Source organism: Syngnathus floridae, chromosome 1 (genome assembly GCF_059516105.1).
Source record: "Syngnathus floridae isolate MCC-2025c chromosome 1, RoL_Sflo_1.0, whole genome shotgun sequence".
NCBI classification, from domain to species: domain Eukaryota; kingdom Metazoa; phylum Chordata; class Actinopteri; order Syngnathiformes; family Syngnathidae; genus Syngnathus; species Syngnathus floridae.
In genome coordinates, this window is record NC_142413.1 from 7,747,691 (window position 1) to 8,879,302 (window position 1,131,612).

Here is a 1,131,612-nt window from a genome sequence, read left to right on the forward strand (position 1 = left end):
CTTACCGAGTAAGAGCCCATGTCACTAACCAGTCGGCTATTTCAACCTGGCAACTTATGGCTGTCTGCACTCTTTTGTACTAGTGATAGGCATTCCAGTTTAAAGTGAACTGAATCTTTAGAATCGGTTCACTCAAAAGGTTTGTTCAAATGAATCGTTCACCGAATCGTTCGCTACATTGTATTTGTTGGATTGTAGTTGATGGTGTTATTATACCGAATGTGTTTGTGTTTGAACAAAAGGTTGAAAAAAAAAAATCCGTTATGCCAACATTTGTTATTTTGGGGGACACCAACTCCTATAACAACGTAAAACACATATTCTCACATAAAGCAGTTAACCAAATGTCTGATTTTAATGTTTTAATTGGCGAATATAAAAACAAGGAATAAAACACCAGACAAGTTTTAACATAAATGTTTATTTAAAAATAATAATACCACTAATAATATTAAAAGTAAATTTCAAACCAGCAATCTAATGTGAAATTGCAGTAGATATATTGGAAAACAATATTTAGGCGTATATATGTATACACGTTATTTAAAAATTACTATAAATGTTATAAAATCAAGATTACCCAAAGAGAAGCATAATCTCCCCATTGTTGCATACGGGCGCATCCCTTCATGCAATAAAGTTAGCCGTTAGCTTGGAGAAAACGTGCATAAAAGAAGTGGTGTTTCACTGAGTGGTTCTTTCTTTCCTTGGCAAATCATAAATCTACATTCTGGGTTACATAGTTCACGCCAGGAGGGAGACGCAACACGTTCACTGACTGATCCGTTGATGCACGGGAAGGAAGGCAGTTCACCCATCAACTCGTTCACGAACGGGAAAGTCAGGATTTGTTCCCTCACTGATCCGTTCTCGCGATCAACTGGAAATGCAAATCACTCACTCACTGACTCGTTCACTCACAGATCCGTTCAGTTGGGTGAACGGGAAATGCAATTCACCGCTCGTTCGTGAACGGGAAGTTACGTCATTTTCTTCTTTGTTTCGTTTTACGGCGAGGTGGCACCAGCTTCAATGCGCATTACCGACACCTACTGGTTGAAGTCATATGCCCATAGATATCAGGGAAGCCAGCTCGCTAGATATTTTCAAAACAAAACTTAAAACTCATTTCTTTACCCGAGCATTTAACTAATTACGTTTTGTAAATTTCATTTTAAGCCTTATTTTATCTTCATTTTTTATTATTTACCTTTTCTTAAAGCTTTATTCTTTATTTTATTAAAGCTTGCGCCTATTTTAAGATCACTTTATTAATTGTGTATGCATACATTATTTTGTTTTTATGTGTTCATGTTTTTCTTTGTTGTAAAGCGCTTTGAGCTGCATTTCTTGTATGAAAGGTGCTATACAAATAAAGTTTATTATCATTATTATTATTATTATTATTATATGAACTGAAAAAAGAACGAATCACTTTAGGAAGGGGGGGGGGCTTTACGAGTCCGTGACGTATTTCCCGTTCACGAACGAGACGAGTCATTGACGCAACTTTTCATTCACGAAAAACAAACCACAATGTAGCGAGGGATTACTGTACTTCTTTAATACAGTAATCCCTCACTACATCGCGGTTCGCGGATTTCACTATTTTCGCGATACGGTGAAACCGCGAAAAATAAACCGCAGCGGTTTGTTTATCGCACTTTCACTGTATCATATAGGCCATATATAATAGAGAGAAACCGCAATAAACAAACCATAATATATTAAAGAAGTACAGTAATCCCTCACTACATTGTGGTTCGTCTCAGTTGGGCTTTCTTCTATAGCTGCACGTGCGCACGTCCCTGCACATTGAGCAACGCATGGTGTTTTTCTCCGAGCAGAGGAGGCAGCTGAAAGCGATAACCAGCAGCTCACAGAACCCACGACTGTGAACTTCAGCAACTTTGCAGACCTGCTCTCACCCTGCCCAAGACAAATCTAAAATTAGTCTGGCAGTAAGAAATAGAACAGTTGCTTTCAGATTGCTTACACAAAAACTGTGTCGTGATGATCACAGTTTTTTTTTTTTTTAAATGAATAAGTGCTGCTCATTACTATTCTACAAATCTGTCACAAGTTGACCATTGAATCATTTGTCTCTCTGTGCGGTTCCCATGGCAACTGTAATTAAGGTCCAGCAAGATGGCACTGTTTCCAATTAGAGGGCAGGCCTGCGGCGTGTCAATTGGTTAGCGTGTCTTTATTGTATGGGTGGCGTGGGGGTCACGCTTTTAAAGAGCGGGCCGAGCGAGAAGAGAGATGAGCAGCCTGAGTGAATATGATGCGGCGTGACGCAACAGCTTTCTTCAGCTTACCTCCCGTGGATCATTGCGCTGCAGAGAATGTTCTTTGCTGCAATCACTGTAATCTGTAATCACCATTACAGAGTAAACTTGGCCTGTCTTGATAATAAATTTGGTTAAATAAATCACTGTTATTAGGTATAGAAAGCAAAAATACTCACACACAGTACTGAAGAATAGGAGTACAGATTCGGCTCATTTCATTTTTAATGAATTTTTGCAAGAGGTGTCAAAACTTATTGAGTTAAGCAAAACGAATACCCCACAGAGAGCATCATAAAGTTACTCAAGTCGAAACAGACTTAACCTTTACAATTTAAAAGACAAAAGTTCAGTTGGCAAAACATGAACTGACTTGTGTTCATGTCCTGACCTCATTAGCTCAATGACTGAAGGCTGAAAATAACAAACTAGTTGCAGTGTTACAACATTTTGTCATCCCAGTACTTACAGTATGTCGCTTTGTGTGTATTTGTGCCTATTTGTACATGAGGCTGTCAGGGATGAACCACCCCCTACACACACAAGACTTCTAATGGCTTCATGGGCACCCCGTTGTGCCTGTCGAGCCCCCCGGAGAGGGGCACACTCTGAGAGGAGAAGAGTACAAAGGCGCAGGCATGTCTCTTGAGAGGAGTGCCTTTGTGGGACTGAGGGCCACTGCTGTGCTAACTGTGGCTGGCCTCATGGTGATTACTCTCCCATGGGGGTCCGCTTTGTGGGTCCTGACACCCAGAACCTCACCTTTACATAGCCCCCCGCTGCGCCCCACCAGGAGGGCTAAGCGCACCCCTGTCCATCACCACTCGTTGGCACAAGAGGTCACTTCCTTGACATCTAAAGATACATCTGTCTCGGCCTACTTGTCTAAGACAAATAGAGAGGAGAAATCTATTTGTTTCTTACAGGTGGTCTGGGTCCTTCAATTTAGCTCTCATGACTTCTTTGGATGGGCAACAGGTGGATGCACAGGTTTATTGTACCTTCTGCGAGGACTTATGACTCGGCAGCAGAAGGCACAGCAAACAAGAAGACACAGAATTCATAAAACTACACAGGTCTGATAGCACAAAAGTTGTCAATGGGGTTAGCCTTGCTAGCTTTGGCTAATTGAGGAAGGAGGGTATTTTCTTCAATTATTGTTCAAGTGCTGTAAAAAGGATTTTTCTTTTGCAAAATTTCAACATTATTACTTGGTACACATGCAAATTAAATTTTGGTACAGATTTTAGCAAGGATCATGGGAGTTGTCATGTTTGACAGATACCTCACAGGAACAGCAAGAAATCTAAATGGTGAATCTTTGGGAGCCTGACTAAGCCTGTCACACTATAGGATGGCCTAATGATGGGTGGGTAATCCTAATCCATAAATGTGTTTGCATGAGACTGCTCCGTGGAACAAAATAGTTGTACTGTATTGGAAAAATATTAACGACATGAACTGGACTTTCATTTATAATCTGCAAAGAAAATCTTTTCTCATCCCTGCAATGATAAATGCTGAAAAATCTTTCCTTCAATCACATGCTGCATGTTCTATTTCGAATCCATTATGGTGATCTATAAAGGCAGAATCATAATCCTTGGAATTTAGTGTATGACAAATAGCACAATAAAAAAAAAGCAGTGCTGTCGCAGTCACACAAGTAATCAACAACTCCTAATGTAAACCAAACAATAATTTAAAATTCATTGTTGCACAATTTTGCTGCAGCAGATTGTCGATACGGTTATATCTGCTTCTCTGATCGATTTCTGTCCCTTTGCATTAGCCGACACGCAAACAGTCATTTTTCACCCTCGGGTTTTGGCAAGTATTGCATTAGGAAGGCTTCTATTGAAAGGACACGTTAGATTTTAACTGCTGATGATGGACGATCCATCTGCATCTGTCCACAGCAATCAATAGTCTCTCTAAGCAGGAAGCGTGTGGCTGGATAGCTTCTCCTTAATGTGCAAATCGTTGTTTCTGGGGGAAAGGCAAAAAAAAAAAGCACTTTATATACGGCTTCAGATATGGTGGAAGTCGCTTAGGAAATCGGCCCAACTCTGATACAAGATGGCAAATTGCTTCAGTGGCTTTTATACAGAACGGCAACACGGGATAAAAGGTAGAAGAACAGGCTGTGTGGATGTATATTATAGTATCGGAGGTCTTTGCCGTAATCCTTTGTGGCCAAAAGTAATCTATTCACTGATATGGAAAATTGAGAACTTTTCCTCACAAAAGCAGGACATACCTTAAACCACGATGAGAAATTCCTGACTTATTTGACTTGGGAAATATTTGACTGTTATCATCCATGTGTTGTAAGCATTACTTGCATTGTGTGCCACCTTACTGGAAAGCAAATCACCTTGGTGCTGCATTATTTACTAACTGAAGGATTGGCCACTAGGAGGCCAAGCAATTCCGAGCTTCCAAAGTGAGCAGCTTGCAGCTAGAAAATTGCAATCAACTATTTATGACACTTCCATTACCACTACCAGTTCCTTCATACTTTTTACCTGTTTTTTTGTGTGTGTTAGTAACAGCTGAGCAACTCTGCGACTATGGAACAGGTCAGTAGTGGTTAAGACCTTTTATGGGCATTAACATTAGACCATAATCAAATCTCACAATTACATGAGTGAAATATGTTGTGGTAGGATGAAATCAAGGGTGGATTTTTGGGCTATAATTTCAAAATTTGGCGTGAACTCAAGGTGAGGCAAGGTAGCTTTATTTTGATTAGATAGACAATTTATAAACAAGATAACGCAATGTAATGATTTACACCAGTGGTGTCAAATTTGGCATTGACTAAAATTGCAAATCGTCTTCACTTTTAAAAAAGAGACATTGCGAGCATTTTTGTTAACCATTGATCTTTTTTACTTTTTTACTAGTCTCTGATTTCATTTCAGTCATCAGTTTGTTGTGTAGCCTATACTGTATATAATATGAGACGTTCATACATTTATTTGGGTTGACAGTCATAAGGAAGGCAAATATGACCATGATGCGGCCCGCGACAAAAATGACTTTGACGCCCGTGATTTACACGAGAAAAATTACATTTGAAAGCAAAGATTGGAAGTTGAGGTCAAGAAAGTTGTGCCGTAGAGGTGCTGGTTCTCAAACTGGGCTGCTGGGACACTCGGGATCTTGGGGGGCCCCCAAAATAATTTCCAAAATATAGTCACGAGCAAACATCCTGTTATATAATTAGTCAATCCAACTTTTGATACATTCGAACAGGACGAGAGCCAATGAGGAAATGGAATTGTTCCGGCTAATCTTTTGTTAACGGACTATTACAGCGCTTGCGGCAGCTTTTACAGCTACAGCATTCCTTTACTGTAGATGATAAGGAAAGGAAATAGATGAGCAAGACACAGAGGGATAGAAAAGACAATTAATAAACCAAAATAATCCCGGTAGGGCTGTAGTACTCTTTGTCGGACAAACAAAGAACAATGAATTTAGTCTAATAACAGCAGCATGTGCGGTGCTTTGTTATTCTTGTCGATATTTCATAAGCTTGTCCCAAGTGTTCTTCATGTCAAACGGGTTTGATGGTGCCTCACTTGCTTCTTTTTGGGAAACTAAGCATTTAAACTTGACCCTGAATACCTCGAAGCTGCTGAACAAACATGCATTTCAAAGATGTCATTTTCTGGCTGAATTGGAATAAGTGTTGTAAGGATTCAGTTGTTTCGTAAGACACACACACACACACAGACGAGAGAGAAGAAAACAAGCTGGTGGTCCGTAATCACCCGTGTGCATAAAGCTGCATGACAGCGAGGCCATCTTGAGGGGATTGAACAAATTTAATTAAATTCTATTAACTCAAGTGCTTTTTGTTGTTGTTGCTTAATGACACCGGAGGATGCAACTTTCCATCGTCAAAGAATACGATTGTTTAAAGAGGAAGCAATTTCCGGAGAAATTATGGGTTAACATGTAAGAGATGATGCTGGCGTGAAATGTTGTGGAATTTAGGGGCATGTAGGAAGTATCAAAATTGGATAACATTCAAGTATGGACATAGACACCAATGTTGAATTATTAAGCGAATAGAAAATGTTTGCATTCATTTTGGACTTGTGTCAAAAATGTGAAAAAAAAAATAGTGGGATTTAAGGAATGCAAAACTTTGTTCCATAGAGGCCTGAATGATTTGAACAGTTTAAAGTTGGCATGGACATATATGGTCAAAGTATGAAAAGAGTTTCTAAAATGTTTGCATTGATGGTGACCAAGGCTGAGGTGAAGATGAGAATTGCAGACAGTGGCCGACAGGCTTACGTAAGGCCGGTTCAAGAAGCCGCTGTTCTAATGATTAATGCATGTCAACTAGCACAACATGGACAGAAGCTGAGGAGCCGCAGAGGGACAGATCAGGCGGCAGACAGGATGGAGGCAGACGTCTTGGAGCGGGGGGCTCAGGTCATAGCCGACAAAGTGCAATTGGCTTTTAATTTGGGGTAAATTACACGGAATTGCGTTGTTACTCTGGCCTCAATTTGAATTTTCTTAGTTTTGTTTTATTTTTATCAGATCTAACCCAATTTGTTTCCTTGTTCTATTTGAATATAGTTTCGATTTTTATTTGATTTGTTATTTCTTGCATGTAAAATGTTCTGTACTTTCAATGCAATATCGTTAGACCTCTCTGAAACATGCAATAAAAATAAACTGTCGTAGTCGTCATCATCATTTATCATAATCGTAGTCATTATAATAACGATACAAGTTTTTTAAAAGTAAATTAGCACATTCTGTCGATTGTTTATGATTGTTTTAATACATTGATAAAATGTCCTTTTAAGTTACCGCACTGCAATCATTTTCAGGGGTTAACATTTGACTTTGCCAAGTATTTGTAGTAAAATTTAACTGTGGCGGGGATCAGTTTGAAACATTAGGTCATCTTACAATAAAAAAGCTCTTGTCACTTAATGAACAGACATTAACAGTTGTTGCCTTGGCGTCCTTTTTAAGTGACGCAGCCAAGAGACAGGGGTGGAGGTCCACGTCAGGGTTGTCTGACAGTTGCGTTCTTCCTTCCCTCCCCGAGCTTTTGTTGTGCCGCTCTGCAGCCTTTTGCCGGCGGTTTTACACCAAGCAGCGGGGCCAATTAAATGCTCCATTTGCTTCCCCACACGGAATTCTTTTCACTTTCCTCCTGTCTACTTGCTTCCTTGGCGTGAGTTACGTGTTCAGCTGTATCACCCATGATCCTAAAACCCCGTCTTGACCTTTTGACAGCACCCACTCCACATTTAGGGCCTCGTAATCAGGCACAGTTGGGCTCTTAAAAACAACCACGCAACGTGCAAGTGGGACATAAATTTCTACTCTGTGTAAAAATGCTGAAAGCATAAAGTTGCCTGGCTGTCAAGTATGACTTTTTGTAGCTTTCATTCCCAGTGGGTATTTTTACTACACACACAAGTTCTGTTTTAAATTTTGTACAAGTTAGGGTTAGGGTTAGGGTGAAGTAGGATTGAATAACACCATATGGTTTGAATTGTTTTCTTTTTGACGGATATATCTTCGAAAGAAATGCCACATTTACAGTACTGACAAGTTAATCCATATGTACAAAAACATTACTTTAAGGAAACGGACTCTCTCCAAAGAAGAGTCAAAGTGTGCTTGCTTCAAGTTACCTGTAACTCCCAGTTGAAGTTTACTGTGAAATAGACGCACAACGCAAAATAGAATTAAACATTGTATATTAAAACACAAAAAATATTCAACCAAACAACATAATAAAGAAAGTCGGCTAGCTTAATGCTAGCAGGTTACTGTGAAATAGCATATGTCTTAAATTAATTGTGATCCTTCAAACAACTGCAACTTACTTTAACGACATGTGAAAAAAATCAACAACACTTACAGGCATAGAATCTCTCTGCTCTCCGGAAACAATTGAGCTTTTTTTTTCTTTTTTTCTTGCACTTTTTTTACACTGAGTTCACTGCTGTCAGGAATTGTGCAAACAAACTGGAAAATTGATATTTTACTCAAATGACAAGAACTGGTAGTAGCTGAACTTTATGCCGTAAAAGAAGCTTTAAAAAATATTTTAAAAAAAAATCAATGACTTACACATTATGTAAAAAAAAAAAAGGCCACAAACAAGCTGAAAGAGTAGTGAAATCGATTAAGACCTGAGGGTGGAAGGAAATTTGAAAGTTTAGGTTTATGATCAGTCGCATCAGCATGATCAGAAACAGCTAAAGTGCCATTGTGGAGTGGGAGATAATTACCCCGAGCGCGGTTCAGTCTACTCCTTCCTGTCTTGCTTCCCCATCTTCAGAGTGTGCTTATGTAATGGCGCTCTGTGGAGGCTGACAATGTTGGATCTGGGGGAAATCATCCCCAAAAAAAATGCAAAACTGAGCTGTGCACGATCATCTGGCTCAATCTGGAACATGTCAGAAGAGAAGTGGCTACGACACGCAGTAGTCAACAAAAAAAGTATTTTGCTCTATTTTGGCATTCTCAAATCAGTAACACAACATGCTGAGAAAACGACGCAGATGCGGGAGCGGGCCAAGGTCAGCGAACGAGGTGAAGAAGAAGAAGGCGCGTTGAAAAGAAGATGTGGGTGGAGTTCTCTTGAAAAGCAAACAGAAAGATCACGGCGCAAGCTTTGACTGACTTGGTGGGTGGCTGCAGAGGACTTGCACGATTGATGCAACTTCACTCGTCAGGTTCCTGAGGGGTCAATGCATCAAGTGACACAGATGAGAGGGGGAGGCCTTGCAATTAACTCACGCGCTGTCATACGACATGGAATGCCTATGTGCAGTTCAACAACAAAAATGCACAAATGTTCTTGTATTTTCACTTCCCGTAAGATGTCATCTTTAGTCAAGCCCCCCTTTTCCTTTTTTGTGTTCTTTTTCCAGATGGAAGAAAGATGTTTTTTACTTTGACTTGACAATGCAGTGCCCACCCTCTACTGATTTGTATATCTGTACTGTACTGCCCCCAAGTGGCCATAGTGCACACAGTCAATTTCACCTTGGAGCAAAAAAACCAAATTGGCAAAAAACACGTTTTGTTACTAATTTGTCTGGCGGTGTTAAGGATAAATGTAATTTCCATTTATTCCAATGGTTAACATTGTTTTGAGACACAACTGTTGCATGGTCAGTCACAGAACAAATTCGATTGATATTTCAGGACACCACGATAAATTGGCTTTCTATAGAGATTTTCCAAATATGCAAAGAATCTATTCACACCTGAGACTAAAACAAATATTTACTTTCATAACCCTCCAGTGAATAAAAATGATCCAGTTTTGGAAGCAAAAATGCTTTTCTCCACTTCCTGTGCGTGTCAAGTTCAGAATTCTGAAGACATCAAAATGACACTCAAGTACAACATTTTCATCTTACTATAGTTTTGATTCAGAATGTCGAGATGAGACTGGGAGCAGAGATAAAAGCATGTGTCCTTCCTTTTTTTGCTGTATGTGGTCCTGTAGAAAGATTCTTAACACCCCTGCTGTAAAGTCTATAATGTACATCCTTACTTGGCTGAAACCACTTCCTTTATTTGGCTGGTCAATTAGGAGTCGCCACGTTTTCAACCACAACTTGCATTAGTGCTCTCACAAAGCGGTTCCGGAGGAGATTGTAGACCCGCACCCCATCTCATATCGAGATTTAGAACCAATCCAACTAATCCTGGGTCAAAAGATTGTCTTTCCACTTTTAGGAGGAGTTAAAATAGAACAATCACCCGTCATTTTTAGCATTAAAATGTGTCCCCAGAGAGTAATGTGACAATTATTTTTATAGAAGTCCACTTATTGCTTGGGATATAAATAAGCCAACGAACTCTTGTGAAGTGACAGTTTTTTTTTTTTTTTTTTTTTTTTTTTTGAGGGGTGGGTTCCGCTAACTGCAGATTGGATTTGAGAGACGATGCTGCTATCTGCTGGAGAAAAAAAAGAAGTGATTATTGAATGGGCAATGAAAATATTTAACAAGGATTGTAAAGATGGTGGGATGGCGTGTTAAATTGCATGGACAAATTGGGAAAAATTGAAAGTTTGGGCTGTGAAGCGTAAAACATTTCATCTTTTTTAAAAACACTTCCCCAGGAACATTGATTAAGGATTTATCGCCCATCTATCAACATCAGACAGGTCACTCATACATATTAAAAAGATTGGTATCTCATTATAAGACAGAATGAGGATATTCTCAGCCCGTGCCAAGAAAGCCTGACCTTCAATGTACAGCACATGGCTAGACTGAGAGTTTGCTCACAGATGATCACGTCTCAGACATCATCCTCTTTCCCGGCTCATCATGATAATTCTGCGGCTGGAGGCGAGGCAGGATAGGATGGAATGGGATGGAAGGAGGTGGGCGCTTGGGCAAAAAGATATCAGCTTATCCATCGACTATTTATCCGCTCTTACTAACCACCATTAAATTAAGGGAGCGTGTGCAGGAGCTGCTTGACGTGTGCGGTGAGGAAAACTCGCAGGATTACACAGTGGTAATTAATAGGGCGAGGCCAGATTATCAATCTTGGTGTATCAAACATGGCAGGAGGTCTCTTACTAGACATACTGTAAACCTCCACACCCCCTGCTGACCGGACCCCTGCTGGGAAATGTCTCGACTCGCTCTGTATTAGACATCCTTTGACTATTCGGCATTACCGACACTGTGTACTTTTATACAAGACAATATGTAAATTGTGTCTGCAGCATTATTTCTTACTTACATATTAAATTGAAGTATGCGGAACAAATTATTGACACTTTCTAAGTTATGCCTGATTGGTAGATTTTCTTCGGACGTGGTGATTTTGTAGAATTAAGCAAGATGAGGTCAAAGAACGCATATCTTTTCCCCCCCACAGCTCATATTTATCGTATACTGTCAAGTCATAACTGTATTAACAAATCTAAAATATTTTTTATATGGATTATTTATGTAAAAGTAGAAGAGCAAACACTGAAACGTATTTAAATACAAAAGAAAAAAGGATTTTCATGGTCCATTGTCACTTGTCACTCTTAAAAGATCATTTTATCTACATACAAAATAGTTTTGCTCTTTTTTTTTAACTTGAATTTTAACGCTATATTGAAAGAAAAGTCTTCCCATAAATTTAGCAACAAATATTTTGGGATCTGACTTCAACCAATTCTTTTAAATAAATCCCTGGATGTGGAATTTCTTCTGTGAATCACTTGGGTAATTGTAGCAGTACTCAAGCACATTAATCGAGTAGTAATTATATTTCAATAGTTTGCACCACTGCACGTTTGCGAGGAAGCTCGAGAGCTGCAACATAAGATAGCTGGTGACAGGGTTGATCCCTCCTTTCCTTCCTCCCTCTCATCGACTTCATCCATCAATTCCAGATGAGTAAACACACGGAAGGACATAGAAGCGCACACTTGAAAGACACAGGAAGCAAGCTGCTTAATGGAGATGACTTAATGCTGTCTGAATCCAGATGTAATGCTTGGGAGCTCCAATTTGGGGGTCGCGGAAGGGGGGGAAGGGGTCCTTGGGGGGTGGGGTATAGTAGATCTGCAAGATGGCGAGACTTTCATGTTCTCCTCCTTTCTCAATGCACGCATACATTTCATCACTTCTTGCTTTCTCTCACCTCGCTTCCACTTTACTCTTCAAGCATTTGAACAGTAACCAGGCAGCCTGGATAGATGTACTCTGGTGCGCTCTCTAGTGGCCAAATGCTCACGTTTCAGCCACAGATGATCCTGTCAGGTCAAAAGCAAATTTTAATCAGAGTCCCTAAGTGTATTTTTGATGCTGATTTTAAATTAAAAAAAGGTATTTTTTCCCACACCTCAGGTTTTTGAGATATTTTCTTTTTTGTTTGCTATTATTTTTCTAATTTATAAGTATGACGTTTCAATATTACTATTATATCTATTGTATCCTGTAGCAATTGCCTACATGATATCCGCACGTTTCTAATAATGATAGTGATGTCATCAAATTCTACTAAATAACAGAACACCGGCCCCCCTTAATAAAACACTATTTCCCTAATTGCATGACTCATTTACAAAAAAAAATAACTACCAGTTAGTGAAGTCTGCTAATTATTTAAGAAGGATGATATAAATCTAAATTCTAAGACGTATCTCACTACAAAAATAAGAGTCAACAATTACTTCATTGGTTGTTATGGATCTAATGGAAATAAAATGAAAAGAAAGGCTATTTTGCACACATTTTCTATTGCGCTTGTACTCATAGTCACAAGTGACCTCTGGTGACCTTCAAAAGTATTTGAATGACTGTTATGATGGGTGACTACTAAAGTCTGTATTTGTAAAAATATCCAATAACTTCAAATGAAGTTCCCCAATCGGCGCTTGCGCCTTATTAGCTGCAACTTTAGTCTCAATAAAGAAATCACAGCGGAATGAGTACGTAATGGCCTTTATTTGCTCTCCATTAAAACTTTTTGTGTATATATATATTTTTTTTTTTGTCACAAACAAGCCAAAACCAAAGGGATGTAAATGGTATTTACGTTTGTTCTCTGTTTGCCGCTTTCACTACAAACGTATCCAAATGTATGTTGTCCCTTAAGACGTCGCCAGCTGGGCATAGTTGCACGCGTGTCACAATAATAGAACATTCACACCCAGCTAACAAAGGGAGACGTCGGAGGCATCAATGCGAGGATTAAAGTGAGTTATGCAAGGCATACAGTTAGTCTGTCTCAAGTGTATTTTGTTTTGTTGACCAAACTGGACTCCTTGATCCTCCCCGGAGGCCCGATAATACGCTACGTAAAGTTTGGAGACATTCAAAGTAAACAAGGACTTTGTGCTTTCGTTGTAAACAAATGTTTTTCCACGCCACCCCGGTGTTGTTTGACAGAAAACCGCCCTCCGCTTTGCCTCTCTGGGGGAGATAAATCGAGCGCTTAGCATCTTAGGCGGCCGAGTCTGGCCCACTCTGCTCGTCAGGCTCCATCCTTAATTACATAATGAGATGAATTAATTGACTCTATTAATCCAGGTGACCATCTGTTGGCCAGTCGAGGTTCAGACAGTGTGAGCTGTGATAGCGCAAGCCAACGCTCTCGTGCCAAGCGTCACGGACAACCTTAGAAGACCTCCTCATTCAATCAGACTTTTTTTTTTTTTTTTTGGTAGTTGTTGTTGTCGCCACATTGCGCCAACTGTAGCGGGGGAGGGGCCGGCAGGGCTTCTATTCATGGGGATGTCAAAAAAAAGGGAGCGGCTTAGTGTACATAGGCACTCCTTGTTGCTGCGGCTCGCCTGTCACACTGTAAGGAGGAGCAACAAAGCGGCAGCTTGGTTGCAGTGTCATGTTTGAATAGACAGAATGGGATATTATTTCTTTTTTTGGGGGGGGGTGGGGGGGAGAACCCTCTCTCTCTCCAGATGCCCTAGCAACAATATTCATTTAAGTACCCCATAGGAGCCTTGATTTCTGTAACCATCACAAAATAATCTTTTTTTCAGATTTTTTTTTTATCAGACCATGCAAGGCCGATTATTGGTATTGACTTAACTTTCACATATTGATAATCAGAACGCATGATATTTTGTTAGGCCCATTATTATTAGTATGTTTTTCTCCTGATATACTGATTATCAGGCCCAATTCGATCTGATTTCGAACGGGAAGGGCCAATTATCACGATATGTTTACCCTAACTAATAATCCGGCCTAAATTTAATGTTTTTTTCCGCTGAATTTGATTTAGAGGGGCAGATAATAAGCGTGTGTTTACCCTCATTTAATGTAATTTGAGCAAGAGAGGGTGATTGTCTTTAATTCACCTACTGATAAAATGGGGCTGAAGCTTTTTTTTGTTGCTTACTTTCATCTCTGTTGCTAAGCAAAACAGTAGCACCAACCAAAGTGCAAAGTCTTTCTTGACATAACAACTATTCCCGAAGCAGCATTAAACAAGCCAAAGACCTTCACACTTGTTCTACCCAGACTCTACATTGTCCATAGGTGGTGTTAATGTGGAACGTGTTTTTGTTTCTCTATATATGTGCCCTGTGGGTGTACCCCGCCTCTCACCAAGTTAGCTTGAATAAACTCATATACACACACGTATGAGAAAAACCATCAAGCTGCGAACAAAAACCTTCTTCTGTGTTCCATGTGGTCTTCACCACATTAAAATCTCCAAATGCATGCTGAGTTTGAATAAACTGACATTTCCCATCCGCCCCTTTTTCCCAAATGGCCAAAATAATTGCTCATGCATTTATAAATGTGAAAGACTCGTCCACTGGTGATGAATTTATGGAAGAAAACAACAAGATGTACACGTCGACGGTTGTTAGTGGTCACTCTCTCGAATGCTGCTGCTCGCTCATGACACCAAAGGAAAGGGTTAGCGTAGTCAGTTGTGTGTCACGATGAAGCATTTAAATTGTTGCGCTAAAGAAAATTATTAATTATTTTTTTCTTTTCCATTTGATCATCATCAAAAACTGCAAGTAATTTTTTAAATTAAATTTAGAACCACTGCTATTAATAATCTTGCAGCCTTTCATAGTTGGCCAGCAGAGAGCAGCACAGAGCCTCTGTGAGCAAAAGTGCACTGGAGGTTTAAGATGTGCCCCCGAAAGCTTGTTTTTTGGTCCCAGTATAAATTAGTGTGAGCTGTTGATGTGTTCCAAGGTGTCGTTTGAGTGTGAAGGCCACTAGTCACTCTCATCTCACCTCACTTTCTTAGCTCAATGTGGAGAGAGGAGTGATCATTTCGTGGTTTTTCGCACCGCAAACTTGTGGAGGCGCGCACAAACCGAATGCGCGGAGCTTTTTGTTGCGCTAAACAATCGTTTTCTTTTTATAGGGCTGTAATGAGCAAGAAGACAAACTTGATGTAGGAGGAACAATAGAGACACAGTGAGATGACATATATAAGTTAACCAGTGCCAGACTTTTACCTCGATGGGAGGAAAAAAAAAAAAAAGAGACGGCTTCTTTAAGCCACCCACAGATGCTGTTTTTAACCCAAAACCTTAATGGGAATCTCTCTGGCCTATGATCACGTTCCAGTCAGGCCCCAGTGCCCAGCTTTTTTTTTTTTTTTTTTTTTTTAACACGGGAGTATAGAAGAAGAAAAAAAACTCCCTCCTGTAGCAATGGGCAGCTCCTCTGTGAAGTCCAAGATTTAGCCAATCAAACCTGCTGCTCTACGCTTACTTCAAATAGCACCCCTCTCCCCCCTCCCTCACCCGTGCGAGCCCTCCTCCATATCAGACTTGCTCTAAAAGGAGCCCTCATCTTCCCTCTGACCACACAGCAATACGCTTATTATTTTATGGACTGTCATCTTTGAACAGAACCTAAAAGTGTGGCTTTTTCACGTGTACTCCCTTCAAATGAGGACACGGCCAATACAGCAGCTTGCGTGCATGTGATATCACCCCTGATGTTTTGCATCAAACTAATTCCTTTCTTCACCCCCCAACACACCCTCTCCCCATGTATGTATAAAAGCATTCTAACATTTCTTTTGCCTCATTCTGGCAAGGGAGCGAGATCAAAGCGAGAGCCGGCCACATCTCATCACGGAGGAAATAACAGACCTTCTATTCCATTACTGAAATATAATGACACGTGATTAGTCGTGTATGCACTCTTTCCAAGCGCTGAATTAACTGGTATTTACTCTTGCCCACTGATCGTGGAGCGGAGGGAAAAGAAGGTTATTTTTTTCCCCCCACTCTCTGGTGGTCACAGTCATAATCAGAATTAATCATATACAAAAGGGATGAATGTTATTAGGCCATACTTTCTCAAAGATTATGAAAAAAAATAAACTATATGGAGTTGTTACTCCTTTGTAAGCAACAGAAATTTGACCACAACTTGTAAAAATAGACATTATAAAAATAGTCACCATCATAAATTCTGTATCCTCTGCATAGATAGATAGATAGATAGATAGATAGATAGATAGATAGATAGATAGATAGATAGATAGATAGATAGATAGATAGATAGATAGATAGATAGATAGATAGATAGATAGATAGATAGATAGATAGATAGATAGATAGATAGATAGATAGATAGATATTTTATTCTTTACATTCTATTTCATGATGTCATCAAAGTATGCTTTCATGAAGAACAATATTACATGTAGAGCTGGTTGTCTGGGGTAACAATTTCAATAAGTGCCCTCTTGGGTCAGATTAGAATTGAACTGTAACCTCTGCCAGAACCAAACAATCTAATAGCGGATCGTATGTCTTCATAGCGTCGCTGTCCGGCAGAAACCTCTTTTGTCCAAATATGGTTCATCTGATATTTTTTGCCAAATCAATACTATTGGTCTGTCCCCAGATTTTCTTGTATTCATAAAGCATTTCAAAGTGTTGAGGAGAGCTTGAGAACAACTCTATTAACGCAGTTGAATTGTCCGAGAATTGTCATAAAACTTTGCCTCGTTTCTCACTCTGCAGGAGCTGTCCTCTCGCCTCAAGATTGATTTTTTTTAGACAATAACAAGCAAACATAGGCTGGATATTATAGTTTTTTGTTATTGTAAAAATGGATTTCTTTAAAGCCATTACAAAGTCAGTTTGTGTGCAAATTCATTTCCACCTATTACACTGCTCATCGTTTTTGTAGATGGCATCTGAAGCCTTTGAAAGAGTTCTTTCAAAATGACAACCATAGTGTGGTTGGACAATCACTGCTTATTGTTTAGTCATGACAACAAACACGATGACAACCCGAATGGCAGCATTACACTTGTATTTTGTACGATTTTTCAATTCAAGGTCAGACAGACGGAACTTAAGATGGAGTCGAGCGGCGCTCTCAATCAGTGTAAATACTGTGAATGAAGTCTGAGGGCACGTTCACTTTGATTGAAAGCAAACACAAAGGAAAGAAGGGATAACTTTCTTGCGAATGAACACTCCAATAAAGGTCACTGTGATAGACTGTCCTGGCGGGGAATGAAGACATGGACTTTTCTTTCAAGTTCTTTGTCACTACTCCCAAATAAAGTTTACTGTCAAACTAAACACAAATCACCATTGACAGTGTGTTATAACTCATATGGCTATGGATATTTGAACACAAATGGAGTAGCAGCACATGTAGACAGAAAATGAAAGAATATCATTGAACAGTTCAGTTGTATTTAACTTGAAATTCAACACATTTGCATTCAACTTAAAATGGGCTACAGAATAGTTTTTTCTATATAAATAGGCTTTTCTATATAAAGAGGCTAATTTTTAAATGAATTTAAGACCTTTTTGAGTGGAAACTGAGGTAAAGAGTTTGGCGTCACTGGATTTGTAAATCGGTAACATTAGTTAGGGAATTTCCATTACTGGCTTTTTCTTTCCTTTAGTTAAAAGCCACCAAATGTTTATTTTCATATTTTTGTGTGTTGCACCAATGTTCAATCACCTGAGCACACCCGCTCCCTCCTCCATATCGGACAAAATACTTGACGCAGAGGCAGTCGACCGGCGTGTTGAATTTGTTTGTGAATATGAATTATTACCACCGGCCATTTTTTATCTTTACTTCCCCACCCGATCTTTTTGATGTGTTCTCAGCCTTAAATTATGATCAGCGAGAGGACACTGGAAATAGCTCTATTAGAGTTTCTTTAATTGTTGCCTCCGTGGCATGGTTTTTAAAGTAAACATGGCTTTTAGGCGTGAGCGCTTGATTAATACCGGAGCCTACAAAGGGAAATGAATAGCCAGAAGCCACAGACGAGTGTGTGTGATTGACTTTTTTCATGGAGCCAGAGCGCAGACAAAGACTCAAAAGGGGGTCCGAGTGGAAAGAGCCTCCAAAAATGTGCCCAGCAAGCTCCTTCGCTGTTTTCCAGCTGCCTTTTGTGACCCGGGCAACATTTCTTGAATTGTCACTGACTCTCCGGCACCATCTATACACATCAGTCACAGGGGTTGTCTTATTTATTTTATCTGTTGTTTTCATCCCCCGCCTGTTTTTTCTCTTTTGTTTTTGTTTCCCTTCATACTGTCAGGTATTTAAGCGGCCTGCCGGTTTTATAGAGCTCCCTGAATGGTCTTGATGGACTCGCCACTCAATGGACAGCATGTGACCCATCTGACCGTAAGCCCCTTTATGTACCGCCGCTCTTTGTTGTTTTGTTTTTCTGTGTTTGGGAGGAAAGAGGCAAAAAGGAGCACTTCATTGGGTAGGAGGTTACCAACTTGCTCTGTTGAGACATTTGAGAGAGGGAGGGGGGGGGGGGGTCATTAGGTGGGAGTCAAACACGGCAATAAATAATAACTTGTGACCCCTCGGGATTGAAAAGTGGAAAAAGTTCAATTGTTGATTGGAAGAATATCGAGGTGTCCAAATTTTTGTCCGGGCGGCTGTTTGCGGTCTGTTGTTTATTTTAGCAGCTTGAAGCATTTAATGAATATGTACATTTGAGTTGATCTTAGCCGTTTTGCAAAAAGTCATGGTGGATTCTCAAAGGCATTCTTTATGGCATTTTTATGGGAGACTGGCGACGAATGGGGAAGTTTGAAACAGTCATGAGAACTGTTTCTTTCCACCAAATTTGGTTTGGTTCACACAGAAACATACACGTTGGTCTTTGTAGGCTCATGAAGGAACCACTACAAGAGTCATGTGTGTGAATGACCACAGGGGAGTCCAAAAACTGTCTGTTTCCACCACATTTACCTCAGTGGACTTTGAAGAGTCATGTGGGGAATTGGAAATAGTGAAACAGTAAAACCGCTTAATAATCACTATAAATATTAAACGTAACAGAGGTCACACAGAGGTCAGCGGCTACCCTGATACAGACGCAATAGACTTTTCCTACTCTCTGAAACATTGATTGTTATTCATCTATATTGTCAAACAAGCTGTTAATAGATTGTGAAAAGATATGCAGCTTTTAAAAATTCAATCTTGGCACAAGCCAAAATGAACAGTGGCAACGGTTAAAGATTAAGAGACAAGCGCACCCCCGCAACACCTACATCTTATTGGATCCTAAATTTGCGTGACTGGCCAGGATGAGATTTTTGCTGAGTCGCCCCACAACAATAGCCTCTGGGAATTCTCTGTGCCCAGCTGTGTCCCCCCCATCACACCCCCACTACTCCCCTGCTACTCGCTCCTACTTCCTGTAATCATCCCCACATGTGGCGGTGGCATTTAGCTCCTCTACCATGGCACACATCATTAGGGCCCGCTTTAAGCATGTCTACCATGCTCCAGGCCAAAGTGGCTGGGTGGCTGAGGGGGCTTTCTTTCTGGAGGTGGGAGGTAAGGGGGCGGTCGCTCGGAGGTGGGCCTTTAATGAACCGGCCACTGAATCGTACCACCTAGAGAGGTTTTGACAACTGAGGAGACCGCGGACGGCTGACGCGGCGGCGCCCCGACGCTGCAGCTCCTTGTCCGGCGTTCACGTGAAGGGGAGTGTCTGTAGGAGTGTCGTGGGGGCGGGCACGGGGGCAAGGGTCAATCCGGTGAAAGCTGTAAATCCCAGAAAAAGGGGACCAGCCTAAAGGTCAGCCAGTCATGGTGATTAGAAGAGCCATCTACAAGAAGCGGGAGAGGCGGAGGTGCCACAAAAGAGTCCCCCGTGCAAGCTATTGTTTTGCCAAATGCCACTTTTGACGACATGACTTCCGCATAATGGAGAAAACTTCCGCTGAGGAGAAAAGGAGCGTTTAAGCTAACATATGAGAAACATCCACCAATGCCTGGTTTGCTGACAGAGAGCCTCAAAATGGAATCATTATTCCATTCATCCATTTTCTATATTGCTTTGTTTTATTTTTGAACTTACAAATATACATTTCAGTATTTGTACTTCCCACCAGGGGTTCATGTGAGTAAAAACGCTAAATGATTGACTTCAAGTTGAGCTACATGTCGAAGGGGGGTGGGTAGGCTTGGTGCGTTGATTCATATTTGCCATACGTTGGTATTTTTCATTATTTTCCCCATCACCATGGGCCGTTGGAAAAATGAGGTTGTTATTGATGAATGATTCATGCATGTGGATGATTCATCACTAATTCCTTTTAATAAGGATAGCGCCATGCATGCTATTCTTGCCATCAACACTGAAGTGTGATCAATCGCGTTGCTCTCAAAGGCCGACGCAACCATTCACTGCATATTACTTTTTTTTTAACCACTAAAATGAATAACTATTAAATACGTGTGATAAATTGATTTTACTATCTAGTACTGAAAGGTTATTTGGGGAGAGTTTTCCGAAATTGATTGTGAAATGCTTGTCTTTCATTTGACTCAATTCTCATGAGTATGATTTCATCCAAAGTTTTTATTCAGTAGAAAGCACACAACACTGTGCAAAAGTTTTAAGATGAATATTTTCACAGCATTTCTAATTAAATAGTTCAACAAAAACTAAAAAGACAGACTGAGTTAACAGCATTCCAAACACAAAATACACTACAATATAGAATTTTCAATAAAGTGATGTTTAATGTTCATTCGTCCATTTCAATCTATATTTATATCTAATTCACATTGTTTACTTTTTGTTAAAATATATTTTAAAATGTATTTTTGTTGATATTTGTACATGTCTGGAACAGATTAATTACATGTCCATTATTTCCTATGGGAAATATTGTTTCAGTTTTTGCGCCGCAATTTAGTTTTAGTCAGACATCTGGACAAAAATTACTCAGCAAAAATGGTGTTCCAAAGTGTACTTTTTGACACGAGTGAATACATGCCTCACATTAAAAAAAACATTTTTTGGGTCAACACTGTGGCAATAGTGACATGGGCTGGACCTGCACGAGTAGAACTGTAATTTATTGAAGCAACCAAGAATGCCAACATGTACTTTGACATCCTGAAACAGTGCACAATCCCTCCCACTAAAAACTGGGCTGCCAGGCAATTTTCCAACAGGGTAATGATCCCAAACAAACATCCAACATAACCACTTCCTTGCTGAAGCAACTGAGGGTAAAAAATTGTGCCACTCTTATAGACAAACTCATTTTTGTATATTATAACAATGGAACATTCAAAAAGAATTCATTCCAGTTCTGTATTTGTATCTGAATTCTAACATGCAAGACATCAGTTGGCTTGTTATGCGGAATAAAAGCGTTCCATTTTCCAGTGTGTATACAAACATGGCCGTGCTCGCCTTGTGCCGGGCTTCACACTTCTCCAATGACTTATTTCGACTCCAGACTGCGCTCCCCCAGCTCAGCCGGCAACCCAACTGGGCAAAGGGTGAGTGATGCGCGCCACTTAAAAGGAGCCGTGGCAAAACAGAGGCGTCGCCATGGCCTCCCCCACATTCAAGCAACTAGCCTTAAATGAGGCACAAGTCACTTTGCCTTCCTTCGTCCCTTCTTTGAATTGCAGCAGAAGAAAGAGAAGAATACAATTTGAGCCCGGGCCAAAGCCAAGGGAAGACCTGGATGGGCCTCAAACTCAAGGCTGGGGGGCCAAACACGGCCTGCTCCATCATTTTATGTGGCCCGAGAGGACAAATCAAATTCATGTCATTACTAAAATTGCAAATTGTCTTGACTTTGAAAAAATACAGATATTGCTAGATTTTTTACCATTCATCTTTTTAAAATATTTCAACATTTTTTTTACTGGTCTCAGATTTGAAAACTAGTTCTTCATCAATTTGTTGTGTAGTCTACGCTGTATATAATATGAAGCATTCATACGTTTATGTGGGTTGATAGTCAGAGTGGCTCGCCGAAGAAAATTATGACGACGATGCGGCCCGCAACAAAAACGAGTTTGATACCCCTGCTTGGACGTTCTCCTTTTAGCAGAGCATGAACAACTTTGACGGGAGTCCCAAATGCAAATAAATGAATTGATTAAGATGATCAACAATTTTTGTTGATTTTGTCTCAGGCAGGCAAGTGGAGGGATCACTTCAATCTTTCATGTCGTTGCATAAAAGCGACGAACGAGATTGGAGGCGTACGCGGGCTGAAAAGGACCGCCCCTGTTTGCTAATGCTTCTCTCTCTATCTTTTCATATGAGCAGAGCTTTCATTCCATCCTTTTTGGCACAAAAGAAGAAGAAGAAAAGTTTGTCAGTCCCCTGTTTCTTTAGTCGTGCGCTTTCTTCTCCATGCTCTTTCTAGTGCCTAATCCCAGCCATGCATGAGCGATCAGTTGTGTCCTGTTGTTTCACTGTTCTGCTAGTTTTCTATCAGTAGGGTTCCTCCTTTGTTCCTTTTCTTCGCCAGACACAGAAAAGGTAAGGAGAGGAACGAGTAATGAAATCTCCTCTGTAGACTTAGGCCTTTGTGTCCCCTTCATCGGGATTTTCACATGTAACTTTGACTGTAATTAAGGCGGATCGTCACTGTGATGCGTCTCTCGGCTGCCTTTCCTGTTGCCCTTTGGAGACTTCCAGGAAGGCTACATCAAAAGCTCATATCTGGCATATCTGGAGACCGGTAGCCGTGCTTGTTTTTTTATGTCGGTGTAAAATGAGGCGTGACGGGGCCGAGACGACATTGTTTTGACACCTACGCACAGAAGTTGGGATGGGCCGTGGTCCTAAAACACTGCGGGTCATCCAGAAAGGACCTTTCTCGCACTTCAGATGATTTTACTAGGCTATTCTTAGCCTTACATGTTGTTGAGCTGTTTCCCTTTCCAACATGTCTTTTGTATTTAATCCAGAAGGGTGAAATCATTAAGATAAGATAAACAAGACAACTCGTTATAGTTTAGTATTTTAGAGGAGCAGCTTAGCTCAGGGGGATGAGGCCTTCAGCCCCAAGTTTGCCCTTCAAACGTGATTTGTTTGACTTTTATCCAGGAAGGGAGATTGAGAATCAACCTGATAGAATTATATCTTGTTGGATGGCCGTTCATATTATCACGTAGACTGCAGGAATCAACAATTTTATGATTCATTTTGAAAGTGGGATTGTGACAACTATTTGTTGCAATATCTCACTGCTATTAAAAGGAAGAAAACTTACAGACACATGATTTGCCTTTGAGGGCAACATAAAATGATGTGTCGGGCTGTATTTGACCCCCGGGCCTTGGGTTTGACACCTTTGATTTAAGATGATCCTTTAGAACAAGGGCTTCATCAACCTTTTGGAAACTGGGAGCTACTTCTTGGACGGTGCTTAATATGAAGGGTTAGGGTTAGGGTTTCATACACACTTCTGAAGTAAGAAATTTGCTCAGCATACCTTCAGATATATTCTTGAAATGCTCAAATCCGTCCAGATATTTGATATGCGTGTATCTCGTATCTGGCTGCATCCTCGACAACTTTTTTATGACCAAGAATTTTTGTTAATCCAGAACATTTGTGAGTACTGTAGTTTCCCTCTTCGCTGTTTTCTAGTTTCTTTTTTTCATGTTCGGATATAACATAAAGTACTCTGAAAAAAAAAGATCTGACAAGGCAGAGACATAACTGTTTTGACGTCTCGGCACAAAGCAGTTCACTGAAGTTTGGATGTAGTATCATCATAAACAACTCTAGGCCATGCATAAAAAATCCTTCCGATGAAACCATAACAGTAACAGACTTGTATTTTAGGGGTGTGTGTGGGTGCGTGTGAGGGGGATGACGCTGTTTTTTTTCTTCATCTTTGTTTGATATTTATAACAAAGCAAGCGTGAAAAAAAACTTTCTTTTCAGTGTAGTAAGTAGTACTGTCATTAAAAGCCCACGATATCGAGAGCCATTTAAAAGGTTGCTATCTTAACTCATAGCATGCTTACTTGTAGAAGTCTTGATTTAATTACAGACACGCATTAAAAAAATAAATAATGGTCTCATAACACGAATAGTCATCAGTGTATAATTGGCTAATTGGTGCTTCTGATAAAATCTCGTGAACTCTGCCCGGCAACAGTTGGTTACAACAACATGGTGGCCCCAAGAAGATGGGGAAAAAAAGAGAGAAATGCATCAATTAAAATCGTGTCTTTGTACAAGTCCTACTTGTTTACGTAAATACAGACTTAAAAGACAATTCTTGATCCCAGTATGGTCTGATGAATAAGGTGCATGGTGATCAGTACATGATGGGGCAATTCTGATTGCGCCCTGTGAACTCTGCCTAGCAACAAGTGATGAGCCCAAAAAGAAATGTAATTTCCAATTAAAACCTGATCAAATGTTTCCTTGCTTTAGGGAAATTTCAATGTGGAATTCTAATTATTATTGAGTACTGTGGTTTTCCTGTGAAACTTTTTGTTTCATAATGATAAATACATTTGTGCATCAGGCAATCCAGTGAGGGGTGTGGTGTAGGCGGAGGTGATGCTTATTAGCGTGATCATGGCACCGGGCCTTCCATATGGGCTCAGTAGGGCCAGCGGCTGAGGCGTGTTCAAAGGGACACTTCATTGTTACGGGCTGATCTCTAATCTCTGTGGTTGTCTGTCCTAATTAAAAGTCTTGCAGGCGCGCGGGGCGTCCGGGCCTCCGCTCGGCAGGAAATTATGATCGCAAACGTCTTCCTGTCGCGTCCTGCACTTGGCACTACAAAGTGACGCGGGCCGCCTTTACCTGAATAGGCTGGAATCAGAGCAGACAGCCGCATCATCCCGGCTCTTAGTCTATCAGGGCTGTGCACAAGTGGCCATTGTTGACGCCAAAAACAGGATTAAGGAGGGTCTTCGAGGGAATTGATTTTCATGTGAGAACAATGGCGGGGCGCCGAACACTGGGGCCTGGGTCTGAATCACACGGCCAAAAAGCTTTATGAAAAGGGGTGCGCTGAGATTAAAGCAATCAGGTTCTTTAGCCCCACTCCCTTTTTAGGGGGTTACCCCCACCCCAACCACCAACTCCCTCCACCCTCGTCCCACACAGTCATTTAAACCTGCAGAATAAAGTGGGAGGAGGGTGGAAAAAGGCACAAGTTGTTTACTTTTCTTGCTCTTCACAAAGGTTCAAGAGCAATCAGCACCATGATGTAGAACATTGCGGACAGCCAAAAGACCGGGTGGGGGTGGGGGGGGGTCTTTTTGGGATGGAGAGAGGGAAGGACGCATTTCTGGGGGCGAACATGACGCGTCATCGCGAGGGGATCAGGGGTTAAGGATGAAAGGGACGGCCGCCTTGTCCTCTGTCTTTGGCCGCCTGCGTGCAGCTGTGGGCGCCATTGTGGACATGCTCATTTGCATACGTTTGGCAGCAGCTCCGGAAGGCGGCGCAGGGGGCCAAGAATGAGCAGCCCCGCTTTAGAAAATGGAGGCAAAAGGGCGGGCAAGTAAACAACCAGCGCACGCAGATACATAGTCACGCATTATCTGCATTTACCAAGAAAACAATTGGGGGGAAAAAAAGACGGTGGTATTCTAGGGAAGTGTAAATATAAACAGTATATTTGTCCAGGCCTTGTTGGGATTTTATTACGCTTTCAGCCAGACACTGATGTAGTTTTAAACTGTTCTTTCCATTCATATTAAGTATAATTTATTTCTAATAAAAATGAAATGTAATATATTCTCAGGGTCACATTTTCCTGAAATTGTTAATTGGGCACTCTTTCCACAGACAGCAGGGGGCGGGGTTATGTTATTTGGGGATTTTTCATTGGAAAGTTGTTTATTTTTAGGTTACTTGTAATTTATTTTTTTACGTTATTTATCATATTTCATCAACGCAAACACTTTTTGTTCTTTTTCTGTTAACAATAATAACATTGGCAATGGGAAACGTCCACATATTCCAATGCTGATTATTCTCCTCCACTTTGTCCATTTCGTCAAATCCAAATGGCATCATCAGTTCACGGCGGCGGCCAGCTCAGATGAGGGGTGTGTCTCTCCCAGACTGGAGACAGGTTTATTGGGCCTGATGAGTGTTAAGCTGCTGCGCCGGCCGAGCCACAATGGAGCCTGTGATCTCCTTTTGTGTCTCATTGGGAAGCACTGGTGCGCTCAGCGGCTCCCGCTCTGTCATTAGACAGATTGTGAACAGGCTGCACAAGGCCCCGGCCAGGGATGATGGAGCCACCAGACACTTGATTAAGGGGCATTATGAAGAAAGTCCAGAATTCACGTGTCTGTTCAGTGCTATTGTGCCGCCTTGACATATTGTGCCAGTCACCTGACATTTTTCACAACATGAATCGTCAGTGCCCTATACATTTTATTTTTGTTTGCTTTGACTTGCAGGTGCAAACAGATATACAAACACAAAACCTATATCTGAGTGTACTGTACAAAATGAATTGTCCTTACCCAAAAAATAGAATATTGCTGGTGTCAGTTGTAATCTTTCTACTTCCCAAATTATCTCTTCTGGAGACCCCCAAAACAGCACATTTGATTACATTTAGCATTGCATTGTCAGACTGAGCAACCCTCTTTTAAACACTTGAGATTTCTTAATAATTTATACAAAGTAACACCCACACATGACCAATAGTACAGATTTATATAAAAAAATACGACATTTGCCAAATTGGGACAAAAAATGAAAGCAATATGTACATTAAAATCCTCCAGGTAGGATCGTATATTTTTCACCCTTTTATGAAAACTGACAGATTTTACAACTTACAAGATTCATTTCTGTCTGCATAACCATACAATACTGCCTCCTGGTGGCCAAAGCAAGGACACTAGAAGGAGAAGAGCAGTGAATTGGATTGCAGCACAAAACCACACAGCTCTGTGTCATTCTCCTCATTTGGCAGAAGTATACTGCAGCCAGTATTTAGTTTGCCTGCAGAATAAGAAGGAATTGGACGTTGGCGCATCTGTTTTGGTTTCTCTCGGTGTCGTCTTTATCCGAGCCCTATCTTTGATGTCCTCCTGTTATTGTAAGGCCCGTCTGTGCCGCCCTCTGCTCTCGGCGCTTTGATTCGCTCCGGCGGGGGTTAGGGGTTAGCGTCCAGAGGTCCGGGGGCCAGGCCATCGCCACTTGTGTCTCAGAGAGGGGCTGACCTCTGGACCCGAGGCTTGGTCAGAGGGACTCGGAATCCCGCCTCCTCTCTTTTGACGCGCCCTCTTTCAAAGCGCTTAATTAGCCGGGGTGGCTAAACGTTTAGCCCGGCCGTGAAAGAGTTTGGGAGAGCATGTGTGTCCAAGACATTGGCCACTTTTTTTGTGCGTGTCACAAGGTCTTTTGAAACAATGGGCCACTTGGACAACTTGTTTGCATAGGACGCCCAGTGAATGGCACGGCCCATTCACGGCGGCTCATTCACCGGGAAGAGTTTGGAGAAGGCCTTTCTGCTAATGAAGAGAAGTCCTTGACATGCGCTGGTTTCCTCTAATCAACTCTGTAATTTGCCTTCTCTTGCTCCGTCTTTGTGTGTGATATGTTACAAGCGACTGCGGAGGGGACGCTCTTATCTGACAGGCGGCGTTTGGAGCCCGTGAATAACGGACGGCTCCTCTGCCACGTTCTGCAACTTCCCCTAATCTTGACGCCGTCTTTATCACGGGGGGCATTAATACACAATTCTCAGAATACGCCTTTTCATCACGTATCCAGCCAGTGGTCAGGGATTTCATCTCATATCCAATTTTCTCCTCATTCTTCTCAACAAAATCTGCTAGAAGTCATGATGAGCCTGACTGTTCGCCTCAGCTGCGTCACGCAGCATTCATCAGCGGCTAAACATCACATCTCACGTCTGCCGTAATCACGTCCCCGCTTGTGCGCAGCAAAGCGCAAATAAAGCCTGTTGGCTGTGTTTTTTTTTTTTTTTTTTTCTTCTGACGGAGGCATTACCGCTCCCGTTTGTGTGCTGCCTTTGAGCGCCATGGAACACAGCCGTGACGTCAAGGCTGCCTGTCACTGGCCTCAATTAAGGTGCGGCAATACAAACGGGAAAGCGAGTGAAACGATTGCATCAAACCCGCGACTGCCACGAATGCAGCTTTACTTAAAAATGAGTATTTTGCTATGCTTTTCAAGCAGCATTCGTTTGGTCATGTTTAACCGGAGGCTGAACACCTTTGTATTTGAATTATTTGCAGGGAAACTTTCTTGAAAAATTAGAAAATTTGCCATTGGTTTCATGCAATTGTAAAGAAAATTGAAATACAGGGATGTATAGGTGTTTCGTGAAAATCGTCAGTCATTGTTTTTCGGAATATTTTTGTAACAAAGGTACTCGTGGTATTGGTACTTGGTATCGGTAAAGGAGACTCCTCAAGACTCGTACTGGTTGCAATCTCAAAATAATGGTATCAATCATCCCTATTACTTACAGTAGGCCCATTTCTCTTCCTTCCTTCCTTCCTTCCTTCCTTCCTTCCTTCCTTCCTTCCTTCCTTCCTTCCTTCCTTCCTTCCTTCCTTCCTTCCTTCCTTCTTCCCTTGCTTCTTTCCTTCATCCCCTAACATCATTTTATGAAAGTAAAGTCAAAATTGAATGAAAAAACATTTTCTAGCAATACAGTAGGCTATTTGATAGTACTCTCATTAAGATGTATAGCAACAAATGTCTAAACACTGAAGTCAATTAATTTTATGACCCATTTGTTTTTTGTGGGTGAGTGTGAGTACTTACTAGAAAAAGTGAATTCACAATATGAACCAACAAAAGGTGAGATTGTGTTCCACTTCTCTTATTGATTTCATCATCATGTGTTTTATTTTCTGTCATCCTTTGTATTAGACACAAGTGAGTCCATGCAGGGTCTCTCTGATATAGGAGCAATATTGATCCACAATTAGGTCTCCATGGCTTCCTTCACCAGGAAGAGAAAATCATTATTTAATTCAAAGCCGCATATACGTCTCTTGGCATACACTCACTTAAAAGAGGAAATGCCTTTTTTATTTTCATAGCGTCTACTTGCGTGCGTGCACCTTTTTGCATCGTCCATTGATTCCAACATCATCTTAAAGACTCAACTCACGCCTTTTGTCCTAACAAGCATGACAGGATTTAAGGAGATTTACACTCAGCCTGTGATTTAAACATCAAGGCTTAACCTATTTCTTTTTGAATAAAGACTTGCACGAGGATGCAGAGGCTTGCCATGTAAAATGATGATTCATTCCTTAGTGAATCAATGAGAAAAATCATCCTCCGTACATTTGTTATTTATTGCACTCACTTGATGGCTTGTCTCCATTAATTAAGCGACTTGGAGAAGCAAAACCAGGAATTTGACATTCCATAAAGGCAAATTAACATTTCTATTTTCAAATCAAATCATACAACATAGTAGAAGCTATTTTTCATAACTTTATTATTATTTTTTTTTACCTGAGTGATTAATATTTACAGGCTGTGCCTACATTTTGTTCTGTACTCTTTCAGAACTCGGCCACCTGCAGTCTGGGATCGATTGGCTCTCCAACACCAGCAGATTCACTATCCCGAGCCCCCGCACGCCTCCCACCAGCGACCCCCACCTTCAGGAGCCATCCCATCAGTGGATATATCAAGCACGCCAACAGGATTGCATGCTTCTTAATTTCTGATGTTGGCATGATTACGACACTCGCATCAATTTGATGCTTCATTGCAAACCACACAAACACCTCGATGTAGACGGATAGTAGATCAGGAGTTCCTCGTTTAAAAAAGGAAGAAATACACCTCAGCTCAGAGCACTAATACTTCTCGTGCCCGGTGGATAGGATTGGTAATTATCCTTAAAGTGGGCTTACAAACCAAACTAAATGCAGTCATTCAATGCTATGTAGGCCTAAGCATAAAAAAAGTAGTATATCCAAACACAGCTGTAAAAATTGCGTACTACACAAAGTAATTAAAATATATAGAATAAAATTAGAATGTCATGTTTTTCTTTCTTAAGCTGCAGTTGGACCAGTTTTTTTTTTCCTGAAATAAGAATTGACATACAAGTGCTCTCATCACAGCAAGCTGCAGTTTAGCACATGGAGTCGGTCTTAAAAAAAAGGTTTAACGTAATAAAATCAACAAATACAGAATTACCTTCTGTGCATTTCCAACAAACACTTTACTTTGGATGACCCGTATCTTAATGCTAACACACAATGCAAAATGCTTTAGACCTGCAAACGGAACTGGCACCAATGTTGTTGTTGGACGGCTAAGACAATTTTATTATGAATTTATTTTCAATGGGGGAAGAGGCTCCCAAAAAAAAAAAAGAGGCTCATTTTCTTTTCTAGGGGTTGCCAATGTGGGCCTGGCAATCAATTTTGGGGTATGTCAACCCAGTGATTCTCAACCTGTGTTTCACCCAACAGGTCCCAAAACACATTTATTTACAAATAATGTCTTTCTATATCATTCTATGCCAACAATGTATATAATGACAGGCAGAAATTTTTTCTGCTTCAGCCTGTTTCAATCCAAATGATAACCAACCTGTGGGCCAAGTGGCATTTATACAGAACTCTTTCTCCCCCTCTCACACACACACCTTCCTATCAGCTTTTCACTTTTACAAATCCCTGAGGTGATGAAGTATTCTATTATCAAGGACGCTCCCTCAAGGATGAAAATAAACAGCACCGACTGCAAAGTTTGATATTTCCTTGCCCACCCATGGGTGCCGAGGCGCGTGGGGAATAACACATATGGATGATGCAACAGTGCCGGGACGCCACTAGCCAAAGATGAATGCATTTACAGGGTGTGTGTTTGTGTAAGTTTGTGTGTGCGTGTGAGACAGAGAGAGAGAGCATGTGAGTGTGAGAATGATCTACTTGCTGCCTCAGTCTTTTTTTTCCCCCTCCCCAACCGGCCTGTCTCGGTGGTGATATGTGGAACATATGGGAAATTATTGTGGGGTTATAAAGCGCTGTTGCCTTCAGCAGACATGCAATAAATTAAGCAGTTTGCACAGAGGAGGAAAAACGCCAACTCTTTAGGAACACTTAGTAGAGATTTCCTATAAAGACTGCTCGCCGTCTCTCCCCTTTCCGCTCCGACTCCCTCATTCTCCCTCTCCCGCTCTCTCTGTCATCGTAACACAGGCCACAACACAATCTTTGCCTGTTCTCCCGGTTGGTGGTAGCTCAGTGGGATGTAGCCCCACAAATTATACACAAAAACCTTGCAAAAAAAAAAACATGTTTTAATAGTTTCCGCTGCTCTGCACACAGCGAGCATGTGTGGAACTGCTCGGCGGCATTGTTGGTCCAATTAAATGGATGAAGACAACAGTGAACAAGAAGAGGTAGGGAGGGAGGCTGGTAATGGAGGCCCAAAATGGCTGCAAACGTGCTTAAAATAAAATGACATGGGACAAGTTGCAATTTATGGATGGCAAAGGAACAGGAGGGAAGAGGTGGAAGGAAGCGGCGGTGGGCACGAGAGGAACTATTCACAGAATGTTAGAGAATCAAAGCAACCTGGAGACAGTGAAATGGAAGAAGTGAGCGACTTCAAAGTCGCAGTGTGATGAGCAACGCACAAGGAGACAGAAAGCGTGTGCGTGGGGAAGAAAGACAGCGTTATAGGATGATGTCAGCAAAGGCAAGCCGCCAATGGAAGAGGTTTGCTTCCTCATGTTAAATAATGCTACATCACACAGACCAGTGGAAAAAAACTAATCGCACAATCACAAAAATCAAGCCAAAATTATATAGCAAACACAAAAAGGCAGCATTTAAAACAAAATATAATAAAACCAAATAATAATAACTTAATTCAAGTTATGGAAATTCAAACAATAATTCGCCAACCATTCATGTTATGCTGCCGCATAGACACAAAAAGATGACCGGCATTTAATCGGCAAAACTTTGCCCAATTATCGACTCTCTCAAAAGGCTTAATATCAAGCAGATTAATTGATCGCTTCCCAGAAATAATCCTAAAGTGTCTTAATTTGGGCTCAATCTGAAATATTCTGTTGCTGTGGTAACGCGGCAGTAACGACAGCCCTCCTCCCAGCTGTTGGCGGGTTTTGTGCGTGTCGAGTCGAGCGTGTGCGTGTTTGTGTGCGTGCACGCGTGCATTGATGCCGCCGCCGTGCTGTGCGTGCCCTTTCAGTCTTCAGAATAGCGGCTCGCCTAATCTGTGAAAGTTGCGGCGCTCTGAACCGGCCGCCAAGCCTTTTCCCACTGAAGCCACGGCCCGGACTCGGCGTCCAGGCTTCTCACTTGATTGGTCCCTCCCGTGGCAGGACTCTCCTCCCCGCTGGGCGCGGGCCTTCTCCCCCACCCTCGCCGGGCCGTCCTAATCGGCTTCCCCTGCACCGTAATTCAGCAAACACACTATTCAAGTCTGAGTCCCGGAAGTGGGCCTACATTGAGGCTCCGACTCCTGACTAGTCCACCTGTGGACGTGCAGAGACGGGCTGTTAACTGTTGCATGGTGCCGCAGCTTCCAGCAGATGATGTGTTTATTTGGATGATGCCGTGAGAAGAAGCTGTGAGCAGTAACTATCTTCTCGTTGGCCTTCAACACTGAATCCACCCTGCAGGGACACAGGCCTTTGATATGTGACCATTTCAAACACACAATGAGACCAGTGTTTGTGTGCATGTGTGTGTGTGTGTGTGTGCATGTGCGCGCGCAAATGGAAAAACACCAAGTTGTGCGAAAAATGTGAGAGCAATTTGTTTGGGAGGGTCCAAAACCGAAAGGACACTATATTAGGGACACCAACACATTTCAATATGATCTTAAGTTTTGATCTGAAGTTTTGCCTTTGCAAAGACACACCAGCTCAGGCCCAATATATCGTATTTTTCGACCTTTACCTTAAAACACCAACCCTACTTGGAAACCATACTTTAATCGTAACCATACTTCAAACCCTAACATGATTTTGTTATCCTACTTTGAGACCCTAGTGAGGTTCCAACATTAAACAAAGACAATCATCAAAGTAACTTACAAATGTTCTAACATAATGCCAAACACGCCATGCAAAACGCTAACAAAGCTAGCAGGAATTTTCCAGTCGGCAGTGAATATTTGAAAATAAACTTCTCAATGCAGCTCAAAGTCTAAAAAAAAAAAAATGTTTACATCACTAAATTGTAACTGTCAAGATCAGAATCTCTGCTACAATTATAGCTCTGAAACACTGTAGAAACGTAAGCAACCGATATAAACTCGCCAGCCACAATATAAAGACATTTCTGTAATGATACACCTTAAAAAGTGTTTGTCTCACGTGCTTAAAGTACCAAGGTCACCATCACCATGGTAATGCTATAACGATCACAAACGAAAAGAAGAACAACTCCTTCAAAGGCCTGGCATTGGCATGATCCTGACTCCATTAAATGGAAATGGAATAGAAGGCAAGCTAATGCTAATGCCTTTATGTGTGTTTTTGTTTAACTGTTTCGGATGGACTGCTGTGAAAATGGTCATTAAAACAACAAAGCTCGCGGTGACTTTTACACTGCACTGTACGTTCCCAGCAAAACCAATCGGAGGAAGCAATAGCTCCATCGTGAGGATGGAAATTCTCGTTTTTGCATTAAGTCCAGTCATACAAGAAAGTAACAAATTAGACTTTATATGTACGCTTCGTGTCTTTTGCTGACTTTGTCCAAATAGTTGATTTTTTTTCTAGACTCCACGGATGACGACTGTCGCCTCATCCTTCAAACATGAGTCATAACTTTAACATTTAGCAGCTCTTTTTTTTTTTTTTTTAACACATCACCCATATACCTTACAACAAACAAACATTCACCAGGCTGCAAAACTCCACTGAGGGTTTCTTGTGCCAGCGGTGAGGGAGCATATGGGTGCGTCCACGCAGGTGAAAGCCGCTGACCTGGCAAAGAGCTCTAAAGGCGGCGACACGTCAGACGGCGCCGGGCGTCCTGGCACAGGCGCTTCCCACAACGCGGATCAGACAGACGCCCGCCACTCGTTAGCTTATTACGCTCTTATTAGGGACATTTTTGCCTCACGCGGATTGGCAGAGCACCTGCCAGCAACCCTCTTCACATGGCCCGGCCTCTGTCGGAGCTGATCAAAAGACATTTCTTCACATCTCCAAACGGCAGGGAAAGAAGAGAAGAAAAGAGCCAGAGAAGAAAAGAGCCAGAAGGGGGCATACTGCTCTCTCGCTCTCTCTCTTTCGCTCTACTCGGGTTCTTTTTGGTGAATGACTACTTTTTCACAATGCACCCGCTCCACCCCCTATAATTTTTTTCACTCCTGGCACAAAAACAAACAAAAAAAGCATAACAGCACGTCCCTTCCGGTTTTGACCGTATCAAAAACAATAATCCTCAGGTGAAGAATGTGCCTGCAGAACAACAACTCTGAGAGAAAGGCAGGCGTTTTTTTTTTTTTTTGGGGGGGGGGGGCTGGTTACGAGGTCCTCACAAATGAGACCGGCTTCCCAAAAGCAGGCAGGACCCCCTCGGTAGTGCTAATGAAAAGTGTAACTTTAGCCTCCCAGCTGTACGTCTCAATTCATAATCCTTCCCCAAAATCCTGGCCATAGAGCCGCCTCCCTCTCCCATGGTGCTCCCCATCCTGAGCCGGCCCGGGCCTGATTCAGTTCTGTGTCCACCTCGCAACCCGAGCGCCGTCTCGGGCCGCTTTCCGCAGTTGGGAAACCAGTTTGCAGCCCAGTTGCGTTGACATCCAACTCCCCTCGACTCCCGTCACAACGACACCGTGACCCTGTGTGACTAGAACACGGACATTTTGGCCGAGGCTTGCTTTCTCTCTGTGGATTTGTCCCTGCAGTATGGAGGTTAGTCTGTGGGCTCATATGTGAGTGCATATGTGTGTGTGTGCGTGTGTATGTGGAGGGGAGGGGGGGGTGCATTGTGGGGGCACCAACTTGGGTAACCATGGCAAGCTATCTGGATTGACAACATCTTTCTGACTTTTTGAATGGTGAGAAGTTTCATTCTGTGACCGAAAGTGAAAGGAGAGAAATCTGTAACTCAGTTTTGCTTGGAGACAGCTGAATTACGGATTTGTGCAATGTCGTTTCAGTAGGGCCTATGATGTCACTTTGGCCATCCATGTGTATGAAGTTCCCCATTATGGTTTATCTAGGACTCCAATCTCATTATAATGTCCAGATCCCAATATCTACAATTCCAGTGACACAGATTATCGAGAATGTTCCACGGAGGTTGCAGATATCCTCAATACAGTTGACTTGTCCGACTCCAATTGGAAATATCTCAAAGAGAAGTTACAGGTCTTTGCAATTCACATTTTCTCCCATCTACTGAATTGTTGATATTTGTAATGACAAATTGCAAATATCTGACATGACAGTTGCAGATAGGACAGATGTGATGTTCTTCTGACAAGATAAATGTGAACCCCAGATGTGGGCAACACATCCGCAGGTCGCCATAAGTTCCTGAACGTGACAAAGTGGTTGTCAGAGTCGCAGGGCAGGAAGTGACAAGCAGCTTGTGAGATGCTGCACAGGCAAATCACATTGTCAGACCGTATGTGAGCATGTGATTGTTGACTGGTTTGCGGTCACGTGACGTGCTATCTTATGAAGTCAGAGAAAAAAATAATAAAATAACTTCCTGGCATATCCATCTGTGCAAATGCGATTAAAAATATATCGATTCCCGCTAAATTATTACGGCCATGTGAAAAAGTGCTAACTAATTGATAGCATCAGAGTGAATTTGGACATTTCAGAAAGACCAAAACAATTGAGCCGTCTCGACAAAGGAGGCCCGTCGGGCTCCTACCTGCACGGCGTGACCGAGGAACAAAGCGAGATGACCGGTGGCCCGATAAATTTCAACAGCGGTCGGTTTTCTTTGCGCTCGGGCTCTGACAGCAGCAGCAGCGGGTGGTTGACGGGCACATCGAGGAAGGGATCATTCCATTATGTGAGTGTGTACCTCCCCTATAAGACGAGAGAAAAAAACATCTTTTAATTTTCTAGCATCAACTTAAAGGGTTGTGCATAATTCAAATAAAAATACAACAACATACGTCTACCACATTGAAGTCGAAAAAAATAAGTATTTAAAATGTGGGCTTGAATATCAAGCACAAATTGGACCAATGCAAATGCAGACAAAATGGCCGCTGTTGCTAAGCAAACAGGGAAGAAATGAAGCTGATGCTCTTTGAAGATTTACACCAAAAGCATCCCACTCCCTGCCCTATGCCGCAAATAAAATAAATTAATAAACAAATCCAAGAGACAAACACACACACACAAAAGTTTGTGTTAAATCGTCTCAATTATGTCCGTCTCACACTACGGGCTTTTATTGAATTTTCCGACAGCGTGAATTTAGGAAGCGGGCTTAAATAAAATAACACAAACTTCTCTATTACAATGAGTGATTACATAAATATTTTGAGGCAGAATGTGGTGTTTGGAGATGACTGTGATGTGACAGCTTCATATGAAAGTCTGTTTGAGTCGTCGCAGTTGAAAGTACTTGCTACTATGACACAAGGAAAGTCTTCAAACGCCTCACCCCCCCTCCCCCCTCCCTCCCCATGCGTAAGGTTAACTTTGAGTAATCATGTGAGAGAGAGTTTTCTTTGGAAGCCCCGTAGAAAAGGCGGAGGACTGCTAACTTTCCTCCCGCGCTATACTTTTACTTTTTCCTCACATTTCAAGTGTGGCTGGAGGTAATTTTTTTTCGAGAGGCTGCGCCGTTTGCTTCAAGTTACAAAGAAACAAAGACAAGAAAGATGTCACTTTTATTTAGTTGAGCCTTTTGAGATGATTTTAACACAAGCTGATGACAATAAATACTTGGAATTGCTATGATGTGATCTGTTTTTGTTTTTTTTAATAAATCAGCAAAAAAAAAAGACAAATGTTTCTTATTTGTTGCACGCTGACTATATGTTGAACAAGTGTGCTAATGAGAAGATGGGAGGGCGGGCGCTGATGCTTGAATCAGCCAAACAGATGGCGGAAGACTTTTAATTGTTGCAAACTGACAGTACGGTTACATACAATCCGATTGGACTTAATTGTTTGATTTAGTTTGTATTTTATTTATTTTTTTGCTTTGATTAGCAACTGCAGCTTGCATTTATGCTTACGTACTAATAATTGTTGATGATGGAAGCGGGCAGACAAGTCTCTTGAAGAAGCAAATGAAAGAATGGTCCACCTTCAACTCGAGAGCTCATGAATTTCTTTGCTTTTGATATAAGTTTTACAAAAAGTAAAAAAATAACACAATATCATTTGAAAACAGATGGCATCTTCAGCAAACTGTTTTATTTTAATCTAAACAGGAGAAAGGGTTCATTGAAATAAATGCTACTCAAAAGTCATTTTGGAAAAAAAAATTATATTTCAAATATCAACTTTTTTGAGATAACAGACTATTTGTTCATTCGAGTTCACCGTCGTTTTGTCTAAATTAAAAATTAAAACAAATATTTGGTTCACGCTGCCTGCTTGGTAGATTTTACATTTATTTAGCTGTTACCGTATTTGATGAAATCGTCACAAAAAATATGCAGTTCGTTTTTTTGTTTGGATTAATGTATTGGATAATTTTACCGCAAAAATTCAAAAACCATTGTAGACAATTTACGGGCTACACTATTTCAATTTTGTTAAAATGTCTTTTGCTTGGCAAATATTTATTACAAAGATGCAAAATCACAAAACGTATTTATTATTATTAATAGTATAGTATTGATATGTGTTCCAATAACACAAAACACCGTTATTGTCATATATCATTGGTATATGAAATCATTGCGCGTAAGGAAAAAATGCATAATTTCTTTCTGTGACATTTTAATATTAGTGTTTATAATTAGGAGATTGAGGGGGTTGGGGATCAACAAGATTGTACGTGCATAACTGAAAAGAGGGGTTTTGTTTTTTGTGTTTATATTTTTGGCCGGTTCTGTATATTCCATTTCAAAATGCTCATATGAAATCACAAATCACAACAGTTGGAATATCAAAATTGGGAAAAAAAAAAAAAGGTTAATTAGCTTGAAAGCCAAGGTGGAATGAAAGGGTAAAAATCACAGCCTTTTGCAATAAAAGGTTCCCCACAATGGTCCAGCCTGTAATGGCCTCACCTGAATGATTTCAAATTTTGCCTTAATGAGCCCACCACCGTTCCACCTCACTTTTTTTGCGAGGGGAAAAAAAAGGGAATAAAAGAAGAAAAAAAAAGAACAGATTCATGAGACAAATGTGAGCTACTGACAAGAGAAAAATAGAAAAAATGTCCTGTAAAGGTGCTCCAATTTCACACTGTCAAATTAAAGTCTCCTCATATTTCAGGCCTATCCTGATGAAGACTGCACTTTGCTTTCCGGGCTTCCTTTCCATGACATATTTACATAGAATTTAGGTCATCTCAATTTGTCATTTGATTTTCACTTAGGTGATTAGACCGAATTTGTAAATACAATTGTCAGCCTGACCTACTAATAATTATTTGCACTTGCATGGGCTACTTGGACTTTGTTGACTTATGTTTAGCATGAAAACGCATTTGTCAAGTCAACACTGAATGTTGAACACATCACAACAGTTGTCTGAACCTTGCTTGCTGTCACGCCACTCGCTCCGACAATGTGTGCTGCTGCACGTCACTCAGCATTTGTTTGGATGACAACAGGACAGGCACACTCGTACAAATGCGTGTGCGCGCGTCCCGGCTGCAGGTGCTCACTTGATAGACTTTGACGCATACATTTGCAAAGCCAACAGCTTCGGAGGCTTTTAGCCCAAAGTAAGTTTGCAGAAAAAAGCAAATTAGTTCTTGTTGTGCTCCAACACAAAAGTACAGTGGAGGTACTGCGGGTAATTAATATCATTAACAATGTTTAAAAAAAAAATCATACATGACAAAATAAACAAGGCTTAAGAGCTTTTTAAAAGACCAAACGTAAGAGAATAGAAAGAAAAGTTTGAAACTGGTGATGAATCCTGCTCTACTTTTCATTTGGTTGCGGCTTTATTAACTGACATGTTTTTGTGCAAGATTTGCTTCTGCTTTTTTATCATTACATTAATTTGTACGGTGCAAGTAGTGGCAGGACATTTTATACAGTGAAGCAGGGTCTAATATTTATAATGGTAGTTTAAAAAGTGTATATAAAGCAAAACATTCCTTTGTAGAAGCCCACTGACACACTCGTGCTCATATTGTCATAAAAAGCGAAAAACTAATTTATGCAAGAAACCAAAGCGGGAAAATTTATTTGTGAATTTTTTTGTGATCTATTTATTTATTTTTAAATTGTTTTCTAAAAGTGGGAGACATACTGTACACATGCCACGCTACATGTAAACACATGCAGTGATTTATGGAAATAAAAGGTTAATTATTAAGATTATCTTTTTGCCAGCTGGTTTAAAACCTTGTTGGTGGTTATTGTAAAATAATTAGCATGAGAAATGTCTTCATATAAATCAATATAATTAAAGGTGGTTGTAATTTGAGAATTTGAGAAAAGGGTGTATCAAAGTGGTTGCGCTCACTTTCGAAAAAGGTATGCTAGGTTACGCTATACGCTAATGCTACAAGCAAATACTGTATGTTCATGCATATGCCGCTGCTGTTTCTAAACAGGGCTAAAAAGTTGCTCTCATTGTAACGGTTGGATTTTAATTGCGAATCACACAAACTGAAAGTAGTTCTCAAACTTTTTGGACCATGTGAAAAAAATGTTGCTTTTCAAGTACCACCATCACAATCAGCATTAAAACAAAGTTAGAATTGTGGAGCACTATTTGAACATGTATACTGCATTTAAATATGGAAAACCAATTTCCTTAATTCATTTAAAATGTATTGCATATTAAAAGTATAATGCAAAAGTATTGAATTTCAAAGTCAAACACAACTGAATTGACTGTACTTGGGCCGTGACTGTTATAACTTTACTGACTTTTAAAGTCACTGCTTTTAGTACAAAATTCTAGAATACTAGAAGCAGTAAGTACTTCTGGAGTTCAATTAACACTGCAAAGACAACCTTTTGCAGCGGGGCGGCTAACTGTAGCAGACAATTATCCAAACTGGGCCCAGACGCCAAAGAGGAGGCCCGTGCAGAGAAAGTGTTCACTGAAGGAACCAGGTCGATTTGGGTCGTCAGGCAAGGTGCGAAACCTCACCCTGACTTTGTAACGCTTGTGAGTGGAGCACCGCTGCCAAGATAGGACGATATCTCAACCCAATCTGTCACCAAATGGAGTGAAAAAGAAATGGCGTGCCAAGAGCGCAACTCTAAAGTCTTCGCTAACACACACACACACACACACGCACACACACACACACACACCTCCTTATCTCCATTTCATTACACTTACAAAATGGCTCATAAAAACGTGGATTCATGAAGTTCTCTTCACACATTAACAGAATGGCTCTTAAAAAAAATAGGTCGCATAAACTCTTTAAAGCAAAGTCTTAGTGCTGTTCTGTTAACCGCCTTATTATTTTCCACTTTGGAGAACTTTTATTGGGATTTATACAGCGCTGCGCTCTCTCGGTTTTTATTTGGACGGCTGCTTTTGGCGAGAGGAGCTGAAGCCTTCGCACGTCTGCCACCCTTTTGCACCGATCTGACAGGGACGGTGACAGACGAGGCAGCTCTGGCATGTCGCTGACATGTTGCTGACATGTTGCTAACATGCTGCATGCAAGGAGGGGTGTGGCGCAGAAAGTTAAGTCAAGTTAAACTATCAGGCATTTTTTTTTCTGTAAATTTCTTCTAATTAATGTGTGCTTACATACCTGTATTAAAAAATGCTCCAAAGTGTGAATGTTATTGTTCCTGTGACAGTGATGATGAAGTTCTATTCTATTTGATTTAATAAGACAGCATCGAAATTTCATTCTAAGTATCCAGTGTACGTGATTAAATGTTTTAGGTTCTTTTTTTTATGTGTTTTATTCTGAATTATCGTTCACCTCATATGTTCAAATGCAACATGATGTTTCTGCATTATGTAAAACAATTTGTATTTTTGGAAGGCTAAAACAGCAATTTAAGTTATAAAATCTTTAAAATATGAATTTCTGACATTTATGGCAATAATTTTAGTTAGCACAATAAAACAAGCAAAGTTGCTTGCTCCAAAACAGTGTGCTGAGTTGTTTTTCCTCGTATCTTTAGTAAGTTAGGGGATAATACAAAGGACAATTAGATCAATAAACTCTGATTTTGTATTGAAAATGGGGAAAAGCCAAAATTCCCATTAAACATGGCATCACAATGCTACCGATATAGCGACATCATCATACACAAGTTCCTCTGTGACAATATTGTACCTGTCGTTAAAATGCGGAACAATATGATGCATGCCTATTTTTAATGTGACTCGGTGTAAATAATTCAGTTTACAATATAGAATCTAACTTTCCCAACACTTTTTGAAAACATGCAATTCTCCACCTGATAAAATACAAATTGCCCTCCCACAACAACGCAAACGCAACACTTATTGATATTTTAAAATGGAGTGAATGTGCTGGATTTCATAGCACATCTGTGACAAACTACCTGCTGTGGGAGATAAAAGTAGCTAAAAAGGGGCGGGGGATCAGGCTTGGGCGGGAGCGGCTTGGGATCAAGAGGCAGGCTCCTCACTGGGATTCTCAACCCAGTTTAACACCATTTTGGGACATTTGGAATTGGTTAGCTGAAACTTTTGCACACTTGATATTTTCTGGAACAAATGGTTCTTTTTTTATGTCACAGTATTACTAACCTTGAATGTATTACCACATTTATTTGCTATGGAGCTGCTTTAGTTACTTAGAGAGATTTTGTACATTTATTGGCATGTATTTAATTGGAAACTGCCATTTTTGGGGATGGGGGTCACCAACAACAAATCTCTTATCATTCCCCAAAATAATGTGACATTTAAGACTCTAAAATTTGTTTTGAAAAAAAAAAAATAGCAAGTGGAAAAGAGCTGTGTATTGGGTTTGTGAATTTTGCATAATTGTGTGTGCGTTGGGGATTCTTACTAAGATAAAACAGTTGCTAACGTTTGAAAACCATTAGGTACAAATGACTGCTATCAATTTGCGTGCTGCGGAAATGCAACTTTTGCTTAGTTGAGTCTTTCTCCAGTCCTTTTGTGATGATATAATTGAAGCTATCCCAGCGAGGGGATCAGTCGGTCTGACTTCACTTTTACAAAGGGCGGAGGATTTCATTGACTTGCTAGGGTTTGTTTAAATCAGCTCTTTTGCACTACAATGGGACGGACAACCTGCGTCTATTGAGCCGCGTGGATTCCGAGCGCTGACTTAAGCGGCAACCTGAGGCCGCGTTAAGGAGCAGCAAATAAATGCGTCTGCTTGTCTGTTCGGTTTGGAAGAGGAAGAATAATCGTTGGGAAAGGAGAAAGAAAGAAAAAAAAAAGAATTATCCGTGGCCAAATTGAAACTGGCAGAGAACGCGAGGAGTGCATGTGGCAGTGGGCTGCTCTATAAAGACATCTGCTGATTGCACAGTTTGGGGAGAGGACTGCTACAGAGACCAGCCTGGCAGGGAAACGTGCAAAAGAGAGACGGCAGGAACAAGAGACGCTCGCAGTCAGTCACCTTGAACATGAGGACGTATGTACACCCACTGGACACGACATTAGGCAAGCCAGCGCAATCCAACACAAGCTCCGTCCAACATTTTGTCTTGACAAATATAATGTGCAGTTGGAGTGAGAGGTAGTATTTGTAGCTCAGTCATACTGAAAAGTAACAAGCTGGTTAGAAAGATAAAATGTTAAAAAACATTTGTTTACTAGAGCGGCCATACATGCCATCGCAGTTATGGCCGATAACAGTGTGACATTGCAGCAGCCATGGCCATGCAGCACTTCACGTAGATAACACCCACACCCTTCTGCCACGCTCCTTATACATTTGAATCAGTGTTGAATGCGCTTCTTTCCATCATGGACCTCCAGAGTTCTAAGAAGAAAATACGAACTCTTATTTTGTCTTGTGTTTATACATGGAAGCAAAAAGAATTAGCATTTGACTTGAAATATTCTGTGCAGTGTGATAGAACTTATGTCATATTCACAAGCATTTCCGACCCCGAATATTGGGAAAACATCAGTTGTTTTCCTTTTCATGTAAAACCCTGATATACATACATGCATGCATACGTACGTACGTGCGTGCGTAGTATATATATAGGGAATATATGTGTGTGTATATATATATATATATATATATTTTGAAACTTTTGTAAGTTATGTTTTAGGTATATATATATATATATATATATATATATGTATATATATACACACACATACATATATACATATGTAAGTCGAGCCACTGATGAGTCGACTACTCATTTCAGGCCCCATGAAGGAGTCTTATAGATTTTAAGTCATTTTAAACGTTATACTGCTACCTTATATCATATTCTTTGAACCAGAAAGTGACCTGCTAACTTACAGACAAACCAAACATATGTGCTGCATTCCACTAAGCATATGTCTACCGAATATGTTGGAGTCCAATGTGACTGCGAGCCACTGGTACCGATGGTGGTTGTTGCAGATCAACAGTATTTTTGCACTCTGTCATTCATTAACGTCTAACGTCGCGTGTTGACAGGGCTTATGAAGACATCTCCGGCATCTGGTTCTCCCTCAGCTGAGCCACATGTGCTCCTCTGATCACAACTAGCCACCGCGTTTCTTACGTGTGTTTTCACCAAGTCTGCCCTCTCTCCAACGACCTCTAACCCAGACGCTCTCCTCTGCTTTGTTGTGCAGGTCAGAGTCCAAACAGACGCAGCCAGACGCATGGCCGCAGTTTGGTAAGCAGATTCGCAGGCAGGTAGGTCTGCTCCAGGTGCCCGCTGCCCCCGCAACCCTTCCCGCAGGGATCCCCCACTGCTCCGAAGCACTCGGGTCGGGGTCGAGGACCCAGTGGGCTTTGAGCGCAGGTCACGAAGGGCTCGGATGGGCCAGAGATGAGACGGCGGACTGGCATGACGACCGGTGTTTGATGTGGCGCCGGACTGGGCTATGTTACCGTGTTACTTTGACTTTAATTAGCTCCTGCAGCTGCTACTTCCTGGTTGACGAATCCTAGAAAACCGTGGGTCTGTAATCTCTTACAGGTTGGAACTGTTTCGTGATCTCTACTTATAGACCATTGTCCATTTTTGATGATTGTTAAAAACACGCAATCACTGAAAACTGTGTTGTCCTCAATAGTGGGACTATAAATTGGAAATTAAAATTAAATCCTTATGTTCTATGAGTTCCTATTAGTCTAAACATTTTATTGAACATGGATATTGTTTTTGAGTCATAAGAATAATCTATTCACCCTCTACTCTCGTCTGAATGTGACATAAAAGTGCCTTCGGGTTCGCAATGCAAACGTCACGATTGAATTGTTTTCTGGGATAGATCACTTATTCATTGCACCGATCCTTTTTGGTATAAATTCACTTGCAATGTCATCGTAATTCTTGGAGAGCAACAAAAAACATCATTAAAAGTTATTTTGTAACTTTAGACACTACATATCTCTTTGGAATGAGCGTATACGTCTTCACAACTCCTAATTCTGCATTACTTGTAGTAAATAATGTTCTGACCAATCTAGTGAAATCAGCTAATTTCCCAGGTCACACCTCTCACGGCACGCTTTTTGGGAATCTGTTGAGTGCAGATGCCATTGACGAGATCTCCCTTCACAAAGACGTGTTAAGTAACCACCGAGGGGGTAGCAGTGAGAAATTGATCTCAGTTTAGATGAGCGCGAATCATCCGCTCTCCTCCTTTGTCCCCGCCAAGTTGGTGGATCTCGACTTAGAACTCCTTAAAAGGGAGACTTCACAGCTGGCTAGAGCATACTAATACCCTGGACTCATTAAATTAATGGGAGCCTGATTCCCCTTATACTCCGTGTGCACCGTTGCCCTTTGAGTTTGCCGGGGCTAGAGGCTGTGCAGCACTTTGAAAGCCCTGACCGGCATATTGAGCGTGTTTTAATAGAAGCCTTTGGAGACTTCTGGTAAGATGCGCAGTAACTCTTTGCCTTCAAGTCCCCGCACCTCTCTGTGTGATCTCGTCACATCGCCGCTCTATACTTGGATCGAGGCCCGGAGACAGGAAGGAGACTGCGCGCGGTAAATGAGGCCAGAGGTGTCCGTATCTGAGCAGAGGCCATTCTTTCATGGAGATGTGAATCTTTAAGACATGCGCCCGAGTCCGCTTTGATGTAGAAAGGTGCCGGGCATAAGATGGACAAAGAGGGCTTTAACACATGGACGTTCGGTGCGGTCGCCTCCAGGGTCGAGAGTTGGGATTCTTGTCCAACGGTCGTTCTTAACGTCGTTGATTTAATTACTCCGCTCGGACACGTTGTAGAAGTACTGTGAAATGAACGGGAGTCCCTTGTAGCGTCATTATGAAAGTCACCGTCTGCCTAATGGGAAGACACGCTGAGAATCGTTCCATAATGCAGACGAGAAACCAAAGATTCTTCGCCATAAGCGGAATTCTAAGGTATGAAGTGCAAAGATGGTGTTTTTTTTAAATCTCGCTACAGTATTTATAGAAAGGGTAAAAAAGAAGAATATCAATATGAGTTCTACATATTTGCCTAACAGCTATAAGATGAGTTGGTAAGACAAGAAGCTCTAGCGAAGTCATACTATCCCCGCCCCAAAAAAAAATCTAAGCCGGAATTCATCAGTCTGTTTGCTAATCCCAAATATTAAGATAAACATAATTATCATGAAATTATGACAATCATATCTCATGTGAAGCACTCTTAGCAATAAACAAACAAAATATATTCAATTTACAGATATAACGTTCTCCTGTGAAGTCATGTCAACTTCTTGGAAATCTATCAGATCGGATTTTATATAGACATGTTTTTCTGATACTGTAAAACAAAAACTTAAGATTCCACATAAACGTTCAACGCAATCGTGATAGCTGTATTCTTTGCCCTACTGGTCGCAAATTATTAGGAACAGACCTCAGTATGAGGCAACGCTCGCTGGTGTTCAAAGTCCGTCCAGCGGGCCATATGCGGCCCAGCATCAATGTTTCAGCAACCCACACATTGTTAGCCTGATAACATTAGCGCTAACAGTCAGGATATCAAGGAAAACTACCACAGAAACTGATATGAACGGCAATATTGCTTTGGAACATTGTACCAAAAGATGAGAACATATTTCTTCTTTGTGAACCAACGGGCAAAAAAACGTCTGAGTCAGGAACTCAGTCTTGCATCGTGCAAACACTTCCTTATCCTCTACATGCCGAACATCAACAATAAACCCTACAGTACCACGCGGCACTGATTGGATTTCCATATCCGCCTCTGACAGTAATAATTCCTTGCAGCCTTTGATCGCAGCCTGATATCACCAACATGGCTGCATCCCGTATACAGCTCCTCGCTGATGGTAACAAGCAGTCGGCGTACTTACATGCCTCCCACTCCGGAGCGGCGTAATTTATTCTCATCACTCGGGATGCTACTCGCAGCGACAAGGATCCACCGGTCGCCGTGGTACCTGGCAACAATGCAGGCGGGGGGGGGATTAGATGCAATCAAGAGGGGAAGGGCATGGTTACCAGGCAGGTTTAGAGCCACGTGGGCTCCCACTGTGACACCGCACTCATCTTCACAACATTGGCCCAAACAGAGGGGAACCGCGCTGAGATCTTATCCCACAGAAGCCAATTTCCTCTACCAAAGTTCTTCTTCTCAGAGTGTGGCTCAAGCACTTCAAAGTGGAGAGCCATATAGAGAGCACGATTCATTTGGCAGCACATGTTGTCCGCCTTCAAAAAAAAAAAAAAGCCAAAGCTCGCCGCTAGACGCTCGGCAGGGCTGATTCCGGCTTCAGAGAGGGGAAAGAATTTGGCGGCGGCGGCTTAGGGCGCCCATCCCCAATCCAGAGGTGGGCTCTTTTTCATCTCGGCACAGCCTTAGCGACTGGGTTTGGTGACTAGGCGCTTCACAGGTGGGAGTCGGCCCGGGTCAAAGAAGCGCGCTCACTAAGGACGGGATTTGCCGCTGTTATTTTTCTATTAGGGCAGAATTATGCTAAGCCTTCAGAGGCCATCTTTGTGTTGCTATGGCAGCCCATATTTCCTACCAGGTTGTGACCTTGAATGACTACAGTGCAAAGCCAAGTCGCCCCCGCACCCTTTGAGGATTAGAAGCAGTGTCTCTTAGTTATGCAAAACACCTCTGATATGATTGAGCCTTGAATGGCTGAATGACAAACTTTATTGAGATTGCCGCTCTTTTCATCTGATTATTGTCACTCGATTATTTCCAATCACTTGGCACGGCTTCAAACGACGCTTTGTTAAGGGACCACGCCGAGCTTTTCTTTTCCGCCACCTCAACAAAGCTCGTATCGCTGGACAAAACAAGCATGAGTCACTGCGGCTGCAGACAACATTTCTCAAACAGAAATAAGATCAAATAAATTACTATAGTGGGTAAAGATAATAAATAAATAAACTTCAGCTAAAAAAATTAAAAATCACAATATACACACTACATGGTGATAACGCAGAAAAAGAAAAGTCCGACTTTATTTAGGAAAAACAAGCTTTTCTATGAGATTTGGCCTTTAGATTACATAATCTTCATTTTTTTGAACTTTTTGGAATCGGTCCAGCCAAAGCAGAGGACTTGATTTAAAATGATTCCTCTGTCACTTCACTAAGGAGCGCTGGAGTCAAAATGTGCAAGCAAGATAGTTGCGTTACATTTTTCTTAATCGAGACACTCCACTGCTCAAAAGTTTTAGAACACCCCAATATCCCTGCTTTTTTGTTTTATTCAAAGTTAAGCAGTTGGAGTCTAATTAATAAGTTGAAATGGTAGAAAAAAACAGATAAGGCTGCTAATAAGTGAATCTGATGAACATTTCACGATGATACAAAAAGCTTGTGTGCAGATGTAAAGCCCATCTGATCTACCTAAGCTATTAATTGTTCTGTGCTTTCATTTGATTCTACAAAAAACTGTGTTCACTAAATAATCAAACGCTTTTTTGTAAAGTTAGAGCTAATTAGAGAGGAAAGGAAAAGCAAGAGGAGTTAAGCAGATCCCAAAAAGTGTCCTATCCAATAATTAATTGGAATTAATTATACGACCGTGTTTAACAAATAGCTTCTACTTTACTGTTGAAATTTTGCCATCATAGAATGAGTGAACATCATATTGCAAAACCAAACAGCTCATTGGAAGCAGATTCATATGTTGTCAAATTTGGTCTTTTCTACTCAAGCATTTAAGAGATCCAATTGCCTCTTAGATGGCAACATTTCTAGAAGAACTTGAAAATTGGTTACAGGTTACATTTCAGCTATGTCCAAAATGTATCCAAATAATTTGTCTTGCTTGGATTTTGTGTGTCCCAATCTGTCCAGCTGTTTTGAGAGCTGCCACCAAAGCTGCAAGTGGGAGACGCAGGCGAGGCGGCCACTCAGAGCTGCAAACGGAGATGACGCTTTGAAGGTACGAGATTGACACTATTGTGATCACAATGCACAACAGGAGGCGACTTTGAAGGGGAAAAATGCGGTGAGTGTCGACTTTCGCATTAGAAACGAAAAACATGCGTGGAATGTACGGAAAACAACACAGTAACAGAGGTACAAACTCGGACCGGCGAAAAAAAAAATCAATAGGTCAACCTCTCACAATCTCTTGTGATAGATTAGCGATACACTAGCTGTGAATATTGATCGTTTTCATTGACTATGAAACGAATGTTAAGAGGTCATGGCTCTTCCAGATGGTGGCAACCAGTAATTGGAATGTTTCGGAAAAGTGCTGTTGAATGATGTAAAAAAAAAAAAAAAAAAAATCCGTCAGGTATGTTTGTTTTAATTAATTTTTTTTTTTCTCGGTCACGGTGTTTTCTTGACTACATCCTGTTGACGTCAAAATCCACACAATCAAAAGACTCGAGAGTCAGGTTTCCCCACACATATCTAGATTTTTGGTCCTAAATATTAAACGGGTTCAATAATTCAGATTGTTGGCCCAACATATTTCGACCCTTTTTTTTTTTCCCCTCGTCCGACCTAGGTGGCCAAAGGCAACCTAAGGATAATCTAATGAGACAATCTCAGAAGCAATCAAATAGTTGTGCCTTTAACATCCTTGGTTGGGCGGGGCAACAAAGCTAGCTCGATTATCTTGATACGTGTTGGCACACCTGAGGAACCAGCAAGGTCAAGGTCAAAATCTTCGCTAAGCTCTTTAGCAGGACTTTACTTCATGGCTGCGCAGGCCATCGTCACTAAATATTGGCATACAAATTATACCACACACCCAAGCAACGGGGACTTTTTTTTTTTTCCCCTAACACAAAAAATAAAGCAGCGCCGCAGCCGAATCAGATTGAGGTTGTCAGTTTGGGAATCGATCAGTCTCAGTCCCGTGTCGCATCCCCGTCAAGCGGCAGATCCGCGTCGGATTTTGTGACAGTGACAGCGCTCCAGAGAAGTCCCCATGCAGCACAACCAAAGTGCTGTCGATCATCGTATTTTTGACAAACCCCTCACGCGTGCCTCTCAATCTAATCGGACTTTGAGGCTCCTGTAAGACAAAGACAGCTCGTCGTCTTCTGCCAATGCATGTGCGCGCGCGCGTGCGCTCGCCGCCCAATACTTCTTTTCAGTCAGTTGTTCAGCCAAGTTTGAAAAACATGACAGTCACATTTTAGCTGCTCTGATGTCACCGCGTATTTTTATTCCGAGCTTGAAAGTTCAATCAATATGAGGTTTGCTTCCACTTTGATGTGAGGTCTCCAGTGAAGTGATTTTTAGCATGCTACCTGCCTCCGCTCTTGCCTGTCACCCACCCACTGCATACCTGCAAAAAAAGACTGAAGACACAAGGAGCTGCCAAAGCCGCCTGGTGTACGCTTGCCTTTCATTGCTCGTGACTGCAATTTTTTTGAAAGACGCAAGGCCACCGGATTCACGCAGCGACGTGACAAGACAGACCGAGAGAGTGAAATATTCATTAAATAGTGGCGTAATGGAACATGATTCTGAACTAGGATGAGGGGGGGAAATATTGTGGAGTGGAGCTTTCCACCAAGGCCGGACAGAAGGAGGACAAGTATGAAGATTTAAAACAATAACGTGTAAGACATGAAAATAAAACAAATTAAGCAATGTGAATCTAACTTTATTGCTGTACATGTGCCTGTGTCTAATAAAGGGCCCAGTGAGTGTATTCCTCACAAGATTGCCTTCTTTATAATTCATATTGTCACTAAGAGGAGGGATGGGCAAGTACTGATACACGGTATCGGTGCCGATAAATCCTAAAATTAAAGGTATCGGTACTCGTGGAGGCTTCCAATACCAGTCACCAATATACTTATGGCAAAGCAGATCAAACTAAGTATTTCGTCATCAGCAGTGGTTGGTGATGATATACTATGGTAGTTTGACACGTTGGCAAATCAACATCCTTTTCAAAAAGAACGGTTTGCGATGTTTGACATTTTTAATATCAAAACAACTTAAAGTACGAATGTTTATATTGGTGAGTACACAAAGATATGGTCTGGTTTTAGTCTGAAAAGAAGCAGTAAGACATTCCTAATTTAGAGGCATAAAAAAGGAGAGACATTTTATTTTTTTTAAATTACATTATTAATAAAAATTAATTCCAGGGCATCGATGGTTTATATCAACTAAATCTTATAAATGGGCTGTATTTGCATAGCGCTTTTCTACCTTTGATACTGAAAGAGCTTCACACTGCTTGCTCATTCACCTACTGATGACATAAGAAGCAACTGGGGGTTCAGTGACTTACTCAAGAACACTTCAACATGGTCACAAGTTTGTGAGATGACTACCACTAATCCAAACCGCGCCCATAATAAACACTCCAAATTGTGTGTTTTTTTTCAGGGGGGGTGCATTGTTTAATTGCTCTAAAGCTTTGAGTATCTCAAGTGAAAGTAACAAGGTGAGCTTTCAGCATAGAATGAGCAAACGCAGTGGATCATCGCTGTCAACAGTCAGGCACAGCAGAGATCAAGTAATTGACACTCTTTATAATTGCAATCTGCATCTGCAGAAACTGAATCTGCAAATACTGACTGCAAATGGGGGTCCAATGTACATGAAATACAGCCATATGGCACTTGTGCTAATAGCATTGTGACACTAAGCACATGCAGTGATGAAACAAAATACTTGGAAAATAAACAAACAGCACAACAATAAAAAAGTACATACATTTTTTTAACCCTACCCAATCATAACTTGAGAAAAGTAGAAAAATAAATGGGAGAACTCACTTTTGGCCTTCTGTTACCAGCAGAGGATCTGATGTCATGTGGATCATGTGACTGGACTATACCATTTTGCTAAGGTGAGTTCAATTGAAAAAAAAGAAAAAAAGAAAATTGTATTTCTTGGTCATCAGTACTGTGCCACATGGCCCCCTCCAAAGCCCCCGCACCATAGATTTGATCTTATTTATTTATTTATTTATTTATTTATTTATTTATTTATTTATTTATTTATTTATTTATTTATTTATCCCAATGTAAACTCCGTCCACTTTGTGCAGCAACATTATGATGTTACACGTGGGGGAACGACGTCTAATCAAGATTAAGTAATCTTATTTTCTGCCTATGACGAAAACAGGAGATCACCCCCCCCCCCTTTGCACAACCACACACGCACATCCACATACCTGACGGAGAGCTCAACCCGCCACGGCGTCAGAGAGCTCGGATTTAAGGAGGATTAAATATTAGATTTCAATTTACCTGCCTGCGACAAAGTAATTACCTCAGCTCCCCTTTTGGTAGGCAAAAAATGCAATTATGGAAAGAGGGAAGCACACATTCCGACGCGGATAAAGTAAAATAGCTTGATGGCAAATAAAGCGCAAATCTGGGACTTTAATGAACATCATTATTAGGAGGTGGAGGGAGAATCAAAACGTTGCACTTTCCACATTTCACAGCCTGGAAAGTCATTCAGAAGCTTATTTGAAAAGAGCATTAAATATTCTTTCATTTGTTGTCGTTTCCTGCCGTCTCAACACACACATTTGCAAACATTATGGGCTCGTGAAATTGGTTTGAAAAGCAATATTATAAAATAATTACTGTTAACAAAGGGAATTTAAAACGTATACAGTATTGGCTTTAACGAAAAGTGCCTGTTGCTGCTGATGAAAATTACAATATTAAAATAACAAACAACAATATTTGAATATCTGTGATGCATTTCTGCATCATATTGGGTGCACTCATGACCAAAGAATTAAGCCGATGTAACACTACGTATTATTATTATTATTATTATTATTATTATTATTATTATTATTATTATTATTATTATTATTATTATTATTATTATTGTTGTTGTTATTATTATTATTATTAAATAAAAAGATTGATTAATTCACCTTAACATTATTTATTAATGTTACATTCCAAGAAAGTGTGTGGGAGGGGTTGTAAATTCAGTGGTGGAGCCCTGCGACTATATGAGCCTGCGCTTTGCATATTTTTAGTAAATGAAACCCCGCTGCTTTTTGTTGGTTATCCTGTGTACACATACTGGCACTGACTCGGCGTTGGGCTCTGAACAATTTTGGACAAGTTCACCGTGGTGGGCTCACTAGAGGCCCATAAATACACCACGAGCGATCCGATTGGGCTTCTTCACATGTTGCGAAATGATTACTTTGAGCGGTGCTGCCGCCCCAGTAATTAAAAATTCAACATATTTTTTGCTCGGAACGCTGTATTTAAGGCACACTTTACATCGTCCCTCCCAAATATTGTGCCCGCTCTATGTGATTTTGTTTCAAGGAAAAAAAGGAGCTTACTTGAACACGTCACTCCTGCGCAATTTATGCCCTAAAACGCATAGAAACTGCGAGGAAAGTGAATTTAAGGTGTTGGTTGCATGGTAAGTAATTGAATAAATATTAGCTGTATTTAGTATCTGACAAATACGTGATTTATGAATGATGTATGAGCCACATGCACACGTGCTTCTCTCTATCATGCAGATTTCATTTGACGTGTTTTTCCCCCAAAAAAATTTTCTATATAGATTATTATTTCACTTGCGGGCCTTCAAATTCAATTTTTTTCATCTAAATAAGCACATTTAAATGCAATAATCAATAAATATTAATTATTTATTATTAATGTAAGCTTCAAGATGATACATATTGTCTTTAAAGTTTGTTACGCTAGAATCAATTTGCTTGGATAATTCAATTTTTGTTTAAGTGGCGGGGGGGAGCAAGGATTTAAAGGCCGTCAATCAGACACTTTTAGTCACATCTGCACTATCCAATTTGATCTAACCAAAATAACCATAATATAGATAGATAGATAACCAAAATATTGGAAATATATTTCAGTATGATGCAGTTCACTTGTACGCCACTAAACAAACTGTAATAAACCTTGGAGCACAACCAATCAAAAGTGAATATGTAAAATATAGCTTTTTTTTAAGCTTATTAGAACATCTATCTCTGTCATGTCCTCGTACGCATCTATGAGGATTGGATTAGCACATTTAGTGTGCGTTCCATCCATCATTTCGTTCATCTTTGCTTGTTTTTTATTACAAAACCGGATGTTATATATTCATATCATTCTCTTCGAAATTATTCATAATATTACGTAAAACACTCAGGTGACAAGTTGCTTCACTCTATTAGACTTGAATAAAACTTCAATTGTTATCTTCAATGAACCGTTTCAATAAATAGCACTTAATAAATGCCCGCAGGCTGGTCCATGCACATTTGATTATTACGAAAAAGAAAAACTCAAAAAACAAACAGCACTATTAAACTGCGGATGGGGTCTCAAATATTGTTTTTTAAAAATTTCCACGCTATCTCCTGACTTTGATTGTGCATTCCACATGAGAGTTGGAGATTGCGCTCACTTTGAAAGAATCATTTCAACACGCGGGCATAATCTCTTCAAACAGGCGATGATGTCACCGGGTCATCACACGTTCTCATTTCCCATTAAGAGTTTGCCACGAGATAGACACATGAAAAAAATATCATCATGCTTCCTCTCACCTCAGCAGGTCACAAACTGGGCCGGGGGCTAATTGTCTCTTAATGGGAAGCGCCACAGGCCAATTGCATGGGGAAAATAAGAAAATAAAGCATTACACTAGTGCACAACTTTGTTTTGTCTTTGTCAAAGTGTGAAAACGAGACGGGTAACAAACAGGAAATTCGCTTGTTAACAGCCATCTTTCGTGGAAGTGTTACTGCATGTGTTCTGCTTTTATATTTCATACCCACAGATGGGTTAAAAAATGTCTTTGTATAACCTAAAAAGTGTGAATTCTACAAAATCCCCTCGGGTACTTTTTTTACCTGTCCTCGGAGATTAGCTAGTCTCTCCTGTCCAAAAATACAGGAAGAGTCAAAATAATTCCGAAACTACTTCAAAGTGCACGAGCCTCCTGAGTCATCCGGGCGAATGAATAAATAAAAATACATAACTAATTGCATTTTCAAAGCCAAATCTTAATTTATTGGGGAGGAGGGGTGGGGGGGTAAAGAGAGATATCACATGTGTTTTCGTCTTCATCAGGCTCCAGTTTGGATTTTCAATTCACCCCATTTAACTGCAACAATGATGCTCGCAACATAATGATGAAATAAATAAAATCCTCAATTCTATAGATGGAGTTTGCAATCATGAAAAAAAACTTTTGTCATTTTTCTTGAAACTTTCTGGTGACAGCTATAATACATTATTAAGATGATCTGTAAAAATCAGCTGTCTCAGAGATAGTTTTATGTGTCCCTAAACGTATTTTGAATCTTGAAAAATATCTTTTTCTCCAGCACATCAGGTTTTTGAGACATTTTTTTTCTTTTTTTCCAAGTTTTTTTAAATTCGACCAATGAAAGCCAAGTCAATGCGAATTTGACCATGTGTTGTCATTTATAGCTATGACGTTTCAGAGAAAAAAATATTTCACCAGGCCTCAGACGTTTTGCTGAAATTATTCCAGAATATCACCTCAGGAATTTAAAAAAAAAAAAAAAACTCTCCAGTGTGACTGTGTGGTTAGTTGGCCTTGGTGTTGGTAGTTTTGTACACACAAGTACAAGTCGACGGATCTACAAGAAGGGGGGGCTGCACCGCTGTGGGAGAGCCCACAGACGACTTCAATCTTGGCCAATCAAATACATTTCGAACATGTTAAACATTTAAAAGTAAAATTAGTGCGAACATCTTTGCAAACCTTTTCCAAACCCTGATAAAAAAAAATAAAAAAAATAATCTAAATTGCAATTTTGAAGTGATGGGGTACATTACAGTTAGGTTATTTTAAAATAAGAATGATCCAGACAAACCACTTTTGAGAGCATCTAATGGTAAATGAGGAATATGTAAGAAAAGTTACTTGAAGTTCAAAAAAGGTCATTATTTTATTAACAATTTATTTTTCTGATTAGTAAGCCTTCTAAAGTCCACGAATTGCATCACCGCATGATGAATTCTTTATTTGGAGTGCAAGGCGGGGTCATTAAAAGCAGACACTGCTGAATAGTCATTTGGACAAGTTTCATTCCGACTCTACTTCTGTCTGGACTGATGTGCGCGTGTGTGTGTGTGTTGCGGAATGTTGTGCCTTTTGTACCCTCGCAAGTGTGTTTGCTCATATGCGTGCCCGCGTGTGTGTCCATGCGTGTGCGGCCCATTACCGCAGTTTAACCCCCGTGTTCCCCTGAACGCACCATTCTTCCTGCAGCATCCTCCCCTGCCCGCAACCCCCACCCCTTCACTTTTGTCCTAAGAGGGCAATTAAGGAAACAAACGTTTTCTCCAAGATAAGCTGACTGCCAGCTTTGCATACTAATGCAATGCCAAGTGGTTACAAATAATAAGTGCTCTAATTACCAACACCGTTTTCAATCAGAAATTGCTCAATTTCCCAGGATGAGGTCTCCGCGGCTGGATATAAAAAAAAAAAAAAAAGAACGCAAGCTGACAGCGGCAGGAGACAATCATCTCTATGTGCCACGTCCCTGATTTGGCGTGTTGGTGTGCGAACAAACAATCATCTTATGGACCCTGCGTGGTGTGACCCTCTCAATGGTTGGCACACCCTCCCCCCTCCATCCCACCAGTCAAGTGAGAGCTCCTGTTGGGGATGCCAATTATCCCCCCTTGTATAACCTGGCCGTGTTATTGTGCGGCACGTGAGTAGGTGATGAGCACAATGTGGCGCTTCATCCCCGAGGTGAGCAATTTTGCCGCAATTGTGATCATCAGTGCAAAGCGGGGGCCTGCTCATTTATTAAGCAATTTCCTTGCAAGGAAAGTAGCGGGATGGCGCTTTTAATTTGCCAGGGGACGGTAATATCTCTAAAAAGCAACAGCAATTATAACAGGCATGACACCAAAAATAGGAGGAAGTTTGACATATGAAGACCCATGGGACGAATCGAGTGCAAGAGGCCCGATGAGTTTTGATGGGGGGGTGCGAGGGGCTTTTACGGACCAACACAGGACCGTTTGCATTAGATGAATGTATGTGAAGGAAATCCGTTTATTGGTGAAAGAAGGTCCACTTCAACTACATTTATGCAGTATTTAATTAGGAGTTCAACCGATTAATCGACGAACCACTTTTCACGTCTTTGGCATCTCTTCCAAAATCTGTCCCTAAAATCACATCACCCACCACAGGTCGTCGGAGGTGGAGGCACAGATTGATGCTAACAGCTAGCTAGCAACAACCTTCAGCTAAACCTGTTACAAAGTCACCATTTTCCTTTGTTAAAACACCTTTTATTTGTTTCAGGGGCTAATTAGGATGACTCGGTTTTGGTTCACTGGTCTGAATATGATGAATTTATTTACGTATCCATGCCAGCAACATATACTGTCAGGCAAAAAAAAAAAAGATATCTTCTGATCTATTCTACAAAATAACAGAATGTACATCTACCTGTTACCGTTCATACATTTGAATAATTGCAAAGTATTAAACTAAACAGGCAAAGTATATACAGATAAATGTATTATTTTGAGTCACGTGAAAATGTTTTAATATAAAGTATGTGCTTTGATAAAAGTTGAGAAACTCTATATTAGCATAACAATACCTCAGCAACCCAGTGTCAGTGTCTTTACAGGATGAGTAAACAAGATTGCCCTGAGCTGACCTTTAACTTTGGCGGCGGCTGATGGCGGCCTGGCGCCCGATCAATTAACTGAGTGAGCGGCCTGCCCCGTTCCGCTGAGTGAGCCAGGAAGTTGCGGACCCTGCCAGAAGCATGGACACCGAGCCATGCTGTCCAAACTGACGTTTGCCCATCCTACAGGGTGAAGGTGAGGAAAGGGTGTCGCCCTGCGACATAGAAAAGGACGGCCAGAACGGAAATTATAGTTCTATATTGTATGTCGCATGTGTACCTCTGGATCAATTTCAGCGTACGAAACGCAAAATATTAAATATTTCATATAAAATTTGTTTTATAAAATTTGTACTGGGTCAAGCTAGCATCCACAGTCACAACTACCCCCCCCCCCCCCCCCCCCCCACACACACACACACTACATTGCAATATTTTTTTGGATTCAGCTAGTTGTTCAGCTTTAAGTGACAATATGAGGCCAATACTCACTATGAATGTCATTAAAAATGGAGAAATATCATTGTAACTGCTTCCTTCCAAAATCTCTATCAATGTTCTTGGAATATGCACTTAAAACATTACCACGGGGTACATACGTACGATGCATGTTGTTGCATTGTTTTATCCCACATGCCTGACGTGATGCTCGGTGGGGTACTTTGCAACCCAGATGGCACGCTGCTGTAAACCTTTCATCACAGCAGCCTTTTTTCGCACACAGAAAAAAAAACAACAGTAACATCATATTTATGGTGCATTTTAATTGCGTCAACATCAATTCAGATAAAAATATTCCCTCCATATGTGAAGTGAAGAGGGAAAGACCAAAAAAAAGTCATCCCAAAGCTTTAGCACAGATTGTTCTTTTTATTATCATTAACAGTAATGTGATGCTGAGGCCCCATGTGACCTCCTCACAGCGGCACCTCATTTCCAAAGTCATTCATTAGAACAAACAGAAGGCGGGCAGCGGAAAGACAGCGTGGGGAGTGAGACGAAGAAAGGGAGAGGGAGAGACGAGAGTATAAAACAAATGAGATTGTTCTTATTGGAGGAAGCACTTTGAGACTGTATAAAAAGAAAAAAAAACAGTGTGATATTTGGAGATGTCATGCCGAGCTCGTGATCCAGTTGTTGGTTTTGTGCTACAAAGTGTAATCACAGTTACACTTACTGTCCACTTTGGATTTCGAGGCCCACGGGGAGTCTTGGAAAATGGCTCTGGTTTGTTAGGCTTGAGATTGTCCAAGCAAAAGAAAAAAAAAAAGCTTCTTATGCCTTCTTTCCTTGGACAGAACTGTACCCTCCATGATTTGTCCCAGTTTTTCCAAAATGCTAAAAGGTCATCACGCTCAACTAAGTTCCCCCATTTCCCGTTAGGGGGTTGACATGAGTCCCTGCTGATCTCCAACCCCTGCTGGATCCCATTTCTATATGTGTTCATGTATACACACACACACACACACGCATAAACCAGTCGGGGTAAAATAGTATGTGGGGATGTAGGTGGGGTGCTGGAAGGGAAAGGGGCCGGGGGGCGGTGTGGATCCATCGGAGTGGTGTGACAGACTCCCCAGCCTCCTGGTAGGATTTGTTGGAATGTGAGAGAGCAGGATTTTAGCACCAGGCGAGCCACGCCAGAGTGCCGCAGACTTCATGCCATCTGTCTCAGCCTCCATCGTCTCCTTGCCAAGACTCGTCGGACCTTTATTTCCTCTCCCTCCGGCTCCTTCTCATCCCTGTTCACAAGAGGAGCGGACATACTGAGATCTGCTAATATACTGGATGGAGGTGGGGGGTGGTGTCTGGGCTTAGTAAACCGTTTTTTTTTTTAAATCTACAATTGATCAATGTGGAGTTTATCTTTGGAGCAGCTCATAATAGCTTTCAAAATGTGTAAAGTGCCAGTAGAGAACGAGATGTTATCCACAGCCATAATACACTTTATTAGGTACACACATTTGGTACACACAGACGATCTATTTTGCTGCAGTGCAGAAATTCTGCCAAGTCTACAAAAGACAATAATCAGAGGTGGGTAAAGTAAAATAAATATAAACAAGCAACATTTTCCATTAGTCATAAAAAGTAGTTCTCCAAAAACTACGAAGTAACTACTGCGTTAGTGATAGGAATGCCACTCGTGATACACAGGCTCCCTCTATTGGTACTTGAAAGTATCACTGAATTAACTACAAAGAAAATTTTGTGCCGATACATTGAAACACAATAATCTTTGAATACAGTTTTTTTATAGGACACTTTGCACTTTTCAAGTACTGCATTAGTACTTCATTAGTATGTCATCATTAACTGTATTCGTTAACGTTTAAGGTTTAATTTATCGGAGAATGGATGATTATATCGGATAATGGATGGATGGATGTTAAATTTTGATCAAACCATTTCAACAGATTTTAATTTAAGTGTGGTGTTATGTTCCTTAATATGAATTTTAAGAAACATGACCACTTTCTCGGTTTTGATCAACACTTTGTCTTACTCCGTTACTGCATGTAAACATTGGTCATGATGGTAATACTAATGTAGTTTTTGAGATGGTACAAAAAAAAAAAGAATATAGTGGACAACCAACGATAAAATAGTAAGTCCTCCTTGTCAACAGCTGGCGCTAGACTGCGTGTGCCTCGTAACGTTGTTCACAATTACCTGTGTTCATTGCACAATTATGTATCAAAAAGTATTTCTAGTGTCAATATTCTGTATTGGTATCGAACACCGCCATTTTAACTCTTTTTTGGTGAGGTTTTAAGGATAAAATCGTACAAAGTCATCAATGTCTTAGACGTGTTTTAACCACTGCAGCATGTGCATTCTAATGCCGTAGTTCAACCCAAAGCAGATTTTCACATCAAATGCTTCCATGGGAGGTGTTTTCTCCCGGTGTGGGTGTCTAGGGAGGACACTCAAGGAGATCACACGGCCAGGAGCTCCACTCACTCAGCGTCCTTAACCTGCTGTTGGAAGGGCAGCAGGAGGCGGAGGCGGCGGAAGGGAAGGCAAAGCTAACCTCCGCACAAGGAAGCGGAACTCTGGCGGGCAGGAAGTGGGCAGGAGGCCCTTTGAAGCACAAAACCTCTGGCCTCTGAGCTGCGATGGCCTCGGACGGATCTGCAGAGCATGTCGACTCTGGATTACTTCAAGGAAGGGACCGAAAAAACTGCCCGTATGCCAGCAACATAGCATAAAAATAGAGATTTTTGTTTTTAAACAATAAATGTTTCCCCCTACGCACTCATAACAGGCCTTACATTCAAAGATGTGGAAAAAAAACACAGAATGGTGCACATTTTGTTCGGAATTCGTGCATGAATATATTATTTTCCGCCACAAAGTGTAATTTCAAGTTAATTGCTTGTGTTTTTCAAAAATCAAAGCAACTAAAAGTGAGCTTCTTCACTCCGACATACCAGAGTGAGTGAAAAGAATGCAAAATGCAATTTAGTTCCAAAATGGTCATGATATCAGACATCAGGGCAAATAATGAGCCTCTATTGTACCATTTATTTATTTATTTATTTATTTATTTATTTATATATTTGCAAACATTGAGAAGCTAGAAAAAAAAATCACTTCGATTAATTAATTAATTAATTAATTAATTAATTAATTAATTAATCTATTTATTCATTTACAAATATTGAGAAGCTAGAAAGATTTTTCACTTCCTTTCCAGGAAATAAAAGTCAAGTCCGAGGAGGGCTGCTGGAGAAGATGAAGACGTGTCTGATCTCCACGGCAACCAATAGTGAGGCAGCACTCGCCTCTCACTGCCCTCTTATTGGCCTTTGCCACACTCTTTCCCCCCCACAGGACATTGCCCTTCCCCTCCCCGGTTTTATCTATAATAATCCCCCCTCCCATAGACCAACAGGCCAATGCCAAGAGCCGTCTCACAGGGCGAGGCGGGATTATAGAAGGAGGGAGCCAGTTCCGGAAGATGGAAAAAAGGTGTAGCAGAGAGAATCCGAAGTGGTGATGTTAGGAGAGTCGGGTGTGGCGTTATTAATAAAGCATTAAAAAAAAAGCGAGCACATCAAAGCAGACACGGGGGCCATGCTATCACACATGAAAGTGGCGCACTATGGCTTAATGTTTCCTAAGGCATGTTATGGTGACGCCGCTTTGATTTGAAATGTGTTGTGTGGAAAATGGATTCACGGGAGCGAGGAGAGGAAGCTCGCCGCCGTGTAAACGCCATCATTTCAAGCCTGACCTCATGGGCTCTTCAAAGTAGAAATACGGCAAAGCGGCCATTCCCAACTATTGCGCTGTGAAAGATCATCAGGTGTGATATGGAAATGTATGCAATTTCATTTAATTGGGGGTATAATGATTCGTTCACTACAAATGATGCACTGGTCTGCATTTGCATGTGTTTGCAATGTTGGAGGAAACCCATGCAGGCATGGGGAGAACATGCAAACTCTCTCTCTCTCTCTCTCTATATATATATATATATATATATACACACGTTTGGTAAGACTTCAGCATTTCCTTTCTCTGCTACACTTTAACGATGACTGAGTGATTCTGATGAGGACACCAAAGGCATTTCAGAGTGATAAAGTCCCAGATGGTCGAAGTTACACAATCAACCTGATTGTCCACTTTTGTGCAATATTTTTGTTTGTTGGTCTGCCCTGTGAGGGTTTTTTTTCTAGTGTAAAATGTGCTTTGGCTCAGTACTGGTTAGGAAACACTGCAGTTAGTGAAGTACAGCTAAACTGAGATATATGCATGCATATATGCATTTGCTAGACCTAATATATATATATATATATATATATATATATATATATATATATATATATATATATATTAATATGGCATGCCGTTCAGGAAATTAATATTGGAATATATTGAATGAACTTCGGAATATATTGAATGAACTTCGGAATATATTGAATGAACCTTGAATATATTGAATGAACTTCGGAATATATTGAATGAACTTCGGAATATATTGAATGAACCTTGAATATATTGAATGAACTTCGGAATATATTGAATGAACTTCGGAATATATTGAATGAACTTCGGAATATATTGAATGAATTTCGGAATATATTGAATGAACTTCGGAATATATTGAATGAACCTTGAATATATTGAATGAACTTCGGAATATATTGAATGAACTTCGGAATATATTGAATGAACTTCGGAATATATTGAATGAAACTTGACTGACGTCATCATTGCCGCCATCTTGTACATGCATTTCGTTGCTGCCGCAATTATGAACCAGTCAGCTCGCAATATCGTGTCAGCTATTCTTAGCAATGATGAAATTGTCAATGCACTGGCGAGTGCTTGTACCACCCAAAATCCCCCGGAGACACATGCCCAGCAATATAATACTTTGGACGAAGAAGTCCAGGCTGCTTTTAATCGGGGCAGACCTGGGCGCACAACAGACCAGGCTTCTGTTAATCATCGCAACCTCAGCTTGCCATCGACCTCACAGCAGTGCCCCACAACAATCTACGCCCGTTCACTAGAAAGGGCCCAAGACAGAAGAAGTAAGAATAGGTAGGGTTAATTTAAACCGCACGTTGAGCCGTGAATATGGTCCGTGAAAATATTGTCTGACATTAAACCGCCCCGATTAAAAGCAGCCTGGACTTCTTCGTCCAAAGTATTATATTGCTGGGCATGTGTCTCCGGGGGATTTTGGGTGGTACAAGCACTCGCCAGTGCATTGACAATTTCATCATTGCTAAGAACAGCTGACACGATATTGCGAGCTGACTGGTTCATAATTGCGGCAGCAACGAAATGCATGTACAAGATGGCGGCAATGATGACGTCAGTCAAGTTTCATTCAATATATTCCGAAGTTCATTCAATATATTCCGAAGTTCATTCAATATATTCCGAAGTTCATTCAATATATTCAAGGTTCATTCAATATATTCCGAAGTTCATTCAATATATTCCAAAATTCATTCAATATATTCCGAAGTTCATTCAATATATTCCGAAATTCATTCAATATATTCCGAAGTTCATTCAATATATTCCGAAATTCATTCAATATATTCCGAAGTTCATTCAATATATTCCGAAGTTCATTCAATATATTCCGAAGTTCATTCAATATATTCCGAAGTTCATTCAATATATTCCGAAGTTCATTCAATATATTCAGGGTTCATTCAATATATTCCAATGTTCATTCAATATATTCAAGGTTCATTCAATATATTCCGAAATTCATTCAATATATTCCGAAATTCATTCAATATATTCAAGGTTCATTCAATATATTCCGAAGTTCATTCAATATATTCAAGGTTCATTCAATATATTCAAGGTTCATTCAATATATTCCGAAGTTCATTCAATATATTCAAGTTTCATTCAATATATTCCGAAGTTCATTCAATATATTCAAGTTTCATTCAATATATTCCGAAGTTCATTCAATATATTCAAGGTTCATTCAATATATTCCGAAGTTCATTCAATATATTCAAGGTTCATTCAATATATTCAAATATTAATTTCCTGAACGGCATGCCATATATATATATATATATATATATATATATATATAATTAAGTGGCGATGAGCTCTGAATTTCTATTTGTTGTTTTTTGTTTGCTTAAAGCAGGAGTGTCAAACGTATTTTTGTTGCGGGCCATATCATACTCATAGTTTGCCTCACAGGGCCATTAAAATTGTCAACCCAAATAAATGTACGAACGTCTCATATTCTACATATAGTATAGGCTACACAACAAACTGGCGAATAACTAGTTCTCAAAACAGAGACTAATAAAAACTGTTCAAATATTTAAAAATGAGATATTGAAATCAAATATTTACAAATAAATATGATTTAAAAAAATAATGTAATAGAAATTGTGAACAATAATAGTGAAAACAATTTAAAATTTTGGAATTGACATGAATTCGACACACAATTTGTCTTCACGGGCCACCTAAAATAACGTGGCGGGCCGTATCTGGCCCCTGGGCCTTGACTTTGACACCAGTGGCTTAAAGGAACACAAATGGGGAAAGAATGATATCATTGACTGGAGATGACAATTCACACCATCAAGTGCAAAAGTTCTCTAATGGAAAAGCATGTTTGAGTGGAAAGTTGCCTGGGTTTGCTCTGTGTGAGTGCGAGCTACATACACATGCGCACCTTGCCTGTTTACAGCAATAACCTCACAACATACAGACGGACTGGGGGTGTGCATTCACTTTCAGATCGTCTTTTTTTTCCTGACAAATGACACCCTGACAGTTGGAAAAGAAATGTTAGGGCCCCTGAACAGATTTCTCAGTTACAGAAATAAAACGTGTTGAATTAGACAAAGACGAGCTTACTTTTGAACCCCGATGAGCGCACTGACAAATGACACCCCATCACCCCACCCCCTCTCCGTCTGTATATCATGACTATTATGGGCTTTTTTAGGCCTCTCTGCAGAAATGTCATATAGTTAAGAGGTGATAAATCTATACGGCACCAACACAGATTGAGATGTCTTACTGGAAATTGCCAAATGAGCTTTGGGCGCTGTGGCAATATGAAGAGTTCAAATGCAAAGAGAATTTCAGAATTGATTGCGTGTTCTTATTTTTTTATTTAATAATTTGCATTTAGGATATTCAAAGTTAATGTTCCATCCATCCATCCATCCATCCATCCATCCATCCATCCATCCATCCATCCATCCATCCATCCATCCATCCATCCATCCATCCATCCATCCATCCATCCATCCATCCATCCATCCATCCATCCATCCATCCATCCATCCATATTTCATGACGTAATTGGAGATTAATTAGAACTTTTACATGACATAAATCTGAGAGTGACTTCTTAGTGTTGCAGGCAAAGCAGCATCAGTGAATCGGACTTCAATGAAGATGTTTTAAATATGCATTTAACACACTCGGCTTCATGAGCTGTTGCGCCTACCAAACCGAATACGATAACACTTGACTCCCAGGGGTTTCTGTTTGCTCTGTGGTGCTACATTACTCTGGAATGCAAGGCTTCATACACTTTGCAGAAAAAAAAAAATACTAACTAAGGGAAAATATTTTTCCAGCACTTTCCATCTTTGCAATGTGCAGTCATACGAAGAAAACAATTAAAGATGTAGTGGGACTTGACTGATTAATTGGCCAGACAATTTTATAGATCTTTTTTCTTAATCGTCCAACTTTTGACAATTTTTTACTCTGTATTCACACATTATGTACAATATAAGGCAAGACAACTCAAACATTCACGTTTGTGATGATGAAAATCGGTATGGCTAGCAGCAGTGAAATGTGCACAGCATGTGTCAGTTCCTGAAAACAAAACAATTATTCGCGATGTGTTTTATATAGGAGGTGTTTAGAAATGCAACATCAAATGATGCCGTGATTGCCGGCGTGGTTCTATTTTGTCGAAATAGCGCTCGTCTGCGTTTGTGCTTCAACTCGTCATTTCTCCTCAGAACCTCAGCCAAAAAGTGACAAAAAAAAGTGAGAAATAGATGCGCATTTGTGTGTTGGGGTAATTTGTCGACGCCTCTTGCAAAACAATTCTCTTGCATGGGATTGCAGCAAATCAGAAACATGCTATAAATAAATATGCAAAAAAAAGATCGCACTGGGTTTTGAGGAGGGGAAAGTAAGAATGCCTTCAAGAGACTCTTTTTCCCTGTTCCATCCCAGAAGAACCCTTTTGGAAAAGAAAAGGGAGATCTTGAAGGTGCGGGGTAAAAGGAGAACCCTCAGAAGGTGGTAAAGGCTGCTTCTACTGCCTGAGCTGCTGCAGTACAAAATGGATTTTATCTTGTGGGGTTACTCAATGTCACCATAAGGTGCCTTTGAGACTTATTGTACCCCAAAAAGTTGACATGTATACTTTTTTTTTTAACTTCATTGTATTTAGTCGATTTAGCGGTTTCCTGAGTGTTTTTGGACAGAGTTGGCGGATGGATTTTTCTGCATCAAGTCGCACTTACTGATGATTATTATCAGCGGGGTATTTAGACACGGGAAACTTGTCCACCTTCTTTTGTTTATTTCAGTTGTTCTATCCACGTTGACCTTAAGTCACATTTTTTTGTTTTCTCATGCATCTCAGGTAGAAATGAATTGACTGCAAGCATGTGCTTGAAAACAGCAACAACAACAAAATATGCGCTTGTTGACAGGGTGGAAAATGACAAGGTGGACATTGTGACAAATGTTAGAATTTCATGGAGATTTTTGAGTACTGTTTAACGTTTTTAATAACTGGGGTTGACTGCTTACAGTAGCAAAGCAATGCTGTTTCAAATATTTACACAGCTTGATTGCAAATGGTCGCTTAATTGACATTTGGCAGGTTTCAGAACAGCGACCAATCACCTTTCACTCCATCACATCATCATCCGGGGAGGGCATGCTTCCAAGGTGTCTAGGGATTGTATTTTGCATTTCAGCTGCTGAACACGACTCGGCATGAATATAATAGTTCTACATAGGTGTCTATATTTAATGAATGCATAAATATTGTCACGTAAAGACACAAGACTTTGATTTACTCACGAATATCAAGGCTCACTATTTGGCAAGCCAGGACATCAATGGTACTTAATTGTGTGAAGTGGAAGCAATTTTAGTCATTTGCATCATTCATTTGTTCCAAATAAGGTCAAAGCAGTGGTGATATATGTAGATTTTATGTAAAAATGGTTTATTAGCCCTTAGCTGCAGCAATTATGAAGTATTATCCTAAGGACACACCACTCCACTTTGTTTGTTGTGTTTTGGTCTAAGTATAAATATTCGCACATAAAAATGGACTGATGAATGTAGTTTAACCTCTATAGCAATATTTCTTAAAGATTTGCATCATAATGAGTTTAGTTAAATAGTTTTTGCTGTGTCACACAGTGAAGACTTTCCATAAATGCAAATGAATTCAATATAGTAATTTCGGCTTGCTACTGGTATGAAGAAAGTCTATTGAAAATGAAATTCCCATCCCTCGCAGCATTTATGTTATGTGAGAACACGCGGAATTATTTGAGACAACCCACTCATCCCAACTAAAGGACAAACTTTTTTTCTGTAATTGGCGCAGCGTGGAGGGAAAACTACATCCTTGAATACGCAAGGTGCCCCTGTGCTTGGCTCAGAACGAAGGAGAGTATGTTAGCCAAACAATGGGGAGCATTAAAACAGGCTGAGTCAATACACCCCACTGGGCCACGTGTCTTCCCGCAAGCTGCAAGAAGTTGCTCCGGTGGGGCTGTGGCACCAAATAGAAACATCAATTACCGTAAATTACACCAAAACAGTGTGTGACACTTCAATTTGTTTAATCTCTGGTGCTGTCTGAGCTGCTTTGGATAAAAGGCGAGCGGAGCAGTGGCGCAAGATAACATTCAATAGCCCTAAGATACATATCTCTTCTAGCTTGTAGAAAAAAGGGTGGTTATTTATGTCCTGCTTGACTTGGAAAGCATTATTAAAGACTCGGAAATACTTCTTGAAGATGTTTTTTTCCCCCTAAACACGGCTTATTTCCAACACACATTATTCCCATAATAATCGCAGAATGTCACATCAGCATACTGAACATACTTGTGATGCAATAAGCCCGCCACTGAGAAATACTCACTATATGCTCACTCTAAAATGAGGAAAACGTGTGGAGATAGCGGAGGCTGCGTTAGAAGTGGTTCTTTCAGTCGTTTTTCTTTTTTTTTTCTGTTTTAATATCACTTAAAGACGCTGTAAAATGAATGCAGGGATGTGTTTCTAAATATATTACACATGAGTGAAGATAATTGTGGAAAACTTGTGACGAAAATGTTGGATAACAGCAATAAAAGTGTACTACTTGACGTTTTACATTGCTTAATGACTGTACTTGCGTTTATTCACAGGTGTCAAAGTCAAGGCCCGGGGGCCAGATACGGCCCGCCACATCATTTCATGTGGCCCACAAAGACAAATTGTGCATCAAATCCGTGTGTCATTACTAGAACTGCAAATTGTCTTCACTTTTAATATCGTTTTTTTTGAAATATTTGACCAGTTTTTAGTCGTCTGATTTTGAAAACGAGTTATTTACCAGTTTGTTGTGTAGCTTTTACTGTATATAATATGAAGTGCTCATACATTTATTTGGGTTGACAGTCATAAGAAGCTATGACTACAATGAGGCCCGCGAAAAAAATGAGTTTGACACCCCTGCCCTAGATGTACATTTTGCAACTTATTTCCTGTGACTCGAACAACCAGTGACAAATTGTGTGTTTTTAAACATACTCAGCCAATGAAGAGGAATCTGATTCTGATTTGCGGGAACTACACTTGCCGTGCTTGCAAAGGATAAAATAAGACTTCAGTCAATCTTTGTTCAATGCTTGCTATGGTTGATAAATTAAGAGTGGTGGTGTTGGTTGCTGGGGACAGATGAAGATTTGTCCATTTCAGGGAACATTTGGGAAGGGGGCGGGGAGCATATTGGGTAGAAGTTGGTGGGGGGCCGGGCTAAATGAAAGACAAATGCGAGTAGTGCCCACTCAGCTATTTTCCCAGTCAAGATCAAAGGCGTGCCGGACCGGCCGCTCCACAGGAAACTTGAGATGGGTCTTGCCTTTGTTTGCTGTTGCTAGGCAACCGGCGCCAGACTGAAAGTGTTTGCAATGGGGTACCAACTTCAAAACCATTTCCAATATAAATTTTCGAGACAGTCCTCGGCTCTCAATTTAGCCAGAAAATGAGAAGAAAGTGACGAAGGCGGATCGGCCCGTCTTTCAGACATGGAATCGTCAATGGCGCCGATCCAGAACATTTCCTGAACGAGCCACCTCGTGCAAACTAAATACAAGCATCGTGAAACGAGATTAGCACGTTTTCCATCCTCGTGCGACAACAACGAGTAGGGGAAGAAAAAAAAGCTGGAAACTTAAATATAGCTTGATGTATTTATAAGCTGCGGTTCTGGCTTCCCGGTGAAGCTAATTAGGATGCTGTTATCTATTAATGGGCCTCGTGATAGTAACGGTGGCTAGACATGTGTCACAGAGAGCTCATTACATATCATTAGTTCAACACTCCAATAATGTCTACACCTGCTGAGCATAAGATAATGACTTGGCCCCTTGATATTTGCAGGACGATTGTCTTGCAAGCCAAGCAGCACCAGGAGGGCGGTGAGCTGCGTGAAAACGGATAAAGCTCCACAATGTGAAACACGCCGCCTTCTATTTGCTGCAACTTATAGCGGGGAAAGCGAGATGTGTTTTGGCCCGCTTTGGTCCACGCAAGTCATTAAATAAACCGGCATTACAAGCATTACCAACGCTCATGGCATCTTTTAGGACGGAGAAAAGATACGGGCATTTTTGACGCGAGCTTACTTTCCAACAATAGTCCTGCTATTCCTGTCAGCTTGTTTGTCGCTACTTAAGTCATCACAAGCACATCTGCAGCCTGTCGAGCTGTATAACATATATTGCCAAGGGAGGAAAGATTTGGATGACTAATGTAATTGCAATTTGTTTTTTTACCTTCAATATTGCGATTGTAGTTTAATGTGTGTGTTGTTTGTTTTTGTCTATGTCCTCTTTTCATATTATGTTTAACAAACACAAGCAATAGAATAATCTTTTGTCAGATAAACAGTATCAGATGTATTATTCAACCCCCAAAATTTTCTTTACAATAATATGTTGCATGTGCCCCCATTAGTTTACACGTCATTCTGAATAATATTGTGTTTGTGGAATATGAGTGAAGCAGGGAATTCCACCTGTTCTCATCCATCACAGAGGGCGGCCATTTTGCCACTTGTTCACGAAAATGACCTCACAGTTGCTATTTCGGGTCACAAACAATCACAGCTCGCCGGTTTTCTAAAGCTCAGCTTTGATTGGTTTGGACCTGAGACCTGGCATCTGTGATATCATTTTTGTCAATAAGTGAAAAAATGGCCGCCTCCTGAGCTGGATAAAAGATTTTTATGCTTAACTCATATTCCACAACCCCAATATTAATCAGAATGCTGTGGTTAGACTAATGGTGGCACATACATACGACTGTAAAAACATTTTTGGGGTTGGTCGCCATTAACACTTGCACTCTAATTTAGGTAGTAGTCCGTAAAAAACTCAATACAGTCTTTGAAACAAAAATAAGAATTATTTTTTAACTTAATTAGAATGTTACTTTTGAATGAGCTGCCTGCCGCTGTGTCGTGTATTACATTCAGCCAAAACACGAACCCAAATTAACAGCCTTCTACAATGCATCATTTTAATAAATAAATGCTGGCTGACAAATGGGCAATTTAAAAATTGAACAATGCTGATGTCCTAATATATTTCAAATGAAATCATTAATTTATGGCGGACAATTTGGGATATTTAAATGTTATTGCCCCCCCACACACACACACACTCACTCTCTCCTCCCAGAGCGTGCGTGATTTAAATAGCAGTCATTTTTAGAATGAAGCACATGGCACAGTGACAGAATGTTGACATGCTGGCAGCCAGCAGCGTTCGTACAATGTGTGTACGTTTCTATACATTCCGCGGCGAATATGCCGCCGAGCTGTTGGAACGCTGCAAGTGCAATCGCCACAAAGTGACCTTTGTGTCTGCAACGGCGAAGATTAGAATGGTGCTGTGCCTGCCTTGTGTTTTCACTACTGGAGCCAACTGGCACAGCGCGGGCGTCCTCTCCCCACAGCTCCCAGTCTGCCGTGATGACAATGGCGAGCCCATCTCGCACGGCATGTGAAAAACACAAAAAAGTGCTGGCGGGCCAGGAGAGTTTTCTGCAGAGAGCAACACAACTGGTCTGCTGCTTCCTCTAAGGAAAATGGTTTCCTAAGAAGCAACTCTGACAGGACTTTTGACTACATGTCAGCTTTTGGCTACAAACTGACTTAGAATGCAAAGAAAAGAGTGATGGTGAGGATTCATTCCGCATTTCTACCCTCTCAAGCTTTTCTTCTTTTCCTTCAAAGTTCAAACAACCCAAAATGGCCTACATTTAAGTTTGCCACCAGCCACTCTGCTGTGTCCTCATTTAAACCCTTGGTTTCCTTAATAGTCAGCTTGCGTGCGTTCGTGCCTGCGTGCGTGCGTGTGGCTGCATACAGTGTGCGTGTGTGTGTCTGCGTATAATATGTGTGTGTAGGTGTGTAAGATCAGCAAAGAATGCATTCTTTGCATGTGGCACACAAGGATGGGTCAAAATAAAAAAAAAATAAAAAAAGCAGTGGCACATGTGCGACCACATAAGGTGGCAAGTTGTGCAGGTGTGTGCGTGTTCTTTTTTTTGTATTAATTGTTTTTTGTTTATATGTTACCTTTTTCATTTTTGTATTCTAATTGGTTTATAATGTGATATATTTGTGTTGAAAAAAAATACAAGGTCCTTTCCATTATGCTTTTCATTACTATGAGTGTGTGTTTTGGGACAGGGGGTGGGCTAAGGGGGCTCCTGCACAAGGCGCCATTCAGAACATCCACTAACAGGGCAAGATGTTAAAAATGCTGTTTATTGTGAACTCCAACCACACTAGAAGCCATATCAAATAGTGTCATATTTGTCAAAGGCATTATTATTACTAACACACAATTAAAGATAATTCGAACAATTTTAGAAGTGCGTATGAAAGTGGCAGGCCTTCGCATTGATCAGTACCCAAGAAGTAGCTCTCGGTTTCAAAAAGACCAGTGACCCCTGATCTTCACTCAACAATATTATCTTAGTAAAGGCAGAAAGCTTGACATGATGATGGTGATGGTGTGCAGATAACATCTCAAACTCGCCACCAACTGGCCAATCCCCCCAGAAGAATTCTGTTTTAAAATGATCAGAACGAGTGAAATCTATTGTTCTTAGATTCCCTTTCCCCGTAGTGTGATATCATGTTTAATAAATCATCAAGAATGGAGCATATGAATAATGCCGTGGCATCATTAAGTGTACATACTGTATCTCGTATAGTATGCAATAAATTTCAGTATGCGAGCTTTAAAAAGAGTCATAAAGCAAAGTGTGTTGCATTTCCTTAGAATAAACGTAACATACTGTACATACGTTTAATAATGTATTATTCATTACGGATTGTTAACAGCTTATTATCAATGATTTTGCAGTGGAAGAGTTGGATATTTTGGGGTCACTGATTGTGGCAGAAACAAAGCAACCTCTCACCCCAGCAGATGACTGCTGCCTGAACCCCTCAATAGCCCCACTGAGACAATAAAATGGCCGAGTGGCTATTGAACGGAACAAGCAGGAAGAAGGCAGACGCTTTATAGCGAGCCCAGTGTGAAAATGAAGATTTAGGAACAGTAAACATTGGAATTCTCTTGGCCTCGAGGTCAAGCCGCCCAGTTACCTTTCCGGGCCCTCTTGCCCCCCCCCCAACCCTCTAGGGCGCCTGCAGGGGCAGACCCCAAACTGCACGGCACAGTTGTGGCGCTTCAGGTTGAAACAAAAGAGCCGTCATGGTGAATCACAGGCCTCGGACAATAATTACCGACTTGATTTATGCCAGGAATGCCCTTAGTTAAAAAAGAAAATATAAAAACTACTGTAGTCTGCCCATTCACTTTGCACTAGTGCTCCACATAATGAATTACATCAAATTAGATTAGGATAGACAGAGAGAGAGAGAGAGTGAGAGTGTGAGAGAGAGAGAGAGCGAGAGAGAGAGAGAGAGAGAGAGGATTTATGTCACAAGAGTACTACATGCTGAACTTTCTCAGATTAGTATAGATGTTTAAAGACAGTACAATTTGTCTTGTTAAAAAAAGAGAGTGGATGAAGCCAATTAGACAAGATTACATGTTATTTAAAAGTCCCGGCATGACTTTTTTCAAATGCGAACGTATTCTCACGCGTAAACTCTCCATTTATCCAACAAGCAAGATAGGCGCCATCTTAAGCGTGATCGGTGCATTATACTACATGACAAGTTTAAAAGTCTTGATCTTTTCACTGTGTTGTAGAAGAGGATTTGCTCGGCCCTTTTCATGTTGGCAGTATTAAAAAGCTGAAAGGAGTGTGGGTTAAAGGGTGGGGGGGGGGGCGGTGGTCTCCGAGGGGGGTGGGGGCAGCGCTGACGTCATGGGCCGGGGAGTCACCCACCGTGCGTTTGGCGTCTCCAAGTAAAGACTTATCCGCAAAGGAGTCGGGACGCACAATGCGTGCGGACAGGGCGTGAAAGTACGATCATCATCAGCTCTGAATGCAAAAAAGAAAACATATCTGCCACAAAAAAGGGAGGCTCATTCCAATTCAGCTGCGTTGTTAGGACAACGAGAACCATCCCTCAGATGATTAGTTCCACTTCAAAAGAATTTACTTTCCGCAGTGGAAACGTCCCCCTTTTGTGTCCTTACACAGGGGTTTATCGAGCCCAAAGACGAATCGTATGTCTAGTCAGCCTGTTTATTATTCCTTCTGTTCACACTACAATTGTATTAAATAAATAGAGGAGCGCTAACAAAGGCCTATTAGCCCATAAACATGTCCTCGCGCACACAAAAAGAGGCAAAATCACAGTCTGTGCTCAACAATTTAGCTGGCAGTGAATGTGAAGGAGAAATAAAACACACCGCTTAGGCTCAGAATGACCTGACACGGACACCATGACGCAAGCATGTTGTGTTGGGCCCTGTTTTGTCTTACAGTTGTGTGTGCCAAGAAGCGGCAAAAAGAGGGCCTTTTTTTTTTTTATGCCTTTCACCCTAAAACGATGAATGAAAGTGTCCCTGTTTGTCTTCATGAGACAAAAAAGTTACCATAGTGTACTATCAATAATAACAGATCAGAAGAAGTTGGAGAAGATACATTCTTTGGAGGAGGCTCCATTTGGATGCACAACTCTAAGCGCGGCTGCTTGTTCGCAAAACAACATGCGAGGAAAAAGAAAACAGCATGCAAAGGATGGCAAAGGGAAGGGGGAGCATGAATCAAATGCGGCTGCTTAAAAGTGACACCTACTTTGCTTTTACTACATGTTTATTTCACGAGCTGAAGCACCAAAATATCTGGGATTATAAATACATACAGGTTTGGAAACTTTAACCTGCTGAGGCATGTGGTGTCAAATGCAACCACTTCTTCTCACTTCTTTTTTTTTTTTTTTTAAATCACCTTGTAATGGATTTCCCGACTGTAATTTGGGGGTTAGAGTTGCACTGCATGCTACTGAAAGGCGTTAATGATTTCATCTCAAGCCAATCTGGCAAATAGATTCACTTTGCTGGACCAAATAAACCAACACGCACAGCAATTCATAGGAAATGCACGTTCGTTTTAGCTCAGAAAGTGAGCATATTAATCAACAGCAATAATTTTCACATGTCGCAGCTTGACAAAATGACACATTAAGAATTTTGAAAATCTGAATTATTTAGCAATAAAAAAGGTTTTTTTTGGAGATTGTTTTGTGTGATATCATCAAAAAGAAATCTGGTTCATAATCACCTTCAAATTAAAGGGTAAAACTTTATTATTTTACATCTTTCATTTGGTGTACTACTCAGGGAACCCCTTTTCCATTTGGCTGATGTGGGTCAATTAAAAATATTTCTGACGCGTCAAAATTTTTCAGCGCTGCCACAAAAAAATTAAAATAGCGGAAATGCAACATTAGTGGTGACAAGTGCAGTGTGCAGATAGAATAGGTCATGTACTTGGGTGATGATTTATTTCTTATTTGTTAAGAGGCGTTTGAAGGGCACATTCTATGTTTTTTTAATCTCACAAAGATGATGCCATCAACTTGTCACAATGGTGACAAAAATTACATCAAAAATATTTTAAAAACATTCAGAAAATGTTGGCAATGATGCACAAATGAGCTGCTTTGCCAACCGGTGTCACATCCACAAGACGATCAATGAGATGAATGACCAATCTGATTGGTTCATGTGTGAAAAGGGGCGGGTCTTGGGGGGGTTATCCCCTTAATTTAAAGGTTTCACATAACTCTTCTGAACAACCAAAAAATAAAGAGGACTGTGAGTGCTTATGTTCTCCCTAAAGAAGTAAAAAGTCAAATCTGATGTTTTTCTGAAAAAACAAAGTTGTTACTTTAAATTTTTAGGAGTACTTATACAAAAGTACAACCTAGCTCAAACTCGGTTATATTTAGTTTCAAAAGCTTTATACTCTACTGGGCATATATATACGACAAGGTACAAAACACAAAATAGTCATTTTTGTTTCGAATAGGGTGCTTGCGGGCCTCGAGAAAAAAAAAGTACCTCAATTTAGCGGACAATAGGCTTTAAAGGGCAGCTCCTCCCCTCGATTAAGCCATTTAATCAAAGTCCCACTTTAGTAGCATTTAGTATTATAGCCCATGAAAAGGCACAGAAATTCACTTGTACTTTCAGCTGTACGGAGCGACAAAAATAAATGAATATATATATATATATACATTTTTGTACTGCAATTTTTCACACAGTATAATGTACATCATTAATCCGTACTAAATTATTCTAGCGGTTATTCCTGATCGCCCTCGTCTGTACTTGTCAATCAAATCCACTGTGTACCACACAATGCAGTCAAAGCAAATTCAGGAGAAAGATCCCAGCATGACTAAATGTCACCAAGTGAACTTTGGATGATGCAAATCAGCCTCCTGTTGCCTCTTTTCCAGCGACAGGTGAAACCAAAACTTTCTTCTTTTGTTCTTTTATGTGTGACACAACCGCCCTAGCTGCGACACTATTTTGTCAGCATTCAAATCTGCACGAGCCTTGAAAACAATCGAACACTCAAGTGCAAATGTTCGTGCAGTTGATGCTAGATGTCATCATTTGACTCAATTGTTCTTAAAGAGCTTAAATTCTGTGGGGAAAAAATACAAATTTAAAGACTGAGATTAAACAAAAATGTGACAATGTGACTTCTTTCATCTGGCAAATTAAAAGCAGAATTTTTATAACTTCCAATGAGCTCATGGGTTGCATTTGCCAAACTATTCCACCAATTTCTGAATTGACTTAACTTTTCAGTTGGGATTTTTAAGGTGGAATTAAGCCTAATGCAAGAAGTGGAAGGTGTCCAATTTGGTGCTGATCTAAATTTGATTGGTTGGCCTTATTGCAATTTTGTAATTCTTAAATTTAGTGTCATTGTAGTTTGGTAGCCATATGAATGAAGACAGTCACGCAATAAGATGTGGAAATATAAATATTGTTATATCTGTCTTAAAGTGTTGCTTCATCTTTTGTGTTCAAACATCCGTTCTTTACAGTCTCATAATATCGCAACACCATTGTCTTTTTTATTTTTATTTCTTTTCTGTGATGAGTTCACTGCCACCGTCCAGTGCTTGTGTCTCTAACATTTGCTCACACGTCAAATCAAAATAACAGGCCAAACATATATATCTCATATATTGGAAAAACTTGTAAGTCAACTTGCTCATTTCTTAAGGCATCGCTGTATACTTTTTAGCAAACCTTGTTTTGGGTGAACACTTGCGCCTACTACGCTACTGTATTTTCATTGTTGCCCATGATGGTGATACTCGGACAGCCAAGTATTTTTTCAGGTGGTACTCAGTGTAAAAAAGTTAGCAAACCGCTGCCTTAAATAAAACGCCTTCCAGCTGCTCCTGTTTTTCAATCTGGAGCCACTCGGGCACACGTGTGCAAGCGCGGGTGCAATTGGAGCTGTTAAAACGGTGCTAAAGATCAATAGGATGTTATTGTTAACGGGGGAAACGCGAGTTGAGGTGCCATCGCAGGTTGTCACGTGTGATGCTCGCGCTAAAGAGGCGCCTGTAAACAGTCAGCAGCTGCACACCGGCTGATGGAACAGCTCAGGCCTGCATGAGGTAATAAATCCCAGCCTTTACTCAAATGAGATGCTATCCTACTCTGGGAATTCAGCAGCAGCAAAGGGGAGGAGGAGGAGGAAGCAAACGTGCACCTCAAATGGGACTATTAATAGAGGCTCGGCTCTCTTAACTTGGAATCTATATTATTATGCGCTTCAAAAATGAGATCAACTATATGGGTCAGTGGGATTTCTCCGAGAGTGGATGTGGGGAAAAAAGACGGACTACAAGAAACTGGGCCGATTGTTGACAACAGATCTGAAGGAACTGAGCAAGTTATATGAAAATTATTTGGGCAGAGCTTTAATTAACGCCGCCGCTTTTAACTGATTGAAAGGGAGCCCGTGTCCACGCTGACGCTGGTGAGAGGATGGCAGGCCTCATTATTTTGCCCGACTCCTTGATTGTCTAAATAGGCTTCATCGTATAAATAAAAGCACGAGTGACTGGAAATGTTCAAAGGGAAAATTTATTTGGGAACGTTGAAAAATGATCAAAGCGAGTCGTCTCTCGTAACCTCGGCGGTCCGCGAGGGCCCGATACACGGGGACTTCAATCCTTACACACTGGGTTTCATTTTTAACTCCGACAAGCAAACAGCTACTCCACCCTCAACATCTGTCTCTGTCTCTCTCTCGGGGGAGCACAACAGAAACGTATTAACCTCCTCACGGCTCAGGCTGCCCACAAATGACTGCAGTTATTAGCGGCGGGGGAAAAAAAAAAAAGCAGCAGTTGTTCAGAAGATATGATCAAATGCAATATAATTACACAACATTAGATACACCTGCATAATCTAATGGAATCTCATACCGGAGCGTAACCAAAATTGAGCCATTAGAAAGATAATTCAAACTTTTATTGGGTAGTTTTTCCAATTTTTCATATATATATATATCTAAAATTATTATCATGGCCCTCGGTCTAACTAAGCTCATGTCTGAATGTACACACCTCATAAAACATGTAATTTGCTGCATCTGCAGTCTTGTAAATTGTACTTGGCATTATTCATGGCACTTGCAATGCAGTAGATTAGGCTCAGTGCATCATATAAATCTGTGAATATACTGTGAATAATGTGTATAATCAACTCAAAAATACGAGAGACACAACAACGACAAAATCTAACCTTTCACCATTAAACCCAGGAGACAGATAAGATAGACATTATCATCTCAGTTACAAAATGTTACCGTGATTCAGTAATGGGGCATCTGCTCAGGCGATGACTGACCACCAACTGTAGTATGATTCGCAAATCAGAACCTTTGGGGGTAGCAAGTAGTTTAAGTGTTTTTAAGTCACTTGCTAACAAGCCCGTGTCGAGCTGGTACGGTCCCATGCAGTGTAAAAGCAGGATTTGATTTTATATTTAAGATCAACCCCTTTTAACACACCTCAGACCACAGGATAGTTGTATCAAGTAATCTTACAAAATGTTGTTTGTCATCCAAAAAGCAGATTATGCATGAAGCAGGTCTCAGGCACATTGCGTATGTGCAAGTCATAAGTAAGTCTCGACTTTCAAGTTTTAAGCGAGTCCCCAGCGACTATTCAAATCCCCTCTAAATTTCAAGCCAGTTGAGTCATTACTTGGATTAAGCAAGTCATAAGTCATAAAAATGGACTGAAAATACAGCTCAGCATTGAAGTGTAAACGATGGATTTACTCATTCGCACCTACGTGCAACCAAAAATCCATCACCTGGGTTCCTCAAAGCAGCTAATTACTCTCTCACACTCCCCCCTTGCGTTCCCTTTAGCTGTCGGCTTGCGCTAAAACTATTTGCATCAATAGTTCTTTAACTTGAGACGAATCCTAAAGACACAGCAGTCTGCCCGGCTTACACCATCAATGACAATAGGTTAGCGTGAATTTCTCCCCCATTAAAGTCCCTTTGTGGCAGCGCCATGCTCTTTAGGGACAACACCACATTTGTCCTCTTCATTAATGTCACTTCCCTAAAGCAACACATCATCACAGTGTAAAGCTTGGTCAAACTGTAATTGAAAAGGCCCAAGGGGAATTCCTGAGGTTTTGTACCATGGGAAGAGTAAGGGTCGGGGGGGATACCCCGCCCCCACCCTCACCCTTGCCACTCTACATCTATCAATGTTGAGTTGGACCCTTGGGGGTCTCTGGGAAATAACACATAGAGAATCATGTCAGGTAGACCCAAATCCGGTGTTGCGGTGAGTCTGATGCGAACACGCTCGGCGAATGGAGCGACTTCAAGAGGGGCCGCGATCAGAAACAGAATCCTTCCTTCAGATGTGGACTTCACAGGCTTGATTACACAGCCGCCTTGCCATGCATACTGCAACAGATAAAATTAAACACTCGCGATTACACACCGCTTTGAAAGCTCCTGGATCATGATCAGTACCTTCCTTTTTCTTCCTCCTCTTTTTTTTTCCAAGTCGAACCTCAAACAGGAGAGATTTGATAAAATGTGCAAAAAAAAGTAGCTTGCAACTAAACCGTCGCTTAATGAAACGTGATAGTTTTAAGAACGCAAAGACAACAGGACCTCTTTGCAATGTACTTTTTTTTTGTCAAATCTGAGACGTCGACGTGCTCCTTAGGTGTGACGATCAAAGCGCCTGACATCCTCGAACAAATGCTTAAAAAAAAGGATTCGGTAAAATGTGAATAATTAAGCAGCAGCATTAAATTGTCTCAGAAGTGTTGAGCGGAATCCTTGAGGATAAAAAAGTGAGTTTTTACTCGAGAGGACATTGAGCTTCGAGAAAGGGGGGAAGGGCCTTGGGTTGTGGTCATTCACTCACTATGTTTTCCAACAAGATTATTCGCCAACAAATACTAGTAAGGTCGTTCCAGGTGACTTGTTTATTCAAGACTCGACTTCATCGTGGAGTCGCTGAGCCGGAGCTCATAAGAGAGCAGATTTCCCGGAAAGTGTGCCTCATCACCTACTGCCAAGAAGTGGGTGAAGTCGGGCAAAGAAGGAATGATGATCAAGGAGGGGAAGAAAGGGAAAGAAAAAGGGAGTCTTTTCATGAACTGGCCACAGGGGTAAACTGCAATGCTTCAAAAAGACAAACATGCATTAGATATGAGGGGTGGGGCCTTTGCCTGGGAGTCCAACGCTCATTGGCTGCTGGGTTTTTTGGGAGAAGACGCTAGTTGAAGGGGCTTCGAGTACACCTCCATACAGAGGCGTGCTGGGATTTTTGTCATTTTCACGGCGAAAATTGATGGCCGTGTAAACTTCATCCCCGCTGGTTGGCTTTCTTTCCTCACAGTCAAAGGGAACCTAAATATGTCACAACAAACTGTGTGAGCTATCTTTCTTCTCTTAGTGGTCTCAACAATTTGAATGAGAACATTTGCTGGTGAGTGACACAGCAGCATGGAGCAAACTTGACATGAGATCAACAACTAGCCAAATCGTTTATAATCGTTTGCTACAGAAAACTCTGATGATGGTATGGAGGGCGATTACAGTTAGCTTGTTTGGCAACAACATTGTGGTTAATATATGTGGCTAGTGAAGGCCTTGCTGGCTCCAACCGTCCCCGCTACTCCGTTAGATAATGCAATTCTACCGTTCCTAATATAGCGGCCACATATCGCCACTGTGTGACAGACATGAAGCAGATTACCTTCGAAAAAGAACAGCCTGTGAGAGCTCTGCGCATGTCGTCCTTTTATTCCAGTCTTTTAGGGATTATTAACATCTTTATAATTATTTTACAGCAGAATCTTGATGATACATTGTGCGTGGCTTTCAAAACCTGTGACTAAAATGCATTAAAAAAAAATGTACAGGAAGCTTCATGCGATGAATGGAAACGGATTAGATCCAAGACAAAAAAAGGGAAAAAGGAGGGTGAGCACACGGGGGGGTCAAAGACGAAGCAGGTTGGAAGCGCACCAATGGCTTGACCTGAGGATGTTGGGGGGGTCGTGGGGAGTCTGCATACATGCAATCAAAAAGATAGTCAGCTTGGCCATTATCACCACTTAAAGTCAACGCTAAGGATCGTACCTTCCCAAGCCGGCGCCAAGCAAGCCCTGCAAAACCCCGGAGATGCCGCCCACTGCGCCCAGCGTACATTACGCAAAACGTCATGCGCCGTTATGATGATGCAGAAAATCCTGCTGTGACAAATGGGTCCACCAGCCATACCCCCCCGACGCACAGCTGGGGCTCAAACACGCCGCGGGTAGGAAGAAGCGAAGCCTGAATCGAAAATGGCTTTATTTACATTAGCTTGACGTAAAGCCCAAAATGGCTGCCTGTTGCTAGGCAGAGCACGCCCCTGGAAAGATGGCGGGCCCAAACCCAAGTGGCAAACCCGCAGAGCGTAGATCACGCCTGCTGGGAAGAAGGGCGTGGTCCGCTTTGCTGACTTTGGGAAACCCACGCGGCCGGCTTGTGTAAACGAAATTCATACAGTCATGGAGCTTTATAAGCGCGAGCATGACGACGGAATATCCTTAACACGGAGCGAGGTAGGTTTTATTCTCGAATATTTTGACAAACAGTCAACATATGGAGAAGCCCTCTCAGCAAACAAGCACAGTAATAAACATATTGCTAGCCATAATAACATAATTGCCCGAGTTTTAACTTGTATATATATATATATTTTTTAATAATACGGATGTGCTTGCCAAATCGGTGTTTTTCCTTCATGTGTGTGCAGATTGCAAAGGTTGAATGGAGCCAACTGGGCAGCTTGTCTGTTGTTGTTTTTTTCTTTGTTTCCAAGGTAAATGTGCTCACAATATATTTCTGGTAATATCACTGCATTAAAACAGAGCATTCATACTTTTTTTCGAAGGCATAATTTTGGGGAGAACAAAAATAACTTCTACTGTATCTCGTTATGAAAGAGCAGGAGGACCCAATAAAGCAACCAAGCACATTTTTCATGTGTGTCAATTTTGAGACAAGACTAATCAACTTTCAATATTCATTCTAAGCTACAGAAAACAGCTCCCAAAAAGGTCCCTGTGGATGTTGTTCCCAAAGCATCACGCTGCTCAGCTCTCAGCCAATCAGACTGCAGAAACAATCCCATCACACCTTTTAGAAAGAAACATATTGGTTGAACCGTATAAGTTTACTGTGGTGTAGTCAGAAGATTTAATGGAGATTCTTGAATGAAAACCGGAAAACTAATTGATCCAAACTCAACTCTGAAGACCCAACATACTTTTCCACTTGTCACTCAACAGAATTTTTGAATAATTTCAGACCACTGTCTGCAAATGCTTCAAAGATATGATAAAATGTTGTCACTTTTGACCTGGCATCTTTTTGATGCGGGGCCATATAATGACACGGACGTCATCAACGTGTTTCATGGCATAAAAAAAAAAAAATGCTGACATACCGGCAGGTACAAAGTTTGGCTGCTGGCAATTGACCTCTTTCATCAAATGTGTGGCCTGTGCGACCAACACAAACACAGACGCAGACACACTGACACACCTGGAAATGTCACATCAGCTCAATGAACGTGCTCTTTCTTTTAAGTTATAGAATTTAATCCATGATGCTCCATTTTGAAATAATGGGTCAAGGATGTGGTATTTATGTTATTGTAATAATCATACTTTTTTTTTTAACTCGTTCTAACATTTTTATTCAATGGCTTTTGACTCAGCATTTGTTTCACCTTTTATAGCTATTTTTAGTAATAATAATCGATTACTCATTTCAGCCATCTTGGTTATTGTATGACTAATTTTTACTCCATGTATTTAGTAGTGCTTGCGCTGTATAAATATAAATAAAATTGAGTTGAGAATATTCTGTATCATCTTGTCAGAGTTCCACACTGTGGAAGTGACAAGAAAAGAAGCAGAAGTTGAAATATTTGATATTTTAGATTTAAAAAGGATGGCTGGATTTAAAAAGAGCAATCGAGACAGTGAAGAGCTCAAAGGTTGTTTGTGTGTGGGAGGTTACCAAGTGATCAACTGCAACCAAAATCTGTCAGCTACACAAGACAAAGAAATTTTAAAAAGTGTGTACATTGAACATGAATGGATGGATGAGTGTGCATGTGTCCATTTATTAAAAAAATGAAAATCAATCATTAATTGGCACGTGCCTGATGGTGGTGGTGATGTCACTACAACATGGCCTCTAATCAAAGGCAAATCTTGACACCCACGTCGTGGCAAACCAACAACAGAGACCGACGCAAGAAATTCGTCATAATTTTTTTATCCCACACTCAATTGTGAGCATCCCACGGGAAATAAATAACGAAATAAATGAAAGAAGTTGACCACAACTGCATATCTGATCAAACAGAATATATAGACACTTTAATAAAATCTAGAATACATAGTTAATTATACAACAGGCTTATGTACAGTAGAGTAAAGTAACAGTGAATTCTAATTAAGATGGGATAATGCTCAAGCGGATGCTCACGTTGCACACAAATGTGGAAATGTACATTTAACACATATGAGAGTGAAAGCACGAGTGCGGAATGCACAATGTAGTGAACTACTGAGCCTCACGCTATTACAGTGCCTTAGGCCTATACAGCAAATAGAAGCTGTTATTTACATTAAAAAAAAATCTTTCAGATATAGCGATAATTAATGTTTCCGACATCTGGTTTATACATTCAAAGATCCCCCGCACTGGAAGGGTTTACATTCAAGGATATAAAGGCAGAAGTAGGTTTCATGATTTAAAAAAAAAAATACATAAAAATAAAGCCCACAAATAAAGATGTACACGATGTAATATATATATATATATATATATATATATATATATATATATATATATATATATATATATATATATATATATATATATATATATATATATATATATATATATATATAAAATCACCCATCGTGGGAGTGGGCGTGTCAAAGCAAACAAAAAAGGTGGGGAGTGGGGGGTTCACAACTTCTCACTAAATATGTAACACGACAAGCACAAAAAGGTACACGTAGTGCTCGAGCTGAGAAACACTCACCGGACACTTCATTAGGTACACCTGCACAGTCTGACAGCTCAAGTACAAGAAGTGGTTCAATCATACTAAATAAAAAAAAAAAAAAACATTCATTTTATGGGTACGTGTAGGTGCTTCAGCGATTCTATTTTGCATTGCTGGTTCTATACAGCACGGCTGGGCTTCATTATGGCTTCGATATAGCATCCATGATTGTAAATGATAAAGCACCAGATAAAATCACTAAGAATTGTGTAGGTGGGAAGAAAATGTTGCTCCCCGAAGCCATACAACCACATTTGGGTAGTACGTAAAAGCTTTTTTTTTTCTTTAAGTGAGTAGTAATGAGATGCATTTTTCAATTTTTATGTGAGAGAGTTGAACTCAACAAAAAAATGAAATAGCAGGATTTGCACAAAATGTGAAGGGGCCACATCTGGCCCACGGACCTTGAATTTCACAACGGTGGTCTGAATGATTGTGACCATTTTTCATATCTATTTTATATATAAGTGAAAGCTCACCAACTAACTTATTAAATATCATTTTGCAGGTGTACCTAGTGAAATGTCCACTGATAGGCAGACATACTAGTTAGGAGTCCACACCACTGTGACATGTGTACCACCCGTTGACGAAACCTTTCTGAAAATGTGGGGCTGATGGGAAAGTCCTGCAGGAAGGGCTCTGGTGCTGGAAAGCGTGGGCGGCCTGGTACTGGGCGGACTGGGTTCTGGGGCCACCGAGACTGCTGGTAGTGCTGGTACTATAGGAGCCTCTCTGGAGCAACAAGGCGTCCAGCAGGGGCTGCGACCTGTTGTCGAATCCGAGGGGGAGACGTGACCTCGAGTCGTCCGGACTCCCGGGGGACAAGGAGGTCACGTCGTGGATGGGGCTGAGCAACGGGGACTCGGACTCGCCGGGATGCGAGTCAGTGGAAGCGGCCGATGCAGAAGCGGCGGCGGTGGTGGTGCCGCTTTGGGCCTCCTTACTGCAGTGCAGCTTCATGTGCTTGCGCAGAGAGCTCGGGTGCGTGTAGCACTTGTCGCAGCCCCTCACTTTACACATGTACGGCTTGTCGCTGGAGTGAACGTGCGAGTGCTTCTTGCGGTCACTGCTGTTGGCGAACCTTCGATTGCAGCCGTCGAATTCGCATTTGAAAGGCTTTTCACCTAGTGCACATGGAGAGAAAGGGGAGTGGGGGGTGAGGTTAGGCCGGGGGGGGCGAGGTAGGTAATCATGATTGGACTTCCTTCCTCGTCTTAATAGGGCAGAAATATTTTGAGCTTTTAGCTGTTGTTGTTCACTGAATGTCTAAGATATCTACACTCAAACGTGATCATCTTTGCAAGGACAGCTATGTTGGAAACGTGCAGGTGTTCCTAACAATTTGGCCGATTTGTGCAGCTTATCCTCATGTTACCTTTCACTTACTCACTGTATTTTCCTTTTTTCTATTTTATATTTCAGTCTTGTCACATCCAAGCATCCCCCATAAGATGCTCGCAACAAGTGATGGAGTGACTTTCACTTAAATGTAGGTCAAGTTGCATTGGTGCGTTTGCCTCGCAGTTGCCAGGGAGAATTATTGCAATGTGTTTTTTTTTTTTTATTATTATTATTTTTGTTCTTCCTTCCTTCCTTCCTTGTAGCCATTACACTGCACACATGGGCCAGATAATCATAAATACACATTTGGCTTCATAGACGCTTGTAAGTGAATGACTTTTATTGTAATCATAAAAAAATGAGACAGTGAATGCAGTTTCCGGATATAAGCATCACAGCATGGGGCAAGTCGTTAATTCCTGCTTTCATTAGGCTCACCATTTACACTGGAAGTACGATGGCATATTTGTTTTACCAACTTGCTTCTTTCATTATCATTATTATTATTATTATTATTATTTTATGATGATTATCATTATGATTATATTATGATTGTTATTATTATATTATGATTGGTGTTATTATTATTATGATTGTTATTATTCTTATGATTATTATGGTTAATATGATTATGATTATTATTAATATTATTATTATTATTGGTGGTGTTTTTGTTGTGTTGCCTATATTCCCTGCAGTGTGTGATTTCACGCCCACGTTGACTTAACTTTTATTAAAAACAAACATTTAAAAAAAATGACACGTTATTGAAAATTAGGGGAGTAAAAATTAGTTGAAAACAAGAAAAATATAATCGACAATCGCGTGTAAACATATTAATTAATATGAATTCCTTTTCTATACAGGCCTCTGTTTTGTCTGGTTGCCCACACTGCCAAGATGTCTCCCACACTGATGTGCACGGGAGGGTGGGGATGGTCCCTGGGAGGCAAACGCATCACGCGCGTAACGGCCACGTCACGAGCTCTCCGGTGTCCCGGGATTTATTTAATAATTTTACTTGAATGAAGTGGGAGCGGCCCCCGTGCAGTGCAGCCTACATATACAGCGGTGGCTTCCCCACTGCTTCACTCATTCTTGTATCGCGCCTATAAGGTGTGCGAGAATTATAATAGCCGACATATTCCATTTTAATAATAATAATAATAATAATAATAATAATAATAATAATAATAATAATAATAATAATAATAATGATGATGATAATGATAATAATAGTCATCATCATCATAATAACAAGAATCAATAATAAACATTTGGGTCACCACGCTGTCCACGCTATAAACATTTATGCTGCACAAGGGGCCATAAAAAGTGCAGCTATAAATGCTTTTGCCATCTACTGACTTTACAGCTTCATAAAAGAATAAACGAGCGGTTTGCAACCTATGGAGAGTCATACACCAAAGTTTGTTTTCAAAATTCCACATTGTGTGAATGTGTTCCAACGAACCTGTGTGCGTCCTCTTGTGGATTTTGAGGTTTTCCGATCTGGCGAAGACTTTCTCGCAGCCGTGAAAGGGACACGGGAAGGGCTTCTCCCCTGTGTGGACTCTGACGTGGTTGACCAGCTTGTATTTGGCTTTGAAGGGCTTCCTATCTCGGGCGCACCTCTCCCACCAGCACACGTACTCGGCCTGCTCTGCTCCGCCGACGTGCTCCGCGGTCACATGGCTGACCAGCTCGTACATAGTCCCGAAGGCTCTGGAGCACGGCGCCGCCTTGCCACCGGGCCCGTCGGACGCGCTCCACTTGCACACCAGCTCGCTCTTGACTTTAGCGCACCTGCGGAGCGTGTCCCCTCCTCCAGCTCGGTGCACGAAGGGCTTGTAAAGTCCCAGGAGCTGAGTGACAAGCTGCTGACCGCCCCCCTTGGGACTTACGGCGCCCCCGTACGGGTGGCTCCTGGTGAGGAGGTCCCCAGGTAGACCCACCATCATCTGACCGGGCTCACCGCCGGAGGCCTGCTCCTGGTAGCTGGCGAAGAACGCGCCTGTTCTGGCGTCCCTGCAGCCAGCGAAGTCGCGGTAGCGCGCCTGCATGCCGCCATGCTGGTTCCCCCGGGACGATGCCAGCTGGTCGGTGCCCGGTGGCATGCCGCCTCCGATGACAAAGCCCCTGGGGCCGCTGTGCTCTATGTAGCCCGGGTCAGCAAAGTGAGGGAGCGAGTGGTCAACGAATGCACTGGACCTCGTCTCGGGGTAGTCTCGCAAAGAGTGCGAGGGGCAGAGTTTTAAGGAAGTGCCAGTGGGGAGTCCCGTGCGCTCCCCTGCCAAAGGCAGCGCCACGCTGGGTTCCCCGCTCCTCTCCCCCGGGTTGAGAGGGCAGCCAGTGAACCGCGCCAGGCTTGTCATGTTTGGGTGTAGAGTTTGCATGCGGCGAATTTGGGAAATATTCTTTTGGGAAAAAAAAAAAACACACACACACAACGCGGGACAGAACGTTTCAAAATGTCTGCTTCCAGATTGCTATTTATCATCTGCATGTGAAATTGTTGGCCGTGAACTTCGCTGCAGCTGAAAGACGCATCAGAGTGCTCAAAGTTGCCGCGAGTCCCATCCCGCCTCACTTTTCTTTTGCCCTCTTGATTTGTGGCAATAACCGTGGTAGTAAAAGTGCCCCCGCAAACAGGCCACGGTGCAAAATATAAAAGCACAGCAGGCACAGCGGCTTTTTTAAATGGAAGCTTTGGGATTGGCTGGAATGCGCCGTGATTGACAGCCACTGGGGTCTGTTTTAAGGAGGGGGGGTGCACAACGCGGGCGCTCGCTGCACGACACCCTTTTCAAATCGAGCAGAGAAAATGCTTTGAAAAGTGCCAGCAATACTCCCAAATATTGCTCGGGGCGCTTTTCTTGGCCCACCAAGACAAACCGGCAGTGCACAAGAAAAAAACGTTCATCACCTGCAAAGTCCGATGATTAAATATGACTGCAGCAAAATACAAGACAATTGCCGAGCCACGTCCGAGTTTTTTTTTTTTTTTTTAATTCCTCTGGAAATATTAATACACCCAAATAAAGAAGAAGAAAAAAAGAAGGGGGCGGGGGAAAGTCACCGTTTGTCCAGAACGATTACTGTCCAATTCCGTTTGGAATTTCAGATTTTCAAAACATGGAAAGTTGTGTAAATATCAGCGAGTCGAATGGTTTCCACACTCACGTTTGTTTTTACAGACCTGCAAAACCTATGTCAAATATGCAAAATATTTCTCTTTAATGCAACATGTTTGAGCTCTTTGGTACGCAATTATTAAACTAATTAATAATCATGAAAGGTGCGACTGGGTTCAACAGCTACGTCATGTAAAAATGCAAATGAGCACACGTGACAAACTAAGTTTCTATTACAATGGCATAAGAATTATATTATATGCAGAGATTTTTTTTAGATATTGATTTGAACTATAAAAATGACTTCCTCCATTCCATAGCAGGTGGAGATGACATGTTTATGGTAAATGCTAATCCTTTATGTGACGTCACCTGCAGAGGTTCCTCAAAAGTGACAAAGCAAAAGTCACAAGCAGGCCACAAAATGTGACAGAAGTGATTGGAATGGACCACTAGTGTTAGTCAACCTTTGACCTCGTGTATTTCCTAAAATGAGTCGAGGTTGAAGGTCATTAAAGGGCAATAAAGCTAAAAATTTCAATCGAACTTTCATTGGGTTTAAATAGGCTGGACAGAACATAAATAACACTAAATAAGATAAACACTGTTCACCTTTTAGTCATGAATGCTGTGAAAAATAAATAGATAAAAATTAAATGTATTTCTTAGGATGTTTAATAGCATGAATAGCCTTATTGACAATACTACAACATACAATTCTGTGTTGTTGATTTAACAGCTAGAAAGGTGAATATTAAAACTACAGAAATATAATTCTATATACTTTACAGTTTCATTCTTTTTATTTCTTTAAAGACAAATTGTGTGATTTTCATTTTTTTGTGTTAGAACAATGCTAGTTTCTCCTTAATTGCGTGACGGGCCACATCTGTGTATATTGTGATTTGTACACTGTAAATATGATTCTCACCTATTGTATGTTTAACGGTGTCACATCCTAAGAGAGAGAAAAAATCAATTTTGGAGCACTAACACCAATTAGCAGATGACTAAGACACACGCACCAGTGTTTTCGTATTATGTCATGAAAACACACAGTTTCTTTTTGCAATATATAAATGTTGTCTAATACATGGGTGGGGTCATTTTTTATATATATAGAGTCCACTGAGGACCACTTTAAATTTCTGAAAAAGACAATCAATCATACAAATTGACAAAAGATTGAATTTTATTGGCAATCGTCGTCTAAATGGTTCCAGGCTTTTTAAACACCTCCTCAGGTTTTATTTTTGTTTAAAATTGCATGAGGGCCAGGTCAAATGTTCTCATGGGCCGTATGTGGCCCATGGGTTGCAGGTTCTCACCCCTTCTCTAATGGACCAAAGTATAATATGAATCCATTTTCTATACTAGAAATCATTTTTAGCCAATTTGTTTTCAACCTACACGTGCTTGTGTCTGACATGTTATCATTGTGCCTTCATGCATGTAAGTATTCCAGTGTGTGCGTGTGTGTGTGTGTGCGTGTGTGTCTATGTGTGTAATGTTAACTAACCCCTTGCAAAGAGATGCCTCAAGTAAGGAGCTAAACGTCTCATTCCACTCATTCTGTGATTCTTGAACTTTTTTTTTTCCAAGTACTAGCAAAAAAATATTTACTTTAGCTCTCCAAGCAATACAGTCATAAAAATACACTGAAGTAGCGTAGTCGGCCTACATGCTCATGAAAAACGAGACTGAGATTTTATTGCTAAAAAATATGTTTAACACTGCTGCAACCTTATGCACAGTTTTAACATGAACCCTGCACTTGAATATTGTTAGTCCAATACCTTAATTACCTACGTCGTTTTCTTTTGAAATTTTTAGGTGTTTGCTAGAAATTATGTTTTTGCTATATGTCTGTGTATAGATTCTCAGTTATCCAGCTCATGGTAATCCACAAAGTTTGAATCAGGACAACAGGGCTTTTCGGGTTGCAATTCACGATTATTATAATAATCGATGAATATGTAAATTATTAGTTCGGGGAATGGAATTAAATAGACATTTTTTTATTTCCTTCCCTTAATTGAAAAAACAGGAAATTATTTCAAATTTATTGAAAAATTGCTTAAACATAAAGTGATATTCTAGGTACTGGTCTAATTTGAAACATTTGTCAGAAAACTGTCAAAATGTTGATTATTATTTTCTAAATTAAGGTGTTTACAAATGTCTAGTTTTGAATCAACAGAAAAATAACGGATTTACCTTTATGGAGGACTGCAAAAGTCAGCCAATATTATTAATTCTGTGAATTTGGAGAATAGGTGAACAAGAGTTCCGCATGATTAATCAAATCCCCAAAACGTCATTGGTTAAGTCATTGCCCGTAAAATAAACGTTTGAAATCAAACACTTCTTAAAGCTCGACTGCAAATGTATCGAATATTAAAGTTAAATACAGCTGAACTGCACTTGGCGTGTAGTGGAAGCCCGCGTGCCACACTTTGCACATCCCTGCACTTCATTGAATGTAAACACCGTAAAGCAGGCAGTCAAGGAGACCCCATGGTGTGTATGACGACAGCTGTGCGCGCATGATAGCATGACTCTTGGACAAGTGTGCTAGCATGTATGCAGTGCACAGGCAGTGACAAAGCACATCATGATGCATGCATGGCATACTCCGGTAAAAAAAAAAAGAAGTCCTCATGACAAGCCAGTGCAAGTGTCATTGTCTCTGCACAGCAAACCTGACTCATCGGTCTGCCCTTACAAAAATTAGCTAAAGATGTAAACAGGCTTCATGTATTCTAAGTGACAACCCATGCTGTAAAAAATGGTGAATTTGGCCAAAGCACTACGAGCCTGGGGGGGAGGGGGGGGGGGGTAAGACAGGATGCAAATGTTGCATGTTAATTACTGTACGGGGAATTCAAGTGAGCCGAAATGGCATCATAATTTTGTTGGGATATTGTCTGAAATCCGGCATGCTTTGAAAGAACGTGTAAAAGACAACAATTCTGTTTTCAAAATATGGATGTGAACACAGGCTGGCAGTGAGATTAGGCAGCACTACAAGATAGCATGCATACATTCGACCCAACAGTGCAAGTAACAGAACATTGCATTCGTTCAGGACTATACTGTACATGGAGTGTCTGCATTGAGATGAATACAAACAGCATGATGCACAGTAACTCACTGAGCTCTTCATTATGGGAAGAGAGCCAATATCAATAAAAAAGACATTTATACTCACTGCTACTAGCACTGTCAGATAGGTAGAAATATTCAACTATTTGAATATGTATTATGAAGATACCTTACTGCATGCGTGCGCACACACACACACACACACACACACACACACACACACACACACACACATATACACATACATACATATATACACGTACATACATATATGCACATATGTATATATACATATATACATACATATATACATACATATATAATGTATCTATTTTTTAGTTATATTATATAGTACATATATTATAATTACAAGTCCTTTATGCATTTTCCACAATCAGCCAAGCAGTTTGGTCACGATATGACATAAGAAACATAAAGTTTGCTACCTCAGTTAATTATTTGTCAGGAAAAAAAGAAAAATAATTTCCATGTATCTACTTCCCTTAATGAATCCATTAAGGTCTACTGCAACCGCAATACAAAACGTGGCTTTACCATTGAATTCCAGTAGCATGCATGCATGGTTGGATGGGCCTGCCTGTCCTCTCACGTCAGGTGTGCTCTAAATTATTGCACCACTGCAATATTGTCATAGTTTATTATGGCGCGCATGCTCAATGGGAAGCAGATTATGTTATAACCAATGAGGCACCCCCACAAACGGCTCGTCTATGAGGTAATCCCAAACTAAGATAACAAAATAATCAAATTACACACAGTACATGCATGGTAAGAATGTTATATAATATTACACACGATATAATTAGTACACTTGATGCATGCTGAAATTATGGGAAAGTCTTTTATTATGGGAAAAGGAATTAAAATATTAAGGGGGAAAAATGGACAGGAAATCAATTAACTGAATAGAGTCAAAATGTCATTGAATCTACATATTGATATCGCTATATTAAGTTCCACCTTTGGTTTTTTGAGTTCTGAAAAACGTCACATTTTAACTTTCATTCTCAGAGGGAACATAATAATTTTAAAAAATCTTGAGTCGTCTGGCAGCAGTTTCTTTCCCTCAGTCACTCCTAAAAAACTACTTTTTTCCTCACAAGATTTCTTTACCCTGCAAGCACGAGCAAGCGTGGCCTCGTGAACGCGCACAGCCAACAAGGCTATAAAATGTGGAGAGACGAGGAGATTAATTTAAACAGTTTGTCCGTCACTCGTCAAGGGTTCAAAAAAGGTCGCCGTAAATCTCGCGCGGTGAACACAACATGTGTGCACGTGCACGCGTGTGAGCGTTCATGAGGAAGCAAATGTTGAGTACGTATGTTTAAGTCTGCGTACGCGCGTGCGTGTAAGTGTGTGCGTGTGCATGGCTCATGTCCTCTGTTTTGTGCTCCTTTGCATTTTGGGGCTAAAAAGCTGCAAAGTCCCAACTTGTAGCATAAAAACAACCCCGAACGATGTATGCTCACACACGCGCAAACTAATGTAGGAAAACAAGATCTCACATAATGCCCCGCCCTCAAGACTAAACAACCATACTGTACATCTATCATGCACGCTGCCTTCACTGACATGTAGAAAAGTCAGACAACTCACCTCTCCAGTATGTACTGTGTAAGAGGGGTGTAGGGAAAAGTTGTGGAGAGTGGAAGGATGGATGATGATGGGATGAGGGCACGACGAGAAATGAAGGTGCTGATTTGAAAGACTTTTTGGGGGGAGGTTTGTAAAGAGCGAGCTCCCTTAAAAAATAAAGAATGTGAGGAGTTCCTTCCTGGGACAGATTGTGGGTGTATGTGGGTGTGGGGGGTTGCGGATGGGGGGGGGGGGGCATGTGAAAGGCTCGCCGGTTAAAAAGCGCCGCTTGAAGCACTCAGTGCGTCTCTGAACTTGATCAGATTGTATGTGTCCCGCAGAGAGTCTGCTAGTATCCCTCTGAAACACGCTCAATGCTGCACCCCCTTTCTTGCTTTTTTGGGGGGGGGGCTAAGCCCCCCTAAATAAAATCGCAGGATATTACAATTGCTGCCATCCTCTCTGTCTGTCTTTTACCCCCCCATCTACACACACACACGCGCGCGTGCACGCACGCCTCCCTCCCTTCAGTCCCCCCCACCCTCAGTCTTTACACCCTATATGGAGATTCTCTGGAAAAAAAACACCAACCCCCACTCCCAAAACCTCTTAAAATGCCACAATCTGGATTCGTGCCAGAAACATCGCGTTTTATGATAGATAGATGACATCAAATTAGTAGAAATAAATAAATATATATATATATATATATATATATATATATATATATATATATATATATATATATATATATATATATATATATATATATATATATATATATACACACACACACACACATTACTTTTTATTCATATCACTATCCAACAATTGTTCTGTAAATGTTTAATATGTCTAAAAAAAAATCTTGTGAAAAAAAAAAAAAGAAAAAGTAAAATGAAAAAAAAAAAAGTCATTCATGTCTCGGTCGGTCTAAGTTGGGTCCGGGCTGCGCGTTCCTCGGGCTGCGCGTTCGGAGCTGCAAAGGCTCGTATTTACCTGCAAAATAACGCCGACGAGAGCCAATCAAAATGAGGCGGCAGAGACGAGCTGCCATCTTCAATAGGCAACGCTGCCAATCACTGGAAATCCGGCCAATTAGCAGCCTGGCTGTGGGTCACGTGTGAGGCGGGGAGTCAACCCGCGATTGGCTGTCGTAGCACTGCCTCCCGAGTTCATTTATGTTCTGAGAGTGAGTGATTGACTTTATCAGTCCAAGGACATCATCCGGCTGGAAAGGGGGGGAGTGTGATCCTGGTTCTCACGGAGCGCGCTCGACGGGAGTTTTGCACGTTCCTCCAAACTCTTGAGAAGGATTCGTCCCCGTTTTCGGAGTGCTCATTTTTGGGGGGTTCGTGATATTTAATAATTATTTTCGGTGCGGCAAATCTCGGCGCGGCGCTTGCAGCTTGCGCGCTCCGCTAAACTGGATTTTATATTTCTTTCCTCCTAATTTTTTTTTTTTTTTTTTTTTTGCCCCAGTCATAGCTCATGACTATGCTTCTCGATAGCGGTCCGCAATTCGCGTCGCTAGGAGTGGGCGGCTTCGGGGCACCAAGGCACCACGACATCAGCAACAGGGACGCGAGCCTTGGACTCAACCCGTTCAGCGAGTCCTCCCACTCGGCAGCGTTCAAAATCAGCCCCGTGGGCCACGACATCGCCTCCGGTCAGACATCAGCTTTCACCCCGCAAGCCGGTGGCTATGCGGCGGCGCTGGGACACGCGCACGGCGGCCAGGTGGGCTCGTACGGCGGGGGGGCGTTCAACTCCACGCGGGACTTTCTCTTTCGGAACCGCAGCGTGGGAGAGTCGGCCGCGCAGAGCGCGCAACACGGGCTGTTTGCAGCCTCGACCGGGAGCCTCCATGGGCCGCCGGGCATCGCGGACAACCCAGGACATCTGCTCTTCCCCGGACTCCACGAGCAAGGGGTGAGCCACTCGTCGCCGAGTGGACACGTTGTCAACAGCCAGATGCATCTGGGCTTGCGCGGGGACATCTTCGGACGAGCCGACCCTTACCGGCCGGTGGCCAGTCCGCGCGCGGACCCGTACGGCGCGGCAGCGCAGCTGCACAACTACAACCACCCCATCAACATGAACATGGGCATGAACGTGCCCAGCCACCACGGTCCGGGAGCATTCTTCCGCTACATGCGGCAGCCCATCAAGCAAGAACTGTCGTGCAAGTGGATAGACGAGCACCAGATGAACAGACCCAAAAAGACGTGCGACAGGACGTTCAGCACCATGCACGAAATGGTCACGCACGTTTCCATGGAGCACGTCGGCGGGCCCGAGCAGAGCAACCACATCTGCTTCTGGGAGGACTGCCCTCGGGAGGGAAAGTCTTTTAAGGCCAAGTACAAACTCGTCAACCACATCCGAGTGCACACGGGCGAGAAACCTTTCCCGTGCCCCTTCCCGGGCTGTGGGAAAATCTTCGCTCGCTCGGAGAACTTAAAAATCCACAAAAGAACGCACACGGGTAAGGCCTAATAAAGCACGCAAGGTGTGTGTTTGTGCTTCGTTGTGCTCATTGAGAGCGTGTGTTAAATGAAGTGTTAAGGTCCACTCGTCTGAGCGCACAGTTGGAGTGGAGTTGCAAACTGTTGCTCCAGTGTTTACTAAAGTGAGAGTAGACGCGATGAATAAATAAAAGCATGACAGAAGCAGCGCTTAGCCCAGTTGTGAAGCCAAAAATGTAGGGTACGCTGTTATATAATAATACTGCTCACACATTCTCCGTGGGCGCGCGTGACCGTGCTCGCGTGCGTGTGCGCTCGGGCGTGTGTGTGCGCGCGCGGCCGTCTACTGTGTATATATGACATGCGTGCGCCTTCCCCCGCCAGGTGAGAAGCCCTTCAAGTGCGAATTCGATGGCTGTGACCGACGCTTCGCCAACAGCAGCGACCGGAAGAAGCACATGCACGTGCATACGTCAGACAAGCCGTACATCTGCAAAGTGTGTGACAAGTCCTATACGCATCCCAGCTCTCTCAGGAAACACATGAAGGTAATTAACGTCTTCATTAGACACATCAGCGGGGGCAGACGCAGCACGCACGCACGCACGCACGCAAAGAAGCGCTTCTTAAATAGCCCACTCCCTTTTTTTATGTTTGGTTCAGTTTTTTGAATTCTTGGTTTCTTCCCTCTCCACGAAAGGTCCACGAGTCCCAAGGGTCCGAGTCGTCCCCGGCAGCAAGCTCCGGATACGAGTCATCCACACCCCCGGTTCTGGGCTCAGCCTCCAGCGAAGACCCGACAAAAACGCCCCCGTCAGCCGTGCAAAACACATCCGGACACAGCGAGGGGCTGGCGCCGAATTTTAACGAATGGTACGTTTGAGGGCGAGCAGAAGCAAGAGGCCGAACTTCGACAATGTGGATTTTAAAAACAACTAAGATGTTTCCTGATTGCACACACACACACACACACACACACACACACACACACACACATTCACACAGACACACGCGCAAGCACGCGCGCGCGCGCACGAACATAACGGGACATGCAGAAGCAAGCAAGCGGGCCACGTCCGAGCTCAGGATTACTCAAGTTGGACTTTTTATTCCGCAGTTTGGAGGGATTCAAATGAAAATGAATGGAAAAGAGAATCCGCAGATTACATCATTGTGTTGTTTTTGTTTCTCTTTTTAGTTGAAAAAAAACATTTCAGGATTTAAAAATGATTTATTTTTCATTTTATGTATTTTCTGAAAATTTTATTTAAAAATAAAAAGAATAAAAAAAGGGAGGATTACTTCACTCTGTTTTATATTATAAAAAGGGTGGCAGACAGCAACTGTTATGTCGCCCCTTCAATTGATTGTTGGAACTTCAGTCTTAAGAAAACGTGCCAAAGTCTTTTTTGTCATGAACTTGAACACAGTTTAAAAGATTACAAAACGAAAAAAAAAAATCCTAAATAAATATTATACTCGTGAATGTATTTCCTTGTTTGATGGGGTCAAATCTGTTGTCATCGTCCGTTTTTTCGGGTGGAGAAAAAAAAATGTGGTATTAGGTTACGATTGTTGCCGTTAAATATAATAACGTTGCCTTTTGTTAATATGCCGTTGTAAATACATATCCATGATGCCATATTTATCGATTTGTAATTTAATTATGGGTATAAGTTCTGGGGGGGAAATGATATTTATGGAAATGTTTTTTTTTTCTAACAACTGTACAGTTTGGGCTCAGCTTCACAATTACGACAAAAAAGCTCCAACATGGCGATTGTATCCTTTTGTCTTTTCCTTTCTGATATTTTGATTTTTTTTTTTAACCAGTAGGCCTACATGTGTCTTATTTGCATCGAATAATAAATAGTCTATATGGATGGATAAAATGGATTTGTCTATATATGATGCAAAATATTTCCCATATTTTCTTTACGAGACCATTGACATGTACATGTGTGACCTTGCAGGAGGGAGTTAAGCTGAGAAGCTATAAAACGCTTGTGTGGTAATCTTTATTTGGGGTGGGCTTGGAATTCAAACTTTGCTTTTGTATATTTTACTTTTATAGAATCAGACATAGATGTCAAATCTGTAGCATTCAAACAAACAAAAAAAACAGCCTATTGCACACTTTGTATTATAGACAAGTGTGTGCGGATTTCCAAATCAAGGTGACAGAATTTTAAAATTGGGTGTTGAGACACGCCAATAATGGCTTTTTTTTTTTTTTTAAGAATAGTTCCAGCAATGTCTTTGTGCAAGTATGTTTTTAAATGTGTGCATCGGCAACAATGGAACTGTCACAAGAAAGAAAAGAATAACAACATTAATAATAATAATAATAAAACGTTTTTGTCTGTCAGCCTGCATTGTTTTAAACGTAATTCTTCTGTGGAAACTAAAGCGTGTTCTCTGTTGTGGTGTTTGCATATAGAGCAGTTTGATGATGCCTGTTTTTTTTTTTTTTTTATGTGTGAGTAACTTGTCAAGATGGCATTTTTTGTGTTGGAAAAACAAATCTAGTGGATGGAATTGTAGATCTATGAGGGACTTTTATTTTTTTTGTTTGGGGGTTTCAAAAAGAGTTACAGCATTGCATTGTAACCTATTCTCAAGAATTAAATATTATGCAGACACAAAGTATATTGTGAGAACAATTTCAGACCACCAGCACTAACTTTGAAAATAAAATGTACAAAAAAAAATCGGTACCTCGTGACAGTGATATATGAAATACGTTTATTTAATTAAATAATTTAAGGAGTATATGTTTTATATGCTATTTTCTATACCTTAATTTAAAATAGAACTACTTTTTCTTATGCTTGCCCCTCATTCACATAGCAAATATTGTCTTTATAAACAAACAAAAACACACGTACACACAAAAGCGAGAATGTGATGTAACACTTTCTGGGAGATAGGGGTCAAATTCTGAAGATGAGGGAGAGGAAAAAAATGTTTTTGGTCATGAAATGTGTCACTGTGCCACACTGAGGCAAATGTTACAAGAGCAGGCCCACGTTAATGCCTTAGCCTGAATCAGCTACAGACCATCAGGCAAAATGCGCTCCCTTGTTTCTAAAGGCTACTGTGTATTGCTTTCTTTTAAGAAAACAAATGTGATTTTTTTTCTTTTTTTTGGACTGGAATAAAAGCAAAGCATTCTGCAAACGAGCCTTCCAAATGATTTTTTTTCCCGTTCATATATTATTAGCAGCATGTTTGTGTGCTTGCTGGGAGTCAGACTGCAAGGAGTCACTTGAACTTGACACCAAGGGAGGCGCCATCTTAGTGTCTTGGCTTGTGTGCGTGCAGTCATCCTGACGTGACTTGACAGACGGTTCATTTCACGTCAAAGTTGCGCACGCGTGAAAACTTTTTTTATTTTTTTACGAGAATTTGTTTTGACTTGGAAAATGAGACGTCAGGTTAGCAACTGCGCGGAAAGGCGGGCAAGTGAGGACACCGTGTGACAGTCAAATGAAGTGTGTGTTGCCAAAAGTCTCCCACCACACGCACCCAAACGGGTTTCCTCATTTACTCGCTGCAAAATAAGAAATAAATGATCACGTGGTGGTGGGTTTGAAATCAACAGAGCTTTTTTTTTTTTTACTTACAAAATGAGATGCATCCACACCAGCATTTGGAGACTGATTCACATTTTTCTCCCCACTTTTGCGCAAGCGCGATTATTCCTTTGATTTCTTTCCTCTCAGCCCCCTTTCTCCTCTCTTCTCCCCCTCCTCCCCCCCCCTCCTTCCATCCCTCCACGCTCGGCTCGTCTCGTCGCACATTTTAAGTTCCTCCTCTCAGACACAGTGACGTCAAAAAAGACAGACCCGACTTCCCGAGCGAGAGAGGGGGAGAAAAAAAGCCGCGAGAATGGATGGATGCGTTTACGCACGCGTCAATGTTGCGTTTGTTTACGCTTTTTACACGCTGCTTGTCATTCCGCGGGATTGGTGACTGCACTCTGACCTGCATTATCATCGCAGACAAATCCGAGCGTAAAGATGCCATTAATGCGTGTTAATTTGAGAGTAATTCCGCTAAGGAAAACAAACACTTGAGCGTTCATCCGTCAACACGCGTATAGTAAATGATGATATAAATACACGAGAAAGTGGAGCAGCACACTCAGTGTCCAAGAAAGCCATGAGAGAGAGTGGGAGGGACAGGAAAACTAGAGACGCGCGCGCGCGCACACATAAAATGCTTGAACTTGTGGTTGATTCTCAATAATGGATTAGCAAACAGTGCGTAGAGACTAAACCAACAATGCTGCCGCATGCATGTGCTGTCTGTCTGTCCTTTCTTGCAAGGGTTTTGTGTGTGCGTGTGAGCGTGGAGGTGGGGGGGGGGGGGGCAACCGTGGGATGATGGCAGCTGGCTCTTGGCACCTCCATCCGGGGGAGAAAGGCAGTGAGTGGCGGTCTGCGACTGACTTATTCCGGCTGAAGTTTGATATCAGATTGATTGGACAAAATCAAATACATGAAAAAAAAAATAGCACCACCCTCCAAAACATACTACTACGCCTTCGCCCGCTCCCCCACCCTCCCACCTTCCTCCCAGTGAAGAGTATTTGCTGGCTAAGCAGAAGAAGAGCGCGCTCTATAAGAGGATCACCCGACACAAGCAGGTCCCCAACGTCCTTTGTCACGCAAGCGAAGCTTGCACACGCGCCCCTATATAGAACTGGGTTATCAATTAATGCTATCACAACATGCATTTAATACGCACTATGCACACTTTTGTCTATATTTTAAGTGAATGCAAGGGAAGGTTTGTTGTGATTCTTCTGCGAAGCTTATAAAGCTGGCAAGATGCATTTTAACGCTCAAGGGCACTTAAGCAGTTGATCTCTGAGCGCGTGACATGTGGTCAAACATTCCCGAGAGAGTCGATTTATGATCACGAGGAACAAGGACCTGCTGCATATTGATTGCTACGAGAAACTAATCATTATCACAAGTAATTAATTAAGACGTTTGTTTTTATCGTCAATATTTTCATATAATTACTGTTTTGAATATAATAATAATTTTAATGGCATGAACATTTGCATACTGTGAAATCTGAACTTGTGAGTGGACAAGTATTTCCTTTTATGACAAAACTTTTTGGGATTTCACGAATTGTTAAACAATTAAGTATTCAGACCTACTATTTTTTCATAAATTACGTTTTTTTAAAATTACCATCACATATTTCATTGGCTGCAGATATACTTAAAGCTAAAAAAAAAGTGTCAAGTTCCCTGATGTTTTTAAAATTCAGTTCAATCTGCAATTTTGGATTGTCTGAGACGGACCCGAACCCGTGACGCTTCAACCACCCTTAAACAAGCCAACAAGCCTGCACCGTTATCTGCAACCAGAGTACAATTAGCAATAATTGACATTTACCGGATGGCGATAAACGCACCACGACATTCTTGTGAGCAAATTCATCACAAGAGTTGAAAACATGACTTCATAAAACAACAGCGGAAATTGCTCGTCAGCTCAGGCGTTTTTGATGCGCTCTGCCAATTCTCGACGCTCTAGCGAGCTGCTTGCACCGCGCGAAACACCTCCATTCCACATGATGCGTCTTCCTGTGCCGAGCGTGGCGTTCTTTTTGTGCGTCCTTTTTGTCATGCAAAACCATTAGCACATCAGCACAATGGCTTTGTCTTACACACTCAGTTATTGCCCCCCTTTAATTAAGATGCATTTCCATTGAGGCCGTCACCTAAGCGCATAGCCTGCAGCTATGACGAGTGAAAGTTGACAATTTTTCATACAAGGCATTATTTAATTTGAAACCATTTGACATCACGATTGAATGAAATCTTGGCACTTCTTTTTTCAAGAATTTCTATTTATAGTAAATACAAAGTGTGGGTGTATCTTTACCACCTCTGGCTGTCACAATATAAACAAAGATAGTCAAACTCAAAGCACATCCGTAGCAATGACATCATCAGTTTGTTGACTGATGAACATATATGTACAGTGGCATAGCGTTAATTCTGGGAGGGTTGGAAGTGCTTGAACAAACTTGATGAATCTCTAAACCCACGCACCCATGTTAATGAGCCCCCAGAGTTGGTACATGTGTGTGTGTGTGTCTGCATGCACACTCAGCCATGAAGATGTTCTCCAATCGTAGTTCTTCTTGTGCATATATGGAGGAGAGAGAGTGAGATGCAGAGATTGAGAAAGAAAGAGATGCTTAATCACCAATTGACTTTGGGTGCTTTTAATTTCCTCCAGGAAAAGTAAAAAAAAAAAAAGTAAAAGCGGTCTAGAGGGGGGGTAGACAGACAGACAGCATTTCCATTCATTCCATTGCAAAACGATGATTTAAGTTTTGAGTTACAAGTTTTGAGTTACAAGCGGGATGACAGATTCCTACAAATCGTTTGCTTGTCTGATGATTCGCTTATTGATTCCTCTTACGTAACAATTGACGACACAAGAAGCATTTTGGTGTGTTTTGGGCCCGGAGATTGAAATAAAAACATCTACCACAGTCTGTGGCGTGAGGGGCTAGTCCGACCAAGTTCTTAAAAGATGTTCTTAAGTTCTTAAAAGATGCTTAAAAGAAATGCTGGTCTTGGTGGTTGGAATGGATTAATGGAAATTCAATTAATTTCATCAGAGAAGAAATTGCCTTACAAGCTTGGCCATGGTAGAATTTAATCTATTTAATTTTAATTGTCATAATTAATTTACATTTACGTCAAGATCCAACTTTATAAGTAGACCTTCATATGCTTGTGTTCTAATTTAAAAAAAAATATTAAAAATTTCAAGTGGACTACACAATGATGAATTGCAATAGCATAAATATGATTGTGTGAGAGTGACAAGTCACTTGGGGGCAAGAGGATAAAAGATTGGAACATGAGGTCTAATCAAAAGAATGTTTTTTTCCTCTCCATAGGTTGGGTTTCGAAAGCTATATGATCAGAGATGATTTTTTTTTTTTTTTACTGTAATGACTTACTGGAAAATAAACAACGGCAACAGCGTGGTTGGTTGCTGGGTGACAGGGCTTCAAATTAAAAAAGCGGCTTCAATACACATTTACTCTTTAGAATGTTTTTTTTTTTTTTTTCAACGTGGATTCTTTGCCTCTCAAAAGCCAGACGGGAACATGCTTCAACAAGAATATATATCACAAATTGTGTAAGGGTCCGCAACCCACGGCTCCAGAGCCGCATGTGGCCCTTCCGCCCTTCTCCTGTGGCGAGCTATTCGACCCCCATATATATATATAATGAGGAAGAGGTGTTGTTGTTGTTGGAGGAAAGAAGACAGGTAGGAGGGCCAGTTGAGAAGGAGGGGCGGATGGAAAAGCCAGGTGCAGAGCGACCTCATGCCAGGATAATGTATGGGGGCCATGGGTGTCCGTCCACCAAACCAATCCTGGTCCTTTCACACTGACAGCTTTTCAATGCCACTATGGGACAATCGCCCCGCACAATAATTGCCTTTTACACTTTGGCTTCTATCTCGGGGCCGAGAACAACACAACGGACATTGTCGCTCACGATCGCTATTCAGTGGACCCAGATAGGCTTGGTTATTGTTTTGGAATAAAAAAGAAAAAAAAAAAGAAAAAGGGACAGAGGCTGGTGTTAAAGTGTGCACTGGTGTGATTGGCGGGGCCCTCGCTAATAAATCGCACATTTTTTAGCAGGCAGAGAAACAGTGGAGGTCGTAACTAAGGTGCTTTGCTCCAACCTATCATCGTCAAATATTTTCATCTACACAGACACTCGATCCGTCCCCTGCTATGATGACCCGTGACACCTTTTTCCTCTTGATGCGAACCTCACTGGGGAAGTGGGGGGTGGGGGGGCAGAGTAACCCAAAACCTCTCTTTGATGGAAAGCATCACTTGTTACTCCAATATTCAATAATAGACACTTCTTTAACGTGGTCAAAATATTATTTTTGAACATTTTTATGGCTATTGTAGCATTGTTTTATAATTGCCACACATGTACTGAAGGGGGGGGGAGGTCACTGACAGGTAAATACATATTTCTCACTGAAATATCTTGTGCAAATTAAGATGTAGTATTCAGGCGAGAACAGTAAAAGGGGTGGACGGAAAATTACAAGCAAAATGTGTGAAGATACAAGAAAAGGCGTAAAACCGAGACAGGAGGATTAACAAGGAGGAGTGAGGGGGTCACAATAAAAAAAGTTGTTTCCCAGAGGAAAAACATCGGTACAAAACTATGTCAATTTTGACAAGGGTCAAACTTTCCACAAAAACAAAGAAAGAGAAACAGGAGAAAGTCTGATTCTTAGATTTGAGAGTGAGTTTATAAGAAGTGTCGCTAACTCTTTCCATGTGCTTGCATATAGAAGTTAATAATAAATGGAAAAAAATAATAAAGACACCAACGTTATAGATAGATCTGAAAGACATGATTATTTTGTTATACCTGTCAATTTTGTTTGATTAATCAGTGAATCTGACATACATATACAGTATATACTTTAATTTATATCCTTCAACTCAAAAACTGGATGTTCATTTGATAATCATTTAGTTGTTGATTAATCAATCTTAATTAATTAAGTAATTAATTAATCTTGCGCCTCAACTCGGGATTTTTAGCAATTTTGAATGTGAGTCCATTGTCACAAAAATATAAACAGTCAGATTTCCAACTGCCAACCTGAAAATCCTCATCTTGGTGCAAGTATACACAAAAGCTCACAATAAAAAAGAAAAATGCACTCATCTTTCCTTTCATCAAAATTAACACACTTCAAAATACTTTTTACTATTTTTAATTTCCATTTTGGGCTATTCCATGCCGTACTATAATTCCGAAATCTAGGACTGAATACAAAAGCAGCAGCTCATCTTGAGACATTACATAAGAGCCGTAAGTAGGGACTCTAATACGAGTTTAACAGAGTGAAATGCTACTACGCAGCCACTTTGTTTTCATTCTTGCGATGCTTCAATTATGCATGAAAGCTGCCTTGTCTGTTAGCTACATTAAACATGGCGTGCTTCATGCATTAGCCATGAAGGAAGCTGATGTAAAATGTGATAGAAGACGCGACACCGCCAATTGGCCCAAACGTGGCGCGTAACGTAATGGAAGGAAAGTCGACCTTTTCGGTGTGTTAAAGGAGGCCGTTTTACAATACGTCAAGCGATATTTCCAGCGGTAAAATAACACAGGATAAAGTTTATGAGGTCTACGAGGAGCCGTGTTTCATTTCCACAGTTATGAAGTGGGCAACTTTTACCCAGTTGACCGTTTGCTTTTGAAATAGGGGAAGGGGCGCTGGGGCAATTGCGGCCTCCGAATTAGCTTGTCTTGGGGGTGATTTCTCTGTTTTACCTCAATAAGGTGAAATCTGGGGCACGCACACACTCTTGCGCTTGTCGGAATCAGTGGAGTGTAAAATTGCAACACCAGACAGCCGGGATAATAGCTCAGAAGGGGGCTGATGTCCCCGCTACATTCAGAGGACATTTTTATAATGACTGTATTAAAAAGAAGAAAATTATAAATTTCTGTTATTGTCTGTTTTGTCAATGCGACGCTTTCTATTCTGCAGTACAGGTGTATTTTCGACAGAAATTAAGACAGAAAACAAGGGGGCTCTTGGTTTTGGTGTGCGTGTGTGTGCCGGGAGGGGGGGTCCTCACAGCTTGAACAAAACTCACCGCAAAGCTGATAACTGAAGCACACACGAACACAAACACACACTTATACACTTAAATTACATGGAGATTACCAAGGTCTGGTTCTGGACCCAAATTCAAATGATAATACATCTGCTTTTAGATCAAAGCCCCTCCCTCAAATCTCAGAAACTCACCAGTTAACACACCCATACTGGCCGGAAATCTAATCTTTACTCTGGCTGGGTCAAACTTCTCCAGACGTTCAAGTCAAACATTCTGCACCTCAAATGATGATTTTTTTTTTTTTTCTCCAATCGTCAGCACAGATAGAACGAGCTGTCAAGAAAACAATGCAGAACTTGACATTGTAATTTTTTGGCGAGAACAAAAACAAAAGTATGCCAACTATGGAGTTAATCGACTGCTCGATGTAAAGTCGGTATTTTTTTTTAAAACCCGTGTTATCGCAGAGCTGTAAAAACATGTCAGCAATAATCTGGGCTTGTTCTCAGTCATAGGACCTCATAAAATCTGTCTAAATAAGTATGTTTTCATGCCCCTGGCAAGCCTATAAACTAAAGCCCAACCTCTTTATTAGGAACATTTTGTGTATTTGGATTGTTTTGATGTGTTCTCACAGCAGACGGACTATTGGCTAAGCATTGGAAAGAGCAGACAGACAGACAGTCCAAGCCGGTTTAGCCTTGTTTAAAATTATTAATCCACTTCTAATTCCAGCTGGCCCCCTGACGGCATAGGCCCCTATCAAAAAAATCAGCGCCTCCATTGTGAAGCCTGGCAGAAGGGGGACTGGGTGTATTTTTTCTGCTCCAATCAGTTTCTAGAGGTTGGGCGATTAAAAAAAAAAAAAGACGGCCCCCCCCTTTTACTCGCACAGCAGGGGGATAACGGAATCATTAATTCCCCATTAATTTTGAAAAAAAAAAAACTAAATGTCGACCCGATGTAGTGCTTTAGACTTAAGAGAAGGAGAGGAGCGACAAGTGCTTTGGATTGCTAGAAGTATGTCAAAGTGCAACAGTGACTGACCAAAACAAGACTAAAATGTGAAATAATGGTTCAGACTTGACATTGGACCCAATAAATTAAAGATGGGGGAGGGGGAGGGGGGGCAATCCTGAAGATACGTGCATATGGTGACAGCATCTGTAGTATACTGTGTGTCCACACTTTGTTATTCGGCATCAAATAAATATAATCCAAGCCATTCCCATGCAGTTCTGCTATATAAATAACACCATTTCAAAACAAAGTCACATCTCAATCCAGACCAAAATTTGGCAAAATCCTGGATTCCAAAATGTCTCCTGGTCTGCATAAAAATGAAACGCCACACCCCTCAATCACTGCCTTGATGGTACCTTTTGCATAGGAGTGAAACTCTGTTGAAGATGAAAAAAGTTAAGAATAAGACATGACGTCATGGCAACGAGTGTAAAGTTTTCAGGTTGTAGCGGTAATGTTTGATTGACAGTTAGCAGGTGAGTGGGGCCTGGTTTCAATAAATTCTAAATTTTGAAGCATACTTGCTCATTTATCAAATACTTTATACTTGGCTGACTTCTTCTGTCCAATTAACAAGCTATTAATTTTCACTTAACATAGACATTAAGCAACTAATCTTGGCGGAGATTGCTGATGAAACAATCTGAATTCAAAGCTAACTTGACTTTTGAAACCAATCATAATTAGACCATAATTTTATATATTTTTTTTAAATTAACCAGCTTTGAGCCCACTTTCTGCTTTTGTTCTATGAGGGCTTCAAAGTACACAAGATGATGAACACAAGGATCTTCTAGGCTGCTAACCTTGCAGGTAGCCGGGCGGAACCACTGAGGGAAGGGTTGGGAAGGGGAGGGAGGGCTGGGGGGGGTGATGTCAACCCTCCAAACGGGACAAAGAGGTGGTTCTGCTCCACCTCTCCCAATGTAAACATCATACCAGCAGCAGTAACATGAGCACCTCGTGAGGACATGGTGGACAGTGCAAACCCCTATTATCATCTCTTTCATGGATATACATATGTAGCACACACACACACACAAAATCAGGAGGCCATTATAGCTGTCGGCGCTCCGAGTGACGGCCTTTCACGGCCAAGTGTGGTTATCATGTATGCACCCGACCATTAGGAAATGTCGCAATAACGCACGCGGGCTTGATATTCAGGAAAGGATGTCCAATTAGAAATGATCAATGGCTTTGAAGTTAAAAAGCATTTCAGGGAGAGAAAAAAAAATATTCAATGCTTTTTAATTTTTTCACCATTGATTTTCTCTCTACTATTTCCGCTCTCTCGCTGTCTCTGAGCGCTCAGAGATTGATGGTACCACAAGATTGTTGTGGGGGACAGGGGGGGGTTGCTAATTAATTAATTCTTTATTTATTTTAAAAGTTTCCCCCCCGGGTGGCGACGTGCCCCGTGAATATTACAGCAGACGGAAAATTACAGAGCGGTAGACAGTGAGTGACACGTGAACGGAGGCAGAGTGGGAAGGACCGTGGCGGAGGGTGGGGGGCAAAGTCAGCGGGCACGGGGGTGTTGGGCGTGCCAGCTAAACATGCCCATGCCCCCTTTTAAAGCCATGGCAACATCGCCCACCCCCGCCACATTCCATTTGAACAAAACCAGCATATTAATAATGCACTCATATGTGTGTGTGATGGGGGATGTGTGTGACTAGTGGTTGGGGGGGGGGGGGTATTGCTCCATTCAAAGTTCCAATTTTCCCAGAAACAATCCTTAAAATGGCAACAAATGACAGCCAATTTATCCCAGCGAGGGGGCCGAGTGTCCACCTCAATGGATGTAAACTGCAAAAATATCTTTCCTACACATAACAAGCTTTTGTCAAAAATGATGCATGCCCCCCCTACTACATCCTCCCCCCCGCCTCCCGTCTCCCAAAACCAATAAGTAGGGCATGCAGAGAGTAGGCCACTAAAGACCGGGTCATTATTGATTTGACAAGTGAGTGAATAATTCATCTCTGGCGGAAGGCATCAGCTGGGGCCGAGCTTGACCGCCCAACTACAGGAGCCCAAATTTGACATTCGCTTATCATCTGTTATGTCGTCCAAGGTCCCAAAGCTCCACCTCAGTGAGCCCGGCGTCGTTTTATGGGAACCCCTCTCACCGCTCCCAAATGGTTTGCTTTTTTTTTAGCCCCAACCACCACACCCCCCTCCCACCCTTCCAGATTTTGTATGATTTGCTCAGCCAAGTGCTGCTTAATTTACGATCATTTCCAGCTTCCCTGAAGCACTTGGCCAGCAGGACACAAGGACAGCTTTATGCACGGGTGTAATTCACACACTCATTGGCGCTGGCCCCAGCAACTGCCTCCCTGCACGGGAATACTGATTTACACGCCGCCACCGTGGCCGCCAGAAGAAGGAAGATGTCAGAAAACAGACACTTTTCACAAGACGAGTCGTAATATGCAATTACCGAGTCTGTTTACTCAGTCGCGTTCAGGGTATCTGACAAGGGAGCGACCGAAAAGTTTGAGAGTTTCGGAGTGCTCAAATGAAAATGCTGTCGTGAGCATGCCAGGCCAGTAGTTGGCGGTAAAATTAATGAGATGCTAGTATGGAAAATGGCCCTCTTCAAATCAGACTACGTGCTACGGGTTACTTATAGTATAAACAAAACAGGGGATACATTTGATTGATTTGATTAGAAGGTAACATTTTATAGAATTGTGTGATATTGTAAAAAGTCCTGATTAATCGGCCAGTCGATTATCGATTAATGATAATCGATAATCGTAAGGACAAATGGTTGTCGTTTGAAGTGATTCCAATTTATTTCATCGATAGATTTGTCTCAGTAAACGTGAAGCACTGACAGACAAAAGTGAAGCATTCCACATCCAGCTATATCTTTCTTTTTCCAAACCAAAGCTGCACTTGGAGATGATTTGAAAACGAAAACCACAATACAGTTCGTGCAATAACAACTGGGCAGCCTCAAACCTCCTTCCAGCTGCACACAATAAAAGAGAACTCCTGCAATTTATTTTACAATAAGGGGAAGCGAGCGCCTCTCTTGAATGAATCCCTCACCGCGGCGTCGTGTTTCGCAAGGCCGAGTTACTTTCAATCTGCCCTCGGACTACCTGCTGTGTTGCCAGCAGACGGCTTCTAACTCAGTGTTGTGCGCCCGCCTGCCTGCCTGCCCTCATCGCCGTTTATATTCCACCACGGCGAGAACGGCAGGACGAAGATACGCCGTGAGATTTTCTGACTGTGTCACTATGACACACTAACTCACTCAATGGATTGCAGTTGGCTGTGATTGATCACAAAGTAAATTTTTGCATCTATAAAGGTTATGTACAGATTTGATTGACAGTGTCAGATTTTTATTTGAAGTCGTGTAGTGACAATAGTATTGGAGTGATACAGTGGAATAGCAACAGGGCTGAAAATTCATGAATATTTATTTATATTGCACATTTCATTCACAAGGTAACTCGATTTGCAGTGACAAAATACTTAACATTTAAAGGCAAAAATATATAAGACATTTTGAGAAACCAAAGAAATTAAGACCTTTAAAAGCAAAGTTAATAAATAAAAGCTATTTTACTAAACAAATGTGGATTTTTAACCTAAACATTTAGATTGGTAGCTAACGTCACTTCTGTTGGCAACTTATTCCATTCACTAAATGCTGCTTTGAAACCTGGACTTCGCTAAATGACCCGAGTCTGATGACCTCAGAACCCTACTGGGTTTATATTCCATGGACCATTATGTACCACGCTTGTGCAAACTTTCTAGCTTTCTGAAACAATGACCTCATATTTATTTCGAGACATGATGTTAGCACGAGTTTTGTTAGCATGTAGCAATGATTGAATCAACGTTTTTAGCCTTTGAATAGCTTTGCTGCTTGATATCTGCAAACTCGTGGTGCCAATATAACTTTTTATCTAGTTGTTTAGTAGCAAATGAAATAAAAAATGCTTTCCCTATAGTTTTAATACACACAACGGGCTCTAAACACATTTTCTATTAAAGCAGATTTATCTCATTTTATGTTTTCTTCATTGTAGGGTTAACTCGGAAGCAGCTGTGTGGACGTTTCTTTCGTGCTCGCTTGCTTTCTTCCCACTCTCTACAAGTACATGCTCACACATTTATACACACGCATGCATGCACGCGCTCACACACTACACACACACACACACACACACTGAGCCAGAGGCAACTGCAAGTTTCCATTCATGCTTCTCATTATCGGGCCATGTCGGCGCTTTACGAGGCCGTGTAAAGCGCTGAATAACTGCACTTTAAAATGCTTCCTGACACTATTGCGTGGTCGCGCTGCTGGCGAGGCCTTTCAGCTCCTCGTCCGGGATCTCAAAACGGTCGACGCCAACATCCCGCCGCTCGTTAATTTCGCTTAACTGCCAGATTAGAAAAATATATTTATTATTACGTAGGGTGGAAGGGTCATAAATGGTCAGAGCAAAGGTTGTAAACGATCCAGAGTAGAAGTCGGTTAACTACCATCGCTTTACTTTTAAGTGACCTCAACAACACACACTTGCACTCCCTTTACAGTCCGATTGAACTAGGTGATGTGGCCACGATATGTTTAAGTAGAAACATAAAGGTGTTATGCCTAGAAAATGTTGGGTTATCAACAGATCGTAAAATATAACAAAATAAAACTACATCACGCTTTAGTCACATGCAGGTAAAAATGGCATCACAGTGATTAATTTTGGATTTTCTTCCCCTTGACAGAATTTATTAATTACAAGAGCATGTGGAGTCGCTATTTCATGTGTTGATTTCAATTCAATTAGTCGTGTTTCACAAGTGACTGCAAAAGTGTGTGTTTGTGCCTGTGTGTGTCACCACGAAACAAAAAAAATTGAGAAAAATAAATGTACTATTTCTCCTAGCCACAATTAAAGTCTAATTTCAAAGGGAATACAATAGGTTCAATAAATTTAAATAAATACTACCAAGGCAAACAACTAGCTAACTGGCATGGGTGATATTTCCACTCTGGCATTTGAAAGATATTGAAAAGCAAAGAAAAAGCTCCAAATTTTCTGAGAAATATGTACTAGATTTTTAAATCATCTCGAAAAATGCCATTTTGTGTTTTGTTTTGACGTCAACTACTGTGCCTCTGGAACAATGGAGAAAACTTTATCTATGGTTATCATACCATCAACACTTGCGCCCATGCCTACCTCAAACTTTGGCTCAGTACTGGTGTCTCAGTTCTGATAGTAAGGATTAGTACCTGACCGATAAGTACATGTGCTGGTCGTGACAGTGAGCCGTGCTCTGACAATGGTGGCAAAACAGTCAAAACAAGGCTCGTTGTGACAGACTGGGCCAAAGTGGCGCTTCAAGAGGTTCTTTTGAGGCGCTCCCTAATGTGGTTAAGTGATCTCCTCCACAATTGGGACACTCTAAGAGGCCATCCCCGACAAGCGGACCAAAGCAAATTCCCTCCTCTCTCTCTGTCTCTCTCTCTCGCTTTCTCCGCCCTTGGGGCTGTCACTTTCCATCTCAGGCTCTTGGCTCAGATCCGGCTAAGCGATACCCAAAACACAAGAGACGTCACCCGAGAGGTGAATCGCCAGACATGTGTGACTTTACTGCCATAAAAAAAAAAAAACTTTAGGTGCATCGTGATGACACGCCCCCCACCTTTAATTAATTACCCCTCCCAGCATCTAAGTGGCTCCTGGTGTTTTTTCTTATTTGCGATGGGGACGTGATCCGACACGGTGACCAAACGTCAGACGGGGGTCGACATGAAAAGCCTGTGACTTTGCGGAGGGAATCTGCGTGAATAAAGCAGCGGGGGCCCAAAGTTGAGAACATGCCAGACAGTGCCCATACATAACACCAAAGCAGCGGCAGAGCCCAGTTGGCCGCGGGACAATTTGGCCGGCAGCACCAGCAGACTTAGCACTCACTCATTTACTTGGGGGGGGGGGAAAGCCTCAAACTGCTTTTCTCTTGGTGGCACTCCCTGAGAAAAAAAAAGTGTTGGCAAATTGATGGCCAACTTTACTATTGCACGATAAGAAAGCTTGATTCAAATAAATGGTGGCCATCAAAAGGAAAGTTTAGCACTAACGGACTGAAAAGCCTCCATCCAGAGTGGCATTGGGCTCATCTCGAATGAAAAGAGGTGGTGGCGGTGTGGAAGGGTGGGGGCGTCTTTTCTTCTTTTCTCTCTTCAATTCGAACTCTTCCTCCTTTCTCTCTTCTTCTTGTCTGTTGAAACATGTGGTCAGCTGTTATGCTTCCATGTGGTCAGATGATCAAAGCCGGAGGAGGGGGCAGTGGATTGGGGGGGTAGCAGCAGTAATTGTCCCCCTGCCGAAGCCTTGCCCCGGCCCGGGATCAGGATCCCAGCAGGTGGGGCTGGGTTTGGGCAACGGGAGGGGGTGGGGTTATCCATGAGAACGGAGGGAGGGGAGGGTGGAGGAACGCAAGAGGCCCAGCCTGGCAGAAATAAAGACTTCCTAAGGCCTGCCCGCTGACAACAGAGCCCCAAAGGGAGAGTGAAAAATGAAGCCTACACACACACACAAACACATACAAATACACACACACACACACACACTAAGGGGGTCTCACTCAGGGAAAGGGGGCCGCCATTGGGGCGAACATTAGGCAAGATGGAAAAGCATAAGAGAATAGGATTATAATATTTGCTCAGCGCAAAGAGAAACAATTGTGCGCCCATTTCACAGTATCTTTACAATTGAGCCTGTGTCGAATCCGAGAAGGGATTTTTCTTCTTTTATTTGGGGGGGGTTACAGGGGGGTCGTTTCATGAAAAATGGATGCTGTTTGCTTCACCTGCTAACCTCAACTTCTCTGATCTAGCATGGGCAGAAATAAACTTCCTTATTTAACATTAACCTACAGATGTGAGGAGAACACTCGAGGCGGCCGACGTTAGCATACACAAACAAGGAAGACGCACCGAGGTAGGTGGGGGGGGGGTGTGGGGGGTGGTTTCTTGCGCATACCTCAGCCACTCAGTGTTTACCTGAGAGCCTGAGGGAGCCGTGAAAGCTCACAGGTTGGACTACTTTGCATGTATGTGGGAGCACGCAAAACACTCTTCACCGCTGTCCGTCATCTAGATTGCTCAGCAGGACTCCTCAGCCCTGCAACACCCCTCACCCCCACCCCAACACCCCCATCTTTCTACATACATCCTCGACCAGATGGCTTTTTTTTTTTTTTTGTAACTGTCTGTTTCTCTCTTCTTGCACCTCTGGTCTCCCTAACTAAATCCCTTCGATAGCTTGGTGGAGCCGAGTGGTTTTTTGTTTTGTTTTGTATTTTTGAGGGGGGAGGAAGCTGGACAAATGGCTGGAGGTAGCAGAGCAAATAAAATGGATTAAGACAAGGCTTTTCACAGATACTTCAAAACTATTTTGGCGACGAGCCACGCACCCCCTTGCCCAGAAGATGCCGACCTTTATAGAAGAATAAACACCAGGCACGAGAGAAATATTGTGCTGGGTTTTGCTAGCAAACAGTGTTGTGGCCTCTTGTGTGTATTGCACATACAATAATAAAATTCATTTTTGTTTTTGACTAAAATATGCCCACTTATATATTGGAAAATCCAATTAGATCTAGTAGGAGAAAATAAATCATATGAAAAAGAAAAATCAAATGTCACCTCTTGGCTCCATCCAGCCAAAGGTTAAATTCTTGACTCCCCGCTGTCTGCCGTCATTAGGTTGCCTAGCAACCTGCTGCAAGCTATAATTAGCTTGGCAAAATCAAGATTTCCATTTTGTTAACACAAAAAACACTTTTCTGAAAAGTGTCACGTTCTTTGAAAGAGACTCCAAAAGGCGTGTTGAAATACGGAAGCTTTTGGCACTTTTACTGTCATCGCTGAGTGAAATGTGCAGCTGTTATAACATATTTTAAGTAATAAAAATCCCAAGATGGCAGGGCAGCATATCAACCTGTGAGCATCCTTCAAATATTATTAGCATGGTTGATGCCAACTTTTTTTTTTTAATTTTAAAGCTTGCTTTTTTTTCACGCCTACGTTTACATCATCATTGCAGGGATGAGATTCCCGAAAGGAGTAATAATTTATTTCTGCTGAAAAGTTTGACATCCATCCACCCACTCTATCATAAAGTCACAGGTCAGTGGGCCCATGAGGGTAATGACATGTAACAATTCTAACTGGACTGACAAAATCTCTCTCAATGCAAATATGATTTTGACTGCCAAATCAAGCCCATAACCTTCCCCTCGACTCACTTGAATGTTTCTCACCATGTTACTCTCCACCCACATGCCATCTTAAAGCTAAATTGATTTTTGATTCAGAAAACACAACACTTTTTGTTTTTGCTCACATTTTTCATGACCTGAACAACATAAGTAAACAAAAGGCCTATTTAAAAACAAAAAGAAGTGATGACAATTCTGACTCAAAAGTAAAAATTCAACATTCTTGTGTTACTTGAACGCATCAGTGGTATCAATGAGGTTTTTGTCGACTTATGTAGAGGAGACGTGACTCAACTGTAGCATTTGGAAAGTACTGTTTTACGATTATATTGCCTGCACAAGGAACCGTAGTATAGCTTATTTAATCTTCCTCCTTGATGGATCCGCATCTCACCTCCAAAATGTAGTAGAAGCAGTAGAAACAAAAAGTCTTTTGATCATAGCAGAATGCAAACATGCTTACGCGCACAAGCATAACACTCACTGAAAGCGCAATGAAAAGAAAAAAATACGGAAGAAAAAAAAAAAAAGTCAACAGCTCTCCTGAGTCTTTCAAAGGCTGTGAAGGATTTTAGGAAATCACACGCGTACTACTTGCATTGTGGATGTGTGGAAAGTGTTTTCGGCAGCTCTTGAACCCTTAGAGGGGTTTAACAAAGATGAGTAAGATTCTTTAAGCTTCCAGCATGCTTGATGTTTGGATGCATTTCTGCTCGCTGTCTGTCACTCACTGCACAGGCAGAGTTGTACCATCAAGTGCTTAGAACTTTCTGGAAAACCCACAACAAGAGTGACAATAACAAGGTCTCAAATGGTGTCTGCTGCCTGTTGCTAGGGAAAACACACTTTCTATCTCCAGGGTATGCGAGACTTAGAAAGGTCAACCAATTAGGCACGTCATCAGTTTTAGTCCAATCATTTGAGGTTCAATATCTTTGGATACAGAATCCTAATATTTATTTATTTATTTAATTTATTTTTATTTATTTCCAAATAAATACCATGATGCCATATACAGACTAAAGGGTTTCATGCTCCAAGCAGATCAGGAGAAACTTAGCCATTATATTATATCCAATATATTTGCATGGCCTTAGCTTTTGTGTTTGTTTTTAACGCCTAGAATCTTTCAGAACCACCCCCTTCATTCGCACACAAGCGGGTATCACACATCACTAACGGTCCCCTTTTGGTCCCCCATTAATTGCCCAATGATTATCTTAACACGAAGACGGTCGCACGTCTGTTACGGGTGACGCCGCAAAACAGACAAACTGGCCAATGAAGCGTCTGCTCGAAAAGAAGTTTGCTTCACTTCGGTGTCCTGATGGAGGAGTGGTCAGAAGACAAAGGCGGGGGCAAAGGGGAGTGTGACACCACTGTCTGTTGACTCTTTGGAGTATTTAATTAGCCGTAATCCAATTGAGGCACACGGCTTTCAGTTAAGAGAGGTGCAAAGGTTTGAAATAAACAGCTTATGATGCTATTAAAGCCCGTACATATAGTCAACAGCCCGGTAGGACGATAAAGCGCTGACCTCACTGATACAAAGAGCATCAGCGTGAAGAAGACAAAGCTGACATTTTACACTGTACATTGAACTGACCTGAACCAAATTAGAAAGTACTTTTTGAATAGGTCAATCAGAAGAAGGCAAGCAGTAATTTGTTAAAATTGTCGGTCGAGCGGAAGCCTCGTATGAGCCGATATGCCTTTTCTGGCTCTTTTGTCACCTCCAGTTTGAAATTCTTGATTTTATTTTTAGATAATCAGTGGAATCTTTGATATGTTTGAGTGATCCTGTTTTGTTAAAAATGGATCATTGTAGGTCTCATAATTGGTGTTCACGGTGGTACCATCATGTTAGGATGATGAGCCATTTCAATTGAAGCATCATCTCGCATTAATGCAGCCGTGAGCCAAAGGTGTCAGCTTGCTCGCTGTCTCAGACGCATCCAGACAAGCAGACATGGCCATCCTGGTGAGGAGCAATTCAATTCTATTCAATGAGTGATTTAGCAGCCAGTCAGTCTGAGGGGCACAGTTGGGCAACAGTTGGTTGATGCAGAAGGCACAGGCTTCGAACTAAATCTCCCCCCCAAAAAAAAATTCAAATTTAAAACAAGGCTGACGACTGCGGCAACACACGCCCGGGTAAACAATTTATGGAAGCCCGGTAAAACCAGCCCAATGTTAATTGCTGCATACCAACACTTTGAAGAGCTAAAACCTCTGTGACATGCTTGGAAACAGATGTGCTCACTCAAAGTTGACCATTTCGGTCAGAACAGACAGTTGCCAGTCGTAACATTTGGTCTACCTGCAAATCAAATGATTTCCAATATCAGATCTGGATCCGTAAGTGTCAAAAATGAACATTGTCATCTCGGTATTGGATCTCTGGGACTAGTTGTGTCGTGCGAGTGAAGACGTTTCAAGAAAATCAAGCTTCAACCTCTGGTGGAGCAGTGGTACGAAAACAAAGGCAGGAGCAAAGGGCAGTGCGACACCTCTGTCTGTTGACTGTGGAGTATTTAATTAGCCGTAATCCAATTGAGAGCATACGGCTTCCTGTTAAGAGAGGTGCAAAGAGGTGAAATAAACGGCTTGCCCGACTATTACAGCCTAAACATACTCTCAGACACCAACAGATGACCACGGAAAGTAAACAAGAGGAGGAAGATTATGTCAAGCTACCTTTATGACACCGGGGTCAAACAACAGCAGTGGTTTTCTTTTGGAGTTTTTTGTTTTTGTTTTGAAAACCTCAACATAAGAACATTCATATGGACAAGCAAACAGAGTATGTATGACATGAATGACACTTGAGACTATTCGTAAAGCAAAAACAGCATTACTCAAGGTCATTTTATATTTTTCATCAATCGAATTATTTGTAAACCGCGGCGTTCGTGAACCAAGGGTCTACTATATTTGTAAATTTGGTTAGGAATGAACTGCTTTGGCAAAAAAAATAAAAAAATATACCAAACACTGGTATAAGCATCGCAAACCACACAAAGCCCCCCGACATTAAACATACTGTGTCCTTCTTTCCCCTCTTCTCTTTGTAGCATCCCTATCATTAAGCAAAATAATCATTTGGGCGAGTCAATGGAGATTGTGACACATAACAAGGTCAAAGGTGCTCAACAGCACATTGTCATCGGTCGTTGCCGAGTTTGCGTTTGCCTTTCCAGATGCCCGCAGACACTCCTCCTGGCCTGAGAGTCACCAAAGCTGCCGAAGCTTCAGACGAGCTCTTTCCATCACCCTGCCTCCGCCTCCTCCTTTGACTATCTGTGAGGCACGCATAAAGAAAACACGGTCCTGTATGGAACTGTCTGCCTTGATAGCAGGCTTGCTAAGACCACTGTGCCAGGTAAGCTCTGATCTGCTTTGAAAGTGACAAGAGTTTATTGAGGAAGGAGGCAGGACTGCTGAGCCAGATGGCTGCAAGCTAAGCTAACCTAAGAAGAAGATTGAGCCATTCGGCCAGGTGACTTTTTTTTTCTTTTTTTTTTTTTTGACAGGTGGGCAGCAGAGGAGAGCCGTCTGGGCTTGACAAGCGCTGCCATGGTTTGGATAAGGGAAAGCTGCAGAATCGTGCACAATGAAACACACACACACACAAAATGATAGTGTGACTGCTTTATGTGTGTGAATACTGTATGCAGAATGAGTACTCCAAAGTTATAAAAGTTTTGTAATTTTTATTATAGTTAGCTTTTCTTTTTGTCTACTTGGTATAGTTTTTGTTAATTATTCTTTTTTTTTATGCATTCTGTTAGCATCAAGCATTGGTGCGGATTTTTATCGATCAAAAGATGGACTGGAATTTATCCGCCTCGACAATACAGTGACATTTCAGCGTAATTTTATCATTATCATTTTCACTGTTTTTCTCTGAGCTACTGTACAAAAATTAAATAGTTCTACTGTCCGCTAAGGCTCCTTGACCCATAATGAGTCTGAAAATGTATTTAATGGTGGTCCAAATCATCCAACAGTGGGTTGCCCTGCCACATTGAGCTGGGATGCTGGAATCAAATCTCCCGTTAATAATTAATTATTAGTCTGGGCGAAGCCAATCCATCCCGTGATCACTTCGGGAAGAGGAGACGCATTTGTTCACAGCGGATGCTTTTGCACAGATGAGCAGTTCAGCCACACATGTACATAGGTGCGTACATGGCTCCAATCTGAAATACACCCAATGTGTGCAGCATCGGGCCAAAGCCACACGGCAGACACACAGAACCTATATGCTAGTCTCCATCCAGCCGTCCAATCAGCACCTTGCATGGCGGTTGTGCCAGCACGCCCAATCAAACGGTGAAGATGCAGACCCGGTTTCGACACCCCATTAACAGGAACACACACGCAACAATCCAGCTGTGATTCTTGGACCTAATCCAAGCAGCCTGTCACGGCCTAAAACGGAGAGCAGGGTGGCATCTGTTTGTGAGAAGATAAAATCTTCAATCGTTTAGCATCACATTATTGCCTTATGGTTGCCTTCACCTATGAAGGATAGAAAAAAAATATACAAGACAATACTATATAAATATAACTTTAAAATATATATATATATATATATATATATATATAGACACAACTCAGAATTTATAACGGTTATTTTAAGTTGTGTGCGCAACACGGTAGTTGGAAAACACTGATAAAGGGCAATAAAATGACAGTGCTTTTCCATATCACTTTTTGGTCCAGTGCATTAATTTCGATAACACAGTCAGTCTGGTGAGTCAGTAGTTTGTCTATCAAGAACAAGACAACAGTCAAAAGAGAGAAAAAATGATGTCCTAAGTTGTTTACAGTGTCACGTTCCTCTTTTTTGTTGAAATCATTGGTCGGGTACAAAAGGCCCTTTTACACAGCCTGTTCCAGCCGGGTTAAATGCACATTTACTTCACCTCATTGTTCAGTATAAATGCCCGGGACACGCAATGAGGGCGGGGGTGGGGCACAGTCACCCGGTCGATATTCCGTCTCTGGAGGTAATCGTGCCGGAGTGCAGACAGACCATACTTATCATTGAGCAACCAGCTAAAATAATGGTACATATCCATTATTAACATCCGAATTGCCCTGTGAGGGACTCCATGGTGCCGCTCCAGAAATGCAAAACGCTGGCAAATGCAAAAAGCAAGATAAAGTAGTAGTAAAATCAAATTGAAGAAGCTAAGCTAACTATTAGCAAGCCTGACCACTACCTAGTGGTTTATAACGCTTCTCCTTGTCACTATTTTTGTCTGCCAATCAGGCCGTTTTGCATGTTGGCCATACATTTTGGATTTGTGATCACAAAATATCAAACAGGTGTATTATTAATGTTTGCCGTCCCATCCGAGCGGATCAGGGAAGAGAAATCACAAAATAATCATCAGGAAAATGCTCACGTTCGCCAGTCGGACTAATCATCAGTATTTGTTATCCATGCATAACCGATTTTATGATTTGTCTTTCCTTTGGAAAAGTTGCCTAATGTCATTTGTTTAATACAAGCATAACTCAACTTTGTAATATTGCCACCTACAGGACGCTAAACATATCTGCTATGCCATGAGGAGAATGAATCAGAAAAACAAGATAATACCAATCTTAGAAAATTGATATAAGGAAGTACTGAACACATTCTATGGCGCTGATGGGTCCAAATCGTTAAGGGTCATGATTGAGGCTTGCTGAGTAAATCCCGCTACTAAGCAAACTGACCCCAGCGTCTACACGCAACGGTGGAATCACACTCAGTCTATTGTTACACACTATCACGGCTGACCTGAGCTGACATTGCTGCATTGTACCATTTGATGGAAAACACGACTTTGTAGTGAGACTCTAAGTAAGGCCAAGCGCTGCAGAGAGAGTCGTAGCATCCAAAGTAACACAACCACTCTCACACAGAGATTTGGCCCAGATCAGCCAGAGAGATAAAAGGAGAGGATTACGCTGGCGGAAACACTTGAAAGTCTCCTCTGACTCTCTGCCATTTCTACAAAGTCACCTCTGACAATGAAACCATCTGCTGCTATGCTGACACATCAAAACCACAAGGGGGAAAAGAGCACTAAAGCATTTGGGAAATGTGCTAGGCCGAACAAGCGGCGTACATATTTTTATTGACTGAAACGGACTTGTGTCATTGGTGGAGGGTTAGGGGACACCTCTGCGACATCATGCAGGTCAGTACAGAGAATCCCCGGGATGAGTTCTCAACTCACCCGGGGTAGGTGCAGCTTTGCACAATAGTGACCATATAAAAGAAAATTCTATTTTTGATGTTTGTTATGAAGCCTTGTGCAAAGTAAGTTTGTTTTTGCTGTTTGATTTTTATTGTTTTTATTCTTTAAATCATGTTCAAAATAAAGATTCTTTCATTCAAAATAATAATAATTATTGCACATGTTCGGCACGTGTTCTAATATGCTGAAGAAATGGGCAGTGAGGCTCTTTTACTGGGTGGCAGATGATTTAACTTCCAACGGAGGTGATGATTTCTAACCTGAAATAGCTTATTGATTTCAGAACATCACTTACAAAGCTGCCTGGCCAAAGGTAATGAAACAAAGTAGTGGCGAGTGGGAACACAAGCAAAGGAAGAAGCCTTTCAATTTAGAGGATTTTTATCCGACTTGTTGAACAAGCCCCAGACCGTATAAAAAGGTCTTTCAATGTGAATACTGGAGGACTTGTGATGTCTGCTGCTTTGCTTTTCGTGATTGATGCTGTTAACATTCAATTTTCACATTTGTGTGTCTGTGTGTGTGTGTGTGTGTGTGTGTGTGTGTGTGTGCATGCGCGTGTGCGGAAAAGTGTTTTACTTTACTCCAAAAAATGTGGGACTGACAATTGTAAGTGTTATACTTGTGCAATATTTATGACGGGGAGCGATGAAGTTATTCACCACAGGAAAAAAAAACTATTTGCAACTGCATTGTAGTCACCGTATAAGACGACACTTAGAAAATATAAATTATTTATTATTTACCTCACTCGTTTCTTCTATGTAGTTTGGAAGCCATGTAGCTGCCTTTCACAGATCCGATTTAGCTGTCATGACTACCGTATTTTCCGAACTATGAGGCGCACCGGATTATAAGGCGCACCTTCAATGAATTGCCCATTTTAAAACTTTGTCCACATATAAGGTGCACCGGATTATGAGGCACACCTTCAATGAATGGCCCATTTTAAAACTTTGTCCATGTACAAGATATATACATTTGGCCCGCGGGCCGGACTTTTGACACGTCTGCTGTAGTGGCTCAATATTGGTCCATATACAAGGCATACCTGATTATAAGGCGCACTGTTGGCTTTTGAGAAAATTGGAGGTTTTTAGGTGCGCCTTAAAGTGCGGAAAATACGGTACTTGAGTCATCTGGTTTGGGAGAGTAGACTCACATTTGTCGGGAAAGATAGTTTTATGTTTGGTGTTGAGTACATCGCACAACTTAAGAGCAGTAAGCACACGCATGCCAATTTTACCCTTGTCATGTGTGACATCACACACATTTGTTAAAATATCATTTTAAATGGAGTGCCCCAGGGTTCAACTCTGGGGCCCGTTTTATTTTAGTAAGTATGGCATTTCCCTAGCGTCCTTTTACTTTTTAATTCTCTCTCACCTTGTATTAGGCCTGATGACACCCACCGTGTTGACTGGGACTTTAAAAGCTGAACAGAAATCTGGTTTCTTTCAGTTGCATTTCTTACTTCAATCACGACTTTCCTTTCTTTCAATTTGGAGACAAATCTACATGCCTGCAACATGTAAAACCTTTCTCAAAAATAAACATTCCTGTTCATGTCATCTTTGTTGTGTAAACAGACCCCAGGAGGAACAAGGTCATGGAACGTGTCAGTGCCATGATGTTACTGATCCACAAGAGGTCAAAGGCATAACGGGTCATAATCTCCTCGAGAGCAAACTACCAACCCAATCACACTGGTACTCCTAACAAAGACTTTGTCCTAAAACCCTCAGCTGCCGCTTCCACCAGCAGACCTCAGACAACCGCTCCTTTGTCATATCCACTTGTTGGACAAATTCACATTTCACATGTCAATTAAATGAGTGTTGCCCCGGTGATTAGAAGATCCAACTAATTGTAGTCGCCCTACACCTCCTCCTCTGCTTCTTGCCTTGCCTCCAGTCCTCCCCGGGCTCTCCAGACATTTTACACATGGAGGAGCAAGGAATGAGAGCTTTGTACCATCAGGCCCCATGACCCCCCCCCCCCCCGGCCAAGCGTCTTCTTTTCATATTCGCTGATCATATGCCTCAGTATCTGAACTGCATTGAAAATTCAGCCTTTACAAATATATAAAAAGATTCATACAATGATTTCTAATATTTCAGTTGGGTTTAACTAAGATACTTCTATATTAATCCCACATTGGGAAACGTGCAGGCTGCAGTAGAGTTTTAGACTACTGCCAATAAAAAGCATATTGTTGAAATACATTGCACAGCTTTCGTGCTTGTGACGCATTTTCCCAGTGGTTTATCTGCTTCCCACTTTTCTCCAAGTGCACAATCTCCACCAAATGATTGCCTATTTTGTGTCTGACGCGGTCTAAGTAGATAGTGCAGGTGCTGCATGAATGCACCAAAGTCAAATGACTTCCTGCACACACTTCAATCCACCTCCGCACATATGTGTCACGTAGAGGATGTGCAATCCTCTGGAAAAGCAAAGGAACCCTCATAGCCTTCCCATTCTTACTCGTGACCATTTTCCACAGTTACCAGGACACATTGTAACAAACGAGCCCCTCAGCAGCACTGACTGACTCCATAGATGTTGGTTCACAGCAGGCCAACGTGGTCCAGATGGTTTGGTTTGTACTTCATCAGAGCAACACCTCATGGCGCCACAATTTGCTGCATGCTTCCTACATAAGCTCAATAAAACAAAAGAACGCCTGCCCTCCCTTTTTTGTTTCAAAGCTGTGGCGATACCACACGCATATGCACACTCGTATATGCACACAAGCAGAGGAGAGGAAGCAAAGGAACTAGCAGAGCACAGAATCCTTCAAATGGTGATCAAAGCATTCAAATCTGAAATCTTTTTGGTACCAGACGGGACCCCTCTTGAGAACTATCGATAGCCCACCCTTCAGGTATTCCATAAATCCTAATTGAAGTGTGCCAAGAGATGGTTATGCGGTAGCCTTAAAAACATTTGACAATAGAACTGCCTGGTGAAAAGTGAGCTTAGGAGTGCTTGACCTCCAAAGACTGGCTCACAGACATGACAGCGTTTAAAAACGTCTTGGGGATTAATTAAGCGCTTGTCGGGGCAATCAGTCCACTCTCATCTCCATCCCCCTCTTTCTTCTACTACCACCTCAGTGAGCGAGTGCCGAGCGTGAGCCAGTCTGGGCTGGAGTCCTGTTTGTGGATTTGTGCGATCATGCGAGAGCTCGTGTGAATGGGCGTCTCGTCGTCGGTCACCGAGAGAAGCGGGAGTCTGCGAAAGGCCAAAGAGACGCCGGCTGACTTGACAAGAGAGCCACGTCGGAGCAACACGATGGCGTGTACACGCATTGGTGAGCTTGCAGTCATGTACACGCGGGCTAAACGCAACACGGGCCGCCGCGATTATCCTCACAAGGGGGGTTATACGAACGACAAAGTGATGTTTGAAGGATGAAGGCGCCACCATGAAAGCGGCTGAACAAACACGGGCCAGCAGTCACTTTGCATTCCATACATAAAACCTGCCTCATTAGCATACAAATCGAGATCAAACAAATTGGAAATCAGTGCATTCTCAGAAAATTCAAGTCGAGCGAGCCCCGTGGACTTCCTGTTTCCTGTCCAATCCCAACCGTTTTGTCGGAAGGACTAAATTACTCTAGGGTTAGGGTTTCGAGATGAACCTAAGGCACTGTAATCCAAACAGCTGACCTTGATCGGGTCGGATCTTTTTCAAACTTCAACTCAATCGATAAACTCATGCAGTGATGGCTATTCGTAACGGATTGTCTTCCACCAATATTTGCCAGTGAAGGAGTCCTCAAGATTCCCCAAAACGTTCTAAAGAATGTCAGCTCACATCACAGCCAATTATCTATCAATCATCTTTCAGGCACATTTCCTTAAAGTCATTTCTGAAGATTAGTGTTTAGTATTTGGTGCTCAGGCAGCCACCATTTTTAACAACTTTCAAAGTTTTCAAGGACTGCTTTTAAAGGTTATCTCGGGCGCATAACATTTGTTGGATCTATTATTGACATTGATTGCTTAGCTCGAGAATTGTCACAGGCCAGTTAAGATTCTGGGTCAAGGGTCAAATCATTGCATATTGTGTCGCTTGTAACGAGCTTACAAATAATCATTTTGCTGCGATAACACCCTTCGTCGATCACAGTTTTCAAGCTCGAAGCGCTAATCTGATCGGATGACACAGCGAGGATACGTTGGTTTTTCATATCGTGTGAAGGCCCACCCCACCCTCCTTCATTTTAAGGGTGGCTGCCCTCAAGGTCACAATTAGAAGCGTTTAGAGCAGACTGTTAAGGGCAGAGCGCAGTCGTTGGTTCCTGGCAAAGGTTAAAATGAGCGTGACATTTCAGGTCAGCACCCATTTCCCTCCCCGGCTTTTAAACTCAACGTGAACGAAAACGCCGCCGACGCATCACACTGGAAACTGCACCGACGCATATATATATATATATATTTATATATCATAAGCGATATCATCAAAAGCGAACGCGCTACTGATGGTGGTATCACAACTAGATGGAGCGCCTGGGAAGGAAAACATAAAAATAGATAAGTGCAGGACAACAATCATGGGCGGAAAATAGGTTTCTCATATGGGAATCCATTTCCACGCTGTCGCCACTACAGCGTGGCAGACGCTATTTTCTGACAACAATCCTCAATTATTATGTAGGTCAACTATGTCATGGCTCAAGGTTGGTGAACACTGGTTTAGGTTACACTCACAAATAAAAGATCTCGTGGTTGGAAGTCACAAATTGTGATGACTATGTTAGTGTAGTTAAGCAGACTTTGAAGGTCTATTTACTTTTTACATTTAAAATCAGATATCTGTACTTTGACATCTTTTGTCAAAATACATTTATGTTTTTTTTTTCCCAACCTCGACGGAAGATGTAAGGAAGATACAAATTGAGATTTACATCTATTGAGATCGTTCACTCTTATAAGGAGAAAAAAACAGGGACAGCAATAATGTCAGAAAAAAATGAAACAGCATTTTGTCAAGTTATCTATATGGATAAATACAAGAAAAGGAACAGCTATATTTTGCACTAGAGCCTAATGTAATTGTTGGTCCTTTTAAAATCAATCAAAATTGCCATACATAATTGGTAATTGGCAACATAAGACAGTGTTCCTTCAAACATCGGCCCCTGTTGCAAAGTTGAATAAATACTTAAGGAGAATTACACAGTAGTCAAATGTTCTGCTTGTAATTCGTATCCTTATTGTTGCAAGTATGAAGGGACCAAAAAAGAAGACTTTTTATTCATTCCATAATTTTTTTAAATGAATCGGTTGATGAATCGGTTATTATTCAACCAAATATCGGAGTTGGCATCAGCAACAAAAACCTATTTGGTACTTGAGTGAAGACGACGATTCAGTAGTTTTTACACAAATATCGGCACTTTGACTTGAGTCCAGCATGTCAGTACTTGTGCCCACCTGTGCCCAACCATCTCTCTCCTTTGCGTCTTTTCCGCTTACTCGCCAAGTCAACCTCGCATTAACAGCCACCTTTCTTTTACGGCGCCCTCACCTCGCTTGTAAACCAATGATTTACACTTGTGTGCTAAAAAACAGCTTGAGACAAACAAACGTATTAAAATCACAAATGCTGAGGTGTTCAAAGTTGCAACAGCGTCGGAGCTTATTTACTGAGACCACCAAAACTCGCCGGTTAATCACCCATTTGTTTGTTTTGATGTTACCTGGATTACTGTGGGATTGATTCGCATGAAGTTTTTTGTGTTCATTGAGGTAAAAACATGTCCTTATATTTTTCGACCAATGCCTTTCATTTGTTTGCAATGCCCCCTCCCCTCAAAACCCAAAGACCACCTTTGTTGCGCTCTAAAGTGAAATCCAGCTTTTCCAAAACCAATTTACATTGTAAACGCCATGCAAATCATGTTTGCCATGTTGGGGGTCCGAAGGTTGCATAAGTTGGTGGGGGTCTTCTCCCTTGGACACCACACAAACATAAACACGGCACTCCACCCTGCACCCACTGCTGGCACCCCATCCCCCACCCACCTCAGAGGCAGTGCCCACCTCCTTGAACTCCTCCAACTGACTTGTCAAAGGGAATTTAACACGAGGGTTCCAAATTCCTGTGAGGTGATAATTATTGTAGCTGTTGACCAACGGCGGGGGGGGGCATCCAGCGCAGAGTAAACAAGCAGTGGGTGCCATCCCCAACCCCCACGTCACCCCGACAGTATGCTCAGTCGTGACCTGTGAAAATGATGCCATTAGGACCCGTGTGACAGTGTGTCACCCACAGCACTGACAATTTGGCGTCTGGGATCCCAGGTGTCAACATTGCCAATTTTGCCTCACAAACAGCAAGGAAATTCCTTATTTTTATTATTTTTGGATGAATGATCCAAACCACAGGTCAAAACAAGTAACACTTTTTAAAATTATATGATGTAGAGGGGTCCAAATCTTAATTTTTGTTAAGATTACAAATTGTTTTGATTAACAGTGATGTTGCAAGCAAGTTTTATTACCATTCATCTTTTTAAAAAATTGAACAGTTTTTACGAGTCTCTCATCTCAAAACTAGTTTATCCATCAGTTTTTGGTGTAGACTATACTGTATATCAAGGGTGCCCAAGTCCAGTCCTGGACTTAAACCAAACTTGGGCACCCCTACTGTATATAATACACATTCATACATTTATTTGGGTTAAGTCATAATGGCCCTCCGAAGTAAACTATGACTATGATGCCCGCACCAAAAATAAGTTTGACACCCCTGATGTAGACCGAAACCAGTAACCTCAAGTTTTTTTTAATTAGCATTCAATGTATGTTCGCCATTTATTGTACAGTGAGTCCACAGATCTTATGCATCGGTCGTGGTGGTCGCTTTAATTGAGAGGCGGCGCTGGCAGCATGTTATTTCCTTGTCTTTTCCCCACATGTGGTTCGGCCCCTTACCACACTCCCCAACCACACACCAAGACTTGGAGTGGTTATAAAAGTAGAAGGGGGTGATTAAGAGGCAGGAATAACGGCCTCCACAAAACAAGGAATGTGTTTAACTGCCACAATGGCGACGCCACACGTCTTATTCGGACTACCGTGATCAATATCGCAAATCATCTTCTTTATGGCTTGATTCTCAGAGATGGTAAAACATGAGAAGGACGCACTGTAGCTGCATGATTTATGTCTGAGGCTGACCCGGGAGCCGGGAGTAGCTAGAGTCGTGCTGACCCGCATATCACTTCTGCATTGTTGAGCTCGAGTGGATCCGTCTAAAACCGGGATTAGAAAAGTTAAATATACAAACACCTTCACCTCTCGCCACTCTGACACGAGGAAACGTTTGGTCAGTGAGCCGAGCTTCCCTTTTGCTAAGCATGTCCAAAACCTCATCACTTTTGGTCACGCCTTTTTTCCGGGGCTCTGTGTGCCGCACTGCTGTAACAGTCAGCAATCCGGTTGCGAACTCGGATGAAGCCATATTTCTGAGGGAGATTATTTTTCAAAATTTCCAACCTATTTTGGCCTAGACAACTGCAATGAAATTGAATTTGAATGGCAAAAAGGACTTTTACAAGCATTTTGGATTACTCAGCTCATCATCTTAACTGATTTCCAAACTGTAAAGAGACTCCGCATTTTTGTAAATAAAAGGTACAAGGATACTTACCGGTAATAACAACTGACAAATTGAAAACAATCTACAAAAATATAGTATTTTAGGTTACGCGTGCATGGCCAATAACGAGTCCATGCCAGTTTCACCATCTCCAAAATTGAATACCACATAGTAGATGGCAGTTTGGGTATTACGGAAGTCCAAAAGCGTACACAAAGCTGTGTATTTGTTGACAAAAGCTGAATTTAACATTTACACATCACAAGCCCTTAAGCTTTGAACACGGCAGGTCACATCATCACTGGTCATGGGTCATAGTCCTATTCAGAGGATGTGGACTCGTGCACCCATACTGCCAGCCTTAGACTTCTTCATACATGCAAGATTTTTTCAAGTAAACCTCTACGCACTTTACATCCGTTGTGCGTGCATTGTGTGTTTGTCCCTAATTGAGAGGTAAGCAAAGACGCAAAAAATTGCCTTTAAAGTCGACCAATAAAGATCCCGCCTGTAATGTTAAACACCTGCCCATAAAGCCCAGAGGAATGCTAAATGAAAGCCAGTTTCAGATCCCGTCTCCTGTCTGGGGTCTCACGTCAAGACAGCAGGATTTGTAATGGCTGTAACCGGGATTATTGAGTTCAAGCAGAACAGCCAGGAAGTACAGAGCGAGACGGGAAAAAAGAAAAAAAAAAACACTTCACACAGTGACCATTTCCCCTCCCATAACGGACGCTACAATGGCTGGTGGATTATTCCCCCATTTAATTGCACACAAGAATCAATGTGACAACTTTTTAGCATCAAATATGTCACAACCCATCGCAGCGGCATTTCTTCAGCGTTGCTTTTACAGCTCACTGATCAAAGCGCCTCACGGGGGTGCTGTATAATCGTAGCCGACACACACAAAAAGTCTTCTTTGTTGGGGCGTGAGCTAGACGCGCTATGACAGATGACCACTGCCGCTCCAAACGCGCTGATCCTCTGACCGCTCCCCCCCCCCACACACACACACACACACGCACATCCACACGGAAGGCAGCAAGAGGCTAGCGGCCAGCGAGTGACCTCGTAGAATGCGGCCGTGATCTGGCGCGGCCTCATCTCTGGTTTCCAATCCCCCGCCAGCGACTGACACCCGCTCCTCTTTTGCACCTGTCGAGTGCCAATAGACCCCCCGTCTGCCCTCTGTCACCACAGAGGATATACGGCCCTGCTTCGTCGGTCCCGTCTGCCTAATTAGTCCCTAACTGACCTCTTGCTCATCAGGCACCGCTCGCGAGTGGTTTCCTCACCTCAGTCTCAACTACTGGCCCGATATGACTGAGTGCCCCATTCAACCGAAAAAAATTAGGCGCCGGCGTCTACACGCAAGCCTCGGATAATGAAGCTATCAGTGCGGACGGGCAACTGTAGTGTGAGTTAGACGCACACGCAGTGAATCATGCAACTTGAACACGCACACACATGGCACACAGAGAAAAACACGCAAGGGGTTGTGGCTGCTTCATGCATATTTTCACAGAGGGCAACAGTGCGGCACTCATTCACAACCTGCATGTTGTGATACATTCAGTAAAGTCAATATTGCTTGATGTCATTATAGTTGCAGTGGACTGACGAAATAGCGAGTGAGCTGGCCCAGTAGTAGCAAAAGGCGTCTAAAAACATTTTGGAAAAAAAATCCCTCTACAGTTTAATGTTCTCCATAAAATATGTATGATCTCATTAAATAAAGTATTTAGAGATTTAAACTGTTTGTGCATGATCAATTCATTGCAACTTTTGCTGTGCAAAACTCCGTCATCAGTGTCAGAAGAATACAGTCACAAAGAAACAAACAAATACAACTAATATTTACCGGAAATGACTTGGTAAATGGTTTTCCGCAAAGGAAAAATAAAATATGCCTGTAAGTGTTGCTATATTGTGGGTCTCTAAGTTTTGCTGCACCAATGGTGTTCAAATAGCCATCGCTGTTAAACAAGTTTGTTAGCCACACGACAAATTCTATCGCTATATCGTTTTCTGTTGTAGGTTAGCATTAAGCTTGCAGAAGGCAAAGTTGTGTTATTTTACGACAGGTTGCCAGTAGTCGCCGTGTGAGCCGGCGATATGACGCGACCAGTTTGAAAGTGGAAGCCGTGCCTCTGTAAGGCCATAAATAATAATTGTGAGCAGTTAAATATGACCTCTCCAGTGAGGCCCAAGTGCTGCAGAACAGCAGGTGCTGACGTTCCTCCAAAGTTCTTTCCATTTTGGGGTTATGTGTTCCACTGGGGGCAACTGTTTTATTGACTCGAAAGAGGCTGTTAAAGCATATCGGTTTTATTCAGAGGTGCATATCTATTTATATATGGCCTTCTATTATTTGAGGCGGCTGATACAAGACAATGATTTGCTCTACAAACTGCAGTTTGCTTTCAATTCCAGTTAACCCATAGCCGCCTTATGTCTGAGGTGAAATAAGGTGTGAGATGAAATACAGTGGACATTCAGTGTATAATATTGGCAAAGAAAAGAAATGGACATTTCTGTTCTTTCCCTTTTACCCCATTTTGTTGCAGCCAGGTTCACATATAATAATATAGCATGTATGGGACCTGATCCGATTGCCTTTTTTGAAGTAAAAATTATGGAAATAAGGCCAAAATATTTCATCATTAAATTACAATGCAAATTCCATTTATTACAACATGCAGCTAGCATTAAAATATATATATACACATAGATATTTAGGTAACACAATTTGTATATTTTGAGTTTTGGGGTTGTTGGGGGTTTTTTTTCAAACAGAAAAGAGGGGAAGCCTGAAGAAGAAGAAAAATATAAAAGTGTTCACTTTGACCTACAACATAAGTGGGTCAAAAGCAGTAACTCATGAAAGGTAGACAAAGTTAGCAAGTTAGCAGAATTTGATGGGACACACTGTATATGCTTTGACAATTTCATCACATCATTGCTGTTTGTGCGGAGAAAAATAATGCCATATGCCGATTCTAAAAAAATGAGAACTAATATGTTTGAAAACAAACAGTTAACATTACTATAACATTAAATGCATCAGTATTGCTTCAATATTAAACAAGAAGGACTTAACAGGCAATATTTGTTCATATGTACAGTTTGGTTATTGAGAGTACCCCAAAAAGTAGAGTACTGGATAAAAGTAAAGAGTTGCCGATTAAAGTATTTATTAAGTAATGAATGTGAATGGAGTGACAAAATGCCCACTTAATAGTATGTATGTAATTTTTTGGTTTCTTTATATAAATGGCTCACTATAACATAACACCTGCAAAAAGTGAGGGAACACTATGTTGAAGTGAGGAGGGGGAGGAACTATGTTTAGCCTGGCTTGTTAGTGGAAGTTAGTCTTCGTCATATTTCTTAATAACCTCAGTACTTTACTTTTGCATTTTTTTTGAAAATCAAAGAACCTGTAAGACCAATTCATTGTCCAGTTCGAAAGAAAAATTTACTAACATTTTCCAAAATGCATCATACATTTCCTCTCTCTTTTTTTGCAGCCCAACAACAAATTCTCTGTGTTGACTGCCATAATCTGAATTTTTATCGTACTTGCTAATCTATATATTCCACTGGGTAGTTCAAGTGAAGGCGCTGCGTGCTGAGCAGGATACAGACAGCCTAACGTGAGAGAGCAGACATCACGTGACTGCAGCACTTTCTGTCTGGGTGCACGACAGGGTCTCACTGACTCTTCCTCCCCGGTGAGGAGGAAGAGGAGGAGGCATACGCACACGGCTGGCGAATAACAACACGCCATCCACATGCATGGCGAGACACGAGCCGGACTGTCATGCAACTCGGATGCTCAGCCCACCAGACGATGTGGAGGGGAGGGGGGGCTTTCAAACAAAACGCGCGTGCAGATTATTCATCACTATCCTGTCTCCTCATCCTCCACTCTCAATCAAAACAAGGATGCTCTTCATCATCAACGCGCATGACAAAATTGGTATTCCCCACGCGGGTTCCCGTCTCGACCGACATGAGATGCGCAAAGTGTCTCATATGGGAAGTTGCATGAATGGATGAAAAACAAGAATGAAAAAAGCAGCCAGTCAGCGACTCACTCAGTTTCCAGCGCGTGCGTTCATCCGGCTGCTCCACTCCGTGTCATCCTTCATCCAGTATCCAAAACAACATCAACAATCCAGCGCTGGACATCCAACACACGCCGTCCTGCGACTGTTTTTTTTTGTTTTTTTTTTACTTTTTAAGTCCCATTGATGTCACTTCCTGTGAGGATGGTGCCTGAGGATATCGTGGGAAGCGGGCATCCGGAGGTCAAAAGTTCACAATGGAGGAAAGCGAGACTGCAGAGAAGAGGAGAAGAGATTATAGAAGACAGAAAACGAAAGAAAAGGATCATCGCGGCCATGCCGGCTGGTTCCAACTGTGCGCTATACGTTTTATATAACACTCGCGTTTGCATCATCCCCACTCCCACCCCCCCCTTCCACCTCCGTCATGCGCCTGCGACTTTCTATTCCTGATCGTTATTATGCACTTGTGGATGGCGGAAGCATCACTTTTGGCAAATATGATTGACAGTCAGTGCATAACAATGCAGTGGCCCTCAAATCATCTTTCCCCATTAAAGCCAATGAAAATGCCATCACCCTGTTCCAGCCTTCCCAAAATAAACAAAAATTTGCTCTCTATAATACTTTATAAAAACATGCGGTACTGACATGACTCAAAAAAGAGAGCTCAGGAATTCAACAATTTAAGAATTCAACAATGTGCTGTTCCTCCTTAGGACAAAAATACTGTAATGCAAGCAAACGAATAAATTCATGGAGACAGAACTAAGCAGCAGTAATATGAGATGTTTGTACAGAGGATGAAGAATATGAATATATTGTACATCTACATGTGTTGCACCACTGTTTGTGTCCAAACAACAACAGCAATGCTATTCCTTAGCCCATCTATCTAATCAGTCAGACTTCATAAAATTCCTTCATAAAAATGCCTCTCTTGGGTAAAAAAAATCTCCCTCATAAGTCAGAAAATTCAGGAACCTCTCTTTTAGCGAAAACTCGATTGGACATTACAATCATAAATTGATTTTTATGATATAAAACTTGTTTGCTTGAGCACATAACCATAAGTGGCAACAGGTTAATTTTAGCATTGTATTATTCTGCTTATTCACTTCTATGCTGGCCTAAATAGAGATATTGTTTGTTGTGAATGTATAATCATCAGCCAATAAAGAATAACACTGCTCAACGAATTCTTTTACCACCCTTTAATCAGTTATGCTTAATGAATTTCGAAAAACTGCCCTGATTTTTATACAACATCATTATATTAACAAAAATAGAATACATAATATAGTAAAATATTTAATAATATTTATGGATCAAGGGTTTGGGGATTTTTTTTTCTGAAACGTCACAAATAAGACATCAATCCATCTCTGATTGAAATTTGCTGATGATCAATAATAATTTTCCTTTGCAGTGGTTGAGAATCTAATGTCCCAGTGACTCGATGGGACGTGTTCCCTCACTTTGCCCTCTGCTCTTTTACCTTTGAACCCACACCCAGCAGCTCATCTCTGATCTACACAGGGTCTCCTCTCACATCTCCTCGGTGATGGATGACCACCAGCATGTCAATAGCGCACAATATTTCAATTTCCTGCGTCGAAGAAGGAATTTGGGAGGTTGCCAGAAGTTCACCAGCACAGTATGGTGCCTCCCACTCACTCTCACGACAAGGCCCAGCAATTTACCGAAGAGCTCAGACCAAAACATCGTGTTGGAGAACATTCCACAAAGTCGGGTTCTCCATGTGTTGGGTCAGACCCCCGCTGCCTGATGGACGGCGGCGCCCAAGACTTTGACACCAGAGCAGCTGAGTTCATTGTGGGAATATTGATACTTTTGATGGAGTTGAAGTGCATACAGGGCTTTGAGGTAAATAGTGGTAACAAACTCGGTAACACAGTCACTTTTGTTAGGTGGAATTAGTGTTTTTCTATATTACTATCCCAAAAATGGTATGTATGGAATGATTTGATGATCTTCCCGTATTGTTATGATGTGACACTTGCAAGATGTGCTATCAAACTAAACTTCCCTTGCCTACATTCTGTATAGTTCTTATAATTCTGCTGATCTCATGCATTAAAATACATTTAAAAAAATTACAATTATTTTGGGGTTGTCCATGATTATTATCATTATTATTATATGCCTGCAAATTTTAAGTAAAATCTAACCATGTTTTGCACGCTGATATACTTCCGCTTGACATCATTTTCCACATTTCATCACATTAAAAAAAAATTTACTGTAGAATTTCAGCTTTTAGGAGCTACTTTAAAACATACAAGTCATAATTAGGTTTCAGGGTTAACAACATCCAACATTGATGTGGTAAAGCGTCAAGACAAGCCGCATGCCAATATGGAAGCGTTGTATTGATATAAAACGGTAATATTGTGTGATGTAAACGTGCAAGGCATGCAGATTGAAGTTGATGGCATGTGCACTAGAAAAAGCGCCCATGTGGGAATGTGTGTGTTGTGTAGTAGGTTCTGATTGGTTGTGGCTCTGCTTTAAAGGCCTGTGATTGGTGAGCTGAGCGAGAGGGGTTGCAGCATCCGTAAAGAGGCGGCGAGGCACACACTGCGACCTAGTGGATGGAAAGGGATGGGGAGGCTGTGTGTGCGTGTGCGTGTTACAGGGATATTATATCACACACACAAACCTCAGAAATAAACATACCGTGTATCTTAATCTTCACAGTCTGTGAATCAAACCTATATACAATTTACATTTAACTATACAAAATTATCAACAGCAACCACACACACACACTTGCTTTGCAGCTTCTAACCCATGTGTTTGATCTTAGATCATCAATGCATGGCGAGGGGTTACCAGTGTAGAAAAACACTCACATGCACTTTTTGATTAGGCACCCACATGTATTATTGTGCGCTCGCTAAATAAGCGTGCAGACATTTGTTATTCCATCTGAAGTGCTGCTCGTTCGTATACGTATATACCCACAACGATACCGTTTTGTACAGGATCCTCGCTCACTAATTAGCCACACAAAGGTTTAATAAGGTCAGTTTAGCTTAATGCTAACAAACAATGCAAAACGCTATTGACATCCTGGTGAACAGCATCAATTTCATGTCATTATAACACTATGACCGACAGATATTTGAAGACAAACAGTGGAGCAGCACATGTAGACAGAAAATACTAGAATACTCACAGATAAATACTTTAACATCACCATTTTTGCATGAATGTTTGGGTGATTTGTCATCTGCTTGATGGAAAAAGCATCACCCAGACCCGCCTCAAAATAAATTCAGATTACCCTCCCCTTCCAGATGTACATCACAGAGGAGATTGGAAGTACTTAAGAGCTGATAAAGGGGGGGGGGTGTTTTTATCAGGGTGGGGGGGCAATGCTGCACCAAATTTTGGGAGCAGGTTTTAGTCAAGGCCCAACAGCTCGACAAGAGCCACGGCCCATTTTGCCTTGAAGGGATTAATAATGAATTAAGGCACACATACAGCCCTCCCCAATAAAGATATTCATGCATGCTAATGCATCCATTATTTATAGTGTGAGAGGCAAGCCATAGTGGTAGCCACATGCAAGTGGGGGCTGGTGTGAGGGTCTCTTCGAGGCCTCTGCAAGCACTGGAGTCCAGTTGGGGCCTGAGGCTGCTGTGGGTTGAGATGCTGGTGTAACGGGGGTGTGCGTGCGTGTGGTGAGGGTTTGGGGGGGGGGTCCTTTGCCAGACAGGCAGCTCGAGCATCAGAAAAGGGCCGCCAAGTGTGGTGGGGGAAGGGGTGGATTAAACAAATAAATACATGATAAGAAATAATCATGCCAGGGAGCAGAGTGGAGACAAAGAGCCCAAAAGGGGGAGTGCGGGATCAGAGGTGGGGGCTCACTAAGTCAGGATTTACTGTCTGGACTAGACCCTTCTTGACCAAAAAGACAGAACTTTTAGGGATATGACTGGTTACAGTAAAGAGGTGACTCAATCTAATCTATTCTAAGAAGAAGATCTGGGCAGAGTCTACGATGGTCACAGATTAGGCAACGCGAAGATGGCTTTGCTTTATGTTTGGTTTGATAGTAAATAAACACTGCGAGTGGCATCCAACAGTTGTTTCTTTTTAAAGAATTGACTTCCTGCCAAACTGCTACTTGTTTTGAAGTGAGTTTAGTTTAGAGGCTCATTCATCAATAAATAATATATTAAATTAATCAAGTATTTATGATCATTGAATAATTGCCTAGAGACCTAAAAATGTCCGAATCTATTTCTATAAATTTAGATTCTTGACTAATAATCTCAGATTCCTGTAGTTTTGATAAAAGCAAATGGAATATCTTTGGTTTGAATCAAAATAAAACATTCACAAACACTATCAAAGTTTTGACTTATTCCCTGACACGTTACAGACCGAACCAGCAACCAAATCCTAGCAAAATTATGTTAGTGCAGCAATTTCTAATTTTTGGAAAACACCAAATGGAAAACTTGACTTAAATCTTTTTCATGCTAAACACACTCTTTTGAAAGAAATTGACAACTCCGCAGCTCAAAGATACAAATGTCACATGTAGAGGTGAAGGGACAGTGGAAGTGGCGCGTTCTTTTCATGTGCACAGCATGCCAGGTATGTAGCGGGCCAGGCGGCACTGAGGCACGTCGGCTGATAAGATAAAGAGGTGGCACGAGCCAGATGACTTTCCCAGCCGACTGATCCCCGTATTAGCATAGATATACAGTCATCAACATGCTGCCTCATCTCCATAGATATGACTGGGGCCATGCCACCACCAAATCAGGGCTTCTCAAACAGGGGTCTCCGCACCCCTGGTGGTCTACCAGTTGGAGCATGGGGGTCGCTCAAGTAATTGCTTACATATGGGGGCCGACATGACAATAAAACAAGCATGACAAAGGAACTATTTTCTTCTACATGACCTTTATACCAATTATAAGCTGTGTTGTGATTGTGGCGCAGTGCATAAATCTGAAATCTCGGTATGTTAACCAAAAAAAAAAGGATGGGGAGGTAATAAAAGGTTTCTTTTGTATTTGAATTTTATATAGTCCTATTTTTTTATTACCAAAAGAAATTCAGAAATTATAAAGTGCTGCTGCTTTGAGATGTAAGTGTCCCTAATTTAAATGTTTGTCAAGGCACGAGCTGGCGTTTGATTTTTTTCATTTATTCTTAATTTTTTCAATATAGTGTATAATGTACGGTATATGTTCGTAATTTAGTTAAAAGTTTAAAGGTTTCTCTCTCAGGGCCTCAGGACTGATGATTAAAACTTGTCCTGCTTAAACTGGAGAAAGGTTTCTGCCAATCCAGGATTTGATGTCCAGGATTTACTTAAAAAAGAAGAGCATCATCGGACTGTCATCAGCACGAGACACAGATGTACAACTGAATATGCTTAGCTGAGTTGTGGAAACTAACTTTGTGCCTCCTGATGACACTGCCAAGTGGCAGCATATAAAAAATATCTAAATATCATATATAAACAATAAAGGACCTGAAATTGAACCTTGAGGGACACCATATGTTTCTTTATTGAATTTTGAGTAGCTTGTATCTAGATTTACCATAAAACTCTGTCAGTGTGGTAGGAGAAACATTTGCGTAGAAGCTAGCCTAATTTTAAACAAATGGTGTTATCTACCATATCAAAAGCAGCAACTGGATGCGGTTGTATCAACACGACTGGCCGTAAAATGTTTGTATAGGATCCAGAAGACAAGTATGATATAAAGGGAAACAACCTTTTAATTTGAAAATATAATCAAACGATTGTAACAGCTTCATCATAGGCATCCTAATTGTAGATAATCCTGCCGAGGCTACTCAGGCGCCATTGTTCGCTCCGCTTCCTCCTTGCGTGCATGAATCCACATCTGTCGGAGATATGACCAATATCTGGGCTAAGAGATTATCAGTGTGGCTTTGCAAAAACCAGTTTGACAGGGATTGCCCGCCCATTTCAAAGTGCTGCCCCAGTATTATACCGGCGACATGCCCCAAAATTAAATCCCTTAATATGATGGGACTATGAGCGGATCACATCATGTTACATGAGCTGCTGGGTTGCAGGTAATAGTCAGCCCCCCTCCTCCAGACACAGACACACGCACGCACACAAAACACACACACACACACCAAATTTAATGTTTGCCAACAAGTAGCAGGACCTCCCTGAAGGCAACGTTGAACTAAGCATTTTTACATTGTGCAAACATTGCAACCTCCAGCAAATACAACCAAAGGCACTTTGGTGTTCTTTTTTTTTTTTTTTTTTTTTTTAATACCTCAAAGTCAACCTCACACAAGACGAGCCATAAAGATTGCAATCATGTCAAAACAATATCCATTTTCCTTTCACTCCACATGAGTCACCATTTGTTGCGCCCACACTCATTTTTATTTGTCATTTTACGACAAATACAGCAGCTTAATTATACATGCGACCGCTGCAATAAAAGTGCAAGCATTAACAAGCATCTTGTTAACACAAGACTTGCTTTGAAAGCATTTTTTTTTAAACACTTTCACTCAGCACTTGTCTGATGTGGCACATTAGCAACAGTTAGAGCAAATTATTAAAAAAAAAAAACTACCATTACTAAAATAATGCACTGTAATTAGTAATTGTAATTGTCACAATCCTGTACAAAGCATGAATTAAAAAATTGGAGACACAAAGGTAAATATGTTCATGCCTGGCTTCAAGCACACAGGATAATATTGTTTACTAAATTACAGCAATTAATACCCCAAAAACCTAATAACCCAAAATAGTTGTGTCCATCCCACCCAGCAATCTAATGGCCTAGCATTTACTGTACATTTCAGTGTTTTCTTTTCCAGTTATTTTCACAGTTTGTTCCAAGGCTGTTTTGACTACGTAAAATGTTTCTTTTCAATAATTTTCATGTAAAACAAAATTGGGCTATAGATTGGGAGCTGCATCCTACAGCCTACAGAGTGAAGAAGGAAAAGCCTCTCGTCTCCATATTCCTGACCTGCCCCGGTTCATCCAAAGAGGAAACTTTATCCCCGTGACTATGAGTCAACTCCCAACCTCTTTACGAAGAGTCTTTGCTTGTGTTTCAAAGGCTTCCTGGTTTTTCATTACTGGCCAAACATAGCGCTGGTATACACAAAGTGGTCACTCTCACCGTGACCCGATGCAGGCAGAAGATCAGGCACCCCCTGGCAAAGCCAAACATGTAGTTAAAAGTGGGGTGAACCCTCTGAATGCTGATGGTGGTGTTTAAAAGAAAGAACAAAGTGAAACCATTCGTAAATGTGATAGTCAAAGGTCAGTAGGCCTCCTCAAAGACTGTTTAGGACAGACAAGGGTGTCCACTTGCAGCCTATCATCCATTTTTTTGTGGCCCGATAACATTTGACACAGCCCAGTGGTAATTTGATTTACACGTGCCCCAAATTGTAAGTTTTTTGCTTTGTGTCACTGTAAAATATTTTGATATTTGCACGCTAAATATTTCATACTCGTCGTTCTTTAAGACAACCGTGTGGACGTCGTAGCATTCGTCAATTTTGAGCGATGCGAAGCAAAACCCACAAGACCCCTTCGCCCCTCGAGGCAATCCCATCAAGCTGCATTCACTGGGGGTCTATGTTAAGCAAATGGCCAGAGAAATGGGTAACCTAGTGAATCCATTACCTCTTCACCGCTGCCCATTGTCTTTGGAGCTGCCTTTTAAAAGACATGCGCTTTGCCTTGGAATGGGCTAACTTAATTATAATAGCAACTGGTAGCACTCCTTAACATGTCAATGGGGCTTGGCCCGCATGCATAATTCTACGGTGTTATTGTGGTGGCCGCAGTGATTTTCACTGACAAAACCAGGCAAACCGCAGGCACGCCACGGCGGCCTATTGTCATGGACGCATCCATCTGGATCAAGGCTATCAGAGGATATTTGCACTTCCTGTGTAGCTCCTGGCTCTTGTTTTGTTTTGGGTTTTTTTTTTGACATGCGGCAGAAGGAGCAGGCCTTAGCCACCAGTAGTGGGCCAATTGAGGTGCAGATTGACCAGAGGGACAGTGTGGAAAGGGGCAGCGCTCCTGTCAAAGTCGGTGATGGACACCCACGTGGGGGCGGATGGCTGGCTGGCCTGCAGTTTCGGGGGAGAAGACTGCAATTGATGGGACGTGGCGAGGCAGGCGCCCTGCTTTGCAATCTTTTGTCCCCAGAGGTGTTGGAGGGTGTATCGCAATGTTGAAGGATCTTTGGTTTCAGCACACTTCTGATGTCAACAACCTGCCATGTACAAGTACAACAACCCCTCAACTGCTGAAAGTGCTCTGACATCACTCTCAAATCAAAGAAATTGACCTTTTTCTAATGTTTGTAAACTCCGAGGCGGGGTTTTAACATGTTCAGTGTGAGGCTCCTCTCTGCTTCCATTGCGTTTTCATTTTCTATTTGTACCGTTCAATGAACGACCGAAGATTCATTTGAGACGGTGTCGTTTCGTTTTTTCTACTCAACCAGCGGCGTAGCTAGAGCGAAAACATTTTGCCTCCCAAAACAAAGCAAAATATCAAAAAATCCTTCAGCTAGGGCACTTGTATGTCAAGCTTGTATGAGCATTTTTAGTCATAAATGTAGGTCAGTGGTACCTAGCTTTTTGAAAAAGTGTCCTTTGAGACGTATCCAATAGAAACACTTGAGCCCCCAACACGTGGACGGGTCAGCAGGCTGTCAATCCATGTAACGTATACGTTTGCCACTGCGTGCTCAGCCCTTGGCCGCTGCGTCGGAATGCTGACAACGCCCGCCGATATCAGACATGATTTGATTAAGATTGGAAGCCCAAAGCTCCAAGAACAGATATGTGATGCCGAGGCGGGCGGGTTGACGTGAAGGCGCGCAGTTTGATGCCCGCCACCCCCCTGCAAAAAAATGAAAGCAAAGGGAGGAGGGTGAGTTACCTGTGGCCCGGGTTCCAACTGGGAGTAATTTGGACCAGACCGCTCCCAACTGCTCCCAATGTGTTCATTAGGTTGCCATTGGACTGTGAGCGCAGGTGGGGAGGGCCTGCCCAGCCTGACGCTGAATAGGCCTGATTGTGCCCAGCAAAAAAACGCCATCTGTTTCAATGAGACGCACAGAGCGAGAGATTTGGAGGGAGGAGGGCGCTACCGATGAAGAGTCATGTTTTATGATGTCGGGGGGAATCTTGAAGCGAGGTACACGAATATGAATTTTTTACATCTAAACTAGTGGCAGGCATTGCATGAGCACATACTGCCTGCTATGTTCTTAATGTGGCCCATTAAGATTTTGGATTATCAAGGGTCCTGTATGCAGCACTCTTCATTATCAAAATACTTGATTAGGAATTAATACTATAAGTAGAATTTTATTTCGCATTTTTTTCCCCCTAAAAGTGTTGAAAAGGATACTTTAGCCACCTTTTCCCACTTGCTGTCTGAAAATGACATCACATGCTAAGGGGGGCAGGTAACAACCAATCAAGGCTCATGTGGCATGTGCAAGCTGAAAAAACAAAAAATGTGAAAATATCAATGACAGAAAAAGAAAAAAGTAGACATTTTTGAAATTATCGTGAAAATTACGTTTAGGGACCCATAAAGTCATCGCCATTTAAGGTAGGCTGCTGATCAGTGTAATAGTAAAATTACATAATTTTCACACGATTTTGAGGCTTCATTTTAAAGAATTGATGATTTTAATCATGCAAATTTGGCAGGGCTCATCCACGTGGTGTAACAAATTTGAGGGATTTTTTTTTTTCGCTTTACACGCACTTTAAGAGATCAGATTTTTTTTCATCGTCTAGGTCATTTGTTTTAACTTACCATTTTGTTTTATCTTAAAGTGTGCGTAGATTGTCAGTCATCCAAGTTATGATGATCCACAAAGCTTTCAGCACAGCAAATGGCCACTGAATTTCTTGGGGTTTTTTTTTCTTGATTTTGAAAACATTAAAAGGGACCAAGATTGGGCAAACCAAGGCAGCTTTATTTAAATGGCACGTTTCATACTCACGGTGCTTCACATAGTAGTGACAAAACAACATTTAAAGGGAAATTAATTAGACATTTCAAAAACAGTAGAGAAATGAAAAGTTGTTCACTAAAATGTACCTGCATTGACAAAATTAAAATATATTAACAAAAGACTTTTAAAAACATGTAAAGAATTTAAATTAAGATAAAATAAAAGTAGGGTTATATATTTACTGAGACCAAATTGAAATTGCTTAAAAATGTTCAACTGTTTCCACTGAAGGTTGCCTTCACTTCTTTTGGCAGCATAACAGCTAAACGCCACTTCACCGTGTTTGCTTTGAATTTTTCCGTGATTTATGAGCCAGTATAATAATTTTAATTTGTATTTTCTTCATATGAGGCTAACAAAATGTTATTTACACACGGTCACGCTTTCTTTCCATGAGAAGTAAAGGCAAAGTAAGGCCACGAACGTCCACTAGGCCGACTTTTGAAGCGTCTTTATCGGGCTTGGCAGCGCGGCCTCAGCGATTGTCAAGCCTTTATGCTCGCCAAGGTGTGTCCAATGCGCTGCCGCTTTGTGCGCCGAGGGTGACGACACATCGCATTCTGTCTTGTGTCTTGAACGAGGGATGACGAAGGGGGGTGGGGGGCGCAGGGTGGTGGGTTTGTGAGGGATGTACAACAGAGGGCTGTGAAGGGAGGCGGTGGGGGGAGCGCTGCATAAAGGCGGCGGCAGATCTTCAAAGGCGGGTCGCACAAAAGGCTCTTAAAGCGTTACTTCATGCAGAGCTCTGCCAGATGTAATTGCGTGATTCCGGGAGAGCGCTCCACCCTCGGACATCGGCGTGGGGACGAAGCCGCCGAGGAGGGAGGACCGGAGAGTTGCCGTCAATAAACAAACAACAGAGGGAAGGCCTCGGAATGTCAAGCCCAATGGCCGTCATGCAGACGCCATCAGAAAGAGTCTTGAATTTATATGAAGTCATAATTTAATTGAGACCAGAGCGGATGGAAAGCTGTTACAGCATCTAGCAAATGATCTGCTAGTGTGCTGAACTAGTATGAACTTTTTAGTAGAAAGGCACAGGGTAGTGGAGAGACTGTCTTACTGCTAGTGTGTCTTACAACAGCCTTCCACTTAAAAACTAATATGACATACGAAGCACAGGATAGTAGAATTTTGATAAGCAGCTATGCGTCACTGTAGTCTATCTACCAGCCCACCCAAATTGTTATTCTATACGCCGAAATATCTTGCTCGACTGAAAAACAAAAAAGGTTCACTCAATTTTATTCCGTCAAGTGGCTGCACCAAATCAAATCATCTGGCTCCAGTTCTGCACACCAGTTGGATGTCCCAGTGAAGTTAATTAATAGCATGGACAAATCAGCGCACTGATATGATACAAAATACAGTAAATGCTGAGACGGCTTCCCACCGGCCGCCGTTGCGCCCCTCCTCTAGTCTCATCGACCCAACTAGTACCCGGCCCCCCCGTTGAGCTGGGACAGGTGTTGAGTGTGCATTGTTAAATATGTTCTCCAGGCACAAGCGCTTCCTCTGTCGGGTACATTTGCTCAGCCGACTCGGCTTCCCAGCGTGGGACCGTGTTTGCCTCAAAGACGTCGAGCGGCAGTGGAAACGGCGGAAGGGGCGGGGCATCACTTTGGAGCCCGCAGATGGGAATCCCGCGGGAGGGACACGCCCCGGTGTGTTGCGGGAATGCTGATTGGGGCAAATTGTGGCCTATTTATCTTTGCATCTCTAAGCTGCAACGATCTTTTTGTTTTGTCTTGTTTAGGCAGATACACAAGCACTGTATGGTCAAAGTGAACTCAATGCTAATTCTAAATAGCATTGATATTGCAGTGTTTGATTGTAATTTCAGGCGGCTTGTATACTTCCTTGACACCAATTGCTATGCTGGACTGTTTTAATATTTAGACTGCAATTTGGTAAATGTGTGGATAGTAAACCACAAACACTGTACTAAAAACGATTAAATATTTTATCAAAACCTTATACTGTAAATTAATAAAATATACTGTCATTCACCAGCGCGTCAAAACTAAACTTCAAAATAAGTCAGTTTTCTACAAATTAGACTGAAAAAACATTGAGAACAGAACTTCTAAAGTGTTAAAATGAATAAACAAGATTTTTAATGCCAAAATAATGGTAATAATTAAAATACATAGAACGATGTAAAATCCAATAAAGTACAAATCTTATATTTGCTGGACAAGGTCGCTTAGAGATTTGCGTTTGTTTTTCAGTGATTAATTTTTAGCACAGTTGTCCGTATTTGTTCTCGACTTTCAGAATTAGAATGGCCGCTCATGGCGAAGTGAAACCAGAGCCGCAATCAAAGTGGGAAGGAAAGATTTCTTTTGTGTATCCAAGTGATATAAAATGATACCTTGCACAGCAGGGCCACCAAAGCCTGGCAAATTATTCTTTGCATATCAATAATTAGCCCCATGTGGAACATGGAATAATTCAAAAAACCCGTCTTTGATTATAGATATTATTTTTGATAGGCCAAGTATAGGTTATGCGCGGTTTTGAAATATAGGTAATTAATTAAAAGTACAGCGGAGTTTCTACGCATTACATTCTCAGGAGAGCCATTATTGAGTTACCCTGCATACAGTATAGTATATAAAAGGTCAACACACCCTTTTCAAAAAAAATATTTCTGATAAAAAAAAATAAGATAATAGTGTGCAATCCATACAGTAGTACATCTAAATATAGAAACATACAATATACGTGTGCAAATTCAGTTCACGTGAACGGTATGATAGCCACATGTAAGCAAGCACACAATACAAACACACCGTTTCCCCATCACACCACAAAGGCCAAGTGAGTGTGGCGGAGGGTGCAGGATCCCAAGGGTACCTCGAGTCTCATTGCAAAACCTTGAAGAGTTTTCAAAGCCCACCCGCTGCCCAACCCCTAATCAGGGAGTGACCCCCCAACGCACCCACCACCTAGCACTCATGCCCCCAGTACGTGATGGTGGTGGTGGGGTGCACCTTTCCTTTCCGTCATAGATTTCACAAAGACTGCGTTAAAGCCAAGCTGGAGAAGGTTTCACCCCATGAGGGATCATTACTCGCGACCTCCGTGGCCTTGTTAGCTCAGGTTTGTGTAAATACACACACACACACACAGACGTATACACAGGGATTTCAAATATTTGACCACCTTTATTCAGGCACAGCCACAACAAACCACATCAAACCACAACACGGAAATAATGAGCGTCGTTATCCACCAATAGCCACATCATTTTATTTTAGCAGCCGGCATTCATTGCATAAGTGTGTGACAGTGTCCACAAAGCCAGGTGACAAATTGGTTCTCGAGTTTTGTATGTCAGAGCTGTTAACACAGTAGTAAAGTCTTGATTGCAGCAAATGTTTGAATAAAAAAAAATATGAAAGAGTTGTCAGGTTAAGCCTTTGTATTGCTGTGACCATGCTCTTGCTTGGCTTTCTTTCACATACCACAATCAAGTCACATTGTCACATGGGCAAGGCCGAGTCGCCCTCCAGTGTGGACCTTCTTCCACATGCGAAGGCTTCATTGCAATTCACTCGCAACACAGTGCAAAAAATAGTTTTCTAATCATATAAAACAATTAAATGGGAAAACAGTATGGGGTTCTTGGTAAGTTCGAAGAGGCGCATGTCAACCAAAGCCTCCCTGTGCTGTATTTAGCACCACTGATCCCTACGACAGACACAACAAGGCCAAGCGCTCCCTTTTCGGATTTTGGGGAACAGACAGTCGACGTCGTATTACACAAGAAAGCTGACAGGAAACTTAAGGTGCCGCAGCTATCTGTGAGCAGATTACACATTATCCACGATGAAGGGCTGAAAAGAGGGAGAACGCGCTTCAGTCAAAGCAGCTAAACGGCGGCGAATTAAGATGTTGCAGCGTGGAAACGAGGCAGTTATGCATACATAACGTGGCGAGGCCGGGCCGGGTGCCCCCCCGCTGGGCGCAGGCATGACAAAGCCCCTCTAACTGCAATACCTCGGGGACAGCTAATGATTAATTAGCTTGTGTCATTAAGTGAGGCAAATGTCAGCAGAGCTTCCTGGGGAAGCTGTCATAGCAGGTGGAGGATTGCGCAAGTTTACCCCCCTCAGGTACATGCTGGTGTGGGCGGGGAGTGGGGAAGTTTCTGGATGTTAAGGCAAACTATGACATCTAGCGGCCAAATATAAAACTGCACAGAGGTGGGAAATACAACAGTTTCTCTGATGATCCCTGTGCCACAAACAAAAAATTCTATTTTCTTAACCGCTCGTCCTCACGATGCGATTTGATAAGAGTAATTTACAATGAATGCAACTTCCCAAAAATATTACAGATATTAACATACATACAATAACATACTTTAAAAAATTATGTCAGCTTTCCAACATAAATGATCATCCATTTTGTGCGTCTCTAAACTGAACCTTGATCCACTAAATGAAAACAATATTTAACTTAATTTGGTGTGATTTGATTTAATGAATATTCAAAATTTAAATGAACTTCCCTGTAAATGTGTATTAAAACATGCTGACATTCATGTATTGTCTATTAGGTTATTCATATGTACATTATACACAAACACACACACAATATTGTGTGTCTCTGATCCTTGATCAACAAAGTAGTTGATAATTGAACATATATTAGAATATACTAATTTGTTTAAAATACTAAATTGCCACATTTGTCATCTAAAACTCACCAATATTTAAAAATACTATTTCTAAAATTATGAATTCATTTGCAACATACATTTACAAGTCCCCTCACAATAAATTTCATTGAAAAAGTTTATTAAATGATAAGACACTCTCATAAATATAAATTCACAATTTTAATCATTTAAAAACCGCCAACAATTTTTGTCACATTTCGAAGGTATGAACAACCACATAAATGGAATTAATTTGAAAAAAAATCTAACAAATATGATACTGAGGTTGACCTCTCACTTTTTCTAGAGGGCACACCCTCTCACCCACGCGCAGACACACATGCGCGTACACACACACACACACACACACACACACACACTCTCTCTTTATATATTAGCCCATCTGTATGCACGTACGATTTATTTGCATAAAGCAGCAAGCAGAGGCGGACTTTGCTTACCAAAGCAGTTTCAACGAGCATTCCCACTTGATCCAGTTTCACTCCCGATTTAAGAGAACGCCAAAGAAACCATTTCGACTCATGCATAGTACATACACTTTGATTATGAGCACTTCCAGTCAGTCAGCATCAAATATTGGCCTCCTCTAAAAACCATGGCACACGCAAGTGAGAAGGCCTCTGGCTTCAACCTTGCTAAAAACACACACGCACACACACAACCTCGCTAAAAACACACACATACACGTTCATATTTGTGTTAATTCACTTCTGCAAGCAAACACTCTCATAGACATGTACCACGTACAAAAGCACACCTGTCGGGGCCTTTCCACTATGTGAGCAAAAAGCAAAGAAGTCTAAACCCCCCCTTAACACACACACACACACACTATACGCTGTATGTGGTACATCCCATGTCTGCTATATTAAAGCAAATCCATTCAGCGCCCGCTTTCCCATCTGAAATAAAGGAATGAGCAATTTTCACATTAGGCGAGCGAGGACACATGCAGTTTCTCTCTCTGTGGACATAATGAATGGGATCAGATTGCGAGGGGAGGGGGGGCAGTAAGGGAGGGGGGCAGTTGGAGGGTGGCTGGCTGCAGTTTAATCTGCCTTTGATGGTGAATGGTTTGGGTTCCACAATTCACCAATAAATTCTGTGCTAATGCATGCAGATGGTTGTTTGGCAAAAAGCTGTGAAAAACTTGCATTTTTATTTACAGCAGATCATAAAATGTCAACACACCCCTGTTCTAATGCCAAGTTTTTGTGCTATAAATCCATTAATAATTTGACTTAGAACTTGTACAACTCAATTGAAAAAGTGAATTGTGTTCAGAATAATCACATTAAAGTTTACGTTAAAGCAAATCAGCACACACCAACAAAGTTCAGATGTTTTACTGGGCTTTTCCTGACATTTTCTTTTTGCTTCATTTACTTAGTAACAGTTATTTGGGTCCTTTGACATAATAGGTGCTTTTATATAATGACTTAGGTGAAGTTGCAGTCACTAAGTTAAAGTTACTTATACTTTGATTAGACCACAACACATTTCACATTTGAAAGAATTAAACTAGCCAAAGGAAGCCATGCATGAACGTTTGCAATGTTAATTAATTTTCATATCCCAGACTAGTGAATATAAAGTACGATCCATGTCACATACAATAAAACAGTTGGTACTTGCCAGAAATTGCGGCAGCTCCTTCGAAATTATTTCTGGCCTCTCGGCATCCTGTTGTCTCTCCACTTGATGATGCCTTCCACACTAGGCTCCATTGTATATTTAAATTGTACACTTTTTCTGACTGATACGTTTGACAAGTGAAATTTCCCTGATACCATAGACTTCTGCTGTAGGATGGTCCAAACAAAGTTCAACCCAACCAGGTGAACTTGATTTAGGGGTTAATCAGAGGAGGTCAAAATGGGGGCAAGTCTACGCTGACTTCTATTTAACATCAGTTTGAACACAATTGCAGAATCTTCAACACAGCCCCAAACCTGTCCTTACATCTGCTGCACATGAGACGTGCATGATTTTTATGTAAAATAAAAACGGAGTCCTCTGCTAAACCAAGGAGCCTCCTGATTGTGTTCAGTCAATCGACATGTGACGTTTGTTGGAAAAAGGCAAGGGCGGGTTTGAGGGGGGCAGTCAAATAGAATGACTGAATTAAAGTGGTAAGGAGTGCTCTCTCTTTGGCAGCATAACATGCCTTCTATGTCCTAAAATAATTAGATTGAGGCCTTGTGTGCTGGAGTGTCTGCTCAGAAAAAAAAAAGCAATGACCTCGGTGTTGAATGGAAGCTTCACGTTTAGAAAGAAAGAAAGAAAACAACACTCTATTTCTTCACACTTGAGGTTTGTTGTCTTTTGTAGTGAGAATAGGCATTCAGCATTTGCTTTCATGCAGCTGTGCCTCCTCTTTGTGGTCTTTGCCGTGAATGCAGAGAGGGAATGTGTCAGTCAGAGGCAGGTAGCCCTCATTGCAAGTTAATCTCCCAAAAGAAGCTTGTTAAAAAAAAAAAAAAAAAGTACTTTTAAATTCTTGAAAGCACTCTTCTCTCACCTCCTTTGTCAGTTTGAGTGCACGGCCGGCGACAATGGCGGCCAAGCGTGGCGGGGTAATCACCTTTCTGAGGGGAAAACACTGGTAATTACTTCTAAACTGTTTGGGCTCGGGAGACAACTGCTATTGTGCTGGGAAATGAAAGGCTGACGCTTGCACTCAATCTGTTTGTTTACAAAGATTTCTCCTTTGCTGCATGCACCGCCATCATATGCACGTATGTACGTGTGTGCGTGCGCTTGTTTGTGTGTGCACGAGCTTGACCCATTTCTCACTCAGAGACAGGAGGCCATCGACCATAAGGAAAGGGTTCTGTTTTCAGGTCAAGTTCATTTCTTTTACTGGTGCTCCTTAAGCCAGTCAATGCCATTCTCTGCGCACATCAGACATTGAAAACTTAGTATATAGATTACTGCTAAAATTCTACTACACAAAACTTTCAATGTAGCCTCAAGCTCATTCAATGATTTTAGATTTATGAGAAGCCAAAATCGTAATTACGATGAAATCTCAAACAATTGACCAGCTCTGAGGTGCACCATGGGAAAATGGGAATATTCCTCTGAATCTGCTGATGAATCAATTATCGGAAATGTATTCCTATCGTCTGGAGAAAAAAAAAAAATAGGGCTAGCTGGGCAAGTTAATGCATTAATTTTGCATGAACTTGGTAAATTGTTAATGGCACTAATTATTTTATTGCGCATTAACTCGGCTTATATTATTTCTTTTATTGTGAAATTCTCTTGCTTTTGGCTGCGGCGCTCACTGGAACCAGAAAAGAAATTATAGTGGCGGATAAAAAGCAATCACGATTGTGTTGACATTATTATTATTGGTAATTGTAGCAATGAATGTATAAAATAAGGAGTGTGCTATACATTAATTTTGAATTTGGGGGGGATATTGTGTATAATTTGACCCATCGTGATTTATCGCAAACACCTCATGCGACTAATCACGATCTAAAATTGTAATCGTTGCCCAGCCCTAAAAACCTATAATAACATTACTAGTGTGAATATATTTGAAACCCTTTCTTCAAACCCGAATTTCAAACCCTAACCCTGGCAAGAAGCCCAAATTTGAAACCCTACTTATCCTGGCAAGAAACTACTTGTAGAAACCAATCATCTGAAAATGGAGCATCATCATCGTTTTGTCATTTTGGCATATGAATAGACACACAAGTAACAATACATGTCATTTGAATTAAAATGATGCTTTTGTGGACTCGTGGTGCTTACGCAATGTGAGTGCAGTGGTGGGCCCTCCTTCTGTCCTGTGTTTCATTGTGTTGACCAATAGGTGTCAGTGAGTGGCAGGAAATGAGGAATGCTATGCTTGTGTTTGTGTGAGCCAGTTAAATAAGAGCATTTATGCGTCAGGTCCCTTTGAAGCATGCTACTAGTCCACATAATAGAGCAGAAGACCAGGACTGGCTCCTTTGTACATGTCATTTGCAATCTGAATCCATCACATCAAAAGGCCTTTCTGATGGACTTGAGATAAAACAACTCATTACAACGTGTAGTATAGTGATGGCACAACATGTCAATTAGAGTTGGACTAGAAATGATAAATGAATACTGATTAATACAGCTTTGGTTTTCTTGTTTTGTTTTGTTGTTTGGACACGTTTTTTATTTATTTTGGTACACTTGTATGACGGAATATATCCCATTTGAGTTGTTAGTGTGCGCTGTGTGATATTAAAAACCCTTTCCGGGCATGCTTTGAGCTTCAAAGCCACTTTAATTGGAGCACAAAATGGACTAAAAGAGAATAATATCACCCATACTGACAGTACAAATACAAGTATAGATTTGTATAAGCTTTAAAAATGATGCAAATACGTTTTCTTTCTTACTGAATAATTGGACAGTCAATTAAGATTAAATGTCAATGTGCGGCTCCCATAGATTTAATACATAAAATGCATCAAAAATCTCAGAGAGAAAAAATTGATATGTAAATAGAAGGGTATTGCAGGTCTGCTTACCTTTTGGCTTTATATTGATTAGATTTTAAGATATAAGATGACAGTAACTCCCATTTACATAAATGTACGATTGTCTATGTATTATTTCGAAATTTTTGTTCCACTTTTGGAATGACCCATACAGATGTTGCTTTTGTTCAATAATAAGCGTAACAAAGAGCAAAATAAACCCGACGGAGTATGAAGTGTCCAATATGAAGTGTCAGACATTGTGTAAAGCGTGCTAGCACACACAAAAAGGAGGGGGTGGATGCTGGATGATGAGGAGGGGGGGCTGGTGACAAATTTCCAGCGGGTCCTCGCATCATGCAGGTGTCCTCGCTTGTGGATGTGTGACACCTCGGCGACACGAGCGGACCGTTAAGTCGGCAAAGCGGATCCGATCTTAAATATTTGATGAGGCGTGAAATCCGAAAGAGGAAGGATGTGCTCGTCTGGATGAGAGACCCCCCGCAGCGGTGAAGATGTGCGGCATCTGCTCGCTGCCATCGACCGGAGCTCCGAAATGGAGGCGGGGGGGGTTGGAAAGAGGAGATTGTGGAGAGGGGGGGGCGGGGGGAATGATGAGAACCGAGCCACCGAGCCCGAACCGACTGCTCCGCTGTCATTTTTGAGGGGATAAAGACGTTCCTGTTGTCCGCTCCTGTGTTTGTGGTGGAGCGTCCATTGTGGACGTTTACGTGTGCGCCGCTGCTACTGCGGCGGCCGCTGTTGCTGCTGCTGCTGCTGCAGATGTGAGCTACAATTCGGCCCTTTACATCTGGATGCTGCAACATGGACTCTTGTTACATCAAATGGATGAAGATTGCTGAAGTCAAAGAACATTTTTTTTATACTGCGGGTTCCTGCTGACGGAGAAAAGAGGCGGGATCAGCCTGGGCACGTTATCTGTCAATCACTGGAGTAACGATACTCCAAAGTGGAGTTTAAGGCATCAAGTCAAAAGATGCAGTTTTAAATATGGACGAAAACCAAGTGGAAATGTTTTCTTTTGTGAATGTTGTTGTAGATATGAGCTACAAAAGGGCCTTTGCATTTGGATGATACACAATGGATTATTTTTTACATCCTATGGATCGAAATTATTGCCCTGATATTCAAACACCATTTTTTTAATGCTGCTGGTTCTTGTTGATTTTGAGTGAGAAAGTGGCGGGATCACCCGGGCTAATTACCCGTCAATAATCGGAGTGAAGTCCAGATATTCATATATAAGTGCAGTTTTGGGGGACATTTGCTACAATACTTTTGCATTTGGACCTCATCCTGAGATGTTCCCCCATGGACTGATCTCAGTGGCTCAATTTTATTGAACTGCTATTCGTACATATTTTTTATACTTCTTATTGAGGCGATTCCCGTTTGCTCTCCAAACAGTGTGAAAACGCCAAAATACGAATGCCGGGGGCCTGCCGGCGATGTGAATGATCAGAAATCTTATTTTGAATAAGTTCTTGGATGTTGGCTTTATAGCATCAACATTGTGTCATCGTTTTGGCCGTGATGTATTTGTGCTATTGGACGTTAGCGTTTCCTCAGATCGTTGCATCGGCTCTATGGAAGCAACAACACAGTCAAATAGGAATGTTCCTGTTTCCAGGATTGTTGTCATGGAAGCCAATAGTCATTTTCTGTGACCTCAATTGAAAAAAAGGGTCCGGAAGGAGCAATCAGGTCTTCAGTGAACCTATTTTAGCCTGTGAGAGGAAGTGTCTGAACATGCAAACGGCGAATCCAAAAAGCTTCGTGGAATCCAAAATCCTTTTACGATTGCCTGAAAGCAAACTGTCTCCCTTGTTAATCACGATGAACTTACTGGGCCTGAGAGGACGCCTCAGGCTATCAGAGTGAAGCCAATGATGCCGAGCTCTCAGGCACCCTCCCTTGGCCCTAATGTAACCGAGGCCCCCTGGGATTCGGGTTACGACTATCCCGGCGGAGATCCGGTGTGGGGCTCGTTGGCCAACAGCATACTCAAGATCGCGCTCATATCAGTGATCGTGTGCGTGTCCTTGTTTGGGAATGTAGTGGTGCTGTTGGTTTTCCAGAGGAAGCCTCAACTCCTGCACGTAGCCAACCGCTTCGTCCTCAACCTCCTGTTGGCCGATCTTCTCCAGACTGTGTTGGTCATGCCCTTTGCCATCGCGGCCACCGTGCCAGGTGTTTGGCCCCTGGATGCCCGACTGTGTCAGGCGCTGGTGGTGCTCATGCATCTCTTTGCGTTTGCTGGCGTCAACACTATCATTGTTGTCTCCGTGGACCGCTACCTGGCCATCATCCATCCTCTGTCCTACCCCACCCGGATGACGCCTCATTTGGGCACCAACCTAATCATCTGCACCTGGGTGCTCAGCATCGTGCAGAGCACACCGCCGTTGTACGGCTGGGGCGCCATCGACTTCAACCACCATCACAAGATGTGCTCGGTGGTATGGTCCTACAGCCTGTCCTACTCGGTGGTTGTAGCCACCTTCTCCTTCTGGCTCCCTGTTCTCGTCATGCTCGGATGCTACTGGATGGTGTTCCGGGCTGCTCGGAGACAGAACGCTCTGGTGCACCCTATACAGACGCGATCCTATTCCCAGCCCTGCCCTCAGGACTTCCCAGGACAGACCGGCTCGCCGCCCCAACAGGCCAGTTCACCTGACGGCCCTGCATCAGCCAAGGTGTACCCAACTCGTGTGAGGCACAGACGCTTCCACTACCACTGCAAGGCCGCACGTGTCGTCTTTGTGATCATGGCGTCTTATATTCTCAGCATGGGCCCCTACAGCGTACTGAACACCATATCCATGAGCGCCAGAGCAGACGTACCCACCTGGCTATCCTCTTTGGCCTTGGTGCTCTTCTTCCTCCAGTGCTGCCTGCACCCATACATTTATGGATACATGCACCGTAGCGTGAGGAAGGAATTCCTCGCCTTGCTCTGCGGGACCTTCTGCAAGCAGGGAGCGAGCTCGGCCGCTGAGAACTGCCTCACCACGGCGGGGGAGGGCCGCGCCGGGGCGCACCCTCACCTGCCCAGCCTGGCCGCCAGGGTCTTTCCAATGCAGACATGGGAGGAGTGTACCACGTCATCCTCGCCCACCTTTGAGAGAAGGTCAAGGGACAGCCGCAAGGAGACCACCACAACCAGCGTCAGCTCGGATCGGGAGCCCGCCGGCCACCGCAAGCAGAGTACTTAAAGACGGCACATGGGGGCTGGAACTTTAGAACTATACAGGTCAACCCCAAACTTCTCTTTGTAATAATATGTTCTGTGCAGCCAAACTAGTCAAAACAGTGTTGTGATCAATGTTTCGGTTGTGAGATATAAATTAAACAGGCAAAATCTACTTGTTTTTGTCCATCTCAAAGGGCTCAGCTTTAGAAAACTGGTGAGCCGTGATTGGTTGTGACCTGAGATCTGGCAACTGTGATTTTTATTTTTTTCAGTTGACAGCTAGTGGCAAAATGGCCGCCCGCTGAGATGGATAAAAAACGGGGTGGATTTTTATGCTTAACTCATATCTCACAAGCGTAATATTTATCAGAATGCCGCATTTAGACTAGTGGGAGCACATACAACACATTATTGTAAAGAAAATTTGTGGGTTGATTTCCTCTTTAGAGATATTTAGCCTTCAGATGAAATTTTAGGTTGAACAAAACACCCCTCCAGCTCAGTTTCGAGGTTCACTACTTTTTTGTACTCTATTTTATTCTGATTCTTGTTTATATTGGGTGTAATTTTATTATCAACCACTTGATGTCTCTTTGTTTATTTATTATGAGACAGTGGAAATTCAAAAAAAATGAAGAAAAAAAACAGGAAGTATCAGCATAGCCTAGATTTTTGGGGGGGGAAATTATTTAATGTCATCCACCGAAATCCTGATTTTTAACCCTACAGAAAATGCCGCAAGTTAATTTTATAATGTACTTCTTTGGGCATGATCCATTCATCTATTTTTTTCTTTGATTTGGCAGAGAAGCCCAGACTTCCCTCACCCCCATGAGATGATGAATGTGTTTCTTTGGGAAAAAATAGATTTGTTACTTTAAACACTGAGGGACATGTACACTGGTACATTGTGCAATATTTTTGTGTTTTTCATTGCTCTTGGTCTCTCTTAATATATTAATATATTTTAAAATTTGTTTGTATTGTTTTAAAAGTATGTTTAATGATCTTTGAACAAATGAAGTTCTGTAAATGCTATTATAACAGGCCTAGGATGTATTTAAATAGGGAATTTCTGTCCAAGACTCTGGACAAAATGTAAATGTACGCTGTTGTTTAGTAAATTATATCGGAGGTTTTATATCTTGAGGTCATCCCGCTCGTCAATCTGTCGTGGTAAATATTTTAGTGAGAGCGAGCGTTGCCTCCAGTCAGTCGATTCAGGGTGTGTTTTGGATACAGCAATGTCTGTCTGTGTTTAGAATAAATCTGGTTGAGCGATCCCATCATTGCAATACCAACCGAAGATGTTTCATTGTGCCTATCAATTCACACAAGGGACCATATCTATCTTTTAAATGAAGGCTTATCATAATTCATTTTATAACTCTAGCACAAAAAGGGGTTCCTTCCTTATGTGACACATACAATACTTGATCCCTTGTTTAACAAGCCCCAAATTTAAATTTTCTTTTTTTAAACCATCACAACGAAGGACCAATATGTTCTGAGTTGCAATATATGTTTATGACACTGACAACACTTGCTGTCAATCAACATATTGTGTTCCATCTGTGTGCCGGTGAGGTAACAAATGTGACTTTTTAAAGATCTCCATCCTTATTTCAAGAATTCAGAAGGCTTATTGAAGTCAATGCATGTTTTGTGCCCTTTATAGCAGTTGATTGTGAATATGTGGCAGTTTGTTAGCTGTCTCCTCGCAACCTGTTGCACTCATACTGACTTCAGTATTAGCAAACCTTATTTATTGTGAAGGTTGAGCTTGATACATTTTGATTGTTGGGAGACAACTGATGAGCAGTTGTTGATACAAGCCTTATTTTTTAGTTAGCTGCTCATTCAGAATTTCATTGTACACTTGTACATTTGACCAACAACATACAGTTGATTTTTAGTGTGATTTAAGAGGTGAAGTCAATCCCATAATTTTCTATTCAGTAATGTTGTGTGTACCTCCACTAGTCTCAACATGGCATTCTGATTAATATTGCATTAGTGGAACATGACTTAAGCAGCAAAATTCACCCATTTTTATCCACCTCAGGGGGTGGCCATTTTGTCACTTACTCTCAACTGAAAATGACATCACAGTTGCCATGGCTGCACAGAATATATTCCAAAGAAAACTTCAGGATTGACTTCCCTTTTAATTATGTATTTTGTGATTTTTGTATTCCGTCTAGTAGGTTATCATCAGAAGGTCTGTTGATTTGGTTATATACATGGTTTAGTGATGTGTGGTTTTATATACAAAATAATAAAAAAAAAACTATATATATTTCCATTACCTTGTTTCTGAGTAAAGGATATTGTGGAAAGCAAAGCACCCGGTTGCATAAATGATTCCTACATTAAATCAAATACTGTAATAAGAAATAAATAATAAATAAAAGTAATAAACAAAAAAAATATGTCTACAGCAACATCGCCCAAAATATGTCACGAGAGTATCTGATCTACTTCTCAAAACAAATGCTCAGACTCACTGGTACTGGTATTAAAAAAATCCCTAATAAATTTAACAATCCACAAATGCTCGTACATGTGTAGTCGTTCAACTATTTGATGTAATTTGGCGAGTTACCAAGGCATGTGAGCAAGAATCGGAGCTGAGCGATGAAAGTTGCCTTCATTTCCAAACCAGAGTGAAAACAATACATAATCCATGTTTGCGTATACATTCAAGAGGCTTATACAAAGTGTGACATTGTATTATCTATATATTTGCAAAACATATCACCGTGTGTGACGACCCCCCCGCCCACACACACGCACACATCCTTCCTCATTCCTATTGAAGCAAACAGTGTCTGAAACAGAAGCAATTAAATCAGTGAATTCACAGACGCTTCTCATTTGAATGAAATAAAACAAGATGTAATTTAAAAAAATTCTCCATTTTGGAACATGCTGCTGCCAAAATCTACGACGTCTGGCGCTCTCCGCCTTTTCTTCAAAGCAATCGTATAAATACAAGAGAAAAGGACATGGATGGGCAACAATGTCAGTGTTTTTATATGCTTTCTCAACTACAATACAGGCTATATAGTTCAGGATTTAAAGCCCTAAAACAAGAACAGAAAGTCATGAGCATTCTTTCCTTCGTTCTGTCTATACAACATATGTACAAGCATTTTTTTTCTGCCATCATTACAGTAAACAACCAAAAAAAGACCCAAAACATTTAACAGGGGAATAGAAAAATCAAAAGACATTTGCATTTTCTCACAAATCAATGTTTTGTTTTGTTTTTTTAATCACACAAAAAGAAAATACTCACAATGAGATCCCCTGTCCGTTTAAAATGGTGTCGCTCTGAATATTAGCAGTGAAAGAGTGAACGCTGCAAAGCAAACTATAGAAGGGCAGAGGTTTTTAAAGCACAAAAAGAGGACGGACTTGGCTCTCGGGGTTTTCTTGGTGATGAATGATGGTCTCACTTCTGGTCCGTTCATACATGTTACCGTCACATGGACAGCCACAACAGTCTCTTACTATCTCCTTCTCGCGCCCCCCCCCCCCCCTGTCCTCTAGTCCACCTTGACCACGCTGTAGATCTTATTTACAAACCAGAAGCAAGCAAAGAAGCCGATTGTTCCTGAGAAGGAAAAACAGCAGCAATGAGCACATCAATTTTAAAGAGTTGAAAATCTGATGATTTTTTTTTAAGACACTAACACGCAAAAATAAGTCGGATAAATTTGAGTAGGCCTGTTTACAAAAAAAAAAAATGCCCGTTGCAATGCTTTGGCACCCTGAAATTAACATCACAGGCATCTTGTGTGTGAATAATTATCACAAAAATGTGAGGTGTTTACTGTGCAAACTTTGTGAGACACCTACTGTGAGACACTGACTATCTAAAACCTTTGCTCCTTTACAGCTAAAAAAGATAACCATGTGACAAATCCACATGACACTATCATTTAAGTCCTTTTTTTTACTCTTTCACTAACATTAAGATGCTAGTCCAAACGTGACTTACAGTGAGCTCAAACATGAGGACGGGATAAAAACCACCAAAATAGAAATTGGAAATGGCGAAGATTAGTATTATTGACTTGCAAAGTGGAAGTAAGGAGGAAACGCGATAATGTTTTGGCTTGGATTATTCCCCCAGCGATAATATTTTGACATCTTGTCCCCCTTCGCGGCTCTGTCTTAAGATAATGTCAACGACGATAACTTTTTTTTTTTTTTATATATATAAATCTGGCCCAATAGTGACACTAGTGCAGATTGTCTTTCTCCATGTCGTTCACAATCGCTTCAGAAATTTGAACAGGTGTATTATGTTATCTTTTAGGGCGGCATGGTGTTGCTCTGGTTACCACGTCCGCCTCACAGTTAGGAGGGTGTGGATTCAAATTCCTGTGTGGAGTTTGCATGTTCTCCCCGTGCCTGTGTGGGTTTTCTCCGGGCACTCCGGTTTCCTCCCACATTTCAAAACATGCTTGGTCGGCCAATTGAGCACTCCAAATTGCCCCGAGGTGTGAGTGCGAATGCGCATGGTTGTTTGTCAGCACGCCCGGAACCCGAGTGGGGACAAGCGGTTTTATTGGTGAATTGGTCCCCACATGGAGTAGCACAATCATTTACAACAAATTATTTTGCGGACCCCCAAGGCTACAGCTATGTAACCACTTCAACACAAAATGGTGGATTGGAGTCAAGCCGGCGAGACAAGAGTCAATCAAAAGTGAGCATTATTGTCTGAGAAAAAACAAGATTGTTTTAGATGACTAGTGGGTTGTAAATGTTAACACATGATCGCAAGTAAATGAGCTTATCAGCAATGACGCAATAAAGACCAAACAATACATTGCACTAGAGCTCAGACTACTCCTGGTGTTATATTTCTTGAAGACCAGGGTGTGTTGAAACCAAATATACTCCCCCCCTCCCACTTGGACATTTGACAAACATTCTGCTGTGAAACGACATCAGGCATGATCCCATTTGGCTTAGTAGTACTAGAACAATAGTTTCCTGTGTGGCAAGATGATAAGTGGCTCACCTGTGAAAAGGAAGAAGATGAGGACCATGATCATGGTGTATCCAAAGTAGAGGAAGGTGCTGGCCGCGCCGATAATTTGAAGCTTGGAGAAGAAATAGTGCACGGCGTATATGAACAGATAGACTGCGGTGAAGCCGCTGGTCAGGAAGGAACGCCACCACCAGTGGTAGTCCTGCACATGAGTGACACAAACACGTCAAGTCAGAAAAGCTGAATACTCGCCAAGATATTGTTTTACACACAGTTTGAGGATTTATGACATGTAATTTTTCCCCCTTATATGGGTTGATTAAAATGTATTTTTCCCCCCCCGTTCTTATTTTGTGGATCTAAATGGATTGCCTATCAATGATGCAATTTAAAAAAACGAGTAATTTAAGCTTATGTTTTTCAAATTGTTAAATGTTTAATGTATTCATTGTAAATTATAAAACACAAATGAGAATTTTAACAGTTAGGTTATTTTTTACAAATAAACAAATCTGATATTTTTATTTTGCTTAGAATATTTTGTGCTGGATGAAATTGCGAAATTAATTATAAACTTGCTTTAAATACAAAGTACGAATTAATATTTCATTCTTTAAAGCACACATTTAAAATATTTTTTTAAATAAAGCATTGAGTCACAACTGCTCAATAAACTGCATTAATATTAGTTTTTCTCAGAGCATATTGAATATTATATGCCTATTCCAATATCCATTTCTAGAACATCATTGCTGGCTTTGTTAGCACACCTATGATGTTTTGCATCGTTTGTTTGCATTAAGCTAACCAACTTTGGTTTGACAATGTTTTGTGATTCCACTAAACATGCAATTCTTTGTTTTACACAAATTCCAACTGAGCAAAAATAAACAACTTGAAGCCTCTTTTGAAGAATTGTTTGCAATCTGCCAAATTGTAGCTGGTTTTGTAGTTTGCTGGCACCATCTAGTGCTCGTAAATTACATTTTTCTGCTCGAAGTACAATTGGAAAAACTCGTCAAGCATTGCAACCAAGTCTTGGTTGTATTATTTCACATCCGTTGCGAGGGATAGGTTCTTGACTCAAATAGAAATGATAACATGTTAACATTGCTTGTACCTCAGCACATAAGTGGAAGTAGCAGAGCAGAATGGTGGCCTCGGAGCATGTGATGAGCAGAATGATGAACACCAGAAACAGGAAGCCGAACATGTAGTACATCTGATGGGACCTAACCAGAGCGACACATTTCACACCAAGCTCATTTTCCAATGTGGCGAGTTGACTGCAGGTCAGGGTGAGGAGTTATGCTGTGCACTTACCAAATGCTATTGAGAATGAAGAAGAGCTGGATGAAGATGCAGCCAAAGGGCAGGATGCCACCCATGACGATGCCTGGGATGGGCTTTGTGAAGAACGACTGCTCAGGAATTTGACGCGGGATTTGATTTGTTCTCACTGGTTGCTCAATTGCCTGTGAAAAATAATAATAATTAAAAAAGAGAGGTTAATAAAGATAATTCTGTATATCTGAATGGTATGAAGGTTGTAAAATTCAAAATTGGAAGAAAATCCAAGAAACATTGGCAGAGTTCAATAAAATTTTGGTGGAAGCATCAAAGCTTTTTTTTTTTGTCAATGCAACAAACGGTATGATCTAGACTCCTCAGCACGTCAAGGTGAGTAATGATAATGCATCGGATTTCTTCAGCACTGCAACTTTTTCTGTGCATTCAAGACATGCCAATGTGCCCCAGTGAGCAACAACAACAAAACCATATTATCTGTTTTTCTTGAAACAGGCTTGTCTCGTACTACGCCTTTCTTTTCATGACAGGTTTTGAAAAAGACATGACTGAGGAGTGGCCAACATATCTTTTACGTTTCACCTAAAGCTGTCATGGGGCTAAGCTCTGGTAGTCCTACTAAAAAAAAGAAAAGCCCAGGGCAAAGACACAGCAAAAAGGGCTGCACTAACAATAAACGAGTACCTATATTGGTTAACTTCGATTTTGAACTCTAATATAATTTATTCTTTTAGTCACCACCTTCTACAAGAAATTGAACCAGTGCGCCAGAGTTTGTGTTTGACCCTTAGAGAACCTCTATTTGCCGTGATACGTACAGACTTCTTGAATCCAAAGTAGGCACCGATGAAGGTGAGTGGCACAGAAATTCCAAACCACAGGGCCAGGATGGCCACCAGGGTCCCAAAGGGGATGGCTGCCGAGGAGCCCTCCACCCAGAGAATCAGGTTCATCAGGAAGAAGTCGGCAAACACGATACTATAGAACAGGGGGAGATGAAGGAATGATGATGACAAGGAAAGAAATGAGTGAAACATAGTAGTCATTTTAGGTGCAGGAACGAACCCGGGGCACAGGAGCGCAGTCAACAGGACGTTTGTCTTCCACTTCTCTCCTCCAAATGCTGAAATAACAACAGGACATGGCAATGAAATGGGGCGAAGTTTCACTTGTCAAAAGCTTCTTGTCAGAAGTCTTACTTTTGTAGAGGCGTGCTGAAACGTAGCCAGCGGGGGTACCCAGCAGAACCCAGAGGACCACAGCGCACGTCATGAGTGCGCCTCTGTTGGCTGGGGAGAGGAAGCCCAGGCAGGCCAGGACTACAGAAGAACAATAATCTGTCAATAGTCTTAATTGCACCAGTCACCACCAAGTAATGGTGTCTGGTATCGCACATTCACAGTCTAATTAGAGCAAGGGAAAAAAACCTACACACCCCTGCTCAAATGCAAATTTTCCCCTATACAAATGGCAACAAGTAATAGAATTTCAAAACCTTTTCAGACATTAATGTGACCTATAACACGTGCAAGTCCACTATAAGCTGTCTTTGTAAAAGGGAGGATAGATTTCCTATTTTGGAACTACTTTTGCATCACCATCATAGTGCCATAGAACTACATTGAAGTGAATTGAGCTAAATTTAGACAAAGTAGCACTTTGCCATGTGTGCTATCTTGGTGCCAGGGAACTACAATGAAATGTTTTTAGTGCCTTAGTTTTTTTTGTTTTTATACAATAACCAAGCAGGTGTTTTAAAACCACAACAATTAGACCACCCCAAATAAAATCATGCAGTCACCTCACACAGCAAGGTCTCATGTGTGACTTCTAGTTAGACCCGTTTTCCTCACATGAAATCATTCCTAATCTTTTGTGTGATCTTACACAGAGTGATGAAAGTCATGATGAAGATCTGTGTGCCTTGTCCGAGGAAAATGGAAAGCAGCATTCCTTTCCTGGGTGGGCGGAAAACATCGCCGTGCACCTGCTTCCAGCCAGACTCCTCCTGCGCGTCTTCCTGTAGAAAAGGAAGTGAGACGGAAAATCAATCGAGCACTCCACACACGTGCGACGAGAAACGGAGTTTAAACAGCCACCACGCAGTGAGTTGTACCTGGCGGCTCAAAGCTAGCCAGCAAAGCCACAAAAGGTGAACACTGAGAGCTGTAAAATTTGGTGTGCTTCCACTCCAATCCGTATCATCTTTGTTACTATCCAGTTATACTCACACCACATTTTACATTCCTCTCTCACATATATATGCTTGTGTTTCAATCTAACCCAAACACCTGATTGGAGGACCACAACAATGTTTGCTTTTCAGCAGGCTTACATAAAAGGGAGTGGATTTCGGCTTGGTCGGTGGAAGCTTGACCAAGTCGCCCTGTGAAATGTGACAACACGTTCAGGTCTCAAAACATTACACACTGTACTATTCACTGAGAACCAGGGGAAAAACCTCCACCTTCAAGGATGAGTTGATATAAAAGTGTTGATTTCAGGAAACCAATTTAAAGGCTACCAGTACTTGTCTAAAGTATGCCTTCAGGCGTCAGCCATTTTGTGTACTCCTCTGTTGAGCCTTTTGTAATGATCATGTACATGTAGCGAGTTGGTGTTGCCCATACCTGGTCGACCTGGTTGTATCTGGCAATGTCCTTGTGCAGCGTCCTGAGCATGATCATGGCCACCATGCCGGACAGGAAGAGCACGATGACTAAGGAGTTCATGATGCTAATGGCCAACACATACAAATAAGAGGGGGCGTTAGCAACTGCTGACACAATCGCATAAATGTGAATATGAAACTAGCGCTCGTACCTAAACCATTGGATGTTTGTGTGCGGCATAGAAACCAGGATGTAGTCCCACCTGGAAGCCCACTTGATTTGGTTGTTTTGCTGTAAAAGGGGGTGAAATATTACATTATAGTTATCGTATAACGTATAATACATGTATTATCCACGTTAATACAAAGACTTGCCTCAAATGTGACAGTGTAGGTGTAAACGATGGACACGTCATTCTCAAACAGGCTCGGCACCGCCATAGGAGCAGTGCTTTCGCAGTTCAGGTTCTTCGCATCTGCGTGGTTGATACTATTGTGGAAGGGGGGACAACAAAATGTATCTGAATATATTCCTACTTATCTGTACTATGGTTTACCCATTTGCAATGACCACTAGGAATTTAGAAATACTTATCTAATAACTTGAGTATCAAAATTGTACAATGAATATTATTATGTGGTGGCAATTTTATTTTTCTGAAGATTATTTTATATTGTTTCCTGCTTAATTGTTCCAAATGGATTGCACGTGCCCTTTACGGTTCCAGTGTATATCCAGTTTACCTCTTGGGCTCCAGCGTGGCAGCAACGAGCCGAGCTCCTGTCCACCCATCAGCAGTTCCGTTGTGGTAAAAGATCCTTATGTCAACGTGGTTGAAAACATAAAATGTCTTTGGCTTGTTGAAATCGCCCTGGAAAAATAACAAAACAAAAAATATATTAAAAGGTTGTAAACAACAAAATGCAATTTCTGAATTAGAAATTTGAAAGAACTTTAAGACAGCGTCATTAAAAAACTCTTTGATGCCATGTTTGTATAGCCATTAAAACACAATTTTAGAAACAGTAGTCACAGCTTACATTAATAACACAAGCATCCTTAGGTCGGCCATCTGAACCAACAAGGCAACCAATGGGGAACCCAGGGTTGCAGTATTTTTGGTTGTCTTCGACATCATAGCACCACGTGACAGGCATATTGTCGATGATCCTGAAACAACAGCAAGCGCCACTCAAATACCAAACATATTTTTTCATCACCTCAAGTATGCAAACACAATATCCAGATGGGCTCGGCTAAACTGTGACCAAACAAACCAGTGGTGCTGATAGTTGAGCTGCATTCCCATTTTGATAAAATCCAGTCGGGTAGCATCCTCTTGGCTGTCCTTCTTGTATGTTTTGGTGCAAACCGCTTTGCATTTCACATTTTCTTTAAATTTAAACTGCAAAGAGAGGGGACGGCAGTCACATTCAATCAACATTTTTTTTTGTAAAAAGTAAGCAACAAAATTACACACACATTCTCAGGTGACACTCACCTTGTACGGCGAGGACTCGATACGTTCGCCGAACAACACCTGCCCCAGATTCTCCGAAGGCCTCATTTCCTTATCGTCCTTGCAAAAGTCAAATCTTTAACAAACACATCACATATGATTGAGACATTTGGACACTTGGAAAGTGTCCACTCAAAAGTACAGAAAGTGTCACTTACACGTCATATTCATAAGGCAGGACGGACTCCACAGAGTCCAGGCGATTGACAAACAGCTGTATCTGTGTCTGCAGGCAAAGCAAAAACGTGACAATAAGCTGTTATGAAATATCATATTAATGGACAAGATCAGGTTGCCAAACTGCTCTTTAAGAGCAATAGGCCATGCACAGAAGTACTTTCTTCAATTTAAGGGATCGGCGTAAATGTACTCTCACTAGACTATCTCACTGGATTAATTGAACTTGTCAAAGTAATTTTGAAACAATAATTCATTTGTTTCAATTTGTTCTTTGTGTATTAGCTTTGCTTTCATCTTAAAAACTCTTGAATAATACTTGGTCTCAAAACGTTTTGCCCCACGGACCACCACAAAAAGTATTGCGGTTTCAGTCCTGAAAGGTATATTTAATATTTTCACCCACTGACATTATGTGGCGTTCAATTGCACTTGAATTTGGGGTAAGAACTGAAAAGATTGCATGTATCTAAATACAACTGATCTGCACGTTGATGAGAATCACTCAATTACGTATTACTATGCTCCATTTCAAAGATGAACTGCAATGTTTGGTGTGATGTTTGTTCCTGACCTCGCGACATCGTAAGAAATGAGCGCCTCCCTCAAGTAAGACTTTGATATGTAAATAAACGAAATATTTAATATAGATTGGAATTGGTTCGATTACTTTTGTAACTGTCAATACTTTCAATAAGGTGGCTCTTTGGATGATTTTACATACGGCTTGTCATCAGTTCGGCTTTTGTGCGAACAACTTCAAGGCTTGACAACGTCACTGAAATGCAGTTGGGGGAAAAGTGCAAAAAAAAAATAGCTAGCACCGAGGGGCACAACAATGCTCATGCTGTTTTCCAACCGATAGTCGGGGCCTTAAAAAGTGCTAGCGTTAGCTAGCAACGTAAACATTAACACCAATGGCGATCAAAAGCAGCCGATTCGGCTGAAAATCCACGGCATCGTTAAATAAACGAAAGCATGATAAATTCTTCCTACCTGGCAATCTTCACTTCCTTTACCGTCCTCGCAAAAACTAACTGGAGCTAAACCCGGAAGATAGAACGCCAAACACGGGCAGAAATCTGAAACTAGAAAAAAAAGCAGCCAATAACCAAACTCTATTCGCAGTCTCATTTTAGGTGCGAGTCGTTAAATTCTCCGCTTGTGTCAAATATGAATATTTCTTATCCAGGGAAAAAGCTGTGCTCGCGGAACAAGGGTAGCTGCTTCTTGATCTGGTTCCGACTAGAAAAGCAGGCAAGCTAGTAAAGGCTACGTTTCACTTGTCTGTACCACATCGACTCGGGTGATTGGATCGCCAGCGTCTTTTTATGACGTTCACTTATATGATTGGCCGGAAGACAGTATGATGACGTTTTAAGAGTGGTTGGTCTGTCTTGCAAAAATACACGACCGAATTTCACGAAGTAAACTATTACCAATGATTTCTGATTTCTAAAATCAATGTACTCTGTTTTGAAAATACAAACTGATGAAGAATGACCATTTATATGCTTTTTTACTTTCAATGACAATATTTTCTGTTGCCTATCAAGAAACAAATACAAAACAAATAGTGGATTGTACCTTACGATATATGCATGCCATTGAAAACAAAACTTGATTATAATATCTTGACAATGAGACTGCTCCTTTTTAGGTCTTTATTATTTTTAATCTAACTAATAAAATTGGGTTTTTGTGTTTCTTTCAAGTTCTCAGTTAGCTCAAATAAAAAACACTAATAGATATTTAAACTGAAAGGCATAGCACATATTTCACGAATGGATTCAATATTATTTTATCTTCTGACTATTGGGGTTGCAAAGTTTGGGTTATGTTGAGGTCTAGTCCGGTAGGTGGCAGTAATGCGCACGAACCCGACAATCAAATAGAAAAAAGGCGAAGAAGAAGAAGCGGTGGCGCTTTGAGCACGCATGTTGATGAGCGCTCCTGTTTTCTATTGTGGTGCCATTCCACGCTTTGTGCAATATTAACATACAGAGGAATCTTTTGAGAGGTGTTCTGGCTTCATTTCGAAACTCTGCAGTGGCAGACGGAAAGTCGTGTTTTTGTTGTTCACGCCACTAATCGATTCCCCGCCGCATTTCGCGGGTCGAGTAACAAACGCGCTTCAGCTGGGGCCACTCGCCATTTTGCTTTATCAACAACCCAAGCAAGGTAAGTTACGCGACATAACTCAATACTTTCCCAATACGACGGCGGCTCTTCTTTTGACTTTCTTTTCCCCTTTTTGTTTTGAGAGGTTGATTTTGTGCGACATGGCGGAAGCAGACCGACCTGGCAAGCTGTTTATTGGGGGCCTGAATACCGAGACAACCGAGAAGGCCTTGGAGCAGTACTTCGGAAAATATGGCAGGATTGTTCAAGGTGTGAAGTTATAGCGTCTCTTCTCGAGAGTCGCAATTTTCCATTTGCTCTATTAAGGTATACCTCATTTATACGGCGTGAAGTATTGTAAAAGCTTCTCACATGCGACACGGCGGTTACGTTTAGCTTAGCTGGTCGAGTTTTAAGATATGAAACTTTGGCCATATGGCAAAAGTTCACGGTCACTATACGTCGCTGACATTGATGCATGGACAAAGATTATTTGCTGTAAACTCAGTATTTTAGGAGAAAATTAGACAAGAAATAATCACTAATCTATTGATAAAATAATCAACTAGGTATTTGGACAATTCACTCATTCACTGCCAGCTCTGGTAAAATGAATGTTTGGCGTCTATAGCTGTAAATGGCAGTTAATGTTTTCGCTCTAACAATACATACATGTACATGGATTAATTGAAAATTAAAAGACAAATGGATCTGGAGCATGTATTTTTAATGGGATTTACTGACACCCATCAATAAAGTAGAGACCATATCATTTGACCAAATGTCGGTGGACAATAGTATTGTGCTTACTCCATTTTATTGTATTTCCAGTTCTTCTGATGAAAGACCGTGAAACAAACAAGTCAAGGGGTTTTGCGTTTGTGACGTACGATAATCCAGCCGACGCAAAGGATGCCGCCCGTGAAATGAACGGAAAGGTATGTGATGCTAAAAAAATTAATGACCTACTGATAAATAAAAAAACGAGGCTCTCCTTTTTGTCTATTACAGTCTCTTGATGGTAAGGCCATCAAAGTGGAGCAGGCTACCAAGCCTAATTATGACTCTGGGGGCAGACGAGGACCCCCACCCATGTACCCTAACAGTCGCGGCCCACCCAGGGGCCTTCGTGGATCCAGAGGAGGTGGGATGAGAGGCCCATCCAGAGGTAAATATGAAGTTTAATTTGTGAGTTTGTGAATGAAATTTAATTCATGTATGTCTTGGGTTTTTTTGTGTGTCGTGCTTGCAGACTACTATGATGATGACAATGAAGAACCCTTCTATAAGGGGATGTCCTCGAGAGGTCCCCCTCCCATGAAAAGAGGACCCCCTATGCGTAATGGAGGTCCCCCGCCCAAGAGATCTGCCCCATCTGGTCCAATGAACAGACGTAAGTTTTGCTCTGTCTTTCAAACACAGTAGTTTCGAAGGACCGTAACTAATGATTGTTTATTTATTTGTTTTGTTTTTATTTTCTTGTCAATCATATTTTTTCCTTTTTTAATTCCTGACCCTCTATTAAAAAAACGGGGCATGGTTTCCTGCTTTGTCCACATGTCAGAAAATGAGCTAAAAATTTGTTTTCTGAAGCAAATGATTATGAATGTCTTGTTTTCATTATACGTCAAGAAAATCAGTCTGCCTTCATGGAAGATGACAGATATTAGAGAATATTTACTGGTTTACAAATTGAAATTCCAATGATTTGGACAGTGCAACCAAAATTTCTAGTATAAGATTCAAAATATTTGATAATCAATTAATTGTTGCACCCATGAAATTGTATTGTGAAGATAAAACGCTCATGTTATAACTTTGCTTTTAGCCCCAATGTCAAGGGACAGGGACCCCTATGGCCCACCCCATCGCAGAGACTCGATGTCCAGAAGAGATGACTACCCATCACCCAGAGATGACCATTATTCAAAAGACGGGTAGGCCACCTTAACCCCCCCCCCCCCCCCCCCTCCTTTTTCCCCCCCTAATCTTTTCAAACAAATACTGATCATAAATGCATTTGAAACCCCATTTGACCTCTTATGTAGAAAATATAAATGGTTTAAAATGCTCTTGAGTTAAAGTTTTAATTTGATTTGTTTTTGGCAGATACTCCAGTCGAGATTATAATTCAAGAGATTCTCGGGACTATGGACCTCCTCCCAGAGATTATTCATACCGCGATTACCCCAGTTCCCGGGATGACTATGGCTCAATGTCAAGGGGTTACAAGTAAGTCTTTCTATAATGTGCTGAGAGTCAAATTGATTAATCTCTGTTATTGATATTTTTCCAGCACAATGCAGCAGACGTCACAGATGACACACACGAGTTAAAAAGAAAAAACACCTGAAGTAGTTTAAGGGAGGGTTGAAATTCTTCTGTAAATTGACTGATTAGAAGACATGATGCCACAAACCAGAGACTCCATTAGGCTTTAAATGTTGACGCACAATAGTAAAATCAACCACAGGTTCAGCACGAAGTTTGGGTTCATTGCAAAGGATAATTGCCGACAGCCACATGATCATAGAGTAACTTTTTGTACCTATCACAGTGATCGTGATGGCTATGGTGGAGGGCGAGATTCCAGAAGCTACATGGACCGCTCGAGTGGTGGCAGCGGCGGCGGCGGAGGCTCGTACCGAGACTCGTTTGATGGTTACGGTAAGATATTTCCTCACAGGTCTAGGACGAACCAACAGTGGCATGAAGAGGAGCCGCATAGATAACTAAGCCTCATTTCCAAAAAGGGAGCAACCCAAAGGAAACCACAATCAAAATGTTCATATACTTGGCTGCTGCCAACAAATGTTCGTTTTTCAGTAATGAGTTGATCAAGCATTGACTGGCGTTCCAATTCTACTGCCACTGCAGTCCTCAAAAGATAAATGTGCCTCACATTTTTTTGATAATGCCAGAGTTGTCTACCATAAGGAGCCAGAAACTGTCCTTGGAAACCGCAAAACAGAATCTTGCCCATCTCTCCCTCATGGAGTTTCCTTCACAAATAACCATCAGGACTACTCAGAAAACCTGGAGCTCTAGAAAGGGGACGTGGCCTCAGAAATCAATGGCATGTTGAAACAAATAACTCAAGTACTCCATGTGGCTGGATCTCAACTGCCCCCAAATGTCTGCAACAAACGTGGTCAGTTTAGATCTACCATCAACACCGACAGATGGTTCACGTAAATGCAACCATCGGTTCAATTAGTGCATCACAGAATTCCGTGTACTGGCAAAGAAAGAGAACCAAACCTGCAAGAACAACCGAAAAAAATGTCAAATGTATCTTGCCAATTACCTGACCCGTTGACCCTGCAGGTAACTCTCGCAGCGCCCCACCTTCACGGGGCCCCCCACCGTCCTTCGGTGGGGGCAGCGGAAGCGGTCGTTACGATGACTATGGCGGCAGCTCCCGGGATGGCTATGGCGGGCGTGACAGTTACAGCAGTCGGAGTGAGCCCTACCCATCTCCCCGTGGCGAGCGCATGGGTAGGCAGGAGAGGGGCCCTCCCCCTGGCGAGAGAGGATACCCTCCTCGCGATTCATACGGCTCAAGCCGTGGAGGGCCACGCGGGGGCCGTGGAGGCAGTCGACCTGACAGAGGCATGGTTCGCAACAGATACTAGAATGGACATGGAAATATCTCTGAAGCAGACGTTACTCCTGTTGCAGCATTGAAATCGTTGTGGGAGAAGTTTGACACAAAAAAAATCCCACCATGTCTAAATCTGTGGATTGAGTTTTAGCTTTAAACTGTGTCTTCACTTTCCCAATTTTTCCGTATGTGTTCACATTTTTTTATATACATACATCAATCTCTCTTACTCATGTATCGGTACAGCGACCGAGTTCTATTTTTTTTTTTAAAACGTTCAGTGCTGCTGGAACCTGCAATGCCCTATAAGTTTGGCTTTCCTATTCTAATAAAAGCACTAGTTGTACCCTGACCACTGAGCATCAATACTCCAACAAGCTCAAAAGCCTGGACATGAATCTGCATCTCGTAGAAAAAGTTCTCTGTCAAGTTTAGTTGGTGAGTCTCTGCTCTGGAACTTGACTCAAAAGACAAATTGGTCACTGTTGTGTTAAAAGGGCTAGGCGAATGTCACTGTCAAAATGTTCCAATGTAGTTCCCTTGGAAATGGATCCATCATCCTAGAGTCATTCGCTGGCACGCTCCAACAAAACCAAAGGCAAGAGCAACCAAATGCAAGCTTCTATCCAACAAGAACCCATAGGCAACTGCTGGTAAGCAAAGCAAACCTCTTCTGTTTCACATCTGTCAATGCCTTTCATTATTCCTGTATTGCAGTCGTCATTCAATTCAAGACCGTAGTGCTTCAAAGGACTACACAAAAGAATGGATGCCCACTAGAACGTGCCTATTAATTGGAGCAAAATTTGTCAAAACTGCAACGAGCTCCAAGGCAAGCTAAGACCTTTTGTCTCTTGCCTGCAACATTTTTTTTTCTTTTTTTTTGCCAGCTGCACCCTGCAAAATGGAGATCCTTTGACACCAAGTACTTGTCTAATCAAAGTAATTGTCGAAAGTAAACAAAGTTGAGAAATACTTTCAAAACTCTAGACAAAAGTGTTTCCAAGGCTTTCTTTATCAATGTAAATAAATGACAATAAAATGAACATCCATTGTCAGAAACCTTTTCCTCAAACAAAGGAGACCTCTGGAAGAGCACCAGCATTGTAACCACCCAACTGGAAACAATCTTTCAAGTGGAAGGCAGTGGAGCCCAGGACTTTTAACACCATGTTTTATGTTTCATGAATACACCTTAAAGAGACGGACAGAGATTAATTTTGTCTTCTTGTTGCAGGATGAACACTCTCCAAGGCAAACTAACCTTGATGCGCACCACAACTCTATCAGTTGAGACCAGTAGGCCAATGACGTTCATGTTCCAGTTGGTGCAGGTACTGAGATTAATCCATCTCTTAGGGTAGTCCATACTTGTGAATGTGCGTATTGATGTCTTGAATTCTTGTTTTCATTTTAGTGTCTTGCCACTGGCCTGAGACAACTGGTTGAAAGATTTCTGGAAAATGAGAAGAGGCTGAGTACTGACTCCAAATACTTTTGTAGTTCAGGATAATTGGCGAAGGAATAGCTCTGCTGAGTGAGTTGTTGTCAAATTAGGAACAAAATGAACTCCCAATGTTTTGAATAAACAACTTGACTATTGGCCTGAACTTTAATTACAGTATGAACCCATTCCCTTTCAAAATGCTACCTCTGATTATCCAGCATACCCCAACAGAAGACGGTTAAAACCTGGGGACAATGAGAACTGAGTGGAGGTTGACTTGAATCAGTCATGCATTCTAGCATCAGCCATGTTGAAATTTAGTCCCAGTTTTTGTCCAGTTTGAATCACGCTTGTTCTTAAGTCATTTTAGTCCAAGAAACAATTTTATGTGTTTTATATGTCCGTGTTTAGTCAACAAAAACGGTCAACAAAGACATCTAAGTCTCATGTAAGTGTGAATAATGTGCAAAAACAGCTGCTTTTGTGTAAATAATGACATTGAAAGCGAAAACTTGCTTCGTCACCTGATAGTTTCAAACCCAGAGTCCTTACAGATGAACTACTACCGCCCTAAACATACATACAGATCTGGTCTGTAGGCCTCGAGTTTAGTTGGAATATTTTGTGTATTTTTCCAAAATTTGCTGATACATCAAGCTTCGCTTCCTGGTCTGACAAGTTGCGAAAATACTGCAGAAAATACTAGCAGTATAGTGGTGCCTTGACTTACGAATGATCCCCAATTGGTGTTTCGGTTACAAGTTGTTTTTTCGTATGTGTACGAGCCATAATTTGAGACCTCATATCTCTTCAAATAATTCACCTTGTGTGAAAATTATTTTTATGCATTTCTGTGCCGAAGTGCTGTTGTTAACCATTGGGGCAACGGTGTCTGTTGTCCTGGAATTTAGTGACCGGATGCTATTTGTGGTTCTGGTGGCAGCTAGCCAATCGGCATCAGTCCTTAACAAGCATGACCTGGTGCATGCATTGTATGAGTCAAGTTGTTGAACATATGCATGAGGTGTGACAAACATACTTCAAGCTAGTGAGTTTTCCTTTTCGGTGTGGATCAGTTGAAAAGCCAGCTCATCCACAAAAATATTCAGTTACGTTTGCCACAGAAGAGGCAAGAGTTGTTGCCCGGACTGAGCAGACGCTCACAGATGCTGTCTTGAGCATCTGACAGTTCCTAGCTGAGAAAAGCATGCCCATGTTGGAGAAACCGTTTTACTCGCCCAACCTGGCTCAATGAGATGTTATTCTTCATTTCCAAGCTTAAGGTGGTCATCAAGGAGACCATTTTTGAAGATGATGGCCATGACGATGGAACTGTGGGGATCCTGGAAAAATACTTTTTGAGTATTACATGAAAGTGTGGCAGGGAAAGGATTTTTTTGAAGTCTTAAAGGGTTTTTTATTGGTGACCCAACACAGAAAGCTAAAAAAAATCTGGCATTTTGGGTTTATTGCAATTGTAGTCTGCTGCAATCATCTCAATACAGAAGACCACACAAAGAGTCTGCTCCACCACCAATCTAGTAGAATCCAATGCCATTGGAAACATTAAACAAAAAGATTAAAGAGATGTTTACTGCACTTTTGTTAGCAGGTTGCTAACTCAAAAGGACAATTTCTGACTTGCTATTAGGCCTTGGTCCAACATCCATTAATTACACTAAAAACAAATCTGTATATCATTTATTTACTAAAATACAGCACTGTGTCATTAATTTCCATTGATGATTTGGGGGGGGGGGGCAGTTAAAACAAGCAGGACTGTACTTGCAGTACACTTCTGGTCTATTGTTGAGGTGTCTGCTTACCAGCAGGGGTGATCATCACTTTTGGCATGTAGTAACACAGCCAGCCCCTACCCCCACCTCTCTGACGCCTCTTGCCGAACTTCAAGCAGAAGTGCGGGGTTACGAGGTGCACCACACGCCTATAAGAAACCAGACCACGGGAGGTGGAGGACGACCGTCGCCAAGATAATGCACGTCTGACGGCGCCATGAACCCCGAGGAGCAGACCGTAACGTGGTTGATATCGCTGGGAGTGCTCGACTCCCCCAAGAAGAACATTGCTGACCCGGAGGAATTCTTGAAAGCCTCGCTGAAGGATGGCCTCGTACTTTGCAAGCTGGTCGAGAGGCTTGTACCCGGTTTCACTGCCAAGGTAGAAAAGGAGGGGGGGTGATAAATTGACATAATATGATCCGATAGTAGACGAGAAGGGAGGGGTTTTATATGAACACAGACGTACATGCCGCCCATATTAAAACTTGCAAGGAACTTTTTGCTTTTAATGACGTCGCTTATGAGTCGAAGCTAATGTGCAACATCTGCTATAATATTGCTAAGAAATACTTTGATGATGTTCCGCATTGTCGACGCCACTTTTGTGCACCAGTGTGAACAGAAGCCGGAAGAACCTTCTTTTTTTCCTAAATATAGTGAAACAACGCCGTATGTGTAGTTACTGTGTTTAATGAACGGCGATGTGGGTTTATTTTAAACGTAAAAGGCCAATAGATGGCAAAGTTGATAGTTTGCGGACAAGCTTCGTCACTTCCTCCTCGAAGGTTCTTCCCGGTTGCAACTTCGACCTCTTGATTGGTAAAGCTGGCGACAAACTGTAATATGGTGTCAAGCAGGAAGTGCGTAACAATAATACCGAAACATCGCTCAAGTTTCTTTCTTTTTTTTTTTTTTATGTAAAAAGAAAAAAAAAGTTGTGTTCAACGGGCAATATGTCAACCCACAGGAAAGTGTTGGGTGGCTTTGCAGGATTTATCAAGCCTCATGCGTCGCTGATAAATAATATTAACAATAATAAAATAATCCATGGACAATAACGTTTTGTTCCACCGATTATCTTACATCTATCAGTGTTGGCATATTATTTGTGGTAATTCGCGGCATCTCAGTTTTCGATCAGCAATCAAACTTTACCATATAGTTTATTTTGAAAGTCGTGCAAGTAAGCGGATGTTTACATCTCAGCGTTAGCTTGATGCTGATGTCATCAATGGCAATGTTTCGACGAAGAGGACGCGGATTGACTCCATATTTCATAAACTCGCATTCCTACGACCACTTCTAACTTGACTTTAATGGCATTAGCTTGGAGTCACTTCTATCAAAAAGTATAGCGTACCCCCTGCGTTCAAACGTGCTGATATTTTCTACCCCGTCTGTTTGTGCTCAGTCCTGCCCGGATCCGAGAACCGAAGCCGACTGCATAGGCAACATTCGAGAGTTTCTCAGAGGATGCTCATCGTTGAAAGTGGAGGTAAGTTTGTGTCGAAACGTTGCCACCGTGTCGGCGTCGACTTATTAGCCTTCTAAGCCTGGTGCAGGTTTCCCATGAGTGGATTTATTAGACCCGTTTGCTTGTGTTGTGATCCGCTCAGCCTGCTTGGACTGTATCGGGTTTCTCAGCACGTCCGTCCATGTGGAGCGAGCCACATAAACAGACGTGCTGTCCGTCAGGAAGTAACGAAGTACAAATATTTCGGACTGTAATTTATTAGATTTTTCAGGTATCAGTACTTTATTTGGGTACTAATTTTTTACCTACTTTTTACTTTTACCCCCATTAGGCAATCACCAATACCATTTTTTTTTTTTTTTTTAGAGCAGAATACTGTACTTTCTCTTGCGCGATATACTGTCGTTAACTTCCATAATGTATCGCAATTGTGGTAAAAATTGTTATTATTTTACTCAATTGTTTAAAAAAATGTCAGGGAAATTATCTGATTTCACTGTGGTCTGAAAGTTATGTACGTCAACTCAACCGGCCCTTCATTTTTTAGTAAATTATTATTTCAGTATGAAGTATTTCCCTGCCTGTATGGTCTGAGCCTTCCCTCAAATTCGCCAATAATTCAAATCTCCTAAATTATTTATAAATAAGTAAATCTGCAAACCCTGAACCACATATACAGTAAGTGAAGTTTTACTGTGGATCCTTTACTTTTCGTTTCATTTTTTGAACGTGTCGTGGTATTGTTTCCAATGTAAAATGTGTGACCTGACTTGATAAAGATAAGATAAAATAAATCGTATTAGATTAAAAGCAAAAAACAAGCAATGGGATGGAAGTAGTAAATAAAAAGGGCTGTCGTACAAGTTGGAATGCAATGAAATGTCCTGGTCTTTCTTTGAAGAATGCTTCCATTATCATAGAGGGAATGTGTTGCAGATGTTGGGAGTGTCTTCTCCCCCGCTGTGTGCCACACTGGACACGTCCCCTACAATTTTAAAGATAATCATGCTCTGGTCTTGAATCACATCATCTGCTTCGTGCCAGCCTTACTCACTTCACTGTGGCGTGGTGAAACGCCCGATGCCCAGCTGGCTTGTTATGTATGGGAGGTGCCCCTCAGCCCATAATTAGACCTTGTGAAGCCAGCAGCAGCTCATGGCCAACCAGCTTGAGGCCCTCAAGACAGCCCTGCCCATCTTTTGGTCACTGACGTGATCACTTCTTTTTTTTTTTGTCTTGCCACCGCCGCCGCAGCAAATAGTGCCTGTTTATCCATTGCCTGCACAAAGAGGCGAGTCATACTGTTTTCACTTCTGCACTAACACGCTGAAAGAGGAAGCGGCGTGAACTGCTCAAGGCCTCTTGCTCCATTCCTTAGCCGAATGGGATTTATTAGCGTGCGTGACTCTGTGGTCATGGCAGGACTTGAATTCTTGTAATGTCCGATAAATTAGGACACTTGCCGTTTCACATTTGCGCATCATATGATACGTTTGAGAACTTTTTGGACGACCCGCCGTGTTGTGCCGCCTGACTTGCATGAAGGTATCACAAACGCACACGGAGGTGAGTAAATGTGATGCCATGTTGGATTTTTTTGGAGCAAAAGTATTCACACTCTTAAGTAAAACCAAAAAAAGAGATGCTTATGTAACAAAGGCTTTTCCATAATTTTCTACTGCACTCAGTGTATGTGTTTGAGGATCAATTGGCAGGTGTGAGATGCCGAATGAATTAGTTTGTTACCGGTTCTGGTTCTGTTTCATTTGACAACATTGCTCAATGTGAGGTAGGCCTTACAGTCATCATGCCAAATGAGTTGGCGTATTTTTCTGGCAAATAATTTCGGTATTGGTTTCATGCATTAAAGAGGAAGTCAACCTCAAAACATTCTTTGCAGTATAATGTTGTATGTGCCCACTAGCCTCAACATTGCATTGTGATTAATATTGTTTTTGTGGAATATGAGTTAAGCAGCCGAATTCAACCATTTTTATCCATCTCAAAGGCGACCATTGTGGCACTTGCTGTCGACTAAAAATCGACAGCAAGCATCTCCAGTTGGTCCAAAATGCTGCTGCTTGCCTCTTTACTACATAACTATTAGAGCGTTACCAAGGACTAAGCGAAGGCTCAGAGGGGATGGAGCCCTTTTCCGTTGCCGTTCCCCCTCTTACTTATGCGTTGAGTATGTTTATTATGACCTGAAGAATAGTTGTATCAGAATTCAAGATTGTGCTTTCCTGATTGTGCGCATAAGGAGTTTGTCTGTGCAGGTTGTGAGGATGAAAATGGGATGGCTTTCAGACATAACAAGATTGAAGCGGTGCCACTCAAACGCTATATTTAAGATGTTTTATTTAAAATGTGAAACCCTAGGCTCGGAAGGAAATGAGATAGCTGCCTGAAACGCGGCACTGCGTGTGTGCGTGTGCAGTGAATCGTAATGGTGTCTGGCTGTTTGATAGACCGCTAATTTACAGAATATGGGTCACGCTTCATGTGCCACTGGTTATACGCGTACGGCCGAGACTCATTCAGATCGTGTGCGTGTTCAACTGTGCATCCAATTATTGACATATGACACCCTGTTTGTAATTGTGACACTCATATTTGATTTGTGTGTGTTTTTTTTTTATCTTGCATCCAGGGCTTTGAGCCTGAGTGCCTTTACAGCGGGGAGAATTTCGGCAAGGTCCTGACCACATTGCTGGCCGTCAACTTTGCCACGCAAGGTAAGAGCTGTCGTCCTTCCGTGACCTTCCAGCATCCCGCTGCTTCGCAAAACAAGGCCGCAGTGAATTTACACCATCGATTGCCTCAACTGTTTTTCCACAATTAATCAATTATTCATGTGGGCTGTATAATTGTGACAAAAGCAACATGGCACAAAGGTCACAATGACTTCTTGCAAGGTGCTGCTGCTTTTTAATGGACTTTCCTTCCTCAAGAAACAGTCATTTGTGAATAACTTTTCGATGACCTTGACTGCTATCCCACGTCAGGCGTGTGAGCCACAACTTGGTGACATAACTATTATCTTAAAATCAATCCAATAAACATTTTTCATAGCACACTTAGTCCATTTTTTTTAAGCACCTTTCTGTTTGGGTACCCTCTTGGCAGAGTCACTTGCTTATTGGTTAATATAGTTATTGTTTAGGACCAGAAACGCACTGCAATGAACATGAAACCTACCATATTTTTAGGACTATAGTTTGTTTTGCAGTAAAAGTAGCAGCGATCCAAAAATGCATTAAGAAGAAAGAAAAATAAAATAAGTCATGTCAGAGTTTGGTATCATTTTTGGGGGAAATGTAGTTGAATAAAACAGGCATGGCTACTCTTAATAGGTTTGTGAACATGATAATAACAGTTAAGACTGCCACTTCAATTCATTTCAAATTCTATGAAGTCAACAGGACTGGCAAGAACACGCACACACACACTGTTTGGCATTCCTCGACTTCGTTGACCGAATTGGCGGCTTTGGTGACACTGTAGTGTGTTGTGTAGCTTCCGCAGCCATCATCGCACACTCTACAGGGAAACACTCGTCATCGCAAGGTTTCAAATTGTACTGCGGCAAACTGTGCCACTTGGCGGGTTAAGAGGCAACAACACAATCTGTGTTGCTCAATTTGTGTCATGCAACATTTGATCAAGCTGATTGGCTTTCCTGGCAGAGGCCAGCTGGTGTGTGTTTGTGTCCTGCTGGGTGCCATATTTGCCTGCTGTGTTAGATACAAGACTAATATCCTGCTTTGTTCAAATGAGGGCTTGGTGTTACACGAAATCAGTAATGTCAAATTTAATAGCGCCTTGTTACACACACAGACACAGAGAGGAACACACATTTCCATTCTACTTCAATGGCGCAACTAGAAATATTTGCTGTGCTTTGGGGCTAATTGCTCCACGAGGTAGAACTGGTCTCTGCTCAATTTCTTTCCTCAGCCTCAATGTTATTTTGTCAGCGCTTTCTTGTCGGAGAAAATCTGCTTCCCATGCACGTTACTGAGTGCTGCTGCACACTCATACCGTAGCTGAAGGAAAACATTCGTTCAAAGACATACTGTCTGGTTTTCCCTTGATCGGGACACAGTGATAGTGGAGATGCGTTGCAGTATGTGGAGCTTGGCCGCCAGGCTACAGACGTGCTTCAAAGCTACCCATTGTCCACCTTTGACAGAACTTCAACTTGAAAAGAAATAACCGAAATGCTCGGAGGATACATAAGATACATTTTAATCTTTCGTCTTGTGGACTCCGCTACTTTGGTGTTTTGATTTCTCTGTCACTCTGATTTCGTTCTTATATGTATACCAAATATGTGTTGCAAACTTGATGTGCAATGCATCAGTCATGAGATATGTTGGTTGGTCCAACAAAAGAAACCTCTGTCTTCTCTCGTGGGATCATTCTTTTTTAACCAATACTTACTCGGAATGGCTGCACCGTTTCTTTAGGGAAATAGCTTTCAGTTGGCTAACCAGCAAATGTAGGGATAATTAATAGTCTTCACTTAACCTAACAGGGATTTTTGGGGAATATGGCAGGAAGTCTGAGTACCCGGATAAACCCCACACAAGCACAGGGAGAAGATGGAAATTCCACACAGGATGGCTGGAGCAGGGATTTTCGCTGAACTCTGTCTCACTGTGAAATTCTCACACATCTTGGACATCAATTCATCTCATTAGACAGAAAGTCAGACATCGTGTCAAGACAGTTTGACCCTTACATCATGCCTAGAGTTTGAATAATGCAAGCAAGCCAAATAACTAGGGCTGCATATTGTGTGTTCACAGACAGTGCTGCAGAGAGGTCATGTCCGCAGCCGGGCACCCAATCACTTAGTCCGACGGCTTCCTCGCACACAATCTCCTCTGCCAAGTCCAAAGGCTCTCTGCGGCGACAATCCAAATCAGCGGTATGTTCTACATCCTTGTTCTGGATATTTGAATTCCCATTATAATTTCTGGATGAACCTAAGAGGTAAATGACTTTCTCCTATATGAAAACACCCACTTGACAGGAGATGTCAGAAAATGGCGGCGGCAGCAACGGGCAGCTGATAGTGAAGGCCCGCTTCAACTTCAAGCAGAACAACGAAGACGAGCTGTCGTTCGGCAAAGGCGACGTCATCGTTGTGACGCGGCAGGAGGAAGGCGGCTGGTGGGAGGGCAACCTCAACGGAAAGACGGGATGGTTCCCAAGCAACTACGTGCGTGAGGTCAAGGCCTGTGGTGAGTCGGAGTGACTCGAGTTTTTATTCTTGGGGGGCGGGTGTGATGACAGTTATTGGGAATGATTGCATTAAAACCATTGCCAATATCTCTCCTGTAGAAAAACCCGTGTCTCCTAAAGGAGCTCAGCTGACCAAAAGCTACTACAGTGTGGTGAGTTTACAGCAAAGATATATTAGATGGCCATTCATTTTTTTTTTTAAATGAATTAATCCTAGCAAATTGCACCCATTACTCTGGAAACTTCAGTAAAAATACAGTCAATTCAATTAAGCATATGATGAATTGAAAATATTCCTATAAAATATCAACAATAAAGTATATTTAGGACTAATAAGTTAGTCATGAATGCCGGGCCACTGTGGCTGTTTTGCTTTTTTCAGGTGGTGCAGGACATCTTGGAGCACGAGCGAGAGTTTGTCAAAGAGCTGCAAACGCTGCTGAGTTGTTACCTGCGACCGTTACAAAGCAGCGACAAGTAAGCGAGATGTCAAGAGGCTTGTTCTCACCAGTTTAGACACTACTTTTTAAATATTAATTTAGCCAATTAACCTACTTCTGCCACCTTTTGTCCAGCCTAGTGTAATATTTAGATGCCCCTTAAATTACTTTACTGTTGATTGACTGTCTGCAGGCTGAGTAGTGCAGACAGCACCACCCTGTGTGGAAACCTGGAGGAGATCCTCACCTTCCAGCAGGGCCTGGTCGTCTCTTTGGAGGAATGTATAAAGTAAGTCACCGTTTATTGATACAGTTCATTCTTAATGATGACCTCATTATCACTCTCTACATTCATTTATGGCAAAATTCAAAACACAAACACTTCAAATGCAAGCTTTTCTTTTTTTAACCCCTTTCTCATTGCCAGAGCTAATCTTTATAGAGAAATAAAACACGGACGTCGCCTTTGGTTTTCCTCTGTTTGTTCTTTTTATTGCGCTCCCTTGTCACGCCACTCGCCTGACCTTGACATTGTCATTGCAGAGTTCCAGAAGGCCAACAGCGGCTGGCTGGATGCTTCTTGAATGTGATGTGTCAGATCAAGTCTCTTTACCTGGCCTACTGCTCCAGCCACCCTTCAGCCGTCTGCATCCTCACGGATCACAGGTCAGTGACCAATGTATTTTTCTACACTGTACATACGCATTTTCCATGCATTTACATACGTAAACATTTATTCACCGTACTCATCTTGGAAAAAATATTGGAAAATTGAACTTTTTTTCAAACAATCTGTGGAAGTTCTGATCGAGTACATGGTGTGAGTTACTTTCTTGCAATCTAAAAATAATGTTTATATAAAGCACAATACTGTAGAGCTTTTTTTTTCTTTCCAAAACAAGCTCCCAGGTTTTTGTTGGTGTTTTATGGAAGGCTGAAATACGAAATTGGCATTTCCAATCATTACAATGGGGAACGATGATTTCTAATTTCAGTATATCTCACTGAGATGCATGGTAGGGACAAAATATTCGAAACGTCTCGCTATCATGTGCTTCAGATCTTCACTGCTGCAATCCATCGCTAACTGAACGCTTAATTGTTGATCTTAAGTGTACTTTGACTCATTAGATATAGACGGTTGCAGTGTGACCTTTGGCCACTAGGTGTCGTGCTTTTATCCTTATGCCTTTGTGACAGATGATTTCATTTCCACTGGTAAAAAAAGATGCCATTTTTAGGAAGTTAAATCAAAGTTAAATAATCTCAACAGCAATTTTTACCTATAAATAATTGAGGAGAGCCCAAAACTACCAACCTGTTTTATATCTAAATAATGTAAAATAAATGAATAACTTAAACTAAACAAGAAAAACAAATTAGAAGATTAAAATATTCCTTGTCGTTATTCGAAAAGTACAAAATATAATCTTTGATGTAAATCAAATTTGTGCGATTTGTAAGAAAATGTCGAGGATGATGTTCGTATACTAACGTGATGTTATGTCTTTTGAAAGCATAAAAGAGTGATTCACTTATTCTTTTCCGCCACTGTCGTCAACAACGCCACTGAAGTTTTTTTATTGTGATTAAGGGATATATAAATACATTTTAGATTGAAATTTGAGTTTTCCACTTTATGCCACGTGTGGTACTGGGGAGTGTTATCTTGGTTATGCTGTTTAGCCACATAAGAGGGTATGAAGTTGTTCCATAGGCTCAAGTAACCATAAAATGTACATAAGTCACAATGTTTTACCGTGAAAACGTTTTCAATGAAGGATTTCATGTTACTCGGGTGTTTTCATTCCCACAATTTATGCCCATTTTCCTTAGAGAGTGGAACCTTGAGTTTAGGAAAATATGTGTTTCTGGAAATGCTTTAATTGTTGACATACTGTGAGCTTTGTTTCACAATCTAAAAGTGTTCACAAATGGCTTCATACGTGCTCTCTGACTTTCCTCTGGCAAAATATACAAATGGAAAAAAAATGACAGCACACTTAAAACCCACTTCTCACACTCTGAGTCATATCACAATCATACCGTTTTGGCGTGTAATGCCACTGCCAAGTGCTGTTACCATGAAAACCAGGTCATACCAAAGACATACAGAGAAGCTACACACAGCTACTCAGTGTTGCCAACTTGGCAACGCCGTAGCTATATTTAGTTGCTTTTTCTGACCTCTTTGACAACTATCTTTACAATTTAACAAATATGATGATGTTACTGGAGCCTGGATCAACAGTCCACATCCAGACTGCAAACAAATATCCACCACTAGCTAACAAAGCTAGCTGACTAACTTTCAGCAGTTACTGTCCTTTTGTGGCAAACATATCAGGCTATGAAATAATGAAATGACATGAAGGCTTGTGGGTTCCCCCCCCCTAGCGAGGACCTTGACAAGTTTATGGAGAGCCAAGGCGCCAGCGCTCCGGGCATTCTGACGCTGACCACCAGCCTCAGCAAGCCCTTCATGAGACTGGACAAGTACCCAACCTTGCTGCAAGAGCTGGAGAGACACGTGGAGGTAGAGACATCATTGACATCATTATGTCTTCCCGCACAAATATCAACCTCACGTGTACTTGATCTATGTCCTCACCACAGGAAGCCCACCCAGACTTCTCTGACATTGTAAAGGCCACAGCGGCGTTCAGGTGTTTAGTGGTGAGTGTGTGAGAGCATATTTTATTTTCTGCATGAGGCTCAAAAATCACTTCTTGATTTCGCCATGGCAAATCCATTGTGCAGGAAAAGCATTTAGCATTTATTTGAAATTAGATATGGGCTCCAAATTGTGCTACCAACTTCAACTGATTTCAAGTTACAACAATTGATTAATTTCTAAGTGCTTTAAAATATGGAGTTATGTTTCAGTTGCTGTTAAAAAGTTTGCCATGACTTGGTTTTTGTTTGGGGAAAAAAATATTCAGACAATGTTTTTCTTTAAAAATTAAGTACCACCAAATTTTTCATGGTACTGTGGGTTTTATTTATTCATCTATTTTTACTCATCAATTAATCTTTCTATTTAGACGCAGTGCCAGGACCTGCGAAAGCGCAAGAACCTAGAACTGCAAATCTTGTCGGAACAGGTGCGCGGCTGGGATGGAGACAGCATGAAGAGTCTGGGTCACGTGCTCTACACGTCCCAAGTCCACATGAGGACTGGCTCCAGTGAGGTGAGCGAGTGGTTGAAGAGCCGTTAACGATCACGTAGTTTGCTTCAACATCAAGTGCGAAAGCCTCCAAAGAGAACAGAAGCCCCTGAAAGAGCAACATCGCCTTTCTTGTGGGTTTTCTTTCTCAGGGTCTGGTTTGATGAGGGGCTCGGAAGAAGATAGCACAAAATGCACGTTTCAGTGTTTACCATTGCACTAGTCATAATGTTGACGTCCTCCACCGCCCTCAACATATTTCACTTCCCTTTCACATGCAAACCCAGCTAGCAGTAGCTTTTGTGTTAGTTTCATTCATGCACAGTGAGCCGAGTGAGATTAAAAAAATACTAAAACGCCAAAATAAGTACACATCATTAAAATATAAAATACAGTTACAGTAATTGGTATTCTTTGTGCCTATGTGAATGTTCATTCCAAGTTTGCGTCTCTTTCAGGACAAAGATGAGCGCTACCTGATGCTTTTCCCCAACGTGCTAGTGATGCTCTCCACCAGCTCTCGCATGAGTGGCTTCATTTATCAGGTAAAAGCTGCTCACACAAAAGTCATCCGCAAAGTTTTGTTTCCGGCGTGCGTGTTTATTTCACTTGTGCAACAGTATTTAGTACAGTGGTGCCTTGGCAGTGAACTTCCCCTATTCGCTTCACAACAAGCAGTACTTGCAGATAGTGGAAACTTCTTCAAGTTTAGGTTTCATGCCAAACCAAACATAAAACAAAAGTGAGTTACACCATTGTGTATTTCAAATGACAATGGACTCATACGTTGAGGCACCACTGTATTTTCAAAACAAGAATTGACTGTTGAATATCAGGTGCTAAAAAACAGAAATAGCCGATGCAAGGCTGAGTTTTCCAGATCAAAAGTCTAAAGCTAGCAAAAGTTGAATGCAGGCAAGCGGATTAGTGGTAGAAAGTGAAACTGAGTTTCGACAGCACTCCAAGACTACAACACCAGATACCAGCATGTCTTACACTGAAATTTGCGTCTGGCTATTAGCTGCAAATGCTCATGATCTTATTCAGAGCTTAAAAATCCACAAAATTCAAAACCCAGCGCTTTTTTGGTCATGTCAGATCATTTTCATTTTCTAGGTAGTCCCTTTTCTCAACGGAAACGGGAGGACAAATCATGATTTCATGTCTAATATCTTTCCTCAGGGACGACTGCCACTGCCGGGCACCACTGTAACGAGACACATGGAGGATGCAGACAATGCCCACTTTGCCTTCGACATCACAGGTTTGAATGTTGTCAAGCGCCGGAGCTGCACTTCTACAAAAGAGACACGCATTCCTAGAAGTGGATGTGGTCTCGTTCAACTCTTTGTGCTAAAAAAAGCGTGTGTTCTGCAGGAAGCATGATGGAGCGTGTGACGGTGTTTTGTAGTAGTGCCCAGGAGCTGCAAGAGTGGCTGGAGCACCTGCAGCCATTTAGTAAAGGAGGCAGCCCTGCAGGCACCATCCTGAAGGTTTGAGCTTGAGAAACCGTCAGGCCACCATTTAGATGAACTCATTATCACTATGACCACTTCCTGCATTTTTTTCACCGCAAGCTATTTCAAAACTGATATTCATCAAATTCTGAAATTGGAACAATGCAAATCACTCCGACTCCTGTCTGTGAGAAATGCAATGTAAATAAAATAGTATTACTTAAAGGTTAGCACATGTATTCAACGTAGCACGAAATGGATCCTACACAAAACCAAAGCAAAGTGAATAAATTCTTCATGAACTTTGCATTTGTTTCCCCCTCACAGACGGTGGAGGGCAAGCCACTCAGCATGGTGGGCGCCCCCACTCACTTGTCCCACCTTGGCAGCTTCAGCGCCGTCAGCCGCGGGCCCCTGGAACCACCAAAGATGACCAAGCCCTGGTCACTCAGCTGCCTGCGCCCGGCACCTCCCCTCAAGCCCTCGGCCGCGTTGGGTTACAAAGAGGTAAGAGGTTGCAGAGCAGGGACGACAGACTTTGGTGCTCACCGGCCGCGTATAAATTTTAAAATCCGACTCATGGGCCAGGTAATTACCAAAACAAAAAAAAGTTGAAATATGTATTTAAAATTTATAAAGATATTTATTTTAATAGTAAGATAATAATGTCTGTTTTAATGAATTGATGATATAAATCATGAATTTAATAAATAATACAACAAATTAAATTGTTTATTTAAGTAACAAAGTCTTTGCTTTCTTGTTTTAACTCATTTAACCTTTTTATTAATAAAATAACTAGCTGTTTATAAATAATATGATTATATCACAAAGTAAAAATGTAGATTTTTTTTTCTTAATTTGGACCTAATTCACTGGCCTTTGAGCGTATAGGTTTCTTTTCTGATAAATAAGAAAAAATACTAGCAAAAAACCTTTGCAGCATTCACATGGAAAGAATTTCTCTCGCATGTCCTACTTCTCTATTTGCATGACCTCCGTCCGTGATGCAAGCAAACTGAATCAGGTTGACTCCACAGACGGCATGCTTGAGTCTTACGATGCATTGCCCTTCTCTCCATCTCTTCACCACCATATACAATCGAGCAACGAAAAAGTGGAGGGTGTTTCTGTGGTGTGCAAATGTTTGACTCTATTATCTCTGCATCACACCTTTCTCCCGTCATATTTTCACGCACTTCTTTTCTCTTTCCCCACCGTCTTCTGTAGAGGATGTCTTATATCATGAAGGTAAGGTTAGAGTCCTGTGTGTATGTAATTTTGGGGAAGGGGGGTGGTGTGTGTAAGAAAGTGTGTGCACCCAGTTGCTGAAGTGGCATAACTCCTCCTTCCTCAATGTGGTTTCCTGTGAAAGCCTGCATGTGTGCTGCGCTCTTTATTTTCTGCACTAAATAGCCTTGAAGCAGGCCTAGACAATAATGGTAACCCGAGGAAAGATGATAGAGACCATAGAGACATGTTCAATCAAAATGTGTCTGCTCATTAGCAAGCGCTATATAAAAAACCAATCGTTTGGCGGCACGCTGTGTACCACACAAAACATAGTCCACAAATGAGAGCAGTAGTTTTCTTATTCTAAAAAAAAAGTAATAAATGTTTTTTGTTTGTTTTGGTGAGGTAGGAACAGATTATTGCCGTTTCAATTCAGTCGGTGCGGAAACATATCTGAGATAAGAGTGTTTTGAGTTGTCAGCAGTGTCCCGCAACTAACTCAATCGTTGAGTCAGCAAATTTTCTACAACCAAAACAGTCAAAATGGTTACTCCTGCTTCCTTCCCATTGCTTTGCCAACATGTCCTCCATTGTAAAGCTTTTGTTTTTGTTTTTTCCCCTGTCCTGACGCCTATGAAATGCCTTTGAGTAATGACGCATTGTAGTAAAATCAATCCCACATTTCCTCAAATGCGTTTTAGCCGTAGGACGCAGGAAAAGGTTTTACCAGGGTGCGTTTACCTGCCCGCTTTGGTCACTGCTGTCGCCGTGCACTTGCTGCCTTTTCATCCTTTGTTAAACCTCTGAGAGATTGCGCAATACTGATTTGATTTGCATTCTTGGCTGCTTTTTTGGGGCGTGTAACACGAGACCCACCGACTGCCTTCCGCTTGCTCCCGCAGGACTCCAGCAAGAGTCCACGTCCCATGAAGAAGTTCCTGCCTGGAAACAGAAAGAAGGAAAGGAAGCCTTCGGATGACGAGGTTCACATGAGAAGAAGTAGGACTAAAGAAAATGACTAAATTTGATATTTTCATGTTTGATGTCGTTGAAGTGGAACATAAGCTGCTCCGACAAGTTCACGTCACTTTCCATGTTAGAAACAAACATGCTAAAAGCGGAGATAATGGGTGAATTCTGTCTAGGCACGGTGGCTCTGGAGGAGGACGCTCAGATTCTGAGGGTGATCGAGGCCTACTGCACAGGGGCCAGCCTGCACTCCACCAGCACACGTTCGTATTCATCTTTTATCGCCACACTCTTACCTTCTGCTGCATCAAAGTGTCTGTGTGTGTGTTTGTGTAGCTGTGCGTAAGGACTGCACGCCTCAGGTGCTCCTTCCCGAGGAAGAGAAGATCATTGTGGAGGAGATGAAGAGCAACGGGCAGACGGTCATTGAGGAAAAGTAAGCGCATATTTGCATCCCAGCTTCAGCCAGAATTTACGTAGAAACAGCTTTCAGTATAATGCTCTGCAATTCTTCCCCACTGCAAAGTCCAACCACAAATAATAGATGATATAATACAGATTTATTTAAGGGTGCATTTTACGCTGGTTTTGCAGACCGGAGGCTGTAATTTATATTTTTTTTTTTCCAGGAGTCTGGTTGATGCAATGTATGCTTTAAAAGATGAGGTCCATGAACTGAAAAAGGTATTTGTCGCTTTAATTGCATTGCTTTAACAATATGTTTAATTGTGGTTCGTGGTGGTAGCTGTACTTTTTCTCAACCCGTCTTAATTTCAACAAATTTTCCCCAATGGGAAAAATGCTAAATACATTCATGTGATCTAACATGGGATTATAATAATTGTACAGTGCCACTTTTAAATTTAAGTGACTTAGCCGTTTATGAAAAAATGTGTTTTAACTGGAAAGCAATTTTTGGAGACAGTATCACGATACTCGCAGGCATATATTCTTTATCCTTTGTGAAACATGACTAGTATCACTAAAACCGGACAGATTAATCATCCCGACAATTTCATGCCATCTGTCATCTCTGAAATGATGTGATGTGGCAGGAGAACAAATGGATAAAGCAGTTTCTGGAGGAGGAGCAGAAGTCTCGCAAAGAGCTGGAGAGGGTGGTGAGGAAGCTGGCCAAGCAGAAGAACGACTGCACGTGGGACGACGGAGGCGGCGGGGGCGCCCACTGAACACAGAACAAGCTATGTGTGTGTATGTATGTGTGTGTGGTTGTCTTATATGCGTGCGTGTCAAAGAATGTCTTCGAAGAGTTGCCCACAAAGCTACAGAATTTCAGAATACATACATATAGCTGTTAACAGTTAATGTTTTCCAATCTTTCTTGAGCCAAGGCACATATATCGGAAATCTCACGGTACATCATTAAACAAAAATGCGCCCCCCCCATCTAAATGAAATTCTTCAATTCCTTCAACACCAAGATGGTGGCAGAGCACTGCATATGTCTTATTGAAACTCATCTCCCTTAAAAAATGTCCCCCACTCACAAAAAAAAAAGATTACGTGATTTTTTTAAAGGATGCATTGCATGTCTGCAACCACACACGCACGCACGCACTTGCATTTTAACGCCCATGGCCTATTTCACCGGACGCTACTGTGAACTTTTTTTCAACCAGAAAGTGGAACAAAAAAAAAAAAACAACAAAAACCAAGGTCACGGCAGCCTCCGCTTTTTTTTTTTTTTTTTTTTGAAAATGCTCAAATCTGAACAGGAAGCTATCAGGGCCGCCGTTGTGAGCTTGTTACCATTTCAACTATTACTCCCCCTTTGCCATCATTTGTTTGTTGTGCAGCCAGGATGTTGATATATTAAGCTCTGTACTATACATATAGAGTTTTAAGTCATATCAAAGTTCTCCCACCCCATCAATGTTACATGTGACTCATAAAAAAGCTGAATGTTTGATTTCAAACATTCATGCAGCTTTTTATTACAGGTCATCTGTAGCATTGTAAATATATACAAATATTAAATAAGATAATCACGTTTATTGATTAATGCTTAACAAGCCGATGTGCATGAAAAAAATGCTCATTTCTAAAATATATTTTCATTCATGCATTAATTGTTGTTTGGGTTTTTTAATATTTTATTTATTTATTTGTGGCGTCACTCTGAAATATTTTCAAAGAAGCAAAAATTGAATTTAATGGCTGAAAGTGTTGTTTTGAATCCAAATTGTAAGTCTTCTTCATTGATTTGTTAGCCCAACCCTAAAAGTGCCTCCAGATGAGGTTATTTTTTTAACTAAAATCATATTTCTTTTCTGGTTTTTATTTTTAAAAAAAATTCAGATGTCATAATATGACAATGAGAATACAATAAATATATATATACATATATGAGAATAGAAGAAAGCAATAATGGAGAGTGAATTGCAACTTTAACATGGCTAACAAAAAAAAGGTGTACAGTTTTGCTGTGCGGGTTCCAATTTTCATCTTGTAATAATCATTGTCCTATGGTACAAGGCAGTGTGCATCTTGCTCAAGAGCACTGCGGCAATGTAAATGCAACAGACAGGCACTCTACTTCCTGTATACTGTTTTGAATAGCTTAAAACGTCTGCAGCCTCACTCAGCACTTCACTGCGGCGGGAATTTTCATCTCACGTCAAGTCTGCTTTTAAAGGTTCTATGCAATTATTATAATTATTGTATTGTTGCATTTTTTCTAAGCACTCTGTATTTTATGTTGTCATTAAATATTTCATATTCCAAGCGTAGTTGGTTTTACAAATGGAAAGTGTTCTTTTTCGTTTTCCATGTTCATGCAACCTCTAATTCTAGACAGGAAGTCCAAAACATCATGGAAGGTGTTGCAAATAGATGACACACACTAAACATGCATCCTGTGGTATGTGATCACTTTTTCCACACATGACGAAGTTGTTAAAACAAATAGAATGTAATAATTCACAAAACACCAATCTTTCTAACTATATTTATAATTATGCTTGTAGTGGTGGAATTCCTTAATTTGGCATTTTATATAAAAGTAATATGAGCTGTTCCAAATAGCAGTCAGTGTTAGCAAAATAGAAAATTCAGGGTTCTGCTAGAAAGCAAAACAAAACAAAAAGTTCAGGAAACTTATAAAGCAGCTGAATTGTATGTGTGGTTTGGCAAATTATATTTTCAGTTGATTATAGAATTAAAAAGAAAAAAAAGGTTCATTTATTTGTTCCAGATATCAGTCAGTAATACCACAAAACCAAAAGGCTTTGTCTACAAAGTAAAACAGATGTGTTTATAATTTGTTAGTAATTAGAAATTATTTAATGTGGTCTCATTTTTAATCACAAACAAGTGCCACTTTAACAGGAGTGTGTAGATGTTTTATAGAGAAACTAATTACTTTGCACTGATCTCTTAATTTTTTCATAGCAGATTAAAAAAAAAAAATCAAACATGACCCCTGAGTGCAAAAAAATGTGTCCGTCAGCCCTGCAGTAACAATAATCACAAAACGACCATTCTCAATAATGTCCCAAAAGGTTTTTGTAATGGAATAAATTATGTTTTTCCCTCTCGTCCACACTATTAAAGTTTGTACATCCCAAAGCTGGTAGCCGCCCGGCTGTAGTCCACCAGTGACCGGTCCTCCACCCACAAGCTGAGCTGGTTCCCCCTCTCCAGTGACATCACCTCCCCCATGGATGCGGTGCACAGCTGGGGGTTGGACCCAGACCCTGAGGTGTCGAGGTTGCAGTAGGCCAGCATGGCCACCGTCTCCTTGGCCGACTCGCCACGCCTCAACTTGACTGCACTGGCTAGCGGCTTCACCGGGTCGGCCTTGGAGAAGGTGACCCTGGAGAAGACCACGTAGTCCCCAGGCTGCAGAGCCGTCAGCCAGCTGTTGTGGTAGTAGTTGATGTTGTTTCGCACCGAGTGTTTCATGTCCCACTGCAGGTAACCTGCTGGAGGAAGACATCAGCAGGTCTTTTAAGTGTCATTCTCAAATTGGATTATGCACTTGGCAACTTTAACATAATAAATGTAAAAGTTTGACTTCTGATTTAGGTCACTGCCAGAGTCCTTTTTGTGTTTTATAAATCAAAATTACTAGTAACATTACTACTGTACTCGTCTATAACTGGGTTAGAAAAAAAAATGCCTACTATGCTTGGTTTTTAAAAAGGTTTAAGATTTAGAAATGGAACATGCACATTTACATAGGCATTGTTCTACTTAATGTGTATTTAGCCACCTTTAAACTTTTAAGGTTTGTAACTTTCATGTTTTACGCAGGGGTCGCATTGTAGTCATAGCTTCTTTCAGAAGGCCATTAAGACTGTCAACCCAAATAAATGTATGAGCACCTCATATTATATACAGTAAAAGCTACAAAACAAACTGACAAATAACTCGTTTTCAAATCAGACGGGTAAAAACTGGTCAAATGTATAAAAAAAAGATATTAAAAGTGAAGACAATTTGCAATTCTAGTAATGACACACGAATTTGATGCACAATTTGTCTTTGCGGGCCACATAAAATGATGTGGCGGGCCGTGTCTGGCCCCCGGGCCTTGGCTTTGACACCAGTCCACCTGACTTTAATTTGCTCCCAGTGAAGCAAGTTCAAACAACAAAAGTCTACAGCTGATGTTGTGGCAGAGTTGACCCCAGACACGGTAAGAGAAATAAGATTCAAACTTACAAATATAAATAATATTAGGTTTAGTGAGAAGAACACATGTTTACAAAGCATTGTTGCCAAGACTGAACAGCAAAATTTGCCCATCTGTCTTGCTAGCACCGAGTAAGTTAGCAAGCTTTAGCTTTTTTTAGCTAAATGTTAGCTGCTGAAGTAATATTACTCATGGACGAGAGAGGAAAAAAAATATCAATCATTCATTTTAAGACGTGAAAAAGGGTCGAATTAGACCCTGGTGATGACAGGAAGGGTAAGTTTCTTACATCTTGATTCCAGTGCCGACAGGTCTTTTGGTTTTGCTACAATCATGCGGGCCAAGGTTCTGGACGAACTTTGCTGAGGAGCATCTGGAAGCAACATGAAATATTTAGTAGAGATTTATTATGTCTCCAGCTTCATTCCTCTAACCCGCAGGTGTCAAACTCAAGGCCCGGGGGCCAAATACGGCCCGCCACATCATTTTATGTGGCCCGCGAAGACAAATTGTGCATCAAAGTCGTGTGTCATTACTAGAATTGCAAAATGTCTTCACTTTTAATAATATCTTTTTTTAAATATTTGACTAGTTTGTACTCGTCTGATTTGAAAACAAGTTATTTGTCAGTTTGTTTTGTAGCTTTTACTGTATATAATATGAGGTGCTCATACTTTTATTGGGGTTAACAGTCATAATGGCCCTCCAAAAGAAGCTACAATGCGGCCCGCCAAAAAAATGACTTTGACACCCTCTACTAGATGGAAGAATGTACAACAAACCTGTGTATACATATGTTACCATTCAACAACACTATATCTTTTTTTTTCAACTTAACACATTTCACACCTGATATTTTGAGTCAATTGACACGATGTAATTGTAGTGAAGTTTTTTAAGACAAACATACCTCCAGATAATTGTGGCGTAGTTTCCTGTTGGGTTAAAAAGTAGAACGTGAAAGGTCAATTTGTGGTCACATTATGCACAGTTTCTGTATAGTCTTAGGAAATGAGCTGTGGCAAAGGGTATTAAAAAAAAAAAAAATCAGCAATACTACTACTATGGTTTTAGTTTATGTTAGGAATATGTATAAATGTCATTTACCTCTTAAAAGGACCTTTATAATAAAAATATAATTTATCTTGGCAGCAAAGCACAGAAACGCATAGCCTAAAGAGTAAAGCTGTCAACTAAAGACCCGGGAGCCACATACGACCCACCACGTTATTTTATATGGCTCATATACAGTAAAAGTCTCCCCAACAAATTAAAACCAACCAAATGAGTCTTTTACCGTTTTGCCTGTGTAGTATAGGAAGATGAATCCCCCCGCCGTCATCAGAAAATGCAGCACGACGATTCCAAGAAGCGAGCGAAGCAAGGTCTTGCTGCGGCCCGCGGACGAGGCCTGAGGCTCGACGAGCACCTGAGAACGGCGTGGGGGCAACGGAGGAGGGCACGATGCCATGCTGCTGTGGTATGTGTTGATCATTATTGATCATATCATGAAGAGCAGTGCAAAGTGGCATTTCGGGCGTTTGCCGCTGTGATATGTGGAGCACGACTGCAGCGTCATTTTCCCTTCACCTCCTCCTCTTCTTTGCTTGCGCATTCGCATTTCCTCTCAAGGTGAGAAATCAAGTTGAAATCTTTCTCTCACGATAAGGGTGCCCTCATTAACGACCGAAGGACTGACTGTGACTTAAAGACAATGTAGCTGCCAGGGGTCTTTTTATCTTAGCTACTGGCTTTCTAAACGTCTATTACAGAAGAATATTAGGTTTAATTTGTTTCATTTGCTTCTATCATACCCGAATTCCCGCTGCAGGGATGGCTAAAGTTCATCTTATTTCGATCAGTGATTAACAAGGCTCCTGAGTGGGAGTTCTTTGTCATCATTTGTAATATCTCGGTGTCAAGGAACAACACTGGTGAGTTGAGGAGCTTCATTTAGAATAAAGTAGTTTGCCATGATGCCGTGGTGCCAAGGAATTACATTGAAGTCAACTGGGGACCTTCATTTAAACCCAATGTAGTGCTTTTCTGTCATCTTTTGACATCTTCTTTAAAGTGAGTTGATGAGCTACTTTTAGACAAAAGTAGTGCTTTGCCTCCGAAATTTCCCCCTGGGTATCAATAATGTAGCTATCTATCTATCTCTATCAAGCAACTACGTTGAAGTCAGTTCAAGAACTTCATTAAGACTGAAAGAGTGTTTTGTCACCATCTGATGGGATCTTAGGGCTGAGGAAGCAAGTTGAGGAAAAAAGTAGTGCTTCACTGTCACCTCCTGGGATTTAGATATCTAGAAACTTTGTTGAAGTGAGCTGAGGAGCTTCATGGTGCTGGATTGCAATCTTGTGGCATCTCGTTGCCCAGGAGCTGCAGTGGCATGAGTTAAGGACACTTTAGACACTTGACAAACAGTCAAGGTTTTGGGTTCCAATCTCCCTAACCCCCACAAATGGTGGAGCCCAGCCTGTTATGAAAATGAACTGTGAGACACGTTCTAAAAGAAAGGCACATATTTTGTGCGCAGAAAAGTTTTATTGTTTTAGCTATGAAAATAGGTATATTGTAGCCTGTATACTACAGTCAATGACAGTAAAAATTCATTTTTACTTTGAGCACATTTTAGAGTCTGTACTATGATGAGTACTTGCAACTTCTCACGCCACTATCTTTGTGCGTGTGGAGAGGATTGTTTGTTCACAAATCAGACAATCTACTGAGTGGTCATCTTTCGTCAGTTTCGAGAGTGAGGGGCGGCTGCGGTGTGTAGCGGACAACGAGGGCACGGCGGCTGCCGCCCAGGCCGTGGTCGGTGGTGCCGCTGAGCGGCCGACGTCGCCGTATACCCGGGAACAAGTCGCATAACCTCTGTGACTTCGGGCTGGGCCGCATCTCTTGGACCGACAGCGGTTGGGCTTTGCACTTCACAAAGTCCACCAGACATCGGGAAAACTGGAACAAATAAGTCACCAGCAACTTCATTTACCAGAATCGTCTTTGTCGTCGTCATCATTGGCCGTGATCATCATCATAGTGGCGGCTCTCACCTGGTTGTTGAAGAAGACGTAGATGATGGGGTTGATGACGGTGCTGAACTTGGCCAGGACGGAGGGCACTACGCTGGTGGAGGGCGTGACCAGCCGCGAGCCGCCGAACGTGGTCATGAGCGCCACCACGCCGTAAGGCATCCAACACAGCAGATAGCACGACACCAGCGTTAACACCATCCTCAGGATGCGATGCTCTCGGCGGCCAGCTGTCAGGGGCTTGATCTTCCCCATCTGAAGAACAAGAATGTGTCATACAATAATCAAGCATAATATTCTCCAACTTTTGGGGTTCAAGTTCGTACTCGTGATTCCGGTTCTTTGTGTCAAACCGGTCAGTGCTCCTTATACAGTTGTAGAATAAAAATAACGTGGGTTTTTTTCAATACTTGAGAACAATATTTTTTAAAGATATGGTTAATATTTGCTATCTTGCTGCAATACATTTTTCCTCCACCTTCAATGTCAGCATGTCCACACCTGGCTTTTTCTGCCACCTAGTGGTAGTTGAGTCAAGTATCACGTTACACTTCACCTTACTGTGTTCCTTATTAATTTACAATCAGGGTTCATTTCAATGCAGCAAGAGATTAGATTGTCCGAATCACATTGCATTAAGTAAAAAGATATTATTTATAAACAGACAATTAATTCAATGATCAACCTTTTCTATGGATTCGGTTTCCAAAAATAATGGGCAGCATTGTTTAGTTGCTTGACCCAGATATTTTTAACCCCAGGTGTACCTAATAAGGTGTCCAGGTCAGTGGTGGGATAAAAAAGCAAACAAGCTCTAGCTTGCGGAAAATCTACAGTCTGATTGCCGTGTTTCTAAGAAAAGCCCGAGGCTGAGGACTGAAGGCTCTCAGTGCATAGAAGCCTGAGCCTCCATGCTGTATAGTAATCAAGTCTGCAAAGACCCCCGCCACCTTTTTTCCTGACTCCCTCGGGTGAACATGCGATTGAAAAATAGAGGTGCTTAGATAAGGGCAGGTATCCAATAGTAACCGTCCTAAGAATAGCTCTGGGGTGATTCACTGATGGTGTGCCGATTGACAAGTCTTCATTAGGAACTATTTGTGTGACGGGGGGATTTATGTAAGACGCAAGGAGTCACGCATGAGTCACCAGCAAACCAGAGGGGGGTCGCTGACCTTGAAAATGCAGGCAGACGCTGATAAATGTACTCAAGTACAGTAAGTAACCTGGTACTTTTGAATGAGCGTGTCTAACCTCACCCGTCTGATGGTGAGCAGGATGCGTCCGTAAGAGTAGACCATAAGAAGAAGCGGGAATAGCAGGCAGAAGATGAAGAGGCACAGCACGTAAGAGATGCTGCCGGTTGACTGCAGGTGCCACTGGACCGAACAGGTGGTCCCGGGACCCTCAGGCCCGTAACTGCTCCAGCCTAGTAGCGGAGGCAGCGTCCAGAAGAGGGCATAGAGCCAGCAGCCCCCGACACTCAACCAGGCTTTCCGGAAATCTGATATGTCCGCTTGGGAAGAATGCAGCACCGTGGTGTAGCGCTCGTACGACAGGACGGATAAGGACACCAAGGACACGATCCCTGGAAGAGAAGAATCATTTGCTTTTGGAAATGCTACTGCTTTGGTTAGCGATGGAGTCTAAATGGACTTAGTTGATGACAAAGACAACACTGTCTGAACTGAGATCATTACACTTCCTGTTGTGAAAAGAAACAAGCAAAATTCGAACCGGTCACCAGCTCCTGGTTGGGTCCCAGCAACACTCTGGGTCCTGCTGGGTGGCTGTGGCTCACTTCATTATTTAACAAAAGTGGTACGAGGAGTCAAAAGATTACACGTGATTTGAAGATGGGGTGAGTTTGCTTGCAAGCTAATTAGCTAAATTTCCATTTAACTATTTGTCTTGGGGAAATCAAAATATTCCTTCTCACTGTGCGTGATTTGTGCAAGTGCATGATTGCAAGAAAGCTAGCTAACGAGGACGTTAATAGAGGTTTTGACTGATGCTTCTATGTTCAAGGCCATTACTTGACTTAGTATCACATCAGTTGCTACGATAGCTCAAAAACTTAAAAAGAGCAAGAAAAACGCCTATAGAGCTACGTTGGGTGCCATTTTCAGCGGCCCCCTTGGTGAGGTAACTCTCAGGGATCTATTCTTGGACCGCTTATCTTCTCATTACCGTCAGGCTGCTGCTTTAAGACTGATGTTGCACTGACGCCATATATTAAGAATATATCTGAATTAAAGGTCCTGCCACCACAGGTACTTCAGACAAAGCACCAGAAGATCACAAGTTTCTCATCATAATCACGTGACGGTATACTGCAGACAGAACGCGACAAATCAATCACCAAATATTTACAACCTGTGTATAATTTTTGTCATAGTAACCTTGTAACATAACCAGAATTCTATTGTATAGACCAGGGATGAGAAAAAATTGGTCGACCAGAGGAGAGGGGTGAAAAATATATCTAAAATGTGTAAAACTGGTATTTTAAACAATACATTTATTTCCACTCATTGTAAAATTGTCTTGTATCGGATGAATTACATTATTTATTAAATAAAATATGTAAATAGAACATTATTGTTATATGTAAAATTCGACCTCATTGTATGTCATTTATATTTACAATAAATCAACGAACCAATAATTTATGGAGATAAAATAATTAGCAAAGCCACGGTAAAACGATAACCAATTAGTCGTTTTTGAAACTCAAGATTGAAATTTATTGACAGTGTAACATATACACTCCTTCAGTATGCAATATTTCTTACTGAAGGACTTACTTTTACTAGTTTTTTTATTTTCTTCATAAATATCAAAACTTAATGTTTGAGTACAGTTCACCGACCGAGTACAATACACCGAACTCCACGTCCTGATTCCCCAAAGTACCTCGTAAAAGTTGCGTGTCGATACTCACCAAAGAAGGAGTTTGCAAACCCGTACCACCTGCACCCGAACTCTCCGATAAGCCAGCGTCCTTGCAAACTAGCGGCGAAGCTGAGCGGGGTTCCGAACACGCACACCAGCACGTCGCTCAAGCTGATGTTGAGCAGAATCACGTTAATGGGCGTCCACAAGCACCTGAACCGGGCGAAGACCAGCAGCGTCAACGAGTTGTTGACAATGCCCGCCACCAGGATGACGCCCAGGCACACCGCCACCACCGTGTGGCCGCTGCGACTCAAGCTCCCCAAAGCGTTCGGTCCACGCGTAGTGTCGTCCGGAGGACCCGGGGAGAGGCTGCTATCCAAGGTGCTGAAGTTGCTGGAGACGCGGATGTGGACCACCATGGTGGGTGGATGGGTGGTGGTCCTGCCGGTGTAGCTCAATGCTCACACACTTGAACGTGAAAGAGACGAGTGTCACTTTCACTTGTGCAGCCCTGTAATGTACATGACGCGCACGCACGCACAGGCTCCAGCATTGTTCCATGAGTGATCAACTGGTGCTTTTAAAAAAAAAATAAATAAATAGGCAAGCAAACTTTTCTGCAGGAATCTTTTTGAGCTCATTCATAATCTGGATCTCATGTGTAATTTGGTGTATATTAAGTAATGATGACGAATTAAGGTTTACTTTTGCAGCAGTTCGATTCTTTTCCTTTTACGTCATGGCTGTAAATTACATTGCCTGGTAAAATTTGTAATGGACAAGCTTTTCTAGGTCAAATAAAAATAAGGAAATATCTCAAAAACCTGATATGCTCTGGGAAAAAAAGGAAATACAGTTTTGAAGTTTGCATCAAAAATCTAGTTTGGGATACATTTTAACGCCATCTCTGTTTTTTCTTACTACAAATAATAATATACAGTAGTATTAATCTGACTTCAAAGTTTAATTCATAAAAAAAAATCATGTCATTTACCTGACACAGCCCCTTCCAAAAAAAATAAAAATAATGAAAAGGTTAAGACAGGTTACCTTTTGTCAGTATGCATCAATGATCCACCTTTCTAACCATAAGGTTTGATTGCAACCCAGCGGTCCCTCACCTTTTTTCCACCACACAACCATTTGTACAAGTAGATGATTTTCATCGTATGGCAATCACAAATAGCCTCGTATGTCTCAATGACAACTGCATTGCGGTGGACAATTTTGCACTTGAAATTCACATGTAGAATCCATACAGTCCATGCGATTTGCCTTCTCGTCGTGCAATCAGTGTTATTGGCTTGTCAATGAGCCGTGATCACTACACGAGCCATCTCATTTACTTACAAGCATTTCTGGTATTCCTCACATGTGCAAGAAGAAAGTATGATTGCGGTTTATTATTGCAGAATATTTAATTTATGTTTTTGATGCCATTTTGATTGTGTTGGTGCTTATAATACACTTCTTTGCATTCATACTTTTGGGAATATTCATTTTGTGAACTGTGTAAACATATTTACAGTATAATGGAATAATTCAAAATTTCAAATCAAACAAAATCTAGTCGTATTTTGTTTGAAAGTTTCTGGTGATGTATTTTTTTTTACTTTGTTTTGTTTCATGTTTTGTCATGTTTTCTTAGTGTCTCGTAAATGACGTCACGTTTCCATTTCAACCTGTTCTCGTCAGCCCTGTTCCCTGTGCCAACCAATCAAACCCCTCCAACTGCTTTTGCCACCACACCAAACATTTCCAATACAATGAAACATCATTAGCGATGACATTCCAAAATGTGTGGTGAAGTCAATGTTGTATAATATAACTTTTCATCGAAACAATGTATTCAGCCATACAGGGCATCATGGTTCTTGCTTGTGTAACGGCATGGCAAGGGTTAACTATGCTGTCAGGCAAGTGGTGTGTAAATGAGACAGATACAGTTTACGTAAGATACTACTTTTATTTTAATACCACCAAGTTTGCCTAAATCACTGACACCTCAGTTAAATGCGGCAGTCGCTAACTATTTTAAGACCTTATAAAACCGAAGTCAAGAGGCAAAAAGGTTCAGACATTGATAGAAGCCCCAACGAGTCGGGGGGGGGGGAAGAAAAGAAAATGAGTCCACCGTTATGATGAGCTTCCTCTTTATCCTCTGTCAAGCAGAAAATAGGTTCGAAGATGATCATGATGAACAGTGTCAAAATAACAGCCCAATTTGAAGCCCATCTCCATCTGTCACTTTGCTGGAGGTGATAAAATTGTGGGCATTCAGTGAAGCACGAAGATGGAGCTATTGATCTCCATGCAGTAGCAGCTGGTTTCCATTCAACTCCCCTAATTATTGGATCACACACTACAAGTGTGTAAGTGGCTGGAAAAAAGGCTGTCAAGATTTAGAACTGGAATTTTTTGGGGGGGATATATGTGTACTGTACCACAGGAAGACAGTGGACCTGGATATATATATATAGTGTGTGTGTGTGTTTGTGTGTGTACATATATGTATATATGTATATATATATGTATGTGTGTATCTATATATGCATGTGTGTATATAGATAGATAGATAGATAGATAGATAGATAGATAGATAGATAGATAGATAGATAGATAGATAGATAGATAGATAGATAGATAGATAGATAGATAGATAGATAGATAGATAGATAGATAGATAGATAGATAGATAGATAGATAGATAGAAAGATAGATAGATAGATATTTTATATTTTCTTAAACAATATAACAATAAGAAACATTAGTTTGTGGATATCAAATTTATGCAGTAATATGTCGATGATTTAGGTATGCAGGAGTAATTGGTTCACTATGTTTCTTTTATTGCCACATTAGTCCCCATTATGTACTTATTCATAATGACACAGCGTAATTAATTGCAAATTAATTTGCTCACCCCAATGCTAAATCGTATGGACCAGCGGGCACCAGCGGTTCAAGAACAATTGTTTATTAGCACAGACAACAATGATATCTTTACTCTGATGATGCTCCTAATTATGTCCACTTTGGAAGGTTTGATAGCCTCCCAGGAAGCCTGACGGCACATGCTGTATTGCATACGAAGGCTTACCAGGCTCAAAGCCTCCAGCGGGCTCCACAGAGTCTCTAAATCCTTGAGGTACCATCCAGTTGGCCAGATGTTCCACCTTGGAGCCGGAGGCCACGCCGGGCCCCATCTCGGATCGGTCGCTGTGCAGGAGGTTGAGCAGCGATGAGGCGTACTGCTGCCCGGTCAAGCTCAGGTCTTCCACCGAATACGTGGCGGATGGCAAGCCAGAGGTCTCCCCGGTCCTGCCGATGAACGGGTGCCAAGGCCCTGCGTGGTCGTCGGCGGGGCCGAAAGCCAAGTGGCGGCCTGCCACAGGCAGAGGCTCGGCCAGGTTGGTGTGGCAGGTGCTGCTCTCTTCTGATGGGAACAAGACGTCAAAAGGAACATGCTCATCTATCTATGCCAGCAATGTGCAGGGACAAGCAGAACAATAGCAAAGCATTCAAATAAACACCCCAGAAGTCAATTTGTGAGCGTCTCTGCCAACTGACCTGACTTGATATTTTTACGCATTTTCTTGGCCTTGGCAGCCGGCACGTTGTCCTTGGCGTCCTTGCTGAGAGCGCGGCTGAAATGGGCATCCACCATACTGCCGATGTCGCCCCGGAAGTACCTGAGGATCACGCTGCGGGAGTGGCCCTCCACCTTGACGGCCACCGGACTGTCCATGCCCTCCTCCATGGGTCAGTCGGCACTGAAAACCATACAGGACGAATGTGCAGGTGAACAATTTAATATTGATTTTGCAATGTCTTACTTGCTGCTACCCAACCATAACTGAGCCAAGGCACATATTTGACATTCAAAACAGGTATGTGGTAAACCACCAAACCAAAATATAATAAGTAGACACATGGTAATTATCTTCTTTAGAGCCTTTAGTTGTTCTACCTGTCAGTAAACATCGCTGACATAAATAGAAACATTATTTAGAGTAAATACATAATTCTCAGATCAGATGGGTAATTTACAACAAACAGCACACCACATGTGAATGTGCACACTGGATGTGAATCACTCTTACAAATGAGATGAACTGAAACGTTGAAAATGAGACGTGGTCACAAAATGGGTGAATTAGCAACTGCAACCCGTCCAGCGTTTGCCCCAAAGGCTCTTCCCGCAAAAAAATGGATTTGAAGAAATCTACTCGGAATCCGTGCAGACTTGATGGCCACCCTTTTAAAGATGGGCGCCCACTAAATTCATTGTCTATGTTAATGGAGCCAGCCTTAAAAAAAAAAAAAAAACATTTAATAACACCACCAATGCTCATAAGAAATCGTGCAATGATCTCTTTCTTCCATGTACTCTTATTTGTTATTCTTGAGTCAAGACAATAACCTCACCAAATCAAAACTTTGACAACAGCATGAATAAAGTTTTACTTTTGAAGGTAGGACGATTGAGTAAGCATGTAGAAATGGTCCCTTTTACCACTGTAGTTTTTAAACTGTACTTTTTGTTGTGTTCTATGTTTTAATTACAGAAAAGACATTTTTGAAGTCGACCTACCTGACCAAAAGCGAATACCAGGTGCGACGTTCACGTTGACTGCAAAGTTGATGTGTGTTACCTTCATGAGCCGCTGCCAAAATGTCAGGGAAAATTTCGTAGCTTCCCTTCCCGTTAACCTATCATTGATTGGGTTAAAAATAACAACAAGTTTTCTTTTTTTTTTTTGTTTGGTAGAAGACCAAATAATTCCTTCACCAATGAGATGGGAAATGCAAGCTTGTGCAAGGGTGTGTGAGACTCCTTGTGCATAGCTATGAGCAGAATGCTATCCAGCAAGTTCAGCCAGAATCACAGACTCGATGCAACTGAAGAAAAAAAAAAATCCCAGAACTTGTTATGTCTCTGCAAATACCCCTGCTGGAAAGTGATTAAAGCCAGAAAACCTTATAGTAATTTTTGGATAAGAAAGGGAAAACTCCTTCAAACCAGTCCGTAAACATGATTGAACTCGTTTTTGAGGCCTGCGTGTAACTTGTGTAAATATCGCAGTGTAGTTTGACATTGTCTCGTAAATAGCTTGCATTTTTGTCCATTTCTGTAAACAGAAGTTGTGAAACGATCAATAGTAAGTTGTTGTTGGTGTTCTTGTTTGGTTTTAGAGCGAGCTTGTCAGAGTCAAAAACCTAGTTCGTATGCAAAGAAATAATCAAAGTCAACGAATCATGTTCGTCAAGAATCCTGGAAAAAAAAAGGATGTTATACAAGTACCAGGGGACAGTTATTACATCAGAGGGAGAGAATGTCAGATGAGAGTAGGAGTTATGTTAATCAAGAATAAGGAGGAAATGGCTTTAGATAAGAGTCGGTAGGGGATTGTGATTGTTAGTTAAGAGAAAAATGATGTTCGATATGAATCAGGGAACAGTCATTGTGTGAGTCAAGGAAAAAGTATGGCAGAAAGGAATTAAGGAATGCGTTTTAAGTCATTAATTCAGGGGAAATATATGTCGGATAAGAATCTGATCATTACCGGTAGTCATGTATCTGGCTACAATTTTTCTTTTTTAGAATAATCAGAGACTAGGTGTGCCAGCCAAGAATAAATGCATTTTTATGACAACAGTCAAGAATCAGGGAAGTCAGTTCTTCAATTCTTCAAAAAAGACGATCAAAGCAGTTTACTGGCAATCCCAATTGAAGTTTATAACTAATACAAAATAACAAAAAGCACATGTTAGCTTTGATGTCTGCTAGCCTAATGCTAATGCTAACACGTCATGAAAAACACTATTGGCAAGCTAAATATTAGCAGTGTTCTATCCCTTTAATCATTTGAGTGTTTTAAGATGAGTGTGTCTGGCATCAGTGAATATATAATTTTTAAACAATAGGAAATTGAATAATAAGGTATGAGGTAGGCCTGCTTACGGCCGTTTGTGGTTTTCTGTGCTAATGTCGGTTTTCGAAGTGTTTCTGAGCGAGGAGGTGTTGACGGAGAAGCTGGAGTTAATAAGATTCTCCTTCCTGCTGGGACCACCCGCTGTCGCGCTCCAGTCTGAACACACAAAACACACCAAGTAAACCTCAATTAGGGCACCCAGGGCGGAAATGATTTCCTCCATGTAAAAGCCAGTACGGACCTGAACGCTTGGTGAGTCTTAAAGCGCCGCAACACAAATACATTCTCCATTGTTTCTGCACATTTTCTTTCATCAGACAGTGGAAGAGGAAAACAAAGAACCCTGCGGAAGAGAGAAAGAAAACTTTATAAAGCATCACACTAAGTGATTTTCTCTGAAGGTGTAGCGTGGGGGTCCCCAACAGTGTTGCCACAATCACTTTAAAAAATGAACTGATGATGACTTGACCTTAAAAGTTTTGAGCTATTTTAAAGCAGTCTGTTTTGACTTGACATATTTAACATATTTTATTAATATTCATCCTTTTTCTGGACGAGTCACTGTTTGTGAAGTTAGCTAAAATTGGCCAACAGTCAATTATGAAAAACACAAAAAGTGACAACACTTTGTGGAAACTGTCCTTTGGCATTTTATCAGTCTGTCTTTAAAATGAGTCTTTTTTTTTTTTTTAATCATTACCTTGCAAAGAGTTGAAGATGGTAAACAGGTACATCATGGTCTCTCTGGCTTCTCCAAAGGAGACTAAGCCTATGATCCAGGTGAGACCCAGCAGAACGGTGAGACTGGCCACTGCCCTCAAGTCCTTCATGGCACTACGACTGCTGGTTGACGACACCTTTTTGTTGCCGGACATCTTCCAGATCTTACGCAGAACCACCACGAAGATGGACACATTGCACAGCAGGACCAGCAGGACGAAAGCCAGCACCGTCACATAGAAGTAGGTGTCGTCCTTCATCCAGCAGCTAGATACAAAATCCCGACCGGGCGTCACGTTCTTTAAGGTGGGAGCATTATGTACAATCGAGAGTACCAAAGACTCAAATTGCACCTCAAAATATCAAAAGTACGGGTGGAACCAATGACAAAGAGGGTATTTTTTTTCTAAATGTATGAACGAAAAGAAAATTGGCTGCAGCAAAAAGGACATTTTGATCCAGAATGAGCACCAGCTGGTGTGCCTATCATTAGACATAAAAGTGTTTGCTATCATTTAATATGTTTGGCAAAAATCATAACCTTATGAAAGAATTGCTGTGTCGGCTGCTATATGACTTACAATTGGTTGGTAAATGTATCCTCCGCGGCAGGTGCCGTGGCCTGAACGTTCCCATAGGCGTTTTTATTTATAGCCAACACCAAGCTGACAATGACCAGAGGAACACCTGTAAGACACGGACACATTTCCTCAACCCTCCCATTTGGGAATGGTTTCATTCAGATGTAAGCTAGCGGACCGATCATCAGACGCTGAATCGGGACAATGTGAAAAGTTTGAATGCCTTGAGGGTATCAAATTGTCCATGGTTGACATTTCTACGACTTTTCCTTACCCCAGCCGACAGCGCAGAACTTAAGGATGTAGGCAGGCACGTAAGTGTTGAACACCTTGACCAGAGCGAAGTACATATGGACGGCCTCTAGGGCCATCCAGGCGAAGGAGGCCAGCAGGAAGTAGTGGAGCGCCACAGCGGTGATGATGCACAAGCTGTAGTCGGAAAAGGACGAGAGCCACGAGTCCAGTAGGAAAAGCAAATTCAGTCCCAGCAAGGCGGCCGACAGGTTGATGAGAATTTTCGACGGGTAGTCACGGCGAAGCTTTCTGAAATTAAGTGAATGTTAAATGCTAGGCACTAATGACCTCACTTGGGTTTTGAATTGGGATGACTCACTCAAAAGCAAGGTAAGTGAGGAGAGTGATTCCTAAAAAGATGGCAGATATGCCGCAACCAATGTATGAGATGATGGTTAAAATGTGACTGTCAGCCTCGCTGATAGGAGCTCTGGACACATCCTGGAATCCAGAAGAGAAATATAATTGATCCGTGTTAACTCCCTGTGTGGCCATAGACGCTTATTTGATCATCCCTGCCAAGAAATGCTTTCTTTCATAAAAACTTCACATCCAGTATGACTCACCAGCAGCAGAGCAAAATGTGTGAGGTGCTCACACAGACATGTGGTCTGATAAGGCGAAAGAGGCCGGGTTTCACAACCCACGTTGCTCCATCCACCCCGCCCACCTGACACACACAAATATTATCAGCGGGCGGACAAATCCCTGCACTTTGATTTGCTATTCCACCAGAAAGCTCCATTTATCTCACCGGAAACTTTTGACACCGAACACAAGCTCACCATTCTTTTGGAAATCCCAAAACACACATTGCACATTGTCATCATCCTAAAAAAAAAAAAGATTATTTTAGTCATCCTGAAATTTCTGAAAATCCCAATAGCACAAAGTTTTTATGAGTAGCACATTCAGTATGGGCTCACCTGTTTGGCTTTTTGATGACGTAGCGTGATGACCACTCTTTCGTCATTGATCAGGTTGCTAACGTGGCTGCCGTTGATGCTCGCGGAAATTATATAAGAGTTTAACATCAAGTTGCTGTGAGAAGTTGCATTGGCTGTTTGGGGGTCCTGTTGATGTTGCAAAAAAAAAAAAAAAAACGGTTACTGTCGCAATCTGTTCCCTTAGTGTGTTTAATATGAACCAAAACCTGAACTAAAAACCAAGGTACAACTGAACTCTGTTTTTATAACATAGCATTTAATCTTATTGTTACAACCTTCGTCCTAAGGGAAACCAATGTAGCCCATAAGGAAAAGAAATTTGGCAGAGCCATAAAGTATCACACAATGGAATGGAATTAAAGTCTTATTAAGGTCATTTGTACATAGCACACGAGAGATAAGAGTACAAAGTTCCATTTTAATGTAGGCTAATGATCATTGTCTAGAAATTAGGTCAAGCTAGCTGCTTGCTTACTTAGATAGCCTAACTACAAAAGGCTGTCTTGATTATTTCATGATGATGCAGCGATATTGTGTCATCACTTTTTAGAATGCTATAAAGAGAGGCAGGACAAAATCAACTTGGACAAAACAAGATTTCCATAAGCATACCTGGAAGAGATCTTGTGTTCCATAGAATTGAAACTGGACCCGGGTTTTATTTCTCTCTCCAGGTGAAAGGAAGTTGTAAAGAGTAGAGGGCAGCGATATGGTCGCATTTGCCTCGGAAATTGGTTTGCCCTCATAACTCTGGTTGACGAGTACCTGAAAAAAACAAAAATGATTCCTCATTAGAACTAGACATGTATACATTTGTAGTCAACTGTACCACATTCTCGGTTTTACATTTGGCTTCTGGATCGAAGACTTGGAGACGACTCTGAACGTGAGGCCGTTGAATCCCTCGCGATTCACGTCGATCATGGACAGAGCCACTGATGGGGCGGTCAAACTTAGCGATTCATTTGGAAATTCCATCTTGTTGCCCATTTTATCCGTCAAATTCAGGACACTGTTTTGGCAAAGGGAGGAACGAAAAAAAAAATACACCAAGTTGAGCGCACGGTTCACACCGTGCATCTATTCCCTTACCTGACAGCCACCGGGGCCATGTCCGTGCCAGAAATCAAGATGTCGGCGAAAACGTGAATAATGTTGTTGCCGAGTGCCGGCGTTACGGTGGTCACGTTTACCACCTGATTGAGTTTCTCCACCACCGTGTTGAGCTCGGAGGGTGGAAGCTGTGTGGCGTTGCCCAGTGTGGCGTTTATCAGGGCCTGGATTACATCCACGACTTCAGCAGCGTTTTCTGAAAAGTGCAAGTGATTTGACTCCAACTTGAAATTCCCAGTTTGCCCTGTTTGGAATGGAATCGTCTGACATGTAATTGCTCCTCTTACCAGTTGTGACGTTGAGATTTTCAAGGTCAGAAATGGAGCCCAGCGGACTGCAATTTTTCATATCTGGTTGGGCCCAGCTGGTTGTGTCATTTTCGAGGTGTAATTCGCTGAGAACAATCAGATGACGGACATTTTTTTTTCAGTTACTCGTCCAGGTTTAATATGTCACACTTATTTCACAAAGACGTAGATGAACTGCTCAAGCTATACCACGATTGAGGCATGTGTGCCGAGCAGAAGAACCGTCTCCAGGGAAATGAAATCTACTGACCCAGGTTGACAGCGTATGTATGAAGTAAATAGTCCCATACGAAAATAATTCTCGCCTTATTTCAGCATCATCCAAGATAAATGTTGGCAGAGATGACTAAACCCCACGTTGACGCTATAATCCCTGCCATAGTCTTTATTACTCCATTTTCTACATGATGATATATTTATAACTTTTAATATTTACCCAAGAGAAGGTGTATAAATGAAAGTCTCAATTGGATAGGAGATCCGCATAGCTAAAAAAAAAGGCTTTTTTGACTCGAGCAACCAGTTCAGGGTGCACATCGCTAGGACAGTTCACCCGAGTAGTATTGACAAAAAAGAAATGACCGAATATTTGTTAAACTAATAGTTGACATGAAGTCTTACCAGAGCCTGGAGGCTCGCTGCGAGCTTGGCTTTTGGCACTCCATAATCTGAGTTTGTAGAGCAGTGCTTTCAGGCCAAAAGTAATCCCCGTAGAGTGTCTCTGTCAAGTCCTCCAAACAATTTTGAGGATCTGAAAGAGAAAAGGAACACATTGTTACCATTTTACACAATAACTGCAGGGAAAACCTTAAAGTAAAATACCAACGTGTCAACATAATATTGTGAAGGAATAAATCTTGGCTTGTACTTTGCTTTTCCTTTGGCTCATTACTGGCAACATTTTATTTATGTTGCTCCTTGGGGTATTTTGCAGAAAGCATGTCGCCAAGGCGACCGGGAATTGTTTGTAATTGTGAAAAACAAAATGCATGCTAGTATCCACCTTGGAATAGATTTTTATAGATAGATTTTTATTTTATAGATTTATTTTACAGATATTTTTATTATTCACAATGGCAAAAAATGTGTTATTTTTGACCTTTGAGGTTCTAATTGTCACTTTGGAGGACAAAAGATGTTTGTGTACCTACATATTTGTTTGAGCGTCAGAGCTGTAGTTTGAATCACATCAGATCCAGTTTCATTCTTGGGCATCAACGTGGCTTTTATGAAAGACTTAATTTCCTCAACGGTGTTTGTGCTGTAATCCTGAACATGGAAGTCACACATGTACCTGTTGATGAAACACACAACACATCATTTTATATAAGGGGAAAACAGATTGAGCTGACAAAAGAGTCACCTACTGTCTGAGTCGCTCATGGAAGCGCTACGAGAAAGGAAAGCAGAGGGTTGTATTGATCAAAGATGAATATTTGAAAAGTACTCTAAGGCTGTTTATTCACACTCACCAGTTGAACGTCAACTCTCTCGGCATTCCTGTGGACACATAATCAATTCAGAAAAAGTCTTTTTATTCAATCTAAGCTCACGGATGAGTCATCATGACGCACCTCAATGCACCTTCCACGATGACGACATTCCATACGAGCGTAGTTCCTTTGGCTTCCAGCTTTTCTTTTAACTTTTGACACGGGAGAAGTCACTGAGTGCAAATTGCATCCAAATGCATTCCAACAGGTTTCTTTCTGATGTTCTTACCCACTGCTCGATGATTTTCTCTGGTTTTGTGGCGGTCCCGTTGAAATTCAATTCGAGCTTGACCCTCAGATACACATCTGCTTCGACTGAAGGGCCATAGAAAATAATAACCCTTAGATACATAAGTGGGTCTAAAACGGTTAATGGTTAAAACCCTAACCTGAGATTAAAACCCTAGTTTGAAACCCTAACCCTAGTTTGAACTCCTAACCCTAGTTTTAAACCCTAGTTTGAAACCCAAACCCTAGTATGAACTCTGCTCGCTTACCAAATGACTCAGAGGTTGGGGCTTGCGTTGTCACAAGTGATGATGATGACTCTATATAAAAAGATAAAGTGACAGAGTTGGCATATGACAATCTACACACATTGATGTGTCAATAATCATGAAGTCGAGTCAATATTTGATAGAGACCAATATTAACGCGATACTAAGGGCTGTTTATGACTTCCAACTCACCCACAGGCAGCACACGGATGCTGTTGGGTTCCGCCGTCAGGAGGAACTCGCCATTGGAGAAAGTCCATTTCAGCTTTTTGGAAATGTTAGCCTGAACCGCTTGGACACTTGCAGCAGGATCCACCACGATGTTGACTTCTGAGCTAAAACTTAATTTGAAACATGCTCTACATATTAAACGGAGAAACATGACACAGTCACAAAGAATATTTCATTTCAACTGACAGCGGTGTCTTGAGGTACAAGTGCAACGGAGTGAACACAAACGGTGCAGCAGCACATGTGTACACGACAAAATAAGAGTACTCACAGTAATGTATTCTTTACCCGACTGAGAATTAGTGGTGAACTGATGAGCTGAGAGGAGCTGAGACATCTCAGTCATGGTGATTTTAATTATGAGTGTCGAGTTAAACTCATATCTCAAGGCGCCACTGTATTTTTATTTTGGAAAATTCAACTCACCATTTGGTACAAGCAGTGGGTGACACAGTGATGGATTCCTGGAAAAATCCGATATATATTAAAAAAAACAGTTTTGGGGTACATTACATTTTCTTTACACAAAATTCTAATCTAAATAATAATAGATAATGCTAATTGTAATTGAGGTCCGAGTAGTTCCTTTTTATTTGCATTTTCACCACTGCCACAACCACAATAGAAGTTGTGCTTTATTAAAAGATAGATAGATGATCATCAAGATGGTCGCTTCCTACAGCTTATTTCTGTACCTGAGGTCGTTGCACGTTGCATGTGGAACTGCTTGGAAACAGAGATGACACAATTAAATTCTGTACCGTGTGACTCCCTTTCGGCAAGTCCCGTTCAATCTCAGGGAAAAGTTACCTGCTAGGTGAGACTACAGACACGCTGCTGATGGAAACGCCAAAAGGGAAAATGCTTTCCAACTGATAAGAGACAGCGGCAAATGTTAATTTGACAGATATTTTCCACATAACACGACTATTTCCTTCATACCCAATTTCTGGTGATATTCGTTAGCGACCCGGAACAATTTCCTTGCTGGTTTGTCTGGCTGAGGGACGACTCCATTTTGATTTTGAAAAATGACCATGCTATAAAAAACAGCAACAAAAAAGTGCATTAAAATAAACCATTCAGCTTTAAATTATGCCAATGACACATTAGATATTTTTTCTGGATTTTTTTTTTCTTCATAAACATTTTAATGTGTCTCGGTAGTAACACTGACCTATATGAAACAAATACTGTTGTTTATCTTCTTACCACAGCGCAGGTTGTAATCTTCCTCCGCTAGGCATTCATGTTTCCACTGGCGCAGGTCCCAGCTCACAACATCTCCATCCGCACATGTCCGCTTCCTCAGCTCCTCCTCGCTCCATTCGCTGGCCCACATCCTGAACTGGCTGATCTCCCCAAAGAGGTTGTTCCCGTTCTCTACTTGGACGGCGCCACTGGCATCCACATAGTGAGATACCCCCAAAGTCAGGGTGCCGTTCTCAGCCAAATGCTGTTGTGCGTTTTCTAAAAAGACCTCACTGCGCATGGTTCCGTTCAGAAAGACCCGTAGCCGACTGGACCTCCCGGACCAGGTGAGGCAGACTGAAAACCATTGGTGCACCTTTAATTGTAAATCTAGACTCCATTCTTGTCCGAAGAGCAAAACCACCAGCTGTGACCCGGTGCCCTTCAGGCCCAACTCCACATGTTGACTTCCCGGAGCTTTGTAGATAAAAGCAGTCCATTCTGTGTTGTAGGAGTGTCTCAGTAGCATGCATACGCTCAGGTTCTGCAATGGGGGCACCACTGTGTCAGGATGCAGCTGCCACACGCATGGACGATTTCTGAAGTGGACCTTCTTGCCCCACAGGCTGCTGCTGCTCGAAGCTGATGCAAACACAGATCAATTTCTAGTCAATTTACAGGCGTACGTTTTCACAACACATGTTGTTAAATGGATGCAAGATCCGTCTAGAATTAAAATGCGTTTATTCTTTAAAAAAAAAAAGCTATTTCAAGAAGGACTTACGTGAAGCCAGGAGACAAACTGAGAGGAGCAAGTAAGCGGTCAAGGAAGATAAACTTGTCACAGAGTTCATCGCAGCTGAAAATCTGGCACATCCGAAGCGATCAAACGATCTGTTACAACCCAACCAAAGTGATAAATTCAATTTTCTATAATAAACCCAAATTAGTGTTTGAAACCCTTAGCATTGTTGTCCACTTACCACTCCGGCCTCGTTTGAAGTCAAATTTGTTTAACAAGTTTTTGAGCAAATTGAACCGGTCGATTTTCACATGAAGGAGGAGTGTTAGCTGTGCATAAGACGTCACCCCCCGCACCCTCTATTATTGAGCTTCTGGAGTTATTCATTAAACTCCAGCAATAAGCATAACCAGCAAGACGGATAACAGTAAAGCCTGTGGACTTGTTCACTCTGGTCATCATAAAACTTTGCAAACAGCCAATGTAATTTTCTGCTGCCTCGCAGTTATTGTCAAACAATGACTTATCAAACAAATCTAATCGGGCCTTCTGTGTCGTCGTCTGCGTTTGCCTTTTTTGTGACTTTGACTTTACATTGTGTATAAGTAAAGCAGTATCAACATTGTTCTAATCAATACACTCAAAAGGACTCTATTGCGCTAATGCCAGCTACTGCTCATATAACGTAAATAACGATTTTCGGCCTGTCCATTATTTTGATTGATGTTAGCGAGGAAGTGATTTCTTATGGGTGCAAGTGTCAGACACATCCTCCCCCCTTCCACTTTTATGGCACACCTGTAGATCAGATTGCAGGTGGACTCTTTGTGTTACATAATTGATGCTTGTTTGCTGAGTTGTTTGTTCCAAATCCATACCGTGCCTCGCTTCCAGGTCTGCGAAAAGTGACCAGGCAGACTGTATCCCCCTGTTGATCATTGTTTTTCTGCGGCTCTTGAGTCTATTCCATTTTATTGCCGCCCTTGGAAAAATGACAATAACGACATTCTGATTCTAAGTAGCCTTTTGTGCCTGAGCTGGGACATTCAGGCATGAAATGCAACTGTTGTATTCTGACGGGGATTTTGCATTTATTATCTTCTCATGTTCGCTTTGAAGTATTTGCTTTCATCTGACATGAGTTTTGATTGGCTTATGTTTTGCTTTTCCCTTGACTCACTCGGTTTCTTTTAACTTTTGTATGTGAGTTGCTTAATCAACTCAAATCAGGGTTTGGATTAGGGGTTAGGGTTAGACTTAAGGGGTACTGCTGCACCCTGGTTCAGCTCGAATGACAGTTGCCAGGATACAAGAGGTTCATACAAGTGAGTGCTGTTGCTGGTACACTTTTGTTAACAGATGGATTAAAAAAGGGACACCTATTGCTTTGGAGTTCTATGCTTCGACAAAACCAACTAGAACTAGAGTCCCACATGCGTTTTAGCTTCCTGTTTACCGTGTCAAACAGATGAAAGCACCCTGTGGCGAAAGCATGTGAGACGGACCAGAACAGAGGCGATAGTGTTCATGGTGAGGCAGCGAAAACATAAGTGCAATGAGATAATGTGATGTTCTCTCATTCGGAGGAGTTCTTCATGGGACAGGGAGCTTTTCTTGTATTCTTAACGTCTGCAGATTCTTCAATCCGGGTAAGGTTTATCCTTCTTGTATCGCCTCAATTGATATAGTGTGACAAGTCAGAGGCATTACTTGCTAGTTGTGAATTAATTAAATGCATATAGTTCTATAAAAGTCAGACCTCTTCAACTGTTTATGTATTTAATACCTTGCTTGATGTTGTACAAATTACCCCTCGCCCTCATTGATAGTCATCGATTTAAGCCAGTGAGTTCCAGTGTAGTACTAGTGTCACTAGTGTGATGGCACCCTCTAGTGCACAGGTGTCAAACTCAAGGTCCGGGTGCCAGATATGGCCTGCCACAGGAGTTTATGAGGTCCATTCAAACTTACTGTTTATGCTTTCTTTTTTTAAAAAATAGATTTGTTGTTTTCATTTTGGTAGGCAATCTATATGGAAATCACAAATTTTCTTTACTTCATTTGATCTTACAAATGTTTTTTTCACCAAATGTTTTCTTTTTTTCCTTAACTAAGCATTAGTTGTATAGGATCAAACATTTTCATGACTTTGAAATTCAGTTTTTTGTTTGTAGTATAAATGATAAAAAAAAAACCAATTGCAAGGGCATACTGTGACATACTTTTCAGACTTTTTTGTACAGTACATTTACATTTAATTTTTAAAAACTGTTTGTTCTTCATATTTGCATTCTAGTACATCTTTATTTGAATTTCATGTGCAATGCATTTTAATTGAATCATCATGTGCATTTCTTTCCTCAGATTGATATTCATAATGACATACAATACTATGAAATATTTTTAGGTCTTGTTGTCGAAATATTGCCTTCTTCGGCCAACTATATTTTATTGTCGATGGTGTCGATGGTACTTGGAGAGATAAATAAACTGTTTAGAAAGTAGTGACCCAACATTTACAGTAGGGGACGCGCTTGACTCTTATGAAAATCCTTTTACTCTGTCCCGCCCCTCACATGATTGATTATTAGCAGAATGAAAGAATCCTGCTCTATGCGGGTGTCGACGGTTTCCTGTATAACGATTGTTGAGTTTATTTTTGCTTTTTTACTCATTATATTTTCCCCCCTTCAAAAGTAAATTATTGCCACGAGCACATGCGTATTTAATAGTCAAACATATAATCTACTGTGAATACGTGTAGGTTTCATTTGCAGTTGTAACAATACATTGATCCAGTTATTGTTGCATTTGTATGTGACTCCGATCTTACTCATAGAGTATGAAAAAAAACAATAACAATGGAATACAGTAAACATTACTTAAGTAGAAATACAACAACTTTGTAGTACAATACATTTGCATTAAATCTGATAAGAAAGCGCACATAAAAAAACTTTTATGAGCAACATTAAAAATGAAAATGAAACAAAGATGGATGGATGGATTCATTATTTAAGTACCGTTTTTATTTTCAAGCAAAGTGGTAGCGTCCAAACTGTGATAAAGTTAGATTAATAAATTTGAATATATTACAATAGAAATAAAACATGTGCCTTTTTTAAAGTTCGAGAACCACTTTTCTCGGCTTCTACGAACTTCTTTTTCCCGGAAACGATACTCGGTGTTGCTCTTGATTTAATCGCTGCTCTTTGACGTCCACGTCTCCCTGGTGTCCGGTCCCAGCTTGACGACTGCCTCCCTGCCTACCAGCTCGCGACCGGGCGGCCGCGATGTGTTACTCACCCCCGTTCTAGAAAAGAAAGAAGAAACGCACTTGGGAGTAAACTTATAGGAATGGCGGAGGGCACCGTGACTCTAAAAGGCTTGCGGAGCCAAATGGGTGAGGACATGTTAAACTACAATGACTTTGCTCGAGCGGGTTGTTCTTTTTGGCGGTGATTTGAACGGGCTGCAACGCGGTCAGCTCCCCCCACCTCTTTCACCAACCCAGGGCTAGTAACGTTAGCTCTCCTCGCGTTTTATCGGACTGCAAAATAGAGTACTTTTCCACCTTAGCAATGTATATATCACAATTGTTACGCGACAAAGTTACATTTTAGGGTCGTATCCCCAAGGGGAACTTAACTCAGCTTAATAGCATTGAGGGCTAATGCTAAACTGAAGTTATAACGTTATCTTCCTCGCCGGACCGGGTTGGCGTTTATTCGGCGATTTTTTTTTCTCCGTGAACCTTGTTATCAAACATTTCGCGATTACTTCTCAACTTTAATCGAGACAAAGTAAGTCAACATGTTATGACTTCCTGGCATTTAGCCGACGTTTTAGCTACGTTAGCTCATCAAGAAGAGTTAAGTTACTTGTCAAGTGTGCTTTTGGATTTAAGTTGCTCCTATTTATAGCTGTTCAAAAAAAATAATGTCCATTGAAAGAGGGGTAATCACTTGATTTTGTCTGTAAGTTTGCTAATTGTGCCCATTTCTCGTCATGCCCTTTGGTGGCAAGTGTATGTTGTTGACATATGGCATAACCCCCCCTCCCTTTATCTCTGCAGGGTTACCATAACAATGTCTGACCTGAATTTTTCAATCAAGCATCAGTGCCACACATGCAGAGAGAGATGCAGACAGTTTGCATAAAGAGCTGATGCAGTGATAAGGGTGTGTGTTGTCAAAATGACTGCATCTGTGGAGTTTCAGTCTGTGCAGGGGCATGAATACACATTTTGTTTTGACTTGGGTGCAGCTGACAGTTTTTTCAGTGTTTTACGCAGACAGGAGTGGGAACGGGGGCCGAATGCATACCCGGCGTGGGCGTAGGCGGGTGTTACTTCTGGCAACAAGTGGTCACATTTAGTGCTGATGGTCTTCCTGTTTCCCCCTTCAGTTTTCCATCCAGCGCTTTCATACTGGAATATTTGGCTGCCCAGATTTGTGGTTTCATGAAAATACAGTAAACCCGCTACAAATGGCGACATCCCCAAAATATATACCCTATCATTTCAAACTCCTAAATTCACGAGGGTTTCAATTAATGATTATTTTAACAATTAATTAACTTTTCAATTTTCTAATCACTCGCTGTGGCAACCCTTGAAGGGAAAAGCCCAGTCAAGTTTTAATTCCAAAACAGGATTTATTTTTCCAAATTGAAAGTGCACAAAAATGAATGGATTTGATCATAAACTGATTTCAATAATCAATTTTGTTTTCCAAAAGCAGACTGATTTGACTCGCTTAAAGGCGTTGGACCTTCGAATTCGCACTGCAATGTCAGGAATCTCGCTTGCAAGCATGGCGATTTCCACAAGAATGCAGGCAAGGAGAAAAGCTAGCTGGTGGAAATGATGGGTTCGCACCGCTGCAAGGTTGTCAGGTCCTGCCAAATTATTAAAAGCATGAGAGGCATTTCTTGCAATGGTTGGACTCAACTACCACAGGAGGAGGCTTCAGTTTCACTGTGATTTGTTGTTTTTCTCTCCGCTTAGCGCCCTTTCCTTCCTGTGCATTTATGTAAAGTGGCTGGGGAAGGTCACATAAACAATTTGAATAGCAACACAATGTTTAATGTTCTCAGCCAAGCTTAGGTCGTTCTAAAGATTTTCGACTTTTACGTCAAAGTCAGCCTGACAGAAATTGTTCGGCTAGTCTCAATGGGAAACAACAGATAAAGGACTGAGTGAGATTGAATGAGGTCCATCTGGAAGACTCCCCGTGCCAGGACGCACTGCAAATAGCCCGAGCTTATACCTTTGCATGACAAGGTGGAGTAATCCTGTCCAAGATCTGGCAATGTGTTTAAAAGTGGGCATGTGCGCGGCCGCGTGGGACTGTGCAGGCATCGATTGTCGTTAAGCCGGCCATGATGGGATACTGCGAGCCGAAACTCCTCCCTGTTTACAATGCTTGGCACATTTTAGGTGGCCATCCTCCGCCAAAGTGTTTCTTGTCCACAAAATGTATCATTTACACTTGTCGGTGGCTCAACAATAATGTGACTTCTGCTCGAGACATTTCATGTGAAAAGCTTTTTGGGGATGCACAGACTAACTTGGTGTTAATTTGAGAGGCTGCCCCATCCTGCAATTTAGAGAAGTCGCGCCTGACTAGCGCTAGAATCGGAGTGGCCGTTTTACGCGGGCTGGCCTGCTTCCTCTTCCTCAACTTAATGACAAGCCCCCACGGAGCTGTGCTTGCCGTAATTTGCACACAGCTCCCGACCGGACTGATTGGTGGCCGGACAAATGAATGTTGCTCACCTCTTTAAAATGCCCCGTAATACGTTTTAGGCAGGATGTGTTGACACGGGGGCCACTGTTGATTGTTCACATGCGCCAAATCTCTTCAGGGATGTCGCGCTGAGCGCCGTCTGTGATTGGCTCGTCATTTCTAAGAGCACACCTGGCTCTCTTGAGACCCTCTTCCGCAGTCTAATCAGAGCACTTCAATTAGCACATGAATGTTGTTTTCACTCCATGGCGACTTTCTCCGTGCTTATATTTTCTTGTTGATTCAGTGTCGCAACAGAAGCTGCTCAGGCCAAAGCAAAAACAAAGTTGCTTTGGCGCCGAGAATTTGTTAGTGAGTTGAGGGGCTTTGCTTACTGCACCTTCGTGCAGCCTGTATTGTTTTTTTTGGGGGGGGAGGTCAATTTAAGGTCACCATCCTCACAAGCTACTGTAGTAAATGTAACTTTGAGTGTGCTTGGCTTTAGAAGGTGGGGACGCTCTTGGTGAGTGATGTTGGTCTCAATCAGTGGAGAGTGTTGAAATGGGAATAGCAGAAGCTTTTTGCTTCTCAATCAGTGGAGAGTGTTGAAATAACTTGTACTAGTGGGTCAGTGTAGTTGTAACGTTTCAAATACAAGGTGATTGATTGTAAGGCAACTTGCTCCGTCCATTGTGATGTCTTAATGTAGCCATGATGAGTCACCTTGTCTAAGTCCACATCTTCTTTTCATCCACACTCAGCATATCGCCTGGCAACAGTAGCCTTGCTGTTCAGCATCTATTGATTGATCTTATCTTTATGAATAAAACGAGAATATCTTGAATGAGTCATTATGTGATCTGGGCTCTGTTTTCTCCCTGCAAATGATCTCCTTTAGCACAGTGGGCTGGCTGTTTCATGCTCTCCTGTCCAATATGGGCAAGTTCTTGGCTCATGTTTCACTGATCTCTTCAGTGAACATTGCTTCATATTGTCAGAAAGAGTCGATCGATAGTCTTGTTTCTACATTTATTATGGAAAGTTATCGTAAACAAGTTTTTTGGAACCCGTTCTCTGCAATGGACAGGTTTGCCAACTAGTAACCACCGACAAATATATTTGTCGAGTATGTTTGCAATGGGGTGGCATGCCAAGAGGGCCTCGCCCATATTGTGAAATTGTGATATTTGGGTTTGTAAACCACTGTATTAATGAACAGATTCCAGTAGATGGCGGTGTTGCATTGTACAGTATTTGAGGTGAAGCTAAAGATGGGGTGAGTCTTGGCTTGTCACAATTATGAGGGCGAGAAATGCATTGCAAGTCCATCAAGCCGTTAAGGCACCTCGCACTAGAACAATGCATTTACCAGTATGGTTTTTACAACCTGATTTAAAACTTGATAGTTTGGGAAACCCTGCTTTGACAGCAGCTGCAAGTGAATTAGTTTTGCTGAATGTCTCTAATGCTTTTTCCTCAAGAAATTGACTAGTTGAATTTTGTCAGCACAAAGTACATCTTTGTTATTGCCACAGCAGAATCTGACTGAATGAATGACCGAATGAGTGAGATTTGATGCAGCCTAGTTTTCCTATCACATGACAGAAGGTCTGATTTGCCTACTTGTCAGCAATTCAGTAGTGCTGAGAGCGCACTGCCGAGAAGTGCAGTGAGGACCTAGCTGATGCAGCTTGATCATGTGCTGTTTCCTTCCTACTACATCTGCTATGCATCACTTTCTCTTGGTTGAGAGGAAAGTGCCATTGAAAATATTAAAAACGGCAGAAAATTGTTGGTCTCAGATGTTTTGCAGCGTCGTTGAATCCCAAGTCATACTCTCAAATTCAAATGCGGCAAATTCTGCTAACAGCTTCGACGCCGCGGCTTATGTAAGCCGTCAAATGAAGCGGCGGCCCAATTTTGTTAAATGTTATCTGTAGATTGCACGCTTGAACCTCGGATGTTCAGCACAAATCCCGGACTTGACTTCTAGGAAATAATTTCTGTTTGAAATACTGTGACATGAATTGCTTCAAACTGTCGTCTCTATAAAAAAAAAAAAAAAAGCAGGTAACCATACCGACAAGGAATTTAAACAACAGTTGAACATTTCTGACCTTATTCCAATGTAAAGTTAGTCAAATAATCTATATATTCCATTTTGGAGCGTTTGACTTTTCATTTTTTTGCCTAAAATGTGACTGTACAAGGTTGTGACTGCAGAAGCGCACACATTGGCTCTCATTTGCCAGCGTCTTGCTCACTGAGCGTGTTGAATGCAGTCTGTAGAGTGGGCCATGGGCCGAGTCTGATGGCTTGAATAGCCGGATTGTTCTGCTTCATAACCAGAGTCGCTCCACACCAGAGGCATCATGACTATGCAAACAAAGCTCAGAGAAAACTGAAAAGACAGTCTCATCAGACTTGATTACATCATTTGTCATTTTTTCTCCTCCAATCGGGGTCTCTCCTCTTACTCTGACTCGAAAAATACACAGATATACCGCCGAGTGCAAATTATGCTCGACAAAATGGAAGGTGCTTGAGTGGATAGTAAGAAATAACACTTCAGAAAATTTTAGCGTTGACTTGCCCTTTAAGGAATCTCTGCTGTAAATTGTGTGCTTTCTCTGGTCCAGCTGCAGCTGCGCAGGCCCAAGCCGAGGAGCGGCGCAGCCAGGCCGTGAGTCCAGCACCGTCTGCAAACACAGCAGCCAAACCTCACGGCCCTCGGCCAGGTAACCCACTCCTCACCCAGACACCGCTTTAGCTCAGTGTGAACCGTTAGCCACCAAACTATCCAATCGCCGCCCCCCTGCTCTGTAAGGCTTACTGCAGGGAGGCCCTGAGTCATCACTTTATTATTTGACAATCTCATTAATGACAGCCCCCTACCAGGACTCACACCTTGATGCAAAGCTGTTGCTGTAATATGTCAGCGTAAGCCGCCGCAGCCTCCATCTGCGCACCTCTTTTGACCGCGTTGACGCACGTGTTTGCAGTCCTCGACGGCGCCACACTTCGAGTGGACGATCGACTGCGGGTAGCAAAGGAGAGACGAGAGGAGGCTGACAGGCAACAAGGCAAGGAGACATTTACTCAGATCTGCTTCATCTTGTGGTAAAATGCAAGCATGTATGTGCCACTTGCATAAAGTCAAGCCCGCTGTTCTACGAGCGACGCAGTCGACTGGAAAAACGTGGCATGATTGTCAAGAAAGCAGGCGGTGATGCATATTGGCATTGTAGGAAATGTTTTAATTGCACGCCGAATCAGCCAATTACTGACCTGACCTAATGTCCTCCAAGACAAGCGCTAGTTGTTTTTTGTTAGAACATGTTTCCATTCCACAAGAGTCCAGTTGCGCCTTGGCGATGTAACGCTTGCACGCAGCTGCTTAGACCATGAAAGTTAGACCATGGACCTCCTGACACACAGACGTTATCCTGATTTTCATACCAGAGGAGGCTTGGAAACCCCTTAGTGACTTTTGCATACTTCTACACAATCACACTGGAGTGGTTGTGGTTACTGAACAGATGATGGTGGACGATTTACAATGTAACAAACTATGGGACTGGATTTGTTTATATCATGTCTACAATACCGATTTTCTTAAGAAAATTGTAAATTTAAAATGCCCCTTTTTCTGTCTGTTTTTGTCATCAGTTTTGCGTGAGTCTCAGATCATGGAGCGTGAGCGCAAGGCCAAAATGCAAGTGGAGCGTCAGCAGGAGGAACGTCACAAGAAGGCCGCGGAGCAGCGACGGAAAGAGGAGCAGAAGCGTCAGGCTGTGGAGGAGAAGAGGAAGCAGAAACAGGAAGAGGAGAAGGTAGTCAACGGAGGAGGCCTGTGCACCTGGAATCTCGCTCTTAGGAATGATTATTCCCGTGACCATGAAGCAAATAGAGAACCCCCCCCCCCTTTTTTTTTTTTTTTTATGAATGCGGCAGGAGCATTACGAGGCAGTGATGAGACGAACGTTAGAGCGAAGCCAGCGGGCCGACCAGAGACAGAAGAGGTGGTCCTGGGGAGGATTGTCAACAGACTCAGATGGACGAGCAGGTAATGGCTGCTTTGTTTGTTTTGGGCCAATCAAACATTATTTAACACATTGATGCCACACCTCCAGCTGTTGTGGCCTGCACACCGGGTCTGATTTACTAAGATCCCAAATAGGGAGTCCTGAATCGCGTGTTCACTCACACTTACCGATTGTGCACTCTTAGCATCAGGTGTAAAACTTCTTGCGTCCCTTTCAGTCTCTCTGTGGCAACCTGATAATGGAGTGACACTCGAGGCTCAGTGGCCATGTTCCTTTGAGAACATCCCATTTAAAGTTGTGAAGCCTTGCAGTGGCGAGCGACTGTTGATGGAGGTCTTGTTGTCATGATGAATTGGCAAATGTCACCCTGAAATGATTTGAACCATTCAAAAACCTATTATTGCACAAAAAGTGCTACAACATTGAACGATTGGACCCTGAAATTTCTCTCCAAACCCTAAATCACTTACACTCTGAATGTGTAGCGTCCCATTCTACAAACTAAAACCCGCCTTCACGTGATTTTGACTTTATCCATTCAGTGTTCATATGATGCTCATATTGTGACTTGTGACACCGTCAATGAAAGCCTTGATGGCCGCCAGGCATTCTTCGCCTTGTGCCAAGAAGTGGCGTCAGCACTCCTCACTTCCCCGCTGAGAGCTTTCTCTCCCTACAGGAGACTCGGATGCCGGCGCCTCATCTCCAGTAGCTATAGCAATCTCCCCTGCTTCGCCAGAAAAGCCACCCAGGAACACTCAAGGTTTTGTTTGTGATTTGCCTGCCAGTTAAAATCTGTAGCATGGGCGGCACATATTGGGTGATAGTGTACCGTACCTTCTCTTCCTCACACACCTTCTTTTGCAGCCTAACACCGACTGTTAAATAGAGGAAACCTCTCCCTGTCAGTATGCTTTCTTCTTTCAGGGAGTGTTGCTTTAGGTCTTGGACACTTTGGGGCAGGGCCAGGTCATCGGGGCTACTTTGCATGGAAGCCCAGTCAAATGCTGAACTAATAATGTTGGGTTCAGATCACGGCACGCCATGTTGTGGCTATGCGGTTTGCTCTACTAACTTTACCGCATGACGTGAAAGCACATGGTGGTTGTTGCAAAAAAAAAGAAAAGGTTTTTTTTTTTTTGTTTCAAGCATGAAACGGCATCATGTTCATTTTTCTAAAGTGTCAATAGTGCCTTTGAAAATCCCAACTAGATCATAAGAGACAGTCAAATGAGATTCTCTACAAGACCTGACCTGTAGCAAAAAGTCTGCCTTTGCGACGATAACAAACTGAACAAAATAATACAAATGCTTCTCTGTATGCAAACCACGCCTGCAAAAATAAACGTATCGTCAAATGAACGTCTCTCTAACAGTGTTCGTAAGAACTCAACTGTATGTTGTTTGTAAAGGCAGATGGTTTTCGTTACAGATTTGTACGGGATCTCATTAGCTAGTAGAGGTGCCTGTGGTGTTATCTGAAATGGGTGTTGTCAAGTATCCCTTTAGTGTCCTTCCACTGTGTGCGCCTCCTTTGGGAGCGTTCTGTAGTGTAATTCCTCCCTTCTTCCTCCTCCCTGATTCATAGACAAGCGCTCCACATCCATCACCAACCTCAAACAGCCGTCAGAGGCTAGCATCACCAAACGCCTTTCCTCGTCCTCTGCCACCCTCGTCAAAACTCCTGACAAAAGTAAGTCACCTCTTGACCCCCACCGCACTCCCACCCTTCTGTCTAACCTCTCCTCCCAGTAGTACTTTGTTTCATGCTACATATATTGTTTTTGAATGGTGTCAAACCAGAGGCCTGCGGTCCTATTTTTCCCTGCCATGTGGTTTCATGTGGCTGGCAAAGGCTTGCAACAATTTGTCTTTACTTTTTGAATGTGCAAACGTGGCTATCCAACTTCAAATGAAGATAATCAAACGCAGAGGTGGTTGTAGATGATGGGGTTATTAGGTTTTCTCAACAGAGCATATTAGGAAAGGGACAAGAAGTCTGACTTCCACCTATCTAGTCTGTGAACAAACAGGGCTGCACATCTTCTGGCAAGTAGACGTCATGACCAGTCATATGTTTGAACAGTCACTCGCTCCCGGGGGTTTGTAATAGCCCGGATTTCAAACTGCAGCCTTCATTTCTCCCAAAAGTTGACAGACTTGATTTTTTTTTTTTCCTCATTCCCTAAAAAGAAAAGCTGTTGCTGTTGTATTTTAAATGTCATTATGTCAAAGTTATGTTTAGACGTAAGAAAGATCAAGTGGTATTTAGATTTCTTGTTAACGTCCTGAAATCCCATTGGTGATTGAAGTTAGAACCCAGGCATCATCCCAGGTGCCGAGCATGACCCCTGACCTCAGGTCTAGCCTTATCTCGGCCTTTGCACGCAGCCTCACTGGGGCAGACTAGAGCTTCTTCACAACGAGATAATTGTTTAACTTAATTACTTGACTCTTCCTTGCTGTCCACACACGTGGTTGGGCTTGGGTACCATTCATGAAGTAACATGGGGTGGAATTCACCATTGTGTTGTCATCACTGTCTCTTAGGTATAAAATCCAGGAGTGTGTCTTGTAACCGTTTGCCTCGGAAAGACAGTGCTGCTAAGGAGGAAGGCAAAAAGCTGCAGGCGGAGTCGACAGGTGCATAGTCGCCGCTCTGTGCAACAGTCCATTTCTCTACTTATCACTGGACTTGATCAGTTTATTTTATTTCCTGAAGGAGGAGAACAAAACCCAAATATTTTTCATACTATGTGTTTAATAGTCTCACACAAAAAAAATGTGTCATTGATTTGCAACAGGGTGTAAATTATAGAAGAATTCATTCAGTATGATAAAGACTTCTCAAGGATATTAAGCATATTTTTATCGGCAGCTTTGAAAGGCCAAGCTTATAATTTTTTTTTTTGGGCCCTCCCATGTCTTGGTCTTAGAACGGCTTACAATGGCGCCTATGTGTGCCTCAGCGCACGTCTGACTTTTGATGAAGATCACCAGTTAGGCATCAGCTGCCGTGACGCTTGCCGACTCATTCACAGACCAGAACTGCACATGACCCGTTGGAAAGTCTCTCCGCGGGGATGTTCTTGTTGACTCTCTCCCTGTGTCTCTGGGCCGTGACCCCTGCGCTCACGTCCGTAGGTGCTTCCATGAAGACGAGGAGTTCATCCCTCACACGAGTAAGTGTGGGCAGAGCGCAGACTCCTGCCAAGGCTGCTAAGGGGACGTCAGACAATCAAGGTGGCTAGCATGGGACAATCAATCGATCATTTTTTTTTCATGCTTCCATCTGGCTTTTTTTTTTTTTTTTTTTTTGGGTTTTCCCCTCCCTGGGGAATAACTGGCATGTCAGTGACGTTAACAGCTTGCTGGTTCTGAATTTAAGAAAATTTGAGGGGACATATCTTCTTCTTAAGCATCTTTGAAGTATCTGGTTGTGGGTGGGGCCTACATTATTTTTAGCTTGATGTAATCTCATTTCCTTTTCCCCCTCAAATCTCACACACAATGCTGAATAACATTTTGGGCAACTGCTCAATTTTTCAACACGCTCTTGTCTGTGATTTGCCTCTAACGTTAAATGCTTTCCCTTATAACCTGATTTTTTTTTGTGCTGCGCACGCTGGCAACTAACCCTCATTGTCATTTTTGCAATTGTCAAGTCCAGCAATGGTCTTGTTGTATGTTGCCACTAACGGCATGTATTGTTTGTGTTTTGTCACAAAGTGTACATTGTGTTCTCCCTCCCTTACAGATGACAGCTTCCTAGCAGGATTTAAGATGCTATGCTTGTGCATCAGTGCCATCCCATCATAGCACCCACAAGAGCACCCAAATCCCTTCAAGAGTGCCAGTGTGCAGTCTGTGTATTAATCACCAAAGCTTTTGTTTGTCCATTAGATGCTGCAGCCTCCATTGGCGGAACACTCATTTATTCTTTTGATTTGTTTCTTAGCAGGACCGCTGAAAGTATGCTTTGGATTAGGAATCAGCTTCATTATCATTAATCAGGCGGATGGTGTCGGGCACGTATCATTGAGGAGGTTAATCCGGGTACACACAGGATGTACGATTTGGTGCTTGATCTAAAATAGGATCACTCGACCTTGACTGCAATCTGCGATTTACCGGAGCGCCACTTCAGTCTTTATCACCGTTCTTCTAGCCTCTTAATACCTTGGTGCGTAGTAGCAACCTGCGTGCACTTAAAATGTAAATAGCACATGTCAGTACCAGATGTCAGTTTAGTAAGAATCTCGACTGAGACGTGCGAGTCGGCCAATTGCGGACCAGTGAGGGAGTACGTTCAGATGATAACAAACTCACTCTGGTGTGATTTGTACTTTCGTAGCACAGTCGGTGAGAAAGACTTTGGTTCTTAGAGATGCAAGACCACATTAGTTACCATGCCAAAACGTTTATGTTCAGTGGAGTTGCGGTTAACTCGTTCACTGCCTGCTCTTTTCAAAGCAGAGTTCCTCGTATTGCTAGGAGGTTTAGAGCTTTGTGACTGACCTACTAAAGAGAAGACTCTCTTCTTTCATCAGGGAAACGGTTTTCTTCGTTACTTTATTCTTTAGTTTCATTCTTTGGGTTCACCTAAAACAATGGTTTGTGACCCCAAAACTGAGAAAAGGAGCTTTGTAATGTAATTACACCATAGTTAATCATACTCGTTTGAGCTGAGGTGCCTGAACTTGTCAAAGTCCCAAAGTGACTGTAATTGACATGGCAAGCCAAGATTCCCCACCATCTTTAGCGTTTATTCAAAAGCTGTGCTGATTTCAAATCCAAAGCGAATCAACACTACCCTCAACAGGGATTTCTAAATTTCCATGGCAGTTAAAAACTTAATGGACACAAGAAATATTTTCACAGTCGAAGTTCAAGCACTTACTGGGTCACCTGTAGTCTGCCGTCTTATACACTCCCCCTCTTTCTTTCCTGAAGAATATTTGTTTGTTGTTCACTAATGGTCCAATGTTTTCTCTTTTCCCATCAGCACACCTCCCACTGCCTTAAGGAACCATTGATTTGCCCACATTGTCGAGTGATCCAACTTAGACAATCAGTGGTCTGTCTCAGTACTCTTCCATGGCATCACTTGCCTCGTTATTCTCATGAAATGATTTCATTGACTCCCAGTGAAAAGCTCTGTGAGACTATTGAGACATAACCTATTGCTGCATGTGTTGTTGATTCTCTCCTGATGGTTAAATCACATGGTGGCTTATCTAACTGACGCTTCCCCCCCACTCCCACTTTACCCCTTTTTTGTCATTCTCTGCTGCTATTCTCGACCCCCCCTCCCTTGTCCTATTTTGTCCTTTTCTCTTCTTTTGGGTTTCATTTTCCTGTGGGCTCGCCACGTAGCTCGCAAGCAACCGACTTGCGCTGTGGATGGAGGGGTCATTAGTCGCCTGCTCACTCCCACCCAGGCCTCACTAGCTAGGAGCAAGAGTGCTGCCGCCCTTTCCCCTGAAGGAACCAATGCTCCAGGTAACCCCCTCCTCTCACATAGCAGTCTGACAGCGGATGGTTTCTAGCTCCTCTCTCTTGTGTCTGTTTCCCACTGTAAGGTACAGTAGCTGCAGGGGGCCCCTAGTTCGCCATGGCTTTCATGCTGTGTAAATTCATAATTAGACAAAAACTTATTTTTCTTCTATCATTTGTTCATTGTGTGTACATTGCATATTCAATGCAGCTTGGGTTTCGCAAGACTGTTTAAAATTAGAAAACTGAACATATCCCAGATCAGCGTGTGCGTTTCACTGAGCTGCTGCGCAATGGAAATGCAGCATTACTCATAGTTACCAACGGTATCGCATTTCAGTGAGACCAACTTTGACACCGTGAACATGTATAGCTATACAATTGGCCACAGTTGTAGTGTGCCATGGCTTTAGCCGATCAGGCATCCCTCCACCGGCTGCATTTCTCGGCATCTGAGGAGCTTCTGGGTCCATGCTGGGAGATTTTCTTTAAGCTTCTTACAGGTTCTTGTTGTGTCAGAATGAAACTGTTGTGCAGGTGTCCTGGCACCATGATCAGAGACGGTGCCAAGTGGCTTTTTACTGTACTATATGCGGTCATTGTAGTAAATGGGGCTCATGCTGATCAAATACCAAGATATACTCTTCTCTGTGGCTACGTAAATGCAGCCTGCCACTTCAATAATACTCAAACGTACGATCTATGTGTGTAGTGTAGATGTGCATAGTTTGACTCATAAACACAGTTCATGTTTTGTTCTAGAAAGTCATTTGAATCTGCAAGAAATTGAAGCTGTGTATCTTTTTGGGTGTGGCGTTTATCGACCAGCCATTAGAAAACCCATTAGCAGCACTTATGGATTGTGCGCTATGTATGGTCCCAGTGGAAACATGACCCACCCGAAGTAGTGCAGCAGCAGCAGCAGCAGTGTGCAGGATTTGCATGCTTGTCATAGATACAGAATCACAGAGGACACTTTTGACTGGGCTTTGGCAGCGAGAGTCGTCAAGGTTGCCGGATTATCATGTCTAATCTCTCTATCTGACGCAGCAAGTAGCAAGATAGTCAGCCGACAACAAAAAAACAACACTGACTGCTAACAAAATAGTATTCGATTTATTGATTTTTGTGTTACATGGTCATTGAATGAATTAAAGCTGTACGTAATATTTGATCTTTGAGCTATTCTCAACACATCCCAGATGTTTTTAACAGTCAAAAACTGCATCTTTGTTCATTTATTGCACACTAATATTGGAAAGGCTGTGTGTTAGTATTTGCCTTCTATTCTAAATTTTGCGTTTGCTTGGTTTTCAAGGTGCGAGGTTCCCCGCGTGAACAAAAATTGAAACTGCTGTGTGCTTTGGTGCTACATCTAACAAAATGAAATGTATTTCCCCCCCCCTTAAAAATGATTTCCTGCTTTTGAATCATCCCCTTTCATCCTTTCCCCCTTCTCACTATCTCTCCTTGTATCAAAATTTTCTTCTACCCCCTTCCCCCATTTTTTTTTCTTTACACCTTTTTGCTGGCCAACCTGGCCTGCTTATCACCCTTCCCGCTGGTTGTACTTGCCTGGCCCTGCCGATGATTGTGTCCTTTACCAGAGTGTCACCTGTGTCCTTGCTCAGCCTCCGCCAACCCCATACACCCGCCCCGCGGGCCACTGCGCAGTCGCAGCATCGACCGACAGAAGAACGGCATGACCACCTCCGTGTCGGCAGACGGAGCCCTCGACCCCTCACTGGTGAGAACATCTGCTAAAAGTCAAACCAAATCTCATTCACCTTTTATTACATATGTCCAATCAACCAAGATTTGTATGAAATAGAAGCATTTTTTCCAAGATTAGAATAACTGAGGGATGGACATCTGCCTCAAACAATTCGTTTGGAGAATTAAGGGGGGAGAGTCTTTGAATGAGAGATGTAGTGCACATAGTAATGAAAGCAGCAATGTCAATAATAATGCATGACCAGTTAATTGACCATAAATCAGTTAGTTGTGTGAAATGGACATTTAATCTAGTTAATCAAAATGGAATAGGTTGCTTAGGTGTAACTAGCTTTTCCGCAGGCTTATTACTCAACCAGTTTGCAGCATGAAAAGAATAATATGGTGTTTGCTCAGGAGTGTCACAACTTCCCTTTAAAAAAAAAGATTAATTGCTAAATTTACAGTGAGCTGATTAGTCTGCAACTGTGGAGACAGTAGCAGCAGCAACATAGTGTTCATGTGCTTGATAATGGAAGATTACTGAGTAGGCAGAAAGGAGAAGAGAGCAATGCATTATGTGGAAAATTCTCCAGTATTAGCCTACACAAGATTATCTAACCGATGGTTTATGACAAGCTTGAGCCAGCCGTAGCTTTATGCAAAAGTAATTAGATAAGACTTTTGCCAGTCAAAGTGCATTAGGTGCATGCAAATATTTTATTTCTGCTGGTACTGGCCTGAGCATGATACTATCTACCGGTACTAGGAACCGACGTCCGTCTCTCTTGTCACTCGTTGCTCATTCTCCCACATGACCTTTTAGTCGACACTCTGTGAGGCTGTGAAAGGACCCGTTGACATGGCATGAGACAAACTTGTGGCCTGATTATGGACAGATTGGGTCATGCAAAGCAGACTACACCCTGAGCCTGGGGCTGTTTGACTTTCCATCTCTTTGTCACTGTGCTGTATGGATACACCATAAAAATGTTGTGGTTAATACTCCATAATGCTTTCAATTATATTTTTGTGTATTATCTTCAAGCTTCTTTATGTCAGCACGTCGTGAAGAAGGTTTTGGCAAGATTTGCAGGTCATGATTGAGTTTTGAATGGCTTCTTTTTACAACGGTGTTTTGTCGCAAACTCGGAAACTAATATTTGTCAAGATGGTATCCTATCCAAAGCTTGTGACAAGAGCTTAACACATTTCATTATGAGAGCAGACTAGTTTTAAACCCCTTTTGTGACAAATCTAGCTCAATTTTCAGAATGGCATAAAATGACACCATTCTCGAGTTCAAGTATATGTGGCTGTGTGAAAGTCTTGAGCTGATGTCCTGTAATCATTATTGCCGTGAATTATTTTTTCTTCTCGGTGTGTGTGGGGGGAAACAGGCCAAGCAGGAAAAAACGTCTACCTCATCCGGGCGACAGCGCCCGCCCTCCCCGTCCATCCCCATGGGACGTACCCGCTCACCATCCCCTGCCCCAAAACCATCTCCAAAGAGGACTCCTTCTCCAGCAGCTTCAAAGTAAGAAGATAAGCAGATGTTATGTTCACGTCACCTTTTCCGAGAGACCTTGCAACATGAATTGACTCTGGAAAATTCGAGTGATATTTAATGGACAGTTGAGCGTGGCGTGCTTTCAGTGTAATTAGCGGGCACCACCACAATGTATGTATGAGTGGAGACAAGAGCTTCAGTGTTGATGTGTTTGAAGCCTTGTTTTGTGTACTTGGCTTTTTTTTTTTTAAATCATTTAAACCCTGCAGTGTTATTAACAATACTGTAGTGCCAAACTTTGAAGACATTCATTTTCACTTAACAGAGCATCTAATGAGCATGGTTTCTTCTGACAGGCAAAATTCAAAGGCGCGTCCACCCTCCCCAGTAGCGAAGCAAAGCACCCCATCCCCTCAGCCGACATCTGCTAAACCCCCTCCGATCCAGAAACCAGCTCTGACCCCGCCAGGGCCCCCTACCCTGCGAAAGAGGGACTCCCGCTCAAAGGACATGTTGCTACCCTTACAGCCTGGCTTGGCACAGTCGTCCGACTCTAGCAAATCCAAAGAGAAAGACGGTGAGCATCTCGGCATCGAGCCCACAGTATAACGACATCATGTCTGTTTATTGTTATCAAGTTGGAATTTCACTTAAGATCATTCTTAACAAACAGAAGCATAAAACCACGTTTTTATTCATTGCCACTGATTGCCAGCCCATTTCCCGGCCATTGTGTATTTTTGTTTGCGTCTGGTGTACAGTGATGTGGCAGTAAATCTCAGTGGAGCAGCTCCAGCAAATCCCAGCTGCTGTCACTTCCCGTCCCACATTAGAGTTGTTGATGCTGCCGCCATCTGGACAGAGTTGTGCTCTGCAATATACAGGGTCGTCATTTCAAATAGCTCTCTGAGTCCTCGGCAAATGAAATAGAATTGGTCTCGTGCTATAAAATAAAAGATTTATTTCTCAAAATTCACTCGACAGTCAAACTATGCAAATACATAGAAAAATTCCCTGTTGGTTTTTTACTTAAGAACAGAAATGTCACTAAAGATAACGTGAATAAAATATGCTGCTGCCAAATGAATTTTACCTTTGACCCTGAAGATGTTAACAAAATCCTCAGGTTCGGATGTGAACTTTACACTAAGGTACAAAGCTATTTTTATTTTATTTTATTCAGACCTGGGAAGTTACATTCATGCTGCTGTAATGTTTGGTTAACTTCTGGACGCTCTTGATTCGAAATCATAGCATGATGGGGAGAAAAAAAATAACTTGTGACACGTGATGACCGTAAACTTTGAGAAGTGTGTAATGCATTTAGATAATCTCTGCTAAGCTTTTGCAACATACAAACCCATGCAATGTCTTAGACAAAGTTCAGCATAATCATGCCCTGAAATCAGACTCAACTCGATGTGGAATTGAGTAAATTGTGAAAAAGAAATCTAACTTCTATTTACTGTAACATTTTTTGAGGGGACTGTGCTGGGACATTTAGCTAGTGAAAATTGGCTGAATAAAGTGTGGGAAACACTGGACTACAACTATAATGTTAAAGCAGAAATCATTCACCCTGCATTTTTTGTCTTTCCTCCCTTTCAGATTCTAAGGCTGGAACCAATTCTGCTGCTGAGGCAGCCAAGCTCTTGGCGGAGCACCGCAGACAGATGCGTGAGCAGAAAGAGAAAGATGAGCAACTCAGAATACAGCGGGAGGAGGAGGAGAAGTGAGCAGTTTTAATATTGCCTTATGTGGCGCATCATCAGTGTCTTCTTTCGTCTTCTCAAATGTACATAAGTATGAAAGTGAAGAATAAAGCTCTTTGGTTTGCTCTTGAAGGCTCAGGAAAGAAGAAGAGGAACGCCTGGCAGAGGAGGCCCGGCTGAAGCGCCAAGAGGAGGAAAAGAAGCTGGCGGAGGAAAGAAAAGTGAAGGAAGAGGAGGAGGCCCTAAGAGCGGAGGAAGAGAGGGAGCGACTGGAGGCCGAGGAGGCTCTGAAGCAGGCGGAACTGCAGAAGGAGCGGGAGGAGGCCGAGGCCAAGGCCCTAGAGGAGGCCGAGAGGGTCCGCCAGGAGCGCGACCGCATCATGCAACAGAACCAACAAGAGCGGATGGAAAGGAAGAAGGTAATCATCCATACGGTAGAAAACCCATATGTGATTTAAAAAGAAAAAAAACGATCTGGTGTTTCAGAGAATTGAAGAAATAATGAAGAGGACTAGGAAAGGAGATGGAAATGACTTTAAGGTGGGAAATTGATGACATTCCTAGTAGGGACCTTCACAAAATAGGCATTTATAAGTGTTGTCACTCTTATGCAGAGGGATGACGACAAGGATCAGGAGGACAATGAAGATGGAATGGACCCCTTTGATGCAAAGAGTATGTTCTCATTAGTACCACTTGCTGAAGTCCAAAATCCACCCTGCAGCACACTAAGTCAATCTTGAAATTGGAAACAATATCACATCTTATTCATCGGCGTAGTACAAGGTTGAAAACAGCCGGAAGCAGAGCAATACATTTGGCAGACACATGTTCTTAAGTTCTCCTGCAAAATGTTGTCCAGGTCTTGAGTTGGCAAAACTGTGATAAATTCATTTGTGTTGGACATACAAGAAAACATCCCAAATCTGTATCAGAATAGAAAAGCAGCAGGATTATATTTCTGCTGTTTATATCACATAAATGTCACATCAATTGACTAAAACAGGTAAACATTTGTTTACTATGAATCCGGTGCCTTTTATAGGTGAAAGCCAAATGGCCGACTTTGCCATGGAGATGCACGGCTGTGGCGATGGAGTGCCACAAAGAGAAGAACCCGTGGGTTGCCTGAACGGAAGAGGGGAAGCGGACGACAAGGAGAACAACAACGCCCCGGACGAGACTCAGGCAGTCAGGTATGACGGCGGCCTTGAAACATTCTGATCTTTATCGAAGAGGAAAGTTTTCAAATTTCTCCCCTCTAAATCACAGCATTGTTCACGTTTGGAACATCTCATGCTCACCAGAACTTTCAGTTAGCTCATTCTCCAACCCTACAAAGCCTTTTTAAGTCTGTAACGCTTAACGGCGGATCGATTGGAGCACTCGCTTTCACGTAAGCTGTGTAGGCAGTGGATTTAATCATTGGAATGCAAGCAAGCGCCGTTAGCTAGCCTAACTCATGACCAAACATTCCACAAGACAGCATTGTTTGTTGTCCACATCCTGGGTTTGTTTGTATAGCTCCCTTTTAGTCCATTTAAATCATTAACACAGAATTAGAAAGCCTTGATCAATTTACTCACGAATTGACTCAGTTTGAAATGCGCCTCTGACTCACCGACTTACAGTTAATCACACTAGCCAACCTCTCCAGTCTAGTTCAAAAGAGCCGGCTGGCGGAAGGCTCGGAGTTCCTGAACGAGCAGGACTCGGCCAAAGTGGAGCTGGTGCCGGGCCTGGGCGGAAAGTCCAACCAGTGGAGCTTCGAGGAGCTCATGGACCGTAACGCCAAGACTCACGCCCTCATCGGGGCCGAGGATTGTAGCCCGGTCCTGATTAACTGCGATGGGACGGACGGGACCAAAGGAAGCCCCGTGAACTCGCTGCATTCCTCCAGTCAAGCCATAGAGGCTCTTTCAGGTGAGCAGAGTATTCCTGTCTGCTTGATGGAAGTGACTCGTCTCAAGCCATCATAGTTCAGTTCCAAAAACCCATCCTCTTTCTCGTCATCATCTAGCTGTTTCACCAGTCGCTTGTATTTAGTTCACATTGTTCTCTTTGCTCAAGTTTGCTAGTTTTGTCCCCGGAGAACCTTTCAGATGTCGCCACCTGGAAGAACTTGTGACGTTATGATCAAGTGTCGAGTCCAAATGATTTTAAATGGCACACTGCTCTCTTCTCATCTATTTTCAGAGATTTGATGCTGCACCCACCTCAAAGCCCCCCACTGTTACACTCCTCAACTTCTTGAGCTCAGCTGAAAAATTTCTAAACAGCTTCCTCTTCCAATTTATTCCAGTGGGAGGAGGCCAAGGTGAAATGTAAAGACCTTGCTCGCCCCAAGTGCTTAAGCGTCTCATCGACAAGATGACCAAAGCTTCAGGGAAATTCCATGTTCCTCCTCCTCCTCCTCGTGTCAGGTCTACTTCTTCTTTGTCTTCTTCCTTGTGGTGTCGCAGATGTTTTTAAAGCATTTCTTTGTGTGTCTTTGTCAGGGGTTTGCTGTTGTAATTTATGAATTAATTTTGGCTTCCTTATTATTTGTTGTTTGGAGACATACGCTTCTTGTACGGGAGCGTTTTCGGTGTGCAATGACGTTAAAGACGTCCTGTCTCTCTGGGATTTTGGCCCGTGGCTCTTCTAAATTTACTTGACCGACTGCTGTTTTTTTGTCAGCGTCTGATAATTATGGCCTTACCCGTGTTTTATTATTGTTGTTTTTTTTCACAACTATATTTTGGGTGTGGAGTTACAAAAGCGGGATCGCTTCTGCCCGCGTTGCTCATGCGCTGTCATGTGTGAAGTATGGAAAGCGGTTTGAACATTTATTTAATACCCTAATCAGCCAACTTAAGGTTCATTTACTGTTGTGCTCCTCTCATATGTACTTGTAAACATTTCTTCCCACTTGTCCTGACAATTTTGATCTACCAATCCCCAATTAAACATTATTAGTAAACTGTGCTGCACTCGTAACACTTAGCAAGCCCAGCTAGTATGTCATGCGCCGGTAGCCTCTTTGTGGAGTATGTTTAGGTTTATGTACTAGTATGTGCCTTGTCCTCAATTGTAAAGACATTTTAGTGCACAATTAGAAAGACGAGCTAGCGCTCACTCGTCCTCCAAGTGAGGACAAAATGTGTCCTTAAAGCCATTTGAGGGGCTACTATTGCATTATCAGATAGCCATGATATCTTTCTTTGTAGTCCATCCATTTACTAGCGTTCTCGTTGTCCCTCATGCTAGAAATAATGTTCAATCGGCTTTCCATACATATAGGGCCATCATGGCTTGAGACGACCTGCCTTGCAGTCTGTTTTTGGCCACAGGGGGGCACAGCAGCCATGCGTAAGTTTCTGTAACAACTCGTAATTGTTGCTGTTCAGGACGCAGTTGGCTTGATTGAAAATTGTGTACATTTTTACATGGAGCTTCTGTTTACTAACAAGATGCTTCTAGTTTACGGCAGTCTGTTCATTTCACCCCAAAAAAGTAACACATATAAAGTAACAAATATTCAGGAAGTTTTCCATCTTTTAACTGTCACATTGCCCTGTTCAGTTGTCTTCTTGTCTGCACACGCTAGCTGCTAAAATATTTTGTGAAATATCGCATTTCAGCTGTTTTTTATTTAATAACACCTGGCTGTTTATATATGAATATACAGTTCTGCATATACATATTTAAGTGTTTGTATATGAAGTCAGTGTTAGGCTAATGAAGCCATGATGTTGGCCGAGTAGCGACTCTGAAAGCGGCCTACAACTTTGAGCCTTCAGCCGATTCTGCGGTTAAAATCTTGAATTTGTCGACGGGGTTGTGTTTGGTGTTCACACCCTCTCACCAACCCAATGTAAGGACCTGAGAGGCTTTAAGAATCTAAGACTTTCGCCATCAAGCCGTCCTCCATGTTTTGGTCGTCGCGAGACTTGTCAGGCCACGTCGTGCGACCTTTTTCATGTTCGGCTGCATGACACTTCCAGGACGGGCTCTGTTGGCGCCCTTGCTCGTCAGCGCTGCCTGCTGGAGGGAGGCTGACACCGTTTTCCCCTTCATCAGATATTACATATACATGCGTACATAGTGAGCCGTTTATTTCCATATCCTTGACAATGATATTCTCTTTGACCTTATAACAACACTGGCATACTATTGGGAAAAAGGACATGTTCCTACTGAGGAAAAACTAGTAGACATCTGTGTGCTACGACCACCTTTTATTTCATATGCTTGATAAGGAGGCTACTACGGTGCCTTGTAGTGGTGCTTGCAGTAAATAGTTTAAGGTTTAATCATGTACTACTAGGCCAAAAGTAGCATTAGCAGTAAAAAAAAAAATATATATTTGAACTTCTTAGTTGTCTCAATACGTCAGTGAGGTCAAAGAGCAGGCTAGCATCGTAGTGTCTACCTAGTGTCTTACTAGTATTTTATTTTATTTTTTCCGCATGACGGTACAACATTTTCACACACCAGTAGCACAATTTTGCCAGACTAGTACTAATAGTGAATGTTAAGGAGGTAGCACGGGTAGCACACACTTGTCAACTAGTATACAGTTTAGCTTCACTTGTTACTTGGAGTTGACTTACTAGTAAGGACTAAGAGCGCACTAATACATTGTTTCAGGATGTGGAATAAATACTCAAATGGCTTTCCGTTTAGTTTCTAGATAGCACTGTGCCTTAGAGGTTTAGAATTTTTAATGTTGCTGTTAACGATGTTTGTCTTTACCTTGGCCTCTGACAATCAAGTCCTTTGTGAATAAAAAAGCCCACCCAGCAATTATCAGCCTGCCCCTTAGTAACATTTGTACTGTAAATATATTTGTGTTCTGAGATGTTATATAAACTGTTAATAAAGTCTCGCAAAACTAGACTTGAGATTGCAATTGTCTTTATTCATGTTTAAGCATTTTATTTTCCAACTTCACAACACTTGAATATATGGGCTGCAAATTAGATTTCAACTTTTGAAACCACTCGCCAAACAGAGAAAAAAGCACTACAAAAAGAGACTGTGTATGCATATTCAAACTGATTATTGATTAAGTGATTTTGCATTATTGCGGTGTCAGCTATACGAGAGTTACATCTCTGACTTCTTGTTAATCTTTTTCAGAGGGAGTCAGATGCCATTTCTTTATGGTCGTGACCACTTGGAAAGCCATCTCACACCTTAGCACAGTTGGGGCAGTAGATGTTGTCCCCGGTGAGGACAAAGCGCTTGCTGGCCAAGGACAGGCAGCACTTCTTGCAGTTGAAGCAGTACTCGTGCCAGGAGAACTTCTCGTAGTTCACCACGTTGGTGCCGCGGCCGAACCCTGCGGACACGTGTTGACGTCAGATAACGTTAAAAAAATATTTACCAATATTACAATGATTGCTTGAATTATACAAGTCGGGGACAATCACGTTTTATTAATCACATTGTACTGTGGTTGTAAAAGATATTTCTAATCGGAGCATTTGTTTTTGGGCAGGATGCAATAGTTTACAGGAGCAGCCACCCGTTTGTGACCCCGCTCGCACGGAATGTGATGATGTTTGGCAATTCATGTTAAATCGGAATCGGTGAGCATGAAATATGACCGTCCACTGAAGTCATTACTGGACAATAAGGTGACAACTCTAATGAATTAAATTTCCACTTCTACTCCATTTGAAACATGAAGACTGTGCTGAACAATAACCCCATTTAAATCTTAGTTCCTATTGGATTGTTTTCCGTTACCTGTTAGCGCCGCCTGCTGGAGGAAGGCTGCCAGCGCTGACCGCTAGATCGGGTAATCAATTTAGTTTGACCCGCAAAATACTCCAATAGCTTCCCAAGCTTGTACCATTCAGTTACCAGATAGCACAGTGCCTTAGATGGTTCACAGTTTTTAATGTTGCTATTTACTAGCGTTTGTTTTCAATGTGCCCTTATTTCGGTCTGATAATCACATCCTCTGTGAATAAAACAAAAAAATCCCACCCGGCAACTATTACCAATCTGTCGCCAAATAACATTTGGACTATAAATATATCTTCAAGTGTTCTGAGATGATATATAACCTGTTAATGAAGTCTTGCAAAACTAGACTTGAGATTGCAACCGTCTTTATTCATGTTTATTTTCCAATTTCACAACTCTTGAATACATGAGCTGCTTAAATTTCAGCTTTAAGCGCTACAATTGAAACCACTCACCAAGCAAAGAAACAAAAGCACTGCATGCCAAAAAGACTGTATGCCTGCATGCAGGGATGGACAGCAGACTACGCTATTTCGCCTATTGAAAGCAGGAGCCATCCTGATTTAAAATGCTGTTTCCATTTTACTGTCGATAGAAAACTTACATGCAAGACCTTCATTCAAATTTGCTCATTCCTTTTTCCAATTCTGATTGTTCTATCGATAAATTGAATAATTGCAGTTTCACCCCAAAACGTTTTGTACCCTCTGACTCCATTTTTTGCGATTATCTTTTTTAGAAGGAGTCAGATGCAATTTCTTTAGGAGTGTAACCACTTTGAAAGCCATTCAAACTTTAGCACAGAGCAGGCAGTACATGTTGTCCCCGGTTTGGACAAAGCGCTTGTTGGCCAAGGACTTGTTGCACTTCTTGCAGGTGAAGCAAGACGAGTGCCAGGAGAAGTTCTCGTGGTTCACCACGCTGTTGCTGCCCAACCCTGTGCCTGCGGAGACGTGTTGACGTCAGACAACGGTGACAAATGCTTACCATTAACCAAGGTTACAATGATTGATTGAATTATACAAGTCAGGGACAATCACAAGTTTTGATGGTTATAAAAGAGATTGGAATCGGAGCATCTGTTTTGGGGAAAGAATACGATTGTTTGCAGGAGCATCCACTAAAGAAGGCCAGCCATTTGCGATCTATTTATACGGGATGCGATGACATCACCCGTAGACACAGACTTGGCGGCAAAGGAAACAAGGTAAAACAGAACATCCAGTTTTAGAATAATAATCTTTCCCATGACTCTGACCTGCTGGAGATTGCAGCTTTTGAGCATTTGCCCTTCGTTTGTCACAGTTTTGGCACTTTAATTAATCGAGAACAGTGAATGCAACATCTGACCGGCTTCTGAAGTCGTTTTTTTTTTTTGTTGGCCCTACTGACAAACGCCTGTTATTAGCCAACCACTCTATTCCATTAAAGACCAACGTAATTTCTCCCTTATGGTGCCTTTTTCCACACTAGAAAAAAAGAAAAATTGCCAAATCACTCCTCTAATTGATTTTTTTTTCTTCCCCTCCCCCATATTACGCAAGTACGAAACATCATCGCTGTTGTCCTGTGATGTTGCAGAAACGAAGAAAAAACAGAATCGCCGACTATCTCTGATGTTTACCGAATTTGTCAACATGGTGAAATGGCGCCCTGGGAACTTTAGAAACTATCTCTTGCCATCTGGAAAACCCACTTAACATGACATGCGGTAAGCCATGTTTGTTTTAATTCTCATCCATTTCCTTGTTCTTTGCTCCAACGATGCTTAGGTGAACAAATTAAAGAATTGATTAACAAAACAAATGAAATCATTTCCCTAGCAGTGATCTGGCTTTCATGGTCTGACCTGTGATGGGGTTCTTGCATCCGTGGCACTTCTTGGCCACGTCGCTCTTGTAGCACTGCACACAGTAGAAGGCATCCTCGTGGGGGGTGAAGCGAGTGCCAGTGAGGGGCTTGCGGCAGGTGGTGCACACGAAACACTCGGAGTGCCAGGGATGTTCCTGGTAGCTGATGCCTCCAGAGGTGATGGGCTGGGAAGGAAACAATCACGTTAGACAAAATGGTCAGTATTTTTCAGTGCACCATTTTGATTTCACTTCATTATTGTTAAGACAATCTTGCTGGTCACATAAAATAACGTGTCGGTCCGCAGTTGGCACTCAGGCCTTGAATTTGACACGCCTCTTCTTCCCACCCCCCCAGGAAATATTGGCTGTACCTCCTTGCAGTGGAAGCACATCTTGGCAAACTTCTTTTCATGGCAGGCGGTGCAGAAGATATCATCACCCTTGGTCAGGAAGCTCTGCGTGCGGATTGGCTGCTTGCACTCAAAGCAGGTAAAGCACTCCTCATGCCACACCTTTTTCTTGTACTCCACATTCTTAGAGCCTGCCACACACACATAGTGTCCAAAAATGGGCATTCCTTCAAAGTCAGATGTCTGACTGTGAGTCAGGAATGACCAGCGCTAATATAGAAAGTGGGCGTGTCCTACCCGGCAGGACCACCTTGTAGCATCCCTGGCAGCGGTTGCCATCCGTGCAGGAGCTGCACTTGCCGCACATGATCTTGCCGTCGTCGCGGGCGCAGAATTCCTCACTGGCTAGCCCCTTGTAACACTTGGCGCAGCGGAAGCATTCCTCGTGCCAGTGGCGGTTCTTGAGGTGCAGCTCCTGAATGGGAGGGAACCGAGATGTCGGTTAAGGCCATGCCAGCTGATTTTGCGATATGCAGTGGTGACATGGAGACAGCGGTGCTAAAGTACATTTTTAAAAAAATCTCGACTTGAATATTTATTCTAATTAAATGTTTTACCACTGCCTCTCAAATACCTCTCACACTCTGAACAAAAAATCCTCACTTCTAGCAAAAACACCCCTCTCGCATTCACCAAAAATCCTTTCACAAAAGAACCAAACAACTCTTGCACAAAAATCCTCACCACAAAAAATCTCACATTCCAAGAAATCTCACGTACCAGCCCAAAAACCAAAACTCATATGTGTACATTCATAAATCAACCACACAAAAAGCTAATTAACATAAAGTCTTTTCACTCTTATACTGGCCAACAAGCTCGCCCAGGAAATAACTTGCATAAAAAAAGCTTACGTCCCAAGAAAATTCACATTCATCAAATCGGTTTTCATACACATACCATAAAAACTCACACAAATATCTCTCACACTCACAAAATAGTCTCTTGCAATCACCAGTTAAACCTCTTATACTTAAAATAATTTACTTCACACTCCTCAAAAACTTGCATACACCCAAAAACTCGCCCAGAAAAAACCTCATGCGCACACCATAAAATGTACTCATTTCATAAAATGCTCTTCACACAAATACTCTCACACTTACCCAAAAAACAAGCATGAAAAAAATCACATTATCCCCCCAAAAATTCACACTGGAAAAAAATAGTATGGTTCACCCCATAAAAACTCTCAGAAACGCACCAAAAACCCAAAACCTCTCGCTCGCCAAAAGAAACCTTCCATTCAGCAGTTGTGCTTTCAAACGTGCGTGCTTTTATCTCTGACCTTGGAGTCTGCGCCGATGGGTCGCCTGCACTCAGCGCAGGTGTTGGCACAGACCTTGTTGAAGCACTTGGTGCACACGTGCTTGTCGTCTTTCATGACATACTTCTTGCCGTGCAGGTTGTCGCGGCAGTAGAAACAGTCGAAGCGGTCCGTCATGGTGGAGGTCAGGTAGCTCCTGGGGCCTCCTGTAAAAAAAACGGCGCAACATCACTTCTACATACAAGGGAGTCGTTCACATCACCTACGTGTCTTTGTAGTCGGAGGTTGAGAGAAGCTCTGTGATACTTAAAGGGGAGGTCAACCCCAACATTTTCTTTGTGAAAATATGTTTTGTGCAGTCCGACAAGGCGGCCATTTTTGCCACTTGCTGTGAACTGAAAATGACATTACAGTCGCCAGATCACAACCAATCATGACCCACCAGTTTTCAAATCTGAGCCATGATTGGTTGTAACCCATCCAAAATATCCTTGTGATTCAGTGATATCAATCTCAAGCTGGCAAAACCAAAAGTCTCAGTGCCAAAATTCCATTGAAATCCCCTCAAAAGGTGCCCCCCGGGGTCGACTGCATCGTTATTGGCGATCCATTTTGGTTATCGGCCTTTCCATCGCAGGAATGCAGTCAGACAAGTATGGAAAAGATTTAGTCCATGCTGGCTTATTGGAGAAAAAGTGATTGATGTTGGGACTTCATTTCTTTTAAACTACTACAGCTGGAGCTTAGTGCCAAGGGTCAGAGGTTGTGACATTTGGGCTTGGTAAGCATGGTGACATAAATATTTGGGAGCCATAACCACAGGCAACTGTGTGTGTGTGTATGTGTGTGTGTGTGTAGGTGTGTGTGTGTGTGTGTATCTGGTAAATGCTATCAATGCGCAGCTGTGTCCAGGGGATAAAGTGGGTGACTTGAGGATGGAGTCAGAGGCCCTGACTCAGTAGTTAGCGTCATCACGCAACAAATCACAGTGGCTCTTTTCGAAAATACAACTTCTATTTGGGGCCCACTAAGCCTCCTCTGGTTATTGTGCTTCCACTGGGGACAAGCGCGACAGCTGACTGTCGTCGTTATGTATCTGACAGAAGAGGAGCCACACTGGGGTGAACGTGGGGGTCAAACTACTTTGGGGTGTGAGTCACACCAACACAATGTTGGGCATTCTTTGTGTGTGTAAGTGTGTGCGTGTTCCCATTGGTGTGTTTGTGTTCATGCACGCGTGTGTTTCCATGCGGATCTTCCATCTAACGTGGACCTCACCCATCATCCAAAATCATCTGGACTAAGATGGATGGTCTGTGTCTACATCTGCTGTAAACTGAAGCTATTATATTTCCCCACTGTTCCCACTTTAGGCTGATGGAGCCGGAATGTTCCACTGCAGGGGAGTTGACCTTTTGAGTTTTTTGGGATGCCACTGCTTCCCTGCCATCATTGGATCCTTTTTTTATTTGTGCGAAATGTTGATACCATCCTGGGCCAAATATTTCTTTTGAAAGGTCACTGTGGCCTTTGACCAAGCCGCTCTACCCTCTGTCCGAGCAGACAGCATTTCCTCTAGAACATGCTGGTCATAGTTTTAACACCAATGATAACGTAGACTCACAAATATGCAGAGGTGACTTGACTCGAGTCAGACTTAAGTCATCAATTTTAGGGCTTGATTAAAAAAAAAAAAATCATAATACAAAAAGTACATGCTCACAACAAAAAAATCATTACCCGTTAATGCTGTAACACTCATCTCTCAGCACTCAACTCATTTTTGGGGATACAGATTAGCATACTGTAGGTGTGAGTGCTTTTTTCCATTCACGTTAACTTTGAATCATGCACTTAGCCTGTTTCTCAGCACTGAATACTCATGCTCACAAGAATAGAAATCATCTACCTGTTCATGCTTTAATGCGCTTCTCTCTGAATTTACAGTTATTAAGTCCACCAAATACTCATGCTCACTAAGTCAACAGTTAAGTGTTTGTCACCAAGCATTTGTACAAAATAGACAGGTAGATAGTCACAATGCTTTTCACTCAACATATGCTGCAAAGTCACATGCTCACGTTGCAAAAATCATAACGTGCAAGTGAATCCCGGTGTACCCCAAGGTTCAATTATAAGTCCACTTTCTTTGTGTGTATTGTATTTTAGCCATTAAATCATGAATGGCAGAAAACATTTTGTAGGTCAATTTAGAGACAAACGTAGTACTTATCCTTCCTGAAGCACTGAGAGGAAAAATAAGCAATAAAACTAAAGTCAAACCTAGCCTCCAAACCAAGACAAGCTTTAACTTCTTAAAACATGGCCAAAGTGTCTCCCTTACTCATTAAGTCAACACAGACGCGGTAATTGATGTTTACGTTACTTGTTGAACTGACTGTAATTGAAATTGTAATTATGGCGATCAATATAAATACAAAGATCATGAATGCTTGTCTGGGCATCCGCGCAAACTGCTGCAAATGTTGTTAACGCACATTAACACTTGTTTGTATGCTTGTCTCTCGGCATGAACACAAACTGTAACTAAATAATCTGGCTTCAAAATAGCGTAGGGAGGGATGGATTCAAACAGCATGATGATGATGATGAGCATGGTGGGAATGCTTATCTCTCAGCACCAACATATTACTTTAACAGCCAAATTATCCCAGATAATACATTGTTTCATGCCATTTAAAATGAGACAAGTTTAACATCAACTTTAAACCAATAGGATTCTTATTATTATTACCTTATTATACCAATTTACAAGTTAGCATACCTGAGTGCCTCTGAAAAGTCATGTTGCTTGTATTCAGGAGCAACAGGCGATGTCAAAACAAAAGATGGAGGCAGCAGTAGCAAGAGAGGTTGTCACCCACATGTGCTTAAGTTCCGGGGTCCGTATATACACCCTTGCGAACACCCACCCGAGACCACCCCAATCCCGCCACAGCGTCCAAATCCAACCTTCATCTCCTTTTTAGGCCTTGGAGAATAGACAGGATAGATTAGGTGATAGAGATTGGATTCCGCTGCTGTCCAATCAGAAGGTTAAAAATAGGATTTAAAAAAGAGGTTTTGAATGATGGCGCCCCTCGCAAGGACAACAGATACTCCCAAAGCCCCCCTACTCCTCCCATCAAATGTTTTGTCTCAGCCGACTGGACCGGGTCAACATCGCAATTCGTCCTGGTGACTCACAAGGGAATAATTTGAGCACTGGCGTTTGAAGTTTATTTTGGTTTATGCAAACTTTTCGTCGGTTGGGAAGATGGCAAACACACATGTTGGCTTCAGAATTGATTGGCAGATATGCTCTAGTTTTGTTTGAATCATTGGGTCGTTATAAATTTCATCATCCAAAGAGGTGCCTATTGTTTTATTCTATATTCCGAACAACGCTTTACGTTTTAATATTTAAGAGATGTTGGATGACCTTTGACCTGTGTCTCTTTGGTCAAAAATCTTTTTGCTTGCTTCAAGATGCAATCACTGACAGTCCAAACAAGGTGTAAGGTTTTTTTTATCAAATGAAACCAGACGACTTCCTCCAATTGTTGGATTTCAATTGATTTGGACGTAAACACAAATCAATGCACTGAGCTTGTGTTTGCAAATGTGTGTGTGTTTGGAGAATCATCTGGATTTAATCTAACAGGACCTAAAATTGTTTGTCCCTTCTCATAACCCACTTGAATTGTAATCGACTGCCTGATTACAAATGGTTTGTTTTGCAACAACTCCCCCAATATGGTGGAGAACATTTTAATAGATGTTTGCACTGCTTATCAAAAGCAATCAGTCACTTTCTTCTTTGTTAGTCGTTTCTCCTTTTTCAGTATTGGTGCATTCACAACTGCTTTTTAAATGTGGTTGACATGAAATACCAAACTGCTGACTGCAGAGAATTGAATCAAATTAAAAGCAAATGTTTATTTATGATTTTTTTTTTCCTACACTGAGTCACACGTTTGATATCATGGCAATGAAGCCACATATATGAAAGCTTGACTTATTCTTATATAAGGGTAATTAAATTAACAGTAGTCTAGAAAAACAAAATATACAGTATTTGGTATTTCTTTGTGCTACATTCAAAAACTTGGGACCAACAAATTTATTCATTAATTTCTTTCAAATGCTGACATTTTTCATATTATTTGACAATAGTGATAACTGTAATAACCTGCCTCCTTCTCAATTTTTCAGCTTTTCTAACGTTCTATTTGGTTGGTCAAAGTCTCATTACTTTCATTATACATGTTATGTTTTCTAATAATCTTTGGCCGGTAAACTCATTTCATGTGTTGTACTGGAATACAGAAGTGGCACACATACGCAAAAGCAGGAAATCTGGCCAATCTTTGACCCGAGAAAATTGTGAGTCTGCGTCCTCAATATTGAGTTAGGGTGCGGACAGAGCAGTGGCAGACTGCGCTGCATTATCACTGGCATGGTGGCAATGAGTCGCACACACGCACGCACACACACGCACACACACACACACACACACACACACACACACACACACACACACACACACACACACACACACACACTTGGAGCAGTTAAGGTCAAATGCAGGATACGGTATGTGCACACTAAAGGCCACCAGGGCAACTGTCTTTCAAAACACACACAAGCACACACATACAAGCGCACATGCACGCGCACACACACACATGCAGATAAAACCACTCGAGCTCTAATTTAGTCGCCTCTGCTTATGCTATGAGCATCTGGAGGCGTGACTATACTCGATGTGATTTAATTTCACATTCATACAGTCAAATGAGCTGTGGCGTATTTAAAGTTGCTTAAGAGTGCTCAACTCCTTTTCATCACAAATCATATCACAACTAAGGTTGCCCTCCGGGGGGCAGTTATAAAGGTGAAAACTCATCAGATGTATAATCTGATCTCTGTTAAAGTGAGTCAAGGAGTTAATTTAGACAAAATCCGTGCCTTGACGCCGTATTGTGGCATCTTGATGCTGCAGAACTCAGTTGTAGCAAGTCAAGGAGCTTGATTTAGACAAAAGTAATGCTTTGGTGCCTTGTGAGATCTTGATGCCAGAGAACTCGGTTGAATTATGACCAAGCTAGTGTTTACATAAGTGGAACCTAGCAAAAGTAGCATCTCTTCTTTTACTAAGTAAAAGTAAAAAGTAGGTTGCCTTACAACTACTAAAATATTGTAAATCATTCCATAAATTACTTAGGGATTACATTTTGACATTCACTCTGTATCTGATTAAATCCTGCACATGACTGATGTCTGCTGCTTTTGTGCTGACCTTTTTTAAAAGACGCAGAAAGCGGCGCCGACACATTTGAGAACGTCTGAGAAATGTTTTATGGGTTCGAAAAGGCGGATGATGTCATCGTAGAGTGGAAACAGTGGCTCTCACTCATGATGACATCATATGTTTGGTTAGGAAGCGGCCCAAAAGCTGAAGGGCGGTAACCCTGTAACGAACCACTTAGCGAGGCCACATAACAGCGGAACGAAAATACAATGCAGCACAGCACAGCACAGCACACAAGTTTCTGATCTACCATCTTAAATTGGTTCAACTTGCAGGAAAAACAAATATATTTTTCATCAAAAATCTCCCATGGTAGATTGATCCAGAGGACTAAACTAACCAACACAGCACAGAAAGGTCAAGAACATATGGCAAGAACAAGAAGCACACTAGGAAAAAGTATTACCAAGCAACATTCAAAAGATGATCATACAAATGTATGCCATTTTTGATTGTCTATTTTTCAAAATATATATTATATAAGATATATATATATATATATATATAAGACAAATTCAAAATGGAAACATTTTAAAATTTCCCACAAAATCAAAAATAAATCAAAGTAAAAAAGGTTTTCTTTCCTGCATCACTGTTCTGCATAATTGTGCACAAAAACTACATTGAAAAAATTTAATTAAGCAATACTATTATTTTAGTTGTTGATATAGAATACAATTATGTAGCAAATAGAAAAAACATTATTATAAAATTCAACTTTTCATTTCAATTTTTGCCTAAAACATATATGCAGGATTTTTTCTCCACATCTTTCTAAATGTGTTTTCATCTGAGTACCATTTTGTTTAATTTGGGGTGCACAAAGACTGACCTCTTACAATTTAATTACTTTAGATTGTCATAGTTTCTCATCCATTTTAGTAACAGGCCTGTCACATCTACATATTACAACATTAATATACGAGCTCTATAGAACTGTAAATGATGAGCAACAGGCGACTCTTTGGCTGACAGTACATTAACAAGGCTATAAACACACAGATTGATATTTCAACAGATTGTTTTCAAAGTGCGCACCAAAGTGCATCACTTGTAACACACAAGACAAAACAATAATAACTCCGGAAAGAGCTTAACAGAAGGTCATTTGTTGTGTCATTGAGACGTATTTAGCATAAATAACAGAACTCACCTACTTAAAGAATGTGAGTGCGGGTGTCTGGTTGGCTGGCTTGTTGGCCGAGCTGTGAAATGCGCTCGCCTCTTAAAAGCCGCTGGTAAGTCAAGAGGGAGGAACAAGCAAAAAAAAAAAAGTGGAGGACAGACATAAGCCAAACCTTCGTAAGCGCTCACAAACAATGACCTCAACCAGGAATTTGGAAACTGGTGCAGAGGCCAATGAGGAAAATTAAGACCAAGTCTCACCAAGGTGCTGAAAACACTGCTTTCATTGTATTCCGATCATTTCATTTGTGTATTTAAAACTTTATAAGATATCCAGTTAAAATTAAGAAACCTTGTCAAATCAACTTCTAATTTACAGTGCTCTTCTTTTGTCATCTTCACTTTTGCTGATAAAGCTGTTCTTGTACTTCCCTCCCTTCCGTTGTGAATTGGCACTGTACACTTCAAACCGACTAGACTTGACCTAAATGAGGATGTCAAATACCAGGCAATTACAATCGGCATACCTAAAAAAAAACGTTTTAAATGCATTCACATTAATTTTCACCAACATCATAAAATACAATTAGAAAGGTTTTCTTACCCTGTTACTGCTTTGACCAAATTTGACTTATTTTTACATTTGACAGCAATTAAAAGTGCCTAAATGTAATTCTTTCACTCTGAATGTGATGATTTTTTCCAAAAGTAACACGAAAATACACAAAAATGTAAATATTTGAAAATGTCTCGACATCGCACAGGTTTATGTGGGTTAAAATTGAACCCATGTCTACTTCTAAAATTTACTCAGGAAACGATGCGAAACTTGTAAACTGTCTTTATAATCAACAACATTGCTTGGGTTCTCATAGAAACATGCACCTAGAAAGAAAATACTTTGACCACACTCTCTGCTGTCCTTCTTTGGTCATAAACACGAAGAGTGACATGAAGATGACTCATTCTCTGAGAAAAGTATGCGCACATCTGTCTGCTTTCACCTCCATGCTGCCAAAAAAGCAAAACAGTTTGAGCATCAGCGACAATCACTCACACACTCTTAAATTCCTGAGTGGATAAGTTTTCTCAGTCATGAGGTCATGTCTGATGTGAGACTATGCAAGACTCAGGACAATGCTGAATAAATATTTCAATTAGCACAATCGTGAGCAAACAGGTAAAATTACCAAGAAGAAAATCAAATGGCCTATATTTCCTGATCAAGATGGCTAAGAATGATAAATTAATGAAAAGGTTAGGGGACAAACTTAAAGTAGCGTCTGATCAAATAATTGACTCTGCAGCACAAAAAAAAAAAAAAAAGAAATTTAGCAGATTTTTGTTGTTGTAAAGTTAAAGTCAAATGTTTGCATCATATCTTTTTAGGCAGTATTGGAACCTCACTGTAAAAAAGTGGTTTTCGATGTTTCCAATTTATCGGCCCATTAATCGGTTAAGGGAATTTTACTCAGCCAAATATCGGAATCTGCCTCAAAAGTCCAACTCACAATTATGGTGTAATAACTAAAAATGATTGAGAAAATAGCACTCCAATAACATCCTTTATAAAAACATATTAATATTAATGAAATTGAGTTTAAAGAAATAAACACTGTGCGTCATGATTTGATAAGGCAATTTATGATTTTTTTTAAATTCAATATTTGTATTTTTTTTTTCTTTCTGTTTTGACAGTAGCTGCAAGGAATGCTTGGATACAGCTTTGGTGTTTGCGATCTTTGCCAGGATTACCCTACACATACAACTATGTCCTCGGGCCATACCTTGCTTAAATGAACCCGGAGAAAAGTGGGCCAGAGATCACCCAGGCCCTAGCCGGTGAGTGTCCGTCCGCTGCTGAATGTGTTTCCCATTTGAAAGTTGTTACCCAACAAAGCAGACATAATAAACACATCATCAACAAAATAGGGCAGATGAGCTGCTGCTCTTTTCATTCAAAGCCTGGCTCCTGTTTATTTCTTCTGATCATTTTGCACACTCGTGAACAGGTGAGATATTATTTACACTAATGTGAACAGTATGTCTGCAAACACACACAATGCATGAGTCATTCACACACACACAGACACTGGTACGCACGCAAAAAGCAGAACTCGCCGCAGAGAGTGGACACAGCAAGCCTTTATAGTCGGTGTCATCCACAGAAAAACACTCAGCGTCTTTATTATATTTCTTACATTTTGTTTTTGTCTCGCCCTCAGAGTCCAGCAAGAGGCTGATTGCATGCTTGCATTGTCGTATCCATGGCAACAGCATACAAATGCACACAGTAAGTACCTGAATCCTACGGATGGATTGAATACAGTAAGCAATGTAGATGGTCATTCATTTGACATCATTTGGACAAGCTGAACTTTTCATTCAATACATTTTATAGATTGCATTTTTTTTTTCCCTTGTTCCCTTGTTTTTTTTGGGTCACCTCTCACACGCACACAACATAAAAGCAGTCACAGATTATTTAATGAGTGCAAATGTAAGGTTTCATTTCTGTTCTTAATTTGTTCTTATTTCTGCTTAAAAGAACAATTACAGAAAACTGAAAATGGTAAAAATGGCAGAAAGAAATATTCTAGGGATGTCTTCAAAAAGGCATAAAATTAAAAAAAAAACTTTCAATAAATTTCAAGTTCCTGCACAGCAGAAGATAACAGGTTGAAGAAGACCTTCCTCTTCCTTCCACGTCCATATCATCACCAACACACGCACCTCTCCATCACATATGCACAAACACATTCACGCACACAAACTTACACACACACACAATACTGCTCTGTTCTACATCGGCATGCGAACACACTCGATCACACACAAATGTGTACGCACACACAGGGATTGCAATTGGTGTTTGGCGTGTTTTCTGGCTGTGGTTGACGTCAACACAGCGGTTGCCATGACGCCGTCATATCAACACTTCCTGTCCGTGCTAGACAGCCGCTGCTCACAAGCTCGCCTCCCAAAATAGCCTCTCAAGGCCCTTTGTGGTCAATGCGACACATCTGGATATCGTTGACAGATATTATTCTTATTATCAACATCCTCGTTGTTATCAGTGCTAAGTTCTACAAAATTCTGGGTTTGGGGAGGAATTTTTCAAGGTCCCTTAAAATCTATTATAGTGTTGTACACTGACATGCAGAACAGTTAAATGTTCTTCCACGGAATGGTAGAAAGTCTAATTAACTTGTGTGTTGATGGCAGTCAGACAAGTCATGATAACTGCGTTGGAGTCAGTTGCGGAGCTTCATTTTGACAAAACTAGTGCTTTGCCGCCATCTTGGTGTTAAGAAACTATGTTGGTCAGTAAACGAGCTAGATTTAGACAAAGGTAGTGCTTTGCTGCCATGTAATTATATTGGCATGAATAGAGGAGCTTCATTTAATCTATCTTTCATATTGGTGCCAAAGACTATGCTGAGTTAAGGTTTGCTTTGTCACCGTCTTGTAACATCTAGAGAAAATTTTAAACCATTTTAATTACTCACAATTACTCGTGAATTTTTGCAATTTGTTGCAGGTAGTCTAGATTGGCCACAAATATTGTCCTGAAATAATCAACTTTTGGTACGACATTCTCTTTTTATTGCAGCTCCTCCTCTTGTGAATGTGTGAATCTCTGACAAAATCCCACAAGTGCAGATGGAGATCGTGGAGATCTGAGCATCCTAACAGCTCAGAGCTAAGTGCAGTGATGTGGAAAAAAAAATTACAGAAAAAAAAACATTTAGGTTGCCCATCACTGTGCGCAAACACACACACACACGCACACACACACACACGCACACACACACGCACGCGGTAGTTAGTCGGCGGCTCCGAACCAGACTTTTAGCCCCCTGACATGGCACATATTGCTACCTCGCGCACCCTCCTCGCCAGAACATCAACTGGGTTGAGAGATCGCCTCCCAGGCACTTGATTGACAGCGCGTGTACTGTTAAGTGGCGACCAATCGCCATCCGGCTCCAAAGAAAAAGCCATAAAGAACCCTCAGCATGCAAACCAAGCTGACGAGCACAGATGCACTGCTATATTGTCAGAACTGTGGAAAGCCGTTCCAGCGTTTATTCCATTTCCTACTCGTGCGCTGAATTGTCCACTGGAGTACGAGAACGCGCACGAACAGGATGTGGAAGATGAATGCTCAAACGGCTCACCATAGAGAACACATGCTGTGCGTTGCTACAATAAGGTGACTCAAAAGCTCAACTGAAATGGACAAATAAATAAGACTACATTACAGTGATGGCGGACGAGATGGGCGGGCGTGACGAAGTAGCGGGAGAAGCCAAAAGGAAGCGGGCCGCCGCACCCTCACAAGCGGCAGCGGGGGTCTGTGAAGGGCGGCTCAGAGTCGTCCATGGGCAGCACCAGACGCGTGCCCCTCATCACCAGCTCGTGGTCGCCATACGTCAGATCCCGGTCGGGGTCGTCGGGGGCCACGCCGTGTCCACGCGCGCCGTCGGTGCTGACGGTGATGTCGCCGTAGTTCAGGTTGACATCACCGTCGGTCAGGATGAGGTCGGAGTCGTCATCCTTGATCTGACACTCGTTCTGCAGAGTGAAAGGAAAGGCTCAAATGTGAGTAATACAATTACTTTTCACATTGCACTCCCAACCAAGGGTCACTGACTACGTTTTCAAAATCCAATCATTAAACGTGGTCTTACTTCTAAAGCCTGCGGGCTTGTGAGGAAGCGTGCCAGGGGGCCGCAGCAGGCGGGCAGTGTGGCTGTGAGCGGGGGGCCGCTGTGCGTCAGGATGGGCTTCATGTAGCTGGTAGCTCCAGTCAAAGAAAAGTAACATCAAAAATTCAACACAATAAATATGATGTGGCAGCATCCCCTGCTGGCCAAACCACGATTAAGCCTCAAATCACAACATACGATAGATAATTCTCAAGGATACTTGTGATCAAAGTTGTACCAAATTCGGAAAGGCCAGGCACTTTCCTGTTTGGTGCTTCGTCGCTCTGAACCTTCGCCGATGCTCGTCTGTGTAAACGCAGTCAATGTAAATTTGTATTGTTTTATATTTATCTTATGTAGCGTCACACTCACAGAGTTTTCTTGGTCGGAGTCCACCCCAACCCTGTTAATGAAAAAGAAATGTAAGTAAGTTTGAAAGCTAACTTATGCCGCTTACGCAATAGTAAAGTCCTAATTACAGTCCCGTGAATTAATGAGTCAATTATGAGCTATGTGTCAATCCTTTTGTACTCTAAACAATAGAAGGGGAGGGTTACCGTATGCGCTGGCACGACAACATCTGTGTAGTGCCGCCGCCACAGAACCACACGGTGAAAAAGACCACAAGCAGCGTGGTGGAGAACATCATCTGCCGCGCGTACGTGGCCGTGTCCCGGATGGACAGGGCAAACGTCATGGCGCCCCGCAGTCCTGTCGAACAAAAGTTGAGTCTTATGACTTGAATTGAAACACGTGTCGAGCACGTGACTAACCCGCAAACATCATCATGTGCTGGAAGTTGGATCGGATCTTGTTGCGTCGGCCCAGATTGAGCAGGAAGGAGAGCGGGTAGATGTTGGCCGCTCTGCCCAGGAACACTGCCACCTATAGGCGGGACCATGGTGAAGGAGGACAACAGGTCCAATACATTGAACCTTAGTAAATTTGGAGTTCGGAATTTGCAAATTCTTTGGACAAAAACACAATCTTGTGCTCTGGCCAAAGTCATTATCTGCCAACTTGTGGCATCTGTAAGCAATTCCAACTCATTTCACAAAAGGATACAAAAGCCCCAACAATAAACATGGGGTTAAAGATGTGGTTCTGGAAGGTGAAGAGGGTCAGACCCATGTAGGAGAAGATGAAGTTCTCCGCCAGGAAGTTCAGCAACTCAAACAGCTGCAATGGGAGACATGAATATTTATTACGTCCTCTCAACCAAAACTAAACAATTGTCATTTTCATTATGATTTTACCTGTTTGGTCCGGTCTTGGGACTCAGGTGACAGATTGTTGAAGGTGTAGTGCGCCTGAGTGATTCCACAGAACAACACTGCCACCACGCCTACAGCACAACAATATGCAAATATTGAATTAGAATGCGTGTGTGCTTTTGTGTGTGTGTGTGTCTGCGTGTGAGACCTGTGAAGCCGCACGCCTCAGCCAAGAGGAAGGTGCTCCACGACATGAGGAAGAACAAGGCTGTCTCCAGCAGCTGGAAATCTCTCAACTTTGTAAACTTGGTCACGTGCAAGTTGTCAAGAAGTTCAACCAGGCGGAAAACAATCTATACAATCGTTGAAAGTATTGATTTGGCGCCATCTTGTGGCACTTTGAGCCAAGGAACTCTGTTGACATGACTATGAGGAGCTTGCTTTTGACCAAAGTCAAGTTTTCTACGTCAATCAACCTCCAACAGTGGTTGGGAATCACAGCACTAGATGAAGTGTCAATTATTTGTTCTGTGTACAGAATAAGAACGAGTGGAAAATGAAAAGGATATGAGCGCCGTGACGACGCCGATGGCCCCACCGAGAGCGAAGGAGCCGCTGAAGACACCGAGGAACATGCCGAAGGACTTGAACATGGCCACCACCTCGAAGGTGTGGCTGTTGTCACCCTCCGGCTGGTAAGCCACGATGGATCTGACCACAACATCCGCAACACGTCAATTCATAGCAAAACCTCCTGGATGCGCTGTATGTACTCGAGCTGTCACTATGGAATACTTTTAGAATGCAAACTTTCACAAAGGGGCTTCGTTTGACCTTCTCTGAGCTGCCGTAATTTTCTGCAGTGAAGTATTTTGCTTTTAACGTGATGAACTTGGCATGCATTTTTTCGCTGAGTCTACTTTGCAGTAGCGCTGCAAGCGAGTACGAGTGATGGTGTCGGTTTTCTTTTCGTTCCTCTTCTCCACACTCACAACGGGACAATTCACCACGTCTCTCCTCATCTCTGCGCAAACAATAACAACAATGAAAAGTGTATCTTGTTTGATGACTCATATTCTAAATATAGCACACTTGACTGGTGATTTTTTTGATTTTAAGATATTCCCTTTACGAAGTTGTACTGCATACATTCATCGTCTCGCTGCAAAACTCTTCACAAGGCGATGTAGTGTCTGATGCTTGAACGAACGCTTATGTATACCAAGTTGTCAGCTGTGCAGTTTCCATCCATTGAAATAACGATACACGCGGGTGAACTTTTTCGCCAGACTTACGAGGAGAGAACGACGGCCACGGCGTCGTTGAGCACGCTCTCGCCGAACAGCAACGCGTACAAGTCCACGTCCACTTGCAGCTCGTTGAAGATGGCCAGCACCGTCACTACGGCAACAGAAGACAACAATCTGTTCTAAGCATGAGGTGGGTATTCATGAAGGCTTCGATTTGGTGCCGATTGCAGTTTGAATAGAGGTCAACAATGGAGGCGCACCAGGGTCGGTAGCGGACACGATGGCGCCGAAAAACAGGCAATCCGTGAAGAAGAATTCTCCACCCAGTTGCCCCATATGCTTCATTAGCATCACACAGCCATACATCAACAACCTGGCAATGAAAAAGAAAAGACGACAGTCATAAATCACAACAAATGTGTAAAAAGTGACAATCTTACCCGATGACAAAACAGGAAACGACTGTCCCCAAGAAGGCGTAGGCCAGGATGGAGCCCATATTCCGGAAAAAGTGTCTCTGGAAACAAGTCAGACGCCATCGAAAACGTAACTCTCCTTCCTCCTGACAGCACATTGATGATGTCATCAAGAGGAGAACCAAAAAGATTTTGCTTACCCTCTTCAGGCTGTAGCCAGCGTGAAAGATGATAGGCGGAAGGAGAATGTTAAAGAAGACTTCAGGGTCAAAAGTCACCTGGGTTGGATACAAGATAAAAAGTAGTTTAAAAAAGAAGTAGAACATGCAATATCTGTAGAAAATGTGCTAAAGTGCTGACCCTGAACTGAAAGTGCTATGGAATTGGAAAATGCAAAAACTTGTGCAGGTGTACTGACTAAGCTGAACAGTTTGAAGTTAATGCAGTTTGATTTATTCAGACCTTGCGAAGCATCTCGTTGTCCTGCACGTCATCCACCTCGCTGGCACTGATTTCACCCTTCAGCGTGTACTCATAGAACTTTCCCTTGGAGTGGACGAGCAGTGTGGCGGGGCTGGCGTTAACGTGGCAGCTCAGTGTCACGTTGCTGACGTCGCGCGGGACGTGGATCCCGTAGCGCAACACCACGCCAACCAGTAAACCTGGGCACAAGGCAAGAAAATTAAAATAAATTTCTTATGTAGTGACTCGACTTACCTTATTTATAAATTGTCGGGAGCTTTAAAACTGAGCGCATATTAAGGTTGATTGAGACTGCTTACATGCTGCTGTTTTGGTTAGCAAGGGAGTCCTCATGAAAGCGCCCCCCCCCCAACCTACTTTTGCATCCGGAAGTACATAACACGTCCCAGTGAAGCGTCATTTAAAAGGTCTAGTTTGGGTTTAAAATGAATGTGCAGCGGTAGAAGTTTACCATAAATCATCGCCAATCCAGTTTCGTGCAAGAAGCGGAACCGGCGATGTTTGAACAGCCAAATGGTTAGGATGGTGAGAGTGAGGAGCAGGATGAAGATGAGCAGGTCGGCGCTGTCCTGCCGGTGGCTCTCTTCAGCCCTTTTCTCCGTGACGATGTTCTCCATGGCACTGTCCTCCTCCTCCTGCTGCTGTTGCAGCTCTCGAGGCGACGAGGATGCTCGGCACACGCACACAGACAGGCTCACCGCCAGCAGCGGCAGCAAGAACCGCCACAGCGGTCCCGTCGCCGCGCGGCTTCGGCTGACAGTCCAGTGAAGCGCCATGGCCTGATGTTTGGCAGCTAATCGCTGCGGCGTCGACGTTGCTGAACTCAAAACTTTCGACAATATAAAAAACGACTGGCACAGGAGATGAAAACGACAGCAACAGAGAAATTGATTCCGACCCGGAAAGGAAAAGTCGAACCTTTTTTTTTTTTTTCAGAACGCGTATAGTGGCTTCAGCTTAAAAGTTCCGCGAGAAAAGACTGCACAATAATAATAAAATAATAAATAATATAATGAGTTTTTGTGAATTTAAAACATTTATTTACCCTTTGTTTCGCATTTCATTTGAATATAAATGTAGAAAACCGAATTTTCCGCACCAATAAATTAAATATTGTTTATTTCGAAGTCCTGTATTTATTCTCAACAGGAAGCGAGTCCTATGGCGCTACGCGTTACAGGTTAAACATTTGTTTTATTTGTCAGTTTTTAAATCAAAATTAAAAGGGGGCTCACAGTAACAACGGCAAATCGACAAAATACAACATTTTTGTAGGAAAAAAAACAGGAACATACCAACAAAATCAAATGATATAAACAACGCTAACACACAAATGTCCGATTTCCAGACGGTCTTCCCAGACCACGGTGATGCCAAAACAGGTGACGTCATTGTGTCCTGTTGGTTTTATGTATTTAAATAAAGTATACGGACATTTTATATGACATTATAATCTATAACACCGCACTGATAAATTATTGCTATTAGTTGTTAAGTGTTAAAATATTTCGTCTTCAAAAAGTGTGAACGAGTGTAAATGTAACGATTATTACTTTTCCTAGGAGCACTTGAATGCACCACGTGACCCCCATTGGTTTCGACACGATTTTGTTCGGCTAGTAAAACTGTTCTCCCATTTAAACCACTCTCGATATAATTTTCTATAGTCCGAACGCTTGGGTCGTAGTCTCCGACCTTCTTGTTCTATGGTGTCGTGGAAATTACCAAAACGAATATGACCTCGAAACAGAAAGGTAGGTCCATTGCCCATTTCATTTGATTAGCTTACTATGCTAATGTTATTCTGGCTAGTTTCCCTTCAGCAATGTAAACATAAACATCATGTACATGAAAATATATTCAGTACAATTGTATTTGGTGGTGGCAGCTACATCGATAAATGGCTACAAAATAGTAATAACAAAAGAAAAAAACTGCACTACCTAAATAACGCGTATTTGTAGCGTTTTGGGCTACATTAGTCAAATTACAGTATTAGTGAATGTATGTCATTTTTACAGTGTACTCTGCTTATGTAACGTTATCAAATCTCAGCAGTTGTGATAAAGTGTCTCAGTTGTTGATGTCACAGTAGAAAAGAATATAGTTAATAAAATTACAGTTTATGCATTACTCGGCAAGTTTGTTTGTAAAGCACAATTCAGTCACAAGGTTCATCCACGGTTCATTACAGTAAATAGTAACAAAGTAAAGCTTAACTAGTCGTTGCAGTTTATAGCAACTCGGATAAGAGGCGAAATGCCTAAACAGCAGTAGCAAAGCAAGCTGTCAAGTTGCAATCGATTCAATGCACTGAGAAAGAAATGACCTGCATGAATGAGAACATCCACATAGTGGTTGTAATTTAAATAAAAACTCTGGATGTGCTGTGGTTACGTGCATGCAAGTTAACGTTCTTTTTGGCCTTCCAGCTGGTAAAGTTGGCTCCAAGAGTAAGGAGGACGCTCCATATGAGTTGGAGAATCAGTTCGTTCTGCGGCTGCCAACAGTAAGCTTCTGCACGTTTTTTTATTTTCTTCATCTATAAAATGCACTGTCACTAATTTCTACAAACCTTTTGAATTTTGCAAGGAGTATGCATCTACCGTAAGGAGGATTGCCCAGTCTAGTAGTATGAATATGAAGGACAGACTCACCATTGAGTTGCACCGTGAGTCACATCTTTGTAAGGAATTTGAAAGTTTTAGAAGCAATTTTAATATTAAATATGAATTCACAGCGGATGGTCGCCATGGCATCGTGAGGGTGGACCGTGTCCCTCTGGCATGCAAGCTGGTGGATCTGCCCTGCATCATTGAGTCTCTCAAAACAGTGGACAAGAAGACTTTTTATAAGACAGCTGATGTCTGCCAGGTAGAGCAGCACCAAAGTACCGTATTAAGGAACTAAAAAAAAAAAAAGCCCTCCTTTATGTCATTCTGTTAAATCACAAAGTATATTGGGTGTGTTTGCTTATATACGTATGCTGGTTTCATTTTGCGTGTGTACTGTGGACTTATTATATGCACTTCCTTTATTGCCGATTATTTGTCATCGGAATGTGTTCTATCCTTACTTTGTGTGGTTAGATGCTGGCGTGTACACTAGATGGAGACCTGTACCCTCCTTTAGAGGAGCCAACTGGCACCGATCCCAAGACCAAGAAGAAGGACAAAGACAAGGACAAGAAGTTCATTTGGAACCACGGCAGTAAGAAGTCAAATGTGCACACGTTTAAATGCTACACATTAGAATCGTCACTGCATTAATGATTTTCTCCTCCCCAGTCACTTGTCCCCTCAAGAACACACGCAAGAGGAGATTTCGCAAAACGGCAAAAAAGAAGGTTTGCACTCCTCTTTTTTCGCCTCCCATTTTCTTTCTCGCCTCTCATCAGTCTTTTTAGCATCCATCTCCTCCTTTGGCTTTTTCTTCTAACAGCACCTCTAGTGAACCTTAGATTTACATATAAATAAAGACCCTCCATCTTTGTTTGTCCCGAAGGCAAAGAAACAAACAAAAAAGCAATTTCACTGGCGCTTCTTTTCATACTGAAGGAGCATTTGCTCGAGCTTCATCCTCGTCTCTTTGAATCAATCTTCCCGAAGGTGCAGAGTTGAGTCGCATCGATTTGGCTGCCTTCTGTTTTCTAATCGCTAATGTTCTCACTGGCAGCGGGCCAACTGCTGTAACCCGCACTCCGTCTCTCTCTACCTTACAGTACATTGAATCTCCAGATGTGGAAAAGGAGGTGAAGCGGCTGCTGAGCACCGACGCCGACGCTGTCAGCGTTCGTATCCTTCCACCGTGGCACACGGCAAGGACAACATTGATTTTGTGTCATGTCACGCTGCATCACGTCTTAGCTGACATCGGGCTGCGCAAAACTACCGTAAATAAAACAGGTCATGTGAGCGGATAGATTGTCAACATTGTCACCTGCAGGGGTGGCTAAACCTTTTTGCCTGTCATCAATTTAGTCCACTCTTACAAATAAAGCACTGAATGCAATTAACTTAGCAACACCTTAATACCAGTAGTCAAAATGTAACATTTGGCCCAATGAGTTCGGTGTTATTCTGCTCCATGCTCCTTGAAAATTTCATATTGTAGGCCAGTGCTGAAATTCAAACCAGGTTGGTGGCTTGTTGGGGAAATCACAAAGGAGTGCGTTGGCCTTGACCTGTGATGATCAGGATGGGAAGTCATAGCAGAGGACGACATGAAGGACGGCGACCAGCATGGCTCACTGGCCAACCTGGACTCGTCACCCGGCACATCGGGACACAAGATGGGTCACGGATCATCAAGTAAGTCATATATACACAGAGACACAACAACAGCGGCTTGGCTAAAATTCAGATGTGTTGTACAGTTTGGCATAGTAACAACATTTTCTGAAAAATGTGCCTCAAATGTTGAACAAAAAAACACAACAACGACAACCTGACAGCAAATCCAATGATAAACTGCCTTTAAGCACAATGCAAATGTTACAACTGCATAATGTTACACTGGCCTACAATAATCTACTTTTTGAAGACTAAATGTTAAGTTTTGTCTTATTTTTGATAACACAAAACTTGGATTCGTACCCCAATTCTGTTTCATCAGCACCATTAAAAAAATGACAATAAAGGATTTCTATTCTATTAGATTCTATTCTAATGTAGCAGCCCAGCAGATTAAAAGCATGTGCTCATTATGAGCCGAAATGCCAGATGTTCCAAATAATTTTCAATATGACATGAATAATAACCTTCACGACAGCTGACACGGCCGGAATCCAATGTGCGACTCGACAACCTCAATTAACGACCGATAACGTTTTTACTCGGGCCAGCCCAGCGTGACGAACTGCGGGAGATGTTCAATGACATCAGCAGCTCCAGCGAAGACGAGGAGGACGATGTGGACCGGCACGAAGATGAGGACCTGAACATTGTGGACACAGAGGACGACCTGGTTCAAGACAAGCTGGACGAGTCCGACCCTGTGCAACGAGAGTCGGACACAAACAACCAAATAGGTGAGGGACGACTTTTCTCGGTCGAGAGCAATTTTGGTGTCTGGAACAAGTCATGTCAAATTTATGTGATGTCATATCTGAGCTATTAATCAGCCTGAAGCTAGGCTAGGGATGGCTACGGTAAGTTGGAGAAGCACAGGTCGAGACATTTGTGGGTCAGCAATATTAGCCGCCAGCCTTTCCTCAGAAGTCCATTTTGGACTCACACTGTCAGGTCGCGCAAATCTTGCACAACAGCTACACCGTTGTGATCAAACAGATTTCAGTTACTACAAGAATAACTATTTGTATTGTTGCAAGATTTTTTTTTAAAATGAGTTTAATTATACATGAGTACAATATATGCAATTTACAAGGAGATAAAAATGGGTAGTCTCATTTGAATATTAGGAGAATAAACAAACAATAAGGTTGTGAGTAGTTAGTTTTTAATGATGAAGTCATGATATTAGAAGAATGCATTTTCCTCATATATATATAAAGTTCTCATTGTTTCTTCTCAGTGCTGTCCTGACACTCTGTAGGAACAAAGTCGCAAGCTTAGTTGTGAAGGGAGCTGCAGTTTTAGTTGAGGTGAGGTAGCAGGCCGCCACTTTAGAGTAATTGAACGGCCGCTCTGTGTGCAGGAGCATTTAAATGTCCTTTGAGTGCTTTGCGTTCTTTTTTTTAACGGATGTGTTGTACCCATTAAACACAATTTGTGACATCCTGGCGAGCCAGGACGAGCGGCCCCTGACTGTCAGCCGTGTGAAAATGACCATCATGGTTTCTTTGGCTCCTTCACAAGCACACACAGTCTTGTTTAAATGGCAGAAAAACACTACTTGGGTAAAAAGTACAAGTAACTGATATTTGCCGTATTTTAAGCAGATTTAATCGGCCGAAGAGTTTATGTACGGATACTGAAGTCAATGATTAAGATCAGAATGACAGTGGATTTATTTCAACACATACTTTTTTTCTTTTTTTAAAGATATATGTATGCTTTTTGTTCTAACTTGACTTAAATGCCCTTCTGCCGTTGCAGTGATGGAATACCAGGTGCAGATCAGCGGCATCAAAGCCAAGCTTCAGGAAACGCGAGCCCGCAAGAAGCAACAGGAGGAGCTGATCATGAAAGTGGAAAACCAGGCCCTAAAAGTGAGCCCATACACATTGACACGACATATATTAATAGAGGTCTGTGCATTTGGAAAACAAGAGCTCAGAGGCAGAAATTACTTATAAAAGTTTATTGATTTTAGTGCGAGTTGTCAAAAAGTCAAAATTGTGTATTATATAGTCCTGGGAAGGCTATTTTCTGCTCATGTCTATAGCACTCATTTTAATTGTTTCTTACTTTATAGTGATATTTTCTTCTAATGACGTTTTTCAATAGTTGTAATCGATAATCAGTCAGATTTAAAAAATAAAATCACGACACTTTTATATTACACCTTTGTTAGAACAATTTTGAGAATTTATTAAAATTAAATTTAAATTGTAAGGAGATTCTTTTTAATTAAAATATAATTTTTAAGTAAATTCCAGTAAATTGAATGACATTAAACTCACAAGAATCACTTATTTCATATACTGCCCAAAATAAACGATACTTTTTATCAGAATGAGGTCGGAATATGAATACGATGACAGTGGGACCTCACTAGGTCATTCATTTTGGCATCATTACGTCTGGGTTATAATTGCAAATTGGGACAAATTGCATCCAACCTGATGCTCGAGCTGGCGGGACAGCGAGCAGACACGACTGCCATTTAGCACTCCCGCTGTCCGTCGTTTTGGGGCTGCCGTCTGCAATCGTTACCGTCACGGTCGCCACGCCAAAAGGTCAGCCGTCTCTGACTGACATTCCCGGTGGCCTTTCTGTCAGAGCGCAGATAGTCACGCATGCACACGTACGCACACAGACACGCACACACATGCGCTCACATAGGCACACGCACGTTGGAGGCCATCAAAATTAAAGGAGGTGCGAGATGGCCATTCCAAACAAATGTCCCATTTCTCTCCTCCCAGAACCGATTCCAAGCATGTTTGGATGAGATTATTCAGCAGGAGGAGCGCGAGATGGAGCAGGTAAGGCTTCCATGCTGTCAAATGACTAGAAAATGCCATTCAGTGCTTTCCCCTTGGTGCCAAGGAACTATGTTGACGTGAGTCGTCACCTCCTTGGCATCAATAGGCTTTTTCGAGTGGCCGGCAACATTTTAGAGAAGTCATTTTTACTCAATGATGTCTTTGGTTATACGTCATGAAAGCCTCTCCTGTTCGTGCTGCTCCGACAGTTGGCCTCGCTTCAGGAGCAGCTGGACTCGCTGATCGAGAAGTGAGCACCAGGGGGCGCCCTCGTGGCATACTCGGTACTATACGTGAAAGTGAATGATGAAGAGAACCAGGAGGAGGAGGAAGATATGAGCCTTGACAGACAGACTTGGTGTGTCATTCCTTTTTAGTTTGATATTTTTACCCAGCCCTCAGAGAGTACGGCAATTTGCATATTAGCTCAAATCACGTAGTTTGGAGCCGTCTCATTAAAGTCTTTTGTTCAAACAGAGACTGATATATGTGTTGTTTTTGTTTTGTTTATCTAGTCGGCCATCAATGCTGTTTTGATGGCTTCCTGTTACGCACGTATTCAGGCAGGAAGTTTATTTGGCCTTTTTACCATTTATAAACTCTGGAAAATTGTTTTTTTACTCCCATTATTTGGAATTAATTCAAGGTGAGTTGAATCACTGTGCAAATATATTCCTAATGGTCCCTACCAAAGGTCTTTCACTAACCAAATAAAAACATGAAGGTTGATTTTTATAGGTTAGCAGGTTTTACTCCAAGTTTAATTATTTATGTAATTTTATGAGAAAAAAGTTTTACAATAGTAGTTGTGCATTTTACAAGGAAACGTTTTTGAGAAAAAAAAGTTGTACTTTTTATGATATTGGTCATATTTAAAGGAAAAAGTTATAATGAGAATGTTTTATAACATCAACAATAAAAAAAAAAACATTGAAAATTGCCTCTCAATAGGGATCTTGGGCCTGTTTCAGGTGAATTAATATTTAAAACATGGCAAAACATTGGATGCAATTTTTTGACGATGTTTTTGATTTGACTATAGTTGTTATATTATGAGACTAAGCATGTTACCAACTTTGCCCTTTTTACTAAAGACTATCCAAAATATTTTACTGCTTTGAGTGACTAAAGCCAGCACGTGTGTTGTGGCCTGTTCCTTTCCCTTCATTGGGATTACGTTCCTTTCTCGAAGGATCTCTGGCTTTGTGGAGGTCACCCGAATTCATTTTTCTCCTTCTCCGGCCCCTTCCTGCAGGGATGAACCCGCCAATTGTAGCAGCTAGCCAGGGATTAGCTCCTCAGATTAAAGTGGCCAGATCGCCCGTCTCAACCTAATCCCGCCATCTGTCAGAGAGCAAGCGACCAGGCGCCTCTCTCATCTCAGGGCCAAGAAAAAGAAAGAAGCAGCAGCACCATGGAGGAAACATACCTCCTCAAGCATCCCGGTGTGAAGAAGAAGATTCTGGCTGGAGGAACTGGCCCGCTGCCTCACTTCCCACCTGGGACCAAGGTACTGGTCACACGACGTGACCCATTTTATATTGGGTGTTCTCAAATTTGGGGGGTTCAAGGAGGATTTTTTTTTTCCCGGTATGTCCATATAATCCTCACATTAAATGAAATTTAACTACCTACTTAAATCTTCATGATCTGTTTGTAATTTAATACGTATACTTTTATGGGCACCATTACTACTTTTCCTATTAGCCAGGGCTTTAGCGTCAACGTGTGTAAAAACATCACAGCAACAGCACACAAAAAAAGCGTTTAAAGTACTGTAGAAGAAAGAATAATGTTTGATGAAATATATACATTTGTAGTAGTTGAATGAAATTTTGGTGTGAACCAAAGCTAAAGTCGAGTGTTCTATTGTGTCAGTCTCCATATAGACATAAATGTGCACTTAAAAAAAGACATTATAATGGACCTCCAAATTTTGACTCACAGACCCCCACAATGTCCGATGACCCCAGTTTGAGACCCACAGCTTTGTGTTATTGTGCTGCGTCACCTTTATTTGCCGTTAATTAGATGGTGTTGAATTATTCTCAACATGAGGGAATTGTTTGGTATTTGGCACAGACACACACAAGCAAACAGTTGGTCAAGCAAATTGCTACATGTTTGATGGCAGCGGCTCTGTGTTTGTCCAAGTGCGTGTGTGTGTGTTTTTTTTTTTTTTTAGTAGCAAAGCCCAGATACACTGACAAACTTTTTTTTTGACAGTACCAGCATGGATATCCACTCTTGTGCATCACATTACTTACATATATGATATCACCATAATCATCAATGTATGGTTAAAAATGTGCCGATTAAGCACAACTGTGATTTTGTGTGTGTGTGTGTGTTTGCAGCTGGTTTTCCATTTCCAGACACTGCTGGACAACTTTGAGCGTACAGTGGTGGATGACAGTCGACTGGCCAGCCGGCCTGCAGAGATCTTTGTGGGCAAAATGTTCAAGTTGGAGGTGTGGGAGACGCTGCTCACATCCATGCGGGTCGGAGAGGTGGCTGAGTTCTGGTGTGATGCCGTTGTAAGTTGGATAACACACACACAAACACACACGTATGAAGCCCACGATTGGCAGCAGGGATAGGGACCAAGGCCTGCCACCAATCTGCAAGTAATCAACCCAGCAAAAAGTTTTTATTGACTACAAATACCACAAGATGGCAGCAAAGCACTACTTGTGTCAGAATGAGACTCCTCAACTCACTTCAACACAGTAGATAGAGCCAATAGATAGCCCCTGCACGCCGCATCACCTCATGGAAGCTGCTGTGTTGTTTTTCCTGGACCGCCGCACTGACTGAAGCGTCTTTTTGTTTCCGTGCAGCACACAGGTTTGTACCCCATTGTGTCAAAGGGGATGCGGCTGATTGCTCAAGGCAAAGACCCCCTGGAGGGCCAGAGGCACATGTGCGGCATGGGGAACCTCTTCCACTATCACTCCACTGGCTTCCCGGAGCTGGATGAGCTCATGAGAACGCCGCAGTCGCTTATCTTCATCATGGAGCTGCTACAGGTAAGAGAAATTCATGACACGAAAACACACAACGCATCTCTACTGAAAAAAAAAAAAAACAGATCACATACATAGATAAAGAATGAATGGGGAGTGAAATCAAATGAATTTACAATAATTTATTTAATATAGTTTAATATATTTAATTTATGAATCCAGTGGTTTAATTACATTAAATCCAATAGAACACAATAGAAAAAGTAAAACAGTAACAATATCACACATTGACAAAAAAATTAGTAACAATTTCAATGAAGTGAAATAGTAAAAATTCTAATAAAATATAAGCATAAAAATATTAAGTGGAAAATAATTCAATAATTCACACTTCCCATTAAAGCAGGGTCTAAAGTGCAAGTAGGAAAGTGCTTTCAATATTTTCAAAGTGCTTCAGTTTCTAATGAGTAACTAAATGAGCAATTCAGAATTAAAAATGCCAGCGACGTTGCAGGGAAAATTAATGTACATGTCTTTACAACCTTTGTTGGGTGTCAGAAAATACATTTATGGTCACCCAAAAGCAAACACATATTATTTATTTATTTATTTATTTATTTATTTATTTATTTATTTATTTATTTATTTATTCATTCATTTATAAAGAATTTACAGTGATATCTTTGAAGTTGTGATTACACATCAGTGTTCTTTAAAACAGTGTTTCCAAGAATTCTGCAAGGAGGACTTTGACATCTGCAATTTATGACACGAGGAGGCGTTTCAACTTTAAGCTCACAGCTGCACGGACCAGCGCCAAAGAAAAAGCTCAAGGCAATCACATTAATTACTTCTGAAGTAGCATTTTATCATCTTAAATCTCATTTGAACACACCCAACAATGTCTTTGGGGACACTAAATGAGAAAAGGTGATACATGTCCTGCTGTCAGGATCACCAGGCTGCAATGGACGCAGAGAGAGCACATAAAATACATAATATAAAAAATCAACACTGATCTTAAGCTCCCAAGCAGGCAAGGAAAAACTCAAAAAACCCATACTAAAAGAAAGAAATATTCGTATTATTTTATTTCATCGTATTTATAAATTTATTATAAATGCAATATTTATTTATATAAATGTATTATTTATTCATATAAAGGCTGGTCCGCAAAAATATATCTGACACGTAACTGGTCCGTGGTGCAAAAAAGGTTGGAGACCACGCATCTATTTGCTTGTGAGCTGATCCATGAAATATATATATTCCTTACTATGTAAGCGAGAGTTCCATAGTGTAGTGGTTAGTACTCTGGATTCTCACCCCAGTGACCTTGGTTCAAATTCCTTTGGGCCCTAAAATATTTTATCATAGAAAATTTGCAACACAGTTGCTCGTCTGCTGCCCCATATAACCATACACCTCCCTAAAGCTTAGGGTTAGGGCTAAGGTTAGGGTTAGGGATACCGCTAGGGTAAGGGTTTGGGTTAGGGTAAGGTTTAGGGCTAAGTTTCGGGTTAGGGTTTGAGCTAGGGTTAGGGTTCGGGTTAGGGTTTGAACTAGGGTTAGGGTTCGGGTTAGGGTTTTAATTAGGGTTAGGGTTCGTGTTAGGGTTTCAACTAGGGTTAGGGTTCGGGTTAGGGTTTTAATTAGGGTTAGGGTTCGTGTTAGGGTTTGAATTAGGGTTAGGGGTTGGGTTAGGGTTTTAATTAGGGTTAGGGTTCGGGTTAGGGTTTTAATAAGGGTTAGGGTTCGGGTTAGGGTTTGAGCTAGGGTTAGGGTTCGGGTTAGGGTTTGAGCTAGGGTTAGGGTCAGGGTTACGGTTTGAGCTAGGGTTAGAGCTAGGGTTAGGGTTAGAGTTAGAGCTAGGATCCATAAAACCATGTATATACTATTCAATGTGAGTGAGGGTTCCATAGTGTAGTGGGTAGTACTCTGGAATCTCATCCCAGTGACCTAGGTTCAAATCCCAATGATACCTAAAACATTTTATCATAGAAAAATTTGCAACACAGTTGCTCGTGTGCTCCCCCATATAGCATTATTTGCTTGTGACCTGATCCATAGACCCATATAGATTCCATGTATGGTAAGCGAAGGTTCCATAGTGTAGTGGTTTGTGCTCTGCACTCTCAACCCAGTGACCTGGGTTCAAATCCCATTGGGACCTAAAATGTTTTATCATGGAAAAATTTGCAACACAGTTGCTCGTGTGCTCCCCCATATAGCATTACTATTTGCTTGTGACCTGATCCATAAACCCATATAGATTCCATGTATGGTAAGCGAGGGTTCCATAGTGTAGTGGTTTGTGCTCTGCACTCTCAACCCTAACCCGAACCCTAAACCTAGTTCAAACCCTAACCCGAACCCTAACCCTAGTTCAAACCCTAACCCGAACCCTAACCCTAGTTCAAACCCTAACCCGAACCCTAACCCTAAATCAAACCCTAACCCAAACCCAAACCCTAATTCAAACCCTAACCCGAACCCTAACCCTAATTCAAACCCTAACCCAAACCCTAACCCTAATTCAAACCCTAACCCAAACCCTAACCCTAATTCAAACCCTAACCCGAACCCTAACCCTAATTCAAACCCTAACCCGAACCCTAACCCTAGCTCAAACCCTAACCCAAACCTTAGCCCTAAACCTCGTCTGCTACCCCATTTAGCCATTACCATTATTTGCTTGTGACCTGCTCCATAAAACCATATAGATTCCATGCAATGTGAGTGAGGGTTCCATAGTGTAGTGGGTAGTACTCTGGACTCTCATCCCAATGACCTAGGTTCAAATCCCAGATAGACCTAAGTCATTCTATTATAGAAAAACTTGCAACACAATCCCATTGGGACGTGAAATATTTTATCATAGTAAAAATTTGCAACACAGTTGCTCGTGTGCTACCCCATTTAGCCATTCCCATTATTTGCTTGTGACCTGATCCATAAAACCATATAGATTCCATGTATGGTAAGCAAGGGTTCCATAGTGTAGTGGTTTGTGCTCTGCACTCTCAACCCAGTGACCTGGGTTCAAATCCCATTGGGACCTAAAATGTTTTATCATAGAAAAATTTGCAACACAGTTGCTCGTGTGCTACCCCATATAGCTTTACCACTATTTGCTTGTGACCTGCTCCATAAAACCATATAGATTCCATCTCTGGTAAGCGAGGGTTCCATAGTGTAGTGGTTTGTGCTCTGCACTTTCAACCCAGCGACCTGGGTTCAAATCCCATTGGGACCCAAAATGTTTTATCATAGAAAAAATTGCAAGACAGTTGCTCGTGTGCTACCCCATATAGCTCTACCACTATTTGCTTGTGACCTGCTCCATAAAACCATATAGATTCCATCTACGGTAAGCGAGGGTTCCATAGTGTAGTGGTTTGTGCTCTGCACTTTCAACCCAGTGACCTGGGTTCAAATCCCATTGGGTCCTAAAATGTTTTATCATAGAAAAATTTTCAACACAGTTGCTCGTGTGCTACCCCATATAGCTTTACTACTATTTGCTTGTGACCTGCTCCATAAAACCATATAGATTCCATCTATGGTAAGCGAGGGTTCCATAGTGTAGTGGTTTGTGCTCTGCACTTTCAACCCAGCGCCCTGGGTTCAAATCCCATTGGGACCTGACATGTTTTATCATAGAAAAGGTTAGGGATACCGCTAGGGTAAGGGTTTGGGTTAGGTTTAGGGCTAAGTTTCGGGTTAGGGTTTGAGCTAGGGTTCGGGTTAGGGTTTGAACTAGGGTTAGGGTTTTAGTTAGGGTTAGGGTTCGGGTTAGGGTTTTAATTAGGGTTAGGGTTCGGGTTAGGGTTTTAATTAGGGTTAGGGTTCGTGTTAGGGTTTTAATTAGGGTTAGGGTTTTGGTTAGGGTTTTAATTAGGGTTAGGGTTCGGGTTAGGGTTTTAATTAGGGTTAGGGTTCGGGTTAGGGTTTTAATTAGGGTTAGGGTTCATGTTAGGGTTTTAATTAGGGTTAGGGTTTTGGTTAGGGTTTTAATTAGGGTTAGGGTTCGGGTTAGGGTTTTAATTAGGGTTAGGGTTCAGGTTAGGGTTTGAACTAGGGTTAGGGTTCGGGTTAGGGTTTGAGCTAGGGTTAGGGTCAGGGTTAGGGTTTGAGCTAGGGTTAGAGCTGGGGTTAGAGCTAGGGTTAGGGTTAGAGTTAGAGCAAGGATCCATAAAACCATGTATATACTATTCAATGTGAGTGAGGGGTCCATAGTGTAGTGGGTAGTACTCTGGAATCTCATTCCAGTGACCTAGGTTCAAATCCCAATGATACCTAAAATATTTTATCATAGAAAAATTTGCAACACAGTTGCTCGTGTGCTCCCCCATATAGCATTACTATTTGCTTGTGACCTGATCCATAGACCCTTATAGATTCCATGTATGGTAAGCGAGGGTTCCATAGTGTAGTGGTTTGTGCTCTGCACTCTCAACCCAGTGACCTGGGTTCAAATCCCATTGTGACCTAAAATGTTATATCATAAAAAAATTTGCAACACAGTTGCTCGTGTGCTCCCCCGTATAGCATTACTATTTGCTTGTGACCTGATCCATAAACCCATATAGATTCCATTTATGGTAAGCGAGGGTTCCATAGTGTAGTGGTTTGTGCTCTGCACTCTCAACCCAGTGACCTGGGTTCAAATCCCATTGGGACCTAAAATGTTATATCATAGAAAAATTTGCAACACAGTTGCTCGTGTGCTCCCCCATATAGCATTACTATTTGCTTGTGACCTGATCCATAAACCCATATAGATTCCATGCATGGTAAGCGAGGGTTCCATAGTGTGGTGGTTTGTGCTCTGCACTCTCAACCCAGTGACCTGGGTTCAAATCCCATTGGGACCTAAAATGTTTTATCATAACCCTAAATCAAACCCGAACCCTAACCCTAGTTCAAACCCTAACCCGAACCCTAACCCTAGTTCAAACCCTAACCCGAACCCTAACCCTAAATCAAACCCTAACCCAAACCCTAACCCTAATTCAAACCCTAACCCGAACCCTAACCCTAATTCAAACCCTAACCCAAACCCTAACCCTGATTCAAACCCTAACCCAAACCCTAACCCTAATTCAAACCCTAACCCGAACCCTAACCCTAATTCAAACCCTAACCCGAACCCTAACCCTAGCTCAAACCCTAACCCAAACCTTAGCCCTAAACCTCGTCTGCTACCCCATTTAGCCATTACCATTATTTGCTTGTGACCTGCTCCATAAAACCATATAGATTCCATGCAATGTGAGTGAGGGTTCCATAGTGTAGTGGGTAGTACTCTGGACTCTCATCCCAATGACCTAGGTTCAAATCCCAGATAGACCTAAGTCATTCTATTATAGAAAAACTTGCAACACAATCCCATTGGGACGTGAAATATTTTATCATAGTAAAAATTTGCAACACAGTTGCTCGTGTGCTACCCCATTTAGCCATTCCCATTATTTGCTTGTGACCTGATCCATAAAACCATATAGATTCCATGTATGGTAAGCAAGGGTTCCATAGTGTAGTGGTTTGTGCTCTGCACTCTCAACCCAGTGACCTGGGTTCAAATCCCATTGGGACCTAAAATGTTTTATCATAGAAAAATTTGCAACACAGTTGCTCGTGTGCTACCCCATATAGCTTTACCACTATTTGCTTGTGACCTGCTCCATAAAACCATATAGATTCCATCTCTGGTAAGCGAGGGTTCCATAGTGTAGTGGTTTGTGCTCTGCACTTTCAACCCAGCGACCTGGGTTCAAATCCCATTGGGACCTAAAATATTTTATCATAGAAAAATTTGCAACACAGTTGCTCGTGTGCTACCCCATATAGCTTTACCACTATTTGCTTGTGACCTGCTCCATAAAACCATATAGATTCCATCTACGGTAAGCGAGGGTTCCATAGTGTAGTGGTTTGTGCTCTGCACTTTCAACCCAGCGACCTGGGATCAAATCCCATTGGGACTTAAAACGTTTTATCATAGAAAAATTTGCAACACAGTTGCTCGTGTGCTACCCCATATAGCTTTACCACTATTTGCTTGTGACCTGCTCCATAAAACCATATAGATTCCATCTACGGTAAGCGAGGGTTCCATAGTGTAGTGGTTTGTGCTCTGCACTTTCAACCCAGTGACCTGGGTTCAAATCCCATTGGGTCCTAAAATGTTTTATCATAGAAAAATTTTCAACACAGTTGCTCGTGTGCTACCCCATATAGCTTTACTACTATTTGCTTGTGACCTGCTCCATAAAACCATATAGATTCCATCTATGGTAAGCGAGGGTTCCATAGTGTAGTGGTTTGTGCTCTGCACTTTCAACCCAGCGCCCTGGGTTCAAATCCCATTGGGACCTGACATGTTTTATCATAGAAAAGGTTAGGGATACCGCTAGGGTAAGGGTTTGGGTTAGGTTTAGGGCTAAGTTTCGGGTTAGGGTTTGAGCTAGGGTTCGGGTTAGGGTTTGAACTAGGGTTAGGGTTTTAGTTAGGGTTAGGGTTCGGGTTAGGGTTTTAATTAGGGTTAGGGTTAGGGTTAGGGTTTTAATTAGGGTTAGGGTTTTGGTTAGGGTTTTAATTAGGGTTAGGGTTCGGGTTAGGGTTTTAATTAGGGTTAGGGTTCGGGTTAGGGTTTTAATTAGGGTTAGGGTTCATGTTAGGGTTTTAATTAGGGTTAGGGTTTTGGTTAGGGTTTTAATTAGGGTTAGGGTTCGGGTTAGGGTTTTAATTAGGGTTAGGGTTCGGGTTAGGGTTTGAACTAGGGTTAGGGTTCGGGTTAGGGTTTGAGCTAGGGTTAGGGTCAGGGTTAGGGTTTGAGCTAGGGTTAGAGCTGGGGTTAGAGCTAGGGTTAGGGTTAGAGTTAGAGCAAGGATCCATAAAACCATGTATATACTATTCAATGTGAGTGAGGGGTCCATAGTGTAGTGGGTAGTACTCTGGAATCTCATTCCAGTGACCTAGGTTCAAATCCCAATGATACCTAAAATATTTTATCATAGAAAAATTTGCAACACAGTTGCTCGTGTGCTCCCCCATATAGCATTACTATTTGCTTGTGACCTGATCCATAGACCCTTATAGATTCCATGTATGGTAAGCGAGGGTTCCATAGTGTAGTGGTTTGTGCTCTGCACTCTCAACCCAGTGACCTGGGTTCAAATCCCATTGTGACCTAAAATGTTATATCATAAAAAAATTTGCAACACAGTTGCTCGTGTGCTCCCCCGTATAGCATTACTATTTGCTTGTGACCTGATCCATAAACCCATATAGATTCCATGTATGGTAAGCGAGGGTTCCATAGTGTAGTGGTTTGTGCTCTGCACTCTCAACCCAGTGACCTGGGTTCAAATCCCATTGGGACCTAAAATGTTATATCATAGAAAAATTTGCAACACAGTTGCTCGTGTGCTCCCCCATATAGCATTACTATTTGCTTGTGACCTGATCCATAAACCCATATAGATTCCATGCATGGTAAGCGAGGGTTCCATAGTGTGGTGGTTTGTGCTCTGCACTCTCAACCCAGTGACCTGGGTTCAAATCCCATTGGGACCTAAAATGTTTTATCATAACCCTAAATCAAACCCTAACCCGAACCCTAACCCTAGTTCAAACCCTAACCCGAACCCTAACCCTAGTTCAAACCCTAACCCGAACCCTAACCCTAAATCAAACCCTAACCCAAACCCTAACCCTAATTCAAACCCTAACCCGAACCCTAACCCTAATTCAAACCCTAACCCAAACCCTAACCCTAATTCAAACCCTAACCCAAACCCTAACCCTAATTCAAACCCTAACCCGAACCCTAACCCTAATTCAAACCCTAACCCGAACCCTAACCCTAGCTCAAACCCTAACCCAAACCTTAGCCCTAAACCTCGTCTGCTACCCCATTTAGCCATTACCATTATTTGCTTGTGACCTGCTCCATAAAACCATATAGATTCCATGCAATGTGAGTGAGGGTTCCATAGTGTAGTGGGTAGTACTCTGGACTCTCATCCCAATGACCTAGGTTCAAATCCCAGATAGACCTAAGTCATTCTATTATAGAAAAACTTGCAACACAATCCCATTGGGACGTGAAATATTTTATCATAGTAAAAATTTGCAACACAGTTGCTCGTGTGCTACCCCATTTAGCCATTCCCATTATTTGCTTGTGACCTGATCCATAAAACCATATAGATTCCATGTATGGTAAGCAAGGGTTCCATAGTGTAGTGGTTTGTGCTCTGCACTCTCAACCCAGTGACCTGGGTTCAAATCCCATTGGGACCTAAAATGTTTTATCATAGAAAAATTTGCAACACAGTTGCTCGTGTGCTACCCCATATAGCTTTACCACTATTTGCTTGTGACCTGCTCCATAAAACCATATAGATTCCATCTCTGGTAAGCGAGGGTTCCATAGTGTAGTGGTTTGTGCTCTGCACTTTCAACCCAGCGACCTGGGTTCAAATCCCATTGGGACCTAAAATATTTTATCATAGAAAAATTTGCAACACAGTTGCTCGTGTGCTACCCCATATAGCTTTACCACTATTTGCTTGTGACCTGCTCCATAAAACCATATAGATTCCATCTACGGTAAGCGAGGGTTCCATAGTGTAGTGGTTTGTGCTCTGCACTTTCAACCCAGCGACCTGGGATCAAATCCCATTGGGACTTAAAACGTTTTATCATAGAAAAATTTGCAACACAGTTGCTCGTGTGCTACCCCATATAGCTTTACCACTATTTGCTTGTGACCTGCTCCATAAAACCATATAGATTCCATCTATGGTAAGCGAGGGTTCCATAGTGTAGTGGTTTGTGCTCTGCACTTTCAACCCAGCGACCTGGGTTCAAATCCCATTGGGACCCAAAATGTTTTATCATAGAAAAAATTGCAAGACAGTTGCTCGTGTGCTACCCCATATAGCTTTACCACTATTTGCTTGTGACCTGCTCCATAAAACCATATAGATTCCATCTACGGTAAGCGAGGGTTCCATAGTGTAGTGGTTTGTGCTCTGCACTTTCAACCCAGTGACCTGGGTTCAAATCCCATTGGATCCTAAAATGTTTTATCATAGAAAAATTTTCAACACAGTTGCTCGTGTGCTACCCCATATAGCTTTACTACTATTTGCTTGTGACCTGCTCCATAAAACCATATAGATTCCATCTATGGTAAGCGAGGGTTCCATAGTGTAGTGGTGTGTGCTCTGCACTTTCAACCCAGCGCCCTGGGTTCAAATCCCATTGGGACCTGACATGTTTTATCATAGAAAAGGTTAGGGATACCGCTAGGGTAAGGGTTTGGGTTAGGTTTAGGGCTAAGTTTCGGGTTAGGGTTTGAGCTAGGGTTCGGGTTAGGGTTTGAACTAGGGTTAGGGTTTTAGTTAGGGTTAGGGTTCGGGTTAGGGTTTTAATTAGGGTTAGGGTTCGGGTTAGGGTTTTAATTAGGGTTAGGGTTTTGGTTAGGGTTTTAATTAGGGTTAGGGTTCGGGTTAGGGTTTTAATTAGGGTTAGGGTTCGGGTTAGGGTTTTAATTAGGGTTAGGGTTCATGTTAGGGTTTTAATTAGGGTTAGGGTTTTGGTTAGGGTTTTAATTAGGGTTAGGGTTCGGGTTAGGGTTTTAATTAGGGTTAGGGTTCGGGTTAGGGTTTGAACTAGGGTTAGGGTTTGAGCTAGGGTTAGGGTCAGGGTTAGGGTTTGAGCTAGGGTTAGAGCTGGGGTTAGAGCTAGGGTTAGGGTTAGAGTTAGAGCAAGGATCCATAAAACCATGTATATACTATTCAATGTGAGTGAGGGGTCCATAGTGTAGTGGGTAGTACTCTGGAATCTCATTCCAGTGACCTAGGTTCAAATCCCAATGATACCTAAAATATTTTATCATAGAAAAATTTGCAACACAGTTGCTCGTGTGCTCCCCCATATAGCATTACTATTTGCTTGTGACCTGATCCATAGACCCTTATAGATTCCATGTATGGTAAGCGAGGGTTCCATAGTGTAGTGGTTTGTGCTCTGCACTCTCAACCCAGTGACCTGGGTTCAAATCCCATTGTGACCTAAAATGTTATATCATAAAAAAATTTGCAACACAGTTGCTCGTGTGCTCCCCCGTATAGCATTACTATTTGCTTGTGACCTGATCCATAAACCCATATAGATTCCATGTATGGTAAGCGAGGGTTCCATAGTGTAGTGGTTTGTGCTCTGCACTCTCAACCCAGTGACCTGGGTTCAAATCCCATTGGGACCTAAAATGTTATATCATAGAAAAATTTGCAACACAGTTGCTCGTGTGCTCCCCCGTATAGCATTACTATTTGCTTGTGACCTGATCCATAAACCCATATAGATTCCATTTATGGTAAGCGAGGGTTCCATAGTGTAGTGGTTTGTGCTCTGCACTCTCAACCCAGTGACCTGGGTTCAAATCCCATTGGGACCTAAAATGTTATATCATAGAAAAATTTGCAACACAGTTGCTCGTGTGCTCCCCCATATAGCATTACTATTTGCTTGTGACCTGATCCATAAACCCATATAGATTCCATGCATGGTAAGCGAGGGTTCCATAGTGTGGTGGTTTGTGCTCTGCACTCTCAACCCAGTGACCTGGGTTCAAATCCCATTGGGACCTAAAATGTTTTATCATAACCCTAAATCAAACCCGAACCCTAACCCTAGTTCAAACCCTAACCCGAACCCTAACCCTAGTTCAAACCCTAACCCGAACCCTAACCCTAAATCAAACCCTAACCCAAACCCTAACCCTAATTCAAACCCTAACCCGAACCCTAACCCTAATTCAAACCCTAACCCAAACCCTAACCCTAATTCAAACCCTAACCCAAACCCTAACCCTAATTCAAACCCTAACCCGAACCCTAACCCTAATTCAAACCCTAACCCGAACCCTAACCCTAGCTCAAACCCTAACCCAAACCTTAGCCCTAAACCTCGTCTGCTACCCCATTTAGCCATTACCATTATTTGCTTGTGACCTGCTCCATAAAACCATATAGATTCCATGCAATGTGAGTGAGGGTTCCATAGTGTAGTGGGTAGTACTCTGGACTCTCATCCCAATGACCTAGGTTCAAATCCCAGATAGACCTAAGTCATTCTATTATAGAAAAACTTGCAACACAATCCCATTGGGACGTGAAATATTTTATCATAGTAAAAATTTGCAACACAGTTGCTCGTGTGCTACCCCATTTAGCCATTCCCATTATTTGCTTGTGACCTGATCCATAAAACCATATAGATTCCATGTATGGTAAGCAAGGGTTCCATAGTGTAGTGGTTTGTGCTCTGCACTCTCAACCCAGTGACCTGGGTTCAAATCCCATTGGGACCTAAAATGTTTTATCATAGAAAAATTTGCAACACAGTTGCTCGTGTGCTACCCCATATAGCTTTACCACTATTTGCTTGTGACCTGCTCCATAAAACCATATAGATTCCATCTCTGGTAAGCGAGGGTTCCATAGTGTAGTGGTTTGTGCTCTGCACTTTCAACCCAGCGACCTGGGTTCAAATCCCATTGGGACCTAAAATATTTTATCATAGAAAAATTTGCAACACAGTTGCTCGTGTGCTACCCCATATAGCTTTACCACTATTTGCTTGTGACCTGCTCCATAAAACCATATAGATTCCATCTACGGTAAGCGAGGGTTCCATAGTGTAGTGGTTTGTGCTCTGCACTTTCAACCCAGCGACCTGGGATCAAATCCCATTGGGACTTAAAACGTTTTATCATAGAAAAATTTGCAACACAGTTGCTCGTGTGCTACCCCATATAGCTTTACCACTATTTGCTTGTGACCTGCTCCATAAAACCATATAGATTCCATCTATGGTAAGCGAGGGTTCCATAGTGTAGTGGTTTGTGCTCTGCACTTTCAACCCAGCGACCTGGGTTCAAATCCCATTGGGACCCAAAATGTTTTATCATAGAAAAAATTGCAAGACAGTTGCTCGTGTGCTACCCCATATAGCTTTACCACTATTTGCTTGTGACCTGCTCCATAAAACCATATAGATTCCATCTACGGTAAGCGAGGGTTCCATAGTGTAGTGGTTTGTGCTCTGCACTTTCAACCCAGTGACCTGGGTTCAAATCCCATTGGGTCCTAAAATGTTTTATCATAGAAAAATTTTCAACACAGTTGCTCGTGTGCTACCCCATATAGCTTTACTACTATTTGCTTGTGACCTGCTCCATAAAACCATATAGATTCCATCTATGGTAAGCGAGGGTTCCATAGTGTAGTGGTTTGTGCTCTGCACTTTCAACCCAGCGCCCTGGGTTCAAATCCCATTGGGACCTGACATGTTTTATCATAGAAAATGTTAGGGATACCGCTAGGGTAAGGGTTTGGGTTAGGTTTAGGGCTAAGTTTCGGGTTAGGGTTTGAGCTAGGGTTCGGGTTAGGGTTTGAACTAGGGTTAGGGTTTTAGTTAGGGTTAGGGTTCGGGTTAGGGTTTTAATTAGGGTTAGGGTTCGGGTTAGGGTTTTAATTGGGGTTAGGGTTCGTGTTAGGGTTTTAATTAGGGTTAGGGTTTTGGTTAGGGTTTTAATTAGGGTTAGGGTTCGGGTTAGGGTTTTAATTAGGGTTAGGGTTCGGGTTAGGGTTTTAATTAGGGTTAGGGTTCATGTTAGGGTTTTAATTAGGGTTAGGGTTTTGGTTAGGGTTTTAATTAGGGTTAGGGTTCGGGTTAGGGTTTTAATTAGGGTTAGGGTTCGGGTTAGGGTTTGAACTAGGGTTAGGGTTCGGGTTAGGGTTTGAGCTAGGGTTAGGGTCAGGGTTAGGGTTTGAGCTAGGGTTAGAGCTGGGGTTAGAGCTAGGGTTAGGGTTAGAGTTAGAGCAAGGATCCATAAAACCATGTATATACTATTCAATGTGAGTGAGGGGTCCATAGTGTAGTGGGTAGTACTCTGGAATCTCATTCCAGTGACCTAGGTTCAAATCCCAATGATACCTAAAATATTTTATCATAGAAAAATTTGCAACACAGTTGCTCGTGTGCTCCCCCATATAGCATTACTATTTGCTTGTGACCTGATCCATAGACCCTTATAGATTCCATGTATGGTAAGCGAGGGTTCCATAGTGTAGTGGTTTGTGCTCTGCACTCTCAACCCAGTGACCTGGGTTCAAATCCCATTGTGACCTAAAATGTTATATCATAAAAAAATTTGCAACACAGTTGCTCGTGTGCTCCCCCGTATAGCATTACTGTTTGCTTGTGACCTGATCCATAAACCCATATAGATTCCATGTATGGTAAGCGAGGGTTCCATAGTGTAGTGGTTTGTGCTCTGCACTCTCAACCCAGTGACCTGGGTTCAAATCCCATTGGGACCTAAAATGTTATATCATAGAAAAATTTGCAACACAGTTGCTCGTGTGCTCCCCCATATAGCATTACTATTTGCTTGTGACCTGATCCATAAACCCATATAGATTCCATGCATGGTAAGCGAGGGTTCCATAGTGTGGTGGTTTGTGCTCTGCACTCTCAACCCAGTGACCTGGGTTCAAATCCCATTGGGACCTAAAATGTTTTATCATAACCCTAAATCAAACCCTAACCCGAACCCTAACCCTAGTTCAAACCCTAACCCGAACCCTAACCCTAGTTCAAACCCTAACCCGAACCCTAACCCTAAATCAAACCCTAACCCAAACCCTAACCCTAATTCAAACCCTAACCCGAACCCTAACCCTAATTCAAACCCTAACCCAAACCCTAACCCTAATTCAAACCCTAACCCAAACCCTAACCCTAATTCAAACCCTAACCCGAACCCTAACCCTAATTCAAACCCTAACCCGAACCCTAACCCTAGCTCAAACCCTAACCCAAACCTTAGCCCTAAACCTCGTCTGCTACCCCATTTAGCCATTACCATTATTTGCTTGTGACCTGCTCCATAAAACCATATAGATTCCATGCAATGTGAGTGAGGGTTCCATAGTGTAGTGGGTAGTACTCTGGACTCTCATCCCAATGACCTAGGTTCAAATCCCAGATAGACCTAAGTCATTCTATTATAGAAAAACTTGCAACACAATCCCATTGGGACGTGAAATATTTTATCATAGTAAAAATTTGCAACACAGTTGCTCGTGTGCTACCCCATTTAGCCATTCCCATTATTTGCTTGTGACCTGATCCATAAAACCATATAGATTCCATGTATGGTAAGCAAGGGTTCCATAGTGTAGTGGTTTGTGCTCTGCACTCTCAACCCAGTGACCTGGGTTCAAATCCCATTGGGACCTAAAATGTTTTATCATAGAAAAATTTGCAACACAGTTGCTCGTGTGCTACCCCATATAGCTTTACCACTATTTGCTTGTGACCTGCTCCATAAAACCATATAGATTCCATCTCTGGTAAGCGAGGGTTCCATAGTGTAGTGGTTTGTGCTCTGCACTTTCAACCCAGCGACCTGGGTTCAAATCCCATTGGGACCTAAAATATTTTATCATAGAAAAATTTGCAACACAGTTGCTCGTGTGCTACCCCATATAGCTTTACCACTATTTGCTTGTGACCTGCTCCATAAAACCATATAGATTCCATCTACGGTAAGCGAGGGTTCCATAGTGTAGTGGTTTGTGCTCTGCACTTTCAACCCAGCGACCTGGGATCAAATCCCATTGGGACTTAAAACGTTTTATCATAGAAAAATTTGCAACACAGTTGCTCGTGTGCTACCCCATATAGCTTTACCACTATTTGCTTGTGACCTGCTCCATAAAACCATATAGATTCCATCTATGGTAAGCGAGGGTTCCATAGTGTAGTGGTTTGTGCTCTGCACTTTCAACCCAGCGACCTGGGTTCAAATCCCATTGGGACCCAAAATGTTTTATCATAGAAAAAATTGCAAGACAGTTGCTCGTGTGCTACCCCATATAGCTTTACCACTATTTGCTTGTGACCTGCTCCATAAAACCATATAGATTCCATCTACGGTAAGCGAGGGTTCCATAGTGTAGTGGTTTGTGCTCTGCACTTTCAACCCAGTGACCTGGGTTCAAATCCCATTGGGTCCTAAAATGTTTTATCATAGAAAAATTTTCAACACAGTTGCTCGTGTGCTACCCCATATAGCTTTACTACTATTTGCTTGTGACCTGCTCCATAAAACCATATAGATTCCATCTATGGTAAGCGAGGGTTCCATAGTGTAGTGGTTTGTGCTCTGCACTTTCAACCCAGCGCCCTGGGTTCAAATCCCATTGGGACCTGACATGTTTTATCATAGAAAAGGTTAGGGATACCGCTAGGGTAAGGGTTTGGGTTAGGTTTAGGGCTAAGTTTCGGGTTAGGGTTTGAGCTAGGGTTCGGGTTAGGGTTTGAACTAGGGTTAGGGTTTTAGTTAGGGTTAGGGTTCGGGTTAGGGTTTTAATTAGGGTTAGGGTTCGGGTTAGGGTTTTAATTAGGGTTAGGGTTTTGGTTAGGGTTTTAATTAGGGTTAGGGTTCGGGTTAGGGTTTTAATTAGGGTTAGGGTTCGGGTTAGGGTTTTAATTAGGGTTAGGGTTCATGTTAGGGTTTTAATTAGGGTTAGGGTTTTGGTTAGGGTTTTAATTAGGGTTAGGGTTCGGGTTAGGGTTTTAATTAGGGTTAGGGTTCGGGTTAGGGTTTGAACTAGGGTTAGGGTTCGGGTTAGGGTTTGAGCTAGGGTTAGGGTCAGGGTTAGGGTTTGAGCTAGGGTTAGAGCTGGGGTTAGAGCTAGGGTTAGGGTTAGAGTTAGAGCAAGGATCCATAAAACCATGTATATACTATTCAATGTGAGTGAGGGGTCCATAGTGTAGTGGGTAGTACTCTGGAATCTCATTCCAGTGACCTAGGTTCAAATCCCAATGATACCTAAAATATTTTATCATAGAAAAATTTGCAACACAGTTGCTCGTGTGCTCCCCCATATAGCATTACTATTTGCTTGTGACCTGATCCATAGACCCTTATAGATTCCATGTATGGTAAGCGAGGGTTCCATAGTGTAGTGGTTTGTGCTCTGCACTCTCAACCCAGTGACCTGGGTTCAAATCCCATTGTGACCTAAAATGTTATATCATAAAAAAATTTGCAACACAGTTGCTCGTGTGCTCCCCCGTATAGCATTACTATTTGCTTGTGACCTGATCCATAAACCCATATAGATTCCATGTATGGTAAGCGAGGGTTCCATAGTGTAGTGGTTTGTGCTCTGCACTCTCAACCCAGTGACCTGGGTTCAAATCCCATTGGGACCTAAAATGTTATATCATAGAAAAATTTGCAACACAGTTGCTCGTGTGCTCCCCCATATAGCATTACTATTTGCTTGTGACCTGATCCATAAACCCATATAGATTCCATGCATGGTAAGCGAGGGTTCCATAGTGTGGTGGTTTGTGCTCTGCACTCTCAACCCAGTGACCTGGGTTCAAATCCCATTGGGACCTAAAATGTTTTATCATAACCCTAAATCAAACCCTAACCCGAACCCTAACCCTAGTTCAAACCCTAACCCGAACCCTAACCCTAGTTCAAACCCTAACCCGAACCCTAACCCTAAATCAAACCCTAACCCAAACCCTAACCCTAATTCAAACCCTAACCCGAACCCTAACCCTAATTCAAACCCTAACCCAAACCCTAACCCTAATTCAAACCCTAACCCAAACCCTAACCCTAATTCAAACCCTAACCCGAACCCTAACCCTAATTCAAACCCTAACCCGAACCCTAACCCTAGCTCAAACCCTAACCCAAACCTTAGCCCTAAACCTCGTCTGCTACCCCATTTAGCCATTACCATTATTTGCTTGTGACCTGCTCCATAAAACCATATAGATTCCATGCAATGTGAGTGAGGGTTCCATAGTGTAGTGGGTAGTACTCTGGACTCTCATCCCAATGACCTAGGTTCAAATCCCAGATAGACCTAAGTCATTCTATTATAGAAAAACTTGCAACACAATCCCATTGGGACGTGAAATATTTTATCATAGTAAAAATTTGCAACACAGTTGCTCGTGTGCTACCCCATTTAGCCATTCCCATTATTTGCTTGTGACCTGATCCATAAAACCATATAGATTCCATGTATGGTAAGCAAGGGTTCCATAGTGTAGTGGTTTGTGCTCTGCACTCTCAACCCAGTGACCTGGGTTCAAATCCCATTGGGACCTAAAATGTTTTATCATAGAAAAATTTGCAACACAGTTGCTCGTGTGCTACCCCATATAGCTTTACCACTATTTGCTTGTGACCTGCTCCATAAAACCATATAGATTCCATCTCTGGTAAGCGAGGGTTCCATAGTGTAGTGGTTTGTGCTCTGCACTTTCAACCCAGCGACCTGGGTTCAAATCCCATTGGGACCTAAAATATTTTATCATAGAAAAATTTGCAACACAGTTGCTCGTGTGCTACCCCATATAGCTTTACCACTATTTGCTTGTGACCTGCTCCATAAAACCATATAGATTCCATCTACGGTAAGCGAGGGTTCCATAGTGTAGTGGTTTGTGCTCTGCACTTTCAACCCAGCGACCTGGGATCAAATCCCATTGGGACTTAAAACGTTTTATCATAGAAAAATTTGCAACACAGTTGCTCGTGTGCTACCCCATATAGCTTTACCACTATTTGCTTGTGACCTGCTCCATAAAACCATATAGATTCCATCTATGGTAAGCGAGGGTTCCATAGTGTAGTGGTTTGTGCTCTGCACTTTCAACCCAGCGACCTGGGTTCAAATCCCATTGGGACCCAAAATGTTTTATCATAGAAAAAATTGCAAGACAGTTGCTCGTGTGCTACCCCATATAGCTTTACCACTATTTGCTTGTGACCTGCTCCATAAAACCATATAGATTCCATCTACGGTAAGCGAGGGTTCCATAGTGTAGTGGTTTGTGCTCTGCACTTTCAACCCAGTGACCTGGGTTCAAATCCCATTGGGTCCTAAAATGTTTTATCATAGAAAAATTTTCAACACAGTTGCTCGTGTGCTACCCCATATAGCTTTACTACTATTTGCTTGTGACCTGCTCCATAAAACCATATAGATTCCATCTATGGTAAGCGAGGGTTCCATAGTGTAGTGGTTTGTGCTCTGCACTTTCAACCCAGCGCCCTGGGTTCAAATCCCATTGGGACCTGACATGTTTTATCATAGAAAATGTTAGGGATACCGCTGGGGTAAGGGTTTGGGTTAGGTTTAGGGCTAAGTTTCGGGTTAGGGTTTGAGCTAGGGTTCGGGTTAGGGTTTGAACTAGGGTTAGGGTTTTAGTTAGGGTTAGGGTTCGGGTTAGGGTTTTAATTAGGGTTAGGGTTCGGGTTAGGGTTTTAATTGGGGTTAGGGTTCGTGTTAGGGTTTTAATTAGGGTTAGGGTTTTGGTTAGGGTTTTAATTAGGGTTAGGGTTCGGGTTAGGGTTTTAATTAGGGTTAGGGTTCGGGTTAGGGTTTTAATTAGGGTTAGGGTTCATGTTAGGGTTTTAATTAGGGTTAGGGTTTTGGTTAGGGTTTTAATTAGGGTTAGGGTTCGGGTTAGGGTTTTAATTAGGGTTAGGGTTCGGGTTAGGGTTTGAACTAGGGTTAGGGTTCGGGTTAGGGTTTGAGCTAGGGTTAGGGTCAGGGTTAGGGTTTGAGCTAGGGTTAGAGCTGGGGTTAGAGCTAGGGTTAGGGTTAGAGTTAGAGCAAGGATCCATAAAACCATGTATATACTATTCAATGTGAGTGAGGGGTCCATAGTGTAGTGGGTAGTACTCTGGAATCTCATTCCAGTGACCTAGGTTCAAATCCCAATGATACCTAAAATATTTTATCATAGAAAAATTTGCAACACAGTTGCTCGTGTGCTCCCCCATATAGCATTACTATTTGCTTGTGACCTGATCCATAGACCCTTATAGATTCCATGTATGGTAAGCGAGGGTTCCATAGTGTAGTGGTTTGTGCTCTGCACTCTCAACCCAGTGACCTGGGTTCAAATCCCATTGTGACCTAAAATGTTATATCATAAAAAAATTTGCAACACAGTTGCTCGTGTGCTCCCCCGTATAGCATTACTGTTTGCTTGTGACCTGATCCATAAACCCATATAGATTCCATGTATGGTAAGCGAGGGTTCCATAGTGTAGTGGTTTGTGCTCTGCACTCTCAACCCAGTGACCTGGGTTCAAATCCCATTGGGACCTAAAATGTTATATCATAGAAAAATTTGCAACACAGTTGCTCGTGTGCTCCCCCATATAGCATTACTATTTGCTTGTGACCTGATCCATAAACCCATATAGATTCCATGCATGGTAAGCGAGGGTTCCATAGTGTGGTGGTTTGTGCTCTGCACTCTCAACCCAGTGACCTGGGTTCAAATCCCATTGGGACCTAAAATGTTTTATCATAACCCTAAATCAAACCCTAACCCGAACCCTAACCCTAGTTCAAACCCTAACCCGAACCCTAACCCTAGTTCAAACCCTAACCCGAACCCTAACCCTAAATCAAACCCTAACCCAAACCCTAACCCTAATTCAAACCCTAACCCGAACCCTAACCCTAATTCAAACCCTAACCCAAACCCTAACCCTAATTCAAACCCTAACCCAAACCCTAACCCTAATTCAAACCCTAACCCGAACCCTAACCCTAATTCAAACCCTAACCCGAACCCTAACCCTAGCTCAAACCCTAACCCAAACCTTAGCCCTAAACCTCGTCTGCTACCCCATTTAGCCATTACCATTATTTGCTTGTGACCTGCTCCATAAAACCATATAGATTCCATGCAATGTGAGTGAGGGTTCCATAGTGTAGTGGGTAGTACTCTGGACTCTCATCCCAATGACCTAGGTTCAAATCCCAGATAGACCTAAGTCATTCTATTATAGAAAAACTTGCAACACAATCCCATTGGGACGTGAAATATTTTATCATAGTAAAAATTTGCAACACAGTTGCTCGTGTGCTACCCCATTTAGCCATTCCCATTATTTGCTTGTGACCTGATCCATAAAACCATATAGATTCCATGTATGGTAAGCAAGGGTTCCATAGTGTAGTGGTTTGTGCTCTGCACTCTCAACCCAGTGACCTGGGTTCAAATCCCATTGGGACCTAAAATGTTTTATCATAGAAAAATTTGCAACACAGTTGCTCGTGTGCTACCCCATATAGCTTTACCACTATTTGCTTGTGACCTGCTCCATAAAACCATATAGATTCCATCTCTGGTAAGCGAGGGTTCCATAGTGTAGTGGTTTGTGCTCTGCACTTTCAACCCAGCGACCTGGGTTCAAATCCCATTGGGACCTAAAATATTTTATCATAGAAAAATTTGCAACACAGTTGCTCGTGTGCTACCCCATATAGCTTTACCACTATTTGCTTGTGACCTGCTCCATAAAACCATATAGATTCCATCTACGGTAAGCGAGGGTTCCATAGTGTAGTGGTTTGTGCTCTGCACTTTCAACCCAGCGACCTGGGATCAAATCCCATTGGGACTTAAAACGTTTTATCATAGAAAAATTTGCAACACAGTTGCTCGTGTGCTACCCCATATAGCTTTACCACTATTTGCTTGTGACCTGCTCCATAAAACCATATAGATTCCATCTACGGTAAGCGAGGGTTCCATAGTGTAGTGGTTTGTGCTCTGCACTTTCAACCCAGTGACCTGGGTTCAAATCCCATTGGGTCCTAAAATGTTTTATCATAGAAAAATTTTCAACACAGTTGCTCGTGTGCTACCCCATATAGCTTTACTACTATTTGCTTGTGACCTGCTCCATAAAACCATATAGATTCCATCTATGGTAAGCGAGGGTTCCATAGTGTAGTGGTTTGTGCTCTGCACTTTCAACCCAGCGCCCTGGGTTCAAATCCCATTGGGACCTGACATGTTTTATCATAGAAAAGGTTAGGGATACCGCTAGGGTAAGGGTTTGGGTTAGGTTTAGGGCTAAGTTTCGGGTTAGGGTTTGAGCTAGGGTTCGGGTTAGGGTTTGAACTAGGGTTAGGGTTTTAGTTAGGGTTAGGGTTCGGGTTAGGGTTTTAATTAGGGTTAGGGTTCGGGTTAGGGTTTTAATTAGGGTTAGGGTTTTGGTTAGGGTTTTAATTAGGGTTAGGGTTAGGGTTAGGGTTTTAATTAGGGTTAGGGTTCGGGTTAGGGTTTTAATTAGGGTTAGGGTTCATGTTAGGGTTTTAATTAGGGTTAGGGTTTTGGTTAGGGTTTTAATTAGGGTTAGGGTTCGGGTTAGGGTTTTAATTAGGGTTAGGGTTCGGGTTAGGGTTTGAACTAGGGTTAGGGTTCGGGTTAGGGTTTGAGCTAGGGTTAGGGTCAGGGTTAGGGTTTGAGCTAGGGTTAGAGCTGGGGTTAGAGCTAGGGTTAGGGTTAGAGTTAGAGCAAGGATCCATAAAACCATGTATATACTATTCAATGTGAGTGAGGGGTCCATAGTGTAGTGGGTAGTACTCTGGAATCTCATTCCAGTGACCTAGGTTCAAATCCCAATGATACCTAAAATATTTTATCATAGAAAAATTTGCAACACAGTTGCTCGTGTGCTCCCCCATATAGCATTACTATTTGCTTGTGACCTGATCCATAGACCCTTATAGATTCCATGTATGGTAAGCGAGGGTTCCATAGTGTAGTGGTTTGTGCTCTGCACTCTCAACCCAGTGACCTGGGTTCAAATCCCATTGTGACCTAAAATGTTATATCATAAAAAAATTTGCAACACAGTTGCTCGTGTGCTCCCCCGTATAGCATTACTATTTGCTTGTGACCTGATCCATAAACCCATATAGATTCCATGTATGGTAAGCGAGGGTTCCATAGTGTAGTGGTTTGTGCTCTGCACTCTCAACCCAGTGACCTGGGTTCAAATCCCATTGGGACCTAAAATGTTATATCATAGAAAAATTTGCAACACAGTTGCTCGTGTGCTCCCCCATATAGCATTACTATTTGCTTGTGACCTGATCCATAAACCCATATAGATTCCATGCATGGTAAGCGAGGGTTCCATAGTGTGGTGGTTTGTGCTCTGCACTCTCAACCCAGTGACCTGGGTTCAAATCCCATTGGGACCTAAAATGTTTTATCATAACCCTAAATCAAACCCTAACCCGAACCCTAACCCTAGTTCAAACCCTAACCCGAACCCTAACCCTAGTTCAAACCCTAACCCGAACCCTAACCCTAAATCAAACCCTAACCCAAACCCTAACCCTAATTCAAACCCTAACCCGAACCCTAACCCTAATTCAAACCCTAACCCAAACCCTAACCCTAATTCAAACCCTAACCCAAACCCTAACCCTAATTCAAACCCTAACCCGAACCCTAACCCTAATTCAAACCCTAACCCGAACCCTAACCCTAGCTCAAACCCTAACCCAAACCTTAGCCCTAAACCTCGTCTGCTACCCCATTTAGCCATTACCATTATTTGCTTGTGACCTGCTCCATAAAACCATATAGATTCCATGCAATGTGAGTGAGGGTTCCATAGTGTAGTGGGTAGTACTCTGGACTCTCATCCCAATGACCTAGGTTCAAATCCCAGATAGACCTAAGTCATTCTATTATAGAAAAACTTGCAACACAATCCCATTGGGACGTGAAATATTTTATCATAGTAAAAATTTGCAACACAGTTGCTCGTGTGCTACCCCATTTAGCCATTCCCATTATTTGCTTGTGACCTGATCCATAAAACCATATAGATTCCATGTATGGTAAGCAAGGGTTCCATAGTGTAGTGGTTTGTGCTCTGCACTCTCAACCCAGTGACCTGGGTTCAAATCCCATTGGGACCTAAAATGTTTTATCATAGAAAAATTTGCAACACAGTTGCTCGTGTGCTACCCCATATAGCTTTACCACTATTTGCTTGTGACCTGCTCCATAAAACCATATAGATTCCATCTCTGGTAAGCGAGGGTTCCATAGTGTAGTGGTTTGTGCTCTGCACTTTCAACCCAGCGACCTGGGTTCAAATCCCATTGGGACCTAAAATATTTTATCATAGAAAAATTTGCAACACAGTTGCTCGTGTGCTACCCCATATAGCTTTACCACTATTTGCTTGTGACCTGCTCCATAAAACCATATAGATTCCATCTACGGTAAGCGAGGGTTCCATAGTGTAGTGGTTTGTGCTCTGCACTTTCAACCCAGCGACCTGGGATCAAATCCCATTGGGACTTAAAACGTTTTATCATAGAAAAATTTGCAACACAGTTGCTCGTGTGCTACCCCATATAGCTTTACCACTATTTGCTTGTGACCTGCTCCATAAAACCATATAGATTCCATCTATGGTAAGCGAGGGTTCCATAGTGTAGTGGTTTGTGCTCTGCACTTTCAACCCAGCGACCTGGGTTCAAATCCCATTGGGACCTAAAATGTTTTATCATAGAAAAAATTGCAAGACAGTTGCTCGTGTGCTACCCCATATAGCTTTACCACTATTTGCTTGTGACCTGCTCCATAAAACCATATAGATTCCATCTACGGTAAGCGAGGGTTCCATAGTGTAGTGGTTTGTGCTCTGCACTTTCAACCCAGCGACCTGGGTTCAAATCCCATTGGGTCCTAAAATGTTTTATCATAGAAAAATTTGCAACACAGTTGCTCGTGTGCTACCCCATATAGCTTTACCACTATTTGCTTGTGACCTGCTCCATAAAACCATATAGATTCCATCTATGGTAAGCGAGGGTTCCATAGTGTAGTGGTTTGTGCTCTGCACTTTCAACCCAGCGACCTGGGTTCAAATCCCATTGGGACCTAAAATGTTTTATCATAGAAAAAATTGCAAGACAGTTGCTCGTGTGCTACCCCATATAGCTTTACCACTATTTGCTTGTGACCTGCTCCATAAAACCATATAGATTCCATCTATGGTAAGCGAGGGTTCCATAGTGTAGTGGTTTGTGCTCTGCACTCTCAACCCAGCGACCTGGGTTCAAATCCCATTGGGACCTGACATGTTATATCATAGAAAAATTTGCAACACAGTTGCTCGTGTGCTCCCCCATATAGCATGACTATTTGCTTGTGACCTGATCCATAAACCCATATAGATTCCATGTATGGTAAGCGAGGGTTCCATAGTGTAGTGGTTTGTGCTCTGCACTCTCAACCTAGTGACCTGGGTTCAAATCCCATTGGGACCTAAAATGTTTTATCATAGAAAAATTTGCAACACAGTTGCTTGTGTGCTGCCCCATATAACCATTATAACTATTTACTTGTGACGTGCTTCATAAAACCATATATATTCCATGCCATGTGAGTGAAGGTTCCATAGTGTAGTGGGTAGTACTCTGGACTCTCATCCCAGTGACCTAGGTTCAAATCCCAGTGAGACCGAAGTCATTCTATCATACAAAACTTTGCAACAAAATCCCATTGGGACGTGAAATATTTTATCGTAGAAAAATTTGCAACACAGTTGCTTGTGTGCTACCCCATTTAACTACTACCGTATTTGCCGGTGTACAGGTCGACTCGGTGTATAAGTCGACCCCCTAAAATTCGACGGAAATTTACGATTTTATGATATATCCTTTGTATAAGTCGAGCTCAATTGTTGCATTATATTAAACTTCAAAATTCAATATGCGAAATTTATTGACGAAATGTGTTCAAATTCCGGGAGGCCGTGCGCATGCGGCTGTTTATAAGCACCGCGGAGGAGATCGCGGCCGGCGAGCTCGCGCACGCCACCCGGCACCAACGGGAGGCCGGAAATAGCTCCAAGCCGAGCGGATCGGCACTTTATAAGCACCGCGGAGGAGATCGCGGCCCCTCATTGGACTTCCAGCGGCCGGCGAGCTCGCGCACCCGCCCGGCACATCCGGGAGGCCGTGCGCACGAGCCAAGTGGCCGAAAATAGCCCCCGCCGAGCGGATCGGCTGTTTATAAGCACCGCGGAGGTGGTCGCGGCGTCTCATTCGACTTCCAGCGGCCGGCGAGCTCGCGCACCCGCCCGGCACATCCGGGAGGCCGTGCGCACGAGCCAAGTGGCCGAAAATAGCCCCCGCCGAGCGGATCGGCTGTTTATAAGCACCGCGGAGGTGGTGGCGGCGCCTCATTCGACTTCCAGCGGCCGGCGAGCTCGCGCGCCCGCCCGGCACATCCGGGAGGCCGTGCGCACGAGCCAAGTGGCCGAAAATAGCCCCCGCCGAGCGGATCGGCTGTTTATAAGCACCGCGGAGGTGGTGGCGGCGCCTCATTCGACTTCCAGTGGCCGGCGAGCTCGCGCGCCCGCCCGGCACATCCGGGAGGCCGTGCGCACGAGCCAAGTGGCCGAAAATAGCCCCCGCCGAGCGGATCGGCTGTTTATAAGCACCGCGGAGGTGGTGGCGGCGCCTCATTCGACTTCCAGCGGGCCGCGCACTCGCGCACGCCGCCCGGTTCAAATTTTCTAAGTGCAACGCACAATGAGATGCATGGGAAACGGCCTTGGTTACCATCACATTTGAAGCGATGAATACGAAGTTAAATTTTATGACTCGGTGTATAAGTCGAGGTCGATTTTTTTCGGTCGATTTTGGATCGAAAAAGGTCGACCAATACACCGGCAAATACGGTATTTGCTTATGACGTGTTCCATAAAACCATATAGATTCCATATAACGTAAGCTTGGCTTCCATAGTGTAGTGGTTAGTGTACTTGACTCTCACCCCAGCGGCGTGGGTTCAAATCCAATTGGGACGTAAAATATTTTATCATAGAAGAAATTGCAACACAGTTTCTCGTGTGCTACCCCATATAACCATATTACTATTTGCTTGTGACCTGATCCATGAAACCATATAGATTCCATGAAATGTAAGCGAGGGTACCATAGTGTAGTGGTTAGTGCTCTGGAATCTCATCCCATTGACCTAGGTTCAAATCCCAGTGAGACCTCAGTCGTTCTATCATAGAAAAACTTGCAACACAATCCCATTGGGACGTGAAATATTTTATCATAGAAAAATTTGCAACACAGTTGCTCGGGTGCTACCCCATTTAGCCATTCCCATTATTTGCTTGTGACCTGATCCATAAAACCATATAGATTCCATGTATGGTAAGCAAGGGTTCCATAGTGTAGTGGTTTGTGCTCTGCACTCTCAACCCTGTGACCTGGGTTCAAATCCCATTGGGACCTAAAATGTTTTATCATAGAAAAATTTGCAACACAGTTGCTCGTGTGCTACCCCATATAGCTTTACCACTATTTGCTTGTGACCTGCTCCATAAAACCATATAGATTCCATCTATGGTAAGCGAGGGTTCCATAGTGTAGTGGTTTGTGCTCTGCACTTTCAACTCGGCGACCTGGGTTCAAATCCCATTGGGACCTAAAATGTTTTATCATAGAAAAATTTGCAACACAGTTGCTCGTGTGCTACCCCATATAGCTTTACCACTATTTGCTTGTGACCTGCTCCATAAGACCATATAGATTCCATCTATGGTAAGCGAGGGTTCCATAGTGTAGTGGTTTGTGCTCTGCACTCTCGACCTGGGTTCTAATCCCATTGGGACCTGACATGTTTTATCATAGAAAAATTGCAACACAGTTGCTCGTGTGCTACCCCATATAGCATTACTATTTGCTTGTGACCTGTTCCATAAAACCATATAGATTCCATGTGTGGTAAGCGAGGGTTCCATAGTGAAGTTGTTTGTGCTCTGCACGCTCAACCCAGCGACCTGGGTTCAAATCCCGTTGGGACCTAAAATCTTTTATCATAGAAAAATTTGCAACACAGTTGCTTGTGTGCTACCCCATATAACCATTATAACTATTTACTTGTGACCTGATCCATAAACCCATATAGATTCCATGTATGGTAAGCGAGGGTTCCATAGTGTAGTGGTTTGTGCTCTGCACTCTCAACCCAGTGACCAGAAGAAGTCCAGGCTGCTTTTAATCGGGGCGGTTTAATGTCAGACAATATTTTCACGGACCATATTCACGGCTCAACGTGCGGTTTAAATTAACCCTACCTATTCTTACCTCTTCTGTCTTGGGCCCTTTCTAGTGAACGGGCGTAGATTTTACAGGGGGGCTGTTGTGGGGCACTGCTGTGAGGTCGATGGCAAGCTGACGTTGCGATGATTAACAGAAGCCTGGTCTGTTGTGCGCCCAGGTTTGCCCCGATTAAAAGCAGCCTGGACTTCTTCGTCCAAAGCATGATATTGCTGGGCATGTGTCTCCGGGGGATTTTGGGTGGTACAAGCACTTGCCAGTGCATTGACAATGTCATCATTGCTAAGAATAGCTGACACGATATTGCGAGCTGACTGGTTCATAATTGCGGCAGCAACAAAATGCATGTACAAGATGGCGGCAATGATGACGTCAGTCAAGTTTCATTCAATATATTCCGAAATTCATTCAATATATTCCGAAGTTCATTCAATATAGTCCGAAATTCATTCAATATATTCTGAAGTTCATTCAATATATTATTCAAGGTTCATTCAATATATTCCGAAGTTCATTCAATATATTCCGAAGTTCATTCAATATATTCTGAAGTTCATTCAATATATTCAAGGTTCATTCAATATATTCAAGGTTCATTCAATATAATCCGAAGTTCATTCAATATATTCAAGGTTCATTCAATATATTCAAGGTTCATTCAATATATTCCGAAGTTCATTCAATATATTCCAAAATTCATTCAATATATTCCGAAGTTCATTCAATATATTCAAGGTTCATTCAATATATTCCGAAGTTCATTCAATATATTCCGAAGTTCATTCAATATATTCAAGGTTCATTCAATATATTCAAGGTTCATTCAATATATTCAAATATTAATTTCCTGAACGGCATGCCATTATATATATATATATATATATGTGTGTGTGTGTGTGTGTGCGTGTGTGTTTGTGTGTGTGTTTTACGTTGTTATATAACTCTCCATACATATATGGGAATAGAATGTTGCGTTTTTTGTTGTAATATAACTGATTTTAATATAGAAGCTGGTGTAACACAACAGATTTTTGTTGGTGGTGTGCCTTGAGATTTTTTCCCGTGAAAAGGTGTGCTGTGAATTAAAAAAGGTTAGGAAACACTGCTCTAAAACACTAAAGTGTGACAATTTAGTTCAAAATACTAACCCTAACCACTGGATGAATCGCAACTCAAAGTGGGGGTTAAGGATTTGACCAGGGGTAAAACAGGGGTAAAAAATAACCAAAGTATTGAATTATTCTCTTTTTGACACAAATTGGGTTATTTTTTCAGCCTAAAATCCATAGTTCACCATTGAGTGGGTTAGGAAAACAACCCAGCAATATTTAATGTGCAAGCAACGTGTACCTAATGATGAGACTTAGACATCAGCCAGCGTACTCACGACGGCACATAACACACGATGTTCCTCAACAATCATTGACAGCGGTGACAAAAAGTGAAGCCCCCCCACCCACAACCCACCACCGCCACTCCTCCTGCAAACAATGTGCTTTGAAGTAAACCCACCAGGGGGTCCAACAACAACAACAACAACATCCAAAAAAAAGTTTGACAATGCTTATCATGTTGGAGCAGACAATTGTGTGTTTCTATTTAGCATTTTCTTGCATTTGCTCCTGCTGTTTTATTCAGCGGTTTCTTTATCTGGGAGAAATATAAATCATGCTTGATGCCATACCTAGAGAACAGCACCTATCAGCACACGGAGGAGAAAACAAACAGCATTAGCTATCTATTTTAAAATGTTACAATTTAAATGACAATAGCACTCAACTAAGAATCAAAGTGTTTTTTCACGGTTGGCCCCTTCCCGATTTATGAATGATATTAGTGGGGAATTTTACAATATAATCCAAGATCCATCAATGCCTCTGACCTTTCCAGGTGGGTGATCCCATGTCCTACCACAGAGAGTCGTGGATGATGGAGAAGGATGAGAAGCTGAGCACGGTTCCCCTCCTCCACATGAGGGGCAACACCATGGTCAAGCAGCGGCAGTTCCGGGAAGCGGCCAGCGAGTACAAGGAGGCCGTACTGCTGCTTAAAACGGTCCAGTCCAGGGTGAGAGACTACATTCTGGCAACCCGATGGGATGGCCACTCCAGATGGACTTGACTCGACAAAATGACTCCCTTATTTGAACGAGTGACTCGATCCCATCCCTGTATTTCCCTTTGACGCTGGATTGATTGATTGAATTGCAAACGGGGCAAAAAGGTGATCATGTATGGAAGCGCAGCTTTGATGGATGCACAAGCTCCGCCTTACAAGAAGCATTCTATCAGTGTTACGCTCATATCGTATTCAAAATCTCATTTTTCGATTCTTCCACGCATGCATGCAGGAGATGCCGGGCGACGTGGATTACATGAACTTGGGGCGTATGATCATCCCCCTGGAGTTGAACTACTGCCAGTGTATGCTGGAGCTGCACGAGTACTACCAGGTGATCGAGCACACCAATGAGCTGCTGGACAAACACAAAGGTGGGTGATGCACAAGCTACCGTCGTGTTATCAAATGTCAAACCGGCAAACGTTTGTTTGTGACCTTTTTGCCACGTTCATAAAAATGTAGAAATAATTGTATTTGATTCACTATCAACCAGGTCGCCTTTATCTTCATATTTGCAGACTGCGTGAAAGGTTATTATAAGCGAGCCAAGGCCCACGCGGCCGTGTGGAACGAGAAGGAAGCGCGCCGTGATTTCAACATGGTAGCCCACCTGGACCCCACGCTGGCCTCGCTGGTCCACCGAGAGCTCAAGGCCTTGTCGGAGTGCATGAAGGAAAAGTACTGGGAGGAGAAGGACGCTTACTGGAACAAGCTAGAAGCCAAAGATGAAAAAGAGGAGGAGGAAAAGGTGGATGAGGAAGAAGAGAATAAGGATGCCCAGGACGGAGATGAAGGCGGGAAGGACGACAGAGATGATAAGACGGAGGGGAAGGACTGGCAGCAGATGTTACGTCTGGTGATGCTGCTGCAGGAGCAAGGAAAGGTTCTGATGAAAGAAAAAGATTTCCAAGAAGCAGCTTCAAAGTTCAAGGAGGCCTTAGATTATGTGGACTTCCTTCAAAATAAGGTTGGTGTGACAGTAAGTACTTTAATTTCACCTCTTTCCTGATCCTTTCCTCTTGGTCCAATGTTCTCAGCAGGTGCATCGAGGTGACGAAGACTGGGAATCATTGGAGAAAGTGCGTCTGCCTCTCACTCTCAACCTAAGCCAGTGTATGCTGGAGCTCCAACACTACCAGCAAGTGGTGGAGCTCAGTGACAAGCTGCTGGAAAGCCATCAAGGTAATATCAAAGATGATGTTTGTGTCGGGGCGCACAGTCGTGGTGTAGAAATGGAAATGAAAATTTGTTTTTTTTTAAAATAAATCCGTAGTTGCCTTCTGACACACTTTTTGGAGTCGAATCATGACAATTTCTTAGTCAGCCCGCAGCGACGTGTTTGCTTTCATGCAGCTGCAACGCTTGATCTTGCTGTTTACAAATGTGTCACTCATGCCTACATTGGCAACCACCGGTGGGCATCGCATTCAAAAACTATTTCTATTTGGGGTCACGTCAAAATGTTCTTACTTTTGGAAAAAAAAGATGGTTTATATCCCCTGAACAGAAAATAAAATCCTTTTAAAACTTCATCATTTCATATGTACCTGTGGCACCTCACAACAATAATTCCCCATACAAACATGAAGTTTTTCTGTTCTGTCAATCATCAGTCGCAGACTAATTTGTCATCGACGTCCCTCTGTCCTCATCCATCTTCTCTTCAGGTCATTTCAAGGCGCTCTATCAACGTGCTCGGGCGCACGCCGCCTTGTGCAACAACGAGGAAGCTCGGCGGGACCTGGCCGCCGTGGAGAAGCTGGACCCCCAGTTCAAGCCGTTTGTCCGCCAGGAGCTGAAGAAGCTGGGTGAGAACCTCCGCAGCATGCACGCTCAACAGAACAAGACGTACTGGGACGCCACACGTGAGAAGTGGGGGCCTGGACAGGCCCGACAGAAGAGCGTCATGCGGGGTAGTGGCGATAGCGAGGAGCAAGCGGACGACATCAACCAAAGCTGTCAAACCAAGAAGGAAGAGGAATCCGACAATGACAACACCGTGAGCGCCGAGGTTACGGAAGATAACGGCGGTCCTGATGAAGACGGCTGCACTCTGACCACCACCGCTGCTGTTAGCGATAGCGTAGCCAGCGGGAGATTGGCTGGAGATAAAAGCACTGAGATGGTTAAACGCCAACCAAGAGTGGTGGAACAAAAACATCCAATGTGATAGAACAGGAAAGGCGTGTCAGTCAATCAGAAGAGGAAACAGGGAGCAATAAAACAGAAACTACACATGGAGAAAGTATTGATTTAGCCATGACCTAATCTAAATCCAAACACATAGAGCAAAACTTGTACTTTTGAAGCTCTGTGAGTTATCCTCCTGCTCACACACTCACATGCACACACATACATTAAGGAAGAGTTCAAGTACTTTTTCACACAGGGCCAGGTCGCTTTTGAATAGCTTTTCCCCCTGAATAAATAAAATCAGCACTCAAAAACTGCCTTTTCTGTTTACTTGGGTTATGTTTGTCTGATATTTCCATTTGTTTGATCCCTAAGATGGCAAAAACTAGGGTTAGGATTTCACAGTAAGGCGAGGGTTTTGAAGTAGGGTTTCGAATTAGGGTTAGTGTTTCAAAGTAGGGTTTCAAATTACGGTTAGGATTTCACCCCAGGGTTAGGGTTTTGAAGTAGGGTTTCGAATTTGGGTTAGGGTTTCATGCAGGTTTTTGAAGTAGGCTTTGAAATTTGGGTCAGGCTTCCAAAGTAGGATTAGGGTTTTGAAGTAGGGTTGCTAATTAGGGTTAGGGTTTCAAACTAGGGTTAGGGTTTCACATTAGTTTTAGGGTTTTGAAGTAGGGTTTCAAATTTGGGTTAGGGTTTCAATTTAGGGCGAGAGTTTCAAACTAGGGTTGGGTTTTCACACTAGGTTTAAGGTTTCAAAGTATGTTTCCATATTAGGGTTTCAAACTAGGGTTAGGGTTTCTCACTAGGGTTAGGGTTTTTAAGTAGGGTTTCAAACGGTTCAGGTTTTAAAGTAGGGTTAAGGTTTGAAGTAGGGTTTGATATTAAGGTTAGGGTTTCAAACTAGGGTTAGAGTTTAACAATTGGGTTAGGGCTTTGAACTAGGGTTTCCAATTAGAGTTAGGATTTCGAACTACGGTTTTAAATTAGGGTTAGGATCTCGAACTAGGATTTTGAAATAGGGTTAGGATTTCAAACTAGGATTAGGGTTAGGGTAGCAGTAATTAAACAGTAGCAGTAATTGTTGTAATACTAAAATAAATGGCTTACAGGTTATTTTAAGATACTAAGGTTAGGGTTATAAATAGGACACACACAGGAAGGCAAATAGAAATGTTTTATTTCTGTACTCAAAGAGAAGAAAGCATCCAGTAAGCCGGTGCTTTTCTTTACAGTATAAAGTGTCTGTACACACTCCCAAAACATTGTTAAACCCATTAAACAAATACATTGAAATGATTAATGAGGAAATCCATGGGGATGTAACAATTGAAACACATTGAAAGTGTTAGTGTAAACTAGTGTGTTAAGGTAGAACAGGTGATTGACTGATTCAATTTGGACTCACAACAACAGACATGAGGCAGAATATAATGACAAGTGTATGCAATATGTATGCATATTGTCACTATGATTTTGCAAGATTTCCAAAAGAAACTGTGCTTCTCCGAAATGAGTCATTGCATGAGAAATAGCAATATTAGTTTTCAATTAATGTTAATGAAAATAATGTGTTCTACCAGCAGTATTATGGCAAAAAAAAATGCAATTTGGTTTTTGTTTTCATCACAGCATGGCCACCAGATTTTGTGTAGCGTGTTGGTTCCATTTTCATAGTGGGCATCCTTGTTTGTGTGCATGTGTAAGTGTGTGGATGTGTGTGTGTGTGTGTATGTGTATATATATATAGTATATATATATATATATATATATATATATATAGTCTCATGAGAATTAAGTGGGATTTCATACAAAAGATGAATTTCTTTTATATAAAATGTTTAAAGACATTTGTATTTAATTTGCAATTATTATATTATTTTAAAAATTATATTAAATAAAAAATATAACCACAAAATAAAATTTTAATTAATATTTTTAAGGTTTCTATGGGATTGTTGTTTCTTTATATCATTACAGAAAATTGTTAGTTTTTTTATTACGTGATTATTTTTTGAATTGGCTTTAAAAAAAAAAAGTTAGTCAAGGGGGGCAGAAATTACAGAAAGCTAGAGAAAGAGAGCAAGAAAAAGTGAGAGCGAGAAAGTTGGAAATAAACTGCATTTGTAGCATGCATATGAACTTTGTGTTTAAAGTAATTTTGTCCTGGGACTTGTGCACTAGATATCTATTTAAATAAATAATCAGAAATTTCAAAATATAATGCTCAAGTTCTTTTTTGTACAATTTCCACTATATTCTCATGAGAACAGTTTTTTTTTATTGTCCGTTTCGATTTGAGTACTCTTATTTGCTTGCAAAAGTGATTCTCAAACTGGAACTCACGAACCATAACTTATGAGTCTGCCCACAAAAAAACAGGTACAAACCATTGTAATATTTTGAAATATCCTCATGGATATCTGCAAGATTAAAGTATTTTAAAGAAATAAATATAACAAATTAAAAAAAATAAAATAAATAAATAAATAGTTTTTTACCCGCACGAATAGTCCCAAGCTGTGGTAAGTGTGGTAAATGAGCTCCCTCTAGTGGTAGGTAAAAGAATCACCATTTGCTAAAAGAAATTCTTTGCCCCCATAAAGATTACAACTTGTTTTATCAAATTATATTTCATTCCTGTGCAATACAAAAATAAAACAAACTCGTCTTGTGTTTTCAAGCCAAGATTAGGAATGAACAAAAACATTTAACGATCACGATAACCCTCGCAGCAATACAGCTGCAGGCCTGGAAGGTGGAGAGAGTCGGCCTTTAGCGCATCCCTCTTACGACTATTAGCATTTGTATGAGGAGCGCGTCACCTTTGTGTGCAGCTGCATCCTTGTGGGCTGTTCCCTAGCAACCGCATCACAACGAACCTGTCGGTGTCAAAGAGTGACGTAAACAAGCAAGGTCACAGTCTACGTTTTAAGGGTCGAAACAGCATTTTATTTTTCCCACACTTGCATCAGTGGATTGTGTTGTGACAAGCCTATGAAAGAGCATCGCCCCCGGCAACAGGAGCGAGGGATTTTTTTCCTCCAAGCTTTTTCTTGCTCGTCTGTCAGATCTGCACAAGAGGAGCTCCCCGAGCATCACGGCTTCATGCATATTTTTACAGTACATAAACGATTGTGATGTAAACTTCTTTCCCCGATGGCCAAAAGGCGGCAAACGATCAGCATGGGTGGATTCAATGTGTCAGCCGTCATCATATTGGTCAAGCTTTTCAGAATGATATCACAAGCACATATGTACACAAACTGATTTGCAAATAACTTCAATTGATCACACACGGGCTGGGAGATGTGGCCCAAAAATAAAATCTTGATGTCATTCTAGATGATTTTAATCGAGATAGAAAACCCAACAAAAAAGTATTTAAGAAGGGTTTGCTGTTAGTGGGTGTGTTGCGCATTGTTTACGTTAAAATCGAGTGCAAACTAAATTTTTGACTTTATTTTTGTAAAGCTTGGGACTTTATTTCTTGATAAAATACAACTTTATTCTTGTAAACAGTTCACTTTATTTCATGTGAAAAGAAGAAAAAATATATAATTTAATATATCATATTAATTTATATTGTTTTAAAAAAGTCTCATATCAGCTCATATTAGTATCCATCCACCGATTCATTGGTTAGGCCCTAGCTATGATGGTGGTACTTGGAAGAACTATTTTTTTAAGGGGCACTCGCCATAAAAATTTTGAGAACCACTGACTTGGGCAATTTTACAAGAATAACCGCTGCCTGCCTCTGTAAAAGTGACTTCAATAAAATGTAAAGCAATGTGAAACCACATTTGACAATGGACATTTGTATCTCAGGTGAAGCGGCGCCTCACCATCGATCGTATGAAAGGATGCTGCAAATTGGTGGGTACGGGATGACCGGAATGACAGTGACAAGATTGGAGAGGATTAGAGCGATGGTGTGTGCAAACACAGGCTCAGAGCTCACGGGCACTTTGGCATAAATAAATCATGGATTGAACTGATGACGTGTCACTCGCACAGTGTAAATAAGCTGCCGGCGGGCACAGTGGGCAGCCGCATTAAGCAACCGCAGCACGCTTCGCCAGGAAAACATGACAGGACAACCTCGCTTTTTGTATTTCTCACATAAGGCGAGTTATTGTAAGGAGTCTCAAACCTTTGGGGTCCACACACGCCTGATCGTGGGGACGTTTTTTGAAAGGCCGCCACACAATCAAAACAAAGGAAACCACGTGAAAACCTAAATGACATTGAAGTTGCCCGTCTTCGGGGAAAATAATTCAGAAAAAAAAATCTGAAATAAATTGTTTGGGATAATCAATTCAGATTGTTGGAGTGAAAGAATATTGTAATGTTATGAGAATTAAGTCATTCTCTAAAAAATTAATAGGTACTTTAGTCGCATTTTATCAAGAACAATACATTGTAATCTTTATGAGAATTAGGTCATATTTTAAGAAAAATCCTAGGAGAGAAAAAGTCATATTTTCTCCCTAAAAAGTCAATAAAGTTGTATTTTCTCAAGGAAAAAAAATATTCTTGTGTTTTCTTAAGAAAATAAAACTCAATATACTGTAAATAAATAGGTATTCTCTGGGGGGAAAAAACATGTATGTTTTTTACAATTTATTATTTATTGTGTTGGGATTAAAACGCATAATGCTACAAAAATTAAACAACACATTTCCAAAATAAGCGTGTATTATAACAAACTCAAAGGTGAACAAGGAAAGACATTTTTTGTTAAATGAAAATCAATTTGCATATTTTATTCTGAAAACAATGCCTGTATCCTCTAAAAATAAAACAACTACATTGTTAAAAAATATGCCCTTTGTTCTTGGAAAAAAAATATCACTGTAATATCATATGCCTTTCCTTCCAATCATAGGTGAATACTATGATGATGACACGCATGATCATCCGCAAACTATTGTGTCAGTCCCAAGCTATGACTCGTGTACCCCAGGAGGGTCAGAGGACCCCAGTTTGAGAACCACTAGGAAAACCTTTCCCACCTTGAAACATCTGTGCAGATGCACACACACACATACACAGCATCTCCCTCCACTTGGCTAACTCCCTGACGCTGGTTTACCTTTGGCCGGCCGACACTGCTTCAAGCTGCAGGCTACGGAGGAGCTTAGCCAACTAGCCGGCCAGCCAACCAGCGAGCACTGCTTGGGCCCAACAGACATCAGCCTTATGCAATTTGCATGATAAAAAGGCTTGTTAGTGCACAGGGGTCCAGTTAAGGGTTTAGCTACCACAGCGGTCACCGTGGCCGCTGGAGCGGGACCCGAACCGGGCCAGGCGGAGCTCCTGCTGCCCGAGGGCCGTGTGAGTGTCCGTTCAGGCTGTGTTTAGATGTGTGACGTGGTGCCTGAAATGAAGGGGTGCACAGAAGCTACGGTGAGACTTTCAAAGATTTAAGTATGCAAGCAGAATGTTCAGTTTCATTTTGAGATGGATGAAGGAAAAGATTCCCCTTCAAAATTCAAAGAGGCTCTCAAAGGATTTTGTTGCATTTTGTTCCCTTATTATACCCAAATGTTAAGCAAACTGTCATCTTAAATTTTGAGATTTTTTTTTTTTTTTATATTGATCCTATTTTGGAACAAGGCTGTCACACAAAAGTTTACAAAAAGCGCAATGAATACTTCACAATTCTTCACTTTGAGAATCTTTGCAAAATTTGAGGAAAAGATGAACTCATTCCATGTTGGAATAAGGCTGTAACATGACGTAAAGTATGAACAAGTGAAGGAGTGTAAGTTTTCACTAAGCAGGCTGTGATTATGGTAATCCCTTTCTTTTTGGCGGCCCAGCAAATTGCCTTTTTAAATGGCACTTTGCAAAGAGCCTGACACTCTTGTGCTGAGTACGCAAGTATGCCCTCGTTTCACTCCCCTTCATCACCTTTCTCAACCTCCCACTGGGGTGCAAATCATGTGTATCACAGTGTATAAGTAGTGATTTTTTTTTATTTTTTTAGAGAAGACACACGTTACTTTCCATGGTTAAAATTTGCTGCATTTCTTCCATTAAAGCTCAGTGCTGCCTACGGTGGCAAAACGTGGTACTATACTCAAGGTGTGCAGATTTTATGTTTTAACTGTTAACTGTAGAAACCATAAAAAAAAAAAAAAAAAAAGCTGTAACACAGCGAGGGGTTTGCTCTTTCTGCCATATTCAACTTGTAGTATGTGTGCTGCCGTTTACCTCACCCGGTTCGGAGGGGAAGACGTTTCTCAGTTGCTCGATGACCTCCTGGAGCTGCAACACTGTGTCCTGCTCGTGCTCTATGTCATCACCTGACACATACGCACACACACACACACACTTAGAGCATGAGGGGGAAGGAGGGAGGGTGGTGGGGGCACATGGGTGTTTTCACCGACCTGCTGCTTCCGTGTCAGTGGTGTCCCTGCTGGCTGCACCCCCGTGGTGTCCCCCTCCAGACACGGGCGAGGATAAAGTCGACGGTTCTGACCCGTTGGCTTCGGAATCTTCTTTAGGCTGTTAGCACAAGCACCACATACATACACACGCATTATTATCCTAATTATCAAAACGAGAAGGGCACTCAGTTGAGCAAGGACATCTGCGATAATATGCTGCTACAAAGACTGGTTAAAAATTAAGGGGTCAGCAACATGCGCTTCCCCCCAATGAGTTTCTGTCCCTCCTGCTGGACCAGCCTTCAAAACCCCAACAAAAATGTAATTTGTTTTCAAGAGAGAAAAAACAGCACTCTAGCTGCTTTATAAAAACATACAATAAAAATAAAATAAAGTAGTATGTTGACAATTAAATAAATTGTCCAGCGTGATAACATGCTTCATTGTAATTCTTTGTGCTGCTCCTTCTGTCGGCCACCAGGGCCAGTGTAATAAATACAGACCGACCATACATTTGGTGATGAAACAGAAGACATGTAATATTGTCATGTTTTAGGAAAGGATAAAAAAACACCCTTGCAGATAGCAACTAGCTATAACGCCAATGAGCAGTTTCCATGAAAAACTTGACTTGGCTTTGACAAAAGAAAAATAATATTTTGATATTTACTTAATAAATATTGAAAAAAATCTGCAAATGGGTGAACCCACAAGTGGCCTTCGTGTGTATGCAGGGGTCCATTATGTATGCCTGTGAGTATTTTAAAATTGCCTGACTACATGTATTGCTACACCATTTGTATTATACTATCTCATAGATGCTATTCAGCATTGTATTTTAATTATAAATTCGATATTGCTTAAAAATTAAGTAGTAATGAATAGAATAATTAATTATCTACAAAATACATTTTTGAATACTGTTGTAAGGTCACAGAGTAGATAGAGTGCTCAGACCATTACACACAAAAGCCTTTTTTCCCTGATCCCATTTCTCCAGGAAATGGAAGTGCAATCCCGGTCCAGGGAGAAAAGGATTATATGAATTTGAAGACTTTTTTGAAATGGCTGTGTTACTTCACTGCTTCTTTTATGCGTCTATTTTTGGAAACTGCTACTTCCCGACTAATCGAGCCACCTGTGTCATTTTGTGCAGCGTGCCGCACACAACATGTTTTCCTCTTATTACAACTATGATTGACAGCTCCCACTTACAGCTTAATTCCTTAGATAATATTCTCCCGCAGCTTATCCTCTCCTCCTGTATAGCGTATCATTGACTTCCACTCCCACTGCCGGTGCTGCATTTCGCTCCCAACGATGTATTTTTACTCATAGATTTTAATCTTGCGCCCACTTTTACATATTCTTTATCATCAAAAGCATGCACGAGGAACCGTAATACCTGCTGAGCGTGTGCAAATGCGGGGAAAGCTATTCAAATTGTCTGCGGGTGTTTTCAAATCAAACCTGCAGTCACACGCAAACGTCGCACATTTTTGTATAACGGTGGAAGGAAGGAAATGATTGCTTCACTGAAAAATACAGCCTGTAAGTCTTCTATTCATGTAAATATTCAGTAGAGGTTCTCATTCACTTCAAGGAGACCTATTCAACACAACTTAAAAGAGTCCCCCAGTTTCTGAATAGAATGATGGTAGAAAGCTTTTCATCAAAATAGTCCAATTAAAACACTTCAGGACAGAAGAGGGTAATCTTTTAAGAAAGAACAGACGGGACATGTTATTTGGAGATGAAATGCATGTTTTCGGGATGTGGGAGGAAATCGGAGTGCCCGGAGAAAACCCATGCAGGCATGGGGAGAACATGCAAAATTTACACCAGGAGGGGCCGGAGGTGGAATCGAACCCGCAACTGCCTAACCGTGAGGCGGACGTGCTAACCAGGGCGCCACAAGCCACCCAACATATGTTATAAAAAATAAATGGATTACCATTTATTGAAAAAATACAAAAATACACATAAATCTAACAAATAACAATACACATAACAAATGTATACAGTATATATACTATATATATAATAAAGTTTTGTAAATTCACTGAAAACACAGGAATACAAAGTTAAGCCATTCCCAAGGGGCATGGAGCTTAACGCATGCCAGTTAATCGTTACGGGAGGCGTTTGTTTACCTGAAGAAGCAGCTCTCGCAGCCTGCGCAGCTGTGACTCCAGCTGCTTGTTGTGGTCCTCCAAGATCTGCATGCGTGTCTCTAGACGCGACTTGTGCTGCCGCAGGACCCGCGCCTCGGCCAGGAGCTCTTCGTCCTGCTGGCCGCCCGCCACAGGCGAGCCCGGCATGCACTCGCCGGCCTCCGTCAGCATGGGAAGCGATGCTGCCTCCTCGTGCTTCCACTTGAGGCGCCGGTACTCGCTTTGAAGTACCCTGAGCAGAGAGAAGTAGTATGAGATATTCGTAGGGCTTCCTATGGAGCTGCTAAAGGGAAAAACTGGGGACACTCTTATAATACAAATACATTTAAGCATGTAGTATGATATATTAAGACCAAAAGCATTTGGACACCAAAAATATTGCAATGGTGTACGGATCTCAATATTGTTTTTTTTCCCCCAAACTAATAATCTTATAATCTCATAATATACTGTATATCAATAGTTTTGCCCAAAGATGTAAGTTATTAATTCAACCTCCAGCCGGCACGTTCTGTTGGAATAAAAAATAAGACTGAAGATCTTCAGCAAAAAGCAGACTGGGCTGAAATATTTCCTTTAAATTTGAGATGTCAAATTAAAAAGTGTGCCACCATCTGTTAGTTGACAGAGAAATTACACCCAAAATAAAAGGGAGGTAGAACGAAATATGTATAAAGTGTTAAATAAAAAAAAGGAACTTGCGGTGAAGAAGCTCACTGCAGTATGTTTTAATTGGATGGTAGAAACCCTCTAAATATTGTAAACTTCCGTCTTAATACTTATGTAATGTATATATGTATTATATATGTTATGTGAGTAATGCTGCCTGGTAACTGATGTTCTGTTAGCATTCTTTGGCCAGCAAACTATTTGCAAGTGAATGGCCAGTGCCTCTGCCAAGTAGTGCACTCATTCCATTATGCCTCCAAATCAGCCTTGTGCATTGTACATCTTTCTTATCCTCCATGTGGGAGACCTGCTAGACTGGAACTAAAGGATTGCTTAGAAAGACTTTCAATGAAATCACACTAACAGTGTTACTATCCTTATATGCGCATAAAAAACATCATACGCGTCATGTTGAATAGGATTTGGAGTGTGAAAGTGTTTGTTCACTGCAGGAGGTCTGCAAGTAGGAAGAGACACACTTAGAATAAGCATCACAAAATGCAAACACACACACATTTGTGTTACTCTTGGGGAGATTTATGGTGAAAAATCACTCATGTTGGACGCATCAGTGATTCCAAAACCCTTTTGGAACATTTTCGAACACAATTCAATGATTCTTCCAAGTGCTTTCAAAATATGTGAATGCTGTAAAGGGATCAAGTGACACCTACATATTAGGAAGGAGCCCAGCTTTGTCATTTTTCCCTCAGCCGCTCACCTGTTTTCATTCTCCAGGCGGGCCAGGGTACACTGGAGCTGCTCCTTGTCCTGGTGCTCCAGGTGAGACAGCAGCATGAGCTGCCCGCAGGGCGAGTCGTGGTCCAAGGCCGGGCTGGGGTGACGCAGGAGGTACTGATCTTCATCTCTGAGTCGGCCCCGCACAGAAAAAAGCACACTGAGCCATAGGCAGAACCAAGCCGATCCATGACAGCACCACAGAAGGCACAAGGCAGCAACAACAACAAAAAGACAACAGGTAGGCCAGCCATGAGCACCAGAGCTTGTACCCTGAGGTGTCCAGACTTTTTCTTCCAAAGCTTGCAGAAAGAAAAAAGATTCATGACCTTTAACTTATTTAACACCCAGAAACCATTAAAGTATCACTGGCATTAAAAAATGATGGTAGTTGTGACGAGGAGGTTACTGATAGACTTCGCCATTGGAATGGAACTCGAGTTAAATCCAAGACAATCGAGAGCCATGCTTTAAAAAAAAAAAAAGAAGACATGCTTGAAGCAGCCTCAAGAGCTTTAACACGCATGTGTACAGTAAAGTTTTCCTTGATGAGAGCAATCACGCTGAATTCATATTACATTATGATACAATGAAATTACATTTTGCAGCAGTGTAGTTACTGCGCATTGTATCGTAACAAAAATTTTCAACACGGCTCCAAGTATAATAACCACAATTGCAAACATCATGTTAATGCAATGCCACTCTGACAGTTTCAATCAACGCAGCACAATTATCTTTGTCAAGACAGACATATATTACAACATTTGTTTGGATCTCGTTAGAAAGCGCACATTTCTCCGGCTCATGTCACGATGCACGTACATCAACTTGATTTTAATGAAACGCTGATGAGAACACCTCGGCAGACAGATGCCCTGAGGTCATGGCGTCATTTACACAATTCTGTGTGGCAAACAGCCCACATAAGGAAAATGATAAACATAGTTGACAGCCCACACGTGCAAACATAAACAATAATGAGGAAAGAAATATAGAAAGTAAAGTCGTTTTTCTTTTTCTTTCTGAAATACCCCAAAATGCTACTTTAGCAATGCAGCATTAATTTTCCCAAGGAAGTACATAATTACATAATAATTGCTGAATTCAGTCATAGTCAATACAAAAATAGTTGATTGAAAAAAATGACAGTTACTTTAGTATTAGTTTAGTGGACTACTATTTGATCAAAAGTGGCACAAGTGGTGGAAAAACGCTCCTCAGTTTGTTGTGCCCTGTCCTAAATTGTCTTTGCTAGACATGGCAAACATGGTACTAGTACACGGACCTTAATATGGACATCAAGGCTATCCATCGGAGACGACATGCACATGCACACAATGGTGTGTTTATATTGTGGAAATGGCGATATACTCACAGACTTTCATCAGGAGAAAGGCTGTCTGTGAAGAAGGAACAATTCTGGTTCTCCATCTCCGCCAATCTACCAACACACACATTTACCCACAGAGTTACAAAAAAAGAGGGGAGCGAAAGTGTCACATCAAATAAAAGCCGCATCAACATCGACACATTTGATATGCTCCCATACTGGAGAGCTCCATTTCCCCCTTCCACACACAGTGATATTTCTAAAGCACTGTGGCTAGCTTTGACTCATGTGGACTGCAAGTAAACAAAAAAGCTGCCTGTAAACTTCTAAGTGACAAGACTGCAGAGTGGCAGGAACAGAAAAAAAAAAAGTCTGGCTGAGAGAGGAAGATCAATAAAAATGTCAACAAGGAAAGACAAGTTAAAATATATATATTTTTAAAAAGTGTATACTTTCTACCAGCAGGGAGGCAATAAAACAAGCTAGCAAGGGTAGAGTGGGCATCAGGACCATGGACAGCGACCGTCAGTTCACGAGATGAAGACAACTGGACAAGGGAGCTCATAACTGCTGTGTGAAGACAATTAAAAGAACGACTAACTGGCATCTGACTGTTTGCTTGTGCAACACGCTGAACTAATTTGGGGCAGTGGGCATAAAAATTCTGTCAGTTCTTATCAGCCATCTTCGAGTCCAAATGACAAATATGCCGCAAACACTGTCATTGAAGTCAATTTGAGTCGAAACCTTCAGGCTTCTCTGGTAGAAAGCAAAATAAATGTCAGGAGAAGCCTACTAGAACCACTGAACTGTATTTGGGGATGATCAAAGCATCTTGAATCTTGTTTCCATTATGAGTTTAATTGTGATTGTTTAATTCTGAAGGTTATGGAGACTTGACACATATTATTCAATTTTTTTTTTTTTTACATATGTTTTTAAAAAGATTTTTTTTTCAATCACTTGATTTGTTCAGGATTTAGGTCCGTTATTTTTTTTAATGAGCCTAGACTCACTCTTGAAGATAACAAACACCTAGCCTTTGAACACGGTGTGTAGACTTTTGTCCTATCCACTGAATTTGATCATTGAGGTCTCGGCCATATTTTGTTGACAAGCAATCAAAACAAATGTTTTTTTCTGTAGTATGATGAAGGTACGTCTGTGTTGCTAAAGCGTGGTGCAACTGGTATCCTCCCAAGAATCGTCTTTATCACAAGATTACATTAATTAAATGAAGCGTAATCTTCACCCGATCAATCTTAACAAAATAACTGGAACAAAAACTGAAAACAAATAAAAAAAAACGAGAGTCCTTTTGTGAAAACAATTAACTGAAACTACCTTTAAATACTCGTTTAGGAATTATGAAATGACATCAAGTAAGGTTTGCAACTGAAATAAAAAAAAAAAAGAAACACTTCATTTAATTTCATCCGTCGCTGCAATGGTCACTTTAGAGTGCCTCATTCTTGGATGTGAAGAGTGTGTGTGTCACAAAGAAAACGTGGAAAAACATTTTTCATGAACACTTGACCTAAACTGTTGCGGCACTCATGATGGTAAGAGGCTTATATATCTTTTAAGGAGCTACTTGGTGTAAAGGTTTACCGAGTTTCCTTCCAAGCAGAAGAATGCCATTATATCCTTATGGCTGCATCATCAATACTATCTTAAAAAATGATTGAACACTAACGCTAAGGATTTGAAGGCCCAAAGCCATTCTACAGAAGACAACAAGCAGAGTGCATTGCTTTTTTTGGCTAGAAATATAATTGGACGTGAAAGGAAATGGGAGAAATGGTGACAACCCGCAGAGTTCTGAGCAGCACATTTTCTTCACATCTAGCCTTTAAAAAAAGGTTGCATTGTATAAGAGCTGATGATGAAAGACATGTACTTGTGTGGCTTGCTGTGACACGAGGAGGCAGAAGGAAGAAGGAAAGTCTGCAGCTAGATTTGCAAAAACATTGTGTCTTTTAACTATTTCAATCACTCACTGGCCAGAAAATTACAAACATTTTATAGAATACATTCAGTTTGTAATTAAATTAAAAATGGAAAATCTTGGCACGAGAGAACAAACAAAATAAGAAAAATGAATACATAAATAAATAAATAAATAAATAAATAAATAAATAAATAATAAATAAATAAATACATAAGTAAAATTTAAAACATTTAAAATGTCTTCTTGCAGCAATTTATGAGTCAGTGAGGTGCCTTTCAGAGATTCCCATGACATCCCCCATATTTTATTTCTTTAAAACAGTTGTTTACCAAAGTGGTGTGCACGTGTCAATAATTAGATCATCTATGGTCTTTAAAATTGATTATATGCTTTCTCAGATGTGCCGATTAGTTGACTAGGTAATTAGCCACATAGATGGCGGGTGGAGGCAAAGTGAAATCTCAGCACATGGTGGAGGGAGTCAATAAGCTGTCGAATCCTATTATGATGGTGTTCAGATCACACTGGAAATTCAGCTGAACAGCTGCTTTTTTTGGTCAAGTTGCATGATCCTGTTACAAACCAGTGTGCATGTTTGACAGTGTATTGTGCAAGAAAAGAAGTAGCATCGAAATTAATCATGGAGTCAAAGAAATGAGTTTTGAAATGCAACACGCTGAGACGCAGAGCAAGCACAAGATGGATGACGTTAATAAAACAAAAACTAAAAAACATTTGAAATAGATGGGAAGTTTGCAATGTTGTGAAGGAAGGCAACATATTTAATCATGTCTCCTCTTTTAGGAATTTTAAAGAGTTACTGTAACCTGTTGGTTTGGGTGAGTGTTGGAAGTAGTGGAGGCAAACATTGATCCTTATAAACTGTTCTGGTCAAATCTGACCTACTTTGACAATTGACTGCAACAAAATTAGTGTAAAAGTCATTCTTTTTTTTTTAAAATGACACAAAACATACAAAAATCATAAAACACCGCCCACATATTTGCAGATATTTTTTGGAAGTTTTCCACCATCATGAGTAAAATAAATTGTAGTGTGGCAAAAAAAGTGAAAAAAATAATGGAAAAATGTAACGTAATGGAAAAAGTAGAAGGTTAGTTCAACACTTGCTACGTTGCTAAAAACTCATCCAATCATAAATCATAAAAAGAGTAGAATTGACAGTCAGCATGAAGGATGGTCATGCAACAAATTTGATATGGATCACAATGTGTGCAGGGAATACAAGCAATATAAAAGTGTTAGGACCTGTTCTTGAGAAAATGATCACCAAATTAGCAGTAAAAAATAATAGTGCAATATGGAGGATTTAAAAAAAGTAGATATTCAACATCCTCACAGGAACAATATACAACAGCTCACTTTGCACCACATATACTCTGGCTGGATTCATGTGTGTGTGTGTGTTTAGCCTTCAGGGGTGCAGCAAGTCCTGTTTCTAATCTGTCAAAGAGACACTGATCCTTGAGGACGGTTCCCAGGTGACCAGTGGGCTCAGCAGCCTGGCCACTAACAAGCCACTGGGCACGCTGGACCCCACTGACCTCCAACCGACCCCACCCCCCCAATACCACACCCACCCACACTACATAACACATATGCTGTATATACGCTAATAACGCAACAAGCTGTTTGAAATCATCTAATGTTTGTACTGAAGGCAAGACTCGCTGGGGTTCTAAAAAACTGCATTCTGTATGTAAACTGGGAAGGCTGGCAGTGAATGGATTTTGACATGACAACGTTAGCCTAAAAAAAATCAATGACTTTTAATCTCAACAAAATCCATTTTTGCTCTTGTAGAGATTATAGTTTTTTTCTCGAAAAAAATAACTTGAATTACAATTTCTTTCTTCCCTCCCCAGAAAAAAAATATTATTGAAACATTGCAAGACTAAGTAGTATCTTGAAGCACAAGCTGGATCAATATTTCAATCAGAGCCGAGCAGGGATCAGGAAAAAGCAGAGGCGGCAAAAACGTGGAAGCAGGGGAGTTGGATTAAGAGAGCAGAAAGCGAGGTTGAGGGAATTTGAAAACGGCGGCGCAGCTAGAGACGTACCTGCTGGCATAATGCTCAATCCTGCTGTGCATGTCTGCATGGGGCATTTTAGGGGACGAGCAAGGCCTGGGAACAACAATGACAGTATAAATACATCAGCACAAGTACATATAGGTTGGTACAATGAAAAATTAATCCGCACCAGGATAATCCGGAATAAACAAATCCAGAGGTTAATACTGCAGTGATCAATATTTCTTTATTAATCTGGCAGGACGTTGTTGAAGGGGTGCGAGCAACATTACCCCATTGAAGATGGGTGGAGCTTAAGTAGTTTTTTCACAATTGTTTTTTTCTGACTTGTGTTGGAATTTGAAACTTGGTTCCACCTTTTCTGTTTAGAGTCTCTCTATCCTCTGTCCAGGTGCGGTTCTAATGTGGAAAAGGGAAACCCCTTTTGTCTTTGGCCACCCCAGTGTCTTCGTAAGGTTTCAGTTCCATTGTGTCATTGCCATGCAATGACATATCGTATCATATCATATCATATCATATCATATCATATCATATCATATCACATCATATCATATCATATGTTGACTTAATATTCTGTGATGACATAGAGGACCATGGTGCATATTTTTGGACTATAAATCACACTTTTTTTCATAGTGTGACACATCGCTAGTTTTGCATGAGAAGGATTTACTATTTACAACACTAAGAGGCGCACTAACCAGGTTTCTACCAATGTGATGCAAGATTCTAGTTTAGTGAAGCTTTTTTTTTTTTTTTAACTGGTCTAGATGTTGGTCTGGTTTTCCTCAATTATCTCATAGGCGGTTTTGTGCTTGATTACATTATCAGAAGTTTACAGTTTGTTCCTTTTACTGAAACCCCCCCTGTTTATTTTAAGTAGCCTTTAAATAAAGAATCCAAATAGCCAAGTTCAAACGAGGTCAAAGAGACTGATGATATTACATCACATTCACAAGCTGCCAGCGTGCCGGCCCATAAACACGCTAAAGTGGGCACATGGACCGCCTGCAGCTCTGCTTCCTGATGACTTCACGGATTTTAGTCTCATTGCTCTTGTTTTTCTCCCTTTGGCTCAAATGAGCATTGTGTGTGAGTGGGATAGCATTATGGAGATGTCGAGCGCTTCCTTTCAGCCAAATAGTCGGAGCATGATAATCAGCCTCCGACTGCATGCGCGCGGGTGTGTGTGTGTGTGTGTGTGTGTGCGTGTGTGTTACACATGAAACTATTTTCATGATATCAGCCCGTGTTGTTTGCTTATTTTTTATTGTCCAAAATCATCATCATCATCTCTGCATTGTCTATTGCATTGTATTGAATCATATAATTTGTGTAAAAATTGGTTTCATTTGAAAATCAACAGTTTTAGTGTTCTACATTAATGATTACATCATTAATTAATTTTTGACTTTCTGCACTCCAATGGGGCATATGAATGACAATTTTTAACTGAAAAAAGAACCTACATAATTTGATAAGTGGAATCTCCCAAGCAATATAAGAAAAAAAAATAATAGTGAGAATTGCACAATATTTAAAATATTTCATTATTTCAATGACAACAACTGATGTTGATACAAACCTTATGCTGAAAAAGAAGCAAAAAAACAAAACAAAACACAAATTATAGATAAAAAAATAACCATGAACAAGCTGATAGGGAAATAAAATCAATAACAGCCTGAGGCTTCGGAGCCTGTTGTATTTTACGTGTACCCAATTTCACTCATTTTGATAGTGTTTGTTTTGAACACTGTTTCTAATGAATTGACCACAATCTCTTTTTTTATTGCTAGGCAACACATGAGAAGGAAGTCAGCCATTGCTATATATTTAAAATCAAATTTCTTTGGAAAAAGTTGGACTCACGTCTCTGAGCTGTCAGCCTCCAGCACAGACTGAACAGGTAGGTAACCTCTCTGAGGGTGTTTGGTGAAGTACTGCTTTGATCTGAATTTGTTCTTCAGAGTCTTGGCAAAGTCCCTCATCTTCTCTCCCGAAGTCGTCTGGAGTTGGATGAAGGCGGTGAGCGGGGGAAGGATGGCGAGTGCAGTGCATGGCGGGAGAAGCGAGGTTAGAAACGGATTCAAGAAATTTGATTCCTTTTACGTGTTGAAAATAACTCCACAGATAGAAATTGGATGTTACGGACAATAAATAAAGACAATGCTTTCAATTTTAGCCTCCAGCATTCAACCTATTGGATTGGAAGTCCTGTAAAGTGAGCAGTTTTTCATCTATAATATAGGATGTTAAGTCATTCGTGTAACCAGCTACTAAAAAAAATATTGATCCGTGAATAAAAGAAGCTAGTATACCATATTTCATACGTCAGAGTGAATATCAATGCCTTGTCTTCTCCTCTTGTATTAAACTGGAGCTGCAAGTACAATGTTGTTGAACACTGGCGTAGGTAGATGAAGAAACTGAAAGATCTTGCTGTGGATAAATAATCTTTGGACCAGTTAAGTGAAATTCTCACAGCACATTTCTCACTGCACAGTGGTTGGAACTCACTGGCTGACATAATATATGTTCAAAGAAGCACAAGCCCCATGTGGCATGCGTTCAAAGTAAAAACTGGCAGATGTTGATATAATTGCGGCTATCAAAGTCTGATCAAATGACGACGTGTAAACATTTGTCTTACTGGGGTGTAGTACTCCATGATGGGGTAGTGCAGCTTCTTGCCCTTGGTAGTGCGTCCGGTTAGAAAACACGTCTGGCAGATGTCCACGTTGAACTGCTTTAAACTGCGATATCTGCCAAGAGCAATAAAACACGTGAGCTCGCAGTGTGAAGGCTTGACGCTGAGATTTGGTTTCGTTCATGCCTAATTATTCCATTACGGCCACTTGTCGACCTGAAATTTCCGAAATATTTTTGCCACTAAATGAATGATTTAACATTTAAACCTGGTGACATTTCCACCTGCCTGAAACCCTTGATGGGACATTGTTTGCAGATGTAACATTTGGCCTGGTGCTTGGTGGACTCGGCCGCGGTCACCCGGTGGAGTACGGGTAGCCAAACTAACGACTGTGGCTCCAGGCTCATCCATTCCAGGAAGTGAGCCACCTCAATGGCAGGTTTTCCTGAGGCCTGCACACACACAAGTGAAGAGTGGGGATGTGGCAGAGTGTATAGAATCCAAATATAGGGCAGGAGGCGGGCAGGTACATGATGTTATGAGGAGAGAAGGTGCATTCGAGGCAGTTCAAACAAGAACACGGGTGATGAAATTACTGTGTACAGAAAATCAGAGCGCACAGACATGGTTGGCTTCTGAGAGTCGTATAAATAGAGAATTGAAAATGACGTTACAATTCGGAAGGCTTTTTTAGTGTGTCCGAGAGGAAAAAAATGCTAGTAGCAAAAGTTGTTTCACAACTGACCAAGAACAGCTCCACTTCAGAGTCTAAGCATCTGAGGTATAACACGCGAGTGTGTCTGAGCGATTGCGTCACTCTCGGCGAGACGCCTTTTTGAAAATTGCAAGATGGGATCAAAGTGAAGATATCCTCATAAAGCGGCAACTTGCTAAGCGATGAAAATCGTCGGTGTGCTAAATTCTCATTAAGTCAGCATCTGAGATGCATTAAGAGGTTGATTTCCCCCAGGAGCTTCCTCCGCTGCTCAAGTAGAGCTGCATCATAAATACATGCATGTGTGTGCTCGCGTGTGTGTGTGCTGATCCCACAGACGGTGAGTTTTAAAGAAAGTGTAGCCTCTCCTGGGATAAAAAAATGCTTCTCCAACATACCCTTTTCTTCACAGCAAGAGGTCAAATAAAGTTACATTTCCGTAAGGTTCAGTTTGTCCCTATAGTGTGTGCTAAAAATTAACTTTGATCTAAAATGAAATATATATAAATACACTTGTCTAATGATCCTTGTTGCAGCGATTCTACTCAGTTTTAAAAACAGCATGATTACAAAGTGTTGCCAAAGGAAAAACAAATCAATTACAACATATCTTGACGATGAACTTGTCATGTACAACGCGGCCCAATCCTATTTTATCTCAGGCTATTAGATTTAGTTGCTCTTAAGCTCATAATGTACAATCATTTGTCTCCGTCAGACCTTCCTTAATGTATTTCCCTGATACTTAATGAGGCTCATCACAGTTCAGTAATTGAAATTGTCATCTCCAGTCCTTGGGCCTTCTTCGACGTGCCCATGTAATTGCGTTAATTAATTGTACCTGAGCGGGTTCACGAGGTGATTATATTTAAGATTACAATCTCAGATTTACATGTCTCCGTTTACATCCCACTTGTTACAATTTGAAGATTATGCAAATGCCTGACTTCATCAATATGAGCAAAGTGAGTTGAGAAATCACACATTGATGTGTTGCAACTGTCGTACACACACCGGAAGAGAGACTTTTAATGATTGTTATGAGCAGGCCCTTCAACAAGTAATTCTCGATTACATTATAATATTTAGTGGAGTGCCCCAAGGTTATGTTCTCAAACCACAGTTTTTCTACCTCCAAAAAATTGTGATAAGTCAAAATTTCAAGGCAACAAACTTGTACATAATATGATATTTGAGAGTTTTCGCTGTTCTCAAATGAACTCTAAAGTAATATAAAGTGCAAGGATTTACAAAAGGTCAGTGGGGTAAAAAAAGATCAGGCCATCTTGAAATCAGGAATTTGAGCCTCGTGACTATTCCAGCGCTGCTTCTATATTTGAAGCCTTTCATAAACTTTAACAATACTCTACATACATAAATGTGGGTTGAACTCTTCTGTACACATCTGCATACGGATTTGTGATAGATGGTAAAACTCATCCCATAATTTCCATTAGAGTGAAATTTAATCTCCAACTAAACGACATAGAGCAAACGGCAAAGGGAATTGATTTTTAATCAGCCATGGCTAATAGGACAAGCATGGAACAGAATAGACTGTGCATAATTAGGATCAGTGTCGAATATCAGGTAGTTAAAATTCACCGATCCTCCGTTTGACTATTTAATTAACATTGAAAAATTATGCGGCGTCCCCGTCAAAATGTCGTCAGGTAAAATTCACGCAACCCACTTTGGATGTCATGCAGACAAATGATACATCAACAATCTCTCAATGACTTGTATCTTCAATGATGGTTTTCTGAAAATAATTGGCCTTCTTTTGGGTTTATACTTGTGATCAGCTTCCCACTGGTCTCACCATGCGGAAGCAGCTGCGGACGCTTGGCTCCACATTGCTGCCCCCAAAAGCGGCCACTTCGCCCAGCTGGCGAGGAATTTGGATGGCCTCGTGGAGAAGCAGGCTGAGGTGACGCTGGTCTGTCAAACCTCCGTTGCAGGACACTTGACGGAATAAATCTGCCACCATACGAAAAAATAGAAATGTTATTCATATTACTCGTTACTTTTTTTTTACCATGAAGTAAAACAATTATCTACCACAAATAGCCTACAAAGTTTGATGCGTAGTATTTTCACAGAATTCACAACATCCTAAAAATGCTGACAGAAGCATTCTAAAGCCAACCTTAGCGTTCTTCATACAGCAGGCTTTAAAACCTCCATGTTAAACACACTCTTACCCATAAACATGAGCAAGCATTTTAAGACGTTTGAGATATGATGACAAGTTTTATAGCAGTATATACACTTATTTAACCACTGTTCTGTAACAGATGCTGCCTCCACTAAAATTACAATGTTTGGAAAATCCATACAACTGTTGGAGAAAGGTGCTGACTTGTCATTTTGGAGGTTGTAAATTGTAGTGCTGGCTTGAATTGTCAGGTATACTAAATCATTTTCTTGTTGTTTTATTTGAGCTAACGTTGCTCATTGTGTATGCACACAGACTAAAGTATGCTAATTTGTGTTCATGTCAATTAATTGGATTGTCAAGGACTGTGGTGTAATAAGTGGCACAAACTCTTCTAACAAATTCGATTCATTGTTTTCTCTGAGTATCTACTTTGTGTGTTTGCATGAGTGAGAGTGGACTTGGATATTAATTCAACAATTGTAGTGGCGGCGTTACGAGGGGATTAAAAGGCAGCATCTGTGTTTATGGCCATCTGAGGCAAAACGCTTAACATCTAAGTGTAAATATTTTTTTTCTTAAGAACAACATCTGGAGCTCGGCGAGCGCGACGACCAACTGCTAAGGACGCTTCATGGCCGCCTAACCTCGGGGACGTTTTAACTGAGGAGAAGTTCCGTTGCTCAATCTACACAGATGGTGCTTTGACTGTGAGTCATCTTTGTAAATGTTTCTCTCCGTCGTTGATGCTGTCTTGGGTGGTGAATCAACTGCTACTGGCCAGCTGCTTCAAGGCCCAGCTGTGAGGCTCCTAAAACGCACTTAGTAGTGAAGTAATCAAGTACAAATATTTGGATGATATACTGAGTGAATTTACAGCAAGCTCTATTTCACCCGAGTATTTATTTTTCTGATGCTTTTTTTACATTTAAGCCCCACTGGAGATGCAACGATTAAGTTCTTAATGGACAACTAAATGAATCGATAGTGATAATGATAATCGATTAATCGTTTCAATACTTTTAATTCGAATTCGTTCACACCCTTTGAATTAATGTTTGTCAACAGTTAATATTCACCAATCAGTCATCTTCCATGAAAGGAGACTAATAAATGAAGAATAAAACATGCTTTTTCTCCTTTGATTTGTTAATTAATCGACAAAATAATTGACAGATGAATTGATTAGTTAATTACTTTTTACTTTGACGTGCTTTTTTTTGCCTGTTGCTTTTCTTTTTTTTACTTCTATTGAAGTACAGATGTTCAACCACTTCTTTTATTTGATTCTATTTTTTTTTACACAAATAAGTGCGACTCTTATTTTTCCAACTTTGACTTTAACACCACCCACTTGTCAAATGGGAATTCCAACACACTGACAAGCACCTAAGTAGCTAAACATCACGGCATATTTTACAAGGGGAAAGAAGAGAATGGCTAAGAGAACAAATGCCAGCAAGAGGCACAAAGAGTGAACTTGAATGGGCTCCGGTGCTGAGCAGTCCTTTTACGGCTCGGTGTGGAAGAAGCAGCACCTGCCATTAATGTCAGCAACAGTCGAATTGTCCATTAGAGCCTTTGAGCGTCTGTATGTAATGGCTACCATCAGTGGCTGGTTGCATTACTCACTCACATTTGTATTTCTCCTGGACGTCGGCGTTACATAAGCTCACGAGGCCCATCTTGAAGCTCAGCACACGCATCTTGCCGTTGCGAGCGCTAACAGGAATGAAGGATAGAGGTTTAGAACAATAAACAATGCACAAACAGCCATTAGTGATGGCTCCACGCTTTGCCCAGGGAGAGGAACAAAAGTGAGGACGAATTACGCGGGTCACGGCAGGACAGCACAGGTCAATGCAATGGTGTGAAATTGTGTTAGGGACACATCCACACTCTTTAAACACTGCAGGGACTTGAGGAATTCTTCTTGGGGTTGTGCCTCACACGGAGATAATGTCTTCACACAAAGAGAGATGCCCACATGCATGCAAACTGTTTCTTTTCGAAGGTTTGAGGGTCAGAAAGAAAAGGATTGTTGTGTGTATTTTTGGTTTATTTAAAATGAAGTTCATAGGGGGAAAGAACTTCTCTATCATTTCAAACGTTTGGCGACTCTTCACCACACGCCAAGCGAGTGAGCACCGCACATCTATCGATGCAGTACAATAAAAAAATAACACGGAATCAGAAACGTGGTGCGATTGTCAAGGAAGAAGCAAATTGCAACCAAGACAGAAAACTGGCAACAATAAAGAATATAGTATCGACAATAAAGATATAATAAATAATATATCAATATATCAGAGAGAGAGAGAGAGAGAGAGAGAGAGAGAGAGAGAGAGAGAGAGGAAGAGATAGATAGATAGATAGATAGATAGATAGATAGATAGATAGATAGATAGATAGATAGATAGATAGATAGATAGATAGATAGATAGATAGATAGATAGATAGATAGATAGATAGATAGATAGATAGATAGATAGATAGATAGATAGATAGATAGATAGATAGATAGATAGATAGATAGATAGATAGATAGATAGATAGATAGATAGACTGTCCCATTGGCTTATTGACGGTGCAACACAGACTCTCCACGCTTTGCTTTATAGCCACAGCTATGTATGAAATTATAAATGCAGTTAAAAGCTATTTTTTTCCTGTTACATCTGTAATATTGAAACACTGTTATACTGTCATTCAAATATCAAATGGCAGCAAAACTGTCAGCCACCCATTAAAAATGATCTCATTTCACTTAAGTGTAAGAAACATGTGTAATTTGATTTAGATGAATATGTTCTTGAAAAAATATTTTAAGTTCATTTGTGACATTGTTTCCCTATTGTAGTCTATGCAAACTGTTTTGAAACTTTACTCTGCTTGCAATGTGAACGCTATAGTCGAGAAGGGCAAACGCGTTGATCATCACTGCGTGCCATTGTGCATATTACCAAGATAGCGTGCAGGCGCAGCCGGGAGAGAGCTCCACGACCGTAATGAGCAACAATTTGAAGGAGCCGCAAGCTTATCATATTAGCGGTAGAAACGAGGAATGGAGATGATCAGACCTTGCGTCAGTGGGAAGGAGATTATAATTAAATCAAGTTTGCCAAGTTGAGTGTTCCTCAAATGCATTCGGGTAGGAAAGAAAAAGCGAGGTCACCTTTCACGAGGGAGCGAATACTCAGTTAAATGATTAAAGTCACACGAGAAGTCAAAGAGAAACATTAACTGGAAGCTGGAGTGCATCCAGAGACACATAAGGAGGCAACTGGCTGTCATCTCCTTTCACACACACTCTGTCTTGCGGCGCTTCCATTTTAAACACCGCTGCTGCACACCAGGACACTAACCCCGTGCACAGACTGAGCAAATGGAGTCAGCCGTGATGTAATGAGACACTCTAAGCAAAGCCAAGACAAGTGAAGACCTCAATCAAGGCTGTGAAATCAATGTGCGAACCATCGCAATCGAGTATATTATTAGCTCACATACATAGAGTTTGTTCAAAATGAGACGGTGCGCTACATTGGGGTTCCCTGGGATCCTTGAAGACATTTTTCCAAGGACCCCCATCATTATCCTACTTCTCAATTACGAAATGGTATAGGAGCTAGGATTATGATTCTTTCTTCTTTGATAACCCCTGATCTTCTGTAAAATCAAAGTTTCAAAAAAATTAGACTTCCACACACATATTCAGAGGCACCTCTGTTATTTAAGTGAAACCCAAAAGCAATTGCTGGAATTTATGCAGAGGGTGAAGTCTCTGATTGTCTAATTAGCAGTAAGTCCTAAAGACCAGAGCACAAAATTTACAACACTCATGAGATTCCTCTTTTGTGTTTATGTTTCAGCGCCGTCTTTCTTTTTTTTTCTTTTTACTCTTTGGAGACGGTAAGAAATAGACAATAAGAAGCAAAAATATGAGGTTGAAAGTTAGCGTGAAAAAGAGGATTTGTCTCAGAAGGCAAGATTGATCCCGTGCACTACTGGAGCTTTAGTTGTGTTGTGACGCTTTAAAGACGTCTGTACACAAAGCCACCGAGACGGTAAATACACTGGAGGAACAATATTATTTTTTTACAGCAATTGTAGATATTGTTGTGCTAGCGTCGGGATGACAATGACATCGTGGCATTAGCTAGTAACCAATCAAAATGCTCTGAAGTCAGCTATTCCAATTGTGTACAGCTTTGTTTGTTTTTAATTTCCGCCTACCTGTCATAGACGTTAAGCAGCCAATTGAGACACATGTCCACGCAAAGCGGAATGTTGACCTGGATGGTCCTCTCCTCCTCCAGCTTCTCGTAGAGCGCCGTCAGGCCGTGGATGACCTCCACCACATCCATCACGTGCTCCACCTGATGAAGCTCCTGTTCCCGGAACACCTCGGAGAGGTTGCTCAGTGCCACTAAATCCACTAAGGACACAGATGCACATACAAGACACATTCAGTACAGGAGACAAGCCTTTTCTTTTTCAGGCTAGAGTTGCATTGATTGATTGATTCCATCAGCTTCAATAAAGTGCATATATGTGATTTTTTTTGTTCATTTTTAATGTGCCTTTATTAATACATGTAAATTTCCTTGAAGCTTATGAGAGGTAAAATTACATAAAAAATATTTGAATGCTTCTTTTTCTCACAGTTTTTCCTTTAGTATCATATCTGCCTTGATAAACAGGGGTTCATTGTCAAGAAATGTCCCAGAATCACAATGAATAAAATGAATGAATTATTGTTATTCTTTAATATATTCTCTTAAATGAGATGGGAGAAGGGTTCTCTGAACTGCCTTTTCAACGCCAGCCTTGTATTGATCAGAATAATAATGCTTGGGGGTTGCCATAGCAAAGTTATGCATGGATACTGCTGCACATTACACTCCAGAATGCCAGAAAGCTTTGAGATTTCATTCTACCTTGCACAGATTTAAGACACTATGAACGGATCTAGCAAAGCAACCACATAATATAACCAAGTCTTATCCATGTTTCACAGTTTTTTGATGCAGCCTTTGTATTGGATGTATATGATGTGTTTCTGCTCTTTAATGATCATTTATCCATGGATGTATAACAGTGGCTTTATTTTTTTTTAAATAAGGAATTGGGTAGTCCATTGTTTTGTCAGATGAGTTTTTTGTTGCCTGTTGAAAGATTAGGAAAACTGAATTTATCCAGTTCCATAAAAAAATAAAGGTAACGTGTATTTTTAGCATCTATTCAGTGTCATACACGGAACATAAAGGTTCAGTTATAATTACCAACCCACTTCCATCATTCAAGCCTCAATAAATGCAAACATGGCTGATTCAGCCTTTTATTTTTACCCACTTAAGTGGATGCTTCGAGAGCTGTGACAAAAATTGTGATCCTCCCACTCCTAAACTAATTTGATGGCGCGTCCCTATGGAGTACCTAGAAGGGTGCGCGTTGACGGAAAGTATAATTGTCCCGATCAATAGCGGGGTTGGAAATGAGGACGCAATCACCTAAAAGTATGTTTCAGGATGCGCTCTTTTATGCCGTACCACTCAGCAATCGTGCGATGGGAAGTTATCCAGACGGTCAGCCAATTAAATCCTCTAATGATACGGCGTCAAAGACTGAAGGAGGGATGAGGAGATAAGAGGGTGGACAAGAGGACGAGTCACTTTGGTGGAGTTTGTGTGCAGAGCCAGGCCATGAATGCAGGAAGTGTCAAAGTACTTTGGAGTAGAGGCAGGCTCAAGGTTAATGGAGGTCAAGCCATCGAGCGAAAGAGGACATCACAAATCACGATGCTATTATATGACCATTATCGTATTACCATCCCTACTATCCCAATGATTCACAGCGCAGAACTAGGAAGTGCATATCATTTATAATGTATGGATTCTTGATTCAAGAAATGCACTCGCTGGCCACTACATTAGCTCTACCGGTACTTTTCACTAACCCCATGGGGTATGTGAGCAGTACTTTGGAGGTCAGCAAAATTATTTGCAATAACATAGATCATTTATTAAAGCAATGGAAATAACCGGGAGGCCACTACACCAAAAACATGCCACATACAGTCAGACTGGATAGCTAAATTACACAACACAAACAGTTTGCCTTGTAGCATAATCAGCAAAATGATTTTTTTAATGTTTTCAGATACCAAGGAAAAAAAAAATTAACAACTAGGAAGCTTTTGTGGATTGCCTGATAATTCACACATATAGATTTTTTTTTTTTCCACAAGTGCATTGGCATGATTGTGAAAGTATGTAACAAAAAAAAAAGTTCTCATGGCAACGGCTCTTATGCAGTTTACGGGGCTGCAAATGTATTCAGTAATCAGATTACTTTTTCTGTATTGAATGGCTAAAGTTTTTTGTAGTGTAAAATAATGTGATGATTTTATGACCGTTATGATTTTTTTTATTGTGGCTGTTGTTGGCAGTGTACTCTGATTAATACATCGTCTGTTGTGTGATGGATTTTCACATTGAAATTTTAGAGCACAATTGAGTATATATATTTTAAAAATGTCCAAGACATGCAATTTACAACTGGGTCCAAAAATGATATTTCTCGTGGCCCAATAGCTTCAGTATGCTTTAATCACACACGCACGCACGCACGCACGCACGCACACAGTCACACACACACTGCAATATTATAATGTAACTTTGCTACTCAACGAATGTGTGATTAAGATGTCTGGCCACTGCAAAAAGTAATGACCCGGCAGTATTTTTAATGCATCATCCCCAGAAGCGCCGGTGCTGTCTCCTATCGGATAACACCTCCATTTAGAAGCATTACTTCTCTTGAGAAATGGCTTGGATGTGAGAGATGTTCTGGCCGCGTAACGAGGGCTTTGACCCTGAAGCAGAACATATTCATGGCTTAACCACGCAGCACCAACTGATTACCTTCTCCTCTCCCGGTCAAATAGACCAATTAGTGGCTCTAATTACCTGGTACGAAGAAACTGGTGAATGCCAAGAGTGAATTTAATGGCTCTTGACTTTTAATGCATAGCTCCATTAACACAATAGAGATCCAACTCTTCAAGACTAAAAGTAGACCAATGATTCCGAATGACAAACTCTCCGAGCTACTGGTTATGAAGTACATCTCATTCTATAGAAGAGCTTGTCATAATGTATTAGACATGCTACAGGGGAACAATTTATCACTCAACTCAGAAATAGTCTGCACAATTGATCTCGTGTCAGCAAAAACATGTATGTGTTATACACGCGGAAACATACGGCCAGCATTTTCCAACATATCTTCTATGGGACTTTACTTCAAAAATGCTCATATTTGGGCTTCCTAAATGCTGTGTGGATGAAACATAGATACAATAAAAAAGCAGATGCACATAAATTAATTTTTATGTGGTTGCAGGTTTCGTATATTTGAAGAAGCAGCACAATGTCCATTGAATTGTAGCAAAACATGTGGCAAATGTTTTTATAATTTAAAACATGATTGAATGCTATTTGTCATATTCATAATACAATACAAACAGTGTGTTCTTTCTTTTCAAGACGTTGAAAGAGATGAATCACATTTCTATTCATTTCAATGAAGACAGATGGTTTGAGTTACAAATTAAAGTCATAGCTCAGAGCACCACTGTATAGACTTTTCACAATATTTCTGTTTGGTGCTGTGCCCTGAGATATTCCTCGTGTAAATTCTGTACCTTGGTGCAATACATGCTGTATAACAGTGACAGATGTATAACTTACATCTAAGAGCCTTCTGAACCCGCCGCAGCTTCATGGCTGTTCTGTACGCTGAGAACTTGATGTTGTTTAAATCCGCTGACAAGGAGACAAATACACAAACGGATGTTTATTATCATTAAAAACACAAAAACATTATCATACCAGACAAAGACACAAAAGGATATTTATTATCATACCCGTGCAAGATGCCACCAGTGGTTATCCCTTTGCATCCCTTTTTGGTGTCTGTCTCTTTATTTTGTCAAGTAAGGTTAACATCAACAATTACAGTTATTTAACTGTTAAGCAAAAGGCAATCAGTGCAGCAGCAATGAGGTCACTGAATTTTGTTTTTTTATCAGAAAAAAATAACACAAGACTCCTTAATGAGCTTGGTGGAGTTTCTTGACTTAATGCATGTCTCTGTACCACTAATTCATACACACAGAAACATAAATAGCGGGAAAATTTCACAAATCATATTTAAAGCAACACACCTGCAAAACCTTTCTTTCATTCTTTCAGGCAGTGCGTATAAATATTAATAATGCAACTATCAATGGCACCTGATTCCCTGAAAAAAAATTTAAGCTGATTAAGAATCAAAATAGTGCTCTGTAGCGCCATCAACAACAGCTCACTAAATACATAATAAATATAAATAATTTGGTCATGACATACTGCTACAAATAACATTCATGTAAACAGTGCACAGATTATTCATGGTCAATACAAATTTGCAGCCGTTCAACTGAAAAAAAACCCATCAATAATCTGTATAAAATATAAATGGAAAGAAAGAAAAACAACCCTATCTGCTGGATCTAGTCAGCCACTTTTTCGTATCCACTGATTAAAAAAAAAAAAGACTTATCGCGGCAGTGCAGCACGTTACTCACCAAGCGCTTGGTACAGTTCTGTCATCTTTGGGTGGTCCCAGCATGTGGTCTGCGCCTGATGGCTGCGGAAAAGCACAAGAAATGTGCAGATCAATCTTTAATGTGGCACATTTACATAGTAAAGGCAAGACTAAATGTTTCCCATTAAAAATAAAAATGTAAAACTACACAATGTGACAAAAACAATTAAAGCAAAGCACGGCAATTAAAAAGATAAAAACTACAAGACGAAGGTTTTATTTTTTTAAAGGAAGCTTAGATTTGAAGAGAGTTGGCACTGTCTCATGTCTTCACTCTCTCCAGGCAATTTATTCCACATTTGAAGGGTATTAAAACTGAAGACAGCTCCAGTGTGTTTTTTGTTCGAGGCGCGGTGGCCGCTAGGTCATCTTAAAATAATAAAATAATGAAAAGAAGAGAGAAAGCTCTTGAAGGTTGTTTTGGAAATGATACATATAAATATTCATCATTGGCAGCACGGTAAAAAGCGCAACTGTGGACGTACACGACACACAAAACAAGCAGCAGCCCTCTAACATTGAGTGCATTGAGAGAACTTGTGTCGCCCTAATACATTTCTTTATCTGATCATTTATTGAGCTTGCTTTTAATGGCAAATTAAACTACGGTTCGTGTAGACCGATTGCACAATTCAACAAGGACGAAAAAAATCTGTTTTTATTCGAACAAACATGCTCGGATTTAATAGACGGATTAGTCTCTTGCGATAAATCAGAGCAGTGCAGAACTGCAGCATAGCCAATTCACTTTTAGATTAAGTTGTTGCAATCATGTTTTTGTATTGATCCTTTTTCATTGCTATAGCTAGTAAGTGTATTTTATTGATTAGATAGATGCACAGACTGATACCTCATTCATATAAAAAATAACCGGATTCTCAAACTAATGGGACTTTTTTTTTCTTCCTAGAATTCCCTCATAATCTGAAGAGAAATTAAGCAAGGTGGACAAAATTAATAGTATACCTCTGTTAATGAAAGCTCATAGTGGTCACAGGAATAATTTGAATCCCCCAAGAGTAGCACTAACCAAACACTGCTTCTGAATTGTGGTTAAAGAGATTTATTTTACCAAACAAACTCCAGAAAAAGGCCAGGACAAAAATGATGGTACTCTTAACTTTATATGTAGCACAACCTTTTGAAGCAATCACTGCAATCAAACCACTTTGGGAGCTTTCAGTCAGACTGCTGCACCTCACAGCGGGCATTCTAGCCCACTCAAACTGTTCCAGTTGTACCTGACTTGAAATAAGACTGTAAAATACACAATTTGCTAAAAAATGATGTGCACATTGATATAGGGATGTCCAATTGATGTGATGACGTCAACATGTTGAATTTGCCCAAAGCTAAGGTAAGGAGGAACATTTGATTTAGTATATGCTTGTTTCATTACATATGGAGATATTCGTATATGTATTTAGAAAATGTTGAATAGATGTCAGAAGTCGAGTTTGAGTATAAAATTGACAAGTGACACATTCATACTGCTCCACGAGGTCATTGTGGGCCAGTGGAGAACAAATAAAATTGTCTTCAAACACTGGTGGGTTTGACAGTGATGCATGACTTTAAAGCAATTTGAACAAATATAAAAACAACAATAACATGTGCTCCCTTTAGTCTTTTTTTTTTTTTTTTTTGGTTGCCTCTGTTGCCAGGAATAAACACAAACCGTAGTGAGTGACCGTGAAGCTGCACTTACTTGATGTAATATGGCACTTTGTTCGGGGAGATGGCACGCTCCCATGGTATCTGCACTGAACCTGCACATACACACACACACGAGAAATGTATACAACGGGATGAGCCGCCATGCGTGAAAAGCCACAGTCCACAATGGACTCTGTGACATCGTGCCCAGATAGTGTTGTCCATTCAGACCTTATTAACAGGGCGGCTCGGGTGTGGCCAGACAAAGGACAAGAAGATAGCATTGTGTGTGTTTGGCACGACCAAATAGGAGGAAGAGGAGTGAGATGGGCGACAATGCGTTGTATTCCGAGCAAGGAACCTCAGTGGGCTTGTGAGCTACATTTGTTATTTCAGAAATGCTATTGTGACCTTTAGGTGAATGCAAACAGAAACCGATGTTTTTGCTTCAAATGAAAAATGAAGTATATCGGTTCAGAATGATTCAAAACGGGTTTCTTTTTTTTCAAACTATATGAGCACCAACTACTGCCGAGGATGACTTACTCAATGTCTGATTTCTTCTTTTTTTTTGTTTTGCCTTTAGTATTGTGGCTGGTATTGGGACCTTGGGAGGTATCGATACCTCAAAACAAGGCCGCTATCAGCACAACCTTTATTGCCAAGGCAAAAAATTTGCAAAAAATATTAGCAGTTGTCCCCAGCTGTTTGGTATTTGCAAATTTGCATATTTTTTTTCAAAAATTCTGCTTGGTCAGTTTTACTTATCAAATATGATCATATTGGAAGTAAAGCATGAAATTACTGTATTTGAATTCAAATAGTAAAATGGGGAAGAATATTCCATGTCAGCTGCGACGCCTTTGTGCCCCGTCTCAGTCATAGCCGTGAACGTCACGCTCGAGTTCACCTTGGCAGCCAAACAGAAGACAAAGCGTTGAAGATCTCAGTCGTGTGCATGTGTGTGTGTGCATGTGTGTGTCTGCACTTTAAAATTGAGCAGAGGCAAGAAAAAAGGGCAGCGAGCCAAGAATGTGATCCTCTTTTAAAGGGCCAAGGGTGGTGAGGAGAAAAGTCCATCCATTGCTGAAAGTACAAATCAAATGTGTATCATTTTAAAAATGAAACTTGAGTTGTACTGTGTTGTTCAGCCACACAGATGATGCAGCTTGAATCAACTGCGTTAATCAGTCTGACCCTATGGATATTTACAATATCAATTGTTCTGAATTAACGGTTCCATGAATGAAGGCATTTTTCATGGAAACCTGTTTCCACCAGCAAAAAAAAATGTTTTTGATAACTTTAATTCATTTAGTAAAACATTAAACATTGAAATATGTATCTTATTAAACAATTTATAAATTCTTTTATAAGTTATACCATTATAACATGAAAGATGAATACAAACTATGTCGTCTTTTTTCCTTAAAATTTGTGAATTAAAATAGTATATGAATTTTTATTCATCTTTTCATCCTTCAGTTTATTAAATAATTGATTTTCTGTAAATAAACATGCTAGTAAGATAAACAATTTTATATACACACATACATTTAACACTATTACAATTAATTGAAATTGAAGCAAGTAAGCATGATTACTATGCAGCCATCTCTTCTCTAATTAGTGAATTAAAATTAATATTAATACTTATTGATCCTTTAGCCCACTAAATCATTGGCTGATTGAGATACTGTAAAATCGCTGCTTGCAAAATAAACTTTTTCAATAACTAACCAATGACAATTAAATCAATTTTTATTTTTATAATCCCACTGAGTAAATCAGACTATTTCAAATACCGAACACTTCACTTACCTCACCTGCGAATTTTCTGTCTGGTTTTTGTGGCCCTTGTGTACAAAAGTTTGGTCACCCTTACTTTCAACAGTAGTTACAATACGTAGCTTAAAATACATAGCAGATACAAAACGTGGCTTCCACTTGTTTTGACTGTCCATCCAGACATCATAACAAAGCTCCACAAAGGCAGACTTCTCAACATGGTGCAACGAGCTGAGCATCGCTGCTATTTACACCGCAGTGATGGCATCTGTGAGCCAGCATGACGGCAGTAAAAAGTGCGCCAGGCTGCCTGCCGAGAGACTCCCGCTCAGTCACGCCATTACCCGTCATCTCAGTCTAAACTGGGCTAAGTAAATCACATTTTTCGGTTTCTCTGCAGCCTCTCCTTATTTTTTTTAAATCACCCAGCTCCGCTTAAGTAAGAGCAATGAGCTATGTGATGAGCACCGGCGGGGAGGCTTCTCGGAACATGAGCTTCAACCAAAATGTGCACGATAGCTGGGACAGTTTACAATCTTGTCACGCCAAACTGTAGTCTTCAAAATGCGGGGCGGGTATTTGAGGATGTTTGCCAAACTTGCTGCTTTTAATTTCAATCAATCATTACCTGGACCAAACTCTGAATTACATGATGGGACAATTTAGTAAGTTCGGGACAAAAGGGACTCTTCAGAACATCCAAACTAGATGACATTTGAGAGTAGAAATGTTAATCTCCTAATTCCAGATTGATTTTCATCATCAGGCATTTGGGCTATTTTACAGCCGCTTCTCCTGCCTCAACCCCTCCCCTCCTGCTTGGAGAGTCGGCCAGGTAATCCGTTCCTTTATGGATTCCAGGCTACTCAATTAAATTGGACTTGACCTTGAATTGACGTAGAGGAGTTTGTTTACTCGTCTGGCCAGGAGTTTTTTGCTTGCTTCTTGCTTACTTGAAAGGAAGTGCTGCGATCCAGGGCCAAAGTCTCGGTGTGCGTCCTGGAGTTGCTTTAGCCTCTCCTCAATGGAACCCTGAGAAGACACACAAAAAACACACCATGTTAAATCAAAAGGAATAATGCTAAGTGTCACCCAGCTGTCACAAAGCCCCACAATGGCAGCTCATACATGCCAAACACCTGCTATTCCACTAATAGCAAAGCCTGGAATACGAATGATGTCTTTCGCAAACGTTTTCCCTCCTGAAGGACTTTGAGAAGCCTTTGAAGAGCATCAGGTAAGAAAGCCTGACACAGATCACAGAATCATAAATCGAGGTGGAAAGAGATCAGCGATTCCTCAGGTGCTCCGGCAGGCAACGTGCGAAAGAGGGCAAGGGGATGAAACGAAACGCGACGTGGATGAAGGATATCGGCGCCCGCATTCGCTTCATAAATTACGCTCCACTCAGCGGGGGGTTGAAACACATCTGCAAATATTGGGAGGTAAATCCAGTCGCAGTGACTCCTCCGTTAAAGAAAGACCAGCCTTGAAATATTACAGCCAAGGCCCGAATGACTCAGATACTTTTAAAATGATTTCTAAGGGTGCGTACGTCCTTGAAAATGAGCTGCTATGATTTGGGCTGTGATGTAACTAATTGCTGGCGAGCCCAAATGTGATCTGCTGTGCTCTGGCAATTTGAGCCGCCATAAGGAAGACAAATGCCTACATTAGCCCCGATCGACAAATATTAGCAAATCAAATTTGGACATCGGTCCTCGCTGAGAGCAGAGCAGCCAAAATCAACACGGTGCAGGAATAGGAAGTTGGGTGGCAGTTTTAATGAAGATGGAAATAGTCCTGGCAGAAAGTGCCACAATGAATTGTTAACCTGAAAGAGTGCTATGTGAAGACATGAATGAAATACATGCCACAATATCTTCAACCTTTTTTTCAAATATAGTACAGTACATTTATATTTGGGTACTTTTTTTGTGATTCCAGCGCATTTGCACAGTTTCCTACAGAATGTCGCACGTGAAAGGCTTAAAAAAAAATCAATAAAAAAAATCTAAACCATTCCAACATGTGTATAAACCCTAAACATAACCTTAACCCTCTTGTTGTGAGCAAACCAATGTAGCACAAGTATAGCTAATGAAGTGCTTGGTGAGTGTTTCAAATATAATCAATACAGAAATGGTGTGTGTGTGTGTGTCTGTGTGTGTGTGAAATTCCTATGAGATTTGGAGAGAAAAGCTTGAGAAGAATCGCATTGTGACCTTGCATCGCCGCCAGCAATCCGATAAGTTCAAGACGGAGGACAAAGGCTAATGTTGAAGCAGCCAACTTTACTTGCTTCACTGGATTACAAAACAAACCCTCTGGTTTAATCTGCTGTGTGTTGTTGAGCCGGCCAACTGATTCACTCTGAACCATTTTGAGGCCTCGGAGGCAAAGGAATGAAACGAGGACGATAGAGGCAACAAGTGCACTTTTGAAATGGAAGAATTGATTTCTAGGAAAGAGGCAGAACCGAGGTTTTAACTATCAGAAGCCCTGTGGGAGAAACAGTGAAAATCTTGCCATGGGTCAACTGAACCTTACGAAAGCTTTAAAAATGAAAATAGTGGTTCTCAAATATTGTCGATCCAGGACAACTGTTTGTTTGATATCCCCATAAGCGGCTTTGCATTTCTTTAAAGGATGCAAAAGTAATTATTTGGTCTCCCAAGGTAGTTTGAGAGCTACTGCATCAAAGCCTCGAGTGCTTATGGCAATTTTGATGTGAGAAGATACTGGGCAACTTTGGAGACCGGGTCTGTACCTGTAGCAGTTTCCATCTGTTATTGAGGTGCTCCAGGGCGCGAGCGTTTTCCATGGACAAATGAACGTCGGAAATAGCCAGTTGGTGGGCCAGGTCGTTGATGTGCTTCATTCCCTCCTTCACCTGCGTCAGTTCTTCTTTGAAAAGCTGCAGTGGAATTTAATTGCTCTAATTAGATTATTATAATAATGACGCAGACATCCAGAACATTGGAAAATTGAACTGTGTGAAAATGTGGGTTATCAAAATTCTAACTAAAAGGAACATTTACACACAATCATCGTCACTGTCTGTAGCGGTTCTAAAACCTGAGTGCAAGAGGATCTTTGAACCAGTCTCACCACGACCAATAAAACACAGAGTGGGAACACATCTTATGGGTGCATATATATTTATGACTGTGCCAGATATTTTGCTCTGTCAGCAGTTTTTAATACTTTTGGGCATTTTGAGTGCAGATCTTAAAAAACTTGAAAGTTGAGATGAACCCCGAGGAGGAAATCTTTTATGTGATATTTATTTGCGATGAGACTGCAACACAGTCATGGTTATTACCCAGCTTCTGGGAAGATGATTCAGGAGTGGGAATTTTTGCCCACGCACGATCCTCGTTCTGGTTTGAACCCGAGCAACTTGTTTTGTGCACTCAGGCACAGAAAAGGACTTTCTCTAAACGGTTTGCACAAAGTTGTAAGTATATAATTGTCCAAAACGTCTGAGATGAAAAGCAAGTAATGTGAGTGACATGAGAGTGACTGTTTTCTCAAACTGAGTATGGAAATGAGACTTTGGTTCTAAACTGATAAAAACAAGCTATGACATTTTAACTAATCGAGCAACCCATTATCGAGAGTTGATTAACTAATCGACGGCATCTGATGACAGCGTCTTATTCGCATGCGTTGTCACATGTACTTTTTGGTTTTCATCATTCAGTGCGTGAGAATCTGCTCCAAAGGTTGGAACAAAGCGTGCTGGCTGTGACACAAGTCCACGCTGCAACATGATTACTGTGCCCTTTTGCCTAATGAATAGCGGCACGCAATTATAGGCCGCAACGACTCCTCCGTAATGACGAAGCCAATGACCTGCCACTTGTTTAACTTGTGCGAGGATTCTAACCTAAGCCTTGTCATCATCATGCTGACTAGTAACACGGGGCTCAATTATTCATGAAAACATACTGCGTTGGCGTTTTAAAGGATTACACACTCTTTTGTGTGAGGTGGATGTTTTCTTCAGAGCAGATGGTATCAAGTCAAACCTGAGTAAGTAGGTCTTACCTTCATGTCTTGAGTAAGTCCTTCGTCAAGTTACCTTATTCATGAATTAATTTGGGTCAAATTGGACTTCTTTTAACACTAGACATCAACTATGCCCAAAAAGAGGGCAGAAGGGTAAATATTTATTCACCTTGGTAGCATCTATGTGGTCTTGCAGGGAGTCGATGAAGAGGTCTCCCACGGGCTCCCATGCGTCTCTCACCCCTTCGGCCTGCTCAAGGGCCACCGCTAGCTCCTCCATCACCGCCTGGATCTGGAGGAGACGCTCTAAGGTCCTCTCCATGTGTCTGTTGTGATTGGAAACAAAACAAGTAGCATGAAGCTGTTTCAATTGTCCATTTTTGGCAGAACTCAAGGGGCTGTGTTTGTGGAGAGAATATGTTGCTGTGAGTTTGGTTGGATGCAGTTTTTCTATGTGTTGGCTCTCTTTCTGTTAGAGTAGGAGGTTTTACGATGTTTATAATTTCCATAACATGCATGCTAATTTCCATTAATGAATTTCAAACACAATAAGAAACAAGCAGTGACCTGTGTCGATCGACACAACGTGCCGTCAGCTTCTCCCACAGGTCGCTGGCCACATTGGCCTGCTTCCACACTGAGCGGCTCACATTCAGAATCCGCCGGCGGGGTGACACCTCTGCAGAGATGGAACAATGGTATAATCGATAAATTCTTAAAGGGATAACGTCTTGATGTTAAATAATGCTAAAAGATAAAAAGGTGCTTATAAAGACAGAATGGTCTGGGAAATAACAAAGAAGGATTGGGAGGGAAGAAGACTACAAATGAGGGGATAAACAAAAAACAACAACTTTGCAATCCACAGCAGTTGCTCTGTCTCAACCCACTTTTATAGAAGTTAAGCAGAGTTTTCCCTCGTAGGGTCGATATGACTGTGAACCCATATAAATGTTTGACCAACTACACACAAAAACTACGGGTAACTAGTTTTAGAGTCAAAACCTAGTCAATTGTTTTTTCAATTATTTTTCCATTTAATTCCTACGAGGCATGTCAGTAAGAAAAATTCTCATCTCAGCATCATTAAAAGTCAAGAAACTTGAAGTCAACACACATGGTTTGTCTTCGCGGGCCAAATAAAATGATATCGTGGGCCGGAATTGGCCCCTGGGCCTTGGCTTTGACATCCGCGGTGAAGACAAATGTGACAGGAACTCTTTGGCTTAGTTCTTTTTATACCTGGACTGGATTCAAATGGACCTCTGACCTGAAACATGTACGAGTACAAAAAGCAAATCCGTGTCATTTTTATATATATTTGTCTAAGTCAGAGGTCACGTTTCCGATTTGAATTATTAGCTCATCAGCAAACTCTGCAGAAGCCAGAAAGTGCATCTGATGTCTGTATTTGAATCAGGTCTGTTGGGGGAGGGGGAAACATCTAAAACATGCAGGATAGGGTCCCCCAAGGACTTTTACTTTTGTATTATTATATGTATATCACTTTATAGTTTTGCCAATTACATCTGTAACTCTTTGACCCTGGATAAGCTTGGTTGGGGATACAGAAAATATGTTCTTGAGGTTTGCACCTTGGACCACAGCAATGGATGCCTTCTGTATATGTGGTTTCTGACAATGATTCGAGCTGCTGACCTTTGCCTTCTGCTAGGGTCTCCTCCGGCTCCTGAAAAGGATGCTGAGCCAGGAAGGACTGGGCGGACTCCAAGACCGAGTAGATGAACGGCCCTCGAGACTTGACATCCTCCATGAAAGCCTGGTGAGAGAACCAAAAGAGAGGGAAGCGAGCATGAATAAAAGAACAAACTCAAAGAAACAGTTTCTCGGCAAACCAACGACCTCTGACCAGACATAAAAAGAGCGAGAGGGAAATGTGCCTTGTTTATAAAAGATTCAGTTACAAGCCTAGCGCACATATTTGCAGAGCCTTCAGACAAACGCGGCGATAATCCTTCACAGTCAGAAAAAAAACTAAGTGGGTTTGGCTTCCAATGATCTGTAATTCAAACAAGTTTATGTCAGCCATCTGTTACAGTATTTACTCCCAGGCAGTCAATGATAGTGATGTATCGCCACTGGGAAACGACCACCTGAGGAGAAAAAGCAAGATATTTACAGTCCTTACAAGCACACCCGAATGCACCATTAAGCAAGCAAGTGGATTGAGGCACATACCGACTGATATCTGCCTGGTACCAGGCTGTGGATCATTTGGTACTGGGCCAATAGAAAGACGACTTGTCAGTTTTGATGCCTGAAAATTAAGTCTATACGCGGGTAGAAATTCCCTGTTTGCACCTTTTCGTTTATTCACTCAAAGTGTCGTGGCGGCAAGGTGATAAGGTAATGGGAAGCCCTTTTTGGATTGCTTGTTAAATAAGAAATTACAATACAAAGCAAATCAAAGTGGGATGTAACAGCTCCTATAACATTTCCTTGTTTTTCAGGGAACCGGAGAAAAAGTCAGACTACACTCTGGATGGTTGCCAGTCAACCACAGGATACATATAGACAGACAAGCATTGGCATTTGGGAATTGGGCACTTGTGGAATTGTCAGGTAAAAAACATAAATGATTTCTAACCAAAATAAAAAAAGAAAACCAGTTTTTGATTCCCACCCCGAACCATCTGACTGGAGTCGTGATGAGTCACAGCACTTTTTGCACAAGTTATAGACGATCTAATCTCCGTTAAAAGCATCATAGCAAACAACTTCAAATGGGGAATACCAGATAAGACACAAATACACACCAGAAAGACCTCAGCAGCAAGTTTTGAGCACAGAAGTTAGTTCAAGGCATCACGGGGTTCTACTGGCAAGATCACATGGGATTACATTGCAGTGGGCTTGTGCTGGAAGCCCAGAGAAGAGCTCAGAAAGCAGTATGAATCCTCTAAGGGAAAGTCATACAGCTGGCCTGCTGGCACAAAAGAGTCAATTAAATGGCAAGAAAGCAGCTCCACTGGTTGAGAAGACATGCAGAGTCGCACAAGCACAGCCTGGAACTGGCATGTTCTCCAGCATAATAACTAATCTTTGTCTACTTTTGCAATACAGGGATTTCATTTTCTTTACAGAACGTCATAAAGGTTCAAGTGTGTGCGTGTGTTTATTATGTCTTTATCTGAGGTGTTCTTGAACATTTTAGATCCAGGTAGAGATTTTTTTTTTCGCAAGGAGCCCTTTGTATAGGGTCTTGATTGGTTTCAATGGGAGATGATGCTATCTGCGGTAAAATGTCTCTTGTTCGTTTTTGAAATAAAGCCTTGATTTTTGACTGGCTTTTCAAACGCAACATCGAACTATACCGTCATAGGTAGTCTGCTCGTAGGCGTCGCTCTATTTATTTATGGAACTTGTAGGCTTTTGCGCTTGAACTTGAGTCCAGAAAAAAACTTGGACTATTTAGGGTATTCTTAGCAATTTTCATTTTCTGCAATAACGATCTTAATAACAATAATTGTACTTTAGTCAAACAAAGTACTTGAATTTAGTCAAACAAATTTCTAAAATACAAAATGTGAGAAGCTGGTACCCCTCCGGCCCACAGTGCTTTTTGAAGAAAAGTGTGAGTCACGGTGGTTGCTGCTCCTGCGCTTGTTGTGTTGATAATACAACTCTGCTTTGTAGTATGCAACTCATTGGAATGCTATGCTAATTGTCTTTGAGCCGTAATAATGTCGTGGATGAAATGTTGCCATACTGATTACACACCAGCTTCAACACGAATTACAATTTCAGCAGACAATTTACAGTGAGTTCTATATTGGCCCAGGGCTCAGCTAGCTTGAGAAACCCCAGGCGATGAGATTCAAACACAAAAACCCAAATGAAAGGCAAGCACATGGCAGCCAGGGCGGAGGAAACTATGATTTATATGTCTGAAATTTGAGAGCTCGATAAGATTCCCTGTGCAAACCTTCCTCCATCGCACAAACAAGCAAACCACTTCCCACACCTATCCCTTTTTTTTTTGTTGCTCACCACTCCCATCTACTCAGGTTCCCCATTGTTTCTATGCTGCCTCTTTTCAGTCTGACCAGAGCGGATCCATGAATTCCTCGACTAGCTGCCTTGTTAAAATTTTAATACAGGCTAAATTTCACACTCTGAGGCTTCATCTTTGGTTGAATGAATATTAAGAAGCTTCAGATCAGACTAGGGTGAATTATGCACAGTGTAGAGCATTTCCGAGGGAGGAAACGACTTCAATGACTTCATCTCAACGTGTTGCTGGCATCACATTTACTTTTACCTGTAGACAGCCCCTCTTTGGGATTTGTTGACAAGGAAGATGGATTTTTTTCTTCCTTTCACACGAGGCAAAGAAAAAGACTGATGCTGTGTAAAGAGCAGCAAAATCCTCCTTCCCTGTGTTGCACACATGCTCACACCCCAACATTGAGGAAAGAAAGACAAAACGCTCCCACAGCCTTACAAATATTTTCTCTTCCCAAATCCCTTGGTCACCCTCGAGGACACACTCCTCCTCCTAAACTCCTAAAGACACAAGCAAATCTTTTTTTTTTTTTTATAGACAGATGGGAATTCATCATCCACACCAAAAAGACATTGGGATAAATCCACTTAGGATCAATAATTAACATTTCTTAAAACACTTTAAATCTCCATAGAACTCTGGCATGCAATCTCCAATTTTGCTTTGTTGGAGGAAGTTTCAGAGCAACCAAGCACCGAGAAAGCTGAGACACTGCAGATTATAAATCAGGTTGCGCTGAAAATGGAACAGCCAAGGAGCAAGGATATGAGAGACACCCAGACAGGACGAGAGGGGAGAAAATGAGTGAAAAGTTAATTTTTTTTTTAATCCTCACTTTACAGCAAAGGTGGAGGGATGTATGATGGAAATGATGCAATGACTTCAGTGTGTGGAGTTCCACAGGGTTCTTTTCTTAGACCGCTGCTGTTTTTACCATTTATTAAATGTATTAGGTGCCAATTTGTGTTACTTCCTAAACCTGATTACACTTTTGCTGTCCCTGTAAATATCAAATTAAAAAATGAAGTATCGCAAATAATGTCTTTTTGACAACTTAGAATGAAACTGTTGATTGCATCACTACCTGTTTTGTCTAATTTTATTGTCATGTTGTTATTTTTGTAATTTTTTCTTATATTATGTAATACTTTTCGAAATTAAGGATGGAGAAACTGATTGTTAATTTTATTTAGTTTGCATTTTCAAGATGAACAGCTACAATATTTGTTACAAAGCATTTATTGTTTATGTCGGATAACACACATTCCTTTGTATTCTATCTATCTAAAATCAGTCGATTCAACTTCAATCATTCACCTCGCAGGGATCCTCCAGTCATCACACATGCCCCAGGGATCTGTTATGGGACCCATTCTTTTCTTCCCATATCTCGTTCCCACAGGAAATACCACAAACACAAGATCACAAATCTGAAATTCTATCATTTTTAGCGCAAACCTCGCAAAATTGATTTCTCCCAGTTATGTTGAAATCTGCACTTATCAAAACGATCAGTTTCCCCATTACAATTCCGCATGTTAAGAGTATTTCACCCGACAGCAACCTATCTTTTAAAACTCAAATAAATAACATCACACGGTCCACATCCTACCTCCATCTCCGCAATATTAATGGCCTTCGCCCGTCCCTCACGCCCTGCTCCACTGCCATCTCCGTTCACCGCAATTTCCTTCTTTTTAGTCTCCCTCACAAATCCCTCCATAAACTCCAACTGGTCCATAATTCAGCTGCTTGAATCATTACAAAAAACAGGTTCCATCAACCACATCAACTCATTTTTACAACATTTAGAATCCTCCTGTTCATTTTCAAGGCCATTCAAAACATCACCCGACCAAATCTGTTGGCCATCATATAGTTTTCCATCACGACTGGCACACTCATCATCTGCCCCTTAACAAAATATCTGTCCAGAATTGTTGTGTTTGTACAACCTTTCTTTTGTTCTATTTTTCCCCACTTTGATTTTACTGTTTTATTTATTATAGCTGCTCAGCTCAAATGCAGATTGATGTATTATTTGTTTACACGTGTAAAGGGTAGAAATACAGATGACATTTGTTTGCCCATCTGTGACCTTTTGCATTGTTTGTTTGCTCTTGGCTGAACGAACCTGGCCGAAGCAAAGCTATGGGGTGGTTTGGTTTTTCCGAATTTTTGCCTGCAAGTCAAAGCAAAAACAAATCACCTGAATGATGGCTCATACATTGTGCATTAGGGCATTCATATCTCAAGGCACCATTGACTAAAGAAAGTGACATTTAGTCAAACGCCTTTCCCCAATTCAGAGTTTAACCTGTGGATGTACTTTGTAATTTTGTGAAAAGTGCGATATCAAAAAGCCACTTAATAAAGTGTTAATCTTGGCACTTCTTTCAACTCAAAAACCAAGATGTCCTTGCGATATTTTATATCTTTTAATGTTATCAAACTGTAAAAATGTCCCGCCGACCGCTGGACAATAACACATTCAAATCACACGATAACAGAAGCCGCGAGGGCCTTCTATCTTGAAACTTTGACTCGTGACAATCAGGACTCAAGCCTTGATGTTGCGCCTCAAAAACATTAAACAGACGATAATGTTTTTTTTTTTTCCTTCCGTACCATCCGTCTCAGACTGGAACCAATTTACCATAGAAAATGTAGATATAAATGGCTGAGCAATCACACGCATCACATAGATCATAGCACATGACCCTGGGAACACCCTCAATCCATTTTCACACTTAGAAAACAGATAGCAAGCTTAAAAGTGGAAAGGGGCACTCAGCGGGACTTGTCCTCGCCGCCACACGTCCATTAAGCCCTAACACCCACTGAATACATCTCTCTGTATTTATGTGTAAATCTATCAGACTGTGGTCACGAATTCCTCTTGAGGCACTCGAGTCAATGGATTCTGTGCGCCATTTCAAAAGACTTCGGCATTACCTGGTGGAACTCCCTCTGGTGCTGCACGGCCCCCACGTCGCCTCCTATGGGCAGCTGCTCCGACAGCTCCTCGTCCTTCGCTGTCAGCCATTCGATGATCTCCTGCAGGGAAAGCTGCAGCTTCCCACTGTTGTCCGAGATGGCCTCTATTCGAACACTGACAACACACACATATAATCAAGCAACATTTGGTTACATACTTCTTTCTACCAGTACAGCAGTCACGTGGCTTGACTTGAGACTTGGGACTAAAGACACAACTTGACTATGACCTGTTATTTTTACAGTGAAATTTGTTAGAGTGTATTGTACTCGATATTGTGTGTGGGGGAGGCTTAAATAAGATGTTTTACAAATACTGTTTGCTGGTACTTTATGCTCTTAATGTTCTAAATTCTAATAGTATTACATTTTCTTTACTTTAAGAACTATTCTAATGCTAGTGTACTTTTTTGTAGTGAATTTGCCCATTGTGGGATTTTTTTGGACATTTTTATTCCGAACATTAAAATTCGTTTGCTATCAGACAAAATCCCTGGAGAATAAACGCGGAGAGAAAAAAAAAAGAGAGGGAAAAACAAGAGATTCAGATTAATTCTTCTTCCTTTTGTTCGCTTACTACATGCTACATATAGCAAGTAAAGAAAATACAATTACAAATAAAGGTGCAGGGTAATCACTGTGCAATGAGGATAAATTATTCATAAGTAAGTAATTCATTAGCTGAGTCGACACTTTGTCATTGTTGCCGGCAAAACACGAAATAGACAACAGTGCTTTTTGAAACAAAAATGTGTATATATATATATATATATATATATATATATATATATATATATATATATATATATATATATATATATATATATATATATTAAAGATATCTTCATCTTTAATTACTGTACACTAAGAGAGGATCAGTATAGGAAATGGATGGATGAATGTTTAATTACCACCAAGCAGCAAGCACCAAGTGTTGCTTTTACACTGCAACTGGCATTAAAAGGGCTATAAAGAGACATTAGAGCCGTGAAAATATCCCAGCGTTTCATTTACACACCAGAAGCCAGGACTCGAGCACCATCACCATGATGAGGGAAGTCGGAAACACATCGGTGAAGTCATCAGTAGTCATCAAATAATGTCACAGATGTACAAGGCATGGCGGCAAGGCATATGATTCGCCAGATCTGTGTAAGGAGTCTTTCTCTACGTGTACCATTAGCACACGTTCATCAGCGGGTTCACTTCAGTTCACATTGGTGAGTGGAGAAAAGGAAGTGTAAGGCAGTTTTCTGCAAACTGAATTTGGCACACATGAGCACACAAGAGAGATGTGGAATTACATCAGAGATGCCAGCAGGAAGGAGGGAAAGAAGGTAGACGGAAAGAAAGTGGGTAAGTATGAAAAGATTAGAATTAATTGATTAGGTAGTAATTAAGTACGCCGGCAGGAAGATAACTCTTACGTTTGATTGACACTGATAAGGAAGTATTTGTTTAACAGCATCATAAAATGATCCATGTTGGGGTTGCAGTTTAAATCAATTCAAATACATTCATTATAAACAACAAGAAATGGAATGAGTGCTTATCAGTGCAAAAATGTACATCCAGAAGGGATAAACAACTCGATTATAATGTATCGAAAGTGGATGACTCGATGATGTCGTCCATATTTTTTAAATACAACTCACCATTACAGCAAATACATATAAATACCGCAGTACAACTTTACACACAGCTTCTGAGTCATACACAAAAACTAGGCTCTTGCTTGTCTGAGTAAGGTCATCCATCAGCAGACAACCCTGGCATCAAAATGCTTCTACCCTCACAACAAAAATCTCCAGACGCTCACAAGCTAATACAGAAATGCGCACAGCATCAGCAGAACACACACACACAGATAATAACACATTTGTCCATCACTGGGGCTTCCATTATAGGCTACCCTCCCAGAGAGGGAGAAATAAAGCACAGAGATGTGTTGGAATGAAAAGAGCATCACATGGCAAGCGTTTGAGCATTTATTTGATATCAGGAACTGGAATCAGTGAGTTGCCCGTTTATAATGTTTGGTGTGAGCAACTTCTCCATGCTTTGATTTTGTATTTGTGAGTCTCACTGTTTACCCCAATCAAGTAATACCTGAAAGTTCATTAGAGACTATTATGGAACTCTTTTTAAGGTTTTTTTTTTTTTTTTTTAAACTTCTATCTGAAGGTAGAGGTTATTGTGGATAAATAGACGGCCAACGTGTAAGAACTGGCACAGCTTGTTCCGTAACACACGAACTTTAAAAAGCGTCCAGGACACAAACAGTTCCAGGTAGTCCACTTAGATGCCGGCAAATGTGAGGACAAATAAAACAATGTGGGTAGATATTCCTTTTAAAGGTGGTGTAAACATGTTTTTGTATGGTTACATAACCGGGTCAAAATGAGCCCTCACATTAGTTGATTTTTCTTTTATAGTCTCCCTTTATGGCGTCATTAACCACAAACCAAACAAATGTTTTATGTTTTGCCTCTCTCCCAATAATTGTAGACGTTGCATCTAATTGGTGGTGCAAATACAATCTAACATGATTTTCTTAGAATCATTGATTTGTGATTGGTGTGTGTGATGCGCTTAACAATGCAGCACATAATGTAATTGTCTTCTACTCAGCATTCTTATATGACCAAAATTCAGACATATGCAAATGTGGTGTCTATAAAGATAAACAATGGCCATTATGATTATTGGGCCTCCGCGGAGGTCTGTGCTCCACTGAATGCCACTCTCGATTGTTGTTTTCTGTGACACAGTAAGAAAGTAAATAGCATGAATGTGCTACCACAAAATCCCCAATGTGTTTATCATTCACCACACAAACAGGGCATTGTTTCTCATTTACAGTGGCTTTCTGGCCATCTGCTGATTTTATATCCCATCATTTCCCTTCCTTTTAACTCCTTTTCAATCTCCACTGGCTCCAGAGGGACATGTATCTACTTAAAGGGGCAGATCATGTTGCTACAATTGGGTATTAAAGAGAAAACATCATTGAGAGTTGTTTTTGTTTTGGTTTATATTGTAGGCAATACAGTGAATGGTCTACTGGCTCTAAAGCAAGCTACAGTGTTAACAGTCATTGAAATGAGCAAGTGGCTGTTTGATGTGTCAATAAATTTTCCTCAACAAACACTAGAGCACTGTACTCACTGACGGCATTAACAATCCGGGTAATCCAATCAGGAATGTATGGCTTTAGTAAACACTTAATTAGATTGTCACTAGTACGTTTACAAATCTGAGGAAAACAGGCTCGGAGGATGGCAGAATAAATCAACATGTTGCTGTAGAGCAGATTTTTAGCCGATCCTTTTCTGTATGATTGTAAACATTCATTTCAAGACACGTAGACTCCTCCTGTACTTTTGCGCTATATACTGACTGTCTGCTGTATGCACAATTGCTCCATTTCAACCATGTTGCTCTTATTTATTTATTTTTTATTCATTGCTCTTATTTATTCATTGTATGCGCCTTCTTGTTTTTACTTTTTGTATTGTTTACTTGAATGTTTTGTTTGTCCGTGGACCAATATAATATAATATATATATATATATATATATATGTAAGATGTCTTGTCACCGTGGGATAGTAGGAAACGCAATTTCAGTCTCTTTGTGTGTCTTGACATGTGAAGAAATTGACAATAAAGCAGATTTTGACTTTGATTAGGGTTATATCTTTTAATGTCACCTTGAGTTTGATAAGGAATGATGGGTGGTGATGGGTTGTTTGAAGGGTTATAATGGCAGCGGCATTTCATGTTATTTTCCGTTAGCCAGTATATGGAGTTCATTATTATATATTAGCAATAAGCTTGTGGCTCTGCTATATATCCCCCAAGATAAATTGGGGTTCACAGTGTTGTGTCCTGTATGGCAGGATAACAGCATTGAAGTTGTGGTTTCATCGGAAGTCAAATGAACCAATGACAAGACAAAACCAAGAGATGACTTCTAGTGTTTGTCCCCAAACATGCAGCAGCAAGACTGGCATCATCTCGGAACGCTATCACAAGGGAAGGCATGATCAGATCAGCGTGATATTGCAATAATATTGTTGTAATAAAAGATCGCAGACCTTTTCATTTCCGGGATTAGCAGCGTGCAAAGGATCCAGCAGAGATAAACCCACGAGCCCGGCATTGGAATATCACTGTTACTCGCTGCGGGAGGAATTCTTATCATTTCCAGCTGGAAATGTCAAATATGTCATGACTTGGGCAACCTTTGTATGCAGTTTAATGCAGCACAGTGTCATGCCCCCCGTTGCTTGACAGTTCCCATTCGAAAGTAAATAACGTTGTCAAATGGAAATTCAACTCCCCAATCAGTAGGGGAGATTACAGCGAGAAGCTTAGCGTTTACCGTTTCCATGATTAATTAATGTGTAGGAGACTGAAGCAGAATTTGGGCTGTTTCAGGGGAAGAGCTTGTTGCTGTGTTGCCTCAGGGCCAGAAGGAGGCTTTGAGCACTGTGCCTCCTCCTCACTCAACTCAACAGAAATTTATGAAAATTGTTCCAGAAGTCAGATAGGGCAGATTCTGTTAACAAGGCAGCCCAACATTAACCGCAAGCATATCAAGAAGGAAAATAATTCATTGAGCTTGTTTATTTGTACTTCCCATCTTTAAAAGATATTTCAAGTGCTGTCAATGATATAATTCAATTTAACAGTGGACAATATTTGTAAATAATTTAGCTTAATGTCATTCTTTGTAATATTATAACACACTGCAAATAACCAACTATCATCTAACCACTCTGAAAACTAATTGGAATAAAATGACATCACACTGGGATTTAGTAGGAACAATTTATGGGCATAACATTTGTACCTCATCAAGTCAGATTTTGTGTGCTGTGTCACTATGCGTCACATATTTTCGCCTCACGTCGCCACACTGATGAAATGTAGTCAAAGTCAAGGAAATAGTTCCCTTGCACCAGAAAATCTCAAGTCTATTCTGTAAGCACACTCTCAAAAAGCATTATTATCTCATTCATGACGCAATACTTGTGAAACATTAGAATTGTATCACTTACTGCGGCAAACTCACAAGCCGTGGGGCAATTCAGTGATTAAAATCAATGTTACTTATCCATTTTGAAGCCAAGTAGGGAAATTCAAACTAGGAATGGAGATTTGAGCTCTTTGTAGCTTGTTGATCTGCAAACATAGTAGGATGTAATTTAAAGATTTGATGATGAATGCCTCTTACAATGATCATTTTGAGAAAAGCTCCAAAGTACAGTTCACTCCCCCCCCCCCCACCAAGGACCCAGGGACACTAGTTTGGTCTGGCAGTTTTAACACATCCTGTATGAGTTTCACACTATTATCGTAAGTGTTTGCAGATCATTCAATGCAACAGCGCTGACTGGCCTTTTTCATGCTTGACTTGATTGCATGCTTGACAGCAGCAGTCACACGCTTGTCTGCGTCGACATGTGCAAGTCCCCACTGGTCCATTTGTAAAATGCATTTCTGTGGCATCGTCGGTCAGCACTTTTGTGTGTCATCTACAGAAGAAACATTTTCTCTTACGTTGGGCCAGTTTGGGAAACGGTGCTTTGTTGTGCATCACGAGTGTAACCGATGCCTGGCCCGAAGCGTCTCTATTCCGCCGCCGCCTTCCTGAGATTTGCGGGAAATCCATTTGCTGAGTGACAACAACGCTCACGAGGCTGTTTTGTTCCCTTCACAACTGAAAAATGTTGTTTGAGGAAGCTACCACAATTGATGGCCAAAGGGAATCCGAAATAAGCAATTTACATTTACCCAGAATGGCGACGGCTCTAAAATGACACTGCGAGCATAATGAGAAAATTAACATATAAAATTAAGCAAATGACATGCAAAGATAAATTGTTAATCATGGCGCGAGGGACTCAAATTAATAAATTCCACGCGTGCCGTTCATTGGCAGTCAACCTTGCACCACGGGAATGACTTTCCATGGCAGATGAGAATGAACACAAGCGTGTTGTTCAACACCAATGAAAGTAGCTCGACTCAAACAGGTTGAAAAGATGATTTCTTGGCAATTACAAGGCAATGCCAAACATGGCACGCACAGCATTGAGAGCGGGAACTAAACGTTTTGTTGATCGTTGTCAATCAGAGTGACTCACTGCTGTAATTCAAATCTTTGACTTATCTTCCCCATTACTCATCTCTGAATAAAAATCGTACTGAAAGTGAGGCACTTGCAACATTTTAAAAAGAAATTCTTGGTTCTAGATGAATAATTGTAAGATTAACGACATAACCGGGATCCCACCTTCTGAACATGACGCGGTTTAAAATTAAGCTAATTGGTAGTAAATTCATATGTAAAAAAATGGCACGTGCTGAATTTTAGAAATTGCTTCTTCCCCATCCAGTGCAAACTGTCTTGCCTGGTATTTGTTTTCTTAAGCCACTAACCTTGGACAATAGAAACAACACAAACATCTCAAATGGATCTCAGTTTATCCTGCAGACACAACACAGGAGCTTGCCCAGAGATGATGCTGAGAAAATGGGGGCACCAAACCCCCCAAGGGCTTCCCCCCCTAAACCATGATCAGAGCAAGGAAGGAAGGAAGGAAGGAAGGTACCAAGCGATACTAGCGAATGGCTAAATACAGAAAGCAGAGTGTGACGACAAGCGGGCCTGAAGTGCCACCTCATTACTCAGACGGACATTGGCTGTGGGTGGTGGTCTGTCTGCAACAATCTGAGCCATGCGCAAACATTCAATAGGCAGCTCACCGTGTGACACCAAAGACGTGTCCGTGTGTCAACGTGGCCGTGATTAGAACACAGGAAGCAATGCAAGTCCCCAATCTGTTTTCACCAGCAGTTACATTTGCAGTAATGACGATATTACTCTAAAGTGAGATTAGATTGATGCAATGGCAACCAATTATTTTCCTGGAACAACAAGTGCCTTGGGTGCTCTGAATTGTTTAATGCTTGGGTATGTAAATTGGCAGATAGATGTTTGTCCCTTGCTGTCTGTAGTCATTTTACACGCGCACGCACACACGCGTACACACACACACACACACACACACACACACGTTACATCGTGTTATCTAAGACGTGGAACTTTTTCAGTAGTAAGAATAAAAACTTAAAACAATTCTGCGATATAGAACAAACGCACAGCAACGTGTTGCCAGTGCTGTAAAAGTCAGTCATGTGCTGCTCACTCTGTGTGTGTGCGTGTGTGTGTGCGTGTGTGCGCATGTTTGCATGCGTGTCATTTAATGAGTTGGCCTTCTTTCCGCATAAAACATCAAAAAAAGTGATCACACTGCCAACCTTTTGTTATCATTTCAGAGTCCAATTAGCAAAGTGACACTGTGTTACACTGATAACTTCCATGCCATGCATAAACAGTGCATATCTTCCAGCTTCACTCTTATCTCTATGCGCCAATTCCACCTGCCCCCCCCACCCCCAGAAAATGCAAAAGGCGCCTTTTCCAACTCAATTTTGGAAGTTGCGTTTGCAGCAGGTGAAGTTCAATTTAATTCCAGGCCAATGCACAAAATACCAATGGAGAAAAAAGCCGTCGTCAAAAATGTATTCAGCAAATTTCAAAACTACAATTTTATTGTGCCTTTTATATTAAAAAACAACAACATTTTGCTCAAGGAAACAGGGCTATTTAAAAAATGGGTTTGTGTTCTCCATAAATAGGACTTACATCCCATAATAATAAGACTATAGATAAAAACAAAAAAAAGGTATATATTTTTAATTTGTTTTTTCTTTACAAATTGTATTCATTGTAATTTACATGACACATTTCAAAGTTAGATATTAAGGTGGTTGTTGAAGAGTTACGTATTTCCTGAGGTGGTATTGGGTGTAAAAAGTTTGTCATGAACTGTCACAGGAATAACAGGGAAGTGACTTTTATTGAGGCAGAGGCTCAAAAGGCTGTGGATCAACGTCGGGGAAGCAATTACAAAGCAAAGTCCTATCCTACATAAAAACACACTTTCCTCTCAAGGTTACCCCGGCCGGCTCTTCCTCATTCCCTCATTCCTTTTACTTACCTCCCATTTTCCCTGCATCTCTCTCTGGGATGATTTAGTAACATCTGCCTTTGCGCCTTTTACTCATTCCCTCCCTCTCGCCGGCCCTCCTTATCAATTCACCGTTGTATGCCTTCCATCCACCCCCACCCCGCCACTGACCCTCTCCTACTTGCTGATCTAATTACATAGAAGCTGCAGGGGAAACTGTCTTAACCAATTTCACAAGTGTCCTGCCCCCGCCATCCTCCCTATTCCACATTAGACCTGCCGGGGTCAAGTAAGCCATTAAGTGGGAGGTGGGGGTGCAATTGTCTGAACAGAGTGGAGTCGGAGGGTCGGAAACGATGAGGCAAAGCCTGGACGGTCTCCAGTTAAGCATTAGGGAGCAACGTGAGTGGGGTCTCATCGTTTGGCACGCGAGCAAACATGAACACAACACAGGCAGCATTAGTTTACTATCAATGATGAATAAGTTGACTTGGCGGGGAGTAAATGGAAGACACACACAGGCGCACATACATTTGGCCGCAATATAGAAATGTTACACTCATTAGCTTCTAGTCCATTACGAGCATGTACATGGGGCATGTTTTCGAAAAGGCACAATCCCAATCATACTTCTGTCATCGAGAAGATCCCATTTATACACGTGATTGTCCCCTTACCGGATATTGTGCGACTTGCGTTTGATCTCGTGCCAGCAGAGGTTCATGTCCCCGGCCTGGTGCGGGCTGCCCCCCCTCAGACGCCTGCACTCGGCCCCTTCCTCCTGGGCCTCACCGTCCACTGCCGACTGGCACGGCACGCAGTGGCATCCCGGCCACGAGGGCCGCCCCGGAGCTGAGGATGCATGGACATACGGACACAGAAAAAAAACAAAAACAAGACTCTTAAAATCTAGTTGTGAAGCCTTCGATAAAGTTGCTGTTATGTTTGTTGCCCCTGGTATGGCTGATTTTGTATAAAAATAAAAAATCTTCCCAATCAATTCAAGTCTTCTCTCAAACCAACATATTTTTTTCATTAGCTTCATTAAAGTGTGCTCGTATGCTTTTCTAACCACATCTCCTCCCTATCTGTAGAATTAGGCAAAACACAACTGATCCAAGGGAGCTTATCTGCTCTTGTCGAAGAGAATGTTTCACTCTCCTAATAAATCCCCAAAGGAGTGAAACTTTGAACGTTTCAACAAAGTCTGCAGCACATACAACAAAGTTCATGCAACGTACTCAGTTAATATGAAGTGATTTGTAACATCTCATAGGCGTGTATTTTTTTTTTTTCTCAGATAACGAGAAAAGAAATAAATAAAGGGTCTTTCTTTGCACACTTTAAAAGAGTGAGAGGGTGTGAGGCTAAACTCGAAGAGGCGCAATCCCCTTGATGGAGGTCATGGAAAGGACAAACACTTGTGAAGTGGTGTCGAGGGCAGTAGGAGATATTTCCGCTCCATTTTCTTCTTTTGAGCCATTATATTTCACGATCGATAACCACGATCGCTGTCGATGGTTTGTCTTTGAAAAACTAACATACAGTTTGTGAATTTGACGAGGCTATATTTAAAAAAAAATGTATATATTTATAAAACAACCTTTTCCCTCCTATGAGTTTACTTTGCATTATTCATTAATTCATCATTCTTACTTTGCCCGTTTTTGCCCAATTTGTCTTGCGCCCACTGAAAGTGGTAAAGAAAAAAAAAAAAGTATTTTGGGTTGCCGTGTCCACAGCAAATCAAAGCATTCCCCGGCGTATGAATGACTGGAAAACAGCATTCATCGCACCAACCTACTCCTGCGCTTTTTTTCATCCTCCTGCTCGTCTTCTACCAGCCATTCGCTCTTCTGACCATCACCCTGATTGGATTACATTTATTTTTAGTTTCCGTGAATCAACAGTTCATTGTGTGGTTGCTGTCTCTCGTCATTTCCTCACTTCCTGCCGTGCCTTCTCTTCCTCAGACAGCTCCTTCTAATGTGGCTGACTTGGGCGCATGAATCAGCAGTAGGCTGAGTGCTTGAATCACAACCTGCTGCCTCCTCGCAGTCACTTAGCTGAACAAAAAAAAAAAAAATCACTTAAAGCCTCTTGGAGTGTTTGCTTTGTGAGTAAACGCAAAAGACAAGCACGTCGAGATTGTTTGGATTGGAAATGACGAGTCAGGATGGAAATACATTGTTATTCCCATTAGATCTAACAAAGGGTGGTAAATGTGTGACTAATTAAACGCATGAGTAATTCTGTGGTATGATGAAGTGATTAATAGGCTTGCCACATAGATTATAGAGTGGTATGTATCTTGAGATACAAGTGTGTTTCATTTTGATACTGCGCTTGTAAGTAAAGAACACTTCCACCTCAACTCAGCTTTTACAATTGAAATGAATTCAAATACCAACAGTTGGCAATAAGTCTTGCTTCAATTGACTCTTCTGCTCCTTCAGGGTGCTGTAATACAAACACAAGTACACAACTACATCACTAAACCGCATCATTATTAGTTGTCATTTTTCATAAGGGATAAAAATTTTTTTAGAAATCTCCATGAGCATTGTCGGTCCACATGTGTTGCCCCATCATTTGTGTTTCAACAGTGGTTACTTAAAGTTATAAAACCGAGCGAGATCGCTATTATTTGTTAGCCTGTGACATTTTGAGTTGCTTGCTAGCATTCCACTAGACAGTGGCGTAAGGCAAAGTTATTTGTAATTCTCTTTAGTTTTATGTTATGTTTGACAGGAGACTTCAATTGACAGACTTCTAAGCTCAAATTTCTGCTGACAGGCCAAAGCCCCCCCTCAAAAAATGGGCTGAACAGCATGATTTTTTCTGTTTTTTATCCATCGAAAAAAATTCTGCCTGCGTCAATGTCACTGTGTTTTGTCTATCCAATGTAACGAATGGCATTCGCCCCCATTCACCAATCAAAAGCAGTCACTGTAATTATTTAGAGCATAACTTTGTTCTTTTACTCGACACGTGCAAAAATACTCAACACTAATTTGTCTCCGCTTTGTGATGGACAACATTGAAATCACATTCAAAGCAATCATATTGTTGAAAAGGATGTGCAGAAATCAGCATATGTCAGAGCCACATCTCGTAGACATGCATCATGCAGGCATGTACCAACCCAAAATGGGTCTGGTCTTGCCAACATGAGTCAGCCTGGATACATGATTTGATATTCATAAGCATGATTGGATGCGACGTTGCTCAGCCAAGCGCATGTAAAGCGTCACTTAAAGAAAGGCAGCAGGGATTTCCCTCGCATTACAATACAGACATGCCTTTACAAAGAGATGCAATATGTACATCTGGTTCAGTTGACAGCTAATAGCCTCATTATATAATAATTGTTAGAATATAAAAGCATGTCTGCCTAACAGTTCTGGGTTCAAATCTTGTCTTGCGCAGGCTACCTCTCCTGCTTTTATATTGTTCATGGGTGTAAATGTGAGCTTGAAAGTGAAAACATTCTCACCATTATTTGCTCAATTGCAATAACACAATTATTGTTCAAAGAAGTTGCTCTTTGCAGAAAAATAGAAATGCAAGACAACAGCAATGGATCTCACTGAATATTGTGTCATGAATTCCAATATGAAAGTCAATAGGAAAGAAAGGACTTTTCCACTTCACTTGACTCGCTTTGTTTGGAAGAATCGATTTTTCAATTCAATATACATAACAGAGGGTCCTCTGTTTACAATGGTGTGTTTCTGCTTCATTCGCATCGGTATACCTACGATGCATATTGGATTTGTGTCAACATTTGGCAGAGATGGTAAAAGGTGTATGCACTTTAGTAGAAGTCCCAATACGCTGGGAAAAATACAGTTCCTGATTTGACCCCTAAAGTACATAAAAAAAGGTACTTAAAAGTGCCTAAAAATACAAAAACACTTGGTCAGTCTTATACAATGCTATATTACCCATTTAAAAAAAAAAGTTGTATTTATTTATTTATTCATTCATTCTTTCTTGCATCTCATCCCTCTGCAACTTTGAATGCAGGTTGCTAACACTGATGCAGAGATTTTTTTTTTTTAAAAGATGTTTTTGCCAATAAAAAAAATCATCAAAAGCAAGTTGAGTCGCAGCCTCCAGATGTAAAGAAGGCGGTCACGGTCTTTCAGAGCAGACAAAAGTAAAAAAAAAAAAGACAAGGGACATCGCACAGCGCAAACAAAGCATCAGATGATGCCATCATTACCACGCCTGTATGGTGATACGGATCTGAATGAAGGTAGACTGCGGCTTAGATACGTATCCATTGATTGATGCTCATTACTGGAGCTGTGCAGATGAAAAGCAATTATTTCCCAATGTGACAAACTTGTCAACCTTAGCGGCAGCCACCTTTTAAAGCCGATTGGATCCACATTGTTAATGCTGTCACTGAGGTTAACTAAGTGTGGACATTACTTGCAAGGCTGGACAAAGAAATTTTGAGCCAGTTTAAGAATGCAAAGAGGAAGGATAGGAGACAAAAAGACTCCTACAGCTACAAATAGTCTGAATAAAAAAAAAAGTCTGGCCAAAGCACAAAAGCCTGAGCTCATGGTTCTGGAATGGTGTGATCAATAATTGTTCATTAACTGTTAAACTAATTCCAAAAATGTTTTATTTGGTTTAAATACATTGTCAAAATAGCAATAAAAATACCAATGTGCTTGAATACTATCTTTGTAATAGTTGTTTTGGTGGTGAGAATTTTATTTGAGTATATCTTGCAGGTATCTTGATGTGTTTGTTTTTTCTGTGACATTTGGAAGAAAAAAAAAAAACACCAGTAAATTCTGTCAATCAAAAATATTGACCAAGGCTTGCATGGCACATCTGTTTTAATGAGAAATTTGGGTACCTCTGTAAATCCCAACGGTCCAGACAATTGCCTGTGTTTGCCAAATGTTAAGTTTGCCCTTTCCACAAGTACCAGTACTTCTACTGTTAATTTTCATTTATTGACTGGAACTACTTGAGCTGGGTGGTTGCTTCTAGTCTCAGCTTACATTTGAGTCTTTTGCCCACATTGCGTTCAATGAACACACGGTCCTAATGGGACATTTCCTTCCCAGAGAGCCTAGTAAAATATTCATCCGCAGTGACAGATGGCGCGATTGTACTGAAATGGAACTAATTCCACACAGTAATTGCGAAACACATCCTTCTGTCAGCCAGCGAGAGCCCACAACACTTTGTAATGCTTTTACACCCAGTTAAAATGCTGCACACAAGCGTTAAAAACCATTGAGCGCCGTCCAAAAAGAGGTGCCAAGCTCAGATATGGACGCCCGGAAATAGTCAGCTGGCCTCCACTGGAGGTGTTAAACTCTCATTTAAATCTTGAGCAAATAAATGCCAAGTCAACAATAACACAGTTTGGCAGCCAGCTGTTGAAATATCCACTCGGTGGAAGTGGAAACCGGCATTTTTGCTGAGTCAATGTAAGCTCTCGGCTGGTGTTTGTGATGTGGGTTAGTGGAGGTTGGCGCGCTGTGCTAATCTGGCGGGCGCCCCTTGGCGGGCGCTGGCTCCGAGGAGGATGAAACCAAAGCAGCCCTTTGCAGCTGGAAGAGATACACACACAAACACTAAAGGCACTATTCATAGTCAAAATGCTGGATCATGTTCAGGAAATAACACCAGCTCAAGAGGACACAAAATAGGACCAAAAATCATTCTGAATTTGTATCGGCATCAGATTTTACAGTTTACTTGGTAAATTAAAACAAGCAAGGTCAGCGTTATTTCGATACACAGTGAGCTCCTGCGCACATTCCACAAACTTGCTTTTTAAGTTCATTAAAAAAATAAATCTTTGGTGTCTAGGGACTCATTCCAGAGGAGAAATTTTAGGAACCCTAACACCAATGAAACAGAACTGTTTACCAAGAGTACTGCCAAAGTTCACAGGAATGAAAAAGTTGGCTCTCAATATTATGAGAATAGTTTTCTTCTTTAATGAAGAAAAATAAATTGCCCTTAGATTAAAAAAATGATTTTTTTTTCCAAGAGAAAGTCATAATATATTATTAAAAGTTTAAAGAAATAAGAAAATCATATTTTAACCAGTGAATTAAAATAATATAACTTTATCATAATATATTATTAAAAGTTTAAAGAAATAAGAAAATCATATTTTAACCAGTGAATTAAAATAATATAACTTTGTTCGCTTGTCAGGCATTTTATTTTTGCATGATCAAAGACAGCAATAGTCTTAAAAAAAAAAAAAAAAAAAATCATATGGCTTTTGTTCTACTTGAAAAAAAAGCAGACTTTATGCGGTAACGTAAATGTTTCACCTTGGACACGGCGGACCAATTGGTTTGTTTGCTCAGTCAGATTTTGTAGGTATGCAATTAAAAAAAATAAAAATACGACAATTTATTGCACATAAGTGTTCCGAGGGCACCACTTTGAGAAGAACTGCTCTTAACTGTGCCATTGGTGAGAATGTGAGTGTTTGCCTATCCAGTATGTGCAATCAATTGACGACCAACCCACGGTTTATCCCGCCTTCTTCACAAATTCAGTTCGGATAGGCTCCAGCTACCTCTAATGAGGACAAGCGTTCTAGAAAATGAACCTGAACGATTGCCATCCTCCTCCTGCTACCCTCCATCGCCACTGTTCTTCATCATGCTGCCTGTGTTTTGCCCTCCGACCGCATATTTTATTATCCTTCGTACTCGATTATCTTTTCCATGTGACAATAATTTGCCCCCAAGCGAACATAGCGTCCCCATACTAATTTATATTTCCAAGGTGCCATTGCAGTTCTTTGTCCTGGAAAGACTAAGTGGAAATGAGAAGTGTGTGTGCTGTGTGTATGTTTGTTTAAGTAACCATAACAGCTTTACTGCTAATAAAATCAAATCATGTACACAACTTGGGAGGGTCGCTGAATGTAACATTGTGCCCTCTATTTGTTTTGATTATAGTCTTTTTTATTAGCTCTTCTCTGAGAGAATTATTTGCCCCAAACAAACATGCCATCTACACACTAATTTATTTCTGCGATGGATTCAAGTGACGGATTTGCATGTGCTGACTCAGTAGGAAAATATATTGTATCGCTTTCTTATGAAAAGCAAGAATCTTTCAATTTCTTTCAGTTTTTTTTTTTTACTGAACAGAAACCGTAGTATACCATATAATGCATTTTATATATATTTATATATTGGGTCCTTTTCATAACAAAATCTCAAGGCCCACAGGTACAAAAAAAATAAGGCATAGTCCACTGCATGAAGGTATGATATAGTAGAATAGGGTCATTTAATTATTAATATTATGTGCATCTTAAACAACAAGAGGTTCTAGAATTGAAGCTTATTGCACGCCTGGCCTCATGTCACACAACGTTGTGTGACTGCGAAAAGTAATTGAACTGAAAACATTGTGCAAAAATTCTGAAATTTAAGTTGATATTTTTATTATTGAGAATTTATTCAAGTACCAAATATAAGTATTTGTCCAGGTTTCAGATTATTGATATGCTGCTTTGTGTTATGCGTGATTCGTAGAATTTTGATATTTTATACTTATTTTAATCAATATATTCTTTAATAAGTGCTATGAGAAATAATCAAAGAGAAACTTTTCCAGCAATAAATGATAAATAATTAAGTTCAAGTTTTAATTATGATTAATAGTGGTTTAAGAAGTTAAAAAATATTACATCTGACAATGGACTGAACTAAACTATACTATCATGGTACCCAATTTTCAAAGCCTCTGAGAGAAAGAACAAACCTCAGTTAATGGGGTGTAATACTGTATATATGCAGTGGGACGTTGAAAGTGGAGCAATTTGACACAAAAGAGGATTTAAAACATATCACTCTATAAGTTAAGAAGATTATTTCATCACTCAAGTGTTAGAATAACATGAAAAGGCATTTTGGGGATTAGTAGAGACATAAAACTACTCCTTGCGACAACACTTGACAACATAGAGTGTCAAGTGAATAAGTCCAAAACATGGAAATCAATGGATCGTGACGCCCCCTTGTTTCCCCAAATAATATTTCTTCTCAAAAGCAGGCACCAAATTAAGTATTAATAAATGAAATAAGTCTGAAAGACATGAATGCACGAACGGCTTTACAACGGTGATTAAAAGAGCACAGAAACGTGCAGTAATGTGGAAGGACGGGATGTCTACTTGTGAAAGGAGGCAATTTCGCAAAGCTCAAATGAAATCCCTGCTAATTAAGATGGGTTTCATGCACTACAATGACTTGAAGATGAAATATTTTCATATGACAAAGTCACAGAGCTGTCAGCAGACATTTCAGTACAGCCTCTGTGTGCACTTTTACCACGATCGCCTTTCTTTTGGTGTGTATATCGACTCAAATAACCTCACACATCAAGTATTGTACACATCTGGCCTGACCTTGTGAGTGCATTACGACATTGGTGGTATTTATACAATGGCAATGGAACTAATCACTGCACAAGAATACTTTTTATTAATGTACAAAGTGTAGTGTTTATCCTGCTGATTAGCATCTTCATGTCTTGTACAAACATTTCACCGAGAAGCCTCAAGAATCGAGCTAACCGTTGGGTTAGCAGGCCCTGCTAGCCTGCTAGTTAGTTACCACTCATTTTTCTCTTAAATATTTGGTGTTTTTGGCCACAACAATTACCGTATTTTCCGCACTATAAGGTGCACCTAAAAACCTCCAATTTTCTCAAAAGCTGACCGACAGTGCGCCTTATAATCAGGTGCGCCTTATATATGGACCAATATTGAGCCACTACAGCAGGCGTGTCCAAAGCCCGTCCCGCGGGCCAAATGTATATCTTACATATGGACAAAGTTTTAAAATGGGTCATTCACTGAAGGTGCGCCTTATCATCCGGTGCGCCTTATATATGGACAAAGTTTTAAAATGGGTCATTCATTGAAGGGGCGCCTTATAATCCGGTGCACCTTATATATGGACAAAGTTTTAAAATGGGCCATTCATTGAATCCGGTGCGCCTTATAGTGCGGAAAATACGGTACTCAGGAGACGCTTGTTATTATGAGCAGCATGCTTCCAACAACCTCATTGTAGCCAGTACATTGCGTCCAGGATGTGATATGAAGAGGGATGAGAGTAGTAAGCGCTTTAAAGTAAATTGAAGCGAGTGAAAAATTCGAATGAACCAATGTGGTTTTCACTCAGCAATGGACAAATTACCGGCTGTTAGAAAACTACACTTGCTTGTTTATTTTCAACCTCAGCTTGTAACAACCGTGAGTGATGCTACCCATAACTCTGCCTACATTTGTATTCTAACAATTTACTCTTGGTAGTAGGGCCGGCTATATCACTGGATTTCCCCCTCAAATTCTACAGTTAGATTTTTTTATGAACTGCATAGGCCTTGTTAAAGGTCTGTCTGAGTGGTTTAAAATTTTTTTTTATAAATTATGGATACTCCACTTCTGTCCACTACGGTTCAAGTAAAAGCCAACGTTCTCCATCATACTTTCTCTCTCAAAAAACACATAATTCGAAGGGATTCATGTAAAACTAATAAAGCTATTACTCGAAGCTCAGGAGGCAATTTCCATGAAAAACTATTGTACATTGACTGCAGCCGCCTTGATGTTGAACATGTTCAAACGGATGTAAAAAAAGGTTTTCGAGCTAGGTTAATTCGGAAGCTCATTATGGAAGCAGCAAGGGGTGGGGGGTGCTTTTGACAGAGTGTGACATTTGGCCGTGCGCTCAAAAGTCCACGCTCAGCTGTCAGGCATGTCGCTTCCGATTTGCTAAGGAAGTCGCAGCCACTCCAGGAGACGCGAGGCCGGCTGACAGCTGGCTGTCCATTAAAAAATGAAAAATAAAAATAGGAGACTGGATTTAACAGTGGAGCAAAATTCATAGAGCTTGACTTCCTGTATAAATCAAATGACTGACTCACATGGGAGAAGAATTCAAGCACATTGATATATAAAAAAAAAGCACAAGAGCGCTTTGGTTTGTGTCGCAAACAAGCATCCGTGTCGGAATAAGTATGTAATTGGGACAGTGGGCACAAATCCAGTGTGCAAGCATCTGTTTGCATAATTGGGGCCATATCTGGGCTCCTTTCACAGAACATAGAAGGAAAAAAAAACACGTTTTATTTATATTGCATTAATTTACAAGTACACACTGAAACAGAATGGGCTAAAAGAGAATCGGGATTCAAATCTATTAACCTTGACACAAAAAAGTCGTTCTCAACCTTTGAGCTAAAGCACACTGCTGAGGAAACATTTTCACAGAAAAGTATAAACACTGAAGTAATGCTGAATGTTTTTGTAGTGTAGAATATTGGCCTGTTTTGTAAAACACAACATATGAATGGCAACAGGTGGATACACAGGTTAACTGTACTTTCTGCCAATGAAGTCGAAGAAGCATGTTTCTAATTTTTTTTTTTTTTTTTTTTTTTTAAATCAAGGGACCACACAGCGTGTGGTGGCAGGTCAAATGCCGCCGGTTGCAAAACAGTGCCATAAGCCTTTCAGAAGAAATATTAGCGTGAACCCGAAGCTACGTTACTGTAAATCAATGCTAATGCACTTTCTCTCTGATTGGTGGGAACCAGATTGCAGGTGGGCAGGAAAAGACCGCTGTGAATAATTTGTTCCATTAAAGCAACTCTCGGGTGGATTTTCATGCACTAATGATGAGCTAATGATATAGAGAGGTCTATAAAATATTCATCTTGATCTCATCTGGTGTAAAACATCAAAATCTACACATTAACACGGCCTTGTTGAACCGCTTAGTTCAACACACATCGCTGGAACGATTTCCGGAATGTTTATGTTTTCCCTTATAAACATCACCGTCATAACAACATAATAAACTGATTGAAGCCCTGGCAAACAAAATTGCTCCTTTCACTGAAGGCCAGCGAGGAGAGGAGTGACCTGACATTTAGGAACGCTGCCTTAATGTGTTTTCCAGCCGCACTCATGATAATAGCGACGGATGATAAATTGGCAGCGGCTGTTATAAATGATAAACCGTCATCAACGCAAACTATTTCAGTCATGGTCTGAACAGAAATAATGGTTGTGTTTTGTGTTAAATGTCAGGAAGAAAGACTTTAATAGAGTGTTTCATGTCATTCGAGGACAAAGCATATTTCTACTTTTAGCAATCTTGAGCTTAATGTAAAAAATTGTTTGGACTTCAAAAGCAATTGCAGAAGAGAAGAACAGATTACTCAGTGGGAAGAAAAATAACATCTTGCGTCAATCAATCTTTAATACGAGACTATGCCATTATGACAACATTTCCCAGGTGTCTCATAAAATATTTGTCAAAGTACCCAAAGGATCACGAATTACAGCAAAGCCATCACTCTCTCGAAACAGTCCCTTTTTCAAGATGTTTATGAGATACATTGTCTCATACAAAGAATAGAATATCAGACAAGATTTAAAGACCCCGATATTTGCAGTAAATGAAATCAGTGAATTTGAATCATTTGACAAGCTGGTGCAGGTGTTTCCACTGCAGCGATTGAACGTAGTAACAAAGTGTCACGCGTTTGCACATTAATGCGGTGTAACAACATCCAAAGCTTGACAGTCTCGTCTTTGGAATCAATACAAGAAAAAAATGCTTGATGCTTTCCATTACTGTGCACCTGCTTGTCACTTCTGCCGAGTCTGACAGCAGCTAACCACTCGCTTGTTTCTGCCCTTGCTGCTCTCAGACACACACACACACACGACTGAAATACTCTGGTTCACACACGCTCATACACATTACTGAAACACACACAAAAAAAACCCACAAACTACAAAAAACCCATGTGCAAACACTACTAAAAGTCTTTTTTTTTTTTTTAATCCCAATAATATGATGTAATACTGTCTACTGGGTGTGAGTGAACGCTGCCGCGACTTGCTGCCGCTGCTCTCCGGTCATTTTTTATGCTATTTTATGTCTGTACGGTGACCTTGAGTGCCTTGAAAGGCGCCTTGTAAATAAAATGTATTATTATTATCATTTTTACGGATTATTTTTCCATTCTCATACACTGCTGAAATGTGCTGATACACAAAACTGAAATGTTCTCATGAACAAAAATAAAATGCTTACGAAAGTACCTAATGTATATTAAGTGTATATTTCTTCATGAGGATTTCACTAGTGTGTGTAAGAATTTTTTTTTTAATTGTGTACGTGAAAGTGTTTCAGTTGGGACTTGTAGTAGACACACATACACATTCACGCAGGCACACAAAGCAGCACACTGACAAGATCTCATGAAATAATTACTGTTCAATTCCCAGCCAAACTCTGCCAGAGCTCTTGCGGGCTTTGACCCAAGTAGCTTTCACTCTCTTAATTATCCATCTCGCTATATTATATAATATACAACAGCGCAAACAGATGCTGTTGGGAGCGGCGCTCTGAAGTCCGATTAAGGTGTTTCCAGCACAAGCGTGACATGTGATTTCCACCCTGGAAATCACTTGCAAGCTGCTGTGAGAGGGGGGGGAGCAGGAAGGCCAAGTTGATATTTTCTGATTAGAAGCCATTGGAGCAATTTTCCGGTCGCCTGAATATTTCATTCAAAACAATCCTCCAGATTTGCATATTTCCAAGATAACTTGATACTTTAAATCACCAGCCGGAGCTTGGGGGTCGGCAAAATTGTTTGGAGGAAACGTTTGAGAAGCCATGCCTAAAATATACACTTGCCGCACACCCAGATGATGGTGGGAAACACTCAATTCTGTTTCAATGAGAGCTGAGCCCCAGTGGGAAGCGAGTCTTTAATCATTCGTCTAACCACACTCGTAAAGCATCCGCCTCCGCGGGGCAACTCGCTGGGTAAACAATACCATTAGTCTGTCATGATCCAAAATGAAGATTTTGCCACATGCATCTAGTTACATCAGAGCAGCGCCAAAGCAAGAGGAATTGATTTGTGTGTCTTTTTCTGGTTTTGTGGTTTAAACTGTGTGATTTTTATAAAAGTTACAAGACACGTTTTCTTTGGTGCAGGTTTTAGTTTCGAGAAAACAAACAACAGTTCCACGTTTGATCATTAAAAGAGTAGTCAACCTCAATATTTTATTTGTAGTAATATGTTCTTTGAAGCCCAACTAGTTTCATTTGTGGGACATGAATTAAACAAGCGAAATTCTGCTGTTTTTATCCATCTCATCGGGCGGCCATTTTGCCACTTGATGTCAACTGAAAATGACATCACAGTTGCCAGGTCGCAGGTCACACAATCAATCACTGCTCACCAGTTTTTCTGAAGCAGAAAAACGTATTATAGAGTGTTGTTATTCTTTTTAAAAATACTTTACATGGTTGCTGAACGAACTAAAGCTGCACAATTCATTTTTTTAAACTTAATTTTGTTTTTATTTTACTATGCTCCTGCAGGCGCCAGTGGCGGGCACCTTGCACTTTGCACTTTTCTAGTATGCATTTTTTTATGTGACCGTCAGCCTATTCATTGATTGATTGATAGAACTTTATTTATCCCACAGTGGGGAAATGGGGCAAATAGTCCTTTTTATTTCTATTTATTGATTTTCTATTTTCTTGTCTAAAGTGTTTTTTGAGCTCTCGCAAACTCTATCCCAATGTGGTCTTCCACAAATGGCGAATAAACTGACTCTGACTCCGCTGTTTTTGTGGTGAGGGGCTTGAATGGATTTAAGGCATTTCCATTTCCAAAGATGATCTCAAGATTTCTCGAGCCACCATTGTATTATTTTTTTGTCTTCTGCAGAGAGTAGAGACATGATTAAATGGAAGGGCTGTACAGAAGCAGGAAAACAGGACATGGTATGTGCAAAGCACCAAAATAGAAACCAGTCTGCCCCCTCTCACAACATCCCCCATCACAGTGCATCCTCTCGCCTCTCTGCGGAGACACGGAGGCAGTGGTGGCACCGCTTTAGAGGTGAGCGTAGTCGTCAGTAGTACATCCAACTTTTATGGGGATGCCAACTGTCGGTGAGCTGGAATTGAAGAAGCGTGTTTGTGTTTGCGGCAACATGTTTAATTGCCTGTGGGAGACAGGTATGAGACGCTACGAATTAAAAGACAGGAAAAGTCACTCTCCAATGCATTAAAACATGTAATGTGTTGACTTTTAGGGGGACATATGGGACATTGACTTTTTTTAATTGCTTGTTTTCAAATCTCCGGGGGGCCTGCCTACCCTCAAGCGTGAAAATAGACAAGCTAGTAACTCTTTGCTTGCTGAGCTATTCCAAAATGTGTGCGCATGTGTCCACATTGGTGTAATTTGGCAACTTGGTGGTGAAGTTGAAAACAGATTTATTAAGAAAATTAAGAAAAACTGATACAACATAATTACAGCAGTGCCTTTTGATAAGAGTTTATTTTTTTATTTTTTTATTTATTATAGCAGAAATATAGCAACTTATGTAAAATGGAAAGAAACCAATCAAATCCAATCAGTCCACTTTCAAAAATTGTCCTTGAATCGTATCCCACCCCCATGTATCGAGACGACTATCTAATCGTCTTTTATTGGAGAGATGCACACACCTTGTACAGACTCAGCTAACAAAGACGTCAATCGAATGGCAACACAAACGGTCCATCTCAGACTAAGCTCCGCTTTCTTTTCTTTGAAAGTGGCTTTCATGTTCTATTCATGGAATAATTAGGAGGGGAAAAGAGAAGCGGCAAAATTCAACAGAATTCCCACCCAAATTAGAAATAGTGGGAACTGAGAAACAAGCGGGGGTGTTGGGGTCATTAGCGTTTGAACATCCATCTGAGTGCAGAACTGCCATTCAACACACGCTCCCAATTATCGGCACCATTTTTTACTCTCCACCATCACCATTGTCGTCGCTTGTGTTTCAACCTCGACAAAAAAGGTAGAAGTTGTTAGGCCACGCTGTTTTTCTGTCTCATATCTTTGTATTCTTATTAGTGGAGTTGTCGCCAGCAACCTGAGAGCGGCGTGACGATAAGGCTGCTGTCATTGATTGGGAGGGACGTGGAGGACAAATGTAACGGATGGATGAGGGACTCGAACGGGACACGCTTGACAAGGAAAAGACGTGAGTGGCAGGGAAGAGCTGTTGTTAGCTACAAGTTTTTCTTGTCGCCCCCAAATTTTGTCCAAGGCTGATTGTTTGCGACCTGCAACAATGACGTATAAAATTAAAAAGCATTTGCCACGTTCGCTAACACTAGGAAGCCTTTACTGCTCTGTGAGATACAGCATTTCTGACCAAGAAGATCTATTTGGTCAGAAAAATGCCGATTTATTAATGTCATGCTGGTAAATGAATGGCAAATGAAGCACTTTGCCTCGTTCTGTAAATCTGACACGAATGCCAGTGGTTCACCAATCATAAAGTGTGAAGAGTCATGCAGGAAGAACAAACATGGAGGAGAGCGAGAGCAGAAAGGAGGGCGTTCAAGTATGCAGTGTTTTATTTAAACCACCATCGCCTTCCTCCGGTCTCCGAAAGAAACGGTGGATATTTCTGAACATGCCACCACTTGGGCACTGATTGCCACAATCTGCACCTGCGTGTCAGATGCGCCTCGGCACTGCTTTGAGCCCAACTCACCAAATACGACAATTGGAATGCTTTTTTTTTTTTTTTTTTCATTATTACCACAGCTTCTCTCTCCTTTTTTACACTCAGCTATAAAACCTCGTGTGCATTTTGTAATGACTGAACTTTAACACGACTCTCATATTAAAATGCAAATGTAACCTTGCACAGAGCAGCTGTCTGGACAAATAAACAAGCATAAAGCTGCTCGTCCCTTCAGTTTGACACTGGCATTAGACAATAGCCCCAAGGGCCTTGCAATAAGGTGCTAAAATAATACCCTAAAAAAAAAGTGTAATTTTTTTCCTCTTGGCGTGTTGTAAAAGCAAATGACAAAGAAGTGATTCAGTTTTGCTTTGTTTCTTTTTGGTTTCTCACAGTTGGGATTTGCCTTATTTCTTCTGATGAAGTTCAACTGCTTTTCTTTCTTCATTAAAAAACAAACATCTACGATATACCTCCATTTTCCATATTGCTTATTTTATGGTGGCAAATTTGCAGTAAACAAAGCAAAGAGTGCAATGCACCTTCACAAGTCAGATAACTCCACAGTGTTCCAACACATTACTTTTAAGGTCACAGGTCAATCAAGAAAACAAGACATTTATGCAGGACAGGCTCTGTTTTGGCATAAAAAAATGTAGGTGCTTAAGCAAAACAAAACAGTTTCACTCCAATAGGAACACTCTGGAGACCAACGAGGTGCATAGCCAAATACTGGCTGTCCCCCGGTGACCGTGTGTGTGAGTCCGTGTGTGAGTTCGTGTGTGTGCGTGTGTGTCATCTCTAGTCACGCTATTCTACCAAGCATCAATACCCCCCCAGAGGAGAGAGGCAGGTGCTGTGGCAGCGTTGTCAATTACAGGTTGCCACCGCCGTCTGCCCTGCACGCCAACGTTACGTCGCAACCCAGAGTCCAATTCAGATGACATGAAACTGTCAACGGCCAGTGTCTATCCACAAAGCAGTATAAACATTTATTCATCTAGGGCTGTGTTTTCTCACCTTTGCTGAGCCAAGATTTGAAAAAAAATATCACGACCAGACAATTAAATATAAGCAAACGAGTATACTGGAATTTACAACTGAATACATTTTAATAAATTAAAAAACAAATAAATTAATTAATGATTAATAAATACATTTAATATAGTTTAATATTTTAATATTAATTTCTTATATTAATTTACATTACTATTTTAATATTAATATTTATAATATTTTTATTCATTTCTTTTATTTTATTTTTTCCTCCTTTTTATGAATGAACCATGAAGTAATATGAAAGACAGTTTGTCAACATTGTTTGCTTTAACTTGCAATCCTAAGTGATCACTACAGCAACTTCACACACAAAAATTAGACCAAACAAGCGTGGCGTAAACATAAGCCAGTACATTTAAGCGAGCTGCCTCAATAAAAACCTGAATTGTTACATTTGAAAAGAAGAGACTTGGCTCAGGCTTTTGCTTTTTTGAACAACAACATATTAGTCAAGACAATTGGCAGGGTACAACGCGGATTTGGAATCAAAGGCTCATTGTGTCAAAAATCTTCAACCCACATTTGCTCCAATGCCAATGCCAGTCGGAAAGTATCTCAATGACAAAAAAAAGCCCTTGGGCGCTCAAATAAGGGCCCATGTCACACAAGCCTGTCAACTTCAGCGCTCTCCCTTGTAACAAATTGCAGAGGGATTTTATTAACTTGTTTGTTCAATTTACTTGAGACACATAACTCCCAACAACACGGGAGGCCTGAGCGTTTGGATGCGTGTTGCCACTCACTCAAAGGCGAAGTCACCCTTCTGCGAGGCTTTACATTAAAGCAATGTCCTCCTGCACGGATCAAACCTCCAGTCAGACATGAGAGGGCCTCAAGTGGGCCAGCAGTCAGTCCACACTCACAACATCGCAATCCATTCTCGGCAGTGTGAGCCAACTCATTACCTCAAGATGATTGAAGCGCACATGCTATCGCTGTTCATCTCAGCGCATAGACCGGAGTGAAGTTTCCCAAGTGAAAACTTGATTTCGGACTTAATGCGGGGCTTCGGGGGGGTATTCTTACTTCTGAGACAAGAGGTTTTTTTGACTCCAATTTCCCGACCTGGTTGCAGTGATTGAGTTATGCTTTAATACAGTCTTCCTCAAATTGTGCGAGTGTGAGAATCCACGAGCTATCTGTGAGTAACTCAGTGGCTGAGTTTTCTAACGTCTTCAACGTTTCAATAATGTAAAGGAAAAGTTTCAAGTTAAAGTGAGCAGAGGGCTCTTAAGTCACCAGTTAGGTCCTGAGACTTCTCAACAGACTCAACTTGACTTTAACGTAGGTTTGAATGAGACAACTTTACAATTTGTTTTGCTGTTTATGAGCGAAAATCTGCATTTCCAAAATATGCAGCTAAAAAAAAAAAAGTTAGTTTGTATTGGGCGCACAAACATTGCAGTGTGATGTGGAGTTCAGAGGCCACCTCATGAAACAAATATCATGCGTGGCACTCTGAAGATTACTTCTATAATTGGATTCAAGGATTAGGTTTTTGATCAAATCAGGAAATATATCAAATAAAAGGCAACTACCAATTTGTATTTTATTCATCACTACAAAAACCACAGGCGGGCAAGCTATGTTCACTTAAAAGTCGAGCTAAAAGATAGCTTGTCAAACATGAAATAAGTCTGTTCCTATTAACTCAAAATACTGAAACATTTCTAACGTTTCTGGAAAATGAATCAGTTGCAAGTAGAGCCCTATCCTATTAACGTGCGTGCATGAACTAATCAATCCTGTCTTCTAAAACAACCTGAAAAATTCAGTTGTCATGCATTTGGTGCCCTGAGAAACGTTTTAAATGAATCCAGAAGCAAGCTAAAAACTAACCAACTAAACAAAGCTAACTACTAACCACAATTCCACGATGCCGTTGTTTTGTGTCATACAACCACAACAAGTTGCTCTGGCTGGATTTAACAACATGCCCTTTTTCCAGCACACAAATGACCTTCTCCAGCAAATTGCTAGAAAGGCCTGCATCCACCACTACATGCAAGCGGGGATTAAATTCTCACTAATGAAGGGCACTCCAGTCGCCCTATGACGACTAACAGATACCAAGCAAGCATTGCTGCCGAGTATTGCGCTGCCTAGTTTTGTCGCTGAAAGGTGTTAAGCCCGCTGAAGCTGTCTACAGAATGTTAAGTGCGAGCTGACTGAAGCTGCGCTGACAGTGTGTACACAAGCGCTGAAGGCGCACACGCAGTTCAAACAAACATATTTGCACATGTGCTGTAAAGACGGCAGCCAGATCAATAACCGTGTTGCTGAGGCTAACGACGCCACGGGGTGACAGCGCTGCGCGTGCATCCGCATCAAGCCGATACATTCTCATGGCCTCATCTAGTCGGAAAAAAAAAAGGGCGCTATCAACGGCATGTGTCAAGGCTGGATGTCAGAGGTTCCCAACCACATTCATGACAGGTCATCAAGTGTGCCCCTGCAAAAGAGCCAATTAAGCGAATAATTGTATCGACTGTGACGCTGTAGGAATCAGGAAAAACAGTACAAGATCCAAACTGGGCAAAATTAGCCCCAAAGAGGCGCATTTCGTTAGCACATGATGATCTACCCATCCATCCATCCATCTCAGCAACAACAAGCTTTTATCACTGATCTTTTTCGGGTCACTTTGGGGAACGCCAAATCATTTCGGGTTAAAAGAAAATACTGGAATGTTAAATTCCACCTGAACAGTAAGTACCTTTCCAGCACAGCTTTGAAAGTACATCTCATCTAAAAGAACTGCAAATGCATCTAAGAGTCAAGTCAGTTTCGAAGAGACATGCCTTGCTTTTTAGTAAGGTTCTCATGAGAGATGACCTCGACTCCACATGCTCGAGCTGCTCGTGTGACTTGTCCCACTCCTACACAATGACAGTACTTATGCATAAATGATTGTCACATTTCCTTGCCGTGGCCTTCGGTGACACACCGGAGACATGCTCTTTATTTATGCATAAGTGATGTCCACATCTATCTAAGTGTTCCGCACTTTAACATAAATCACTCGCTTTCACTCCAGTGCGTTACATTACATGTGTTTGTAAACCGCGCTATATGCAAAATGTCGTTCATTTGCTCCATACTCCATGAATAATGCATCTTAGAAAACATTCTTCAAATCTAATCTGGCTGTCTTGGACATAGTGTACTTGGAAATGTTTATTTTAAGCATTGTAGAGAGTTCTAGCGCAATGCTTGCTGTCAGTTGCTTACTAGTTAGATAAGCACCAAAACAGAATTCAACCGTGACGTTTTGAATTTTTAAAGCAGTCACTGACACGTTTGAACTCATAAAAGCACACTTGCCCCGATTAAAACACACTTTTTAAAGTGTTCTTTACCACTTGTTCTCACATCGTTTTGAGGAAACGAAAAGAACACCCGCCGCTCACGCAGTTTTTCAAATAAGAGGCAACGTGTGCTTGGCTTTAAGATGTTCGTTTTAACACATACGGAACAGCAACACATACAATCATAGCATACAACAATACTCACAGGTTTTCTCCCAGCTCAGCCGGAACAACTGCTTGTATGCTTTGAGATATGAATGTGAGCACACTCTTAACTCAAAACAATGATCTTTCTCCACCGAAATATATGGAAATGTCATGAATCTGTTTCAGCACCCCTCCAATTAATCTTACATTATTGTATGTAATATGTTTTTAGTTTAGAATAATAATAGTAGCAATAATTATCTTGTACATTCTAAAACTATGACACAACAGTTTCTGAAAAAAATTGTGCATGATGATAAATTCATTGCGGAGGCTTCTCGAGTCCAAATTGAAGACGAGTTTCCTGCTTACTGTAAGTGACTGAGTTGAGTTCACAGCTGCTCGTATTTTCTTGTAACCCAAAGCAAAATATTGTCCAGACGAGAATTCGTATCTACAAAACTCACCCGGTCACTTGTATCTCAAGCCACCACTGTCAAAAAGATTGCTGTGAAATTTCATCAAAAAGCCCATTGACCAACACTTTTGAGATTTTATTGTTGCCATCTTATTAGTTTAACTGCATATGCCCAGCTTCTACATTTTCTGTTGCTCATTTGTTTTTGGTGAAAGTGTGCACTCCGGCCAATTGGCCTCATTAGGGCACAAAGCAAGCCTCTGATCTGAAGCTGTCCTCTCCCTCAGCACACTGCTCTGTAATAGAAATACCACAATCCTAATTAATTGAAAAACAGGTATTTCTACAGGCAGAGTCAAAGTGTGTGCGTGTGTTTGGTGTAGAGGGGGTAATATCTTTAGCCTGAGAAGAAATGTAATTTGGACGTGGCGACGGGGAAATGCACCGAGGGCAAGCGGAGCGAGCATCTGTCTCCAATGAAGGAAATGTCAGCTCCTGTTAATCTTATGTGAGAGCTTGCCTGCTGACTTGGATGGAATATTACACCAGCAGCGCGCACACACTGTACATTTACATACGCTGTAGCGTACACGAATGCGGCACCTTCTACACGCCACCAGCCTCCATTCTCTCTCCATCACACCAATGACCCACGCTTCGCAAACCCGGCTCGGTATGAATTCTTGTTTCCTCAAATGAGAACATTGAGATGCAGCAAATAAAGCAGCAGCCTTGCTTCCCACACATGCACGCTCACTCACTCACTCACTCACTCACTCACTCACTCACTCACTCACTCACTCACTGAGCGGCCACTTATTTACCGTATTTTCCGCACTATAAGGTGCACCTAAAAACTTCCAATTTTCTCAAAAGCCAACCGTGCGCCTTATAATCTGGTGCGCCTTATATATGGACCAATATTGAGCCATTACAGCAGGCGTGTCCAATGTCCGGCCCGCGGGCCAAATGTATATATCTTATATATAGACAAAGTTTTAAAATGGGCCATTCATTGAAGATGCGCCTTATAATCCGATGTGCCTTATATATGGACAAAGTTTTAAAATGGGCCATTCATTGAAGCTGCACCTTATAAACTGGTGTGCCTTATAGTGCGGAAAATACGGTACATTTCACATCATACTGAGGCTTTTAGATAATTGTTTCTTTCACATCATAACACATATCATGCATGGGTGAGTAATAACTACATTTCATAGAACCCACAGTCAAGGTTTCATGAAAGGTCGTCAGGGTTGCCCGCTGATGACGGGCAGGCAGGCAGATGTAAGGAGAGATCTAGTACATGCTAAGCAAAAAGGGCAATAAATGGAGACAGAAGATGACACAAGACTGCCGCAGCCAGGCTTAACTGCCGCAAAAGCCTCGCTGGACAAAGAGAGGCGGTAAGCGGACCAGGAGCTTTTAAATAAGTGAGGAGCCATAACCAGAAGTTAGTGAGATGAGAGAGTAGAAATTGCGGAGTAGAAAAATGGATCCCAAGGGTTAACGTGGTGGGCGGGTGACACTATGACGCACTCGGGGACATTCAGTTGGGTGAGATAGGCTGAGCTTATGCGAAGCACAAAAAGCCTTATCTTGACTTCTGATTTACGAACCTAGGCTCTGTAGCCAAGCTTGTAACATATTGTACTCATAAAACATAATAGATGAATTGAAATGTGATTAATCTGTTCCAACAACCCCCCATCCTAAAAAAAAAAAAAAAAAAAAAAAAAAGATTTAATGTCCGTAAGTCTTGAAAAATCATTCATAATGTTCATATTGGCTGGCAGTCTTGAAAACGTCTGTTAAGCCAAGTTGCAATAAATTAGCTTAGTTTTGTTGACAAGGATTTGAAACAAATTTATTCTTTTCAGGAATGAAATCCAATTTCTTGCTGTTCAACAGGCCTGCCATTGTTTAAAATTGTTCTTGAATGATGAACCATCACTTTTGAGCAGATTAATAGATTAATTGAGAGCATAATCGGTAGACTAGTCAATTGTAAAAATATTTGAATGGCAAAATCTCAACAGGTAGGTCTTCACTTTACTGTTAAATTTCAGTGACAAAGCTGTTTTAAATACTGAGCGGCATGTTGATAGTGAATGCAAGTAGCGAATCAACTGAATGAAAAACAATGCGGCAGCAGCCGGTGGGAAAATAACAGAAAGGAGGAAAGCAAATCTCCCGTGCAGCTAAAATAAAGAGTCAAGCCTCCTCCGATGTCTGGGAGCCAGACGGCGTTTTAGCGGGCTCTCTTGTGTGCGGTAGCTGAGGCGAAGTAATGTTCCCTCGTGCCACACCGCTTGGATGAGTGAGTGAGCGCCGCTAATTTCTTTGCCCACGGTGAGCTCAACAGAAGCCCGTGCGCCGACACTACTCGCTCTATCGCCGCCAGCTCAATCCGGATCAACCCACTGCCAGCTCTCACCTTTTGCGACCTTCCCAAAGCTCCTTGCTCATCCCTCGTTTCCGCTCAGTGATGGCCTGCCCTCATTCTCAAGCCTCAAAAAATTGAGACAGCCAGGCAGGCAGGCTTGGTGGGAGTTTACTACTTTTACTCTTGCTCGCCCACAAAAGTAGATAGATTTGAACTGGAGCGTAACTTTCCATTTCCAGAGCTCACGTGCACCGGCGCACTACTTTTGTGGACCCCCTATTGTACTGGTTGACTCTTTTAAATACACAAATTCTCCACAATATTTGGCAAAGCGGTTGAGAATTGCTGTTGTAACAATTGTCTCTATAATATAAGGACATCCGATGTGATGTCAGCCATATCAACATTAAATCAGTGTTACCCCCCGGCCCCTGTTGCTTGGGGATTTCTTTTTCAACCCTTCTCTTTCTTCGCCTGACTGAGACCGAAATGCCGACTTTGACACAGTTGAGTAGATGGCACCTTGAGCCAAAGTAGAGGTCCAGACAATATGCTTAGAAAACACAACTGCTTTGATATAAAAAATACAAGACACCCTGCGAGCCTTCTGGCTTCTCTGTTTGTTTGTCTGAGTGTGATGCATTCATGCTCAGCTGGAGAAAATGTATCTTTTCCATGACAAATAGAATGCATGCCTACAAGTACACACACATACATGAACGCACACACACACACACGAGTAACACCGGATTAGCAAGTCTAAAGAGCGGAGCGGTCCGTGTTTGATAGTTACCCAGCGGTGAAGACGTGACTGAAGTGGCTGCAGGATCGGAGCCTCCCTGGAATCCAGCCAACGCTTCTTTGGCTGCGCTGCACAAGGGGGAGGAGGGGCGCGGGAGGCCTGGATGCGGAGTAATGGTGACAGCAGCGGCGGTGGCGACTTAAGAATTCTGCTCTCCGGTTTAGCGGGCAACACCTAGAGAGGAAAAAGGCGGAAAGGGAGTCAGAAATTGACTTTGGAGAACCAAGGCATGTGATAAATAGGTTGAAAAAAGGCACATTTAACAGCTGTCTTTTGGAGTCCACACTGCCACCGTAAGGGTGAATAAATCGCCGTGACATGCAGCTCAAAGTAAAGGTTTAGCTGAGCAGAATGGACAGAGCCCAGCAGCCATGCTAAAACTTGGCTTTGCAGGCTATTTATTGTCAGCGGAGAGCACTCTGTGACCTGGAAAATGAAAGTACAGGAAGGGCAGCGGATACTGGTCAGAGGAGCAACATTAGGAGGAGAATTCCAATGAGATACCTCGCTACTTTCCAAAGGACTCCTGTATTCAAGCATGCCAGAAATACATAAAGTGTTGTAACACCGCACAAAGCCAGGAGACAAAATACTAAGATGGAATTGAAATTTCCCGATATGGCATTGTATATGCACGAATAGTTTATAGAAAATGACTCTTGCTAATGATTGCTGTGTTCCTCAGGGAAGCCTTCTCGCCCCCATTTCGATTCAACCTCATTAGCTGACAGTTGATAGTTTACCAAAATTGTGCCAATTTAAAAAAACTTCACACTGATCGATGCAGAAATTTGTTTGATGGAGTGCCATGAGATTTTGGAATGAAAAATATAGGCAAAATTGGCAAAATGATGTGCCAAAAGTCAGAGCTTGGCGTGTTAAACTAATATTTGAAAAATTTCACGTTCGATTGTTTAATCACTGTTTGTACCAAGTAAAACAATTTACAAGTCATTTTAAACCAGTAAACTGGCTCATACATTAACTGGTTGCACATCAGGAAATATAGAAAACCAACATTCATTCAAACTCATATTCTAATTTATGAATAATTACGCATCTTCAATTTTGTTGCAATGCCTTTTTGCTGAAAAAAAAAAATGGACCCAAGTTTGTGGCTGTCTGGGACACAAGCCAGTTAGGAAGCCATTACATTGGGCTGAAGTGATAAAAATGCACATTAAGAAAGGGTGGTTGTTTTTTCACTTTTGTTAACATTAAAACCGTTTCTAAATCTTTGCTCTTAATTACTCAGTGAATAATTCATGGCTCTTAATAACAAAATGCGCCACACGCATGAGGTTTTTATCTACAGAGGAGGTCCTGCGTTAAATCAGCGCCATCCAGCATTTCTTAGAATGCATTTTATTCTCTTTGGCTAGAGAAGTGCACTATTTTATTTTCACGGTCAGTCCAATGCAGGTTTTACCATGTCAATAAACACATGACATCCTAATCAGGATTTTTTTTTTTCCTTAACAATCAGTCTCTTTGGCAAGCTTGTCAACTCACATTCATGTATTTAAAGTGTCATTATTTCCTGCTCGTTGTGGCTGAGACGGACAGAAGAAAAATATATAGAACACTCCCTTTGAGTTCAAAACAGATATGAAAGTTTAATACCAAACTAGCACTGAGCTCCAGTAGAGAAAAGAATGAGCTGAACTATTTTCACAAGTAGCATTCATAATTCACATGATAGTTTTATTTCAGAGGAAATATTTTATGTCGCTGCCACTGTTTGTGAGTGAATGTGTGTTTACACAGCAGTGAATGACAGACTAGTTCATGGCTTTAATGGGACCCATATGCTAAGTTTATGTGTGATGTCCCCCCAGGGTACGCAAGTGAAAATCACGACAAGATAGCTCAGAGGCGACGCAGTGAGTGACACATTTCATTGGCCGGGACGACAGCTGAGATGCAGCTCCTTCACACCATCCACTCAATAGACAACATCCTTCTATTTGCGGGAAAAACGTATTCGTTAGAAACTGATAATCTATGCTCATCACAGATTTTCATTTAGGGACACCAGCGGGAGGCATACTGTGAGGGCATTTTTTTTTTCTTTAGAAAGAGTAGAGACAGCATTCAGACTACTGAAAGGTTTTGATTAACCATAAAATATGCACAGAAATAATCCAGATGCTCAAATGTCTCGACCCAAAACGGATCTACAAAACGCATTTTTTTTTTATCATTACATTTCAGTCATTTCTCTGGAACGAGCGCTCGCTCATGTTCGGGAGAGTTCCCGCACGGAAAGAAAAAAAACAAGGCAATATATAAAAGACAGTTTTTATACAAATACTATCTGGAGCATCTGGAGTAAAAAGCAAGTAAAGCTTTTGTTACTTTATGTTAAAAAATCTGCTTCATCCAAGTGCGACGTCACAATTCAGTTAAATAAATCCTACTCACCTAGAAATTGATATAATCAGCTAGGTTGAAGGAACGGTACCGTCATGCAGAAATACTCATGTTCACTACGTGTGAATCCACTTATTGATATTTTATTTACTGGGGAAAAGTCATCTATACAATCTAGTCGTTAACTCAAGCCTCCTTTTTATTCCCACTGAGCATCTTTAAAGCAACACAGAAGAATTCAATCAGCTTGTGTTTACATGGATGACACTTAAAGTTGTCAAATCACGTCTCTCCAAGATGGAAGATGAGGACATCTCATTGCCCTGAGCAATTTCCCAGCATCCTCCCCACCAGCGGTGAAGAGCTGCGAGAGTTTAGTCACAAAGCCTGCCCGAGTCACTTGTCAATTGAAATAGGACAACATTCTCAAGTACACTTGTCGCACAAGCGTGCCATTCATCATCCGCAGCGTTAACCCTCCCGTGTCACGTTCACGCCGGCCCGATAATGAAGCATTTCGTCATCGGGAGTGAGCACGCGCTCATTCAGAAAAGACTCCCTGCAATGTTCCAACCGGCATGACATAGCATCTGATGGATGGCAAGCCTTAAAGTGAGGAGAGGCGGGCCCACTTAATTGAATCAAACCAAATGGAAAGACAGCAAGATTAAAAATTGGCTTGGTGGTCACCAGAAAGGGCAACAAGGAGAAAAGGTCGCCCACACACCCGGATAATTAAGGAATGTTTGCTTTGAAGGTGCGAGAGGTTGTTTTACTTGCGAGCAGAGGAGAATTTTAAGTGTCATTCCCTCTCCAACGCACCTTTAGAGCTCTCACGGCACACCGGTTGGGAATCACTGGATACAATCAGTCTTCATTAGATGCAACATAATTACTCAACGATTAGCTTGGATCTCACACGGGCTTTTCTAATAAAGCCTATAGCGTGACATATTGCTCACAAGCCATTATCGTGGCTAAAAATCATTCATTTCAACTCACAGCAGGAGCCAACATTTTTTATTCCAGATGACAAAGACATCGCTGACAATAAGTGCAAGCAGGGAAATGGGCTCAGGGAGAAATAAGTCATGATGAATCAAAGATCAAATGACTGACAGATGAATGATTCACACGATGAGAGTTTGGTGCGGGAGTGCAGTCTGGGTCCAACTATTACCGTTAGGTCGGAGTGGGTATTGACAAGTGAGCAATTGGAACGCCAGAACTTCTCCTACGTTCTGTTCGCTGATAAATGTGTAGCCTAAAAGTTATACAGCAAAGTAAGTCCATGTGGTTAGCACGTAAAAAGATGTAGCGAGGCGAAGACTAATGACTTAGAGATGCTGTAGTTGGACAGTGGTTAGCCGTGATAGTTAGCTGAGCATCCCCTTGGTAGTTCCTGAGAATGCAGATAAGCAAGACACGAGTCCATGCATTTCAGCCACACATGCTGGAAGCCATTTTCACACCGAAGCCAGTAGAACCTGCTTCTTCCTGATATTTGCAGTTCGTTGCGTTCTGATGTGGATCTGGGTAGTTTTTCATCGGGTGGAGAGCAGTGTATTGTTTTTCTACTCAGCTCAACTCAATAACTGTCGCTATACTCAGAGGGGACTGCAAATAAAGTTGGTACAAAGAGTATAACCAGGCGCAACGCTTCACACAGTGTGGCGTTCTTTCCGAGTTTGGCTTAAACAAAGCTGTCACATCAATCAGCACATTTTCCCTGCTAGTTGCGGAAGAACCGGACCAATTTGCTGAGCACACAATGTCCAGCAGCCTGCTGCGCTTTAAACTTACTGGGAATTCTCAGTGCAACTAGAAAATGATGGCTGGAGAAAACCCAACGCAAATCGCTTGTAAAGCTACAGGAAAAATATCAATTATTCTATTGTGCTTGTCCTCAACTAGTATAATTTGCAAACAATCTACACCTGACTTTTATATCAATGCAGTTATGCACGGAGAAGTTTTGCTTAGCTTGTCATGAAATGTGTTCTTCCGTATGTGCACTATAAAGGAGAAGTCGGTGAAATAAATAATACAGGCAAACGAAGCCTTGTGCAGCACTGAAGCTTTCATCCAACTGCTTCAAAAAGCTGCGAGCAAACCTCAATTGTCATTACAATGAATTGTGATGTTTTTGTTTTTTGCCGTCTCGCAACATTGTTTGTTTGCATGGGAATATTCACTGAAATATGTCAAAAACACTATTGTTAGACCTTGTGTGTTCAATTCATCTCACATTACTATGGTTAATATGTGATTAATAGTGTTGCATAAAATAAAGTTAATGGAATTAGAGATATTAGAGATACAATGTTAGGAATTGTTATATTATGTTCAAAAGATATGGCAGTGATTATGTGCTTATGAATGCAGGGGTGATGTGGACTTTATTCATTTTTCTCCCAGTAATGTAGAAATCCTCAATTAAATTTGTAATTTCATTCAAATTTATTAGACTCATAATAAACATTTCCGCCAATGTTAGGTTATCACTGCAGTTCTAAATGAAACTAGATTCAGGAGGAAAAAAATGCAACAATAAATGTGGCCATAACGCCAAAACTGAATTGGAGTGCAATAAAAACTTAATGGAATGGGGAGAAAAAACAATCTGTGAATTACTGTAGTAACACGTTTCACTACATGCAGGCATATTATGTGTGATATCTTACTGTACAGGTCTTTTGATTCAATGCAGCAATTTCAAACAACCTCGAACCAGCGAGGCTTCACACATCATTGATGTCATGAACCCAGAATGACTCACGCCTCCATGTACGCTTCATAAATTACTTCCTGGATTTCTTGTAACACATTTTTCGAAAACCTCGTCGCAAGTATTGCAAGACATGGCCTGTTTGACTCCTATTTTAAGGGTGTTTGTATTTAAATCAGTTAAACGTTTAGGAATTACAAGACTTGATGCATGTGCTGACCACTTGGTTGCACAGGGAGCAAAAGTAACTCGATAATTGCCTCAGTGGGCATGTATGCTGCCGAGGGAATCGGTTCTCTTGTATTTATTGCTGATGTGACCAAAGCAGCAGAATGGTTGCTTAAATGTTTTTAGGTGATATTATCTGCTTATATTGAGCCAAATGCTTCAGAACTTCATCATGCAGATGGAAAATGACGTAGCGAAACTATGAAAATGTTGGTTGCACTTCAATTGTATCAACTTCAGGTCATGATTATTGGCACGCCAAAAAATTAAGAAATTATAGAGGGGGAATCAAGCTACAACACTACCTGCCTTAAATGCGCAGTTAGGACCGCTTTTAGTAGACGTTAATTGTGGAAAATAGATCTAATTATTTCTTTTTGGGTGGAAAGATCTCTCAAAAAGGTTTCTTAACTAAAGGTATTCAAAGAATGATTCCCCGATTGTCACGCAAACACACTGAGACAGCAATGATGGAAGTGTAACTTTATTATCACAATTTAGCCACTTATTTTTTTACTATTTTAGTGTCTTTTTCCATCAGATTCACAGCAAACTTTTAGACCACTAGGCATTGTCAAGGAGAAATACTGATGAACTGCTAATTTATAAAAGCATCCCTTTTATAACAGGCTGGAATAAGTGAAGCCTGGTCAAGTCCAGACTAGTTTTGGCTCTGACAAGAAGTCAGCCCTGAGGCACTGATGGATTGCTGCACTTTTTATCACGGAGGGCTGCGATGTGAATCAGAATTACAACCCACGCCGTGATTAAAGCAGCAGCACCAGCAAATAGTTTTTCCCGGCGAACTGCACGAATGAGTTTGGTTTAATGTTTGACGTGATCTTCCCTAAAAAATGCACAATCGCAACGTCGGCGTAGAGGAAGATACTATCTGACATGGGCTTGAGATGATACAAGCTTGTGTGTTGCACGTGTACGAGCTTGCTCTGTTTTGATGGCAGTCGACGCTCACATTATGCGGTCTGAAAACAGATTTGATATTCAATTATACAAGCAGAAAACTTTTTAGTTCCTCAACGCCACGGATGCTATAGGATGGCGGCATACTGTTACAAGAAGCTCTTCAAATCCTTTCAATGTCTTAATTCAACATAGAGACTGAGATGTTATGCTACTGATGATTACAACCCTAGGATAACATTATAAAACACAAATCATATCCTTGGCTGAGTTAAAACAAACAAAAAAGTAAGACCCACAATCCCTAAACAAACTCGATATAGCACATTTGAACTGTTATTTAATTGCTTGTTTGTGTGGGGGGGCAAGAGCTAATGTGCTTACAGACAGAATTAAGTGTTTGTTTTTGGTGAGCATTACAAGGTGCAATCACATACTGTGCTATCCAAATTATTCATCGGCGCTCGCGTCTCTCCAAGAAGTGCGGCAACGAAAAGAAATCTATTTGAAAGCAGGCAATGAACTACTGTGACCCCCCTCGCCCTGCTCCATCCCCACGCAGCATCCTGGTTCCACAAGACAAGCTTCATTACCGGGGAAGATAACGTCGACACTCTGGAGAGCAGTCGTGGCGTGAGCGTCTGATTACACGCAGGCTTCACGCGTGGAAAGCAAAAGAAGTCAAAGTTCAGGGGAAAACATTGCACCCTGTCGTCGTATTCCCAGCGGCAAGTCAGCGCGTGTAGTGACCCACTTTTAGGGTGTCGTTTCTTTCTCACTTTGTTCCTCTGAGGAAAGGGCCCTCAACATTTTGGGACTGAAGGGAGAATTATTTTTGGCAAAACACTTGAAATAGCATACTGCAGTTCGGTGATATGAGCTTATTTTGGGGCGAGGGTCCTGCGTCATGTTAAGCACACACCCCTCAACTGCTAAGCCGAACCCAACCAAACCTCATCACTACAAAAAAGCATTTTTGGAATTATATTTTTTCATCAAAGAAGCAGCACCAAATAAACCAAAGTACACATGGTTTGTGTGTAGAGCCATTAAATGTTTACAATGTCCCACCCCGTAATCTAGCCATCAATTTAATATAACTTCATGTGTAGCCTTTCATTTACACAGAAATAAAAATTATTTTACAGAAGTTATGATAAATTTGTCATTTTAAGAGGAAGGAAAAAAACACCTGCAATATAATGGGAATAAAGTCAGGACAAAATATTTACTGATCCAAATTTAAAATAAGGACAAATTCAATTCAATTACCTAAGAAAGACTACTTTGTTTGGAATCTGGTTCCACCGGGGTCATTCACACAAATTTAATAGTGTTAGCATCAAATTCTACTAGCCAAATGATGTTGTCATGACCAAATCCAATCAAAAGTCTCAATGAGGCCTCTTCACTCCAGATCAAAGTGTTATTGCTGACGTTTTTGCAGTAGATTGTTTGGGAAAATTGCACTTGATGACTTCCTTTCTGGCTGAGAATCTTCTCTCTGTTCCATCTCCCACTCTTCCCTTTGTCAGCTTGTGCAAGAAGTTGCCCAGAGGCGGTGTTGGTGTTATCAGCTCGCTGCATCCCCATCGCTCCATTAGCAATCACTCAGGTCCCGCCTTTGTTTTGTAATCTTTATATCCCTTTATTTTGAAAGGAGCAAAATATGGCCAGCAGAGGAAGTTGTAAAAACTGTAGTTGAGCAGATTGATGTGGCACCTAACAACCATTCATTGGAAAACATATCACTCACTATCGAGAGAACCTCAAAAATCTTGCAGTGGCTCTAAAAAGTCTACACACCCGTATTGTTTTTTTTTTTTTTTGTGATAAATTATTACAAAGCTTTTATAACAATATGAGAATATAAGAACAACTCAAATAGATCTATATTTTTGAGTAGGAATATAAATAAAAGTAATTTTATTGCTCTTGTATTGCATGATGTTTGTGATGCTGTAATTTAAACACATAAAACATTTTATACCGACATCCTCATTTAAATTTGGAATACTGTTTTGTAATAATATACGACTTTCACCCGGGTAATGTGACCATGATAGGTCGGCGGCCTTTATCTCGTCAACCGTGCCAAAAAGCCATTAGACGTAACATTGGCTTTTTTGAAGGTGTTTTGAAAAGGTGTGATCCGTTAGATCAATGGTGAGGTCACTGCTTTTGTGTGAGGTGGCGCGTATAGGTCAGTGTCAAAGCAGCGGTCACGCACTCTTAAAAAGTGCTATCTGTCTTTCTAATCATTCGAAGATACACAGCTTTGATGGGCTTTTTGTTGACGTCGGGACAGATTGCAATCTGTATGGTTGATTGCTCACAACACACTGTAGCCTGGGAGCCATTTCAAGTGGAATGGTTGCCATCAAAACAAAAGTAATACACCGTTTTATTTCACAAATATCATGTGAGTGCGGAGCGTGTAAAATAGAAAAAATAGCATTCTTGCTGTCCGCATCGACTTTATAGAATTTTTCAACGCTCCCCTGCAGCACACATCAAACCACAATGCTGCAATGAGAAATATTCAACATGCCGCATGTTGGATATTAACTCCATGTGTCTGTGTACAATCAATCAAAACAACAAGACGCCAACGCACCCACTGCAGTGATTAAAGGGATTACGATTTATGCAGTAAAAAAAGGATAGATATTCCACAGAGCCACATAGCTGCGAGTTTAAAGACGACACAGAGGAAACATTCTCCACTCTGCACAACTCAATAAGCAATAAAAATGCACTAAGCAGTTTTATCTATTTAGATCAGTGTTACTCAACCTTTATTGAGCCAAAGCAAATGTTTTACAGTAGAACCATCTCAAGGTTTAGCAAACATCTCAAGGTACGTCATCAAATTAAAATGTCACAAAAAGTATATAAACTGCACAAGTTAAATTCATTCTGCCACCACACTTGTAAAAAAATGCTCATATTGCAAATTGTCAGCTACTGGACTAAATAGAGGTGCAATCAATCAATTCTAGCAACCCAACCGCCCCCCCCCCAAAAAAAGCTACCTGGGGTCAGTATAATATAGACATACAGGACAAACCATTCCCCAATTAGCTGCAGTAAGTAGTAACATTAGTCATTTTGTACAAAGGGAAAACGATATATGAATGCTTATTTTGTCTGTCTACATGTGTTGCTCAAACATTTGTGTTCAAGTATCCGTTGCTTAAAGGATTCTGCAATTGTCAGTGTTCATCATTGTAAATTCGTTCTTTGGTGTTTTGCGATGCGTGTTGGCATTAAGCAGATTTGGGTGGTTGTTATAAATTCATGACGTTTGCAATGCATGTTAGCATTAAGCTGTGGTTGTTAGAAATATTATACGGCATGTGCTATTCTTTGTTTTTTGTTTGACATCAAACTTTCATTGGTAGATGCGATAAACATCTTGAAGCCTCTTTTTTGGAAAAACTAAAAGTGAAGTGTGAAATACCTGCCTGAGCTTCGTTATTTTATATTAGCCTCGTCCTCCCGATATATGTAATAAAATGGTGGGACATGTTGGACGAATGGTGCAGCGAGTGTAACCTCGTCCTGCAAATAGTGTAATCCAACTGCAAAATAAAGTGGGGCATCTGTGTAGCGGACACAAATAGGTATTTGTTTTTTTGTTGTTCAATACAAGGGGAAAAACAAAAACATATTTAAACCAGAAAAACTGACTTCTGGTTTTTCTCATAAATTATGAGAATAGATAAATGAACCATTGCAATCAGGTTCAAATATTTAATACTTTAGCTATTTTAATGTAATGCAGCATGAACTGGCTTTGCTAATGTCATTCATAGATTTATACTGTGAAGTCAGAAGTTGGGGTGGTAGATGTGACATAGTGTACATAAAGTGTCATTAAATTCAAGTCAGTTCATTTACTAAAGCAGTTTTTGTAGCTGCCAAAATAAGAAAAGCACAGTTTTGCACAGATTTATTTGTATGTACCCTTGTTATGTTTATAGGGTGAGATGCCGGCTAACCTTGTGCTAACTGCGTGAACTGCTGCCAAGGAGCTGATGTCTCGGGCTACGACAAATCACCAAGTTATCTCCCTGCTACACCTGCACCTCTTCCTTTCACCATTGGGTCCTTGACATCCCAGAGTTCAGTGGGGAACACGAGGCTAAAACGTGTGAGTTATGTTGACATTTTCAGAAGAATATCACGTACGTTCTCACTCGAGAGACTGTCCTTTTATTTGCCCCAATGATATTAGGTGAGACAAAACAAAGAAAAGCAAATGTAAGAAAGCTATTGCTTTTCAGACTGTTGATCGATTGGATTGCAATGAAGAAGTTGGTGGGAAAATTACGGCCCGGGGTTCACCTACGGCTCTCTGCGTTCTTAAACTCAGCCTGACAGCTAATAATTTACATTAACAACAGTCGTGTGATATTTGTTGCATTCCCATAAAAAATATCAATTTTTTTCTTTTGATTTTGGTCTTAATGCATTATGTTGCACCATTAATCTGCATATTTAAATAGTGTATGTCTGGATGACATACAGTGCATATCAAAAGTCTACACTCTGATGGCAGATTTTATGTAAATTATTTCTAAAATATTTAAACTGAATTGAAAAAAATTCTGAGATCATGTCTTGCAGAAGTGTGCACACCCGAGAGCGAGAAGACTGTGAATCAGGTCACTGGAATTTTGTTGTGCAAATCGAGAAGAAAACATCTTTGTCTCTTTCCGTGGTTTCGGGAATATGAACTGTCCTTGTCGATCTTCATATCCTTTATTCACTTTCTAACCTCTTTATGATGCTGTGCTTTGAACTTTATGACGCTGACGCATTGAAAAAGCAGAACAAATCAAAATCACCGCTCATCACAGCCTGATGTGAGCAGACAGCCAGTGTCCTTAAAGTAAAATAAATAAATGAAAATTCAAATATATTGAGCAAGCAAAGATTTAAAGACTTGACAACTCACAAGAAAAGGTCTGATAATGTAAGCTTAGCATGAATACTCGGTAATGGAAAAAGAATCTGTGGGCGAAACAGCCATAAAGCTCGCTAATTAAAATGATCTATGTTTTATGTGGAAAGCAAAGTGTCTTTATGAAGAGCCATCCATCAGACAGACTAGAGAGCACAATGACAGGTCATGTGATGGCACGCTAATTTTTTTCTGGGGGGGAGGTGGGAGAGAGAGAGAGACCCACCTTCCCTTGATGGACCTGTCAAGGTTCATAAATTTCAAGGAAAGGAAAAAGGGACGACTTGGTCAGGCGCAAATGATTGTCTTGTCACTGCAGTGGCCAAAGTGAAATACAACATATTAAAAGATGAAATAATTAAAATTGTACAATTAGATTTGGTCGTCATCAGACCCTCTTCCATTTTCATTACAGTACATGTTGTAAAAAATTGTAAAATTGGATTCATTTGCTCAATGTAAGTACAGCCAATAAATAGTAATATACAAAAGAATATACACTCCCCAAATGTATTGGGAGAGTGAGGCTTGATAGTAGGTAGTTCAAAAAAGTACAAGTAAAGAGTGTCTGTGTCTTCGCTGTGATTTAGGGGGGATACGTTGCAGACCCACATTTCAAAAATCCACAATCCAGAAAACCATTGAATTTGAATAGTTTTACATCTCCCACCCACTTTGATATTTCAATTTGTGAAAAACAAACCCAATACTTAGCACACTTCTTAAAGTATGCTTTAGCACCCGTTCTCAATCTCACACTATTAAGAATTTTCCAAAACAAAATGAGCCACTGAGTAAACCAATATTTAAACGCAAATGGTGCAACAACACATAGAATACTTCTAGGAATATATTCTTTACCCTCTTAAGAATTACATAACTTGACAGATGTAAGAACTAATTATGTCCGTATTATTATACTGCGCCCTGGTGATTTTATAAAGGTACAAAACTGTGAACTGCTATTTGAATTATTTAAAATATGTGGCATATCATTGGGGGGGCTGCAATAGATTACTGAAATTTCCATTCACTTCAATGAATAAATGTGATTTGAAATATGACCATCAAGTCGTGGAATAAATCAAACGTGAGTTAAGGCGCCACTTTAGATCAGCATTTAATAATACATTTTGAAAGAAATGTAATGCAACCGCACGACTAACACCACCATGTCACATAATTCGAGCTGACATGTCAGATTTATGACACAATGTATTCTGGGAGCAGCAGAAGAAGACAAACGGGGGGAAAGTGGCACTTCTCGGAGTCAAAATGAATAATGAATACAATGCAAGAATCTATTTGTAACCCAAAATATTATTTGCGGGCAGTGATAGCGCTCCATAATTTCATTATAGTTAATAAATATCGTGGTAAGTGGCGCCAATTACTCATCCACTCATCTGTGCTTATTTTTTCAGATTAAGAGTCATTATTAGTGAGACTGGCAGCTTTATTATGCGAACGATAATCTCAGTGGGAGCGCAGGTTTTGTTTTGTCTACATCAGACGGATGTGTACAAGTAGGGGATGTTATATATTGGATGCATTCAAGTAATCAAATCAGCTTTAAAATCAATAACAAGCCATGAGAGGAATATTGATCTTTTCGTCTGTGCTCTGTGACATTTATTTATACTGAATGTCAAAGCGCTCTCCCGAACCCGGGCTGGATTTTACTGAATTGGGATGAATCATTAGTTAATGGCAAATGGTAATATAAGCGTCACATTGAACATGACAAATGGCTGACCCGAGGCCTTCTATGTAAATGTCACACTTGAGAGCCAAGCGGGGTTGTCAGTGAAAATTCCTGACGGACGCAAGGCGCCAAAGTGCCCCTCCGTGATGCAAAGGCCCATTGAGATTCCATCACAGGGACTCGTCTCGCTTTTGAAATCACCAATAGGCTGCGAGTAAAGTGCAAATGGTTTGAAATTACACAGCCGCCAGCCTTCCGCCCGCCATTTAAGTGCAGCCTGCGCAGCAACATTCTTCCACCAGTGCTTTCTCCCAAAGACATCCAAGAACGCCGACAATTTCGTCTTTAGAAGAAGGGATCAGATTTTTGGTCCCAATTTTGCAACAAAAATATTCAACTGTGAAAAGACTACTTATTAGAAGGGAGATGAGTCTCACAGCTCACCTTTATGGGGGTTTTTTTTGCTCTTGTGACCTTCACAATGCGAGCCCAAGTTTAATGTCATTTTCAGTTGACAGCAGAGGGCAGTATAAGGCCCAAATAGCGGCCCCCTAGGATGGATGAAGATTCGTTAGATTATTGATGAGGAGAGCAGTGGAAGCCTATGAACCAAGCCCGCTTATTTACCGCCTTGGTCCCATTTGGCAATATCAGACGCCTCCGTTGGCCCCTTGGGGACACGCTGCCCTTCTCTGCACCACGCTCGCATTCAAGCGCTATTCGCAGCCATTAAGCCACCAAGGTCAGCACTTCGCTTACATTTTCACAGCTTTGGGCAGCTTGCTCTTTTTTCCTTCTGTTTTTGGAGAGTTTCTGAAGTGCTCATTAGCTAAGGCAGGGGTGTCCAAAATGTTTGTCCCGAAAGCCATATCCAGAAATATCGTAGAACACAGGTGCCACTTGGGAATTCTTCACCTTGTATTTATTTCACATGCTAAAACCTGTCAAAGAATTTTTGTGTATACTTTCTTTATTCTATTTCAGTTCAGGTATCATTTGGAAAGTCGTAAGGCCATCAGTATTTGACGCGAAAAAAAAATCTGGATTTCAGTGTGGTTTTATTGCGGCACACCCAAGAATAGATCCACCCCTACACTGAGCGGCAGCTGATCAGATATCTAGAACCAAAACAGGATCAAGCTCTTCTAAACTGAACAGAAAGTGGAGCAAATCTACCCCATTTCTGATATTTGCTTCCCAAACTGAATTATTTGTATTCAATCAGGCATTATGAACAGAAATTGCTACTATTTCAATTGCAAATAACTCTCTTGTATTTTTACAAATCTTAAAGACATCTTAAAAAACACACACACATTGACATTATCATTATTATTAGCAAAAATATTAGTTTACGAGAAGAAGCAGTACACACATGGATGCAAAATAAGAAGATGAATTATTCTCCTGCCTTCAGAGTGAAGGAAGAAAAGACAACACATTTTAGGCTGATCCTGAAATTTTACCTGCAAGACAAATATCCCTAACTTTTTGTGGGTAGGGTATGTGTGAATGAGCTTCAGCAGTCACAGAGTAAACAAATGAAGGAGGATGCGCTTGGGTGTGATTGGCTGAATGAAGCGACTAGGATCGAGTCGACTTTGTTCACCCACGTCGACATTAATGGCAAACATTCATTTCAGCGAGCTCTCACGAGCACTTCGGGCTTGAAGAATAACACAAGAAGGGGAACAAATTACTTTTGAGTTCTTCGGAGCATTCCCCATACGGGGACGGGGGCCGCCTCTGCCTTTAATTAAATCCCCACCCAAATGTATTTAAAATCGTGCTCACTACATCTAGTTTAAAAAAAGAAATTCATCAATTTTTCTTGCCTCCTACACGCCGCAATTTAATTGCATTCAGCATTTCACCCTGACGTGAACTATAGATGACTGCGGATGCAGTATGCTTGTACTAGTATGTACAGTATATGCTATGAGCAGCGTAACTCCACCGTTTGCAGGACTTCCCAAACTTTTGTCTTTGCAGAAAATGTTATGCATGAGTGTCAGAATTGACTATAAACAAATGGGGGGGGTGGGCATTGTTTTACTGTTTTACAAAAAGTGAAAAGGATGTTCCCATCAATTAGTTCTCGATTAGTTTGCAAGCCTACCATATTTTCCAGACTATAAGGCGCACCGGACTATAAGGCGTACCTTCAATGAATGGCCCATTTTAAAACGTTGTCCTTATATAAGGCCCACCGGACTATAAGGCGCACCATTAATGCATCGTGTCATCTTTTTAATCCAAATCAAATCATTCTCCATTTTATCTTTTTTATTTCAACTTCAGACGCAACAAATTACTTTATAACCACAAAATAATGATCCATAGTCTGTTTGATTCATGGTCTTCAGCGGGCCACTTATGATTGATTTCATGACACAATGCTTCGGGCCAGTTTAAATGTAGGAATTCGGTCCATATATAAGGCGCACCGGACTATAAGGCGCACTGTCGGCTTTTGAGAAAATTTCAGGTTTTTAGGTGCACCTTATAGTCCGGAAAATACGGTACTGTGTTTTCTGTCGTGTCGTTGATATGGACCCATGTCAGTCGTCTCTCATGGGCCCCTACTTGCTACCACACAGCAGCATCTCGCATGGGGTCATATGTAGGCGATTCCCAATACAATGTTGTTGTGGTTGTCTAAAGCAATCTTTATGCCCCTTTTTTCGGCGGCACACCACACTAATCATAATTTATTGCAAATGTATTTGTGGACTACCATAATCTAACTTGCCCAGGACGGCGGTTTGATAACCACTGACGTACTGTATCCAGGTAGCAGTGAGCAAAAGGAAAAAGAGCCATTGCGAAGATAACAGCCACCCACAGGAGGAGACCCGAGTCTCTCTATCTCGCTGCTCCTAAGCAACTTGCTTTCCAATTTCCAGCCTCTTGGCATCCTGGGAATGCTCGCTCGCACGCTCTCTCTCCACTCTCTGTTGGGTGTCTCCTTGGCTGCTCGCCCTCATTGTATCGAGTGGAGCTTTGAGGACTAGCCAGGAGAAATCAATAACCATGTGATGCTGTCGCCAATCATCCGCGATCCACTTTGACGGAAAGACTGGCTTTATTCTTGTGTGGAGACGGCCGTTTTTATCAGCGACTGTTGACGAAAGTTAACGATCATTGAATTTTGATTCATTGCAGAGTATTCTCAACTACTGGTTGCTGTTAGTTGAAATCAGTGTGACACCAAACCAAACCAAACCAAAGTGTGTTTACAGGTGTAAATGTTGGAGGAACAGTTTGCAGCCCCTTTGAGCAGCAGGGTGGGCTGCTGCTGCTCCAATGTCCATGTCAGCTCCAATTAGTCAGCCTGGCCCCAGGCTCATTACTCACAGTCCTGTGGGGGCTCACATTAGGTACATTCTACAAAGATCTCAGCGAGGATTGGGAATGCTCCATAACTTGCATAAGGACAAACTTATCCGTCTCTTTACTGTAGCCTCGGCATCGCATCAGTATGCTGAACTGAATGTTGCGAACTTGATGCGACAAAGTTTTGGACATGATTTGCACGTTAAAAGACCAATTTTTTTTATTTTTTTGGGGAGGTCAATGACAAACAAAGTCAGCAATAAAATACATGTTTTTTTAAAAAAAAAAAAAGTTCTTTTCCCCAAAGCCTCTTCCAGAAAATGAGTTACTAGAGCAAGAGAAGAGAGGAAAGTCAAAGAAGTCAACAAGTTAGCACGACGTGTCTCAGGCGATGTGGCTCAATATTCTGTCATACGAAAAAAGTCTTTGATTTTGCAGCTTCTGTCTTCCAGCGTATTCAGCAGGAATATAAAATACCTGAAATATAACAGAAGCCCCTCTTGATGAGCTCACGCCATCTGCCACGAGTTAGAACTCACAAGCAATTTAATATGACCAATCGACCAATCTCCTCCTGTCAAGTTGAATGAGGCGATCGACCTTTTGAAACGAGACGTTCAAAATTGTTTCAAGAAAAAAAAATGGGTGCGTGACTTCCTATATTGTTTGATAACCTGTTACGTATGAGACAACATAAAATCCAGTCGAAAAATCGCAATTTTGGATGGTGAAATGCAGAAGTCTTAAAGGCACGTCGTTATTTTTAGCCTATACAGTAAGACATCCTTTTATTTCGTCTAGAAATGTGAACTTTCTTTCCGCCTTCATGTGATGTTTCTGATGGATCTTAATACAGGCTGGCAGGAAAGAGTCACATGCCTCCTGGTGAGAAGCCTTCCCCGCTTCCAAAGCCTTGTGGGATGTCAGCCGCCCCCCGAAAAAAAAAAAGTTTCATTTTAATTCAGACGCTTCCTGCCACGGCGCGAGCTGTGTAATTACCACATGAGGAACCGATGCGGCGCACTACACGTTTAAAAAGTCAATTACTGCACTTTCAATGCATAGCCCTGCTGGAGCTTTAACAAGATTTAAACAGAAAACCTAAAAAAATTGAGAAGGAAGTTTGAATATGGAAGTGTGCCAACCCAATATAGGAGACAAAATGTGGTGGGTTTTTTTTTTTTTGAGAATCCTTGGTTGACTATAGAATGAATCATTTCATTAGGCTGAGAGGCGGAAAAAAGTCTAAAAATAACAATAAAATGGACCACCAGGCACCATCAGCATGTCCTCACATAAAAAAAGACACTTGCACCCTGCAGGGGCAACAATCCAACCGCCAGCAGCTACCAAGCTCCAACTTGCACGCAAAATGGAGACTTGTGTTTGAGCACAAACAAGAGTGCCATTCTGCCACTGAGCCATGGCTGAGTTTGATTGTCTTAGTAGATGAAGCAATGTTCTTTTGTTCATCTGTAAAAAAAAAAAATAAATAAATAAATAAATAAATAAATAAATAAATAAATAAAATTTACATCAAACAATACTACAAAAAAGATGAGGTCAAAGCTTCATTTAAGTGACCAGCCAAATATATCTTGACAGGAGAAAATTGTGCATCCAAGTGCGTTTGAACTCTGCATCCAGCCGTTTCCACGGCAACCAATGAAGCAGACCATCGGCCACAAAGACGCTTTAAGAGCTTATGCCAGACTATTTATGTTCAAAACATAGCCTCGGGCCATAAAAGAAATGATTTAAGCATTAATTAGGAGGGATTATAACCAAGTTTTATGAAAGGCATTAAAACGAGTGGAGATTTTTCATCAAAATGAGAGAATAAAAGAAAGAAGAAGAACAAGGCCTGAGGCGGGGTGCCTAATCTGAAATAGGACGTCTTATTCTTTTTGCTGGTAAAACAAGGAGATGCGAAGCGAGTGCAGCTGTTGTGCTAGCTGTAGGCTGAGTGGGGTGTGTGTGTGTGGGGGGGGGGGGGGGGGCAATCTATGACAGCATTTAATTCACTTGACGTTTGTTTATGCAAATTAATTCATGTCAAGTGGCTCTTTGAACAAAATATATTAAACAAAATCACACTAATGCCATCACAATTTAATGTCCTATGTTGCATATTTGTTAACGTGTTTGCATTATATGTTCTCCAATGGCTTTTAATTAGGTGTACATGTAGATGAATATTTGTGTCATTCAGCCCGAGGCTAACACTGCTTTTTAATGCGTATACGTTGAAATTGATTGTCAATTTACCTTCGCTGAGAAGGTCAGGCATGTCTGTTTTTTTCTTTCTCAGGGACGAGGATTACAGAAAAAACAGCCCATGTTCTGTTATTGCAAAAAAGAGTCTGTCCTAATTTGTCTGCTTCTTAATGATATACATAGACAAATGATGTCCTTGCCTGATTAGATCGTGTTAACACTTGAATAGATGCTTCCCAGTCTTTTGTAGCACCATATTAGCTTTTATAAAATGTTTGAACATTAAATATCCCAACCTTTGTATTCACTTGAATACAGGTTAAAAAGCATCTTCAAATTATTGTATCCGCTTTATTTATTACTTTATACCCAACATCCCAACTCCATTAGAATTGTTGCTTTGTAATTTTACAGAGGCCTTTTACTGTGAGCCGCAAGGCACACCGCTGAAATAATCTGCCGATATAATCAACACTGTGATTTAAAAAAAAAAAGCTTTTTTTCCATTACTAAATCTATGTGATTGCCAAATTTTTCAAGTGTAGTGTATTTTTTCTTATGATCCAGAAACGCATGTATTAGTATTAATGCTAAACTATTAGTGAGAACACAATTCATGTTGGACATGTACATAGAATACCATAATGTAAAATATTTCACTTTTTTTTGTAGATCTTATATATTTTGTTCATTTTTCCTCTGAGTTAGTAAATATCGTAGTTCCGGGTGAGACAACGAGAAATCCAAAGAACCGTACCGTGCGGGAGTTATTTTTATACTAAAAAGTCAAGTAACACAAAAAGCCGTTTTGTTTCTCTTCCATTTCCTTGCCGTCTTAATTTCCCTAAACGAAAGCAAAATGTTTGTTTATTCTTTGGCAATTCAATGCAAATGTTTGAAAACAAAAGCTAACACGATGTCGAGGCTGACAAATGACAACGTTCAGCATCGTTTTTTAGCTGAAACAGGCCTTGTGATGAAGAGCCACATTAATTTAGTCTCTCACTCTGACACACACATACACACACACACACACACGCACGCACACACATGCGCACACACACACACACACACACACGCACACTTTTGTGGCACAATGATGACTTGTGCCACTAATGGAGCGAGCCCAACTGAGTGCTACCAAATGGAAGCAGACAGAATTAATTGCGCTGAGCCGTCGACGTGCCCTTTTTCTCTTTGATAAATCTCAAAGCCGCCACAAGCCGTGCAGATGGAGAAAAGTGCAACTTTGAGAAGCGATCTGGGGGCGCATGGTGCCTGAAAAACACAAAAAAACAGGCATGCCAAAGTCTATGATTGCACCCATTTCCATAGAAAGTGAGGGAGAGACAGCGGCGCTTTACGGGCTAAGGAGTAAAAAGTGGAACGTTCCTGTGGTGCTCAATTACGCCGCCGTAGGAGGAAGTCGGCCTCATGGAAGACTAATGGAGACATCCTTAGCTTCTCATCTTCAAAGTTTACTTCAGGGTTATTATACTTTATGAAAAGTAACAATAACAAACTATAATTGTAAAAGCATTTTTGTTATCAAAATAAAATATATAAAATATAGTTGAAAAAGTGGAGAGAAACTATGATGACAGAAAAAAAATTTTTTGGTATTATTTTACATTCAAAGCTACAGAAGGAAGGTGAAACAATTGTTTGAGAATTGAAATTTTGGTTAGTGAAATTTTATTAGTGAACTTAATTTCTTTATCTGGCACTCAAATACTCCAGATTTGGAAAAAAAAGCAAAAATAATACTAAAACTAATAAAAACTAAAATATTTTTTGTTGCACCATTATTGCATATTGAAGGTTTCTCTCCCAAAAAACTAAAAATAGTTATAATAACTGAAATGATGTGGACTTATAATATGTGCAATTATTTTCAAGTTGACTCATACATTGGAGATTTAAGCATGCCGAGCGAGTGATTGCATCATGGGAAAACTGGATTTCTTTTTTTTTTTTTTTAAATCTATTAAATATGAGGGTCATGGACTCAGCACGACTCTGACAAAACAATCCCAAGTTGAGCTGTTTCCCTGGAGCGAGTCATTTTCCTGTCCAATTAAAAGTCAACCAACATCAGCTCACCGTGTACATTTGCATTTAGACAGACAAATGTGAAAGAAACAAAAAAAAAAGCAACTGCACTGATACACCTTCAAAATGGGAAATAAACAGCAACAACATTCAAGGGCGTCGAGATTGTTCATAGCTGTCACAGGATACTAGCATTATTTAAAAATAATAAAAATGCTACTCTTAGCCATATGTGTAATTGTAGTCATAGTGTAATATTGTTTTGGAAAAGGCCTGCTAAAGTGCTTCTCCGACACCTGTTGCATTTTCTAGAATATTGAAGGCACTGTTGTCATGGTAACAAGAGGTGACTGTCTGCCGTAGTTGAGCAATTTATTAACCTGTGACTGTGTCAATTGACAAGTGTGGTCAAAGTGCACATTTTTAAAAGTGGCCTTCCTTTTGTTGTGAGCAGCCTAAGGCACACCTGTGCAATAAACATATTGCACTGTGTGTGAGCAAAATGGTGGTCCCACCAGATAATGACTTGTTTTCTGACCACCCAGACCCCAGACACAGTAAAACTAGACCTTTTACAGCTTGTCTTTTATTGTGGGCAGCCTAAGCGAGAGAGAAAAAGGCCTTTTATGTCCTCGATTCTGCTTCATGTTATTGTCCTCTGTTAATAATTTGAAAATTTGTGTGAATATTGCCGCTGTGACAATTTCATTTCAATCACGGGATGAATAAAGCATCTATCAATAAAAGGTCTCCTTTAATTTACTGTTCTGAAAAGAAAAAAAGTGGAAATAAATGCAAAAATAAAAAAAAACACTGTTAAATGAGAATATGATACCGCCAATCACAAGGCACAGATAGACAAACAGCCATTCACAGCCACATTGACACCTCTGGAAAGTTTTGCATAAATGTTCTCAAAATTGGGCCGCCCAGACATTACCTATTGTAAATGGTAGATGGGCTGCTGCTAATCTACCTTCGGCACTCTAAAGTGCTTCACACTGTTACCCCCTGATGACACAGGAGCAAGTACGGTTTCCGTATATTGATGAAAGACAACGGTTAGGGGATTGATCGAACTCCCAACCGCTGAGTTGGGAGATGACCACTCCACCGCTGATCCATGCCTCAAGGTCAACAAAATAATTGGCAATAAATTTTCATGTGGAGGTATTTAAATTATTATTCCGGTGTGCTACCCACAGTTTTTTTTGCTCTGTGTGTTAAAGTAATTTGATATACCGATACAGACAGACAAAAGCTTTTTTGACAGCGATTAGGCATGAATGTCCATTACATTCTGTATATTCGCAGTCATTATAATACATTGAATAAGCAAGGAGTTTGGACTCATTGGCTTAAAGTACCAAACGCAGCCGTTTCATGTGATTGTGATATGCTTCAAATTCAGTAAAGCAAAGGCACGTTTAACAGTTGAAGAAATCTATGCTGACATTTACAGTACAGTATGTGCATAAATTTTAATAGATGTCTCTCCTTCTGGCCTTTCATTGCAGCGTCTAATGGCTTTACTACCTCGTTGGAGGCGGGAGGAAACAAAACATTGTATATTGTCTACTCTCTAAAAAAAATAAACATGGATTAGCTCATCATACGGTTCTACTTGGTAAAATTATAAATGAGGAAGTCAATCCCAGATAATTACCGTATTTTCCGCACTATAAGGCGCACCGGATTATAAGGTGCACCTTCAGTGAATGGCCCATTTTAAAACTTTGTCCATATATATGGCGCACCGGATTATAAAACGCATAGAATAAATAACGCAACGTTGCTCAAACGTTAATGAAATCACAATATAGTAACACTCGAAATAGTGAAAACAATAACAATATATCAATAACTCAATGTTGCTCAAACGTTAATATCACACAACACACAAAATAAACACGTAAAATGTACTATATAATAAATTAGTCCTCATCCACAAATCCATATCGGTCCATGTATAAGGCGTACCGGATTATAAGGCACGCTGTCAGCTTTTGAGAAAATTTTAGGTTTTTAGGTGTGCCTTATAGTGCGGAAAATACGGTAGACTGAGAAGGAACAGGAAACAGTAGTTTCACGTCGTGCTGCAATATAGTAGGTTGACAAGCTTCCTTTAGATAATTTGGCTTTGACAGCACTTGTTGGCAGCTTGGTGCCGAGGAATGACGAAGTGAGTTTAGGGGCTTCGTAAAGGCAAATGTAATCGTTTGCCAAAGATTTGTGGCATCTTTGTGCCAAAACGCCATGTAGAAATATGTTGAGGAACTTCATTGAGGCAAAAAAACGGCTTTGCTTTGGCAACTGGGTACCATATGGAACTACGCTGAAGTGAGTTGATCATTTCTTTTTGCACTTTGGCACCATCTGGTGACATTTTCATCCCAAGGAATGATGTAGGTTCGTCGAGGGGTTTGAGTTAAGCGAAATGTTGCAATTAAATGTTGCCCTTGTATCCGCTTTCAACCAGCATCACATCTGCACCAACATGCTGTCATTGTTAATGCTCCATCTAAAAGAGCCCCTTGCCGCTCATCCTCACCCCTCCCATCTGTCCCATTAAAGTCCACTTCCCACATTGTGGGGCCACGCCGGCCTTGAACACCACACCCGGAGCGAGACCCCCGCAGCCGCGCAGTAAATAACCAGCATAAACGCAAGCTACAGACACCCAGCCATTTCATGTTAATAGGAATGCGTCGCTTAGCGGATCCTAAATAATAGCTCGCAGTCCCCGTGGCCAAGGAGACCACATGCTTGAGAATTTATGGAGTTGGGAAATGGATTTTCTATCAATGTCCCCTGCCGTCCCCACCGCATTTGTCTGTTTTGGTATATCACAGCTCGGCATGGGAAGGCAGGTAAGGAGCAGAAGAAGCAAAACTACTCTTTTTCTTGTTCTTTTTTTTTTAAGTCCTGGCTCTGTACATAATCAAAAAAAAAAGCACCTTGGCACACTAAAAAATAGTGTGACAATAACTCTCTGGGTAAAGCTTATTGGGCCTCTCACGGGAAATCAACTCATAACTGTATTAACTATAAAACCGTTATCCTGCTCGTCTAAAAATAGACTTATATACATTTCAAAAATACGATTTAATTATTTCTAGTGGTGCAATGGTTATTCAACTACTAATCGATAATCAAATTATTTGGTTATTATTAAATCCATCTTTGATAAATCAATTGAATCATTTACATAGCTGTCTTAATTTAAGATTTGCCAAACGCTCAGAATATTTAGAAAATATTACCAAATTCTCTTGTCCTCCATGAAAGTGGACTGTTTATATATATATGGGTTGAATCAAAATTAAAAAAAGACTTTTACCTTGAATGGTAATTATCAATATTTTTGCCTATTTTTTACATGCTTAAGACCAAACCAGTGACTGAATTCTAATCAGTCAATAATCAATCTGTCAATTTGAAATAATGTCATTTTTAAAGGGTTAGAAATTAAAACATGTTTTATTCTATCCATCGACAAATCAACAAAGTAACCAACAGCAGAATCAATTATTAAAATAAGGTTAGTAATTAAAACATGTTTTATTCTATTCATCGACAAATCAACAAAGTAATCGACAGCGGAGTCAATAATTAAAATAAGTGTTTATTGCGGCCTGGTTATTTAATTTTTCTTTAGTCTTTTTCAAGATCAGTCGATGAGTAGTGGGGTGGCACCCTAGCGCCCTCTATTGGCCAGCTGCCCTTCATCGTCATCTGGGGTGGTCGAAAAAGTAAAGAACCTATCTAAGTAAGAATTAAAAAGCAGACACTGTGTGTAAAAAAGCAATTATGATTTTTTGGGGAGGGCCACGGTACAGTGTCACAGATGCCGAAGGGATTCAAAAGATACTGACCATTCAAATTTCTTTGAAATGGTTAGTGGTGCATGTTTTGTTTGTGGATTTAAGAAGACAAAATTTTTTTTCGTCTAGTTTGCCATTTGTATTCCCTTAGCATTTGGAATTTTGGGGGTAAATGTCAAAAAGTGTACTAGCCTGTGTGCTAGCCACTACAATTGATGAGACACATGCGAAGGTTGTCTGTGTTAAATCATTCAACAACTGAATGGTCATTTATGTGACATACTAAACTCATGATTGTGTTCATGCTAGATGTATGATGTTGGTGTTTTATGATCACCTCCATTTGAATTGCTTTGCCGCCAATGTCTGGCATCAATTTTACTCCGACTCAATTTGTTGTCAGAGCTGTCGACAATCGAACGATTCGCAAACAATAAAATATGGCTATGGCTGCTGTTTTTGTTTATAGTTTGTGATTGTGATATTTTGGGGCTCGTAGTTGAACGCTTTTTTTCCCACCTGGCATGCTGTTCTCTTGTAAGGCCATGTTAAGTCTTTGCAAATTAAAGCTAACAATTTGGCCATACTCCACATTGTCTGCGCCAGTCTCTGCTGGGATTTTGCACTATACAAAAACAAGCTGCTTGACTGCAACACGTTGGATAATGAATAAGCTCTGCCTTTTTTTTTTTTTTTAACTGCTACTACTGACTCTCATTTGCTTCATTATGCGCTATCTCCACGCCATCAAACATCTCGTTACGCGCCGTGACAGTCCAGTCGAGCACGGGGGCCTCTCGCCGTGCGGCGGCAGGCACAAGGGAGAATGATAATCACCCCAAATTACCGTCGTGTTGACTTAATGCGGGGCTACACTGGCATGTTTGCAGATGAAGAGATGAACACCATGCAGAACAAGAAGCAGCAACTGATGACGCAAAATAAATGTGTTCTTTAAGCCTTTGTCAAACAACACAAAATGTTTCCTTGATACAGTCGAAACACTTGCTTGGCTAAAATGATTATTTAAAAGAAGGCATAATACATCGAGATGTTTGAGTTGCTTCCAGATACGAGTGACCCCTTCTTTGCGTGTGTCAGTGGCCAAGGCGAGCATACCAAAAGGTGCAAACTAGCACAATCTCAACTGAACTGAAGTAAAAAAAAATGTAAAAATCATAATTCTTCACATTTGTGTCATTGTGTATGGTTTTATAAACTACAATGTTACAAAGTGCTATTTCTCTTGATAAAAAAACACATTGCACTATTTTTAGTGGGGATTTTTGGGGGCGAGGCTTGAGTCAATTAAAGGCATTGTCGCTCATTCCAATGCGCAAAGCTTTGAGATGCGTGTTGTGTTTTGTTGTTTCATTGCGTGGAAATATTGCCGACAAAATAAGATACCTTTTCTTCATTCCATTTGCACACCTTTAGTTCAACAATAACAAATTGTGTAATGAACATTACATTATATTTTGGGGCCATTTGCCACTCTCTGGCCACCCCACATATAGAGGATTTTTTTTTTCCCCGTACTGTGACTTCCCCTTCATATTCACATGCTCCCTGTATTCTTAAATTTGTTGATATTCCGCCACAGTTCATTTGTATTAACTATATATTGAAAAAACAGTTGTCCACATGTCGAAAGTCCACATCAGTCTGTTCTGTCTCCAATTAAAATTGCTTGCCTTCTTGCTTTGACAAATCACAGCAATCCCTTTATTTACCTTTTGCAGTCCTGCATTCCTAATTGAAATCACCTGCATATAGAAAAAGACGTAGTCTATCTTCTGCATATCAAGCAGACATATTTATCACTGAGTGATAAAAACAAACAACAACACGTTGGTGGTAAGAAGCCACTTCCAAAAGGGAAGCAAATGAGCTCTATTATGCCGCTACGCCGTTGAGGCTCCGCTGGGAATGCTGTACATTACTTGTAATTAGAATAAAATACACTTTAAACAAGTGTCATGCCCAAATTAAACCTTGTAAATCCAGATAGTTTTCTCCCACTAGAGGCCAAATATAGAAGGTGGCATCGGTCAGGTCAAAAATTGGCACATGTAATTAAATCGCAGAAGTCCTGTTTTTTGTACTTCTCAAAGTCAAAATGATTGGTGGGAACAAAACTTGATAAAAGACGGTGCTCGTTATGTAAAAGGAAACCATTGATGCGTATTTGTTCTTACAATTCAAGAAGCGACTCCAGAGAAGAGCACATTTTCACAGTTTGGCATTCACAAATTAGCTTGTTTACTCATCGTGCTTAGAATCTATCTCAAGTCAAGTCAAATTTACTTATATATCTCTTAATCACAAACAGGTCTCAAAGGGCTTCACATGGCCACAGTTGACGATTATCCTCGAGATCTCCCGTTATTCGTGGAAAAACCCGCCTAAGCTGATTTTGTGTTCAGGCCAAACCCATGTCTGATATAAAAAATTGCTTTGGCGCCATCTGGAAGCATCTTCTTGCCTAGCAACGATGTAGCGTAGAGAGGAGGCCCAGTAGGAATACAAGCCGTCACTATAGCAGGGGGATGGATGTTAATTCATAACGCGCCACTAAGTAACACATGACCCCGGGCAGACTTAAACACAGGATGACATTTTCAGCTCACTCTCTTGAATTAAGAAAGAAAGACAGAAACTAAAAAAAGATGGAAAGAAAACATAAAAGTGGCCCCGTGACTACGTAGTGCGGTAAATGCTGTGACTGAGGCAAATCCTAGAAAAGACATTTAAAGGAGTCATCAGAATAGAAGACTCCATACCTATGCACTTTTTTTTAATTAACATTCATGCATTATTCACGAACAAATTAGAAAAGTACGGGCTAAAATATCTCTGTGAAAATGGAACTCAGTGGAGTGCGACCCTCCACTCAGGCAAAGTAACCCTCGAGTCCGATCAAATATTACATACTCAACCTTCTACATATGGTTGAATTTCCTCCTTCAGTGTGTGTATTATTCACTAAAAACTTCAAACAGGAAACGCAATGGAAGGAGAACGAGAGGGGAACCTATTGTGTATCTCGCAAATGCTTCTTTTCTTCAGTAAGTCACTTTAGGGTGCCTCGTTGTTTGCCATGAGTGCACGCAGAGAGATGTGAAGAAGTGAGATGGGAGGATCGCAATTTGACAGGCAGTATGTGGACAGAGCTTCAAGCTTTCGTGGCCACTTCAGCTTAGAGCGCCTCGTTATCAGCTGTGAGAGCGCGCACCCATTTTTCCAAGTCTTAGCTTGCGTATTTAATTGGATATTTTTTTTCTGGGTTCTTAGCTTCGACATTTACTTTTACTTTTCAGGGACTTAAAGAAATCTAATTTGATATTTTTGGGCAATGATCTATGGCTCAATCAATAAAAGTCGGGAAATAGTGGCAGAGTGTTTACAAACACTTCAGTAAGTGTATGCTGTGCAAGGCTATTCTGCCCTGTTCTTCTAAAATAAGACTAAAAAGAGGACCATGACAATGGAGCAGTGCTAATCCTTTTAGCGTCATTTGCAATTACACTTCACAAGTGTTTTCCGTCACAAGTGCCTCCTAAAGAACAGTAACACTCGAAAATGGAAATGTAGTCCTGTGAGCGATATTAAATGACATCAGGAAATGATCTCCAGAGGAAATCGCTGGACATTATTTCAAATGATGACGACAAGGACAACGCGCATTACCAGCATGGAGAGATTGTTTGGTTTCTTTTATCCTTCTTGGAGTATTTAGAGGTTTTGAGAGGGAAGATGAAAGAACACCAACGAGGAGGAGTGGGAGGATGCGTCTGATCCTCAGCGCAGATATGATTACACTTTAACGACTTCTCATATTGGGACAAACCTTCACAGCGGCACCAGCAGACGTACAGAAATGAAGCTGAACATTAACTACATTAAAGTCGAAATTGTCATTTTTTTTCTCAATCTTGTAACACTGCAAAAGACCATGAGGGGTGTGTTGACTTATGTGAGCTACTGTGTGGCTTTTAAAACACCACAATCAACCGTGTCGGTAAAACAGTGGTGAGTAACCTCCGGCCTGGGAGAGCATGCCAAGCAGTTCCCAAACCCAATGAAACCTCAAAGGAACGGCTCCAAAAAGCTAAAACTGCTTTCTAGCCAGCCATTGTGTCCCTTATAGGAAGTAAAATTCCCCCTTATACCAGACGGTCACATGGTCACGTTTTAACGAGAAAGTAAGGGGAATTGTTGGAATAAACTACTGTATTTTCCGCACTATAAGGTGCACCTAAAAACCTCCAATTTTCTCAAAAGCCGACAGTGGACCTTATAATCCGGTGCGCTTTATATATGGACCAACATGGATTCGTGGATGAGTACTCACTTATTAAAGTAAGCTTTACGTGTTTATTTTGTGTGTTGTGTGATATTAACGTTTGAGCAACGTTGAGTTATTGATATATTGTTATTGTTTTCACTATTTTGAGTGTTACTATATTGTGATTGCATTAACGTTTGAGCAAAATGGGCCATTCATTGAAGGAGCGCCTTATAATCAGGTGCGCCTTATAGTGCGGAAAATACGGTACAATGGCATTCAGAGGAGCATTGACGTCTTCACAATCTTAATTTGGATTAGCACTACTGACACCCTCACAGACACCCACCTACTGCATATGTCTGTCTTGAGTCATCATTACCTTTCATGTGTTTAGTCACTGAGAAATGAAGCAGATGTACCCAAAACCTCAAAAGCCAAATTAACCATGGTTCATTTTGTTATTACTGTGAGAATGTTTGTCTTTTGTGAAAGTGTGTCGCCTGAACAGGACAGACAGTCAAATAGTGAGAACATGTAAGAATGCACTGACTTAACGACTTGCCTTGGTCAAGATTTCAAGTCATAAATCAAGGTACCAGTCCCTGCGTATTCTGTGTAAACCCTAAAATTCGTTTAGTGGCCCGTGCATTTCTTTTTTCATTGCTTGTTAAAATGTGATACATGCTTTCTATTGGAGCCCTGACAGAGTTTTGGGTGCACCATTCAAGCTCATATTTGCTTGCAAACTAACAAGGTTCACCAGGAAAGACCCAACAAACTGGCGCACACTTCGTGCGCATCGTTACGCCCAAATCTTTGCATCTATGATCAAAAAAATGTCAAAATGCAATAACAAGATTAAGAAAAGAGGAGTCTTAAAAACTCACTTCTAGAGGAAAAGACAGCAGCCAGTCGTACCTTTTGGCTCCGGTCTGAAAGATTGTGGCTCAGGTGTTAAAGGTAAAGCTCCCACGGCGGGGTTGGCTCCCAAGCGGCTGCAGCTGCGGTGAGAAATCCGGCGGGGGTGGAGGTGGACCCGGGAAGAACACCGGAGGAAAGCGCGGAGGAGCAGCTGTGGCGGCGACGATGGAGAGCGTGACATCAGGGAGCAGTTCGATCACCGAGGAGCTTCATCCGCCCGGTAAGTGTGAGAGCAAAGGGATGTCCGCCCTCCCTTCCCTTTCCGCAGGTCAGAGGCAAGACGAGGGGGAAGAAGAACGCGAGTGGCCGGGCACGGTGCGTCACGAGCGGGATAGAGCGAGGCGGTATGTTTCGCTCCCGTCTTCACTGCAAGTGTGTGCGCGCCTTGCCTGCCGGGAGATTTACAACTTCCAAGTACCTCCCACACTTGGATCCTGACACGGATTCACTCATCCGTGGATGGTGGGGGGGGTATGAGAAAGAAAACCTGGAAAAAGCCACGAGTGCACGCTATCAACAGCACTGAATTAGTGGTGAATATTTTTCTTTTTTTGTAGATTTATTTTTCATTGTACTGTTGTATTTGTTAAGTATGCATGGTATGAAATAATTTACTTGATAGGTGCAATAAATTAGCTAAGCAAGATTTCATTATTGTCAGTGCTTTGTTTGACATTACATTTTCAGTTCAGCTATTCACTTTTTTTTCTTCAATACTTTGGGGAGGAGAAATCCCCATTTTCATTGAAAACATATATTTTCTTTTATTCAAGATTTTTTTTGGGTGGGGACGTTCCATAGCGTCAATTATTTGTGGATTATTATTATTATTCGCGGCCGACCGGGTCCTTATCCCGTCAATAATAGGGTTTCACGATACTGTATTTTGTACTCTTTTGTATTTGGAGTCCATTTTCTTTTCATTAAAATTTTAATAAAAATACAACGTGTTTAAGGATTTTGATTACTTGCACATAATACTAGCTAAACCATTGCTTGTTAAATTCACAATAAAGTAAAAAAAAAAAAGACAAGATACTTGAAAGTCAAATTTAAAAATTGAGCGCAACCAGTTGTACCTGTGTGTATTTTGTTGCGCCAGCTTGATTTTATTTATATGGAAAGTAAAAATTCCTTATTTTTAACAGACAAATTAAATGCAAAAGAGGCAGAATCTCACACTGTACACTGAGAAGCTGTTTTGTGTTGCAAATAAACCCAAAACGATTTCTTGCATCCATCAGTCAACTGTCACGGAACAGACCGTGATGTCACTAAAACTTGACCATTGATACAAATAATTTATCTACATAAAAAGGTACTTGCAACCAAGCAAGCGCGCTTAAAAAAGAAGTGGATGAGCAAAAGTATGTACAAGTCCTTCAAGGTCCATTTTTTTTTTGCTAGAGCTGGGGGTCTTTGTTTCCCGCCAACCTTTGTCGCCCGTTGGTGTTGGTGTGGCAAAAGAGTTTCAGGCCGTCGTAGCCCTGCGAGTACAGATACTGCAGGTACCAGTTCCACGGCTTGACATGCTGCAAAACACAGGCAACCTCTATCATCCCTTGCCATGACCACATATACAGCAGCAAACCATTGGCGAGGCCACGTACCATTATAGAGCTTAGATCCAACTCTTTTCTTTCAGGCCAACACTGATGATGAAGAGAGAAAGATTATTAATACCTCATGTGGCAGAAATCCCTCAATCCTAACTAGCACAATTCCGTCAATTTTGATAGCACACAGTTGTCAGCTAGTGCAGTTTCGTTCAACTAGCAAGTGTGTCCTCGGTGTTCTACTAGCAGGCAAAAGTGTTCTACAGTCGTGGGAAGTAGTTGTGAAAAAACATCACTTGTAAGACAGTATTTTTAATCATGCACGGGGGGGGGGGGGGGGGACCCAGCTCAACAGCTCACAGCTGGATGTCAGCACTGGGACAGAATCAAAAAGGGCGTGTGTGTATTATCAAACGTGATAAAGTTATTAATAATACAAAGTTCACTTAGGTATTAATATATGTTGTATGAAAGATACATGAATACCACATTCTTCTTTCATTGAGCAAAGTGTGGCACTAGTTTGGGGGGATGAAGTAGTGGAAGACGAAAAGGAGACTAGGTCATTTGAATTTTGAAAGGCAAGAACATACACTGCTATTGTGACAGATCTCGATTAAGTTTCGTTCAGTTTTGCTGTGACAACTTGCGACTTGCTTGGCTTGAAAATTATACCTGGCCTTTTGTGGCTTCATTCTGACTCTCCAACTTACTCTTCGTACCCGTGATTTTTGTTGTGTGGTTTGCCCACTTGGTGGAAATGCATGACCCGCATCATGTTGTGCCTGTGCATATTTCAGCAATGTTTGAATTCCCAGCTCAAATTTGAATTAAGCGTAGGTCATTTGAACTGTTACTCAAGTAGTGTCTGGGGTGAACATTTATTGAATGCTTTAATTTGTGATACATATGTATTGTGTGTGTGTGAGTGTGTGAAAAGTTTTACCACAGGTTTCGCTTATTTCATCCACAGATACTGCATATACTATATTTTTACGACTTGGTTGCGGCTGGCTGTCTCTCGCTCACTTAAAACCAGGAAATAGTTCAGTGCAGTGACGTTCCTTGCCGTATCACTTAAAGAAAGGCCTTAATCTATCGACATAGTAGGTGTCGTGGCCGTTCTTGGCCTACGGTGTAGAACTAGGGTGCAAGAGGTTCCACTGGAACCACAAAGCCTCAAAAACTTGTGACGGAAACACAAGCTTACAAAAAACAAACAATTTGAACATTGCCACTTATGCATGAAAATGTGACCTGCATTCTGGGCATAGACGGGTGCTAGTTCAGCTTTATGAGGCCTCTTGAATCTAAAATGCCTTGTCAAACCTTGAAAGCGATGTGGAGGCGGAGACTTACCTTGAGGTGGAAGGTGATGGCGTGACCCATGAAGGCCGGGTGGTGAACAAAGTTGAAGCTGGCGGAGCACTGGGGTACTTTGCTCCTCTGTAACAGCCCCTCGTCTACCCGCACATTGGCACCTGACTGGAATGTTTTGCCGTTCCACAGGAAGTTGACCATGTCAACTACGTAGTGGTTGAAATCGCTGAGGGTCTGGGATCTGATGTGAAAAGCCTGTTGGAGGAGGAGGCCATTGATTAACCACGACTGTTTGTTGTGTCGATTTATTCTCACACGCGAATGAAGTCAGTTGTCCATTGAAGAAGTGTTGATTTTTTTCAGAGGAGAAATAAGGCTGACTGATAAGTACTTTTATACTTCAAAGCCTTCATTTGCGCTGGAATGTAAATTGGCAACTTAATGTAGTTGGTGTACCTCTGTGACTTTCGACTGTTCTTTGGCAAATGTCAGGTTCACCTTGTACCTGAAAAAAAAAAAAAAAAGTTAATGGCAAATGTCATAAAAGCCAATTTGTTTCCAGCACTGTGACGACAATGCCGAGGAATTAATTGTACTTTCTGTTGCCCTGACATTCTCCCGTTTTGCTTTGGAAGAAAAAAAATTACAGAACCTTGTGGAGAAGTTAATGAGCAAGTCCTGTAAACTGTTCAAGCTTTCAAAAATTGAACACATCAAGATCAAACGGGAGAGGGTGCTTGGGTTTTTCACTTTTGGCTCATTATGATAAATGATACATTAGCACATAAGTGCAAAGATAAACCATCTGGTAACATGGCGCTGCGTTACATTAAGGCCGGTGAGAGCTGGCACCTGTGCATGACGTAGGCCAGCCGGTCCACACTGACGGGGTCAGTGGCGAGCAGCGCCGGATAGAAAACGCCAGGCGGTGGTATCACAATCAGCGGGAAACCGTACTTCAAAAACATGTCGCACACCTGCAGAATGGTCATGAAATACAGCACATTAATTAATGTACAGTCATACCTTTTGACTTTAGAATGTTTAGACAGCCAACAGCGCTCCTGATTTCACTCACTAGGCCACGTCCCTTCACAACACACATTAAGACAATGGAGTGTGTGTGCGTGGCTTATTCACCCTTCATAAAAACTGGTTTACTTCTCTACATTTTCTTGTGAGTCAAGGTACTGCAGTACAGTACATGACTTTGTTGAGCACTCGATGGTGTCTTTACATTCATTGCTTGAGTCTGTCATTCACAACTACTTGATAAGATGGAGGACAATGTGTGTTTTAGAGCTGCATATCAAAACACAATCGGATCAATGAGCTCGCGTTACCGTCTCGTAAAAGTCCAGGATGAAGTTGAGCAGGAGGGAGTGGCAGCTCTCCAGCTGCAACCCCACAGAGGCCAAATGACCCACGAATTGCACCAGCAGCAACACAGAGTCCTTAAAGCCTGACAGAGTCATGTGTCTGGAAAGAAAATGGAAAATAGTTAGACAGCAGTAGTAACACTGTCGGCCAGCAGAGTGCAAAAATCAAGAAACTCATCATCAAATCTCCAGTTTAATGGTTCTGGGGTAAAAAAGTTCACTAAAACTAGCTGCAGTCCCATTTCGTACTGAGGCTGTCCCCCCTTAAGCCAAGCAACGAGTGACCAACAAATTTTGCTGACGTGGACAGGATTATAGATGGCACTGAATATTGGATTTCCTCACACAAGACTAATAGTTTTTAGTGGCTGTGTCCATCACAAGGTGACAGCCTTTCATTTATTCCCGTTGTGGGTTATATGCGTCAGCTCCCTTGCTGAGACTTACACTGAGGTGTGACTGCTGATGCTGATGTCCAAGTCGTCTTCCAGAGCGAACACCGAGTGCCAGGTCAGCCAATTCCGCAGCATGCTGTTTAGACATTCCAACAGCCCACACTGAGGACACACGCACACACACAAACATCAGTCAAAACTAGCGCCATTAAATCACATAGGAAAGTGGTTCCTTGTTGTAATAGCTTCAAATAAACCGGAGCAGAACAGGTACCTTGAAAAATGGTGAGGACGTAAAGTAGAGCTGCTTGAGGGGCTCCAAAAGAAGCCGTTCCATTTCTGAGGAGGGGGATAAGTAAGTCCTTTTATTTACTATATAGTGCTTCTCACAGAGAGGACTCACAAAGTACTTCATAGGGTCAACTCTTAAACACAAACATTATACAATTATCGCAAGAAAAACAAAAGGACCTAAAATGTTAACAAATTAAACAGTGGCAAACATTTAAAATGAACCTACTGTAGCTAGGGACCACGGGAATGTTGCTCAGCAGGCTGAGGATCTGCGGACGCATGAGGCATCCGTCCCAGACAGTGAGGAATTTGTAGAGAAACCCTTCGGAACTACAAAATCCCTCCTGGTAAAGATGTTGAGACACAACAGAAAAGAAAAAAAAAAGGTCAAAAGAAACATTCAAAATGTTTAATAAGGCAAAAGGGTACGAAGGTACGAAGAACAGAGGCTCACCTGGAGAAATTGCTGTGCCGACAGTAGCTTGTTAAGAAACTGCAGAGCTTCATCAGAATTATCCATAGAGTCTCCGTCCCGACAAAAGAATTCTGAAAGAAGATTCAAAGGTAGAAAATTAAAAAAGACACAGCATTTCAGATTCCCTGCGTATTTGTTTCCTGAGCTTGGCATCTAACCACTTGTAAAGCTCATGCTGAAAGAACGCCACGAGAGCCACGCATCAGCTACCGGTTATCTTAAATTTGGGCACAACTTCTTGACAGGGACTAGCATCGCGGTCACCTCTGCCTTACCTTCTTGGAGCGCATAGCCAAGCCAGAAATTGAGGCGGAGGAGGGCCGACTCCTCCTGCACACAGTCCAGGTAATGCAGAGCCACGCTGGTGGACAGCAAAGAGCCCATCTGAGTTGGCAGCTGGTGTGGGAGTAAAAAAGGAGCCAAACATAAGCAAGATATGTGTGACAAGTCATGACCTTGGGACAAAACATAAAAAAAATCATACGCAGAAAGGCAATGACAAATATGCAACTATATGCATGAAGTTAAATATTGCACCACAAACCCTCAAGGGCAACCTCCATTAGTCACCTCTAATTTGCATCAAGCCAGACTGATTCAAGATTAAAATCACCCGGGAGATCACCTTTTTATTTATTTTTTTAAATACTGTTCACAGAGCAGCAGTCTGTTAATTCAATAATCCACCAGCAGCTCGTAATCCTAATAACTCACTGTGAGAATTTATACAGTCTCTGATAATGTGTGAACAGCTGCTTCCTTCTCCTTCATTGCGGGCACTTTGTTAGAGTAATAAGCAAATGACAAAAAAAAAAATGTGTGTGTGTGTGTGTGTGGGGGGGGGGGGGGTTGAATGGAGGAGCTCAGCTCTCCTAGCAAATGGTTAAAAGCATAATGGGGGGGATTCACAAGTGCTATTTTGTGAGGAGTTTGAAGAGAACTTGACTAATTCATTACGGCCAACACACGCCGGTCCTTATGACCAGTCCTGACAACTAAATGGGTGAAATTAGATTTCATGATGCAGAATGTGCGATCCTCAAAGGACGTTTTTCAGCCTTTACTATTCTTTTTATTTTGGCCTGCTGTTGTTTTTCTCAACTTTTATTTGTCAAATAAATCACTAAGCAGAACACATCTATTAAAAAACAGTCATGAAACTAGTTTATAACTCAGTATAGCAAAGAAATTGCAAGTCTGTTGAGGAGTGGCGGTGGGCAGAATACAAAAACAGGGATACAGCACCAATGTGTGGATAAAAGCAAGCACTACACGACAATGGGACTCAATTGTAAAACCAAGCTCACCCCCCCTACACACACACACACACACACACACACACGCAACTTATTCACTAAAGGCTGACATGTTCGCTGCACTTTCTTTGAACTATATTTTGTTTTGATGTTAGTGCAGTACATGATGTATTTCACTAAGCATGCATCTCATTGCCTACCTCAATGCGGTGTATGTTCTCCAAAAGCGCCGCAAAAGAACGAAGCTGCGTTAGTGGGACCAATTTTCGGCTTTGGGGGAACTCAGTCCGAGACTCATTATTAAACGCACAACTCAGAGGTGGCACTTCCAAATGGTGATGTTTCTGAAAGAACAGCACAATGGGGAGATGAAGATTAAACATTCATGGGTAAGGATTTCAGCAAACCCTTTCTTCTTCTTGCGTTAAATAAATAATTACGTTGGTGTGTATGAAACATATCTTTAGAAGGTGGCTTCACATCCAAGGCGACGCAGACTCAAAAGTAGCAGCAAGGATTACAACCAAAGTGTTACAAAGTTGAGGTTTCAACCACCTTACCCTTTTCCTCAGTTTGCTCTGATCTTTAATTGTGAGAGTCACGCCAAGATTGGGAGAAATCAACACACTGTTCTTCTTCTGGACGAAAGCTAGTGCCGATTTCCAGGCCGAGTTGTGATTCCTGAATCCAAACTGTGGAAAAAAAATTCCAAATTTGTTATTGGTTGTAGATGGCAGCGGTGTCAAACTGACATTTTTCGAGCTTACTTAGCTAGAGGACAGTGTCACTGGAATGTTGTTAGCATTGGCACATTTTTGATATGATTGTTGAAATGAATTTTACACCTAATAAATTAGCCAGTAATTTTAATCCAAGACAATCATACATCTTTATTTATAGAGCGCTTTCAAAACAGCCTTCGCTGTAACAAAGCGCTTTACAGAACATAACAATATAGCAGAACACAATGAGTATAACATACCTTAATTTTGGACGGAATAGACAGTGCCACCAGCTCGGGGCAAAACACTTTATATAGGGACAGCAGGTGAAGAAGGAAGGGTTGTTTTCCCTGAGAGAAATGACACACACCCATTGTTAGTACTCAATTTGTCTCCGTTTGTGGGGTTTCCATGCATTTCTCCTCAACAATTCTTTCTGTTTCTTTTGAGAAAATTGTAATAACAAAAATAATATAAAAAATAATAATTTATAAATAAAATTAATAATAATAATTAATCATTTCAGATGGTTCCGGTGGACTAAAACAGCAGCCGCACTTACCAGTTTGGTTTGCAAATTCAGCAGCTTTCGGACTCGAAACACTCGCACTGCAAACAAATTCATGGATCAAAAGAAACTGTCAATGAAGGTCGACAAAAAAATATGAGAAAGATATGGGGAAAATGAGCATCAAATGTCAGCTTTGACTAACCGCTTTCCTTTGTGGTTAGAAGGTACAGCAGGTGGCAGATGAAGGGGCACTGAAACAACATTTGAATACAAAGTGACTCAGCGCTGGTGTGTCTTCCAAATCGCACTCGGGGTACTCAGACGAGTCGTGGGATACATACCAGGTTTTCGTCCGTCACAAAGCTGAAAATAAAGCCATAGATGGCTCTCAGTTGATCCTTTGCATCAATCTGGTCAAACATGGTCAACACCCACTTGATGAAAAGAACCTATAAACGGTATGGGAGTGTCAAATAGCAACCGTAAACATTAATACTACCGTACATGTGGAAGTTCAATCTGAGGACGACAGACGTTTGACTTGATCTGAGGTTTGAATTACATTACTGAAGGACAAAAATATAGCTTTTCTTTGCAACTACATTACTCACTTGTGTATTTACAGGTATTTTGGAGACACCCAGCCAAACTATGGCTCGAACAACAGCCTCGTGGGGAACCACTGTAGCGGGGATCAGACACTTCAGCACACGGGGACACAAACTCGCTCCTACACGCAATAAAAATTGGGGGAGGCAAATATTCAATCAGACAGTGTAAAAATAACACAGGCATCACATGGGGTGAAAAGGACTGATCTTAAAACAAGTTATTTCGGACATAAAGACTTTTGGTTTACAATCATTGCTCGTCACGAGTGCCATTTGTAGACTCCACAGAGCACCACCAATCACAATGTCCATTTTACAACAGACGTATTCATCATGCAATAGAGTCATTAATAACCTATTATCTATCTACTGTTCCATCCAACCATACATACTGACTGATACAGCCATCATCTTACCCATGCGAAGGCTCATTGCAAACTCCAGCATCACAGAGATGGCATTCGGTGGAAGTCCTGTAGCGTAAGCCACCTTCTCCACCACCACCAGGTTCCCCTCCAAGGCATCATTGCCAATCATGGGAGTGCCTGCCTTAACTTGATGAGAGACATCACCAGCAAAAAATGTAAATGTAACATCAACAGAACAACAAAAAGTAACAGGACACCTCGGCGTCACGCCTAAATGAAAATGGAGCTTTGCATTGATAGAGGAAGACTTCCTACGAGTTTTGAGCGTGTCTGAGGGGAAATTTAAACCACATTTGGGACATCACTGATCATTAACATCAGATGTCTGTCATCTTCAACCCACATGTGTTGGGTGGGATTAAGGTGAGGGTTCTGTGCCAGTTCTTCCTAGGTCAAATAGCTTTGGCCTTTTTCTGTAGACAAAATACACTGCCTTTTTAGCTATTAATCGTTATGTTATCGTTAAGTTGTCGTAAATGGTCCATTAAAAAAGTAGACTGGAGCAATTTGAATTATATTATTGTTTGTGATGTTACACGTTATCTTCGCTACTTTCGGTTCTAGATATAGAATAATAATGACAGTATAACAAAAATCAAACCTATTTTCTACAATGAACTTCAACATTGAGTGACGTCACACGACACGGCCGAACTCTCGTGTACACAATACAGGATGCTGTTTATAAAGCCATAGGCAGTAAATATGTGCCACTAACTTAATAATCGTTGATACACAGTCTAATATTTACGGCTATTTATAAGTTTGAGTAGGGGGGCGGTGGTCCTACCGTTAGAGAAATAGTTCATGGCCAGTACAATTGGGTCGTCCGCCTCATTTTTCCGTCTCTCTTTTTCGGCGACTCTCTGACTTCTGTTAAGACTCCGGTTGGACACAGACTGGTCGTTTGATAATGACTGGTTCGAATCCGAAGACTCCGACAAATGTTGTGTCGCTTCCATGTCTACATTGCTAAAAACTAAATGACATCTAAGCCTTTCTTGCGTTCCGCCATTCAAAATGTAAAATCTTCGCGCGACCGTTTGTTCTGCGCGTGCGCAGTAGGGTACCTTTGCCGAGTTGCATTGTGGGAAATGAAGTACGTGAAATTTTCATTCCAGGAAGTTACTTACAGACTGGGCGGAATACAGAAAGTAATTTAGTTAAGCCGCTAGTCTGTGTGAATTAGAAAAATTATCCTGGAAACAACTACTGAGATTTATTGTAAGGGTCAAACAGTGCAAGTCTTACCGACTAAGTGACCTCAGCTTTAATTGAGGCTGTGCCCCAATTAATTGCAAGTGTGCACCGACAAGGAACGGACAGGCCTTAAATACACAGGGTAACAAGAGGAAGCAGGTGAGACATTACGGTAACAAAAGGGCTTGCGGCTGAGGAAAGTTGACGGCCGAGCATGCTTTGGTACGGACGTGACACACGGACGACATTGAGCGGTGGACTGCAAAATGGCTCCTGGAACATCATGTGTCCGGGCGCTTTAAATCTTCAGCATCCAAAGCAATGAGATTCTCACGAAGTTTAACTTTATTCTGGTTCAAACACGTTTACATAGTTGAAAGAAAATCACTTGAATATAGTCAAAGAACTCATCATATTCAATTAAAGTGTGTTTATACTCGTACTATATTTTTCCACATTATGCAAAAATGTCGTACCGTGACATTATATTGCACACTTAGTCTAACGTGAACAAAAGTAGGTGGCGACGGCTAAATAAACAATAAGGAAAAAAACACGCTGATTGCCGTCGGCTGACAACGCCCAGACAGGAAGCGGCGCTCGGACGGCCGCGCGGTCACTTCAGTTGGACGTGGATCTGCTCCACTTGCCACACCAACAGCAAGTTGATGGCTTGCAGATCCTGAACTTGATAAGCAAAGTCCTGCTGGGGCCCGCCATTGAAAGTCAGCTGGAAAGCGCCACTGCCACACTTGATGACAATCTAGACGGCGGAAGGCAGAGTGCAAGTTACTTTTGATAGGTTTTGAATTTGGGTGATGACGACTTAGCGACGTCACCTCGAAGGGGAGTCCTGGTCCCAAGGGGTTTTGTTGGGGAAGGCTTCCGGTCAGCTTGCTGCTCCAATTGTCTTTGATTTTGGCGCTCACAGTGAATTTCTTGGTGCCAAAGTCGACGTTTAGATGCAGCGCATTGTTGTCCGTCTCTTTGCTGCTGCTGCTGTCACGCACGTTCAGGTTGATCACCAGTCTGCAAGCACAAATGTGTCAGCTGCCTTCTTTGGCTGTGTGTGTGTGTTGGGGGGGGGGGCATTACCTGGTTGCTTGGGGAGTGGATTGTCCCTTGATGACGACTGTACGTCCCACGCTGAGACCGCCCAAGCCACCTTGGAAGCCGCCCGTCTGCGCACGCACACACAACGGAAAAAGATGGGAACAAGTAGGCCATGGACGCGCTTTGGGGACAGCTCCAGTGGACGAACAAAGGCATTTTGGTTGAATGTCTTGAACAATGCCTACTGAAGGTGTTGAGAAAGCTTTACACGATTGGCACGGGAGAGTAAAAATGCTTTTGGGCATCCACAGCACAAACTCACATCGCTGTATTTCATGTAGAGCTGGCACTGGCACGCCACATCCCGAGAGGAACACGACGCTCCATTGGTGGCATTTGCGCACATGCCCTTGTCTGAAAATGCCACCAAACGTTAAATACATTCAGGCAAAAAAGTGACTACACACAAGTTAATTTTCTGAGGGCTTTGCCAATTATTAAACTATACAACTTCAAAAGGGAGAGTCCAGTCATATATGACCGAATCTGAACGTTGAAAAATGTGCGGCTTCGATGGTCGTTGCAACGGAGGATGACCTTCCCCACTTGGCCAGTAGGCGGCGACATCTTCTGCACGCGGGATGTCTGCCCTGCTCGGCGGGCGGCCTGACTGAAGGCCTCTGCTTGCTCCCACCTTTTGTTGGAGGAGGAGGAACGCGGCTCGTGGCGGTGTTGCGCAACCCTCTTTTAAGAAACTCACGCTGTAAGTCGAAAGCTCTCATAAACTGACTTCCAATTTGGTCATCAAAAAAACGTGACTTCCTTTCTTAAAATATTAGCCACACCAAATATTTTTCGGTGTCGTGACACATGAACGCTGCCAGCCGCAAAACAAGGTGTGCACTCACCTCTGGGCATCTTGCAGATGTAGCCCTGGCTAAAGTCACATGAGTAGTCGTTCCAGCTACCACCGTAACTCCGCTGTATCTCACCGCAGTGTTCCTGTCCTAAGTAGCAGTCTGGCTGATCGATATCCCAGTACCTGCAAGAGAGCAAATGTTGGGCACAGACGCAACGGTTTGAAACAAACCATTCCAGTCATGTTTGCAAGTCTTTCAGAGTTCTTGTTTGTGAATATTGAGGTATCAAGTTGAGTCATCATCATCATCATCATTTAAAGTGTGCAAGAGGAACATTTCAAGCGATTCACCATCTCACAATCTTGTCGTCCTTTCTCACTGAAGGACACTCACGAGTAGGAGAAAGGTGTTCCGTCTGTCCACTGCCACACAGTGCTCCCAGGTGCCGCACGTCGCAGGCCAATCCAGTACCAAGAATGTTCCAGTGCTTGCAGCGCCAGCCACTCCTGCAAGGCAAAAAGTGAGTGAGTGAGTGAGTGAGTGAGTGAGTGAGTGAGTGAGTGAGTGAGTGAGTGAGTGAGTGAGTGAGTGAGTGAGTGAGTGAGTGAGTGAGTGAGTGAGTGAGTGAGTGAGTGAGTGAGTGAGTGAGTGAGTGAGTGAGTGAGTGAGTGAGTGAGTGAGTGAGTGAGTGGCGTTACCTGCTCCCGTCGGTCCCTAATGCTTGCCAGGTGGCCTCCCTTGGACACACAGTAGTGCTCAGCCTGGTCCCAGTCCAGATTGTTTGTTCCGAAGAAGTAACAGTGATTGCTGTATTCCTGCCATCCGGTAGGACACACGGACAACGCTGGAAAGAGAACAAAAATCAGATGAGAGCTGTGCCAGCATCCAGCACATGTCACCACATGCAGCAAGAAGAAAAGGTGGGGTGCCTTGTCTTGCAACAATGTCAACACTTCTGCAGGAGCAACTTCGGTGGGTGTCAAAAGGCACGCGTGTACATCCTGTAGTTGCAAGGGTACGCCTCTGGATGGCGCTGCAGAACAACAAGACGTCCATGCAGGCCATTGCGATGACAGCCTCAAACCAAACAGGGTAAAGTGTGTTCACGTAAAGACGTAATTATCTCGGTTTTAGGCTTTTTTTTTTTTTTTTTTACAATTTTGTGATTTTGAGAGGACATCAGGACTCGGTTACGGGAAATGTGAAAAAGCCTAGGGTGTCCTCTGTTAGGGCCAACAGGAACTAAAAAAGGCATGTATGGCTTGAAAGATACGGACCAACAACATACAGAAAACAAAAATGAATTGCTCGTTCTCAGGAAAGAATAAGGTAGCGAGTAAAAGAAGTAATAATAAAAACAACAACAACAATAAAAATAATAATTTAATTTAACCCGTTTTTAGGTCTGGAACTGTTTCAAAGGGCACTTCCCTGCAGACGGGAATAGGTGCGAGGGAAAAAAAACACCGCTTTCTGCACAGTAAGAATTGCCCAGCATCACTGACGGTAAAAAAAAAAAAAAAAACTTCATAAAATGTTTTTAAAGGGCTACCATACTTGTCCTGAGAGCATGCTTTTGTGAAATGATCCGTTCTTTCAAAGCTGTGCCTTTGAAGACATTTTTTTTTATGGTTGTCGCAGTTGAACTTCAAATCCGATGGCATATACATATAGGTCGTGCTTATTTAAATGTAAGAGTATCACCCTGAAATCTGCTGGGTCAAAAATTGGAGCGGCCCAGCAAGTTGAGTCAGTTTGACCGTCCAATTTTTGACCCAGCAGTTTTACAAGTGTGCCAGGAGAAAACGTTCAAAACCTCAAAGTGATTCCAAAAAGTTACAAAATTAAGTTAAGTTAGATTCGACCAAAGAATAATAGTATATGCAATTCTACACCTGACATACAAAAAGTGAAGGCGGCACTTCCGTCCGAATAGAAGTGAATAAATGCTCACCGATACAGGTGGGACGCAGTGCAAGGGCGATCATGAGCCAAGCGGCGAATGACGCAGCCATGTTCGGGATGTGAGGACTCGGTCGTGGACCCAATTCAGTCGGAAACACAGCAGCAGAGGACTCGGGAGGATGCTGGTGCGTCGTCTGGCGCCTGCCTGCCAACTACACTGCACTTGGAGCGTGTGCAAGCCAGCTCCTCACAAGTCGTCCCCCCACCCACCCACGCACGCACGCACGCACGCACGCACGCACGCGCGCGCACACACACAGCCCATGCACGCCACAAAGGATGTCGAGATGATGCTCTTCGCGCTTCGTACACAAAAAAGTTCAACTTTGAACTGAAAATACCTGTGCTGCGCTTGACGTGGAAAAGTAGAGTTATACAAGTTTTGTACACAAAAAAGTGCAACTTTAGACTGAAAATACCTGTGCTGCGCTTGATGTTGAAAAGTAGAAGTGCGTGACGTCATTCCAAAGCCTGGACAGGCCTTTAAAGACAAGCAAAGATATGCAGTAACAGGCTTTGAAAGTGTAGGCGTTGGATAGTGAAAGCACCTCAGTGAGAGTTTAAAATACAATTTAAACGTAGCATCCAAGCAATGAAAGATTGAAAAAAACAAAAAAGACCTTGGTGACAAAAGTTCACTTGTTGCTGCCGTGAATGACAAAGATGCTCAGTCAAGCACAGGCGGGATTAAGTGTCTCTCTTAAATATCTCCACGACATGCCAAAAGACTCAGCTCAGTACAACTAGACAATAAAGATCATCTTGTCAATTTTCTATCTCACTATATTTTGAGATGATATATCTTCACTTTCTCTGTTTATTTGAAATTAGTGAAGTGAATGATTTTCTTTTTTGAATTTGTACCATGAACCCAACGGAGGACGTTGTTTATTGGCTGAAAAACGATTTCACACGGGGTACACGTGGCTGAAAATAGGTTGAGCACCACTGCACTAAAACAAGGGCAGAAAGTCACATTCATCATCATTTCAGGAGCCAGCGGCTGCATTTCATTTCTATTTCACTTCCTTCATATAAAAAGGACAGCAAGTCGGACCAGGAGTGAACAACCGGAACGCCTCGGGACGCCTCCTGTTCAAACGGGCTGTACAAAGGCCTTGAGCACAAAAGTGTGCACATCCCAGCATCTCAACAGGTGAACGTGGAAAAAGCAAAAGGGAGTCTGGGATCAGAACTGTCTGGATTTTTGCGAGGCTTTGAAAGACTCGAGGGACCTTTTGCAAAAACTTCCCAACCACGTTTGTCAATATGGGCGCGTCTCACATACTGCAATTGTACTGGGAAGAGGAGGTGAGCCTCTGATTTGTGGATATGGCTACCACATCTACTCGGGTGTACGGATCCGTTCGGGGTCCTAACACGTTTGATGACATCGCATGCGGGGGACCCCAACCTGCCCATCAATGGCGCTTTTGCACTCTTGCGCAAGATGAAATCAGCAGCAGAGGCGTTTGTCAGCTTGGTACGGACCATTCAGTTCAAGGACAACTTGGGCCTTGTTTTCTACTTTTGGGCGGCCCAGTCCGGCATGCCTCTTTGCAAAGCTGCCCGCGTGCCTTTCGTGCGGAGACGTTGACAGGTCGCTACAATGTTTCCACGTGCGGCTCGCGAGGAACGCTCCCGTTTCTCCTCAACGCCGCCGATTCAAGGTCACACAGTGAGATGTTTCACTTCAGACGCAGAGACGGATACTTTGATACTTTTAAATACTGAATTAAAAGGACAGGGTAGGAACAAGCTGTCCCTGGAAATGATCTCACGTGTCTTGCATGTACAGGAGCAACACGCGTCTAAATGAGAATGTGCGGCCACTCCCTCCCTCCCTCTCGCCATTTTGCCGTCAAACTGTTTGTTTGTTTCTTTTGCAGTTATCTGTTGAGAACATTCATCAAATTGATACTCTGAGACATTTCCAGGCATGTGCTACATGTTCACACAATGAATAGAAGCAGTCGTAAACACCTGTGTCCCTTTTTTTTTTTTTTTTACAATAGTAGCTCACACACACCCACCAAAACATGCAGATACACAGAGAAAGCTATAAGTAAACATCACTCAATTGTTGGTGGAAACATATGATTTCTTATTGTCACTGAAGGCAATACAACTTATTGAATGCTTTCTGAAATGTTAGCTTAAAAGGCATAGTTGCTCAAGCCATCTCTCAATGGTTTGTAAAAGAAAGGAAAACATGACAAATTCAATATACAAGAAGAAAAACACGACAAATTCAACAAACAAGAAGAGGCCTAAACTTTGCTATCTTAAGAGGCTGGGAATTCGGAATTATTCAACTCGGATTGTCCCAGTTCTGACCTCAAGAGTGGTGCAACTTTGACTAGTCAGAGGTCTGAAAAGTCCAACTTTTAATCTTCCTTGAATGCATCATCGTGTAAATTGTAAATTACTTGGTCTTTGTTTTGTTTTATTCTTCTCCTGTTTTGCATGTAGTTTACAATTTTTTAAACAGACTTTTTTTTAAACAATTACTTGTGTGTTGAGACATTAGAGTGAACATTTCAGGATCTGGTTATTAAATATTTACTATAATGTGATTTATCATCACTGCAATTGTGTAAACACCTTAATCATTCCAATTACTTTAGTATTGTACCATAATGATTTATTTACGACAAATCGTGTACTGTCTTACTGTATGTTCATCTATGCCAGCGATGGTAGTGAAAGACAACAATTAATGCAACGTTCACCTGCTGGCATAATGAACAGGCACATATTTTTCCATAACGTAAATCATTATTACAACAGTAAAGTAGATAGAGACATTTTCGTTAGGTGGTATGTAGTGTGATTATTCTCCCAAAAAGATTTATGGGTGTTTTAGTGTATTTGATGACAAGAAGCATTGCACACGCTGTTAGTGCTTCTAGAGACTTACAATAGTAAAGAACATTACAATACAGTAAGGTGCATGTAGAATAGCTTTTGTATATTAAAATAAGACAACAGAAGATACATGGAAACATTCACATCATTATGAGCAATTATCAATTATGCAATAAGCTGAGGTATGTTCTATTTGTCTGTTACAAAAAGCTAGTTTAAATTGAAGACAACTTCAGAATGTGAGTAAGATCTACGTATTTTAAACTGCCTGCTTTTTTTTAAAGGTATTATGTTGTTCATAAAAAAAAAACAAAAAAAAAACTGAAAGGCAAAACATGATTGTAGTCCTGGCAAGGGCAACGCCAAGCAATTTCAGTCAATATAAACATAAAATCTTCATATAACTGGACGATATTCTTTTCGCCAACCAAATAAATACAATTCACTTTTTTTTTTTTTCAAAACTGCACTTTTACAACATTGCCTTTTAGTTGAAGGATTTAAAGTTAAGGTTGTTGTAGTAGTAGCAGCAGTAGTAGTAGTTGAAATCTCTATGGACGTTTAGGAGATTAAGCCAAAAGCAACTGAATAAAACATGAAAACAAAGACGTGAATTTCGACTACATTATTCAGTAATTTGCATACTGTGGTTCATGGCCAACAACATAATAAAAAAAAATGCATTCAAAATGAACTGTGTGGTAGTGTAAACAAATTATAGCAAGTGAAAATCATAGGACACTTATTTTAAGGACTAATGACATTTACAATTATAAATAACAGAAAAATTCTATAGAGGTCACTGGTTTTGTTTGCTTGAAGTTCATTTCTTCATGTCTGCTCCACAGAGTAAGGCATTCGTTGTAGTGTGATGGAAATAAAGGAAAACATTATTTCCACTGCTCCACATTGTCCATGTAGTCCTCCATGGTGCCGCTTTCATCCATTTCCCACCAGTCTGGGAGGAGCCCATCAGAATCCACACTCTCATCTTCCTCAGCTTGTTCTTCCGGGTGATTCTCGATCGCAGGGGGGCCCCGTGTCGTTTTGGGTTGGCGTGCTTGCTTCGTGGTAAACCTTCCTCGGAGCCTCCGTCGTTCCTGCTGCCGCCTTTCCCTGGCCTGCCTGCGCTCCCGCTGCCGTGCAAACTGGAAACGCTGCAGAAAGAGATCTCTGGCGTACTCATATAGTTCCACGTCCCAGCGGTTGAGCTGGCGAATTCGGCATTGAGTCTCGGCAGGGACGTCCACGCCGGAGGCCCGCGTGCCATTAAGTTGCGTGAAGGGAGCGATGAAGGCCAAATCGAAGGTGCGTTCGAAGAGATACTGGGTTTTGCGTTGGTATTCGGTAAGGCCGTAGAAGGCCATGCCGCGCAGGTTGCGCTTGGCGCTTTCCAGGAGCACGGCCCAGCGCTCGTCCTCGCTCATGGCCGAGACGTTGTAGCAGCCCACCAGGCTCAGGTCGGCCAGCATGCGCGTCTGCCGGTTGTTGGCTAGGTTGTAAGGGCAGTCGGTGAACTCCTGCAGGGAGCAGCCCGACCAGTCGTCGCCCGGGTAGCAGCTGGGCAGTTCGGATGACGTCGGCGAGCGGCCGTCACACACGTGGAGGGAGGCCTTCCAGGTGGCGCCCCGCTGGACGTGACGCCACTCGCTCAGGTAGCGTGATACTGGGTCTCTCAGGATGGTGATGTAGTAATAATTCCGCCTGGACATAGAGGAAAGTATATAAAATTGGACCTTGGGGGAAAAAAATTTCAGCCAAAAGCGAAAGGTCAAAGAGGATTCAGCAAAATATTACAGTAGTTTGAAGGTGTAAGCAAAACGCAACCAGGGAATTTTGCATTTTGCTTAAAGATTTTAGTTTCTTTTTCAATAGTTGTACAGGATAGATATAAAAAAAAGTTTTGAAATGATTTGGTTTCATTTTTTATGTCACAAAAGAGCATTATATGGTATGACCAGACTCCTTGGCCTACCTCTGCATGGTCTTGGGCGCCTCGCGAGAGTCCATCCGCGACGGGACGCAGCGTGTCAGCTCTGTCCAGTCAGCATGGAGGCCGCAGCTCCAGCCGGTGGAAAACCTGGAGAAGAGCCACGTCTCTTTCTTGCCTGGTCGGTAGCAAGTGCACTTCTTCTGGCCAGCGTGGCACTCACACGGCCTCTCCAGCTGAATGTTACGCACCAGGTGTCGGCCGAATGTGGTGCCGCCCGTCTTCTGGATGTGCAGGAACACAATGACATCATCTCCCTTTATGTTGAAGTCCACGGCACGGTTGAGGTCCGCCTTGGTGAAGTTGAAGCGGGGTATAAAGCGCATCAAAGCGCCGTCCTCTGCGATGTACGGATCCCGTTTCCCTTGGATGTCACCATCACCACCGTTTTGGGAATCCGTGGTGGTGTGGAGCCAGGACCCCAGCTGGTGGAGCATCTGGCACTCTGTACGGCTCGGACAAACATACTGGACCATGATAATGCCGAAGATCAATGCCATGAGCAGGACCACCAGAAATCTGTGGTGGCTGCTGGACTTTTCATCCATTTTTCCAGGGTTGAGCAGAAGGACCACTCATCAGAACCGGCTCGAGGAATAAGCGAACAAAGCAGCCCCGACAAGGCCCCAGAAAGCATCAGGACACAAAACATGAAACCGTAAATCCTTAATCTCAAGAAAATGTCCAGGATAGGATAAGGACACAGAAATAGCAAATCCAGCTGCAGTTTTGATTGTTAGATTTGCTTCTGTGCCAAACAGAACGAGGTCGTTTTCTTTGTGCTTTTCAATAGATGCTTACACCCTACCCTTCACTTTTGGCTATATTTTGAATCTTTTGTACCCATTTGTACGTACTTAGTTTCGACTGTTCGATGACCGCACGCGGGTGTCTGATTAGGTCGATCTGCAAAACAACACCGGAAAACGCCTCGCCTGATCATTGAAATGAGAGACAGCTCCCAGATTGAATTATTTTTATAAAGGCTTCGTGGATCGTGGGAGAAACGACGCGACGACCACCAGCACCAAACAATAACATGCAGTCAATAGCGAGCTAGGTAGCTAACGCTTACTAGCCTCGTCGGATAAAACACCACATATTCGCGTTTCTCGTGGAATTGTATCCAAGGATTCCACCGCGTCGTCGTCGTTCACGGTGTAGCGTTCGTTCAATCCATAAGTGCATAAAAATGACTTCTTGTTATTCGTCGTAAATCAAAAGGTATCCACTGGCGACGAACCGATTCTTGACCTTTCTTCCCAGCAGCCTTTGCGTTTAATTTCGGCGTGAAATGACGTCATCTTCGTTAAGCGCAGCCATGGTCAGACCAATGGACACAAACACAAGACGTCCTCATGACAATTCGTTAGACATTCTACATGGCACAGATGTCCGTTAGGTACGCGTTGACATGGAACTACTCTATGAATAACCTTTGAGACGCTCGATGAGTTCACCGCCGAAATAGCTCAGTTGGGAGAGCGTTAGACTGAAGATCTAAAGGTCCCTGGTTCGATCCCGGGTTTCGGCATTTTGTTTAGGCTGTTATTCTTTGTGTACTGTTGTCATTTTAAATTTGGCAACATTTAATCAATTATATTATATTATCATATCTTTCTCTCTCGCCGTCTCTCTCCCTCGCTCTTAGAATATATGTAATCGTAGATTTTTTTTTGTTTGAAATAGATTTTTTCCCCTTAAACTTCATTTTAAAAAGATGACCAATAATTTTAATTCAGTAGCTCTCAGTACTGCTGTGATTTAATCTGCGTATAATACAATAAAGGCGAAAACATCCGTGAAATCGATTTAAATGGTTGCTCTGCGTTTAAAAGACTGTCCTTTAAACATGTCCATGACGTCAGAGCACTCCGTCATTGCCGTAAGGAATAATGTTAAAGATCGTTTATCTTAGATCAGATGATCTACTCAAACGAAATGAAGAAAATATAGGTCATGTATACATACATACACGCAAATAGAAGTGTAGAAAAAAAAATTCTTAATTCACTTATTTTTCTACAACAGCTTTCACCCAGCAAAGAAAAAATATCTTCATGGTGTTGACTATTGAGTTGTTGGAGTATTTTTTGAATTTGAGGTGGGGGGGGGGTTGACCATTCCTGAATACTACATTAAATCATCAGCACTCCTTATAAGTATAATAATCAGAGATGTCAAATGTATTGATGTTCATTACTTGAATCTCAGTTATTTATTGCACATGACAAAAAATTTTGTAAAGATTTTAGTGAGGGTCGTGGCAGAGTTGCATTCACGAGCCACATAAAATGATGCAGGGAGCCGGATCACGCCTGACTTGTGTGCAGGCTGGCCGCGTGGAATAGATTCCCGCTGTTTCAGCTGTTCTAACGGTGTATGCTGCCTGGTCATCGTAATAGTGAGCAAGATATTATTCAAGATTGTTTTGCGCTTCTTGGTTTAAAATGTTGATGTGGAAATAAATTAAATGGGAAATAGTTTTATTTACAGTATAAGTGGATCCGAGTGAGATGTCTTCTGTCATTATTGATGTCTCTGACTCACCGAAGGTTGCGTAAGAGTTGAAATTTTGAGTTGAGCGCACGTCGTCTGGTATCCGCCCTTGCTCGGAAACTACCGAAGTGTACCGAAGCGCTGTCCAAACTATTGAGAAACTATTTGCTGGCGAAACAAATCGAAACATGTACTGACTAGAATCTTTTCGCTGCATTTCGCTTTCCACCTCGTATTATCGCCCCCAGCAGAAATGGAGTTGGACCGGCGGCTGTTGCTGGCTCACTGTGCCGCTCACGCCCTCTCCATGGCGGCGGGCTTGTTGGTGGTCGTTCCGATGGCCCTGAACGGCTCCGCTTTCAAAGGCCGCTGCGCGCTCTTCTCCTGCGGCTATTGGAGGACGGAAGGGCCGGAGCAGGGACCGGAGCCCGGCGAGCGGGAGGAAGGGGGCGTCGCCAGCCTGGTGGTGCAGCAGTGGGGTCCACCGGCGGCCTGCCAGTTCGCCACCTTCGTGGGTATTTTCACGGTACTGTACGGGGCCGCGCAGGGCTGGAGGTGCCTCTTCTACCTCCACGGACGACATGACGAGTAAGTGCAAACGCTACGTAAATAAACACGCGTGGGCTGTGTTAAACGTGTTGCAAGGAAAAGAGATTACTGTCGATGGCACACTTCAGTGACCCAGTTATGCTTCCACTGATTTAGTAGCACTGCATTAGGGGGAATGACTTGACTGCACCGTACCTTTCTGCTCCGGAATTATAAAATGTACTGCATAACATCATCGATTGCAAGTGGCCCATAAAAGATCCATCCATTTTCAACACCACTTGTATTCAGTGTTGCGGTGTCAGCCAGTCATAGTGACAAACAACCAATCGTACCTACATGCACACCGCCATTGAGTGTAAATCAATCCCATGCTGCCCGCACAAAAGTCATGCAAGTGTAGCCAGGCCAACACCATCAGCGACTCCCATGAAAGATTTGAAGACCAAATGTATTTTCATCCTCAGAAGCAGCACTTGGACTCTAAGATGTCCATCTCTATACTAATTTCTAATGGTTACGAGAATATAGTCGTGTTATTTTCCAAAAATAAACCGTCTCAATCTTTGTAAAGGCTTATTTCTTAGAATATAAAGTCAAAGTCATGAATATATTTTTTTCCCAACGCAAAGTTGTCATATGATGAAATTAAAGTCAAAATTCACAGAGGGTCACAAGTCGTTTTAGCACATCTGCACTACAACTTTATCCTGTAATGTTTGCCTTTTATACTTTTGGGGAAAAAAGTCTATACTCTCTCCAAAAAAATATTTCTTCCTGCAGTATTGTGTATCATAAATAACTTGCTGTTTCTCCACTCAAAGTGTATTGATGTCAATTTCTTGAAATTCTCTTGTGCATGTTTCTTGCGCAGCACTTTGTTTTCATCCTTCCTGACGGTGCTGCTGAGTACATGCATGTTGTTCCTGTCGGGCGGTGCCAGCGTCATCTTATCCCTGGGCCTCGCCTCCTGGTGCGACACGGTGACCAACAACAATACGCAACCCTTTAGGTGGATCTCACACTGTGATCTTTTATCGTTATTATTGTTGTGACCTGCCAAAACCAAAAGTCTTTTGTTGTTTTTATTTGTTGATGTCCAGTTGCGCAGAGTCCCAGTCAGTTCCGCTATATCTGGATGTGGACACATCGTCTTTCTACGCGGAACTTAGTCTGGCGCAGGTAAGGCACTCATTGACACTGTAGTCCACCAAAGTGGAGCATTTTACTGCTTAAGATGAGAGCTGAAGATTTGGATTTAAAGATAAATTACAGTGTAAATATTGACTAAAATGTATTTCTGTGCTTGTATTAAAGAGACATTTTATTAAGTTACTGAACTTGATTGGTTTCATAATGTTTGCACGCTCAATTGTGACTGTGTAGTTAATTTATATCATGATACTGAAAATAGATATATCGATAAATGGAAAATGATTACTGCTAGTCCCCACTAAACATCTGAAGCCGCCAAACTGGATGCAACCCAACTCAGTTGGCAAAACAATCTAAACCTAGCTATTTATGGGAATGAGGTCTGTTTGTGCTCTAAAGTCTGTCCTAGATTTGCTCAAAGTTGCCCACTTTTTCTCCCCGTTCGTCCATGAATGACTCATACTGGATTAGCCTATATTTGAGCAAATCTTGTCTTTGTGCTAGGCTTCGCTCTGGTTTGTGACGCTGCTGTGGTTGCTACAGTCCGCCCTGGCCTTTATGCGTCTGTACCACTCGCACAACGGACCGTGCCTCTTACGGGAAAAGGAGCTTCTTTGGAGGGATACTCCGTTGGAAGGCTCCCTCTCGACTTCCCTGTATTCCCCAGAAACCCCCACCATCATGGTCTAATGCTCTAAGGAGCCCTTGAAGGGAACTGACAGGTTTTTTTTTTTTGTTTTGTTTTTTTGCACATATGTGTAAACTCACCCATGAAGTTGCGTCTTAAGGTCCTGTTTGTTTCTTTATACAAATAATGTATTATTACATTAATGTAGCTCTGCATGGATTTGCAGAATCACTTATAATCACTGTTAGCGTCAGTATGGACAAATACAGTATATTTATAGGAAAACGGCAAAATGGTTTTGTGGCACCAACCAGAAAAACAACAGTAGCCTACAGTTTACTATATTTTTTAATGCTATACACCATTCATACCACTAGCTAGAAAGATGATGAGCTTCCTAGCATTCTATGTAATGTGCATGGTTATTTACTGAACAGTTTGCACTTTTTGTCTACTGGTCAGGTAGAATTTGTGTGGTTTGATGTTCACATGTAGCACTGAGATGCTTTTACAGTGGGGCATGTAACGTGGTGAGAGTGGCTGAGCCACGATGTCTACAGTGAAACTGCATGAATGTGAGTGTGAGCATGAATCCTCTTCCCCGCCCTCATCGACCAAAAAAAAAAAAAAACAAGCACAACTGTCCGTGTCTCTGCTGGTGTAGATTTTTAAATTATGATGCTGTCTGTGTGGATGCGACCACTGTAGATGATATTACAGATCAAACTGTCCACGCTGAAGTTTGAGTGGAACCCAAACAGGTCTGCCGAATGCCAACTTTGCTGAGAAACAAATGATACGAAGTCGTGATGACACAGAGGCAGCGGAGTTAGAAATCCGAAGAAAGCCACAATAGCAGTTTGTCACTTTTTGGACTTGTAATTTTGGAAAATTATAACCAAAGTGCTTTCTACCTCTTGTTCTTGTGTTCCATAATATTACTGTTTTTAAATAAAGAGCTTGTCATTTTCGGAGAAGTGTGTGGCCTTACTGATTTATCAAGTAATACAGCTACTGATCTCAATACACCAGAATATCATGGAAATCTTCTATTTCACTAGATTTGATGATTATGCTGACGGTTGTTCATGGATGGATGAAAAAAAAATAACGGAACTCTACTTTCAGAACATCCCAGTTATTTGTTTAGCAATTAATTAATTCGAATAAGGGATGCCGCCATGTAAGTGAATTTAGCTAATCAAATAAATTCTCAACGTGGAAAACGTGTCTCTTGCGATCAATTTTGACTGACAAAATGTAGTTACATTCACTGTTGCTTGGTGGCAGCAAACCTTTTAAACATGTAAAATCTACTTGACAGAAAATACGAAGAAGTAAAGGCGACTTGTCTCAGCCAATCAGGTGCCGAGGTTTCATATTGAACCTTTGTTTTGGTCCGCGAAGGCTGACATTTCTCCACAACGATAGCATTCCACCTCAACTTTTGTACCCAGTAACGATGAAGCTATCCGATATTAGGAAACTTAAAGTGGCCGAACTTCGGTTGAGGCTCAAACAAGCCGGTTTGGACAGCCGAGGGCTTAAGGACGACCTTGTGGAGCGGTTGTGGTCTTTACTGGATGACGACGGCCATAAAAGGATCACAAACGAGCGCGACGTTCAACCACAAGGCAATTCAATTCTCCCCAGACACTATAAGAATTTATATATAAAAATCAAAGCCTATACGGTGGTCTAAAATTGATTCTAAAATCAAAGTGTCATATTTCAGTTCAATCCATACTTCTATTTCCACGATGGCAAGTGATATATGATAAAAGATCATGTCTATCCTTTTAGAAAAATGAATAAACCACCATGTGATTTTACAAATATGTGTAAGAACGCTGCACTTCGCTGTACAATGGATCCTAACCGATTTTCTTCTTTCCCACTTTCAGTTCAACCCTCTCCTCCACCGGTATCAGCCAGGACCCCAGAAATTATTGCGGCCTCCTCATCCTCTCTACTTTTATCCTCTTCCCACACGGAACCAGCCAGTGTCACCCCGCCGTGCGGAGCAGCAAACCAAACTCGAGAGTTCTCTGACTCCGCCACGCAAACGGAAGCTGAAAGCATCCCAGGGTGTCGGTCACCTGTTGATGATGGCTGTCAAGCCGAGAAGAGCAAGCTGAAGCCGGCGGCGGCAGAGGAGGAGCGAGGGCGAGCGTTTTACGAGTTTAAAGAGGAGATACGGTACAAAAGGTAATGAAGAGCAGAGCCTCAGTGATTTGAAAAAGAATTATTTACTAAAAAAAAAATGAGTGTAAATGAACATGTTATTATCCACCAGAGCCAAACTACCACCAGCTCCACCGGAGGAAGATGAAGCAAAAAAGGAAGATGAAGATGCACTCAAATTGCATTCATGTGAGTATCTGAACACATTTCCACCTGCTTTTAAGATAACAGCGACTCATTTTATCCTACTATACTTCCACTTAGACGACAGTCACCTGCACTTCCAAGTGGGCCCTGACGGCGCTTGCGGCCAGCCGCGATTCTGGGATAGATTCCCTCTGTTGTGGTCCGGGTGCAGGCTCACCCACGGTGTGTCGCAAGGCAGGGTGGGCTTCGAGGTGAGGTTGGAGAGGAGGTTATCGAGCCCTCTGCCGGATGGCCCGGAAAGCGACCAGTCCTACGGGATGCGCGTAGGATGGTCCTTGATCCAAACATCCCTACTGCTCGGTAAGTTTTTATTGACGTAAATTTGTAAACAACCGTTTTAGTTTGTCACTCAAAAATAATCGACTCGACTTAAAGTAATGAGGTTATGACTACACAAATGCAAACGACTGTGATTTATGTCATCTTTCCAAACGCTTTCTCAGAGGTCTAAGAAACACCCAGACGGCTCCCACAGACTGAGAAACAGGTGGAGTCTATAGCAGTTCATGTGTCCAAAAAAAACAATGAATAGATTGGTTCTCAAACTGTTTTCAACACTTTGTTAGACCAGTGTGAGACCAGTAGTATCAATTTGTGGAAAAAAAAATAGTAATTTGACAGTATTTGGAGATGGATGGTTTTCCATTGATGAAATAAATAAAAACCTATCATTTTATCTATGAAGATGTAAAAATAAAGATGTAAATATTGTGTCAAATTGTTCCATTCGTCCGGCCCTAGTGTATGCACTATTGCACGTAGTTTGAGATTCTTTAGAAAAGAATGGCAATTGTTTCACAATCACTATTTTGTGCCTTCAGGAGAAGAAGCGTTTTCTTTCGCATATGATGGACGTGCTAAGAAAGTCACATGTGGGAGAGAAGAAGAGTTTGGGGAGCCATTTTGTGAAGGAGACATCATCGGTTGTTATGCTGTGAGTGACGTCTGTCTTGAAATTTCTCTTATTACAAACACACGCACGCACACACACACAGGGTGCTGTTAGCGCACATCAGCGTGGAAACACTTGGAACATGAAATGATTTTCATAAATTATCCATTATATTGATGGATCGCCCAGTCCGTTAATTACTTTGCACTAACTCTGACTGATATCATCCCACAGTCTTTTTCCACAGATGGCGGCGTTCAGCTCTCCTTCCACAAAAATGGCCGGTTTCTAGGAGTGGCCTTTTCCCTGGATGCGTCCGAGCTTGAAGGACGTGCTCTGTTCCCTCACGTGCTCTGTAACAGCTGTGCGGTTCGTTTGCACTTGGATCCCACGGCTCCCCCCTGGTACCCCGTTCCTCCGGGCTTCACCCCACTGGCGGTGATTCCGGCCCGGCTGAGACATCCCAACGCGACTGCGCCGAGTTCCAGAGCGCAGAGCGAGGTGAGTTTCTAGCATTGGATCACTACAAAGCTTCCTCTTGTATTCCGTCTGTGTCTTTGTCTGAATAGATGTTGTTGATGGTGGGTCTCCCTGGTTCCGGTAAGAGCCACTGGGCCAGAGCTCATATACGGCAGAATCCGGAGAAAAACTACAAGCTGTTGGGCACCGAGGAGCTGCTCTCGTGCATGATGGTCAGCCCAAACGCTTCATGTGGGGCAGTCATCGCTAGTCTCATCCAAGTGACTCAACCATGTGTGTGGTTGTGTCGTGTTTTAGAGCGGGGGTGCCAGGGAACGCCAGCTGCAGCAGGCCGCCTTGTGTCTGACCGAGGTAATCAAAATAGCCGCTCACACGCCAGGCAACTACATCCTTGACCAGGTAAGGTTTCACTTAATAACAAATGTACTGGGATTGAGTGAATGTACTTATGTTTTAGGTTTTCTAAGCAGTTTTTTTAGTATTTATTTACTTCCATGTTAGTGTTTTATTTTACTTTACTACAAGAACACTTTAAGCTTGTGTTCCTTTTGTGTCAACTGTTTGAAGACTTTTTACATTGAAAAGGTGAAATAATTTCATTTAAGTCACTTATCTTCACGTTTATATTCTGAATACATGTCATTTAATGTAGTATTATATACAAAATGTTATCATCTACTTACATTTGCTATAATTTTACTGTACTGTATTTAGCGTTTTACTAAGACAGCTAGTTACATTTTTTAATACCTTAACGTAACTTTTTTTTCCCTCCAACAAATGAATTTTGATTTGGTACCATCTCAATAATATGACAATATCACAATATCCTTTACATTGTATTTGGAATATCACAATCCTCTCCCATTTTTTTTTTCAGTGCAACACCCTCTTCTCTGCACAGCGTTACAAGCTGCAATTGTTCTCCGGCTTCGGGCGGCGCGCGGCGGTTGTGCTTTTTCCCTCGGCGAACGAGTGGAAAAGAAGACTGTCGAAGCGCAGAAAGGACAGCGACTACATTCCCGAGACGGCCCTGCTCAAACTCCAAGGTGGGCTTTGATTTGCGGCGGTCTTTCCAAAACGGCTTTCATGATGCGAGCGCTCCTCCCTTTCAGTCAGCTGCAGTCTTCCCGAGCAGCTCGCAGACATCCTGGATGAATTGCACTACGTGGAGCTGGAGCAGGAAGCGGCGCAGGCGCTGCTGCAGGAGTACAAAGACGAGGCCCGACGACTGCTGCCGCCTGTTCCCAAATCAGAGAAACCCAAGAAGTATCTGCTGAAGAAAAGACCGCACCCACACGGGCCTCCTCTTCCACCTCACTGGATCAGGACAAGCGGATTGAACAGTACGTATGAGAAAAGCGATGTACATCTGTACGTATTTATGCAACGTATCCACAACGGCTGTGGCACTTTACAGAACATATGAAATAAGACAACAGAACACACTATATAAAACATTGACTACAATACAATAGTAAACAAATTTATTCAAAGTACCACTGTAAATTACAAATTTACCCCACTTTCTACAGAGAATACTCACCAAGTGCTTAACATGGGTTAAAAGTCTAAATCATAAAATTGGACTTGATCATGACAAGTGTGAAAGTTGTTACAGCTGAAAAGAGTTGTGTCACTTCCAGGAGCTCCATACATGAGTACTTCTGCCCTTAATATGCTGTTCATGTTGTAAAATTACGTTTTTACCTTTCCCTTAAGGCTGGAATAACATGCAGTGTTGGAGCCAGCATGTAAGTACAGATTATGTCAGGACTTCCAAATTTAGCAAGCAATCAGAGTTGATTTTATGTTGTCTTACTTTTCACAGTGGAATGTGCCTTATGACCAAACCGTGTACTACTGCAGTGGCTATGATGGATACTCCTGAAGAACCGGAAATGGAAAGGAAAGCTAATTTTATGCAATCACTGCTTTCAACAATCAAACTGGATTAATATTAACAACAAAACTGCCATTTCCCTAAAGTGCCAATTGGGTTTTTATTGTACAATGTGGAATCGTAGATTGAATGTTCTTTAAAAAAAAAAATCTCAGATTGAATAAGATCCTAACTGTTCAGGCTTCACCGTCTGGAAAAGCAGCACAGCTCCCTTGGCGGAAGGACACAGCTCCGACCACATCGGGCTGCTTCCGTTCAGGCGCAACGTCTCCTGTTTCGAATGTATTCAATTTGAACTTTTTGTAAAGAGTTGGGTTTTTTTAAAGTCAGGATTTCTCACCGCTCTGCTGAGGAACACGATGTCTGTAGATTCATTGGCCTCCGCTCCTCCTTTCAAGTACAACTCTCGGATTTTGTCGGATGACAGCGAACAACTCAGGACACAAAAGACAAAAATGAAACTTTTACTAAACCAGATCTCAGGACATGCTTGAGAGGACAGCAAGGACTGGGAAGTTGGACACAGCGCTCATTGTGAATTTAAAACAAAAGTCAAGATTGTCCATCCATCCATTATCTCTTTGGAGACTCCGACTAACCAAGAAAATATATGGCAAAGGAATACAATCGGGTTTTAATGGCAATTTGTCATTAGGGCGGTGCCCCACCCGATGGCATTAATCTTTCTTCAATTGATGTGAAACTTTGTTAAAAACGTGGATGGAAAGAGTACCTCTAAGGACTCTTAAAATCCTCCATAGCCATTCAATTCAAGAAGAATCAACCAATTTTTAAAAACATAACCTATTCTGCTACCTACACTCTTCTCACAAATATCGTTCCATTTATGCTATTTATTATCATTATTTTTGTAGTTTAAGTAATACTGTTTGACACTTTGTGGTAATTGTGATATTGACTTGAAAGCTCCTTGTTGGATCCAACATTAAACCAGCCAAAAATCCAGTCAAAAAAATCATCCGTCATTACATCAACCTTGATTTATTTTTCACGCAGCATTTATGCAGTTTGCTGGGTCGATCCTGGCTTCAGCCCTTCCTGTGGGAGTTTGCATGCTCCCCCTGTGCCTGCGTGGGTTTTCTGCGGGTACTCCGGTTTCCTCCCGCATGCCAAAAACATGCATGGTAAGCCGATTGAGCACTCCAAATTGCAAATTGCTTACAACATCCTCGTATTTCCTTTATGTGCAACTTATTTATGTAGAATCCTCAAATGAGAATATGTATACCTGATGTAGAACGCAGCACTTGGTTTTTCAGCACCGATGTGATTCAAGGCCACACCCATCAGCAGCGGCTCTCCGAGAGCGCTTAAGGGAATGTTAACCTGGAGACAATTGCAATTGACAAATGTTACATCGGATTTCCCATTTTAATCGCTTTCCCCTAAAAAGCTAATGACGGTAACGTTATTCAAAAAGAAGTTATTGAAAATTTGTAAAAGCAAATTACGGGCATTTCTTGTTGAAATAAATTTAAAACTAATTTTCTTCACTTGTAAAAAAAAACATCGAGATATTGCTAGTATTTCTTTTGTTATCAATCATTTTAAAAATAAAAAAAACAGTTTTCGTGACTTTTGATTTTAAAACTAGTTACGGTATTCATCAATTTGAGTTCACAGTCATTTCGGCCTCTGAAGAAAACCATGACTACGATGTGGCCAGGGACAAAAAAGGCATTATTGAAATCCCCATCAAAAATACATCTGGGACACACAAAGCAATCTCAAAGTAAAATTTGCTGTTGATCCATGGCATTAATAACATGACATTACTAAAGTGCAAATGTGTTATTTTAGAAGTGTGTATCCAAATGCCCTTCACATGAATCAGCTCTCCCTCAAAAGGTTGGAGACCCTTGCTAAACATGCTAGTCGTAGTCCCACACCTTTGGACCGGAAAAAGACCCACCTCATCTCTAATCTCAGCACAAATTGACAAAAAAAGCTCAGCGACGACGGCCTCTGGATTCCGCTCTAGCAGGTTCATGTCGATCTTCTCCTCCCCGAGACGCTCGCATGCCACCTGAGAACGACCGCAAACATGATCACAACTCGTTCAGTAACTTTTTAACTTTTGCAATGAAGGGTTTCCAGTTACCTTGGGTTCCGGATGCCCACCAGGAAGGTCCAGCTTCCCGCCTGCCTCAGCCACCTGCTGGCTCCTCCTGATGAACACCACCTGCCCGTCGCCAGTGCACACAACACCGCCCACTCCTAAAGGCTGTGCCAGCAGTGCCCAGCTGCTGCCAAACTCGCCCTCCCCCCGTCTGCGAAGCTCCGCCGCCTGGCATGACCAGTTGGTACCCAGGTAGTCTTTGTAAGAGGTGAGGCCTATTTTCAAAGTGAGCAGTGGTGCGATCGCTTGACCCTGTGTAGAGTCCGGGTTTTGGGAGGATGGAGTGCAAGATGAGACATGAGCGGCAGGCAGGTCGATGTGGAAAGACTGCAGCCGGAATTTGGCGCCGTCGAAAAGCCATGGCTCCTTGGACACCCGTACGTTCCAGACCTCCTCGATGTGACTTTGGAGAGCGGCGTCCGTATGACGGTTATACCTTCAGGGTAATGATTAGTTTTTTTGTGAGATCACATCCTACCTTTATTTGTTCAATGAATAACAGGAGCATTTTTTTTGTCCTCTGATCGGTTCATTAAAGATAACCAGTTAATGGGGATAGGCGAATACTGATACCAGCCTTATTTTAGGTACTGGATACGTACAAGTTTTGATCACAATATTCTGCCATTTTGTAAAATGAAATTTTATTCATCACAGTCAACAAGTCATCTGTAGTTGTATCTTTACAGTGTTCTGGCCACAATTATCTTTATTCCTCCCATGTCACGTCTATAGATCTGAACCCTTGACCCTACCGTTCAGACAGCTCCACCTGTACTTGGGACTGCCGGAGGCCCCGCCAGGCTGCACAATGCAGTAACAAAGAAACCTCAGGGTCCATCATCCAGCTGTTCTTGTCCACTGTTTCTTCTAAGGAACAATCATTTGTTTTAATGGGGATAGTTGAGTAAAAATACTTTGATAATGAGTCGTTACCTGCCTTATTATAAAGATGTCAACTTTCAAGTGCTTGTGAAGGCTGTCGATATGCATTATGCCATAGCAAACAAATCATGTTTCCAACTAAGGAAGGATACGCTATGTAATTTTAGAAATTCCTACAAGAAATGGACTTCTTGTTACTTATAGGACAACCCCGATGCTAACTCTTCCGGGTAGCAAAATATTCTTTTAGGTGCACTAGTATAATCCAAATGTGGAGAAGTTGAGAGCAGAAAAAGCTTGATTTAAAAAGTCTTTGATTTAAAAAGTGTTGGATTAAAATTGGTGACACTTACGTATTTCGTTTACTTCATAATATGACACGTCCGATACCGGCAAGAAATGTACTCAAACTGGTTTTGTCGCGACATTTGAAACCTACTTACGGCTGCTGATCAAGTAATGCCACTGGCAGACGGAGGTGCATGTGACCTAAACCATCGAAATAGCAAACTAATAAACATTATATTCAATTTTACCACCAATGCGACAAACATATTTTAAAAAACAATAAGCATGACATCAAACAATAATTTAATTTTTTTTTTCCTGAAGCAAGGTTATCGAGTTTGCTGACATACACGTGCTGGGGGCGTGGTTACATGCCAAATGTCAATTGTTCTGAGTCAAGCTCTCAAGATTCAATCCATTAGGTTTCGTTAATACAAAAAATAATTCTTACGATTATAAGATTAAGATAACAAAACTATAAGTGCTTGTGATTGTTCGCAATCATCCGTTGGAATAAATGCGTGTACTGTTTATATGAACTGTTAATAAGAATTGTCAGCTTAAATTCACCTTCTGAGCGCATGATGTGTTTTATTTTGAAAGTACATTTCATCGTTTTCCGGGTTTAAACCGAATTTTATCTTATGCAACTGTACCGAGACAACATTGTTAACAGCTTCACTCTTTCTGGTATGTCAGTTGTTTTGCTTCAATTACCGCATTTATTTAGACTTTAAAACAAAATGATCTGTCTTTTCCCTTCCTTGTTTACTCACAACGTTTCGTGGCTTGTCGTTCTTGAATGTTGCTAGCATGTTATGAACAACATAAAAAGGTGAGCGAACCCTTGCAGCTAACGCCAAGTACCTTTTGTGAGTGGTGAGATGGAAGCTGTAGTTTTGATAAGATGGAAATAAAAGATTCACCTTATATTAGTAATAATAAATATCGTTAGAGATGTTTTGTTAGAACAATTGTTGTTGCTATTTTAACTGAACGCCCATGTTGTGTTCCTCAGACGTCAACAACGTCATCAGATGATTGGGTCCATTCTCATGTAACCCATCGAGTACTGTACTGTAAAATAAATAATAATAATTAGAATAAAATCTCCTTAGATGTAGCTTTCAGGACCACAATTATGAGGGACGGTCACCGGACAACAAAACAAAAGAAAACCATTATATTTTCAAAATAGTCAATATTTTGACATTAAAAAGTTGTGCGGTTTTATGGTTCAGATGGATGGATGAATTAATTCAGTTAATTTACAAATAAACTGACAAAAAGTGTGGTTTCAGAGATAAGAACTCATTTTATCTTGAGAACAGAATGTCTTTTTGAGGTAACTTTTGATAGTACTTTTGAAATAACGTCATACTATTAAAATAATAAAGTTTTAATGTTAAGAAACTTAATTCATGTAAAATGTACAGCTTTTTTTAATTGAAATCGCATAACTTGATTTTATAAAAAGATATATGACTAGTCGAATAAATTTACAACTTTTTTCTCACAAATATATAACTACCTTTTTCAGGCAGGTAGTGATTGGCATAAGCAGTGGAGGAGTTAACCCATGTCTGTTGGTCTGCAAAGGAGCACTGTGTGGTGTCACCACTGCCATCTTTGCCATGCAGCTGGAGGTCCATCTGCGTCTCTGCCAGAGTTGCCTTTGGTGCTACAAGAGTGGACTGCGTCTCTTATCCAGGAGTGCTGCACAAAGGTAATCTTTGAATAATATCCACCAATACAATACATCTTTATTTATTTTGCTGTTTCTCAACAACCTTTGCTGTAGCGCTTTACAAAATGCTCAATTAATATGTCCTTTAATATTTGTCAGCTGGAATCCGGGCGTTCACCGCCACCGATGAATATATTCGCCAAGTACGTTTTTCAACGCTTAGCTTTGTTTATAAAATATTGTCATGACTAAACAGATCTATGTAGACGACGGCATTGCATCGCTTTGGATTTGAGGCCGACACACCTTTTGGACCACTTGCCATATTCATTTACAGTACCACTTGTCTTTACTTGGCTGCGCGCTTTGACTAGTCTCCATAAAAACAGATAAACATTCTCGGTCACATTCACACCTATGGACAATTTAGAGCCTGTAGTCAAGTTCGCACGTATGCTTTGGGAATGTGGGAGGGAGGCCAGGACTTCTTAAATGTGTGGCAGGCGAGTTAACAGCTAGTCCACCAAGCTGCCCAATCGCAATCATATTGTGTGTTGTATTCATCCTAAACTATTTATCGATTGTGGTTTTTTATACTGTGCTGTGCTTTATGTCTGTCATATAAGAAAAAGTGCCAACTACTATGACCTACTGGGAGTCAAATCCGACGCAACTTTGGAGGAAATCAAAAATGCATTTTTTGACAAATCTAAAAAGGTAATCATGTTTTTTTTTTTTTTTTTGCACATTTTTGAGAAAAACTAATAATCTGTTGTTGATGTGCCAAAACACAATGAAATACATTCAATGAATATTCATTAACTAACCTTGAGAGAAAATACAATTTGGTAAAGATATAAAATGTTTACTTAAAACTATATTTTTTTTCATCCAACTTTATTCTCTTCAAAGTAAGTTTATAGTCTCGAAGATGTACCTCAAAAAGATCTTTGAATATCTCAAATATATCATTGTATTGGGGACATATAAATCTGATGAACAACTTTTTTTTTTAACAGGCTATTTAGAAATTGATCCACCACAAGATGGCAGTCTAACTCTAATGTTAAGAAATTTGTTTCTCGGCCAGGGTTCATGAGTCCAACCTAAACCTGCCAAAATGCTTGATTTTTAATTTGTACTTACCCGTTTGATCTTGGGCAGCTGCACCCAGACAGTGACCCTTCTAACCCAACACTGCACAGCCAGTTTGTGGAGCTGAACGAGGCCTACACCGTGCTGAGCAGGGAGCCCAGCAGGAAAGAGTATGATTTCAAAATCAGACGTCCCTATAATGGAGGAGAAGGTGGCCAGGTCTTCAGGTCGGCCTCCAGTCACACCAACTATGGAACCAGGTGATACCATTTTGTTGTTACTAATTGTTTTTCTAAAGACCCGCTCGCCCCTTTTTACGCCCCTAAATGCCACAAAAATTAAGAAGTTGCCTATTTTTGAGGGGGGAAAGGGAGACTATCACAACATGTTAATACATATTAACAACAACAAAATATTAAAACATAATTTTCTAAGGAAAATCAAGTTGTTGTTGTTTTTTATTGAAAAGTAATAGTATCGTATATTATTTTGTAGGGCTAATCACTTCTATTATGAAAATAAATCATTATTTTTCAAGCTGAAGTCATAATAATATGATATCAAAGTCCTAGTTTAACAAAGGAAGAAAGTAATATTTTGGCAAGTCAATTCTAAAAAGTTATATTATTGTAAAATTACTTAACACTTTTCATACTGAAAAACAGTGTTAGCCTTAGCGTGTCTACTAAAAGGCATTAAGTGACCAGATGCAGTTACGTTCTTACAATCAATAGATTACTTAAATTAGGTAACAACTACTACATTAATCCAGTCATTCTCAATGTATGCTACCGGTGGTATGCGGGCTCGCTCTTGTTGCATTATATAGAATTACTGCCCACATAGCACCAGTTGTGTTTTAATTTACAGCACACTACATTTGGAATTCATTGTCAAGAATGGTTTGCTTTAACTTCTACTATGTGCTATCCATTTCAATTGAATCAGTAAGCTTTGAGATTCTTTGTCCACTAAATCCTTCAACAGCATACTCCATTACTCAGCGTTCTGACTGTCAACTCCAACAGTCAGGAACCGTCATGCACCGATTGTATTTCAAACAAGTATATCAGCGCAATGTTCATCTGTCGTTGTTTACCGTTTCCCTACAGCGGCGCGACAGCGCAGGACAACGTACGTTACTGGGAGCAAATATATCAGTCCCACACCCAGGAAATGTCCGTGGAGGAAAGGGAGAGGCGGCGCAAGAGAAACTTCCGCCTGGTGGCCTACTGTTTCCTCACTATGGCGCTCAGCGTCGGGGCACACTTTATCTTCTTCAGGTGAATTTTCATGTCGGCGATGGTGTCGTTTCACGGGATGTGGGCTTGGGATCACAGGTGCCAAATCTGACCCTCCGTGTCACGATTGTTTAAAAACTTTTATCGGCAATTAAATAACTAATGACAGTAATTCACACTTACTGTTGCACTTGTCTTCATCGTTCATTACCTAAAAAGAAGACAAATTATTGATGCACGACTTTGCTAATAATTAAAGATGAACCCTATTTATGTTTCCTTTTAAATTCCATAAAATCTGGTACTGTTTGATTTGTATTGTGTTCCCTTGAACCGAATCATTAACTTAAAGGGTATGTCAACCCAAAAATAATGTTTTATGTGCCCCCACTGGTCTAAACACAGCGTTCTGATTAATATTTAGTGTGTGGAATATGAGTTAAGCAGCAAGATTCACCTATTTTTATCCCTCACGGTGCGGCTCACTTTCAGAAAACCGGTGACCCGACAGTGGCAAAATGGCTGTCCACGGAAGTGGATAAAAATAGGTGGATTTTGCCTGTTTAATTCATATTCCACAAATCAAAAATGAATCAGAACACCGTGGTTCTACAAGCAAGGATGCACAGAATATGTATATTGTCACAAAGAAAATCTTGGGGGTTGACTTGACTAAGAAGACTTAGATGATCCACCCAATTGATAACATTGAACCTTCGGGAATGTTCTGGGTTAGTATCATGAAACATTCTGCTGATCTTTAGAATTTTTGAAGAGCGTGCCTGCTTGACTTTAATCAATCATTGCAGGAAGCTGGAAGAGGTCCACAGTAACTTCATGGATGAGAAGGATCGAGTCATCACCGAAATCTACAAGGAATCCAAGGAGAGGGCCAGGTTAGTGACAACTTATGTAAATTTATTGTGATTATCACATTCTCTGGTCTGTTTATCAGATCTTTTTCCTACTTGACAATATTTTATCGCCCCTGCCTGGCAGCAACCGTCACACTGGACTTTGCTTTGCGCGCACCATCAATAAATTATCTTTTTTTGTGAATTACTGTGAAGATCCGTGTATATAGCACGTGTAACAGACATGTTATAGCTCATAAATTATGTGTAGGAAAATGTTGAGTTGAATGTATTTAAAATAACGACAAGACAGCTAGCTACATGCTAACACACAATGGGGACCGCCATAGGCAGGCTAATGAATAGCATCAGTGTATTTATAAACCTGTTCTGTAACCAATAGTAGTAACACATGCAGGTTTTATAAAAATACACACAGGCTAATATTCTTTGTCTTCTGTGTACAACAGGACCCAAGACCAGTTCTTTGTACAATCTATATCTGTGTTAGTCTGCCATGCACAAGGAGATGCACAGATGCACAGTGTCTTGAAGTAAAGCAAAAAATGAGCCAAAACCTGTATAAATTGTCCACCTTTCTATTTAATTCTGTAAATACTGTTTATATAATTTAATGATGTTTTATAACATACAAGATTAGAGAGGACTATAAAAATCAAAAGCATTTTTGTTTTGTAGGTGGCTGGGACAGATAATGGTATTTTGATTCTTTTCAAAGGGGAAGGGTGATTTGAGATAAGATTGTAGTTACTACTGCCGTTCGTCGTAGATGAAGAATCAGGTCAGCTCTAATTTATTTTTGTTCTCGTTTGTTTTTGTTTTTTTCCAGGGTCAACGGTTTTAAGAAACAAACGGAGATCCTGCGGCAGAAACACACAGAGTTTTTGGAGAAATACAAAATTCGCAACGGCGGAGAGAAATAGGACGTTTCATTTAGCTGGGAATTTGTTTTTAGATTTTTATTAGTTTTGGCCGTCATTTCAATATGTTTTTTCCCATAATGAGGAGCCAAACACAGATTGAAGTGACTGGAATGGCATCACCGATGACATCACTACAAAGGCCGCTCAAAAAGGACAACAAAAATCACCAATGTGAGAAAGTGCATCATTAAACTGGTTACGTCCAGTTAAACATACGTCAATAGCCTTTTTGTAGACACAGAGCGTGTCTTTTGACTGAGTCTCCTTCCCGTGTGTGTGGCGTGATGTGAGTTTGGATCATTGGTGGTCACAACTTGGCCTCTCATAAAAGAGGAACCTGTGTGAAGTTTCTTCTTCTAACGCGGCAAACCCCAAAGGAATCTCATGCTTGCTGTCGTAAAGGATCATCCAAGTTGTAGGTCCCCACGGGTAGCGACATTACAAGACGAAAGACACGAGCCTTTATGAAACTTCACACAGTTTCCGGTGTGATGTCGCCTTTGGACTTACAAATCAAATGTGACTCCCATGAGTTAAGAATTAATTTCATGCTCACAAAATGGACCTTCTGTTCTGTTTGACTATTGAAAATGGCACCAAGAGAAAATTGACTTATAATTTTTTTTTTTTTTTGCGTAACTGTTATTTGAGAACATTTAGGGATATTGAAGGGGTTCTCAAAGAGGAAAACACAGCATTCTGATCAATATTCCATTTTGGAATAGAATTAAAGAGAATCAATCTTCATCTATCTCAGGAGCCGCCATGTTGGGCAATGTCACCCACAGCTGTTGACCGAAATTAACGTCACAACTTTTCAGACATCTCTAACTTTGAACGAAACAACACTGAAGATGGCAAAATCAAGAAATGCTCATGTTTAACATCAAGGTTTTTTTTGACTTGGCATTTGCCATTAACTTCTTTTCTCCCCGTTGTGACGCGTATGCTGTTTGTTTATCGTACAGCTTGGTATTTCTTTCCCCTCATGCCCTTTTTTAAAATGATAAAACATAACTAAGTATTGAAAATTATTTCATGGACCCCTGAGCTATGTTTCACAGACCGCCTTAGGGCACGGTGATCCCAGTTTGAGAACCAGCGCTGTACAGAATGTTTTCTTCTTGTGTTGACTTGTCACCAGTCAGCCCGGAGCTGAGACATAAAAGATAATGTTCACCTCCCCTGTGAGGCACACACACTGAGCCACCCTCATGTGTGCCATGATAACCCAAACACACCACCATGTCGGTGATTTCACTTTGACACACACACACTTAATTGACATTCAAGGTGTCAAATCATGCACATTCCTCTGCGCCATTGTGCGGGAGATGATAAAGATCTTAGTATCACAGGGAAATTAGTGACTTGGTTTATTAAGCAACGGCTTGGTTGGGTTGTGGTTAGCACATCTGCCTCGCGGTTGAGAGGTTCTGGGTTTGAATCTCAATTTTCGTCTGACATTTGCAAAATTCAATGTTGGCTTCATTGAAGACTGTCATGTGGTGTGTGTGAATGCTTGTTTTTGTAAGTATAGGTTGTACCAAAAGTGGGCTGCAATAGGCTCCAGCTCAGTGGCCACTCTAATGAGGGACAAGCACTACAGAAAACGGATAGTTGGTTTCCTATACTCTCAGCCAAACGAAACGAAAGCTCTTCAGTGAGCCATGAAACCAGCTGCATTCCCTTTATTTATATCTTCTTATTTATATTCTTGTAATTGATGTGTTTGGTTTTATTTGACATGGTAAACGAATGAACGCCAGACCGATTAAGCTTGCCCTTTTGATCGCACCATTAAACTCTTTGCGAATTACGGCCAATAAAGCCTTTTATTGGGTGGCATTGATATTGTAATCCACGCTCACAGCCACCTGAGGCTGGAGCTAACGTTTTAACGAATCTCGTAATTGAGGAAAGTCATGCCTTACTGAATTTCATAGATCAGATTTGTCTTTGCTGACCTCAAGTGGCCTCAAACGTAATAACATTTGTTCATAATGAAAGTTTAATGGCACTCACTGTCTCTGTAGGTTACAATTAGTGGTCGGCGATTTTCTTGGAGGAACAACTAGGCCACCGGGGGGCAGTCATGAAGCCAAAAATGAAGATTTTCACTACTACCAAGTGACTCGGTAAAGTTAAAATTCATTTTTCACAGAGGATAAAGACTATATGCCTTTAATTATTGTCTTTCTTGAAATGTCTGTTGCTTGAAGAAGTTGTCGCACCACGATTACAGATTCTATTTGTAAGTCTGTCTTTGGCATTTTGCATTGTGCGTATTAATCTAAGCAGTCTAAACAATCTGTGGTTGTTTTTTATATACAAATGCAATTGTCTTTGTTTATTGTTCTAAACTTTAACTGGGAGTGGCATAAACAACTTCAAGATTCCTTTTAACAAATTGTTCACAATTTGCCAAACTACTAAATGACAGCTTGTGTCTTGAAAAAATCAAAAATTGGGTCACGCGTATCTTCAAGGTGCTACTTCAGTCAACTTCATTATAAATTAAGGGAAAAAATGACAGTATAATATTGTAATCTTACTCAATATTTGCAATATTAATCGAAAAAACAAAGTGCTTGCTATTTTTTTTTTTACGTCTGTGTGAATTCTCAGTAATTGAGGTCATGGTTATACGCAAAAGTTCAAATATGGGTTGATAGTGAATTCTTTTTTTTCTGAAGACTTTAAAACACGACTTAGGCATGCTATTAAGATAACGATGAATCTAATTTCAACATTGTGCATTTTTACGCAATTTAAAACAGTTACCATGTGTCCCATTTTATTGAAAGGTCTCTGACATGACAAAATGATGAAAAACACAATTGTGGTTGAAATTCCTGTTTTGGTGGGAAGGCGTGATGCCTTCATGCAAATACCGTACACGCAGTCTTGGTAACCAGTGGGAACAAAAAGAAACTTTTTGTGGTGTTATTGGAGTCTCTGAAACTCCTTCTGCATCCAGACTGAGTATAGTGCTTAGTCAAACAAGGTTTATTTTAAAATAGAAATTTTGTACTGTATTTTTATTGAATTGTTGCTTGTGTTAATCCAATTGGAAACACATACTTGGAAAGTAGTTAATACTCAAGGATCGCCGTTTCAGAAAGAAAGGAAAAAAGAATGACAGAGGACGTGACCTCTGTGGCAACTCTGGCCGTGTTCCCCTTTGGCAAGGGGCCCCATGCATGCTGCATGCATACATATACATGCAACCCCCTGTGACCCCTGCCGTGGGGCCACTCGTACCGCACTAGCACCTGTATCCAGAGCGGCTGCCTGCCGGTCCGGTTTTGGAAAAAAGTTGCAATGCTCCTTCCGCTGTGTGCGTCTCAAGGGCAAAAAGGGAAAACGAGCTGGCCGACTACAACAAATGAACACTGACTGCTCTGCTCTGCTCTGGCGCTGACACATTCTCTCCCCCCTTTTTTGGTGGGACCGGACGAACATCATTACGTACTTCTACCACAGTTGGACCTGCCCGTTTCTTATCATTTGTGTTATTTTTAAAGAGGATTTCAGAGCGGTGGCGTGTTCCAAGGGAGCGACATCACGGACACAGTGTGACCGATCTTGGGACGCCATATGCGGCACTGTCTTCCCACTCCCTCCCGCCCCCTCTTCGTCATGCGGTGGATCTCCGCACGATCCAGCATCTCATTGAATGGATTTTTAAATCATTTCTAGTCGCCCTATGAGGAAGATTTGGCGACGAAGAGAAGACAAGCCCTAATATAAAATCCAAACTTTCCCCACTCAAGTCTCTTGATTACAATCACCATTTTGTGTCGATATGTTGGAGATTGGCAAGATTAAGAGAGGAATATCCACGAGAACATGAGAGTTGCACACCTCCGGATGAAGATAAAGATGCCACGGAGGATGTCGTTGTACGGCCGGGAGGCTGGAGAGTGAACGCCGGCTTTGGTGCGTCTTTGCTCGGTCACGGAGGACACACGGACACGCACATACGGAGACAGACATCTTTGGATATAAATGATCCAAAATTGTTATTATTTGTAGTTTGCCGGTTCCATAGGACTCCCGTGCATACAATGGGGATTATGCTCCAAGTTATTCTAGGAATGTTTCAATTCCTGCTGCTCACCACAATCCCGACGTCACACGCCAAGGTAACGTATGGATGTGTGCGTCGCGTGCACGCGCGCGCGTTTGTGTGTGCGTGCGTGCGTATGTGGATCATCTGACCTCTAAAGTGTCTTTGCAAGCATGTGCTATACTTCGTGCGTTGATGATCACGGTGTGTTTTATTCCATATTTTATCTGTGCAAATCATCCTACTGCAGATCAATGACCACCTGTCACCTTAACACCATCTATCTATCTATCTATCTATCTATCTATCTATCTATCTATCTATCTATCTATCTATCTATCTATCTATCTATCTATCTATCTATCTATCTATCTATCTATCTATCTATCTATCTATCTATCTATCTATCTATCTATCTATCTCTTGGTCTACTATATACAACAGCCAATGTTTGCCAATCTATCTCCGCTGCAATTTGTCTGTCTAGTTCTCTTCCATCTACAATATATAAATCTAAATTTGTCTCTTCAGTATAAGTATATCTCTCTAAAAATCTATATAAATCTATACTATAGTCTATTAGTCTATGAATATTGTCTTTGTCAGAATATATGTCTATACAACTATCTGTCGGAAAATCTCCATACGGTGTTTGTATCTTTAAATCAGTTTACTACTTTATCTAGCAACAAATCTACACATATTTCTGTTTTAATCTATCATTTATAAATCTGTCAACATGTATCTAGTATTTAGAAATTGATATACAATACCGTATTTGGCTATTGCTGTTTCTATATAAATCTCCATCCATAAATCTACGGTAGCCTATATATCTGTCTATGTATCTTTATCTACGAATCTATTTATTTTATATATCTGTCACAATGTAGTGTAGTTCATGATGAAATGGCACCATGATAAAAACTGAATACGCACGTTGTTGGCTTTGGCTCATTATGGTGTTACCTTAGCTGTTCATTAAATCGGTGCAACCTGACATAGCTAACGGATACCATCCCTTCATTTTCCTGATTTAATCTGTAAAGATTATAATCTATTTACCTACCCATTAAGTGATAACGGGTCACTGTCAGTAACAACCAGTAGATCTGCCAGTTTGTATTTTGAAAAGTAGCTGAAGAGCTAAACAAAAATCTGGCAAGCCAAAAGTGTTTCTAATTTACACGTTGTGTTGTCACAATACAAGGTAACTGGTTGTACCGATTGCACGTGTCATTGTTTTTTTTCAAGACATTATTACCCGTGTCAGTCACTGGGTGAATGTAACATGTGAACTCATCTTCACCTCACACTCACGAGTAGGTCGACGATGTGTTTTCTTTATTTATGTCTGGAAAAGTCTATCAGGAACACTCAGTGCTGTGAGGCGCGCTGGGAGCCGGGCCTAACTCTATACTGTATGTTTTACTCATTCATGAAGCCAGACGCTACATGACCTTGATTATTTTTAACATGCTTCCAAGACATCTGCGTGCTCACTTGTTGCTAGGCAGAATTCTTCGGGCTTTGTTGGCAGAATGCTAAAAATGAGGCTAACAACAGCAATAGATGCTTTGCTTATTATTTGAGTCTTAATTTGTGCATGTTTTTGGAAATTGATCTTTGCAGATTGTATCTGTCTGTCTGTCTGTCTGTCTGTCTGTCTGTCTGTCTGTCTGTCTGTCTGTCTGTCTGTCTGTCTGTGTTTGTTTGTTTCTTTGCACATAGGTGTGTTGGGCACCTTGATGGCAAAGTGATGACTTAAAAAAACGGAATGAGTTGAGCTATATAGCGTATTCATATGACTAATATAATTGTGTGTCTGTGTGTGTGTGTGTGTGTGTGTGTCTGCGTGCGTGTGTGTGTGTGTGTGAAAAAGACCAAGGCCACTCATAAGGGAATGTAGACTTTGTTCGGTCGGCCCCTTTTAAACCCTTCCACCCCTTTTTATACACACAAACACACACACACGCACACATAGTTATTGGATTTTTGTTTGTATTTTGTGTGCATCGTGGTTTAATAAGATTTATTAAACTTGCATGCTAAAATATGTGCCAGGTTAATAATTTGTCATCCTTCAAATGAATGAAAGTCAATGTGACATAAGTGGATGGACACACATTTTCAAAACTTGCTACAAAGAGGAGCTTGCGACACAAGATTCAAACATTGCCATATAAAATAATTAAAACTGTGTTTTGGGATTAAAAAAAGACTTTAACAGGGTGATCTGGTGAGTTTTTGGCCACACAAGCTGCAGCATGTGTCCTTGTAAAAATGTGTGTCTTGCCTATTGAACTCCTAATCCCAGTGGCACAGACTCTCACTCTGCTCGTCATGAGAGACTTTGCAGTGGGTGGGCGGGCAAGGGTGCAAAGGTAGCAAGCTCTAGCTCGGCAACCCTCCCAAACCTTTCCACGACAAATATTTTTCGTCATGTCAGCATCTAATGTCAGACACATTTACAGCGAGGGGCCCCCGATCTGGCGGCCTCCATCCTTTCATTTTGTCGTAACTAACTTCTTGCGTTCAAAAGGGGCCGCGGGGTGCTATCTAACAGGAAATTCTTTCATGATTTCAAGACTCCTTTTGAAACACCAGCCCACTCCATTGCCTGAAGTACACTTGATTTGATTTGAGAGCAGTGCAAATGTGTGTTGTTGATTGACAGCTCTGAATCATGAGAGAAGACAGAAAACTTTGTGTGAATAGTAAAAGGTGTTGACTGTATGAGTGTGTACTGAATTATCTTTGTTCACTTTCTTGTGGTGCTTTTTATTTCTTTTGGAAGCAGCCTAAATCCAAAGCAGCTGAAATTTATAATAATCGATAAATGTCGATGGCTATGAAGATCAATGGTAACCGGTGTGACTGCTGTCACAAATATAGTTACAAGTGGGTCTGCGCACTTATGCAACCACATTAACACAGTTGTGTAACTCCTCACTTATATTAACCTTAAGCAAATAAACTCTGATATAGGCATGTGACATCAATCACTTGCTCGCATTTTGAGCACTGGCGGAGCTAGAGGTGGTTTGCGGTGGTACTGCCCCCCCTGAAACCTGCTTAGACCCCCCCCCCCCCCGTACCAGGCTAGATAATAATTGATTTTTGGGTGATTTGCGATTTCACCGGGAATTATTTTCTACATTTCCCCCGTCCCCTGTAGAGAACATCTAGTGAATGTTTATCGGCGTTACTATATGTCGGTCAGAAAAAGCCTACTTGAACAGCTACAATTGATTTTGGGTTAATTAGAAGCGCTTTAAACAATGGCAGCTTATGCTAACTCTCACTTAGCAAGCATCTAAATGTGAATGGTAAATTCTCAGGTCTTTACTCAGTCACATTCCCAATGACGAGAGGATGTGCGCACTTGTGCAACCACGTGACCTCAGTTGTTTACTCTTATTTCCAGTCAGGAAAAGATTGCTTTGACTTTTTTCTCCCCCTCTCTCTGTTCCACCAGCTGGCTCACTGGCGTCCCACCGACTCGTCCAAATCCAGAGAAGGTCGAGAAGGTAAATTGCCAGTTCCCGGCAGAGTTGTCCCCTTTGCCTCCCATCGTCCAATCTGTGGTGACTCTCATCCTCACTCAGTGCGGCGGTGGTTGGAGGTGTACTCCCGCAGCGGCTGCGAGCCCCGAGAAACTTTGGTGGAGGTCTGGCGGGAGTTGCCGGGGGAGACGCACCACCTTTTTGTGCCCTCCTGCGTGGCAGTGAGGAGATGTGGCGGCTGCTGTGCCGACGAGGCCATGGAGTGCGTGCCCTCGCTCACGCACACGCTCACCATGGAGGTACACGCACAGGCTCACACACAAGTATTCAACACATCATGTTGTGAGATGGAAAGCTGGCCTTCATGAGTGTTTTTTGTGTGTGTAGTTGATGAGAACTTCCTTCATGAAACATGAGCTCATTCAGCTGACTTTTGTGGAACACAGCCAGTGTGAGTGCCGGTAAGAAACACACACACACACTTACGATCTTACAATAATTAATAATCCACAGTTAATCATCTTTGCAGATTTCACTTTGAAGCTCCTCTCACTAGCAAAATGAATACATATTTTTGTCCATCAATCGCATCATGTCTATTTGCAGGTTAAAAGAACAGCTCCAGCTGACACCAACTACGAGGTATACTCATTGGCTTTCTTTATTTACTCCATTTTGGACTTTTGAGTGTTGTGAGCTCATACAAAAAGCTTAATACAGCCCACATTGTTGGTAAATGTTACTTTCATATCCTACAAAATTTCACCACAGGTCTAAGCCTATGGATAGTTTTTCCAACACAGCTCAAAGTAGGACAACATTAATATTTGTAAATGTAATATGCACAAGTTTAATCATACGAAAGCAATCCTTGTGTGAGGAGCTAAGCATGTTTAGATCTGGAAACAGCCTGCAGCCTAAAAGGACGGTCATATTTATAACGCCTCGTTTCCTGTTTGGATATGGACGTAAATACAGAGTTCCAATGTGTGCTGTATGTGTGTGTATACATTTGTTTAATGACTCAGTAAGGTTTTACGCACGCGGGTGCTTTTGCAAGACCAACCTGCACGATGTCATCCATGGGTAAAAACGTGTGCAAGTTCAACATGTGTTTGAAATTTGGTCCCCCTGTTTAATGTCCCTTATTGAGTTAGCATCTGTGTGACTCCCTCCCAGCATCCCCTGGGGTGACCCGCATCCTGTTGTCACCATAGTAATGATTTTATCTGGCCTGCTGTGTGCGCACACACACTGGTAATGATGGAGCGCAGTCACGCATCCGCCGCCGTCGTCGTCGATTTAATGGACGACAACATAGGACATTAGGATCCTGATGGTGTGCCAGCTGTGCCGCTAAATGAGCCCGTCATAATTTGAGCCCATCATAATTTGAGCTTCAAAAAAGAAGCCAAAAATACATTTTGAAAGCGGTGGATGTTTACATTTTGTTCTATGGGAATCTGTTACAAGACAGTTTCATCTTCTAAACATTCGTATAGGTGTTTAAAAGTACTACATGACAAGGAAAAAATGGGCATTAATGATGCATGAATGGTGTACTGTACTCGAAATGACCAATTCAACACATTTTGATCGAATGTTGAATTGATAGCTGACTATTGGCATAACTAGCTCTAGATTGAAAATTTATACTGCGTAATAAACTCAACTCAATTATATTTAGAAAGCACTCAAACAATGGCGCTTCAAACAAAGTGCTGCACATAAATAGAAATCTCTATAATTATAATACTCTGTAATTTAAAACAATAAAATCAAATACTAAAATAAGGACTCAAGTCTCGTGCTGTGTTGAACTCCAAGGCATAAAAGCCAGTTGTGTTGTTTTTTTTTTAAAAAATAGACACCCAAGGAGTTAGTCTTAAATGTTCACGAGGAGTTTGGAACTAGCGGCAGAATTAGCTGTTTCCCTTCTGAACTACCGCACACAATATTGTGACTAAACAAAGATTGTCAGTATCAAGCCTAAAATGTTGCTAAGATTCAAATCAGATAAAAATGTTCCAAAACCCAAAAATTTCAAATGAAGCTTTTTTTTTTTTTTTAATTGGCAAAATAAACAACACGAGAGGTCCTGTGTCCAAAACAAACATTTCTTTTGCTTGTCATTTTCAGGCCCTATCACAAGCCAACAAGAGTCAAGAAAAAGGGGCGAAGAGCGAAGACATTTGAAGGCGTCCGAAATGCGTAGGTTCATGTCGATTATCCATCCGTGCATCCAATTTCTGTAGCACTTGTCCTGGAGCCAATCACAGCTGACTTGTAGATTCGAACCAAGATCCTAGAAAGTGTGAGGCGTACATGCTAACCGTTACCCCACCTCCATGATAATCAATTCCAAATCTTTTCCTTGGAGATGGAGTTTGTATTTGTAGTGTGTATTCGAACAGATCCTCTTTGCGTGTTTGGATGAGAGGTTATCTGGTCTTCGTTATTTGACACAGTTATTTGGACAATTTCTTTTACAGCCGCATTAGTCAAGGTCTGACACACACACACACTCACACGCAATCACACACGTACACACACAAGTTCACTCACCTCTGTGTGATACTCGCGACTCAAAGAGATCTTTGTGGTCGCGTGTATACAGTTGGGATGAACAGAATGCGCCTTTGTGGCCAACATTTAACACTCCACAGCACCCTGGGCAGTGCAAAGGAGGACAATAAATAACAGTGCAGAATGGAGGACAATAATAATGTTATTTATTTGTCATGCAAGAAATAATTCATTTAAATTTCATTCTTTTCCATATGTGGTACCTGTGACAGGTAAGAGAGAAAAGTACAAAAGTAGAGTTGAAACGGATTTGAAATGGCAATCCTTATGTGCATTTATACATGTCATATCATGGTTCAACAAATACTTGTATATCACAAAAATCCCTGTTATTCAGATTTTTTTTTTTTTTACTGAATTTACTGAATGCCAGAACAGTCGAACACAAAAACACAATCTGAGCTGAGGTCGGCCACAGCTCACACGCAGACACTAACCTTTACTCAACAATGTCATATGCCTCCCATCAGGCCTCGCCACATATATTATCCACGTACACTACAATATTAATAAGGTTCCCCCTTGATTAGGGTGTCAAACTCATTTGTGTCGCAGGCCGCATTGTAGTCATAGCCAAACTGTGGAAAAGTCTTTACTTTCTGGACCTGGATTTGACACCTGTGTGCATCATTGACAAAGTAAATGCAAATATACCCAAATGAATAGCTATTACTCACTCACATCTAGTGCATTGGGAAATATCATTAAATGCAATTGATGGCATCCAAGTAGGAGCAGTATCCAGCTTGGGTGCAAGACAATAAACGGTGGAAAAAAAAGGAACAATCCTTCTGTGGCTACTGAGCTCCCAGGTGAAAAAAAAACAAAAAACGCAGGCAAGCACTAACTGACGGAGAAAAAAAACAGAAACACGCATCAGTGGATCATGACATGATAGTTGTCGTTTCTGTAGGTCGGTGGTTCAGTCCTTAAATGGATTTATACAGGCATACAGTATAAACATGGGAGTGTGTATTGTCTGTCTTTAGCGACTCAATGTGTAATCGCACTTCGATGGTGTGAAGTGTGTGAGAAGCCACAGTTCTAACACCAAGCACAATGAAAACCTTGTAGCACCATGGCACGAGATTGACATGTGTGTTTAGCACCATGATTCCCATGACCGCATGCAGAGCGTTTGGAGGGATAAAAGGATGACCGCATCTTTTGGCCATCACTTATATCGGGGCCCCAGGGAGGTCAGAGGGGACTCCGTGTTGGGTGTGATGTCCCCTCAGAACCCATCCATCACCCCCAACGGGCTTTATTTGAGCTCTAGCAGGGGTGAAATCTGTGTAATTTGCTCCCAAATGCCACCTTCTCTGTCCGTGCCAGCGGCAGGCGTGGTCACGGCGGCCCTGGACAAAGATGGACTCTCTCTGCCTCATTAAGTATCTTCATTATCCACCAGCCTCCTGGGAAGACGCAAATGGAGACACTTTTCTCATCGCCGTCTCATCGACCAGACTAAAAACCGTGAGCACTGGGGGTTTGAGCTGAGAATGAAATAGGAAGAGTCACAAGTTTCTCACTGTGGATGTTTCATTTAATTTGAGCCACAGGAGTCATCGGGCACTGGAAGCTGCTAAACAGTACAGGGTACCCCAAAAGCTACTACACACTTCCTCTTTTCTAATTTGTTTCAGTTATCATTTGGCCATTTCTAACCTGGATTTGAAACCATTTCCACTTGGGGCTGACTTCACTTCTGTTGGCAGCTTATTCCATTTGCAAACAGCATAACAGCTAATTGCTGCTTCACCATGTTTACTTTGAACTCTGAGCTCCACTAATTGACCTGAGTCTGCAGATCTCAGAGCCCTACTAGGTTAATGGACCTAATCACCCAACTGTTGTTTGTCGTCACCAGGACTCTTGTTTTCTCCTCCACCCCCACCAGTACTTCTCCTCCGCCGACCTCGCGGCCATCTTGTCGACCGTGCCGAGGCAGGAAGTGGACGCTGGATGCGGAGTCATGTCGGTGTCTCTGCAGAATTACTGCTGAGAGCTGCCACCGAAAACATCGGCGACTCAACCCTCATCGGTGCAGGTTGGTGCAAACTGCAAACACATACCGGATGTATACAGTATGTGTCGTCGCGGTTGGCTAGTTGTGTTTTTCTGCCCTTCAAAAAGATGGAAACAACCACCCACTGTGGGGCTGCCAAGTCAAGGGTGGGGAGACTCTGTGTGGGGGCGGGCCTACGTAGATTAGCCCTACTGCTTTGTCACAGTTGGACAAAAATTAACAATGGGTTGCTTGCAGAAGCATTTTTGGAATTAAGTGGTCTTATTTGGCATCCGCTGTGTCATTGCCGCTCGGTTTACCTTTTAGCTTTGACATAATAGGAAGGGCACAACGCCTGGATGTGGTGAGTCTGCATGATAGTGTCTCTGAATTGTGTCACTTAGGGATTTTCACCTTCAAATCCAGGAAGCGAGATCTTGCTCACAGAAACATTTGCAGAAGTAAGCAGATAATATTTAATTGGCTGTTTAATTTCAGACTTTATGGGTTGGCAAGCCCAAAATTGAATATGAACCATTAAAAAGCCAATTCTCCATGTCGCTTGAATAGCAGACATCACATTTTAATTTATTCTCCTCTGTGCTCGCTTTCAGGTGTGACGCCAGGAGGACTTGACGCGTCCTCCTTTTCACCTCGTCCTCTCCACCCAAAGGAAGTATTATTAGCACACAGCCTGTACTAGCTTTTTCTGGTTAAGCCGCCACTGTAGCACTGTACATGTACATCATACGTGTGTGTGCGTGTGTGCGTCCATCTCCACATGTACAGTACACATAACGTGCGCAGACACGTCCAGTCACTAAACACCTCGCACGAGTGCAGGGACCACGCCGCTGATTTATGATTTATGGATAAACATTCCCCAGTGGACTCCCAGCTTTGCAGTTGCTTGGAGACCATTGGGGCTATCATGGATGAAGTGGACCTCTTGATTTTTCCAGGTTCACGTCAGGGCCAGTGGTTGTATGAATTGCAAAAAAAGCGCTGCAATCAGATAAAAGGCGCACACACACTCAGACATGCCGGACGGGACATAGGATACGCTCATGCAATGTGTGTGTACTTGGACCTATAGTGGTGCTGAATATATCTGTGTGGTCTGGCTCTGAAAGACCCCAGATGGGTTACCCCCCAAAAGCATATGAGCACGGGCGAGCCTTTTGCAGCACTTGTTTTAATTTGGGCCCTTTTGTCTCTTGTCTTTTCCGTCGTATTGAAAGCGGCCGCTTTTCGCCTCGCTTTGCCTCGCTTTTAGGCAGTGAGAAGAATGACAATAATGAGCTCTGGCGTCTGTCCACTGCTTTGCACGCACACACATTCCCAGTTAAAGCAGCCGTGCGAATAGCACTCACATACAATGTGAAACAAACACAGGTATAGCCATAATCTTATTTGTCTTTTTCTATATAACATGCCTCTTTTTTATTACACAAGCCTTAATTTTATCCATTATTATAATTTTCTCACGTCGCTTGAATGTCTTGTTGTGTTTGTCCGTAATCCGTCCGCATAAAGAATCACACCGGGTGGCCCCAAATGTATTGAGTCCAAATGGACAGGTCTCACCAAAAAACAGGAGTAATCGGTATACATTAAAATGAGTTAATCACACTAAAAAGCAGTGAAAGGAAAAGGCGGGAACGTGATTTGTTTTGGGTTTAGCAGACCACCATTTTGGGATGTCATTTGCCGTAAAATAGACAAAGGAGGCCTCTATTGGGTTGTCAGTCAACATGACGTGACAGGCCAAAGCTGAAGCCGTATTGACATGACGGACCAAAAGCTAGAGCTGTTTTGTTGCTATTTACTAAAAGTCGCCCCTGTATTGCATGACAGTATGAAAGCCAGAGCCGTATCTTTGTGGCAAACCAAAACTGAAACCGTATTGCCATGGCAGGCCGTAACTGAAGCTGTAAAAACCAGAGTCGGATTAATAAGAGCAGACCTGTACTGACGTTACGGACCAAAACGTCAGCAAGCTTTTTTTTTTTTGTCAGATTTGGCTCTTTGACTTTTTTGGAAGGCTTACAATTACACAATTTTGCCTCTGGCTTCATGTGCACTCCGGCGTAAATGAATGAATTGAGGGACTGCCTCAACTAAAGACACTGTATGACAAATACCATATTTATAATTTTATGTCCAAGTTAAAATGTCAGTCATTGCATCAATCACTACCTCTTTATAAGAACTTATTCATAATGTAACAACATTCATAACCTTTTGAGAGGTGTTTTTATCAATAAGTACATGTTTATGGTATGTAGAAGTTATGATGACTGCTCAAATGATCTTTTTTATTTTGGAGCCCGACACCATGTGCTACAGAACCCCTAGATATTACGTTGGGATTTTTTTTTTGTAGCCACAATATATAACATACACGTACGTATGTACATTATACCTTACTTATTTATATACATACATACGTTATCCCTACCTATTTCATGGACAAAATGTAATCATTAATGACCATGAAATACTGTTGGTATAATTTGCGCAGGAAATACTATTTTGTAAGTAAATAGTAATTTTGTTTTATAAATTTAGCAGCTATTTGAGACGTTGGTTTTGTATTCCCATTAAATTCTTAAAACGTGGCTCCGCTTTCCGAACAGAATGAGGTCAATGGTTCAGCTTTGCTTTAAGATGAGCTAGCTATAGCATCACTCGGAAATTAGACTTTGAGATTCTTCTAAGATTCTGATTTTGCAGATATTGAGCTTTGGTTGTTTTCCCAATAAGGTTAAACTTTTTGCTATTTGTTCGGCCCTGCTATATGCTAAACTAGTGCTAGACTAGCACTGATCATTCGGACATTAGAGTTGCTCAAATTATCACTTCAAAGCCTTTCTTAATTTTTTTATTTTGTAAATATTTCAAATATTTGTCCCCTGAATAGCCAGATTGAGATTGGCTGTTTAACTTTGCTTTTTGCCAAGCTATCTATAGCATCTCTAGGCTTTTATATTGCTCTTAAAATTCTGCTTCAATCTTTATTCTGTGGCTAACTGAGACTGATTGTTTTCCCACTCAATCCACAGAATGAGTATGGCTTGATGCTAAAACAACTGTTGCAAAAATTGAATTACTTAAAATTTTTGCCCTTGCAAAAATTAAACTCTTGCTCCCGCAGATACAGCTCTTCACTTACAATTTTGCACAACAAAGTCATATAGGGTCATATGATAATGAAACATTTTTGTTGTTTTTGTGCTATAAAGCTCAGTTCAGTATCCGCCGGTTCAGATTGCACTGTTGCAAAAAGCACATACAGTAGGCAGTAAATGCTATCCTTGCAGAAAAACCACACACAACAAAAACATTCCAGTGGAAGGAGACGAGGTGCTGAGCTCTCAGGAACGCTAGCAGGGGTAGGGCATTTAGAGGTCTGGATGTTACTTATTCATGTCTAAAAAAAATTTATTTTAATACTAAATCCAAGCAGAAATGAACACGGTTGACATTTCAGCATCTCAACAGCTTGATATATTCCAATAATGTCTGTATTTGTGTGCTTTGTATCAGCACAGTTGACTGTAAAAATCTCTTGGTCATAATTATGTAGTAACAGACCTTACTAAACGTTTATAACCCCATGTCTATGACATAGTGCATTTTTTAGAGCAGGGGTTCTCAAACTTTCTGGGTCCGGCAGCCCCTTACAGGGACCCCCCCCCCCCTCAACCTACTACTAATAAAAAATAACTAAAATAGCTTAATTCAATTTAACAGGAGGTGGTTGTTCTAACTATTTAAAGCACTTTGAGTCATATTTTATTCTCATGAAACTTGTATGGTCAGGGTTAGGAAAATATGTTCTGGAAAATGTCTTTGTTCTGGACTGTGGACTACAAAAGGAAGGTGCTGTATTTTTGAAAGTAAATGTCTTGAGGCACGCTGAAGTCTAAAATGTTTTCATAATTGGCCTGAAGCTGCGGTGGGCAGAAGTGATTGATTTGTTTTGTCAACGTTATTGCCGTTTTTGTTTATTAGAAACTAGTTTGCAGACCCCCAAGTAACAGCTTGCTGACCCTAGTTTGAGAACCACTGCCTTAGCCATGTACTGTGTATGTGTTGTGATTGCTGCTGCAGATACATTGTACTACTGTAGCCTCAACAAATCTTTTTTGCTGCTACACCATTTGTGCCCTTTAATAATGTCCTTGTAGAAAAACAATACAGGTCTATGTCATACTTGTTGAATAAATCAACTCCGTGTCCGAGTGTACAATATACTGCATCCAATGTATTGGAAGTGATACAACCATCATGTTACAGATGTTATTAAAGGAATCGTCTTATTTTTCATATAAAGCTCTGGTATTTGTCTCGTTTTACGGTAATGGAAGTCAAACAGGATTATTTTCATGACATTGTCATCCTGCTAGTTGGTGACAGAGAATTGTGTGTGTGCGTGCGTGTGTGTGCATGTGTGTGTGTTTTGAGACACAATATTATTGCCTCTCCTCCCCTTATCTATTCTGCTGAGTCAGAAGCTGCCCGAGGACAAACTGAACACAGTCAATATGGATATAAGCAAAATAGTCCAATTTAATTTTGTTGTACTTACAAAGAAAAAGTGGTATTTTATGACACTTTGGTAACTTATTCATATTTCAGAATTTTTGCCCATGCATAGCTGCTGTTCACTCCCAGTCAGGGTTTCATTATTTATTTGCTAAATTAAAATTTGTTTCCTAAATTTATCCACCAAATAAAACCATTCCAACTTTCAAATCATTCAGGATGTCCACGGAATTGTTTACCAAATTCTTCAAATTCCCACATTTTCACAAGTACTAATCTAAGAGATGTTTTAGAAACAACCCCCTTCCTTGCATAATTCTCAACCATTACGACTTAAAACTGTTCAGCTCATTCAGGACAAACAGAGAACTAGTTGTCACATTCCTAAAATTCTTCCAATGGAATTCTCAATTTTGGCTGCATTTTACACATCTGCTAATTATGCTCTATTTTAGTTCAACGTCAACCCTTCATCATTCACATGCAATTTGTACAGAAACTATATACATCTATCTGTATATATAGATAGATAGATAGATATGTTCGTTATTGTGCTTGTTGCCGCACTGTATTACTTTTGTAGCCACCGTGCAAACTTCAACTGATGAGCATGTATGATGTTCTTGTTGTTGTTATCCTTAATTAATAATAAAATAGAGGAGTGACGTCGGAGATAGGAGAGGATCACTGCTGCCAACAAATCTGTCTGTCTGCATGGAAGGGCATCATTCCAGTACTATATATAGCTGCTGGATGAGGGAGATGGGGAGTGAAAGAGACAGAGTGAGTCATGCATCAAGAAAAAAAAGGATGTCTTTATTTCTTCTTTTTTACCCAACCTTCTACTGTGCTAAAACCAATGAAATAATTATCAGATAGAATAAAGTGAGGGGAAATAATTATTTGACTGACCATGCTGAATTTGTAAGGAATTAACAGTCTGTATTTATTGCAATGGTTTACTGAGCAAGTATATAAAGTCAACACCCCCCTGTTTATATACTGTTTTTGTAATAACCCATGTCACTTCATTGAATTTAAACAAAAAAAAAATCTTTGAAACAGTAAGTACTAATAAAAAAAAAATATTAAACAATGTGGCTGCACAAAGTGCCTTTTAAAACCTGGGATGTAGTGACGGTGTTAAGAATTGACCAATTACTTCAGTTCATATTATGTTAAATAGAAGTCAGAACACACCTGTCATTTCATTCCTCAAAATCATTTTCAATTCTTCTAGTAGGCTTTTCATGGCATTTGCAGGTTTTGTTTTAACAACACTGGCTGCTGCTTTGAACAGCTCATAATTACCTCCACCCAGTTCCAACTAAACAAAAATAGCCCCAAAGATTGATATTGCCAGGTTTCACTGTGGGTAAGGTGAAGATTCTGGTTGTGTTTGTACCAAACATACCGAACGGGGGAAAAAAAGTTCAACCTTCGTTTCATCGGACCATCAAAAAAATCTCATGTGAGAACATGTCTATAGAGATGGTTAGAAAATGGATGGATGGGGGTTCCAGTCTGTTGACAGTTTTTTATAACAGCCTATCGTATATGTTAAACATAATGGTGGCTACCGTATATGTTTGAAAAAAGACTTAGTGGGTTTTTATCTGTCTGTGGAAAGGGTGAAATCTCATTTCCCATCCTTGCTGCCCGACCACGAGAACTCAAGGTCGCCGTCCTTCGATGGACCGTGACGGATGGGGCCCGTGTTTGTGTTGGAGATAATGCTGTTAGTTTGTTCTGTCAATTACAAAAAAATGTCCTTTGTGCTCACAGACGACGTTTCCTGCTTGCTCAACTAAGGCTACGTACACAAGCGGCGTTTCTGCTCACTGTTATCATTACATCACAAACTTGATTTCGCTCTCTCTTTGTGGCTCTTTCACACACACACACACACACACACACGCAAATGTATATGGGAGCATTGATAGCATCAGACAACACACACTTGCAGGCCAGATAACACGAGTTACCTGCTTCAACACAGCTGCTACTACAAACCAGGGGCATGGAAATCATGGCGGGAGTATGTTCGCAAAATATGACAGCAAAGTGGAAAAATACAGGCAGGAAAGCAGAGAGGGCCAAGAGATGCACAAACAGCAAAGCAGATGAGAGAGCCAGGCTGTAGAGCACGTAAGTGAGACAAGAGGTGTCATGATGGTCAAGATACGATACTAAGAAATTATCAGTCTCAAATCTTGTGATTGTGGTAGTAGTAAGAATATCGTATCGGTCAAAAATGCATGAAAAATACGCGAATCGGTATGTGATCCCCTTGCAGTCAAAAGATGTCAGGAAGACAAAATGGGTTCCGAAATTGGTTAGGGTTAGGGTTAGGGTAACTCTTCTTCCGTGGTCATGAGAATATAATGCGTGCCTCAAAGTACACGGCAAGAACTTTTTCAGAAATCTGAATGCAATTGGGACCTTCAGTCACCAAGAAAACAGTTTGGACTGAACTCGTGGGCCTTCCGAACAAAACACATGTACAGGCACGCCTTAAGTTTGCCAGTGTATATCTGAAAGTCTCAGAGAAGACTTGGGAGGGAAAAAACCCAAAACTAAATGAAACCAAAGTTGAGTCATTTGGAACCAACTCAACCCGCTGTGTTTGTGGGATGACAAAATATGAGTGTGACTCAAAGCACACCACAGTCAAGTATCATGGTGGGAAGTGGGAACAATGTTTGTGAACTTTTCTGGAGAAGAATACAGGGAGGTATACAGGTGAAGGGGAGCGTGGCTGAGTGGCTCATGAGGGGGTCTACAAGGTAAATCAGGTGAGGGCATATTTGTGGTCCGGGCATGCATGCTCAAGTCCAACAGAGGATGCAGGTACCACTATAGAAGACATCAGAGAGCCTATGGCTTGCTTGCTATCTGTCACGTCATTATATACATTTGACTGTAAGTGGAGACAGCACACAATCACAATTCTCAGTCAGTCTACTTATAGTATTTCTATTCAACCAAATCCAAGTGATTCTCATTAGGCTCCAAATTCAAAATCCTTCTGGTTCTTATGTTTACGTCAAAAAAGCCCAACTTGCTTAAATTCTTGAGTAAAAAGTATTAACAGTATGAAGACTGTTTTCCACAAATAATTGTTTTTAAAATACAATAAAATTTGACATTTTTATGGTATTGTTCATTTTATACTGATACAAAGGTTTTAATTTGTGTTTTTAATGTTCACGATACATGATATTTGTATATGTTCATGTTCATCATTTGTCATTCTGATTATTTTGTATTCATCATGCAAAAATTTTGGATTTTATTTAAAAACAATATTTGTTCTTTTTTAAACAAGCATTCTTGACTGATCCTTGATAGTATCTATTATTCAGCCTCTTTAAGCATTCGTTAAAAAATTCCATCATCATGATTATGTAAAGGTTATAATTTCGTTTTTTTATATATGTATATATACAACACCAAAATTGAAATGATTTCATCAAATGACGTCGCTGCTACAAAGCTTTTGGTCAACAAAGTTACAACGCCATAAAGGTAAATTTGAATGTGGCGGCCTCTTGTGGCGAAAATTTCTCATTACGTGGGATTTGGACGTCAACGTGGCAGTGACGTCAAAACCGGAAATGCCTCGCATCGTCACTTTAACGGAGCGTCGTCCACTTGTTATTTTTCGCTTTCACCAATAACTTCGAGAGGAACATGGTGTAGCTTTGACCACAAGTAAGTCACGATTGATTTATGTTTAGAATTCCACGCGTGTTATTTAATGCGAGCGGGACATATATATTCGATGAAATGAGTGTGTAGTGAATACCAAATACATAGATGATACGAAACTACTTGTTAGCATTCTGATGCTAACGCTAGCCTTCGTTGGCTAGGCTGCGATCAGCTGTGTAGGCAGCAACGGCCTTCGAGTTGAAAGACTCACTGATCATCACTTCAGACTAACTTGAGCATTATGTTTTTGTAGCTCTAAAATACCTGGTTTGTTTGGATTTTGTATTTCTGGTGTTGATCAAGGTAGACCGATTGCAAGCTAAAGGCTAAGCATTTATAATCAGCTTTTTAGTTGGCACCATGACGCACGGCCACGTCTCATAAACAGAACGAGTTTGTGGCACAACGGTTTTTCTTTCGTTTTTTAAATTGACGTTTCTTATGAATTTTGTTTGTCTCCGCAAACCAGTCCAACGACGAGGACGTCGCTGCTATCCAGGAGCTGTTAAGCCACCGACCTCGAAGCCGGCTGGTGCTGAGCGTTTTACCGGCAACAAGATGACGTGCCGCGACCGGACCATCGAGTTCCAGTCGGCCTGCAAATCTCTCCAAGGCAGACAGGTTGGTTCACAAAACGCCTTTTAATTAACTGTACACTTACTGTATAATTGTCAAAGTGTATTTTCACTGTAACTTCTAGTTTTGGTTTCTTGTCGACTTCTATTTTTGTCCTTTTTTTAAGAATTGGGTTTACACGAAGCAGTGTTGAAATCACCCTGAGAAGAAAACAAATACATGGCGAAATAAAAAATGTTATTTTTAAAGTAAATTAAAAAACACTGTCAGCAGCACAGCTGTGGCGTCTTGCATTGTGTGTTAGCAATGAGATAAAGGACTTTGGTTATCATAATGAATATGTCATCTTTGTTTTATATGTAGTTTGACAGTAAAGTTGACCTGGGAGTGTCAGTACAGCAAACAGCTTGGAGCTAGCTAGCACTTGGCCTTGCTTGAAGAATTTTGCCAAGCTGACATTACTTGTTGGCTGCCATCATCTAACGCTCATGAAAAAAACAAAAAAAAATGCCCAAAGCTCAAGATTAAAGCATCTGAGCAATGGTTCGCATCTCAAAACTCTGAAATATTTTTGAGGAAATGACTTGTATATCTTAGTGGTTTACTGTAAATTGTATTATGGGGTAAAGTAGTCGATCTTGCATACTATATTTTCAAGACTGAAGACAATTTTTCCCAAAAAATATTTGTATAATGTCAAACAGTTATTTTTAAATAAACTTAGTTTCGAGATTAAAATTGTGATTATATGTGAATAGAGTTGTATATTGTTTAAGGTATGACTGCAACTAATGATTATATTTTGCGCTGACGTTTTTGGTGTTCATTTTTTTGTGTTGCCGATAGAATGGAGTGCAGCCCAGTAAACCAGCTCTCAACGCTCTCAGGCAGCGTAGTGACTTTACAGTCATGGCCAAGTAAGTACATCACATTTGGCTGCCTCAAATGCTCCTACCCTGTTTTTTGAAGGGGTTACTTGGTGACATCATATTTGGGCCACACTGGGAAAAAAATAACACTGCAAGAGCACTTTTGTTGATGGTGATTAATTTGTTGTTAATTTGTTGTTTTTACCTTGCAGGAGAATTGGCAAAGACCTGAGCAATACGTTTGCCAAGCTGGAAAAACTTACAATTTGTAAGCTACTTTCATTGCATTCCTGCCTAGTAGGTATTTGCTAGCGATGTGTATTTGCTGATACTTCATGATGTTTTTGTTCTGCAGTGGCCAAAAGAAAATCGCTATTTGATGACAAGGCGGTGGAGATTGAGGAGCTCACATATATCATTAAACAAGTATGTGAACATCTACTTTTGCGATATGCGTATTATTCCCGTGATATTCTTTAAAGTTTTAATCAAATGTTTTGCAGGACATTAATAGCCTAAACAAACAGATAGCACAACTGCAAGAGTTGATCAAATCACGCGGAGCGCCGGGAGGCAAACATATCCAAACCCACTCCAACACCATTGTGGTCTCTTTACAGGTACCATCACACTCATTATGCATTATGCTACGACATACCCACTAATACACATTGTTTTATTCTTTTCACAATTATTTTAGTAGGGGCTCAAAACATGCAACAAGTGCCTATATTGTGATAAATAGTAATGTTTTTGAATGATAGAAGATGTAAAAGAGAGAAAATTATACAATAAATGAAACATTCTCACAATTTAAGAAAGTGTGTGCAATGAAAAAAAATGAAGTATCTCATAGTAATATGTTATTATTTGTATTTTTTCCTCTTAGATAATTGAAACCTGCCCCTTTTTGCTCATTTAATTTATCAACTGCATTTTGCTCACCCTTGTTTGACCTTTTATGTATGTAGTTGAATCAGACTTGCATAAAAAGAGAATGTGATGAGTTTTCCTAAATATATTTCTGTTTTCCTCCTCACCAGTCAAAACTGGCCTCAATGTCCAATGACTTCAAGTCCGTCCTTGAGGTCAGAACAGAGGTATGTAAAGGCTTGTGCTCTGATAGAATGTGGCATCTTCTGAAGAAATGTGCGCCATCTTAAGGGCGTTCTTTGCGGTTTGCGTGCAGAACCTGAAGCAGCAGCGCAGCAGGAGAGAGCAATTCTCCCAGCCTCCTGCCGCATCGTCTCCGCTCATGGCCAATAATTTCAGTAAGTTCACTCCTGTTTTTTTTTTTTTTTCCTCCCCGTTTGCCTACACTACTACACACACACTCTGTGTTTGTGTGTGAGAGACTGCTCTCCAATGACATTCACAAGTAAGTTGTGGCACAGAGGGTGTAAATGATATAGCATGCTCCTGCTCACTCTCAGGGATGGGCCAACTGCTCCACGGCAGCATTTGATTTTTTTTAAACACTCGAGTAATAAAATGATCAGTTTAAAATGTATTACATGAAACAAGTTGTAATTATGTATAGATTTTTGTGAGAATACTAACTCTTACTTAATGTCAATTTATTTGAGAACCCAAGAAAGGTTAGGGTACATGACAATATTCATTCATCGCTTGTCAAGCAATCATGAGACCTCCCTCGCCAAGCTAAACTCAGATCATTTATAGATTTTTGCGAGAACACTATAATAAAGATTAATAAAATAAAATAATAAAATTTTTGTGAGAACACTATAATAAAGATTAATACAATAAAATAATAAAATGTATCAGCCCAAAATACCTAGTAACTGCTATTTCAACCATTAAAACATTTGTTTTAATTCCAGAATAGAAGTTAAAAAAAATAATACTTAGATACTGTAATCAAGAAACAGTGACGTGTTCATTACTTTTTTGTTTTTGCAGTTTGTGCTCAAGAACTTCTACATTCCGGTTTGTGAACAATTAGAGAAACAAAAGATTTAAAATCTATATACATTTCTTATATACAGTATCCCTGTAGTGATGGTATTGTATCAGTAATGCTGCATTTTCCTTGAAATGCCATGAGGACTTGCAATGCGTTTTACTTTTAGTGCCAGTATGCTTATGGGGAAAAACCCAGCTATGAATGACTCCCTGTATTTGGTCCTCTAGTAATGCAAAAATGAAAACATATTTTAGGGAGCCGCAAAAAAGGGGCCCAGGAGCCGCATGCAGCTCGCGAGCCGCGCAATGACTACCAGGGCTTTACAACCTCAAATGTAAAAGGTATTTCCCTGGAACGCTTGCCTTTCCTCAGAGTGTTTATCATAATAAGCCCGCCCCTTTATACTGCTTTGCCTGCCTGCCTCTTTGTCTGTCTGAATGTGAGCTCTTTGAACCTTTGTCTTGTCTCTTTTGCCCTCTTCCCCTGCAGAGAGTTCGGTCCTGATGCAGGATGAGTCCCGGAGCCTGGGCCAAGTGGCCATCGACATGGACTCTCAGGCCAACCCCCTCCAGCTCCAGCTCATTGATGATCAGGTTGGTTTACCTCGCATGCAACAAGTGCGGGAGCAGGCTTTGCTATGTAATTGCAAAAAAAAAAAAATTGTTGTATTTAACAAAAATGTCACGTGTTTTCTCAGGACTCGTACATTCAAAGCCGCGCGGACACCATGCAAAACATTGAGAGCACCATTGTGGAACTGGGCTCCATATTCCAACAGTTGGCACACATGGTCAAAGAGCAGGAGGAGACCATTCAGAGGTTTGTCCAACGCAATCACACATTTTCTAAATCACTTTAGATGAGAGGAGGGGTCGCCAGTCAGTGAACCTAACATGCACGTCATTACTTTTTGCAGAAACTGTCAATCATATTGTGGCCAAAATCAATCAATCATGTCAAATGTAATTGACAAGCTTAATTCAGCGATTTGAAGATATTTATGTTGCACCTTTTTCTCAGGATCGACTCAAACGTGGAGGACACACAGCTGAACGTGGAGGCGGCGCACTCGGAGATCCTCAAGTACTTCCAGTCAGTGTCGTCCAACCGCTGGCTGATGATCAAAATCTTCCTCGTCCTGGTTGTCTTCTTCATCATTTTTGTCGTCTTCTTCGCGTGAGGAAGAAAGATGTGCAAAGACTGCGAAAGAAGGTAGACATTTTGTGAAGGATGGACCTTCAAATGTAAGCTTGGGAATCCCACGGAAGGAATGCGAACTTTTAATCTCACTGAAGAGCAGAAAGCTTTTTCCACGTGTGAGAGCAGATGTTATCTTCAAGCCCCATTTTTATAGTGAGTGAATTAAAAGCCGTTCTGAATTGTATTTTGACCAATTATTCATAAACGTTTATGGCTACAATTTAATAGTTTGATTCTGCAAACTGTCTTTCAATTTAGATTTTTTTTTTTTTGTTCTTTTTTGTTCTTCTGTAATTTAATTCAAAGCCAAACTGTAAGCATGCTTCAAGGTTCCTTCCCCCCCTCACCGAACTCGCCAAGCTTGACTTATTGAAGTGAACTCTGTTCTGTTTTTTTTTTTTTTTATTTGCCAAATGTGAGTGAGAACATCTGCAGCCCTAGGCGAAATCTGCTGACTGACCGGAGCTGGTCGCAAGTAGTCGAGACAGGTTACGAAACAAATGGAACATTTACTTAAATGGTTTCGTTCAGTTCATCAGCATTTATGAAGGGTTTTGTTTTTTACCTGGAAGTGTCTGATATCTTTTTGCACACGCACCCTCACTCTTAGAATCGTCACAATGTACAGAACGTTATTTAAATGACCAATTTCTAAGAAGAAACAAAACATTCTTCCATTTGTCCCCCCGGCTTTTCTTTTCTTTTTAGATTGCCTTGCCTTCAGTGTACAAAGTGCAAATAGTGACGAAAGAACGAATGGTGTATTGATCAGAAAGTGCATAATAAAACTATAATGAGGTGCTGGCATTTATGGGATTTTCTTTTGGGGTAAGAAGATTAGTCAGCTTTGATATAATTAGACAGGTAATGCCTTTCTAATTATCACACATGATTTTGTTATTTTAGTTGTAATGAAACTTAGCAGCCAAGTTTTATTCAATTGCAAAACCTGACTAAGAAGAAATGATGATACTGGATTCCAAAGTTGCTTACACGACACAGCAAAATTTTATTGCGGTAAGATTGTTTTATAGATATGAACCCATACATTTTTGGGACTGTTTATTCTAATAAAATATTACAAATTAAAAGCTTTGTTGTGACTGACTAAACATTTCAGGTCCTGATTAACAGCAAATTTTAATCAGAAATGGCTGTCTCAAAATGTTTGAGACCACTTTAAAAAGGTTTTGAGATATACTTTTAAAAAAAAAAACATTGTATGACCATTTGTGGCAATTAATAGCTATCTTTCAGAAAAAACTACACCTATTGCTGAACCTAAACCTTCCTAAATACTGTTTTAATACATTATTATCATACAAACCTGCCATGCTAGAGAAAGAAATGGCAGATTCCTAATCAGTGCAAAAAAATAATTTAAAAAGGTTTACTTCTCTGATTTAAAAAAAATGTGGTAAAAATGTGTTGGTAAGTGCAATTATTCATAAATATAAAACCTGCTACGTGTCTTATTTCTTCACACATCTAGAGTCCTACACACACTGTGTGTTTTTAGAATTGTCTGACCCTAACCTAATCGTAACCTACTTCCAGACCCTAACCAGTTTTGATCCTATCTTCATTTTCCTCATCTTCATCTTCCTCATCTTTGTGCACTTTGTTCCAAAGGTGCGATCTCCGGCATGCTCCTACTCCTCCTGGTCCTGACACGAGCCCTGATGGCCTCTTTCTCCTGTTCCTCTCTGTCATCTTCCTGCTCCTCATCCGACCAATCCACCTGCTGCTGCAGGTCGCTCCTGGAGCCTCTCAGGCCGCTCCTCATGGAAAAGTAGCCGGTTCGGAACTTGCTGCGGAATGTGACGAAGGAGAGGCTCTTGCTGCGCTGCTGCTTCATCAGCATGTTGTTTTGGACTCCTCCTTCTCCTGTGATCTCTTCCAGGCAGTCGCGAAGCGCTGAGCGAAAGAGACGAGGCAGCTCGTAGACTTCCGGCTCCATCTGGGACACCAGCCCCCTGAATCTGAAGTAGGAATGGAAGATCCTATAAGTTATTCAAGCAGTCTTGCTTTCTGGATGCTTTCAACATCCATCATGAGGCAAGCAAATTGTTTGCCTTCTCGCCTGCTAGCTTAATACTAACACTAATTGGCATCAATGTCGAGGTGGTTTAAACCTTGAAGTTGTTTGAACACAAACAGTAAAATGTGGATTGAAAAGAGTACCTACATACAGTCATATATTTTATTCTCTGCTTACACTAAAATCAGTGCCGTACCGATAAACTCAGAAAAGAGTTGAAACACCTCAATTAGGGCCTGACCAATAAGAATGATTTATTAGACTAACGTCAATGCCAATATCTGTAAGTCTTTTATGTATTTTTTAGGGTAATCCGGAAGTCTTTTATGTATTTTTAAGGGTAATTGCACAATTGTAGTTGCACAATGACTTTGAATTCATATTAAATGGAAGTGCAATAATTAATCGACAACTACTCAGATTTATGAATAATATTTTTGCTAGTCGATCTATTCTCTCAAACTAGCCAATACTGTTTACCTCTATCTCTCACCTGGCAATGACAGGACCACACTGGGCGGGCGGCACCTTGGCGCAGAGGTCCTGCAACTCCAGCAAGTCATTTGGCGTCAGTTGGTAAGGTTGCGGGTTGGGCATGCTGGCCAGCCAGCTGTAATCCGCTGCCGCCGTAGAATTGCAAATGTTGCTACGGTGGCGACGCCGACCCTCGCAGGCCCGCTCCAGGCGGATACGCTCCGTGCGCTTCACCATAGCGCCCAGCTCCAGCATCAGCGTGTTGGTAACCAGCTCCTCGCTGGTGCGCTGGCCTGGCACTTTGGGCTCCAGGGAGAAGATGGCTGACCAAGGAAACATCTGGGTAAGATGTTTCAGAAAAATAATTCTTACTTTAACATGCATGCCTAGTAAAAGACATTTTGCTGCCCATTGAATTTTTTTCATTGATGGCAGGTGGGGGGGGGGGTCACTGCCCGCCGATGTTCTGAGTTTTCAATAACTACATCGTAGACTGTAAAGTAAAATATTTCATTGCTTTCCTCTTACCTTGCATTCACTCATCAAGCTGCCAATCACTACCCAGTGTTCCCAACTGAATTCCACTCGCTAGCAGCGTGACAGCTGGCAGGCTTCCATGAAGCTCCTCACCCGGATGCCTCTCTCCTGCTGTCAGTGGGGTTTGGGGATTGACAATGAACAGAATAGTAATCCTGTCGTGAGAAAGAGTGGAGGATGAGATGAGCTTAGGCGTGCACACACACTGGAGGTGACCCATGAGTGAGAAAACATTTTTGGACTTCTCTCTCTCATTTATGTGTGTGACTGAAAAGAAATAAGGATTCTCACTAAAGGTGGTTCCTCCGTGGTGGATTGAAACTTTCTACTTCACATTGTCATAATATTGAATCATAATTGAATGATATTCCACACCAGACATTCGTTATAAATTACAATAAGGCCCAATTTGCTGATTGGTAAACCTTTTTTCAAACCTTTGTCTCCTACACATTATTCCTTATCATACACATCTATCATTGGTACAATGTTGTGACTGAGTATTACATAACCGACCCCATATGCCCCCCCCCCCAGACACACATGCATCAGGTTCCACTATGTGATGTAGTTTTAGAGTCGTCCATTGGTGTTCCGCACCACTCAGCACTGACTCACCAAATCCCAGATTACGCTGCAATCCACAACCGATCTGGAAAACTACAGACAGTTTGTCATGATGATTATAATCTAATTAAAAGTGCCCACGATGATTGCTGCTCATTTTGGTGATGTTTCTGTGGATTCTGCTGTCTGTTGGTATAAAAATATTGTAAAACATATTGCTATTTATTATGTTTTATCATGCTTTAATAAGGAAGAAAATGCAGGATGTTGTGGTATGATGAGAGCCACCAATTTATTGTTTGAGTTTCAAACCTCAACTTCAAAACCAAACGTGCATTTTACTCCAGGAGTCTACATAAATGACTAGGTGGTTTATTGTGTACCGTATTGTAAGACAACAATGCATGAACTGATTAGTTAACTTTGCAATACTGAAAGAAATAAACTTTTACAAGATAGGCAGGGGGGGGCAATGTTTTGGATTTAAAACCATTTCCACTTGGAAAAAAACAACTTCAGCGTTAACAGTACAAAAACAACGTTCATATATAATCAGGGGGAAAAACATTGTGACATGAAAAAAAAGTACCAATAATAACAAAATAATAAATAAATTGCTAATTTCTAACTAAAATACACATACAGTAGGCTAATTCTTCGAAAGCAAACTCATCCAGCGGCTCACTGTCCTTACTTTCAAATATTTGTTTGATTTTAGGCCTGCTGGTGGTCTCAAAGTGTATAAAACTTGAGGTTGGACTCCCAGAAGAGGGTGCGAAGAATGAGAATTTTACATGGTTTCATTTTTATATTTTTATATTATTTAATTATCAATTAAATAAAAATGATGGTCGTGTGTGATTATTCTATATTATTCCACATGTTAAATAAAGTTTTTTTTTCCGCCCCTACAAAGATGGCGTCGCATGTCTGTTTACGCTCCGGGTTTCCGGGTCGCGTCACGATGACGCAGACATCTTCGCCATACCGTCAGTTGGCGTATGATAACAATAAACAACCCCCTGAAAGAAGAGAAAGACACTGGCCACCAGGACCTGTCGCTCCATTGCGACCCAAAACGCGTCGAAAACATGAGCCAACAAGGTGACGGACTGACGACCTAGCGAGCGAGTCGTAGTCTCGGGGGAAGTCTCGTAACTCACAAAGGATATCTTTTTTTTCCCCCCTCGAGTTTTTATGTCGCGCCAGGGAGAAGTGTAGTTACAGTTTTCCCTTCCATAGCCCCCCGCAGCTAGCTGTGGCTCATTCCTGCTTCTGCTTCCTCTCGCGTTCGCCTGTTATGCAGTTTCCCGAGGACTGCGGTCGTACTCGATCTCCGCCGCCACTTCTCGCTCCCTCTCCCCCGTTCTCGTTGGGCCCATGTCTCACTGGCTCTTCCCCTGGTCGGGCTCCATCAAGAAGCGGGCCTGTCGGTACCTCCTCCAGCACTACCTTGGCCACTTTTTGCAGGAGCGCCTGAGCTTGGAGCAACTGGGCTTGGACCTGTACAATGGCAGCGGGGTCATCAGAGAGATCAACCTCGACGTGTGGGTGAGTTTTTCGGAAAGGTGACCAGCCAACACGGTTTGGTGCGCGTGTGTGTGTTTTTTTTCACTCACTCTGACTCTGGCTGTTTCGCAACGCCACCGCCAGTGTTCAACAACAACAATCTCGTCGACGTCATGCTTTGGCAGTACAGCTCGCATTTCTTGGAGCAAACACACTTGGAAAAACTCTCTTCTCTTGTTTTCTGCCTCTCGTCTGTCTAGTTAGGTTGATTTCTACACAACGTGGCAACGCAAAAGTCGTACACGTGCTTATTTAGAGTAGGATCACCTTTTGTTTTCACGGTGTGTAGAAAGATACCCACGTTCTTCTATTATCTATCAGTTTATTTAGTACCCGTCTAGTTGGACTTCATACTTGTCATCAGTCTTACAGGTGCATAAGTCACTCATGTTGTCAATTCTTTTTCCACACTCAAACAAACATTGAAAAATTTCTAACCAGCATTTTCTCTTGCCAGTCACCCTTTATTTTTGGGGAAATGATGAGCCAACGTGTTTTTCCATTTGTGTGTGTCACCTGATCTGTCACATATTTGTCCCCACTTAAGGCAGTCAATGAGCTCCTGGAGAACCTGGGTGCTCCACTGGAGATAGTGGATGGCTTTGTGAGCAGCATCACGGTGACCATCCCCTGGCAAGCTCTGCTCACAGACCACTGCACCTTGGAAGTGTCCGGCCTCCAGATAACATGCAGACCCAAGTACAGAATCGGTATGTCGGCTAAGCAGACTTATTATGCACACTGAGCGATGCAACCGAACAACAATTTAACACCGAAAGTGGCAATTATTTCATACACAACTAGAAACAACACCCTTGTCATTACATATGCAAAACAACACATATCTCAATTGACATGGTTGGGGGCATTGAGGAATAAAATAAAAAATGTAATAATTTAAAAATGCATGGAAATTTTTCAGTTGAAAAACTATTGCGCAGTCATCCCAACAAATTGAACCAAAGTGTGACTTTTTTCATTTTATATAGCTTTTGTATAGCTCTTCTGATTGTGCAGGTGTACCTAATGTTGTGTCATGGTGGCGTTTGTACACAGGTGGTGGCTGGGACTCGCAAAGCTGGTCATCCAGCATGACCTCCAGTATGCAGCTGGCCCAGGAGTGCCTGAAGGACCCCCCGGAGACGTCCGAGGAGCCGCCGGCCCCACTTGAGGGGCTGGAGATGTTTGCACAAACCATAGAGACGGGTGGGTTTCAAGTGTGGAAGCTTTAACGCCTGCCCGCATCTCAGCACATGCCACTGCTCATCCTGTTTGTTTGCGTGTGCGCGCAGTCCTTCGTCGTATTAAAGTCACCCTCCTGGACACCATCGTACGCATTGAGCACCAGCCCCTGGATCTGGAAACAGGCATTGCCTTAGAGGTGCACATCAAACGGTAAACTGCTCTTGTGTGTTGTTTGATGGATTTCCAGATTTCTTCTTTCTGTCAGCAATGGTGAAGATGGCTGACCAAGGAAACATCTGGGAAAGATGTTGGGATGTCTGGGCGAAATCATGTGATTCTACTGCCTGATAGCAACTTGTCCATTCAGTTCAAGTAACAAAGTACACAGAGGCAGCTCGATTAATAGAATATTATTTTCGAAGTTCATTTCCAAATGTCAAATCGTATAGAAGTCAATTTCACTACACATAGTCATTGTTTTATTTTCTATAATTCTGATGAATATCCTGTAGCATTCAGCTAACAAAGAGTGATATGAAATTGAGGCGTCATATTTGCTTCATGAACCAGTTGTACTTTTTTGACTCCTCTAGATGACACTGTTGGTTTAAAGCAAGGGGTTTAAGAAATGGCAAGTTATCAGCCCCTATGTTGAACAGAGTGCCTTCTCGAGGGCTCAATAAACAACACAAAGTGTCTTGAAGCTTCATATTCACTAACGAACCTCGAAATGTATTTGCTCAGTAAAGGGAAACGGTAAACACAATTGGAATATGGCACACAAATTCAAATGTGGAATAGTCAAAAGAATCAAGATTTCTGCCCGCTCAACAAGTTTATCTTTTATTTTTTATGTATTATGTGTACGTTTATGGCTGCCACTTGTTTGCTCCTCGTCTCCGCCCGTGTGTCCGGTAAAACATTTATGAGTCCTTCCTGGGAGAAATAATATTTGCACTGTGCTAAGGTTGTGAGTTGAGAAAGTGTTCAAAGGTGGAATGTCGCCATAGGGTATGGATTTTCTATGGTTATAGTACCCCTTTTGACTGTTAAATTTTACTATTACCCTGGATGACTCCACACTTTGTTAGTTTAGCATTCTTGTGTTTGGACTGAAAGCGTCCTGTTGTGTTTTTTAATATCTAAAATCGTGCGAATGTGAATGTTTTTTATTTGAACAACCCCTTCTTTGATTCTGTTGAGCCTTTTTTGTAGTTATGGCATCTTGACAAAGTCCTTCAGGCTCTCTTTGTGAATACAGGATCATTCATTAGAGCGTTGTGGTGTTCTCAATGATCTTCTCCAGGTTGGAGTACTTTGACGAGGCGGTGCGCGACCCATCCAACCAGACTGCCGTGCCTGTTGACATCCACCAGCCACCCGCCTTCCTGCAAAAGATCCTCCAGTTGAGTGCCGTTCAGCTCCTCTACGACTGCATTGACACGGAGCAGGTAACAGAGACTGTGGAGCTGTCCCTATATCCAAGGTTATGACTGGCACGCATTGAAGGAATTTGCTGGGTAGCATAAGAATATGTAGTCACACGGCACAAGGAGGCACGCTCATTTACTGCCATGATTAAGGGGTTTCATTGGATTGTGTCGCGTTCGTGACCTAAAACTCAGGACTGGCTGGAGCCCCGAAGCAAACATGGGAAAAGCAAAATTTTCTGTGCGTGACAAATCTCATAATTTATTTGGGGGTCTGGGATGGACAGATGCCCTATTCATTTATTCGTTCGTTCGTTCGTTCATTCATGTCATTTCACTACTCTGGGTGAGTTAAAATAACTATATACAATTTGGAAAAAAGCTGTAGAATAACTATTTTTTAAAATTATCAAATGTATATTTTTATTGTTTTTTTTTTTTTGGCAGGTTGCTATTTTTCCCCCAATTTAAAAAAAATGATTTTTGCGGTGTCAGTTGTTCCGATTTCTATTGTTTTTCCCCTCATATATATACTTAACTATAATTACAATTTTGCATTCCAGTGCCATTGGAACACAACGTAGAACAGCAGAACACATCAAGTGTTTGCTTTAAAACGTTACAAAGGGTTGTGCAAGCCAATTCTTGATTTATTTCTCATTACATAATTGTTAAAAAGTATGTTAGTTATTGTTTTTACTTTTTTACTGAGACAAACAAATAAGACAACCCTGGCAGAACAATCTTTCACCAAATGCTGTTCGTTTCTCCTCAAGGAAGTTCCTGAGGAGAAAAAGACGGAGTCAGCCACTTGCAGTGAAGGAGAGAAGGAGCAGGAGGAAAATGACGATGATGAGCAAGTTGAAGAAAAAGGGAAGCCTCTGACGCTTTCCCCATCTCAGCCCTTGCTTATAGGCAGCTGCTCAGGTTTCATCGAGACCACAATCAAGATTAAGCAGAACGACATGTTGCCTGGACCAAAGGTGTGTGTGTTTACATTTAAATTTCACTTGGGAATGGCGAGAAAACAGCTGGAAGCAAGCAATTGGCTTCTTGTTTCCCCCCACACGCAATTTTTATGCCAAACTTTTGCTTGGTGTGACATTTGTTTGCTCGTGTCCCTTCTGGTGTCCAGTTTGAGTTGGATGGGAAGGTGGGCTGTGTCCACATGCTGCTGTCTCCAGCTCAGATAACTCACCTGACTGACCTGCTGGCAGCTCTTTGCATAGAAACAGGTATGGGCTTCATCTCACTATTCCACAGGCTGGATTTACTTTACAATTTTTTTGGAGGCTGTTTCTGTGTTTACACTGACGCAAGACATGCAACAACTTGCATGTGCGGATGCCCAAAATGCACGCATTCCATTTGGCGTGTTCGCTTCCCTTTAGAGTCCGAGACCAAACTGGGTGGCGTGCGCAACCGCCCGCTAGACTCGGACGACCTGCGTCTGATCGAAGAAGACCTCAGCAAGCAGTTGGGCTCCAGTCCCAGAGAGACGGACTGGGATGCAGAGTGCGACCTAGAGCCCTATGTCACCACTCTGGAAAATGGAGGTACGGGATATTGACAGCAAACGCTCACATACCGTACACATACCCCCCCCCCACCTTTAATTGCATAAATCGCTGATAAATTAAAAGGCCTTGTGATATTTTAAGATGTGTGTCTTTGCAGAAATGTTCTATTCTATGGGTCCCGCGGGGATGAGCAGCAGTGTGACGTCGATGCGCTCTGGCAGCGAGTTGTCAGACAGTGATATGGACTCTTCCACGCACAGTCTGGCGAGCCTCTCTCAACCTGGAGCGCTGGCTGCACAGGTACATGTCATGTGGGGGGGCTGAAAGCTAAAATGCTATACCGCTATGATACTGATGGTCTTAAAGACCTGATATCCTCCTGACCTGATGTTCAAATTACAGCACAAATATGGTTTCTGTGTACGTACAGTATCTTGTGGCTAGCCCTTTCCAAATATTTGACACTTTCAAACTCCAGTTTGTAGGGAATTGACATCGGCAAGTTGGGTTTTGTTAAAAAATATTTCAAGTAGTGTACTCCACAACATTGTACCCTAAGTGATTGGCAGTACAAGTCTGTCAGTTTCAGTATCTGTTTTTAAAAGGTACAATATTTGTACCAGTTTGAAAAATACAAGACCCAACCCTTGTCGTATGCGTTTTTGTTAGTGTTTCTCGCATAGTGTAATTGTTGACGAAGACAAGACCTTTGTTCGGGATTTAGATTCAACACAGAATGCCCATTTCTATTCATAATTGTGTTGATATTAAAGTCTTCTTTTTTCGCTCCCATTCTAGGGCCTCATGAGCTGTCCCAGACGTTACCCAGTAGCAGGTTGTCTCTCCAGTCAAGGAAGTCATCGAATCAGAGGTAACGTCACTGCACTGATGACCAGAAGAGGCAAAGTAGACACTCTATTGAAGTAGACGTACACGTGCTTGGGTTAAAAAAAGAAAGACTCTGGAAAAAGCAGAATTTCTCTAGAATTGCTGACTGGATTTGTTTTTTGTCATTTGTAGAGGTTAAAGTACAGATGTGGCTTGTTATGACAAAGTAAAGGGTTGCAAGTATGGATAATTCAGTTCAAATGCTATATGGAATTAAAGCAAAATGATGTCCTAAACAAATATTCAGACTAAGCTACCAAGTTACAGTTCGAATTGGATGTTGTTACTTCCATCTCACCGAGTGTAATGTGTTCCATTTTTTCCCCCTCCATAACATGACGTGCCCTCCATTCAAACCACCATGTAGGTCGTTCTCAAAGTAGCAATGCTGAGCAGCTGAAGCCCGACGCCTTGCTTCGTCTGACTTTGGGCGGACTCACTCTAACCATGCTGCAGGACGACCCGCCCTCCAAGCCGAACAATGCCCCTTCATTGGCTCAGATGTCCCAGGTTTTCTTCCAAGAGCTTGCCTCCTTTAAGGACAGCATGTTCGGCGAGAGAGACTTTCACCACCTAAGAAGCGGGTTCGCCAAAGCCTGCCCTCACTCGCACGTCAGGTAGAAAAACATGAACGCATCAGTTCACCGACCACGGCCCTAAATATCTCGCACATTTTTGTGCATCGTTTCTACTTATAGCGCGGCATAGTAGCAATTGTTTTGTATTTTTTGGGGCAGTGGGGGATTAGAGGTTTTGGCATTAATATACTGTAAATATAAATACAGTGGCGATTGGCTGGCGATAGCAACAGGGCTAATCTGTAAGTAGCAAAAATCTGTGTTTAATTGATGTCCATAGATATGCACTCTTGAAAAAAAAATTAAAGTGTAAACCCCAAATATTTTTACTTAAAAATAACTCTTAATAAACATTCAATAAGCATTTGTGGGTTCAAACTATGTAAATAACAGCTTTTATATGGTCTCGTTATAATGTGGATTTTTGTATTTAGTGGGTAGGTGTGCAATGGATGTTTTTTTATGAAGTATTATGTATTAGTATTCAGGCGATTGGTGTGGTCTGAACTCTCTGTCTCCCCTCAGAGTGACGGGGGCAGCGGTGCAGGTTTCCTGTGAGATGCGCAGCGGGAGACGCCACAGTCGAGCGGTGACCTCCGACGTCTCCTTCAGCAGACTAGAAATGTTGGAGTGTCTCTGGGAGAACAACAAGCCTCAGTACAGTGAGGTAATTCAATTCTCTCAATAGAATTGCTAATTTATGGCAATACTAAAACTGAAACAGACATCTCATTTTTTTTTTTTTTTTTTTTAGTTGCTCCAATTCCAGAAAGCCAGCATGTTCACTGTGGGAGTCGCAGCCAGACCATGTGCCCAGCTGCACTACAGCCTCACTGAGAAACACCTGAGGAAGGTATTCAGACACACACTCAGCCACGAGTGCAGTTATTTTCAACTGCTGTGCCATGAGAAATCTATTCAGCAAAAAAACTAAACGTGACATTTTTTTAAAAATGTAGGCCTTGGGACACATGGAATTACAGTACATAGGAAGCAACATAGTACATGTTACAGCATGGTAATCTGCTAAATAATCACAGGGTAAACAGCGGGTGGTTCGGTGTGACAGCGTGGCACGAGTAGAGCTGGAAGATCTCAGCACCGAGTTGGACCTGGACATCATCAGTCGACTGGGGAATCTGAACAATGCCTTCCGTCGCTGTCCTGCGGAGCCAGCTGGACCCGATAATCTCCAGGTGGGATCTGACCCCCGTCCATTCCCTGTGTGTGACCAAAATTCCTCGGTGGCTTCATTGTGTGGTCTTCTTTCAGATGCGGAGCAGTGAGCTGTACTCCTCTTTCTCCCTCCTCGCCCCGCACGCCGTCGTCAGACTTCGTTTCCCCATTCCGGACCTGCGCCCCCTCTCTGAGCGCCAGCCCATGAGCCAGAGGGCGGTGAGGGAGGAGTCACTGGTGTTGGAGCTGACCGAGCTGGAGCTCAGGCACCAGGAAGCGCCGGACCTCCAGAGCGGGCAGCCCAACCAGGGTCAGCTTTCGGCCCCCTGCCTCACTCAGCTGCTGGAAGCCTCCTTTACAGACCTGCATGGTGAGAGCACGCGTGATTAATTCATGTAGGTTAATTCATCAATTACGTAACACACATTGCACTTACTGGCCACACTTGCGTCTTTTTTTCTTAATCAGGGTCGTACGAGGGTTGGGAAGGAGGCCCCTTCCCCTGCATCAGAGTGAAGAGGAGCCATGACTCTCTGCCCAGGTGAGAGGTCACCATTATCATTTCTTTATAGAGTGAATAATGTTTTACATCAGGGGTTGTACAGACTATTCAACTTTACTTTAACAAACTGGTAATCACAAAAATGCTTCAAACGAATATTGCTTATTCTCAATATTGCTTCAAATGTCCATCTGTTAGGCTATCCATACGGGTGCGTGGAGGTGAAGCGCAGGGAGCGGCCGTGGGTCTGGCAGGCCTGAACCTGGGCCTCGCCCAAGACCTGGGGGCTGCCTTCTTTGAAAGCCACTGTGAGCTCAACGATAAAACAAGCTCGCCGTTCTCCTCCAACCGCACCATGTTCGAGACGGAGGAGGTGAGTCACCCCGCAACAAAGTTACCTGTGAAACATTTCGATCCAACGCAATCTCCGACTGGCCCATTCACCCTCGATTCTGTAGATGGTGATCCCTGCAGACCCCGAGGAGATGAGTCAGTTTCAGGCCCAATGTGTAGCCCAGTCTCAGTGTGCTGTGGACATTCGGTTTCCACTGGCCTACGTCCTTTTGCCCAGCAAGCAAGCGTTCCAAAGCATCTACAACAGGTAGTGTGGTTGTATCCATCATCAGCTGAAGCACGAGGATTGTGCGTGATGATCTGAAACATTTAAATTTATGCCCAGTGGGGAAAACCATAACGAAAAAAATAAAGATTATTTCATGCTGCCAATGTTTTAGCATTTTGTGTTTTTTTTTTCACTACCATCATCAAGACTGAACGTCTTTGCACAGGATTAACAATGATCTGCTGATGTGGGAGCCGCCTCCCCCTGCCCCATCCTCAGCCCACAGCCCCATGCCCAGTCACCAACAGCACGACGAGTTCCAACTCTGCAAGTCGGCCTTTCGACTTGGTGAGTTATTTTTGAAAGTTTTCATGCACTAAAACGTCCGAAAATTCTCACCGGAGTCTAATTTAGTACATCTATGTAGTCGTAAGCAGGCTCACAGTCCTGCCAGACTTAAAAGTTCGTCTTGTTTGTAATGGCAAGTACGTGCATTCTTCTTTCCCCTCCTGGTGCTAAAGACTCCGACTCAGAAGAAGATGAGCCTCAGTTCTATTTGGCCAGTGAACCATCAGGAAGGAGAAAGTTGGCGCTCCAGCATAATCCGAACCACAACCTCAGCCTCCTCTCTCTCACTGTCAACATTGGCAAAGGTCGCCTCCAAGCCAGGACAGACAAGAAGGCAAGTCGGATGGTTGAAAAGCTTTATCACAGGAAATAACCTACTTCACTAAATGTCACATTCAATTGGTGAAATGAACACAGGAGGACCAGAGTCATGGAGAAATTGTGCTCGACCTGGAAGGAGGGAAGATATTCAGTGTAGCGCAGCACCAGAATGACCCCAATCTCAGTTTTTTGTGTTTGGAGAGTCAACGAGTTGAGCTCTACCATAAAGGTGTGCACACAATCCTAACATCTGTCCAACATGACCACCATATGTACCAAAAATCGGAAGTCAAAAGTTCACAGCAGCTCACCTGCAATGCTAATGACAAAATGGATTCCCTCTGAATTATGCGTTCAAGAAAAATTCCACTTTTCTTTTTTCTAGCTGTCGTGAAAGACACGGCTATTCCGCTACGGATAGAAATGCCCAACTTCATTTCCCCAAAGTACTTGCACCCAACCATCTACCCCACTGAGGTGGGAGTTAGCAGCGTGAGCGGCCGGGAGGCGGAGCCGCAGATGTTGTCCACGGCCATCAAAATCACCCTGGACCCGCTGAGGAAGGTCAAGGTATGTCCTCTCGGCGCACGGTAAATATCGTTATTGATCTGTCGGATTGCTGAAATTAAATAGACGTCGCTTCGTCTCCTGCTAGGAATTCCTTGTTGCCCTTCGACTTCAGGGCGCCACCATGCGGCATTACGTGGCGCAGACCAATCACAGTTGGCATGAGCAGGTAACCCGAGTTGAATTGGACCATTTGAACCAGAGCTATGGATACAAGGATTCCCCGCTAGACAGCAATCACCTATATTCTGAATTTGTTTCTTCATAAATGTGTAGAAAGGCTATTTTTATTTTAAAACTATTTTGTTCCAGTTGGTTGACTTTCTGGATGTCATTGATGACCCGATTTTGGGATACACTGCACCCGCTGTCATTACCGTCCTCCACACGCATCTGGCTACATGTGCAGTTGACTACAGGTAATCACTGTGACTTTGTCTTGCGCTCAAATACACGATGGGTATCAGAATGTATCCCCTTGATGAAAACTCTTTAGGAATTGTTCACTTGACACCACTCTGCTTAAATTCTTTTAATGCTCTGTTCGCTAGACCGCTCTATTTGCCTCTACGGATGTTGCTCACAGCAGAGTCCTTCTCCCTGTCCAGTAATATTATTGTAGACACAGCCACCTTTCACCTCAGGTAAAACACTGCCTCTGTTGTCTGAATTTGGCATCGCCGTCCAAACTTGCTTTGAAGTTTTTTGTTGTTTTTTTTTTTTTTTCACCTCGCTTAGATTCATCTTGGATGACTCCGCCCTCTACCTCTCTGACAAATGTGATAGCGATGTAGTGGACCTGAGGAAGGGTGCGTCACACAATGTAGAACATTCAGAGTGCATATGAAAAGTTTATTTTTTAAACCTAATTGCAAGATGGAATTTAAAGAATCCCTCAAAATTCAACACATCCCTCCCTTTAGTCACCGCATTGAAAGCATGCTTTTGAATCTGCTGCAAATGTGTTAAAAATAATGATAACATAAAAGAAATCACATGCCCATGTACTTGGTGTTAGTTTTGGTTTGTTTTATGTGTTTGCACAAAAACAAAATATCTGACGTCGTAATGAGGAGTTGCATGTAAAAATTTCAGGACAAAAATCATTTAGTTTATTTTGGAAAAAGGCTTTGACAAAATGTGGGAAAAGGAAGTTCTGTGGATACTGTCTGGATATGTTGCCAGCCACAACATTAGGTGCACTTAGATCCAAACAAGAGAGCATTTTTGAAAATTAGCAACATCCTTATTAAAGACCTTTGACATTGAAGCCAATATTTTATTCTGATTTTTTTCATTTGTTTGTGTCACACAGACTATATTTGTGTTTTGGACATGGACCTGCTAGAGCTCGCCATCACGACATGGAAAGGCAGCGACACGGGCAAGCTGGTGGGCGCCTCTTAACTGCATTTGTTTGCCCCCACATATCACATTATTCAGTGGTCTATTAACAGTAATTAAGTGGTTCTCATTTTGAAAAATGTATCTACACATGGTGAATTTAAAAGTCTTCCTCCCCCAATGTCCACTCTTCTCCAGGCCCAGCCTTTGTTTGAGCTGCGATGTTCCAACAATGTAGTTCATGTCCACGCGTGTGCTGATTCGTGCGCCGCCCTGGTCAACATACTACAGTACCTCGTCTCCCAGGGTGACCTGCATCCACCGCCCCGACACGCCTCCCCTACGGAAATAGCCGGCCAGAAACTACCGGTAAGGCGAGGTTGTTTAGATGACAACAGAAGATCTGAAGGAAATGTATGAGATATTTTTTTTGTCTTTAGCTTTCTGAGAGCCCCGCGTCTGTGCTGCCATGCCCTGCTGCTGAAACCGCTGAGATTAACCAGTGTGATCTGACTGATGCCTTAATAGACACCGACAAGAGCCACCAAGAAGAGACAATAGATCCAGGTTCTGCAAAAATATTTGGATGTCACTTTTCAGCATATGAATGCCGATGGAACCCCGGAATTGTGTGTCTGTTGTTCAGGCTCGCCCTCCATGCCGAGAGGATCGCCGGTCTCGGTCTACTTGTTCCCTGGCGAGGGCTCCAGACACGATCTCTCCGCGCTGGAGGAAGAGGAGGAGCTCGACAGTCAGGTCACCACGGCAACCGAGGCGCAGGCTGATATGATGGAAGACGAAAGTTCAGAGGGTTCCACTGACAACGATGACTTCTGCATCCTGGAGGCTCCTGGCATGGGCATTGCTGTGAGTCTCTGAGACAATGATGTATTCAAATTTTAAATATGACCTCAAATATGACCTATTATGACACATTTTCACAAAGCACTACAATTAGTTGTCACACACAAAAGCTTTGTCAGAAGTTGCCAAATTATGCCATTTTGTCACATTTCAAAAATTTCTAAATAAAAAAAGTAACAAAAACAAGACAAGTTTGCATGTACAGCACCATTCATATACATAGTGAATCCTTAGTGCTTTATAGATCCACAACAGATGTCATTGGTGTCATCCTGTAGCCCAGAGACGGCGAACCCGTGGTGACGGTGTTGGTCGAGGGTCCCATCCACGTGAAGGACAGCCACTTCTCCAGGCCGCGAGGAAGCTCCGACCTGCTTCGCGCACCCAGCCGCTTCCCCGTACCACAAAGCCGGGTGGTGCTGCGGGAGATCTCTGTGGTGTGGCATCTCTATGGCGGCAAAGACTTTGGTTCCAAGCTCTCGTCTATACACAGCCAGCATGGAAATAGGTAAGATAGGTCGGTAGATAGTGTCGTGGAAATGTAGTTTTTTCCATGAGTGAAACTCATCCAGTCAACTGATGAGATAGTTGGTAGAATAGGCAATTCTAAAAATATTCAACAGAAGATACCTTATTTAAATCATCACAATAATTTTTATTACGATCCTTCTTTCACTAGGGGTCGATCCGTCCCGTCTGGTGCCCGAAGCTCGCCATCTCGCTCCGCGGGTTCTTCTCGTCCCCAGAACTCGTGGCGGTGGGCTGGAGGTAGCGGCCGTCAGCATGGACTCCTCATGGAGATCCAACTCACCAAGGTGAGTATTGCACATCCAAATGTTTTTTGGACCATTGTAGGGATTTGCCTGGGATACCATTAAATGTTAGCAAGGGAAATAATGTGTCAGTATGTGGCAACGTAGTATCGGAATCAAGATGTGGATATAAATTCCAACTGCAGCACAAATGCATCCCCCAAAAAAGCTGTGATGTTGCGGAAAAGTATAAGCATAATACGCTGTACCCACAAATGGATAAAAAATCCAATATTGGGATAGTTAGACCTGAAATGTAAATCTTGCCAAAGTAACTTGACATGCAGTTCTCGTTTCCGGTTCCCAGGTGTCCTTCCAGCATGAGTCCTACCCGCTGGCGGTTGCCGGACAAGACGGTGAGACCTCTGCGTCCGTTGGGGTCACTCCGGGAGGGGAGCAGCCCATCTCCAGGCAGGTTTTCATCGTCCAGGAGCTCGAGGTTCGCGACCGCCTGGCTACCTCGCAAATCAACAAATTCCTTTACCTCTACACGAGCGAGAGCATGCCCCGAAGAGCCCATTCCAACATGGTGAGTTGCGAGAACATTCGTCATGCCCTCTCGAATGTCTCCACCAAGATGGCATCTCAATATTTTTTTCTTTAACTTGGATTAGTTGACGATAAAGGCCCTGCAAGTTTGTCCCGAGTCTGGTCTTGGTGGTCCAGAGTGTTGCCTCCGAGTCAGCCTGCTGCCACTCAGACTTAACATTGACCAGGTAACGCAACAGGAAAGCTAGTTTCTGTCCAGACAGTTTCCCCAGTATTAAATTTGGGGAAATTTCCATTTTAGCTTTAGGAAACAATGAAGTTCATATCTGGTTTCTGTTTGTTTTTTACACTGTTGAATTTTGATTGAGTTCTATATCATTACATTCGTTCAGATACCAGCAATGGCAAAACAGCACATCATTTCTATGACATTAGCAGTGAATTCAAAGGCCACACTTTTGGTTCCACCTCTAATGATGGCAAATGTTGCGCTTTATTTTCTTTGTCCATCTGCTGTCCAGGATGCATTGTTCTTCTTGAAGGACTTTTTCAGCAATTTAGCTTGTTCTGTGAACCCCTACCACCCTGTGGATCCCGCATCTGAAGGTATACTCCATCCAGCGAGTGCACAAGACAAGTGTTTGTTGTCACAATAAATGGTGTCTTATGCTTGTGTTACTTGTCCTTCCAGTGAGAGCGGATGCCTCCCAGAAAGCGTCAGAAGAAGTGGAGACAGGCGGCGCTTTGGGATTGGATCTCACGTCTTCAGTAGAAACTACTCACAGCGAGCAGAGCTCCTCCTCAGTCGGCTCTACCTCTTCCTCCGAGCAGCCGATCTACTTCCGGTATTGCCAAGCGCAGCTTTGATTTCAGCCTGAATTTGACCATTCTCATCGTAACGCTGCTTCTCGCTCGTCTGTCTCCCAGCGAGTTTCGTTTCACCTCCGAAGTGCCTATCTGGCTGGACTATCATGGCAAACACGTGGTCATCGAACAGGTTCTTCCCATACACAGTTTCAATTTTTCAGCTGACCGTCCCAAGTATTGTATTAGTTGTCACAGTAACCCTGCTCTGCTTTCACAGGGAACCTTTGCCGGGATTCTGATTGGTCTGGCTCAGTTGAATTGTTCCGAGCTGAAGCTGAAGAGGCTCTGCTGTCGACACGGGTATATTTTGATTGCTAACATATTTGTGAGACATAATTGGAATGGTCATGCTGTTCAGTGATATGTGTATTTTTTTTTATATAAAAGTGAAAGCGGAAACCACATTTTTGTTTGTGATTTGGGCTTTAATCGAGTTGGTTCAGGAACACATAAATTATTAGAATGTAAATATTTCCTATGGCCTCAATTACCGTGCACTCTCTCATCCAGCCTGCTGGGTGTTGACAAAGTGATCCAGTACGCTGTCAGTGAATGGCTGGCGGACATCAGGAAGAATCAGCTGCCGGGCATTCTTGGAGGCGTCGGCCCCATGCACTCGGTTGTCCAGCTGTGTGAGTGCACCTTTTCGGAATGAGATGTTTCCATCACATATTAAATTGTGTATATGTCATCTCGAGTGTATGATTTCATTGTTGACGTTTTCTTCAGTCCACGGGGTGAGAGATCTCTTCTGGCTGCCCATCGAGCAATACAGGAAAGACGGGCGGATTATCCGAGGTCTCCAGAGAGGAGCCGCCTCCTTCGGCACATCCACAGCGTCGGCGGCATTGGAACTCAGCAACAGGCTGGTGCAGGCCATTCAGGTATTTTAGCAGCACATGCACACTTGGGACTGGTCACCAGCCAATCACAGGGCACATTAAGGCTCAAGCTTCAACCTGGGAGGACCTCTCGACGGCAAGGCAGACGTGCTAATCACTCTTAACACAAACTTTCAACATTATAGTTTATCACAAGGCAAATTAACCCCATTGGCAAACCACATATCACGGCCACAATTTCACATACGTTTCCACTGCCTGCAGGATCAATAAAATTCAGTCATTTGAAGTCTGCTGCTGCATGCTCCAATTTTGCAGGCCACCGCCGAAACGGTGTATGACATCCTGTCCCCAACGCCTCCCTTGAACCGCTACGCCGTCACAGAGGGACGGGCCCCTTCCAGTCGGCCACGCCGCCCAGCCCAACCCGCTGACCTCCGAGAGGGCGTCGCCAAGGCGTATGACACTGTCAGAGAGGTGAGTAGGTCAATTGGACAGTTTACCACGATGTTACGCATGGCAAACGACTGAGCTTTTCCTTGATGGCACTATTAGTGACAAACATTTGAATGTCAGGGCAGACTGATTGAGACCTTTTTGGTTAAATCGGGCGGCGTAATCCCAACACAAGTTTTTGTTGTCATAGCAATTCAGTCGCTGACTTTTTATGCCACCCAGAAGCACACTGAGAACGAGCCATTGCAAATATTTTGAAATTTGTCTTTAGTAGTTCTGTTCTTATTCTTATACTCCTCTCCAGGGAGTGATTGACACAGCTCAGACCCTTTGCGATGTAGCATCCCGTGGGCATGAACAGAAAGGTCTTCCCGGCGCAGTGGGCGGCGTCTTGCGGCAGATCCCACCCACCGTGGTGCGCCCGCTCATAGTGGCCTCAGAAGCCACCTCTAATCTGCTTGGCGGCATGCGTAATCAGATCAAACCGGATGCAAGGAAGGAGGACTTCTTGAAGTGGCGCACAGAGGACTACCAAGAGTGACGGCCTTTGTGTGTGCGTGCCTGCGTGTGTGTGAGATCAGGGAGTGAAAGCAGGGTTCAAATGTGAGGTTGTTTTTTTTTTTTGCATTTGTGATTAAAAACACAACAAAACAAACAACCAAAAAAAAAAAACGCAATGACTAACACCTACTGTGACGCCTAATGTTGTGTATGTGGGTTACATCATTGGTTGACATATGCAGCAGGAACTGTAAGTTTCACCTCCCCTCAGTATTACGGCTCATGGTCACCTTCTCTTTGGTTTAGCGTGCAAACATATCGTCATATTGATCCTGCCCTTGATTTTCTATCTCAGTGGCATTTCAGACAGTCGCCCAGTTCCAAAGTGCACAGGAGGATTTGGGAGACAAAACTCATGAGATACTACTATATGTCGCCTCCACATTTTATTGTTATTCTGACATGTGCCATAAGTGAGCAGCATACCCTTGTTTTAATGACACAAGCTTGTGTTGCCTTGTTCAATTCTGCACCCTAGCAAACTGAAAAGCTCATCTTTAATTTGCCTGACTGAATGAACACTTAAAGCCTCTAAAATTTTGTTGCAAACTTCATGAAAATGAAGTCAAATTGCTAATTGACTTGGTCAGTTGTGATGTCATCTTGTGGTTCTTCCACCTCCATCACACTTCCTTTTTCATAGATTTGGAGACAAAGGTTAGTTAGGATCTTTGTCTACACTCCCTGTTTTTTTTTTAGTTTTTCCATCTTGTGTTTTTTATTATTCCATTTAATTAAGTGTATGTTTTATTAATTTTCAAACTGAACAATGATGGGATGTCAATGTAGACTGAGGATATGGAGTTTGTGGTTCTAAAAAAAAAAAAAAAATTGCATTTTTATTTTTTGTTATAGTGTACCTATGAGCGTGGGTGTGTGCATGGAGAACATGTGACAGGGTGGCTATCGATGTGTGCACCTGCTGCATGTCTGTGAGGGTGGTTAGCTTGTAATGAGAGTATGCTTGTAATTGCTATTTACTACGTATATCAGTAGCAGTATGAATGACCTGTACAGTACAAAACAATGATATATAAAAAAATAAAAACAACTTGTTTAAATATGTTATATTCTCTCTCATCAATGTTCTGATGATTGAATTGTTTTTCTGCGGCCTAGCAAATTTCATGCATCCTCATCTAATATTGATATCGCAAATTTACCATTTATTCTCGGTCTGTGTTTGCAGAAGCTGTCCAGCTATCATACCCGGAGGCAAAGGAGAACTTGTTATATAAATATATTGCACTGAAGCTTAAACAGGCACCAGCGCGTTGTGGTGGTGGTGGTGGGTGAAACAAACAAACAAACAAACAAACAAACAAACAAACAAACAATATAACAAAACAAAAAGTTTTTTTTCTCTACTTTGAATATTCATTTTTTTCTGTTCTTTGTCTAAATAAAAGTATATTTTCACATTATTTTGTTTTTGATAATGTTTTCAAAAATACATTTATTTAGATTTGCAGTTAGCACTAATATATGCATATCTGTGTTACAGAAATAAAGTTTTGAAGTCCAAAAACACTATTTTCCAAAAAATGCTGGAACTACACAAAGGCAAGGATCACAGGTTAAATGTATTGAAGTTGAATAGACGTGTAGTTCAAATCGCGCTAATAGCTATTAGTCATCATTCGAACGTCTACTCAATAAACGTCTAAAAAAATTTCACGTAAAAGACGTCTATAACATGGATAATGTCAATAGTCTTTTAGACGTCTCATAGACGTCTATGCTACAGGCGTCGATGGCATAGACGTCTATATTTGTTACACTTTGAGACGTGTTTTAGCCGAGACGTCTGGTTAGCATATAGACGTCTAATAGACATCAAAATGCTCGCAGGGCGGTTGTTTGTTGCTACGAAATCCCAACAGTTTTATTGGAATTAATTTACGTTTCTTTACAATCTTGTGATTTAAATCGGTGTGTGTAGTGATAATCCAATTCATTTATTGTCTTATAATTTCATTTTGTCATTTTAAATTAATTTACTACACGGAACCTTCTATACGAGCAAATGTTCATGGGAAACGTTTAAGCAACGTAATTTCCGGTCCACATGTCTGAGTTTACTCCGACGTACTACTGAATTTATCCAACGTTATCCCATAAAATAAAATTGGTTTGCGTTAAGATGAAGCTTCTTACGCATAACATGCTGACTTCTCACGTCAAGGGCGTCACCAACGGATACCCGCTGCTGATCAAGGTAAAAATAACGTGAACCGAAAGCGGGACAAACCGCGATAGACTCCGCTTGCTATTTGTTTTGGTTGCTGTTATGAATATTATTAGTCAAGTAAATTACACATAACGGTCGTAACTCCTGAAAATATGAGTACGCATTGCTTAGCGACGAATACTTTATAAAAAGAACGTTTTGCCTGACCCTAGCCTAGATAGACGAATAAAGACATTACATATAGTAAGTAACTAAATAATTTGTAAACAATTCTGTAAAAGTGGAACCGCATCACACCTGAGGTGTTGGGAGAAACCCTCCAATTTTTAAACTAGCCATTAAAATGTCAGTTTTACAATCATTTCCGTTTGCAGCCAACGGAGGTGAAAGTGAACGAGGTGGACTTCAACGCGCAATTTGTCAGCCGTATGATTCCCAAGCTGGTGTGGAGCGCTCTGCTCCAAGCTGCAGAGGAGGTGACAAAAGTCAGCAATTTGGCGTACGATATCAAAACAACGCATGTAATTTGGGCTCATGATTGCCTCCGCAGTTGGGTCAGCGACAAGACCTGCCCGGTGAACTGGTAGCTGACTTTGAACACAATGAGGAGTTCCTCAAGAAAGTACACAGAGTTCTCTTGGAGGTGAGGCATTGACTGTGACACTTTTTAGTTTGTTGATTTTTGAAGTTAGGTCCATAGTTGGTGCACTGGCAGATCTGCCACATCCAATACGTCAGCCACGCTGATGTAGCAACAACTTCATCCATAATCTGAATCTGAACCCCTTATCCTTGTCCTCTCGTATTGTTGCTGTTGATGTCATGTTGCGATATGGTGACCTCTAGAGGCGGTAGTGTGATTCACACGTGTGTTTTCACAGGTGGAGGTGATGGAGGGCTGTCTGCAGTGTCCCGAGTCAGGGCGACAGTTCCCCATCACCAAAGGGATCCCCAATATGCTACTCAATGAAGACGAGGTGTAGGCGCGTGCGCACACACACACACACACACTGACTGGATGTGTGTGTTTTTGTTTGAAAACGGAAGTTGAACTGTATTTGCATTGATGTCAAGAAAAGATGAGATCATTTTTACTTTTTCTCAGCCAAATGAAATTTCAATGCCCTGTTCTTTTATCTGTATTTATTTTTTTACCCCCCTCCCTCCTTTCCAATAAACCCTTAGATTCCATTGACAGCCAGAAGTGCAGTTACGATTTTGTGGCCACTGAGGATTGACTTTATTATAGCTGTGAGTGAATGTAGGCGGGAGTGTGACTTGCTGAGTCTGTCTGTGCGTGATTGAGTCTGTTAGTTACTTTGAGTGAGTGAGTGTGTGTCAAAGAGTGACTATGAGGATGTGTAGGAGTGTGTGACTAGTCGCGTGCGTGCGTCTGTATGTCAGTCAATGAGTATGCAAGTGCAAGTGTGAGTGATTGGCAGTGCACAAGTTTGTGTGGTATTGCATGAACCTGACTTTGTTAGAGTGTGTGTGAAAGCAAAGTGTATGAGTGCCTGAGCATTTGAAAGTCTGAGAGTAAGTTAATATGACTACATTATCTGAGGGTACATTCGAGTATGACACTGTGTGTGTGTGCGTGTGTGTGTGTGTGTGCGTGCACCGCACACACATGTGATTGTAGGGAGCACAGAGGTCCAGATGACGTGGCAGCGGCTGGTCTATATTTGGCTAAGAGGGAAAAAAAGGCAGCAGACAGGCCGGGAGTTGTTTTTCACCATTTTTCCCTTTTTTTCTTCTTTTCTTTTTCATTTTGAAAGCCGCAAGTAAGTCGCAGTGGCCAAAAGCACCCCCGCCCCCACCTGCTTTGGTTTGCCTTTAGAGTTGTCTCCGTCTTCAACAAGTTGAAACAGACGTGTTAAACGACATTGTTTTCCAAAGTGGGAGCGGGTGCGTGCGCGGCGACACAGAACCCTGAGGCAGGCCGAGTGCTACCTTTCTTTCCTTCTACTTAAAGCAATTACAGGCCTGTGCCCACAACTATAATGACAGTATGATGCGATGGCAGCAGAGCAGCAATAAAAGCCACCCATGACAGATTAACAGTGCTGTGCAAATCCTGAACTGTAATTAACAACGAGATGGCTGGAAGATAAAGCAGCGTGCTGAGTGATGTCAAATGCAGAGGCGTTTTGAGACGCTGCCTTGGAACGGCTGCAATCAACTAATGCCGTTTCATTCGACCGCTTTTATTTAGTTCAGCATTTTTTTTTTTTTTTTTGGGAGGGGGTTGAGTGACTTTTTTTAGCCCGCAACTTAGTCATTACATAGTCTGCAGGCAGCCTGTGCTGCGTATCAACAAATGTTTATTACATGTTGGGTGTGTTATCATTCAGCAATATGTCGACTTTTAATCCCGCTCCATGCGACTCCTTTTAGCTGAACTTTATTGGTTGTACTGCATTTATATAGAAATAGAATAGAAATATCTATTATTCATTATGGACCACACGAATGTTAGTTGCAAAACGTCATGCTGATTGGCACAGATATCCCTTTCACCATTTAGTTGAATTAAACAACACGATTGTTACATCTCCATTTGAACTTTATTTTTTTGCTTTGTTTAGAATTTATTTGATTCAAACTTGGCTTAAGTGAAGCTCTCTTATCTGTATGCTTCTTTTTCCAATTAACAGGCAATGTGAGGATGGCGTTTGTACAATTTGGTGTGAATTTAAAATGCCTCTATTCATCTTATTTTAGTCACATGTTTGTGTTTCTGTTGTCATTAAACTATGACTAAGAGGCCACCACTTTTGGCCTCTTATCGACTTGTTAAGTAAACTAGCTCCGAGTGTTCAACTTTGTCTCCATTTACCGGCCACTTGAGGATTGTTGTTATTTTTAGAAGAAATTAACTGTGTGTATTTGTGTGCCCACTTTGGTGCGAGTCAAATGGCTCTTATCCACAAGTCACACTCCCTTCCTCTTTCGGGAGCAGCCCGCCTCCCAACCTCCCACAAAGACCGTCCACTGCTCTCAGGGCAGCCCCGCCTCCGGCTCTCCTTTCTCGCGGGCTGCGTGGCTCAGTCTGCGCGGCTCGTGATGGAGCTCCGTCCCACAGCAGGTCTGCACGCATACCAGCGGACCCCGCTTGATCTGCCCTGAAAGCGGCCCCTCCACCACAAGGACTTCTTTCATACTTCTTTCAACTTCTGCTTTTTCTCCGTTTTACCTCTCCCCGTATTTGGATGTTTATGCGAGGGGGCTCTCCGGGCCGTTGGTTTTCCAACATAAATCAGCACTTCCCTCCGGTTGTTTGGCTACGTTTTGTTTATCTGTACTGAGGATAATCAGGGCTTTTGTAATACGTTTTCGGGGAAGTAGTAAGTCTTTTGGAGTGTATCAATTGGGGCGTTAAATACCGCTGGTAGGTTCCTTCTGAGACGGAGGGCTATGTGGCCCCTTTGGCCCCGCCGGTGTGCTTGTCCGAGGTGAGGGCACGTAACGCGTTGTGAGCTGCCAGGTGCGGTGAGCTTATCATGGGCTGAGTTGTTTTTATTGCCCAAAGGATGGACACTGGAGGACTAATCAGATTTTGCTCAGATTAATTACGTCTAAATGTCTCAATTTTAAGTGTTGGACTAATATTATTTTCAAGAAGTTTGTGCAGTTTCTAGCCAGCCTAGCTCGCTTGATAAAATATGTAAAAACAAATTAAACACTGGAGTTTAGTCATAAGTAGTCCATCAATTAATTTTTTTTTATTTGGAGGACAGTTGTAACTTTTTGGTACGGTTTCGCCTGATATCAGCCTCCCCTTTCATGTGCTTTTTAGAAGTCGTGTGGGTAGCTTTAACTCTAACGCACGATTTTGCGATCAGGGGTTAGTGTCGGACTTTTAGTTACAGTCTCCCTTCGCTTCTGAATCTGGAGCTATTTTTTCCCCCCACAGTCTGACTGCCCCCGCGGCCGGCCGTTCAGGGACTGTGTCTCGCTCCCATCCCCTCTTCGGACAATGTGGCTGTCTCGTTTGGCTCTGCTGCTGCTCCTCCGGCTTTCCTTCGCGCTGGTCAAGGGCATCAATACTTGCGCCTTCATCAACCTGGACGAGCAGAAGTCGCGGCGCATCGAGGCGGTGCGCGGGCAGATTCTCAGCAAGCTGCGCATCCAGAGCCCGCCGGACGACGACGACGAGGTGGGGGCGGCGGCGGCCGGCGGTACGGTGCCCATGGAGGTCATGTTGCTGTATAACAGCACTCGGGAGCTGCTGAAGGAGAGAGCGCGTCTGGCAGACTCGACATGCGAACGAGAGAGCAGCGAGGAGGACTACTACGCTAAAGAAGTGCAGAGGATCGACATGCTGCCCCAGCGCACGCAAACCAGTGAGTACATTTCTCTAGATCGGGTAATTTCTCTTTTTTTATGCCTCATACGACGACTTACAGTGACAGTCAGAAAAGGTATCAATGATTTTCTGGTAGGTGGCAGAAGCGCCCCTTTTACCCACCTGTTGCCGTTCATCCAACAGGATCGTGTGGCGAATGTCACGTGACCAAACTGTGCACTTTGACGTCAATTTCAGTCGACAGCAGGGGGCGGTACTGCTTAAAATGTCAGCCTGATTCGATGGTTGAAAATTCCTGGGTTATTCTGTTTATTTTCTTATTCCACAGACGCAATATTATTCAGAACATTGTGTTTAAAAAAAGACAAGAACTACGAATTTTATGGCATTTAATTTCATTTCATTAGAGAAAGACCACTTTGTATCCCATTGGACATCAAAAACTCTCAGGGAGGGAAATGGGGAACAGATAAGATATACATCTTCCAATATGTAATTAGGTAACCTATCATTTCACTTTATGCATGACTAAGACAAAAGAGGGCAATATTCCCCATATAGAACTGAAGGGGGGATCTTTGGAGGTTATATTTAGAATCAATTTGTACCCTAGGTCTGACAGTAGTATGGCATCAAGTTTGAAAAGTCAGTGTGCATCTGCGTTCTCTAGACATCACGTCAATGGTGGACGTGTGGTGGAAATGCCACTAAATGTTAGGCTACGAATGAAAGAAACACATACACCGACATTGGAGAATTACGTAACCTCTGAATTCCATCCAGTGCGACAATGGCCAAAGCTGCACAAGGCATTCATTACCTTGCTGTCCAAACCTTTTATTTGTTTTTCATCACCACTCATTATCCACTGTACATTTGTTGACTTGAACAACAGCTCGGGTCTTTCTTTTTTCCCCCCTCTCCTCGGCAGACGCAGTTCAGCCGCTGCCACTGGACCCGCATTACAGAAGCGTCCTGTTCGACGTGAGCAATGTGGACATGACAAACAGCACGCTAGTCAAGGCTGAGTTCAGGATCTTCCGAGCCCCTAACCCGCAGGCCCGGGCCTCCGAGCAGAGAGTGGAGATCTATCAGGTTAGGATCCAAACACGCATTTTTAATGTGGTTTTAAAGGGGAGCCTCATGTGTTCTTAAAAAAATGAAAAAAAAAAACAGACAACATTTATACCGTGTTTATTTTGTCTAAAAGTAGATGTGAATGTCAACAATCGGATGTGTGACTTGTTTTGTGGCTGTGGGCAAATATTTCACACCTCTCAGAATTCCCAGGGAAGCAAGTCACCTCCATTTGCATGCTAAGTTTATGAGCATAGAATGTTAGCATGTGTTATTTAGATCCAATTGAGTAAATGAGGCTCCTTTCCACAGTGGAAAAGGAGCCAGACCTGTGCCAAGGACAAACACTTAACACTACCAATCCAGGAGCTGCACCAACATTTAATGGCTTCTTCCTAACCACTCCACAAAGTGTTGTGGAAATCCCTTAGTCAAGTGTTTTTTGCATAATCCTGCACATTTCAAATAAGTAAACATTTCTTTCCACAATTCATAGGAAATTCCTTTCCAATTCCTTTCTAATTTTGGAAATTTCTTTCCACAATTCATAAGAAATCATGGAAATAGAATGCAAACGCTACTGTTTCAAACTGACAACATAAAATAATTGCTTTACCTGACGGTATTGATAAATTATTGCTGCGTTCTCGCATTCTGTCACTCATGACGACCACATGCGAATTTAGAGGTTCTATCGTAACTTCTTTTTCAAAGATTATTGTGCAAGGTCTACTAGATGACATTGTAATTGGATGACAGCAAAAAAACAAACAAAAAAAACAGCTTTTCACTTGATGACTCCATTATATAGCCCACCATATAAAAATCTGTCTTTATGGTAATTTGGGAGTAGGGAATGAGTGATCATTCCCCGCTCCCTAATCACTACGTAGGGATTTTTTAATGGGACTTTTTGGTGAACTATATGGTCCATTATATAAAAATACTACATAGTGATTAGGCAGGAGGGAATGACGATACAAGCACCAACAATAAAACAAACAAACAAATGTCACACCAAGTAAAAGTTTGGCAGATAGTAAAAAATTGTGTGTGGAGGGGGGGTAAAGAAGCCAATTCCTTCAAGCTGTTTTCTCGCCACTTCCAGGTAAATTTAAATGTAAACACACACCAGAAAGAGCACAATGTCAATGGGAATGTATGTGTCGTGTCAGCTGCTGAAGCCGGACGAGGAGAGCACGTCCACGCAGCGCTACATCGACTCTCGCACCGTGCAGCCGCGAGCAAGGGGAGCCTGGCTCTCGGTGGACGTCACAGAAACTGTCAAGGACTGGGTGTCGGAGCCAGGTGGGCATCATTTGTATTCACACATTAAAACGCTTTGGTGCTCTTCTTCTCATGCGTGTCTTTTCCTTCTCTCTACTGGCAGAGAAAAATCTGGGCTTGAAGCTGGGTGTCCACTGTCCATGCTGCACCTTCGTCCCCGCCACCAACAACATTGTTCCTAACAAGAGCGAAGAACTGGAGGCTCTCTTTGCAGGTTTGCTGCGATTTTATCCACAAAAATTGGCCTCCTCTGCCACATATAGGACAGGAATTTTATTGTTTATAGATAGATAAACAGAGATACATTATTTGTAGTAAATAAATCATTTTCAGCCTATTGAAATGAAATTATATCAGTTTCACTTGACCGCTGTTTGGGCACGTATATTTAGGACTCGATCGTGTATTTACGCGAAATATTAAACACAGTACATTTGTGCACCACTGGAAACTACAACCACAATAATAAACAGGTTTGGCAAACAAATATCTCTCCGGCAGTCTCAATCAAAACGTATGCATTGAAAAAGGCGTCATCATGTTACGTATGTGTGTAAATTACATGGACCATAAAAGTTGGTCAACAAAACATATGGTTCTAAAAATCAGGTGAGTGTTAAGACGACAAGAAATGTGGCACTCACCACATGATTAATGATTCAATGTCACACCACCCCGCTAAATAGCCGTCCTGTTCTCCCACATACACTGCAATACTATTGAGCAACAAGGAAGCGTGCGTGGCTTTGACCAGGCCCCAAATGAGTGCCCTTTACTCCCAATTTACTCTCAGCTTAATATTTTTTCCCCTCGTTATGTCAACAAAAAATATCAATGTTTGATTCTGCTGTAAGACAAGCAAAGGGCTTGTTTTTACCCGACCACTCCCCGGTGCTACTCAACAGCGAATAAACATTTGAAATTGGCCGCGATGTGTTAGCACGCGAGCATGCTAATACCTACCAAATGACAAGATGATGAGGGTGTTGTCAGTCCCGCGGGGTGTCATTAAATGCGATTTTTGACGAGTTTAAGAGAGCTGCCTGCACATGTTTGGAGACTTAGTCAGAGAACTTTGCGAATGATTATATTTATTAGTTAGAGGCAACCATTTAAAAGAATTGAAACAAAAAATCCTCAAATATTTGGACAAAAAAAACCAAATCCCCCCCAAAAATAAAAATCTGAAAAAAGAAATTAAAAAATCCGGGAAAAAAAAATCCCCCCCCAAAAGAATCCCCCCCCCCAAAAAAAAAATCTGAAAAAAAAATGTAAAAAATAAATCCTCAATCAAATTAACACTATTCTGAACTCAAAGAAAATTAAAAAAATTATCTGGAAAGAAAAACCCAAATCAGAAAAAATAAATAAATCCCCAAAAAATTCCCCCCCCAAAAAAAAATATCTGAAAAAAGTTTTTAAAAAAATCCCCTCCAAATTTTTTTAAAAAAAATTAAAAAAAAGCACCCCCCCAAAAAAAACAATCAGAATTTTTTTTTTTTTTATGTTTAGACTATTGCAGTAATAAAATAGCCGTTATTCTGAAGAGCTCAATACAGTACAGAATGACTCGCTCACATCATACAGCAGCGAACTGTGCTGCCCATCATCTTGATTCTTTTCCTTTAAACGTATGAGGAGTGGCACTCCAAAAGCGTTGTCTTTTTTTGCACAGGCGTGGACGACGAGCAGCTGCGCCTGCTAAAGCAGCAGAGCCAGGTGAAAGGTCAGGCGGACTTCAGCAGCAAAACGCCTCACCTCATCCTCACACTGCTGCCCAGCGACCGAGTAGAAAACCCGGCCAAGAGGAACCGCAAAAAGAGGGCGGCGGCTACTGAGGCAGCAACCTGCTCACGGTATGACTGCACTCTAAGTATTCAGACATACAAGGTTATTTTAGCAAACAAAATCTAACAAAAAAACTAACACTAAAAAAAAACAAAAAACATGTTCATTAACTAAATCAAAGAAATGCTTTTTGGAAAACTAACTGATTTTACGTTTACAAAGCCAGTTGTCTCTTAACACTGTCTTTTCCAGGAAACATAAAATTGACTAGCTGACCCCAAACCTTTGAACAGTAGTGTGTACATTATGTCAAAATGGACTAAAGAAAATGCTGTGCAAAGTCTAAGAACGGTGTCTCAGTGTTTAGACTGCTGCGTGTTTGATTTCGTCTGGCTCACACTGTCTGGCAGCCTTGCATTGTCATTACCATTTTCTTTTGTCATTTTCCCATGACACAACTTTAAACACCCGTTTTCTCTGTGTGCGTGTGATAGCGGATCCGAGTCGGGCTGCTGCCTACGCTCGCTGTACATCGACTTCCGGCGTGACCTCAACTGGAAGTGGATCCACGAGCCCAAAGGTTACAAGGCCAACTTCTGCGCAGGCAACTGTCCTTACCTCTGGAGCGCCAACAACCACTACAACATGGTGGGCTTTAACTCTTTCTGTTAAATAACACCGACCTGGCCGCACAGTGGAAACAAACACAAAAAAAAAATGTATAAATATATACATAGTTACATTTTACAATGTTTTGTATACATGATCCTCACTCAGAAATATTGTAAATATGTGACTGTACAAAATTGCATTGGTTTTCAGTATTGGCTTCAAGATGTCATTGAAGACATCACATGACACGGCTGTTCGATGTCAACACCCAACAATCATTGTAGTGACGTGTCTGCTTGGTGCATATGTCAAACGTGCAGACTTAGGCGACGCGCATTACGAAATGCGCTCGACATGCACGCTTTGTGGTCGCTGGTTTACCTCAACCTCGTATGGCACCCATAAACATAAAGAACAAGACAACATGCTGCGCTGTCGGCAGGACAGCGCACACACACTGCTTAGCATCGTAACAAACAAATATGCGCGGTGAATAATACTGACACTCTGCCTGTGTTTGATCAGATCCTACCGCTGTACAACAAGCTGAACCCCGAAGCGTCAGCGTCACCCTGCTGCGTCCCCCAGGACCTGGAGCCCCTCACCATCATGTACTTTATCGGACGCAGCCCCCGCGTGGAGCAGCTCTCCAACATGGTGGTCAAGTCCTGCAAGTGTCGTTAGAGACAGACGCGCGTCCGCCCGCTTTCCATTTGAGGCTGGAAATAAGTTCACATCCATACTGTGCATACAGCAAGTATTCATAGCATTTCACGTTTTATGCATTATATGTTCAACATTTTTTTTCCCCCCCTCAAAACTCTACAAATGAAGTGAAGCTGTGAATACTTTCCGGATGCACAGTAAACAAACATGCTGTAATAAACTTCAACAGTGCATCCAGCACAGGATTCCTTTCTGTCCACTGTTCCTTTTGATTGTTTGTACTGTAGCTAGACAAGAGGAATAGAAAGAAAAAGAGGGGCCGTGTCCAAGTGAGTGGGCCGAGGCCCTGCCAGCTCACTGCGGTCTAGGCCTCAAAATGTGCCCCGACGTAAATAGGATGCGAACGTTTTTTGACGAAAAGGCATCCATTCAAAACGCCTTCTCCTCCTCCGTTGCTGCTTCTGGGATTTGTGGTGGGAGGAGAGAGCAGGAGACGGCCTTTTGAGAGCCAGACATGGGACGGACGACGGGGCGGAATTTGTCTGGAAGGTGGTGGTTTGCAGCCCGGCGCATTTCCGAACATTTTTGGGGTCTGGCAGCCTCAGGATGCTGACTGGCTTCTTTTTTTCTTGTGCATTCATTATCTTGATGGTCATATGCGGACTTTCTCGTGTTCTCTATGTCATTGTTTCCCAACCTTTTTTCATTCACGGCACACCTTTTCATTGGAAAAAATCTCCAGGCACACCACCAACAAAAATCTGTTAAGTGTTACACCAGCCTCTATATTAAAATCAGTTATATTACAACAAAAGATGTAAAGTTCTATTCCTATATATGTATGGAGAGTCGAATAATTGAATAAAAATAAATACTAAATATTCTTTAAATTGTATTTCTTTTGTAAATGAAAGTGACAGTTTTTGAAAAAAGGTTTTAGACAGTGTAAGGAATAAACTATTGAAAGTGATTGTGATCAAAATCCAAAATTTTTCATTTTGTATTTGTTGGGTTATAGTTGATGGTGTTATTATTCCGAATGTGTTTGAATAAAAGGTTGATTAAAAAAAAAAACGTTATGCCGACATTTGTTATTTTGGGGGACACCAACTCATATATATATATATATATATATGTACATATATATATATATATATGTACATATATATATATATATATATCCGTTGAGGCACGGAAAGGAAGGCAGTTCAACCTTGTGTTGGCTCGTGAGTGAACGATTCATTCAAAAGAACGAATCTTTTCAGTGAACGAGAGTGAACAGTGATTCGTTCTTTTTTCAGTTCACATGACTTCAACCAGTAGGTGTCGGTAATGCGCATTGAAGCTGGTGCCACGTCGCCGTAAAATAAAACGAAGAAGGAAATGACGTCACTTCCTGTTCACGAACGAGACGCGAATTGCATTTCCTGTTCGACAACTGAATGGATCTGTGAGTGAGTGATTCGCATTTCCAGTTCATCGCGAGAACGGATCAGTGAGGGAAGGAATCCAGACTTTCCCGTTCGCGAACGAGTCAACGAGTGAACTGCCTTCCTTCCCCACGTGCATCAACGGATTAGTCAGTGAAGGTGTTGCGTCTCCCTCCTGGCGTGAACTATGTAAGACAGAATGTAGATTTACGATTAGCCAAGGAAAGTAAAAACCACTCACTGAAACACCACTACTTTTATGCACGTTTTCTCCAAGCTAGCGGCTAACTTTATTGCATGAAGTAATGCGCCGTTATGCTAAAACGGGGAGATTATGCTTCTCTTTGGGTAATCTTGATTTTATAAAATTAAAAGATCGTGAGCGGCATTGGAGCCCCATTTCAACCCCTTACACTGAGTGCCAAGCAGGGAAGAAATGAGTACCATTTTTAGAGTCACCGGTATGACCCGGCCGCGGTTCCGGGGCTTGAACCCACGACCTCCCAATCTCAGGGCGGGCACTCTCCTCTTCGGCCACTGAGCTGGTAGTTATTTTCATTCCTATTCGTACACCTACAGCAGAACCTAGGATCTGGATTGGATCCGATTTTTTTTTTTAGTTTACAATTGGGCAAATCTTACAGGGGACACTTTCAGAAACAGGTGATCAGCAGAATGTTGAATTTCAACCTCGGTAGGTGGGCTGGTACGCTGTAAATGCAACTATTTGTGTGTGAGCCATCAAATATGTCTCCTTGAAAATGTCGTTTTCGTGGTTTGTCAACAGCGGCCAGGGAAGTTTGCTGCTGCCTTTCATTTACTATCGCTTCCTCAGCCTACGCGACACGTCCAGAAGAAATCCATATTGCCGGTAAGAGCTGCAAATACACATTGTTCTATACTTGCTTCTACTGATGGTTGCCTTGTTTTCTTTTTTGACAGTACTCTATTTGCTGAGCTGCGAATCCTCCTGGAGCACTACATCATGAAGCCTGCGTGCCCTGCCTTCTTCCGGAGGATGTGCCTCAGCAGCATTGCCTTCGTCAGCCGCTTGGCCCCCACCGGCATCTGAAGGCCTTGACATCCCCCCCCCCCCCACTCCTTTTTTTTTTTTTTTTCTTTGCGTTTGGCCGCCAAGGACGTGACTTCCATTTTGGATGAGGACGCACAATGTGGCGCCATCAATGGAGGACATTTTGTTTTTATTGTTGCAATGACAACTTGACAGTGTACTGCAATTCAAGACCAGCCTGAAAAGCATTGAAGTTGTTTTATGTCCTCTTCTCCTTTCCTAATGTGACCTCATCAAAATGGTGGGCCTGCTGCTCTTTTATGCCAGAGCACATGAGACATCTTAATGTGATCCTACAACTTTATTTATTCACTTGAGATTAGTCACAAACTGAGCTTCTAGTATATGATTACAAATTTAAATATTGTCAGAACTGATGCGATGTATGCAGTTTATACTTTATTTATTGTATATACTCGTTAAAGTCCTCAATTCACTCCTCGCTGTACAAATGTCATTTCTGCTTTTTCCAGAATGCATAAGTAATGGGTCGTTCCTTTATGCTGATGGAATTCTTGAAGTGAAATCCATGATGCATGTCGTTAAGTGGGAAGCTGCACTGAATTCCAATGCATTATAATTCAACCTTTATGCCCAATGCATTTAGCACACTTGTACTAATACATGTGCCCTAACTTTTCTTCTCCCATGTCTCCGTCTGCCTACAGATGAACCACATTTTTATCGCGTGATGAGCTCTTAACGATTCTGAAATAAAATGTTAACCGAAACGTCATATTTATTTTGTGCTGAACTAATGTGCAAACTGCATTTCGTGATGAAACCCGCGAATGCCTCTTTCGCCGACTGTGGGAGCAAATTATTCAATCAGTAAACGTCTTGAATATGTTATGCAAAGGGTGGCCAATAGTGATGTGATGTGATGTTTAGAATCAGATAACTCAAAATGTTAGTTTAAATGAAAGCAGTGCTGCGCTCGGGGAATCATTTGATAATCCAAGAGGCATTACGATTAAACCAGCTACCATGGCAACGTCGCCACCCGCAATAACCTGTACAATCACGCTAGTGTTGGCTCGTGAGTGGACGATTCGTTCAAACAAACGAAGCTTTTCAGTGAACGAGAGTGAACAAATCACTTCCTAAAGTGATTCGTTCTTTTTTCTGTTATATGACTTCAACCAGTAGGGGTCGGTAATGCGCATTAAAGCTGGTGCCACCGCGCTGTAAAACAAAACGAAGAAGAAAAAGACGTCACTTCCCGTTCACGATCGAGTCGTGAATTGCATTTCCCGTTTGACAACTGAATGGACCTGTGAGTGAACGCATCTGTGAGTGAGTGATTCGCATTTCCAGTTCATCGCGAGAACGGATCAGTGAGGGAAGGAATCCGACTTTCCCGTTCGCGAACGAGTCAACGAGTGAACTGCCTTCCTTCCCCACGTGCATCAACGGATCAGTCAGTGAAGGTGTTGCGTCTCCCTCCTGGCGTGAACTATGTAAGACAGAATGTAGATTTACGATTAGCCAAGGAAAGTAAAAACCACTCACTGGAACACCACTACTTTTATGCACGTTTTCTCCAAGCTAGCGGCTAACTTTATTGCATGAAGTAATGCGCCGTTATGCTAAAACGGGGAGATTATGCTTCTCTTTGGGTAATCTTGATTTTATAAAATTAAAAGATCGTGAGCGGCATTGGAGCCCCATTTCAACCCCTTACACTGAGTGCCAAGCAGGGAAGAAATGAGTACCGTTGTTAGAGTCACCGGTATGACTCGGCCGCTGTTCCGGGGCTTGAACCCACGACCTCCCAATCTCAGGGCGGGCACTCTCCTCTTCGGCCACTGAGCTGGTAGTTATTTTGGTACAGTAGTATAACACTTATAGTAGGTTTTAAATAACGTATGCATATACACGCCTAAATATTGTTATCCAAAACATCTACTGCAATTTCACATTGGATTCACATTGGATTGCTGGTTTGAAATTTACTTTTAATATTAATATTTTTAATAAACATTTATGTTAAAATTTGTCTGGTCTGATGCCTTGTTTTTATATTCGCCAATTAAAACATAAAAATCTGACATTTGGTTAACTGCTTTATATGACAATATGTGTTTGTATATCTACTGCAATTTCACATTAGATCGCTGGTTTGAAATTTACTTTTATTATTATTTTAATAAACATTAAAAATCTGTTAAAACTTGTCTGGTGTTTTATTCCTTGTTTTTGTTTTTTGGGGGGAAATGCAATTCATGACCGTGGAATAAACCGAGAGAAATGCTTTCGCTGGGTAGAAGCTTGTAAAGGCTGCCGCCATCGTTCCTGTGCCGAAGAAGCCTGCACCGTCCTGCTTCAATGACTACCGCCCCGTGGCACTGACGCCCATCATCATGAAGTGCTTTGAGCGGCTTGTCATCAAATCCGTTCTCCCCCGACCATTGACCCGTTTCAGTTTGCGTACCTCCACTCGGCCCTCACCCACCTGGAGAGAAAGGACTCATATGTGAGGTTGCTGTTTGTGGACTTCAGTTCATTGTGCCGCAGCGACTCGACGACAACTCTGCAACTGGCTATTGGACTTCCTCTGTCAGAGGCCTCAGGTGGTGCGTGTTGGCGACAAAATCTCCGCCAGCATCACACTGAGCACAGGGCTGCGTCATTGCAGCAGTCCATTGCTCTTCACCCTGCTGACGCATCCTGCAACCTACAGCGACAACTGCATAGTTGCTGACGACACGACTCTGGTGGGTCTCATCACGAAGGGCGACGAGACTCGGTACAGGTCGGAAGTTGACCTTCTGACCATGTGGTACAGGTACAAAGACCTCCAGCTGAACGTAAACAAGACCAAGGAAATCGTTGTTGACTTCCGGAAGGGTCACACAAAACACCTGCCGCTGATCATCGACGGTACTGTGGTGGAGAGGGGGAGCTGCACCAAGTTCCTGGGGGTGCACATCAGTGAGGACGTCTCCTGGTCCGCAAACACCGGGATGACCTTTCGATCGACGCGGGTTCCTTCTCTAGTGACGACCCGGCTCTATTGTGGTAAACCTGTCCGGTTTGTTTCTTGACCCTAGCTTTGCCGATTATGACTCAGTTTCCTCCTGTGTGTAAGTTAGTTCTTGCGAAATGTGATCCCTCGGCTGAAAATCTTTTTGAAGTGGCCATATGGGTGATGAGTTGTTCTCCGGGAACTTATGATAAAACAGGGGGGAATTGTTAGATAAATTGTATATATATGTTATCATGCGTTCCCTAATGAGTACTTATTAATAAAGTTATTGCGCAGAATGCTTGCTGTTTCTTCTTGCAGACATCACCTTCTGCACATGTCATTTTGTCTATGCTACTTTGTTTCCCATAACATTCTCATGGGATCCTGTCCGCGACTTCTAGTTTCACATAGAATCTCGTTTCTTCACTCATGAGACAAAGCCCACGCTTTCCCCCCCACCTATCAGGGGCTAGTCTCACATTGTAGGTAGGGCATTCCTAAATAAAAAGAGAGGAGTGTAAACAAGACCTTTAGTGTATTTTGGATTGCTGTAAGTCTCGCGAGAAAAGACTCAACATTCTGTCTCACTGGTTTTGTCTGCTGATCCTTTTGCTGAATCTGAACCTAACAGATTTTATGGTTAGAGCTAGGTTGAGAGCTAGGGTTAGAGCTAGGGTTAGGGTGAGAGCTAGGGATAGTGTTAGGGTTAGAGCTAGGGGTTAGGGTGAGGGTTAGAGCTAGAGTTAGAGATAGGGTTAGGGCTACGGTTAGCGCTAGGGTTAGAGTCAAAGTCAAAGTCAAAGTCAAAGTCAGCTTTATTGTCAATTTCTCCACATGCCAAAGACACACAAAGAAACCGAAATTTCGTTCCCCCCTATCCCACGGTGACAAGACTCACAACAGACAAACAGTAAACAAGTATAACAAAAGCGTGCTGAATAAATAACACAACAATAAATAAATAATTAATTAAGAGGAGCGTAAAAACGCGTACAGCAGACATTCCCGAAAATAGCGCAACAGTGCCGCACGCTACGCAGAAGGGGGTAGCGAGTTCAGGGCCCTAACAGCCTGGAGAAAGAAGCTGTTGGCGAGTCTTCCCAGAGGGCAGAAGGTCAAACAAGGAGTGAGCCGGGTGACTCACATCTCTGGCAATCGAGGTTGCCTTGCGGGCGAGATGGGAGGTGTAAATGTCCTTCAGGGAGGGAAGCGAAGCACCAATAATCTTACCAGCCGTATTCACTATGCGCTGCAGGGCCTTCAAGTTCTGTTCAGTGCAGTTACCACCCCAGACAGCGATGCAACTGGTGAGGGTCTCAATGGTGCCACGGTAGAATGTAGACAGGACTGCCTGAGGAGCACATGCTCGCCTGAGCTTCCGCAGGAAATACAGGCGGCGCTGAGCTTTCTTGGCCAGTGACGAGGTGTTCGCGGACCAGGAGAGGTCCTCACTGATGTGCACCCCCAGGAACTTGGTGCAGCTCACCCTCTCCACCACAGCACCGTCGATGATCAGCGGCAGGTGTGTTGTGTGACCCTTCCGGAAGTCCACAATGATTTCCTTGGTCTTACTGACGTTCAGCAGGAGGTTGTTGTCCCTGCACCACGTGGTCAGAAGGTCAACTTCCGACCTGTACCGAGTCTCGTCGCCCTTCGTGATGAGACCCACCAGAGTCGTGTCGTCAGCAAACTTCACTATGCGGTTGTCGCTGTAGGTCGCAGTGCAGTCATGCGTCAGCAGGGTGAAGAGCAATGGACTGAGCACGCAGCCCTGGGGGGCCCCCCGTGCTCAGCGTGATGCTGGCGGAGATTTAGCTCGGGTTAGAGCTAAGGTTAGGGTGTGAGCTAGGGTTGGAGCTAGGGTTAGAGTTAGAGATAGGGCTAGGTCAGGGTTAGAACTCGGGTTAGAGCTAGGGTTAGGGTGAGAGCTAGGGTTAGAAATGGGTTGGGGTGAGAGCTAGGGTTAGAAATGGGTTAGTGCTAGGGTTAGTGCTAGGGTTAGAGCTAGGGTTAGGGTTAGAGATAGGGTTAGAGCTCGGGTTAGAGCTAGAGTTAGAGATAGGGTTAGGGCTAGGGTTAGCGCTTGGGTTAGAGCTCGGGTTAGAGCTAAGGTTAGGGTGTGAGCTAGGGTTGGAGCTAGGGTTAGGGTGAGGGTTAGAGTTAGAGATAGGGCTAGGTTAGGGTTAGAACTCGGGCTAGAGCTAGGGTTAGAAATGGGTTAGTGCTCGGGTTAGAGCTTGGGTTAGAGCTAGGGTTAGGGCTAGGGTTAGAGCTCGGGTTAGAGCTAGGGTTAGGGTGAGAGCTAGGGTTGGAGATAGGGTTACGGTTGGGTTAGAGCTAAGGTTAGGGCTAGGGTTAGAGCTCGGGTTAGAGCTCGGGTTAGGGTGAGGGTTAGAGATAGGGTTAGGGCTAGGGTTAGAGCTAGGGTTAGGGTGAGGGTTAGAGTTAGAGATAGGGCTAGGGTTAGGGTTAGACTCGGGTTAGAGCTCGGGTTAGAGCTAGGGTTAGGGTGAGGGTTAGAGCTAGAGTTAGGGCTAGGGTTAGAGCTCGGGTTAGAGCTAGGGTTAGAGCTAGGGTGAGAGCTAAGGTTAGGGTTGGGTTAGAGCTTGGGTAAGTGCTAGGGTTAGAGCTAGGGTTAGAGCTAGGGTTAGGGTGAGGGTTAGAGCTCGGGTTAGAGCTAAGGTTAGGGTTGGGGGTTAGAGCTAGGGTTAGAGCTAGAGTAAGGGTTAGGCTGAGGGTTAGAGCTAGAGTAAGGGTTAGGGTCAGAGCTAGGGTTAGGGTGAGCGCTAGGGTTGGAGCTAGGGTTAGGGTTGGGTTAGAGCTAGGGTGAGGGCTAGGGTTAGAGCTCGGGTTAGAGCTCGGGTTAGGGTGAGGGTTAGAGTTAGAGATAGGGCTAGGGTTAGGGTTAGACTCGGGTTAGAGCTCGGGTTAGAGCTAGGGTTAGGGTGAGGGTTAGAGCTAGAGTTAGGGTTAGAGCTCGGGTTAGGGCTAGGGTTAGAGCTAAGGTTAAGGTTAGAGCTAGGGTGAGAGCTAGGGATAGTGTTAGGGTTAGAGCTAGAGTTAGAGATAGGGCTAGGTTAGGCTAGGGTGAGAGCTAGGGTTAGAAATGGGTTAGTGCTCGGGTTAGAGCTTGGGTTAGAGCTAGGGTTAGAAATGGGTTAGTGCTCGGGTTAGAGCTCGGGTTAGTGCTAGGGTTAGAGCTAGGGTTAGAGCTAGGGTTAGAGATAGGGTTAGGGCTAGGGTTAGCGCTTGGGTTAGAGCTAAGGTTAGGGTGTGAGCTAGGGTTGGAGCTAAGGTTAGGTTTAAGAGTTTAGAGCTTGGGTTAGAGCTAGGGATAGGGTTAGAGCTAGGGTTGGAGCTAGGGTAAGTGCTAGGGTTAGAGCTAGGGTGAGAGCTAAGGTTAGGGTCTGAGGGTTGGGTTAGAGCTCGGGTTGGAGCTAGGGTTAGGGTTGGGTTAGGGTTAGCGTTAGGGTTAGAGCTAGGGTTAGTGCTAGGGATAGGGTTAGAGCTAGGGTTTGAGCTAGGGTTAGGGTTAGAGCTAGGGTTGGAGCTAGGGTAAGTGCTAGGGTTAGAGCTAGGGTGAGAGCTAAGGTTAGGGTCTGAGGGTTGGGTTAGAGCTCGGGTTGGAGCTAGGGTTAGGGTTGGGTTAGGGTTAGCGTTAGGGTTAGAGCTAGGGTTAGTGCTAGGGTGAGAGCTAGGGATAGGGTTAGAGCTAGGGTTTGAGCTAGGGTTAGGGTTGGGGTTAGGTTAGAGCTAGGTTAGGGTTGGGTTAGGATCTTAGATTAGAGCTAGGGTTAGGTTTAGAGCTAGGGTTAGGGTTAGGGTTAGGGTTTGAACTCGGGTTAGAGCTAGGGTTAGGCTGAGGGTTAGAGCTAAGGTTAGGGTTAGGCTGAGGGTTAGAGCTAGAGTAAGGGTTAGGGTCAGAGCTAGGGTTAGGGTGAGCGCTAGGGTTGGAGCTAGGGTTAGGGTTGGGTTAGAGCTAGGGTTAGTGCTAGGGTTAGAGCTAGGGTGAGGGTGAAGGTTAGAGCTAGAGTTAGGGTTAGAGCTAGGGTTAGGGTGAGAGCTAGGGATAGTGTTAGGGTTAGAGCTAGGGGTTAGGGTGAGGGTTAGGTTAGGGTTAGAACTCGGGTTAGAGCTAGGGTTAGAGCTAAGGTTAGAGCTAAGGGTAGGGTGAGAGCTAGGGTTAGAAATGGGTTAGTGCTCGGGTTAGAGCTCGGGTTAGTGCTAGGGTTAGGGCTAGCGCTTGGGTTAGAGCTAAGGTTAGGGTGTGAGCTAGGGTTGGAGCTAAGGTTAGGTTTAAGAGTTTAGAGCTTGGGTTAGAGCTAGGGATAGGGTTAGAGCTAGGGTTGGAGCTAGGGTAAGTGCTAGGGTTAGAGCTAGGGTGAGAGCTAAGGTTAGGGTCTGAGGGTTGGGTTAGAGCTCGGGTTGGAGCTAGGGTTAGGGTTGGGTTAGGGTTAGCGTTAGGGTTAGAGCTAGGGTTAGTGCTAGGGTGAGAGCTAGGGATAGGGTTTGAGCTAGGGTTAGGGTTGGGGTTAGGTTAGAGCTAGGTTAGGGTTGGGTTAGGATCTTAGATTAGAGCTAGGGTTAGGTTTAGAGCTAGGGTTAGGGTTAGGGTTAGGGTTTGAACTCGGGTTAGAGCTAGGGTTAGGCTGAGGGTTAGAGCTAAGGTTAGGGTTAGGCTGAGGGTTAGAGCTAGAGTAAGGGTTAGGGTCAGAGCTAGGGTTAGGGTGAGCGCTAGGGTTGGAGCTAGGGTTAGGGTTGGGTTAGATTAGAGCTAGGGTTAGTGCTAGGGTTAGAGCTAGAGTTAGGGTGAGAGCTAGGGATAGTGTTAGGGTTAGAGCTAGGGGTTAGGGTGAGGGTTAGAGATAGGGCTAGGTTAGGCTAGGGTTAGAAATGGGTTAGTGCTCGGGTTAGAGCTAAGGTTAGGGTGAGAGCTAGGGTTAGAAATGGGTTAGTGCTCGGGTTAGAGCGCGGGTTAGGGTGAGGGTTAGAGCTAAGGTTAGGTTTAGAGCTTGGGTTAGAGCTAGGGTTAGAGTTAAGGTTAGGGTGAGAGCTAGGGTTAGCGATAGGGTTAGTGGGTTTGGGTTAGAGCTAGGGTAAGTGCTAGGATTAGAGCTAGGGTTAGTGGGTTAGGGTTAGGGTTGGAGCTAGGGTTAGGGTTAGTGCTAGGGTTAGAGCTAGGGTGAGAGCTAGGGTTGGGGTTAGGTTAGAGGGTTAGGGTTGTGGGTTAGGTTAGGAGCTTAGATTAGAGCTAGGGTTAGGTTTAGAGCTAGAGTTGGGTTAGAGCTAGGGATAGGGTTAGAGCTAGGGTTAGAGCTAGGGTTGGAGCTAGGGTTAGGTTTAGAGCTTGGGTTAGGATTAGAGCTAGGGTTAGGTTTAGAGCTAGGGATAGTGTTAGGGTTAATGCTAGGGCTAGGGTTAGAGTTAAGGTTAGTGGGTTAGGGTTTGAACTCGGGTTAGAGCTAGAGTTAGGGTTAGAGATAGGGTTAGGGTTAGGTTAGAGCTAGGGTAAGTGCTAGGGTGAGAGCTAAGGTTAGGGTCTGAGCTAGGGATAGGGTTAGGGTTAGGGTTAGGGTTAGTGCTAGGATTAGAGCTAGGGTTAGTGGGTTAGGTTAGAGCTAGGGTAAGTGCTAGGGTGAGAGCTAAGGTTAGGGTCTGAGCTAGGGTTAGAGTTGGGTTAGTGCTCGGGTTAGAGCTAGGGTTAGGTTTAGAGCTAGGGATAGGTTTAGGGTTAGGGTAGGGTTAGTGCTAGGATTAGAGCTAGGGTTAGGTTTAGAGCTAGGGATAGGTTTAGGGTTAGGGTAGGGTTAGTGGGTTAGGGTTAGGGTTAGGGTTGGATTAGAGCTAGGGTTAGGGTTTGAACTCGGGTTAGTGCTAGGATTAGAGCTAGGGTTAGTGGGTTAGGTTAGAGCTAGGGTAAGTGCTAGGGTGAGAGCTAAGGTTAGGGTCTGAGCTAGGGTTAGAGTTGGGTTAGTGCTCGGGTTAGAGCTAGGGTTAGGTTTAGAGCTAGGGATAGGGCTAGGTTATGGTTGGAGCTAGGGTTAGGGTTAGGTTAGAGCTAGGGTTAGGTTTAGAGCTAGGGATAGGGTTAGAGCTAGTGTTAGTGGGTTAGGTTAGAGCTAGGGTTAGGTTAGAGCTAGGGTTAGGTTTAGAGCTAGGGATAGGGTTAGAGCTAGTGTTAGTGGGTTAGGTTAGAGCTAGGGTTAGGTTTAGAGCTAGGGATAGGGTTAGGGTTAGTGCTAGGATTAGAGCTAGTGTTAGGTTAGAGCTAGGGTAAGTGCTAGGGTGAGAGCTAAGGTTAGGGTCTGAGCTAGGGTTAGAGTTGGGTTAGTGCTCGGGTTAGAGCTAGGGTTAGGTTTAGAGCTAGGGATAGGGTTAGGGTTAGGGTTAGTGCTAGGATTAGAGCTAGGGTTAGTGGGTTAGGGTTAGGGTTAGGGTTGGATTAGAGCTAGGGTTAGGGTTTGAACTCGGGTTAGTGCTAGGATTAGAGCTAGGGTTAGGGTCTGAGCTAGGGTTAGAGTTGGGTTAGTGCTCGGGTTAGAGCTAGGGTTAGGTTTAGAGATAGGGCTAGGTTAGGGTTGGAGCTAGGGTTAGGGTTAGGTTAGAGCTAGGGTTAGAGATAGGGTTGGAGCTAGGGTTAGGGTTAGGTTAGAGCTAGGTTAGGCTAGGGTTAGAGCTAGGGTTAGTGGGTTAGGGTTAGGGTAAGTGCTAGGGTTAGAGCTAGGGTTAGGGTGAGAGCTAGCACTTACCCTAACCTTAGCTCTCACCCTAGCTCCAACCCTATCTCTAACCCTAACCCTAGCTCTAACCCTAGCACTTACCCTAACCCACTAACCCTAGCTCTAATCAAGCTCTAAACCTAACCCTAGCTCTAATCTAAGCTCCTAACCCAACCCTAACCTAGCTCTAACCTAACCCCAACCCTCACCTCTAACCCTAACCTAGCCCTATCTCTAAACCTAACCCTAGCTCTAACCCGAGCACTAACCCAACTCTAACCCTAGCTCAGACCCTAACCTTAGCTCTCACCCTAGCTCTAACCCTAGCACTTACCCTAGCTCTAATCCTAGCACTAACCCTAACCCTATCCCTAGCTCTAAACTAAGCTCCTAACCTAACCCAACCCTAACCTAGCTCTAACCTAACCCCAACCCTAGATCTCACCCTAACCCTAGCTCTAACCCTAGCACTTACCCTAACCCTAACCCACTAACCCTAGCTCTAACCCTAGCCTAACCTAGCTCTAACCTAACCCTAACCCTAGCTCCAACCCTATCTCTAACCCTAGCTCTAACCCGAGTTCAAACCCTAACCCTATCCCTAGCTCTAAACCTAACCCTATCTCTAAACCTAACCCTAGCTCTAACCCGAGCACTAACCCAACTCTAACCCTAGCTCAGACCCTAACCTTAGCTCTCACCCTAGCACTTACCCTAGCTCTAACCTAACCCACTAACCCTAGCTCTAATCCTAGCACTAACCCGAGTTCAAACCCTAACCCTAGCTCTAATCCAACCCTAACCCTAACCCTAACCCACTAACCCTAGCTCTAATCCTAGCACTAACCCTAACCCTATCCCTAGCTCTAAACCTAACCCTAGCTCTAACCCAACTCTAACCCTAGCTCAGACCCTAACCTTAGCTCTCACCCTAGCACTTACCCTAGCTCTAACCTAACCCACTAACACTAGCTCTAATCCTAGCACTAACCCGAGTTCAAACCCTAACCCTAACCCTAACCCACTAACCCTAGCTCTAACCCTAGCTCAGACCCTAACCTTAGCTCTCACCCTAGCACTTACCCTAGCTCTAATCCTAGCACTAACCCGAGTTCAAACCCTAACCCTAACCCACTAACCCTAGCACTAACCCTAACCCTATCCCTAGCTCTAAACCTAACCCTAGCTCTAACCCGAGCACTAACCTTAGCTCTCACCCTAGCACTTACCCTAGCTCTAACCTAACCCACTAACACTAGCTCTAATCCTAGCACTAACCCGAGTTCAAACCCTAACCCACTAACCCTAGCTCTAACCCTAGCACTAACCCTAACCCTAACCCTAACCCTATCCCTAGCTCTAAACCTAACCCTAACCCTAACCCTAACCCTAGCACTTACCCTAGCTCTAACCTAACCCACTAACACTAGCTCTAATCCTAGCACTAACCCGAGTTCAAACCCTAACCCTAACCCTAGCTCTAACCCTAGCACTAACCCTAACCCTAACCCTAACCCTATCCCTAGCTCTAAACCTAACCCTAGCTCTAACCTAACCCACTAACCCTAGCTCTAATCCTAGAACTAACCCGAGTTCAAACCCTAACCCTAACCCACTAACCCTAGCTCTAACCCTACCACTAACCCTAACCCTAACCCTAACCCTATCCCTAGCTCTAACCCGAGCACTAACCCAACTCTAACCCTAGCTCAGACCCTAACCTTAGCTCTCACCCTAGCACTTACCCTAGCTCTAACCTAACCCACTAACCCTAGCTCTAATCCTAGCACTAACCCGAGTTCAAACCCTAACCCTAGCTCTAATCCAACCCTAACCCTAACCCACTAACCCTAGCTCTAATCCTAGCACTAACCCTACCCTAACCCTAAACCTATCCCTAGCTCTAAACCTAACCCTAGCTCTAACCCGAGCACTAACCCAAGCTCAGACCCTAACCTTAGCTCTCACCCTAGCACTTACCCTAGCTCTAACCTAACCCACTAACCCTAGCTCTAATCCTAGCACTAACCCTAACCCTAACCCTATCCCTAGCTCAGACCCTAACCTTAGCTCTCACCCTAGCACTTACCCTAGCTCTAACCTAACCCACTAACCCTAGCACTAACCCTAACCCTAACCCTATCTCTAACCCTAACTCTAGCTCTAACCCGAGTTCAAACCCTAACCCACTAACCTTAACTCTAACCCTAGCCCTAGCTCTAAACCTAACCCTAGCTCTAACCCTATCCCTAGCTCTAACCCAACTCTAGCTCTAACCTAACCCACTAACACTAGCTCTAATCCTAGCACTAACCCGAGTTCAAACCCTAACCCTAACCCTAACCCACTAACCCTAGCTCTAACCCTAGCACTAACCCTAACCCTAACCCTAGCTCCAACCCTAGCTCTAATCCTAGCACTTACCCTAGCTCTAACCCAAACCCACTAACCCTATCTCTAACCCTAGCTCTCACCCTAACCTTAACTCTAACCCTAGCTCTAACCCAAGCTCTAAACCTAACCTTAGCTCTAACCCGAGCACTAACCCATTTCTAACCCTAGCTCTCACCCTAACCTTAGCTCTAACCTTAGCTCTAACCCTAGCTCTAACCCAAGCTCTAACCCGAGCACTAATCCATTTCTAACCCTAGCCTAACCTAGCCCTATCTCTAACTCTAGCTCTAACCCTCACCCTAACCCCTAGCTCTAACCCTAACACTATCCCTAGCTCTCACCCTAACCCTAGCTCTAACCCTAACTCTAGCTCTAACCTTCACCCTCACCCTAGCTCTAACCCTAGCACTAACCCTAGCTCTAACCCAACCCTAACCCTAGCTCCAACCCTAGCGCTCACCCTAACCCTAGCTCTGACCCTAACCCTTACTCAGCCTAACCCTAACCTTAGCTCTAACCCTCAGCCTAACCCTAGCTCTAACCCGAGTTCAAACCCTAACCCTAACCCTAGCTCTAAACCTAACCCTAGCTCTAATCTAAGATCCTAACCCAACCCTAACCTAGCTCTAACCTAACCCCAACCCTAACCCTAGCTCAAACCCTAGCTCTAACCCTATCCCTAGCTCTCACCCTAGCACTAACCCTAGCTCTAACCCTAACGCTAACCCTAACCCAACCCTAACCCTAGCTCCAACCCGAGCTCTAACCCAACCCTCAGACCCTAACCTTAGCTCTCACCCTAGCTCTAACCCTAGCACTTACCCTAGCTCCAACCCTAGCTCTAACCCTAACCCTAGCTCAAACCCTAGCTCTAACCCTATCCCTAGCACTAACCCTAGCTCTAACCCTAACGCTAACCCTAACCCAACCCTAACCCTAGCTCCAACCCGAGCTCTAACCCAACCCTCAGACCCTAACCTTAGCTCTCACCCTAGCTCTAACCCTAGCACTTACCCTAGCTCCAACCCTAGCTCTAACCCTATCCCTAGCTCTAACCCAAGCTCTAAACTCTTAAACCTAACCTTAGCTCCAACCCTAGCTCACACCCTAACCTTAGCTCTAACCCAAGCGCTAACCCTAGCCCTAACCCTATCTCTAACCCTAGCTCTAACCCTAGCTCTAACCCTAGCACTAACCCGAGCTCTAACCCGAGCACTAACCCATTTCTAACCCTAGCTCTAACCCAAGCTCTAACCCGAGCACTAACCCATTTCTAACCCTAGCTCTCACCCTAGCCTAACCTAGCCCTATCTCTAACTCTAGCTCTAACCCTAACACTATCCCTAGCTCTCACCCTAGCTCTAACCTTAACCTTAGCTCTAACCCTAGCCCTAACCCGAGCTCTAACCCTAACTCTAGCTCTAACCCTCACCCTAACCCTAGCTCTAACCCGAGCTCTAACCCGAGTCTAACCCTAACCCTAGCCCTATCTCTAACTCTAACCCTCACCCTAACCCGAGCTCTAACCCGAGCTCTAACCCTAGCCCTCACCCTAGCTCTAACCCAACCCTAACCCTAGCTCCAACCCTAGCGCTCACCCTAACCCTAGCTCTGACCCTAACCCTTACTCTAGCTCTAACCCTCAGCCTAACCCTTACTCTAGCTCTAACCCTAGCTCTAACCCCCAACCCTAACCTTAGCTCTAACCCGAGCTCTAACCCTCACCCTAACCCTAGCTCTAACCCTAGCTCTAACCCTAGCACTTACCCAAGCTCTAACCCAACCCTAACCTTAGCTCTCACCCTAGCTCTAACCCTAGCTCTAACCCGAGCTCTAACCCTAGCCCTAACTCTAGCTCTAACCCTCACCCTAACCCTAGCTCTAACCCGAGCTCTAACCCGAGTCTAACCCTAACCCTAGCCCTATCTCTAACTCTAACCCTCACCCTAACCCTAGCTCTAACCCTAGCCCTAACCCTATCTCTAACCCTCACCCTAACCCGAGCTCTAACCCGAGCTCTAACCCTAGCCCTAACCTTAGCTCTAACCCAACCGTAACCCTATCTCCAACCCTAGCTCTCACCCTAACCCTAGCTCTAACCCGAGCTCTAACCCTAGCCCTAACCCTAGCTCTAACCCAAGCTCTAACCCGAGCACTAACCCATTTCTAACCCTAGCTCTAGCCCGAGTTCTAACCCTAACCTAGCCCTATCTCTAACTCTAACCCTCACCCTAACCCTAGCTCCAACCCTAGCTCACACCCTAACCTTAGCTCTAACCCGAGCTCTAACCCAAGCGCTAACCCTAGCCCTAACCCTATCTCTAACCCGAGCTCTAACCCTATCTCTAACCCTAACCCTAGCTCTAACCCTAGCACTAACCCTAGCACTAACCCATTTCTAACCCTAGCTCTCACCCCAACCCATTTCTAACCCTAGCTCTCACCCTAACCCTAGCTCTAACCCGAGTTCTAACCCTGACCTAGCCCTATCTCTAACTCTAACCCTAGCTCCAACCCTAGCTCACACCCTAACCTTAGCTCTAACCCGAGCTAAATCTCCGCCAGCATCACGCTGAGCACGGGGGGCCCCCCAGGGCTGCGTGCTCAGTCCATTGCTCTTCACCCTGCTGACGCATGACTGCACTGCGACCTACAGCGACAACCGCATAGTGAAGTTTGCTGACGACACGACTCTGGTGGGTCTCATCACGAAGGGCGACGAGACTCGGTACAGGTCGGAAGTTGACCTTCTGACCACGTGGTGCAGGGACAACAACCTCCTGCTGAACGTCAGTAAGACCAAGGAAATCATTGTGGACTTCCGGAAGGGTCACACAACACACCTGCCGCTGATCATCGACGGTGCTGTGGTGGAGAGGGTGAGCTGCACCAAGTTCCTGGGGGTGCACATCAGTGAGGACCTCTCCTGGTCCGCGAACACCTCGTCACTGGCCAAGAAAGCTCAGCGCCGCCTGTATTTCCTGCGGAAGCTCAGGCGAGCATGTGCTCCTCAGGCAGTCCTGTCTACATTCTACCGTGGCACCATTGAGACCCTCACCAGTTGCATCGCTGTCTGGGGTGGTAACTGCACTGAACAGAACTTGAAGGCCCTGCAGCGCATAGTGAATACGGCTGGTAAGATTATTGGTGCTTCGCTTCCCTCCCTGAAGGACATTTACACCTCCCATCTCGCCCGCAAGGCAACCTCGATTGCCAGAGATGTGAGTCACCCGGCTCACTCCTTGTTTGACCTTCTGCCCTCTGGGAAGACTCGCCAACAGCTTCTTTCTCCAGGCTGTTAGGGCCCTGAACTCGCTACCCCCTTCTGCGTAGCGTGCGGCACTGTTGCGCTATTTTCGGGAATGTCTGCTGTACGCGTTTTTACGCTCCTCTTAATTAATTATTTATTTATTGTTGTGTTATTTATTCAGCACGCTTTTGTTATACTTGTTTACTGTTTGTCTGTTGTGAGTCTTGTCACCGTGGGATAGGGGGGAACGAAATTTCGGTTTCTTTGTGTGTCTTTGGCATGTGGAGAAATTGACAATAAAGCTGACTTTGACTTTGACTTTGACTTTGACTCTAACCCTAGCGCTAACCGTAGCCCTAACCCTATCTCTAACTCTAGCTCTAACCCTCACCCTAACCCCTAGCTCTAACCCTAACACTATCCCTAGCTCTCACCCTAACCCTAGCTCTAACCCTAGCTCTCAACCTAGCTCTAACCATAAAATCTGTTAGGTTCAGATTCAGCAAAAGGATCAGCAGACAAAACCAGTGAGACAGAATGTTGAGTCTTTTCTCGCGAGACTTACAGCAATCCAAAATACACTAAAGGTCTTGTTTACACTCCTCTCTTTTTATTTAGGAATGCCCTACCTACAATGTGAGACTAGCCCCTGATAGGTGGGGGGAAAAGCGTGGGCTTTGTCTCATGAGTGAAGAAACGAGATTCTATGTGAAACTAGAAGTCGCGGACAGGATCCCATGAGAATGTTATGGGAAACAAAGTAGCATAGACAAAATGACATGTGCAGAAGGTGATGTCTGCAAGAAGAAACAGCAAGCATTCTGCGCAATAACTTTATTAATAAGTACTCATTAGGGAACGCATGATAACATATATATACAATTTATCTAACAATTCCCCCCTGTTTTATCATAAGTTCCCGGAGAACAACTCATCACCCATATGGCCACTTCAAAAAGATTTTCAGCCGAGGGATCACATTTCGCAAGAACTAACTTACACACAGGAGGAAACTGAGTCATAATCGGCAAAGCTAGGGTCAAGAAACAAACCGGACAGGTTTACCACAATAGAGCCGGGTCGTCACTAGAGAAGGAACCCGCGTCGATCGAAAGGTCATCCCGGTGTTTGCGGACCAGGAGACGTCCTCACTGATGTGCACCCCCAGGAACTTGGTGCAGCTCCCCCTCTCCACCACAGTACCGTCGATGATCAGCGGCAGGTGTTTTGTGTGACCCTTCCGGAAGTCAACAACGATTTCCTTGGTCTTGTTTACGTTCAGCTGGAGGTCTTTGTACCTGTACCACATGGTCAGAAGGTCAACTTCCGACCTGTACCGAGTCTCGTCGCCCTTCGTGATGAGACCCACCAGAGTCGTGTCGTCAGCAACTATGCAGTTGTCGCTGTAGGTTGCAGGATGCGTCAGCAGGGTGAAGAGCAATGGACTGCTGCAATGACGCAGCCCTGTGCTCAGTGTGATGCTGGCGGAGATTTTGTCGCCAACACGCACCACCTGAGGCCTCTGACAGAGGAAGTCCAATAGCCAGTTGCAGAGTTGTCGTCGAGTCGCTGCGGCACAATGAACTGAAGTCCACAAACAGCAACCTCACATATGAGTCCTTTCTCTCCAGGTGGGTGAGGGCCGAGTGGAGGTACGCAAACTGAAACGGGTCAATGGTCGGGGGAGAACGGATTTGATGACAAGCCGCTCAAAGCACTTCATGATGATGGGCGTCAGTGCCACGGGGCGGTAGTCATTGAAGCAGGACGGTGCAGGCTTCTTCGGCACAGGAACGATGGCGGCAGCCTTTACAAGCTTCTACCCAGCGAAAGCATTTCTCTCGGTTTATTCCACGGTCATGAATTGCATTTCCCCCCAAAAAACAAAAACAAGGAATAAAACACCAGACAAGTTTTAACAGATTTTTAATGTTTATTAAAATAATAATAAAAGTAAATTTCAAACCAGCGATCTAATGTGAAATTGCAGTAGATATACAAACACATATTGTCATATAAAGCAGTTAACCAAATGTCAGATTTTTATGTTTTAATTGGCGAATATAAAAACAAGGCATCAGACCAGACAAATTTTAACATAAATGTTTATTAAAAATATTAATATTAAAAGTAAATTTCAAACCAGCAATCCAATGTGAATCCAATGTGAAATTGCAGTAGATGTTTTGGATAACAATATTTAGGCGTGTATATGCATACGTTATTTAAAACCTACTATAAGTGTTATACTACTGTACCAAAATAACTACCAGCTCAGTGGCCGAAGAGGAGAGTGCCCGCCCTGAGATTGGGAGGTCGTGGGTTCAAGCCCCGGAACAGCGGCCGAGTCATACCGGTGACTCTAACAACGGTACTCATTTCTTCCCTGCTTGGCACTCAGTGTAAGGGGTTGAAATGGGGCTCCAATGCCGCTCACGATCTTTTAATTTTATAAAATCAAGATTACCCAAAGAGAAGCATAATCTCCCCGTTTTAGCATAACGGCGCATTACTTCATGCAATAAAGTTAGCCGCTAGCTTGGAGAAAACGTGCATAAAAGTAGTGGTGTTCCAGTGAGTGGTTTTTACTTTCCTTGGCTAATCGTAAATCTACATTCTGTCTTACATAGTTCACGCCAGGAGGGAGACGCAACACCTTCACTGACTGATCCGTTGATGCACGTGGGGAAGGAAGGCAGTTCACTCGTTGACTCGTTCGCGAACGGGAAAGTCGGATTCCTTCCCTCACTGATCCGTTCTCGCGATGAACTGGAAATGCGAATCACTCACTCACAGATGCGTTCACTCACAGGTCCATTCAGTTGTCAAACGGGAAATGCAATTCACGACTCGATCGTGAACGGGAAGTGACGTCTTTTTCTTCTTCGTTTTGTTTTACAGCGCGGTGGCACCAGCTTTAATGCGCATTACCGACCCCTACTGGTTGAAGTCATATAACAGAAAAAAGAACGAATCACTTTAGGAAGTGATTTGTTCACTCTCGTTCACTGAAAAGCTTCGTTTGTTTGAACGAATCGTCCACTCACGAGCCAACACTAGCGTGATTGTACAGGTTATTGCGGGTGGCGACGTTGCCATGGTAGCTGGTTTAATCGTAATGCCTCTTGGATTATCAAATGATTCCCCGAGCGCAGCACTGCTTTCATTTAAACTAACATTTTGAGTTATCTGATTCTAAACATCACATCACATCACTATTGGCCACCCTTTGCATAACATATTCAAGACGTTTACTGATTGAATAATTTGCTCCCACAGTCGGCGAAAGAGGCATTCGCGGGTTTCATCACGAAATGCAGTTTGCACATTAGTTCAGCACAAAATAAATATGACGTTTCGGTTAACATTTTATTTCAGAATCGTTAAGAGCTCATCACGCGATAAAAATGTGGTTCATCTGTAGGCAGACGGAGACATGGGAGAAGAAAAGTTAGGGCACATGTATTAGTACAAGTGTGCTAAATGCATTGGGCATAAAGGTTGAATTATAATGCATTGGAATTCAGTGCAGCTTCCCACTTAACGACATGCATCATGGATTTCACTTCAAGAATTCCATCAGCATAAAGGAACGACCCATTACTTATGCATTCTGGAAAAAGCAGAAATGACATTTGTACAGCGAGGAGTGAATTGAGGACTTTAACGAGTATATACAATAAATAAAGTATAAACTGCATACATCGCATCAGTTCTGACAATATTTAAATTTGTAATCATATACTAGAAGCTCAGTTTGTGACTAATCTCAAGTGAATAAATAAAGTTGTAGGATCACATTAAGATGTCTCATGTGCTCTGGCATAAAAGAGCAGCAGGCCCACCATTTTGATGAGGTCACATTAGGAAAGGAGAAGAGGACATAAAACAACTTCAATGCTTTTCAGGCTGGTCTTGAATTGCAGTACACTGTCAAGTTGTCATTGCAACAATAAAAACAAAATGTCCTCCATTGATGGCGCCACATTGTGCGTCCTCATCCAAAATGGAAGTCACGTCCTTGGCGGCCAAACGCAAAGAAAAAAAAAAAAAAAAGGAGTGGGGGGGGGGGGGATGTCAAGGCCTTCAGATGCCGGTGGGGGCCAAGCGGCTGACGAAGGCAATGCTGCTGAGGCACATCCTCCGGAAGAAGGCAGGGCACGCAGGCTTCATGATGTAGTGCTCCAGGAGGATTCGCAGCTCAGCAAATAGAGTACTGTCAAAAAAGAAAACAAGGCAACCATCAGTAGAAGCAAGTATAGAACAATGTGTATTTGCAGCTCTTACCGGCAATATGGATTTCTTCTGGACGTGTCGCGTAGGCTGAGGAAGCGATAGTAAATGAAAGGCAGCAGCAAACTTCCCTGGCCGCTGTTGACAAACCACGAAAACGACATTTTCAAGGAGACATATTTGATGGCTCACACACAAATAGTTGCATTTACAGCGTACCAGCCCACCTACCGAGGTTGAAATTCAACATTCTGCTGATCACCTGTTTCTGAAAGTGTCCCCTGTAAGATTTGCCCAATTGTAAACTAAAAAAAAAAATCGGATCCAATCCAGATCCTAGGTTCTGCTGTAGGTGTACGAATAGGAATGAAAATAACTACCAGCTCAGTGGCCGAAGAGGAGAGTGCCCGCCCTGAGATTGGGAGGTCGTGGGTTCAAGCCCCGGAACCGCGGCCGGGTCATACCGGTGACTCTAAAAATGGTACTCATTTCTTCCCTGCTTGGCACTCAGTGTAAGGGGTTGAAATGGGGCTCCAATGCCGCTCACGATCTTTTAATTTTATAAAATCAAGATTACCCAAAGAGAAGCATAATCTCCCCGTTTTAGCATAACGGCGCATTACTTCATGCAATAAAGTTAGCCGCTAGCTTGGAGAAAACGTGCATAAAAGTAGTGGTGTTTCAGTGAGTGGTTTTTACTTTCCTTGGCTAATCGTAAATCTACATTCTGTCTTACATAGTTCACGCCAGGAGGGAGACGCAACACCTTCACTGACTGATCCGTTGATGCACGTGGGGAAGGAAGGCAGTTCACTCGTTGACTCGTTCGCGAACGGGAAAGTCGGATTCCTTCCCTCACTGATCCGTTCTCGCGATGAACTGGAAATGCGAATCACTCACTCACAGATGCGTTCACTCACAGGTCCATTCAGTTGTCGAACGGGAAATGCAATTCACGACTCGATCGTGAACGGGAAGTGACGTCTTTTTCTTCTTCGTTTTGTTTTACAGCGCGGTGGCACCAGCTTTAATGCGCATTACCGACCCCTACTGGTTGAAGTCATATAACAGAAAAAAGAACGAATCGATTTGTTCACTCTCGTTCACTGAAAAGCTTCGTTTGTTTGAACGAATCGTCCACTCACGAGCCAACACTAGCGGCCAATGATTGTACAGGTTATTGCGGGTGGCGACGTTGCCATGGTAGCTGGTTTAATCGTAATGCCTCTAGCGCGTCTTGAATTCGTCTCGGTTTCGACTTGAATGCCGTTCGTGTTTCCATTCACAACTTAGTATCGTCCTCATTTTACTTTAAATACTACTCGTTGTCTTCTCGTGTGAACAGATCGCGGATGCTAAACTAGCTTGCTAGCCAACATATCGAGTTTATCCTCCTGAGTGGATAATCCTCATCTCTTCTGACCTCACCGGTTAGCTGCCACAAGTGACTGGCGAATGGAACGACGGGTTGCCACTTTTGTGGCCGGATAAGCATCTAGTTTGAAGGCTTGCGTCGTTATTATCCTCCGGAGTCAAGATCTTTTCCAAATAAAGATGGAAATTAATTTAAATCGAGTTGACTATATCCAGGTAAATCGTCTTTCTATCTGCTTTATTAGTATTATGTTGATATTTAAGAACGTCAAACTATTCTATATGGCACTGGTTGGTTCCTACAATTTGCAGGTTGGCGTAACATCCCAAAAAACCATGAGGCTGCTGCCAACACTTGGGAAAAAAGCCACTCAGAAGGTTTCCTCAATTGATACCTATGCATACCGAGCAATTTGTGTGAATCTCAATGCAATAAGCTTTAAACTGATGTGTTTTTTCATGTCATTGTTGCAGGTGGCTGTTGCTGACCATGACGGCGTACTGACATGTTTTGGGATGAAGAAATGCGAAGCAGTAGTGAGTCAACTTCGCTAGTATATTTTGTCCATATTGTGTGGCTAATTTAAGCACCCATGTTTCACAGCCTGTCTTCAAAACACTCCCGGGGCAGAAAATATGCCGAATGGACCTTGGCGGAGCGGTGGGAACCCCACAGGAGAAGATCTTTGTCTGCTCAGGCTCTCAAGTGCGAGGATTCACCAAGAAGGGGAAACAGTTCCTCACTTTTGACGCCAATCTTACAGAGAGCATCAATGCCATGTAGGCAGCAACTCCATCAAGTTACACTGAAAATACCTGGTCCACCCACCTTGTCCTTTGTCCAACGCAGGCAGGTGTCTGGTGCTGACCTTTTTGTGTGCGCCAGCTACATCTACAACCATTACTGTGACTGCAAGGACCAGGACTACTTCCTGTCTGGAGACAAGATCAACGACATCATCTGTTTGTCTTCAGAGAACCTGGCTCGTACCATCCCTGTGCTGGTGTGTCAAGATCGTGTTCTCAGGGTGCTGCAGGTAGAAAAGGTTATTTGTACTCCTGATTGTCCAACAGGAATTAGGTCAATAAAACGTTGCCTTGTTTCTTTAAATGCATCAGGGATCTGAGCTGGCCTACGAGGTGGAAGTGCCCGGACAGCCATCTGTGCTAGAATGCTACAACAAAGATGGAGGCAACTCAATCCCCTTTTGTTTTGATTACAAGATCCTTATGATATGTCATGTGAATCGCACAAATTTCATTCCGCTCTCAGGAGATGCCATTCTCTACGGGACAACGGATGGCAAAATTGGCTCAGTTCACATCGGCGAGGGTTCAGCGACAACCAAATGGGAGATTGACAACGACAAAAAGAAAGGAGGTACCGTACTGTGCTGTTTATGTAACAGGTGGCATGTGCGGTTGTACCCAATAAAATGCCCTGCGATACCGCGCCGTCCAGGAATTCTCTGCCTCGACACCTACGACATCACTGGTGACGGCGTGAGGGATCTCCTGGTGGGACGTGATGATGGGATGGTTGCCGTCTATGGCTTTGACAGCACCAACGAGCCCACGCAACGCTTTGAACATGTGAGCGGTCTTTAAATGTAGACTTGATCAGTCAGTCTCATGAAACCGACTTGTAATTTTCCTCCTTTGCCTGGTACAGGCTTTGTCAGAAAGCGTGACCTCCATTCAAGGAGGCTGTGTGGGAAAGGAGTCCTATGATGAGATCCTAACTGCTACCTATACAGGTGACATTGCTTACGCACTCCATTTTACATTGAGTTTGCACGATCCCTGGCCTTCACAAACACTTAAAATACTCAAAACGTAACTGAGGAAGGCATTCTTTTCATCAAAGCATTATTTTGAATCACGCTTTTAACGTTTTACCTTCCAGTCTATCAATCATCAAGTGCATCCAAGCAGACGAATCTCAATGCCTTTTGGGGCTGTCTTGCGTTTTTCCAGGTTGGGTGACAGGTTTGACCACGGAGCCTCAAAAGGCTGAATTGGGTGCGGGAGACGAGGTCAGGATCAGTAAAGAGGTTCAGGCCAAAGTGGAAGCCCTCAGGTAACCGCCGCCGCTGACAGCTTTGGTCTCCAGAGCAACACGTGGAAACGCGAGCCATTCTTTCACCGTAGGGCGGAGCTGGAGCAGCTCCAGGTCAAAGTTCAAGTGGGCCGCGAGCAGTACCAACAGACGTCATTGTCCAAGACAGCTGTCTCTGTGGTGCCCACCTTCAGCATCAACGACAAGTTTACGCTGTGCCAGGACGATGCCAGCTACAGCCTCACGCTGGAGGTCCAGACAGCCATTAACAACCTGCTGCTCCAGGTACTTGCTGACTTGGTAAAGCTTTAAGGGGACATGTTGGGCTTTTTTTTTCTGAAAACTATTACAATGGTACTTTAACTTAATTGCAGTATGTTTTTGTATAGTACAATGTAATATGGGAAGAATGTGATACGGACTGTATATTTTAAAATGCTATTTTTCCTTCAAATTCCACAAAATTAATGTTCATTTTCTATGATCTCTTCTCCATTTGTGCATAAAACTATTTTTTTTTTAGCAGGACAATTGATGGATACAAATAAATCATCCAGCATAAAATACCATTCAAAATATCTGGCAGTCCGACTTGTCTCCGTCTCTTGTAGAGCGATGTCCCCATCGACCTGCTGGACGTGGACAACAACTCAGCGGTGGTCAGCTTCAGCGAGTGCGACTCTGAGGTGAACCACGAACCTTACGCATGAAAAAATGGTTTTCTTGTTGACTGACTAGTGACTCCTATTTTGAAGTTAGAGCTAGGGTTAGGGCTAGGACTAGGGTTAGGGATAGAGCTAGGGTTAGGGTTAGGGCTAGGGTTATGTTGAGAGCTAGGGTTAGAGCTAGGGTTTGGGCTAGAGCTAGGGTTAGAGCTAGAGTAAGGGTTAGGGTTAGAGCTAGGGTTAGAGCTAGGGTTAGGTCTAGGACTAGGATTAGGGTTAGATCTAGGGTTAGAGCTAGGATTAGAGCTAGGACTAGGGTTAGAGCTAGGGTTAGGGTTTGAGCTAAGGTTAGGGTTAGAGCTAGGGTTAGAGCTAGGGTTGGGGCTAGGGTTAGGGTTAGTATTAGAGCGAGGGTTAGGGTTATAGAGCTAGGGTTAGCGCTAGGATTAGAGCTAGGGTTAGGGTTAAGGTTAGAGCTAGGGTTAGGGCTAAGACTAGGGTTAGGGTTAGAGCTAGGGTTAGGGTTTGGGCTAGGGTTAGGTTTTGGGCTTGGGTTAGGGCTAGAGCTAGGGTTAGAGCTAGGGTTAGTGTTTGAGCTAAGGTTAGGGTTAGAGCTAGGGTTGGGGCTAGGGTTAGGGTTAGTATTAGAGCTAGGGTTAGGGTTATAGAGCTAGGGTTAGCGCTAGGATTAGAGCTAGGGTTAGGGTTAAGGTTAGAGCTAGGGTTAAGGCTAAGACTAGGGTTAGAGCTAGGGTTAGGGCTAGGGTTAGGGTTTGGGCTAGGGTTAGGTTTTGGGCTTGGGTTAGGGCTAGAGCTAGGGTTAGGGTTAGAGCTAGGGTTAGGATCAGAGCTAGAGCTAGGGTTAGAGCTAAGGTTAGGGTTAGTGCTAGGGTTGGGGTTAGAGCTAGGGTTGGGGCTACGGTTAGGGTTAGTATTAGAGCTAGGGTTAGGGTTATAGAGCTAGGGTTAGAGCTAGGATTAGAGCTACAGTTAGGGTTAAGGTTAGGGTTAGAGCTAGGGTTAGAGCTAGGGTTAGGGCTAGGACTAGGGTTAGGGATAGAGCTAGGGTTAGGGTTAGGGCTAGGGTTATGGTGAGAGCTAGGGTTAGAGCTAGGGTTTGGGCTAGGGTTAGAGCTAGGGTTAGAGCTAGGGTTAGGTCTAGGACTAGGATTAGGGTTAGATCTAGGTTTAGAGCTAGGATTAGAGCTAGGACTAGGGTTAGAGCTAGGGTTAGGGTTTGATCTAAGGTTAGGGTTAGGGTGAGAGCTAGGGTTAGGGTTAGAGCTAGGGTTGGGGCTAGGGTTAGGGTTAGTATTAGAGCTAGGGTTAGGGTTATAGAGCTAGGGTTAGCGCTAGGATTAGAGCTAGGGTTAGGGTTAAGGTTAGAGCTAGGGTTAGGGCTAAGACTAGGGTTAGAGCTAGGGTTAGGGCTAGGGTTAGGTTTTGGGCTTGGGTTAGGGCTAGAGCTAGGGTTAGGGTTAGAGCTAGGGTTAGGATCACAGCTAGAGCTAGGGTTAGAGCTAGGGTTAGGCTAAGGTTAGGGTTAGTGCTAGGGTTAGGGTCATACCAGGGTTAGGGTTAGAGCTAGGGTTAGACCTAGGGTTAGAGCTAAGGTTAGGGTTAGAGTTAGGGCTAGGATCCTTAAATCATGTTTATTCTATGCAATGTGAGTGAGGGTTCCATAGTGTAGTGGGTTGTGCTCTGGACTCTCACCCCAGTGACCTAGGTTCAAATCCCAGTGAGACCTAAAATTTTAGAAAAATTTGCAACACAGTTGCTCATGTGCTGCCCCATATAACCATTATAACTATTTGCTTGTGAGCTGATCCATAAAACCATATATATTCCATGCAATGTGAGTGAGGATTCCATAGTGCTGTGGGTAGTAGTCTGGACTCTCACCCCAGCAACCCAAGTTCAAATCCCAGTGAGACCTAAAATATTTTAGCTGCTCCATAAAACCATATATATTCCATGTAAAGTAAGCGAGGGTCCCATAGGGAGAGTCCGTGTGATCCCCTCGATAAGTGCACCTGCGTGAAAAGTTTTAGCTACTGCAGAATGTAAAAATGACCAAAAACTTTTCACTGCAGAATGTAAAAATGACCAAAAACTTTTCACGCAGGTGGCCTTAATGAGGGAATCTTGGAAAACATGTTGGAATGCGGCCCCGAGGACTAGAGCTTGACACCTGTGACCTTTGACCATGATATTTCCCTAATAAAGTGGCCTGTTATTCGGTACACTTGAAAATGGCAGTGTACCTAATGGAGTGTCTGTGTGATTCCCTTGTTAAGTGCACCTGCGTGAAAAGTTTTAGCTCCTGTAGAACATGAAAATGACCAAAAACTTTTCACGCAGGTGCACTTAACGAGGGACTCTTGGAAAACATGTTGGAATGCGGCCCCGAGGACTAGAGCTTGACACCTGTGACCATTGACCATATTTCCCTAATAAAGTGGCCTGTTATTAGGTACACTTGAAAATGGCGATGTACCTAATGGAGTGTCCGTGTGATTCCCTCGTTAAGTGCACCTGCGTGAAAAGTTTTAGCTCCTGCAGAACGTGAAAATGACCAAAAACTTTTCACGCAGGTGCACTTAACGAGGGAATCTTGGAAAACGTGTTGGAATGCGGCCCCGAGGACTCGAGCTTGACACCTGTGACTTTGATATTTCCCTAATAAAGTGGCCTGTTATTAGGTACACTTGAAAATGGCGGTGTATCTAATGGAGTGTCCAAGTGACGTCAGAGATCAAACAGCCAATCAGGAGGTGGGGGTGAGGGCGGGTGTGGCACTTTTCACTTTCACTTAAGCTTTTTCCCTATTGAAGTAGCCTGTGATTAGATACACCTCATGGACACTATAATAGGTACACTACACGAGGTAAAAAAAAGAATAAATAAATAAGAAAGTGTAGTGAATGATTCTTTTGAACAAATATTTTGAGTGAACCGGTTCTAAAGAATGCACATCACTAGTACAAAAGTGCAGACGACCAAGGTTGGATCGATCCCAAGTGTGAGAATATGCATAAAATATGCAGCAAATATTGTCATATAATGTCTGATTTTTATGTTTTAATTGTCGAATAAAAAAACAAGGAATAAAACACCAGACAAGTTTTAACATAAATGTTTATTAAAAACAATAATAATATTAAAAGCAAATTTCAAACCAGCAATCTAATGCGAAATTGCAGTAGATATATTGGATAACAATATTTAGGCGTATATAAACATTATTTAAAAACTTTATATACTTTATACTTTATATTGTATCGTACAGTGTTTACCAGCTCAGTGCGTTTGTGTTAGAGTGCCTGCCCTGAGATTGGGAGGTCGTGGGTTTAAACCTCGGCCGGGTCATACATATTATACTATTATATTATACATCACATAATTTATAAAATCAAGATTACCAAGATTACCCAATAATAGTAATTTGTAAAAATCTTTTTAAAAAAAATTACATTTTTTCAGATTTTTTAAAAAAAAAATCCATCCCCAAAAATAAAAAAATATCTGGGGTGAAAACAAAAAAAGTAGAAACAAAATCCATCAAAATAAATCTAAAAAAACTGAACAAAAAATAAAAACAAAAAATAAATCATAATAAATCTCCCTGATTTTTTTTTTAAATCTGAAAAAAAATCCCCCCAAAAAATTAGAAAAAAACCCCAGAATTTTTTATTTTTAAAAAAATCAAAAAAAAAATCCCCCAATTTTTTTTAAAGATTTGAAAAAAAAATCAACAAAAAAATCGCCCCCCCCCCCCAAAACATTATCCCCAAAAAAACCCAAAAAATCCCCCCCCCCCCAAAAAAAATCCCCTACAAAAAAATTTGAAAAAAAATTAAAAAATAAATGCCCAAAAAAAATCCCCCCCAGAAACCTTAAAAAAAATATCTGGAAAAAAAGAAAAAAAAAGAAAGACAAATCCCCCCCCCCCAAAAAAAATTAGAAAAAAAATCAGAAAAAAAAATTAATAAATCACCCTGAAAATTACACCCCAATAAAATATTTAAAATGTTTTTAAAAAAAATCTGAAAAAAAATTCCCCCAATTTTTTTTTAAAAAAATCCCCCCGAAGAAATTAGAAAAAAATAGGAAATAAAATCCCCAATTTTTTTAAAACAAAATCTGAAAAATAAAAACTAAAAACCAAAATATCCCCACCCAAAAAACAAATCCCCAAAAAGTACCCCCAAAAATTAGAAAAGAAATCTGAAATTAAAAAAAAAAAATAGAATATAAATAACCCCCCCAAAAACAAATCCCCCAAAAAATACCCTAAAAAAAATTAGAAAAAAATCTACCCTAACCCCCCCAAAGAAATCAGAGAAAAAACAAATCCAACACAAATCCAACATTTTAAAAAAAAATCTGAAAAAAGAAATCTAAAAAAAATCACCCAAAAATAACCCCCCCCCCCAAAAAAAATTCCCCCCAACTAACTAAACAACTAAACAAAAATCTGAAAAAAAATTCCCAAAATTTTGTTTTAAAATCTGAAAAAAATAAAAACAAAAGAAATTCCTTATAAATTAACCCCCCCCCAAAAATACCCACAAAAAATTAGAAAAAAAATCTGTAATTTTTTTAAAAAAAAATCCCCACAAAAATATAAATAAAAATCAGAATTTTTTTTTTAAAAATAAATCCCCCCCCCAAAAAACTCAAAGGATTCAAGGTCAAATATCTTCACCAAACAAGACCACCTTCCCTAACATCTTGTGAATGTTTGAACACGCCCACGTCTTTCACCTTTTTCAGGCCAACACATTTTCAGTATACTGAATTATTTACATTTACTGCTAATCTGAACTCAAAGAAAATTAAAAAACAAAAATCCCCCCAAATTATTGAAAAAAAATTAAAATAATTAAAAAAAAATTATTAAAATTAAAAAAATCCCCCCAAAAGTTAAAAATATCTGGAAAAAAAAATCCCCCCTCAAAAAACAAACAAAAAAAAATTATAAACAGAGAAAAAATAAAACAATTTTTAATTTTGTTTTAATTTTTTTATTATTATCTTTTCATATTTTTCCTATTTCAGAAGTGTAAAGACATGCTAACCTCTGGTCCACCGTGACTCCCGCTTTTTCTTTTTTCCCCAAGGCTTTCAATTAAAACTCGATCTCCATAAAGACGAAAATGTAAGAGTTATACAAGCGACAAGACTGGAGCGTGAGGAGGCCCATTTGTGGCCTCAGCATTATTGCAGGCTGCAGAGGAAGCCCTGCCGGCAGGCCCAGGCCCAAAGCCACACAAGTTCCTTTTTTAAACACATGAGGGCGTGCTGGCGCAGCGCTTCAAGGCGTATTTATGTTGTAAAACCCCAAAAGACCAAGTCAGTATTTAGTCGTGGCACGCTGGCGTTCCATTCTATCGTCGACACGCACAACAAAACTGGACAGTGACAATGAGCACACTAAAACATTCATCAAGTTTCTTCCTCCAGGCCGCTGTCAGCGAATGATGAAATGTGCAGCCTCCTCTTCTCCTCTGCCTGTTTGAGGCTGTGAGTAAGCGTAAGCAAGACACTCGGAGTCCGACCGCAGCGGTGACGGAGTTCACCGAGGGCTCCGGAGGTCAACACGTCTGCAGATGTGCAGTTACGTGCTCGTGTTCTGTGAACAGGGATGAGGAGGAAGAAAATGGCTTTTTGTATGAATGCCAAGTCGGATATTCACATTTAAGCAGAAGGACTCACTCACACATTCTGAAACATTCACAAGTTGTTAGGGAAGGCTGAACGGGGGTCACTTCTTGTTTGGTGAAGACATTTCACCTTGAATCCATAAAGTTTCAATCCTAAATTTTAGACATGCAGTCTGCCAAGAAACGCGTCTGTGAGCGTGTCCCAAAACATTCATCATCCCAAAGATAAATTGGCCACCAAGGAGCTGTTTTGATTCCAGGAAAAGGAACGACCGCTTGCCATGCAGGACGGCCTTTTACCAGCCACACCTGATAACTATAATGACATCCCCAATGTGACCACCACAAGAGGAAACACCAGAAACGGACATAAATAGGGAGACACCACATTGACCGTAATTTCCCATGAATAACACACACGCCCCCACCCAAATCACCCTTAAAAAAAACTTCTAAAATAATACAACCTCCTGATTTGCTGGAGCGGTCTGATGCAGCTGTAGAAGAGTTTGGAAGCAAAAACGGTATTAGGAAAACCCCATAAAATGCGAGACTACAACAGAAATGGTCCAAATCCAATCTGAAATTTTTGTTTTGTGTGTTCCTAGATCCTTGTGCAATGCAAGGGGTTGATTTTGGATTCTGTTTTTTTGTAAAAAAAAAGCACATTACTCACATTACATTAGAGTAAAAGTTAGAATTTAAGAAGGTTGGTTTTGGATTAAAGGTGAAACGTCTTCAAGAGCCAAGGGTGTCCGCTTGCCTCCATTCAACTTTCACAGATTACCACGACCTGGATGATCCTCCTAAATCGTTGGTGAGACATAAACAAGTATTTGTTCACATGGCACACATCAAAGCGTCTGTGGCGAGTCCGTGTGATTCAGCGATGACAGCGACTAGTCCGGAGGCGGCGTGGGCGGATTGGACGGCGGCTGCAAGTCTTCGCCGGGCCTCCTCGCCCGGTGGGGGCTCCACTCGTATGCCGGCTCTCTTCTCACGCTCCTCAGGCTCTTCCGCTTGGGCTTGCGCGAGCGCCGCTTCCTATCGTCTGCGTGCTCGCTCAGCGCGTCCGACGACTCGTCGATGTATGCCAAGTTCTCGCCGAAAAAGTCCAAGAGGCCCGTGGAGTAGGGTGGAAGGGCAGGCAAATGGGGGACGGAACTCGGATTGTTCTCCCCACATCTTACCTCCTCTTCGAGGTTCATTTTATCTCCTTCTGCTTCAAGTGCACGGTGAGCCTGGAATTTACGTAGAACCGAGAAGGACGAAGACGCAGAGGAAATGTCGGATCTGGAGTCCAAGTCTGATCCTGAGAAAGAGGCATCCTGTACGGCGGCTTCGGGGGAGTCCAGCTCGGAGGCGGACGGAGCCGCGGGAAGGGAGAAGGAGCGTGCGAGGAGATGGGGTAAGGAGCGACGCGCAACCTGCTGACGCAAAGCAGCAGACGGCTCGGAAGGCTTGGCCCTTGGCATTGTGCCGCCACCAACCACGGGCCTTCCCCTCACCTTGGTCATCATGATCATCTCCGGGGAGGAGCCCAGGCCCTCCAGCCGACTCATGGAGCTGGACAGGCCGGCCCAATGGCCGGGGAGGTGTCCGTTCTCCGAGCCCCCCCGGGCCCAGTAGCCTAGTGTGACCTGAGCTCCGCGGCGGATCCGCCGACGCTCGCTGCGCTTCCAGCGCCGGCGTTGCAAGAGGAACGGGTCATTGAACTCCAGAGGGTTGGGAATGCGGAAATCCTTGGACATGTGCTGCGTCCAGTCGGTGGCGTGAGCGCGCAGCTCCTCCATCTGACGTGAGAAGAAACATCAACCGCTCAAAGGGTTGAAAATACAAAATCCTAAAACCGTGTGTCTGTGTGTGTCTCGCCTCAGCGCGGGTCCTCTTGGAGAGTACACGCAGCCAGTTGCCAATCATGGTGAGGATGGAGGCAAAGTAGGCCAGACCGAATACGATCCACAACCACACAAGAGGTTTGAAGAACAGGCCGCCAGCGTGACTACCATCTCGATACACACGTGAACACACACACAATTTCCAATTGTGTCTCTTAAGGTGTGATTGTCTGAACTAAAACTGTTTGGCAATTCCTTGCCTTTCCACCAAGAATTCTACTGAGTGGTTGAAGGGCCATATATTCTTTTTAATCAAATGCGCACCAAAATCTGTTCTGATGAAGAAAACTTTCCTACCTGGCACATAGTCTCCGAAGCCCACCGTAGTGAGTGTGATGACCACAAAGTAGAGCGACTCCAGGAAGGACCAGCCCTCCGACTTCTGAAAGACGACCGTGGGCACGGCCAAGAAAATGAGGCAGCCGATCAGGATGGACAGCACGGCCGAGATGACGCGCACCGTCGTGGGACGCACATGACGCTTCTACCACGCACACACACAAACAAGGCAGCAAACACGCATGAGGGATGAAAAAAAAGCATGCTCATCAGTGTAATGAGGAGGCTGAAAATGATGCAAACAATCCTCTTTGCCACTAGATGCCGCCAAATTTTTGTCTAAATAGAAAAGTGGTCATCAGTGTGAAACCAAGTAAATCTTGGTGACGAGAGCTGAAATTTGTTTCCCAAGCAGAACAGAACCCTTCTCACCAGAAAGAGGGTCTCGATCTTGGCCACCGCCCTTCGAAGCACAGTGCCCATGTGGTCACCTACTCCAGCCAGCAGGATGCCAAACATGGGAATGCCTACAAGAGCATAGCACACGCAGAAGAGCTGTCCGTACCACGTGCGAGGAGACAGGTTCCCGAAACCTGGAGGAGCAAAGACGGCAGGTTTCACGCGGATGTAACGCTCGTGTTGGTGGTTTAAGCCAACCTATGGTGGTGATGATGGCGCCGCAGAAAAAGAAGGCTGAGGCTACGTCCCAGCGCGTGGTGAAGTTGCTGGAGAGGCTGCTCACCTCCAGGCCCGCTTCCACCGCAGACGCCACTCCCTGAGTGACATGCACAAAAAATTTGAGACACGCAAGAGTTAGGCCACAGTCTTTTAAAAAGCAACATGAAAAATAACATCAGGCCTGCTGCAAAGTGCATGCCACAACAGTAGGTGACACTACTACTCACATAAGTCACTACAGCCAACCAGAAATGTGGAGAAACTACCATTGAGACAATTGGACAATTCTTCAAATTTAGACAATTGCCACATTAAAATTTTTATCTAAAACGGCAAAGAAATTATTCAATTGGAAAAGACCATTTTGACCTTCAGGACAATGGGACCATTATTCAAATTTTGATCTATTTGGAAAGGAACATAAAAAGGTACAACGTAGAAGGAAGAATGGAGTGCTTGTGTCCTCTGATACCTTCACCAGCTTGTAGAATTCCCGCTCACTCACGCAGGAGTGATTGCTCAGGAAGTCGTTCTTGGCGACGAGCAGCTGCTGGAACTTATCGCTCTCCTCGGAGGCCTCCAAGTTTTGAAAGACCAGCGCTCCCATGCCCAGGTAGAGCACCACCCCGAACAGGAGGGCCAGGACCGTGGTGCAGCGCATGTTGTCCGCCCCCCTTCTGGGGTTAGAGGTCAGGGGATGTGGCGACGCTCGCACTCAGGATACACTTGGGGCACAGCTGGTCATAAACAGGAAGTTCCTTTTGGAGGCCGCTGTATGTGTAAACATGCAACACGGGTGCTGACTTTTATCAATGCGTGCGTGCGTCACGCCAGCGTTGCGCTGGCGGGAAGCTGAGTCCCCTGAGGATGTTTCCATGAACGCTAGGTGAGAAGTCGCACATTGATGATGTCAATTTCCATATTATATCATTTATATATATAATAATAATCAAATTTATATTGTTTCAAAATTTTCAATATGGAAATTTCACCGTAACGTGAACTCCTTGCTACTTGCAGTTCAGGGGGCACAACTCTTCCCATTCCGTTTTTATTTCTCTGAGCTTAAGTTAAATCAAAAAATGTATTATTATATTATTCCTAATAATTATATCGCAAAATATGCTAATCATGGAAGAAGGTTAAGGTTCAGCAGCAGGTGAAATGTCATAGTAGTAATTTATAACAAATGGTCAAATCTGTATTGAACAGCTCAGATAAAAATATGGTTTGGTGAGTTAGTGCTTAGCATGTCTGCTTCACAGTTCTGGTGCTCAGGATTCAAATCTCATCTTAACATGAGAGGAGTTTGTATGGTTTCCCAACATGTGCCCCTGCCCTTGTGACTTAAATATGAATTTGACTGGTTTACAGCAAAAGTTAAAAATGATCTTTACAATATTACAGAATGTTGTTAGTCCCAATACGATCAAAACATGAGCAAGTTTTTTTTTTTTTTTTAGCTTCATTGACAACTCCAAAATGTTTTCTTTTGTGCCAACCAGTCCAGGGTGTCAGTCCAGGTCAACCTGGTGAGGATAAGATCTATAGAAAATGGATGATTGCCAATCACATTCTGTTTTTGCTTCCTTGGCGAGGAAGCTCTGGATTTGTATGAAACTTCCTTTAAAGATCTGAGATAGCGCCGCCGTTGCCCGTTGATTCTTTTAGCAGGTGAGCGATTTACGTTAAAGCCTCCATGGGAGCCTCGTTGTTTCTCACAGTGCTTCGGTTTCACAATAAAAACACACGAGCCAACACAATAGTGAAATATTCTCACAGTGAGAGGAAGCCATTGTGACGTGTTTCTAATCGGCGATTCCCAACGAGTGTGCCGCTTAAAATGATCTGATTTCACTTCATTAGTGAGGAAACCCATTTACTGTCTATACCCCCACCGGGTTGTCACGGGTGCTGGATTTCCACGCGGCAACATCAAAGCGCAAAAGTGGCCATACCACTGGCTTGTCAAGTTGGGCTTCAAAAAATTACTAAATACTAAAAGTTCGCTTTTCTTGCTGTTCCATGATATGCGTACACTCATGGCGGACAACAAGGCGCTCAGTTCTGAACCCTGTCGTTCAAACTTCATAGTCAGACTTCTTTATTTAATAACAAATATCTGGATTCAGTTTAGAGGATTTTTAATTTTTCTTTTTCTTTTAAGTCTCTCGATTACAGATGTTCACCAACTGCCTGTGGCTCCACAATGCACAAATGGGGAGTTTTTAGTTCATCTGCGTATCTATGCCAATAACATGTAGTGACAGACAGAATCACTAAATGCTCTCCCAAACAATGGTCTAAGGTCCATAATTAACATTTTTGTTGCGAACATTTCTTCCCAATGAAAAATATGTGCCTTGGTTGACCAAAGAAGACTACAGACGTCAATGAAGTAAGTACCTTTAGGCTCTGAAGTCAGGAGTTCATCCCATGTTAGGTCAGCTGATGAGCTCTGTTGGGCTTCGCCGGGACCTTCAACAAAAGAAGATTCAGCACATTCAATGAACTTGGGAAAAAAAAGTGAGCCGTTACAGACTGCATACTGTGACGTTAACTGTAGGGGGGGAAATTGTGTTTGAGTCTTATCAGCACTTTGAACTGTGTTTACTTCGTCGATAGAACTCCCTTGCCTTGGTCTCCCACATAGAGCTTTGACAATGCCCGACATTTGCCAGAGTCTTGCACACTGTTAGCATTCGGCGCTAATTGAGGGAGAGGCCTTTGCTTGTCTAACTGTGACACTTACTAGTTATCACTGTCCTAAACGCGCGCTGGGTGGCAGAGTTTGCAATTGTTCTTTGTCTGAACGGCAGTGAGTGAGCTCATGCGAAAATAAACAACAGAGCAGCTGGGCCGGCGTGCTAAATCGTAAAAAAAAGCACGAGACTGAGGGAAGACCTGCACGTGAGATGGATGCACAGGCTTAAGACAAAGTTCAGGTTTGTTTTAGCATCACTGAAGGCTCACTGTCAAGACTTACTAACCATAAATTGCAATATTTTGAATATATTTTTTCATGTTACGATCAGGTTTCACTGTCTTTTAATTCTATCTAAAAGGTGTTTTTCCTACTCTGGGTTGTTTCTTTACAGTTAATGCAAGTGCCAGATGTAACTATTGCTACTGTGACATTTTAATTCCTGTCAATGGATAAATGGAAATAATATATTTATAGATCTATCTTGAAGTCACTAATAGACATGCAGATTGAGGGTTTTAATTTAAGACTGGCTATCTGGCTCTGATTATGTATTTATATAAAATGATGCTAGTTGTTTTGCCTATGCAATGGGAACATTGTGCAGGTGTAATGACACCAAACCCATGGGAAATTATTTTAAAATATGCCAGCGAAAACTGCAACATTTCACCAACTGCATATGCTCTGTAACATACTTTTTAATGCTTTAAAAACAACTAACCATTGTGCCTACAGCTGCAGAGATGATTCAGATTATCTGTGGGTTAAGTTGGACCCATTAAAGTATTCTGCTTTAATTCCTCTGCCATAATACAAAGTGAGAAACGTGAGAAACAGCAGCATACATGATCAAACAAAGATTTCTGACTGTTTAAATGAAAGAATATCTCCACTGAAGGAAACTCGTCTTACCTTGACTTTGGTGAAACTTGAATCCAGCTCGGTCCAACGCAACGCATGTGCCGTTCTCTGGCCCTGCAGCGCTCAGTCAGGGGCTGTGTTTGGCGCGCGTGTGTATGTGTGTGTGTTTGTTGTGAACATGCATGTGTGTTTTCTCCTTGGAAGGTGTTTCCCCTATTCTTGTGACCCTACATCACTCTGACAGGGGGAGAAGACTGGAGGAGGAGCAGGGGGACATTACAGGCTCTGCGATTTCCTGAGATGGATATGTGTGTGTGAGTGTGTGTGTGTTCATTGGTAGGAGTGTGGAGAGGGGCCGGCAAACAAAAAAGTGACACTTGGCTCGTCTGAGGCAGAGTTATGGCTGATGAAATAAAACAGCAAGTTCCAACGCCAAAATTAGCAGGAATGTGAATATTATGTGAAGAAATATAAAACGGTGTAGCTGGGAATGAGAGGGCCAAAAGGAGAAGACAGCCAGAAATGGCGGTGGGAATGAGCCCTTTCATCAAGATATTCCACTTCAATTCATAGGAGGCGCCATCTCATGGGAGGCGCTTGAAGGCAGCAGGGACAAAAAGGGATAAAACATTAACTTTACGTGGTTGCAGTTGGACAAGATTTACCATCCCCTACAGCTTTTATGATATTTGAGTTTTATGAAATGAGTGGTTCAAGATTAAAAAAAAAAATCACTCTGGCCATTAATAAATGGATCCAGAACATGAAGAATAGAATAACAAAAAATGTACCATTAAAAAAGAAAAAGAAAATATCACAATATGCATTTTTTTTGTATTTCTAAAGTGCCCCTGATCTAATTTTTTATGATGCTCAAGTTGTTAACAACATTATGCTACATTTTGATTACCGCAGAATTTATTGTTTATTCAATTTTTCACTAACATGCTTATGTCTCGGCCTTTTTGCTTTTGCTTTTTTTATGCATAATTCGCAATTGGAGCATAGTTGCACTACCTAGTGGAGCAGTAAGTGTATTGCAAGTGCCATTCTGACAAGCAAATGATGCGTTTGTGATTGATACCTGTGTATTTATTTAAAATTTGTTTATAAAATATATACATTGCAAAACAAACTATCTTCGACAAATGCATGCAAAAAATGTCCGCGGTTTGGAAAATGCTAAGGCCAAACGACAATAAATTCACAAATTCACAGGACGCCGCATTGAATCTAACAAAAGTCAGAGAAATTGCGACTACAAGGAATGAGTTCAGCAATCACATACTGAAACTTTTAATTTGCAGTATATTCACATAGGGAGTGAACAAGATAAACAAACAGATACCTTGCTCACTGACAAAAAAAAAAGCAACGCATCACACATATGTATAGGTGAAGGGGAAACGTGTCTACCCGTGTGTGCATGCATCGACATGACAAAGTCAATGCAGTAACAGTGCAATCCACCTTTACAAACAAAATCCTTTCTTTAAACTGAAACCACAGCAGCAGCATCTAAATGGTCAGGTCTTAAAGGCGAGCACACTAAACTTGGACAAAATTTAAAGTCTTCCAGGTTCCAACACGACATATCTGATTATATGGAGCAGCTCGTGCTAATAAAACACAGAGTTGGCTTTCTGGAACAACAGGTCGGACCGACAAGTGCATCGAAAGAAAAGCGCCAGAGGCACGCTGGCTTGGTGTACATAACCATACATGGAGCGGAAAGCAGGTTAGCCGTTGACTGGCTCTTGACTATCCCCCCCCCCCACACACACACACACATACACACTGTCCACAAGAAGACGTGTTTAAAAACATAGCTAACCTCCTACACAGACGTTATACTTTCACAAAAGGCGTTTACCTAAACACCTGCCCTTCACTAAAACACATTCAAGTGTCTATAAATAAGCTACATGTGAAAATAAACAGCACAAATGTCACATTTTACAACCGGACCCTTTGACCTTGAAGAAAAAAAAACAAAAGTTATCGTTTGTAAAAAACAAAAACAAAAAAAAAAACAAAAAAAAAACAAGCCTCTGCTTCACTGTGTCTTCACACCACAAGTTCATGAAATTAGTGAAGCCTAAATAGTCTCTCTGGGTTTTTTTGGGTGGCCAAAAGTAACAATGAGCAAAGCATCAGGTACAAAGCGAAGGTGTATATGTGTGTGTGTTCAAGCCCACCACGCTGTGCGTCCATCACTGGGGATCATTTCCACCACCCCAATGGACATGTGACCATGCAACGGCTCTGAAAATCATTATTTTTTTACATAATTATTCGAGGTATGAGGCGTTGGTCAGCCATTTGTTTTTTGGAGGTACTAGCACTATATAGTGGTAGCGCCATAATCTGTCACTCCCAGTTTACTGTAAAAAACAACAACAACCAAAACACCCCAAAGAACTCAACGTTATGCATCAACCAAAACGACATGACTTTTCTGTTAGCTTTACGTTAACACATAACTGCCAAAAGCAGGCTAGTGAAGAAAAAAAAAAAAGCCATTGATGTAACGCTACTGAAAAACCTTTAAGCAAGTTCTATTTGATCATGAGCGAGAGTAGCAACACATGCTGACATTTGCAGTGAGAGTTGGAGGCATAAATTCTTTGTGCTCTTCAAAAAAAAAAAGTTTGGAAGGTCTTTTGTTCTTATCGTGAAATGTACAGTAAATGGTTTTGTTCTGGGAGAATATTATTTCCTTCCACCTGAAAAGTAGAATACCTGTGATCAATCCGTCTCGTCCTCCGGGATGGCCTCCTTCTGATTGACGGGCACAACAGCGGTCCCTAACAAGCCCCGCCTCACAATGTAGGGGCACGAGGCCCCAGTGGGGATATCTGCAAAACCTGCAGGATTCAAACAAGACATAAATACACTCGAGATGAGGAGAAGAAAAGGTGGTGAAATTTCTCTTTCCCTTCATCCCATCCATCTATTCTCCATACTGCCCTAGATAAAGTCAGAAAAGTGATTCGTTGCATATTGTGCTGTTGTATATGTCAAGGAGACTAATTCAGACAAAAGTGTGCTTTGCCACCATGTTCTGCCACATTGGGGTAAGTATAAAATATGGTGATGAACAGTAAACCAAATTGAAGTGAGTGGAAGAACTTCATTTAGATTAAAAGTAGTGCTGTGCTGTATTCTTGTGACTCAATGTTGAAATGATTTGAAAGGCGACATTTAGACAAAAGAAGTGCTTTGCTACCCTATGATGTGAATTTAGGAGCTTCATTGGGACAAAGTATTCATTTTTTGGCATTTTGGTGTCAGGGCACGAGATAAGGGGCTTAATTTAGACAAAAGTAGTGCCTTGCTGCCATGCTGTGATAAGGTTGGGCTCTGTTTGCTATGTTCAAATGAGTTAAGTAGCCTCATTATGACAAAATGTAATGCTTTGCTTGAGGCATCGACAGGTAGCCTTTTCAGGAGATTAGTCACGGATTTTCACTTTTTGTTACACTTGAGGCAGTCATTTTGAGTGTTGTTTTTGGACTGTGGGAGGAAACTGGGCTGTCCAATTCGAACCCGAACTTCAGGACTGCGAGGCAGGCTTGTGAACCACTCTACCGCCGTGGTGCCTGTTTTTTTTTTGTTTTTTTTCCCCCCTGTCAGCTACAGATTATTAATAGCCATAAAGTACCTTTCATGACAACTTCCGGGAGACCGTAGGGTTCATATTCGGTGTCGTCAAAAGCGGCAGACAGCTGCATCCTGTTTCGTCGTATCCGTTCAGCCAGACGCACTGGGTCGGCCGGGATGGGGAAGGAAGTGGAAAAGAGCATTTTGTCTCCCGTCTCTCTGCCCGCAGATGGCGCGGCTTGTGGTCGGTGGGGTGAAACGTCATCTGAATCCTTTTTCTCAGTGACTGTCTGCGTATGCGCGCAGTGGTGCTCAGGTAGCGCCTCGGTGGCACCCGAGCGTAGATGCTCAGTTTGAGTGCTGACACTTGTGGCCGAGCAGTTGGTGCTTGCGCTCAAGTGTTTGCTCGCCGTCCAGCTGCCATCTGAAGTTTGTGCGGGAACTTTGCTGACGTGGTCCTGGCCCGTTTCTTGGTCGGAAAACTTGTGTGGGCTCCGATTTGGTCCTGACAGCTGGGTGTCCTTATCTGACGGCTAAATCACAAGAAAATGCTAGCAATCAAAGCACCTTGATTTTTTGAAGATTCGGGCAAGATGAATGACAGTCTTCTACAAAAACAAATTTTAAATCAACTTCAGTTGTATAGCGCTTTCACAACAGCTGTCCCCATAACATGTTTAACTACTAAATTGTTTAATATTTTTATTTCATTATTTACAATAAACCAGTTACTTAATGAGATACATGTAAAATAGTTATAATAAAACTATTCTCTTACTTTGCACTGTTTTCACTTATAATTAATGATTGAAATAATCAAATAAATACTAAAGTGTGTACATTTTTCCAATATATTTACAGTATTGCTTTTACAGTATTAATTCTTTTAGGAGACACTTGAATCACAATTAGACAATGAACTAATATGTTTTAATTGAGCTAAATTAGTCTTGGTAAATACTTAATGGACCAGATTAAAAAATTAACACTCACATTTTGATCCTGTAATTTATTGAATTTTTATTTAGTTATTTTTTTATTTCAACTGAGATTTAGAATGAGAATTGTCAAACATTTTGTCTTTTCTTTTAGTGAGCAACTTAATTTTAATCGTAAATTATTTTGTTTTAATGTTTAAAAATGTTACCTACCATTACTAAACGACCTGTACTATTATAACAGGTCTTTTGAGAACCTTGGGAATTTACAGCATAAATTATTCTAACAGGTAAAAGGCCTTCAAATAATCACCCCAAGTCATTGTAATTATAAGAAGTCTAAAAAGTGAATAACACAAGCAGAGTCAGGATGTTTGCAGGTGAGTGAAGCTTACCGTGTTCATGTCAGCTGGGGCCTGCAGGATGCTCATCAATTGCATGTTGTTCTGGTGCACGCTTCAAATATAAACACAAAATTTGACATTTGATTTCAAAAGCTGAACTATCACAAGATATGTAAACACTCAATTAGGTATACTTGCATAATCTAATCTAGATGTCTCCGTTTTCTATCTGATATGGCATGCTATTTTATCTCATTATCTTATGCAGGCTGCAGTAGGACCGAGGCTTCAGTAGCATCAAATTCAGTTACAGCCCCCAGAAGATGAACAAAATAAAAAAATAAATCCATCTTTTGTTTTTGAGCGGCGCCCTATATGTCGTACCTGTTGCAGAGCATGTGACCTTGCAGCCTGTTGGAGACGCAAGAGAGAAACACCTCATCCTCTCTGATGACCAACGCTGCACTATGGTCCTTGGCGCTGCGCTGTGTTGGCGTTTCATATTGGCTGGGAAGGACATGATCCAACGTGGAAGAGGGTTGAGAAGCCAACTTCCAAATGGACAACTCCTCAGCCTGCTGCCGGGCTACCTCGGTGAGTTCCTCTAGCTCCTTCTGCAGCGCCACCACCTGGAGAGGGAGGGAAGGGCATTGCACTCAATGGTCACTTCTGTTTAGGTGAGCCCACATCAGTACGAAGCCTCGGAGTGATTTACAACGACAAAAATATGTGTTAAAAATGAAAGAATAGAAGCAATGCTTGTGAAATCAAGCCCTCCCACAAGACCAATGTGCTTCATATGTTAAATAATGGGTTTTATTCACAACCGAATAAATAACTAAATCCTTGGCTTTTTCGGGAGGTTGATATAAATCTCTACAGTTAAGTTATATTGATAATTTCTACATCAGGTTTGATTTTTAAAAAATCTGCTAATTCTACATAGCTAGGATCTCTACGATCATATCTACAATATCAAAATTCACTTAGAAATCATATAAAAACGAGGACCAGAAAAGTTAGCATTCGAGTGGAAATTTCTTCTTTTTAATTTAAAGAGTGGTTACGATTTAAAATTCTGAATTTAAGGTTAATTTACTCCACAATTTCTTACTATTACCCACAATTCATTATTATTATTATTATTATTATTATTATTATTATTATTATTAACCTTTACATTACTAACAACTACATTGCATTTCTGTGTTCTGGTGCACACTTGCTGGAAGTGATGGACTTGCCTGGTAATAATTGCAAGTCTTAATTTGAAAGTATTGTTGAATATTCTCGAGTGTTTCTTTATGGAAAAAAAAAACCATTGAAAGAGATGGTTTAAGTTCAACAATATCCAGAATTTTTTTAAGGTCTCTTCATCCTCAAGCTATAGACAGATACCTGTGTCTGCAGATGGTTGATGATCTCATCATGACTTTGTCCTATCTCTGAGGTGATGTCATGCGACACACTGAGTGCAGTCGGCAGGACGTCTTTCTTTGCGACCAAGTTGCTTGTGTGTGTGAGGATGCAATTCTCCACCATGGAAATTTTTCCCAATTTTCTTCCCATTCCCTCATCCTTGAGTGCGTCCAGTTCTTGAATGCAGCGTCGCAGTTCTTCCCCCTGGCTGAGGAGGGCACCGTCCTTCTCCTGTAGTTCAGTGAGAAGTCCTGAGATGTACTGGCTCTGCTTCTCGAAGCCCAAGGTCAGCTGCTTGGTCTGACTGGTCAGCTGAGTAGGGAACAAAAAGAAAGTAGCTGTTACAAAACTGTGGTGGGAAAAGTATGAGCAGGTACAATAATACATAGACTTTCAAGTAGAAGTACTGATTCAAACCCTTTTAACTATTTAAAAAGTAAAAGGTCTACAAGAACATCTGGGCAGATCCGAGGCACTTTATACGGCTGGAGGTGAATTGTTGCTAGATGTCATATGTGAGAATGTTTTCCTTTACCTGGTTTTGAAGGACAGTCAGTTTAATTTGTAGCTGCTTAGCACGTTCCGTCTCCTGTGCATTTTCTTGCCTCAGTCGTTCAATCTCCTCTGTAAGGTCGGAGGACTCTGACTCGTCCTTGCGGAGATGATCTGAAGAGGTGTCTTCCAACTCAATTTGCCCAGTTTGTCCCTCATATGACAGCTGTGAGTGTTGCGGCGCCATCGTTGTGTTCTGGGAGGCCGGCGTGTTGAGCCGATTGGTCGATTGGCAGAAGTGGGCGTACTGCTCCGGTGATGGCACTTGGTTATCCGAGACGCTGTTGTTGGAGTCGAGTCCGTCACTGAGGAGAGTCATGTAAGTCAGTGGGCTGCTGGCTACCACTTTCGCATCACATAGAGATTCTTCATCTTTGCCGCTCTTCAGCTCAGCAAGCTGAGCTGTAAGTTCTTCCTGTCTGACAATGAGTTGTTTGTTTGCTTCTCTCTCAGCGGCAGCGATTTGAGTCAGCTCCTTGTTCTCTCGCTCTCGCCCTTCTCGTTCTAAAGCCAGTTGGACTTTCACTTCCCCAAGCTGCTGCTTCAGCTGGAGGTTAAGCTGCATCATTTCCGCCTCTCGGTCCTCTCGTGCCTGTGTCGTCCCGTCTCGTTCCTCTCTTTCCTCCAAAGCCGCCAAAGTCTTCCTCAACCTATCATTCTCGCTCTTCTCCCTTTCCAACTGAGCCTTCCATTGCTTGTCCTGCTCCTCCCTCTCGGCACCCTGGCTGGCGTGTTTACGGCTAAGCTGTTTCAAACGCGTCCTGGTCTCCACTTCGGCACACCGCTGAACTTCAAGGTCGTCCAATTGCTTCTGGAGCGCTTCGCGCATGTCGCCCAGCTCCGAACGCAGCGAGGCGTTCTCCCTCTGAAGGTCGTCCGTGCAAACCGTTTGTTCAGACTTCAGAGTTTCGCGAACGATTGTGTCTTTCTCCCCCTCGGCGGGGGCATTGCTAGATGAAGAGGACTCCTTCTCCTCATAGTTTACTCCTCGACAGGAACATTCGGTGTCTGCAATGATGTGCTCAGAATCAATGCCTTCTCCGGGCTCTCGGTCAGGCGGGTACGAAACGGAAATCTCTGCCCTTTGCTGGACCTCTTCCTCTTGTTTCACTCCACTCGGCTCAGCTCGGAGGGTGGCAGGCCTTTTGGTGTACGCAGACGACCGAGTGTGACGAGAGGAGGGTTGGGATGAGGAGCTCTGTCCAATGGCACAAGCCAGGACAAGCGGTGTGCAATCTGGGAGGGGTGAAGCTTTTTGTTCTAAAGTGGAAAAGAAATCATGGAAAATAAGTGATTTATTTTAGCTTATAATTAATGAGTAAGGACATCTAATGAATAAAATTAAGCTACACTGTATGTGAAATTGATAAAAACATCAAATATATTTAATTTTAGTCATTTACTGTTTTGATTGAGCTTCATTGCAAATAAATAATTCATTTTTTGTTATATGTAATATTTTAGTTTGAAATAGATTCACTCTGTGACTTGCAGTTAAACATATATTCTTTTTTTATAATTAAATCAAATTCAATAAAATTTAATTTAGGATTAAAGGAATAAAGCAGTCTTCTCCCTCAAGTAGTCAAACAGAGAGGAGAGTGCATTTTTTGTGTGAGTGCACCTAGTATACTATTGACCAGCAGGTGGCAGAATTTTTATTGTTTGCAACATTATGTATTTATCATGCCTAAAACTACAATTTAACCTAAATAACTTGATAAAAAAAAAAATAATTTAAAGGATTGAGTGAGTGGAATAAGGCGTACAGATAAAACTAGAATCCCTTACGATCCTGATGAAAGGAAAATCCTTTGACTCTTGTGTACAGTATGTGTACTTGGTGCACCTTGTAGTTCTTTGAGAAGGCGAAGGGCATCCACTTTCTCCTCTGCCAGCCTGCCCGCCTCTTCCTCCAGCGCTCGCTCTCTCTTCTTGCTCTGCTCCAGACTCACTGCTACACACTCAGCATCAAGCATCACCCCCTAAGGGCAAATCCAAAGGAAGAAAATTAAAGCCTATAAGCAACAAAGCTGAGCTCTCGTCTTTCCTCAAAATTTCGATTTTAACATGTCGTTTGAGTGCACATTGTTTTATTCTCATTATCACACAACTAAGGGAAACAAAATGCAGTCAACTGTTGCACAACACCGTTTTATTTTGACATGTCCTTTTTATTTACTTACGAGTCATTTGAGGATGTTTAATGCCTGACGAGAAAAATGACGATAAAATTCAACCATTTCTTTTGGCGGTGGAGAAACCATTAGCAAATGTTATCGTAAATAAAACTTAAACAGAGCACACGATTGGCTGCTTTTATTTTTTTTTAATGCGCACTTAATGCATCTCTGGGACGCGCTAATGGTACATTAAGACGAGGTTTAAAAATTCACAAAGTTCTTGCTGTCTATATAATGCATAATTGATGCACGCCGAGTAGTTTGAATGAGTGTTATTGTCTTTTACCTTCAGTTTTGCTTGTATTTGTGTCTCCTTTTTCTGACTCTCCTGCAGCTGTGCCTCTGTGAATTTGACTTTCTCCTTTAGAGACTCCAATTCTTTCTCCAGGGTTTGTTTCTGCTGAGACAGCTGAGATGGGGGGGAAATCGGGCATTGTGTACTTGAATACCAACAACAAAGTCGAAAAGGTGGACACGACGAGAAAAAAAGCTTCATTGAGAAGAAGAATGAGTGGCTTGCGTCGACAAAACCGAGGAGGCCAGGTGAGGCGCAAGAACAAAAGCATGAGATCAAACAGAGATCAGAGACTGGAACTGAATATGATGAAAATTGAAAGCAAACCAATTGTGGTGTTTTGATTGCGTCAAATACATCAATATTTTATGCGCATGTTGTTGTAGGATGAATCAACAACATTTAGTCATGATTCGTGGCAATATTTGAAAGCGACGCAAAAGGTGTATTTATTTCCTGCTTTCCAAATTTTGATCAAACAAAACTTAAAAACGCATTAAAATGAATCAGATCACATACATGCAGCCACATCAGTTACGACGGCAACAACATTAGCGTAGGATTAATTACGCCTAAAGATTCTTTTCATCCACAGACTCATCTTGCCCTTGACACTGATGTTAGTTTAAGCCGCACTCAGCATTCCTTTACATCGTCGCTGTCGGGCAAATCCTCACTTCTTCAAAACGAGTACTTATCAGGTAATTGAAAAGCAGCATCTTGCCTGCGTAACCAAACACTGCATGGTTCAAGTTGGCGTTATACTGCACGTGAATCCTAACGACACAACACCACCCCCACATCATGTTCAATAGCTGACTTACGGTTGAAATTTGCATCGATTTCTTATGTTGTCATTCATTGAAATGGTACATCAAACTCTGTACTCACAGACTACCACCAATGAGACAAAAAGCCCAATGTTGCGTAGAATGAGAGAAAACAGCAGCATCATTTGTCCATATTGGGACATATGAGGTTTGCGCTCGACAGTGACGATATGTGTAACAAGGAAAATCACAACATTGCTCATGCAATCTGCTCATCTCGCATCTCCATTCTTGCATGCTTTCACACCTCCAACCACTTTGATGTCACGCTGCCACACACAATGCTTCTCTGCGCCTTTACTTTACCTTTGTCGCTCAACCTTTCCACTGGGGAGAAGAAACCGTGAGAAGAGCAAAAGGAACAAGCGGCGATTAGGGAAGGTGGAAGGAAAACGGAGAAGGAGAGCGAGCAAAACGTGAGAGCGAGTACAAAGGAAAGACGCAAGCATGGGTGACGACGCGAGATAAGTTTATTGACCTTTGGCACGGATAGATGGGGAGGCGTGAAAGGGAGAGAAGGCACGAGTGTGGAGAAAGATAAGCAGAAAACAACAACTGACAATCAGCTGCTGATGCAGGAACCCGTGTGTTTGAGGCGTTACGACTAACTGGGCTCACCTTGTCAGCTTGGGCCTGCAGGGCGTTGTGAAGCGTCCTGGCCTGCTGCAGCTCTTGGTTGAGTTTATTCACTTCCTGTTGATGCTGTTTCTCCATGCACTGTTTCTCCTTCTGAAGCTCCAGAAGGTCCTACATGCAAACAAACAAACGCGAGGAAGGGTCACGGAAGGGCAGAAACTCATCCGATTAAGCTCACCTCGAAAGTTTTGAATGCATTTTAGGAGAACTTTCATTCTAAAATTTACGAGTTGTGTATATTATGCTTTCCGACAGAATTGTCAGAGAGTTCAAGTATTATTTTAAGTACAGGCTGGACCTTGGACACCCCCGCGTGAAAATACAATGACAATGTATTTGCCACCCCCCTCACCCTTTGATGTTGCTTGTCCAGCTCCTTGGTGCGCTGTTGGTGCTGCAGTCGGCTGCTATCAGCATTCTGCCGCTGACACTTGAGCTCCTCTTGAAGCTGCTTGAGCCTCTGCTCAACTGCCGACGCCTGAAAGGGATGCAAAGTACCCATCCTTGAGTCCAGCGACTGATTGCAGAGTCAAACAAAAAACAACTTTGACAAGATACTATAAACAATACTATTAGGTTGCAAATTATCTGGATTGTTTTACAGCACCGAATGGGACAGGTTTTTACCAACCAAATGTATTTCAATTTTTGGACAAACGTGGACAGGAAAATATTCCTGGACTCAATGGACTGAACAAATGAAAAGATAAACTAAACAGAGTAGTCGAACCACAACTAGCAGTTCCTCGTAGAACAAGTGCTGTTACCCGTTCGGTCTCCTGAGCAATTCTCGTGTGTGCACCGCTGAGTTCGTTGTGCGCTCTCTGCAGGCTGAGCTCGGTGGCGGCCATCTTTTTCTTGCCCAGCGCCACTTCATCCTGAAGTGATTTCAACGTCTCCGTCTTTTCGCTCAGCTCTTGCTCCAGAGACGCTACATGATGCCTCATTTGTGACAAAGACACTGGAGGATGGAGAAAGATGCCGATTACAGGCATACATTACTTTTGTTTATTAGTGTACAGTACTGGCTAATTAAAATGTCCTCACTTCATCACTTCGAAAAATATCAAGTCAACTCAGGCGTCCGCTGTGTGCATTTTAACGCACAATTTATGTGTGTTGGCCTGGGGAATGAGCTACTCTTAAGTCCCACGTACAGTACACAGGTATCAAGAGTTCTTTAGCACAACCTCTGGAATCAGTTTATCAGTCAGGTGTAACAGTCACGCGACATTCCTGGCATGACGTGGAACGGGGAGCTGTTTCTGACCTGAGAAAACATGCGGTAGATTTTATCTTACTTGTGTGCGCGCCCTAGGTAAACACTGCAACAGCACTTAAGTGTGCAGAGAAACGCACAATACAGGAAGGTAGCATGTAGTGCTCTGCGGCCAAGACAAAATGTCAAATGGAAGTTTTCTTGCAGCTAAAATTTCTATGCAGCTGTTTTTATTGTAACCTCACAATCGAAACTCAGAAACTGGATCGCTTGTATCTTTGTGTGTCTTGCAAACATTTGAGAGAATACTCTTCCACACTCACTGTCTGCTTGTGTACTGAGGTCTTTCTCCCTCTCAGGCACCTCCCGCTTTGACTGGTGGTCAGCAACTGGCGTCTGGGGAGATGACGGAGATGCTCGCCTGGCCGCTGGCTTGGGGTCGTCCCGCTCCCACGGAAACGCAGCCAAGGGAGTGGAAAAAGGGTCGGATGGGTGGCTGCGTGGTGTGGTCTTGTGTAGCCGCGGCAACGAAGTAGACGGGGTGTCAGGGAACTGGAGCCGCTGATGAAACATGCGGCACAGATTGCAAAGAGAACATTTGCCGACAAAGTAAATCCTCCCAACATTTGAAGCATATCCACAATATCTAATGTATGTCATCCTTGTACTTACACGAATGTATGGGGAGCTCTGCATTTCCTCATTCTGCACCATCCTCTCGTCCTTGCGGCTCCCTGTAAGACAAAAACGCAGCATTTGGAACAGAGCTCGATAGAAATGAAATCAACAGAGTAGTCTCAAGACGGAAGAGGAAAGACATCACAGTCCATAGGGAGGAGGGGCCTGAGAAAGAAGGGGTCCTCTGAGATTTGACTTATAACTCGGGATCAGTTTCAGGGGCATACCGTGGTGTTCCCATGGCGAGCTTGCACTCCAGCAGGGCGTGGAGAAAGGGGTGCTGTCCATTGACCTACTGCCATTCTGTAGCTTCTCTAGTTCTGCCTCCAGTCTGCAAGGAGCAGTGCATGATTATCAATGAAAGCAGTTGTAGTCAGACCCGCTTATGCTGCACCTTTTAATTTGCTGGGTGAGTTTGTTGTTAACGGTCCGGGCGGCATCCAGCTGCCCCTCCAAAAAGCAGACTTGGGCTTGCTTGGTCTGAAGCTCCTGGGTGAGGCGTTGCTCGCCGTTCAAGGCCACTTGAGTTTCCTCCCGGACACTCTGGAGCTCCCTGCGCACCGCATGGAGCTCCCCACGCATCTCCTCGTACTAGGGACCAAAAGAGATGATGAAGGGTGCGAACGTGTGATAACATCAACATCCAAATTCCATTTGAAGACCGAGGACGCCCTGGGCATTCTTCAAATGTATGGCTTGTGAAAAGAATTGCACTATCACTAAAAAATGTCCACTTCTCTCTTCCAAAACAGGATTTGTGATGAATAGAATGCTAATCGAATAATAATCTCGAATTTCATGATTCAAATTTATTTGCATTTAATTTAGAAATTCTTTCACACACCACTAGGAAGAGCCCTTGTATACCAACCACATTCTGACAATGGCGGCTTGCCTTGTACCTTAACAGTTTGTTTGTCATGGCTAAGGTGGATGTTGTCCAGTTGCAGCTGTTTCTGCTTGTTCTCTCTGGACAACCGCTCCTGGTGGGCCTGCAGCTCCTTCACCTTTTGCAGAACCCGTCCCGACAGGCCTGCCGTCCAGTCCTCCTCGGCCCAGCTCATTGCTCTCGTTGCTTAGGCCTGATGAAAGAACAATACTTTTTAGCCTCGCATATACTATGCACAACTGTCTATTAAGTCCAAGCAAAACCACGTAATCAATCATTCCGCAACCCCATTTTGAGAACCACTGACTACACTGTTTACTGTTGTCCCACCCTAAAAAGGACCAGGAATTAGCTCATCCCCAGAGTCCTGAAGTCAGCTGTTAGAGTTGAAGACAGCGAGTGACACAGAAGCAGGAACACCAGAATAAACCGCCAGTGGTTGCCTGAGTCATGACAGTGAATTCTTCCCATTTTGCCTCCCGACCGACGTGTGTGTTATGTTGTTATGGAACTGATCACCAAGGAAGACACTGCTGGGTTGTCACCAGTGGGGCAGCTGTGACTCGATGTTTCAAAACACTTGAGGTCCTCGGAGTTGAAAATAAGTCAAACATTTTTCAACATGTTTGACATTGCTCGCAATACTCCGGCAGGATGATCTTCGATGATCAAATCTTTCCATTGATGCAGACTGGAACAATGCATCTGATAATAATTGGATTTAGACTGCACTGGGTTTGTTTATTAATCCTGAAAAGGGGATTTCTGTGCACTCAACACAAGAGAAGGAGGCCCTAAATTGGATTTGGTGGTGGGGGGAAGACCCCCTAGTAGTTCCTGAGCATGTCTCCCCACAACTCTTTGCAATATCGTTTTGTCAACAGCGGGACTCAAACCCAGGTTCTTAGCTTCTAATGCCCAACAGATGGGCTTTCCAATCTGTATATTGTCTGTTTGAATAAGAGGCAATCACATTAAAAATGTGCTTCCTTCATACCCTACCTTGCTATTTTCCTTTCTCCATTTTTACATTAGTCCTTCCTCTCCACTCCTTTCCTTCCCTCATTTCTTTGTCCATTCTCACTTTCCTTTCCTTTATTCATCAAACCTCTTTATGCCCTTTCAACTTTCCTACCTCCTTCCCGTTCATTCTTTGCTTCCCTCTCATCAGTTTTTCGTTCCTTTTTTATGATGCTCTCCCCTTCCCTTTTGCTGTCATTCATTTATGATGCATCCTTCCTTGAGCATCTTTCCTTACAGAAATCCCTCTATCATCTGTCCATCTCATGTTTGCTTTTAAACAACTCTTCTCCACCTGTTGGATTAGGCCACTTCCTTTCCTTCACGCTTTATCTATTTTTTTCTCGCTACATTTTTTTTGGCCTTCCTCGAGTCATTTTCTTTCTTTCCTTCCATCGCCTTTCCTTTCACAACAATAAATTTCATCCATGACTTGTACACTTAATTTCATGTATCATAATAACCTCTATCCTCGAACACAAGTTAATTCAAGTAAGTGATCTACTTTGTCGCACCCTGTGTACGTGTGCGTTTGAGTGAGCGGCGTAGGCAGAGATGAGCGGCTGGACATTGATCTTTATTTCAACTCAGCATCTGATCTGATGATCACTGGTTTTAGTAAGCGACGATCTGGGTGACAAAACAAGCTGAGTGACGGCCATTCGTCGTTACCGTCTACCATTAATAGCCAAGAATAAATCAACATTTTAACCACTGGCAATCTGTCAATTGTGTGACAATGGCGTACGAGCTGTTGTGTGCTAAAAACAAGCACACATAAAAGAAGCTACTTACCATACACTTTTGTAGTTGACCATAGGGCGCCAACCGGCGGGCAGCTTCACGCCTCGTCGCGTTCTGCCGTAGAAACAAATTCCCAGCTTTCGAGTCCAAATTGATGGTTGATAACGTCCGTTTGTCTAGTATTGTTTTCCTTCCCAAGAAAAAGAGGTAACAGATGGATGAGTTGCGCGTCGCGTGCAGCTGACAAGCCAACAATAGCAGCCAGAGAGGTTGTGGCACGAGGCAGGGCGTGGCTTAGTGACGTATAGGACAGTCCTTTTTAGGGAGGTTCTCAATTACGCGAAAGCTTTGCTGGCCTCTAGTGGGCAAATGTAGAAGTGTTTCGTGACTGCTAGGGTCAACAGGTGGCAAAATGTTTCTGTATTTGAAAATTAGTTAAGATACACAATCTAACACTGCTTTGTGTCGATGCCGGTGATGAATAAATTAACATTTCATCATATGTACTTTTTTTGCTGTGGCGTGATATGTATCTAATGCGGCCCAATAAAGGTTACAAAATACTGCCTTAATGGGATAGTTTGGGGGTTATTTTTAAGAATACTGTAGCTTTAGCTATTCTAATACATTAGTATCTCTTTCTATCATGTATGAATCTGAATGTCATGGAAGCAGTCATAGGGCCATAGATCACAAATAGACCTGTCCTTCCTGTGCTGTAACACTGACCCACAAACCTAGCTGCACCAACCTGTTGCCCCTTATCCTCGATCTAGATTAACAGGCATGTCCTAATGATGGGTGATATATAAAACAAACAAGCCTGACTACAGACATCAAGAACAATGACATTTTCAGACTGGATAAGAGCAAAACATTACATTTGAGAAGTACATACCTTAAGAATTTCATTAGCTAGTATATCAAATATAAAACATGAGGACCGTATCAAAAACTGGCAAAATGTTTTTATTACAATTAAAAAAAAAAATCTATACAGAATCCATAGAACAAAAATCTTCAAAAGTCCTATTAGTTGGGGACAACTTTGGCTGCTAAAACAAAACCACACCTACAGAACTTGTACTGTTACTCAACCATTTTCTGTGACAATACTTATCCAACAAAATAAGACATTATCAAACAAAACGATGCATCTATTTTTCTTCTTACAAGAGGTATGAATCAATAGCTTATTTGATGAATGCAACATCAGGGATTTTTCCTTCCGCCTGGAAAGACATAAAAATATCTTAGTGTCATCAAACGGGAAATGGTACCAAATGCAGATCGTTAAAAAATAAATTACCTGTAACTGTGTGAAGATTTGCGCTGCTTTGTTAAAGTCCCATTCATTGTCTTGTAAACACCTGCAATAAAAAATGCTTGTTCAGATGCTTGAATAAAGCATCAAAGAAACCCTTGCAGATTTAGGAAAAGACTGACTTTTGGGACCATTCCAGGTTCATGCCTGATGTCTGCGAGAAGGCTGTGAGCATCTCCTGCTGATGTGCAGTAAGAGTGGGCACCGGGCTGGAAGATGGCGTTGGAGCAGGTGCCACAAAAGCCTTTCGAATCTCTTCTGTTGTGGCCATTCGGATGAAGAGCTGGTCGTTGACTATGCACAGGCTGTAAGACGCATTTGGCTTCATTGTCAGTGTTCATTCAACTACAGTTGTATTTCAAATCACCTTTATCCATTAAAATTACTGGAGATACCATGAATGCGGACAAGGTTTAGAAGTTCTTATTCGTTAGACTTTCAATGTTGTTTTGCCTTGTTTGGTGTATTCAGTTAAGCCGAAGATGTTTTTTTTAATTAAGGCAAAGCTACGTGATTGATTTAACTTCTGTTGGTTTTATTTTGAAAATTAAGGAGGACAGAGGATTAATTACCCAGAATTTCCTGCAGGGACTGTGATAAAAACTCGAGAGAAGGCCATTGTAGAGTCTCTGGATTTTCCATTGACAGCAACTAATACAAACAAACAAAAAAATCATATATTTATTAAAATGCAGACATTACATCAGTAGTCCGTCCGTCCATCAAAATAAGACATTTGAGAAGATAAACAAATATGACAGTCACCCTCTTTGAAGACTCCGCTGACGGTGAATGACAGGAGTGTGTTCTGTTGAGAAACAGACAGCCGTTAAAACAAATATATAACAAGGGTACGCCTTGACAGGGTACTCACCGTGTAGGTATTTACATCAATAGTGAAAGAGGCGATGTCATGCTGAGTTTTGGGTAGCTCATTAATGAAAGCCACCACATTGAGACGCGTGTGCTTCAGCAGTCTGAAGCGGATCGCTGTAAGAGATACAGAGTTACACAGAATGAGAACATGGCATGGCATTACTCGCCAAAATGACAATGCTATCGCTAAAGTCTCATTACTTACTCGAGTCTCTGATCCGTTTCAGGTTTCGAGTGTCTTTGTGGTACTCTCCCAGACTTGACCTAACAACAAATAAAATTGTGGGTTTGCGTGGAAAACTGTAAACTCAACACGACAACGTATCAGAACTAATTGTAACCGAACTGCCGATGGTCAATGGCAGACAAAGCGGCTGGAACACTTAATTGCTTCAAGCAAGAAGGACAACAAATGACATTTTTTTGGGGGATTTTGCCATTTTACCTGGAAGGGTTTTGGTTGGAAAAAGGTGTTGTGATGGACAACGATGCACCGTCATGGTAAGCATCCAGGAGAGGCTGTCTGTTCCCAGAGTCATATATACTGTAGTACCTGACAAAATTGCATGATAGACAAGTTAGAGCATTGTTGCGCCCAGGTCTCGATGTTTTTAGATTTTTGCGACAAAAACTCACTGTTGCAAGAATCGAAGGATGAGGCCCTTGATTTCATCTGAGCCGAAATAGCTTCCCTGGATTACCAAATGAATATGCATGCAGTGGTCAGACTTTCAATCGTCAAGTGATTCAGCGTATTAGCTTTTCCTTGGGCAATCTAAACCAAATGCCCAACTATTTTGCGCTAAACAAAAGTAGTTACCTTGCAAGGGGGGATGGTGGTGGGTGTTTCCACGTCAAATCCGATGGGCGGAGGAAGGTCATTACCATCCTAGAAAAAGCACACAAAAATCTGATAAGCATTCAATTTATATTTTACAGATGTGATACGACTCCCATTTTCCCCCAATCTGCAGTGGTAGCTTGAGACATAAGTTTAAGTGGTAGCTTGAGACATAAGTTTAATTTGTTCCGTGACCACTTTAGTAACTCAAAAATACTTGTATCTTAAATCACATTTCCCATTGATGTAAACAGCAATGTCATTAATTCACTCATCACATCTCAAGGCACCGACGAATATCCCCAGCACAAATAAATTAGGTCAACGCTGTTAGTAGAGATTACAATATAAATAAAAAAATAGACTCACGAGTTTAAGTAGACGGGGGAACCTCTGCCGCACAGCACTGGCATGGGAACAAGAAACCCAAAGAGCATTAGATCATCACCATAAAGGGAACAATAACAATACATTGTGTTTGCTGCCGATCGCAAGCAGCCTCCTATTAGTCTATTTGACATCACCGTGTGCCTCCAACATCTCAAGTTTAAACTGCTACAATGTCTGTTCTGCAGAAATACTGCTGGTAACAAAATAATTTAAAAGGCGGAACTCTACGGTTTGGATCTTGGCTCAGGCCTTTGTGTGTAGATTTTGCATATTTACTCCATGCGTGTGCAGGCTTTTTCCCATGTACGCTGGTACCCTCCCACATTCCTCCAAACTTGCTTGGTAGGTTAATTGAAATGGATGATCTAAAATTATGCAACAGAACAAAAGCGAATGCAAGTAGTTGTCCATGTAGACTACTATAGACCGTCATGTCAGGCAGGAGAGGTTCTGTCTCACGTGAGATCCATGATACTTAACAGGATTGGCGGTAATAAAAATAAAATAAAGTACTATTAATGAAAAACTGACCACATTAAACACGTCACATTTGTCTTCTTACACAGGAGTTATGAATGGAAGACTTATAAAAAGCTGTCATTCAATGCTGTTGAAAAGCAAACCTTAAGGTTCGCCCTACAACATATTAAGATTGCAAGGTGCTTTGCGAATGAATGTTGAGTGTTCGACTTCAGGTGAGAAGCCATGTTTTCTGCTCTTAAGGTATTTAGGGCAAATCAAGATTCCTGTCATGATACAGAGTCAGAGAAGCAGAGAGATGATGTGGAGTCTTTCTGAACCCACACTTCTTGACTTGTTTTTGTACTTTTATAATAATTTTTCTTCCATACACGTCTAAATAACCCATTTTATGTCATCATGTTGTGCGGAGATGCTGAAAATTCCCACAATATAACCCAGCAAACAATTATTTCCTTTAAGACCATGCAGCGACACTGTTCACCATCTCCATGTGCACTTACCCGCAGGCGTACTCACCCTCTCCCCCAATACGGACATGGGGAAGAAACAACCACACTTTTCTAGAAGCACATACACAGACACACACACACACGCATACACAGACTCAAGCCACAGAGCCAAAACTGCAGTGGAAATCTGCACACGTCTTCCTTCTGTAGTAGTAAAACAAAAGCTTTTTGTGACATCTTATGGTAGCTGACGATGAAGAAATAAAAAAGAGACAAACCAATGTGCTTGACAAAAACCTATAAGTAAAAGTGTGAAGAAAGCAGAAGTCAGAAGAGGAGGCTTGTCGCTCTGAGAGTATCCGTAAGAGAAAAGTTGAAAAGATGACAATTTCAGTGTAAGCTGGGCCCAGCTGCCCCCCACTGCTCATCCGTTAGTAACTGCTAAGGCAAATAAGTACTATACTCGGCAATCTTAAAATAGAAAAAAAATCCATCATTGACTTTGAAATGTCTAATGCCAAAGCCATTGAGATCACTGTCTAATGCCAAAGCCATTGAGATCAGACTAGAGATATCCTGCCATGCAGGATTGGACTTTTTGTTTTGCTCTGGTCACAGTCACCAGCAGCATGGAAGGAGGAGTGTTTTTCTTCTTGTGGCCAGGTAAAACATCAGTTGAGAATGTCTCCACCAGAAGCTTTTTCAAGCAAATTCATCCATTTCGGTGGGCCAGCTGGTTGGCGCATCACCGCTCATTGACAAACGTGCGTCCCCCTCCGCCCATCGGCTTCTCCTGTCCAGTCCCGCTCCTCCACTGGTGGCGTGAGGCCGCGCACGCCAGGACTGAGGCTGGGTAATCGTGACTGTGCCTGCCTTAGGTTGTCCCAAAGTTTCGGAGGTGGGATCTTACCCGTCATTGGCTATCCAGCCTTCCATACCCGCCTGATACGGGAAGCCGAGTGGGCAAGGGTGTTAGCAGTGGAAGGGGGCGTCACTGGCTGTGTGCACTTTTGTTACTTCATCCATACGCAAGTTAGGCCATTCTTTATGCCACACTCTTGTATACACAACCACTATAAAGTCGTTGGAGCGCTGCTCAGGATCCTTGCCATTTTGTCACAGCACTCCATAGGATTACCGGACCCTCTGTCTATTCTAGGACTACTAACCTATGGTATATTGGTGTTTTGCTGCTGTTTATGGGATGGATAGCTGCAGGGGATTTCAGCAGTGGGAGAGCTGGGCACAGCAGCACTGAGAATTATAGAACAGAGCTTGCCAAAGTATTTCCCCACAGGCATAGTTGGAAAAGAAAAGACAGCTTCCCAAATTGAGACGACATCAAGGACAGCAAGCAAAATATCTGTAGCTGAAGGAGAAAACGTTGAACGCCAGCCTATATCTGGGGAAGAAAAATATAACCGAAGTGATTAAACAGTAAATCTGGAACCAAATGAGATCCTGCAAAGAAATTAGATGGAAACACACAAACAGAAATTAACGGAATCACTTGGCTCTGCTCAATATATCATCCATATCCTTCCCTGCTGAGGTACCAAACATTGTCTAATTAAGACAAAGGCTTCTTTTGTTTTTGCACACGCGCACCTCTGGACATACTGATCTGGCATAGATATTATTACTCGTGTGTTCCCTGCACAACAACAGATCTTAACGGTCAACTCACCTGATGTATGAAGCCTGGTCCTTGAAGAGATCACACAACGGGTTCCTGACCAGCCACAGCTCAACCAGCTTCAGGCCTTTGACTTTGTCCAGATCTCGGTCTAACTTCAGCTAAACAACGACAGTATAATGGTTGGTGTGAAAACCTACAACTGTGTTGATGAATGGTTATTATTTCCACACTCACCTCATTGTGGGAAAGGTTGAGGCTCTTCAAATTAGGCACTTTTGTAGTCAACTCACTAAGGTCATCCAGTTTATGGAGACGGTTGTTGCTCAGGTTCAAGCTGGTCAGCTAGCAATAGACAAACAGATTGGTATAAAAATCAGAAAAGCGCATGTGTTGCGGCGGGGATTGTATTCTATATTCATTATAAGCATCTTTCACCATACCTCTGGAATATTCTCTTCAATAATCTTGATGACTGCTTCCATATTTGTCTTCCTATTCAAGATGACTTCAACATTCTGGGACACCAGGTCTGTCACAGGAAAATGTGATCCCACGGTTCAGACAAGATGACAATAAATGCTTAGCTACTTCTGACCGCAACAGTTTGTTTAGTGCAAAAACAAAAATTCACAGTACACAATTACACAGTTGAATATACCAATGGTGCAGCTAAAGTATTGAGAATGCGTACTAACCAGGGTCTGTCCGGATGTTGTTCAAATCCAGAGCTTGCTGTGAGCCATCAAAACGTTTTGCCATACACTGCTGTTTTAGAATACAATAAAGATTACAAATTAATTATTTTTAAAAATGACTTCTTAGCACAGATGCTCAGAGACTAGTAGCAAACTATGGTGGGCGTCCCAACACGCTGAACTAAATGCTACAATACAATAACATAAATACCACTTTATCAGCCTAAGCTTTCAGAAAGATGGAATAAGAGCAATACAATGTCAAAGGTCAGATGCCACAGAACTGGGAAGCAACAACTGAGGCTTTATAAACACTGTTATTTTCCAGAGGGTATAGGTATGGTTTAAGTGGATCCATAGTACTGAGACAACATGTTTTTAGGTGGATCAAAGAGGAGTTATATTCAATTCCTCATTCAAAGACGTAACAGGATTTCTAAATTATTTTTAACTTACCCTCAAATGTTCGATATCTTCTGGTTTGAGGTCAGACAGGAGGAAGTTGGGTGGATTGCTACGATTGACGTGCACTTCCACCTTAAGAGGAAAAAACGTCACATCCGTAAACAAGAGGCCCAATTAACATTTGTTAAATGCACATTATTTGTGGTACAGCGATTTAAAGCCATAAGCAGGCAGTCTCGCGCATTACTCAAAAGCAGTGGTGGCGGCCCAGTCAATGACTTGACGTCATATCCGCTCCCAACACGACGTCATGCATTAAAATAAACCAGCTGGATTGTTTTGGCTAAAACAAAACTAGACTCAAGAATGGAAACGCCAGATAATTTTCAAACTTTACAATAGTGCCCCCCTTTACACATTGAGACCTCAAAGTGGGAGCAAACCAGCTCTGCCGAACCCCTGAAGCCGACTCACCAAACCCCTAGGGTTCGATCGAACCCAGGTTAAGAACCACTGCTTTAAAGGAATTAAGTTAACTTACACACCTTGTAGCCGTCTGTGTCGGTGATTTTATGAGAGCATTTATGCAGAGCGTTGGCTGCGGCGGCATCGTCCAAATAGAAATGGGCTTTGTTATGGTCAACATGGTACTGGAATAGCAAAGTGTAATGCAGTGAAAAACAACTTCAAAATAAAAGAACTTTCTGCATTACATCAGTGATTGTTGTATTGTTAAAAAAGTGTTCAACATAAAGATGCTGCGCCTCACCTGAACAGGTGTGTAAGTTACAGAGCAGATGTTCTGAAGCGCAGTCAATAACCATTTCTTTTCATATTTTTTCCCATGAGGAATCTAGGAAAAACACCATTGTAAGAGATATGAAAATTAATAGAGTAAAGGAATTGTGCAGATGATGTAGTAACGAATGGGATACACACGGTCACTTTGAACCAGGTGGCACGGTTTCGCCCTCCACCGCCTCTGTCTCCTCTAAAGCCTCCTCTGCCACCTCCCCCTTTGCCTTGTCGCCTGTCTCGGCCGTCTTTTCGAAAGGGCCTTCCGTAAGGCGTGCTAGAGATACAATAATTAAATAAATACAAAGGACAAAACTTATTAGTTTGAACAAGGGTGCATTTTACAATCCAAAGTGTTGTCTTTCCACTGACAAATAAGAGTGATATTTTATAATAGCTATATGGATTGCCTTTTAAACTACACAGCAAATAAGTTAAAACTATGCAATACTCACAATCTGTTCTGACTGCTATTGTCTTGACTGCTGTCATTCATTGTCACATCTCCATCAGTGTCTTCAAGTCTGGAGCGTGGTCCTGGACCCCCAAAGCCTCCTCCATTACCGCCGCCACCACCATGGCCGCCACGTTGGCGGTCTCTACGGAAGCGTTCGTAAGCACGACCTTTATTGGAACTTCTGCCTTTACGGTTGCGATTGCTCTGTCCAGTGCGGTCGTCATGCTCTGAAAAATAAATACATAAGGTGTACTGATTCAACTTTATATTTTTAATCAAAACCATACATATCATTTAAGGGGAAAATACAGCAAACTGAGAAATTACCTTAGCCAATTTTAAAATATTTTAAGAAGCAAACATTTAAAACAAAGCTGAAAAAAAAAAGAGAAAAAAAAGGCCCCCAGTCATAATGGGTGTTTACTGAATACTCATTGCTAAACAAATAGCAAAGTATCTTTTGATGTAATAAAGTTAGGATCTTGTAACAAATTTTCATTATTTTTGTTACAGTTGAACCAGCCACTTGCCTGGGTATCTGAATTTAAAACTATTTATACAGTAATCTGTATTTTTCATTATGAATAATTGACTGGAGACAAGTCCAGATTGTACCCTGCCTCTTGCTCAAAGCTGGAACCAGTTTCAGTGGGCCTGTGGCTCTGGTGAATAAGGAGTTTAAAAATGGATAGAAGGATCAATATATAACAGGCCATTACACACTAAATACGAAGCGACCTTTGATAAAAATGAGCTTGACACTTGAATAAATATATTGTTCAAAGATTTGACAAAGTTGCAATTTTGGAACAGATTTTAATGAGAAACAGGAAGTAGACGCACTCGATTAGCTTTGGGCCACGTAAAATGATGTAGCTGGCCTCGAGCTTGACACCCAGGTTTACATGTGAATCTACACAGTAAGCAAATATGTATCTAACAAAGTCAGTATGACTGAGAGACAGGGCGGAACGAGTACTCTCCTATAGAGATCGCTCTTTCAAACCGTGATTACATAATATGGTCCATTAAAGCAAGTGGAGAAAAGAGGGGCCGAGTAGGAAAAGGTTTACCTCCTGGAGTCATGTAACCAGTGCATCTAACCTCCCTTGACAGCATAGAGCCTGAATAAACAATGCACCAGAAAGGAAAGAGGAGAAAGATTAACGATGTACTGAAACACATTACTTACCAAAGTAATGGGCGCCTTCCGCCATCTTCTTGAGAGAGCGTTCGTAAATAATTACCCAAAACAGCCGAGGTGCCCCACTGTGTTTATAAGGATGACTGGTAATGCGAGTAGATTAAGTTATCTTCAAATATAACAAGGGCACTACAACAAAGAAAAACGGGTACCGCTGGCCGTTGCCACGCTAACGCCTTATTGTAGCCTAGTTAGCTTCGACGACCGTGGTGGACATTAAAATGGCGGATGTGTACACTTTCAGCTTCCGGGTTACGTTATGACAGGGTAACGTCATACCACGTTTGAGCATGCGCCTTAGACAACAAATCGCAAAGGTTCACTTTCAGTGCAAAATAACTAATATTATATTAATGATAAAAATCATCTAATAAATCGCATCCAAGCATATATATCCAAATTGATGAACGTTCAATGGTCGAAATCAACTTACTTTCGTGCAGCGCTCGTGTGACCTGCAGGTTGGGCACACGTTTCCACTGCGTGTCCATGTACGGTACAAATGTACCTGTCTGGTTTACCTACATTGTCAATTAATAAAAATAAAGAGCAAAATTATCGTTTCTAAAAGAGCATTCTTAGATGGGCAAACACTTTCTCTTGATAAGGCGCGGCTTCGTTTCGCGAATTTAGCTTTAGCTATCCTTCCGCACCTGTCCCATTCTGTTAGTTGTACATAATTGTGCACTCACCGTGAACCTTTTCACCGTTGTCCACATATTTGTGTATGTATTTCTTCTGGTGTTTGTGACGCGACGAAACGACAGAATAACGACAGAGTCGTTTAACCACTGCTCACATTCATCTTACTCACGTCGTCCCACTTTTCAGTTTCCGCGATATTCCAAATGGCGCCAACCTGTGACGTCACCGTTATTGAGTTACACCCAAATAATACTTGCGTAAGCAGTTTTAGTTGCATTTATTTTTTAAATATAATGCATTCACACATAAGTACAACCACATGTTGTGAAAACGTACTTAGTAAAATCTTGCATTAAGCGGTCTTGTGGATAAGATATATTTCTTCAGCTCCAGAAATTCCCAATTTAACATCAACTTTCTTCATAGAAAGCAAAAAAGACTGGTGCAAGTAACTGAGACATATCTACTGTTAATTTCGCACAATAGAATTTCTTTGTTCAGGCCAAGTAAATTCCAGTCATATAGTGGAAACGATTATTGAATGTGACAGGGTGACAGAGAAGAAAGACATAACTACATTCAATTGATGCGTACTAGATGTCTTTTCACGGTGAGGACAGACCAGCGCTCTCCTTACAGCTAAAATCGTCTCAAGTAGGTGTATTGTTGTTGTCACCATTTCCCAACCTGACTGCTGCATTCATTTGGGCCTGCCAAAAACAAAAGCAAATGAAAATCAACGCATCAACTTTGAATGAATGAATCAGCATGCATGAGGAATGTCGCTCACCTGGTCTGGTCTGTCTAACAGCAGCCTCATGTAGCTGAAGACCAAGAAAACGCTAAGGAAGAGGAAATTACTGAACATCCCCACAACAGCTGACAGGACTGGGAAGTTGAACAGGAAGTACCTGAACAATGAACACATTTTAGTAGTACAACTTATTTACCTTAACAACTACATTTAGTATCTTATTGATGGAAATGACACAAATCATTTTAAAGTACATGTCATGTAAATGTGATCGGCACATTTTGAGGTTGTGGGTCGAAATCTGTTTGCATTGGGTTGTCATACCAACACACGTTTTCACAACGTATGGCAAAAAAAATTTCCCTCTCACCTTACACCGGTGAAATAAGCATGGATGTAGAGCTGGGATGAATAGATCTGCACCTTGCTGGATAGAATCTCGATGACGGCTGTGGACGAGGGGGAGTACTATTCATGAGAAAGAAAAGAGAGAATGAGTTTTGTTAACAATGTAAACTAGATCTTAAAATTTGAATTTGCTGAAAAAGATTGGTTGATGACATAGAAGGAACTGCGCACACACAGTTGCACTTACTGGGTCGTCTGTGTATTCCGAGAAGAGTTCCACCGCTAATACTTGCTTCTGCTCAACAACTCCACCCAGCAACACCGGGAAGAACAGCAGTGTTGACATGGTCCTCAGAAGGTTAGACTGGTACCGCAGCATACTCTGATACAAGAGTGTCACAGCACACCATTGTTACATTTCACTCCAGAAAAGTCCCAATGGACATTTTGGACTTGGCTGTGAGATGTGATTTTTGGGTATGGGGTGAGGTGAGGGGAAACCTGCCCTATGTTACACACAAACATAACTGCTTTTACACTTCAACTAAAGAACTGTCTGGTTGCTTTGGCGCCATCTTGTGGCCTCTCGTGTAGAAGTGGATTGAGGACTTTCCTGTTGTGCTGTGATTTGGTGGCTTTCATAGCCCCACTTGCTAATTTTTTCCAATAATGCAACACAATCATTAGAAGACAAACAAACAGCTATCATATTTGAGTCCCATTACTGACATGGCTCTGTTCGAGCAAGTTATTGATGCTATACTTACAAAGCGAGAGCTGGAGGCGGACGGGAGTTGCCTTGCCTGAGAAACACACGGAAACGCGGCAGTGAATCCGGAAAGGTCAGCACAAACATGTTGATTAACAGTCCGGAGCTTCATGGAGAACTCCTTGGGCCACTTACGGAACGAGCGGACGTCGCCACTTGCCCTCCGTCACGAGAGAAGCAGGTTGTCCTGATCATGAACATCCCGAGCTCCTGGTTGGTCTCGGAATCAGGCATGTCCAGTTGGAGAGTCATTTGATAGGCCTGGCCGAATGTCAACACCTGAACATAGCGAATAATCTTTAAAATAGCCGATGTGTTTTTCTTTTTATAAATGGCAGCTTCATACTCCAGTTTGTATTTTATGTTTAATATAGAATACAGATGCATTTCAATAAATTTGAATATCATAGAAAATTTCATTAATTTGAGCCTTTCTATTTTCATGAAAATACCTTTCAGCAGGCTAGTTTCTAATTATTGCTATATCCAAATATTTTATATTTTTTTAAGATCCTGTTTATTCTATTGGTTTTCATTAAGATATTAAGATATAGTCAAGATATAGTTTTTGAAAAAAAATTACTACATATTTCACTCTATGTCCTGAATGTTTATGATATACAGTACAGGTGTCAACTGATTTAAACTAAATTAAGCCTTAAAACAAGTTAAAATTTACATTTTAATTCTACGGTCTTATTTCTCAATAGGGAGTTAAAACACTTGAACCAAAAAACATGCACACAGTAATTGCACATACAGGCATGTTGTTTCTCATCAGGGAGACGTTGGCCACGGGATACGAGCACCTAAAAGACTTTGGAGAGTCACAGTCTGTCCTGCAAAAGCAAAGAAAAAAAAATTGGACCATAGTTTTATGGAGAAATGAGATTTGAAAGGTGTGGACAAAGGGTGTCGTTGATACTGACTTATTAATGCGGCCAAATGTGCCATTTCCTGATGCCCTTGAACAGCACACACTCACCTGTAGTAATAGTGCACCGGTGTGGAATAAGCCACCAAAGGCATGTAGGAGTAGTAGAAGCTCCCATACAAAAAGGCGGAGAGCCAGAGAAGCAGCACCAGCACGGAGAGCAAGACGACGCTCTGCACAACCCTCTGACGGACACGGAACATCGCCCTGACAGCGGCATCGTTCAATGTCGTTAGCAAAGCATCAAAAAGAACGAATGTTTCCTCTTCAGACTGCATGTGATTTGCTCGATCCATTAAATCTAAAAAAGAAGAAGAAGAAAAAAGCACTCAGCTTCATCAGAATGGGGATTAAACAGTTTGCTGTGCTGATAAAGATGCAATGACTTCTGAGGACCAAACAAACATTCATTCATTGGCCTGAGAGGTGTGAAATCAGCGAGTCTAATTTTAGGTCACAAGCAGAGCACTTTAACATCAGATGATTGCAGATGGATCAAAAGTTAGAATGTTTTATTTGGAGGTAAAAGTCAGCAAATAGGCATTCACTGACTTTTATTTTATGCGTTTTAATTTTCAAGCAAGCTTATGTTGTTAAGAAACGCCCTACTAAACAAATGAAGGAATACAAATCAAACAGCAACACTTAGAACATTTCTAACTAGAGCAAAGCAGACATACTTTCCATTTTAAATCACTGTGCAGATTGGCACAAGTGGTAGGGGTTCGGTCTCACAACTGTGAGGCCGCCGGTTAGATCCCTCAAGCAAGACGGCGTATCTGCAGTTGCTGTTTATTCTGCGTGACTTGATGGTATAAAAGGTGTGGCACCAACACAGCTCAATATGTAAAGCAATGTCACTTACCTTTGTATTTGGATGCTCCATGAACATGAGGTGAATCAAGTCTTGGTCTACCGTTAAGATGAATCAATGTGAACAGCTTTCCAATTCCGAGCTCCTACAATTCCAAGAAAAAGGTTTAGTCCAGCCCACAGAGGTACGCCTGCCAACTAGAACACAGTTCTACTAAGAAGGCAAGACAGAGTCACAAACACACTGTTATCATTTTTATCTGGCACATCTTTTGATTTACACATTAGAATGTACGCAGTATGTGGACTCACACAATTGAAGCGGCAATCACTAAATATGCAAAATTCAGGATGTATACAATATGACACATTAATTCAAGAAATCAGCTCTCTTACATACTTAAAATGTTTTGATCAGTCACAGAGAGAGGGAGCTACTTCACCACTCAATAACTTTTACTGTACAATACCACTAAAGTACTGAATACAGAAGCACAGGCGTCGCTAGAGGTGGGGACAGGGGGCAGTGGGCCCCCTTGAAATATATTTAAAATAACGACAATAGATTTACACAATTACAATACACATTGCTTAAATTATACATAAACGTTTTGATTATCAACACTTTCAAAATCTTCTAGCATATTGAGTTCGTTTCGACTAAGTAGTAACTAAAGACATTTTACACAATCATGTTCAGGCGCTTATACATCTGACTCTTAACTCATAAAGTCAAGCAGGGATTTGTTGTGCTTCAGTGAGACATTTATAGCCAAAAAGATGTAAAGTTTCATTTTAATTCACAGTGCCTTCTGCATCCAAGCGAACACAAAGCAATAATTCTATTTGATAAAGCTTGCCTTTACTTGCAGGACCCTCTGAGGGGAGTGTGGAGATGTTGCGCCGACAGCCTACAGGCATTGTGGGATATCTTCTGTGATTTTTGACTGAGAGAAAAGAAGAGAAGACAGCACTGGGAGGGAGCAGATACTACAAAAGAGATGTGAGAAAGCAGTGCATTGAAAAGTAGAAAAGCAGCGATGAAAACAGCTGAATGGAGCGCCTTGTGAAACCAGTTCTTTTTACAAGGCTTACTCCTAGGTGAAAACAATGGCCGCAATTAGCGTTGGAGAGCTAATTAAAAAAGGGGCATCGTCGTTATGTCATAGAGCTGAAGCATCTCACGCTGGTCAAGATAGATTTGCTGTCAATGACAATATGACCTAGTGCAAAGCCCTCCTTCCTTCCTCTTTGCATATCTGAGGTGATTCCGGAGGCTCACATCCATCAGCCTCTGACAACATGATAATCCCTCGCATTAGAAACCACCTCCTTCAGTAGCCGCTTCCATTCATGTCTTCATCACGATTTTACCCTCCCATTACATTGCCTATATAACCTTTCACTGACAGTTTGCTCACTGCCAGGTTGTTCTTTGCAGAGCTGATAGCTTTGTAGATATCGTTTGCACTGATGCCCCAGTCACCCTTACTCACTATCTTGAGTGAGGCTCGGGTGCATTGCTGAGGGGTCCCTTAGGGGCTGGGAGGTATGGGGGGTGCTCCTGCTGAGAAGCGTCTGGTGGGGAGGGGATGGTGCCACAAGCCAGGCTGGATGTCGCTCTGTGCGGCTTTAAGCCTCGGCCTCTTGGGTGGCTTGGCATCAAAGAGCGACATAAGGGCAACTCAATAGGAGGGCTCAAGTGAATTGATACCATCAGTTGAATTCGGGGTAGATGTGCTGGGCAGGACGAGGCTAGTCATTCAACATTTACAACTGCACGTTGCAACTTTGACCTATTGTACAGAAAATTAAAGGATATTCACTCACTGTTGCAAAAAAAATCCTCTGTGATACTTTTTAATGGAACCTTAAATTATTTTAGTTCTCAATCTGGAAAGTACCTCATCCATCCATTTTAATGCCACTTGAGCTCGTTTGGGTGGCTCACAACTAACTCAGTGAGATGAAGACTACAAGTAAACAGCAAGGAGGCTGATTGGCTAGAAAAAGAGGCATTTTTAGCTCTACAGCAGTTCTGTTTAACATAAGGACCCTGAATTCTCAAATCTGCGCCCCACCTTGGAAGAGGAGGCTCCCCGCCCATCTACTCCCTCCGTAGCGGTCCCACGGTGGGGGCTCCCCGGCAAGGTCCATTGTTCTTCGTCTGCTTCCAGTTTACCCAAGGGTCAAGTCGTCAAGCGTGAAAAGCACAGTTTCCGGTCTTTGCTGTCAAAATAATTTCATTGCCACGCGGGTTACCGACAACCACGACGCAAATCCACCTTTTATATTTTTTATTTTTACAATCAAATATTGTTTTTCCGGTTTAAATGACTATGTGCTTTACAATGGTGATGCTGAGGGTTGCATCTACCTCTTTTCTCCTCATTGATGTCCACCAAGTTTACTGGTCACAGTTGATGGAGACAAATTGTATAGAATTACAGCCTGGGCTTATCCATTGCATGACCTTGGGAAAACTAACTTTTTTAGACGACTTACCATCTTAGAACACTTTTACGGTACCTAGTTTAATTCCGATCATTCTTTATAACTCTAGTTTTCAAATCAATCTCCATACGGATGCCTTTTGTGGCGAGGATGGGGACCTGGCTGGCTATACGAAAGTACCCGCTCCTGGGTGTGCTCTGCGCGGTAGCCGTCCTGTCGGGGTCCCGGAGCTCCTTGGTTGCTGCGGGGAGGAGCTGCGCCGACACCCGGCAGGTGTACGCGGAGAAAGGATACAGCACCGGTACCGCACCGGTGACTCAAATCTCTGGTAAGACTCTTCGTGCCGAATGTTTATTTGTAAGAATTAAACACAAACATGTACATTTTCGCCCAACAACCAAAATCCGGGACAATTATTGTAACCTAAACCCATCTGTCAAACAAAGTATATTCTCCAATGTGAACAACGTGGCAAAATCATCCTCTTTTCCTCCCTGGTTAAAAACAATGTGGGCTGGTTTTGAACCTAATTACCCCCCTGTACTGTTTAAATAGGTTGATTAGGCGGGATGAGCAAATTACCAAAACCAGAACAACAAAGAACCTCGCCCCTAATTAGTCTTCGCCTGTAGTGGTAAATCCTTGCATGTACCCCATGGGCACTGGCAACCATCATATCTTCTCAATGGGACCATGTGTCAAGTTTCTGAGAGAAAATTGGGAAACGAGTTGGAATTTTTGGGCGGCACAAATAAGTGTACCTGTCTGGTGGTGTGAAAGTATAGCGAGACTGCCCACTTATGCGAGACTGAACCTTGCATGTGAATTTAACAAAAAATGATGTAATTGTGGGTCGCCAGCACGTACCACTTACTTAAGGCCTGTGAGAGCAAATAAAAAATGAGTAACTGTGATGAAAAGCTGAAATATACAGCCATATAGTAATTAATGGATCCCATTGGACTTTACAATAACCCGAAAGGTTCCCACCCCTGTTTTACACATTTGGGCTTTGTTGAACAGACTGATGCCTGTATTGATTGATTTGAGATATATTTGTGTGTGAGCCGTTGGGGTGAGTGCGTGTGTTCTTTGCCTGAGCCTCGGCTGGCGGTCCCGTGGGCCATGGGGGAGCAGATGGCCTGGAGAGTGAGCGACGGCGAGAGGCTGCCTAGAAATGGAAATGCAGGGATGAGAGCGGACTACAAGTGAGAGTGGAACAAAAGAGACAGAGTGGTACACCAGTGAGGACGTGGAAGCCATTTGTGTACTATTTGTGTCAGGTGTACCATTGATCGAAACAAAAGAACCGAAGCTCTTTTCCTCCCTCGCTTGTCATTTGCATATCATTACCTCGGACATATCAAAGACCCAAAGTGAGCTGACAAGAGAGACAGATTGGCGCTGAATAATTCATGGGGTCAAAGTACAATTTCATATCACAATCTTTCGTTATCTTTAATAACACTCTGCTGTGGTAACAAGAGACTGACGAGTGCATTGGAGCGTTTGACTGCAAGCAGACCTTGTTTGAACAGGAATGAATAAGGATGTTAACCCATCATTTCCAATATTGTAGCGTTTTGGCATTTAGTCATCTAAGTAACTCTACATATTTTCCCTTCTATTGGTAGGTGACCTTGAGTTTGCTGGGCTTAGCTCCAGCTCACCCTTCTTTTGAAAATTTTAAATGATTGTATGAGCATTTGTGATTGAAATGTTTTACTCTTCCTCTGAGGATGTACTACTTGATTCTTGGTGGCATGGACAAATACTGTAGGATTCCACACGTCTGATCCAACATCATTTGCCAACCATTATAGAACCGAGACATATATTTGACATTAGAAAAAATTCTCTCCACACGCCACAAAATAAAAAAGTCAGAAAAGGCGGATATGTAGGTTTTTCATAACTTTGGGCAACCAGTGGAAGTTTTACCTGTCACTATACGCAACTGGAATAAATGGAGGAACAAAGATATATTAAAAAAATTAAATGTGATGAAAGGAAACGGAATGGTTTGGGACCAATTAAGTAAAATTGGACAATGTCCAGTGGCATACCCACAAATGTGCCATAGCGCCCCGGTTGGGAATCACTAAGCCTAAAACGATGGACTGTTTCTTCTTATGTGCACAGGTGAGCACCTGAGACTCTGTCCTCAGGACTACACCTGCTGCTCAAGTCAGATGGAGGAAACGCTGGCTCTTCAGAGCGAGCGGGACTTCCTGAAATCTGTGGAGAACCATAGCCAGTTTCTGTTGACCACCTTCACCCAGAGACAGCGACGGTTTGACGGTGAAAGAAATGGCTCTTATGTTTGTGGCCATGACTGCCATCTTGGTTATGTTTTCTGTGGTATAAAAAGTAAAGTTTGAGCAGGTTTATCAACGTTTAGGCTGTTGTGGCAAATCCAGGTCCAGAATCTGATCAACTGGTAGCAAAATTAGTTATCTCCCTAGAGTTTGCTTAGAAGCCGAACTGTGGTAGGGTTTTTACTTTCCAGAATTTGTCACTTCTGCCTTTTTTGAACGTTTTATAAACAGTTGTGTGAGGAAAACCTATTCTAAACAAAACCCACACCCCTGGTTAATTGATTAGGATACTTTTTTATTCAACAATTGGGTGCCTTGTCCAAAACATCCTGTTAGAATGAAGGCTTAAGCTTTTTGGGGGGGTAGAGGGGCCTCGAGGGCTTGAGCGGCTCTTTGTTTAACAGAACCGAGCTGTAGTAAAAATTTCCGCCTGTCCGAGTCTAGCCAGACGCAGCACCGAGCTCATTTGATGTTTTCACCGCCTACCTGCTATCACCTCTTTTCTCCCCTCCTCGTTCTTTGATATTACGTAAGTGATGAATCAGGAGTGGGAGACTGCACATATGAGCCTTAAAGGCTATTTTTATAGACGCCATGCTCTCTTCTTCGTATTTGCTAACAGTGTGACGTAAGCGTGAGCTGGCGAGGTCTTGGCCACAGGTTTCAGGGGTATCACACTTGCGTCTTTCTCCTCGCAGAGTTCTTCAGGGAGCTGATAGACCTGTCCGAGAAATCCATGAACCAGATGTTCACCAAGACCTACGGACGCCTCTTCACGCAGAACTTGCACGTCTTCCAGGAGTTGTTTGTGGAGCTGCGCAGATATTATTCAGGTCAGCTCACGCACACTTGGTCTGTATCAACGCGAATTGGGACACACTTCTGTATATGTATATTTAGATGCAAGGTGGTACCAGATGGCCAAATCGCACTATCACTATGTATGCGAATATTATCCTGGAATTGCTGGTGTACAGCATCATGATTATCTTTCTGCCAGTCTGTCAATCCATCTGTCTTCTTTCCATCCATTTAACCGCCTTTCTGTGTGTCAGCCAACCTACCTATGTATTTTCCACCTACATATTAATACAGTGGTACTTTGACTCAACAAGCGGCCTTTGATCATCTATTTTCTTCAAGTGAGCCAAAATCAAAGTTACCAGCTAGCTTTATACACGAGACTACTTGATTGAAATGGAAATTTGTAGCAATTAAGCTACTGTAATGCCATCACATGTGGGTAAGGACAGCCAGTCGTCAATGCCATTTCGATCAGTCAAACACGCAACATATAGTAACAGCACAAGGAGCCGCTGGAGGGCCACAACTCAGTTGCGAGGAGTTGAATTGACCAGTCGACTATTTGACGAGTCAGCTAAATTTGCATCGACATTAAGGCTGTGCTTGATTATAAAAACTTGAATGTTAAGACGAAGGACCGTACGTGGGATTCGGCTGGAAGGTCAAACTCCCACTTCTTATATCTGTGACTGCGCTGGCCAACTTTGCATCATCCAAACATGTAGGTCTGCTTGTAATCCCTTAAAACTTTGGACTCCATCAAATCAAGTTTCTCCTTGCACCATGTCAAGGACTATACGTCTCTCGCACACTGATTATAAAAGAAGCAAGAGGCTCTTCCATTTGCAGCAAATCAAGTCGGTTGGGTTCACACCCACAACGGTGCTGACTGCCTGCTTTAAACCGCGCCAAGCCATGTGTGTCCGCAAAAACAACAAAACAAAGTCTCACATCTATTTGCCAAAAGATTAATCTCTACTCACTTGCTTTCGATATCTCATCTTTCAATCTGCCAATCGACTTACTGGTCTAAATGATCAAGGAATGATTTAAACTTTAGTCAAGGTACCATGGCCCATACTGTACTGTACATGGACCTCAAACACAATTTACATGAGACTTCTTTAGTCCCTCCATTTTCCCTTTGCTCACAGGAGCCAGTGTGAGTCTGTCAGAGGTTTTATCGGACTTCTGGTCCAGATTAGTTGAGCGGGTCTTCACTCTGGTCAACCCTCAGTATCAGTTCAGCGATGACTACCTGGAATGTGTCAGTAAGCATGCCGAACAGCTTCAGCCGTTTGGAGACGTTCCTCGCAAACTGCGCGTACAGGTGGGCTATCCCATTTCAAAAAATAAAATCAAAAGTCAATACTTCTTTTTTTCTTAAACAATTCTTTCCCCAATCTAGGTATCGAGAGCTTTCATTGCTTCGAGGGCGCTATCACAGGGCTTGGCTATTGGTCGGGATATCGTCACCAAAGCCACAAAGGTAAAATACTGATATAACAAAAATGTAAAAAGTATTTATTTTCATTCAACAGTGGAACCTTGGCGACTCCAGTTTGAACTTACCAAAAAAGCATTGGCCTCGTGGTTAGCCAGTCTGGTTCATAGCTGAGAGTTTCTGGGTCCAAATCTATTTAATGCTAGAATTAGCCTTTTACAGCGTCATAGTGTGTGTCATCACAGTGGCTTTCCTTACATGGCTTCTAGATGACTCCAGATTCACAGTGCGTGCGCGGCCTGATGCGTCAGTGGTACTGTCCACTCTGTCGAGGTATCCCCTCCCTGCGTCCGTGCCGCGCCTTCTGCCTGAACGTGATGAAAGGCTGCCTAGCCAATCAGGCCGACCTGGACACCGAGTGGGACTATTTTATTGGTGGGTGATAAGCGAGGGAGAAGAGATGAAATTATGCATTTAGTTTCAAATACCCTCTTAGGCGCATTAATTATCCTTTTGTTTTGGGATAATAGTTCATTTTATTTTCAAAGATATGATTAGCAAAGTGAATAATCAACAATCGGGCAGAATACATTTATGTAATGTTCCATGCTGCTCATTTTATTATTATTATTTTTTACTACATTCTATTTTTACATCCACTCACCTTCTGGTGTAAACTTAGTACGTACCTGCCATCAGATGCCCTCTACCAAGTGGCGGAGAAACTGGAGGGGCCGTTCAACATGGAGCTAGCTGTAGAATCCATCTCCGTCAAAGTGTCCGAAGCCATCATGTACATGCAAGAAAACAGCGTCAGCATCTCCACCAAGGCAAGGTTGACTCCTTATAAGCCATTACTATATCCTGTATTTATATTCTCCCCGGGGAAAATTGCTGTTCTTAATTTTGATGTTTTAATTCAGATGAATGAATGAATGAATGAACCATTTCAAGCATGGTGCACAAGTTTTGAGCACTTCTGTTTTCTGAGGTAAAGGTTTCGAATCTCATGTTAATTGAAGAAAATTGTCCACAGGGGTTCATTTGTAATTCATAGATCTTATTCCAATCTGGTTAACTTCACATCTTATCAGTATTAACAGTGTTGCTTTGACGCCATCCTTTGCCATTTTGGTGTCAAGGACATGTTGGAGTGAGTGGAGAGGTTTCATTGAGACACAAGTAGTGCTTTGATGCCATCTTATCAACTCTGTAGGCAATTGCAAAACAGTTTTAGCCTGAATTCTTTTAGGCTTAGCTGCTGGTCGCCTGGTCTACTAGTTTTCAATAGCAAAAATTATTCTCTGCTGTACTTCCTGAGTCCACAACACACCATTCCCACGCAGAGCAGTGGTGTGGCACCACGTGACTGACACGTGGAGAGCCTTCTGGGAGCATATCCACCTGAGGCACCCACGTCTCCATTCAATATGTGGCAGCGCTTCAAGGAACTGCGAGTTCTTTGCTGCACAGCTTGGCTTTTTTTCTCTCTCCTTTGTGGCAGCAAGAAAGAGTGAGAGCGATGTAATGTCGGCCAAGGATTTATTATATCGCTCGTTCAAACCTTGACTCCCCCGGTCTTGAGATTGTATTGGAGGCTCTGCGCAACATGCCACATGAATAAAGCGCATAAAGTCAGAGAACAAGATCACGATTTTGCAAGACTAGGAGTTGTTGAACAAGAAAACCTTTGAACGCTGCGTTCAGGCATTGCGTTGACATGACGATAATGATCTAATGCACAGGTGTCAAACTCAAGGCCCGGGGGCCAGATACGGCCCGGCTCATCATTTTATGTGGCCCGCAAAGACAAATTGTGCATCAAATTTGTGTGTCATTTGTAGAATTGCAAATTGTCTTCACTTATAGAAATATATATTTTTTCAAATATTTGACCAGTTTTTACTCGTCTGATTTCAAAACGAGTTATTTGTCAGTTTGTTTTGTAGCTTATACTGTATATAATATGAGGTGCTCAAACATTTATTTGGGGTGACAGTCATAATGTCCCTCCGAAAGAAACTATGACTACAATGCGGCCCGCGAAAAAAAAGAGTTTGACACCCCTGATCTAGTGTTACAAAAATGACAAGGGATCGAATAGGAAAGTAGTAATTGGTGTCAAGGATGTTTGTTGATGTGATACATTTCAAGTGAGATAGCTGTAAGACATTTATTTTGCGATTAATTTAAGCTATTGTTACCTGAATTTATAAACATTTAGCAGATGTGCAACAAAGCACTACTTTTGTCAAAATGAAGCTCCACAAGTCAATGCAACATACTGTAGTTTCTTGGACCTAATTGCCACAAGATGACACTAAAATAATAATTTTATTGCTTTGGTTCAAGCAAAACACAAACAAACAAACCAAAAAAAAAAAAATGTGAATAGCGTTAGATACGTTCAGGGAGTGAACGGACAAATTTAAAAATTATGCAGGAGTTCGATATACTTCATTTGCCTTTTGAGCCTTTTGTCATTTGAAATATATACGTATTTTTTTATGGTCTGACTTGATGCATTGAGGTTTAGCATGGAATACCAAGACAAATTCCTAACGTTATCCTGTCACTGGTGTAATTCAATGTTCTTTGTGTAGGTGTTCCAAGGTTGTGGAAACCCCAGACCTGCTCCAGCACGCTCCAAGCGCTCACCCAAAGAGTCGGGGGGCAATAGGAGGCCTTTCCGCACCTACAGCCCTGAGGAAAAACCTACCACAGCTGCAGGCACCAACCTGGACCGACTGGTAAGAACGATGAAGCCTTAGCTACTAGTACGTCCGTTTTGAGAATCATGCCTTGAATAGTAATTAAAGGCAGTGCGTCAAGCAGATTTAACATTTAAAAGTCAGATTGACTTAACATTCAACACCCTCTTTTAAACTAGGGTTAGGATTACAAATTAAGGTTTAAAACTAGGGTCAGGGGTTTAAACTAGAGTTAGGGTTTCAAACTAGGGTTTCAAACTAGGCTTAGGGTTTCAAACTAGGGTTTAAAACTTGGGTTAGGGTTTCAAACTAGAGTTTCAAACTAGTGTTAGAGTTTCGAACTGGGGTTTAAAATTAGGGTTAGGGTTTCAAACTTGGGTTAGGGTTTTAAGATAGGGTTTAATTACATTTCAATTGACTTCTGTTGAAGTGGGTTGTGGCTTAATGACTAAGAAAATGTAGGTCCTACACATAATAAATATCTGCCGCCATACGTTGGTAATATTGCATCCTGTGTTCTTACTTCAAATGCACAAAACGGTGATTCATGTGTGGAAGTGACGCCATGTACCTCTGCCTGCATATGCACCCCCCTGGCCCCCACATAGCCAGCTAGACACAAGAACACTTTCAAGATAGACAAGTGATGACTCACCAGCTGCCTCCATACAGGTTCCGGAGCTGAAAGAGCGCCTGCGACCCATGGGGAGCTTCTGGGTGTCCCTCCCACACACCATCTGCAACGATGAAAAGATGGCCGCCGACGTCACTAATGAGGACCGCTGCTGGAACGGACAGACCAGGGGGAGGTTAGCCACATGTTTCTGGGAGATTTTGCCACGATTCAATGAAACCAATTATTGGCCATAATTTATAAAAGGGTTGTTTGGTGTACACAGTTCTCAACATCAAGAGAACACTAAACATAACAGTGAAGGATGGAGGTTGTCGCATGATGCTTTCTGTGTGCATCAACACATTCAGATATCTGCCGGAGGTGATGGGCGACGGGCTTGCGAATCAGATCAACAACCCTGAAGTGGAGGTGGACATCGGGCGGCCTGACATCAAGACTAGACAGCTGATCATGGAGCTGAGGGTGGCCACCAACAAACTGAGACATGCACAAAGTGGACAGGACACAGACTTTATGGACAGTCAGTAACACTTGATTTTTTTTTTTTCTTTGATTGTCATATCTAAAAATGAATATATATTTTGCGATTGTAAGCGGTACCTGCTTTTTTTCTGGATAAATAAACGCATCCTTTGAGGAAATACAGTTTTGTTTATTAACACTTAGCTGACAGTGTAAATATGGTCATTGGTGTGTGTTGCTTGCAGGTGAGGAGGGCAGCGGTTCGGGAGGAGGCGATGCCAGCGAGCGCTACAACGATGACTGGCCTGGGTACGGACCACACTCGCCTCCTTACAGCAAGCCCCCGCGTAACCCCGCCTCCAACCCCGCCAAGCCTCCTCGGGTCCGTGAGAGAAACGGGCCCAAGGGCAACCGGAACCACGGCAGAGTCCTCTCTGCAGCAAGTCAGCTCACTTCCTCCCCAATTCCTTTGTTGTTGCTACCTTGTTTGCTCATAATGGCTCCATGGTGGAGATAGCTGCTCTTTGCCATTGTGTGTGTCGTGATGGCCGGCCGCCCAATTTTTTCATTTGGTGACATCAGCACAACAATTACTTGCACAAACTGGCTCATCATGATTCTTTTTAAAAGAAACTGCACACGTCTCTCTGTTTTTACATGACTGTAAATCAATATGTGCCAATTGGTAAAATGGTCCCAATATTAATATTTGTGTACTACATTTTGACATAAAATGCTTGAGTTAATGCAGTTTATTTTTTGTTAAAAATTTGAATATTGTCAGAAAGGCTTATTTATTTGAGTTGTTCAAAAACTCAAAAAGTGAAAACCTGTTTATTATAAAACAAAACATGGCTTTTCTCACAATGTACAGAAATGCCTTTTGTTGCTTAAAATGACAATAAGTTAATGAAAAATATTGATGCTTTTTAAGTTATTTGTTTGTTTCTATTAAAGGCAAGGGTCAAGTGGTTTTAGCCACCCATTATCTGTACCTCTTTTCCACACCGGGGTCGCGGGCATGTTGGAGCCCATCCCAGCCGTCATCGGGCAGTAGGCGGGGAACATCCTGAACTGGTTGGCAGCCAATCGCAGGGCACACAGAGACAAACAACAATCCACACTCACACCTACGAGCAATTTAGAGTGCTCAATCGGCCTACCAAGCATGTTCTCTCTGTCTCTTCGGTCTGTGAAGGCCACCAGCGATGTCGAGTAAACGTATCTGAATAGAATCACACAGTGAAGCAAACGGCTGATTATAAACACAATGTGTCCTCTATTTACAAAGTACTGTCCAAAATCCCCTCCAAGAGTATGGCAATGCAATTTGTTGAAAAAGCTGCGTTTTGAAGGGGACAAATAAAAACATAAAAAAAAAAAAAAACATGGAGTCGACCAGTCTCGCAGCACACACACATATATATGCACGCATGTATGCGGAGCTGACAGATACAAACCAAGTGAAAGAGGCAACACCTTTATTCTGGTTCAAACCCATTTACATAGTCAGTTGAAAAAAATAGACGTTTAAATCATCACTTGCAAAAAGTCAAAGAATTCAATTAAACACTTTAATTTAAAAGTAGCATCCAGGCAATGAAAGATTGAAAAAAAGAAAAAAGATCTTGGTGACAAAAGTTCAAGTTCATCAAATTGTTACTCTGAAACATTTCCAGGCATGTGCTACATGAAATGTTTTTATATGTTCCCAATTACTCATAATGACAAACACTTCAAAGTGAAGTTCAAACTTTCTTTGCAGTCCCGTTTTAAGAACGGTCTTGTACGTCTGTCTTAAGCTTTCCTTATCTCATCTTATTAACTTTAACAAATCTGCACCTTCATTCAAATGATGTCAATTTAAGTAGCCAGGGCTGAGGAGTCAGAGATCAGGGGTCACATTTGAATGTGTCCGGAAGGTAGGACTGAAAGTGCCCAAATCGACAGATAAATATTTCAGTTAATATGTTATTAATCAAGGGTGGCTCGGTGGAGCACTGGTTAGCACGTCCGCCTCACAGGGTGCGGGTTCGATTCCACCTCCGGCCCTCCCTGTGTGGTGGTTCTCCCCGTGCACCCAAAGCAACAAGATTCTAGACAGTATGCGGAGCTGCCAGCTACAAACCAAGTGAAAGAGCCTAGGTAGGCATTTATTTGGTTCAAACCCATTTATAGTTAGTTGAAAGATTGGATGTTTAAGTCATCACTTCAAAAACACAAGGGAGCGACTCTGCCTAGCCTGTGTGATAATGTGTGATCTTATAGTCTTAAGTGAGAGCAACTCCTACGTATACGCAAAGAAGGGAAAGCCAATAAAGTAAGAGAAAGGTTACAGCGATACAACGGCAGAGTTCAAGCTACCTAGCTAATCACAAGTGCCAAAGAGGCCTATTCTAATTGTCTTTACATTTGCAACAGCCTCATCATTGTGATACTGACTCCATAGAGCATGACTCATTTCAACCACTAAACGCCGCCAAAGTTCAATGAAAGATTTACAGGAAATGGTATGGTATGGGATCATCAAATGCGGCCTGACCCCGCTCTGACATTTTTGCACCTATGGCCAGTCAGGAAGTACGTGTGCCGTCATGAACAGTCATACAGACACGACTTCACACTTCTCACCCCCCCTTGCATCATGGCTCTTCCTTTTTATGTGAAGTTCACACTTGTTTTTCGAGAACTACAGACTTCCAACTCTAATCTTCACAGACGAAGACTTAAGACTCTGAAACCATAAAAGCATTCATCAAGAGGAAAAAAATCAAATCTAATCGTTATCAAACACGGACACATGATTGAAAACGGCCTCCAAAAGGCCATCTTCGCGGCAGCCAACTTGACATCATTCGTTAGCAGACAACTTTTTGGATTTCCTTATAAAAAACATTTTGTGTTCACGTCGATGTCCCGCATGGATTCCAGCGCGTCTGTAAATGTTTCAGCCATGTCGACCTTACGCCGTTCCCATCGGCTGTGTTCACTCCCACAATGGCGCAAACACCGATTTCCACCTACGTGTGTCAACCACAAGAAAGAAAATCCCACCCATGAGGAAGGGGATTAGATTCTTCCGATACTTTTAGAGGGGAATGTGAGCAGAATGAACATGTAATCAAAAAAAAAAAGATCCAATTCAACACAAACGGTTTATGATTTGTTGTCGAAGTGACCAGCATACTATTTGTAATTCTATAAAGTTCACAAAGACAATTCAATTTAAGAACATAAAGCATACTGGAAATTTTTAGTGGACCGAGTGGGTTGAGCTGACACATAAAACCACTAATGAAGATGTCTGTGAAATAGCCTCCTCCCCTTTGGTGTGAATCGATTTCAGTAAAAAAAGAAATGTTTGATGCCGTCTCGATGGAGTGCTGTTCACTTGCTGAGTGTCAAAATGTGGACGGCGCTTCAACTGCTGATTCTACTGATCCCATATGGAGGCAAGTCCAAGCTCAAGGACAATGGAGTCGCGTGTACAGTATACATCACTCTTTTTAACATCTCTACTTTTTTTTCTACTCAGGATGTGTTGGTGATCCGGACTTTACAACAAAGACGTTTGCAGTTGGACAGAATGTCTCGCTGAATTGTACCGTTAAAGTGGAAATGTTCAATGTTGTTTGGATCAGACTTGTTTCTGGAACTTTTCCTGAATTTTTATTTGGATTGCCATCTACATCTATAAATGAGCCGTCAAAACGTGGGGATCGTCTCACAGCCAAAAAAGAGGCTGGAAAGTTTGTTCTGCAAATTAGTGAAGTGCAGAAAAGTGATATTGCAATATACTACTGCTTGACAGCGGATTACCAAGTGCAGTTTTTGAGTGGAACATTTCTTCAGGTCAGAGGTAAAGTAAGTACTTTGTAAGATGGTTTTAGAAGAAAACTCTAATGGTGCCATTCTTACATTTCTTTTCATAGATAATGAGACTGACATTCAAAACTTGAGGTCTGATGAGAGCCGACCAGGACCGTTCGACAGCTCACAGTGCTCCGTCCTGCATCCCGTCCGTGGCAATGAAAGTTGTACTGATGGACACAAAGTTTATTGGTTCAGTTCTGGAACTAACGGCGTACTTGCCAGCTTCGTTTATGCTCATGAGCAGTGTGAAAAGGCCAGAAACGACTCGATACAGAAATGCGTTTACGCTGTTTCGAAAAACGTCAGCTCTTCTGATGCCCGAACGGACTTTTGTGCTGTGGCCACCTGTGGAGAGATTTTTATAAGAAAGGCAACAAATAAAGGTAAATATTTCATTTTCAGTAGTATCAATTGTGTGCTTTTATGTGTAAATGATGATTATTTTTTCCTTACATCGTCCAGCTCAAAATGCCAGCGGCTGTGATACATATCTGTATGTTGTCTTCGTCTTGGGTGCTGCTTTGGTCTTAAGCGTCATCTTTTTAGCCATCCTCATCAAAAAGACACAAAAATGCTTTGGCTGCAGAGGTAAGAGATTCTCAGCATTATTAATTTTGAGGGCTTCTCAAAGTTTTTACTTCTTAGCAAATAGAAATCCTTCCCCAAATTTTTAATAGCAAATAAACCAGGTGTATCCTTAAATGCTACAGGAATTAAAAAGTTGGCAATTTTTCATAAAACAAGTCATAATGTTACTATAACAAATTCAATCAAAGAAAAATGAGATAATGTTATGAGAATATAGCAGAGTTAAAAAAAAAACCCAAAAGGCTACCAACGTATCAAGTAAGTCATACTTTAACAAGTGAACTTTAAAAATTTAAGTTTGGCACAGTTTTAATACATATTTTAGTCTAGATATTTAATATTTCCTAGAAAAATAGGACTTTATTAACAAAAATGTGCCTTTTGTTCTAAAAACAACAGGCCTCTAATCCTGTAATAATAATTTCTCTTGTTCAAGTAAAAACTTTATTTTATTTTATTATTTATTTATTTTATTTTTGAGTTTTGAATTGTCCCAAAGGCACAAGGCACAGCAGACCAATTGTTTTGTGGGTGTGTCTGTGACCATACGCGAGAAGAAAATATTACAGCAGAATTTATTGCATTATTTTCTAGGGACCTCCAAGCTACGGCTAATGATTGCTTTGATGCATTTTTCTCCCCGATCGTTTAGCTTGTTCGCAAACCCATGAAGAAACGTCCAGTCATGTGAAGCAAGTAAGTAGAAAAAAAGAATTCAGCAGGTTTTCATCTTCTTTTCATGGCACATGCGTCTTGTTTTCTCAGAGAGACGAGGACTCCTTGGTTTATTCCGTGCCGAAAATCATCGCCAGGAAAAGCGGTAAAACGAGCCAGACAAATGCGAGAACCCCAGAGGAATTTTGTGTATATTCCGGTGTCCATGAGTAACCAAATGATCACGCTGTTGAATAAATTTGCAAAAGTTACTCAAGAAAGAAAAACTACCACCATTGTTTTAAAATATTCAAATGAATAAAGATGATCAAAAGATGTGTATTTACAGGCTTTAGTGTCCCATCACTGAGAATTATTCATTGTTTATTTTTTCCAACATGTACGGGGTGATGTTTATGTGGCGCTCGCCACTGCATCCAATAAATATGCCCTGAAATGCATATGTAGTGTTGTTATCATTTCACAATGCTTCTGTCACTCGGGGTGAAGGCAAAGTGAAGCCGTAGTTTTGTGCCTTGCTTCGGCTTGAAGATTTGTCAACCACAAGAAGGCTTTGACTTTTCATGCGGCAACTGTGGCAGGAGGCCTCAACTGTTTGAAAGTGAGTAAACAAGTAGGTGTGTGTGTGTGTGTGTTGTGTGATTTTTGGTTAGGGTGCCTGAAAGGTGTGTGTCTGGGATAGATGGAAATTCTATCTTCATAGTCATAGAGGTCAATTTAAAGCCTGTTAAAGATATTTTCTTTTAAAAGGAATGAAAAGACAATCAACAACCACCGTGTTGGTAAAAAAAAAAAAAGAAGTCCGTAACTTAACAATAAATTGTGAAGTGAATTTAGCGAGCCCATTCAACTTTTAAGGTGTTGACGTTGTGACCATTCATCACATAATATAAAGAGTCTGAACAATAAAAATCTCTGGAATCATCACATTTTTTCTTCTTTTTTCAGGGCCACCGATGGTGTTATGAGACGCTCCGTGAAAATGGGTCACTAGTAGAAAAAAATGCAGCGGAAGCCAATTTTCTGCATTTCAGTGTCACGAAAGTTTGCAACCTGCAGATGTCTTCATGACTGAGTGGATCGACAACACTCGGGTCGGCCTCGCTGTCACAATGACCGCCGGACTAACTGCACTTGTGCTTCTCAGCGCGCCATGTGAGTGCAGCATTGGTAACCTTACTTATGTCATCTCAAGATCAGATTTGAAGAGTAATTGTTTCCATTTTACTTTCCCAGCTCTGATTCAAGCGCTGGAGCCCGTGTCTTTGGTCAGCGTGGAAGTTGGTCTTAACGTGACTTTCGCATGCTCACGCACCGAGAATACGGGAGACATATTTTACTGGTACAAGATAAAAGTCGGTTACGTGATCGAAACCATCGTGGAGGGCTACTTTGGAGAACTAATCCTTCGAAGTCACTTTCAGAACGGCAGATTCACAAGTTGGCACACGGGCGACGTTTACTTTTTAAACATCGCCAATGTCAACAAAGAGGACGAAGCCACGTACACTTGCCAAGCTGGGACCTCGTACAGCATGCGCTTCATTGGCAGTACACATTTGCTTGTGAAAGGTAAAGAATTTGATGTTGCGCATATTTCCCGGTGGTGAAAAAGTATGACCCCCGATGGCGTCACACGTCAATTGACTGAGTCGGAGCATTTTGGAAAACAATCTTCTCTTTTTCTTCGGTCACTCTTTTCACACTGCACTTGAGCACGTGTCTCATTGAAGGTTTGGGAGTTCATGTGAAGGTCGGGAGCAAAGGTTGATTTATTTTTGGGTCAGGGTTTGTTTAAGGTCAGCCAAAAGCCAAAAATATAAACCGACTGAGTGCAGTATGAAAAGAGCTTCATCTTCCCCATCAAAGGGTGACACTGGGACAATTTCTACTTCCCATACGTTGCAGGTCCTATGCACAAGTCCTTCAACGTGAAGCAAATTCCGCAAGCCATGTCTGTCGAGGCGGGCCAGTCGGTGACGCTCCAGTGTTCCATTCTCTCAGAGAGCAAGGAGAACAACAGTCTGTGTCCGGGTGAATGCAGCGTGTACTGGTTCAAATCCGGATCACAAGACTCCTCCTCGCACATCATTTACACCGAGGCAGATGATGAAAAGGCACAAGGGAGCTGTGTCTACCATCTGTTCAAACTCATCCAGAACTCGTCCGATAGTGGGACATACCACTGCGCGGTGGCAACATGTGGGCAGATCCTGTTTGGCCAAGGAACTCATGTGGAGATACGTATGTATTTTAAGTTAGAAATTAGCATGCAATGACACCGACTCATCAAGAACATCTAGGCAACAAGTGGTTCTCCCAAAAGTAGAGTTTGTTCCAGACCTAAAAATAGTGTGCAGCTGAGATTTGATAATAAAGTAATAATTTTATCTTCTTAATCACCTGCCCACTTCCTCAACCTAAATAGGCGTCCGAGTAGACACTGGTATGATGGACAAGTTCCTCTCTTTTGTTTCACAGAACAGGTTGGGCCTTGCTACTTCCTGTTGCGGTCTGCCTCTGCAACACCATCTTTGGGTCTTAAATTAACTTCTTCTCATACATGTTCACTCAAAACAAAATGTCAGCAAGTACAGAACCCAAGCATCTTTGAAGTGACCTAAAAAGAGTTACTCACTCAAATTTTAGGTTATTCAGCTTTCGGGTGAAATCTTCAAAATATATATAATAAATTATTAATTTATTTGTTTTAGTTTACATGAAATTAAAATGTTGGCTCACTCAGAGGCAGTTGTGGCTCATCTCATGTGGTTTTGTGTGATTGTCTATTTCAGAACAAGATCTGAAACCATTCGGCATCGTGCTCGGGACTCTGCTTGCCTCTTCCGTGATTGTGGTCGCTGTTGTCACGATCTAGTTTCCATGCATTTATTGTGAATTAAATGTTGACCTTTGGAACAAAACATGTACTGTCTTCATTCAGCTCACATTTGTTTTTTTTTCTGTGCATTTTCATGAATGTAACAAATCTCTGCTCAAATCTCAGCAGAAGAACGCAGATCCAGTTTGACCCCACATTCAATATATTTTTGTTGTTTGCTTCAAATCGAGCAGAGAAACGCATTATGAAAAATGAATTAACAGACAACGTTATTTTGCACCCAGCGATGTAATTTGTACATATTTAAAATGTTTGTCATATCTGTTTTGGAAGTGTGTGGTCCTTTGTGACCCCCGCAAAAATGTTGTTTTCAGTTCATATGACAAGCATTTTTGGGGTAGGAAGCTAGGACTGGGACAAAAAAGTAATATCTTAAGCTGAAGAGAACCAATACAAACACATTAACACAGGAAAGCATAAAAAAACCAAACAGAAACGCACGCGCACACACACTTCGAACTTCCTGCCACAGATGCTAAATGGAAAGTTGAAGGCTCGTCGTGGATGACGCTTGTAAATGAATAAAAAAAAGAAAGCGTGACCTCATGAGATTTCGACTTCCTGTCCAAATGATTCCTTCAAGCACTACAGCATCATTGTTAAAATCAGAACAGAACTATTTACCGTTCATTTATTTCAAGATTAAAAATTGTATTGTTTGCAATGATAAGCGACAAAACATGTTGAAAAAAAAAAGTTGTCATAATTTTCACATAAAGCACATGTTGAAGCTTTCATTGAGACTTTTATCTTCACTGCTGCTCGTGATGAAACCTGGTCATTATCAGCAGTCATTGATTGACAAAAATTCAGATTTTTTTCTTAATATAGTAACTTGTTCAAAACTATTCATCATGATTGCTGCATTTATGATCTGAGGAATTGTAAACTATATTGTTTACTTATCATTAGATCCAACTGATCTCATTGACTGAATTTTAGCAAATATTTTCAACTCTTTGCTTTTAAATGTCTTAAATTATTTTGTTTGTGTTTTTTGTGTCTTGGCTTGTAAATGCCTTCAATTATTTTTTCGGGGGTGATTATCTTTAAAAGTATTTTTAGGGTCGCGGAGCGCATTGAGTTACCTTGTGCATGAAATGCGCTACAAAATAAGGCTGCCTTGCCTTAAAACGTATTTTCTAATTGAGAGCAATCACATGGTTGTTACGTTTGTTCATAAACACACCAAAAATGGTTCTTTCCTGACTGTGAAAAAAATAAGATAAAAAAAATAAAGGGTCTGGTATGCGAACGTTTTCCAGCATTGTATCATTTCCGTCTTATTAAGCTTCGCGAAGACAGACGTCGGTATACGTGCTAAAATCCTCATTTTTTCTCGCTTTCGTTTGCCTGGCTTTGCCACTTTTCCTGGCAACGATGGTCGGCGCGGAATAAACCAAAGTGTCCTCGGTTCTCTGAGAAAACAAGTCAGGCGTGTCAGAAGAAGAAGGTGGAAAGGGAGCAAACATGTGGAGAAACTTTCGACTGACCTGCTGCGCTCCACTGCATGTTTCTTCACGAGTTTGCCGACAAGCTGAACATCGAAAAGAGAAAGTCCTTCAAGTAGTGGTTCTTAAACAGGACTCACAAACCAGAGTTTTTTGGGTCCCATGACATAACTTGGAATATACTATGCAGACTTAAATGTGTGTGTACACGTCTAGATCTAAAAATGGTGGCAAAAAACTTTACATTACATGTGCACATTCTCTTACCTTTGCAGTAAGAACAGCCTTTTGTCATGATCTTGCATATGAGGGTTGCTGATATGATCCAGCTTAAGGCCACAGCAGAACCCAAGACAAAGATGACAGACCTTGGTATATCACTTTTGCTGCTATCTGGATCATGAGGAATACAAAAAACCCCAGCAAAAATTACAATTCAAGCAATTTTCAGTTTTGAAACTTCACACTTGGCACTAATTAAGATGACATACCTTTAATGATGACTTTTGTTGCTTTTGCCATAAAAATGTGCCCACATGTGGCCACAGCACAAGAGTACGTTCCAGCGCTGACATTGTTTGGGAAAGTGTGAACGCATTCCTGCATGGAGCCCTTTGCAACTTTCTCACATTCGTCATGAGCGTAAATGAAGTTGGGATTCGAATCTTCTGGTCCAGCTTTGAGCCAATAAACGTTGTGCCCATCTGCGCACGTTTTACTCCCAGAGCGAGAGACGAACGAGCAGCGCGAGGTCACAGATGGTCCCGGATGGATCTCATCAGACAGCAAGTCATGAGTGACAGCAAAGACAGAGGTTTTTGCTTCTGGAAAATCTGAAAAACAGAATTCACCTTTAAGTATAGTGTCTGGAAATTTGTCAAAGCCCAATGACATATTGTCAATTTGTCAAAATTACCTTTGACCTGCAGAAATATTCCTTTCAAAAATATCACATCATGGATCCACGGTGTCCAGCGGAAACAGTAGTAGAGCGCTGTGTCACTTTTTTGCACCTGACCAATTTGCAGAACAAACTTTCCTGGCTCTTGCTTGACTGTGATACGACGTCCACTCTTTGACGACTCCTGTCTTGTGAAACCACCGGGTGCGTTGTGACCTAAAAATTCAGGAAAAGTTCCAGAAACAAGTCGAATCCAAAAAAGAACATCCCGCACAGTGGTGTCATCTCTGAGACATTCCAGAGAGGCATTTTGTCCAACCGCTGTCATCTCTGTCGTGAAGGTAGGACCACTTGTGCATCCTGAACAAAAGTAAACCAAAAACAAAGATGTTAACAAGAGCGATGAACATGACTATCCCCATTGTCCTTGAGCTTGGACTTGCCTCCGTATGGGATCAGCAGAATCAGCAGATGAAGCGCCGTCTGCATTTTGTCGTCGTTTCAGCAAGTGAGTGGCAGTCCCTGCACACAGCATCAAATGTTTATTGACTTGAATTGATTCACACCAAAGGGGAGGGGACAATTTCAAAGACATCTCATTGGTCGTTTCAGGCGTCGACCCAACCCGACGGAAATGCGTCCACCAAAACGTTCCTGTAAGTTTGCATTATTTTCTGACAGTTAAGCATCTGATTGAATGACACCCACATGCTCATTACTTAACCAATAAACACGAAGCGTTTGTGCTGGATGATTCCTAAACAAGATTGATATGTTCTTTACACTTTCTTTGAATGACACACTAGAGTGTGGTCACACGGCTCCTGTATTGTACATTAAACCTTAGCTGGGAGTGTTTTGACAAAATCCCAAAGGTAAGATGAAAGTCAGCATTCAAATTGTAGGATGATTTTCATGCCTTTGGAAATGATTTTAATGAAGAAAAGTGGAGCAATTTGGGCAACAAATAGCACTTCTATTCCTATGCTAGGTGGGTAATCAATGGGTCCTAAAAGGTTGCAAACACTTGCAAATGGTTGCAGACATTTTTTCTTGTCACGTGTTCAAAATTTCTATGCGAAATGAAAAAAACATTGGCAAACATTACAACTGTTGGAGAACATTGTTTGTTTTTAATTTATTTATTCATCTCCTGGGTCGCTTATCATTACGAGGGTCGCGGGAGTGCTTGTTGGCAAACTTAATATGTTTATTTTCCTGATGTTGCTCATCAGCATTCGGTGTTCGTTTGAGATCATAAGTGGACTTCATATTTGTCCAAATTAAACCTTTCCATCACTTTGGTGAAGAAAAATTGTGATCAATGAAATGTTTTCCAGCAAATTCCAGCTGGACCCTTTATTTTTTTCACCATCATTTGTCTTGATTTTTTTGCATTTGTGTTTTATTTTGAAAATCCACCAAAGTGACTAAATAAGCATGAAAGTACCGTTTAGGTTTTGTATTTCACAAATAAAATGACAAGTCCACTCAAAAAGTAACTGGCTTATATGAGAAGTGTGGCGATATGGAAACTATTTGTGTATGAGCGTTTATGATGCAACGTGTATTTCCAGACTAGCTGCAGGTACAAAAATGTCACAGTGTGGTCTGACTGCATCGCATTATCAAATACATGTTGCTGTGTTCCCACTTGTGATGACAAGTTAGCACCTAGCTGGGCTGCCTCCTCAAGCCAAAAGCGCGAGAGGCTTGCGAGGTTCCGCTTGGTTAAGTTATTTTAGTCTGAGATGTATGTGTTTAATACACACTACACCAGGGGTGTCAAACTTATTTGTGCTGTGGGCTGCATCGTCAGTCATCAATGATGCCAACCCAAATAAATGCATGAATGTCTCATATTATATACAGTATAGGCAACACAACAAACTGATGAATGACTAGTTTTGAAATAAGAGACAAGTAAGAATGGTTTAAATTTTAGAATAGATGAATGTAACAAAAATGGCTAGAAACATCTCTATTTTTAAAAGTGAAGACATTTTGCAAATTTAGTATTGACACAAAGGCGATGCAGAATTTGTCTTTGCGGGCCAAATATAATTACACTGTGGGCCAAATTTGGCACGTGAGCCAGAGTTTGACACCACTGCACGACTTGTTGAATGACCTTATGAGTTACTACTAAAGACTAATTTTAATTCTAATCTCAAGTCTGGACCATTTTATACGAATGGATTATTCGATGCGTGACTAACAGCAGGGCCGGACTGCCAATTGAGCACACCGGGTATTTGATTTTCAGGTTACACAAACTCAAGCCTTGTTGCTGTTGATGATGAGGAAAAGAACTCTGTAAAGTTCTTCATCCTGTCACGCTGGCTTCACCCTAACTGAAATAAGTGGACACCTTTGTTAAACTCAGAATATGACATTTATTTCATGACTTCCTATTCTTTGTTGGTGCAGGTTTAACATCAACGTAAGCATGTTGAAAAAGAACCACAACAGAAGCAATACATTGTTCTCATTTGCACATACAGCCTTAACATATTCAAAAAAAAATTAAATAAAGAAAATCCATTGTCATTAATCAATGGAATCTTTAAAATGAATGTGGGAATAGCTCGAGTCCATTTTCCACATCTTCCAATCCTTCTCACATTTGCAATCTCACTACCGTTGTAATACAGTTTTCTTGTCCTTGATGAAGCAATTTGTTTATTTAAAGATCACTGCAATAATTATATTTTGATTGACGGAGGTTGTACAGTGTACAGTTTATTCCCAATATGCCAAATATGGTTCCGTGCGCTGTAAATTTCTGCAGTGCTTTTGAGATGTGAAAGATCTTAATACAAATTTTAAATAAATTTGATGTCGTTAGGTTTAGCGGAGGCAGACGTCCGTATACGTGCTAAAATCCTTATTTTTTCTTGCTCTCGTTTGGCTGGCTTTGCCACTTTTCCTGGGGACAATAGTTGGCGTGGAATAAACCAAAGTATCCTCGATTCTCTGAGAAAACAAGTCACTTGTGTCACAAGAAGGTGGAAAGGGAGCAAACGTGCGGAGAGATTTTCGACTGACCTGCTGGACACCACTGCACGTTTCCTCACGAGTTTGCAGACAAGCTGAACATCAAAGAGAGATAGTCTATCAAGCAATGGTGTCACGAGGACTCCCAAAAAAATTAGATCTTTTCCATCTCCCAAAGTGCATGCCTACACTTTTCTTTTTCTTATTATATTCTGATGGCATTGAGTGATACATTTGGCGACTATATTGGATTGGTCTTAAAATGAGGAAATGTTTGAAAACGAATGCCCCTACCAAATTGTGAGAACCCCCAAAAGAAGCAGTGGAATTTCTCTCACCTATGCAGCAACAAAACGTTTTTGTCTTGACCTTGTATATGAGAAAAGCTGACAGGAAGGAGGTTAAGGTCAAAGCAGCAGCCATGACGAAGATAACAGTCTTTAGGAAATCAGACTTGCTGGGGTCTGGATCATGAAAAAAAAAAAAAAAACAACAAACAATAATTTGAACTTTTTGAAATCCATGCTACTTGACAATTCTGAAATCAAAATATTTGATTTACCTTTTGTTATGACCTTTGTTGCCTTCGCCATAAAAATGTGCCCACATGTGGCCACAGCACAAGAGTATGTTCCGGCGTCGACGTTATGGAAAGCGTGAAAGCATTCCTGCATGGAACCATTTGCAACTTTCTCACATTTGTCATGAGTGTAAATGAAGTGGGGATTTGAATCCTCTGGTCCAGCTCTGAACCAATAAAAGTTGTGTCCATCCTCACACGTTTTATTACCAGAGCGAGAGAAAAGCGAGCACCGCGATCGGCTCTCGTTGAACTGCAAGTCATGAGTCACAGCAGTGACGGCTGTCTCTGCTTCTGGAACGTCTGAAATGCAAATTGACCTTTTAGTTTTTCAAACTAATCATCAAAGAACTGCTAAAAAAAGATTGAAATGACCAATTAGTGTCAAAATATTCTCAAAGCTAAATCACATATTTCCATATTTACCTTTAACCTGTAAAAATACTCCATTCAAAAATGTTATTTCATGGCGCCATTTTATCCATTTGAAACAGTAGTAGAGCGCCGTGTCGCTTTTTTGCACCTGACTAAATTGCAAAACAAACTTCCCTGGCTTTTGCTCGACTGTGATACGATCTCCACTCTTTGATGTCGCAGTTTCGAAGGATAGCGTTTGACCTATGACCACTGGAAGGCTTCCAGAAGCAAGTCGAATCCAAGTAAGAACACCCTGAATTTCAGAGGAGTTGCGGGGACATTCCAGAGAGACACTTTGTCCAACTTCTTTGGTCTCTGTTGTGAAAGTGGGCTGACCCTTGTATCCTGCAAAGAACAAAACACAGAGTATGAGTGATGAACATGACTCCGTTGCCTTTGAGCTTGGACTTGCCTCCAAATGGGATCAGCAGGAGCAGCAGATGAAGCGTCGTCCGCATCTTGTTGTTCCACAAGTGCAGCAGTTTCTCCAGAGAGCTTCAAATGTTTAATGACTTGAAAGGTAGAACACCAAAGGGGAGGGGACAATTTCACAGACATCGCATTGGCCGTTTCAGGTGTCAACCCAACCCGGCTTTTCTCAGTGAACGCTCTTCTGTACAAGACTTGCTATTAGTTGCTGCGTCACGTTTTAGACTTTGACACTTTGAATAGCGCACATACATCGCTAACAATTTCATTATATCAATAAATCAACTTGGAGCAAAACCCCCAAAACACCTTAAGTCAGCCTGGCATTGTTAAGGTCTGCTTCAGAAACAGAATTTGTGCAAAGCAAAATAATTAATCACACACAAATCAGCTTATTCATATGAAGTTTCAAAAGCTTAACGAAAAACAATGACTGCGTGAGGGACTATGACAAAGGGATAATACAAAAGTTTGTCATCTAAAGCAAAAGTAACATTTTGCGTTTGCTATAGCGTTCACTTTAACCCCAAACACGAATGCATCAGTATTTATGGCAATCATGTGTCCTGAACGCGTTTGTACTTTGGATTGAAGAGGATGGCAGCCATTCTGGAGACTAACCTACGCGTGCGTGCTCAATAGGGTTTAAGTTAGCTGACGATCTTGGCCAGTCTAAAATCTTCAACATCATCCTCCTTTGTGATTTTGTTTTAGGTCATTATCTTGTTGCACGATGAAGGTTCTCAGTTTGGATGCTTCTTTTGTTTCTCAGTGGCAGATGGATGACATCAGCATTTCCTGAGTGACTGTCGGTGCAGAAATGTCAATGTGGTCAGACGACATCATCAAAGAGAACATATTGTTGTTTGGTTCCCACTTGTAGAGGTAATTCAGCGCTTTAGCGACAAAGTGTTTTTACGATGCAAAATGAGACTAAAAGATGAACTCCGATATATTTGCTGGTTTAGTGTGCCCTCTCATTTCCTGTCAACAGTTCCCTTGAACACTGCTCTGCGTTGTTAATCAAAAGCCCACCGCAGGCCAAAGACACATAATGTGAAAGCGAGAAGTTCATGTCGTGCACGTTAAACTCACAGTATTTGTACATCCTTCCTTCTGAACATCAAAGACAGGTACGGGTGGGGAGGTAAATTTTCATTTTTCGATGATCCACTACCGCTTACAGCAGCAGTGTATCTCGGTCCTAACATAAAATGCAATCCAGGTTCCACATAATTTTTTTGCTCGCTTTCTTGACTCGCTGTGAATGGAAAGACGAATGGCTGGAATCAGCCTGAACACATCTAATATTTTTTGTGCTTTTACATAGAGTTACTTTGAATTTCTACAACACCTTTGGTAGGATCCTGGGATGCTTAATAAATATATGCAAATAATAAATAGTTTTTACATTGATACGAAATACATTTGTGAACAATTTGTGTAGGATCCTGGGATGATTAGTAAATATATGCAAATAATAAAAACATTATGAATAGTTTTTACATTTATACAAAATAAAATATCCCCCATAATAACATACATGTATGACGAAGTGTCTCGTTTTTTTCCTAATGTGCTGATGATTTTTTTTCTCATAAAATATGAATACAATAATCGTATTTTTCTCAGACATTTAATTCTCGTTACATTATATTTTTCAGTTCAAGGTTAGACTAACAAACTCTCAGCTGCAAGTAATGACAATAGAAACATACTATTTTTTAAATAACAAATGAGTCAGCAGTATTGTTGCAAATGCACATTTTGCTAGTGAGCTAGCTTTTAGCACATACCGGTGCAAGTCATGAGTGACTTACCATATTCACATTCGTTTTTTTTTTTAAATGATGAAAATCGATTGTCATGAATCACTGGAATCTTTAAACTGAATGTGGTACTTCAGAAAAATAGCTTCAGTTCATTTTTTTTTTTTTTTAACATCTTCAATCCTTATCACATTTGCAATCTCACTACCATCGTAATCGTAGGTTGTCTTTGATGAAGCAATTTGTTTTTTTAAAAATCACTGCAGTCATTCTATTTTGATTGACGGAGGTTGTACAGTGATATTTCAGTCCCATTATGCCTTGCACTGTAAACTTCTGCAGTACTTTTGAAATGTGAAAGATCTTAATACAAACTTTAAATAAATTTGATCTCGTTAGGTTTCGCGGAGGCAGACGTCCGTATACGTGCTAAAATCCTCATTTTTTCTCGCTCTCGTTTGGCTGGTTTTGCCACTTTTCCTGGGGACAATGGTCGGTGCGGAATACACCAAAGTATCCTCGGTTCTCTGAGAAAACAAGTCACTTGTGTCACAAGAAGGTGGAAAGGGAGCAAACGTGCGGAGAGACTTTCGACTGACCTGCGGCACACCACTGCATGTTTCTTCACGAGTTTGCAGACAAGCTAAACATCAAAGAGAGATAGTCTATCAAGCAATGGCGTCATGAGGACTCCCAAAATAACTTGTATTACATCTTTTCCATCTCCCAAAGTGCATGCCTACACTTTTCTTTTTCTTATTATTTTCTGATGGCATTGAGTGATACATTTGGCGACTATATTGGATTGGTCTTAAAATGAGGAAATGTTTGAAAACTAATGCCCCTACCAAATTGTGAGAACCCCAAAAGAAGCAGTGGAATTTCTCTCACCTATGCAGCAACAAAACATTTTTGTCTTGACCTTGTATATGAGAAGAGCTGACAGGATGGAGATTAAGGTCAAAGCAGCAGCCATGATGAAGATAACAGTCTTTAGGAAATCAGACTTGCTGGGGTCTGGATCGTGAAAGAAAAAAAAAAAACCAAATAATTTGAACTTTTTGAAATCCGTGCTACTTGACAATTCTGAAATCAAAACATTTGATTTACCTTGCGTGTTGACCTTTGTTGCCTTCGCCATAAAAATGTGCCCACATGTGGCCACAGCACAAGAGTACGTTCCGGCGTCGACGTTGTTATGGAAAGCGTGAACGCATTCCTGCACGGAGCCCTTTGCAACTTTCTCACATTCGTCATGAGTGTAAATGAAGTGGGGATTTGAATCCTCTGGTCCAGCTCTGAGCCAATAAAAGTTGTGTCCATCCTCACACGTTTTATTACCAGAGCGAGAGAAAACCGAGCACCGCGATCGGCTCTCATTGAACTGCAAGTCATGAGTGACAGCAGTGACGGCTGTCTCTGCTTCTGGAACGTCTGAAATGCAAATTGACCTTTTAGTTTTTCAAACTAATCATCAAAGAACTTCTAAAAAAAGATTGAAATGACCAATTAGTGTCAAAATATTCTCAATGCCAAATCACACATTTCCATATTTACCTTTGACCAGTAGAAATATTCCATTCAAAAATGTCATTTTATGAAACCATGATGGCAATTCGAAACAGTAGTAGAGCGCTGTGTCGATTTTTTGCACCTGACTAATTTGCAGAACAAACTTCCCTGGCTCTTGCTTGACTGTTATACGACGTCCACTCTTTGATGTCCCAGTTTCAGGTTCTGCCATATCAAAGGATGACATCTGACCTAAGATTTCTGGAAAGCTTCCAGAAGCAAGTCGAATCCAAATATGAAGAGCCTGAATTTTAGAGGAGTTGTGGGGACATTCCAGAGAGACACTTTGTCCAACTTTTTTGGTCTCTGTTGCGAAGGTGGGCTGACCCTTGTATCCTGCACAGAACAAAACACAGAGTATGAGTGATGAACATGACTCCATTGCCTTTGAGCTTGGACTTGCCTCCAAACGGGATCAGCAGGAGCAGCAGAAGAAGCGTCGTCCGCATTTCGTTGTTGTCCCAGCAAGTGCAGCAGTTCCTCCAGAGAGCTTCAAATGTTTAATGACTTGAAAGGTAGAACACCAAAGGGGAGGGGACAATTTCACAGACATCGCATTGGCCGTTTCAGGTGTCAACCCAAGCCGGCTCCTCTCAGTGAACGCTCTTCTGTACAAGACTTGCTATCTAGTCCCGTTTGAGACTCTGACACTTTGAATAGCGCACGGTTTCAATGTACCAATAAAACAACTTGGAGAAAACCCAAAATAGAGAAAATCTTAAATTAGTGTGGCGTTGTGAAGGTTTGCTTCACCAACAGAGTTTGTGCAAAGCGAAATACTTCATCACACGCAAATCAGCTTCTTTGTACCAAGTTTTAAAAGCTTACCGATAACAAAGACTATGTGACGGACTATGACAAAGGCACAATACAAAAAATGTGTCATCTGAAGAAAAAAAATGAAAATATTTTGCGTTTGCTATAGCGTTCACTTTAACCACAAACACGCATGCATCAGTGTTTATTACAATTATCTGTCCTGAACTCGTTTGTGCTTTGGATTGAAGAGGATGGCGGCCATGTTGGAGACTACCCTATTCATGCTTAATAGGGTTTAAGTCAGCTGATGGTCTTGGCCAGTCTAAATTTTCTTCAACATCATTCTCCTTTGTCATTTTGTTTTAGGTCATTATCTGGTTGCATGATGAAGGTCCCTAGTTTGGTTGCTTCTTTTGTTTCTCAGTGGCAGATGGATAACATTAGCTGGAGTATGTGATGCAACACGCATTTCCTGACTGATTGCCTCTTATTTCCTGTCAACAGTTCCGTTCAACACTGCTCTGAGTTGTTGGTCAAAGGCCTACCGCAGGCCAAAGACACAATGTGAAAGTCAGAAGTTTATGTCACAGTATTTGTACATCCTTCCTTCTGAAATTCGAAGACAGTTACAGGTAGGAAGGTAAAAGAAGCTTCCAGTTTTTCGATGATCCACAACCGCTTACAGCAGCAGTGCATTTTAGTCCGAACGCAAAATACAGTTCAGGTTCCACATCAATTTTTCTTCTTCTAAAATGACTCACTGTGAATGGGAGGACGAATGGCTGTTTGTCTGTGTGTGCGCTATGTTTGTCTGGAGGACAGTTAGGGGAGTATCCCGCCTCTTGCTCAGGGTCAGCTTAAATGGATGTAAAGAAAATTGTGATTTCACATGGATCCAATTTTGACAATGAGACAACATCTTAGATATTTGTTGTGCTTTTACGTACAGTTGCTTTGAATTTCTGCAGCACCTTTGGTAGGATCCTGGGATGCTTAATAAATATGTGCAAATAATAAATCTTTTTTACATTCATAGAAAATACATTTGTGTAGGATACTTGGATGATTAATATAAGCAAATAATAAAAACATTATAGATTTTACATTCATACAAAATAAAATACCACCCAATGATGACATACATAGATGATTAAATGTCCTGTTGTTTTCCAAATCCGCTTATTAAAAATTATTTTTTCATAAAATATGAATACAATAATAGTATTTTTTCCCAGGAATTTTATTCACGTTGCATTATATTTTTCAGTGCAAGATTCAACTAAGAACTTTTCAGCTTCAAGTAGTGACAATAGAAACATATTTTTGTCAGCAGTATTGTTGCTAATTCGCATTTAGCTAGTGAGCTAGATTTTAGCACGTACGGTGCAAGTCATGAGCGAAGCCTTGGTGTGTGCTGCATCTAGCGTATTGCTTTCCACCATGCTGAAAACCACAGTTGAGTTAAGGCGGGCATTTTCTTCCTTCTGTGGGGAAACAACATCCAATGAATAAATAAAATAAACACAATTTTAATAAGGAATACATACATTTAATGTCGGAGGGCCTTGAGCATCACAAGGGTTCTTGCTTTGCTTTGAAAAACAGGCTGTAAATAGTAATAAATAGAGATAATTAGAGTGTGGTATGAAAAAGGGGGCGTGGCATCAGTGAGAGACGTTACCCATATTCTCAACCACTATGCTACAACATGTTATATACATATATAGATATATACATATACTATATGTTTAGGCATGGCTCAATTTTTTTCCAAGTCACAGGTGATGAGGGGAACTGCTTTAACATGTAGGACAGTAGCCTTCGAGGGCCCGAGTTTGACACTTTGAGTCAAAATGATGCCGAACAGCTTTTGCATTTGGAGACTTCATGTGCACGTACTCTTACCTTTGCAGTAAAAACAGCCTTCTGTCTTGATCTTGCATATGAGGAAGGTTGATATGATCCAGCTTAAGGCCACAGCAGAACCCAAGACAAAGATGACAGACCTTGGTATATCACTTTTGCTGCTATCTGGATCATGAGGAATACAAAAAACCCCAGCAAAAATTACAATTCAAGCAATTTTCAGTTTTGAAACTTCACACTTGGCACTAATTAAGATGACATACCTTTAATGATGACTTTTGTTGCTTTTGCCATAAAAATGTGCCCACATGTGGCCACAGCACAAGAGTACGTTCCAGCGCTGACGTTGTTTGGGAAAGTGTGAACGCATTCCTGCACGGAGCCCTTTGCAACTTTCTCACATTCGTCATGAGCGTAAATGAAGTTGGGATTCGAATCCTCTGGTCCAGCTCTGAGCCAATAAACGTTGTGTCCATCCTCACACGTTTTATTACCAGAGCGAGAGACGACCGAGCAGCGCGAGGTCACAGATGGTCCCGGATGGATCTCGTCAGACAGCAAGTCATGAGTGACAGCAAAGACAGAGGTTTTTGCTTCTGGAAAATCTGAAAAACAGAATTCACCTTTAAGTATAGTGTCTGGAAATTTGTCAAAGCCCAATGACATATTGTCAATTTGTCAAAATTACCTTTGACCTGCAGAAATATTCCTTTCAAAAATATCACATCCTGGATCCACGGTGTCCATTTGAAACAGTAGTAGAGCGCTGTGTCACTTTTTTGCACCTGACCAATTTGCAGAACAAACTTCCCTGGCTCTTCCTTGACTGTGATACGACGTCCACTCTTTGACGACTCCTGTCTTGTGAAACCACCGGGTGCGTTGTGACCTAAAAATTCAGGAAAAGTTCCAGAAACAAGTTGAATCCAAAAAAGAACATCCCGCACAGTGGTGTCATCTCTGAGACATTCCAGAGAGGCATTTTGTCCAACCGCTGTCATCTCTGTCGTGAAGGTAGGACCACTTGTGCATCCTGAACAAAAGTAAACCAAAAACAAAGATGTTAACAAGAGCGATGAACATGACTATCCCCATTGTTCTTGAGCTTGGACTTGCCTCCGTATGGGATCAGCAGAATCAGCAGATGAAGCGCCGTCTGCATTTTGTCGTCGTTTCAGCAAGTGAGTGGCAGTCCTTGCACACAGCATCAAATGTTTATTGACTTGAATTGATTCACACCAAAGGGGAGGGGACAATTTCAAAGACATCTCATTGGTCGTTTCAGGCGTCGACCCAACCCGACGGAAATGCGTCCACCAAAACGTTCCTGTAAGTTTGCATTATTTTCTGAAAGTTAAGCATCTGATTGAACGACACCCACATGCTCATTACTTAACCAATAAAAACGAAGTGTTTGTGCTGGATGATTCCAAAACAAGATTGATATGTTCTTTACAATTTCTTTGAATGACACACGAGAGTGTGGTCACACGGTTCCTGTATTGTACATTAAACCTTAGCTGGGAGTGTTTTGACAAAATCCCAAAGGTAAGATGAAAGTCAGCATTCAAATTGTAGGATGATTTTCATGCCTTTGGAAATGATTTTAGTTCAGTTTCAGGTTCTGCCATATCTAGGGATGACATCTGACCTAAGATTTCTGGAAAGCTTCCAGAAGCAAGTCGAATCCAAATATGAAGAGCCATAATTTTAGAGGAGTTGTGGGGACATTCCAGAGAGACACTTTGTCCAACTTTTTTGGTCTCTGTTGCGAAGGTGGGCTGACCCGTGTATCCTGCACAGAAAAAAACAGAGAGTATGAGTGATGAACATGACTCCGTTGCCTTTGAGCTTGGACTTGCCTCCAAACGGGATCAGCAGGAGCAGCAGATGAAGCGTTGTCCGCATCTTGTTGTTCCACAAGTGCAGCAGTTTCTCCAGAGAGCTTCAAACGTTTAATGACTTGAAACTTAGAACACAAAAGAGGAGGGGACAATTTCCCAGACATCGCATTGGCCGTTTCAAGTGTCAACCCAAGCCGGCTCCTCTCAGTGAACGCTCTTCTGTACAAGACTTGCTATCTAGTTGCTGCGTCACGTTTGAGACTCTGACACTTTGAATAGCGCACGGTTTCAATGTACCAATAAAACAACTTGGAGAAAACCCAAAACAGAGAAAACCTTATATGAGTGTGGCGTTGTGAAGGTCTGCTTCATCAACAGAGTTTGTGCAAAGCGAAATAATTCATCACACGGAAATCAGCTTCTTTGTACCAAGTTTTAAAAGCTTACCGATAACAAAGACTATGTGACGGACTATGACAAAGGCACAATACAAAAAATGTGTCATCTGAAGCAAAAGAAATGAAAATATTTTGCGTTTGCTATAGCGTTCACTTTAACCACAAACACGCATGCATCAGTGTTTATTATAATTATCGGTCCTGAACTCGTTTGTGCTTTGGATTGAAGAGGATGGCGGCCATGTTGGAGACTACCCTATTCATGCTTAATAGGGTTTAAGTCAGCTGATGGTCTTGGCCAGTCTAAATTTTCTACAACATCATCCTCCTTTGTCACTTTGTTTTAGGTCATTATCTAGTTGCACGATGAAGGTCCTCAGCTTGGTTGCTTCTTTTGTTTCTCAGTGGCAGGTGGATAACATTAGCTGGAGTATGTGATGCAACACGCATTTCCTGACAGATATCTTATTTCCTGTCAATAGTTCCGTTGAACACTGCTTTGAGTTGTTGGTCAAAGACCTACCGCAGGCCAAAGACACAATGTGAAAGTCAGAAGTTTATGTCACAGTATTTGTACATCCTTCCTTCTGAACATTTAAGACAGGTACGGGTGGGGAGGTAAATTTTCATTTTTCGATGATCCACTACCGCTTACAGCAGCAGTGTATCTCGGTCCTAACATAAAATGCAATCCATGTTCCACATAAATTTTTCGCTCGCTTTCTAGACTCGCTGTGAATGGAAAGACGAATGGCTGGAATCGGCCTGAACACAGCTGATATTTTTTGTGTTTTTACATACAGTTGCTTTGAATTTCTACAGCACCTTTGGTAGGATCCTGGGATGCTTAATAAATATATGCAAATAATAAATAGTTTTTACATTGATACGAAATACATTTGTGTACAATTTGTGTAGGATCCTGGGATGATTAGTAAATATATGCAAAAAATAAAAACATTATAAATAGTTTTTACATTCATACAAAATAAAATATCCCCCCATAATGACACACAGGGATGATGAAGTGAATTGTTTTTTTCCTAATGTGCTGATGATTTTTTTCTCTTAAAATATGAATACAATACTCGCATTTTTTCTCAGACATTTTATTCTCGTTACATTATATTTTTCAGTTCAAGATTAGACTAACAAACTCTCAGCTGCAAGTAATGACAATAGAAACATACTATTTTTTAAATAACAAATGAGTCAGCAGTATTGTTGCAAATTCACATTTTGCTAGTGAGTTAGCTTTTAGCACATACCGGTGCAAGTCATGAATGACTTACCATATTCACATTCTTTTTTTTTTAAAGGATGAAAATCGATTGTCATGAATCACTGGAATCTTTAAACTGAATGTGGTACTTCAGAAAAATAGCTTGAGTCCATTTTTTTTTTTTTACATCTTCCATCCTTATCACATTTGCAATCTCACTACCATCGTCATCGTAGGTTGTCTTTGATGAAGCAATTTGGTTATCATTCTATTTTGATTGACGGAGGTTGTACAGCGATATTTGAGTCCCATTATGCCTTGCGCTGTAAGTTTCTGCAGTACTTTTGAAATGTAAAAATTCTTAATACAAACTTTGACGGAGGTTGTACAGTGTTAGTTTAGTCCCAATATGACAAATATGGTTCCTTGCACTGTAAACTTCTGCTGTACTTTTGAAATATGAAAGATCTTAGTACAAACTTTAAATAAATTTGATCCCGTCAGGTTACGCGGAGGCAGACGTCCGTATACGTGCTAAAATCCTCATTTTTTCTCGCTCTTGTTTGGCTGGCTTTGCCACTTTTCCTGGGCACAATGGTCGGCGCGGAATAAACCAAAGTATCCTCGGTTCTCTGAGAAAACAAGTCACTTGTGTCACAAGAAGAAGGTGGAAAGGGAGCAAACGTGCGGAGAGACTTTCGACTGACCTGCTGCACACCACTGCACGTTTCTTCACGAGTTTGCAGACAAGCTAAACATCAAACAGAGATAGTCTATCAAGCAATGGCGTCATGAGGACTCCCAAAATAACTTGTATGACATCTTTTCCATCTCCCAAAGTGCATGCCTACATTTTTCCTTTTCTTATTATTTTCTGATGGCATTGAGTGATACATTTGGCGACTATATTTGATTGGTCTTAAAATGAGGAAATGTTTGAAAACTAATGCCCCTACCAAATTGTGAGAACCCCAAAAGAAGCAGTGGAATTTCTCTCACCTATGCAGCAACAAAATGTTTTTGTCTTGACCTTGTATATGAGAAAAGCTGACAGGATGGAGATTAAGGTCAAAGCAGCAGCCATGACGAAGATAACAGTCTTTAGGAAATCAGACTTGCTGGGGTCTGGATCATGAAAAAAAAAAAAAAAACAGAAAACAATAATTTGAACTTTTTGAAATCCATGCTACTTGACAATTCTGAAATCAAAATATTTGATTTACCTTTTGTTATGACCTTTGTTGCCTTCGCCATAAAAATGTGCCCACATGTGGCCACAGCACAAGAGTACGTTCCGGCGTCGACGTTGTTATGGAAAGCGTGAACGCATTCCTGCACGGAGCCCTTTGCAACTTTCTCACATTCGTCATGAGTGTAAATGAAGTGGGGATTTGAATCCTCTGGTCCAGCTCTGAGCCAATAAAAGTTGTGTCCATCCGCACACGTTTTATTACCAGAGCGAGAGACAAACAAGCACCGCGATCGGCTCTCGTTGAACTGCAAGTCATGAGTGACAGCAGTGACGGCTGTCTCTGCTTCTGGAACGTCTGAAATGCAAATTGACCTTTTAGATTTTCAAACTAATCATCAAAGAACTGCTAAAAAAAGATTGAAATGACCAATTAGTGTCTAAATATTCTCAATGCCAAATCACACATTTCCATATTTACCTTTGACCAGTAGAAATATTCCATTCAAAAATGTCATTTTATGAAACCGTGATGGCGATTCGAAACAGTAGTAGAGCGCTGTGTCGATTTTTTGCACCTGACTAATTTGCAGAACAAACTTTCCTGGCTCTTGCTTGACTGTGATACGACGTCCACTCTTTGATGTCCCAGTTTCAGGTTCTGCCATATCAAAGGATGACATCTGACCTAAGATTACTGGAAAGCTTCCAGAAGCAAGTCGAATCCAAATATGAAGAGCCGTAATTTCAGAGGAGTTGAGGGGACATTCCAGAGAGACACTTTGTCCAACCTTTTTGGTCTCTGTTGTGAAGGTGGGCTGACCCGTGTATCCTGCACAGAACAAAACACAGAGTATGAGTGATGAACATGACTCCATTGCCTTTGAGCTTGGACTCGCCTCCAAACGGGATCAGCAGGAGAAGCAGATGAAGCGTCGTCCGCATTTCGTTGTTGTCCCAGCAAGTGCAGCAGTTCCTCCAGAGAGCTTCAAATCTTTAATGACTTGAAACGTAGAACACCAAAGGGGAGGGGACAATTTCACAGACATCGCATTGGCCGTTTCAGGTGTCAACCCAAGCCGGCTCTTCTCAGTGAACGCTCTTCTGTACAAGACTTGCTATCTAATTGCTGCATCACGTTTTAGACTTTGACACTTTGAATAACGCACATTCCTCGATTTCAATATTTCAATGAATCAACTTGGAGCATGACCCCAGAAAACCTTAAATCAGTGTAGCACTGTGAAGGTCTGCTTCAAAAACAGTTTGTGTAAAGCAAACAAATTAATCACACACAAATCAGCCTCTTCATCTCGAGTTCAAAAAGCTTAACTAAAAACAATGACTACGTGAGGGACTATGACAAAGGGACAATAACAAAGTGTGTCATCTGAAGCAAAAGTAATATTTTGCGTTTGCTATTAAGTTCACTCTAACCACAAACACAAATGCATCAGTATGTATTACAATCATGTGTCCTGAACTCGTTTGTACTTTGGATTGAAGAGGATGGCAGCCATTTTGGAGACTAACCTACATGTGCGTGCTCAATAGGGTTAAAGTTAGGTGACGGTCTTGGCCGGTCTAAAATCTTCAACATTCAACGTTTGTGATTTTGTTTGAGGTCATTATGTTGTTGCACGATAAAGGTTCTCAGTTTGGATGCTTCTTTTGTTTCTCAGTGGCAGATGGATGACATTAGTATTTCCTGACTGACTGTCGGTGCAGAAATGTCAATGTGGTCAGACGACATCATCAAAGAGAATATGTTGTCGTTTGATTCCCACTCGTAGAGGTAATTCAGCGCTTTAGCGACAAAGTGTTTTTTCAATGCAAAATGAGACTAAAAGACGAACTCCGATATATTTGCCGGTTTAGTGTGCCCTCTCATTTCCTGTCAACGGTTCCCTTGAACACTGCTCAGCGTTGTTGGTCAAAGGCCCACCGCAGGCCAAATACACACAATGTGAAAGCCAGATGTTTACGTCGTGCACGTTAAACTCACAGGATTTGTACATCCTTCCTTCTCAACATCGAAGACAGGTACGGGTGGGAAGGTAAAGGAAGCTTCCATGATCCTCAACCGTTTACAGCAGCAGTGTATCTCGGTCCTAAGACAAAATGTAGTCCAGGATCCACATACATTTTTTGGTCGCTTTTTCGACTTGCTGTGAATGGAAAGACGAATACCGTATTTGCCGGTGTATTGGTCGACCTTTTTCGATCCAAAATCGACCGAAAAAAATCGACCTCGACTTATACACCGAGTCATAAAATTTAACTTCGTATTCATCGCTTCAAATGTGATGGTAACCAAGGCCGTTTCTCATGCATCTCATTGTGCGTTGCACTTAGAAAATTTGAACCGGGCGGCGTGCGCGAGTGCGCGGCCCGCTGGAAGTCGAATGAGGCGCCGCCACCACCTCCGCGGTGCTTATAAACAGCCGATCCGCTCGGCGGGGGCTATTTTCGGCCACTTGGCTCGTGCGCACGGCCTCCCGGATGTGCCGGGCGGGTGCGCGAGCTCGCCGGCCGCTGGAAGTCGAATGAGGCGCCGCCACCACCTCCGCGGTGCTTATAAACAGCCGATCCGCTCGGCGGGGGCTATTTTCGGCCACTTGGCTCGTGCGCACGGCCTCCCGGATGTGCCGGGCGGGTGCGCGAGCTCGCCGGCCGCTGGAAGTCGAATGAGGCGCCGCCACCACCTCCGCGGTGCTTATAAACAGCCGATCCGCTCGGCGGGGGCTATTTTCGGCCACTTGGCTCGTGCGCACGGCCTCCCGGATGTGCCGGGCGGGTGCGCGAGCTCGCCGGCCGCTGGAAGTCGAATGAGGCGCCGCCACCACCTCCGCGGTGCTTATAAACAGCCGATCCGCTCGGCGGGGGCTATTTTCGGCCACTTGGCTCGTGCGCACGGCCTCCCGGATGTGCCGGGCGGGTGCGCGAGCTCGCCGGCCGCTGGAAGTCGAATGAGGCGCCGCCACCACCTCCGCGGTGCTTATAAACAGCCGATCCGCTCGGCGGGGGCTATTTTCGGCCACTTGGCTCGTGCGCACGGCCTCCCGGATGTGCCGGGCGGGTGCGCGAGCTCGCCGGCCGCTGGAAGTCGAATGAGGCGCCGCCACCACCTCCGCGGTGCTTATAAACAGCCGATCCGCTCGGCGGGGGCTATTTTCGGCCACTTGGCTCGTGCGCACGGCCTCCCGGATGTGCCGGGCGGGTGCGCGAGCTCGCCGGCCGCTGGAAGTCGAATGAGGCGCCGCCACCACCTCCGCGGTGCTTATAAACAGCCGATCCGCTCGGCGGGGGCTATTTTCGGCCACTTGGCTCGTGCGCACGGCCTCCCGGATGTGCCGGGCGGGTGCGCGAGCTCGCCGGCCGCTGGAAGTCGAATGAGGCGCCGCCACCACCTCCGCGGTGCTTATAAACAGCCGATCCGCTCGGCGGGGGCTATTTTCGGCCACTTGGCTCGTGCGCACGGCCTCCCGGATGTGCCGGGCGGGTGCGCGAGCTCGCCGGCCGCTGGAAGTCGAATGAGACGCCGCGACCACCTCCGCGGTGCTTATAAACAGCCGATCCGCTCGGCGGGGGCTATTTTCGGCCACTTGGCTCGTGCGCACGGCCTCCCGGATGTGCCGGGCGGGTGCGCGAGCTCGCCGGCCGCTGGAAGTCCAATGAGGCGCCGCGATCTCCTCCGCGGTGCTTATAAAGTGCCGATCCGCTCGGCTTGGAGCTATTTCCGGCCTCCCGTTGGTGCCGGGTGGCGTGCGCGAGCTCGCCGGCCGCGATCTCCTCCGCGGTGCTTATAAATAGCCGCATGCGCACGGCCTCCCGGAATTTGAACACATTTCGTCAATAAATTTCGCATATTGAATTTTGAAGTTTAATATAATGCAACAATTGAGCTCGACTTATACAAAGGATATATCATAAAATCGTAAATTTCCGTCGAATTTTAGGGGGTCGACTTATACACCGAGTCGACCTGTACACCGGCAAATACGGTAGCTGTTTGTGTGTGGCCTGTGTTTGTCTGGAGAACAGTTAGGGTGTATCCCTCCTCTTGCCCAGGGTCAGCTTGAATGGATATTAAAAAAAAAAAAACTTAAAATGTGATTGCATATGGATCCAATTTTGAGAATCAGCCTGAACCCATATGATTTTTTTTTTTTTGTGCTTTTACATAGAGTTGCTTTGAATTTCTGTCGCACTTTTGGTAGGATCCTGGGATGCTTAATAAATATATGCAAATAACAAATGGTTTTTACATTGATAGAAAATACATTTGTGTACAATTTGTGTAAGATCTTAGGATGATTAACAAATACATGCAAATAATAGAAATATTTTAAAGTTTTTAAATTCATACAAAATAAAATATCCCCCCATGATGACATACGTGGATGATAAAGTATCCCGTATTTTGCGCTAATGATTATTTTTTTCTCATAAAATATGAATACAGTATTAGTATTTTTTCTCAGACATTTTATTCTCGTTACATTATATTTTTCAGTTCAAGATTCAACTAACAAACTCTCAGCTGCAAGCAATGACCATAGAAACATATTATTTTTGAAATAACAAATGAGCCAGCAGGATTATTTCCAATTCGCATTTAGCTAGTAAGCAAGCTTTTAGCACGTACCGGTGCAAGTCATGAGTGACTTAACATATTCACATTCAGTTATTTTAAATGATGAAAATCGATTGTCATGAATGACTGGAATCTTTAAACTTAATGTGGTACTTCAGAAAAATAGCTCGAGTCCATTTTTTTTTGTTTACATCTTCCAATCCTTAGCACATTTGCAATCTCACTACCGTTGTAATACAGTTTTCTTGTCTTTGATGAAGCAATTTGTTGTTTTAAAAATCAATTCTATTTGCAATTGTTCTATTTTGATTGACGAAGGTTGAACAGTCTTATTTTAGTCCCATTATGCCAAATATGGTTCCTTGCACTGTAAAGTTTTTCAGTACTATTGAAATGTGAAAGATTGTAGTGCAAACTTTACATTAATTTGGTCTAGTTAGGTTTCGCAGAGGCAGACGTCCGTATACATGCTAATATCCTCATTTTGTCTTGCTCTCGTTTGGCTCTCTTTGCCACTTTTCCTGGCAACGATGGTCGGAGCGGAATAAACCAAAGTGTCTTCGGTTCTCTGAGAAAACAAGTCACTTGTGTCACAAGAAGAAGGTGGAAAGGGAGCAAACGTGCGGAGAGGCTTTCGACTGACCTGCTGCACACCACTGCACAATTCTTCACGAGTTTGCCGACAAGCTGAACATTGAAGAGAGAAAGTCTTTCAAGTAGTGGTTCTTAAACAGGACTCACAAGCCAGAGCTTTTCGGCTTCCATGACATAACTTGCAATAAACTATGTGGTGTTCTTTTAAAAAGTCCAAACTTACATGTGTGTGTCGATATACATGTCTATATAGACACGTATACATCTCGATCTAGACATATATAGATATATACATATACTATATGTTTAGGCATGGCTCAGTTTTTTTCCAAGTCACAGGTGATGAGGGGAACCGCTTTAACATGTAGGACAGCAGCCTTCGAGGGCCCGAGTTTGACACTTTGAATCAAAATGATGCCAAACAGCTTTTGCATTTGGAGACTTCATGTGCACGTTCTCTTACCTTTGCAGTAAAAACAGCCTTTTGTCTTGATCTTAAATATGAGGAAGGCTGATATGATCCAGCTTAAAGCCACAGCAGAACCCAAGACAAAGATGACAGACCTTGGCATATCACATTTGCTGCCATCTGGATCATGAGGAATACAAAAAAAAAACCAGCAAAAATTACAATTCAAGCAATTTTCAGTTTTGAAACTTCACACTTGGCACTAGTGAAGATGACATACCTTTAATGATGACTTTTGTTGCTTTTGCCATAAAAATGTGCCCACATGTGGCCACAGCACAAGAGTACGTTCCGGCGTCGCCATTGTTTGGGAAAGCTTTAACGCATTTCTGTATGGAGCCATTTGCAACCTTTTCACATTCGTCATGAGTGTAAATGAAGTTGGGATTTGAATCTTCTGGTCCAGCTCTGAGCCAATAAACGTTGTGTCCATCCTCACACGTTCTATTACCAGAGCGAGAGACGAACGAGCACTGCGATCGGCTCTCGTCATTAGTGACAGCAGTGACGGCTGTCTCTGCTTCTGGGACGTCTGAAATGCAAATTGACCTTTTAGTCTTTATTTGAATGATAAATTAGTGTCTAATTATACTCAAAGCTAAATCACCTTACCTTTAACCTGTAAAAATACTCCATTCAAAAATGTAATTTTATGAACCCATGTTGTCCATTTGAAACAGTAGTAGAGCGCCGTGTCGTTTTTTTGCACCCGACTAATTTGCAGAACAAACTTCCCTGGCTCTTGCTTGACTGTGATACGATGTCCACTCTTTGATGTCCCAGTTTCGGGTTCTGCCATATCAATGGCTGACATCCGATCTAAGACTTCTGGAAATCTTCCAGAAGCAAGTCGAATCCAAATAAGAACAGCCTGAAGTTCAGAGGGTTTGCGGGGACATTCCAGAGAGACACTTTGTCCAACTTTTTTGGTCTCTGTTGTGAAGGTGGGCTGACCTGTGTATCCTGAACAGAACAAAACACAGTAAGAGTGATGAACATGACACCATTGCCTTTGAGCTTGGACTTGCCTCCAAACGCGATCAGCAGGAGCAGCAGATGAAGCGTCGTCCGCATCTTGTTGTTCCAGCAAGTGCAGCAGTTCCTCCAGAGAGCTTCAAACGTTTATTGACTTGAAATGTAGAACACCAAAGGGGAGGGGACAATTTCACAGACATCGCATTGGCCGTTTCAGGTGTCAACCCAACCCGGCTCCTCTCAAACTTGCTATCTGGTTGCTGCGTCCCGTTTGAGACCCTGACACTTTGAATTGCGCACGGTTCCAACGTATCAATAAACCAACTTGGAGAAAACTCAAAATAAAGAAAACCTTAAATTAGTGGGCATTGTGAAGGTTTGCTTCATCAACAGAGTTTGTGCAAAGCGAAATAATTCATCACACGCAAATCAGCTTCTTTGTACCAAGTTTTAAAAGCTTACCAATAACCAAGACTATGTGACGGACTATGACAAAGGCACAATACAAAAATAGGTCATCTGAAGCAAAAGAAATGAAAATATTTTGCGTTTGCTATAGCATTAACTTTAACCACAAACGCGCATGCATCAGTGTTTATTACAATTATCTGTCCTGAACACGTTTGTGCTTTGGATTGAAGAGGATGGCGGCCATGTTGGAGACTACCCTATTCATGCTTAATAGGGTTTAAGTCAGCTGATGGTCTTGGCCAGTCTAAATTTTCTTCAACATCATTCTCCTTTGACACTTTGTTTTAGGTCATTATCTGGTTGCACGATGAAGGTCCTCAGTTTGGTTGCTTCTTTTGTTTCTCAGTGGCAGATGGATAACATTAGCTGGAGTATGTCATGCAACACACATTTCCTGACTGATTGTCGGTGCAGAAATGTCAATGTGGTCAGACGACATCATCAAAGAGAACATGTCGTTTGGTTACCATTTGTAGAGGTAATTTAGCGGTTTAGTGTCAAAGTGTTGCTGCGATGCAAAATGAGACCAAAAGATAATTTCTGATGTCTTTGCCGGTTTAGTGTGCCCTCTTATTTCCTGTCAACAGTTCCGTTGAACACTGCTCTGAGTTGTTGGTCAAAGGCCTACCGCAGGTCAAAGACACAATGTGAAAGTCAGACGTTTATGTCACAGTATTTGTACATCCGTCCTTCTGAACATTGAAGACAGTTACAGGTAGGAAGGTAAAAGAAGCTTCCAGTTTTTCGATGATCCACAACCGCTTACAGCAGCAGTGCATTTTGGTCCGAACGCAAAATACAGTTCAGGTTCCACATCAATTGTTCTTCTTCTAAAATGACTTGCTGTGAATGGGAGGACAAATGGCTGTTTGTCTGTGTGTGCCCTATGTTTGTCTGGAGGACAGTTAGGGGAGTGTCCCGCCTCTTGCTCAGGGTCAGCTTGAATGGATGTAAAAACAATTGTGAGTTCATATGGATCCAATTTTGACAATGAGACAACACCTCAGATATTTGTTGTGCTTTTACATACAGTTGCTTTGAATTTCTACAGCACCTTTGGTAGGATCCTGGGATGCTTAATAAATATGTGCAAATAATAAATGGTTTTTACATTAATAGAAAATACATTTGTGTACAATTTGTGTAGGATCCTGGGATGATTAATAAATATATGCAAATAATAAAAATATTATAGATTTTACATTCATACAAAATAAAATACTCTCCCAATGATGACATACATGGATGATTAAATGTCCTGTTGTTTTCCAAATGCGGTGATGATTTTTTTCTCATAAAATATGAATACAATAATCGTATTTTTTCTCAGACATTTTATTCTCGTTACATTATACTTTTCAGTTCAAGGTTAGACTAACAAACTCTCGCCTGCAAGTAATGACAATAGAAACATACTATTTTTTAAATAACAAATGAGTCAGCAGTATTGTTGCAAATTCACATTTAGCTAGTGAGCTGGCTTTCAGCACATACCGGTGCAAGTCATGAGTGACTTACCATATTCACATTCTTTTTTTTTTTTTTTTTAAATGATGAAAATCGATTGTCATGAATCACTGGAATCTTTAAACTGAATGTGGTACTTCAGAAAAATTAGCTTGAATCCATTTTTCTTTTCTTTACATCTTCAATCCTTATCACATTTGCAATCTCACTACCATCGTAATCGTAGGTTGTCTTTGATGAAGCAATTTGTTTTTTTAAAAATCACTGCAATCATTCTATTTTGATTGACGGAGGTTGTACAGTGATATTTTAGTCCCATTATGCCTTGCGCTGTAAGTTTCTACAGTACTTTTGAAATGTAAAAATTCTTCATACAAACTTTGACTGAGGTTGTACAGTGTTAGTTTAGTCCCAATATGACAAATATGGTTCCTTGCACTGTAAACTTCTGCAGTACTTTTGAAATGTGAAAGATCTTAGTACAAACTTTGAATAAATTTGATCCCGTCAGGTTTCGCAGAGGCAGACGTCCGTATACGTGCTAAAATCCTCATTTTTACTCGCTCTTGTTTGGCTGGCTTTGCCACTTTTCCTGGGGACAATGGTCGGCGCGGAATAAACCAAAGTATCCTCGGTTCTCTGAGAAAACAAGTCACTTGTGTCACAAGAAGAAGGTGGAAAGGGAGCAAACGTGCGGAGAGACTTTCGACTGACTTGCTGCACACCACTGCACGTTTCTTCACGAGTTTGCAGACAAGCTAAACATCAAAGAGAGATAGTCTATCAAGCAATGGCGTCATGAGGACTCCCAAAATAACTTGTATTACATCTTTTCCATCTCCCAAAGTGCATGCCTACACTTTTCTTTTTCTTATAATTTTCTGATGGCATTGAGTGATACATTTGGCGACTATATTGGATTGGTCTTAAAATGAGGAAATGTTTGAAAACTAATGCCCCTACCAAATTGTGAGAACCCCAAAAGAAGCAGTGGAATTTCTCTCACCTATGCAGCAACAAAACGTTTTTGTCTTGACCTTGTATATGAGAAGAGCTGACAGGATGGAGATTAAGGTCAAAGCAGCAGCCATGACGAAGATAACAGTCTTTAGGAAATCAGACTTACTGGGGTCTGGATCGTGAAAGAAAAAAAAAAACAGCAAACAATAATTTGAACTTTTTGAAATCCGTGCTACTTGACAATTCTGAAATCAAAATATTTGATTTACCTTGCGTGTTGACCTTTGTTGCCTTCGCCATAAAAATGTGCCCACATGTGGCCACAGCACAAGAGTACGTTCCGGCGTCGACGTTGTTATGGAAAGCGTGAACGCATTCCTGCACGGAGCCCTTTGCAACTTTCTCACATTTGTCATGAGTGTAAATGAAGTGGGGATTTGAATCCTCTGGTCCAGCTCTGAGCCAATAAAAGTTGTGTCCATCCGCACACGTTTTATTACCAGAGCGAGAGAAAACCGAGCACCGCGATCGGCTCTCGTTGAACTGCAAGTCATGAGTGACAGCAGTGACGGCTGTCTCTGCTTCTGGAACGTCTGAAATGCAAATTGACCTTTTAGTCTGTCATGTTAATTATCAAAGAACTGCAAAAAAATATTTAAATGACCAAATAAAGTCTAAATATTCTCAATGCCAAATCACACATTTCCATATTTACCTTTGACCAGTAGAAATATTCCATTCAAAAATGTCATTTGATGAAACCGTGATGGCAATTTGAAACAGTAGTAGAGCGCTGTGTCGATTTTTTGCACCTGACTAATTTGCAGAACAAACTTCCCTGGCTCTTGCTTGACTGTTATACGACGTCCACTCTTTGATGTCCCAGTTTCAGGTTCTGCCATATCAAAGGATGACATCTGACCTAAGGTTTCTGGAAAGCTTCCAGAAGCAAGTCGAATCCAAATATGAAGAGCCTGAATTTCAGAGGAGCTGCGGGGACATTCCAGAGAGACACTTTGTCCAACATTTTTGGTCTCTGTTGCGAAGGTGGGCTGACCCCTGTATCCTGCACAAAACAAAACACAGAGTATGAGTGATGAACATGACTGCATTGCCTTTGAGCGTGGACTTGCCTCCAAACGGGATCAGCAGGAGCAGCAGAAGAAGCGTCGTCCGCATTTCGTTGTTGTCCCAGCAAGTGCAGCAGTTCCTCCAGAGAGCTTCAAATGTTTAATGACTTGAAACGTAGAACACCAAAGGGGAGGGGACAATTTCACAGACATCGCATTGGCCGTTTCAGGTGTCAACCCAAGCCGGCTCCTCTCAGTGAACGCTCTTCTGTACAAGACTTGCTATCTAGTCCCGTTTGAGACTCTGACACTTTGAATCGCGCACGGTTTCAATGTACCAATAAAACAACTTGGAGAAAACCCAAAATAGAGAAAATCTTAAATCAGTGTGGCGTTGTGAAGGTTTGCTTCATCAACAGAGTTTGTGCAAAGCGAAATACTTCATCACACGCAAATCAGCTTCTTTGTACCAAGTTTTAAAAGCTTACCGATAACAAAGACTATGTGACGGACTATGACAAAGGCACAATACAAAAAATGTGTCATCTGAAGCAAAAGAAATGAAAATATTTTGCGTTTGCTATAGCGTTCACTTTAACCACAAACACGCATGCATCAGTATTTATTACAATTATCTGTCCTGAACTCGTTTGTGCTTTGGATTGAAGAGGATGGCGGCCATGTTGGAGACTACCCTATTCATGCTTAATAGGGTTTAAGTCAGCTGATGGTCTTGGCCAGTCTAAATTTTCTTCCACATCATTCTCCTTTGTCACTTTGTTTTAGGTCATTATCTGGTTGCACGATGAAGGTCCTCAGTTTGGTTGCTTCTTTTGTTTCTCAGTGGCAGATGGATAACATTAGCTGGAGTATGTCATGCAACACACATTTCCTGACTGATCGTCGGTGCAGAAATGTCAATGTGGTCAGACGACATCATCAAAGAGAACATGTCGTTTGGTTACCATTTGTAGAGGTAATTTAGCGGTTTAGTGTCAAAGTGTTGCTGCGATGCAAAATGAGACCAAAAGATAATTTCTGATGTCTTTGCTGGTTTCGTGTGCCCTCTTATTTCCTGTCAACAGTTCCGTTGAACACTGCTCTGAGTTGTTGGTCAAAGGCCTACTGCAGGCCAAAGACACAATGTGAAAGTCAGACGTTTATGTCACAGTATTTGTACATCCGTCCTTCAGAACATTGAAGACAGTTACAGGTAGGAAGGTAAAAGAAGCTTCCAGTTTTTCGATGATCCACAACCGCTTACAGCAGCAGTGCATTTTGATCCGAACGCAAAATACAGTTCAGGTTCCACATCAGTTTTTCTTCTTCTAAAATGACTCGCTGTGAATGGGAGGACAAATGGCTGTTTGTCTGTGTGTGCCCTATGTTTGTCTGGTGAACAGTTAGGGGAGTATCCCGCCTCCTGCTCAAGGTCAGCTTGAATGAATGTAAAAAAAATTGTGATTTCATATGGATCCAATTTTGACAATGAAACAACATCTCAGATATTTGTTGTGCTTTTACATACAGTTGCTTTGAATTTCTACAACACCTTTGGTAGGTTCCTGGGATGCTTAATAAATATGTGCAAATAATAAATTGTTTTTACATTCATAGAAAATACATTTGTGTATAATTTGTGTGGGATCCTTGGATGATTAATAAATATATGCAAATAATAAAAATATTATATATTTTACATTCATACAAAATAAAATACCTCCCAATTATGACATACATGGATGACTAAATGTCCTGTTTTTTTCCAAATGCGCTGATGAAAAATTCTTTTTTCATAAAATATGAATACAATAGTATTTCTTCCCAGAAATTTTATTCACGTTGCATTATATTTTTCAGTGCAGGATTCAACTAAGAATTTTTCAGCTTCAAGTAATGACAATAGAAACATTTTTGTCAGCAGTATTGTTGCTAATTCACATTCAGCTAGTGAGCAAGCTTTTAGCACGTACGGTGCAAGTCATGAGCGAAGCCTTGGTTTGTGCTGCATCTAGCGTATTGTTTTCCACCATGCTGAAAACCACAGTTGAGTTAAGGCGGGCATTTTCTTCCCTCTGTGGGGAAACAACATCCAATGAATAAATCGAATAAACACAACTTAATTAAGGAATACATACGTTTAATGTCGGAGGGCCTTGAGCATCACAAGGGTTCTTGCTTTGCTTTGAAAAACAGGCTGTAAATAGTAATAAATAGAGATAATTAGAGTGTGGTATGAAAAAGGGGGCGTGGCATCAGTGAGAGACGTTACCCATATTCTCAACCACTATGCTGCAACATGTTGCAGGAATGGATCAAATTTGACTTACTTGGTAAAATAAGATATTCCTTTATTTGTCCCATACAGGAAAATTCCAGAGTACATAGGTTCGAATTTTCTTATAGTCATACAAATAGTCGGTCAAACAAAATGTGAACATTGTTACATCCAAACTTACATGTGTGTGTCGATATACATGTCTGTATAGACACGTATACATCTCGATCTAGATATATATAGATATATACATACACTATATGTTTAGGTATGGCTAAATTTTTTTCCAAGTTACAGGTGATGAGGGGAACCGCTTTAACATGTAGGACAGTAGCCTTCGAGGCCCCGAGTTTGACACTTTGAGTCAAAATGATGCCAAACAGCTTTTGCATTTGGAGACTTCATGTGCACGTTCTCTTACCTTTGCAGTAAAAACAGCCTTTTGTCTTGATCTTACATATGAGGAAGGCTGATATGATCCAGCTTAAAGCCACAGCAGAACCCAAGACAAAGATGACAGACCTTGGCATATCACATTTGCTGCCATCTGGATCATGAGGAGTACAAAAAAAATCCAGCAAAAATTACAATTCAAGCAATTTTCAGTTTTGAAACTTCACACTTGGCACTAGTGAAGATGACATACCTTTAATGATGACTTTTGTTGCTTTTGCCATAAAAATGTGCCCACATGTGGCCACAGCACAAGAGTACGTTCCGGCGTCGCCATTGTTTGGGAAAGCTTTAACGCATTTCTGTATGGAGCCATTTGCAACCTTTTCACATTCGTCATGAGTGTAAATGAAGTGGGGATTTGAATTTTCTGGTCCAGCTCTGAGCCAATAAACGTTGTGTCCATCCTCACACGTTTTATTACCAGAGCGAGAGACGAACGAGCACTGCGATCGGCTCTCGTCATGAGTGACAGCAGTGACGGCTGTCTCTGCTTCTGGGACGTCTGAAACGCAAATTGACCTTTTAGTCTTTCATGTTAATTATCAAAGAACTGCCAAAAATTATTTGAATGATAAATTAGTGTCTAATTATACTCAAAGCCAAATCACCTTACCTTTAACCTGTAAAAATACTCCATTCAAAAATGTAATTTTATGAACCCATGCTGTCCATTTGAAACAGTAGTAGAGCGCCGTGTCGTTTTTTTGCACCCGACTAATTTGCAGAACAAACTTCCCTGGCTCTTGCTTGACTGTGATACGATGTCCACTCTTTGATGTCCCAGTTTCGGGTTCTGCCATATCAATGGCTGACATCCGATCTAAGACTTCTGGAAATCTTCCAGAAGCAAGTCGAATCCAAATAAGAACAGACCGAAGTTCAGAGGGTTTGCGGGGACATTCCAGAGAGACACTTTGTCCAACTTTTTTGGTCTCTGTTGCGAAGGTGGGCTGACCCTTGTATCCTGCACAGAACAAAACACAGAGTATGAGTGATGAACATGACTCCATTGCCTTTGAGCTTGGACTTGCCTCCAAACGGAAGCAGCAGGAGCAGCAGATGAAGCGTCGTCCGCATCTTGTTGTTCCAGCAAGTGCAGCAGTTCCTCCAGAGAGCCTCAAACGTTTATTGACTTGAAATGTAGAACACCAAAGGGGAGGGAACAATTTCACAGACATCGCATTGGCCGTTTCAGGTGTCAACCCAACCCGGCTCCTCTCAAACTTGCTATCTGGTTGCTGCGTCCCGTTTGAGACTCTGACACTTTGAATTGCGCACGATTCCAACGTATCAATAAACCAACTCGGAGAAAACCCAAAATAAAGAAAACCTTAAATTAGTGGGCATTGTGAAGGTCTGCTTCATCAACAGAGTTTGTGCAAAGCGAAATAATTCATCACACGCAAATCAGCTTCTTTGTACCAAGATTTAAAAGCATACCAATAACCAAGACTATGTGACGGACTATGACAAAGGCACAATACAAAAATATGTCATCTGAAGCAAAAGAAATGAAAATATTTTGCGTTTGCTATAGCATTAACTTTAACCACAAACGCGCATGCATCAGTATTTATTACAATTATCTGTCCTGAACTCGTTTGTGCTTTGGATTGAAGAGGATGGCGGCCATGTTGGAGATTACCCTATTCATGCTTAATAGGGTTTAAGTCAGCTGATGGTCTTGGCCAGTCTAAATTTTCTTCAACATCATTCTCCTTTGCCACTTTGTTTTAGGTCATTATCTGGTTGCACGATGAAGGTCCTCAGTTTGGATGCTTCTTTTGTTTCTCAGTGGCAGATGGATAACATTAGCTGGAGTACGTGATGCAACACACATTTCCTGACTGATTGTCGGTGCAGAAATGTCAATGTGGTCAGACGACATCATCAAAGAGAACATGTCGTTTGGTTACCATTTGTAGAGGTAATTTAGCGGTTTCGTGTCAAAGTGTTGCTGCGATGCAAAATGAGACCAAAAGATAATTTCTGATGTCTTTGCTGGTTTCGTGTGCCCTCTTATTTCCTGTCAACAGTTCCGTTGAACACTGCTCTGAGTTGTTGGTCAAAGGCCTACCGCAGGCCAAAGACACAATGTGAAAGTCAGACGTTTATGTCACAGTATTTGTACATCCGTCCTTCTGAACATTGAAGACAGTTACAGGTAGGAAGGTAAAAGAAGCTTCCAGTTTTTCGATGATCCACAACCGCTTACAGCAGCAGTGCATTTTGGTCCGAACGCAAAATACAGTTCAGGTTCCACATCAGTTTTTCTTCTTCTAAAATGACTCGCTGTGAATGGGAGGACGAATGGCTGTTTGTCTGTGTGTGCCCTATGTTTGTCTGGAGAACAGTTAGGGGAGTATCCCGCCTCCTGCTCAAGGTCAGCTTGAATGAATGTAAAAAAAATTGTGAGTTCATATGGATCCAATTTTGACAATGAAACAACATCTCAGATATTTGTTGTGCTTTTACATACAGTTGCTTTGAATTTCTGCAACACCTTTGGTAGGTTCCTGGGATGCTTAATAAATATGTGCAAATAAATTGTTTTTACATTCATAGAAAATACATTTGTGTATAATTTGCGTGGGATCCTTGGATGATTAATAAATATATGCAAAAATATTATAGATTTTACATTCATACAAAATAAAATACCTCCCAATGATGACATACATGGATGACTAAATGTCCTGTTTTTTTCCAAACGCGCTGATGAAAAATGATTTTTTCATAAAATATGAATACAATAGTATTTCTTCCCAGAAATTTTATTCACGTTGCATTATATTTTTCAGCGCAAGATTCAACTAAGAATTTTTCAGCTTCAAGTAATGACAATAGAAACATTTTTGTCAGCAGTATTGTTGCTAATTCGCATTCAGCTAGTGAGCTAGCTTTTTGCACGTACGGTGCAAGTCATGAGCGAAGCGTTGGTTTGTGCTGCATCTAGCGTATTGCTTTCCACCATGCTGAAAACCACAGTTGAGTCAAGGCGGGCATTTTCTTCCCTCTGTGGGGAAACAACATCGAATGAATAAATCAAATAAACACAACTTAATTAAGGAATACATACGTTTAATGTCGGAGGGCCTTGAGCATCACAAGGGTTCTTGCTTTGCTTTGAAATACAGGCTGTAAATAGTAATAAAAAGTGATAATTAGAGTGTGATAAGAAAAAGGGGGCGAGGCATCAGTGACAGCCATTACCCATATTCTCAACCACTATGCTGCAACAAGTTGCAGGAATGGATCAAATTTGACTTACCTGGTAAGATATTTCTTTATTTGTCCCATACAGGAAAATTCCAGAGTACATAAGTTTGAATTTTCTTATAGTCATACATATAGTCAAACAAAATGTAAACATTCGCAAGGAGCATCTGTTGACCACAACTCACACCGAAACGCAGACTACTCCTGTTGTCACTCACTCGGTCTTTTAGGCAATACCAGGTACGCCTGTGTGTACCTTTTGGGACATTTGTGTATGATGGTGTAACATGAGCTCTCCAAAGTCAAACATTTTTTTAGATTTAATGAGGGTCAGAAAACACGGCCTTACATTACCTGTGTTGTTTTTCACAATGACATTGATCAGTAAGGCGATGACCAGCAGACTTAAGGCCTCGATGGAAGACAAAACCAGAAGAATTTCTTTGTGTGAACCATCAAATGGCATCACTCTTTCTAAAGAAATGAAAGGAGACACACCTGTGAATGGCCTGGCTAAATAATACCACAACTGAGTCCGTCCGTCCGTACACCCACCCAATTTAGGTTAATCCTGAAATGTCACCCATATTAAGAAGTTACCATGCAAATCCAGTTTTGTTCCTTTGGCAAACACGAGGCTTCCACAAGCCTCGAGAGCGCAGTAGTAGGTGGCGCCATCCGACTCACTGACATTGATGAAGATCTTATAGATGCATCGTTTGGGACTCAACCCGTCACATTCTTCATTGGTCTTTCCATCGGCATGGACGAGACCAGAACGGGATCCAGCTCTCAGCCAGTGCACGGTGTGCCGACCCGAACACCTGTCGTTTTTCTGGTCAAAGAGCACCGAGCACAGGAGGTGGACAGGATCTCCTTGGCGCAGCGAGGATAACTGTGCTGGCCACTGACTGAGAGTGTAGTTTGACGACAGGGCACCTGTGGAATCATGAATGCTTATCTACAATCGATGGTGCACATAGTTTTTTTTTTTTTTAAATTGTAGTCATGGCCTAGGGGTGCTTTTCAAACACAAATCGTCATTATGACATGATGATCGCGACAGTGTATGTTAGTGATAGACTACGGTGCACAGAACAGCTAGAAATCAAACAAAGGCACAAATTGTTCAAACAACAGCCATTTCTAATTCATCACATTCGCACTTTTTTTGTTTTCTAAACTAGGCTAACAAAATGTAAAATTTTGTCAAAGTGAGCTGCTGCGGCTTCACTACTTTTCTTAGTGTTGCTTTTAATGCACGAGTAATGAACAAATGTTTTGACCCTTTTGAGCCTGAACCAGAACAGACTTTTTTTTTTCTTTTAGCAAATAGTCACGTATGTCATGCAACACTGCATATATTATTTCTTGTGAAAATCAAATTTTGGATGTATTAGAATCATTGCAGAAATGCAAACAGATTGCTCAAGCAGTAACAATAGCACTGGTGCTGACAGACTTTGTAAAGCGCCGAGGTACTTTTGACATAAGCCCAACGACAGGCAAGAAACAATTCACTTACATCTTTGTTGAAAGAGTGTGAGAATCACCCACAAAACAATCCTTGCATTCATTTTTCTGAGTGGAGAGACGAGGCCATGAAGAGTGTATCAACGAGCCGCCGACTGCCTTTGACCGACTGTTTCCTGTAATGTTGTTTTTACGTAAAGTCGACAATATTTTTAGGTCAGTTTGAATGGAAAGTCAAAGCCAACTTCCGAGTACACTGGAAGGTTTCCTTTTTTTATCAATCCCTTTATAAGGTCAACTACCCCAGTAGTTTGCACTTTTAAGCCCAAATTTATTCCAGTATAAAAACATATCATGTCCATATAATTGTATCAATAATACCCGACACGATTTTACCGTCCTAATGTTTCCCATTCTTAAAGTCTTATTTCCAAGAGGTTGCTTATAAAATATTAGGCATTTGTCGTAGTAGGCAATTGGTGTTGACAGCATGTGGTGCCCCACTGAAATAAACGTATAAACCTCTTGAATAAATTGCGTGACAATTGGAGATATGGTTGTCAGTGGAAAGTAGAAAAACAATAAATATAAATTAGGATGTCTATTTGAATTTTTTGCTTTCTGCAATTCTCAAACAAGGCACAAGAGGGTGCTAAAGTTAATAAAGTGATCTGTTTTTGGTGCCCAGGAAGACGTGTTGCATCGCAAAGGGAATGAGATCTATGTCAGGGAGGAGCAAGTCAGGGAAGAAGTTTCATTGCACGTGTGTTCATGCTCGAATTAATTTCAAGCTTAAATGCCGTAGAATTTTTTTTTTCTATAAACATTTCAAAGCTCATTGTAAGGCTCATTTCGTAAGAGCAGGAAATTAAAATGTTTTTCTAAACCAGAGTTTCTTGGTGGTGATGCTTTCAAGGACTAAGACAGAAAAAGTCAATGTAGTTTCAATGGTAGTTTAATTTTAACATTCAACATCTGCATCATCAATCACTTTTGTGTTTTCAACCTGGAGAACATTGCAGTGTTTGGATTGAAATGATTTTGTCTTCTGCCTTCACATTGATGAGCTAATAAACCAAGGCGGGTGTGGGTGGGGGAGGGGGCGTGTACACAAGAAGCAGAAGGGGCGGGTGCAAGCTAAACATAAAAAGCTTGAATTATTCCGCAAATGGGGGTGAGGGCATGAAAAGTAGGAAAAGGCTGAATTGCAGATGCAAATTACAAGCTGGTAGACACATTGGTAAATGTTGTAAACAGAGTACATTAAAGTAGAATACAGTAGTGCTTTGGGTTGCAACATTCTGGATATTTTCAAAATTGCAACATTTTTATGGGCCCCACATTGAGCCTCTTCTGGCATATGCACTATGGCCACCAGGAGGCAATGTACTACAGACATACAAGGAAAGAACAATTTCGAGAAGCTGCAATAACAGTCATTTGAGTCCTTTTTGTTATATTTTTGTTGCATTATATATTGTCTGTCTAAAATGTATTGTTAGGCAGTTTGACAGTCGGGTGTTTTATTTCAAAGTAATATTAATAAATGTTCTTGAGTGAAAGAATTGAAAGATTGTTCAAGTAAACATTTGGTTGTATTGGTTTAATACCATAGATTTAATCTTGAAGGATAACCAAAATCAAAATTTCAGAAACTTCCCATAGAAATATACTGAAAACGTTCCCGTTATAAATATTGAGTGTTTACCTCTTTGTGCCTTGTTATGGTTTTAACAGTTACATGAGGTGTTTCTAAATGTATCACATGAACAACAGGAAGCGGCTTTTTTGGTAATGGCGCAGTTTCCTTTTCTGCACCGTGCTGCTGTTGCTGCGTGACAATGACTGAGTTGCGTAGTTTAGTTCATGCATCACTTTGTGGCGACGTTTTTTTAGAGAAATCTGTGAAAATTAAGGTGCCACTTTTGACTTTCCTACACACAGCCATCCAACATTGGGTCGAAGCAGCATTATGAATTCTGAACACATCAATTTTTGTCTTCAAACTTTGGCACAATGGTGTCATTTAAAAGCAGCGTATGTAATATCTGAGCTTCAAAGAACTGAGCACTAAAAGCGCCATTAACATCTGGGGCACTGGCTCAAGAGAAGAGAATTTCTCGTTGCCATGGTGACACCAGAACAACTTTTTTTTTGTGGTCTGTAATGTGCTCGGTGTACCAGCCCAGTAAATTTTAAATGTCATGTTAGCGTTGCTCTGTTTGTAGAACAGCCCTTTTCGACATTTTTAACAATCATTATATAACCTGTAAATGTAGGCTATATAATCATTTTAGTTTTAAGGCATTTGTTGGCATTTGTTAGGAGGTTCACTATATGTTTGTTATCTTACCAAATGGGATGTTGCTAAAATATTATGAGCACATCTTGTGGATAAAACTGTTCAGGGTCAACAATTAAAAATGTTAAATATTTGCAATCAGAAATCACTAAGAGATAAAGAAAAAGTCAACCGAGCGTCGTCGTCTTTGCATTTTCAAATAGTCTAAATGTAGCACCATGTAGCCTTCCTCAGGTCATTATTGGTGCTACAATTGGGTACTCAAACTCACAATTACTTCATTACGTTTCATTTCCATCACATCGACATCCAACAAATACGTGTATTATTTGAGAATTATTAGTATTAAAAGCCTACTTTGCCATTTTTTAAGATTAATTGTGTGGGCTAACTCACAAAAAGAAATCAGTTCAAATCTTCAAAAGTGTGTATGCTGCTGGTGAGGTAGGGGTACAATGTACCCCCGAATCCTATGGCTTTGCTTTCAGCCAATGAGAGGCCTGAAGGAAGTAACCTATGAGAAAGGCACGTACATTAAGACTAAGGATGCTTGAGGATTTTTGACTGTATAAATCTGCATCATGAGGTGTTTTTGGTGTGTGGGGGGGGGGTTTGCTGAACTTATTTCTATTCGGGGATCTTTTAATCCTCTGATGTTTTATTCCCATTTAGGTATTCCCACCACTTCCCTAGATGATGGAAAACAAAGTTTCCATGGTGAAGATGTCCTTCCCACCCCCAGTTAGGCACATATGGTTTCCCTTTTTTGACCAAAAAAGAGTGAGTGAGCTTTCTCCACAACATGAGATTATCCAAAGATCATGCAAAAAAACATTAAATATACAATTAATTGGATTAAGGTATAATTTCTATATAGATTTATACATACATATAATTTTCTATATTCTTTTGTAAAGAATGTTAATCTACTTCATGGTGTAGCTTTTTGTTCTTACAAGGTACAAAATAATATCATCCTATGTAACACGTTGTATAATCAACATATTTAAAAAAAAACCACCTCATCAGTCCTTACCTCATAGAAGAAGAAAATTCATCATAAAAATAAGTACTATGCTTTTTTTCCCCCTTCTTCTCACTTGTATCTTACAATATAGTTCTCTCTGCACATACACACACGCACTCACACATGCACTCTACAAACACACGCACAAATGCACTCGCACAAACGCACGCACACACACGTGTCCCCATTGTGGTTTCTCCTGCAGCAAACTGGCGGCCATCGAACGGGATGTGTAAACAAAATGTAAATTGTGTTAATGGCGGTGCCAAATTCACAAGACGTGTGGGTGGGAGGGATTGAGAAAGTCATTAGAGCGGGCACCTGGCGCAGCCGCACTCCAGGGCCGTCTCCATCTCTTCCGAATGCGAGGTGCCGTCTGTGCAGCGGAACATCACCTTCCTCCTGCGGGTCTTGCTGACGCCACAGCAGACGCCGGGCGGCGCGACGGTCTGGCACGACCGGGGGCAATCCATGCGCGGGATCTTGCTGGTGGATGTGCACGTCCTCATGGCTTGGTGCCGCTTCAGCTGCTCTCGCACCATCTCGCCTTGACATGTCAACTCTGGAGCAAAAGACATGGGGACATACGTGATTCTTTGGAGACCTTATAAGGAAGGGGGGAGGGGCATTAATCAGTTAATAATCGATTGGCAAAATGGTCGGTCGTTCTCCATCACCATTTAGACACATTGAGGCTCACCGGTATCACAGGTGGGTCCGACGTAGCCAGGCAGGCAGTTGCATACGGGCTCCCCTCCCTCAGACACCCTGCACTCGCCGTGGCCGCAGCGCTGCCCCCTGCAGGCTGTGGGCTCCTGCTGCTGCTCACAGAACTGGCCGTGGTAGCCTTCGCTGCATTTGCAGCTGTAGGACGCCCCCTTGGGTACACATAAGCCGTGAACACATCTGGGGAGAGAGAATTGGGAAATTAGAGTTGTAAAAGAAGGCAACATATTTGAGGCCGACTAATTAAAATCTTCGTTGTATGCGGACACATCATTGAAAGGCAAACTTGATTTGAAAACAAATCTGCAGCATAGTGACCTAGCGGATCTGTCTCACAGTGCAAAAATGGATGTTGAATTAATGGATGGATAATATCTTGTTTGGTGCCCACCTAGTGCCTTGACAGGGATTTGGCACTGTGGCCTGCTCGCACAAAGTCCCGCTGCGTCCGGGCGGGCACTGACAAGTGACGCCCATTTCTCCGCCCTCTCTGCACGTTCCCTGCGCGCACACGCTACACGAGTGACAGCCCACCAGGACGCCATCGCTCTGTGGACAGGAGAAGATATACTGAAAGTATATATAACAGCAGTGAGGCCATCAGGTTTTCACTGGGGATGCGGGTACTTCTTAGAAATTTGTAGCGGGGGAAAGAACAGCGAAGCAGGATATAGTAAAAACAATACCTTGCCCTCGACCGGTCGCCCTCCCGTAGCTCTATAGCTCAGGTCCTGCACTTCCCCATTGATTTGGACATTGTGAATGCAACCGTTGAAGAACTGAGGCGAGCGCTCCGGACTGGGCCGAAACCCCGTGGCCAGGACCTGGTAGGGTACGCCTGGATGACGGGAAGACACGGCGTGGCGAGACAAAAGAGGAAGCTTTTTAAGGATGCAGGCATGTCCTCAGCACATCTTCAGAAGCGTGCATTTGTGCACATATGGCAAATGTCTAAACACCACTGCAAAGAGCCATACAGATATGGCTATGGATTTCTAAGTGTGCGCCGGTGTACCTCCAATGTAAAGCTGCGTGTCGTGGTCGACGGAGGGTTGGCGCGCCAGCTTGCCCAGGCTCTTGGGGGCGCCGTTGTCCACCACCAGACTGAGCGAATGGTTCTGAATCAACAGCTCCACGGTGTGGAAAAGCCCGTCGTTGACAGACTCCACACTGTAACACATGCGCGGAAGAAAGAGGAGGCGATTTCAGTATGGTTTCAATTATGACGAATTAGAGCTGAGAGAGGAGGAAATTGCCAGACAGAAAATACGCTAAACATTTTCAGGTCAAGTGTTAACTCTTTTGTTTTCTATGTGAATCCACCAACAAGAGTAAAAAAACAAAGTAATAAAAAACTGATGTGCATCAGGTACAGTGAACCCAGGTAGGGCTTGGCTCTCTGCCCAAATGGTGATAATGAATGCCCATGATATTGATTATATATTCCACAAGATGGCGGCAAATCACATTTTAATAATAGACAAGGGTACGGTCTGACTAAACAAAGCTCCTCTCTGCCAAACAAAACCAAAGCAAGCCTAAGAAATATTTGATAGTAAACCCGTTTGGCCTGTTGTGCTGCTCTTTTGGAATGATCCATATTGGTCTCATTTCTTACACCACAAAAGCCTGGCATGTATTTTAACAGGGGTGTGTAGACTTTTCTATCCAGTGTAACTTATATAATTGCGGAGGCAAAGTCATAAAAAGACCCCTACTGATTTTTAATGCTAAGCATGGACAATGTTTAACCAAACTTCAAACTCCCAGGTCAACCCTAACGATTTTGAATGATGTACGCTAAAGTCAATGACCTTTTCCACCCGTCTGTGTGAACAGTTGAGGTTTCCCCCCGCTAAGTGGTTTTAGCTGGAGGGGTGACAGCCAGCCAGAGAGACAGTGGTTTGGCACAGCTAAGAGGAAGACAAGGGGCCGGGAAGTGTTGAAAGAATATGAGGGGTGGGTATAAACTCAACCGGGGCCTCGGTTTTACATCGAAAAAAAAGATAAGGACATGAATGACACTTTTGTTGTTAAATAAGCAGTTCAGGAGCTTCACTTCAACTTTGACTGACAAAAGTTTAGACTATAGAATGGTCAGATTAGGAAGACTAACAGCCAACTACACGCTAGCTTCACTGAAGACTAAATGGAAAGTGAATGCATATTTTGTCTTTATGCGCCTTTGAATGAATGGATAAAACATGAGTGTAAAATACTAAGAGGATAATTTCAATTGGCTCAGAGGAAGAAACAGACATCGTACAAAAAAAAACAATCATATTTTATCTTATGTGAACATAGAAAATGCTATTAACATGCTAAAGGTTAACATTGCTGTTTGAGGTTTTAGAATCCTGAAAAGACTTTTGTACACGAAATACTGCCTCAAAAATGGCCCACTAACTTAATGCAAAAATATCATGGAAAATGCCACTCTTAGCATTAATATTTGCAGTTTTAGAACCCTTGAGCAATGAGCATTTCTGCATCAACAATGCAACAAGGCATGTTGACAGATAAAAAAAAAATGGCTAAACTGTTCTAAAATTGCAATTTCCTGCCTTTAAGACTGCAAATTCTGTGAACGCTTGCTTGTCTATCTATACGTGTCCTGCGATTGGATGGCAACCAGTCCAAGGTGTCCCAGCCTCAAGTCAGCTGTCAGTCATCCACCTTTTTGCTTGGTTTGGTCCACATTTGCATTGGATTACTTCATTCGCATCCAAACAAAGCCGGGGACTAAAAGGCTCGTGGCATGGAAGCGGCCGACCGAATAAAGCGCATACCGGTGTCAGTGTTGGAAAACTCACACACACTACAAAGTCGAGCAAAAATAGTTCCGACACGCACTATGTTATTCTTTTTTTCTCTCCTCCCAACACACCCATGTACACATCATCATCTCAGCCCGCGTTAACCGCAATACAAACACACGTTTAAACCCATTTTCCTCAATTTATCCTCATATATAAAGCGCAGATAATTGGTTCAAGGTGTTACTCGGATTATGGAGAAATTCATGCGTTACATCAACAATGGCAGACGACTTCCTGCTTTTGAGAAAGAAAGAAAAAAAAAAGGTTAACATCAACTGAGTTGTGCATTTTGCTGGTTTGCTGAGAGCCAAAGCAGATGTTCAACATGGTTTCTATTAGCCGCTGTGTAATTTAATAACAAACCCATCCAGGCACAGTGATGGCCTCATAGACCTCTCTCGTCTCTTCATCTTTTACTTGCTTTCGATTTTCCATTTTTATCAATCAGAATTGATGTACTCATCTTTCCAATTCAATTACTTTGAAAGTAAATGTATTTTTTTTTGTCCTCATCTTTCTAATCCAATTACTTCGAAAGTAAATGTATTTTTTTTTGTTTTGTCCTTGTAATTCCATTTACAGCAGGCGGGCAAATTTGTTCTCAAGGGACATAGTTGATTTTGAAAAACTGAAAAATGATTGAAGTCATTTTTATATGTGGTCGACGTTTCTTCGTACAACTGTTTATAAATATTCAATTAAATGTACACTTTTCTGTTTTGATATTATTTAGGATAAATGAAATCGTATAAAATCCAGACAATATTTCAATGATGTACTACAATTTATTTAATAAATCTAAAAATGAATGAATCAAATACTTCCTTTAATTGCTGCTATTTATATTTATTGAATATTTTTATAACATAATTGAGTCTCATGTTTACTAATTTTTATTTACTTTGAAACAAATAATAACGTATTTACGAATATTTTCATTTGAATTACAATGAAGCAACCAAATAATACATTTGATTCATTACATAGATGAAAATAACCATTTTAAAAATGATGTGCTATTGACAATAATTTGAAAAAAATGCTGAAGTAATGCCATAAATACAATATTACAGGAATCGTACCGTTTGTTGCTTTAGAATCTCCTCGGGAGTTAAAATCAAAAAGCCACTGGGTGGCAGAAGAGCACAACTGACTGGACTTTTACAATGTAAATGCTGAACGTGCGCCACGTATATCTTTATACCTCAGTTGTCTGTGTAAGTTAATTAAAAGCAGCTCCTTAAGACAATTTAGTAAAAACACACAGTAGGAAACACATGCACATTTAATAAAAACACACAACTAGAGGTAAAAAAAAAAAAAAAGGGCACCCTCTTAAAATCATAAACCAATTACACCCAGCCCAGATGCAATTACAAGTAATTGACTTTATCTCAAAGAGCCTCACAAAATATATGTTTGGATTCGCTCCACTTACACTGTTAAATCTAATTATGTGCTGCTGTCATTCCCCTGGACTAGATTTGTTGATTATTTAGGAATAAATTGATGGTGTTCATGCGATGCTTGTTTGTACTGCCAGTACATACAAGCAAGTCATTGTGCGTCTGGGTGCGTGTGCGAGAGCAGCCCGAGCTGATTACAGTGACACGGAGCAGACATGCTCGGCAGTCCCGTATTACCGTGGTAACCTCCATTAGTTGTTGCCGAGACGGCACAGCTGCTTTGCTCTTCTATTCATTTTTTTCCCCCTACTCCTCCCTTCATTAAAGCAGGTTTCTTTGAAAAGTCGCACCAGTGGCCGTTGGAGGCAGCATTCCAAGAATGAGCCAAGACCTTTTTCCAAGTAAAGGTTTTCTCCATCTGAATATTTACATTGCATTTGAGACTTTTAAATTTTAAACTTAGAATGTTTGAGGAATGCCTGTGGGCCAACATTTAGTTCAGATGCTTTGACCACATCGACAAAAAACAACAACCCATCCCTATGGAAATGGGTTTGTTATATTTTGCTTACACAATGCATGCAAGGTGCAAGCAGTGCCATTCAGAATACATGTCATTCTTGAACACGAGGAATTATTTGAGGGAAAAGAAACCATTCAAGTTGTAGCACTGCACCCATACAGAGAACCGCCATTATGTCAAACTGATACTCAAACTAATAAAAACTAAACCAAAACAAAGCATTTTCAAATCATAGAAATGAATACAAACTCACTTTCTTTCCAAAACTAACTGCTTTGAAAAAAGATAACAATAAAAAAATCCAAAACTATTTTAACCCTGGTCCCATTATTTCCCTGGTCCCATTATTTTTTCCCCTCACCACTGTCTATCATTCTGTCCTAAAGTCTGCCCCCTTGTCCCTTCAACCTTCTGCTGCTGGTCGTTGAGTAACAGTACAGGTAGACGCATTCTGTCTGACCTGATTGGAGATTAGCCTGGCATTTAGTAAAGGGCAGCGCATTAACACACAACAAATGCATTCTCATACCCACACACATGCACGCACGCACGCAGGAACACCCACAATGGAATTAAAGCCTTTCATCTGATACAAAGCGAGTGGAAGGATTTGCACGACTGCGTCTTTACTCCGTTGCCACTAATCATGCAATTGTAATAACTTTTCAAACTAACTTTGAAACACATTGTAAAATATAATTCAAAATGAAAAAAGTACGGTACATATCGTAGTGTCTGTGTTTGCCGTGCCTTTACGAGGCAGGGTTTGGTGGGTGCAATGTGATATCAGCAAATCTGTGTGACTGTCTAAGTGTGAGCTGTGGCAGACAGCAGATCAGTGAAAGTATTACAGTGCATAATACGGAAACTTCAGGGTTCCAGTGTTTGTTTACATCCGTTTACAAGCAAGATGAGATGACTCACTTCAAATTAGTGGCTGCATTAGAGCCCCCCCCAAAGTGCCGCTCTTGTTTTTTTTCTTGGTGCCAAAGTGCTGAGCCCAGATTGTGGAGGCAGCAAAACTTGCACAGTCCCGCGCAGCTTTGAGGTTTTGACTCTGCTCAAGCAGTAATTTTTCTTCAAATTGGGGCAGATAGGATTTGGGTAATCAAAAGGACGTAGGTAATCAAAAAATGGCACGCATTAAGAAATACATCGCGGGTTGCGGTGGAGGCTTGGAGTTGGGCTGGATTCATTTTGCCTCCAAACTGCTGAATAGTGAGCAATGTGGAGACGGGCTGTTCAGATCAATGAATATGTCTCCCTGCCTTAACTTGGACGAATATGGGGTAAATTAATATTTACACCTCTTAATTGATCAACTCACTATACACACTGGTTAGTTGTACTAGTTGCCCCTGGTGGACAAATACGGTTAATCGTGCTGAAGTTAAGTGTTGTGGGCAGCTGAATTCGGGTACTACGCGGGGGATACCCTGAACTGGTCGCCAGCCAATCGCAGGGCCCACAGAGACATAATAACCATTCACACTCACACCTAATTTCGATTGGCCAAACGGCCTACCATGCATGTTTTTGGGATGCATGAGGAAACTGGAGAACCCGGAGGAAACCTACAGAGGCACGGGGAGAACATGCAAACTCCACACTGGTAGGCCAGAATGGAACCCACAACTCCTGAACTGTGTGAGGTGACGTGCTAACTTGCCGCTATGGAATTTTTCTGCTCGGAAAATGGTTGGGGACGACAATCGTAATCGTCGTCCAACTGAACAGTAGCTAATTACGTTTGGGTGAGGAGACTCGTGATTGTCAGTCAAGATTCAGCTATCTGGGTGTGGTGTATTTTGTCAGTGATCTAGAGTGGCCCACACAATATTGGAGCAGTAAGAACGCATCTGGCCATTCTTTATCGTGGTGTGTGGGGACACTCATATTAAATGAGCATTAAACATGTTTTGAGGTGAACTCGAACAGAGATGAAAGAAAATTGGACCACAAAAAACATTATGAAAATTTGTCAAGATTCTTGCCAGAAAAGTGGAATCACTGGGCCAAATCTGTATTTTCTGCTTTTCGCTTTCCGTATTGTCCCACTACTATATTTATATTACAACCACTTTATTGCATTTTGTTTATTTTACATTTTGTCTATTTCCATTTGCAATCCCGGCTTCCAATAGCATCTCTGATCTGATCTGTCTTTTGGCCGAGCAGGCGTGGCCCGTGTCAAGCTAACGAGAGTTGACAAGGATAATTCTCGGACTCGGTCTGTGGTTGAGTCCCCCATCCGTCCTGATACGCTCCATCCCGTCGTCATATCCGCACTTAATCATCTGCTTTCATCACTCTCCTCTGTTGGACCACCTATCCCACACACTTGAATCTGTAATAGTCTCGGGCTTTTGTCCAGCCATCTAACATCTCAATGAAGGCTGCTCTAAAAATGCAAATGTCCCTGTATTCTCGTGGATATAAATTACTTGTAAAAGTCTTGGGCCACCACTTGCTTTACTGCCAGCAGCTACGATAGGAACACCGCAAGAACCAATTCAGGAAGTTCCCGACTGACCTTGGTAGTTTGTGTTTCAGAAAGGGCTACAAATGTACTTCAAATCTAAACTACACAGGTTTTTTCCTTGGGAGTCTAACACACAACGTTTTCTGCCACTCCTGGAGTGATTTTTAAACGATATCCCACCTCCTTCATTCAGGGCATCTTGATGACATCCATGTCTTTTAAATGGATCATCGTTATAAACCTTCTGAGCTTCATGGAGAACAGGAGCTATATCTGTTCTTCTCAGCCAGGAACTTTGTTGGTTATCATCTTAGCCCACAATGGAGAGAAGACTTCTGGTTTGAATTTGCAATATGTCTTTTGTGACACCAGTGCTGACACACCTTGTGTGATAAAGCGATCTATAAGACAAACCACAAAATCGCCATCTGGAGAAAGGTGCAGGCACACTATTTTGGTTTGGGACAACCGAATCCGTTAGAAGACAATTACGGATTTTGTCATGACCAGCTGTGACAACAGCCCTAAGGTTCACGGTGTTACAAAATAATGACCTTTATGGGATCCCACACTAAGAACTATTCCTGTACATGTGGTTTATTGGTTTTCGATGAGTTTGCCAATATCCCAAAATGTTGAACTTTGACAAAATGATTTAATGACTTTCTGCTTGTTGTACAAACTCAGCTGTGATCGGCTCCAACCCCCTGCTGTGGCCCTCAACAGGATAAGCTTCAGGAAAATGGATGGATGATTTAAGATTGTACAGCACCCCCTCCTCAAAAAAAACATATCCCAATGTCTTTGAGCAATAAATCTTCAACCCATTAATAAAAGGTGGCCACACTTTTATGTGTATAAATGTTTCTAAATGTTTAATAAAACTCAGTGCTCATTTATGCAGAGCGCTGAAATTGCATGTTCCTCTAAAAAAGTCTGTTTTCCAGTGAAAATACCGTATTGCTTTTGATAAGTGTTTGTTAAGCCCACGCACAAGCAAGTTTGAGGAGTAAAAGAGTCAACACGGAACAATTTAAATGTTTTATGACGCCTTACGGTTAAAAGTCTGAGTAAAAAATGCACAGTCGGTCGACACAATTTGGTTTGACGCGAGTATTCCTGTTAAGGTACAATCGTGGTCTGTGCAAGAGAAACAAAACATTCCTGATGGCCTTCGGTGGTTTCCAGAAAGTGTCTGATTATATAAAAGTATGACGAGGCAGCTCACTGATTTTTATTCGGTGTTTGGTTTCACATCTTTGCTTTGTATAAGGCTGCGTGATTAGCAGTGTTCAAAATCAATTGTTGACATCCCTCTGGCTATAGTCTGTGTGCTAATAACTGGGAAATAACGGTTTAAATTTACAGTCTCAACTTGAACTTGGCTTTGGGAATACGACCAAAGACTTTTTTTGGTTTGTTTTTTTCTGGAGGGACATTTTCCAGATATGCACATTTTCATCTTTCGTCCATCACCTCCTTTCTCCTTCAAGTTAGGTGAACTTCTCCAAAACTATTTCATAGTCTGTTTATGTTCCAGTCACCTTAGTAAGTGTAGAGATGTTATCTTGGATTATCATCTCTTTTACCCCAAATTACTGCGGAATATCAAATTCTATGAAAATGTGAACGTATCTTCGATACAATATCCAAAGGCTTAAGGCCGGCTAACACACATGAATGAGGTCTCTTGTGCGGACCTTTTGAAGTCTCACCTCTAAAGACTTTTGTTGTCTTTCTCTCGGGTCCACCGCCATCTCGTGGGGATTACGATGGAATTTTGGGGAGTTGGTATTTGTTTATAAAGGGAAACGTTCTGCTATGGATTTGCGAGTCTGTATGGGCGTTGGGAAGAATCAGTCTGTGGATTACGTGCTTGGCCGAATCAGCAGCTACTAAAAAGTCCACAAAATCAAAGCCCAATTGAAATTGTAACCTTCAATATATGAGTCATGACTTATCTACCACTTTGATGTGCTGTTTGTAAAGCGGTCAATACTGAAAATAAGATGAACACTTTGTTACAGTGTTGAACAAAACTGAATTTTTGAGTTACTGTTTTGCACATTTTCAACAGTGTTTATCACCTTCAACACAAATTCCAATCCACATTGCACCTAAATGCTTAAAGTTGAATACATAGTATTTAAATTCCCAGGTGAGAAAGTGGCACAGCGGACAAGCCGGCCACCAATTTGAGAGGATCTCGGGAAGCCTGTTAGATCGTGGGCTAGCTAGTGGCGAGCGCTTTTTGTGGCGGCATAGACTTCAGGATAAATCCTAGCTGAAGGAGGCTTTAAGCAGATATATTTTCACAGCTCAAATATGTAGGGTTATATAGGCATACGAAAGTAGTTTTCACGTTTCAGATGAGCGTGGTTCGGCATTCGGCACATTCTGCCTTCCAGATCGGAAAGGACAGCTCTGTAGATCATAACACCCAGGAGGGCAATCAACAAACCCCGATTGAGGAAAAATGAGAAACCCTTTGTGTGTGTGTGTGTGTGTGTGTCTGACCTGTACACAGTCGTGGGAGGATAGCTGGCCATATCATAGATGAGTCGTATGTGCCCTTGGTAAAGTTCCAGCGCCAGGGGGTCGTGATCCTCCTTATACAACAAAATACCGTTGTCTTTGTCGGTGGCCACCTGAGGGGGAGACACACAACATGATTTACGCATCATTCTGCAACTTCATGCATTATTCTGTCAGCGACCCACAAAATCTGCCATGTGTGACAGGACAAACCGCTCGATAATATACGGCCATCGAGATAATTTGGGTCAATAATGGTTCAGTGTGCACCAATAGAATAAAACATTCCAAATTACACAGCTGCCTAGTAGATGAAAAGCCCTGAAAACCTCCTGCATGAAGATTACAAGTGTGTCTTTAATCTCTGGACATGCTCTCATGAGAATTTCCATGGAAATAGTGGGGAAAAATTAAGCCTTTATGAAATTCATTGGGAAATATACAGCATGATGTATCTTTGCCAATCAGTTCAGACAAAAGAAAAAATACAAGTACAGTAGAGCGTTAGGATGTGACTCTTGTGGGACCAGGGTTTCCTATCCCTGCACTTAAGAGTTGAAAGCTCCTGAAGGCAACGACTCACAAGTCACCCGGCTTGTGTTAGCAGCCAGCCGTCTCTATGCTCCCATTCATTGACACCCACGTCACTCCCCAAACCTGGCCCCGCCTTTTAAAGCCACAAACTCATTGATACTACAGTCGAGCATGAGTAAGGATAGCCCAAGTAAACAAACCAAAAAAATACTTGCAACTCACATGCATGAAAACGGAATAATCAAAGCGATAATCTGTCAAATTCAAATTGACAGCTTTAGCCACCTCCCCATCGACGGTCCGTCACAGATAGACCGTGAGAAAACTAAAATATAATGAGACGAAATCCTTTGTCACACTACGTTTTGTGCAAAAAGAGCTTCGACGGCCGTCGGGAACATTATGCTAACGTAGACTAACAGGTGGCCGTGTGGCTGCGGGGGGCCAAACACTTAACACCGCAGCTTTACCGTGGAGCTCGGCCAAGTCCACAGCTGCTAACAAGCTGCTGGAAAGAAGACAGACAGAGGGAGAGAATAAGGATAGAGATATGAACAAAGGTTGGATGATAACGAGAAAAAGAGAGTGGGAGAACGTGTTAAAAAAGGAACAAGTAGAGAGTGATTTATGAAGGGCTGTCAATTCACTTTGCTTTTTTCCCTCCCCTTTAGTCTCACAGCGTAGGACTTTTGGTGCGGATTTAACAGCTTTGGCATTGAACAGTGAAAAGCTGCTGGCTTGAACGTGGAAGCACACATTCACGTTCACACAGGTGTTAACCATAAGCGTTCTACTTTTATGCATTCTGTCTGTTTCGTTGCAAGATCTGGCGCCTTCAAAAAAGACAGCAGGAAAATACGCCTCAATTGGGATTCGACTTTCAGAGGGCCAGAATAGTCCGCAGTGGAAATTGGAGTGTAAGATGTGTGCGCATGTGTGTGTGTGTGTGTGTGTGTATGTGAGTGTGAGTGCGTGTGTGAGAGCACAGCAGATCTTGGATGCAGCATGCTGCAGATGTAGGTTCAATTTGAGTTTCAAAGCTACATTTTATGCTTGGCATGTTGCAAAAGGTAAATCTCTTCATACTTGAGTTTTTTTTCTCACACATACCATGCACCCAAAAACAAGAACAAAAAAAAATCAATAGATCCGTATGAAGTAAAATAAGATAAATTCTACTTTAAAGAACTTTTACATTTAAAAGTTGTTTGAAATTTGAACTGTTAAAAAAAACGTAATTTAAGTATGAACGTAAAGTATTAATTTGGAATGTTTCTTTTTTTTATGATTAGGGCTAACAGTCAATTTTACACACAATTATTCATTTATTTGAATAAAAAACAGAATAAAACAATCACAATTTAAAAATGCATCCTTTTTAGTATTATATATGAACGTTATTGAAGTTTTATTATTATTTTTCACAATGAAAAACAAAGACTTATCGTTTCACATTCCACATAACAAAACAACACAGTTTTAAATAATGCAATCTACATATTACGTTTTCATGTTTTTCAGAATAACTGAAGAAAAAGAAGAAATAGGAGTAAATTAAACTTTCATGTTTAAATGTAAAAAAAACACACAAGAAAACAATCAGCATTTATCCAAACTTAACCCTAAAGAAACATGCTTAAAAAAAGCAATCAAGCATACCTGCAATGAAATATGAACATTGGGGCGTAGCTTTGCGCCCGGGAGCTCCACATATGCCTCCCGCCCCAGGAAGTGGACGGTGGCCATCTTGTCACATTTGTTGCCGTAGAAACCAGGCATACAGCGGCAGACGGGTTCGCCGGCCACCAGCAGGCACTGGGCGCCGTTCTGGCACTCGCTGTGATCGCACGGGCTGGTCTGCAGCAAGATCATGGGCGGGGGATTCTCGCAGAACAAGCCGCTGGAAGGATAAGGAAGTCGTGAAAGGGACATTTTGGAAATTCAGCTTTGACATTGTGAGAGAGGGAATCAATCACCCACACAACAAAGGAAAATATTTGCATTGGTGTTTATAAATCTGTTTCTGTTTTTACATTTCACTTAAATACAGTGCATCTGTCACATGCACACAAACGCCGTTTGTGGCTTCATGGAACATCTGGATCTCCTCCAGGGCTGTGCACATCTCTCTTACCTGAAGCCCTCCTTGCACACGCACGTGTAGCCGTTGACTGCGTCCACGCACTCTGCGCCATGTTGACACTTGTTCTCCAGACAGTCGTTGTAGTCCTGCTCGCAGAAATGGCCAACGTAGCCTGGTAAACACTCACACCTGCAGAAATATGCCTGCCGTTATTACTGTGAGCGATCTTAAGAGACACAATTGTCATATGTTTCTCAGCGCAGTCTCAAATGGGCTTAAGGTATTACATGACTGTATCCCGTTGTTTGAACGGAAACAGGAGGAAACTGGTTAATTGAACCTTCTGCCATCTAGTAGAAACACATTTCGTTGTTCTGCCTGTCATTATAAGTCACTGGAATAGAAAGAGGAACAAAAATAACATTGCTAGTACAGTGAACTGAGGACGGATTTCAGCGCCATTATTCGGTATTTTAACGCAGATTCAGCCTCTTAAAAGGTTCATTTTATGAATGCCTTATGAATGTCATTTTATCAATGAAGAAATGATTCACACATTTTTAGAATTCATTAATATTTTGGGTAACGACCAATCACATCATGTGCATGACTTCTTTAATGCAAATGAATATCTGCTATCGGTCTTTGTTGACAGTGGGAAAATAGGGAAAATAAATTGCCAAAAGAATGGCAGCTAAGCATTTATTCTCGATTAGCCAAAGGTATGTGAAGCTCCTTCAGTTAGTTCACAGCAGCAACACATTTTCAGACACGACATAAATTCATGAATGCCGGACCAGAAATATAAAGAGGTTCCAATGAGGTAACCTGCTGATCTGTCAACAGCGGTTGGGATTCACGGTGACTCCAAACAAGTAGAATTTCACTACAGAAAATTTTATGACAGTATTTGGACATTTTCCATTTCCTCATATCCCATCATCCAAAGAATGCCTCAAGGGAGTTTTCTCAATTTCAGTTCTGACTTTGACTCAAGGATGAACCAATCGGAGCTTTTTGGATGATCAAAGGTGACCTTCAGTTTTCTTTACGGTCTTCTGATTTACCCTCTGGACTTGTTTTTCCTCCGTCACTCACCTGTAACTGCGACCAACGTGGACGCACTTAGAATCGTGCTCACAGGGGTCAAAATCGGGGAGACAGGGATCCAGAACCTCCTCGCAAAGGTCACCTGGTGACAGTGAGAAGGGAGAAATATGACCTCATATTGGTTTGGATGAGGAAAAAATATGGCATCGACAAACATTTGTGATGCGATGTGAGGGGATTAAGGCCGATCCGTCTAAACTTTACAACATCTGTTAACATAAAAGTAGGGCATAAATCAAAGAGAGGACATTAATAGACAGAAACAGGGTGGGAAAAAAGGTCTAATTTATGCGCCTCTATCTCCTTCCGACGCCATTAAAACTCTCGTCTTCATTCTGTGCCTGCTTTAATCTAATCCTGACGCCCCCCCCCTTACTCCCACCATGTCTGTCTCCACCAGCCTTTTCCCAAGACCTTTTATAGCCTTGCTGGTAAATTACACTCTGGAATCAGATGGAAACACTAGAAAAAAAGAAAGTGATTTTATAATAGCAGGAATCCGAGTCAGGCTATTTTACAAAGTTAGAAATGTGTATTAATGGCGGCGTCTTGACATAATGTGTAGCTATGCCGCAAAGTAACACGGAGCAAAAACCAAAAGAAAGCGTTCATCTTGTCATACATAATTCATATCTAGTGCTTAGCTTCCCTGAACACACTGCTTTATTTTCCTTTAGTCACCAAAAAAAAAATCACATACTAAGTCAATATATAGCCACTGGTTAATAATTACGGATGAGATGAAGAGCTCTGGGATTAAATGTGCATGAAGTACATTAGCACTTCTGATGAATTAAAGATAAAAAAAAAAAATCTTTCTTATAGAAGCTGCTAACCATTTTAACAGAATGTGAGAGAAAAACTACACCAGGAGCAAAATCCACAGGAAGTTCAGCCTAGATCTTCACAGTCCCAGTGGGATCTTCCTCACTAAGTATAATGGCCCCCCTGACCTTTCTGCAAAGCCCCCACTTTAAAGTGTCTACCTCACAAACTACATGCTGATCTTCACGTGTTTGACATCTCTGGGGGAACTTAACTCTCGCTGACCATGTGACCTTTTCCAAAGTGGTGACATCACTCTGAAAGACTGACATTTGTTTTGTTGAGCATGTCTGCTTTGCACAAGAAGGTGAGGATTTCTTCCACTGGATAAATTGAAAGACTAAAGCAGGGTACAACTTGTTAGCCTATCTTAGCAATAGATTGTGCCTCACAAATTTAGGTAACAGAATTCTATCATGAACAATTGTCCCCTGTTAAAGATATTGGCGGTGTTAACTAGGACCATAGATTGTTCCAGAATAATCTACACAAATTTTATTGCGCGGCTTTAACTACTAAACAAGTCCCATTACCAAGCCCACTCTAAACAAATGTCAATATTATTTGCCGTTCCAGGAGGAAAGCGAGAGAAGACAAATACCAGCAAAAACAAAAACAAGCCTCAGTGGCGGAGCAAGACTATATTTTGCCTACACTTTTTTTTTTTTTTTATAATTTGGATTTAACTATACTGCCACCCCCTATTCGCAGCTTGCTATTCACAAATTCCAACCCGACTTCAGGTATTCACTGAAAAACAGATGCTTTGATGCTCGTAGTGCTGGAACAATTTCTACATCTATTATGTCCTCTGGGAACAATGTTTTCACAAACAACCAGTGTCACCATAGGGCATTGGATCGAAGGTTCTGCTGTGCTGTAAAAACTTGGCTGGAGAACGGTTGAGTAAGTGAGGGTAAGTGAGTGGGCAAGCAAACTCTTAAGTGAAGCCTGATGATTGGACAACGGGCCACTGAACCATGAGCCAGCTCTGTGTGTGTGTGTGTGTCTGGCAGCGTGAGATGCTTCTGCATGCCAGCAAATGTAATGACACTATGTGTGGGTCTTGACTGAGGTCCAGTATCTACTTTAGAGGTCATTGTCAAGCTAACAAAGAAAAAAAACTTAACTCCTTAGTCAGCAGCTGGCGTCACTTTGACTCTCCTTCCCACTTTCAGCACCTCTCTCCCACATCTTTTCTCCTCGCTTTATCAACCCCTTTCTTGACCTCTTTTCATTCGATGACATTTTTATGTTTTCTCCTCACACGCACACACAACACATACACACTCCCTCTTCTGCTGTCCCCAAACTTCCTTCAGGAGCAGCGTCGGGGTCACTGCGGAGCGGCTGTCCATTACGGACTCACCAACCGGCAAAAGTGGAAATGGCCATTTTTGTGTGAGTAAGCAGTTGTGCGGGAACTCTCTGGGGGAAACAGCCCAAGTGACCTAAGAGTCACTCACTTACTTTAGACACATTTCCACCAGGCACTACATTTCTATTAGATTCTCTCCATTATGCTGTGGAAGGATATTTTGACATGGCTTGTGTTTCTCATATAACTGAGTATCGATTAAAATCACCCATCACCCCGTCGCTAATAAACAAGCATTTATGATGATTAATGCAGACAATAAATCAAGGTGGAAAAAGGTGACTCAGGATCGTTTTTTTTTTTTTTTTTTTTTAAGAGAAATCCGACAATTTGATCGTAGTGACAGAAAAATCCTCAAATAAAGCCCAGTTATTGGTGTTGGCCCCGACAAAGAAGAGATTGGTGTGTTCTCCTCCTACCTGTGTAGTTGGGTGGACAGACACAAGTGTAATTGTTGACACCGTCGACGCAGGTGGCGTTGTTCTCGCAGTCGTTGTCTTCGCAGTCGTCTGGGTTCAACTCACAGCGTTGGCCCTCGAAACCCGGCGGGCACACGCAGCTGCACAGCCACATTATGATTAGATTCAGATAAATTGAGTCATGCTGTAAAACCTGAAATAAAAATCAATCACTATCCTGGGGTGAAGCCAAACATATGGTCACTGCATTCCAAAAATAATAAGTATAGCAGCTCAATGCTGCAAATTCATCCAATAGAAAAATTGGGTTTTCCAATTTTGCAACTAAAATATTAGAAAGAAGTCCTCGTAACAAAGCGTTATTAATTCGTTTTTGATCGCAAGATAATTGGATCTTAAAAGAGAGATAAATCTGATGAGATGTTTGGAGTCGCCACTAAACCTCAGTGAGTATTGTGTCCACTATTTACGACTACATTTGGTGTAACGTGATGTATTATTGGTTCAACTCAACTCGTACACATGTTCTCTGTGTATGTGTTGCAGACATGTATGCGATGATGTGAATTTTCCAAATCTTTGCTTATAAAAGCTCATTCATTAATGTAGTCAATTTACAGAAGCCTTTCCTAAAAAAAATTATTGGCGCAGACTGCTGAAAGAAAAAGCCTTTTTGATTCACATCTGTTGTAATGAATACCGTATTTTCCGGACTATAAGGCGCACCTAAAAACCTAAAATTTTCTCAAAAGCCGACAGTGCGCCTTATAGTCCGATGCGCCTTATATATGGACCAAATTCCTAAATTTAAACTGGCCCGAAGCATTGTGTCATGAAATCAATCATAAGTGGATCCGCTGAAGACTATGAATCATGAATCAAAAAGACTATGGATCATTATTTTGTGATTTTAAAGTAATTTGTTGCGTCTGAAGATAAAATGGAGAATGATTTGATTTGGATTAAAAATCTGACATCATGCATTAATGGTGCGCCTTATAGTCCGGTGCGCCTTATATAAGGACAAAGTTTTAAAATGGGCCCTGCGTTGAAGGTGCGCCTTATAGTCCGGTGCGCCTTATAGTCCGGAAAATACGGTGTATAACTCCGCTTTTTCGTTAAGGCCATATTCAGAGTGAATGTTTATGTAATGTGTGGAGTTTCAAAAAGCAGCATCAGACATCAACTGACCAATTAAAAGCTAAGATAATTGTGTAATTCTAATGAGTTGCTGTGGTCGTTATTCCCTGTCCAATCAGGGACACTCTGTTAACTTCTGCTTCCCCCACATGCTCCTTTCTTCGAAGACCTTCCCTTTCATTTCAACTGCCTCACTTTTCCCTCTTGATGGCTGCAACTTGTATTCCACCGCCTTCTATCTCACACTTTTAATCCCCCGCACACACAACCACAACACACGCAATACACATTTTCTCGACCACAGCTGCACTCAGCAGCTCGCCCACCCTCTTAACTCTTCATCCTTGCATTTGTCTCTCACACTTCATCAAGTCGCTTTACTTTTTTTATTGGATGAAAAGGACTTTTACAAGCAAGGTCATCCCCAAGCGAGTCACTTCACGCCCCCCCCCACACACACACACTTGCACGCACACTGCCTTTCTGCTATCGACACTTCGCAAGGTTCCCGCGTGCTGCTGCTGCTGCATCTGCTCGTGTTTCACCCATTTTCACTCTTTAAAGCTGTTCTCTCCCACTCGCCACTTTTTCATGCATCTCACACTGATTACGTTTGAAACACGAGCAGGGTTTGACGGTTTGAACTCAGAGAAAGATAAAGAAGGCTGTCTTGAATTTCCAAGATATTTCAAATCAAAGTGTAAAAATGAAAAACCCAATAGATACACATTGTCTAATTTGCATGTACAGTATGAATAATTTACTCTGTGTTTTATTTCCCATGAAATAAATGTGCAGTTCAAAAGTGTTGCTTGAGACCAGTGAGACCAGATATTCAACATCTGGTACTAGTACCCCAACTGGTCTGGGTTTACAGTAGTAGTACATGAAATAATTCCTGCGCAAGTACAGTTCTGTTGTACTTTGTAGACGCAACATTAAAACTGTGGAAAATGTTAGTACTGCTAGTAATGATAATATACATTGATGAACGCTTACATCCACTACACTACTGTATTGTAATACCAGTCACTATGGTGGCAATTGGAGCGCTCAGGATTTTCTTAGTGGTACGGTTTTGGGAATGACTGCTTGACACTTATTTTCAATGACAAATGTTATTTAGAAATATGGATCTAGTATGACGTTCAATTTATTCTTCTACACGGTTGTTAATGGCACACTAAAACCCAGAGTTACAGTAAAAAAAAAAAAAAAAAGACGAACATTAAGAAGGAAAAAATACATCTGTCGGACCAAAGAGTGCAGATCCCAGCGGCAACATTTTAAACGACTGTCTGCCTGTAGAGTTCCGCACCTGATTGGACTTATCAAATATCCCCAAAGGATTATAAAACATGTCAGAATGTCAAAGAGGTCGGCCGTAGAGGCCATAAGAGTCTACCTGCACTGCTATGAACATTAGGAGCGCATCTATAAACGGGTAAAAGAAGCCAGGATATCATTAGCACCCAGGGCCGCTAAAGGCCACATGCATATTGAAACCTTCGAAAAGGCCAAAGGGCTCTCCGAGAAGACTCTAGTCGTCTTCTTGTTTGTCATGTGTGCGCGACACAGTGAGACATTCTCAACAGACATGTTTATCAAAAATGGCTCTCAGGATGGCGCAGCGCAGTTGTATAAAACTGCAAACCAGACATCCACTCTAGTGGGGGTACATATCGGATTTGTTTTAATTTACCTGACGGGTCAGGACGATTTAGAGCAGGGATGGGAAACTTAAATGCTAGAGGGGTGGCAATAATTTTTCATCTGTGCTAATATTGGTCCACATTGGACCAAAGACTTCGTAGTCAGATGTATGATAAAGATTCTATTTTAAATACAGACTAAATGTAAATTAGATGCTCTTAATATATAGCAAATTCTGATCATACTTTTTTTGAGCCACTGATCTAAGACGACAAACAGTAAAATAAACACATACTGCATGTTTTCGTTCCAGAGCAAAGGGCTCCTCTTATAAAATAAATTGAATTCAAATTTTACTGCTTGTCCTACATGTCATTCCAAATCTACCAAAAAATATTAGGTAGACTCACTTAATATAGACCAGGTGTAAGCGCAAATCCCATCTAGTGCTGACTGGTGATATTACAACTTGAAAGTAGTTTGCAGTTCACAGATTTTCTTTTTTCCTCCCTCAACATTCTTGTTTTTTATTTTTCCTCATTGTCCCTGCATTTTCCTCCCATTTTCAGCAGTTTAGACTATTTTCTTGTTGTTCGTAAATAAGGATTCGGTTACGAACTTTATTCTTAGCAAAGTCTATCTCCTGTTGTGGCTCCGTCCAACTATCATAGTCCGTTCAGCTTCAGCAGCTCCATTCTGTGTGCGGCTGGCCTAACATTATCTTGTGCAAAAGTTGATTTCGTTTACAGATCTCATGCGATTGTGTACCTAATGAAGTGTCCAATGACAATACATTCCAAGGCAATGTTGCAAAGCCATCAAGTGCACCTCCTCTGGATATACGTATGTAGATTAATGATGGATTGTGTTACACATCCACTAAAAATGTGACGGTAATTTTACATTTGATTTACACATTAACTTAAAAAATGATTTATGTTTCCATTCTTCAAGTCAGTGACCATAATGCTTGCGGCCAACAAAGCCCTCCGTTGGATGTTGATGCAAGCCAGGGTGGCTGATGTTGCGCTCACGTTACCTTCACTGGATTTACCAGCAAAAAGAGAATAAAGGCAATGACGTCGGCAGCGAGTGATAAATAACGGCGGCGTTGACAGATTTATGTCAAAGCGTTCGAGGGGGAGCAGACTGACGATGACGACTGACAGAAGTGGAGGACATTTTGGCGTGGCTATTGAGGTCAGAGAGCAGCTCAATAGAAGCTTTTCTCATCTGTTTCTTCAGCATCCCAGACCACCTCCCACTCACAGACAATAAAACACATCACGAGGTCAAAGTTAGTTGTCATCTTGAACAAAAGCCAAAGGGTATCAGAAGACATCAATTATTTTTTTAAGTATGAATTATTTACTGTTGATGGTAGATCGTTTTTTATTGGTTTGCCGGTAAATGATGAGTAGTATATTTTATTTCCATCGTACTTGATACTTACAGAGTTGACACTTGTTTTGATTTTGTTCACTATGTCATGCATTTTATCCTATTTGCTTATGCAGCGCTGAATCCTACAATTCCTTCTAAGTATTTTTATCATGGTTAACTGACGCACTTCTGATTGAAAGTTCTGAAATACTTTTTTCACTTTATGTTTTTTACGGTTTAATTTCAACCTGAAATGCAAGTATCAAATGTGAATTTAATTCCCAGATTTAAACCGTTTTAATGCCAGCATGTTCTCATGACTTCACAGCTTTCATTAACATCACAAATTTCAAATAGGTAGGTGAAAATTTCTGTCAATGAAAAGGCTCAAGAGGGTACCTGAAGTGGTCTTCAAAGCCCGGCTGAAGGTGACACGTCCCTCCATTCAGGCAGGGAAAACTAACACAGGCATTAATGGCCGTTTCACAGTCCTGACCCTGAGAGAGACAAAAAAAAAAGAGAATATAATGACGGAAATGTGCTACAAGTGGGTTAAAAGTTGATTTTTTTTCTTGCCTTCAGCAGGCCACTTTAATGATAGCTAACATCACTGCATCATCTCTTTCCATTCTCTTGTCATTACTTCCTATTCTTTTCTCACATGGATGGCTTTTCTGACAAGTTTTAATTACCATTGTCACAGTGCACACTCTAGGAACACTCATATGCACCCAAACCATACCATTTTCCCCTCTCTAACTTTGACAAGGGCCTTTGTCCTTTTCAAAAGCCAAGTGGGTAATAAGGGGTGCATTGATATACAAAGATCTGTAAAAGTGAGAATGAGAGGGTATTGGAATCTCCTCAATGGATGGATGGATGGATATTTATTAGTGGTCCGCAACTTGACGCCCTGAATCTCACTGTGCTGTGCCCTCAGGAATGTTAGAAAAAAAAAAAAATCTCCCAAGCCACCAGTTTCACCAATGGACAGGAATTTGTGAGACAAGTCTATCATACCAGGACACAAAAAACAAACAAAAAAAGGGTTCAAGGTCCCACGCCTAAAATTCAACAGCAAGTCAACCATTTTGGTTTGAAGCAACTCCTTGGAAATTTGGCCAAGTGACAAAGTATCCGTAATCTACGTAACCCTTGCCCCCACCTCCAAACGCAATGTTAGGAAATTCTTTTTTTAGACGGAAAAACACTTCTATAAAGTTGTATTTTTTTGTTTTTCTTCTTTTCTTTAAATATGATGAGGGCAACTATGCTATTAGGCTAATGATGTGTAGAAGTATACTTTTAAAATAAGATGAGATAATTTATTGCAAATTATCTTTTGGACCCCCAACTACATGTCACAGACCCCCAGAGCCTAGTTTGAGAACCACTGTGATTCAACTTGAAAAAAAATGGAATGCAAAGGCCAAATCATTGCATTCTTGCAGTTTAAATAATACATGAGATGAAACACATTTACACATTGGATATACATTTCCTTTCGTCAGTAGCAGATTTGCATGTCTTTGCAGTTACAAGACTCAAGAGAGTAAGCGCAGCCGGCCCCCTTTTGTCTTTGGGTCGGTCAGAAGCTTCGCTGCAGTCATCATGTCTTTGCTGATGAACGGCTCTATACATTATGCATGCACAGACGGAGCTAAGTCGGATAATACTGCTAATACCACGGGCTTATGCGGCGCAGTTATCCGTCGAGGATCTGGGCCTCGGTACACGTACGGCCAGTTCTGTGAATCATAAGATTCACCCAATGTCTCTATTTTCAGGTTAAAGTAGTTTTCTGTGGTTTGACATTCGGGGGGAATTAGTTCTGAAACTAGTATATAGTGAACTCCCATCATTTTGTGGGTCAATAGTTACAAATTCAACTATTGATTTACTCATTTATTCATTCATGCATTCTTATCTGTGGAACATTTCTTCAACTATTTGCGAAGAAGTTCCTTTAGTCGCGTTGTTTGTGCTGTCTTTCAGGCTCTAAGCTGCCTTGTATTATTATTATTTAATCCCTAATGCTAATAGGTGCTCAAGTATTGTGTCATCTCACCTTAAATCCAAATGGACAGGTGCACTGGTAGGATCCAGATGGGTCGGACACACACGTGCCATTATTCTGGCAAGGCCCCGCCAGGCAGGGTGCACACTTTGACACAAGGGCGATATCCACCGGACCTGATTCAGAAAACAGACAAAAAGGATGACTGATTTAGTTACAAATTAACAATTATTTGTCCTCGAAGTGAAAGGCAACTATGAATGTATAATTCTTTTAGGATGTGAAATATCAGCATTAACTCATTTAGTTCATTTTCTCGACCTTTTGGTAAGAAACTTGTATTTTTGGTCAAACCAACGAACAGAAAGATTAAAAAAAAATCCTGATAAAAGAATAATTTACTTTTACTCAAAACTGAGTGTTCTTTTGCACAAACCTAAAAGTAACAGACTTTTTACCTTTACACTGGAATTTGTTGAGCGGTGTCGTCAGCAGAAGCCTGTCAGCCATGTCAGGAGGTCCGGTGCAGCGAGCAATACCTGTCAACAGTCACTGGGTTGCTTAAGAACATATTCCACATAACAGCCTTTTACACTGGTATGACGTTTTCCCTACCAGGTTCTTTGAATCCGGCCTTCACCCACTGGGAGAGCCAGCGTAGTTCGCAATTGCAGTACAAGGGGTTGGCACCCAAAGCCCTGCGCACATTTCATAAAAATCAATATAACATTCCAACAATCTGTTGGTATTGCCGACACCTTCAGTGATGTACTTACAGGTGGGACAAAGCCGTGAGGTGGTTGAACGCGCCGTCCGGAATAGTTGAGAGGTCGTTCCCGTGGAGGGTCCTGAGAAAAGAAATATTGGTTTGCAATTTTTGCAGCAACATATGAGACCGCAGTGTAGAGTTGTGGTATCCAACCAAGGATTCATAATCTAAATCTATGTGTAGATTCAGGTGATAAAAAAACTTTCATGCTTTTAAGATACCCCATTGTCGTGTTAATATTCATTGGAAAAACACTGAGTCACAGCCGTCATATGAGCTAAATCACAGTGACTGCCAGACGGCCTTGTTCAGCATGATAAATTATTCAAATTATCTGCGGCACAAGACCACCATGCACGTCTATAATGGAACATGACTAAAATATTTATAGATAAAAAGAAAGTAAACAGAAAGCTTGTGTTCACAGAAATGAAGCCGCTGCTGGAATGGGATATAGCATTTGGATTTGCATATATATAATTAAATATATATAATTAAAATTCCCGCAAAGTGGAAATAAATGTTTCCATTAAATTTGACACAGCACAAAAAATGTGCCAAATGTGAATAATAATAAAAAATAAAAAAATAAAAAGTATTTAGGTATAAATATCGTCTACAATGAGTTTTGTTCTCTATTAAATTTGTGTTTTTTTAAATAAAAATTTATCGCGGCCTTTGAGTCCAAAATACGCCATTGACCTCTCTCAAAGTCTATGTGCAATTGCAGAACATACACACGAGTGTACGCAGTACTTGTGTCTCTTCTGTACAAAGGTGTGTGTGCGCAAAAAGTTCACCAGTACATGTTTTTGTGTCAGTTACTAATAGCTCTCACTACACCGGCCCAGTCCAGAGGGGTGCTGCGGGTAATAAGGGAGTGACGGTGATGACTGCCTGGCAACAGGTTGCTAAGCGGGGGCAGTCCCCAAGGCAACATGAAGTAAAATGAAAGGAGGACAGGAGAGGAGGATGAAAACGGAAAACAATCTGTGAACGTCCGCCAGATGAGAGGTCAGAGCCACCAAAACACAAACAACAAAAATGCCCCTTGCGGAAATGGATAAAACATTATATGATATGACTCCAAAAAAAACTAGAGACCTGCAAAACGAGATTGCTTTTATTTATACTAAAAACGCAAGCTGTGCTCGTGGACACATTGGTCATCTTACAAACGAAGTGTGAAAATGAACATACTATTTTTACGTCATCTTCATGGCAGCTCACTTTTCTCCTTGCTCGAGAGTAGCAGCTCGCCTAGTCACAACGCCCTAGCTCAGCACGTCATAGCTCAAACGCCGGACTGACTACAGACATTTTCGGCGTGTACGGCAGACATACCTCTCTGTTTTGTTTAGACCCAAAACAGGCTGTAGGGGCAAAGCGGTTAAAAGTGTAATATCTCTCTTGTGTAATAATCACGACTTAATAGCCCCAAAATGCCTGAAGACGGGTCAAATAATTGTAGCTGGGACACAAAGTTAATTTTATAAGTCACAAAGGAGGCTCGGGGAGTATAAAAAATGAAAATCTGTGGTCGAAAGCATTCGAGAGAGGTTTTGAGATTAACAGTGGATAAAACAATGAGAAATGAAATGATAAGACACAAACTTTTGGGACATTTCTAATTAACGAAGCCTGAGGGTCTTTCATGTTCGTTATGTGTTGAGACACAAAATCCATTTTTTGGAAATCATGCACTGACTGTGAAAGCGGGTTGTAATGTTGACTGTTTGACTACACACTTTTTTTTTTTTTCTGAAAATAATTCAATTTCAATGCAAAACGTAGCAATTGATTCAAAATTAGTTGCCAACGCAGAGCACAGAGGCAACCATGGCGGTAAAAGGAAGGCGCGGTGTGCATTTGGGTCGTGAGACAGAGGGTGGACAAGCTGATGGATGAGACAGAGAAACACACACTGAAGGTCCATTCATCAAGCCCAACACTGGGTGGGCGGTGAGAAAGCAAGAGAGGACAGAGGGAAGGAAGGATGGATGGATGAACGGATGACGGCGGGACGCATCAGGAATCGAGCGGCCACCTCATGCAGATGATGAGAGCTCATCACTTTTATCTCTTTGGGTAGCCCGGCGCAACAAACGAGCCGGCGGCTGCGACATACTTTGTGCATGGCACAGCGCCAAGGGGGCTGATTAAATTTTGATTTAGCTCCGAAGAGCACTGCGACACACGTGAGGGCCGAGCTTGTGACTCACAGCAGGCGGAGCGACTTGAGACCGTGGAAGGCGTGGACCGGGATGCAGCGAATCTGGTTGTAGCTGAGGATACTGGTGAAGAGAACCGAGAGAAGGTCACAGGCGTTAGTTCAAAGTATTGAGATCATGTCGTTATGCTAGCTCTACAGTCAATGTGACTTAAAAAGAGCTGACTATATGTTTCAAGTCTTAAGCAAACAGCTTTGCAATTTTACACTGGCAGTGGCTAGAATTCACAAATTTGTCTCAAGGAGGTTTGAAATTGATCTTTGTGCAATTTAAATAGTTTATGTCGGCAAACTTTCCAGATGGAGCTCGTCACATTGCTCCCCAAATGGCTGCTTCAAACGAAGAAGGACAAATTTCTGTTGAATTTCGTTTATGGGTCCTTGACATATTTTAATGAACCCTGTTACAATCGACATGTCCATCCATTTTGTGTCGATTGGCAAAACCGCCTCATTGGGTCAGTTTGTGGCTTTTAAGTGTAAAATGGAAAAGGACCACTCATCCAAATCATATTTTAGTAATAATGATTGAAAAAAAAAACAAAAAAACAATGCCACTTCAATAGTAGAAAATCCTGGCTTATTTTCAGGGTTATTCGGAAAAGCTTTTCCAGAAAATGAATTTTGATCTGTAATTACACGCCTGAAGGCTGAACGTCCTGACGTAAATCACTTCTGGGCTAAAATACGACCTTTTAATGACGCGTTTCAGTCAATTATGTACTTGTGTGCCATTTTCTACATATGGTTTGCTTGCAGAGGTTTGCTCATGAGTTGCGTCCACCTTCAACCAAATTTTTGCCAAATTGTCAGTTAAATTCTTGTGAGAACAGAAGAGACGCGGTGGGCTATCTCTTTCCCCGCAGTGCAGTAAAGACACCCATAAGCCGTGCACTTAAATCACAGTCTGTTCCGTTGATGTTTTTCTGGGGGCTAACTGATGTAGCTGTTTGCACTGGATGACTCCCTGGCGTGAAAAAGCGTGACTGCACAAAATAGGGAACATTTCAGTGCTTGGAAACACTTAAAAGCGCATAGTCATCATATACTGGATGTGCATAATCCTGAATGTGAGTTAAGAAATTGAAAATAATTACAGCAACTAATGGGGATGTCGTGACTGGCGTCAATAAATGAAATTGAAGTGATACACATTTCACTGAGATTTCTGTGTGTTGGAAGGAGCTAGGTTTAGCCTGGGTTGTTAGTGGAGATTAAGGAGTGTTTACAGTACTTTTTGCTCTACTGAGCAGCTATTAAAAATAGCATATTTTTCAAATCCCCTTCAACCAATTCAAAACGGGAGCGCACTACAGCGTTTCAACCACTAGGGACCGGAAAGGCGAATGCATCATTTTTGTTTCCTTAATTCTCCATCTCGTAGCCAATAAAATCCGTCAGAATTAACACGTGATGGCACTGTTGGCTTGTAGAAATTTCTGGGAATTGTTTTCCGAGCATGGTAGGTATTTTAAAATAAGTGACAAAACCCTTGAGGGTTTTGAAGCAGGGGAACCCGAAGATCGGATTTTGCAGCTAAAAAATAGTTTTTGGACAACGGAGAAGAAGATGATTTTGAAGGCTTCAAGTCAGAACTGAGGGCTAATTTTAATCCAGGCTGTTTCAGGGGATAAAGGTAGAATTTAAAAAAATATGTGAAACCTGCAAGTGTAAACTCTCAAATGTTTTTGGAATCATGTATCTGCTACAGAGGCTGAGATATTAATTATTTAGTAGGCATTGACAATCCCGTTAACTTCCAGGAAAACTTCAGGTTTTTGAGAGTGCTTCTAAAATCGCCCTGAGAATGTTTTGCCAGGCGCTTTAGGCCATAATGTGTTAAGCCATTATTTGAAAGGTTATATTGTCAGATGAGTTTAAAAATCCAAATAAATGTTTTTTGGGAACGAATACGAGTGGAACAAATATGTGGTGTTGCTTCCCAATATACAGATTTCCATTGTGGAGCAACCTGTGACAACAAAATGCTCTGCCCAAATATGTACACACATGCGCAGACCCAACATTTTGGAACCAACAATGTCACCTTTTAACTGTGAACGGAGCTTAAACCACAGAAACATATGCAGGCAATCTGATCGCCTCACTGAGTATACTGCCATGGTAATAACTTACAGCGTGGCCAGTTGAGTCATGTTGCTGAAGGTGTACGCCGACACTGTGCTGATGCTGTTGTTGCTCAGGTCTCTGTAGAGGCAACACACATGCTTAATACACACATATGGAGGACACACACTTTGTCGACCACATGAGGATTTAGCCGACGGGAGCAAGAAATGACGGGTACGTACACAAGTAATAGATGCTTCAGGGCCGCCAGCTCCTTGGGCACAGAAGTCAGCATATTACCCTCCAGATAACTGCAAGGGATATGTTATATACATTTGTATTAAAAAAAGAAATAATCCTACAGTATGCAGAAGCCATGCCTGATACTATCTTAGTATTGTTAGTGCTGCTATTTTGGTAAAGATGGACAGTGCTGGCGTCGCTATGTCGGTCATCTGGAGGCAGTATAGTTCTACAGTCAGGCAGATCATCTTCCCCCACGTCTCTAATTTCCTCAAGATTGTGCAATATTTTTGTAAAGGATAAAAAATATGTGCATGGAAATACGAGTTATGAGTTCTCCATTAGTATTCAAATCGCCATTGCTTCTGTTACTATGCCAACCGTTAGCACGTCAATGGTGCTTCAATTATGTTAGAATTAAGTTTGTCTGAAATACACACAGTATAATTATGAACTGTAAATGACATTTAAAAACTTTTTTTTTACGTTTTAGAAGTAATTGCCAAACTGCTACTCATTTTATCAGCTTTGCGCTAAAAACTTGTAAGCAAGGTCACGTGTAGGTTATATTTGAAAAGGAAAGATGAAGTCAAAAAGACAATTCAGGTTTTGGATGTTTGGCTTGTGCAGCAATGATATAAAAACTACATTTAAGCACATCTCAGCCGAGTTTTTTACATCGACACGCATATAATCTCACAACATGTCACACACACCGAGCAGAAGCTTTATGACACACTGGTCCCGCTCTCTTTCTCTCGGGTCAGAAATAGGTCGAGTGGACACTATGATGGAGTGTCTTCTTGCGTCTGATCAATACCTAATCACTGTTATTGACCCCGAGCAGCAGGAGTCATTCCAGAGCTAGGGGAGTGGTGACAATGTGCGCGGGCATGTCGTGGTTCACCGTTAGTATGAGGGATTTTTCTCTCCGTTAAAACAAAAAATTATTTCGTACCATTTCCTCGAGCTGGCAACATTATTGCTCTTTTACACCACTATTGCAGCTCTTAGTTAAAAGTGGAAAATAATGAAATGGAATGAAGTAAGCTAGGATGGAAAATGTGAGTAGAATTTGCAGTGATTTGACAAATCCTTTATAAAACAGTCATTGGCATTGCGAACCAGTGAATGTTTAGAAAGTAATTCCAAAACATGGACGACAGGTTTGGACATCCAGCTTTCTGTAACGCCCATTCCCCTTTCTTGCGGACAGAAAGTGCAATCCACGCAATTGACATCAACACGAAACCATTTCAAAACATTTTGGCCCTCGCACGTTGATTATGCGTTGTCTGTGTCTGCTAACCATTATTTTCACATACAAAAGCACTCTCAATTACATTTTAAGTGTAAATAATTGCCTTGTTAATGATAAACAGATCATTTATTTTATCAGCCACAAATATGGTTTGGCGCCCCTTTAATCAGTGGAGGCCAGTTCTTCTTGTGAAGAATTTGGTTCACCCGTCGCAGATTTTTTCTGAGATTTTATAATGACTCACAAAGGTGTTTAATTTACATCGCCTTGCATTGTGTATATGGTTGGTTCCTAAATATTATATTGACTACACTCGGTATTAGTGTGTGTTTCGTGCGGGTGTTTGCCAGGAGGGAGTGCACCGGACTCACAGTTCCGTGGCGTCCTTGGGAATGCCCTTGGGCAGCGAGCGCAGCCCTCTGTTGCTGCATCGCACCACGCTGTCTGAGCATGTGCAGACATCGGGACAGCCAGATGCAGGAAGACAGCCGTTATCCTCGACACCTGAAAGACGGAGCGGGGGAGGGGTTGATCGCATAGCAAAAGAGTCATCGTGGAATCAAAACCAAACCGAGATAAAAAAACATCCCAGTTGCATTTACGTGTACGTGATTTTATTTTAAGCCAACGTGTGCTTTTTTTCCCCCAATAACACTGCCCATGCAATTTTGGAGTTTGGTGCATTGCTCAACAGGACCCCCCCCCCCCCAAACAACCAACAGTATCAATCTGAGCCACTGCTGCTCCATTCTGGTCTGAAACTGACTTTATGTGGTCGAGGCTAATCGTGCAGACTTAGCATGTAGATAAATGTGCAACATTAGTGCTTTCTTGGGGCTATTTCAGCTGGTTTTATCTTGTGGCCATGTTTTAAAACCATTTCTTTAAAAAAGGGATGAACTATAAATAAATGAATCTTATCTTAGATAAGCTAAGGATGCTAAAAGAAAAAGAGTTGTTTTATTTCCCCCCATTTATAGATTATAATTGAACATGGGGCTGCCAAATTTATCTGAGCATTCCAACATGTGGAGTGTAAATTTATAAAAGCAACCCTGGTTAAAAAAAAAAAAAATCCACCGGTGCAATAAACTTTTTACACTTGTACTCATGCACATAATGCTTTCACCATAGAGAAGATTATGTATATGTATGTATATGTATCATGCGTCATTTTACATATACATATATATACGTATATATGTATATACATATATATCATATCCGATACAGCTCTCTGGTAAATGACTACATATTTATCAGAGAGGTCAGAAGAGTCGGAGAAAAAAAAAATAGTTTTTTTTTTTTTACTTGCTTTAGTACTTAATATATAAGGCCATATATATACACATTTGACCATGCCAATTTAGTTACAGCGGAAGAGATGTTCAAGACATTTTTGTTTTATTTGTTACTATACGCCTGTTTTATTTCATCTAAAGGCCTCCGGCTGCTCTATTCAGGGATACTCCAGAACGGGAACTCCATTAAACAACACAAAGAGCGGATTTAGAGACATTTGAGCTCTGTGATTTCTTCGTGGTTGAATTACAGTGAAGGCAATTATTTGCAAGGACAGTGTTGTCCTGGTAGTTGATCTGAGTGTTGTTTTTCCCTCTGGTTTTGTTATATGTTTGGTGCTTTTTTTTTTTTTTCTTCACGCTTCTGCAACAAGTTAATCCTACACGGTGGGATCAATAATCTTATTTTATCTCAGATAAACTGAATCTGATAAGATAGCCCAACACTTATGGGCTGTGTGACAAAGACATCCTCCCCCACACACATGCACAGACAAATAAAATCACTTCAGATGCATGCAAGCTAGCACAGCAAGCAAAGCAAGCTTACAAACACACGGTCGCAACCAAAAACACATGGCGGGCTGTACGGGAGTCCAACACTCGAGAGTTAGGAAGGATCGAAGCCCGGAGCATTGTTCTTGGCTGAGAACGGCTTCCATTTGCTCGTATGACACACACACTCACATAATCACACATTTGCTAACGTCGCGCTGCTGGTTGCATTATGACAACACTTGAACTGTGCTTTGAATAGAGTTAAAACCGTAATGAAGGATAATGAGGAGGCCACTGTGCCAATAATAACGCAACTTGAGGTTCTCTGTGTGTGTGTGCCTGGGTAAAGAGACACTTGAAATGAGTTTATATTTAGTGGTCATTCTTTTTGTGCATTGTGATGTTACTGCGAGCCATAAATTTTGCAGTATTTAGTGAAATTCAAGCAGGACAAATTTCACACTGTTTGGACAGAAACTGACTGCTGGGTTGGAAATGCAGTAATTGGGCCATTTACAGAGATTAAGGAACCAAAAGAGTCAAAACAGTTATGTAATTTACTTTAGATTCAAGGAGTGCTTCACCCCATTAAAAGTTGGAGTTCCTTGTGAATAGCCATCTCATGTGGGTAAATTCCCAGTGATGTGCAGTGATATAACTTTCGTTCACATCTCTGTCTTTGTAGGCATCGGCTGGTATCAGTCTGACAATATTACGTTTTCACAGTATCAATACAATTACAGCTCCAAAAATGAATATTGTGTATTATTTTAGCATATATAAAAATCAATTTGTAAGAAAACATTTAGCTTCTTCTCTGCTCTATACCGCTTTAGTAATGTTTACTAATTGTGACAAGAATATGAGCCTGCCTAGGCACAGGTTAGCACATCTGCCTCACAGTGCAGAGGTCGCAGGTTCGAGTCCGGCTCCGGTGGAGTTTGCATGCGCTCCCCATGTCAGCGTGGGGTTTCCACGCCGGTTTCCTCCCACATTCTACATAGATGCATGGTAAGCCAATTGAGCGTTCCAAATTAGCCGTAGATGTGAGTGTGGATTGTTATTCGTCTTTGTGTTCCCCGCGATTGGCTGGCAACCAGAGTTCAGGGTGTCCCTACCTACTGCTCCAGCGTGTCCGCCATCCTCGTGAGGATCGGTTCAGATAACTGATGGGTACTTTTAAACTTGTAAACGGATGGACCATGCATAATCCGGAGTCAAGCCAGCAACCTTTTGGATGCTGGGCCCCCACTCTCCACACTCAATAATACAAGCCACGAAAGTAACAGCACTCCTCAGGTCGGATTTGCACATCAAATCCACCTAATGATTAAAATAGTGTTTGAACGTGCAATAAACCACTCCAAGAGCCTTTACATGACTTCATGTAGTCAAATCTTACACCAACGTTTCACCAAAGCCAAACCAGCTAACGACTTTCCAAGCTGATCTTTAATAAAAGCTTGCAGCACAGAAAATTATCAGAGTGAAAAGTAATTCCAAGTAAATAGGATGACGAGGAAGGCAGCAGCGTAGCGTCAAACTTGGCCACCGAAACGAGCAGCCCCGGTGGCGATGGGACGACATTGTCGCGGTAACGGCAGCGTCAGAGCGGGAACCACAAAGTGATGTCATGATGTCATTAGAGGCTGCTGGCCAGCGGTTAGCGATCACGCTGGCCTCACTATACGCTGCAGAGGATGTGGGACGTGCGAATGGGCCGCCGTATTTCCAAAATAACAACGCGACTGAGAGAACTGCATGAGACGAAGGCCTTGAAAGACGGACGTGTGCATCTGGACGCTTGGTTAAACGATGACGTATTGAGCACTGAACCGCTGCCCAGTTTGTTCAAGTTGAGACTCACTGGCACAACATGACATAATGTGAACAATTACACCGCGATCATTTCAATTCTCTTTCCTCTCATGAGAATTTAATCTTTTTTTATGAATTATGACCTCAAAATGTTCCAGCGTAAAGAAAATAGTGACAACTGTGATATGGTATTTGTTTTGTTTGTGAATTAGTCATTTGACCGCCAGCACTCGTGGCAACAAACTTGACTTCTTGTGTGGCAGTTTTAACAATTTTTAAAAGAAAAAAAAGAAAGTGTTTAAAAAAAAAACAGAAAGAAAGATTGTTAAAAATGTCATAGACAAATGATATATCAACATATTAATGCCGTAATCAAAACATGTAGATACTGCACTGATTGTCTTTAGTATTTTACTGTCTGTTGCCGCTAATGATGTTTTAAATCATATTACTTCATCTACACTTTGTTCCATTAGGAACTCTGACTTTGAGCAACATTGCAATCTATTTTTCCAAGTGGTAGGTTGGAAAATGTCAAATCCTTGTGTACCATTCCACAACTTTATTTGTTTTAATTTATCCATAGCTACGACCGCTCAAACGTCCTTGCAAGATGTGGAAGAGCACAACCTCAGATGAACCGTGTAAGCTTACTTTTTAGACAGCTTGGAATGGATGTAATTCAAAATCAATAGTGATGATTGTTTTGTGGACACTCATTAATTGATAAGCCTAAGGAGGTCCCTGCCCCCTGTTTACAATCAGCAAACACCTCAATACAAGATTCAGCACCTAAGCTGAAAAAGCCGGCTAACATGGCAAAGATTCTGGTGGATCTGAATTTTTACAATCAGTATAAAGTTGTGGTAGAGGGTTGAGGATTACGTTCTGATGCCACCCCCCCCCTCCCTAACTCATCAGAGCTAACGTGTGGCCTCACCATCACATGTGAAGTCGGGGTTGGCCACGTCCTGGATGGGGATCTCCTTGAGGAAGGCGGGTCTATGACAGCGAGGGTTTCCACTCACCACTCTGGTCTTCTTCAACCACTGACCCAGCCAGGCCAAGTGACAGTCGCACACGTAAGGGTTGGACAGGAGGTTACTGCAAAAACACATGGAACAAAATTAGCGCATGGGAGGTTATGCTGTGTTCCTACTGTATTGTATAGTTTGGCTTAAAAGATGAAGGACCATGAAGAAATATTTTGCGCTCGTACCCGCAAAAGTCGAATCAACCGGACCCTTCGTCAGTTTTGATTTTAAAAGAAATCTTTGGTGCACTGACCGGACACGACAAAGACTAACGGAAGGGACACCACAAGCAAGCAGGCGAGAGAAAACGTTTCTCAGTTGCTATGAACAGCAGAATTTCAATGTTGACTTTACAACACTGCAAACTACTTAGGCACCAAGGCACATTTAGTCGTAAACACATACATTTAGATGGAAGTGTATGGTGGTGTTGGTGGGCAAGGAGGAGGGGGGGCAAAGAGGGAATAAAAGAGGCCTGGAGAAAAAGGTTATCGTTCATTTTCTATTCATTTTGTGAACTAAATAATATACAGAGAGGCAGAGATAAGCAGACCAGGCGAACCAAACAGCAAAAGAAGCAAAAGAAAAGAAGGTTATCATATTCATCATATTCATTTTGATGAGTTCTCATAGCGTTTTGTTGCCTTTCCGACAGCTCATGTGATATTTACGGTTAGGCATATTAAACCTGAGGGAGGAGGGAGGGAGAAGAACGGTTTTGGCAGCTGGCATCTCCTGAGACAAAAGTTCATCTTGAAAAATGAATGATGGGTCAGCTCAACTGTTTCGCACTAGCTCAGTTTGCTCTGCCGCTTCGGGGAAATTTGTTACCATGGCTACAGTAATACAGTAAACAAGCCACTGAGTTTTTTTGAACATTGTCGTGTTGAAAAATGTATTGTTATTGTTGATGATAACTCTGCTAGACACGAGACGTCTGTTGCTTCTAAACAACTACCTCTAATCTTCGCTCTTCAATGTTGCTGCCTAGTTTTAATGCACAAATTATATATTACTTTACAAGCAAAGGGCATTTGAAAACAAAAGTTGAATCAACATATATAAGAAAAGTATTTACAAGCATACGCTCCTTTACGTCCGACTGTTTTTTTTAAAGTTATATTTTAAGGCAAACACACCAGAAGAAGCAGCACAATGCCCATTTGGTTGAAGCAAATCTAATTATTTCAATATTGGATATTTTAATTAAGTAGATTGTAAAATGCAATTTTCTTTATTAAAAAATAAACACCTTTTCAAATTTTATGGGCCTGGACAGGATCAATCGCATTTCCATTTATTTTCAACAGACTTTTAAATTCTGGTTACGACAATTCAGCACTACGCTTAATATTGCATTACGGGCCGCAATGCTAAAGTTGCAGCTAGATCTTAGGAGGGCCACTGATTTCTTCATTTCCTCAACTGAATTGACTACCATGTGTGGCGCCCCGACCTCAGCAAAATCACTTCCTTCCCCTTTTTGACGTGTTAATCTTTTAATTAAAATTACACACTCTACTGGGAAACAAGGCGTTAAAGGGGTGTGTGGGTTGGTGGCGAGGAAGTTTCAAAATAATAATAAAAAAGATACATAGAAGCAGATAAGGAAATGATAAGGAAATGAGCAAACAGGCCTTCCACAACAATTGCCCTCAATTCTTTCATGGCACACAATACGTGCCAATTAAATATGAACACGTTTGACGTAATGCTATGCTCAAAAAAGACGATCATTATTCTGCTGTTGCAGCCGTTCTCCAGAAAACTGTACAGCTCAAGTTTATGCAGCAATGGGTATTTGTCCAACCTCCCTGTCAAAACTTGAGTCCAAAATAGAATGAGGTAGAACCTTGAATTGAAATTGACAGCTATATGAGCTTCTGTTGTTTTGAGGGCAAGACTTTTATAGTGTGGTATGTGTTCACAGTAAGAAATAAAGATCAACTTGTGAGCTTTTACCGCACTGATGTTATTTACGACCTTCACGTGTACAGTAGGTGGTCAGAAGATGGAGGACAAGAGGTAATGGCATCTTATTCGCTCCCTCATAATCGCAACGGGGAACATGGCTCGCCATGAGATACAATTACATGAAAATAGCTCAGGAAATAAATGTCCATACATTTTAAGTTATTGCTAAGATGACAGTGTCAATAATCTCAGTTTCTTGGACCTACAAAATAGACAACGTTGACAAAGCACTACAATCATGCACACCAAATGATTGACCGTCTGGGGGAAAAAAACAACAATAAAACTTTTTTCAAATCATAAAACAGTTTGAAGGTGTCTTAAGAAACGCTGACAGCCCAGTGATTGCCAACATTATTTTTTATTTGCCACAAACCATCTAATGTTGTAATATTTGATCACCTGTCTATGTCGGGGATGTGTAGTGACATGCAGAGCAGAGCAATTAAATGCTCTCACTCGATGGCAGACGTTACAAATCACGTGCATATCCACTTTTGTGACATTTTCATACAATGTTTGAAGATAAAAAGATAAAATATCTACTTGTGACACTGCCTTAAGCGATGAGAGGATAAAAACAAACATGACTCACATTGTCGAGAGGGAGTGTAGGGTGGCAAAGGCTCCCGGGGCGATGCTGGAGATCCGGTTGTCATACAGCGACAGCAGACGCACTGAGCTCAGGCCCGTGAATGTCGTGTTGTCAATGCAGCTGATCTGGTTGCTCCGCAACATTCTGGAACACGGGTAATAAATCATAAAAATAAATCTCAACTGTCAATTTGACATGAATAACAACTTGGCTAATGGGGGGGGGGGGGGGGGGGGTGTAATTTGTTGGGAAAATATTTGCACTGGAAGATTATTACTTCCACTCATGCATTATGAAGTATTTATAGAAACACACGGCTGTCAGGCTGTAGTTACAAAGACAATACTTGGATTAATATAGTATATGACAGGGGTTGCCTGTCAAACACTAAATTAATGCTCTACATTCACATGTTTATACTCCTATCTCAAAATCAAACATCAAATTTTAAACCAGTCTATGTCAAAAGAGCTTTATGTGTGTCTTGGCAACAAAACATCTACTTTGAGTGGATTAAATAGCATTATACGATCTGACTGGTCCCTTAAGGACAACCACATGGAGTCTGTCCCGTGATATCAGCTGCGGTCGTCTTGGAAGTCACGTGGGTTAGGGCTAATCAAGTTAGTTAGCAAACTGCGGGGAGGCTAACCGAGTTAGCTTGGCTAATACTGTAACACGGAGACGCTTAACATGAGACAGAGACGGTTTTGATGCCATTAGAGAGTCATTAGCCCGTATATATATATGATAGCATTAGCTTGTCATTACTGTGGATGTACAGGCGACATTAGCTTGGCTCATGATTCTGTGCGCTATCATGTAACCCCCTAATTGGATGCTAGCCAGTGGGTGGTTAAATGAGGCTGTCATTAGCTTTGATTTCAGGGTGGGTGAATAAACAGCCCCACAGTATCAGTTACTAACACAAATCAAAACGGCATTTAGGCTATAAAAGCCAACAATTAATGCACATTTTAATAGCATCCTGTGCTGGAGCTTGGATTCCAGAACATTTTCTTTCTCAGTGCTGCATAAAAACGTCCAATCCTCCTTCAAATGTTGCATGTTTATCATGTTTACGAGCATTCTTCCACCATATTGGTGCACACACATCAACCAAGTTATAACTAATGTGTTCCATTCTTGTTTCCGAATCCAGAATTGTTCGCATTTTATGTGGGTTAGGAACCGAACCGTGCCGCGAATAGCGAAAACCTGTGAATAATTAGCACGGGATTTACTATGAATACTGTTGTAATGATAGTAATTGTTTGATTATATATCCAATAGATGCCACAAAATGGTGCCAAAGCACTACTTTTGTCTCAATGAAGATCCTCAACCTACTTCGACATAATGTCTTAGCCTGAGGATATAAATAAAAATATGCTGATATGCTGGGGGGGGGGGGGGGGGGGGGGGGGTACACTTACAGAGTTTTCAGTCCAGTGAGGCCTCTGAACATTCGTCCCTGCAGACCCGTGAGCTTGTTGCCAGTCAGGAGAAGTTCCAGAACCCCAGACGCTCCATCGAAAGATCCTTCGCGGATTTCCCGCAGCTTGTTATTGCTCAGGTTGCTGCAACAAAGAAGTCACCATGAACAAATGTATCTTAAAAATGACACATCAATGACTAGACTGCTGACAGTGTGAGTTTAAAAACAGAAAAGAATAATCACGTAACACCAAAATCATCTGCCAATAAAAAAAAAATGACACCATAGCTTAATACTATACTGTGCAGAAAAATGTATGAATGAACAAAAAATTTAATCAAGAATTATAATGAATGAATGAACAAAAAAATAATCAAGAATTATATACAGATTGTATTTTTACTCATGGGTGGAGCACTTCTTTAAGATGAGGAATTCCATTAAGGACAAAGTCAATTCTTATTACACTTCTCGTATTGGACTCATCAGATTGCACAGATGTACCTCCTGTTGCATCTCGACAACCTGACGATTTCCTGTTGCGTTCTCACTATCATCTGACAGGTAACGACAATCTATCTCCCCGCAAAAATTAAAAATGAAAAGCCGCAGAGACAATAAGTCCAGATGATGTCTATCACAACCCGTGCGGATCTTCAGGGAAACCCGCGGGAGCTGCTTCTTATCGGCGCCGTGGGAGTGGAAGAGGATGAAGAACAGGCGGAAGGAATTGAGAGGAGCAAAATGGAAATGAGAGCGGAGCCAATCTGTATTGTTGGCGACACTGCTAGATGGTTAGCAATTTCCTCTCCAATAAATCAACTTATTTTTTTTTTCCCTTTCAACCCAACCCAGCTCCATCATAACACACACGCACGCACGCATGCACGCACGCACGTTGTAGATAAAGCGCAGTTGTAAATCTGAATCGAAGGCCAAGCCTCTATTTCCGCTTGATATTGGCTTCCTCCTCTCCATCTCTTCCTGGCTTGTTTTCCGCCTCTCGTCAAATTTCCTCTTCCCGAACTTTTTTGCTTCCGCCTATTCTGTCCCCATTTTCCTCCTCGTGTTCTCTCCCAAGCACATATTTTGCCGTTCGACTATACTCCAATGCTAACCCACCAGGCAGGGCAATACGTACATACAGTGTAAAATCCATGTCTTTGCGGTTGGCGGACATAATGAGCAGTTAGTCTCTCCCCTGTATGTGGCCAAATCCTATATGTCGCTTGGGAGAGCATAATGTGATGGAAAGCAAATACTTGCTCTTATTCTCTTAGAAAAAAAGCACATTTTTGTCTGCCATTCCTCCTTGTTACAATTTGCATAGTGTAATGAAGTCTCGCCATAAGATTCATCATAAAGTCCCTCACCAAGTGTATACACTGAGGATGCTGTTCACTTGGCAATCTGGTAGGATTTCATACAAATACCACTGCGCCATTGAAATGGATCTAATCTATATTTGATTGGTAATGATTTTGTCTGATTCTAAGGACTTTAAACAAGCTTAAAAAGATGTAAACGATATACAGTTGTGAAATAATTTTCATTCGCCACAACCACAAAAATGAATATATGTACAGTGATACCTTGACATACAGGTTTAATTTGTTCCGGAACCTCACTGGTACACTGAAACATTCATTTGTAATGTGTTTTCCAATAAAGAAAATAGCTCTCCTTAATAATGTACTTTGGAAAACCAGACTGCAATAATTAAATTGAATATATGAATGAAATAATTGACCACTTGGGGTAGAATATAACAGTTGCTCAGGCAAAGGAAAAGAGTTTCACAACTGATATTACTGCTAAGCTGCAGAGGATAAATACCTGTCTGCCTGTGAATACTTTTATATTGTCTGTCTACATGTGTTGCTGCAGTGTGTATGGTCAAACACTACTTAAAGCCTTATAGCACTACTACGATAGATTTGTTAGCCGGTCTATGGTGTTTCCCATCCCATATGTCTCCTCAGTATAGAGTAACACGGGCGGAACAATTGTTGAAACGGCCGACAGGGAACAGCCACCTAATTTACATAATAATGAGCCGTCCTCTGAACTAGACAGATAACATTGCTCCGTGCGTCTGCGGCTGCCTTAACAAACATATATAGAGCAAGTTGCGGGGACCTCGAGAATTATCACACTGCTGCCATTGCACGCATCAAGGCGTGAACCGACAAGAGAAGGAAAATAGTCGTCTATTGTGCAATAGGTAAGGCCTTCTCTACTGTCAGATAAAAGCAGAAATGCATAGTTTTTGACAACCACAATTTATCATCGGGCGTCATCATTCAGTTAAGGAAAAAATGACCTGGACTTCTTATGTTAGGTTACGTACAAAGCGTCTCTGATTTTTATGGTCGTTTATTGATCAAGGTAATGGATAGGTAAGGTAGAATAGTAATATTATAGTATAGTATTATAATAAGGTGATAATATTTGTAAAAATGCACATTATCTACCAAATTGTGTGAGAGGAGATGCCATATAGCTGGGAGCGCAATAGCAACAGTAGCTAGTTACTGTAGCAATGCAGGGGCTAGTATCTTGCAACTGTTTAATGGTAGCAAATTTGAGACCATGTTCTGGTGTAAACTAGGTGGAATATAAACTAGGTAGAATATAATAGATGGATTATGTCAGATATAGTTCAAAAAAGCCATTTGTTTCAATAATTGTAGCAGAGATTTTACACGACAAAGCCATTTCTTTGGAAGGTGAATTTTTTTTTTTATCTCTCTTTTTAAAAAATAAGTCATACTATTATTTGTCATCGGAATGGGAGATTTGACTTTCCAAAGCGGACCTCAAACCAACATGGACAAGACTTAATAAAACCGTCAAAAAATGTCAGGGTTTAAAACTGCAGACCTGCACAAAGTGTGAATGGCTCCAACTAAAAAACACCAACAAAAGGCTTGGTGGATCTGCACCGAAGTGGTCAACCAATCGTCCTTGGCCTGAAAGATTTCCTCTCGTGATGAGAGGATCTCACCTCGTGACGAGAGGTGAAAAAACGTTCCATTACATTGAAGCATACGTACATTTTCCTCATGTTCGGAAGCTTCTTGAACATCCCCGTCGCCTCCAGTACAGCAATCTCGTTGTCGTTCAGCCGCCTGCGCAAAAAGACCATTTGAGTTGGTCAGATGTCACAAAGACCATCTTTCAAAGTCAACAGTCTTAAAAAAGAGGTTAAAAGGCCTTTAGTGACTCCTCAAATGTTAAGCCGAAGCGGGGTTGCTAATTTAGAGCCGAGGGTGAAAAAAAGACCAGACGAGACAACAATGAATCATTTCTATGGGGTCATGAATACCGACAATGCGCCAAAGAGACATCTGTTGTATTGAAGCTATTCTTAGAAAAAGGCTATTAAAACAATCAACTTTATGCCTGCTTGTCTGTTCAGTTTGCTATTTGACACAACCTAGGTCATAATTTGCTGCATATAGGCATGAAAGGCAACTTAATCACACTATAAACTGTGCGAGTGTTTTTAGAGAAAATATTCTCACCAATAAATTCTTTAATGTTACAGCAGGTGCAAAGAAAAAAACGACAATTATATTTTAAGAAGGTAGGTTATAGGGGCCATTGGTTTTTGTGGATGAATGTTTTAAGAGTGAAGTCATTTTACGGAAAAGCATGTGTGTGAATGATGGATGTGTGTGAAATTTCCAAGATGCATTGATTTAGAGGAGACGATATTTTATAGATGATTCCAGTGGCATGAGCTTCATTTTCCTGTGATAAATGATACAGGCACGAATCGTTAACATTTTCTGGCCAATACGAAGATAACGGTGAAATGTTTAGTCATCTTTTTGTCAAATTTGAGTTTCAAAACTTTGTAACATCTTTGGGAAAGCTTGCCACATAGAAAACAAACGTTACATGATGATATTTTTAAATTACCGCCAGCTAAAATTCAGGGAAAATCCTGTTTTGTTTATATACATATAAACCGCACTGGACGTAACATGTTTAAGCAACGCTTTCCCGCCACCAAAGTCTGTTTTCTCCATCAAGTCCACCATTTGGCAATTTGGCATTCATTTGACTTCATCTTCTGTTTATGTAGATCATGTTATTTATTCATATATGTATGACTTTCACATTGTTTCCTCCATTTGGCAAATTCCTCTTTTCAAATGTATAAGAGAAAATTTCCTCTGCTTGAGATGATTCATCACGATATTTGTGAAGAGGTCCTTGCATCCAAATGATGGAGACAACACTGTGGTTAAGGTTCTTTGTATTCGCAATTGTATTCTCGGACCAGCAGGGGTGTTCTTCTCCAAACTTTTCTTGGCTTTTGTTTGATATTGCGCATCTTTTTGTTTCTCAACATCACTGCGCTTTGTGGCAACCCGTTGTTCCCTTTATGCGTAGCTCTAAGGACTCGACTTCATCACATATTGCATCGATGTGCTTACATTTCATGTCATTCTTTATGTTGAACGGCTCTGCTGAATACTGAGCGGGGCGCCGTCTTATTATAATAATCCCCTATCAGCCCCCAGTAGAAGCTGAACACAGAGCCACAATACTTTAAGCCTGCTCACAATGTAATCAGGATCTCCCTGTTGCATATTGCTCTCTATGCGCCATCCCATTTATCACTGCTAAAAAAGAATATAAGGGACTGTTCAGTATGCTAGTGTGAGACTTGCCGGATGTCACGATGGCTCCTTTGGGTTCTTGTACCGAGATGGAACACATCAATGAGAACCTTTTTTTTTTTTATATTCGTTTTTTTTTTTTTTTTTTTAAACATGGGAGCTAAAACCAAAATATGAAAAGGGAAGATAGCAGCACGGCAAGATTAAGAGAGTTTTGTATTGACTTATTCCTACAGGTTATGTGAGGTGTGCTGTGGAAATTTAATATCATGTAAAGTGAATTCAGAGACTTGCTTTTAAATTAAGTGGAACCTTGATATAATGGACAGTAAAAAGTCCACTCAAAAGGGTCCTTAGTACAGTGCTTTCAAAATCAATTCACCAATCTATCATTATAGACCAACCGACCAATCTTTCTCCTCGACATCGCCAACTACAGGCTTGGCATGCATACTAAATTTTCAATCATTATAGACGTTTATCGTTTGCATGCCGTACATTGTTTTGCAAATGCAAAAATACACTTAGATTCAACAAAATCTTTTGTGCAACTACTTACAGGTCAGTAGTGTGTTCCGGGATATGCGAGGGAACGCGGGTCAGTTTCAGGTTGGAGCAGTCCACCATGGTGCCCTCGCAGCGGCATTTGTCGGGACAAACAAGGTCCTGGAAACACTCGCCGCTCAGTCGGCTGCGATAGTCTTCTTGACCTGTCGACAAGTGAGCGGCAAAAAGTGACTCAGGGAAAAAAAAAGGCAGGTTCAAATTACTGACAGTTTAAGTGCACAGATTTGCTTGGTTTTACCAGCTTTGCAGTCCTCCATATGTTTATTTATTTCCTTGGAAATTTTACATTTGTATAAAATGCATAACAACCTGCACATTTCAATGTTCTTGTCTATCAGCATGGTAACATTACCTCCTCTCATGAGCAAAATATTTTTTAATAAAGTCTCTGGGGTGCCACAAAATTATTGTTAGGGAAAAAGTAAGGAAAGCAGTTAAAGAGTTACTTTTTTTTTTAAGCGAAAACAGAAAGCTCATTAGTTGTTCCTTTAGTGGCAATAGAAAAGGGTTTGGAGGTTTTAAAAGGGGCGCTGGGATGAGCCATGCTAGCCCTGAAGCGCTGCCGTATGACCATTTTGAAGCAGGAGCAGGTGTGTGGCGGATCTGAAATCTCAGTGGACATGTCGCGCAATAATTAACAGCACAAAGTGGCAATCCTCTTGTTTATTACTTATTTTTAAACGTTCCCATCTCAAGCCAGTTTTATATAAGATTGTCATTACTTATTTTAACAGTACACAGTGCAGTCATCTAAAACACCTTCTTATTAATTGACGCCAACATTTTCTCATTTTTGTTCTTGATTAGAAAAAGAAAATGATGCTTCCTAATGCATACTAAAAAAAGTACAAGTTTAAAACAACGAATGCTTAAGTATGATTATTTTCCATTGCAAAGCTCTGGTCTGGTTTTAGTTCTTGAATTTTCTTAATGGGAAATTCACTACACACCACTTTGAGTACGTCAGGCAATCACACTGACAAACAATGGAATGGGCAAAACAACATTTTCCCACCTGTAATAAGATCCTCAATTGAAGGTTATAATGACTAAAAGTCCCTGTAAAGTGAAAAAAAAAAATCCTCTAAATTTGACACACCACAACTCTCCCAAATTTGAATGATGAAAAACCTTTAGTGTTCGAAAAAAAAAAAAAACCTTGGAAAATGGATGCTATTTCATCTTGCATTTTTCTCGCAACATTGTGCAATGATGCTTGAGCTGCAAGCCTTTTCATGCTCTCAAGAAGGCACGGCAGCAGAACGCCCTGGTCCACTCTCAATTCTGCACCTTTGCGACATGCTCGCTCATTGTCGACAACGAGGCTCTCTAAAGCAGCTCTGCCAGCAAACTATCCAAAGTGAAGATGCATTTGCGGGGTGTAAACATCTCGCAACTGCACAGGATAACCGCTCATGTGAATGGTCAAACAAATATTGCATACTGTGCCTTGGGATATTAAATATATATATTTATGTACTAGTATCTGGTTTTGTAAAGCATCATGCAGTGCAAAAGGGGCAATCATGTCAGACCTTCATATATAACGTGTTTTATTGCAACATTGATCATCAGTTAAGGTTCCGAGTCACTTAATCGGCCAGTAGACGCAGGCGAGCGTGTGCCGGGCGGTCCCTGGCGCTTGACGGAACCATGTGATGCCACAGCAGGCGGGGCCACATGGTTAGATCAAGCACAAGAGACAGCTGCACGAGCCAATCAGAGTGCAGGTCCACACAGGAGGCAGGGCATGGAGGGGAAGAGGGGCAAGGGGGGCAAACAGAGAGTGGGAAGAGAGGATGGTGGGAAGGTCCAGAATCGTCCAGGGAGGAAGAGGAGGTGCAAGGAGAGGGCAGCCAGAACCAGTTTGAGGAGTAACCATAGGCTCCAATGTTATTATTCTAAATGAGTGGTACCACCTAAAAAACTCATGGCTCTCCGAGTACCACCATCCTGACCAAAAAGCAGCATTGGAGTAGTGTTCATTAAAAACAACAGAGTTTTAGTCCTAAAAATATTATTGTACGTCACTGTAACACAGTTTGGAATTCCACACTCAATTGTGCTCGAATAGGACCGTAACAATCATGACTGGGGCAAACGTTCTATATTTAAAACATAATAGTATGTACGTACAAGTGAAAAATTATGTGATTTAACATGTAGAAAAGTCCAAAGAATAAAATAAAAAACAATAATGTGGCAGAAGCCAATTAGATTAAAAAAAAATTAATCTTCGCAAAATAGTTTCCATGTTAGATCAACTATTAGGAAAATTATGTGTTACCTGTTGTTGTGAACTATCTGGATTGGCTGTTAATCGAGCAAAACAACATGATCCCATAGCTTTGCTAACGTTGCAGACCGAGTGGGGAAAAAAATGCTGAACTAAGAAACTTACAAAATCTCCTGATCAATCAAGTAAATTACAAAAGCCCGCCTTGAACTACTATTGCAACATATTTGTACGTTATTACTTTCCACCACGGTGTATAGGTCATGCTTTTGTTGTTGCTATCATTGTATGCGCTTACCTGTGCAACGAAACTTCTTGCCCTTGACTTGGCTGATGCGCTTGTTGGCCAGCCTTCTTGGGTGGCTGCAGCGCGCCCCGCTGGTCTCGATGGGGTTGTCGAATAGAAAGTCGGCAAGCCATTTCAGGTGACAGTCGCACATAAAGGGATTCTGAGCCAGATGACTGTAGTGGAGAGAATGCATTTGTCACCATCTGCTTTGTAACTGCTTTAGCCAAGTGCCAGGACTAGAGGTACAAAAGCCAATGCTGGAACATTCTAATAGAAAACAAATTCATGCGTTGACTTCATTAGATGTACCTGCATCTGAGAAATTGCTCAACAGCTATTTTGACGAGACGTAGCTCGTTGCTCAATGTTCAGTCCTGGTTCTGCTTGAATTCTACATCTTTTTTATTTTTTAGACAATAATAGTGACAGGGTAGACAAGACCCTTAACTGGTTCCTATACTATTTATCGAATAGGTATTTAATCTGCAGATGATTTTCAGAGTTTGTCAAGCATTCCTATGGTGTTCCTCAAGGATCAATCTTATGGCCCATCCTTTTTGAGCTCAGCAGTTGAAATGATGCATAAGTAAATCAAATGTATTTAACAGGTAATTAAAAATACACGTGTCTGAAGAAGTGTACTTTTTTGAAAATGGCTAGATTTTTATCCACATTTTGCATGATCAAATCAAAACTTGCTGTGTCCAAATGTAAGTTGTCCACCGCTGACAAAACAAAATGGGGAGGGTGGCTAGTCACAATTTGAGGTGTGTTTTGTTAAAACATGAGTTTGTAAGCACTTACAGAGTTTTGATGGATCGCAGTGGTGTGAAAAGTCCTTTACTGATGGTTTGTAACTTGTTATCATACAGTGACAGCAGGTTGAGATTGTGCAAGTCCTGGAAGGTGTTGACGCGGAGACAGTTGATCTTGTTGGCGTTCAGGAGGCTGAAAGAAGAATTTATGGATTTAAAGATTCAAGTACATTCATGCTTGCTGAGGATTCAGATTTTTTTTTGAAAAGCATTGTTAGGCTGTTCAAGCAAGGTAGTAGATAGAATAACGGGCGATATAACCTTAGTTTCCACCAATGATCACACCTGAATGTGCAGAAAAATTACCGTCTGGATCGGCTCATTCTCATTGTCTTTGCTTGACTTCACTTTATGGGGGAAAAGCCCCAGAACATTAGCAGTTTCTGCTGAAGGACTGCAGCGTTTGCAAGGACCATATGTCACATTTATATTGAATTATTTATTTGGACCAGGTCCTGCAACTGTGCTGCAGTTTTGAATGTCACCCCCGCTTGAATTTGTTGGAAACACACTTGTGTTCTTTTGTCAAACTATTATTAATATTGTTCAATGTTGATACACACAATGGAGTACAGACGTAAAGATATTTTCAATGTCTATTTTTTTCTGATTCAAAGTCAGTTTTATCCCATAATCTTTGTATTTGTGTACCCTTTATACAGATTAGAGTACTTACAGTAGCTGCAGGGACACCAGGCCATCAAACAATCCTTTCGGTAGCTCAGTGATCTTGTTGCCATACAGGACCCTGCATGGGACAGTTATCAATGATGCAATTTAGGCGATAATGTAAAAGTACATTCATTATTCGTCTGCGGTTTTGCTTCTGGAACTATGTATATTGAACTTTAAAAAGCAATTGATTAACATGTTGTTGAATTAAAAATGCAATGCAGTGTACGTTAAGGATATTACATTATAGGTCATAATAGGCAGTGTCAATTAAAAATAAGCATTATTATATTAATAAAAGCAGGTTTAAAGACCTAGATTGTCTTAAAAATATTTAATATTTTCTCTCTGCGGCCATTGTTTTATCTCCTTTGATGATCCAAATCTGAGGTTGATGTAGCGTGCTCTAATCCTGCCGCACACGCGACCATTCACACCACTCGAGTGATTTCAATTTTTGTCCCATCACGCCTCAGCTCGCCTCCACTGACAGAGGCCACGTCTTAATGTCTGAGAATGTGTGTGTGTGTGTGTGTGTGTGTGTGTGTGTGTGTGTGTGTGTGTGTGTGTATGTGTGTGCGTGTGTGTGTGTGTGTGTGTGTGTATGTGTGTGCGTGCGTCACTCGAAACACCCAGCAGAGGATTCACCTTGCCTGCCCTTTCTCGTCCGTCTGTCCGTCTCGTTTTCACGCTGCAGATTGATTCAAATTAAACTGTCCTTCATGTTCTTATCGCACTCGGCCCTCTTAGAGACACGCAAACAACACACACGCTAGGTGATTACACGCACAAACTGAGCCACACAAATCAATGTGTGTGTCCTTTCCCCTTTGGGTGTCAGCCACAATATTTGGATTTGTTAAATGAGTGAAAATACAATTATATCGCCGCATGACGGGCTGCACATTTGGTACTGTCTACTGTGGTACTAATCCACCTTTTAATACCAGCACTATCACAAATTAACAGAAAATGTAACAAATGTAAAATAAAAAGTAAACTACAACGTGAATCTGTGTGTAACAGCCCACTCCAGAGTTTATATTTGAAGGTAGATGCCAAAAGAAAAAGCATTTTTCAAATTTAAATTATTTTTCTACTGACCAAGTCTACGGCCTGACTGAATGAAGGTCCTCACCTCGTATCAACATATCTCCATGGAACCAAGACGTGCGCACACGAGTGCTGAATGCTAAAGATGTGTTTTGCTAGTCAACCTTGGCTTGCTCTAACCAACCAATCAGAGGACTAATTGATTCTGACGTCATTGTGGACCAGCTCGCTGGCCCTTTGGGGAAAATTTGAAATAAAAAAAAAAAATCCACCATGGAGCAGCCAATAGATTTGCCATAAAATGAAGACTGCGGATGTTTAGAAATTTCAAATAATAATCACATAACAAATGCTATAATTCATATTGTAAATGTAGATTAGTGCTTCTGATCGTGCTTGGGTCATCAGTGAAGTCCTTACTGGCATGTGCGTGCCGGAACACTTACAGGGAGGTGAGCGAGCGGAGGCCACTGAAGGCATCGGCGGCGATGTCGGAAATTTGGTTCTTACTCAAGTCTCTGTGGAAGGAGAAGGAGGGGGACAGTTAGTGCATTAGTGATACAGATGTCCTAGAACTGTCGCCGACAGCATACATCAGCAGAGGTCAAGGGAAGGCGCCTCGGTAAGGAGAAAACGAGAAAAGTAGGTGTAAGTAAATGAGCTGGCGGATGATGGACAGGCAGATGGGATGAAATGCGACGGCCGTGATGCAGAGAGAGAAAAAGAGCGAGAGGAAAAGCCCACGCGGTGGCATGTTTAGTGCACGTCCATGTCGTTCACGTCCATGAAGACGGATTTATGATGGAACCCCCGGACGCCGGAGGATGATTGGGCGGCTGAGCGATGACCTCACGTCCTTGTGAGTGTCATTTGTGATGGTATCGGTGGAAATTACCATGAGGTGTAAGGAGACCACATTTGGATTTTGGAAGTATTGGCACAGGAAGTGTTAATAGAAGCGCTCCTTGTGGTTCAATCTTTGTACTGTTAACGTGTGTGTGTGTTACATAACAATGCAACCCATGAGAGTTTGAATGTATTCATGCAAGTTGAGAGAAGACTTTTAACAAAAAACTCCCAGCCGGTATGGAAAGACTCACATCCTCTTGAGTTTCTTGTATGAAGAAAAGGCTCCAGGTGGGACACTTTTGATCAGGTTCTGCTCCAAACGACTGTAAAGACACAAAGAAAAGAGACATATATCAAGCGATGGTTTGATTTCTGCTGAGGATAAAGAATATATTGCTGCGAAGACTGTTAGATTGTCTGTCTACATGTGCTGCTGCAGCTGTGTTCAAACATCCATTCATCCTTCACGTCTATTTGTTAGCTTGGCGGCGGACTTTAAGGCAAAGATGTGGTCGTTTTAAATACAAACTATATTTGGTTACAGTTTACAGTGGTGAAGCCTACACTGGTTCAAATGATATGTTGGATCTTGGTATATTGATGATGAGAAACATATTTGTGTAAAATGGTTTAGTTGTAGTTCTATTGGCTCCCTCGGAAATATGCTTGGACTCAGCCCTCTCCCCAGGTGCCAGAATTTTACGATCCCCCCGCATTTGTACTCGTTCCTCGTACGATTTTACGATTATCACGATTTTAATTTCAGGGGTTTAGAACTTTTTTGCGGAGCCCCTGAGATATACGTGCCCCCCCCCAATGGCCTTGCTTCGGCAGTGGCCCCATCTCATCCTCAAATCAGCTGGGATAGGCGCCACCCAAAAGAGGAAGAAGTGGAATGGATGGCTCATTTACTGCAGTACCAACGATCCAAACCCGGGAAGCAGACCATCATGCGCACAGTAGTTTGTGGAAGGCAAGGCTCAACGATAATGACGCAAAAGTTGGCACGATGGATAAATGCATGTGTCACTGGCAACGCTGCACTGATAATCTTTGTTTTCCATACACAATTTCTGCAAAAACAAAGCATTTTGCACGCTACTTTCTCAAGCCAAGGGCCAAATGGCAATGTACTACATCTTCCCCCACACCCCACCCCCTCCCTCTTTACAAGACTGATTACACTGGCAGGTTCGTTTGGAAAAATACACTGTGGTCGAGTCGCATCCAGCTCATGTATTCTTAATGCCCGCTCGTTTGGAGGACATGAAGATGGAAGATGAGGGAGGAAAACCTGTGGAAGTGTGGAGAGGAGCCAAGGCGAGGACCAGGGTCAGCTGTCACTATGATGAATGGAATCCTAGCCGAGCCTCTTATCCTCCTACTCTTTAACCCGCACCCTGTTCTGCTCTTGACCCCTGTGCCTTTCCCATCCATCCATCCATGCGGACATGTTTGCCATTATGGTTGGAGGTAGTAAAGAACAGCTGTAAGGTCTCATTGTTTCATTTGATGAGAACAATATCAATAACAAAACTGCCCAGGATATTATACAAAGAGCTTTCAGTTGTGACAAATATGTATACAACAACAGAAATGCGACTGAAGGCAGATTTACTTATCAAGGTGAAAAAACAAATGTCACTGTGACATGAAAAACTAATAAAAGAAGAAATCTCGATTGAATGTATTACTGAGAGAGGATTTCATTATCAAGCCAGTTCTCGCTCTGCTGAGGTTTAATTGATGCTGTCTACAATTAATTAATTTATAATGCGCAACACTGGGATTAACAGAATGAATGTTGGCACCCAATTAACCACCTGACCATTTATGAAATGACAAAACAAGACAAATATTTTCATGATGATTTCATCATTGTGGCGCATAACAACTCTAATTTAAACTATTTTTAATTAAGTTGTTCTTTTCGATTCTGATTTAAGAAGTTTTCTGTTCAGGCACTGAGTATCCCATCAAAAAAGGGCTTTAATTTATGGTGACAAAAAATTTTAGGGGACCTTAAAATTTCAGAGTACCCTTGCTTGTTTTCTGGCCAGTGTCACATTCTCGAAAACATTATCTCCACTTTAATAAAGCACTGTAGGCATCATTGTCAACCTGTAACAGTTCATACAAGGGCATCGGCATTATTAAAGAGGTGCAGATATTGATAAGGGCAATGTATAAGCGCTAGTTAAATGAAATTCTCCTTCGCGGGAGGCGACACAAGGTTGAGACAAAGGCACTTAGAGGCTTAAGAGAATAGGACACATCACAGGAAGCCACTTTACAGGCACAATGAAAAAATCTTTAAGGCAGAGGTGACGATTAGCTGATGATTGAAACACGGAGGACATTGACTTGCCTGTGCGCACACACGAAATGGTACACACACATTTGGCAGCGATCCATACCGCCAGCAGGAAGAAATTTGACATTGACCCAACTGATGTCTTGGGAAAGATTTGCAAGTCAACCTAAATGCAGACTAAACGGAAACAAAGCCATACAGTCCAATTAATTTATTTTATTGGGCTTGTTTGTTAAAATCCATGCAACATCTTCAAGGCCTCTTTAAAGCCTGGCCCTGCCCAAACATCCCCATCATTTTAAAGTTCATTTTCATTGTGTGTACACATCACTATTGGATTATTTAAGTCATTTTTTCACTTTGATTAACTATCGAACAATGTGTGTGTGTCTAATAGAAGCACGGAATGAAAATAATTGCCTCTACAAAGAAAATAAAGCTTAAGCTTAACTATTCATTTAACAATATCGGTATTTTCGTTTGCAATGGTGTTCAACTGCACTGCATCATAAGCAGAATGTCAACAGCTCTTAAAACTCAAAACTGAGATTTATTTATTATTTACCTTGTATTTTTTTTCCATGAAGCTTTTATGTTGTATTTGGCAGGTGTTTGGAAAAGATACAATGCACAGGAGGACAGAGTGGATACACACTATACGGTCGGATAAAAGTTTGACTTTCTCTTCAACTTAATAAAAGTTTTTTTTTTCTTTTTGAATACAATTTAAAGCGAGTTGAAAACCCACTCTCAGCATAATTAAACATACACCCCAAAACCATGACTATAAGCTAAATGTCAACGAAAGTCAACGGCAGCCTTACATCTCGACGATGCCCTCCGGGAGGTTGGCGGGTATTTCGGACAGACTTTTGCGGCGACAGTCCACAATGTTGTTGTTGCACGTGCAGCTGGGCGGGCACACTGCCACCAGTGGCTCGCATGTCCGCGACTCCACGTGGGTGGGGCCTGCAGACCAATACAGACAATTAAAATCTGAGAAATAAACGATGGGAAACGAGTGTAATGATAAGAAAGAGTGCGGGTAATGCAATTCCAATGTTCTTCTAATCAGCCCCATTTGGATACAATTGTTTCAACAAGCAATAGCAAAATTATTATGATGTTTTACCCTCGTTTGGCCCAATTTGAATACAAATGTAAACAAACGCATTAAGCTATGGAAACGATAATAAGAAGTAGAGCAGTGAGATATAATGTGCCGATCAATGTTCTTAAGAATTCCAAGTAAGCCCAATACAATCACACGAAGGAATGTAAGCAATCTGACCAATAAAATGCAATTGTGAGATATAATGTTGATGTTTTTCACCCTACAATCCCGATAAATTCCCTGAAATGAAAATTAAAAGCATAGAAAATGAAAGGTGCTTTACAAGGAAACTTTACTTTATTTAAAAAGGTGAGAAAAAAATTCATGCAGATAGGTTCAACCAGCGTGAGAAATAGACCTAACGTGAGGAGTCCTGATCAGGGCAATGGAAGCCGGAGCTATGAGGCTACAGTCTAATAAAGAGAAATCCGCCTGACAGTCTATTAGCGGCGAGCTGAATCAGACGCCTCTAAACAGCGATAAGAAAAAAAAAAAGCTTTTCTTCGAGGAGCCTTTTGGCTGAACACGCTCTTTTCTGCATGCTGTCACATTAGAATAGACACCTTCATGCTGATCTGTCCGAGCTCTGCACGATAACACGGTGTGTAATAAGGAGACAAGGACGCTGTGCAGTGTGCGTGCGGGATTCAAGTCAAGAGTTCAGCTCAGCCCAAGATTATGCATTTGAGAGTATTTTTAACTCACTTTGCAAAAGTCTTCGGCCATGACTTTCGAGATATTTTTTTAGGAAGGCTTATAGGACACTGTACACTGACATTTTAGACATTTAAAAAGTTATAAATCCACGTTACTACCATTAAAGAAGCATATTGCATTTATTTAGGGAGGAAAAAAGTAATTGATTACTATACAAATATTTTTAATTATTTTTTAAAACTACTTCTGATTTGGGATTTGTTAGGTGGTGGTATTTTTTTGTTTGTTTTTTCAGATTTGGAGGATTTTTTGGGGTGGGGTATTTTTTTCTGTATGATTTTCTTCTAAAGACAACTTGGTAAACAAATACTAAATAAATCAGAAACAATGCACGAAAAGCTGAAAACTCCCTAAAACGGAAACAATTATTCTGAAATATTGAAACAAAACAACACATTTTCAAGTAAAGGCAATGCATGTCTGTACATTAAAAATGCATTGAAAAAATATTTTTTTTAGCCCACAATGCTCCTAAAATATGCGATTAGATGAATGCTGGGGTCTCACTGCACAACCTTTTTCTTCATAACATTAATGCTGCTGTATTGACGTCTCATGCACACAAACTCACCACTGCAGACAAAATCCTTCTTCTGTACGTCGGGCACATTCAGGCCCCTCATGTGGGCGGGGGCCATGCACTGAGTGAAAGGCGCCAGGCCGCGCCTCGCTCGCAACCAATCAGAGAGCCAGGACAGGTGACAGTCGCAGTGAAGGTTGTTGGAGTGGAGGCGCCTAGAGATAAGCAAGTAGAAAAAAAACCCTGTAGATTTTGACAATTACGATGTCTGTGCTAATTGCTAACATGTTTCTCATCCAGCCGAGAAAGGTGGAGGCTTCACTTTTATCTCTGAGTATAATCTTAATCTCAAACTGAGATTAATCAATCACTTCAGATGCGATCCTGACCACTATCCAGTGTTGATATATAGCTTGACAAAAAAGTGCTTTCTCCGCTTTATAGTCAGAAACCGATGTATATGTCGAAATCAACCCATGTTTAAGAATGGAAAATAATAGACACATTTTTTTTTCTTTCTACAAAAGCAAAAGAAAAAAGTATATTTTTGTTAAATTCTGTGTTAAAATTCTGTCAATATTAGTCAAATCGTGTTTATTTATACAGCCATTAATCACAGATACGTCTCAAAGGGCTTCACATGCCCACATTCTCAACATCCCCTGATCATAACCTCCAGGTCGGCAAGGGGGAAAAACTCAAAAGGTAGCAGGTACAGCAGTGGGTCAGAATTTTTGAACAGCTGTAAATGTGATGCAGTGCAGCTCTACGAAGTACTTCAACAGCCATAATCATGTTGTAAAATGACTATCAATATTATTATTGGGCAAAAATCTACCGTGTGTTTGAAATGAGAATCTCCTGTAACATTGCACAAACGAGACGGAACACAGTGAGAAAAATCAAGCCGATGGTATGATTTTCCAATTAACACCTGACATCATGTGCAACTAATGTCCATACGAGACAATCATGTGTCTGTCGTCTAAGTGGCACTTACGCCACTAAATCCTGTAGAAAACGAGCTCCTGGCGAGCTAATGTTCAGTGTTAGGTGCATTAAGGGATTTTTTTTTTTTACCACAAAGCTGAGAGACTCCACAGGCGGACACCTTAAGAGTCACAAGGGGGCGGGAGGAGGAGAGCGGAAAAATGGCAGGATGTCTTGTCAGCGTATTATATGCCGGCCGGGATATCTGGCCTTTCACAAGACAGGCCTCCCTTTGTAATAAAGCCGAGGACAAATCCTGTTATGGAACAGAGATGGGCTCATTGATGCTAGCAGCGGGGGTAGTAGGTTTTAATACCGCGCTCCCATTATAAATCCAGTTTATAGTCAAACTCCCGCTTGGATATAGCCGCGTTTCGGCCCACCCCTGGTTACAGCCTTAATTACTGACAAGTAGGATTAAAACACGGGGCACAATGCTCTGTGTGTGTGCGTATGTACTGTGTGTTGAGCTTCTGTGGTGCCTGCTGGATTTGTGGACACTTGATTGGCTTTATTGTGTAACTAAGGTCAGAATTGCATGTGTGTGTTTTTGGTGACTTGGCCAGAAGTGTGTGTGTTTGTGTTGACATGCCAGAAGTGTAGATTTGCATGTTGTGTGTGTCCTCGAGCCACAAGGGCACATTTTTATTACCGTTAAATCAAATTTAGCGAGTGTCGTTTATTTGAATTATGTAATGAGACCTCAAGTCAAGAGGTGACTAACAGCGGTGCCTCAACAGTTTTAAATTGGTATCAACACCGGCTCATCACAAATAGTATCTCCTGCTAAATTTCCATTTACAGGACATCATTAGCATCAATGCTCACTCCCATGTTTTGGCAGTTTTTTTTGTTGTTGCTTGCTTAAAAGCCACAACACCAAATTCTTCAAAAAGAATCTAGAGCAGGGGGTATCAAACTCATTATTTTCACGGGCCGCATTGTAGTCATAGCTTCTTTCGGAGGGCCATAATGACTGTTAACCCAAATAAATGTATGAGCACCTCATATTATATACAGTAAAAGCTACAAAACAAACTGACAAATAACTTGTTTTCAAATCAGACGAGTAAAAACTGGTCAAATATTAAAAAACAAAAAGATATTATTAAAAGTGAAGACAATTTGCAATTCTAGTAATGACGCACGAATATGATGCACGATTTGTTTTCGCGGGCCACATAAAATGATGTGGCGGGCCGTATCTGGACCCCAGGCCTTGAGTTTGACATCTGTGATCTAGAGCATTTCTATAATTATCTTCTTCCTAAGAAATACTCGATAGCGACTCCTTGGCAGAGAGAATGACTGAATGAGAAGACAGCAGAGTATTGACATGCAAACACTGATGGTAAAGGAAGCTGAAGCTGAGGCAGTAGGCAGTCACTCCGTCAGTCGGCTTTGACAGACAAGAGAAGCGGCGCGCGAGGCCTTCTGATTAAAAGATATTGGATATTGGTGATTCGCCACTCAATCTGCCATCAACTTGTAGAGCTGCGCAGCAACCCGAAATCCAATTTTGTGAGGCTGATTTGAAGTGGTGGGACGAGCGCACGTGCACACAAACACGAGCGTTTTGTGATTGGCTGGGGGACGGGAGCTGCCGTTCAAATTTGAGCAGAAAAATGGTCTCGAAGCACAAGTGGATTTGGGGAATCTGTCCTGTGTTGTGTGGGTTTATACATAATAGATAAAAAAAATAAAAGCTTTTCTCCAGGGGATCAAATTCTTACGCCACCCTTACTCTACAGAAAGAAACTACAACACCTTGGTCAATAAAATAGAAACATTCACACATGTAATTTAGCCACAAATTGTTAGCCGACAGCATATTGGCCCATGTTAATTTTTGCCTGTCACAATAGTAATGAAAAACACTACAAATGTGATAAAATTGTATTTTTAAGGACAGTTGCACCCGCGAATAAAAAAAAAAAAAAAAAAGAATGAGCCAATAGGTGATTAATTAAATGTGGAACAACAATGAGCGGAGGTCCATTGAAATCCACAAAGGTTGATATGAGGATTCTCGACCACTGGTTCTCAACTGTTCAAGTGCCTTTCAGCGCACCCCAATAAAGAGCAAGTCTTCAAAATTCTTGCAAAAACATATTTGATGCATCTCAGCACAGCATTCTGATTAACATCACGTTTCTGAAATATTCTGAATTAAGCAGAAACATCTTTTTTTTTAATCCATCTGAGGGGGCTGCCATTTTGCCTTGTACTGCCACTTGCTGACAACAATTGCTGTCAAAAAAAGAACATTGGGTCCTGATCCACCAGCTGAGAATTACTGTTCTGGGCTCTTCTTCTTTGCTGAATTAGTTGTGGTTCTTGTTTACCACCGCGATTTTGCTATTCGCTAGCTATAATACTGCTTATACAACCATAAAATATGTTCTCCAAATCAATTATAAGCTCTTTTGATATACACTGAATGACTATGAGTGGAACAACATGTATTTACAAGGTCAACAAAAGATTTTGATGAGATCTCGAGAACTGTTACAGAAACTTTCCTGTCTGAATTCAAATTCACGACTAAATCTGTCCGTGCATTCTCACCGAGGTTTCCATTACTAGTCCATGCACCTGACTCATGCACGTGTGTGTTTTGTACTCACAGTGTCCGCAACTTGGGCATGTGGTTGAAGCTGGACAGCGGGATGAGGGTGATGTTGTTGTTGTTGAGAGTGCTGCACAGAGAAAAAGCAGGAGAGCGAGAGAGGGTGAGAGAGGAAAAACAGATTCATTAGCAGAGTTCCAGGAAGCGTGCGCTGATGCACATCACAATAAATGTCATTCCAATCCACACTAATCCCAATGGAGACAAAACATACAAATAATCCTCAAAGTGCAGTCTCCCCAAAGCGGCAATTTCAACACAAACAAAAAATTATATCCATCCATCCATTATCTGTACCACTTATCTTAATCAATGAATAATATATTTTAACTTTATTGGCGTAGTTCTTGTTTTTAATTATGAAGTTCTTAATTTTATGTTTTGACGTTTCTGTTAGCCAAAGAAACCTCTCCAAAACAACCAATTTTTCTTGCAAAACATTTCCTGTCTTGAAATTTTTCATTTTTTCTTCTAAAAACTCACCACCTTTCTTGAAAAACCTCAAAGTTGGCCTTCATCACAGACAAACGGACACTAGTGGCCTCACAAACATTTTCGCAGGTTTTCATGCCTGAATATAAAATTAGACAACGGGAGAAAGTAGAGGAAGCTACGCAAAGGCATAAAGCTGTTCCATCAAAGCAACTCAGTGGGGACCAAAAGGCTTTTTTGTGCTTTTTTCCAAAGCACTGAAAGCTCATAAGATGGTCTTTTTACAACATAACACTCACGGGATGGCCAAATGCATCCAAAAGCACCTTGTGTATACGCGCTCGGGAAAAATATACTGCAGCAAAACACAGAAGACAAAGGTATAATACTGTATCACGGCCATCACACCAAAAAAGCATTCAAAGTATTTACATGTGTTTTTTAAGGTTAAAAACTCAACAATTACAGCTCTAGTATATTGCGCAACAAACTAGGGAAAACCAGCATGTGATTTGGGGAAAAATTAGCAACAATTTAATATATATGGGAGCTGTGTAATTAAAGAAAAAGGTTCATAGTGAAATCAATGATTTTAAATAGTTTTACGCAATATATGTGTTAGAACAATGTATTTTAAAAATCGTATATCTGTAAAATTGTTAAAACCAGTGTATTTCCAAGTGTTCTAATGTGTTCGTTGCGTAACAAAAGTATTGTCGTGTGGTGAAATTTGACAAAAATAATAAATGTTGCAAGGTCAACATAAAATTATAACTTGGTATTTGCTTCCTTTCTTCAGTGTAATAAATGAGGTTGGCATTTGCTTCCTTTCTTCAATGTAATGTGCAAAACATGTGTTATAACATGGTCATTAAAATTGCCCTGTTTGTTAGATATAAAATATAAATAAAAACAGTATGTCACTTCTATCTGATGTCCACTTTACTGTGGATGAAGCAATTCATAAAAGTTGATGCATTGTGCATTTTTTTACAAATATTATTTCTTGTGACAAATATTGGCAGAAGCACAATCAAAGCATTCATTTCAAATTGTCGAAAACAGCCGAAAGGTAGCAGGCAAACATCAAAACACCCCACAGCGAGCGTTCACTTGGGTTTGTTTGAAGCTAATGTTGTCACAAGTGGTCCAAATGGACTCATTACGCGGGAGTTTCCGTGTTTACGCTAACACCCACTCATCCCCAAAATACACCGTGCGCTCCGCACTGTTGATCTTACTACTTGTCGTTCTCTTTAATTCACTCGTCCTTCCGACTCGCTTTCCACATTCTCCCGGCCGGTGTAGCCTCCGTGGCCTTGTTGGAGGGATTGAGTTTCACACTCGGTCACTTTCAAATACACACGCACACATAAATTGGTCTGCCCTGTCAGGGGTGATTCCACCCAGTCTATATAATTTAATTGTGGAATAACAAACCCACCACCCAGCCCCCACTACAATTTCCCTGTCAAGTTTCTCCTGCTACCACTACACTTAAACATCTCTGCCTTAAGGCTGTTGCCAGTGGTCCGAATTAGTCAAAAATAAACACTGAAGATCATTTATATATTACGTTTCACCTCGGACGGCACTTTAAATGCATCACATTCTGACTGGCTCACGTTTTGTTTGTGTTCTCGCAAAAAGCATTAAGTGCGAGTTGTACCTGCGGTTGGTGGAAAGTACACAACGGTTTCTGGGTGGAAATAAAATTACTGTTGAATCGTTTGTGTTGATTCCACTGAGGCAGGATCATATTTTGTGTATACGAGCACATTTGAACCGCTGGCTTTGTTTTAAAAAAGAAAGTAGCTATAAAAAATAAAACTGTTTGAAGAAAAAAAAATGCTAACGTGTTACTAGTATAGGATGAACTCTGAACATTTTGAATACCCGTTTCAATGCTAGTGTCGCATTTCTCATATACAATCAGTTCAACTTTCCATCAAGTATGTCATTATTTTCCTCCTCCTTTGATAGTGTACTTGTTAAGTGTGGATAACAGCGCCCCACTCTGTATGCAGCATTTTGCCATCATTTGCAATTAATACAATTGCTGCTCCTTCTAGTTCGTGTATCTTGGGTGCAGTATAATACCGAGAAGAATTTAACAACTGCATTCATACTAGTCATTTTCAGCAGAGGATAAAGAATGCATGACAACATGCATTGTTGAATTGTCTATCTACACAAGTTGCTCCACTGTTAGTGTTTCAATATCTGTTGCTTAAGGCAGTATAAAACTGCTAACACTTTTTTTTTTTAACCGCAATCTACACAGGTCAAGCTTTGCATGTCACATTATCACCGCCAGTCCACCCCCTTACACTTGGGTGACACTTAGAAAAGAAAATTTCCGCACTGCAAAGTCTGTCAAACGCAATTTGGCTCATGTCTGGAAATGTGTATCGAACAACATGATCCGGCAGTAATCATCGGCTCTCAGCTAATGGTGTCAACTTCCCAATGCACACTGATGTCATCCTCATTTCAGAATGGACTTGGAACTTTTGTTTTCCAAAAAAAAAAAAAAAATTGTATTGCAACATTCATCTCTGATGTTTCCTTCTGCACTATTGACATTTGAATTCATTTAAATTTCAGGCTCCACAAAGTCTGCCAATGAACAGCCAATGTGTGTGTGTGTGTGTTTGCGTGTAACAAAACGATTGTGCGCACATAATAAAGTGAATTTCCTATTAGTCTCTCACGCTCAATCAAGTTCATCAGACGCAAGTCGATACTCACGGCGAGCGCCTGAATTAAAAGGCCAAACAAAGCAACGTGACGTTATGATCGCGCTGATGAGCAACATTGACTGCGTTCGATACGATCATTCTCACTTCCGATCTTCAGCATTAGTTCTCAACTGTGAGCCGTTGTTCCCACAATATAACCACGAAATGAACGGCGTATATACTTTTGCAACAAGAGATTCAATGATTTTTACTATATCTTGGCTTAGTTGTGAAATAAAATGGCATTATGAATATGTTGAGTGTGATGCAGCAGTTTTATATTGTGTTGCAAATTTGTTTTTAAGCTCTTTTAACATACGTTCAAAATAATGCAAACATGAGCGAAAGCAACTATAGTAAGAGAAAAAAAATGTACAGACACTGATAAGAGTGTAATGATCTTTTTGTGTGTTTACAGGAAACAAATCCTATTTTGGGAAGGGCCAAATACAAAGGAAAATAATGCTAATGTTTTCCGTGGGTGTAAAAAGCAGGATTACAGAGGACATGCAATGTTAAGCAAAAAACAGACTGAAGTTGTAAACTATCCACTTTCTAGTTTCACTCTTCATCTTTAATCTTTACCCTGTAAATCTAAAAAAGTGTGTCACCAACTTGTGGATGGCCATTGAATTGTCGAACTAATGCGAAGAGTAACAAAATTAGTGTTATGCAATGTGGTAGTTGTGCAATGCAGTTTGGTGTAATATAGTATAATATCAGATAAAAGTCTGATTTTTTTTTTTACCATTTCTGTTTTTGCAATCTGGCTTTACGTAAAATAGGTCCAATGTAATGACATTCTAAAAAGAGCCCCCCAAAAAATGGCTGCAAAGGTAATCAAAGTATTGTTAAACAGTGAAATGCTGTGCCTGTAATTCATATTTATTGTTTCTGTTGTTTTATTGATTAGATGTATATTTAATTATCATAATCAGCCAAATAATCAGATATTAATTCTGTCAAATATTAAAATCGGCATCATCCTAAAAAAAACAAACCAAGCGAAGCCTATTGATTTAGATATTCATGACAAGCTGGCTGAGGTCTTCAATTTCCTTCTGTGTAACATTTGTCAGTGCGTGACGGCAAAAAAAATACCTCTGACACATTTATAAGATATCATTAAATCAAAGTTGAACTTTGAGTCTGCAGTCAATGCGGAGGCAAAGATCCAGCAGGAATTTAATGTCCATCAGTGTTTCCCAACTCAAGTGAGGAATTGGTGCCAACTATCAAAAGAGCTTAAAGGACTCTTGTGAGTTTGATGAAGAGCTCTCAGTATCTTGGCCCAGGCCTCATTAGAAGCCTGAAGATGAGAAGGATGACGACGAGGTGGGGCCACGCACATGCACAACCACTTGACTGCTTTCATCACGCATTGCTTTAACCACCACCGCCATCTGCTAATGTGTGTCACTCTATATCACAAAGTGATGACCTCGAGGAGGCAGTGGAAACGTATCTCTCTAAATAGATATTAATGTGTGCTTACATGCACCGGTTGGGAGGAAAAAAAAATGGACACTTGTGACCTTTTTTCTTGAATGGGTCAATAAAACTTCTTATTTTTCGTACAACAAATTGACTTTTTGTTCATTAGCTTATTTAAATTTTTCATCCTGCACATGATTTGTTTGTTCACTTACGATATGTTCTCTTTTTACGTAAGCAAGAGTTGTTTGTGGAATATTTGAAAAAGTAAATAAACGTGTACCATTGGCATTCCGTGATCGCTAGTATGTGATAATCACTTTTTTTTTTTTTTTTTAAACATGTGCACAAAATTCAATTACAGTACTTATGTAGCATTCGGTTGTATTTAACTTTGAATACAATATACTTGCATTTAATTTGTTTTGCAAACATTCATTCAGGAATAGATTTTTTAAAAACGTCTACACGCAATATAACTTAAAGGAAATATTTAAACAGTTTTTTTCCCTTTAAGCACAGTCTTAGTGTTAAAATATAATGTTACAGTGGCTAAGAGTAGCATTCAACGACTTTACGTTCTAATCATTTAAATGACTAACAAGCATTTTCATGTGCCATTCATCTCTATTGACAGGGAAGATGTTTGCAAATGTACACAATGGTCTGCAAACACCCTTTAAGGACCTTTAAGGTGAGGAGTTAAGTGCTTCTAGTGGTTAAGGTTCGTATTTGAATGTTCTCACAGGGCTTAACGTCCACTTTAATAGTACTTTTCTTTTTAAAACCGCTGCCTTTTTGTTAAACGCATGTCTACACCAAATGCATGTGCCACTGTAATAAAGTGAAGTCCCGCAATGAATATTTCCTAAAGGTCGCCATTGGAAAGTGTTTGAAGGCTAAACGCACCGCAGGGGGCCAGATCATTAACAGCCGATGTAATCGGGGCCACATCTTCAGCTTTACCGGGCTTTTAAGTTCACATCAGACACATGCAGAGTTGACCTAACGCTGTTCAGGAACTTGGTAAAACTGTATATGTACAGAATTGACTTTTTAGCTGATTATCAGTCTGAAAGTGTTGCAGCAAAAATGGCGGTTAAAAGACCACAATCAAAAGAAACGACTGTTATTTGTGAAGGAAAAGTTCCACAAAGATTGACTCAATTCGGAGTATGCGCCTGATGGACGTTGGGCACAAATGATACGTTTTGTCTGTGTAGCTGACTGACAAATGTTGCTGCTGGAAGGAAGGAATTGGAATGAACGGATTGATGGATGGGTGAGGAAGGGAAGGGAAGGGAAGGGAAGGGAAGGGAAGGGAAGGGAAGGGATGGATGGAAGAATGGATGGAAGGATGGATGGATGGATGGATGGATGGATGGATGGATGGATGGATGGATGGATGGATGGATGGATGGATGGAAGGAAGTAAGGAAGTAAGGAAGTACAGAAGGAAGGAAGGAAGGAAGGAAGGAAGGAAGGAAGGAAGGAAGGAAGGAAGGAAGGAAGGAAGGAAGGAAGGAAGGAAGGAAGCTGATGTACAAACTGTCTTCAAACAGAGATTGTGACTGTTAACATTCAGTTGATTTAAAATGGCTATGATTAACACCAAATAGTGTTCAGATGTTTTAGTAGGCTTTTCCTAACATTTCTGGATTAAAGCAGAAGTCATCATATCCACCATGTTGATCGAGGCCACCACTTCTAGCTGAAGCAAAACAGCTGCAGTACACTGACTTTAGATGCCCATCAACCCTCGCTCCTCTGATCCCCAAAGCGTTAACCTTTGCACTTGACTGTGAGACTGCTGACTGGTTCAAAAGCCAAAAAAACGAGGGCAGCCAAACCAAAATGAGCCGAAAGCAGAGAACTGCATCGCTCTGACCCGACAACAATTTTTACGCTGATACACTCGACCATCAATACAAGTGTAAGGGTCAAATGCAGTCTGGCTTTAAATATGTAAGAAGAGAAAAGCCGCAAGCACGTCAGAAGGACAAAACGGTAAAATCAAGACCGGACATTCTGGTCATTTTGCGCTCCAACTCACAACTGCTCACAGTTGCCAGTCATTGTTTGGGCTACTTGACAAGCAGCAAGCATCTGACCGACTACCCGTCATTTCTATTGCAGTTATGGAACAGTTGTTTTTAATAGTAGATATCAATCATGTTGTCGCCAAGTACATGTCATTAACGCTCCATCCATGCGTCCATTTTCTGTAGCCTCATTAGCGTGATGAGCGACTGCCTAGCACAGGGACGGGCACCTCCCCAACATACAGTAAGATCAATACCTCAATCCAGATGTATCACTTCAATAATATTTCATTGAAATCACTTCACTGGTATCGGTGGCAATGGATGAATTTGTGACACGCAAACCAGAACCGGGGAGGGGTTTACTGTAATCCTATTTCTTGAATATTTAATTGAATTTGACGCGTCCTGGGTGATGCAGACGATATTCATCACTCACGCAGCTGTGCGCGCAGAGTCGGCAGCAACTTTCGGGAGCCATTGTGCATTTGTGTGTGCAAACGTGATGATTTGCCCGCTTTAACGTCAATTAAAGCGGAATGCTCTTCAACACATCTGCATCCCAACTCTTCACTCAAATGGCCCACATTAGAATCATTACAAGATGGATAGATTATTTTAGCACGAATCTGTTCTTCCTGTCCTCGTGGAATGATGTCAGAGGTCAGGTTAAAATAAACCCGATCATTTACTATAATTGTAGCATAAGTAAGAAAAAGCAAGCAAATTGTATCAATTTCTGTATGATTCAAACATATTGTAATAATTTGCTGAGAGGACAAATAATTCCATTTTGATTTGAAGTTATTTTTGTTTTTAGTTTTTTAAGATTGTGTTTTAATTTTACATTTACATATAGACAAATTGACTATATATAAAGAGTAAAGGCACTTGGTGTCTGAAAATTAAGAAGTCAAATAAATGGCTGTGAAACATTTTTTTAATCATTATATTTGAATTTAAAATAGATTTTACCTATATGATATTAAATACAATGACCCAGCAGTCACAATTTGGCTAAAAGGGGGACACAAATATCTAATTGATACGTAAAATTACAACGTATGCATCACAGAGACATTTATATACATCTGATTTCACCTGAAGTGCATCCATTTAAATAAAACGAGAACATTGTGAGGTGGAAACATGAGCGAAAGCTCAACAACAATGGCAGATGGTCTAAAAATGTCAACATGATGATTTTGGGTTAATAGTGCATAAAATAGATGCACGCGTGTATGCTTGCGTGTGACTTTGGGTGACAAACTGACTGAAAGTCACCTTGCACATTGCGCCATGCAACGCTCTGCTTATGAATTATGACAGTTGCTGCTTGGCTAAAGCTACTCTGCTAAGCGTACATGCGCACGCACACACACACACACACACACGCGCGCAGTTGTACATCATCTCTTTGGCGCTTGTGGAGGAAAGTGATCATAAATTATGCAGCCGTGGCTCTTTCCCTTTTTAGGTTCGGCAGAGTCTTTGAGAGGGTTCTTAAATGCGTGCGTGTGTGTGTGGCTGTGCTACTTTGGCCAAGCGTCATGTCACGACTTCCTCCATCCATCAATGTGTCACATAGCCGAGTCCTGTCGAACTCGGTCACAAGTTGACATTTAGAGGGGTGTGGAAAATATAAAGTTATGTTGAATCAATGAATGTAGCCGGAATGAGAGTACCCCAAGAAAGAAGCTTTACTGGCATAGTAATTTTGGAATCATACGAAGAGCCGTTGCCAAGAAAATATTTCTTTTTTTTTTCATCTTAAAAACCTATGTTACTCTTGAAAAATTATGAATTTATACTTTTTTTTTTCTTCCTGGCACGTTTCTGACTTCATTCCACGAAAAACTTTGGGCTATTTTCGTATTTTGATCTTTACTGAGGCTCCACTACATCTCCATAAGGTTCTTCCCTCCTAATTGTACAAGCTTAGTTAAAAATCATGTATTCACAAAACTATTAATAATAAACCAGTGACAATTTACATATTTGATGAATGGTACGAGCCTTAAAAAACATAATTTATAACAAATGTTCCCACTACTCTTCATTTTTGAATCCCCCTATTGACAAATGGCCACCCCTGACACATTTCCACCTAGTTTCATCTGAGAACATTTACACGCAAACGGAAGACACTGTTGAAAAATGAAGGACTATTTATACGGAAAAAAAGAATTATCATCTGCTCTCATTAATCGTTGTTGTCATCGGCAAGAGAAAAACATGGAACAAGAAATTGAAAGATCAATGAAGGGAAAAAAAGAAGCATCCAATCCAACTGCTTTGGCCGTTTGAACAATGATTAATTAATCAGTTTCATATTAGAACGACGAGGCACTCTCCATCGCTCATTAGCCACACATACACAAAAACACACACGTGCACAAACAGTGTCTATATGAGTGTGTACACGCATGTATTAAAACACTCTAGGTCTCATGTGTGCCAGGGGCCTCATTGGCATGCGCCGCGCCAGCCCGCCAAGCGCGAGCTGTCCGGACTCGCGTCGGGCTCATTAGTGCGCTCGTTAGTCCGGTTATGTTAAATCGAAATTACCATTCATCATCACACGGGGAGCCATCACTTACAGACCGCGCTAACTGGATTAACCCAATACAAGACACGCGCATGCGCTCGCAGCAGAATCACATATCGCACTTTAGTTAGTTACCGGCTGTTAGCCTGGATTGCCACGCAATCGATTGATGGCTATTAGTGACAATTGCTTGGTCCTTGTGTCGCAACATTCTTGAATAGATGAATATATATACTGCCGATTTCGATTCAAAAACATGAATTGGTTTCTACTCATTGAAAGAAAATACTGGAAAAAAATGCACTATACACTATACATATAGTGCATATACAGATACAAATATATATATACACATATTTAAATATATATACGTATATATATATATCCATTACATCGATTTGAACACGATTGTTGACTTCAACCCTAAATCATAGCATGACGAATCATGTCCCAAAGTATGCAGGATGTTGTCTGGGATCCTTGGAGCGTTTTATGTTTGAGCCTGAACACAATACGGCAAATGCTTCATCTTGGTGTGCGTGTAAACGCTTGTTTCCACCATGTTGGCGTGCTCGAGGGTGCGATGGAGCGTGAAATGACAGCAACACATGGAAAGACAAACAGTCCCGCATCAAACACTTCCATCTGCGTGCGCTGACGCGACTACAAAAAGAGCAACAAGTCCAACTAACGCAAGGTGCCAAATATTCGGTTTAGTGCATGGCTACAAACGGAGGCCAGGGGCATTTATTTACTCAACCACAGATGGATGTAGGAATCTATTACCATATTGCAAATTAAGTTCAACAGTCGTATTGCTTTAAGTTTCAAGTCGAAAAACAATTTCTTTGTTTTGCTACCCACAGTTGGATATCTACAACTTGTGTATTTAAAATAATCACATCACTTTGGTTTAATAAAGTTTAGCTTAATGCTAATAAACAGTGCAAAATGCCTTTAAGGGCTAAAGAATAGTATCTCTCTGCTGTTACTCCTGCCGCACCATATTTTGGTCTTAACTACGTAATCATAGGTATTTTTATCAGCCCAGCAAAATGATATTTTGTTTAATGCACTCCATGATAAATCATTTTGATTACAAACCACAAAATGGTGTCATTTTAGCCAAAAACGCTTAATCGTCCCTGGCAGGTTTTGCCGATATGGACACTAACAATCCGACGATTAATTCCACAAACTGATTTGGCCGCCTACAAATTGGTGCCGTTTAATCATCAGGCAGTAGACCAAAAAGTCATCGCCGCATGCGAATTTCCTTTTTTAATTTTTCAACGTGGCAGCATCTTAGTCGATCTTCATCACCAAAGCGGCTCAATGCGGATATGAACACCCGGGAAAAGATGACCCTGCGCCGCTGGGATCAAGCGCACTAATCGCATCTCAATTTGCAAGCGTGAATTGATTGTGAGGCGACCGTTTAAAATGCAGCAGATTGTTGATTGAAACAGAAAGCGTCTAGAAAAACAATTCAAAAACAATAATAATCTGAGGAATAACTAATGATGCTTTAAATGGGTTGAAACAGCACAGGCTCACTATTTGGCAAACTACAGTTGTTAACAGTAGATTTATTCTAGTTCCTAGATGTAAGAATTTTGTGAAAGAAGATTTATTTCATAATGAGCTACTACCATTTATAACTGGGCTCATTATTTGGCAACAGGCGTTTGCTCAGGCTACTGAAGTGTTAAAGAAGACTTCATCTCTAAAATGTAGTTATGCACCCAAAGCATGGATGCTTTTATTACAAAGTGGTAGGCTACAATGTAAGCTTGCTATTTTACAAGCAGGAGGTAATACTAGTGTTCATATTGATGTCCATTATGATTTACAGAAGGTATTAAAAATGAAAAATAAACACTCTAATACACATGTTTAGTTATGTAAATTAAAAACCTACACCATTGGTACCTTTGTTATGAATTGGGACCGTGTAAGCTCGATATTTGGCAAGTACAGAAGTCATTCTGGATATTTTTGTCTATTACAATATTTATGTATTATGGCAGTTTTGTATTAAAAAAACAAACTAAACATTTTAAAAAATCATGTCTAAAATATTTATGTTGTATTATGGGGGCATCATGTATGCTCACTATTTGGCAAAAAGAGGTCATCCAAACTATTTTTACCAGTTTTAGATTTAGAGCAAATGTAAGTCTTAATGGATTGTGAACATTTAGCAAAAACCTGTATGAAAATTGAACTTGAAATTATAAAGTGACACCCATACATAGTGACCTGGATCTCCAGCTACCTCACAGACAGGCCACAGTACGTCAGACTAATAGACACCATCTCTGACACAGTGGTCAGCAGCACTGGAGCCCCACAGGGTACAGTGCTGGCCCCTGTACTCTTCACCTTGTACACCTCAGACTTCTGTTACAACTCTGAGCTGTGTCACATACAGAAGTACGCGGATGACACAGCCATTGTCGGGTGTATCAGGGACAACAGAGAAGAGGAGTATAGGAGCCTGGTGGGGGATTTCGCCACCTGGTGCGGTGCCAACCAACTGGAGCTCAACATCTCCAAGACCAAGGAGCTGGTCATAGACTTTGGGAGGAACGGACCCAAGCCTAGGCCCGTACTGTTGGAGGGAGCTGAGGTGGAGGCTGTGGACTCCTACAAGTACCTTGGGGTGTGGCTGGATAGGAAACTGGACTGGTCAACTCACATCAACCACCTTCACAGGAAGACACAGAGCAGGATGTACTTCCTGAGGAGACTACGTTCTTTTAACATCTGCAACAAACTCTTGGAGATGTTCTACCAGTCTGTGGTTGCCAGTGTCCTGTTTTACACCGTGGTGTGCTGGGGCAACAGCACATCCAAGAAGGACACCTCCAGACTGGACAAACTGGTCAGGCGAGCCGGCTCTGTGATCGGCAAGAAGCTGGACTCACTGGAGACAGTGGCAGAGGCAAGGACACTGAAAAAACTGTTGGACATTATAGACAATGTCAGTCACCCTCTGCACACTGTCATCACCAATCAGAGGAGCCGGATTAGTGGGAGACTGCTCCTCCCCAAATGTAGGACTAACAGACTGAAGAACTCCTTTGTCCCCCAAGCCATCAAGCTGTTCAACTCCTCACTGGGGGGGAGGAGGTGACATGGACATGAACAGGGACATGGAGATACTTGTAATAACTGTACACATTCACATCAATATACAATGTGCAATTTTCCCATTCCATTCTATTTACTACATTGTCATCATTTGTGCAATTACTTTTTTTCACACTGTCCAATAATAACACATGGCAATAATACATGGCAACTACTGTGTAGTGTTTTTACCTCCCTCAATCTTCTTACCTAATTTATGTTTTTGCCTCTTTTGCATTTCATTTGCTAATTTTTGCACTGTGTATATTTCTGCATGTTTCTGTATATTTTTATCTCTTATATAGTTTTTTTTGTATATTTTGTATTTACTGCTACTGGACACAGAATTTCCCTGAAGGAGCAATCCCAAGGGATTAATAAAGTTGAGTCTAAGTCTAAGTCTGTATGCTCTCTATTTGACAAGAAGATCATTCTGGCGGTTCTTATCTAGAATATATAAAAGAGCAATTATAAGTTGTAGTAATTTTATTATATAGCTATTCCATAACAGATAATTATTTTATTTATTATCTTATTTATTTATTGCAGTGTTTAAATTAATTAAAACACTAATAACACTAATTAAAAATCATGCATGTAAAATGAAGGTCTGCTCCCTGTAGATACATGTCTGCTCACTATTTGGCAAGCAGAAAGTCATGCTTGCTAATGTCATCTTGTGCCAAAATAGATGACTGCTTTGAATGTAATCCAAAATGTAGAATTGTATTGCAAACACTCATTTTACACACGGAGAGTGAAATAATTAATTTGTGAAGATTTTATGAATTCCCACCAAATTCCTGCCAATGCGCATTATATTTTAACATATACTCATTTTACACATGAAGTGTGAAATAATTAATTTGTGAACATTATTTTTTTGTATGAATTCCCATATTTAAATGTTGAATAATCAAGCCACGTCCACACCGGTGTGCAGTTGTTCATGTGAGTCATGGTAATGTCGTGGGATTAGTTTCTTTTAATTAGCCACTGATTTTGTGAGCATTTTTATCTTGCAGACGAGTCAGAGTTTAATGTGTTCCTGTTGGGCATGAAAATGAATTGTTCTCTAGCTACATTTATTAATATTCGTGAGAAACAGCTTTCGCTGCCGATGTTTGGCATTTCACTTGTGTGTTTGGAAGATGCTCTTATGAAATGTCAAAATATTTAGAATCTTTCTGGTTTTAAAGTAGAAGCAGTATTGATTATTTTTTGAATTTCCATAGAGAGAGAGAGAGAGAGAGACTTTGATAAAATTCTTGGATTATGGAAATAAGGGGTGTTGGGTTTGCCTCTCTCTCAATATAGCATCGGGCTGAAGGATTACAGCAAAAGAAATAAATATATAAATAATAAAACCATGTATCAATCTTAATGTGCAAAAATTGCCTTGAGCCCAACGATTGGCTATTGGATCATGATTGTGCATGTTTGATTTATTGAGTGTTCGGTATTTGCATTTTAAAGCTTTTCTGACCAACAAAAAGTTTTGTTTCTTTTTAAACCATTTGTGACTCTTACCAGTATGTCCAATATTAAATTCCATAAAATCAATATAAAATATTTATGATATTCCCGATTCATTTATCAATCACAACGTCTGCCCTAATCAGCATGTCTCTTCCTCCTCCTCCTCACAAGCAGCAAGCTTGTGCTTCTAAAGGCAAGATTATGATTTCTTTAACCTCTGAATGGCTGATTTTTTTTCAACAAATTTCAGGGGGAAAGGCCTAAGTTTGGCATGTGGCCGGCAAGTAAAAAGTTATCCGACCAAATTTAAAGGTCAGCAACCATGTGGCAATAGTAGCCAGCTATTGTTGCAGTAAATGCGCAATATAGGTGGCGATGTGATCAGGTGACCAAAAAACATCAATTCATCAATGAAAAGAAAAGACGTTGAGACAATAAAAAGCGGAGAAGTATCAAAACATGACAAGCAAGTCATTCAAAAACAAAGACAAAAAGAAAGCGTGGAGAGAAGAGATGGAGGATCACAGGGAGGAAGGAGGCAAGCCCGCATTCATTATTAATGAAACAAATGTCTGACTGACTGACTCAATTTGAGGCTTGGCTGTTTCCACACCAGCGAGGTGTCACATTGACTTACAGTGACGATGAAGAGGAGGGAGACGAGAGCCTTACCTCAGTCCCATTCGTGTTTTGTAAACTGATTATTCATTACGTTCGCAACACTATGGATACACAACGATTGTGAAATTCTGCTTGCCAAATAGTGAGCCCACGGTTAGTGTCATTAGGAAAACATTTGATCTTAGGGGCCACCTTTGATTTTTAAAACAGACAGATGGGGGGGGCAGTTAATTTGTACGAGGTTTAAATAATGAATTGCTTTTCTGTATGGTGGCAGGCGCCTCTCATTACAACATGGGGTTGTTTGACAGATCCAATTAGTAATTAATCTTTAAAAAATAAATCATGGTTGTTAATGCCAGTCCCGATTGAAGTTTACTGTCAAAGTAAACCTAAAATAAAGACGTTGCGTATTTGAAAGAACCACATAGCCTTTGCTAGTTTAATATTAAATGTTCCATAGGCACACACTAAGGAACAAATATTTGAACCAACACATGAAGACAGACGATAAAAACACAGTTTACTCCTAAATTCTTCATACTCAGTAATAACTAATATTACTGCTGTACTGAAATACAAGAGAGGAGCTGAGTCTCTCTGATGGATGGATGGATGGATGGATGGATGGATGATTTCCTCAAAACACATTTGTTGGAGGGATGGGATAAAAAATTTAAAAAAGCTAGTTATATTCATTTCCATCCCAAACACCACTGTAATCCAAAATAATTAAAGAAATACTACAACAAAAAATATATTCCTCAAAAAAGGGGGGCATCAATTATTCAGTTGCTGTCTATTAGGGATAGGGCCCTGTCTCGCACACTCATGAATATTGCTGCCATTACTGTACTACTTTTATTCTTTTAAAAAAAAAAAAAAAAAAAAAAAAAAAAAAGGCGACAGGTGAAATAAAATACAAAAACTGCAAACACGTACCCTCGTATTATTTCAAACTGTAGTCACACTTTGGACCACTTGGACAGGACAGATGGACATGCATGTGTGTGCGTGCACCTGGCTTTGTTAAAACGTCACACCAGGGTGACTAAAGTGTGTGTCCCGTCCTGCCTTCTGCTGTGTATTTACAGTGCATTGTAAATTCCGCCGTCAAGCCTCTTATGAATTGCTAATGTCCCTCACCAGCCACCATCACTCTCCTCCGGGATCAAAAGTCAGCAACCAAATGGTGGACGCTCTGGCTTCTCATAAGCATCCTGGCTCGGTTTTCATCCAGGCTCCTGCACACCCGAGTATCGAACAGTTTTCACTGGAAGCCTTGACGCTCTTTAATCATTTATGTGAGCACATTAGGAAGCGTCATACTGCACCATCAACGCCACGACTGCGAGCGACGCATGGCGACGGATAGCGACAATTAACGACGGATGGCTGAGTGGACCATGTCGCAAGTGCATAAAATGATACATCGGATACCATTAGACAGATTAGAATTCCATTTTCAATTTAGCTTCCGCGCCTCAAATTTCATTGCACTTTGCGACTGTAGGGGGAGCCCAGGAACTACAGAATGAGTTCTTCCCATTTGTTGCTTTAACAAAATACCCTGTGGTCTCAGATTGGATGAGGGCAGTGATTTTTCACAGGGAAACTGCAAAACTCAAACACACCAGTCGGACATCTTATCCAAGTAGGCTAGCTAGCAAAGAAGTGGAACGCCACAGCCAAATGGAAATTTGAATTTAGCAACATGTTCAGCTAATGCTAGCATGTGGAATGTTACAATTATACTACGAAATATTAGCGAAACATCACCTAAATACATTTTAATAATTGTCTATATTAATAATTATAAATACAACAAATATTACATCAAACTCAACTTCTATTTCCTTTAAAAGTAAAATGCTAAAAATCTAAAAATAATCATTATTAAGCGACTGCCATTGTTTTTCAGCACAAGATTTTTGAGAGTGAAACACTAAACAGAAGTACACCCCTAACTTCCACTAACGACCCAAGCTAAACTTAAACATACAAAGATCTTACAAAGACCTATCACTTTGACATACTTCCTTGACACCGATTACTGCTGTCCTGTCAGCGGTTTACTCTCCTATTGGTCTTTGACGTCATTTTATGATTTGTGGCAATTTCATTCTGAAAGTGGAAGCACCTGATTATGCCAACGAAAGATCTAAATCAATTATCTTCACCTAGAATTTATTGCTAAATCTTCCATGGGTGACGTTGACTGTCTCCATACCAACCACCACAATTCAAACATATTCATCGAGTCGCCAAATCAGAGTTTGTATCCTCCCGCCCCCTCCCGCCCCCTCACGCCCTGACATCCACTCCTCTGCATCCTCTCTTTCTAATTTACAAGTTTTATCAGCAGCTCCAACTTTTCATCGCAAGTGGCAACACACTGCCTGCAGACAAATGAGCCAACGCTTGAGCAACACACAAATACAACAACTTTCTCATAAAATGTCACGAGCAATGTAAAAATGCAAAGCTATATAAAAAAAAAAAGAACATAATCCCACTGGAGTGCCTGAGGTGCACATTTTTGCATGCCAGAATATTCAAGTTTGTGCGAGTGCATGCGTGAGATGTGCATCAAGGATGCTCTCCTTGACATGCACATTTAAAAAAAAAAAAAAAAAAACTTAGACATGCAATATTTTCCAGATGATTCACTTAGACACTTATTAAAGTGAAGAGGAAGATACAAATGAAGACGGGATGAAGGTTGTGACCTGTAAGATGAAAGATGGAGGAATACGATTTTTTTTTTTCTACTTACAGAATCTCCAGATCGCGGAGTGCTCGGAAAGCCCCATCTTCAATGCAGCTGATGTGGTTGCTGTCCAGTTGCCTACACACACAAACACATATGCACACACACACACACACACACACACACACAAACACACACACACACACACACAGAGTCAAGGTCCGCTAAGGGGGGAGGAGGGACTACCAAAAAAAAGGCGTGAATAAGTGTGTGAGGAGGAGGAGGAAACGGGGAGGTGATACCTCAGTAGTGAGCTCAAAGTATCACACCCTACACACACACGCATACACACTCTCTCACGTACACACAGCGGAAGGGATGGCCGCTCTCACCTTGGCACCGTGATGTGTGAGCCGCCCCGAGGAGGAGAAGAGGAAAAAGGAGAGCCGGCGAGGAGGAATAGAAGTGGCCAAACGGCCGACGTGGCGGCAGCCTATCACCTGCTGCCTCGCTCGCCCGCCAGATGGGGGGGGGGAGAGAGAGAGAGGTAGACGCCCATAGAGAGAAAGAGAGCGGAGAAGAGAGAGTGGGGAGGAAGTGCCCACCCTTCTTGTCGCTTCTGTAAATATTAATGGCATTTTCCTCCTTTTCCTCCTCCTCCTCCTCCTGCTGCCAATGTCATCTTTTATTCTTTCTTTCCTGTGTGTAGTGAAAGAGGGAGTAATTTCATTACATTAGGCCGGCCAATCCATTAAGGGCCTTTTACCGGCTCTGTCACTGAAACAATTTCATTAAAAGCAAAGCCGCCGTAAATCAACTGGCAGTCACGACTTCCTTCCTCCCAAAAACACAGCCAGTCTACGCCTCATTGGCTAAACTCCCACATGGAGACCCCCCCACCCCCTTCACCGCCAATGCCCCCCCTAGCCCACTGTCATACATCCTTGGCTTTTATTTTAATTTGCTCTTGGTAGACGCTGTCGGTCCCGACCGCCACTTTCCTTCCTTCTACATCAATCGGTCTAACTGTGAACCCAACAAACCCAAAAACCTTCTAATTCCTTCATCCTTTCTTTGATTGAAATGATCTTTACTTGGGAAACTATGATAGATCGAGGTAATTTAATGGTACTGATCCAACTTCTGTGTAAGTTAAAAAAAAACAACAACTAACAAATACATTTCCAGATTGTGAGAGGTTTCGGCCAGATGCCGACAATATATTGTTGCAGCTCAAATCCACTTTTAAGATCGTTGTAGTTGTATTTAATTAACATTTGAGCAAGCCATGGTTCAAGTGAGATTGAAATACTTGTATACTAAACAATACAAGATTGTTTTTTCAGTCAACTATGTATAGATTTTGCCAAGAAATGTTACATATATGTTGCATGTTGGTTGTTTTTAAGATAAGAGCTAGCTAGTGTGAGCTGTCAAGTCTTTTTGCTAACTCTTGTCGACTTGCAAGTTGAGAAAAACAATGCAGCTTATTTTGAAAAAGTCCAAAAAGTACAGATTTGTTTTCAAATGTAGGGAGCCAAAGTAAAACGTTAGAGGGATATACTCGTAACGGTTGTGGCAAACCGACCCCAACAAATCCCCCAAATACTCGCATCCATTCACTTTCTTGTTTTACGTTTACTTTCAAGCATCTAACCTCGTCCATTTATCCGCTCTTCCCTTCCACCTTCCCTTGTCCTCGTGCTCAGTGGACAGACATGTGCCACTAAAGCGGTCCTCGCAGTTGGGTGTGTGTGCCCATTTTGTCTCCTTAGTGGGCATCCTTAGAGGCATGTCACCACGGCAACAAGTGGGCTGGTTTTTAACAAAAGATAGATCTTTTTTTTCTGACTACTAAAAGCTGTGTATTTTTCTAAATTAAAAGGGCTGCACGAATTATTTAATTTGATTGTATTAAAGGCAAAGCAACATGTCAAATTAACTAATCTCTGTACATCAAATCGAGATAGGACCATCTCTGTTGCTCGGTTTGTTTGTCCATTAGTAGGATTAGACTAACCCAACCTTGATGAACATTTGCTGCGTGGGCCAAACATCTGGTTGACACAGTTGAACAAAACACATCATTGTGTTTTCAGTAAAGGTACACGCTCATTTTTTAAGAGTGCGCATCATGGGCCATAAAAAGCTTTGATTTGCAGCGACTTTGCATTTTACACATACGCTATGTCCATCTACTCGCCAGCTGCTGGCGGTTAACACTTGGTGCCGATTCACTTTGGACCCAGATGGAAACATAAAAAATGTTTTTAAAAAAAATTGGTGCCTACAGGCCAACATTGGACTCGCAACATTTGCATCACTCCTCAGGGTTAGCAAAGAACGTACACGTCAAGCAGTGCGTCACGGCGTGGAGTGTACAACATAGCGTATTATAAATTGTTTTGGTTTTGTCTGGTAAGAATAATAGTGTGTAATGAGATATTTAAGTTGACTCGTTTCCCGATTCAATACTGGCTGAGCAGAACTGTGTACTTTGAGATTTTTTTTTTAAATGTAAAGTGCACTATAAATATAATTTATTATTATTATTATTATTACTATCAATAACATAGATAGGTGAAGAATGTTGTTCCTCTGGTGTTCATCCAGTGCATTCTACAGTTTGCACGAGTGTGGTCCAGCGGTATGTTCATCTCCAGTATGCGCTTCAAAGACTGGTTTCATTTAGGGGGCAAGCAGGAAACCCACAAAGCTCGTCTTATGATCCTCTTAAGATGTGAATCACCTACTGAGAAACTCAGCACCTCTCATGAAGTCTAACAAAGTCTTATCAGATCAACTGCCGAGCGTCTCCCGGCGAGTTGTCTTTATCGCATCGTCAACGCGTGGGATCACACGACTCTCCAGTAATATCACGTTGCCAATTTCTCCGGGAAATAAGGACTAAGTTGAAGACTGGCATCGGAGGCCACGTTCCTCCTTCCGCGTCCTCACTGAGGGTAAATGGTTTCATCATCTGCGATATGATTGAATTCCTCCGACAGCTTTGTTCACCAAGCACCCTGATTAGCAGTGACATGATTGCTATCAGTCTGCAACGAGATGGTTCTTTGTGGAAAACTGTGTGTGTGCGTGTGTGTGTGTATTGATGTTCGTCACAGGGCAAAGACTGGGAACCAAAATTTAATTTCTTTCCATATAATTAGTGTCCTTAATCATGTCTATTATGAAGCCTATTGGCAGACTGATTCAGTCCTTCCCTTTGCTACCATCTGGTGCGCACACGCACGCACGCACACACACACACACACACACACACTCGCACGCACAAACTTTTCTGCTCCATCTGCAACCGCCGCAGACTGATGGACCAAGGTTGCCCATCTATGATAAATTGGATCAACAGAGCAAAAGGGGACCTCATTTTAGTAGCTATGTGGAGAGTCCATTCTTTCTATAATTTAGAAGGATTTAGTACCAAAAGCAAAATTAATGACAATCTATTAATTAGTAGGAAATTTAATTAGCTTACTTGGTAAATGTTATAGTAAAAGCCCACCGCATAGTTCAGGCGCCGGGCAGAACAGCGGTCTAGTGGTTGTAACGTGACATTCATGTTATGTCCATTGAATCACATTTCTACCAATGGGATCACAGTGAAAACAAACAGATTGGATAGATCAGGTCAAGGTGAGCCTGACGTCATTGAAATCTGCTGATCCATAACATGAAACTACAGTAAAAGTGTACCTCTTCAGTGTAAATCCCAGAGATGGGATCAAGTCGCATGAATAAATCTGTAGATTTCGAGGCTTAACCTTAAAAGTTTTAAATCAGTCTTAGCTGTAGTATCTGGTTTACAAAAAAGAAAGAAAAAATGCCTGAAGAGGTCAAATAATAAAATCAGTAGACGAGTTATCTAATTTGCATGTACAACACTTCATCATGTCTCAAGTGAACTCAGTAGTCTTAAGCTTCCAACTCTTTTTTTTTTTCTTTTTCTAAAGCAAATTGACATTCAAAGTGTCATTTTCATTCTCTTATTTTCCATTTCAGACTGCAAGACAGCTAACTTAGAGATTGTATAGAGGAGTCAGAGCTCTGCAGGCTGGTCCCCCAACATCATGCCAAGTCAGCATTTGGCTCTCGGGCCAAACGAGCCTCATCTGCAATAAAATCATCACCGTGCACCCCTGTGAACAGCACATCGGTTAAAAGCCGAGGCGCGTGCAAAGCGCATCCATATCATACCGCAAGATGAGCGAGCAGCTATAACTTGACGAGCGAGGATGAAAACCAACATTCCGAGCAGGCTTGATAGACTTTTTGGCTTTAATGCAATGAATGCATATACAGCACGGGAGGTATTGGCTTGCAAATAATGAGCCCTCCTTATTGTTACACAGAAGGAGGAAAATGTGAAGTGATACTGGGCTAGCAGAGGCTCTTTTAAAACTCAAGATGAGGGGGGATAAAAAGTGGACCGAGACAAGTCAAGCTCAAGTTGCAATAAGGCATTCTCGCCTGTCCAAATTACAGAAGTTGTGGAAACTCTCAAGATGAATATCCCATCCAGGACAGCGGGACCTCCAAGGCTAAAAATAATCTGTTATGGAAAACTAGCTCAGATTTGTTTGTCTTTAGAAACAGATTTATCAATTCAGGAAAGATAAATATTTGACAAAAATAAAATATTTTTATCCAGAGTCAAAATTAGCATGGTTGGGCTGGAGGTTTTTTCGCTGCTCGAGATGTAGCTAATCTGAAACAGACTACAGCTACATCAGAACAGTTTGAGATTAGTCACAAGATTATGTCTTGTCATGTCTGGATTTTCAAAAAAACACATTCAAATTTGCCACCTCTAGAGCACTATAAAGAAAACAGCTTCACATGAGCTCTAGTTTGAGATTAGCTACATAAAAAAAGTGCCAAAAAAACAGCTTCAGATTGGTTTTCTGGAAAAAAAAAAAATTCAGATATCAGCCCCATCTAGATCTCTGAAGAGAAAATTGCTTTAGATTAGCTACTGTATGTACAGAGCCCTGAAAAGAAAACTGTAGACATCTATTAGGGTGCTAAATAAATAACAAAACTTTTGGACACAGGCTGCATCTAGACTGTGAAAAGAAATTTGCTTTGATTCGCTACTGCATGTTCAGTGGTCCGAAATAAAAACTGTTAGATATTAGCCGCAACTAGAGCGCTGACTTATAAACAGCTTCAGATCAACTATGTCAGACAACTAGAAAATTACTTGCGATAAACAACGGATAGAAAATTTCACGAGATAAACGATGTCAAACATTCCCAACAGAACACGTCTTAGCCACATCCAGAACACTCGAGAGAAAACAGACTGAGATTTTATCATCTGTTTCTGCTAGGCAATAAGCAGAGACTTTAATGCCAATTATGAATGATTTATGTCTTTTTGTACAATAGATCAAATCTTCCCCACAACATTGGATAAATCCAACAATGAGAGTGCCACACAACACCCAGGTGAGAAGTGTGTGCCCATTCCCTTCCAAAACGCCGCAGCCATAATTCAGACAAACGGCCGTCCTGCACTGCATTGTGGGTAGGGGAGCGTGAAGTGTGCAAGTAGAGATAGCCCAGGATAATGTAAAGGAGGACAAAAGTAAATAAGAAGAGCCGACAGTTGTATTGTTTGAAGAAATGCCGCCTTGTGTTTTGGTTACATAGCCAAAAGGTGCGCTTGTGTTGTAATGTCGAGCCTGGGTGAACTCAGCGGGGAGGAAACGAAATTCAATTTGATCAAATGACAAAAAAAAATACATCGAAGGGAAAAGAGTGGAAAATGGAAAACAAGGAACGCAATGAAACCATGATGGTGCATTGGATAACGTGTGTGTGCGTGTACTGAGGTTTAATGTTGGCTGTATGAAACAATGGCCGCTTATCTGTGCTGTCTGTTGTCATACAATATCTTTGGTCCATCAAGTTCACCACCACGAAGAGTATTGCAGTTGAACTCAAGTCAATAATAATAATAATAACAGTAACATTACTAAACTGCATCCTAATGAATAACTTATGAACATATAAATAGTTTAATTTGTTCCATGACTACAATCATGTCAAAGTATCTTTCCCAATCTAAATAAATGGAAATGCCATTAATTTGTTCCAGTATCCCTTAAAATGATATTTTCATGAAAATAAAGTAACACTTTATTTGACTTTATAAAAATATATACTAAAGTCGCTGACAGTGGAGGGCTACTCATCTGACTTGTGTGCTGGCAGCATGGGATAAATTCCCAGCCCTTGCATTTTCATTACTTGGGTATGTCAAATAGGTAATTTGGCATTTACTCAAGTAATATATAGTATCACTATCAAAAGGAAAACACATTTTGGAAAACAGATATGCAGAAATAAAATAGCAGTGGCAAAGCTTCCATGTGTTAGATTTTGAAAATAGGGTCATGCATAGCAAAAGAGTACAATTTGTCAGAACTTTTAGCACAATTTGACTTTATGTTCAGGGTCACACAAGTATCCTCAACGCAGCCTCTCCGAAAATAGTTCAATGTTAAGTGTGATACGCATTTGCATCAAGAGCAAAGCTTTGGGAGAATTCAACGTGTTGAATGGAAATTGCAAATCTTTCTAAGCGGAACAAGGTCAATTTAAGCATGATATTAATATTCCTCATTATTGTTGTTCGAGGTCAAAATAGGTTTTTTTCATAAAATATGAATATCATGTAAATAAAGCATTTGTACAACAAAGTTGAGGCAAATAATTTAGTAAATTTAACAAATTAGTCTAATTAGCTTCCCCAACACAAAAAAGTAGGGTTCGATTCGACACACACAAAAAAATTATTTGAAATGAGTTATGTCTTGACCGTGAAATAATGCAAAACTGAAATCAATCATATCATTGACCAACTTAGTATTAGCTTCACAAACATAACTGCCAGGTTGTTCTCCAGCAAAGCAGCTGATTTGAGAGCAAAGGGTTGAAGCGCAGTAAACAGAATCAAATGGGAGCATGGCCACTGGGCAGCAGGATGGAGGGAAAATGGGAGAACGACAGCGCCTGAGAGAGTTCCCGTATTAACGGGAACAAAGTGGTGGACGGCGCTACCTGCAGCCACCAGCAAAGTGAAAAAGAGACACAGGAGAAAATCAATGGAGTGTCCACCAGGGACAGAATGTCATGGAGGTTTTTTTCCCCCTTTGCACTCCTCCCCATTTGCTGGCCTAATGGAGGACTGGAGCCTCTTTTTTATGGCCCCAGTCACCTTGGCTAATCGAGAGACGCAGGGAGAAGCCCAGTGGAGGGACAATTTCTAGGGATGGCAGCATGAGGTGCAAAATGGAAAAAGCATTTTCTTCTTTACAAATCAAATGACTTGACCGGGCAGAAAGAATAAGAGTGATTAGCATCTGCATTCTAATTAATACCAGGCCGGATTCTAGCAATTTTGATGTAAAAAAAATCATTAAAACCAGAAATACATATTTATATAATATGCAAATATCTCATACCATTAATGTATTATATATATATAAAATCATGCACACATTTCACACACACAGTAACACTCACAAATTCTCACACACTCATCCGCACATGTGCACACCCCCACACATGCTCTCGCTTACACACGCGTGCACACAGTGCTGTGTAGACATTTTGAGGTCCATTTACCATTAAAGTCATCATCCCCGGTGGAGCTTGGCTTCCAGCATGAATTTACAGCAGTCTTGGGGAGAGACGGCAGACACGGCGGGCCGGTTTCTCACGAGGCCCTTCACATCGGCACAATGAAGGCTTTTATACATCTTGATTATCCAAAGAGACCCGATGCTTTATAGGCTGTCATAAATCTTCATTTGAATACAGTAAGGTGCTGATAATAAGCAGATGGAAGCCTACGTTTTGTTGGAAGCCTTCACTTCAACACACTACACTGGAGTCCCTTTTGTGATGACACCACAAGATCGAACCCCACATCCACCAAATGAAACTAATGAGGGTGTGTCTTATGTCAAGTTAAAAAAAAAAAGACTGATGCCCACAATCCCATTTGACCAAACGTCTTTCCTCCGACATATGTAATGATGATTTATTCTCCCGCATGATGCCATCCATTCTTATTTACAACCCTCCATCCTATTTAAATCGATCAATAGTCTGTACATTTTCTATATGTATGCATAAATATTGTCAAGATCACCATTTTTGTACAGACTCGTATAATGACAAGATCATCAAAAATGTCATTTGGGTGCTGCTGGATGATAATCTATTCTTTTAATCAGCCGAGATCACTTTCTGCCAGGGGGGTTAATTTATTGTACCATGAATGGGAAGCAGCCACAATTGTACATATACATTTTTAGGAACACCATGATGTTGTGGTTCATTCTCTTATCATCACATGGTGACCCTCTCTCTTTCTAGACCAAACCGAGTGTTTTGAAAGGGATCATCATAAACAATTTTCACTTCATTAGCTCAAAAACTGTAATTTATTTACAGGACTGCAACTAACGTCTGTTTGTTCATCTCGGACAGTGGCCAATGAAATACTCGTTTACAACCACATCATTATTTCTCTATGTAGTTTTTGTGATTGTTTTGTTTATTGGTATGCTCTGGAATGTTTATGATGCCACAATAACGCAATAAAGGTTGTCAAACACTAACATTTGCATCAAAATAAACAAAGCAAGACAACAAAGTCCCTTAAGCTAAATGGTAATTACTGTGATCTATTTTTTACAGTGCGATGTTTCCACACATAAAAAAACACAAGCGATATTTATTTAGTTTTTTGGGGGGGGGAAGGGTGGGACGGATTAATGTCATTTCCATTCATGTGAAGGGTAAAAGATGCTTTGAGAACAAATTCAACGGGACTCTCAAGGTACCATGCACGGTTTATACTTTTGTGAATTTTATTTTGGAGTGGTGCCAAATGAAGCAATGGAGCCTTCAAATCCTTTTAAAAAAAATATCATAGCTTTCTGCGATGGAAACCAAAATAAAATGACAGAGTACGATTTAACAAATATCTCTCAGTATAGTTACTTAACGCTAAGAAGAGGATTGGCTAAAAAGATTGGGGGTTTCGACAAATAATGGGGTAAAAATTCCCAACAAGTATTTTACAAATACATTCGTAAAAGCCCCACGACAAATATGATGTAGACTGGGCACAACTAATGATTCCCAACCAGATAGGCAATTTGGTACCAAGTCACATGGATTTTTGAAAAAAAGAAAGAAAAAAAAAATCTTATAATCTGGTGCACCCACCTGTGCCTCTATATACACATACAAAACAACTCTGCTGGAGTTCCAAACTCAAATCAAGGCAGAATATCCAGAAACAGCTGCATAAAAACAAATATCGAGATTTTCTGACAAAGTGAAACTCTTGAATTGTCGTTTAACCTAAGATTGGTCAAACAGAAAAAAAATTCAGGGTCTCCTGCTAATTCCAACAACTACATTCAATGTAATGGTAAATTGTATTTCAATCACACACACACACACACACACACACACACCCATGCGCACGTACACACACAACCTTTTCCATTCAAGTACTGACAACATTGTTTATTGCCAAAAGTGCCAATACCCCTTTCTGCACCAGGTGTGATTGATTCGTTGTTATTGATGAGCGGCATGGATTGGGCAGCCTATCGATCAGGCTATTGGTGATTAGGCTGTCATGAATAAAAGACAAGTCGCTATTGAAGATTTTTTTTTTTTTAAAGGACCAAAACATCTTGAGCTGATTTAAACGAGAAGAGGTTAAAAGAAGAATACCAAGATGGTGATTACGAGTGAAGATGAGGAGGTGGCAAAGAGGTGATGGATAACATGTTTGTAACAAGCAACAAACAATGCAGAGCTAGAAAATGTGTTGGAAAGCTTTCACACAAGCAACACTCGGATGATACCTGACGGTTGGCAAAATACACAGAATGTTATTGGAAAAATGCTGACAGATAGAAGAGCTGTATTGTTTTAGCATTTTAGTATCACCGGTGGGATCTGAAATATTTCGAAACATAATGTGATTGCGATTTAATATGCAATTATTTTTCCAAGGTCTTCTTCCTATGTATTTTTTAAACAAACGCAATAAATAAATGATATTATAACATTGCCCAAACACTTAATAAATTATTTATGATGGTAAAGGTTTGACTGTTTTGAATTATTTCCAATGTACCAAAACAGATTAAGGTCAACCTCAATCATTCCATTGTACATATCTTCATCATGTATGATGTACAACATTATCATTCCTGTCAGAAGGAGCTGTTTATGAAAGCGATATAGAAATATTTAATCCCGCATATCAATGTAGCATTCAGCTGAAGTGAAAATATTTGAGTTGCCTTAGAAACACACTCGCTCCATTTTCCACATGTTAAGAATGTCACATTTGATGTTAGCATTCATCAAGGATAAAAGTCACACGTGTTTGTCCTGGCTCAGCTCACCACAAATGGGGTTTTGTGAAATAATAAAAATGACAAGACGGGAAGTCAGGGGAATATTTGCGCTTACAGGTTTTTGACGTTGGTGATTCCTCTGAAGGCTTTCCTCGGCACCGCCTGGATCTGGTTCTCGCTCAGGTCTCTGGGGGTGGAAAAGAACAAGAGAGGGACAAAGGCTATGAGCTCCAATGATGAACCAGACCACAAGCAGTTGGCAACACAAAGCCAACGGAACAAAGCAACAGACGGATGGTATGACATTTATGATGACATGCAAATCGCCTCAAAGCTCAAAGACTCAATTGGAATTGATCCTGGTGTTATATGTGGGACTGTAAAGCTCGCCCATCGTGGGTTCAAAACACACACATTCCGCTGCAAGAAAAAAAGTAAAGCCCTCACTGATTTCTATTTTCCACATTGACTTTGGCTCACTGCGTCCAACTTACGACATTTGTAATGAATATGTACACTCTATGAGCCAGAACATATGTGACATGACGCGACGGGCAGCCGTTACCTGCGTCAGCGTGACGGCAGCCGGAGCACAATGAGATGAGACAAAGGGGGAAAAGAAATGCTTCAGATGAGCTAATTGGAACGTTACTGCGGTCGGACGACGGAAAATATATTTTTCATACTGTCAGCTACAACTATCGTAAATGGTGAGAACCAGTTCCTGGCATGTACGACACGTGCGGGCTCACTGGTCAGCAATGGCATCATACATTTGGAAATAATTACAGATGTATTTTATGATTAATGTTAGTTATTGTTTGTGTCTCTTTGTAGAGTAATACTATTAGTTGTATGGGCGATGTACATGATTACATCAAGTTAGGAATTGGAACATTTCTGTGAGCTTTCTGTATTATGATGCTTTGGGGTTTTTTTTAAGTTCAAAGCAAGACTAACACAAAAATCACTGTCACTTCTTATCATATGAAAAATAAATGATATGGTTAAAAAATTAGTATGGTTAAACATTTAGCCATTGAAATTACAATCCGATTCTGGTCATAAAACATTACTAATATAGTGAATATACTTGTAAAGTATTGCAATTTATTTTGATTTGTGTAATTTAAGATTTTTGTATTTCCTTTGTGACTTTAATTTCTCTATTGCTGCTGTATTGATTTTGCGGTATAGCTACATTTGTATACTTGCACATTATGTACTGAACTAAAAATCAAACTTTCAACCTAACCCAACATTAATATTTAACATCATTACATGAGAAGACAGTCTTTTTTTTAAATTGGAGTCAGCCATCCCTCTTAACTGCAACACGTAAGAGGGAGCACGACATTGGCCTCCCTTCATTGGCTGCCTCTGAATATGTTGTGCGAATTGAGCGCTTATTTTAGAATTTGATTTTAATGTTTCTTTGTTACGATTGCATTGTTTTTCATGTATGTTATATTTAACAGTTTGACTTTTATTTACATTAATAAAACTTTGTTGTATGGCTAAGCGTAACTTGGGAGAGGGATTTGGTCCAACATTTTGTTTTTGTTGTGGGTTTGAATGTTCCCCTCTCTGGCTACGTCTTGATGCGGAAACCGAATATGCGGTGCATCAAAGTTGCTAACTTGTCGGTCTGTATACGCGCCATTGCAGGCAGCATGAATGAACTTTGACAAGCTGGAATGGAATTGTGTTGTATTAATGCGCAACCTGGCCGGGATATATCGTATATGCACTTTCCATTTGTTTTGGACTTGGCTCATTTACAAAAAGGCGGTTTTCTTTCTTTTCTTCTGCCTGACATTTTGATTGAGAAAATAGAAACATACGTTCCGGGCTCTGTCGCTTTCGATTATCCGTCACACAGTCATTGTTTATCTGCGTTGCGAACTACACGTACATATCTATCATGGGTGGGAGGTTTCCTGTGATTTGCATCCCACTGTGGAACCAAATGCAATCAAGAGAAAGAAACCAGGCATGATAAGTTGCGTCTTCATAGGATTTCCATGTACAATATTTCAAAGCTTTGTTTTGAATCCATCATGTTTAGATTATTTAAAGCAGATTTTGTGTCAAAGAAAATGATCAGATGGGGTGATGCTAGATGAGTGATTGACAACAGAGGTCATTTTATCTTCAATCAAAATAAAAATAATAACATATGACCAGTGTTGTACCATATTTTGGACATATTGTGAGCGCACATTTTTGCTTTGTGAACATTTTGGCGCCAATAAACAGTTTTTGAATTTTTGTTCAAGAGTACCAGGTTTTCTTTTCTCAGCCTATAAAAAAAAAAACTCCAAGCAAGGTTGAATTAAACTGGAGAAAAAGGTTTTTCTTCTCGATAAGGTAACGAAACGTTACCTTAAGGTAACATATCATCCTATGTGCGCAAACAAGAATTTTAATTCAATGGTGTTGATGAAAAAACTATGAACCTTTTATTTTTGGAACACTAAACTTGGATAAAAAAAAATAGTTAAATATGAATGGGACAAGTTTATTTCAAAACTTGTGAGCTAAATTTTCATTTCATCTAGAAAATGTACTTTCCTGACACTGCATATGACTAAAGTTAATTCTATTTCACTTCCAAAGTACATCTAGTACCTCACCTCCAAACTCAAGTGTGCATACTTAGCTATGCCAAAAGTCCTTCAAAATCCAGAGCACTGTAGCGGGAGTCAAAACAAATTTTAACGTGCTCTGCCAAGACACCAATTGATTCTGAATTGTGGTTTAATAGTTATTGGTTGGGGGGGGGGGGGAAATGTGACTACTTATCAACACAACCTCCTTCAAAATGTTCAGAATGCTTGGCGCCAAGCGGAGAACTGCATCGATTCAAAATGATGGATGATTAGAGATTGCTGGGGACCTCAAAACTGTCTTGTGGGGACGCAGATATTTTCCGAACTTTCTACAATGTACCTCGGCGTGCATGGATACAACCAGTATTCTGAATACAGAGTGAAATTTGAAAATACCATTATATCTTGTAATGTTGATAAAAATGTTTAAAATACTGTTCAAATCACAAAGCAGATTCATTCGATCAGCATGAAAAGAGATCAGCGCAATGAGAGCATCTTTGGGAATCCCAATGTTTTTCCTCCACAGTGCCAACAGTGCCCCATTTGAACACCTCGATGTGTATCGTGTCCTCGTGTAAACAGCAGTCCTCCTCTCATCTCATCGTGACTCATACCTGCTGACCTTTGAGCTCAGAGAAGGCCATCTGCAACAAGAGGCTGAACCCTGAACTACTGAAAAGGACAGCGGCTGATAAGACTAGAGACACACAAACAGGGAAGGATTGCTTGGCGTATGTGGAGGCTAAGAAGTCTCTTCACCTGCAATCTGCTGCTATGTTTCAATTTGCTCTACTGCGCTGACACCAAATAGGGGAACAAAGTCAACACAGTCGTATTCAGCCTTGGGAAGCAGTTTGATGTGCACTCACTTCTCCCTATACATAGTGGGCTAAAATACTCTCGCTGTAAAAACCCCAAAAAACGTTAGGGGAACTCAAAATTTCAGGGCAATTTCACTTTCATCGGTGTGAAAACTGGCTTTTCCCACATTGATGTTTATTGTATCTCAAAGCTAACAACTCAGCAAATTGTTTTGGACCAAACAACTGAGTTTGTTGCCGTAAAGGTCAATAATTTATTTTTATATAAATTATATACTAATTAAATATATTTTGAAGTCATTGCAATTTAAAAGAATATTTGAGCAAATTACTGAATTTAAATGAACTCAGAACACCACCAAACCAATTTACAAGCTGTAACCTGGAAAGCAGGAACAGAGACTAGTCAATTGACTACTTTCCCCAAAAACACAGATGTCTGCTTTTGTGTTTGAACCTCTGCCACTGTGTTGACAGCATTTGCCATTCGCATTTTGGACATTCATCTGTGTAGGTATTTCACCTCATCTGTGTTTGAAAGGTGCAAAGGGTTAGTGTATGTGAATGCATGTATTATCTATCTCCTAGCTAACACATCCACCATATTAACTTCCATTATTCATGTGAAGAGAATAATAACAGCTGGCAGGTCGACCCTACGTCGCTTCGGATATTACTGTTAACCCCCTGCAGACAATGACACACTGCAAACCCACTCACACGTCATACACTTTCAACCCTGTGTGTGCGTGTGTGTCTGTCTATCTGTCTGTCTGTCCATTTGCATTAGTAAACACACAGTAGGTTTGAGCTATAAAATGTATACACCTTCAGGCTTGTTGACATAGGAATTATTAACCTGTTTGATCCCATACATCCAAACCACATATCAGAGGCCTTACGATGACAATCAAGGTGAGGGTAAATGTACAGAAATATATCAAATCTAAAATCTGTCTCAATTTAACGCAATAAGCTGTGCATCTCATTGCGTTGAATTAATCATATATATGTGTGTGCGTGTGTTGTGTAACGTGAAAGACAGAGGCGACCCTTGGCTCCACTCCGGGGGAAGCCACAAAGAAGGGGAAGGGAACTCTGGGAACGTCGCCTCTGAAATCCGAGCTACTTTCAAATGGAAGCCTTATTCCTTGCCCTGCCCTCCCTTCATCTTCCTCCAGTCTCCCCTTCCCTCCCTGGGGGGCTGTAACTGCATTTAATACTCTTCCATAAAGACAGTAATAAATATTGACTGCTGGCCAGCGCAAAGTGGTCCTTACTTGCGAAGCTGTCTGGTCTAAGCTAAAAGTGGTCGTGGGTACATACGACGCTGCACAACTTGGACGTGTGAATTCTGGGCCCGTTTAGTTCTGATCTACCGCTTCGTGCAGGATGGGAAGAAAAACATTTCCAGAGATCTTAAGTAATAATATTTGATGAATTCCCACAGCGCAGCTGATGATCACAGTTCGGTGCTTAGGAATGCCTGGATAATAAAGTGGGGCCTCAGATGCAGATGTAAATGATTCTGAATCCATAAATGAATCCTCAGAGCTCGTCTGGCTGGGATAATGAATACATATTTAAGTCCAGAAATTGCATTATAATTCAAATCCCAAGTCACACACAATATATATGAGGGCATACACCTCAAATCTTGATCTGTGGTCCCGGCTTTCTAGAATAAGAATTAGAAAGGTTTGCGAGAGTGGTGAGAAATATTTTACACGATGTTTAATTACTAAAATTGTTAAATATTGATCAATAATTTGAGTACAGAAAATTAAAACATCACTGTTGGAAAGAAGGCTGGTAATAGTAAGTATCGGACAAACATGGAGCATGTTTGGCCTAAATTCCTGGGAAGTTTTTTCTGTGATGAAAGAAAACGTAAAAGGGGAATCTTTCAGGGAGGGGCCTGCTGCCTTGAACGCTTCTGATTGGATGATTTACCCTGTTTGAAAAGCTGTTCTCACACTCCTTGCTACTTTGATTTGACATTTTTGCAAGGGGCAGAATATTACACTTTGCTACAAAAGTATTGAAACACTTTTGGACACATTTGGACTTGATGTCAAAGATGAATGCGACACAAGAGAGCATCATTTTAGCTATTACTTGAAAGTATTGACGTGGATTGAATGCATGGCAACGCTCAGTTTCAGATGTGGGTTGCGGCCTGTGAAAGCTACATTTGAGGTGTTCAAAAGCAAAATCTCCAGATTTTTTTTCTAAGCATCAAGCAAAAAAAAAAGAACCTGTATGTAGTAAATATCACAATGTGCTCCACTGGGATATTTTGCGCCATACTCCTGCGAGTACGATAAAGAATTCAAGAAAAATCCCTTTCTGTCAGTAAGTGTGCCATAAAGTGTGTCCTCTGTGTTACGTAGGACACACTGAATGGCCTGTCTTCTTCTGCTTGTTTCACATCCCCAGATTTTTCATCAATCTCTCCTATGTGTGCCCTTGCTCCCTTCTGGTAACGACCACCCCCCCCTGCATAACAACCCCTCCCACCTTCTGTGATTTAATTAAGTGGCTGCTTTCTGAATAAAAATATGGCTCCCTCTATTGATCACGGCGGATGGAAGTCGACAGGCCTAGCTGGCCGGAACGGGACGGCCACTTTCCTAACTCGCTCTATTGTATGGATTTGTGTGTGCGTTCGCGTGTGCGCGTGAATCATCCGAGAGCTGTAGCATCTAAATCAAACCGAGCATTCTCAAAAGCTCTCCTGGGCTCCTGCAAATCCCTCATTAGAAACTCTCACACACACATACACACACACCTGGATAGACAATCACGCACACACACATTCCTTTGATACACAAGCCACATCAGCATTGTCTGCACTTTTCCCCTGCCTGGATGCGACTTTGGGCCCATCGCTCCATGTAAGGCTGTAAGTATCTATTATGTTTTGTCAATGCTGTAATTAAATTGGACAGCTTAATGCAATTCTCTGTGATCCATAGGCCTTTATGGTTATAAAAGCTTTTCTGGCGCTCTGCCCAAACAGGACGACCAACAAATTTAGATGACTTACAAGCCGGGACAAAAAGAAAATTATTGGCAGGGGTTAAGGCGGCATGGGTGCACACGCGGCTCTTTGAGATCGCTTAATCCGCTTGAATGTAGCCGAGGTTATTCTGTCGTGAAGTTTTTTCTTATTTGGAGTGCCGGACGGCGATATTGCCGCTCTCCCTTGGCTTTGAGTTCTTTGGCTTAAAGGTACTGTAGACATTTGATTAGTCGCATTCGGATCACTTCAATCGGTTAAAATAACTTACCGATAATGTGATGAACATTTTTTAGCTATGTAAAAACAAGAAAAAAAATAAAATAAAAATTTTAGTGAGCAGCGGTTATACATGGAGTTTTTCCTCAATGCAAAACACCATGTATTTTGTCCATATTTAAAATGACCTCCTATATTTTATTAGAACACACATGGTCCTGTGTGGTCCCACAGTAGCACTGATGAAAAATTCTGGCCCACTGCATCATTTAAGTTGCCTACACCCGTGTTACAATCACCTCAACTTACTTCCTTGACACCGATGATTACTTTTCCATTAGCCGAGGATTTGTAGAGAATCTGTGAATTTGTCAATAACCAACTAGGTTGGAATCACTGTATATGCTACGAAATAAATAAATAAAATCACTGGACTAAGGAGTGGAGTGAGAGTACAGGTCAAGCCGCAGGACAAGATGATACGAGATGGACTAGGAGTGTGTGTGCGTTTATGTGTGTGCAGAATAAAGAAGCTGAGTGAGGTGTTTTAGCTTTATAAGCATCTGGGGAGCACCTTAGCGCCCATAAATAACCCAGGGCAAATTAGCAGATTGCACAGAAGGAGGAGACAGCAAGGAGGGGTTGGGGGGGTTCATATATATGTGTACGTGTGCCTGTGTGTGTTTGTGTCTTTATGAGCATATAAGTATGCACGGCGCTGAAAATAAATTAAATGTGCACGCCAGCTGTATACTTATGAGATGACATGTTCTGCAGGTCGACTACGACCATCCTCACCTTTGAAGCCGCCTCAGTGTGTTTGCGAGAGTTCTGATGCGTCTCTCAGCAGGTCTCGGTGTTGTCAAGGTTACCGAGGGCCATTTCACTAGAAGACCAATTAACTTTTTTTTTTTTTTTTTGGGTGCAAAGGAAACACCAAGGGCAGCACAGGTTGTCCTTGCGTTGTTTGCAAGTCGGTGATGCTTGTTTTCGGTCAATAAAGTAAACAGCCAATGTGAAATTTATGCCATAAATGGTTTCCATTAAGAGCACTGGAAATGAATCGGAATGCGCGCGTATTTATTTTTCTGACAAAGTTTGAGTCTAAGTACTACTAGCCACTAACACCAATACAAATCATGCTATTGATCTTGCAAGTGTGATTTGCATTTTATTGAATATTTTATACTTTTCCTGAACATGAAATATGTTTTGCTCCCCCAAAAAAAGTCATCCTGTCATCTTTAAAGTATTCCCACAGACTCAGTGGACATTGTTACTATATCCGGAAGGTATAGATGTCAGGCTGTTAAAATGGTATTGGTGCTCAGGGTTATTTTACAAAGAAGCCCTTAAGACACACAAGTTTGTAAGTGCCTTTTTTTTTTTTGTAGTTTGGATTAGCGATCAGTCTAGCCGTGTCGTAAAGTCAACTTATCTAATAGCCAACTCATTGGCTCAACCGCGAGCACACATATTGACAAGTGTAAGTGGCCACTTTGGTGATGAAGTGCTGCCTGCTGTTTGAGCTGCTTGAGAGCAAGTAGCCGTTCACCTAATCACAAGACTTTTACAGAAAAACGGACCACCTTGATGGCAGCAATGGAACTTGGGGCAATAATAGCTGCTACTATAGACAGGAATTTACTGTTGGGATTTTTATACCGTATTTTCCGGACCATTTTATAACTTTGTCCTTAAATAAGGCACACCGGACTATAAGGCGCACCATTAATGCGTCATGTCATATTTTTAATCCAAATCAAATCATTCTCCATTTTATCTTTTTTATTTCAACTTCAGATGCAACAAATCACTTTATAATCACAAAATAATGATCCGTAGTCTTTTTGATTCATGATTCATAGTCTTCAGCGGGCCACTTATGATTGATTTCATGACACAATGCTTCTGGCCAGTTTAAATTTAGGAATTTGGTCCATATATAAGGCGCACCGGACTATAAGGCGCACTGTCGGCTTTTGAGAAAATGTTAGGTTTTTAGCTGTGCCTTATAGTTCGGAAAATACGGTAGCTTAAAAAAATATCTGGTACTACAGATCCTAGCATACAACGGAATGAATCAAGAGCAATATGGCATGAGCACTTTATATGGCTGAAAAGTTATTTAGATTAAGAGATTTCAGTATGTGCGGTTCAATAACGTCCAATCATTTTCAATTGATGAGGACTCATGAGGTTCCCTCAAGGTCTATGCGATGCCTTAAATTATTCACCATGTATGTAAACGATATCTGCTCCAGTGTCTCAAGACTACATAAAGATATTCTATTTGCCGATGACAACTCTCTACAGCTTCTGACTAGAAAATGAATTGAAAGGTCTCTTAAGCCACGGGAGACTTTGTTAAATTGGGTGGGAATAAAATCAGTCTACTTTTAATATCCATCAAAATTTTTACAACTATTTCTTGTGCTCAAACCTGCCCCCGGGGTGAAATAAAGTGATCGTGATAGCTAACAAGCGCCCGCTGTCAACCTGCCCGTTCGCAGAGTGTCCGGCTAATTCCACTGACACTCTTCTTCTTCCTCTACTTCTACTATTACTTCTTCTAGCACGGCTGACAGTCTGTCTGCTTGAATGAGAGTCGGAGTGAGGGATGCAATGGATTTGAAACAGCGGGATGGAGGAAGAGAATGGAATTAAGAGAGGGAGAGGGATACAACTCGTGAGTGTGTGTGTGGTTGCTATGCTGTCTCCAGGTCCTAATCTCTTTAGCGAGCCCCATGATCCAGTTAGGAACACTGAGTGGCTAATGTCAGGGCTAACAGGATGAGAGGGCTCGCTGTGTGTGTGCGTCTATACGTGTGCGTGTGCATCCATATCCTATATTAAAACTTCTGTTATGCTTCAATGAATGGGAGGAAATTTCTGATCTAATTTGTGCGCATGTGTGTGTAAAGCAGCAGTGGCCATTAAGGGGGATGGATTAGATTGAGTGGATCCAGATTGTGTATGTGTGTGTGTCACCCCTCTGAGCAAGCTTTGTTTATTATGTGTGGTCCGAGATAAGCAGACAGGTGCAGGAAACGCATCTTTAATTCATTAGCCAGGTCAGGGGTGGGTTAAAAGAAAGGAGGGAGGGCCCATGGCTTCACGACAACCTATAACGTCAATAATCCAGATATAGGATTTATAACTACGGAAGTGCGAGAGGGAATGAATTACATTTACCGTTGGGTTCGCTTATCATTTTCGCATGGTATAACAAATGAAGCAGGAAATTGTGGGCATTTCTCTAGCTAGTCAGGCTTATTATCGTCCTTCTCCTATGACTCAGACTGGCAATTACGTGAATCCTGGAATAGTGTGAAATTTCACATTTCAGTAAAATGTGAAAATAATGGAATGCCTGTTTCTTAGGCTGTCGGCAAAATCCAAACGAGTTCATATGATCTGAACTTTCTCAAAATTGGAATAAAATGAATTGTTGATATTCTGTAAATGGAAAACGTGGTGAATTTTGACGATCTAATTTCCAAACATTCTTAAATATTGTGAATTCAAAACACCAACAACCACATAGCTTATCCTTTCAACCCTTTAGCGTGAAGCTAACGTTAAGAGCATCCATATTTTAGCGCAGATTGAACATGAAGAGTGCAGTGTAGAAAGAATATAATTAATCACCCTCACACCTTATTTAAACTCAGAACGATTACAAGTGCTGTACTGATGAGCTGAGAAGAGTCGAGATATCCGAATGAACAGTATATAAGTCTTATACTGCCCCCAGATGGCCAAGGAACAAAATAAACCGGTGTATTGATTCAAATCAAACATTTAATATTTAATCTTAATTTTCATTTACTTTCTATAAAGATTTATTCCAATAAATTGCACAGTTAATTAAAAAAAAGGAAAACAAGGTATTCTTAAGTCTCCGTCCTACAACACACATCTGCAAAATGTAAGCATTACAGACAAGCCCCGATGCCAATCACATCCCCAGGGGATATGTGCACAGGATCCAGGGAATACTATGAAATTATGTGATCAGCATTAGCATGAATATTCCCATTTTTTTTTTGTATTATTCATTCATTTGGCATTCTGGAGAATTGAATTCTAGGGCTGGGTTATGACAGTTATTATTGCAGGATAAACACAATCGGGTGCGGCTGCCATGCAGTATTTCAGTGCAAAAGTCATGTTCTACCGCTGATTTATGACATCATGTACACAAATACATATCTTGGAATAATATGAGTAACTCCGCTACGTGCGGCCATGAAATATACGACATATGCGCCACCGCCTGTCACTTTATGGCGGCAAATGTGCTCCAAGCTGTCGCGACGTGATGAAAATGGACTTTGCCATCAGCACTTTTGTCACAGAGGGTAAAAGTACAAAGAAAGCCCCTCTCTCCAACCACCACAATTGCCCCCTCCCATGCTGTAATAAATGATGAGCCGCTGACACGAGGCAAATGAGGAGCACTCACAAGTAATGGCCACCCGCTCATAAGCGTACATAAACATGAGCGACTCCGGCGTTTGTCTCCTTGACTCGTTCACATCAGTCTTCCTTGTGTCCAGGTAAGACATGACGGGGGGGTAAAAAAAATAAAATTGCTATTTATGAAAGAGAGGAAAAAATGCATTACGTAAATTCTGTTCCAGAACACCTCATCTAGACCAGCCACGACCTCCTCCGATATTAGAATATGAAAATCCTTCACGCCTGGGGTGAAGATGGGAAGAAAAGGATAGATGTGGATGGGATGAAATTGAACCCAATTCTGTCCTTCCGTTCAATCACACTATCGCAGTGTATGCTTCTGGGCCTGTATATACGATGTGTGTGTGTGTGTGTGTGCGTGTGTGTGGGTGCGTGCGTGCACGTGCGTGAGTAGCATGTATAGAAGTTTTGCGTTATGTTTCCAAACCCAGCACAGGTTGGGATGATTTACTAGTAATGGGAGCCAGTAAAAATCAGGGTGCCCAGCGGCATTAGAAATAAATCTAATCTACTAATGGAGAGGGTGGAAAGGAAAGAAGATGAAGAAGTATGTTTATGCAACCCTGTTACTACTCTTAAGCCTTCAGGAGGAAGAGAAATAAGTAACTCTAATGACTCAGCAAGAATGATATGAAATGATTTGTTCCGATGATAAGATAGTTTTTAATTTTCCCATTTTTTAATCATTTTGGCTAAGAACAGTTTGTTCTTGACCAGTAGTTATGTGTCTAACAGCATGTACTATGCTTAAGAAAAATATAACATAATTGATTTGCAGCACTGTCATTGAAATAACTAAACAAATAAATTTACCACTAATGACTGAGCAGGATGAATATAATGATACGTTTGTAAGATTTTGCTTGTAAACATAACCAAAAATGATAAAAGTGTCCACAAACGGTGCTGGAATTGTCCTTAAATTCTGGTGGGGGGCCGGTAGAGTAAAAAAAACATAATAAATCAGCCCATATTGTCTCGCATGCACGCGCGCACACACACGCACTCACACACACTCACACACGGACGGACGCATGGCTGTGCACCAAGGTGAGCCATAGAGACATAATTGCTGCAGAATTTTAATGTTTCCCAGCAAAAGACGGTGCTACCCTTTCTTTCCAAGACCAATTGTTTTATCTGGTGACGTCATCAACAGAGAGGCATGACAATAAACAAATCCTAAAAGATGAGCGACTTATTTATCAAAGTGTCCTTTTTATTCTCAATATTACAGCCTGGACTAGAAGCCCGTTGATTTGGAATCTAGCAAGAATCGATTTGATGTGGACGAATATTCCAGACGAGAGCAGGACCGATTTGGCTTGTCAGCTTCCTCCTGGTCACAATATTCAACTAAAAACACTTGGTTTTGAATATTGTCCAATAAATGTATCTACAGTGGTACGTTGAAATGGGGAGCACCCCAACTTACGACTTTAGTCAGATTCATTGTTAGGTGAGGGCTGCAGCTTAGCCCTGTCTGATGTAAAAGTAGTGCTTTGATGCCACCTTGTGGAATATGCAGATAATTCTAACTTTTTTGAGGGGGGATATTAATTACAGGCAAATTTTGTCAGTTCACGAATGGAAGTACGTGCAAGTTTGAAACATGGCGGGAAATTCCTATGAGAACCACGCGGGCTGCGAAAGAGTGAGGAAGAAATACGCTTACCGAAAAAAGAAGCACCCAAAACTTAAATATGACTCCTCCATCATTAAAGTTTGATTCCGATGTAGCAGGACTATTTTGAAAAATATACGAGTGTATGTCTTTCTTCTTGTAAAAATGATGTTTATTGTTTAATGAGGACTTACACCCACTATGTTACTGTATTTTAATGTTGTTCATTATGGCGATCCTTGTAGCGCTTCGTTGTTGTTTTTTTTGGTACCTTTTTAAGTTTGCGAACGTCTGTCCCATGGCATTTAGTGCACACATGGTAGTTATGTTTAATTGGGTCTACTGGATCATGAGGGCATCTCCGCTGATTAGCCAAATTAAACTGAAACCGCACCTCTTCAGTTGATGAGCTCATTATGAGTATTGATTGCGTCCGACAAATAAACGGGTCGGCTCAAATAGAGTAGGGCTGTGCACAGCAGGGTGGGCTGCCCCCAGCCATCCCGCTCTGCACATGACACAGAAACAGTAGATGGCGCTGTGATGCTTCTGTGAGTCACCTCTGACAGTTGCTCACTGGCGACCAGCGCTGGGAATTCCATGTGCACAAACTAATGCTAAAAGTCTAAAATGAAGCCTTTGGCAGAAGATGATAATGCTCAAGTTTGGTTTGATTTGACACTACGATTCTCTTTTTTTTTTTATTATTCTCCCTACAGACATCTGGAGGATATCTGCTGTTGGTTCTCCTTCCACACCTGTTACGTGTCCTTTCTCAGCATGCTCTCTGCCTCCTGTCTGTCCGCCATGTCACTCTTTCACTTTCTCTCTCTCTCTCTTTTTTAAATCCCCAGCCTCCTACAAAGACGTCTGGCTCACACTTGAAAGGATCTGTGAATTATTATCCTCGCCTCAGCCGGCCTCTGAAGCCGACACGCTAACAGGCTACCAGCGGTGGGCTTGTGTGTGTGTGTGAGAGAGAGAGAGAGAGAGAGAGAGAGAGAGAGAGAGAGAGAGAGAGAGAGAGAGAGAGAGAGAGAGAGAGAGAGAGAGAGAGAGAGAGAGAGAGAGAGAGAGAGAGAGAGAGAGAGAGAGAGAGAGAGAGAGAGAGAGAGAGAGAGAGAGAGAGAGAGAGAGAGAGAGAGAGAGAGAGAGAGAGAGAGAAATAGGCGAATCCAATGAATACACACTTATACTGTACGCTCACGGGCCACATCTTTAGAACGCCGAGATTTTGTCTATGAATAAAATGATGAGAGAACTGAACGGTTAAAATGACAGACTAAAATGTGTCCCATCTGCGTTCTTTAAATTTCTTGATCTTTATGTATGCGACAAAAAAGTTTTTTCACAAATTACAGTACAATTTTTTTAGCAATAACCTTTCTGAATTCGGTTAAAACAGAAAATAGGTGGGGAAAATAATGGTAGACAAATGTTTCGATAATCACGTACGTCTGCCTCACAGTTCTGAGGTTCGGGGTTTGAACCCTCAATGTTCTTAAATAAGTTTTGGGCTTTGGCAAGCTCATGTTCACACGCATGTTTGCTTAAGACCAGTTTTGCAATGCATGCACGGTTTCAACATAGAGGAGCAATCTGTCCAGACTAGCGCATTGGGATGCATTTTCAGAGTTGTACCTAATTTTAAGTTATGAGCACCGTGACGAAACGAATTAAACTTGACACATCAATAGATGAATAATGAAGTACCAGCTGTGTTCAAAAAGCATTTTCTGAGAAAAGTGAAAACTGGAAGAATCTCATTCAGACTAAACTCGCTTTTGTTCACATTGCCATTAAAAACCAGCACACGTTCACGTTGGTAGCCTCAAACCAACGATTCGACCCACTGACGCTCGTGTAAAAATAGCTGCGGGGCGCGTTGGCCGACGGCTTCGGAAAAATAAAGTCCTGTCGGGAAGCGGCGGCGAAGCTTTGATTACCCGCCGCTTGCTCTGGCTGTGAATGCATCGCGGTCACCTCTTATTATTCTTCCTAAAGCGCCTATCGGGCCTGCGGCTTCAGCCCTGGGGCCCCCACCTCAACCTCATATCCTGATGCCTGATGACATCACAGCGTCATCAAGATATACATTTGCATACTCCATCTTGAACTTTTGGCACTGTCTTTTTTTTTTTCCCCCCCTTTTCTTTCCTACAATGACTTGGCACTCTTACACGCTCTGTCAGCAGGATTCTAAAAACTACCAACCTCATTTTCACATCATTGCACTGCACTGGAGCAGCGTGGGAAAGCTCAACATGGTAAAAACACAACATTACTATGCAAGCAGCATTTCCCAAACTTTACTGAGCCATGGCGCAAAAAACTGCACAGGGCTATAAAAAAATCACAAATATTGATGATTTCAGCCTAAGAAAGTTCTGATCACCAGTCACTCGCAGAACACATGTAGACAAATGACAATTTTTAAGGACGGAATTTCTAGGCATTGACAGGGTCCGTCCGGTGTGGTAAGCCAAGTCTGACGTCTCTGCCTTGAGCAGATAATGCGGCGCTATCAGCTTCACAATCACCAAGTAAATATGTATTTATTTATTTAATATTTATTCATTGCACTTATTTATTCATTTTTACTTTTTGATTTGTTTACTTGAATGTTTTGTTTGTCTGTAGACCAATATAATATCATATATATATATATATAATAGGTCTTGTCACTGTGGGATAGTAGGAAAAGCAATTTCTATCTCTTTTTGTGTCTTGACATGTGAAGAAGTTGACAATAAAGCAGACTTTGACTTTTTGAATATGTCCAGTGCGTATAATATAAAGTATGTCCAACATGACTCAACGCTGTGTGTATGTTTCACGTATTCCCCAGTTGAAACAAACGTCGGTATTCGGACAAATGAAAGGTGTTTCCCTCCATAGTTTGCCAACAGCGTGTTCACATTTTCCTTCGAAACACAACACACGATTTCGGCAGCAAGTCGCCGGCACTCTTGAAATAAGCCGCTGGCTGCTAAATCATGAAATGTCGTCACCCCGCACAAAGTGGACGGTTTTACTGGATGCTAATATCTTTGGACACTCCGCCCTTGCTTGTGCTTCAAAGACAGCTCCTTGAACGTTCGCAAGACGAAGGTCAACGATTCCGTGAATGCAAATGTAAATGAACTGGGATTATTTTCTCGATTGTCTAGTGACTTGTGTGTGTTTACATTAGCGGCGCTTGTGCTGAGGTATGCAGTTTAGGGCACAACTCATTAAGATGGCTCATTTCACTCACCCACCAGCTAACATACACACATTGTATGATCACACACGCACACGTACACACACACACCACATTAGGATGTCCCAGTGTGATTTAGTCTGCTTTCTGCTAATGTAATCATTTATTTGGCTTTTATTCCACAGGGGCCTTTTTATTTCTGACCATAAAACTGTAATAATGGACGCTCAATGTTTTGTCTTCTTTATATATATATATATATATATATATATATATATATATATATATATATATATATATATATATATATATATATATGTAAAAAGAGATTTAATATAAATGTAACTACTGTGAGATGTGTTTGTACTTTTTCATCCATCCATGGTGAAATGTAAATATTTAATTCAGTTGACTTTAATTCTATCTTATTTTTTGATAAAGGGCAGTTCAGGTTTCCACTTGGATAAATTGGTCTTGTATTGTATTATGATTTTTTTTGTGTGTGTATAATTAGATGTAGTCATACCTGGTTAATATTATTTTTTAAATCAGTACATTTGTTTTGGTTTTGCAAGTTTGTATTTCATAAATTATTTTTACTTTTAGAAATGTGTTTCATATTTTAAAATTCTTAGATGTATATGGATAAACAAATATATTTCCGTCCACATTTGTTGTACATCAAACATTTTAGACTTTTTTACTTTTATAAGTTCTATTTCCATTTTTTGTAATTTTTAAAATTATTTATATATATTATTTGGATTTGCAGTTTTAGTTACTGATACAATTTATTTATTGTTTCTTGTCATTTTTAAAATTATTTATATATATATTATTTAGATATACTGTTTTAGTTACTGATACAATGGCTTGCTTCTATGTAGACAGTATTTTCATAATTTGGTTTGGGATTTGATTTCATTTGCCACAGTGCTGGTACCATTTCCATTTTGGAAGTACATTTCCTGATGGTCACACTCTTAAAGTCAGAATTTTACTATTATTATTATTTGACTTTATTAAACTTGTGTTTTGATGTGATTTCAAACATGTAAAAGCCTATTTCCACTCCACCCTGCAGATGCTTGTGCTTTTTTCAGTGATGGTGTACACTCAAAAGTTAATATACTTTTAGTTAGGGGAAGTCCACTGGACGTTATATTGTACTTGGCCAATAAACTTTTAGGACCTCCATGGAAAATATTTTCTTTGCTGCATTAGTTCATTGAACGATGTGTCAATCAATCATATGTGCTGTGTGGACCTTCAATTTAAGAGTAGTGAGGGAAAAAAAACACTAAAACCGGCCCTTCTTGATCCAAGCTTTCCTACACAATAACACAAAGCACCTCCAAGACTGTAAAAAAATCTGGTTCCAGTTTGGGGCCGAGTCCAGTTGGAGGCTGTGTGGCGGTGGGCGCCGACTTTTTGGCAGCTGATAAATACATAATGTGGAAAAATGCAACATATCCACAATGTCCTCCCACATTTTTTTTTTAATGGCTTTATTGAAAGTGTGGCTTGTTTTCAAGCAACATGTTTTTCAAGTATGTAGTTAGTTGTGTTTACATAAGACCACACTTTTAATGATAGATCCGGTGGTACCCTATGGCCCAAAGCATTTCATCCGCAAATGCTCGTAATATTCAACAATAAACATTTGGTTTTTATTTTGCTCAGCCCTTGGAGGACTTGATTTGCTTAAAATATATTTGATAACTTCTTCAATAGAAACAATATGAAGCTAAATGAAATCAAATAAAATTTGGCTGATGTTTTGATACCACTTGGAAGGTTTGAGAATCTTTCCTTTCAGTCAAAACCTCTAGAATAACATTTTAAAAGGTATTTTTTTTATTACGTTAAATTTCACCTATTCAATTCTATTTTTTATGAGAATTAAGGGGACTTAGTTATAATCTACCTAATTATATATTTTTTAATGTGATTATAATTGGAGGTTTGTATTTTTCTTGCTTTTATAATTTTGTTTATTTTATAATAATGGAAGATTTAACTGTCCTTAGTTAGAATTTGATCTGTTATGTTTTTTTGTTTTATTTGAGTTATACCCACAAAAAAATACTACATACGCCATAAAAAATTACATTTAGAAAAAAAAATTAAGTTATGTTTGTAAAGTATAGGAATATAGAAATATAATACAATATCAAGAATACATTCTCAAAATGACCATGTGAGCCTTCAATTTGACGTGGTTCTAATTGAGTTTACTAAACTGGATTGCATTGCTCCTGACAACTTTATGGCACACGGCTGCACAATCACTAAGCCAAGGCAAAGAAGCAAGAGAGAGAAATACTCTCCAAAAACATCAACATGACAACACAGTGCCTCAAAAAACAAAAACTTTGTGGCAGGACAGAGTTATTAACCACTGATGGTCATTAAATGGAGCAAATAAACAGATTTTAAGTTGTGTTGTCATATTAAAAGTCAATAAATGTGAATATGTCAGAATGTAATTATTTTTAACATTTTGTTCTTGACTATGACAATATACTTTCTTTGCTAACACAAAATATTCTATTTTGAGTTTTCGTCCCGGAATTAAGATGACAAACATATCCGCAGTATGATGGATTATATTTCTTTCAGGCCTCGGTAAATGGCTTTCATACGCTACCAAAAAGCTCAAATGCAAGTCGTCCGCCGTCCACGATAAATAACTTCTCACCTGTCTCGTCTGAGATGAAAAGAACACTCAAGTTGGCACTGCACTACATCATTGTACATGACTTTGCATTATATGGGACCATAAAGAATCACCAGCAATCTGTTTATGCACAGAGATATCAAAGTTGGGGACGCCAATTCTTGGGACTCCTTGACTCGACTTAAACTAAATGTCTAACTCAATGTCTGAAGAAAATAAAATGGTAACATGTAAGGTTTGAAGCTCAAAAGTTAAGACGACTACGACATTGAACAATAGAAAGTTCAAAGGCAGATAAGATACGCCAACATCAACGTTTAACTAACCAAGCTAGCTGGTCAAATCATTACACGCTTATTGGTAATAGAGATGAAGACTGGTTTTGAGAGGAAAAAAAGGATTGTGAAAATCATTGCCGTTGGGCAGATTAATTGCATTCCCACTTTTCTTGAAATAAAAAAACCCTGAGTCTCCAAACACTGCATTGTTCAATTTGCTATTATACCAGTCGCGGCGATTGATTACCGTTGTGCACCATCATCACAATATCGTGCCAAAAGTGACTTAAATCGCTAATAGGACAGATATGGTTTCCACACAACAGCAATATTATGTCAGTAGAGGTAACTAACGTGAATACTGATAGTGAGTGCAGAGTTTGTCGCATCAGCTGCGACTGAGCAAGAATGACCACTTCATTTTTGTCACATGTAACCTGGAAATTCCTTTTTTGTGTTTTTCATTTAACACATTTAAGTGGATAAAAACAATTCAACAGCCAAGTAAATTAAGTCGCCAAAAAATTAAGAGAATTAAAGCTTTGCCAGACTGCTCTATATCATTGGCCAGTGTCCGTAATGTGTGTCCCGAGTGAACATTGTCTGACGGCTAACCTTGTGACTCGCGTAAACGTGCTGAAGTGCTAACAGGTGTCGAGAAAGTAAGAAGTGGAAATCCTGTCAAGCCAACTCCGCCTCCGTTTCCCTCCTTGAAGTAATTGTAACAACATGCAATGTGTGATTTATGGGGGCCCTACGGCTGCTTTGTTTTAGCCGTGTCCTCCACCTCACTGACACGTTGTCGCCGCCCGCGCCACGAGAGCCGTGAAGTTTCCACGCTAATTTGACAAATAATGACATCATGTATGTGGGCGGTGCGGTTAGCACGTCTGCCTCACAGTGCAGAGGTTGCGGGTTCGGCATTCCTGTGTGACGTTGGATGGATGGATGGATGGATGGATGGATGGATGGATGGATGGATGGATGGATGGATGGATGGATGGATGGATGGATGGATGGATGGATGGATGGATGGATGGATGGATGGATGGATGGATGGATGGATGGATGGATGGATGGATGGATGGATGGATGGACAAACTTAGCTCCTCTCCAAAATACAAAGATGTTTGTCTCTCATTTGAGATGTCATCTTATGTCACTAAATCAAAAACTATCTGCCAGCCACACACTTGTAAACACAATAACACACCGAGTATTGAGCCACCCTTTCTTAAACTATGCCCCAGCGCAGTGCATTTTGGTCAGCCCATCCATCTTCTTCAATTGTCAGATAACCGTCAGACCTTTGAAAAACACACTTTTCTTCAGTATTCATATATACAGTACAAAGGCGCACATATGCATCCCTATTGACATGTGTGTGTGTGTGCGTGTCTGTGTGTGTGTGTGTTTGCGTGTGCGTGTATATTTTCCACCTTCCATTCCCCCCTTTGTCTCCTTTTTTTCCCCCAACCAGGTGCCGAGAAGGAACATTAAATATTTCTTCTCCGCCATGCCACTGCTTTCTCGTTCAGATGTGTGTTTGCGCGTTCTCATCTTCACGACCACCAACAGTCGAGCCATGACGTCACTAAGCCTAACCAAAGAAGCATCAGTCATCTTGACCCGAGCCAGGACAAATAATCAAAGTCAGAGCGTTCTTTAGACGCATTGCACACAGGCTGATGGCCAGTCAAAGAGCTTGACGCCTCCTGCTGTTTTTGTGTGTGTGTGTGTTGTATTTGCTTGCACCCCTGCTGTGTCGTCTATTCCATTATGGCAGTTTTTCACTGTATGTATGCCTCATTGGCTTCAAACAATGTTTCCGAGGGGAAAACATGCCTTGACTATGACAATGGACGAATTCCCTGATGCTAAATGAAATATTGCCTCTGTCTGGAGGAAACCTGGCAAATTACATTATTTTTGACAAATTGATACTCTTCGCATGACTGTTATCTTGACTAATTATAAAACCAAACGTTAGTGTTGCAAAAAGCTCGATAGCTTTGACAAGACTACTTTCTTTTCTCGAACAATATTCATTTCGAAGTTTGGACAGAGCGCCAAATGAAATGAAGCTACCTTTAAAGGCATTTTGGGTTCATATGGCTCACAGAGGCTCAATCAAAATTATGAAGCAGCTCTCGTATTGGATCTCGCTGCACCTAAAGGTGTAGCTCAAACTGCGAACTCTGAAGAAAAAGCAGCACACGAGATAAAAGTTACGTACATTCCTGCTCACCGCAGTGGAAATAGACCGTGTGCAGAAACAAACGACAAAGTGACGGGAAACATTGAATCACATGTCTGCTTCAGCAAAGTAACAATATCATCAAGGATCAAAGATGATGACACACACACGCATAAAACGGCATATATTCAGAGCCTCAAAAAGTCTGCCATAATCCTTAATTTTGGCCTTCAAAATATTACATAGCGATACTAAAGATGTGTCCTGTGACCTGACCTGAAGAGACCTATTTTTCATTTTTTTTTCTTCTTAAACAAATAAAACCAAAAAACTAATAAAAATTAGAGTACTACATGGAAGCACTTCTGAAAAATAAAAACTAGCAAAGAAAATTGCCTTGAAAACGAATTAAAACTAACAATTTCAAAAACAGATGCCAAAACTTAGAATAATACTGATATAATAACACTAAAGTAATAAAAACTACCTACTGAGTAATTCCAGTATAGCCCAGGTGGGCACCAATGCAAATAAATTCCCAACATGATAGGAATCATTAAAAGGTTTTTTGTTTTGTTTTTGTATTTTTTTTTCCATCAGCTATTTTATGAAACTCTCTGCTTGTGGGTTGGGTGGACGACTTCCATGTGCACGTCTCCCATACACACACATCTTTTATGTGTAACATCATCATTTCATCTTTTTTTTTTTTTAAATTCTGTATTTTTACGAGGTCACTGTGAGCTGACCAGCATTTGATTAGCTAGACCGACAGTAAACCTTTGGATTCAGCCGTCAGGAAGTGTTTTTTTTTTCTTTTGCATTTCAAATCAGGAATGCAGGTCATAACTTACACGTAGTGTGTTTCCAGCTTTCAAAGTGGAAAAATAAAATGGTCAAATCAAACGCATTCCAGTCATTATGATCCATAAAATCGTAGAAAGTGAGCATGTGTGATGTCTTGCGGCGGACAACGTGTCACCTCGAGCCAATCCGTTTTATTCGCCTTCATATCCCTCATCAAGGGCAGCAATAGAGGCTGGAAATCCCCACCGAAATTTCTCCTCCCTCGTTCCTAAACAGACGGGCCATTGTCTTCTTTTTTTATTTTTCCTTTTCTTCTTTCATGCTGTTCGCACTTTCCACATTTACATTTCTTTTCCTCGGCCTGTCAATGCAAGAAAATTATTTATGATTGACGCTGTCGGTTGTGTTGTCATGCACAACTCTCCCACCTTTATTAACAGCATAAAAAGAAATATTAGTTTTATAAAGTTTTTGTGCTAATTCAAATGTTATTGCCAAAGTTTTTCTCTTCCATAATACTTCATAAGATATTGAAACTGTTACTTGTTTTTTTATTAAATTGATTTATCTACAAGCTTGTTTTGTTTCTTGTGTTTTCCAATTTGATAACACTAGATAAATAATTTATTGGTTATTTACTACTATTATTATTATTTAATATTTACCATTTTTAATTGAATTGAACTGATTACTTTTTGTAATTTATGGGTTTTCTGATGGGCATTTTTTTTTAAATCAGTAGTTACAATTAAGTACAATTTATATTATGTTTTTATTTATATATACTATATTATACATTATATATACTATTTTATTCTTATTTACTGCTGCAATATTTTTTCTTTTTCCATATTTCTTAAAACAATTAAGCTGACATCCAAAAATGTTCTGAATTCAAAAGTATTATATAATTTACCTATAATTTCTAAGAGAGGTTCTGTTCATAGTGCTGCCAGGGTAGCCATTGATATTTCACGGATTTGGTAACAAATCACAGTATAAGTACAGTATAAGTAATTTTTTTCAAGGTATTTCGTCATGTGATTTCTCCATGCGAGTCAGTAAGGAAAGAAAATGGCAGCTCAGAACGTACTGCAGAGTCTAATAAACTTGTGCATCATTATTTGAAATGGCGATCTAAGGAGTCGCCTATTAGCTTCATGTCAAGCGAGTATATTCTTCCCACGCATGCCCGCCCACGTCAATGCTACGGATCAGCTCCCCCAAGTGGAACCAGACAAGTAACACATCCACCATAAACCATTCCGGCGGAAGATGAAGATAAAGACGAGGAAGAGGAGGTGGAGGAGGAGGAGGCGAAGTGGTCTGCTACGAGCGGAACACAAATCTTTCATTTTATAAGACCGCCCAAATGCTTTTTCCCTTATTTGGAATTAGGGAGGGATGTATGAGGACAAGGCAGCGGAGTTCTGAAATTGTCCACACACAAACCCCAGATCAACATCACACACACACCGACGCAAAAATACACTCATCATGACCTTGACAACTGGGCTGACAGTGTTTATTTCACGCGGAGTCTGTTTCCCATCTTGACCGGGGGTCCCGGTGGGACACTTGGCGACCTGGACTGAAACTTCCGACCCCCTCAAGACTCAGCCACTGTGTTGTGCTACCAAACAAATACGTGACCTCCATTTAAAATCCTTCATGTTCCATGTCGAAAATGACCAGCAACCAACCGCAATGTAACCCCTCGGACACGTTTGACATTTTGGCATGTGTTGTAAAGTTCGAGCGTTTGAGTTGCTCTATCTCAAAGTTTATTGCATCGAGACGTATTAGAAAAATCTCACGGAAAATCACCAAACAAAGTGACCTATACAAGTAGATGTTTTATTTATTTGAAAGATGTCTTCTGCAAAAATTCTGCTTTTTGTCAGGTTAAACAAGGTCAATTATGCCGAGACGCTCTATCAGCAATTCCGTCAATGGACTTATCGCTCACTTGGTTTTGAGCAAACGTGGTGAGTGTAACAGAGACACTAATGCATTTCTGTTTTTCATCAAGATAAACCTCCTGCTCTATTCTAGAGGGTTTCACTTTTTACTTCCCACATCGAGAATCAACAACTCCATTTGCTCTTAAAAAGAACAGGAAATAACACTGACTCAGCAAATTAGCACAGATTTGTGAGCTCTTCTCAGCCATCTCTTCCAGACTGTTTTGGAAGCGACTGAATTGACACTGATGACCAATCGAGACTTCAGTGAACCTGAAATGTACGTTTTTGAAGTGTGGAAACAAAACGAGTGCTAAACAACACCGAAGCTAAAATTGGAACAGCAAACCTGAAACGTGCACGGCAGATGTGCTAACGGCTCGTCCGCTATATTGACGACAGATTCCAAACGAAGGGAAAATAAAAGTAAGCTCTACGATTGGATATCTGTTGCTATGCAGATTATTATCAAGTGTGTGAGCGTGCATGTGTTTAAGTGTCCTGGTGTCAGCCCTCCCCATCTGTGTGTCATTATAATGTTGACAGGACTGCTGGCCAGGTTAATTACCGTGGTAACAGGTTAATTGCACCAATTAAACATTACTGGGCACACTGGCAACACTGGCTTCTCTCAGCATATCCACACACAAGCATGAATGCACGTGTCCAGATGCAGGTAGACTATCAAAGAGACTTGGACGTCAGCTAGATTGCGATGAATGAAAGGGGACATCTTTGGAAGGAGGAGGAGAAGGAGATGAAAATATGTGAGAAGAGGAGGAAAGTGGAGGAAAAGAGGAAACAGAAAGAAAAGGAGTGGAAGGAGAAGGAGAAAAATTGAAGAAATGAGGAAAAGAATAGGAGGAAGGGGTAGAAAGAAAAGACAGAGGAGGAGGAGGAGGAGAAAGAAAGGAGAGCGATGAGAAGGAGGAGGAAAAGACAAAAGGGGAAAGGAGGAGAAGGAGAAAAAAGGAGGAAGAAGTAGATGTATCAGCAATAGATACCAAAATAGAAATAGAAGTAATAGAAGAAAAATAAGAAAAACAAAACTGTCTCAGTGTTGTAAAGTGAAGTAATCCGATTTTGGCAGTTCACTCCACTCATCTCCTTAATGGGTGTTATATTATACTGCTTCCAGGTGGCCAAGCCACACAAACACACCAAAAGGAGCAAAAAAATATTTACATAATTTTTCAGTTTTGAAAATATTTAGATTGCAATTTTTCTTACTAAAAGGACATTATTAATTTGTCTGTTGTTTTTAAGGGATTAAAGACGTTTGCATTTATTTCAATGGGGAAAGACATCATTGGAGAAACAAGTATTGTGAGTTCTGAGCAAATAAAGAATCACACTCGTATCTCAAAACACAACTGGATGACAGAAAGAGGAAATGTATGAGAATTTTCTGACAGCCAGGAGGCGGGGCTTTAGGGACAACAGGTGGTTTTAGTGGACAACCCAAAGCAACCTGCCAAGGACGAACGAAGATGATTCCAGATTTGTTTCCATCCTCCCCACTGGATTGTCCCATTCATGATTAACTACGTGTGAGTGCGTGTGAATGTGTTTCCGCACAAGGGGATCAATCTGAATCGCATGATGGTGGAAAAGGATTTATCTCTTGTTCCAAGTGGTCTGCTGATGTATTTATGAAGGGTGAATTTAGACTCACAATAAACGCGTTCGAAAAAAATAAAACAGCATTTTGCACTGTGAGTGGGTCAGTGTTTTACCACCTATCTTCATACTCACTATGTAAATTGAAAGATTTGATAAATTGTTGCTGTTGGCAAAGGCAATCCACGGAGATTAAAAAAATGTTTTTCTTGGAGAATATCTGTCAATAAGAGAATGCGTCGATCCTGCTAACCCATCAAAATTATCGATCTTTAACGTCGTCATGGTAATGAAAGCAATACTCTTGTTTTATGTGGATAAACCAACCCCAAAACATTTTATTATACGTATGAAACGTTTTAATTTGATGAAAATTTTTTGAATTTTTTAAGTGACGCAAAATACATGTGGCTATTTTTCTTATTTGTACAAAAATAAAAAAATGCTTATACTGTTTGTTGTCATGAAATATCAGTGAGAGGGTAAAAATACATACTGACAACCAAGCCCCGCCCCCTGCTCACATCACAAGATGCTGATTGGTCCACCATCTTTCTGATGGGCCAAAATTACCTAAATTAATTGGCAGGGAACAAATTACAGAAACGTTACTGTTTTTACAACTATATTACACAGCCAAATTCATACTATTTATTTAGCAAAACTAATTAACATAATCCATAATACTCCCCTAAATTTCTCCTTCCATGGTTTATGAGCTACTTGGGCAAAGAGCCGCCACTGATTTGTCTCACGTGTGAGACAATTAAACGATACTAACCAGACCAAATGTAAGATAATGCAAGAGCAATGGCTCTGTAGGAGGTCGGCGCTAGTCAAAACTGAAGAGATAAACGTGCTGACTGAGCCATTAGGTGGCTTCCTGACTGTAAAACGTGTTATTTTAGGACTTCACTGGAACATAATGGGCTCAATTACGTTCCATGTTTTGCGGTGAGAGTGAGCGTTTGTCTTCCAACATTAGAATGAAAACCTAACGAGAGCAAGCGAGAAAGAAAGAGGGCAAGAAAACAAGTTCTCTGAGCCCAGTTCCAGTCCGTCAAACGACAGGCCGAGCCGAAAGGCTGCTGTCAGTTCTTATTACTCCCCAGAGCCATCACAGTCCTCGCTTGCCCATTTTTTCCGTAACCACATTTTTTGTAGTTATTGCTCTCCCGCTGCTAGTTTCTAACTGGGACACTTTGCAAGGCTTCAAAATATCCTCATCTGAAGACTTCATTTGTTGTTTGTGTCTCTATGTACTTAGTTGAGTGATTGCACACAACAGCGATCGGGAAAATTTGACCCTTTCTCCTTGTTTAAGAACTGTTGAGTTGCATTTCTTTGGGGAGTCAACACCATAAATTGGATTGCTTTCTATCTGAACTTTTATGTGTTGTTCATTTGTGCCTCAATGTGTGGAGAGGTTGATTTCATTTTCACCTAATTTCCTAGTTCCTTCATTGACGTCTTACCAAACTAACGTTAGTCTACTTCATCTATTTGTCATTTTGGTAAAAAATGAAATTTGCTCAGGTGAATTCTACTTTCCCAATTTTATGACAGAAAATCATTCAGGGCGCATTTGTTCAGAGTTCAAGCTAGTTCTTTTTTTTTTTTTTTTCTCCCAACCAGCGACCCCAATGTCCAATTGTCAATTGGCTCTGAGAAAATGTCTTGCGTGATGTGTGCTACTCTTAGGTTAGCGTGTTAAGAGGGATTTTTCATCCGTCATTCGCTCCAAAAACGATGGAGGGCGACAATTGCAAATGTTAAACCTTAAATATTTCCAATGACAAATTCGGGGTCGACAACGAATTTGGCGGAACCACTGACTGCATCATGATGATATGAACGAGAATGATAGTCAATGTGTTAACAATATCCCCTGCATCTTCTAATTTTAATTTTTTTATTTTTATTTTAGGGCTCAAAAAATCAGTTTTTCAGTTAATAATCAAAGATACTTAGATTACCAAAGAAATCTGTGCATTTGTGAAAGTCAAATGAAAACACTATGGAAAGAGCAAATTTCCTCATCATTTGCTGGGTCTCACTTTTTTTTTTTTTTAATTAACGGCTAACTATGCTAACATAGCATGATTTAACAAACAATGGGGAGTAATTACAGTACCGAACCCCTGATTTACACACCTCATTTAGTAGTCGATGTATTACTAACAATGAACAAGCAACAAAAAGAACATCTCATTAGTGTATCACGATACCAATTCCCACACTTCTGCAGTGACCCAAACATTGCTGTCATTTAGCTAAAGCGACTTAATGGACCGTAGCATGTCTGTGTTTTGAAACACTCTTAATGAGACGGCAAGTTTTGATAGAAATCACACGTTGCACGACAGCTACCCTCGCTCATTTCGAAAAACCGACTTCCGCAAGCTTTATCTAAAGACTGATATGCAAAACGTGTCCTATTCTCAAAATTACCGACATCCAGTTTTGATTTTTTTCTCCAAAAACATCACCAATATTCAAATAATGTCCCACGAAGCAGAAACCATTACCTTAATGATAGCTGCACTGAAAAAAAAAGACAGAAAGGAAAAAGAAATCAAGAGCAAATATTCAGCAAGAATTGCACATTTACGAATAGCTCACGTATTTCTTGTACTTGATATGAAGTTGTGATTTGTTTGTGGTGAATCAAAGTGCAAAAAAAAGAAGTCTGAAAAGGAGCAAGAGAATGTTGCGGAACACGAGTGGAAAGTTAACAATTAGCGGGTGTAATGAGGCGAGCGTTTTGTTTGGTGCTAAAGCGAGTTGAGCGACGCTTTCTGGGTGGTTGGCGACGTGCTATGCGCCGTTGGCTGCAGAGCGAGAACGCTATGAGGAAGTGATAAACATGCGGTCGCCAGGAATTTGGCCTCAAGCTATTTGGATACCAAAGTCTGCTTCAGTTCAAGTCGCGCTATCAACCTAATCATTGACATAATGCTACAAGTAATCACAGTACAGAGAACCAAATAAATAGCATCTATTATTAGCCTTCTGGAAATTGACATGACATGACCCTACCCTTAGCTATTCCCAAAAACAAATAGGCAAATAGGCTAACAAATTGCATTGTTGTCATCGTGTTAAAACACTGCAGTGGCGGTTTGAACAAGCAATGTAGCTTAAACATTTCGAGAGATGATATAATACCCAGGCATACGTTATTTATCCTCTGCAAAGAGCGACTAACTGCAGCCCACTGAGCAATTGTGACCGTCTCCTTAATATATATCCATGTCTGCATTATACTTGTGGCCAGGGTGCAATTAATCCAACAGTAAATGAGGCAGAAAATCATAACATAACTATGTTTTGATTAAACACAACATTATAGATGTGCAATGATAAATCAATTAATCGATTAGGAAATTAGCTAGTTATAGTGAGTGTTTTATATTTACATTTGATAATCAGGTAATTGTTTTGCTACCTTTTTAGATTTCAATTTAAAATTGTCCAAATCCTCAGAATCACAGCTTATCTGTAGTTAAAGAAATATCTTGGAGTTGAATTCAAATAAAGAATTAGCTTTTAGGATAACAACGATTAAGCAACAGGTGGAATTTAAAAAAATAAAATAAAAAATGTTTTACCTGTAAATTGCAAAGCATTGTTAAATCTGTATTCTGCCAGCTTTTTTAGGCCAAACTTGTAAATAAGAAATGAAAATATCTCAAACCCATAATGTGATAGAAAGTAAAGACATTTCTAAAAATCAATGTCAAAAATACTATTAGGGACACAAAAAACCATCTCTGATTAAAATCTGCTGTTTATCAGTGTAATTGTTAGTTGCATCCCTATTAGAGAGTTCTCTATTGTTTGGTTCTTTTTTTATAACGCATTACGAGAAATCTTTTTTGGACGGCGGCTGGAACAGATTAAAGGCATCAAGTGTGGTCACGGAGCGAATCAAAGTTGTATCTCAAGTCAATTATAAAAGTATTTACTCCTCCCCTAAAGGGTTTGTTGAGTAAAAGCAACTCACGTTTTCCAGATGTTTTTTTTTTCTTTTGTCAGGGAACAAATTCAGTGTCTTTGGGCCTCACTAAAGGTCATGTGATGTGATAGGTGATGAAACAAAGATAAAAAAATAGTCAGATAAAAGATAAAGTAAAGTCAAAATAACACATAAAATCCGACTTGTCTGGAAAATGGACAATTTCCATTTGCTTGAAATATTCAACACAAAAGCATGTCATGCATGGATGCGTTTGGGTTTACATGTGTTACCGCCTTGGATTGACATCTTGTTGTTCCAGTCCATAGTTCCCATCCCCGGAAATTACACCTATCATTGTGCTTTGTGTCGGAAATCCGAGCCAACACATGCGGCTAATCACCATCAGTTGAACCTGCTCATATTTGCTCTAAAGTCAAAGACCAGATGGAAAGAAAGGCCAAAAGAGATGATACGAATCAAAACAAAAGAAGTCGTAATGTTTGCATCCCGTCATGGCGAATATGAAACGAATTAGTGAATGAAGAGCTTGTAGAGATAAACAATCAAGTGGCTCCAGAAATGTGTTGAAAATTCATTGCCGCCTCCTCCTAATCTCAGCATTCTTTTTAAATGTCATCATTACCTCCAACCTAATATCTCCAAAACGTACGGGTGGATTTCCATTCGATTAACCACTAGGGTGGGTTGGGATTTAAGGATTTTGTTTCCCTTATCTTATGATTGTGTTTTGATTTGATACCGATACCACTTATACTTTTGATACATAAAATTCCCCCGCTCCATAAAAATATATGTACGCATTTAGTTCCCAATTGTAAAACAGCCGTTGTGAGTATCGATAGCTTGCAATACAGCCGGCTATCAGCCTGATACCGATACCTAGCACCGATACTCGCCCCTCTCTAACTACAGTAGAATAACTCATGTTTTGTGCAAAATTAATAATGAAAAAGCACATCTTTTTGATGAATATTGGTCCAAATCAGAGTTTAGTTCTTATTTTGACAAAAGAGGTCATGGCATCATCAGATTAAACTGGGCTATGTACCATTTTCAAGTTGGGTTCAAAGATTGAAATAATTAAATAAGCAATGTTCGAATATTTTAGTGTTATTTGTGATCTTTCATGAAATATTGATAGAATTGATGATGTTTGGGATAAATGACAATTTTAGAAAACCACAATTTCAGTAATAAACAAGTACTCAGAAGAAGTAATCGTTGCCATACAACTCTTCACCATACACTGGAAATCCCCCAGATTTTATTGCCGCCATAAAATTCTCCACTCTTAATTCTCTGTGGCTCAGTTATGGACCTCCAAACCTATCGAAGGATCACTGTGATGAACCCTTTCTATAGCCTGACCAAAGCTTTCTAAAGCCCGACTCTAAACTACGCAGGACCTCCAACGAGACGTCGATGATTTACGTGACTGAAAGACGATGAGCGCCAATGACACGTAGATGGCGCAAGAACGCGATTTGCTAATCTGCTGATAAAGGAAGGTCATGATGGAGGAGATGAAGGAGGAACAAGGACAGACCGACATCTGCGCAAAGTCATTCCCAGATGTCATCCATACGATCACTATCCGAGCGAACAAATGCCATGATTACAGTAATCCAAGGATATGTCGTAGCTCAATGTGCATTTTTTTTGTGTTGAAATATAGTCTTTAAACCTGATGAACTCCCTGCATACAGAGTTTTACTTTTAGCAGGTGGTTGTGGAATGTAACTCCTGCTATGACCGGGGAATTTGCTGGAATTAACTGCAGTGTCCAACTTGTCAACCTCTCCATAACAAAGGACACCCCCCATACACACACACACCCCCCCACACACACACACACAACCAGCCACCCTTGCCTCCGTGTCTCTTCTCTCGTCGCCCTTTCGGCAACACGCGGACCGCTCGCTCTGCTGCGCATTAGTTCTGCTGGTTTTGAAGCCACCAGAGTGCTTAATCACTTACATGCGACCCCGGGAAGAAGCATATTAGAGGATGCGAGGGAGCGTGAGTAATAAAGAGATGTGATAAAGTTTTTTTTTTTTTTTAAGGTCCTCATGTCACTTTAATGTAGTTTTTTTTTTATTCTGCACTACAAGATGGTGAAGAGACTACTTTCGTACAAAAAAAAAGCACCTCAACCCATTTCAGTTGAGGGGCACCATGACACCACAAGATGGGGCAAACCTGCATCAACATATTTTTTTATTTACTCAAGGATGCCACAAGATAGTGACAAAGCACTACTTTTGTTTAAATGAGGCTCTTCCATTCATTTCAACATTGTTCCTTTGCAAGGTTGCATCATAGCACTATTTTTTCACTAAATAATAAAAATCATAAGGAAGCTCCTGAACTCATTGAAACATTGTTTCTTGATAAAGATGCCACAAGATGGTGGCATCATGCCACTTTTGACTAAATGAACCTCCTTCACTCACAGTTTTCCAGCAATTAACAGAGAACAGGTTTCTGAAATAATGCACAAAGTTCACTAGTCACAACTATACTGGGGAACATATTTGTATTATTGTTGCAAGAGAAATTGAAAGTTAAAAAAAAACACAATTTCAGACATCAGTTAGTGGAAATAGTCATAAAGAAGTCAAGAGGGCAACTTTTAATGACACAAGGAATGGAGGATGAAAATATTCCAAAATATTTCCGTGTGTTTATCTTTAATTTAAGACTGCAGATTAAGATTTGTGATGGTTGAATTTAGTAATGCGTGACGCAGCTTCATTTGGACCAGAGCGCTTTTTTAACAAACTACACAAGGCACCAGGGCGTTGGGTTCCACCACTTACAGCTCAATCAGTCAAACTTGGGCTGGAAAGGGAAAGCAAGACTGATTGAGATGAAGAGAGACTGACGGATGCATTCAGCAGGTGGGCTAGAGGACAGAGGCACTGGAGTGTCCCATGAAAACATCTGCTGAAACTTCCACTGACTGTTTTAGGGTACTAGGACTTATTAAATATGAGCTTTTGTGAAAAATAAAGTGATATTTTTGAATGAGACCGTTTCAGCTCGTTAAATGGCAAAACGTAATACCAAGGCTCTTTTAGCCAATCAGAAGCCTGAAGAAATTCAATTGTGGAAACGGCATAATAACAATGACGAAAACATCATCCGTGTGGCATCTTGAACAAATGCACTGAGATGCCAATGCAACAGGGGGCGCTAAAGTACCAAATCCCACATTAGCAAACCAAAAGACTAAAAAAGCAAATTCAAGAAAAGGAATAACATCAATGGTGAATTGAGAAAAGCAGAAATGTCTGTACTTAAGGTCTGTATGAAGTTGAGCAATAACTACACACATGTGGTATCGACCTACATTCTTGTCGGGTCGATAACGAACTGTATTTACATATATTTAAATATATACTCGTGCAGTCCAGTACTAACTAATACCTGATGAACTGGTAGTTGTTTCCTTTCACAGGGTTAAAAAAATGGAACATCAAAAGCTGCCATGAAATTCCGCCTGATAGTATCCAAGGCTCTATTTTTGTCTGAATGGCATTTCTCAGCTTTTGCATTGGAACTCTTCAATTCTTCTGATTGCCACTATATTGGCATAGCTAGAAGAACAAAGTCACAATTGAAGTCAACTCATAATTTTGGGCCCCATTCTGTAAATTTGGGTCATTCCCTGTGTTTTTTTTTTAAATATACTCAAATGTACTGCACTCATTTGTCTTACATTATACTTTAATTCCTTTTCAAAGCAGCACACTGTTTGAAATACGGCTCCATGTATCACTGCAGATGGCGTTCCTCAATACCATATGCAAGAACGTCTCGATCCTTCTGTGATATATTGCCATACGCTGTCATTCTGATGCCTTTATGGGCCGACGCTCTTTGAATTGACAAATCAGCATTTTTTTTTTTTTAATCATGGCTGCGTCACATATTAGTGGCCCACACCTCGCCTCAGATGTCGTGGTTCCATCGAGTCTGCAATCATCCTGCTGACTGATCAGTGGCCACCAAGAGGTCGCTGAGAGCGGTTAAGGCCGACCAGCCGTCTCGGTGTCCGTGAAGGCAACAAATGGGACTCGGACGTGATTCGGTTGACGACATCTGGAGCGCAGCTGCCCCATGCTTCGTGTGTAAGTCCTTCAAACTACCTTCTTCAGAACCCCCAGAGTCATTCTGTCTTTCCATTTTCATTTGCTGATCAAAAACGTGAAAATTAACAGTCAGATGTAAGTCAAAATCTGACTCGCCAAATCATGTAGTTTAACAAAGGTCAGCTATCTTAATTCTAAAATATAGTACAAAACACCATAGACCAGGTAATGACAACTAGCATAAACGGTGCACTAATTGCAAACCTTTAAAAAAAACTCTCACTTAAAAACCCTCAGCAACAAACAGCATACAATAGACAATTAAACATTGTCAATCGGTGTATCTGTGAATTGCAAAGTAAAGCATTAATGATTGCATCAAGCATCTTTTATAGAAAAATCCTCCCCTCCTCCTCCCACAGCAATAACCTGTCCACACACACACTCTCTTCATCTGTAATGAGCCAATCATTAGGGAGGAGAGAGACACATTCAGCGGGAGCTTGATAAGCATCTGCTAATCGGGCTCAGGGGACGAGGGTGGGCGGCGTTTTGTTAAAAATCAAAAGTCTGTGCGATATGAAGGCGACATGACGTATTGAGCGGGAGGCCAACGTTGACGGTGTATGTGTGGATTCCGTTTCAAGAATATCCACACTGCCCCCGCTGTGTGTGAGTTAATAGAGAGCCATTATGGATGGATATTTTTAGTCAAACATTAATGAAATGACACTAATGATAGTGTTTCCCTTCAAGGGAGGAGGAAAAAAAAACGCAAAAGGCGTGCATGGCTGTAGGGCAAACACACAAAGCATAATAACGACTGATCTTTGCAGCTACAAACAGAATGCATGTATAAAGATAAAAAAATAAAATAAAAAGAAAGCGTAAGCAACTACATTCATTTCTTAGTTTAATATTTTTGTGAACATAAATATGTGTCGGGTAATTAGTTGGGACAGGACCTTAAAAGGAGGCTAAACTCAATCAATCAATTATATAAAATTAACGCTCCATTTTGCATGAAGCGCAAATCTACTTTAGAATGATGTGGTGGGAATGTCTCCATCAATTAAAGACAAAACACATCTTTGTTGGCTCTTTCGTTCAGGTGGAAAGGTCAGGCCAGAGGTGACTCCAGTCACTCGTCTTCATTTGTATCCTGTCTGCTGCCAGGCCAGGTGGACCAAGGGAATTTGGGAGTGTACGTGTGTGTGTATGTGTGTGTGTGTGTCTGTGTGTCTGTGTGTGTGTGTGTGTGTGTGTTGGGGGGGGGGGCATCAGAGAATGAATCTGTTAGTGTGTACATTTGTGTATACTATTTGAGTATAGTATTCTTTGGTTTATAGAAAGAAAATCCGCCAAGCAGCGAGCATATTATTTTCATATATTTTACCATAATATGAATAGAAAAATGTGCATGCGAGGTGCAGCTATTGTTGTACGATTTGGGTCTCCATCCGCATATGAATAAACTTAAGTACAATTTAAATAGCGCAAAACTAAACCCCGATAAAGCGAGGTATGTTTGACTATTATGTGAGTGTAAGTGCTTGTAATGTAATTTATGTGAACCATTTGCGAGTTCACAATATTGAAGTGAGTTATGAAATTTGATTAAGACAAAACTATTTATTTTGTCACCATCTTTATTAGTGGACTTCTGCTATTTTTGGTTTTCTTAATTAACTAGAGTGGGCTAACTTCAAGCATCTTTCCTCTTGGGTTGAAGGTTTTTCTGTCCAAGGTCCATGACAAATGAACCAAGCTGAGCTAGACAAGTAGGTAGAAACAAAACCCACTCCCATCACAAAACCCCCTTTTACCTCTCATGGATCAAAGTAAATGCAGCTGGTAGTGATCCTAACCTGCCATGTGGCGGGACACGACCCTTTGACACACACACACACACACACGATAACTATACTTTCCTGTAAAGTGCTGTTGGGCGGGTATTAAAACTATGGATGGAGTTTGCCGGTGTGTGTGTGTTGCTGAATGAACCTTGTGGTACCTTTTCACCTTAAGGTCATAGTTCAACAGAGCAATCAAAGCCAGCCTCCATCTGCTCCTCGCCTCGACATGTCCTGTTTGTGCGTGTATATGGGTGAGTATATTCTGCCTTAAGCTATCCATTTCTGTGTCCAGCAGGTGTGTGTGCTGGCGTGCATTTAAATCGTGTGTGTGTGTGTGTTGGTTTGCCCCCTCTGGCAATAGTTGCCCCGCTGGTCAGCAGGAATCCCTCATCAAAGAGGCGAGAATGTTCGAGGTGTCTGGATTGACAAAAGTGGATGGCTTCTGAAGCAACACACTAAAAACGTTTGGCTTCTGGAACGTGCACACACACACAGTTGTATTTGTTTTTCCTTTTTTAAATTCCTCTTGTTATTACTAGAACTCACAAAGGAGTTGGAAATGTGTAAATGCAAAAGCGACGCGATTGCCCATGTAAAAAAAAAAAAAGTAATACATTTTCCACAAATGACTAGACATACATATTATATGTATATACTCAGTGAGCAAAAACATATAGAGAATCATAAATGGATTACCAATTATTCGCTTTCATAGCAATACTCAAGTTACTAAGGAGATTACTGACATTTGTTAACTTGAACTGGCCTTTCTGTAACGAAAAAAAACATACGTGTCAATGATTCTGTGACTTCAGTTAACAACCCTGGCTAAAAAGCTCCAACCCAACAAAACAAAAATATTCCAACAGTCAATATGTACCATGGCCTGAGTTGCTCAACGAATTTTTTGCTTTGACTTGAGAGCCAAAATTCAAGATACAAGCACAAGATAATGTCAGCAAACCTAACCGAAGCGGCATTTTAGGCTATGCTATCAGTTCATTAAAAAAAAAAGTAAAAATTATGTTGAGCAGAACCACTAGTTAATTGTTAAAACAAAACATAAAACAAAGACGACATGTTGCATATTTCAAACAACCACAAATGTTACCTTAAGAATATCCAATACCTTGATGCTAACAGAAAATGCAAAACACCATGGACAGGCTAACAAATAGCAATAATATAACCGCATAAGAAAGAGATATTTTGAACACAAACAGTTCAGAAACAAATGCACGCAAGCGACATAACTATACTCGGTCATTAATTAAACTGCGCAAAAACTACTAATATGACTGAATTTTTAGTCTTTGTATCATACTGCCCCCTGTTGGCCAAGACACACACATTGGAAGAAGCACAATGTGGGACTGGAAAGGACCCATTCATTTTAATAGGGACAGAACCATACCATGCCAAGCAGCCACACTTATTGATGCACACATTCTACAAGGCGTGTCTTGTGTCTATGTGTTTCAGAAACAAAGGCGCATATCAGCATCAGAACGCAAACTTTTTCCACATGTGATACATCTCTGAAGTATGTTGTTACTGAATTTGAATGAGCACGCACGGTGTGCATCTGCCGTGTGCCAAATGATGTGTGTGTTATACGGTAAAGCCAACATTTGTGTTGCCATTTTTAACATGTGTTTTCATGCAGCTGAGACATTTATGTATTTATTCAAATGCGAAACTCGTGATGGAGGAGGAGGGGAGAAAGGCTTTTCCTTTAGCCTATCTTCATCACAGCCTGTCGGAAATGTAGGCTTGTCAACGAGAGTGAGTGCGTAAATAAAGGGTAAAAAGAAAGGCTGACCGCACACGAGCACCTCGAGGATTTGGATGCCCCAAGGACATGGTGGATGGAAAAATAAAACCATATGTGGGGAGCAAAAGAGGCAAAAAAAGATTGAGATGAATGTTTGGCACATATTTGGAAGAGAAGAGCAAACAAGATTTAAACTTTCACAAAGCATCACATGCAGAAAGATACCCATAGGCATATATTCTTTATCCTCTGCAAAAGAATGACCAAAATAGCAGCATCGTGACCATTAAAAGTATGACAAAAACAGTTTGGTTCTTTCCATATTATTTATATCACTACTGTCATGTTATTTTGAGTATAATATTATGACGTGCAATTTTATATATATAAAATATTTTAGGGGTAAGGTCTGAAATGGATTGATGGTGTTCTCCTTTGACTTTTATGTTGTTTTACTTAACTAAAAAAAACATAGTTAAATATACATAAATGAGTTATTTCCCAGGTTATTTGAATTCCCTCTGAAAATTGATTTTAAATCCAAGGAGTTTGGCCATCCTCCCAGAATGGATTGTCTTCCGCAACACTGCGATTCAATTAGACACAGCACTGTGTGTTTGTGCGTGCATTTGTGTACGTGGATAAGATTCAAATGAGCATCCCATATGCAACTGCGCGTGTGTGTGCGTGTGTGTGTGTGTGAACAAGCAGCAGCTGGTAAAATGTGAGGAGCTGACAAGATGTTTGGAGGGAGGTATAAAACAGGTAAAGCATTAGGGAGAGACATTCAAATGAATAGGAGAGAGGGAGAGGGGGAGACAGACACAGACAGACAGGCAGACAGAGAGAAAGAGAGAGACAGAGAAACAGAGAGAGACGGAGAGAGACAGAGAGAGAGACAGAGAGAGTGAGAGAGAGACTTCCAACAGTGTATGATGCTTAATGAAAAGAACGCTAAATCTACACATTTTTGTTGAGTTTGGTTTCGTATGATAAAGATTCAATGGGTAACTATGGCATTTTAAGCACATTTTCATGTTTGTGGCATGTGTTGCAGTAGTACTTGACATTTTACAATGCCCATATTGCAGTTTAGAAATGGTAAATAGCATAATGGAGTGGCATGGCTTTGCTTTTTTTGCTATTTACACACATCTCACATGCAGAGGAGACTAATTAAGAGCCCTAAAGCTATTAAAACCTGTTGGCCAAAGCTCTACTTGTTTAATTAAAAATTCTTGATTTAATAAAAGGAAAAAGGTCTGCAATTAGTCTCTGTCATCACTGGTATTTTATTTGCGGAACATACTGGATGAATGCTGTTAGCAGGCGGATATTGTGCAATTCCTTGCTAAAGATTGCAGGAGAGAAGCCTTTTCTCAAGGTCTTCATCAAAGTCTAGACTAACAATTATTTTACGATTATCGATGAATTGAATAAAAAAATGGTTATGTTAATATTACAATATTTGGGTTTTTAAAGGTCAGAGGTGTATCAGTTGTAAAAATAAAAGTGGTGAGAAATAAAGCGTACGGACAGAAACAGGCGGAATCAGAAGCAATAGAGCTTTGGTTCAGTGCTCCGTCGAGAACAATGTCTGTTCTGGTCATTACAGAAGCGTGTGCGTGTGCATGTGTGCGCTGTCATGGGGGCACAGAGGAATGTGAAGAATCCCTCTCCCCCAAAGTGTCACTTTTATCACGTAAACTCATCTCCCACCTCCGTCTCTCTCTGCTTTCTGTCTTTTTTCTCCTCGTTTCCTCAGGGCTGACATATTAGTACAACACAGGGGTCCCGGGTCAAACTCTTTATCTTTGTATGAACAGAGAAAAAAGAAAAGACAGGAGGACATAATAGACAAGGGAATGATGAGCAGAGAATATGCAGTCGGATGGTGCCTGTCAAACTACTTCTAGAACGTGCAATGCCAGTCATAAATTTGATTTTCCAAGCGGGGACATTCACAAGCCAAACAAAAACGATTTTAGAGCAACGAAGAACAAATGAAAGGACTTTTTTTTTAGAAAACGGGAGTAAATCAAACACGCAGCAGTTAGAGATCACAGCAGAGTTTTTATTAAATTGTGGACAGAAGTGAATTTTTTTTTTTTTAAATAACGCAACTAACAACTACTATCATTTGGGTTTCATCGAAGATGACTGCAGCTCATCTATGAATATGAACAATCATGTCAGACATGACCTACACAACACAAGTCTGGTCAAAATTAATTAAAAAAAAAATGTTGACCAACACAACTTTGCGTGAATGTTGCCCTTGTAACAACGAGGCCACTGCTCAGTTAGCACGCTAATGCGCCTTTATGTCTATCGCCAATGCAACACGGAGTCATTAGTCATCGGCTGACAGGCAGCAGGAGTCGGCAGCGGCCAACATCAACAACGTCTCGCCGAGCCAAAAGGAGTAAAAGTGAAATCTCAACAGAGAGAAAGACAGGAAAGAAAGTGAGCGAACAGGAAGGAAGTCCATGAGACGACAAATATTTGAAGGGGAAAGGAGATGGCGATAAAAAAAAGATGGAGGATAAGAATTTTCTCATTCTAGTGAGATATCAATTTTTTTTTTTTATCGAACTTCCTATATGGTTATCGATCTAACACATAGCTATCCTCGCCAACTGTCTTGGCTAGCCAATTAATTCACTTCATCTCATCCCAATTTTTAGCAGGCAAGCTATCTTTGGAACGAGCATGCCAAATATGATATGCCTATAGCTTTAACCAATTGTGAAGCCCACAATGGATGATCTTCTAAAGGATTTGCTCACCAGGACAATGCTACGCTCATAGAAAAAAAATCTTTACCTCCTTGGCAGAGGACAAGAGTGCAATGGAGGTACGTAAAAGGAAGTGGCTAATAAAGAGAGAACTTAATCTCTGTTGGAGTGACTGGAGTCTAAATCCTGGCGCTGAGTGACATTTCCTCCATCTGAATAGCCTCATCTGTCTGTCCCAGTTAACGTGCGTCTCCACGAGTCATTTAAGGAGGCTTTTGTGAGCTCGAGATGTCTTTCAGGCAGCAGATTGAGTCCACTTGTGCGGCACAATGATGGTACAAGTGGTTTGGCCAAAATGTTCTCATGGAATGGTCACGGGAAGGAAGGGCTCATTTGTCATTCATTGGAAACGAACGGCCTTCTGCATCCTACCACTTCTAACTCAATTCCAACATTCTTCCTTGTCAAGTTCCTAGAAGCTTAGAAATTAACGTCGAGAATTGCCACGAGCATTCTGACAATGTCATTTTTTTCATTGCAAAATGGCTTCCACTTGGTTTTAAGTACTAGTAGCAGTAGTCGTAGTCACAAGCATGTCCCCCGGGAGGAGAGGCCTTTTGAAAAGAGTCAAATACCTGACCCGATGCTTTGGCCCCATTGGAGCTTTAACTGCCCAATCGACCAATCATAAATTAGCCGCGGCAGGCTGTTATTAAAAGACCCAGACATCCGCCCAGCGACAGAATCTCATTCACTTGGCGGGACCGCCCGCGGACATCGCCACTGGTCAGTGGGTGTTTGTGTCACATTTCTCATTACCTGAGAGGATGATTTATTGTTGGTTTAATTAAAAGCTCCTGGGTTCCAATCAATTAAGACCCCTAGCTTCTAAGACTTAGGGTCTGTCTGTGTGTGTCCCTGTGTGCGCTTGTTAGCGTGTCTGAGTCCAAACCAGGAAATGAAGTAGACAAAAATGAGGACCGGCTTTGGAGACTTCTACATCATCAAAACGGATAGTTTTAGTTTATTTAAGAGGCTCATTTTTCTAAAAATTGAAATGCATCATCAAGCTTCTTGGTGCTATGGCATGATGACAACTATAAAAATAATGTAATGATTTGGATCTTGGTGGATAGGAAAGTCAATTAGCCAGAGTCCAATTAAGCTCATGTGTGAGCCTCGCACCCGCCTGCCAGTCTGAGTGTTAGACTGAAAGCTGAGTTCATTAGTTCACACAGTCAGATTGCTAAATGGGTCAGGGCACTGGCTTGGAGGGGGTTCAACCTGTTTTGGTGAAGTCAAAGATAAGTCACACAATGACCGCACTCCATGCTGTGATTGTCCAGATGGGAGGTGGCAGTAGGTGGAGATAGATTAAAGTTGCTTAGCTTTATGATTGGCGTTTTCTTGGCCGAGCCATTAAAAAAGAAGAATTTTTCAATTTTAACACGAGGCAAAAAATATTTTGTGACGGAGTTGTTTTTTTTGTATTAACTATTTTACATGCCTAATACATATATTTATAAAGATATATACTACATATATTCAGGGGGTGCAACAAAAAACAATTTGAATTGGACAATCAATTTTGATTGAAAAGACAGAATCGAATCAACTCAAATTGTTCTACTTCCAAATATATCACACATACATATTGAATTGTATTTTATTGGAAAGTTCCTTTGACGAAAATTGCCACGTTCAGACATTGTCCACTTGAAAATCAAATCATCATTTTAGAATTTTATTTTTTATCCAGTCTTTCATCCAATTTTAAAAGCATGACGGATGGGCAGATTTCCACTACGGACAAGAAGCCACACATTCCCACATTTCCTCTCGCCTGCATCCCCCTGACAGATTTATAGTCCAAAATCTCAAACAAACACACGACAAAATGCATCAGGTTCTTGCAAACACAGCAGAGCAAACACGACTCAGCGCTCGCTCATGCGGGACGGAATGTGTGAGGGGCCGCGAGCGATGCGCTCGCACCTCAGCGCCATTCGCCGATACCTCACAGGTACACCGAGGACTTCAAGACTGGAGTCAAAACAACGCATACATCCATGCTGCCTTTCTTGAGCAAGGGACAATATTCAGTACCTCATGTGAGCATTTGAAATTACTCCGACGGATGGATAAATGTGTTGGCTATTCACAACAATACACATCTTCTGAGTAGCGAGATGTTCCTTGATATATTTTTTGCTTTTTAAAAGAAGTCAATGAAGAGCTTTTGGCTCCCTGTCTTTATAGGAGCCGAAAGGACTGAGCTGGTTTAACACTTTTTTTTTTTTACACACCAACTCATTGTCTCCGTGTGTCCCTCCCCCCTCTGCACCACTAAGAATGCCATGTCTGTGTGACCTTGTGACCTCAGGTACTCTGCAGGTGTGCACCCCTACAGAAGAGCAGGGAGGAATGTTTTTATACTGACACACGCGCGCACACACACACACACGGAGGGACACGCATGACTGGGTACCAACTACCTGTTTCTGTCTTTGTCTTCTGCCTGCCTGCAGTATAAAATACACCTTCTGAGTGAGTGTCAGTTTATTCCAATGTGTACATCATTTCTTGTGGCCTCATTAAGACAACAAGTACCGATATCGTGAAATTAGACCGGTATCGACACAGATATCTGGTATCGATACTCACCAGTCCTTAATCGATACTCAAACTTTTGAAATAGAGGAATGATAATTAGTATTTTAGATTTTAATGCTTTTGTCTGGAAAGAAAAATTACATTTTTCTACTATCATTTGTAGTCTCATGAGCAACCCTGATGTGCTACATTCATTCATACTAAAATGTTACTTACAAAGCAACAGATGCCTTTTTCATATTTACAAGTTATAGGAAAGTCGCTTTTAATTCTAAAAAGAGGCCAATTGTGAAAGACTGTAAAATAAACCATCGAAACTAGTCGCCATCGGTCGACATTGCACGTGAAGCGTACTCGTATTCGCAAAACATCTTTGAACACGAGACAGCTATAATATGTTGAATTTTTAAAGTGACAGCCAATTCTAGGCCAAGCATGATTTCAGCAGGTCTGTGTGAACAAAAACTTTCTTAAAATGAGGTAAACTTGGTCTTCTCTTTCTTTTCTGCTCCCCTGTATGTATGTCTATAGTTGCCCTAGCCACCTATCCACCCATCCAGTGGTCTATGCAGTGAGAAAGTCATTAGTGATAGTAGTTTGTCCAGGGATTAGGGGGCTAAGCTGGTAAATACAGCGAGGCTTTCAGCTGGCAGTCAAAGTGGAGAAGAAAGAAAGTGAGCGGCACAAAGGCAGACAGTAAAAAAGAAAGTGAGACGGCGGATCCGGTCAGCTTAAAGGGGAAAAGAAGAAGAATGCGACCTCCCTGGCTGCTCATTAAAAGTTGAAGCAATTCAAACAGAACTGGTGGCAGCTTGCGCTCGTTTCGGCGGGAAACCAAACACGGAATAAATGCGCTGACTTTTCCCACTTGCGTTGTTGTCCGACTCCAGACGAGATAACAAAGGGCGGTAGAGACATTGCGGGGAAGCTGGATATGCACGAACACAGGAATTCCATGAATAAAGTAAAATAAAATTCTGTTAATAAAGCAAAATATAGTGGGTAAATAAAATCTATTGTCGGATGTTACATCCAGTTTTACACAAATGGAATAAAAGTAGATGCGCAATTATCTCAAACACTATAGATCCGGTGTCTTTAAAAATCAATATTATTTGTTTACCTCACTCTATCTTTGCATACCACCACCCACACTTTTTAATTTTGGTAACCATTTTGTTCTGCTTTTGGTCTATCTTTTCACTTTGTCATTTTAAATGACTAGACAAATAAAACTCAGCCCATTCACTCAATATTTAAAAATGTTGTGTGGCATATTGTGCATAATTACTGCGCCTGCATTTAGCCCACTTTGAATATTTTATTCCGCATGTGCCAAGTAATGTCATGTTATTATAATCCCACTGTTTGTCTGTAGTACGTAGTTGAATTAGCTGTTATTTTACTTGGTTTGTATTCTGAAATCGTTTCATGAATGTGAGTTTTTAACCAAAGACCTAAGACATTACCAGAAATATCTAGCAATCAGAAATTCATGAAAATCTGCCAATTGTTATTTAAAATGAACTCTACGAAAAGATATTGAATAAAACCTTGGTTTAGCAGAAGAACGATGGTGATGAGGAGGAGGAGGAGTGGATGAAGGAGGGTGTGAAGTCAAGGAAGTAGCCTGAAAAGACATTTGTGTACACAGACAAGTGGGGGGCCTCCAGCCTAAACGAAATGAACTCCGACGGACTGAAAGCTTTTAAACAAACTGACGTGCGACGCGTCAAAGTTGGGCTCGGACCGACTCTTAAATCCCCCAAATAAAGATTTATGAGCTGTGTTTTTCCTTTCTCCCGTTAGATGACGTCCGAAGCAGCTAGCTTTCATTAGAGTGATGCTTTTACTTGAAAGAGAGGCGGCTCAATTGGCCTGATGGCTCGCTATTAGGTTTGATGTCGGGCCGCTGACCCGAGCCGAGGCGGTCCAAACGGTGCCCGGTCGGCCATTACGATAAGTGGAGTCAAAGGCATGGCGGTTAAACGGAGGTACTGCCCCATTAGCCACTGCGGCGGGAATGTTAATGGTCAGTTTGAGAAGGGAAAGACTTTTGGTGGTTACGTCCATTAGGTGATTGATAGCACACTGTTTTTGCACACTTAATTGTGGAACTCGTTAAGGGAAACAAAGACGAGAGCGGGTTCTAAGGCAAAATTGCTTATTTTGCTTTAGGGGCTATAAAAGTTTTCAGCCATCTTTTTTGGATAGCTTTTTACTGCCTATTACTGGAAGATGGCCCCAAACTGACTTTGGATGAAAGACGGCGTTCACCCTGGATTAGTCGCAAATCTGTCTGGGAGAAAGCCTGGGGAGAACACACAAACGCCACATGAGCAGTCAAACGACTGCTAGATTGTCGACACTAAGGTGATGACAGCGGAGAAGACGTCGATTAATCGGTTAATTGCCATTGAATTTTTTTTCCAGGTGTCACTCGATGTGACCTTTCCTACTTTGGACATGAAACTGTAAAGCCTCACCAGTCAAACAATTTTGCTTTGGATGCCTTCAAGGTTCAAGTTGCGACCGTTCTGCGTGTTTGTGTTCAAGTTTAGCATAGCGGACAGTCCAAAAAGGAGAAGGAAGCTGCGGGCGATCGGTTCCTCGCCGTACTCTCAAGGCGGTTTGGTTTTGTGAGTGTCTGTCTTGTTCTGATCACGGGTTAGCGAAGGGGCAAGCTTACAACCCAGCGGTTGTGTGTGCGTGCGTGCACATGCACATGTTCGTACGTTACCCTCAGATCACATGAGCGTGGGTGGTTGAAAAATGTGAAATAAAGGCACTAGAATGTATGCCAAAATGTTTATACGGTACGGTAGAAGACTGCGTGTATCTCAAAGGCCTATTTACAGTTGAAGGAAAACGATGATTAAAGAGAGAGAGATGTGACCTCGGTGGTGAGAATGCCGCAAAGCAAGCCGACTCGATGCTTTTGTTATGTCGTCGTCTCATTCCGAGTCGTCAACAACAATACCTCACACGTAACCGCGCGCTCGTCGATATGCATTTGAGCAAAGACAGGGTGTAACATTGTCACCACAAGAGAGTCCATTAGTGGAAAAGAGTCGAATTGACGGCGTCGCCGCAACCCGGACCCCACACGTCCCCACGGCATCAACCTCAACACTTTTATGATCAAACTACAAAAGAGACTGACGAATAAAAAAAAAGGGACAACTTTTTTTTTTTTTCTTTTTGTCCAGCTTCGTTTGTCTACACAGTCTGGCACTGGCTGCGACTCGTAAGTGCGCTCATATTGTTTTATTAAACGTCCTTACATCAAATCCAGTTTCATGTGTTCCCCATTAGCCATTTCATTTGTTTCATATTGCAAAATACACCGGTGGCAATTGGGCTAACAAAACAAAACAAAGCAATGATGTAATTGCGGTCGCAATGGAAGCGGGGCAGCAAAAAGGGCATAACCATGCACGCACTCCATGCTTTTAATCAGTTCTTTTACCTCAAAGTCTCTGACCGTGAGGCGCAATGAGCCAAAAAGTGACATAGTCTCGCGGTGTTGTTTGATTGTTGCCAAGCAACCACGTCTAAACAAGGTTCCTTAGCATTTTGCAGTTTGTTTCATTGTAAACTCTCTGCTCTACACGTTGGTATCTGTCAGTTTTGTTGATTCTCTCTCGACTCGGTTGCTGCGTCAAGAAGCATTTGGGGAAAATTGGGCTAAGTCTAATTTGAGACGGCACCCTTATTGAATTATGGAGGCTAATTATCTGAACCTCATTCAAAGACAAAACCTCGTTTGAAGTTTGAGGGAATTCTGATTATTTTTATTCAACATCCAGAGTGACGTCTTCTTACTGCAGCAGTAGACTCACTTACAAAATTGAACCCAGCTAACATAAAAAATGTAATCACAACTCTGGTTATAGAAAGAGAAGCACTGCCTGGATGCATCGCAGAATTGCTCCCGCCCAAATGCAACAGTGACCACAAGAATGGCTTCCGTAAATGCTTGTTATATTGAAAAGCAAACACACTTCATATGGTGAAACGCTTCCGATCCCACGCTAACCCCGATTAGCCGTCAAGCCCGCATCTGCTTTGCTGCTCAATTGTTGCTAATCGTGGCCAGGATGATCTTAGCAGGCAGGTCCTGTTGAGAGGTTTCCCGCCGGGCTGTTAATGCACGGGTCAGCCACCGTGAAAAGTGCTTAGGTGCTGCAAAGTGCCGTAAAGGACTTCAAGGAATGACAAAGTTCATCTCTGCCGGGAAAGGAAACGGACAGGAAAGGAAAGTCTCCAACACACGCGTGTAATAAAGCAGCACCTATATTGTATATGTTTTTCATATATGAAAATCACTCACTCACACGGACACACTAAATGCACACACCCCTGCGCACACTCACGCACACATGTCATTGAGCGTGCACAACAAAGATAAACAATCCAACACGTCTGGAGGAGCACTTTGTTCGGCCTTGACTTGCATGCTCACCTCATGTCACACACCACCAGCACTCAAAGCATCATGAGATTCATACGCCGCTACTTGTCTGGCTTCTGCTGCGTACAACGCCTGCTCTTGACCTGTAACCTCGACAACAAACCGATTGTCATTACGTCAGCTCCAGACAAAGAGTGTGAGGGTCATTGCTGTGACATTGAACTACAGTAACAGGAAGCAAACCTGACTGCAAATCACGAATTTAAAAAAAAAATACAGATCATTTGATTTAAAAAAAAAAAAAAAATGCACCAGAAGTGCCACAACATTTGTGTAATTTCCCCTAACAACCCAGGCTAAACTAAGTTCCTTCTAACGTATGACCTCAAAATACCTCCTTGACAGCATATTGTGGCATCTTAGTGCAAAGATTTGAACCCAGAACCTCTCGACAGTGAAGCAGGAGTGAGAACCACTATTTGCCATACCGCCTAGCTTAAAATGTTTTGCTTGAGGGCAAAAAAACATAACACAATCAAAGTAGCAGGAAGTGAAAATACACAACCCTAGCAATGACTACACAGATTATCCAAATTACCTTGTATTGATTTTTTTTATAATTACGATAGGAATGATGGACCTCAAATGTTGGCTGTTACCACGATAACAGTGTGCATCAACCCGGTATTTTTTTTACTTCATTGGCTTATTATGGGATGCAATGCGGTGCAACACACACACACACACACGTGAAAGGAGGCCCATACTTGTCTTTACATTACTGCTGTTCATTGACCCATTCAAGTCCAATGCTCCACAACAAAGTGTATGCGCTTGTGTGTGCGCATGTGCGTATGTGCGCGTGATACATATCTAAATTAAAAGGGGTCTGTCCCGTTTCCGTGTGCCGAGCGCGTGTTTGCAGGTATTAGACCTTCCCACCAGGTTCAGATTTCACTCAGCACATTTGATTAAAGCACCTCCTCCGAGCACTCTTTCATCTCAAAGGAATTTTTTTTTTTTAATTCCTGTTCCAGAACGCTCCGAGCGGGGCTCTTTACCGACAGACGCCAAGAAGCCGCTACTATTACTTAGGCCTTCCTCAGGAATTAAACGAGTGATTAATAGAGTGCCGATGTGCCGTGGAAGTGATTTAAAGTAGTACAAAGACGAGGAAACACTTAAGGAGGATTACAGCGGAGGAAGGAAGACATTTTTTTTTTTTATTGTCCATTAAGTCGCATCCCAAAGTGAGCCGTTAAGTGCGGAGTTAAAACAAACAGATCCTGATTTACTGATTATTGCCATGCCGTGGCCACCAATGGTCAGTACATTGGAGTAGTATTTATTTTGAAACAAACCATTCTAAATTATGACATAAACAAGTACTATCACACACTACATGTTCTGTCCACACAAATAAACCCGCCTTGACAGTGCTCGAATGAATGCGGCCGAAACTTCACTACCGGTTTGGAGTTTTCAAAGCTAAGTCGGACGAGTGTTGGTAGCTTTGCTCTCTGCGAGCGTATCAATTCTGAGAGCTCATGCTGACATGTTAAAGTCCCGTTTGCGCTTGTCAAGGCGGCACATGGAGGCGGCCTGGCGGGAACTCGAATCATCCCAAATATTTGCAGAGGAGACAAGTGAGAGGATTGTGGCCTCCGGTTGGCTGCATGACCACACGCTTGTTTGTGGTGTGGCTCACAAAGTCTTCAACTGGGAGGCAGGAAAGACAAAGGGACTATCTGAGATGCAATGCGATTTAAGAAAAGTCGACATTTTTGGAACTGTTGACCAATCGTGTGTATCTGTGTGTGAATGATTGAATTTTTACCCATGGCAGAACAATAGGAAGAAAGAAAGAAAGAAAGAAAGAAAGAAAGAAAGAAAGAAAGAAAGAAAGAAAGAAAGAAAGAAAGAAAGAAAGAAAGAAAGAAAGAAAGAAAGAAAGAAAGAAAGAAAGACGGCTGCCTCCTGACACGGATACATTTTCAAATGATCACATCTCAAACATTCCTAGGAAATCACAATCTCCCATCGCTGCTTAGCAATTTTTTTAGAACAGGCTAGAGGGCTACTCAGGTGTCCCCTTTAGTAGACACTCACCTAAACAGACACACATTTTCACAAAGCTATACTTCCACACTTAGACGACATTTCACTTTCATTCACAAGCCTGATTGATACAAACATGTTTATTGTGGCTTTCGGTGGTGTACAACTTCACGGCATCATACTGATTCTCCTCTTCGCATTCTTTCATAGTAACCAAAATCTATCACCAAAAATATGCTCATCTGAAAAGCACAAGACAGCCAACATTTTTTTTTAGAGCCATTGTGGGATGACTCGAGCCACATGAAGAGCATTCAACATCTTATCTTAGCCGCCACTCTGATTTTTCCGGGAAATTTCTAACCTTCCTCATGACGTTTCGACGCCGGCCAGACGTCGCGAAACCGCCACCGTATATCTACAAACGCATGACTTCCATCTTGAGACTCGCACGCATTCTTTTCTGCACAGTGGGGCATCTGAGGTCAAACGCAAATCAAACTCTCCTCCTTTGAAAGTTTGAATGGCAAAAGTGTAATGAAAGGTGAGACGCTTAAAAAAAATACGGCTTCTTTTTGAATGTCACCAAAAATCCCAAAGAAAAAGCCCAAACTTGCAAATGTAATTTTCAGATGCTTGTTGAATGAAATAAAGTTATACTGATGTCACCACATGACATGCACACGAACAAACTCAAATCTACACACGCTCGCCTGATTTGAAAAACAGTTTAAAGTAAGACGGGTACGTATTAGCGTGCACCATTCCTAATCTAATCCATATAAACGCGCGGTCGGTCGCACCACAACATGCCAGGAATAAGTGTGTTGCTGTAGGGCCGCCTGTGTGGGTTTGAGAGTTCTAACGAGATGGTGTTAATTAAAATCAGAGCAGCCGAAGAATGCAGCGGCAGTTGCCATTCATAACATTATTGCATTTCTCACACACGCACACATTGTCGGATCACACACACACTGCAAAGCAAAAACACACACACGTTCCAGGATTATTCGTCCCGCATCGGTGACGCCTCTTAAAGCGATAAACTAATCCACTTTAAGGTAACAATGAAGTTTTCTGCTTTTTAATGACTTGTGAATGATGATTTTGTTATTGCTGTGTTAAATACTTTGTTCACTATTTGGACACAATAAAATCAGCATCTTAATCCAAACCCCAAAAAATATGCTCATACACATGCCAAAGAGACAGGCTGCGCCCAAAACTACAACCGCCCTAACCAATCAGAAGCCAGCAGAAAGAAAGATCACATCACCAAATTCATGGAAGAATACAAATACACAAGACAGTTTATTACTGCTGATTATGATTGCTTATTGTTGCCGATAAAACACGCATATTCTTGTCTCGCATCAAAGGTGCCGAATCATATCTCGTTAAAAAAAACAAAAAAAAACAACAGCCACATGTTCTGCAGATTCCTAAGGATGTGAGTCCTTGTCTCAATTCTCATCAGCTCTAATTAGAGCCACGTGGGTCTCTCAAGGTTTGCATGTGTGTAAAGTTGAGTCAATCGGGGCAAATATGGAAGAAATGCAAACTATGCCACCGGGAGGCTGCAATGACTAGCAATTATCATAGACTACGTTATAATCACAGCGGTGTGTGTGTGTGTGTGTCCATGTATACTTCTTGTGTGTACCCGATCGGTTAACCTGACACACATTTGATCTCACACGCACATACACACACACACACACACACACACACACACACACATTTAGGCATCACACTTTGCAATACACGTGCACATACATACTATGTTCATTCATACAAACTGACACACACAACTAAATATTTACAAATTTCAATGCACACGTACAGACTAACACAAGCTCACCACACGTTGACAAAAAAAACACACAAACACGTGCGCACACGTTCCTTTAACACGTAACACTTAAGACACACACACGCATTGTTACACACACAATGAGGAAAACCCACTGACAAACACAATAAGGGCGAAACATTCACATACAAATACCTAAACACACAAACACACACTGAGACGCATGCACGCACACAATGACATGGTCATCATCCGTCGCCTTGTCACTGAGGTGAGGCGTAAGTGTTTACATGCCTACATCTCGTTGTGCGTGCGCGCATGTGTTCCGACGTCTCTATGGTGTGATCTGCCAACACGCCCTCCACAGCCAGCTCTGCACCTTGTAAAGCACACACGTGTTGTCCATTGGCAGGGATGACTCGCCCACCCACTCTCCCCAGCATTGTCTCCTTTGCCTCACAAAATCCAGACCCAACTCATTAATAGAGTTGAAAAAACATCATCCCAATCCCCCACCCAAAAAAAATAGAACCTTTAATTTTAAAAGCAATTTGCAAGTTACTGTAAACAAAAGGGCATTAAAAAGAAGATTAAACAGCACAATATGGATAAAGATAATTATGCAAAGTAATGTCATAAAATATCGTGCTACTCTCCCTTCTGGTACGCCTGCCTTGGCCACCTGAAGGCAGTATAATACAAGACTGCGGTTACACATGAAGACAACACAGACACTTGTTCTTCGCAGAGGATAAAGAATACATGCCTATCCATCATTGGCTAAAGAGAGTTATAACACTGCCAGCTACATAGATGCTATTTCTTTGGCACAACTATGTCTTCCCCCATGATGTGCCAGCATTAGCATTAACCTAATGGATTCAAAAGTTAATATATGCCATTCTTTTAAAAATACATGCAATTCTCTTTAGTTTGTACTTTCAAGTCAAATGCAAAAAGCCGCCTTGCCTTGCCTAATAAATAAATGATCATTTCTGGTCCCTTACTGCTTACAACAATAAAGGTAGGAATTACTGGTTGACTATTTATTTATCAAGTGAGCCCCAACTTCTTTTTTTATTCATTATTCTTGAGGATTCTTCGACGAGCATGTTAATTGGTCATGAGCAGACAAGCACCCTCTGCCCCAGATGGCGTTTTCTCGTTCTTTTTATTCTCCCACACATTCAGCTTGTCAACGCCGATAATAAAGACGATGAAGATGCCCTCGAGAAATGCGTTAATTAGCAAGGGGGTGGAAAAAAAAGAGAGCTAAGCTAAAGGGGTTTTGTTTGAAGAAAATAGAAGGTTCAGCTCATGTGTCCACATCAACTAAAAAGTGTATTTGCAGCTTATTTATGAGGAGACAGCCGTTGCACGATTGCAGAGATAATGGCGTTGACTTTACTGGAGAAGGTGGACGTGTGCAGCAAAGTGGCAAACTGAAGTTGATTGTCTGGCGCAACGACGGAAGCCTTTAAAGCGCACAAGCGTGACACCTCACGCTTGTAAAAGTAACCCAGTTCAGCAACAACAACTTTACACTGTCTCTTGCTTTTGTTATGTACAAAAGTGGCCTTTTTTTTTTCCCCTCGGGCTTTCTTTATTTTTTTTAACAATGGAGTTTTTAATGCTGGGGTGGGCTAAAATACATGTTATAATGTGTAGATAAAATGTGCAATTTTTTGTTAAAAACAAACATTTGTACATTTTATAAACTTTTATGTATTTTCACAGAGAAAAAAAAGAATAAAATTATTTTTAATATATAAAATTATTTTTTATAAATAAAATTATTTTTAATATAGTAATACTTGGGCGGAGTGGCTTAATAGTAGGATGGTTGTCTCCCAATTCTAAGGTTGTGGATTGGATCCTCAACCCTGGTGACCATGTTCGTGTCCTTGAGCAAGGCACTGAACCCAAGTTTGCGCGTATTTTGCATCTCATCATAAATGTATTATTTTCCTAAAATTTAATTTAAAAAAAGATAAATGCCCATTTTATCTTACTCATCTATAATGATAGATTAATTATTTAAAAACTGCTAAATACAAATGTAAAATTGATTGCCATACAAAGAATGCATTTGTTTAATAATGCAATTAACCTTAAGCAAATTTCATTAAAAAATGAAAAGTTCAACTTTAAGTTTATTGTATCTTAATTTTTGTTTTGAGAGTAACATTAGCCAATTATAAAATGAAATAAGTGAAAGACGTTAAATTAACATTGCTTAACCCTTGAAGGAGCAACTAAACAAGCAACTGTTCCTTATGGAGCTTTAATCTCCTTTCAAGTGTTTTCTGCAGACGATGAGTTTACGTGATTCACCTGATTTGAATAACGTACACAAACCGACAACTTTTTAAACATCTTTAATTATCTCGCTCCACCAAATTATGTGGCTGGTACGTGACGCTAGTGTACGTTGACTTGACGCAAAATCTCCAATTATAAGAAACGCTATTTCTGACGATTTTTTCTTGGGACGGTAAATGTTTAGCAAACGTTAAATGTGTTTTAAATAATTTGGGCAGGTAGAGTCACCCCAGAAGTTGCATAATAGAACCCCCACCACCACCACTAAAGAAAGTCAAAGTTGTGTTTGCGGCGATGTGGGCTCCGGCGTGTTTATGTGTCGGCAAAGTCCGCAGTACACGCTCTCACTGTACGTTTGCCAGCGTGTGTATAAATACATCGCGTCAGGATTTCAAGTGGCTTTGCGGTGCTCTGTATTTAGAGGTCAGATCCGCTCTCCCGCTCCATTCATGTGGCCCAACTCTCGCTTAGTGGCTCGCTCGCTTTGGTGCGTCTTCCAATGTCTCATGTTCTACCTACGGCACATCACGACCTTTTGGATGTAAGATCATGTCAGACAACGTTTAAATACTTGGAGATTCCAGCGACTCGTCTGCTGAGCATGATCTGCTCCAGTGTTGGTTCCACGCTGTGTATTTTTGGCGTGCAGGCATGGGTTGGCTTGGGAGGAAAATTACTTCCTTAAGGAAAATGGTTATCAAACAGCCGCCCTATCAATGATGGGGACAAAGGCAGCCTCAAAGCAAGAGTCACATGGAGGACTCCATTTAGACTTATAGGTTGGTAATTTGAAGACTTGGGACTTGCTCGGCTAAGACATGGATTTCAAAGGTCTTACAACCATGTGGGTTGCAATTAAAAAAATTATATGAGATGCTTAAGCAGTGTAAGTCACTTATACGCTGATTTGGTTTTTTTTCTTAATGTTTTTTTATATTTTGGGGTTTGTATCATTGTCATTGTTTTGACCATTGCCCGCTTGTTTTCGTTTTTTTACAGACAATTCAAAGGTAATGTTTCTTTATGTCTTATGAATATGTTTTGGAATTTATTTATTTTTATTTATAGTGTTAAGTGGTATTCATAAAGATTTTTCTTTTTTTAATTAATTTGTCAACTAATTTAATTTTCAAAACCTGCTGAGTTCAGCGAAGCTTCAAACAGGATGTAAAGTATGCTGCAATTGTAATTGTAATTCTATCCAAGGGGGTATTTGGATGAAAACTTGTCCCAGATGTGTTATGACGACATCTGGGAACTGTTGCAAATTGCGAAAAAAAAAAAACACTGCAAAATAAAATTGGGTGTCAAACATCAAAACATGTTGAGGTAATGAGGCAAAAATGTGTCATGAAAGTCCCAGCAAAGACACTTTGGCCTGGCTTTAGTATTACTTTTTTTTTTCATCCATTTGTGATGGATGGATGTGGATTGCTGATTGGTTTTCCCGCCATGTTTTTGTAAAAAACATTTGCACACAGCAGCGGAATCGTGACAGATCGGCCTCATTTGTAGCAGTCGGACTCGACTTAAACAGAATCAATCATACGTCAACATTTGGACAAATACGCGTTTATGCACAAACACACGCGACGGTCCAAACACAAACACGTCAAGGGTCCTCTTTAGTGCCGACACTACCCAGCGCTACCCGCGTCGTCTGAAGCCTTAATGATGCCGGACGGCCTCCCGAAGCAATCCCACGGACTGGAGTCAAATTAAAACGACAACACGCAATATATCAGCCGGCAACGTGGAGAACAAACACACGAGAGGTTTCAGTGTCCACTTTTGCAGTCACATGAGCTTAAGAAACGATTTATACACGCTTCGGAGGAAAGGCGCAGACAGTTTCCAGGAACGAAGCGCAATGTCTGACAGCCTCCGATGTCATCATTACATTATTAGTGCTCGTCTTGGCAAAGCAAAAACATTCACGCAACATGTCTAGCCGCGTCGAAATGAGTCATAAATGTTTTGACGTGATCACGACTCAAAATGAAAATTTTCAGGTACTTTTCCAGTTTGTGTTGCTTCATGTTGACATCATTTGGAAAACATTTTGCAGGATTGAAAAGAACATGTAGTGCGCAATGACCACTAGAGATCAGATTCGGAAACCATATGTCGGTACTTCCGATACCAACTCTTAGCTAGAAAATAAATTTTTCACACATGTAATACTTTAAGATAATTACCAACTTTATGGGGGGTGGGTTGTTTGCGCAATAGAAAGAGAAGAAAGAAAGTTGAGTCAAATTGACCAAAGGAACGTGGTCCATTTTCTCAAAATCAAGTTATTTTTCACCCCATTTTTTTAGAGTGTCGATATATTTTATTGTACTTCATTTATGTACCGTATTTTGTCATAGTTATTTGATATATGTATACTTTATATATAGTTATATAGGCCTGTGGAATAATTGGAACTGCAACTGACGATGAGTCTGACGTCAGCGCCACATTTACTTCCGGAGTCAGCGGAGTTGATTTCGATGGATTTGGAGTGTCTGTTCTTGGTGTTGGATTTTGTCAAATAAATTTCCCCCCAAAAATGCGACTTATACTCTGGTGCGACTTATATGTTTTTTTTTTCCTTTTATTGTGCATTTTATGGCTGGTGCAATTTATACTCCTGTGCAACTTAAACTCTGGAAAATACGGTACTTCATAAAAACAGGCTAAATCCAGGGCAAGTTCAGCCACCCAAAAATGCATTTTATTTTTTTTTAAGTAAATCATGGAATATTTTATATATATTATATTATTTTTTGTGTTTGTGTTGTGTCTTTCAAGACTGATAATGACTGATAATATATAACAGCATTGAATGACTTGGATATGGACTGGGAATATATTGCTGTCACCTAATTTCCCATATGTAAATTAAACATGTTTTTGTGTGTTTTATTATTAATGAGACCCTTTTAGAAGTAATTTTCTATGTTTGTCCTTTTTATTTTTTGTAGTATATGTATGTTCATAATAAAAATTGCAAACTAAATTGTAGCATTTTTTAATTGTTTCCATTTTAGTTTGTTAAATGTTAATTAATTCCATAATGTTACCTTATCATTTTTATTTTTATTTTGTAAATGTATTTTTGGGGGGGGGTACTTTTTTTTGCTCACTGACAGTGATCCTCATGTTCCTGGAAAAATCTTGAATCATATCCGACTAAATTCTTATTAAATTATCTGCTGTGTTGAAAGATAACTGGGCAACCAGGAGCTGTCAGGTCATGTTCAATCATCCTTGAGTAAGCCAGATCATGAGTCTGTTCTGTTGAGCAACATTTTATCAAACGTTTTCTGTTGTGTTCTTTCCCCTCGTCTGCCTCTCAATTGCTTCTTCCCTTCTTACACCATCCCTACCCATTCATCTCCCCTCGATCTTCCAGGCAGCAGCGTCTGCTTTCGATTAGCCTCCTCGTGTAAACCCAAATTGTGATTAAACAAACGCTACGTGAGTGCGTTTGGCCTGGTACCAAGTTGTTCTCTCTGGCGTTTACACACGCACACAAAATGCACACAAACCACAGCTTAACATGCATTTATATTAGGATACGTGTTGAAATGACATAACGTGTGCAAACATAAGCAAATATGTACATGCTGGGCCCAGACACAAATTATGTACATGGCTGTGTCATCAGTGAGCAGCCTAAAAATACACGTTGAACAGACGCTTGCTTGTAAACAGATGAATTTGAACGTGACTTTTTATTTATTACAAGAAAAAAAAAGTTGTCTCCAACGACCCCCCCCCACACACACACCATCCCGCTCACCTATATTTGTGCGCCTAAATCACAACCACATGCCGCCTCTGCGCTATTTCACAGCAAACATAAAAATTCTTTGACATTGGAAAGGAAAAAGTACAACCCTCTGGACAGAAGACAAGCTGGTTTGTTTTAGTCACACGTTGAAAACGGACAAATTGACAAGTGGCACACAAGCTGTTTAACTTTTATCCTCCGGGTTACTTTTGCCTGTAAATGTGGACAAAGTAGAAAGTGCATCGGGGCTCGCAAACGGGTCGCTGACTAGCCAAAAGATGAGGTTTTCCTTTGGCTCGTGCTCCAACACTACCCAAATTTCATTTAAATCTTACTGGCAGCATCACGGGAAGGCAACATGGCCAAGTCTGATCTCAATAGACCTGAGGAGCGTCTGCAAGGATTGTTTTTTTGACAATAATTGAGTCAAAAATCACCATAAGGTGTCTCGGTGATTTCCTAATTTAACCACAAGAAGGATTATATGTGAACTTCAGATTTCTTTCTCTTCAGTAGATGTGATGCTGTTAGAAATATTTGCCATGTATCTTTAAATTAAACATAACGGACATGCAAACACAATATATGAACCTGCTGACAGGGTGGACAATGTCAGGGAGGGACATTTTTGGCTAATGTTGACATTTAGTGGGGAACTTTGACCAACCAAATTAGCCAAATACTTCCCAATCAGAAGAAACATCAGACTCCTGCCGACATTAGTCTCTGGTTACGACAAACGCAAATCTGCAAATCTCCACTGTGGTCGGAGTTTTCAGAAACCTTCATTTCTAATGGAATAAACTCTCCGGGGATGTGTGGACGAAAAATATGTCCCGTTTTAAAAAAATAAAATAAACAGTGACGTGTAAATGGGGTCTTTGCGGTCAAGTGTTTGCCGATGGCGCAAGGCTAACGCAAACAACAGAAAGCTTCCTGTTGTCTTTACATGGGTGTGTGTGTGTGGACCTAAGGGTGCTTCAGAAAGCAAAGTAGGCAAATGTCAAATGAGGGGATGCATTCCCTTTCACCAATCGAGTCATCGGTCCTGGCCAATTGCAGGATGTGCAGTTAACACCCACTTCCTGTAACACTAACCGATGCATTCCAGCAGGTAAACTGCAGCAGCGGCGGCCTCTGAATGGACAATCAGACCAGATTAAAAGCCGTCTCCTCGACTTTGCCCATTAAGTTAATTAGGAGGAAAAGACATCTCAAGTGACCCTGACATGCTTCCCTCACGCTCATTCTTCTCTCCGCTTGCCTCCAAGCTAAACTCGTGTGTTTACAGTAAATGAAGGTTCCCTGCGTTCACATCTGGAGGCTCAGCTGAAGTCCACCGGCCGGACTTGCTCAAAATAATTCTGGGAAATCACGCCGAGCTCTGGGATTTACTACAAGGTTGACGTACGTACATTGAGTACAAAATTGGAATTTAACAAATACTGTATATCAATAAATGAATAAGACTTTTTGAATACGGGATCGTGTCACAGCATTTTTCATCACAGCCTACGAAGACAATATTTTTTGCAGGGCCGTTACAGGTACCCACACCAAATGGCCTGCAGATGTGTACCAATTTGTTTTATTCATTATATCTTGTAGTGGACATCTGACTATTTTTCTGCCAATTATCGGATCATCCATCAGCCTAAAAAAAAAAAAAAACTATCAGTCAGGATGAAAATGATTGTTAATGTAAAGTAAGGGTCATAACCACTCTTTGCAAATATTGGGTGAAATCCCCACACAGCCAAAACCACAGACTCCGGTCCACAATTCATCTTTATCACCATGTCCATCTTCGGTTGACCCCCCCCGCTGAGCACCTCATGGGGCAACTGATCTCCCCGCCATCCATCAACACGCCGCCACCCACTGCCCCCACCCCAATTCAAAGATGCCCGCCCCAGCCCCCAATCCGACACCATCAATCACCACCACAGTAAGCCAGGCCTGTCCTATAAATAGAGACGACTAAACTTTTTTGCTTCTTTCTACCGACCCCCCCATGCTTGGTTTATCTCTCTGGTATTAATCTGGCCTGATAGCTGGAGAGCAAAGACAGAATTTCTCCTTCATGCGTCCTGCCCCGCCGTCTCCGAACCTCAGACCGCAGGGCTTCAACAGGAGCATTGAGAGGTAAATCCTATCACGCTGCCGTCGTTTGACATCCAAAACAGAAAGCCACCAGCCTGTCACTTTTTCATCGGCATCTCCTACTTCACCTTTCAAGACCTTTGTCAAATCTATCAATGTTTCCTTCTTTCAAAGTCAACAAGTGGGGTTGTGGTTGAAATTCTACTGCTTGCACCTCTCAACCTTCATGACATAATCACTGATCTGATTTGTTTGGACTGGTAGCCAAGTAATTTCGATTTTATTGTCGTCAAATTACTATATTTGTCCATCATTATAATGATGCAAATAGATTTTGATTTATTATTTTGGATTTTTACATATTTATTTATATTACATGAATGTATTTATATTATAAATACGGTACTGGAGGAATATCTTTCTGATTTAGAAACGCTTTTTGTTTATTGGGGCCCAGCCTAGTATGGGGTCATCGCGTTTTCATTCATTTCCAATGGTGAAAAATTGGTCCCACCTACAAAAAGGCAAATAGGTGTGTTTTCACTTAAATCATCTGAGATTCCAAAAGAGCCTTGGCAGTGGTACTGGTACTCGGACCCTAATAACAGATCATAAAAGAACATTCCAACGCAACCGTTATGCAGTAGCAGCAGAATTCTGGCTCGAAGACAAAAAACATCGGCGGGATAAAAGGCTCGGTCAAATGGCAGCAAAAGACGGGGAAAAAGCCGAGAGAAAGAAAATAAAGGGCAGTAGAAACAGTCCAGACACTGTAATTTACTTTGTGCTGATGGCAACGTCGGGATATAAAGAACGTGAAATTTATAATGTTAAGTTTGGAAGTGTGCTCTCTACTCGCTCCACCTTTTCCACTCCTGCAGCCGGCCATGTTTGACCTGAGACAAATGGAGGCCCTTCCACTTCAATTAAGGCTTTTAGGGCGAACGTTAAGCCGGGCGGTGAAGCAAAATCACACTGTCACTCATGAAGAACAAGCGAGCACGAAAAAAGCAACACGCTGAGCGCACGTGAGCAAGCCAGCGTGTGTTTATGCGGAAGCCGCAATTGACGTAAATGACAGTTTCCCGCCCGCCGGAACGCTCAGGTTTGCCGCCCCGGGCAATACATCACACCTCACCGCAAATCTGCCGTGCGCGGCATCGGCGCGGCCAGAGTTTTCGTCTTTCTGGGGCCTTCACGCACACGCTGGGGATTACTTGGATGAAGCACAGAGACGGGGATAAATCTCTGAATGAGAGCTGCACTTCCATGTATTTGAATTTACTGCTTTGTGAACAGCTCTGCGCTATAAATACAGGAGTAGAATTAGCATTTTCGGAATAAAAGTCTTCTAACGGAGACTTACGATGCTTTGTTTGGGTGGGACTCAAAATGAAAGTCCACCTTCACATCTACATACTTGGAGTGAAAAACCGTACTTACCAGTAAAAATGTTTTCCCTGAAAGTCTCAAAAAGACTGGAATAGTCTGGACTAGTTAAAAAATGAAAGTATGGAGGGGAGAAAGGGAATTAGTTGATGAATTAATCACTTGGAATTCGCATCTGCGAGCAATTGTGGGAAACTGGAGTGCAGTACTGGCTGTGGCCTGCAGAGGTGCCACAGAGTTTGATTTCTGATCAAGAATGACAGGTCAGCTATGCAGTTTGTTACATTTTAGGAGAGCAAAAACTTTGAAAAATGAAAAATATGTAATTTTTTACTTCTAAAATGTAAAGCTGCATGAAAATTTATCTAAAAAACAATTACATAGAGTTTCTATAATATATCTGTATAAATATACTGTATATTGAAAAAAATACTTTTTTTTCTCCAAATATCTAAAATTTATATTATCATATAAATCTTGTAAAAGTTAATCTTTGACAAAATGATCATATTTTTTTTCAAAACTAAGAGTGATAATTATTGGGTAAAAATAGGAAAAATGTACACAAAAGAAAAATAAGAACGTATGAAATATATTAAAGCAAGCACTTTTGTGCAGTTACATGCAGTCCTATGCATTTTCAATCCAATTTGGCTTTTATGTTGGAAATCCACAAACATGTCACAGCTGCAGTGGTTCCTCCAGATTTATTTGAATGATGTAATGACTAACTGTCAAGTTGAAGTTGTCCCATGTAATAAAATATATCTCGTCTCATCTCAAAGCAGAAAAAACAAGGTGAGAAGTTCACCATCATGCCAGTGGTGGTATTTCCTTTCCCCACCACTCCTAACACACATACATGGACAGTATATCTCCATGTGTGTGCGATCTAAAATGATTGCAAACACACAATCAAAAGCAGGACCAAAAAATGTAAGCAGCTCTAATATTTGCCTCAACTCATTCCCAGGATGGAGGCTAAAACAAATAGGATTCCGGAAAGGAAGAAAAGATGGATGGAGAGCAAAGGGGAGGAAGTACACCTTTGGGATGAAACACAGGGAGGACGTGTCACAGTCTGACCTGAACGTACACTCCCATCGCTCCATATTGTCCAACCAAACAGAAAAGACTTTCTATGACACGATCCAACATCTGAACCAAGCGGTGGAAAAGCACAAGTAGGTTTAAATGTGCGTACTCACAGTCGGCCCAGTTTGGGATTGGACTGGAAGAGAAGTTCTGGAAGCAGCGTGAGTCTGTTCCTGTTTAGTCGGCTGTGGGGGGAAATGGAAGAAGATAGATAAATGAATAATGGATAAACAAGGCAATGGAGAAATAATTTCAGTGGAGACGACGTGTGAATAAATCATTCCTACTTGCCGTGGTTGAAAGGTCAGTGTGTGTGTGTGTGTGTGTGTGTGTGTGTGTGTATGTGTGTGCGCGCGCACACTAATATTTTTTATATGCCATTGTGCACAATATAATGGATGAATATTTTGCATAAAAGCTTCAAACATAAGTGTATTAGAGTCAGGCCCGCAAATTTTGGGACACCATTATCTTTTTGTCTCGAAACCACAGAAGTTCAAAATCCTAGCCAGGATGTTCGATTCTGTCATGTTGTGTTAAAACTACAGCCGCGTCAACATTAAAGGCCACCACTGTTTACAAACAGCAGCTTCTCGTTGTTGTCGACTCGGAGATAGAGTACATGTGTTATCTAGACACCAAAGCCTTCGGCAGAGGAAGGAGGCGAGAGGATGTTAAAGGTCACAAGGTCATAAAGTACTTTGCAGGCTCAGCACTGGAGAAGACACAGACAACGACCTTTGAACCTGTGTCAAGCTGATAACAAGACCGCGTTCTTTCACCCCTAAGTTAATTCCCAAACCTTCTGGGAGTCAAACAAAAAAAAAAAACTCAATCCATGCAGGAATACATGATCAGTAAGTGATCTGTTTTAGGGCTTCAGTTATGCAATAAATTTGAAGCCTAACTGGTGAGTGACATGGGAGTCAGCCAATGAGAATGTATTTAGCGCTTTTGGCCTTAAATTAGCAGCTGAGCCGTAGCTGCTCGTGTATCAATTTGCTCACTATGTGCTAATTTTGTTACCGTTTATTCCATCAAGCGATTGAAAGTGCAATCACGATTAATTGATTCAGCCCTGATAGATTTTTTTTTTTTTATTGGCATATGTAGGTATGCATTTTTTTTTTAACTGCACAATTATTTACTGTAACGTATTTTGCTTACTCCGAGAAACTGCCTTCTTCACAATGTGAAAGTCGTGGCAGTTTGTTAGAACTTGACTTTCTTTAGCCCACCGCAATCTGCTTGAATGATGTTACTTTCATGTGCGGACAAAGATGGATGCGCTCGCCCGTGGTGAAGACAAGATAGCACCCCACCTCCCTGCCCTGATGCCGCCATAAATCATCCGTCCCCACCACGATAGTCACCTTTCACCCCCGTGGGGCATCACATCAGAGTGGCTATCAGTGAGGTATTTTGATTACCGTTTCCCGGAGATTTTGGCATCTGGTGCAGTAAGATGGTGGCCTATCTCACAAAATGCCTCTGCCTATAATTGCTGTTTATATTTTGTATCCACAAATAGGAAGCATACTAAAATAATTGTGTTTGTATATGATTCATGTATCGTAGTCAAAACACATTTTACTGCCGTCAGTTTACGATTGAGCAGAAAAATTGGTTGACTCAAAAAGTACCTGAAAATTATAATGAATCCCTTTTCACCCGTATTTGCGGCACCCAAAACCCATGATTGGTCACTTTTATGTTTGTTTCTGTCCGTAAATTTGTTGACAGTTTCAGTAAAACTATTTCCGAGTAAAAAAGAATGTTTCCAGTTAAATTTTTGCCCTCCCTTGGCCTACTCCGTCCATGAACTCTGACCTTGGCCTGACCCAGCACATTAGGGGAGCCTTTTAAAGTGCGACTCAGCGCCGGCTCACCGACACAAACACTATCACGACGTGCCATCTCCACTTGAGCACACATGTTGCTACCACTCGACTGACATGCGGTAACGACATTTTTTCCCTCCTCTTCAGATTTGCAGATTACACCAAGATGTCAATCAAATCTATTTTTTTGTATTTGTCATGTCCTCGAAATGGTAGTTTTAACTGTGCACAATTCCGAGGAGAACACTTGTAACAAGCTGCATGACTTAATGTTCGAGTAACAAACTGCAGAAGGGAGGTTTATTTTTAAACTCGCTGTGACTCACAGGCAAATTTTAAAACCAAAGCCTGGGTAATGGGGTCAACGAGCTAAGCTAACCAATTAGTCCATTACATATGTTTTGAGAACATTGCTGAAAAAGGAGCTGGCCGCAATTAGTTATTTTTCCAAGGCAGCAAGTAGTTTTCTTTAAAAATAAGGTCATCGAGTTAGAGAAATGGAAAGGTTTGGCGGATCAAAGTATTTTTTTTTTATTGCATTATACTTCTTTGAAATTGGGTACAATTTGTCAATTTGAGGCACAATTATTTTTATTTTTTTAATTACAACTACCATTTTATTACTTAATGCTAGTCAGAGCCGGCACATTCAAAGTAGTTTTTTAGAGTCGATTGTCTTGGGTACGAGTGAGATTGAGCTCCTTACAGTCTCTCCAGTAGTCGCAGGTCTTGGAAGGCTCCTCTTTCGACGACACTGATTTGGTTGTCCTCCAGGTGACTGCAACAACACACAAAACACACAATGAACAACAAAACATTATTGAAAAAAAAAAGTGTAGATATCATATAACGACTCATCTTGCATCTGGATACAATTGATTAATTTAATTTATTCCAACTAAGTAGTTTGGAAGGATTTCATTCATGGACAGATGTTCTCAGATGAGCCGAGGAAGAGGGAAACAGGTTGAATTTCCTCCTTCCGCCAACACAAATAGAAAAGTCGATCCGGTGCCAGATTGAAATGGAGATGTTTCCAAGAAGGCGATTGCACTTTTACGACCAAAGAATGCTTGGAAAAACAAAAATAAGATGTCGCAGTGATTGAAAAATGAATTTGACGTGACGCAAAGGTCAACCGTGTTCAATGTCACAACGCGGCGAGCCAAAACAAGCAAATATCAGCTCATCCCTCTTTTGGATCCGTTCAATCGTCTTTCATCACGCCCTCGATCCATCTTTCAACCCGATAGCCGTTAACGTGTATTCCCGTCATCATCCTTTAGAAAGTGCTCGCAGTCGTTTTTTGTGATGAACACAAATACTTTGCATTCCAAGGAGACTGGGTTAAACACCAATCACTTTGCAATTTAATCTCATTCGAATCATTTACTGTGCTGTCTTCATGAGTCCGCCGCGTGTTTAGAGAATTGTGCAGCTGGATTTGGATTTGATGGACTACGGCTGGACCTCCAGTTGTACAATTATGAATTTGCTGTAAAAAAGAAAAATGGGCCTTAAAAGTCAAACACAACTTGGCGGTTAGACAACTAGCAGAGCCTACTTTTGGGAAAATTAAGAATGTTATTGTCGTCCGTGGACAAAGTGGAGCACGTTTATAAACGTCAATGCTGGACGCTAGGACGCTTTCCGACTGCAATAACTTTTTTTTTTTTTTTTTTTAAATTGACACCGATTAATGTGTTTCACCTGATGGGCCAGAGGACAAAAAAATCTGATTCGGAATCAACACAAAAAATGCATCTATAATAATAGATGACTTGAGGCTCTGGTTATAAAATGGAAAGAAAATTTAATGACCAGTGTCATCTGACCGATAATCGGTACAATTTAAAAAGCAAACTGAAATACGGGGGGCTTTGACACCACCTGGAATAACTGAACTTTTTTTGGGAGGCACGAAAAGGTGTCAGGTGTATGATTCCTACTCACATTCGATGTGAGGGCTGACTGAAGTCAGTCACATCATAGTTACAAGAGGGGGGTGGACAATTCTGCAACCTCAATAACGGTTCTTAAATTTTCTTTCACAAAAAGATTTCAAAAACTGTCTTGTACATGTTATAGGTCAAAAATCAAACAAACTGTCATAAGTTATTATTGCTGACATCAAATTATAGCGCACATATGTATGCACAGATTATATAAAAATTTTATATAAAAAAATGTCTCAAAAATTCCATTGACCAACTATGTGCAATGTTTAAAGAAAGCTATGCAGTGATGTCACACTCCAGAACACGGGAGACCCAGAAAGGAATTTAACCAACACTTGAGGGCATATTTATCTTGTTTTCACTAAATGGGTTCAATGTGAAGCACACATTTTTTACCTACAAATCCAACACACTTTGGAGTTAGTCATTTCCTCCACAATCTGGAGCAAGTCTGTTGGCTTCGAGTATGCCAAGTGCCGCTTGGTTGACACACAGCCTTTGTACTTTTTGACTCTTCAAATTATTTGGAATGTTTGTATTTCTATAATTATTTTTGCACAGCACACCAATTGCCCATCAGTTTAATTTGGCATCTTGACGATGAAGCGCTACTTCCACAAGTGAAAATACAAGCCATGCTTTTACAGTCTTTCGGGGTGTTTCTTCCACAACTAGTAACCGCTTGCCTTTTCTGAACTCCCTAGCTCCGCCCCTGGCCGTCACGGCAACAAAAGCACATGTCTACATATTTGTGACATTGGGGATTGTTTTCGCCGCGTCTATTTCAATAAATATCTTGGTGGAAAAACATGAGGAACAATCTTATAATGCATCAATGCTCTAATGTTGTGGAAACGCTCTAAGCATATTCGGGTATTCTAGTAAGGAAAAAAACAGGAATGTCTGCATCAACAGGCACGTTTAATGGTCACGATCACACAACGATTTAAAGTCAGCTGGGGGAAAAGCCACACTTGTTTTATCTCTCCATGCGTACAAATGGTAGTGTTCATTAAGTCGTGTGGGTGTGTGTGTGCATGCGTGTGTGTGTGCGTGTGTTTTTGAGGTAGCACTTTTCTCAGACTATCTTCACTTCCACAAACCATCTCCTGGCCAATTTGCAGAGATTTACAGTGGGGAAATGTCACGGCAGTTTCTATCCAACCACATGAAAAAAAAGCCGGCAAGCCATCTCTCTCTCTCTCTCTCTTGCTCTGTCTCGTTCTCTCGATCTCTCTCACAGACACACACAGACTCGTCCACATCGAGTCCTGCAGATATGCAGGGGCATACGAAAATGGCTCACACACAAGTTGTCACACTGGCCGACGTGAGTGCCAAAAGCCGCAGTGGTCAACAAATGTGCTTACAAATGAAAACACACACATGCATCGACTTATTTCCACTTCTCAACCCAGCTTGTGCAGCGGGTGTATTTTTATCTGCCGGCCTGTGGAGTGCGCCTCTGTGATTATAGTTATTATAGGCCCGCGTGCACGCACACATGCACACACGCACACACACACATCTAATAGGGTAAAAGAAGCTCATTCAAGCATTTGTCTTTCATGGAAAAGCCAATGTGTTCTTGTACAGCACAAATTCCTTGAAATAAAAAGTAATGACGGCAAAGGTTAAGATAAGACAAGATCTCATAAACAGACACAAAACACACATATGCTGCAGTGTGATAGAGAGAGGGAGCTTAAAGTGGGAAAATTGGATGGATGGATGGATGGATGGATGGATGGATGGATGGATGGATGGATGGATGGATGGATGGATGGATGGATGGATGGATGGATGGATGGATGGATGGATGGATGGATGGATGGATGGATGGATGGATGGATGGATGGATGGATGGATGGATGGATGGATGGATGGATGGATGGATGGATGGATGGATGGATGGATGGATGGATGGATGGATGGATGGATGGATGGCCGGACGGACGGACGAACTCACAGAATTCGAAGGTTCTTGATGCCGGAGAAGTCCACTTTGGTGATCCGGGTGATGTTGTTTCTGTTCAGATCCCTGCAGGCCAAGAAAGAAAGAACATTTCTGTCATTAAACAGCAAACATCAAAAGCACATTGAAAAGGCAAAAATTAAAGGTTGATCAGGTTCAACGAGCACCAACAAACAGTAAACGTCTTACAAAATGGAGGCCGGCGGAGCGTGAGAATGCCCGGCGGCCGTGGAGCCCACACACATGCATACCATCGCACGTGCAAACAAAGTCCAGCCCTAACCCAAAAACGTTCATTAAACACAAAAAATGCAATAAGACTTTTTTCCGCAGCACAACTTCAAAGCTGCTCATGTTTCCTGCCTGTCAGTCAATCACGTTCCGATGTATATATACACATCGTGTAGAATCAAGTGTGTGCGTGTTCATCGGCTCCCTTTTTACGTCCGGCTGTTTACTGAAACGCTGTCGCACGGAAAGAAGTAGGCCACATCCAGACAACAAAGGCAATTTTCCCTCTTGTTTCACATACATACACACACACTCACACACTGTGTGTGTGTGTTGTGTATATTGCCATAAACAGTCTAGCTTTGGCCGAGGCAGCCCCCGCCATGTGTGCTTTTCATAACACACCTAAACATTTATAAATCTGATTTAAGCCCCGTCTTAGGTTTCAAGGCAGCTAATAGGAGCCATACTGAAATCTCAGACATAGGCCACTGGTCCAAAGTGAAGTCCAGGGGGGTCCGCCGCGAGATTGCGGCACAAAGTGTGGGCGGACAACAATGAGAGGTAGAGGGGATTAAACCCAAGCATGCCTTCTCAATCTTTTTTGAGCAAAGCCACACATTAGAAAAATGTTCCACCGTCAAACAAATATGTCACAAAAAAGATGTACAGCATGCTCATTCGATGACTCATAAATAAAGAAGAGTTTCACAACTACTATTAAGTGACTCAGTATGCTGCAGTAGTATTTGTCATTCTTAACAGAGAATGAAAATAATATTTTCTCTTCATGAACTGAATTTGTTCAAATACTTGAAGCGTTATAATACTGCTACACTTTCTTTTGGCATTTTGTGTTGATTGTTAGCATCACGCTAAGTGGTCTGCTTTCATACGACATCAAATTTTTTTTTTTATTGTGACTGACAATTGACTTCAACTGGGAGCGGCAATAACCAGGTTAAAGTCTCTAGTCAAACTGCTGTTTGAAATGAGTTCACTGCCACCATACAGTATCCGAGTCCCAACAACGGCGAACACTGCGTGGGTGGGTAGTGGAGCTTCTAATGTGCCTAATGGTACAGACAGTGATGGAAATCTGGAAAGAATCAGAGGAGGAGGAGGTTGAAGGTGAGGCCCGGGGAGCATTGTGCCTCTGAAAAGGTCAAATGTGGTGAAGCTGAAAGTATGACATGAACGCCGCGGGAGGGAACTTGCAACACACACACAAACACACGCAAAAGTTTACTTTTGATATTTTTTACAAGGCAATAAAAGAAGACCGCTTATTAAAACACTTTTAAATTCTGCAAGAAAAAGTGCTCTTTATACTAACATTTTGTTCCGACAATAGATATCCCACCCCCCGTTTTGATCTTGTCTATCTTTCTCTCGTCTTTACTTGACTAAACACTTTGTCCTTGCTTTTTCCTTCCTCTCTAATCTGGTTGGCGTTATCTCAATCTCTCACTTTTGGATTTACAGTTGGCTACATTTCCCCTTTCTTGTCTTTCATCATCACGCCATCCTTATCTCTATCTTGCTTGCTGTGGAAACTTGTGCTCCACCGCTTTGCCACATTCAAACAAACACACGAGGCCAGGTGGAAAGTGGCATAATAAATAAAGGCGCGGAAAGACAGGATCTGACCTAGAATCTCGGAAGATATTCTTATGGCCGTGTCTTTTATTTTTTTTTCTTAAGAAGCACTGAGACGTAATTTAATGTGCATCATTAAAGGCAGCTTGCCTTATTGGAGGACGCCTATAGTTCACAAGCCAATAACACCCGAAAAAAATTAATTCAGACCATAACTGATGATGCATTCAAAGGCAGTTTGGAGAAAAATTGAGGGGGTGCAAGTCTTAAGTCTAAAAAAATAACGACATCAAACAATAGAATAAATGAATTAATAAATGATGACTCCCCATCTTATTTGTGCACTGTGAATTATTGGAATACGCAGCAAATGTCTCCTGGTCTTCCAAAATATATTTTGAGATTTTCAGCAATGTTCTGGAATTAGTTTTCAAATACTTTTATCATTGGGAAATAAATCTCAATAAAACACAAATAGAACACTGATCATTTAAACTAAATATAATGAAGTATTACTGCTCAACTTTTATAAAATAAATTAAATGGGGGGGAATAAAATGAGTAGTTAAAACTATTCATAACAATGACATGTTGATTAAAAAAAAACTGCCTTTTTGTAGTGGAACAGAACAGAAAAGAGATGTGAAACGTGATGACGACCATAAAGACAGAATCGTAAAGGCGAGAATAATACGCTGCAGTCTCCCAGACTCAGTTTATTGTTCCTTTTTCATGTCAAAGCTGACTTCATTAGTTAAGAGGAAACCCAGACTGGACGATTCTCTTCGATTATTTTAGGGACAATTTGTTTCAAAATTGGAACAATTGCTGCACAGTATAGGCGAAGAGCATGCTGGTGTTGCGGCTACTGTGCATTTGTGACCCGCCCTGCAGTAAAGCTTCACTCTCACTTGAACTGACCAGCTGGCAGTGTGACAGCGCTAACAACTACTTGTTCACATTCATGTGTGTACGTTTATAACAAGAGGCGGGAGTGAAACGGCAGGTGTTCTCGGGAAGTAGAAACTTCGCGACCCAACCGCAAGTTGAGCGGTGCGTGCATGGAAGGAAAGAATGGCGACAAATGGCAACACAAGCGACAAAATCTCCTCAGAGAAGGGGAGGAGGCTTGATATTGTGTCCCGTTTTGTTTGTTTGTTTGACTTGACTTGACTTGACTTGACTTGGTTTGTTCTCAGTACAAGCACAAAAGATGGAAACTGTTTTGTGCATGAAAAGGTTATTTTTGTCTTGTGTTTAATTATGATTTTGTACTGCGTAAATGTAAAAATGTTTTTACAAGTTGCTTTAGTCCAATAATCAATTTGGATGAGCTAGATTTTAAGATAGCAAGGCTATGGCAAGGCCGTTCGCCGATAGTTTTAGTGATTTTTTTGTCGTCGCAAGGACATTTTGAACATGTTCACAATACTCTTGGGACAAGAAAAGTACAGGCAAACGTCTGGTGACCGACTAGAGAACATTTGCTACCTTGAACAAACCCTGCCGAGAACGCAACATTCTCGACCTTTGACAGTGCTCACAATCGTTCGCCCCTCAGTGGGATAGGGCCTTAAACTTGATATTTTTAATGCCGTACTTGTACTTTTACAAGATTCTTTTTGACAAGTATCTACACTTCTGTTTTTGTGTAGACTGAAAGTATTTTTGCCTCTTCTGCTGGCATGAAGCTAAAATAGGAATCCTGACTTCAAATGCTCTTTGGCTCTTTCGCAGTCTCATCTACAACATGTGTTTGCCTTTTCTTGACCTTTGAGCTTCTTTGCTTCCTTTCTGTCTGAGACAAGTTTCCTCTCTTAGATATTTCACTCTTCTGAGGAGCACAGAAAAAAGGAGAAAAAAAAATGAGATTCTGGACTTCCTGCACTAATCTCTTGTTATTTTTTCCACAAAGCACTTTTAATCGTTCCTCCTTTTCTTGCCCTCAGATAGGTATGCTCAATTTCGCCCGGGACGACTTGGAACCAGGCAAAGGAATCCTAATTGCCCACTTCCTCCCCTTCAATCCCCTCGACCAGTTCTCCGACATGTCTGTCACCAGAGAAGAAAGGGCTGACGTCGGGCATGAAAGTTCAACTGGCGGGTTTTGTGATGTAACATTAGCTACTCATGGTAAAGTGTCCAGGAGAGGAGAATAGGTTGATACACAAGGTCTCCATAACATCGATTCACTCTGACAATTAATCGAGTCAGATGAAAGTAATCCAACTAAATGATATCAAACGTTAACTGTAGAAGAACAAAGAATAAGTACAACTGGAAGTACAAAACCATTTCACTTTACATTTGATTATAAGTGGAATTAATTGTATCATAATTTGAATTCTTTCCATTTTAGTGTAAAACGGGTAAATCACATCTTGGTGCAAGTGGACTGGATCACAAGTATTCTAATCAGCGTGTCATAATTGAAGTGAACGACATTTAATTAGCACTCGAACTCATCATATCGTGATTAGAGTGAAGTGTATTGTCATGCACTTGAGGTCCATATAAGTGAATTATCTGCTGTAAATAAACCTAAGCAATGGAAAATATATGATTAACTTTTGAAGAGAATAAAATACGACTGCACGATATCACCGATGTGCGGACAATTCAGAAGACAGTTTCAAAGGGACCATTGCTAGAATCTCAGATTGAAAACAGATGGAACTGTTTGTGACGGCCAGAAGCAAGGATCTGAACGATTTCAGCCACCCGTTCAACAAGAGTAAAACAAATGGTGGAAATGCTCCTCCAATCCGCCAAGACAACCTAAGAACAATCAGTTGGGAGGTTTGGAATTTCAATCGTCAGCATTGGCCAATGTTGAGGAATGAGTAGACGAGTCTTAAAGACAAAAGCCAAGCAGAGGCGCAGTCTTAGCTTTGATAATCGTTACATGCTTAAATGTCGGGAGAAGTTTGGATGAACACCTATGATTTTTTGTAAAGAAATGCATATTTGGCTCCAATGGAGAAAAAACACGGTACCAAGGTTCACGATGTCTCTCTCATCAAGCACGATAGTGTCCTACTTCTTCCAAAACAACCATCCATGTAGGCCAGTGAAGATGAATTAATTTTATCGTTCATATAATTCAACGTGCAGATCAACCACCATCACTTGGCCTGGCAGAATATACAGCGCGAGAGTAAACATTTGCAAACACCGCTGAGAGGAATCTGCTCTGCGGTTTATTGCCGTCACAGCACGACGGCAAGATTGTTCCTCATGTCGCCTTTGAACATTTCTCAGAAGACGTCTGCCGTGGACCCTTTTCAGCTGAACGGTCTCGGTGCTTTGTCACTGGCCGGAATGCAGACGGTGCCAAAGGAAACGAACGCGAACCCGAGTTGACCTTACATATACAAACAGATGAAAGGCAAGACTGGACATGAAAAGATGTAAAAAGTCGGTCATATTTTTGGGGACTACAGTGTAAAGGCCGCTAATGTATTTTCTTAAAGGGACAATCCAGTCTTGGGCTGTCTTCACACTTGGTTGAGTGGAGATGAAAGCTGGTTGATTGCCTTGCTAGTGTAGTTCAAGCGTGAATAGAGGAACTACGACAACTCTGTCAAATAGTAGATATAAATGGCAAAAGGACATCTGACAACTGCTTGTGTCAACTTCAATTCCTGGAACGCTGCATTCAATCAGGAAGATTAGAAGAACCTCACTGGAAGGGTTGCAGCGTGTGAAGCCGGCAGATCAAAATATTTTTGCAAAATTGCCAGCAATTTAAATCAAAATGAGATTGTTCAAGTTTGGCAAAATTGGCATCAATACACAAAATGTCATAATGAGTCCAAATTGGGTGACAGTTGTCATTGAAGAAGAAGTACTAGAAGTAAAATCAGTAGTAGTAGTAACTAGAAGTAGAAGAAGCATCTTTATATGTATTTTGTAGATATCTGGGGAAACTTTTGGTCAGGTGTAAAATGCCAGTATGAATGCCAAGAAACAAATCCCGTCATCACATAACCGAGTTTGTTGCCATTCAAGAGAACAAAAACATACATTTGCGGCAATGAATCTCTGGAATTTTGCGAACGACACAGACTCAATGCATCTCCACCCCAAGATAGGAAACTGACGCTCACTTGAGATGTATCACTTCAACATACTTCCTTGACACAATTACTTCCTTCCAGAGAGCCATGACGTAGACGCCTTTAAATGTTCATGAAAATGTAGAAAAATAAATAGATAGGTGCCACAGAAATCTATTTACTGCCGGTCGGTGGCTTTGTTTCATCGTTCAACCTTTGTTATTGCTGCGGTCCCTTCAAGGGAGAAGGCCAAAATTTTGCAGCACTATGTTACTGAGGAAAACAGAAGGGGGGGTAGAATATACGACACGCCGTTGCGTAGTCAAAAGTAGAAACTGCCTCTTGTTGTTTCGCACTGCAATTTCTACAATATCGTGCATTTAAAATACGATGAAAAAATTTGGGGTCCATGATCAAACCGCGTTAGAAACTCGCATAGAATCGAAGCGCGTAAAATCGAGACTAAGCTGTAGTCGGCAGCTTGTGTCAACACACATTCTTTACTGGGAGCCTGATCAGGATTAAGCATTCCAAATTGTTTTGTGGAAACATAACTTCACTGCCCAATTTCCAATTGGTGTTGACTTCCCTTACTCTGTCACTTGAACGCATCTTGCACATTCAGCGTCTTTGTTCCATCACGGTTTACAGCATGATTTTTTTTTTTTTTTTTTATTGCCGCCAAGCTCCCGCCCTTTTGCCAACGCCAATCCTGCTCTGCCTGAAGAAAAATAAAGTCATCGTTTGTTGACAAGAACGACGGTTGTACCACTTGAAAAGAGATCTACCCTGTCCCTTTGTTTGAGGTTGGCGAGCTAAACAAGCTTGTAAAATGTCGCTGTGATTGGTTAGCGCCGTCAGAGTTTATTGGGTGACTCGCTTCTGTCTGGATTTACACGACACCGAGGTGCTGGTGTTTGGACTGATGGGAGACCCCTCAACACAGACGTTTGCTCAGTGCAGACAAACAAATGAATTGGCAAGGCAATAATCAACTAATTGATGACTAACAATCAATCAGGATTAATTGATTAGTGGTGTTTTGAAGTGTTGAGTTCCGACAGAGTGCACTTCTTGGTTGCTACCTGCAGAGGCACTGTTGATTCAGGTTGCACTAGTTTGCAAAAATCCATGGCATTACGTAAGCTACTGTATCAGATTTTCATGTAGCATTAATTATTAAAATAGTCTAGAGTCCATTTTTATCATGCAAATGTATAAATACATTTTTGTATTTATTTTTGAAAATAATCAAAGATAATAAAATACAATTAGAACAGCAGTTAATGGGAAATCTATTTCCTATGTGGCTAATACTGTGTGATAAAAAGAAACAAAATGGATAATCCAAAAGGCAATAAAAAATGAATATTAATTAAAAAGCTATATTTTCTGTATGAACCGCAAATAAAAACAGCTAATAAAATTAAGCAACAGTAATCTGGACAGAAGCGAATAAATGTTTTTTAAAAATATGGTTGGTTTTACAAATTCTCTAAATCAATAGTCGATCTGAAGACAGTGCAATTCCATCATGTTTTTAAAAAGACTGACTTAAAAAAAGAAAAAGCTCTACATCCCAAGGTGTTGACAAGAAACATTTCTCTATCTGATCTGACCCTTGACCTCAGCTACCTAAAACATTTTGGGAAATCTCTTGCTCTTCCTGTGATCCAGAACATTAATACCCACCGGTGACTGCAGAAAATGAAAGCGAACGAGCAGAGGGGAAAAGAGGACGTGTTGCTTTGGTGACAGCCGCCAAACACAACAGTGGCTTGTTAATGTCATATAAATTCAAACACACACACACATACACACACAGTTTGTCTGCCCCACCATTCAAAACAAAGACTGCAATTATTTTCACTTCATGACAACTTTTTTATCAAAAAAATTGCATTTTATGAGCCATGATAATCCGTGTCCATATATGTACACAGTGTCTCTTCTCTTTGTACTGTTAATGACCCTTACACCTAATCATCAATCAATGTGATCAAAGAAAAAGGGCATTTTAAAAGCAACGCTTTAGTCAAACTAAGGCAGAATTTGGAGGCGAAATCGAGGAAAAAGTTTGTTATCACAATTTACAACTGGTCATATTTTAGATTACGGAACAGATCAATAAATCAAAAACGGTAGCTTATTTCTTTTATTTTTTTCAATTCTGTATCCACAACTTTATATGAATCGCCATCAAATTTTATGAGCTCTCCTCTGGTAGGTTGTTTTTGCAGAATCCTGCTAAACTGCCCACAGAAATAAGAGCAATTAAATCAACAGCATTTAAATTTCTCCTAGTGGAGAAAAAATCATTCACTCACAATTTAAATTTCAAATCTTACATCTGCGCCAGTACGTGGGAGCCTCATACTCATGTGTGTTACGGTTTCCCAGAAAGCCTGAAAACCAAAGTGCTTAAGCCAGCTGGCCGCCCGAGCAGTGCAACAAGTCATGAAAGAGAAGGTCAGCTGGAGCGTCACCCACTGACCTACAAGTGCAAAGCCAAACTTTTTGTTTTGGCTTCAGTGCATCAAACGATTTGTGACCAAGGGATCATCAGCGGCATAATGAATAAGTAGCTTGTGGCTTTTTATGTCGTAGTACTTAAAAAATAAAATGTCTGCAATAGCAATAAGGCTCTGCGATGACATCAGCGCCACCCTGCCCGCGTTCTCGCTGAGGCGTCCCACAGACATGCAGAAGTGCAGCACAAACAAAAACATGGCCAATGCTTCCAAAACTCAAAGTGAACACATTGCGGTCAGATGACATACTCTGTTAAAAAGTCTAAACGGTCCGTGTGGTTGTTTAACTTAATCGAGTCTCGCAGAGATTCCGCTCGCCACCGTTGGAACGTTGCCGCTGACGAGCTCGGAGGAGGGCGTGGCGCTGATGGAGGCTGATCACAGTTAAGTGGAAATTGCAGCAGGCTGGATGTTTATGGTAAACTGAAGGTGTGCAATGTAAAGAATGCTTGGGAAAAAAAAATAATTCCAAGATATTTCTGGGCAATTATTTTCAATTTTGATTTACTCTTCTCCTATCCAAGCAGTCGATCTGGTCTCCCGTGGTTTTCAATATTCCACGGCAGGTTATCCAGGGGTTATTTTCACCACCATTGACTTTTATTCCCACTTCCCTCCCCTTCTCAACTTGTGTCTTGTACTTGCAACCACTTCTGGGACTCTTTTTTTTTGACATTAGTATTCTCCAAGTGCATACATATGGTTTGAACTAGCGATAAAAAGGAGCGTAAAAATAGTAGTAGTTGTAGAAGTAGTAGTAGAAGTAGCCCCCACAAATGTTTTTTCCCCTTCTCAAATGTTCTATTGCAGTATTGAATTGGGAGGGCGTGTGGACTAAAGTATTGCGACCCAACAATGTGACCCTCATTTGCACGTTCTAGAAGTTGCCCGATTGTTGGCTGTCTCAAGTATACTGAGAGATTGATTTTTTTTCTCATGATACATAAGATATGATGACACAGCCATAAAAACGAGTACGCATAATCAGCCCTAATTGGAGTCGATTTCTCTCTTCTGATCAAAGTCACCAAAGGCCTCATTAAAAGAGGAGCTAAGTTCTTGTTCTATAAGGTATAAGGGATCTTTAATTCGCGACATACTCTGAAAGCCATCGTAAATGTTACAGTTGTTGAATGTTCCGATCTTTAATTCCCGACATATTCTGAAAGCCAACGCAAATGATACAGTTGTTCAATTTTCCCAATCTGGACATTCTGGCACGATGCTGCCTCTTAACCGGTCGATTTTGAACTTCAACGGGTATCTCGTTTAGAGGAGGTGACTCGCCATTGTTGGTGGGAATGAGTCAGGTGTGTTGAAGAAGGACACTTTTAAAACATGCAAGAGAGCGAGCTTCTCTCTTATTCTGAGCCACTGTCTTGTGTGTTCAGATTTGTCACAAAAAGGTGAAACCTCTTCAACACCTACAATTTGAATTGACCCCTTTGGTGGAGTACATACATACCATCGTCCAAAAAAATCCCAACATTAATATCAAAATCCCGATTCAGACGACTCCAACAGATAGCGATTATCCTGTGGTGTGTGGTAATAAAGATTTTTCTTCTGTATTAGTTCAAGAAATGGTAAGGAACAAGTGTCCTAAGTGTTACAATTTGAATATCACATTCAATAGGTGTCATCAACATGGTTATACCCTTTGGCAATACCCATATATGACGCGGTCTCTCACAGGTTAGTCTTGGTACTACAATGGTTTTGGATTTGAAATCGTACTTTTGCACTTAAGGCCCTTCTTTATACAAAGTGGTACAAAATCCATCAGGTGTTGTGTAATCTATTAAGGCAATTTATCCCAGTTAAGATGTTCAAATATTTAAAACAAAAACCAGCTCACGACATACTAAATTTAAAAATCGCAAAGGCTCTTCGGATCAAGTTCTTGATTAAAATATGTTCAAAATTAGAAACAAGTGTTGCTGGAAGCACATCGGGTGACAATAAGCTTGTTGCCTCGATGTTTTCCATTCACCGTTGCAAATAAACAGCCACCAGGGGACCAAAACCACAAAACATTTTGTATGTTTAAGCAGTATTTTGTGCCAGGATGTGAGCAAATGTGACAAACGGCGTCATCCAACATTGTTTGCGGGAAGGTAGAATGAGAGGGGACAGCTTTGTTTCTTTCTTACCACCGATTCGAGATGATCACATCGAGTTGCTCTCTTTGTTTGTCATGGGCGATGTTCTCTTTTGTACTATTTTGGTGTGAGCCAGAATTTACTGAGGGAGCGATCCCAAGGGATGAATGAAGTTGAAACTAAATCTATCAAATTGTGGAATAAATATGCAATGGATTAATGGCATTACCATTTATTTGAATGATGAAAGATGATCTGCGTTATGAATTACACTAATAATTGACACATCCAAAAAAAATATTAGAAATTACTGTAATTGCCTACAGATGCCATACAATGGCGTCAAAGAACAACTTTTGTCTAAATACAGCTACATTTCCTCAGCATCAAGATGCCACAAGATGGTGCCAAAACAATACTGTATTTCAAATAAAATGTGCGACTAGACAAATGAGTGCAGAGAAGCAAAAATGCGGAGTGTTAATTCATAAAGACTAAATGAGACAACAAACATTCAAGCAGCACTACAAACAGCCTTGGACAACGAGAAGTGTTAATCCATCATTTCAGAAGGGAGAACTAGCTGCTACAACACTCCTTAATATTCCCCCTCCCAGGGGCGTAGGACCCTCAAATCCCACCTTCCATCACAGCCTGCTCTAATTATTTATTTTGTTAGCGTGTAAAATGACTTCAGGGGATTGCTGTGTAAAAGCCTACAGGTCCCGAAAGGTCACCAAACAAAAAAAAAAAGAAGGCTGGCAGAGTTTTTGTTACTACGTTATTTGGTACACCTGCACAATATCATGGAATGAAGGTGTATTACAAAAGTCTCAAGTTTTAAAATGCGTTTATGAGAACAAGTTGTATAAATGCCGTTTTGGTGGCCTCATCAGCACCTAAATGTATTTTTTTTCTTTTTGTAAAGAAATGTTTATGTTTTATGTTTAATCACCGCCCAAAGCTTACTCAATAGCACCTTCTGGAAAGTAAAAAAAGAAAAAAAAACTGACCCAAAGCGCACATAAAGCAGCCTCAAGGATCCAAGCTCAAAACTGAACAGGAAGTAAGCCATTTTGCTTTCAAGCTGCCATTTGGCAAATTTTCAAAACACGATTTTTGACAATTCCAACAGCATTTATCCTACTGATCTCCAATCGCAAGTAGACAGATGAGCAATGGTAAATTATCACACATCCCAGATTTACAAAAACCCATGATGTCTGTTTGCACAAAAAACGGCATATCATCTTTGCACAGTTTTTTTTGTTTAAGCCAGCTCTTGTATTCCCTTGCCGTTGGCTGTGCCTAATAAAGTGTCCAGTGTTTGCTCATGCATCACAGCATGCAAATCATATCAGTGCCTCACTCGAAACTCTTGCACTGATTGTGTTTGTTGTCTCTGGCTGTGTTGTGGATCGCCTGCAGGGGCTTTCGAAGAGGGGGGGGGGGTCTCGACCATTAGCATGGATAATCACTTCCATATAGCTTTGCAGCATAGGTGTACGTCTGTGCATGCAAGTGTTGCATCATCGCCCTTGGGCTCAACAGGTTGGGAAGGTTTCCAACTTTTTTCACCCGTTAACAAAACCTGCTATAACACAACCATGCAAAACAAGTGTTTTAATACTTTTTACCAACAAGAACTGTCCAAAATGGTGACTGGTTGATAATGACTAGAATGAATAAATTAAGCAGGTTGTTCTAATAACTGGGTCCATTTGAGTCTCAACTATGATAACTCAGAGAACGCTGAAGACAAAATTAATACATCATCATTACTTTTTTTATATTTAAAATATGTCAATATTATTTTATTAAGTTGGACAAACTTTCAAATCTTTTTTCAGCCAAGAAAAAAAAAGGAAAAAAAGTACAATCCAAGTCAACCCTGTTTCAGTTACTCTAAATTATAATAAAAATACTTTGAAAACTTGTTTCCACTTGCTTTTGCCAGGAAAAGCCTTATTTTTCGAATGTTAGATTTACATCAGTTGGAAAATGTTTACTATTACATGGCATTTTCGGTTTTCACCCAATGAAACCCCAAACGCTCTTCCTAAAAATTAAAACCTGACCTTAATCTTAATTTTCAATTCCTAGAAATAAAAGAAAACAACAAAATCTCCAAAGTGTTTCGTTGACTTCAAATTGCAATGAGCGATAGCACTCATGATTTGTCCATCACTCCATTCTAAGCACATTTTAATTCTGGGGGTGCACGCAACTTAACTTTTACGTACCAAATCTATTTCTAAGCCTCCAAAATTCAAATGCTGACTCAAATGTAAAATTCAAGGGGACCTTTCAGTTTCACAATAGTATGAAGTAACACATGGCAAATTTCAAAGACGTAATACTTTGGATGCACACTTACAGGCGCTCAGCCCCACGCGGGATCCCCTTCGGTACCGTCTTGAGCCCCAGACCCTGACAGTCCACATGAGATCCGGAGCAGCTGCACTTGTGCGGGCATGTGTGCACGCTCGACACGACGCACAGAACCAGGACCAAGGCCGAAGAGAGAGCCCAAAGCCGGTTCGGTTCGGCCCCCCGAGACATCTTATCCACTCAGATTGAATTAAAACAAGAAATCCCCACGGCTCAAACTTTGCTCTCCAAGCGTTTAAAATGATAAAAAGTTCCACCTAAAGATCGTAATGTGTGGCACAAACGCACTCCTTTTCTGTAGACAAAGTTAAATCGTGTTAAAAAAGAGCAAAACGCGACAAAAACGTGCTGTAAAGAAGTTCACATTCATCCCTCAAGTCGATGCGTAAAGTCTCCAAAAGCGATTTCCTCCATCCAATCCGGTAAGTCATCCAAAACGTCTCCTTCGGGGGAGGTAAAATGTTTAGTTGGGGAGGGGGAATAATAGCCAGTAGCATCCCATCCACTGACAGCAAATAAAAGAAGTGATGTCATGAAAAAAAATCATAAAAGAATGAGAAAGAAAGAAGAAGCAGTCACCGGGAGTGAAGTCGAGAGGGAAGTGGCGCAGCGCAGACTGGTGCGCGCTGAAGGTTTGGAGCGAGACCCGATCCGACCCCCCACCCCCCCACCCCACAGCAAACTTCTTTATTCCTCCCCCCAAATATAATGTCGTAACTCCTTCTTTCTCTTTTTCTCCCCTACAACACAAACCTTTTCTACCCCTTGGGCTATTCTACGCGCATTTTGTGCCATTCGGCTTTTGTTTGTCAGACCATTTTCTAAAATTAAATTATTCTAAAACGGCATAGACATAAAGTGTTGTTTGTATGAAAAAGCACTGAACATGTCAATTTACATTCCACATTTAGCTCAAAATACCGATTCAGCGTCGACGTCTTTCACATTTGTAATCTATATTTGTCCACTAGATGGTACTCATTCCCCCACAAAGCATGCAGCCAAATTTTAAGGAGACCTTGCAACTGAAATGACTGATGACATAATTATTGATAACATACTGGATAAAGCAGCATTTAAATATAAGATAAATTGGATTACTTATTACTGTCCAATAGATGCAACTGTAATATCTTTTTGATACAAGAAGACTAACATTTTCGTCATCATTATTCACTGGCTGAAACTTCTGCCTTCTAAGAAACCAAGTAGTTTCCCTCTAAAAAAAATAAAATAAGCTTTTAAATATGGCTTCTAACTCTGGAAAATCTATTCCCTTTGTCAATGTTGGTGAGCACAAAGTAAATTTATTACAAACTTTAATTGGATGCATTACATAAAAATGTCAGAAGTGTTGTGATAACCATATGAAGGCTACTTTTTAAAAAAAATTGCCCGAGACAAATTAAATATTTAAAGTGTCAGCGTTCAGTATGAAACACTTTAAAGTATCATTAATATTTTCCACTAAATCCTGCTGCCCCCTATTGGTCACTCTTCCATAGGCACACGCCAAGATGTTGAGCTGCTCATTTAAATTAAAGTTGCGTGTGTGGGGTGGGGGGGGGGGTGTAAACCTGACTTGCCTAATGAAATGTCATTAATACTGCAAAGCCCGCAAGCAACAAAGTCAGTCATTGAATGCATCACGGCCAGTACAAGGCTAATTAAAACATTTGTTTCTCTGATGTGTGGACGACTGATGAAACCCGTTGCAGCCCCATTATGCTACCGGTTAAATTGCTTCAATAATAGATTACACAACAATTACTGATTCGGTACAACTTTCAATAAAGCAGTAACTTTTCCAAGTCATTTGTCGTGCAAAACGTGGGATTTCAGAAGCACGACATTCATTTAAAAAGATGTGTATAGAAACAAATAAAAGTCACACTTTGAAGACATGACAGGGAAAAGAAAGTCGTATGCAGAGCACTGGAAGTTTACTTTGCTGCCACTAGTCGCCCCCCTGTGGTGACATCACAAAAGAAAAGTCAAAACTCGCTCATAATTTGTCATACACTGATTGATTCATCTGCAAGTTTTTGCCTCCAAAATGTAGTTGAATTTCAAATTGAATGACTTTCCAAGTGTCCAAAGTATTATTAGATACCTTTGGGACCGTGTCAGTCAAAACCAAGCATGCCTTTTTCTTGACAGATCAGCCTTTTACCCACAAAACCTGCAACTATTTTCTTAACTGCATGCCGTCCCTCCAACATTTGATTAAAATTTCCCCCTTGCACCACAGCCACTTTTATTATTTCAGGCACATGTGAAAATTTAGTCAGAGCTCAGCAGCAGGGGGACTGCAGAAGCGGTTGACTTGTATTCCCTCAACATCCAACCCGAACCTCCCTGCTGCCCCCTGGCATGATGAGGAGATTAAAGTCGGTCGGAGTCAACCGGCTCTGCCCCTGAGGTTGCCCCCCGCTACTCCTACCCACCCTCCTAAAGGGCAGCTTGCCAACAAGTGTGAACCTTCCAACGTAGCATCTGAGCATGTGGCGAGGCCTGCTAATATTTTAAATCAGACCATTTTTACACTCCACAGAAAAACACTATATCCTTTACAGTTATACAGAAATGTGTTCCATTCCTAAATAGATGTAGATAAACAAAATTTAACTTGAACACTTGTGATCAGGCATCACATTGTTTCATTATCTTAAGAACTGTAAGATGTAGGCCGAAATTAAGAAAAAAATTTACAAATTAAAGCAGCACTGCCACCTGATAGGCTAAAAAATGACACCTCTGCAAAGGAAGTTCTACAAACATTAATCAATGCTATTCCAAACAAACACATCAGGCTCATTCCGTGCAAATTGGCTGGAAGGGATGTAGCAGGGAGGGGGAGTGTGTAGCTGATCTCAACACAATGTGAAAGTCCATTTACTTACTGGATCTGCATGGTGGTCTACGCTCTCACAGTGCCCCTGGAAATAATGTTGTTAACTCCACTCTGTCTGCGCTTTGGTTTCATTTAGCTGATTTATCTTGCAATTATTGTGCGCTACCTCTGTAAACACAATGTGTGGAGAAATGATTTGCATGCAGCACACTGAGAAGCTAACTCAAACTCAGAAAGCAGATTTGAAATGTTGGCTGAACAGCTGATTGGCTCTGGAAAGAGGGCGCGGCACAAATCAGTCACAAGACCAAGGTAACAGGTGGTCTGTGATGAATATATAAAAAAAATATCATAAATATTATTTATGTCACCACGGGGGTCGCGAGTGTGCTAGAGCCTATCCCAGCCATCATTGGGCAGTAGGCATTGGATGGATGGATGGAATACTGGTTTTAGATACTGAAAAACTAGATTTACTAAAATGAAGGAAGAATTGATAATACTTCCATCCGCAAGATGTCGGATAAAGGTGGTCTTTAAAAGCAAACAAGAAATGAATGATGGTAACCGCCAAAAAAACAAGTGGACATGGATCATTCCTTCTTTATTCTGACGCAAACCGCACCTCGGTGTTTTGCGCACATGAAACCACTCGCTTGAACACACATGTCATTAACTTTTGAGGCTTTGTAAAATATTCGCTCAGACCCTTTTGATTCATGATCACGACATGTACACTTTGGCCTGCCAAAACCAAAAACATGTCGAGTTCTTGACCGGATGACACAAGCAATCATTTGTGACGATGCGGCTCTCCCATTTCTTTCTTCTTCTTACAGACTTGATTAGCGGTGATACAAAAACAAAAAAAAAGTGATCTAAAATAGATAAAAGACAAAGAATTGAACTGGAGTTCTGTCACATGCAAATGATCCAAGGCTCACTCAGACAACCTGTACAGTAACTCAAATTACCAGTGACCCGATTAACAACATTTTGGAGATACAAGCTATTATTTGGAATTGAGCTCACAGCAAAACTTGGAGTTTCAGCCCCCAGACATTAGTGGCGGAATGTCCATCATAAAAGAGAAGTACACGTGCATTGAACAGACAATATTTTTAATTTAATTTTTAAAGGTATGGAGAGTCATTTCTAAAAAGTCTATAAATGTCATGTTTTAAAATGAGTTTGAAATTATATTGAGGTGTCTTGGGATCATTGCTTTTTACGATTAATATAGAAAATAGTAAGGGGTTATAATTGTGCAATTGACCCTAACAAATGACAACCAGCACAATCTTCCCTTCCCAGTGAAGGCCTGCAAGCACATAAAAGTCCCAGGAAATATTGGTGATATTTGTGCAGGTCCATTTTGACTCATGTCTAACGAGCCGTGTGTTTGGTGATTCAACTTTATATTGAGAAACGACACATCAATGAATTTCACGCAATTTGTATGCATTGCAACACAAGAATGAAGCAGAAACATGAGAGAGAAACAGCCACTGTGTGACTTTTTGAGCTTGTTGAGTGGCAAGTATCCAAGAACAATATTTCTGTTCGCATTGGCAAGGTTCACTCCCATGCAAAAAAAACACACACATGCATAGAGAACACGGTTTTGCACAAGGGAAATTATAATGTACTTATGGAGAGAGACAGAAAATAAACAAGAGTTTGTGGCCTACAGTGACGGGAAAGACAAGCTAATGTGCTGACTTGTTGAACACTAATGATGTCTGTGTGTGTGTGTTGTGTGTGTGTTTAGTGCAGAGGTTAAGGGGTTAGCCAATAAAAGCAGAACGCTAAAAAAAGACAATGAATAATTAATTAGCTGATGGATGAAGTTTGTTTACAACACTTATGAATCTGACTTCATTCAAAACTATGGTAGGATTTCTATCGAGAGCAAAATTCTTATTGCTTCTCATGGCACAGTCAAAAATTCCAAAGTATCCTGTTTTGTATCACACACACACACACGGAATGTAAGATTTGGACACAAATTGTGGGATCTGATGGGAAACGTTCCCTAAGCAAAAACCTATGCTTATGTCAAAAAGAACTAAACAGATATGAAATCAAGCACAGACAGTTATCGGGAGGAGGTTGTTGTTTTTTAACATGTTTAGACTACACAGGAGAGAAATATTTGGGAACGTCATACGGAATGGTAAGGAAGGAAAAGACAATTTATCAACTATATAACTTCGCCATATACAGGTCTGCTAGCTTAATGCTAACACACAAAGCAAAATTCCATTGGCGAGGCAATGGAACAAGAAATCTCACAGGTTAGTCTTTTTGTCTTTTGCAAAACTCATTTTTACTTTATCGTCGTCTTCGTGTTACATTATCAAAAGTGTCTGTATTATACTGCCCCCTGTGGTCAAGTCACACACACCAGAGGGAGGCCCATTGAATCAAAGCAAGAAATCATGAAGAAAAAATTATTTTCTATTTAATTGTTTTTAATTATGTCGGACAATAATAATTATTCATGCTTTGTTGGTGTTTTTTACCCAAAGGGCTCAGTATTGAGTTGCAGGGCTAATTTTAGAATAAATCAACTCATAAGTCAAGGCATTACTGTATTTAAAGTTTCCCAAAGTGTCAGTTGCATCTGCCAGCTCTACATATCGCCTTTACTAATCGGCAAATTTAAACTCAATGGCCTGGTTGTGTAGTGGGAAAAACAATCAATGCATTTACTATTTTTTGTATCAGTGCTTGTACTTTTTCTTGTATACTGCAATATTTAATTTAACGTCACAGATATATTGTTAAGACACATTGAAACTATTTTTAATTAACTTTGCTTTACTGGCAAACAGTGTACCCCGCCTGTCCCTCTAAATCGAATGGGATTGGCTCCAATAAAAAGTGTTCTAGAAAATGGATGGATGGATTGAAATTTTTTTCAATTTTCAGAAGATATACTGTTTTAACCTCTCAATTTTTCAAATCCCACAATTCTTCATTCGACTTTGGCACTTTACAAAGTTCCGCTTGGCTGTTTTTTCCCCACAAATTCCACTATGGAGTTTACGCTTTGAAACCGTTTGAGAAGCACCTGACAACTACGGCAGCACCAATTTAAGTTATTATTCTGTGCACTTTTGCTGACTAAAACTTTGTGAATACCTGACATTCGACTTGGCACACTCAAGGCAGAACCCCGCCTCCGGACGTGGCGAGCTACCTCGGGATCAAACCAGGAGATGAACGGGATTGAAAAGTCCCTGGGTAGGATCGGAATCTTGGCGAGGAAGGGATCAAATGTTTTCAAGAAGAGATCGCCGTGATCAGATAAAAGCCAAGTCAAAGTACAAACTGTGAGTGGGAATAAGGAACAGGGGATTTTAGGTGTCAGGAGGGAAGGGATGAAGAGGATGAGGAGGAAGTGGTTGCGGGAAACTCCCTGACACTGTCAAGAGTTGAGGTTTAAAGTTGTTTTGGGAACATGTTGACAATTGTTTAAGTGGAAAAGGGGTACAATAGTGATCAAAATTGAAAAAGCTTCAACCCAAGTCATTACCTTAAAATGGAAGCATGTGGAGCAGCTAAAGTTTTATTCTTCTTTCAAATATTATACATAATGACAATCATCATTGTGGAAGAAAAATCTGCTTTTTTATTCTAACTGGATGACACACCCTAACCTTCTTCAAAGGGGCCTGGCATTTATTAGGGTGAAAGCAACGTGTAAAAAATAATTGGGGGAAATATAAAGACTTGACTGTCAAGATTTTCTATTTGGATGCAGTGTTTATCTTTTATTTTCCTTCGAATCAAGTGAGGGCCATGACTCGTCTAACAATTAATTTGGGCTCGGCAGCTATCAGATTGGCAACGACATTTGGGTATAGTCATTATTTGAGCGGAGGGTACTTTTACCAAATATCTTACGTATGCACCAGGATCGTCTGGTTATAATTGCATGTTTATTTTTCAAGTCGATGAAGCCCCAAATCATTACAGCATTTGTTAGAGTAGAGACCCCCAAATGATGAATAAGACATACTGTATTTGTGCATTAAGATCGTCTTGAATTTAGTGCAGTCTTAAATCTAAAGATTTGAGGAAATAATATATAGCTACATCAATATTATGTATTTTAAGTGAAATTTCTTTCCTCAAGTCATGGACGCACCTGCTGATTAACTGCCGCTTGGTATCTAAGCGCAGCATGCTTTTTTAAAAAAAAAAAAAAGTAACTTGTCAAAGGTGCGGTGTTCCTTGATTCAAGTCAATTCATGACGATTCATCGCCGATTACAGCACTATTTCTTCCTAATATATAAACATACTATTGAAAGGGATGAAAATTTGGAGAACTAATTAAAATCAGCTCGGGATTTAGTTATAAACATTAAGACATCTATAAGTCATGTTCAAAACACCCAAAAGTGCTTTAGTGTGTCAAAAGTGTGAACTTTTAAGGAAAAGGCAGCGCAGTGGGCAAAAAGATGAGGATTAACATTACATGAAAGTGTGCTCCTGGAATTAATACTGCTTTCACCCCCCCCCAACTCACACACACGCACAGTGGTCTTATTAGGCAACTACAGCTGTGTAACAGGAGTGTTTGTCCTTGACGCGGCCGAGAGATGACTGATAGCGTCGCACATCAATGCGAGTTTATGAGTCAGCGTCTCAACTAATGGAGGCGATGAAATAAATGCGCGCAAGTCCAAATGTTTTCCGCTTGTTGCGCCGCTGGCTTTTTAGAGCAAAACGTGAAAGAAAAAAGCTCCAGATTGTTGCTTAATAACAAGCATTTCAACCGAGCAGCTAAATGGTGTTTTTGTAAGTGGGCCGTGCATTTTGGGACTTGGGCCTTCAGTGTGGACCTGCTCAATTAACCTAAATTGTGAACCCTTGCGTATTTGCACTTTGACATTCTGGATTTTTGGAAGCAACCCACAGTATCCTTCTATTTTACTGTTAGGCCAAAGTCATCTCAAATGTGAAAATATTGCTTTCTTACCATGTTGTGTCATCTTGGGAACAATTCATTAAAGAAGTAGGGAAAAGGCGGTTCATACCCATATCAAATTGAAAAGTAGCACTTTGTCACCATCTATTGGCATGTAGAGATAATTACAAACCTTTATGGGTGGACACAACTACGTACTCTCCGCAGGGTTATTGCGCAGGTCACAGTCACGTTGTAATTATACACAATATTTCACAAATATTACATCGAAAAACAACATGTACTTGTTACGTTTCACAGGATTTTGCTTTTTAAGGAAAACATACAGCTCTGCAGTGGCACAATGACATGTTTTAAGAGGAAAAATAGCTGAGTGTAATCCTGCGGGCCATTCATTGAGTGCACAAACTCATGTACTAATCAAGTACAAATACAAAATACAATAAACTCAATTTGTGGCTGTAATGTGACGCCATTCTTCAAGGCTACAAGTCACAATGCTCAAGAGTTTGACTCTACTACGAGGTCACATGTAGATTTCAAACTCAACATTTAAATCAAATTATCCAAACATGTTTGCAGGGCCGAAGGTGGTGTGGGGGGTTGCTTCCAAAGACCTTGCCGGCTTTTCCTCTCCCAGGATATTAATGAGGAAATGACGCATACAAAGAAAAGAAGCAATGAGCGATGGCAGTTTCAGGCGGACGAGGGCCGGTGATTAATCCCGCAAAGAGTCAACTCCGCTGGGAATTCCATCAAAAGAAGCAGGGGCGGGGGCAAGAGGGTTTTAATTGCCGATCCCCTCTCCTTTCCCAAATTGCTTACCTACCTTCATGATCCTGCCTTCCCGGTTGTTGTTGGTGGTGGGGGGGGGGGGGGGGGGGACGGGGGCTCCAATGGAATCCAGCAGGCCTCACGCACACATTCACACACCAAAAATGACTTTCAGATGTGGAGTAAAAAGCAATGCAATAGGTGTCTATCCATGGTCTTAAAATCACCCTTAAGTCTTAAATGCATTGTTATTATTCTTGCGTTTAGACATATGGTACCAGTGATGTTTAAGGGTAAGGTGTTTTTTTCAGGGATATAATTGTATAAAATAATACTTATGCGTTGTTGCAATGACTCCCACTGAAGTCTGCTGTGGTTGTTTCAATAATAGTTAAAGGCAATTACACTGTCTGTTATTCGATCTCGGGAGCGGAGAAAAGAGGTGTCTATTTGAGGCGAGGTATTTATTTATTCAAGTGACCCTGATAATTCTTAGTGGAGAAATTTTATTAGAGGGGTGGCCACAATGGTATAAGAAATACAGCATCTGTGATTGTCTTTGTGATTGTGTTTTTTAGTTGGCAATACAACCGAAATATTAGAAATGTGCTTCTGGTAGTATTTTGCCCTTTCTAAACCCCTCCGGAAGCTGGTGATAACTCATGACATCATTATCATCCAATAAATCTGTTTTTCAACAAGGTACACCCAAAGCAACATCAAGGTATTTGACTAGACGGGCTATCAATAACCACGCGTCCGAGGTCAAAGGTGACGTCATGTTGCTTTCTCTTCAGATCAAACAGAAGAGAGGTAGGGGGTCTTCCATGGGAAGATAAGATGCGGGTGTTTGATTTCACATTCTGGATGGATGACTTTTACAAACCTCTAGATGACAAAAAAAATGCATGGCTGAGACGTACCTCCTCAGATGCCGTCATATGGCCTTTGTTAGGACTGTTTGATGTCTATAAAAAGATGTGCAAGACACTGCTGTTGAAGAAGGAAAAATAATTGTTAGAGTTGAAAAAGGTACGATACATCTTTCTCACATGATAAAGTACTGCAAACATTCACAGTCACTCGTCAGCATTCCATTTCATTTTTGTATTTCTTGGAACATCGGAGCCACAGGTTGTTATCTGAGCCTTTTGGGAGGGCGATATGATCAGCTATGGAACGTTGAAAATCACATTCCAAACTTAGATCAGAGGGAAACAGGGAAGGAAAAGTGTAACGTATTGCTTGATGTTAAGATAGACATTCTAGATAATGTTGCGGGATGGGTGGAGACTGACAAGGCTGAGCTTTTATTTTTAATTTTTTTTTCCAACTGGCAGAAATGTGGAAACATGCTCCAATGAGAATTTAGTAGGAAATAGCATAAAAAAGTAGCACTTAACGGTATAATTTTCTATTTTCCAATTTCATGTGCAAATTCTGCAAAATCGGAGGTCTAATGCTGAACATTGGTTACCTTAATTAATCAAAGTTTAATTAATAAGACTACTGAGTTGGACTTTACGGACCTATGGCAATAACGCTTGTCAATGATGTCTTTACGTATATCTGGCCACAAGCTGGTTGAAAATTTGTAACTACAAGAATTGCAGATTGTAGATTCTTGAATTACAAGATTACAAATGAATTTAAACACAACATTTTTGAGGGGTACAGAAACTCGGTGTGATGGTGTTTATTATGAAAATTAGCCTCAACATAATAACAACAGTGGGGTAGAAATGTCAATTTCACAACCACATTTTCAGAAATAAGCATATCAAGATTTTTTTGTTTTTTGGGATTTTACACTTGATGGTTTGGCAGGAAATCCAACTATCAGTCTATAAAATGTTAAAAAGTCTCAGTTGCCTCGGTTACCTTAATTAATCAAAGTTTTCACAAGGTTCAACGTATCCGCAGTCTGCTGTGCATCTCGCGTTTGGTATGCTTCTCATTAGCATTAAGTCATAATCAAGGCGACACCCGCTGGGTTTATCCAGGAGCCCCAGATTTCACACGAGCTTCTTTCGCGGCCTCTCTAATTGTCCTGACTCCCTTGTGAGAGATGTGCTGTGATTGGTGGAGCAACACTTTTAGCTAATCAAATGTGTTTTATAAGTCTAACAATGGCAACGAAGTGGTGCATGTATACATACCACATTCTCGTTTGCCTTTAAAGGGTTGTGGGAAAGAATCTTTAAAAAAAAAACGTTGAAACCTTGAGATCAGATTTCTAACGTTTGGAGGGAGCAGAGCAGATTTCGGGGAATATGTAGCACCTTATGAGCATTTGTTGTATTCACATCACATAAGTTGCTTCACCACCAAACGATTCAACAAGTCTTCCCGTACACAAGAAATGGCAATAAAAGACGTTCAGAATGCTCTCAAGAGAAGAATTTACAGACTTTCTTCCTGTTCTCACTCCTGAATAATGCCCAACACTTAAAAGTTCAACTACCTTGACTCTACTCTGCATGCATACGTGTGTCCATATGTGCCTTGTGTGCACTTTTACAGTGAGTTGCAACAATCCGGGGCACCATTATGTTCTCTGGTAGCCGGCAGCGAGTGCAGGAATGGTTTGAGTTAGGGGGATAGAAACAGCGTCACCCAAGAACTACAAGAGAACAAAAACTCGGCGTTAGTGTCTGTGACAGCAGAGGCCAGAGTGCGTTTGCATAAGACTCATTTCCACCCCCTAAACCTCCCTGCTTACAAACTGCATTTAATGCAAAACTTCTGGCATTTTTTAACTAATCAAACTTTGCTTTGCTACGCCAGAAGAATCCTAGAAAACCATGAATGACTCCATTAAACACTGGAGTTAGAATGAACTGTACCGCATGTGCACAAAGAGAGTGAAACAATTGAAATACAATGGCGGAAACCGTAAAGTGGCATTTAATGAGATTATTACACACACGTTTGTTTCCAATGCTTACATGTGAATATTTACAAGCAAAATTTGATTTTTGAGGGTTATTTTTTGGGCCTGATTCCAATATTTAGCAGAATGAAATTACGATAACCGATTAATCGTCAGATTAATTAAAAATGAATAAAGTAATGTATTTAGTGTTTACCCGACATTTGCAATGATAAAGCCATGAATTACGGGGAGAATATATGTGATTGATGCCCTTTAGTTTTTTTTTTTTTTTAAAGTGTGGTCGGACTGAATAACTTCTCTAAACCAATTTTATGCAGAAGCCACTGAAAGGTTTGCTGTTATTTCTGTACAGTGTGAACAGCAACAATTCAATTTGAGCTTGTTTTTGTTATTCATCATATTTAGACGGAGGAATGCTGACAGGGTGGGCGGAAGAAAAGGGCCGATGGAGCAAACAATAACAAGATGGGAAAACGGTGGAGTACAGAGACCGTCAAGATAAACAGAGAGCAATGGAAGGAGGAGGCTTTGTTTTGCTCTGGCTGGAATTGTGAATCGCCTTTTCCTAGGAGGGTTTCAATGCGAACGCACTTGTGGCCATAGACCACCTGTTTCCTCTGAATGCATTTCAACATTCTGACCTCATAACTGGTTCCAGCCTTTTGCTTTGTGTCCAAACGGTGTCATTGTTTATCACAGCTGGGTTGTATCACCCACTTGAATGTAAATTACCTTCCAGGTCAAGAGGAGTGAATTGGGTTTATCTTCACCAGCCTATTTGTCTCTCTCTGGAAGTTCAGGCAGTGGGTTATTTGCCGGAAGGTAAACGTGAGGACTGGCCGGGTGGTGTAACGCAGCAGTGGGGGCATGAAGAATGTGTGGAAGGACACAAAAATGGTTTCTCCCAAACCCAAACATTCCAGCTATGAAGCAGGAACTGGCTTGTGGGACAAAAATATTCCATAAAAGCACTTTTTTTATGTATTTTCTGTACCGCCTTGCATATTTCAACAGCAACTGACTGATTTGTGAGTGTCTCCAATGGACAATATTGACAAGGTTGAATTGCATTTGATGTTTTTTTGCCTTAACTGTAAAAATAGCTCTATTTTACTTCTGTGACTTGCCAATCCAGCCATCCATTTTCCATATGGTTCAGCTTTTTACAACATTTATAAATTATCTGGGGCTGAGGTTCATCATGGTGTTTTCTCCCTCTGAAATAATAAGAATGGCATTATTGAGTATGAAAAGGCAAATATTTGTCTTTTTTTATGTCAAGACACTTGTAAAGATGCATGACTGCAAAACCAGAGAATTTGAAACAACTTCTATTTTGAAGAAAGTGAGAAGAAGCAAATCTTTGATAAGCTCTTGGACCCAAGTGAAGGTTGGAGTTCCGAAGTGAGGACAGTACAAATAAGTTTGATGTGATGTCAGGTTAATGAACGAGAGCGAGTATTGGATGAAGCATTTTTGAAAAGCGTAATGAGGAGGCGCTGGCTGAATCAATTCGGTGAGCTGGAAGAGACACTAAAGGTATTTCCAAGTGGTACGAGAGTGGTGAGGTGAAAAACTAAACATGCATCTTGGAATGTGGGAGGAAGCTTGCAAAAAAACTTTGACATGAGTTTAACTGAATGCATGCAACGTTTTTATACCACAATATCCATCAGCCCTCCCTCCTTGGTGCTGTACCTTGCCATACGTGATAGAGAAGTAAAAAATGCTGACACAAAGTTTTTAAGGAACTTTATGTGTATTTGCCATCTTGCCTGTCTTGGATTTTGCAGTCCTTCATCGTACAAATCGGCATAAAGTCACCTTTTGTTCATACACTGGAGGGAAGGACTTGGCTGTTTCAAATGACGGTGCTTTAAATGTTTGAATAAAACCTCTTGACCGCAGAATGACACCAAACAATAGTGTGTGTACGTGTGTGTGTGTTTAACTATTAATTGACTTTAAATGTATCTGACATGTATTTAGAATTGGAGGACACGATCTTGTGTCGTTGCACTGATCCGGCTCACTTTACTTTCTTGGCATGTACTAATAATACATTATTGGAAATACTGTTTTGCACAAAGCGATTTGTTTGTGTTTCTACGCGCCGTACTGCTCTTTACGTGATTTATTTGACTGCATCGCAGGGCTCGGCTCCAGTTTCAGGCAGTTGAGCCAACATAAACCTTGTCACAACTCTGAATTCCTGCCTAGGCTACAGCTTCCAGGCAAAGCTACAAAAGGATCAATGCCAGATAAATACGAGAGATAAGCTCTGGCAGTGCCCTACATAGCACACGAGTTGGGCAAATAGTGCCAAAATCATCACTCGGGTATGCCACTTGAAACAAGACGCAGTGTCACTTTGAGTCGGCATTTGAAACTAATTTTTGAGCCGATGGGGTGTCTCGCTGAAGGTTTGAATGCATGGAATGACATCGAGTGGAAAACTCAAATGTGACAATGAAATCTGAACTTCATTTATTTGTCTGTGAAAAGTCATTTGTGTTGGAATGAAATCATCCACTGCCAATTTTTCTGGTTACAATGCAAATTTGCGATCAATAGCCGTATGATTGTGAATTGATCTGTATAGAGTTGCGAGGTTTAGTGGCCCGACATACTGGAACTAAATTTGCTCATATGGTGTCATGAGGTATTTATTGACTCAACTGCATCAAGGTCAAGTCAAAAATGTTCTGTACGGGGCATACAGAACATTTAGTGGTCTAGTCTAAGCATTGTATTTTGACTAATATTGTTTTTGTGGAATATGGATGAAGCAGAAAGACCCACCTGTTTTTATTCATCTCAGGGGGCTGCCATTTTTCTACTAGTTTAGTGAAAATGGCATCACAGTGACAGTAAAAAGCAAATGGCTGGTGACTTTTTCTGTTTAATTAATTCATTCAACAAATGAAATATTAATCAGAACATATCATATTGTAGAGAAAATATTGACTTGACTGATGACTTCGCAGAGCCTCAGAGAGGATCCACCTTTATAACTCGTCTTAACTCCACACGGTTTTATTCTTTAGTTTTTCAATTCAGCATGAGACTCGGCATTGTTTTATTGACTGTTTTTTGTGGTATTAGCTTAGCATTTAAACTTGTCTTTGTCATTATAGCTGATTTAGAGCTGGTTGTTTTTAAATTGCTCTATAAATAAAGCTGAGTTGAATGATTTCTATTCTATGACGTCAATTACCGGATATTACTTTCTTATTAGCGAAGGATTTGTGGCATCAAAAAGTGCAAAAGAAAGAGGCAAAATAATACTAATTGAATAGGGAATTTCTACAGGAGGAAAAAAAACGCAAATATATTACAGACGCTGTTTGTTTGTTCACAATTGGGTAGTTACATTCATTCATCTTTCCTGGAAAAAAGGAGGCTTATATTTCAGATGAGGTACTTGCTGCATGTTAATCCGCAGCTTCGTGAGACTGCATGTTTAGCTCTTTTTCTTTTACTATTGCCTATACACTATAACTTCTTTGTATGTTTCGATTTTGATGCTTTGTGAGCTGTGGTGATTTCTTCATTAGATAACCATCAGAGCCATGGGTTGCAACAAAGTGTGCAAGGGAAGAAAACACCATGGGAATGAAGGATGGGATCTGATTTTCACTTAACGATGTTGGACGAGTGCGCCAAAGAGAGCGTGGGTGGCACTTGAGCTCGCCCCTGACATGCAGAGTTCAATTGATATTTACATTTTTGTGTGCTAAAACACCATGCTATGATTTAAGTAAGTGACAGTTTCTCACACAGTAAATCTTGTCTTCACGCAGCATGGACTCTATTTTCTTCCTGGAGACATCTGCTCAATTAAAAAAAAAAATGGAGCAATTGGGTCAGCACAAAAGAAAACCACTTTCTTTTTGAAATCATATTTTCGTTAACTGTGGATTTCTAGGGGATTTTTTTTTTTTTGAAAAAAAAAAGGGTCTGATTCCCCAGTAAGTAGTTACATATCCAATCTCTGTGAGTGGGAGCGTTTATGCCAGATAGAATTTTAGAGGCTGCTCAAATGTTTGGCAGATGCCGAGTAGTTGATCGCAATGTCGCTCCGCATCAAAGCGCTCACATTGTGCCGAATTGCAGACACAATGAAGTAGTCAGGAGGGAAGAAGATGCCAGCTGGACTGAGGAGTCACTTGCTTAACTTTGCAAATATGATCCAAAACACTAATACTGATAAGTCTTGTTGGCTTCCTGTGGTCATAGCATACTGTTATCCGCTTATATAACTTAATCAATTCATAACCGGTGCCCACTCTTGACCTCGGTCTTTTTGATTGAAAATTTCCACTGACTATCTCCCTGTAATCCTCAACTCCATGAGTATGTAGTGAAAATGTTTGGACTTTGCTCCCAGCCAAGATAAACCGCGTCCTTTTACTTGTTTAGTTCAGCTGTGGTGTAAAGCGACCTGGGTTCCTTACACCGAGCAATTTTAGAATGCGCGTGTAATCAAGGCTGTGGTCGCATTGTCATCAATCTAAACGTGACGGCACCAGATGCGGCGTGGGTCCGGGGACGAGCTCACGTCATCATTGGACATTGAACATTTCCCACAATTCTGTTCTTAAAAATAAAGTCAGGCACATTCATTCATCATTGGCGATACATCATTAAGAGGAATGTGTCAACTTGATCGTACCCAGTGAAATACACGTTTGGCGGTTCCCATTTCTGCCCTATATTAAAAACTGTGATATGTCAAGAATCCTGTGGGCGGAGATGGAATGCCTACATTTTTCATTGCCTTGTGGGACAGATCTATATTTAATGTAAAGTATACATCTGGGATGGCATGGAATCGACACAGCTCAAAAGTTCATGAAGGATCGTAAGGGTAGAACAAGACCACTGGAGCCTCAGTACTACCCATGGCAAACTGTGATGCTCATGTTTATAGCCAGGAACCTAAAATAGAGAATTCCATCTATACATTTTCTTAGTCGTGGAAAGTGTGCAAATACTTTTTCCTGTAGTTACGAAAAGACCATGTAAAGTGAATCTGGCACAATTGCGACGTGCACTTAGCTAGCTCGCTATGCTGACCCCTGCACTTTCACCACACTATTTTTTAAAAGTATCTGTACTTGAGTGAGTACTTTTGCCTTTTTTCTATACTGCTTATCCTGTTCAGCGTTGCACTGAGCTGGAGTCTATCCCAGCCCAAAAGCGATCACAGGGCATACCCAGAAAATGACAACAATTCATCCATTTTTACTGTCACTAAATTGGAAGTGAACCCACGTAAGATACACAAATGAACCGCAACAGCAAATAGAGAATTGTCTACTTCTGTTTTACATTCCCTGAAAGAGAGAAACTCTGGCTACAAGCTATGCTAAACTCCAAAGCAACTTTTATTATCCAATACTGAACTGCTGAGACTGTGGTGAATGCATTTTTTTCAACTAGACTGTGCGGTTGGATCCCGTGTGCTGTTTTTTACATTGGAAATATAGTCTTAAATATCTAAACAGAACCATGCAACCTTTCAGCACCTTCTTCGCTAAGTTACTGGTGTGCAATGGGACTAGTGCAAATTGTGTGACACATTTATTGTTTGAGTTGTTTTGATCTAAATCATACTGTAGAACACAGGTGTCAAACTCAAGGCCCGGGGGCCAGATACGGCCCACCACATCATTTTATGTGGTCGGCGAAGACAAATTGTGCATCAAATTCGTGTGTCATTACTAGAATTGCAAATTGTCTTCACTTTTAATATATATATTTTTTTAATATTTGACCAGTTTTTACTCGTCTGATTTGAAAACGAGTTGTCAGTTTGTTCTGTAGCTTTTACTGTATATAATATGAGGCGCTCATACATTTATTTGGGTTGACAGTCATAATGGCCCTCCGAAAGAAGCTATGACGACAATGCGGCCCGCGAAAAAAACAAGTTTGACACCCCTGCTGTAGAAAATGGCTTGGAGAAGTGTCTCGATAACATCCAAGTCGTAAGTCAAAACTGAAGTGGTACTATCGGGTACTGCTTCTGGGACGACTTGACCTAACCATCAGTATTCTCACATCGCTTATGCATGAGACAAGATCATTTTAAGGTTAAGGGTTTTTTAGTATAGGGGTGGTACGGAGTCCACAATGGCCCACTTAAGTCCAGACATTTGGGATTCGACCAAGGAATACTGATGTGACTCACCATTAAAAGACCGGGGCGGAGACCAGACCAGGTCAACTGGGTTGAAAATGTGCATTTGGGTGGTTCCCCTGGTAAAACAGAGATGAACCCAACTATTCAAATAGCAAACCCAGACACAAAAATAGACAACAAAATGTGTCATATTCTCCACTGCATTTTGGACCGTGCATGTATTGCTCAGCTTCACTCATTCTTAAATACGTGGCAGAAAATATGGAACTCAAGTACAAATGTAAAATTGTATTTTCTCAATTACATACTTCCTGAAATTTATTAGATTTCGCCATTGCCTGAATCCAACAACAGATTCCAAGCATCTAGCAACAAGTGAGACACCAATCGACCCGAAACCGTGCGGTTTGGTCGTGTTGGGATAGCCTTTCCCAGAAAAAAAAATATCATTTGTCCAGACCAGTCGGGTCCAAAGTAAAAGTGTTCCGCGGTTTGGAAGCAGGCCGCCTTCCAGCTTAACTTTTCCCCCGTTTGCTGTCACAAAGTGAGGCGAAGCCAGCGTGCGTCTATTAAGCCGAGCTGTCAAATTAGCAGCGACTGAGCAATTTTTCGCTGAGGTAAACATGTACGTCTTAATATCATAACAATGCTAAGAGAAATGAGAGCATGACTCATTCTTTCCCCGAGCCAGACGTCCATCACGAGGATGGGGATTTTTCGTCGGCACACATCCAGGTACAAACCACAATGGGTAGCGTTTACTGCGTCAGAACAATGGTACTCAAGTTGGCCACACATACTGAACCGTAGCAGTACTTGTAGCGTTTGGGTTTTTCAAAATTGAGACCATGTTTCCCCATAAAGCGGTTGCTTCCTGTGGCATGCAAATGTGTTTTTGAAAAATAATGACAGTTTGCAAGAGCCAGCAGTTGGCCCCTGACAACAGCAGAAAGCCACACCAAGAGGTTTTCATTTGGAGCCATGGTCGCGGCGGTGAGAGCATTTTTATGATCTACATCGGACACTTTTTGGGCGAGAGGGAACCTTTGCCGTGCCTCCATCCAGCTTCAATTGATCTCAAAGGGAAGCGAATAACGTTTGTAGAACCTAACACATTTCTGCTGGTGATTAACACAAAGATTTACATGATGTGGCGTATCGTACACAGGTGTCTAGCTCAAGGCCTGCCTAAAAAAAAAAAAAAAAAAAAAAACAAGAAAAGACAAAATACATTGATGTTGCTCTTTGTTAAAAGAAAAAAATACTGTTATGTTTGTACAAATGTATTTGTTCCGCATCTCATTCTTTTACTGTCTGACCCGAGCAATTCATTTAAAGTCAAGTTAAAGAATATATGGACCTGTGATTTTCTTTCCATACTTTCCAAACTATCAATACGATGCAGTCATCTATAAAAAAAAAAAACTCTTGGTAGAGTATGTTAAAATAAGGATACTCAAAAGCTTGTATAATTTGGAAAATAACACATTGAGAAGTGGCAAATGCCAAAGGTTTGTGTTTTATTATCTGCTTATGATTCGTAACGCTTTATCTTGGAAATTATGCAGAAGCACTGCACAAAAAAAACATTTATCTTTTCAAAACATTGCTGTCTAAATCAAACAAATGTCAACGTATTTCCATCCGTTATATTCCATTTATTTTCCAGGTTTTTTTTTTTTTAAAATCAACTAAATGCTCATGAGGCTCAACTCTTAAATGTGATCTTATTTTTTTATATATATATATTTTCTGCTTAAGTGAGGTCATGTTGGAGTAAATTATAGGAATGCAAACCGTAATTTCCAACGCAGTGCATGCATGTGCACACCTCCTCATGTTTCCCGGCATTACCTGAGAGCATGCCTGCAGCCTGATTAAAGGACACCCGATACAACGACATCAGTGGTTGCCATGACGGCTAACTGGGGCAAATTAACCATAGTGTAGTGGTCATTTCCCCCGTTAAGTGCTCGGAGAGGTCGCAGGAGCTAACGTTACACTAACCACACGGAGCACTCGTCAAGTGTTGAGATTCCCGAGAGAACTGCCACAGAGGGAGAATAGATTTGTTTTTGTTTTTCTTCCTTTTTATGACTTCTTTTTTTAAGTCACACACATGCACGCCGTCATATGTGGCAATCAAACTCATGGTGCCTGCACACAAGACAGTCGAGCGTACCACTACACCATCACCCTTTTCAGCCTCCTTTTCATAAACTTATTCTTTGTATCTTTGTGATTAATTAAATGTTTCTAATTGATCTTTGTGCAGCCAGCATATCACATGCGTTTTTGACTTCCTCCGTTCCCTTCCTAACTCCTCCTCATCGCACTCCTCTGTATTCCAGGATGCACGGTGGGCCTACGACCCCGGGTTGCAATCTTGGTCATGGTCAGCCGGGATAAACTCTAAATCGTCTGTGAAAGGGGCTGTTAAAAATGGATGGATGGACAAGCAATATTGGCTATTTTACAATGGGTGTGCCACAAGGCTCAATTCGGAGACCACTGACACTAGAATTTCATCAAAACTGGGAGGACAAGCCCTGTTGAAAATGTTGTTGAAAATAAAATGTGATTTTATTGTGTGCACTGGGGTCAATATTTTTCAACATCATTTTTATTTAATTTGATACTTCACTTGACATTTTTCAATTTACAATTATTATTGTTTAATATTGTTTCAAAATACCTCATCAGAACTGTTTGATGATGTTTCTAATGTTCCTTAGGAGGACTGTAAATTGCTAAAGGGAGGAAAAGCAGGTATTTGTAGGAGGGAAAGCTGTTGGGGACATACTGTACAAGGAGAAATGGTAAAAGGTCCACCAACAGACTTCCCCACCTCAAAAAAATTATATTTAAGACTCTGTGGTATTAAAAACAAGCTGAAAAATGACATGGTTGTCATAACATTTGTGGAAGAAAATGTTTTAATGAGTGATGGTGCTTCCACCCGCCTCTCCCAAGGAAAGATTTAATGTTCACTAACGTCTGGATGACTAATGGCCTTCCTATTGAAGCTGCAATTATTCCAAACTGCTTTTTCCCCTTATTTTGTTATTGTTCCTTTGTGTTTTTGGATTGGGCTCAAAACGTTATCAACATAGTCTGAAATGATGCAAACACAGATACAGATATAGAGATTATCTGCGTAAACTTTTTTTAAGGAAGGGGGGGGGTCAGATGGGTGGAAGGGCGAGCGGGCAAGCGGACGAATGGATACATAATAGCCGCTCCCACAACGTGTTTCTCTGCCCATAACTAAACCAGCTGGTGGGGGAAGATCAGAGCCATTTTCAGGCAAGAAAAAGGGCATTCACTTTTTAACACGCTCTGGTAAGTAGAAGAACCTAATAAGTTCAGCAGAATCCAGTTGGAAATTTAACAAATGTTGAACACTTAACAGAAGCGATGGCAAAGTGACCAGAGTAACTTTACAGCTGCCATGAAACCCCCAGGAGAACCCACCCCCCTCCTTAGACGACCAAGAAGGCCCATTAAATTAACGACAGGTATTCCATCCTAAGATTGTGGATGTGAAAAAGGGTCATGAAGGCAGCTGAGCAAGCACATAGATCAGGGAGAAATACGACAGGATGACAACTCATGATTATGATCCCCTTCCATCACCTCTCACCCACTCGTCACCAAAAACAACTCAACCACCCCGAAAAACGCAACTATCTGTATTCAGGCAGTTCCTCTCAATATACCCTGATCTGGACTGTTTCATTAAAAACCTCCAAAATAGCAACTCTGTTATTTACCACATTTCTCATTGGCCCCTGTTTCTGAGGTCATGCAGAGTAAAGAGACATTTTACAAGCACTTAACATTAATGTTACAGTCATGAGCTCACCACATTTTACAGACTAAGCTTACGTGTCGCCCCTTTTCCTCTCTCCTCCCGCACTGTATAGGTGATTTTTAGTTATTTTTTTATGATCGCCTCAAGCAGCGAATACCCATAGTGAACGAGGCACTGCCAGTGTGCACCGTTGATTATCCCAAACATTTATTACAATGGTCTTAACACGAGGCCACATGTGCAGTGGGGTCTAGCAGCATTTCGTCACATTGTATAGAACTTACTCGGCAATAATTTACACACACGTGAAAGTGTTTGAATGGGAGGTGAGGTCATGCGCAAGCCCCACGCCGAGAGGGCCGTTAACTGCGATGCCCTTTATTGCTGCAGAGGGTCCCTGAGCTGCCATGCGTTGCGGGGTTCTGTCTTTTATATGACATGCAGCTCTTTGTTTTTATATGTCAATTATGGAACATTTAACTGGAACATGTTACAAAAAGCTGCCTTAGGTTAGTCCTTCAAAGGTCTTGATCACTATTATCAGATTTTTTACACTTTAGCGTCGTCAGTAAGCACAATTTTGCACTGAATCGTGTGAGCCGCAATTACATGACGCTAAATTGTTCATACCATGACAAATCATATCAAGACGTTTTCCAGCGATAATGTGATCTTTAAACTCTCCAACTCAATTGAGAAAAAAAAAAAAAACACTTTTCAAGCAGGGTGATCAAAATAATGCAACTGAGACAATGTGGACAGAAATGACCACTCACATTCAACATAAGCCTGCCACTCTTTGAGTAGCCTTTAATTAGTCCAAAATTAAACAGATGTCCCAGTAAGGTTTTTTCTTTAAATAATATATGAATGGATAATATGTAATAGGAGTAGTGGTGTACACAGTCCCACATACTGCTTACATTGACCACGAGAGGTCACTAAATGTCAAGATGATCACAGTTTTTGTCATTAACTGTAACAGAAATTATAATTTCCTTGTACCTGAAACTTCCAGGTGACACATTAAAACATGTTACAAATTAAACTGTAAAAAATAAATTAAAAACATAAACATGTGAATGCCTTGTATTATAACGGTATTCTTTCCTCATTGTTGGTTTGAAGATCGCACATAATGTAATGTAATGTAATGTAATGTAATGTAATGTAATGTAATACCTTCGTTGTGCGGAAGATGGCAGGGTATAGCTAAACTTGCGTACAGATCAAACGGAATACAGGCGTCGTATTTCAAAAATCATAAAAGCGTTCCAGTAATGGGCAATAATGTTCATCTGTATGATTTTCAATCACTTTTGAAAAGTAAGGGTGTTACATGGGGGGGTGGGGGTGGGGGCATCTTATCGGATTTCAATAGAGAGGGTGATTCAGTTCCTAGTTTTCAATTGGAAGCTTTACATTCCGATTGTCATGGAACGCACCGAAAGGACCGGCAGGAGACGGTGAAGCCTTGACAACATCCTGTCCGCGGCTCTCCCGGACCTTACTCATCTTGCCCACTGACCCAGCTCAAACCCGGGTGTTCGTTTACCATCTGAGGCCTCTCTGACAGCGGAACGTACGCTTCGGGCAGCTCGGCGCCGAGTGACACTCATGTGATTTTTTTTTTTTTGGGACCCAGCAGTGTATCTGTGAGGTCGGGAGGGCCGCCGAAGTGATGTCTGCACGAGCGAACGGCTTCTTGGGCTACGGTCAGACCCCTACGCCGAACGGTGGAGTTGCTCCCCCTCGACAGAATGGTAAAGCAGGCCAGATGATGCGATTAGCCGGCTTCTTTGGCTTTTAGCATGCTAATGCTAATGGAATAATTGAATATTTGTCACTTTCAGCCTTCGTGTAATTACTTAATCTTAGCTTGGAAATAAAAATAACACAAACAAAAGGGTATTAGTGTTACATTTGGGATGTGTCGTAATGTAAGCCAATTTAAGCACTAGTTTGATGCTAACAACTTGAACGAAGATGCTAACGTTAGCCTAGCGTCAATGAGCAAACAATCCGTTAACTTTGCGCCACATAAAGAAGCAAAATGTATCAATGTGTCCCAGACATCAATGTGACTAGTGTGACTTGTATTTACTCTTAGTGGAGACATGTTTAGATTAGTAGCGCACCAAACTGCTGAGCTATTAGGATGAAACTTGCGTGCAGCTAAGTACGAACACAGATATTTAGCATCTCCTTTGTAATTTAAGAAACCATCAAAGCAGATAAAAGAAGAAATGAAAGGCAATAAAGGCATTGGGAGCAGATGCAGGACTTCCATACGAGGCGTTCAAGCTACCTTACTACAGGGTTTTCAAACCTTTTAGCTAGGGCAGTAAGAGCTAAGGGTGCTCAATTAATCAAAATTTTAATCATAATCACGATATTGGCTGCAGACAAATTGATATCATCGAGGATAAACGATTATTTGGCGTTTCCGTTTTGAGACGTGCATGCGCAAGTCCACCGCCCCGCCCCCACGTGTGTGGAGATCCAGGTCATATTCAACACGTTGTTGTACCTTAACTCGTACAAAGAACTTCAGTTTATGAACTGGTTGATATTTTGGACGAACGTGAAATGAATGTAGCGCATTTACCAACTATCACGAGAGCTGCTGTATTTGGTATTCCTTTTTATATGACTGCTACAAATAATAAAAAAGATTTTTATTTTATTATCTTCTCCCACCACATTTAATTCTGCTTTTTATCTCCTAGGTCCAGTTCAGACATACACCACCACACATCCTACCATGGTTTACTATGGAGCCCCACTTCAGCAACAGAACTACCCCACCATCTCGTCACACTGCACTGGCGTGTCCAGCAAACCCCCCGCCACAAACAGTACTCACCATGTGAACAACTGCTACCCGAATCACCGTCATGTACCACCCCCGTGCTTGGCGCCCCAGCGAGACACCGTCGCCATACACTCCTCGGCGCCACCGCCAAGCGGCCACTACGCCCGGTTCCAGGAGCAGCTTCCGTCCTGTGCCACTCCAGCAGGTTATTACAGACAGGCATCATACCATGCACCGTCAGCTCAATGTCAGCAGCAGCAGCCTACATTGTTGCCGGCACCATCTAGCGGTCTTGAGTCTCCTGTCTACCCTATCGTTTCGTACCCGTCTGCGTCGGGGACGAGCCAGTATGGCACTCTGGTCTCTAGCCAGACTGCCACTACGCCGGAAGTGACGCTGTACAGCAACCTCCAACCAGGTCCTATTACAACAGCAGCAGCACCTGCTGCAATGCATCCTGGGTACAAAGAGACTCCTCCCACTCAAATGGCACCAGCTGTTAATGGTCAAGGAAGCACAGGTATGAGCTGGTCTTGAAACTCTTTGTTCTGCTTTGTGACGTGATCTTTTGTAGAATAGTTTGTGAAGCAGATGACTTTGGCCACCCTGGACTGGTCAATGGCCATTCGCAGGGCACATTTGAACAAGCAATCATTCACGCGCACGTTCACAACTATGGACTATTTAGAGTGTCAGTGAACTTGACATTCATGTCTTTGATGGGTCGAAACAGGAATACCCAGACAAAACAAACACGTGCGCAGGGAAAACATGCAAACTACACTCACACACAGGAAGCCCTCACAGATTGTTTTGAGTTCTTTAGCAACCCACACCACTGATCCATTTCGTCCGCTTCCAAACTTTCAACAATGACAAAAAACGGCAATTAAAATACGCTTTCAAATCATTTTCTCTTGTCCTTTTTCTCATCGCAGTCGCAAACACAGCTCACCAAAACTACGACCCTCATGCCTCTCTAAACTACCATTCCTATACAAAGGGAACGCAACCGTCCTCAGGAACACCGACCACATCACTGCATTCCTCACCAAGCCACCATGAAGGTAAATAACACATTGTCACCAAATAATCCAAAAAAGGCTTATTGCTTTAATAATGTTGCTGGCCAATCAAGAAGGTTTTTCTGAACTTATTTTACTTTAATATTGCCACCTTCTTAAAATGTCTTAAAACTTTTATTGAAATTTGTCGAAGTAATGTCAAGAGCCTTTTTCTTGACCTTGGCCGAGATACCTTACAAGTTGTTTCAAAGTAACATGAAAGAAGACATCACTCTTGCTCGCTTTCTTTGCCCTCCTCCCATTTCCAACAGGCATGCAGTATGGATATGGCGCTAATAGTGGCGCTAGCTCGGCCTCGGGTCCAACCGCAGCCCCCTCGTCATCCAGCTCGGAGGATGATGAGGATGACGATGAGGAAGAAGAGGATGAGGAAGCAGGTGTGCTTTTGATGTAACATTTCGCCATTAACTTTCCAGCCCAATGACTTCCATTGTTCACGTTCCTCAGCCATTTAGGTGTCTTAAGTGTACCAACCAGATCAGATAATCCCCCAGTTTATAAATCCGATTTAGTCGGCACTAATTAGATCCCTTGAGTTTGTCTGGCCTGCAGCTGGGATTTGTTGTGGGACAAAACCATCTTTTCTTTCTTTTTCATATTTCACATTTCTTTTTCATATTCCAAACGACACACATCCATAACCCAAGCAGTCAAGCTAATCTATTCCCTGCTCCCCCTGTTCCTGACAGTGCCACCATCCTTCACACCTTTCATTTCCATTTCCTAATTTAATTTCCTCGGTGTCACTGTGATGCTTTTTCAGGAGGTGACACATCGTCGTCCACCACCGGCAGTGCGTCGCCGGTGCCAAACAGCTATGATTCCCTGGAAGGAGGCAGTTATCCAGGTATGGAAGGTGGGGGGGTCTTATAAACATGCTCTTTATTACCTTGTGAGTCACACATTTTGGACTATCACTGGATTGGTTGGTTTCATCACAATTTTGTTTACAGCCGTTACCTCCGTGTTGCTTTATGCACATCGAGTAGTCCTCTGTGAATTTGACATATTTTTTAAAGAAATCTATATATTACTTTCATAATGTCATTGCTAAAATAACAGATCTAATTCAGAAAATGTTTAGTGCATTATTTGATGGCAAACTGAACTCTGGTGCAGATTCTGTGCCAGCTTCCACCAATATGACCAATCGCTACAGTAGCTATGGTTACCCCGGTGCGCAGCCGGTTTATCAGCATGGACCAACCTCACTCGCGGACTCGCCAGCTTCTCGGGACCTCCTTGGACCGACGGGCTACCAGCAGTACTCCCAGGTTCGTCTTTAGTCAAATGTGTTAGACAGCAGAAAAAATTCCCATACTCACTTCCTTGAGTTGCATGCAGCCTTTTCCGAGTATGTCTCAGCTGTCTGCGGCTCTGGGAGGTCTGAGTGGGGTGCCAGAGCTGGAGGTTGAGGCGCTCAGGCCTCTCAACCTGCTGCAGGAGAGGAATCTCCTCCCCCCAAGACCTTTGGAGGCCCCTGAACCCAACCTGAGTTCCGAGCTTAAAAAGGTCAACTGCAGCCCACAGTACGTAAAGGTTTTAACCGCCTCTTAAATGCTTTAAATTAAAGGATGCAAATAAAGTTCATGTTTACTCTTCTGTAAGGACATTCCGGTGTACCCTGACCAGCATTCCTCAAACGCAGGCTCTGCTCAATAAGGCCAGACTGCCTCTTGGCCTCCTCCTTCACCCCTTCAGAGATCTACAGGTGGGATCGGAGCTCTAAATTAGGAAGGCTACCACAAAAAAAAAAAATTGCCAATAACATGTCTGAATGTTTTTGTTCAAATACTTAAGACAATTCAGAAAAAAAATGAGTGCCCATAAAAACAATAGAATATGTGGGAGTGTTTATTATGCAAATTAGCAACATTGTTACGAAACAATAGGACAGATATCAGATGTCCCTTTCAGCATCACATTTGACCAAATAACATCATTTTAATGAAAGTCTCTTTGCAGCAACTACCAGTCATCACGTCTAACACCATTGTGCGCTGTCGCCACTGCCGCACCTACATCAACCCCTTTGTTACCTTCCTGGACCAGCACCGGTGGAAGTGTAACCTCTGCTATCGGGTCAACGATGGTACGAAAACGTTCATGCAACTTTGCTTCATTAATCGAGCTCAGCTACCTTTCGCGCTGAATTGATGTTCTGTCCTTTATATTCTAGTCCCTGATGAGTTCATGTACAACCCGGTAACGAGGTCATACGGCGAACCCCACAAGAGACCTGAAGTCCAGAACGCCACTGTGGAATTCATCGCCTCCTCAGACTACATGGTGAGGACCGCCTCCTTGCTTTGAGTGTATTTGTCCACTAGATGGTTGTCTCGTTTCGCTTCATACAGCCAATGGAATGCAAAGCGAGAGATGCTGATGCTGCTTTTGATACACTGTTATAAGGGCTTTACCATGTTTTGTGGCTACTGAGTGTAATTTGATATAATGCCACCACAGTTCTAATAATAAACTTGTCGACAGTTACGCCCCCCTCAGCCAGCAGTCTACCTGTTCGTGCTGGATGTTTCACAGAATGCAGTGGAAAGCGGCTACCTGAAATATTTCTGCGAGTCGCTCCTAGAGAATCTGGATAAGTGAGTGCCAGGATCATGAATAAAATGAAATAAAAAAGCTTTTCTACCTAAAAACAGATCATAGGGGTTAAAAATTAGTTGTGGTGTTTCTTAGGTTGCCCGGAGACTCTCGTACCAAAGTGGGATTTCTCACTTTTGACAGCAGCGTCCATTTCTACAACCTCCAGGAGGGATTGTCTCAACCTCAGATGCTGGTGGTGACTGATATTGACGGTACTGAGCGATTGACTTTTCATTATCATCATTTTTTTTTGCTTTATGACATTGAACTCTGCGTTTAAAGTTAAAGTTAAAGTCCCAATGATCATCGTCACACACACATCTGGGTGTGGTGAAATTTGTCCTCTGCATTTAACCCATCCCCATGTGATTTTGATCCATCCCCTGGGGGAGAGGGGAGCAGTGAGCAGCAGCGGTGCCGCGCTCGGGAATCATTTGGTGATCTAACCCCCCAATTCCAACCCTTAATGCTGAGTGCCAAGCAGGGAGGCAATGGGTCCCATTTTTAGAGTCTTTGGTATGACCCGGCCGGGGTTTGAACCCACAACCTTCCAGTCTCAGGGCGGACACTCTACTACTAGGCCACTGAGCTGGTCAACGGTTAAAGGCGACATTAGAAAACAGTTTAAAACTTCCAAAGTCTATACTCTTCAAGGACAAATAATTTTAGCAAGTTATCACTAATTGGGTAACACTAATCGTTTTTTTTTTTTTTTTTTTTTGTCAAGTAGCTGTTATGTGATATCACATTATAGCAAAATACAGAATGTCTCATTTAAAGATATTTTTGGAAATAGGTAGTGCACTACTTCTCCCTACCTTTGTAGTGCCACATTTTATGGCAGGTAGTCTCGAGACCAAACTGGTATTTGTAGGCAAGCCATTAAAAAAAAAGTCCCCTGATTGGAATATTGTATTGACCTTTTTCAGATGTATTCGTACCATCTCATGACAGTCTAATGGTGAACTGGAAGGAGAGTAAAGAGGTAGGTAGCTCACTTACTCAAATCTTCCATTCCATTTGTGTTTGCGTGCGTGTTGTTTTACTCAGGGTGAATTCTATTCTTGCATCCCCTTCATGCAGCTTATCAAAGACCTGCTGACCTCCCTCCCTGCCATGTTCAGCCAGAGCAGGGAGATGCACAGCGCGCTGGGCCCTGCCCTGCAAGCCGCCTTCATGCTCATGTCACCCACCGGCGGGCGGGTCAGCGTGTTCCAGACAAAGCTTCCCACGTTGGGCGTCGGCTCACTGCAGTCCAGGGAGGACCCCAGCCAGCGCTCCAGTGCCAAGGTAGAGCAAGGAGGCAAGAGAAGAATGCTGGCACGTGATTGATCGATCAGCGGTTAGGCTTATTTTTAGCCCCACCCCACATACACACTTGTGTTTGCAGGGAGTGCAGCATCTTGGCCCCGCCACAGACTTCTACAAGAAATTTGCACTGGATTGCTCAGGACAACAGATAGGTGTTGATCTTTTTCTTCTCAGCTCACAGTACGCTGACCTGGCTACGCTTGGTAAGGTTCTCAACTTTGCACAATGGTCTGAGGCGTGACAAACACTTGTTCATTTTTTGTTTTCCAATACTTTTTGTTTCCAGCGTGCATCTCCAAGTACTCTGCGGGCAGCATCTTCTACTACCCTTCCTTTCATCACATCCACAACCCAGCCCAGTTGGAGAAGTTCCAAAAGGATCTTGAGCGCTACCTCAGCAGGAAGTTGGGCTTTGAGGCAGTCATGAGAATACGATGCACAAAAGGTAGCCCTCCCACATATATATTAACCACTGTGCCGCTTGAAACAGTTGATGATCGTTCATTTTATTTACTTTTTTTGCCCTTAGGATTATCTATCCACACATTCCACGGCAATTTCTTTGTGCGCTCCACCGACCTGCTGTCCCTCGCTAACGTCAACCCGGACTCGGCCTTCGCTGTCCAGATGTCGATTGACGACTCGCTGGTTGACTCTTCTCTGGCGTGTTTCCAGGCGGCTCTGCTTTACACGTCCAGTAAAGGTAAGAGGGTCTTGAAGTCAAGAATTCATTTTGCATCATGAGTCACATGCTTAAACTTGTTTGAGCTCCAACGTTTTGGCGTTTTGCTCTCTCATAATGGACATGAAAATAGGTTGATGGCTAGATGTCAAATGTCTGCGTTATCGCATATTACCGAGCATCCGTGTATTATTGCAGGCAAGAGGCGTATCCGGGTCCATACTCTTTGTCTACCTGTGGTCAACCAACTGAGCGATGTGTACGCCGGCGCCGATATCCAGGCCATTACTTGCCTGCTGGCAAACATGGGTGAGTCACCTTTCGACATCCGCTGACCTTTTGTGGGCTAAATGTTTGGTATTAATCTTAATGTGTTTTTTTGTTGTTGTTTTTTTACAGCGATCGACCGCTCCGTTTCATCCAGCCTGCTGGATGCTCGGGATGCCTTGACAAACGCAGCGGTGGACTTCTTGAGCGCCTACAAAAATAACGTGTCCAACCTGCAGCAGTCTGGCCTTGTGGTGCCCGCCGGAATGCGCCTTTTCCCGCTGTACATCCTCTCTCTGCTCAAACAGGTGTTGCTGGCTTTTTCACAAACTTCATTTTGGTGTCCTGTCACGGCACTGCTTAGATTCACGCCGGCCAATGTGTTTTGCCTCACAGGTAGCATTTCGTACGGGAACGAGCACACGCCTGGACGAGCGTGTCTTCGCCATGTGCGAGTTCAAGACGCAGCCGCTGCAGCAGCTGATGCGGATGGTGCACCCCGACCTGTATCGTCTGGACAACATGTCTGATCAGGTGAGGAAGCCAAACAGGAATTATCCTTCAGCAAGTTGATTGCAATCACTGTGTTGTACCTGCAGGGAGCGCTTCACCTCAACGACACGCTGGTCCCGCAGCCTCCGCTCCTCCACCTGTCTGCCGAGAGGCTGAGCAGAGATGGCGCTTTCCTCATGGACTGCGGCAGCGTACGTATTCATCTAAAGCAGTGGTTCTTAACCTGGGTTCGATGGAACCCTAGGGGTTTGGTGAGTCGGTCTCAGGGGTTCGGCAGAGCCTCCGCCGCGGAGGTCCAAACACACCTGAATGTCGTGTAAATTCATGATGGCACATATTTGAACTGGTCTCGCAAAAGCAGAAGTTACATTGATTTGCAGGTATGTCATTTGTTGTGAGTTCGTTCATTGTATTGGTTTTGTTCTTTGAACAAGGTGATGTTCATGCATGGCTCATTTTGCGCACCAGTAAAAAACTTCTGTCTTGAATTTGAAAGGAAAAAAAAAAAAAACAATTTGATTTTTCACTAAAGAGGGGTTCGGTGAATGCGCATATGAAACTGGTGGGGTTTGGTACCTCCAACAAGGTTAAGAACCATTAATCTAAAGAATCCTTTTACTGCTCAACAGTGATGCCTTCAAAGACTTAGTTTGTGATTGTTCATTTCAGCTTTTGCATCCTTTTGCTGAGACAAGGATTTACCTGCTTTTTATTCCTGACAGCGAAAGTGGATATCATATTATACCCATGCCATTATACTGCAGACAGTGCTTAGTAACGTACCAATTGTGTGTCATGTCACCGCTACACTTGGTGTTGCATTTTTCATCTTCATCCTTAAAACATTTGCTTATCTCTTACATCTGTGCAGGTGTTTTACCTTTGGGTTGGCAAATGCTGCAATGAGATGTTCATCCAAGATGTTCTGAACTACCCTAACTACGCTTCACTCCCCCCTAATATGGTGAGTAAGACCACAAAGTACTCTAAAAAGCAAGCCTGCTGAATTGGTGTCAGAAAATCGTGACCAGGCCCTGCCGTAAAAAGCAAAAGCTATGTAGGTGAGCTCCTGTGAACATGAGTTTCACTGGAAGGTGCTGTATGTTTGTGTGGGAGTCAAGGGAAAAAAAAGCAAGTGCAGCAAATCAGACCTGCTGTTGTTGCTTTTTTACCTCCAGAATGTTCCGGCCAACTGGGTGGACCCCATTTGTCAGCGTATTTGTCTCTCTTTTTCACAAGGCAGGTTGATGCCTTCCAGAACCACCTACATGCCAAACATTCCAAACTTCCTTTTTTACCCTCCACACCGCATTGTGCGGCTGAATCCCATTTGCAGCGTTGAGAAGCGTGTTTTTGTTGTTGTTGATTTTTATTGCTGTTTGTGGTGATGCTGTTTCTGGCAGAGTTGCATTCCTGAGCTGCGCACGCCGTTGTCTGAGAGGGTGCGAGCGTTCCTCGACTGGCTGCAGGACAACAGAGCTTTCAGCTCCATCGTGCATGTCGTCAAGTAAGTGGTGTCATGATGTCACTTGGAATTGTCTACCTTTTTTTCCTGCTTGGTACGTGCCACATAATGTGGCACACCAGATAACGACCCAGTACTTTTGTCTCATTGTGGCAGACGTACTTGACGTAACTTGTACAGAATTGCTTGCAAAACAAAAAGGGCCACTGATGAATCTCACCGCATGTGTTCTCGTCATCTTTTTGTCACAATCGCAGTGATTACTTGAGAGGAAGTTCTTGTCTGTGAACGGGGGCGACTGCTTCCTCGGGAGTCTATTGTTTTAGCCGCCTTCTCCTTCCAGAGCAATCATTATTGTCGTTTTGCTCACCAGTGGTCTGAAACTTGGACAGATAAATACCAGGCAGATTTACAGTATCTTGGACATGTCCAATTATTTTGTGTGAATCCAAAAGTACATGGACTGATATAAGTTCCTATTAACGATCAATGAGAATGACTGATGAGATTTGACAGAGGTTTTCTCTTCTGAACTTTTATCTTTATTGAAGACACTTGATGTCGTAATCGTGAACAATGGTAAGAGGCTATTGGTTTGATGCTTGACCCGCCGTTTTCGAACTTTGATACAAATTCTTAAAATCGACGGCATTTCTCGACTTGGCCCCATTGTGTGTGTTTTAAAGAGTCACACTCACTATACAAAAGCTTTCATAAATATTCCAATGAACGCGCTGCGCTGGGTGTGGCTCACTCAAGACGTGAACACTCATAGTTGCGCCTAGTCATGTGCGGTGTTGTATGGGGGGGTGTATTTGAGGAAATAAGACAAGGAGGCTCAACTTTATGTTCCGTATACATATATTTTCATACTCACATATTTTCGGCTGACATTTTATGCACACTCAATGTGCTTCATATAATTTAAGGTACAGTATTTAAAAGCATTTACAAACCGATAAGGAAATGACATCTATAAGCAAAGTGGGGATAAAATGTGGTCAACTAAAAAAAGTTTAGTGGCAAGAATCGTATTTTGGGCAAAAAAATATTTTGAAGTTAAAATACCCTGGTCGTGTATGGAAAAAAAAAAAGAATTTTTAACCTCGATTTAAATGCAAGACAGATAAGTTCAGTATCTTCATTTTAATGAAAATGAAGTTGACGTATAAAAATGAAGAAAAAAAAAGGCAATATTCAAAACCCGACCAAATAAAACATTAACCTCCACCATTAACCAAATTCCAGATACACTTCTATTCTGACGAGGGAGTGAAACGTCTGACTATTTCTCAATCTTTAGGGATGATGCTTCAGCGAAAGCGACGTTCTTCCAGCACCTGGTGGAAGATTGCTCTGAGTCAGCACCCTCCTACTGTGAGTTCCTGCAGCAAATCCAGCAGCAGGTATCCTAGTCACAAGCACAGGATTGTTGCAGAAACACTAGTATGATTGGACCACGCTAGGGGAGCTAAGCAAGGGGGGAACGAAACCCCACGAAGAAACCTCTCCCGCTGTCTCGTAGCTTCTCGAAATGGGACTAGAAGGGAAAACGGAGCCAAGAAGATGCCACTTTTGTCGTAGCGCTGTAGTGCTGTCCTTTATTGTTCATCATTTTACAAAATTTGACTGTATCTGGATTGAAAACACTGAAGATGAAGCGCATTTTACTGACTTGCACTATGGAAAATTATTTTCCTGTCGGGAAGAACTGGTCGCGATGTGATGTTGGTTACCCGTCACTGACCAATCATGGGAGGTGGGGGCGACAGAAAATTCCTTTGTCAGCAAACAAGTGCCCTCCCACCCATTCCAGCGCAAAGTGTACTATCCTCTTTGTAACTACTGAAAAGAAATCTTTTACGAGCGATAATTTATGAAGCAGCTTAAAATAAAAATGGCAAAACCAACACTGGCAGACTTTTAATCACGACCATTCTCATCGACAAAAAGCACCCATCGCCGCATGCGGTATCTGCCACAGCTGCCATTGTCTCATCACTTTAGCAGCCATTCCAATAGCAAGTTTGACATGATGACAAACAGCTCTTGTTTGCGCTGTTCAAACCTCCTACAAGCTTGTTAAGAGTCATTTTTTGTTTTTTCATTGTCAAAATGGGTAAATGTACCAGACCCCCCTAACAAAAATGAAAATGCAACAGCCCAAGTTCAACACAAGCAACAGGTTAACCTACCAATGGCGTGATCACTTCACATCAAATAGAAAATAGTTTTAATTTATTTGAAATGATCATTACTGATCATTAATACCGTTAGTTTTATCGTATAATATTTTTATTATTCATACATACATTGTATAATTCATTTAATTGAATCGAGAATATGAATATCGTTTCTATAATCACTGAAGGGAATTTCTATTTTATTAGATTTTATGTAATTGGACTTAGAAATGTATCAATCATGCCAATTTCCAGTGCCAAAGTTGAAAAATTATGTTACTTTATTCAAACTTAATTTTACAAACAAAATCACTCGAGTCAGCAAATCAGCAACAGTGTGCCAAGTGGTGGCCAAATAAAATAAAATTTAAAAAATCTGAGAAAATAGAAAATAGCAAAGGGGTGTGACCACTCAATCGTATAAGAAGTATTTTGAAGTAGTAAAAGATGATGAAAAACTGGAAGACGATGTCGAAATCCATCTGGGAATGTGTCGTAATAGTTGTGTAAATCTCAAACTTGGGCCTCTCCTTTGCATATTTTTACCCCAAAATCTGATTTGTTCAGGTCCTCTTAGTAAGTTTCATTGTTTCCAGCCTGCTGTGCTGTCAGCTATATTTAACATTACCACTGACTGGTCCAATCCTCGACACGCCTCAAATCATCACGCACATCCCTAAACCCATCTGCTGCTCTGTCTTTTCTTTCCTACAAAACCCTCTTTGACAAGATCAAGAAATTACAGTGCTCATACAAGACACCTTTTTTTTTTTTTCCCAAACCTCCTTTGAAAGGAACTCTCAGGTTTTTATATTTGCTTTTCAGACAGGTGTGAATTAAATGAACTGACATGAAAGCAACAAAGTAGGAAAAGACAGTTTAATCACTGTGCCAATAAACCCAAAAATGTAAACATTGATGCTACGACATATTGATACCAGAAGTGTTTTAAACTATTTATATGGTTGGACATGTTAACATAGTTATTTGCACCTAATTCAAATGAAACCAAAGACATTGGAAATACACTTAGCTAAACCTGCCAATGTCGCTAGCACTGTAAGAGTCGAGAGGTGTTCAAAATCGTTAATTTAGCCCAAGTCGAAAAGGTAATGATGACACCAAAGCTAACATAATACAAAAGGTCTCCAGGCCCATCCAATAATATTACACTGGTAGCCCCCCCCCCCCCAAATTGAAAAGTCCAATATCCACAAAATTGTAACTTATATAATTATTTCACCATATATCATCCCAAAATACTTTTGACACTGTAATTTGTAGCAGACGACATAGAACAACATTGAAAAATGTGATAGAAGCACAACGCTGCTAAGTTTGGCGCTTGCTAGATTTAACTTGCGTAACAGTGTCTTTTGCTTCTACAAATTCTAAATCGGGGCCAGCAGGAACTGATGTGCTAATCCTCCTTATTGTTCATCGGATTAATGCTCAAGACAGTCAATCACTGCTGTGTTAACATAAAATCCACAAGAAATTGTTGAAATTCACAAGTCACACGCGGAAAATTTTCATCAGACTTATAAGCTATAAACCTTCCATTTGAACATACCAGCTACCTGTATCATTCTTCCTTTTTAGCACAATGATTAGTACTTTAATGTGAATTTGTTCAGGATTCTCAAAAGTATTTGTTTTTGCTCTTCAATGCACAGAAGGAGCACTCTATTTTTTTCCAGAGGAAAGATAAACAGCAGTGGGCCTTGTTACGATCCTCGAGGGCCATCATTGGGCTTTTCTAAATGCGCCGGTGTTTTGTCTTGAGATTTCACCACAACATCATTGTCTCTCGTTCCGCTTTCATAATTATGCCTGTTTTTCGTCACTCCTTACTTATCGCTGCTGTTTGTTCAGCTTCCCTGTGGCCTGACGGCGGCCCCGCCCCGTCGCTCCCCCCTTGACTTTTCTGGCGGGGGAGTCTCGGCCTGAGTTTGTTTGGCTCTGCCTTCCTCCCAAAACCGACCGCAGGCGGGAACCACTTCACAAGGATCAATTGCGAGCATGGCGCCGCTGGTGGAGACCTCAGAACCCCCAGCGGAGGTTTTCATTGCCGCTTTTCTCCTCTCATTGGCTTTGACTTCCACCACACGGTCATGTCCTCAATTCCGAAGCATGTCAAACTAAAAACAGGCTGTTGCATGTTACTGTAGAACACACTGGTTGACTTCCAAGTTGTTCTTATCTGAGGAGAAATTGTATCATTGACTTCTAATGTTGAATGAATTGTTTTTGACCTATTAAAACACACTGTAAATGTTCATGACGTCAGTGGCATACCTTGTAAATTGACTTGTGAAGTCGTAGAAATCAAGGCCAATGACATGATTTTTAGCCGATATGTATCGGGTAAAAATGAGAATTGTATGATTTTTTTTTTTCTGCTAAAGTCAAGAAAAAGTATGTGTTCACTTGTTTTGAACCACTGCCTATTTTCAGCCATATAAGAAATTATGTCGGCAATCTTTTATTCAACTAAAATATTTGGTTCTTTGGTTTTCTTTGTAATGCATTGCCGTGGTATTGGATCAAGACTGTATTAGCAGACACTCGAAAACAAGTAACTAAGACTTGGGTGCAAAACAAAATGCGATTGGGAATAAATATTCACATTTCCTGTCATTTTTCCTGCAATACAAACATGCAGCCACTCACCCCGACAACCAAATTACTTGCCTATTTATTTAATCATGCATTTATTCGATCATTTATTCATTTATTTCATTACTGTGACAGATCCCCCCCACCCAAAAAAAACAACCTGTGAATTGGTGTGGTGAAACCAGACCTGCTTCTTTTCACATTAGCCAATCACAGTGGGAGGCACAAGAGTCACATGCTCATTACAGTTCTGTTCTATTTAACTTTTAAGTTCACTATATTTGCATTTGATTTATGGGATCTGTTGGATTTTAATCTACTTTTTCAAACTTGTCTTTTCCCATGTGAAGTATTTTTTAGTTAGTTTAAGAAACATTGTTTTAGATGCTGAAATCTCACAATATTTCTTAGATGATGACCTGAGGCATATTGTTGAATTTTGGTTCAAGTTCAAATGGGAATGCTTTCAATTTTAGAGCTTGTTTACAACAGTAAGTAGCGGTAATGTTGTGGGACATGGGGGGTGAGAGGAGGCCAAATGAAAGGAATGGAAAAAAAAAAAAAAAGCTCTAGCACTCCCACTGAGTCCGCTGAGACAATGTGGTCACACAATTTCCAGCCACTCAAAACAAGGGTTGAACCTTGGCTAGCAAAAGTTACGTACCTAGTGAGGGGCTTTCCTCCTCCACCTTGTCTGACGTGGAACATTCTTTATCCAGCCAAGTTGTGGAGGTTCTGGTCTTTGTACAGCGACTTTGTGAAGGCTTCCTCTGTTTTGTTTTGGAATCTGGGCTTTATGCTCAGGAAGTCTTTGCTTCCTTCTCAGCCTGCTCCATACATATTTAGAACTTCCTTAGAGGGCCAGTGAACATCCTGTGGCCCAAGAACCAACATGTCCTTTGAATAATGTGCGTGTGTGTGTGCGTGCGTGGAAAAATTATAGAATACTTTACATCTTACCGAAATTTGTCCGTTTTGATGTGAGCAAATCCTTACAGGCTATATCCGGTCAAGTTTCGATTTTTCTCTGTTACAACACATTGCTTTTATAGTTCAAACAAAACATTCAAATATCTCCAAAATTGCAATTGACCAGCATCATTTAAGATCTCAAAAGTCACAGCACCTCTATATTGTACATTTTTCCACATCCATATAAGTTTGTTGCTAATGCTAAACACACACATGTGGAATCTGCTTCTGCATTCCCAGATGGTTTTGCTTGAGTGAGTGGGAGGGTGGGCAACCTGGAATGGAGACAAGGGAGGACCAGGATTGGGCGATTATGTAATGTCAATGTGCTGCACTCCTCCGTAGAACATAATGAGTCACTGGGGTGGGGGCTGGGGGGGCTCACCCGATGGCTTCCCCCATTTCCCACAGCAACCACAGACAGTTGTGCTCGTATCATCTAATGAGTAAATCATCAAAACAAGCCCAATGCGTGCCTCAGATTTATTAGCTGTTTCCTTCTGCTCAACAGCAGATTGTTTTATATCATCGTGGGCGAGCATGACAAATGATTGCTTTCGCCTTGTTTTGCTTGCTTCTGTTTGCCAGGTCCACTGGGAAGCAAATTAGCAGTTAACTTTGCGTGTTATCTAGCATGAGAAAAAAGTAGCGGTGGGAAAATAATAGGCCCACTGTAATTAGGGAAAGACATTGTGAATGCAAATTGTTGACTCACTAAGTTTGCGTTTTCAATTCAAATGACATTTGGGTGGACCAGATATGCGTATGTGACCTTGAACAATAGAATTTAATCTTTTTTAAACACATTTCAAAAGCAGTCAAATATTTTTCGTCAAAGCCAGTAGTGTACTGAAAGCTGTGTCTACTATATTGGGTGGAAAAAAAACAACTTGCAGGAGTATAACAATGCGCTTACATTATGTTGCCGTGAAAAAGTTGCCACTTGTCCAGCCTGTAATTAGATTATTAATTAGATGACGTCATGCATGTCGGAAATATTGTGACTCAAGCACACTCTGTCGTCATGACGACCATCTCACGGGTTGTTTTATTTTCCTTATACAAAACCATGAACTGCAGAATGCAGTTTATTTAGAAATTACATGTAAACGTTGAGGTGCTATTGCTAAAGTTAAATGCTATGGAAATTGTTGAAATTTGGAATGTGACAAAATTGTTGGAATTGGTGGAATGAGGATGATTATATGTAAAATATCTCTTCAGTTAAATATAGGTCTTAAGCTTTCAAGCTATAAATATGAAATGTACATGTATCAGATTTTAGATTCTTGTGCAACACGTTTGATTTCCATGTCAAAGCATTTACCCAAAATGTGCGAGTGAATCGCATCAGATAAGTGTGTCCAATACACGCGCCGTTTCTTATCAGGTGTCTCGCTAATGAGTAAGAATGCCGCAGTTGACAGTATTTCATATGGGTTAAGTTGAATTTTAAACAGAAAAATGGCAAAAACAACTTGCAATCGTAAAAATGTTTAAAAAATGCTACCAATAAAAGTTCAGCTTTTTCTTAATTGTGCTGTTCACTTGGGTCAAAATGCCTCAATATTTTTAAAAGCGGCTGATCGGAATTTGCCAAAAAATATTTTCTCTTATATTTGCCCATCTTTTTTTTTTTTTTTTTTTTTAAAAAGTGGATTGTTTTTGGATTCTTTTCTATATTTGTTGATTACACACAGGAAATGGCAACACACACGCACAAAATACCAAGCCATCTCCTGGGGTTGTTTCCCAAATTGAGTGTACAGTGCAGAAAGCGACGGGTCACGACCTGTGTTATTTTTACTCAAGCAGACTCATGTGCACTGTCCATTGTGGACTCTCACACACTTGGGATCTTATCATCACGTGTCCTTTTTGGAACTTCTGGCTTCCTCTGCAACACGGTCGCGAGCAAAATCAGTGATTGTTTTGGGAGCATTTTATGTATTTTTTCTTTTTTTTTATTTGGCTAGTCCTCTCTTTGGCACCTTGTCAGTCTGCATATATTATCCCTCTAAACTGCGATACTGTTTCTTTTGTCATTAAATGTCAAAAGTCTAGTTCCTCATTGTGACTGTCAGAGAAATGATGACATCACGAGCCGGGTTTCACTTATAAGTGACACTATATTCAGTTACGTCATAGCTCCGCCTCCACCGGAGGCGCGCTCCTACCGACCGACAGCAGTCTGTTTGCTGGACGCCTGCGGGCAGCGGCGAGACGTCCGTGAACACTCAGCCTGCAGATCACGTAGCTTTCCTCCCTCTCTCCTGGCGGCAGCGACCTGCTCCACCAGTCCGGGCTGAACCTCCAACTCCGGAGCACACAACATGGAGTGCATGAAGCTGTCCGAGTACCAGACCAAAGTTTTGGAGGACAATTTTAAGGGCAAGTATCCTGACGACACGACGCTCATGTTGGTCGCCGCCGAGTGTGGACTATCGGAGGAGGAAACGCAGGTGAGTCCTGCTCAGATGAATGCGTGGAATACGTTCTGCTTATACAGTACGTCAATATATTTGATTCCAGCATTTAGCTGAAATTATTAATCTATTTCATCATGACAAAAATATACTACTTTTAATTTTAAAAAAATGAAAATATCGAATATTAATGTTTTTATTTTTTTTCTCAAATATATGAAATAGGAAAAAAAACCTTATGTTACACACATGATGTGCCTTTAATGTACGTAACCTCATTGCCACTGGTACTAACTATCCATGTTTAATTTTGACTACCACTTGAATTTGAGCAATTATTTAATAATGCATAATGTTTGTTTTTTTATTGTATTTTAAACATTTGATACATTATGTGTCCCTTCACATTTTATAACAAGACACTCCATCTTAGATTGCAAATATTTTTGGTTTATAGAATCCAAGCATTTGGCCCCTATGAGCACCCTTGTGGTCAGTTTTGGAATTGAGCTGTTCTCTATTTTAGTTCACAAATTTGAAATTATTCTAGTCAGCAAGTATGAATTAGAAAACTAAATAGGGGTATTAATAAAATTGAAAGCTGATGTTTTTTTTTATAATGGATTACAAAAGTATTTTCACAGGAAAAACATGCCTAAATGATGGGAGGCAAAAAAAAAAAGCTTTTAACAGACTCAGGAGGTGTAAATGCTCTTAATCTTCACAAAGTGCTGCGGGCATGTTCGGTGTCACTCACCATCAACCTCATCTCCCATGTAAATAATCAAGTTTACATACACGCAAGATTTTGCTGGATGGATAACACCCGCTGTTTCGCTTTTACCTCTGGTTGTGAAAACACTTTCATTCATCTGCAAGTTGTGCATTTGTTTTTTCCATCTTAAGCCAACAAACCAGTTAGTCCGGGTTTGACAGCATCGCACCAGCATGAAGCTGCAGCGTAAATACGTAAACCTGATCAAACAGTCAGGTTTGACACTTGACACTTTTATCAGACACTGTCATGACATCGGCATGCAGTAAATTGTCACTCGATAAAAAATTCACACTGAAGTGATTGGTTAGCCCATCTATAACATTTACCATTATGTATTAGCATTAAGCTTGCAAAGATTAGGCCTCTTCTTGTTTGTTGAATTTGTCGTGTTTTTCTTCTTTTTACAAAACATTTAGAGATGGCTTGAGCAACTATGCCTATTAAGCTAACGTTTCAGAAAGCATTCAATAAGTTGTATTGCCTTCAGTGACGATAAGAAATCATATATTTCCACCAACAATCGAGTGATGTCTACTCATAGCTTTCTCTGTGTATCTGCATGTTTTAGTGGGCGTGTGTAAGCTACTATTGTAAAAAAAAAAAAAAAAAAAAGGCATACAGTTGTTTACGACTGCTTCTATTCATTGTGTTCAAATGGGTTTGGTGCGGTCTGGGTGGAGTGCAAGGTTCACATGTGGCACCTGATCTAAAGACTCGACTTCATTTCCTCTCCAGTGTTTTTGGATTGTTAACAAAGCTCTCATTGGGGAAGGTTCAACTCCACAAATGCGCACAGTAACATGCACGCAGTTACACACGGGCTGCGCACCACTCCCCGTTTCACATAAACAACAGCCTCTGTGCGCCGCGTACCCTTGCTTGTCCAGAGTGGACTCTGCAAGTCAACCTTGGCTTAATTATGTAATGGCATGTGAGCTAGTAACATATATGACATACATTTAAATAGTCAATCAAAAAGAATAATGAGAAAAATATACACAAAATAAACTGCCGCTGAATTAACGCCTGGAAATTTATTTCCACGTATGGTACTGTGATCCCTCGCTACTTCGTGTTTCATTTATCGCGGCTTCACTACATCGCAGATTTTGTTTAAAAAAAAAACAATTAAAAGACAAAATAAAACTTCAGCACTTCTTGTTGTTGACTGTACTTCGCGGATTTTATTTATCGTGGGTGGTTTTTGGAACCAATTATCTGCGATAAACGAGGGATTACTGTGTTTATGTATATGTACGTAGAGTGTAATGTTCCAAAATAGAATGAAGCTAACATGAGAAAAACTTCAATTATAACAGAAAATGGTGTGCGTGTGTGCACGCGTGTGTGCCAATTCAAGAGCTTCAAGAAATGAATTGTTGTTTTATGATATAAATCCGACTTTCAACCAGTCTTTGGACCCACAGATTCAGTCCACACTACATCGAGTTTCTGGTGCGTGTTTTTACTGAAGCCGCTGTTTTGTTTGAAAACTTCTTGGAGGTAATGACAAGTGCACCTATTCTCAGGACTATTCATTTACTATTCAGTCCGTTACATCACCACTTCTCGTCCATCAGGTTTTGCCGAGGATTTTGTGGCCAAAGGGGTAAAGAAATACCACAATTGTTCTAAAACTTTCCTCCTTACGTGTTCCATCCAGAAATGGTTCAAGCTGCGCACGGCTCAGTGGCGCAAATCTGAGGGTCTTCCAGCTGAACTGGGCTCTGTGTTGGATTGAGACCCACCCCCAAATCGTCATTCCAGCCCTACCAATTCCTTTTTGGACCTATCTTCTGGAACTTTATCTCTTTCTTCTGCCTCTTTTTATTTTGTGTATGAAGCTATTTGAACTTACATCAATGTATAGGTTGCTCGAGTGACTATGTATAACCGACGCGTTTACGTGAAGTGACAAATTGTTAATAAATTAGGCATTAAAATGTCTAGCCTGTTCTCTGTGTCATGTTTTGGGAAGGAAAAAAAAAAGTACAAATACTTCACTGTACAGTACTTTCCAAGTGCATTTGTTTTTCTTCAAGTGGTGGAAAGTCCTGAAAAAGAAATCTTTCTGCGGATTTTTCATAGTGTGAGTACTTTTCTCGCTTTAAATGTGTTATTTGTCGCCTAGCGGGCCCAACTCAAAGTCACCGGCCCACGGAACGCACAGAAACACGAGTCGGAAGAGCGGCTCTGGATCACGAGACCGACAAGTGACAGGTGATGTCATTCCATTGTCCACCAGTCTGTAAAAGGGATGTGAGCTCATAGCTGTGCTTTGGCCCGCTCTCTTAGTGTACAGATGATAAACAAAATGTATAACAATAAGCGTCTTTGGCAGCTAATATGCCGTCTCAATACCACTGGTGGGTTGTAAAAACAATATTTACGTATAAGGAAACTCAAATAAGAAATAATGTCACAGTAAGTTCCTTACACTAGGGGTCATCATGAAGAATGCCACATAACTTGTTTGATGCTGTGAAGTAAAGCCAGAGATTTTATTGTCATTATCCAGTCCCAGTTTCTGAAGTGAGTCTACAGGAGGGAGGCCAGGTGGAGGTTGAGGTCCCCCTGCGGTGAGCGCATGCGCTGAGAAAGTGCCTGTTCAACCTGCTTGACTGAAACCATCCAACGAGTATTTCTGGTGGTATGTTGCTCATCAGGTATGCTAAATTGCACTCTTGTGTTAATGCCACAAATATGCGTGGAGTTCATTTGACAATCAAAAGGATGGGTTGTCGTACTCAGGAAATGACGCCTGTTGTAATCAGGAGGAAAGATGAGGGCAGTTCATGGAGTGAATGGAAATGAATGAAAACTTTCTCTGTCTAACTTTTGCTGTTTTAGGGTTAAGGTCTCAAAAAAGCAAACACAAATGTCTAAGTTACAGTTCTGCTTGAGGTGTCTTAGCACAAAAAAAACTGTTTGCTCTGCTTTTTGGTCAGAAACTTGTTTTGGGAGAAACGAATCCATACTCGGTGGGTCTTGGAATGATCATAAAAATGCTGTTAAATGGCTGGCAATATGTTTAATGATTTGATTTTTATTATTACATTTTTTTAAATATAAATGCAGTCGTACCTGTTTATTTCAATGTTCAGGCTACATTTTCTTCCAGCAGCCTACTGCCAAATTGCGGTCAGTAGTTTTCTCAATATGCAGGTATACAATTTTAATAAATGTATTTTATATGTGATTTAAAAATGATCTGATGATGTACTAAGGTGCCTAAAGTATACTATTTTTGAAAGTATATAGTTAAAGACATTTCACCACCTTAACAACTTAAATAGATGCATATCTTTTAATGACAAATTGATACCCACAGATACACTGTATGCGTCATAAAACAATGTTAAATGTCTTTTTAAGGCCAAGCATGACTTCGAACAAAATGTCCTGAGTGAGCATGTTGATGTTTAGGAGCAAAAAAATGCAAACGGGATTCAAACGGCGCCTTGTTTTTGTTTGTTGCTAAGAGGAGCAAGCGGAGCTGTGAGGAATTTCTCACTTGGTGGCAGCTTTTTTTTGCACTTGACTTCTACGCACTCTCTTTTGGAGGATGTATTTTATTATTTACAAATACAAACAAAACCAAGCCGACATGTGGAGAAGGAAAGCGAGGGTTTACTGATTGGATTATTTCAATGTGTGATTTAAAGCCACAATGTTTTATCATAGCTTAGTAGGCCCGTCAGCTATCATGCTAATAAATGACATTATATCACGTTTGATTACAGTGAGGAAGGTTCGGTCCTGAAACCTGTGCTTTCTGTATTGATCTAATTCGAAGGACGGGAGCACTGGGGTGCTTTTAATGTGTCTGACTGACAGAGGGAGTAAAACCTTTTGTCAGATTCAGATTGCCTTTGAGTGTCATTATACATAGTACAACGAGATAAGAGCTGCCCAAACAGTGCAATATAAAGCTGTAAAGTAAAAAAAAAAAAGGAGTGACAACTGCACAGTTGTAGTGGTTGAAGTATAAATACATAAATACAATGTACGTAGAAGAATAGTAGACCATAAGTGATCAAGCTTCGTGCCTGTTAGAGTTGAGACAAGATATGGCTCTTGGAAAGTAGCTGTTTTTAAGTTTGTTTGTCCTTGTCCTGATGTTCCTGTAGCGCCTCCCCGAGGGCAACAGGTCAGAGAGACACTTAATCCCGCCTGTGCTTGACTGAGCATCTTTGTCATTCACGGCAGCAACAAGTGAACTTTTGTCACCAAGGTCTTTTTTGTTTTTTTCAATCTTTCATTGCTTGGATGCTAGGTTTAAATTGTATTTTAAGCTCTCACGTACCCACTGAGGTGCTTTCACTATCCAACGCCTACACTTTCAAAGACTGTTACTGTGTTTCTTTGCTTGTCTTTAAAGGCCTGTCCAGGCTTTGGAATGACGTCACGCACATTCTGTTCTACTTTTCAACGTCAAGTGCAGCGGAGGTATTTTCAGTTTAAAGTTGTACAAAACTTGTAGAAGTCTACTTTTCCACGTCAAGCGCAGCACAGGTATATTCAGTTGAAAGTGTTACTTTTTTGTGTACAAAAGTTGTATGATGTCACGCAAAGCGCGAAGAGCATCATCTCTACATCATTTGTGGTGTGTGTGCGTGTGTGCACGTGTGTGTGCGCGCGTGTGTGCGGGGGTGGGTGGGGGGACGACTTGTGAGGAGCTGGCTTGCACACGCTCCAAGTGCAGTGTAGTTGGCAGGCAGGCGCCAGACGACGCACCAGCATCCTCCCGAGTCCTCTGCTGCTGTGTTTCCGACTGAATTGGGTCCTCACATCCCGAACATGGCTCCGTCATTCGCCGCTTGGCTCATGATTGCCCTCGCACTGCATCCCACCTGTATCGGTGAGCATTTATTCACTTCTATTCGGACGGAAAGGCCGCCTTCACTTTTTGTATGTCAGGTGTAGAATTGCATATATTATTCTTTGGTCAAATCTAATGTAACTTAATTTTGTAACTTTTTGGAATCACTTTGAGGTTTTGAACGTTTTCTCCTGGCACACTTGTAAAACTGCTGGGTCAAAAATTGGACGGTCAAACTGACTCAACTTGCTTTGACCCAGCAGGTTTCAGGGTGATACTCTTACATTTAAATAAGCACGACCTATATGTATATGCCATCGGATTTGTAAAGTTCAACTGTGACAACCATCAAAAAATGTCTTCAAAGGCACAGCTTTGGAAGAACAGATCATTTCATAAAAGCATGCTCTCAGGACAAGTATGGTAGCCCTTTAAAAACATTTGGAAGTTCTTTTTTTTTTTTGCCATCAGTCGGAGTGGGCAATTGTTACTATGCAGAAAGCGGTATTTCTTTTCCCTCCCACCTTTCCCGTCCGTAGGCAAGTGCCCTTGGAAACAGTTCCAGACCTAAAAACGGGCTAAAATAAATAATTATTCATTTTTATTGTTGTTATTGTTTTTATTATTACTTGTTTTACCCGCTACCCTTTCCTGAGAACGAGCAATTCATTTTTGTTTTCTGTATGTTTTTGGTCTCTGTCCTGTTTGGGTTGAGGCTGTGATCGCAACGGCCTGCATCGGACGTCTTGTTGTCCGGCAGCGCCACTCAGACGCGCAGCTTGGCACTATAGGATGGACACGCGTGCCCTTTGACGCCCACCGAAGTTGCTCCTTGCAGAAATGTTGACATTGTTGCAAGACAAGCCACCCCACCTTTGCTTTTTGCTGCATGTGGAGACATCTGCTGGATGCTGGCACAGCTCTCATCTGAATGTTTGTTCACTTTCCAGCGGTGTCCATGTGTCCTACCGGATGGCTGGAATACAACAATCACTGTTACTTCTTCGGAACAAACAATCTGGACTGGGACCAGGCTGAGCACTACTGTGTGTCCAAGGGAGGCCACCTGGCAAGCATTAGGGACCGACGGGAGCAGGTAACGCCACTCACTCACTCACTCACTCACTCACTCACTCACTCACTCACTCACTCACTCACTCACTCACTCACTCACTCACTCACTCACTCACTCACTCACTCACTCACTCACTCACTCACTCACTCACTCACTTTTTGCCTTGCAGGAGTGGCTGGCGCAGCGAAAACCGCCTTGTAACTGGATTGGCCTGCGACGTGCGGCACCTGGGAGCACTGTGTGGCAGTGGACAGACGGAACACCTTTCTCCTTTTCGTGAGTTTCTTTAAGTGAGAAAGCGCAACAAGCTCGTAAGACGGTGAATCGCTTAAAGTCTTGCACACTTGTTGCTTTAAATGACGATGACTCAACTTGATACCTCAATGTTCACAAACAAGATCTGTGAAAGACACAAAACATGGCTGAAATAGTTACTTTCAAATCCTTGCGTTGTGTGGCCCACATTTCCTTTCTTGCAGGTACTGGGAAGCCACACAGCCAGACTACTACTTAGGACAGGAAAGCTGCGGTGAGATAAGGCAATATGAAGCTGGTCACTGGAACGACTACCCATGTTACTTTAGCCAGGGCTACATCTGCAAGGTGCCCACGGGTGAGTGCACACCTTGTTTTGCGGCTGCAGCGTTCATGTGTCACGACGATGAAATATATTTGGTGCGGCTAATATTTTAAGAAAAGAAGTCACATTTTTTGACGAGCAAATTGGAAGTCAAAGTTTATGAGAGCATTCGACTTGCAGCGTTGAGTTTCTTAAAAGAGGGTTGCGCAACACTGCCACGAGCCGCGTTCCTCCTCCTCCAACAAAAGGTGGGAGCAAGCAGAGGCCTTCAGTCAGGCTGCCCGCGTCAGATGTCGCCGCCTACTGGCCAATTGGGGAAAGTCATCCTCCGTTGCAACGACCATCAAAGCCGCACATTTTCAACGTTCAGATTTGCGCATATATTAATTGGCAAAGCCCTCAAGAAATTGACTTGTGTGTAGTCACTTTTTTGCCTGATTGTATTTACCTTTTGGCATTTTCAGACAAGGTCATGTGCGCAAATGCCACCAATGGAGCGTTGTGTTCCTCTCGGGATGTGGCGTGCCAGTGCCGGCTCTACATGAAATACAGCGATGTCAGTTTGTGCTGTGGATGCCCAAAAGCATTTTTACTCTCCCGACATTCAACCAAAGGCCTTTGTCCACTGGAGCTGTCCCCAAAGCACGTGCATGGCCTACTTGTTCCCATCTTTCTCCGTTGTATGTGCGCGCAGACGGGCGGCTTCCAAGGTGGCTTGGGCGGTCTCAGCGTGGGCCGTACGCTGGTCATCAAGGGACAATCCACTCCCCAAGCAACCAGGTAATGCCCCCCCCCCAACACACACACACAGCCAAAGAAGGCAGCTGACACATTTGAGCTTGCAGACTGGTGATCAACCTGAACGTGCGTGACAGCAGCAGCAGCAGCAGTAAAGAGACGGACAACAATGCACTGCACCTAAACGTCGACTTTGGCACCAAGAAATTCACCGTGAACGCCAAAGTCAAAGACAATTGGAGCAGCAAGCTGACCGGGAGCCTTCCCCAACAAAACCCCTTCGGACCAGGACTCCCCTTTGAGGTGACGTCGCTAAGTCGTCATCACCCAAATTCAAAACCTGTAGAAAGTAACTTGCACTCTGCCTTCCGCCGTCTAGATTGTCATCAAGTGTGGCAGTGGCGCTTTCCAGCTGACTTTCAACGGCGGGCCCCAGCAGGACTTTGCTTATCAAGTTCAGGATCTGCAAGCCATCAACTTGCTGTTGGTGTGGCAAGTGGAGCAGATCCACGTCCAACTGAAGTGACCACGCGGCCGTCCGAGCGCCGCTTCCTGTCGGGCCGTCGTCAGCCGACGGCAATCAGCTCCATTCTGACGTGTTTTTTTTCCTTATTGTTTCTTTAGCGGTCGCCACCGACTGTTGTTCACTTTAGACTCAGCCACACCCCTTTCGTCACCGTAATGTCAGTCACCTGCTTCCTCTTGTTACCCTGTGTATTTAAGCCCTGTCCATGTGTTTCTCCCTGTCGGTGTCTACTGTTATGACCCGTCCCTGGCTGTGTTGCTGTCGTTTGGTTTTCCCTCGGTCTGTCTGGAGGCTCACGGTCAGTATTTTAACCTTGTCCAAGTGGACTTATGTCGGTCGGTCTGTTTGCTGGCTGTGAGTCTCTATCCTGTCTGTGTTTTCGGTTCCCCACCTACCTCCCTTCCAACTACCTTTTACCTCAATAGACCCTGGTCCAAGTTGCATTTGATCGCCCTGCTCCATTCCGTTCCTGACAGGTACATCTAAAGCAAGGATGGGTAATTCTGGTCCTGCATGATTTAAATGTCTCCCTGCTGCTACACACCTTCAAACGATAATGAGTTATCCAGCTTTTGCAATGTAGTTTTAAAAAGACATCTTCAAAAAGTGTTCACAATGTTTCTTATTGCATAACGGATGTCACCTACTTTATTTTTTTTTTTATTTATATTATCTCTTGTGGCTCTTCTAATTGGTGTTTAGGTAAATGATGCGCACTTGCAATTAATTGGGGCACAGCCTCAATTAGAGCTGAGGTCACTTAGTCGGTAAGACTTGCACTGTTTGACCCTTACAATAAATCTTAAAATGTGTGCAACCGCACGCATAAAACCTGAGTTAATTCGACAGAAGGATGGCAATTAAACAATAACATAAAAACCAGCAAAGTATTTACACAACAATCTTTAATTTTAACTGGTCAAAAATCTGTTGTAAGACAAGTTTGTTTTTGGAGAAACCAGAAAAGATATCAAAGTTGACATTAGTTTAAAACACAGCAAAAACATAAAGGTCTTTATGGCCATACAGTAAAAAAAAATTTGAAGGAAACATTGACTTTTATAACTTTAGTAACTTAATAGCCATAAGTGAAATTCACACGCAATAGTCTCCCACCTTTCAGGCGTGCAATTAAAAAAATAAAAGTACATTTAGTTCTTGTTCTGCCGTATCCTGCAAAACTTTCATTCAACTTGGAGGATGGTTGAAAGGAGTTTGGCTCCAAATTGAAAAGGAACTGCAACACTGAAAGATGGTTATATTAAAAGCCATCTTTTTATGTAATACAAGCTTAAAGGTAATCACATTTCCAGAATGATATATTGTGAGGGGAAAGTCACAATAGAACATGGAAAAAAAAGTCATTATAAAACAATCAGAATATTTTGACTTGGAAAATCATGTCATTTTTCTCAACTAACTTTTTCCTATGTATAATTATTAGTTGGTAAGACTATGAATTGACCCTTTTAGGGTCAAAAACGGTACATTACTTTTTTCCTTGTAACATTACAACTTCAACCTATTCTTCTCCGTAATGGCTGTGTATTTAAAAAGTTACATGGAAAATCACATTATACAAAAGTAGTATTATTACTCATAAAAAGTGGTGCAAAAATATTCCGTATTTACTACAAAAACATTGAGAACATCTTTGGTTACGTTTCGTTTCAGTTTCACTGATTTCAGGGACCCGAGTGAACAAGGTGCAACGAGAACATTGGGACTTGCTGCCATTTACTTCTCCCCAGCCAGCTGGATGATCAGCTCTCGGGCATCCCGCACACCAGAGGTGACTTCCCCTTCACCCTTCTTGACGCATGTGCCGATGAGAAACATTTTCCGCTCTCCCACCTCGGAAAGCTCCAGCGCCTCGTGCAGGTCGGTGATGCTGCAAGCGCCCGGAAGGTCCTGTAAGACAACACTTGTTTGTGCCTTTTACAGAAAAGTTTTCATTATTACTTATGACCATCCATTAATCTTTTTGTGCTCACCAATAAGATACCACAAGATGGCGCCAAAGGTATTTGTCAAGGAAGTAGTGTATTTTAAACCCCACAACGCACACGCTTGGCAATTTGGTCAAGCCTTACAAATAATCATATTCGAAGATATTTCTGCAAGCATAAAAATTAGGATTGATTCTGATTAAAATTTTGAATCTTATGAGTTGATTTGTAAATTAGCCTGTTTGTCCCGTCCACTTAACAAATAAAAAGCAACTGTGCCTGCAAAGGACATGACTTTTTGCTGCATAGCTTAAGCTCATCATGCAAAATTTGGCTTGCAACGCAAAGAAAAAGAAAGAATAGTCTTTTTCTTCACGTTTCTCACTGGCTAAAAACACAGCACCTGTCCCAATGGACTAATCTCGGGTGAAGGACCAAAGAGTCTTTTAGTATATTTTGAGTGTTTCTGTCATCCTCACCTGCTTGTTGGCCAGTACCATTAGAGGCAGGCAGGGGTCGTCATTGAGCAGCTTGTGCAGCTGTGCCTTGGCAACACCAAAGAGCTGCGGCGCCGCCGAGTCCACAACGAACACCAGCAGCAGAGCCTTGGACATGTACCTTGGCCAATAAGGTCTCAGCTCTGCTTTGCCACCAACTGATGAAATCCAAAGACACATTTGCTGGCTTTACAGAAGGTAACTTCTGGCTGAGCTGAGCGATTTAAGAGCTATCGCTCGAAAATCAGACATTGAGCCACTTGCTGAATAAACTTACTTTCGAGGAATTCAACGTGCAGGTCTTCTTTGTTAATGGAGACGGCATTGAAGCCCTGCGTCGGCTCAATGTCCACGTCCAGGTTGCCAATGGCCAAACAGTACAGCAGACTGGATTTTCCGGCTCCATCCAGACCCAGAACCAGAACTTGGGTCCCTTCTGGCTTCAACGACTTTGACTGCTGCGGGAATATGCACAAACAGGATTAAATGTGAAGGTCACGATTGAGATGTAGACTATGCCCTGAGCATTTAGGACCCCAACCTTCAGACTAACTGTTGGATGTTCATCAACCAAGATCTTCGGATTCAGAATGGAGATTTTCGTATTTGCACTGAAAGTAGTCATCCTTAACTTGTAATCCCACTTCATGATGAGACAGTACCTCAAGTTATTAAAGTGTATTAAATAATTTCATATGACTCATCTTTAACAACTTGCAATCTCGGTTTACCATTAAGCGGTACACCTTTAAAGTTTGTTAAATTAGAAATTTTGTGTACTCATCAACACGATTGAGACTGATGGCCGCCTCAAGTGCGAAAGTTTCCTTCACAACTGTCAGTGGCCCGGAATGGTTAAAAAGTGTCATACAAACGGTTGTTTCCAAATGCAGTTGCATTGTGCAACTACGTATATTACGATAAAGTTGTGTGACTCTTCGGTGCTTTGAAACATCACCGGGTTGTTTATGAAAGTGTGCCCGCCGGAGACGATGCCTACCTCAGATACTTTCTGCGCTTTGTCGGCGGTGCAAACAGCCTCAACACGGGCTTCGGCGACAGTTTCCTCGACGTCTTTTCCACTCGCGTCTACCTCCTCTTTCTTAGTCTTTTCTCCGGTGGGCCTTCGCCTCTCATCCTCGTCCCCCGGGCGACTTTCACCGGATTGCCGGGAGTTGATCGTGTAGTTCCAAAAGACGTAAGCCAATCCTCCAGCCAGAGCCACGGAGAAACCGACAACGCCGGCTTCCCTCAAGCCCAACATAGCGCTTACTCAAAGAAAACTGGACTAATGATTTAAATTAACATGTCCGTTTAACTTGAAACACACAGTCTGCCACAGTCTCTGTTGTCAACAAGTGGATTACTAGGCCGGAAGTGCGAGCGGGACTTCTGTACCTCATTTCCGTCTCGTCTTTTGTTGATGTAGTTACTCAGTTTGGCCAACAGAAGGCGCAAAAAACAATACAAAAGATTGAAGAAGCAGCTCCAAATGAAACTTAAAAGGTATTAGAGAGGATCTTATTTACAATTTATTTTGTAATATTTCTCAAATCCCTCCCCACATACCGTTAATAGGTTGTCAAAAAAAAAGCCTGTTTTTGATGTCTTTGAGGAATATGGAGCTCGTTTCCGAAAAACAACATGGACGGGTGGGGAGAAGGGACCTGCGCATGTGCAGTATCCAAAAGTATTCTGAGCTGTCGGAAAGAGTTTGTAATGCTTTTATTTCATTCCGTACCAAAACAAAAGTACAAGAAATAATTTAAGATAAGTGCACATAACCCTCCTTCTCTTGCTTGGAGCGCTCTTGACTGTTCTTCCGTCTCAATGGCACTCCCTCCTGGTCTGGGGCGCTCAAAAGCCAAGTCTGCAACCCCGACTTCTCCGTGTTTTTCCCAAGAGTCTTCCACGTGCGGGCCCTCAGTGACAGGGGCTTTTCCTTCTTATCAGGAGCCTGCTGCTTGGGAAAAGATCTGTATGAATCCTCTGCCTCCTCCTGGCGGGACTTCCTCGACTTGGAGTCACACAGGCTTTGCTCATAGCCTCTCATCTTGATGGAGGCCAGCAGGGCAGCCCGGCTTCGGCAATCTTCCTGCTCAGTGGGCTTGGCCTCATCCTTGCAGGCATTGTTTGTTTGCTTGAAAGTCTTCTGCTGCCATACGTGGAACTCATTCAAAGTGTCTTTAAGACGAGAGGCAAAGTCTGCATGGGTCATGGTGGCCTGGAGGCGAACCTACAATGGCCAAAAAGCAACAAAATTAGACCACGGTACTATTTTTAAACATCTACATTTCTGTGGACAGAAGCCAGGATGTTTCATGCAGGGTGGGCGTGTGATCAATGCCATAAGATAAATGTGTCACTTCACCAGTTTTCCTTGACACACAGGACTACTTTCAATGCTTTATCCCCATCATGTGACATTAGTAAAGTAACACTAATGTCTATCAAGAGGTTAAGGGCTAAACAATAATACAGTTTAGTTGATAAAGCGACAGTGGTTAATTATGCAATTTGTAAATTAGTTTGACATTTATATAACTGTCTATCACAACAATGGCTGGTATTATAATCATTTTTTCTCTTTGTCAGAAAAGGATTATATAATGCAATTGAATAAAATAGTTTTCATTTTTTATTTTATTTAGCTAATGATGCTAACTGATTGTTTTATTTTTTGATTTTAGGGTAAGGTTATTTTGTTGGGTATAAAAAAGTTCTTTTTAAATCAGATGAAGAAAAGTAGTGTCAATAAATAATCATGCCTTCTACTTCTTTTGAGCATGAAAATTGTGCCCAAAATTTGTGCAATTTATTGACACTATTTTTCCTTCATCTATTTTAAAAAATATATAACCATATAATTTTTCTGTGTTCGTGTTCCTCAATGTATATCTAGGCCATCGTAGTATTTTAGCTGCGGTACGGACCTCTACCAGCTCGTTCTTAATCTTAGAGTAGTGGTTCTGGACGTTGGAAAGCTCCTCCAGGTAGTCCTCGGTTAGCAGCTCTTGTACCCCGTTGGCCCTGGCCAGCATCCCGGCGCACATCTCCTGCACTTTGGCCTTCTTGGGCCGCTGGAAGACGAGCAAATGCGGCATGGCGGTGTAGTCTACAGCTTTGGCAGCGACCAGCTTCCGGTAGACGAAAACCACGTCCAGGTGTCCGCAGGCGATGGAGTCCCGCAAAAACTTCTGCACGTCCTCCCAGTCCCGGAGAGCCAGGCGGATCTGCACCCGAGGGACGGCGAGCTGCGTGTAGTAGAAGGCGTGCATCAAGTAGAGACCGCCGACCCGCACCTGATAGCAGTAAGGCGGTAGGAAGTATTTGACGGCCGTGGCCATAGCCACCCGGCAGAATCGCCTCATTTCGCTCATGCTGGCCATGCCCAGGAAGATGTCCGAAAAGCGGGCGTTCTTCCACAGGGCCGTAAAGCGCACCAGGCGGACTGAGTCGGCGTGCTGGAAGCAGCCGAGGAACTCTTCTATGTCCTCGGTCAGTGGTTCGTAGAAGGTGCTGGCGTATTTGGAAGGCATCTTGAACCAAATTGTGTGCGGGTAAATGATTCCAAGAAAGGCATTGCGTTGCGTCAACCTTTAAGCAATTTCCGGAACGAGCGCGGCCCAATTAGGAAAACTCCAACCCTTTTTCAAGACTAAAGTAGAAGAATAAAGTTGAATATTCTTTATTTTAAAAAATAATAATACGAATTGAATTGTAGTATTTCTGAGGAAAAAGTTGCATAATTTTATGATTAAAGTCATCACTAAAAGATCTATAACCTACATAATTCCCCGCTCCTTAATTTGAATGTATAACAGCCACGGTTGACAAACATTAAATGTAGAACCTGTTCAATACATACAATAGCAAATTATTGCATGCGGTCAACCCACAAACTCTTGTTACTTTAAGATTTTGAGTCATAATTTCCCCTTCTATGCGAATACTCCTATTACTTCAATTCGACCTCGATTATCAATGTCAGTGACACTTTAGTTACTAAAGTTTAGTACATGAAGAAAGTGACATAGTCCAAAACATGAGCCGAGGGCAGTTCATTTTGTACTTTTTAATTCAATTGAACAGTTTGTCTTGTAAAGGTCACAAGACCAGAACAGAATGAATGCTCATGAAGACATCCACTCTCATTTCAGAAGAACTGCCTTTGAGTCCATTTTGTGCCGTTTCCTGTACGGTAAAAATAAGACAAAGCAGAGGGAATATGGAGGTGTTTTCTGTAAATTAAAAGGGAACAAAATAGGACCCAAAATTAAGGGGAAAAATTCTTTTTGAATGTTCCTTTCTTCCGAGGCTACCAGCCTCCTTTGCCACCCTTTTTCTTCTTCTGCGGTGCCTTCTTGCGTGTGGCTCCGGACGACGCGGGTTTCTGCTGTCGCGGAGGGACCACGTTAGTGGAGGCCGAACCGGATGCCGAACCTGGTCGAGGGGACGTCGGCGGGCTGCTTGCGGTCTTGCTGGCATCCCTGGCACAGGGGGAGGAAGACAAAATGGACACAATTTTAAGCTTTCTGGCTCTGAACAATACCGTAACAGATTTTAAAATAAATGAAGGCAGAGGGTTTGGTTTGACATTTTTTTTGTTACGGAATGTTTTGATCAACATTTGAATTACTCACAGGTCTGACGAGGCCCCTGCCGTGGCCCCCTGCGTGCCCTTTCCGATCTGCTCCTTCTTCTTCCCTTTCTTTTTGCCTCGGTAGTATGAGCGTTCCCTCATGGGTAGCCATCTCTCAGGGTCCGGGGTGGCTTTGGGGTCACAATTCTTCGGAAGTTTACCTGGAGGGAGGAAAAAGAGGAGGTGGGGACTTAGGCCCAAATGGTTGTTAGATTTATCAGTGAGTAAAACGTACCTTTCTTTTTCTTCTTCTTCTTCTTAATATCGCCATGTCTGGCAAGAAAAAAATGTAAATTATGAATTATGTTATTTGTGTTGCTACTTGTCTCGTGACACTTTACATATGGGGAGGATCACTAATTTGCATTTTTTAAATCTGACAATCTTCAAGCTATTCACCAAAAACTTCATTCCATAACATCAAGAAATTCCAAGAGATGGCTTCTTTGGGGGGAAAAAAAAAATCACAGAGTGATTGTTACAAAACTTTTTATGTCAGGGAGGAGGACAAATTAAAAAAAATAAAGTCTGTTAGAGAGAGAGGAATAAATTATTACCCGTCTTCTTTAGGAAGATTTTCTCCCACAACTTTGGCTGCCTTCTTCCGGACGTATGTGGCTCCGTGCGAGTTCTCCAGCTCATCAACATCTACTTTGAAAGACATGGTGTCAGGTGAAGGGAGGTGCTTGCTTAGGCTGGAGGGGAACGCTGAGGAAATTGCAACAATTTTCAAATGCTGACATGTAACACATGCTTGCTAAACCGAAAGACCCAATTTGCTTTTAAAGGATACGATTTGGCTTTGTCTGTGTCCACAAGAGAGTAGGCGGAGATGAGCTGCGCCAACGTGTGAATATCCTTTGGGTTTTGCCTGTTTGAAGAAATAAGTTTATTAACACAAGCAACCAAAGATAAAAATTAACCATTAAAAAAGAAGAAAAAAACATTTTGTACTCACCAGCTTGGTCATAAAATGGTGATAGGAAAATAAAAACTATACATGCATAGCCTTTGACAAGTGCAATGTATTCAACCATTTGAATACACTGCACTTGCTCAGTAGCGACATCTAGTCAGAAAGTGGTGCATTATATTGGAACACATTTGTTTCTGTTGTTGTTTTCCAGAAGTGGTGGTAATTAATTTTAAAGGAAGCAGATTTATGGCCCATTTAGACATCACAGTTAAAGTTATAAAACAAACTGTTTGATCTCTGTTTTGCCAGCATAGACATTTCTGCCAAAATAATAACTGCAAATGTAATGTGTTTTTAGTGAGTTAGGCATTTGGCATAGATCAGCGACACAATATAATTGGATTTTAGAGTTCCACGTTTGTACATAGGATTAAAGGTTCAGGTATAGATCTTGTTTGACATGTCTAAAACATGGTAAAACCTTCCCAATGCAGCTTAAAGGAGTCTTTTACCAATATAGATTTTAAGCTGATGTGCTAAACTTTAGTAATTAATACATGACTGATAGCCAAGTGATTGTCCCCCAACACACACGTGCACACGGAGTAAACTCACTTCCACAGCTGCTCCAGATCACTAATGGCTTCCTTTTTCCGCCCGTACTTCAGTTTGAAATTGGCAGCTTCTCGCACCAGAGCCAGGTGAGCCGCGGCTCCTGGCTGGGTAGTGACAGGTGAGGAAACATGAAATATTACATGACCTTAAATTACATTGCTTTTACACGAGCGAGGAATTAAAACAGGCGACAAGAAACAAACCTGTTCCGACTGATAGTGCTGAATAGCTTGTCTAAAAACGTCAATGGCACCATCAATGTCTTCTTCGTGCGAGTACATGGACACCAGAGCAGACACCTGAGACGTCAACAGCGCCGTTTTATTTAGGCGAATATTTTGTCAACTAACTCCATCAAGCCCATCACTGTTAGAAAGCAGAAGTGACAATGCTGTCCAGCAATGCACACTCACCATGCCTGCTTTATGCTTGAACTCTTCAATGGACCTTAGGACATCACAGCCTTTTGTGACATGACCTGAAGACAAAAAAAAAGTCCATCATACACTGAAACAAACCGACTTAAAAATAAATATTCATACCTTGAACTAAATGGAGCTGAGCCATCGTCAGTTTGATGCTCGAAGCGCTCTCCGGATGCTTATCTGAAAATTGCTGAAGATGGAACAAAAAATAAAATAAAAAAATAACTGCACAGGTGTCATAAATGGCTGTTACGAGCTGTCCTACCTGGAGCAACTCGACGGCTTTGCTGTACTGCTTCTCCCTGCACAGTTGAGCCACCTGGATCAGGACAGGTCGTGGGTGACCTGGGTTCTGAGACTGAAGACTGGAGGACAGCTTTCTGCACTGGTCTGCCTGTTGAATAACAGACATAACAAAAAATAGTAAATGTTAAATACAAACAAAGCATGAACATGTCTAATTGGGATTACTCTCAACTCACCTGGTTAGTGTACATGGCCAGCAAAGCTTTGTTGAATTCGATGGCCCGTAGCTGCTTTTTGGCCAGCTTGTGTTCCACCCCTTCAGCATTTGTCAGCTTCACCTTCTTCTTGGAGTCAAAAACGTTTTGGTCCTGCGGAGGAATGCTTTAATTAGTGGAATTATGCCTTTATCATCATTATTATTATCATCATTCCTGCACAAGCTTGCCATTGCCCACCTTGTTTATTGTAATGATGTTGTTGGCGGTCACAGCCAGCAGGCCCACATCTGAAGGCCTGAAACAAGCAACGATCAAAGCGTTTTATGTAAAATGAATAAATAAAACGAGTCCACACATGCACGCACGCAAGCTTCTACTTCTGATTGAAAATGACGGAAAATTCCTCTCACTTGAGCTTGATGACCTGATTGTAGAGCTGGAGCGCCTCGTCCGTTCGACCTTGCAACTGCATCACGTAAGCCATCTGAGAATGGATGACGGCCAGCTCCGACTCTATGTCCTCTTCGGTTATGTCCTTCAGAAGATGCCACATGAATTAAGACAACCCAAATTCCAGGACACATAGATTTTTGCTTGCTGGCATTGAATTTCTACACCATGATAAGTAACGCTGGCGCTACAGGTACAGCAGATGTACAGAAAAACTTACTGAATCGTCAGCCATTGACAGCCGGCAAAGGTCTGAAACACATGAAAATAAAAAACATAGTGTATAAATCATGATCCATTCTTTTGGGAGGGGGGGGGGCGCCTCAGTTCAAAAAAGGTTGGCCAAAATATTGCATAGGAACTGAAACAGTTTGACTGTGAACGGGACTACGTCTGACCTTCAGCTTGTTGAAGCATTTTATAGGCCGCAGTCAGCTGACCCTGGCCAATCAGCATGCAGGAGGCATTGTAGCACAGCTCGTACGTCGATTGGGGAAGGCCTAAATCTTCCTGCCAAGTGAAGCAGCAAAAATTAACAACGTTGAGTATCTGGGTTCATTAAGGCGACGCTTACCACCGGCGTCTTCTCCCACTGGCTCATGGCGGCCATAACAGCCCCAAGGTTGGTCTTGCGCTCCTCTTCATACTCGTCCTGAGAGTTCCTGATCAGATCCGTGTAGACAGACTTGCACTCATCATAGCGCTCCAGTCTGTACAACTGCACAAAGGGAGAAACAAAACACAAAAATGTTTGGAACGTTTGTTTACTTTACAGTAAAACTAACTATTCAAATCAGATGGATACATTCTTTCTTTCGGCACATCTCACCACTTGACCGTAGAGCTCCTTTAGCTTGTCCGTCTGCTCAGGAGCACTTTCGATGGTCTTCAGCGAGTTCTCCACTCTGTTCAACCGGTACTCGCAATATGCTTTCTCGAACACAAGCTCACTGGGAGAATAAGAGAAGCACCAAAGGGGAAGTTTCAAAAGCAAGGATAGATTTACACTGCATTGTACAATTAATAATCAGGCTTTGTCAAAAAGTGGAGAAACTTGATAGGACATCAGAGTGCTGCGTAAACACACAGATGAGATACAGTCTTCCTATGTAATCATGATTTACCTTCCAAGGACCTTGTTGTGTGTGTTCATGAAATTTAAAGCCTCCTTAAAGGTGCCATTCTGGATAAGGCACACAATTTTACAGTGAAGGGCCGTGACATCCTCCTTGTTTTCTTGCAAAACTGTGACAAGAGGAGGAGGACAAAGAAGCACACACCTTACAAAACACAATCAAACCTATTTATTAGAACGCGAGCAACAGTTACATTTGGCTTTGCCTTATATATGGCACAAATAAACCAAGATGAACCCACTGTCAGGAAATGGACACGTCACAAATCGCAGGAAGGCGGTGCAGAATACACCACAACATCGCGTAATACACATGTATTACGTATGTCACGACTATATTATTAAATACTATATGGAAATACATCAGAGAAAAAAAGCAAAGGCGAACAAAAAGTGACATTTTGCTAACTTAGGGCCTAGAGACTAGCCACATGCTAACAGCTGTCTTGGGTAGTTAACCATAGCTTAGCCACGATGCACCGCTGACAGGAGTAATAAGTTAGCGCAGGTGCAAAACACAGAAGTCGACAACATGTCCGGCTTCACTAACGGCAAGGACACCTACTTTTTGCAAGAGCTTTCAAGGCTCTCGTGTAGTCCCCGTTCTGTCCGCAGCGGTTCACTTCTGTCCACAGTGACGCCGTGGACGGCCCCCCGCTCGCCATCTTTGCTGAGTGGAGTGCTGGGCGACAGTCGGAAGTACAAACGTGTACATCCGGATTAACATCAAACGAGTTGAAACTATCGATCAAACGCTATCTAGTTTCATATTAAATATGTTCTAATTTCTGTATTTTTTTTCTTGTTCTCCAAAGCGTCGCTACAGAGTTTTTATGATGACTATACCAGCAGGGTCCTCGGTTTACGAAGTTCCATTGCTACGCAGTCGACGTAACACGAATATGTAAGTAAATCATGTTTCCGAATTCCGTTAAGACTTTTAAACATAATTAAGGTTTTATTTAATAATGTGATTTTGTTGTGCTTTTTTCTTTCAAACGACCGCTTTGCTATGTTCGCGTACACTGGTTAAAAGTGGGTCAACATTTTTCAATCAAAGCAACAAGCTGTTTCTACTCAGTTGCAGACGTTAATGGCACACTTTTACATCCACTGACAAAGGCCATTATTACTTAATTGACCTTTTAATAAAATAAACAGACCTACCATGATTTTTTTAGAGCCATAGCACGAACTATTTAATTCCGACATTCGTGCGAGTCTTTGAAAGCATCTCGATCGACACCGAAATGTTCCCGGTTCCGACGCAGTCCTCAGCGGATGCGAGGGAGCTGTTGTGATCTGGCTTGGCTGTTGTGTGACGTTCCTTTGTCCAGTGGAGATGGCGGGGATTAAAGGTGCAGCTAAATGACGTTATTATACATGACATAACTACAAATGAACACTAAAAAAAATAAAATAAATCGGCTTCCGCTGCGTTAGCTTGACGCAATCCTTACGCACGCGTTTGGCGTTTTTCAGGCTAGCTAATGGAAAAGTATAGCCACAAGGCCGACCGTAGTCTTTAGCATTAGCTCAACATATAACACCGCCATATGCGTGAATGCAGTCTCTTTTCATGTCATGAATCGGTTTGTGCATTACAACTTTTGACAGCATGATCTCGTATGACGTTGTCAGGTTTTTTTTTTTTGGTGGGGGGGGGGGGGGGGGGGGGGGGGGCAATATTATGTTATAGCTCATAAGCTAAGGCTAACCAAAGCGAAAGTTGGGCGATTACGCGCTACTAATCATGTAAAAGATAAATAGGGCGTTTTACGTGTTAAAATGTCTTGGTAGCCTTGTTTTCGTTATTATTGACAAAAAGCTAATGAGTCACATGGTATGTATCTTGGGGCTCTGCCCATTGTTGTAATGGGTAGTGTGTCTGTGTGTGTGTGTATGTGTGAGTGTGTGCGAGGTGGGGGGGGGGGGTCATAATGTTGCAACATAATATTTCATAAAATAAACATAAAATATTTCGATTTCTTTTTAAAAAACGTTGCGTAGTTTTAAGACCCAGTTATTGATCATTTAAAGTTCTCTATAGAAAGCACTGTTAAAAAACATTTACTGTTACATCAATAAAATACATGACCATAGGTAATACTGTCACAGCGCATAGTTTTGACATGGAGGCAATTCCAACATTTTCTTAACAATAACATGTTCTGAAAACATGATAATCTGAGTTTGAGTGTGTTTGCGACTGTCACATGACCAAACCCAGCAAACAGGTGAGCTCCTAGGCACTGCAATGTCATTTTCAGTCATAAGCAAGTGGTAGCACAATGTATTAAGTTTGCTGTTTGCCACATGTTTAACATCAGAAAGTATAGGTAAAACAAAAAAGGATTTATACAAACTACAAATTAGGTTGATATGTACCAGAATCAATCATTGCTTTATTTTTCCAAAAGAGAGGGATGTCTGATACCACTTTTTTCAGACCAATAACCATTACATGTCTTTGCTCTTTGAGTACTCACCGCTACAGAGTACCAAGCGTACTTTTGATGTGTGAAGTTTAAATTCCATTAAACACAATGACAACAATTTAACAAAGATATTCCTCTCTGAAGCATATGATAATGATTCACCAAAATGTCAAAGTACTAATGCATAACTAACCAAGTACCGCTGAAGAAGATTTAATATCAGATATTTCCTCGTCCAAAGTCTCAGTGGCTGGCCTTCACTTAAAATAAGTCTATAGTATTGGTACAAATACCGATACTTGGGTGTCGGCCCTTGCTTATCCCAAGGTATTTCATCAAGTATTCCATGTCCCTCACATAAAGTGCTACATGAAATACAACTTAATTTCTTACTTCTAGTTGTCTCTAATCAATTGTCCTTGCTGTCTTCTAGCTCTAATTGCGCTGTCTTTCGGAGGGGCCATCGGCCTCATGTTCCTCATGCTGGGATGTGCCCTCCCCGTCTATGAGTAAGGAAGCTGTAATTTTTTTGAAAATATGTTTTATACTATTAAGTTAATGGAGCTTACTGTTGAAACTTCAGGGAATGAAGAAAATTACTGAATTAGGGCCTTCAGCTTGTCTAGTTATGCTTCACGTTCCAATTAATAGTTACTTGAATCAAATATACATCTATGCTGTTCTCCTCTTTATCGTAAGTAGCTCTTGGGCCCACTCCAAAAATAAATGATTTGCTAAAATTGAACAAACACAATATCACTTTCCTTCTGTTTCTAATTCAAAGACTTCTTTGAGAAACATAATTTGTAACTATAAGTACTTCTTTATTAAAAAATACTTTGTCTAACAGTGATGCTAACATACAATGGGAGATAAATCATCTACATATGTAAGAATGTCCTCGAAAACATGAAGTTATTTTGAGAGGACGGTAAATTTACGCTCTTTGACAAGCTGTACATTGACATTTGTTTTTTAATGATGTACGAGGTGGAATTCGTGTCCGCGTGTCTCTGGTCGCAACAACGCATCAGCTGTTGCAATGCACCCCTCTTTCTGCGCGCAGCAAATACTGGCCACTCTTCCTCCTCTTCTTCTACATCCTCTCGCCCCTCCCATACTGCATCTCGCGGCGGGTCGTAGACGACACCGACTCGGCCAGCAACGCCTGCAAGGAGTTGGCTATATTCCTCACGACCGGCATCGTCATCTCAGCTTTTGGCCTGCCCATCGTCTTTGCGCGAGCTGAAGTCGTAAGTCACCACAATTGTGCAAATGTTGAAAGTAGCCACCAAACGCGGCCTTTAGCGTTACGACGGAATGGCTGCTTACGTTTGCAGATCGCTTGGGGGGCGTGCGCGCTCGTCTCGACGGGCAATATCGTCATCTTCGCAACCATCCTGGGCTTCTTCCTCGTCTTCGGGTCCAATGATGACTTCAGCTGGCAGCAGTGGTAAACCGACAAAACGAAGGAGGGTCTGAACCATTTTTATTATAGTTAATGTTATTATCATCTTTATTATTATATTATTATCATCATTGTTATTATTATTAGCATCATTATTGATGGTCTTCTTATTTGATCTTTGTTGTTATTATTATTTATAGTAAAGTCTCTCTGAAGCCGTGCAATAGCTTTTGTTTTTCCCGGGCCTGCTTAACAGCAAACTGACATAAAGTGGGTTTATTTGTTCCGCTTATTTTGGGGAATTTTTGTCCATTATCTTCCATTACTAATGTTGTGATATTTGATTGTTTGGAGCCAAACTGACATGGAGAACAGCTTGCAATTCTTTGAAAACTATAAAAACATCACCTGAAAGTCTCAGAAGACCTCCATGTCAATTCAATTTTGTTATTTCGAGTGCATTTAATCCAATCCACAAAGTGGCGCTCAGTCATATCCTTCTTTGCTGGTTTGCCAACTGCTAAGCTACGTTCAACAGTCTACATACCGAAAGGCAGGGGTGGGAATCGCAGAATGTCTTGCAAAATTATATTGCAATGTTATGCCTACAACAACTTACACAATAATCAATATACACTATTGGTTGCATCAACTTTTATCTTAACTCGAACTCGTGTGGTATTATTAGTTCTTAAGACTCCTGAGACTTCCTGCATGGAAATGTTCGTTCCGCATCAAGAATGTAGATGACTGGCGCTAATTGCACTTGATGTGTGGGCAGATACCCCAGAGAACATAACGGGCTGCATAACAGGCAATTACTTGTATGGAGACGGAACGATAAGATATTGATGTTTTGTCCCATCCCTGCCTGGATTTAATGTGTTGGCAGATACCCCAGAGAACATAACTACCTGCATAACAGGCGGTTGATTACTTGTATGGATACTGAACGATAAGATTTTGTCCCATCCCTGCTTTTATAGGCTTTTAATTGAAAATGTGGTGCCATATCACGTGAGGTTGTTCTGTTGCTCATGATGAAAACACAATAAATACTATTTTTCAGTCATCTCACTGATATCCATCTAATCCTATGATGCATTTTTTTTTATGTTATCCTGACATCACTTCAGTGAAAGCATTGATTGTACAAAGCACTGGAATGAAGGCAGCTCTGAAAAACTACTGACATCATTTTTGTGTTTTCTTCTGTAATGCTAATGCTTTAAAGTCAGTGACAAAACAAACCCGCTGATGATGATGTTTTAAAAGAAAAAACAAACAAACCTAAAAGTGAGTGAAAGAGAACACTGAGAATTTCTTGTTAAATCTGTCCGACATGGTCGGACCTAGTGTGTTGCGCAGTTGACGTTTGTGCGTCTCTCTCCTTGGCAGTTTGCTCCCACACTGGCAGTTGTGTCATTTTCATTTTATTTTGTTGAATAGAACGTGTTCAATTGCAGTAGTCAGCATGGCGGGTTTATGTTTTCAAATAAATACAATTTTGGGACATTCTCTTTGAGCCATTCAGTCATTTAAGTTGATTTGACAGATGATCTCCGTATTTTATATATATATATATATATATATATATATATATATATATATAAAATACAAGGCTTCATGGCCCCAGTTCAGGAGGGAAAACCAACAAAATATATATATATATATATATATATATAATTGTTATTTATATATATTTGTTTTTTTGGGGGGTTTCAGGGGCGGCATTTGAAGAATTTTAAATTAAAAATTAATAATAAAACGTGACAAAGTACATACTTAAAATCTTTGCCTAATAATGTGTGATTGATTAAAATGATATATTTTTCAAAAGTGCGGCATGATGGGGGCACTGGTCAGCACGTCCGCCTCACAGTTCGGAGAGTACGGGTTTCATTCCACCTCACTTTCAATTTGGGATTAATCTCTAAATGAATGCAGTCACTGTTGTTTGCATTTTTCACTAAAGCACAATCGACTTTTCTTCAAGTGTAGTAGATGCCATTGTTTCCTTACCTAAGTGAACATCAGAATCAGGATGTGTTATTACCTGCCATCTGTATTTGCCTCAGGCGTGGATTTGAATTTTACGCATTTTACCATGGAATTGAGCTCACTGTAAAGACTATATTTGACGCCACATGTCCCGACCTATAATAAATTTGCAGAACACCTTAGATATCATTAGTCACTTCATAAGTATGTTCTAAAATGAGTAAATAAATAAAGCAATGGGCCTAAACACGTCTCGCCTCGCCTCAACAGCTCACCCGGATTAACTCTGGTGTGCCCTCAGTCGACATGCTCTTGTGCTGCTTTAAGATTTTATTAGACGAGGTCTGATATGTGTTGACCTCACAGGGTGATTTCAACTGTAGAATCATGGGAAGGTGGCGACAGAAGTAAACCAAAAAGACGGGCCATGAGGAGGTTTTTCCGGGCGCAGAGGGATGAAGACTTTGGTCAGATCCATTACCTGACAGCCAAGTGTACGCATTTGGCTCGAGACAAAGGTAAGCAGATATTTGTGTGTCTGTAAATGTTAAATGAGATTTTAAGTGGGGCATTGTTTAAGTGTGACTATGCGAACATGATTTTAATGTTTAAATCTAACAATTAACTCTGGTTAAGGATTATTTCATGTGGTTGCAGCTGTGTTAAACAGGGAGGTCCTGTTGTCCAAGGAAAGGGAAAAGAAGCTGCAAGGAGAATTTCAAGCTGTGGCTGCTCAACTTTTCAACCTGGAGAAGACCAATGTGGAGCTGAGGAGGACACAGGACCGGCTTCTTAGCACCATCCACCAGCAGCAGGTGCAGTCCGCTTTCTTAAAATAGGCTAAATTCACATTCACAGGACCAAGTTGTCAGTGTAGGGATAATTTTGCCATGAAGAATTATTTATTGGTCACTGATATATTAAGGCAAGGTCCAATATTATTGGTTATTACTTAATCAGTGATGTGCTTTTAGAATTTTAGTAGAATGCTAACCAATATATTTATTGGTTTTAATGTTTTTAAATGTTTTTAATGTCGCTGGTTTTAAACCAGCTTCAATGGTTAGCTTTGAAAACATGCTGATTTGGCACCACGCAGAATTAAAAATCATTGAGTTTTATTGTTTCCCTACAAGAAAAACCCATGTTTTTTTGTTTAAAAAAAGATACAATGAAACTAGTATGGGACCTAGGATCGAGCCTTGGGGTACAGATAATGATTATCAAAAAAGCACCCTGTAATGCAATTGCTATCGTCATACCAGAATGAGTGCCATGAAGCATTAACGGTGTGTAAATGCAAATGTTTGGCAATAAAAAAATCAAGTTTTTCTTGCATAGTACGCATTCCACAGAATATGATTGTTTCATCTGATTTCAATGTGTTCATTTGTAATATTCAGATCATTTTTGTCTTGTTCTGAAGTAGAAATGAGCTGTTTTATGAAACCCGTTTCCAATTTGGCACTTGAGGAGTTCTTGTAAACAATTCAGTTTGACAGGAATTCGGGCCGGCATGATTGACTCACTCGTTTAGGCTTGCCTCGAACTCTATGACCTCGAGGCGTGTTCTCAACAAGCTCATTTTGAAATTGTGCGACATCAAGGTGTTGAGACTCTAAACCGTGTATCTACTGTATCCATCTGTTTATCAATCGTATCCATCCATCATCAGTCTGCCCAATTGCCCATCTTCTAATTTAACCTGATGTCTTGTATATAGGAGTTGGTGGAGTTGCTCCAGCAACGTGTGATCATCCTGGCAGGGGAGAGCGAGCGCGACGCACAGCTGCTGCGTCAAATATGCTCGGAGCTGCTGTGCCTGCAAAGCTCCGAGATATGGTTGGAGGGCCTGGTGGAAGAGCTGCAGGCCGAAGCCCAGATGCAACGCACCAGGCAGGCCAACAGCCTTCGGGCGGAGCTGCACACTGAGGCCCACTGCGGTGACGCAGTAAAGGAGGACCTCCATGAGGAGCTGCAAATGTAAACTATTACTGTGGTTGCAGTTTCTGCACTGCATTATACTGCGAGCAGTTTCTAATATTTCCCCCTGTAATGCGGTTATCGTATTATTAGAAACAGATCAAATAAAAGAATGTGAATACTGTATGTACTAATCGTTTCGTAATGTCTTGACGCCAACAGTAAGACGGCGGAGTTGGAGAAGCTTCGTGACGCCAACAAGATGCTGACGGAGGAGTTGATGGATTTGCGTTTTGTTCATGAGGAACAGGTGAGCAAGAATAACTGTTGTAATAATCAATAAATAAGGACTTTTAAATTACCTATCATGTAAAGGCAGAATCTTAGGTGTCGCATTGTGTAGGCATACAGACTATTGTCCATAATATGAATTTAATGACCAATCTAGAATAAAGCGTTTCCATCATGTCAATGCAAAATAAAGCTATAAAATAATAAATTTGCTTGACTTTGTTAACCATTATTAGCTTAATGAAACAAAATACAAATATGTGATACATGCATTTGACCCTCTATATTATGGGCCTATAATTTAAAAAATCTGCATTATTTATGTTTTGAAGGCAAAATTGCTCATTTTTCCTCTCATGTATATATATATATATATATTTTTTATAATGATATATATATAATGATAAAACATGTTATGTGCTCAATTTAGCACAATAAAAAAAAAATACATATACATTTAGAATAATTCATTGACGAGATAATCTGTATTGCCTCTTTTGTCCAGCAGATGTCAGGTTTGCTCAACTCTACTGCCTTTGTCTTCACAGACAAGCTGAACTAGAGGTTTAAAGTCGGTTGTTTGTCAAACATTTAGTTCCTCCAGGAATGATGAAACGCTACATTAACAATCGGAGAACTCATGAAACATTCCTCCCCGTCAAGATATTCTTCGTCATCTATCTTTTTAAATTTACATTTGACTGGAACAACTCTCCAACCCAGTCAATCAAACCACAAACGGTCCGAAATCCACAATTACCTTCCATTGCGTATCCACAAGTCAAAGTCACGCGCCTAAAAAAGCCTAGTGTGAATTATGGATTACTTTCTGGTTATTCCTGCAGATATCAATAATATAATGAATGACGTTGTTTGCAAGGTGAGAGCTTTGCAAGGGGAGAATGACAGTGGTTCGAAGAAGCTCCAGGAAACACTGCAGCAGTTTGAAAAGCTGTGTCAGCAACAGCGCTACTGGATGGTGTGCGTCAAAAGGTGGGACATAGTCTGAGGTCAAATGTCAAATGTTGACAGTTTGGACAGTTCCAACTTAGAACTTCCAAGTACTACATTGTTAAAGTGTAACTTTGGATTTAGATGAACTGGTAGGTTTGGTGTCAAAATTGGACAATAGCTGGGTTACATTCGGAGAAACGTTTTAGTGACACAACTGAGTGAAATGTGATAATAATGATGAAAATACTGCCTGAAAGTTGTAATTTATATCTCAGCTTTAAAAACAGCTTTTTGGAGGAGAGAGAAGGTCTGCTTCAGAAAGTCCGCACTTTGGAAAGTTTGGCGAAACAGTTCAAGACGTCATGCGATCACGTTTCCCAGCAAACGCAACACTGCCCCCTACAGTATGACAGCTGCTGTAACAGGTTAGCAGAAAAGTACAATCGACTCTTATATGCACTATTCTACTGTAATTGTTCAAACATGACAACAGTCAGTCACGTCTTGTACCACTTTATTAGTGCGAAGGTGAATGTTATTCTATACCATTTCGTTTATTATTATTATTAGTGTGAAGGCGAAGGCAACATTTTGCCCATTCATTTCCATATGGCGCATTCAACATTTATCATTCACATCATTCCCGTTTGAAATTCACATCATTCAGCACATTCAAATGACTTTGGGGAGGATTTTCAACATTCCCAGAATTGCCACGTTTCAAAAAATTTCACAATTTCACCTGAAAATTGGCTGTACAATTTTACAAAATTTCATTTCTCCCTTTTAATTTCTACATTTTTTAACCGATTCAATCCGTTCCAACTTTAAACTGTTCATCTTATGCCTAGCTATTCCAAAACTTTCCACAATTCAAAAAATCACATTTTCACTTCTAGAATTCACGAAAAATTCCGCAACATTTTTTTCCTTTCTAATTTCTACATTTTTCAGCCGATTCAACCCGTTCCAATTTTTAACTGTTCATCCTATTCCAAAACTTCCCACTTACTTAATTTTCAATTTTAAAATTCACGCCAAATTGTACAAAATGTTATTTTCCCCTTCTAATTATTAGACCAATTGAACCTGTTCCAACTTTAAACATCATTCTGTAGCATTCCCCAAATATTTATTCAACTTGTCTGCCTTCACACGCAATTTCTCCAGAAATAGCAAAAATCTAGGTGACTAATGTGAGACAAAAAAACATTTCTAAAATGGTCTCACTTCTAAAATGAATGAAATTACTAATTTTCTCCTCAGATGCAATCTGTCGTCATGGGACACTGATTAGGAGATGAAGATCAACTATGAGGAGTGCCCAAACAGGTATCTAAAAGCTGAGATTTACTGCATCCTTGGTTAATTCAGAATTTTATGAGTCAGCCTTCAATGGAAAAATGGTTCGAGTTGAGGGAAAAAACTTTTAACAATTATAATGTGCCTTTTTTTTCCTACAACCATCCCCGTCGTTAACGCATGAATGAATACATAAAGCAAATAAAACACAGAGAGAGAAATGTTCAAGTATTATTGTAGCTTATGCATTCTTGGACAACTGAGACTGAAGACCAGTAGCAAAAAAACATAAAATGATGCTGTGTTTTCTTGGACAACTAAGATTGAAGATCAGTAGCAAAATAAAAACAACCCAAAAAATAACATAAAACTGCTGTGTTGACCCAAATGAATGATGATTGTCTTTTGGAAGACTTTTAACAACTTTTAAAGGATTTTTACTTGGACGATCATTTCGATTTGTACTTTTTTCCAGACGCATATAAAAACATGGTGGAATATCCAAAGAAATGTTCAAGTATTTAGACAGTCTATTCTAGGACAATTAATGCCAAAGACCAGAAACAAACCCCAAAACCTGAGCTGCATTTATTCAAATGGAAGATGATTGTCTTTTGGAAGACTTTTACAATCGTTAAACGACTTAAACTTGGAAAATCCAAACACGCCCGTTGTTTAGACATGGGGAAAGAACATTCAAAAACACGGCAAAAGACTCAAAGAGAGAAATGTTCCAAAATATTAAAAGAAAAAGTCTTCAAAGACAACAGACCGGTGGGGAATGTCTGGGTTTTGGTTGCGGGAATGAAATAGAAGAAAACAGAGCTAATATTCCGAGATGGCGTATTTCCTAACCTAAAAGTCTTTTTTGATACTTTGTGGCCGCTGGAATGACTTCACAGCTTTTATGCTAATCATGGTTTAGCATTAGACGAACAGTGGTGGTAAGTAACAAAATATATACTCTATAGATATAGATAAATACATGTAAAACCAATGAAGTGGGGCGCTGGTCCCATCTCTTTTGCTGTTTTTATTTTGTCTGACGGCACGGCTACGTATATTTATGAAGAAACAACTCTCTGAAGTCCAAACTGTCTTCAGTTCATGATGCAACCATGCAAGCGCTCCTTGATAGATTTCGTTGTAATGTCAGTGGTGGGGAAGTAAATCAAGGATGATACATAAAAGATGCTCAATGCATTCAATGCTTTTGGAGGAGTACAAAGTCCAAATATCTGATTTCAAATGTCAGGAGTCATTCGGAACAATATACTCCAATACAGATACCTTTTGTACTTGGTTACTTCACCACATCTATAGTGGAATGTTCCTTTTAGTTCCCCCTACTGGTATGATGCAATTAACTTCCATTAGTTGTAAACATAAATAGACAGCAGTGATAAATGTGCATTTGATCAGCGACAAACATGGAGTCAGAAGCGAAAGAAGGCCAAGCCAAACGCTAATAGAACGCATCTGTGTTATATCATCATGTCTAGAAATAAACATTCTCTTATTACTTTAGTATACACACACGGCACACAACAGTGAACTGGAACGTTAGCACTGACGCTAATGCTATCAAACAAGAGTGCTAGAGTAGGTGATCCGAGGTCACGTCGCATCAGACTTAGTATATTGCAAGCCAAGTTATCATTTTTCAAAATGTTATCTTAAGGTCACATTACGACACCACGTTCCTTTAAAGGTCGATACGTAAATAAAGACGAGGAGTCTAGGAGGACTTTGGATTATTTTCTTTTTTTCCGGGACCATCCTTTAACTACAAAGGGGCTTTTTGGAGACGTCTGGAACGCGACTGCGTGCAATTCTCGGGGGTGAAGTTGAAATTTAAAACACCGAGACATTCATCAAAGGACGGCTGTCGGCAGTCTCGGGGATTTGTAGCGCAGCTGAGGCCCTAGAGTCCAATCGGGTCCTTTAATTTAGTTGAATGTGGCACAAAAACTCATTGGAGGCATTCACACTCGGATAACAAACAAAAGCAGGGTTTTTTTTTTCTTCTTAGCTAATTTTATGGCTGAATAAGAAGGCATTTTGGTTGACATGATAACACCCAAGACTGTTAGTCATCCGATTTTGATTTTGGGGCATTGGAGTCACATCAGCTTGATGTGGCGTAAATCCCAAACCCTCTTTCCAAGGCAGCAGAAATGACTAATAACAAGCACTGGCTGCTGATTTGCTTCCGTGCTCCATTTCTCCGCACCTCTTTCACTGGCTCTGCTTTGCATTTGCTCAGGATAATTTCAGATTGAGTGCAGATGATTTTTCTTTTTTTTTTAGATAAGAGTGAAAGACAATCTTGCTGGAGGAACAGGGACCACTGGAGGGAAAATGTTAGGATGTGAGAAAGGATGGCTCATCGGAGGTTCAATTTTGTTCAAGATAATCTTGCTGGAGGAAAAGGGACCACTGGAGGGATAATGTTAGGATGTGAGAATGTGATGGTGAGGATGTAAGATGAGTTCATCGGAAGTTCATTGCAATCTATTCCACGATGATTTTCTTTTTTAAATCTGTAATTGGAAAAGAAATAAATCACTTAGGGGTTGTTTGAGGCTTTAGTGTGCTGGGAGAGATCATCAGGTACGTTGCAGGAAATCATCCAATTTCAGGTCAATTGATAAAAAAATGACTACCCACTTCAAATTATTTTTGCATCTTTTTATGCCAATGACGTATAATGACCTGCAAAACAATGAAATGAGCACAATTAATTTGTGAATCTACCTGTTGCTATTCATTAGAGGTGTCAAATCCAGGTCCAGAAAGTAGCGACCCAAACACAGTTTTGCTTCAGCTACAAGTGTTTCAGCTACAGTTTTGTGTTCAAATAAACACGTTCACATTTCATCTGTTTTTGTAAATTGGGACAAATCCTTATTTCAATGTTTATTTTTATTGAGAGTGTTGTTTTGAGAATTTTTACCAAGTAAGATATGTGACATGTCTTGATAAAGGTTGGCTAGCACTGGGTGGTCACATTCTATACAGCCGTATAATATAGTTAAATCATGGGGTGTAATGGTCCTGGGAAAAAAGAGCAATAAAATGTAACACCTGTTTTCTGAGTTTGGTCATGTATGGGATTTAAATTTAAACTCGCAAGGTCGCTTGGAACATATTGTAAAGAACATTTTAAACTTTACGTCCCCTCAAAAGCATAGTGCAATATATATACAAAAATAATTATCTTACCTATAGTTAGTGTTTTTTTATTTACATTTTCTGATTTAGAACCCTGTTTCTTCAATATTTAATATATAATTAAGTAGAAAGCCATGTTCGCTCTATCGAGGACCCGGCCTGGGACATATTGGTGACTGTAGGGAACATGTGAGCTCGTATCTCTCCTAACCCTAAACTCCCCGACTTGAACATCTTCTGTCTGTCTGCAGCTTCAAGCACTGAAAGGAGAAATTGACTTTGACACAAATAATGTCTCGCGTTCAGGTGCTTACATGCCAAAGAGTTGTAACCCCGCTTCTGAACGCATCCTCGACCCTACTGTGAACTTGCGAGTGGGATTTATGCCTGCTCCATCATTTAGACTTCATGAAGTTTTCGCCACATTAAAGTCATCGCTGACATCACAGCTGACATCAGTAAATCTCAGTGATGTTTACCGACTAGAGAGTGTAAGTAATTACCTCTGGGTTGGGGGATTTGTTTTTTTTTTTTTTTTTTTTGCTTTAAGGTCTGTCTGACATTGTGGAAATTTTTGCTTGATAAGACCGTCTCTTAGTTTGGCCAGACGCTTGATGCTGCTACTCATCTGATGCCAAGAATGGCTTAGGCGGACAGATCAATCCAGATTGCGACGATGTTGACTCCAGCGGTGGTGTTGATTGATGATTCATGAGGAGTTACCGATACCAAGCACCAATACCACAAGTACTTCTGATACAAAGAAATTCCCCACCATAAAACAAGGCCATACGATTCTAAAATAATGTGTAGCTCAATATAGCAGTCTTCCTTAAAATAATAAGAAATGAACGGCAATTTTTTTTTTGTCCTTTTAATTTCTTGATCAGTATATAAAACAAATTATTTACCAAATATTTCATCCTCCACTGTTGTGGTTTTTAAACTCATGTTCGCTACTGGAAGTTGTTACAAACCAGAACTTTTCCTGCTATAAAGTCTTTTGGAAGCCGGCATCGATCAGTGATTCCAGGTTGTAAAATGCACTATTTTCCTAACCCGGTCACACACCGGACTTTTTCCGTCTGCTTCACACTGGTTATTTATCGAAATGTTGCACGTAAAGCAAAAATATGTTTTGCTGGAATCCTAAATGAGGAAGCTGTTTGCTTTTTATGGGTACGTAAATTTGTGAGAAGAGGCCGCTTCGGCACATCTTCCCAGCGCCTGCTGGCACATATCTGATGCGCGCATGTTTCTTATTCTGAGTTCCCGTCACGCGCATATTTTCTGTTTATTGTTTTTGATCTTCCTCACTCAGTTTATTTTTTTGCCCTCAGGCGGGGAGTACTATCATCAGATACCAAAAACCTCCGTGAAGATTAAAAAGTCTGCAGCCGGGATGTGCAAACCACAGTGTGGAATACAGTGGAAGCGATAGGTGAACAAAAGTGCTGGTTTGGAGTTTACTCGCAGTTTTGTAGTAAAAAACAGCCTCAAAATTCAAATAAAATGATCATATTATGGCATAAGCAAATCAACAAGCGTGTTTTGATTAGGCTTATAAATGTACTAAATAGAGCCAATTTTAAACTGATTGACATATTGAAGTGTCTGAAGCCACTAGTTTTGCTTGGTTTGATTTTTATGCTGCAGTGTTTAATTTCTTTCTACATATCAAAGAGAAAATATCATATAGACAAAATAGACGAGTATGTCAATGTCAATGAAGACATTTTTTTTTGTCTATGCTGAAAATAATTTCATACTTTTCTGAAATGATCATGAAAAATAATAATAATAATTTTTTTTTTTTTAAGTAGATGAATGAAGTTCTATTTTCGGGTAAGAAAAAGGTCCTAATACTTACTATGAGAACAATGGCACAAATCTTTCAGTATAAAATCCTGTTGAGAGAAGAATATCAAATTTAAAAAATAATGATATAATGGCTTTTAATAATAGTTCACTAGTTTAATTATAGTTCTTTTCTCAAGAAAAAACTATAATGGAAGTAATGACATATATTTTCTGTCACCTTTTGATCGTGTCTACTAAACACATAACTGACATGAAGGCCAATTTGTGGTTTGTAGGTTTAGTGATACTTGCCAGATGTGGTAGAAATCAGATTGATATCAGATTCTTAAAATTGGCAAGTTAATTGTGACTCAAGTCCCACTCTTTCCTGAATGCACTCATCATCGAAAGACCTTGCCATCTGTCGTAGCACAATGCTGTGCACATGGATGTGCGTGAACCCTAACTGGCTCAGCCCATGGGTAACGGTGGGGGCCCCCCCAGACATGTGCTCGGATGGTCGTGTGAGCAGGTGATGCGCGGTGCGGAGGTCGTTCCAGTTTTTAAACTGGAAAAGTCTGTTACTGTCATACGGAGGCCAACGTCAGCCGCCGGCCTGCGGGACAGATGTGTTCCACGTGGAGCGTTCCCGTCTATGGACTGTTTACACTGGCTGCTTAAGATGGGCTCATAGCAGTATTCCAGTGAAAGTATGACTAGTATTCTCAGTAGTTGTTCCCAGGATAATTTTTCTAATTCACACAGACTAGCGGCTAAACTTTTAGAAGGCAAAGAATTTCAAATGGAATAGACTATTCCTTTGCTGTTTTTCTTTAACTGTATTGTGATGCTATGACAAAAAGAGACATGAAATTGAATAAGACACAAGTACGGTGAACACCACCTATTTGCGGTTTACTTTTTACAAATTTGCTTCTTTTTTCTGCGGAGGTTACTCTCAGCTATTTGTGTAATCTCTGCACATTTTTTGGGACCCTTCTGTAATTCTCCAAGATGGCACAAGATGGCTCCAAAGTCATGATGAAGAGGTTAGTTAGCTAATTGGTGTAAAGGACTTAATTATGTTGGAGTGATACGTCTTGGCTGTTCTTAGATATTTTGCATGTCTGAAAGGAGCTAAATTCAGAATGTTTAGAATTTCTGGGTCTTTTTTTGGGAAAATCAAATCTCTTTTATTTTTTACCATCAATGCTATAAGCTCAAGATATTTGAACGCTTTAGATCACATTTTTTTGTCTATTCAATTCATATATACTGTCCACATAAGCAAAACAATGTGGCCAAATTATGTTTAAAACAGCAAATTGCTAATATAAATGCATTCATTGGCATTCCTGCTAACAACTCAAGGATGCGTAAGATACCCCACTATAAGGATACTATTACAAGTCATTATATTTTCAATTCACTGTTTTATTTCATTTTAAATGCAATGACAGTTAAAATGATATTTAGAGCAGTGTCTCCAATAATTTTATTAGCCAAAGCACATACTTTACATTCATAAAATTCACTAAACACCATCAAACAAAAACACTTGAATCATGATGATATCATCTCAATTTACTCATTCTTGAAAACGTGGGTCTGTGAAGTTAAGCTATTAAGCTATTAGGCTATTATTCTGTTATTTAAATGGCAGCAGGTCAATTGTACCTTTTCCCATCAAGTGGAAGAGCATTTAACTATTCTTTTGATCACGTTCCATCATAAATAGATGTAGATTGATACATTATGATTAGTAAACAAATATGTTTTTGGACCAATCTAGTGAAACTGGAAAACAGTAGTTGGAAATCACTGACTTCAAGCATTGCCTGTACAGTTAAGAATATTTTTCTGATGCATTTCAATGAGGAATAGCTGGGTCGATTGCAGACTTTAATGATGCAGTACTTGTCAACTTATTTCATGTGTCGTCAAATACAAGGTGTACCAGGTTGTAAACAGTCTCTCCACTGTTTTATTTGTGTGCGTGTGTGTGTGTGCGTGTGCATGCGTGTGTGTGTGTGCATGCAAAAACATCTGCAATCTATTTTCTCTCAGAACTCAAATGGCTGTTGGGTGCCAGGGCACGACTGTTTCCGGCCCCATTGCCCCCACCTCCATTTAGATTTTTCTTTTCTTGAGACAGATTGGTCACACTTTGTCACTTTAAAAACAGCGGAGGACATGTCAGGGACACTGAATGGTCTTCATGGTTTGACTGAAGGACAACTGAAGACTTATCCATTGAGGACTTCATCACAGGCTTCATTTCCATTCATTAATGGCACGAGATGTATACTACACCGAATGGTGAAATTGATGGCTCTATTGTTTTACTTGTTTCTCAATGTAGCCCTTTTATATAGGGCAAGTAATTATATTATTTTTAGGTTGTTTTTTTAAAATGGTCATTGACACATCCTAGACATCCCTAAATTCCTGGTGTGGAGCACACACACATATTTAAACTGATTTAAATGAACATTACATTATTATTTACCATTTTATTGAGTTATTTATTAAATTGCTAAATATTACACCAAGTTAAAACGAAGTTGAAAATCAATATTCAAACAATACTGTAGATCTAAATGTATGCATTAAACACCTGGTTGTCCCATTGTTATATGTGCCGTGCTTTGTTACAGCTCCAGCTGTTATCAAATGCTCTATATAAATAAAGTTGTATTGTATTGTATTGTGTTGTATTGTATTGTAATGTATTGTATTGTATTGTATTGTATTGTATTGTATTGTATTGTATTGTATTGTATTGTATTGTATTGTATTGTATTGTATGATATTGTATGATTAGAATGAAAAAGGTGGATTTTTTTTACTAAGTGGGGGGAAAAAATGAATCAAGAGAAACTGCTGTTTTACCACAATTGGCCTCTTAATGTCGCTGTTGCACCACGATTTGGCCCCCAAAAATGAGGGCCTGCTTGGTATGCTCTGAAAGACACAGAGACCAAATGTGTGTTCAATTAGCAGCCCAGTCAACACCATTGTCTCAATTGGAATGTCGGTCCGGTTTTAAGATAAGAGTCTTCCTTCTTTTATCTCACACTTGAAATCCCACTCAAGAAAGCAAAGACATAACGACAACAGCTTCACTTTCTTTTTTCGTTCTTTGAATGGATAGCAACTTTTTTGCATCGTGTTTTTCTTTCCATCCTTTTGTGCTAACACAACAAAACCTAACAATAAAAGCAAAACAGATGGACAATTTATTTCTAAGACAGCAGAGAACACAAATGTAGATGCTGTTTAATTGCTAATTGTGGCAAATTCACAGTTAAGTGCATCCAGAGGCGAACATGCAGGAACCCGTTTAATGAAAGCTAACAGAAAATAACAATACCAATACAACTTGAAGGAAAAGAAAAACAGATGACCAGTGTAAGACTAAATAAAGCAGAAGGCGGAATACTAACTGTGGCCAATTCACTGCTAACACACATCTAAAGGCGAACATATTAGATCACACGCCAAAGTGAGAGTAGCAGTAGCTAATGATTAAAACTCCCCCAAAGTAATGCCCTTTAAGATGGGAAAGGATCACATGATTATTTCCATCATTTTATAACCATGTTCAAGATCAAATGTTCAATTGCTCTTTCACCTTTGCTAATGTCACAACCAACAGTCCTTGAAATGCTCTGATATCAAATTAATATTCTAACAAACTGCCAAGACTGGCTACTTTACAGTCATGTACATCCAGCGGCAAATACGCTATTAGCTCGCGGCAAACTTGGGCTAATAGTGGCAAACGATATCAATATAACAGAATAAAATAGCCTAAACAAAACAAAAACAAACAGAAAAAGGAATTATTTATTTGTGAAACAGCAAAGAACACTACAGTCCTAACAAACCGCTAATGCAGGCCAGTACATGGCTAACACACACGTCGAGGCTAACACATGGCAGCACGTAGCAAATCTAGGCTAATTCACTGTTAACGTGCAGTGGCTAATAAAAATAAAAACACCATTTATGTCTAAAACAGCAATCTGCTAACATTGCCCAACTTTCTGCTAATACACAACCAGAGGCCAACACGTGGTTGAAGCTAGAAGATGAATATAGTTAACCCCAAATCTAATTAATATAGGAAGTATTTTTCCCTAATTATATGCAAATTAACCAGGGCTTGGACGAAATTTTGTTCCATCTTATGGCATAACAGAAAGAGTACAAAAATACACCTGAAAGTTGCAAATAGATACATTTTGCAAATCACTGAGGATAGTTTGAAGAGAAAAAAATGCAATTTGGTGAATTTGTTTGCTTTGCCTTGGCTCATATCTTTTAGCGTTAAATCAGCAGTGCTTGCGTGTTCCCTTGCGTTTTCCTTCGTTATCAATGTGTTTGCAGTGTGTTAGCCATCTCTTAATGTGTGTTTACTCACTGTAGACTTCTGTTTGCTGTGTGTAATGTAGTATATCTTCGTGTGGGTGTGTGTCGACAATTTGTTAGCTTAAGCGATTTGTCCGCTTTCAATTTCTCTATTTGTGGTGTTTGCAGTGTTTTAGCCTTTGGATAGGTCCGAGTTGTGAAATGACCACAGCACTACCTCCTATTTTAGATGTAAATTAGGATTCTGTTTTGCTTCTATTATGAGTTTCGGTGTTTTTGCTGGCCACCGTTAGTTGTGCATTAGAGGTGCCTTAGCCTTGTTGTTCCACCCTCCTAAACCCCATGAACCATTGTGTGAAATATGGGAGGCACTTCTGGTGGGCGAAACTGACTTTTTATTTCTACTGGAGTTGTTGGCGCGACTCCATTTTCTATGACAGTTACAGACTTGAACATTTCAATCTCCCTTCCGCCAAATCTAGCGGGCTCGGAGGATGACAACAATCGGAACTCTGTTGATTAAGACGTGAGGAATTTGAAAAGATCTGAGCTGTATTTATACCTACACATTATAAAGTTAGTCGCGTGTAGTTAAAAGAGGGTGGACATTCAGAAGCTGTAGTAACTGTTTGGTGACAAACGACATGGTAACCACATGACCGCAACGTTTCTTAAAAACAAATCTTACATCAGTTGGTGTCATACAGCTGCAATCATTCTTCAAAATTCACGTGAACATATCTGCGTATGTCAACTTTAAACGCCCGCGGCACACATTAGAACTATTGGCTTTAATATTTTGAAATTTATGAGCAAAATGTCTTCCTCGACACACAGCAAAATAAAAATAAAATTCAAAATATTGTGCCAATCCTAATAATTTTGTTCGACAAATATTAGTCCCCCACACATTTAAACAATACCGATTGTAATGAAAGCATTCGTTTCTGTTTAGACCTAATTTAGCCATCTATTTAGCTTGCACTAAAAAAAAAGATCATATTTAGCCTCAGTTTGCTGAGTGCCATTGCTTACCTGGAAGATAGTACTGTATTCCCAAAACTATTATGTCACACAAGTGCGCAAACACACACACATGCACACACACAAACACACACAAACACACACTCCCACACACAACACACACACACACGGTAGGCTCCTGCAGTGTGGGGTTGAGGTCATGTTATTTGTGCATCTTATAAACCTTTGCTTTAACTTTGGCATGGCACTATGACACAATAAAACAAAATCCCTCCAGCAAATCCCCCCCACAGCATTTTTTTTTTTTTGGTCTCCAAAGTCATTTCCAGGCTTTTCCAAAAACACTCCCATCTTGCCTCGGCTCATCCAAAAGTATGTTTTTAATAAAACTCAAACATGGTGCGTGGCACACACAGGGCGGCCGCTATGGCGAGGAATATGTTTGCAATTAAAGAAATATTAAAGCGCTGGTGAGTCAATGTTATGTGCTGATGTTGTCATGGGCTTTGTGCACGTTGCCTGGTAGCGCCACTGTGAGAACACGAGCGATTGGTTGGAAACAATCGTACAATTCAAATTTGTTTATCAAGATTAAATTAAGAACACGAGCGATTGGTTGGAAACAATAGTACAATTCAAATTTGTTTATCAAGATTAAATTAACATCAGTATCTAGATTGATTAAAAACACATTTATTAAAATCAAAACGTGAAGAAACCGGGACAAGCGATACAGATAATGGATGGATGGATGGAATTTTGTCACGCTATGTTAGGTGATGTTACGTTATGTGACCTTATCTCAAACATTTTGCTATGTTGTGTGATTATGTTAGCTATATTTTAACACAATATGTTAAATAGCTGTTGTGTTCCATTAAGTTGTGTTATGTTATTTCATGCGGCATTATGTTATATGCTGTTATATTATGAACTCATCTTGATGTACTTTCGAGTAAAACAATTAGACTTGTTTTGATTTGATTTCATTTGAATCTTTTAACCAATTGTCCGATTAGAATTAATTGTTTTTCCTCCACAAAATTTAAATGTATTTCAATTGTCCCATAGTATGAATTATTTAAATATCATAGTGCTAGGATGCTATTTCTACATATTTCTAATTGAATGTACGCTCATAAAAACTTCCTCTTTATGCGTTTTATTAAAAAGGTACTAACGATTACCAAATGAGTGTCTCTAAATGTTATCACAATGTGTACATTTCTACTGTAGATTTGTGATACCTTCCATGTTCTTGTGTATACGGTGTTGCTTCCTGTCTCTGTCGATGAGAGTGCGAATCCAAAGTCCACGCAGCAAATGGAAACAACGTGTGTGAAAACATTCCACATGTGATGTGCGTGACTTAGTATGAAGGAGAGCTTATTAGCGTGTACCTTTTGTATATGTACACATGTTCTGTGCGAGAGTAAATCCATCTCCACTGGCTGGCTGAGGTCCGGGCCAAGAAGACGCGGGTGACATGGGAATCGAACCATCTGCATCTCCTCCTGCTGCTCTGCCGCCGTTGGTTAACTTGCTCCAGCTGCCTCCCTCTCTATGGAAAAGAAAGTCCAGAGATGCTCCCCGACGCACGGCCGTATAAAACAATGAGAGACAGTGGGAAAAGTCAGGGCTGGGTCAGACTGCGCACATGTCTGGCCTCTTGTTTGATTTAACACTCCGTACTTAAGAGAATCACTTGGGATGTTAAGCAATCGAGATGCTGAAAATCAAGTTCACAATTGTAATTGCCTGACGCAAAGTTACACCACGTAATGCTATGACATTACATTACTCTAGGTTAGTTGTGTTAGGCTGAGTTATGTTACGATATGTTACCGTATTTTCCGCACTATAAGGCGCACCTAAAAACTACCAAATTTCTCAAAAGCCGACAGTGCGCCTTATAATCCGGTGCGCCTTATATATGGCCCAATATGGATTCGTGGATGAGGACTAATTTTTTAAAGTAAGCTTTACATGTTTATTTTGTGTTGTGTAATATTAACGTTTGAGCAACGTTGAGTTATTGATATATTGTTATTGTTTTCACTATTTCGAGTGTTACTATATCGTGATTGCGTTATTTTAATATATATATATATATATATATTAAAATTATTATTATTATTATATTATTTATTATATATAAATTATTTATATATATATATATATATAAATTATTATTTAATATTTAATTCTTATAATTTTTTTGAATGAGTCATTTGATGATGAAAAAGTTCACATTTTGCTCCCACATTTCTGTTCAGACCACAGTCACGGCTCAAGCAGGGTTGTCTATATGAACTATCATATATTCATATACAAATTTACATATATATGTATAAAAGTTAATGCATATTTGTATTAGTTTTATTCGTACATTGGTTGATACTGTGTGAGACAAAAGGTTTGAAGAGGCTCATTTGAGTCAAGTTATTTTGGTACATAGAGCACTGGCTATAAATTTGTACGGACAAGGCAAACTAAATTCTATGTTGTAGCATCTCTTTCATTTTGGGGTTTCTTTATTTAATGACACCGTACTTTTTCAACTTATTTTTTCGAGTAAGAACATACAGTAGTCAGCATCTGGTTCAGCTTCAAACATCATAAATCTACCGCCATGTTTCCTGGCTACAGAAACGCTCCTCGGCGATTTGCAGAAAATTGCCAGGGCAAGTGCTGCCTTGGACCTCGTTCACGGGGGCTCGGGGCCAAGAGCGTCACCCTTGTAAGTCGCAATGGCAGACAGGTTAAACACACTTTACACTGAACACGGATGATTACCGTATCCAAAAACAAGCAAAAGATTATCTTGCTCCCGCGCTATTTTCTGCATCAAATTGTCGAAAGGCAGCGTGCCAAAGCACTTTAGGACCACAAGCTCCCTGAAGAAAAACAATGTATTCAGGTGGAATAAAGAGCATCTATTCATTGCTTTTGAGTTTCTGCATTAAAACTACCCTGGCACAGGCAAATCCAGGTACTTTGAGTGTCAATTAACCCGGGTGGCGCGGTGTCAACGGCTTGCGGTTGAGCCTGCGACCGCAGAGGGGCTTTTGGAAAATGTCTGGCTGTGAAAGACAGGACGAGTCTCGTGGGCAAGCAGATGGGCGGTGTGGGTTCTGGTGTTTTTTCCAGTGTCCAGATCTACGTAGTGTCACGGATCGTTCAATATCTTCATTTAATGATAAACAATGGGCGTTCGTAGCTACCAGAAATCGGCTTCGGGATTAGAGGCCGGCTGGTTCATGATGGCTGGCAGTGAATCCAACTTCTGACACCAATGCGGTACTCAGGTCTTAAGTCATGTCCTGAAAAACTGACACCTCAAGCCAATCCTACTTCTGACACCCGGGTAGCGAAAGGCCTTTTTTAATGAATGATTCTTTCCTAGAAAGAGCTGAATGTTGATCCCACTTCTGACTGCCTCCTCGAATAGATGTTCTCAAATTTGTATCGTGTTGGTAATCCTACTTCTGACACCGTTGTGCCCCACTACAATAGAAGACTTTGTGTCCAATGACAACAAGTTGAAATGTTTTCTTCGCTTTGGTCCAAAGTCATGTCCTAAAAGACTTCTGCTAGAAGATAAATGAACATCGGGCCGCATGTGGTCCCCGGGCCATAGTTTGGAGCTCTTAGATGTGTAGCTTCTTTCTTTGTGTCATCTTGTTTTGATTATATTAAAATGTGAATACAATATTGAAGAGGAGAGTTTAACTACCAATTCTGATTAAACCTGGAAATGTGAGGGTCTATTCGTGCTTCAAACACGTGTTGTTAATTTTGATGCTCAACTCCTTGTTAGAGAACAGTCAGTCAGCCTGAAATTTCACGCGAAAGCCAAATATTCTCAACTTTTGTTTTCTTGCCATGTAATCAATCAATACGGAACTTGTTATGGACTGTACACGTTAGAAATTTTCTCCCTGCTTGCTGAACTTCAACACATCTGTTTCGTTTGATGCCTCCGTACATTTGTTTGCACAGTTGCCCAAGGAACAAAGTGTTTCCAAACAAAATCTCTTCTCCGCAAAAAGGTTTGGAGGTACGCTGCGACGGTTTTTGAGGCCCGGCCAGCAAATCTCAAATGCGAGCACTCTGGCAAGGTGCAAGCGAGGATGAAACACAGGTTGGAGCGGCTTAAAAGGTAGCCTAATATGAAATAAAATGAAATAAAATATGATGTGACCATAAGGAGCGTGTCATTCAATCTGCGCTAAGATCAGTTCTCCGATGGTTGGTCCACAGACACCACACACACTCCACTGTTATGACTAATAACGCCAAAAAGATCCATTTCTACTTAGGCCCAGCAAGTTTGAATTTACTGTCAGCTGATGTATGAAGTTATTATGACAAGTTTTGGAAGAGCTGGCATGTACCAGCCTAAATTAAAATACAGAGAGCACATTTTTTTGATTGTTCTCTTGTTGGCAAAATGAATTGACGCATAAACAATGATGTGATTTACTTTTCCAGACGCTTCTCGCTGTCCAGAAAAATGAGCTGCCGGCGAAAAGGTTTCCCACAGAACGCACCACACATTTTCGATGCCAAACACTTGGTGTGTAGTTACGACAAGTCTACTTTGATGACGTAGTTAAAAAATTGTTAACAATGTGATTCAGTTCCTAACATTTCAGAAAATAGGCAAAAATGTTCATGATTGTACCCCAAAATAAAATCAGATGATTGTCACCGTCCTATTTCTGACCATTTTAGGTCTCGATGATCATAATTATCTATTAATTTGATTGTCACTTAGTTGATGATTATTCATTGCATATCTTGTGGGTCAAATAGATGCATTTTAATGTTAAATTGTTGCCACAAATTTCTAATGAATTGATTAAATTCACAAGTCACCCCTGTAATGGAAATGCATTGGAGTAGTTGAAGTAGTTGATTTTTTTTCTCTCTTCCTGTAGAGGAAATTATTCACCAGCAGTCATTCTTCTTTGCACATGTTTAGTTAAAGCGACCCCTCGGTTGTGAATCAGAGTTTTGGAATGCCTCCTGTTCTATCGGAAGTTACTAGAAAAATAAATGTTGGTGCACTGTTTCCTCTTCCCGTTTTGCAAAGGAAAGTACCGATTTAAAGTGTCCCAAATATGACACTTTAAGCTCTTTTTAGGGTCATTTAACGTGTTAATTAGATTAATTAATTTTGTTGCAAAGTAACGCCCTATGCAATTAATCGCGAGCGCCAAATCAATTAAGAAATTTTACAATTTTGACCCAGAGACCTACCCGTAGGTTTTGATGGCTCATCACTTCCGTGTTGCATTGCGTTACTAAGCTCCTCCCCGAGTCTCTTGTGTTTAAATTTGTACCACTCACCTCAGGTAAGCACTCTCTGCCTGGTCACAAATACGTACGTATTCATAATTAAGCTATAATTTGGTTTTACATTGTAGTAGTAGGAAAGCATCATTCACCAGAGATGCAACTAATGCAGGGGAAAAAAAAAAAAAAACGAATGCAGGAGATCCTGGATTTTGCATTGCTGTGTTGAGTCAGCTCTATCTTTTATTTCAATCTTTTTGTATTGGATTTTTGAATAATCCACCTGGCTTAATGAGTTTGCTGATGTTTTTTTCTTTTGAATATCATTTACCAAGCACACTAAAAATCTTCTCTTCTTGGTGTATTTAACCGATTAGTCATGCACTACAGTTTTTGTAATGTCCTAGAACACAGGTGTCAAACTCCAGACCCGGGGGCCAGATACGGCCCGCCACATCATTTTATGTGGCCCGCGTGGACAAATTGTGCATCAGATTCGTGTGACATTACTAGAATTGCAAATTGTCTTCACTTTTAATAATATCTTTTTTTTAAATAATATTTGACCAGTTTTTACTCGTCTGATTTGCAAACGAGTTATTTGTCAGTTTGTTTTGTAGCTTTTACTGTAAATAATATGATGTGCTCATACATTTATTTGGGTTGACAGTCATAATGGCCCTCCGAAAGAAGCTATGGCTATAATGCGGCCCGAGAAAAAAATGAGTTTGACACCCCTGTCCTAGAATTCAAAATCTTTGTTTGGGGACCTTTAGATATAAGATTAAAATGTAAGTAATTAGATTACTTAAATACAAATCCTGTCATTATTTGGATGTTTTTTAATCACCTGACAGCACTGATTATTTTGTTTTCAGGGTCCATCTCGTCGTGCCTGAGCATTGGCCCAGGTGAAGCAAGTCAAACCCAGAGCAGCACGACCAAGATCAACAAACGCCGTTAAATACGCCAAGGAGGAGGAAGCAAAATAAGCTCGGACGTCGTTTGCAGTGGCGTGGATCGGCCTTGGGAGTAATCCCGGGAAATTGATTAGTCAAGGAAAACAGCGGCAATGCAGGTAAAAGTTTTTGGAAGGCAATTTATCTAAGATATGGCTGGCTTGCTCAGAATATGTTAATTAGATCAATATGTTATTTTTTTTAACGATTTGCTATGAAATGAGAGACCCGTGGAGGCCCCGCCACGGACGTGATAGGGAAAAAAAGATTTGTGTCTTTTTCAAACACACAAACAAGGGCAGGTTTTTATTCTTTTAAGCCCAAGGAATTCTGCTTGCTGAAGAATTTGTCACGTTTATTTTTTTGACTAGCTACTGAAAAAACTTCACAAAACAAGCTGCTATTGGAAAATATCCATTAGTACTTGTTTGGTTGATGATTTGCAAAGCTCACATATAGTCATGAAATTCTCATATTGTATATTTTGTTTTATTTCTTCTTCTCCGTGCAGTTAGCTTCACTGGAGCTTCAATATATATTGCTATGGTTGTAAGACTCTAAGCTAATGTTCTGGAATTACAAACCTTAATTGACCGGTTCTTTTAAACATTTAATAAGGCATATGTTTGAGAGAGACATACTGATTCTACGTCTGATTCTACGTCGATTGTAGTATATAAGGATATATGGAGAAGATGTAGCTTATCGCCAACTACTGGCTTGGCATGCTCATTACAGCACTATTAAATCACTTGCGTCTTATAATTTACAGATTAATATAGATCTACTGTACCTTCCAAGCACACCAAGCAGGCATGCTAGCTCTGCCTGAATTTAATTCATGCTGCCATGATTTATGCTTTCTTGTCCGAATGTGGTCATTATCTTACAAACACACGTTTAACTCTCATTATTTTCTTTTTATGGGCACTTTTGCTTTGCTGTGCCAAAAAATGCCAGCTAGTCTCTCTTTGCACATGTCAAAAAATAGCCAGCGGTACATATCAATTGTCAGTGTGTATTTTTGAAAGTGCCGTATAATATCATCTACAGGGCAAATTACGGCGAGAGGGTTCTGACTCCAAAACCGCCTTTTGAATGTTGCTTCTACAAATAGATTAGAGTACGAGCGGTTTATGGAAGCGCGCCATTTCGGATAATTTATCAAACGTTTCTCTGTGTTGTGGATAATTTAAGGCATACTGCAAGGATCATAACTTTATTCCTGACTATTTATTCGCCACAGCCATGTCTAACAGCCACTCATTCTTCATTTTGTTGTGTTTCTCTTGGCCACACTGATTCAGTATTGTGTGTAGATGTTCTATTTGTTCGTCCAATCAGATTTCAGCCATTGTGTTGCCATGACAATCGAACCTACCCAAGGCCCATCAGAATCAACAGTGCAGGGCTATTTCTTGAATAAATCAGATTTCTCATTTCCCCTCACAGAGCCAGAGCGCTAGCCCTCAATGACCTCAACGTTTTTCTGTCTTCTGATTGGATTGTCGGATGGAAACCTTTACAGTTCAGTGGCACGGGTGGCTGCAAAGTATATTTCCAGGGTCAATTTGACCCGCAACATCACACGAGGGCTTCAATAGAAAAGGACCAGATTGTCTGTTTCGTCCCCGTAAAATTGTTAAAGCAAGAGCGCCACAGTTGAGTAGCAGCCGATAAAGGCGAACAAGGAAGCTCCAAATTTTGCCAACGTGCAACACTTGGATTGGATTACGGTGATTAGGCGGAATGTCTGTTTGGCTCTGCTCGTCGGATATGATCTAAGAATGGGAAGCGGAGGGATGGTTCTAGATAAAAGGACTCCGTAACTTCTCCTCAGTTGAACAAAAATGTGAGAATTAAGCCATGGCGTTGTTGACGCAAGAGTGAATATTTCCAATAAGCGGTGGAGAAGATGAGATGCAGCTGCTTCTTGTCGGGAAAGATGTGCCGAAGAATAACTGGCGACTGGGCTTGTGTGAGGTCTTGATGGCCAAGCTTCCTCACTTCATTCCGCAGCCACTTCCAGTCCAAGATGCAATAATATGCTGCAAGCGATGACATGTACAAATGCAGGTGGCAAATGAACTTGCACTCTGTACTTACGTTGCTGTAGATGGATACTTGGAAGACAAAAGTTTTAGGGTTGTTTTTTCTCATGTATGTCGTGAAAGTAAATTGTTCTCTGTAAAGTCAAGTCAAGTTTTTTTATATAGCCCTAAATAACAGACAAGTCTCAAAGGCCTTCATATGTACAAAAATTGATAATTATTCTCAACATCCCTTCATCTTAAACTCCCAGGAGGGCAAGGAAAACTAAAAAAAAAACCTAGTGGGGAAAATAAGAAACCTTGAGAAGAGACTGCAAACGGATAGCTAAAATCTGCGAGTGCTTGTACCGGCAACTGACGTCACGGGTAAAAAGATTTTTCATAGTAGTTGCTAGAAGATGATGGCAAAGCACTAAATTCGTCCAAATAGAGCTCCTTAATGCATTTCAACTTAGTAGTTCTCAACATGCCACAAGATGGTGGCAAAGTATTGCTATTTGTTTAAATTAATGTCAACAACTCTCTCTTTGTCACCAAGATATCTAAGATGGTACCAAAGAGCAAGTTTTGTCCAAATCAAATTCCTTAGTTCGCTATAACTATTAAAGTCAAGTTATTTATACTATATTCAACAAAATGGTGGCAAAAAGCAACCCTTGCCCACATGACGTTTGTACGTGCAGTAACAAAGTATACCACATGGCTAATCCAACGACCACAGGCACATTTCATCCAACGTCAGTCGTGCATGGCGAGTATCAGTGTCTTCCCCTCGTGTTGTGTGGGCTCAGGAAGGCCCTGAAAGGGGGGCAGCGCCCATTCAGGATGAGACTGAGGGGCTGCGGTCACGACTCAATGTGTCCCATATGAGATAAAGCTCAAGGGATGACTTCAGCAGAGGTTCTTTTCTGTTCGTGGCATCCAAGATGTTCGGCAACACTCAGAAATGAGGACAAAAAATAACGTCATTCGATGTCACTGCAGTGTTTGGACTGTTTTCATCTACATTTTAAATATTTCTTTTGGCTCAGTGAGGTGAATTTAAAATCTATTTGTTTATACATATACTGTAATTGTAATGTACTGTAATTAGTGAATCGTGATTATAGTGACCAGCGGTACTCAGTGCTACCAGTAGCAACTCATCTTGTCACATGTCATGGTAACAAAAGCTCATTATTGGCCATTTCTGCAAAAAAAATGCTAAGCCCTACAGTGATTTAACAATATTTTAAATTACAATTCATTTGTTGCGCCTAATGAGAGTAATGTCAAATTTGAGATCCGCATTGGTCTTACTTTCTCACATTGACGAGGGCACAAGGAGGTTCAAGAGCTTCACGTGGATAAACATGAGGTCTGGAAGAGAAAGTGGCTTCGCCATCCAAGAGCTCCGTGTTCTGCCACGTTGGCGACTTTTGAATTCAAAAAGGAAACGTTGCCATTACATAGCATATGGGAAGTGAAAATTGAATTAAGACCCCGCCAGCCCTCAGACATAAAGTACTACATTAACTCTTCACCGTTTTTTACTGTGTCTAGTTAGAAATTTCATTTTGAGATTTGGAACAAATTTACTTGAGCAATCATCTTATTGTTTTACACCTAAAAAAACACCAACACAAATCCAATCCAACAAGGATTAAATATCTCAAATCAAAGCAGAATATGCTTGTTCTTTATCGGCCAAGCTATGTCTTCTTACTTAGAGAAGATGATGTCATTTGTGTCAAGCATTTTTTCCCTTGATTTAAAATTTAATAGGGTATGATAATTTTTAATTGAGATTCTTATTGAAATCTGTTTAAATTAGCCTTAAAATAAATACCATAATTCTATGACAATTAAATAAAATATATACTTTAATAGAGTAGTGTTTTTTTTTATTTGAATAAAATACATTTTATCACATACAATAGAAAATTATACACAAAAATATACTGTACAAAATAATAACATTTCTAAGTGACCCTGAGCTTTTGAACAGTATAAATTTGAATGATCCAATTTCCAGGAGAATAAACCCTGGTAAATTAATTAATTTCCATAACTATTGATAATCAAAATGCTTGATGGGTTGGCTTGAAGAATGGAGCCCACGGGTCTGTACAGTACTGTTTGTGATTAACCCCCCCCCCCCATGTCCTCGTTATGTCACCGAGTTCTCGGCTGCTATCAGCGCTCAGCGTTCCGGCGTGGATGAATCATGGAAAATTGCATCAATTATCTCTGGACCGGATCCTCTTCATGTTTATAACCTTTAAACCCGTGTTGTTGTTCCTTGTACTCATTTCCACAAGAGGAAATATCAATATGGTTTGAATCAGGCCTGAGAATACATTATTCTTAATGGCTTGCAGAAACTTTTCATGCCAGCAGCAAAGTGTGGTAAAGACTTCAAAGTGATGTGTGATGTCTGACAGCAGTAGGTGAGAGCTATTCGGTGGTGTATTTTTCTTGAGAATTTGTTTTTAATAATTTTGTATTTTTCTAGAGAATTCGGTTTTATTTTGTGTAGACTTTATGTAATTAATTTAATTCGGTTTTAGATATTTGAAGTAAGTTTGTTGATAATATTTGTTTGTTGTTGTTAATTTTAGTTGAGATTTTAGTAGTTTTAGTATTAGTTTTAGTTATGTCATTAGTAACTATAATGACCAATGGTAAGAGGTCAAGGTGAATTATTTCCCTGACCACCTCACGTAGTGTTGCACTATTTCTCACTGTAGGAAGTTCCGTATTGCATCGTCAAAAAAAGACGTTAACAAATGGAGAACAGACCACCGCTGCGTTTTCAGATAGTGGGTGTTCTCCTGGTTGACCAATTTATTGCTCTCTACCACTATACAGGAATTTTAATTTAGCTCCCAAACATTGGGCGTTCCAACCCTCACCGCTTCCTACCCGAGAGTTTTTTTTCTTAAGAGTTGCCAGAAGATGCAAATATACGTTGATGAATGCACTTTTTCCCTCATTTTAAAGCTTGCCGTTCCTGTGTCGGCTCCTCCCATCCTCCCCAGGCCAGTTTGTTCTTCCAAGGTCTCGTGAGGGCCTGCTAATGCAATCAGGTCGAAGCTCGCTCAGACATAAAATATAATAGACGGGGAGAGCGTAAAGAGTTATTGGATCGGGATGAACGCTTTCCTCTCGTTTCCGTTTTGGTTCAATTTATTGGCCCGTCTGACCTCCTGATAGTTTGCTTTGTTTGCCATCCAAGCTGACGTCGTCGCAAAGTGGCCACGTGTTCAAATGCTGACGTCACCTCGGTCGCCTACCGGCAGACAAATGAGATTTAAAGTAGGCCTATTACGTCGTGACAGGTGGACCCAAACACAAGGAGCAGCTGTTGGTCTGGCAATTTGCATGGAATGGACATTTAATAGGAAAACAAACAAACAATGTTGAGTTGATACATTTCCACGTGAATGGACGGCGGCTGGTACAGCAGACAAAAGGAAACAAGGTCCATAAGGATTGTTTTTTTTTTTTTTTAAACAAACTCACAAAAACCATCAGTAAGATGTACCTTAACCTGTCGGCTTAAAAAGCAGGAATAACCTTGAATTGAATGTTGGGCTGAGCCTGAAATACTACAGTCTGATTTCGCTCTTCTTTAAAATTTACAACAATAGTGTTCTGTCATCTAGTGACCAAAGGTGAAATTACACCAAAAATAAACTTCAGTACGAATGAAAGCTCACAATGCATACATACATTGATGAAACTGTGCCTTTCCCAGACATCTTTAAGAGCGGAAAATGTCTTCCATTTCCCAAGAAACCGAAACTGGTAATTTCTGAACTTTGCCCCTAATATAGTCAGGACTAATAAAAAATAAAAAAAATCCATGAAATGATTTGGATCATGTGCCAATATATTCCATGTTACTTTCTAATGATGTAAACAAGCAGTCGAACTGGAAAAGCTCACAATGTGGCCAAAGAAGGCCTTGACGACATTGATGAAACTGTGCCCTTCCTAGACATTTTTAAGAGTGGAAAATGTTTTCCATTTTCCAAGAAATGGAAACCGGTCGTTTCTGGACTTTCCCCCTAATATAGTCAAGAATGATGGGCTTGGATGGCTCTGGCATGGACAGTGAATGACATCAACATGGTCATTTTGAAAGTCTGCTTCTGATCTCGACCCAGGAACATTGTTTCGCCACATAAAATAAAATATGACACAGTGGGTGACTAGATCCTGATTATTTACCTACGCTGTAATACGTTTGAACTGAGTCGCAAGCAGGAAAAAGTAACTTGCATTAGAAGGACAGTTGAACCTTGACTAATTTAGTTCGTTATCAACCATCATTTGGTTGGATTTTTGCTTTTCTATTGCCTGCCAAAACGTAAACAAGTAGCAAGCAAGTGGAATTTCTTAAACTGGATCAAATGTCAAACACACAAATGCAAAATGACAATATTCACATGGAGCTGCTGTAGGCCACAACTTATAGCCAGACGCTCTCATGCAGACACATGATGGCAAATAATGATCTCTATAGATCTATAGATGATCTCTAACAAAAGATTTTAACATGGTCTTTCTGGAAATTCAGTCATGCAATTACCCCACCCCTAAATCTATGTGGAAATTAACTTTGAGGAAAACCAATTGTGATGGAAATTTCCCCCCAAAAAAGTAGAAAAATTCCTGCGGCTCTGCTTTGTCTCATGGAGTTCAGCTTTTATTACTTTGCTTTGTGTCAGTCCTCTTAGTGACCGCTTCCATTTGTTTCAATCCTTCAAGTAGAGTTCCCGCTTTAGGGTGGATGTGTTGAACTTGGTATGAGGGTTTTATTGACGTTTGCATGACCACACACACACACACACACACACCCATACATGCTCCTCCAGATTGTCCTGTAGTTACCGTGAGTGATTCACCTTTTATACCCATGTCACTTGACATTTATTGCCTAGGACCACACCTGTAACTTTTGGTTTTGAAATGGAACAAGCCAATAATTAGTCCCATTGGGTAAATTAATGACATTTGGAGACTGAGGGATTTTTTTTTTTACTTTACTTGGATGGACAAAAAGTGCCCATAAAGACTCTTAAAGATGTTAATTGTAATTTTACTCATGGAGGCCGCACTTCATTACCAAGTTCCTTCAATTGAACTGAAATTTAAGTTTTCTGAGAAAAGCAATCCACGGAGGCATTCGAACAAACATTATTATATTTCATTATTATTGTATAGTTGGACGTGTGTCTTTAAGGGGTGTGGTCTCATAAGTTACATCATAAATGCGGCTAGTTTTTGGTTGTTTGAATGCCTTGGAAGAACCGTGATGTTTGCAAGCTGAGCCCACTTTGATGTCCAAATCAGTCGACCGATTTGGCTGGTGAGCGTACACCATGTTGTACAATATAGACAACATCTGTCATTGTTTTCTAAGATTCCGCAAGTCCCAGTAATTTGCGTCGGAATTCAAAGCGTGTACATGTCGAAACTGAACAAAAGACTTCTAATTGGCCTCATGAGATGCAACCGCATGCACATCCGCTAACAACCATGAAAAACATAGATTGGCATAAAAAAAACGACAGACAACAGAGACTTAAATAGAAGTGGTACTAACGGATTATGGGAAATTGTTTGACAAAACCTCACACGTCTCAAAAAGAAAGAGGAAAGGCGCGTCAGCTTCAATTGTTTCCAAAACAGACAAAGTATATTTTGGTAACAAATTCTTCAATAGAGATTTCCTCAGCAATGTTTGACACCTAACGTGATAATTAGGAGGAACTCCGCGGGGGCTCAACCTCCCCACTCCCTTTTGACCTTCATCAGACTCACTTGGCTAATGACGCAACCCCGCCGCTTGACAACTGACGTTGGCTTTAAGGCTCGAACCATCTGTCCTCATCTCCCCGGGACACGGTTTGGCCTGGAAATTCATTCACTTCCTCTCCAAAAAGTCCTTCAGACAAGTCAAAGTTGGTGTGGGAAACTTGATTCACATGTCATAGTAGGAATTGCTGTCATCTATTTCCTGCTCAGTCTATTACTATAAGCAGTTTCAATGTTTTTTTTATGGTGTTATTTACTCGTGCTTTTCCACAAACTTGTATCTAAGTCACGGTATGTCACTTAAATTTTCTTCCCTGGACCAACTGCACTACTTTCCTATTTAGTCAGGGCTTTGGTGCTATCATATTTGTTTTAGAAAGAACTAAAGTATTGCCAACATGTACAAATAGTAAATCCTAGACGTGAAGCATTTGACCACGATAGTAATATTTCTAAAATGTTGTTATAACCCAATGCAATAAACAATAATAATGTATTGTAATAGATCTGCTTGATAATTTAAAAAACTATTCTGGTGGAAATTAAAAGCAAGACTTCTATAAATAATTTGTGTCTACTCATACCAACAATGAAGTACAGTGTGACTAAACATGGATTCAAAAATCGTGTATGGTTCTTGGCATCTAACCGGTCTCAAGATTGGAAGTCAAAACATGGTGGCGCCGCTCATTCATTAAACACAGAACCAAAATGGCTCTTCCAGACATTGAGTGCAAGTCTTTAGGTCAGGGTGAGAGTGAGTTTTTTAGCGGGCCACAGCCGTAAGTGTCAAACGTCCAGAGAGCCAACCTGGTGGTTACTTGAACTTTATACGAGCCCACAGTTGAGCGCGTCAGCCAACTTGCGGATGGGATCTGACACCTTCTTGCCTGGTCAGGACAACAATGATGTGAAAAGTTTGTCCTCAGTAAGGTCAAAGTGAGGAAAAAAAGTGTTTCCACTGACAGGATTATGACCGAGACTATAGTGCAACAGTGATCTTGACGTCACTTCTCCTGTCTCCGGAAATGTTCCATTTGTTTCATCAGCACAAATCTATTAACTAAGCCAGTGTTGGTGCAGACCTTCAAGTTCATCCAGGTTATTAATTCAAAGCTCTATAAGAAGAACTTCAACCCTTAAATATCTGTAAAAAAACCCAAAAAACGATTATTTGCTTTCTTAATGTAATCTACAGATTAGTGGGTAGTCCCTCCAGCAACAGGCCTCGCATTTTGTGAACCGCATGAGGGTCACGGGCGTGCTGGAGCCTATCCCTCACCTGGTTGCCAACCAATCACAGGGCACACAAAGATGAACAACCATTCGCACGACTACCTACGAGCCATTTGAAGTGCTTGATCCGCCTATCCTGCTTGTTTCTAGTAAACAGACTCCCCAGGGGAAACCAACGCGGGCACATGGAGAACATGCAAACTCCACACAGGAAGGCCGGACCCAATCGAACTCAAAACCTCTGCATTGTGAGGTGAACGTGCTAACCAGTTGACTCCCGTGCCACCCTCAAAACAAGGCTGATTATACCTAGTAAAGGCATTATGTTGGCTGAAAAACTTTAGAAATTCACAATAGGGTGTCCCAAAAGATTTAATTTGAAATATAAATACGGTAGTCACCTGCTATATCATTCACATGGCTTTACTCATCTTTACTAAGTACCGTATTTTCCGCACTATAAGGCGCACAGGATTATAAGGCGCACCTTCAATGAATGGCCCATTTTAAAAATTTGTCCATATGTATACATTTGGCCCGCGGGCCGGACTTTGGACATGCCTGCTGTAATGGCTCAATATTGGTCCATATATAAGGCGCACCTGATTATAAGGCGCACTGTCGGCTTTTGAGGAAATTGGAGGTTTTTAAGTGCGCCTTACAGTGCGGAAAATACAGTAAGCACAATCACACTAAGTCAGCATGACAGTAAGTTAGCAACCAGTCTTAGCATATTTATCTTCAAGCGGTATGATTTGATAATTACAGCAGTGAACTTTACTCAATCGGAAGTTGTCTGCATAAAAAAGTACGATGTGCATAGAGATTGAGGCAAAGTTACCTCAAGGTACTGGAATGTTGCACCCCTCCTTGGCCCAATCCATTGCATTGAAGAGAAACTACTACGCAGGGTAAACAACAAGAGCCAGACAGTAAAAACCTTTGTTAATACAGACTGGGAATGCGTCAATATCAATATTTTTATAGAATCGTCATTAGAGTGATTTAATGGTTTCTCGATATCGTGGGTTTTTCCACAATAAGCATGGTTGTGGACGTATACGCTGTATATTTCTGTGTATAATCTAACATCCACTTGAACTTTGTTGACTATTTTAAATACGTTAAAATTATTCTCACTGGACCCCCACCCCCTTCCAACCCTGGCTTCCATGCTGCGTTCCAAGTCTTTTGTGGAGAAAAAAAAAATAGCAATCCAATCTTTTCTTATCCCTTCTGATTTTGGAGTCTCCACAAGAGCCACAAATCACAGGGACGTGCCTTCGCCTCGGACCACCCGTCCTCTGCGTGCATCACACTTGAAAGGAGGCATGTTTTATCAGCGACGCGCCAGAGATAAAACTTCATTCGACCTCTTAATATTGTGAAGCAAAGTGTTTTTCTTGTATCCTGAACTCCCTATTAGGTCTGAAAAACAACAAGACCCAAAGGCCGGTGTAAATCATCACAACAGGCAGTCCCTAAATTGAAATTGCTGCCTTCTTGTTTGAACCCATAGGTGCGGATATTCGTCATGCGGCAGACGCTAAGCGCTCAACTGTCTTCAACGCGTCATTTTAAGGGGGCAGGGGGCCAGCCGTGGGGTTCTTAGTGGACGGCAGCCAAAAGGAATGGAAACAACCTCAACCAGAGAGAGAACAAAGTGCATAAACAATCATATTGTAAAGAAGAAAAACAAGCAAAGACTATTTAGTCTGAGTTGAGTGATGGAGTACATACACTGTATTTTTATAACACAACAGAGGGATAGAAATATTTACTTTGGCCAACGCAAATCCAACATTTGATGTCCAAGAAACTAACAAAGGCATGCACATCAGAAACTACCTCCTGAATATTTGCTTTTCCCATTATGTCCAGACTAAAAACTAACGTAATTATTAAAATAAGAAAAAAAAATCAGGAGCGAAATACCCCCCTCCTCCAAAATGCTTTTAAAAATAAAAAATAATTAAAAACCAACTGAAACTCATCAGTTTTGTGAAGCTGAGCCAGGCTTGGTTGTGACCTAAGTGAGACCTGTTTAACTGTGATGTCATTTTCAGTCAACAGCGAGCGGCACCATGAGGAGGATAAAAACTAGTTATTTATCTCTTTAACTCATATTTGACAAACACAATATTAATCAGAATAGTGTGATTAGACTAGTGGGGGCACACAACATATTTATTTATTAAGAATTTATCGGGGCAGACTTCCCTTTAACACCCTAGGTACAAGTATAAACTATGACGTTCTTCTATACACCAGGTACAAATGTAAACCGTGTTGAATGTTTCCTCGATTATTCCTTCAGCGGCTGATGGGTTGATATAGGCTTGGTTTTCTTGTCGCTTGTGTTTATTTGGCATGGAAATACCATATTCCATGCCAAAAGAATCAACAATTTGGCTCAGGGAACATGACAGGTCTCCGCCCTGGCCTTCCACAATAGCGACGTTGAGAGAGGTTTTTGGGACTCAGCAATAGTGTATCCTTCAATTACGCACAGGAAAGAGGGATTTTTAAAAAAATCTTTCAGCACTTGAAGGAAAGATTTTTTGTTTCTTCATGTACGCCCCAAATCAGATTAAACATGTGTCTGCTGCTTAAGCCTCTCACCATCTTCATTATACATTCGCTAACAGATGAAGTGCTATGAAAAAATAAAATAAAAAGAAGAGCGCTCAGCTGTCAGCATTGGCTTCCCGTTGCCCCCGCGTGGTCACGACCATTTCATTTCCTTTTCCGTGCAGGTAAATCCCCCGCTCCTCCTTTCCGTCATGTTATTACAGGTCAGGTTTTTAATATTCGCTCCTCAAGATAAGACAAAGTTTTTAGCTATATGTACTTATTATGGCTTGTGTGGGGGTTTTAAATGACATGGCACCCGGTAGATTGTGGGAAGAAAAACTTTATTAAAATATGTCACATATTTGTATTCGGTTTCAGCCATCCCCATAGAGGAAAGCTTACTTAAATATGGTTGGGGAGACTTCATTATGAACATTATAGGCTATATGTAACATACTGCATTTTAGACACCATAGTGGAATGGAGAGAAGACCAATAATATGGAACCATATTGGTCGGAAATATGTTTTTCCATAATAAGAGAATGCAAATGCAGAGTAGGAAAGTCAAGGGAATAAGTAAGATTTACATTTTAATCCTTGCAAGATATGATGCCATTATGCCATTCGGCCATTGGAGGACTATAAGTAAAAAAAAAAAAAAAAGTAGAACTGAAAGCTGTTTAAGAATTGAAACCAATTGGAAATGATTTTTTATGGGCTGAAATTTATCTCACCCTAATTATTGTTAGGATTCCAATTTAGGTTACTATCTTTTTAATTTACCCACAGATCGCACAATTTCTCCCCATAATGCAAAATTTGACACCTGTTTCCCTATAAGGGCTTTTAGTGTTAGCTAATGTTCTGAGGAATGCAAACCTATAAGTTAAGATTGTCAATATAACTATTATGCTTTTCAATTAGTCTACCAATTGATGCTACTTGTTTCCAATTCAAAGCATGCAACAAAAATCGTTTGGGCAACCACCCACCACCTTTTACTGTTATACTGTACTGTTGTACCGTTACTGTGATATTTTCCAACCTAAATACAGAAAAAAAAAACATAGACATTTTGCATGTAGTATAAATGGTACAGTTTGTGCTCTAGGTCGCTTGCTGCACATTGTTGTTAGTGGCCACAAATTTCCACTGACTTCCTCCCAAGACCTAATCAAGGCTTCCCGCTTCCCTTGGAATTCACAGATAGGCTGCGTCGCCTGCACTGATTAGCAGTGACAATAAAAAAAAAAAAAATACGACCAAAAAAAACAAAGGCTCCGCGAGGCGGTGGCTTTCGTCTCGAAGAGATATGATTCACATAGGCGGTTTGTGGTGGAAAGGCTCAGTCAGTGGTAATCACCTTTCACTTCCTTTGCTTTCGCTCACCTACTGCACTCAACGACACCAACAAGCTACAATTGTTCTGGTTTTTTTCCAAGGAGCTGTTTTTCCCTTCATTATTGTTCGTTTGCACATAAGAAAGGTCTGAAAGAGTCAGTGCTGTCAGTACTTTCCTTGCACAAAAATAGGGCACAACTTTAGTTGTAGTGTGAGCTGTGTCATAGTTAAAATGCACGCTTTGGGGTTTTGTTGCTCGATGCAACAGTCTGTATATTTGATACAAAGGTTAGCGATATCCACTAAGGTCTCCATCTTGTCTTTCGACTGTATTGAGCTAGCTAACTACTCACCATCCTACCTATCTAGGTGGCTAAGATCGGTGTATTCTGTACAGAGCCAGCCATCAATCGAGCTAGATAGCTATTAGAGCTGCACAATTACATTTTAATCGTGATCACGTTTTTGGCTGCTACCGGTTAGCTTGTCCGCCTCACAGTTGAGAGGTTGCTGGTTCGATTCCCACGTCCGGCCTTCCTGTGTGGCGTTTGCATGAGCGTGAATGATTGTTTGTTTATGTGTGCCCTGCAATTGGCTGGCGACCAATGACTCCTGGGATAGACTCCAACACATCCACGACCCTTATGAGGAGAAGGGTTCAGATAATGGATGGATAGTCCCGATGATATTTTGGACCCCTGTTCAAGTTTTACGTTTGTCCACCAGATGACTACTTTTTTTTATTGATTCAGAGTACGCAGATCAATTTTACACCTTTCTTCTACTGAACTGCTTAGTTCTTTTTGTTGACAAATTCTTTACCGCAACATATACTCTATATGGAATTCTGGGCTACTGCCTTTTATACACAAAAATATAATACAAGCAGTAGTAGTAGTTTTACAAGTAGCCTACTGTATTTTCCGCACTATAAGGCGCACCGGATTATAAGGCGCACCTTCAATGAATGGCCCATTTTAAAACTTTGTCCATATATAAGATGTATACATTTGGCCCGCGGGCCGGACTTTGAACACGCCGGCTGCAGTGGCTCAATATTGGTCCATATATAAGGCGCACCTGATTATAAGGGACATTGTCGGCTTTTGAGAAAATTGGAGGTTTTTAGGTGCGCCTTATAGTGCGGAAAATACGGTACTTTCTTCATCATTTAATTCCTCTACAAAACGTCCTAGAGGCGACTCATGGCAGAGAAAACCTAATTGGTAAAATTAGCCTCGTACTCAGCAATAGTTCACTCAGCAGCCTCTATTCATTGTGACAAAGTGCTTTACTCCACACAGGTATTTTTTCCAGCCGTGACGTCGTGCATCGGTGTCACGGCCCAGACAGGTGGCTCACAGCTGATGTAATGGAAACTGGAACCCTTCGGGCCTGTCTGCAATGAGAGGCCCTCTGCACCTACAGCTGCCCTCGTCAAGGTAAGTTCCCCCCCCCCTTCATGAATGATGCTGGGGTCAGTTCCCAGCGGTGGCAACTGGATACGGTAGCCGGGTAGCAAATGGAGCGACGTGGAGGAACTGGGGCGAGTTCATGGTTGCGTAGAGTTTCACGTGCTGTCGACAGCTCGCCGAGTGCCCAAATACGTCAGCAGCAGGACTCCTATTTGTTTTAGTTGTGGGTGGGTGTTTTTTTCCAGCTGTTGATGTTGTTCTTTATTAATTGACGCACCCCTAACACTGATAAAGAAAATGGTTCTAAGATTGCGACGAAAAACACAATATGAATTTTCTGTCAATCATCTTTTTAAAATATTAAACATTAATAAGGTCATTACACAGTCACATTCCTTTTTGGGGACTCCAGTACAAAACGGAATTAAATGGGCTTTCTACACACGCCAACATCTTGATCTGAAATAATCTGCTTACAAAACGCACAGGGGGAAAACGACAGTTTTGGGGTAAGCGAGGCGTTCACGGGGACTGGCGTACTCCGTCTTGTTTGCACAGAAGGTGCACGTTAGCTGGGAAGATTTAGCAGCAGCTGCCTGCAGCCTCCAGGTATGTGTGGTGCGGTACTATGTCTGTGCTGCATTGGCTTTGAGCTTGGTGGGGGCCACACACAAGATAAGCAATATATATATAGGATATAAGCAAAATATTGAAAAATATAAGTAACATAAATGAGTAAATACGTAATTGTGAAATTTTCTCTGAACCCCAAGCCAAGTGTAAAAGGGACACTAAAATAAAATAAATAATAAATACATAATAAAAAGAACATCTATCTGAATCAGAATCTTTATCTCTTTGATTTTGAAACCTAGGTTGAAAAAAATAAATCACAAAAAATGAAAGCAGAAAAAAAACATTGAGAGGGAAAGAACAGCTCTTAAACAAACAAACAAACAAACAAACAAACAAACAAACAAACAAACAAACAAACAAACAAACAAACAAACAAACACAGTAAAGTTTACTTGACTTGACATTGCCACTCCCAGGACATTTTTGTGTTGATCATCATGCCTGTGTCTATTCCGTCATCGATGGCGGCAAATGCTGGCGAAGTTTATCGGAGGCCTGTGCAACATGGAGACAATTTTCTTGCACAGTCCTTCTTTCACGTGTGGAATGAAGCCTTGCTAATCAAGTGTAAAACCTTTGCCAAAGTGACATGGGCTCCAAAATATTCCCCCGATGGCGTAGTACCGGACCGGACAGCTGGAAGCCATCGTGCTGACCGACTCCGTGGAGGTCAAGAGGCAACCGTGAGCCGCGTGCACTCCGCAGTTAATTGTTTTATTCTCAAACAACCTTGGAAAGTGCGGGAGCACCTATGAGATGGATATCAGGGGCATTTGTTTTTCCTAGTTGATGAACGAGACCAGAAGGCACCATGGGCTTCAAGGGACATGAGGCTCAAAGTCATTTCGCACTTCATCATAACCAGGTTGTTTTGTGATTGCCAACCACTGTGTTGTGAAATGATCCCATTTCACTTTACTGCTCTGAAAAAGTTAATCTATGTATTCGAGTGACAGGCAGAATAATTAATTGCTCTACCACTGGATGGCATATGGTAATTTACTAGTGTACAAGTTGCTTTTCAAACAACAGAATAATTTCCAGATCATTTTGGATGTTTTGTTTTGTCCTTTCAGTTTGTTTCGTTCTACTGTTAAAGGGCACATTCAAAGAGGAAGTTTGAGAAGGATTTAGGTAGAGCTCAAAAACCTGGCACAGGGGGGTGTAGACTTTTTGTATCTACTAAAGCCTGCCACTCAGCGAGTGACCGATAGAACTTGAATGTTGAAAACAAATTATAGTCAGTGACTCACACCTGCATACTGTATTATTATTTTTATTGAACCACAACACCATGGAACAATTTTTATATGCTAATAATACATAGCTAGGAAACCGTCAAGAACTAAGAATGAGTGGATGTTTGACAGAGACTCTCCACGCTTCGCTTTTTAAGCAGAAGTGCAGATCATGGCGTCGAAGTGAGATGATCATTATGAGGGTCTTAGCGTAAGGTAAATTAAGTGGTGACATCCGTGCTACCGTTCTCGTGAACTTTGCGGCTCCATCCCTCTCACCCTGCCACCCTTTCTCCGTCGCCGCCTGTAAGCCGAGACCCCCGCACACTGACGCCAGCAGCTGAGCGGCAGCCATGACCTGTCAGGCGGCATTAAGTTGGAGCGCACACACACATGGTGTTGTGGCGCACCCAAAACAGACACATTCAAGCTCCCACCCTGAGGGAGTTCAATTAGAAGACCCCCCCCTTTCTTCACCAACCCTGATATGAACCCTGGGAACCCAGCTCGCCCTCAACCCTAGCTGCCCTTCCCTAGTTTATGGTAATTCCACTTACGTAATGAGGCATTATGACCATTTTTATAGCTTCTTGTCATCAACAATAGCAGGACCAATTCGAAGCTTCTTTACGAGGCACACAGATAAAGTCACAGAGAGTTTGTTAGTTATTGTGCTGAACAGCAAATACTTTGTCACTGTAGAAACGGAGATTTTGCTCGTCTCTTTAACCGCAGCTGGATGACAATTGAATTGAATTGAGTTTGCTGCCACCATCTGGTGTTTGTAGCTCAAGTTTTTGCTCGCAAGTCTGAGGAAAAACAAACAAAAAAAACCCAAAAATGTTTTGCTTCTCTAAATTTTTTAAGTTTTGATTAATTGAAATCTTAGCGTGCCCAAAAACTGACAGCACAGACCCAGAGAAATATGAACCAGACTGTAATCAGTGCTCTTGTGTTTACCGGAGTCTTTTTTTAAAACAAATACCTGCACTTCAATTTGAGTTCAGAGTGCGAGTACTCTTGCCCCTTCTGGTTATTGTTGGATTTTCAGCACCCTCGTCATAAAAAGATCACATCAGGGAGTTCTTTTTGTGCAGGATTGTCAAAGAAAAGGACATTACGCTCCGTTGTCTGAGAGCAAAGTTTGTGTTGGATCGACTCCACATGGAGGACTCTGGACGGAGATTAGGGACGAGCCACCCAGAGCGCCGCAGAATGGTTTTAATAAATGCGTTCAGAAAATAATACACTTGTTTTCTTCTTGGGCCAAACATAATATTTACTTGGTAGAAGGCCTCGCACGACCCGTTGGACGAGTTTCTTCAGTCATTACTTTCAAAACGTCCAACTTTGAGAGATTGTTTTGTTTTGGGATCCATCTGGTGAAATTAACTTGATTATAGGCACAAGATACACAATATTATCTTAGACAAATGGAAAGTGACACCTAAGTGTAATCATTCTGTATTGAAAAAAAAAGTATGACAAATGAAGCAAGTCAATAACCAACAATCCGGGTTTGGTATATATCTTTGTTTTAGGACACAGTTAAGTGTACATTTGGTAAAGCAAGGATCAGCAGGGAACAGTATTGTATCGATTTGTTTTTTACCATTAAATTTTTTTTAGGGGGATGCACCATCCCCCAACATAAGCTCTTGAGTACCTTAATTATCATTGGCTGTTATGCAAACACGATAATCCAACCATACTCGGGCGTTTAAATCTTTCATCTTTACCTTACTGAAGAGTGACAGAAGAAGTAACACAATGTCCATTGAATTGAAGCCGTTGAATTTTTTTTGTAGTTACTGTATGGATATGAAAAGTACAATAATATAAAGTACACTTTTCTTTATTTAAAATACACTACAAGTATGTTGTTGTTTTTTGCGGCCGGTCATGATTACATCAAAATTCTTGTATGGGACTTCAGACAAATGTTAATGAAAATAACTCAAATGAAAAATATAACCATTTGTGTTAGTGAAATAAAATCAAAACACAAATGCATTGTTGATAAAGATTACTAATGAAAACTATTTTTAACATTTATGAAGAAAATTTAAATTAATTATAATTTTTGGAAAAAAGTCTTAGATTTTCATCTTTTTAATTTCACACATTACGTTTCAGTGTTTATTTGAGATTTTTTTATTTTATTTGATTACGTTTTGGCTCTGAAAGAAGGAAAGTTGACACTTGTTAAGGAATTGTAGTTTCATTGATTTTATTATACAATACTAAGCAACCTTTTAATATTTATACACTCCACAAATACACCAAACATAACCTAAAACAAACCCTGTAAGAAAACCTCAACTGAAACGAAGCATTATTGAACGAATTTAATTTGCAAAAATCAAAATGAAATAAAAACAAACGATACTGAAAAATCCAAAACTATTCCAACCCTTCTTCAGAATCAAATTCCCAATTGCACAACTTTGGATTATTGCCATTGCTGCAGTTTCATAGTAACCAGTGTACCGCATTTCTATCCCGAGTGGATCCGTTCAATCAACTTCTTGGCCCTTGTTAATTTGTCAAACAAAGTTTTTCATGACATAATCCATCTGTCGCGTCATAGGAGTTCTTGCAGGTCCGGAACACACTTTTCGTATGATATAGTGGTTCTACAGAACACGCCATCACCTTTTCATATAGATTTCACAATAAGGCATTGAGCAGATGTGTCTCAAAGACAAGAAGTATCCTAATTTTCATCACCATTGCCAAATCACCGATCTGAGCGCAATACGTTTACGATATGCCATCATATGACGGGAAGCAGCGGCAGAACATCTGGCGACAATCAGGGCACAGCGTTTGAGTCTTGACAGCATCAGTCGTACGACGGGCCGACCGTTCTCACGTTAGCCAGAGCCCGGAGTTTTTTACCCCATGTTCCTCCGCCTGTGTGGTTTTTGCCCCCCGAGCGTGTTTGTACAGATGACTGCCTAATTGCGTTTAACTCACTAAGACCTCGACCCTTCCCTAAATTCACTTTTCCCGGCAAACGTGGGAAGAAAAGGCGTGAATAGAGCAAGTTGACATTCATATTTGTGGAAATACATGCAAGACTGAGCAAGGAACTAGTTAGATGACAGTTGGCCAATTGTGGTCAAGTATTGTCAGGAAGTAGCTGTTGCATCATTTTGGGGGGGATTTTTTTTACTTACGTAATGTCAATGAAAAAAAAAAGCTTGATTTTTATTATGAATATAATTTGACTGTTAGGGTCACGTCATGCAGAAATGGAAATCAGATTTTGTCCAAGAGAATAGAAAAGTCAATAGAATAGTCAAACTAAATAAAAAAAGGAATATGTTACAATAATGACATCATGAATTTGTGATGCTGTAATTTCTCTCTCTCTCTCTCTCTCTCTCTCTCTCTCTCTCTCTCTCTCTCTCTCTCTCTCTCTCTCTCTCTCTCTCTCTCTCTCTCTCTCTCTCTCTCTCTCTCTCCGTATATGTATGTATGTACGTGTATATATATATATATATATATATATATATATATATATATATATATATATATATATATATATATATATATATATATATATATATATATATATATATATATATATATATATGTGTGTGTGTGTTCATATCTCTAAAACTGAGCTATAAAGTCAAGATTTCTCCAGATGGGCTGAAGGTTTGTTGACATTCTTACTAATGTTTCCTTCCATTTGTCGAGAACAACGCTAACGTTGGCGGTAGCATTCCCCCAACCACCTCACCCCGGCTGTAATTTACAGATGGCTGGCAATTTCACTGGCGCATGGAAGCTGGACCCGTTACCTGATGACATAACAATTAAACGCAACAGCGGTGCGCTCCGTGCTATTAATCTCGAAGAAAACATCATCCGCGCATGCAGAAATTTGAGCTAAAACAAATAATGGCGCTACAAATTACGCACGTGCAGGAAATATCAAGTGGCGCGCCATGAGATTTCCCGAGCTGGTGTAAAAAAATCTCGCCTCCGTCTGTGTGTATTAATTGTTTATTTTGGGTAAAAGCAAATGACATGTTACAGCTGCAGCTGGGCTGCGTTGAGAAAGCATTGAAAACGTCTGCAGACGTTTTTTTTTACGGCTACAATCTCAGGAAAAGCCAGGATATGGTCAGTGCTCTCACTTGGTTTTACGCACAAGGTGTCCCAATGTAGGTCAAGAAAACATATTGATTGTGAGCTGCTGAACTTTAAAAGGGAAACATTATTTAATAATAATAATAAAGTGCTGTTTTTTGTTGACTTATATTTTTATCTGCAAAATACAATTGGATCCTCACATGAGGGGGGAAAAACAGGAAAATAAAGTTGTAATAATAAAAGACAAAAAGTTATTTCTGCGTGAAAAGATTCCTGCTTTTCTGCCTGTCAGCATCCCCAAAAGGGAACCACAGCAATCTTTTGAGCCGTCCGAAACCATCAAACTCCCGCAAATTTCCCGCACGTACTGTCGAAGCAACACCTGTGGCTCAAATGTCCACATTTCATAATCACATGTCAGCATTGTGGGGCCTTATTGGATTTCATGTCATAAAATTGTTTTTAAATTGCCCTCTGGCTTGTAAGTGGAAAATGATAAAATGGTTCCTGTTACGCTGTCAGCTTCCATCAAAAGAACCCGACTTAACACTTTTAGGCAAGGTTGACATATTGAAGAACGAGCTGACACGAGCGCCAAAAGTGTCAATTTATTGCGCGGGATTTCTTCCAAGCCAAAGAATGTACAGTAAAATTGGCCAAACTTTCAAAGGCTTACATTTGCGCTGATGATTTTCAGTGCGTTTTTTTTTCATGTTCATGCTCACGGCAGGTGGCCCACACCCTGGACTGCTTGGCCAGTCAATCATAGGGTAAGATGTACACGTGAAACTGAGTCAAACTACCAAAAAATTAGGGATACTTGACTTTTAGGAGAAATTTCTGTATAAGCTTTTATAAACATAAGACTCTCACGAGTCCATAAATGTGAAGTAAAAGCTGTACATTTGATCTTGCTTTTCTTATCCCCTAGTTTTCATAAAAGTTCTTTAATTGACAATTTCTTTTATATATAGATTTTGTTTTAGTCATGGTAAGAAGACCTCACTGACCAAACAAGACAGAGTAAGAAAGAATCGCAATAGTCAAGCTGTCAAGAGACAAAAGCATGAATGAGCATTTCTAGTTTACAATGACATAACAGGGACCTTATATTAGAAATACAACCCTGTTTGAAGAGCTTTGGACCAAGCCCTGCTGTGAGTGGAGAGAAAAATAATTGACGAGCCCCATAGAGTTCTCATAATTGCCTATAATAATTGTTGAAACAGTAAGTGTATTGTAAAATTTACAACTTGTAAAAAATGCATTTTGTATTTTATTTTTAAGCGGTAATAGCTTTAGTGGCAAATCAGGGTATTAAATGCCCCCAAAACATGAATTGGTGAGTTTGTAGCAAAGAGCTGAGGATAATTTCCATCTGTAACAGATTTTGGACAAACAGCAAAACATATGACAGATAAAATCTTTTAACAAGCATGATGTCGATGGTTGAGCTGAATGAATCAAATTATGATGATGTAGCTATTACCTGTTTTTCTTAAAAAAATGAAAAAAACAGAAAGATCCAATTTAAAAACATTTTGCTGCACAAATAGTCTCCCAATTCTAGAATATGTATTTTTTTTAATTTGGATTTTTATGTAACTTTTTTTAATCCAAATAAGGCAATTGAGAACAGATTCTTATTTGCAATGCCAGCTTGCCTGCAGACAACTGAGAAAAACAAAAACAAAAATACAACCAAATCCAAATACATAACATAACTGTGCAATATGACATCATGATGAAAAAATGGTTCATACGTTCAAAACAGTTGAAGCAAGTTTATAAATAGTGTTTGGGGCAGAAAACTCAAAAGACAATCGACCAAAAGTAGTGCAGACAAAGAGGCTCCTGAAATGGGAGCGTGTAGTTTGTGATATAACCTGTGAGCAGAGAGTTGAAATCTAGTTCAGGTATTGATAAACACTGTCCAGGGAATTTGTCATACTGTACCGTTTATGACGTGTTGTTAGATTGTGTAGTGTAAAACTAAAAATGTCGCTAAAATATGTAGCTCGGCTGAATAAAAGCCGAGGAAAGCTTCTATATAGCAAAATAGGTCTGGTGCCTGTGCTTGCAAGTGAAATGTAAGACCACCTCACACGCAATTTGGCGGTGGGAGTGTCAAGAAACCTTTAGAGGAAGTGGTCATCTGCACGGGTTGCGTGACCGGCATAAAGGACTCGGTCAAATACGATAATATCCATATGAATCCCTTAATCCCTCGCCGAGCAAAACCACGCTCAGGCCACCATGAGGCATACCTACGAGGTTCAAATTCCTCCGCCTCGACACAAGGCAGAACGCTTTGTGAGTGTTTTGGCTTCCCCTTCAAACTCTTCTGCCGTTTCTGCAATTTCTTTATGGCTTGCCAATAGTGAGAGGCCTTAAATCTGTTTGCACTGGCGGCGCTGAAAGAATGTACATGTGTTTCATTTCAGCTCAGATAAGACCACAACTTGTCGGTCCGAGGCACTGAGACGTGTCTGTCTCTGCTGTCACTCGCGTGTTTTTCAAAGCTTTCTGGATGTCGTTCGCGTGTGATGACGGATGAGACACATTTAAGGGGTTACTGCACTAGTTGGCTCGGCAACAGCCCGGCCTAATGCGCACAATAAAACCTTCATTGGCCATTTAGTATTCTGAATTATGCTGGAGGGAGAAAAAGGTTGTTATAAGTGAGGGAGGCCATCTTTTCCTCCAAGCGGTGCTGTTCAGATCAGTTTGCCAAGGCACAATTTAATCGCTGGATTTATACTGCAAATATTCATTTAAAAACGGAGTAGTTTCATCTTCCGATCCAGAGGGAACAGGTTACTTGCATCTGAGAATTAAGGACCATTTCAGGACAGCAATGTCCAAATTCTGGATTGGAAGGACCACTGATTTGAAAGATGTGTGAATGAAGCCATCTTTGTCAAGTTAGAGAGACTCAACAGAAAAGGCTTCACCTGTCGTCTTCCTACAACAATTAGCTGACATTGCTTCTCCCGAGATCCTCATTCCATGCGGAAAGTTTCCACTTACTTTTTGTCATCAGGCAGTTGAATGAGTGGTTGGTATGCAGGACGGTCCTTCAGCAACGAGAGACATACAAATAAATATTGGAGCTGAAGAAGCCCTTTTGATTGAAGTTCAGCAAAACAGTCCAGTCACCTGGATAACTGAGAATCAAGAACCATAATTAAATGTACCATTAGGATGATCTACATTTATTTGTCTTGCAACCATTCCAGAGTGTACAGAGCCACCATCTCAGTTGGGACCCCAAAGTATTATAGACTGTGGATGGATGTATTGAAGGCAAGCCATGTTAACATGTTCCATATTAAAACTGTGACACCAAAAATCCTCCGTGCTAGCGGATATGCCGGTTGGACGCCTTTAAATCCGATACGTCCCGATTGAAACTAATGATAATAATACATCAGGCACAGAAAAACCATCTACTCAGCACTAATTTACCTTGGTACAATTGTTCCAAGGTTTGAAGACATTCCAACCAACCGGAATGCGGTCGTCTTTATGTGGACTCCATCATTTTGAGATCCGGTCTGGTCAGAGTTCAAAGCATGTGTTACACGACTAGTTGTTATTCCTTTCGTGGAAACAGAGCCTTGTGGCAGCCACGTGTATGCTTTGGATCGCAATGAAATTTGGGATTGATCAGACCAGCCTTCCTGGTGGGTCCATAAAATATCCGCCCGGAACATTTATGAGCCCACCGTACGTGACTCGTTCCGTCTATTCCATTGACAAAAATCTCATAACTCCACAGTTAAGTATCGTCGTTACTTAGCGCAGGACTGACATTGTAGATTGGACCTCACGTATCGTCAAGTCAACATCATATATTTAACTCCTAAAGAAAAACACTTGCTATTCTTCTTTTTCCAAACTATTTCCAGAGTGCTTGCTGAGATTATTTATGACACAACACCCTCGGGAGCAATTTATTGCCGCGTCGATTTTGATGCAACACCTTGAAATGATCCCTGATATAGCAAATCGTATACTGATTCATACCTGCTCTTATGTTTTCCCTCTTAAGATATACATAATTCAAATATAACCTCGGATGAACCGAATCGGTGCCGATTTTTTCTATGTAAGCTATAATATTGTATTTTATTGTGTGGTCATGTTACTCGATCAATTGACATGTATTAACCATCCAACTTGATTTTGATTGATATGTCCCGTCTTCATTCAACGCTGGACCGTCAGTCATTGCTTGTCCTGAATATCCCTTTTTTTGCTCAACTTTCTGTTCTGTAACAAGGAACTGAATGTCAAAAATTAGAACATCCACACATTCTGGTTCCATTAGAGTTGGTATGTTCAGTCCTCTCCATCATGCTGTTCACATTTCAAGATCATAAGACGACAAGACAGCAGTAAACAATTGATCAACAGGAACTCATTATCTTGAGGCAACAAACCGGATGGTTTCAGATCATCTTAAATTGTCACAGAATGTCATTGGCACCTAAACATAAATAGAGACTGCTAGAGTCACTGAAATTCATATGGAAGTGGATAGCCTTGGATATTTGTATCACTCAAACGTGTTGTGAATTTTGCCGTGTTGTGAATTTTGAGCTTTTTGTTAGAAAACAGCAAGTCCTGAGGTTTGACACGTGCATTCTAAAGTTCAGAGGTCAATTTAAATCCCCCGGTAAAGGGTAGAATGCATCTTAGGTGATTGCGTTTGTCGTGCCGCAATACAACAAATGCTGGCTATTGAACTTGAACCAAAACCCATCAAATGCAATGATACTTTCATTATTGATCACTCGGCACTGGTGTTTGTTTACTCCATACAAAAAAAATGTTCAGCTTTTTTTTATTTTTTGTGGATCTTTCTGGTATGCCACCGCAAATTGTGATCCGTGTTGGTACAACTTTGTCTTCTTTGTCAACACAATCCAAATGTCAAACGCCAAAGACAGAAAGGAGGACGACTGATGGGACCCGTCTTGTTTGAATTACAAAGTAACGACATGCGTGACAGGAATTAATGGGGCTTCAAAGAAGACAAGCGGTTTAGAAACAATGGCGGTCACATGCCAGTGTCATCCACATGAAAACATGAGTTAGAGGTTACAACGGCAGAGAACTTCTCCAGCGGGGCATATAATACAAATCTCTGGAAGTTCACTAAAGCGGGATGCACACAAACCAGCAAGCTGGCCAAATTTGAATATTGCGTGATTATCAAATACATCTAAAAACTAATTTACTGGTTCTTTTATCACAAACAAATTATTTAGGTTTCATTACCTGACATGTTTCGGCTATCACTTCCGCCTTCATCAGATGCCTACTCTGATCTTTAATTTAGTTTATGGATGTTGGTCATAAAAGGATTTAATATTCATTAAAGTCGGTTTGCCACAAACTTCTCGAATAATAAGCTTGGAAACACAGACAACCACAGAAATACATTTAAATAGATATTGAAAAAGAAAAATGACCGTACTCATCAGAATGGATGTGGACTATATTTTCCGCACTCGTATCTATATATTATATTGATCAGGAATGAAATGAAATGTTTTTAAAGTAAAATTTAATTCTATGTTGTCTGTATCTTCCCATGTACTCTAACAAAATGCGACATTCCTGATTTTCCGTGTCTCCAGACGCGTTGGAGCTGTGAAAGTGATTAACTTTTTTTTTTTAAGTGAGAGGGTATTTCCTGCTGCTGACACGCTTGAATAGATGATGTGCTGAGTTGCGGTGCCCCTCTGTTTTTACAGTGGCTCCTCTCGCAGTACAGTAATCCGGAGTCCCTGATTTATAACGTTTTCTTGGAATTCGGCCCACATCCCTCGGATTATGTCTCCGAAACCAGATTAATTCAGGACTAGCTGGGAGGATGCTTGGAGAAATGAGCAAATAATGATGGTTGTAGAGGTGTGCAAGAGGTTGCGTTGAAGCTAACCCCAGCACAAATTAACACAAGGCCATTTTAACACAGCCTGTTGAGGTCTGAAAAAATTTGGCTTTCCACTAGTTTCCGAGGAATGAAGAATCAGAGCTGTTACAGAGCAGTTCGAATTCAAATACCATGCGCTCTCTTTGGTTGAAAGCGGTGGTAGAGCTTCGTCCCTACTTAAAATATTTGTTATTGCCTCTGTTCATTGTTTCGACTGAAAATATGTATATTGTAGACTCTTATCCCAAAGTACGTTCATGTCAGCCACAATGCTGAAAAAAAATTGAGGAATGTTTATTTGGAATTGCAGTAATCAAATTTTTAGTATGATCCTAAATACACCGGAAATGTCAGTTTGGATGTAATAGTACTGTGACAAAAATCAAAATATATTTGTTGTTATTTTTAAAGAGGAAGAATATTTAATTATGTTTAAAGTAGAAAGAACAGGAAATTCTCCAACTGATAAAAAGTTCATAAATGTCGAAGAATGGTGGGAAATTCCAGAAATAGCACAAGAAAAATGGTTAGTTTGAGAATAATACGCAGGGGGTTAGTGTGGTTTTGATGCAGAAAATTTGTGTGCAAAAAGCTTCTCATTGACTTTTTTGGTTGCCTTCAGTCGCTGCAGTTTTTTTTTTTTTTTTGTCTGCGGAAGCTTCTTAGGTTCACTTAAGGCTGCTTTATTGTGTTCTTGGGTCTACCTGCCCCCACAATTCCCACCGATGTTCTAAAAAACAAGAACATCAATCAGTCCTCACGTCATATCAATAGTAGCAGGTTGGAGTTTACATCCAAACGTGTTCTTTCCCACAATGAACTCGAGACTACTGCATATCTTTGACTGCTTGACTCCTTAAACCACACGGCGGTATGCGTCAGTAATTAATTTAAATTACACTGCTGAGATGTCACTTCCAATGAAAACGCATTGGAAATCACAAACAGATTAAGTCCAATCATTACTTTAATAGCTGTTTTTCCAGTCCTGCGGTAGTTCGTCCCCGTGGGTGCGTCTTCATCGAGGTCAACTTGCAAGCCAGCATCTCGGCTTGCCATCAGATGTCAGTTTTGGATCTTTGTGAAGAGCTGGCGGTTTTTCTCAGCGTAAACTGATCCGAAAGGGTGTCGGGCGACGGCTGCTCCGTGTGATGCCAGTGAATTTTCGTTCTTTTCTTTCTTTCTTTTTATTGGAGGTAGTACTGTGAAAGCCACAGACAAAAGGGCTGCTCTTTTCCCATCTATTATAACATCGGGCAAATTTGAAGCAAATTCCAATTAAGATTATCATAGTTAATGGAAACTAATGAAATTGTAAGACAATATTTGAAAATTGTTTTCAAAACAATTAAACCTTTTTGAAATGACAACTTTATAAAATTAACCATAATTATCATGAAAATGTTATAGTCTTCGTCAGCGCCCAATCCAAACAAAGATGATTGGATTATTTAATTCATAGTTTACCTACCTTCTATTTGTATTTCCATCACCATATTCCTTTTAGTGTGGTAGGCTTAGACAGAAATAAATGTTTCATAACAACTGAAAATATAGTTTAAATTTTGTGCTAAGTTAAATCAAAGCTTATCACTGGTGGAACAGTGGCTACATTTCAGTTCAGGCGGTGTGGTTTCAGTTCCCCCTCAGTGACGATGTAAATCGAAGTGTGAATGATTGTCTGTCTATATGTGGCTGACCGGAATCTGGTCCAAAGTGTCGTCTGCCTTTAACCCAAAGTCAGTTGTGACAGGCTCTGGATGGATAAATGAATGTCAAAAAAGGCACTTTATCAAAGCACCACATTTTCTTCTCACGCAAAGACAAGATTCTTAAAGTTAAAAGAGCATTATTGAATTAAAACCAAAATTATGACAACATAGCATGCCTGTATGCGTTTTATAAGGTCCTTGAATAGGCCGATTAATAATATTTGTCCTTGTAACGAAGTGAATAGAATTGGATGGTAGACGGGGCCAATGGGGAGTTAATAGTTTGGTTTTAAAGGTCTCAGCAGGTTTTTAAGGAAATCCGTAATTGTTGTTAATAATCCGGTTGGTGGTGGCTCCGCCGCCGCTGATGGAAATGCTGGAATGCGCTGACCCGACTGAGCCAATCGAGCACTTGATGAATGAGTTGTGCAAAAGTGGTGGTGGTGGTGGTGGTGGTGGTGGTGGTGGGAGGTCTTCTCTTCACAAACCTTGCCAGGCTAGAGAGGATGAACCCCTTGGATAGTCTTCACAAAATCAAACCAACGCCTTCCTCAGAATCGACCGCGGAATGTGCGAGTTTGCGCTCGATATAGTATTTTGTCAAACGCCGCATTCTTACGTGAAAGCAACAGACGATCGATTGAAAACAAGCGAGAATCTGGTTTGGTTTGAGCTTGCATTTGATGAAAAGTTTTGGTCGTTAAAGTCATACAGCAAAGTCCTGCTAATCAAAACTGACCAAGCGTGGGAGGCTGTGTAGAAGTTGGCGAATAATTGCATATATCAGTGTCAGCGCCAACATCAAGCTAGAGCTTTGGAGGACGCTTACCAGCACCGTGTTGCTGCCCTGGAGTTTGTTAAGCTGCCACCGTGCCAGTCATGAATCTCCAAAACAGACACTTAGCATCCAACTGGGCCCATGTGGTGTTCATTCCCAATCACGTGGGATTCCCTCTGGCCCTGTGGTAAACTGAAACCATTCCTCTCTGCCTCATCAGTCAAGTGCCTCGTTGTGACCCAGACATGCTATACTTTTGCTGAGACTTCCAAAAGCCACGCTTTGGCAAAGGTGGTAAAAACTGTGACGTGTGTAGAAGTATGGATACTTCCTTTACAAACTAAATATTATCCCTGTTATTAGTTCAGTTATTTGGTCTGTAAAACAAAGAACACAACATATCACATTTAATAGTGAGCTAGCATTAGTTTGACTTTTATCAATTTGTGTTCTCTGAAGTGAATAACACAAAATGGTAAATTATTAACTTTTATGTTTTATTTTATGTTTATATTTTTAGGGCCAGACTTATTGAGGCTTCTATATCAAAATCCAGTCATCATAAATTACCCTGTACATTTTTTTAAAATATTTTTTTCATCAGGGATGAAAAAAATTCTAGATTTTTTTACGCTGATTCTGAATCTGCCCTTGATTAATTGAAGAATAATCTCCTAGGTTGATGCTAAAATACAATTCTAAACCCCATTGAAAGGCTAAAGAATAGCATCAACATTGTGGTGTTTAACAACAGATATTGAAACACAAATGGGGCAGCAACACGTTTAGAAAGACAATGATACTCACAGGTATATTTATATGTGGAAAAAAAAGACAAATGCGGCAGCTTATTAAAAAAACTACGCATCTTCTTTGAGCTATGTTAAATGCAGTTTAAATAACATAAATCACACCTCTGGAGTCCACTAAACTACATACCTGAAAAGTCAACTCAAGTATGCCTCAAAAATATTTGCACCCTGTTACTCCCCATGACTGTGGCTCAGTGAGAAGTGTAAAGGGGGTAATGTCCACCCGGCTGACATCTCCAGTTGCAATGGGGATGGATCACCCACACCAACATGGCTACTAATGATGATGTGAGCGCAGAGGGCAGCACGGCGGCATCCATCACATCAAATGTTTTCTGAACTTAATGGATTATCTGCCACACCACTCTAATCATGTGCACATGTGGAGCTGGCGGTCCAGATGGGGGGGGGGGCAACCAACCATAGCGACGGCGGCTACTGTGACCAAGCACATTACAAGACACTTGGGGAAACCCTTTCAGGTTCGTAGCTGCAAAACATGTCAGAGGTGGCTAAAAGTCAGCAAGAGCAGTCGAAGAGCCCATCTTCTAAAAGAGCAACTTCATTCGTCTGCTGAGGCACGTGACCTTACAAAATAAGGCAACAGGTGGCAGTATCTACAACATGAGGGTCACTCCTGCCAATACATCCCTCACTTGCCACCTGAAACTAAGGTTAAACACAAAACACATAACAATAACAACTACCGTATTTTCCGGACTATAAGGCGCATCGGACTATAAGGCGCACTGTCGGCTTTTGAGAAAATTTTAGGTATTTAGGTGCGCATTATCGTCCGGAAAATACGGTACTAAAAAACAGCAATATTGACCCTATGATATGTCAACAATCAAAGTATTTCTGGCCTTCACTTTGGTTTAGTTGCAAATGTAACATGCAGAAAGAAATTATTTCACAAAAAACTTGCACTGAGGGTTCTCGTTCGCGACGAGCGAGTGTGTTAAAAAATAATCTCAGAGCGCACTCTGCTTCTCACATTGACATCAGTTGCCTTGCTTCCTCTTCCATTTCTTCTACTTTAGTTTGGCGTTTGGCCAGAACTAGGACCACTATAGTGTGTCGTGCCAGTCTTTCTTGGCTCGTTATGTTTGTTGAGTTGGATGACACTACTGCAGGTTTACCTTCCGAGGAAATGCAGAGTTGTAGGAAACAGCTGGCCTATCGGACAGTGGCTGCTTTCTCTTGTGATGTTAGAAAAGCTCGCACCGTCGGCTATGACAACATGGAGAAAAAAAACAAGCCCCTCTCTTTCTCTCTCCAGCCTTGAGACTGGTTGCCCGTCTGAAGAAACAACAAAGCAGAGGTCCCATATAAACAGATGGGAATTTGTACCAATGGGTATGGGGAAGTGTTTGACAGCCATTAGAGAGCTTGAATCTTCTCCAAGGCCAAACAGTTTTAGTTAAGATCCATAGCAAATTGTTCACCTTCACAGATCACCACCTCATGGCTAAATTTTAGTGTCCTCATCAAAATCGCTGAGTCACCTTGAAAAAAATCTCCACGTCTATTTAATACAATGAATAAGGAGTTTAATTGGCAATTAACTATTTTATGGTGATTATTGACTGACAGAAATTGAAGTGAGTATTTCCCTTAGATGCTAAATCACTAAGGTCTCCTTTTTGTAGCTATCAGAGTAGTTTTGTGCACTTTCTGTAAGTGTCACAAGATTCTGCCAATACGTTATGATGGATCTCGGCTGTTTTAAGATTTTTGTACGGTTTGTTGGGGTAGGATCACCCGGCTAACAAAAAATAAGTGTGATTATCCACACATCAACAGTGAAATGCAATTTTGTGACGGTTTCTTAAAGCATAAAAACTGTTAAAAAAATAGCGGTTAACAGTCAAAATTGGGTTCTTCTTCTTATTTGATAGTGTTTGCCTGCTTCATGACTCTAACTTTTTACAAGGTATTGTCATTCTTGTAATTTACAGTGTAAGGTAAAGGCAAATTGAACCCTTATAATTGTCAGAATCTTCATGTGTGGCCGAGGGATAATTAACTCAGGAGTGTGTTTAAATTGTAGCTTAACAACAAGAATTCGCACCCGTCAGACTTTCGAATGAACTTGAAAACAGATTGCGGTTTGTACAGTAAAGCATGTTCAATCAGAAGCAGATGTATTTATAATCACCCGTATGGAAGCCGATCCAGACTGAATAGTTCCTCTTTTTACTACACAGTCTACAAAACAATCGCACTACAGATCATGACGATGAGGAATCTACCGTTCCTGTTCGTTCCACAACAAGCAAACATGCTTGACATGTGGATTCAGTTAGGCAGCAGTTGCTTATTTTGGCATTCCATCAGTACCCCAGACCAGCTGTCGAGTGGAGCCCATCCGCTAATTTCTTTTTGTTTTGGTCCGCCTGGACTTCCGAGAAACATCTCCACTGTCTTCACCCGCTAGTGACCAACTATGGGGTACTGGCAGAGAGTTCACAGTTGGTCTTTAGGAAAACTGAAAGCAGCTGCTTGATGCACAGGACAATTGATGAAGGTTAGTGGAGGGAACTCAAAGAATGAGTACAAAAACACTAAAACGCAACACCATGTACGTCTCACAAAAAAAAATCCAATTTGCGGTTTGTTAAAATGGTAGAATGGTTATTGTGGGAGGATTAATTGCCATAAAGCAAGCCATCGAGGGGAAAGGGACACTAGTCATTTAGTCTTACTGTAATACCCTTGTGTGGTGAAACGTTTGAACAGTCACCAAGACAATTTTCAGACATTTATTGTATTGCTTGAGAACAGTGAAACATAAACACTTTGAGCACAACTATGCGGGAGCTGCAACAATACTCAAAGGCAGTATTCTTTCTGCTCTGTGGGAACAACAATTTGGAGTTTACACTTTCACAGTCTCTTCTTCCTGCTGTAAATTGCCCGGCACCTTTTACCTCATGCTGCTCGGCATAATGTGCTGTAACGTGGTACTCCTATAAAAAAAAAAAAAAGGTGTAACAGAAATGATTGCATAAAAATTGGTGCTATAGCAATGATTATTTCCGAGATATAGATAGAGCGGAACGTTGTATCTGGGAGGGAGAAAACAATAGGAAACCAAAAAAAATTAGTATATGATCTCTCTGTAATTATGAATTTTCATGTCTGGAACATACTTCATTTCCCGCAATGAATGGGGAATCTTGAAGCGGAGCGGTTCAGGTTCCAGTTATTTTAGCCTGAAGTCTATCTGACAGCAGGGTATCAACCCCCCCACGATCGCCTCGCTAACATCTTTGCATCCTGTCCCTACAAATGATTTCCAGGCAGCGTTTTCCTCCCCGTCGCTGGATTTACGACCAGATTACGGGGCTCTCCTTTGACCCCGGGCCCTGCGTTAGGCAAGAGTCAACTCCCCTCCCTACATCCTTCCCGACTCCTCCATCCAGCATCCATCCAGTGACTAGCATCAAGAACAATGGCTTATTCTCCTGCGCCAGTTCTCCATTACGAGGCTTGTGGCTTGGCAGTGCAGCCGGCCGCCTCAGATTTCAACCACATGTACTGCGCTCAAATAAAAAAGGCTACGTGCTGGCAGTTTGGCCACATAGCTGCGCGCAAAGAAGCAGCTTTAACAGAGAGGCAAAAGACAAGATGGAGTAAACAGTCAAATGGTAAGCAAGGAAGTCACCAGGAGTAAACCTGACCGGGTTAAGACACGGACAAATTGACTCTCCTGGGAGCTGTTTTTGGAAGGCAGTGAGGGGATGACCTTCACCCTCTCCTCCTCGTGGAGCCTGCTGTTCTTGTTCTTTGAAAAGAAAATCCAAGGGACAGTAGCATTTCATTGGAGTCTAAACCCATATTTCATCAGAATTATGCCTATATGGTCCACTTATTTCAAAGGAGGCAACACGATGCAATATGAACATAAAGGCTGCCGTGATTTCTGAGCTGTCTTCCAATGAACCTCCATCCCGTCTACTGAATGGCTCTAAAGCCAAATAAAATGTGGCTGTCAAAGGAAATCACACTCTTAATGTGACAACTTTAACCTGAATAAATGTACGGCGCAGACAATATAGGCAGAAAACATGATATACTAAAAGCGCATGCTTTCAATGAGCCCTTATCTTCGAGAAGGTTGTCTTGACTGATACTTTGATGTGGTTTTTAGACAGTTAACATGATCTATGCTCGATAATGGCTGCTTCGTGTAGGTTATAACACATACCTGGAAGACAGATGGGCAGTTTTTCTATGGGAAAGGAATCTTTAATCAAAGTGGATGCAAAAACTGCCACGAAGCAGAAGGAATCTGTGAGCCAAGACTTAAAACCCTTTCGTGTATCTCCTTTGAGGCATATGACAATCGCAGACTGTGTGTGGGTTCTGTTTGGATTTTTTTTTTCCCATTGACAACATTTTCTTTGCAAAAAATCTTCTGGGCAGTTGTTATCGGGTTACCAGGTGAAATACTTATTGTATGATTGATGTCTGTAGGGTTTAGAACGTGTAAAGTGTTGGGGAGAAACCATATATTTGATTTGTGTTACGCTAGAAAAAGTGGAAAATTATTGGACCGTCTTTTGAATCTCTTGGGTTTCTGCCCCTGTCAAAGGGTGAGACTTTCTCTCTTTTTCATCCATAAAAAAAACTCCAAGCTCCAACATTAGATTGTGTCCTAAAAGAACCTGCCTAAATTTAACAGAATCAATATCAGATTCTCATTAGGGCTCATTCAGACATCACATTTGCAGATTCAAGTTCAATTTATGTTAAGGGTTCTTGAAACTATTTTGTTTTCCTGGTTGTCAAAGAAATATCCACCAATTTCATGTTGCTCAGTGAAACTTGTGTCTCTCACAGAGGTGCGACTCAAGTACATTTTGAAAGGACACCTTTTGAATCCTATAATTGGGATGCCTGCACTTAAAAACCTGGTACATTTTGAAGCTTGTTGATTGCCCTTGAACGTTGTCGGAGTAATAATAGATAAAAAAACAACGGTTCCAACTTTTAACGATTGGTAGCAGGGTAAGATGAGTCAAGTCTGAGTAATATACTGGCGATATAAATGATGGAAACGGCAATAGCTGAAACTCTATTCCCCATTCTTGAATCCATTTGTACATCATCAGACAACCTGAAGCTAGCAGAAAACCATTCGAAGTTACTCTAACAAAAGCAACTTGACACCCCAACAGATGGTCCAGCATCTTGAGGTTATGCTGCTTCCAATTTGTGAGCATTTACTCCCACTTCTCTCCTCTACATTGCTGCTAAATCTTATTTTCTCATTCAAACTACCCTCCCCAACAAAAAGACTTTTTCTTGTTGCCCAGTTAGATGTAACCATCTTAGATTGGGGTTGAAGGTCAAGTACAACACTGAGGAAGATGGGAGCGATGCAAGGGAGGGGTCTACTCCGCGAATATTTAATGAGATGGGAGTGAATAAAGACGTGCATTCAGTTAGTGTCCTTTTTCGGAACCATTTCCTGTAAATGGTTAGCATGTGTGGCTAAAATAATAAAGTAAAGTCCAAGTAGCCCTTTTGTGACCTCTGACATTGAGCATGTGCGCCAGTGAACATTGCTCTATTCATGGACCAAACACTTGCTGTGAATTTTGCCATTCTCGTTGGATGCCTTGTCGGAGAAACCCGTTCAATCCTCAGATCTGAGGAGACGAAGAATTAACTTTAACTTGCTTTGGCTTTTTGCAACACTGTAATGACTGTCTTTCTGTCCTATTCAACCGTTTTCCATATATTTGATTTCTCGAGACAATCCTCGATTCCTCTCCGCGACAGTATTACTCCAGGTCTCGCCCGTAATTTTTCCATGCTAGCCATATAATTTAGGCCTGCCAAATGGGCTAGAGTTTAACATGCTTTGGCAAAGCTCCAAGTCTGACTACCGACTGCGAACTCCCGACTGACGTTGACCACACCTGCATGGCTGTAACAGCTCACCGTTATTTAGGATTGTGTGCAGCCGTGAAATTTATAACCATAATCGAGAATGAAATGCGCCCGATGTTGTAGCGTTGCGCAATGGAAAATTGCCAGCGTCGGTCAGAAAGACAGTTACTAGTTTGTACAGTTTTTTCCTATTTTTTTGTCCATTAGATTTTGTAGAACGCAAACAGTATTTTAGACACATGGTTCTAAAATGCCCACTTCTGTGTACCTTTGGGCTTGGGTTCATTTAGCTTTTTTTGTGGTTTCACTCATGATAGACATGCCCTACTGAAAGTCACAATCCTAAGTGAAAGAGGCTTTTGAAGCTGAATTGTTCTAAAGATTCTGTGGTGTGCTGTGGAGACAATTTTAAAATGTGATCATCATTCATACCGGAACTTGTTTACATCATTCCTCACACTCTACATATGTGCTGCAGTTTTTCGTTAGCAAAACAGTTCAAATGAGCTCAGCAATTTCACTTTGGAAATTCTCCACATTTCAAGGCCATACAATGAAAAATAGCAGGTCTTTGTGACAGTGAAACAAAAGCAAACATTTATCTGCAAAAACAAGCAGCTGAAGTTCATGTCTGACTCTTTATTTTCTTAATTTTTTTTCTTCTACAAAGACTTAAACATTGTTGTAATAGGCAGATGAGGACATACTGACACATTCAATTAGGAGGCAGGGTGAGAGTTTTGCAATTCCAGACCCCCCCCCCACACGCACACCCCGTCCCTTCCCTCACCTCTGTCCTGACCGTCTTAATAATGTGAATTATGTCTTCTCATTTGCCAGAACCTAATGGACGAAGGTAGCCCAGCTTGACTTCCTGTTAAAGGCAAAAACTAACAAGAGCTGTATTTACATTTGGCTCTGCAGTTGACTACTTGACCATGTGGCATGCAGGCTTGACTGGGGGGGGGGGTGACCTTGTGCTCTCATGGTTGTCTGTTTGAATAGGAGAGGGGGGGGGCATAGAATTAAAAAAAAAAAAAAACAGCTCCCATGCAACCTTTAAGTACACAAGCAAAAACGCCCGTCTCCCCTGTTGCTTGCTAATTATCTTTGCCTGATCTCTTTTTTTGTTGTTGTTCTTTTTCGTTTTTAGGCAAACTGAGGCAACAGAATATTGAAAGGAAATGTTATGCGTTCAATGAGTGCTTGAATCGCAAGGTTCCTCTGTGGAAGAACTTGGTTGACACCTTCAGGTCCTGCTTTCATACATCCTTCGATAAGTGGAAAACCAGGTAAGTGAAAACCTGTCGATGAAAGTGGAAAGCCAGGTAAGTGAAAACTTGTTGATGATAGATGGCTATCGACGATGACGATGTTGATCGTATGGTTTTGTTTTGCCTTCAAAATGTCTTGTGGGAAAAGCATATGGCCTCAGACCTGACCATTTAAGAACATTCTATTCCTTGCCTTCAAAATGTCTCAACTTGCTGCTTGTTTGTGGTTATTGCTTCATTGACTTGCCTCTGGTCAGTGGGGGAAAACAGCTACACTGGAGTGAAAACAAACAACTTGGCCATTGATTATTCAAATTTTTTGCCTTCAGAAAGTTTTCTCTGCCGCTTCTCTGTGGCTCTTGCTACCGTCATTTTCATCTTCAGCAATTGAAACGAATGCTTTGGTTCAGGTCAAGCTAATGCCTTGGCCGATTCGAATTTCCCTAAAATATTCTTCTGTGCTGCTTTTTGTTGCCCTTGCTGTCTTCACTTTTTTCTTCAAGCATGTTCTGTTGGCTTGAGATCAGGTAGGTGACAACCATTTTAAGAAAACTAGGATGGTGACGCCGAGATCTGCCATTTCACAGCACTTCCTTTAAAATGTATCTAATACGTGACAAACTACACCAATACAATGAAATATTCATTGGAGGTCATGTTTTAAACTCACTATGCTCATTTACTGTCCTTGCTGCATTACAAATTACTACACTTTTCTGACATGTTCAATGTTGAGAATTAGTGCACAAATCAACCTTAACAGTTCAGCTGGAACCGCAAATTATCCAGCTGTAAAGCAACAAGACTCATAAATGGCTCTTATTTTCGAATTAAGCACACATAAGGGTTATTAAAACGACAGCCGGTTGCCAGGTTTTTTAAAAACGCCGAGCCATTATTTTTAACGTATTTAAAAAGGCCACAAATGTGTTTGCGTATCACTGTGGTTCTCACTGCGGTATTGTTTTGCCCATAAATAAAAGCTGAGCGCCCGATGCAATCATCACAAATCTTTCACAATAAACACCCTCATGCCTGTTTCACCATACAAGGCACCTAAATAAAGTGCACTAAAACTAAAGTGCTCATGTTCAATAAATGTTCAGCTCAAAGAAACACACAACTTGTTATTCCATTTGAATGCTGTATTAACCGTATTTTCCGCACTATACGGCGCACCTAAAAACCTCAAACTTTCTCAAAAGCCGACAGTGCGCCTTATAATCAGCTGCGCCTTATATATGGACCAATATTGAGCCACTACAGCAGGCGTGTCCAAAGTCCGGCCCGCGGGCCAAATGTATATATCTTATATATGGACAAAGTTTTAAAATGGGCCATTCATTGAATGTGCACCTTATAATCCGGTGCGCTTTATACTGCGGAAAATACGGTACATACAAACCTAGTCTTTTATGTAGGTGAATTATCCATAGTTTTTAAGTTGCAGTAGGCAAGGCAAGGCAGTTTTATTTATAAAGTGCATTCCATACACATGGGTCATCAATATGTTTCACATCGTGAAAAATACATTTGGTCAACCGGGAAAGGCTCAGAGGCTCCGTGCAGAGAGGAGCCAGATGGGGTGGCTAGGGCATCTGGTTAGCATACCTCCTGGACACGTCTCTGGCAAGGTGTTCCGGCCGCGCCCAATCGGTAGGAGGCCCCAGGGCATGCTGGAGAGACTATTTCTCCCAGCGGGATTGGGAACGCCTTGGGATTCCCCAAAAGTCGCCAGGGAGAATCTGGACTTTTCTGTTTCCAGTTGCTGCGCCCAGCAATAGGTGGTAGAAAATAAATAAATGCGTGGATTTCTGCAGAGAGTGTAACAAATTGACGCATTATGTCACTATTACTTTCTACGTACATTTGATATAGCACATTTAGCATTAAATTGTAATAGGATGTAGCCATTCGGTTGGCACTGCTGGGTAAAAACAAACAGAATCATAGCGGCGTCAAGGTTTTTTTTGTTAGAATGTTTATTCAGCATATACAGCATGAGCCAAGACAGAACCCACTCAGGGGTAGATTGGGATGTTTTTAATTAAAATCTCAGGAAATATCACATTCACATTGGCAAAGCTCACTTCTAGTTACCATATTTGCTATTGTTCACAAGGAGATGAACTCCAATCCTTCCTCCTCATCTTTGGCTCGTGGAATTTTCATTGGCAGGAGTCTCTGTAAACAAAAAGGGCATTAATACGCAGATTCAATCCACTTTATTTGCCCAAAAGTCCCTTGAGGTGCAGTTTTCAAGTACACCATTGTTTCTTATTGCAAAGAAGTTGCGCACTTCAACAAACTATTCAGAAATTGTAGAAACTTACAGTGCAAAGTTGCCACGTTTGACGGCTGGCTACTAAAACCCTTATTTTGACAATGAAAAACAATCACCAATTTTTTAATAGATGAATGAATTTTGCAAAGGACTGTATTTGGCAGTTGTACATGAAACTGAGGGGACCCCCAGTGAGTGCACGTACACAAAAATGAAAGTATAAAAGTACTCTTACATATTGTGCTTTTGGTATTAATCTCAGTCAGGTTTCTTTGTGTGTACATGCCAGTGCCCGCCGTTCATATGTTCTGGTGCCAAGTTATTGTTTGAGCGGTTAAAAGCGACAGAGCTGTGGTCAATAGCAGGAAATGAAGGTCTGGAAGGCCTCGACTGGGCTCAGCTTTTCAGTGGCGTAACACCACAAGGAGAATGCATTCGTTTGACAAGTATGGAAGTAAGCTGCTTTTACTCTTGAAATTGGGCCAGCTGTGTAACGCGAGTGGCCAGCTCGACCTGTTCCCTCATCAGCCCATTATGGAGCCTTTTGGAACCTTTGGGGCCACCGTACTTCTTGCAAAAAAAAAGTACGGTGTAGTGTACTTTTGGGGAGCAAAATATTATATACAATATAGGTTTTTCTTATTAGGGATTTTTGAGTATTTTTTATTGCATTTTTGTTACTTTGTGTGAACATAGGTATATTAACTGTTGAAAATGATGTAATAGTTTTGTTAAAATTGTTTGCCTTACTTACTTTACAGAGGACATCAATAGTATTCATGATTAATTTTAAAACCCTTAGCATCAATGCACTTTTATTAAATAATTTCACTACTTTGTAGATTACTTTTGCAGTACAGTACAGTACAGTACAGTACAGTACAGTCGAAGCCCAGCTGCGGTCCCGGAAGGTTTCACATTTATGTTTTGGCTACCAGGGCCAAATTTAAACGTGCGCCATTGCTCCGACTTCACATTATTTATGTGTTCGGCCATGTTTAGGCTGAGCTGAAAGACCGAGTCTTTATTTTTCTTCTGGGTCTTGCCACTTTTTTGTGCTCAAAATTCCTTTACGACTGTACAGTCAGTCAGCAAGTAAAGGCAGCAAAATCCCAACTAAATTGACATTCCTTATTTGGGCGTCAATGCGGATAGAAAACCCGACTGGCATCCAAATGCGTGCACACTTCTCCCACGTCTTCTCTCCAGGTGCTGATTTGTTATAACAGCCGTGAAATGAGCCTGAAGGAACCACATCTGATTTTTTTCTTCATTTTGGGAGGGCGTGCAATCGTTTTGAAATATTCAACATGATTTTTAGCTTACCACCAGGGTTAATTAAACCACTGGTAGTTTAATTCCATCATCTGATGCAGAACACATGGTTGGACTAGCCCCCCCCCCCAACACACATACACACTCGTGTTAAAATTTACACATTGGACTGCGACAATTGGGTGGAGCACATTGGGTGGATTTTGCATTACTACTTCTAGCAAATAGCATTGTTTGTCATATTAAACATTTACATATTTACAGCTCTAATTTGCTGCCTCAGGTTGCCACACAGCACCCTTCTCAATGTGTATTTTTGCAAAATGAACTGGTGCATGTTCATTTGAAGTTATTCCGTCAGTGTGTGACAACATATGAGCAGTTCTGTTGATCCACATCCCAGTGTCTGAGAGCTTGATTTGATTTCACGGATTATTACTGAGTCCATGATTTCCTATGGGGACAAATGCTTTCCAAATCCGTCTGCATTTTTAATTGTACTTGTATCCCGACAGGAGACAAACCAAAATCAACACAGGGTATTTTTTGGCGAAGGGGGCCCGCAAATCTGACCACACATTCCAAAAGTCCTCGCCAGCTTCATTCGTCAAAAAGGTGTGCAAAAAAAAATAAAAATAAAAACCTGCGAGAAGACCAAGTGTTTCCAACTCAAGCAACACTTTAGGAATATTCTTACAGGGTTGGGCGGGGGTCACAAGCAGAACTGCTGCAGGTAGCAGTCAAGTGAGCATCACTACATAACACCACTTTAAAGGGGACGTATGGACTTTTGAAAGTGTTGTATAGTTGTAGTTAATTGGTTTCTCCAAGAATGAAAATCTAACCTCCGCCTTCTGTCGTCATCACAGCACCACCCCCTCAAAACTGTCTAAGTCTGACTAACATGTTGTTAAGACACCTGGGAAGTGTTTTTAGTTACGGAAGAAAAGCATCATGTCTCTTTTAAAACATCTGCTGACATATTTGATATATTGTTTGTGTTCCCGATCCCCGCAGCAGCCATAATTCTGCTTATTTTCCCTGAGATAACGTGTTTTATCTTTGCCAACCTACAATTGTTTTATGGTGTTTGGGAGAGGAGGGGGGAACACCCTGAATTCCAGCGAGAGTCATGTGGAATAGCGTTGACGTTTAAACTACTTTGGCTTCATAAAGGCAAGCCATTGGAGGAGCCCGGACGTTTTGCTTATCGGACGAGGTTTGCTCATTCAAATAAAGCCGCACTGGGTTTATGTTCAAGATCCCGCTCCATTTCCACAGACACGATGATGTGTATCACGAGTAGCTATGTAATATTCATATCCTTTTTATTATATACACTTCCCAGTCCCGTATGTGCTATTTTTTGAATTATTAAGCAGCGGTTTGACAAGTAAACTATTCAGCCTGGACTGCGGCAGTGAGTCCAGGTGTTTATTAACTACAGTCCTCTTTTCTTTATGGCCGAAAACATTTTCTTTTGTTTGTTTTAGTTCGGAAATTTTGGTGGAAACAAACGGCATCCTCAGGTAATCAACCATCAAAATACGAAAAATAAAAAAGACTTTATTTCGGATCTGACAAGCATCTCTCTGAAAGTATTCAACTTTAAAAACATGAACTTTAGATAAGTTATTACCAGAAGACAAACCTGCCTCAAACAATCAAGCAATCATACAAAATGCCTAAAAGAAATCATAATAAATGCCTAAAAAATGTAAACAAAACCACCCTCACACAAACATCAACATAAGACAAACACCTCTCTCAAATAAACACCAACTTTAAATTCATCGGCACTAAATCTAACATTCAAATCACACATTATCGTGAAGTGCACACATTCAGCCTACTGGAGACTCTTTACATGCCTCAATAGGTGCTGCTGTTTTTGTTAGCAACATTGCTTTTTCAAATACCACCGTTTTTTGTCCCATCCAAAAAACAACTCATCATAGTCAGTTGAGTTTCACAGCACAGCTAGCAGACACCCTTCTTCAACACCATGCAACAAAGGGGCCAAAGAGACCCCCAAAATAGTCCATCGCTCCCCCCTTGAAGCCCACAAATTTATACGACACAAAAGCTGCTGTTTAAAGAAGGATACGTAATTAGAGGCATAGCTGGGGTCCTCTGGGAGCGTGGCGCCAAGGTCCCTTAGCAAGCAGAGAATTTACTACCCTGAGTTCAATGGTCAGGTCTGTGTTGGGATGATATTTAGTTTAAAGTTAGCGAGAAGGTCTTGGGGCAGATGAGTGTAATTTACAAAAGAAATGACAATAGCGATGCTAAATATGACAGTTTTTCAACATGACATGCTGCCAGTGTTCATTGTTATTAGTCTTGGCTAATAACTGGCTGTTATGCGAACATACAAGGAGAAACATGGGCTAATAAAGCTGGCCTTGTTATGATGGATATTTGAACACAAACGGTGCAGCAACACGTGTAGACAGTATAATAATTATATGATCGATAGATCGATTAATCGATAGATTTTTCAATAAATAACAACCTACCGTGCTATTTTTGTTCAAAAATCAACTTACAAATATATATATATATATTTTTTAAAAAGGCTTGAACAGAAAATGGGAGTTCCATTAATTGCGACTCAACCATAGCAGTGATGTGGCCCCCACATTGCAAACAAGTTTGACCCCTCAGTCTCACTCCCTTAACACTGATGGGAAAAATCCTTATGTCATCAACTAATAGCAATATCTCAAATAGCTACTCGTCATTATCTGCCAGTTTTGCAATCTGTTTCATATTTCACTTCCAAAAATCCCCCCTTTTCGGCTCCAGCGCTCACGTCAAGAATCAATGAACCCTAATGATAAGCATTTTATCGCCGGCCACAAACAAATAAACGCGGTCTGGGATTCCAGCCGGCTCAGTCCAAGGTTATCACACTACGTCCTCCCAGGTCGTTTCGGGTCCAAGCGTCCGACCGCAAGCGTCCGTCCAGAAACCGCAGATGCCTCCGGGGTTGGTCGGTTTACGCAGTGCATTGCTTTGCTTCTGGTCGCCAACCCTCAAGAAAAATAAACAAAGCTGCAAAACAAGGGTTAGTCAAACAGAAACAACTCTGTGGTCATCCTCTTACTTTGCAATGAAAACACCACCAGAGGAGAAGAATTTGTAGGCTGATTACTGCTCTTTGACATCAGTTGTGACACAAACGACAACAGGAAGCAATGTCAAATTAGATATAGCTACGTTTTAGTTTGTTACTTTGAAACTTCAGACACATTTTTCCCATTCATTCAATTTGGCTTCTGCCTCAGTATAGGAGTAAATCAAAGTCTTACATGAAGGACATAATTCAGCTGCCACTTGCCGATTACGTGAGGGTCAGTTGTGTAAATACCCCCAAATGTTGACATCAGTCGACACCTAGTTTGTGTTGTTTAATTGAATTCTCATCAAATATATCAGCTTTGCCAGAACAACAAATTTTACACATCAAGTGTTGATTTTGTGTTGAAATATCATGACGTTCCTCAAGGGAAATAGGGAATTCCTTTTATTTTCATAGGTTTTCAGAAGTTAATCTAATCAGTAAACCACCAGGTGGCAGTAGCGCACACTCTGCACTCAAAGCCACAACGGGGCTGCCTCCAGCTGCATGAAAAATGAGCTCTAACACTAATAAAGAGAGAAGGTAAAGCAATTAAAGGTTCTTGGCTCCGGCCGTGTGAGAAAAATTCTACCTGTCGGCCGGCAACTTTTTCTGACGTGACTCACATCCTGGGGAAAGGAACGACGAGAGAGATGGTTAGTGTCTATCTTTTTACATGTTTGGAGTGGAAACACGCAGAAAGATAAGCGGGACGTCACCTTCGGTCTGGCTTTCATCACGAGCCCGCAGTCGGAGAGGGAGCCGGTCCGACTTGAGCCTGAGGCTTTTAACACAAGACAGCGGGACACTGAGGGGTGGAAAAAAATATGATGAGTAGCACACTTTAAAGTCGTCGTAAATTCTGCCCAAGGGGATGACCTCGCCAAAGTAGTGAAGAAAATCCAAAAGCCTTTTTTTCACCATATTAAAAGCTGACATTATGAAAATGAAATGTTTAAATACGATATAAATACAAATACTACTATAACTACAAATTGCTGGGCCTGAAAATGTGTGTGAGGGAAGTGTTTTGCTTTTTGTTACATTGTTTTATGCTAATGAACCCCTTAGGCAAGGTCCTCCGCCCATGACATGTCAGATAAACTACCCAAGTGTTGGCCGGAGTACAATAATCCACTTTTTTTTTTTTCCTGTGGAACCTAATCGCAGCTCTCCACTAAAAAGTCACTCACGTCCGCAGCCACGCCCCACCGTCAACAACAATCATCACCGTCACCTGCTCCTGACTTGTTAACTTCTCTACTTAAACCCGTACGCTCACTGTCCGCTCTCCAACCGACTCCCGTTGCCCACTTTGCCCGTTCGTTTGCTCGTCCATTCCTGATCGCTCCCTGGCCTTTTCCTTACCACGTCTCTGCCTCACGTCCTGTCTGCCTGTTTGCACGGTCTGTTCTGGACTCTGTTTGGCCCGACCTTCTGCCTGCCACGATCACGAGCTTGCCTCGATGACGCACGCTGTCACAGCTCCTGCACATCTGCCCGTCGATCTGCCAGCCTTTGTGTCCCCAGTCTGTAAGCAACCCTTCGTGTTCCGGCCGGTGCCTGCGTAGCTTCTTTGCTGCCCCTGGTCTGCTGGCGTTCGGTCTCCCACTTCCCTCGTCCCCTTTACCAAATATATCAGATTGTGTCACATTTGATCGTCCTGTCCCGCTTCTGACACTGTGTCACAGACACGACTTCGGAGCTAAATTTAGCATGTTCGGGCACAATTCAATCGGGATTTCTTTCTGAATTAAATCGTTAATAAGCTTTTTTTGCAATAATGTTGTAAGGTTAGTGAGAACAAAATGATGGACTATTTCTGTGTAATAGCTTGCGGTGTATTTAAAGTTTTAATAAAACTAAATAAATAAGGCCATCACCTAAAAAATGAACTCCTGAATTCGCTCATTGTTGGCTAGTACCTACGAGTACTTGTGCCGTTACATAAAGATCTTCTTACAACTCAGTCTTTCTTGTCTTTTGGCGCTGTTCATTGAGGCTCTGGCTATATTTCACACCGCTGTTGACCTCTGAACCTCCAGGGCAGGTCAGACCCAGCCGGGTAGATCAAGCCGAGTATTTGCGGCGAATGCCACATGGGCCGCCAGAGGGAACCCACCAAGGCCTCGTCCATTAATCACGGCCCCGCCTTTGACAGAGGTGACCTCTCGCGCTCAAGTTTAAAGTCACTAATCGCCCTCTGAAGGCGAACGTGCCAGACGGCCGACGCTGAACCGAGCGAGACCTTAAACGTGTCGCGTTTGCTTCTCTTTAATAATGACCATTGTATATTTACATTACATGGACAAGGTCAGCCATCGGCGCTTTAACAAATGCTGTGAAAGCCTTAGTGAAGCTCAGACTCGTTGACTGTCGTTACATTTCTGTGGTGCCATTGCAGGATTTAAATCCCAAGCCAAGATTTATAATTCAATGTATATTAAGTAGTTTGTAGTAAGTTTGCAGTGTTTTCTTAACTTTATTTCATTGGTAATATTGTGGGTACAAAATCAACATGGACAGATAGACATTCACAACATAGAAATCTGGTTTTAAGTTTAACTGTCATTTACTTGTTCCGTTTATTTTAGAAATTTCAGATTTAAATTTGTATTTTATATATTTTATGTAAATTAGCCACAGTATTCTATTTTTCACTGTTTTTCAATGTTTTCCTAGTAGCAACATGTAATCGTCTTCAAAGCAATTAAATGACTTTAAATAAACATAAGCTTACTCTGAGTGCATGTTAGGTCTGAAAATTGTATCATTCAAAAATATATTTCACAATTATCATTTATCATTCATCTTACGAACTGCTTCATCCTCTCGAGAGTCATGGGCATGTTGGAGTCTCTCCCAGTAGCCTTTGGGAAATAGGCTGGGTAGACATTAAATTGGTCGCCAGCCAAGCACAGCAATTATCATTTATCTATTATGATGATGATTATTGCTCTATTTGCAGTTTGACTAAAGGTTCCTCGTGAAACTGAAACACCTACTCAAGTCCAAAGTAGAATGTACTTTTCCAATTTTACAATCTAAAACCAAAACAAACCAAATCCTACGACGTAAAATCATCAATCTAGCTACGTGTTCATATCTGTGCAAAGCATGACATTATCAGTGTAAAATGTAGAAGCATTACGTCCTCACCTGTGGGAAAATCCACGAGTTGTCCATTGAGATGGATTGTCTCAGTGCTTTTCTACTTGCCTTCAAAGTGCCACACTTGAACACAGCCCTTGTATCATATTTCATTTGACTGCGCATTTACAGCTCAACTCATGAGTGATTAATAGATTATAGAGAAGCCTTGACTCATCTTGTGATCATTGAGCCCACTGAGCACACTCCTGAGGTATGTCCATGTGATACGGGTCAGACTCTTAAAAATTTTACGAGTGTCCACGATGAGGTATCCTACGGAGTCAGTAAATGTCTGCGCAAATTAACTGTTTTATCCATCTTTTCCCAGTGATGAGTCATGGTAGCACGCTCCAATGCTAACTGGGCTAATGGCAAAAATGACTGATTGGAACCATGTGGACATTTCGGTGAGCTTGACCCGAAATTACTCAGCAAGTGTCACATTTGTCACGAGCATTACTACTTCTGCCAAGGTTGAACGTAAAAGGGTACAGTGAAATCTTTGGCCTTACTGGAGTAAAATGTGCTGTGCAGTGTCAGAGTGATTGTCCGTTATAGTCCGGGGCAACTTTGCTACTTCCAGCAATGGGTGTCTTGAATCTGTGCAGTGTATCCCAAGACTATCAAGTCATTTTGAAACGAAATAAGATTGCCCGATGTCTGACAGATTGTCAGTTACGAATCGGGGCTGCTTGGCCACGTTTTTCATTGGGTGTCGTGAATCTGAACAGTTTCCAATATCTTAAAAATATCTAGACATTCCGATGGAAAATGTCACAAAGATTTGTCCCAGTGGCAGCTCATGGGTCTTCCAAAACAATAAATAAACCCTGTGTCCAGTATTTCAAGATACTGTATTTTCCGCACTATAAGGCGTACCCGATTACAAGGCGCACCTTCAATGAATGGTCCATTTTAAAACTTTGTCCATATATAAGATATATACATTTGGCCCGCAGGCCGGACTTTGGACACGCCTTCTGCAGTGGCTCAATATTGGTCCATATACAAGGCGTACCTGATTATAAGGCGCACTGTTGGCTTTTGAGAAAATTGGAGGTTTCTAGGTGCACCTTATAGTGCGGAAAATACGGTAGTTCTTCTTAATGGGCATTTTTTGTTGTCTTGCTTCAAACATTTTTTCTCTTCAAAATTCCCAAAATATATCACAATTTGTTATTGAGATCTCATTACTGGTTATGAGTAGGATTGTTATAAATTAAGATGTACCATAGGTGCAGGTAATACACATACATATTATAATGCATTAAGATAATTTTAAGTTGTTTTTGAGGCAAGCTTTGTTTATGTGACTTTGGAATTTGACAAAAAAATTTACTACTACTTGCTAAAATTGAGGAATGCATTACCAATCTGAGTTCTTTTGTTGGCATTATTTATTCTAAGATTAGTTTTTTCAGTGTAGATGCAGAATTTCTCAGATCATACATCATTAGATTTTGCAAGTGTACCTAATGAAGTGTCTTGTGAGGGCACATGACATCATAGAGCTACAGCTGGCAGTGAGTGGACAGGTTGAGTCGAGAGAAAAACGTCCAATGAAGCACTAAAGCCTATGAAAAAGTCACGCGGCTTAATGAAACAAACAGGTGTATCCCCCTCGCTCCACTTTCAAGCGCTGCCAAATGTAACCAAGCCCATTACGTGAGAGCCGACAGGAACAAGAGAGGCAGACATTTTGTTTCCCCAGATGCAGCGGAGAATAAACACATCCTCATGTTGCGAGCAAAGAATATTTAAACCTTCACCTGCTGCCAGCTGCTGCTGCTGCCAGTGTGAACGCGAGCCAACTTGTAACAGGATGAAAGCGTTTTTGGAAAGGCCTTGTTGTGGGCACATCTGATTCCTAATGATACAAGCCACTTTCATCCAAGTGATGGCCATGATAATTCATTAATTGGAGTTCAATCTTATGAAGTTGACTGTTGATTAATTGTGTCTTGAAGCAATTGAGTCAAAAAGGAGCTCAACAGCAGAAATCCAAATCGGTGGTGCGCCAACTTATTTTTGAGTTTCGAGCTGTTGTTTGCCTGAACATGACAAAAAATTTGTATAGTTACAGGACCTGTCTAATTTATAAAGTAAAAATAACAAACGCAATTCCATTCAATCTCACACCCACCGTTCATTTGAATACACAAACATACAGCAGGTCACATTTTGAATGTAGCAAAAAAACTTTGAGGTTTCTATGGAAGTTTCTAATCAGCCTTGCTTGGTGGAAGGAGAGAAAAAACAGCGGGATTGTTATTAAATGACTTCCACAGGCCCATCAGCTTCTTTTGATGATGCAGTAAACATATATGAGTAACACTTTATATAAAACGAATCCAGATAACCCAGTGGGGGATTGGTAATTGGCTTATTTTTCAAACCGTGGTAATCTTCAGTAAGACATCTGCTTCATCAGTCTGTGTGAACTTCATGTGTTGAAATTTTGAAAAAACTGTAGACAGTGTATGGGAATATCAAGGTCGTCTTCCAATTGCAGTTTGTTCCTTCGTCATTTGGAGGCCACATCATGCCGAGAAACTTTTCAGCAGTTGCATGAATCCGCATTAGAATATATTTTAGGGTCCTGAGCATGACCCATCAAATCTCACTTTGTAGGGCTTGTGGAAAGTTGGAAAAAATTAGCCCCAGATACCAGTTAGATGGATGTTGAGAACATTGGGTGGACAGTCTATCTTAACAGAATGCACAGCGCAGACCCTAGGACTGGTGTTAAACAGGAAGTCGGCCATTTGTCTTAAAGTCCTAGATACTCCTAAAATGGAAATCATCCCAAATTAGCACCAATTGGCAGCAGGTATCTTAGGTTCTTATTATTATGGAAAGACAACTTTTGATTATGTTGGTTGGTCGTGCGATTGTATCAGTATTTGATTGTAGTCAAGCATTTTCATCTGTAAACTCAATCTACTGTACAACGAATGAGCTCTGTCTTTGTAATTGTGAGAATTCTTGTAGTATATTGTAGGTGCTAAACTGTAGGCATTTTTTTCCAAAGGGTAACTAACATAAATTGGAAAGTAAGGAGTTTGTGGGGTGTAAGAATATCTACTATTTCTAAGGGTTAGGGTTATCTAGTATTATTCTTGGTCCGTAACTTTACGAATGATGGCGGTTGGCTGTATTTCTGAATTTTAGAAATTATATTTAACTATTCTGGCTGGAGAAACCACTGCACACAAGCGGCCACATCTGTCTACTCCACGCAAGTGTTTCCGGGTCGGTAAAAGTGTGGCTCTTGTGCCAAAACTTGCGAACAGATGTGCTCTGACTGACGGTTTATTGTTTCGTACGTAGAGCGTGAAAGTAAATAATTCATGTACGTACATTTTACTCCTTTTGAGCAATTTCAACTTTTAACCCCTCTGCTGTGTCCTATTATAATTAAAAAAGATGCTATTTAATTATGGTTTAAGTGCAGAAACATTTGTTAATTACATGCTTAGCTGTTTTTTACTGCTGAATGTAAAATGAAAAGGCTCAGTGTGAGCTTCCTGGAAAGTGGCCATATTTTTTATTCATGTCTGGACCAGAATAACATCTTGGGACTATTTCGTGAACAAAAACGGACAAAATTTTCCGATATACCCGGAATGTGCTTGTCTGGCATAGCAAAAAATGAATGATCAAGAGTTCATAGTTTTGAAAACTTCTACTATTGATCTTTTTTGTTTGGCTCAGACCCAAAGTCACACCACATTCGGAAGACTGGTCTGCACTCCAGACTTCTTAAGATGTCATGCGCTTAAACCAACATGTGAGATGACGCGCCCCTTAGCGAAAAACCAGCCTGGCCTCAAACGTCGACCCACAGATACGACCGCGTGATGGAGTGTCTCTGGGCTGCTCCGTAAACAGAAATAAATTCAGCGTTACACGGACCTGTGTTGTGGAAGTGGCCGCAACTCTTGGCACGCACGCAGATAAAAGGAATATGTTTATATTGTCAGGAAGCCAGCAAACCAAACAGCTTTCATTGTGAGAGTCAGTAGTCCCAGATGAGGCATTCATTATCAATCAAAACACCATCTGCTTTTTCAATTACTGGCATGTTCATTTGGTTATCTACGGATAAATTGGGCAAAATTAAGGAAAACATGCAAGGTCATGCAATGACTACACTTTGGTGTTGCCCTTTTGTCTAGCATAAACATTTCAAGTTTGGACATAAATGGACAAGAACTCTGAAGGATCTCTAGAAATGACTAAAATGACCCTCAATTGGTGACTTCAAACCAAAATGGCAGAATCCCTGTGCCTTTTCTTCCCTGGATTCTCGAAACTCTTGTGGGTCTACGTATGGCAACATTCATACAAAATTTCAAGTCGCTAAGTAAAACTGTCTTTGGGTAATTTATTGTTTTGACTGTTTGCCTGGAAATTGCTGAAATGACCCTCAGATATTTGGGCGAGGGTTCTTAACTTTTTTGTCCTCATGATAGACTTGCTTGCTGATTTCATGTTGCTTGGTGAAAATGACTTTAGGGATTGGATTTTCTTTGACGGTTCCCTGGAAACACCCAAAATGACACAAAATGCTTGTCATATATTTTTTTATCATGGTTTCTTGTGCCTTTTTTTGTGGGTCTACTTAAGCCTACCAAATTCTTTGTTGCTCAGTAAAATAGGCTTTACGATTGAAGTTTTTAGCTTGATGGGTAGTGTCAGCACCGGTTTACGGGATTCAACCAGTCTTTTTGTTCGTCTTTCTGAGCTGTTGACAAACTCCAAGAGAGCACTGGGATTAAAAATTGGATTAAGCAGGTGTCAAGTGCACATACTTATAGCGTGGCATTAAGCCCCGTCAAGTGTCAGCTTTGAAATAAAAACACCTTTGGGTTTCAACCCATCTGCACCACATCATTCAAAAGATGCTTCAACAAAAGGCGACACTAAAGCGTGCTATATGTGTGTTGCACATGTGTTTCAGCAACACCTGAAGTCAGGCTTTCATGTTGAATGTGAAATATGTGCAACAGCTGAAGAAGGCAACACTTCCAACGTTTGCTACAAACATGCCAAGTAACATTAGCGTCCATGCTTCATAATATGCAGTGAAGGACATGCTGTAAGTTTAACTTTTGTTTGCTGATCATACAAGATGGGCTTATGCATTCGAAAGTTAGGTAAAAAGTAAAAAAATATGACAAAAAATGGATCAGAAAAGAAAGTCAGATCAATTTTATTTATATAGGCCTCAATCACAGAAATGTCTCACAGGGATGCACATAGTTGACAATTATTCTCGACAATAAATCAATATGCATGGAAGAAAATTCGACAGAAAAACATGAAAATGCAGCAAAGACAACAAAGCGGAAAAATGGAACAATAACTAAATGATTTCACAATGCAATAGCAAACGCTTAATCTTACCACCACTGACCTCAAATCCAAATTAGTGCTCATTGGTTATAAACAAAAATCCTGACCTCATGCTGACGATTAATTTCCAAACAGATGTTGATTCAAGAAATCTTCCCATACTAATCATCCCAAAAATGATTTATTTGTGATTTTTAATTTTCAATATGACTAGTAGACACAAAACCAATATGCGTCACGCTCTGAGAAGCAGACCTGCCGCTGCGTGTTACTTCCATCACAACATCATGTCCTCCCCATGCCAGAAAGCCAATCCAATTTGAAAGCGACACCACTGGATTTGGATACACGCGGCGCTCCGTGAGGATCGCTTTCCGTTGCGTTGATGACAACCTGTTTACAGCATCAGCACATGTTCAATCATTTGATGATGATGATGATGATGAAGTTATTGCTTCCTTTCGCTATAAAAAGTGCTTGGTCTGAAAGAGGACATTATTCCGAAATCACTTTGCTGGGGACTGGAGTCACATGACTTCAAGATGCCACATTGTCCTATTCTGCTGAAAATGACTCGTAGCTGCTAGCTATTAGCGTTTGTTAACTTTAACCACTGTCAAGAATGATTTGGATCTTTCTCTGCATTATTTTGAAATCAATTCTATTGGAATCTTGCATCATTATGCATTTTTAGTGTGGTTGTTGTTGGATTTGAGTGAAAAACTAGCGGATGTCAATCTGCAAATCTGCAGGGATTCCCTGTACTAGTGATGAATAGTCATCTTTGGGGTCACTGTGATCTTTGTTTCTTAATGATAATCGCAATGCAATGTGCACAGGTGCTGTCATAAAGCAGAAAAATGGCAGCAGTAAAAAGAAAGGCAAGAATCACATTATGAATGTCTGTATGTCTGCTTTTAAATGATGTTTCGTAATGGGATGAACATGAGCTGTTTTCACACACACGCGTTCACACACGTCTTGATTCAAAAACAAGCTGTCACGCTCAACCTCCCTTGCAGAGGTCAATCAGTCTGAATCAGCCATTTTAGTTTTTGCACCTGTAGTTTTATTTTATATACTTTTGAGAAATCTCTCTATTTTCGTGTTACTTCCTTCTTTACCTCAAGAAGCTAAGTGGTTTTGATGTATAGACACATGCAAAATAAAAACACCTGCAGAGCAGACAGCATATTTTTTCTTCCTGTCATAGAGGACATTAAAAAACATGTCTTGTTTTCCGCCCTTGCCTGATTATACGTCGGATGCATGTCACGGCTCCAAGGCCGCGCAGCACCTTTTTAGCTGTGAATGTGAGGATCCTGTTCTGCACATTTCTTGCTACGAAGAGAGCTGTAACATAGCAGGATGTTAAGCATAAAATGGAACAGTGTATATATTGAGTGCTGTTTTGAATAGAGTGAACCCTCACTAGACGAATGCAAAAAAATGTTTGATTGAAAAAACAGCAACAAAAAGAAACGTTCTCGACACAAAAAGATCCAAAAATGAAAAAATATGCAATGCAATAATACAAATATGCAACAAAAACCAATGAAACAAAAAAATTGGGAAAAAAAAAAACCCACATATACACCCCACCCCCCAAAATTACAAAAATAAAACATCCCATTAAAATGACAAAAACATATTTTGGACAATGCAAATTGACAAATCACAAAAAAGAAAAAAATCTTCCAAAAGTGAAAATAAAATAAACAAATAAATAAATCCCAAATAAATAAACAAACAAATAAATAAATAAATAACCATATAACATGATAAAAAAGAAACCTGTAATAAATAAGGCAATAAACAGCAAAACAATCGAATGAACATGAAATCTATCCTCCATCCATCTATCTACCCTCTATTTGTTCATCCAACAAAAAAGAAAAACTGCCACAATAACTACAAAAATTAAAAAAAATCCCACTAAAAAAAAAAAATCAGTAGGTTCGTCCATCCATCCATCCATCCATCCATCCGTCCGTCCGTCCGTCCGTCCGTCCACCCATCCAACAAAAAAGAAAACCTGCCATAAAAACTCAAAGAATCCATATATTATCTGTCCCACTTGTCCCCACATCATATCCCAGTGGTCATCGGCCAGTAGGCAGGGGACACCCTGAACTGGTTGCCTGCCAGTCGCAGCTTAAAAAAAAAGGCTCCCTAAAGCAAAAAACAAAAACGAATTGGCAAAAAAACCAGAAAACCGCCCCAAAGATGTTGAACTTATGTGGAAAAGGAATTACCCAATTTTTTGTTAAGTTTTTCTCCTGAAAGCAAGTAGCAATTCTCAGAGGAGCTCAGTCAGCATTGAGCAAAATCGCAGCACAACAACACTCCACCTCGTCGTAACCCAATCATCTCCCTCAGGAAAATCCTTTGCGGCCTCACATCACACTTGACATCGGCTCCGATTCAAACGTGACGCGCTGTGTGTGCTGAAGAGGAAGTGCGTATCTACGACCACATTTCAAGTAAAAGAACAGCCGCGCCACTTCCATTTTTTTTTTTGCCATATCTTCCCATTGTACATTCAGCTTGGGCTGTGCATTGATTTAGCACAAATGGCTTCCATCACAAAATAATATATCAATAAACCCCAAAAGTCTTGAAAAAACAGGACACTCGAATTTTTAGCCACCTGAAGGCATAATAATTACATATATTTAGAAAGTGACAGTCACCGAGCCTTAGTAAGCAGCAGTAATATCACACAGGTACTCAACTCTGCCCTCGGGTGAAATTTGAAATTTCACTCCAGCAATATTCACAACTAGATCGAAATGGGACAACTAAAATAGTCAAAAGAACCATTCTTTGCTGAGGACAAAGAAGAAAATGCTGCAAAATTAGTTTGAAATATTTGGATCAATATCGATTGTTGTTTGTTTTGTTGTAAAGTGTTGCAATGTGTTCTTATCCACACTCTCCCAGTCTTCATTCGTTTTGGGCAACAGTCATTTCCAGTTACGGATGTCATCTAAACAAAGCAAAAATAAACCAGTAAGACACAAAAAGCCACACAAAGATACACAAAACAATAGTTTGCGTGTCTTTTTATTAAGCGGGTACTCAAATAATAAACTTGTTTTCATTCGGTTTTGGCATGTAAGTACAGATCATGTTTATTTCCTAACATTGTGCAGCACGCTAAACATAACTACTGGCAAGAGAGAGTAAGTTCTCATTTTTCATTCCATTTCTTGTGGAGGCTTTGCATAATTTGACAGTCAAATGTGATTATGTCCCAAAACGGATATTTCATCTCTGAACTTAAGAGTTAATTCTCATTTTTTCCCATCCCTTGAAAATTGCCAGGTGTAAATCCAAATCCAGACTTTTCTATGAAAGTGTGTCACTCATTTATCTCCTCACTGCAGACGTTTGAAAATAGATGGGTGACAGTCTGGACCGCTACTCTAAATGATGGCCAGGTGAAAGAAATCTTTTTTTTAAGCTGACAACTTTTTAAGATTAAAGTCAAAAGTTTTACTTCTGTGGGATGCCTGGTTATATAAAGCTGCTCTTTGGAGGAGATTTTTCAATACACCTCACAGTCTGTAGTCTTGCAGTTTATCACATCAAGAAAGTAGTTTTTTTTTTAACCGTGACTTTTAAAAGAACCTCGTGTTCTTTTTTCCTGCAAAAACTTAGTTTAAATCAACAATCAGTATTAATTGTGAAAATTAAGCAAAAAGCAATAAAAATGTGAAATGTGTGCAAAAAATGCAACAAAAAAATTAACAAAAAAACAAATGTGAATGAATGAAATCTGAGTTTATTTCACATTTTTTATAACATTCTGATGTTTTACGAATGAAAAATATACAAACAAAATAATTATTGTTGGAGACTTGCGACGAAAGTTATTTAGGCTGTTGTTAGCAACATACAGTAATTGACGCGAATAGGAAATGTCGGATGTGCAACGTGTCAGTGCCTCACGGCGTTTGTTGACGGTCTCCAAATTACTTCCACGTTTTGACTTCTTCTTCTCACTAAAAGGAAGTAAAGCAAACCAAAGAGTGATTATAAGCTAGTGAAAGACACTTGAGGTCATTAGATAACAGGAGTCGCGTTCTGCTTTTATAGGCGCGATTCTCTGCGGGGTTCTCGCAGCTGAGTCTGTTAACAACATCAAACAAAGTTTTTTTTTTTTTTTTTTTTCCCAGCTGAAGTGTCAGCCCGTTTCTCAAAAACTACCCGGACGGCTTCTTGTCGCGAATAACAATGACATCATCCAAGCTGCGTGTGTTCAATTTTTTCCCCTTGTCTTCCAATCAAACTGACGTGTACAGACTTCAAAAGCAAACAGAAGATGAAGCCAGCCATTGAAATGTGCAATTTAATCACATTTCATCAATTGAAATAATACAGCAGTTTTGGTGTTGAGGGTTTGATTTTTTATCATCCTACTTCTTGACACTCAGATGAGTGCCCAACTTCAAGCCCGCATCAATTCTCCTTTTTAGTAACACGAAGCAAATGTCGACAAGGGGGAGATCACATTGAACGTGATCTATACATCTGCCATCCCTTCCTGCCAGCAAAAAAATAAATCATCGTTCTTTCGTTTCTTCTTTCTTTTCCCTTTTGTCAAGCAACGTGTGAAACGTGACCACCTCAGAAGCCTGCCATTATGATGGATTGTCATCATTGCCTTGTGAGTGTTTTGGTTCATAATGAACACTTATATTGCATCTTTGGAGGCTGCATTATTTGTTCAAGTTTTATTTTTTGATTTTTTTTTTTACAGTGCTGGATAGACGGACCTTCCGTCAGTACTGATGGGCAGATGTAAATGTCTACCTTTGTATTCAGTCAGTCAATCAATCAGTGTATGATACATGGTAAAGTGGTTAGTGGAAAACAGGTGTTTAGTGAGATATATGGTAACTAGCTAGATAACTAAGTAGTATAATTACTGTATTTAGTTACAGAGTGGATTTTTTTAGCTAGTTGGATACTTGGCAATATATTGTACATGCAGAGAGAAAGAACGTTGGAAATAGGACAAATGGCTATTTGTAGGTTTAGCTGACGATAAAATGATTTATATTTATAATTCTTGTTGGGTGTTCTTCATTTATTTCATCTCGGCGTTTGATGGATTAGCGGGATGTTGTGGCTTGGATCATTCAGTGACATTCATCAGCTTTTTTCAGGAATGACAATTATCAACACTGTAACCTGACGGCGTTTCATTTTTTTCGTTTTTTTTTGTGTCATTGCCGTGCCAAAACATATACGGGACTCAGCGCATTTTCCACGTTACTGCGTAACCTCTCCCTTTTACTGCAGACCCTCAGCCAAATGTGAGTCCACGGCGCGCCTTTGGCTTTGGCTTTGTGACTCCTTCGTGGCACCGTGATGCGGCGTGTGGAAAGACTTTGTTGCTCCTGTTGCCACAGCTTGTTGCGCACAGATTTTTCGCAGACGTTCTGGCAAATGGCAACATCCATATTGCTTCAATCTAGAATATTCCTCTGTGTGTACTCCTATGAGCAGTGGAAAGATCAAGTCTGAACTGCTCTATCATTTTTCCACATGGGATACTGAGAAGATCATAACTAAGAAAAAAGTTTCTAATAGAAATAGTGAAGGGTTGGTGATGGGAAGCAAAATGGCGAGTGGCTGTGGCAGCTAGTGGCAAATGAACTTGCTAACTGACTACAGTCAGTCGTGATGAGAACATCATATAGTTGGTGACATAATGAAATGTTTTTTGTATGCTTGGAGTACTTTGTCCGTCCGTTCGTTCATTCGTCCCTCCCTCTGTCCGTCCGTCCGTCCGTCCGTCCGTCCGTCCGTCCGTCCGTCCATCCATCCATCCATCCATCCATCCATCCATCCATCCATCCATCCATCCATCCATCCATCCATCCATCCATCCATCCATAATTTCTACCGCTAATCCAGTGTGGGATCGCGGGGGCAGCAGCTTCATCAATTTTCTTAACACGTGCCCATGTACCCTAACGCTCAACTTTTGGAGGTCTATCCAATCCAAACACATAGCCATGATGCGTAAAATGCATTGGCGGAAAGGTGAGCAAATCAGCGCCATCCAGCCTCTCAAGTGATTGATGGAACTTTCCTGGCAATATGACTTAGATGGAATCGAAAAGCATGTTTTATTATCTCGCTAGGAGACCTTGAGTCTGACCTTTCTGTGATACTTGTCAGTTGCTGTTTATGAATTCTTACCGATCACAAGTGGGTTGACAGCATGAAGAACTTGCAGTTGGAAACGAAGGATGGCGAACGCCACGTCACAGTGGCGTAGAAAATAAAGAGGATGACTCGGTGAAATGACTGGTCACAGTGCTGAGGCATACACATGCCTCATTCTGGCACAATTTGTTCACCCATCCATTGGTAGAGAGAAGTAAGGTGAAGAAAGACCTCAAATTAGAGAGAAGCTGTGGCTGCTAGTGGCTAACAAGCTAACTAGGTTAGTTGTTGACGTCTCTCGAGCAGACCATAAAACATCAACATTAGTTTCAGTCAAGCACATGACAGTTGACGCGGGCTATGGTACGCATTCCTCTAGGATGGAGAGCATGTCAAAAGCAGCTGGTTCGTGTCAACTGGCCTCAGTGACCAATTATTTATGGCGGATCAGTGCTTGCATTAAGTGGGACACATCTTCATATATGGGATATCCGGACCTGGAGAGACGAAGATTCGACTGCATATGTCAGGGTTGGATACAGGAATCCTGATGAATTATTCTCTAATGTGCCGGATGGCTCCTGCGGACCAAATCCAAATGAAGGAATTTCCACTCCACACTTTTTTTGCTTGCTCTTTCCCACCAGTGGAAACTTCACCTAATGCAAAGATAAGAAAGAGGGAGGGGATGGTGAAGCTCGGGGGGCGGTGGGAGGTTGGGGGAGGCACACAGCTGGAAGACATTTCGAGTACTGGGCATCCTCGTTGGAAAGCAACTCGACCAAGAAGAAAGAGAAACAATTGCTTGGATGAAATTGTGTTTCTGGTGTTTGCGCTTATTCTATAATGTTTTCTTTCAAAGGGTAATTTGTTCAGTGAGTCCTACATAGCTGTAGATCAATATGTATTTAGTGTAATATAGCAGTTGGTCCATTATCAATTTATAGATATCAATATTCACATAAATGGCTTCCAAGGTATTCAGGGCGCGTTGAGAAATTCACGTGCACTGGTTCAAGTGTGACCATTCAGAAATTTAGTTTGTTGCTCAGTCGTTCGGAAATTTCCCTTTGACGCTCGTGCACTATTTTGAGTGTTTGTGTGTTTGAAGAGGCGGACTAAATTCACCTCTTGTACAGCCTGACCCATCAGCAGCTTTTGCTTGAACTGTTTCCACCTTTACCGACACTGTTTTGGGGAAATCGTTGAGTAACAGAGCGGCAGATTTGGACAAAGCTTTTAATTTCCAAACAGTCTGAGGGAACCAGTGCTCACTCAGGGTGTCTATTTCTAAATGTGCCCTATGTGCTAGCGAGCTAGTTATATTTCCTCACAGTTTCTCAAAGTGCAACTCTGTGAGGTCGTCATAATTCATTCGCTGTTTTCCTTGAACTGAACTCCTGAACCTGTCAGCAAATCCCCCACCTCCTTGTCCTCTGTGTTTCCACACTTGGTCCAGTAGTTCTCCAGATGTACCCACGAGGCACCAGGAGAGGAAGCGCACCAGCCCGACAGTAATGACGAGGAAGCGTGCGTGGGTGCAGCAAGCGCTGTGGTGTGGCAGGGATTACATTTTGCCGCCTTTTTTTACGACTCCGCGGAAAGCTTGTCGGCGATGGCGTCTGCAGCTTCATTTACTCATAAGAGAGCCCCTCAAATGTGTGATAGGAAACGCTCACTCGGCTTTTATGTGGCGAGACGTTCAAGTGAGGCTCCTCTGGAGTCATGTTGACCGTGTCAGTCTTCAACACTCCTTGAAAAAATGTTTAGCTTTTAAAGATTGCTAACATGTTGATATGAGGTTTCTAACCTGCGATAAATTACAAAAAAACAAGTTTATGATACTGGACATTCTTGTGTTGTTACTCGTGTCAGTTTTAGTGGGTCTTCAAAAAAATGACAGTTTTTGAGGAAAATATGTAAAAATGTTAATAATAAAGAAATTATAATATCATTATGTAATTATAATGAATTAATGAATTAATCAATATAATAAATACACTGTTAAATGCATTTATTGTATTCAGAAATTATATATTTATATATTAATATATTTTTTATTATATTTATGTATATATTTCCCCTTGTCAGAGACTGAATACTTTTCTTACAAAAGCAATTTTGTGGCATGACATCAAGTGAACATAGCCATAAATAGTTGGTTTATCAACATTAACATTTTTTGAATCTACTTGAAATGTGTTTTTCATCACCATGCAAAGCCATACGCACACTGTACATGTGGTTGCAGGCAAAGTTTAGTCGAGTTAAATCAACTGAGGATAACCTGACTATATTTGTGACTCAGCACATAGTAAGCCAATTTACATTTAGAGGCATAACCTCATTGATGGGTTCTCTCACACTTGAAATTGGCCATCCCACTTGTGTACATTTCGAACAGGATACGTAACCTCTGATAAACTACCACAGTGTATGACTTTTACATAAAGCACACCCTGTCTGATTTCTACATCTGGAGCCTTCCTCAAACCCGACAACAATAAACTTTTATTGAGGAACGGGGACAACTTCTGGACGCCGTGATTCCTTTTCTTGGGTGGGCCGGTGGCCTCGAGTAAGCGACGAGCATCACGATGCACAGCTGGAGCTTAGGGTGGACCTCAAACAAAGAGCGCATTGGCTGCTTTGGCAGTGTTGAACCACTTTCTGTTACCAAAGCTCCTAATTGGAACCCTGGCCTAGATGATTTTTAATGTTACTACATTAAAATATTGGGTACAAAAGTTGAAACCTTCTTGGACGGACAATCGTATGTTTGAAACTGTCCATGCCTTTGTCTTTTGTATTTGGCTTTTTGTCCACATGCTGAGGTCACTAATAACTTTTTCTTAGGAAAACTGGGGCCAGATTTTCTGAGTGTCAGGTTTCAGCGTTGTGTATGTTGAAAAACTGGTTTGGTGTTTTGTTAACTTGCTATAAAAAATATCTTATAAGGGTGCAATTATTATTTTTGTTACTATTTGTTACTTCTCCAAAACACATCGCAAAATTATCCAAGTTTGAGTTTCAGTATAATGAAAAGGTTTGGCATGTCTTTATATTTTTGTGGTTGGTGTACATGCGCCATTGGTGTCTTTTTTTTTTTTTTTTTGCTTCGTTCTGATTGATTTCTGATCTGTTTCCCATGAGCTAAATTGTCCTCCAGTTACAAGTCAGAACTGCGAAAAAGGAGAATCAAAAGACTGTTTGAGTTTCACTCTGATATTCAGGAATACCTTTGCTACTATGTGTTCGGTTATTTCAGGTCTTGCTTTTCCTACTCCGGAAATTATTTTCTGCAGGCTTCTAATTAAAGCTTGTAGAAGTTGTTGGTGTAGAGAATGTATTTATGAAACAATCAAGATAACATTTTTTCTAAATGTTATTGTACTTAAAATCAATTAGCGCCTAATCCTCTTGTGACTCAGCAGTCTTGACCTGTTTTCCGTTGTACTCCTGATAAAAAGTGAACGTGAGTCACTTGCTGCGCCACACCCTCTTAAAGCACCAAACAAAGGAACGAGACGCCTGCATCTTATTAAAAAGCTCCTCGGTGAGACTCAACGGTCATGCCTAAGGACCATTATGATTACTTTTGACACTTAATGCTGGGAAACCCGACTTTCCATTTCGTGAAAGGGGATTGCCCGACGGGATTATTTCATCACCATTTTGATGGCCGTCTAAGCCTGTAAATTTTCATCTTGGCGCGCTGAGGGTAAACACCAAGACCTCAACAATCTGCTGGGACTTGTGTGGAGGACAATAGTAATGGCTCTTCAATCAGGGGATTCAAGCACAATAGCAAAAGAATGAAGTCATTCAAACCAAGATTACAGGCGAGAGGCATATAGTGATGAAGGCCACATACTGCAATCATTTATGGGTAAATTATCAAAGTGCAAGCAGTCATGTTGACATGAACATAAGAGCGGGACGACCTTCATGTGAGGCTCTACATATCAACCCTGACTTCCAGCTGTCAACCATGTCAGTGGAATGAGCTCCATAGAGATTGATCTGATGGTATGCATCCCTGAGAGAACTTTTTTTTTTTTTCCATCTTCATGCGGAAAAATCAAGAAGTATGCAACTGAATTAATGTTACTGCAATGCTGCGTAGGCGTGAGACAAAATATCAGGTGGAAAGCCTCCTTGATATCTCTCACGGCACAGTTCTGACATTCTCAATATTCTCCATGCTCCGGTCAAACATAACGGAGCAATGAAAACGTTTTTAATGATTGGCTCCTCCTAAACTAGTCGTTAGCTCATCTTATCACACTAAGGCATGATCTAATTGTTAATACTTTATGTAGTGTGCAGAACCTATGATAAATGTTTTGAGCTGATAAAGAAGGTTACATTTAGTGAGAACTTTGCCATTAATTTTTCCATTCACTCAAAAGTAAAAAAAAAAAAAAAAAGCTAAAGAATCTGTACAAATATTGCACCTAGGAGCACGTAGCTTGGCTGAAATACCTTGCAAGAGTGTCGTATTGAACTAAACAAATCCGTTAAGTCCAAGGTGTGCCTGTTGATTTTTGATGAAATGCTTTACCCCGAGTCAGCATTTATCTGGTTTAGTTTTAGGGAAAAGAATCATAACATATAACATTAGAGAGCTTGCATGAACCTTGGTAACCTGACCCCAGTGAGAGATGAAATATGATTAATATTCCCCCCTTCCATTTCAAGAGCATCCGCATAGAACTCATCACTACAAGGGAAAGTACAGGTCTGATTTACGACATCAGCGAGGCTAATACCGCTTCATAAATTCAGCCATCGACGGTTCTAGTAATTGAACATGTGCTCCGCTAGCGCTACATCAAAATGACATTTGGTGGCAGTTCTGAGAGAAACCTGCAAATAAAATAGTTGAGGTAAAACTTTTGGTTCTTCAGGGGATTAATCACTTTTAACGCTCCGCTGCTACATTTCAGAGACAAACTGTGTGTTTTGGAAGCAAATAGCATGTCAAGATATTTCATAGAGTCCCAGCTTTTAAAGCTTGTTACCGTGCCTCTGGAAATGTAACAACACAATGACTTTATGATATTTTAGCATTAAAAAATGGTAGCTTGGCCCCGTACCGCAGACACGCACACAACAACAGTCGGCTTCTTGTCGCCCGTGCATATTTTTCTTGACACGACGGTCCACAGCTGTGTTTGATTTTTAGGCTAAAAAAACGAGCTGCAGAAACACGATTTTAGATAAATTTATATGGTTGTTTCCACAGTTCTTTTTTTTTTTTGTGCATGTGGGACTGTGTTCATGGGTCGTCATGGGACAATAATTCTTTACGCACCCGGCTTGGCCAAAAAACAAGATCCTGACGGAGCGTGTTTTAAAATTGATGCTCTTGTAATGAATTACAGTCCTCACCTTCAACATACAACAAGGGTGAAGGTTACGATTAGCGACTAGCGCTCAATGACTATGCAGGCTGTAAAAGAGCGCGTGTGTGTGTGTGTGTGTGTGTGTGTGTGTGTGTGTGTGTGTGTGTGTGTGTGTGTGTGTGCGTGTGTGCGTGTGTGTGTGTGTGCATGCATTGGCCAAAGCTTATTTGGCCTCTGATCTATCCAATACACGCCACTGAAAGGCTCTCTTGGGGTCACATCAGCCAAGCAAAGAATTCCCTGTTTGTTCAGAAACTACAAAATGCCTAAAGAGTGTTGGAAGCTTGAACAATTATTGCATTTTCCCAAAAGCTCATGCAACTTTAATGACTGCCATCCACACTTTGGCTATTCATAGCCCTTGGAAAGGTCTGGAATTTCATCACACTACATTGTGGCATTATTACTCAACGAAAAAAATACCATCAATCCATTTCTCTGTCGGCAAAAATAAAACGTGCATCATTTACGCCAAAACAAGAACCAGCCTTAACTTGTCACTGAATATGATTGATTGAGATAATTGATTGGCACAATGCTGAGCAATACAACAAACCATATGCAGAAAAACGCAATAACATGACGTACGTTTGTGATGGCACCCTGGTGAGCCGAGCGTGTTGCATATTATCTCCAGCCAATACTCAAGTTAAATGTTTTTCCACATCACCATATGTACTGTATTGTACATACTTTCTACCTCCATCCTTCTTTGAGAGACTCGCTCACAAGAGACATGCCATTTCCAGTATCTGCTCCATACCATTGAATAACACAGAATTCTGATTTTAGGGATTAGTGTTTGACTAATTTGATTTCCTCTCTCTCTCTCTCTCTCTCTCTCTCTCTCTCTCTCTCTCTCTCTCTCTCTCTCTCTCTCTCTCTCTCTCTCTATCTATCTCTCTATCTATCCTGTCTGTCTGATATTATATTATATATCTGATATATATATATTCTGAACAAGGATTACACATGCACTGATTTAGATCTTGTGCCATTTGTGATTTTCTTCACTATCATGTTTTAGAATCCTTCCCGTAACCCATTAAACCAAACACTTTGAGCCTCCTATTTTTTTTAGAGAGATTTTAATCTCCTCACTCATGCTGTTATTAAATATGAGTCTTATGATTGTTGGACCTGCTCCACTCTGCAGCGGATAAAGCACACATACAACAGGGAAGGGAATCCTGCAAATGCCCCACGAGTGTTTACACTGACATCCCAACTTGCGCTCGCTCTCCGCTTTCTACTACTGTGCAACGCTGTCAGATCTTGTCATCTGTGTGCAGAAACAGAAGGTTGGCCGGTCGACAAGTTTCCCTCCCTGAATCCAAATCAACCTGTCCCAGGTGCTCTGTTTGCCTCTTTCCTCTGAGTGGCCTCACATCCTCTCACCCCCCCCACCCCCACCACTCAAGTTTGTGATTGCTCTTTCAGCCTCCACTCAAACGTCTCTAGCAGACACTGAGACAATCAGAATGTTTGCACAGGCCTCATCCTTGACAAGGACAGGTTGCGTGTGCAAAATGAATTTGATCAAATGCTCACGTGCAACAAAAAAAAAAAAATCACAGGTTGGTGGGTGGGGGGGAAAATCCTGCAGCTACCATATGAGGTGGCTTCCCTCCAAGGCAAACACTCACCGGTGCGCATGCCGAGACGGACGACTACGTGTGTCTAAGCCTGGCTCACAAAATGTATAGTGTGCTCTTTATTCACGATTTATTTTCACAATTCAAAGCTCTGGCAATAGCACCCTTTGTGTGCGCAATCCGGTCCAGTGCACTTTTGATTGCAAGAGTGAGACTTTGTAGGACCACAACCATTGAATCTGGCCGATTGGGTGGCAGAGTGAACTGCACATCATTATGCTAAAATCGCACTCAGTGTTGTAGTGGCGGCTGCTTTTAAGTTCATGTTCAGAATGGTCATGATAATATTGGCAGTCTCTCCAATATGGTTGATTAACATGGCTGTAAAGTTTGTCTGGTGATAACCAGCTCACAGAAGCTCATGCCACAGTGCAGACAGTAGAAGCTGTCATCAAAGGACACGTTAGTGTTCAAATGTACAGCCTTCGGATGTTTTCTTCAGGTACATCGTCATTTTCCCCACGTTCCCCAAAAACTTGATTAAAGATTCTAAATTGTTCATTGGTGTTAATGTGTGACTGCTTGTTTCTGTTCTGCAGTTGACCTGGGACGGGTTCAGGGTGTATTCCGCCTCTTGCCCAAAGTCAACTGAACAGGCTCACAAAATTGGAGAGATAGAAAATAGATGGCTGGATAGATATTTTGTTGTCGCACTGCCTGTATTCACAGAGCTGTAACCAACCTGAAAACCATAAAGCTGTCTATGGATGGAAAAAGCGATTATGAAGTTGAGAGAAGATGGAAGAAGGAAATTGTTGCAGTAAGACGCTTGTTGAAAAGCAGAATGCTTGGCAGAAGACACGCCCTGTTGATGTTTAAGCTTCCATTTTAGCCAATGGAGACTGAGTGTTCTGAACTCATGTTTTGCCGTCAATATTAATGCAGCCTGATGGAGTTATGGCAGTGTTGGAGGCCTGCACGGAAGAAAACCTTAGTTGTGGTTCTTCTCCAGCCCACAAACTACTTGCAAGTGAATCAACAGCGCTTCTCCACGTTGTGGCCAAGTGTGCGCACCCCAATTTCCTCAATTGCTTCAAGACACAATTAATCGAGTGGATGACTGGCATGCAGTGGAAAATGGAATGACTTTATTCACTAGTTGAACAATTTTGGGGCGAGTTACTGAAAGGACAAATGTAGTGTTGCCTCCTCGACATGACACTTAAACATCATGGTGACAACATAGTGATCTTCGTTCTCATGTAAGGGCAAACTGACGAGCGTATAATCCGTGATGTTATTTTTGCTTTCTCAGATGTGAAACCGATCTGTCCCACATTCTGAGGTCCGATGCCAAGTCGGAATATTTTCTCCCTCGGCTCATGCTTACACCCCTCAAACAATCTCGAGGAAAATTGGTCTGTTCAGTTGTGTGTGTGTGTGTTTGAAATGCAGCTGGATGCACTAGCAACTCGCAAGCTTTTAAGTCAAGACGAACTAGCTTTGACGTTCCAACTGGGATTTATGGGGGCCTTCTCATCATCTTTGCATTTTGTGGTCTGAAAACATTTCAATTGTACAGCATGGTTGATTTTTTTTCTGTGTGTAATTGTTGCGGTCCACACACTCAGGAATACCAAACATGAAAGGCATTATTGTGATGTCTTCCTGCAACTGTCACACTTAAACTGATTTTCGTGGTGTGAGCCAAGGTTTCGACCTGATTTTTACCCACAGTGTTGGTAATAACTTGTGATCCGGAAGCGTCGTTCTGGCGTTGTCTTGCCTGACGCAGAGGGATGCATACACAGCGTTCTTTGGATTCTGACAGCTGACCTTGTCTTTGTTGAGACTTCCGCCTCTTAAAAAAAAAAACAGCCGTCTCCTGTCCAGCCCATCATAATGTAAATATATCGGTGCGGTATGTGTACAAACTACAGTCCATCTTCCTGGGGAACAGGTGCGGAATTTTACATCCGCACAGTGTACGCATATATTTTCGAGAAGATTGCTGCTAAAAGTATTCACGAGGAAGCACGCTGCTCACAATTCGGACACGAAGGCATTGAGATCGGGATGAAAGAACCAGATGTGCATCGTAAATCTACAGAAGAGTTGAGTGCGTTTCAGCAAGACGAACATTAAATGTGCTAATATTGATCAATGCAAATATTGTTTTGATGCTTTTAGTAGAGAAAAACAGCTTGCTTTGATTGACAGCATGTAAAAATACAACTTGATCAGGTAGAGTGCAACAAATGTTCACACTGGTTCAGGGTTGAGTTGTAATTAGTCCTATTGATTTGCAGTAACCACTGCTCGCATGTTATTATCAGTGGAATTGCAAATGGTAGAGCACAAAAAAATTCCAATATGATAGCTAAGGCTTGAATTCCAATTGTTTTGTAAGAATATGGAAGCCAAAAGCACTCAAGATAGGTTGAGCAAATACGTACATGGAACTTTACTAAACCTAAAGTCCACAAATGGTTGACTTACTGTAACTAATAAGTTTACTTTGGTAAACTAACTGAAAGTGATGGACAAAGCCACGACAAAAGAAAACTGCCACTTTAGTGAAGAAAATAACTACCTACATCTTAACTACACAGTCAAGGACAGACAACAGTTTAATTTTAACAGGTTAATTTTACAAGTTAAGAAGGAAGTCAACAAAATAAAAAATAAAAAAAATGAGTGAACCAATACAAGTATTGCACCGAGCATTGTGGCTAGGCTTGTCGTCATCACACCAGCTCAAGCAACTGGAAAAACAAAAATACAAAACATGACACTATCACAACTTCACACCATGACACATTACACATTTAGTTCCAGATAAGATTTAATGTTTTCATGAGAAAGTCAAGGGAACATTTGATTTATTACAATTTGGTTTGATTCTGTTTCTTTTTAGCGAGCCCCGTCTCGGGACAAACTTGGAAGCGTCCACGGTGGCCCTGACTTTAGATCTGGGCTTGAATGTGTACCATTCATTCCTTTGCTTGAAAGCAGACTGAAACAAGCTGCCGTCTTCATGAAAGAAGGGAGGGGGACAACGGCGGCGGCGGGATGGTGGGCCAATGTGGTTTTCATATTCACTGATGTCGTGACTTCATACAGTGATTAGGGACACACTCAATGTGGTTCATTACAAACGGTGATGGCAGGAAACGGCCATGGGGTTTAAAAAGAACATTCTGGCACAATTGGAGATTCCTTCTTTTAGTCGGGGGGGGGGGGTCACTGTGTTTACTTAAGTACATTTTCAGACTCTGTATCTTTGCGTTACTTAGGTATTTATTGTTCAGATGACTTTTCACTTTTACTCCCTACATTTGGAAATTGATATCTGTACACTACTTCTTACTTTATCAAAATATGTTTTATTTTATTTACTTTTTTCTACTATATGGATGGCGATCACACATAAAAGATTCAATTATGCCATTTTAGTCTTCGTAAACAATAAGCAGGTATGCAGAAAATTTGACTGCTGACCTGACCGCTATTGTTTTATTTAAAAAAAAGAAAAGAAAAGAATGCAACAAAAGTTGAGGGGGAAGTGAGTCACCAGCCAATCGCATGGCACTCACAATCACGCCTACGAACAATTTGGAGTGGTCAATCAGCCTCACACATAAAATCAGTAAAGCCTCATGAATCCACAAATTACTACCCGTACTAATATCTGCAATACTACTTTAGTGCAAAGTGTGAGTACTTCTTCCACCTCTGGCTTCGTGTGTGTTATTTTTTTTAGTATTGTGCAATCTCGTATGTTGCGTAGCCCGTACGATTGTTGTGTGCACAACTGGTACCGAGTGCCAAGCGACGTTTGGCTGAACCCTCCGCCGCACACGTGCATCCAATTTACAGCGATCGCTTGGAACGGCAACATCCTTCTGACATTGCGCATGTTAGTCATCTTTAGTTTCATGCCTATATGCTAACAGCTTTTCCAACAACCGCCATCAACCCCCCCCCCCCCAACTTGTAGTGTTCTTATCATCGCGTGTGTTCACCGACTTTATGAAAAATTGTCCTAGTGTGAACGAATAATGAAAAGCTTCTCAAATGTGGCTTGAACAATTCATTACAATCGCTCATCGCAGGATGTAAAAAGGTCTTTGTGACACAATGTGCAGCTGGAGGCCTCTTGGCAGCCTTTCTTTAACAATTTGCTTCAAGGCCTTTCAGGGCTTGTGGGGGGAAGTCTACTTCTTGACTCTTTGTTTTGTCTGACACTAGAGAAAAATTTCCAAGTTCCCCCCTCATAACTCAAGCTAAGTGATAGCTATCTTACTATCCTGGCTTCCGCAAAATGTCAAAGGAATCTAAGCAATGACTATTCCGAGGAAAATGTTGAAAATACATAAAAAAGTTCGAGTCATCTAATAAAACAATAGGACTATATTCCTTTAATATCCAAAACAAACTATTTATGTCAGATTCATGTGATTATTTTTGTTTTCAATATTCGGGACAGGATTGTGTCCACGTTTGGACACTGATGATTTTCATTGAGGGTTTTTGTTCTGGTGTTTCACGGGTGAGCACGTCCGCCTCACAGTGCAGATGTTGCTGGTTGATTCTCGCTCTGGCCTTCCTGTGTGGAGTTTGCATGTTCTCCCCGTGCCCGTGTGGGTTTCCTCCGGGTTCTTTGGTTTCTTCCCACATTTCCCAAATCATGCATGGTAGGCCAATTGACCGCACCAAATTGCCTGGTGGTGTGATTGAGAGATGTTTTTTTTTAAGTTCAAGAAAAGCACATTTTTTCCTATCATCATTACCCCACTGCTCGTGTTTACACTTTTTTTCTTTTGCATAATTGACGAGGTGCTGTTATTTGAGACTGCACCAGTCTTTTTGAACGTCACGCACACTGTCCGCTCCAGTATTTGGCACGACTGCATTTAATGCAATTTAAGTAGAACAAAAGTAGCTGTGGCACACTTACTGGCTTAGTTTGAAATGAGACGTTTTCCAGAGGATGGAAAAAAAGAGCAGGCAAGCGATTTGAACCACATGCTTGTTGTGCAGGAAGGCTCAATCACAGGAAAACAAATTCGCTTTTATTTCACTGTTTAAATTTAAAGACTAGAAAACAATACCAATAGTATTCGGGAGTATCAGGCTGTAAATTTTATCACTGTTCAATTTTAGTGACTTTCTGGTGACAAGGCTTTTTTTTAAACAAAACAAGGATTAAGACTCTCAACACATTCTATCTCCACTATTTTTTGTGTCAAGAGAATGTTTTATCAGTTGTATACATTCTCATTGGAGTTGCTTATAGATGATTGGCTTGTTTTCCCACGTTGTTCAGGCAAAACACAACAACCTTGGACACTGTTGTTTGTCGTGATTACGTGACAGTTTTCATGTCTGCATTGTCTGGGTTGATTTCAGCCCACATGTCCCATGGCAAACCTGATGTGGATATTTTCCTCCACCTACATGAGGTCATACATCATTTTGTATGTTTTGAATTTGTTTGTTCTGGGTTTTTTTTTGTCTTCCGCTTTTAGTCATAGATCGCGACCAGTTGGAACAGATCAATCGCTCAAATGACACTTGTCGAAAGGAATTGTCGGACGAATGAAGTTGGAAGCAGCTGGGAACGCTGGCTTCCTGCCATTCCGCCATTTCAATGGGCTTCCGACTCGTGTGGGCCGGCCTGCTGTTAATAGAGAGCAGCACTGAAGGTGGGTCGGAGGAGGTCACCACACTGCATTGGAGGAAATGGGCCTGTTGCAAAACAAAAAGGAAAATATGTAATTACTTTGGCATTTTAAAAGTGAACAGGTTAATTTCAAAATTGATTTGATGTTGAACAAACTGGCCATGTACGTTGAGTCAAACTAATGTGTTGATAACGTGGACAATTCATGCCAAATTAATTGGCAGTGTTAATGGGTACTAAATGAGCTGAGTCATTGTTGTAAAAAATCCAATGACAAATGTCAGATTCAATTTGCTGGTATATATGTTTGAAAAAATAAGTGTAAAAAGATGGCATTTGTTAAGAAGTATATTTTTAATTGCAGAATTTTATGAACTATGAAAATATGGCTCAAAATTAGTCCTGATAATGTGGAATTTTGGCTACTCTGAACAACACTCGTCCACTTCATGGGTTTCTCAATTGAAGAGCAGCTGGCTGGTTTACACATAGACACCTGTGTGGATTAAGCTCCAGTTTCCTTCTCCCAGAGGCCTCCAACCTAGACTGATAAATGATGCCTGGCTCTCTGGATGCATTTCTCACTGACACACTGACACCGCTCTTGTTTCACACTGAAAATCTTGTGTGGATCGAAAATAGAAAGGTCGGCCGTAAAGCCACGCCGGAGAGTATTGTCGTCGCAATGAACTTTGATGAGTGAGAGTCCGGGTGTAAACTTCTAAAGTTACTAGAATGGCAATAAAAATAACTTCCGCAAGCCTAGTGGCATTAAGTCATTGGTCATCAAGTCATATGTTGTCAAGTCATTGATCCTCAAATTATTGTTATCAAGTCATTGGTCGTCAATTTAATCAACAGTAGAGATCGGACACACAGCCAAAATCTTCATTCGCCATTCGTATTTATATCAGTGAAGGACGTTCGAATCGATTCACATTTTGCACTTTTCTGAGAAAAAAAAAAGTTGCAGTCCATGAGATGAAAATTAAGATGGTGGCTGCCTGCTGCTATTTTAACACTTTAAACATGAAAAGTTCAAAATGACGAAATTTAATCCTGCTCCAAACTGTGGCCAAATATAGAACCCAGGTCAGTTATTGTGAATTCCGACAGTATTTCGGAGTTCACAAAATAAATTTGTGTCATACAAAATAAATCATTCGGGCAGGGACCATCAACTTCCTAAAGCTAAGATAACCAGCTAAGGAGACATTTTTTGCCATGCGTGATATGCGGCTTAACAGTTGATTCAAGGGTCATTAGCTGGCCAACTAGCTATTCACGTACACACAAAGCCATTATTGGATGGAGGAGCTCATTTGAATGGCCATTCCAATCACTGCCAATTCATGCAAATTCTCTAATGGGAAATTACGAGTCATGAAGTAATTGCTATTCAAATCAATGTCAACAGGTGATTGGTCACCAAGTCACAATACCTATTAGGTTACTGGTTTTGAAGTCAGTAGTTCCCAAGACATTAGTCTTCAAGTCAAGCAATCAGTCATCAACTGGTTGGTTAGTGTTGTCGAGCATTATAATAGTCACAAATATTTGTATTTATAAAAACCTCGTGCTTCATATTGGTTAAGTTTTGTTAGCCTTTCTTTTGTCCTCGCTAGTCGCTGAAGTAATTTTTAGTTGTCTCCGTGGACATTCAAATTGTATTCACAAGCACATTTTTAACAGTAAAAACAGTAATCCTTTACATGACGCACATATGTAGTATATGGTGAGTTACTGTTTGCAGACAATGTTGGAAACACTTTGTAGCTTTTGTCTGGAGCCCAAAATTCCTTCTAAATGTGTCCCCCTCCGACCCCCTCCGCATTAGTCACTCTATTTTCATTTGCGATAAAAAATGTGCTGCTGTCACACTCGCTGATCCTTCAAGTACAAACCTAAAGACCATGTTCTAAATTTTATTTTCCATTCCTTTCACAGACGTCTCTGTACTGCTCACAAGGATTAAGACGACACAATCCAGTCGCCAATACAACAAGAACAAATGTTAAAACATTTACGCCAAATTGATCACATGGCAGAAACGGGCTTTCCATTGTAGTTAGTGATCACGTCATTGCTTGTATTGGTGGAAATGCAGCCAACTCATCGTACAACATTTGGTATTTAAAGGTTTTTAGCAAATTAATTCAGTCTTTGTATTCAAGTATTTGGTTTCAAGTTGCTGGTCATCAAAAAATTGGCCATTAATTGAGTCATCATTAAGTCATAGGTCATTCGGGTGTATTCAGACCAGAAAAGTCCTTTTGTCCGCTTGTTTGGTCCGGGCCAAAAGTGTTTTCATTTGGTGCGGTTTCCTATTCAGACTGTACATTTTGCAAGTGAAGTGTATTTTATTTACACATCCACACTTGTGGCGATCTGTGCTCCCATTGGACAGTAATGATCAGGGCGGACACAGAGCACAGACCCGGAAATGGAGGAAAACGTGCGAGTCATACGTGCTGCATTCCTGCTCTGCGGAATTGGGCACCGAGTTCATTTGGAAGTGAACCGAGAACACTTTAAAAAGTGGGTCTCGGTCAGGTTCTTTAATCCTGGTAGCCTGTATTCACACCTGAACAATAGGTCCGGACCTGCATTAGAATCCAAACCTGGTCCTTTTAAAATGGACCAAACAGTCAGGTCTGAATACACCCTTGAATAATGGGTTGTCATGACTTATCATCTGTGTCCAGACCCCCCAAAAAAACTTCTAAATGTATAATCCTCCTTGTGTTTAGACCGTATTCATTTCAAAACCATTCCCTTTGAGATCTGTATTCCAATATTTGCTTTTTGAAAACGCAAAACACAATCATGTAAACAATGTTCTCAACCTTTTCAGTTAAAAAGCAACTCACTCCCACAGCAAGCAGTTAGACGAACAAAGCGGTCAAATCATAGTTGTTTATCTGTTCCCGGGGTTCCAGACTTAGTTTTCTTGCCCAAGTTAACCCGTCGGCTCGAGTTAGCCATCAGCGTACAGTTCAGAGGACGAGCCCAGTGGGAGCGCTGCCGCCACAATGGACTCTGTCCTTTCAAAGACTTCTCCAAAGAGTCCAGGGGAAGCGGGAGAGTGATGCCAATGTCTTGGTAACACCGTAATCCCATTGTCAAATTACAGGATTAATGTTCCTTTCGTCTTTTGTTGTTTGTGTGTGCATGTGAGATCGGGGGGCGGAGGGTGGTCGTGCAGGGGCCGGTGGTTAATGGGTGAACCAAAACAATACAAGGTTCACAGTCAATTACAGGTCGCTCCCTCTCGACCTTTGACCTGACCTAGTGGTGCCTACAGACATTCTTCTTTTTCTCTACTTGGAGCAACAATACTCTGAAAACAGGAAAGCGCAACAATGACAGAAATTGTCCTTGAGGACTTTTTGCAAACTGAGATTTTGGAGGTGTATTTTTTTTCTCATATGTTTTGTCAGATTCCAAATAGGCTCTATGAAGTATACGCTGAAGAATCCAAGAGATTCCATTTTTCCTGAAGGTTTTCTTTCACATTGTACAAGCCAAGGGTGTTGAAACTCTTGTAAATCGGTAGATGTCTATTTTATGATAAGATTCGAGTAGATTTGTGTCTTTTAGGTCCTGAGAAGCTTTTGTTAATTTGAAAAGTTTTTGGGTCGAATATACTGATCGCTTGGATGCTTGGTGGTGAAAATGACAACATCTCCAGTTTTGCAAACGTTTATTGAGAGAAGCCTATTCCATATTCTGGAAGGAAGCAGGACACTTGTTCCTGTGTTTTCATATTTTCACACAGCGGAAACAGGGACATGTTTGTCGTCATGTGAACAGGTGGAAACATTAACCATCGTTGGCAGGTTCTTCTTGATGGGCTGGGAAATGATTGTGTGTGTGTGTGTGTGCGCGTGCGTGCGTGCGTGTGTGCGTGTGTGTGTGTTTGGCACGACTTTACACTCTAAGAGTGCAAATGAGGCAAATTAATCTTTGTGCACTTGTTAATTGATTCCTCAAATCCACAGACTTCAAACAAAAGCGGCAGTTTTAATCACATTACCATTACAGAGACGATTCCAAATGTGTCAGTGGCTTTGTGAAGTTGTTGTAGTGCCCTGAGGGGGGAGATACTGAATCTCAAAAGACAATGACAATGAAGATAACGATGAAATACAATTGATGTTTATTCAAAATGTGTTTTCGTGGCTTTCTGCTCCATCCACATTCAACTGTAAAGTACAAGAACATTTATGGAAACTGCAGTGTGTGTCAAAGGGTGAACGAAAGTCCATTCACAAAAAAAGATTTATTACTTTCAGTAATAATGTTGAGCGTAACAATGAAAACCTTTGGCTGTATAGCAGTCTTTTTCAATGACTGTATCCATCCATCTATTTTCTGAACCACTGGAGCCTATTTCAGTCTTCAGGCAGTAAGCAGGGGACACCCTGAACTGGTAGCCAGCCAATCGCAGGGCACATAGAGACAAACAACAATTCACACTTAACCACTGGCAATTTGGAATGTTCAATCGGCCTACCATGCATGTTTTTGGAATGCGGGAGGAAACTCGAACAAAACCCACACAGGCAGGGGGAGAACATGCAAACTCCACACAGGAAGGCTTGAGCCGGAATCGAAACCACAACCTCTGAAATGTGAGGGGATGTGCTAACCAGTACAAATGCATCTCACTAAAAATTTCAAAGAATCCCACAAAAAAAAAACAGTCCGTCCAAAGTTTTCAACAAGTGTTGACGCATCAGTAGACTGAAATTGCTGTCAATTATTAATTAATTATTGATTATTACTTTATTCTTATCATTAATTTTTTTGTTTATTTATTATTAATCAATTGTATCAACATAACTGATTGGTTGTCACTTTGAGTGAGTGAACGATTTTTGCAAGTAACTTGCTTTTCACTGCTTATAAACGAATGCCTTGTCAAATATCCATTTGAACTTTTTGATGAATTACCTGTGAGTGTTGAAAAGCAAACAGCAGTTTTGCAGTAATCCATATTTAGGAGGGAGCGGGAGGAATAAAAGCAGCATAAAAATTTCATCACACTTCCCCCTTTGTTTATCATCAAACCCTCCAAACTGCAATCGTTGTCTTTTTTTGGTTTGTTTTTGTTAAATTCCAGAAGGCGTCTGTCTGGCCTACATGAGTCGACATCCTCTGACTATCTCTCTATTGCGTTAGAGAAAGTTTGCTGCTTCGAGGGCATGATTAATGATTAAGCAGGCAAAAAGAAACTTTTCATCAAAGTTGTGTGATCTATCGTTAAATTTAGCAGGGCTTCAGGTTATAAACATTAGATGTAACGTCGGCGATATAGTTTAAGAATGCATCTTATCTGAACGCTTTATGCTGTATAAATATCCTGTTGGGCTTTAATGGGGTACATTATTGATTTATCGTCGCAACTGTCTAGGGTTATATAAGCAATATTTCCAACATTTTCCCGTGTTTACTTTTACTCTGGAATGTAGGTTGGAAAATACGTAGCTCAAGATTACATTGTTTTCAAGGCAACTGATGGGCCTTAATGATTGTCCGTTCGAAGTAAAAAAAAAAAAAAATAATAATAATCCACTCGATAATTAAGGTAAATTTAAAGATAACAACAACAACAAAACCTTTTTGTCATCGGCCATCAAAAAGCAAATTTCTGCAAAACACATTTAATAAAAGCCCGGCTTGATCACCTCTACTTCTAACGCAAGAAAATTGTGGCGGCGGTCCCAGTTATGATCGTATCTTCACGTTTGTTTCCACTACGTGTTGAATTAATCCCGACCAGACCGGGGGATGTTCCCTGGGAAGGACTATTAAATGAACAAAGGAAAACCTGTGCAATGAACCTTACCAAATGGTTAGAGCAAAATCATTGCCAACATGTACAACTGAGCCGCAGCAGCATTTTATGCACATTTAACAACACTTGTGTTTACATCCTGTGGGATGCAATCTGGATGAATGAATACCTTGGTCATTTCCTGGCATGTGATATGAACACACCACAGACAAGGTCGTCCGGCGACATGACAAACTCAGGTCTTGTTTAGTCTCTGATATTCCAAGAGTTTCCTAATGAAATAATCCAAATAGGATTAGTGCAAAGCCTTTGAAGTACAGGGCGCTCTGGTTCTGGCAAACAGTGATTCGTTTGATCAGCGCAATCAAATTCAACTTTGGGAGAGGGGGTCCCGCAGCGTCCGAGCCATTTCAGGAACAGAGACTTTTGGGTCGCTTCGGTTTTGCAGTGTGAGCAGAAGTTCCCTCATTTAGCTCAAAACATGTTTAGAAGGAAAAATGATGTAATTGGATGGAACTTTTGGGTCCACTAAATTAATTTTTTCCCCCCAAGGACCCCTCATAATTCTGATGCCAATTGAACTTTAAATGTTGCCTATTGACCCCTCATACTCCTAAATGAACATTAAATGTTGTCTATTTTCAATTCAAATAAAAATTGTAATCTTTCCAAGAACAAAGATTTGTAATTTTTTTCTGGATAAAAAGTTGTATTTTTCAAAAAGCAATAAAAATGTCCTACAAATATTTTTCAAAACATTATGGAAAAAGCCTTTTGTTCTCAAAAAAATGTGAATTTATATCCGTTATATTTGGTGTTGAATCATCTTATTCAAAGCTTTAATTCAGGTCCCATCTAGTGTTGTGAAGAATAATCGCTTTATTATTTTTGTCTTATTGGCATGCCAATTCCCATAATAAGTACGCACACATTCAAGTGACCACGATAATGTCATACATCCGCATGACCAATACTCTGGTCAGCTCATCTCTCCTGCCCCTCCCATCCTGTCAGCAGCATTTACGCCGATTGCCCGCCCCTGCTCCCAACTCGTTAGCCGCCCTATATAAAACCCGCACACCCAGTTTACTATCTTGCCCTACCAGTCAGCTGGTATGCTACCTGTCTGTTACCCCACGTTGCCATCCCGTAGGCTACCAGTTATAGCCCTCAGTTTAAGAACCACTGATGTAATACACCTTTTAATTAGGAGCCTTTGAGAGCAAATTGTAAACCTAGTATCCTAGTCTCTTGGCGAACATCCGACTGTGCATCTCTATGGACATTTGAGCTAATTACCTCTTTCTTCCGGGCCAAACTGGCATGGTAGGGAGGATTTGGGCTTTCAATCTATAGATCAATTCACAAATGTCACCTCTGGGGCTGGCATTTGTGTGAGAACCGTTGCTTGAAGCTTGTTTTTGTGGCCAGACTCCATGTTATTGAGCCCGGATGGCGCTTTGTGTCGCTATTCATCGCGACGGACGGATTGAAGCCAGTGAAAAGCGTCACCATGACAAGCTCAGTCATCTGTGAAAATAAGTGCCGGTATACTTTCACAATCATCAACTGGCAGCTGCATACTACGATGCTGTATTGCTGCGCGATGATGGCTTTACTTTCACAATGGGAGCTGTTGATTTTGGGGCAGGGAAAAAAAAGCTTGAGGAGTGTTTTGAACTGCAGCATTTTTATCGACAATAAATCAATTGTCTTGCTAGAGAATTCAAACATACACGCAAAGGATTCTCAACCAGTGTGTTGTGAGTGAATGTGTCAATGGAAAACCTTTCACTTGATTAGTCCGAATATAATATTGCTGGCAACTTGTACATAGTCACTGCGATTCTCTTCCATTAGAGGGCAGATGTACTTGTTACGTGGTTTGCTATGAAGTTTTTCCTCGGAAAAAGTTTTAGGGCTGACGTTCTTGAGTGATACAATTCCATTGGTTTAAAGAAACAAACGGGTTGGCAGAAGCTGATTGGATAACACAAGGTATCGAAGTGATCGACCTGGATGAATTTGCTTTAACAAGAAAACTCGCATCATTCAGCAAAGTTGTGGGTACCGTATTTTCCGCACTATAAGGCGCACCGGATTATAAGGCGCACCTTCAATGAATGGCCCATTTTAAAACTTTGTCCATATATAAGGCGCACCGGATTATAAGGCGCATTTTCAATGAATGGCCCATTTTAAAGCTTTGTCCATATATAAGATACTATATACATTTGGCCCACGGGCTGGACTTTGGACACGCCTGCTGTAGTGGCTCAATATTGGTCCATATATAAGGCACACCTGATTATAAGGTGCACCGTCGGCTTTTGAGAAAATTGGAGGTTTTTAGGTGCGCCTTATAGTGCGGAAAATACAGTATACGTACTTTCAGCTTCAGTGCTATCAAGCTAATTTAGCAGAGTGAGTGAGAACTTGGGAAAGCCTAGAAAATTCTCCCAAATGTGTTTTTGTCCAGATGGACTGGTTTAATGGTTAGGATCTATTCCTTACACAGTGCAGCATTCAAAGATTTAAGAATTATCCTTTAACATGCAAACAGGTGCATGCGGCCAAAAAGCTAATGATTGCCTCGGGTGAGTCACACCATTATAATAACAATTATCATTCCAAGCCAAGTGTAAGAGTCACACACTCAATTTGTATCATGCCCCAAGATATCTCCTAAAATAGACGAAAACATGATTGCTGTTTATGCGCAGAAAGCAATGCCCAGGCATGGTTCTTAATCAAAACCAGTTTAATTCAATAAAAACACATTCCAGGTTGCATTCCCAACAGTTCCCTGTGCCAGAGTGAAAATCAAAGCCTTCGTTTTCAAAAACTAAATCCCTCCCCCCCCCACGCTGTACTACATTAAAGTTTATTAAACTAACAATGCCTGTTCATTTTATTGGCAACTCCTTTGCATTGTCATTTATCTTAATCTACTCAGAGTGGGCTGCCAAATTATCTTTCACATAGCAGACAGCTCTCATTTAAAGTACTTAAAACAGGCCCTCGCATATTTGCTTTAGAAGACTCGTTTGAGTGGTAGATCCATCAGAGGATGGGCTTCGGTATGTTTAACAGATGACGTTAACATGTTGCCATTACCGACTCATAAACCGCTGATGCATGGTCAGCGGTGGCTGTTTCCGCGTCTTAAATAAAGTACATCTTTGGTCTTTAAATATAATTACGGATGAGGTTTTGGAACACTACAAACACACTGGCTTTGTCAAAAGTCTACAGTTATTTTAAATGTCCGCAGCAACTGCGGCTACGAGCACGACTAGGACAGCTGCCCGTATTTTAGTGTTTGGACGTCCCAATCATCACCCTCACGACCTCACAATGTGGACTTACTTTCTATTTATACATCAATGCAAAAATGTGTGCATAGAGTGGAACTATAAAGGTTGAACTCAGGAATAGTCATTGAGTATGTGGTCACATAGCAAAGTAAGGCCTACTGTTTTTCATATTATGGCATCTTATGCCATTTTAATGCCACAACAAATGCCACAACAAATTTGAATTATGTCACCACCATTGGAACAGAACATCTGACCCTCTAATTAATAAATGGTGAAAGTAGCTGCACAAAAACGGACTTTTTGCTGGATTTTGTGCATTTTACCATTCCACGCTAGGTTCCAGTCAAACACAAACATCTCACTGATGTCCAATAGATGCTTATCTGTATGCATAGCCCCAAGGGTAAATGCGTATCAAGTAAGAGCTTTTCTAAACGTTATACAGAAAGCCTGGAAAACTTTGCGTTTGCGGCCAATGCACCGGTGCACGTTCCAAACATAACGCTTGAATCTATCTATTAGAAGTCAAAGATAGAGGCGGCGTATTTATTTTTGACCTTATCTGTCATACAGACAGCGTCAGCCACCTCCGTGCAGCTGGTCCACCATGTTTTTAATCCACATTATACTACATGCTCATATATCACTTGTACGTACACACACACACACACACACACACACACACACACACACACACACACACACACACACACACATACGTATATATATATATATATATATTTATATATTTAAATCTCTGCATACAACCGGTTGCCTTTGTAGTATTGTTTGAAAGATTTAGAAAATCACAAATGGTGTGATTGACATCGACAGGACTAAAGAAAAATGTTATTAAACAGCAACTGTGACTCATGTCAACAAATTAAATGAAGCAGAGTTATAAAAACAAATTAGAAGTATCCTCTGCGTCCCGCTGATCGTATAATTGCTGTTCTCCAGAGGTAAATCAATGTGATGCTGGAAATTATTTTCCCTATTCATTTCCCTTTAGTTTTTAACATAATTGAATTCTAATCAAAAGCATTTATGATTTTTTCAAAGTAAAAAAATTATCCAAAATGAGTATGCTTGGATGAGTTTCTAAATAAGTACATTATTGTTGTAATATTGTTTCCCAAGAAAGGTCTTTTATTTTCTATTAGGAGTATTTTTTTTTTTTTATATATAGTTTCGGACTACTCTGTTTCAGTGTTACAGTGCTTGATTGAAATGCTATATGCTCAGCGTCAAGTGGCGTTTAAATAAAAATATATCTGTATTACAGGCCACTACGACAGGCAATGTGGAAAATATGATAGGATAAGGATCTAGATATGTCTGATTTGCCGCTACATGAGTACTATTTGGGACAGAGGGTTTTTTAAACTATAATCCAGAAGTAGCTCGTTTTCATTTCAAGCATACGCATACTTGAAGCCCGAAACTCCAGTGGACATGTTTTGTAGTGAGGTTGTTTTATGGCAGCAGAGATGGACATGCAGGGTTTAATGAAATAATGGCTTTCAGAGGTTGTGCACATTGACTATAAAACTGAAATACCAATAAGTGAAAATAGTGAAAAAAGTTACCTGTGGCATCTTCATCATCATCATCATCACTGCTGTCCTTTATCTTTTGAATTTGCCGTTGATTTTGTGGCGTTCTTGAACGAAACTGACCCAGTTTCCACCCTCAGAGATAATTAAAGTTATGTGCATACCAGAATAAGAATGTTGAATATTCATGTATTCCAAGGCTATGATTCTGAATACACAGACTGAGTCCAATTATTCTTTTTGGGCATAATCATTGCCAAGGCAAAAAATTGGGATTTGATTTGCAGAAACTCAAGAGGATGGTGGAAAAACAGCATGCATGAGGTTTAATTAGGGTGTGTTAGGGTTATCTGTTTAAGTTGAACTTAGTGTTTGTTCAGGGTAAAGGTTAATTTTTTTTAATTTGAGTTTTCAGGGTGAGGACTAAATATAACATTAGACTTGGGGGAAAGGAGTAGAGGCCCAGTTTGTCTGAGTTTGAAGGCACAGTAAAGGTCATGTCTGTCAAGTTCTTTTATCTATTAAAAAACACAGCTTTTAAAGAAAATAATTACAATTTTAAAACGTAGATACCAATGTCTGCCTAAAATATTTTTTTTTACCATCTATTGCGCAGGTTGCAGAGTTTAAGAGCTCGAGTTTGAAATGCGACCACAAATATCAATTTTCATAATGAATCCTAAAAATGTTCAAATTATATTGCATAAAACACGACTAGCTGGAATCCAATGTACATAAATGCTGTTTTTTTCCTTCTAATGTCCATTATTACAGTTAGAAACTTGGCCTTGCTGCATACTGGCCTTTGCTGCTATTCCCGCTTCCATCCATAGTGTGTGTGGCGGCACTTCCTGCCATTGTGTGCCAGGAAAACCCAAGCCTTTTTGGCTGCTCTCTAATGACCTGCTTTATGCTTGCCTGAAACTTCACACACTTTAAAAAAAAGAGAAAGAAATAGAGCAGTCCAACCGCAAACACATTGAGTTTCTGGTGAAGTGCCTCAAACCACTGACCAGGTTGGCACAAAAGCATCTTGATCTGACACAACTCTCTCAAAAAGCCACCTGCTTGACCAAAGCTGAGTGTAATTGAAATTTTTGTACCTGGGAAATGCTCTGGCTCTGAATTTGAAAAAAAAAATAGACCCTCCAGAGAGGAAACATTTCATCACCTCATCAACAAGCTGATTCCAACTGTTTTGATATGTCTGGTCCATGCGAGCAAATGGGAGCGCAGACTTCCTTCCGTACCCGGCGCCAAATCTTGGGGATTTGTGGGGAAACCGCCCTTAAATCATCTTGGTGGCGGGGGTGTCGGCCAAGGTATTTTCATGTAGCGGACCACGTCTTTGCGGACAGGCATGGTGGTTGACCTCTAACTGTTACATGTCTTTTAACATGGCAGAAGGTGGAGCCGCTCTTAGCTTAAGAACGTGGTTTTGTACAAGATCTAATGACTTTCTCACTTAGTCCAGCGAAAGCGTGAGTGCATAACTGGCATCTTTTTTTTTATCTTACGAAAGGATCCCAGAATTGAGGTCCATTTGGTCAAAAGAGAAGAGTACATAATTTTTGTATTTGGCATTGTGTATTCCTTCAGTGTGTCTTAGTGTTGAGTCAGGTGTCTAGTACATGAAGACCATCCTTCATGTGTTAGTTGACAAATGCTTTCTACAATTGTACAGAAAATTGTTGGTGCCCTTCCTTTATAGAAAGAAAAAGCCACAGTGGTCACTAAAAAAAACTTGACAGCCACAAGACTGGAATTTGCCAAAATGCATATTGACAAGCCACAAAACTTGTGGGCGAATGACAAATAAGACAAGACAGTTTTTCTTTTTTAGGGGGGGAGTAAGTCACATTAACTCCGTGTTTACAGAAACAGCAATTTGAATCATCTTCCCGGGCCGCTTTTATAGAACCGGTGCAGGGTGTAAGGGTTACAATAAAATCTCGAGACTATCCAGGCTTCTGGAACGAAATGTGCTGCCCAATGTCAGATAACTTGGTCTCATGGGTCCTCCAACAGGATAAAGGCCCAAAACACACAGAAATGTTTAGAAGTAGCCCACGGTGAGTCCGTAGCTAAAACATTTCCAAAAATTCAGTCCAGTCATCGTCTTGTCCAGCTTGAAATACCAGTGCTGACAATGTCCACGGCCCTGATGAATGATGTTGTCGGAGGAACGTTTGGGAGTGAACCCATCATGCTTCATTTTATGTGCCCTCGCTCAAAATAATAGCCGGCGCAACCTCGAAGCCGCCTCTGTTTGCTAAGTTGTCAAACTAAATACGGCCCGGGATAGGAGCGTGCGGCTGTGTTCTGACGACGTGTTCGCTGACACTGTTCGGGAAAAACGTGAAGAGAACGTGGTTCTCCTTTGAAGAAGCCTCATAAAAATACTTGAAAGTGATCCAAGATTGACTTGTTGAAGTGGTGGGCACAACAAAAGCATTAATAGGTCCCATAATTGCTCCTTTATAGACTCTGCTGCTTTCCTTTTCCTTTGCAGCTGCTCAACGTCTTCTTGACAAGACAGAATCTGCTGCCAAATTCCAATAAATCTCTTTTCCAAATGGACTGGAGGTTCACCTCGACACCCCCTTCCCCCCCTCCAAAGGCCAGCTCCCCCCACCCCCCCGGTCCCACCACAATATTGTAGCGTATTTGAGATCTTGAGAAGGTGAAACCCAAGTAGAGGAAGATGCGGCGTCCAAAGAAAGCAGATTGCGAGGGTGGAATACAAACCAGGTGCAGGGTTTGGAGGGTGTTCACAAGACTTTCCAAGACCACTGGATTTCAGAGCACGGAAATATTCAGGAGAAGCCGATGTCTCTGACCTGTGAGCTCTCAGACGCTCTCAGATAACCTCGATAGCATGACTAGAAGAACCAATAATTGACATTATGGTTTGAAGGTACTTTTTTCAGAAATTTCCGACATTTCCTGGGATCATACTTAAACTCCTCCTCGGAAATTCTCCTGATCGCTACCAAATTCTAAGTGGTTTCCGGAGGTTTTTAGTTCACAATGGTAGAGATATTCTCTTCCAGACCTGTAAAACACTTTTTTTTTTTTCATTCATTGATTGTCTTTGTCATGTATTTTTTTTATCATATGTAATACATATCAGGCCAATCAAGTAAAATTGGATAATTATTCATGGCACACGGTTTGGGTATGACTGACTCAACATTTAATTGCCAGGCATCTGGGTTTTGCTTCGGAGTGTCCAGTCGACCTACCGAGCATGTCTTTGCAATGTTGGAGGGAATTGGAAAACCCGTAGAAAACCCACGCACGAAGGGCAGAGCTGGAATCAAACCCTCAACTTTGGACTGTGAGCTGTTAACCAATGCATCACCGTGCCGCTCGAAATCCAAGTCCAAATCCAAGTAAAAAACCCGCCACAGTTTGGTAACAGGTCCTTCAAATCACTCAGTTTCTTTCCCTGCCGGTTGATATTTCCTACAGCCAAACTTTACCCTAATCTACATTCTGGACCTGCATTTGCCACCTTCGCTCTGGCAGTCAAATTATATTATTTTGAAGACTTCTTCAGAAACACAATTTAAATAAATCTGATCTTATTACATATGCCCCACCCTTCGTCCATATATGCTACCATGAGGCATATTCAAATTGTTCTTGCTGAGAGCATCTTCCTCGACTTTTCCCACACTTCAAGATCCAAGGAGCCGTTTGTTCTCTTGCGGTGTTTTTATATCGATTCATCCCTCTCCAGCGTATTGTTGTCAGTCTCGGACGAAGGTTACAATAATAAGAACCTTCTCATTTCGTCTGTTTTAGTTGGTCACTGTCAATGTCCCTCGCTCGCCAACGTACCAAGAAATGACTTCATTGTCATCTCCACCTTTGAGTGGATGTTACTGATGCGTGCATGTGGTGAGAAGTCCGTGTTTGTGATGCTTTTCTTGGCTGTTCTTTGTGACAAGGTTGTCAATTAACGTCACTAGAATATCATGCAAGTGCAGTTAAGGATTTTTGTTTTCCCACAAGCATGTTAAAAGGTTTTGTTCCAATTGTGGAAGCCAGACTTTTAATGACTGATACATTCTAACATATTTGATGGAAAATAATATTATATAAAAATATTGTACTTCGTTCTGGAAGAAACATGCATTCCACTGCAGATTGTCGTCTCTTCCTCCTCCTCAGTAAAAATAAACTTTGTTTTTGTTGTAAAGGCGATAAATACATGTTGCTGAATTCCAGCCTAAGAAGGGAAAACGCACTGGGCCACTTCCTGTTTGGTTGCTTAGCAACCTGCAATATATATTGAAAGCTTGAGCTCGGCCGCCGTCGTCTTTACGCGCTTCGCTGCAGTGAACGGCAGTCAAAGCACCACGAGGATTGTTTCTGAGGAGACATGCTTTTCATTGGATTGTGACTACTTTGATCTTCTGATGTTGAACCTGCAATCTTCTAGTCTGTAACTCAAGTCTTTAGCATGAGGAAGGCAACAAGTTGTCATTACGTCATATCTAAAAATGGATTTGTAATCATAAAGCGTGAGGGTTATGAGTTAGGGTTTAGGATTCGAGTTAGGGTTAGATTCCTAAAACTATCCAAATTATATGAGTCAGGGTTAAAGTTGTTTTGAGGGGTAAACCATTGCAATAACATCTTGGACGGCGACTATATTTTGATCTTTTGCTAATGTTGAACCTGCAACCACCAGTCTGTAAATCAAGTCTTTACTGCATGAAAGGCATCAAACTGTCACTATGCAGTATCTAAAAAGACATGAAGAAGATCATTTGTTTTGGTCAGCAGTCCTCAGACCACTTCATCTAGTTTGTGCCGCAGTGGTGGAGTGAGTGTGGAGGCGAGTCAAGGTCATTATTAAGTCGCACGAAAACACCAAACACAGCCTTTGCGACGGGGAGAAAACGATTCAGAGAGACAGTTGAGTTGAAGCTTTTTTTTTCTTTTCTAAAGCTCCCATCAACGGCTGACCCTCTGCTGAACTTGGAGAATTCACACTGGCGGCCAACGCAAGCAGATGCCTCTCTGTCAGTTTCTTATTTATGTATTCGGCCATAATGCGAGGCTGCATGTGATACCGAAGAGTCAACACCAAATGGAATAAGCCCTAAACAATCGGGGCTCTCCTCCTCATTCACGGAGAAACCACACAGGTTTTTGCAAGGCAGTGTGCTGAGCCCACACACTTTTTGCCAAAGCAGATTTGGCCCAATTAAGGCAGAGTCTCGGAACCTCATATCACCAGCTGGGAATGCTCAACAGGCTCAACTCCTAAAGTGGGAAAAGCGTTCAAATGATATCCAGACTAGAAACAAATAATCTCAAATAATGCAGGTTTATACAATTTTATAGTTGCCGTTCCAAAATTAGATACACCTGACATACTGTACATTGTCAACAAATTAACGTCAATACTTCATGTTACGTTAAATTAAAATTAAAATTAAAAAAGAAAGAATACTACCAGTCTCTGAGAGGGCGGCACGGTGGACCGCTGGTTAGCACATTCGTCTCACAGTTCTGAGGTTACGGGTTCGATTCCAAATGTAGAGTTTGCATGTTCTCCCCGTGCCTGTGTGGGTTTGACACTCCCACTCGCCAATGCAGTGGAAGGAAAGCATGAATATTGCTAGTGACGTCAAAAGTCCATCTAAATAAAAGCAGAATCACAGTGACATAGACGAGCTCCTCGATAAAGATCATACTGAGGCGAAAAGCAAATATTCGGATAGCGATTTAGTGCTAGCATGAAACGCTCTGAGGACATAAAAATAGCGGCAACGTGGAAGCAATTTCTGCTCATTAGGCTTCTATTTGCACTCCAATTTGAATTGTTGGTTCTGCATTTTCCGCCAAAGACGATGAAAGCGTCGCCTTGATGTGGATGGCGCACGGCCGCTGTTGTCTCAGCAGTTGAGGGCTTGAACTGCGCACAGGAAAAGCGCCGCATTTTCCTACCTAAGAAACAATGGAAGCACATGAGTACATTTTTGTGGGCAAACATGCAACTTGTAACTGCTATTTTAAAATTCATCTCGTAAAAATGTCAATTTTTGAGTGTTTCAGATGATCCAAATCAAAGTCCTTTGTCCAGAAAATGCTGGCAGATGGCGGAGGGTCCAAGCCAAAAAATACAAAGGAGAAAGAAACCTACTAACCAGTCGCAATGGTACACCTCAATTAACAGACTGGACAAAAAGATCAAGACTGAGATCTTTGTTTTTAAACTGACACGACTGTGAGTTAAAAATTGTGTATTTTAGGGGAAAAGTAAAATGACTTTTAAAGTATATATTTTTCAAATGGCTGAATGTCACTTCTGTGGCATTTTTAAATTAAAAAAGAAATAAGAAAATGACATTTATGTTCTAAAAAAGAAAAAACTTTTTGGGGAAAAGCACTTAAGACTACATTTTGTGAAGAAAGTGACTTTAATTTGTGATTCTGACTGAAAATGATGTCACTTAAGTCAAACTCCAAAAATAGGCATTTAAAGCACATATTTCAAAGACATTTAATTTAAGTTTGCAGCATTCAAACTTCAAATGCATCACAAGATGTTTTTTTGTTTTTTACTTGAATCTTGTCATTAGCAGAGAACCTCCCATTTCACACTCTCATTGAAAATCTTCCTTTCTGATTTCAGTTTACTTTATGTGGCCGTCGCCTGGGGCAGTTACAGTCCCGCTTGCTCCTCCGTTGAATGCGAATGAGGGTGAGAAGGAAACAAGGTGCATTATGTAGATGAGAGGTAACCAGGCCATTGAGCAACAATTAGCATGAAGCTTAGAGCCTTTTATAAAGACAAAGTGAGAAGATTAAGACTTGAGAACAGATAGCAGGGCATGGGAAAATCCACCACTCAAGTGAACCAATGAGCAAAACGAAGCACAATGAAGTCATGAAGCTTGTTTTTCATTTTTTCATTTTATCTCTCCATGCAAAATGAATGTGCTTTACACTCAGCTGCCAAGTTGGAACCGCATTCCCGTGTCCTTTTGTTCACGATAGCCTAAAATGGATCTAAAACCTTGAGTCACTTGTGCGTCAAAGCACTACTGTATGTACTTAATTACCAAGTTGATTCACATTGTGCGCATTTCGATTCTCTGTCATTGTAGTGTCAACCGCGATATTTGCATAGATTCACCCCTGAAGGCATTCTAATGCTTCTTAATGCTGCACACATGATCAGCAGCCTCTGTCTTTGCTAACACGTGTGGGGAAGCTGTGTAGCTTTGTGTGATTGCGTGTTTGCATTTGTGTGTGTAGTGCGGCCAGCTTCAAGCCTTTCAACACACATGAAAGCGATCCTCAGGAGCTGTCGGAAGAAAGTTGCGCCTCCACCGTCCCGTCTTATTTGGCCTCTCTTCCAGTTGTAACTTTCAATCTTTGAGGCTTGAGATGTGGAGGCCAGAATGGCGCAAGCGTTGTCGTCACAAGCTCATGCCGCAGACTCGCCGCGCCACGCCATGTGTTTGTGATGCCCCGTCACACTATGCTACTTCAGCGATATTGCGCTCTAATTAGAAGCTACTGATTTACAGTTTGCGCCGGTCAGCTCGGCGCGCCTGTTTGCTGCCGTCTCACTTTTGAAAAGTTCTCTGCTTGCCACGGTTGGCGTCGCTGACGTCGGCAGCGCCGCTTTTAGCCTGCGCCGGACCGCACGTCCGACAAACAATCAGTCATCATCCGCGACCACACCAAAACATCGGTTAATGATGTTCGACAAGTGTGGCGAAAACTGCTGCGCCAGCAAGAAATTTAGCACACAGCTTTTGGCTTTACTCACTTGCATAACATCGTTCACAGATTGTAAACTATTTAAAAAAAAGAGGCTTCATATTGTTTACTGCCATTCGCAGGTGAACCTTTTGGGCAATTTGAACCGAGAACTTATCAAACTGAACACATGATAAAAATAAACGTATAATTTTGTCTTAAAGTATACGGATGCTTAATTGTGACAAATCTTACATTGAGTTACGTGAAGCCTTTTCCATCATTTTAATTAAGCAACGTTGTTTTATGGGAAAACATTATTTGAAACCCTTTGTACAAAAATAGGCCGCACCCTTAATATAAACATCATTGTAAATTGTCCACTTTGTTGTTCTAACGGCCATTGGCGCAGCTGTCATGTTGTCAGCAAACAGTCGTATTTCCCCAGTATGTACGTGTCTACAGGTTGACTCATTACCAGGGCTTGATTTAAAGGCCGACAAGTCAAGCAGAGCATGCGGCAGGGTGGGAACATTGACACAAGGGCGCTGCGCAGCTGTTTTTGGAGCTTGCTCAAGCTAAGTGCATCCTGTGTGGAGGTGAAGTGGGTTTACACTGGCATGCACCGCGTCTCGCGCTGACGTTCAAGGACGGCCGATTGATGTCACACAATGAGAATGTATTGTTTTTATTGGATTCGATCGTTTGGGACCATTCAACGCATACTCGAATAAATCTTCGATTAAGTACGCTAATATTGGTGTACCAGCGGCGGTTCATGTTTTGTCCAATTTTTTAGCCACTAATAATGATAAAGCGTGCCATACAAGTAAACATATAGTTTTAGATGAATTTTGTTTAGTGTTTTGTCTCGACATCATATTGGCTTTTGTCAAGAAAACATATTTTTATACGTTGTCATATTATAATGTTTTAATTTTTTTGTAATAGTTCTAATCTAATCAATTATCAAATTAAAGATAAATATTTTGATCATAAAGAAATCATTTGATACCATCTTTAATTCAAAATAAGACATTTGCAAATATTTGTTTTCATGGAAAACTCATTTTTGTCCATTTTGAGACAAACCAATAGAATAAAAGGATAAGTATTATTTATGAATCTAAACAAAACAATCAACAAATAAATTAATTAAAAAAAAAGATTCATTGGAGCACTTGTAGTTAGTGTGTAAGTTTTACTAAATAGTATAATAGTTAGTATGTAACTTTTACTAAATGAAGAAAATGAAAATAGGCCTATTCATCTTGTTTTTTTTTTTTTTTTATTTAGCAATAATACATCACATGCATGTACTTGTTTATCTCCAAACGTAACACAATTCAAGCCAATAAAATTGCATTCTTTAGAGCGGTTTTGAGTCGAGAACGAGTGGGTGCAGTCAAGCAGACAAGCGATGTGTAATTCCATTGAAACTAATCGCTGTTGTTTACATGTTGACCCACATGAAAAGTAATATGCATGAAAGATACATGACCAGCATGTGTATTATTATTATGCATCCTTAGGGGGGTGGGGGGTGGACTCCTCCAGGGTCCCAATTAGCAGTGTTTCACGGCCGTGCCCTAATTTGATTTAGTCCGATAATTCCAACATTAAGCAACCTTCAAGGACAAATTAGTCATCATTGGTTTGGTATTTCTATCCAGAACTCTTCGGAAAGTGCAAAGCTCGCAACAGATGTTGCTAATTTGGCTTGCACTTGCGGATGATGTGTTCACAATGGAACATCACAATGGCTTAACAGGATAAGTGGAGTTGAAAATGGATGGAAAGATGATTTCAATGAAATTCAGCATTCCAATTCTATGATTTAAAAAGCATAAATAAAGACATATGCTGTTATTTATTTTTACACCCATTAAAATGAGAAGTCCTTAAAGTGTAAATATCAAATAATTTACTCCCCTTTAATTGTACACCATGCCCCAATTAATGGCCGTGGTGCTGTTAATACTTTTACTGTTCCTAATTGTGTCCACGTGTTAGGGTTGACATCCTAACCACAACACGCACAGCCTGTGGAGCAGATGTGGCATCTATAAAGATGACCTTGAAAGGTTTTCAAGCGGAAGTGACTTTTAACATTAACCTGAAAGGAATGGGTGATCACATGATATATATATATATATACTTTAATATGCACAGTAGTAAATTGTGATCAATATTGCGATAGCAAGTATTTATCTGTAAGGTAAATTACAGGTGTTATTTTTATTGGTCGTATTTTATTTTTGATGTATCATTATTTAATATAAGAAATACTATAGGATGAATGAACAATAAATATGAGTGTATACAATAAATAAATACACATGCGTCACATGTGTTTGTTATTTTATTGATCTTTTTAGAATGCTATTTTATTTAGTAATAGTACTTTTCTCAACTAGATAGCGGGCTTCTATTGGGGGTAAGCCCTTTATTTTTCTGTAACATATTAGATCTATTATGTGATTGAATTTGATATTTAATAGCAGTATAAACATTTTCAAGTTGAATACAAGTTTAACAAGTAAGTTTTTGTATTATTAAATGTGTCTATTTATTGGTTGTTATGCGCTGCATAAATTGGGACCTAAATGATAAAAAAATAACAAAAAATTAACAATACATTGATTATAAAAATATGAAGTTACATATGTATAAATTAAATAAGTAATTAATGTACAAATAGCCACTCTTTTTGTGCTCTTCTGAACTACTAATTAATTGGGAGTGATGTTGGTAACATGTTAGAAAGTACATCCATTGTTACAGTATCAACTAATCTAACCCGGATGTGGCGTTTTGTTTTTTACTGAGGATGAACCTACTTAGGTAAAATAAACTGTATAATGTGGCTGTTTTTCAGAGCTGCTTCCAAGCTTTGACTCAAGGCAGATTGAACGCAATTAAATTGTAAATCCATACAACAGCAGACAAACTCTGCTTTTGATTTACTTGTCAGTCCTCTGGAGAGTTTAAGTAAAGTTTTGTTTACACGCCATCCTTGCTTTTTTTATAGTCAAATGCGGGACATGTCTTCTCAGTCAGAGCTACATTAAAGGATGGAAGGATGAATAAATGCAGACTAAAGGAGGTGCTATAGATGTAGCTCATAATCATCAATCTTCATAAGCATTTCCCTGGAGAAAGGTGGCGGTTGAACTATTTATTCTGAGAGGCCAATGTCAGCAGCTCCTGTGCCACATCCTTTCATAAATACTGCTTAAGTCAACATGGAAATCATTTGAACGGCGATTCGACGTTTGATGAAATTTTGCGGCTTCGTAGGAAAACGCTGCGTGAGATCTATGGGAAGTTGAAGGGTGCCTCGGTCGCACCTTCAATCATGGATTGTAAAATCTTCAAAGAGTGTCAGCTGGCAGGATCGTCATATAGTGTGGGAAACATTAGCATCTGTATGGTTTTCGGTTGTCGCAAGACATTTTCCAGATTGCATTCTTTTTTCTGATCATGTTCAAATTTGTTCTGCGTAGAACTGGGCTGGATATTTTGACAAAAAGTCCATCTTCAGGTTTCATCAATTTGGCCAGGGATAAAGTCAACATTATTCAAAAGTCAATATTCTGAATTATTTGCACAATTGTTTGTAACAGACTAAAGGGCAAGTAGCACCTTTGATTTTTTTTCAATTTTTTTTATATAATATTACAGTTTTGGTTTACCATGGATTTTTTAATGTTGCTTTTTTCCATATTAGAATATTTCTCATATATTTCTATAACGTTGTCAAATTGATGTACAGCTTTTTCTCTCAATTTCCTTTTCATTAATGCTTTTCTTGTAACATTACAAACTATTTTCACAACTTTCACAGCTATTTTCATCTAACTATAGCCACTCGTCCCATAAAATAAGAGCATTTAAATTCCACGGTGTTATGGACAAAAGTACATTTCCTTAGAATGTTTTTCTATTTTGCAACTTCCATATTAGTACTGATCGACTGCACTGACTTTTGTCTAAAATGTTGGCAACAAAATCAATAAGCAGCTTTAAATAAATATTTTTTTTTATTATGTTATTGGCTTTTTACAAGTACAAAGCATACAACATGTTATAGTTTTATAAAAAGTGGAAAATACTGACATTACATATGTAACACATGTAAAAAATATGTCTTTAAACCTTACTTTCCCCGAAAGTAAGAACATACATTTCGGCTTATGAAAAAATATCCATAAAAACACAGCTTAAGTAATTTAAGTTAATAAAACGTACAAAAAAAAAACAAGCAACCTTACAACATAATATCAACATAATGGACAAAGACACCAATGACAAAAGACTCCACGTTTGAATTGTGGGAACAATATACACAGTCGTTGTTTGTCTGTTTGGGTCGTTTAATAAAAAAAAAAATCCTTCGGTTGTCATCATGTTGATTGAAAATCAAAATGGCAAAGCATTTGAAATGCAAACTATACCACCCAAACAAAAAACAAACAACATATTACTCTCCATGCTGTAATCCTCAAATGTGTGTAAGGCAGACGACTTGATTCATCGTCACTCTTGGAGCAATTAGCCAGTCTTGTGTGAGAAAACAAAACCCGAGGTGAAAATCGGTGTGTGCTTACTTTCACGCGGTGTCTGCAGGTGCGGTCCCTTCAAAACGCACATGCTTTCTTTGCAGTGGAATTAAAAGTCTACGAACAACGTATGAACAGGAGTTTTGTTTCGTTCAACAGCTGGGAGTGTTAATTTAATCTGCCGTCTTATCTTTCAGGCTGTGAGGGAGAGGCAATATAAGTAATAAGGAACAGAAAGGTTTCAGAGAGATAACATGTATGGAGGTCAATTGAATTCAGACGTAGGCTTCTTCAAAGGGTGCAAACAACGCAGGACGGAACAGCTGGACGGAGACTGGTATAACCTTTCCAAGGTGGATTCAGGTGCCGTTGGTACTGCCTTACTGCATTGAAAGTCGTCATTATTTTTCAATTAAAAAAACACATAGTCCCACGTTCTTTTCGGAGAACATCGCCATAATCTACAACGTGACAATAAATAGTCTCATACGTATTGTTCCGCTTCTCCTTCATTTAGAATGGTGACTGAGCCATCCCCACTGTTCATTTCAATGTCCTTTGCAGATGCATTTTCAGGAAGCATTGCTAAGTCCTTGAACACGTCAACATAATGTCCAAAACCGGGACCCCAGCTCAAGAGGTTGTCCCAGTTGAATGCCCCAGCTGGCGGGCCCAGTTTGTGAGCCAGTGTGTTGTGATGCTCAGTAGGCGGCAGCTGGGCTGTGCCAGGACCACCTTCCGCCCGGCGGGTCGAGTATCGCCTCTGCTTCAGCCTCCCGCCGTAATCCTCATCGTCTGCGTCAGACTCATTGACTTGCGAGAGCTTGGGGACCCGGGAGCTGTAAGAAACAGGTTTTTCCCGGTCATACTCCATCTCTGAGCAGGTGAAGGAGTCATGTGAGTCACTCTCCGAAGAGGACTCTGGGGCAGGGATGCCGTCCGCAGGGTTTCGGACTCGTGAGAGAGGCCGGCGGCAGTCCTCTTCTGAGCTGGAGCGCCCGTGATCGGCGCTGCAGATGCTGGGGTTGCGAGGACGCGGATTGTTCAGCCGCTCCACTTCCTCGATGGACAGTCCTACGGGAGGGCCCGTCTCCAGGGGAATTTGCTCAATAGGCTGCTTGAGCCGACTCCCCGGGCGGGACGTGTGGCCATGGCTTGCCATGGTCTGTGGACTCTTGCTGCGCCTCCCCAGCCGGGTGGCGTAGTTGAACATGGGCGGTGGCTGGCACATGTCATTGTGCAGGTCGAGGGGGCTGCCCTCACGGCGAGCAAGGTTAAGCTCCCTGGTCGGGGTGTTTCTGTAAAAGGAGGACGGCTTGGTGAATGGGGCTGGGGAATGTCTGGAAAGATGGTTCGGCGTGGGGCAAGCCGAGTGGGCGTGGCTGAGTGGGGTGGATCTTAGCGCTTGAGTATACTGAGGTTGGTAAGAGTAACTAGTGGCACCGAGTGGTAAGGGGGACTGCCTTGCAAATCCCAACGGGCTGTGCCTCTGGATGGAGAATTTGGGAGTGTGGCTTCGGAACTGCTTGTAGTGCTGGATGATGTCTGCGTCAGACGGTGCAATGCTACTGGCGTTATCAATGTCGTAGTGCTCAATATCGGCCTCGGGACCATTACAAGGGGCACAAGGAGCACTCGGGACTGCCTCATTGTTGTGAGGAATGTCGGATTCATCGTAGATCAGATATGGATTTTCCCTCTCAATGATATCCGGCTTGGGATTCCCTTCTGGTTGCTTTCGGACTGTCATGTCATCTCCATATGGTGGGATGTTGTCTGGGTCATCGAATGCCACGTTCTCACTCCCCTTCTTCTTTTTCTTTTTCTCCTTGGGTTTCTTCTCCTTGGAATCCTTTGGCACTTTGGTTTTATTGCGGTCCTTGCAGTGGTTGCACAGGATGAGACTGAGCACAACCAAAGCTAGCACTGTGGCACAGCTACCCACGATAGCGGGTACTGCCCAAATAGGGAGAACCATGGCTTCCGTTGCGGGATTTGGACGGCAGATAAAACCACCGTTGTTGGCCGTGTTGCAGGTGGTCCCTTGAGGGCACTGGACACCCAGGCAGGCCACCTGGGTCTCGCACGTCTTTCCGGTGTAGAACTCAGAGCAGACGCAGGTGAAACCCAAATGGGAGTCTGGCACACAGCTCCCGTGGTTCTGACAGGGACTGGAGGCACAGTCGCCTGGTGGGACGCATTGGTACGTGTACCATTGGTTGATGCACATCAGGCCATCCCAGCATGGGCTACTCTCGCACAAGTTTGGACCTCTGCAACCCATCTTGACTGATGAACTGGTCTTGGTTAACGCAACAAGGCCATGTTCTCCAGTGAAAGGCAGATTCTCGCCATTATATTTCACGTAGGCCAGGCAGCCATCAAAACCTACGGACAAAAAATAAGGGAAAATAAACAGCTGTTAGAGGCAACAGTTTTCTGAAGTGATATAATTGAGTGATTTCCTGGGGCTGATGCTTGCTCACTTTCTCTCAAACAAACAGGAACTGGGAGCTCGACTCACAACAAAAGGAATATTGTTTGGATAGCTAATTGGTAGAGAAAAAAATACATGCTTAGCTTGTGGATTTACATAAAGAAAAATGGAAAGTGTTCTATTAAAAAAAAATGAGTCTATTGTCTGAGCTGTTGTAGCTTCCAGACATACATCTGTGTTCGATAACTTTGTCTGTATGTAATTTAATCTCTGGCTTTGTGTGTTGTCAAACAACACTGCCTCAGTGATGTTAATATATATTTTTTTATTATTAAATTCATTGCAGTGCATATTCAGGCCATTTTGTGTTTGATCGTAAAACACTGAAGATGTGCTGCACTGCTGAGGTCAGAGTTGACAGAGTCTGCATGCTCGGAAAAATGCCCTCCCTTAACAAATCATGATTTTTACCATATTAGTCTGTGGCATTAGATTCATTTTCCGTCCCCAGAAAAATGGAAAATTTACTATGCCACATTCCATCTGTCTGGAAATACTCTGGTTCACCTTTTCCAAAGCGTCCCTAACACAATTTAGGGGATATCTGAACCATGATTTAGGTCAAAACCACAGGAAACAAGACAAAAACACCCCCCCCCCCCCCCCATTACTGATATTTAACAAAGCAACATTTCTTCAAGTATTATAAATTCAAAACAGGCACATTTTAGCAGTGTCAAATTTCAATAAATTGGCCACCAGATATGGTTGGCAATCAGAACAACATTCATGTCTTTGAGTTAACGAAAGTATTGCCTAGTACATACAAGAGAAATATGTACTTAGGTGTGTGCTCATGCATAAGAGACACCAGGACCCACTGTAGTACTGCATCAATATTTCCAAAAACACCACAATGAGGTGAGATTTGCACTGCAGTTCCAAGTGCCTAATAATGATTTGATGGCAAAATCTGAATTTTGGGGACATCCCTAATGTACCATCTTTGGACCATATTTAATAGTCTGTATGTTCACCACAACTTCCATCAAGAGCAGTAGTCAAAGAACCTTTGTAGAACCTCACCTGCCGCAGTTTTTTGCTGTGCAGGACCAGGCGGGATTCCTCCGAGTGAAATGGTGAGGACGCCAAGACCTCCAAAGTCCTGGGTAGGAAGCTGGATTATGCGGGAGTGGCTATTGTCCACTTGCATCAAGGTGTTGGAGCTGTTCTTCACCAGCAAAAGGGTGTGCCACAGACCATCAGACAGCACCACGTCCCCAATGGTTCGCTCCACTTTGCCTGCCACGCCTGCATCCGAGATGTAGTGGATGTTGCCATTTCTCATCTGAGGGAGGATAACAGAGTTTTGGGCCATCTATCAATTAATTGAGTCGTTCCTTAACTCACAGCACCCTTCTGGATCCATTCTTAACTAACTGAACAATTAGTTTTGGTCTTAACTTGTCACAGACTTAAATCCCTTGAGTCTTACTCTTTACTCCTCAAAGTTTTGGTCTCACCATCGCAAACTCTATTTTAGGAAACTCTTGTGTTGTTGTAGCCCTCCACTCTCCAAAGTCTTAATCTTGTCATAATTTTAACTCCTTAAGGTATTAACTTGTCTTAAATTGGGTACAACATTTTTAATTTTATCTCCAAAAAACATGGTTTTAACATCTGTCTTGTTCTTGATGTAGTCTTAACTCAAGAAGTGGAAAAGTGGATCTTCTATTTGTCTTTTGACTTAATAATCCACCTGAAAAACACCAACAGAAGTGGATTTTCACATAATGCCGACTCAGTCGTCCTTCTTAATGATTGTTTTGTTCCTTGGCGCTGATAAGTCAAACTCCAGACTTCCTCCCGTGATCATTTTCAATACTTCAGGGGCATTAACTTCCCTTGGAAAACATTTGATTCCAGAGCTGCTGTGTTTCATTATTTATAAGTCGGATCAATCTGATGCTGTTTAACTGAAGCAACAGCCTGTTTGCTACTCACATGGATCTCATGCGTGGAAATGGCTGGTCATACATTTATTGTACTGGACAAGTAGGAGGTGAGAGCAGAGTCTATTTGCTACAATGAGAAAATATCCGTGCTCCTACCTTAACAGTGGTGTAGTTACTGTTCTCCTGCACGTGCAGCAATGTGCCACTCTTGCCACGTGTCCTGAACTTGACCTCCAGACGGCTAGGCATGACAGGGTCATGGATCCCGCCCTGCAATGACCGCCTGAGCAGGACGTCCCGCTTGGGGCCCTGTTTCAAGGCATAGTCCAGGCGGCCGGTCCCATCCAGGGATAGCGCAGTGTCAGCCGTGATATCTGCAAAACAGACGGGCCAAAGAATCTTCATCATCTGTTTCATTGTTCAAAGTTCTCCAGTGGCTTTGAATCGTTGCTCACTCTGCAGCTGCTGCACACTCATGTGTCAGTTATTTTCCTTATTCAACAGCCAGAACCACAAATTGGGCCTCCATTTCTCACTCATAATTACAGATACCAAAGCCAAACTGAAGTATGCAGGCCGTTAAGAGGGTCCCATGTGTCAGTGAGATGAATATTAGTACAGTACACGTGTAACCAAAGTGTCTCAAAGTGTTGCTTGAGTAGACATGGAATGTTGTAATATTTGGAATTCAATCTCAATTGTAATTCCTCAATGTTGAATCCTTATCTAATCTTAACTCTTCAATATCTTAATCTTAACTCCTTGTTCTCAACTGGATATTTACTACGTTTTTTTCCCCCTTACCAGCCAGAACTACAAATCCAGCTTTTATTTTTCAAAGTCGTCATTGGATATGAAATCTGTCACAGGTCTCTGTCCGGGCTGCTTCCTACGATTTATAACACGAAATACGCCGGAAAGTGAGTGGCATGGCATCTTTTTATCTCGTCTCATGCAAGTTCGTCACTGCATCAATGACTTGACAATGATTTTGTTGTTTTAACGTTACATCGGTTCCCTTCTTTTTACAATGTTAGCACATAACAGACCTTACTTGAACAGAGTAATTATTTCGGGAAATATATCCTCTATTACGAAATGTACTCTAGGTTGAGGTTTTCCACGGACAATAATATCTATAACAATGCCACTGTGATAACGCTGCCTCTGCAGAAATGCCAGGCAGGATCGCTCCCACCAGCTATGTCAACACCATCACTCTGTCTTCACCTTCCGAGGTGCTGAAAGATGCACAGCTGCACCACACATTTTTTTCTTCAGGGTCTTTTTTATGAAGACAGAAGAATAAGACAAACAGCTGTCAAACACCCAGTTTAATAAACCTCATCTTGGTCGTCTACATTATGAGTTGCGTGCAAGAAAAACAGCAGGGTTGTTGAAACCCTTGAAATTTGATAGGTGGTGATGTCGCCTATACTCCTTATACCCTATTAATCTTGTGTTTATCCACAAATGCATCGTTATAGACTATCCCATCAGGCGTCCTCCAACTGCTTATCTATTCAACTATTTTCTTTAGTGTCTTTCCTCCTTAGAATTTCTGGTGCGCTGGAGCCTATCCCAGTTGACTTTGGTAGACATGTGGGGTGGACCTTGAACTTTTTGCCAGTCAATCACAGTCCCAATTGTGTATTTAAAAAATAATGTCAATACTTCTTGCTTCTAGAACAAAAGTCATTTTGCTTGCAACAACATACATTTGAGTTGATAGTATAATAACACAGTAATCTTGGATGGCCGATTTTTGGATCATAAATAAGTTTGGCACCCCTAACAGTGTTCTTGCTTTAGTGTCCAGAAACAGCTCCGAACAGTTTGAAAAAATGTCTTGAATGATTTTTGCTATCTAGGCCAGCTATTAAAATTAACAAGATTCTTCTTTCTTTCACATAAAAACATAACATCATCATCCTGCAAAATTGCATCTATTTTCCTTCATTTGATAACCTAAAATTCAGAAGTATGTTTCCAGTGTCCAAAATGACAAGCCTGTCCCGCCTCTGCTACTGCAGCAACGCCGGAAAATAGCTAGGTTGACACAGAACAGCGGCACCCGGAAAAAGTCACTGGCATTACAATTGTAAGTCGTCACTGTGAATACTTTTATAATTAAAGACACAAAGCTGAGATGGAGGCAGCTGGCGTCATGACCAACACAATGACTCATACAATGGGGGAATCATTAATAATATTGAAAGCATAATTAAATTCATTCTGGAGACACCTCAAAGACACATTGACTTACATTTTTCACAGTATTTGCCAGTGAAGCCGTCCACGCATTGGCACTGCTGCCAAGACCAGTGGTCCAGACAGGTCCCCCCATGTCTGCAGGGGCTTGCGGTGCAGGCTGCCTCCAGTCTTGGGCATCTAAAATAATAAAGGACAATCAGATCTGTCGGTTTGACAGGCCCAAAAGAATCTCCAAGAAAAGAGGCAGATGCACACTCCCGGAACGAAATTCGGATTGATTTGCATATAAAAGATTTCCCCTCGCTTCTACGAAAAAAAATCTGCAACCGGTTTCTGGTATCGCACAGCTTTAGAGAATGTCTGCAAAAGCCGAGCAGATGTCCCACAGCGAGAGGCAAGACAGACAGATGGGAGCAAGCGATATAAGATGGAGAAAGGATGAAATTAGGACTGAAGGGAGTTGGGGTGGGGTGCAGACCTGTCAAGGATGCCATGTGATGCCAGCGCCTGACTGGGCTCCAGCGGGCGTCCATTGACAGCCAACTCCATGATGCAGCCCACAAAGTCATGAGTGGCGACCTGACCGGGGCGGTGGAGGACGGACTCCATTGACCTGACGCCCCCCACTGAGAGCCGATTGGGCTTCACGTCCAGGATCCTGCACATACAAAAGAGATCCACAATCAAATGTTGGCATATTGTGGCTGTGCAATAAACACAAATCAGTATCCACACAACTGTCCTTCACTCAGACCACATCTTCCCCATTTCTGAAGCCAAGCAAATGGAAAAGCAAACTCCCTTTTTTTCCAAGTGTCGACAACCTTTCATAATGAAGGTCATGCTTTAAGCAAGCGATTGACGGCAGACATATATTTACTGATTGATTCATTCCGATCAAAAGCAGGTGGCTAAATGACCCATTTAAGTATGATGTTATTTCGAAACTTTGACAATATTATTACTGTTGTCAAAACATTGACAAAGTTCTTTGCACATGAAGATTAAGACTATAATTAAAATCATATTCGTCAACTCCTCAAACGCTTAGTTTTAACCAAGAATTTGTCTTGAGATATCCTCAAACGCTTAGTTTTAACCAAGAATTTGTCTTGAGATATCCTCAATGGCTCAAAGTCTTAGCTTCTCAAGGTCTTGGTTTTCCTCAAAGGGCTCCCTTGTTATTGTTGTCCACTTGTTGTCGCCCTTGTTAGCTTTGCAGAAACTACATGATGTGTCTGAAAAAAAACGTGTATTACAAAAAAAAAAAAAGTACGTATATGGGATTTTAATCATGAACTTGCCAGCACAAAAGTTGTTCCGAACAAAATTTCTCAGGCGTTGTGTTCCTTAAGGATGACAAATGAGCTCACGTTCAAGCTGGAACAAACATATTGTTGAGAAGAAAGAAAAACCTTTCCAAATTTTTATTTGAGGACAACTTGGCATGGTTAGCCACAGTGACCTCAGCCAAGTGCGCTTCTACGGTTACCTCACTTGTTCCCGACGTGGCGCTCGGCACGACGACTATGAGCTGTTGCGAGACAATAGCCGAGCCAGGATGAAGGAAAACTCATTAACACCACACAAAAATTACACTGCTAAGTCGTTCCTTGAGTACTCGGCAATTTTGCCGCCGCTGTTATTGGCGGGATAATTTTACGTCCCTCTTATAAAGGCCAGAAACGTTTTTGGTTAAACGATGACGATCGACAGACACGCAAATCCTGACAAAACTTTGGCAAATGCTCAGCTAGCATGCGCTGATGGGAAATGTGCATTGAATTTTATATTTTTTTTGGGGGGGGTGATTTACTGTGCTACACAGTAGAATAAACATCATAACAGGTGGAAGAAAACATTTGGATTCTGCTATAATTATTTAAGTTTTCCAAGCTGAGGAATTGGATGTGTCAACTCAATTTTAGTGCATACGGTTGAACTGAGGAGAGGAATGGAAAAAAACAACTTCTAGCATGTGTGTGTGATTTTGTCTTACCAGTCGGTGTGAACAGCCACGTTGCTCACGGCACAGTAGCCTGGTTCCTGGTCGTCGCCGCACAGATCCACGGTCAATGAGGCGGCCTGCGGGACAGCACATTGTGGGTCACGTGGCGGGGATTCATCCCAGACAAATCCAATTAACCAAAGTTTCCACTTTGTACACATGCCAACAGTTTTGGAAGTTGCAAAGAATCCGAATCGCACAATCGGCCCTTGTGTGCAGCAGTTGTTACTCCGTCAAAAGTACAAACAGCCTGTCAGCAAGTTTCTCACTGGTGATAATTAGGGTCAGGCAGAACTTTCGTCGCATTCCACACACAGCTCAGTTGAACTTGGGTCTGGATGAATATTTATGGAACGTAGTAGTACGAGTTGACTAATGACGGTGCCAAGCCTGAGCACTTGCTTTGGACACTTTTTGAGGTTGAAACACAATTTAGGTATGTAATCTAATGTTTCATACAATCATGAAGGAGGGGTCTATTTAAATTTTTTGGCGTGGTACAAAGGCGATCTGCGTTCCCACGCGGCTGCTGTGAACAGCAAAGAAATGCAAGCGATTGTAAAACAAAATCGCCTACAAATCCATCTGTCTCATTGTAATTTAGTCTCAAACCTTTTCCAAATTCTGCGTTTTGTATTTTGCTGAGAGTCATTCTTTGTTTTTCTCACTCAATTTACACAGTTGCCGTGAGGAAGCTATTTGAGTGGCTTCAATGAATGCTATGAATTGTATTTGCTGTGAATTTCTGACCATATTGACCAGAGAAGACAAAGTGGTTGAATGACATTGCTCTTATTCAGGGGGCATCTATTGAGGACCAATGTTCAGAATGGTGTCAAGTGATTATCCAGCAAATGTATTTAGGAGGGTGCCATGATAATGGACTACATTACAGGAAACCTTTCTTCAGCTGTCAAACTGATATAGTCATGGCTCTGTGGTTCGGTGAGAAAATTACTCGATTGCTAAAAAAATGAGCCCCCAAAACTGTGTGAAAGTGCAGAAAAATCACAAAATTGAGGGGACTGCACTGCACCCCTGCTGGATCTTGTGCAAACATGGAGCACACTGGCGTTGGAGCTCAGAACACAAATCATCCACAGCCCCGATGCGTTTCTCTCCTCGCCACACATGAGGCACACACACAACAACATGACCCTTTTGAAGCACCATAAAAATGTCCGAACAACATGAACATTGTACGAACCTCGAGCAATCAAAGGCCGTAAAGCCTTAGAAACGCTACTCACTATCCTGTCGTAATGCGGTCTAGAGGTTTGTTGTTTCTTTTTCCGCAAAGGCTTTGAAAGATTGTCCGCAGTGCTTTTGTGTGTGGCTGAGGGAATATGAGGAGAGCACCAATGTAGCTGTTTTTGGAAGAACCAGTGGCGCTGGTGTCTACTGTAGCGGAGGTGCTGGACGTGCCGTTTTAATCTGGCTCTAATAGTCCAAGCAATCAAGAGTTCAATGAGTTGCACCAAGGGCTAATTCGTCAAACTCTACTTGCTCATATGGGGGGTTTGTTGTTGATACTGATTTATTGGACCTGTCATTCAGCATAAAGTTTTGTACCCGTTTGTTTCATTGTTTCTCTAAACAAGATTGTGATTGCAGCTTCAGTTGTGGCTAGAAGAATTGGGCAGCCCAAATTAATCAAACCTTGGAGTTTTGCCCTTACTTCAAGAGAACATTAGCTTCTCATGCTAATCTCCGACTGGCCCACTGCCTTATGATCTGAAAACTGAAGGATCCTATTCTTTCCGTTCACTTCCACAGTCCCCATATTACTTTACAAACTATCAGTCAGCACTCAAACCAACAAATTAACTGTTCTAGCAGGTCCCCCAGTGACGTTCCCAATGCTCTGTGGGAGAGATTTGCAGTCCAGTGGGACGCCTATTTTATAAAAGCTTGGATGGATTCTTCTCACAGTTTCCTTGCCGCTGAATGTCTGGCAGGGTGAAGCTTCTCATTCAAGAGACACAATTTCAGTGTTTTAACTCCTTATATGGTAACTCACAAACAAGCAATAGAATTGTAATTACAAACCATGGACGCTGGAAGCCAAGCTACCAGTGGTCTGGGAGACTGCAATTATCTGATGGTGCAAACAACAAGCTGGCTGCTTTTGAGCAAGGAAACCTCAGGACATAAACTTGTGTTCTATTCTGCATTCCTCTTCCTTTTACACAATTTAGCTGTTGCTTTAAACCTCAAACATGTCCCATAAAAGCGTCCGCCCTTACCATCCCAGCCCGTCTGGCGATGATTGTGTGGAACTGCCCGTCGGACACTTTTATCATGGTCATCAGTTTGTATGTTCCGCTTCCCAAGTTGAAGGAAAAGCGCATCCGTCCCTCAAAGATCTCCAGGGCCAAGAACTCAGCCTTGTCTCCAGTCTGGTTGTCGTGGTTGTACATGAGCAAGGCATTGTTCTTCAGGGTTGCAAACTTGATGTAAATGTAGTTGTTGTTAGGGTCCAGGGACGGGAACTCCATATAGGAGAGCTCCTCGAAGCCATAGCTGTTCAATTCACAGTGTTTCCCAAAAACCCCTGAGGAGTAAAAGAGAACAAATAAGAAATTGACAGATGACTTTAAGTTACGTTGACAGCACAGAATATTTGATGAATGGAAAATGGCCTCAATGGAATGGGGTTTCTAATACGTATGCAAGTTGCCTTCGTTGTTACTCACCAAATGGGCAGTGACAGTAATATCCATCCACCCGGTTCTGACAGGAGCCGCCATTAAAACATGGGTTACACTCACAGTGATTGATGATGGAATCACATGTTTTGCCTGGGTTCACAAGACAACACGCATTAACACGATGGAGTGGTGGAAAATATCGGAAAACAATAAGTGGGAACACAGGCTCGACACAAAGCTTTCATTACCTGATTGTGAGTTGATCAAATAAGCTTGCCCTTTTATATACAGTATGTGACATAAAAGTAAAATCCGACTGACTCAAGTGCGTTTTCCCATTTCAAATTATGATTCCCAGTTCAAATTGAGCCAAAGCATCTTGAAATATTCATAGGAGGAAAAGTCCACATTACTGGCAGACTCTTCACACTAAACATATTGGGAGGCCCAATCCAAGATCAAATGATTCTAGAACAAAGTGAATTTGTTGCAGTGCTGAAAGACAAACATCTAAAATGAACACGAGTTGTTGAAACGAAACGGGCTGGGAGAGCGTAATGAACATCAAAATATGAGGAATGTGACATTGATAATACCAATGGGACTCAGACATGGCCAAGGCAGGAATGGTGCATGGCAAACAGGCAGACGATAAAGGGTTGCGAGTACGCTTGCAGCCATAAATGCTGAAGAAAACTTGTTTAATGGAGAGCGAGCCGACTGCCAAAAATCCAGCTCAGGAAAACAGGAAGACTAAAGTTCACGGCGCGGGCATGCAAACTACTGTAAGTCAATAGGTGCATTTCCTCTGGAGGGTCATTTATCTTGATGAAACTTAGACGTGCTCATTTTTTTATTGTCATAATAAAAATGGACAGTAATGACTAGACTGGGGGAAAATTGCCTTGCTTTGAAAATGTCTTTCAGATGTGGCAACTGGACAATGAGCCCCTATCAAAATGAGTGTCCTGTGTAACGCCAATTAAAATCAGCTCCCAGTTTTAGCCAAGCTAACAAGTCTGAGTGGTCATTAATTTTCCAACATAAAGCCCTGATTGGATCTTGTATAAAGCTGCCAATTTGTCAAGCGCCGGGATCGGTGATTAGTAGATCATACAGTACAAAGTTAGATTACAGTTGGATAATTGCGTCGGTGTGTGTGGTCAGCTCTGTGTAGGCACATGATGCAATGTGATACAGACTAATAGCCTCCACTCTGGAGCAGGGTCAGCCTCACAGCTTCCTTTTTATTAAAGCAAACATGGCTGCCTGATATTCAGTTGATACCCAACCCATCAAACAACCTTAAAGATTTTCTAGCAACTATAGGAATGTGACACCTCAGACTCAAAAGCAAATATTGTCTTTGGAGTGTGAGCTGTCAGCTGTTTAGATTTCATGAGAGTGTATCCAATGTCCCACCTATGTTTTTTATCTGTATCACTGACGGAGTGGTCTGACATAAAACGTGACTGCTGTGTCTGTGTGTGTGTGTGTTGTTGTGTATATGTAGTACCTGCAAATCCGGATTTGCACAGGCAGTTGAAGCCGCCGGGGAAGTTCTGGCACAGTGCCCCATTCTTGCAGGGATTGGAATGGCATTCATTTATGTCCCTCTCACACGCCATGCCAGTGAAACCTTCAGGACAGGTGCAGGAGAATCCCCCTACCAGATTGTGGCAAGTGCCGCCATTGTGACAAGGCGACGGCTGGCATTCATCGACGTCAGTCTCGCAAACAGCTCCTGTGTATCCCGGCCTGCAGCTGCAAGCGTAAGGTGGCAGCGGGTGGTTGGATACCAGGATGACCGGGATGCTTTCTTCTGTTTTCATATCGGGTCCAACAGTGAGGCGCTTCTTGCAGCTGCCTCCGTTCTGGCACGGGTTACGTGTACATGGATCGTGGTCCACAGCATCTATTTGCACACCACTCTGTCTATTCAAGATATCTTTGATACTCTGGAAGAATGTGGCTACACCACTGGGGTTCACATATTGCCCATGTCCTCGTTTGATAGCTGCCATCACGAAAGTCTGGTTGTTGAGCTCAAACGCACCATAAAGCAGGACCCCGGTGCCCAGTCCGGCTAACTGAGAGTTGGCAATGCGTAAAAAGCTGAGGTAGTGGTCTGTGAGGAAGTTTCTGACTCCATGAGACTGGAGACGGATTAGAATGCTGTTATCCACTGTGGCATTTGTGAAACCCATGAAGAGAACCCGGGCTGTGTTGCTGACAGGACCATGGACACCATCACTGCTTCGGATGGTTAATTCAAAGTTTCCATCTGCTGAACGTGCTTTTGAATTTAGGTTGCATGTTCCAGTAGGAATATTAAACAGCACTGAGGAAGGTGGAATGAGGGAGCAGTGGAACCTGTCTTGAATGTCAGGGTCTTGGGGTTTAACATCTCCCAAAGAACCTCCAGGAAATATGTTTCCAAAGTAGTGAACAAAGATTTCCATTGACCTCGGCGCTGAAGGGTTGTCATTTTGATCATTTATTTTGACGTGTATGGTTCCTGTGGAGGACATTTGAGGTGTACCAGAGTCCTTGATCACGATGGAGAGATAAAAGTCACTAATCTGTTCTCTGTCAATCTCCCGACTTGTGGTTAGCATTCCAGTTGGACTTAGATTGAAATAGCTGTTGGCAGAGCCAGAACTGAGAAGACTGTATATGTAAGGTCCTTGATTTGGTGGTAAGTCTGGGTCGGAAGCTGTTAATATGGTGACCGCAGTTCCAGATTTCTGGTTCTCCATTGCTTCAGCGTACGTGGTTGTCAGACTTGGACCGTTATCATTGATATCTTCCAGGTTCACAATCAGCATGGCGCTTCCAGTTGAAGGAGGTGTGCCAGTATCCACAGCGAGAATGCTTAGATTATACACAGGCGTTATTTCTCGGTCTAGCGCAGCTGCAACAGACACTTGGCCGGTTTTGGGGTTAATAGTGAAAACCTTTTTATCAAACTCTGGTGCAATTGAGTAGGAAAATCGGCTCCAACTTGGGACAGAGTCAGAGTCTTCAGCACTCACAAACGTAACCAGACCACCAGGTGCGAGACCTTCACTAACTTGCACGTCATACAACTCTTGAGAAAAGACAGGAGGATCATTGGCATCAAGTATTGTGATGTTCACAAAAACCTCATCAATATCCGCACCTCGGATAGCACCGGCGTTTTTGGCCAACACTCGAAGTGAAATCTTTTCCTCTTTCTCGCGGTCCAGCACACCTGCGACATAAATCTGTCCGGTTTTCTTGTTGATGCCAAAACCTTTCCTCCTGCTTTTCCCAAAAATGAGGTAGTAGACTAATCCGTCGTCACCTTGGTCACGATCGCTTGCAAAAACTTCCCCAACCACTGTGCCTTTTGGAGCAGCTTCAGAGATTTCAAAGTAGTACTCTTTGGAGACAAAGCGAGGTACATATTCATTGGCTCCCTTTAGCTGAATGTTGACATTGGCGAAGTTGCAGCGTTCCTCGTCTGGGACGTTGAATGCCTTCACTGTCAAATAGTAGACCTGTTTAGCCTCATAATCTAAGAAGCCCTGAGTGGTGATGGTGCCTGTGTTGGGATCAATAACAAAGAGATCACTGTCTGACGATTGTATGACATAGGCCATGACCGCATTCGTTCCTGAATCGCGATCGATGGCATTCATTTTCAATACTGTGGTGCCACTTGGAACATTTTCCTGTACAACAGGGTAGTACTCATCTGGATCAAACATGGGAGGGTTGTCATTCACATCAGTCACGTGAATTGTGACAGTGACATAGCTGGATTTTGCAATCCAACCACCATCTGTGGCTGAAACTCTCAGGTCGTGTTGTTGGTTTTCTTCAAAATCCAGGGGCTGCGCTAAGGATAACACACCTGTTTTACTATTCAGTGCAAACAACCCCTTGCTATTGCCTGACGTGATATTATACTTGATGAGGCCATTCATTTCTTTATCTTTGTCTCTGGCAGATAGGGTCCTTATTGCTGTTCCCACAACAAGGCTTTCTGGGACTGTAGCTGTGATTTGGCTTTGCGAGAACTCGGGTGTGTGATGGTTTTCCTCCGTGACGGCGATTCGCACTGTTGTTTGTGCCGACAAAGGCGGATTTCCTCTGTCGCTGGCTGTGACACCCATGAGGTAAAGCTTATTTAAGTCAGATGTGAGGGGTGATGCAACAGTAATCCATCCGCTGATTTTATCTAATTTGAATTTACTAGAGCTGTTACCTCCTGTAATTGAGTACTCAACTTCAGAGTTGAGGCCAAAGTCTTTTTTGTCGAGAGCTGTAATTCTTAAAAGTCTGGTACCAACTTTGACACTCTTTGTGACAGGTGTAAAGTAGTTTGGTGAATCAAACTCGGGAGGATTATCGTTACTGTCAACAATATTCACAATGACCGTCGTCTCACTCATCAAAGGTTTGAGGCCACGATCTGAAGCCGTGACGATAAAACTGTGACGATTGATGTTCAAACTGCTTGCGCCTGTTGAATTCAAATATCTCAATTGTTGCTTCACAAATATCTCTCCAGAGCTGGCGTTAATTCTGAAATACTCCGACTGGGACCGAATAAAATAAAATATCTTTCCATTGAAACCCTCATCGGGATCGGTGGCTGACACCTGCGTCACCAAGGAGCCCACCTCAGTCAGTTCGGGGTAGTCAAGGTAATATGATGGACGACTAAATCTGGGGGCGTTGTCGTTGATATCTGTTATAAATATGGTGACATCTGTGCTAACTGTCCAGCCGGAGTCGTGGGCAGACACTTTGACAATGAAGTGGTCTGTGTCCTCCCTGTTGAGTGGCCTACTTATTGTTATGTCTCCTGTGTATGCATTAATACTAAATGGAAGGCTGGTGTCTGTGATTGAATATCGGCTGATAGCGTTTGCTCCAGCGTCCTCATCTGTGGTGGTGACTCTAGTGACCGTATAACCTACGGGTGCATTCTCGGCCACAGTAGCGCTAAAGATCTTTGAAAACCGGGGGGCGTTGTCATTTACATCCAGCACATTGATTTTCACTTTGACTGCAGAGTTTTTAGACGGTGACCCTCGGTCCGTGGCTTTGACTTTCAATGTGTACTGGGCAACCTTCTCACGGTCAAGCGGCCTGGTGGTTCGTATTTCACCGGTAGCTCGACTGATGCTGAAGCTGTTGTCCTTGTTTCCATCCATGATGGCATATTCTAGTTGCCCGTTAGGTCCATTATCCAAATCTACAGCAGAGACCATCAGCACCCGCTGGGGTGACAGATTCTCCAGTATCTCAGCATGGAAGGGGTCCTTATCAAATGTGGGGTGATTGTCATTCACATCCAGCACAGTAATGTCCACTCTTTCATATGACGAATATGGTGGAAAGCCTTGATCTCTGGCCTCAATCCAGAGAACGTATTTCTGAATATGCTCATAATCCAGAGGATGCCTGATGATTAGGTCGCCTGACAGCTGGTCAACGTGAAAGGCGTTGTCCAGGTTACCACTGGCGATGTAGTATGACAACGGCCCGCCCCTCCTGGAAGATCCTGTCACGGTTGTGACAAGGTGATTGGTTGGCTGGCTCTCAGGGAAGGTGAATGCATGCTCCTTTAACTTGATGACAGGGAAGTTGCCTCCGTTGACGAAGCGGACTGTCACAGTGGTCGTGTCAGTTTTGGGGTTGGCTCCACCATCTTTTACCCGGACCGTGAGGGTAACCTCAGAGGACCCCGTCAGCTTCTCATTGGCAGTGATTGCACCTCGTACAGGGTCGATCTTGAATTTGTCAGAATTGTGTCCCATCAGGGAGTAATGTAACTGGGCGTTGGATCCAGCGTCTTCGTCTGTGACCGTAACAGCAAAAACCAAGGAACCTGGACACACAGAATTACTCATTACAAGGAAGGAAATCATTTGTATTTAAATATTATAAAACTGTTAGACTGGTGGTTGGTAGGGAACGGGCTCGTACTGGAGTTGCAGTCTTTGCCTTCAGCATTAACTCTTGGCATTATTTGCACACTTCTGTATTACTGCACTGTTGGACATTTTATAATTCTTAGTAGCTCACTTTGTACATTTGTCTCCATATATCCATACATTTTCTGCTTACTAAGTTGTATAATTTTAGAAAATACACAACTGTATTTTAGCTTTTGTCCAATTAAAAGCAATTTCCTTGTAAATATTATGACCAATTTTTTTCTTGAAAAAAAAAAAACAATTTTATTCTTTAAATTTGTTTTTGGTTTTCTTTGAAAAATCTTGTGAATTTTTACGAACATTTCAACTTGAAAAACCATGCATATTTGTGAATCCTATTTCATATTTCAGTTATGTTTAACTGGCATTAAGATTATGAGGAGATCGTTGGAAATGTTGTTTATGGATTTCAAAAGAGTGTCTAAATGTTTACCTGCTGCTGTGGAGGCGGGGATATGGGTGACATAAGGGTGGTGATGGAAGCGCGGTGGGTTGTCGTTGATGTCGGCCACTGTCACGGACACGGTGGCTGAGCTGGACAGGCCTTGCGGCAGCCCTCCATCTGTCGCCATCACTAGCAGCTGGTAATTGGCTCGCTCCTCTCGGTCCAGCAGGGAGCTGGTGATAATCTGTCCGGTCGCCGGGTTGATGGAGAACTGTCCGTGGCCTCCAGTTAAACTGTAGCTGTTTGGGGAGAAAAGGAGGAATTTGAGGAGGAATTTACATTGAACAAAAACTAAGGAATGAAAATGATGTCCAAAATACAAAATTTGAAATTATTAAATACTTCTCATATAATTCTCACACAATCCTCTACATTATAAAAGATTTCTCCCTGTTAGTGTCATGTGTTTCAGTTGCATGCCGCCCAAAATAAATTTTCAAATTAACAAACATGCTCTGAGGTCTGTGAGGTATGTTATTGTTTTATAAAAACTGGTGTTTTTGACTAAATAAATACATACATTAATGAACCCATGAAAAAACAATTAATAAAACACTAAATTACACAGCAAAATTATTTCTGAATTAATTTAATGTCTTGAATAAATACATTAGACAAGTTTATTTACATATTTTAATAAATTATTGAATTAAGAATTGATTAATGTAAATACAAATCATTAAAAAACTTAAAACACACCTACAAATTAAAACAAATGAATAAATGAATAGATAAAGTAAATTAACACATAGTTGAATAAAATTTAATTTGAATATCTTCCCAAATATATTACCTGTTTATTTACCTCTATATTAGCTTTTTCAAAAAATATATATATATATTTATTCAAAATTTTTAATGTAAATGGAAACATTTTTGCTCGATTAATGAATTCTGTTCCATTCAAAGTAATTAAGATGTATTGAATCTGTTTCACACAATAAGGGATGAGTATGTGCGTGTGCAAGAGTGTATACGCATACGTTTGAGTCTATTTGATCCTGCCAAAGTACGGTCTATAGAGGTCACTGAAGTACAATTACATACAGTAGATGTATTTTAAAAAAAAAAAAAAAAATCAAATTATTAAATTGTAATTCTTCTACTTCAGCATCAGTTTTTAAAAATCATATTAGCAAACTGATTTCATTTGACATTCAATTTGCTTTATTGATATTTTTGCTTTGCCTCTTCCCTTGACTGCAGGAAGTAAAACTCACTACCCTCTATTTAATATGCACTCTTGGCCTTTAATAAAATACAATATAAACATCGAAACCCATAAAAGAACCATTAAAGTATAACGTATGACTGAATAGGACAAGGTAAAACCACATGCATCTTATTTTCATACAAACTCATCAGGAAGTCAAGGCTGCAAATTGTTCTGTCTCAAACCCAGACCGGACCCAGACACAAATATAAACCGGTGTATAAACGTACATGACGTCGCATACTCTGAAATGTTTCTTCTGAAAGCAACCCCTACCCTTCTGCCCAAAAACTTTACAAGAAAGTAGGAAGGCAACACGGAAGCTCAGCGGACCTTTAAAAGTCCCTAACCTTAACTCCATCTTAATGGACTGTGAGAATCCCATCTAATAACTGACTGGTCTCTATTAAAGGCCCCTGGAACCCCCTGATGGGTACACCTCGTACTGTCATAGACAATTAACATCCTCATTACAATGTTTTGGGAAACAGGAGCACACTGTGGTACCCCCCAGCGCGTACCCAATATGATTCGCCGAGAGAAAGGAAGGGACAGACTTGAGTCAACGTCCGGCTTGAGAGTCGGGAGGGGGGGCAACAATCCCTTTATGAGGGCAAAGATTTAATGTAGAAAAACAAAATCCGTAAGAAGGATTCGGGGGTGACTAAAACTGGCATTGGCATTGTAGACGAATGAAACTTGGGCTTTTGATTTGGCTAGCAACCAGTCGAGTGATGATATCTCACAGCATATTAATGTAGTTGAGAATCCATAGTTTCGAAGATGTACCTTATGACACCATTGAGGCCCGTATCTGCGTCAGAACTGTTCACCAGCAACACGTCGGTTCCAGTGGGGGCATCTTCCTTGATGGTAGTGTGGAAGGTAGACGCGGAGAAAATTGGTACGTTGTCATTGACGTCGTCCACCAGAACAGTCACTGTCCCCGTTCCGCTCAGCAAAGGAGAACCTGAGAATGCAGGAAGCGAAAGCCATTAGTTTTGGACTAGCACACACAAAAAAAAACTTCAAACTTGAAATCAGATCGTTCAGATGTCTTTCACAGGGTCTCTTATGTGAGGGTGTATTGCACGGACCGTCATCTGTGGAATTTGAGTCGGGAGAAAGACTATTTTAAGTGAAAAAAAACAACGTGGGTAATGAAAGCGGTGCCCGTCGGGTCCTGAGAGGACGAATTTTACATGAAAAGCAGATGAAAATCAACTTTTAAAAAAACAGTAACAACTTTGGGATTCCGACGTCTGCATTGTTTGAACGTTCTAATCCTCCCTGAAATGGAACACTTGGTAGATCTGTTTCAAACTACTTTGTAAGGAGCAACAGTAGGACGCTCCACCTGGTCTCCCTCATTTTTTGACATTTCTGCATAATAGTCATTTTGATGTTACTTTGACATGACAAATTGTTTGTACCAGTAGCAGTCTGCAGTTGAGTTACTGTCCACGGGTATTTTTTATGGCAAAAAAGTAAATTAGAATTAGAGCATACTCAGTATATTACTATTACCTGACAACTGGCACTGAGATACCAGAAAATGGATCATAAAACTAAGCAAACTATCAATGGTTAGGTTAGACTAAGAGTTCAAACGCAACACAAAGGGTAAAAAGCCAATTAAAGTAATCAAACGCAACATTATTGGGCATTACTGGGCTTTGCTTTACTCAAAACATCCCTACACTGCTGGGCTTGATTTAATAAACAGATATTCATCCTTAAATCTACCTGGCTTTCCTGCTCAGAACATGAGTGGTAATTAGAATATACCAAGCTAAGTCCCAGAGGGGAAAATACGAGGTAACGGTAAACATTTTGATCCGCTTCCCCAAAAAGGCCCTGAAACCAGAGGAGACATCTTTTATTGACTTGTTTCCAAAAAATGAGTCATGTCCCTCGCTGTTCCACTTTAGGATCTCCGTTTCCTACTAAATATGGACAATGTTGACTTTTAGGTGATGGCTTGTTGCCACCTTTACAAATATTTAGAAGAATACGGAAACGCGTGTAATTCCAAAATTATTGCCCGTTTATACAGGGAAGTCTGCTGACAAATGAGGTTTAAAAAAATGTTTGGTATGGTCAATCTGCTTGTCTTGTGACTTACATTCAGTTTTTCATGTGGTTGCCTGGCAACGGATTAGGGTTGATCCTCTTTAATTGATCCCAGTGTCTGTATCACTTTAGTGCTGATACTGGCAGCCAAAGTGTGTTTGGCAGTCAGGCTGTTGTTGATCAAAGATGAGCTGCTTAGTGCTCACAAGAGCTCAGAGGCCAACAGGACAACGGCAATCTCCAAAAAAAAGACGATTCCTTGCTTATCTCAATTTACGGGGCGCAATACAATTCAAGAAGGGAAGTGGAACAATTTGATTCGGTTTGATTCAGTAGCATTACGATTCCATTCACGATGAGGTAATGCCGTTAAATGTTTTGTTTCTCGTCTTTTTTAGTTATTTTAATTATTTTGGTAATTTTTAGTCAGTTTTGTTTCATTTCGGAAAATAATTGCAATGGTCTCTGCCAAGGCTAACAGAGATCCTAATAAATGAAAAGTTATATCCTCTGTCCTGAATATCAAATCCACAAGCCTCCAAATAACTTCGATAGCATTGTTTCCCTATATAGATCGGAAACACACACAAACACATGCTCAATGCTTTCGACTCCCCCGGGCGCAGGATGTGATGTCACAACCTGTTTACCGTCTGGGGAGAACACAGCCAACCTACTTCACCAAGCACTTGCGCCACCTTTGACCTGCAAATGCCTCGTCCACTGCAAGCACGGGGACATCGCTGAGGCTAATCCTCCGTAAGCGCAGCGTACACTCGCCCCCACCGAAAAACGCACTCACACACTCCCCTAGCGGCCCTGACCCCGTGCCGACCCCGACGTTGTCGACAGGCGCGAGGATCAGACGGGAAGCGTTTCTCACATCTCTCTCGGCCGTATCGCTTCTCTTTGCTCGGCCAAAGCCTCGAGACGTGCCGTCTTAGCCCTTCGGAGCCCTCCAATATCACATAACCCCTGGCAGCTGTCTCCGCCGGGCGTGCTCGCCAACGTACGAATAGTTCACATCGATCCTGTTACATGGCGTGGGCCGACAGAATTAGCCGTCTCTGAACCGGATATCTTGGCACGTATGCGAACGCGTGTTAATGGACGTTATGATTGTTATGCTCAAGGTGAGACGATCTAAATATGCTTGATAAATCAACATCAACATCAACACGGCAGCCGCAGTATATGATCCAATTTCGATTCTTCAATTACTCCCTATGATCAAGCGTGTTGCAGTACATGAGTGGGCAGACATTGACGCCCACGTTTGAGTTTTAAAAACAGATGGACCACATCATTGTTAGATTAGGTGAATAAAATTTGTAAATGTATCTAATCATCCATTTTCTGTATTGCTTATCGCCAGAGGGTTGTGAGTGAGCTAGAGTCTATCCCAGCTGACTTTGGTTGAGAGATGGGGTTAATCACAGGGCACACAAAGACAAACAGCCCTTGACATATTCAGTGTTATGTGAACCTAACATGCATGTTTTTTGGAGTGTGAGAGGCAACATGCAACAAATATGAGGTGCTATGTTGTATGATATAATATTTCTACCCATCAACATGATCAATTCAGCCTTTTTTTCCTGAATAAAATCTGTGAATGAAAAATATTTTTCAATTATCTGATTCAACATTGACAGATTCATTTGTTGCAAATAAAATATTAACATATTTGTATTTTATTATAAAACAAATTTTTCATTTGGTTATGTCAATCAACTAGAATCCAACCATTTATAGCCACTCACGAATATGTGGATTAAATAAATTAGATCTCATCTTCTTAATTGAAGATAAAGATTAGGGGATGAATCTTGGCTTGTCACACCGATTATGAGGAAGACAAATATCAACGCGCAAAGTCGGATAGGTCATGTTTTTGTTTCCCAGTTTGAGGAGTCCCAAATGCGAAAAAATATTAGGTTCAAAGTCACTGTTCTGCTAGATGTTTTTTCTTACAAAAATTTGAATTTTCTCTGCTTTTTGGTCAGAAACCATTAAAAGAACCTGTCAAGTACTGCTCATTACTAAATGGAAAAAAGTAGAAATAAATGTTCAATCTTTCTTTAGTTGGTTTGAGTGCATGTCATAAATTAAGGCAACAACTCTAGAGGGCAATGCTGTGTGTACTATAGTATAGTACTATACAGTACTAATATAGTACTATAGTTTTGCAGTTTGTGGCACGTGAGCCATACTTTGCCGATCCCTATTCTAGTAATTGAAACAATCCTGGGATGATTTTGAAAACTGTGACGTTACATCCAGTCTTTGCTGGAATCTGCTGTCCTTGATCATTAAGACGGCAGTCCGGGCAGGTGCCAGCTCGGCGGCCCGAGTCCGGCATCGAGCAAATGACATCATTTTTTTTGTCACGGAAAGAGAGCTGTTGGAAATTTCACAGCAGGAATGCCAGCTGTCTCGGTGGTTACAAAACTATTTTTCCATCTGCAATTCCCACCACCCCAAGCCCTTTGTTCTTCTTCTTTTTGCAGTAGTTGTGTTATCGACACTTTAATGTGGCGTCAGTTCTGTCGCCAAGCCAAATCACATTCCCAAGCAAGGCAACTGGATTCCAAACACAAAGCTGGTGATATTGTAATTTTTATCACCAATTACATTGATTTGAATCATCTGTTTGAAAGAACGCAATGACTGACTTCTTTGGGGTTAACACTTTGTTTTAGGCACAAGACAGACAAATAAAGGTCGAAGGAAGAAGCATGGTTCGGATTAAAACAGTTCTTTTTGTTGCGGTCTTGAAATTACACTCCCGACTCGCTGTTTGAAAATGAAAAATTGCGGTTGCAAGCGCCTGACAACAAACAGAAGAGTTTGGATTCATGTCTGGAAACAGAGATCCAACGTTTGCTCATGTTGCAAATTCCTCTTTTTTTTTTAATTTAAATCCTTCCCTCCTCCCCTAATTTCTTGGACACTCACTAACTACTGACATCATCATCAGCGTATCAAATGACCTCTGAATTGAATCCTTGTTTAAAAGAATGTCAGATAAAACATCATAGGATTATATGCAATATGCCCAGAAATGCGTGACAAACTCAAATGTTTGCATTCCCATCATTGTTCCACTAATTTGTAGATTGCCCATCAGACAAGTAATAAATTCATTAACACAATGTTGGTCCAAAAAAGATAATCTTATTTCAGTGGGGTTAGTCTGGCAGTCATCGCACAAAACAAACCACCATTATTTGACGCTCCTTTTTTTTTTTCCATCAGTCAGCCTAAATTTGAATAGAAGACAATTGGATTTCCACTTGTTGCAGACCTATTTTTTAATCCAAACATTTAACTCAGGTCTTATTTTAATAAAAGGTCTACATTAACCATCAGTTGCTTCCGATTCCAACAGATTTCCTTGAGTAGGTTTACCAATAGTACTGTAACTCAGTTCTAAATGCAACCAGTACAAAAATTGAAAGAAGTGTTTTGGTCATTTGGTCACCAAAAATATTTTTGAATTTAAAATTCAACAAATTTTTTGCTGTCCATTCAGACACATTTCCAGTCAATTTTCAAACCTTGTCGATGAAATGCATGCACATATATATGTATATTATTTAACTTCAGGGGCAAACATGTCCAAACTCAGGCGTCTGCTTGATATTTCAAAATAATCCAGAACCAATTTGGCTGTTTCTTTAACTTCTTGTGGTCTGTTAATTGCTGAACCATATCGGAGCACCTTCATATGGAGAAACCCGGAGCAACTCCAAACACTCGGTGTCTAAAATAACAAGCTTTCAGGGCTAGGAGACTAAACGAGACCATGTGACCATCTGTTGCTTCCTTTTCCACTCTAAAGACCCCCCCACCACACACACACTTGTGTAAGCCTCTCAGCTCAAAAAGCATTGTCTTGTATAAACATATGGCAGGCTCTAAGCACCTTATTAGTTTATTAGTGTCCATTGCCACTGGACAAATCACATTAATCACCAAGAAGGTGCCATGGCCATACTTTGTGATCAGGAGGGGGTATAAATACATGTGTTAATGGTGATTAAGTGAACTGTTTTCCTATACTGGAGCTGCTGTTACAGAGCATGCTGATATATGACATTGATTCAGAAGAAATGGAGGTTCCCACCTCCTGGGAAAGACTGTGAGCTGCCCTGAGTTGGCCAGCCTAAGCTGTGTTAAGACTGAAGTTTGGGTGTCTCTCCTGGCACAAGAGATAATCCGTGCCTTCAATATGTGTCCGAGTGATGTTTTGAGGGGAAAAAAGTTAAGCCGAGATGCACACAGAAAAACTGAGATGTTCAAACAACCGTATTCATTAAATGGGGAACAGGCTGATGGATGTGTGTGTAAATTTTGAGATGGCCCATCTGTGGATTGAAGTTTAAGGCTAAACGTTTAATTACGTTTTATGGACTGCGGCTCGATTGTGCTCTTAAGGGCTGGTGTAAATAAATGACTCGGTAGAAGAAAATTGGCCGCAGACAAGGCAAAATTGACATTTTTCTGCCTCTGAGAACCTGTTGCCTTGCGACAAAGCTTCTTTTAATGTGACCCTATCCACAGCAACCCCCGGTGAATGGCCTCAGCTGGGTTCAGGCTGAGAGGTGTCCCCAGTGCCAAACACCACAAATGAAGTAAGCGCGTGCTTTCTCACAAGCTCAGCAACAAAGAAAAAAATAGGTACGGACGATACTTCTCAACAATCCGAAATTAGACCTCTAATTTGATTATTGATTATAATAATGATTAATTGTCATTTAGTGGTTTGGATGCTAACATGGAAAGGGTATCAAAATCCAAAGATTTTAAGACTTGCGGTAAAGCTCAATAAAACGATCATAGACAACGTTATTTGCAGGGTCGTAGACTCTCAAGAAATTCCCCTTTTAGCATTTTAATGTACAGTGGCACCACAAGATCGCATACACTGGTGCCAAACGGCTCAAAATACCCATTACCATACGAATAAACATTTCTTGTAACTTTTGGATTACTATCAAAAGTCATTCATTCGTGGATAAGAGTAAGTACTAGCTGTGACAAAATTAACATAGCAAAAACGTGAGGTGCTGGCCGGCAGAGAAAACATCGTAAAAGATGCACCTAGCCAAGGCTGATGCACACAAACCACCTTTTAAACCTTTTATTTTGTACACTGCCCAAAGCTATTTCCATAAAACCAACATACCAAAGAGCAACCACAGAGAATATCTGTTTAGAAAAGGCTTGCAAACATGCCTATGAGCAGTGGTTAGCTTGTGCTATTGTAACTCTTAGCAAGTGAGAGTAATTGTGACAAACAAATGAAATAAAATAAAAATAGGTTCCATGACCCCGGTAATGCCAATTAAGTTGTTGTTGGATGGGTTCGAGTGCTTTGTGAAATCTCTAATTAGACATTATTAATTATAATTAGGGCATTACTGTAGCCTATTCAATTAGCCTAATAATGAGCAATGAGCCAATTAACGCCTTTGAACTCATTGCTAGCTAATGAGTTCTGCTTAGTATTGTTTTCTTATTTCTATTTATCACAATAAAAATAAAAAAAGTCTTAAAAATTCAGATGTTTCTTTTTAACACATCTTCCTTCACCCGAGAAAGATGCCCAAATATTTCAGCCACCACTGAAAAAAAAGCAATATGTATATACAAACACTGAGAATATAAAAACATGGGCTGTCTGTGTGACCATATCCACCATAATTGGCATGGGTTTAAAGATTTACTCTAGCTTCTCTTTAATAAATGTGCCCGAATGCGGTCAGGGCATGTCAGAGTGCCCTGAGGACATTCTCACCACCACACACAGATTCTGGCAAAAACCCTCTCAAGGAGCCCAAAACATCATTTAACTCCTTTCCATAGGTTTTTATGGTTTTTACTTAGCCCTTGTAGTCCATTTATACTGTAATGTTTTGTTGCAGCAGGATACAGGTATATCATTAATTTTCCGGTATTTTTGCATTTTGCCTGCAGATGATAGCAGATCTTGGCAATAAAATGAAGTCGTTTACTCAGGAATGCTCCAAAAAGCTTTTCCCATAAACAAAGGCAGTGAAATGTTCCACGTGTGATGTCTCTACAATCCAGTGGTTCTCAAACTGAGGTCCAGCGAACTACAGGGGTCCGCATGTTATAGCTGCGGGACTCCGCAAAATGAATTGCAGTAAATTATTACGTGTGTATCACATGAAAAGGGTCCCAGGGACCCAAAAAGATTGGAAACCCCTGATTAGAGGACTGTTTTTCAAGAGTCCGATCGAAGGCCACCATTTATTTGCTTCTTGATGACATGTTTGGTTCTTGTACAGAGAGCCTAAAAAATGGCTGCATCAGTGGTATCGGTAGATGTTGCAGCAACTGTGTGTGATTCCACATCGCAACATGGTATCCCATAATCAGAAAATTCAATGGTGAGAGAAGTGTGTGTCAAGTGTTACAATTTTACACACCTGCCGAATACCGTTACGGAAAGGCGGCAGCTGGGTTTTCATGCAATTGCACCTCTGATACCACCTTGAAAGTTGTAATATTCCTGTGAAGTAGAACTGGAGGGTGCCTTCACTGAGGGCCGAGACCTGGCCCTGTGAGAATGAATTTAAAATCTGATTGGGTGAAGAAAATTCCTATTACAACTATAGTTGAAGTCACATTGGCCAGAATTATCGCTCCTGAAGGGTTAGGGAATCAGATTGACATGGCAACACACATTCGCTGTAATCATAAGGCAGAAAGTTTCTGTGATGACCTCAGGTGATGTGGAGAAAATGCAGGAACATACTGAAAGAGATTCTATATAGCAACTCTGGCCTGCAGCTTCTGATCATAGTTTCGGCTCTGATATTTGTCTAGCAGGCTTGTTTGTCTTTTCGCGGCATGTCTCTGGGCGAAGATCTGGCACCGTGGGGGAAGATAAAGGCAGCCTTTGAAATGTCAAATGTGGTCAGGAACGAGCCGCGCAAGACTGCAGACGCAGAGACGCACGTCTGCAGCATCCACCTTTTCAGCCTGTCGTGCCAAATCGTGCCTGGGAGAAACATTCGCCTCCGCCGACTCGGGGCCCAGGCCTCAAAAATGTGAGAAAAACACTGCTGGATAATTTAGACTGGGCTCTTGATTATGGGTTTTTTTGATATTTTGATATTCTAACCCAAATCCTTTCTCTCTCTCTGTTGCTCTTGCTGCCTCTCACCAACATTGTACTGAAAATGTCTTGTCAAAATATTTTGGAAGCGCTGTCAAGTGCTCTAAATATGGACTCCATGTGAACAGTGCAAAAAAGGCCATCCAGCACTAAATTAGTATGTTCACTCGCCGGGCAGCTCTGTCCATGTGGCACAAACTTCTAAACACAATTTTCAAGCGAGCAAACCCCTAAATATAACATGAAGAAACCATCGGGGCGCAGACTGTGTAATAAGAAAAAAAATCGATAGAAACGTGTAGAAACAATATTAATTATGGATCGACCAGAGGTGGCCATGTCCTGCCTGTTTTCCAGTTCTTCCCACTACAACACACGATTCAATAAATCAGATTATCAACAAACTCTGGAGAGGCTTGATAATAACCCTGATCATTTGAATCGGGTGTGTGAAGGAGGGAAACATTTAAAACAGGCAAGACAGCGGCTCTCCAGGAACCTGACTTGCCTGAGATCGACAAATATATAATACGGCCCTCATGACACCCATGACAGCTTGGCATGGGAAGACCCACCATTTTAATGCGCAAAAGCAAGATTAAGCCAAAAGAGTTGGCATTCAGAAATCTTTATGAGTGACACAAGTTTGGTAAAATAGTCAACATTGGCGTGGGAAATATTTGTGTTAGGTGGTGACGTGTCGGCTGTGAAAGTTTTTACAGTTTTCATGATGGCAACAGTTGGACGGTGGAACACGTTTTTTTCCATTTCTCTCTTTGACTGATATCTTCTATTCATGTGCGTCACCATTTTGGAGCATCAAATGGAGAAAATAAATGTGATAAAACGGTTGCGTAAACTGAAAGACATGATTAAAAACAGCCATTTCAAAGAGTAAAAACAACATACCATCTTTTGTTGTTTTAAATTTATGGCGTCGTAGTAAGGTCACGCAAATTTAGACCCCAGCAACTGTCAATCAACAGCCATAGCAAAGACTTTGATCAAAAGCCAAACACTCAACCTCCATTCCTTCATTCTACACTTCAGGGACCATTCAATGCAAATCGCCTCTGCATCGTCCAAAATGCAGCACATGTCTAGGAATGATACAGAACCACTCATAGATCATGACAACTTTGCCCGAGTGGCTTTCGGGGAGGGGGGGCCCAGACGTATACTTAGCCGGGACACCATGTGATTTGGCTGCAACAAGGCAACGCATATATTCATTTAACTGCACATTAACTGACCTCCGAGCAATAACAAGTTAAGCTTTTATCTGACTAAAACAAGCCCTACCGCTGTATCCAAATAAACCCGAGATGCTATTCAGTCAAAGCCGCTCAATGGATTTCTAGGGACCAGATCGTAAAAAACACCCGCTAGTTTGCAAGCTAAAAACTCTCCAATGTTTAGTTTATCAGACCACACAAAACGAGCTCTGCACACACCATGAAATCAAAATATTTGTTGACTGCACACAAGTTTATTATATTCTATCTTGGTTGATCTGGAAGCATCTTACTAAATTCCAACAGTGACCATTGAGAGACAACGCTAACCAGATAAACCCAATCACGCGAAATAAAATGTGGTACAATTGCCGAAATGAGTCATCTATTTTGGAACTGAAATAAGATCTTGCGAGACCTAAAGAAAATCACTCTTTACGCTAGACCTCGTAGCTAAAAACCTCAGAATTCCGCCTTACCCGAGTCGGTGGCTGTGATCAGCAGGACGTATTTCCCTTGAGCCTCGCGGTCCAGAGTGTGAGTCAGACTCAGTTGACCGCTGGACGACAAACTGAAGCCGCCTTCGTCGTTACCACCGCTCAGCATGTAGCTGAGCTGACCATTGGCGCCTTGGTCGTCGTCCCTGGCGACAACCTGAAAGAAATGGAGAACGACTGTATCTGTATTCCTATTTATGCCAGAACCCTTTTTCCTCCGCAACAGGGAGCCTTGATATTCTCTCTTGATGGTTGTTTGTATTGTGGTGGATGTTTAATTGGGTTAGGGTCAGACAGAACAAGGTTTGAGAAGAGACTAGCAATTAGAAAACAGCAAAAGAGAACAATTGCATTATGAAACAGTATAGGACAAGACTGTAAGGGTGTGTTGGTGGTGCATGGTGGGTTTGGCTACGTAGTGCTAAAATAATTGTAAAGAAAGATGTTCCGAGTGCTTGAATGGGTTTAGTATTTGCTACGAGAGAACTATATCTAATGAGGGCCAATCCCACGTTATCTAGGCTCCACTCTAAATTGGTCTGGGGCCGATTTTTCTACAACCTTCAAGAAATTGTCTGCTTAAAGACTGTCCGAAGATTGCTTTGCCGTCTCAGAGTATGTGTAAACAAAGTGATTTGTTTTGGACCAAAGGTCTCGAATATAAGAGGAGAGGACATTTTCTATACAGCCATAGTTCAATCGGTTGTGATGAGATTGTGACGATCTGTATCTGTCACATTGCATTGATAGTTACTGTGAGCAACAACGTGTTATGTCGACGACTCAGTACTTAATAGTAACATTGTTCCATCAGAGGGGTTAATTTCATCACAGTGATACCATGAAGGTAATTATTGAGGGCAGGAAGTTCATCACTTATTCAATTTGCCCAATCAGATTTTCCCTGGGAATCAGCAACAAGGCGAAAAACACGCTAATTTCCAACTGACGAGAGAAGACGGATTTTGGAAATTAGTCGTTCTCCATTTTTATACGCGGCTCATTTAAATCATCATGGTGGTCATGACCGTAATGACTTCTGTGGTGCATTTAAGCCAAGCCGCATATTTCGGTCGAATCCCGCGGAGCCTAAATTGCGCGAGACAAATTGTAGTCTTCCATCATTAAATCATTGCTTCACTCATGTTTTTTTCTCATGACATGCGGTTAGAAGAAACGCCACCATGCCAGTGGCAGCGATAGCACTCACATACCTGCCCTTATTGAGTTAGGTAAAAGACATCACTTTACAGCATTATCTCATTTGAGGTCTCCGGACTGTCATTCAAAAATACAATCTGCCTTCTCAGACACTCTGTCTGTGAATGTTATTGATCTAACGTCTTAAATCTGTGAACCACTTGACTAAAGACCAAAGTAGATCTAGTCACCTGAAGGATGTTTCTCGGTAGCGCCTCAAGGTTTTCCTGAACATTTACTGTGTAAGGAGAGAGCTCAAACACAGGCGAGCAGTCGTTGACATCCAGCAATACAATGTTGACCGTCGCATGGTCCACCTTTGGACTGCTTCCACGGTCAGACGCTTGGACAACCAGTGAGTAGGAAGACTGTACTTCCCGGTCCAACTGCTTGGCCACCGATACCATCCCTGTGACCGAATCCATCCTGAAGTCTCTGTTGGTATTTCCCCCTGAGATAGAGAAGCGGATTTGCCCATTTGTGCCTTCGTCTGAGTCGGTGGCAAACACCTGGATGATGTCCATCCCAGTCAAGGTGTTCTCCTCGATCTCAATGTCATAGATATTTTGGGAGAAGCTCGGCGTGTTGTCGTTAACATCCAGAACCAACATGGTCACGTCCATGGTTGAGGACAGCGGTGGCTCGCCCTTATCAGTGGCGACCACTGTCAGAGTGTAGTTAGCGAGCTCCTCTCTGTCCAGTTCTCCAATCAACCTAACATCACCGTCTATGGTACCGATGCTGAACTTGTTACCGAAGGGTCCCTTGAGAGAATACTCAACGTAGCTGTTGGGCCCGCTGTCGGCATCCGTAGCCAGGGCGCTGAACACTGATGTGTCCACTGGCGTGTTCTCCTGGATGTACGTCATCTTTTGGGAAATGAATGTCGGTGGGCAGTCATTGACGTCCAAAAGGATGATGGACACCTGGGCGGTGCTAGTGAACCGGGTCATCGGAGGTGGAGCCAGATCATTGACTGTGATCACCAGGTTGTAGAAAGACTGTGTTTCCCTGTCCAAGGCCTTCTTGGTTTGGAGCACACCCTCTTTGGTTATAACAAAGTGGTCCTGTGGATCGCCTGATACAATTTTGTAGAGAAGGTGTGCATTGGGACCTGCAAGACACATAACCGATCGACAAATTAGGGATTAGATAGGACAAAAAATGTGCTTCATAAGTAAAAATGATTTTGTTGTCTTCATGGGAAATTTCTTTTTTCCACCCCAGACTCTAAGCTAGTTGTAGCAGCTAGCCTGTTCACAGTGGTAGTGGTAGGAGCTCACGCTGTTCATTCATGTAATGAAAGTCATAATGTTGGTCCAGGTTAAGGGCAGGTAGAAGACAGGACTATCCCTCAAAACAAGCTGAATTCAGAAATGATAAAGTGTTTTGTTGTTGTTTCTAGGGGTGTTATAATTACAAACATGTCACAGAAATAATATTAGGAAACACAAGAAGTATTTTAAATTATGTTTGTCTGAATGTCAATATGAACATGAACGACACAAAGCTAAAACCCTTAACGATCCCATGATGTACATAGAAACAGTTGGGGTCATTTTTTACAGTGGTCACTTGTGTTGACATGGCAATTTTCAAATCTTATACAAAGAGCATTAGGACAGATGGCAAAAAATAGCTCACAAGGATCGGAATGGGAAGTGGATGTCTGCGTCCCAAAAAATAGCGGAAACCAGGAAACCACCAATTGTTTTCATGTTCAGACGTGAGACAAGATTGTTTTTGACATGCTGTTTTTTTCCTGTTTGCAAACAACAAGTTTTATCTTTTCAACAACGTGTTTTAAAAGCTACTACTCTCAGGTTAACCCTTTGTCATGCAGCTGTTTCTTAATGAGGCAAGCTAGGTAATACGACACTTTGTGAAAATATAAGTTCGGACTGTAAAACCACCTGTTGAACTGTAACCACACACGACATACAGTCTAGTACATAATGGCCCAATGGAAACGATATGCTACCAAAGAGTACCCGACACGGACATGCAACATGTGGTCATAAGTGCTTACTGCCTGCCATGTTTAATTGAGTTTGTACTTAGCTTCCAGGCCTAAATTTGAAGAATTAACAAAATCTGGTCTCTTGATTTTATTTGGAGGAAACCAATGCAGGAGCAAGTCGATTGGATCGAGCATACCTCTTGTTTCACATTGTATTTTAATCAGACCAACTGTTTGAGGGAATTTAGAGCTAAAAAAAATACTGACTTATGCACTTTCATAAACAAAAAATATGCAAGTGCTGCTCTAATATGACCTTATATTACAAATGAGTGTGATAACAAAGACATTTTGCATGATTGCAGAAGGTTGCACATTTACCCCGGCATCCATTGTTCTAGATGACATTGCTAGATATGCTAAGTGTGCTTAAATGCATTATCTGGCATCCATTTCCACAAATTGTGGACTCGCAACAGCTGGAACTCCCCGTTTTTGTCTTTGCAAAGTGGAAGATGCAATCTAGGACTCACGACAGGCAGCAATTGAAAGACAAATGCTATGAATCTTTTTTTTTTTTTTTAATATAGTGCTATTTTTAGAGAATAGTTTCCCAGGACAGTGTAACAACCCAATGAAGTTGTACTTTTCAAATGCGCATAAAAATGACTTTTTTTCAATATCAATTTACACCTATATATCTTTGAAAAAATGTCACTTTGCTTGAATGACATTATGACTTTTCACCGAAACAAAGTACCCAAAGTGTTTTTTTAAAGGTATGTAGCAGTTGTGTTAAATTGCCGGTAGGATTATGATGATCCAAGAATCTAAACAGTCTGAGAACCCCTGATCTAAACTTAACCATCAGGTTCTATCCAAAAGCTTTAGTGTGGAACTCGAGGGGTTGAAATGATCTTAAATTGAGCATTGGTAATTAAACTCAACGGGTTAGTCATGTGGAAAGCATCTACCTTCCCACACCAGGGCAGAGCATATTTACAGTACACAAGTAATCCCTTATCAAAGGCATGAGTGCCACTTCCATCTGGGTTGTCCACAGAGAAAGAGGGGAGGGGGTCGGGTCAAAGGGCAGGGCTTAGGAAGTGCTAACAATGGCGGTGTTTTATTTGGACAGTGGGAACGGGCAACTATAGGTTTATGAGATTGTGGCGAGGAGGCCGGCTGGAGGACTGGACGCCGTATTTCCCTGGGAATGTAGGTCACAACCAGCGCATTACGGTCTACATGTAGCGGTAATTACAGCGGGTTTGGCAAATGCCACTACCTGATCTCACTCGTAATCACATGGTCAGCGTGTTGTATTTTAGACGTTATTTGATGCGTGACGTGAAGTCAGACGGCCATGATATATGATGCATGCATGAGATGAAATATGAGGTTGTATATTGCCAGAAGATGACTAAAGAAGGACGGCAGAAGTTTATTAGTTCAACAGGAGAACAGTTCGAATATGAGCTTGGTTGTTGATCTGAGTTAGACAGATTGTGTCATTTCGGTTATATTTCTGGAACATTAATTATGAATACCACGTTTGCCATAAAGAGTGGCTGGATGTGCTGAAGTGTTTGTTTGGGCGCAGAGTAGGCTTTAAAAAAAACGTCATTTCTCCATAAGAGAAACGGTCCAAACCACGGGTGAACTTCTCACAGGCCAGCTATTTGGCTCATACCAAAATACCAACCAGACATTCCAAATTGGTACACCCACAGCAATTTGTGGAATCCAATACAAAATATGTTGCTATTAATATTGGTATAATTTTTAAATTTTATTTCAGGCATTCATTTTCTATAGCGTAGAATTATTTGTATTTTATTTAATTTCTTTATGTGAGGTTTGCTACTTCAAATGGTTGTCAAATATTGAACATCTTTCAGTATGAGATACGTATCAGTATACGTGCAGTGTGGCTAATGTTCTGTCTAGACAGCCTGTGCCTACAAGTGTCTCAGAAGAATGAATAAGTGTAAAAAAAGTGATCTTTTGTGTCAGCATGCCTCCTGTGTGTGCAGTGCTGTTCATTGTTGTTCATGTACATACCATCATCTGCATCACTGGCACTGACAACAACAATGCTGGATCCAGGCGGCAAGCTCTCCAAAACCGATGTGCTGTACACGGTGGTGTTAAACGAGGGAGCGTTGTCATTCACATCCAGGATGTTGAAATAGACCCTAACAGTGCTGGCCTGCCCCCCGCCATCCAGCGCCTTGGCCGTCAGGATGTAGTACTGCTGATTCTCGTAGTCCAGCGGCCGCGTCACATTAAAAACACCAGTGACCGGGTTGAGCAGGAAGGTCTCGTCCTCGTCGTCGTCCTCCAATAAATATGTGACCTCGCCGTTCACCCCTGAGTCAGAGTCGCTGGCAAGGATCGCTGCCACAATGGAGCCTGAGAAACCGTCAATGACACAAAAAAACCTTCAAGGATTTGCTTTTCACTGCCAATGCGATTAAATGAAAACTCAGCGTGGGGTTATCACTGCAAGGTTTTTTTATGAATACCGATGACTCACTCGCTTTCTCGCAAATGGACAATTTTTCAAATTAAATGCTTTGGCAGGCTGCCAATCATTGACATTGATAAATACAATGTACCATTTATAAATGGGACATGACCAGGCTGCATGCTGAATACTTGGATCATAGAAAATGGCTTTCACTTTCTGTAGTTCATCCATATTCTGCAGATTTCATAGGGTATAGCAGGTGAGCTGGAGCCTATGGCGGCTTACTTTGGGGTACACCCTAGACTGGCACTAGTCATTGGCAAGAAGCGTATGTATAGACGAACAACCTTCAACTAGAAGAAAGCTGGACTACCAATGTGTAAACCATACAAATACCAGCAGCTGAGATTTGAATCTCTGACCTCGGAACTATTTGGCTGATTTGCTGAGGACTCGGTCACTGTGCTATTATATCAAGGGCACTTGATCACAGATACTCAAGATCAACCCTTCAACCTTCAGTTGAGAGATGAACACTCTAGTCCTTACCTGATGGAGTATCCTCGGGGATGTCAAAGGAGTATGTCGGCCGCGAAAACTTGGGCGTGTGGTCGTTGACATCCTCAACAGTGATGTTGAGTCTCATGTCAGACGACTGCTTCCCGTCGTCAGCGCGCACCAACAGGGAGTAACTGGAGCGGCGTTCCCGGTCCAGCTTCTTGGTAGCGATCAGATCGCCAGATTCAGGGTCAATCCGAAAACTGTCGTCCGCACCGCTGATGATGGTGTACGTCACCAAAGCATTTGGGCCCTTGAAGTAGAGAGAATAGAAGATCATATTACAGCTGTTGTCTAATTTTGGCAATTAATCTGTTCAGAGTTACAGGGAAGCTGAAATGTATCACAAATGACTGCGGACATAAGATCAACTGTGTTAGGGTTGACAAATTGTGGGCAACACTCAAGTACTCAACTACAGTCAGGAGGAAAAGGTCAATCTTGTCTTTTGCAGCATTGGACTTTATTTAACTCAGTCTCAAAGTGTGGTATAATTGGCCACATAAAGGTTAAACATTTTCACTGATGGATTGATTGGTGATGAAAGTGTCTCTATCTAGGAGGAAATCAGATTACTTTTGCACTCATGTTAGCATCGGGGCCTCTCCAGATCAAAGTGTGACCGTTGACTGACTTGTGCTACTTGTCATCTCATACACAACACCAATCTATGACAGCGGTTTGAAAGAACACCATGTACACCTTGTACACTTTAACCCTCAGCAAACTCCACCCATTCAGAAGAGACTCTGTGTTTGAAGGTTCATTGAGTTCCTAGCTCCGTGTGCAGCTAAGCTAAGTGGTCCTCTGGTACAAGCTGCACACCACTATTGCAACCATGACTTTGGAACTGAAGAGGAGCCCCTGAATGCGATATGATGCGTGAAAGCGCCTGATGAGAGGTCTGACGTTCAGGTTTGTCCCGGCAACAATAGGAGATCAGACAACTGTCTCGCCTAGTCTGTGTTTTTTTTAAATGTGTTCAATAAAAAAGCGACATCAAAAAGCGGCTGCCATTCAGTGGGATGAGGCGAGGGGTCTGGTTACAGCTGGTTAAAAGCCAAGCAAGAAGAGTCTCTTTCAGTTGTATCTGGGGCTGTTTGCTGGGTGCTTTTTGATCCTGCCGGGACAATAGGGAGGCTTATGTTGAGATAAGTGTATTAGCATATTTACTGGCTGTTGCCTGATGACAATTGTATTCACGTCATGGTGGCCTTGAATGTATTGTACCGACCCTGTTCTGTGGGTTGGTGTAGGAGAGCAAGAGCAAAGCACAGGGTATGCTTCGTAAGTTAAGCACAGGTTTTCTTGGCCTTTATATAAAAAGAAAAACAATTTTACACGAGAAGATACTGACGGCAGCAAGAAAACGGTGCGCCTACTAAGACTTTGTAATGCTACCCTTTGACATAATGAACCAAATAAAACCAAACAAGGATAACAAATTCAAACGTGCTAATCAGTCTTCCAAGATTCTCCAGTCACAATTCACAATAAATTCTTATCTTCATTTTTTTTCCTTGAAGGCTTGACCTTGTCTTATTGCATTACCAGAGACCCCTTCTGTGATCCAGGCGCAATAAACCCAAAAAGTAAGAAGCCGCGAGGCTCTACTCATCTAAAAACCCCACTGTCATCAATCAGTGTGTCTCGCTCTGGCAATCCCATCAGCAACCTGGGCCGTCGGCCGGAAACTAACACTTGTGGTTTTGCCAATTAATATTCCTTGCAGGCGGGACAAAACGACATGAGAAAAGGACCAGAAATAAAATTCCATCAAAGTATTTTTTTTTTGCAAAGCACCCAATGTGATTAAGATCTTACACACTAACAGCACTTTCATTCCTGACCTTGACTCAAGCCTGCTTTACAGCCCTCGATAGACGCATCATTGGGAACGGCAGGCGAAGGGAGGGGTGTGGGGGGTTAACCAATTAAACAGCAGCCTTTCAGTAGGAGCAGAAGGAAACTCATTTAACAGACCGAAGGCTTCAGAAAAAACTGGGCAACACAGACGTTTGAAAAACTATGTGCTGACACCCGTCACCTGTTTCTATTTGACGTGGTGGCTATCCAGGAAAAAGAGGTAGCCGCAGCTTCGCCTTCTATTGGTTTGCCATTCATAATGCAGCCAAGATGGCAGTGATGTTGATGTGTCGGGAAGGGATAAAAAAAAATGCTTTCAGCAAAACAAAGAGACAAAACATAGTACAAGTCCCCAACCACTCAACAAAGATTCAAAATTCTCCATAATGGTAGTTTCAATCATAAATGTGCCTAAAATACTTTAATATCATTTGATCACATTATTCTTAAAAATAATGAATTACAAACTATTTGATTTTGAAAATATGCGGTGAAAAGTCGACTCCCTTGAACAACCAAGGCTATGAACATCCCCTCCCAAATATAGAAAGTTATCTTTCATTCAAGCTGAATCATTTAGACACACTTTTGTGACAGCGATTACTATTATCCTCTTAGCAAAGAAGAAATGTTTGTATTGGCAAATAGCACGGAAAAATTATACACAAATAGATGAACTTGCTTCACAATGTTAAAGAGATTGGTAAATTCGTTTGGTTCAAGGGATGGTCCCAACACACGAGGTGTTCACGTGGAAAATAATGGAATGTTATAAAGGGGTTTTAAAGTTATTGTTTCTGTACAGGGATGGTAATTCCGACTTTCAGTGCTTTTTACTTAGTCGCAAATTAAAAATTTCCGACTCGTGGTTTGCGCATAACCAAAGACCCCGACTGCACATCTGCACTGACCTGGCATTTGCATAATAGTTGTGGCACACTTCCTTAGGCAGAAAGTCAAGAAAAGCCTTGAAAAGTATCAATGGACAAACCAGCTGTTGGTCTTTTCAACGTCAGCTAAGAGAAGGCTTCATAAGCTCCCAGGTGGTGATGTTGATTTCAACGCTCAGTTGCAGAAACCCCTCTTGGAGCACCTGCTGTTGCAATTTGTCCTCATTAAAAATGCACATGTGAAATTTTCCACGGGAGTTAAGAAAGCTTGTAAAAAGCGTCAGTCAAACGAGGTGACAAAGATTTTCAAAAGAGCTTTAACTTGTATTGGTCCAAGGGCTTAAACACTGATTTAAATTCAACCTTTCTGGGGTGAAAACGGGACCAGCCAGACAGATTTTTACGACAGTTAAGTCTGGGATATGATGTCTGCATTCATTCTGTCAGCTGGTCAACAGCTTGGCCTCAAAGGGGGAATCTTCCGATCCGTTCCAACTTCCCGGTGTCGGTGCAAGTTAGGTTTCCTGTGCAAGGATGTGGGCAACAATCTTGGCTGGAGTATAACTTTCACTTAGCATCTTTTTTTTTAAAAAACAAAAAATGCCTCCTGTATATGTTTTTCAATTCAGCTCTGCTAGATGCGATTTATTTTTTTATATAACTAATGACAAAAATAGTTTGTGGTCAACAGCTCAGACTGCCATCCCCCTTAAGTCTGCATGAGGAAAAAGTGAGCATAATTTCAATTCCATATGCCTTTTGAGATGAAAGGCCAAATAATGTCCCCTAAAATCCAACATTCCATCCTAGCTCTCAAACCTGCCTTGGGCTCTGAGATTTACAGTCGATATATAGAGTCTCAAAAAAAAAAAAGCCTACAAGTGCCACTTTATGACTTTCATCACACGACGCGGGGGCGAGACCAACAGCTGCACGTTGAAAAGTTGTGTGGCCTCGTCATTTACGTATATTTGAGACCATTCTCGGTCTTTGTGATCTCAATGGCCGGATTTTGCCCCTGGATTTAATGTTCATATTGTAACTTTGCAGCTAACGACGGGGAACCTGTCGCTCATTGAAGGGAGAGACTGGTGATGTCATCCAATACCAATGAATTCAGATTAGTTCTGAGGTACCTACCTTCTGGGAAGTTAAAGCAGTTTGACAAAAAATAAAATAAATGAATTGTGCTTCGTGAAGTTATCACAGTTCATAAATAGACTAGACATTAAATTAGTGCCCGGAGAAGACCCACGCAGGCACAGGGAGAACATGCAAACTCCACTCGGGGAGGTATATGACATCATTTTGTTCTCATGCTAAATTTAATTAAAACAAAATTATGTTTTTTTTTAGTAGGGCTTTTAAAAACTGTCCTTTAAACGTTAAAAAAGTGAGCAACCGTTTTTTAAGATAGTGTTTGCTCAGGGTATGCCAGTGATCTAATGCAGGAGGGATTAGCGGCAGGGTAGGACACTCTCCTGTGGGACCTCTCGGATAACGTTGAAAACGTGTGAGACATCGTAACAATTTCCAAGTGCACATGTCGGCACTGTGTCTGGGGGGATTATGCGCGAGTGGGTCAAGGTGTTGGTATGCTCGCGCAAACGAGAGTGGGTAATCTGCCTCAGTCAGGTGCAACAAAGGTCAGTGGCTAATTTTACCCGTGCCGAGCTAGTGTCTGTCACGGCTAGTAATCCCGCTTTGTTACTCGAGTGGCACGGGTGGGTGGCAGTGGTGTGAAGAAGCCACTCATGTCGATATACTAAGGCTGGATTTGCACCACGTGGTTCAAGTGACACAATTCTGCTAGCTCTCATGTTGAGAGTTCGGTTAACAAGCTAACAACAGTGCGGCATTAAATCACAGATTTACCGGTACATTCCTTACTTTGAACCAGGCAAATGTTTGAGAGGACTCAATTCAACATTTTGTCACATTAGAACTACAAATGTAAACGTGAATAATCAAAAGGTTTCAAACATTTCTTGTTTTTTAAAGACTTGTACTCGTACCACCAACATTCCTTGAAAGAAAATCATGGTTGTTTCAAGTAAATGTTGTTTTCCTGATCGCCCTATATCATAGACGAAATCAGAGCAGAAATCTATCCTGCAAACAGGCATCTAGTCGGAGATGGCAATGGTTGTTTCACATTGGATGTTTCGAAACACACTCCAGATTTATAGCTTTTCAAATACAAATAATTAAAAAGTAAACTTTATAATGGTATGATGGTGTTTCAACAGTGCAAAAACAAATATTTGAAATTCAGAGCCAATTCCGAATCCAAATGGCTCCCGCGGTAGCTCGTCTAGGGGCATTGCAAAACAGGTGCAAAAGCACTGGGAGGCCTAACAGAAACTTGGGGAGCCGTTACCTCGTCTGCATCCGTGGCTGTTAGCTGCATTATCCTGAAGCCGTCCCCCACATTCTCCTCGATGCTTACGTCCAGGATGTCGTTGGGGAAAACAGGCGGGTTGTCGTTGACGTCCTGCAGCGTGATCTCCACCTGCGGGAGAGAAAAGACCACCAAAGTTTCAGTTCGAGCCAAGCCAAAATGGACCTAAAGTAGATATGAGTAAACGAATAGCACGCTGCGGTTACTGAAAATGAAGCTGTGGATCATTTGCAAACATTGCTATGTTTCCTCCGGGTTCAGAAAATCAACCGCTGATACCACATGAAAAGTGACGCTCTGTTTCAGAAAGCAATATTACAGCATGTACTATTCCTGATACAATACCCCAGTCGGCATGTCTCAAAGCAGTGTTTAGGGAACCACAATGCGGGTTCCAGCTCAACCTCACACCCCCCGTTAGGGCTGCATAGAAAACAACATGCATTACACTATTACCAAAGTAAAGAACTGCTTCACTTGAGCGTCTGAGAAAGCAAAATAAACACATCACGGGCGACCGCAGAACCCCCCTGGCTGCATAAACTTCGGGACATGTGCGGAGACTGTTACGCTAATCGTCATTTAATGCACGGTTTGCTCATTGTTTATGGAAATGATGCAATGCACAGTAACATACGCCCCATTTTATGCTAGGCCACGCTCGGTAAACCCACCATTGCATTCCCCAACAATATAATTAAATACCCCTTTGGACATTTCATCACGTACGATAACTACTGAGTATTGTGTGCTGCCATAACCCATCTCAGGACTGACAACGGTTTAGTCTCCTCTGTTGTTTATTAATTCGCATATCGTTTGCTCTTAAGTACAGCCGATAGTTTTGCAAGGACCAGTTTTGCAATGACGAATTGTTACGCAAGCTTAGCAAATGTCTAAAACTCCTCAGAGACAGTGCAAATGAGACGTTTGCGGTTTCAAATGTTCCCTGTCTGTTTGTGGCCGTATTACATTTCCACAACTCAAACGGAGACCCCCCCACCCCTTCGTCGCCTTGTACGCTAACCTCAATACACATTTCAAAGTCGGTAAACACGCTTTTGAACCGTAACCGACATTTTTGCTTGGCGTTCCTACTTTTTATGCCTCGATGAATATGTACTATAATGATAATTATGGAACATTCTTTCATTACTTCCCACAAAAATAAATGTGTGAGTGGGAATACAAATAGGAAATGGGGGAATAGAGAGGTCATCGAATGTCAACAATGGGTTTGGGTTTTATGAAGAGTTTCCTGCAGAATGCGGTGAGCACACAATGAATCTGAAGGACGTGTTTCTACATACCCGGCTAGTGCCAGGAATTCATTCTGCGTTCTACAACACACGCATGCAACAACAATATAGGGACGATTCCACAATGTTCCTTTTTGGGAAAACTGACGACACAATGATTTTTTTTTTTTTTTTTAAGTAACACGTTCTTCATTTTAGGCATCACTCTGCACTCGTGGTTGGTCGACCTGCTTCATGGTTGTACAATTCTCTTTTCAATTCTTTGAGGTTAGATGTGCTCTTGTTGGTTGATTGGCATTTTCCTCCCATATTCCCTAAACATGCACGTGATGTTCACTGCAGGCTAAATTGTCCATTTTTATGAATGTGAGTGTGTTTGTCTATAAGTGCGCTGCAATTGACTAGCAACCAGCCCACCGTATATCCCGCCAAAGCTCCTGACCACATTTTAGAATCGTGATAATTGCAGCAGAATGAGAGGCCTCTTGGCTCAAAAGTTGGGCAAACGTACCCTAATGACAGCAACTCACAACTTGACTCGAGCCGAGGGGACGTGGCTAAGTCAACAAACAATGAATATTTATCTGTGTGTGTGTGTGTGTGTGTGTGTGTGTGTGTGTGTGTGTGTGTGTGTGTGCGTGTGTGTGTGTGTGTGTGGGTGTGGGTGTGTGTGTGGGTGTGTGTGTGCGTGTGTGTGTGTGTGTGTGTATCTCCTTGATGTGTAAATAATGCAAGGCACACTCAAGAGGACTAACCTAATTAGGTTAGAAGCTCGCTTTTGGGAAATAATTAAGTCTTAAGGTTTTTTTTTGCGGTTTGCAAGATGGGAATATTTCAAAGTGCTTTAGGGAGAACATTTGTTGATTCAGAGAGAAAGTTAAGTCAAGAGGTAGAGGTTATACATTAGATTGGAGAGCAGCTTACGTAGAGTAGGTAAAAATACGTGAGTTTAGACGCTAAATGATTATGTTTCACGCAACCCCTGTTTCAAATTGCATGCCACCTCCAGAGTTGTATTATTGATGCGGTAGTATGAATGATTCACGGGTCAAGTAGTCCCTTTACACTCTCCATTATGTGTTATGTATTTCCTTAAATGTGATAAAGTAGGCAAGCAGGAATGATAAGTAAATAAATAAATAATGGTGAATGCAAGTATGAACGCTAAGATGTACTTCATTCATCACACTTTTTTTTATAACTGTGAAAAAGGTTTACCACTGTGAAGTGTCAATTCAATAAGTGTATCTCATTTCTGTAACTTCACATCATTGGTCATACGGTTAGTTTTCACTAATTAAAATCTCAGATGTTTTATGTGACTTAATAGATGTATTTTTCCCCAAACCCGTTAGATCAAGTTGGCAATTTGTTATCAATTATCCCAGAAAATCTAAAGAAAAACATTGGAATAATAATGTATTTTGGTGAGTTTTGACCTCTTCTCCCTCACTAAATCAAAGTTTTTGGTTGTCAATGTGTTGGGAGTTTCCAATGCTGACAGTCGACATTCCGCCAAGCTTAAAACGACAGAACACGGAATATACCAAAATTGATGTTCCGTCTTACCACTGCCACGCGAGAGGAACATTTTGGGAATCTTGGCTCTAGCTTGTGGTAAAAAAAAAAAATAATAATGTCACTTGGAGTCATTTTCCTACTCAGAGCTACAAAACGGTGGAGGCTTTCATATGAGCCTCACATTGAAAGAGGCCTCTTCAAAATGTGGATACGTTCCGTATTGGCTAAGCAGGAGCTATAATATTACTTGAGAATATCCACATATTAAACTGATGGCTTTCAATAATGGGTGGAGCTTGTGATTCCGGCACGTATGTATCTCCACGTGACGAGTTTGGAAATTCCAATTCCACATCTTTCAGAGGAAATCTTGATGGGGGAAAACCGTACTTTGATAAACCAGTGATGATTTCAGGAGGATCCAAGTTCTTTTAAGAAGCTGTTGACAAGTCTAGGTCAAGACTTGAGGGAAGTTCTTTTTGCACTTGGCCTCTTAACACTAAAAGGCTGACTTTGTAAAAAGTAATTTGTACTGCAGCAGCCTCATTTTTCAAATATAGATTCAACTCCAAATACAACACTTCATCATCAAGCAGGAAGCTGGGATTGCTTAAATCTTCTCCTCCACCTGCTTCTGGGAATCCCGCACATCCTGTTGTCTTATTTCATCACTCACAACTTCCGACCCTGTCAGCCCCCCATTCCGTCACAATTTTAATGTTAATGTCCACTGAGGACAAGTGCTTTTTCTTCTGAGGTCATCAAGAACCAGGCCAAATCTTATGTTGCAACTCTGGAGATCTGCTCAGTAATATGCTTTCACACAATGGTGTTTGACAGTGTAAAAGAAAATGAATGGAAGCTCTGTGAGGAGTTGGTACAATGTAAATTCAGAACGTCTCACTTTCTAACACATAGAATGATACTTGATGGCACTCCAGGGACCCAACTATTTGTAAACAAGTCGATTTTATGTTCCCAAACTAGCAAAACGCAAACCACCAGAAAGCAAAATTCTTTCCTTTGAAGCAAGACCAAGTTGTCTTTCTGCTCCATTTCCAAGCAATGCAGATTAGCTTGAGAATCAAATCGATTTTGTCATCATTTAAATAAAAGGATCCAAGAAGACGTATCGCATATCATATTCCAGCTACATCTAATTCTTTCTACTGACTGCAAGCCATCAACCGTTTAAGAGCCGCGCCCAGACATCATCAGAAAAGACTGTAAAAACTGATTCCCACAAGTTCTTCACCAATACATGGCTTAAAAAATGAATTTAAGTTGGAACTATTCCTTCCTCAAAAAGTCCCTGCTGTCTGATACAATATGTCATGCTCTTCACTTTTGGAAATATACGAGCGGCCGCGTCGACAGAGCCCAAGCCTCCTGTCTGCGTTCCTAAATCCAAACACCGTATGGCAAAGAACCCGCAGAGTGCCACGCTGCGCAATAGAATTGAAGCGGTTGAAGTCTGCATTTATATTTGATTCATCATTGGCTCCAGCAAGAAGCAAATACGAGTGCCATCTTGACAAATTATCCAAGACAGGTCAAAGGGATCTCTTCCGTAAAGCGTCTTTGGCGCATTTAATCGCAAACCGGCTCGCTCTGTCAAACAAAAGCCTGCGGTGTAATTCATCTTGCAACCACAGTCATCAGGGCTTCGGGCTGAAGTGCATAAGCTCTGGCGAAGTTTGTGGAGGGGGGAAGGGGGGCACGCCGGAAATGGGGACGCACACACAGACTAAAAGATGGACGCTGGCCAAACCTCAAGTCTCAAAAAGTCAGGATAGAAGATTGCATTTCCCTCAAGTCCCCCCTGAACTTTTCAGCAGAAAAAACAGAAGAACGACAAACAAAACAGCAGATTCTGCACTGGATCACCAAGCACCTTGGCCTTATGTAACCAACGAGAAGGAGGAAGAAGGGGTGGGAATGTCGAAGAGAGTCCAGACAAGTGATTCGAACTTCAATAAAGGGAATCGGCAGTTTCACTAATCAACACCAAACCATGTCTATGATAGCTGGACGCACAAAAATGTCTCAAAGACAAACAGCCAAAACAAAACAGGTCTTTGACAATTTTGGGTTGAAGCTGCAACGATTTTTAATATTTGACGATCACAAAATAGTTGGAACCGAGTTGCAAGGCTTGCCATACATGACGTTCCGCAACTCTAAATTTTTTCTTTAATTTTTCTTGATCTGAGCTCTCCTGCAATAAACAGCCACATAGGCCCTTCTCAATTACCTTTGTGGGTGAGATGTAAAGTGTAATTAACCCAAAGATGGAGTGGCTCTAATGGAAGCTAGAGACGATTTTGAACTCCTCGAGCACAATTCAAAAGTATCACCGAACTCACCAAAATGTGCCACATTCTGTATCTTTGCATTACAAGGTTGGAGAGACGTAAAAATAAGCATGCTCTTCATCCTGTGAGATGAAAGGTAAAAATTACAAAAATAATTAGCCAATTTGCGCTTGAGAATTCTCTGGAGATGTGAGAGAAAGCTCTTAAGTGTTTTCTTCTGAATTTGTTGCCTGAAGTCAGGTATTTTTTAGAGGGTGATATTGCTGCTCTTCTTACGCAACTACTTCCAGTTACAGCCCACAAAACAGGGAGTAAAAATGTCTCAAAAGGTTCTGTCTTCTCTTAAAAGACTGACTTTCAGACTATTAAGCAAAATATTTACGTTTGTTTGGGATTTTGAGATACAAAACTACAATCTGACAAACCATTGTTTCACAATATTTGTTGTCATGTTACATTTTACAGAAGCAAAATCCGTACGGCATACCATAGAAATGAAACACCAAAAGTATATTTTTAAAAAAATAATGCTACCTAATAACGGAAATTGTTCTGCCTGTTGCATTTATGCATTCTCAACATTACTCAACTAAAAGGGGAGGATAAAGCCTTGGAAAAGTTTAGCAATTAGACGGGTAGTCTGATGAAACGGTGAGTGGACTATGTCATTGATTTCGGGGGGGGGGGTTCAGAAAATGATCAATATTCTGGAAACAATACATATTTGGAACGAGTCAAGTAATAGCCATCTTGTGCTAAACTATTTGCACATTTTGCTATTGACGGGAATTGGCATGGTCTTAGTTCTTTGGTTTTCATTTAGAATTTGGTTTGTGTTCCTTTGCTAAACGTCTGTCTCGTCAAGGTATTGTTCCCACCTATTCACCTCATAAGCCCCGCCCCTTGGTTTTGGTGTTTGTCTCATCAGTTTGTCTGTATTTAGTTCCCCGCTTTCCTGTCAGTTTTTGTCGCGACATTGTGCTGTGTTGCTGTCACCTTTTCCAGTTGTCGCATGGTTTTGTTTGCCAGTTTTTTGTTCTTACATAGATTTCCAATTTGTTGATTTAGTATTTCTTATCATCCCAGTACCTCGTTTTTGCCCTTTTTGGGCATTGTACCTACTGACAAATGGTAATGTCAGAATGTGCCACTCACCCCTGTGAAAAATGACCTTGGGCAGTATGAAAGGAGTGGGGGAAAAAAACCTGAAATGAAGTCAGTGAACGAAAAGACTAGGAAATGTTAAATTTCAATGTGATGGAAAAAAGGCACCTTCTGTCAAATGTCTTTCCATTGAATTTCTGCCTGTTTTTGTTCTCAAATCAATCAGAAGTTGCGCACCAATCAGTCATTGCGCATTCATACCCCCCACCCCCCTTCAATCTCATGCATCCTTTTGTACGCATTTCCGTCAACGCTACAAGGACGCCTTACAAGGCTTTGCATGTTCAATGTGGGGCATTATCATGAAGATGGACCTTTTTGGAAGGACCATCCATCTTAATTAACAGGCCATTTGTATGCCCTTCCAGGGCGCATGGGAAGGAGCATCGTGGCTGAAGACATAATCACAGGCCTCCGAGACTTCATTAGCAGATTAAAAAAAAAAAACTCAATGGGCTCCCCCTGTCGCCTACACATTTCATTATCTGCCTCTGTTCATTCCTAGTTTGCGTTTTAAGGGTCCAAAATGGAGCAAGCGCTAACTTGCTTTTACATTCCTTTGGGGTTCCACATAATTCGGGGCAGCCTCTTGGAGATTTACAGCAGAGCCGTGACAGTGGCTACTGAAATGAGTCGATTAGGATTCCTGACTCAGACATCATCTGTCAGGCTTGGTATCATGTCCTCCAAATCGAGAAGAAATAGTTAAGTAAAAGTCAACTCCATTGGAAAATGTTTGTAGTTGGGTCAAATTTTGAATGATTTAATCCCCAACAGTTTGTGGATAAAACAAAAAATTGAAAAAAATAAAGGATGATCAATTTCTTTAGCACAATTAAGGACTGTTAACATAAGTATTTTTTAATGGGATTGGAAACTGTTTTTAAACAGTTTTTTTTTAAAACCTTAAGAATGAAGGTCTCAATAAATCTTAGAATTGAAATAATCAAGCATGAATGATTTAATTTGAATAGCAATGTTCTAATTTTGCAGAGCACAATTTTCCCCAAATTCACATTTGATGAGCATTGTTTATTTTCAAAATCTTTGGTGATAAATATTGGTATAATGGGTCGATTTGCATTTACACGATCTACACGCAAAAAAATATGCATGTGCAGTATCATTTTTGAACATTAATAATTTGACCTTCAATCCGGCAGGGAAAACAAATGACGAACACCTCTTCAATAAATAACACTGAGGCACCCCCGTAAAAAGCATTTAAGCTCCCAGTCTCACCACAAACTACTGAAATAAAGCACCTGCAGACAGCTTTGGTGTGCTAGTGGCAATAGAATTTAAAACATGTAGGTAAAACGGGGAGAAAGTTCAGCGAACATTTTTATTTATTTCACAAAGGGTTCACGTTAAAAAGCAGCCAAAAAGAATGAGTGCTGGTGCTCTTGAGAAGGTCACGGGAGGACTGATTACTTCCTCAATGCGATGAATTTCCTGTTCAAACAGGAAGCAGGAGCAGGAACGCTACACAATGAGGCCTTGCTCTTACACTTGAAAGATAACCAACCAGTCACGTTTATGCTTTTAGCACACAATGTGACCGTTTTTAAGTACTTTGCAATATCATAAACACATACTAAAAAATATGATCCGATACTGTGATGCTGATACCATGTTAATAGACTGACACATACAGTATTATTTCGCTCTACCCAAGCATTCAGTTTGGCTGTAAATGAGTGACAGGAAAGCCTTCCTAACACATTTAATTAACCATTTATTAAAGCACAAATAGTGACAAATATTGGTACGTGTGGAAAATAAGTTTCAATATTTTTTTTGTACTCATACTAATTTTGTAACTAATACTAATTTTTTGTCTTTATATGTGAAGTCACCTTGTTTTGTGTGTACGCCAGTGACATTTTAGTTTTGTAAGGGCTGCAGGGAATTGACATGTTTTGCTAATATTCTATTTTTCTATTTGTGTTCAAAGCGGAATGTCACGGATTTGCTCTTTTCATTGTTTTCCCTCTAAATAGTAATTTTGTAGAACTCCTATTGGTTTTACGTGAAAAGTTAGCAACACCACCATCCCTACAGTGGTAGCCTTTAACCCCTGCCCATTCATTTCACTCCCCTGATCCATAAAATATTTGTCAAAGCCCCAGCAGAGGTCATTGAACAAACGCACTTGTGTTAAACCGGCCTTTCCACCCTTGTGCGTCCCATAATGCAAAACTTTTGACCTGACGAGCTGACCCTCCAAACACTGGCAGGAGGAAAGCTTTAAGGTGTTATGGATGAGCGTGGAGACCGACGCAAAGAAAGAAAGAACGAAATAAGAAAGGAAGGGAGGCACGGAAGCCTCCATGGGGCCTTTGACAATTAATTGGCCTCCTCAATGGGTGAGAAAATTTCACCCACAAATGCTTTAGGACCTTTGAAAAAGAGTTTATGATGTGTCTGGTTTGCTTTTAGTCAAATTGTAACTATTTACTTGGCAATGGCAGACAGACAAATATAGTTTTTTAATGGTTGAAGGCAATACCTCATTTTTGTCAATAAATAGTATGTATGCGCTAATTTGCAGTACATTGTAAATGCTACAACATGAGCTGAACTGAAAATAAGAGTCCTTATGAAAGTTCTTTGTGATGCTGAATGGACTCAGTAATTTTTAATAAGCGGAAATCAGAAGTCATATTGTGGAAGATGGCTCATTTATATTAAAATGGTCAAAGTTCAATAGCAAAGCTGAAAATGAAAGAACCTGCATAAAACTCCTTCACAATCTGGCAGTCCTATATTAAAAGATTCAAGGTGATTTGATTTTGAAGTTCCGAGTCTGCTAATTGTGTTGCAACAGGTGGCAAAAGGTCAAATGGTCGAGATGAACTCGGTTTGCAATTTGACATTGAAAGAAGTCAACTCTAATAGCAAGAGTCTCCATTAAAATTGTCATAGTCACAATTTTTCTGTTCATACTTGGTAACATCTGATGGCTGAAGGAATTTGATTTGAAATCATTCCTGGTCAAAATGAGAAAACAATATGTTGAAATTGATATCTGCTTAACAGCACTATTTTCATTTCTACGACAGATGCTCGAATGTGTTTGTTAAACAAGTTAGAGTAATTTGTTTTTTTTGTACAATATATTTTTCCTGAGTCGTTTTCAAAAAGTTTGATTCAAAGAAATCAACTCAAATGGCTCCCAACGTCTCAGTTCCCACAGACAGAACATCAAAGTTGTACAATGTATTTTTTATTTTTTTGAACACTCATGCAATTCGAACCAATTGCTCTGCGTGATATTTAATTGAATCTCGAGCTGTTAATCCAGAGAAGAAAAAAACCCAACTAATCCAGATTAAGATCAGACAGACGCAGAATGGGGTGGTCAAACGCACCGCCTCAGGCCTTGTGAAGACTATTTTCCCCCTAATTTTTGTTATAATCACGTGTCTGTTTGTTTGTGTGGGAAACGGCAGCTCTGATCCATGGGGGGAATTTTAACAAGAAAGGTAATGATTAGCAAGCTGCCAAAAACGCCATCCTATTCACAATCTGTACATAGGTTTCCGTGGTGACAATCCCGCCTGAGAAAAAGATTTTGTCATTTACGTTAATGACATCAATGCAGCAGCAGGACTTTTTTTTTTTTTTTTTGGTGTCTCACTCTACCTGAATGCGAATGAAGTGTACAAAATGCAGTTTAAGCCCCCCAAAAAGAAATACAAGCTATTTTATGCAATACCACAAAAACATGTAGGATGTTATGTATTTATTAGGTATGGCGCTAAATTATCGTATCCCCCTCTCACTTAGAGCATTTACACATGAATAACTTGGGGTTTATTGTAGTTCAGCTCATAAATCACGCACGAGTTTGCGAGGGTTCCAACGCGAGGCGCTTTTTGATGCGGATTAGTCTCGCAAACAAATGGCATCAAAAGCTGTGGCAAATTCCTCTCACTATTAGCGCATACCACAGAAGACCGCTAAGTATAAAGTATATGAGGGGGGGACTGCAAAGTACAAGCGTGCATTCTTGAGGCCTATTTGTGCATGTCAACTTAAATAGCAACTTAGCAAAAGTCTCGTTTCTCAGTCATTTTGTTATCCTGAAATGGAATAGTTGCAGTTATGTGAGGAGCACACATTTTTACTAATACAGCTGTGTTTGGAAAAAGAGGCCATTTATCACAAAATGAGGTTGATATGTTTCTTTCTAACGTATAATCTATGAGCATCCAATGCCCCAATGAGAAAGGCCTCCCGCAATTAATGCATCAACAGCTGGGGAAACCATTCGGACGCTCCTGAGAATTGTTTCTACAGCTGACAAATATTGGAAGTTAATGAAGGGATGCTGTCAGTGAGAGGGGGAACATATGGAGCGGTGAAATGTTGATTTTTACACCAGCGAAAATAGCAAAGGAAGCATTAATGTGATGGGATTTTTTTTATTCAAACTGGCTCACCAGTTAATTCTATGGACAATAGGATCTACAAGCTAACACTTGCTGCAAAAAGAGTCGTCCAAAGAGTTTTGTCTGGATGGCTAGAAACTTGCCTCCCATGCACAAACACTAACCTCCACTGTTGAACCAATCTTGAACCAGAGGTTCCAGTTGACATAAAGCATATAACTGATCCTATTTTAACGATATTTGCTCAATACATGCAGTGTTGTTAAACGTACGAGCGACACAATTAAACCTCCACTGACACTAATTAAAACTGTAACGTGTCCGAATTTAGAAGTGAGTGACTGCATCCATCGGCTTTTATGAGTGTGTATTGATGGGATTTATGGGCGAGCTGACATTTCACAACACTGGCAGCTCTATTCTCTTCGAGAGGTGTCCAGTGTCCCAACGCTTTATGCTCTACTTGGCAAAGAATGCTAACCAAGAAGCTAATGCACACAGATTTCACACGAAAAGCCTAAAGCTGCCTTTGTTGTCAAATGTTAAGTCATTCAAAACAGCAATCGACTTAAACAACTGTAATCGCGAGCAAGCCTTGTTAGCAACTTTTTAAAAAAATGCAATATGTCAAGAAATCTTTGGAAAAAAAATAAAGTTTGTCGTAGCAGCGCCAGGAAAATAGATGTGATGAACTGAACTGCTTTTCTTGAGAAAAAGACATCTGGCTTGTTATTTTTTTCTTTCAAAGGACTGTTTTTACTTGACAAATTAAGCCCCTCGCTCATCAGCGTAGCATGATGTCAGGAGCCAGCGGGGGCCAACAAAGATTTTAAATTTCGCCATTTCCAAACAAGATTCGCTCAAAGGACGTGAAGCGGCTTATAGCGGAAAGCACTTGGAAGAGAAAGAGAAAACACATGACGTGTGTAAGTGAGGAGCCTCTGAGATGGCACCGTATGAAAGCGCTCTGCAGTAAGAATAAACAGTGAGACAGGCCAACGACAAAGGCCAGCTGAGGCTGAAACACTGAGCAGAGATTTATTAAACGCGGAAGTGCAATACGTTTGGACAATTAAAACCTTCAGACAAAATTTACCGCTAGACTCTTGCAAAACGTTGGAATCTGTGTCTCATTTGCAATTAGATGGACTGGCCGCTTAAAACAGGCCAATTTCAGCAAGGATCTAAAAAAAGTACGTTTACCAAGTTTTGTCATTTTATTTCCAAATATATGATTGAAAACAAAAGGCCTAGACTTTTCTAGTTCTGTTGTTTCCTCTTGGAAAATTATTTTATTGTTAGATGAATCTTATTTCTTGATTTACGACAAAATGAGCTGAAAATTACTTTGACTATAATTTTAAAAGCACGAATTCTCATGTTTAAGTGTTTTAAAGGCCGTCCAAGACTTGGACTACTTTATTTCGGCTGCACCTTTTTGGGAAAAGAGACGAAGCACTGAACATTAAAATGAAGCTTTATCATTTGAAATCTTTTCTTTGTGTTGTTGCCACATAGACAAATATTCTCTGGCCATCTAGAAACTATTTGCTGAACGTGAAACTTCAATTGGAACTAGGCGGTACAAAATGCGCTCAAACGCCAACTCTGCACGAACACGCATTGTTGTTTTCTCTTTGTTTCTTGTGCCTGTAACAGATTGAGTTTACCCGCAAAATTGTTTGACTCAAGCAGCTCCAAAAACAACAAGTGTGCAATTGGGCTCTAATGGCCTTCGAACTTTTCTTCTGCTTATGCTCATTCACTACTTCCGCAGCTCAAATGGATGAAACAAACAGAAAGACAAAAAACACATTGCCATTAGAAAAAACAGATCTTATTTCTACTGCATCGCTCTTCGTACTACGAACAGTTCGGTTACCTGCAGTCGTATTTCGCGCCCAAACTCAAACCGGGGGAAATCGACAAATATGTTAAAACAATGAACAAGAATAGCCGGAGGACAAAGTGGCAAGGGCAGGCAGAGGGGGAGCGAGTAGACTGTGCGGCGTGAGTTTTATTGTCAAACTAGTTAATAGTGACTAACAGGCCTCGGCCATGTGAAGCGACCATTCATTCGGCCAGACGCCGTGATTAATCCATGCTGGGCTTTGGGAGCGCGGGCAGTGTGCGTCTGTATGGAAAACAGGAGAGGGGAAAAAAAAAAGAGAGAGAAGGCTCTTTCTTGTCTCTATCTCACAAGCCTGGCAGACCTAATTGCTTAATTTCATAAAGGGGCGCTAGCTTTGTCGCTTCCTCCACCCCCCGCAACTCGAAGCAAGACGCTTTAGTAGGGTTTCCCTACCTGCAGATTCCCACGTCTTTGTTCCAGATAATGGACTCGATTCTTGGAACTGGTCATTTTACAGGGCTTTGCCTGCATTGGGTCAGTCTTTGCCCACCCTGTTTTTTCATTCTGAGGAAGCTGAGGTGATATTAAAAGGTTTACTTCTACAGCGTGAAGGATTGGTCCAATGTGCACATATCAATATCACTTTGTAAAGATAGTGTGTTGTGAAGCCCGCATCTGAATTCAATGTCAGATATTTTCTCCACTGGTCCCTTACATATTTTGGGTTTTAATTTTTGTTCCTATATTGCATAGATATATTGTAATATGATTGTATCATATCTCAGAGTTTGTTTTGGATGGAAACACTCGAATGTACCGTGGCCCTACAGGAACAAACGACAGTTAAATAGCACAGGAGTAATTTTGGCGAGGGTTTAGCGGAAGCTGCAGACGCCATCGCACCAAGTCGATACTATCACAGGGTCGTATCGGGTCCACTTTCCTGCAGAAGAGCAGAAAACGCGATCCCACTCTGAGTGGAAAACACAAGAAAAGCTCTGATCTTAAGACGATAGAGAAGTTTCCATGTTGCTGTGGAACATTTTGCGTGGCAACTCCTTTGGTCCTCACTAACTGATGGAGACTTTTTTTTTTTTTTTATGTTTGGCTGCACCAATTTAAAAGCAGCCACGTAACATAGATGATGACAAAGTGATTTCATTTGACTTTGCAATGGAACCTCAAAAGTGGAAAACAATCCATTTTGTGATGCCGATTAATTTCTTATTTGTAATACCCTCTAGCTAAATTGCAAATTTGACCGTCATTTTTCAAGCAGCTTTTGTTCATCTGTCTGGTAGTAAAAGGGATATAATTGGCATGGAAACGTTAATAGGCCATGGATGACAACGTACTGTGCACATCCACTTTCTACTTGAAGAAAAGCAGATTTTTTTTTTCATACTCAATTTGTTGGAGAGTGTCATCCTGCGCCCTCTCCAAAAGGAAGAAGTGCTCCGCCCAAGGGGAGCTCCATATGGAAAAATCTCTCATGGAAACTTAGGAAGGACACATTCTGGAGAGAGCATTTTATTGTGAATGTTATTCCAAGCGAGCGTCCATTTTATATTGAAGAAATATGAATTATGGTTCACTGGCATAGAAAGCATAAAGCTGATGAAAGATTTTCTGGTCGAGGCTTCATCTGTACCAATAGGGAGAATTTGTTCTCAAAGCTCCCATAGAGGAATTACATGAATGAAAGCTAATAAAATATAAACACAAACAACGCCCAGCCACTCATGTTTATGGGGACCTAGGGCAGCCATAAAGGGACACAAACGGCATACAAAAAAAGATTTTCCAAAAAGAACACACACCACACAAAAGGGTATTGAATAATCCAACAGGTTAATTTTTTTACCTATCAATCAAAAAATTCTTGCTGAACGAAGGAATCGGACTGAAATTATGTCCGATTATCGGTATGCATGTTGAGGATAATGCATAGGCTAAGGTCTGTTAAGATCAGAGCAAGGTTTTGGGTAGGTTGTTTGGCTTAGTATTAGAGAGAGGGTTCAGGTTTGAATTAGGGTGACACCTTTAGACACCAACGATCTTCGATAGTCTTCGTCAGAGTTAAATATCATCCAGAGACGGTCAATAACGGGGCCATTGCTAACTTTAATCAGAAGTGGTGAAAAATGTTCACATTTGGCCGAATTGTCAGTTTATGTATTCACTTTAGTCCTTCCAATCTCAACTCTTGTACTTTTCATAACCGATTAAAAGCAAAGTATAAGCATGAGGGACTTTTACCACATAAGCCAAGTCAGCGTTATCTGCAAAGCGGCCGCGACTGAGAGATTGACGGCGGGTGTGGGGAAGGAGGCGACGCAAGGCTTTGAGACGAGCCAGGTCTAGGTGAGGCCCCTTGGTCTAAAGGCCAATCCGTCTCCATAAAATTGACGTACTTGCCCCGAAATGAAAGCTGGAGTGTCAGCATGCTTGGATCCTATGAGAATCTTCTCACAAGGAGGGGCGGGGGTCTGTATGTACGAGTATTAAATCAACAAGTATGGGTCCAATGCGGCCTTTAAGAGAATGGTTCTCAAACTGCAGCACTTCTCTAACATTATATACGTTCATTATAATCACTAAATCACTTTCTTCCTTCAGAGTGAGCAACTTTTTCATGGCATTTCGGGGTACACGTGGTAGTTTTGTTTAATCAGCATTAGGATTATCAGGGGGTCCTTGGAAACATCTTTACACTGTAAGGGGTCTCAAAATGTTTGCGAAAACCTGTTTTAAGAGACTACACACTTGTTAAAAAAAAAAAAAAAAAGCAAGCGCACATTTTTTAAAGTTCACCCGAGGGAGGATAAACTTGCTGGCTGATGGAGTGTCCGGGTTTGACCCCCAGCGTGCAACGCCAGACGTAAGGCGCTCCCACCGCCATCCATCAGCATCACTGCGCCGCTTTACGCTTCTATAAAAGTGTTAGCGCGTCTTCCACCCGCGTCTCTAAATCAGCGGCGCGCAGAGAGACAAGACGTCGTAAGTAACGTAAAACTAATAAGCCGGCCGCTAAATCTGAGAGGCTTTCATAAATATAGAGAGGCAGTAAAAATGGAGCCTGCCGCACCGTGGGGGGACGACGTCGTGCTGCTCAAGCAGTTTTGTCGACTCAAACAAAATGAAAAAAATTATTTAAAGACGAGGACATACAATGAAACATGAGACCTGGGTGGCATTTTTTCAAAGAAAAAAAATGAAGGATGCTTTAATATCTGCATCATTTTCTTTATTAACACACTAAAACCAGAACAATATGTATTATGTTAAGCTAAGGGCTCTCAAATTCACATTTATATAGCATATATACTTCCTTGATACCAATCACCATTCTGCTATGAGCCTGGACTTGTATTGTTTGTCTATATTTGTTGCTTCACCGTTTGTGTTCAAAAGTCCTTTAACGTATTATAATACAATGACTACATAAAACTCCGCAGCTCACTTCAACAAAGTTCCTAGACACCAAGCAACACCTTTGTTGCTTTGGCAAGCAAATATTGAAAAGCAAATGACTCAAGTTATGTTGAGCTTTTGTTTAATTTTATTCTTAGATTGTGGCCTGTGTCTTTAAAAACGGACCCCATATCGTACTTTGGAAGGGGGGCACAAACATTCCGATACACTTTTATCTCCATTTTTCGTGATTACTGCTCCCATTTACATATCGCACTTTCTTTCTCTCCCTATTCTGGCGGTTTATCAGTCCCTGTTCCCTACTATGCCGAAATCCCAAGGATTAAAGGACTTTTTTAGAATCTGGGCAACTGGCGGGATTGAAGAGTAGTGAGGAGGGCAGGAGGGGGTATGGCAAAAGAATAAAAAGAAGTTTGGGAGAGGCCTTAGAGATGCAAAGGAAGTAGCCGTCTTTTTTTTTTTTAGGAAGTTCCCAGCTCGGCCACTTCATTAATTCACGCTTTTTAACAAGTTGCGGTGGACCTTCTTCAGTTCGGTCCGCCCGCATCCCCCCAGCCTTCACGCTGCAAACAACAGCGCCATCAGTAACTGACAACCCCCCGGGCGGAGGGGCTGCGGCCTCCGGGGTCGGCGCTGCAAACAGAGCCACGGGAAGCAGAACCTCGCCATTCACGGGATCGGCCTTTATTTGTCGGCCCTGGTTGCTGCCCACCATACACATTCCCCATCATTGCCGCCTGTTTTCTATTGGGGATGAACAGAAAAGGAAGGGAAGGAGGGGCGCTCATCACATGCATCAGTATGCACATTGACTTTTTTTTTTTGAAGTTGCCAAAATATGTTAGCTGCTGGAAGAAGTTGGGAACATCATTGGAATTAGTTTACGGACCCCTGATATATTTTGATTTAGAAATTTATTTGCAGGCATAAAGTATTGAATGATTGTAAACTTCAAATGGATTAGGTATATTAAAGAAAAAATATTTTTAAATAGCATTTTATTTATTCATTTTGATTGCTTACATTATTATTATTATTATTTCAATTATGATTTATTCATTCACATTTAAACATTGCTTCCACTGATATAAAAATATGCGTATATTTCAATAATGTAATGTTACAATAAATTTAATTTTGATCTTTTTTTCTTCAATTCGAAATGAATTAATTTGAGTCATTTTATTTTAATTGTGTAATGCCTTTCAGGTGCTTTATTATTTCAATTTTCTTATTTCTCAATATTTCAAATGAGCATAATAATTTGGTTATTACTTGCACTATCGTTTCAGTACAGTGATAATTTATATTTATTTAATTGTGAATGTAAGATCCTTGAAGTAAAAAATAATTTTAATATTGTGGTTGTGTAAATTTGATATGTTCTGTCCTGAGCCTACAAAATGTAGAAAATTGTAATTGATGAATTCCTCTTTAATATGCAAACCCTAAGTAGAAAATTGATTTTTTATATAAAATTCTGGATTCAATTATGAATAATAAATACATTAGGTTACATTTTAATGGGTGTCGTCATCCTGTTAGAAGGCGTTACAAAAAACACAGAAAATGCAGTATCCAACTATGGTCCTGCAGAAAATGTTGTACAAATATGCATTTTGTTCGATAAGCCAGACTTGCAAAGGAGCCCGCAGTGGGAGCCTAATAAGGACGTAAATTGACAGATGAGCGAGAGCTCTGAGACGCGTGCAAGTACGATGCTGTGCTATGATTGCGCAAGCAAAGCTGCGTTAACCTCACGGTGAATTAGTCCAAATTAAAATGGCATTAATGCCCCGTCCGAGCAGAGGCTACACGGAATCCCACACCAAATTCCTGAGGCCTCACACATCACTCAGCGTGTCCGGAGGTGTTGAAATGTATATTGCTGTATCTGAAAACTTCAACCACCAGCTGCAAACCTCAAACTCCAGCTGCAAGTTTATTATCTTGCACAAATGGAAAATAAACACTCAGTCTTATATTGACAAGTGACATTATCTCTACTTGCTGATCTGCTTCAGTGCAGGGGTTCTCAAAATTTTGAGCCCAGGGACTCCTTATATTGGATTTTTCTTCTCACAGAACTAATGCCAATTAAACTTAAATTCCATATGTAGACCTAATGCAATGTTGCCTTTTTGTGAGAAATGATACTAAAAAATTCAAGAAAAACTCATTTTAATCTTTACAAAACCATCTACTTTGTTGAGATAAGAATATTTAAGTGTATTGTCTGTTTTTTTTTTTCAAGAGAAAGTAATTTTCCAAATCCCTTCACACAATCCTAGAGCTAATTAAACATAACCTTCACATACTACACTTTATGATATTGGTCAGTTAGTAACCACAACTTTCGTGAATGCACCTTTAACAAGTATCTTTTAACAGCCTATTAGGAACAACAGTGTCTTGTTGTTGATTGAAGGGAAGATAATTTGAGTGTTAATTACCAATATAGATATTTCAAGACGCCAATGGGGGAGACCACCGGGATAGCCTCAACCCTCAGAATTATCACAGTTGCCTATTAGGCCCTGGAGAAATCCTAAAAAGGCCTGGACTCAATGTCACACAAGGCTTTACAGAAGATCCCAACTAAGTCCCACAAAGGACAAAGCTCTCACACTCACACACACTGATATAGAATCCATATGAAGTAGGGCTGTAATGGCACATGTATTCAGATTTATTAGAAGGGGGATGGTATGGAGGCATACAGAGTTCCCACATGGAACCTGTTATTTGAGGTACAAAAGAAATGTGTTGAACCCGCAGACAAACACAGTACAGCTCAGCCTCTGACTAGCAGACATCCTGACAAGTGAAACCTTTGAAACGGCATTATGCCCAAATGTGACGATTGATGGTGGTGGGCTGTGACTCAACACAAAACACTACCTTATCATACTATAATTTTAAAAACATGTATCAAACCGTGTTTTTGGGGGTACTGTTATGCCCCATACTGTTTTCATCTTATTTCTGTTGTCAGGCTCCAAAAAAATGTCAGAAACTGTCCAAACTGAGACTAAAATATTCTTAATGTACCGTCTCGTTGATCACAAGACCCAAACAGGAAGACCTCATCGAATCTGAGATAAAGCTTGAAACTTGTGGAAGTTTGAAGTCCACTGTCGCGGTGTCATGTGTCTACCATTACAGCTGAAAGAAACACACAGTGTACACCAACATATCGATCCACAATGCGAACTTTCCCTTACCTATTGCATGCAACCGCCTCTATTATTGTTTTACAACGACCTAATGACTTTAAAATGGGCTGATGGGTAGAATGGGTGGGCTCGATTTTTTCGCTCTTAGCCAAACAAGAGGAAAAGCCTGGGAATTACCTGGCTGGGCCTAAGAAATCTTGGCAAGCCCCGAGCCAGGCCAAAAGGGCTCCAGTGGAAACACTCCCTTCAGCAAACAATGGGGGAAAGTGCCCAGGGGTAAGAATTTGCTCATTAATTCGACTTAGCTGAATTTTGCACGCTTTTATTTCAGGAAGTGCTGAGTGACAGAGCATCCAAAGAAAGACAGCATTGAGACATCTCATGTGTGCCGACCTGCCGTTTGGGTTCGATAAGGTCACAAGGCACCGCCACCTCTGCTTCCTTGTTACGACATCTCAAGACTCACAAAGGCTCTTTAAGAGACTACTTCCAACGCACTGATTATCAAAAGTCTACTGGAAGGCTAAATGTCACCAATAATTGTGTCTATACACCTAACATAGATCAGGAGCCTCAAAATTCTCAGTCTACTGACTCCACATGTTTTACATGCATTGATAAGTGCTGCTGTTTTGGTTAGCAACAGAGTACAAATGGGCCTAGCATTTTTGTAATGTCACTGTGCAGAACAAATGCTATTACTGCCCTTTCTTTTCCCCTGATGGGAAAATGTAGGTGTTTATTTGGCGGGCAACCACTATTTAAGGAAATACAGTAAATCTACTGAACGAAATGAAGTAACACATTTTTCATCAACCGCCTACAAAAAAAGTGCTTTAGCTCACAAGGCAGGTCCGAAGACAAGGATGAGGTCATGCGTGATGAATGGAACTTGATAAAAAAGTTAAGTGTCTTTACTCCAGTCAGCCCAGGTGATAATTGAGAGGAGGTTCCCTTTAATGGGGTTATCTTGACTTTCTCAGGACGTCCGCTTTCCTTGGCAGAAGCGGCTGAGCTTTATCCTTGGACTGGCTTTCTGGGGAACTTTTCAAGGATATATTCAGAAACGTTTGTTTGACCCATTTTACCACTTTTTTTGTATTTCTACCCAACTTCCCTTGCTTTCCCTCTCTCTCTGGTGGGGTTTAACCTCGGGTCACCACCAACTTCTTAATCAGTTCAGCACATGACCATGCCTTTCAATCCCCACATACCAGGAGGGAAGCACTCCCTGATACAGTATATTACGATAAAGAGCTCACGCCCCAAAATCGAGGGCCTGCATCCCCCCCTCAGTACGAAAGCGAAGGGCCTTGATACATCAATGAGAAGATTTTGGTGTGGGTTGCCGGGGAGGGGCGAATGAGCACTTCTTCTCCGGAAAATCCACACTTCAAAAGAAGGCAGCATTAGACTGAGAGGCGGGTTGGGGGGGGGGGGGGGGGGTGGCTCTTGCAGGATGAGGATGGAGTCCCTCTGCAAAGTAAGCCAACTTACTGAGGTCACCAAGAGAAAGAATGCGAGCGGCAATTGAGACACTAACCGAACCTCTTTGAAGACAGTCGAAATGGTCCAGTGCCTTGAAAACCAAAAATCCATCTAAAAGGGATTCACAACCTTGATTTAAGAGCATTTGACTCTCATTGTGCTCTCATTATGAGACTCTCAGGCAAACGCCGAGAAGACCCTAGTGGAGGCGGCAATTTCCTGGGTTAGAGCAAAGAACTCGAAGGTTAAGGGTCAAAAAAGTGCTCTCAGAAGGTTAGACGGCAAGTCGGTGTAGGTTAAAGTGCAGCCCCTGATGTTGTAATTCTTCTTGCTGGTCGTAAAACCGACAAGGCTTGAACCCCCCCCCCCCCACACACACACACACACACACACACACACACATCTTAAGAATGAGTTTGGGGAAAAAAAAGTAAGAAAGACTAATTTGTCTGGAAGACTGTTTACTTGCCACAGTAGGTGCTGCTGTTTTGGTTTATGGCACAAGATTATGGCAAAAGTCTAGTTTTATTTGGTTTCAAAAGGAATCAAACACCAGGCTATGAATTGGGCCACGACATCTACTTGCGTGACTATCTGAGAAAAAAAATGTTGGCTGGCAACCTACATTGTTCAACCCCCTCTGAAAGGTCTGCATTTTGTAACTAAATCATTTCATTTTCTCCTTAATCTGTCCTCAAGACCATAGATTGATTTTATCCTGAGATTCTTTGCTTGACTGACTGCCTGTTCTGCACTTTTGCTTTTCAGGGTGCTGAATCATGGTTTTGATGTATTTTTGGCAATCTGTATCAATGTATAAGTCACTATTTGTGGCATACGACCAAAAACAGCCCTTTAAACATACTAAAAGTCTCCCCACATGCAGCCCACGTACAATACTTATCAAGAGGCAAACCGAACGAGGATCAAAGAAAGCGCCTCGATAAGAGAGGCTTGATAACCTTTTAAGAGAGCCATGTCGGAAAGAACAGATAACTAAAAGCATGACTACTCTAGTTTTCAGTTCATTGGATACATGCACGGTGGATTTTATCTTTCCCACCAGATGACTTTTTCCATCCATCCATTTCCGACGGCGATTATCCTAATTAGGATTCCGGTGTTGCTGGAATCTATAACGGTTGCCTTTGGGTGAGAGACTGGTCCTCAGTCAATCACAAAGCACATATAGACAAACAAGCATCTGCACTGACGTTCTAGTCTTCACTGAAGCTAACACGAGGGATTTTGGAAGCCAGAGTATCGATAGAAATATCCATACAGTCGTTGGATTAGAATACAGAATCTCGACCTTGTTGACTGTAGCGAGCAAGAGTGTACTGTAGCTATCAACCAACTGACATCATGTCAAGTTGATGGCGGCAGGACAGTCGAAAGCCACTAGTAGTCACTAGTGAGTCTCTTTATGTTGACACACAAGTGAAGAGCACTCATGTCCAAATGAAGAGCACAAACACAAGCGCCACACTCAGAGGTGATGGGACCCAGAGACGTGGGGGGTTGTTGTTTGAAGGGTCAGAGAACGAAACGGCAACACCTCTGCTGCCACTTGACAGAATGAAAAAGCAGCAAGAGAATTGTTGGAAAGGGGGGGGAGGTTGAAAGAGGGTGGGAACTGCACTTGAGACCCCAATGGAGGACGCAAGCCTCCCAGTAGCAGCAGTCATTGGCCGGGGTGGGAGGTGGGGGGTTGGACACAGGGGCTACTGTTCCTTTTCACGTCTTTGTCTCCCAGGAGCGCTCTTGTTTTTCCACTGAAGGGCACAATGAAGGCGGCGTGCACACCCCCAAGCCGACCCTTCTTCCCCTCCTGTCAATACAACACCTATCAAGACCCTGAATAGCCCAATCAGCCTTCCCAGGAACATCAAATCAATGAACATGGAAAGAGGGTGACAGCTAAAACTCGAAATGTTATTTTGTCACATCTTCAAATAGATATAAGACATATTCATTTCAATTACAATTCCGGCAAGGATAGGCAAGCTACGTTAACTTCATTGCTGAGCTTACTAATAGCGGATTCAGCATTAACTAAGCTGTTAAATTTAAAACCAAAAAAAATTGGTTTCAGACCATTAAAAATGATCTGATTGGTAATGCTCTACTACAGCAAAACGTAGAGGTACTGAGTCCAAATTGTCTAACTTGCAAATATAGTTCATGATGGAAACTTGACTTACAGTTTGACGTGCAACCCAAGTAATGTCTTGACTGACTTATTTGAAATTTACCAGACCTGAGGCTCAAACTTGTAGGTTGAGATTCAAGACTTAATTGGGACTTTTATGTGACTTACTGCCAACGACTCTTCTGGCTTGTCTCTCACATTATTCTTCATAGATTTGTATGAATAAGTAAAGTTCTGCCTATAAATGAAAATTAATGAGATCACTAAGGACTTTTTTTTTTAAATGCCAAATAATGTGGCATAATAATCAAGTAACCGAGCATTACGAATTCTGTCGATTGTGCGGAATTGATTGAAATGATTTGTACTGCTTGGTTGCAGTCTTTCAGTTTGCTGTCAAGAAAAGCCCAACGTGAAGTCAGCTACAGGAACGAAGGTAATGGAGAACTCATTTCGCCATATCCTGGTCTAAAATTCCATCTCTAATGAACCGATTGTGGTCGATTCGACATAGCTTTTCCGGCCTTTACTGAACGGCACGAAGAGGCGGGAGCGTGAGGGCTGACGCTGGGAATGCTGGGACTAAACATTAAACTCCCGCCTTCTGACCCAATCAAGTGGAAGAGAAGACAGGCTTTGTCCATCTTGGCCCATCGAAAGAAAAAGTCCGGGAAAGGGAAAGGCAATGTAAAGATTTTGCCAAGCTTTTGTCACGCCTAGAGGACTGCCTCAGTCAATTGCTGTCAGATCAAGACAGCAAGAAAAGAAAAACAGCCGCGCTCGCCTTTTATATTTAAAAAGGAAAACACTGTCTCCACGCCAAGTCGGCAGACACCCCCCACCCCCCATAGACGAAATCACACAGTTACTTTTAAAGCATTTGCATTTAAAAGATGGCGCGCTGGACTGAATGCAGGTCGTTTCCCCCGTGTCCATAGAAACACTCGAAAAGGTAGAAAATTCACTCGACTGAACTTTAAACGACTTTATTAAAGTGTCACTAATCAGAAGTGAAAGACACAAGGTCTTAGTGTTTGGGCAAAATGCACAGAGAAGGAAAAAAAACTACATGACGAGTTAAGAGCATTACTTTGAAAAGCCTTGTTGATGTCTAACGTTGCACAACGAGAAAGGCGCGAGACGTCGGGGAAGAAATTAATACCATAAATATTCCAGGAATCTTGCATTGGGCTGAGTTCTTGTGGAAACGTCTCGTAATACAGTCATTCTTTCGAGCCTGGCTGCAGATTAGATGAACCCAGAATAGAAAAAGTGCTGATTTCCTTTTATTCATTTTTGGCGAAAATGTCAGATGTATGTACGAGACGTACTAATTGTACTAGAAATATGAACGACTTTTTCTTGATAGTTGTTAAAAATATTTTGTGAAAATGTTTTTATGCCAATTTTTTCTCATACATATACTACCATGAAAAATTAAATATTCATCTTTTTTGGGAGGATATATTTCATATATGTATTTATTTTTTGTACATATATTTTCTTGAAAAACGAGCGCATTGTTGCTGGTGCACTGGTGCTGAAGTTGATACAGTCGTATCTTTTGACAAATCAACTCCTGCGTTCTTTGACAAAAGGCGCGCCAAGTGAAGGTATGCTAGCAAACTAGCCTTTCCAAATCATTCTGGCACACGGTTCCTCGGCAGAAAATCGCCACTATTCCAACGTAATGGGATAACAACCCAAAGAATAATCCCTGTCACACAATGGCGAGGTTTGAAAAGGACCCTTTTGAGTCCTCTGCGGCAAATTTTACAGCCGCCAACCCGCTGACGATGTAATCTCTGCTAAATAGAGTCTCGGCTAAAGGGGGGTCTCCTCCCTCTGCTCCAACCGTCCCTAAAGATTTCGAAAGCCCTCATTTCCACAAAGTCCACGAGGGGGGTCGGTCTTATGATCGGAACTAATAACAGTCAAGAAAGATAGGACGAGGCTGAGAAAAGGATGGCAAACAAGGTTGGGTGGTTGGATGGGTGGGGGCTATTTTGGTGTCTACACCGCCTCTGATCTTTCAGGCGGGTCCTAATCATATACATCCCAAATGAAGCATCCTGGGAATTGTCCAATCCACTAATTTGGCTGCGAGAATGAATCAAAGACGCTTCTGAGAGGGGAAAGCAAAACAACAACAAACAAACAAAATCAACAATGGCCTAATGAATGATATGAATCTGATTTAGTCAAATAAGCAACTTTAATGAGGGGAAGCCAACGTATGATTTGCAAGCGGAGAGCTTTTATTATCATCAAGGCACTCATTTCATCCGCATAAAAATAAGGTCAGAAATGTTATGGATTCGTTTGTGTCAAAACACATTTGTAAATAGTTAATACCCATACATTTCTATAGAAAAAGTTTTTTTTTTTTTTCCAAAAAGTGCCCTTTCAGAAGTTACAAGGAAAGTTAATGTTTCTAAAATAAACATCATTTTTATTTCTAACAGGCAGTGTGAAGGGGGCTAGCATTCCCTCCTGCCCTGAGAAGAGGAGCACATTGTAAGAATTTCCAACAAAGTGTCAACAATTGCGTGTAAATTCTTGGGATTGTTGCGCCGAAGCCACCAAACATTTGCAGATGTGCGCTGCGCTTGAGGAGCATCAGCCCCACTTCATATTTCAACGCTTGCCCCCTTAATCACCCGCGCCTCAAGGGGGCAACGAGCAGGGAGATCGTCGATCCCGAGTGTGCTGCGAGACCACAAGATAGTGAAAAGGCCGGACGGCACATTTTGACAGACGTGAGGGGGTGTGGGGTCGAGGGTTGGTGTGGGCTGGGGGCGGGAAATCAAACTGGTTCCATATGAGCACAGCTGGCACGGTTGAAGCCCCAGGCCCATCGCACCCGCCTCCTCGTGCAAAGTCAACGGCGGGTGTCGCGTGGAAAAGTTCAAGCGGAATCTTAAGTTTCACACATGTCTGATTGGACTGATTGATCTCAATGCGGCTGGCTTGGAAGCCACTTAAAAAAAAAAAAAGCTGCTTCTTTGATACAGCTCGATTTCTGCTTAAATGGTTCTACAGTTTCCACTTTCCACACTGGCTGGCTCACGCAAACGTACTGCTATATCATTAACAATCGAAACTGCCTACAGCGTAACGGCGGGTTGTGACATTTGGGAAGCTTTGCACAGATTCTGAATGACTTATAAATAAAAGACTGGCAAGAGAGGAAGCAAGATAGAGAGAAGTGAGGGGTGTAGGGGGGGAACGGGCGGATAGACAGACAGACAGAAAAATACACAGACAGAAAGATCAATATTTCCATATTAATAATTTCCAGATTATCTGTTTTAAGTGACCCAAAACTTTTGTATATATAGTGCATTCCCTATTTTTCAATTGAAAACAGCTGGAAGAAGAAAAAAAGTAAAACCATGACAACAACACAGGAGAAAACAAAGCACAAGTTGCGTGTGCATGCTAAATCATAAGAGAGCGAGTCGTACTAGCGGGGTGGGGGGGGGGGAGCTTTTTTTTTTGGGGGGGGGGCTTCTGGAAAACTCATAAAACAAGAGCAAAGGAGGGAGGAAGGGTGATACAATAACATGGACTCTCACTCCTGTGGTGCCAGTCGATCTTCTCTCGTGCTATGTGGCCTCCCAGCTACCAACTGGCTCCTACATTATCAATAATTATAAACTAAAAATGAATATATATTTTTTTGAAAAAGTTAGAACTTGAATTGTTACATGGGTACAGAAGTCGCTGCGTGGAAGAAAAATGCAATTTTTAAACATAAATATAAGTATTAAAAATTCCCCAAAATATATATTGTTTAAAAATGACTAAACAGATCAAATAATGATAAACAACTAATTTGTATTAATGGCATGATGGCATCAATCATCCAACGTGGGGGGTTGGCAGACAATAAAAAAAAGCAAGTCAGTTATTGAAGATGCAGGGGATGATAAGTTTGTGGAGAACTTTTTTTTACGACCTTAAAAAATGACTGTTTGACCTCACTCTCTCCGTGGAAAGTGCTGATGGCAAACTAAGTGGAGCGTTTTTGTGTTCTTTGTCCAATGGAAGTGCAGTTTAAACTAAAACACGATGTCCCTCAGAAGGCTCGTATAAGACGAACTGGAGGAGAAGAAACTGCGCAGGCCTGCGCTGTAATTCACGGTCTAATTGCAGGACTGGGAGCGTGTTTTCTGCATGTGTGTGTGTAATTCATGCATTAATCTGGATGCCGATGTCGCGAGGCATGTGGCGTCCTGCTAGGTGGTCATGTTGGATGAACGCGGTAAAGGGGAGTGGTTCTGGTCGTCCATTTTATGAGACAATGGCTGTAAAATGTGAATAAACACGCGTGTTCCACCGCAGCCAGAAAGGCACTCACGTTTGACCACGGCTTGAACTCGTGCAAAAAAACAACAATGACATGACTCCTTGTTATTTAAGGGGGGTGGATTTAGCAAAAGTGACTTTTTAATGGCCTGCCTCAGTCATTAAATGTAAAATTAAGAAGCCGTGCATTTTTTTTATTGCTGTCACAGTACATTCTGGACTGGCCCTTCTAATAATGCTAAAAATTTGCACCTGCGGTGGATCTAAAATGTCTACACACCCCTCAGAGTGTTGAAATGCAAGTTTTTTATGTCCGAAAATAAACGAAATAGAAGTAAAGACATCATGTCAAATATTTTTACTGCTTCTTAATCATAACCTGCACAGCTCAATTAAGAAAGTCTCATTAAGAGGTCTCATTTCGTTTGTGAACTGGAAAATAAAAGACTTTTTTTTGGAATGATAAATGGATGCAAAACAATATTTAGTACCTCTTTATCCAAATCAAATATTTCTATTTCTTTCTTTCACCCGTTTTAATTAAGAAAAAAAACTTTCCGTTAGCAACATTACATAATTATCAAGATTGGCCGCTAATGCTCCTTTGGCTAGCAATTCCGAGTGGAATTCAAGGTGACGTTTGAATTCGTTGCCTCTCTGCTTCTCAAACCGAGTCAATGCGGGCTAAACCGCGGTTAAAATAACACACATGCGTGCTCAGCACTGCATTTTTCTCCCTGTGTGACTTTTGATTGTCACGCGTCATTTAGTGGCAGTAAAAGAGTCTGCAAGTTCCTGCCTCTTACAAACAGAATTCATCTCCAGTGGGAGTTCCTTGTTTTTTTTTCTTTCTTTCTCTTGTGGTCTGCACTCTGATCAAAAAAGCAGCGAGGAGATTTTTCTCTTTGTTTCTGCAATCAGAACAAGAAGCGTAATTTAAAGTTACCAAGCTTCGCTTTCACTCGAGCGCGGCCAACTTGATTATGAGAAGTTGGGAATGGTAATGTGCTGGTAGGATTTTTTTAATCAATCATCGCCGGGGTATGACGACACTTTTTTATAAAGTTCGCTACTCCAGTAAATCAGCTAGCTGCTGCAAGCTCCACGGCAAAGTGATATTACCAAGTAGCATCCATTTTTCAGGTTGTAGTTTTGGTATTTGATTGATAGTTGAGTTGGGTATAATTTCAGTACATTCAGTGGACACGTCCACAGCAATTTTCCAACAAGCTGCGTTTTACGCTTGGCAATTTTTGTAATTGTTGAAATTTGGCAAGGCTGGACTGCAACAATATTCTTTGCGGTTTGTCACATTTCTTTTCACTGTACTAGGAATTTAAGCATCAAAGCAAAGAGGCATTAAAATGACCATAATGTCACAAAAATAGCAAGCTAGCTTTGTCTTTTTCTCCCACAATCCCTTGCAACGCAGTCTGCATCTGGCACTAAAATGTTTCCATGCCACGCTCCACCTCCTCCCTCACACACACACACACACACACACACACACACACACCCTTTCCCCTTTAAACCCACAACTCCAAGAGTCTTTTCTTTGCCTCTTCAAGTAAGCTCACAGCTCCAACCCAGGCCTGAGCGTCCATCCAAAAGTTCTACATCTATGTTCTTTTTACTCATAGATCTGCCAAGTCGAGACGCTGCTGGCACTGACCAAAACATAACAAAGGAAAGAAAAAAAATGCCGCTGCTGCTGCTGGATTGTTTATCTACAGAGGCAAAAAGGAAAGCCTGGCTATGTTTACTTTGGAGGCGAACAATGACTTACAGAGCAGGAGGGACACGAGCTGATGTGCCACTCGATCGAGATTTAGTTAGGGGGGGGAAAAAACATCAGTAGCAATGGAATTGGAAAGGCCTGAATGTCAGGATATGAAAGTGTGTGCAGACGCAGAATGCTGGAAAATATTGGAAATGATCCACATAGTCAAATTTTCCATCATTTTAAACACTTGTCCACTTGATGAGTTGCTTAAAGTTGAAAGTCAGTCAAATGAGGGTTATTTTTTGCCTTGTTCTTTTTCAGCCAAAGTGGAACAAAGTAGGAAGTGAAAATAACCCGATATTTATCTCTCTTCTTCCTCTTTGGGGAAAATCGTGCACCTCTAAAGTTGCAAGAAATGTTTGCACGAGCTTAATTCATGATGTCATGCAAGACCTCAGTTCAAAAGGAGCAACCTAATATTTGGCTTTTTGCAACACTAAAATTAGAAGTCGACCCGACGTCAGAACATTCAAAATATGACTGAAATTCTGGGAATCAATTCACAAGGAAAGTTACGCAAAAAATTATGTGATTAGATTTGTTCTTGGTGTTTTGCAAGACAAAGTGGTGTTTAAAGTTCAGTCGATAAAAATCACTTTGGTAGGAGGTTCAAATTTCAAAATTGTTACTGGAAGTCTTTGACAAATTTTTACGGTGCTATTAGAGACTCATTGAGAGTCACTCTAGAGCAAAACATGTTCATCCCTCCTCATCCATACTGTGTAGATCAACAGCACTCGAACAAAACTACCAAAGCAATTTTCAGATACAATCAGCAAACAAAAGATTTACTTGTTTTTTTTTTCTTACCCACTTGATGGCTGGAAATGCACTCCAGAGACTCATCTATTTGTATACAATACATTTCGCACAATACTGTATGTCCCCCTTTGAAATATTGACTGTGCAGTTAATTGATGGCTTTGAAGATGACAAATGGCAAGGATGATTTCCATTCCTTTTTATGGGGAGGTTCAAAATCCAAACAAACGAAAAGACACGATTCCTTCCACCGCAGCATTTCAGGATGCGATGACTGTCGACTTGGATCGAAATAAAAACAAATTTAAAAAAACATCCTTCGTAACACTATGACAAAGCATTCCGTAACAATGGATACATTACAGCCAAGAAGGCAACTGCCCTGCCAGGAAGCAGCACAAAGACTCGGATTCAACATGAAATTCCATTCTTCGGAAAAATAGCGCAAGTAAATCAAGCGCTCATTGCATCCAACTTTTTTTCAATTTGTTCAGTACGTCATGTACGGACCCACAATGACAAATCCGAGCACACACATAATAATAAGAGAAAGTTTCTACTGCAGGTTTACAAGCAACTTCTCGTTATGTGACCAATCAATGAAGGGAAATGCGACAAGGTCATCACCCCTCAACTCGACTCACAACCACCACTCTCTCCAATTGTTAGCAAGTATCTGCCATATAAACATTTGCGCTGGAAAAACATTAGTCTAAGTCGGACGGTTTACACTGCAAAAAAAAATAAAAAAACTGCGGGACAAAAAAAAAAAAATTCGGAGCACATTTCCACATGTGAACTACATACTCGGACATTTTATTGGATCTCACGCTTCTCGTAATGTGGTCAGATGAGCCGGGATAAGGTAAAGTCATCTCGGCGTGCCGAACAGGGGTGATGAAGTTCAAGCACCTCCAATTTGAAAGTCTGGGAATGACGTCTCATTAAGAGCCCAGAGTGTGCAAAGCGGGAAGGCCTGAGGGCGAAGGGAAGGAAGGAACACTTGATATTTCTGAACTGGCCTAAGCAAAACATTCAGCAAACCAAGGCTGGATTACAGCTATATTAATGCTTTTATCTGATTTTTATTGTACATTTCAAGTGATGCACAAACCCTCACATAGGCTGATTAGCTAGCATGTTAGCCTGTAATATGCTCGCACTAATTGTTGTGACATCAACTACAACTGTTTGGATGCCAGGCTGGGTCCATTAGTGTCACCTACCACCGAGGAGTTATGGTTTGACAATAAGTCTGCATCATACCAGCAGCTGTTTCTAATATTTTGACCGCCCTCATATCGCAAAATACAGTAAATATTAGAACCAGCTGTCACACTACAACCGCAATAATAAACACATTGTTAGATTGATCACCAATGATTCAAAACAGAGCATTGCAACAACATATCGTCTCATATCGTCTCTCATTCTGACGCACAATTGCCTCAAAAAGGTGCGTCATGAACACAAACACCAGGCCAAAGCTTTGGTTTCACCCTCTCTGCCCTCGGCACAGTCTCAGCAAGGCTTAAGAGGTCGTCCGATTTTAATGGTCACTTATTGCCTGTGGAGAACTTCTCAGTCATATCACGAAACCAGCCGGGACCACCCCCAGTGCCAAAACAACCCCAAGGCTCAAAAGTAAAACTGGTGCGCACACACACACACACACACGCACACATGCACACTATGCAATTACATTAAGAGTTACGTATGTAGTCTTTTGTGTTCATTTTGTCATTTATCCTTAAATTGGTCAATAAAATATACTTATGTATTATTCATTTATTTATGATGTATATTTATTACAACTAAATAAATGAAAAAAAATGTGAACATTTTATTTTTATTATTATTATTGTTTTATTTACTAATATTATTATTATCCATGAAATAGTTAGCCCGAACCGTACTTTTTAAAAATCAAATGTGGCACAAGTTTGCCCACCCTTGTTCTACTGGGACTTGTTTTTCATCAGTCGTATCCCTATTTGGAAATAAGGTGACACTGCTAATGATGGCAGAGAACATGGTCGTCTTATACGGCAACCAACAAAATGTATATTTACCCAAAAAGCTGCGTGTAGAATGTGAATAATTGAGTGGACAAATGCATTAAGCGGCCTCTTTGGTGTGTGTGACTTGGACTGTGTGTGTGTCGCCTTCCTCCGATTCCAGTGTGCGTCTTGATCTCATTAATATGTCAGACAGATGGCAGTGCATGAGTTCATGAACCCTCACAACAACTGGAGCTGATAAAAAAATAGTGCTTGTGGTGTACTCACCTCGGCTCGCTGCGTTCTGGGCTGCTTGGCGTCCGTCTCAATGGCGTACACGTCCACCAGGTAGAGGTCAGAGCCCTTCTCCCTGTCGAGCTCCGCCGCCGTCTGTATGACTCCGGTGTGGCGTCCGATAGTGAAGAGGCGTCCTGCGGCTTTCCCACCGCTGCGCACCGCCACGATGAAGTACTCCACTTTCCCGCCGGAAGCTCTCGGACTGGCCGCGTCCAGGGAAATGACGTTGGTGCCGGGTGGCTGGCCCTCCTTGAGGATGGTGATGTACTTGGGCTGTGTGAACACGGGGCCATCCAGGCCCTGGAGGATGATAGTCATGTCAGTCCTGGAGGTCTTGCGCTCGCTGCCGTGGTCGGTGGCCGACACGGTGAGTGTGTACACGAGGCGAGAGGGCACAAGCTGCGAAGCGAGGCGGATGTCGCCGCTGTAGCGGTCCATGATGAATGTGTCCGAGTCGCCCTCCACCAGCTCGTACTCGACTTCCCCGTTTTCCCCCTCGTCGGGGTCAAAGGCCACAACTGTTGTCAGGATGGAGCCGATTACAATGTTAGGCTCAGCCACCAGGGCATTCTGGGACACAAAAGTGGGGATGTTGTCATTGATGTCCGTGACCCATATTGTGACATTTTTAAGAGCAAAACGTCTGTATTCAAATGGCACAGCTTGGTCAGTGGCCTTCACTGTCAATTCGAACAAGTTTGAAAACTCTCTATCCACCTCCTTGGCGGTGTAGATGAGACCGGAGATTGGGTCAATGCTGAAGTGCCCTCCTCTTGGGACCTGCTGAACAATGGAGTACTCCAACTGTCCGTTGATGTCCGCATCCGTATCGTGAGCTGTGATGGTCATGACCGAGGCTGAGATGGGTAGATTCTCTGGGATGGATTTGAAGATGTCCCCGGGGGTAAAAACGGGGGGGTTGTCATTGAAATCCCTCACATGAATGATGACAGGAACTGAAGAGGAGCGCTGGGGACGGCCGTTGTCCCTGGCCGTAACGTTGAGCTTATAAAACGACTGCGTTTCGTAGTCAAGCTTTTTGAACAGGAAGATGCTGCCCGTGTTGGGACTGATGCTGAACGTGCCGTGGTTGTTTGTGGCGGTGATGCTGTACGTTATATCGGCATTTGGGCCCGAGTCAGCGTCACTTGCCGTCACTGAGGCCACCAGCTCACCGATCCTCATGTTTTCCTGCACGTCCACAGACAGTGAAGATTTGGGGAAAGTAGGGGAGTTGTCATTCTCATCCAGCACTTTCACGCTAAGCATACAGGAAGAGGATAAAGGCACGACGCCAGCATCAACAGCGATTATTTTCAGAGAATAGGAAGCTGTCGATTCATAATCCAACTTGCCAACTAACGTGATTTGTCCTGAGCTGCCATCAATGGAAAACTGTCCCTCTTCATTGCCCTCAGCGATGCGGTAATGGACCAGTCCATTGTTGTTTTCGTCGACATCAGAAGCTGAGACGCGCAGCAGCTGGGTCATGTTCTGCGCCGACTCAGAGATGGAGGCCTGGTAAATGTCTTTGGTGAACTTGGGTGCGTTGTCATTGATGTCTCGTATGTAAACCTGAACTTTGGCCTGGTCTCTGAGGGGTTTAGGGAGACCCTGGTCAGCCGAGATGACAACGAAGCTGAAGGCAGCGGCGCCTCGTTGTCTCACGAGAGACTCGCGGTCCAATCGCAGTGTGCTCGTCAACTCCCCCGTGATTGCGTTCAGCTCGAAGTTGGGCTGCGAAGTCTCAAACGAGTATCTGATGTCACTGTTTGGCCCAAAGTCCTTATCCTTGGCGTGGACCAAACCCACCAGCGAGCCCCTCGCCTGCTCCTCCTCAAAGTGAAAGACGTAATTGGTGCTGTTAAACAGGGGCCGGTTGTCGTTGACGTCGTCTAGGGTCACGCTGACATTGACGGTGGCACTTAGCGGTTCGACGGCACGGTCTGTCGCGACAAGCACTAAGTTATACCTGTCCTGCAGCTCCCGGTCCAGCTCTGCTTTAATGTACAGTTGCCCATCTGGGAAAATGCCAAAGACGTCCCCTGTGTTGCCACCAATGATGTCGTACATGATCTCCCCGTTGAGACCTGAGTCTTTGTCGGTGGCCTCCACCTTGAAGAAGCGGCTGTTGACAGGCTCTGACTCCAGGATGGCGACGTCGTAGGAGAACTGGCCGAACACAGGGGAGTTGTCGTTGACGTCGTAAACGCTGACCATGAGCACCAAGCTGGAGGTGTGCCGGGGAACCCCCGTGTCCGACGCCAAGACCTCGATCTCGTAAGACGAGGTGGTGACTTCCAGAGGTCCAGTCAGGGTGATGAGGCCGTGCTTCTCGTGAATGTGAAACAGACCTCTGGGGTTTTGCTTGAGGCTGTAGACCACCACACCATTGGCACCTTCATCCGGATCAGATGCCTTGGCTTGGAATATTACGTGACCTGTGCTCCAGTTCTCCACGGCGCTCACATGCTCCACAGAGTGAATAAAGTGGGGGGCATTATCATTCAAGTCTTTAACTGTGATGTTGACAAAGGCTTCACCGGTGATCTCACCTGCTCTGGCTACGATCTTCAGGTGATAAAAACCCTGCTCTTCTCGATCTATCTGACTGGATGCTGTGATTTGACCTGCTGCGTTTACGGCAAAAAGCCCCCTCTGGTCCCCCGAGGTGATAAGATAAGAAATATTAGAGTTCAGATCTAGAGTGGTGGCCGACACAGTCCCTATGACAGTTCCCGTGCCCACGTTCTCAAACATGACAAAGCTGAAAACTCTCTGGCTAAAGATGGGTGGATTATCTTGCGTGTCTATGACAGTCACAGTGACAATAGCGTGGGCGTGCGAGCGCAGCCCACCGCCATCTGCAGCCGTCACCTGCAGCTGATAAGTGGTTTTCACTTCTCTATCCAACGATGCCAGCGTGGTGATTTTACCTGTGTTGCTGTTAATGTGAAATTTGGAGGTGTCGCCTGCCGTTATGATGTATTTAACTGTGCCGTTGTTACCCAAGTCAGGGTCTGAGGCGGAAACCACAGTGGCGTAAGTCCCCGGGGGCTCGTTCTCCTTCACATTTGCAAAATACTGCACAGGGTAAAAAACGGGCCTGTTGTCATTGATATCCCTCAGGGTGATGTTGACTTTTCCAACAGAGTGCAACGGGGGCGTGCCTGTGTCTGCTGCTTGGATGTGGAGCAAGTAGGAGGCCTCATCCTCTCTGTCTAGCTCTGCGGCTGTGCTCAAACGCCCCGACGCGGCGTCCAGGCGAAACAGCTCGCGAATGCCAGGCGCCGTTTCGCTATCAAATGAGAACCGGACTGTCCCGTTCTCGCCCAGGTCGTCATCGGAGGCTGAAAGCATGAGCAGCTCAGTGCCAGCGGGGGCGTGCTCCACCAAGGAAACGTGATACATACTCTGTGTGAATGTGGGCACTTGATCATTCACATCAGTGATGCTCACGATGAGTTTAGTGTAGGAAATCCTGGGCTGCAGCCCCTGGTCTTTGGCGCTAATGTTAAGCACAACTTGGGACGCAACTTCCCGATCCAACAAAGCGGAGCTGGTAACAAGGCCGCTGTTTTCGCTGATGGAGAACCAGCCCAAAGCGTTTCCAGACACCAGCGAGTAGCGCAGGTTGGCATTCTGCCCGGAGTCGCCATCTGTTGCAGAGACCCCTTTTATGTAGCTGCCTTTGGGGATATCTTCGCTGATATCAACTCTGTACAGCGCCTCCTGGAATATCGGCGGGTGGTCATTGATGTCATTGACGAATATTACAAGACTAGCAAAAGATGAGCGCGCCAGCGGCTTGCCATTGTCCGACACTGACACAGTTAGGTTGTACGAGGAAATTCGCTCCCTGTCCAACACGCTGGCCACTTTGATCAAACTCAGATTGGGCACAGGGGACGTGTGCACGTCAAAGTGCCTTTGCTCATTACCACCTAGGATGGACACAGAGATGTTTCCATTGGCAGCGGGGGAGTCGGAATCGGACACTGTGAGCAGCGCTACAACTGTGCCAATTTGTGCATTTTCATCGACAGATGCAAACTTGGACGTGGTGGGGAAGTACCTGAATTTTACCACAGGATCATTGTCGTTCACGTCCAACAATTTGACGGTAGCCTCCGTCCTACCAGACAACGAAGGCGCCCCACTGTCCACCGCGTGGATCGTCAACGAATACTCCTTCTTACTTTCGTAATCCAAACTTTGCCTTATGATAACGGTACCATCTTTGGGGTCGATTTGGAAGGGGGTGCCCTCGTCTAGGAAGTACCTGATCTCCGCATTGGTCCCGTCGTCTTGATCGGACGCAGTGATCTGCAGGACGCTGGAGCCGACAGCGGCGTCCTCAAACACACTCGCTTGGTACTGTTCACGCTCAAACACAGGCGGGTTGTCGTTAATATCCTGGATGGTGACGTTCACCTGGAGATAGCCAAATTTCTTAGGGTCCCCCTTGTCCTCCACTTCGATCAGGAGCTGGTAGGAGGGCGTGAGCTCCCGGTCCAGGCCCCCTGTCGACACCAGGTGCAAGAATGCTCCCTCACCACTGGGATTGACAGTAATATCCAAGCGGAATTTCCTCTGTTGGTTGCCCTTCACGATTCTATAAGTGGTGTGGTCCACGCCATTACTCCCAATGTCAGAGTCGGTGGCCGTGTCAAGGATGACCTGGCGGCCGCTGCTGGCGTCCTCCTTGAAGGACACCATGATGGATGCGTCCGGGAACACAGGTGCGTTGTCGTTAATATCCAACACCACGATCCTGACTTCCGTGGGGTAGGTCGGCTGGCTGGAGAGCACCACCACGTTGATGACATCGCTCTGCAGCAGCTCCCTGTCCACCACCGACGAAGTGGAAATCACCCCAGTGCTGCCGTTGATGGCGAAAAGTCTGTGGCTCTCGCTGAAGCGGTACGTGAAACCAGCGCGGGTCTCTATCTGACCCACGTAGGTCCCCGCGGGCTGCTCCTCCAGCACGCGGAACTCTTGGCGGACTTGCATGGACGCCGAGTAGCGTGACAGAGTCCACAGCAGCAGCAGGAGCGAGTGAAGCCGCGCCATGGTCAGGTCAGCCAGCCCGGTGCAGCTTGAAGCATCCACACTAGACCATTATTATAATCCCAACTCGAGGAAAGTGGAAACTTAACTTTCAATGGTGATGTTCTTTTGAGCACTCAACTCCTGCAGTGATGTGTGCTCCTCATCAATGCAACATCCACGGGATGGTGAAAAGCATTCCTGCAACATACAAGAAAGTTCCCCACCTCCCTCTTACGTTTATCCCCTCCAAAAAGGCGCGTCAAAATGTCACTCAAAGTATCCGTGCGTAAAAGTGGATCAGAGGAGCGAGGAGCGGCGCACTGCCCTGGAGGGAAAAGAATAACGGACCACTTGCGCTTGCACTCAACATTGCGCCGCTACTCGGCAAAGTCACACTAGAAAAAGTTAGAACAAAGCTGGAGTCGGGGCAAGCTCCCTCCCAGCGACAATCCTATTGGACGGAGCTGAGCGCGCTCGCACCGCCTCCGTCACTTTCCATTGTTACATGCACACGCGCACTGACACGCTCACGTATAAACGCACGCACACAGTTCTTGTTCTTGCTACTGCAGGAGCTGTCAATCATGCTGCACGCTGGTTATTACACTCATACAACTCATTATTACGCCTTTTAAAAGTGGAAAGTGTTTTGAAACTCACAAAACACAAAAGAAATAACTTTTCAAAAGATTAAAACAGGAAACAAAGATAAGAATGTTGCTAATAATCACACATTTTAACCATTTACAATATGAAAGAAAATACGTTGCATTTTCTTAAATGCAATTATCATGTGCAAAGAAAAACGACATAATTGGTTGGTTAATTTGATGTAACAGCTTGAAACCATCCATCTGTCCAAAATTTATTTAATATTTAATTATTATTTTTTTATTTAATTTTTAACGCCAGTAATAAAATACATTTTCCATGACAAACGCAGGGTTAGATGATCATGGGGCACTTCTAAAAATTGATCAGTAGCACCACTAAGCGGTTACAACGTGCTACAGCAACAGTCAAATCACATCGAGATGTATTTCAGGTATAAAAAATGTAAATCAAGGTGAAAATATGTTTTTATTAATGATCAAAATGTAAAAAAAGAATTGAAAACTAAAAAATTTAATCCATCGTTACATTTAAATGTATGTCACATTGCTAATAAATTGATCTCAAAGTTAACTTGCAATCATCTGAAACAAGAACAAATAAACGAATGGTGAAGGAACAGGAACAAATGTAAAAAAAATAATAAATAAAATAAAAAATGGATTGTTCAGGAACAGGCTCAACAATCCAAATGAATAATGAATGCAAATGAGATGAAATAAAAAAAAAATTAAAAGTATAAATAACAATTCAGTGTTATGACTAATGCTCTCAGTTACTGCTGTTACTAAGGTTACTAAAGTTACCAATGCTAGTAGTGTTAGTACTAATGCTAACAATGTTTTTAGTGCCGCGTTGAGATAGCTCACTTTCTATCTGGATGCAAAGTAGGACATGAGTCAACTCCAGTAATTGAATTAAGGATGAACTGAAACAGGCAAGAAGAGAGACAAGATGGCAAGAGCGTCAAAGCAGATTATGTCCCACAGGACACGTGAGAAGAATTAGCCGGATACTAAGCCGGCCAGCTCGCAAGCAGGAAGGCAGGTCACTTTTGCTGGAGTGACTGCTTGTGTTGTTTTATTTGGAATAAGCATCATTTTAGGACAACATCAGTAAACAGCCTTCACAAACAGTCAATGAGAACAGGAAAAAAAAGACCCAAATGGACAGGTCAGGAACAGGAAAAAAAAAACTTGAAACAGTAGAGAACAAATAATAAAAATGAATCCAGGAAAAGGATTAACAATGGCGTTGATGGTCCAACAAGTGAAACAAGGATCCGAATACACATGATTAAGCAGTAATAAAGACACAAATAGATGGTCCACGACCACAAGTTGGATCAACGATAAAAACAGATGGAACAGGTCTGTAAATAAAGTTTAAAAATCTTTTCCAGACAAGAGCGCAGACCTATTTTAGTCAGTTTTCCCTTTACAGTTGTAACTTTGGTAAGCAGTCAATCCGTCTTTGCACACTCGGAAAGTTATGAAGACCAATTTTTCAATGATTGATATTTATCACTGATCAGCGGTGCTACCGAAATGTGCTCATATGGCCCTCATTTATTTATAAATAGTCTTTTGTTTTATATATTTGTTTTGGTTTTCTCAATGTGCTTTCGTGTGTGCGTGTGTGTGTGCGTGTGTGTGTCGTGATTTTTGTAAATGTGTTTATTTTCCCAACATAGATTATAACGGCATAGCTCAAGCTTCCTCGCTCAAGTGCCAGAGGTCTATTCTAACAGTACTATTCATTTTAAAGGCTAAATAAATTATCAAAATACCCTTTTCCATTTATGTTCTGATTTAATGTTTTGTACAGTATGAAAATGAACCTGAAAAGCGGGATTGTCAACAATCTAATAAATAAATAAATTATCATTACAATAATAATAACATTAGTATTGCCTTACTGGCCGATTTGTCATCGATAGAAAAAAAATAATACAGTAAATGTATTTTATTTCAAATAAATTAATTTATAAAATATAAACTTGTGATGATGATTGATATGATGAATGGTGAATATGATTCTATGTTGAACATCTTTAATTCATTGATTCAACCAATTTTCAAGTATTTTTAACATTGTTTCTTTTTATTAGATCAATTACAAATAAAGATATAATTCATTGTAAAGGGTCTGTAAATTGGTTAAGAACATTTCAACAACATAACATAATAGTTAAGTTTTTAGACTGAGGTACCGTAACGAGAATGCTCTGAGTGTAATACCAACAACGACGGATAGATGTCACGGTTGCATTGTTTTAAATATCCTCGCTCGTAGCGTCATCATTTCCGTTTGCATCTCGGTCTTTGTACAGTTTGAAGTCATGAACAGAACACATGTTAAACGTAAATAAAACAAAAAAGGTCGTGACTGGACCGCACTGTAAAGTTTTTAAAATGTGCCTTTTAAAATGTGACAGACAGATAAAGGTCGCTCGGTGAACGGACTAGGTTAAAAATAGATTTGGATGTTTTATGATAGTATTATTTGCTTTTAAGTTGAATTTCAAAGGTCTTATTTATGAATGGACAAATAAAGACTGGAAATATGACGGAGAGAAACATGGGTCAAGGGACAAAAAGTCCGAGAGGAGATATAGAGACAGGATATAAAGGCTGTATATAGATGGCTGATAATGAACCATCAGTGTGCTTGTTTAACAATAATTCCCAAAGGTTTGAAGATCCTCATCATCAAAGCTCCTAGGACACTTCCCAGAAATACAAACATGCATTACTGAAAATTGATGGCTTGTAAGCATGTAAATCATTTCTTTACATTCAGCTGTCAAATTTTAAACATCTTCTCTGGTGCTGCGATTACCATGTCATGTTTGTCAAGATAATCACTGTCAAAGTGCAACCGTCGTGCCATTAAATATATGCGTAAAAGAAAATCTCTGACTTGGGGCCAAAGGAACCCTTCACCCTTACGAGTGGACTCGCTCAATCTAGCGATCGTGTGTCACGAATGGTAAGTAGAGGTGCAGGTGAATCCCCGAGGCACGCATTAAGTCAAACTCAACATCAGATGCGTTTACGGTATCGAATCCCTCGTTGATTGCGAAGCGTCTAAAGGAAGCATAAATCAGAATCTACACTCGAGCCTCAAGCTATGTTTGGAAAAAGCCTTCTTGTGGGGAGACCCGCTTTGAAAGAAAACGTCCATCTCCTTATAAGCTCTGACAGAACCTTCACACTCAGCTCCATTAGGAAAGAAGATTGGGGGGGGGGGGGGGGGGGGTGTTATTCTACTGAGGTCACGATTTGTGCAGTTTCCAACACTGATCTGTTTTGCATGCTTTCCACTCTAGAGTTTAGTAGCTCTTGTCTTCATTTTGACTTTTTAATGGAACCCTGAGGAGACAATGTGCTGCTGCTGCCTTGTTCCGTTTTGTGTTTTCCAGTTTGGTACCTCACTCCCAAGAAGACTTAACATGGAATCTCAAGGCCTGTGAAGTTCATCTCTCTATCATCCAAAGAATTCAGATTGGAATTCTCTTGAATGTCCTTTTGTAATCTTCATATAATGTCTACATTGAGATAAATAAGTAAAAAGTACAGACAGGGAGACTCTAGAGTAAATTGAACGAGTGAACAGGACTGTACCAATTCCATCCCCGTTCAGGGCATGAACTCCCACGACTCAAATTGCACTCGAATCCAGATCAGTCTCAAGTGACTTCACTGACGTCAGCCCTACTTTAGCAAGACTTTGTGGGTAAAGTTTTTCAAAGACAGGGAAGGTAGTTCCCACTGGACACTGACAAGAAAATCTTTTGCTTTCACTGGCTTTCCCTTCTATTAAGATGAGACATAACCGATCATAATTAGGTGTACTTAATTTTTAAGTTAAAGGTTCATTACTCCCCTGCACAAAAGTGTATAAGAGTCGAAACGAGCTGGCAACCTACTGCATGTATGAACAATGAAAAGCAAATAATGTTTCAACAGTGTGTGCCTGCAGCGTTCGTAATGGGCCATAAATCCACTTTTATCACTCCTGCATTCCCAGGGATGAATGTCCCCCTCCGCCAAGCATGATAAGGTATTAAGTGTCCCGCTCCGTCGCAACATCGCTCTTACAGTATCTATGCCATCAAGATGCCACGATCACGTTTCATCTTTTGTTTTCCAGCTTTTTCGGATCGATGCGCCACGCTTGGCTGACGCAGAAGGTGCTCTCTGTACGTTGACACACTCGTAATAACCTGAGGTCACCGTTTCATACACGTGATGTGCGACGCCGGAGGACATGCGAGTGATTTTAACAATCAAGGCTCACGTGGAAGGAATCGTTCGTACATCTGCTACAAACAGCATGAGGTGACAAAAATACAAATTCTATGTACGGGAGAAGGAGAAATGTTTGTGCAAAAATAAACTCTGATTGATTGATTGACTCGCTCGGAAACTGTGGCCCTCATTATTAGAACCGTATTTTCCGCTCTATAAGGCGCACCTAAAAACCTCCAATTTTCTCAAAAGCCGACAGTGCACCTTATAATGCGGTGCGCCTTATATATGGACCAATACGGATTTGTGGATGAGGACTAACTTATTGAAGTAAGCTTTACGTGTTTATTTTGTGTGTTGTGTGATATTAACATTTGAGCAACGTTGAGTTATTGATATATTGTTATTGTTTTCACTATTTCGAGTGTGATTGTGATTGCATTATGAGGATGAGGACTAACTTATTGAAGTAAGCTTTACGTGTTTATTTTGTGTGTTGTGTGCATTAACGTTTGAGCAAGGTTGAGTTATTTATTCTATGCGGCTTATAATCCGGTGCGCCTTATATATGAACAAAGTTTTAAAATGGGCCACTCATTGAAGGTGCGCCTTTTAATCCAGTGCGCCTTATAGTGCGGAAAATACCGTACCTGAAACTCAACACAAAACAAAAGAAAATTAAAACAAAGGTTTCCTTGCTTGTGAAGTTGGGCAATACAATTGTATACCAAAACCAATGTATTAAAACTTTTAGATGCTGAAGGTGTTGGCTTCCCCATAGAGAACCAACAATCTTTAGTCACACAGTTTATCTATTCAAGCCTTTCCACTCCTGCTCATCGTGGGACATACACTTAAGAAACTATTCAGCCCCTCTGATGAAATAACAACCTTGGATGTTTGAAATTGTGTTCTCGCCCGCCCACCAACATGATTCCTCTGTCAGTCCAGTTCAGGGCCACCGTGGAGGGAAGCCTTTAGGCCAGAAGCCGAAACAGTCGGCTCTATGAAATGACTCACGAGAAAACTGTGCTGTGGTAACTGTCAGTGTGTTTTGGGATAATTAAAAGAGAGGCTTACGGGGGTTGTTTAGGCCTCCGTGATGAGCGAGAGATTAGTGTTTGATCTCCTTGAGGCAGTCTCATCATGAGTCAGATGGAGCGCTTGGTGGGGCCGCTTTGAGAACCAAGGCTGCCTTCAGGTTACTGCTGTGTCACCCACCTCCATCACCACCTGCCGCCTCATTCAACCAATCATATCGTTATGATTGGTTGAATAAGTTAGTCAGCGAATTTCATTCAATTTTGACTTTCTCCAACACGTGAGATCTTTGCCGATGATGCTGTGTATTTGCAAAGCCAATGGACGCCCCTTGTTGAACCTGTCTTGGGAATCCAAAAGTTGTGGACTGCGCATGGCCTGGTTGAAGAGAAACATATCTGGCTATGTCTCCCAGCCCTGTAATTGTGGGAGTGTGAAAATCATGTTCACTTACTTTGGCAGCAGAATCCAAGCTAACAGACGTCCGGGCCGAATAATGTTGGCGGGGAGCGATTAAGTAACTGAATCAAACTAAGGATTCAGCACCCCAAATATTTACATCCATGATTCAAATATTACGAATTCTGGTGTGAGACTTGGGCATTGAACAGTTAGTTACCTTAGATGACTAGACTCATCGTGACTTAAAACAATCGTGGTCCTGATGAGATCACAATACACAAGGTAAGTTAGTAAAGTCTAATTTGGTATACCGATCCGTGTAAGTGGACTCATTTGAAACATAGCGAAATCAGTGATTCACTTGAATCAGGTGACTGACTAGTTAGTGGAGTCGCAAGAAACACTGTTGACTCCGTTGATTCAGTGAATCAGAAAACTGACCAACTAGTGGACACACCTGCAAACCCCAAAGACGCAAATGATTTTGTTGATTTGGGTGAATGAGTCAAGTTAGCTGATTTACCGGAAACCCCGAGGATTCAGTGTAATCGTGTGACTGACTCGAGTTAACATCTTCAACACCACTGATTCTGTTGACTCGGGAAACTGGCTTGAAGTAGCTGACCCACCAGTAACACTGCCGACTCCAAAAATTTACTTTACTGACTCGATTTAGCAAAGTTACAAGAATCATGGATGACTCAAATGATTCAGTTCAAACAGGCAACACATTCAAGCAAGTGGACTCCCAGAAATCGAAAAGATTAAGTTAAATTGGGTTACTGACTCAAGTATGTAGATTTAACACAAAAACTGCAGACTCAGATGATTTGGTTCACTGACTTGAGGGAGCAGACTTGCTAGAAACACAAAAGACTCAAAGCAGATTTGGTTCACTGACTTGAAACTGTTGCATTGTTAACCGCCACAGCCTCTTTGTGAAGCCAGCTGAGCGGTGGTGTTGGAGGGTGTTGGAGACTGCAGGTGGCGGGAATGTTAAGACCAGGCCTGTACCTGTGACTCAGTGACCACAGGTGTCAATCAAAGTGGAGGAATGTGGTGAACAAAGCCTTGGTGTGTGGAGGCTAACGACGCATGAGTCACATGATCATCACAACACGTAGAACCTTTATGAGTCCTAACAGCACTCTATGGGTCCTCCTTCAGTTTAGCGTTTTCCAAAGCCTTATTCGTAGTAGCAGCGTGTGATGAAAAAACTTAGTTGGGAAATTTGAGGGACTACGCAGATGACATAATATCCAGAACTATAGGAATATAAGAGTTATTTTTGAGTTTTGGAAATAGAAAATCAAACAAACAGTTATTAACCATATTCAGATTTGAGAAGACTATCATTATGTCATGATATATATTGTTATTGTGGTATGTATAAAATAGCCTTTATTATGACGATGGATTTTTTATTATGCTATAAAAACACAACACACTATTGTGAGGGGACAAACAGACCCGTAGCAGCTAAAAAAAAATAATTTAGTAGTGCTGCTATACAAATTTTTTAAATATAAACTCAGAAGAGGTAGCTAGCCAACAATTTTCAAATAAGAATCAAGAGACAGAAACTGATTAAAGGAATGGAGATGTTGAAAACATTTATTACGCAGCTCTCAAAAGTCAAAATCAAGATGCAAAACATTAAATATATTCAGTATAAAATACTACAATGTTCTAAATTGTCTCGATCATATCCAGCCAATCAGAGCTTTTTGAACCGTCTCTCACGTTCAAGTCGTAGTATAATTAAAGATCTGTGATTCTCATTCTTGCATTTCAATAAGTTTGGATGAGGTGACAATGCAAATTTAGACTCACAAACTTCTATACAAAAATATTTATTTTGCGTCTTGTGTAATTTGAGCTATCTATCTATGCATGTTCATTATTCGTCATTTCCCCGCACAAATTATTGCTATTTCCATCATATCACACAGCTTTTATACAATATATCAAATTCGGGGATAAAATAAGACAATAGATCGCCGCTAGGAGGATCCCTCTTGTACTTCATCAATACAATTTTGTATAGAAATGATACAGACATCATAAACCTAGTTGCAAAGGGAACATTTAACCATCTTCTTCAGACTTGAATATTTCTCTGAACATGTTTCTGCGTCTAATTGCGGCCTGAAAAGAAAACTAAATCATGTTGTTGGCTGTTTGCAGTCGAGGGATGATTGAAGTCCGACTCAAAACACGAAGCCTGTTTCCTCCTTGATCCACATTTGATTTACTGTGCTGGAGTGAGGCTCATCTTGCCGCATTTAAAACATTCTGCTTCTTCCACTATCTGGTAATGAACTGTGACTTAATCCTATTTGTCTTTTTGCCAGGATCCACACAGCCGGCTGTTAAATCTCAACACCACCCTCAAAGCTTATTGGACTCCATTTGTCTTCGCACTCTCACTTCATTTTGGGCCTGTTTGAAAATTCACTCCGACACTCCTGTTCGGCTCTGAGAGTGTGTGATCCCATCCATTTAATTTCCAAACGCACTCAATGTTCTACACCAGACATGGGCAAACTATGGCCTGTACGTAAACAGTGTAGACTAGAGTATTAATATTTCAGAGGAAACTTGCCGATTGTAATTTTTGGACTAGAATGTAGATTTTATTACAAAATCATTATTTTATTTCTGAATCTTGAGTTTCTGTCAAAGTTTCTGTCTTCACTGTTGAAAATAAATAATACACTTTGAGTAACACGTTGACTGTTAAAGCTAACTATGGTAGCTCATCTGTGGGAAACAAGTACTTTTTACTTTTTTTCCACTTGACCTGAGCAAAGTGAAATGTGGTAAAAAGGGAAGCGAAAGACTTGATCGAGTCAAGAAAGGAAAAAGGAACTTATGTGTTTCTTAGAAATGATGACCAGAAGTCATTGAACTATAGTTACATGGGCTGTTGTGGACAGTCAATATAAATGTGTTCATATCCAGCCAATCAGAGCCCAGATAAACTCTTAATTCCTGTGGAGCAAAGAAAAAAAAACCTTGCTGATTTAATGTAAAAGCAGAACCACTAAAACGTTCTAGTTTTTTATCAAGACGGATCTAAGGTAAGGACGTTTCATGGCTTTATCATGGTACACTGACATAAATTAGCGATTGTAAAACATGAAGTGTCAAATCCGTAATTGTGAAACAAGAAATAGTAGGAAACAGCAGTATTAATAAATATATTGTTGCATAAAAAACTATTGCGTTTAAAAGTGGAGGTTTTTTTTTTTTTTTTCGGGAGGGAGGTGAAAAAAAGTAAATATGTCTTAATTTTCAGGCTAAATAAACTGATTGTTTTTATTATATTTTTAAATGTTTACAACCCTTTTTTTTACAACGGTCACTAAATAGGACATATCATACCATTATCACAAAATCAGTCAGTAATGTTTGAAAACTGTGACAACTGACTACATTCTTTTTTTGTATCAATCTATGGATTTCTCCTTTTTGAACTAGAAAAAATACAGATTAACATGGATTCTATGGAACTTGATGAATGCGGCTATTTAACAAAGAACTTAACGATGCAGGGGCTCGTCACTGAAGGTAATGTACAATCAACAAATTAATCAGTTCAACACTATTTCTTTCTTTCTTTATTTTTATTGTATTTTATATTTATGTATGTATTTATTTATTTATTCATTCATTTATTTATCTATATTTAGTGAAAAAGATTTAATAATAGCCCAACCTCGGTGTGTCACGACTCGTCCCTGGTTGATTTCTTACCATGGTTTCTGTACGCGTCGCCCCTCCTGTGTTACCTCACAAGCAGTGTAATCACAGTCACCTGCCTCTTGTTACCTGTCGTGTATTTAAGTCCTGTCCGCCCCTCACTCCCCTGTCGGATTGTTCTCGTCTCTCGCCTGCAGTCTCGTCGGTTTGTCTTTCGGTTCGGTTAGTTCCTCTCCAAGTTGGTCTGTCAGTTACCCCTGTCATTCTGTCTCCGTTAAGTTATGTTAGTTTGTCGGTTCTGTTGGTTTGTTCCCCTCATCCTCCCTTCCAACTACCTTTTCCCTCAATAAACCCTGGTCTAAGCTGCATTTGGTCGCCCAGTTCCATTTCCGTCCGTGACACGGTGTAAACTCACAATATTTTTCCTTTCAATTAATTCAGTGAACTTACAACAAAGAAAAAAGTCATCCAGATGCATCACTGTGTGTCTTGGTTTGCTGTGCGCTGTCCTACTGGCCGGTAACATTGGACAATTTATCAACTGTACGTCACCCTCAAAATGTGCAAGCATGAGTGTAAGGGACATTGTTTTCACTGATTTGAACACTTTGAATCTATTTTCACAGATGAGGTATTGCCTGTTTTTTCAACAGAGAGCCAAGGTAAATTTAACCACCAGGCTCAAGAGACGGATCACCATCTCTACAAGAATAGCTCTCCCACTGACAGAGCCCATGTCGATACAAACACGCTTGAAGTGATGTTAAAGAACCTGACAAGTGACAAAGACCAGTTGCAGACCAACTACGATTCTTTGGTATCAGACAGAGATCACCTTCTCGGCAGCAAAATGGTTTTGACTGACGAAAGAGATGAGTTGAGGGCCAATTTCCAGAGTGTGAAGCAGGAGCATAATAAGTTGCAGACCAATTACAGTCTCCTAAATAGAGAGAATGCTGTGTTACATACCCTAAATAGTGCTCTGAGGACAGACAAAGACCAGTTATGGGCTAGTTACAGATCCCTCGTTCAGCAGAAAGACCAGTTACAAACCAGCTACAATTCCCTCGTTAAAGAGCAGGAAGGTTTTCGAACTACTGTGGCTGTTGAAAGGGCTGAGTTGAAGTCCCACCTCAACAAACTAGAAAAGGAGAAAGACCAGTTACAGACCACTTACGAGTCTCTTGTTAAAGAGAAAGATGAGTTACAGAACGGTTACAACTTCCTCATGGCAGAGAGAGAGCTTCTGCGCACTAACAAAACAAATGTGGCTGCAGAAAGAGATGACTTCAAATCCCGCAATGAAAATTTAAAAAATGAGAAAGACCAGTTGCAACGCAGTGAGTCTGCACTGAGGAAGGACAAATACCTGTTACAGGTCAGTTATGACTCCCTGGTTCAAGAGAAAGATCACCTTCAGGCGAGTAAAACCACCTTGTCCGCTGAAAGAGATCTGCTGGGGTCTCGCTTGGACAGTCTGAAAAATGAGAAAGATCAGTTACAACGCAATTACTCTTCAGTGAGAAGCCAGAAAGACCAGTTACAGGCCAGTTATGAATCCCTCCTAAAAGAAAAGGCGCTGTTACAAACCAGCTACAATTCACTCGGTAAAGAGAAACAGATCCTCCTGACGAGTAAAACCACATTGGCAACTGAAAGAGATCAGTGCATGTCCCGCTTTAATGATCTGAAAAGCGAGAAAGATCGGCTACAACGCGGTTACTCCTCATTGGGAAGCGAGAAAGATCAGTTACAGAACCGTTACGCGTCCCTGGCTCACGAGAAACAGCTACTAATGACCAATAAGACCAGAGTGGCTGCTGAGAGAGATGTGGTAAAGTCCCTCTACAACGATATTAAAAATGACAGAGACCATTTACAGAGAAATTATACTTTGCTGGAGGCTGACAGGGACCGACTGGAAAGAAATTACACAGTGCTGAGGATAAGTAATAGCATATGTCAGCACAGGAATAGTCTGCTGCAAAGACAAAAAACCCACGGTGACTGCAACACTGTACGTGTTGAAAACGAGCAGCTCCGCATAAATCAAAGCAGCCTGGAGACACAAAAGTACGCGCTTCAGAAGACAGTGGACAAGATGGCCACCAAGATGAGCAGTAAGTACTTTGGACACCGGTCCAGTGATGGCCCGATGGCGTCATTAATCTCTCCATTTTGTTTACATTCTCTAGCCATGCTCTGTGGGGTCGGTTGGAAGAAGTTTGCCAGCAACTGTTACTTTTTGTCAACCTTGAGTAAGAGCTGGGCTGAAGGCAGACAGGACTGCATCAACAGAGGAGGTGATTTGGTTGTCATCAACAACAGAGAGGAACAGGTACGATCAACAGACTCCAATGTCAATGAGGCATTCATTCACTTAGCTCCTGTGCTACACAAAGGTGGTTTGCTTGTTGTCTTCCCAAACAGTTATTCCTTAATGGTTTATTGGGGCATGGCCTGCACGCATGGATTGGTCTGAGTGATCATATCAAGGAGGGAACGTGGATTTGGGTGGATGGGACCAACCTCACTATAGCGTAAGTTTTAGAACATGTCAACATTTTCCAGCAAAGTTCTCACTTCCAGGTTTTACTTCACTTAGTTTGAAGAAGGTTTGGAGAAGTAAATGAGGGGAGGCAGCTGCAGTGCAATGTGATGCAACATGTATATGGCCGGATGGAAGCATTTCGTTAATGTCGGAAATTGAGGTTATGTTCTGGGTGACAGATTCTGGCAGAATGGGCAGCCTAACAACTTCCGGAACCAGGACTGTGGTGAATTCCAGGGCAAATCATCTCTCTCCTTTGGAACCTGGAACGATGACAGTTGTTCCCTTAAACAACGATGGATTTGTGAGAACTGATGACGATACTTAGCCTTCACCTGTTAGACTTAATGGATACCTGGTGACACTGCACATCTTCGATGTTGAATTGCTTCAGACGCACTTTCTTAGCTTGTTTGATTATTTCAGTCCTATTTTAACGATTTCTATGTGAAAATGAAAAGCTGTATTTGTTTGGGCACTCTCGTCAAAGGCTTCACAGACTCGTATTCTATTTACTATTCATGTAAATAAATATATACAAGGACTGGTTCAATTTTGAACAGCAGAAAGGGCCGTTCTTTCTTCCAGGGCGAAAGGGGACCAGTATGGTTGGATGGTGACGGTTCAAAATGTTCTCCCATGAGGGTCATTTTGGGTGCGGTGGCTGTCAACCAATAATTGGACTGAGCCTTCTCATTAAGTGCAATCCAAAGCGTCACACCCACACAACCACCTTCTATCTCCAACCTTGAGGTGAGAGTCAGTGGGTCCCTGAGGACACAGTGGAGGAGGGCTCCTTATCTTTTTTGGGGGGGGCACTGCTCAGTGCAAAGCGCAAAAAGGCAGCACGCCTCCTCCATATTCATCAGTGGTGATTATGTGCTGACCTCTGTCTGCCATCAATCCCGAGTTGCTGGGCAGGCAAGGCAGGCATGGAGGAGGGAACGCATACGGACCTGACACAGCAGTCAATGAGATAACACCAGTGGTGCGAAGTAACAAAATACAAATCATTTGTTACAAGCTAAAGTATATATTTTTTAGGACTTTTTGGAGGGATGCCTAGTCCATACATTTAAAAACAGGAATCTGTACGTCTTATATTTTCGACTCCATACTTCACTGTTACTTTTTTACATCAATGGATGAAGAACACAATGTACATACAATGAGACAAAGTCAACCCCGGTGGAAATCCTGTATGACTAATTGATTAAGAATTTATTGATTTATAACTTGTAAAAAACCCATGGAGCAACAAGAACCAGGGAATATAATTGACGATGACACAACTGAGAACGATATTTCTCCTGCTTAGCCTCTGGTGGCTTGCTTGGTAGCGGTTGATGAGCACCTTCAGGGCATGGAAAGCCTAGCGACGACTATGTGGGTTATATTCCAGTCACCAAAGGTTTTAAATTTATCAATTTTTGCAGCTCAAACATAGATATTAGAAAGACTTGTGCTATTTGAATGTAAGTTAAATGGGGCGTGGTTTTATCCCATTCAATGGATATACAAAAAGAAAAAAATTTGATTCTTTTTTTTCCCATTTTGATGCTTCTCTTTGTATACTCAGATTCTTTTCAATCATTTAAATTTGGCAGAATTTTTAAAAACTCTCAATTCAAGATATTTTTTCCACTTTAGTATCTTTAAGGGATTGAATCAGTTTACAGACAGTTGTTTTTCTTTTTTGAACTCAAGCATCTGTACTTCTAAGTACAGTTTGAGTACTTTAGCCACCTATGTGTCACAGAGGTTGAGTGAGACAGACTTTGAAAATAAAAATCCACAACGCAAAAATGCACAAACAACTATGTGGGCGTCCAATTCCTAATTTTAGAAGCAGTGCTGTGTTAGCATGAGGGGGGAGGTCTCATTCGGGATTAAATTACACAATTCGGCTGCAGCGTCGATGCTGCTGCCTCGCGACGAGATCAATTATGGTGATGTGGAAGGGCGTAAATAGTGGTGTTGCTTAAGAAGGTGCCATTTAAACACGTTGCCAGTGTTCATCAGTCTGTCAGTCAAAAGTGCAAACAGGTCATATTATCGCCACGGATTGAAAATAGAAAGCAGATGTTCCATAGCGGTAAAAAAAAAAAAGTAAAAGACAAGGCTGGATGAATCCCTGATGAAGTTTAGTATTTCCTTTTTTTTCTAGCCAATAGGCTCATCCACTGCCGTTGCATTCTTCCTATTGTATCTTGGTTTTCTCCCTGAAGGTTTATAGAAGCGTCAAGAACCCAACACTCATCAAGTTAAATTTGTGATTTGGGCTCAAACATATTTGTGTAGCCATCATTCAAAAAAGTGAAAAAACAAAAACTACCAATTTGCTGAAAAACTCATGCACTGCAATGAATGAGTATACTCATTTACATTTTTCACTAGGATTGGAGATCGTGTTGTTCCGGCACCTGACTAGGCAGTTTAGCAGTTTTGGAAAAAGCCAACCTGGGTCTCTATGCTGATGCAATCTGATCTTTGTTTAGTCAAAACAAACAAACAAAACGAGCGAGAGGGTAATCAAGGTAACGTAACATGAAAATATCCACATAATTTGTTTCTGTCAATGGTACTTTGTAACTTTGAAACTGAATTCTAGCACCACCATGTTCACAAAGAGGGGATACATGTTTTGGCGGCATTTCATATTACTGCATGTAGCGGTTTGAGAGCAGAAAAGAGCAAATAACGAGGCACCGTCTCTAACAACGAGGCAACTGACGATGATGGACGTCCGTAATCGCGCTTTGTCGTGCGGTCAAATTTTGACAGATTTTCCATCTGAGTTTGTGCCTGAGCTTTTGTAGGAGTCCTTTTCCACTGCGTGTGCTTATGTTTCACTTAAGGCTGCAGAAAATCATTCCAAAGAGCAAAGTCTTCTGCAAAGCTTTTGAGACTGAATGGTTCCTTGGCAAACAAAGATGACTGAAAGGTTGCAGGAGCACAGCGCAAATGGATCCCTTGGAGTCTCTTCTACAGTTTTGGTATTCAATGGTCAGAGGAGACCTTCATGCATTTGATTTCCTATCCATTTCTAACTAATGTGATTTAACTTGGGTTTCCAAATAATATAGTTTCGCCTGTATGTTCTGACATAATTGCAATATGATGCTCATCTTGTCTTTATCCTATCTCCTCTCCGCATACATTTTCCACTTGCTTTTCCTTGCTGGACTAAACCACACACATCACATTTGAAGAAATAGCAGGTCTCTTAATTGTACCGCGTTGAAAAACATACAACACGTTTTCTCCATTTCAGACGTCGGGAAGAAGACTCTGGTTTTGGTTTGAAAATCGTTGCCACGTATTAAGAGGACAAGGGAGTCTGCCAGACTGGTTTCTCTTTCCTCTGACGCACATGGTGAGTTGCATGTTTCCGTTTAGTTTACGCCACCAAGTGGATTAGCGCACGGCTGTGGAATTGCTTCTAAAGCAGTGACGTAAAGATGTGTTCAAAGTCTGTGGGACGGGAAACTATTAAAACATACAAGAGGAAATGGATTGTTGCAGATTTTCATTTATTGGATTTTCACACTGGGTGGAGAAGGCCAGAGACTTTTTTATCGTGATTCTAACCGATTTGTTTGTGGCAAATATGACGCTTTCTGTGATGGCTTCATGAATAAACACACCTTCCGAGTCATTTAACTCAGGTTGAACATTTCACAAGCTTAAATGAGAATTTTAACCTTTTTTTTTTAACACTGTAATCTGAATGTGTGACGTCAAGTTGAAAAACATACGTGAGGTAAATTGCTTGAAAGGGAGAGAGAACGCTAAGACGAAACTAATACAAAATATTTTTTTAAAAGGCTTGGTGAAAATTCAGGCATACTCAATAATCTTATGGAGACCTGAGATTACATCCCTTTCATTTGATATATTTTTACACAAACCTATGAGAAAGTAACCAACCCCTAACCCTCTAACCCCCTAGCTCTAGCAAATCATTAAAACGTACATCTTAAAGTGTCCCTTTTGTTTATAAGTGTTGTTGGTAGCATCTGCTGTACTCCAGACAATCTTTCCAAACTACCAGATGCACTTGGAATGACCGTGTCGTGCTGAACAATCTCGTCAACATTGATTTCCACACAACAGGCCTTTTTCAGAAATATTTTGACAGCATTTTTTTCTTTGCCTTTTTACTCCTCCTACACAACCACACCGGTAGCAACATAAAACAGTTTGCTCGGCAGTAGATGATGTTTTGTTACACTGCTCGAAAACTAGAACGCGGTGAGGACGAGGCCGGGAAACGAGCGGCGAGACGAATTTGCACTGCGAACGTGCCCTAGAAAACAATCAATCACACGTCCAAGAGACATCAGCTCCAGAGGTTTTTTATTTAAACAACCCAACTAGACACATTATGTCTGGTGTGTGAGGATGTTTGCAAAACACTGTCTCTTCCAGCCGTCCCATTTTAAGTTGGCAACGTTAAGAAAGAGGCAAGTTTATTTATAAAGCCTTTAATCATAGAAATGTCTCAAAGGGCAAACATACGGAACACGTGGGCCTGCAATTTGCTTGATTTTAAAATGAGGCTGTGGTTTATTCATTCTGAATCTAGAGCCTCTGTCACACTTACCATAAAACCCTTTTCACCCCATAAAACTTCCCGCATCACAATTCACAGGGGGAGCTTTAACTCCAACTCTGACCTTCTCTCGTGTGGGCTTTGCATGTTCTCCTCGTGCCCGTGTGGGTTTCCTCCTGCATTCCAAAAACATGCATGGTAGGCCGATTGACCACTCCGAATTATCCAAAGGTATTAGTGTGCGTTTCAATTTGTGTGTGTGTGTGTTTTTGTTTTTTGTTTTTTTTTGTCGACATGTGCCCCGCGATTGGCTGGTGACGAGTTCAGGATGTAACCTTCCTAACCTCCTTCGGAAAATGAATGAATGAAAAAATAAAATCAGCCAGACTTCAGCTTCATACATGGTACAGTATTTAAGAATAAAAGATAAAACGTCATCTGTCATCGGTTGACGTCAAACTGATATTTTTTGTCTCCAGGTAAAATAAAGGAACTGGTTGCAGTATTTCACTACTTTTAGAGTAGATTGCGAGTATAAAACCCTGTGAAATTTTTTGAATAAGCTGAGCTGGAAGTTTGAATTTGCTTGGCCTTGCCATCTAAAATTTCATGGTTTCCAGTAATGGAGCACAAGTCACCGCAGTAGCTCAAGAATCGCTGATAGACAGCAGAGGATGACTCACTAAATTGTGGGGGTTAATCTGATTCCATAAACGTCTTTTACACTGTATTCCCCCAAAAAATTCCCATCAGAAGATCAGGCAATACACACAACCAAGTGAAGCGGGATTTGCCACAGCTTTCAATCATCAACAAAACATCCCATAATCGCTGATTAGATGACGACATTGTATGACAACCACATCGAAACATCCGCGAGCAAAGCTTCCTCAAACCACAACTAACTTGGACACTTGACAACACATAAGGAGTCCCACAGGGGTCTGTGCTGGGTCCTCTATGAGTTTATCAACAACACTCCTTCATGTCTACATAATTTACATGAAAATCTGTCACTTCAAACAACTAACTTGCTTATAATAACAACAAAGCCTGTGCTGTGTTTTTTATCGAGTTTCATCAGTAAGATCAAATTTATGATGCTCTATGACTAGATTTGCTACAATTTCACCACTGACTACCTCATGGCTGCATCATTTAGTGTTACCGTTAAAAAAAAAAAAAAGGACTCTCAAATTTGATGAAATTGGCATCTGATGTGACTTGTCGGACAGTGAAAATTGTTTTCAACATAATAGAAACAGGATAATTGACTGTTGAGCTTCACACCCCTGCCCTGACATTCTGGCATTCAAGAGTAATTCTTCCCCAAGTTTTATGTTGGTGGCATTTATCCAAAACCGTGACATGAGAAGAAAGTGGAAAAACATTGCCTTGAACAGATAGTAGGAATAGTCTGCCTTTTCCAGACATCTGTTCATGTTTAAAAATGTTTGAGTTCTTTGGCTCTTATATTGGCTTTGCTTTCAACATTAAATCAAGCTTTACTTTCTCTTTTTGACATTGACATGTATCATATTTTCCAGAACCAATTCATCTCCAGCTGCAGCTGACCAACAGTTTCAGTCAAGCCAACTTTGCACTGTGTCAAACCAAGCGCAAAATATGTCTATCATTATCGTTAAAACCACTGAACACATCGGACCTTCACGCTGACCTGTGCGGGTATAAAGGGAATTTTGATACAGCGCTATAACCAAGTAACCGAGCGCCATTTGTCTGGCCGCCGCCACGGCTCATTCATCGACTATTTGCTGCCCAAGTTTCGGCCACAAACATAATTACTCACATCGGCGGGAAATGGATACGCATCAGCAGCAGAAGATATAAAGAGGCTTTGGCAGCGCCACTGCCAGGCCTTCTGAGAAACACTGCACCTGTCGCAGGAGATCGGACAGCTTGCTGCATCCCGGTAGCAGCGGGCCAATGATACACTTGACTTCCTGTCTATGAGAAGGCTTACGCCTAGGGAAGGCTTGGTGGAATGGCCATGGTGCTCCATTTAAAGGCTGTTGCATTGACCTTATTTGTCCTTCCTGTGACAAACAGGAAGGACTGGTGATCCTGAAAGGGGGACCCTTCCATCTGTGGTCCCTTCTCAAGGTTTCTCATTTTCCCCTGGTAGGGGTTTTTTGAGTTTTTCCTTGCCCTTTTGGGAGCTTAAGATCAGGGGATGCTTTGAGGATAATTGTCAATTTTTGTCTATGTGAAGCCCTTTGAGACTGCTTGTGATTTAGGGCTATACAAATAGACTTGACTTGACTTGACTTGACAAACTTGTTGAATCCTCGCATTCTTTGTGTATATTTTAAGGAAAAACAGCACTGTGGCCTCGTGATAATAAACACAAATTAAAGAGTATAAAAAAATATTTAATATGTATAGTCAGTTTTAGTTTGCTTTTCTTTGATACGGCCAGTAATTTTACTCTATTTTTCTTTTATTATACAGTTGCTAAGATTTGTTAACACAATGTGTAAGAATATTAGTTAATATCAGTCAGATAATCTATCAATCCACACATTTTCTGAAATGCTTTATCCTAACAAGGGTCACGCTGGAGCCTATTCCAGCAGTCTTTGGGCAGTCGGCGGGCCACACCCTGAGCTGGTCGCAGGGCATGTCGGTTAAATCATTAGGCTATGAATATTAAATAAAGTGAGGTGACCCAAGTAAATTCTGTACAGTGCAAAAAGTCAGCATAAACTGCAAAAAAAGTAGGGCAATCCAGGATATTGTCATGGCAACAACAAACCATAAACAACATGTCATCAAAGGAAGCAAAAGATGACGAATTTTCGGAATTTACACATTCAACACTTACAGACCCCCAACACTGCTCCCATCTTGTTCTGCGAGAAGGTTCACAGGCCATATGTCCTGCTTCTGCCTCTTCCTACACACGCATGCACGCACGCACTCACACACACATACACACATGCACGCACTAGCAGATGGTATTTGGAAATGGCAGCTCTTCCGTGATTTTCATACCCGCCTTCCAACCTTTTCCACACGAGCAGATCCTCATGCATGTGTCAATCCACTCATGCTTTTATGATTACAATAATGCTAAATCTTGATTGTCCCTTTGATAGTTTTATTCAAGTCAACAAAGGTTCAACTGATGGATGTCTCAAAAAGATTATCCTGAGTGACTATTGTTTGTTGTGGGGACTCGGGAGTGTTAAGAGTCATTTTTTTTATGTCTTGGAAAGATTACCCTCAGTTTATCCTTTGGTGTGGGATGTATCGATTTCAGCAAATGGTCGATTAACGGCTGGATCTCAAAGATTATCCTATGGTATGGCATGTGTTAAGAGTCATGTTTGTGGTCAAACCCAACAAAGGATGTCCCAGAAAGATTATCCTGAAAGATTATCTTTTGGTTTGAGTGTGTGAAGACAAGTTTTTTCTGATGAAATCAGACGTATCTGAAAGATTATCCGTCTCAGAAAAATTATTCTAAGTGATTATCCCTCGGTCTGAGGTGTATTACAGTGATTTTTTTTTAACTAAATGTCAGCAAAAGCTAGATTATCGAGTGTATTTAAAAATATTATCCTGAGTGATTATCCTTTGGAATGTATGTTAAGAATTATGTGGTTTTTTTTCTATCTTTACAAGCAAAACTCTGATTACCTGATGTCTTGGAAGGATTTCCCTGAGCATTTATTCTATGGTGTGGAAAGTGTTACGAGTGATTTTTCAAATCAAAGTCCGCAAAGGCAGGACTGTCAGAAAAAAATAAAGGTGCTGTTGATCTAAACTATCCAATTTGGAACAATTTGAATAGGACTATTTTGGAAACTAAAAGACATATCTGGGACCGTGTCCGATGTTAGCCCCATTGTCATGGTAACCATGGCCTAAACTGTCATCTTTATTGAACCAACAAATGTTAGCCATCGGTTATGCTCTGCTTTGTGGCAGAGATTTTATAAAAACATCATATAAATCATGAGCAAACCATTTGATTGCTTTTCCAGTTCCATCGCGTGAAACGTACAAAACACCCGAACACGGCGGTCTCTTGAGGGTCTTTCATTTGTTATAAACATTTAGTGCAGTGAAAAAGTACTTTCAGTCTTCCTGATTTGTCTCAAGCATATTTATTACACATAATTGTTTTCCAATCAGCTAACCAATTTCAGTCCAACTTATTTCTCGATCATGAATGTTGAACCTAACTGAAGTCACTGAGGTTTGCAGTTGTTTGAATGTTTGTCTGTGTTCTTTTGTGGTCTCCTGCACTCTTGGACTAATTATGGCTGGCCGAATACTCCTCGGAAGTCACCCCGTTGGGTTTCTCAAATTGTCAAAACAGGACCTGACTGTGGTTTCCTGAAGTCCCAAATCCTTTTTTTTTTTTCCTAGCTTGATGGAGTTCAATATTTGGTTTTGGATTTTGTTTTTTACTTGTGGTTCAATTTTTTTGGCAAGTACTATTTTTAAGTGAGCTGCTGATTTTAATGAATCAATCAAAAAGATTGAACTTAGTTTTCCTAAAAACTGTTGATTCAACAATGGCTATTATGTTTTACATGAAGCCACATTGGTTTGGTTTATTGTCTAAAAAACATAACTACAGTTCTTCAGCAAGTAGGAAAATTCACTCTTTTTTTTTTTTTTTAAGACAGATTGCTCTTTTTAGTTACTTCATCTTTCCAGTATTCTGTCCTGCTTCCTTTTTGGAATCATTTTCAAATTGAGTGATTTTGTGTCTCCCAAGAAGTTCTGGTGTTATTTGATTTTAAATATTTACAAAATAAAATAACAAAAAATGGAAATACTTTTTCACAAGGCAGAATTAAGATTAACTTTGCTTCAGCAAACATTTCTAAGGCTGAGGCTGGCACAACAGACTTTCACACTGTGTTGCTTTTGTCTGGCTTCAATGTCGTGCAAAAAGCAGCTTTATGATGCATTTTTACGGCACCTGTACGCTGAGTGCTTAGCCGTATTTTCACCCTTGCAGAGGTCGTTAAGCCACCAAATTGAAGAAAAATAAAATTAACAGCCCCAGCACAGTGTGCAGTGAACTTTAACCCCACCCCCACCCCCCATGCCAGTGCACGCTTGAGTACGTGAGTGTGTGCATGTGCGTGTGCGTGTGACAGCATGAGGGGTTAAGCAAAGAATGCATGAGCCTGCTGCTATACCTCGCATAATTGGACCATTTGTTGCAAGGTCACACAGAGCAGTAGCACCCCCCACCCCGCCCAGAAAAAAAAAAACTTGAAAAGGGGATTCTGGCAAAAAGGCTTTTTTTAAAAATGCTGTGTTCATATTCTGCTTTAAAGGGGAATGAAGAAAAGGCAGGGGAGTTGTGTTTGTGAATTTAGACAAAATCTTTACTGTGAAGAACAGCAAAACAACCACTAAATTCAGTGTTTAAAATGTATTGTAGTCACTTTTATTTTTATATTCAGTGCTTTTGTTCATGCAGACATATTAGTAACAGAATTAATGTAAAATAATTTCTCTAATTTGCTCTGCATGATTTAATTCTCTGTGATTTATATCTTGCAGTGGTTACAATGGCAATGTTTTCCCCTCCTCTAGCTATTAATTCCACTGCCAGTTGAAGTTTACTGCCAAATTGCACTTGAAACAGAGATATGTAATGCACAATGAAAAACGCCATTGACAAGTTAATGAAATGAGCAGCAATAGGCACAATGTTATCTATCACCCTTTAAGCAAAAGCTCGTTGAGCACAAACGGTGCAGCAACACATGTAGACAGACAACATAACAATACTCACGGGCATATTTACGTTTTCCTATGCAAAATAATGACAAATGCTAATGTTAGGGGACTGAGCGGCTAGAACTGATTCATGGCATTTCAATGGAGAAAGGTGTTTTGTATTTTGGATGTCTTGATGTATATCTTGATCACCTGACATTTTGGGTCATCCGGGAATTTTACCTCAACTGAAGATGGCAGGCATGAATAATGCAGCAGGGTGGCCCCAACAAGAGGAAGTTGGAGCTGCAGGGAGGATGAACGTGACCCTCGTTGACTTTATGGCATGTGCAAATACAAAGCGTGTCCTCAGCTGAGTTGTTATGTTCTTAAACAAGCTTCTTTGCCGTAAATGTACAAAAGGGAGCTTGAACCCCAAACAACAGGAAGCGAGAGAGAGAAAGAGAAATAATAAATAAAGATTTAGGGAAACACAAAGAAGTTTTAATATTCCATGAGCGGTTAGGATATTCTAAGAAAAAAGATCTGTTATGCTGCGGAAATTAAGTTGAATTTTTTTCAGAGTAGAAAAGTCAAAACAGATTGAAAAATAGTCGTAATTTGTATTCATGAATGTCAACATTTCCACATCAGTTTCTCTTTCTATTGATACAATAATAATACTACTACTAATAATAATCATAACTAACATTACAGCTCCAGTTTTCAGCGAGCGACAACTTTTTTCCTCTTAATAGTCAAACACACATACACACACACACGATCACCTCATGGGACATAAATATTTCAGAGTTGTTAGTTCCAGTCTGCCGGCTTTCGACAAGCTCGCAGCTGAGCAACAAACACCTTCCGGACTAGTATGTTATAAGTTCACAACTTGTTAAGACTAAATACTTGAAACTGATCTGACTCCTCTGTTGAATCTGCAGATACATGTTTGGACTTTGTCATTCATCCTCCCAAAATATCAACATGAAGCTCCCTGGAGCAGTTTTCACTCGAAATCCACACCAGTATTTATTTTTCCATTGCAATAAACCCCCTCGACCAAAATATGTTATAATACAGTTACATAAAACGTGAAATATGATGCTAACTTGGTAAAATTGAGTCGTAAAGAACACAATAAAAAATGTCGTCGATAAGAGTTGTGTAGAACATATGATGTAGAAATTGTGCAGGCCTGTAGAGTAAATGCATCTAAAGGCTCGCCTAAGTTTTGGATGCCCATTACAACATATCACACAAAAAGTTACACAGTTGATGATGACAAACATTCAAGATGTCAACACTTTTGATTTGTTTGTTGCCACATTTCATTTAATCCGGCGTCAAGGGCTGACAAATGTTAGGAAATATTCCATTCATCAATTAGGCGTGCGAGAACAATCCATCAAGAAATATAAGAGGGCGGATGAGTTTGAAGAAAGGGAAGACAGTTCCTGTGACAGGACCATTTGTCAGAGTCATTAAAGTGTCCAAAATTCAATGAAAGCAGCTCTGGTCTCTTAAGTTTTTGCTCGGCATTACATTCTGCACATTGAAATTCCGCGCAGTCACTCCTTTTTTTCCTGAATTAGTGAATGTTCCTCATTTCTTCCGAAGATACCGAAGAGCGAGAGCTTGTCAAATATGACACGAGAAACAAAAGTAAAAAAAAAACAAAATTACAGGACTTTGGGCTCTCAGCAAGGCAATTTTGGAAGTGGCACAAGTGAGGAAACAAAATAACCTCAGCTCGTGTTATGACTCGTCATTGACTTTAAAAGAAAAAAATATTCTAAAGCTGTCTTTCCCACCCTTGAAAGTCACATAGCCCCATCATCACCACAGACTTGATGTACCCCCTCATCTGTGCAGGGTTTTTGACATTATACTTTATACTAATATTTATATTTCAATATATAAAAAACTCAAATCATCTTTCCCCATTGAAATAAATGATAATACCATTAATCTGTTCCAGCCACCCCCCCCAAAAAACAGAACATGTTCTAATTTTTAATAGGAAAAAGAAAAGCACACCACATTATGGTACTTAAGAGATAAACACAACAACAATATAATTAAAAATTGTAAATAATTAATTTTTCATCATTTATGCATTAATTCAATGGGGCTCCTGGTGTGTGCGCCTTAGCCTCAAGGTTTGCAATATAATACAGACAGAGAGAATATGCGAAGATTTGCTGGAATAATACAAAAAGACCATTGTTTATTATTATTCCATTATCATTGTGGCTGTGGTTGGTGGCATATTGATTATTTTTCTTTTTGCTTGTCATTTTGTAAAACTCATTCTATAATGGGGCACTTTGATTCCTGTGAGACGCTGGGAAGAGCAACGTGCACCCCTCCCCATCCACAAAATTGTCAAAAACATGCACCACGTCCGCACACACACTTTTTTCCACCAGCCGTCAATCATTTACTGGGTTCATCAAGAGAAACACTACTTCCACCGAAAGCCGGTGGAAGAAAGCCATATCAAGAACCCAGTCCAACCCAGCGGCGCCTGGAAAACGGACTTTAAACTGATGATGATGATGATGATCAATAGAAACACTATTTAAAGCCTTGTGAAGAACTGCAATATTAGATTCATATTAAATTACAGTAATGAGGCTACAGTGGAAATCCTGTCACAAACACCCACCAGTAGAATTGCCTTTATTTATAGTTCTGAAGATCATATATGATCTATTTTAGGTTATTCCATAGACCTAATATAGACGTCTATTTTAGGTTATTCCATAGACCTAATATAGAAGAAATGTGCATGTGAAGAAATTGACAATAAAGCAGACTTTGACTTTGATAGACGTCTTTGTCAGGTTGCAGAAATAACCAAACATCACATGTACGGATCAATGGTTGTTTAAAACAAAGCAATACAACTTCTGTACATTATTTATACAACTTACAGCTGGTTGAGAGTTTACATTTTCTTTATATGATGATATTTGATGGATTTCATTTCGTCTATATTAGGTTATTCCATAGACCTAATATAGACGTCTAAATTAGGTCGACACATAGACGAGAGGTCTAATAGATGTCTATGGCTCAGTGGGTAAATATACACTCCCCAAACACAATCGACGTGAATGAAGTCTTTCGTTCACCTCAAAATGCAGCTCAATGCTCTTCATTGCCCCCTGCAATATTGTTTTGCACTAGACTAGACCAAGTCTTGCAGCCTGCACAACGGAGACAAAGTTGCCGTGATGAAGTGAAATGGGCAGTTGGTATACGCACACGGCGCACTGTGTGAAAAAAGTCGTAAGAAGCAGCAATATGTGTCTCTGCGGTGTTCCCGCGGGGTGGAATGTGGTCGTAAGTAGGCTTGTGCTGACAGACGAACGGCGGGGCAGCTCGCAGAGAAGCCGCGATTTGCTGAGTGCGCTACAAATTGGCAAGAGAATGCGCGTTAAAATTCAACCACCGACTGCTGGAGGGTGGGAGAATGTATTTACATGAGCATCGCGGGTGAGCACAATTGAATGAAAAATAAAGAATGCATATATTTTTACCGCTTTTCCCCCCTCTTTGCTGTCCTTGCTCAATGCAACATGAATACTTAATTAAAAAGTTAATTTTATTTATTTGGACATTTTTATTAGCTGTTCAGGGACAGTATTTGTTTTTTGTTTGAAAAGCGCTTTATTTTTACTGCCGTGGTAATCCAAAATTTACTGTTTTGAAATATAGGGCAACTATCTTGAGAGATCAGGCCAGTGTGCTGTGATACATTAGTGTTCCGTGAAAAAAGCATCCGGTGTGCCACCTGAAATAAACCAATATCATTCATTATGACCCCCAAATTATTTGTGAATTAAAAATGTTATTTGTGTCGTTTTTTGGGTAGTTTTTTTGTGTGTAGTGTTCTGTGAGAAATCATCCGGTGTGCCACTTGAAATAATCCAATTCATGATGACCCCCAAATTATTTGTGAATGAAAAATTTTGTGTGTGTGTGTAATTGCCGACCATGAATAGGAGCAGGCAAAAATGCTCTTCCACTAGATAACAAAAGGTGAACATGAACACACTTTGTGTTTTTCAGTGGAGTGTTTTACAAAGTGCTGTGCCATGACATTTTTTCCCCTTTCTTTTTCCCCAATGTTGTGTCCATGCCTCTAGCCATACTGTTGAATTCTGAAGTTTATTTGACATTATGCATAAATATTCTACTCGATTGAAACCAATAATGTAAAAAATGCATTTTATACCGCTATATGTTAAATAACCATGTGACAATGTGACGCAGCGAATGGCAAACCGACGAGACTCCAACTCCCAGCATGCCCCGAGGCTGGCGTGTGTTTTGCATGCGGCGGACTGAAAATCCACACGAGTCTTTAGGAGGCGGAGAGTCACAGTCGGAACGCCGGGAGTGCTGTGTGTGTATCGGCTGGGCAGCAGGAGGAGCCTGCAACCGATCGGAGAGAGCGAGGAAAAGACGTCGAGAAGAAAAGAGAGCAAGGGGTCGGGGGAAAAGAAAATAAGCAGACCCATTTGAAAGAAAGACGCGAATGCTGCACGGATGAAGATATTGGAGCGGCAGCGGTCGAAAGGCTTCGGTGAAGTTTGCCGCTTGGAAAATGGACAGACGGGGTGTCGACTAGGGACAAAACACGGCGGAGAGAGACGTCGGCTGGAGGTGAGCGACCGTTTCTGGGTTAAAACGGCTGTCGGTCGACGAGGAGGGAGGGGCGGGAGACGTTAACCTCACATCTGGCTTTGTTGAAGTTCGTACGATGGGTATCGAACATCTGCACCCGATGTTTTTTTTTTTTTTTTTTTTTGGGATTGTCCGCAATATGTAGGTTGCTCCTCCCAAAGCGATGGGTAAAAATGTGGATGCAAAGGGGTGAGGCTTGCTTTGAACGTACAAAAGACTTTGGTCCACATCTGACCATTGACGAGTTTAAAGAACGGTAGAAAACCTAAGGCCCGTGGGCTGTATGTGGCCTGGAAGAGCATTTGAGTCAGCATGCAATTCTAGATTACAATACACATGACAGTAATTTAGTTCTAATTCACGATAAATTGAGAACAAACCTCAATGTTTTAACATGTAATTTTTGTACTTTTCAAGGATTTTCAGGCTAGTGCGAGGTGTCTAAAGGTCCTAAAAATTATAACATTTGTTTTTGTGCACACAATGCCTGAATTATGGTTAAATGCCTTTTTCCTCTTAAAATGCACAAATAATTAAATAAATATATACAAGTGTCATACACGAAAAATTGAACAAAACTTTCAGCACGAAAAATTAAACAACATTTTCAGGTGTATTAAACCTTTTATCATGGAATGCAGAATCAAATTCAGACATGTCAAGTAACAATTTTGGCAGATTGCTACTAGTAAATATATGTTACATCAAACATTTTATTGGAATTTGTCAGGGTAATGCATTTTGCCCATGGGTTACTTAGCATAAAAATTACACAAAAGTGTTGTTCGGGTTTAAAAATGCATATTATGTTTTATTTTCTATAAAATTTAAAAAATATTGTTTTACCATTCAGCATTTTGGCATAGGTGAATGAGCAGGACCATTATGGCAATTGTAAGTAAGTATGTCATTGCAAATATCTATAATTCTTCTGAAATTTCTATTGTGAAAGGGAGAATTTACCCAGTTAAGCCAAAATAATATCAATTCGTTCTACAAAGAGGTTAAATTGAGCATGCTAGATGGTGCAGCTCCATTGAAATAAAACATTTCTTGTTATTAGGCAGAATAACCAGTAAGACAATCTCATCCCTACAAAAGCACATGTATGGGGGGGTTAAGTACACAAACAGGTTTTCCCCATTTCAGACTCAGCAGCTGAGTGCGGATGTGAGCTGTTTGGGATTTAAAGGCGCATAGGAAGGAAGGAAAGGGGGGGGGGGGTTACAGTCGACGTGGACGAGAGAAACTGCAAGGGGCGCTTGCCAAGAATTCAGCTTGTTGTGAGCCAGGCGTGGATGTTTGCAGTGGAACAGGGTGGAGGTGGGGTGGGGGCAGTAAAGACACTAACAGCAAGCATCACACTTAGTCATGTTTAAACTGCTGTGTTGTCTTGTGGTCATACAACACGTTGGAATCAATGCATTGAACATACAGGTCGCAATTCGTCTCCTTTGGCGTAGACTGCTACATACGTTGCCTTCTCTTGCGAGCCCATCGCTAGCAAGCTAGATTGATAGGATTCTCGTCCAAAGCCAATATTGACCTGTAGGTTTTTGTGAAAATGAGACCTTGGATCTTCTGTTGCATGTCTATTTGAGTCTGTTTGTTTGTGCTGATCGACAAGGAGCACAGTCGTGAGGTTTTATGAACAAAGAACTGGTTTTGGATAACGTTTGACAATTGAATGATGATACACACTGAAATGTTAGTTTCCCGTTTGCGCTCCGAGTAGTTTGCTGTCACGGGCTGAGGGGTACATGTGAATAATAATTAAAAAAAACAACGCTGTACGACATTAACAAATCATATGCTTTTGTTTTTGTTTTTCCAGAGACCACTGTACAAAATATGCCGCCAGCCCGGTCCATGTTAAAGTAATGGAAACACTACGTTTGGTGGCCACTGCCACGCATCTGTGGATATACATGAGCGGCTCGCATGGCTAATCGTGTCGAGCCTGTCAGCCGATACGCTCAGGAGCGCCATGCGAAAGCGGCATGAGAATAACAACCAGGAGCGCTTTGTTCACGGAGAAGAAAAACATTGGAAAAAGTTGGTGGAAAATCTTGATTTTTGGCCCCGTTTTTGATCTCCAGCGTATTTTATTATTTTGACCCAGATACGTCTGCAAGGCAGGAACATTTTAGCAGATCACATCTAAATTCAACCTACGTTTCTGTGAATAATAATAAAATGTGAATAATAATTCACTGCCTGACATAGTGAGGATGTGAGCGGCAGAAGGATGGGAGCTGTATGAAGAACAGGAGGACTAGCTGGAACCAGCATCAGCACAATGGCCCACACCAGTTTGCTGCAGGGGAAGCGCTTTTACTGCCGGGAATGGGTCTTTCACAAGATCCAGCATTGCCTCCAGGAGAAAAGCAGCACCCTGAGCGGGGTCACCGGCACCCCAAGTAAGCAGCCCTCCGGCGTAGGCGTGGCTAACCCGAGCAGCCTGACGTCCGGTACGGCGAAAAGCGGGAACTCCTGGGGGGTGCTGCTTGTCGGCGGACCCGGCAGTGGGAAAACAGCAGTGTGCACGGAGTTGCTGTGGCCTACGTCGACGCAGGGAGCCCAGCGAGGCCTGCACCAGCAGGGCCTTGCCTACCACTTCTGCCGGGCGGACGACTCGGACACGCTGTGCGTCGCCGGCTTCATCCGCGGCCTGGTGGCGCAGATCTGCCGCAGCGGCCTGGTGCCGGGATACGAGGAGAAGGTGCGCGACCCGGCCGTGCAAAGCGCACTGCAGCCTGGCGAGTGCGAGAGGAATCCCACCGAGGCGTTCAAGAGGTAAAAACATGAAAAATGATTCCAATTATAACCACCCCCATCAATTTTGTGATTGTGATTTAAAATGTACGTGTGCACGATGTTTTGCTGTCCGATGCTACATAATAGGGAAATGAATGAATTACTTTACCAATTAATATGAAAGATTAATATTTGTAGTTGGGAACATTTTGACTTGCAGTCTTTTAAGCGTTCACTATACCAAACAAGTGTGGCATAAATCATAGATTAGACAAATTTAAGCACACAGCTTAACTCTCACTTCACTCCATTGCTTCTGCTCTGTGGGAACACCCAATACCTCAGAGACATCTCATGTGCTGCATCTCATTCTATTATGCTGCGTCTCTGTCAGTTGAGCTCAGGGCTGCAACGTTTGCTGTGGTGAGTGTCGTACTGTCGATTAGACGGCGTGCACGCGCGCCGCGCTGAACACTCACGTTTCTCGTCTAGTCATCTGCTGACGCTTGTTGCACTCTGAACATTTCACACACAGACACGCACAGGGTGGAAAAAAAAGTAGGTCATGGCAAGGTAAATCATTTTTTAAACGCTCACCAGAGTCAACACCTTTTTCCCCCCCTGCCCCCACCTGACACCCTTGTTCCCAGGGAAGCACTTGTCATCTGCTCATAATCATGAGGCCTCAGTTTACCCACGACTGTGACTCTAGTTTGACCTCCCACTAAACAACAAGCAAGTTAGTGAGGGACCTAAAATCCGTAGTTTGAACCCAAGCAGGATGCACTTCAGCCAACCTTTTTGTGTTGTTTTGCACTTTACCCCTCAAGGACTGAAGGTATTTTTAATATAAAACAAAGGACATGCAATAAATGACTGAAGACGTTGTAATAAAAGGTTAGTCCTCTTGTTGAATAATCCTACTTGGCGTATAAAGAACGTGCATTGCATGTTACAATATGCAAGTAGTGAAACTCCAATGGCAAACATCAGTGATGTAGAAAGTAGAAACTTTGCGAAAGTAAGTTGTAAACAATGCCCTGTTTTTACCAGTCTACCATTTTAAGCATTCACTGGCAACAAAACTTCCACTTTGAGAACCATTGAGGGTTTTTCAAGAAATGAATGAAATGTTATTTTCATTTGAACCCATCGACTTTGTCATGTGGTTTTCCGGAAATGAAAAATACATTAACTGTTTTTATAATGCCTTTCAGGCTTCAAAATGGCATTTTTGTGGACATTGACAATTGTCTTGATTTGGAAATGAAATAAGTGTCACATTACAAGGCCCTTGCTCTTTATTGTTTTGACTACAACTACAGAGGGTCGTCGGTTTGTGACAGTCCCCACAAATGCCATTTCAAGGTCACAAAAGAGGTGTATGTTGTCATCAGGCTTAAAAAAGTGTGCACTCATTTACTGCCCTACTTACTGTTTTGCTTGTTTTAAATGCATGGCTTAGAAGGTTTTTTCATACAAATGTGAACTATCACTCTGATTTACAAAAGACAACGACATGTTCCAACGTACAAATTCTCCACGGCAAGATCAGAAGTCGGCCGGAAACCGAGGCTCGACCCGAAGCGCTTTATTGGATAATATCAAATGCGAGAACAAATTGGGATCATCGTACAATAATTATCTGATCATTCTCTCCGGATTTATATTGGCTATCTGCTTTCAGTGTGCCAGAATTGTTGGCTCTATTTGATGAAAGAATAAAAAAGAATTGGATGGGAATAAAACTTTTATCAGTGGTCCAGCGTGACAAGCCTAGGAAGAAAATTCACAAGGGGCTGCACATGTTTTGACTGCACACTTCCAAGGCTACTCAGTAAAAAGTTATACAGGTTGGATTTAGTTAAGGGTGTTGTTAAACAGTTTTTTTTTCTTTTTTAAAAGGAGTGTTTCGCCTTTACCGGTGCCCGTCCAGCTGTGATTCTCAGCCAGCGGGTGCATGCAAGAGGCCCTTGCCAAATTCTTTGGCCTAGTCAAAGGCAAACAAGTCGGTTTGTTGATAGTAATCGCCAGTCGTGTGTTAATGCAACGAAACCGGTTCAGACACGGGTTGACGTCGGCGGCGTACAAGCCGATCGCTGCTTTTCCCACTGTGTGCGCCTGCGGGCAAGCCAGACTTGAGGCATTTTGAGCTCAGATTTGAACCGTTTGTTTGTCCAGTCTGTACACATTTGCAAAGTACCTGCACATTTCTCTTGTAAATGTTGTATTCTAGCAATGCGTTTTGAACTAGGCACTCGCTAGAACACTCGCTCCAAAGAAGCCGGTGGTTTGATGGCTTGGCTAACATGCAGCTACAGGAGCTGGTTACTGATTCACAAGCCATCAAATACCAAAAAATAAATGTAAAATTGTCATAATCATGTCATTTTAAGGAATAAAAACTCATTGAGTGATGACAATGGAGGAAATGCGGTAGATGTGACAGAGGAATTGCTATTTGAAAGCTTTTTTACTCATCACCTTGTATCCAAATGATAAGTTGGTTCAAATGAAATTGGAATCACATTGAGTCACATTGTGGAAAAATCCTACGGTATAAAAATCAAATCAATCACTCGTTTAGGGTAAATGCTCAAGTGCTAGGATACATCAAAAGGCTTAAATTGTACTTTTTGAAAGTCCTGCCTGTATTTTCCTTAAAAATGTTACTACAGGCTAAATCTATAATTGTGCCGTTTTTGATCAATTTTGATATTTTTGCACGCAACACTGAGCCAATATCAATCATTGCTAATGCCAACTGATTAATGATGCCGTAAAATATCTTAAATGTGACTTTTTTAAACCTGCCCCCTTTTTTGGAGTACCTTTCAAATTCAGTCTGACAGGGCTTCACATTGTTGTGCAGACGTTTGTTCAGCTGTTGTAGTGTTGCGTTGCCACAAGACCTTTCTTGCTTTTGAAGTAGTGTATGACCTGATCACTTGAAGGAGTGATGACAAGAGTGTAAAGAAAAATAAAACTTCCTGAAAAGAGAAAATTCCAATGAAAATAAAATAATAGGGATTTGATTTTAATTGATAGATGTTAATGTTTATTGTTTGCATGACAATAGTGTTTTGGAACCTGAAACTTTCAGTGTAGGGGTTTTATGAGTATGTCGCCACCATGATGGTAAATAACAAGGAAGGATCGCAGCTTTGTGAGACACTACAATGAGCTCTGGTGCTCGCGCTACATCAACAACAAGCACAGTAAACCCCTGCCATTGATGGGGGGGAGTAAACCCACCTCACCTATAACCTGAACATTTGTCAGACATTAAGCAAATAAAGTCATTCTGGGTCTGCCTGAAAATCTCAAAGAGATTTCTACAGTGTGCAACATCGCTGTTGGTATTGTACATTCCAAACAAAACAATTCCAAAACGATGATCTATTTGCCACAATCAAGGTGGAAATTGCAATCGATTCCCAAATCATTCACTACGATGTTTTGACTGAATTTTGGCGGTCATAATAATGCTTCCAACAGCTGCTCGACCTGTAGGCCATCTAACATGCCTTTTTTTCCCTTCAGGACAAAAGAATTGGCTTCAAACGGGGGGTAGGGGGAATTAACGCAGTCATGTGGGCCAAACGAATTCCAGCACTTTTGTTTTTTTGCTGATGGCACAAAAGTGTTTAGTTTAGTAGGTGTGACCTTATCTGGCTCCATGGCTGGGCCCAGTTCAGCTTCTGCTACAGTCCCCACAATAAACTGCCATATGATTACATATTGAACCAAATGTTGTTGTTTTTTTACCTTTTACCGTGTGAGAAATAGATGCCGGAGTTAAAATTATGGCAACTACATCAAACACTATCAAGCTGCTTTGTTCTAAAGGAGTTGGTGATATTTTGTCAATTTACTGTGGCTCAGTAGTCTCTAAATAACATTTAACAGAATGGGCAACTTTTCAGCTCATGGTAGGGACTTTAGAGTGGCAAAAAGCCAGAAATGAGGAAAAAACATTTGACATGTTTCCTCTTAGGCAATTGTGGGGAAATTGGCCATGTCACATGTTTTATTGCACATTCTAAACAGAATTTAAAGCTGAGCACGTTTCGGTTTCAACTATACAAAAGCAGGCCAGATTTTCATGGCCAAGCGTGGGTGAATTGTGTATTTCTTTTCCACTGGTGTGTTGACTCCTTTGACTGGGCGGCGCTACTTTTTGAGGTTTAAAGTACACTACCCATGCCTTTAATGTGGTGCAGGGCAGCAGAAGATCAGCCGAAAATTAGGGCCTCATTTTAGCAAGCAACAACAACAATAACAAAACAGGGCTCCCACTTCCATCCATTGCTCTCTCTTGTGACACATCAAATCCAGTGGAGCAGAAATGGAGACGCGGCAGCAGAAACGGTGCAGTGATGACTCAGCAATCTGTGGCTAGCCTCTGTCTCAACATTACTTGCGGACATTGTGAGTGTAGAAGAAAAATAAATAAATAAAGCTCATAAATGCAGTTTACAGATGATTTAAGTCTTAGGTCATATTGTATGATGGATGTAAATGTCAAACTAAGTTTTAAAAATGCAACAAAAAACTAAAGGTAAAGGAGGTCAAATTGTTAGTTGTTAGTTTGTTTCATGCACACAACCTAAGACTTCTAACAAGTCCATCCGATGACTGGCCCTCATGAAATCGTTGACCTGGAGTAAAGCTAAAGATAATCCAGACTTGGCAGGAAACTTTACAGGCCACTCCAGCGAGTGCGTTGAGTTTGCCGAGATTCCCACACGCCACAGTGTCGACAGGGGAGCGGGCGGAGGTGGGGGGGGATGAAATTTCAGATTCTGTTGGCAGCGTTGGATAGCTCATCAGGAATGTGCACCTCACTTGGACTGGGAAGAGCTTGAGGGATTTGCAGTAGTTAACCGAGGCATGCGTGCTAGTTATAAAAGTAGCATGTGTATGTGATTGAAAATCATTATTCGGTCTAATACATCGTATGACCGATAAATAAAGAGAGGAAGTATCAACTTTCTTCTGGAGCACTTTGTCAGTGTGTTGCATGCATCTACAGTTTGACCTACTTTTTGTCAGTGAGATGCTAATTTGGGATGGACACCAATCCAGCTGCAGCCTTCGTCTCCACAGAAATAAAAACATAAACAATGCGTTCTTTCCCCATGACTGAGCGATTGAAGACATCGTGAGACTTTATCTCAGAAGATCATCAGACATTGAAAATAGATGTGATTTTCTGTTTTTATTTAGTAAGGAACAATCATAAGAAATCAAATTTAAACATGTTTCCTTCTTGACCAAGACGACTAGGACTATGCTAGGTCCAATTCGAGAATGCACGCAATCCTCCCGTAAAAATAAATAATGACTTCCTCTGGATCAAGTCAAGCATGTGTTGTGTGTATTGCATCTCCCACCCACCCTGGCTCCATAGCCTCTGTTTAGGGTCATCCTTGTAATTTTATTTTTTAGCAGCCCCCTTTCCAATGAGTTGTCTTGTTGCTTGATGCTGCCTTAACCTTGCAACTGCCTTACTCGTCCCACAACTGTTTGCGAGTGCAACATGACAGATGGTGAGTGAATTAAATGTCTTTCACACCATGTCTTCTGTACAGCAATTGGTGTCAGTTTAAACATATGTCGAGGACTCCAGCGAGAGGCGTGCAATCGGACCTGCTCGGCAAAGTGGCTTTTCTTGCGCTTACTTTTTTTTAACAACTTCTGTACATTATTTATACAACTCACTGCTGGTTCAGACTTTAAAATTTCGAAATAAGATCGTATTGTCTTTTTGTCTGCCGCTCTTGTCTTTTGACTCTTTGACAGCCTAAAAGTAGCTGAACAATGGCCTTTTGTCTGGCCCACTTGCTGTCACTGTGGATTTGATTGTCTCGCTGGGCAACACAGACACGGCTATTCACGTCCAGTCATCCCCGTGTATGGACATTCCTTTTGGCAACGCTCCCAGATGGCACTGCAGGTTCTCCGCAGGCTGCAGCCATCAGGAGAGATTAGCCGAGCAAGCCTGAGTAAGACCACAATAAAGCGGGGAAAATCGTCTTAATGGTGTTTGAGGAGATTTGCAAAATACGTGCACCAAGGAGGTAGATGCTTCATTTAGACTCAAGGCTGTTTCGAGATCAATGTTCCTGAACCATGGCTGGATGGATGGATGGATGGATGGACGGACGGACAGATGAATGAATGCGTCACGCAAAAAATTAGCTCCAAAGACACAGTTCTGAATGCATGTTTCTTCTAACAAAAAGCTTATTTTCTCTGCTTTTTATTCAGAAACTGATGTTTTGGGAGAATCTAACCCATGTTCTACTGCTGATGGCGTTGAAGCGTGTTCTTGCTCTGCAAGTAATGTCATATCCCAAACAGAGCGTGCCTCACCTTGGAAGGTGACCGATTTTATCCGTGGCCTGTGCTCAGGGTTTAGGATTGATTCATTGATTTGTCAAATCTTATTTTTAAAAGTGTAATTAACGTAGGCCCCGATTAAAATGTCACCAACCTGAACTTCTCAAATCCTTTATCGCTGGCTATTGAGCTAGAATTTAATGAGTCTCTGAAAACAACATTTTGCCTGTCTTACGCCCACGGCGCTTAGACGAGAACAGAGGAGCTCAAAGAAGACTCCGCATAGCTCCAATGCATTTGTTGACCGCTCGGTTCACTTAGCATTCATGTGTGACATTAGCAGTGGAGCTTCCAGATTCCATGTGTGGCTTGCAGCTTGCTGTTGCTGGAACGGTTAATGTAGCATTGAAACCGACAACTTGTAACGTGACGTCTAATTCCCAACGCTGAACGTCACGTTTGCTTCATCGCGAGATGCCGTGCAGTTTGGTTTTAATTTACAATCCACATTCGGTACCGCTGTTGAAGCAAATTATATTACATATTAATAAAAGCGTCTCAAGACATTAGCTCACAGGCCGGTACAAAAAGGCCAGATGAATTATAAATGCATCTGCCGTGAGCCGAAATAATGTGCAGTGGACTCAATGGATGTGTACTTAAACGCCTACTTAGGAAGTTCTGGCCTTCATATCAGAGCGATGTCATGCCTCGCACAAAAAGTTGTTGCTTTAGTAACTTACTCATAAAAGGTAGGCCAGAGGTCCTCAAGCTTTTTGGATCCAGGGACTGCTGAAAGGGATGAAATAATTCATCTATATCAATACTAATTCCAATTAAACATAACTATCATGTGCACCTCTCAGCGCAGAGGGAAATTATAGTCATCAACTATCTTTCCCAAATGAAACGAATGTCTCGCCCCATTAATTTAATCTTTGTCCTGTTTTTGTTTTATTGAGAACAATAGCAAGATATTTTACTTTCTAAAATCACATTATAATATAATTACAAAAATAAATAGAATGTATTAATCAGTTTCTGCATGACTAATTTATATTCCTTCTGCTGTGTATATAATGCAACTCTACGGAGACAAACTAGAGTTTCGATTGCAGTAAGTGACTGAATTTTAGTCATTTAAAGAATAAATGGCTGAGTATTGGCATGTCTGGCTGTATGTGTTGCTTCACCGCTTGTTTTCACATTTCCCTGGTTTCAAGTGTAAACTCTCCACATCGATGCTATCTATTAGCTCATCTCTGGCCTTTCCCATTGTGCTGGTGTTAGGCTAGCATATTTTGAGGCGAATGATATGCCTTTGAAATACACCGTTTGTAATTCTCTAGATTTTGTGCAGTTTAACAGGAAACATCATTTGGAAGTGTCATAAAGTGTCATAGTTTGAATCCTCTTTTGTGAAGAATCGTTTGCTGTCTGCCAAAATGAGTTGAGTTCACTGCCATCATACAGCTTGTATCTCAAATTGTTGCTCACAAGTCAAAGCAAAAAGATTGTCCGAATGTCCCGTATCTCCATCAACTCTGCTCATCTACTATCACATTTCCCTCCATCTTGTTTCAGATGTGTGCTCTTGCCTCTCCTGAGCGCCAAGCCACCGTCACAGGCTCTCTTTTTGCTTGTGGACTCTGTGGATGAGGGCGGCCAACTGGGCGAGGCGGATCAGAGGTCGCCGCCGGGCTCCCCCAGGACCATCGCCGAACTCCTCGCCAACCATCACGAGTTCTTGCCGCCATGGCTTCTGCTCATCTGCTCTGCACGGAGACAGAATAAGGCCATTACTAAACTCTTCACAGGTAAAAAGAAAAAAATACACTCACACAACACTTGTTAGTCTTGCTACTTTACTTCATTTGCTGCCAAGTTGTATCTCGAGCATCTTATCGTGCCTGAATGACATCGGTGTAGCCGGTGCGGCGCTTGCCCGATGTCCTATGACATCAGATGCTGTTAATCAGCAGCCGCCGTCCCATTAATCAACACGCAACTCTACCTTTCCAAAATCCAGCGCCCAGGTCATTTCGGTACAATGAAACTAAACTAACCCCACATTTTGGCATCGTTTTGCATATTTTATTTTGGTTCACGGCCCAAAGCTGGGCATTGTGAAAATGTGTTTGCAACAATACTATGTGCGTCCAAGGTGAGAATTTGCAATGTGTTGTGTCAAGACGGAACAATAGGGTGACAAGCTGTTCAAAGTTGTACAAAGGGAGGAGACATCTTGTCTTTTGTCTTGCTTCTTTCTAGCTTGATTTGGACACCGTGCAATGAGCATCCACTGGGGTTCTCGCTTTACAGCAGATTTCCGTTTCTTTAGTGGCACATATTTTTTTACATATAGTATGTTTTTTGAAAATTGTACAGTACCGTATTTTCCGCACTATAAAGTGCACCGGATTATAAAGCACACCTTCAATGAATGGCCCATTTTAAAATGTTGTCCATATATAAGGCGCACCGGATTATAAGGCGCACCTTCAATGAATGGCCCATTTTAAAACTTTGTCCATATATAAGATATATACATTTGGCCCGTGGGCCGGACTTTGGCCACGCCTGCTGTAGCTCAATATTGGTCCATATATAAGGCGCACCTGATTATAAGGCACACTGTCGGCTTTTGAGAAAATTGGAGGTTTGTAGGTGCGCCTTATAGTGTAGAAAATACGGTAATAATAATCTTTACAGCAAACTTCCTTGTATGGGTAACAGGTGGAGCAACACAACAAATCGGACAGAAAACCCTCCTTATAAATACATGCAAACCTCAAATCACTTATGTAGATTTTCAATCTGTAACAATAATCTAACTAAATACTTGAATAATAATGTGGATTCAACCAAACAGCTGTAAACAAGTGGTTTAGTTGATGTGGGACGGAGTGAATCTTTAAATGTCGTTGTGTTTGACTGGCTAGCATGGACGGACAGGCGTAAGGGTCATCCTGGAGGATTTGGTCAGTGTCCACTAATTCAACCAAGGGACTGTGATGCACGCTCGTCATATAACATTCATCAAGACTTGGCAAAGCCTCCTTTTTGTCTAACATCCAAAACGTCCCGCCATCCTTCTATGAACAGAACTGGAGGGGTCTGCACTAGATTTAATTCTGGACAGCCATCACAGCTCAAAGAATGCCTACTCTCATTTTCCAATACTGGCTGTACAGATGGTTTTGGATTGGATTTTATAGTTTTAATTTGTCATTTTGTGTGACACTTTCTGGTGTGTTTGAGTATCTGTCAACTATTTCAAGGGTAAGAGCCATTAAACATGGCACCTACCGCAGACCTCAAGATCGCCGCCTGTCTGTTGCCATTTTGGAGGCTTTTTCATCTTGGGAAAAATGTGATAAACAGCTGTTATCTTCCTCCTCCTCCTTTCTCGACCGCCTCCTTTCACGTTTCCTTTTTATAGTGGCTCTTTGATGGCATCCCAGGCCTTCATCAAGCGCAGCTTCAAATTGCCCAGCAAATCGAGATAGACTCCTTTGGACTCTCACTCCTCATCACGTGATTCTACCATTTTGAAAGGAACGAAGGCCATAGATTTTAATATCACCCTTCTTCCCGCACGTGTTGCTATGTGAACGTTTGCTTCCAGATGTGTTGCAGCACCTCATTTACTGTATTATCGTATTGAGTTTGTGCACTGGCACGTTTCCGCACAGCCTACAATGGCCTTGGCTTTCCTCCTTTGCGGATGCTTTTAGCAGCACTTTTTGTTTTGTCTGGATTCATTCTTCCGCTCTGCGTTGACTACAATAAAAAAAAAAAAGACTTTGCTTCTTGAAGACATGCGCACAAACAAAATAGCATAGCCCCATTCAGTGTGGCCCGCCTCCATTCTTTTTAACCCTAACCCTATGACATGAACATAACACAATTTTGTACCCAAATCTGAACAACACATTTTTTCATCAAAGGTCACTACTCGGCCTTAAATGTGAAATATTAAAATCAAAGGCTAAACACCCCTACAGTCCCTTGACGTCTGTGGTTGGCTTGCACACTGAAACTCTTTCAAACTACATGTTGTAAATTTCGATGATCGTAACCCAAGCCCTCCCCCCCATCCACCCTCCTGTATGAAGCTAACTCCGAGGTCATCCATAATTCATTCAATGAACTAACCGACGTTTGAGTTGGGTTACATTTATGGCATATTATCACAAAGAAAATGTTGGTCAAAATGGTCCCCATTTTAAATTCTCTAAGGCATTACCCCTTTTAATGTCTTCTCCAGAAACTGTTTTAAGGAGGCCGATTATTGCCTGCTGCCGATGGTTTGGGGTTTTTGGATGAGCCTAGCATAAAACTCTTAGTCAGGGGACCATGACCGCAAGACTCCTTGTGAGGAGAAGTGCAGTTGTCTCTTGGAGTCTGACACGTGCTATCAAGCATTAGTTGGAATTGACTTTTCCTGACAGATATGACCCCACCACCACCACCACCCTCAATCCCCTTGGGGAGCGCAACTCTCGATTCTTCTTCCCTTGCTCAACTGTTATTCCTTGTGTTCATCTCACGCATTGGAATGCGCTCTGGGAACTTTTTAACACCTCTGAGACCAGAGCAGGAAGGAGGCTTTTCTGAGTCCGGCAGTAGAATGCCTCATTCGCATCCGCTCGGCTTACAAACAACGATGCTTCTGTTTGTGACGATCAGGATGCGAATTTGGATCTCCCGGGCAGTCGCATGTTATGACCATTCATTTATGAGAACGCCCCAAAGTTCCCCCGTGTCGAGCTTGGAATTTTCACACTGACAAAAAGCAGTATGTTGCAAATCTATGGACAACGCTGCTTTTCCAGTACCTCCCCCCAACTGAGTGCAGTGCTACTGTACAGCCTTGAAAGGGGCAGCGGAGTGGAAACACTTAGGTGGCAATTTTGGTCAGGAGCTGAGTAGAGCGCAAGGCAATTTTATAAGGCCTCTGGGGCAGAAGACAGAGAAAAGAAGAGGGCGGAGACATGGAGTAGGGCTTGCAAATGAGACGGTTTTGTTTTAAATACGGATCCTTCAAAGAGAGTGGGTGAGAGATTTTAAAAAGTGGCGGTGTCAAGACAATTAGTCTACTTGGGCTCCTACCAACTTTACTTTGAGTCGCCAAGACTTTAGATACCCTTTAGACACCCTTAGTCTTCAAGACTTTAGACACCCTTAGTTGAAATCAGGAACTTTACCTTGTCCTTTACCTTGTACATTTTCTATATTTGACAAAAGCTCACTGGTATAATTTCTACAGAATGTATCTGGTTCTATTAAAAATAGGACTTGAAACTCTTGATGTCTTTTCAGCTGCCTATAAAGCATAAAGCTTTCAAGTACTGAAGAGATGGGTAGATAAAAAAGGAAACGATATAAGTTCAGTGAGGTTAATATCCCCAATCAGGACATCCATCATTTCTTTTGTCACGCCAATTTGATCCTTCTTCAAACTTTGAACTAGCCTCACATTCATGCTCTCATTAACCCCCCCCCCCCCCCAGTAATGAATCACAGTTGTAATTAACTCGCCGATATTCCAAGCTCAGGCTGGAGAAAGCTACTCAGTGTGTGGCCGCTACTCATCACAGTTTAGGGCCGTTTGACCCAAAACTAATCTGGTGGTCTTCAACCACGTCATGTTTTACAGCTCTTTGGTCATCCCTGGGAGGAGCCATTATAAATTCCGATCTTTTGTGCAGTAGAAATTACATGTGACTCAGAGATGGGTCTCTTCGCAGACGACGCTTACATAGCCCACCCTGGTAACAGCGTGAATCACAGCCTTCACCTCACAGTGCCCGCCGCCGTAAATGGCGCGTTCTTTTAGCCCAAGCTGCCAAGAGACACAACAGATTTACTGCAGACAATCACAAAGGAGAAGAGACTGTTTAAAGCGCCGCTGTATCTCTCAAAGATGCCCTTTGTCATCAAGGCCTGCAGACGAATCGTAACGCAGAGCTGCCGCAAAAAGGTCAATGTCATTTTTAACATCTACCTGTATATAATATTTTTTTGTCAGCTGCCTCATTTGGAGGTCACCGCAAGAGCTTTTGGCATGCTGACAACACAAATAGTCATAAAGCAGTACGGTTGTTTTACTCCTTCCCAACTGAAGGAATGCTCCCCCAAGTGAGACAAAGATGCCTTTGAATTGTTCGTAAATCACTTGATCAATATGATTGAGACATACCAACGCAAAAGACTGACTGGAACTAAATAGATCGAGCACTTCATCAGGGGTTACACGTATTTGACGAATTAGGAGATGGGAAGATAATTACGCTGTGTTGTAAATTAATTGTTAAAAGAAAATTCTTTTGGAAAAAATCTTTTCAGCCAATGACTTTTCTATTTTCTAACATTTAAGGGGCACACAAACTGAATTTTAACATCCTAAGCATTTTTTTCAATCATGACAGACCTAGCAGATCGAGGAGCTAATACACTTTTAAACATACCCCACAACACATGCTAATTATTTTGGATGCCGTTGTAGGCACCTCAAATCGTTCAGACAATTGCTCAGAATTGGAGCCAAATTATGCTGATAAATAAATTTAAAACAATTTAATGAGTTTGAACATTTTTTAACGTGCTATAATACACTTCCCAAAATGCCACCCTAGTAGTAAGCTGTATCCCACAAGCACATTTACGTCTAACATCCACTCAGGAAGAGGGTTTTTTCAGGCTGCAAGTTGACTAGCACATGAGATGAGACCTTAATAAAGACCTTAATCCCGTCTGAATACAGTAATTTCACCAGCATGCAGTCTGACGGCTGTTTAAATTACAGGTCTATCTCCACCAACGCCACTGCAGTGACTTGGCAGACGAATTTGTGTGATGCCCTTTGGTATGTGGCATATCTCTACCAAATACTTAGGTTGAGGGTTATCATGTTTCCAAGGCTCTGAAGCAGTTAGACAGAGGTAGACTTGTTGGATTATGCTTTAATTAACGGGTGTTATAATTGGGTCTTAATTAGACTTTAGTATGGAGAGGGAATTCCTGGCATATTCTGCTTGTTCTTGCTATCATTGCTTTTAAGTAGATCTTTTCTGCCAATGATAGCTCTGCTCTAAGGCAAAAAGCATTGCTGTTGATTTACATAGATGTTTTTTGTCTGGATCTTTTGCCCGTGAAGCATCAAAAGGATTCTAGATCTTCCTGGCATTGGTTTGTTTGGATATAATGAATAAAATCCGATGTGCGTATTTGTTGTGCCGGTGACGTGACGAAACACGGTCGGCGGAAAGTCATCAAGTGTATTGATGAACAAAAATGGAAAGAAATCTGATCCAGCATGGAGCTGAAATGCTTAGCAATCATAGCTTTTACACAGTGGAATGACCGTGTATGCACCCATGAAATACGTGTGCACATTCTTGGAGTGTGACAGTGCACAGAAAATTTTGAACCTTTCAGTCCGCTCTGCACGGGACAGTACACCCTAACGGACTGCCGGATTTAGGTACGCTTTTCATTTTACACGGATGCATATATAGGCCATGAACGCGTATAGACCTGCGCCTGTCCAAGTTGGTAAAAAACCCTCCCTCCGCGAGGTCACGTCCAATCGCTGTTGTACTTGGGCCTGCACTCACGTTCTTGCGCTGCCTGTCGTAACTGTAAGCGGATCCGTGTAGCCACGATTGCCACTCATCAGCGGTTACTTTAGGCTTGTTTCGAAAAATCGCTTGTAAATGTTGCCAGTGATAAGTTGAGATTTGATTTGCTTATTGTAAAAGTACGGCCGCTATTATGGACTTTATTTTTGTTTTGGACAACTTCAAGATTTTGGGTTTAAATGGTCTTGTCACAACCGACTCATTAATCGTTACAGAGAATACTGTCTTTATGTGGAGCAAGACTTATTGGCCTGGCAGGTTATTTGAGTACTTGTCAGCTGTGCTGTCGAAAGAAGTCGTGTGAGATACGGCGATAACTCTGCAATACGTTGGAGTGACCAGGTGCACTAGCCTTATAGATCAGTGTCTTGTTGCATTGTAACAAGCTTCTGTCACTCAAACGTCACAGGTCCAGCCACTGAACTCAATGTTGTACTTGGCGTAAACCCCCCGAAACACACACACACACACCTTCCCTTCTCAGACCTGTTCCGTTACATCACAGCAGGTTTGACTGGAAACGGGCTGGCACTTTAGTGGCGGGCATGTTTGAACACGAGCGTCGCCTCCAGCGCCGCATAATTGATTGAGTAGAACGATTTTGACGCAGCGGCGCTAAAAATGATTTTCTCCAACAGTCTCTTCAGAAACAGCCATGGAGAGATAAACAGAGCACTTAGCAAACAAAATAATATCGCTCTCAGAAGAACTACCCACACTTGTCTGCAGTCCCTTGTGGTCTCTGGTCCCCATACTTGTGTCAGGGAGTTTGGCGCTCTGGTGTGCACTGGAGGGGCAAGCGGCGCAGCTGTTGAGCAGGCTTTGTCGCGCATGGCTTTGCCGGAGCATTTGAGGGCAGCCAGGCTTAGGTTTCTGTTTTCTTTGCTGATCTACCGACCTAAGACGTCGTCCCACAAAGAGGAACGCGGATGATTCGAGACGCTGCACCACGGACCCATGAGGTCATGCCACCAGTTTGTCTGACGCACATATGCCCTCAGCCTCGTTTGAAAATCTGAAAAAAAAAACAAAAAAAATCTCCAATGCAAAACAGTCACTCCTTTGTAAGTAGGGCTGTGTCTCCTGTGGCTGCTATCCAGTTCTGTAACAAGCAGCAGCTGGCCGAGAGGCCTTTTTACTCTGGCGCTGCATCTCTCACACTGATGAATGTGGCATTTGTTGCTTGTTTCGCTGCCACTATTGTTCGAAGCTAAAACCGACCACACAACCACTACAGTCGAAGCTTTGTTGACTGAACAAGATGAAGTTTTTGGAAGGCTTAGTTAGCCAAGCTACAGATTGCATTCCTGGAAACAGTTTAACTGAGATTCAGTCGAAAATGCACTCTTGACTGGCATCATCGAATACACCAGGGTTTCCTGCCTAAAATAGGTCACAGTTTGTTTGAGTTAAACATTGTCAGCTCGTCCAGAGTTTCCGCAGGTTCTGACATAAGAGATTAGGAATAGTTTGCAAGGAATGAGGGTACCTCCACCACTTCCTATTTTGCATTTATGTTTTTCATTCAAATATGGATGGAAATTATGACTTTACTTCTGTGTTAGCATACGCATATTATAGATGAGCGATCAACCACAGCACTTTCCCACTTGAATAAACATTTGCGTAAATCTCACTGCTGTAGGAATGGAACAAGGTAACCCAAAGACCACCGGTCCAGAGGAATCCTAATCTTAACCCTAGAACTAACCAAGAGATTGGTTTGCACCTGTTTTAACCAGCAGGTTTTATACACCGGTAAGAGTTACTTGGTTGGCGTATATAAACAAATTAGTCAGGATAGTTTGTGATAAGCACGTGCCATAAAAAAATAATAATACTTCAATGGCCTTCATTTTTGCAATGTCCATTTATGACCTTTCCAAAGTTTTTGAACCCGAACAAGACATCATGTGAGGAGGGGCACATTACCAATTTGGGTATTGATCTGAAGAAAAAAAAAATACAATCCCTAACCCTAACCCTAACCTTGTAAATTGAGGCAGGAGCAAACTCTCTTCCGGAAAATAACATTCTGTCCGTTCGGTCTGTGACGGTCGACTTTCTCTGTTTACAACCTATAATATAAATGAATGACAATGCATTTTTTTCTACTCCTGCTTTTAAAATACATAGCAGCGGCTCAACTTCACAATAGTTCTAATCCACTGATGGTTTCTATCCTTGCAATTTGTGCGTCAGCGACCACGGAATGTTTGCTGCATGCTGTAGAAAGGCATTTTTATATTGTTTTGCTGAGGAGATATCGCAGCGCAGCACAGCGTAGCTGCATAGCAGACGGTGTGCTCACACGGGATCCCTCGGCAAATAAATCCAATTAAGATCTACTTCAAGGCAAAACATTACCTTTTCATCTGAGCCCTTTAATGGCCTCTTCCCCTTGGCTCAGCTTGTGGCTTTCCCAACTGGCGCAAACCCAGAATGTCTGTAGAAGGCGTCCAGAGAGTCTGACGTCAGAGTCTCACACTCGGACTAAGTTTCCATGTGATTGCATGATCTTCAACAAAGTGCACCCACCATGAGTCCCACCTCACAGAACCTCAAAATCCTAAAATGCCTGAACAAAAGTAGACAGATTGCGATACTCTCAACTGTTTCTGATGAAAGATAAAAGGACTAATGCCAAGTAAAGGATTTCTCACTTGAGAAATCACAACATTGCAATCTACAATTGTTTTGGGGTCATGCATCTTTCTGTATTTCTGCTATTGTGAGACGATTGATTTGCAATTGGAGCAAAAAGTCATGCGGCTAAAGAAAATAAAGGGAGGCGGCGGCGGGAGAAAAAGGTGAATGGTGCAATGCAGTAATAAATTGAAAGTGGGTTAGGGTCATTCGTTTTTTGTTGTTTTGTTTATTGTATATAAGTGTACCAATGTAACATTACATTTATGCATACACATTTATGCATACACTCAAGCATAACTATCTTTTAAAACTCTGTCCGCAAGATGAGAAAGTCGTTGTGGATCCCTTGTCTTCAAGTTACACTACATGCATGGGAACTGCTCCTCGTGTTTGCTGTCTATCCTCCAGGTGTGGGTTCCCTTGCCGCGAGGGAGTAAAATTCCACAAGCCCGCTGCGATCCCAACAGTCGTGTCAGTTTTAGCAGAAGTTGGATGCCTGGTGCCTCTTCCATCGGGGCTATATTACAAGTTAAAGGCAATCACACAAAAATATGGTAGACGTTCGTTCAATAAACATTTGCAGGGGTCCTCGATGGTCCCACATAACCTGAAGTTGGTGGGAAATACTGATTAGTCATTTACACTAAATAATGTTATGATATTTTTATTTTTAGAACATTTCTGAGCCGTATACAGTGAGAAAGAAAGAAAGAAAGAAAGAAAGAAAGAAAGAAAGAAAGAAAGAAAGAAAGAAAGAAAGAAAGAAAGAAAGAAAGAGAAAGAAAGAAAGAAAGAAAGAGCAAACTTCACTTTTTTAGATCAAATGTATCCTTAATTTACATTTGTCCATGGCTCATTGTTTTTTGCACAAAGATATGTGACAAAATCCCCCAATCGGTTCTTGTAGTCCCTCTGGCCCTGAAAACCGTGGGAATCGTAAACAAATGCTCTCCGGCGTGCACAGATCACAGATGGCTTTAACGTGCAAGAAAGTGCATCTTGGAGAATGCCATCATGGAACTCTTATCATCCCAAAGATGTTCATTAAACCTCGTCTCACTCAGCAGAAGGCCGCGATAGAAGCGTGCCACACGCAATTAGCGAGGCGGTGGGATATTTCTCGCCCCCTCGCTCGTATGTCAGCTTCTCATAACCACAGCTCATGTCGTGCTCTTAACCTTTACGCCCATTGCGCTGGCAAATTTTAGGCTATTGCGTCAAATGACGTGTGTTCTTTCAGCAGGGGATATGTATTTCTGCGCTTAGGTCGGTTCGTACTTCATTTGACTGTGTTGCTGTTGGCATGCTTTTTGTTTTGGCCAGACAAATCCCTCACATTTTATGGCATTCTTGCGGTCATGCTTCCACTCAAGATGACATGTCAACCGTAACATATGCATGCGTTGATGTTAAAATAACCTCCACTGTAAGAGCATCCCGTGAATTTACTCGGCTCGGCTTTGTTTTGCCTTCACTGCTCATTGCCTTAGTTCAAAGCTAACTGCTGCTTGATCGTCTCTCCTGCCAGCAGCCAGAGGGATGACACGCTCATTTCCTCCAAAAGGATGTGTTTTAGTCAGTTAGCCAGTGCCTTAGGAAATTTCGAATTAGCTCAGCCTAATTATCTGAAAATTACAAAATCAATGGATAAGTACCAGGTATGATTTTAACGTTAGTCTTAAGATACCGTAACATATTGGTATCGTAAGCTCAATGATTAATTAGACATACTGCATATCCATCTATCCGTTTCCTGTAGTGCTTGTCCTCATTGGGGTCACAGATCAGCTGGAGTGTATGCCATCTAATTTTGGGCAGAAGGCAGTTTACATTCTGGACTAGTTGCCAGTCAGTCACCAGACTTTGATACTTCCAGTCGTTTCCAAGGTCGTTGAGAGATGGGTTAGGGTTAGGGTTTCAATGCTAGTTCCTTTAATTAACATCCTATGTAATTTGTTTTCAAAGTAAACCACTCCACTAAGTCGGTAATCAGTGGAGTGGTAGAGGCGAAACATAAATTGGATGGCTATACATCCCTGGTGCAGTGTTTCTTGACCTTAAAAAGGCTTTTGACAATCGCTTACCATGAAATTCTTCTTACATGCCTAATAGACTTCAATTTCTCACCAGAAGCAATTCAGTAGCTTAGATCATACTTATCCTCAATAAATTGACTGTAAAATCATCGGTTTCTGTCGGTGTGCGGCAAGGATTAATACCTGGTCCCCTGTTATTCTCCCTGTACAGAAATGATCTCCCCAAAATATGTAATAATGTGAATTTTTAAATGTATGCAGATGATGCTGTAGTTAACGCTCATGCAAAGAGGGTTAAAAAGGTAGCTTCTGTTCTGAACCTCAGTCATGGAGCAAGTAAATGACTCGCTTTTTAAATCATGTTTACTTCTCAATTTAAAACAAAAAACAGTCTGTTTGATGTTTTCAAAGGAAATAAACAGTTCCAGAGAAGAATCATAACCAGCATTCAATTACCTTGGTGTGATACTTGAAGCATTTGTCATATTAAGACTTATCAATACTGTCATACTGGGATGAAATTGTTACATTCCTATGGCTGAGAAAATCCTGAGGTAACCTGCATATTTGTTGAAGACGCAGGGGGAAAAAGTTTTCATGGTAAAATACAGTAACTCTTTGTCATTTTTCAATTATCTTAGTATCCTTTTTTTCTTCCACTCAGGATTCCGGAAAATTAGCCTGGACGACCTGCGCAAGGCCTACATCGTCAAGGATGTCCAACAGTACATCCTCCACCGCTTGGATCAGGAGGAGGCCTTGAGGCAGCATCTCACTAAGGAGACGGCAGAGATGCTCAACCAGCTCCACATCAAGAGCAGCGGGTGCTTCCTCTACCTGGAGCGAGTACTGGACGGTGTGGTGGAGAACTTCATTATGCTTCGCGAGATTCGCGACATTCCAGGCACGCTGAACGGCCTCTACCTGTGGCTCTGCCAGAGACTGTTTGTCAGGAAACAGTTTGCCAAAGTCCAGCCCATCCTCAACGTCATCCTGGCCACGTGCAGGCCGCTTACAGTCAAAGAACTGTACCACGCAGTCTGGACCAAAAACACCACGCTGACAATGGAAGAGTTTCAGAAAAAGATGGACATCCTCTCTAAATTGTTGGTTAATGGTTTTGGGAGCAGTAAAATCCTTTTCCACTACAGTTTTGCAGAGTGGCTTCTGGACGTGAAGCACTGTACGCAAAAATACTTATGCAATGGTGCAGAGGGACACCGGATGCTGGCTATGAGTTACACCTGCCGGGCGAAACAGCTCAAACCCCACGAAGTGCAAGAATTTGCACTTCACCTAGTGAACTCCAATTTGCAGATGGAGCCCTTCAATCTGGCTCTCTGGATGGTCTGGAACGGTACACCTACCAAAGACTCTCTGACCACCTCTATACCAAGGGAACAGGAGGTTTTGCAGCTTCTAGTCAAAGCTGGCGCTCACGTAAACAACGAAGACGACCACGCTTCATGTATTGTACAACAGGCCCTGGAGAGAGAGGACTCCATACGAACTTTATTAGACAACGGAGCTTCTGTGAACCAGTGTGACTCTAGCGCTAGAACTCTGCTCTCCAACGCGGCGTACAGCGGTAACCTCGATGTTGTCACCTTGCTCATTTCCAGAGGGGCCAACATGGAGCTGGAGGACAACCATGGACAAACGGCGCTCACTCTAGCTGCCAGGCAGGGCCACACAAAAGTGGTCAACAGCCTCATTGGCTGCGAGGCTAACATTAACCACACAGATCACGACGGCTGGACGGCGCTACGCTCGGCTGCATGGGGCGGACACTCGGAGGTGGTGTCCGCTTTGCTGTATGCCGGTGCCAAAGTGGACTGCACTGACGCTGACGGCAGAACAGCTTTGAGGGCAGCCGCTTGGGGCGGGCATGAGGACATAGTGCTGAACCTCCTCCAGCATGGGGCTGAAGTCAACAAGGCTGATAATGAAGGAAGAACAGCCCTCATCGCCGCTGCCTATATGGGACACAGGGAGATAGTGGAGCACCTCCTGGACCACGGGGCGGAAGTCAACCATGAGGACGTGGATGGTCGGACCGCCCTTTCGGTGGCAGCTCTCTGCATCCCTGCCAGCAAAGGCCACGCCTCTGTGGTGAGTCTTCTCATTGACAGGGGAGCAGAGGTAGACCACTGCGACAAAGACTGCATGACTCCTCTCCTGGTGGCCGGCTATGAAGGGCATGTAGATGTCGTAGATTTGCTTCTGGAAGGCGGTGCCGATGTAGACCACACAGACAACAACGGGCGCACCCCTCTCCTCGCAGCTGCATCCATGGGTCACGCATCAGTCGTCAACACGCTGCTGTTCTGGGGAGCGGCCGTGGACAGCATTGACAGCGAGGGCAGGACGGTGTTGAGCATTGCATCTGCTCAGGGCAATGTGGAGGTGGTAAGGACTCTGCTGGACAGAGGTCTGGATGAGAACCACCGGGACGACGCTGGCTGGACGCCGCTGCACATGGCATCCTTTGAAGGCCACCGGCTAGTGTGCGAAGCACTGATTGAGCAAGGCGCTCGATGCACAGAGGTGGACAATGATGGCAGGATACAGCTGATCCTGGCCGCACAGGAAGGACACTACGACTGCGTTCAAATCCTCCTAGACAACAAGTCATGTATAGACCAGCGAGGCTACGACGGGAGGAACGCTCTCAGGGTGGCGGCGTTGGAAGGTCACCGGGATGTCGTGGAGCTTCTGTTGAGCCACGGTGCCGACATTGACCACAAGGACGCCGACGGACGCCCAACGCTCTACATACTAGCGCTGGAAAACCAATTGGCAATGTCAGAGTATTTCTTGGAGAATGGTGCCAATGTGGAAGCATGTGACACGGAGGGCAGGACAGCCCTCCACGTGTCCTGTTGGCAGGGCCATTTGGAAACGGTGCGGCTGCTCATCAACTACCACGCTGACGTCAATGCCTGTGACAATGAGAAGCGTTCCGCCCTGCAGTCAGCGGCCTGGCAAGGACACACCAAAGTTGTGCAGTACCTGATAGAAAACGGCACACGAGTCGACCACACGTGCAACCAGGGTGCAACGGCCTTGGGCATTGCCGCCCAGGAGGGTCATATTGACGTCGTCCAGATACTTCTTGAAAACGGTGCTGACCCAAACCACGCCGACCAATTTGGACGCACGGCAATGAGAGTGGCGGCCAAAGGTGGTCACTCCACCATTATCAAACTTCTAGAGAAGTACGGAGCCACATCATTAAACGGCAGTAATCCGTCACCGGTGCACACCATGGATGACAAAATGACAGGTAAAATGCAGTCGCTCACCATCAAATCCAGCAGTTCCGGCAGCACCGGTGCAGGAGATCTGCAGTCAACGGGACGCGGTCTCACCAATGGGCCCGTTCATGCGTTCAGTTCACCATCTGATTCCCCTGACTCCACGGTTGACAGACAGAAATCATCACTATCCAACAATTCGCTCAAAAGCTCCAAGAACTCGTCCCTAAGAACCACGTCGTCCACAGCCACTGCGCAGACGGTTCCTATCGACAGCTTCCACAGCATGACCTTCACCGAACAAATCCAGCAACACTCCCTACCCCGCAGCCGCAGTAGACAGTCCATCGTCTCGCCGTCCTCCACCACAAAATCCTTTGGTCAGGTGTCGCCGTCCAACGACTTTGACTGGTCACTGCTGAGACCCGGATCCAAATCGACAAAGGGAACCAAGATTGTAAATGGCACCGTGAACAGTAAAGGAGGGCCTGACAAGAAAAAATCGAAGAACGGCGGCTCTATGCAAGGCCAGGTACCCGAGTACGAGATGACCCAAATGGATAAGCGCCTCGCTCTCAATAAATCAATCACCAAGGACCTCCATTCCAAGGTGGTGATCAGCGGCTCAGCACAGCAAGACCAGCTTTTCATCCACAAACAAAGCTGCAGTGAGAAGAAACGCAATGGGATTATGACCAACCCCAACTACCACCTACAGGGCCATCAGGTCTACCTGGGGCGTGTGTCGGTTCCTTGCAACCCTCAGAACCGAGGCCATCACCGGGATGTCCTCGAGAGCTACCCCGTCAGAGACACTGAGCTAAGCCTTAAACAAGCTCTCAGACTGCAGATTGAAGGATCGGACCCCAGCTTCAACTACAAAAAGGAGACCCCTTTATAGTTGCCGGTGTCAAAAAGAGACAAACAGACGGCACATTCACAATTTAAGCCACAGCTGGATTGCATCCAATCAGACTTGCATGAAGAATGTTTTCTCTCTGGATTGTTTCCTCCTTGAGAAGCACGCAAATCCTTCCTGAATGCCGACGGTCACAAACGTGCCAAAACAACTGCATTCAGAGAATCTCAAAATATTATAATTTGTAATTTTACAATTACAATCGGGGGTCAAAGGGGTGGTTTGGGTAATATCGGTTGCTGCCTCGAGGCTTTCCGTGGATTGATACTCAATGTGCCTACCTTCTGTTACAGCCTTCTCCGTGCAAAACTATCATTATAATTTAACATAATGCTATTTAATGGAAAAAAGAAGTGTATGCACTTTGGAAAGAGACAAACGATAGACGTGCTTTTGTTTTATTTACTCTGGAAGCCCATCCTTGTTTTAGCCACAGTCTGTGATGATTTGTTTTCAGAGTTTCTCATGTCTATAGAGTATGAACACCAGGATTTATCAATAGGCTGCCTTTCTCCAAAAATCCCTGTATGTTCCATGTTAAAAATAGTCCTGGAGATTTAAGAGCATATTTATTATTTTGGAAAAAAGCCACTTTTTGTTGCTCTACCATGGTGCTGTTGCGTTCTGACAAGTTGCCTGCAGCTATTTTTGGACTCATGTTGTGTTTTAAGTGTTTCATGACAAAAAGGATAGAAAAGGTTGGGTTTTTTTTGTCCCCATGGGATTTTGTTTTTTTCCATTCAGTTGTGTGTTCATATATTTTTTTGCGAGTGCATAAGAATCCACGGTGTTATTGTCCACATTAGTTTGGTGCTAAACTAAAAGCAGTTCTGTTGCGTGTGTGTGTAACGCTGTCAACGGGTCAAATGGGAGTGACACGGGAACGGCGTAAAAGAGTTTGGATTTTACTCTTGAAAGCCATAAATGGAAAAAAACTGTCAAAATGGGAAAGAACGAAAAAGAAACATCTATTTTTCAACAAGTCTGCAGTTACAGGCTGTCATATTTTTGCTTCATGGTATGCTGTTTTCGCCAAGGACTATAGTCATGGCGACCTATCGCATGTACAAACATCATCAGTCCGCTACGAAGAAAAAAGTTTTGCAATCTTATCAGTTCAACAGTTCACTCAGTGTTTTGTCTGCCATCTTGGGTTGGCTGGAACTATAAATATCTCTCCGTATGTACATTCAATGTTCATTTACTTTCTGTATCATACAAAGTGGATTTTTTTTCCCCCATGTATATTAAAAATGCTTAATAAACATACTTGCTTTTCTGCTGGAAAAACGAAAACTTATCATCTTTGTCTACCTGGTCATCTGGGAGGGTTCTTTGCCACAAGCACATTTACAAAATCAGTTCTAGTATATGACTTTAAGGCTAATGTTTTAAAATTCTATGAGTTGTTTATGTAGTTCATTTCATGCCCAAGACAATTCAATCTCCTTCACTTTGTTCCAAAACAACAAAGGCAACATACAAATTTTTGATATCAAATCAAAGCTTTACAAAGATCTTAAACTTTGCTTTTTGTGTGACAATAATAATATCTTCTGATGCATTTTCTATATCTAATGCGGATGGTCCCAAGACATGGAGTTGTTCCCCTGAGGAGTTAATGTGTCCTTCACGTCGCACCATTTTCTCACTGATGTTCCACTTGCTGATTAGAGGGCGAGGTGAATCAGCCCCCTGCCACGCTGTCTCACAGCTGCGTTTGGGAGCACACACACACACACACACGCACACAAACATACTGATGCGTCATGCAGCACTTTTTGTTCCACCTTGGCTACCCGCTAAGAGTGGATTAAGCTCCAATGCTGCAGAACTCTGCTGCAAAATACTTAGCAACAGAGGTAGAACAAGGGGAAGTATATATTCTTGTGTTTAAAGTTAAACTGATTCAATGCACATACGTCTAAAAAAAAAAAAAAATACTATTCAAAAGTGAAAATAATTTTTACATTTCCTACTGTGCTGGTATATTGTCTTAATGCAATGACAATATCTGAGACATATTTAGAGTAAAATTATATGATAATTGACACACACACACACCTACAATGAATGTAATTTTAGTCAAAGCATTTTTATATGACTAATAAAATTGTCAGTTAATTTGAAATGATGTAATTAAAGGAGAAGTCAACGCCCAGATTTTCTTTGCAAAATCTGCAGCACAACAGTGTTCTGATTAATGTTTTGTTTGTGGAATATCAATTGAAAAGGGAAAACTCATTTATTTTAAATATCTCGAGGGGCAGCCAGTTTGGTCCACTAACCAATCACAACTCACCAGTTTTCTGAAGCTGAGTCGTGATTGGTTGCCACCTGAGACCTGGCGTCGTTTTCAATGTCGTGTTTAAACATACAACAAATTGCAAATGAAATTTTCGTTTGGGTTCCTCTTTAATGAATTGAACTGGAGCATAACATGAAGTGTTGCGGAATAGCTGTCCCTGTGACTGTGAAAGCCATTCAGTGTGAATTTTCAGCACTGTGTTTTCGCATTGCGGGTTATTAATGAGTAAACCATCTGGAAGTGATGTCATGTCTTTCTTCTTTTTGGTGCCAGTGGCCACATCTGCTTCTTCTCCCCCTGATATATACTTATTGCTTGTGTTGTTGTTCTGGATACCAACTGAATGAACAACACTTTGCATACCACGGCCGCACCATTCAAGTAGCACAAAACCTAGACACAGAAATTGATGTTTGGAAAAGGGTTTTTCTTTGGCTTTTATCCACATGACATTTATTCCAAAAGTACAAACAGCCCAAGCGAGGGCTAACTAAGATTTTATTTCTGCTGAGATGTTTTTGAATCAAACCAAAATAGCCAACTCCTTTTTCAATTTAAGACCTTTTTGTGTGTCTTCTTAATATGGACATGGCCACTCAGTAAATAAAGAAATATTTTCTTTATTTATTTCTGTCCAGGAGCGTTACATGAGAAATGGCTGAATCAAACCAAAATGGAAACTTCCTATTCAGTTCTTGGCATTGGTCCTTGAGACTTTTTCATTTGTTCTACAAATTTCATGTCAATTGGTGAAAATGTGGTTGCTGATAAAATAACAACAAATCTGGGGCGTTTCTGAGTGAGAGATGGCGACTTCCACTGTCTTACTTTCTCTTGAATTTTGTGCGTTGGTCCTTGAGACGTTTTCATGAAATGACTAGCCAATTTCATCAGTCAAACTGATGCTGGGGGCTGATTTTATTTTTTTTTTTCAGGTCGTACGCTGAGTAAAAAAAATGCTTTCTAAAATGCAACTGGCTGAATTGCTGAAAAATTCCGAACATGGGTCTATTTTCTCTCCTGGCCTTGATTGTGATGGATCTCTCTATGCTTTCTGTCTTCCTTTGCATTCTTTCATTCATCACGTCTGTCACTTTTCTGTCTTTGGTCCTTGTTCCTAATATTTTCATTTTCATTCATGTTGCTCTCCTCATGTTTTTGTTGTTTATGCAGATGCCTTCTCTTCCTTCCTGTCTCTGCTGCTGCCGAGAGTTTATCTCAGGATAAAACCCCTCTACCTTTCTTTCTTTCTTTCTTTCTTTCTTTCTTTCTTTCTTTCTTTCTTTCTTTCTTTCTTTCTTTCTTTCTTTCTTTCTTTCTTTCTTTCTTTCTTTCTTTCATGCTTTCTTCTTCCCTCACACACACACACACACACACACACACACAAACACACACACGTGTGATCATTAAATCAAAGTGAAGGTGCCCGGGGACAGATGGAGAACAGTGAAGAAGAAGGAGGAGAAGAAAAAACACAGATCTTCTTTGATGCAGAAAGACAATTATCGACATGACATTTGAGGTGGATTTCTTCGGGTTTACACTTGATTTTTCTTTTGACATAGTTGAGTTCAGGCCGGAGTGCTTCAGCCTCGATAACTTTTGCAGCTAAGGTTGACAAATTTTGACATAACATCTGGTTTTGATCATCATGTAAACAATGCCGGCATTCCATGTCGACATGAGTCACAATGAGCACCGAAAAAAATTAAAAAAATAAAATAAAATAACAGTCACGCACACAGTTGTATGTTATGATTAACTTGGTCACTTTGTGAGTCATGACAGCCACCATATTTCAACATTAGAACAGGGCTAGAAATAATCCACAAAACCGATCCATGGCACACTTAGTTGTATACCCAAAAGGTTTTGTGCATCGGCATATAATTGCATGTTACGCTCAGAGAGAGCTTCTATTCTTACCATTGCAGTGTGTGTGTGTGCATGTGTGTGTCTGTCTGGTCTCAATAAGCAAGGGATATTGGGCTTTTGGGCTTTTTTTTATGATGAACCTAAAAAGTTCTACAATCTTTACAGGCAAACTTTGTGACCTTTCTAAAAACTTCTGATTGCACGTGTTTAACTCAGGGGCCGAGTACGTGGTGACCGATGGCAGACACTCTCTAAATGCCTCAAGCGCTGCGTAAAGCCAGGAGAGTTTATCAAGTTTAACACCTGATATCGTTTGGGTCTGTTGTGTCAAAAGCAATTGTCACTTTCTACCAAGTATAGTATTTTACATCACACCATACACTGATGTCATCTAATTACCTGACCGCAGGATGCCGTGTCTTTCCGAGTTTTTCCAGTAGCGTCTGGAATGGAAAATGTGCTGTAATGGTTCAGTTTGAACACATGAAAGACCGGGTTGGGTTTCAAGATGAGTCGATTATTAGCATTCAACTTTGGGCTAGGTGTGTCTTTGAGTTGCCTTCTGGATGTGTGTTGTTACATTTCATTTACACAGCGTCGTCTAGATGACACCATTTGGAAATGGGCACTAGGAAAAAAAAACATCCAAAAACCTAATTTTGATTTGCAGTACAAAAAAAAAAAAAATCATAAGAAGTGGTCCTTGACATCTGGATTTTCACCTGTTTTATTCCCGCTTCTTTCCCCTGGGTGGGATTTTGTTGATGTGAACTTTAAGACTCCATTGTGATTAAGGGCTATATAAATAAATTTGCCCTTTAAGGTAATTCCCACCAAAACCTCGAACAGAAAATTCCTGAAAATATTCCAATCGATGGGAATGTTTTTATTGTATATCCAGAGATGAGTCATGTTCACATAAATAAATAAATGGATACATAAATGGATGGATAAATGGGATAAATAAGTGGATAAATAAATAAATAAATAAATAAATAAATAAATAAATAAATAAATAAATAAATAAATAAATAAAATCCATTTGCAATCCTAGTTTTTTTTTTATTCAGTACAGGGCTTGAACTAATACTTTTTCTTTGACTATAATCTTCCATTTAGCACAAGTGTGTGTACTTCTACTGAAGTGCAATGTGCGAATACGTCTCTCTTCTGCTCTTTTGTTTGATTCGCGGCACCTTCCTCCATTGTGTCACCCGGTGTGAGCTTGCCCACCAGTCGCAGCTCTCGGAGAATGTAGGTCAATGCGCTACAAAGAAGAAGGTTACAGCGTGTCCTTATTTAGACGGCCTGGTGTGACCCTCACAGGTCAACGCACATTAACCTCTTTTGTTTGTACAAATTTGTTTGAGACCATACCTTAAATAAAAGTTAATAATGTGGACAAGACAAGGTCATGCGCATCAACAATGAAATGGATTGTAGAATTGTGCGAGATGGAGACACTGGATAGATTGTATAAAGGGTAATCTCTTTGTTTGTTTGTTTTACGGTAAGCTAAAATATTTCCAAATCTTTCTGAATGCGGCTTGAAAGAAGAGAAATCTTTTAATTAAAGAAAAGTGTAAGGAAATTTGATGCAGTTTAGACTAAAATTGTTGTCGGTGAAAAGCAAGTAGTTGCTCGCCTAGAAAGCTGTGAATGTATTTTTCTTTGCCTTTTGACACGGATTTGTCCCAGCCATCCAGGAAGTTGGAAAGCAAGAGCCAGTATTTCACGTACGCTTTTCGACTAGCCACAAAGAGTAGAACGAGATGATGATTCTTATTTTAGCTGCTTTAATGTTCTACGACTCTTTCGGGTACCCTAAAAATGTGCGGCAACACCTCGTCAATGGCAGCCGACCAATGATGACAAACACCGAGTCATCGGAAGCGACAGCTCATTAAAACTCAACACTTCCCATTTGTTGCGTGGCTAGATACTTTGCTATCCCGAAGGAAATTCTTGGATTCTGTAGCAAAATCTGGCCAACCAATAATCTTGGCTGAAAGAGTGAAAGGCCTTTTATTTATTTATATATATATATATATATATAGCTTGCTTGAACTTTACACATTTCTCTTGGACCAGTTTGTTGATATGAAACCAATGCACCGTTAAGATTAAGTATGTATGTAACCTTTGACGTGTCCTGCATAACACCGATAACCACGCAATTAGATAAGGCAATGAAATCATTTTCAAAATTGATTTTATTGACTTGCAGCAAAAAGCAGGACCTGCCAGTTTAATTATTCCTCCAGCAATCAATAACTTCTTGGTTGCTGTCCAAATATGTTTCCTCAGACATCACCCCCACCACACTACACACACAATGAATCGCTAGATTGGCCGAAATGGAAGATAATTCATCCTTTGTGTCCCCTACAGACCAATGTGAGGATTTATCAAGCTCCCTTTTGGGATCCAGGCTGAGGACAGCCGAATGAGTACAACTGAAGATGAGTCCGGAAAATAGTTTCCTTTGACCGCAAACCCGTTGTACACCTTCGTCAAACACGCATTTTTGAGAACACCTGAATTGTGTCATGAATGTTCCTGTATAGTTGATGGGAATTTATGTGATCATGCCAACAACAGTAACTGAACTTCTGGGCGGGTCGCTTTCATTCATCTCCCTCATTAACAACAATGCTTGGTTCCCAGGTGCAGCCATCGTGGACCGACGTCCTGGGCTAATGGTGTTCTCTGATCAATTACCGCTCAGCCAGGGCGCGGCATCTATACATATTTCATGACGAGTGGCGGATGCTGCCTGAACCTCTCTCTCACCTTCTTACGCTGCCGTCGACCCCCACTAATTCAAGCCGCACCCAGGCCAACCCCCCCCAAGTCAGCCGCAATGGTGTGGGCCCCACCCCCATTTTTCTACCTCCAAGGCGTGGATGAAAGGGAGGCTTGACTTGTTAATATGTCAGGCACATGAAGGTGGGGCTCACCCCGAGCTGTTTTTGCTTCCTCTTTGTCTGAATGTGAGATGTATGAAGTGGGTGTGGATTTACAATTACACAGGGATGGCTGAATGCAACATTAAGTGATGCGTCAGTAAGAGAGTCATTTTCAGAGAGTCGCTGACATTTTACACTTACAGGGATAATTCATTTCAAACTAAATTCATCTTAAATCATGAAATGTACGTATTACGTTCTGTCATTAAAAAGAGAGGCGACACCATCCAGCATGTTAAAATGATTTCGATCTCAGCAAACTAGACATTTGTCCATTTTGGACAGATGAAGAATTCAAACTGAATCCGCTTTAATTTGACTTGTGACTATGTGTCAATAATTTTTTTTTAAAAAAGGCCTAACATCAGATTTTAAGTCATATTGTAGTGATATTTGTGGTCATAGTTAGGGTGAAAGGTCAAAAAAAAAAAAAAAATTGAATTGTGTTACGTGAACCATGTAGTGTAAACTTACCCAAGTGCTCTGTTCTCAAAAGGGCTTTGTGGTGTCACAGCGCAAAAGAATTTGCCAATTAATTTGGTCATAAACAATCACATTGCGTGCTAAACCACTGATTGTGTTTTTTAAATCTGAATCACTGTTGACAATGGCAACAAATAACACTTCAAATGCACTAAACAGCAAATGTAAGTCTGTCATCAGTGCAACAATAAAAGCTAAGTGGGGACGTGTAGACAAATGTCCAGCTGTTGACATTGAGAGTGTGTGTATGTGTGTGTGTGTCTGTGCTTGCGTGCATGTGTGTGTACAAGTTCCAGAGAAGGAATTGGTGGGAAAATCTTGGTTATACCTCATCCAGTTAAAAAGTGACAGCAGCTGTAGTGCTCAGCATTCGCCACGGATTACATACACCCTAAACGCACACCCGCAGCTGTTTTGTGCAGCTGTGTGAAAAAAAACACAAGTACCTACCAACCCCCCAAAAATGCTCAAATTTGCTGTCTGCCACCAGATGGCGCCACCACACTAAAAGAAGCTCATCAATTAACTTTAACATAGTTGCTTGGCAACAAGATGCCACAAGATGGTGTCAAAGCACTAGACGAAGCTACTCAACTCACTACAACTTAGTTCCTCAACAGCAAGTTGATGATGATGCATAGCACTGTTGCTTGAAAGTGGTTTTGGATATGGAGCCACCCTAGCTCTTTCCCCAGTGTGGGTTCAAAGTATTGGGTCATTCTAGAGGAGGTGGCGTGACTCCACCACCCAAGTGCCAAAATGCGAGCGGTTGTGGCAGATAACGAGGCACGGCAAAGAGGCGGCGTTCCTTTCTTTACCGCCAAATTAAATCCTCGACACTCACCTGATGTCAGGAGCTTTTAGGGCAACGACTTGGCGCGCTTTAACACGACAAATGTGGCATCTCACCTCGTAGCGTGAGACGGCCTGCACCATCTAATGAGCAACACATGCACTTCTCATCACCAAAATAATTCAAACAGCTTCAGCTTTTGATGCATTGGGGTTCAAGACTGCAGGAAATCATGGTCAGGGTTCATGAGGAGGAGTTGTAATTAATTTATGACTTGAAATCTATTTATTTGTTATGAATTGTGTTTGATCTTTGGTTGAGCACTTTGTTTTACTTGTGGTTGTTGAGAATTGAGTTACATTTTCAATTTCTCTTTTAGGTTAATTTTGGATAGATCAAGAAAAACATCTGCAGGTTTATGAGAATCATGTTAAAATTCACCTGAAATGTTTTGTCATACGCTTTCCAAAGGGTAAGTCTTTATTGTATTTTAATTTGATTTCATTTAATTTGATCCCTTTCTGCTTGCATGACAAATCAAATTATTTAATTGGGAAAAACATGTTTTGAAATTTGAGGCGGCTTAGTGGCGCACTGGGTAGGTCCATGAGGAAGACGTCTTTTCTATGTAATTTATGACTGATGACAATTTTTTCCCATGCAGTTATAAGTAAACATTTGGTTACTTTTAATTTTAATTTTAATTTTAATTTGGACATTTCAAGTTTTTGATAAAAAATTGTCTGTGATTGTCCTACCAGGTTCAAGGCCTGGCTGCTTTAAACCAACATGTTAAGCGTCCTGTTCAATTTGAGACCCGGATTCTTGAAAGTGTTTTGTTTGTGTTTTTCATGATGATAGACATCTCTATCCAATTCTGAGTTTACCAGTAAAACTATAGTCCTGGTACTAGGGGCTATTTTTCTCAAATGAGCAGAAACATGCAAGAATGGTTGTTTCAAAAGTTTGTAACATGGCCAAAGGACTAATTGAGTAATCAACGTAGCCGATAATACCTAAACGTGTCATATCAGGTGATGATTTGAAAACTAAAATGCTTGATTTCTGTGAGTAGTATATATAGTAGTAGTCTGTCGATGATGAGAGGTCAGACGAGGTGCGTTCTCCTCATCCATCACGTAAGCGCTCATGTCAGTTCCTCATTATGGCGACACGCCGTTTTAGCCATACGACACAATTATCCTGCGTACACAAAAGGTTCGCCCGATTGACTGATAACAATGTCGCTTTTGTGTAATTGGTTACCCCCTTTTGACCCGCAATTAATATCACATTTGCCAAAAGATATGCAAGCGGTGCTACGAAGAGCACAACTGAAGCACCAGATGCTCATGAACATTAGCAACCGGTTGGCATTATCACAAGTCCTGTAATATTCATTTGATGAATAGTTTTCCCCTACATATGATTAGTTCACTTATAGTAAATAACAAAATAGACCAATGTATTTATACACTGACAGTTTTACAATAAATAATCAAATGAACTTTCCGTAAAATTAAAATGAAGCTTGATGATTATGTTATCATAGAATTTACCTAGAAATACAAATGTGTTTGTAGAATAAGGAAAAAGAAACAAATATAAATTTTATGGGTTAAATGTAATTTAATCAACTAAATGAACATGTAAATGAAATAAAACAAATAAATATGACATTTGTCAGTTAGGGTTAGGGTTAGGGTTAGGGTTAGGGTTAGGGTTAGGGTTAGGGTTGCTTGTAAGTTGATTAAGCATTAATTATTATACTGTTGAAAAGTCACATAAATACAAATTAGTAAAACTTTTTAACATTTTCATTTATTGATTAAATAATTCAATGAATTGCACAAAATTAAATGAACAATTTACCAATGAAAATATTAGTAAAAACAATTAGAATTTTCGTATTTTATTAAAAAGTTGGCACATTAATTAAAATAACAACTTGCACATAAATTATGAATTATGAAAAATATTTTTAATTTTTTTTAAATTAAATGAAAAGCAATTTTATAGATTTTGCATTTTCCAAATAATTTCTATAAACCTACGCCCCGTTAATACTGCTCTGTGATTTCTCCCTGGGCTCCCCTTCTAAACTGTAAAGACGTCACAAAGGGCTGACGTTCATAACGTGTGAAAGCCTGCCCCCTGGTGGACATGTAGCCATTTTGCTATACTACCGTCCAACAAGTGACAAAACGTGAACGTTCAGCAAATACTTTTTTAATCTCAGTGAATAGTGCAAAAAATATTCATGCGCATACAGATGTGCCCCGCGACTCTCGGTGCTATGAAGGGGACAATCGTGTAAAGTGAGGCTGCAGATGAAATCTTCATAGTTAGGCGAGAAGAACTTGGCCAGTGAGTGAGTGATTTTTCCCGTTCATCGCGAGAACGGATCAGCGAGGGAACGAGTCCTGACTTTCCCGTTCGCGAACGAGTCAATGAGTGAACTGCCTTCTCGTGCATCAACAGGTCAGTCTGTGAACGTGTTGCGGCTCCTTGCGTGAACAATTCAGAGAATGAACGTGAGCCAGAATGTAGATAAACGATTTGCCAAGGAAAGAAAGAACCACACACTGAAACACCACCTCTTTTGAGCTCGTTTTCTCCAAGCTAACGACTAACTTTATTGCATGAAAGGATTATGCTTCTTTTTGGGTAATCTTTATTTTATAACACTGCATATACACGCCTAAATATTGTTATCCAATATATCTACTGCAATTTCACATTAGATTGCTGGTTTGAAACTTACTTTTTTAATTAGTATTTTTTATTTATTTTATTATTATTATTATTATTATTTTAATTAACTTTTATGTTAAAACTTGTCTGGTGTTTTATTCCTTGTTTTTAGTTTTTTGGACATGAAAACATAAAAATCTTACATTTGGTTAACTGCTTTATATGACAATATGTATATGTGTTTTATGTTGTGTAATATGTTTTGGTGTCCCCCAAAATAAAGAGCAAGTAGTCAAATACACATTCTTGACACGTACAAAAAAATGCAGAGTTATTAGGTACACCTAAAAATGGTGGTGTACAGAATGGAGTGTCTGTGTGACGTCACAGATCAACCAGCCAATCAGGAGGTGGGGATGAGGGCGGGTGTGGCACTTTTCACTTTCAGTTCACCTTTGGCCATGATATTTCCCTAATGAAGTGGCCTGTGATTCGGTACACCTGAAAATGGCGGTGTACCTAATGGAGTGTCCGAATGACGTCACAGATCATACAGCCAACCAGGAGGTGGGGGTGAGGGCGGGTTTTCACTTTCACTTAAGCTGTTTCCCTAATGAAGTGGCCTGTGATTAGGTACACCTCATGGACACTTCAATAGGTACACTACACGAGGTAAAAAAAAGAAAAAAAGAATAAATAAATAAGAAAGTGCAGCGAACGATTTGATGAACGATTCTTTTGAACAAATCTTTTGAGTGAACCGATTCTCAAGATTCAGTTCACTTAAAACTGGAATGCACATCACTAGTACAAAAAACTACAGACGGCAAAGGGATTCCAGGTCAAAATAGCCGACTGGATAGTGACATGGGCTCTTGCTCGGTAAGAACTTGGTTCGATCCCAAATGTGAGCATATACCCAAATCTGCTTTTAGAATTGGAACTTTAAGTGTACTCATTAAGTGCACCTGTATGAAAAGTTTTAGGTCCTGCAGAACGTGAAAATGACCAAAATCTTTTCACGCAGGTGTGTTTAACGAGGGTAACTTGGAAAACATATTGGAACGCGGACCCGAGGACTAGAGCTTGTCACTTGTGACCTTTGACCATGATATTTCCCTAATAAAGTGGCCTGTTATTAGGTACACTTGAAAATGGCGGTGTACCTAATGAAGTGTCCGTGTGATTTCCTCGTTAAGCACACCTGCGTGAAAAGTTTTAGCTCCTGCAGAACGTGAAATGAGCTAAAACTTTTCACGCAGGTGCGCTTAACGAGGGTAACTTTGAAAACATATTGGAACGCGGCCCCCAGGACTGGAGCTTGACACCTGTCACCTTTGACCATGATATTTCCCTAATAAAGTGGCCTGTTATTAGGTACACTTGAAAATGGCGGTGTACCTAATGGAGTGTCCGTGTGATTCCCTCGTTAAGTACACCTGTGTGAAAAGTTTTAGCTCCCGCAGAACGTGAAAATGACCAAAATCTTTTCACGCAGGTGTTTTTAACGAGGGTAACTCGGAAAACATATTGGAGTGCGGCCCCGAGGACTAGAGCTTGACACCTGTGACCTTTGACTATGATATTTCCCTAATAAAGTGGCCTGTTATTAGGTACGCTTGAAAATGGCGGTGTACCTAATGGAGTGTCCGTGTGATTCCCTCGTTAAGTGCACCTGCGTGAAAAGTTTTAGCTCCTGCAGAACGTGAAAATGACCAAAATCTTTTCACGCAGGTGTGTTTAACGAGGGTAACTTGGAAAACATATTGGAACGCGGACCCGAGGACTAGAGCTTGTCACTTGTGACCTTTGACCATGATATTTCCCTAATAAAGTGGCCTGTTATTAGGTACACTTGAAAATGGCGGTGTACCTAATGAAGTGTCCGTGTGATTTCCTCGTTAAGCGCACCTGCGTGAAACGTTTTAGCTCCTGCAGAACGTGAAATGAGCTAAAACTTTTCACGCAGGTGCGCTTAACGAGGGTAACTTGGAAAACATGTTGGAACGCGGCCCCGAGGACTAGAGCTTGACACCTGTGACCTTTGACCATGATATTTCCCTAATAAAGTGGCCTGTTATTAGGTACGCTTGAAACCTAATGGAGTGCTCGTGTGACGTCACAGATCAACCAACCAATCAGAAAGTGGCGGTGAGGGCGGGTGTAGCACTTTTCACTTTCATTTAAGCTTTGACCATGATTTTTCCCTAATGAAGTGGCCTGCTATTTGGAACACCTGAAAATGGCGGTGTACCTAATGGAGTGTTCTACACTCTTGGATTTCACCCCACCTAGGTAGTGAGCGTGATCCATTGTTTTTCTCTTAGGGGGTGGGGCCAGCTCATGTATTTACACATAAATACTTGCATTTGTGTTCCAATTCCAAAATCTCATCTGGATATGTGCTCACACCTGGGCTCGAACCCGGTTCATATTGGTGGAGAGTCCGTGTCACTAACCAGTCGGCTATTTCGACCTGGCAGTTCCAAGCCGTCTGGACTCTTTTGTACTAGTGATGTGCATTCCAGTTTTAAGTGAACTGAATCTTTAGAATCGCTTCACTCAAAAGATTTGTTCAAAAGAATCATTCACCTAAACGTTCGCTACACTTTATTTGTTTATTCATTTATTTATTTTTTGCCTCGTGTAGTGTACACACACACACGCAGACACACACACACACACACACACACACACACGCACACACACACACACACACACACACACACACACACACACACACACACACACACACACACACACACACACACACACACACACACACACACACACACACACACACACACTTGGTCACCTGCATACTTATTGAGGCTCATCTGTATATAATATCTAAGTATGCAGGTGACCAATGCTGTCCTCTAGTGGTAATACAATGAAAGTTACACTTGGTCCCCTGCATACTGTGTGCGTGTGTGTGTGCATGCGTGTGTGTGTGTGTGTGCATGCGTGTGTGCATGCGTGTGTGCGTGCGTGCATGCGTGTGTGTGTGTGTGTGTGTGTGCGTGCGTGTGTGTGTTGTTCATGTGGTACTTTTCAAAGATTGAAAAAGTATTAGATGATCATTTATTAATTATGTTGTGGTTTTCTTCTTTATTCATTTAGGATTTTTTATCGTACTATGTTTATATTTGTGTTACTTAAGAAATATTAAAATACCTCAAATTTTAGTATCCAATATAGGAACCTTCCTGGGGACGGGGAATGACCAATACTTCTGACACTGGGGCTACAATTTAAAGTTGTGCTTCTGTATATGGCGTTTGATCCCACAAAGGCCAGCAGAGGACGGTAGAGTAACAGTAAACACGTTGACTTGCATGAGGTGAACTAGAGGTGCACAAACTTCGGGTGGGACAAAGTTAGTCACTGAAAATACAATTAGCTTGTGAGAAATTTGTCGAAAAGTATCTGCCAAATTATCTCTTTTTATATCAAAAATGTTCATTGAAGTGTTCTGAAACAAAAAAAAAATCCTATAAATTTGAAGATTTCAGCATCTTAGCACATTTTTCCGTTTCTGCCTCCCAGATGAGCGGCCTAATTCGAAAAAGGCCTCATACCTTTTCCCCTGGTTCGGCTCAACATCAAAGTGCAGCGCACGCTTCCACAGGAGATGACTTTTCCTTTCCCCTGGCCTGTGCTATTGCTTATGATCGATATTAAACAGATGCAACGCATAAATCACGCAGGAGGCGCGGCCCAAAAACCGCTTTCAAGTACCAACAAACTCTGAGGTCGGTAAGCAATTTACAGGCTGTCGTTGTGTTCTCTATTTGCCAAGAGCGAGGAAGTCGGACGGCATCACACCAAACGTTATGTAAATAGATAGAGCCTTCTGCCCAACCAGCAAGCACTCAGCCCATTAATTTCACAATAGCAATCGGAAAAAGTCCAACAAGGTGCTTCCTGTGTGTGACAATTGCTGCTTTGGTTATTTCACTCTTAAACTGAGATGAAGTATGAAGTTTAAATGAAAAGCCAGGCCACAAAGCGGGAGCCTCTTAGTGAGCGCCTCCCACTGGTGTTTAGTGGAGTTACAAATAGGACAGTTTAAAAATGTGCAAGTCTTATAATGGAATGGAAAGAATAAAGTAGAAAGCATTGGATAGAAAATGCACTCGACCCTTGTGAAGATTAACATTTTAGATAATGGATGGATGCATTCGTTTAGAACTGCTTTTAAATATTGCACTCTTAATGTTGTACCCTGGATAATGTGTAGTTATGTGCCCTATATGCTGAGCAAAAAAACGTGTAATGACACCACCTGGTGGCCACAAATAGGGACTGATTTCACATAAAGCCTGCATTACCTCGTATGGAGACAGAACTGTTATGTTTGGTGACTCTACAATTTGTTCGCAACATGCCCGTCCGTATATGCATATACTAAGTGCCACAAACGCTAGCAGGCTAATATCCTGATCTGATCCACGACTATACAGAGTACGAAGAGGTAGGCTACATTATGTACCAAATTTTCATCGTTCACTCTGTGATGAGAAGAACATCACTGAGGTGAGTAAGAAGGAGTTACAATTAAGGCAGCTAAGATTGGCTGGTCTCATGCAATTGCACCGGAAAAAGAAAATAGAAAATGTAACAACGAAAAAAAAAAAACACTTATTTTATGATAACAAATATTATTGTATATAAATGTTCAATATTATACGCTGAAGGTGTGCCCTGTGACAATATTTTAGGTTTTCTATAATGGATGCCATCCTTAATTGTAAAAACACACTTCGTTAACCTAATTCCTGACTCTGTAATCTAATTCCTAATTACTTTGTGTTTTGTTCACAATCTGAAACAAAAATTAAATCAGCGAAGCAGTGGCTTGGATTTACAAAAACTCATAATCCGAGTCGCCACTGGATCTTTCCTACTGATGTAGCAGCGACCATGCTGACCCATGGGTTTTTGAGGAAGCCAAGCTTTCACAATGTCTTAAGGCGTTCCAGCATTTTGATCAAGAACGCACTGGATGGAACACAGCCTTCCGAGAGGAGGAAGCGGCATTTCCACAGGACATCTCTTTGGATTCCTTCAAGGTTGCGGCAGCGCGCTGAATTGTTTGACTCACCGAGATAAACTGCACCATTTGTTTATCTGCTCTTCCTTGCACTGTTTGGTCACAAAACTTCTCAGAACGGTGGTCCAGAACATACTCGCCCCTTTCCTCACTGACTCTGTTTGTTTGTTTTCTTTTCCAGAGCCGCTATCTTTTGTTAGCGGTGGTGGGTTTTTTTTTTCAGCGCGGAGCTCTCACAGGGGAAATTTGTTGAGTTTGTATCCACAAACTGGTGTTTTTGCGAAGGCCGTCGCTTATCCACAGCGCTCCTGAGGAACAGGTAGGAAACAGTGCCGTTTCATGTGTAGTAGTCATGCGGGAGGGGTCAAAGGTCAGAAGTTAACGGAGGATGACGTGAACAACCGTCATGAACAGTATATGAGATGCATCACATAAACACTGAGTGCTGTTTTTATGTAATACAATTGGCATTAGGTGATAGCAGGGGTGTTGCCATGCTGGTAAAACACCAAAAAGTGTTCAACTTTTGTAATAATCTAGGCTTCGGTAACTAAATATTGTTAAAATGTTTTCTTTCTACCGAATATTCCATCGATGTAATTGGACAAAAAATATTTGGCATTATAAACAAATTGTACATGTGATGCATGTATATACTATCCTGACATCGGACACAAGTATCTGAATGTGGGACCAGGTCTGGTCTGAGTCAGTGAACATGACTTGACTCTTGTAGTAAGATCAGGTTTATCGTAATTGAATTATTTATATTACTGAACTGGGTCATTTCATCTTTAGCGAAGATGTTAGTTGTGTCGATATATATCATTGAACCATACCGTGGTGTACTGACCTGAACTGACCCGAGGTTCGAGAGTCCGATCGAAGGAGGAACAACACTTTCTGTTTTGTACGACATTAGCTTGGAATTGCCGCAGCCTACATTGTAACACGATCACATTTTTTTCTATGCTCTGCTATTACGAGCCAGCTTGACTGGGACAACACATTGTTGTCATGGAACAATAGTGTGCAGGAAGATGGCCTAATCCCATGTGTCCATGCAACCAGATCAACTTCAAACCACACAAACAAACAAACAAACCCATCCCGTTCTTGTTACGACAAGCCTGCAAGTCTGCCTTTTGCCAAACTATAAATATAATACTGCTTCAACTAATAAATAATGTTTTACTCTTGCAGGTGAGGGATTGTATGACAGTGCTGATTGACAGACCCTTTTAAAAACTGTGATTTACCATATTGGTTGCAGGTTGCTGTTCTACAGAATGTCAACTATCACTATTTTTGTTTTGTTTTGTGCAAGCTCTCTGTGTAAGAGATGAAATTGGTGCAGCGTTCCAACATTGCCTGGGTTCTGCGTAAAAGGCTCATTGTGAAACCGCATGGTGAGGCTTTGATGCATCTAATTTTCCTTTACAGAATATCTGTGTTGAGCATTATTTACTGGGTTCCGTGTTAAAAATCAAAGGCGGTTTATTGTAGAATCTGTTGGTATTGCTCTGATGTGCATAATTTGGAAGATCTTGAAGTGAAAGAGAATTTGCTGGCTTCTGTGTAAATGACATGCAGTGTGTTGCAAAATCTTGTGAAATGGTGATGCACCTTTTTTTTTATGATCTCTGTATGAAACAGGCTATCGGTTTTTGGCAGTGGCTTATTGCAAATTTGCTGTTAGGACGCTGATGCAACTATATTGGTGGGTTTCTGCTTCAAAAAGACCAAAATGATAATCTCTTTAAATAAGGATGTGGAAAAGAATTGGTAATCGGTGACGCGGTTAAAAGCAAGTGCTGAAGCCAAAATCTTCAACAAGGACTTAAAAAGACCAGCAGGGGGGCCGTCTTGGTCATTGTCCCAGTGGCTCCGAGAGGCACCTCCTTCTCGCAAGCTTTGAGAAGCCCACCCATAGCTCCTCTGGCTCGCAGCTGTTTGAAGTTGTGAAGTTGAATTTGGAAAAAAGAAATCCAAACAAACGCCCTCCCCCTCTCCCCCTGCCAACCTTGCCGCACGCAGGAATCTATTCCTGGAAGGAGGTAAGAGCGACGCTGGTAGATTAAAAGGTGAGGGGGGGACAAGCAGTAGCTCTTTAATTAAAAAATACAACTTTGTCTTAACTTCCCTGCTTGGTGACAATAGCCCAGTGGAAGAAGTCACTCTTAATGCTCCTTTTGATAATACACAAGCTTTTGTGCTACACTTTGGGACTGAAGTGTTTTTCATATACAGCTGCTATTGTACAGCTGTGGCAAAGACTCTCTTTTACAACCCAGCTTTCCTTGTACCAATTACTGTATCACTACTTTCCTGTTTAGACAGGCATTTGGTGCCATCTTATGGGGGTTTCAGAAAAAGCATTTTGTCAGCGGATGTGCAAAGAACCTAAAATTAAACAAATACAACATTCCAGTTGTCGTTACATACGTACAGAATACAAGCCGGACAATCACCGCCTTGGCCCTTAATCCATCCAGACAGACGGAGAACGTGCACGTGTAAACACGCATTCCATCGTAGGCGCACACATGCAGCTGCAGATTTTCCGGCAAGAACGCAGTCGCCTTTGGACCACTTGAAGCACTTCCTCTATTATCTGCGGCAGCTCCAGATAACAAGCTGATGCCTTCATGCTTCCACCCTCTCCCCACGCCTGAGTGCACCAAACAAGGGGGGGAAACCCGCATGTTGTGCCCCCAAGCCTTCCGTCCCAAACTTATCTCCAGCTGTGTGATGTGGGACCTGGGCTGAAGATAAAATCATTAATTACGTGGTTTTGTTCAGTGTGCGCGGCTGCGGAGTTTGACACGCTACACCGAGAGGCTTCTATGGAGCGCGATAACGACTCAGGGAAATAACGCGGCACAAGCACGCAAATGACCGACACTTTTATATCACTGTTAAAACTGTGGTTCTCAACTTGGGGGCCCTGGACCCCCAGGCGTCTGTGAGCTCTGCCGGACTTCTTGATTATCTATTGTTGACTGTTCATTTTTGCAAGTTGAAAAAAAAACATTCCTTTCAAATCAAACACACTAAAAACCGCTCCACTTTGTTTGGCTCTCGTCAAGTCGCAACGGAGTTCACGGCATACGTATACATGCCAGAACGTGTGGGGGCCTGCGGGCGGTGTGCCGTTAGCTGCCTGTTATCGAGTTCATGTCCGAGGAAAACACGATGAGGGGCTTCTTGGGGCAGTGAAGACCCCTGACTGACACAATGAAGTAATCCCTTCTCGTAATTAAAGGATGAGGAGAGATCAAAGCGCAGGTTTAAAAAAAAAAGGACATCCTTGTAAGATTTAACGGCGGCAAATATTATTGCCTTGTGATCTTCCCAGTCTAAAAGGAAAGGTAAGTGAAAATATGATTGGCTGATACCAGAGGAGGGTAACATAAGTCCTGTGGGCCATATGCAGCCCACTTTAATCTTTTATTGGGCCCACTGCATGGAATGTCTGTTTTTTGTTGTTTTTTGTTTTACAAAAAAAGATATGGATGGATGGATGGATGGATGGATGGATGGATGGATGGATGGATGGATGGATGGATGGATGGATGGATGGATGGATGGATGGATGGATGGATGGATGGATGGATGGATGGATGGATATGGAATTACAGATTTGGCATTTTTATGATTTTCTTTTCAGAATAAAATGATAACATGACAAGAATCAAGGTGTGTTTTTAATGCACTTCTTAAAAATGAGTTCCTCATTAAACTTTTTGTCCACAGAAATATGACTTTATTCTTGAAAAAACTTGTGGAACTATTTTTCTCTGAAAATTATTTTTTGTGCTTGTAAAGATTCTGATTATTGTAACATTTCTTTTGTTAATGTAAATTTAAGTTATAATTTATTGATACATATTAAGTAATATGACAATTAGGCCTCCACATGTCAGTTAGGTTTGACAGCCATTTGGATTATGAGGGATCCTTGGCAAAATATCTCATCAATATAGGATACCCGGACCCTAAAAGCATGAGAACCCCTCAATTTATATTATCAAGAGATATTCACTATTTATTGCATTAAGTTACGGATTGAGGTGATAAAATGTATGCATTAATTTGTTATTATTTGGGCGACAGCTGTTGTGAAGGTGCTATAAAGATGGATTGTCTTGTTTAGAATTGCTCACAACAGTACACCCTTAGAAATACTGGGTTAAAAACAACCCAATTTGTGTTAAAAATTGGACTGACCTGTTGTTTTGCGCATACAAAACACCCAAATGTGGGTCAAATTGACCCAACTTCCTGGGTCAGTCCAATTTTTAACGCATCAGTTGAAATGTTAAAATACCACAAACAACTTACATATAATTTCCAATTCTCCTTATTACATTACTCTCCAGAAATAAACAGCCTGCAGATAACTGGATTCCATAGACGTACATCAGAAATTGCTATGTATCACTTCACCATACTTCCTTGATGCCGATTACAACTTTTGTTGTCATTTAAGGGCAGCTTGGCTCATCACGGAAACACCTTAATAATATGCAGAGAACCAGTAATTGCGGATAGGTTTCAAAAAACGACAAACTACAAATAGTGGCAGTGAACATGCAAAACATGCAGAGATTCGAGTCCCAACCCTCAGAACTGTGAGACAGACATGGAAACTGTTAAGCCAACATGCCGCCTTTTGAGAAGATCTCTTGTTTTTCTGACTTAACCTGGGGGCGAAAGCACATCGGCTTCATTTCCTCCCCCTTTGCCGTGAGCTCTGACAGTGTTGATCTGGGCCTCCATTGCCGGGTGTCAATCAAGCGCTCAGCAGGTACAGTAGATATCAGGGCGGGAGGCGGAAGCCATCTGATGTAAAATAAACATTTCAAGGCCAAGAGAAAGCACGACGGGGCTGGCGGTGGGCGTGAGTGCAGCTGCGAGCTTGGGTGGGACAGCTGCTCGCTTCCAGAATGTTCTCTTACTGCCACATGGAGGAGTTTTCTTTCAAACCTGACGCTGCTCTTTCACGGACAGACGCCCGCAGGTCCTTCTTCTTGCTTGCGCCGAAAACTTTTGTGCTCGTCTTTGTCATCTCCCAATATTGGTTTAGGAACAAAAGGAACCTGCTTAATTTAATAGAGCACCTATGCCAAAAAAACTTGTTTTGGAAACGCTGTTTCCTATATGTAGCCACCTCGGGGGACAAAGGACAAGCTACCACAATTACTATGAATATGAAGTTTATTCGTACGCCCAATGGCAGACAATAAGGCAACAATTTCCAACCCTTATGCTATGATAGCTCATCAGGTATGGCATGGAAAATTAACTGACTTCACTACATTCACCCAAAAATGACAAATAATGTGTCTTCAACACATTCATCCACCCATCATCAGGATGGTCCCTATTCATAATTTGCCTTGACAACAAACTTTAGTTTGGTCATTAGAAAGATAGACTGGACCTTAATGCCAAATACAATAGTAGTATACTATTTCTACTTAACCTGCAGCCACCTATAACATCATGAGTTGGACTAGTAAAGGTTATTTCAAACTATTTACTACACTATGTTTCCATGAGGCACTTGTGGTTTGGTTGCTCGGTTTAGAATCTGTGAATCACCAGTTAGTTGGTTGAGTTTTAGTTATAGGAAGTTATTGGAGACCAGTGGTTTGGTGACATTGGAGCATACTTTTTTTATCTTCTCACCCCATATGTAAAAAAGGCTTCAATAACATGCAGTGGAAGCTAAAGGTCAAATAACAATCAATTGATCTCTGTTGTCTGACAGATTGAACAACAATAACTAATTGCCACTCAACTCAGCAAAATCACACATGACAAAAAACACTTGAGTAACTTTGAAAACCTGGGCGAAACCCAAGTAGCTAAGAACAGTTGAAATATGTCTCCAACATGCATACGAAAAATTGAAGTCGGGCAAAATGTACTAAAATACACAGGTTTGCATTTGGGGAATAACCTTGTTGCTGTGGTCCCTTCGAGAGCGGACAAATCGAGGTTCATTTGTAGCTATTTTGTTCTAACTACTTTACCGTTACCCATGGCACCAACATGTCATTTTTACAGCTTTGCTTTGACTTCTATAGTGTGCTTGTATTTGTGCTCACAACTCATGCGTGTGCGTGTTGGAAGACGTGCAGATATCTCTGCAGGTATCTGTCTTCAGGCACCCCCCACCCCAACTCCGTTCAGCTAAAGTAAAGTCGCTGGGGGCTAACGCACGTCAACGGCAGGAGCTCGTTTTGAGGGTTTTTGACACTCGCGGCGCTTTGAGGATCAGCATGACAGTTTACCCCCGACTAGAGTCTTTTATTGGCGTGGGGAGCAAAACATGAATGGGTGGGGGGGTAAAGAAGGTAAGAAAAAAAAATGAGAGCTGCCGGCTGTCAGGGCCTGTAAATGGTGATTTTGTTTCACTTCCTTTCCGAATCAAAGCGTCATTGAAGCCTGTCCAAAAGCAGCATGTTTGGCCCTGCCACCAGGAAAGACAGCCCCATGTTATTTATTTCGTAGCTGGAGGTTGTTCTCTCCGAGGTGTTGATGGAGCTTCGCATACCGCGCTGCCGCGACGGACATGTGCACTGTGGCAGGCCCCAACCCCGCCCACAGCCGCCTCACCCCGACTCCCAGATCCTGCTCTTTTTGGTGGGCGTTGCAAATCAATGCAGCTGGAATGCAACGGCAGCCAAGTGCATGCCCGCTGGCTTTTTATCAGCCTGTCACATTAATGAAATACAGCACATGTCGGGATTGCTCAACGTCCGCTTCAACTTTTAAACTTGTCTGGCCTAGGCTTAATGATGTAAGCGTTTAATGGAGCATTAAAGTCACCACGAGGCAAAAACCACACAGCGATAGTGTCGTCTCCAAAATATGCGCGTCTAAGGTGAAGGGGGCTGCTGCAAAGATGCTTATGCTTTCAGATTTTATTTTTTAAATGCGCTCACTGTCAGGCTGCGGTACATGTGATGACCAAACTTGATGAAGTCAGTCCTTGTGCAAACCAGACCTCAAATACACAAAGAACTATGAGATAATTTTATGATTTTCTTTTATGAGGGGATCAGTGGCGATGCTCTCACATACACCGCAGCACAGTATTTAGCGTTGAATAATTCTGCAAACCACAAATGAAATGGGACGTCTTTTGTGTCAAACAGAACTGGTACCTTGTTGTTCAAGGATTTGTGTGATATCTTGATGTTGGTGGACGAATTAGCAAGTTGGCTGGTAAGACTTTTTTTTTTTTTTTTTTAATTCCAAAATCATGTCAAGCATACGTTTTATACTTGACCACTTTTAACGTAATTATTAACAAAACTATAACGGATCTGTGATTTGAATAGAATTTCTTTAGCATTTGGAGGAAAGGGTCACATAACAAACACAACAAAACATATTGCTTTCGCTGATAAGTTTCTACATTTTAAAGTGGCTAAAGAATTTGTGCACGTTTCCCTCCAAAAAATGCTAATTTAATTTTGAATCGTACAACTTCAGGATTATCTGGCATTCCCGATAGAAATTCTATGCAAATTGTGTCTTTGCGCCAAAACAGCTATGCAGCTTTGGATTGAAGCGACCGTTATTATGGTTTAGGAAACTTGTTTCCAACTGTTGGTCAAACCAGTCTGGCGGCTGGCTCCTGCCACAAAGACTTGACATTGTCCAACAAAAAGGGAGAACTGGAAACCCATGGTTCCACTAAGCCATCTGCTCGAAAATCTTCCCTGCAGCCTGATTTTATCACTCATTTGATAGTTTCCTCATCCAACGTGGAAAAGTAACTTTGACTTGAATAAGGATGCATATTTCATGGCATGGAAAACCTCCTCGTTAATAATTAACATTTTAAGTTGAATAATTACGTGCATGGCAGACTGTCAGTGTTAAGTCAGCAAGCAACACTTTAAACGACAGAAATGCAACTCTGCACGATCTGTTGTCATTTTTTCTTCTTGTAATGTTCCTGCACTTATCTGACTGCCTTTCTCGCTTTGCATGGAACACCGACAAGTCGCGTCATGCCACTCGGCCCATTATTCCTGGCGAATAAAGCAGCCAACCTATCGCTCTTGTGTTGATTTACTCGCTTGTGCCGCTCGGTCCTCGAGGGCTTCATTGCGGTCAAAGGCATTTCCTAATGTGCGGAGGCAAACGTGGCAGAGAAAACGCATGTGCAGTAACAAGTCATTCTGGTGCAAACATTGGTCACACCTCACAACACCATTTGTTGGCAAATAATAGCAAGCAAACAAACGAGTTGAGTGACTTTATAAGTTGATTGAAAGCAGGACAGACAAGTAGCCTGATGGCTTGATAGGTCAATGAATTTCCCCCTGGGGATCAATAAAGTATCCATCCATCCGTCCGTCCCTCCATCCATCCACGTATTTATCTAACCTCAAAGCTCCAACGATTGTTTACTTAATTGTTTTACAGAGTAGAATTTCAAAGGCTTGACATTATTTTCTCTTCGTGGACAGACGAACAGATGCCCGCCTGCACGATGCAAAACCTTACTCCTCTGAAGTCTTAAGACTTAGCGCTAGTCAACAGGTCGGCAGTCCAGGTTAATGGTTTGCTACTTAACGCACTTGACTCTCAAATCCAGGTAACATGCGTGGTTCGAGGCTCAGCCAGGAGCTCTCAGCAAATTGTCTAAGTTTTCTCCTGTTTTATTTTTCATGGTCAGGATGTGTTTGTATTGTAAAAAAGTCTCATATATAAATATATGTATATCAACATCAACAGATCCAAGAGAGGGTATTCACCCAGGATGTTGCCCAGACTGGACTGCCGAGTGAGGCCATTGGCCGAAGGGCTGAGGATTCAAAGAAGCTGTGACAGGAGGCTTTTTGGATGGCCTCATGAACCTTGTCGACTTTCATGAATACAGAAAAGCAGAGGCAAAGCTGAGCATGCTAATCGAGTAATTGTGCTGGGATTTTAACAAACTGGAGCCGGAAGCCCCTAACCCCAATACAATCCCAACACAACACACCACCCTCCTTAAACTTTGCAAACCACCCTCTCCTCCACCAAACAACCGAGCCAAAATCTCGCCTAGTTATTCCAAGCAGTGGCTTGTCAATGGACAGTTCCCTCATTGGGTGCGATGAACAGAAAGCCTTGTGCATTAACAAATTCCAAAGAGCAGACAAAACATAATCTTTGAATGCTGCGCAGCTTTCACATATTAAGAAATCTGTCCTCGGTCTGGAGGCATTTGATCGGTTCATTTCGACTCCCGGACCCCCACCCCCTCCCTTCCTGAGTGCAGCTGCTTCCATTCTGCTCATCCGTTTTTGTGGGACGGCGTCCGGTCACGGCGGCTGTTGCTTTAAAACAACGACACGTCAAGAAAGGTGACAATGCTGGCACATTGTTCACTTCCAACCGTGACTGCTTTTGAATGACATCTGGTTTTCAAGCCTGAATCTATTATGCCAACGTGAGCAAATCCCACACATGCTAATAGGAAGAATTGTTAATGAATCGACCAAATGTTTTTTTCCCTCGTAGACATGCGAAAAAGGTGTAAAGAGGTTCTCAGTTTACAGTCATACCGACATACAACCAATGTTGCTATCGTTCAGTGTGCGAGCCAATCTTTTGAGACTTCTATTGTTTGATTTGTAAAATGCACGCTTGGTTAGTGGTTAGCTTGTCTGCCTCACAGAAAGGTTCCTGGTTCAACTCCAGTCAGCCTAGTTTTATACTTTCTGGGAACCACCCCAAAATGGGGTGTGTTCAGGATTCAAGAAGTTTATTCAAAAAGTACCAAGACTGGTGTCACAAAAGATATAACGGAAACCCCAACATGACACCTGTTCACAACAGCCTGAGCATCTGACAATTCCTGGCACCACCATTTTGGCCTTTGATGAAGGCTGGGCAAAGAAGGCTGGGAATTGTATTTCACATGACAAGAACCCCCCTTGTCAAAAATGTCCAAACTAATATTAGTTTAGGTAGTAGTATCACACTCCATTTATATCTCCAAACAGTAACAGTTTTTGGACCGGCGTCGGAAAGCACCAGAAAAGGGTTTCCTGCGTTGCCCATTGTTGGAGAAACTACCACCGGACATTTCTTTACATGCACAAACAAACATTTGGACAATGCAGATGGCGGGTCGGGGGAATGGGAAGTCACGTGCACGGCCACTATCCCCAACTGTTGACACAATCTGCGCTCTGTGCCACCTAATTCCCGGATGCCGGCTCATCCTGTCCTCCAAATCTCTCCAAATCCCACGGACAGTGGTCCCAGAGAGGCCTTGTTTATCCTGGGCCCCGGCCGGGGAGGCCTCGGACCCCCGGCTCATTCCCCGTCTCTAAAGTGCGACACAGTCACACACTCATCAGTTAATGCCGAACATCTGGAGGGATTAACAGTGTCAGGCCAATCAGAGTTGAGCTGAAAGATCCCAGTGAAATAGCATTCTGCAGCTGCACTCGGCATTCAAGTGCTTCCGGATTGCCATTCCTCATGCTCTCCCCTTTGCTCCCTTTTCTTCCTCGTCAACTTGCCGGGAATTGATGGCCTCTGTCTTTGCTCTTTTGCTTCTTCTCGCCAGCTCAAATATCCAAACAACAGGAGAGTAATATGAACTCTCTACCTACTAAATAAAATCAGTGATGACACTTCTTTGGACGTAAAAAGTAAAACTTAAAAATAATCTTTCTTAACAGGGATTGATAGTCAGTCTCTATGCTTTTGCACTTTGTTTTCAGTTCAACTATTCAAATCGGTGGAGAGTGATGTGAACGTTTTACTGACAAAAAGCAGTGATGCTGCTTTCCAGGACAAAATCCCTTGGCACCATTTTATTCATCAAAGCATAGGTTCAATAATCTCTTAACACCAGTGAATTGATTTCCGATTAGAAGGGGCTTTGGCACAATCTTGTGGTATCTTAGAGCATTTCAAATAAGCGTGAAGGTGTGAATTGTTCTTGATCTTGGTAATATCATTGTTGGTTTCAATGTGGGTCGTCCAAAGTTTGCATAAACAACCTGTGCTTTCCCACACCTATCCCGACCTGAACTATGGTGTTGGATGTTTTTCAGTTTGCATTCACAGCAAATGCGGCTGTTTGTCTCTCGGGATGAACGTCTGGTCGGCCTGTAATTTCTGCTAGAGTTGGACGGCAAGGGCGTCATTAAATGGGAGGACAAGTGTGAGACGGAGACACGTTGGAGAGTGGAGAAGAATAGTGGAAGTGAAGTGGGGTCACGGCACCACCTGCTCTAAATGTTTGCCGTCGTAAATCTTGCACCGTCGAGTTGCTCCGCACATGCAGGGCTGGAAGAACATAAAGTCACGTTTCCATCTTAAAGTGGGTTATAATAAGTGTTCTCAAGCTTTTTGGGTCCAAGGGCCCCCTACATGGGAGAAATGTTACAATCGTAATCCAAACACCAGTTGAACATTACGACTTTGTGTACCCAAGCCTGAATATCATAGGAATGAACATATTGCCTGTTATGAACAAAAACAATCTGTATTCTGACATTAAAGTAGCAGTTTAAAAGGCAACAAAGTCAAAATGATTATGAGGAAAAATGCAGTTTGATTCTTATGTGATTCATTTTTAAACCTTCTTTCTAAAAAATATATGATTTATGCGGTATATCACAATCATAAATTCAATTTAGCCATCGCTAAAGTATGGAAGGTAATTTGGTTATTATCTTTGTTAATGTCTTATCGGGCAGAAAAAAATGTTCTATGGAAAATTAAGGTCTAAGTACATTGAGTCCTATGAAGTTCAAAGGTGAAGGATTTTGCAAAGCGCGAAGGAACAACAATATGACTCCAGATGAGACCCCTCCTCCCCCGAGGTTCATGTACCCCCACCGGTGATGAAATTGTACGAGATCAAGTTGCTGGAATGCGCCGGCAGTCTTGCTTCTACTGGGACTAATCGTTGGCTTTTGCTGCATCTGATCCTAAACAGCTGCTTAGCAGACGGGGGCTGCAACTGGGAATGCCCAAGCCACTTTGGACCCTCAGTCGCTCTCCAAATTTATTTTGGCATATTTGGTTGTGAAAAAAACTTGAAAATTAAACTCAGGCAAAAGACTTGAAAAGCTGACAAATTGCCATTTTCAAGGGTACAAAGAACACGAGGACACTACGAAAAAGCAATTTGCAAAGACTCATGCCAACTTGATTCACAGATGGAGAGAGGGCCAATAGCGAGAAAGATGGGTCAAGAAAGAGTTCTGTCCTATCATAAAAAATTGAATAAGAAATGATGTCCTATTTTTTAAAAGACACAAATAAACAGTAACAGCTCATGTCTTATTCTGTTTTAATAAAGGAAAAACAAGCAGATCCTGCTCTGTCCTGTCCCATCCTCTTGTATCTTTTAGCAGGTCATTTTCCGATAATACATTAAACGAAAATATGTTACGTTGCTAACTGCTATCATACACAGATAATAACTTTTCATATATCTTTAAAAATTTCCAGCTTGAGACTCCAGTGCGTTTATGTCCAAGCGACAATGTCATGGATTGAGTGTGTTGATTTCCTGTCGCTGTCAAGTGGAAGCCATTTGGCGCCAAGATAATTTGAGAAATTAGCCAGTATGCGGAATGTTTTCCCTTGACAGAGTGACAAAGGAAGCCTTCCAGAAGCGCTCCTCACTTCCTGATGCAACGTTCCTCCACGCATCTTGACACACTTAATCGCTCACGTTTGCAAGCACCATCTTTCCTTTTGTGACAT

The 1,131,612-nt window shown here is 41.3% G+C and overlaps 57 protein-coding genes, 9 long non-coding RNA genes and 1 other non-coding gene across 150 annotated transcripts; 33 read left to right on the top strand and 34 right to left on the bottom strand.

The window, feature by feature from the left end:
* Positions 1–402: 402 nt before the first annotated feature.
* On the bottom strand, positions 403–149,634 carry LOC148403844 (uncharacterized). Of its 8 annotated transcripts, none has more exons than XR_015858493.1 (8): positions 149,195–149,634; positions 142,260–142,344; positions 141,777–141,935; positions 132,839–133,081; positions 35,930–36,090; positions 11,958–12,069; positions 8,971–11,878; positions 403–8,671 (listed from the first exon to the last, which is right to left on the bottom strand). It is a non-coding gene; the product is annotated as an uncharacterized LOC148403844 (long non-coding RNA). The 8 variants fall into 8 exon arrangements; XR_015858489.1 differs by having other exon boundaries at positions 403–8,733; XR_015858483.1 differs by having other exon boundaries at positions 403–8,476; positions 8,576–11,878.
* On the top strand, positions 34,571–50,440 carry LOC148403845 (uncharacterized). The gene is made up of 3 exons (XR_015858494.1): positions 34,571–34,953; positions 43,945–44,008; positions 48,601–50,440. It is a non-coding gene; the product is annotated as an uncharacterized LOC148403845 (long non-coding RNA).
* Positions 84,548–88,212, bottom strand: zic6 (zic family member 6). Its single transcript, XM_088375257.1, has 2 exons — positions 87,076–88,212; positions 84,548–85,384 (listed from the first exon to the last, which is right to left on the bottom strand). Exons 1-2 carry the CDS (start codon positions 87,995–87,997, stop codon positions 84,807–84,809), a joined length of 1,500 nt encoding a protein of 499 aa, XP_088231383.1. The 5' UTR covers positions 87,998–88,212; the 3' UTR covers positions 84,548–84,806.
* On the top strand, positions 94,646–99,085 carry zic3 (zic family member 3 heterotaxy 1 (odd-paired homolog, Drosophila)). The gene is made up of 4 exons (XM_088387569.1): positions 94,646–94,787; positions 94,919–95,924; positions 96,289–96,452; positions 96,605–99,085. The coding sequence occupies exons 2-4, from the start codon at positions 94,928–94,930 to the stop codon at positions 96,785–96,787; spliced, it is 1,344 nt and encodes a 447-aa protein (XP_088243695.1). The 5' UTR covers positions 94,646–94,787; positions 94,919–94,927; the 3' UTR covers positions 96,788–99,085.
* Positions 149,635–152,659: 3,025 nt separating the features above from the next.
* On the top strand, positions 152,660–157,550 carry gpr101 (G protein-coupled receptor 101). The gene has a single exon (XM_088379399.1). The coding sequence runs from the start codon at positions 153,939–153,941 to the stop codon at positions 155,265–155,267; it is 1,329 nt and encodes a 442-aa protein (XP_088235525.1). The 5' UTR covers positions 152,660–153,938; the 3' UTR covers positions 155,268–157,550.
* A 326-nt stretch (positions 157,551–157,876) lies between these two features.
* Positions 157,877–167,172, bottom strand: tm9sf5 (transmembrane 9 superfamily protein member 5). Of its 2 annotated transcripts, XM_088379380.1 has the most exons (18): positions 166,866–167,172; positions 165,851–165,918; positions 165,675–165,768; positions 165,451–165,578; positions 165,214–165,343; positions 164,917–165,044; positions 164,548–164,662; positions 164,385–164,464; positions 164,192–164,297; positions 163,897–163,947; positions 163,449–163,581; positions 162,761–162,880; positions 162,627–162,684; positions 162,380–162,539; positions 161,577–161,728; positions 161,374–161,485; positions 160,284–160,455; positions 157,877–158,864 (listed from the first exon to the last, which is right to left on the bottom strand). In XM_088379380.1, the coding sequence occupies exons 1-18, from the start codon at positions 167,001–167,003 to the stop codon at positions 158,797–158,799; spliced, it is 2,013 nt and encodes a 670-aa protein (XP_088235506.1). In that variant the 5' UTR covers positions 167,004–167,172; the 3' UTR covers positions 157,877–158,796. The 2 variants fall into 2 exon arrangements, with proteins under 2 accessions (XP_088235506.1, XP_088235512.1); XM_088379386.1 differs by lacking the exon at positions 163,897–163,947.
* Positions 167,173–167,756: 584 nt separating this feature from the next.
* rbmx (RNA binding motif protein X-linked) lies at positions 167,757–171,946 on the top strand. Its single transcript, XM_088396742.1, has 9 exons — positions 167,757–168,050; positions 168,136–168,260; positions 168,822–168,928; positions 169,002–169,158; positions 169,243–169,383; positions 169,819–169,927; positions 170,100–170,222; positions 170,548–170,657; positions 171,318–171,946. The coding sequence occupies exons 2-9, from the start codon at positions 168,152–168,154 to the stop codon at positions 171,623–171,625; spliced, it is 1,164 nt and encodes a 387-aa protein (XP_088252868.1). The 5' UTR covers positions 167,757–168,050; positions 168,136–168,151; the 3' UTR covers positions 171,626–171,946.
* Positions 171,947–174,846: 2,900 nt separating this feature from the next.
* Positions 174,847–191,580, top strand: arhgef6 (Rac/Cdc42 guanine nucleotide exchange factor 6). Of its 3 annotated transcripts, XM_088396713.1 has the most exons (22): positions 174,847–175,219; positions 176,252–176,335; positions 178,965–179,049; positions 181,126–181,247; positions 181,353–181,563; positions 181,664–181,716; positions 181,947–182,041; positions 182,198–182,293; positions 182,548–182,670; positions 184,402–184,540; positions 184,621–184,680; positions 185,049–185,195; positions 185,630–185,716; positions 186,354–186,435; positions 186,549–186,664; positions 186,956–187,135; positions 187,859–187,879; positions 188,764–188,860; positions 189,007–189,093; positions 189,167–189,266; positions 189,460–189,514; positions 189,886–191,580. In XM_088396713.1, exons 1-22 carry the CDS (start codon positions 175,055–175,057, stop codon positions 190,018–190,020), a joined length of 2,340 nt encoding a protein of 779 aa, XP_088252839.1. In that variant the 5' UTR covers positions 174,847–175,054; the 3' UTR covers positions 190,021–191,580. The 3 variants fall into 3 exon arrangements, with proteins under 3 accessions (XP_088252839.1, XP_088252847.1, XP_088252856.1); XM_088396721.1 differs by lacking the exon at positions 187,859–187,879 and having other exon boundaries at positions 174,848–175,219; XM_088396730.1 differs by lacking the exons at positions 174,847–175,219; positions 176,252–176,335 and adding an exon at positions 177,653–177,880.
* cd40lg (CD40 ligand) lies at positions 190,915–195,099 on the bottom strand. Of its 3 annotated transcripts, none has more exons than XM_088396819.1 (4): positions 194,785–195,099; positions 194,398–194,422; positions 193,777–193,860; positions 190,915–192,774 (listed from the first exon to the last, which is right to left on the bottom strand). In XM_088396819.1, the coding sequence occupies exons 1-4, from the start codon at positions 194,980–194,982 to the stop codon at positions 192,398–192,400; spliced, it is 684 nt and encodes a 227-aa protein (XP_088252945.1). In that variant the 5' UTR covers positions 194,983–195,099; the 3' UTR covers positions 190,915–192,397. The 3 variants fall into 3 exon arrangements, with proteins under 3 accessions (XP_088252945.1, XP_088252931.1, XP_088252939.1); XM_088396805.1 differs by having other exon boundaries at positions 190,915–192,771; positions 194,785–195,003; XM_088396813.1 differs by lacking the exon at positions 193,777–193,860 and having other exon boundaries at positions 194,785–195,003.
* LOC148403853 (uncharacterized) lies at positions 193,385–199,023 on the top strand. Of its 2 annotated transcripts, none has more exons than XR_015862667.1 (3): positions 193,385–193,490; positions 194,801–194,967; positions 196,492–199,023. It is a non-coding gene; the product is annotated as an uncharacterized LOC148403853 (long non-coding RNA). The 2 variants fall into 2 exon arrangements; XR_015862666.1 differs by lacking the exon at positions 196,492–199,023 and adding an exon at positions 196,241–196,485.
* On the bottom strand, positions 196,024–199,891 carry tmtops3a (teleost multiple tissue opsin 3a). The gene is made up of 4 exons (XM_088396750.1): positions 199,473–199,891; positions 197,788–198,116; positions 196,550–196,783; positions 196,024–196,454 (listed from the first exon to the last, which is right to left on the bottom strand). The coding sequence occupies exons 1-4, from the start codon at positions 199,843–199,845 to the stop codon at positions 196,227–196,229; spliced, it is 1,164 nt and encodes a 387-aa protein (XP_088252876.1). The 5' UTR covers positions 199,846–199,891; the 3' UTR covers positions 196,024–196,226.
* Positions 199,892–202,251: 2,360 nt separating this feature from the next.
* vgll1l (vestigial like family member 1-like) lies at positions 202,252–204,280 on the bottom strand. The gene is made up of 3 exons (XM_088396832.1): positions 204,021–204,280; positions 202,997–203,199; positions 202,252–202,862 (listed from the first exon to the last, which is right to left on the bottom strand). Exons 2-3 carry the CDS (start codon positions 203,184–203,186, stop codon positions 202,447–202,449), a joined length of 606 nt encoding a protein of 201 aa, XP_088252958.1. The 5' UTR covers positions 203,187–203,199; positions 204,021–204,280; the 3' UTR covers positions 202,252–202,446.
* An 860-nt stretch (positions 204,281–205,140) lies between these two features.
* Positions 205,141–214,563, bottom strand: adgrg4a (adhesion G protein-coupled receptor G4a). 5 transcript variants are annotated; one of them, XM_088396516.1, is made up of 28 exons: positions 214,358–214,523; positions 213,522–213,631; positions 212,759–213,379; positions 212,489–212,586; positions 212,357–212,418; positions 212,242–212,272; positions 211,973–212,010; positions 211,508–211,656; positions 211,316–211,366; positions 211,048–211,133; positions 210,900–210,970; positions 210,798–210,825; positions 210,693–210,715; positions 210,477–210,619; positions 209,947–210,076; positions 209,305–209,411; positions 208,997–209,213; positions 208,751–208,916; positions 208,517–208,669; positions 207,884–208,030; positions 207,743–207,788; positions 207,524–207,627; positions 207,277–207,398; positions 206,938–207,206; positions 206,664–206,769; positions 206,063–206,349; positions 205,604–205,705; positions 205,141–205,518 (listed from the first exon to the last, which is right to left on the bottom strand). In XM_088396516.1, the coding sequence occupies exons 2-28, from the start codon at positions 213,589–213,591 to the stop codon at positions 205,388–205,390; spliced, it is 3,558 nt and encodes a 1,185-aa protein (XP_088252642.1). In that variant the 5' UTR covers positions 213,592–213,631; positions 214,358–214,523; the 3' UTR covers positions 205,141–205,387. The 5 variants fall into 5 exon arrangements, with proteins under 5 accessions (XP_088252642.1, XP_088252651.1, XP_088252657.1 ...); XM_088396525.1 differs by having other exon boundaries at positions 213,522–213,604; positions 214,358–214,505; XM_088396531.1 differs by lacking the exon at positions 214,358–214,523 and adding an exon at positions 213,721–214,162 and having other exon boundaries at positions 212,242–212,269.
* Positions 214,564–214,697: 134 nt separating this feature from the next.
* map7d3 (MAP7 domain containing 3) lies at positions 214,698–238,566 on the top strand. 18 transcript variants are annotated; one of them, XM_088396566.1, is made up of 21 exons: positions 214,756–214,804; positions 215,066–215,128; positions 221,848–221,946; positions 222,211–222,291; positions 222,878–223,041; positions 223,163–223,274; positions 223,934–224,017; positions 224,843–224,947; positions 225,805–225,897; positions 226,399–226,497; positions 228,631–228,756; positions 230,382–230,497; positions 231,864–232,000; positions 232,330–232,550; positions 233,582–233,705; positions 233,819–234,104; positions 234,172–234,225; positions 234,300–234,360; positions 234,731–234,881; positions 235,343–235,608; positions 235,882–238,566. In XM_088396566.1, the coding sequence occupies exons 1-21, from the start codon at positions 214,771–214,773 to the stop codon at positions 235,887–235,889; spliced, it is 2,484 nt and encodes an 827-aa protein (XP_088252692.1). In that variant the 5' UTR covers positions 214,756–214,770; the 3' UTR covers positions 235,890–238,566. The 18 variants fall into 18 exon arrangements, with proteins under 18 accessions (XP_088252708.1, XP_088252692.1, XP_088252674.1 ...); XM_088396548.1 differs by having other exon boundaries at positions 235,988–238,566; XM_088396557.1 differs by having other exon boundaries at positions 215,069–215,128; positions 235,988–238,566.
* Position 238,567: 1 nt separating this feature from the next.
* Positions 238,568–249,518, bottom strand: fhl1a (four and a half LIM domains 1a). 4 transcript variants are annotated; one of them, XM_088396774.1, is made up of 6 exons: positions 245,740–245,897; positions 242,976–243,160; positions 241,925–242,102; positions 241,649–241,818; positions 241,274–241,460; positions 238,568–239,011 (listed from the first exon to the last, which is right to left on the bottom strand). In XM_088396774.1, exons 1-6 carry the CDS (start codon positions 245,759–245,761, stop codon positions 238,860–238,862), a joined length of 894 nt encoding a protein of 297 aa, XP_088252900.1. In that variant the 5' UTR covers positions 245,762–245,897; the 3' UTR covers positions 238,568–238,859. The 4 variants fall into 4 exon arrangements, with proteins under 4 accessions (XP_088252900.1, XP_088252908.1, XP_088252918.1 ...); XM_088396782.1 differs by lacking the exons at positions 238,568–239,011; positions 245,740–245,897 and adding exons at positions 239,773–240,367; positions 249,422–249,518; XM_088396792.1 differs by lacking the exons at positions 238,568–239,011; positions 245,740–245,897 and adding exons at positions 239,773–240,367; positions 249,426–249,503.
* A 2,000-nt stretch (positions 249,519–251,518) lies between these two features.
* On the bottom strand, positions 251,519–258,373 carry slc9a6a (solute carrier family 9 member A6a). Of its 2 annotated transcripts, XM_088392197.1 has the most exons (16): positions 257,920–258,372; positions 257,448–257,647; positions 257,186–257,263; positions 257,010–257,086; positions 256,830–256,942; positions 256,615–256,720; positions 255,889–256,030; positions 255,528–255,633; positions 255,362–255,450; positions 255,171–255,284; positions 254,879–254,990; positions 254,663–254,816; positions 254,478–254,508; positions 254,326–254,411; positions 254,088–254,193; positions 251,519–253,971 (listed from the first exon to the last, which is right to left on the bottom strand). In XM_088392197.1, exons 1-16 carry the CDS (start codon positions 258,242–258,244, stop codon positions 253,732–253,734), a joined length of 2,079 nt encoding a protein of 692 aa, XP_088248323.1. In that variant the 5' UTR covers positions 258,245–258,372; the 3' UTR covers positions 251,519–253,731. The 2 variants fall into 2 exon arrangements, with proteins under 2 accessions (XP_088248323.1, XP_088248237.1); XM_088392111.1 differs by having other exon boundaries at positions 254,326–254,508; positions 257,920–258,373.
* Positions 258,374–259,019: 646 nt separating this feature from the next.
* On the top strand, positions 259,020–265,972 carry taf7 (TAF7 RNA polymerase II, TATA box binding protein (TBP)-associated factor). Of its 2 annotated transcripts, XR_015861826.1 has the most exons (13): positions 259,020–259,222; positions 259,901–259,977; positions 260,061–260,139; positions 260,209–260,342; positions 260,558–260,678; positions 260,756–260,814; positions 261,190–261,262; positions 261,665–261,778; positions 262,312–262,497; positions 263,525–263,637; positions 264,517–264,576; positions 264,786–264,934; positions 265,832–265,972. XR_015861826.1 is itself a non-coding variant. In XM_088392494.1 (12 exons), the coding sequence occupies exons 1-12, from the start codon at positions 259,204–259,206 to the stop codon at positions 264,828–264,830; spliced, it is 1,080 nt and encodes a 359-aa protein (XP_088248620.1). In that variant the 5' UTR covers positions 259,020–259,203; the 3' UTR covers positions 264,831–265,054. The 2 variants fall into 2 exon arrangements, 1 of the variants encoding a protein (XP_088248620.1); XM_088392494.1 differs by lacking the exon at positions 265,832–265,972 and having other exon boundaries at positions 264,786–265,054.
* LOC148403861 (aryl-hydrocarbon-interacting protein-like 1) lies at positions 265,943–299,165 on the top strand. Of its 2 annotated transcripts, none has more exons than XM_088392299.1 (8): positions 265,943–266,086; positions 266,934–267,113; positions 267,417–267,605; positions 296,483–296,659; positions 296,943–297,084; positions 297,232–297,680; positions 297,751–297,895; positions 298,381–299,165. In XM_088392299.1, the coding sequence occupies exons 1-8, from the start codon at positions 265,991–265,993 to the stop codon at positions 298,881–298,883; spliced, it is 1,881 nt and encodes a 626-aa protein (XP_088248425.1). In that variant the 5' UTR covers positions 265,943–265,990; the 3' UTR covers positions 298,884–299,165. The 2 variants fall into 2 exon arrangements, with proteins under 2 accessions (XP_088248425.1, XP_088248507.1); XM_088392381.1 differs by having other exon boundaries at positions 297,754–297,895.
* A 4,267-nt stretch (positions 299,166–303,432) lies between these two features.
* drp2 (dystrophin related protein 2) lies at positions 303,433–404,699 on the bottom strand. Of its 3 annotated transcripts, none has more exons than XM_088391925.1 (25): positions 404,110–404,699; positions 374,570–374,752; positions 351,544–351,718; positions 342,782–342,938; positions 337,459–337,579; positions 336,367–336,478; positions 335,969–336,125; positions 334,556–334,702; positions 332,739–332,817; positions 330,050–330,110; positions 328,322–328,383; positions 327,444–327,518; positions 323,926–324,127; positions 321,329–321,414; positions 319,357–319,514; positions 317,105–317,271; positions 316,820–316,931; positions 316,039–316,175; positions 314,194–314,259; positions 310,207–310,272; positions 308,812–308,958; positions 307,401–307,653; positions 305,248–305,365; positions 305,069–305,160; positions 303,433–304,229 (listed from the first exon to the last, which is right to left on the bottom strand). In XM_088391925.1, the coding sequence occupies exons 3-25, from the start codon at positions 351,588–351,590 to the stop codon at positions 304,122–304,124; spliced, it is 2,730 nt and encodes a 909-aa protein (XP_088248051.1). In that variant the 5' UTR covers positions 351,591–351,718; positions 374,570–374,752; positions 404,110–404,699; the 3' UTR covers positions 303,433–304,121. The 3 variants fall into 3 exon arrangements, with proteins under 3 accessions (XP_088248051.1, XP_088247972.1, XP_088248130.1); XM_088391846.1 differs by having other exon boundaries at positions 404,141–404,695; XM_088392004.1 differs by having other exon boundaries at positions 305,074–305,160; positions 404,141–404,693.
* Positions 404,700–405,189: 490 nt separating this feature from the next.
* Positions 405,190–414,162, bottom strand: cenpi (centromere protein I). The gene is made up of 20 exons (XM_088393280.1): positions 413,881–414,162; positions 413,079–413,216; positions 412,663–412,781; positions 412,393–412,500; positions 412,254–412,302; positions 412,103–412,149; positions 411,801–411,890; positions 411,379–411,510; positions 411,019–411,162; positions 409,838–409,958; positions 409,542–409,633; positions 409,314–409,431; positions 409,068–409,132; positions 408,846–408,955; positions 408,363–408,498; positions 407,872–407,996; positions 407,476–407,524; positions 407,059–407,274; positions 405,754–405,795; positions 405,190–405,675 (listed from the first exon to the last, which is right to left on the bottom strand). Exons 1-20 carry the CDS (start codon positions 414,050–414,052, stop codon positions 405,547–405,549), a joined length of 2,202 nt encoding a protein of 733 aa, XP_088249406.1. The 5' UTR covers positions 414,053–414,162; the 3' UTR covers positions 405,190–405,546.
* Positions 414,163–414,612: 450 nt separating this feature from the next.
* Positions 414,613–418,372, bottom strand: LOC148403864 (uncharacterized). Its single transcript, XM_088375882.1, has 8 exons — positions 418,158–418,372; positions 416,902–417,047; positions 416,597–416,709; positions 416,252–416,385; positions 415,666–415,757; positions 415,386–415,471; positions 415,130–415,319; positions 414,613–415,053 (listed from the first exon to the last, which is right to left on the bottom strand). The coding sequence occupies exons 1-8, from the start codon at positions 418,216–418,218 to the stop codon at positions 414,907–414,909; spliced, it is 969 nt and encodes a 322-aa protein (XP_088232008.1). The 5' UTR covers positions 418,219–418,372; the 3' UTR covers positions 414,613–414,906.
* A 1,876-nt stretch (positions 418,373–420,248) lies between these two features.
* hs6st2 (heparan sulfate 6-O-sulfotransferase 2) lies at positions 420,249–424,947 on the bottom strand. The gene is made up of 2 exons (XM_088375868.1): positions 423,012–424,947; positions 420,249–422,740 (listed from the first exon to the last, which is right to left on the bottom strand). The coding sequence occupies exons 1-2, from the start codon at positions 423,572–423,574 to the stop codon at positions 421,927–421,929; spliced, it is 1,377 nt and encodes a 458-aa protein (XP_088231994.1). The 5' UTR covers positions 423,575–424,947; the 3' UTR covers positions 420,249–421,926.
* trnaf-gaa (transfer RNA phenylalanine (anticodon GAA)) lies at positions 424,488–424,560 on the top strand. The gene has a single exon. It is a non-coding gene; the product is annotated as a tRNA-Phe (tRNA).
* Positions 424,948–425,571: 624 nt separating the features above from the next.
* On the top strand, positions 425,572–428,834 carry LOC148403867 (transmembrane protein 179). Its single transcript, XM_088375893.1, has 4 exons — positions 425,572–426,113; positions 426,949–427,086; positions 427,178–427,256; positions 427,734–428,834. Exons 1-4 carry the CDS (start codon positions 425,779–425,781, stop codon positions 427,917–427,919), a joined length of 738 nt encoding a protein of 245 aa, XP_088232019.1. The 5' UTR covers positions 425,572–425,778; the 3' UTR covers positions 427,920–428,834.
* A 383-nt stretch (positions 428,835–429,217) lies between these two features.
* LOC148403868 (heterogeneous nuclear ribonucleoprotein U-like protein 2) lies at positions 429,218–434,502 on the top strand. Of its 2 annotated transcripts, XM_088368696.1 has the most exons (12): positions 429,219–429,491; positions 429,762–430,065; positions 430,154–430,230; positions 430,306–430,548; positions 431,070–431,182; positions 431,375–431,641; positions 431,710–431,832; positions 431,918–432,019; positions 432,501–432,669; positions 432,736–432,966; positions 433,343–433,374; positions 433,452–434,502. In XM_088368696.1, the coding sequence occupies exons 1-12, from the start codon at positions 429,320–429,322 to the stop codon at positions 433,509–433,511; spliced, it is 1,893 nt and encodes a 630-aa protein (XP_088224822.1). In that variant the 5' UTR covers positions 429,219–429,319; the 3' UTR covers positions 433,512–434,502. The 2 variants fall into 2 exon arrangements, with proteins under 2 accessions (XP_088224814.1, XP_088224822.1); XM_088368688.1 differs by having other exon boundaries at positions 429,218–429,491; positions 433,343–434,502.
* Positions 433,086–437,002, bottom strand: nudt22 (nudix (nucleoside diphosphate linked moiety X)-type motif 22). 4 transcript variants are annotated; one of them, XM_088368720.1, is made up of 8 exons: positions 436,902–436,930; positions 436,604–436,686; positions 436,419–436,533; positions 435,646–436,099; positions 435,457–435,570; positions 434,773–434,870; positions 433,864–433,957; positions 433,086–433,794 (listed from the first exon to the last, which is right to left on the bottom strand). In XM_088368720.1, the coding sequence occupies exons 3-8, from the start codon at positions 436,505–436,507 to the stop codon at positions 433,675–433,677; spliced, it is 969 nt and encodes a 322-aa protein (XP_088224846.1). In that variant the 5' UTR covers positions 436,508–436,533; positions 436,604–436,686; positions 436,902–436,930; the 3' UTR covers positions 433,086–433,674. The 4 variants fall into 4 exon arrangements, with proteins under 4 accessions (XP_088224846.1, XP_088224855.1, XP_088224837.1 ...); XM_088368729.1 differs by lacking the exon at positions 436,604–436,686 and having other exon boundaries at positions 436,902–437,002; XM_088368711.1 differs by having other exon boundaries at positions 436,604–436,973.
* Positions 437,003–437,398: 396 nt separating this feature from the next.
* On the top strand, positions 437,399–443,674 carry dnajc4 (DnaJ (Hsp40) homolog, subfamily C, member 4). Of its 3 annotated transcripts, none has more exons than XM_088368770.1 (7): positions 437,399–437,526; positions 438,377–438,562; positions 439,150–439,240; positions 439,688–439,878; positions 440,731–440,901; positions 441,669–441,755; positions 442,564–443,674. In XM_088368770.1, exons 2-7 carry the CDS (start codon positions 438,471–438,473, stop codon positions 442,655–442,657), a joined length of 726 nt encoding a protein of 241 aa, XP_088224896.1. In that variant the 5' UTR covers positions 437,399–437,526; positions 438,377–438,470; the 3' UTR covers positions 442,658–443,674. The 3 variants fall into 3 exon arrangements, with proteins under 3 accessions (XP_088224896.1, XP_088224886.1, XP_088224878.1); XM_088368760.1 differs by having other exon boundaries at positions 437,433–437,526; positions 438,436–438,562; XM_088368752.1 differs by lacking the exon at positions 437,399–437,526 and adding an exon at positions 437,538–437,671.
* A 2,261-nt stretch (positions 443,675–445,935) lies between these two features.
* Positions 445,936–459,167, top strand: vegfba (vascular endothelial growth factor Ba). 2 transcript variants are annotated; one of them, XM_088368780.1, is made up of 9 exons: positions 445,936–446,599; positions 446,696–446,805; positions 450,208–450,259; positions 450,338–450,534; positions 450,623–450,696; positions 450,842–450,877; positions 452,375–452,446; positions 454,692–454,871; positions 455,444–459,167. In XM_088368780.1, the coding sequence occupies exons 2-9, from the start codon at positions 446,728–446,730 to the stop codon at positions 455,463–455,465; spliced, it is 711 nt and encodes a 236-aa protein (XP_088224906.1). In that variant the 5' UTR covers positions 445,936–446,599; positions 446,696–446,727; the 3' UTR covers positions 455,466–459,167. The 2 variants fall into 2 exon arrangements, with proteins under 2 accessions (XP_088224906.1, XP_088224915.1); XM_088368789.1 differs by lacking the exons at positions 445,936–446,599; positions 446,696–446,805 and adding an exon at positions 449,105–450,058.
* Positions 459,168–462,961: 3,794 nt separating this feature from the next.
* On the top strand, positions 462,962–468,473 carry stx5a (syntaxin 5A). 2 transcript variants are annotated; one of them, XM_088391156.1, is made up of 12 exons: positions 462,962–463,094; positions 463,564–463,715; positions 464,517–464,587; positions 464,752–464,807; positions 464,895–464,965; positions 465,043–465,159; positions 465,583–465,639; positions 465,729–465,810; positions 466,721–466,807; positions 466,956–467,059; positions 467,164–467,285; positions 467,487–468,473. In XM_088391156.1, the coding sequence occupies exons 2-12, from the start codon at positions 463,653–463,655 to the stop codon at positions 467,644–467,646; spliced, it is 990 nt and encodes a 329-aa protein (XP_088247282.1). In that variant the 5' UTR covers positions 462,962–463,094; positions 463,564–463,652; the 3' UTR covers positions 467,647–468,473. The 2 variants fall into 2 exon arrangements, with proteins under 2 accessions (XP_088247282.1, XP_088247359.1); XM_088391233.1 differs by lacking the exon at positions 466,721–466,807.
* Positions 468,474–468,651: 178 nt separating this feature from the next.
* On the bottom strand, positions 468,652–472,897 carry LOC148403873 (protein RD3). 4 transcript variants are annotated; one of them, XM_088391526.1, is made up of 4 exons: positions 471,337–472,897; positions 470,710–470,873; positions 470,201–470,520; positions 468,652–469,648 (listed from the first exon to the last, which is right to left on the bottom strand). In XM_088391526.1, the coding sequence occupies exons 2-4, from the start codon at positions 470,722–470,724 to the stop codon at positions 469,273–469,275; spliced, it is 711 nt and encodes a 236-aa protein (XP_088247652.1). In that variant the 5' UTR covers positions 470,725–470,873; positions 471,337–472,897; the 3' UTR covers positions 468,652–469,272. The 4 variants fall into 4 exon arrangements, with proteins under 4 accessions (XP_088247652.1, XP_088247569.1, XP_088247730.1 ...); XM_088391443.1 differs by having other exon boundaries at positions 471,262–472,897; XM_088391604.1 differs by lacking the exon at positions 471,337–472,897 and having other exon boundaries at positions 470,201–470,504; positions 470,710–471,246.
* atg2a (autophagy related 2A) lies at positions 472,265–489,234 on the top strand. The gene is made up of 42 exons (XM_088390807.1): positions 472,265–472,836; positions 473,402–473,564; positions 473,911–474,060; positions 474,147–474,249; positions 475,346–475,490; positions 476,246–476,452; positions 476,605–476,704; positions 476,861–477,025; positions 477,147–477,289; positions 477,788–477,860; positions 478,245–478,494; positions 478,981–479,122; positions 479,210–479,308; positions 479,496–479,651; positions 479,728–480,001; positions 480,100–480,172; positions 480,332–480,506; positions 480,592–480,734; positions 480,922–481,043; positions 481,217–481,377; positions 481,461–481,593; positions 481,750–481,934; positions 482,020–482,100; positions 482,244–482,350; positions 482,483–482,575; positions 482,670–482,740; positions 483,247–483,323; positions 483,474–483,644; positions 483,716–483,842; positions 483,922–484,142; positions 484,418–484,647; positions 484,819–484,954; positions 485,259–485,480; positions 485,566–485,667; positions 485,962–486,046; positions 486,132–486,285; positions 486,368–486,437; positions 486,525–486,607; positions 486,818–486,939; positions 487,037–487,191; positions 487,468–487,626; positions 487,910–489,234. The coding sequence occupies exons 1-42, from the start codon at positions 472,666–472,668 to the stop codon at positions 488,144–488,146; spliced, it is 6,036 nt and encodes a 2,011-aa protein (XP_088246933.1). The 5' UTR covers positions 472,265–472,665; the 3' UTR covers positions 488,147–489,234.
* Positions 489,235–490,035: 801 nt separating this feature from the next.
* trmt112 (tRNA methyltransferase activator subunit 11-2) lies at positions 490,036–491,554 on the top strand. The gene is made up of 4 exons (XM_088391720.1): positions 490,036–490,384; positions 490,732–490,833; positions 490,908–491,000; positions 491,239–491,554. Exons 1-4 carry the CDS (start codon positions 490,310–490,312, stop codon positions 491,338–491,340), a joined length of 372 nt encoding a protein of 123 aa, XP_088247846.1. The 5' UTR covers positions 490,036–490,309; the 3' UTR covers positions 491,341–491,554.
* Positions 491,501–500,341, top strand: tgfb5 (transforming growth factor, beta 5). 3 transcript variants are annotated; one of them, XM_088391040.1, is made up of 8 exons: positions 491,501–491,608; positions 492,000–494,703; positions 495,598–495,761; positions 496,919–497,051; positions 497,134–497,244; positions 498,706–498,886; positions 499,313–499,466; positions 499,956–500,341. In XM_088391040.1, exons 2-8 carry the CDS (start codon positions 494,337–494,339, stop codon positions 500,112–500,114), a joined length of 1,269 nt encoding a protein of 422 aa, XP_088247166.1. In that variant the 5' UTR covers positions 491,501–491,608; positions 492,000–494,336; the 3' UTR covers positions 500,115–500,341. The 3 variants fall into 3 exon arrangements, with proteins under 3 accessions (XP_088247166.1, XP_088247121.1, XP_088247028.1); XM_088390995.1 differs by lacking the exon at positions 491,501–491,608 and having other exon boundaries at positions 491,699–493,812; positions 494,274–494,703; XM_088390902.1 differs by lacking the exon at positions 491,501–491,608 and having other exon boundaries at positions 491,699–494,703.
* A 1,380-nt stretch (positions 500,342–501,721) lies between these two features.
* Positions 501,722–503,329, top strand: LOC148403877 (uncharacterized). Its single transcript, XR_015862251.1, has 3 exons — positions 501,722–502,220; positions 502,314–502,397; positions 502,469–503,329. It is a non-coding gene; the product is annotated as an uncharacterized LOC148403877 (long non-coding RNA).
* Positions 503,330–521,287: 17,958 nt separating this feature from the next.
* Positions 521,288–523,157, bottom strand: LOC148403878 (uncharacterized). Of its 3 annotated transcripts, XR_015854297.1 has the most exons (4): positions 522,546–523,157; positions 522,397–522,446; positions 522,220–522,303; positions 521,288–522,148 (listed from the first exon to the last, which is right to left on the bottom strand). It is a non-coding gene; the product is annotated as an uncharacterized LOC148403878 (long non-coding RNA). The 3 variants fall into 3 exon arrangements; XR_015854301.1 differs by lacking the exon at positions 522,397–522,446 and having other exon boundaries at positions 522,902–523,154; XR_015854291.1 differs by having other exon boundaries at positions 522,397–523,154.
* Positions 523,158–523,275: 118 nt separating this feature from the next.
* Positions 523,276–538,592, top strand: LOC148403879 (BBSome complex member BBS7-like). Of its 4 annotated transcripts, none has more exons than XM_088361172.1 (12): positions 523,276–523,755; positions 523,852–523,917; positions 524,014–524,076; positions 524,144–524,319; positions 524,390–524,576; positions 524,659–524,920; positions 525,002–525,132; positions 525,212–525,296; positions 525,517–525,619; positions 525,691–525,883; positions 526,210–526,284; positions 528,858–529,898. In XM_088361172.1, the coding sequence occupies exons 1-12, from the start codon at positions 523,720–523,722 to the stop codon at positions 528,918–528,920; spliced, it is 1,440 nt and encodes a 479-aa protein (XP_088217298.1). In that variant the 5' UTR covers positions 523,276–523,719; the 3' UTR covers positions 528,921–529,898. The 4 variants fall into 4 exon arrangements, with proteins under 4 accessions (XP_088217298.1, XP_088217198.1, XP_088217116.1 ...); XM_088361072.1 differs by lacking the exon at positions 528,858–529,898 and adding an exon at positions 528,625–528,836; XM_088360990.1 differs by lacking the exon at positions 528,858–529,898 and adding an exon at positions 528,389–528,580.
* LOC148403880 (potassium channel subfamily K member 4) lies at positions 530,863–538,804 on the bottom strand. Of its 2 annotated transcripts, XM_088360907.1 has the most exons (9): positions 538,404–538,804; positions 537,191–537,262; positions 535,257–535,521; positions 534,764–534,881; positions 534,539–534,699; positions 534,125–534,311; positions 533,807–533,938; positions 533,438–533,727; positions 530,863–533,356 (listed from the first exon to the last, which is right to left on the bottom strand). In XM_088360907.1, the coding sequence occupies exons 3-9, from the start codon at positions 535,443–535,445 to the stop codon at positions 532,829–532,831; spliced, it is 1,605 nt and encodes a 534-aa protein (XP_088217033.1). In that variant the 5' UTR covers positions 535,446–535,521; positions 537,191–537,262; positions 538,404–538,804; the 3' UTR covers positions 530,863–532,828. The 2 variants fall into 2 exon arrangements, with proteins under 2 accessions (XP_088217033.1, XP_088216975.1); XM_088360849.1 differs by having other exon boundaries at positions 530,865–533,727; positions 538,404–538,800.
* An 816-nt stretch (positions 538,805–539,620) lies between these two features.
* On the bottom strand, positions 539,621–553,990 carry LOC148403881 (uncharacterized). Its single transcript, XM_088360736.1, has 18 exons — positions 553,754–553,990; positions 551,952–552,131; positions 551,444–551,640; positions 551,277–551,380; positions 551,044–551,105; positions 550,695–550,932; positions 549,920–550,113; positions 549,505–549,630; positions 549,135–549,263; positions 547,678–547,800; positions 547,058–547,193; positions 545,192–546,468; positions 544,636–544,968; positions 543,622–543,866; positions 543,289–543,349; positions 542,017–542,488; positions 541,095–541,219; positions 539,621–540,617 (listed from the first exon to the last, which is right to left on the bottom strand). Exons 2-17 carry the CDS (start codon positions 552,111–552,113, stop codon positions 541,101–541,103), a joined length of 3,978 nt encoding a protein of 1,325 aa, XP_088216862.1. The 5' UTR covers positions 552,114–552,131; positions 553,754–553,990; the 3' UTR covers positions 539,621–540,617; positions 541,095–541,100.
* On the top strand, positions 547,691–551,007 carry LOC148403882 (uncharacterized). Its single transcript, XR_015854332.1, has 3 exons — positions 547,691–547,934; positions 548,282–548,387; positions 550,731–551,007. It is a non-coding gene; the product is annotated as an uncharacterized LOC148403882 (long non-coding RNA).
* Positions 553,991–554,650: 660 nt separating the features above from the next.
* Positions 554,651–564,110, bottom strand: nxf1a (nuclear RNA export factor 1a). Of its 3 annotated transcripts, XM_088381337.1 has the most exons (23): positions 563,953–564,110; positions 563,694–563,781; positions 563,130–563,180; positions 562,055–562,283; positions 561,744–561,876; positions 561,574–561,657; positions 561,350–561,454; positions 560,856–560,936; positions 560,400–560,469; positions 560,145–560,233; positions 559,939–560,046; positions 559,753–559,862; positions 557,113–557,149; positions 556,723–556,791; positions 556,539–556,594; positions 556,348–556,455; positions 556,108–556,166; positions 555,901–556,016; positions 555,792–555,834; positions 555,599–555,677; positions 555,149–555,331; positions 555,012–555,072; positions 554,651–554,934 (listed from the first exon to the last, which is right to left on the bottom strand). In XM_088381337.1, the coding sequence occupies exons 1-23, from the start codon at positions 563,977–563,979 to the stop codon at positions 554,896–554,898; spliced, it is 2,025 nt and encodes a 674-aa protein (XP_088237463.1). In that variant the 5' UTR covers positions 563,980–564,110; the 3' UTR covers positions 554,651–554,895. The 3 variants fall into 3 exon arrangements, with proteins under 3 accessions (XP_088237463.1, XP_088237469.1, XP_088237479.1); XM_088381343.1 differs by lacking the exon at positions 563,130–563,180; XM_088381353.1 differs by lacking the exons at positions 563,130–563,180; positions 563,694–563,781; positions 563,953–564,110 and adding an exon at positions 563,249–563,504.
* Positions 564,111–564,167: 57 nt separating this feature from the next.
* On the bottom strand, positions 564,168–569,663 carry LOC148403884 (seipin-like). Of its 2 annotated transcripts, XM_088381360.1 has the most exons (11): positions 569,605–569,663; positions 568,384–568,470; positions 567,576–567,669; positions 566,762–567,011; positions 566,537–566,615; positions 565,912–566,055; positions 565,775–565,810; positions 565,255–565,389; positions 565,030–565,127; positions 564,696–564,816; positions 564,168–564,615 (listed from the first exon to the last, which is right to left on the bottom strand). In XM_088381360.1, the coding sequence occupies exons 4-11, from the start codon at positions 567,004–567,006 to the stop codon at positions 564,556–564,558; spliced, it is 918 nt and encodes a 305-aa protein (XP_088237486.1). In that variant the 5' UTR covers positions 567,007–567,011; positions 567,576–567,669; positions 568,384–568,470; positions 569,605–569,663; the 3' UTR covers positions 564,168–564,555. The 2 variants fall into 2 exon arrangements, with proteins under 2 accessions (XP_088237486.1, XP_088237492.1); XM_088381366.1 differs by lacking the exon at positions 568,384–568,470 and having other exon boundaries at positions 569,605–569,621.
* Positions 569,664–569,875: 212 nt separating this feature from the next.
* On the top strand, positions 569,876–579,338 carry gpc2 (glypican 2). The gene is made up of 11 exons (XM_088391007.1): positions 569,876–570,305; positions 572,120–572,278; positions 572,994–573,128; positions 574,254–574,429; positions 574,508–574,588; positions 574,813–574,978; positions 575,243–575,373; positions 577,147–577,293; positions 577,927–578,063; positions 578,239–578,411; positions 578,599–579,338. The coding sequence occupies exons 1-11, from the start codon at positions 570,110–570,112 to the stop codon at positions 578,868–578,870; spliced, it is 1,773 nt and encodes a 590-aa protein (XP_088247133.1). The 5' UTR covers positions 569,876–570,109; the 3' UTR covers positions 578,871–579,338.
* Positions 572,662–576,238, bottom strand: LOC148403886 (uncharacterized). Of its 2 annotated transcripts, none has more exons than XR_015861519.1 (4): positions 575,233–576,238; positions 574,802–574,950; positions 574,672–574,735; positions 572,662–573,109 (listed from the first exon to the last, which is right to left on the bottom strand). It is a non-coding gene; the product is annotated as an uncharacterized LOC148403886 (long non-coding RNA). The 2 variants fall into 2 exon arrangements; XR_015861522.1 differs by having other exon boundaries at positions 574,802–574,967.
* Positions 579,339–581,664: 2,326 nt separating the features above from the next.
* On the top strand, positions 581,665–583,810 carry LOC148403887 (uncharacterized). 2 transcript variants are annotated; one of them, XM_088373713.1, is made up of 6 exons: positions 581,665–581,805; positions 581,889–582,212; positions 582,286–582,609; positions 582,689–582,814; positions 583,467–583,510; positions 583,580–583,810. In XM_088373713.1, exons 1-6 carry the CDS (start codon positions 581,718–581,720, stop codon positions 583,700–583,702), a joined length of 1,029 nt encoding a protein of 342 aa, XP_088229839.1. In that variant the 5' UTR covers positions 581,665–581,717; the 3' UTR covers positions 583,703–583,810. The 2 variants fall into 2 exon arrangements, with proteins under 2 accessions (XP_088229839.1, XP_088229830.1); XM_088373704.1 differs by having other exon boundaries at positions 583,467–583,810.
* Positions 582,467–589,306, bottom strand: LOC148403888 (uncharacterized). Of its 2 annotated transcripts, none has more exons than XR_015858018.1 (6): positions 589,187–589,306; positions 588,759–589,103; positions 588,334–588,675; positions 588,110–588,235; positions 582,680–582,806; positions 582,467–582,571 (listed from the first exon to the last, which is right to left on the bottom strand). XR_015858018.1 is itself a non-coding variant. In XM_088373736.1 (6 exons), exons 1-6 carry the CDS (start codon positions 589,230–589,232, stop codon positions 587,678–587,680), a joined length of 1,035 nt encoding a protein of 344 aa, XP_088229862.1. In that variant the 5' UTR covers positions 589,233–589,306; the 3' UTR covers positions 584,923–587,677. The 2 variants fall into 2 exon arrangements, 1 of the variants encoding a protein (XP_088229862.1); XM_088373736.1 differs by lacking the exons at positions 582,467–582,571; positions 582,680–582,806 and adding exons at positions 584,923–587,809; positions 587,885–587,928.
* On the top strand, positions 584,542–586,402 carry LOC148403889 (uncharacterized). The gene is made up of 4 exons (XM_088373785.1): positions 584,542–584,644; positions 584,726–585,061; positions 585,398–585,733; positions 586,285–586,402. Exons 1-4 carry the CDS (start codon positions 584,557–584,559, stop codon positions 586,365–586,367), a joined length of 843 nt encoding a protein of 280 aa, XP_088229911.1. The 5' UTR covers positions 584,542–584,556; the 3' UTR covers positions 586,368–586,402.
* A 1,819-nt stretch (positions 589,307–591,125) lies between the features above and the next one.
* LOC148403890 (uncharacterized) lies at positions 591,126–593,338 on the bottom strand. Its single transcript, XM_088373773.1, has 6 exons — positions 593,150–593,338; positions 592,747–593,082; positions 592,303–592,623; positions 592,079–592,204; positions 591,792–591,835; positions 591,126–591,719 (listed from the first exon to the last, which is right to left on the bottom strand). The coding sequence occupies exons 1-6, from the start codon at positions 593,193–593,195 to the stop codon at positions 591,594–591,596; spliced, it is 999 nt and encodes a 332-aa protein (XP_088229899.1). The 5' UTR covers positions 593,196–593,338; the 3' UTR covers positions 591,126–591,593.
* Positions 593,339–594,530: 1,192 nt separating this feature from the next.
* Positions 594,531–601,351, bottom strand: LOC148403891 (uncharacterized). Of its 2 annotated transcripts, none has more exons than XM_088373760.1 (6): positions 600,995–601,351; positions 596,493–596,843; positions 596,046–596,369; positions 595,827–595,952; positions 595,535–595,578; positions 594,531–595,462 (listed from the first exon to the last, which is right to left on the bottom strand). In XM_088373760.1, exons 1-6 carry the CDS (start codon positions 601,038–601,040, stop codon positions 595,331–595,333), a joined length of 1,023 nt encoding a protein of 340 aa, XP_088229886.1. In that variant the 5' UTR covers positions 601,041–601,351; the 3' UTR covers positions 594,531–595,330. The 2 variants fall into 2 exon arrangements, with proteins under 2 accessions (XP_088229886.1, XP_088229877.1); XM_088373751.1 differs by lacking the exon at positions 600,995–601,351 and adding an exon at positions 596,911–597,412.
* LOC148403892 (uncharacterized) lies at positions 598,489–601,101 on the bottom strand. Its single transcript, XM_088373725.1, has 8 exons — positions 600,995–601,101; positions 600,784–600,927; positions 600,249–600,326; positions 599,821–600,165; positions 599,396–599,737; positions 599,172–599,297; positions 598,814–598,872; positions 598,489–598,750 (listed from the first exon to the last, which is right to left on the bottom strand). Exons 3-8 carry the CDS (start codon positions 600,292–600,294, stop codon positions 598,631–598,633), a joined length of 1,038 nt encoding a protein of 345 aa, XP_088229851.1. The 5' UTR covers positions 600,295–600,326; positions 600,784–600,927; positions 600,995–601,101; the 3' UTR covers positions 598,489–598,630.
* Positions 601,352–602,479: 1,128 nt separating the features above from the next.
* On the bottom strand, positions 602,480–606,266 carry LOC148403893 (uncharacterized). The gene is made up of 7 exons (XM_088399460.1): positions 605,791–606,266; positions 604,685–604,788; positions 604,267–604,617; positions 603,820–604,143; positions 603,596–603,721; positions 603,304–603,347; positions 602,480–603,228 (listed from the first exon to the last, which is right to left on the bottom strand). The coding sequence occupies exons 2-7, from the start codon at positions 604,728–604,730 to the stop codon at positions 603,097–603,099; spliced, it is 1,023 nt and encodes a 340-aa protein (XP_088255586.1). The 5' UTR covers positions 604,731–604,788; positions 605,791–606,266; the 3' UTR covers positions 602,480–603,096.
* Positions 606,267–607,789: 1,523 nt separating this feature from the next.
* Positions 607,790–619,647, bottom strand: LOC148403894 (uncharacterized). Of its 3 annotated transcripts, none has more exons than XM_088399349.1 (6): positions 618,154–619,646; positions 617,736–618,086; positions 617,313–617,624; positions 617,088–617,213; positions 609,026–609,069; positions 607,790–608,950 (listed from the first exon to the last, which is right to left on the bottom strand). In XM_088399349.1, the coding sequence occupies exons 1-6, from the start codon at positions 618,197–618,199 to the stop codon at positions 608,819–608,821; spliced, it is 1,011 nt and encodes a 336-aa protein (XP_088255475.1). In that variant the 5' UTR covers positions 618,200–619,646; the 3' UTR covers positions 607,790–608,818. The 3 variants fall into 3 exon arrangements, with proteins under 3 accessions (XP_088255475.1, XP_088255388.1, XP_088255314.1); XM_088399262.1 differs by lacking the exons at positions 617,088–617,213; positions 617,313–617,624; positions 617,736–618,086; positions 618,154–619,646 and adding exons at positions 609,440–609,565; positions 609,666–609,977; positions 610,058–610,408; positions 610,474–611,455 and having other exon boundaries at positions 607,800–608,950; XM_088399188.1 differs by lacking the exons at positions 607,790–608,950; positions 609,026–609,069 and adding exons at positions 615,711–616,463; positions 616,527–616,585 and having other exon boundaries at positions 618,154–619,647.
* Positions 611,540–614,555, bottom strand: LOC148403895 (uncharacterized). Of its 3 annotated transcripts, XM_088399004.1 has the most exons (6): positions 614,452–614,555; positions 614,034–614,384; positions 613,588–613,911; positions 613,365–613,490; positions 613,073–613,116; positions 611,540–612,997 (listed from the first exon to the last, which is right to left on the bottom strand). In XM_088399004.1, exons 1-6 carry the CDS (start codon positions 614,495–614,497, stop codon positions 612,866–612,868), a joined length of 1,023 nt encoding a protein of 340 aa, XP_088255130.1. In that variant the 5' UTR covers positions 614,498–614,555; the 3' UTR covers positions 611,540–612,865. The 3 variants fall into 3 exon arrangements, with proteins under 3 accessions (XP_088255130.1, XP_088255201.1, XP_088255064.1); XM_088399075.1 differs by lacking the exon at positions 613,073–613,116; XM_088398938.1 differs by having other exon boundaries at positions 611,540–613,116.
* Positions 619,648–619,793: 146 nt separating the features above from the next.
* Positions 619,794–625,262, bottom strand: LOC148403896 (uncharacterized). Its single transcript, XM_088399575.1, has 6 exons — positions 625,153–625,262; positions 621,867–621,990; positions 620,942–621,280; positions 620,696–620,815; positions 620,202–620,260; positions 619,794–620,138 (listed from the first exon to the last, which is right to left on the bottom strand). Exons 2-6 carry the CDS (start codon positions 621,916–621,918, stop codon positions 620,019–620,021), a joined length of 690 nt encoding a protein of 229 aa, XP_088255701.1. The 5' UTR covers positions 621,919–621,990; positions 625,153–625,262; the 3' UTR covers positions 619,794–620,018.
* Positions 622,754–793,727, bottom strand: slit3 (slit homolog 3 (Drosophila)). Of its 5 annotated transcripts, none has more exons than XM_088398680.1 (38): positions 793,525–793,727; positions 777,704–777,775; positions 774,483–774,554; positions 772,049–772,120; positions 710,485–710,556; positions 700,015–700,086; positions 682,805–682,876; positions 679,239–679,402; positions 677,661–677,805; positions 674,774–674,845; positions 674,120–674,191; positions 672,625–672,696; positions 671,938–672,081; positions 671,143–671,306; positions 668,601–668,751; positions 666,464–666,538; positions 663,406–663,549; positions 661,970–662,113; positions 659,307–659,470; positions 655,121–655,253; positions 653,488–653,556; positions 653,312–653,383; positions 651,168–651,239; positions 648,953–649,024; positions 648,792–648,874; positions 648,635–648,715; positions 648,228–648,352; positions 646,559–646,656; positions 641,984–642,123; positions 639,350–639,443; positions 638,303–638,440; positions 637,828–638,068; positions 635,617–635,747; positions 626,885–627,039; positions 626,556–626,707; positions 626,261–626,418; positions 625,844–626,049; positions 622,754–625,705 (listed from the first exon to the last, which is right to left on the bottom strand). In XM_088398680.1, exons 1-38 carry the CDS (start codon positions 793,533–793,535, stop codon positions 625,452–625,454), a joined length of 4,428 nt encoding a protein of 1,475 aa, XP_088254806.1. In that variant the 5' UTR covers positions 793,536–793,727; the 3' UTR covers positions 622,754–625,451. The 5 variants fall into 5 exon arrangements, with proteins under 5 accessions (XP_088254806.1, XP_088254633.1, XP_088254716.1 ...); XM_088398507.1 differs by lacking the exon at positions 793,525–793,727 and adding an exon at positions 790,608–791,239; XM_088398590.1 differs by lacking the exons at positions 700,015–700,086; positions 793,525–793,727 and adding an exon at positions 790,608–791,240.
* Positions 743,820–746,133, top strand: LOC148403898 (uncharacterized). Its single transcript, XR_015861933.1, has 4 exons — positions 743,820–744,018; positions 745,091–745,183; positions 745,712–745,760; positions 746,008–746,133. It is a non-coding gene; the product is annotated as an uncharacterized LOC148403898 (long non-coding RNA).
* A 19,710-nt stretch (positions 793,728–813,437) lies between the features above and the next one.
* sec24b (SEC24 homolog B, COPII coat complex component) lies at positions 813,438–824,700 on the top strand. 2 transcript variants are annotated; one of them, XM_088398760.1, is made up of 24 exons: positions 813,438–813,811; positions 814,778–815,383; positions 815,802–815,930; positions 816,200–816,325; positions 816,712–816,795; positions 817,068–817,222; positions 817,293–817,477; positions 817,557–817,659; positions 817,914–818,040; positions 818,128–818,237; positions 818,439–818,551; positions 818,646–818,764; positions 819,482–819,537; positions 819,636–819,842; positions 819,943–820,066; positions 820,150–820,308; positions 820,393–820,566; positions 820,744–820,854; positions 820,945–821,120; positions 821,209–821,346; positions 821,412–821,516; positions 822,197–822,289; positions 822,729–822,832; positions 824,094–824,700. In XM_088398760.1, the coding sequence occupies exons 1-24, from the start codon at positions 813,730–813,732 to the stop codon at positions 824,203–824,205; spliced, it is 3,498 nt and encodes a 1,165-aa protein (XP_088254886.1). In that variant the 5' UTR covers positions 813,438–813,729; the 3' UTR covers positions 824,206–824,700. The 2 variants fall into 2 exon arrangements, with proteins under 2 accessions (XP_088254886.1, XP_088255620.1); XM_088399494.1 differs by lacking the exon at positions 813,438–813,811 and adding an exon at positions 814,564–814,683.
* A 6,014-nt stretch (positions 824,701–830,714) lies between these two features.
* On the top strand, positions 830,715–834,421 carry hopx (HOP homeobox). 2 transcript variants are annotated; one of them, XM_088363892.1, is made up of 3 exons: positions 830,715–831,026; positions 833,900–833,988; positions 834,287–834,421. In XM_088363892.1, the coding sequence occupies exons 1-3, from the start codon at positions 830,898–830,900 to the stop codon at positions 834,297–834,299; spliced, it is 231 nt and encodes a 76-aa protein (XP_088220018.1). In that variant the 5' UTR covers positions 830,715–830,897; the 3' UTR covers positions 834,300–834,421. The 2 variants fall into 2 exon arrangements, with proteins under 2 accessions (XP_088220018.1, XP_088220759.1); XM_088364633.1 differs by lacking the exons at positions 833,900–833,988; positions 834,287–834,421 and adding an exon at positions 833,432–833,715 and having other exon boundaries at positions 830,737–831,026.
* A 2,008-nt stretch (positions 834,422–836,429) lies between these two features.
* On the top strand, positions 836,430–842,644 carry LOC148403901 (uncharacterized). The gene is made up of 12 exons (XM_088357889.1): positions 836,430–836,629; positions 837,541–837,686; positions 837,835–837,941; positions 838,145–838,278; positions 838,710–838,801; positions 838,940–839,025; positions 839,091–839,286; positions 839,363–839,807; positions 839,935–839,985; positions 841,184–841,390; positions 841,953–842,153; positions 842,255–842,644. The coding sequence occupies exons 1-8, from the start codon at positions 836,569–836,571 to the stop codon at positions 839,507–839,509; spliced, it is 969 nt and encodes a 322-aa protein (XP_088214015.1). The 5' UTR covers positions 836,430–836,568; the 3' UTR covers positions 839,510–839,807; positions 839,935–839,985; positions 841,184–841,390; positions 841,953–842,153; positions 842,255–842,644.
* Positions 840,398–843,345, bottom strand: arl9 (ARF like GTPase 9). 2 transcript variants are annotated; one of them, XM_088360703.1, is made up of 4 exons: positions 842,956–843,345; positions 842,233–842,413; positions 841,938–842,113; positions 840,398–841,420 (listed from the first exon to the last, which is right to left on the bottom strand). In XM_088360703.1, the coding sequence occupies exons 1-4, from the start codon at positions 843,217–843,219 to the stop codon at positions 841,247–841,249; spliced, it is 795 nt and encodes a 264-aa protein (XP_088216829.1). In that variant the 5' UTR covers positions 843,220–843,345; the 3' UTR covers positions 840,398–841,246. The 2 variants fall into 2 exon arrangements, with proteins under 2 accessions (XP_088216829.1, XP_088217599.1); XM_088361473.1 differs by lacking the exon at positions 842,956–843,345 and adding an exon at positions 842,497–842,846.
* Positions 843,346–843,663: 318 nt separating this feature from the next.
* Positions 843,664–845,582, bottom strand: LOC148403903 (snRNA-activating protein complex subunit 1-like). Its single transcript, XM_088356646.1, has 2 exons — positions 844,889–845,582; positions 843,664–844,191 (listed from the first exon to the last, which is right to left on the bottom strand). Exons 1-2 carry the CDS (start codon positions 845,492–845,494, stop codon positions 843,721–843,723), a joined length of 1,077 nt encoding a protein of 358 aa, XP_088212772.1. The 5' UTR covers positions 845,495–845,582; the 3' UTR covers positions 843,664–843,720.
* A 433-nt stretch (positions 845,583–846,015) lies between these two features.
* srp72 (signal recognition particle 72) lies at positions 846,016–851,936 on the bottom strand. The gene is made up of 20 exons (XM_088400700.1): positions 851,770–851,936; positions 851,168–851,284; positions 850,592–850,712; positions 850,297–850,417; positions 850,042–850,185; positions 849,866–849,977; positions 849,688–849,719; positions 849,428–849,552; positions 849,255–849,312; positions 849,036–849,167; positions 848,819–848,947; positions 848,671–848,743; positions 848,542–848,606; positions 848,332–848,427; positions 848,129–848,232; positions 847,391–847,468; positions 847,155–847,292; positions 846,833–846,870; positions 846,599–846,758; positions 846,016–846,445 (listed from the first exon to the last, which is right to left on the bottom strand). Exons 2-20 carry the CDS (start codon positions 851,265–851,267, stop codon positions 846,274–846,276), a joined length of 1,998 nt encoding a protein of 665 aa, XP_088256826.1. The 5' UTR covers positions 851,268–851,284; positions 851,770–851,936; the 3' UTR covers positions 846,016–846,273.
* On the top strand, positions 850,859–865,630 carry LOC148403905 (uncharacterized). 2 transcript variants are annotated; one of them, XM_088359481.1, is made up of 9 exons: positions 850,859–851,506; positions 856,816–856,967; positions 857,107–857,264; positions 858,173–858,432; positions 858,595–858,682; positions 859,544–859,656; positions 859,893–860,042; positions 860,884–860,949; positions 865,434–865,630. In XM_088359481.1, the coding sequence occupies exons 1-8, from the start codon at positions 851,436–851,438 to the stop codon at positions 860,912–860,914; spliced, it is 1,023 nt and encodes a 340-aa protein (XP_088215607.1). In that variant the 5' UTR covers positions 850,859–851,435; the 3' UTR covers positions 860,915–860,949; positions 865,434–865,630. The 2 variants fall into 2 exon arrangements, with proteins under 2 accessions (XP_088215607.1, XP_088215075.1); XM_088358949.1 differs by lacking the exon at positions 865,434–865,630 and adding an exon at positions 863,230–864,009.
* Positions 851,803–855,520, top strand: leprotl1 (leptin receptor overlapping transcript like 1). The gene is made up of 4 exons (XM_088362684.1): positions 851,803–851,960; positions 853,474–853,549; positions 854,107–854,293; positions 854,381–855,520. The coding sequence occupies exons 1-4, from the start codon at positions 851,945–851,947 to the stop codon at positions 854,495–854,497; spliced, it is 396 nt and encodes a 131-aa protein (XP_088218810.1). The 5' UTR covers positions 851,803–851,944; the 3' UTR covers positions 854,498–855,520.
* A 10,892-nt stretch (positions 865,631–876,522) lies between the features above and the next one.
* Positions 876,523–1,058,542, top strand: LOC148403907 (uncharacterized). 3 transcript variants are annotated; one of them, XR_015859013.1, is made up of 7 exons: positions 876,523–876,611; positions 877,431–877,630; positions 891,825–891,962; positions 914,220–914,358; positions 1,054,124–1,054,217; positions 1,054,308–1,054,495; positions 1,058,203–1,058,542. It is a non-coding gene; the product is annotated as an uncharacterized LOC148403907 (long non-coding RNA). The 3 variants fall into 3 exon arrangements; XR_015859011.1 differs by lacking the exon at positions 1,058,203–1,058,542 and having other exon boundaries at positions 1,054,308–1,054,583; XR_015859012.1 differs by lacking the exons at positions 876,523–876,611; positions 1,058,203–1,058,542 and adding an exon at positions 876,619–876,640 and having other exon boundaries at positions 1,054,308–1,054,583.
* fat4 (FAT atypical cadherin 4) lies at positions 970,857–1,049,921 on the bottom strand. 2 transcript variants are annotated; one of them, XM_088378424.1, is made up of 17 exons: positions 1,044,480–1,049,921; positions 1,012,556–1,012,687; positions 1,007,411–1,007,672; positions 1,006,453–1,006,803; positions 1,002,620–1,003,542; positions 1,001,211–1,001,385; positions 991,063–991,243; positions 989,049–989,299; positions 984,157–988,506; positions 982,686–982,790; positions 982,236–982,543; positions 979,981–980,066; positions 978,460–978,639; positions 978,034–978,158; positions 975,924–976,141; positions 974,899–975,160; positions 970,857–973,763 (listed from the first exon to the last, which is right to left on the bottom strand). In XM_088378424.1, the coding sequence occupies exons 1-17, from the start codon at positions 1,049,559–1,049,561 to the stop codon at positions 971,860–971,862; spliced, it is 14,895 nt and encodes a 4,964-aa protein (XP_088234550.1). In that variant the 5' UTR covers positions 1,049,562–1,049,921; the 3' UTR covers positions 970,857–971,859. The 2 variants fall into 2 exon arrangements, with proteins under 2 accessions (XP_088234550.1, XP_088234556.1); XM_088378430.1 differs by lacking the exon at positions 982,686–982,790.
* Positions 1,058,543–1,058,798: 256 nt separating the features above from the next.
* On the top strand, positions 1,058,799–1,062,664 carry LOC148403909 (uncharacterized). Its single transcript, XM_088391755.1, has 7 exons — positions 1,058,799–1,058,931; positions 1,059,332–1,059,421; positions 1,059,995–1,060,096; positions 1,060,180–1,061,673; positions 1,061,749–1,061,891; positions 1,061,984–1,062,093; positions 1,062,284–1,062,664. Exons 2-7 carry the CDS (start codon positions 1,059,349–1,059,351, stop codon positions 1,062,417–1,062,419), a joined length of 2,058 nt encoding a protein of 685 aa, XP_088247881.1. The 5' UTR covers positions 1,058,799–1,058,931; positions 1,059,332–1,059,348; the 3' UTR covers positions 1,062,420–1,062,664.
* Positions 1,062,665–1,076,722: 14,058 nt separating this feature from the next.
* On the top strand, positions 1,076,723–1,103,980 carry ankrd50 (ankyrin repeat domain 50). The gene is made up of 4 exons (XM_088375996.1): positions 1,076,723–1,077,054; positions 1,078,910–1,079,871; positions 1,087,762–1,087,994; positions 1,099,173–1,103,980. Exons 2-4 carry the CDS (start codon positions 1,079,375–1,079,377, stop codon positions 1,102,664–1,102,666), a joined length of 4,224 nt encoding a protein of 1,407 aa, XP_088232122.1. The 5' UTR covers positions 1,076,723–1,077,054; positions 1,078,910–1,079,374; the 3' UTR covers positions 1,102,667–1,103,980.
* Positions 1,103,981–1,131,612: the final 27,632 nt, after the last annotated feature.

What these genes read in the sequence shown, in the direction of transcription:
- leprotl1 (XM_088362684.1), top strand. An exon ending in TGTGCCCTCCCCGTCTATGA is followed by an intron (nt 853,550 to 854,106) that starts GTAAGGAAGCTG and finishes TTCTGCGCGCAG; the next exon opens with CAAATACTGGCCACTCTTCC. An exon ending in TCTTTGCGCGAGCTGAAGTC is followed by an intron (nt 854,294 to 854,380) that starts GTAAGTCACCAC and finishes TTACGTTTGCAG; the next exon opens with ATCGCTTGGGGGGCGTGCGC.
- dnajc4 (XM_088368752.1), top strand. An exon ending in TTTTTGACAAATCTAAAAAG is followed by an intron (nt 439,241 to 439,687) that starts GTAATCATGTTT and finishes GATCTTGGGCAG; the next exon opens with CTGCACCCAGACAGTGACCC. An exon ending in CACACCAACTATGGAACCAG is followed by an intron (nt 439,879 to 440,730) that starts GTGATACCATTT and finishes GTTTCCCTACAG; the next exon opens with CGGCGCGACAGCGCAGGACA.
- rbmx (XM_088396742.1), top strand. Translation starts at nt 168,152, where the DNA reads ATGGCGGAAGCAGACCGACCTGGCAAGCTGTTTATTGGGGGCCTGAAT. An exon ending in GACCATTATTCAAAAGACGG is followed by an intron (nt 169,928 to 170,099) that starts GTAGGCCACCTT and finishes TGTTTTTGGCAG; the next exon opens with ATACTCCAGTCGAGATTATA. An exon ending in AGACTCGTTTGATGGTTACG is followed by an intron (nt 170,658 to 171,317) that starts GTAAGATATTTC and finishes TTGACCCTGCAG; the next exon opens with GTAACTCTCGCAGCGCCCCA.
- slit3 (XM_088398507.1), bottom strand. Translation starts at nt 790,792, where the DNA reads ATGTCTCGGGGGGCCGAACCGAACCGGCTTTGGGCTCTCTCTTCGGCC. An exon ending in ATGCCCAAGTTGCGGACACT is followed by an intron (nt 679,403 to 682,804) that starts GTGAGTACAAAA and finishes GCTTATCTCTAG; the next exon opens with GCGCCTCCACTCCAACAACC. An exon ending in GGCCGGATTCAAAGAACCTG is followed by an intron (nt 648,716 to 648,791) that starts GTAGGGAAAACG and finishes GACTGTTGACAG; the next exon opens with GTATTGCTCGCTGCACCGGA.
- map7d3 (XM_088396548.1), top strand. Translation starts at nt 214,771, where the DNA reads ATGACAGTTGCCAGGATACAAGAGGTTCATACAA. An exon ending in GATACAAGAGGTTCATACAA is followed by an intron (nt 214,805 to 215,065) that starts GTGAGTGCTGTT and finishes TCTCATTCGGAG; the next exon opens with GAGTTCTTCATGGGACAGGG. An exon ending in ACCTCACGGCCCTCGGCCAG is followed by an intron (nt 221,947 to 222,210) that starts GTAACCCACTCC and finishes ACGTGTTTGCAG; the next exon opens with TCCTCGACGGCGCCACACTT.
- ankrd50 (XM_088375996.1), top strand. Translation starts at nt 1,079,375, where the DNA reads ATGGCCCACACCAGTTTGCTGCAGGGGAAGCGCTTTTACTGCCGGGAA. An exon ending in CCCACCGAGGCGTTCAAGAG is followed by an intron (nt 1,079,872 to 1,087,761) that starts GTAAAAACATGA and finishes ATCTTGTTTCAG; the next exon opens with ATGTGTGCTCTTGCCTCTCC. An exon ending in CATTACTAAACTCTTCACAG is followed by an intron (nt 1,087,995 to 1,099,172) that starts GTAAAAAGAAAA and finishes TCTTCCACTCAG; the next exon opens with GATTCCGGAAAATTAGCCTG.
- LOC148403893 (XM_088399460.1), bottom strand. Translation starts at nt 604,730, where the DNA reads ATGCGGACGACGCTTCATCTGCTTCTCCTGCTGATCCCGTTTGGAG. An exon ending in AATATTTCTACTGGTCAAAG is followed by an intron (nt 604,144 to 604,266) that starts GTAAATATGGAA and finishes TTTGCATTTCAG; the next exon opens with ACGTTCCAGAAGCAGAGACA. An exon ending in CGTGCAGTGGTGTGCAGCAG is followed by an intron (nt 603,229 to 603,303) that starts GTCAGTCGAAAG and finishes TTGTTTTCTCAG; the next exon opens with AGAACCGAGGATACTTTGGT.
- drp2 (XM_088391925.1), bottom strand. Translation starts at nt 351,590, where the DNA reads ATGAACCTCTGCTGGCACGAGATCAAACGCAAGTCGCACAATATCCG. An exon ending in CGTTGTGTCGATCGACACAG is followed by an intron (nt 336,126 to 336,366) that starts GTCACTGCTTGT and finishes CAATCACAACAG; the next exon opens with ACACATGGAGAGGACCTTAG. An exon ending in ATTGAGCATTATGCCAGCAG is followed by an intron (nt 310,273 to 314,193) that starts GTACGTCTCTAG and finishes GTGTGTTGGTAG; the next exon opens with ATTGGCGGAGATGGAGAACC.
- tmtops3a (XM_088396750.1), bottom strand. Translation starts at nt 199,845, where the DNA reads ATGGTGGTCCACATCCGCGTCTCCAGCAACTTCAGCACCTTGGATAGC. An exon ending in GTTTGCAAACTCCTTCTTTG is followed by an intron (nt 198,117 to 199,472) that starts GTGAGTATCGAC and finishes CTTCTCTTCCAG; the next exon opens with GGATCGTGTCCTTGGTGTCC. An exon ending in TCCTGCTCACCATCAGACGG is followed by an intron (nt 196,784 to 197,787) that starts GTGAGGTTAGAC and finishes CTTGTTCTTCAG; the next exon opens with ATGGGGAAGATCAAGCCCCT.
- hs6st2 (XM_088375868.1), bottom strand. Translation starts at nt 423,574, where the DNA reads ATGGATGAAAAGTCCAGCAGCCACCACAGATTTCTGGTGGTCCTGCTC. An exon ending in GCGCCCAAGACCATGCAGAG is followed by an intron (nt 422,741 to 423,011) that starts GTAGGCCAAGGA and finishes CTCTATGTCCAG; the next exon opens with GCGGAATTATTACTACATCA.
- taf7 (XM_088392494.1), top strand. An exon ending in ACTCACCATTGAGTTGCACC is followed by an intron (nt 260,140 to 260,208) that starts GTGAGTCACATC and finishes ATGAATTCACAG; the next exon opens with CGGATGGTCGCCATGGCATC. An exon ending in GATGGGTCACGGATCATCAA is followed by an intron (nt 261,779 to 262,311) that starts GTAAGTCATATA and finishes TACTCGGGCCAG; the next exon opens with CCCAGCGTGACGAACTGCGG.
- arhgef6 (XM_088396713.1), top strand. Translation starts at nt 175,055, where the DNA reads ATGAACCCCGAGGAGCAGACCGTAACGTGGTTGATATCGCTGGGAGTG. An exon ending in GCTCATCGTTGAAAGTGGAG is followed by an intron (nt 176,336 to 178,964) that starts GTAAGTTTGTGT and finishes TCTTGCATCCAG; the next exon opens with GGCTTTGAGCCTGAGTGCCT. An exon ending in TGAGGACTGGCTCCAGTGAG is followed by an intron (nt 185,196 to 185,629) that starts GTGAGCGAGTGG and finishes CGTCTCTTTCAG; the next exon opens with GACAAAGATGAGCGCTACCT.
- cd40lg (XM_088396819.1), bottom strand. Translation starts at nt 194,982, where the DNA reads ATGATCAACACATACCACAGCAGCATGGCATCGTGCCCTCCTCCGTTG. An exon ending in TATACTACACAGGCAAAACG is followed by an intron (nt 194,423 to 194,784) that starts GTAAAAGACTCA and finishes TTAACCCAACAG; the next exon opens with GAAACTACGCCACAATTATC. An exon ending in GTCGGCACTGGAATCAAGAT is followed by an intron (nt 192,775 to 193,776) that starts GTAAGAAACTTA and finishes GTCTTCCTCCAG; the next exon opens with CAGGTTACCTGCAGTGGGAC.
- LOC148403887 (XM_088373704.1), top strand. Translation starts at nt 581,718, where the DNA reads ATGCCGTCTCGATGGAGTGCTGTTCACTTGCTGAGTGTCAAAATGTGG. An exon ending in AAGAAAGGCAACAAATAAAG is followed by an intron (nt 582,610 to 582,688) that starts GTAAATATTTCA and finishes TACATCGTCCAG; the next exon opens with CTCAAAATGCCAGCGGCTGT. An exon ending in AAAATGCTTTGGCTGCAGAG is followed by an intron (nt 582,815 to 583,466) that starts GTAAGAGATTCT and finishes CCGATCGTTTAG; the next exon opens with CTTGTTCGCAAACCCATGAA.
- LOC148403880 (XM_088360849.1), bottom strand. Translation starts at nt 535,445, where the DNA reads ATGCGCTGCACCACGGTCCTGGCCCTCCTGTTCGGGGTGGTGCTCTAC. An exon ending in CTTCGGAGACTATGTGCCAG is followed by an intron (nt 533,939 to 534,124) that starts GTAGGAAAGTTT and finishes GTGTGTATCGAG; the next exon opens with ATGGTAGTCACGCTGGCGGC. An exon ending in ACTCTCCAAGAGGACCCGCG is followed by an intron (nt 533,728 to 533,806) that starts CTGAGGCGAGAC and finishes GTTTCTTCTCAC; the next exon opens with GTCAGATGGAGGAGCTGCGC.
- LOC148403884 (XM_088381360.1), bottom strand. Translation starts at nt 567,006, where the DNA reads ATGGATCGAGCAAATCACATGCAGTCTGAAGAGGAAACATTCGTTCTT. An exon ending in CGGAATACACAGACGACCCA is followed by an intron (nt 565,128 to 565,254) that starts GTAAGTGCAACT and finishes TCTCATGAATAG; the next exon opens with TACTCCCCCTCGTCCACAGC. An exon ending in GCTTATTTCACCGGTGTAAG is followed by an intron (nt 564,817 to 565,029) that starts GTGAGAGGGAAA and finishes TTCATTGTTCAG; the next exon opens with GTACTTCCTGTTCAACTTCC.
- adgrg4a (XM_088396516.1), bottom strand. Translation starts at nt 213,591, where the DNA reads ATGAACTCTGTGACAAGTTTATCTTCCTTGACCGCTTACTTGCTCCTC. An exon ending in ATCGTGGAAGGTGCATTGAG is followed by an intron (nt 210,826 to 210,899) that starts GTGCGTCATGAT and finishes ATGTGTCCACAG; the next exon opens with GAATGCCGAGAGAGTTGACG. An exon ending in CTTCGATCCAGAAGCCAAAT is followed by an intron (nt 208,670 to 208,750) that starts GTAAAACCGAGA and finishes TGTTTTTTTCAG; the next exon opens with GTACTCGTCAACCAGAGTTA.
- LOC148403895 (XM_088398938.1), bottom strand. Translation starts at nt 614,497, where the DNA reads ATGCGGACGACGCTTCTTCTGCTGCTCCTGCTGATCCCGTTTGGAG. An exon ending in CCTGCTGATCCCGTTTGGAG is followed by an intron (nt 614,385 to 614,451) that starts GCAAGTCCACGC and finishes TGTTTTGTGCAG; the next exon opens with GATACAGGGGTCAGCCCACC. An exon ending in AACAAAGGTCAACACGCAAG is followed by an intron (nt 613,491 to 613,587) that starts GTAAATCAAATA and finishes TTCACGATCCAG; the next exon opens with ACCCCAGTAAGTCTGATTTC.
- zic6 (XM_088375257.1), bottom strand. Translation starts at nt 87,997, where the DNA reads ATGCAAACTCTACACCCAAACATGACAAGCCTGGCGCGGTTCACTGGC. An exon ending in CCACAAGAGGACGCACACAG is followed by an intron (nt 85,385 to 87,075) that starts GTTCGTTGGAAC and finishes CATGTGCACTAG; the next exon opens with GTGAAAAGCCTTTCAAATGC.
- LOC148403873 (XM_088391526.1), bottom strand. An exon ending in TGTGGTCCTGTCATTGCCAG is followed by an intron (nt 469,649 to 470,200) that starts GTGAGAGATAGA and finishes TTCCTACTTCAG; the next exon opens with ATTCAGGGGGCTGGTGTCCC.
- stx5a (XM_088391156.1), top strand. Translation starts at nt 463,653, where the DNA reads ATGACGTGCCGCGACCGGACCATCGAGTTCCAGTCGGCCTGCAAATCT. An exon ending in GCTGGAAAAACTTACAATTT is followed by an intron (nt 464,808 to 464,894) that starts GTAAGCTACTTT and finishes TTTGTTCTGCAG; the next exon opens with TGGCCAAAAGAAAATCGCTA. An exon ending in TCACATATATCATTAAACAA is followed by an intron (nt 464,966 to 465,042) that starts GTATGTGAACAT and finishes AATGTTTTGCAG; the next exon opens with GACATTAATAGCCTAAACAA.
- fat4 (XM_088378424.1), bottom strand. Translation starts at nt 1,049,561, where the DNA reads ATGGCGCGGCTTCACTCGCTCCTGCTGCTGCTGTGGACTCTGTCACGC. An exon ending in CCCCGCCTCCACAGCAGCAG is followed by an intron (nt 988,507 to 989,048) that starts GTAAACATTTAG and finishes CTGTGTGTCCAG; the next exon opens with GTTCCTTGGTTTTTGCTGTT. An exon ending in TCACATGGCATCCTTGACAG is followed by an intron (nt 978,159 to 978,459) that starts GTCTGCACCCCA and finishes TTATTATTTTAG; the next exon opens with ATGCCCAAGACTGGAGGCAG.
- atg2a (XM_088390807.1), top strand. Translation starts at nt 472,666, where the DNA reads ATGTCTCACTGGCTCTTCCCCTGGTCGGGCTCCATCAAGAAGCGGGCC. An exon ending in AGGAAGTCATCGAATCAGAG is followed by an intron (nt 477,861 to 478,244) that starts GTAACGTCACTG and finishes ACCACCATGTAG; the next exon opens with GTCGTTCTCAAAGTAGCAAT. An exon ending in AGCCATGACTCTCTGCCCAG is followed by an intron (nt 480,173 to 480,331) that starts GTGAGAGGTCAC and finishes TCCATCTGTTAG; the next exon opens with GCTATCCATACGGGTGCGTG.
- nxf1a (XM_088381337.1), bottom strand. Translation starts at nt 563,979, where the DNA reads ATGTGGACAACGGTGAAAAGGTTCACG. An exon ending in TCCCCCGTCTACTTAAACTC is followed by an intron (nt 556,792 to 557,112) that starts GTGAGTCTATTT and finishes TGCTTTTTCTAG; the next exon opens with GATGGTAATGACCTTCCTCC. An exon ending in CAGCGGAGTCTTCAAAGAGG is followed by an intron (nt 555,678 to 555,791) that starts GTGACTGTCATA and finishes TGTTTGTATTAG; the next exon opens with TTGCTGTCAATGGAAAATCC.
- arl9 (XM_088360703.1), bottom strand. Translation starts at nt 843,219, where the DNA reads ATGTTGGGCTTGAGGGAAGCCGGCGTTGTCGGTTTCTCCGTGGCTCTG. An exon ending in GCACGTTGAATTCCTCGAAA is followed by an intron (nt 842,114 to 842,232) that starts GTAAGTTTATTC and finishes GGATTTCATCAG; the next exon opens with TTGGTGGCAAAGCAGAGCTG. An exon ending in TGGTACTGGCCAACAAGCAG is followed by an intron (nt 841,421 to 841,937) that starts GTGAGGATGACA and finishes GTTGTCTTACAG; the next exon opens with GACCTTCCGGGCGCTTGCAG.
- LOC148403892 (XM_088373725.1), bottom strand. Translation starts at nt 600,294, where the DNA reads ATGCAGACGGCGCTTCATCTGCTGATTCTGCTGATCCCATACGGAG. An exon ending in AATATTTCTGCAGGTCAAAG is followed by an intron (nt 599,738 to 599,820) that starts GTAATTTTGACA and finishes TCTGTTTTTCAG; the next exon opens with ATTTTCCAGAAGCAAAAACC. An exon ending in AACAAAAGTCATCATTAAAG is followed by an intron (nt 599,298 to 599,395) that starts GTATGTCATCTT and finishes CTCATGATCCAG; the next exon opens with ATAGCAGCAAAAGTGATATA.
- LOC148403903 (XM_088356646.1), bottom strand. Translation starts at nt 845,494, where the DNA reads ATGCCTTCCAAATACGCCAGCACCTTCTACGAACCACTGACCGAGGAC. An exon ending in TTAAGAACGAGCTGGTAGAG is followed by an intron (nt 844,192 to 844,888) that starts GTCCGTACCGCA and finishes TGGCCATTGTAG; the next exon opens with GTTCGCCTCCAGGCCACCAT.
- LOC148403864 (XM_088375882.1), bottom strand. Translation starts at nt 418,218, where the DNA reads ATGGCTGCGTCATTCGCCGCTTGGCTCATGATCGCCCTTGCACTGCGT. An exon ending in TTAGGGACCGACGGGAGCAG is followed by an intron (nt 416,710 to 416,901) that starts GTAACGCCACTC and finishes TTTGCCTTGCAG; the next exon opens with GAGTGGCTGGCGCTGCAAGC. An exon ending in TCCACTCCCCAAGCAACCAG is followed by an intron (nt 415,320 to 415,385) that starts GTAATGCCCCCC and finishes TTGTGCTTGCAG; the next exon opens with ACTGGTGATCAACCTGAACG.
- sec24b (XM_088398760.1), top strand. Translation starts at nt 813,730, where the DNA reads ATGTCTGCACGAGCGAACGGCTTCTTGGGCTACGGTCAGACCCCTACG. An exon ending in TCGCCTCCTCAGACTACATG is followed by an intron (nt 818,238 to 818,438) that starts GTGAGGACCGCC and finishes ACTTGTCGACAG; the next exon opens with TTACGCCCCCCTCAGCCAGC. An exon ending in TGGACAACATGTCTGATCAG is followed by an intron (nt 821,347 to 821,411) that starts GTGAGGAAGCCA and finishes TTGTACCTGCAG; the next exon opens with GGAGCGCTTCACCTCAACGA.
- nudt22 (XM_088368729.1), bottom strand. Translation starts at nt 436,507, where the DNA reads ATGATGGACCCTGAGGTTTCTTTGTTACTGCATTGTGCAGCCTGGCGG. An exon ending in GTGCTGAGATTAGAGATGAG is followed by an intron (nt 434,871 to 435,456) that starts GTGGGTCTTTTT and finishes AATTGTCTCCAG; the next exon opens with GTTAACATTCCCTTAAGCGC. An exon ending in TCGTGTTCCTCAGCAGAGCG is followed by an intron (nt 433,795 to 433,863) that starts GTGAGAAATCCT and finishes CATTCGAAACAG; the next exon opens with GAGACGTTGCGCCTGAACGG.
- fhl1a (XM_088396764.1), bottom strand. Translation starts at nt 245,761, where the DNA reads ATGACTTTTCAGAGGCACTCAG. An exon ending in GACTTTTCAGAGGCACTCAG is followed by an intron (nt 243,161 to 245,739) that starts GTATGCTAACTT and finishes TTTTTTTTACAG; the next exon opens with GAGGCCCCAGGAGCTACCTG. An exon ending in TGTGCTTCCACTGCAAGGAG is followed by an intron (nt 241,461 to 241,648) that starts GTACAGCCAATA and finishes TTTCCTTCCCAG; the next exon opens with CCCATCACCTCTGGAGGCAT.
- slc9a6a (XM_088392111.1), bottom strand. Translation starts at nt 258,244, where the DNA reads ATGGCGCTTCACTGGACTGTCAGCCGAAGCCGCGCGGCGACGGGACCG. An exon ending in GTGGCCGTCGTTCTCTCCTC is followed by an intron (nt 256,031 to 256,614) that starts GTAAGTCTGGCG and finishes TGTTGTGGTCAG; the next exon opens with ATCCATCGTGGCTTACCAGC. An exon ending in GCACATGATGATGTTTGCGG is followed by an intron (nt 254,817 to 254,878) that starts GTTAGTCACGTG and finishes TTTGTTCGACAG; the next exon opens with GACTGCGGGGCGCCATGACG.
- LOC148403888 (XM_088373736.1), bottom strand. Translation starts at nt 589,232, where the DNA reads ATGCAGACGGCGCTTCATCTGCTGATTCTGCTGATCCCATACGGAG. An exon ending in AACAAAAGTCATCATTAAAG is followed by an intron (nt 588,236 to 588,333) that starts GTATGTCATCTT and finishes CTCATGATCCAG; the next exon opens with ATAGCAGCAAAAGTGATATA. An exon ending in AGGCTGTTCTTACTGCAAAG is followed by an intron (nt 587,929 to 588,109) that starts GTAAGAGAATGT and finishes TTCGATGTTCAG; the next exon opens with CTTGTCGGCAAACTCGTGAA.
- hopx (XM_088363892.1), top strand. Translation starts at nt 830,898, where the DNA reads ATGGAGTGCATGAAGCTGTCCGAGTACCAGACCAAAGTTTTGGAGGAC. An exon ending in TATCGGAGGAGGAAACGCAG is followed by an intron (nt 831,027 to 833,899) that starts GTGAGTCCTGCT and finishes TTTGTCGCCTAG; the next exon opens with CGGGCCCAACTCAAAGTCAC.
- LOC148403881 (XM_088360736.1), bottom strand. Translation starts at nt 552,113, where the DNA reads ATGAGCTGGGCCGAGGAGGACTGGACGGCAGGCCTGTCGGGACGGGTT. An exon ending in TTGCTCAGGAGACCGAACGG is followed by an intron (nt 549,631 to 549,919) that starts GTAACAGCACTT and finishes CATCCCTTTCAG; the next exon opens with GCGTCGGCAGTTGAGCAGAG. An exon ending in GGTCACATGCTCTGCAACAG is followed by an intron (nt 543,350 to 543,621) that starts GTACGACATATA and finishes TTATATTTGAAG; the next exon opens with CGTGCACCAGAACAACATGC.
- LOC148403861 (XM_088392299.1), top strand. Translation starts at nt 265,991, where the DNA reads ATGGAGGAAACATACCTCCTCAAGCATCCCGGTGTGAAGAAGAAGATT. An exon ending in ACTTCCCACCTGGGACCAAG is followed by an intron (nt 266,087 to 266,933) that starts GTACTGGTCACA and finishes GTGTGTTTGCAG; the next exon opens with CTGGTTTTCCATTTCCAGAC. An exon ending in TGGACTTCCTTCAAAATAAG is followed by an intron (nt 297,681 to 297,750) that starts GTTGGTGTGACA and finishes CAATGTTCTCAG; the next exon opens with CAGGTGCATCGAGGTGACGA.
- LOC148403868 (XM_088368688.1), top strand. Translation starts at nt 429,320, where the DNA reads ATGAAGCTATCCGATATTAGGAAACTTAAAGTGGCCGAACTTCGGTTG. An exon ending in GAGGAGATACGGTACAAAAG is followed by an intron (nt 430,066 to 430,153) that starts GTAATGAAGAGC and finishes ATTATCCACCAG; the next exon opens with AGCCAAACTACCACCAGCTC. An exon ending in ACATCATCGGTTGTTATGCT is followed by an intron (nt 431,183 to 431,374) that starts GTGAGTGACGTC and finishes ATCATCCCACAG; the next exon opens with TCTTTTTCCACAGATGGCGG.
- LOC148403879 (XM_088361172.1), top strand. Translation starts at nt 523,720, where the DNA reads ATGGAAATTAATTTAAATCGAGTTGACTATATCCAG. An exon ending in GGAAAAAAGCCACTCAGAAG is followed by an intron (nt 523,918 to 524,013) that starts GTTTCCTCAATT and finishes TCATTGTTGCAG; the next exon opens with GTGGCTGTTGCTGACCATGA. An exon ending in CAACGACAAAAAGAAAGGAG is followed by an intron (nt 524,921 to 525,001) that starts GTACCGTACTGT and finishes CGCGCCGTCCAG; the next exon opens with GAATTCTCTGCCTCGACACC.
- LOC148403905 (XM_088359481.1), top strand. Translation starts at nt 851,436, where the DNA reads ATGATGACTATACCAGCAGGGTCCTCGGTTTACGAAGTTCCATTGCTA. An exon ending in AGTCGACGTAACACGAATAT is followed by an intron (nt 851,507 to 856,815) that starts GTAAGTAAATCA and finishes TTGACCTCACAG; the next exon opens with GGTGATTTCAACTGTAGAAT. An exon ending in CTCCATGAGGAGCTGCAAAT is followed by an intron (nt 858,433 to 858,594) that starts GTAAACTATTAC and finishes TGACGCCAACAG; the next exon opens with TAAGACGGCGGAGTTGGAGA.
- zic3 (XM_088387569.1), top strand. Translation starts at nt 94,928, where the DNA reads ATGACTATGCTTCTCGATAGCGGTCCGCAATTCGCGTCGCTAGGAGTG. An exon ending in CCACAAAAGAACGCACACGG is followed by an intron (nt 95,925 to 96,288) that starts GTAAGGCCTAAT and finishes TTCCCCCGCCAG; the next exon opens with GTGAGAAGCCCTTCAAGTGC. An exon ending in CTCTCAGGAAACACATGAAG is followed by an intron (nt 96,453 to 96,604) that starts GTAATTAACGTC and finishes TCTCCACGAAAG; the next exon opens with GTCCACGAGTCCCAAGGGTC.
- cenpi (XM_088393280.1), bottom strand. Translation starts at nt 414,052, where the DNA reads ATGGAAGCGACACAACATTTGTCGGAGTCTTCGGATTCGAACCAGTCA. An exon ending in AAATACCTGTAAATACACAA is followed by an intron (nt 412,501 to 412,662) that starts GTGAGTAATGTA and finishes TACCGTTTATAG; the next exon opens with GTTCTTTTCATCAAGTGGGT. An exon ending in CTGGCCTACGTCATGCACAG is followed by an intron (nt 407,525 to 407,871) that starts GTGCCAGCTCTC and finishes TTTTTTTTTCAG; the next exon opens with GTACAAGGTGAACCTGACAT.
- gpr101 (XM_088379399.1), top strand. Translation starts at nt 153,939, where the DNA reads ATGATGCCGAGCTCTCAGGCACCCTCCCTTGGCCCTAATGTAACCGAG.
- LOC148403896 (XM_088399575.1), bottom strand. Translation starts at nt 621,918, where the DNA reads ATGAATGCAAGGATTGTTTTGTGGGTGATTCTCACACTCTTTCAACAA. An exon ending in CACACTCTTTCAACAAAGAT is followed by an intron (nt 621,281 to 621,866) that starts GTAAGTGAATTG and finishes ATGATTCCACAG; the next exon opens with GTGCCCTGTCGTCAAACTAC. An exon ending in AAGGCCCTCCGACATTAAAC is followed by an intron (nt 620,139 to 620,201) that starts GTATGTATTCCT and finishes GTTTCCCCACAG; the next exon opens with AGGGAAGAAAATGCCCGCCT.
- LOC148403890 (XM_088373773.1), bottom strand. Translation starts at nt 593,195, where the DNA reads ATGCGGACGACGCTTCATCTGCTGCTCCTGCTGATCCCATTTGGAG. An exon ending in CCTGCTGATCCCATTTGGAG is followed by an intron (nt 593,083 to 593,149) that starts GCAAGTCCAAGC and finishes TGTTCTTTGCAG; the next exon opens with GATACAAGGGTCAGCCCACT. An exon ending in AACAAAGGTCATAACAAAAG is followed by an intron (nt 592,205 to 592,302) that starts GTAAATCAAATA and finishes TTCATGATCCAG; the next exon opens with ACCCCAGCAAGTCTGATTTC.
- trmt112 (XM_088391720.1), top strand. Translation starts at nt 490,310, where the DNA reads ATGAAGCTTCTTACGCATAACATGCTGACTTCTCACGTCAAGGGCGTC. An exon ending in GATACCCGCTGCTGATCAAG is followed by an intron (nt 490,385 to 490,731) that starts GTAAAAATAACG and finishes TTCCGTTTGCAG; the next exon opens with CCAACGGAGGTGAAAGTGAA. An exon ending in TGCTCCAAGCTGCAGAGGAG is followed by an intron (nt 490,834 to 490,907) that starts GTGACAAAAGTC and finishes TTGCCTCCGCAG; the next exon opens with TTGGGTCAGCGACAAGACCT.
- LOC148403894 (XM_088399188.1), bottom strand. Translation starts at nt 618,199, where the DNA reads ATGCGGACGACGCTTCATCTGCTGCTCCTGCTGCTTCCGTTTGGAG. An exon ending in CCTGCTGCTTCCGTTTGGAG is followed by an intron (nt 618,087 to 618,153) that starts GCAAGTCCAAGC and finishes TGTTCTGTGCAG; the next exon opens with GATACAAGGGTCAGCCCACC. An exon ending in AGTATTTTTACAGGTTAAAG is followed by an intron (nt 617,625 to 617,735) that starts GTAAGGTGATTT and finishes TTTGCGTTTCAG; the next exon opens with ACGTCCCAGAAGCAGAGACA.
- srp72 (XM_088400700.1), bottom strand. Translation starts at nt 851,267, where the DNA reads ATGGCGAGCGGGGGGCCGTCCACGGCGTCACTGTGGACAGAAGTGAAC. An exon ending in ACATCATTACAATAAACAAG is followed by an intron (nt 849,168 to 849,254) that starts GTGGGCAATGGC and finishes ATTCCTCCGCAG; the next exon opens with GACCAAAACGTTTTTGACTC. An exon ending in AGCACTATCAGTCGGAACAG is followed by an intron (nt 848,233 to 848,331) that starts GTTTGTTTCTTG and finishes GTCACTACCCAG; the next exon opens with CCAGGAGCCGCGGCTCACCT.
- tm9sf5 (XM_088379380.1), bottom strand. Translation starts at nt 167,003, where the DNA reads ATGAGACTGCGAATAGAGTTTGGTTATTGGCTGCTTTTTTTTCTAGTT. An exon ending in CTCAACTATCAGCACCACTG is followed by an intron (nt 165,344 to 165,450) that starts GTTTGTTTGGTC and finishes CTGTTGTTTCAG; the next exon opens with GATCATCGACAATATGCCTG. An exon ending in ACAAACATCCAATGGTTTAG is followed by an intron (nt 164,298 to 164,384) that starts GTACGAGCGCTA and finishes GTTGGCCATTAG; the next exon opens with CATCATGAACTCCTTAGTCA.
- LOC148403891 (XM_088373760.1), bottom strand. Translation starts at nt 601,040, where the DNA reads ATGCGGACAACGCTTCATCTGCTGCTCCTGCTGATCCCGTTTGGAG. An exon ending in AATATTTCTACTGGTCAAAG is followed by an intron (nt 596,370 to 596,492) that starts GTAAATATGGAA and finishes TTTGCATTTCAG; the next exon opens with ACGTTCCAGAAGCAGAGACA. An exon ending in AATGTTTTGTTGCTGCATAG is followed by an intron (nt 595,579 to 595,826) that starts GTGAGAGAAATT and finishes TTTGATGTTTAG; the next exon opens with CTTGTCTGCAAACTCGTGAA.
- LOC148403867 (XM_088375893.1), top strand. Translation starts at nt 425,779, where the DNA reads ATGGAGTTGGACCGGCGGCTGTTGCTGGCTCACTGTGCCGCTCACGCC. An exon ending in CTCCACGGACGACATGACGA is followed by an intron (nt 426,114 to 426,948) that starts GTAAGTGCAAAC and finishes TTTCTTGCGCAG; the next exon opens with CACTTTGTTTTCATCCTTCC. An exon ending in AACAATACGCAACCCTTTAG is followed by an intron (nt 427,087 to 427,177) that starts GTGGATCTCACA and finishes GTTGATGTCCAG; the next exon opens with TTGCGCAGAGTCCCAGTCAG.
- LOC148403909 (XM_088391755.1), top strand. Translation starts at nt 1,059,349, where the DNA reads ATGGATTCTATGGAACTTGATGAATGCGGCTATTTAACAAAGAACTTA. An exon ending in GATGGCCACCAAGATGAGCA is followed by an intron (nt 1,061,674 to 1,061,748) that starts GTAAGTACTTTG and finishes TACATTCTCTAG; the next exon opens with CCATGCTCTGTGGGGTCGGT. An exon ending in GGGACCAACCTCACTATAGC is followed by an intron (nt 1,062,094 to 1,062,283) that starts GTAAGTTTTAGA and finishes TCTGGGTGACAG; the next exon opens with ATTCTGGCAGAATGGGCAGC.
- LOC148403889 (XM_088373785.1), top strand. Translation starts at nt 584,557, where the DNA reads ATGACTGAGTGGATCGACAACACTCGGGTCGGCCTCGCTGTCACAATG. An exon ending in TACACATTTGCTTGTGAAAG is followed by an intron (nt 585,062 to 585,397) that starts GTAAAGAATTTG and finishes CATACGTTGCAG; the next exon opens with GTCCTATGCACAAGTCCTTC. An exon ending in AGGAACTCATGTGGAGATAC is followed by an intron (nt 585,734 to 586,284) that starts GTATGTATTTTA and finishes TGTCTATTTCAG; the next exon opens with AACAAGATCTGAAACCATTC.
- tgfb5 (XM_088391040.1), top strand. Translation starts at nt 494,337, where the DNA reads ATGTGGCTGTCTCGTTTGGCTCTGCTGCTGCTCCTCCGGCTTTCCTTC. An exon ending in ACTGGAGGCTCTCTTTGCAG is followed by an intron (nt 497,245 to 498,705) that starts GTTTGCTGCGAT and finishes TTTTTTGCACAG; the next exon opens with GCGTGGACGACGAGCAGCTG. An exon ending in CCAACAACCACTACAACATG is followed by an intron (nt 499,467 to 499,955) that starts GTGGGCTTTAAC and finishes GTGTTTGATCAG; the next exon opens with ATCCTACCGCTGTACAACAA.
- gpc2 (XM_088391007.1), top strand. Translation starts at nt 570,110, where the DNA reads ATGCCTTTTGTGGCGAGGATGGGGACCTGGCTGGCTATACGAAAGTAC. An exon ending in GAGACAGCGACGGTTTGACG is followed by an intron (nt 572,279 to 572,993) that starts GTGAAAGAAATG and finishes TTCTCCTCGCAG; the next exon opens with AGTTCTTCAGGGAGCTGATA. An exon ending in CGAGTGGGACTATTTTATTG is followed by an intron (nt 574,979 to 575,242) that starts GTGGGTGATAAG and finishes ACCTGCCATCAG; the next exon opens with ATGCCCTCTACCAAGTGGCG.
- vgll1l (XM_088396832.1), bottom strand. Translation starts at nt 203,186, where the DNA reads ATGGAGGAGGGCATGGACAGTCCGGTGGCCGTCAAGGTGGAGGGCCAC. An exon ending in GCGTAAAAATATCAAGTCAG is followed by an intron (nt 202,863 to 202,996) that starts GTCAGTTGGCAG and finishes TGTTCCCATCAG; the next exon opens with AAGAGAGCAGCACCTGCCAC.
- LOC148403901 (XM_088357889.1), top strand. Translation starts at nt 836,569, where the DNA reads ATGGCTCCGTCATTCGCCGCTTGGCTCATGATTGCCCTCGCACTGCAT. An exon ending in ACTGCATCCCACCTGTATCG is followed by an intron (nt 836,630 to 837,540) that starts GTGAGCATTTAT and finishes TTCACTTTCCAG; the next exon opens with CGGTGTCCATGTGTCCTACC. An exon ending in GACCAGGACTCCCCTTTGAG is followed by an intron (nt 839,287 to 839,362) that starts GTGACGTCGCTA and finishes TCCGCCGTCTAG; the next exon opens with ATTGTCATCAAGTGTGGCAG.
- vegfba (XM_088368780.1), top strand. Translation starts at nt 446,728, where the DNA reads ATGGGGATTATGCTCCAAGTTATTCTAGGAATGTTTCAATTCCTGCTG. An exon ending in TTTGAAGGCGTCCGAAATGC is followed by an intron (nt 452,447 to 454,691) that starts GTAGGTTCATGT and finishes TGTCGTCACCAG; the next exon opens with GACTCTTGTTTTCTCCTCCA. An exon ending in CTCAACCCTCATCGGTGCAG is followed by an intron (nt 454,872 to 455,443) that starts GTTGGTGCAAAC and finishes GCTCGCTTTCAG; the next exon opens with GTGTGACGCCAGGAGGACTT.